This window comes from Balaenoptera borealis, assembly GCF_965194805.1.
Source record: "Balaenoptera borealis genome assembly, chromosome: 10".
NCBI classification, from domain to species: Eukaryota; Metazoa; Chordata; class Mammalia; order Artiodactyla; family Balaenopteridae; genus Balaenoptera; species Balaenoptera borealis.
Genome location: NC_138874.1, coordinates 112,193,473 through 113,326,873, shown reverse-complemented (window position 1 = coordinate 113,326,873; position 1,133,401 = coordinate 112,193,473). Strand labels below are relative to the sequence as shown.

Below are 1,133,401 nucleotides of genomic sequence, written 5' to 3'. Positions count from 1 at the left end.
CCTCTCTTTCTCTCTCTCTCCGTATATATATGTATAAAATTATAAACTCAAAATAAATATATAATAAATAACATATAAATAAATTTTATATACAAACATATATAAACATTTATTTTGTGTTTATAGTATATATATGTAGACTCTACTATCCAACTGAGTTTTTAAAAATACTTAGATTATGAAATTAACACAATGTATATATTATTTATTTATTTATTTATTTATATTCTTTATTATAAATATTTATTTTGAGTTTATAATTATAGCTTCATAATTTCATAATCTAGGTATTTCTTTTAATGCAGTTGGATAGTAGAGTTTATCAAACTTTAAATTTGCAGTTGAATGTAAATTAGATTTTATTTCGTAAAAATTTCAAACCTATTGATTTCATACATTTGTAATGGACATATAATGTCAGTGAAAACAATTATTTTTAACAAAGATAAGCAGTGCAAACATTCTTTAGAGGCACATTTGATTCAATTGTTGGAATCAACTCTGGTATATTCATATCAATACATAGTCACATACAGGAACACTCACCTTATGAAGAGTTAATAAAGCACATTCTCCGGGATTTACAGTTTCTAATGAGCTGAACATTTTAGAACATCTCACCCCAGTAGCTCCCAGGGTGTTAACAATCCCAGGGAAAATGATGGGTCCAGAATTTAGGTATAACAGGACCCTGCTGAAGGCTGCTTCTGCTTCTAGAATAAGAGCTTCTAAGTGCTATTGTCATAATTATTTCTCAGGCACAGAGTCCCCAACCTCATATTTCAAACACATTCAAAAAAGGCATTCAGAAAGGAAAGGAAATAAACCAGGGGATTATTTAAAGCTCTTTAAGTGGTACTAAAATATAAAGCATTTAGCACAGCAAGCAATGAATAGAACATCCTGAACAAGAAGTGGGACATTTTTTGACAGGGTGAGCGTTCTGATGCCCCCAAAGAGAGGTTAGAAAACAATAGCTTCTCTTATTTGACATTGTCCTATAAGTTTCTAAAAAATTAGAAACAATGATGGGTTTGGGTTTGCTATAGGTCAGCTTTCTTTCCTCTCTGTCTTTCCTTCTCTCCCTTTCTTTCCTCAGTATATTATATATATTTTTAATAAAAGTATTCTAATCACTTTGAATTAAAAATTGAAAATACAGAAAACCATCCAAAGTGTATAAACCTAATAAAATAACTTAATACCACTTGGGAATATTTCTCTCACTTGGTCCCTTTGTTGCCTAGATTAACACACACACACACACACATACACACACAATTAACTATAAATTTTCAAGACTGCATAAGATTTTATTCATCTCTTCCTACATTGTTCAACGTTTCAATTATTTTTAGTTTTTCTAAATTATAAACATGCTGTATTATGCATCCTCATGAATACATCCCCCCAACCTACGTTTAGAATGACTACCTTGGAATTATTGGATCAAAGAGTATGAACTTTTTAAAAATGTAATACCTATTGCCAAATTGCTTCCAAAGGAGTTGTACCGTTTTACACTGTCATCAGCAATGGTGGTGTCTGTTCACGTCACCTCACCCTCAGCCAGCAAATTAAAATTAATATTTCTCCTTACTTTAGTGGAGTGAAAAGGAGCCCATTCATTTAGCAAACTCTTATTAATCACCTGCTGGAGATAGTGACGAAAGACCCACGGTCTGTGTCCTTGAGGGTCTCACTATCTAGTGGTGAGAAGGCTGCCGGGTAGCTCATGCTCCTGTCTCCCTTCCAAGGGCATCCTTCCTGAGCCCAGGGGACCAGGCAGAAGGCTCTGGCTTGTTGTCTCCCTCAGGGCTGCCCTCTGCTGAAAGGTCGGCTAGTTAGTGGGATTTTTACACTGTTCCCGAATCTTTGGGGAAGGTAGGGGGAACGATGGCCAAGCCCTGCAGTCAAAGGAGGGCGCGGATTCCCTGGTTGGGCTCCTTTACAGTGTTCTTACCAGCACAGCTGCGTAGGGACGCTGGGGCCTTATGTGAAGCCCACCTGTGACCACCTGCAGCCCTCTCCAAGCCAGTCAGTCATTTTTGAGAATAACCCGGTGTGGATCCAAATTGAAGAGGAACTGGCTTCTTTTCCGTGGTTCTACAGAGGTGTGTGTGCTTCTTCCCTGCTTCTCCCGGATCCTACCTGATCAAAAAAGGTGCAGGGCAGGTGAAGGATGAAGATCCCAGGCTTCTCTGTGCCTTGGGGGTCTCATCTGTAAGATGGGCATAGGGATCATGGATCATGTCTACCTGACCCGTGTAGTGAGAGGAATAAATGAGGTAAGATATGGATAACTTGTAACCCAGCATTGTTTCAACTATACTTTCAAGCACTTCCTCTACAGATTATTTTGAAACAAATCCTAACCGTATCATTTTATCTACAAAAACATCAGTATGTATCACTAAAAGCTAAAATATCTTTGTGAAAAACATCACTACAGTACCATCATCAGACTTTAAAAATTAACAATAATTCCTTTATATCAAATATCCAGAGTTCGAATTCTGCATTGTCCCCATACTTGTTTTAAGGTGTTTTGTTTGAATGAAGATTCATATAAGGTCAATACACAGCAACTAATTGATAAGTCTCTTAAATCTTTTAAAATTCATGTCAGTCTCTGTCTCCGTCTCTCTTTCTCTCTTCATTGCAATTTATTTGTTGAAAAAATATATTTTGAATATAAGGCCTTTTGACATAAATATATATGTGTGTGTTATATAATACATAATATTTTCTTCCATTGTGTGACTTGCCTCATTATTTTCTTAACAGTGCTTTTTTATTTTCATTCGGGTTTTTCATTTTTTTTCTTTCTTTTTTTTAATGCTTATTTATTTATCTATCTTTGGTCACACTGCGCAGCATGTGGGATCTTAGTTCCCCGACCAGGGATCAAACACGTGCCCCCTGTAGTGGAAGTGCAGAGTCTTAACCACTGGACTACCAGGGAAGTCCCAGCAGTGCTCGTCGAATATTAAAAATTTTGAATTTTGATAAAGACCAATTTAGAATATTTTTCATTAGGGTTCAAATTTTTGTGTCCTATCTAGGAAATCTTTTCCTAAACCAAGGCCACAGTATTTCCCCTATGTTTTCTTCTAGAAGTTTCATAGTTTTAGACTTTACATTTAAGTCCATCATTTATGTTGGGTTAAATTTCATGTGTGGAATAAGTAAAGGGTCAATGCTTGTTATTTTATATATGAATATCCAGTTATTGCAGCACCATTTGTTGAAAAGAATGTTTCTTCCTAGAATTGCCTTGGTAGCTCTGTCAACAATCTACTGGCTATATATGTGAGGATTTGTTTCTGGTCCCAGTTTTGCTTGTGTCTATTTTTCTTTCAATATCGTATTGTTCTTATTACTGTAGCTTTATAGTAAGTCTTCCATCATGTAACATAAGTTTATTATTTTAAAAATTACTTTTATTATTCTGGCTTATTTGCAATTCCATATAAATTTTATAAACAACTTTTCAATTTCTACCCAAAAAAACCTACTGGAAATTTGATTGAAATTAGATTGAATCTATATACCAGGTCCTAGAGAAGAGACATCTTAATAATATAAAATCTACCAATCAAGACTAGGTGTATCTTTCCTTTTATTTGGGTCTTTTAAAATTTATTTCAGCAATGTTTTGTAGTTTCCAGTGAAGAGGTCTTGTGTGTCTTGAGTTAAATTTATTCCTAAGTATATTATGTTTTTGACTCTATCGCAGTTGGGATGATGTTTTAGTTTTCTTTCTCTAGTTCTCTTTTGCATCCTTTTGACGTGCTGTCTCCCCAGGAGTGTTTGAGTCCTATCTTGCTTTCTAACACAGTGAGATGTACTTTTCTTGCCTGAGGCGTGGAATGAATAAGTTTTTCAGGTAATTCTGGTTTCCCCTTTAGTGGAGAATAACATTTTGTCTTTAGATTTTATCCCACTAATGATGTACAATCAATGTATCGAGACAAAACTCACTTGAAGTAATATCTTATGATCTTATGTTACTTATTTAATATACTCTTGGGTTTATTTGATCCCATTTAATTTCAGTCTTAGGTTTGCTTTTTCTTACTGATTTAATTTCAGTTTTTGAATATGTATAATATTAACTTGGCTCAAAAGCCCAAACTGTATGATCTCAAAGAAGTCTTACATCTTCATCTCCTCCATATTTCCCATACAATAATCATTTTTATTATCTTGTGCATTATCCTTCTGAAGGCTTTGCTTTTTGCTACTATGGGTTCTTATTTCCCCTTCTTTCTTTTACAAATTTACCATGATACATATACTTAATTTTTTTTTTCATTATGGCTTATTACAAAATATTGAGTATAGTTCCCTGTGCTATACAGTAGGACCTTGTTGTTTATCCATTCAATATATAATACTTTGCATCTGCTAATCCCAAACTCCCAATCCATCCCTCCCCCACCACTTGGCAACCACAAGTCTGTTCTCTATGTCTGTGAGTCTGTTTCTGTTTACTATGATACATATACTGCTCTGCATCTTGTTTTTATCATTTAATATAACCTGGAGATTACTTCATATAGAGCAAAGATGACTTTCTTGTTCATTTATATGGCTCTATAATATCCCTTTGGGTGGATGTACTATGGTGTTGTCAACCAGCCTCCTGCTGAGGGAAACCTGGGTTGTTTCACATCTGTTGCTATTATAAATAATGCCATTATTTTTTTTTACAAATTTATTTAATTATTTGTTTGCATTTTTGGCTGTGTTGGGTCTTCGTTGCAGTGCGTGGGCTTCTCATTGTCGTGGCTTCTCTTGTTGCGGAGCACGGGCTCTAGGTGCACGGGCTTCAGTAGTTGTGACACGCAGGCTCAGTAGTTGGGGCGCATGGGCTTAGTTGCTCCGTGAGATGTGGGATCTTCCCCGGGCCAGGGCTTGAACCCGTGTCCCCTGCATTGGCAGGCAGATGCTTAACCACTGTGCCACCAGGGAAGCCCTAATGCCATCATTAATAACCTTACGTATGTGTTGTTTCATATTTGTGGAGGTATATCTTCAAGGTAGATTTCTAAAAGGATTGCTGGGTCAAAGGAAAATGAATAAGTAATTTTGTTACTTATTGCCTAAGAGTTCCTACTATTTTGTACCCCATTAACAATAGATAAGAATGCCTGTTTCCCTACAGCCTCACCAAAAAAAAACACTGATTCTTTTAGTTATAACTAGAATATTTTCTGAGACTACCACATTTTTTCAAAGATCATGTGATAAAACCCACAGATAAAACTTGTGATGTTAAGAATTTGTGATTATCCAATAAGGTAGTTAAGACCGATTCTATTCAAATCATATAACCAGGTATTTGTTATTTTTACATAATTTCTCACTGCAACTCAAAATATTTCATATTTTCAATCTCTTGGTAACAAAAAATATAATAAGTTAGCTCCTGGAGAGATAGGATTTTGGCAATATATCATTTTCTTTTTAATTAAATATGTAGGAAAAGTTTAGTTTTGAAGTGTATTGAAATTAATGACATTATTGCTGACTTTATATCCATTTTATTTAATTTTTTTCAATAGCGAGACACCAGCGTCTGACACGTGAACGTATAAACAGTTTTACCGAAGAATGCCACATCACTTTCATTCTTCACTTTAATTTGGTTACACATTAGTTAACTATTGTGTATAATCACTCATAATTTAGCTCCACGTTAGTGTATTAATGCTAATTAAGTAATGAGACATAACACGTTGATTTATCTTGTTTTAAAAATTAGTACAAGTCCTTTGCCCATTTTTAAATTAAATTATTTGTTTTTTGCTACTGAATTGTATGAGTTCCTTTGTTTTGGATATTAACCTAATTGGATATATGGTTTGCAGATATTTTCTCCTATTCATAGGTTGCCTTTTCATTTTGTTGATTGTTTTTCAGAGTCATCATTCATAATGCTGACTTTCCTCCTTATTGTGGGTGCTCCTTTTTGCCCATTGATATTGAGAATGACAGGCCGGGAGCTGATATGGGAATTGCAGGTTTCTTCTGCAGTACTGGCCGAGGACTGGGGCTGGGGAGCTTGAATACCTAACATGCAGTTCTGTAAGCTGGTTGTTTCTACTAAAAAACTTTGCATCATGCGAGCAGGAGTAGAGCAACCCTAAAAATTAGTGATGTACATAATGATGAAATCAGAATGCTTGGAAGAGAATTATGATTAGATATAAGCATAATTAGAGAAACATTTCCTCAGTTAAAAAAAAAAACCTGATTATATGCAGATTGAAAATGGCCACCATCTTCCAGACAAAATTAATTAGAAAATAATTACATTTCTGAACAAGATAATTAAAGGACAGATCCTAGAAGCACCTGAGATAGATGAGGCATGATGCTCACAAGGACGGAAAACTCAGACGTCTTTGAAAAACCACAGTCCAGAAAACAGAGGACCGTTGTTTACATGTTCTTGGGGAAGAAGTCTTGTAAGGTCAAATTTTATACCCAGCCAAATTTTGATCATGTGCAGAAATAATGCAATGATATCTCCATCTGTGCAGGGTCTGAGATGTGGTCTTTAAAAACCTACCTTGATATATATGTCCCAGCTAACAGAGAAATATGGTCTCATTAAATGCTCCAGGTTGGGTTACTTGTTAAAGAACAGCTTGTAAGAGGTAAGCTAATTAAATAGACAGCTAAATGTGAATACCTGTCACTAGAGTTTTAGAAAGACCATAAATATAAATGAACATTTTTGAAACTTCAGAGCCATACCATAAGAAATGCATACCATGAGGAATGCATACTGTATGACTGAAATGCAGATTAGTTATAATAATAATTATGGCTTCAAACCAAGAATATGTGAAATTCTTCCTTTTACTTGGGGCAAGGTGAAACAGGAAGAAATAAATTAATTCTTGACTTTGTAATTAAAGAAATGCAGATTTAACTGTTTCTAAGAATGCTTAAAGTTATACTTCATTAGTATTTTTTAAAAATGGAGAAAAACTAACCAAATATAGTTAGCCCATAGAGAAAAAAGTAAACAAAGAAAAAAAGCATAAAATGAAACTGAATATGAGATAGGATGAGAGAAATGAAGTGAAAATTATCATTGTGGCAAGAAGTGAAATGCCTTAATGATTATTAAACACGTTCTTTAACTAGGATGTTTCAGAAAACTGGTTTCACCATTAAAATGCAGACTCCTGGGCTCTACAAGAGTTTGGTTTGCTGAAGCAGGATTTGCAGAAGTGAGAACAAGAATTTGTAGTTGAATTGATTCCTCTGGAAGTTCTGTTTGAGAACCTTGACTTAAATGTTGGCAAGAGTTTAGATTAGATTTAAAAATAACCTGCTGCACAGAGCCTAAAGACATACAATTAAAAAATAAAACGACAATTGAATGTTAAAATAAAAGGATGAATAAAAATTGACGAGGCAAATATAATCATAGAAAGGAGTAGCCAAATTGGTCTCAAGTACAGCAGAATTTAAGGCCAAAACCATTAAGTAGTAAAAGAGTCATTTGATATTGATGAAAGGTGTCATTCACAAGGAATACAATAATGGCTGGACTATGTTGAAATAAATAAAAAATATGTAAAACAAAATATAAGGAGAGCCCTTAACTTTTCTCTCTTTCCCTCCCCCCACCTTTGTATCCTAAAACCAAGAAACATCTAGAAAAATTAGGAGCCTATAATATATAATAAAAATGAACAAATGAATAATTCAATAAATTCTAAAAAGTAAAAATTATTGTCCAGATCATCTGACCATGATGTAATTAATGTGTTTTTAACTAGTATCTATTGAATTTCTACAATATAACCATATGTTGGGCTCTCTGTATTATATTTATTATTTCCATCCTCACCCTAGGCTTTTCTGGAAAGAATATTATATGTACTCAATGGATTAAGAAACTGTGAATCAGAAATGTTACAAAATTTACCCAAGGTCACTAAGACTAAGAGTGTGAACTTAAAGTTCTGTTGGCCTGAGATTTTTCTCTTATCATTACAGCTCATCCATCTATTAATTCAACACGCATTTTCTGAGCACCTATAAGGTGCCAGCCACAGTTCTAGGTGCTGGAGTCCAGTGATGAACAAAACTCACATGACCTTGCTTAATGCTCTTATAAGACAGTGAGGAGAACGAACATAAAGAAAATATATACTCATTATTAAAATTGGTGATACAGGCTAAGAGCAAAGATAACTAGAGGGATGCATTTTTAGACCTGGAGAACAAGGAAGACCTCTCTGGGGAGGTGACTTCAAAAAGGAAACCTGAAGGATGAGAAGAAGGCAGCCATGCAAACAGCTGAGGAAAGAGCATTCCTCCCAGGGGCACAGTATGGGGAAGGGTTCCGGGGTGAGAGGAGCTTGCTGTAGGAGCTGGAAAACCTGTGCAGCAGGTACAAGTGATTGAGAGGGACAGCAATGGCAACTGAGCTTTGAGAGTGGACAGGACCTTAGTCTTGAGAGGATTAAGATGTTAGGATTTCATTCCAAGCAATTAGCAAGATGGGAGGATCTTAAGCAGGGGTTGAAAATCATCCAATTATGTCTCTAGCTGCTCCCTGGAGAAATGATTGGAAAGGAAGTGGGCAGAATGATTAGAAATCTATTAAAGAAGCCTTGCTGAGATATAATGATTAATTGGATGGGGTGATAGGAGTAGAAATGGAGAAAAAATCAATGCATTCAAGATGGAATCCACAGGAATAGGTGATGAATTGAATGTGAGGAAGGATAAAGAAGATGCAAGAATGGCTCTTAGTTTTCTGGTCTGAACAGTTAGATGGATGGCAGTACCATATTTTAAGATAAGATATTACTTATCGTTTTCCAGGTACATGCATATGTATCTGTCCAGAAAAACTAATAAATACTTGGGCTTCAAAAAATAGCACAGAGCAATAAAAAGGAATGAGTTAATACACCATAAGTAGACATGGATGAATCCTAAATGCATTTTGCTTAGTGAAAGTCAGTCTGAAAAGGCTCTAAACTCTATGATGCCAATTACATGACATTCTGGAAAAGGCAAAACTAGAACAATAATCAAACAGATCAGCGATTGCTGAGAGTTGAGAAGAGAGGGGGAAGGTTGAATAAATGAAGCACAATGTAATTTTTAGGGTGCTGAAATGATTCTGTATGATACTGTGAAGCATTTTTCATGATATTATGTATTTGTCAAAACTCCTAGAACTTTACAGAACAAAGAATGACTATTAATGTAAGAAAAAAAATTTTAAATCACTTAGGAGATTGGAGGACACCAGGATGCAATGTGGAATGTGATAAATGAATCTAACTGTATTATAAATATATGAAACAATCTCACTGAAGCAGGTGGGAGTGTAAGATGCTGAGGTAAGTAACGTTGGAAATGTCACTGTAAGAGGAGAGGAAAAAGAAGCTGCACACGGTATGCTAGCTGATTAAGTTGCTACCCATGGAGATGGAGGTACAGATTAACAATGCTGGCAGCATGGCACGTGGAGACAGAAGCTGAACAATTAAGGTAGATGGATCGCAGATGTTAGAACAGGCTTATCACTGTTCTCAAGCTCACCAATCTTTTCTTCCCCAGTTTCAGCCACTGATGATCTCTTTAAGTGTAGTTTTCACTTCAGGAGATATTTTTCGTTTCTGAAGTTTGATTTGGGCCTTTTTGATATTTTCCCCTCTCCTCATCATGTTTGTTTCCTCTATACCTTGAATGAATGGAGAATGTGTATAATAGCTGTTTTAACATTACATTTGCTAATTCTATCATCTCTGTTATTTTTGTCATTGATTTACTATTCATTGATTTCTTTTTTTTTCTGGTTATGGGTTGCACTTTCTTGCTTCTTTGCATGTGTGGTAATTTTTTATTAGATGACAGTCATTGTGAATTTTACATTGTTGGATGCTAATTGTGTTTTATTTCTTTAAATATTTTTTGGCTTTGTTTTGGGATGCCAGTTAAGTTATATGAAATCAATTTGATCCTTTCAAGCCTTGCTTTAAAGGGGTTAGTTCACCAAGAAAACATTATGGGAGTGATATCCCATGTTCATGGACTAAGAGATTCAATATTAAGATGTGAATTTTCCTCAAATTTATCTATAGGTGCAATGCAATGAACAAGCTAATTCCAAAAATAGCCAAAAAATGTATAAAGAAGAACAGAGTTGAAGGACATACTGTACCTGATATCAAAACTTATTATAAATTTACAGTAATTAGTCAGTGTGGCATTGACAAAAGACAGATATATAGATCAGTGGAACAGAATAGAGAGTTCAGAAATAGACATATATAAAATTTGCCAAGGCAATTCAACAGTAGAAAAGATAATCTTTTCAATATATAGTGCTAGAACAATTGGATTGCCATATGCAAAAAAAAAAAAAGAGTTCCTATATCACACCATATAATAAAAACTAACAATAAGAAATAAATGTACCTTAAATTATAAAATTTCTGAAATAAAACATTTTAAGGAATTCTTAATGATCTTTGCTTAGGAAAATTTTTCTTAAATTGTACACCAAAAATGCCAGTCACAAGTATTGGATCCTCAGGTTAACCACACTTCTGTCCAACTTTACTGCAAAGTCAGTGGCTTCCCACAACTCACCCCCCCGCCCCAATTTCAGGTTTGATAATTTACTAGACTGGTTCACAGAACTCAGGAACAATCTTTACTTACTCTTGCTGGTCTTGTTCAAGTGATACAGCTTAGGGACAGGCAAATAGAGGTGATGTACAGTAAGTTATGGGGGGGACACACGCTGAGCCTCCGCGCCCTCCCTGGGCACCCTATGCTCCCAGCATCTTGATTCATTCGCCAACCCATAAGTTCTCTGAAGGTTTCATTACGTAGGTATGATTGATTAAGTCATTGGCCATTGGTGATTAACTCAATCTTCAGCCCCTCTCCCCTCCCAGAAGGTTGGAGAGGCAAGGGCTGAAATTTCCAACCCTCTCATCAAGGCTTGTTCTTTCTGGAAAGTCCAAGGATTTTACGAGCTACATGCCAGGAACTGGGAACAAAGACCACATATTTATTTTTTATTGCATCACAGAAGCCTTTGGAAACTATGAGACGAGGAGTGACATGATACAGGTTGCATCTTAAAGGACCACACTGGCTGCTGTAAGGAAAATGGATCGTGGCAGGGGTAGGGTTAAGCAGGTGACACTTTTGAAGGCTCTTGTGATGGTTCAGGTCAGAGGCTTGGATGGTGTTGGTTAGAAGGGAGAGTGGTCAGATTTTGGATGCTCTTACAGGATAGAGCTGTCGACTAAAAAATTATATTCTCAACCTAAAAGTTGAGAATTATGTTTTATTCGGAGAGAATTTTTAGGACTTCAAGCCCAGGAGGCAGCATCTCAAGTAGCCCTGAGGAAAGTGCTCTGAGGAGGCGAGGGGAGCGCTAGGATATATAGGAGTTTTAAAACAAAGGGCAGGTAGTCAGAACCTCAGAAGATTACTGTTAATTAAAGAAGACCAGACATCCCAAGTTAAGGAATTTAGTGCTTTTCTATGTATGGGAAGACACAGGAGTCTGGGCTCATTGAAATCATTCCTTTGATATGCACCTCAGTTATCTGGGGCCAGTATCCTGTGTTTTCATATCCTGAGTTTCCTTAGGGCTCACCAGAGGGAGTGGCTGATGGCAGGTATTCTTTGTTTCCTTCCTGAGTTCCCTCAGGGCTCAGCAGCTCACCAGCTCACCTTTGGTGGTGCCTGCAGGGCTGCAATCGCTGAGGACTGTGGCATCCTTTGTTTACTGATATGGCGGGCAATATTGAGTCCATTGATCAGAGCCAATTGGCTTCATCCAGCTATTGCTCCATTGAACTATCTTTAAATTCCATTTTCATTTAAACGTTCACATATTTGTGTCCTGGTTCACCCTGGTTGTGAGTGCACTGAAAGCGTGGTCTTCCTTTGAATCCTTGCAGGACTTTGAGCTTGGCTGGTGTTCGTCCACACCTGCGATCTTCATCACACTCAAGACGGGCGATGTGGGTCTCTAAACTCTCACCCAATAATAGTTGCAGTGAATGTTTGTAGAGGTCTTGGTATTTGCCAGTCATTGTTCTTAGTGCAGAACTTGTATTATTTCATTTAATTGTCCTCACTCATCAATAATGTAGATATTATCATTATACCTGTTTCAGAGCTGAAGAAAAAGGCTAAGTCACTTGCCCAGGGTTACACCACTAGCAAGTGGAGCAGCCAATCCGATCTGCCTCCTGCCCTCAGGAGCCTGTCATTGGTCGCCTCTGTCTTGCACGCCTCCCATACCACCCCAGTGCTCTCTGGCTCACTGAGAACTAGGAAGAGAAGGCAGGAGATGCATTCCCCTTGGTTTTCAAGGAAGAGGCATGTCAGTTGTGGCTGGAGATGACTGATGCACAGAACGACCTGGATTACCTTTTCACTCTGCCTCCTAGGATGTGTCTCTGTGGGTCACACGAGGGATGGGGAGGGCAGACACCACCACACAAGGAGCTGCTGAAGCCACTCTGCGTCTCAAAAGTCCGCCTACTTCTAGAGCCAGGAGGAGCTGCAGGATCCTCTTTGTCTACACCCACTGTCCCTGCCCCTCACCAGCCAGCCTCCCAACACACCTGTACCTTCCTCTGCCCTTTGAACCTTCTCACTCCAGGCTCACTAGCTCCAACCCTTTCTAAGCAGGGTGTGGTTGAGTAACATAGCCGCACTAGCCATAATGTGGCCCTGGGGCAGGAGGCTGCGTGGACCCGGAATCTGGTAAGACATGAGTAAGTCCTGGGAATCCTCATCCTCCTGGGGTCCCAGGTGTCTCACCCCACATTTCGGTGCCCGGGTCAGAACACTCCCTTCCTGTTAGCCTGCTGATTTCTTTCTGCGCCTGGAACCAGGACATTCCACCTGTCTGGTCAAGTCCTTCTCTTTCTGTCCCTGGCAAGGGGTCACCAGCTCAATGTGGTGAGCTGAAAAATGGCCCCCCAGAGACATCCACATCAAGTCCCCACAACCTGCAAATATTACCTTATATGGCAAAAGATGTGATTAAGCAAAGGATCTTGAGAGGAATGATTATCTGGATTATCTGGGTGGGCCCTAAATGCCATCACAGGTAGGCTTAAAGGCAGAGGGAGTTTTTTTGTTTTTTGTTTTTTTTGAATTTTTGAATTTTTTTTTTATACAGCAGGTTCTCCTGAGTTATCTATTTTACACATATTAGTGTATATATGTCAATCCCAATCTCCCAATTCATCCCACCACCACCCCTACCCCACTTTCCCCCCTTGGTGTCCATACGTTTGTTCTCTACATCTGTGTCTCTATTTCATAGGCAGAGGGAGTTTTGATGTACCCGGAAGAAGAGAAGACAATGTGACTACAGAGGCAGACATGGGAGTGAAGCGGCCACCAGCCCAGGAACACAAGAAACCAGAAGAGGCAAGGAACGGATCCTCCCCCAGAGCCTCAGGAGGGAGCTCGGCCCTGGTGACACCTTGACTCTGGAAGTCCGGCCTCCAGAACCATGAGGAAATGTGTCTGTTGTTTTCAGTCACCCAGTTTGTGGTAATTTTCTATAGCAGCCCCAGGAAACGAATTCCGGGTCTGATGAGTTTTGCTGAATCCCCAGTTATGACGACCCCTTCTGATGGACCCTGAGTGTCTCTGCTTTTGGGGGCCACTGCAGTGCCTGGCAGGTCAGGCTCCTTAGACGCCCACAGTCACCGTGATCGGGAGATGCAGGGCTTCCCGGCTTCTGTGTGGGGACCCGTCTTCTCAGCCCTGGTCCTGCCTGAAGCACCCTCACCAGCACTGGTTGCCAGTCTAGCTCCCAGCCGGACGTGAGAGGTGGGTGTTGACTGAAAAAACAACGCACAACCTAAAAGTTGAGAGGTATGATTTATTTGGCAGATAAAACTGAGGACTTAAGCCTGAGATGTAGCATCTCAGAAAGCTCTGAGAGGCTGCTCCAAGAGACAAGGAAGGAGCCAGGATTTACAGGAGTTTTACAACAAAGGGCAGGGAGTCAGAACATCAAAAGATCGCTGTTAAGTAAAGGAAACCAGACAACTCAAGTTAAGGAATTTAGTGCTTTTCTATGTATGGGAAGATGCAAGAGTCTGGACTCACTTAAATCATTCCTTTGATGTGCACCTCAGCTACATGGGGCCAGTGTCCTGTGCTTCTCATCCTGAGTCTCCTCAGGGGGCACCTTTGGGGGTGGCTGCAGGGGCTGATCGCTAGATGGCTGGCACGCTGTTTCTATCCCGAGTTCCCCCAGGGCTCACTGTTGGGGCGGCTATAATGTGATGGCTTGATGGCTGCAACATCCTTTGCCTACTGATATGGCAGGGGGCATTTTTTCATTGACATGGGCAAGAGTGGTGCGGGAGGGTTCTGCCTTTGCAGCAACCTCAACTCACCCCTTCCATCCTCGCATAAACCTGACACATCCACCTCCCTCCCAGCCATCCTTTATGGTTAGCTGTTCCTCCCAAATGTGGTAAGCACCTGCACTGGGTGTAAGAAGTATTCTGGGACCTCAGAGAAACAGTAAGTACAGCAGACAAAGCTCCTGATTTCATGGAGCTCCTATTTTAGGAGGGGTAACAAAAAAAGAAGCAAATAATTAAACAAGATGATTTCAGAGGCAAGTGACAGAGGTCCAATTCAATCGGAAGAAAGCTAACAGAGAATTTTTTGGGTCATGTGATTGGAAAATCCAAGAGCTAAACCAGCTTTAGGCCTTAGGTAAACAATGCCATAGAGCCTTCGCCTTTTTCTATTTGCTGTGTCCTGTCCTGCTGGGCTTGTTTCCAATTGTGTCTCTGCACATGGAGTAGACGACTTCTGGCCGAGCCTACCCACCCCCTTCAGCCTTTCCCTCCTGGAGGGCTCTGACTGGCCTGGTCGAGTCACGTGGTCATCTCCCAACCAATCACTGTGGCTCAGAGGGCTTTGGTTTGCCAGCTGGGGTCACGTGCTCACTCCTGAGCCTCTCCCAAATCAAAGGGATTCAATGAGATTACAGTGAGATGGGGAGCTCGACTCCCCAGGGAGGGTTTGCTGGTCAGATAAACCTGTGCACCACAAGGTTGTGACTTCTTCTCTCATATGTGCCCCCCAGCACCTCCTAAAAGAGGAAAGCAGCCAAGAGAGGAGAGAGGACAATCAGCTTGGCTGCATCTCTCTCAATGAGTTTTTATCTTTGCTTTGGGGAAAGGGTGACGTCACAGGCTACTAGGTCTTGTAAGTGTCCCTTACAAGAGCTCCCAAGGCTTCTTCCCCAGGGCGGTTTTCACCCCATCAGAGGATGAACACTCAGGACACACTGCCACTCAAAGGCGATCGTTCTTTCAGGTTGCAGATGTTATCAGCTCCCTTCCTTGCTAAGCGCTCTTCAAGAAGGAACAGATTGATTTGTTTTTAGAAAACAAAAACCACAGCTGCCCAGCTGTACTGAATGGGGTCATCTCGGAGGGTTTTGCCGGGGGAAGCCAGCAGGCTGGCATTCACTTCTCCCGCGTTACCCACCAGAGAGGTTGTGTTTGCAGGCACGCTGACCCTAAATCCACACGAGGCAGCTGCTCATCCAACAGCTGCCACATCACCACGCTGGGAAGAACGTCCTTGATGCATTTACTAACAGCCTCGCCAGACCTTAGGGGAGCAGATTAGACCCTGCAAAGGGGGGCATAATCCAAAGCTGTGATTTGAGCCAGGATCTTGTCACAGTTACATGCAGCTGTTGCATTCAGAAATACATTATTTTTTTTCCCTTCTAAACAGGCTCTGTTCATTTCAACTGCTTCATTTACCGCCTTTTTCTACCACTTTGGCAGTTGGGTATAATAACGAAACTGTTGAACTCTCTGCTGTTAACAAGCTTTTTTTGTGACGTTCTTTGGATGTTACAGGCACTTTTGAAGAAAGAAATGTTTCCCCTTTCTGTAGTTTTGTCAATCATGATTTTCTTTTTAATAGCATTTCATGTTTCCTCGTATGGTTTCAAATCCCCAGTATAAACAGAATGAAACTACCTGCTGATACGAAAACCCCTAGATGACTTTATAACATGGCCAGATCTTTTCGTTATGATGGTATTTAAAAGAAAAAGTACTTCTGTCTTGAAGTGCTACCGTCTGAGATACTGAGACCACCCTAGCGCTGGTGGGGGCTTTCTGTGTATGTAACTATGAATTAATTCAATTTTTTTTTCTTGTAATAAAAATAGAGAAGATCTCCAGCGTCTGAACTCTGGAGTGATTGCAATGTTCCATTTATCTTCAGCAAGTTGATCCACACAATGCAGTGAGTGTCTGTTAAGCACCTACTATGTCTAAGTCTTTGTGTCCCGTTCAAGGGGGGATTCAATGATGAATTGTTCACTTTCTGCCCTCTGGGAGCTTGCTACCCAATGAGAGAGTCAGACAGGGTAACAGCTATCTCTAAAGAAGAGCAGAACATGGATATCTTACAAAACACAGAGAGTATAGCCATTATTTATGGTAACTTTAAATAGAGTATAATCTATAAAAATATTGAATCACTGTGTTGTACACCTGAAAGTAATATAATATTATAAATCAACTATATTTTAATAAAAAAATAAAGGAAAACAGAACACTTGGAGGGTGATTGAGTAGAGAGATGCCCGCTGCCCCACAGACCAGGACACTGTGGGAGGCCGCAGGGAGGGGAATCATCCACTGGGCCTTAGAGAGTGAGCGGATTAGATGTCAGCGCATGAAACACGTGGTCAGAGGCTCAGCCGCAGCGTCAAGCTGTTGGTGTTTTCAGGTAGTGATGAGTGGTCGGGAATATGCAGGCAATAGTGGTGGCGAGAAGGCTTGATTGCTGGGGCCAGACTTTGGGAGAACCTGATGCACCAGCCCAGGAGGATGAAAAGCTTTCCAGAGGTGGGGGATTGCCCGGGCTCATCTGAGCTTCGATTTTCTTTTTGGAAAAATCTGATCTAGAATATCCTTCACTTGCTGTCCTCATTCTTAGGAGGTGCATGCCAAGGAATTTGGGAGTGAGTCTCATGATGTCTGCAATTTATTCTCAAATAGTCCAGCAGAAAAGGTCACACACATACACACACACACACACACAGAGAAAGAGGAAAAACATGAACAAATGTCAAGTCTAGAGGAAGAATATATGGGTGTTCACTGTACTGTTCTTTTAACTTTTCTGAGAATTTGTAAGTTCTCACAATACAGATGGTGAATAAAAAAGAATGGCTCTGTTCTACCAGAGAGTGTAGACCAGTTAGTAATATCTGGGTTTTGGAATTTAGCTCTGGTAGCAAACATTCTGTTCTAATAAACAGTCCCAGCTTCACCATCTGCGAGCCACGGGGCCACAGACAAGACACTAAAGCCCCTTGAGCATCAGCTTTGGCGTCTATCCAAAGGTTGCGAGGACAGGACCTGCTGGCCCCCAGGGCTGAGGGAAGATCAAGGGAGAGACTCCACATCTAAAGTACGTAGCGTGAGGCCTGACGCATACTGCATGCAGCTCAGGAAATGGAGCTGATTGTTGTTATTATTACAACTACTGTTATTAAACGTTATGCTGACCTCTTCTAAGTCCTATTTCTGCCCAGCGCCCATGAGTGGTGTCGTAGGCTCAGAGGGCATCCCAGCGACTCTGCTGACACCACATCCTCCAGTAAGTGCTGAGTTACAACACTCACGACATCCTGCCCTGGAAAATATGGTCTGTCTGTCCAACCTGATGTATGGAAAGGGCCTCCCAAATTGCACTGGTGAGCAGGTTGTGAACATTCAGATCAAATGTCAATGTCGTCAGTGGGGTAGTCATTTGGTTTAAATTAAAAGAATATTCAAATAAGGTGAGAAAATGATATTATTCTTTCAACTGCATCGGCAGCCCCACTGTCCTTTTTACTATTTATTGTTTCTAAACAAATCAAACATTTCGGTGTGACAGTAAATCGTCATAAACGTGACATGATTGATTTGAAGATGGCCAGAAAAATCTCAAGGATCATCTTTTCCCTGGTGCATTCTGGTCTTTGCCTCATCCCTCTTGTCCCTATAAAATGGCTTTACTCTGATCCAGGAGGCATTCTGCATTTAAAATAGAACATTTAAGAGCCCTCGCTCAGCTAATCAAAAGTAAGCTCAAGGGACTTTCCTGGTGGCACAGTGGTTAAGAATCCGCCTGCCAACGCAGGGGACACGGGTTTGATCCCTGGTCTGGGAAGATCCCACATGCCACAGAGCAACTAAGCCCGTGCACCACAACTACTGAGCCTGTGTTCTAGAGCCCGCGAGCCACAACTACTGAGCCTGCGAGCCTCAACTACTGAAGCTGGCGTGCCTAGAGCCCCTGCTCTGCAACAAGAATAGCCCCTGCTCGCCGCAACTAGAGAAAGCCTGTGTGCAGCAACAAAGACCCAACGCAGCCAAAAAGAAAAAAAAATAATAAAGTAAATAAAATAAATTTTTTAAAAAAGGTAAGCTCAAAAATTCTGCATTGAAGCCGTGTGTGTCTTTGTTTTATGTTTGCAAATGTTCATAAACATACATGTGTACAGATACCCAAAGTCCTAAGCAAAATAAAATAAGAGCGACTTAGTGCATATGTTAATACCTGTATGACTGCAGTGCTCCAATAAAATGCAATTCAAGCTATGAAGGTAACGAAATAATGTAACTAGCCAAGTAAAACCACTTCAGCACAACTACACATGAATTCTAGGCCACCACAAGTCCTTCTCCATTATCTCTACTTTTAAGTAGATTTTATTTTTTAGAGCAATTTCACATTTATAGAAAAATTGGGGGGATGGGATAGACAGCTACCTGGTACCTCACACCAACTTCCTCCGTTATTACATCGTTACATTATTATGGTACATTTGTTACAGTTCAAAAACCAATATTGATATGTTATTAACTAAAGCCCGTACTTTATTCAGATCTCCTTTGTTTTCACCTAATGTCCTTTTTCGGCTCCAGAATCCCAACCAGAGTCCTACTTACATTTAGTTGTCATGTCCTCTTAGGTTCTTCTTGGCCGTGGCAGTTTCTCGGATGTCCCTTGTTTTTGGTGACCTTGAGCTTTGAGGTCTCCTCATCTTGTTATTGGCTTCATTTCTCAGCCTTCCTATTTCTAACCACTTTGCCTTGTAAAACTAGAAGCCTTCAACATTGCTCACATGCTTTGGACAGCCTTGTATTATCAAGTCAGAGCAACTGTGATTGGCTAGTAGTTATACTTTAAAAATGTGCTCATGTTTAATAATAGGTTAGGGCATTTGCATTCAAAATTGTTTTCTGGTAATTAGATAATTTTGAGATGTGTCAGAGACCCCCAATTTTCATTTTATTTGAAATTACAGTTTACTGCAATTATAAACATAATCCGTTCACATTGGCTCAGTCTGGTAGTGATTATGCATTATGGGCATAATTACAACTATCCTGTACTCATGTCCCACCTCACTCTGTAAAAACATAACAATTGCCAGAAAACTAGAGTTGGAGGGAAATTGTTAGAGAGGAGAGCTGATGGATGGCATCCCATCCTTCTGTCTCCTTGCTTCCAGGTCATAAAATCCTAAATCACAAAAGCCTCTGTCAAGAGCCTTTTGCCCTAAACATAGCTGTCAGGTCTTTGAGAGTCCATGGACCTGCTTCTTCCCTGACTTAAAAAGACATTACATGAAATTTCTAAAAATCTTATATGTTCTGGTATAATGTTATATGTAATAATCCTAGTTATTACTTTAAAATGTATATCTCAGAAATAACTAATTTTCTTGTCAACTGCATTATTATGAACTTTCATCAAATCTTTAAAAAAAAAAAAAAAAAGATACCCAAGCTCTCTGTATGAAGCACTTGGCCTGGACAGTGCAAACGCTCATCCTTGCCTCATGGACCAGTCTGTCTAGGGACACAGAGTGGATAAACCACTCAAGGCTTGGTCTACCCTGTGTGTGTGTATAACTACATCACTGTGCTCTACACCTGAAACCAACCCAACATTGTAAATCAGCTATACTCCCATATAAAATAAACATTAAAAAAAAGACATGGTGGGCTTCCCTGGTGGCACAGTGGTTGAGAATCTGCCTGCTAATGCAGGGGACACGGGTTCGAGCCCTGGTCTGGGAAGATCCCACATGCCGTGGAGCAACTAGGCCCATGAGCCACAACTACTGAGCCTGCGCGTCTGGAGCCTGTGCTCTGCAACAAGAGAGGCCGCGATAGTGAGAGGCCCACGCACCGCGATGAAGAGTGGCCCCCGCTCGCCGCAACTAGAGAAAGCCCTCGCACAGAAACGAAGACCCAACACAGCCATAAATTAAAAAAAAAAAAAAAAAAAAGACATGGTGTCCCCCTAAGTTGGAAGAGTCCCCAGTCTTGCCGTGTTCCCACTCTTTTCTCGCCTTCTCCAGTCTCTCTGATGCTAATCTGCCACCCACGTGGAGTTTGTCTGTGCTGCTGCGTTACTCGGAACCCTGCTTGTGACTCACCCCAGCCTGCCTGGTCACGGGCCAGCCCCCTTCCGTCCATCTCGATGCCCAGTTTGGACTTGCCTGAGATTTCTTAGCTCTGACAGCTGCCCACTTTGTTAGCCAGGCCCTGCTGCCTGGCCTGTGAGACACTGGATAGTATTCATGGCAGGTTAGACAATGTAGAAGAAAAGAGTGGTTGAACACATAGTAAACACAACTGCCCAAAATAAAACATAGAGAGAAAAAGACCTAAAATAATTCATAGAAAATTAGTGAGCTGTAGGAAAAATTCAAGTGACCTACTGTATGTGTAATTGGAGTCTGCAAAAGAATAGAAAGAAGGGAAAGACAGAAAAAAAATCTGAAAAAAATAATAGAATTTTCTAAATTTTCATACAAAGTTGATTCCAGGGCCAAGAATATTACCAGAGATAGAGAAAGTCATTTCATAATGATGTAAGGGTCAATTCATCAAGAATGCATAACAATCCTAAACAGGTATGCACCTAATAAGAGAGCTTCAAAATATATGAAGCAGAAACCTGGTAGAACTGAAAAGAGAAATAGCCAAGTTCAAAGTTGTCAGAGATTTCAACCCACCTTTTCAATAACTGCCAGAATGAGCCCACAAAAAACTGGTAAGGAAATCTGAAATTTACTTTGATATTAACATAGCCAACACAGATACAGTTTTCTTTTGATCAGTGTAAACATATCTTTTACCATCTTATTACTTTTAACCTATTTCTGTCTTTATGTTTAAAATGCATATGTTATATGCAGCATAGAGTTAAGTAGAGTCTTATATAGTCTAATCAACCACATTGACATAATCAGCAATTTTGGGATATTCTGCCAAACATAAGAGAATACACATTTTTTTAAGTACACACAGAATGTTTACCCAAATTAACCAAACTCTGAGCTTTAAAATATGTCTTAATACTTTTAAAGGGACTTGATTTGTGCAAAGTATGTTACTTGGCTACAGTGGAATTAAATTAGAAATCTAAAACAGAGTGCAAGTAATTCCCAATTATTTGGAAACTAAATAATATACTTTAAAATAATCAGTGGATTAAAGAAGAAATCAAAAGGGAAACAGAAAGTATTTTTAAACAGTAGTTTAAAACAGAAACACCATATTTTGAAAATGTATTAATGTATCTGAAAACATAATGTGCCAGAATTTGTGTGATGCAACTAATGTAATACTTCAGGGAAATTTATGGCACTAAATATCTATACAAGAAAGGAAGAAAGATTACAGTTTGTGACCTCAGATTCCCCCTTAATGGGGAATTTAAATTTAAAAAGTAGAGCTACTCACACCCAAAGTAAGCAGAAGAAAGTAGATAATAAAAATCTGAGTGGAAAACAATGAAATGTAAAACAGGAAATCAGAAAGGAAAATCAATGAAACCTAAAACTGTTTATTTGAGAATATCAAAAAAGTTGATAAGCTTCTAGCCAGGCTGAAAGAAAAAAAGAGAGCAGATACAAATTATCTATATCAGGATTGAAATAGACGACAACACAACAGATTTTACAGATATTTAAAAATAAGGGAATATTGGGAATTCCCCAGCGGTCCAGTGGTTAGGGCTCCGCGTTTCCACGGCACGGAGCACACGTTCAGTCCTTGGTTAGGAAATTAAGATCCCGCAGGCCGCGCGGTGAAGCCAAAAAGAAAAAAAAAAAAAATTAGGGAATATTATGAACAACTTTATGCCAATAAATTCAATAACTTGGATAAAATGGACAAATATCTTGAAAGGCACAAAAACTACCAAAGCTCACTCAAAAAAGAAGTCAAATTTGTAGTTAAAAATCCTTCCAGAGAGAAAACTCCAAATGACATCACTGATGATTTCAGGAAGAAATAATACTAATTATACTAAAACTCTCCCAGAAAATTATATAGGAAAGAGTATTCCTCAATTCATTCCATGAAGCTAGCTTTACCCCGATACCAAAACTATACTAAGATATTACAAGAATAGAAAACTACATACCAATATCCCTCATAAAAATATATGTCCAAAATAATGTATTATGAGGAAATGGGGTTTTTATCCCAGAAATGCAATGTTGATTTAACATTGGAAAATCTATCAATGTAAATTCAACACATTATCAGACTGTGAAAGAAAAAACAGTACCATATGACCATCTCAACAGATGCAGAAAAAGCATATGACAAAAATGTAACATCTGTTCCTTTTTTTTTTTTTAATTCTCAGTAATCTAGGAAAAGAAGGAAGTTTATAATCTAGGAAGTTTATCTTCCTCAATCTGCTAAACACTACTTAATATTGAAAGACTGAATTCTTTCTGCCTAGGAAGAAAGAACTCAGCACTTTTATTCAACATTTCTCTGGAATGTTGAATAAAACATGTGCCGTAAAGCAAAAATAGTCAGTGCTGTAAAGCAAAAATAAATAAAAGTTATCCGGATTGAAAATGAAGGTGTGAAAACTACCTTGATTCATGGACAATATGAGCATCTATGCTATATTATCTACACAAATCTACTGGAACTAACAAGTGAGTATCAAGTTTCAGGATACAAGATTAATATACAAAAATCAATTGTAATTCTAATCAGTAGCTATGATAACTTGAAGGTAAAAATAATACCATTTACAATAGCATCAAAAACATGTAACATACTTCGGGGTAAATCTGTCAAAGGGAGTTCAAGACCGGTACACTGAAAACTGTAAAAGTGAGAGGCATTAAAAAGACCCAAATAGTGGAGAGATAGGCCATGTTCATGCACTGGAGCCCTCAGTGTTGTTATGTTGTAACTCACCCCGAATAGATCTATAGATTCAACACAATTCCAGTCAAAATTCAAGCAGGAATTTTTTTTTTGGTAGGAATTAACAAGTTTATTCTACAATTCAGATGGAAATGCGAAGGTTCTAGAATAGCTATAACAACATTGATGTGAATGTACAAAATTTTCATAGCTGCTTTATTTATAATATTCCAAAACTTGAAATAACCCAAATGTTCCTCAACAGGTGAATGGATAAGCAAATCAATGGAACTCAGCAATCAAAAGGAATGGAATACGGGTGCGTACAGCAAAATGGATGAGTCCCAACTTGACTTTGCCGAGTGAGCCACACAAAAAAGAAAAGTGCATGCTGTCTGATGTCATTCATACAAAATTCTGGAAAATGCAAACATTCTATCATGACAGGAAGGAGGTCAGAAGTGGCCTGAGGACAGGAGTAGGAGCCAAAGGAAGGGGTGGAGGGGCAGAATTACAAGAAGACGCTAGAAAACTTTGGGGGTGGTGGGGGTGTTCTATTTTGATTGTGTTAATGGCTTCATGGTTGTATACAAATGGCAAGACACATCAAGTTTTATACTTTAAATAGGTACAGTTTATGGTATATAAATTATACTTCGATAAAGCCATTAAAAATATACTACCTACACTTCTACCCAGTAATCCCACTCCTGGGAACCTATGCTTTCAAAACCATGTCACCTCTGGGTAAGGATCATGCAAAAGCATTGCAGTAGCAATGCTTATCATTAATAAGTAAGTAATTGAATACGTCTGGTACATATTTGCCTTGGAATACTATGAAGCTCTTTGAAAAGATTGAGCTAGATCTCTAGCAGCTGGTAACTCATCTACCAGATGTGTTAAGTGAGAAAACTGGTACAGAATAGTGCATGTAAGATAATTCCCCTTTTGTAAAATGACGAACACATTTCTGCCACATGATTGTGTGTGTGTATGGAGTATTGTTAATATTGGTTTAAAGTCAGAGAGAGAGGGAAAGGAAGGGAGGAGAAGAGGTAAGCAAAAATAAAATTTCAGTTTTAAAAATGATGCTCAACTTAGCTTGGATTCTAATTCAAATAAATTTTAAAATATGAGGTAATCAGAAAAAACTGAATGACAATGTTTGATGATATTAGGGAATGACTAGTGGGGTTTTTTTTAGCTGTGAAAATGGTATTGGAGATTTTTTCAATGTTCCTTATATTTTATTTTATTTTTTTAACATCCTTATATTTTAGAAACGCTAACAGAAATGTACATTCACGAAATGATATAATTCTGGAATATAACTCTAGGATTTGGAAACAGTGGGAGGGCGTATAGATGAAACAAGCTTGGGTAAGATTTGATGATTACGGAAGCTGGGGTATGGGTTTGGGGGCTTCTCTAAGACTGTATATGTTAAATTTTTTTCACAATAACATGATTGAAAACTGTAGTCTCTGGTCTGACATATAAAGATATTGGAAATTGCCACTGGGGTCCTCACAACAAGAAGAAAGCTGAACAAACACTTGTTAGATCTGTCAGAGAACTGAGCTCACGGGGGTAGCAGCTGCCCCCAAACTGGAGAGAAAGACAGGTGAATACAGAGAATCCCAGCTTCTGGAGCAGAGGCCCAGGAGCCGAAAAGGCCACCGGAGCCAGGGCTGGAGTAAGAGACCCTGAGCTGTAGCTGCCGAATTGCTGCAGGCTGCATGTGGACCTGCTAGAAAGTTAAGAATTCCAGGGGGACCCAGTCTCAGTGCCCCCCACATTTGCAAGAGTTTTACCTCCAGGAATCCCCCTAGATTCTCAGGGTGTAGAGCAGAGAGAAATGGCGCTTCTGGCAGGGCAAAGCACTCATTTTTTGTTTTTAACATTTTTGTTGGAGTATAATTGCTTTACAATGGTGTGTTAGTTTCTGGTGTATAACAAAGTGAATCAGCTATACATATACATACTTCCCCATATCTCCTCCCTCTTGTGTCTCCCTCCCACCCTCCGTATCCCACCCCTCTAGGTGGTCACAAAGTACCCAGCTGATCTCCCTGTGCTATGTGGCTAAAGCACTCATTTTGAAATACACCCAGAGTTTTCTGTTCTCCGTCACAGAAGCCTGCCCTTCTGTGAAACTGTTTGCTAACCACCTTGGGTTTGACCGCAGGGTAACCTACCTAGTGGGGAGGGAAATGTCCAGCTCCAGCCCCTTATAGCCTTCCTCTCCCACCTAAGGGGGAAAACAAAACAAAACAAAATTGAGCAGCACTTGTGAAGGTCACACGCTGGAGACACAGGGTCCCTGAAAGATGGAGACCCAATCCGAGGGCCATGGAGCTTTCCTATCCCCACACCTCACCACCGCCTCTAGAGCTCCTGTGTGATGACAGGGGATTACAATGGAAAGAACCACACATCCCAGACCTTACTGAGGAAGAAATGTCTAGAGAATCCCAATGACAAAGAGGGGGGCGACAAAAACAGGCACCAAAGTAGCCTCTGACACCAGAGCTACAGCCCAGTGTGAGTACAGCCTAGCAGCTAGCGAGATAAACACAAATCCTGCACTGAAGACCTTTTCCCTCGCCTCCTTTCACTCACTACATCGTGCCTGCCTTTCAATAAAAAGATTGAATGCTAACTAAACAACAAACAAAAGGAAAAAGAAGTACGTGGGGAAAAAAAGTATGCACACATCATCGGAACCTCACGTCTTACCATCTCCATGGCTCCTACTCTGGTCCCTGGTCCCTGGTCCCAGCCGCCATCATCTCTCGCTTTTTTTGGTCATCTTCAAATTCTGGTCTCAGCTCTCCTTTACAATTTAGTGTCTCCTCTTTCCTCCCTTGGCCCTGAGGTTAGGACATCCAAACTCGACTTTATCTCCTGAATATTCTCCCCTAAACCTGGCTTGTGGGGTGAGCAACAAAGGCTTGGCTCACACGACTCTATCTTCTTGTGGGGGGGACGGGGATCTCTGCATCCACCCTTGAAGATTCAACTTCCTCTCCGACCTGTACATCTTTTCCTATCTCCTCTGTTCTGAGCCGTCCCAAGGGGTGAGGCCAGCACGAGGGCGACTTGAGCGAGGGTATCCCGGCTCCCGGCTGTGCCACACCCACACCTGACGTGACCTTGAGCAAAAGCCATGTGTGCGTTTTAAGTCCCACTTAATTCAGAATGAAAGGAATATCTCCCCTGTATCATTACCTCAGGATTGCTGGGCGAGATCTTCTGTGAAGGATTTATGAACTCATATAGTATGGTTATTAAGAAATCGTGGACTGTTACTTTATTTTCCATGCATTTGTCTTTTCTCCCAAGGAATTTGCAAGCTCTTGCGGGCCAGGGTTTCTGCACTCGCCTTCTTTGTATGCGCTGAGCAATTTGCCTTGTGCACTTAGCAAGTGCACAGTGAATGCTTTTCCGAACCAATCATGGCTTTGTTGGCTCAAAGGTGATCTTTCTGGCATGCTATCCCATCCCCATCTTCAGCAGCAATATTTGTCATTGCCAGTTACGGAAATCTCTGCAAACAAAATCCGACTCGGTAATTGAGTTAACATTTCTTTATTTTCTACAGTGTTTTGTTTTACTTTACAAGCAAAGTAACATGAAGTGGCTTCTTAATTTTTTTAAGCAAAATATGAGTTGAGTAGTCTTTTCTGGTCAGTAATTGCATCACATTTTCCTTATGTATCACTTTGTAGCAGGCGTATTTCTGCCAAAATGGCAGTGATCGTGTGGTCGATTCTGAGAGCATGATTTCACACAGACCCCTAGCTACCAATCAATCAGAATTTCAAAAGTTACGGATATCCATGGGCGCCTAATCGGATTTTCCTAAAATTACTATATTTGAGGAAAGTAAACTGTATATTTCATATTAACCTGTTACAAAATATATGAAACAGCTATGATTTTTCTTTTCAATCTTAACCTTTATAACCTATGTCTCAGTGGCCTTAACAGCCCAAATTTCATCTCCAACTCCTCAGCTTGTTGGCATCAAATCGCCCTTTAACACAAACTTTAAAAAGGATAAATTAACTGTAGTATATTTATATAATGAACTGCTATTCAGCAGTAAAAAGTGAGAGTTTTTGATACACGGAACAATATGGGTGAATCTCAAAAATATTATGTGGCAGAATAAAAGAAGCAAGGAACAAAATAATACGTAAGACTTTTTGTATGAATTTCAAAAACAGGCAAAACTAATCTATGGTAGTAAAAGTCAGACTAGTGGTTACCTGAAAGGTTATGAATTGGAAATGTTCAGTATCTTGAGAGGGTGGAGGTCACCATGAGTGTATACAGGTATAAACATTAACTAGCTGCTCACTGAAAATGTGGGGATTTTTCTGTATGTAAACTATATATCAGTAAGTCCTATTAAAAAAGAATTAAGTGTAGACTTCCTTCCACTTCTGGAAAGATGAAGTAGACATACTTTCTCCTATTCCTCCAACTAAGTATAACTAAATATCCACGACATCGTATATACAAAACAAACATAAGAAAGCCCTAAAATGTGGGAAGAAGAAGGCAAACTAATTAGGGACCTCAGGACCCAAGGAACAACAGAGTGGAGGTTCTTTGGGTTTTCTTTTTGCCTCATATATCCCAAGCCTTGAGTGAAAGCAGCCACAACCTGGCTCATGCGTTCATCACTGGTAAGAATACGAAATGGTACAGTCACCATGGAAAACAGCTTGGCAGTTTCTTTTTCTTTTTCTTTTTTTAATAAATTTATTTATTTATTTTTAGCTGCATTGGGTCTTCATTGCTGCACGCGGGCTTTCTCTAGTTGCAGCGAGCGGGGGCTTCTCACTGTGATGGCTTCTGTTGTTGCAGAGCACGGGCTCTAGGCGTGGCATCAGTAGTTGTGGCACGCGGGCTCAGTAGCTATGGCTCATGAGCTCTAGAGCTCAGGCTCAGTAGTTGTGGTGCACGGGCTTTGTTGCTCTACGGCATGTGGGATCTTCCCGGACCAGGGCTCAAACCCATGTCCTCTGCACTGGCAGGCAGATTCTTAACCACTGCGCCACCAGGGAAGTCTGGCAGTTTCTTTGGAAAAAAAAAAAAAAAAAAAGAAAACAAACCTCCAAATACCACTTGACCCAGCAATGTACAGAGAAATGAAACCTACTGTTCACCTGTACACAACCATTTACAGCAGCTCTATTTACAATAACCAGAGCGGGAAGCCACCCAGATGTCCTTCAACAACTGAGTGATTAAAGAGACCAATGCAACAAACAAACAAACAAACAAACAGACCGGTGTATCCGTACGATGGAAGACTACTCAGCCATAAGAAGGAAACTTCTGGTTTATGTGCAACCTGGATTAACCTCCAGAGAATTACACTGGGCCGGGCAAGGAGGAAAGCCAATCTAAAAAGCCTACATACTGTATGATGTTATTTATAGAATATTCTTGAAATGACAAAATTATAGAAATGGAGAACAGATAAGTTGTTACCAAGGGTTACGGACGGTGTGAGGGGGCAGAAGAATGGCTATACAAGGGCAACGTGAGGGGTCCCTGTGGAGATGGAGATTTCTGTGTCTGACTGCATCAGTGTCAGTATCCTGGTTGTGAAACTGTGCTGTAGTTTTAAAAGATGCTTCCTTTGGGGAAAACGGTGGAAAAGTTACATGGAATCTCTCTGTGTTGTTTCTTGCAACTGCATGTGAATCTACAATTATCTCAAAATAAAAAGTTTAATGACAAATTTAAAAACATCATAACAGAGCAGGGTTTGACTGGGGAAGGGCATGAGGGAACTTTCTGGAGTGATGGTAATGCTTTATACATTGGCAGAGATTTGAGTTATACACATGTATGCACTTGTCAAAACTCAGCAAATGGTAAGATTCGTGCATTTATGTGTACATACATTTTACATTTTAAAAAAAGAATTAAGTAAAAGTGTCTGGTCCCCACGTCCCTGCTCTAGGGATGCTGGGAAAGCCACCATCCTTTCAACGCTCTGGGGAAGCTAGTGGAGGGGCTGGGGCTGTGCTTCTCCTGGTTCCCCTGGTTCTAAAACTGTACTTGCATTGATTCTCTGTCCTGACTCCGCTGCTCTCGTCTGCCCTCTGTGTGTTTCTTTCCCCACTGCATTGCTTAGCTGGGGCCCCTACCCTTCCACTCAGCTCTGTGTGTGACTGACTCAAAACCAATCAACTTAAAATCAGGTATTAGGTATCCCTGTGCTTACAAGTCCTTCAGCCATTTCTGACCCTGGGAACCTCCACTGGCAGCTTCCACTCAGTCTCTGGCCACTTGTCAATTTCTGGATCACACCTATTCCCCTCTCTTTTTCCTCCCCCCTGACTCCCTGACCCTCCACCCCAGCTCATTCTTATGAAAAGCTTCCCCACAGCCCAGCCTGACCCCTAGAGAGTTGTGTAGGAGACGGGAGCTTGCCCAGAGGTTGCCTTCCTGGAGTGCCCGGATTCTCAGTCACCTGTCTTGCTCCTAGGAGTGTCGAGGCAGCACTGGAAGGGTCTCTGCTCTGCTCCTTTCCCTGGTGCATCAAGTCAGCCGTGAATTGGGATGCACAGATGCTCTAAGGACCCTCTGGATGCTCTCTTTCCAGAATCTCAGACCTACGTGACCAGGGGGAATTAAGGTTGCAGATGGGATAGAGGTTCGTATTCAGCTGACCTCAAGATGGAGAGATTTCCCTGAATTATCCAGGTTGGTCCAACATCATCAGAAAGTTACTTAAAAGTGGAAGAAGGAGGCATAAAAGGAGGATAGGAGGTGGGTGTGTGACAAGGAAGCGGGAGCAGGGAGTGACAAAGCTTCTGGCTTTGAAGACAGAGGAACGGATCACAGGACAAGGAATACGGCGACCTCTAGAAGCCAGAAAGAGCCCAGGAATTGAACATCTGTAAGGAACACAGCCTTGCTAACCCCTTGATTTTAGTCCAGTGAGACCCATGTCAAATGTCCATCCAATAGAACCGTAAAATTAGAAATGTGTGTTGTTTAAGCAGCTAAGACGTGGTGATTAGTCACAGCCACCATGGAGAAGGATCCACGTAGGAATGTAGGTCCTGTGGTGGGTGAGTGGGAGCACAGAGGAAAAGAAACAGTGCCCAAAGGCTCTGCAATAGAGCAGTTTACTTTAACACCCATGTAATAATGTTCAACAATCATTGCTGGGCTATCTCTGTAAAGCAGATCAACCTCACCAGGGTTTTAATGATTTTTTTTTAAAGAGAGTTACATCATTCTAGGGGAGTCAGTTCTACCCTGACCAGGCATTTCTATTTGGAGGGCCCTATGAATGAACCTATTCACACGGTCATGGAATTTACCAAAGTAAAGTATTTTAACTCCAATCAGCTTAGACTACTGTCCATTTCTGCTGCAATATCTCCTCATTTTGGGTGGTGTGGAATGGCCACAAGCATTTTGGGGGTTGGCTCAGGAAAGCAGATTGAGGATGCCTTTCTTTACATTTGGTGGGAGATGTGATTTCAGTTATTTTCATGTGTATAGTTAGTACAGCCAGTTTCAAGCCCGCAAAACACAGAGTTGGATCCGTACTCAGGTTCAGAGGTCTCGAATTCTAATGGTCTTAACTCTGCACTGTACGTTCGGCCTTTCATATGCTCCCAACGTGTCAGGAATTGCTAAGGGTCCAAGATTCTATCCCCCTTGCACATTGACAAGTGAGCCTGCCACAGTTTCACAGATGCTGGCAGAAGACACGAGAGCCCTGGGTCAGAGAAAAAGGATGCTGGTACTCACATACATCAGACCTTTACCTCCACAGGGAGACTTTCTTTATTATCCTGGTCAGGAAACAAATCGGCCCTTTGCTGGGAGGTACCCTCTCTGTCTTCCAAGGTCACGTGCAAACATCCTTGGAAAGCTAGCCCTGGGAAAAAGCCATCGGTCACTCTACTGAGAAGATGTGCAGAAATACTAGAGACTGTGGGGGACTGTCTCCAAAACAGAGATTCACGTACAGGCCTTGAACCTTGACCCCAAGGCAGGGGGGCCACTCCCAACCTCTTGGCAGCAGTAGACAGCCTTTCACTTCCCTCCTTGAATCTCACCCGCTTTCCCCATCTTATCCCCCTCTCCTCCCCTTCGCTACACGCCATCCATCTATAGGAACCTGCCCAAGCACATTTATATAGGTTCTTTTTCAATTTCTTGCTGATCTGTCATGAAATTCTGACATAAAAGGTAAGAAAAAACAATAAGCCACTACAATGTGAGAACTGACAGCAAACTGGTTAGTGAGGATCCTCATTTAAAAGAGTAGTTAAGATTAATTCCTTCAAAAGAAAACTTGAAATGCCCTGAAACTTTACAGCTCACATTTGAGAAACTTGATAGTTTTTCTAAACATGACAATAATTCTAAATAATTCATAATATTACCAATAATGAATTTGGGAAGCTTAAAATCAAACTTTCTAAGCCATCAGTAACAAAAAATAAACGTTGGTCCTCCATGACAGAAGAAAGACTGGATTATCTTTCTAGTTTTGATAGAGCTGTCCAGTCCCCTACGGTAGCCACTAGCCATGTGGCTACAGAACTCTTCCTGCGTGGCTAGTGTGATTGACAAAGTGATGTATGTGTAAAACACACACCAGATTTTGAAGACTAATTAAGGAAAAAATGTAAAGTATGTCATTAATATTTTTATTAATAATATGTTGATATCATAATATTTTGGCTATATTGGGATAATGAAACATAATTAAAATTACTCTCACCTCTTCCTTTTTAAATGTGACCGCTACTAAATTGAAAACCGTATGGTTTTCATGTGACACATTGAAGGGTTTGCATGATATTTCTATTGGATAGCATTGCTTTCTAGAAAATGATGGCCAAATTGTTTTTGTAGGAAAAGATCATCAGAGTATGCAACCAAATATATAGGAAAATATATTACTTTTTTCTGGATTTTTTAGTGTTTGTGGATTTTTCAGGCCTTCTAAAATTTGTAATTTGTTGTGATCTATCATGTTAAATAAATATTTACTTTCACGCCTATTTATGTCTTTATAATTCTGCATTCTCCTTCTTAAAGAAGTACCCCCAAATTGTATAAGCTTCATGCCCCACCAAACCTGGATCTGCCCTGGGTGTCAGGCTCCATGCTCTGCAGAGGGGCTGGAGAACATTAGTCAGTCCAAGGGTGGGGTCCTGGAAGTTGACTAAGAGATCTTTTAATGTGTTGTTTCCAGTTTGCTTCTCACATGGTTCAAAGTAGCTGTGGGATGAGAGGACAGGTGAGAGAAGATTGCGGCGGGGTGGACAGATGGAGGGATGGATGGAGAGGAGGTGGGGGAAAGAAGAACGGAAAGGTAGACAAACGTCCCACTGAGGGAAATTCCTACTCTTTATTCTGAGGTCATCCCATGTGGTATAAAGTCCTTCCTTTTCATTAGCACTGATATTAAAGAACAGGAAAGAATGAGTTAATGGAATTCAGTTTATATAAACAGAGCAAGAACAGAGCACCTCTGGAAGGAAAGGAAAATGTTATCATAAGAAAGGCCAAGCAAATTTGCAGGCAGGTGTAGTGATGAGGGAAGTCAGGCAGCTCATTGATGAATCTGCTTCTACACTATGGAGGGACAGAATCGGAAGTTTTCTAGTAATTGAATTTAAGGACAATGCAGAAAGCAGGAATTAAAAGACAGCCAGGTAACCCTGGATCAGAGACTTTCTCAGAATTCACGTTTGAGCCGCCTGGAGTTGGAGCTGTGCTTTAGCCCACTGCAGTAGCAGAAAGTGAGAAAATAGCAAAAAGATATGCAAAAAGGGAGATCAAGCATTCCTGGGATATTAGTTAATCCAGTGAGGTAGTATATCGTATACTATATATAGGACTTGGCATCCAAGTCCTTCCTTCTGCCCATTGCCCTCTTCTCCTGCAGGGCTCTTCCCCTTTCTCTCCATCAGTCCATCATGCATGTGCTCACCTCCTCAGGCAGCAGCTGGGTTCATCCTCCTCCAATCAGTCATCACTAGTCCCTGCACCTGCATGGACCTCTGCCTTTGGACATTCCTGTGGCTCCTGCTTTTGGAATCATTCCTATTCTAGCCACCCGGTAGTCCTTGCTACTTCTGGTTCGTATCTTACTTTCCCAGCTCTGTCGTAGTGACTCTGGCTTAGCCTTCCTTTTCCTCTCTGGCTGGGAGAGATGCACACTTGTCATACTTTAAAAACATTGATGGAGTAGGTCTTGATGTATGTTCTAAATCATCAAAGAGGAATTCAATTCAATATATTAAACTGCTTAGTATTTTTTATGTTTGTGTTTTCAAAAGTGGAAACCCATGTGAGCTATTTCACGCCGTAACACAATCAGTTTCAGTGTCTGAAGTCAGTCCTGGAGGCGTACTCTTGCCATCCATCATTCTGAAGTCTGCTCTCATAAGTAAATAGGGGTCTTGGTTAATCAATGTATTGAACCAATGGATAGACCCCCACTCAGAAAGAGGCAGAAATAGGCTGAACCATGGCAAATATAACTACTAAAATTACAATTCATGATAATCCAAAGTTCCAATTCAGATCAAGTTAAGCAATAAATGGGGCAAATCTGCCAACATAATTGGGAAGGACAGGGCAGGAAGGAAGGGCTCAGACTCAGTCACTGAGTCGGTTCAAATAAGGCCTTTAGGAGTCTCGATTTCTGTCCATCTTTCCTCGTGGCCTCTGTCCCTTTGTTGCCCTCATCTCTCAGGATCCTCCAGGTGATGGGGATGTAGATTCCGCAGCTATGGTCCCATTCACGCAGCGGGCCAATTTCTCCCCCCAGCGCCCTTATGTAATTGGCCTGACTTGGCCGTGTGCTCATCCCTGGACCAATCTCTTTGCCAGCACTTGGAAACCTGGATTGGTCAGGCTAGATCCCACGTCCACCAGTATGGCCAGCCAGAGAGAAGGAAAGCAGGCTGCGTGCATGAGGGGCAGTTAGCACGGTTACCAGAGGAAGGGGCATGCGCAACACACACACCAAGCAAATAAAAGCAAAGGTGCCCCCTGCATTTAAACATTTAACCGGCTCAATGTATCTGCTGGTCATAAACAAAGACATGCCAGAGGGAGCAGGAAGAGCCCCTCGATGACAATGTGTTGGTGAAATTCTCTCAGATCTTCCTATTGTCATTTCATTTGACTTTGGTTTCCTGAATTCTGACCTACAGAAATGTCTTTGTTTTCTTCCTCGTTCACGTGAGGTAACGGAAGTCCTGCTCTCATACCACCCGCCTGCCTGCCACAGCTCTCGGAATTGCTGCTGCTTCTCCTCTACAGTAAAAGTGCTTTGCTGTGCGTCATAATTGCTTCAGGGTGAAGCACCACCCTTCTCTGGGACCATCTCTTTGAAACTTCAAAGACCTCAAATCCCGCAGATTCCCTTCTTTTCAGCTCAAACACAGAAGCTAATGAAGGAACAGAGTAGGTGAACCTGGCTGAAGGCCCTTGGAGGACCTCTGATCATTCCTTCCAAGTGGGATGAGATTCACACCAGAACTTTCTCCTTGTTCAGCATCACGATGCTGTCCTTGCTAAGCCTCACTCCAGTTTTACCAGCTAAATTTCTTAAAGGAACGATGTTGGTATTTTTAAAATCTCCTTTCTTTGAGTTATTTGAAACTGACTTTGAACCTACGAGTGGTTTCAAAGCAGTGTCTACACAATGAATATCTTCAACCACACAACTTAACAACTAACAAGAGCCTATTTCCCGACTCCCATTGAAATAGGACATGGCGTTGTAGCCAGATTCTCTCTCCCTTATCTTTTGCATTTTTCTTTGTATAAAAAAAGTATCTGAATCACAAAATTTTATCCCTTTGTAAAGAGGGAGCTTTCTCACCAGCAGGTTAGGGAAATACATGGATTGGTGTGGATCATTTAAATTCACACCTTAATTCATCTCAAGATTACCTGTGGAAAACACATAACAAGTTGGCATCCTCAGAGCCAATTTCTGGTCTTGGCTTACAAGTGAGGCCCAGGAAACCTCTTTATAACTTTGCTTTCTGTAACTTGCACACTCTCTGATTGCTTGAATATTTTTATCAGTAGAATTAACCACCATTTATTTAATGCTTGCTATGGGACTGGCTCCGCGCTAAGCAATTTCATTTAAACATTACTGCAGCCCCTAAGTTAGGCATGAGCTGCTTCCTTTGATAAATGAGGAAAGTGTGGCTTACAGAGGTGAAGTACCTTGCCCCAGGTCAGCCAGCTGGCAGTGGGGCCCTAGGACCAGAACCCACATGCCCCTAACAGCTACTCTGTCCAGTGAAAGATGGTCTGGGTACAGGCAGAGCCTTATTTAGAAAAGTTTTGTTTCTAATCCTCTTCCATTCATTTCAAAATTATCCTTCAGTCTCCAAATTTTCACTCAATCTTCACTTTACTGATAACAGAGGCTCTTCAACAAGAGGCAAAAAGGGTTCCTTAAAAAAATCCCTACATAAGCATTCTAATTCTGAAATCATTATTGGAACAAAAGCTTCATTTTCTGATACTGTGGTTCAGCGTGGTCTACAGGAATGTAAGTCAGCTTGCTTACCCTTCTAGGAGATGCAGATTTTGCATGGAGTTTGGTGGAGAAAGTTCCATGGTACCTTGGACCAAAGACCTCAGTGCTTTCCAGTCTTGTGGCTAAAATTCACACACACACACACACACACACACACACACACACACTATAGCAATAACTCCTTTTAACTGTTTATATATATTTATAACCAGCTGTGTGATAAATTTACATTTAGAAAATTCACCTTCTACACAGCAGTGAAAGGAAAACCTTTGATGTTTTAAAAATTGTTAATGATGAGTTATAAACAGAAGCACAAATGAAGTTATTTTGCAAGTCCTGTATAAACAGGACTTTATTGCCTATGAAACGACAAAAGAGTAATGAATGGATATTGGACTCATTTGTCACCACTAAGGAGATCATACATTTGAAGCAGTTTATAAATTTTGGACTATTTCCCCTCACACACTTGGAAGTGTCACATGGCAGGGGTAGGTGGTTTTCGTGAACAGCAGTCCCAAGGCAGCAGCTACCGTTATTCATCTGGCATAATAAAAACAAAATTTAGTACACAGGAGGGCTCATAAAATGCTACAGAAAGTGAAGTGAGTTCACTCTCCTTGAAGTAAGTAAAGAGATTGATTAGCAATATGCATTTTTTTAAAGCTATTTTAAATGATAAACATTTTATTTTTCCCAAAGTTATGTTTGTAAAGAGAATCTACATTGGAAATGTCCTTGGTTATAGAGTGTATGATATCTTTCATCAATAAATGGCACATCTGTGTCTTGGTGAGCAGACTGGGGTGGGGATGGTAGAGGGTGATGCAGAGAGAAGAGTGGAATGGAGGCTTGGACGGGGCTGGACTGGAGAAAACCCTCGACCTGACATGCTGCCGCCCTGGAGAGTTGCATTCTCACCAGTTTTCACTCACTGATTTCATTCTCAAGAATACATAACCTCGACACCTGAAACTAACAGAACATTGTTAATCAACTATACACCACTATAAAAGACAAAGTTTAAAAAAAATTGTCTTGCTGAAACCCTTCGAGGAGTTTGGGGGGTTTTGGGCACGAGCCACCTGTCTCTGTGCATAGCCCTGCAATAAACATTTCTCTGTTCCAAAAAAAAAAAAAGAATATATAATCTCTTGAAACCCCTGTAATCCTGTAATGGGTTCTTGTAAGTATATTACTTTTAAAATGTATTTCATGGGTAGAACTTTCATGTCTGATCAGTGTACTAATAATGATTTTATTCAAATTAATTTTTGTATAATCTTGAATGTTATTTATAAATATGTCTGGCTTTCTTTCCATTTAAAAAAAAAGATGCATACTTTCAATTAATTTTAAAAGCAAAAGCATAATTTGACAAAGATAAAAATTTAAATGGCATATGGTGTCACCCCTGGGTTGGGGACCAAAAATGCATCAATACATTGAAACATGGGCTGATTGTTAAATACATGTGGCGGCCGTACTCCTTGGAGATACCAGCTCTTCTGACCTTCCCACCTGGGATGGGAAGACTGGGAGCCCCTCCCTCCACCTTTTGCTGCAGAAGCTCTCCTCCCAGCCCTGGATTTCAACCCCACCTAAAACCCTGACACTAGACATTCCCAACCTCACCCTACTGACAATTTGGCCTGGATGATCCTTCATTGTGTAGTGCTGTCCTGTGCTCTATAGGATGTTTCAGGGCACCTCTGGTCTTTACCCACAGATTCCAGGAGCACTTTTGACAGCCAGGTTGTCACAGCCATAAATGTCTGCAGGCATTGCCAGTGCCCCATGGAGGGCAAGCTCTCCCCAGGTTGACACTGTTTAATAACATCACCTCATCTGCTCTCCAGTTGGCCTCCAAACTATGGCCCACGTTCATCCCTAGTGTGGGAGAGGAAATTTCATTTTATATAGGCACAAACACGCTAAAATTTTGTTTTAAAAATCCTTTGCTTAAAAGGTTCCCCCCCAAAATATTTTCAAATCTAACAAGTGTTTACTAAGCACTCACCTTTTGCAAAGCATTGTGTTGGTCCATTTTTCTCCTTTATTGGTTTTCCAAGCTCTTTTCATGTCTCTTTAGCAAACGAACAATTTCCAAATCCAGAGACAGCCTATGAGAAAAATACCTTATTTTGCCTTTAACACTTTAACTTTGTCAAGTTTTCCTTTGCAAAAACCATTCTTTTTGTACGAGGAGGGAAGGAACTGAAGCCAATTTATGTTAACTCATGTCTTTGTATTCGCACTGACATTACAAAGATTTGATTTTGCAAAATTTGGAGAGATTTTGCTCCACAAATTTCCACTGAAGGTGCAGAGTCATAAATCTCAGAGAAGTGAGACGTATACAGGAATCTCTCACACAGTTGCCTGTGGTGTCACGGTAGACTGTGAATAAAGGACACGTGCCTTGTAATGCAGAAAACCTCTCCAAACCGCCCTTAGACCAAATTTGCCACATGCAGATAGAACACTAGATGTATCATCTAGCTAATAAGACCAAGAGGGAAATGTCATTTGCTTCAAAAGCACGTACACATTCACCTTGCCTTCCTTTATAAAATCATAAGAATTAAAATAAAAGCCTTTGCTAACATTTGTCTGAAAGTAAGTTAGGAATCTGGGAAGTCAAAACAAAATCTTTTTGTTTTATCCAGTTATTTAAAAACAAGGAAGCATACCTTCATAATTAAATCTGCAGAGTCAGGAAAGAACCAGTTCATAGAAATGCTGCCAATGCCAGTGGGGGGAAAAAAAAAAACAAATGGCTCTGTGAATGTCTTCTTTTAACAGGTTATTTATCCAGGCTTTTTTCCTGAGCACACATCCTCTAAGACATCTTTGGAGTCAGGTTTTTCCTTGGGCTATTTAGAACCAACTTTGCTGTGTAGTGAAAACTCAGTTTTGTTTTTTGTTGGTATGGTTTTTTGTCCATCCACCCACATACCTCGTCCATCCATCTATCCCTCTATTCACTTATTTATCAGACATTAGTTGAATGATTCTCCTGGCCTTTGTGTGATTTCTCTATGCCAGGGACTGTAGTAGGCGTAGAGATTCAGAGATGAAATAGATCGTCTGGTTATCACAGACCTTACAGTCCTAGAGGGCAGCTGTGTCTGCATACTCTGGGCTTTTTAAGACTACCAGAGCCACATCTCCATTAGAAGAATTAGGTATGTACCTAGTAAACGTGATTTATGTAGAACTGGGTAATTCAGAATCTTTTTTGATGTTGTATTTGGCAGGGGGCTGTCTATACTTGACAATCATTAGCCACCCATCATCCTCTTGGCCTAAATTAGCAGCAGCGACAGCAACAGGAAGCGATTTCTTCCAGACTTAACCTCTAATCCTCGTGTGCTTCTGCAGCCACTTGCCAAGCCCTTTTGACCAACTGTGTGGAGTTCAAGAATCTCTCACTTCAGGATTGCAATGAACGATATCAACCCCAGCACTTTTCTTGCCATAGAATTTCTCTGACATCCCAATGGCTTATTCGGTGGAATCAAATTTGGCAAAGGGAAGAAAGTATTAGTATTTAGTTTCAAAATTCAATTTAACTTTCTAGTCTAGAAGTAGCCTGCATCTAAGAGAGCAACTAATTGAAAAAAATCTTTCTTCTCAAAAAAGTTAGCTCACCAGAAATCAGTAAAACCTAACAACCCAAATCAATGTGCAGACAATTCATCCCATGAAATTTTGCAATATTAACCAGCTTCCAAAGCATTTCCTGGATCTCTACCAATTTAAATTTCCTTAAATAGTCCATGAAATTGTCCAGTTAACCACATCTTCACTTGATATTATCATTTAGGCCAATCGGCTTGGAAAAGAAATGCATGCCCATTCATGTTTTATAAATATTTTCCTGATTATGGGGGTATTTTTTTTTTTTGGTGTATTGCCCATTTACATTTCGTTGTCAATTAATTGCCTGTTAGAATTCTTTTCCTACTTTTATTTTGAGTTGTTTGGCTTTTCTTTGAATGTGGAGGGCTGTGGGGGTCGTTTTAGATTTTCTAAATTTAAATGAACTGAATTTAAACTTAGAATTTAAATTCTAATCCCCCAACTGAATTCCTGGTCTTCCCCCTCCCTCCAAACGTGTTTACCCATAGTCTACCCCACCTGGGGGATGACAGCTCCATCCTTCCCATGACTTATTGAAAAGCACCCATTTTCCGTCACCTGAAATGTTCCTAGTAGCTTTTGTAAATTTACCATAACGACAACTTTCACTCATTAGAAATAAAAAACAAAAGCAAAGTTGTATTCAAGTTACAGTGCCTCTCTGCCTTCCTCTACACTTTCAAATCAAATATGGGAGAGTCTTTGCACCTCGTTAGAACCCACAAGGTAGAAGTTAGAATGACAACCAAACATTGGTGGTTTGAGATCAGGAAGGAATGTGGTGTTCCCCAAGACGCAAAAGAACCAAATGCTGTGTTGTTGTTTAAACTCCACATCTGAACGCACTGTGGAGGAACATTCACTGGGCCTTCCTTCTTGTTACCACAGAGGAACCGTCCGTATCCTCATCTGAAGCTGACCTTCCCTCCCCCGCTCAAGAGGGTGCTCCAGCGAGATCATCCTCTCTCTGTTCATCAGTGGCTCTCCCCCCTCCTGGGATCATCCCATAAATACACAGACACCAGACACCCTGGACTTTCTCCATTAAGAAAATTAACAAACAAAACAACCCCAAGAACAAGCAAACCCTTTCCTTTTCTAGCGCCATCAGACCCATTCCTTGGGCTCTTTAGAACGCTGTTAGCCCTCAGGATGCTAAGTATCCTGGAGTATAAAATGAAGGACAAACCACAGACCATCTTGAAACCAACCCCAATGAGGGAGGTTAAGACACGGGGGAATCTGCTTGGGAACTGGGCCACAGGGGATCCGGACAACCAAGTTTTTGTATTTGTCATAGTTTTAGCAATGGGAATTTTATTAAGTCTCCTTCACATTAAAAAAAAACATTGCTAAGAAGACCTAGCTCTTTTTTCAGTCTGGATTTGTCCTGAGACACCCAAACTCACTTCAGAGGCCCCCTGAGACCAAGTAGACTGGGAGCTGAGACTCCGCGGCTGGGAAATGCACGACCGCCCCAGTGAGCTCCGGGTGAGGGTCATGGAACAGAGCCGCAGGCTGGTGCACGAGGAATTCCAAATGTGAACAATTAATTAAAGTGGATTCTAACGGTGTAACTAACTGTAAGGTCCTGATCCGTCATTATTCGTGTCATGGGATGGTTTAAGTTCCCCTTAAAAACAGATGGGGGAGCACAGACTTCTTTTTCAAGAGTCCTTCAGTTTTCTAAAGCGAGCTCTTCACTGTCTGGGGTGACCCAGTAGTCCTTTGCCGCGTGTAAATTTGGACACAGAGCGTCTTGGCACGTTGACAGTAGTTAAAAGTGTACCCAGCAGATGGCCCGATTGGTTCACGTTAGAAATAGACAGTGTTTGGAGAAATTCTCACTGTGCGTCAGAGGCTTACGCGTCTGAACTCCTGGAGGGGGGGAGGGGGAGAGGTGGCACCAAGTTGCGAAATTTGCTTCACCTGCTCTGCAGGGAGCCCTGGAAAGAACCACCTTCTCCTGTCTGCTGGGGCTTAGTACGTGGGTGACACAGAGTAGGTGCTCAGTAAGTGTTTAAATCCAGGCTTCTCCTCTGCTGATGACCCAGTTTCATTAAGGTGGAGAGTCTTAGTCTTGTGCCTTGGGGGATACGTGCGTGGCTCATGGGGGAAGTGGGGTCAGCTCCATGCACGGAGTGCACTCAGCTAAGCCCCGCACATTTGTACCCCTACTCCCACTCACTCCAGTAATTTCCACCAGTGACCTAGGTGCTGTCCAATGGGAAATAGTGTAGCTGCTTGATTCCAGCTCGCTGGGTGCGTGTTCTAAGGTAGGAACCCTCTAGCTTGGGTCATCCAGACGGTCATCAGTCTTTGACCCACCGAATATTTCTGCTGGACGTACCCCCACCAGTAGTCCTTTCCCATGAGCTGAGTGCTTTTTGCACCGGAGTGGAGGTAAATGTGTTTGGCTCAGGGTTCACCTTCAACCAAGCGCTGAGGTTGGGGAGCAATGGGATTGTCACCAGACGAACTGGTGTTGAATTCAAAGACTGCCCTTGGTTCCTGCCAATCAGGTGAAGAAGTTGTGCTCCATAAACACTTTGTTTACAAAAACTATGACTAAGCTAAGGGTCAGGCACAGAGAGTTTCCTGATGGCATAGACACACTAAAAAGTGGAGGGTTTTATGAGTTCCTGTCTTTCTTCATTTGCCATTTTAAGGTGTAATGATTTTTTTTACAAATTGATTCCCTTTTGTGTTTTTTTAAAAACTGTCATTGGAAGTTTATTTGGAGGAAGTAAAAACTTGTCCTCGGCGCAAAATCTTGAACTGGAAGCCATTTTTCAAGGGAATGTGTCACTTTCTGAGCCAGTGTTTGATTACAGAAAATAAAATTAGCCCACACAAGCCAGTTTAACTTCCTGCCATTGTTGACTTGGCTCAAACATTTTGTTTATCAAAATGCAACTATTCCTGGTTCCAGCTGCAATGAATTTTCATGACAAAAAGGACTACAAATTTAGCTCTCGCTGAGTTAGTGCCATTCTTCATTTCCCCTGTTAAAGCATTATAATTTAAGAATTATATTTTAGATTGGGAGCTTGAAACGGATTGTTTTTAAAAAGGGAAGTTAGAAGTCTTAGCTTGAAACAAATGAAAATATACCGGGTAATGAAGACATTCAGAGCCTTCTGGAGTCACTGAGGATTGAGGCAGACTTGCCTTTGACTCTGAAGCTTCAGACATTGAACTTGATGTACCAGAAGGTGCTTCAAGCACAGCCAACACACCAGAAGCCAGCAGTGTCAGCCAATCAAGAAGGCATGGATGTTCTTAGAAAGTTACTTGAAAGGTGAATTTTGTAATTGTGGCAAAGCAAATATGCTTAAATCTTATTGTCTCCTGTTTAACAAAACTGAATAATAAATTATACCAAACAAGATCATGATGGGATATTTGAAAACAAACCTGCAAGCTTTAAAGAAAATCTGAGAATATTTTTGTAGCTAGAAAGGGTAGTCTTTTGACTAGAAATAATGAATGAAAAGTAAAAGCAATAAAACTTAAAATAAGAAGTTGCTTGTCTCTATCATCAAGCTTGGTTTCAGAAATCACTTGAACAGTGAAATTTACCTTACAGGAGAAAAGCTGGTGAAGCCCTACCCTGTCAGTATGATTGATTCTAGTTTGGAACCAAATATAGGCAACCTTGCTAGAAACATACTCTTCTCAAATGGCATGATAAGAATGCATTTTATTCTGATTAAAAGTCACACTTTGCTCAAATAAATGGATAAGAGACTGAGTTTAACTCAATTCTTTCCCTTGCAGTTGGTTGACCCCATTACATAGATCAGTGTTCACAATGCTTATGATGATGATACTTATAAACATTAATTATGCTGCAAAACACCTTATGGTTAGATGTGGCACAGAAAATTTCAACAATGGGTGAGCGTTTTTTTTTTAGTAATTGCAGAATTGACTAGGGGGAAAAATGATGTACATTTAGATGCACTGATTAGGCTACAGTGATGACAGTTGATGTTTTAGTTTGGGTTCCTGAGAAGCATTCCCGTAGGTGAAGATGTCTGTGAAAGTGGTTTATTAAGAAGTGATCCCAGGAAAACTGATATAGGAATGAGGAGGCAGGACCAGGAAGGCAAGGATGACAAGTGAGGTGAGCATCAGACGAGGCCCCAGAAGTGCAACTTGGCTCAATCCCTAGGGGAAACTGTGGAGATAAGTACAGTTGACCCTTGAAGATGCAGGGGTTAGGGGTGCCCACCCTCGATGTAGTTGAAAATCTGAGTATAACTTATAGTCGGTCCTCCATACAAATGGTTCCTCTGTATCCCCGGTTTTGCATCCTCACGTTTAACCAACCCACAGGTCCTGTAGTCCTGTAGTACTTACTATTGAAAAAATCTGCATATAAGTGGCCCCGTGAAGCTCAAATCCCTGATGTTCAAGGGCCAACTGTAGTTCACATCTCAGAATCATTCCTACTAGTGTAAAGAGAGATGAAGCACTTATACTATTGTTTAAGGGCTGATCCCGGTGTGGGGGAGGTGTAAATTCTCAAGCAATTCCCTTCTTTTTCTGTATATAAGTAAAGCATGCTTCAGCAGCCTGAGGCAGCCCTCCAACGAAGAGACATAGATGCTGCCTATTAGGAGTGAAAGCAGGTGTGCATGAAAATGATAAAGAATCAGAGGATGTGAGCATTGTTGATACAGCTGCTAAGGTCCATTGCACAATCTAAGTATATCAAGCACATCTCCCCTCAAATAGCCTGTCCCTTGATTTCTGTGTTTTATGGCAGAGTTTCTCCGAGTTGCCTGGTCAATATCTACTCCCCCCTTTTTCCTCATTAACAGGACCTTGATTGTGTTTCAGGCACCAGGTCCCCAGCTAAACTATGCACATTTCCAGACTCCCTTGCAGCTAGAAGTGGCTGAGGGGATGCTTCTTCGCCTCTCTTCCGTCCTTTTCATCTTCCTTGTTGAGGCCAGCCTGCAGGGACGTCTTGTGACAGCAGATGGTAAGCATGCTGATCAGGAGGACTGCCACAAAGGCAGTGCAGTGCAAAGATGGAAATGTGGAATGGCCTAGATCCTGGAGGCACCTGTACCAGCCTTATTTGGTCACCTCCTAAATTTTTAGGTTGTGGGTGAAATAAATTCCAAGCTAAGCTATTGCTGGCGATTATTTTCAGAGTGTTATTTGCAACTGGAATTATTCTTAACCAAGGCAGCACTAAATGGAGTGGTAAAAACAATATATTGAATAAAATAGACAGTGCTTTTTTGTTTATTTTTGGTCAAATTTTAATAAAAAGGGAGGTGGCCTTGAATTTTTGTCCTGATCCATGAATATTAGCTGACTTGGATGGAAAAAGGCACTGGTCAGTGTTTTCCTATTCATGGTCAAATTGTTTTTCTTCAAGGAGGAAAAATAACAGGCATCACTTGGACAAGGGGAATGAATTCATTATTCATCCAAACGCTAAAGAGTAGCTCACAGAGATGGTTTATTTTAGCAGATGTTTAACACACTTAATCAACAATTTCAAGGGAAAATGGAATACATTTATTGCCGTTGACAAGACTGTTGAAATGAAGATGAGCTTGGGAATTGGATGAAGACAATTGATCATGAAGATGATTAATCATTGGAGACTGTTGGGTCATTTACATGTGATGAGATTTAATGCATTTGCAGCAAAATAAAGTGCATCATCAATTGTCTTTCCTTACTGAGAAACAGTTGTGAGGACCACGTGAAAGATTGACCAGGGTGCACGCCCTGGGCTCAGTCCCCAAGCCCCCATTGTGTGACTTGCAGCAGGTGAAACTGCCAACCTTCCCTACCAGGCTCCGAGCTCCAGGAAAGTAGGATGTGTCCCTTGTTCCTTGTTTTATCTCCTTCCTTGGCCACATGATGGACTTGCAAATATGGAATGAATAATCACAGAGAGGGTCAGAGACCCTTTTAGTCTGCCATATGCACAGACAATTGGCCTCCAATCAGAATATGTGTTTTTTGAGATCCCCACCAGTGGAAGCCTAGACTCTGCACAGTACAATAACCTGGGCAGCGTTGGGGGCGTCTCTCATCAGAATTACTCTAGCTCCAGGGGTAGAAAAGTGTTAAAAACACTGACGCCATTGATATTCATGCATTTATGCTAGCCTGGATTCTCGAGATACTGAGCTAACAAGTCAGAAGGAAAAAGGACCTGGATAGAGAACCTGATATGCAGAGACAGCTTTTTTTGCAATTCAGTCCAGTTTGGGGAAGTGGGCAGAATCACTGCACCAGCATTTCTTCTGTTAAGCAACAAAGCAGAAAGAAAATCTTTTGTTCCTTTATGATATACTTAAACTATTATTTTTCATGGTAAAGCACGCATAAATACTGAACTGGAATACAGGATTTACTTGTGATTGAGTGGCAGCAAGAAATTCCCAATTGGAAAAAAATCAAAAGGAGTTAAAATATTTTTCTGTCTAATTATCCTTTAGAAGGAATGAACTGGTATGCCCAGGGGTGTATGGTGAAGGGCAAAGAGGCCTTATTGATATAAAATTTTCCTGAAATTCTAACAGTTCTGAAAAATTAACATTTTATATATTAAATTTCTTTTAATCTATAAAAACCAGAATAGTAGCACAAATGCTTTGAAGGAATAAAAGTTATATAAAGGCTTTAAAATTTTTGTTATATAACACTACATTCTAGTACTGAAGGACTGGCAGTTACATGCCTTTTTTATCCTTTCGTTTATAAAGGAGAGTCATCCAATGGAGAAAGAATTCTTTTCAAAAACCATGCTGGAATAACTGGACATGTATACCCAAAACAATAAACATTGACTTACATTATGCTATATTCAAAAATTAACTCTGGGTCAATGGTTGTAAATGTAAAACCTAAAATTATAAAACCACTAAAAGAAAACATTTGAGGAAAGCTTTATGACCTTGAGTCAGGCAAAGATTTTGGATACAAGAAAAAAAAATATGCATTATAGAAAACAAAAAGATATTTGGACTGCTCTTTAAAAGATATCATTTAAAAAAAAATGAGAAGACAAGCCATGGACTGGAAAGACATATTTGCAAAACACGTATCTGATAAAGTACTTGTACCCAGACTATATGAAGAACTCTCAATACTCAAAAGTACTGAGAAAAGAAACAACCCCCAAGGGCGAAGGTTTTTGACCAGATACTCAGCCACTTTACCAAAAAAGATAGATGGATAGAAAATAAGAACATGAAAAGATGGCCAACATCATCAGTCATTAGGAAAATGCCAATTAAAACTGCAATAAGATCCAGGGCATACATTTCATAGCAGCTTTAAAAAAAGAAAACAGAAAATATCAATGCGGCTAAGACACAGAGAAGGTGAAACTCTCATATACCACCGAGGGGAATTCAAAGTGATACAACACTTTGAGAAGCAGCTTAGGAGTCTTTTATAAAATTAAACATATACTTAGTTTTCGTCCCAGCAATCCCAAGCCTATATATTTACCTAAAAGAAATTAAGTGCACAAAAACCTGCACACAAATGTTTGTAGCAGCTTTATTACTCATCCCCTAAAACTGGAAAAGACTTAAATGTCCATCAACTGGTAAGTAGATGAACAAATTGTGTTCCATCCATATGATGGAATGCTACTCAGTGATAAAAAGGAACAAACTACTGATATATATAAGGACATGGTTGACTCCCAGAGGCATATGCTAATTTTAAGAAGTCAAACTCAACAGGCTTCCTACTGTATTATTTGATTTATGACATTCTGGAAAAGGCAAAATCTTAGAAATTAGATCAGTAGTTTCCAGGGGTGAGAAGAGGCAAAGGACTGGTTATCCAAGGGCTACAGGGAATTTGTGGCATGATGGAAATATCCTGTATCTTCAAACTACCATCAAGGTAGTTTCTTTACTATATAAGTTGTCAAAATTTATAGTCATACACCTAAACAGAGTGACTTTTACTCCAGGTAAATTCTCCCACAATAAATCTGTGGGGTGGGGGAGGAAAAAGACATGATAACCAAGTGCAATGTGTGATTTCAATTGCATCCTGAGCCAAAAAAGAGAAGCACGTAAACAAAACAACATTTAAAAAAACCCAACAGCTATAATCACATTATTGGGACAGTTGGGGGGAAAAAAATCAGTGAACTGTATATTGCTTAATATTATTGTACAAATGGTGAATTTCTTGGACATGATAAAGGTAGCGTGATTGTATAGGAGAATGTCTTTTCTTTGGAGCTGCAGGCTGCAGTGTTGAGGGGTGAGAAAATATTATGATGTCTGCAAGTTACTTTCCAAAGTCTTAAATTGTTCAGGGAAAAGACTCTGTGTGTGTGCTGGGGGGAAGGGGGGGTGGAGAAAAAAATGAGCAAAATGTTTACAGTTGGTCAAACTAAGTGAAATCTTCATTATACTATTCTTTCTAATTTTTTCTGTAGGTTTGAAATTTTTTCAAATAAAAACTTGGCAAAAAAAAATCTGTTAATCCTTTTTAATCCAACAGGGACCTTTGAAAAAGTTTATCCTAATAAAAGAATTAAAGTTGTACACAAAAATGCATGAAAAAAATATACTCAACACTATAAGGTTCGTAAAGCTAAAAATTAAAATGTCTGAGATGTCCAACAACACATGGCCCCTGACACAAAGTGGCACTCGATACCTTTTTACTGAAAAAAAATGAGATTGCATTAAAAAATAATGGGTAAATAAATTACAGCATAATAACACAATGGAATATTATGCAAACATTAACCATGTCTTGCTAAATATTTAAGGAAGTGGGAAATGCTTATGCTATGTTAAATGAGAAAGAAATCAGGACGCAAAACCTGTATATATGAAGCTGTTTTTTCAAAACACACTTAAAAAAATCATGGAGTGAAAAACCCGGGAAGGTTGGCTCTGGTGATAGGGGTTTATTTTTCATTTGTAGTTTGCTCTATTTCCAATTTCCTACACTGAGTCTATTACTTTATTTTATTTTATTTTATATTTTATTTTTGCAACCTCAAAAAGTGTTTGAATTTAGCAATGCAGTGCATTGGAAAGGAAACAAAATGTATCCAGAAGAATCTCTTAAATCAAGTGTTGCAGGTAATGTGATAAGGGGGATGCGATATTAGAAACTTTGTATACATTCAACACATGCATGGTGGATTAATTGCTTCACAATAATCTACCTCATTATAGCAAAGCTTCTGGACTTAACTTGTTACCTTCACTGAGAAAACATTTTCAAATATACTTTAATAAAATGACAGCACTTTCTAATTGTGTATTACTCTTACCATGTAAAAACAGCATGAAATAAAACCTTCCATCGGATGAAGCAGGAAAAATCCAGTTCTATTTTTCCAGAGTTTTCTTGGCAAACCCCTTGACCCCTGGCCCCGTTCTGCTCTACACTGGGTGGGGGTGCATAGGAAGAGGCTCCTTCCGATTTGTTTCCACCTGAGATTGTTCCTGTGCTAGTTGAGTGACTTCAAAGAGCAGTAAAGACTTTCTTTTTGAAATCATGTGGCTCGAGGGAGTGAGCGCAAAACAGGAGAGAAGATGTGAAAAGCCCAAGTGGAAAGTGTGTAAAAATGCAGAGCTGTTTGTCAAGATCTCCCAGCCAGAGGCACCTGAATCCCGTCCCCCAAGATCAAGTCCGGGTCACGGAGTGGAAGCCTGAGGGCCCTGGATTTCAGAAAAGGTCCATTTGTGCAGCTGAGGTTACTGCATCTCCTGGATGGGGAGGGCTGTGCGGGGGCCCCCGGGCAGCGTGGGGGGAGAAACCTGGCAGACCTGAAGCACAGTAAGATGTGCTCAAGCTTTGAGCCTGGAAGCCAAGGTCCTCCGGTGATGAAGCGGAGGTCAAGAGCGTCTAATATGGGGAAACTGGCCTTCAGGGAAGTGCTGGGGATGTGTTTGCTTTGGGGATTTGATCACTAGAGTGGAGGAGAAGCTCCAGCAGCCCAGACTCAGGCCGAGCAGAACCAGGAAAGCCAAGCACATCCCTCTGCAACCAGGAGAATTCACTGTGAGGACGAGGCCCGTGGCAGTGAGGACCTGGGATGCGTGTGGAAGAACTGGGACCGTTCAATAATCGATCACCATCTCTCGCTAAAACGAATACCATGAATTCCTTTAGGTCTTGATATTATTACAGTGTCAGGTTGACTGGGTGTTAAGAGAAAAGGTTGGCAGTACTCCAGCAAAGATTTTTCAAGCAAATTATCCTTTAAAAAAATTACGAGTCAATTTTTTGAGAGAAAAATTTTTGAATAAAAAATATTTTTAATTTTTTTTCTGAGGATCACTATGAAGGCCTGAGGGAAACTCAAAATAGTGGCTTTGCACCTCATTTTAACATTAACTACCATGAAATTCAAGCTCTGTCAGTCATTTATAACATCCTGAAATGGACACTTGCCTTTAAATAATGTAACAGTGTTGCAAAAATACTTTCATGCCTGTGAACTCAATTAAGTATTAAGTGTAAAGAGTTCTATAAATCCATGCAGTTAATAAATGATGTTACAGCTTAATGTGGGTGCTTTGGAATCTTTGAGAGTTTTTATCTTCGTATTTTAAATTCTTAATGATTCCTCTCCGTTTCTTATTAAAGCCTTTTGGAAAAATGAATCTTTTTATTCAGGAAATCCTTAAGATTTTCCTCAGTAGTTGGAAGGAAAGGGATCCCAGTGAATGCCGTCTCCCTCTCTCTCTCTCTCTCTCTCTCTCTCTCTCTCTCTCTCTGGCTTCTATCTGAGTTCAACTGAAACAACTGGAATTAAGTTTTAGTGTGAAAATTCAGTTGCTATGATTGTGGTGTACGAGTGGGGCATCTACATGCTTTTGCATACTAAGCTCTTACTGTAGTGAGAGCCCTATGTGTGTGGATGCACACGCACGCACACGCACGCACACACACACACACACACGCACACGCGCACACACACACACACACACGCACACACACGCAATCATGGTTGTGGGTAGCATTCGAATATGAGTACAGCTGAAGTACTCCAGCAATCATCTGAGTCCAACTCTTTCCTTTTACACATCAGAAAACTGAGGTTCGGAGAGGGAGAGTAAAGTGCTCAAGTTCACCGATGGGTTTTAGGCGGCCTGAGGCCACTGCCCAGTCTACTTATCCTTCTGTCCGGCCATGTGGCGTGACGGGGGCAGGAACTCACAAGTCTGAATATCCGCCCTCTGGTTTGCCCGCTCTGTGAGCTTCTGCACATCACTCATCTTCTCCGAGCTTGTTTCCCACCCCCAGAGTGGGGCGGGTGTCCCCTACCCCACAGGCCGGGAGGTGAGAAGGGGTCATGCATCTCAGAGCTTTTTAGGGTGCCCCACTGGAAGCGGATTCCTAGAAACGTTCACTGGCCACGTGGCCCTGCCTTCAGTCCCATCGTGCTGACGCTGTACTGCGTGGACGTGAAAGGGACGCAGGCGGCACAGCCAGCCTCCCCGTGGACATTCCTGGGGCACAAGTCTCGCCCCACGCTCGGTGAAAAGGGGCTTTGTAATGAGATAAATGGGGGGAACACCACGTGTTATTCAGCTTTGGTTAATTCAGCAGTTCCTGAAATGACTGGACCCCATTCACCAACATCCTACTGAATTAGGGTGGTCAGGAACACACCAGGCTTTGTGACTCCAGCTCGAGGTAGGTAAAATCAAACCAAACCTCAAGAAAACAAAGCAAAAACCAGTTCCAGGGCTGAGATTCTCCCAAACGGCCAGCCCTCGGTCACCCCTCCCCCACTCTATGGTTGCTGTGGCCGAAGGGCCGCTGCCTCCTGGTCACACACGTCCTCTGGTCCCACGAGTGACCCCTACCCGCCTTCGGTGCTCACTTGAACTTGGCTTCGGTGGGGCCTCCGGTGTGCTGTTCCTTACTCCCTTCCCTGGAGCCCAGCATTTCCTGCCCTCTCTGAGGAAGAGCCTAGAATGTGCTTGGTGCGTGGAACGTGTCCAGCACGAGCTCCACGAGACATGAGCTCCCTCGAAGCCTCCCTGCCCTCCTTGGTAAAGGACATTTCTGAACAAAGCGATGGGCTCCTGGTCCTGGTGTCACGTTGACCTGGATGAATGCATGTAAGTATTGAGATGCAGACTCCAATTTTATAAAGTTTCATCAGGTCTTGAGTTCTGTTTCATGCTTGTCAGCTGTAGCTGTTTGGGTTTTTTTTTTTCTTCTTTTTCTGTTGTTCTGTGTCTTCATACATAAAGAAATCTCAGGTCACTTAAACATGTTTGAAAGCCAAAATAACTTCTTTGGAGTATGTCATGTACCAATGCAGAGATAAAGCTGGATCCCATTTCAGTGGGGAAGGAAGGACCACCCTCCAAGTCCTAAGATATTTAGATGCTGCCACAGGACATGTACTGTGACAGGCCCCTAGCCTGGGCTCTCCTTCCTTTTATGGAAGTGAGGACAACTGTCCCATGAACAGGAGGATGGGCCCTGTGCGATTCACGAGACTGAAATCATGAAATTCAAAGATTCCCACTGTGAACCATCACTGCCCTTGAACATGTTTTACACTTTGGCCCAGGGATGGCCAACACAGACCTTCTTCAGATCATTTTACTCTTCAAAGGACTGAAGAACAACTGGCATTACGAGACGCTGGTAATTTTTATGAAAAGAAGAAAAATTACTTTAAACTAGAAATTGTGCTCCTTTTTAAATGAAGGGAAAATGACTATCTTATTTCACTCAAAAAAAAAAAAAGTAGTCAAAACCATTTATTAACCAGCCGGTGGCAGTGTTTTCACGAAGAAAAGACAAAGTGATATTACGCACAATTTACTTCTGATGCATTTTTCAAATGTTCAAGAGGAAGGATTTTAGGTCTTTCTCGTTAAAATGCTTAAAACGCCAACTAAACGATGGGAATCAGAGTTTTTGATAGTTCTTGAGCAGTTTCTAACCACCAGGCAATAATATAAATTGTATGAGGCAAGATTAAAATATTTGGCGTCTTTTCTATTGCTAGCCCCTTTGTTAAGGTTTATACGGATAGACAGCGGTACTGATTGGCTAGGGTTATACTTCCACTGACTGGCTTACCAGTTGACTAGAGCTGTATGACTAAGATGCTTTTTTAAAAATTGAAGTATAGTTAATTTGCAATGTTGTGTTAGTTTCAAGTGTACAACAAAGAGATTCAGTTATATATGTGTATATAAATATAAATATACTTTTTTCTTTTTCAGATTCTTTTCCATTACAGGTTATTACAAGATACTGAGTACAGTTCCCTGTGCTACATAGTAGGTTAAGATGCATTTTTGATGGCTTAAATGTTCCTCTTCCTGTCTTCTGTCATAAAAGAGAATAGAGTTGTATTCAGCTTTCTTCTCTAAAATTATCCAACCGATCCTTTCCTCACACATTTCCTGCAGACAGCGCCACTGAGTCATACGTCACAGACAAGCAAATCACCCTAAGTTTTATTTCTGTAACACAATCAGGTGACAAACAAGCTAGCATCCTTGCCAGTGTTTAAATTCCATTATGCCAGAAAGGACTGCCAATCAGGTCTGGGAATAACATTGTCCTCCTACTGAAAGGCACCAAAAATATCTACAGCCTTGACCTCTCCATCTGGAAATAGGATTTTACTCCTTCTCCAAGGGACTGAATCCTCCCACCTGTATGTGCTACCGGTACCATCTGCACCGTCTCCATCTGGGAATTGGATCCTAAACCCACGCAGGTACTCAAAGCCAGTGCCTCTACCCAGCAGACACCCTGACCCCTGGGCCCAGCAGGAAACACTGAGCAGCACAGAGCAACTTGTCTGTCTGTATCTCGTCCCTCCTCAACTAGAATCTATGTCTTCCTCCTCTCCCTGGGATCAGAATTGGGTTATTTTGTGTTCAGAGTTTTATTTCCAAGGGTATATTGATCCAGTTGGCATTGCATTTAGGACCATCTTTATTAATTGTCGTTGCAAATCTCCCTTGTTCTCCCCTGCTCCCTGTAAGATGCAAAGCCCTCCATATGGATAGAGGATTGGGGTCACCTGCCCAGGGTTGCACAGCAAATTAAAGGAAGGTGGAACTGACAGACTTGGATATGCAGTTTTCAGTCCATGGAAACTATTGTGTGTGAGTGAAGGGCACTTTGTTGATGTAAATTTGCAGAAGTATAAAACCTGCTCCAAGAACAAGAGTGGCATGACCAAGAGCAGATGGGCCTTGAACACTTTTCTACGGTTACTCCAATCTTCACACTATTCAATATCACATAGGCTTGCAAAGATTACTAAGTATAACGCTTGCAACAAAAGCTGTCGTGAAGAGCTTATAGCAAGGCCATCTGAGGACCTGAGAATCCAGTATCCTGTGGGATTCGCAAAATGGCCATCAGAGGAGAGAAAGCTTCCAAATGCCCTTGAAAGAGACCTTGGCCAATAGTCCAGGACACTCATGTCCTCACGGGTGCTGGTGCCTGGAAGACACTCAGCATTTGATGCAGAAGTGGTCGTAATTTGGTCTTAGCTTCAAACCATTAAGTGGGAGCCCAAGAAGGCATGGGGGCAGAGCAGCTGTTTTCAAATGCTCCTGAGGGTCATCAGATCAAAGAAAGGAGTTGACTTAAATAAGTGGCTGACCACAGCTCAGTGTTTGGAAGGGCTTTCTAACACCCTCTAGATATTACACAAGTGAGAACATTCCTACATGAGGCATTAGAATGATTTGAGTGCCTGGGTTCAACTCTTTACCAGCTGGATGATCAGTTGAAGGTTATTTAACTCCTCTGATCCTCTGTGTTACCTGGTCATCCTACTTTTTAGGACTTCTATGCTGGCCAAATAAGAATGAGTGTGATGGGTCCAAATTTGAATTGTAAATGGTATGGCTTGAAGTGGTCATCTTTTCTAAAGGGTGGAGCCAGTGGCTACCAAGGTTATAGATGGGGCAATTCATTGGGTAATAATAGTTTCATTCACTGAACCTCTAATATACCAGACATTGTGCTCTGCTTGTTTATATGCTCTCAGATAATCCTCTCAGGAATCTTTGAAAGAATGTTGGAATCCTCATCTCATAGGTAAGGAAGTTGGGACTTAGAGATATGACATCCATTGCCCAAATGAATTGTCATGCTGAAATTTGAACCCAAATCCAGGGAACTATTTAAGTCACCTCTCACTCAGCTGCTCTCAGTCTCTTGCCTAAACCCCTTTTAATCAAGAAAGAGGGTTGATATTCAGTGATTCTGACAGGGTCACTTGCAACGCAAAATAGAAGGAGGATGGTACAAAGATGTGTGCACCTTATTACAAGTCTCCTCCTACTGAAGTCAAATAACATGCAGGAGGAGACCAGCATCAGTTTAAAGGTTGCTTGCCTGTTACTATTCCACAGAGCTGCCCTGTTCCTCTCTTCCACATGGCAGCCAAACCTGCAAGTGTATAAGACTTGCGAAGATCAAAAGGCTGTCTTCAAAAATCTGTTCTAAATAGCTGTAAAGTACTCCTTTAATCTGAATTGTAAATTCTGCAAACATAGCCGTGATCTCCCAAGTGTACCACAAATGTGTGAACAGCTGGGCAAAAGCAACACTGGTGTTAATTGACTCACCTCAGACACGTCCGTCTTAGCCCAGCCTAAATTGGGAGAATTTTCCTGTGATATTCATTTGGTTTGTTAATGAATGATTATAGTCAGTTCAAGAGTGAGCTAAAGCTTACAATTACTGTCATGAGGAAAGGAGGGAAAACATGCCAATGCACACATGGTAGACCAAATCGTGCATTCTGAAAACTCTGCAGCCTGAATTCCAGAGCCTTGGATCCATCAACCAAAGGGTGGTCTGCCCAGAAAAAAACAATCTACGTGGCCTTTCCCTTCATTCTTCATCCTTTCCCTTCATTCCTCATCCCTCTCTTTCATTCTTTTCCTACTCCCTCCTCCCTTCCTCCCTCCCTCCTTCTCTCTCTCTCTCTCTTCTCTGTCAATCTCTCTCTCTGTTAGTTTTTAGTTTTATCAAACTTACACATGTGGATAGATTAAAGAGTCAACCAAACAAACTTCCTTATAAAAACAGCTGAAAATCCTTTATAAAAATCCCCCACTTCCAGTGGAGGATTACTGGACTGAATGTCAATATTATGACATAGTATGAGTGTGTTTCATGTTTGGTAATTGCAATCATTGTTGCTTTTGTTGTGGTCATCCATGTACAATGCTTGGTGTCAGTCTATTTATCTCTTGTAAAAATAAAATACAGTGTGTGTGTGTGAAAAAAGAAAAAAAAAGAATATATGTTGAACCAAACAAAATTGCCAAAATTTGACCATGTTTTATCCTACTAAAAATAGAAATTTCATGTGATTCAACATAATAAATATGCCTTTATGTGTTTTAAAAAAATAAAATAAAAAATAAATAAAAATCCCCCACTTCATACCCACTTTTCCCCTTTCCAGAGGCAACAACTCCCATCACCGACAGCTGATTATTTTGGAGTTCACCTCCATATCTCCAAGGATAGGCTTGTATTTCTTCTCAATTTTTCAGTTTTAGGTATTATACAGTTAAATCATAATTTTGGTGAGATTGGTATGTCTTGTTTATGTATTGTGACTTTGTAACACTAGGCACAGGTAAGCCATATAGAAAGTTAAGGTTACTTTTCTTTTCCTGCACAACTTTTGTTTTCCCTTGAGGTCATATTTTATCTCTCTAATTTGCCTCATTTTCTATGCACTTATCATTAATCCAACCATGAAAACATCATTAGTGGCATAATCTCCTTTCAAGACATTCAGACACATCAGCATTTTTATCAATCGAAACTTCCTGGTGCAGCATCTCCCAGAGTCTTCTGACCAGCTCCAATCTGGAACAGTTGCCTTTTATGCTTGGGCACTGCTGTTCCCTGGATCTCCCTTCACCGTCTCTCCCAGGGTTCCCTTCATTTATCTTCTGCCTGGATCACCTGCTCTTTTATCCCTGTGTTCCTATATTTCTTGATCTATTCTCTATTTGGTGTGAAGCACATTCTTCTATAGTGTCCTGAGAATAAGTGCATTGGAAGAACATTTCCTAGACTGTACTTCTCTGAAAATATCTTTATTTCACTCTCAAAATCTATTAATAACTTGATTGGGTATACAATTCTCTATTGGAAACCATTTTCTTTGGAATTACAAAGATCTTATTCCATTGGCTCTCAGCTGTTCATTAGTGTTATTGAGAAATCTTTCTGATTCTAGATCCTTTGCATGTGACCTTTTTTCCTTTCTTTCTAGAAGCTTGTAGGATCTTTTTTGGCCTAAATATTCTGAAATTTCATGATGTGTGCCTTAGTGAGGTCTAGTTTCAACTATTGCGCTATATGTTTAGTGTATCCTTAACTGGAAACTTACATCCTTTAGGTATGGGAAATTTTCTTGAATTATTTCATTGATGGTTTCTTTCTCTGTGTGTTCTCTTTTGGGGACTACCATTGTTTAAATACTGAACCTATTGAAGTGGTCCTCTAATTATGTTCTTCTATGTTACATTTCCTCATCTTTTTGTTCTGCTTTCAGGGACACCTTCTTGACTTATATTCAAAATTTTCTATTGACTGTGTTTTTTATTCCCAATAGTGTTCTTTTTGTTCCTTGAATGTTCTTTTTCTATAACATCCAGTTCTTGTTTTGTGGTTTCATGATATTATCTTATCTCTGTAAGGATATTACTGATGGTTTGTTGTCATTGTTCCTTGGTTTTGCTTTGGTTTTTTCATGTTTTCCTTTTCTTGCATAGCTCTATTTTCTCCAAGTTGCTTTTTTCTATTTGTAAGTGTAGGTATCTATCTTCCCTGCTAGAGGCTTTCTTCAGACTTCTCTCAATCCTTGTTTGTCTGCTTCTACTAAGTCAAGGGCATTGCAGAGTCGACTGAATCCTCTAAATGTTTATGGAGGTTGTCATCTGTGAGCGCTGCTGCTATGTGAACTGGCTGATTGCTTAGTCGGGGAACTTTCAAAGTTAGCATCTTTAGGTCTTTCCTTTTAGCCAAATAACCAAGGGAAGAGTCTCCCAGTGTCCCAACTGGAAGATGAAGTTCATCCTTGCAGAAGCTGATGAGAGCAGAGTGTTGAGGTGGGTTCCCAGCATCCAGGACACCCACCTCCACCTGACCCCTAAGTTCTCAGTAGAGTACCCCTGTATTTAATCATGCCTAGTTCCTTTGATCCAGAGACCCCCTTTCTTATCCTTGCTAAAGAATAAAATTCCAGCTTTGGACCATGCAAAGGGGGCAAGGTGAGAGGTGGTCACAGATAATGGGAGATGGAATCTGGAGGTCTAATTGCTTCTTAAACAGACTTCTAAAATTCCTCCTTGTTTTAGTCACCCCACTTTAACCTGCTTCCAGAGGCATCCAGTGCCACTAATTACTGGGCCTTCTAAGGATCCGGTAGTATAAATCAACTCAATTCTAAAATTATCCTGCTGCCAGTTTAGGATTAAGTTTTCTGGGGTCCACTAGGTCATTTATCCTTTTCTATCTTCTTTCTAACTTCCCAGATTTGCTTGCTGTTATTTCCTCTCTCATTCTCCTTAGTCTTGTGGGTTTATGCCTGTTTTTAAAATTCCTTTGTTATGATTTTAGTGTAGTTGCTGGTGGATATAAACAGACACATGTGTTCCATTTTGAACTGAAAGGCCAACCAACGTTTCCCTGAAAAAGGTATTAAAAATCAATGTCATCAGCACAAATCAACATATCTATGAAGCAAAAACAGACTCACAGATATAGAGAACAGACTTGTGGTTGCCAAGGGGGAGGGAGAGGGTGGAGGAGGGAAGAATTGGGAGTTTGGGATTAGCAGAGGTAAACTATTATATATAGAATGGATAAACGACAAGGTCCTACTGTGTAGCACAGGGAACTATATTCAATATCCTGTGATAAACCATAATGGAAAAGAATGTGCATCATTTTGCTGTACAGCAGAAATTAACACAACATTGTAAACTAACAGTACTTCAATAAAATTAAAATTTAAAAAATAAACTAAAATACAAAAGTTAATTAAATAATAAAAAATCAATGTCATCAGAAATCATTTTATGTCTACCTCAAATATCACATATTAATGTTTAACTCATTTTCTCTTGTCCCATTTTCCATGAAGATGAAAGACAGCTAATCAATGTCTTCCATGGTCACATTGTCAAGTATGCTATTAAACCACTATCAAACGTGAATGGAAGTGACTCCTCTCTTTCATTAATAATCATCTTAATTTTTAATTTGTGCTTAAGTGCAGTTTATTATCCATTGTGTTTCCTTAAGTCTTTTTTAGCTCTACTTATTCCTAGCTAGTTATTTCTTAAAAATAAAGCAAGGTGTAAGTAAGTAAATAACTTATTCATTTAGTCAGTAAGCATTTATTATTTTCCAGTCACCATGTTAAGTACAGGGATTGCAAGAGTAAATAAGAAAAATATACTCTGTCCACAAGGACTTTACACCCTATTCTAGTGGAGCACAGATTCTATGTTCATTTTCTAAACTGATCATTGAAATTTGGCATGACCTGTGTTCTCCTGACTGGCTATTTCTCAAGAGTTTGTAGTCACTTTGAATTCTCTTCAGAGGTTCTCTCCTGCAGTGTGATGATACCACTAATGTCTCAAACAAATTCACAAAAAACCGAACAATCATTTTAGATGCCATTTTGGTGGGGGGAAGAACATCACTGTTATTCTTGGAACATTAGTTATCTTTTATATGTAACATGGAAGTGCCGCTTCACAAATCTTCTTTCCCAAGTTCTAATGATGTATAATAAAAGAAACATCTTATATTCTTCTGTGATACATAATGACAATTTTAAACATTTTACATAATACATTTAGATTTGCCTTCCATTAAAAACTATAAAAATCTTTATGTATTTATAAGAACCATGTTTGGAAAGCAAAACCATTATGGTTTATCACAGGATATTGAATATAGTTCCCACAATAAAAAAATATATGTTTTAAAAAAAAACATGTTTGGGACATGGTTATTCTTAAGGACATAAAATAAAACTTGAGAATATACTGTATGAAGCAAATCAATTGCAACTGCTGTGTTTTTGCATCAGGCTGGAAAACTGGCAAGAAATAAGAGAACCATATTGAAACTTGGAAATAAGGGTGTACCTATGCGGACTCTGTGGATATACTTAGTTGTGAAATCGCCTGAGGATTTTCTAATCACCCAATGGAAGTGGCTACTCAGGCCAAATGTGCCCACAGCTATACATGGCCAGGAATCCAGGGCAAGTCATAGTCTCTGAGACAAGCACCCCTGGGGGCTTCCTCTTCCGCGAGGATTAGGCTCCCATGGTTGTGCAGGCTGGGAAGACTTACAACGTGCTATCTACAAGCTGGGGACCCAGGAAAGCCAGTGGTATGAGTCAGCCTGAGTCAGAAAGCCTGAGAGCCAGGAGCTCTGATGTCTGAAGGCAGGAAAGTGGGGTGTCCCAGCTCATGAAGAGAGAGAAAGAATTTGCCCTTCCTTCACCCTGGACCCTCAATGGACTGGATGATGGCCGCCCACATTAGTGAGGACAGAGCTCTACTCAGTCTCCTGACTCAGATGCTAATCTCCTCCAGAAACCCCCTCATAGACACACCCAGAAATATGGTTTTACCAGTTACCTGGGCAACCCTCAGCCCGGTTATGTTGACACATAAAATTAACCATCACACATCCTTTTTCCAATGAAGTGCCCAAGGAAGGGCTATGAAAGGAAGCTGGCCCGGAGGATTGTGGAGGTGACACTATCATCTCTTATTGCTCAGGTCACCTGTCCTATTCCAAAAAGCTGAGGGGAGGTGCTTAGATATCAAGAATGACCAACCCTGCTGACCAAGTCCAGTCTACGGCACATCAAAGCAACTGGCTGCTTAATTGTTTTTCCTAACTGATTTGTCCTGACATTCTGATGTTTTGTAGACTCTCTGGGACATTCGGTGAAGGGCTGTTTTGGAATGAAAGACCAATGGACAACCCACCTTCTATTGTATGTCAGTGAGATTGTCTGTCCTGAGCGGCTCCCTTCTGAGAATGACCCTCCACATCATGGTTTCATGGTTGTCACCCATAAATGAGATTTGTTCATATGTATGTGTGGTTCATACATGAGATTCAACGTGTTACACACCATGTTCATACAGAAGGGTCTTCACTCCTGGCCCCAGCCAATTGATCCAGAGGAGGGCACCTCCTTCTCAGTGGCTGAAACTGTTAGATGAGCTCAAGGTGGCCCCGTATCTAACTACATGAGGGAAGTTCTTGTATAGAATTAAAAAAGAGTGTAGCCAACACAGAGAGAGAATGGAGGAGAGCTACCCAGACAGAGAGAGCCTGGCAGAGACTGAGCCCTGGTCCAGAGGTTCAGCCAGTCTTTACGCCATATCTTTGTAACACACTTATTTATCCTAAAACCTGTTTGAGTTGGGTTCTTGTTACCTGCCAGCAACGGAGTCTTAACCAATGCTCTCCCTACCCCAGCGAGCACACTTTGGTTTTCCTCAGGAGCAGCTGTTCTGATTTCCTGTGGTTCTTCTGTCTCCAGCACATGAAGCCAAAGCCTCTCGAGAGGCTGGTGTGCCTCTTCCATTGGTGTTGCTATTTTCCCAGAGCTCACCTGGAGCAGTGTTTCAAATTAAAGTGGAGAAGGGGAGAAAACAGGCAAGGAGAGTCTGCTGGGATCAAAGTTGCATTAAAATACACAGGACCTATCTCTCTGAGCCAGCAGTGATGGGGGAAACCACCACCATGAGAGATCCCTCAGAGGGGAAGCTTATTCCTCTGCTTATGAGAAAGTTCCTTTATGGAGCATGGAGCCAACCAAGGGTGATTCGTCGCATCTCTTTCTGCACTGATTTACCTGCTCATGCAATATTTCAACAAGCCTCCTACTCAATGGCAGCTGCTTGAGGACCAGGATGCATCTTCTCTTTCCCCTTCTCGCTCTCCTTCTTCCTTGACTCCTATGATAGATAGTAGAAGAAGGTCACGACAGATGCTAGTATATTAATAGCTTATCAAGTGTCTTCCTTTGACAAGGATCTGATTATCATGCAATAAGACAAATGTTTTTCCTGGTGCCCAATAATACAAAAAACTTGTCATATGATTATGCTTATATCCCAAGAAACCAAAATTATTATGTTTCAATGTTTGTATTAGTGGCTTCTCCTGCTTCAAATCCCAAAACCAATTATATTATGACCAAAAACAAAAGACCACCACATCGCTCAGAGGGCTGTGTTTGTAGTTTCACAAGGGTTAGAATTTTGGCTTTTATACTCACAAAGAATTGCTATAAGTTAACAGGATTTTGGATTAATAATCATGTAATACACACTCAGCTTTCTATGTGTACATATTTTCTGCAAACTTGAGTGCCATCCTAAAATTAAATGTGGAAAAAGAAACTTGTGCCCATAACTTAAGCAAAGAAAATTTAGCCCAAATAAATAGACATCTCATACAACCACCCTACCATAAGAATTCTAAAATCTTATTATTTTTAAAAGCATGTCGTCTAAATTTTATAATTACTTTTCTTCTTTCTAGCAATTTACTATGGAGAAGAGGAGGGAGAGAAGAAGAAAATAGATTTTTAAAATCTATTTTTCTTAATCTTTAGCCTATTTTGTTCCAACATCTGTCTCAGATCATTTCACCAACAGGGGAAGGCTTTCTTTTCTTTCATTAAGTCAGATATTTTGGAGGTTGGAAAGCTTTCAGCAGCACTTTGCACCAGTATTTTCTTAGTGAAAATACCCAGTTGGAGGAGGTCTCCTAATAGCAAGTGATTTTCCAAGCCATAGCTGTTTTTTGTTTTTGTTTTTGTTTTTTTAATATATTTGATCATAACGAGGAGGCATGAATAAGCAGGACCGGGGCAAAATGAAGACTTCAGATTTAGCTCCAAGCAAAATGCAGAGTCCGGAATTTCCTCTTGGGCTGTGCAGCGTTAGAGCCCTGTGAGGAGAAGAGTGAAAGAAAAGCAGAGTCATCACTACAGAGAGCCACAGAGGCTGATTTCAAGCCACTTAGGATTAAGGCTATAAAATGGAAGACACCCACATGACCCACTAATTTGCAAGTCCAGGGCTTGTAGAACAACTGAGTCATTTGGCTTGAACGACGAGACAAAAACATTAGTGTAAAAAAATTATGTCTCTTGTCATATTTTATGTTGACTCCTGTGTGCTAGGCTTGAGGTATGGTAGGCAAAGCGCGCTTCTCCATCGTGGGCAGACAAGCAAGAACATGGACCGCTTGAGTCAGGACACTAAGTTACGGTAGATCACGGGCAGACAGCCGTAGCTAGATTTCCCAAAAGAGAGACCCAGCTTAGTCTGATGATCAGGACCGCGACGATGATGTTGATGATGTTGGTGGTGCTGTGCTAGGATGATGCCAAAAGTAACAGTGACACTTGCTGAGCCCTTCCGGTATCAGGCCTCGCACTGAGCTTTTATATGTCTTGCCTCAGTGGGAGGTTGGGGTCAGCAGACGTAAACTTTTTGTATGGAGTGGATAAACAGCAAGGTCCTACTGTAGAGCACAGGGAACTATATTCACTATCCTGTGATAAACCCTAATGGAAAAGAATATGAAAAAAGAAATTATATACATATAACTGAGTCACTGTGTTGTACGGCAGAAATTAACACAACCTTGTAAATCAACTAGACTCCAATAAATGGCCAAGAGGCACATGAAAGGATGCTCAACATCACTAACTATTAGAGAAACGCAAATCAAAACTACAATGAAGTATCACCTCATACTGGTCAGCATGATCATCATCAAAAAAATTCTACAAACAATAAATGCTGGAGAGGGTGTGGAGAAAAGGGAACCCTCCTGCACTGTTGGTGGGAATGTAAATGGATACAGCCACTATGGAGAACAGTATGGAGGTTCCTTAAAAAACTAAAAATAGAGCTACCATGTGATACAGCAATCTCACTCCTGGGCAAATATCTGGAGAAAACCATAATTCGAAAAGATACATGTACCCCAATGTTCATTGCAGCTCTATTTACAATAGCCAGGACATGGAACCAACCTCAGTGTCCATCAACGAGGAATGAATAAAGAAGATGTGATACATATGTACAATGGAATATTACTCAGCCATAAAAAAGAATGAAATAATGCCAATTGCAGTGACAGGGATGGACCTAGAGATACTAGTCATACTGAGTGAAGTAAGTCAGACAAAGACAAATATCATATGACATCACTTATATGTGGAATCTAAAAAAGTAGTACAAATAAGGCTATTTACAAAACAGAAATAGAGTCACAGATGTAGAAAACAAACTTATGGTTACCAAGGCAGAAAGAGGGAGAGGAATAAATTGGGAGGTTGGGATTGACATATACACACTACTATACATAAAATAGATAACTGAGAAGAACCTATTGTATAGCACAGGGAACTCTACTCAATACTCTGTAATGACCTATATGGGAATAGAGTCTAAACAAAGAGTGGATATACATATATGTATCAACTATACTCCAATAACAATTATTAAAAAAAGCTATACTTCAATAAAATAAATATTGGAAAAAAAAGAAAACCCTGCAAAATAGTTATGACGTGAGATTGCCCCTGGATCTATGACACAGAGCCCATGATCCTGAGAGAGACTGGACGGATCCAGGGCACCTCAATCCCAATCCCACCTAATTTTGCTCATTGATCTGAGGCCAGGAGCCCAGGAAGATCTGCCTACTCACATTCTATTCGCAATGACATAGCTGTTTCTATCCCACAATTAAAGTAGAGTTGTACTTCAACTGTCATCTTGCAAATGTCTGTCCCTCCTACGTGATACAATTTGCTGCCTCTGAAATGATAGCCTTAAAGAGATATGAAATTGGGTAATGATTTAAACCTTCCAAAAGTTCTTCTAAAATATTGAATGTAGCCTTTAAAATTAGTTAATTTTAGGAGTTACTAATGAAAGCATAATGGCAACTATAATGCTGGCCCTTTGCAAAGTCCTTATATAAATTAGAAACTTCTGGGATCTTGAACAAGAGATTTCGCGTTCTCAGTGGCAAGTTCCTGCGTGCTCCTCTTGAATTATAACATGTTAATATCATCTGAAAGTCTGAAAACAGAGACAGCGCTTATCATGAGAACCCACAGAGTTGGCTACTCAAAAATTATAGATTTGTAATTAGTTATATGTCCTCAGCTTGTTCCTATGGATCTCAGTTTCATCAACTGTAAAATGGAAATTATAATATCTTTTCTACCTATGTCAGTTTAGATACAGGATATGAACTCTCTTCGAGAAATAAAAAGATAAAAGCCTTATCCAAATGGAGGACATTATTTTTTATGGTTATATACACAAAATAAAGCAAAAAAATGTAAAAGTCTCATCCACCTCTTCCTTCTCCTGCTCCTCCATTCTGTCACCGTTTTTCATGCTCTCTGGCAGGAGTTTATAACGGAAGATGCCACCACCTTTATTATTCCTCTCTGCTCCCAATTTATACGAGGCAGACGTTGAGTGCACATTTGAGATGGAGGGTAATTCAGAGCCTTCTCAGACCCACTCTCTTCCTGGGAGTATATTAACGTTCACTTTGAAGCCAAGGGAAGGAAGTCTCCCACTTAAGAAGAGGGTAACTTTATATTAATTTTGCTCGTTGAAATCTTTATGTAATACTTCTAGTGAAACAACACCCTAAGGCAGGTTCCTTGGGCAAATGAAATGCTATGGCCAAGTTATTAGAGAACATCCAAGTTATTTAGTAGAAACCGAGACCTTGGAGGAAGGGCTGACATCTGACTTCAGCAGAAATAGAGAACAATGAAGCTCTTGCTCAGGTCCAAGCCACAGAAGTGCCCAGGGTGCGGTAGAAAGTTTGCAAGCTGCAGGAAACTCAGCTCAAAGCTATTGAAGTAAAAGGAGATTTTACTGGCTCACAGCAAGGGAAGGGTTGTGTGGATATGGCTTTAGGCATCACAGACTCCTGGGCCCCTTTTCTTTGGGACCTGGTAGGTCCCCATGTCCCTGTATCATTCACCACCATTTAAAGTCTCCTCCCATCATGGAAAAATGGTTGACAACAGCACCTCTCTTCACAGCTCCAAGGCCATGGAAGAAAAGGAATTTTCCTTCCAGGCAAGTTTAGCAAAAGTCTGGGCTTCGTGTACTAATCCCTGCACCCCGTCCTGTGAAGGGGGACTAAGTATGCTGGTCAGAACAGGAGCAGAGCTCCAGGGGGACCATTGGTAGTGAGGGAGTGTGAGTGTCCAAAGCGACATCTCTCTATGCGATTACCAGAAGAAGGGGGTGGGGACAAACAGCCAAAGAGTTCTCTGGGTCACTATGTGAACCGGAGAAAATGTAAGGACATTGTGACCAAGTCACTTCATAACACCCCCTTGATTTCTGGAAACGAAGTCCAAACACTGGACATTGTGTTAAAAGTCAGGCATCTTTCTGTCCCTAGTGGAGAGCCCATTTCACCAGCTCCGTCCCCACCCACGTCCCCAGCATCCTCAAATGTCATCTCTGGAAAACTGGAGGAAACTGCTAATAAAAAGAATTTTAAAGTTTTTATTTTACTCTGCAGGGAGGTACACACCCACCCCCCCTCCCAGCCCCTGAAACAGGACAGCATTTTATGTCATCCAGAGAGCACTGCACACCCTGGTCTGAAGAGTTTGGATTGGGATCGGCATTTAGCCGGGGTCTGGTGCTACACTGAGGACACAGAGTAAGTACTTGACCTACACATGGTGGTCAAGAGGGGTCCCTGATGTGGCCCTTCCTAGAACAAAGAAACTGTCTACACCAAAGATTTGCTCCATCCTTCGAGTTCTAAGAGGCAAAATTCTGTTTTTTTCCTGCTTCTAGTAATTGGGGGTTCATTGCACTCTGCTACCCAATCAAGAAAACGTTGCAGGGAAAATGCGGGGCATTTTTGTCTGGTTTTCAAAATTTCTTTTTAGCAGATGCGGAGCTAAGACTGCAGCCTCACTGTCTCAATCCTGGACGAGTAGCCACCCAAATTGAAAGTCCAGGTTAAGTCTCCGAAACCAGTGCAGCGCAGAGTATGGAGAAAAATAGAGCCAGGATGCTCAGAGCCGGAGAGAACACAACTTAAACTGTGTCACAGGTGAGGAAACTGAGCATGCGTAGTGCAATTGCCCAGTCAAGGTTCTGCAGCTAATTTGATGAACAAAACAAGGTTAAAAAGGCAAAGAGAATGGACTTGAGGACACTGGGAGGAGGAAGTGTAAGCTGGGACGAAGTGAGAGAGTAGCATTGACATATATACACTACCAAATGTAAAATAGGGACTTCCCTGGTGGTGCAGTGGTTAAGAATCCGCCTGCCAATGCAGAGGACACGGGTTCGAGCCCTAGTCCAGGAAGATCCCACATGCCGCATAGCAACTAAGCCTGTGCGCCACAACTACTGAGCCTGTGCTCTAGAGCCTGCGAACCACAACTACTGAACCTGTGAGCCACAACTACTGAAGCCTGCGCACCTAGAGCCCGTGCTCTGCAACAAGAGAAAGCCCGTGCACAGCAACGAAGACCCAACCCAGCCAAAAATAAAAATAAGTAAATTTATTTTTTAAAAATGTAAAATAGATAGCTAGTGGGAAGCAGCTGCATAGCACAGGGAGATCAGCTTGGTGCTTTGTGACCACCTAGAGCGGTGGGATAAGGAGGGTAGGAGGGAGACACAAGAGGGTGGGGATATGGGGATATATGTATACGTATAGCTGATTCACTTTGTCATACAGAAGAAACTAACACAACATGGTAAAGCAATTATACTCCAATAAAGGTGTTAAAAAAAAAAAAAAGGCAACACATGCTTTATTTGAGAAAGCATAGCAAGCACTCACACGTAGAAAGCACTCCGTAAATGAAAACAGGGTTTGGAGTCAGGTACAGCTGATTTAAGCCTTGACTCCTCCATGTTTTAGCTCTGTAACCTTGGACAATTTAATTAATCTCTCTATGCCTCATTGAGATAATACTACGGATGTCACCCTGTGGTTGTAAGGCTTAGGAGGTAACTTATGCTAAGTGCTTAACAAAATAGTTGCCGTGGTAAGCACTCAAAATGCATGATTATTTTATTTAAAATGATTATTTAAAATATTATTTAAATATTTTATATTTAAAATATTATTTAAATTTTATTTTTAAAAAGAAAAAAGAAAGAGAGGGAGAGTTAATATCCCAAAGCGGTCGTTTTTGGAAATCAAACAAATCAGGGAATTTTCTTCACCTTTTTAGAGAGTAAAAAGAACAAAAGATGAAAAGTGAAAGAAGATAAAAGAAGGAGATTAACATAGATCTGTTGGCCTAAAGATAAAGACAGTATCATTGCAGAAATTAAAAATATTTTAGAAGCTGCAGTTCTCAGAATCGACACTACAGAAACCAAGTTAATAACATTCAGGACAGGAATGAAAAGTCCCAGGTAACATAGAGGCAAAGACAAAGAAACAAAAGAAGGACAGAGAAAATGGTTGTCCTGGACCCAACAGATGAGCCTCCCAGTTTCTGGGCTGCACACATCGGGGCCACTTGGGGAGCCCCAGCCAGGGATGCTGCCCTTGCCCAGAGCAGGCTGCCTGGATCAGGGGCTGCGGTGGCACCACTGGATCAGGGGCCGCGGTGGCACCACTGGATCAGGGGCCGCGGTGGCACCACTGGATCAGGGGCCGCGGTGGCACCACTGGATCAGGGGCCGCGGTGGCACCACTGGATCAGGGGCCGCGGTGGCACCACTGGATCAGGGGCCGCGGTGGCACCACCGGCTCAGCTGTGCAGCCAACACGCGCACTTGGTCCCAGACCCACGCTCGGCCATTTCTCCTAATGTCACCGGCTGTCTGCATCTGCATCCAACCCCGCAGGACCGGGGGCTCCTGCTCTCTCCACTTCCAAGCTTAGTTGAACCTTCACATGCTGGGACGGGGACCTGGTTTCCCTGGCAGCTGCCTGGGGCCGGGATTGGGGGTGGGACCTGGGCAACACAGCCCAGGAGTATGGAGAAGGGAGTAGCCCAGGGGAAAAACTTTGATGGAAAGGAGCAAGCAGACCAATTTGACCAAAAACTCGGCAAATGATTTACACCTCCACCCTCTTCTCCAGTGAACTGTCTTAAGACCAGCGGTTCATGTAGTCCCAGAATACCAACTATGTTTTTTGATGATGGTATGACCAGCTCATAATGCACAACCTTGTATTTGCTATTCCTCCCTCTTCGTTTCACTTCCATTCTCCTTTCATCCTTGCTGTCCTGGAATTGCACTCCAAACAGAGGGTTCCCATGAGGTGTTGCCCACATTCTGTGTTCTGGGGAATTCAGACTAAGGTAGTGATCAAAATGTGATAGACATTGGATATTGGATATGGATATTGGGTTCCATGAATTAGAAAATAAAAGAGTAGAATTACATGATAATAAAATGTAAGAGAAGAGAGCTTTCAAGGAAGTACCATGACCTGGACAATTAATTAATAGAGAATGATAAATATCCTGATAAGATTTATCCTGATAAGATTACTGAACTTTAAACTTTTAAACTGAAATTTTAAAAAAACTAAAATAATCTTACAAATATGCAATAAGAAGAAACAGGTTACTCACAAGCAAAAAAAAAAAAAAAAAAAAATTAAAGACAAGCTAGAACTTCTCAGCAGCACAAGTTTCCAAAAGACAATGAAGCAATCAGATATCTACAAAATTTTGACAGAAAAAAAAAAGTCCCAACCTCAAAATGATGTAAGCTGTTATTTACATTAGAGGTCAACCGAAGGGCATTCTAAATATGCAAAGAGGGCTGATGTACGTTTATGTAAATACACTTGAGGATATAATCTAACTCAGCAAGAGATGATGTCCTGGATCAAAGACTTAAATAAACTCTTAAAACCTTTTATTTTCTTGGAATGGGAGCATTTTCTTTCCCGTGACCCAATAGCCAGAAAATGTGAAGGAGAAAAATAAAAGATATTTGCAAGTTAAATACAAATAAAACAAAAATATAATTACAAAATATGACAAAAATGCTCAATAGCCTATTACATAAGGAAGTTTTAAAATCAATAAGAAAAGATATCTAATTGAAAAATGGGCCAGGTACATGAAAAAGCAATTCATAAAAGAATTCCAAATGTGTGTGTGTGTGTTGGTGTGTGTGTAGGTATGTAGATAGATAGATAGACAGACAGCTAGATAGATAATAGATAGATGTTTAACCCTACCAGTAATGAAAAAATGAAAAAGTACAAATTTAAATATGTGATACTGCTTTTTACCAACCAAATTGGCAAATTTGAAAAAGATAGGCAATGTCCAGTGTGACCGTTCCAGAGGACACTTTAGCAGCATATGTTGAAATTTTAAATGTGTATAACCTGTTGACCACCTTTCCCAGTTCTAGCATTTTATTACAAAGCAATTGACCAAATGTACAAAAGTATGAGTTGTAGCATTTTTCCTATCAACACAATATTGAATGATTGAAATGTCCATTAACAGAGGATGATTTAACTAGTTGTGATACATGCATACAGTTGAATCCTCTGCAGACCTTAAACACAATGGTATATTTCAACATCGACAGACATAGAAAGCTATCTGCATATTGTGAATTCATAAAACAGATTTCACAATTTGAATTGTGTAACCACATTTATATAAAAATGTGCGCGCGTGTGTGCATGCCTCTGTTCCCACATCACATAGATGTCTGAAGACACTGAGAGAGGTTACCGATGGGTAGTGAGATTAGGGTTACATTTTTCAATTTTTGGGTTTTTTTTTGCCTTTTGGGGTTTTTTTTGCCTAAGTTTTCTAAATGTCTGGTTTTTAAATTTACAGTAAGATAAGTGAATAAAATGTCTTTATTTAAAGAAAAAAAACACTGAAAAAAGTTCAAGCCAACAGATATTTACATTCAACCAATATTGTCGATTTCCTGGCAAGTTTTTCTTAATGTATGTCACCTTGGTTGTATCTATTCATGGAAACAAATAGACCACCCAAATTGGAACAAACAGGCTATTCGCCCACAGCTTGCCATAGCAAAGGAGTCGGCCACCATCACTTGCGTTTGACAGAGACTCAGAGACAGAGGAGCACAGAAACTTTATAGTGGAAAAACAGGGAGGTTTCAGGTTTGCCCTGACTGGAGGCTGTTGGCCTGGAGAAGGTGGAGGTGGGCTGACTAGAAGTGGGGCATCTTATGTGATTGGTTTGAGAGCATATTTGACTTTCTCTGTTGGTTATGAGTTGTATGTGAGGTAAAAACACTAGAGAAATTGGCAGTCATTGACCAAGTCCTGACGGTTCTGCGCCAGTTGCTGCAGAAATCGGCTTCCTGGCCTGGTGGCTGCAGAGGCGCGGGTCTGCATCGTCCTGTTTGTTCTGGTCCTTGCTGGTCTGTATATTCAATCTCCCAACGTACTTGCATTAATCTACGTTATTGGCCACACTATTTCTAGAGGGCATAGAACATTTCCCTCACGATCAGCCATACCAGCATCTGTAATAGCTTAGCAATATACTCAGGATAACATCCAATCCATACTTCCATCATCAACAAACCATATCTGCCTCCAAATCTTCACCAACTTAATTTGTAAGTATGAGTTATATACCGCATTTTCTATGCAATGTTAAACCGGGATGTTCGGTACATTCTGCTGCAGCTGGTCACCATCTACAGAGCACTCAGGTGGAGAACTGTGTTAGGTGCATAACATGTGTTACTTCACTTACTTCTCACTACAACTTTATCCTCATGTCACTCTGGGTTCCATTTGACAGATGAGGCAACTGAGGCTTCAGTTTCCTGAGAAGCCCAGGATCATGTCCAGCCACCAAGCTTATCAAGTGGAATGCTGTTAAAGCTCCCATAGGTCTAAATCAAAGCCTATGCCTCTAAATCTCAAGCAACACAAGACCCCAGGGAACTGACTGGTCACGCACAGCCTGGGTCACCAAAGCTCAGAGGATCCCGGGCAGAGAATACAGTGCGCTGATTCTGAGCTGCAGATTTTGTTTCTTAAAGGCTATAAAAGCACCTTAACTCATAATTCTTCGATATACCTGGAGGGTTTCCACCATGGTGGTAGGAAGCAGGATTCTAGCTAATGTCATCCTTCGGCAGTGACCATAATTCACTTTGATAATTACTAGCCTGCTTGCCCAAGGATATGACAAGGCCCATTATGGACAGAGGAACAAGAGTTACACACCTCCTGGAGGCTGTCTTCTCCAGTATAACTTTTAGCAATTTTACTGCTATAGAAGGAAATACTCTCTCTCTCTGTTATTTATAGAACAGTTACTTCACGATAGCGCATTGCTATTTATCAAGTGCAGAGGCAGCTCCTTCATAATTTCCAAATTTTCTAATTGAACTGGATCCAGTCATTTTCTAATTGCTTCTTTGCTCTCTCCCACAAGAACACATTTCACCATGGGAAACATGTCTTGGAAATTTCAAATACACCATTTCCTTTCACTGTGTCCTTTTTGCCTTTTTGCCTTACTCCCTAGCCTGGCTTTCCTATACTCCAGCTGCAGCCAGCTTTTCTTCACTCGCCTGTGCCATTCAAAAATGCCTGAACACTCCCAGGAGATGGCAGCTTTCTTCGTCTAAGGGTTTTAGACGCTGAGTAGGGGGAAAATCCTCCATCTCTGGAGTTAGACCACCTGGGTCCCCATCTCGGCTCTACTGCTCACAAGCTATGTGACCCTAGGCAGGTTACTTAACCTCTCTGCCCCTGATGCCTTATCTTTAAGATAGTAAGAGCACCTACCTTAGAGGTATTTGACTGTATTCTTGAAGAAGTTATGGGAATTGAACGAGCTCATACATGGAACTCTTTAACCAGTGCCTGGCATATAGTAGGACTCCAATAACTTAATTTTCACTCTGTATTTAAGCCTTAAAATCAATCTAAGTCTTACTAACAGACCGCCAGTCTGCCAGACCACCTTTGGTGTGTATCCTACTCCTTCTCAGAGCTCCGGTCTAGAGACAAATGGTTCTCTCCCACAGCCAAGGCCAGTCACCCATAACTCCTCTGTCGACTCTGAAGTGGCGCCCATGATCCTCACTTCCTGGTGTTCACACCCTTGTGTAAACAGTCCCCTTGAGTGTGGGCAGGACCTCTGACTTGCTTTTAGTCAATAGAATATGGCAAAGGTGGTAGATGTCACTTTCATGACGATGTTACAGAAGATTGCAATGTCCATTTACTGCGAGATTCTCTGTCTTGCTGGCTTTGATGAAGCTGGCAGCCACGGTGGGATCCCACATGGCAACGACTGATGGCAGACCCTAGAAACTCAGGACGGTCTCCGGCCAACAGCCAGAATGAAACTGAGACTCTCAGGCCTTCAGCCACAAAGGACTGAATTCTGCCAACAATTACGTGAGCTTGGAAGTGGATCCTTTCCCTGTTGAGCCTTAGGTGTGACTGCAGCATTGATGACACCTGTACTGCAGTCGTGTGAGGCCCTGAGTTAGAGGACCCAGCTGTGTCTGGACTCCTGACCATGAGAAGATAACAAATGTGTGTTGTTTAAACCACTAAGTTTCTGGTAATTTTTTAATGTAGCAACAGAAAACTAATACACTGTGTTAGGGTTCTCCAGAGAAACAGAATGTATAGGACATATGAAGAGAGAGGGGGAGAAGGGGGACAGAGGGAAAAGAGAGAGAGATAAAACGCAATTGGCTCATGCAATTATGAAGGTTGAGAAGTCCAGACCCTGGAAAGCCAATAGTATATTTTAAGTCTGAGTCTGAGTCGAGAGCAGAGAAGACCAATGTCCCAGCTCAAGAACGGTGAGGCAGAGACAGCGAGTTCTTTCCTACTCAGCCTTTCATTCTACTCAGGCCTTTAGGGGACTGGCTAAGTCCCACCCACACCTGGGAGGGCAACCTGTTTTACTCAGTCTGCAGATTCAAATGCTAATCTCATCCAGAAAGTCGGACACACTTAGAATAATGTTTAACCAAATATCAAGTCACCCCATGGGCCAGTCAAGTTGACACATAAAATTGACCGTCTTGTATGCTTTCTCTGATTTCTTATTTCCTTCTCTTCTCTTCACTGCCTGACACCATACCTGTGGGCAACTGGACATCACAGGTCACAGGGCACCTTCTCTGCAGTCAGACAGACCTGCCCTTTACCGGGTATTTGACCTTGATCCTCTATGAGAAAACCACTGGATCGCCGAGCTTCAGTTTCCTTGTCTGTCCATGGAGATAAGAGCATCCCAGGGCCCTCTCCCAGGGCTGGGGCTGTGGAGAGTACAAATGGGATGGAGTATGGAAAGCACTTCAAGCAAAGCCCCCAACCTGGTGAGTGGGAGTTTGGATATCACTGCAGAGGAGACAGTTTGTGACCACACCGAGTCCCACTTAGCAAAGATGTCTTTAGGTTTGATTTTTTTTCTTTTTTTTTGCAAGTTTTCTCCATCTAGGGCATTAGTCTTGATGGACAGGGGTCAGCCAAGAAGGTGTCATCAGGTTTAGCCTCAACACCACACCATGGAGGGCAGAGGTCAGGGCAGAAGGCCCAGCAGCTGGGCAATGCCTGCAGGGCCTGGTCTGGGTCCCACAGAGAGGTGTGCTTGCACCTGCATGGCTGGACTCACCACGGTTTGTGATCCAGGAGAGAGGGCCTGCCAGACATCTCACTTTTTGCAGGTCAAGCAGGGGAATGGATTTGTTAGCTGGGAAGAAACAGTCTGAACTGGATTGTCAGCTGCTCAGAAAGTTGCATATCCCAGCCTGGGGGGAGTTGAGGGGGGCTCAGCACTCATGAAGAGGAGGACTGACGACAGTCATCCCAGGTAGCGCAGGGGCAGCTCTCCAGCACCCAGAAGACAATCTTTCCTCCATAGAAGAGAATTAAAGCAACAGTCTTCCATCAACAGAGAAACCTGCCTCTACACTTAGCATGTGAGTCTACATGAATATTAGCAGAAAGAAACACATATGGAGGGAAAGGGCAGAGAAGAGTCTCCTGATGTTTCCTTTTTGCTGTTATTGTCTGCGGGCCAAAAGGAGATGAGATTATTGAGTGTAGAAATGGGACTTTGATGTCAAACTGCTATATTCTGGGTCTTACTATATGAGAGAAATGAAATTCAATTGTTTTTAGATTTTCCTTCCCTAAATTGTTGCTCCTTCTGTGACGGCTCAAAAATGAATGAGACTGAGTGTTCGGAGTGGAAATTTTGTAGCAAGCATCCCTGTTTGTTTTTTCATGTTTCTGCATTAGAAATAAATCACCACCAGAAGGAAAATGAGAAGAGCATCTCAAAATTTCAAGTGTGTGAGTTGAAAGCTTAATTCTTGTATTTGTTTGCTGGAGCTTTCTACCCATAGATTTACACACTCATGCATCCCTCCCTCAAAATTTGGGATGTTTCTATGGGAATCTCAGTAAATATTTGAAAATAAAATGTTCCACATTTGTACATGAAAGAGAATCCAGTGAAATAGAATTTCACATTTAAGGTGATTTTTAGTTGATGGGACAGGAATCTGACTCTCAGTCATGTTCTCTCAGCACCTTGGAGAGTGACAGCTCTCCCTTCCCATGTACTTGCCCAATCAAGGGTTCCCGCTCAGTTTAATTATTTCCCAGGGCAGAACTATGAAACAGGCTAGGAAGAAAAGCAATACGAGTTCCTGGGTGTCAACCGTAGGATTAATTACTGCTACTATTATTGAGACCTACTATGTACGCACCTTATTTCTCATTCTTACAAATCAATGAAAGCTGAAAGATATATTTGATAATGTCATTTCTCTGCTCAAAACACTCCAGTGCCATCCCATGTCATTTAGAGGAAAAGCAGAAGTTCTGACAAGACCATACAGAAGCCCCCTACCTGTCTGGTACTGAAACGGAGCAGGACCCTATGGTCTTGGCCCCCATGTCCTCAGCCTGCCTTTCGTCTGTGGAAAAACTTTAGCTAAAGAATAAGTTTAATCAGAGAAGTAAGAAAATGCAGAAGCAAAGAAAAGCAGTCCAACAAGACTAAATAATAATACTTTAGTCATTAAGCAAAGTCAAGGACCTTTAGTTCCTCCTCAAGAGCTATAGATCATATTCTGAGCCATATCCTGTGAGCTGTCATGTAGATACTGAAGCCCCTGCCGGGTGGAAGAAGTTAACTCCATGATGACCAGAGTGTAGCCATGACATAAGCTGCCACAGTTCTGAGAACTGGCCTCAAGGAAACGGGAACAAACCAATCCAGGAACTGAAGATTACCTGTATTTAAAATAATCTAGATGATGCTGGTCAGATCACCACAGGACCGAGTTCAAGACGACTGTTCGAGCTGAATGTGCTGTTTCTGCATGCAGCCCCCTCCCTCCGTCTGTAAAAGCTCTTGCCCCCTAATTGTTGGGGGCTGGCAGGGAGATGGCCTTTGGGCAGGACTCAGCCCTCCCGCCCCCCCTGGTTGCCGGCCTCCAAAATAAAGCAAACTTCCCTTTCCACCAATTGGCTTTTGAGCAGCGAGCAGCCAGACCCCACTTTCGGTTACAGCACCATATCCTCCCACCCTCTCCCTGTTCACTCCATTCTTGGAATTTGGGGAGTTTTACTAATCATTCTCAGCAACGCCTTCCCTTATGACAGTATCTGAAATTATGCCTCCACTCCTAGACCCTCCGCCCTCCCTCTTCCACTTCATTGCTGGTTCTCCTTATCACTTATCCCTGATCACCATCTAACATGTATAATCTTCTTTTCTCCAACCCCCCTCCCACTCCACTAAAAGATCAATGAGAGCAGGAATTTGGTCTGTTTTCTTAACTACTGTACTGCATTCCCACTGCCTAGAACACTGTCCCTGGAATATAGTAGGTGTTCAATAAATATTTGTCAAGTGAATGAATTGGCAAATGAATGGACAATCCTGTAAGGTAAGTAAGTATTAGTCCCATTTCATAGGTGATGAAACTTGGGCTCAAAAAATTCTAGAAGCTTGAGCAAGGTCATGCAGCTGAGTAGACACTGGCCCTGGGATCCAAACGCAGTGTGTGTGGCCAGGGGGTCTTTGGCGTCCTGCCTCCCCAGGTCCTGCTTTGTGGGCTCTTTCTCCACACAACATTCTCTCCCCCAGGCGCTCATGGCCCTCAGGGCTTTTTTCCTTCCTCTCCAATTATACCTCTCCAGGTAAGAAATGAAACTTAAGTGAGTGAAGGTAGAGTTAATCAGAATGAACACACAAAGCTACTCTGGGCTTCTAACCCCTAGCCTGAGGCAACTGGCTCTACAGGTGAAATTCAGGCCTCCACTAATACCCCCTGGTGACAAAGGGAAGTCACCAGAGCCACTAACCTCTGGTGACCCTCTCATCACCACGCCCTCTGACCCCAGGCCATTCTTCAGGCAGCCTTGGGAGTAGACAGCCTTGCTCAGGACCCTGCAGAAACTGGTGCCAATGACTGAATATGACCCACTGGCCACTCAGGTGCTACACTGTCTTAGGGTTCACTTTCTCCAAAGGTTTCCATGGTCATCCTTCGCTCACCTCTCTAATGACACTATCTAAACATGACTTGGAAGTCTTCTTTATCTTAAACACTTTATTCCTAAAACCTTATCAAGAGGTACCATTTTTCCTCAGAAAGCAAATTTCCCTGCCTGCCAGTTTTTCTCTGCTACAATTTTTAGAGTGCGAATACTTTCTCATAGGCCAATTTTCCCCTTGAGGTTAGAATGATATTTCAGATCCAGAAATGGGAAGAGAATGTTTCCAATTATGTTTTTGATGTTTTATTATTCCAACCAATCCATATAAATGCAAATAGAAAATTAGGAAGATTCCTCTGCAATAAAAACCTTCTCTCTTCCCTACACAAGATGCCTGATGGGCGCCATGCTTGCCATGAGCTTATAAATGCAGTAACTGTTTTTCAGCTTTGCAGGAGTAAATAATGTCTATTGGGCTATCTAATTAGCTTCCCCACCAACAATGCTAGGCAGATAAAAAAATACCGATTTCCCTGACCATCATCTGTCAGATTTTCCACAGTTTCTTGGGGGCAATTTACATCTCACCCGTTAAGCCTCCTGGTGCCGCAGAGCCTGTCTGCAGGCAGGGCGTAGATGGATTCCTTCCTGCCATTTCCAGATGCTTCGAGGGGAGCCCAGGCTTGCAGTGGAGGGTAAGGAGAATGGAGCTGCCAGTGGCCGGTTGGTTAGATTTCTAAAGCTGCCCTAATAGGAACAAAGGCCAGGACTGCAAGGACAGAAAACAAAAGGACACAAAGGTCCCGAGTCCTAAAATGCATTAGGACTTTTTCACCTCATCTGTGTCTACACCGATAGAGTGAAATGGAAAACGTAATAACTTTCTTGGCTAGAATGCCCTTAGTGTGTTGCAGAATTAAACACGCACATACACATTTATGAAGATTATGCTGTTGAAATAATAGCACATCAACCAATGTTGCATTATCCTTTAAAAAAAAAGTAACGTCAGGGGATTTCCCTGGCGGCCTAGTGGTAAGGATTCCGGACTTTCACTGCTGTGGCCCGGGTTCAACCCCTGGTTGACCTTCGGCTAAAAAAAAAAAAAAAAAAGTAATAACAGGAGTTTCAGTGGAAGGGGTTTGAGGTCTTTCCTGGAGGGGGAGGGAGTGGGGCTTTAATCAACACAGTTTTGGGGAGCTGATTCACAAAGGACTCCCTGCACCCCCATACCACTCCTGGGCTACCAGCCGTCTCTCTGCTGTCTGTACTGTTACTGGCGATATATCTGTGTTTTAAGATTTAAAAAGAAGACAAGTTTTCAAGACAAAACAATAATCCATGTCTAAGTATATCTGGTGGAAAAGGGTAGCAAGAGTTACATCCAGAGGGCCCTGGTCATGTTTGTTTCTGGTATCAATCGATTGAGGAAATTACACTGGTGTCATGAATCTTAGCTTTTGTTAATTTCACAAGACTCTCTTAGAAGCTGAAATAACACATCCCAAAAGCATTGGCCTTGCTAAAGTCATTCCAGAAAACCATATTTAAAGGGAAAAAATTCAGTATTATGATATGATAGGCAGGGGGAAAAATCATACCACTGTCGTCATAGTAAAAATGCTCATACTTTCTAGCCAATTTAAGAACCTAGCAAATGTGTCCATGCCTATTCCGGAAAGTTACTAACTGATCACATAAATATTTTATTCTCTCACAGTGGAAGTTTGACACGGGTTTACATTTTTTTCAACTTAATTTATTCCGTACCAGCTAGGAGAGGGAAGATATTTGAGAACTGAGAGCATAGCAATACTAAATGATAAAGATATCAGTGACTTTTAACACATTAGCCACACTATACAAAGTCTGAGATTAATTCCCAGAGTCCTTTGCACACTTAGTCATGATTTTGCTCTTTGAAAGGAAGTTTTTTTCATTCCTGTGCCAACTCCATTGCGAAAGGACCTTTTCATAAGTGTCTTCTCCAAAATTGGCTTTAGAAAATCCAGTCCCTCTCTCCTGCCCATCCTCGTGGGGCAGCTGTTCAGCAGGACGACAAAGTAGTCAGATTTCCCAGACACCTGGCAGTTGAGATGGGGGAAGAGGGAGAGAATACAGCTTTAGGGTTCAAAGTTTATTTCAATAGTAACAATTTTCAAAATCTTACGGCAATAAATCCAATATATCCAATATTTAAAGAAGGTTTTGCTAAAACACCTTTTAAAATATATGCTTTATCAAAATACAAAATACTATTTGGAGCTGTCTACCCTCTTTTCTAAATTTTACACTACTTATGTGATTGCAGTTCTTCACTGTTTGCATCCTACACCGTACAGTTATCTTGTTGCTATTACTTTATAAAGAATCTTTCAAGTGGTTCTAATTAGTCTTGGGACTAGTTTTTTAAATTCACTGAGAAAAACAACCCATGATAACCAAACTCCAAGTTTCAGCTGGAACCATTTTCCTTCTGGGGTCTATCCTGGGCCATTTGCCAGGGTTATCCACAAGGATGTCTTTGAACTTGAGAGTTGACATCTTTGTCTTTTGACTTTGGTTCAGTTCCTCATCAGGGCCTCAAAGGCCTGGATGATGTAGGATAGTGTAGGGAGCACTTCGTCGTAGAAGAAGTAAGTCTGGAATCTTAAACCTCAGATTAGCCGTTGAGAACTTGCAGTTCATACTAACCCCATACTTTGTAGATGAAGGAACTAAGTACAGAAGCAAAGGGGCATGATCAGTGATCTTTGTGCTACATGCTTTATGTGTATCATCTCATTTTATCCCCTCAAAAAGCTTTATGAAATCGATACTATTATTTCCTTGGTTATAATTTCCTTTAAATGAGGAAATTAATTAAATGGCTTGTAGGTGAAGCAGGATTTGAGCTGAGGCATCTGACTCCAAGCCCATGTTTTTCAACTGTATGAGAACTATAAGAGGACAAGGGGGCTGAATGTCCCCTTTACAAATAAAGAAACATACTTCAGTGTCAAAAGCACACATTTTCCTATCCTGATGCAGGAAAACAAGTTTGGTTTGGGGTTACTTTGGAAGTTGAAATGGGGCCAGTGCATAAAATACTCCCTGGGATTCTCCACCCATCACTGAGTGGCTTCCTGGAGGGTCCAGCAGTCAGAGCTCCGAGGAAAACCATTCCCACTGTTCTCTGGAAAAAAAGATGGGCATTTTTGGATTTGGGATCTGGGAATTGTCAGAGAATTTCAGAAGTATTGGTCATGGGAAAACCAATCAAAAGTTCTTACACTGTATGTTTTACCCTGTGTTAGCAGAGGAGATCTAAGAGTGATACAATGCCATCTATTTTAAATTCCCAGCAAGGAGGGGCCTATGAGTCATTTCAGGAAGGGAAGCATTCCAGTTCTTTCCAGAAATTCTCATGATGCCACCTTTATATTGCAAAAACAAAACAAAACAAAATGCATCATTTCTAGTTATGAGATCCCCAAAACATCACTAAACATCCCTAAAAAGATACTGATGCACTTTGCTGATCAAGGAAGGGAACCCGTATCAGGCAGACTCGTTAACTGAATAATATGGTAGATTTGCCTGGTTGATAAACTTTATGAAGTTCACAACAAATATTATAAAAGCCTGTATGTCCTTTGCATAAACACTCACCCTAAACAGTCGAATTGGCACCATTATTACGTGATTCAGTTATAATGAGAACAAAATTGTCACATGAAAAAGTAGAAATACAGAAAATGCAGTGAAGGAAGAAACATTTCATTTATGGACAAGGATATCTTATAAGAACAACAGAAGAAAGAACATTCTTAATTTAAAAAAACCCCTGCACACAAGTGCCTATTGTTCAACGGAAATGTCATGAACAAACCTTCAGGGAAAGAATAGAAAGTAATTAGCACTTGAGAAAATATATCAATTTATGGATTGTGAGTCATCTGCTTGATCAATGTGGTGTCTTATAGAATCAATGACTAAATTAGTGTAGAATGCTCGTAGGAGTAAACCAGGAAAAAAGAAGCTAGATTAAGTAAACAAGAAATAGAAAAATGACAGATGCAAAGATTAGTGAGAAGACTCATAATATAAATAGCTAGATCATTATGTTTGGACATATATTTATTATTGAGGATTCAGGTGGCATCTCATTATCCTAAATGTGGTTTCTTAATTACATCAATTTCAGTAATTACAGTATGCTTTTAGTGAAGCAAAGTTAAAGTACAAAACACTATCAATGACAAAAGATATTTAAAATTTTTAGACAAGGTATTGACATAAAAAAACCTGAAATGTCATGTAGCAACAGCATTAAAAATTCCAAAGGAAGACATTCATTTTCTGAATGTGTGGAACAGTTCAATGAATATAGTTAGGAGCTCAATCAATAGTCTTGAATAAATATATGATGTAATATTTTATATGATATTCATCGAGAACTGGCATATTATCTATATTCTGTATCTAAAAAAGTTACCATTTTTGTAAAACTAAGAAAGTTGCTGTTTTTGAAAAATAATCCATTGTATTTTTAATACAGTTTCAATGGTTAAATGTTCACTTTGATTATGAGTGGATGCATGTGCAACAAATAAATTGTCATGGGCAAAATAATTTACATTTTACAGTGAAATGAATGCAGGGGCCAACTTCTAAATAATTCAAAGCAAATTTTAGTATAGTCTGCATCATCTATTGTAAAAATGTTTCTTTTTACCTAATTTTATGACTCTACTTATATTTCTTTCATTGTAAACTCTAGTAATAAGGGAAGTAACTTTTCTTTCAGATATTCCTAGAGATTTTTTTGAATTTACATACTCTGCAATTCTAGTCATTTAGTCAAGCATCAAAAATAGAGGCAAATCTCTTACCTTAGAAGATGGAACTGGATGGCACCAAAACACATGCATTGTAGAAATCAACAGAAATAGAATAAGATTGGATTTTAATGAGCTGCAGAGTAGAAAAAACAAAAACCTCAGAAAAGTCTTACTCAGGCAAGTATAAATTAAAAAGCATATACAAATTCAACATTTTTCTTTGTGGAAAAATACAATCTTTTACCTGATCATTTTGGACTTCCTGAAATCTCTGTAGATCGGTGATTTTATTGCCAAATTCTTCACCCTTACTGTCAGATCCTCCGTTGGTGATCCTTTTATACCAGGAAAGTTCAGGAGTAAAAATAGCATCATGTCCCATCATATTTGACTAACTGATCTGGCCATGGCCTTTTGTTCCTGTTAAATTGGAAAAGGACAATAACATATAGACATTGTCATTGACCTGCCAACCATTGACTTCATTAAAGTTTGCCATTAAAAATGTCCTTCAAAAGTGCTGTCTTCTAAACTGTGTCTCTGTGACATAGATAGCCAGAGGTCTCAAAAGGAACCAAAAGTTTGTTTAGCTCAGAGTTTAAACGCTCAAGAAGTATGATATTATTTCCTTGAATATCCAGACGTCTCTTTTGAGAGAATAACGCAAAAGGAATCCTTGCAGGAATGAAGAGCATCAACCCAAAAAACGTGCACACGCTGAGTTTTCTATAACAAATTTCCTTCTTTTAGGACTTCTGAGGTTAAAACAGGGAAAGAAATGTCATCCCCCCCTTTGCCACTAATCATCCAAATAAAGGAAGGACACTATCTCTACCCCCCTTTCCATGAGCATCCCCAAAGTTCCAGGGCCAGAGTTGTAGGTGAACCTGCCTGCAGTGGCCTCTTTTTCTCTCCAGGACATGGAATTTCTCCAGGAAGCCTCTTCTGTCCTTGCACACCAATGGGCATCCACATTAATAATGGATTCAGAAACGCTAAGTGTGAAGGAACAGATGTTGCCAAGGCTTACGATGGAGGGAAACACCAAGCGAGGTGCTTTCTGCTTGTATAGATAGTATTTCTGAGATGGAGCCAATATTTTTGGAATACAAAGAAGTGGAGGAAAATCCTTGCCTTCTCAAGATCAGCACCTTTTGGAGGACAAAGCTGTCTTATGTCTGGGACCTCCGCTGCTCATTGGTCAGTGCTGCATCCCTTTCTTTTGTAAATTGCCCCTCGGTATGATTCTCAAGTAGTTGTCAATCAGTCAACCATATAGTCACACTTAGCCTTCCACAAGGAAAAGAAGGTGACCTGACTTTCAAGAGAATCCAGATCACAGAAATTAGTGCCAAGTTGGGAGCTGGGGCACGTGATCCAATACCTTTGATCATTGTCCTTTTGGAGACACCAGATGGAGTTTGGGAGAAGAGCCTTAAGGGCACCAAGGAACTGAACACACACATTTACTTTTAGTCTCTCCTTAAACCCAGCAAAAATACACACATAAGAACAAAAGGAAGGGAGAGAAGATGACAACAACAGCATTTTGCTGAGTGAGGAGCATTGATGAAGCAGATCTGAGGAAGGCGCCTATCAAAACGGTGGTTTAGTCACAAACCCTCAACGGACTCAAGTATTCATGGAACCAGTTACTTTCAGATGTGGTGAAGGTGGCACTAAAACACGGAGGATCAGCTGGAAGTTTAAGGATCTGTTCAATCCCACATCCCCGCCCCACTTCCCATGCCCAGACAGCTTCTGCTTTGTCAGAAGACCATAGTTTTTTTTTTTTGTTTTTTTTTTTTTTATGGCTGTGTTGGGTCTTCGTTTCTGTGAGAGGGCTTTCTCTAGTTGCGGCGAGCGGGGGCCACTCTTCATCGCGGTGCGCGGGCCTCTCACTATCGCGGCCTCTCTTGTTGAGGAGCACAAGCTCCAGACGCGCAGGCTCAGTAGTTGTGGCTCACGGGCCTAGTCGCTCCGCGGCATGTGGGATCTTCCCAGACCAGGGCTCGAACCCGTGTCGCCTGCATTGGCAGGCAGATTCTCAACCACTGCGCCACCAGGGAAGCCCGCCATAGATTTATTCTAAAAAGAGGGTAAAGCAGGAGGCCTTCTGAGTGAGGGAATCAGGAGACTCCCTAATGGCATTAGGGAGTCTTCTGAAAACAGAGGTTGAACAAGCATTTTGCTCAAAGCTGAGACCCATGGATCTCTTCCCTGACACAGGTCCCAGCACACTGTCAGCTCTTTACCCTCAAGACGAGTGAAAGGAAGACCCGTCTTTGGGGTTCACCCTAACCTGTAAATGTCCGATGCACGGTTTTTCTTTCAACCAGGGTTTGATTGTGGGGAGAAGATAGAAAGCCGATTACTGGATGCCTAAAAGTGTGGGGTGGATTCCGGGCATACTGTGGGGGGGGATGGGACTGGAGTCAGGAGACTCCAGAGAACTCTGCCCGACCTTGGCTCACAGCCCTGGGACTGACCATTTCCTTTGGTGACTGTGCCTGCCCTGTGATGTCTGTGACAGGTGTTTATGGTGCAATTGGAACCTGCAGAGACTCACGTCAACACCTAAAGGGCAGGTTAGCACTCAACTTGGAATTTAATGGACTTTTCATTGAAAGTTTACCCTCTTATTCATCACAGTGTAACTGTTTTAGAGTCACCCAAGCCCTTTTCACACATTTCCTCATGACATCAGTGTGAAAGCCAGAGGGAGAAGGAGCAAATTCTTTTTGACTTCTGCTTCTCATTGGTCAACACTGAAGTTGACAGACATGTCCTGAATCATGCCTCAGAAGTTCAAGCACATCAAGTCAGATGTATTTTGTACCAAAAAGATCAATGAAAGCCTTTTCTTTTCTAATTTCCAGAGCTTCCTGTTACAACACCAAGAAACTTCCCCCAGACACCAACTCTATCACTACTGTGTTTGGCTCCTTGCTAAAAACAGGACTTGGAAATGTGTTAAAATGATTTTAACACATGATTTTGCAGGGACAAGCTGGAAAAGGTCATCAGCTCAGAACCGTTTAGAATTTTGATGTCTTAAAAATAATTCTACAATTGATTCCATTGTCCCCAGTGATAACACACATTAAGCCCTGCATCTTTCAGCATATATGGAAAAATCAATTTAATTTTACTGCTTCTTAATTCATACAACTGTTATATCCTCTGAAAGTATAATTAAAATGTAGAATGTGGCTAAGTGCGTTTTCTGGTTTTATACTAGAGTAGGGGAAATAGAGGCTTGAGCAGAGCTTAGGTTAATTTATTGAAATAAATCATCTCTCCAGTTCCTGGTTGCTCCTAAAATGCTCTATTACAGTTTTCACATGGGCATTCAGAACAGGCTCAGTGTTGAAGATCAAGGTTCTATGGAATAAAAGGCAAAGAAAATCCAGAAGGTGAGGGTGGAATGTAAAAAGTGCAAGGAAGTCTCCTTGTTTTAGAGCATCGTGTCTCAGTGTCGGCACTGTTGACATTTGAGGCTGATGGTTCTTTGTGGTTGGGAGCTGCCCTGTGTGTTGCTGCTTCCCTGGCCTCTACTCAGTAGATTTCAGTAGCTCCACCATCCCAGCTGGGACAACTGAAAATGTCTCTAGACACTATCAAATGTCCCCCGGGTGGGGGAACGAAATCACCTCCACTGAGAACCACTGTTTGTAGGTAAACAAGCTCTCTGCTCTCTCTCTCTCCTGTTGGACGTGGAGTGTTAGCACGGACATGCATTTCACAACCATGGCATCAGTGTTCATAGGAAGCATGTTTTTCTTTCTTGACGATGCATAAAGTAGTGGTGTATCTTCTAATGGATAAAGTCTTAGGTTCAATGAAATAGTACTTACTTTTATAAACCATCAAAGGCAGTAGTTGAGATATATTACTTATATATTACATGTTAATTTAAATAATTAGTAATAAAACATGCTCTTAATTTTTTTTCACTGACATATGTTCTCAGTTACAAACTTCTGCATATTGTCCTATTTTTCACACACTTTGGTTTTATTTTAACAATACTCTGAATTGTTTTTAAGAAAGCAGATGTTATATTGGACATAGTGTCATCATATCATGAATGGCATTTTGTTTAATAAACTCTATTAATCATTGATGTGATAGCTACAGTATACTACTTATATACCTGGTGAATAGCAGCCTGAAATGGCCTTCCTAAGGAATCAACATGAGAAGAGAAAAACCTGCTATAAAGCATCTTGTTCTGCCTGGGCAGAAAGCATTTTTGGGAATGATCTTTGTAGCAGCCAACACTTCATTTATGAATTCATCGAAGAATCAATTAAGGCCCACTCTATGCCAAGAGCTGTGTGACTTTCTGGGGATGCAGCCATAAAGAAACCCCACAAAGTGTAAACACAAGGGGAAATGACAACTCCAAGGTCAGGGTCGGGGTGGGAACAGCACCTAAAGGAACTTGGCCTTGACTATGAGGAAGGGCAGAGCAGCGTGTGACCCACAGGGACAGGGAAGAAACCCACCAGTCATCTGAGGGCACGAAGGTGGCTCAGTCTGGTGACCGCAAAGACTCACTTGGGAGGGCACAGGGGGTCCCCAACGTGCAGGGTGTGCACATCCTGGACTTGACTCTGAGGCCCACAAAGCTCATCACATGCCTTTAAGCAGGGGTGGGACCTAATCGGATCTGTGTTTTAGAAGAATGGTCTGGTTGCCAGGAGCAGGCGGAATGGGAGGGCCAGGGACCAGGACAGAGAGGACCCCCTGTGGGCTGTGGGGTGAGTGTCCAGATGGGACGATGGGGCTGTGCACCAGGGTGGTGGCCCTGGAGCCGGAGAAAAGGAGATGCAACTGAGACATTTGGGAGACGGAAATTAATTCACACAGTTACTAATGGGAGATGAGGTGATTCAGTGATCTTTTTCACCAGCTCATCGTAGCCACTCAAAAAAGCTGCTCCTCCAAAGGTCAACGGTGACCCAGCCGACCACATTGTCCCATCCTCCCACCCACTCCCCCATCCCACTCCTTCTACTCCAGAGCCTCTGACGCACAAGTGTCCCGCCTCTGTTCCTGCCTCACCCTCACCATCCATCACGCTCAGAGGGGTCCTTCCTCCCCCACCACCCAGCTCAGAGCCTGCAGTCCATTGTTATAATGATGTTCCCCGAAAACACCCCCTCTCTCACAACTGGCCAAACTCCAGCCTTGAGTGACCCCATGTGACCCCATCTCTGAGCTTCACTCAAGTTATGACCACAAAAAGCCTTACAACAGTGTTTCCTAGTCTCGTGTAAAAATTCATGACCATACATCTCCAATGAGCTCCAACCCTGCCCAACGAGTAAGATGTACTTGGTAAGGAGGTCCATCCTCTTAGTACGTAAAAGGGGGATTTCATACCTTCTCTCCTCTAATGTTTGCATGGCCCACGGTCCTCCTCCACGCCACCCCCCACCCCCACCCACAAATCTGAGTTGATGGCTTTGCCTCTTTCTTTGTTGAGAAAGCCAAAGCAAGGAGTTAGGGACCTTTCATCTTCTCACCATAAAAACCACCAACCTACTCATGTCTGTACCCATGTCCTGATTCCTGCCTTGCAGCTATGGATAAAAATCCTTGCTCCTATTGGGGGCCAAATCCCCTGATTTCCCGAGGACTTTGTGCGCACAGCTGTCTCCCCTCACTCCCCTGCATTCTCTCTCTCTCATATTTTACTACCATCAGCTTCCAAACATGTTGTTATAGTTTGTATCAGACAAAACATCTGGATGTTTTTAAATAGAGCCTACATGAGCTTCCCCACCAATTCCGAGCTGGTGCCTCCACCAAGACCCTTCCTGTTAAGGTGACCAAAGATCTTAGCAAACATGAGGTCACCTCTCTGTTCCTGTGTCACTTGATCCTTCAGCTGCTTTGGACCCAGATTGCCAGCCTCTTTCCTTCTTGAAACACGTTCTCCTCCAGCCATCCATGATACTCCACCCTCATGTCTTCCTCCCTCTCTGACTTCTACTTGGCCACCTCTTGCTGGCTTCTCCTCCTCTCGCTCACCTCCCAATTTTCCAAGTGCTGAGACTCCATCCTGGACCTCCTTCCCGTCTCTCTGCACAATCTCCCTATAGAATCTCATAGAGTCTTGAGGCTTGTCCCTGACTCCCCACATTTTATCTCCTTCTCTGATACTCCCTGGAGTGCCATATGCATTTAGCCAACATACCTGACACAAACTTGTTGTCCTAAAGTCATTTCCAGTTGTCTCCATCTCTGTAAATAATGACATGACCCCTCCATTGCTCGAGCCAAAGATTCTTTGATTCTTTTCTTCCTTAGCCTTCCACCAGCAAGTCCTACCAACTCTTTCCCCAGGATAAAGTCTACATCCATCCACCTCTTCCATCCTCCCACCATCATTGTTCCTGGAACGTCTGCAAGAGCTTATAAGCTGGCCTTTGCTACACAATAGCCAGAGTGATCCGTAACCATCTTTCACGATGTAAATTGAACACTGTCATTCCAATGTCTCCTCACTGCGCTGAGAATAAAGTCCAGGCTCTCGTCCCTGGACTACAAAGCCCTACTCAGATGGTGCTGACCTCTTAAAGGGGGTTGGAGATGAAGAGGTGTGCACTCCTTCCCGTCACAACTACTTGCAAGTACTATTTGCACTTAGTGCCCAAAGCCCAGAGGCAGTCCCGCCCACTGAGGAGTTGACTTGTTCACAGTGCCAACTACGCCCCCCATGGAGAAACAACGCATATAACCGGGACTCAGCCCACCTCCCAGCCTCATTTACCCTCTCCTCCCAAGCACACTGGCCTTCTCACTCTCTTAGAACCTGGAGTGCAGTTCTCTACCTGGGATGTAATTCCCTCTGACTTTGTATGCCTGGCTCCTCTTGCACTTGATCTTGGCCTAAACATCACTTCCTCAACAAGGCCTTCCCTGATCCCTCATTAACCCACCAGGGAACCCTGTACCACATCACCATGACCATCTGATACTTTTGTTTCTTTTGTTTATTTTTGGTACCCTGCCTTAATTAACACACAAAGAACAGTAAGGATTCAATCATTACTTGTTTTTTTTTGTTTTATGTATGTATGTATGTTTGGCTGCATTGGGTCTTTGTTGCTGCATGCAGGCTTTCTCTAGTTGTGTTGAGCGGGGGCTACTCTTCATTGCAGTGCGCAGACTTCTCATTGCGGTGGCTTCTCTTGTTGCAGAGCATGAGCTCTAGGCACGCCAGCTTCAGTAGTTGCAGCACACGGGCTCAGTAGTTGTGGCTTGTGGGCTCTAGAGTGCAGGCTCAGTAGTTGTGGTGCACAGGCTTAGTTTCTCCACAGATCTTCTCGGACCAGGGATCAAACCCATGTCCCCTGCATTGGCAGGCGGATTCTTAACCACTGAGCCACCAGGGAAGTCCAATCATTACTTGTTGAATGAAAGAACAAACACAAGAAGTAAGAAATCAAGAGAATGAGTGCCTTCTAAGTAACAGATGGATTATAGCAAAGTTTAGTTGTATGAGGAGAATAAACTGTTCAGTTTCACTCTAGAGGAAGAATGTGTTTATACAACAAGTATTTTTTGAGCTCCTGCGGTCGCATCCTGTTCTATCAATCACAGGGTGGGCTGCAGGGGGAATACAAACTATGAAGTGCCCAGGGGTTGTCTTCTTCCTGCCTTTCCTGCCTGAGGTGCCGCTAGCCACCCACCCCCACAGCCCCTTCCAGCATGATGGGGGAGGGGCGAGGCATGTCCAGTGCTGATGGGGCTGCCGATCAGCTTGGGTGAGATGGGTATGAGATGGCTGTGCAACAATGCAGGACAGTCGCAGCCCCCAGGTTACATGCTTTCTCCAGCAAAGGGGGGCGCTGGGAGAGCACCATAGATACCGCAGGTGCCTGGGCTCCTGCCTCTGGGAATTGGCAATGGGTGTCTGAGGGTCTTGGGACATCATCTAGGCTACCCATGAGGATGCTCCTGGAATGGTTGACCAGATGTTGCAGTGCAGGGCGTCACGCCAAGTGAAGCCAGGAGGGGCTGATTGCTTAAGTGCGACAATGGCTTTGAAGGAGAGGAGTACGCCATGATCCGAAAGAGCAGGGGTGAGGAGGAAGCAGGGGAGGAGGGAAAGGAGACGAGGTCAGAGGAGGAAACTGGAGCCCCCTTGGCTGGTGGGTATGGAGACACTGGAGAAACCAAGCAGAGAGCAAGTCTGGAAGCTGAGAAGGAGAAGTCAGGTTAACAGATGACTCTATCTTCTTTTTGAGCATCTCTCTCTTCCCCACCTCCTCCCATAGGAGACCAGACTGAGGCGGGCTGGGGAATCGAGGACAGGGTGTCCCAGGCATTGAGCTAAGCATTTTATGGGCACAGACTCCTTTCATCCTCACCATGGCCTCGAAAGGCAGGGGCTATTCTGGTTCCCATTAACGGGTGTGGACCCACAGACACCATGTGGACTCTGGTTTAGACATCCTGAGTCACTCTCCCGAGGCTCCAGCCAGGGCGTGACCCCACACAGCCATGACCAGGGAGAGTCTGCAAAGAGATGACCATCAGCTCCTGGGACTCAGCCCTGACTCTCCTTCCTGCTCCTCTCCCTCACGCTTCAGAGGCTGTTTCCCAGATGATCTGAGTATCGTAAAGAGGAAAGCAGATGCAAGGAAAAGGAACAGCCCTTGCCCCGCCACTGATACTCCAGCAGCCCCCATCGTGGGACTGGGGCAGAGGAGCACATCCCTGACAGAACTCTGCCTGGGATCCCCAGCTTAAAGGCTCAGAGTGGAAAAATACCCCTCAGAGCCTTAGGGCTGCCGCGGGGAGAACCTAGCCCGCTAGATTTGCTGAGCGAAGCCTCTTGCCTGCAGGCAGCCTCCGGGACTCGGCAATTCCCGTAAACCCTGTCTCTCAGGATGACCCTGCTGAATACAATCTTGCTTTTAACCTCTCTCCTCAGCCTTCTCCCCCAAGGTTTAGACATCACATCCATAGATTCTGCCATCTAGTTTTTACGAGCACTGTAGTTATTTTCCAACGATGTACCCATTTAAACTTTACAGTCTTTTATTAGGGTTGTATTCATGGACAAATAAATACAAGGCACTTGAAACTTTATCTACTGGAAGCTTCCATCTCTGCCTACAAGACGATCCTGATCTCCCAACTAATTTCATGTCATTATCTCCGAAAGAGAGAGCTTTCTCAACTTTATGTGCCTAAACAGGGTGAAGATAAATTTCTATCTAACTGACAATCTTGTTATTTTGTGGATTTTTTTTTTACTGTTTTGAAAACTATTGTATTAATATTTAGAATTCTGAAGCTATCAATGAATATTAAGTACGTATAATTTCCTGCAAAAAGGAACATTAAGTTGATTACAAGTATGAAATGTACACTACATGTATTTGAGTTTGGGGTGGATGGTTTATGGTCATATGCCGCAGCTGTTGCACTGCCACATCGCATATTTAGGCTGGTTATTTACATGCAGTTACCCGTGAACATTTCAAAGGCATCCAACTAATATTTTAGCCATACAATTAGTAACAGACACTATAATTCACTCTTGAACAAATGAAAGGTTTCGGAGCCCAGTGAAAGCATCTCATTTGCTTTAAATATGTGTGTCATTTCTCCTGATCTTGACTGATGTTTAGTTGAGAAAGATTTGTAATACAGGTCAGATGCTGGCCGGAAGGAAAAATTAAAAACCTGAGAAGTGTGGGTGTGGGGGAGGAAGGACGAGAGAACAGAAAGTTTCAGGCAAGGAGCTGCTTCATCGGAAAAATTAATCCAGCTGGGCAGCAAAACCAGAGTGCATGCTCACCCCACCCAGGACAGAAGTGCCCCAGCCCTGTGCGCATGACAAGAAGATTAGGATGGTTGGAATTGGGGGCTACTTGTCTTCATTCCCTGCGCTTTCCTTCTGCTGGCTGAGGACTTGTCACTATGATCGACAGATTCTACACAGCCTCTCTCTTCCCTGAAAGAAGGTGGGAATGATCTGAAGGTGGCATTTCAGGCTGCAAGAGGAGCAAGGCGATACATGGCCAAGTTGCCTTTGGGGCTCCAGTCTGAAAAGCACTAACAATAGCATGTGTTCTGTCTCGCTTTTGGACACCACATTCATTTTTTTCAAATGTACTTTGAAGCATTTGACCCTTAAAACAACTTTGTAAATTTAGTAATGTCTCTTTTTATTTTACAAACAGGGCGGCTGAGACACAGAGGTAAATGAAAAATAATCATTGCCTCTATTTTTGCTATTTGGTGATTTCTTTCTCTGCAAGATCCATACCAGGATTCTTGGGGGAGGGGAGGGCGAGAAGGGTGTCTGGAAATACACTACACTTGCCACTTAAAGGTCTCTCGGTTGCCAGTAAGGGTCTCCTTCTATTGAAACAGCTGCCTTCACGTCCACCGGGAGTGTTGGGGTAAGGACTCCGTCCCTGGCATTTCTCCTCCTGCTTGTCCCAGGGCATCGCGGGAAGCACCTTGTGGCAGCTGGCAGGGATTCCTGTTTATGGGCTGGTACTTCCCGGAGCGGGGGTATCCTCTAAACATCCATGACTGGCCTGACTCTCACCTAGCCTGCCCTGACCACGCCATCTGCCCTGGCCTCTCACCCCACAGCCTCGCTAAGGGGCCCGTCCTTCCCATGCCCTGACCACTCCATGCTGGAATGATGGCTCTCCACCCTCAGTTGTTCTGTACATCTTCCATTAGGAGAAGCAGGAACTTCTGGATCCCTCCCTCTCCACCTGATGGCTGATGGAGACCTAGGGAGTTTTCTTTGCCTTCTTTCTGGCTCAGAAAACAGTCAGCAGCATGGTAACTCTAGTTTTAATTTTCTGAAGAACCTCCATATGATTTTCCATAGTAGCTGCACCAATTTACATTCCCACCGATACTGCACAAGGGTTCCATCTTCCCCACATCCTCGCCGACACTTGTTATTTGTGGTCTTTTTGATGATAGCCATTCTGACAGGTGTGAGGTGATATCTCATTGTGGTTTCGATTTGCACTTTTCTGATGATTAGTGATGTTGAGCATCTTTTCACATGACTGTTGGCCATCTCTATGTCTTCTTTGGAAAAATGTCTATTGAGGACTTCTGTCCATTTTTTAACCTTACCTCTTGCCTCCTTTTTTTTTCCTTAGGGAACACAAAAGGCTTCCTTTTACCTCCATTTTCTGAATTGCAAGGAATTCCCAGGAATTCCCAGAACGATACTGTGGTTCTTCTTAAGACAGCCGTCTCGCTCCCATTCCCCAGTGGAAGGGCAAAAAGAACCATGAGTGATAAGTTATACAGGTTACAGTTTTGTTTTCCCTTATTTAACATTCTCCAGATATATACCAGTCGTACGAGGTTGGAAGACCAAGGAATGCCCTCTGAGTGGGGACCTCGCACTATTTCATGTGCACGTGAAGAAACGATGACCACGGGAAAATGTACCGAAATGGGTTAAACTGGCAAAGTTCTTTACAACTGGCTTCCATTGCTGGGACATCTAGTTTAGGTGGGGAAAAAATATTAGGAAGTATTAGGGCTCTTTGCTGTTGGCAGTAATGAATTCTGGAACTTCCTCTTGATCGAGTCGGCCTCAGAGATTTAATGATTGTAAGAAAACTCCTAGCAGTCAGAGACGATTTGGTTTAGGATTCCTGACTGTGGCCTGGGAAGTCTTCTGCCCGTGTTCTGTCCCAGAGCCCCATCCGCCTCTTTCTGGAGCCCTGTTTCTCCTTATTGCCCAGCAGGACCCAGAGGGGACTTGTTGCAGATCAATCTCTGAGCTTCCATTAACTCTTAAACTTCCCTGGGAAAGAAACATGCACGCCACCCCCTTCCTCTGAAAGGACTCTTCGGGCCTCGTGCTGGACTCTGCTTCGCCAGGTCACTTTATCTCCCAGTAGCTGTCACAGCAGCTCCTCGAGCACGCTGGGGGTGGGAGGGGGCAACTTCCCCTACTGGAGGTCACTGCCCTCCACAATAGCCTTGCCCATCACTCCTTTCCCTCAATGGAGAGAGCTCTGCTGGCCCACCTCAGAGTCTGCTGGCTCAAGAAATTGCCAATAAAATCCGCTGTGGAGACATTGCCAGTGAGAGGGGCGAGTTTCAAGAACACATTAGGGGCCCACTGCTCTGAAGATCCCTCTGGGCGCTGCAGCCATGAGGCAATGGAGGAGCCTCTTCGGTCCCACCACGTCATCCCCTCTGCGCCGTGCCCAGCCTCGCAGGACCCCCTTCTCCTTTTAGGAAGCTTTCCTGGCTTCTTGGCACCGCTTCCGCCTTTTCTGATTGTACGCGCTGCCCAGGAGATTTATCAGCTCTGAAGTCCTATTAGTAGCTGCACACTTTTTCCTTCTTTTAAATACGGATTTCTGCGTGAATCCCCAAGAACGAGCAGGGTAGAGCAAGGGAGGACTATATTCTCGGGATTTCCAACTGCGAGATTGAGGCAGTTCCTCCAGGGAGGGGCGCAGAGAGGCAGACTGTCCTGAGTAGGTCCTGCTCCATTCCCAGGCTGCCCTGCTCCAGCAGTGGGACCAGCCCTCACTGGTCAGCCAGAGTTGGCAGAACCTTCGAGCAGACAACTTCAACCCCAGACGTGAATAGCACGAATAATCTGGTTTTGAAAGATTTGCGAGGACTTTGGAATGCTGCTCCTTTTGGAATTATTTTACTTATTTTCCATGAATGCCCATTAAGGCTTGCCCCGTTCAGCCTAAAGTATCAATACGCATCTACATGGCAGATCATTCATTTCCTTTACATCCATATATGTGCTCCCGGAGAAGGGCGGTTGGTGCGGGGGGGGGGGATGCAGGCAGAAAACAGGACAACCTTACAAGTTTCGGAATGTGACGCCAGACACCCAGGCTGCACCACCTCTTCTTGGCAGCAGTCAGAGAGCCTGAGGGGCCGTGTCTGTCTGCCAACATGGATTATGATTGCACAGGCTGCTCAGAGAGATTCTAAAGGAAGTTGCTGCTCGAGAAAGATGTCAGCATTACGAAAAAAAACCACCTATCAAAGATGAAACCTCATTTCACTCTGAATAAAGAGCTCCTTTGGATTCTCAGCTGAGCGTACGATAAACATGTAATTTCTCAGTGCAACCGCAAGAATGGATTTCCAGTCACTCTGTGAAAAAGCAAAGCTGCAGGAATGTGAAGATCATATCATTTAACTTTTAACTTGAATGGCAAATGCCCCCTTTTTCTGAATACCCTCTGCGTGTCAGGTCCGTGCCAGGCAGAATGCGAGCATCATTGTGTCACCACACCCTAGTGTGACGGGCAAGGTCACCGTGGTACAGAGGAGCACCTGAGGCCCAGTACAGTTAGAGCTCTGCGATCGTAAGAGACAGATGTGGACTCTGGCTAATTTGGGCGTGGAGAGATTGTGGGAGGCTCACAGAATTAAAGGAGGATTTGAAGATCTGTGCCTGGGACAGGGCCTGGGCTGACCCAGTATCTCAGTAGCAGGAACTCACAGACCAGCTGAAGTGGGATAACTCTTATCAATGCTGCTCTGGAGGACAGTTCCCAGGAGGGAAAGTCAGATTAACCTGGATGGGTCATGAGACCTCACGGAGTGGGTTCAGAGAAAGCAAGAACCATTGCATCAGAATCATCCAGAAAAGGGGCGGGGCCTTCCCAGGAGGCCAAGCAGAGTGCTGCTACCGCAGGAAGCCCGGGGACACTGGGCTGCCACAGGCACAGATGGACTCAGGGAGAGCAAGCTCCTGCCTGAGAAGCAGCGGAGCGTAGGGCCATGAGGACAGACTCTGGACCACTGTCCTCGCATGTCCCAGCTCTGTGACCTTCGACATGTGGCTTAACCTCTCTGTGCCTCATCTGCAAATGCAGCCAGTATAAACCCCAACAACTACCCCATAAGCTTGTGGGGAGATGCTTTAATACAAGCACGATGCTTAGAACAGGGCCTGGCGCTGCATGACGGGCTGCTGCTGTTCTCACGTTCTTGCCAAGATCCAGGAACTGCTACACCATTTGTGGAGCCCGGTGCAAAATGAAAATGTGGGCGTCCTGTGTTCAAGACTAGGGGGACTTTCTAGGCAGCAACAGCAGATGGTTACACCAGCCCAGGCCCTAGGGAGCGCGGGGCCCCGAGGAACTACATGGACCACACACACGTGAAACCGGCCCTGCGTGGATCACACGGTGGGCAGAGCTGGCATTTCAACGTTAGACCGTCTCCTACAAAACCCAAGCATCTTCTGCTTCCCCGCATCACCTCCCTACACAGTTTACCTTTTTCTAAAGAACCACCTTGAGGAAATAGCTGGGCTCTCTTGGGGACTCAGGAATTCGGGAACATGAGAGGCAGAATATGGTGCTGACGACAGGCCCCTGCTCGCTGGAAGGAGGGGAGCAGCCCGACCCTGAAAGCTGCGGACAGACCGCCAGGCGGGCTTAGTGACCAAGTCAGCCAGACCGCCTTGAAATCTCTTAGGCTTGTGGCTCTGCGGGGAAAACTGTGTGGGCAGAGTGAGGTATGAAGTGAAGGAAAGAATGTCAGGTGGAAAGGAGAAAGGCCAGAAGGAGTTCGGCCCCGCACCATCTCAAGGTGACACGCTTTATTAAGAAGTGACTGGCAGTAGAAAAGAGCCGCCGAGACTGTAAATGTCAGTTGGCGCCCAGAGTTGATGCCTATCATTGCCTGCAAAAAGGTCCCTCTTAGAGAAAGCAGCGGTGTCACAGCCGCACACTCCCAGCCCGCGTGATGAGCCTTGTCTGGGTCTGAGCCCCTGGCCCGGCTTCCACTCATCCAAGGCTATCAGACGCTCTTGGGGAGAGAGCGTTCCGGTCTCGGCCCCTTGGCACCAAGTCTGAGACTTCTGCCTTGCAGGCATCATTTTCTGGATGCTCGATGGCCAGGCCACAATTTGTATGTGTTATTGATTTGGGACTACCTGTTGGAAGGCTGGGAAGAGCAAATGCATTTCTTTCTTCTCCTAAGAAGCCCCTAAGTTCACCACTTTTTAAGACAGAAAAATGCAAGTGGCCCCTTCTGAGCCTCAGGGCTGGCGGTCACTGGCTAAGGTCCCTGGTGACCACATCGTCCCTTTTTCTTGCTGTCTTCCGTGCTCCCCCCCTAACTTTTCAGGGCTTGTCTCTCTTTCAACCACAAACAAAGATTCAGTCCCCTGCTCAGCAGCTCTCCGGTCCCTGTTGGTGGATTCTTTGCCCCGGCCCTGGGATGGGCTTTTCCACAGCCAGCGCCCAGGGCCCTGGGAGGAGAGGGCAGAGCGCGGGGAGCCGACATCCCCTGACAGTCCTTAACCAGGAGCTGTTCCTGCCTGGGGGAAAGCCTGGCTGTTGTGTCCCCGTTCGGGACTGTTCCGAGACATCACGTAAGAGGCTTAGCCTGGAGCAGGGCCACGTGACGCTGGGCCTCTTCCTCCAAAAAGAAATATAAAAATTCCTTTGAAAGAAATAATTAAAATTATATTTTATGACGGCATTAATAGAAAGACAAATAAAATCCAGGCCGGCTTGTAGTCTTCTGATTTTAAAAGAAATTGAAACATTTTGGGAGGCCCTGAAAATAGCGTGGGTCCCTGCTGTGCCTTGTGGAGAAGCCAGGCGGGCTGGAGGGGCTCTGTGGGTGGGTGGCCAGAGCTCACATCCTTCCTTCTTCCCCGGTGCTGCTCCCCCAAGCCCGTCCTGGACTCTCCCTGGAGCTGGTCCAGCCCATCCCCTCCACCACTGGCCTCCAAGCCCCGCTGCACATTTCCCACCTTGCTTGTCCATATGGGGGGGTCTGTCTCCCCAGGTCTCAGAACCACAGCTTTCCCAATAATACCTGGCCCGTTTTGGACCCATGATAAAGGGCACACAGCAAACTCCAGCCAAATATTGTTGAATTCATCCATTCATTCCTGAACAATCCTTCATGATAAATTGAAGTCGACAGACACTTTTTTAACCCAAAAACCATTATGTGGGGAAAAAACCGAAACTTAATTCCAAGTCTGAGAGAATAAGGAAGACTATTCCTTTGCATTTCCTCACTGTTGCCAACCATTTTAGCCTTGGATGGAGTTGACTTCAGAAAGAGGAAAAAGTCGTTCAGAACCAGGGCTGAGAATTCAGTGGGGAATCAAACCGAGCATTATTAGGACAAAAAATGAGCCATGGCTGGGAAGCCACGGGAATGATTTTCTGCAGTTTCGAATAATGTGGCTCTGAAGAGCAGAGCAAACGATTGAGCAATCACAGAAGCACTGGAAAACGTAAGTTGACTCAAAAAGTGATGATTTTGGGGGCTTCCCTGGTGGCGCAGTGGTTGAGAATCTGCCTGCTAATGCAGGCGACACGGGTTCGAGCCCTGGTCTGGGAAGATCCCACATGCCACGGAGCAACTGGGCCCGGGAGCCACAACTACTGAGCCTGTGCGTCTGGAGCCTGTGCTCCGCAACAAGAGAGGCCACGATAGTGAGACGCCCGCGCACCGCGATGAAGAGTGGCCCCCGCTCGCCGCAACTAGAGAAAGCCCTCGCACAGAAACGAAGACCCAACACAGCCAAAAATAAAATAAAAATAAATAAATTTTTTAAAAAGTGATGATTTTGAAAGGGAGTGGTACTCTCCCGTATGCGTCGGTTCAGGATTATATTAAAAAGCACATTCTCATCCCATTGTAATCATAGCTCGTTACATCTCTGAAATGTGGCATGTGTTGATGATCCGAAAGTTCTTTAAAAATGTGATGTACTTTTCTGAGTTAAATAACCAACAGAATTGCAACCTTTCCAAGCACATTGGTAATCACCAATAACGACCTGGGGCCTCTCTAACTCCTTATTTCTGTGATAAAGTGGAAATTGGATCACACACACTTCATAATGCTTCATTATCACAACATTGATAAAGCTGGAAGGCAGGGAATTCTTCTGGTGATGTGGTATCAGGCCATTTTTGATCCAGCAAAGACTAAATCTTTATTCCAATTTGTCAATGATCAAGAATTTTCAGTCTTTCCTCTATTGTAGGTCTCTGACATTCTCAAGTCTGATTTTCACGTTGGAGTGCTAATTTGTGGTTTCAGATAACTGCTGTATTATTTTCTTCTTTTAGTAACATTTTACCGCTCAGAGTCAGGACCACATTTTCAGAGCATCTTCATAGTTTAGGTGCGTTCGGCTTCCTTAAGTGGTGCTACCCTGGTGGCTCCGCCCACAAGGGGGTCCCCTGTCCAGACAGCCTGGCCACCTGGGGACACCTTGGCTCCTGCCTCATGGCCACACCTAACTTCCTCTCATGAACACGAGGACGGCTTAAGACAGGAAGTGGCTTTCCAAAATGCTCCAAAAAGACAAAAAGAAAGAAGATACCTTCTCATACATTTTATTTGTCTTTCTCCTACTGACGTGGATTCTCTTACAGCCATTTTATCTGACACAGGTGAACCAGGAGAAAACATTAAGGACGGTTTGTCCTGTCAGTGGGACCCATCGCCTGATACAGAAACTATCTGCCTAGCTGCCTCTGGGAGTTTCTTTCTCTTCTGCCCGAGGAAGAGGTGCTTTATTCCACCCCGAGGAAACTTGAGCATCGGAGTTCTTTTGCTCATTTGATGGGACAGCGTTTCTCACTCCTGGTTTCTGGCTTTGGGAATTCAGTTTCTTTCCTTTCCCTGAGGAATGCTCTGCATTGCCAACCAGTGCTTTTAGGTTTTTGCATCATGTTGCAGAGTTGGAAAGAGGTGGGGCGGGTCCACAGAGTGGGTGTGGAGAGGCATCTAAGGAGAGAGATGCCAGGTTCCCTGGAGCACGTGAGACAGGCAGATAGAAGAGGAGGGAAAGTCCCCAGGCACTGTGTAAGCCATTCACATGAGTGAAAATACAAGTAAGGACTTTGGGTTGGTTTGAAATTACTTTCTGTTGGCTGAGCTGATACTTGATCTTCTGAGATAGGGCTCTGAGGGTTAGGGCTTCAACAGTGATCCATTTCCAACCCAGTCATCCTTCCCTCCTTCAGTCTTAATTAACTCCAATCTCTGTGTGAAGCCAAGTTCTGCTGAATCTCTGTACCCATCTTGGCCTCATCTTCTTTGACACTGTCCCACTGCTAATGGCCGTCATCTTCCATCTGGATGATGAGAGTGGCCTTCTAATTGTTGCCTCTGCTGCCAAGCTCTTGGCCAGTGGGTACCACGGATCAGATACAGAAGATCTTGCTCAGACATCATCCATAGGCTGTTCCTGGTCAGTGGGTGGCTCTCCTCCACGTGGTGATCAAGGACCAAAGCTCCTTCCATGTCAGGACTCCATCATCATCTAGGGCCTGTCGCTGCTCTGAGGTCTTGGTCCTGAGATGGCACCCATCATGCATTCACTACAACTCAGTCAGATGGCGGCAGGGGAGGCAGGAAAGGAGCCCAGGAGAGGAGGTGGGTGTGGATGAAGAATAGCCATCTCTGCCACGGAGTAAACAGTGAAGTTGCCAAGTCTAGGAGAAGGGCCCACAAGGCAACCTCAGCTTGGTCACTACCCACCTGAAAGGCCCAGCTCATTTCACTTTGAGGATTCAGTTTATCAGTCATAGGGGAGGGTTTGATGAGGCAATGCCTAGGCGCTAAGAAACCACGGTCAATGTTCAGTGTGCTTCAGAACCATCCAGAAGTGTTCAGGCAGTTCTTCTTTAAAGTAGGCCTTTTGACTCTCCTGTCATGAACTTCCTCTCTCTGGTTGTCTCTTTTTAAAAAATCTGTGATTGAAATTGTTAACGAGTAGCATTAATTATAAAGTTCTTCTTTGCTGCTAAATACTTCAGTGCTCACTTGATACTGCTTCCCCTTATTTTTATATCCATATAACCATTTCCGGTTAGAATTTTAAATATAGGTAATTGAAAGTGTATCTTGTAGCTGGGTAATAAGTGGAGAGCCTGTCCATCTGTTGGCAAAGAAGGTAGGCACGGTTTACCTCTCCCCTGAATCTGCCGTCTGTAATTTGGGTTGCAGACAGCACCATCTGTTTCCAAAATCCACTTATCTGCAGTCGAGCAAGAGGGTAATAACTTTCCTGGGCTGGATTCAATCCACCCCTCACTTCTGACCAGCCGCCATCCTCCTGTCCCATCTGTGAGAAAGATTGACAATGGACAGCTGGGATCCCAGGCCAGCTCGGCCAGGAGAGCCTGCTTTCCTCCAACAAAGGGGATGCATACTGCTCCCCACAAAACGCTTAAGTCCAGGAGGAAAGAAGCTGGGAAAGCGCCCTTAACTGGTGAATATGAACACATTTCTGTTTCCCGGGAAACGACTCCCTTTGTGTCCTGGGATCAGCACAGAAACATTCTATATATTTTCCTCTCAATGATATTCTCATCTTGCTGATGTGCAGCATATTGAGAAAACCCTGACATTTAATAAAACTTGGATGGCAATCCTCTAAATCTGATTAACCCTTTTTAGCATTAACTGTCACTTCCTGACACCCACAGCAATGCTAAAAGCTTTAAGCATGAGTACAACTCATTTCAAGTGATAATACAACATCTCGGTTACAGGAGAGACTCCCTCACTTTCCAACTTGTAAAGGGGGGAGGTGGCAGGAATAGGGTTTAAACCATCTGGTATATTCTTAGCAAACCAGAAAGAACTTTGTAAGATAAGACAGCTGGTTTGGTTACTAGTCATGCCAAAGGAAGGTTTGGGGAGAATTAAACTCAGATTCATTTAGCTGAGTCATCTGTGAACAACGGTTAAATATGGGAAGCTCATTAAGAAGAGAATTTCTTCATTGAAATTTGTACGATAGTCAATTCATTCTTAACCACAACATGATTAAAATCTGGAGTCACAATTGCCACTTTATCAGCATTCTATTCTACATGCTCATTTCAAAAAAATCTGTAATAAAAAAGTGCTATTAGCGTGTACATAAATTTTCAGTGGTTGTTTCCCCAAATTGCTGACTATCTATGTCTCTACCCAATTTAGAGATATTATCCTAGAAAAGTAACCTGTGCAAAAACTACTTTAATGCCAGAATTAGATCACTGTTATTTGTACCTGTCTTCAATCCTAATAGGAGAGGCTTCAAACTTTTGGAGGGCAGAATAAAAAGAGCTCACTGGGAAAAACTGGCAAAAGGACATAACGATGGTGATCAAGGCAGGTTCGCTGATGGCCCTGGGGCTCCCTGCTGTGAAAGGCGGGCAAAAACCAGACAAGGCTGCTCTCCAACGGGGTTGACAACATGGGTAAGAAATTCTGGTTCTACTTAAGCCAGTATTTCTATTGCAATACTCTGAGAGCAAGAAAACAATACTCATCTATAAAAGCCCTACTATGTGCCTAGCACTGTGCCAGGTTCCAGAGACTCAAAGAAGTCTACGTCCTGCTTTCTGTCCTCAAAAGATTTATAATAGAGCTGGAGAGAGGTATGCACAAAGAAAGTGGATGGTTCAAAGCTGCCTGAAAATGTCAGCAGGAAGGCACAGGAATGGGAAACTCTTGATGTCATTTCTACCTCTCATGCCCGTGCAGGCAGCACTAGTCGATCATGACACTCGTTTTGTCTGAACTTAGTTGTAGTTGCTGTATTTTTTTTTTTCATAGCATCTATCATTTATTTTAAAATACATGTCTTGGGGTTTCCCTGGTGGCGCAGTGGTTGAGAATCTGCCTGCCAATGCAGGGGACACGGGTTTGAGCCCTGGTCTGGGAAGATCCCACATGCCGCAGAGCAGCTAGGCCCATGAGCCACAACTACTGAGCCTGCGCGTCTGGAGCCTGTGCTCCGCAACAAGAGAGGCCACGATAGTGAGAGGCCTGCGCACCGCGATGAAGAGTGGCCCCCGCTTGCCGCAACTAGAGAAAGCCCTCGCACAGAAACGAAGACCCAACACACCCAAAAATAAATAAATAAATAAATAAATTTAAAGTACGTGCAGAAAAAACCAAGAATTTGAAATTTGTATCTTCATTGATTGTTAAAAAAAAAAACAAACATGTCTCCTTGGAAGGAACACTGGTAAACCTACCAGTGTCATGCTTACGTTGCTTCTTTGCTATTCTTCCCTGGGAGGGCTGGAAGGTTGAGCATCATTCAAACTACGTCACTTACTTAACATCAGAGAAATCAACAATCCCTGATCACCCCCTCCTCACCAGAGTCGTAAGTGGCCACCACTTTACCCCTCTTTGCCTTCAAACCAGGGTCTTGCTCAGGTAGAGCTGCTGCCCTTTCTTTACCCAAATTCTGGGCCCCAAACTCTACAGTTAGCCTCATCGTGCTGGTAGAAGAAAGTTTAACAGATTTCCTAAATTTTGCCGGTAGCGCTCAAAGCATCTTCAACACGTGTTGTTTGCACTGGTCGTAACACAGTGGGCTAGGATTTTTCCCTACATGGTCCTCCATCCAGGCAGCCATTGATCAGCTGCAGTTGTCACGTACAAGGACACCCAGGTGCCATCCCTGGCCTGTACAGTCTGTGCTGGGAGGAGAAGGAGATGCCTCCATGGGATCATATCCACTGATATTTCAAAGGCCAGTCTGTCTAGCTCTTCAGAGCTGAACCAGAAGTGACAGAGAAGGGTTAAAGCTCTTGGGAGCAAAGTACCTGGGTGTGGAAGAGTCACCACGACTCCTCTGGGCAAGCTCAGATTCTTGATGTTTGGCTATGGGGGTCTGGGGTGTGATTCCATCCTGGTGAGAGACGAGGCTACCTGTTCTAGGCCATTTGAGAGGGGGTAGGATGAGGGGGTATGAACTGAGTCCCCATACACACTTTCCAAGATGAGCAGAGGGTGAGTCTTGCCTGCAAGGGGCATTGTCAATGTCCTGTCAAGCATCCCAGTACTACCACTTGGCTCGGATAAAGCATGTTCCTTGGGACAGAAATGAGACCCTCAGGGGAGGGCTGCGATGGGTGTGTTTTGACCTTAAAAAACAAATAACATAGCAGGAAGTAAGATACTCACATTTTGCAGAGACCAGAGACCAGGAAGTGCCAGACTAACAAGATAATATGTCCTTGAGATTGGCATATGGTTATCTTAGGAACAGAAGCTTGTCTTCAAGAAATGTCCTCAAAAAATTCATTCGTTCAACAAATATCTCCTGATTGCCTACCGCAGGCAGACCACAATGGCAAGCAAAATACACCTGGATTCCATACTCGTGGGGTTTGGAGTCCACTAGGAGAGATATCATTCTTCACCCGAGCCCACAAATGGTGATGTGCCACTGGGTGATATTTTGATATATTACTGTACTACTGATCTCAGAGAGGCAGCAGTGAGTGGTGGCGTGAAACGAGATCTTAATTCCCTGCCCAGGAACTGAACCTGCGTAGCCTGGATGAAAACCAGGAATCCTAGCCACCACACCCCCTGGCTCTTGCCCCCGGTGAAAAATGCATTTCTCACGGAGGCAAAACTGTAAAAACAGGTACCAAGTTTATTATTAGAGACATAGCGCAACAACAAGTGGGAGAGCACACAGAGAAACAGTTTGCTTAGTTAAGACAGAAGCAGGGCAGAGATGCACACCCGGAGAGAAAGGGTGTGGGCGTCCCCCCTAATGAGGAGGAAAGCCGTGAAGAGGCGGTTAAGTCACTTATATAGGGCAGTTCTTCCGGGTCTCTGTTTACCTCTGGCCGATTATCTGGTTTCTTTTTCCACCTGACCTGCCCTGGGACCTTCCCCAGCATGCGTGTGCAACTTTTTTCCAAGATGGATTACAGCCCAGAGGCCTATGGGACGGCCTTAGCATCACCTATTATGGGGTGGTGCCCCCTCCTTTATGACCCCCGAGGAGCCTTTCTGCACACGTGCAATGTTTCCCTTGCCCCAAGGATGGGAAATGTATCACCTCTTGACCTTTTAACAGAGTTTAGTCCCACTCTGTCCCTGCCATATAAATGTCCAATGTCCGGTTATTTACCCTATTTTTGTTGCTGGCTGCAGATCTTGAAATATAGACAGGAGTCTGGTCATAAATATGTAGTCCTGGAGCCCGTTTGTCTCTTGCTTCAGGAAATGTAAACAGGGAGCTGGTAATGAATGTCCGGCCTGGAGCCCATCTTCTTCTCACCCCAGGAAGTGTGAACAGGAGACCAGTTGTAACAATGTCTAGCCTGGAGCCCATCTATCTCCTGCTTCACTACTTTCCTATTGCTGCTGTAACAAATTACAAGAACTGTAGCATCTTAAAAGCAATTCAAATTAATTTTCTTAGCGATCAGAAGTCCAAAATGAGACTTATGGGACTAAAATCAAGATGTCAGCAGAATGAGAAAGAAGGCAATCCTGCCATTCACCACAACATGGATGGACCTTGAGGGCATTATGCTAGGTGAGATAAGTCAGAGAACACAAATATTGTATATCACTTATATGTAAAATCTAAAAAGCTGAACTCATAAAAACAGAGTAGACTGGAAGCTACCAGGGTCTAGGGGAATGAGGGTATTGGGGAGATGTTATTTAAGGGTAAAAAACTTGCAACTGATAGATACATAAGTTCTGGAAATCTAATGCACACACAGTGATTACAGACAACAATACTGTAATATAAACTACAAAGTTTCTAAGAGACTGGGTCTTAATTGTCTCACCACAAAAGAAAAATGATAATTATGGGATGTGATACAGGTGTTAGCTAACTCTAGGGTGGCAATCATATTGCAATATACAAAGTATCAAATCAATACCTTGTACATCTGAAACTAACACAACGTTGTATGTCAATTCTATCTCAATAAAAAAAAATAGTTTTAAAACACACTTGATTAAAAAAAGATGTCAGCAGGGCTGTATTCCTTCTGGAGGGTCCTGGAGAGGATCTGTTTCCTTGCTTTTTCCAGCTTCTAGAGGCTGCCCCCAATTTCTTGGCTTGTGGCCCCTTATTCCATCTTCAAACCTCATCTCTCCAAACACCCGTTCTGTTGTCGCATCTCCCTTTTCTGATTCTAACTCTCCTGTCTTACTTTTATAAGGACCCTTGTGATTACATTGGGCCCAGCTGGATAATCCAGGAAACTCAACCATCTCAAGATACTTACCTTAATCACATCTGCAAAGTCCCTTTTGCCATTTAGGTAATGTCAGTGGTTGCAAAGATTAGGTTACAGAGATGGTCATCTTTGGGCAGCCATTTTTCAGCCTATAATAGTAACGATTTGTTTTTCCTTTTAATTCCTTTTACTTCTTCCCTCCTCTCCACCATTCAAGCAGGGAGAAGGGCTTTCTCTATGACATCCTGCCCCCCCCCCATGACATCCTGCCCCCCCCCCCTTAAAAAGTAGCAATAAGAAGATAGGAGGAGACCAGAGCATATGACGATCTTGAAATCTACCGTGTTCGATTCCAAGAGCCAGGCCCTTGAGAGAGAAAAGCTGATTTGAATTCCAAAAACCTTTGTTTGGAAAATCAAAAGCTCAGGTCTGAAGGATGAGAGCATAGTGTTACTCCATATGTAACAGACGAGAAAGAGAACTCAATTGTTTCTGTTTAAAAGGGGATAAAGCTTTGCCCAGCTGGCCACAGGAGAGAGACTAGAGGCCAGTGGCATGAATTTAGGAACAGTGGGTCCCTGAGAGGTTCACAGCCCTGACCCCTGCTGAGGTCAAACCCCAGAAGATGGGTGTGCAGTGTGAAGTGTCAGTCGCCAGGTCCCTGGAGCTGCCCTTGGGCCTCTCCGATGCTCAGAGCAGCCAGGGGTGGGCACCTCTGCAGGCTCTTACCCTGTGCACCCCACACTTCTGTGCGCCCACAGTGGGGCAGGAGGGCACCTGAGACATTGTTTCCCTCCAGGCGGGAGTGGAAGGACCTAGAAGGGAAAAAATGGGTCCCACAGTTTAGGAAGAAGTGGGGCTCAGCCTTCAGGAGCAGCTTTGGCACATAAGGATGGGGCAGGATGGATGAGCCTCATCCCAGGAGAGGCCAGCAAGGACCGAGGCAGCCCAGACCCCGGGCCCACTCCCAGCCCCAGGTGACACGGGAGCTGCTCCTGCCCTGTGGCGTCTGGACCGCCACCCGAGAGTGAGCGCAGGGATGAAGGGAGGGGAACCTGAGTGCTTAAGCCCAGGCCCCATTTTGACCACATTTAAAGCAGAAAGTGACTGGGTTACCGTTCATGGGACTAAGGGGCTATAGAGAACCCCTAAAAGTTAGACCTTAAAAACAGGAGACCCTGGTCTCGACGGGTTCAGAGAGGGTTGCTCATGCGGAATGCGTGAGAGGGGTTCACTCACCGGGAATGGTGTTCGAGACGCTGAGATCAGCAGCTTTTGTGTCATTTTGTCATCACCAGCTCTCTGATCCCTCTTAATACTTTTTGAAGGCGTCAACCCAGTGTCTCGTCGGTACCCAGGGAGGGAGCCATAGTCGCCGTAACTCACTGATGGGGAATTGGCTGTGGGACAGTTACACAGCCCAGCACTCTGTGTGCATCCTCTCACGGGCTCATCACCTTAGGTTTAAGAAGTAGGTCCTATTGTTGTGTCTGTTCTGCAGATGAGGAAACTGAGGCTCAGAGAAGTTGTCACTTACCCGAGGTCCCACAAAGAAAAATTCTCTATCTGGCCAGAGTTTATGCCTGGAGCCAATAACAAAAGAGGTCTGTCTTCACACGCTTCTGAAGGGGGCAGCTGGCCAGGACCATGTGGAGAGGCCACGAGGAGGAGGGTTTAATTCCTTCAGCCCCATCTGGATCTCAGCATCTTGCCAACCAACCGTCCCCTGCTTCTGACATTGGTGTGCCAGCCTTGGTGTAGGAAGGCAGTTCTTAAAGTTTCTGAATAAACTTTGAACGATTTCCTACAGCGCCAATATTCCTTCAAGATTTAGGAGAGAGCAATGAGGTATTTAATCAGAAAACAATTTCAATGTTTTCTTAAGAATATAATCAAGCATATAAAAAGTTTGAGCATAATTAACATACAGACAAGTTGAAAGAAGAGTAGCCTGTACTAGTTACCATCTAAATCCACACTTGTCAATAATCAATTGACAAAATGGTAAATGGTAAAAATAATCAATTTACCTGTCCAGGTCGGTTGGTGTTGAACCATTAAAAAGTGAGTTGCACGCATCCTGACACTTTACTACTAAATATTTCAACTTGTGTCTCTTAAAAATACGAACGTTGAAACTAGGGATTGTTATCACAGCTGAGAGTATGAATGATAATTTCCCAATCTTGTCTAACGTCTAGTTCATGTTCATATTTAATCTGTGGTCCCCAAATGTCTTTTATAGCTAGCCTGTTTTCTCACCAGGAGCCCATCAAATTTCATGTACTGCATTTACTTTAGTTGTGTCTCCAAATTCAGATAGTCTGCCACTTATTTTTAACAGCATTGGCTCTTTGAAAAGACAAGCCCCGTTGCCTTGAAGAATGTCCCATATTCTAGGTTTGTTTGATTGTTTCCTTGAAGTGTGGCTTAATTTGCCCTTAATTCGTAGACTGCCAAGCTTTTACAATCCATATTTTTAGTATTTATATATTTATAATTTCAATAATCTATAGCTAATTACAACAAGAGGATGAAAATTTGCTTTGAGCCAAGTAACTGTGTGTTACATGCATTGTCTCATGGAATCCTCACGGCAACTTACAAGAAAGACATCCTGACACTTTCATTATGTCCAAATTGCAATGACCGGTCTTTGAAGTGTTCACTCACTTTCTCAAGGCTACAGAGTGAGTGGCTGCACTCGAATTCTAACACTTTTCTGTCTCCAAAGCCCAAGCACCCTCAGCCTCATGCCTGTGCCCCCCACTGGAACACAGGCCCTTTGAGGATGAGGCCACGTTTTAACCTCTCTAGACTCCTGACATGTGGCACAATGCCTCTGCCTTAATACAGACTCAGAACCAGGAACACTGAGTGAAGTTAGTCCTCTGCCATAGTCCAGAATGATGAGTGGCACATAAGACATGCATTTCTTGAATGAATGAATGAATGAATGACCGTCTTTTGGGTTATTAACTCAGCCTTAGATATTTAAGATTCATTAAAATCCTAGACTGGGGAGAGAGTGATGAACGGGACTGGTGTTTACACCTGGCCAGTCCAGGTTGTCCTTAAAGGGGGCTTGTGTACTTCATGAAGGACAGCAGTGACCTTACTGTGATCGTGTAATCCTTCCGCAAATATCACAAGGTTTCAAACAGTGTATTACAAGGAACGAGTAGCTTTGATGCTTAACACCTTGTCACAGGTTCCCATTTACTAAAACATTTTCTCTAAAGGCAGATTTTCCTCCCACGGTTCTTCGCAATCCTGGCACCTAAAAAGCCAACTTGGGAGAATGAGAAGTCAGCCTTTTACACCGCTGGAGCATCTGCAGAATGAGCGTTGATGAGACAAAATTCATCTGTAATTCTCAGGAGGCCAGACGTAGACGGCATCCACACAGGAATCATGAACTTCTTGCCTTCCCGATAGGATGACCGGAAGCGGGTGCTTTGGAATCCAGCAGGGTGGACGCTCTAAGCTCGTCCTGGCTTAGAGCACTGACTCCACACTGCTCAGAATTAGAGACGTATATATGCATCAAACAGTGTGCATTTTCAGGATGTATTAAAATATTTTATGTGCTTATTTTCTCCTGAGAATACCAAAAAGGAAAGGATTGCAGAAATGCTCTCACTGTTCTTTGATCACCATTTCCCCAGCAGGATGCTAGGAGGAAAAGGCCATGTCTGATTCACTGATGTTTCCAGAAAGAACCTGCAAGGTGTTTGCCCAGCATAGGTCTCATGTGCTTGATAAAGCCATGTTGAATAAGTGAAGTTTCTTGGGAGAAATTGAGACATAAAAGAATGATTTCTCATGGATTCAAATGGCACACTCCATTTCCTCCGCCTTGTTTGGTTTTTCAAAGGAGAAATCTAGACCCGTGTTCATTTTTTTCCCTGATAGGCAATCCCTCCATGAGTAACTAAAGAAGCCTGCTGGAATTCAGATAACCATTTAGAGCTGGGGAGCTTATAAAAGAGACTCTGATTTCCGTCCGGTCTTTGCTCCTAAAGATTCTGATTCAGCAGACCTGGGATTTTGCTCAGAAATCTTCACTTTTAAATACCTATTGGGATGATTCTGAGCAGGCCCATTGTGGGAACCACAAATTTATTATTATTCAAAGCCAGCTGCAAGGTCAGCATACTTTGAAGGATTCATTCACTGAAAGATGAAAGTTAGATCATCTCAGATGGCAGCTGAGCAGCTAAAGCTTCTCAGTCCTGGGTGCACATCTCAGTTACTCGGAAGAGCCTTTTTAAAAACAGGATGCTGTGCTCTCTTTCCAAACCACTTGAGTCAGAATCCCTGTGGCAGGGTCTGGGCATTGTTTACTTTTTTAGAGCTTCCCAAGAAGATTCTAGAACAGCCAAGATTGAGGACACGATTGAGTTAAACAAACCTGTTCAAATACACATCAATTCGGTTGCCTTGTGCTGACTTTCCAGGTCATTCAGTCAAAAAAATAAAAAATAAAAAAGAGTCCTTCTTGCTTGCTGTTTACCTTAATAATGGTCTATACTTTACAAAGTACAGTCCGTAACACTCTGAATTAGGTAGGGCTAATTTTACCACCTCCATTTTTTTACAGACAGAGAAAGTGATGCTAAGAAAGGTAAAAGTAGTGCACAAGTCAGCACAGCTCCAAGTGATGGAATTAGCATGAAGGGTTACAGCTCCAACCTGCAAGTTACTAAAGGTCCACTGCCGAGTTTGATCTCCCTCAAGTTAGAGGTTATTTGATAATTGCTTTTTAAAGGTCCATGTGATTCTTTAAGGTTGCCTTTGAGTGGTGGGTAAATGTCCAGGGCAGAGGGGAGAACCCATACAATCACGTACCCTCATAGAAGACACCCGGCCAAGGAGGGACTGAATTTTCTGTGATGTCCATAACATACAGCTTATTAAATATGATCCAAAAAGAAAATATCTTCAAAGACAAGCAGCTAAGTGGATCAAAAGTTTGCAAGGAAAGGAATAAATTACTCAGGGAAAGAGAGAGCAAAAACAAGATAACAGAATGTATATATTTAGGATCAAATTTCTAATTTACTGCAATCTGTAGTACTCTGAATCTGACTACATTGGGTATAATTATTTCTGTCTAAATAATTTTGCAAACTTGCAGCATGATAACTCAGGCTCACAAATACGAATCAACTCTGCTATGCTCAAAACACAGCAATAATTATGTTCTTGAGTTGGTACAGCTTCTCACAGCTTGGTGCAAAGTAATTATGTTTTCTTCTTTATGCAAAGCATATTAACCTGTGGAAATTACAAACCATAAAGTCTAAAAAAAAAAAAAGTCCATTTCTAATGGGAAAGTACCGAATTTGGCCTACAAAAATTCGCATCTAAGTGAATTAGGTGGCGCTGTGAGACCTCCCTGGAGAAAATTAGTGGTCAGTTTGTCAGCTTCCCACTGGGATAGAGAGCACTTTTCAGTGGAAGAGATATGAAAGCAGCTACCTCCATGCCCAATAAAGATACAAATGTGCATTTTATTGTGGAAAGGGCACTGGAGTGTTTCAGATCTATCCAGGTTGATACCTGTGGTCTTAGTCATTCATTTGCATGGCTGTATATTCTGTTCTATGAATATACTATAACTTGTTTATCAATTAGTGGTTGCCTCTGGGGAGTGATGAGGGTTGGTGTGGAGTTGAGTGAAATGTAATTAAAGAGAAGTACTCAGTGGGTTTCTGCTACAGTTAGGATGCTTTACTTCTTAAGCTGGGTGGTGATTATGCAATATTCGTTGTATTCTTTTCCATATTTTTGATTCATCTGAAATAATTTATAATTTCTGTGATGGGTAATCTTATGTGTCAATTCGACTGGGCTAAAGGATACCCAGATAGCTGGTGAAACATTATTTACAGATGTTTCTGGAAAAGATTAGCATTTAATTAATGAACTGAGTAAAGCAACCAGGCCTCCCCAATGGGATGGGCATCATCCAATCTGCTGAGTACTAAAATAGAACAAAAAGGAGGGGCGGGGGTTCTCTGCTTGGGCTGAGACATCTATCTTCTCCTGTCCTCTGTGCTCCTGGTTCTTGGGCTTTCGGGCTCAGAGCACAACTTACATCATCCGTCCCCCAGTTCTCAGGCCTTTGGACTCAGATGGAATTATACTACCAGCTTTCCTCGTTCTTCAGCCTGCAGATGGCAGATAGTGGGACTTATTGGCCTCCATAAACACATGAGCCAATTCCTATAATAAATCTCCATTTCTCTGAAGAAACCTGACCAATACTATTTCTTCTTACAAAAGAAAAAATGCAATTCAGGGAAGATGGCAGGGGGTATATTTTGGGAATTTTCCAGAATATCTACATAAGAACAGATAGAGCAACTACATTGCAGGTCAAAACTCATGGACAAAATTTACAACAAAACTAGGCAGTGAGATATTCCTGCAGGCTCCACAATACAAACAAGTAGAGAAAAGTCTCCAAAAGCCACTAGACTTTTGGTGTCAGTATGGGAGAAAGTAGAAGAAAGACCTTAGAAAAGAAAGACCTCAAAATAGTTAACAAATATTTACTGGTGAGCATAGCCTGCCAATCTGAGAGCAGCAGCTGAAACAGCGAGAGGGTTTTGCCTGTTCCAGTAATGAGAGAGGGCCAGAGACCTAAGTTAAGAGGGTTTGAAAGGTCTGAAGCTGTCCAGCCTGTGAACTCTTGAAACTGACCCTCAGGAATCTCATCTAGCACAGAGTTCCAAATTGAGAAGATACGGTTAGAAGTGCCATCAAAACTGAGCAAGAAAGGGATAATAGAAATGAAAAGTAATATAACAGCATAGGAATAGAGGAAACAGAGCCAAGAAATAGAAAACAAGCAGCCCTATTTTGAACATCACATTTAAATAGCAGGTGAAGGAGCTCTATGAAGTTAGGAAAGCTATATTTGAAACAAGCCTCCTTCTAAAAGTTAAGAAAAACTAATTTCACTTAAAAAAAAAAACCTAGAATACAATCAAGATCAAATCCCATACAAAGTTACATAAGAAAAAATAGATTATGGAACAGAATAACATCCCTATAAACAATGAAAGCACTCCAAAAATTCATACTAAGAAGGAAAAAAACCTATTTCAAAATGAGCTGAAAGACATGAAGAAAACAACAGGAGACACAAAAAAACAACATATATCAGAATTAGAAAAACTCAGAATGAGGTAACAGAACTCAAGAAACACTTGGAAATAAAAATTTTTGAATATAATTGTAAATGAGGGTTAAACTAGAAGGAACGCAAGCACAAATAAGCAAACAAATAAGTTCTTAGTACAAATAGTAGTGAAAATGAAAAAGAAAGGAAAAAAATTTAAAGATTCAAGATAATCTTTAAAATTTGAAGATAGGCAAAGAAAATCCAACGTACAGATAATAGTACCTAAAGAAAAAATGAAAGGAAGGATACAGAATAAATTATACAAACTCTAATGAAAGGAAACGTTCTTGAAATAAAGAAAAAGATATGAAACTACATATTGAAACAGCACACTATTTATCTGAGAATACTGCCACAGAACCAATAAGAAGATATTTTCTAGTAAAATTATGTGACTTACTAAAAGAAAAACTGTAAGGAAAAAATCCTTTTGATATCTAGACAAAAATAAAATGTGATTTATAAGGAAAATAAAATTGTATTTTTATCAGATGATTTTTCCAGTGTTGTTTTCATGCCAGAAGAAAATGAAGTAGCATATTTAAGATATTTAAGGAAATAAAACGTTAGTCAGGATTTTATATCCGGCAAAGCTGATCTTCAAGTAGAAAGAGCTCATACAAATGGTTACCAAGATAAAATAACTCAGGGATTATTGTTCATGTGAGATTTTCCCAAGGACTCGACTAAAGAACAAGTTTCAGGCAATTCAAATGATCAGAGTCATGGGCATTAAGGACTGGCAGTGAGCACTAAACATAGAGTTACCTATAGAAGTAGAACTAAAATTAAATAAGAGCTAAAGGGGAAATATGTATGTAATGGCTATATGACCTGAAATATAGCTAGAGTATCAGCATAACAAAAAAATTAAGATGTTTTCAATAATCACAGTTGGTAGTAGTGTAAGAATTGTCATCAGGAAACTCTACTGTGTATAAGTGGAATGAAGCTAATGAGTCATTTTGGAGTATTCTTTTATCATCCCCTGTGTTCTTTAGAATCAAGACTCAGTGTAAGAGAAAAGAAACTCAGATGTAATATAGTCAAGGTCAAATTAAAACCTTGTAACCTTGAATATAATTTGGAAATATCAATATGAACTCACATGTTATTATACCTGTATTTGGGGGAGAAATACATATATCTCCTAATTCTGTACACTGTAGCTATGCACACCCAGTAGCAACGCTCATTCCAAGAACCCAAATTGTGGTCTTGAAATATCATATCCCAGTAAAGGAAACTAGGGCTTAGAGAAATTATTGATTCCAGGTCTGGAGTAGGAGATGTATAAGATGAATTTGGAACATCTTGTAACAACCAGATAACAAGGAAACTACTACAGCTACTTCCACTGATCAAATATGGGATAATTAAAGTGAGCTTCAATAAGAAAAAAAAAATTGCAGTAGATTGAACTCTAACAAATATATTTAAATCCAGGAACAAATGACAGGAATCAAGTCACCGTCTTGGAAGCTGGAGAAATAGAGAAAAGAATCAAACATTTACCCTGCCTTTCCTATGTGAACTATGCCCCCAGATGACCAAATAGCAGGTGAAGGAAATATCTCCTTAGAAAACTATTCCAGTGAATCCATGCAAATGAAATGGTAGAATCAGAACGTCACTATTCTACAACCGCCAGTAAATTAATGGATCAAGGCATCGAGCGCCATGGCTCTAACATTTAAAAGAGCATAAACCGAATCCTCTTTCCGCCCAATGAAAGAACACAACTTGTGGCCTTTCCAAAGGGGTCCAGCTGAGTCTCATTCAGCCTCCAGATCCAACTGCCAAATTCCAGGAAATACAGAGGGCCGGGGCATATTGAACCACACCATGATCACGCACTCAGCAAAGTCCAATCTATGGGAAACCATAGGTCAAAAGGCTACACAGATTGTATGGAAAAGAAAAGGATGTTGATTGCACAAAACTTAAGAAAATGTATTGTTTCAAAATATGGGCAAGATTAAACTATAATCTCTAAAGATGACTTGAGTGACAAAAACATAAAGACTCCCAAGGATGTGGTTACTCTAAAAGTCAAGTAGTAGTGACTTTTGGGAAGAGGGAGGTCTATGATTGGAATGGGGTACATGGAGGAATTTATAAGGTGGCTGGCAAAATTCTATTTCTTGATTAATTGTTGCAAGATTACTTGCCTTATAATAATTCGCTAAGCTATTTAAGAAATAAACAAATGAATAGATGGTAAAAAGAAGGAAAGATGACTAAATTTGGGATTAGACGCCTCTGGGATTAAAAGTATATCCCCTCTTTTATTAGCTATTTCTCTCGGGCAAGTCACTTAGCTTTGCTGAGACTTAGTTTTTCTCCTCATCAAAACTGAGTTGAACTTGCAGAGTAATGGTAAAAAAAAAATGCTCCTACCTCCAAATTTTTGTGAAGATGGAATAAAATATGATAATGTAAGTAAATTTCTCTGAGCCTCGCTAGCACTAAAAAGATCTCGGGAAATGATCTTGGGATATGAATATGTATCCTAGAGGCAGCTTTGATTTGGAAATAGGAGTTGTGGATTGGCCAGCCCTAGTGACCAGGGAAAATCACTCAGAAAATGGGAATGCAAATGATACCTGCATCCCTGGGTGACTGTGACAATGGAGGGAAAGAATGGGCACGTATACCTGGTGAACTGTCCATTCCTTACAGAGAGCGAGCTACCGTCATTACCCTGCAGCACCCGGAAGGGGTGCTCTGCCTAATAACCGGTGGGATGATCAGCTGTGTCCCAATGATCACTCCAGCCCATGCAACGTTTTCAAATTCATCTTCTTTTTTTTTAACATAACAGGAAACCTTTTCTGAGTGATTGCTATGATTCAGGTATCAGGCAATTTGCATGGATTAAAACATAAGCAACAGTATTATCATTCCCACCTATCAGTAGAGAGATGGACACAGAGTGGGCTTAAGTCACAAGTGCGAGATGCAGCTAGAAGGGCAGGATTCCGCGGGTGGCGACACAGCCCAGCTCATCATCACCGCAAATACCCCGTAAAGGAGCGCAGAGGAAAAAGAAAAGCATCGAAACAGTGCTTTTCCAGCCCGTCCCTCAAGCCATCCTTGCTCCTGGGTCTGAGCACACCACTCAGAGGTGGAACTTGCTCAGGGAACGCCCAGCCTCAGCGGGACCCCTTGGTCTCATGGCTCCCTGTCATCCCTACCACAGGGTCACTTTGGAACCATAGACTTGTCTCAACTCTCAAGGGGCTTTGCTCACCTTTGAGCCATGTTTCTGGCTCCCCTGGGGCAAGGTTCCTTTGTCATCTATTTCATTATCACTCTCTGCCTCGATGCTTCAACAAGGCTGCTGCTGTGTTAGAACAGATCGACTCTGCAAATGTTCTTGTTGGAACATGGACATTCGAATCCACTATTTCCCTTTAAAAGTGGGAGGCAAATAGCCCAGAGGGTAAGGGTTTAGACTTGGGGATTCAATTAACTTATACTGGTAAGTTATATGGTTCAAATTCTGTCTCCATCTCACACTAGCTAGATGGCCTTGGGCCTGTTCCCTAACTTCTCCATGTGCCTCACTTTCCTCCTTGGGAAAAAGGGAATCATATGGACTACTCCGTAGAGTCGGTGCTTAGCACAGCCCTAGGCTCAGAGTAAGTGCTCAGCGACAAAAGGTAGCTTTCATCATTATTATTTTATTATTGCAGTGAGGTCCAAGTTGGGAGGGCATGACCTGCCCTGCTTCTCAAACACCCTCTGAAGTATTGCAAAGGAAGGTGTGTCCCTTAGCATTGACCCTAAGAGAGAAAGCTTTTATTTCATTTTTTAAATTAATTAATTAATTTATTTTTGGCTGCGTTGGGTCTTCGTTGCGGTGCATGGGCCGCTCATTGCGGTGGCTTCTCCTGTTGTGGCGCACGGGCTTAGCTGCTCCGCAGCACGTGGGATCTTCCCGGACCAGGGCTCGAACCGGTGTCCCCTGCATCGGCAGGCGGGTTCCTAACCACAGCACCACCAGGGAAGTCCTGAGAAAGATTTTTAAGTTTCATATTTTATGTTCAAAGGTCATATGATTTCTGAAATTTTTGTTTTTTAGAAGACTTTATTTTTTAGGGCAGTTTTAGGTTGACAGCGAAATTGAGGGGGCATCAGAGGTTTCTCATGCACCCCTGGTCCCCCCCGCAGGCACAGCCTTCCCGGCGATCAACACTCTCCACTGAAGCAGTAGCTTTGTTACAACTGATGAACCTGTGCCGAGTCCATGGTCTACATCAGAGTTCACTCTTGGTGTTGTTTATTCTGTGGGTTTGGACAAATTCATAATGACAGGTATACGTCATTATGGTATTACACAGAGTAGTTTCACTGCCCTAAAAATCCTCTGTGCTCCACCCCTCCCTGCCAATTCATGATGTTTACATTTTACTTCTTTGTTTTCTGGGAGAAAATATTTACATATTAAAGCTAAGACAAATCTCTTAACATACAAAAAGTTATTTAAAAGCAATAATAAAAGGGCCATAAACCTGATTTCAAAAATAGGCACAAAACACAAAAAATTTAGAATAAAATAAAGATAAATGACCATTCACTATATGAAAACATGCTCGGTCTCAGTCATAAAAACAGAAAGGCAAGTTAAAGCTAACTGAAATATTATTTATTACCTACTGTTTTGAAAAAATGCAGACATTGAAGAAATGTCTGTGGAGAAATGGGCTCTCTACATATTGCTGGTAGAAACACACAATTATATGAATTCTAGGGGAATGTGGCATTAGCTAGCAAAATTGCTATATTTGCCCATGACCAAACTATTTCCTTTCTAAAAAGCTGCCTTGAAGATAAACCTCCACGAACACAAAAACATGTATGGTCAAGTTTATGAATTGCGGCCTCTTTTAGTAATTGTAGATAATTGTAACCAATCCAAATGTCATTAACAAGAGACTAGTTGAATAAACAATGGAAAGTCCATGCAATAGAGTATTATGCAGCCATGAAACAGGCAGGAAGATCTCTATGTATTGATTTGGGGTGATCTCAAGCACATGTTGTTACATGAAAAGAAGCAAAGTGCAGAACAGTATATCTTGAATGCTGCTTTGGGGGTAAGAAGGTAGGGGAAATACAAAGAAATGTACTATTTGCCTATTTTTGAAAAATAAAAAGAAACCCTGCAAGGATAGCTGGAAGTGAATGAAATGATTGTCCAGAAGAGGCAGGGGAGGGGGAATAAAGTGAGAGCAGATATTCATGAAAATGTGATTTCTCAGAGATCCTTTTTTATATAATTTTGACTTTTGAATCCTGAAAATCTTTTAGATATTCAAAAAGGAAAATTAAATATAAAAGAACAAAACAAAAAAAACCCTGAAAACTAAAAGTCAAATGGAATCTATAAAACTAACGACACACCAAGTTGGTAAAATAATCACACAGAAATGAGTTCTTCCAAGTGACATTTGAACACAATACAGAGGTCCATACCCAGTGAGATCTATCACCATCAAATGAACAACAAATAAATTTAAACTTCACTTAGTGATTTTATTGATAGAAAATATATAGGTATAGTAATTTTAAAACAGTTTAATGTATATTTTAGGGTAAAGCAAATAAGTTAATATATTAATATATTATGTTATTAGGAACCAAGATATTTAGTGTAAGAGAAAAGAGGAGGTACAACTATAAAATCTAAAATACTTTTTCAACGTTAAATTTGAATTTAAATATCAAGTCATATTTTTTTTAAAAACCCTAACTTTGCCTACGGAGAGGACCTAGAGGCAATGAACCTACCTAGCACTCAGATCTTGGTCTGTGCATACCATTTTTCCGTATAAGGAAATAAGATTTCTTAAGGTAGGAAATAATGATTCCAGATACGAGAAAAGATGGTGATCCTGGGACATAATTTTGAGCCAGAAGACACAAAAATACTCAAAGACTAAATGACCTTGTCAAAATGCACCAGGAGTCATTTTGGAGCCCCGTTGGCTAAATGAGGGATGGGTGGCAATCTGAACTTCAAAAAACATGACTAATTCATAGAGTAACAAAAATCCATGAGTCCATAGTGATACGCTGCGGGGGTGGGGGGGTGGAGGAAGGGGCAGGGATCATTTCCCAGTGTTGGAGGTGAGTTTGTACCAACTTCTTACTCTGAAACTTGGTAAATGAAGGGGGGAAATAACCATTAACTCTGTATTATCTGAGAAACTGTAGTTTCATCTCCAGTTTATACTGGCAAGCTCTTCTTTCCTAAGACGAATGCTACCAAATGTATAAATAATGAGGAAATGAGAAAAATCACCATTCTGCAGTCCTCCAGGAAATAACTGATACAGGCAAGGAGAATCAAATGATGCTAAAACCATTCTGAAGCATTCAGAACAAGATATATTGCCTGGTGCTGGAGTATCCCCTCCCAGATTTCTGACTTCTCACAAGGGGAAAACCTACCTTCACACGGAGAGAGCCCGTGGTCGACCCTTAACAAAGTGGTCAGTCCTAGCATCACTAACAGAGACACAGGCCAGCATCACCGTCCTCCTGATGTGATGCTTTAAGACCTGCACAACATCATCTAGAAAACATCCTTTGCAAAAATGTTTAACCTGAATCTAAGCAAGCCATAGAACAAACTGCCGGTTTACAGTAAATTTGGGGAATAAGGGAACATATCAAAGAGTTGTCACAGGAGAGAACCATACAAAGCCAAACACTGTAGGACTTAGAAGGCGTTATTCCCTCAGCATGCATGTTTCTGAGTCTGTTCTGAGGTTAAAACACGGGCTCATCTCCAAAGGGCCTGTGTTCTGGTGGAAGACACAAGCCCACACCTTAGAGCTTTCATGGGCTTTGGAGACAAAGGGGCTAAAATCCTGGTGCGACCACTTCCTCTGCAGTCTTGAGATAGTAACTGAACACTTCAAAGACCATGTCCTTATTGTAAAATGGACCTGAAGAAAGCGTCAGGATGTCTTCCCCATAAAGCTTCTGGGAGGACCATGCACGAGGTGCACTTAGCACAATTATCTGGCTCAAGGCACATGTTCAGTACATTTAGCTTCCTGCTTCTGAGATCCATTCTTCTTTTTATAAAAGCTTGAAAGCCACGAAGTGTTGGAGAATGGCCCGTATCCCCTGGTGATCACAGCTGGGGGAAAAGTCTCATCACACTTGCCAACTCCACTAATTGAAGGGAGAGTCCAGGAGTACTGTGCAGGGAAAAATTTTTTTTTTTTTGAGAAAAACACTGGATCTCTCAGAAAAGAAATTACTTAAGCTGAGTCTGGTGGACCAGAAGGGTTGTTTCCTAAAGTTTCTTCAGAAACTTTCAGATTTTCAAAGTAGATTGTGACAGAAACATACGTCAACCTCTAGAAACTTCTTGCATCAAGGGGAAAATGCTGCTTCTCTTTCCTCCCAATTGTAACTCTCCCTTCCTACGGGCTTGATTTGATGGAGATCATGTTAGAGAAATAGAAACAATAACAAGTTATGTGTATTGAGGTCTCCTGTGTCTGAGGTGAAGGATGACTGCACCTGCTGAGCTGGTGCAGGAACCACACGGCACAAAAAATCCCGTCCCCACCCCATCCTCCAATGGAGCCTTCCTTGATACGGTGGTGGGCACAGGTGATGGGAGCGGCTAGGGAGGTGAGTTTAGCCTTCCAAGACCTGCCTGTGGTTCTCTCTCTGAATCACCCTAAACTGGAATCCATGAAGGGAAGGCTCAGAGGAAGCAGCTTGGAGTACCAAGTACCTCCTCCCAGTACCCCCACTGCCAAATTAAGCAAACACAGGCTGCTCTGTGACCAACATCTACATATTTCTTTAGCTGGTTCGCTATGTCAGTGATGGCAAAGCACTCAAAGTCAGAGGATCCAAAGTTACACATTTTAAGGGCACGTTCAAAAGATTCGACTGTGCAAAAAATACTCAATAACAGCTTCTTCCTACCCCAGGCTGCCAGTCCTAGAAGAAGCCATTGTTAACAATTCCTTTTGTATACTTTCAGATATTGTCTATTACATATATATATATATATATATATATATATATATATATATACTGTATATATATGTATAAAATAAACTTACACTAAGCATCTTTATCTATTGGAAATATTTCTAGTGTTTCCGCCACTAGCTGGATGCTAGCTTTTGGTCTCACATTGTAGAAAGACTTCTATCATTTCCTAGTTCATTAAGAGAAAGTTTTTATAGTGTCAAGATTGGATGTTAACTTTTTTAACATATATATTTTGCCACCCATGGAGAAGGTCATTTGATCATTGCTTTTTGATCAATTAACATCTTGAATTATATTAACGGATTGCCTAATGTCAAATCATCCATGCATTCCCAGGGTGGGGGGGGGGAACATATTTGGTAGTAGTAGATTCAGGTTTTTGTGATACATTGCTAGCATCTATTGCTAATATTTTATTTCAAATTATTGCATCAGTACTCATGGCCTTAGTCTTTTTTGTTGTTTTATGCTGTTTGTCAAGTTTTATTTTCTATGGGATTCTGGTTTCAATAAATAATTTAGATTATGTGTATTTTAAAGTTTTGTCAAAATTTGCCTCTGAAACTTACTGACAATTCTTTTTCTTTCATAGAAGTTTGTATACTTCGATGTTCTGTATCTTTGTATTAGTTTTCTATTGCCGCTGTAACAAATATCCACAAATGTAGCAGCTGAAAAGAGCATCCATTTATTATCTCACAGTTCTGTAGGTCAAAATTCCATGCAGGCTCAGCCGTCTCTTCCGTTGAGGGTTGTGTAAAGCGGATATCAAGACATCAGCTGGTCTGGGCTCTTAACTGGACGCTCTAGAGGAGAATCTGCTTCCAGGCACATTCAGGTTGCCAGAAGAATTCAATCTCTTGTGGTTGTAGGACTGATGCTCACATTTTCTTGTTGGCTGTCAGTGCAGGACCACTCTGTTCCTAGAGGCCACCTGCGTCCCTTGTCATGTGGCCCCTCCATCTCTGCTCTAGCAGTGGAACCATGAGTCCCGCTTACACTTCGAATCTTTCTGAATTTCTTTTCTACTATCAGCTGGAGAAAGTGCTCTGCTTTAAGGGCTCGTGTGACAAGAAAAAAGTCCATCTACATAATTTCCCTACTTTAAGGTTAGCTGTGCCAACTCACAGAACACAGTCATGGGAGTGATATTTTACCATATTCACAGATTCCAGGGATCAGAGTGGAATATCTTTGGGAGGCCATTTTAGGTATTCTACAACAATCTTATAGGGCCAAAGGCTGATTATTAATGTTCTTCAATAAAGCATCCATTCCATCCAGGGTATTTATGCATAGTATTAATGAAGTATATTCTTATTATAACAATTATTTTAATTACATTTATATTTGCTCTAATTTTTCAATCTCTTTTGTGATTTTTGATATTTATGCTTCTCTCCTTTTCTCTTAATTATGTTAGCTAGAGTTTATCTCCCCCACTGCAAAGAACCACCTCTTGAAGTAATGAATTAGTTCTACTGGGTTTCTATGTCTTATACATTAATTTCTACTTTTATCTTTATTATTTCATTCTGGTTTTATTTATCTTAAATATTGTTTGTTTCATACTCCTTATTTAAATGACAATTCATTAATTTTCAACCTTTCTTGTTTCATAACATAGGTATTTAAAGTTAGAAAAATAGTTTTAATCCTTTAGCTAGTCATAAGTTTTGATATATAGTTCTTATTATATTTTCTAGGTAATTTTGGTTGTTATCTCCTTTTCAACTTGTGTTTGAGAGTTTTTAAATATCCAGGTGATAAGAAATGTTTAGCTATTAATGTATAGTTTTATTTCATTTTGATCAGAGTATATACTCTGTATAATTTCCACTTTGGGGGAATTTTAATTAGTTATATTGCTTTTTAAATTCTTTTAGGAGTTATATTTACCCTTAACATATTTAAACCTTTAGTTCAGTCATTGTCCTTACTTCACTTATCATCTTTGAAAACATCTATTAAAAAATGAAGAATCCATGCATTTACATTTTTTCCCACTTCCTTGACACTCTCTACCTCCTGATATTTACACTTAGATTATTCTACATTTCAAGGTTTGCAATATTTATTCTGTTCTGTACACACAATTATCATATTTAAATAAATTCAATGCTCACCAGTAATCCTTTCACCCTGATTTTTTTTCATTTTGCTGGATTTTGTTGTCATGTAATATGTTAAAGAAGGGCTCAAATATTCTCTATATGCTTATTTTACTAAATAAGTGATTTGAATTTTATTCCTTTTTGTCTAATACCCATACAACTTATTCTTTGTCTTTAAATTCCAGACCATCTCTCCAGTTTTTATTCTGTACCAGTTCTTCTTGTTGCTCTTTCCAAGTTCATATTCAGTCATTCCGTTATCACAGGAGTTGTTATATCTTTGAATACGCTTTCAGTTCCATTTCTTCTTTTCTTTTTTCCAAGAACACCAGTTTTCTACACTGTATATGTCCTTTGGCTGCCTTCCATACATAACATTTTCCCTATAATCTTTTAAACTCCGCTTGTTTTCCATTTTATTTCCCCAAATTTCTTCTTCATATCTCTGACTGCGATTTTAGCAGCACCAGTCTCCTTTTTTACTGACTCTAGTTTGGACTTTATTTCTGAAATTTTTCTGATTTTTCTCTTCCATTTATTTCTTAAACTCTTTCAGTTCACTTGTCACTACCTTCTGTTGTCTTATCATCTGCTTTGGGGTATTTATAGCTCATTTATGTGTGCTTATTTCAAGGTGACCATACTGTCTTTTATTTGTTTGCTAACACAGAGAAGTGCTTGTCCACAAATAGCTGCTATCTCATGGCATAATTCTTCTTCAGTTGTGTAATCTGGATTTACATTTGATTTAGTATATTCTTTTTATTTTGCAGTATCATTTTATTCTGCAGTTTTACTTCTGAGACCCATGTAGATTCTTTTTTGGTTGCTACTCATCTTTAAATGAGTTCTTTCAAAGCCAGCCATTTGCTCAAGAACAGCATGGAGGATGGCCCAGGAGAGTGAATTGGGAGAGGACTGAAGAACACTGTCCTACCCACCAGGCAATCTGCCCTCAAAACAGATCTCTGCCTTGGGCAAGCGGGAGCTTTGACTGGCTCACAGAGAAGTATTTACCGGGTTCTTCTGGTGGTAACTTAATGTTTACATCTTTTCTGTTGACTGAGATCAACAGCTGCAGAGCTGCTCACCACCAACTGTCTTTCTTACAACACAACACTCAGACAATCATCTTGCAAACACGCTGTGTCTGCATGAGTCCTGCTTCAGCGCTGCCTTAACCAGAACTCTGCAATGTCACAACACGCTCAGGGATGCTCCCAGAACCCACGATTCCAAGTGGTTTGGCCACTTGATCCTACAGAACTTGGTTTACTGCCCAGCATCTGCAGAACCTGTTCCCTTTCTTGGCACACACACTACATCCTCCTGCTGCTACACTAGCAGGCACACAGGTGTTCATCCCCCATAAGCAATGTCTGCATCCTGGCAAAAAGAGAGCCTTCTCACTGGAAGCCCACTCATTTTACAATAAGCCAAGACAACATTTCCAAAAATGTTTCTTTGAAGCCCAGAATTAACAGGTGAGGCTCTACGTACTGAAACATAAAACGGCATCTGCATGTTTGCTGACGTTTATCACGGATGATAAATTGAGTAGGAGTACCAGCATTTTATGTTCTTCCCGAGATTTTCCATCTCTTTTATTTTCTGCTAGCCAGAAAAATTGGGCCATACCATGTAATAAAAAATCTGCCGCCTGCCTGTTTTCCCGGGTTGTTACATTGAGACAGGAGCGCCCTGATGGGACAACTCAGCTGTGATGACAATATGTCCGATTTCAACCTTCCTAGTGTTAATTGGGGAACTTTCCTGACACACAGAATAACAAAGGTGGAAGTGATGGATGTAGTAAATGATTACATGTCAGAGGCATTATCAGGAATGCTTAATGTCTGGATCCATTTCCAACTAATGACCAAGATGGTATTAGGAAATCAGTGAGAGCTAGACACTGGGGTCAGGCCACTGCACAGTGATGAAATTGGTGTAGTGTGGAAATAAAAGAAAAGCTATTGGCAAAAATTAAAGTGTCACTCCAGTAGGCAGGAAGGATGCTGGTGGAGCACATACAAGTCAGAAGAGCTCAGATCCTGTGAAGCACTTTCGTCTACAGAAATAGAACAAACACAGAAGCCATGGCTTCTCTGAGAGGCCGTGACTTGTTTACTGAAATGGCAATGGAAACACAGTTGTACGAAAATGAAAGGCTGATTACAGAAAAGATTTTGCAAGAAATCAAATAAATATGGTGCAATGTTAAGAAACGGTCGTCTTCACTCTGAAATAGAACTGGGCTTCTGGAGTAAAAGGAAAACCACTTCAATTTGGGGATATGCTTGGAGTGGGCTGGATTCCTGACCCCACTCCTTCACTCCTGTTACAGGATTATATACAAACACAGCCATCGCCATGTTACTTTGCATCCCCCTCCCACTGTCGGAAGAATAGTCTTCCCCTGTCCATTGTTTTGGTCTTGACCATATGGCTTGCTTTGGTCAATGGAATGTTAGTGGATGTGACATGAGCCAGGCCTTAACTGCTAGCACAGTTGGCTTTGGTCCCTTGTGCTCCTGCCATTGGCTATGAGAAACTCATGCCCCAGGGAGTTGCTGGCTCAAGGGGAAACCCATGAAGAAGACCCAAACTGCCCCCCTGCCGCCCACAGCTTGGAGCCCCAGGCAGCACACCCGCCACCGACAGAGCTGTTCAACCCAGCCCACTGCTTATTTCAAAATTTTTTTAATGAAACTCAGTAAAACTCAAGTCTCTGACCTCTAGTCTAATGTGGTTTGTCTTTTTCAATGGCTTTATGTTTTGTGAAAAATCGAAATCCCAGTTACATGAAAAAGTTTAGAACTTTTAGTAAGTTATATCCATATTCATAGCACTTTTTCAAAATTGTGGTTAAATATACACAACGTAAAATTTACCATTTTAAGTATTTTTACGTTTGCAGCTCAGTGGCATTAAGTATATTCACATTGTTGTGCAACTATCACCACCATCCGTCTCCAGAACTCTTTTCATTTTGCAGAACTGGAGCTCCCTACTCATTAGTCATCAACATCGCCTTCCCTACTTCCCCAGCTCCTGACAACCACCAGCCTGCTTTCTGTCTCTGTAAATTTGACTACTTTGGGTGCCTCACATAAGTGGAATCACACAGTGATTTTGTAACTGGTTTATTTCACTTAGCATAATACCCTCAAGGTTCATTCATGTTGTAGCATGTGTCAGAACGTTCTTCCTTTTCAAGGGTGAATAATATTCCCAATGGTATGGTATGGCTATAACCACATTTTGCTTATCCATTCATCTACAGATGGACACTTGCGTTGTCGCCATCTTTTGGCTGTTGTGAGTAATGCAGGTACGAGCATGAGTGCACAGATATCTCCTGGAGACCCTGCTCTTAATTCTTTGGGGTATATAACCAGAAGTGGAATTGCTGAATATATGTTAATTCGACTTTTAATTTTTTGAAGAACCACCGTACTGTTTTCCACATTTCAAAGGTTTTTAAAACTATTGTCTTTTGGAGGCAGAAACACCCACATAGACCACAGACCAGGCCCTGCATATTTTAAATGAAGAAACTCAGTCTTCAGAGAGTGGGAATTCATACCTGCTCACGCAGCAAATAGCTACGTTACTGACAGGTAGCTTTGTCAATTCCAGTTTTGCTAGAAAGCTTTAAAAGTTCAGCTCAAGAGACACTTCCCCTGGGATACCTCTCGATTCCCCCAGAGGGTACTACTGTCTGACGTGCACTCTGGCCCCTCTGCACCCTGTGTGCTCCTCTGTCTTCCTTTCTAAGTCTGTCCCCCCTCCTAACTGTAAGCTCTTGGGATGCAGGGCCAGCACCTTTTTATCTTCTTTCTTGAACTGCAGTGATTTGCATAATTCCCAAGTGCTTAATTGGCACTCATTGGATGCCTCATGCAATACTCACCTCTGAATCCCTGTCTCCCCCTTGGCCCTCAGGCCACCAGGATTTGGACCCCATCATGGCTACTGTGCTCTCACAGCCCCTTGTGAGCTGGTTTCCTGACCCACCGAAGCGCAGGGTATGGTTGGCCCCTCCCTCCAGGGCAGGATCCCTGGTCTGGCCTCTCCTCCCCAGCTCCGTCCCACTCTCTAGTCATTGCTCCCCTCCTCAGGGTCCTTCATGACTGTGCTCTTACCCATGCCCTTTGCTTGCTAGTCAACAGTCCCTGAGAGGGTCCCACGCCCACCCACAGTTTCAATGTGAACTCCATCCCCTCCCCCTTGCACCTGCGTATCGGCCCCTGACATCTGTTCTGAGCTCAGGACCACTTTCCCAAGTGGCCTGGGAGATGTTCCTACATGGAGAGCCTTCAATCCTTCACACCCCTCCTCTCATCCTGAGCAGCTTATTTTTGGCAATGGCCTTGCCATCTTCCCCATTAAACCCAGAAGCCACTCCCACCCCTCTCCCTGACATCTGCTAGTTGACTAGAGCGCTCGGCCTGCCCCCACCCCCCGCCCCGTGGCTCTCAGGGCACTTGTTCCCTCTGCTGGTACCACCACTGTATCACTGAGGCATGTGCCCTCTCTCTTACTGCCTCCAATTTATCCTGCTCACTGCTACCATGGTGGAATTTCTTGTACACCAAACCCCTCCTCCAATGTACCTGATGGCCTTTGACCCTTAGAGCGCCAGCAGACACCCGGGCAGCTGCCGGCCTGGCCCCATCACTCTCTTCTTTGCCTCTTCAACCCTCGGCCAGGCGCTGCAGGGAACATGAAATGTGTTAAGTCCTGGTTCCAGCCCTCATTTAAAATGTCACTGGGGAGAGAGCATAGACACACCCAAGTCACAGCTCCACCTTTGAAACGTGTCACTATTTTCTGGTTTAAAGAGAGAGAGATCTCAGAACACCCCATCTCTGCCCAGACTTGTGTCCTCACCCTTCCTCCTGCAGAGTCCTGCGGAGGCTGCCCCTTGCCTCCTGCATCTCCCTGACAAGCTACATCTGTCCTGGGTTTGGCACAAAATTTCATCCTAGGAGCGCTGAGATGGCAAACCTCCCGCTCTTGGAATCCCCTTGTCCTTGCCGCAAATGTGCCCACCTGCGCTTGGGGTGCAGACACGGGCCAGGTCAGGGTCTTCATCGTGGACGCCTGTCCCCTGACTGTTGGACCTGCTGCTAAACACCATTCGGAGGCTGCTCCGGCCCCACGGGCATGACGGGGGTGTCGCAGGAAGAGGCTGCTGCTCGGGGCCACGTGGATTAGCGAACGGACAGATGGCCTCCTCTCTGGAAACCTTGACAGTATGCTCGGGCTCAGCTGGGGGTGATGCCCCGGCCTCAGCTAAGTCCGCTCCCCACCTAGCAGCCTGGGCGCTACCAGCCAAGGCCTGCAAAGAGGTCAGGAGCGCGCGTTAAGCAACGGTGATCCCTGCGTCTGCGCAGGGAAACCAAGCCGCGCTCTGAACCCACCAATCCGCAGGTGCTACCAGGTGGGTGGGGCTAACAATCCTCTCTAATCAGACGAGATTAATTTTCAAGAGGCAAAGACCGCTAGGGAAAAGAGGACACATTCCAGGGATGGTGGATCTCAGAAGAGCTGATCCATTACAGACACAAATCCTTACAAGTGCCAGGACCACTTCCAGGATTTCCAGTCTGGACCCGCAGGCCCAGAGCTGTAGCGGGATGGATTTAAGCTCCAACAGCTGGGAATCAGCTGGCTAAGGGGAACCACAACCAGACATGGCCCGAGTGTGCACTTCAAGAATAAATTCAGGCCCAGCCATTTCCTTCCCCTCATCATGAAAAAAAACAATTAACCCCCCTCTGCTCTAGAGAGTAGGAGATTGTGTACATCCTTAGACCGCCCAGAAGGGCACGCACGGTTGGCTTGGGAAGCTGAACTAATGTCCTTGAATCTCTGAAGTGGCCTTAAAACACTGTCAGTGACAGTGCATATGAAATCAGCTATTTGGATTCTTCAGAGGAGACACTGATGGACTTCCTCGTGGCAGGCTCCTGAGAAGGAAGTGAGCCCGGGGGACACAGCCAGGGACGTGAAAGTAGAGAAAGTGCCGGTTCATTACATAAAGCAGATGTTACTTACCCACGCAGGAGCTGAAGGGAGGCTTTGCCACGGCCGTGGACGGAAACCCTGGCAAGACACAAGCGAGGAATCCAGTGACAGCTCGCAGGATGTCAGGATGAGCCATCTAGAGCAAGCTACCCAGAGGAGACTGGTGGGGGGTACAGAGGTGCAGGCAGAGGACAGAAGTAATCAGGGTCCTACCAGAGAAGGAAAGTGTGTCTCTGAAGAATTCAGGGGCAGTATATACCATAGCGGGACACACAAGAGCCCAAAGAGGGACTGGAATGAAGGCAGAGCCATTAGGATCTTGAGAAAACAAAGAATCTGAGATGGGCAGCCCTTAGAAAACTAGACAGAACACATATGGACTCCAGGATCCTAAAAAGGGTGGCCCACATGGGATTTTTAGGGCAGTGAAACTGTCCTGTGGTCAATTAATTTGCTAGAGTAGCTCACAGAACTCAAGTAAACAGTTTACCTAATAGCTTGTCTGTTTATTAGTAAAGGAGATAACTCAACAACGGCCAGAGGGAAGAGATGCATAGGGCAAGGGAAGGGGTGCAGACCTGCCACGCTCTCTCTAGGCTGCTGCTCTCTCAGGACCTCCACGTGTTCACCAGCCTGGAAACCTGTACTTTGGGATTTTCGTAAAGGCTTCATCACGTAGCCATGATTGATCATTGACTCAATCTCCAGCCCCATCCCCTTTGTGGAGATGGGAGGGGGAATGAAAGTTCCAAGCGTCTAACCACAGCTTGGTCTTTCTGGTGACCAGCTCTCATCCTGAAGCCATCCACCCAGAGTCACCACATTAGAACAAAGTCACTCCCATTGCCCAGGAAATTCCAAGGGACCTAAGAGCTCTGCATTAGGAACTGGGGTCAAAGACCAAATATTAGAACAAAAGATGCTCCTATTGCCCTGATTACTTAGGAAATTACAAAGGTTGTAGGAGCTCTGTGCCTGGAGCAGGGGCCGGAGACCAATATACGTATTTCCTACTATTTCACAGACACAGAGGAGGTGATCAGAGAAATTCTCTGTGACAAGAGCTTGACCTGCTGTTGCTGGTTTTGAAGAAAGAGGAAGGGGCCACACATCAAGGAAAGCAGGCACCTCTAGAAGCTGGAAAAGACCAAGAAGTGGATTGTCCTCTAGAGCTTCCAGGAGGAACCAGCCCTGCCCACACCTTAAGTTTACTCCAATGAAACCTATATCATCCGTCTAACCTACCGGACTATTAGCTAATACATTTGTGTTGCTTTAAGCCAGTAAGTTTGCGGAAACTTGTTACTTCCACACGAGGAAACTAACCTATAAAAAATGACATTGACTCAACCAACGTTTATGGAGCGCTGTCCATGTGCCAAATACTTAGCTGTTTTCTTGTTCTATCCTGATGACAATTCTAGAAGGAGGACACCTTTATTTACCCCCATTTTAGAGCTGAAGCAACTGAGTCATAAGAAGATTATTGTTTAAAGCATAAAAGGTGTCAGGACCAGAATCTGAATGTGGGAAGTCCACCTGCTTCCCACTGAGGGTTTGCAGTTAGAAAGGGAAGGAGGCGGGAAGGCCCACAGGCCATCCCAGAGGCTCTGATGCCTCTTGGCAGAGTTCCTAACAGGTGGGAAAAGAAGCAGGATGAGAATGAGCAGCCCTCATAGATATAAATCATGCACTTTTAAAAACAGACACCACCTGTTGTTGGCTAATGAGGAAGACGAGGCATAGTTCTGTGTTTGCAGGATAGTAAGTTAGCACCGCGGGGAAGGGAACCCAGGAGGGGGGCGGGGAGAAGACGGGAGAGTTGTAGCCGCAGAGATGGATGCCCATGAGATGGCTGGGAACACGCTTTGCTGAAAACTGGGAAAGGTCATGTCGCCTCCAGAGCGCCCTCTGACTTACCTGGAGAACATGGCCTTGAATTTAGATGAAAATCTATACAACCTATTGCAACAGATCTTAATTGTGAGTCTGCTGTGTGCCAGTACACACGTACAGAGGGGTCCACACCCTCAGGGAGCTCATACCTTGCTGGCGACATAAGATGAACTTTCTACAAACAGAAGCAGAACGTCAGCAATCCCATCACTGTCATTTCTTATATTAAGAGGTTAAATGGGAAAACCATATGGCCATTTATAAGGATGCCAAAAAGACATTTACCAAGATTGCACATCCGCTTCTGAGAAAAATTCTAAGTCTCTGGGGAGTAAAAATACATTTTCGAAAATTCAGAGCATCTATTAGAAACAGCAGGCAGGCACCATATGTAACAATCAATCATCACATGTCCCCATTAGAGTGGCTAACTGCCAAAAATGGCCATGCATCCACCCGCCTGTGGGTGTGCCCTCCTTTGCAGTGCTGCATTGCCACTCGTCCCGTAAGTGGTGGAGTCCCCACCTCATGAATATGGGCTGGCCTCATGACACGCTTTAACAATGGGACATAGCGGGAGTGACATCGTGTGAGTCCAAAGCCGAGGACCCTGGAGGCCTTGGGTTCCTGCTCGTGTGCCTGGGGAGCACTGCTCTGAGAGCACCCTGGGAGGAAGCCCCGTCTCGCCCACAGGGGATGCAAGCCCACATGGAGCCGGGAAGGGCTGTCTCAGCTGATGGCCAGCACCAGCTTCTAGACTTGTGAGTGAGGCTGCTCTTGGCCACTCTAACGTGGTCAAGCTGCAGATGACCGCAGCTGTATGAGGGACCCCGGGGGAGACCAGTGAAGGACAGTCCAGCTACGCCCAGACCAAACTGCTGACCTACCATGTGATGAACAAATGAAACAGTGACTGTTCTAAGCCACTAAGTGTGTGGTGATTTGTTATATGCATTAGTTTGCTAGGGCTGCCAGAATTAAGTACCCAAACTGAGTGGCTTCAACGTAAATAACAGAAATGTATTCTCTCACAGTTCTGGAGGCCAAATGTCTGAAATCAAGGTGTCGACAGTTCTGAGGACTGAGAGAGAAGGAGTTGTTCCAGGCCTGTCTCCTTGGCTTGGAGATGGCCGTCTTCAGTGTTCACATAACATTCTCCCTGTGTGCGTGCCTGTGTGACCAGTCTTCCCCTTTTTATAAGGACACTAGTCATATTGGATTACCGTCCACCCTAATCACCTCATTCTAATTTGACTACCTCTGTAAAGACTCTATCTCCCAATGAGGTTGCATTCAGGAGGTTAGGACATCAACATATAAATTGGGTGGGGGGCATATAATTCATGCCCTAACATTATACAACAATATATGACTTATATAGTCAGGAGCAAGAATAATTGCTATTATTCAACTTTTGTCCTGAAACTTTAACTAATGTAATAAGGCAAGAGAAAGAGGCAAAATGTTTAAATATTGGAAAGGAAAAGACAAGATTATAATTCCTGGAAGATTATCTTACTGTCTACATGAAAAATCAAAGAGCATTAACTGAAAAAACTATTGAAATTAAAAAGAGCATTTCCTAAGATTCTTACATTTAACATTAAAATATATTTCAAAACACTTTCCTTTATATCAGTAATAACCAATTTGAATATATCATTTTAAAGAATATATATACAAAGAGTTGTATATAAATGTTCATATCAGCTTTATTAATAACAGCTCCCAAATAGAAAAAAAACTCAAACATCCATCAACTGTTGAATGTCGAAATTGCAGTGTATTCATACAATGATTGTTACTTTTGATAATGTATACATATGTGGTATACACATTTTTATTCAAAAATGTATTCATTGGGAGTATAAAACTCATCAAACCTGCACTTGATATGGATGCATTCATTTTATTGTACGTAAGTTATACCTCAATAATGTAACTTTTTCAGATTCTAATTTTATTAACGGGATAAATCTAAAAATATTAGAAGACATTAAAATGCCAAAAGAAAATTTAGAAGGATATTTTTTATAACCATATGGTAAAAAATAATTTAATTATCATGACAGCAAAGCAAAAGCCATAAATTAAAAGATTAAAAATAGATGTTATATAAAACATTTTACACGATTTGTATGTCAAAAGGCATCATCAAAAATGTTTAAAAATAAGCCACAAACTTGGAAAAATTGCAACATAATAGGCAAACAATGGAGCCTCATGAAAAACCCTGGTCTAGGGTGTGAAGTGAGAAAAGAAAAAAACTATTGGAATTTAGGAGATCCAGGAACTGAGAAGATGGGGATTTTAGATCCAGGTGGATCTTCCAGGAAGGAAAACAGGAGGAGGGGCTGGCAGATAGGTGCTGCATGAGGTGTCCACCACAGGGGGCGGGGGGAGCAGTAGAGACCCCCTCTCCTTATGTGTTTAGCTCGATGTATAGCGACCTGGCTTATCAGTTAATGTGATACAATCAATAACCTATGAGATTACCACCTCCCCTCCTTGGATAAGAGTGAGGAATGATGAGACACACGTTCTATGCCAGCAGTTCTCAAACCCTTTGGTCTCAGAAACTCTTTACACTCTAAAAAACTAATGAGGATCCCCCAAAGCATTGTTTATCTATCAATATTTACTGTATTAGAAATTAAAACTAAAAATGCTTCTAAATGTTTATTAATACATTTTAGAAGAAGAAGAATAAAGTCATTATGCGTTAACATAAATTATTTTATAAAAATTAGCTAAATTTTTCAAAACAAAAAAAATGATGAGAAGAGTAGCATTTCTGCATATCTCTGTAATGTCTGGCTTAAGAGAAGACAACTGGATTGCCACATCTGCTTCTACGTGCAATGTGTTGTGATGTGTTGCTTTGATTGAAGTATATGAAGAAAATCAGACCTCACACAGATATGTAGCTGGAAAAGAGAGCAACTTTTTTTTTTTTTAAAAGAGTGTGTGTGTGTTTTTTTTAATTAATTTATTTATTTATTTTTGGCTGTGTTGGGTCTTCGTTTCTGTGCGAGGGCTTTCTCTAGTTGTGGCAAGCGGGGGCCACTCTTCATCGCGATGCGCGGGCCTCTCACTATCGCGGCCTCTCTTGTTGCGGAGCACAGGCTCAGTAGTTGTGGCTCACGGGCCTAGTTGCTCTGCGGCATGTGGGATCCTCCCAGACCAGGGCTCGAACCCGTGTCCCCTGCATTAGCAGGCAGATGCTCAACCACTGCGCCACCAGGGAAGCCCGAGAACAATGTTTTAATAGCCTCTCAGATCATTGTGAATATTCTTCTTGCATGCTACAAGTTATAGGCTCTAAATGTTTTGTTGCAGTGTGGAACCCAAAACCCCATCAATGAACTTTCTCTACTCCAATCCATTAAACGCCATTGGTCCATCTTGTACTTTGAATGGATTGTTTTCTCACACACAATTTTGTACCATCATTTGGAAAAATGTTGGTTCACTGAGTCTGCAGGTCTTCCAAATGTTGACACATTTCATTATACAACATTAAAAAAAATAATCGTACTTGTTAAAATCACCCCCCATCTCATAAGTAAAGTTCAGAAGTACTGGGAAGCTGTCAAACTCATGGTGGCTGATACAAGGTTTCCAAAATTCCCATTTTCACTTGAAATCTCAAATTTTATCACTGGCAAAAATACTGTCAGTTGCTTTCCTCGAAGTGACAGGTTGACTTTGTTCCTTTTTGAGAAAATGTCTAGCAAATACCCCGGTCTGAAGAGCCCCAGCATGTCTGTCAGTCATTCTTTGAAGGCAGAGTGGCGTTTCCAGGAAGAAGTAGCTTGTTCAGCTCAAAACAGAAACTACTGCATGAGTGCTTTTCCTTGAGACAATGTACATCCCAGGGTAGATAGCAGAAATGCTTTATGCACAAGTCCCAGGATAGGAAAGAGATGTGTACACAGGGTCAAAATTTTTAAAAAGTAATAGTTTTTACTGCTTCATCAAGGGCATTTTGAAGTGAACCTAGCTGTTTTTAATTGTAAGTACATGAAATGGCCGTGAGGGCAGTTTGCTGCCACTGCTTTGATTCCTGCTAAGGCATTGGCTGCTTTACCCACCACTGCTTTTGCACCATAGTTGCAAATGTCAACACAGTTAAAGAGAGAAATGACATTTTAGTATTATCATGAAAAGAGTTTTGACTTCACAGACTCCCTACAAGAGTCTCGGGGACCCTCAGGGTCTACATTTTCAGACACACTGTGTTATGCTACTCCAAGGAAATAATCAGAAGTTTGTTCAAAGATGTATGGTCAAGCAATTCCACTCCTGGCTATTTATCTGAAAAAAAAATGAAAACACTAATTCGAAAAGATACATGCACCCCAATGTTCATAGCAGTATTATTTACAAGGTACGGAGGCAACCTAAGTGTCCATTAACAGATGAATGGATAAAGAAGATGTGGTGTACATATATACAAGGGAATGCTACTCAGCCATAAAAAAGAATGAAATAATGCCATTTGCAACAACGTGGATGGAACTGGCGGGTATCATGCTTAGTGAAATAAGTCAGAGAAAGACAATACCACATGGTATCACGTATGTGTGGAATCTAACAAACTAATGAATATAACAAAAAGAAACTAGTGAACAAACTAGTTTTATAGAGAACAGATATAGAGAACAAACTAGTGGTTACCAATGGGGAGAGGGAAGGGGGGAGGGGCAAGACAGGGATAAGAGATTAAGAGGTACAAACTACTATGTATAACATAAATAAGCTATAAGGATATATTAAACAGCATAGGGAATATAGCCGATATTTTATAGTAACTATAAATGTACTATAACCTTTACAAATTGTGAATCACTGTGTTGTACCCCTGAAGCTTGTATGATATTGTACATCAACAATAAATTTTTTTTTAAAGATGTATGGTCAGGGATGTCAGTTTCAACATTACTTGAAACAGTGAAACACTGGAAATCATCTGAACGCTCCTAGGTGAACACTGTTTAACTAAACGTTGGTACATCGATGCAATGAGAAAAGCAGGTTGGATGTCAAGGGAATCAGACAAAGGCAGAGCTTTGCACAATGGAGGTTTGTCGGGAAGTGCACCTGGGAACATGTCTAAAGACCGGCAGGAGGAAGGGTTGAGTTGATGCTGTTTGGAAAGAGGCCCCAGCTCATCCCACTTTTCAGAGGTGCCCAAAGCGTAAGGCACGCGGCCTCTGCACCCTCACGTGGGCCAGTCGTCGGAGAGGCTGGGACAGGCACGGGCAGCTCTCCTCCTCCGTGTCAGTGCCCCTCGGATTCTGCTGTGAGCCATGAGCGAAGCGCTCTGTCTGTCGGCTGCCAAGGGAACGAGCGCCCTCCTCCTGAAGGGGGTTCAGGGCAGCGTTGTACAGAATCCACCGCAAGCTATTGAAAGACACAAGGCACTCCTGCAGCTTTTCATGTGAAAAGATGTTTTCAAGTAAAGTAGAAGTTTCTAGTGTAAGTCCATGCTCTGTGCTGAAAAATAAGATCTCAAGAGTTTGTAATACTGATATGGGAAAGGAATCTGAAAAAGAATAAGTATATGACTAGGTATAACTGAATCACTCTGCTGTACACCTAATACTAACACAACATTGCAGATCAACTATAGTCCAATAGAAGATAAAAATTAAAAAATAAATAGGGACTTCCCTGGCGGTCCAGTGGTTAAGACTCCGCGTTTCCACTGCAGGGGACACGGGTTCGATCCCTGGTCGGGGAACTAAGATCCTACATGCCACGTGGCACAGTCAAAAATAAATAAGTAAATAAAATCTAGGAAAACATTTTGTTTAGGGTGTCCAGGTGGAAGCTGGTGGTGGTCAACACAAGAGCGGTGGCAGCGGGGATGCAGAGCTGAAGGGCTCGGTGTCCAGATGAGCTCGAGTGGAACGGATGTGGGTTTGAGGGACAGGGAGAAGCCAAGGAGGTGTCCCAGTGTCCCAGTGTCCCAGCTGGGCAACCTGAGTGCTGATGTGCCATGCACTGAACTAGGGGATGGGAATGCAGGTTGGTGGACAAGGGCAAGGCTGGCGAGGAAAGGTACAGAGCCAGTGGGGACGTCGTATTGGTCAGCAGGGAACAGAAAGCACATCCATCAGGCTAACCAAGGGGAGGAGAGCAAAAGCACCAGTGATAAAGGTGCGGGCAGGATTTAAGGCACAGAGGGATGTGAAGCTGCCAGAAAACGGGGTGGGGAGGCCAGCACCACCTCAATGCCAGAAGGTGAGGGGGGAGCATCAGTTACCTGGGTCAAAAAGAGTAGAGTTATGTGGAAAGGGACACGGAGTCAATCTCCAGCCCCATAGGGAGGGGTCTGGGGAGAAAAGCCCTGACCTCAGTCTCTCGAGCCCCGACAGTCTCCTGCAGAAGCAGAGGGTGAGGGAGCCAGCTGGTACCTCCTGGGCACCAAGCAGGGTGGAAGGTGGTGGAGAGGCAGATGGAGAAGAGCCGGCAAAAGCACAGTGACTCTGTAGGGCCTACAGGGCGTTCAGGTGAAGCTGTACCCAGATGATTGAGTATGTACACCTGAAGCCCGGGTGATCTGAGCTGAAGACACAGAGTGATAGGAGCCATCAGCCTGCGTCTAGGGCCAGCAGAGGAAGATCCCATGGAGGTTCTTGAGAGGGGCCATCAGGGAGGTTGGAAGAGAATCAGGAGATGTTCCTCAAAGGGTGCTGTGTGGAAGGCTGCTCACAGGGGAGCCGAGAAGGGCTAAGTATTGCCCACCAGTGTAACAGAAGTGGCGTTGGTGGTGACCTTAGCCATAAGGATTTTACTGGACTAAGGAGGGAAAATCTTATTTGCACTCAGTTGCTGGGGGAGGTAAGGGAGTGGAGGTGTCAAGGGTGGTTTGGCTGTGAAGGGGGAAAGGGCAGAGCTGAAGGATGATGATGATGGTGATGATGGTGGTGATGATGATGGTGATGGTGGTGGTGATGATGATGGTGATGATGGTGGTGGTGATGATGGTGATGATGATGGTGATGGTGATGGTGGTGGTGGTGGTGATAGTGATGATGGTGATGATGATGGTGATGATGGTGGTGATGGTGGTGGTGATGGTGGTGGTGATGATGGTGATGATGATGGTGATGGTGATGGTGGTGGTAATGATGATGATGGTGATGATGGTGATGATGGTGATGATGATGGTGGTGATGGTGGTGATGGTGGTGGTGATGGTGGTGGTGATGATGGTGATGATGATGGTGATGGTGATGGTGGTGGTGATGATGATGATGGTGATGATGATGGTGATGATGATGGTGATGGTGATGGTGGTGGTGATGATGATGATGGTGATGATGGTGATGATGGTGATGGTGGTGATGATGGTGATGGTGATGATGATGATGACGATGGGAGGTTCTCTCTGGTGCTGGAGGATCCAGGGGTGAGTGAGTGCAGAGCCAGGAATAAGGCTCCTTACAGACTCTATTTCCCTAGCCCAGGTAATGCCATGTTTTCTGTGGATTTGGATCCAGATAGACCACTAGAACCTTAAATAAAGGATATTGGAACATCTCTTTGTCAGGCCAATTCCTTTTTTCCATACTGAGGAGAAGTGGGGGTGACAAGAGAATTCCCTTCCTGGACCACAAAAGGAGTGAAGGTGAAGGGGGGATGTAGTGGGCACAGCCTTGTAGAAAACAGTAGAACACTGACTCTGTAAACACCCAAGATTTTCCAGGCGGTGTTGAAAGCCAACTGATGCTAGCCATGGGTAAGTAATATGACCTTGAGAAAATTCCTTGGCCACTCTGTGCCCCACTGACTTCATCCACTAACTGAAGGTCATAATGCCCCCTCCATAGTGTTATGGTGACAAATGGGAGGATGATTGTCAAGTGCCGGAGAGGGACTGGCACGTAGTAGGTGCACAATCGGTTAATTCTCCAAACTCTCTGAATATTTCTGGAAATGTTCATCTTGGCTCTTTGATCAACAAAGAAGACTTAAAACCTATGAAGTCAAAGGAAATAACTTGAGCACCACAATAGGAGGACCAAGGCAGGTGGTAACTCAGCCTCCTTCTAAGATAATAACTCACCCTTCTTCTAAGATAATAACTCACCCTTCCTCTAAGATAATAATTCACCCTTCCTCTAAGATAATAACTCACCCTTCCTCTAAGATAATAACTCACCCTTCCTCTAAGATAATAACTCACCCTTCTTCTAAGATAATAACTCACCCTTCTTCTAAGACACTTGAGTGTCTCTTTTGGAGGAAGGTTTTAATCTGCAGACATTCTGACAATGGAAATCCTTAATATATTAATGACTTAGAGCAACCAAAGAAAAATGCTTTATCAGATAGCATTTCACCTGGTATTTCAAATACAAACAGAATAAACCTTTTTGTCAGGTTGTTCAATCCTTATTTAATGTTGGTTTTAATTAGTTCAAGCTGTAGCTACCTAAATTATCAGAGGAAAAAATTAAACCTAGCCTGCTAAAAAGAAAGAAAATGTTCCGCTACTAGCAAACAATTGAAGAGGGCAGGGAGAGGGTATTCTATTTTTTTCAGCATCTCTTAACTGTTCTTGTTTGACAAGAATTATTTTATTGTCAACAGATTTGTTACAAATTTATGAACCTTTTTCTATTGCACGGGGAACATTTCCTGGTGAAAGAATTTGAAGAAATTGTTCAAAGCAGACTCTTGGGTGTCAGTTTCCCCCTCCCTCCCTAGAGGGTTCCTGGGAGGGTGATGGACTCTGTAGACCAATCACTCGAGTCTGTCGATGGGAGCGTAATATTCAGGACGTTTAGAAGTCATCTTTGTAATACAATAAAGAGAATGAAGCGCCAAGAGATTATTCATGCCCATTGACCTATGAAAGTGAAAGAAATGATGTGACCACATTAAAAAAAAAAAAAGGAGGAGGAAATAAAGTTCCCTTTATGGAAACATTTTATAAACACTTTACTTTTCATCATTGGTCAAAATACCCCCAAATTACTACTGGTCAATCTACTTTTCTTAACCAAAACTCACCTCTGATATTCAGGTAGAGGGCATAGCTACATCCATGATAAACTGCTAGAAGGAGAAATATGAATGTCCAATGAGCTGATTACATTGTACCCTTTAGACAGTAACCTTTGTCACAGAGCTCTAAAACAAGAGAAAGGGATTAAAAGTCTCACTATTGCTTTTATTGCACAACGAGGTAAATTTTGTGTAGAAATGTCATCATCTCACTAATGAGCTTTGAGGATGAGCATTAGGATATGATCATTTAGCCAAAGTGTTGCCCCTTTCCTTCTGCAGAATGAAAGCTCTCGAGTCAAGTTTTCAAGCAGTGATGAGACTCTTGCTGTGTGCAGTGCCCTCATTACGCCTTTCAATTAGTCACAGAATCCAACGAGCATTCAGGGAGTCAACAGAATGGCAGCAGCCTTTCAATGTTTTGACCCACGGACCCTTCTGCAAATTAAAGCAATCTCCAAAGAAAACTCTGCAGTTTAAAAATCCTTGAAAATGAGTATCATAAAGAAGAAAGGGAGGCTTCCCTGGTGGTTCAGTGGTTAAGAATCCGCCTGCCAACGCAGGGGACACGGGTTCGAGCCCTGGTCCAGGAAGATCCCACATGCCGCGGAGCAACTAAGCCCCGCGTGCCACAACTACTGAAGCCCGCGCACGTAGAGCCCGTGCTCCGCAACAAGAGAAGCCACCACAATGAGAAGCCCGCACATTGCAACAAAGAGTAGCCCCCACTCGCTGCGACTAAAGAAGGCCCGCATGCAGCAATGAAGACCCAACGCAGCCAAAAATAAATTAAATTAAGAAAAAAAAGAAAAAATATTCTCTTAAAAAAAAAAGAGGAAAGGGTTACAACCTAAGCTCCTGATAATAAAATAAAATAATATAAAAGGAATTGTGCTCATATAACATTCAAGGTAGTGGTAAATAATCTTTCTTAAAAATATCTTCATATACCATATGGTATCTTGCATGTGCCACATAGAACAGCAGTTAATGCAACTAAGTAAGCGTTGGATAAATAGTTAGAAACTGAACATTCCAAGAATCTTAAATCTACCGTGTACATTAGACCTTCACAGGCAGTAGCAATTCACCTAGTTGGCTACCTGTAGGAACCAGGTAATTTGAGCAAGGCAGTGGATGTATTTTTAACCTCCAACTGTCAGACTGGATTGAGAATAATGAAGCTTGACAAGACTCCAGTTGAAAAAGGGTTCATCACAATAGATCTGCTACAAGTTCTGAATCTTAACACAAAGGTAATATTGTGCTGTGATTGAAGAGTTAGCTAATCTGTGTGCTTTTCTATAAAACACAACACTTCACAGAGAAAATGTGCACTCAGCCGACACTAGAGTTATCGGATTTGGAAATACATTATTCAGTAAACATTTACAGATGTATATATTTGAATAACATTATTTTAAAGAACATTTGCTATTCTGTATCAAGTATAGTGCTAACCCCTGGGCATGCAAAGAGGAGGGAGCCCTAGCCTGTCCTCAGAGAGGAAGGAAGGAAGCCATCGACTCAAACTGGCTGAGATCACTCCAGTCATAGTAATATAACTAAGTGCTGTGAGGACCCAGAGGTGATTTGGGAAAATTATCTCTTGTGCCTGAGGGTCAGGGAAAGCTTTGTAGAGAAGATGATGTTTGCTTTTACCTCTGAAGGAAGACTGAGAGTCTGACAGAGTGGGGAGGAGAAATATTTGAGGCAAAAGGGACAAAGTGATCATATATATTTTTAATTGTATTAATATTTTTTATATTTATATTTATGCACACATACATATATCTGAATATATAATATAATATATAAACATATAAAACTTTATCCATCCTACATCTAGGGTATGCATTATTCCAAAATATACATACATGGGCCATGTATAAAAATTTAAAATATTCTAGAAAGAGAAGAATGTTTAGGTCACCTTCTCAGATCACAATGCAATAAAATTACAAATGTATGATTTTTTTAAAAAAAATTAAACCATTTTGGAAGTAAAACATTTCAGTCCTGTAGTTAATACTTGAGACAAGAGGAAATCAGAATTGCAATTACAGAATGTTTATATAATAATGACAATGGGAACTTTAAAGGTAAAATCCTTAGTTATCCTCTCATATGCTCTTTATTATTAAATTAAAAAAATTAAATATGCTTATCATTCAACTAAAGAAGTGAAAGAGAAAAAACCCTGAGAAAAACATGGTGAAGAAATTAATCAAGATAAAAAGATAAAATAATGAAACTGGAGTATATTTTTAAAAACGCAAAACATTGGCAGGTCCAAGCAATGTTTCTATAAAAAGCAATAAAACAGACAAGCCTCTCGAAAATCTAATCAAGAAAAATCGTTGACAACAAAAGCACACTGTTATGAGTGAGGAAACGATGTAAGCACAATACAATCATTTCAAAGATAAAGAATAAGCAACTCTATGACAAGACATTTTAAAGTTTGAATGAAATGGATGATTTTTTAGGAAAACATAACTAAACCAAAATCACTTTTAAAAGTTGAGGACTTCCCTGGTAGTGCAGTGGTTAAGAATCTGCCTGCCAATGCAGGGGACACGGGTTCGAGCCCTGGTCTGGGAAGTTCCCACATGCCATGGAGCAGCTGAGCCCGTGCGCCACAACTACTGAGCCTGCGCTCTAGAGCCCGCGAGCCACAACTACTGAAGCCCATGCCTAGAGCCCGTGCTCCGCAACAACAGAAGCCACAGCAATGAGAAGCCCACGCACTGCAATGAAGGGTAGCCCCCGCTCGCCGCAACTAGAGAAAGCCCACGCACAGCAACGAAGACCCAACGCAGCCAAAAATAAATAAAAAATGTTTTTAAAAGTTGAAAACAAATAAGCCAAAAATAATTTTAAAATCTACCAAGAAGCTATCACAAAATCAAAAACCCAAGTTCTGATGCAATTGAACAGGTCTGTCCATCACATTTAAATCCACTGCTGTCTACCATGAATACTGGTGTTCCCCACTTACACAGCCACCCCACCTCTCTCTCTGTCTGTCTCCCTCTCTCTCTCCATCTTTTTCTCTCTTTCCTATGTCCATCTCCATCCCAGCATCCCCACTCTCCTTTGTCATAATTCTTCTCTCCTACAGTCTTCTCACAGCCCTATTGGTCCAGCCCCACATACTTAGACAAATGAGTGACATTGTACATGTGCATCTTTGTTTCTTATTTTATAGAAATTAGTCTGCGTCCTTCTTTCTTAGATTCTAACTCTTGGTTTATTTTGCAATAAATGAATCACGGTATGGAAACGAGATAGGAAAATATATGCAGTCATGTACATGTGTGAGTGTGAGGGATGCCCTCATAATGCTTCATTTACTATTATTTCTTATGACCAGAATTGCTTTGATTCATCCAGATTCGCTTTATATGCAGATTTCCAGGAACACGTTTGCAGCTGAAAGCTGCTCCTATTTAAAGCCATAAGGACTCACTATCCTCCAACCAAACTTGCTGTGCTTTGATGACCTCTTCTCCTTGGCATGTCAGGGGCAGGTGAGACCTGGGAGGGAGCACCGCTGGGGCATCCAGTGGTCCATGGACCCGGGGATGGAGTCCCTGCGGCAAGGAGTTGCCTGGGTTGTTTGCATGTGGAGACTGAGGGTGAGAGTTGTGAGTCCAGGTTGGATTAACTCCCAGGACAGAGACAGGCAGCAGGCAGGTCTACCAAGTGGTCTTGCATGTGGTCCTGTAAATCAAGCCTGCATGTCTTCCCTGCTTGCTATTTCTATTTCCCAGGGAAGAATTCCTCCTCTCCAGCATACTCCACTTTGGACGGCATACTCCACTTTGGTTCAGGCCATTCATCCATTCACCCGCCCATCCGTCATTCTGACCAAGCACCCATTAAGGGCAGAAGTCCAGGTGCTGAGGGGCTGGAAAGACAGAGCAGCCTGTGGCCCGCCCTGATCGGTGGACCACGCCCTGCAGGCTAAAACCAGGCAAGCTCGGGCACTCTCTCTTCTCATAACAGGGCGATGAACACTCTGGAGTAACCAAACCCCTTTTTCACTGACAAATACTATCCTTAGTATCATGTTCAGCTTCCCTGGAGATTAGGTCTATTAATACCATCTGAGGACACAGCTTGCAGACTTGCTAGGAGTGTTGCTTTCACGACGGGCGGACCGTGCACTTCACGATCAGGCAAGTCTCGGGGCTGCGAGGGACGGGGCCAGGCTGAGATCAGAGACCAGGGGTTGCTGAGGAACCCCTCCCCCTGTTGTGTGGTCCAGCTGGTGCATCAGTGTCAGCGTACCCAGGTTATGGAGTGAGTTCTTCCTCTGTGCTGAGCCCACCTGGGGACAGCCTTCCCTGTAGGATTCCAAACCACCTCCAAGGAGCAGGGACCACACCTCACAAAAGCTCGCCATGTGATCGGAGAAAGGTGGGCCTGCCAGGGGCCCTGCAGAGGACCTTCAAAGGGGAAGCGGTGGTCAGTGCACACAAGCTCAACAGTGATGATGTGAATGGACCGGGCTGGCGTGGACCAGGACGGCTGTCATCATGACAGCCAGGGATGCACTCCACCCATGGCTCTATTCAGCCTGCTCTGGGTATCCAGCTGTCAGTTGGAAACAAGACCCCCTCCAGCAAGCAAGTTCTAGGATGAACAGAGAGAAGGAACTAGAGGCTGGACCTGGAGTTAATTCGTAAGATGAAAGGCTCTAGACCATGAAGCCCAGAGCGTTTCCCTGGACTCAGGGAGCGGACCATGGACCCATGAAAAATCTGAAACAGAAGACTCTCTGTCCAGTGACTACTCCTTGGTAAGGCTCACACTGACTCTCATGGCCACGCAGGGCTCCATACAGACATAGTTTAGATTCTGAAATTCATTACTGAGGAGCTCAACATTTTAGTATAAAAAGAAGTTCAGCAAGATAGGCACTTGGATGTCTCCAAAGTTGATATGCTCAGGAGAGAGCCATATATTAAAGATGATGTGTTTTGGGATTTCTTTTTCTTGTTATTATTGCTCTTGACATTGGTTTCTGCTGACTTCTTTCATCATTCCCATAAGTTTCTCATCACTTAGTGTGATGGTTTAACTCATTCAGCAACTATTAGTTGTGTATTTAATGTAGAAAGAGCCAGGAAATGAGTAGCTAATGGGAGCCCAAGAAAGTTAAAGTAACTGAAAACCAAGCCAACTTTCTGTGGGGTGAGCCATGCAGCCAGGGGCAGGTTGGAAAGGGGGCCAGGCTCAGTTTGAACTGGGTTTAGAAGGAAGTGATGGGCATGACCTGATGGACACAAGAGAGGAAGGTGTGCCGGGTGAGGGGGAAGAGTATGAGTCAAGGTGTGAAGTAGGGCTGTGTAGACGTGCAGACGATAGAGGGATGGGTGAGGCCCTGAGCCGGGATCCCGGCTTCCCAACCAGCCGTGACCGCCAGGGCCCTCTGCTGGCGGACTGTGTGCACTGCAGTTTGTCATGTGCAACACCTTGCAGGTTTCAGAGGCAGGCTGGCTCCGCCCCTTGTAAAATCCGACGGCCTTGCCGCAAGCCGGTCCAGTACAGGGCTGGAGCGGCTCCAGCCTTTTCCTTTAGGTCTCCAGGCGGCATGCTGTTCTGTCCTGGTCACCGAAGCCTCCGGCCCCAACACTGGCTTGGCTGGCCTTGGTTTCCAGTACTCTGCTCCCTCCTAGTGGGGCAGGGGTTCCTCCCCTGGGGCCTCCCCCCACATTTACTCCCCGATGCATTGGGCCCAGAGCCTCTGTCGTACGTAGCCCACGTTTTCCCAAAGTGTGGAACCTGAGACAGGTAGTTTATCTGGGGACGTGAAATGCGCACACATAGGGGATGATGGAGCCGAACTCACCTGCCCCCCTCAGGGCCGAGCCTCCGTAAGGAAGTCCCGGTACACACACTGCGGAGCTCGACCACCTCTTCGCACGGTTGGTTCCTGGGCGCTGTCGCACACCACGAGGGCGCTGGGTCTCTTCTGCCCTCGGAGCTGCTGCTGAGAGAAGGCCTTCTCCCGCGCCCCTGTGGCCGGGGTGGGTGGGATGGGGGGCAGGCGTTGGGAGGCGGGGGAGGGAGGTTGAAACCCGCACTGGGCCCCAGGTGGGTTTAGCACGTCTGCCTCACCTCCTGCAAACAGCCGGGGGTGGGGTGGAGTGGGGAGTCCAGCTTGAAGCCAGTTCGATCCGGCCTGAACTGCTGGGTCTCTGGTCAGCTTCCTCTCCTGTCAAGTGGATACAATCCTGTCTAACGAGGCAGAGGAAGTGTCTGGTGCAGCCGGAAATATAAAACAGATGACCTTTCTGTTTTAACGGCTATTTGTTAGCAGCAGTTTCTAAAGCATCTTGCGTGTGCTCGTGTGCACACATGCGGACGCGCACACACACACACACAGGCTCTCAGACACTTCAGGTCACAGGAGATGAGCCACTGCAGCGTCTCCCAGGAGCTAAGCAGGGGTCTACTGAGTCTTCAGCTATTGCTCAAAGAAGCTGCCTCTCCCCATCATCTTCACCTACAAAGGGAGAGGAATGGAGATGGCCGAACGTTCCAGAACCACTCTCCTCACTCTATGCAGGGGGCACAAGCCCCCACGGGCCGCTCCCCAGGGCAGAGGTGTGCTAGGAGGAGCTGGGGCAGTGGGTCTCTCTGGAGCTCAGAAGCATTAGCTCATGCCACATTCCTTGTGCTCTTATTTTAAAAAATCCATCTTATTGAAGTATAGTTGATTTACAATGTTGTGTTAAATTCTGCTGTACAGCAAAGTGATTCGGTTACACATATGTACACATTCTTTTTCATATTCTTTTCCATTATGGTTTATCACAGGATATTGAATAGAGTTCCCTGTGCTCTACAGTAGGACCTTCTTGTTTATCCATTCTATATATAATAGTTTGCATCTGATAATCCCAACTCCCACTCCATCCCTCCCCCACCCTCCCTCCTCCGCCTGCTCTTCTGAGGCAGCACGGGGAATGCGTGCGCTGAGCGAAACACTACCTGGCATGTTGGCGTGGAAATGGGAACCTTCCTTTGATGGGAAAGACCTGGCCACATCCTAAGGGATAATTATGATCAACTGAGAGTCAGAAGAGCCCCCAGTGGTTCCCCACTATTTCATTAATGTGCAATACCAATGAGGTGGGGCTGGAGTTATCAAGACCATTTGGGAAATTCACTGATAGGCGACTCAGTGCTTTTAGGACACGTGGGGCTGGGCTCCATCAGCCCCCAGAGAATGCCTTTATTTACCAGCCTGGGTCAAGCACAGGGTAACGGTGGTCCTGTAAGAGCCTCAGGCCATCCCAGACAACAGAAGACCTGCAGCCCACCCCCAGCATCCTCAAAGACAAGAGTGTTTCCTTGTATCCAAGTGTCTTCTTCCTCAAGAAAGAACACCCACCCACACACGGCTGCGTGATGACAAGCCACTTCCAGTTACGCTGCCCCATCGCTTAATGCTCTACGTCAGGCAGAAATGAGAGCAGTGGAGGCCAGGCAGTTCTAAGAGGAAAATTGTTTCTTTAGTGCAACTGTGACCTGCAGAACAAGCGACCGCTCCCAGGGAAGCGACAGAATGATGGGTCAGCAGGCGCTGTAAGCTGCTCAGCAGCAGTGGGCACTGCCCTTGCACCAGCCTCCTGTCCTCGCCCATCCACAGTGCAGGCTGTCATTGGCTCAGGGACACTCCTCCCCTGACAAAGGCCACTGAGGCGTGGGAACAGAGTCTCTGCCCGGATAGCCTAACTTAGGAATTCCATCCAGGTTGGAATCCCAGCTTTTCCCCTGTGAACTCTGAGACGTTGGCAAAGAATCTTCTCAGACACAGCTGCCTCCACCATAAAACGGAGTTAATCGTGGTGCCTACTCCCCTAGGTGCTGATTTCCAAAGTGAGTCAAAGGACAGCTGCTTTTCGCTGTGCCCAGCACTGACTGTACCTCACGTCACTTCACCTTCTCAGCCGCACAGGAGGTAGGGGACCAGGGAGCGTGCTTGCAGCTGGAAGTAACCAACGCCTAAGAGAGGAGGCTAAACGCAAAGCAAGCAGAATGAAAGAGTGACGAAGATGAGAGCAGAAATAAATGAAATACAGAGAGAAAACCAGTAGAGACAATCACCAAAACTAAAAGTTGGTTCTTTGACAAGAGATCAACAAAACTGACAAAGCTTTAGTGAGGTGGACCAAGAATAAAAGAGAGACGACTCAAAATACAAAAATCAGAAAGGAAAGGGGAGACATTGCTGGACCAACCTTGCAGAAACAAATATGCCGCTCAAAGAAGAAGCAAAAGCATTATTTCACATAATTGCAGGTCCAGAGGCAGGGCATGGGGGGATGACAGCTTAGCAATGCCATCAGGGACCCAGTTCTCTCTGCTTCTCCACTCTGTTCACCAAACATTTCTACGTCCCCTGCCTTCCCAGGACATGGTAGGATTACACTACCCATGCCCCACCCGCTCTTGACTTGCTTTGGTGAATGAAATGTAAACAGAACGGCCTGGATCACTTCTGGGAGCTTGTGTTGAGGCACGTTCTTTTCTCCACGCCCTTTCCCCTGCTGTGATGATTGTGGAAGCCAGTGTTGAAATGCAGCCTCCGTCTGCCTGGACTACCGAGCGACCACTGAGCGAGCAGGAGCCCCTTCTGCTGTGGGCAGGTCACGTAGCGTGAGTGAGAATGACGTGTGTGTTGCTTTAAGCCACTTGGGTTTCAGGATTGTCAGTGCATGTGTCTGATACACCATCTCCTGCACCAGCGCCACGCCGAGGTCAGTTTCCTTCATGATCACTAGAGAGCTATGCAATGGGGCCAGTGTGTCGTCATAATGGACAGCGAAAGCTTTCCCTTTCACATCCATCAGGAGAGAACCTCCTCCCCAAGCATGAAAAATAAATATCTTGCTACGGTCTGATTGGGTCAGTGTAGGTTTCTTGTCCGGCTCTGGATCAATAAAGGTTGCCCGGGGGATGGCCATGCTGATTGGCTGGCACTAGGGTCAGCTGAGGCATCCACCCCAGTCTCCGGTACATGGATTCATAGTATTATTCATATTACTAAGCATGATTGATGATCATGACATGAGGCTTAGGTTATTAACTTGCTCAAGGTCAACAGCAAGCATGCAGCAGAGCTAGAATCGTCCTCTGCTGCCAGGTCCCAGAGACAGAGTTCTTACCAGGTCGTAAGCCCCCCGAGGGGAAGGAAGAACTTTCATCTACGCATTCATTGCTTTATCCCCAGCAACTAGGAAACCAGACATGTGTTGAATGAATGAATAAGCTACGCTCCATCCACCCCATGGGCTGTTGAGAGGATTGAACGAGACGTTTGTGCTCTAGAGTCCATCGGATGTCTGGCTGGGCTTGGAGCAGGCCTGTGGGGAGTCACGGCCACATGTCACTCAACCATCTCACGTGTCAATTCCTCCTCCATAAAATGGGAAGAGAAATATGTTACTGCTCTTACCTACTTACAAGGCAATTTTGAGGATCTGATGAAATAATAAACATGGAAGTACTTTGGAGAACAAAGAAGCTAATAACAAAAATAATTATTATTATTTTATCTTATATCCAATAACAATTCATCAACATGATCATTTCTTGACCCACTACTAAGTGTCTCCAGGAAGCTGACAGCAGGGATTAAAGTTTGGTGAAGATTTTTCTACTTGCCATTTCCCCAGACTCAAGATGGCATTTCCCATCCCACCAGAGAAGTCTGGAGCAAGTGATGGGAAAGGGTGAGTTTTAACCTTGCCAGAGAGAGGCAAGCTGGGGCATCTCGTGGGCATTGACTGAGACTTGCTGGGTTTTTTATTTTCTTTCTTTGGCTGCTCATTCTATAAGTCTGTGAAACTAATGGCAGGTTCCCCAGTGAGTACAAATTAGGTAGTGGTGCAGAGCAGTTAACCCCCTGATGCCACACTAAACCAGTGGGAACCCGAGTCTAAATGCCCCCATGAACTCACTCTCAGGTCAGGTGTACCTAAGGGCTGGGGCATGAGGATAAGGCAAATCGTTGGCCACCAAAGGGGCAAGATGACTGTGAATGCTGGTCTTACACAGGGCAGGAGGACAAGGAGGGTTCACCGATTTGGCGAATTTCTACAGTTGACCTGAGCTCCGGCTCTAGAGCATGTGGAAGGCTCCTCCCTGCACCCAACCTGCCCCTTCCCCTGCGGAAAGAGCAGATGGTTTTTGAAGATATGGTACAAGGGACAAAGGCCCACAATGGAAACTGGGTGGCCAGCCATTCTCCATCTGCAGCAGGAGCTGAGGATTTGGAGTGGGTCCCACGGGTGCTGCCCCGAGTGGAGAGGAGGGATGTCCAGGGGGAGAAGGGGCGGTGGCTGGCAGGAAGGAAGCAATGATCCTCGAAGCAGGGGGGATGTCCAAGTCCTTCCATCACCCCTTCTCTGCCTTCACATGTGCCATAATCACATAGCGGGAACTAGTGGGGAGAGCACAGCCTTCTGAGCTCCTCCATGCCCACCCGGGAAGAGTCTCCGATAGCCAGATGGCCTCTGTGGCCTTCAGGGGGGCTGACAGAACCCTGGGAACAGAGAGCTGAGACCTGGAAGGAGGAAAGACTTCCAAAAATGGAGAGAAAGACACCTAGAAATGCATGGACACACAAACATTTGGGGATGGGAAGGAGTGAGCTCTCCCAGAGGGTTCTAGAGGGAACTGGGAATGGGAGATGAGAGTGCAGGGGCACAGGTGCATCTGTGCTGAGGATAAAGGGTGATGGAGGTGGGAAGAGGGTATTTTGAAGCTGCTTTGCGGGGCTTTTCAACAACATGCCTGTTGCTCCTCCCCTTCCTTTAAACTCAGTAAATTTCTGCAAGACCATTGGCTTCAATTCTATTTTTCTATCCAAATGATGTTTCTTTGAATTGACTCTTCTCAAAGACTGAGTCACCCAAGGTCCTGGCCATGGTGTGAAGACCAGCCCTGGACGGGGCCCCTCCTGCGAGCAAAGGTAAGCACTGTCCAGCCTGGTGAAGAATGGTCCACGCCTGCACTTAGCTGTCTTCTCTTTCTTTCAGCGTAGTTATCTGTGAGAGGTGATGTGAAATGATTGCTACCCAAATTATTGGCAGGATAACAGCTTTGAGTAATTAACACACACACAATGCGGTGAGGTACTGTAGCATGAAGAGTCATCTTCGGGAACTGCAGCTCTGGCTCGCAATAGCATCATTGTTAGAAAACTAACCGCAGCCCCGTGGGCTACTTTGTCATACTTGTAGAGAGAAAAATAAAGTGCCCAATAAAGCAGCCCGATCTGCTGCTGGTTTTTAGTACTGAGTTATGCTTAACACCAGTTGGGGGAGGCTTGGAGCCTTAAAAAAAAATAAAAGACTCGCCAATGAAACAGCCCATTTCTAATCCAAAGTGAGTTCTAAAAATGTCACCATCTAGAAAACCAGCTATGTGATGTTGGTAAATCGTATGACCATTCTGCGCCTTAGACCAGTGCCTTGTGCTTACTGGATTCACATTACACGTTCTGATGAGTAAGGAATCTTAAAACTGAGGATTTTGAGCCATATAAGCTCTAAGGGTCTCTCCTAACAACATTCTGGGACTTGTTTTCTCCATTTCTAGAACGTTAAGTCTGTGCCAGTCGAGGACGCCCCCATTTCCTTTATTCTGATGACAAAGAAGCCAGAAGGATGACCGTGGTGAATTCGTCCTCCCTGGCACCACGGGTTCTGAAAATTCGAGGCTGCCTTGCAGAGAAGCAGGCTCTGGATGCCCCGTTTCCTCTCTGCTGGCACATCGCTGACCCCGAACTGCTGGGAGCTGGGCCTGGAATGATTCCCGTATCACTGAACCTTCTCCCTAATTTATTTCGTTAGGCTTGTCTCAGCAAGGGGGACCAAGGTTCCTGGGACTGTAGAGTTCCGTTCTTCAATCGTTGCATGTAATTCCCAGCGTTCCTGCCTTGGGGAGGCTTCATCCAAGGGATGATCAAAGGAAGAAAGGCTGCAGCCACAGGCCCCATCTTCTGCCCACTTTGCCTTCAAGCTGCCAACGGAGCCTCCTTTGGAGGCCATCAAACCAGAGGAAGCAGCTGGCTCTTTTCTCCACGGCTAAAATATCAACAATATGATCTTCCTTTCTATCGAAGAACCCTCATGTCACTAATGTGTCTGAAAAACTGAAAGATGAGTCTCATGTTGCTTTTCTGTTATGATAGCTTTGCCCTCCAAAGTTTACTTTTCATGTGAAAACACTTTAGCAAGGCAGTGAAAGCCCACGATGCTGTCTTCTGTTCCCTGCAGAGAAATCAAAAATAGGTAGTTTAAAAATAACCCTGCCTTTTCCAGGTAGCTCCTCACTCCGTATTAAGTGCCCTTCTCTCCAACGCAAGTGTTCATGATGCTAAATTAACTGTTACCAAGGACTTTAAAATAGTATAATGTATGCTAATTCAGAAATATTCCCGTTCCCAAAGTGATTATTTTTACCTCCCAAATTGCTGCACTTTTGCATCAGCAGCTGAGGAGTCAGGGCGCTGTGATCAAGCATCTTTCTGAGTGGCTTCTGGATTCCTGGTCATTTCAAATGCGTGGTTTCCACGGAGGCACACAGCTTGTGGACAGTGTGCTCTGGATGTGATCTGTCGTGGTTATGGGAGGAGGAGGAGGCCCCCGGCACTGACCGGTGCTGAGTGTCATCCCTCAAGGCCAGGGCAGCACAGGAAAAGCCGTCTGCTCCTGCCCAGGCCAGCATTGTGGGAATGGAGGGGCTCAGGCTTGCTTGTTGGCCCCTCCTGGGGGTGCCCATTTCTCCCTGCTCACCCCCCAAAAAGATCATCATGGACTCTTATGGTGAGGACACAAGCGCAAAGCCCACTGCTACTTTTGGGGGGCTTTTTGCTTTCACTGAGATGTGGCCATGGTGAGGATTCGTCTGATGGAGTAAAGTTTAGGAGACCCCGTGGCCATACCTTCCATTTCTCTCCAGTCCTTTGAGGGAGAGTCCCACCTGCCCCCTACCCGGGGGGACACTGCTCATCTCTCCCTCCTATGGCATTTGGCTGTGACAACCATGGTTCCCCCATCCTCTTCCTCAGCGTCAATGCCTACCTTGCTTTGTCCCAATAATGGCCAAAGACTGAGTTGTTCAGGAAAGAAGGGAAGGGGAAGGAAAAGCAGCTTTATTTTTTGAAGCATGAAATCTCTGAGAAAGTCCCAATGGCAGGAATCAGATGCCCCTGGAATCACCTGTGGTGAGAAGCAAGTCCACTGGTGAGCTACGAAGGGAAGGGGGGAGCCCCCCGGGAAGTGAGATGGTGCTGCTGCCTCTTGGGTTTGTGACTCCACCAGAAGGCTCATCAAAGCCAAAGACGACGGGGGAGGGATAAATTAGGAGGTGGGGATTAACAGACACACACTACTGTATATAAAATAGATGACCAGCAAGGACCTACTATATAGCACAGGGAACTCTGCTCAATATCTTATAATAACCTATAATGGAAGAGAATGTAAAAAAAGAATATATATATTTTTATATGTCTGTATAACTGAATCACTTTGCTGTACACCTGAAACTAACACAACATTATAAATCAACTGTCCTCCAATAAAAAACTTTTAAAAAAGTCAAGGATAAATGGACTCCATGCTCCACATCCTCCATCATGTTCCATCATGGTACATCCTGTTCCATCATGTTCCACCATGCTCCATCACGTTCCATCCTGGTCTATCACGTTCCATCATGTTCCATCCTGGTCCATCATGGTCATGTTCCGCCATGCTCCATCATGCTCCATTATGGTTTCTGTGGCTCCATTTAGCAGAGAACATGACATGGAGCCTGTGTGGATCCTCCCACCCTCAACACGGGCCCTGGGGTACACAGGACAAAGCCCAGGGTGCTCACAATAGCTTGGGAGCATAGGAAGCCCCCATCTGGATGCTGCCCAGTTCCTTGGCCTTCCTCAGCCTGATCCTCCACACTGGACCCGCTCTGCTGGTTTTCTGGAAGTTCTTTCACAGTGTGGGGCTCCCCCTCATGTCTGGGAGGTAGCACACACTGCTTCTTCCCGTCCCTGACCCTCCTCCAAGTCTGCCCAATTCTGCGCATTCTCCAGACGTCCCCCAAAGTTTGTGTGAAAGGCCCCTCTACTCTGCTCTGCCCTGCCCAGTGCTAACCACGTGTCCTTCAACAAACCAAATCCTACTTGGCTGTTGGCTCATTCATTCCCTCACCAGATTCTGAGATCCATGAGGACAGGACTGGGTCTCTCTCCTTCCCCATTGTGCAGTGTACCTGGCACGTAGCTGTAGACACACTCCAAAGATTTTATAAAACGGCACAACCAGTTAAGAGAAAGAATAAAGAACAGATGAAATTCAGCACTCCCCAATAATGAAAATAAACGTGAATTATTAGCAACAGCTGAACAGGTGGCAATAGGTGTACAAAACTAAAGGAGACCAGGGAGGCAAGGAAATGATGCTGTGAAGCTAGAAGAAGGAATGGGATTACTTCCCAGTGGTGGGAGAGGCACCACGATTGCTAGAGGATTGTAGGACAAATTTTGGAATCTTCAAATCTCACAAAGGTCGACAAGAGAAGAAAAGGGCAAGAGAGCACGGCCGCTGCGTGAGGCCACTTCCGGGACTGGCCAGCTCCAGAGCTAATGTTAGAGGAGCAGCACGAGCTGGTGCAACCGGCCGCTCAGGGAGAGGATGCAACTTGACCCGGAGGGGAGCCCAGACCGAGACTGGGTGGACTGAGATGAAGGGCGCCCCACACCCCTGCTGGGTCGCATGGGAGGGTCGCGGCCACAGCCTCACCATAGCTTAGCAGAGAAAATAATTCTGTTCCGAGTTTAAACAGGGAAATTCTTGGCCATGGGAAGTAGCCTCTTACACATGAAAGAGTAATGGAGGATGGAAGACAGCCGAAGGGGGAGAGAGGGAGACAAACAGACAGAGACAGGGAGATAAAGACAGACAGAGACAGGGAGATAAATAGAGAGAGAGAGGGAGACAGAGACAGGGAGACAGAGATAGAGACAGAGACAGACAGAGAGACAGACAGACACAGAGAGAAACAAAGACAGAGAGAGGCAGACAGAGACATACACAGAGAGGTAGAAAGAGAAAGACACAAAAAACAGGGACAGAGAGAGAGGGAGAGAGAGAGAGATAGAGAAAGACAGAGAAGAAAGAGAAAGATACACAGAGATGGAGACAGAGAGAGTCAGAGAAAGATGATGCTCAGCCAGCCCCAGCGCCAGCCCCACGGAGGAAACCATTTGGACATTCCAGCTCCAGGGAAACAAACAACAGCATGGGCAGTTCCTATTGTCAGCATGTGACTGAGGAAGAAACCCGTGCATGGCGGGGCCGAGTGGCTGTCTGGGGGCTCCAGATTCTGGACTTCTACCCGATAGCTTTCCTCTAAAGTCTGCCACTTCACTGAAGGTGGTTTGCTGCCCCTTGTCTTTTCCATGAATTATCTTGTTTTGAACCTCTCATGACACTCTTGTATCGTGGTTCTCCACAGAAACAGAGCCAATAGGAGATACATATACATAAAGAGGGAGATGTATTTTAAGGAATTGGCTCATGCGCTTGTGGGGTCTGGCACGTCCAAAAATTTGTAGGGAAGGATGGAAATGCAGGCGGGGTTGATGCTGCCCTCTTGAGGCAGAATTTCTTCTTCTCTGGGAATCCTCAAGTCTTGCTCTGAAGGACTTCGACTGATTAGACGAGGCCCACCCACGTTACAGAGGGTCACCTCCTCTACTTCAAGTCAGCTGATGGTCGATGTTCACCACACCTACCAGCAATACCTAGATTGACGTTTGATTAACCAGGCGCTAGAGCCTAGCTGAGTTGACCCATAAGACGAACTAACCATTGTAGGTCTTTTGTCCAGGGCTGACACAGTATTATCAACTCAGTTATAACAACTGAGTTGTTATTGTAACAACTCAGTATTATCAAAAGGAACTCTGCTGTGCCCCCCGTCACACACAGTTCTTTTTCGCCTCCCCTCGCAAGCTTGGGCCACTCACTGCATGCAGGCCTTCGCAGGACCTGTGAAGGGTTATTGGCTCACCACGTTTCCTGTTACCATCATCACCAACTAAACAGTAGAGTTTAAATAATTCAGAAAAGGCAGATTGGAAAAAAAAAAAAAAAAAGTAAAAGTCCCCAAATAGACTTTAAAAAGTAAGTAAAATACTAGAAAGTAATTAGAACTAAAAAGCAAAAGCCGAAATCCATTACACCAACAAAGACTTTGGTGAACATAAAACATAAAGTCCAATGCCATAAAAAAAAAAAAAAAAATCCAGAGCCGAAGATAACAAAATCTGCAAAATCTGTACGGAATTGAAAGAGATCAAATCTTTACATTAAAGAATAATCTTAACATTGATTAAAAAATAATTTTTTAAAATATAATACTAGGAAGCAATCTTCAAGCACCAAGGGTTGTTTTTCAATAAGAAAAAATTTTTACACTTGTAAGACATAGCTTATATACTATCTTCTTTTAATAAAGATTTGGGGAAAGCACATGTTAAACTGAATAGTTAAAGATGGATTTGTAATACACGAGGAAGTATTGTGAAAGACAAAAGAATAAAACCAAATTTAACTGAATGTGTGAGAGCTAAATTTGGCTTTGAGCTTCCTGGCCATCAAAGCAAAAATAGACAATAAGACCCTCACCATTCCTGTTTTAAAGCAAGTATTCTCAACGAGGCAATATCACCCGAAGGTGATGAAAACTGGTTCTTGGGGAACAAAACAATAATCTTACTTTGTCAATGTAAAAAGCAGAGATAGTCATAAAGTATGTAAATAGATGTATAGTATATCCGTACTGTTAAAACTTCTTGAGGGAATGATTAGAAAAAAAAATGTCTAAAAAGACTCCTGGGAGGCAATCATGAAAAAAGGTTGAGAAACACTGTTTCTGAGTAAAAGGAATACATTAGTGCATCTAGAGAGGCAAGCTGTCCCGTCGAACCTCCTTCTAGAAGGAATGTCTCCAGAAGACACTTGATGACACAGAGGTCAGTTTCTCCTTGACTATAGTTTTGTAGCCCATGTTGATTTAAAAGGTAAAAAAAAAAAAAAAAAAAAAGTGTCTGCCTAGCTTGAGAAGTTCACTTTTTGTAAATATACTTTCATATTTGTATTAGGAAATTTCTGTAACACCTGTAAAAAGTGTCCACTTTTCCTTTCCTAACTGTTCTGTTTGCCACGTACCTGGCAGCTCTGGAGGCCAGCGTGGAACTTCCGGCGGCTGGGGAGATGGGGACATGGTGGCGGGGGGCGGGGGGCAGGGGGCGGGGGGGGGGGACCCGGGCGGAGTGTGCAGTCCAGGGATCATCCAGGGAGACTTCCTGGGGGATGCGGCGGTGCAGGGCAAGAACTAGAACCCAGATGCTGTTCTAGAATAAAAACAACCATTGCCATGGGGCCAGGAACTATTTTTATAAACTTCGGCTAGAGCTTCCGCGAAGTGAAATACTGACTACCCAAATATCACCCGCGGCCAGAGGCTGGCCCCTCCCAGGTGGGTGTGCCCCTGCAATTACTTTAGGATGGTGGATAATATCTGGTTTCTAACATACTCAGTGGAGCACGAATATTCATGTTGGTCAAAGAGTAAAAATTCAAGAAGAAAAAAATTCCATATTCACGTGTGTCTAAATTTCCCTGGGGGGTGGACTGGATATTTACAAGTTCGAATAAACTGGGGACCGGCCATTGAGCCAGAGAAGGATCCTCCAAGCCTCCTGGGGGTTCCGCAGCAGCCTCCTTCGAGGCCTGGTCAGAAGGGGCAGAGTCACACCCTTGTGTTTATAACCAGGGACACATTTGGATGGAAAGCAGGACCCCAGCGCCTTCTTTGTTGCTTGCCACCTAAGATTCAGAGAAAGCTGGGAAGTCTGATGCCCTTCAAGTGCAATGACACACCCCAGTAAACAAAGCCCTCTCTCAAATTAGCAGCTGAAAAGGCTAAAAGGAGATGTAAATAATGTGCAGCCAGAGGGCCCCGGGGCTGGGTTGAGGGGAGAAAGCTCCAGCCTTCGCTAGGCTCAGGTCTGCTCTGCCTGTAAGGATACGCAAAGACGCACGCAGAGGCATGTGGGTGCTGTCTATCTGGCCTCCAAGTCAGAGACAATTAAACACAGATGATTAAGACCGGTGTTTGAGAAGGATGCACATACAGATAAACGTGCGTTACAAAGCTCTTTAAGAAAGCAAAATAGAAAACAGCGGCTTTTAGATTTTACATCAAGGGATGAAAACATAGTATGTCAGACACCGTGAGTCTTTTTAAATGACATTTTATTTTTCGTTGTCACGGATTAACTTTCGAGCCTACTAGAAGAATATCATGATTATAGTGAATAAAAAAATATAGATGATAGAATAAAAATATTAGGTTATACTAAGTTAGTTTTTTTCTTTTTTTTTTAAAATCATTGTCGACAATGATTTTTAGGACGAGTTTTGGGGAAAAAAAACCCAAGAAAATTTAATTTGGGTTTTTTTTACACTTCCCTCAGTTAAACATTAAGAACACATATTGGGAACCATTTGCGGACACGTATTACAATAAACAGAAGGACCACAAAAATTAAAACAAGTTCTAAAGACCCTCATATATACAAACTTCTGTACAGAATGAGCACAAGAAGAATTCACCCAATTAAAACCATCTCCTGTGGTCTACGTTTTGTTTTTTGAAAAGGAGAGAAAATCGATCTGCCTATACTCATTTATTTGTCCACTTGATCCCAGTATTTTTAATGGTGTCTCCACTCCATAAATTAGTAACTGCTCAGTAGCGGAGAAATATCCTATTTTAAATTACACCCAAGGAAATCAGGAACTTCCCTGAAAGGGCTGACCTTAGTTGCCTGATGTAAGTTGAAGGGACACTCAACCAACAAAAAGTCACACCACCAGGTGCAGCCAGGAGGGTTTGATAAAACATCCTGCAAGAGTCAGCCGGGGTTTGGCCTCGAGAGATGAGGGTCCCTAAGCTGTCACTACACAGTTCTGCAGTGAAGGCCTAAGCTCTCCTTACTGCGCTCCACTCAGGTCAACTGGCCTCTTTGCTAACGCGTCATTTGGCACAAAAAGAAGGGACTTCTGGGCAAGACTTAGGCTCTCTCAAGACGGACACACTCAGAAGCCTCCGACTTTGCTAAACATAAAAGCACGTCCCAGGCCCGTATCCACCTCGCTCCCCAGTGCTAAAGCCCTCTCACTCCGTGGCTGGAGACGAACTCCTGTTAAGGAAAAGCAATTGCACTAAACATCAGACATCACAGGCCCAATGAGGTAAACGCCAGGCGTGGGAGAAGATGCGGAGGGAGAGGAAGGGTACCAGCTCGCTCTCCGGCGGGCGCTGCGCGTTCACCGCACGATCCCGGAGTCCACCGACGTCTGCTTGCGCGTCGTCTTGGGAGGCGGCGGCGGCGGGGTCTTGCTGGGCAGCGGAGGGGGGAGATGCTGGAAGACAGAAAACGAGGGAGACTCCAGGGGGGCTCTGAGCCGGCGGGGTAAGGCGGTGAGGGAAAGTCGACCTGCAGCCCTGGGTGGGAACTGCCCTCTCCTCGTGACTCGGGGCCGGCAGCCGGTCGGCCACACTCAGGACCGCGTGGCTGTGGCCCCGGCCACTATTTCACACGTGGTACGTCACACGTCTGCACAGCCCCTGAGACGTGTAACCTCTGCTCTTTGGGTGGTGGTTTTAAATCCACGTGCTGTTGACCTAAGGGCCCCTGGGAATGGACCGGGTTCAGAAGCAGGCGGCTGAAATGGTCAAGGACAAGTGAATGTGGGCAAAGCAGGACCCAGGGCCAGCCAGGCAGCCTGGCCATGTCACAGCTGAGCCTCCCGGGGTGAGGACCACCCAGAGGTCCCTCCTCATGCCCCCTGAAGATGCCCCGAAATGGTTCAGGGCCAAACAAGTCCTTGGAGATGCTCTCCATGGGTGGGTGGGTGAGAGGCTTGCTTTGCTCTCAGAAATGGAAAGGCCACATGAGAGAGGGTCAGCGAGTGGGTGATGGTGGCACCTGTGGCCACCATCCAAGTGACCCGTTGACAAGGTAGTTTCTCATCCACAGTCTCTTCCCAAACTGTAAACAGAGGAGGATGAACAAGGTTAGGGGGATGTTTAAATTCTTCATGAGGGGAGCACAGTTTATCAAGAAATGAGTGCAGTTGTGTTCTAATAAAAGTTTATTTACAAAGACAGGCGGCGGGCTGGACGTGGCTTATGGGCCACAGTTGGCCTTAGGTTCTCAAGAATGGATTTACAACTGTAACGGCGATAAGAGAAACGGGATGTACCTGTCAGGGTGTGAATGATGGAGGGCAGCTGGTGGCCTTGCTCTTGGTGGGCACGTGACACGCACAAGAGGTCAACGTGTGTTGACCACATACATAAAGAAATGAGTGAACAAATGAATGAATGAGTGAATGAATGAGCAGAGGAACAAATAAACAGACCAGGATAAGTGGGCACACGCCACAGGTAGAACACACCAGAAGGAGATCACAAAGCACTGGCCTCTAACTAAGGCTGAGAGTGGATTGTTAACAGCCTCTCAGGGGAGGTCCACATTTAGCTCAACGTGAGAAAAGAAGTTTCAAGGACAGAACAGTGATGAAGCCGCGTCTTAACTCATTGCCCAAATTTCCTCCTGATTCTGAGACACACAGATACTAAAGTGATCTAGGGCTTAAGAGAGAGAAGAGAATCCATGCGGAAACACAGAACTGATGTAATGATATTTAGACACTGTAACCAGGCAAGTAAAAGAACAGACTTGTAAATCTTTTTAAGTTGGTATGAACGGTCAAAAGAAAGACCGATTTCCGGCTCTGAGGAGGCAGCTGCTTGTTGACACGTGGAAGTCAACAGCGCGGGCCGGTGTGAGCGGCGCGGGGCCGGGCCACGGTCGGAACTGCCCTCTGTGCCAGAGACGTGCATGGTGGGCTCGTCACCACTGAGTGGCTCGAGAGCTTGGACGACCGGTCGTAACAGCCATTTTGAAAGAAGTGACAGCTTAAAGTGGCAACAACTAGAGAGAGAGTTGACTATAAGCCCGAGGCTGATCAATGAGAGTGACAGGAGGACATGGGTCAGCCCCCATGGAGGGCAAACCGATCATGATCCCACAACAGCTCTTGGGGCCTGAAAGGGAGGCACCCCTGGAAACCCAGCTGCTCCCAGAGATGACACCCGAACCCACAGGCATGCCTCCTAAAGGGGTACTCAGCTGCAGGTACGTCAAACAAGACACCGACAGCAAGGCGACTTGGGTAATTAATCTCATGGAACTCACACCCCTTTATAAATGGAGCCGAAGCTTGTGCATGTTTGTCCTTCCCCCAACAGCGGTGGCAGCAGTAACTCAGATGATGTGTCCCAGAAACCGAGACCATCAAATGTTGCCCCTGAATTGATTTGTAACAAAAATGGACTCGCTCACACTTCCAAGTTCAGAATTTTCAGTGTAGGGAGACCTGGGGGACACTCTTGCTTTTCCGATAAAATAAAGATATGAAAATCAGGATGGAATCAGTTAACTACACTGTTAGGAAAACAACACCCCAACCAGTCAACGATCTCTCTCAACTCCCTGCACCTCTTCTTATTCTAACCTGTCGTGAAAATCTGCAGGAAGGGTCAGACTTACATTTCCTTAGTTGCTACAAACTGTTCCAGCTTCCTAAAAAGCCATCATGGGGCACCTGGTCCCTTCTCCGGCCGGTCCCCCATCATGGAATCTCGAGGGACAGAGGGCTGATCCGAAAGGCACTGTAGCCTCGGAAGGACAAACCATCCCTTCAGCACCAAAGAGGAAGCCCCACTGCTTGTCTGGTTTTCTTACGCAAAAGGAATAATCGAATAAATATACTGTCAATAAATCCCCTCTTTCTTCCACTCCTCTCACAAGAAGGTAATAAACTTGCAGAAAGCTCAGTGAAAAAGTCTCCATTAAAAAAAAAAAAAGAAAAAAGAATGTAGGATTTATATTGTTTTAGAAGGGGAAAAAACACACCTTGCTGTTATGAAAAGAATCGTGGCCACGTAACTACCTCACGTCTTCGATGTTCTACAGGAGTTCTGTTGCCGTGTAATTACGTTATAGAGGCTGACCAGCTGCACGTGTGGTCGGGGATATTCTACTCTTCAGTCTGCATGGCTTTAATTTCATTAGGCTGTGAATAGCGTGGCTGGGGGAGGGATGAACCTGGATGCGGATCTCCCGGCGCTGCTGGGTCATTTCACGTGGGCACGCGGACCTCTGCACACAGCCGGGCCAGTGAACAAAGGAGAGGCCTGTGTGACAGCAGCCTTTAGAAGCAGGAGAGAATGCGGGGGGATCTCAAAAGAATGTTTCTAGAGCTGTGAGTTGGTAACAGAGGCACAGGTTTAGGTGTTTTTTTCAGACTTTTAGCTGACGTTTGCATAAGTAGGCAGGCCCAGAGGCCAGAGCAGTGAGCACATCAGACACGATTAATGACGGTTTCCAAGGGGGGACCAGCCTGGGCACCAGTGTTGACGAGGGTTCGAGTTGGCTGACCATGCTTGCGGCAGCCAGCACCCCGAATCTAAACAGGGTGGGGTAGGTTTCAGGGCTAGAGGTGTGGCTAGGGATGGGTGGCCTCGGGGAAGAGGGTTTGCCCAACCTTGCTTCTCCTTTGCAGATTCTCTGTGCAGCAAGTGCCTGTCCCCACCCGGGAGTGGCCGGTGCGAGGGTGGGCTGCCTGTAGGAGCTGCCGGGACCAGGGCTTCTCAAGGGCAAGGCTGGTGTCCAGGAGCACAGGCCCCCCACCATGTGTGGCATCGGCCAGCTTCTTAAAAAGTCAGACAAACCTCTTCATACAAAAGCTATTTCTCAACACCACACTTTCCTAAGAAGTGCAGTGACCTCCAAGGTCACGAGAGTGGCCCTTCGATCCATGGGCTGGAGTTCTTCCCCCTTTGCCTTGTCCTGTGGCCCCCGTGGGAAAGTGCGTCCCTGCAGCGAGGACACAGAACGACAGACCACACGCGCCGGCGTTCCAACCACTGTGACCTCTGCTCGGAATCACATCTCGGCTTGCCCGGAGTAAACACGCTAACGCCAGGAAGGAGGGGCTTCTACCTGGTGCAGAGAAGGATGTGAGCAACCCCCTCCCCGAGTCCTGACTTACCCTCTGGTGAGGAGGAGGGGGCAGGGGGCTCGGCAAGCCCGCCAGGTCCAGGTTCTCGGTCAAGGTCCCGTAGTCTGCGCTGGTGCCTTTGAGAGGCAGAGGGGGCGGAACCTCAGCCACGTCCAGCCCGGTCATGCCGTTCAGCTCCAAACCTGGGAAACAGGGTGGATGAGAATGAAACCCACACCCCCAGCAGGCGTGGACACACACACGGCGGCTCTGTGCCCTCTCAGGAGTGGCAGGGAAGCGGGAACCCCTTCTCCTCCCAGAAATGCTTGTCAACAGGGCAAAGAGAGCAGAGAGGGGCAGAGAAGGCCAGGGGTGGCATTGCCTCCGAAGGGCATGCTCTAGAAAGAGAATACCAACTATCACGAGATGCCTAAAACCTGAGTTTAAAGGACAGATCAGACCACTGGAAAAACAGCCACGTCAACCTGGGACCCTTATTTATTTATTTTATTTACTGTTTATTTATTTACTTACTATTTATCTATTTATTTATTTATGCATGCTGCGCCTTGAGGCCCGTGGGATCCTAGTTCCCCAATCAGGGACCGAACCCGGACCCTCGGCAGTGAAAGCACAGTGTCCCAACCACTGGACCGGCCAGGGAATTCCCAACCTGGGACCATTCTGATCCCTCCTAGGCCCCTCTGCCTTGGTGGCATCTACACAGCTTGGGGTCACAAGGACCGTCTACGCCTGGAGTTTTCAGAGCCCAGCCGGGACGCTGCACCAGGCGTCCTGCAGTTATGAGCCGGGGAGCTTCACTAAAGCCAAGTCTAATAACACAGCTCGCAACCAGCCACCTGCCTTGCAAAACTCTCACACCAGGAAAAGCCAATTGTACGAAATGCAGTTATTAGCAGTAGCAGCCGCTGCGGCTGGTGCTTTAAGTAAGCCAAGGGGAAGTACCATTTTTAAAGCAAACCAAAAAGGAGCTGTTTTCAGACAGAGGAGTGATCATTAAGGCAATATACTTTCTCAGCCTTTGTTGAGACTCTTAGAAATAATTTGTTTGTCATTTATGTTAAAGAGAGAAAAACTGACATTTTTGTTGTTGGGTCTCTTCTAAAGTTTTCCCCGATGATGCATCTGATGAAAAACCCTTCACAGGAAAGTGCTTCCTAGGAAGAGTTGTGTCAATTTATAAGGAAGTCTTGCAGTTGAATCCAGGAGCAAGAAGGTGGTCTCTGATTGAATGACTGCCCCCGTGACTGGTTGTTTTTATTATGGTATTTATTTAACATTTACCATTTTAACCATTTTTAAGTGTACAAATCAGTGGCATCGACCACATTCACACTGTTGCACAACCATCACCACTATCAATTGTATCACCCCAAACACAAAGGCTCTACCCTGAAAGTGATAATTCCCCCTCCGCTCTCCCCCCAACCCGATAACCTCGAATCGACTTTCTGTCTCCATGAATTTGATTATTTCAGCTATTTCATATACCTGGAATCACACAATATTTGTCCTGGCTTATTTCACTTAGTGTTTTCCAGGTTCATCCATGTGGTAGCATGTACCAGAACTTTTTTTTGTAATGGCTGAATCATATTCTATTGCAGGGTATTTCTCTGGATGCACATTTTAGTTTAACTGTTCACAAACTGATGGACACTTGGGTTGTTTCCACTCGCTGGCTGTTGTGAATGATGCAGCTATGAACATTCGCGTGCAAGAATTTGCTTGAGTCCTTGTGTCCAAGTCTCTGGGGTAAATGTCTAGGAGTGGGCTTGCTGGGGGTTATGGCGATTCTATGTTTAATTTCAAGGAACCACTCAAGTGTTCTCCACAGCCGCTGCAGTGGTGCCTGTTTTCAGCTATTTATAAAAAAAAATTAAAATATTTTTGAAGCAGATCACTGGTTATATATAGTGCAAGGATGTGGAACTAGGACACACCAGGAGGCCATCGACCTTCCAGAGCCCAGAAACGCGGGGCTCTCTCAGGCTCATCACTGTGGCAGCCCTGGCTCCCGACCAGATGGACCATCTCCAGATTCCGCTGTCCCCTTGTGGCAAGAAGAAACCAGATGCTGAGGACAACTGTCTGCTGCCCTACGCAAGCCACCCCTCAGGCTGCGGTGCCCCGTCCCCCCCCCCCTTCTTTTTTTTTTTAAGATTTTTTTGATGTGGACCATTTTTAAAGTCTTTATTGAATTTGTTTCAATATTGCTTCTTTTTTTAATGTGTTCTGTTTTTTTGGTCACGAGGCATGTGGGATCTTAGCTCCCCGGCCAGGGATTGAACCCGCACCCACTGAACTGGAAGGTGAAGTCTTAAGCACTGGACCGCCAGGGAGGTCCTCCCCATCCTCCTTCTCCGGCCGCCCTCGTTCTGCTGCTGCCCTCACTCCCTGCCACTTTCTTCCTGCCAGGATGTCACCTCTCTGGCCGGCCTGACTTTAGTGGCGAAAAGCCGGCTACCACTTGCAGTGGGTTCCACGGCATCAGTCCACAATTCACACCCACCCAGGACCTCAGAACAGGACCTTCTTTGGAAATAGTGTCTTTACAGACGTATTAGCTAAGGATCTCGAGAGGAGATCATCCTGGATTTATGACGGGCCCTAAACCCAATCTCCAGTCTCCTGTAAGAAGAGGACAGAGCACAGAAACACGGAGAACAAGGCCTGGGAAGAGGGGGGAGGGACTGGAGTGATGCGCTGACAAGCCAAGGAACGCCAAGGACTGCCGGAATCCACCAGAAGCTGGAAGAGGCACGGGCAGATTCTCCCTCTGAGCCTCTACACGGTAGCAAGGCTGTTGATACCTTGATTTCAGACTTCTGGCCTCCGGACTGTGAGACAGTAATTTTCTGGTGTTTTAGGCCACCAAGTCTGTGGTGATATATCGAGCGGCCCTAGAAATCGGGCAAAACTGGAAAGTAAGTTCTACCCTTAGCCCCTCAGCACAGCCTGGCAGGGCTTCTTTCCTTCCCATTCCTCCTGGACACAAAAAGGCCCACAACCCTCCACCCCGCCCCCCTGGGCTGCATTATCTGGTGACACGAAATGGGGGACATTCCACATGCCTCTCGAGTTACCCCCAGCACACAGGAGGTCTGGAGAGCTGAACGGGCCCCACGCTTTCCTCCCAGGGAGCGCAGGAGCCCAGGACTGGGCTTTGGCCTGATTTGCTTTAGTCCCCGGGGACATTCCCAGGAAGTCAGGTGCTCGTCAAAACTCTCACCATCTGCTGGGCAGAGAGGGTGTGTCTAACTTTAGAGACTTCGATCGAGGGGGAGGTCACAGAGCAACGTCAGGAATTCAAATACGGACAGTGTCCCACTTACTAGACTGCAGGCTGAAGCTGAGCTTGGCCCTCGGCGTGACCGGAGGAGGCGTGTGCTGGGAGGACGGTGAGGACGGCGACACCGAGAAGCGCCTTTCACTCCCCATGACGTTGATCACCTGACTCTTCGGTCTCTGGGGCCGCAGGGGACTTATCTACATCAGAGGGACGGAAAGAGCATAGTTAGGATCTGTCATGGGCTGAGCTGTGTCACTGCAAAAATTCCTATGTTGAAGTCCTAATCCCTCAGTACCTGCGAATATGACCTTATCTGGAAATAGGGTGTCTGCAGATGGTCAAGTTAAGATGAGGTCATTACAGGGGCTCCTAATCCAATATGACTGGTGTCCTTATAAAAGGGGGAAATTTGGACCCTGACCCATGCACACAGGGACAGCGCCACGGGAACATGAAGGCAGAGATCAGGGTGATGCTTGTACAAGCCAAATGAGGCCAAAGACTGCTGGTCGACCGCCAGACGCTGGGGAAGAGGCCAGGAACAGATGCCCCTCACTGCCTCAGAGGGAACCAGCCCGGCTGACACCTTGATCTTGGACGTCCAGCCTCCAGACCGTGAGACAATCAATCTCTGTCGTTTCAGCTGCCCAGCCTGTGGTACTTTGTTACGGCAGCCCTGGCAAACTGATACAAGCTTCATAATAATCTCCTTACCCACTCTGGGGTAGATGTCACACCACATGTTTCCTGGACATAAATGTAATGTGGGCCATTCAGTGGGGGTGAGAGCACACAAGGAAAGCTCCAGAGGGTCATGAGTGGACTCAACGACTTGCTCAGTGACCAGAACGCCTCAGGCGCCTGATTTCTTGGTCTTTCTTGGCAGGTACGTGAAAATCTAGAAACTTGCCGAAGGATTTCCTTTATTCATCTCCTGTATCTTCTCTCATGCTACGCTATTACTGAGTAGGAATTCTTTCCACTTTTCATTGCATTTTTCCTCCCCATCTCTGACTTTCGGATGCACTTGACTTTTCCCACCTAAGCCTTTTCCTGCATCTGTAACATCGGGGTGTTTTATTTATCTATTTCTTACAACCTGGTCTCAGATCATTAGGCCTGGGGGAACGCAAGCGGTTCAAAATACTCCAAGGTAGGAGTAATTAGGAAAGTTATTAACCCAGCTGAGAAGGAGGAATCAAGATTTCTGCTCCAGGACGGGCAGGGCGGGAGGGCAGGGCTCTGGGCCTGGTTCCGGCGGGCTTGATTCCTGGGCCTGCTGGTGAGGGTCAGCTGCAGAGCCGGTGGGCGGCAGCATGTGCCTCTAAGTGGTCTGCAAAGGCAGGACCTCCCTGGAGGCTACTGAGGCTGGAAGGAGGGGAGGAAGGCTTAAGCCCTTTGGTAAACGGGGGACTGAGGGAACACTGGCCAACAGGCTGACTGCCAGAACTATCCCATGCCAATGAAGGAGATACCGGAGACCAGGTGTCACCCCTCATCTGCAGAAACCGATGAGTTCCCTGCAGCTCAACTGCTGCGGGAGGTCTGGGACAGCCTGCCGAGCTCGGGCTTCTCCTCGGGTGCGTGTGTATGGGGGCTGGAGACGGGGATTCAGGGATTGCGTAGGTGCTCCTGCCATCCTTCCCACCCCATCCCATAAGTGCACATTCTGACGACTCGGGGAGCAGAGGACATTTTACTGGTGAGATGCAAATTGCACGTGGAAGGCGCCCCTCCGGCCCCAGGCCGACTCTGAGAGGCTTAGCTAGAGGTCATGAAATTGTTGACGATGCAAACTCAGGCAGGAAGCCGAATCCAGCCCCGTGGAGGGAACAGAGAAAACCTCTGCAGAAGCACGAGGCGGCCAGGTGGGCGCACAGAGCAGGGCAAGCCCAGTGCCGCCCCAGGGAAAGGGGCTACCGCCACCACTCAGTAACCCTCCCTCTCACGGGCCCCACCAGCCCACCTGCTCTGTCCCGCAGCACCCGGCCGGTCCCAGGCACACGGAGGCTTGAATAGGAAACTCCAGGTGCCTAGCTGGACTCACAGACCTTGCCAGCAGCTGTAACCCGAGGACAGACTGGTACCTGGGCTGGACAAGAGCAGCTAGTCTGCCTCCAGTGAGAGGTCAGGAGGCCTATAGCCCCTGCAGCTGCAGCGGTGCTTAGTCTGAGACTCCTCAGAGGCCGACAGCGGGGTCAAGGTTCTGTGCTCTGACCCTGTGGGTTCTTGTGGACTGGCTGAGGGTAGCCCGGGCCAGCCACGGGGGGCGGGGTGCACTTTGTGCTGAACTCAGCCCATCTTTGCGGGAAAGCAGGGCCACGGTGGGGAGGGACAGACTTATACTGCGATGATGGCTGAGGCTGGCACGTCCTTTCCCTTCTCTGCACGCAACTTAATTCTGTTCAACTCTGCCACGTGGCTCAAGTTCTCTGAGGCCCTCAGTTTTAACATCTTGAAGTGGAGCTTAAATTAAAATGTACGAAAGACTTGCACAGGGTCTGCACTTAGTAGATATTCAAAAAATGCTGCTGTTCGTTCCCCCACCCAGTGATGGTGTCTGGACTCCAGAGAGAGGGGGGTGCCAGCCAGTTCCAGCAGGGTCGCTGGCCTCCCAACTTTCCAGAAGAGTGGACAGAGCACAGGGGGCAGGGGCGGGTTCATCAGAAACCTCTGGATCCCACTGCGTGAGGTTGCACCTGGGCACTTCATGCTAGCCTGTGGCCAGTCCCGCCCCGGGCCCTACACCCTGGGCCACCTGCACTCTGCAGTGAAACACCAAAGCCCAGCTGCAGTCCGAGCTGTGTCCAAAGGCCTCGCAAGGGCCTCTGCCTTCATGAAGACCGCGTCGTGGCTCTGAGGTCTTCCCTTCCACCTCTAAACACCCAAGCAGCATGTGACTGCTGGTCTCCATGGCATGCGGTCTGGATGAAACATACCCTCTGGTATTCAAGATATCAACAAGCAGTGAAGCATATCTTATTAAACGGTGGTCCCACCTGGGCGCTTTGATAAGCAACCCTTCAGTAACAGCCGGGACAGGTCATGGACTCCCTGCCCAGGGCAGGCACTTTCTTGGCCACCGTACAGGCAAACGTCCATCCATTCTGAGGGGGAGGCAGCTCTAAGCCTGACTTAACCTTTGAAGCTGACGGCCTCGGAGAGCCTCTTCTTTATTTTGTCTCCAGTCTACGAACAGCACGTGCTGAATACGGTTCACCCCAGAAGCTGTCGGCGCCTCATTTTTGCCCCCAGACTCCAAACGCTGCTATGCGCTGCTGGGAGCTGCGGGTCCCCCCGCCCGGCCCGGCCCTGGGGGGAGAGCGTGCCGCTCGGGTTTCACTGGCATCACACAGCCCCAGACTCTGGAGCGAACGAGATTCCCTGGGATCCATCTTGAATGTCAACTCACCAGCACGTGTCATGTTACGTCCCTGAAAATCCTTCTGAAAGATGGCCAAGGGATTTAGGCATGGAGCACATGAGGCTGGCAGGATAACACGGGCCTGTGTACAGCTGGCACAGCCCAGCGGGAAGGGGCTCTGGGACGCTAGCTGAGCAGATTATAACATTCGGGCAGGAACGGTGGCTTAGTGATTTCTGGTCAGGAAGGGGCAAGGGAACAGCGTTAGCTGGCCCGCAGCACTGCTCTCTGACAACAAAAGCATCCTGTTCATCTCCAGAGACGTCTGGATGTCTAAGGGAAGCAAGTCCAACACTGCTGCGGAGCCTAGAACCATGTGGGGCCTGCTGATAGCTGGCCCTGCCCCCAGCCCCTGCGGGATGGAGGCTGGAGCACGGGGGCAAAGACAAGCATCCTCCGGGGAGATGCAGCTCTCCTCTGCGCCTCTGCATATGCCCTACGGCGCCAGTCATACAAGCGGAGCGCGTGAGAGACCCCCGATTTTCAAATGACTATTTCATAGCCAAGGCAATGAAATCCAATTGACAGCCCCCTTGGCTAAATGTGGAGCATAGACAGGTCCCGGCAGCTACCGCGGAGCGAGGGAAAGCTCCCTGTGAAGTTACCGTTTCTGAAAGGATCACAGCCTCAGATTGCTGCAGGGGAATGTCGGTGGGTTTAAATTCTTTATCAAATATCTCTTGATGTTTGCTGTTCCTTTTTTCCTTCTTCTTGTCCTTCTTCTCTTTATCTGGGTCGTCCTTGTCTAGCTTGTCCTGGGACCGGGAGTGCATTTTCTTTGGCAGGAGGGGCTCCAGAGCAAACCTAAAGGAAATGGTTCTTTAAATCAATGACGTCTTACTAGGACAGCCACTGCTTTTCGCCCTGCAGTTCCATGTAAAGTCACTCAAAATGAATCAGGTGCTCCCTGGGAAATGCCCAATTTTACAAGGGAAGAAAGGATTTTAAAAGGAAGGTCAAGGGAGACTTAAGATACACATTGCCGATTGCAATGGTTATAGTTTTGAATGTCTATAAAAACAAATTGGAAAAAAAGTAGAACACTTACAGGATGATGAGGGAAATGTAAAGTCTTACTGGATATGGGATGATTATATTCAGGGATTATTGTTGATTTACGACGGGAGGATGGTATTTGGGGTCTGTTTCAAAAGGGAAGCCCTCACCTTTGAGAGAGTCATACTGAAATATTCACGAATGCAATGAGGAGAAATAGGCAGATGCTAATGCAAAGAAATGTCTGTATCGGTACACAGGTAGCTTCCATTTGAGAACCCTTTGATGGCTCAGTGAGAAACAAGCCAATTCCAGCTTGCAAGGATGTGGAGATGCCCTCAGTTTTTTAGCCAAGAACTGAGCTTGAGATGGAGATTCTGGGTCTCAGCTCTGCCACCTTCTGGTGTGTCTCCACAACCTCTAAGCACCGTGGGCTGGATGTCCCCCTTCACAAAATGAAATGGGATGAAAATGGTATTTAAGAAGAGATATGATCTCTTAAAAGAAGCTAGAGTCATACAGTCATATAGGAGAAATAGCCTATATTGTGATTTCTGATAAATGTGTTTTTTAAATTGTGGTCTACCCATCATTCCCACATGGTTAAGAGAAGCAAAGTGGTCAGCTGAGAGGGTTCACGGAAGCTCCCTGTCCTTGGGCTGCCCAATGTCAGGCAGCCCCTGAGCCCCGTGGGAGGGCAAATCCCACCCCGGTAACGCAGGCTGTCAGGATAAGGGGCCAGGTCCCAAGCCTGCCACTGGGAGCCCCCAGTCCTCACTGTGACCTTCCAAGCCTGACTTCCTGGGACACCTGGAGACTGAAGTGTCTTCTTCAAGGGGACACTGATTGTAAGAGAAGGGAACCTAGAAAGCCCGTCACATTGCCATCCTAGCTGTGGTTTCTTTCAAATTTATTTGTGAATGGGACATTGAGAACAAAACCACTGTTCTGAATAAGACCATTCCAGCACCTTGGCTCCCCAACATGGGAGAGGTAACATGAAAGTCAACACTTAGATGGATCATTCACAAAAGCACATTTCAAATCCATAGAAGACGCTGACTGCTGAGAGCAAGAATTACATCTGCTACATTTTGTAAAAAAAAAAAGAAAAAACTGGATGGTCAGCAGGATTTGAACAGTAATGGTATTGAATGTAGGCATTGATTATCAATAGCTGCTAACATCACTGCAAGGGAGAGAGACACGAATGTCCTTCTGAATGGAAGAACATTGAAGTCATCCTGTCCCCAAATCATGCCTGAATGTGCACAAGCCTCTAGACGTGACCACTAATCTGCAGGAAATATGAAAGACAGAGATACACAGTCAATAACACTGTAGGGGATGCAATAAGCAAAATCCAGACGACACCAGAAGCAACCTGGATTTTTTTCAACAAATAAATTACAAGGAAAAGAAATGAAAAGAAAAAAGTAGAAGGGGAAATCTATGGATTAAAAGAGAGCTAAAGAGATACAGCAGCCAGCTGCAAAGAGGGGCTCTTATTTGGATCAGTTTCAAACAAACTAAAAAGAAAAAAAAAAAGTCATTTATGCCCCAACTGGAAATTAAAACCAATATTTGATGATAGTATGGAATTACTGTTCACTTTTTACATGTGCTAAAGGTAGTATGATTGTGTTTTTGGTAAATTCTTACCTTTTAGAAATTCACACTGAAATGTTTACAGATGAAATGATATGAGGTCTGAGATTTGCTTCAGAATAATATGGAAGAGGGAGAGGGTGGGCTAGGATTTGATCACTGCTGAGGCTGGCTCATGGGCTGGTACAGGGCCTCATTATGCTATTTTGTCTCCTTTGTACATGTCTGAAATTTTTGCATAATAAAAACTTGAAAATAATGAACTACACCAGTGTTGACTTTGATTATTAAGGCATTTCTGGGCATCTGGACTTTTCCAGTTGGATACACAATAACTACTAAACCAACATCCATTAGGTGTTAAATATTATATCTCTTCTACTCTAAATAAAAATTTCAAAATCTTCATGATTTTATTCTAGGTTTGGCAGAACTTGGGATAATTAACGTAGGGAAACAAAGGATTAGTGGACATCTTAAAGCTCTGGGGAAAACCTGTGCTGTGAAATCCAGAGGAATATACAAGGAACCAAGAGAAAGGCTGAGCTTTAAATTTTTCACATTATGAGAACCAACTGCCGACAGGACGAACTTTATTCTGCACAAAACTGGTGCCATTTGAGACCAAAGCCTCATTTTCTCCACATCCGTTAGGCAGTGAAGGGTGGCAACCCCGAGAATGAACAAAAATCTGGACTCTAATAAAGATGCCTTCTAGTTCAAGGTTAAACAAATACGGCTCCAGGGGTGGAGACAACGATTCCCACTCATGTATTCACATGTGCAGGACAGTACTCTTCCATCTAAAACCTCTAGATCACTTTCTGCCCTCACCCCTACGTTCCTGGAAATATAAAAACCTTTTTATAACTAGCCTGGGGATTTACCTGGGGAGAAGTTGAATTAAGTTTCTTCAGCAATCTTGCTCTCAGTGACAAGCACACTTGATTTAAATACCTCTAAATTGAGGTTTTCCATATGGACTTGGCCTTATAAGTAGCAGACACTGATAAAAATTACTGTTAGGAAAAAAACGTGGGAACAGTTTGGCATCCTTCATTGGGCACACTGGTCATCGGCAACAAAGGGCACTTGGGTTGGAGCTGTCCCTTGGGGCGCTTTGGAAGTTTGTGTCTGCGTGTCGCAGGGGCCAGGAGCCTGTGGATTTGATAGGATGGGATGCTGGATTGTAAACCAAATGGGCTTGGACAAACACGCAACTGTGCAAACTCAACAGCAAAACAATTAGAAGTTCTTCTCTACTGTTTAAATTGCATGTGACATTTTTTCTTTCTGTATAATCAGAACAAACTTTTCATATATGCTAGTCACAAAACACACAAAAATGTCAATAACGAGGTTCTCTTTGCGGGAGACACAGTGGGAGCTCAATGAAATGTTTACCCGTCCGTTCCGTTCTTGATCCCTTCTTAGTTGCTTTGTGCCATCCGGTGCTCAAGAGCAAAACTGGGTCTCCAAAGAGATCTTGTAGAAAGAAGGTGGCCCTGCCAGCTCTCAAGGAAGCCTGCCTGTGTGTGACAGTCCTGCCCTAGCGTGACACCTTGGAAGTGAGCAAGAGATGAAAAGTACAAGCACGCAGCTGGCAAGGAATGCATCACACTGCTTCCGGGACTTGCTGAAAAGGACTGAACACTCACCTGGAGATTTTACAGTTTGATGGAAACCTCATCCAAAGTGGTACCCAAAGCGAGAAATTTTTTCGCAAAAATTCACAAGACTCTACAAGGCTTAGTGGCACCATGATTGTAAAAGTCTTGGATGGTCTCCATTTCAAAGAGAATTTTGATTTTTAAAAATCCTCTCAGGTGTGATGAAACAAACCCAGGGCCCTGGGTGGCTCCTCGAAGCCCCTCCCAACCCTCCCCGGCTGCTGAGCCAGACTCACCCATCGGAGCCCGGCCTGGAAGGGGTGCTGTCTGATGACAGGGACGAGACAGAGGCCACAGACAGAGGCCGGGACGAGGAAGGCATTGTGAAGGATCGGACCATGGACCGGGGACGGCTGCCTCTTCTGTCATCCAGACTTGAGGGCTGGGTTGGGCAGAGGGGAGAGAAACAGAGAGAGAGAGACTTGTTTGATGCTGTGGCAAAAGGCGCCCAGCCTGGCACGGGCAGACACCTCGGACCAGGTGGTCTTAGCAGCCCGGAATCTAGATCAAAACTGTCCATGAACTTTCATGAACAGTGCATGTGCTTGTTCAAACCTGAAGACAAAAACGATGATTATTTGGAGGTTTTTTGAAATCTGATTTGATATTGTGAAAAATACCAGGAAGAACTTTGTTTTTTTTAAAATTTAAAATGCAGTTTTCTCTACCAAGACAAGGCATCAACTTGTTCCAGAGTCATAGTACAAGGTACTGATCAGAAAATTTAACTTGTAGAAAAATATCTAGAATGTGAAAGAATTTACAAGATCTTTAGATGAACTTTGTATCCCTGCATGGTGACAAACCAAGAAGATCATTAAATATATGGATGCATAATGACTGAACTTCTCTAGGCTAAAATAAGATGCACCTGCTGCTTAATTAAAGGTGGATTTCCTCCCCTGCCAGTGACTGGTACAATGGATTAGATGGATCCATGGCTGGAATTGCTAAAACTCCTCCTTCTCACCAGAGAGTGGACCAGTGATGCATTCTAGAGAAGAACGGTCTCTGGATAGAGTTTTCTGTCGTCTCTTTGTCATGTCATACTACTGTATATTAACAAAATAAGTGTCACTGAAATATAGCACGTCAACACCTAATTAGCTACAAAATGCTAGTGTATCTGCACCCCGAGCCAGATGTTGGCACATCTGGGATGGCAGCTGCAGCAGAAGCTCTTTTCTTTAACCTGAGGATGTGGAAGGAAACCAAATTCCTGTAGGGCATTCCCTCTCTGTGTGGCTTCAACCTCCCTAAAGCCCATCCCCACTCCACCAAAGCTGGTGTTTCATTCAGCCCATCACCTACAGAAGACCTGCCCGGGACCACGGTTGATTAGAGATTGTACAACACCACTGAAAAGACGGTCTGTTTCTTAAATATTTGTTTTGCCCATGAAATACTATTTGATCTGTACACTATCTCTTCAGTAGTAAAAGGTTCAACAGATATGTGGTTGCCAAGGGGAAAAGGGGTACAGGAGGGATGGATTGTGAGTTTGCGATTAGCAGATGCAATCTATTACATACGGAATGGATAAACAACATGGTCCTACTGTATAGCACAGGGAACTATATTCAATATCCTGTGATAAACTATAATGGAAAAGAATATGAAAAAGAATGTATTTATATATATATGTATGACTGAATCATTTCGCTGTACATCAGAAATTAAGACGACATTGTAAATCAACTATACTTCAATAAAATAAAATTTTAAAAAATAGTAAAAGGTTCAAAATTGCTAAAGAACAGTGTAAAGCAGAAGCTGGTAACTGTTTTCTGCAAAGGGTCAGATAATAAGTATTTTAGGCTTGCGGGCCATAAGGTCTCTGTCCCAAGCACGAAAAGAGTCATAAACAGTACAGAAATAAGTGAGCACAGCTGTGTTCCAATAAAACTTTATTTATAAGAACAGGTGTCAGGCCATAGTTTACTGATCACTGGCTCAATATGCAGCTGAAATCTGCCAGCACAGAGGGTCTGGCCCGTCTTGGGTTTAGCACCAATGATGGTGCCATGGCCCAACTCCAGGGAGACAGCCATTGTCATTAATTGGCTTTTATAAGGAAAACTTAAAAGGAAGTGGTTACTTGCAGATTAACCCAAATTGTAAAAATGTTTCTAGAAACTCGAAGTCTACAATATCCTCTTCTCAGTCATTTTTTAAAAAGGTTATATTCCATTTATAGTTATTATAAAATACTGGCTATATTGCCTGTGTTGTACAATATATCTTTGTAGCTTATTTTATACCTAATAGTTTGTACCTCTTAATCCCCTACCCCTATAGTGTCCCTCCCCTCTCCCTCTCCCCACTGGTAACCACTAGTTTGTTCTCTATATCTGTAAATCTGCTTCTTCTCTGTTATATTCATTAGTTTGTTGTATTTTTTAGATTTCACATATATGTGATATCATACAGTGTTTATCTTTCTCTGTCTGACTTATTTCACTGAGCATAATACCCTCCAAGTCCATCCATTTTGCTGCAAATTGGCAACACTTTATTCTTTTTTTATGGCTGAGTGGTATTCATATATATATATCTATCTCACATCTTCTTAGGTTGCTTCCACATCTTGGCAATTGTAAATAATGCTGCTATGAACACTGGGGTATATGTACCTTTTTGAATTACTGTTTTTGGTTTTTCCAGATATATATCCATGAGTGGGATTGCTGGGTCATATGGTAGTTCTATTTTTCGTTTTTTGAGAAACCTCCATACTGTTTTCCACACTGGCTGCACCAATTTACATTCCCATAAACAGTGCACAAGGCTTCCCTTTTCTCCACATCCTCACCAACATTTGTCATTTGTGTTCGTTGTGATGACAGCCGTTCTGACAGACGTGAGGTGATATCTCATTGTGGTTTTGGTTTGCATTTCCCTGATGATTAGTGATGTTGAGCATCCTTTTATGTGCCTATTGGCCATCTGCATGTCCTCTTAGGAAAAATGTCTACTGAGGTCCTCTGGCCATTTTTTAACCGGGTGGTTTGTTTTTATGATGTTGAGTCACATAGGCTGTTTACATATGTTGGATATTAACCCCTTAGCAGTCCTATCATTTGCAGATACTTTCTCCCATTCAGTAGTTTCCCTTTCTTAAACACGTTCAGACGGCAATCCAAGGCCAGAACTGTTCCTCTCATCCAGCCTCTCGGTTGAGGCCTGGGAGCCTGTTTTGTGTCCCTCTGTTCCTGACCCTCCCAAGGAAGAGTCCTGCCTGCTACTCTAGGTGCGTCCTGACCCCCCCATCTGCCACCCCTGGTACCACCCCGCCCAGCTCGGCTACTGTTCCTCTCTCTGGCATCTCTGTGGGACTCTGACCCTCTTTCTGCTTTGAGTGAGACCTGTTCACGGCCTCTGCCTTTCAAAACCCAGGCTCTCCCCTGCCAGTTCTTCCACGGCAGCAGCTTCTGAGGACGGCTCAGAGGTGGGGATCAGTGTTCCGGAAGTTGGGGACTATATTCCCGAGCACCCACCTGCTCAAACCACCTCCCGACCCGCGAGGGGCTGCCTTCCCACTTCTCCCTGGCAACCGCCTCAGCTTGACTTCAACCCCGTCCTCTCTGGATCCAGGTGACGGGCAGAGGAGAAGACAGCCATCAACCTCGTGCTCGGGTGATTTTTCTGGCTTGGCAGATGCTGCCTCCGTTGTCCATCATCTTCTGGGCATGTGGAGATGCAGCCTTCCAGGAAATGCAGCTCTGCTTACGGTGGAGAAGAACCACGACCCATCTGACATCTGGGTGCTGTGAGCCCCATTCCTAAGAGCGCCCAGCATGACGGTTTCCATTTCTCTGATGAAATGATCTTCATGGCAGCCAGCGTTGAGGGAGGGGGTGCACAGGAGGGAACCGGTCAGGGACCAGGAGGTGCAAATGGCCACAGGATGACCTCATCCAGCTCGTGCGAAGGCCCAGGAAGCAGCCGTGAACGTCCTGCCCCCAACCACAGAGGGCTGGTGATTTGCCCTGAGAGGCAACCTTGAGTCTTGGTCGGGATGCACAAGCACGGATTGGGAAGAATAAAGGAAGGGGGACGGCAGGAGCCGGCTCTGGCAGAGGAGGGACAGAAGCCAGTCTTGGTCCCACATCAGCAGGGCAGCCACTGGGTGTGGCCCTGGGTTCTCCCGGGCCATTCACCTCCCAATTCCTTCTTGACCAAGCAGAGCCTCTAGAAATTGAGGATCCAGGGCTTCTGTGTTTTCATCTGAAGCAGTTGGTCTCTCCCAGCCCTGATGGGGTAGCTCCAGCGCTAGGACACCTTGAGAGAGGGGACGTCTCTGTCCCTGCAGCGGGGCGGGCAGCGGGGGGGAGGTTAGAACTAGGCGGGAATGTTGTCTCTGGCACAGACTAGGTGACCTGGCACAAAACATGGAACTGCTCTGGGTCTCAGCTTCCTCCTGAGCATGTAGGGAATAATCATGCCACCTTGAGAGGCCGGCGAGGATGAGCTGAAATGACGCAGGTGATGCGCGTAGGGCGGGCCACACTCTGAACCTTTTTTTCCCAATCACTGCGCCACCAGGGAAGCCCTGGGGTTTTTACTTTTAAATCCATCTTTTTTAAAACAGGATGATACTGTATTGCTTTTGAAAGTATTCTGAGAAGCTTGAAAGTTCTCAAAGTAGGTAAGATGGGAAAGCCTCATTCCAGATGGCATTTTATCACCACATTTTTCAGAGAATGACAGGGTATCTGCCTGACCTTTTGTCTGCTCAAGGGAGGCTGGCCGCAGAACCTGCCTTCGGGGTCCCAGGATGGAGGCGGACTCAGGGAGGCAGCTCCAGGGGACAAAGCATCCACGGGCGGAAAATGCATCCTTAATTCTGTTCCCAACTTCATTCCCAATAAGCCTGGTCAACCCCTGGCTGGGGTGGGGGGGGGCGGTGGAGATGCCTTGGCCGCCCCTGCCTCGGGGTGGGACTTTGGTGGAGGAGAGGCCGTCTCAGGCTGCGGTGCAAATGGCTCATCGCCGGCCGAGGACGCCCCACTGCCTACACAACCGCCCCGCCCTCCTGCCCTCCTCCCCTGTGTGCGAGCACAAGCGGGCAGAGAAATCATGAATCACAGCAGAGAAAGGGATATGAAGGACGTCTGGCGAGCCAGACAGATTTCTGTCATCCTGAAATATACATGCAATGATTGATCAAAGAGGAAGCTTTTCACTTAGTAAGAAAACCTGGAGATTTCAGAAGTGTTTATTTCCCAGAAAGAATTAAAAGTGGCATCAGACTTTGAAAGAGGTGCACCGTGATGCACTTTGAAACTCTTCTGGCCACTTGACGCTGATTGTAATGAGTCACAAGCTCCAGAGTGATGAGGCACGGCTCGAGGATTCTGACTTGCAATGAAGGCGCCTCCAGCGTGGTCCTGATTTCTAAGCCTGCTCACCTGTAGCAGTTCCTGCTGGGCTGACGGTCCCAGATTCCTGCCTGCTGAATCTTCAGACCACAGCCCGGCAGTTGTGTTACTCTTGGCTTGGTCAGGCTCATGCTCTGCTGCGGTCAAGGCCAAAGACACCTCATTTGATCAGCACTAGGTCCTGGGCTTGGAGGACCTAGGCTCGGGGCCCAGGCATGGCCAGCAGGGCTGGGGAGGGTGGGAGAGCATAGAGCATAACCCCTCTCAGGGGTGGTCTGGCTCTCTTACATGTCTCCAACCACAAGGGCAAGAGAAGAAGAGCTCTGCCACTTACTAGTGTAAGCTCAGGCTAGTGAACCTTCCCACGTTCCTGTTGCCCCATCTATAAAATCGGTATGTCCACAGTGTCTCCTTCCTCGTGTTGCAGGAACCTAGCAAGTTCATAATTGTTAAAAACCTCGGCAAGGTCCCTGGCACATGGTAAGCACTAAATTAGTGTTTGCTAAGTGAGATAAATGTGTGGACAAAAAGAAGCCAGCTCAACAGGGAGCAGCAGAGAACTTTAGAGAACGGCAGAAAGATGGAGCTGGGTCAGAAAAGAAACCAAGATGGCGCACCTGGTTGGACACCTGATTCTTCAGGAGGTAGAGTGTCCTGTGTTAGGAGAGGTGGAGTAACTCCTGCAGCCTGCCTTCCCTTTGCAGGATAACAGGAGACCTGCTCGCATACACCTACTCCACGCCAGCAGGCACGGGATTCCAGTAGACCACAAGAGGTCTCGCTGCCTCTTTCTGCGACACTGATGTTTACCCCCGGACAATGGAGAAAGGGGGCCTCAAGCCATCTGCTAGGCCAGACGCTTCCCGAGTCCACAAGCAGTCAAGGCTAGGACTCACCAAGGTTCCCAGGGACCCTGAGTAAGGGTGGAAGTGATGCTCTGAACTGCACCACAGGGGTGCCCTGATGTGAGGTGTCGGCCGCTGCCCCCGGAGCTGCTAAGGCATGGCTCACGAAGACTGCCTCAAGCCCGCCATAAGGCTTAAACTGTCAGGTATTTTGCGTCCATAAAAATGCCTAGCCACTTTTTTTTATCATGCTCCTGATCTCAGCCCTGGGTAGGAGACCTTTGACCAACTCTTTTTTTTTTTTAAATTGTATTATTATTATTATTTTTTAATATTTATTTATTTATCTGGCTGCTCCAGATCTCAGTTGCAGCATGTGGGATCTAGTTCCCTGACCAGGGATCAAACCCGGGCCCCCAGCATTGGGAGCGCAGAGTCTTAACCACTGGACCACCAGGGAAGTCCTCCACCAACTCTTAGCAAAAGCCCAGGTCTGATCTCCCTGTGCTATGTGGCTGCTTCCCGCTACAGCTATCTATTTTACATTTGGTAGTGTATATATGTCCAGCCCACTGTCACTTCGTCCCAGCTTAAAGTAATTATGCTCCAATAAAGATGTTAAAAAAAAAAAAAAAAAAAGCTCAGGTCTGTCCTTCATCCTGGAACATCCTGGCATTCCAGGCTCTGGGGGGCTGGTCACCTTCCCAGCTCCTCCTTACAATTTGTCTTCTGCCCAAGGCATGGCTGTGTCTGCACCGGCCCCTGGCCTGCCATTCAAATCCCTGCCTTCAGCCTTTGCTGAGTGAGTCCTCTCTCCAGCCAGTGTCCCGCCCGTCTCCTGCAACCTACCCTTGGCCTAGATCAGTGACCCCTCCCTCCAACAGGTAACAGCTTCAGACGTCAGCAATCCACTCCTCCCCTCAATGACTCTGACCTTGGCCTGGGCACAGGCTCTACCTCGGCTTTGGGACATCATGAGCGCTGTTTCCCTGTGTGTTATTTAACCCTTCATGTGTGTTGTGTTACTGTAGGTGTGGTCTCTGTGAACCAGCCTGAGTTGCATGGATCTATGAGATTTTTCTCTTGATGGATCTATGAGATTTTTCTGTTGCTCCACAACACTATGGGTAGCTTGTGTTCACAGCCATAAGTGGGGTATTTGGTGATCAAGCAAATTCATGAACGTTTACACACCCTGACATTTCCAGTTATCGAAAGGTGGCGGCTAGTTTGCTGGCACATGAAATGATGAAGGGGTGGAGGTTCCTTATCTCACTTCCTAAGCAGGCATCACGTACACAACTCAAGTACTTGGCCCTGTGAGCCTGTCACAGTCAGACAGTGTGACACAAAGACACGCTCCCTCCCCTCTGCCGCGCCAGCCACTTACCATGGTCCGGACTCCGTACTGCTTCTCCACTTTTTCCTTTAACTGCTTGAAACAGGCTTCCATTCTCTCATGAAATGGCCTTAGTGCTTCTGTGACTTTGTCTCCATGAATCCTGATCCCTTCGGCCAAAAATGGAATCTGAAAAACATACAGGTTGACGTTCCTTATTTCTTGCTTAGTGGTCTAGGGAGAGAAATGCACACCAGACAGAAAGTGGCAACGTGCAAAATGCATCTGCTTTGGTTTCCCAGTCAAACCAGCTGATTAAATTCATCAGCAGGCAGGTTACTCCCCCAGACCAAAATGTGTAAATGACAAGCATTTGTGTTTTAAATCGGACACGTCTAGTGCGCTGTGTAGCACAGGGCTGCCCCGTTACTTTGCCTGGCTCACATTTGACCATCAACCCCAGAATAGACCTCTCCGTGCTTTCCACTTGAATTTGGGAAGGGCTGCGTTTTGGATTTGTTTAGCTATGACTTGATCTGTTAGCAAAGGGCCAAGTCACAGGACAAAGATTTTTTTCGCTAAGAATATTGCCTCTACAGGCAATTGAGAACCCTATTCCGAAGTGTAAAAACCTAATAATACGTGATCTATAGTCCTGAAGGATGTTCTTATTTGGAAAGGAAAACCAAATTTATTCTTCCTTAAAACTAAAAAGAATCATGTCTCTGCCAACACTGCTGTCACAAATATCCATGCCAAGACTTCACATCGGAGTGTGGAGATACAGCTGACCTTTAAAAGCGTCGTAGAGACATTTTTATTCCCCAGCCCCAGAGACCCTCCGGAGTCACAGCCGTTGGGGGTGGGTGTGAGAAAGCCTCCTTTCTTCCCCTGGCTTCTGCTTCCCCTGAGGCTCAGACTGGGAGGTAGATGCTCTTCAATGCAATCAAGCTAAGAGGCTTCCTCTTAATAATTTACAATTAAATCAAAATACTGATTAAAAACAGATTTTCTTAATATGACAGAACACCAATCTAAATGAGCAGATTTATTAGTAAGAAGGATAATAAGTACACAACTGAATTTCATGTGAACAAATTCAAGAAATCTTATCAAGATGAATCAATGCATAAAATGTATTTGGCTGCCATTTACAGCACGCAGCTGGAGCCTCTTGTGGTGCCCCAGGAAAGGACGGAATAAGTGAGCGCTCCCCTGTGTTTACACCACCCAGCCTGCTCTCGAGCTGCCCTGGCACAAAGTGTGTTTGGCTGACAGTTGGGCTTATACCCAAGGTACACGCCAGGCATTCCTTTCCGAACAGCTATCACCAACAGGACAGCGTGCAGCTAAGGTTTCAAACCAGATGGGACGTTTTACTATTGCATACGAATTACTCTTGCAGATGGCAGCCTCCAGGGGCTAAGCTGCAGTTTGTTCAGGTTCAACAGAAGAAAATGCTCACAGAAATCCTTTTGCTTCCTGGGGGTCGGCAAAGGCAGGCTGCAGACAACTTTTGGTGGGATGGTAAATGTGTCGTGGCTATCTGGGCATGAAGACAAATGTCAGGGTGCTGTCTCAAGGTTAAAGCACAGCCACTCTAGATCCTGAAAGCATCTTGTAAAATGGCCCTCTCTCAAATGTATAAAAGTGTGGTCCCATCATTTCTGCATTTTTTTTTGTTGGTTTGATAAAACTCTTAATCGGCCAGATTCTTGATATCAAAGAAGCTACTTGCTGGACTAAAGTTAAGACCCTTTGGTTCAGGTCTTGGGACTGAATGAACGGTGATCTGCCAGGTGAAATTTATGGGGTATGAAATGTATCCCCTCAACAGGTCCCTGACATTAGTCAGACATAACCTTCTACAAGAAGGGTGGGATCCGGCCCTTGTTCTGTGTCTGCTCGGGGCTGAACTGAAGCTATGAATAAAAAGATGCTCTGTGCAAACACTCCAACGTATGAGGTGCTTAGTACACAAACAGAAGCCATGGACTGAGGCCTCGAATGGTCTCTGGATTCCAACCAAGATGAGCGTCAAAATCTCTCAGGCAGATTCCTGAATCCCACCCCCAGAGCCCTGATTTGGTCTAGAGTGGATCCCAGGAGTCTGCACATCTAAAGAGATTCCCAGAGCCCAGAGAGTGGGGAGGACTTCCCCAAAGTCACACCTCGAGTTGTTCAAAGAGAGCATGCAGCCTGCTCTCAAAAGACACCCTTCTAAATGGCGGTGCTGTATTTGAAGTCTCTGCTCCTGTGCGTCTGCTACATGGTTTCACGGCCTGCCGGCGGCAAAGAACATTTGGAAGCACTGCTAAGTGTTCCAGGAGCACCACCACCGGCGACATCGGTACGACTGTCATCGGCTGGGGGTGATGAATGGGTTTGGGCTTTCATCTCTGTGCATTTCAAAAGAGAAATATGGGGCTTCCCTGGTGGCGCAGTGGTTAAGAATCCGCCTGCCAATGCAGGGGACACGGGTTTCCGGGAAGATCCCACATGCCGCGGAGCAACTAAGCCCATGCGCCGCAACTACTGAGCCCGCGTTCTGCAATTACTGAAGCCCACATGCCTAGAGCCCGTGCTCCGCAACAAGAGAAGCCACCGCCATGAGAAGCCCGTGCACCGCAACTAAGAGTAGCCCCGGCTCGCCGCAACTAGAGAAAGCCCGCGCGCAGCAACGAAGACCCAACGCAGCCAAAAATAATAAATAAAATAAATTAAAAAAAAAAAGAGAAATACGCACGCACCACAGTGGTTTCATGTGAGTCTATATGGATTCATCTTTGGACACACAGCAGGGATGCCCAACAGGACAGCTGCGTGTGGGGAAAGACGGAGCTGTGCCTTTGAGGAAGGGGCTGCCGCTCGCTGCTGAGCGCAGACCTAGAAGAGGCCCCAGGCAGCCTGCATCCGACCCCAGCTCCTGCCTGCAAGGGGAGTAGCGCCCTCTGTTTCAGCAACGGCAACAGCAGAGCCAGGAGCTGCCTGGGACTTAATAACCAGCCTTCACAAATGATTTTAGGCATCAGTGATGGAAACTCTGCCAAGGAACCCTTGGGATTCTCAGGAGAAAAACCTCACTTTGCCCTGATGGAGTTTCAGGAAAAAAACCAAACCAAACAAATTAACACAGAACCAGAAGAAAGCATTCCGGTAACCCCAAACTCCTTATTTTTAATGACCGCATGACTCAATTACTGATATTAAAAGATGGGTCTTCAAAACATTTGCAAATGAAAGCAAGGTCACAGGTAATGTTTTGAATATGTATTTTTCATCACTCTTTGATTTAATGAAGTGGCTAGAAAACAGATTTTTTTTCCCTGACTTTCCTGTGAGCTACTTTAAAATTCATCCTTTAATATACTTATTAGGGGTGATGACATAGTGCTGACATAAAGCTCTCTCTGGGGAGCAAATTATTTTCCTCTGTAGGGCTTGAAACTCTTAAAATCCAATTTTCTGTAAAAGCTTACAGGAAAAAAAAAAAATCAATAGAACTTTTGCAGACCAAACTAGTTTTTGTGTAGCAATGGTTTTATAGCCTTCAGTGGAGTTTTGAATTTTGTACCCTTTGGTTTTTACAACATCTAAAATGGAATCATTCAGATCTTTAGATTCTCTCCCTCTTTTTTAGTAACAGAGGGAGACTGCCTACCTGAGGCTTACATCTTGTGCAAAGAAACCATCATGGCCAAAAAGTTCCCTTAAATTCAGCTCCCAGGGTGTCTTATCACAGAAGAATTCCAAGGCAAATTGATATCAAATGCCTACGGATTTGTGGCAAAGTCACACCCATTAGGATGGCGGCTATAAAACAAACAAACAAAAAGAAAACCAAAAAATAACAAATGTTGATGAGGATGAGGCGAAATTGGAACCATCGTGCATGATTATTGGTGGGAATGGAAAATAGTGCAGCTGCTGTGGAAAACAATATGGTGCTTCCTCAAAAAATTAAAAATAGACTTATATGATCCAACAATCCACTTCTGGGTATATACCCCAAAGAAGTGAAAGCAGGAAACAGAACAGATATTTGTACACCCACGTTCATTATAACATCATTTACAATAGCAAAAGTGGACGCAACCCAAATGTCCGTCAGCGAATGAACAGGTAAGTAAAAAGTGGTCTATACAGACAGTGGAATACTATTCAGCCTTAAAAAGGGACAAAATTCTGACACATGTCACAACACAGATGAACCTTAAAAACATTATGCTAAGTGGAACAAGCCCGTCACAAAAGGACAATGTATGATTCCACTTATATGAGGTCCCTAGAATAATCAAATTCATAGAGACAGAAAGTAGGATGGTGGTTTCCAGGGGCGGGGAGGATGGAGAGTTATTGTTTACTGGGTACACAGTGGTTTTGCAAGATGAAAAAGTTCTGGAGATGGATGGTGGTGACGGTTGCACAACGATGGGAACATACTTGATGCCACCGGACTGTGCACGTAAAAATGACTAAGGTGGTACATTTTATGTTACATAAATTTTATCACGCAATATCCATACATATTTTATAGATATAAAAGAAATACTTGTAATTAGGCTTGAAACCAAAACTCAGCCCCGCTCCACCCTAACAGGTCACACGGCCCATGTGCTGATGACGAAGCCAGGACGGTGAGGCTCCGGGGAGGCCGGGAGCAAAGCGGCCACAGAGCACTGGTCACAGCCTGGGACCCCTGGGCTAGGGTGGGATGCCGCCCAGGCACAGGGAGACCCTGGCCTCTGCCTTCCTCAGCCCTCTTCCCTCAGCCTTGCGTGTGGGGGTGTAGATAAGCAGCACCCTCCTTGCCTCCCACGTGAGAAAAGGAAGCTTAAAGAAGCAAGTTGCCCAACGTCCAGAGCAAGTAGGCAGAGCTCCCACGGGAACTGGGTCTGTCCCCTCCGCCTCCAGGCTCATGAAAGCTCCAGAAGCCCAGACACACGAACAGGGAACTTCCAGTGGAGCCCAGGACACCCTCCAGAGCTTGCCCAGCCTTTCCAGACCGTGTCCCGCTAAGGAAAGACTCAGAAGGCCTCAGGAGTACAAGCAGAAAAGCCAAAGAATATGCAGAATTACAGCTGAGGAAACAGAAATGCGGACCCCTTCCCCCGACCCTGACCACCGGCAGCGGGAACAGGAGGGTGGGTGCTCGGCGGTTCCCCATCCCCGCCTCACGCCGATGGCATCAGCTCGAGCGCCCTCCCAGGACAGGCTGGGGCCACGGTCTCTAAGGCATCACCGTCCTGACCTTGCCCGTGATGTTCCGTTCTGTCGATACCAGACAAAGATTTTCCAGCAGGCACTGCACTGACCGAGGGGAGGAAACAGACCAGGCGCATTTGCAAGACAGAACTTTCCAGGTGTTCAAATGCATGACTACAGCCAGGGGTCGAGTTAATCAAGGCAGTGGTCGAGTTAATCACGGCAGTGGTGAATGGGTTTATCCGGGACACACATGGTCACGGGCGCTCTGGCTGATGTCCAGGGTCCTCCGTGGCGGCTGGCAGGTGTGCCAAGGTGGCCCTGGTGGATCTGGTCCCAGACTCCACTTTCCCCGCCTCGGGCCCTGCAGCTGCCGCTGAACATTTACCTGCCAGGCAATCAGGTCCTTGAGCTTCTCGATCTTTTCGTGGGCCTCCGGGTGCTCCTGCAGGTACCGCTCTGTAAAGAAGGCCTGGTGGAGACAGGGAGAGCCACTTAGTACACCGGCACACGTTTCTGTACACCAGGCCTGGGGAGAGAGCTGTGTGTGAAACAGACGCACACCACGGCCATCACCCAGCTCATTCCCCCCAGGGTTGGACCCTACCGCAGCAAAACACCCAGTAAGGTCAGCACAACAAATGGACTTCGTTCACTCACTGTGGCGGCCCCGTCCATGGAGCCCAGCAAAGCCACAGCTGACCCGGGTCGCTCACTTCGCTGGGAGGCAGCTCCCCAGCTGCGCTCGTGCCCCTGACCCCCATCCCGGGCCCGCCCTACAGCTGAAGGCAGCTGGAACAGAGCGTCACCTCTCTGTCCAGGGCAGTTTCGCCTCACAGCCCGCTTTCAGGCAGAGCCCCTTCTGCTTCAGTTTGCACTTTGTCTAGACCAGGGGGCAGCAAACCTTTTCTGTGAAGGGCCTCAACTCTGCCACTGTTGTATCAAGAAAACAGCCACAGACACCAAGTAAAAGAATGGCCGTGGCCACGTCCCAAACTTGATTTACAGAATCAGGCGGCAGCTGTAGTGCAGACCCCTTGTCTAGAGCACATCGCATGATCTCCAGCTTCTGCCTGGTCTTACTGAGATATTCTCCAGGGAGACCAGCTGGCTGTCCCCACTGCACCAGCCTCCCATCTATTTTAAATATTCTAAGTCTTTTGTCTTTCACTGAAACTGTATCTTTTGGCCTTTAATGATCCCAGGTCTCTGGACAGTCGCGAGGGTCGCTCTCTAGAGCTCCATGAGCACAGCCCGGTGGGGGGTGAAGATGAGGGGACAACGCCCAGGCCGGCTGGGCCTGGGGTGCGGTCTTGACCATCGGGAGCCCGCAGAGGCTGCCTCTGGGCAACCCGGCCGGGGCTCGGTCACTGCGGAGCTCGCTCAGCGAGACCAGGGTGGTTTCCGGGCTTGGAGACAGGGTCTGGAGACAGTCCGTCCCAGGACAGGGCTGGAAAGAGGAAGCTGGCGTGTCACGTGCCTTTTCGTAATTCGCAAAGCCTCCCATGACGGCGGGGTCCACGATGCCGTTCAGGAGCATGGAGAGGGGGTTGACGGGGAGGCTGGGGTCGTCCAGGTGCTGCTGCACCATGCTGTTTATCTTGTCGTTCGTCAGCTGCATGGTCTCGATGGCGTTCTCCAGGGGGCTGATCTCCACCTGCGCGGGGGGGAGGACGGAATGACATCGGGCCAGCTGCCACATCCCCTGTCCCGCCAGGGCCTCCGCTGATGCCTCTGGCTCCTCGCCAGAGGACACACATTTCCGAGTGGGGCAGGCTTCCTACTCTCCATGCACTTTTCTTCCCAGTGGCTTCTGGGGGCCAAGGTCCCTCGTCACCCAGCCAAGAGAAGCCGGGCATTTTAGGATCTTTATGTGTTTCCACAGACCTGTCCCCACATGCAAATTCCAAAGGCACAACGCGAGGTCACCTAGACCTGGGGAATGTGTGTGCACTTGCACGTGTGTATTCGTGTGTGTGTGCGCGCATGCGTGCGTATGTACACGTATGGTCATCCTAGGAAAACACAGCCCTGAGTGGCGCTTGAGCACCGTCTACGTGCTTCACAAAGCAGGCCTTTTAACTATGGCCTCGTTCGTTGCTTGTCTTAAGGAATTTTGAGCAATCTCTCCCTGTCCCTGAGGCAGGAGGTCTGGGCACTTTGTCCCTGGACTTGCTTGGTTAGGGAAGCGGGGGAGGGGCAGAGAGGTCCTGCCGTGGTCTCCACAGGAGGTCACAAGCCCTCCTAGGAAGGAACAGCTCCCCCCAGCCCGGTGGTCACCACTTCAACTGTACCTCACGGGCCTCCCTTGCAAACCCGCCACTGGTCAGCGGGACCTTCAGAGCAGGAGGCGGGGCGAGCCAGCAGGGGCCCACCTCGCCGCCACTCCTGCACCTCTGCCCACACCGCCAGGGCCCTTCTTTCTCTGGGGGCCCCTGCAGGGCCCGGCGAGGCCCCGCCCCACGCTCCTCTCTGGCTCAGCCCGCAGGTGCCAGGAGGGTGCGTTCGCGTTTAAAACAATACCACCACCTTCCCACCAGGCCTGGCTCTAGCAGACCCTAGGCTGGGCCCTGGAGCCACGTCCAAGGGTGACCACAACACATGATAATCTGATGCTTCCCTTCCCCAAGGGCAGTGGGACAGGTCCCCACCTGTGCCGGGGACCCTAGGGTGTCTTTAGCAAATGGCAAAGCAGAGCAGCCTGTTTTCTCCTTCTACAGCCCCTGGGGATTGTCTGAGAGGTAGAGAGGGGGGGTCGGGGGTGCAGAGATGTTCAGAGAACGGAGAGATCCTAGACTGACACCCTCAGTCGTCACTGGCGAGCACCTGCTGGAGAGGTGACCTGATGGAGAGGAGGTAACACGCAAAGAGGTGGCCGACCAGGTGCTGGCCGCTGAGGGTGCCCCCTGCTTGCACGTACACCCCAAACAACACGTACCCTGGGGCCTTTGTTTTCACCCCACACCTGGCTTTATCAGACCCTGGAATGCACCATCCCAGACACATAACTTCGCCAAATGGACTCTCCAGGGCAGAGTTCCATTCTGACTGATGGCTAACCCCCTGCCGCTGATCCCGTTTGCCGCAAGAAAGAGCTGTGTCCTAGCTTTATCAAACCAAGAGGGTCAGCTGCTGCCCTCACAGTGTCCCGTGCTGGTCTGTTCCAGCGATGGCGGGGCCAGGGGTGCGGACAGCAGGATTATTACAGTCCTGCCATCCTGGGATTATTCAGCCTCCAGCTTTCTTCGTTCACTAAAAAGGGCAAGCACAGCCCGTGGCAGAGCCACATCCTTACAGAAAATCAGGGCTCAGCCCTCGCCCCCTCGAGCTGTTAAGCCCCGTCCTCACGCATCCGGGCTGGCTCACGGAATCCCCGATTACAAACGGCTTACGGGAAGAGGCTCATTAGGAGGATAGGAGTGGTGCCTGTTCATGGAAGGGTCTCCTGTCCTGTGGTCTCCCACATGTACACCACCAGCTCCAAATGGTGCCAGCGAAGGCTTGCATTTCTGCCAGCTGCCACGTCTCCTGAGCCTTCCAGAGGTCAGGGCCCGCCTGGGTGCTAGGGGGGGACAGAGTGGGGTCTCTGGGGACACAGGAAGTGGGGGCGCCCTCCGGGGGTGGGGAGGCGGGCACAGAGCCCTAGGGCTTCAGAGCAGGAGGAGGGGGCGCTGGAGATGGGGATGGGAGGCAGCTGACCACAGGCACGCTCAGGGAGAGGTCCAGAGCTCAACTGGCGTGGACGAAGGTCAGGAGTGGAAACAAGGCTGGGAAGACAGGCGCCAGCCACGTCCTAGGGCAGAAGCAGGAGTTTCCAAGGGGACTCATGGTAACTGAACAGTGGGCACCACCCCTCTGGTTAAGATCCTGCCAGGTGAAAACCAAAGGCATTGAGACACATGACAAAGCACACATATTCCAATCAGACCTTGTTATACTGGCAATGGTCACGCTGCTGCTGCTATACCCTCAGTAAGAACCTTCTGCCCAACTCTGGCTCCTGTGATTGGAACTGTCCGATAGCTCAGCACCAAGGCAAAGTTTAGCTAATGAGATGCGGGTCATTATTTCTTTAAAAAGTGCGGGTGAGGGGTATATTCTCAAGCTACTTTTACTTGAAAACGAGCAAGTACTATTAATCAAGTTGTTTGTCATGTAAATGGCAATAAAACCATCAGGAAGAAAGATCTTAAAAAGCGTATGTAAATTGGAATTTGTCAAACTTTTCATTTCGGTAACAGAAAGAACTGTCAAAACAGCACAGTGAAGACTGGATTTCAATATTTTGTAAGAAGAAATGAAATCTTAGTTCTGGTTTCTTTCTGCGCTAGAGGAGGTTGTGATTACACAGCATTTCCACCGCAGTACCCGTGGACGGGGAGAGTGATTAACGGGGTTAAACCTGATGTGGGGTCCGAAGCATGCCTGCCAGCCACAGTGACCAGGTGACACGCCCGGGGAAGAGGCCGTGTCAGACCGTAGAAGAGGGGGTGATGGGCAGTTCCTCCTGCGGGGTGTGCTTACCATGAAAACAGATTTGACCTCAAACCACCTTAAAATGCCAGGCAATTTATACGCAGTCGTGTATATGGTCCTTTCGATCCACATATTCTGCAAAGGGAACACACACAGGACACTTGTTAGGAGAAGGATGTTGCAGGTAGATGACAGCTTCTGTCCTCACGGGGATTTGCAAGGGTCTGGGAGGCAAGGTCACCAGCCGCCCGGGGAACACCTCACAGGCCATGCTCTGCTGAATTACCAGACTGTTACACAGGACACCGCGGCCCCCTGTTCCCTGGCCAACGGTGCCCGTTTCCCTAGCATTTGGCCAAGAAAATACAATCGAAGGGGAGAATTATATACGTCCACACGAGGGAGGTTCCCTCTGAGCAAACAGATTTTTGGAAAGGCTCCAATGAGCTTTACGTTAGCCTTACTTAGCGTTCAAAAGAAACCTGAAGATGAAAATCCATTGAGGAAGACTGGGGTTCATAAAAGTGACCTCTCAACATTCTAATAAAATCAGTCAGTACTTTAATGATGAATTTTTTTCTTTTTTTGGCCTAACATATATATTTACATCAGAAAATGAAGATATGGAAATAGAAGGCAGAAAAATCACTCAGTACCTAAAGATGACAACCTAACCTTTCACTATCTGGGGTTCAAGGCTTCTTACTAAGCATTAACAAGTGTGTATATGTGTATTTTCAATGAAAATGTATTCTTCCTAAGATGGTATAGTACATATTGCGGGAAGCTGTTTAAAGCCAATAAATGTAACTCCACCCCTCTTTAATGGTTGCACAGAACTCCGCTGCAGGGGTGAACCATAACCCTTTCATCCCACCCCCTACTGCGGGATGTCTAGCTGGTAGCAGCCTTTGCCTGGTAAACCTCCCAGTAACAGAGAATCACTGAGCAGTCTGAGTCTGTCCACAGTGATCCAAGTATAAAAAGATGGCGTAGTGGATTGTCAACATTTCCAGAAAACCGGCTGGAATTTAGAAAGCGTTTTCTCCAAACCCCAGATTCCAGGCTGGGAGAGGGGAAGGACCTGGCCGAGGCCCCAGGGACACAGGCCAAGGCTCCTGCCGCCCCCAGGGGCTGCTGGCTCAGGCACCGGCCTGGAAACTGCAGGCTGCACTGCTCCCCAACTCCAGCATCCCTGGCGGGGTGGGGGCTTCGGGTTCCACGTTGACCCTGTCTCTGGCTCCCTCCTCCTTGCCGGCTCTGGGTTTCAGAACTCCATGCGTGGCTGGGTTTGGAGGCACCAGGCTGCTCTGAGCTCCCGGGCTGGCCTGGCAGGGAAGCTCTCCCAGCACCCAGGCCCTGGGAACCAGGCTCCCCGAACCAGGCCCCCCATTACCACTCAACCCCCTGCGCTTATCTGGAAGCCTGGGGCTTTGTCAAGCACGTGAAGGACTAAATCCCGTGGCTTCTGAAAGCCTCATCTGTGTGTGAGAACCTAACGGGGCCATTAGGGGATTTCTGGGCCATTTAGAAACAGCCCAGCCTCTAAGGTTTAGCGCAGCTCCGGCGTCAGGAGCCGTGCTTATTCTCAGCTCTGCCTCGAATGGCTGCGCAACTGCCGGCAATTTGCTCGACCTCCTTGTGTCTCTTCCTTCACAGTATAAGAACCTAGATCGCCGCAAGACGTGAGAGGCCTGAGGGAAATTCAAGAACTGCCCATACACCCTGCAGCCACGGTGCTACATAAATGACAGAGTGATTGCTGTGATGACCAGAGCAGAGACGGCCCCGAAAGCCCAGCCCCGGTGTGGGTGTCTAGGTGGGGCCTTGCCTCTCTCACCACTGCAGACGGTGCCACAGTGCAATCAGTCACCAAACAGGTTCAGGATGCCACACTAACCAAGAAGTAGGGTTTTGGTTTTGAAAGAGCCAGCGATGAAACTGGGGACAGCCTTAGAATTTCCCGACTCCAAGATCCTAGTTGACACACAGGAAACTGGGCTCGGGAAGGGCAGGGCCTTTCAGGGGTTGTGACTGGAGACTCACAGACATCACCCTGGGGATCAAAAGATTATAGGAAACAGGGCTTCGAAGGGAGGGTGGGTGGAAGGCAGCTTTGCTGCAAGTGCTCTGGGCTTCCCTTTGGGCCAGCAGCATGGTGCTAATTCAACTTTGACCCCCTGCACCCCCAGAGACCTGCAGACAAGGTCCCCGCCAGGGGTCCTTGGGGCTAATGCCACCTTGAAATATGGGCCTATCTAGGGATTTCCAGAGGAGGTTTTTTCAGGGCAGGAGGAGAGAGAAACGTTAACATTAAAAATAAATAAATAAATAAATAACACTATGCTTTCAACATACAGTTTTGAGGGCATTAGCCCACTGTGGCCCCCTTTGCCTGGTAAAGCAATAAAGCTATTCTTTTCTACTTCAAAAAAATTAATTAATTCATTAATTAAAAAATAAAAAAGCCATGCTTTACTTCATGCCTTTCCGAAATGGAATCCATTCAACCAGTTGTATGTATATTTTTTAAAAGGTTGCAAGAATCTGTGTCAACATTTCTATGACTCTAATGCAGTGCCTTCAACAAGGCACAGACGTTTAGCAACGTGTGGAAACATTTGTGATTCACTGTCACAACCGGGGAGGCTCTAGCTGGCACCTAGTGGGTAGAGGTCCGGGATACTGCTCAACATCCAATGAGGCCTGTTATTCAGCTGTGCCCGCGGGGACCCTGTTCGGGCGTATTGTGCCACAGTGAAGTTCAGGTGTGGGCACCGGATAGTGAGCCCAACTCACCTCCTGACTGCTTGTCCCCTGCAGAGAGCCATGTAAGCACTCGGCACCTCTGAGAGCTTATTTATAACTGAGACACCAGCACCTGCTCCAGGACCCGGGGCGCAGAGGAGGACTCAGATACACGCAGGAGGGAAGCAAGTGTGCTCCGAGCACGCAAACACTCTCAAAGCACTAGTTACCTTCTTACAGTATCACAAGCACCTTAGTGATACTGTTTGTGAAATGGTCTTCATTTCACTAAATTTGAATGGGTGATATGCTAGGATCTCTGCACATAACACACAAAGGCATTCAATCCTGCACTGTGGGAGCCTCTGAGAACACACTTTTCCATGCGCAGTTTTGTTAGTGGTGACATGAGTTTGGGGGTGTTTTTTTTTTTTACCGCAAATTCGTTGTCTGGGTTTTTCTCTCCCTTGCGGATCGGACGAGAATATTCAAATCGCTGGACCTCGTTTACTCTGTAAAAACTGTACAGAGATAGAGAAATCATCAGACATTTAACCAGAAAAGCAGCCGATTTGCTTTTAGACACAGGATCCGGTCTCCCTATAGGTCACTGCATCCCTTAAAACATCTCCAGCCTTGACCTGGAGTGATAGCTGGGCTTTCTTTCCCCGCCAGCCTCAGAAGAGAGACGTTGGCAGGTGGAAAAATTACCTTGAATTTTTGCCTCTTCCCTGTCCCTGACAACGCTCAAGGGAGAAGAGATGCTGAGTAAGAGTGAAACCGGCAAAAACAGAAAAGGTGAAGCAAAGGAGAGGGGAAAAAGGCCTTCATTCTCCATTTATGCGTTTATTATTTAAAATTTGAATTCATAATTCAACAATTAATTTATTAAATAATTTAATCTAATAAGTTATTAAATATTTAAAAATGTCTTATTTTTTAAAAGGTCTTGTATACTTTAATTGCAGATCTACAAAAGGCAGATTTGGCAACCACCAAGGGTGGCATACATAAGATGGAGACTGTACCTTCCTCCCCTGGGGAGGGGGGTGGGTTTCATGCATATCCCAGAGGCAGGCTGGGAGGCTCACTCAGCCCCCTGCGCTGAAACACAGGTGGGCACCCCACATCAAAGGGAAATATCTGAGCATACACTACAGTTCACTAGTGCTTAATGCCTCTCTGAGAAAAAAATGTTGCAAAACTTAAAATCTAAGCCTTATGAAAGCGATCATTCATCAATAAACCAAGTCCTGGTTTATTTCCCATGTTTGCTGATGAAAGGTTAAAGAAATGGTAGTGAATTTTGCAGAAGAATCCAATCCACCAAACTTCAGGATATAAAATAAGCAGAATCTGAGCATTATTAGGCCATCAAAGAGGTTAGTTGTTTTTCACCAGTACATGGATCAAATAGAAAAGAAAATTCTTCATATCAAAGAGACATCTAGTGTAGGTGTTTCTACACCACTGCTAAGTCAGGGGCAATTCAATGTAGATGCATAAAATCTCACTCAAATTTGGACAGTTGGCCTGTGAGTTTTAAAATCCACCTCCAAATCCCATATTATGTAATCACCCTGTTGTAGGGGTGAAGGCTTCTTCTCATCCCCCACCTGGTTCTCCATCACGAGCAAATGTCTGAATCCCTATTCCTGCCTTCTGGGATCCAAATGCTCAGGCCACACCACAGGCACATAGACTCATATCTGTGGGGTGAGGGGCAGGGCCTGGAGAAAAGGTCTACAGGGGGTCTCTCACCTGGTGGCTCAAAAGGAGCCCAGAGTACCCCTTCCTCCCCCTGACTTTCCCTGTCTCCCAATCTCGGGTATAAGGAACAGCCTTGCACCCTCCCGGCCACACTTGTTCACATCTTCCTTCCCCTTTCTTTGATGCTGAACGTGATTAGCTTCCCTTGCTTTTCGAAGTAAACAGAAAGAGCATCTGAAAAGTTAATCAAAGGCTGACATCCACCCTCCGAGATGCGAAATTATGAAGCGATCTGAGTACGCCTCTCACCACCCTCATGTTGGGTAAGGAAAATGTTACCTTACAATCTGCTCTGACACGGGCCTGTGAAATTTAGGGGGCAAATCGAGTTTGGGCTTTACTGTGAAGCACTGAATATCTGAAGGTCAAAGGGGTTAAGGACCATAAGGCAGAGTGGTCATCAGCCAGGAGCAAGGTCCCACGTACACCCAACCATCCAACCAAACGACATCGCCATCATTTTATATCCGACATGGTTGTCTGAAAGGATACACTGGCCAGCAGAGTTTTTAATATCGTCGCCTGGTGGAGATGTTGTCTTCATTTTCTCAGCATTTGGAAACTGAGTTAATAGCCGAGCTTCAAAATCTTCCCTGCGTTCATACTCCTTCCCTCGGTAAATGAAAACTTTCCCCTGGAAACAATGACATTCATTAAATAACACCCCAGGGGAAGGGCCAGGAAAAGTTCACACATAAAGGCACTGGTCTTCAAAATGGGCTTGACAGTTTTTTTTTAAATGTCACTGAATTGAAGAACAGCTTGTAATTGCGGTGATCTTACTAATCAAGAACACAGGAAGAGAAGCCAGGTAAGTTAATACTGTTTAAGAAGCACTAAAGATGATGTTACTGAAGTCTGGTAGTACATTTCAGTCTTAACAGTAGCAATCAATTTACAAAACCATGAGAAACCAAGTGAGTGATTGAAGCCCACACACTAGTGGGCATGAAATGGTCAGACAGGGTAAAGGCACCAAGGCAAGTGGAGGAGAATGGTGTCCGTATCGTCTCCCCCCACACCCCAGGTAGGCCCTAATTAAATAGTTTCCATCCTGCCAGAAAGAATTCAAGGGAGAGATAGCCTCATCCACCAGAGGGCAGACAGCAGAAGCAAGAAGCACTACAATCCTGCAGCCTGTGGAACAAAAACCACATTCACAGAAAGACAGATAAGATGAAAAGGCAGAGGGCTATGTACCAGATGAAGGAACAAGATAAAACCAGAAAAACAACTAAATGAAGTGGAGATAGGCAACCTTCCAGAAAAAGAATTCAGAATAATAATAGTGAAGATGATCCAGGACCTCAGAAAAAGAATGGAGGCAAAGATTGAGAAGATGCAAGAAATGTTTAACAAAGACCTAGAAGAGTTACAAACGAGATGAACAATACAATAATTGAAATGAAAACTACACTAGAAGGAATCAATAGCAGAATAACTGAGGCAGAAGAACGGATAAGTGACCTGGAAGACAGAATGGTGGAATTCACTGCTGCGGAACAGAATAAAGAAAAAAGAATGAAAAGAAATGAAGACACCCTAAGAGACCTCTGGGACAACATTAAACGCAACAACATTCGCATTATAGGGGTCCCAGAAGGAGAAGAGAGAGAGAAAGGACCCGAGAAAATATTTGAAGAGATTATAGTTGAAAACTTCCCTAATATGGGAAAGGAAATAGCCACCCAAGTCCAGGAAACGCAGAGAGTCCCATACAGGATAAACCCAAGGAGAAACATGCCGAGACACACAGTAATCAAATTAGCAAAAATTAAAGACAAAGCAACATTATTGAAAGCAGCAAGGGAAAAACAACAAATAACATACAAGGGAACTCCCATAAGGTTAACAGCTGATTTCTCAGCAGAAACTCTACAAGCCAGAAGGGAGTGGCATGATATACTTAAAGTGATGAAAGGGAAGAACCCACAACCAAGATTACTCTACCCGGCAAGGATCTCCTTCAGATTCGATGGAGAAATCAAAAGCTTTACAGACAAGCAAAAGCTAAGAGAATTCAGCACCACTAAACCAGCTCTACAACAAATGCTAAAGGAACTTCTCTAAGTGGGAAACACAAGAGAAGAAAAGGACCTACAAAAATAAACCCAAAACAATTAAGAAAATGGTAACAGGAACACACATATTGATAGTTACCTTAAACGTGAATGGATTAAATGCTCCAACCAAAAGACACAGGCTTGCTGAATGGATACAAAAACAAGACCCACATATATGCTGTCTACAAGAAACCCACTTCAGACCTAGGGACACATACAGACTGAGAGTGAGGGGATGGAAAAAGATATTCCATGCAAATGGAAATCAAAAGAAAGCTGGAGTATTAATACTCATATCAGATAAAATAGACTTTAAAATAAAGAATGTTACAAGAGACAAGGAAGGACACTACATAATGATCAAGGGATCAATCCAAGAAGAAGATATAACAATTATAAATATATATGTGCTGAACATAGGAGCACCTAAATACATAAGGCAACTGCTAACAGCTATAAAAGAGGAAATCGACAGTAACACAATAATAGTGGGGGACTTTTAACACCTCACTTACACCAATGGACAGATCATCCAAACAGAAAATTAATAAGGAAACACAAGCTTTAAATGACACAATAGACCAGATAGATTTAATTGATATTTATAGGACATTCCATCCAAAAACAGCAGATTACACTTTCTTCTTAAGTGCGCATGGAACATTCTCTAGGATAGATCACATCTTGGGTCACAAATCAAGCCTCAGTAAACTTAAGAAAATTGAAATCATATGAAGCATCTTTTCTGACCACAACGCTATGAGATTAGAAACGAATTACAAGGAAAAAAACGTAAAAAACACGAACACCTGGAGGCTAAACAAGATGTTACTAAATAACCAAGAGATCACTGAAGAAATCAAAGAGGAAATCAAAAAATACCTAGAGACAAATGACAATGAAAACACAATGATCCAAAACCTATGGGATGCAGCAAAAGCAGTGCTAAGAGGGAAGTTTATAGCTATACAAGCCTACCTCAAGAAACAAGAAAAATCTCAAATAAACAATCTAACCTTACACCTAAAGGAACTAGAGAAAGAAGAACAAACAAAAACCCAAAGTTAGCAGAAGGAAAGAAATCATAAAGATCAGAGCAGAAATAAATGAAATAGAAACAAAGAAAACAACAGCAAAGATTAATAAAACTAAAAGCAGGTTCTTTGAGAAGATAAACAAAATAGATAAACCATTAGCCAGACTCATCAAGAAAAAGAGGGAGAGGACTCAAGTCAATAAAATTAGAAATGAAAAAGAAGAAGTTACAACAGGCACTGCAGAAATACAAAGCATCCTAAGACACTACTACAAGCAACTCTATGCCAATAAAATGGACAATCTGGAAGAGATGGACAAACTCTTAGAAAGGTATAACCTTCCAAGACTGAACCAGGAAGAAATAGAAAATATGAACAGACCAATAATCACAAGTAATGAAATTGAAACTGTGATTAAACATCTTCCAACAAACAAAAGTCCAGGACCAGATGGCTTCACAGGTAAATTCTATCAAACATTTAGAGAAGAGCTAACACCCATCCTTCTCAAACTCTTCCAAAAAATTGCAGAGGAAGAAACACTCCCAAACTCATTCTGTGAGGCCACTATCACCCTGACACCAAAACCAGACAAAGGTACTACAAAAAAAGAAAATTACAGACCAATATCACTGATGAATATAGATGCAAAAATCCTCAACAAAACGCTAGCAAACAGAATCCAACAAGACATTAAAAGGATGATACACCATGATCAAATGGGATTTATCCCAGGGAGGCAAGGATTCTTCAATATATGCAAATCAATCATTGTGATACACTATATTAACAAATTGAAGAATAAAAACCATATGATCATGTCAATAGATGCAGAAAAAGCTTCTGACAAAATTCAACACCCATTTATGATAAAAACTCTCCAGAAAGTGGGCATAGAGGGAACCTACCTCAACATAATAAAGGCCATATACGACAAACCCACAGCAAACACCATTCTCAATGGTGAAAAACTGAAAGCATTTCCTCTAAGATCAAGAACAAGACGAGGATGTCCACTCTCACCACTATTATTCAACATAGTTTTGGAAGTCCTAGCCGCAGCAATCAGAGAAGAAAAAGAAATAAAAGGAATACAAATTGGAAAAGAAGAAGAAAACTGTCACTGTTTGCAGATGACATGATACTATACATAGAGAATCCTAAAACTGCCACCAGAAAACTACTAGAGCTAATCAATGAATTTGGTAAAGTTGCAGGATACAAAATTAATGCACAGAAATCTCTTGCATTCCTATACACTAATGATGAAAAATCTGAAAGAGAAATTAAGGAAACACTCCCATTTACCACTGCAACAAAAAGAACAAAATACCTAGGAATAAACCTACCTAAGGAGACAAAAGACCTGTATGCAGAAAACTATAAAACACTGATGAAAGAAATGAAAGATGATACCAACAGATGGAGAGATATACCATGTTCTTGGATTGGAAGAATCAATATTGTGAAAATGACTATACTACCCAAAGCAATCTACAGATCCAATGCAATCGCTATCAAAAGACCAATGGCATTTTTTACAGAACTATAACAAAAAATCTTAAAATTTGTATGGAGACACAAAAGACCCAGAATAGTCAAGGCAGTCTTGAGGGAAAAAAGCGGAGCTGGAGGAATCAGACTCCCTGACTTCAGACTATACTACAAAGCTACAGTAATCAAGACAATATGGTACTGGCACAAAAACAGAAATATAGATCAATGGAACAAGATAGAAAGCCCAGAGATAAACCCACACAACTACGGTCAACTAATCTATGACAAAGGAGGCAAGGATATACAATGGAGAAAAGACAGTCTCTTCAATAAGTGGTGCTGGGAAAACTGGACAGCTACATGTAAAAGAATGAAATTAGAACACTCCCTAACACCATACACAAAAATAAACTCAAAATGGATTCGAGACCTAAATGTAAGACCGGACACTATAAAACTCTTAGAGGAAAACATAGGAAGAACATTCTTTGACATAAATCACAGCAAGATCTTTTTTGATCCACCTCCTAGAGTAATGGAAATAAAAACAAAAATAAACAAATGGGACCTAATGAAACTTAAAAGCTTTTGCACAGCAAAGGAAACCATAAACAAGACGAAAAGACAACCCTCAGAATGGGAGAAAATATTTGCAAATGAATCAACGGACAAAGGATTAACCTCCAAAATATATAAACAGCTCATGTAGCTCAATATTAAAAAAACAAACAACCCAATCCAAAAATGGGCAGAAGAACTAAATAGAAATTTCTCCAAAGAAGACATACAGATGGCCAAGAAGCACATGAAAAGCTGCTCAACATCACTAATTATTAGAGAAATGCAAATCAAAACTACAATGAGGTATCACCTCACACCAGTTAGAATGGGCATCATCAGAAAATCTACAAACAGCAAATGCTGGAGAGGGTGTGGAGAAAAGGGAACCCTCTTGCACTGTTGGTGGGAATGTAAATTGATACAGCCACTATGGAGAACAGTATGGAGGTTCCTTAAAAAACTAAACATAGAACTACCATACGACCCAGCAATCCCACTACTGGGCATATACCCAGAGAAAACCATAATTCAAAAAGACACATGCACCCCAATGTTCATTGCCGCACTATTTACAATAGGCAGGTCATGGAAGCAACCTAAATGCCCATCGACAGACGAATGGATAAAAAAGATATGGTACATATATACAATGGAATATTACTCAGCCATAAAAAGGAACGAAATTGGGTCATTTGTAGAGACGTGGATGGATCTAGAGACTGTCATACAGAGTGAAGTAAGTCAGAAAGAGAAAAACAAATGTCGTATATTAACGCATATATGTGGACCCTAGAAAAATGGTACAGATGAACCAGTTTGCAGGGCAGAAAGTGAGACACAGATGTAGAGAACAAACATGTGGACACCAAGGGGGGAAAGTGGCAGGGGTGGTGGTGGTGGGATGAATTGGGAGATTGGGATTGACATGTATACACTAATATGTATGAAATGGATAACTAATAAGAACCTGCTGTATAAAAAAATAAATAAAATAAAATTCAAAAATTCAAAATAAATTAAAAAAAAAAATTCAAGAGAGCATGAGATTAAGGTGGGGCCTCAGAGCCTGAGCACGACTTTCCAAGCTGGCTCCTATAGGTCACAGCCAAGAGATGAACAGAACCAGAGCGAAGAGGGTCCAGACCAAAGCAGAGGGACCCAAGGCTCCTGGCCTCCCCTGGTGCTGAGAGGGCGGAGGTGGTGGCCGGACTCCCCTCGTGGAACGTTTGGAGTTGTCGTGTGCACAACGAGCCATCAACGGATGACAGGGTAGGGCATACAGAGTGCTCCTCCTAAAGGCTGGAGTCTGTCCCTCTCAAATGCCACTTCGTCACCTCCACAAAGTCTGGAGAGTCCACCTGGGGGTTGTTTTGGGTGGCGGGGCTGGGTGACCTCGAGGGAGGGTGATAAGTAGGTAAGCATTCCTCTCTACTCAGGCTGTCTCGTTGAGACCTGTCTCGTGACACGGTCACTCTGTAAATACGTCTGTCAGGAACGTTCTGATTCCAAGATGGAACTGGTCTCCATACCTTCAGAGATTCAACAAGTGTGTTCTGAGTGGCAGCTGAATCACAGAAAGGTGTCAGTGGGTAGTGTGATGCGGCAGCTGGTTCTCGAAGCCCTCCACCTCCCCCCACCCATCTTCTTGCCCCATCTCAGGGCTGTCTCACATCAATGAAAACTGCCACAAGGTTTTCCTTGTTGCAGTGAGCAGAACCCACAGAACCCGAGGAACAGGAGGCTGGGGGCTCGTGCTTCTCCTCCTTGGACTTGGCTGCTGTTTCATCAGGGACCCTGGGCAAGAGGGTCCGGGCCAGCCAGTCATGAGTTAGGGGGCAGCCCTGTTATCTGCCCTGACCTTGGACGTATGCCAGCGTGCAGGAGGGGGAGAGGGGGGGAGAGGGGGAGGAGGAAAGGGAGGGGGCAGGGGAAGGATAGGGAGAGGGAAGAGGAGGAGAAGGGGGAGGAGGAGGAGGAAGGGGAAGAGAAGACACACAAACAGATGCATCCTAGAGACTCAGCTCAAAGCCAAATTAAAATTTGTCTAATTAATGAATTTTCACAAAAACAGAGCCCCTGTGGCATTCCATTTATCCCCTTCCCTAGTCCAAAGTTATTCCGAGTTCTTGTAAATCACTAAAGAAGGAACAATTTAAAAATTGAATATGTTTTTTTCACTTTGTGCTTAGGTATGTCTTAAAGTACCCATTACAGGAGAAAAATGTGCTCTTTCTTTAAAAAAATAATCTGAAGCAGAAACCAAAGTAATATGTAGTCTTAATTAGAAATATAAATACACACTATGGGCATCTTTTAGGGCTATAAAAAGCCAAACATTTCAGAAATTCAGGGTGATTTAATGTATAATAGGCTACTACGAAACTAGCATGCATTTATTATACTTTACACTAGAAGGAAGACATAATAATAAAAATGTATATAAAGCCTTTAACAGAAAAACACTAGTGAGTTATAAATGAACACACTAATAACATTTTCTAGAAATGTCAATTACTTTGCATTTTGAAGTGGTCCATTCAAGCCTGAAAACAGGAGGGAAACGTACATATAGTCAAAGATATTTATTCCTTGTAAGAATCATAAATATTCATATAAATGCAAAAAACCCCAATGCGATCAATTCTTAAAGCAAAACAAAGCAGAGGGGCCAGCGAGTCAGTTCTCAGAGGCTGTGCTCCCGGCACTGAATGAAGTAGACAAACATCCCACCCACTTTTTTGTAACTGCTAATGTCATTGTCAGATGGAGCCCTGACAGGTAATCTGTGAAGCGTAATGAGTGTATTGCTATAGGCCCACAGAATTATTCGGGGGTGGGGGGGAAGTCAGTTCCATATTAATCAAGCCCGTTAAACTCGTTATTCGTACTCTGCATTTTGCCCTTGTGACGGGCAGGTGACCCAGCACGGTCCCTGGAGCACGGATCTCATGTGACCTCCCAGGACAACCCTGGCATCAGTTGGCTTGGGGGCTGCAAAATGCTCACCCGGCCCTGCTGCCTCCTCAGGACGCCAGGACAGAGCCGTAGTGCCCTTAAATTATGGCACTGTCCAAGGAGGGCCACACATACACTCTACACCCAGCACAGCACAGGTCAGCTGTGATTTAGGGCCTGTCCCTCCCTCTCAGTCTTTCTTAGACACACACACACACACACACACACACACACACACACACACACACACACACGGAAGCATATGTACAGATTCACATACCTTAATTAAAGCCTTCAGCAACATTAGGTGACTTCAACTCCAGCCTCATTATCCCCTTTGGACTGGTTTTTTACTTAAAGTTAATTTCAAAATCCTCCCTAACCACTATCTTAAATGCCACGATGAAGGTGACGGTGTTAAGGAGAGACTGACCAGCAGTGACAGGGACAGGCCAGATGCCCCACGCACCCAGCCAGGACCCTGCGTGAGCGTATCAACTAACAGGTCACCTTCTGGAGCTGGTCAGCCCTGCGAGGGCCACTTGCTGACGTTCCTATACAGAACGACAGGTCCTCACCAAGTAAGTCCTTCCTGCTGGTGCCAGCGTGAAGGGATGTCTTATACTATCAGGGCCTCCTGTGGGATCAGAAACACCAGGGCCAAAGGAACACACCTCTGGGGCTACAGAAATCTCCCAACTGGATCTAACTGCCCCGGACAGGTGTGCCCTAGGCAGAGAGCTCCTGCTTCTCTAAAACCAGAAGGATCACGCATGGTCTCCCAGGATAAGAGAAAACCAGGTGACATTAAAAAAAAAAGGTCATAAGAAAAGACAGGAAATCATGGTCAACGGCATCCAAGAATGAGTTTTTGAGAAACTTTAACAATTCTACTAGTAGGCTAGGCAGCATTTATTTACACAGTTTCTGGCCTCATGATTATTGGGTGACTTGGCTGGTGATCACAGTATTTCTTCCATCATGTGTCAAAGAGCACATGCTTGTCTCAGAAATGGAGTATGATTCTGAGTTTCCAGCACTGGGAATCCATTTCCAGTTTCTCATATAATTAAAAATACTCATGTTCATAGCAGTGTTCTTCATAATAGGCAAAACAACCCAAAGTCTATCAAAGGACGGATGGATAAACAAAATGTGGTACATCAGTACGATGGAATATTACTCTTCCATAAAAAGGAATGACGTTCTGATACACGCTACCACATGGATGAGCCTTGCAGACACGACACTCAGGGAAGTGAGCCAGACACAAAAGGACAAGTTTTATATGATTCCACTTAAATGAGGTTGCTAGAACAGGCAAATTCTGAGACAGAAAGTAAAAGCGTGGTTGCCAGGGTCTGGGGGGAGGGGAGAAGGGGGAATTATTGTTTAATGGGATCAGAGTTCTAGTTTGGGAAGATGAAAAAGATCTGGAGATGGATGGTGGGAATAGTTGCACAACAAACTAAATAAACTTAATGCCATTGAACGATACACCTAAAAAGGGTAAAGATGGTAAATTTTATGTTATGCATATATATCTTACAGAATTTTTTTTTTTTTTGGCCGTGCCACGTGGCTTGTGGGATCCTAGTTCCCTGACTAGGGATTGAACCTGGGCCCCTGGCAGTGAAAGTGCGGAGTCCTCACCACTGGACCACCAGGGAAGTCCCCAACCACAATTTTTAAAATATACATAAATCTCTGAACAGGAGTTCTATTTGGGAAAAATGAGATGCAAAGTTTATATGCAATCAAAAAATATGATCAGCCTCTCGCTGGCACCCTAAGTCAAGCACAGAGCTGTTAAAATAATACAAAGAGTCGGACTTCGGATGCAAAGTCCAAATTCTTCCTCGGAAAGGGAAGAGGCTCGCTGCCCAGGGAACAATCCTGACCCAATCAAAACAGAATCCAAAGTTACCCGAAGGAACGTGGGGAATCCTTGTCCGTAGTAACCGACAGCAAAATAGTCAGGCTTGGGTCTTATCACCTTGACGATGTTTTCATAAAATTGAGCCTGTTTTTTCTGAAAGGAAGAAAGGAAATGCATTTCAGGTTTGAATGGAATAGTTGAACATCCACGCATCTGGATTCTTCCAGCTTTGGCAGTTCTAGCGGGTGGGAGGGGAGAAGGCGGGGGAGCGGTGCTGATGCAGGCATTGAACTTAATCTCACCACAAAGCTTTGACAGTACTCCTCACTCATCCTCCAACATTCAGCAGGGGAATTTGACCAAAAAGCCAAATTCAGCAACCAGTTGTGATTTATAGGTGTTTTAATAACCAAAGAGGTGCCAGAGAGATGGTTTTTCTTCTGATTAAATGTCTGATCTTTAGGATTTTTTAAAAAAAGATATCAGTCAGGTAATGGGATACATTACAAGAGAATTTAAAAGGGCAGAATTCTGTTCCACATTCATGATACACATCACAACATCATAAGTCGATCTGCTGAATAGAAAAATGATACAGCAGAGAAAGCAGTAGTTAGAAACGGATAGCTTCTGTGGCAGGAGAAAGGTCTGGGCTAGCCTCCATCTGTCCCCCTCTTGTAGACAGGCTCACAGTTTTAAACGAGTGGAGACTCCTGGAGACCTCTGGGCCATCAAGACCAACGTACACCTAGACTCAGCAGTTGTTCACATATAAGTCGTTCAGAGGCATCTTAGAGTTTGGTTACAAAAGCTCACTGGGGAATAAAAAGTGAATACTCATGGGCCAGAATCAACCAGCAAATAAATCAAGTGTCCTCCTGGACAAAATGAAGGACAATCCCAACGTCCAAAGGAAAAGAAAAATTCCAGAAGAACAAGCTGAGACTGCCTGTTCATTTAAAGAGAAAGAAAGACCTACCAGCAATTCGCTAAGTTGTTCATAATCAAATATCTCGTTTTCATACTGCTCAGCCAGTTCCTTGCCCAGGGCGATGGCCTCTTCCCACATCTGTGAGGGAAAAGAAAGCAACAAGGGAAAGAGAAACGCAAACCTGAATATGCGGTCAAAAAGTAATGCTGCAACACAACCGTTCATGATGAAACAAGCTGGAAACACACTCGCTTAATCTGAAAGCACTGGAAAAATACAGATATTTTCTAGAGGCTCATGGCCTTTGGCTCGGGCATCAGTTGACCAAATTGGTCAGCTACTGGCTCATCAATCATGGTGGCCACTGTCCCCGGTCAGAGCAGTCGGTCCGCCAGTCCTGCCTCGCCTGCTGCTGGCCGCTGACGCCCACCTGTCGGAGCAGCCGTGGAGCTCAGAAAGGAAACCACAGGGCGAGGTTGAGAGGAGCGTTTGCGTAGAAACCACAGGCCTGATTTTGCTACTTTCCCAAACCATCCCATTTAATAAGCTCTACGTGTCAGTGGTCAGAAAAACAAGGATCTATTTCGACTCTACATTAAGGCTTGCAAGAAGTTCGTGTTATGTTTGCAGATACCGTCAGGATGTAAAATCTGCCATCGTTTGGAAAGGGAGAATTTTTTATGGTAATGGTTTAAAAGTGGGTTTCCCAATCAGGGAACATTTATTAAAATGCTGATAAACTTTTGACACATGTGGATTAATTTATTGATACATGTGGTAGGCCTGAATTTCCCTTATTTTCCTTGGGAAAAATAAAATACAGTGGTTTACTTGAGAAGAACATGGAAAATATGGAGGAACTATCTCCTCCAGAAAGCCTTCCTGGGTGCCACCCACCCTCTTCCTCTGTGCTCCTACAAGACCCAGGGTTCCGCTACTAAAAAAACTTTGGGTAATGTACTGAAAGTGGAACGCTCCTTTGTCATTCCTCCTCAGGGACTATAAGCCCCTTGAGGGCAGGGCCTGAGCATCATCAAAACCTCTGGACCGTATGGAGCCCAGAACCTGCTCAACAATGTTTCTCCAACAGAAATGAAGGTTGCTGACTTAGAATCAGGAAAGTGTCACACCACCCCACATACTGGGTCCCCAGACATGAATCGCCCACTTCTCCACTGGAACCATCCCCACAAGGTGGTAGCACCGTTAGGGCAGTGACTGCAAGCTTATTCTACCTCCAGCGAGATGCCACCTGCATTGTCTTGTTAAACTCCTTTGCCTTGTCAGGTGGGTATCTTTATTACACCTGTTTGGCAGATAAGGAAGTTGGGGATCAGACAGGTAAGTTACCTGCCCAAGGGCACACAGTGGGGTGTACTCGGCCCAGCTTGGTCTTTTTCTGATGTTCTTGCTCTCGATGACTTAGTTGGAGGTGCTATAACAAAATCCCACACAACAGGTATTTCCTTCTCACAGTTCTGGAGGCTGGGAAGTCCAAGATCAAGGTGTAGGCAGATTCAGTTCTTGGTAAGCGTTCTCCTCCTGACTTGTAGACAGGCACCTTCTTACTGTGTGCTCACATGGCCTTAGGAGAGATCTTTCTCTTCCTCTTCTTATAAGGGCACTAATCCCATCATGGGGGGCCCCCACCCTCATCATGACCCAATATAAACATAATTACCTTCCCAAAGCCTCACTTCCAAATATCATCACATGGTGGTTAGGGTTTTAACATATGAATTTTGGAGGGATGCAAACATTCAGCCCATAACAATGACCATGTGCCAGTACTTCCAGCTGCCCCACACCCCCTCCTCCTGGAATGGGTTTTAAAGGATGCTGAGCTAGTCCCTAACTCCAGGCTCTCACTGAGACCACAGGGAGCCGGCTCCCATACCTGGCATACCCTTGGCACTGAACCCTCACCTGCCTGCCAGTCTTTGCCTTTTCTTAGTAGAACCACACTATCAAAGACCTTACTTATTACTGAATCACCCAATAGACTTAAAATACTCTTTACACAGCTGCTACTTAAAGAAACCGTCTGCTATTTTTGACGAGAAAAAGCTATTCTGAAATTGCATTTTAATACTTTGAAAGACATCTTAAAAATAACCCCAGAGTAGAAAAAGATTTCAGAGTTAGGACCAGCAGCCAGGGAAGAGAGAAAGTGGCTGAGATGCTCTTCCTAGAACCACACACTTCTCTTCCCAAGAACCCCTACCTGTCTCCTTCATCCTGCTGAAGCTTTGCATCCTTTGAATATATTCATCCGTTGCTCCAGGTAGCTCAGGTCCTTTGCCAGAGCCCAAGCTCACATTTCTCGGAAGAGGGAGTTTCTCCAATTGGAATGTTTCTTTTAAGCTCCAGTGACCAATTCCTCCCTTAGTACATTTCCATTTCAAAGAAATCATTACCTTTAGTTGTAGTTCTCATTCATCCGATTGATTTTTCTTTAGTTTTCCGCAAGCTAATACACCACTCTCTTAGCTGCCTAGAATCTTAGGGCTTCTAATTCACTGCTTAATCTGTTTTTATCCTAAATGACAGATGAGATGCTTTCACCTATCAAAAGTAATTGTTTTTAAAAGAAATATGTCTTGAATAAATATTTTATCCAACCCACCCAGAGGTTACACAGTTGTGTTCTTTACCAGATTTTCTATAAACATACATTCCCCTCTCCACCCCCCTCACCCCGGAATGTTTAAAGGATGCTGCATTAAGGAGATTTTCATCTACTTTTAATTGGCTAGGGCTCTACAGAGTGTGGGATGCTCATATTTCCCGTGTGAATACCTTGGAAAATATTTCCATGCCAGAGAGAAAACAGATTCAATATGATCGAGATTTAGATTATCTCAGTGGAAGAATCGCTTTAACTTGTGTGATTGAACGTCCTGATTGAACCTGGCTCCATTCTTAGACATGCAGTAGGCAGATGAGGTTTACCACAGTCCCAAATGAAAGAGCACCCTAGCAACGCTCCGCTTTATTTTCTGATTTGAAATCCTTAGTCCATTTTACAGCATCCTTGGCCTTGTTCGTTTACTTGCAACACGGAGCACACTCTTCCCGCCTCCTCTTTTTATCAGATGATCTCAGCTACATTCTCTTGAGATGATCACCTTTTCTTTCTGAACCTCTCGGTTCCAGGAAGTCCCATTTCTGCAAGTGTCATGAACAGAAAACTTTTTAATTTTTTTCTGATGAAATTCCTTTGTTAGTTCCAAGACTGAAGTGGCTGCAGAACACATATCAGCGACTGCTTTCCTGCGGAGAACTGTGAGGTTGACGGGTGACCAGTCGGGTAGAATGACAACATTGATCTAACAGGATCAGGGAGGCAGCGGATGAAAACCAAGATGGCAGCTTGGACAAGCACCCTTTACAAATAACTCAGGCCAGTGATGACTCACCAGGATATTGGTGTGCAACTGCGGTTTAACCCGCTAACTAGCTCCGCTAACTAGCTCTAAGTCCCTCACCAGTGAAGATGTTTTATGGGATGCTCTTATTGCAGTCATTCTAAAATTCATCTGGTTTTCCAGGCAGTTGTTGGGAAAAGAGTCATATTCAATCACCCTCTAAATTTCCAGTACCCTGCACAGGAAATGGATGAAGAGTCAATGCTGTGGAAGATTCCAGAGCACTGTCTGAGGGCCCTCAGCTCTGGAGGGGACCCATGTGGCCCAGAACTAGCCTTATGCCCTGGCCAGTGAGTGCTTCACTGCAAGAATGACGTGAGTGAGAATCTCTTTCCAGTCCCTCGAGGATGAGGGGCTGGAGTCCCCAGGAAAGATGTGTGTCATAAGTCTGGATGGCGACTCCAAGGGGTGTGGTCCAGCCAAGAGGGGACTCAGCCAGTCCCAGCGTTGCTGCAACCTCTTCTTACAGAATGGAGTCTCCTTATGGGCACCTCCACTCTCTCTAGGCCTCCCCATCTCTCCCTGAGCCAAGCTGCATCCTGGGTCCTCCTGCGGTTCTCAGCTGATCTCCACTAATCTGAGCAAGGGCTGGACACTTTCTGAAGACATTTCTGAGTGAGTCAGGCCCCGCTCTCCCAGCCCCTGCAATGGAGCATTTGCTCTGTGCTCTGCACCAAAGCTGCCCAACCGTGCAGTAACGACGCCACCCTCTCTCTGAGCGCACACATGACAGAGCCAGCGCCTGAGAAAGGGGGTCAGATGGGCTGGCTGCCCTCTGGTAGGGCAGGAAACCCAGTGGGATCTGGGACTTGGGCTGGACTTAGGAAGCCTTGCTGGAAAGGTTCTTACACTGACTCGAAGACGAATCCTGCCTTGTGGTGCAGTCAAGTACTCAAGAATTACTGACCATTGAAATCATGTTCCTTTTTTCCCCACAGCAATTCTTTTTTAGTCCAAATGGAAAACGGTTTGCTCAGTTTTAATGCCCCGGGGGAAAAATGGAGAAGGCATAACTTTTTCTTTTTCCCCTAAAAAAAGGGATTTTTTTCCTTTTTCTTTAAGCCAGGACATCTGTAGTTCTGCAAGCCCTTAGAAAGCCTAAACCAGACAGCGAAAGACACAGTTGCCTTTTGCTTGGTGGTTTGATTGGAAGGAGAAGGGACACATCCTGTCACTCACCCCCTCATTCTGTAGATAATTATTGGGCACCTGTGATGGGGGTGGGTTCAGGGAGAACAGAGGAGGAAGAGGAGGTGTACACGCAGCTCTTGAAGAAGGAGTGGAGAAAGAAGAGAAACAGGCAGTAGCTGGAGAGGGGAGTCAGAACGAGAGAGAATTTTTTTAAAGATGGGAGAAATAATGGCATGGTTGTAGGCGAGTGTGTATCAGCCAGTGGAGAGGAAAACAGTGCTGCTTGTCAGGGAGAGGGCGGACGGGCCAGAGTGATGTCCTGGATGGGGAGGGGGATCCCGGGCTCACAGGGGGAGGAGCGGCCTTGGACATGATCACGGAGGGCTGTCCCCGGGACAGGAGGGACAGATGCAGACCCGTGGACGAGGGTGTGACGGGGCCAAAGCTGCACCACACAGTCTGGGTATCACTAGCTGGAAAACTAATTACTTTGAAAAAGAATTCACACGTGAAGGAATGGAGCTTAATCACTCAGAGCTGCTCGAACTGCTTGGAAGGAAGTCAAACCTCCCTGGACGGATCAGAAGTCACTTCCCTGCCAGCTCTGCAGCCACGTGAGGCTTGTCCTGCTCCCGGCATCTGAGCCACCCTGGTACCCGGCTCCGCTGGGCGTTCACACATCTGACACTGACCCCATTTGAGAGACACTGTGTGATCAGCTGACTTCAAGTCTCCGGAGCTGTCACCTGCCTCTCCTCATCCCTGCTGCCACCACCTTTCCCTGGGCCACCACAGGCCACCACTGCTCCAGCGCTCGACCCCCAGGGCTTCTGCCACCTTGTAGCCAAAATCACTCCCTGAAAAGAGGAAAATAAAGGCATCCTTGCCTATGTTCATAAACTCTCATTGGCTCTTGTGCCTTATGGGGTAAGTCAAATCTTCAGGAGACACACAAGGCCATGGACAGACTGGCTCCCAAGTTCTCTGCATCTGTGTCTCCCAGGACCCCTTCCTCGCCCCCCCGAGAGACAGACTTCTCGGCTTCTCCAGAAAAGTGAGATGTCTTCGGGAGCCCTGGCCTTGACCAGTGTGATTCCCACTCTTTGGAATCTCTGCCCTCCCAGCCATCATCTGGCGAGTTCTGTCTCATTCTTCAAGACCCAGTTTACATGTCACCTTCTCAGGGACAAGGAAGTCGCCCCTTTCTCCTCAGAAGAGGGACTCATTCCTGTACCTGTTAGGTGGGTTGACTCAGCGCCCACCAGTGCAACCGACCAGAGGAGGGTTTTGGTATTTACCTGCTCACGCCTCGAGGCGGGCCTTTGCCCTCCCGCCCCCCAGTTCATGGGTGCAGGTGGCACCTGGCACCCAGGAGGCTGGGTGGTGGAAACACGTGTGAGGGGTCCTGCAGGGCGGGGTGTGAGGCAGCAGAGTTGTTACCGACTCTAAGCCTTGATTTTCTCATGCTCTGATCGTAAATCGTTCTTTTTTGGGGGCCAATCATAATGAACACATGATCTCTGAGCACTCCAGCCAAATTCTTGCTAATTGAACAGATTCTGGAATATATCAGGATTTTCAAAAATTTTGGAAATGCTGAGAACAAACCAAGAAGAGGGTGATATGATGCTCGCACCTGTAATTCCCCTCAATGACAACTGTGTTTTTAAAAGGAAACTCAGAGGATGAGAAAAATGTCACCCCCAATACTTAGAAAAGAAATCCAACCATTTCATCAAAAGTGGAAACTTGCTTCCAAACCCCTATTTTTAGTTCACGAGATGATGCAAGATGCCTCCTCTTTTGACTTGGGCACAAGGCAAAGTGCAAACTTCGTCAAGGAGAGGTTATTTTCAGGGAAAAGAAGACAGAGCTCCAGCTGAAAAGAATCCCAGAGCTTCATACATCACATGGGCTGTCGGCTATGTGCCCCCTTTGCTGACGCTGCCAGGCTGCTTCATGGTTTTCGAAGTGGTTAATGTTGGTTAATACTGGCTCCCTCACTCTGACTACATTTTCCTGAGAGCAGGGCTTCTATTTTAGACACACCCTCCATAGAGAAGCCTGGTAATTTTCAGTGCAGTGCTTGAACTAAGGGCTTTATTGAAAATTACTAGGCCTCAACCAAACACAATAAGACAGACAATTCAGAGCATCTTCAGGACAGAATGCTCGACTGCCACGATAAAACCCGACAGCAGGCTTTCCGGAGATGCAAAAACAGGTGGTAAAAAGAGAAAGGAAAAGGAGCAAGGAGTAATTATTAGCCCAGGAAGGAAGAAGTGCAAAAGAATGAAAAGGGAAACAGATGGAAATGACGTTTTTTGGAGAGAAAGAAACAGATGAAAAGACCAAAAGCTGGGCTGAAAGACATTCAAAACTTTTTTAAACGGTGGAAAAGCAAAAATAAAAGAATGATGTTTGTGAAGAAGAAATACAGAAAGATAACAGAACATAATTCAAAAACCGGAGTGTCCTATATGAAGGAGCAGAAAATCCATTCAGCGTTGCTGTTTTCAGAGCACAAAGGTAGACAGACTTTTAATACAGTCTGACCCCAGTCTCTGGTGGGTGCCCTGGGTTGTCCCCGCAGGTGCTGGCGTCCAAGGGATGGGGTGGGAACCCGCTCCTTTAAGGGCCTGCGCTCACGGTCTCCAGGACACAAATCTGCCTTGGGTTCTGTAAGTCCCTACTTCCCCTGGGTAGCTGCATACATTTAAAACAGTGAAAATTAGCTCTAGGATGTGTAAAGTTTCCACCTGTTAAGGACATAGTGAAGATTTCCTTAATCACATAAGGTGACGGCCTGTATCAGTGGCGCTATAACTGAGTCATACTTTTGCCAGGCTCAGGTACCGGGTAGAGTTCATTTTACAATTGTGTGGTCCTCAGCCATCACTGGTCTTCAAGTCCAACTGTAGTATTAAGGCCCATTACCCAAATATATGGTTTTAAACCAAAATTGCAATTTTTTTCCCCTAAAATGAAACACGTGTAAAATCAAACCCAAGAAACTCTTGTGATTTAAATACTCATGCGTTGCAGGAGAACATTTAGAACATGGACCTGGGATGGACCTTGAGTCAGCAGTGAAGTCAGAGCCTGTGGCCGATGCCAGACGGCCCTCCCCGCATGACCATCCCTGCCCGTTCACTTGATCCACCCCTGCAATCATTCTGACCGAGGATGTATTTCTAGCAGACGTACGGGAGTCCAGGCAGGAAAAGCCAGCCCGGGTCTTGGAAGAATCTGTCTTTATTCCATCCACAACTTCTGCAATGAAGGCAGAATGTAAGCAAGTCAGCATCAGGCTTGGGAAACGAGCCTGCGGAAAAGGCACGGTCCCAAGACCGGCACCTCTGGAATGAGGAGCGGGATCTGCCCCAGGGGGCTGCCGGGCAGGAGTCGGGGGCAGGGGGGCATGCCCTTCAGACGTTTCCGGGGCTCAGAGTCTGCGCCAGGAGGCCAGACCACACACGTGAGACAAATAAGCCCCATGTTAGGAACTCTGTGGAATGTCTGAGTGATGGCGGCCTTTTCCAGTGTTTGCTCAAGCATTGGCCAGAATGTGCATAATTCAATAAAAATGACACTGTTAACAGTGGGAGAGGCTGCACATGTCGGCGGGGGGGGGCAGGGGTACATGGGAACTCTCCCCATCTGCTGCTCAATTTTGCTGTGAACCTAAAAACTGCTATTAAAAAATAGTCTCTTTAAAAAAAGTGACTGAATACCCAGTCTGTGTGCAGCACAGGGCTCCCGAAGAGGGACAAACAGAAGTGTCAGACACAGCCTGCTCTGTCCCCAAGGAGCTCCAGTCAAAGCAGGACCTGGTGACCCAGGGGTGGACCCTGGCCCAGCCGCATTGCCATTACTGGGAGCTGCTTAGAAATGCAGAGCCTCAGGCCCCTCCCAAGACCTAGTGAATCAGAATCTGCATTTTTTTTTTTTTCTTCTTTGGCGGAACCATGTAGCACATGGGATCTTAGTTCCCCGACCGGGGATCAAACCTGCGCCCCTGTAGTGGAAGCGCAGAGTCTTAACCACTGGACCGCAAGGAAGTTCCCAGAATCTGCATTTTAACAAGATCCCCAGGGGACTCAGGGGACCATTAAAGTGTGAGATACTCAAAGGAGGGGATACAGGATACGTAGAAATAGCTCCTGGGAAGGGCAGGGAGAGCCCAGAGAGAGGACTCTCTCTGCATGGGGGGCAGGAAACGCTCCAAGGTGGAGACAGCATGGAAGCAGGCGGAGGAGGTGGGAAGGGGTCACCACAGGAGACGGCAGGTGAGAGGGGCCGCTCCCCATCCGGGGGAGACCACAGAAGGTCCCGGGGCTGGGAATCAACAAGCATGTTCAGAAAGAGGCAAGATGCTGTGGGTGACGAGAGGGTAGACACAAGGGCAGAGCCCTGCTGTAAGGGGCCTCACCTGCCAGGCAGAGGCCTGGATCTGCCTGTAGAGGAGGCTGGGGGACCCTGAGGTTTGGGCATCCTTGGAGCGATTCAAGCTATGACGCCATGGCCACTTTGTTAGAGCGCAGAATGGTGGCCCGGGGAGCAGAACGGCAGGGATGGATGTGGGTGACGCATCTTGGACTGGGAGCCCGGGGAGGCTGAGAGCTCACGGGGAAAACACGCCGGATGAGCTGACTTCTGCTCCGAGACCCACACTGTTCAGCAGTGTCCCAGGCAGAACCCGGCCAAGACGGTGCAGACCTTAGAGCTAGTCGGTCGGTGACACTCATCCCCGAAGGCACTCGGACACACAAGTCACAGTGAGAAAACGTGACTCATCCTTAAGAGCTTGGGAAACTAACAATATATAATAGACTTTGGTCAAAGCACAGAAGAAAACAACTGAGAGGCATAATTCTAAATTTTAAAAATAAAATACATAAGTACCAGAAAACTCCATCTTGCTCCAACAAAGCTATGTTGCTTCTTCCTGATTTCTTATGGTTTATCTTCATAACTGCCTCTGTTTCTACTCTTTCCTTCCCTTGCTACCATGTGCCTTGTCTGTATTTCCTTCAGAGGATCTTCTATCCATAAAAGAGCCCCTCACATGCCCGTCCCTCCAAATCCCCTAATGCTAAGAACAACCATACTCTGGACACTTATTTCAAATTACAGAAGTGACACTGGGTCACAAGAAAAAAAAAAATCCAATTTTGGTGCTTGTGATCATGCTTCCCCTTGTCATTCTGACATACATTCTATTATCTCCTGGCTTTGGTTCCCATTTCCTAATTCTCTTAGATTTATTTCAGTTTTTCAAAATATTCATTTAGTGTAAGGAATATATCCCAACAAGCACGTAAGCAATGCCGCCGCCTGTGATGACCCCAAAGGACATGCAGTAAAGCTTCGATTTACCAGCAGCCTGTGGACGGATGTGCTAGCAGATACCGTTCTCAACAAAAGCAAAGTCTTTGGCTCAGAGCTACACTCTCCAGGGGAACCATCAGCCAAGATACATGTACAATTTTTCTAGTAGCCACATTTAAAAAAATGGAATTAGGGACCTGGTGGCACGGTGGTTAAGAATCCGCCTGCCAATGCAGGGGACTCGGGTTCGATCCCTGGTCTGGGAGGATCCCACATACCACAGAGCAACTAATAAGCCAGTGTGCCACAACTGAGCCTGCGCTCTAGAGCCCGCGTGCCACAACTACCGAAGCCCACACACCTAGAGCCCGTGTTCCGCAACAAGAGAAGCCACCGCAATGAGAAGCCCACGCACCACAACGAAGAGTAGCCCCCGCTCGCAGCAACTAGAGAAAGCCCGCGCGCAGCAACGAAGACCCAATGCAGCCAAAAATAAATAAATGTATTAAAAAAAAAGAAAAAAGCTTTAAAAATGAGCAAACTCTTAAAAAAAAGTGGAATTAATTTTAGTAATATTTACTATACCTGAAGTATTCTTTCAAATGTAATCAATAACACAAAATTAATGAGATGTTTGACAGGCTGCCATAACAAAGTTCCAAAGATTGGACGCCTTAAACAAATTTATTTCCTTACAGTTCTGGAGGCGAGAAGCCAAGGCCGAGTTGTCAGAAGGATGCTTTCCTCTGAGGCCTCTCTCCTTGGCCTGTGAGACAAATGCCCACCCTGTGTCCTCACCTAGTCCTTGCTCAGTGTGTGTCTTTGTCCTAATCTCCTCTTCTTATATGGAGTTCAGTCATATGGGATCAGGCCCTATGTCCAAATAGTCACCTTCCGAGGTACTCGGGTTAGGGCGCCAACACATGAATTTCTGGTGGACATAATTCAGCTCATAAAAACAGTCTCTTGTTCACGCTGAGCCTTAGAAATCCAGTGCTGTTGTACGCTGATGGTGCGTCTGGCCAGTTTGGACTGGCCATGTTTCCGGTGCTCGTGGCCGCATGGGTCCTGTGACTCTCGTAGCCGACAGCTCAGGTCGGAGCCCCCATCATAGGAGGGCTGGTTCCCTGGGCACCTCTACCCAGAGGACCCCACAGTGAGCGGCCTTCCCTCACGTTCCCGTGGGCTGAATCACTTGCCAATTATCACCCATTTCAAGATATTTTTTTCCCCAAGCATCGACAGATGAGTATGGATAAAGGAGATGTGGTATAGAAACACAATGGAATAGCACTCAGCCAAAAAAAAGAATGAAATAATGCCATTTGCAGCAACATGGATGGACCTAGAGAAGATCATACGAAGTGAAGTAAGCCAGACAGAGAAAGACAGATATCATATGATATCACTTGTATGTGGAATCTATGAAAATGATACAAATAAACTTATTTACAAAACAGAAATAGACTCACAGACATAGAAAACAAACTTATGGTTACCAAAGGCGAAGAGGGGGAATAAATTAGGAGTTTGGGATTAACGTGTACACACTACTATATATTAAATAGATAACCAACAAGGACCCACTGTATAGTACAGGGAACTCTACTCAGTATCTTATAATAACCTATAATGAAAGGGAATCTGAAAAAGTATACACATACATATATATAACTGAATCACTTTGCTGTACACCTGTAACTAACACAACATAGTAAATCAACTATATTTCAATAAAAAAAAACAAACAAAACAGAACTTCAGTCTGGGCACGGAGTACAGAAATGTGTGCATCTAGTCCTTCCCACTGTCAAGTTCTGAATCTGCAGCAACGACCTCAGCCACTGTCTTATTCCAGAGAAGGCAGGAAGGATGTTCTTTCTCAAATCACCGCATATACCCACACCTGGCAGGTATAACAAGACCATGTCTCGGTCTTGTTTCCTAAATGAATGTGATTTTAAATCTGGCAGGAAGAGGCAAACTTACCTTCTGCTGTGACCTCCTGCCGCCCCAACTCCCCACCTGCTGAGACTTCGGGCGTCCTGGCCACAGGGAGCTGGAACCAGTTCTCAGGTGCTACTGCCCCTGCACTGCCCAGCCCGGTCACGTCGTTCCCAACCCCTCGCTAACCCGAGGAAGAAATTCAACTACGGAGGAGCTGGCCCAGCACCAGGTTCTGGAGATAGCTCTATTCTCACATGTCCAGTTGTGGGAAGCTGTGCAACTGGGGGATTAGAGGGACTATTACCTTTTTAGAACATACATATACTTAGGTAATTTCCACGTGCCTTGAGAGCCCTAGGTTAGAACCCCGCCTCACTTGTCCGATTAAACGTCCTGGTAGTTCACCTGGTTTATCTGGTAGATGTAGGCGCTACGTACATTGCCTTCCCTTCCGGGCACTTCCCCATCCACTGAAGCTGGTTGTGGCCGCGTGATTCGCTTTAGTCAATGACACGAGCACAAACGCATGTGTCATTTCTGGGCCAAGTGTGTAGGGGCCGGGCAGTGACTTGCTGTCCCTCTGAGGCTGCATTCCTTTGTGCTGGGACCTCCGCTCACCTGGGTCCCCAGAAGTGACGATGGACCGACCGGCAGCATGAGTGAGAAATCAATCTGGGTTGCGTAGCACCACTGAGACGGTGAGAGGTTGCAACCCCAGCAGATTCCAGCCCATCCCAGCTCATACAGAAGATGGATACTTACTTCCTTCTGTTAGTTTTTCCCCAGGAAATTTAATGCTCGTTGATGTGAAAACGACTTTTTTTTTTTTTTTTTTGCTTTGCAGCTCATCATCCAGGTACTTGAAATTTCGTTTGATGACATTTTCTCCCTCACCCTCATGTTAGCCTCAGAAAGATGCGTGAACTTCCGTTTCTTTTTAACGTTCTCGTGGAGAAGTTATGGGCATTCAAAAATGGCTTTTCAGTCTCTTTTGCCAGTACGCCTCTAACAGCTGCCGTGAAGACGATTCTCCTCAGTTCTGATTAACAAGTTCAATCAAGTTGAACATTCTTGACTCCAGGTGAGCTAAGTGCTCACTTTACCAGAGCCATCTTTCTGTCTCCTCCAAAACACAGAAACATGCGAGAACATTCCTTCAGCCCCTTTCTCTGTTTGCCTGTAATGCTTTATATCACTTGAATTCGCTTTTTTCAAAACCAGGATTCCTCAACCTGGCCACTACTGACATTCTGGGCTGGATAGTTCTCTGTGGCGAGGGCCGTCTGCCTTGTAGGATGTTGAGCAGCACCCTTGACCTTGACCCGCTTGATGCCAGTCGCATCCACACCCCCAGGCATGATAACTTGAAAGGGTCCCGGTTGAGAACCACTGTTCTAAACTGAACACGTTCATTTTTTTCCCTCCGTATGAGACTGCTTTGGCTAAAAACCAAACCAAACCCACTTGGTTCCTCAATTTATTATTTATTGAAGGCCAGCTGTCCTGCTGTCCATGAGCACCTCTCATCTGTCCGAAATCACCCTTAAATGCTGAGTATTCACTCATTTGTTCGTGCATTCTTTCACTGATTTTTTGTTCATCTAACAAACGCCCCTGTGTTACGTGCCCGGCTCTGTCTGAGAGTTACGTGTGTTGTGAGGGATTACACGTGTGTGGCCTCTATCTTCACAGAGCTCATGGCGTATGGGAGACTCGCTAAAGAAATACACGTGCAAATCTACTGTTGCAAATTGTGGTAAGTGCTATACAGGAAAAGAAGAGGACATTGTGGGCATCGGAGCAGAGGTGACATTAAGCTGGATGAGGACAAATGAGCCGAGGGCAGGAGCAGCAGAGGCCTGCCAGGCAGAGGCAGGAAGGGCTAGTGTGGGCGAGGACCCAGAGGGGGTGGTGTGGCCAGAATATAAGGAGCGAGGCGGGGAGGAGAGCTGAGATGTGGCTGGAGGGATCTCAGGGCCAGTGCTGTCAGAGGACGTGAGAACCCAGAATGGCTATCAGCAAAGGCACACACTCTTTCATCCCCAACGACCTCTGGCCCTCAGGCTTCCTGGGCCTCTCTGGGGTCCCACCTCCTGTTCTGCCCCTTCCATAACACCTGATTACCCTTCTCAAAAACATAATAAGCCAGAAAGCCATCGGGGGAAGGAATGGATCCACTTTTTTAGCAGTTTGTGGAGAAACAGAATTCCCCTGGCTAAGCTAATAAAATTTTAGCAATTGGCCTTAATTGTGAAACCATCTCATTTCTATGAAGAAATATATTCTGTTTCGCTATAGGACCAGGTGTAATTCATAGACCATTTCCAAGTGGCCTCTGGCCAATCCTCATGCTATTCTGAATATTTTGATTTTTGTCCCATGTCAAGGACCCCAGGGAATAAATAAAACACCCACGATCTTTTCAAAAGGGTTCGGTTTATGTCGACAGCCACAGAAAGGGTCAGCCATCATCCTTTCCCGACATGGGTGCTGCTGGGGGTAGAACTGGGTCCCCCCCAAAAGATATGTTGAAGTCCTAACCCTTGGTATCTGTGAATGGGATCTTATTTGGAAACAGGGTCTTTGGGCGTAATCAAGTTAAGATGAGGTCACACTGGATGGCATGGGCCCTAAATCCAATAATCGGTGCTCTTAGAAGAGGAAGATTTGGACACAGTGACACACAGGGAAAAAGCCACACGAATACGGAGGCAGGAACTGGAGTGATGTGTCCACAAGCCAAGGGCTGCCGGCATCACCAGACACTAAGAGAGAGGCAGGAAGCAGATTCTCCCCCTGAATCATTCTCTCTCAGAGAGCACGGCCCTGCCGACACGCTGACTTTGGTTTTATAGCCTCCAGAACCGTGAGAGAACAGATTCCTGCCCAGTGGGTAGGCCTATGTTACCACAGCCCTAAGAAACGAATACAGGTACCGTCATGGAATTCTCTGTTCACTTTTCTCAAGGTTAAAAAAAAAAAAAAGAAAAAGGCTGGTAAATCAGATGAGTTAAGAATCCTGATGAAGGCACAGAATGAGCTTAGAAGTCACTTTGGTGGCAGATTTTAAAAACTTCTTAACTGAAGGAGCCCCTTTTTTTTTAATAGTTACTATTTATCTGAATCACATGAACTACAGTGATGAGATCTATTACTGGCTGATTAAAATGATGGCATGTTTCCTTTTAGTAGAAGTCAACAGGTTAAATAATTTTGTTTGAGCCAGTTAATGGAGAGGTCACCAACATGAGCGATATTGGTCTTGCTATGGGATTAATATTTTGGTGACAACAGAAAAAACGCAAACTGTCAAAGGAAAGCATTAGCTCTAACGTAGCCAGAAATTCCCCCAAATCAGTGTCCCAGCCTGGGTTCTCCCTGGCAAGGACTATGAAAATACTTGCGCTTTTCAGTCCTAACTTTCAGTAGAGCATCTACAAAAGGGTGATTGATTTTTTTTTTTTTGGTAGGATTTCTACTTAGAAGTGCCAGCAGGAGGGCCATGCATAAAACCTTCAGATATACAATCTGTAACAAATTTCTGGTACCACAAACACCATGTGTTAAAAAGTGTGTTTACAACGCTGCAAGAAGGTGCACACAAAGAGGAAAACACCAGAAAAACGGCATTTTTTTTTTACCTTGCCTTTGTCGAAGTAGTGGATGATTTCCTGGTAGAGCCGCTCTTTCAGCTGTCCCTGTGTTGTTGCCTGGTACCCGTCCCGCTGGGTGAGGTGGGCCGCGCACACGTCCTCCGACCACTGAGGCAAAAGCAAAGTGTGAGCGGTGCCAGGTAAGGGCACGGCCAGGGTTACCGTTTCCCTACCGTCAGGTCAGAATGCACAGTAAGCCCTGAATTCGGTGTGGGCACTCGGGCCATGATTCCGGGGATCGTTGGAGATGCTGCCATCAGGCTGTCAGGTCTGGAATTGAGGGCAGAACCTCTGTGCAGAGGCCTCAAGACGAGGGAAAGAAAGAGGAAGGCAAAGCTGGGTCTAGATTCACACAGAAGAGAAACCCAGCAGGTTCTGGACAGCACAGAACTGTCAGCTTGCCCCTGATGCCTTGGAACCTTCCAGATGAATGAGGAACCGGGTGATCTGTGGCTGCCTCAAGTGGGGCATCCCTGGGCGGCGGCCTCAGTCCTGTGCTGCTCAACATTTTAATCAACAGCAGATGGCACGTGGATTCCACTTACAGGTCGTAAAGAAAGCTCCTTACAAACAGGGAGGTGTCTTGGGATCTTCAGCTCTAGGCACGTTGCCTGTCGCAAAGGCAGGGCTTGGCCAGCGTTTGTGGACGTGACAGTGGACTTATGGGATGAAGGAAGGATGCATCAAAGTGAAGGCAAGCTCATTTGACACCTGAACTCCTAGATTTATGCTCAAGAAATCAATGGCACTAAATATAGGGTTCAATAAACTTCAATATTTGGTGGGGACCTACTATGTGCAAGGCACCAGGTCAAAGATGAGTCAGAAGATGCCTGCTCCAGAGAGAGTGCTATTATAAATTAGAGCACAGTGGTATATAATAACTCTGCAGAAAAGATTTCATGGGCAATTTAAGGGCGGGAGGCAGGACAAGGGGGTCTGGGGTGGCTCCTTGGAGGAAAGAATCAGGATGGGCTCAACTCATCAGTTGGACTCAGGAGGTGGGTCTTGACCCTGTTTTAAGACAGGACAGTGAGGATGTTACCAAGAAAGCAGCAGACTTGCAGGCTGCCTGGACCACAGGGGGGTGGGGGGGTCCCCACTGGACTCAGGGCTGGCCAGGCCACATCTGGAGCAACGGGACCAGCTGTGGTGCCACATTTTAGGGGTCATGACAAATGGTCAGGAACCACTGGGGCAGAGGGCAAAGGCCCCAAGGGACAGGCCTGCAGAAGTGCAAAGCTCCCTAAGGGGCGGGCTCTCACAGCACACACCCCCTCCCACCTTCCCGAAGCCAGAGGGGCTCTGGAGCACTCCGTGTTGGACCCCAGGGCTCCAAAGAACAGGGTGAAAGGGCCATGGGGCCAGATGGGCTCTCCAGCACCTGGAGTGTCAAGTAAGAATGAGAAACCTTTACGCTGCTGCAAATTCTTTCACCTTCAAATGAGAAGTGCGTAGCCCAACCATAACTGGGAGTTACAAACTCAGCTAATTGTGGCATTTTCACCACATGGCCAGATTTCTACTTTTATGGAGGGTGAAAGTAAAATTTCACATGATTCTGAAATGTAACTACAATAAGATAAATAAGAATAAGAAAGTTTGGATGCCAAATAACTTCCTTGGAGTTTAAAATCACCTAAAAAAATATTGAATGGAGAAGCAAAACTCCTTTATACCTTCCACTTAAACAATGAGTTGAAATAACTTGATTGCTAGGCGAAAGGCTGATGTTTTTATTGCCCTTGTTTTTTTGACAAAACAGCCTTAACCAAAAAAAGAAGACCCTATTTGAGGAGTTTTACTTAATGAACAAGAATATATCAATCATGGTGAAGAATTTTCATAAAGATACAAGTAACGTTCTTTAGTATGTTGATTAACCAGCATGAATTCACATTTACTGCAATATCAAAACATATTTAGGACAAACTGCAAAATGTAATGATGTAAAAGATATGGAGAGCGATTATGTGGCATCTAACTGGAAAATTCAAAACCCCAGTGGAAATAATAATGCAACTGGGCCGATGGATTTGGGTTGTGAAACATCCTTGTACCGTTTGTGACAAACCCGTCTGTGCTCAATAAGTGCAATGATTAAACAAATGATACTTCATACACATATATCTATTTTACATTCACACGCCCGTAGAAAAGTTTATGTACTATGAGAGAGAGTAAGGGTGACCAAGCAGCTTGTCGAGCCCATTTTAATTTCCCTGGTGTAAAAGAAATATCTTCGTAGTTTCAAAATCACCTTGTTACTAAAATTTGGGTTTCTGGTCTTCCCTGGTGGCGCAGTGGTTGAGAATCTGCCGGCCAATGCAGGGGACATGGGTTCGAGCCCTGGTCTGGGAGGATCCCACATGTCGCAGAGCAACTGGGCCCATGAGCCACAACTACTGAGCCTGCGCGTCTGGAGCCTGTGCTCCGCAACAAGAGAGGCCATGATAGTGAGAGGCCCGTGCACCGCGATGAAGAGTGGTCCCCGCTTGCCGCAACTAGAGAAAGCCCTCGCACAGAAACGAAGACCCAACACAGCCAAAAATAAATACATAAATTTAAAAAAATAAATAAATTTATAAAATTTGGGTTTCTAACAAATGAAAGCCATTAGAATTCAAAGTGGGACGGCTGGTGTGAGATGCCCCAACTGATATCTCTATCTTCATAAATGACAGTCCTTAGGAGAGCTTTATATGGTGCAAAGCCAAAGGGGTACCATGGATGACTATGGATGAGGCATTCAGATTGAAATGAGTCTCACTGTGTTTTCTTTACAAAGGACTCTTGTTTTCAGGCAAAGGTAAATCTCCACACTCCAGTGTCCCTAAAGCAGCTTATGAGTATGCATATCACACAAGCTACTGGAGAGTTCAGGACTGGGCCAAGGGCTGGAAGGTTCTTGCTGGGGTTTCACTGCCTAACACGGCACCCTCCTTAGTCCTCTCATCACCCAGCAGACACTGCTTAATGCTCATTTTTAATGTAATCTCATCTGGTTTCTTTTCATTCAGTTTTTGGTATGCGGGGGCTGGCTTGAGTTTAGACACAGGATCCCTTGAATAAGCAATCTTTATGTAGGCACTCAACTCAGTTCTAACTCTCATAGCTGTTCCTCTTTACCTAGTTTATAATTTTTCAATTTTTTATGAGGGTATAATGGGAAAGATGATCTAGTGACTTGCTAAAGTTTTGAAGTATAAAACTAGAAGTTGTAAAGAAATTCCCTCATCTATCCACCTACCTACCCACACATCCATAAACCCACACATCCGTCCATCCATCCACATATCCATCCACCTACACATCCATCCACACATCCATCCATCCATGAATCCATCCATCCATCCACCCACACATCCATCCATCCATCCACATATCCATCCATCCACCCACACATCCATCCACCTACACATCCATCCACACATCCATTCATCCATCCATCAACACATCCATCCATCCATGAATCCATCCATCCATACACCCACACATCCATCCACCCACACATCCATCCAACCACACATCCATCCATCCACCCACACATCCATCCAAACATCCATCCATCCATGAATCCATCCATCCACCCACCCACACATCCATCTTGCCATCCATCAGTACAAACAACCACCCAGTTATTTACTGTGGGTCCACTCTGCATGACTAACTGGGCTGAAAATGGACATGGGGAGAGCATGAATATATTATGGCAAAACACACACACACACACACCAATGTCCAAAGCTATCTGAATAACAAAAGGACACTGAGAGCTGAAAGCTGTCATGCCAGAACTATGCTGAGGGGTAACATCCCCCAGGAGAGTCAGGCAGGAAGTCCAACATGAACTGATGGACCAACAGGAGATCTCAATGGAACCGCTTAGAACGCACGGAGAGAAAAGTCATGATCTGTTCCCTACACTCTTTGATAAAATGAGAGGTGGGCTCATCCTCTCTCTTAGCTATTGTACCACAGAAGTTCCTTCTTATGGAGGTCACCCTCCAGCATTACTGGGTCCTGTTGGCAGGAATAAGGAATCACAGAATCTCTAACTCACTGCTGGCAGACCAATGATGGGTGTTTAAGATGCTCAGTGATAACCTGCTCTGACATCTTGCCCAATTTGCATTCAGGAGAGCCAGATCTATAATCAAAGTACTTCTTAATTATCTTCGTTTATGTCACTGCATTGAGTCGACATCCATAAAATCTTAAGTTCTAGGTTTACTGAAATTGGTCATGGAAAAATCAAATGTTAAATGATCTTATAATTTATAACGACAGGATCATGAAAGTATATGGTAATTTTTACTACCTTCAGAAGCTTCGCATGGAGAAGCAAGGTATAGGCTGCTTCAGTGTAGTTATCACATTCTTTGTGCAGGTCACAGAGCTTGTACAGATACCTGAGATGATAAAACATAGGTACATCCTTAACGCATCACCAAATAATTTGTGTTGAGAACTGCAATAGCTAAATTCTACCTTCAACAGTAAATCATCTCTATACTTTCTTTTTACAATCTTCACAATGCATAATGCCTTGGAAGCTTCTGGTACACAAAGCACTAAGAAAAACCAACCAGAGTAATACACAATAGATATATTTTTAAAATTTAAGTCCTCTCTTTTCAGGACAAGACTGAAGATGGCACAAGGAGGTGGAATTATACTTCAAGGTTTCTCATTCTTTCTCATCTTTTCCAGAGTTTTCTTCATACAATTGAAATGAGAGTACACAATGTTTGATTGTGATTTCTTATATTTCTATTGAGTCCAAATATACACACACACAAAATCCATAAAAATACAAATCCATAAGAATAAAGAGCTCCAATGATCACAGCGAACGTGATCAAAAGAATTCCTCTGCCATAAAGAAATAAAAGTTGCTTTTCTAATATAAAGCAACCTACATCTTTTTTTTTGTATACACTTCTTTTTTTTTTTAACATCTTTATTGGAGTATAATTGCTTTACAATGGTGTGTTACTTTCTGCCTTATAACGAAGAGAATCAGCTATACATATACATATATCCCCATATTTCTTCCCTCTTGCATCTCCCTCCCTCCCACCACAGCCTACATTTTGGATAAAAGAAACTGATTTGTTATCCTCAAGGTTTATTATATTCACATGGTACTGTTTTTAAAGGACAAAGTTAAAAAGTCTTAGAAATCAAAAGTTAGAAAATCATGTTTTTGTTTACTATTTATACAAATAAATACACTAGAGACTTAACAAAAAAAGAAAGAAAATAATGCTTAATGTAACTATCATTAAACTCTAATGCCATGTGGATTATATAATTATTCTGGTCTCATAAGTGGTAATCTTATTAAATTTTGACACTGGCCCCTAAGAGTGACCAAGAAGGAGAGGGTACCAATCATAGCCCACCACCCTAGAGAAAAAGGCAAGTGAAGGAGAAAAATCCAGAAGAAAATACGAAATTTGAGAATTTGGTACCCAGGTAAGAATAGACTGAAAATTTATAATATTGCCTTATTTCTGATAAAGTTAAGACTGGACTTCTCATTTGATCATATGGCTTACTGTGAAACAATAAAATCTGTGGCAGTGCTTTTTTTCTAAAGGGCCACAAGGGTCGGCCAAGAGGAACAAAAACCCTGTGAGATAATAATTTTCTTCTGAGCTGGCTAAGGATGCCCCCCACCCCAAATCTCCGCATCGGCACGGACAAACTGCACCAGGCCTGATGATACTTCTGGGAGCTCCACCAAATTCAAACTCTAGCCTTCACGATTCCCTACAAGATCAACCCCTGTGGCTATAAAACACTTTTTAGCATGGACTTGACAAACAGCAATTATCATAAACAGGTCGAGGGTGCAGACGAGCCAGATGCTCACATACCTTATATACATTTCTTCTCTTTCAATCTCTTTGTAGAAATTCTGAAAAATCAAACCACAACACTGTTTTAAGAAACCTGTTCTATAAAAGGTGTCACGTACACATTAAAAATCCACAGTTCTTCAACCTGTGTCAAACACAGCCAAATGGACCCAGATCTTTGGATATGAACCATAAATTCACATAAAATGCAAAAACACCTTACACTGCTCTTCATTTTTTTTTTTTTTTGGTTGGGGGGTGGTGATTCTAATGAATAAATTTCCTATCCTTTAAACAGTGTAGTGTGTATATGTTAATCCCAAACTCCTATTTTATCCCTGCCCCCCACTTCCCCTTTGGTAACCATAAGTTTGTTTTCTAAATCTGTGAGTCTATTTCTGTTTTGTAAATAAGTTCATTTGTATCATTTTTTAAGATTTTACATATAAACGACATCACATATCTGTCTTTCTCCATCTGACTTACTTCACTTAGTATGATAATAACTAGGTCCATCCATGTTGCTGCAAATGGCATTATTTCATTCTTTTTTATGGCCGAGTAATATTCCATTGTGTATATATATCTCACATCTAAATAGATAGCCAACAAAAACCTACTGTATAGCACAGGGAACTATACTCAATATCTTGTCATAATCTATAATGGAAAAGAATCTATATATTCAGATATATATAGACCTGAATCACTTTGCTGTATGCCTGAAACTAACACAGCATTGTAAATCAACTCTATTTCAGTAAAACAAAAAGGAAAATAAAAACATGCTTGGCAACAAATTTTTAAAAATTAAAAAATGAAATAAACGCTGTGATGGCTTAAATCTACTTCTGTCATTTGAAAGTCACCTGTTTTCAGTTAAAACAAAGGATTACCCAAAGATACCCAAGGATTACCCAAGATCTTCACCATTCTTAACCATTGTAATCTCATTAGAAGCGAAAAAAAAATTCTGGAATAAGCATCATCAACATGATTGAAAGCATGCTGGGTCTAGCCTCACTTACCAAGAGCCGCAAGAAGGCAACGTGTCATTATAGACCTGATGTCCAACACAGTAGCCACGAGCCACATGTATTCAAATAAAAAGTCAATTTAATTAAAATTGAATGAAGTTAAATATTCACTTCCTCAGCTGCACTTGCCACACACTTCTGAGTGCTCAGTAGCCGTATGGAGCCAGTGCTACTGTCTTGAACAGTGTAGATACAGAGCATCTCCATTACCAAGAAATTTCTATCGGAAAGCGCTGTTCTAGACAGACCTTCCAAACACAGTAAGAAAACTGGTTGCTGCTTAAGAAACACCTCGTGTACGGCATTGATAGAGGAAGGTTAGTTAGCAGATTATCAACAACGGGCTAATTCTACATATTGTAAACTATTTTCAGGATGGGCATAAATATTTCTACAATTACATTTCTTAATGTGAAATCTCTATAAACACTCTAAAACCTTTATCGTTCACGAGGCACCAGAAAGGTGCAGAACAGTCACCTAACAAGGCCTAAGGTATGGAAACACCATTGCCACTTTCAATGTGAAATTTAGCACCTGCACACAATGTTAGAACTCTAGAATGGGGGCCTGAGATTACTAGTGAATAGCACCATCATAAAGGCATGCAATTACCCAAGAAGATGAAACAGCCTGTCTCATTTCATTAGCCAAAGAAAGACACTGCTTCCACAATTGATCTCTCCGAAAAGAAATCATAAACAAATGCAGAGAGTAAGCGGGGCGTGTTTAGAAAGACGCACCGAGATTTTCACATTTTGCAGCACCTGAGATTTGCGTGTCCTCTGGTTCGTGTGCTGTGTCTGGGTAATGAGGATATTTTCAGCTGACGGCTCGGAGCGATGTAACAAAGGGAACCTACATCAAAGGCAGAGGATGAGCCCTTCACTTCCAACTCCCCAGTATTTACACGCTACGATTTCACACCACCCTCTTCTGCACTCCTATTTTTAATCCCTTCCTAAGCTTTTGATCATTCTCTTCTACAATTTCTCAACAGGGATATCATGCGACTTTCCTCCCTCTCTCCGAGATACGGAAGTGTCTCCTATATCCTGCCTGCTCTGCGTTCTGTTCCCTGCCTAGGACTTCAAAAACCTCCCTAGAACTGAAGGAAGTTCATCTCAAATCCCAATTTCTTTATAAAACTTTTTCTTTCTTTATGTAGAAGTTCACACCGCTCGGTGCCCCACTTCTGGGCTCTGCGGGCAGCCTCCCACCCGCCATGGTCCTCTCCGCACCAGGGCTGACATCTGTCCAAGCAACCCTGTTGGGACTAGGTCCCCAATTCCAGTCCAGCGCTATGCGTTGATCTTTCAGAGCGCAAGCATTTTCACTGTATTTCAATTTTGGACTCCTTCATAACTAAGACACATCCTAAGATTTTTAGAATTCTAGTTGGAACCACCCTAATTAGCCTGTAGAGGGGCCATGAAGGACCTAACTTATGTCTGTAAAACAATGATTCTACCAGTCTTGGGTATGAATATGATGATAAGTGCATAGAAGAGCCAGGTGACGCACAACAAATCATGAACCAGTAATTAAAGATTGCATGATTATGAGGTGACGATGAAATTCCACTTAATTACAAATATGCATTTTGCCTAGCGGGAACCATGATCCAGTACACATGCAGACCTGCTTGCAGAGGTACCTCTAAAGGACCAGGCCGCTGGGCAGAATCACAGCCCCTGTCTCTCATTTTTTAATTTTAATTTGTTTTTTAAGTGATAGGGAGAGTAGGACATTAACGAGCCCACACAACTTAGAACGTTCCACTAACTCTATTAAAAAAATAATAATAATGGTGTTGGTTTTAAAGGAAATTTTGCAATGAGCTTACATTTATTTATTGATGAATAAATCTTACGTTCTTTATTTTTTAACCTTAGGATTTCAAGGGGATTTCTGCTTAGTGATCAGTTGAGTACATTTTATATGTTTCTAGATGTATGTTTATACATCCATACTCATCTAGAGATGGAGAGACATATTCACTTCTGTGAAACTCTATTTGTTTCACAAGAAAAGTACCAGGAGAAAAGGTAAAAATGGACCCGGAGGTTAGAAATATATTTATATGATTAAATGTTCTTGGCAGTGAATATTAAGAGACAGAACATCTATCTATAAAAATCCATTTTTGTTTCTCTGTCATCCATAGACCTCTGTTTTTTAAATGAAAGAATTGTGATAGTCTGGGATCCATCTTATCCTCCCCAGGAAACAGTTAAGAATAGAATACTTGACTCTTCATGGAATGATTCAGGATGTTTCAAGTTGAAGGAAGTGAATGATGTCCGATAATCTCAGGATGAGAGAGGAACACACCATTACGTCAGGAACTATCATCTCAGGTGTCCTCACAGGACCTTATTTTTCTGACCCTGATTCTGAGTCTGATTCTGAGTCTGATTCTGACAAAAGGCCCCGTTCAGAGCTTGTCACCATTTCTCCACTAGGTTTTGCATCCTGGTGAGCATGAAAGATCCTGCTTGAAACAAATAGCAGTCAATCATCAAAGCTGGAAACCTAATCAACATAATAATAATTCTTCCTTCTGGACACAAATGGGCCTTTTGGATCCTCCTTAAAGCTCAGAGGGAGCACTAGAAAAGTATGCCCATGGTAGGGAATGTTTTTGAAAAGGTTTCTGTTTCTCTCCTGCAGAAAGACACTGATCTCTATTTCGTGTTAACCACATTGGCATCATCAAAATAAATTCCTACGGACAGACGCAAGAATGAAGGAAGACAACAGAGCAAGAGCCAGGCTCATTCCTGAGCAAACGATCGAGGCCCTTACCTGGGGCAGAGCTCGCTGCCGCCCTAGCACAGTCAGGCTACAGGTGGATGGAGAGGCAAACATAGCCAGTGGGCCAGATCTTGGGGATGGATGCCAGTAACTCCTACAGTGGCCCCCGACCCTTATGATGCACATGCAAACATATTTAGGTGTTTCAAGCTCAATGATTCTTTCCTCAGCCATGTCCAGTCTATGGATAAGTCCAAAGGCATTCTTCATTCTGCAAGTGTCTAGCATTTTCTCTTTGATACTTTCTTAGAACTCCCATCTTTCAGCTTATATTACCTGTTCTTCCATAATGTCTACTGTTTCTATTAGTGCCCTTAGCGTATTTATCATGGTCATTTTAAATGCCCAGTCTGATAATTCTAAAACCTCTAAAGTCATGTCCAAGTCCAGCTCTGATGTCCTGTCTCTTCAAACTGCGCCTTTTTTTCCCTTTAAGACACCTTGTTATTTTATGTTGAAAGTGGCCATGATGTACTGGGTAAAAGGAGTCCAGTACCGGCTCCAGTGTTCGTTTCTGCTCCGGGAGGCTGTGATTCTCCGTATCACAATTTTGGGAGCAGGAGTTTTCCCTGTGGATCGAAGAAGAGTTGTTGATTTTCAGTTTGCCAGTTTTTTCCTTGCGGTGAGGAGAGGAGTAACGACTTCCTAGCTCCTTTTACATACTGGACCAGAAACCAGAAGTCCCCCGTGTTTAGATTTTCAAGGAAAAAAAAAAAAAAAAAACTTGCTCTGGAAATGTTTACCATTGGCCAAAACTGGTTGCCCGGCCCCTGAATGTAGGGCTGAGACTGTGCGAGGTTTCAGCAGCCGGCTCGTCGTGGCAAAGCTCAGATTCGGTGTTGACAATAAAGGAGATGGAAGGTGAAAAATATTCCTTTTTGTTTATCTTTTTAATCCAAACATCTCTGGTGGTTTTCAAGAATGAATGATGTGTCCTGCTCCTCCTGGCACAAAAGTCCGCTCCCATAAGCTCAAAGCGCCTACAAGTCCGTATGAATGGGGGAAGTCACGGCAGGGTAACCACCTGCTATCCAACAACCAGGTGGTGATGAGGACAACCCAGAGAAGTAAAGAGAAGAAACCAGGCACAGTGTTTGCTTGCGTTCCTGCATTGGGACAGGCGAGGGAAATTGAGGAAAACACTACCAGGGCCAGGAGTCTGCTTGTCTAGCTTCTAGGAAGCAGCAGAGGGGGAAGACGCAGAGAGATGCAGAGAGCGCTGGAGCCAGATGTGGTGGTCACGTGGCTCCTGAGAGCCACGAGGCCAACCAGCCATGCCCTGCAGCTGAGCTTGTCGTAAAGCTTCCTAGAAGTTCATCGCCCTGAAGCATTCCCTGATGCACCACAACTACGTCAAAAACTGATGTCCACAGAACCTGACCATGTCACAGTGACAGCAGCTGTGCAAGACGCCAGTGGATGGCGGTGGTCAAGTTCACCCAAGCCATCATGTGGCCACGCACGAGTTTCTCATGGCTGCCGTAACAAATTACCACAATCTCGGGGACTTAAAACAATAGCTCTGCATTCTCTTTCAGTTTTGGAGGCCTGAGTCTGAAATCCAGGTGGCAGCGGGGCCACATGCCCTCTGAAGGGACTAGGGGAGCTTCCTTCCTGCCCCTTCCAGCTTCCGGTGGCTCCAGCTGTTCCTTGGCTTGTGGCCACGTCACTCCCATCTCTGCCCCTCTCTTCACGAGGTCTTCTGCTCTGGGTCTCTGTCTTCTCCTTTTCTGTCTCTTATAAAAATACTTGTCATTGGATTTAGGGCCCACCTGGGTAATCCGGGACGGTCTCATCTCAAGATCTTTGACTTAATTACATCTGCTAGGAGCGTTTTTTTTCCAAACAAGGTCACGTTCACAGGTTCTGAAGATTAGGATGTGGACCTATATTCCGGAGGCCACCATTCGACACACTACAGGACATGTTTACAGTCTCCTAGTAATGAAACACTTAGGCTCTGTCAACCGTAAGGGTGCTCCCCTGATTACAAAATAAGGTGGCTCATCATTCTGAACCAGGGGAAGAACAGTGTGAAAACACCCAGAAGGAAGATGATCGCTGACGTGCTTAAAGCAGATATGCAAACAGTTCTTCGTTCCTCCTTCCCTCCCACAGCCAAGGAAACAGGCAAAGCATGCTGTGTCCTGCTCTGCAAAGCTCTGTGGCCAGCTTTCACAAGGCTTTGAACTTCTGGTTCAATCTCCGGCTTCCTGGGAAGACCGGATATTTAACTTTTCACTCACCAGCACGTTGACAGTGCAGCTCATGCGATTTTCTTTGTTCTCATCATGCATGATGGTTCTGTAATCCAAAAGTCTTTCCATCAGGTGCACGACGAGCTTTACAAAAGTTTCTCCCGTTTTGGCGAGGTATTTGTGCTTCCTGCAGTGCTCTAAGAGACTGAAAAATAATTACACACACCTTGTTAATCACACTCAGCAAAAGAAACGTGACTGAGGTGCAATTTAAAATATTTTCCATTATTAACACTTTTTAATTATCTCTGGGCTACAAAGTTCATTGTCGTCTAATTACAGTCTCTCTGTCTCTATTCTGACATAAATCCCACTGTTAATCAACACTTACATTTTATCAAATAACACTTTGTACTGCTCATCGCCTCTACCTCCTTCCACTTCATGATCCAGCTTGGTGATGATCTCATTTTCAAACTATAATTAAACAGAGAAAGCGTAAATAATCAGCATGGTGGATATTTCATTTCGTGACTTGAGCGTCAATAATACATAAATCGCCGACAGATCATCATCGGAGAGTTGCCCTACACCTTTGAAGCCTGATTTCATTTAAGAGTTGTCCTTCCCGGGGCTTCCCTGGTGGCGCAGTGGTTGAGAATCTGCCTGCCAATGCAGGGGTCACGGGTTCGAGCCCTGGTCCGGGAAGATCCCACATGCTGCGGAGCAACTGGGCCCGTGAGCCACAACTACTGAGCCTGCGCGTCTGGAGCCTGTGCTCCGCAACAAGAGAGGCCGCGATGGTGAGAGGCCCGCGCACCGCGATGAAGAGTGGCCCCCGCTTGCCGCAACTGGGGGAAGCCCTCATATAGAAATGAAGACCCAACACAGCCAAAAATAAATAAATAAATTTAAAGTCCAAATTTAAAAAAAAAAAGAGTAAATGCTGAAATAATGAATGATGAGGATTGAATTAAAAAAAAAAAAAAAAAAAGAGTTGTCCTTCCCAAACTTCTGGGGGTTTCTGATGAGCCCCTGTCACAGGGGGAATCTTTCATTTTCCTTCCCTGGTTAATGAGGCCCTGATGCATATTCTGATCACAGGAGCAAGAGCCAGAGAAAGACAGACAAAGAAACTATAGGGAAGAAAAATCAAGGAGCAACATGAAAAAACATCCCAAACTTCATCTTTATGAACAAGTAACAGTTAAAATAGCTCCTTGGTTCTTGGAAAAGAACAGATGCTGTGTCACTTGCCCGCAGAGTTCTCTGCAATCTGAAAACAGGCAAAGGGCCACTTCCCTGCCATTCCTTGATGGATCCTAGTGAAATACCTCACTCTGGGTGAAAAACAGAATAAAAAACAAGAGGGGCAATGCCTTTCAGACAGACCAGCAGACACCTCAAAAAGGTCCATCCCAGGCCTTTCCTTGAATTCCCCAAAGCTTCTGATTGGATTTCCAGAATATCGTGGTGCGAAAGGGTACTCACAACTGATGGTCTCTCTGTCTCATGCTTTCAGGAAAACTCTAAATTCTGGAGAAGAGCGACTCTCTAAAATGTTTTCACAGAGGTCATGGACCCCATGGCCGATCAGGCTGGAAATAACTACCTCAATAATGATGGACATGCATCCCCATCCTCGCTGCCCAGTCCCCCATCCCTGGCAAAATTCAGAGCCACCTCAGTACTGGGACTCTGGCCAGGTGAATGCCCCTGTTGCAAGGGGGTCCTGCAGTTACTCATGGATGTGGGCCAGGTAGGAAGAAGGGGCTGCAAGAGCTTTAGCTCCCTAGAGATGGTGGCACCCACGCTGAACTGAAAGAAGATGGGCAAAGGAGGAATTGAAGGAAACAACAGCTGAATTCAGGGTTCACAAAGCAAGCAGACCATGGCATGTATGCAAGGGTCTCTGGGATCCCTTTTTTTTAAAACATTTTATTGATGTATAGTTGATTTACAATGTTGTGTTAATTTCTGCTGTACAGCAAAGTGACTCAGTTATACATATATATATATTCTTTTTCATATTCTTTTCCATGATGGTTTATCACAGGATATTGAATATATAGTTCCCTGTACTATACAGTAGGACCTTTTCGTTTATCCATTCTCTATATAATAGTTTGCGTCTGCTAATCCCACACTCCCAATCCTTCCCTCCCCGACCCCTCTCAAGTCTGTTCTCTATGTCTGTGAGTCTGTTTCTGTTTCGTAGATAGGTTCATTTGTGTCACAATTTAGATTCCACATATAAGCGATATTAGATGGTATTTGTCTTTCTCTTTCTGACTTATTTCACTTTGTATGATCATCTCTAGTGGGATCCCTGTGAAATATATGCTCAGATGTTGCTTCCCCAGGCAACTATTACTCGGATCCCATAAGAATTTAAGCTGCGCGAGAGAAAGAATTTTCTTCTCTCTTGGTCACTGCTGTATTCCCAATCCCTAGGACAGCACCTGACACGCATACTCTAATGGGATGAATGTGCCATGTGCACATAAATTATTGGATAGAGTTGGTGTTACACTGAAGCTGGGGAGGGCTGAATAGGGTCCCAAAGGAGTCGGCCAGTAGGTTGCTAATACACAACCTGCTCTCTTGGCCACACAAGCCAAGTGGTGAACACATTCACCGAAGTGCTTGTAACAGGTCCATCAGGCACCGTCTACTGCACTGGGGACCCAGGGCACAGCTGCTGCAGTGTCACCTGGTTGTGGACCCTGGGAAGCAGAAGGCAAGGGGGCTGGTGAGACCCAAGGAGGGGTCTCAGAGCGTGACCTTGATCGGGGCACGCTGCCTGAAGCCACAATTTCATCACGCTACAGATGAAACAAAGGCTTAAAACAGGACTGGAGAGAAGTACTGATTCTTGCTTGACATCAAGGACTCAGCAACATCACAAAAACTAGGACTTCAGTGAATCCCTGCAATTCTCTGCTCCGTTGCCTCTTCCCCCAAATAAACACCCTCTTTGATTCTGTTGGGCTTAAGCAGTTCAGGGATTTTAGGAACAGAGGAACAAGCATAGTTCTACTGAAGAAGAAAGCATGAGTTGCTTTCTTTTTGTTCACCTGAGATCTCATGATAAGGACTTTTACTATATAATAACAACCTTTGGATACTAACCCGCTATTACTCTGTTCCTTACAGAAGAAAATTCTGCAAAAGGCGGTTCTTCTTGGAAACTAGCACAAGAGAGATGGCTTGCCACTAGACCAAAAGTTGGCAGCCCCATCTTCCGTGATGGGAATGCCAAATATTAAGTGGTGAGTGCTGATTCTTCAGAAGAAATAATCGAGAGACAAAATAAGACTAAATTTAATTAAAACACATGATTCAATTCCACACATGTTTAAGGAGCATACAACAAAGAAGGCTTAGAGAATGAAGAAAAACATACCTTATCCTAACATTGGCAAGCACACACTGGCATTTCAAATTGCTCATCTCTAGTTAATCAGAAGGTATTTGAATTTGGAATCTACTTTCTGGAAATGGCATGTTTTCTCTGGTTCCACATAAACCTCACTGTCACAAACAAGGGCAATAAAGGAAGCTCCAGCTCCTTAAGTATGCTGCTTATCAAATTTTGACTGATGAATTTAATGTTTTCTAAAAAAGAGTGGATGAATGATAAGTAAATCAGAAGAACACAGCTGATTCTAATTTTACTAACCTCTAGTCTAAACTCTGTAATTTGCACAAACACCTGGCAACCCTACTCCATTTATCAGCAAGGATTCAATTCCACAGATCTGCAGCCAGCCTCAAATTCTAGGGCCTTCGTTAATTTTTACAAAATATACTAGAATCAGTTTGCTCCTGTGCTGTGAACTGTTATCATAATCAGAATTAAATGATCCTGTCCAAATAAACTGGAGAAAGTAAGTCTGAGAGAGGAGAGCTGGTTTTATAAAAATTATGCTTATTACCTTACTTGTAAATGCATGCTCTCTGGTGATTTGCAAAAGGATTCTCTATGGTTAGGATAAAATCAGCAAGGGTTTACTGTGTTGTTCAAAAGGTAGCAGAGACTCACTCATGTGATAAGCAAAATCATTATCTTTTCCTCTCTTTTCTGAAACACTAATATGGCTTCGAAAAGATCCACAGGGTGTCCAACTTAAAATATTGAGCAGAGCATCGCTAAGCATCTGATACCAGCAGCCCTCTGAGAATATGAAACATAAGAGGCCACGTATATAGGGCTTTTCAGAAGGTTGCTATTAAGTTGAACACATTGGAGGACGTCTGGGTGGTGGTGGGGGGAGCCATGCTCTCAGGGGTCATGTATTAACATCATCGTTAATTCATTGAACTTAGAAAGAACCACTGCTTTCCCCACTCAGTGCCACTGTGAACCATAGGTTATTGGCTCCAATTTAGGAGATCATGGAGTGAAGGGTCTCAGCAGTGGATAATCCAAAAGCCAGTTCTCCTTGGTTTGGAATGCTTCATTTCTGTTGGGGCTTAGATTTACCATTCTTGCTATAATGCATTTATAAGTGTATAAAAACCAGGCTTGCATTCTCCAGGCATCCAGGGACACATTTACAGAAGAGATCTGGGGTTATGTCAGAGCAAGGGAGGACCAGGATGGAAAGGTTTGCACAAATAACTCACCACATGGGTAAAGCGCTTAGAGGTTACCAAGAGCTGGGAGAAAGCTGAGCTCTAGGACCGCGGTCAGCTTAGTGCATTAGCGAAAGGGTTTCTTTCAAAACCCTTTATTAATAACCCTAAATAATAACCTAAATAACCCTAAATTATTCGCAAATAATCCTGGGTGCAGGCATGCTTCTTTTTATTGCGCTTTGCATTACTGCGTCTTTTACAAATTGAAGGTTTGTGCATTGAGCAAGTCTACTGGTGCCATTTTTCAAACAGCATTTGCTTACTTTGTGTCTCTATGTCATATTTAGGTAATTCTTGCAATATTTCAAACCCTCCAGCAGCCTTTACGGCTCGCTGAAGGCTCAGATGATGGTTAGCATTTTTCAGCAATAAAATATTTTTTTACTTTTTAGCAATGAAGTATTTTTAATTAAGGTATTGCGTTTTTAGACATAATACTATTGCACACTTAAGAGACTACAGTATAGCATAAACAACTTTTATATGCACTGGGAAACCAAAAACTTCATGTGATTCGCTTTATTGAGATTTCCCTTTATCGCGGTGGTCTGGAAGCAAACCTACAATATCTCCTGGGTCTGCCTGTACGGGTGCACTTTGCCCTACTTTCTGTTTTTTAAGAAAAGCTTCTCACAAGGTTCTGGAGGTAGGACCATGGTTTTAGACCACCCTGTAGTATTAGAGAGCTCGGGAAATTAGATTCTCTTTGGTTCTGCACCCCCCGTTGGAATTGTCCAATCCAACAGCACTGCAGAACCATGACTTTCTCTTCAGCATCACTGGAGGGGCTGCGGGGGAGAAAGTCACTGAACTGTGTCTGTGTGGGTCACATGACCAAGAAGAGGGCACTGGCCTGGCACACAGCAGCCTGCTTCTCTGACACCTTTGGGGCTCCGGGCTCACATGTTGACACCCGAAAAGTAACTGATCCCCCCAAATCTATCACTCAGCCTTTAATCCTTGTACTCAGACACACTAATATTTTGATGTATATTGCATTCCTCTTGCTTAACCACTCTGTAAACTTAATTACACACTTAATTAACCTCTGGCACTCCATATCCCACCTTCTAAAATCCCCACATCCTTCTACGTCTAACAAGCGGGCAGCTCAGTGACCTTGAAGCTTTTGTGAAATACTCATGAGCCTAGAGGGCCCAAGCCCCAGACCTGCAGCAGCCTGGCAGGGAAACTGACTGCTACACCTGGCAACACCTCGGACAGGTGTAGCTGTGCCCCACTGCTATACAGCCCAGACCGAGGATTGACTTTAGGGCTGTATTCACTGACAGTGGACTCCAGGAACAAGTTCGCACAGTAAGTCCTGTTGGTTAAAGGAGATTATGGGAGTCTAGGCATCTCTTTGCTGGAGAGCTTTTCTAATAGGATTCAATGTCATCAGAACTCTCAGAGTCCAGGGTGTTATTTTCCATGATCTCTTGGACCACTTTTGGGTCTGGGGTTCAGTGAAATAAAAGCCTAATTCTTGGGCCATATTTCCCCTCTAATCATCCAAAACGACAGAATCAAGTATTATTTTTTAAATGAAAGCAAAAACAAACCAATCAACAAAATCCTAATGAACTGAAGAATAAACAAGATAAGATATAGGGGTATATGGGTAGCTGATTCACTTTGTTATAAAGCAGAAACTAACACACCATTGTAAAGCAATTATACTCCAATAAAGATGTTTAAAAAAAAAAAAGAATATATAAGATAAAATCACCACCAAACTTATTCACATTCATATTACAGTTCACTTTGCCACCAAGTGGCAGAAGCTGCCAGCATCCACTTGGGTTATTCAATTATTTGCTTAAGGTTACCAGCCTGGGTAGTAGGAAGAGATTATTCAAACAGGAACTTGGAAACATTGCAGACACAAAGATTACTCACATTCTAATATTTTTACAACTGAATAGGAATTTCTGGAAGTTGTGGAGCATTTTGCTGACCCTCACGAAGATGACAGAAAATAGCTCCATGATTGAAAATATTACTTTGTTGTGGAGCCTTTTCCATCCCATTCTTACGAATGGTCTAAGAGCCCAAATAGTCATTTGCTGCAATTCTCAGCTGTTAGTTCTGTATTTTCCAAAGACATAACAAATGCATTTCTTTAAAAAGGTGCTACGAGAGAATTTAAAGGTATGCTTTTCTTCTGAAGCAAAATCCAGTGAGGCTAAGACTCAGAATGGTACTCATTTGGGGGCAGGGATCTCAGTGAGATGGGGGAAGCGTTAGTTAAGGCTCGTCTTGTGGTTACATGGCTCAGCTGGTCCACTGGATGATGTAAGAGGCCCTAAGACAAGGGTGCCCCCAAACCTCTCCGTGCTAGCTGGGCAGATCCTGAAATCTTCACACATAAGGTCTCTCCTTTGGAAAAAAACAAAACAACAAAACAAAAAAACCCCCAAGATTTCCCAAGGTCCTCAGTTTCAGGGTAATCACGCTACTCTGGGATCTCTGGGGTTGGGGTGGGGTAGGGTAGGGTGGGGACGGGGGACAGTGGCTGACAGTGAACACACCTGCAGGGATGACTTGAAGATCGGTCGCATGCCGAGGAAAGTGAGAAGAGAACGTATCCACTGGGACTAATGCACTGGAGGGAAGCAAGCTCTGAGAGATACAGCAAGCTCTAAAAAAGCAAGGCTACGTCACATGTTCAAAACACTAAAGTTCTGTAAAGATGAAAAACCTTCATCTTCCCCTACTCCATTAGGTTTGCACATCTGCTATGAAGGTAGAGCCAGTTTAAGCCTTGTTCATATGACTAACAAGGCTGGATAATTGGACTCCACCCTAGGAGCTCCCTGGATGGAGGCGGGGAAGGCTGTGCCCTGCTGTTCTGTGCATGTGCAGCTACACATATTCACCAGCATCAGCGACAAGGAACAGAGGGCATGCCTTGTGCTTCAGGACAGCAGCCACTGGAGGATGAGAGTTGAACCGAGAACAGAAAGGAGTCAGAAAAGATACAGCAAGTCGAGAGACAAATGCTGTGGTCCAGGAGAGCCCTGGGATAGGGGGTGAGGGAAGCAGATGGACACTGGGGATGAGACAGAGGAAGAACGCACAAGTCATTGCAACCCACCACGGAGGCCAAGAGAGCAAGCCAAGGCCAGGCCAGTGGGACTGGACCCGTGAACCCGAATGACAAGGAGCCAGGCAGAAACGGGGATGATGGGGAAGCAGCAGAGCTGGGAAGGATGACGTCACGTGGCATCCACGTGGCCTCCCGTGGGAGGCTGAGATAGGTCAATAGAAAAATTGAGATGTCTCAACGAAAAGGAAATTGATCATTTCGCAATTCACCAGAACACATTAATATGGCAGGGAGATTTTTTTTCACAAGTTTTCGTTTTTCTGCCTTGATTTTTACCTTCGAGGTGTTCTACCACCTGTCTGTGAGGGTACAAGCAGATGACAACACAATGAACAAATGGCCAAGGATTCTTCACCAAAAAACTCGAGCAGCTGTTTACACTTAGCCCGCATGTGGGTTCTTTTTTTGTGGACCTTTGTCTTCATGTTTGTGTTTTTATTTACACATGTCCAAGTGAGGCATGTTTTAGGCTAAGGAAGTTGTTGTGAGTTGGAATTAAATGGGTGTAACTACTTCATGGTACAACTTAAACCATTTGGTTTTCTGGAAAGATGTCTCATGATGTTGGGACAGATTCCGAAGCCACTACTGGGCACAGGGTGTTGAGAATGGAGGCAAAAATGCTGTGACTCTTGTCAACTTTGGGCCATTTACTGACAAACCTGAGAACTCTGTGAACTGGAGAAAATGAAGCACATGCACATAAGACGGTTATAAGACATTTTAAAACTATGGTGAAACAGGAGTGAGACAACGAATGGGAGGATGAGAACAATTCAGAAACCAAACTCTCAATTCCAACGGCCCTTATTTTGACCCAAAGACTCCTTGAAAGAATGACAACTGACATAATGTTTTAAAGGTTTTTGATCTTACATTCCCGGGCTAGTAACATTTATCTATATAAATACATTTTTCTCCTTTACCTGATTCTTTAATTTAATAGCATCTTTCCATAAGGTCCTTCTTTGAGGCTTGATTCATACAAAATTCAAAACATCTGATGCATTTGCAGCCTAGGGAAGAGCATTTTAAATTACAGTTCCTAGTTCTGGTGAGTTGGCAGTGAGACGGGGCCATGATTTCGTGCCGGTGGCAGTAGGGATGGGTCACATCTTATGGCAATAAGATCAATTGGCAGTAATGTCAAAAGTCACAAAAAATAATTTGAATCAGCAATTGCATTTTTGAGACTGTACAACAGGAAAACTTTCAAAAGAAATTCAAGCTACATGCATGATTATGTTCACCGCATATTTATTCATAGTAGTGAGTACAACCTAAATGCCCCACTAAAGGGGATGGATCAGAAAGGATGAGGCCACTCATTCTATGAAAGGTTACACCATCCTCGAAATCATGGTAACTATGCTGCAGTCGAGGATGTCCTTGATATATTGACAAACAAGAAGAACAACGTTCACAAAAAGGGGACAATGTTTACGATGTGACACCACACGTGTACAAAGGCTGACGGTGAATCCGAGAAACCAAACCAAACGAGTTGCTCTTTCAAAATAGTCTAATTTTACAAATAAATAAATGTAAGGAAATCTTCCTCACCCAAAATCCGAGAAACCAAACCAAACGAGTTGCTCTTTCAAAATAGTCTAATTTTACAAATAAATAAATGTAAGGAAATCTTCCTCACCCAAAAGGAAGAAAGAAAAGAAGGAAAGAAGGAAGGAAGGAAGGGTGGGCTTTATGGGTTTGATTTTATATCTTACAACAGCTCTTTCGAATAGATTCTATTTCATACCAATTTTACAGCTCTGAGCTGGAGACATAAAGATGGTCGGTGATCTGCTCAAGACCCAGGTGGTTCCTGACGGAGCAGGGCTTTAGGGTCTACCCAGACTTCAGCGTCTGAATGCCATGCTTGCTCACAGACAGGGCTTCTTTGGGCTTTGTATCTGTCTTTTGTTCTGGGAAATTGTAAAATTGCTCTTCGTGGCTACTAGCTTCATGCAATAATGACAAAGACTGACCAATTAAAGCCTATAAACTATTCAAAGTTTCTGAAACTGGAAAGTACAAAAGTGAGGAAGGAAAACCTACTCTTTAAATATTAGATCTCACTAAAATCATGTTACCTTGATTGATGCAGTTTTGATTTCCATTCACTATAGGAATTTCTCTCTAAATTCCTCAAAAATTTATGTAAAATGCTTAGTACATTAACTCCCCTGAATCACTATAATATTTTAACAGAGGTCGTTTTCAATTTAGAGGACCCCCTATCTCTGGGTTTTTCTCTTGCCTCCTGCAAAGCATCATAACCAAACCATTAGTACACAAAGGAGAAGTCCATTGTATGTGCATGTGTGTGGGCCTGTGTGTACCCACCCGGGAATCCATAAACACCATCCTTATCCAGGGAAGGAGATTTTGTTCCTTCTCACATATCAATTATTCAGATTTTGTCCTTCATGTTGATACAGGATGATTCTAGCACTTTACATACACTTCCTTTATGGAATTTTCAGCAGTTCCATTGCACAGGTAAAAAGACCAAGGCACACACTTAAAATAAAGGCAAAGACTTTACACTTAAAAATAACGTAACTCAGTAAGAAGCAGCCAGTCTGACAGAATACAGAAACAACTGATCAAAAGCGCTAGTGCACATACAAAGGAGGGCCAGAGAGAGAGTTTTACCCAGTTTTAATGTGTCAGTAAATACACTTAAAAGTAAGTAAAAGCTAAAAATGGAGAACGACATTCTCTAAAGACGAGAGTGATCCTCCCTAAGAATGACAGGCTTCTTCCACAAGGAGAGTCTAGGACTTTTCTCTCTTAAGCTGTAGGGAATTATGTTTTCCATATTCAGCATGTGTAACTGGAGAACCACCTATACATCTCAAGGTACCCAGGCTTGTCCCCCTTTTCTCTCCAAGCCACTTACTGCACACCCACATCCTTACCATCTGGAAGCTTCGGGTGGAATGGAATTCACACTGCATCATGTCAAAGAAGATGGGGATGGTGGCTTTGCGAAGCTCTGTCTCAGGAATCAGTGTCATTTCTAATATTGGGCCGACCATTTCTGGAATGAACTTTATCTTGTGTTGACCTTGAATAAAGAAGTGCATTATTCAGAAATGTTTTTAAAAAAGGATTCTGAAATGAGCTTCAACGGACAGAAACAAAACGACACAGATCATTGTGATTTTGAATGCTAGGATCTTGGGAATATGTATCCATTTCTCACCTACAGGCAACAATTTTGAGTGTGTCCAGCCTTTACTATAAGAAGTGAACTGTATTCCAAATAGTGTAAGTGAAGCTGTTAAAAAAAAAAATCTACCCAATATAAGCCCTGCAGTCATGATTTGTCTGTTACCGACGACAAATGCCATTTCACAAACAGACAATTACATCACACACATGGAGGCATAAGCAGCTTACGGGTACCCAATTTTGGAAAGAGCAGGGCTGGGAGACGGGACCCTTGGCATCTCATTTTATAAACAATGAACAAGAGCTGATAAAGTGAAGGGGTTAGGGCAGGTGGTCTCTTGGGCCCTTTCTGTCTGCAACGTCACATGAAAAAGAGTTTACTATTTGGAACCTCTGTAAATAATGTCGAGGGATCTCTATAACATTCCGAGTGACTGATCAGAGAAATCAAAACCAGACCTCAGAATGTGAAGCTGTGAAAATAGAAAGGATTCTGCCTTTTTTGACTTACTATTTGATTGGATAATGCTTATTAAAATCGCTACTTTATTAATCTTATATCCCACCTATCTTGTCCAGATATGATTTTTAAAGCATAAGATTATAATACTCATTATGATTCACAAGGGCAATAGTATGTGCTTAAAAACAACTTTTGAGAAAACTTTTCAAAAGTTGTTTTTAAGCACATACTTCTGCCCCTATGATTAATAATGAATATTATAAAATTAGCTAACACTTACTAAGTACGACTACATGCCAAGCCTCATAGAAAGAGTCTCACTGAATTCTCAACATAATTTTGTGAGACGGCTACCATTCCTCTCCTCTTTTTAAAAAACAGACCGGGGGCTTCCCTGGTGGCGCAGTGGTTGAGAATCCGCCTGCCAATGCAGGGGACACGGGTTCGAGCCCTGGTCTGGGAGGATCCCACATGCCGTGGAGCAACTGGGCCCGTGAGCCACAACTACTGAGCCTGTGCTCTGCAACAAGAGAGGCCGTGATAGTAAGAGGCCCGTGCACCGCGATGAAGAGTGGCCCCCACTTGCCGCAACTAGAGAAAGCCCTCGCACAGAAACGAAGACCCAACACAGCCATAAATAAATAAATAAATAAAATTTAAAAACAGACCGTACTTTATTTTTTAATAGACTTTATTTTTTAGAGCCAAGGTGATCAGAAGGTACAGAGATTTCTCCTATACCCCTGCCCCCATTACGACATCCTCCCCCAGCGGGGGTGCCATTCTGAACCCTGTTTTACGGATGAGGAAACTGCGAATTTCCCCAAACCAGCGTGCTGTTCAGTGGAAATGGTGGAGCAGGATTGGAACCCGGGTCTGTGATTCCGAAGCATCAGCTGTGTCCCCCGTGCCCTGCCCGCTTGTCACGAGATCTTTCCAGGACACTAGGCCTCTCCACCTCTTGGTAATAGAAACGATGCCTGCTGTCCACAGCACTCCCTTACCTGTGTGCTGCCATAATCACCCAGATGCAGAGGACAGCGGCCTGTCATTTTATCTAGCACTACTGGGGTGTCACACTTCTAAACTGGGCGCCCCAGAAAGTAGAGACAGGATTCTTACAGGCTCCAAACCTTTTTATTTATTTTTTTCTTTTCTATTTCAATTATTTTGTTGGAAATCTGGGTATCACACCTTTTGAGGCCTCTGCCTTCGACTCAGACACTGCTAACTCAAAATCTCCACTTTTTTCATTTTTTCGTTTTTTGCTGCCACTTTGCCTCACCCCAGCAGTGGCCTCCACACCCTGCTACATCTAAATTCCTGAGGGCTGGGAGTGATGTGGGTGAACTTCCAGAGAACTTGAAGTGATAAAAGGCCGCCAGAGGGAAGGAGCTGCTGGAAAACTCATTTCTGAAAAAAAAGGGGCGTTGACCTTATGTAAGATGATATGATTAAATTTAGAGGCAGGTCCCATCACGGAAGTGGTCTTTTATAATTCCTGCCTTCTTATCTTTAATTTCAGAAATCCTGATTTATTTTCATTTCACCCCATTACAATTTATATCTTTTTGTTTCCAACATATAATAGAAGAATGCACAAGAATTAAATGCTTGAATGAATTATTTGTGACATTTTGTTATTAACACTCATAATTTATCCAGAGTTAATCAATGTTACTAATATTTTTACACAATCTGGAAATACAATGGATACACTAAATAATTTCATTTTCTTTATAACTCAGCTAATGCAGATTTCTGTAAAGAGAACCATAGCCATTAAACAAATTTGGCTATTATAAATAAAGACCCTTAACAAAATACATAATCCTCATAAGTGGTCTAAATTAAAGTATTCAGAAATTTGTATTGGGTGGACACGTACATAAAATGTAACCTTCAACAAGGAATCTGAATATAATTAAAATCTTATTAACCTTTACTAAATAATACTTTGACTAAGGCCCTAATATAACACGATTCTCATCGCTTCCCCAAGTGCTTAATGATTCTGAAAAGCATGTAAGTGATGCAAAGCATTCTCTTAAAAATGCTATTATATCCAGTCTCTCAGGTGACACGTTTCTTGTATTATGCCTAAAAAATGTCAAAGCCAATGTTTCAGAAAACAGATGCTGGTGACAAAGAGTTCTTCATCAACCACAACTGCAGTGTCACAGAGGGCTCTGTCACTGACAGCCTTTATTGTTCCAGGCTGGGAGGATCGTATAAGGGAGAAACAAGTGGTTGCGAATGCAGGGATTGGAAAAATATGTTCCAAAAACGAAGGTGTCCTTAGCTTTGATTATTACCCCTCCCATTAACACAGGACACGTTGGCTGGGGGCCAGCACTGAGCTTCAGCCACAGTGATATCCCCAGGGTTTAACCTTGGAGAACCAATGGTCCTCAAGGTGGGTAAGCGTTGGATGCAATTCTCCAGTATTCGTCTTTTTTCTTTCTTTCTTTCTTTCTTTTTTTTTTTTGGCATTTGCATTATGGATTTCCCCTGGAGCATCTCTTGTTCAAATTTAATGATGAACTCAGGTCTGGAATCAATGGGAATCAAGGTGACTCCTGAAATGTAGGCTTCAAGAAAAAGAGGATTTACTTTTTTTTTTCCTTTTGAGACAAAGGAAGAACAAACTAATTATCGGATCACAATGGGAATCAACGGATCACTCTGGTCACCTTGGCCAAACTCCTGGTTACCACTCCTCAGTTCTTAAAAACCCACGGAGAGCCTTTCTTCTAGTGACAAAACACGGAGCTTCTTCCCTGGGAACCAGACCGCGCTGTCTCAGGGAAGCCGGCTTCTCCCCCATCAGCCGGCCTCCCACTGGGTGCCTGGATGATCTCTTGACAATCATGAGTGTTCAGAAATCCGGGACCTTAAACATCGTCTGATCCCAGGAAAATCTCCGTATACACAAGAGTAGACAGAGCAAAAATTTCCATCACCCAGTCCAACGGATTAGGCCCCATTGTATGTGGGTTTTAATGAAAAGCACGCAATTTTTTCCAAGTCTCCAAAAATACCCATGAAGGGAATCCCTGCATGACAAATGCCCCAGACCGCAGCCTTGCTGCGAGCACATTTGTTCTGGACGGACTGGAGAGACTGCGGGCTCGGGGTGCTGTATGTGACAAACAAAATGTAAATCGAGGTGAGGAAGGCGAGAGAGAGAGAGATCAGGTGCTCTGCAGGCTGCCGCACAGAGTGTGCTTTGATAAATAACCGAAGAGTTGAGTAAATAAGCACATCCGCTTCCCCCGCCCCCCACCTTTTTTGGGAGAGAGTCTGCCTTTGATTTCTCCTTTCACACTCAAAATATGACAGGTTTGGGAGGAAAAAAAAAACCCACCCATGCTGCTCTGTCCCATGGGGCAGCACTGTTTCTGCACTTGCATTAAACTGAGCAACACAGACCCTGGATCCTTGCTCCAATGCTGTGCAAGGAGGTGGGTTCTGGGCCGCTCACACCACACGTGTGACTGGAGAGACTCGAGAAGGAAACGGTCTCACAGCACATTCGGCTCAGGGCCCGATCCAGTGACAGGTGACTGATTGTAAGAGGATAAATATATCTGATGTCTATTTTTATTTTCTTGGCGGAGCTGGCTAGATCAGACGGCCAATATGATCTCAAACCTGAGCCCATTTGAAAAAAAAATTTTTTTTTTTTGTTCAAAAGTTGTGTAGAAAATAGGTTGTGTACATCTTGGGAAACGGAGATGTGCTCTCGTTAATTTCTAGAGTGGCATCCTCAGCAACGACCCTGGCGGGCAGGATCCAACACCTGAGATTCAGAGCAGCAAAGAAAGGGTCAGGTGGCCGGAGGTGACCCCACGGAGCTAGCCTTAGCCATTTTGAGGGGAAGCTGGGCCAGATCTTGGGAGCAGCCGACATGTTTATTTTTTATTTTTTAACTTTCAAACATAATTTAATTATTTTATAAGCAAGGGACCCAATCACGTGGGTTAATGATTATTTCTTGCTGTTACCAAATCCCTGCCCTTCACTGACCACAGCCACAGTTTACACTTGAATTCCTGGCCGCTTCTCATGCCAGAGTCAAAGGTCCTGGTAGAAAGCTGCCAAACACAGAGCTGATGCATTCATCGCTGTATTCCAATCAGCAATGGACAGGGAAGAGATGGGACATTTGCTCTCTTAACTGTATCCTTTATGTTGCAAATCAAAAGTCTCTGTCACTTGACTCAGCCTATTTAGAACGTAATGACATAATGTCGAGAGAACCGACCATTCTGACCACTGGAGGCTTCACGAGGGCCCAGAGGTGGCTTCACAGAGAAGCTCATGCTTCCCTGGGCCCATCTCACTGTCCTCCATTGAAATCGGAGCAAATGAGAAGGAGTCAGTTTCAAACTGTGCTCGATCTTAGGGATTCCAGAGATGACCTTGAAAATACTTTGAAGAAAAAAGAAAAGAAAACCCGAGTGTCAGGAACGCCCATGTGTCAGGCCAGCCTGGGCTTGAGCTGGCTTTTGGAGGCTCCCTCTGAGCCAGGAAGTGGCCCTTCAGTTGAAAGTCAGAGAGGAGGGGAGGGTCCCGGGTGAGGTGAGCTGAGACAGCAGCTACTAATCAAACAAGAAGGACGCCTTTTAGTGCGTTAAAAACCAGTCTGAATATCTACCAGGGTGGCTGTGTCTACTTATCCTAAATGAGGAGAAAAATATGACCAAGGCATTTCGGAATGAAGCATTTGAAAACACACCTAAAACGGTCCTTTCAGGGGAAACAGACTAGCTCACAGTTCGTACTTTAGAGGTGACGCTGAACAATTCAGAAGGTGTTGTCACTCTCTCTGGAAGGGCCGGGGTGAAAGATGGCCTCAGAGGGCCCTCATGCAGAGGTACATCAGGTCCCCGCTGAAAAGCCTGGCCACAGTGGGTGCAGCCCATCACCCACTGGACTCTGGCACCTAGAAGAGCCCTGGGCTCCCACTTGTCCAGCCGAGAACGACTCCCTCCACGCCATCTCTCTGAACCTTCCTGCCCGCCCTCACCTGCCCCTCCCTCGGAATGGGGGCTACAGACAGAACCTTCCTGGCAGGAGTCCCACAGTGTCTGACCTGCCAGGAAACATGACAAATGAACCTGTCAGAGCAGGATCAATTAAAATGAATCATGAACGGTTCTAGGAGCCTTAGCATTTCACTACCGAGATCACCATATATATATAAAAAGCATTATTGAGCTTCAGCGTTAGAAGGAAAACTTCCGTCCAGCCTCTGCATCTTACAGCCTAGAAAGCTGAGTGAGGGAAGCCCAGACCGACTGAGTCACGCAGCCAGGCAGGGACAAGGCAGGATGGAAACTCAAGTGGAACTCATCCAGTCTCTTCCCTCGGAGCCCAGGGTTCCCACTCTCTCCCCAGGGACGGCAGGAAGACCAAGGACGGGACAGTGCCTGGAAGGTTCTGTGTTGGAGATGCAGCCAAGCACTTTGACACCGAGAGCCAGTACTTTGATTCTGGACGTTTAAGCTGCTGCAGCAAAGTCCCAGCGGAGAGTTTCCTTAAGGGGTCCCCAGTTGACTCCAGGACTGATGCCCACATGGCAGGTGGGGAGCGGATTCTCCTCCGACTTGAGAGCACAGGCAGAGAAGCCATCCCCACCAGCTCCTTCTCTCCACCTGGGAGCCCTTGCACTGGATTTTTATTCTTGAGAACCCAGCAGGCGCCTCATGTTAAACCAAGCTTCTTAATTTCCATGTTCTTAGTACTATCCACAGAGTATCGATTTCCTCCCCAAAGAATTGTACATTTATTTTTCTGGATGAAAAGCCATTTGAAAAACACTCCATCCTTCATATAAACGGAAAGACAAAGAATATTTGGAAATTCTCCTAACATTCCCTAGAGATGCGACAGAGCCTTCCTTCACACACTTCTGCTGACCTCCGGGCACTCAAGAAGGATTAGGAGTCAAAGGCCTCTGAGGAAACCTGGCTTCAGTTGAAAAGAAGCCGCTGTGAACGTGCTGACCGCTAAGCCAAGTAGCAGGGCTGGCCCTCAAAACTCTGGCCCCGTCTGCTCAAAGGGCCATCAGGAGGGCGGTGGAGTCCAATGCCACGCCTTCATTGAAAACCGTGTTTAGTTTTGTCACCTCGTTTCGTTCTGCCCAAGGAATGTAGATACATCAGGGCATCTTTCCAGCCACGAAGAAAGCTATTCCAGAAGCACGCAGGTTGGGATACAGCTAAGGCACCCCAGCCCTGGTGGAACAAACGAAACCCGGATGCAGTGGGGTGACTAGAGAGCAAAGTGGGCAGTGGCCTGCCTCCTTCTAGAGAAGAAAAGTCACTGGGGGATGGGGAGAGTGGAAGCCCCCCCCACAACAAGCCAAGGTAGGATTCGTGTGCCAATCTGAGAGAAGGAAGGAGAGCCTGGGCAACTCAGAGGCAGGAGCTTGCACAGGACCAGGAGTGGTGCTGAAGAAAGATGCCCGGGGCACCTCAGCACAAAACCAGCTGAGGACAGGTGCCAGGAAGAGTTTCATCTCAACTAGGAGAGGCCAGGTTCACAGAGGACACATAAAGGTGGTGAGGAGACACCAAATGATAATCAGTTGTTTATTCCTTTATAAGGAACATACCCAACAGAATGACATGTCATAGTGGCTAACATTTTAATAGAGGATTCCTTGTCATATTAATTAATTCACTTATGAATAAAATTGAATTAATTGTATTAATTTCTTATCATTTTTACTTTTTTCTTGCTTATTGTAAGAATACACTTAAGATGAGATCTACCTTCTTACATCTTTACATGTACAATACAGGATCATTAACTTGAGGCATCACGTGTATAGCAGATCTCTAAAATGTATGCATCTTGCAAAACTTCAACGTTTCACCCTTTGACCAACACCTCCCCACTGCTCCCTCGGCACACCCCTGCCCCTGGCAACCACCATTCTGCTCTCTGCTCTAATGAGTTTGACTCCTTCAGAGATCTCATATATGAGGATTCATGCAGTAATTGCCCATCTGTGACCGGCTTATTTCACATCCAACAGTGGTCTTCAGGGTCTTCCATTTTTTTTATATGATGGGATTTCTTTTATTTTAAGGCTGAATAATATTTCATTGTACATATATACACCACATTTTCTTTACCCAGTCATCTGTCAATGGGCATTTAGGTTGTTTCCATATCTCTGTCATTGTGAATAATGCTGCAATGAACATGGGAGTGCAGATATCCAGATTCTGATTTTAATTCATTAGAATATATAACCTGGAGTGAGAATGCTGGATCATAGGGTAGTTCTATTTTTATTTTATTGAGGAACCTCCATACGCATCATTTTATATTCCCACCAGCTGTGTACGTGAGTTCAAATTTCTCTACATCCTTGCAAACACATGATTATCTTTTATTTATTTTCTTCATAACAGCCATCGTAACAGGTGTGAGGCAATAGCTCACTGTGGTTTTTGATTTGCATTTCCCTGATGATTAGTGATGTTAAACAACTTTTCATGTACTTACTGGCCATTTGTCTGTCTTCTTTGAAGAAATGTCTATTCAAGTCCTTTGACCATTTTTTAATTGGTTTATTTGTTTTTTGCTAGAGAATTGTAGGAGTTCCTTATATATACTGGATATTAATCCCTCATCAGTCACGGGGTTTGCAAATATATTCTCCCATTACTTTTCATTTTACTGTTTCCTTCCTTTGTTGTGCAAAAGCTTTTTAGTTTGATGTAGTCTACTTGTCTTTTTGGTGCCATTTCCAAATCAATGCCCAGGCCAAGGTCAAAAAGCTTTTCTCCTATGGTTTCTTCTAAGAATTTTATGGTTTCAGGTCTTATGTTTAAGTCTCTAGTGTGCTATGAGCTGCTTTTTGTGTATGGCTTAAGAGTCCAATTTCATTCTTTTGCAGGTGGATATCCAGTACTAACAACACTATTTGTTGTTCACAAACCACTTGTTAAAGTCACTTTCCTTTCTTCATTGTGTATTCTTGGTTTCCTGTTGAAGATCAGTTGACTGCATATGTGTGGGCTTATTTCTGAGCTCTCTCTTCTGTTTCATTGGTCTATATGTCTGTGTTTATGCCAGTACCACAATGTTTTAATTTCTATAGCTTTGTAATTTATTTTGAAACCAGGAGGTATGATGCCTCCATCTTTGTTCTTCTTTCTCAGGATTGCTTTGGATATTCAGGGTCTTTTGTGGTTCCACATGAGTTTTAGAATTGATTTTTCAATGTCTGTAAAAAATTCCATTGGAATTTGATAGCAATAACAATACCAAGTCTTCCAATCCATGAACATGAGATGTCTTTACATTTATATGTGTCTCTTTAAATTTCTTTCATCAATGTTTTGTAATTTTCAGTGTACAAGTTTTTCACCTCCTTGGTTAAGTTTATTCCTAAATATTTTATTCATTTTTATGCTATTGAAAATGGGATTGTTTTCTTAATTTGTTTTACAGGTAGTGTGTATAGAAATGCAACTTTTTTTTTTCTATGTTGATTTTGTATCCTGCAACTTTTCTGAATTTGTTTGTTAGTTTTAACACATTTTGGAGGAATCTTTAGGGTTCCTTACATATAAGATCATGTCATCTGCAAAGAGAGGTAATTTTACTTCTTCCTTTCTGATCTGGATGCCTTTTATTGCTTTTTCTTACTTAATTGGTCTGTCCAGGACTTCCAGTACTACGTTGAATAGGAGGGGTGAGAGTGAGCATCCTGTCTTGTTTCCAATCTTAGAGAAAATCTATCAGTTTTTTACCACTGAGTATGATATTAGTTGACAATATACGCCCTTAACTATGTTAAGTAACATTCCTTCTATATCTAGTTTGTTGAATTTTTATCATGAAAGGGTTTTGAATTTTGTCCAGTGATTTTTCTGTATCTATTGAGATAATCTTATTATCCTTCATTCAATTAATGTAGTCTATCACTTTTATTAATTTGCATATGTTGAATCATCTTTGCATCCCAGAGATAAATCCCACTTGTTCCTGGTGTATGACCCTTTTAATGTGCTGTTGAATTCAGTTTGCGAGTATTTGGTTGAGGATTTTTGCATCTGTGTTCATCAGAGATGGTGGCCTATAGATTTTTCTTTCTTTTTTTTTTTGTAGTGTGTTTGACTTTGGCATCATGGTAATGCTCATGTCATTAAATGAGTTTAGAAGTGTTGCCTGCTCTTCAGTGTTTCAGGAAAGTGTGAAAAGGATTGGCATTAATTCTTCTTTAAATGTCAGGTAGTATTCACCAGTGCAGGCATCTTGTCCTGGACTTTTGTTTGTTGTAAGATGATTCAATCTCTTTACTCATTATTGGTCTGTTCAGACTTTCTATTTATTCATAATTCAGTTTCAGTAGGTTGTATGTTTCTAGGAATGTATCCATTTCTTCTAGGTTGCTGGCACATAAGTGTTCACAGTAGTCTCTGATGATCCTTTTTATTTCTACGGCATCAGTTGTAATGTTTCCTCTTTCATTTATGATTTTATTTTTTTGAGTCTCCCCTCCTTTTTTCTTAGTAATCGAGCTAAAGGTTTGTCAATTTTGTTTATCTTTTCAAAAACCCAACTCTTAATTTTATTGAAGTTTTCTATCCTCTATTTTGCTTATTTCTGCTCTAATCCTTATTATTTCCTTCCTTTTGCTGACTTCAGGCTTAGGCCTAGTTTTTTTTTGGTTGTTGTTGTTCCTTGAGGTGTAAAGCTGGGTTGTTTATTTGAGATCTTTCTTCACCAGTAAGCCAACACTATAGATCAATGGACCTAACAGACATATACAAAACATTTCCCCTAACAGCAGCAGAATACACATTTCTCTCAAGTGCACAAGGAACATTCTCAAGGATATGTCACACATTAAGTCACAAAACAATTGTTAACAAATTTAAGAATATTGAAATCATACCAAGTATCCTTTCCTACCATGACAGAATAAAGCTAAGAATGAGTAACAGAAGAAAAACTGGAAAATTCACAAATACTTGAAAGTTTAAAACTGCACTCCTGAACAACCAATGGGTCAAAGAAGAAATCAAAGAGGAAATCAAAAATTATCTTGAGACAAATGAAAAATGAAAACACAACATACCAAAACTTTGCAGTGCAGCAAAAGCCATACTAAGAGGGAAGTTTATAGTGATAAATGCCTATGTTAATTTCTTATCTTAAACACACATATCCCTTATTGTTTTGATTGCACAAGTACTCATCCTACCACCACCTGGTGGCAGTATACCTAAATACAGGGTCCAGTTTTGAGTTGGCGAATAAACCCTTTGGAAGGTAGATTATGTGAAACTGAATACAATAAGTGATGGAATATATAACAGTAGGATGAGCTACATGCTTTGATTCATGAGAAACAGAGAGAATGGTAGTGTTGCCCAGGAGCAAGAGTTCCAAGGCAGAGCTGTGCTCACCTGACACAAGAGGGCGCTCTATTGACTTTTCTGTTTTCTCCACCAATCAGATTTTCTTCCCTTTACTTTGGTCTCCCATCTCTTATTCACTGAAAGCACTTACTGCAAAGGTAGCATTTGCTCTCGGAAGAACAGAAGCTGTTCAGATTTTTAAGATGCCCCAAAGCTGACAAACAGGACCAATGGCATCGCCCACGACCGAGTCACGATGTTCACCGTGATGCCCTGAAGTCCCGGTTACTCACCAAGGTTGTACCACATGTCCCTGATTTCGAAGCCAATCTGTCTCCTCATATCTCCGTACCTGAAAACCAGGGACAGGAAAAACGCTGAGTCACTCTATTATGGAGCATTTGAAAATCAGACTTGGATTATTTTTAAGTGCAATGAAACTCTCCCATCCCTGAGACAAATAAAGAGAGTGTCAAGGCATCAACTTCTTTTGCCACCAAAAGGAACCGAAGGAGGAGGAATCCAGCTAGGGAATCTCATTTTCCCATCACCACAGATTACATAATATCCTCCCCTCTGTGGAAACACTGGGGAGGTGGTGGAGAGAAATGAAAGTATTTTCCTTTCTTCGGTCTCTAATGGCAGGAGAAAGAGAACCCGGCTCCTTGGCTTGAGGGGGAGTTTGTTTTCCACGCATGTTATAAGCATCCAGGCACCAGACACCAAATGACATCCTACAGCCCGGCACACAATAAGCAGTTCTCACATGTTAAATTAAGCCCTGGAGTCTTAGACAATCAGAGCAGGGAAGGCCTCTTCCATATACCTCCCAGCTCCTGGCTCTTTCTTTATCATTTTCAATGTAAGGAAGGGCTTAACACCAAAAGATGTCAACAAACATTTCCCCGTTTTTATGTACCAGCAAAAATAAATGCTAATTTTCTTCCCAGTGGGTCAGCAGAGGGGGTGTGTGTTTCATGAGTAAACAGAATTTGATGCTTCAGAAGATAAACCTTTATTAGTTTGTGAGCAATTTAACATTTTCCTTTATTGCCTAAGGAAAAGGCTGATTATATTACAAATAATAATTTGCAAAATTATCCTACAGTGTTACAGTTTAGCAGCTGTGTCGTGGCACCTGCTCTGTGCGTCCTTATGTCAGCTGATGTGGAAAGAAAAGCTCTGATTACAGATGACCGACTTGTGCCTCCACAGGTAGAGATCCCGGCTGGTAAATCAACAGCCCCAGCTGGCTGCTGCCCTTTATCAAAGTCTCGGGTACCCTAAGCACCTGTCTGTCACTTACAGCAGGAAAGGACAGCAGACCCTGCGAGAATCTCAACCAGGAAAGACGAACGCACCCAGCAGCTCCTCTTTTGGAGAATTCAACCTGGGGAGCATCACAGCTGGACAGGTGCCAGGGCGTTCACTGTACACGTGGAGAAACCGAAGTGAGAGGGCAGCGTCATACCCCTTCCTCCGAGGACAAGCTGGTCCTCTGAGGTGAAGGTATTACCTTGCAGAGCAGCCCGACACCAGGGGAGCACTGCTGCAGGGAAATTCGGTGAGAGAGAGGGCATCTCTGCCCAGGAATGCTCCCAGCACCAAGCCCCAGGGAGCAGGGACCGGGTCACCCTTCTGCGCCTAGCTGGCACCCAGAAGTGCCCCAGGGGCACAAGATCTGAGCACCAGTGAGGCGTGCACCTTTTGAGGCTTGCAGAGCCGTTTTCCAGTCCCCATTTTGCTACTGTGGGAATGACAGAGGGGTCCCAGCACCCAGGCCTGGAGAGGATGCGGGTGGCTGCATGATGACTCACTGGGAAGACCATTCTCTGGGCTTTTACCAGGAGAAGAGGACCGGGGAGAGGAAAACCACGCTCCATCCAGCGCAGATGCTTCCTCCTCAGGCTGGAGGGGTCCTCGCTGTCCAGGGGGCTGAGCTGCCTTTCAGGGGAGCAGGTGTCTGGGGAGGTGAGGGGTGTGGCATCGCAGGGAGGACCCCGAGAACGTAAACACCCCAGGCCCTGCTACCGGGCGTTCAGACCTCAACACAGTGAGGACGCCAGAGGCCCAGAGGAGGCGAGAGCCTGTCCCAGCGGTGGGCCTGTCACTAACTCAAGCTTAAAGACTCTTAACTGCCAAGCAACTCCTTCTCAGCCCAGAACAGTATCTTTTGAAAAATACGAATGGTTAAAGCCAGGCTGTTCTCCATCAGGGTCTGCGCCTTGCTGGCCCCTGACTCAACTTCCTCTCCTCTTCCTCTTCCTCTCTTATAATAATTCAAATCAAACCCCAAAGTTCAGAAAGATAAAGTGCAGGAGAGCCTTGGCAGCAGCGGGCTCACGGTTTGGGTTTGGATCACCAGCAGTGACCCGACGGACGTCTCAAGTCCTACAGTGACTGCTGTTTGTCCAGAGCTGGACTTGACCCGGGGACCCCAGGAGGCATGTGAGGAGAGGGAAGCCGGCCCCCGTCCCTGTCTCTCCGCCCAGCGCCCCTGCGCCTGGTGCCGGCGGAGAGTGAGGGGCTCAAGGATGCCTGGGTTACATTTTTCAGTGCCGCTTTACTGTCTTCTACGTGGGGAATGATGTGTCTTCACAGTATTTCAGAGATTAGCAGAGATCTGAGTGCACATCGCTCAGGAGAGTCAGGCCTCTGGTAGAAAGGTGCTAAAAATGCCATTATAATAGTCAAATAAGACACAGGTGCTCGAGGCTGGTACAAGCTGAGTAAAGAGCTGGAAGGTGAAGGGCAGGACTGAATCTCCCTGGCAGTAAGACTGATCTTTACTCTCATTTCAATAAGAAGGCAGCTTTGACAAATCTATACACGTCTCCGCGTAATCCCCAAATGGAGTCACAGCTGTCACCAGAACTTAAGAGGGATTCCTGAACCATTTGTAATTCTTGCCCCAAGGAGGAGAAAAAAGCAGTAATGGAGAGTATCTGGGATCATGCTCCTACCTAGAGAGAGAATTCCAGAGCTGGTGGCAGCCTTAGAGATCGTAACTAAGTCCATGACTAAAGACTTATAGTTGAGGGAACTGAACTGCTCCTGGGGGGGAAGCAAAATGACTCGGCCATGGTCACAGGGCAAGGGGAGAAGAGACTGCACAAGCCTCCAGACTCCCAAAGAACTCCTGTTCTTCACCCCCAGCATGCACCTCGAGGACCAGAGAGGGCAGACTTCCACGGTGCCACAGCACAGCACTGTGTCTCACCCCTCAAAGTGCATGTGTGGTGTGTTTCATTTGATTTGATTCTCAAAGTAAGACCACAAGGTGAGGAAGACGACGTTCCCGTAGCCATTTTCCCACTGAGGAAGCAGAGACTCCTGGGGGGGAAATGACATGCCTGTTTCTGCAAAGCTGGAGTCACCTGGTGCCCCCCACCACACCCAGGTCGCCTGTGCCCACCCACAAAGTGAGTGGACAACTTCAAACGGCCAGCCCGAGGGAGGTCCCAGGAGGCATCCTTTAGACAGCCCAGGGAGATCCCAGATCCCACATACAGGCCTGTAACTCTGACCCAAAATAGCATGACTCTGGTCTCTGAGACCTTACCTTAGCGGCTGCTTTCCTGAATCTTTGTCCCAAAAAGCAGAAATCCCATGTCCACCAGAGATAGCCCGAGCTTGGGGGTAAGACCAACCTGAGACCAAATCTAAGCACACTGGGAAAATTACCTGACCACTCTGACCCTTGGTGTCCTCATGTGTAGTACTGGGATAATGATGGCATGATGCTCGTCTCCCAGGCCTTCGGGAGAACGAGGAGATGGTGCCCTCGTCTGTCCTAACAAGCAATGAAGCCAGGCTGGTCCTTCCTGTAAAAGCTCAGAGTGGGCCTCATCACAGCATCCCCCTCATGGCTGCAATGGTCTTTTAGATTAATTTGTTCTGTAAGCGTTATTCATTGTTTAATGAATTACTAAATGCTTACTGAAGGCCAGGCACAGAGCTAATATGGGAACACTAATATAATGTGGAAAAGAGACACAATCCACAGACCTGAGGGACTATTAGCATGTAGTAGAGATGGGCATTAAACAATCATATAAGACTCACACATATATGTATATATAGTAGTTTTTTTTGTTATTATTTATTTTTTTTGGAGGCCATGGTCACAGTTCTTTAGGAAAAACTGGAGGAGTGGGTTCAGGTTGGCTGTGGGAGAAGCTCTCTTAGAGAGTAATATTTACCCAAGATTTGAAGAAGGAAAGGTGTAATCCAGACAGAGAGGGGAAGAGACCAGCAGGTGCAAAGGCCCTGTGGCCGGGGAGCGGGGTAGGTGAGTATATAGACCAAAGAAGGCAGTGAGACTGGAGGACAGGGAGCTTGCCTTACTCCTTCCCCTTAAGAGGAGGGGTGTGCTGTGAACCAAGGCTGCAGAGGCAGATTTATAAGTATTTTTTTTAAGTTTCAAAAACTCTTTTGCAATAAGAAATACACTAAGCAGCATGCATAAAAATGTATGTATACAAAAGTTCTATGAAAGAATACTTAACTTTACTACCTGCAATCAACTCTGATGCTTTCTTATATTCTATTTCACTGAAAAAAAAAATGCGGGGGGGGGAAATGTATGTTGGTCTTGGCTCATGTGGTTGACTTGTGTCCTCCATAAAGATCTGTTAAAGCCCTAACCCCTACTACCTGTGAACGTGACCCCCTAAAGAGGGTCTTTACAAGATGTAACCCTGTCAAGATGAGGTCATGCTGGATGGGGCGGGCCTTAAATCCAAGGATTGGCATTATTATAAGGAGAGGGATACATTTAGAGACACAGACAAACAAGGCTGAAAGCCACGTGGAGAGGGAGGCAGAGACAAGAGTTATACAGCCACGGCCACGGAGCACCAAGGATGGGGGCCACGGCCACGGAGCACCAAGGATGGGGGCCACGGCCACGGAGCACCAAGGACCAGGGCCACGGCCACGGAGCACCAAGGACGGGGGCCACGGCCACGGAGCACCAAGGATGGGGGCCACAGTCAAGGAGCACCAAGGATGGGCACCACCCACCCCCAAAAGATAGGAGAGAGGCATGGACAAGGTCCTCCCTCTGAGCTTCCAGAAGGAAACAACTCTGCTGATGCCTTGACTTCAACCTCTGGCCTCTGTAACTATGAGACAATAAATTTCTGATGTTTCACTTAGTTTGTGTTGTTACATTATGGCAGATGACTCTAAGAAATTAATACAATGGCCCATTAAGTTGCTATCCCAGCCCAATGAAGGGCTGAGATGCACAATTTAAAAGCTGCTATCTTAAGGAAAGAGAACAGAATGAGAAGGCCCAACACCAAGACTTTGAGGTGCTCCTGCACTTAATGGGTGGAGGGAAGAGTCTGAGCCTGACAAGGGAGGAGCGGAGAGGCCAAAACAGTAGGAGGAAAACCTACAGAGGGGTTCTGGGAGCCCAGGACAGAGCTGGCCCGCAGCCAGCATCAGGAGTGGGTGGGGCGTGCGGAGTGAGAGAGGCATGGAGGGAGCTGGAGGGAGATGATGGGTGGGGTGAGACATTTTTATTTTTATGGGAAAGACTGGTAAGTTCTGGGGAGGTGGGAGGAGACAGGACCCCAAATGTGACAGATGGGAATAAGCCTTACTAGACACAGGGGTCTGATGTGTCCTCCACTGCATAAAGTTTTATCACATTCAAAAAAATTCAGCATCACTGGGCTGGGGGGTGAGGGGGTGGTGGTGGTGGGATGAATTGGGAGATTGGGATTGACATGTATGCACTAATATGTATAAAATGGATAACTAATAAGAACCTGCTGTATAAAAAATTTTTTTTAATGTTTTTTAAGAAAGAAAATAAATATGTGCACACAAAAAAATTCAGCATCACTAAAAGAAGATGTGGTATACATTTACAATGGAATATTACTCAGCCATAAAAAAGAATGAAATAATGCCATTTGCAGCAACATGGATGGACCTAAAGATTGTCATACTGAGTGAAGTAAGTCAGGCAGAGAAAGACAAATACCATATAGTATCACTCGTATGTGGAATCTAAAGTATAATACAAATGAATTTATTTGCAATACAGAAGGAGACTCAGAAAACAAACTTACGGCTACCAAAGGGGAAAGGGATGGGAGGAGGAATAAATTAGGAGTATGGGATTAACAGATACACACTACTTTATATAAAAGAAGTAAGCAATAATGATTTACTGTATAGCACAGGGAACTATATTCAATATCTTGCAACAACCTATAATGGAAAATAATCTGAAAAAAATATATAACTGAATCACTTTGCTGTACACCAGAAATTAACACAATGTTGTAAATCAACTATACTTCAACTAAAAAAAAAAAAAAGAATATAGCATTGCTAATGCATGTGGGACACTTAATTAATCCTTCGAAAAGGATCTTAGCACAGGTTACAGCTTGTTGAGTCCATCTCCTTGGGTCCCCTTCTAATTCTTAGTATATAGTGAATTTATCTGGAATAATTTGAGTCTCTTAGGAAAAAAATTAGCACAAACACAAATTATTTCCTTTTATAATGTGGAACGTTCAACTGCAGCTTCAGATTAGGTCACACTGCAAAGCAAGGCTTGTCACTGTACTTCTTTCCTTTTGGTTTCCCTAAAAAGTAATGTGTACAGTATGAATTAACACACTGATGTTTCAGAACCCAGTGTTTGGAAACATTGTGATATTTTGTTTATGCGGTATTTTGGTCCAGTAGTGAAACCTGTCCTCTTAGAAGAGGCACTGAGCTGAGGATAGACTTCTATAGGAAAAACAAAACGAACCAGAAAAGGATGGGAAACATCCCAGGACCAGCTGGGGAGAGGGTACCATGAGGAACCCACATTAATCACATAGGTTCAAATCCATTGACCTGGGCTTGGCCATCACGCTTTACCCTCTCGGGCTGGAATTTTTAAATGGGCATTTTATGCTTAGAGCTCCTGGAGGCCCATTCATGGACCCCTTTCCTCTTCCAGAATGCAGTCTGGTCCTGAACACAGAAGGTCATTTGCAGTCACATCACCCCATTGCCCCAACACTAGGACACACGATGTCTTACAAACTAAAATGGTCAAGTTGGCTGCTAATCCAAAGCCAACTCTTTCACATTTGACTCATGTTTCCGGAGCCCCCGTAATGTACAAGGCGTGGGGGATGGAGGGTGGGGCATTTATGAAGGTCAGGGTTAGCATTCTGCCGCCTTCTCTGTCTTTGTTAGGAGTCACTAGCACCAAGGATGTCTGAAGGTGAGTCAGTTAAATGTTCTCATTATGGACTTTGATTCCTAGAGGTTATTTATTTTGTGGTTCGTTGCCAGATCTTGTACTCAGTTTGGGTCTGACATAATCAGTGTTCTGCACGCTATGGCCCATTCTTTGATGTTACTCCCATGTGCTTTGGGGAATGCTTTTGGAATAAATATCCTAATTATCTCCCCAACCTAGGTCACCAGGAGGACGGGAAGCTTAACAAGAGGGAAGGAACAGGCAGATCTTCTGATACTGGAATTTTCTATTGTTCTGAGCCACAGTGCTGTGGACCAGGCAGACGTGAGGAGCTGCAGGCCGCAGCAGAGAGGAAGGGCAGCGCTGGGGGCACGAGGGGGCTCACGCCGAAGCCCTGGGTTGGATTCACAAACCCTACAGCAGTAGACAAGCTGATGTGGACAGCCAGAGGCTACTAAACAGGGGGGCATCACTCCACTTTCAGACCCCACGGCCTTTCCCTCTAGAAGAAAATAACCCCCTGGATCACGCTCCAGTGTGCTGGAAATCAGGAGCCAGCCATTTGCTCAGACGCCTGGGGTTAATCCCCGTGTCACCTGGTCCCTCGCACCTTGCCCCAAGTCCCAACCACTCCAGGCCCGGCCACTCACTTATGCTTTAGCAACGCCGAGCATTTCTGCTTATAGAGTGGGCCGTGCCCCTTAGGACGCGATGACCCCTTTGGGACTGGCTGTCTGCTGACAAGGGGCTCAGTCAATCAATCCGGTAAACATCTCAGCCACCTTCGCCACCCAGGCTGAGTCCTACATGCCCACCTCCGGGCTGCCAAGGCATCTGGGGAGCACTTACGTTCTACCCCAATCGTGTAATTTTGCACAGCTACCTGCCCCCTAGACTGTGAACTTCTTATCTCTGGGTCCCAAGCACCAGGACCCGGCCTAAGTACATGGCACAATTTGAAACAAATTAAAACATTTCTAAGGCACTAGAAAATTTAAGCATTTGGGTAGGACCATCTCCTAATATTTCTCATGCAGGTTTTGCTGTTTAGAAATTAAAATTGCACACGGATGATAAACTGTTTAAGGTGTGGCGAGAGGCAGGTTCAACAAACAGGTGAACCAGCGGTTTATCTCAGCCACGCGGCCTCATAGGCCAAGAGCGCTCAACACAGACGCTGGAAATTCCTTCCCCTCGGTGGCCTGGCATGGCCACACACTGAACCTGTGCCCCTGGGAGAGGGCCCCTCGGGCTGCACAGGAGCTGAGACACTCCTGCAAAGACAATTTCTGAAATGTTTGGGGCTTTTTCCCTCGGGGGATCCATGAGACAATTTCAAAGGGAAAATCCGGAGTCTCTCTTTGCCACGGCTGTGAGAGAGAGAATTCTAAAAGCCCGATTCAGGGGCCCTCTGGGAGGGGCGACACCAGCTGGCTGTGTTTAATTTTCCTTGGCTTTGAAGCTTCAGAAGGCACAGCACGATGTGGGAAGCAAACGTTTTCTCTGGTGGACAAGGCAAGGCCCTGTGTGGTGAATGCATTTATTGGTGTCGCTCTAGCTTAGATGTTAATGCTCTCACACCACCAAGGAAAGGGCCCAGGGAGAGAGACGGGCCCCGCCCTGACCGGAGAATGCTCAGAATCAAATGGTTTTATTCTCCAAACTGTGAAGGAGACGTCAGCTCTTTTCAGGCAGATTTCCGGTTTAAACTCAATTCTCCTCCGCAGGCATCTCTAAGGGTAGGATGAGCTACGAGCTTGGCAAGGAATGGGCACCGTGTCGGCTGGAGCTGGGGCTGGACCCCAGCCTCACCCCACATGAGCACTGCACACAGGAGGGCAGGACAGGATAACCAGGGCTCTGGAGGGCTCTGCGGGGGAGCGGCTAGGGCCGAGTTCTGTGTGTGCTGGTTATTAGTGTTTCTATTACCAACAGCTTTCCCCATGACAGCTTTTCATCAAGGACAACAAGCTGGGAGCCATCCCTCACTTCCTGGGAGCACTGAGGGAATGTAAATTTCACAAAGTGGTAGCATCCCTGTTGAGCCAATCCCCGGAAGGTGCTGCCTAGAAAAGTCTGTCTCCTGAGCCAAGATGAGGGATGAACCCTGCTGGCTCGGAGGTGGGGGCCATCTTCCCTGCCATCCCCGCTGGGCACCCACCGGGCCCAGGCCCCCCGGGGTGCATTTCCCTTTCTGAAGAAGGAACACTTGTCTCTATCAACGGCCAACAGACGAGTCATTCAACTGTGGAAGCTTGAAGGAAAGACGGCCCGATGTTTTGTTTTTGTTTTGGTTGCTCCACGTGGCATGAGGGATCTTAGTTCCCCGATCAGGGATCGAACCTGGGAAGCAGGGAGTCTTAACCACTGGGAAGGGAAGCCAGGGAAGTCCCAAGATGACCCAATGAAAGCTGACTTTCAGATGGTCTCAGGGAAGGAGTTAAGGTTCTAAAAGCAGCCCAGCTAAACGTCTCGGGCTCTGAACTGCCCGAGTTAGAATGACTCGGTGTGAGACACGGGACCCTGGTTCACAACCTGCTTCACTTCCTCGTCTGGAAAATAAAGATGATAAGAGAATCTATGGAATAGTTTTGGTTTTTGTTCGAATGATTCTATGTGAAAAATGCATAAAACGTTCTTAGAAAGTCACTGGCAGGTCATACGTGCTCTGTAAATATCTGCTGAACTACTTCTTACTCCCCAGGGATAGTGTGCTTTCCATTTGGTCTGCAAGGGAGACACACACTCCTGGGATACTAGGAGGGAGGGCTGAGCAGCTGTCCCCTTCTGAGAGGCCCTGGAATCTCTAACCTCAGTGACGGTACCGGGCTGGCAGTGCCTTGGAACCGTCAACACGGCTCAGAGGGATTACGAAGTGATGAACAGGGACGGATGACTTAGCAACGTGATGTACTGATGGAAGGGGCCCCCAGAGAACTGAGACGCTGGTGAAACTGAGGCAGAGAGAGAGGTGGCAAGGCCCTCAGAGTGCCCAAGGGTTGCAAAGAAACCCACGCAAGGGTTCTTTTCCTGACTCTGGACCAGGAGCTGTTCCGGATGCAGTGCTGAAGGAGCCAGGCAGGGGTCCTGGCTTCCCCGGGGCTTCTCAGACGTTTTCAGGATAATCCAAGGGCTAGTTAAGCCCTTTCAGAGCTCCTGCCTGGAAGAGGACTGGGGTCATCTCTTGCAAAGAAGGAACCCCAGATGACTCCTCAGTCCACAATGAGCTGTTCCCCAATCCCAAGATGCCAACAGCTTCCGCCAGAAGCTTCTTTGTTTGAAGCAGCATTGGACAATTAAGTAATACAGCAAACCATACGTGGCGTGACATCAGCACGGTGCACAGCGAAAGCAATTATCTCCCGAAACTCCCATTCTGTTCGGTGCTAATAGTCTTGAATGACACTGACTTGCAACCCACCAGAATGGATCTGCAATTTTAGATCTGGATTCATGGGTCACAAAAGGCAATACTCAATTCATGGTTTGAAACCACCCTCTCAGTACACCATGATTACATCTCAATTGGTAACCATTTGGCTTAGAGGACGCAAGAAGACTGTGCTAACAGAATTGCAGGCTCCTGCCCATGCATTTGGGGCTATGTGGACTTACTTGTTCAGGATTTTCCCTCTCTTTGCACTTGAAAAATTCTCCAGCTGCAAGGACTCTTGAGTGAGGAAAGCGACAGCCAGGTGAAAATAGTTGTTCCACAGCTGAAACCAAAAAGGGGAGATGCTAAGGTGCCGAATCGATTAATATAGGATCTCGGAAACGCTCCGAGACGTTTAGAGTAGCATTTGCCCAGCACACACTTCTGAAAGGTTTGAAAGCCGCACTCTCTACATACACATTGCTAATCAGCCACCCACGGTGTGGTTCAGGGCTGAGCATGGGCTCTGACAGTGCAAGCAGTCAGATCCCAGCTCAGCTACTTACTTAGGCGGACACTCCAACCTCTCTGTGCCTCGGTTTCCTCAGGTAAAGTGGGAATTTCAACAGTACCTACCTGATAGGGCTGCTCAAGGACGGAGGGAGTAAAGACATGCAGTGCCCATCCAGTGGTGCCGGGAGCACGGTAAGCACGTAATAAATGTTAGCTGTTATTAATACTGTATTATGGAGCCCCTTACCTCACAGTATACAGCAAGTCCCCTACATATGAAGGAGTTCCGAGAGCACGTTCGTAAGTCCAACTTGGTCATAAGTCCAACTAAGTTAGCCTAGGTACCCAACTAACACAATCAGCTATATACCACTGCTTTTACGCTTGCTTCCGGAAGTCCTGGGCTTGAAATAAAGATACTGTACTACTGTACTCTATACAGTACTGTAAAGTACACAAAAGCACAACCAATTGTAGAGGATGCACACAAGGGACAATGTACGCCAGACGCGTGAACTAACGTACGTGATTGGACATGCAAACGCACATTTGCATGTTTGAAAGTTCACAACCTGAAGGTTCGTAGGTAGGGGGCTTACTGTATAGATTTCTATAATTTATCATTTTTATGATACTAAAAATATATAAACACTAGAAAACTGAGGAAAACGTAAAAAGATCCAACATTTCATATTTCAAGGACTTACAGACTGTACGTGGCTTAAATGACAATTTACTATAAAATGATTTTGTCATCCTAAAGCTCTTCACTGGAAGCTCTGTGTATCTGGACACAGTATCCCATAAAAGTGTCCTTCAGGGCTTCCCTGGTGGCGCAGCGGTTGAGAATCTGCCTGCCAATGCAGGGGACACGGGCTCGAGCCCTGGTCTGGGAAGATCCCACATGCCGCGGAGCAACTAGGCCCGTGAGCCACAACTACTGAGCCTGCGCGTCCGGAGCCTGTGCCCCGCAACAAGAGAGGCCGCGACAGTGAAAGGCCCGCGCACCGCGATGAAGAGTGGCCCCCGCTCGCCGCAACTAGAGAAAGCCCGCGCACAGAAACGAAGACCCAACACAGCCAAAAATAAATAAATAAATTAATTAATTAAAAAAAAAAAAGTGTCCTTCAACAAGAAATATTATGATGGGTAGATTCCTAAAGTCATGAAACTAAGACCCCCTGATTAGGTCAATGTTCAAGACCAGGTGAAGAAAATTAAAATGAAGGACGAATTCTTGGATCATGAATAGGGGCTTTCCGCTTGAACTCAGTAAATGGCACGGGCGTACCCCTCACTGCCCAGGGGAGAAACCCGGGATTTATTCTGGGCTTTGTCGTTCACAGCATCCCACCGTTTCAATCAGCAAGTCCTTCCGCTTCACCTTATAAATCCCTCCCACGCCCACCCACTTTGTCTCAGAGCTGGGGTACCACCCACCCCAAGCCAGCATCATCCCTCACAGACCAGAACAGCCTGCTTCCTGTTTCCTGTCCTTGCCTCGTCCCACAAGGCAGCCAGAGGGAACTGACACTAACCTGAGGGGCCACACTCCAGCTCAAACCTCTTCAGGAGCTTCCCACACGTTTCCGGTCAGAACAGAGTTTGAAGGGGAGTCCCGCGGCCTGGTTCCCTCTGCTTCCGCCTTGCAGCAGGCTTTCCAACCACACTCTGCACCCTTGTCTTCCCATCAGATCCTTGAGCTGACGCTCTCCCTGCCCCTGGGCCTTTGCACATGCCGGGTCCACCCCCCTCTCCTCCCTCACTGGGTCTCAGCATACCTGGACCAGGTGTGTTCGCCCTCTCCGTGCCCTCGAGCACCTTGGTCTGTCCCTACAGTCCTGCCCTAATCGTCCTCCCTTTACACTCCACGGTACACAGGGTGGGGGCAGGATTCCAGGTCTGGGGCAGAGCCTGGCTCAACGTAAGGGATCCATCAGGAATAATCAATATTTGAGGGATGAACCCATGGGGATTTCTCAAATGCAAATAAAAACTCTATGAAAAAAAAAAAAACAAAACTCTATGGACATTTCCTCCAGATTGCTTCCATCTGCATCCTCTCTCAGAGGGCGGCACCCAAGGGTGGGGGGTTGGGGAGAGCAGGTGAGAGATAAGCGGGGAGACCCTCCCCACCCCAGGAACTGCAGCAAGGGGCTCAGAGACTGGCCATCACAGATACTCCTCAGCGGACCATTCTTGTACCACAGGATATTTCAGGGGAACTTTCACCTGCTCCCAGTGGGAAAGAGCTGGAGAGAGTTTCCATCACATGTCCAAGCTCCAAGGTGCCTTCAATGATCTTAGGAAGAAATTTGTGGGTACTGGTTTTCTTATTTACGAAACAGGGATAATATTCATTGCATCCAATGAGATGGTTACACAGAGTTACGTAAAAACAAGGTGTTAACAATAATGACTCTATTTTCAGTGACCAGAGAAATAAGAGGAAATTTTCAAGCATGGATGTAGCTAAGAGTGTGGTGGGCTTCACTTATCCGGTGCTCCTCAGGAACTGGCATTTCTTCAGGAACAGAGCAGCTCAATCCCAGGTAAGTGCTGGTCTTCCCATTTCACAAATGAGGTTCAGACACTTGCTCCAAACCACAAAAAAAAAACACGTGAAGTAGAACAAGGGTCTCCAGCGGGCCATCCTGGACCTCACAGGCCACACTCTTTCCTGCCCACAAAGGCACTTTCTGTGTCAGGCCTTTTTATAATAAAAGGGGTGACTCAAATCAATAAAGTACAAGTTGCTTCCTTTGTTTCTGGAACTAACACCGCCCCGCTATGGCCACCCATCTCCCAGCAGTGCCCTCTTCTCACAGCACTGGCAGGGGTCCCTGGCCACGTTTGGGTCAGGGGCACCACTAGAGCAGGACCCAGAACGTATTTTAATGTATACCTGCTGCCCATAAAAACAACATCAACAAAAATATGAATGTGTCTTCTTAAATGCCAGTTTCACTAACTCTATATTCCTTCTCTTCACTCACACAGCGGCCAGGACGACAGCTGAGCCACAAGTCTCCTGAAAACCCTGCCCTGGGAGATATTTAGGGGAACTGCGTAGTCCATGGCCCACGTGCCTGGCGACTCAGCGTTTCCACCTGTAAAGCAGGACTGGGACCCACAGGAGATTTTTATATCCTTAGGAATGAGGAGGCTGCCTATTGTGCACCTCAAAAATCCCCTGGCCATTGTCAGAGCCTGAACAGGACGAGGGGGCCCCCCAGGAGGTGGGAGCATCTGGCATGGGGGGCAGGGGTCACGACTTCTGTGATGTTCCTCCCAAGGGCGCAGTCTGGGTCTAAGCACTGGGGAACGTGAGGCAACCCAAGTGCAGGGCCGTCTGCAAACCCAGACCTGTGCTCTGCAAGAGTGCTGAGGACAGAACAGCCAGGAAAGAGTGAGCAACTGTGCTAGCCTGAAGGAGACGAAAGACATGCAGAAACTGAAGGCATCGGGGGAGGGAGGGATGAATAGGAGGAGGACAAGGAGTTTTAGGGCAATGGAACTGGATGTGTGTCACTCTCCATTTGTCCAAACCCACAGAGTGGGCAAAACGTCTACAGTGTACCGTAATGTAAAGTAAGGACTCAGTGATTATGATGTGTGAGTGTAGGTCCATCCATTGTAACAAATGTACCATCTGGTGGGGGATGTTGATAGTGGGGCAGCTTCGTGTGCAGGAGGTGGGGGTCTACGGGAAATCTCTGCACCTCCCTCTTAATTTTGCTGTGAACTTGAAACTGCCATTAATAAAGTCTTTAAAAAAATCACATAAAAATACAAACATTAAAAAAAAAAACCCTGTAAGCTATGCGTGATTTCAGATGTGACAACTAACGGCATTCGTGATGCTGACCTGTGAAGGATGGGATTGGGACGACTGAACTTGAATGTGGTCTGAGGACTGGTTAGGGGTGATGAGAATGTACATTTCCTGCATTTGGTATTCTTACTCTAGTCAGGTAGGGGAAGGTCTCTGTTTGTATGAAATATACACTACAGATCTGGGGAGGTGATAGGGTGTCAGGCTGGCAGCTCACTAGGATAAGGTTAAGAAAAAAGAGTTCTTGGTAGCATACTTGCTGGAAATGAGAAGCAGACCAAGGAGGGACAGAGGGAAGCAGCAGCAGCCCACAGGGATGATTAGTTAAAGGAGAAGGAAGTGTCAGGAGAGAGAACTGTGCAGGGAATGTCAGAACATAAAAACGCACCTTGTGGGAGCGCCCGCTGCCCGGACCACACGCTGAAGGCGGCCTCAGCCACACGGCACCCAAGCCTCCCCCTGGGGGTGGGAGGGTGGGAGCCCTCCAAAGTGGAACAATCAAATGCACTTCACACTTGCCAAGGGACAAAGGCCAAAACGGCTCATTGCAGGCAAGGTGTTGGGCCTGAAGGGAGCGTCCAGAGGACCGTATGCATGAAACAATGCACAAGCTCAGCAATAACCAGTAAGCCCACACCCACAGCAGTCACACCTGAAATACACAGCCATCTACTCAGCACGTGATAGGCACGGCCTACATGGATAAAACAAGAAAACCTAAGGAAGGACACATAAAAAGGCCTAAATATTCCTGTGTGGGATGGGAAAAAATAAACACTGCCACGTATTCCCCGAAGTGCTGTTACATTTCCCCTACAATTATTTATGAATTCAATAGAATCCTAGTTAAAATATAGACTGCATTTTTAAGAAGTTTAACAAGGTGATTTTGAATTTCACACAGAAGAGGAAACGCGCAAAAAGAGTCAAGATAATTTTGCAATAACACACTAACGGGGAAGTCCTGGTTATACTAGCTGGGTATAAAACCCATAGGTAATAACACAGAAAACAGAAATGCACACACATGCATTTGTAATTATGAGTTTTCTCAGTGGCAGTTCAAATCATTGGGAAAGAAGAAACTATTTATAATGTGAAATAAAATTCATATGTTATTTAAACATAAAAATTCTTCTCTGCCCTTTGGACTCCTTTCTCCCCTCACTGTGCATTGTGTATCTGCATTAGGCATTGACCAAACCTCTGCCATCGGCAGAAAATAGCTGCTCAAGCATAAAGTGAAACATTCTCCTCGCATCAACAAGACAACTCCTTAAAAGATAACATCCCATTGTATATATGTGCCACATCTTCCTTATCCATTCATCTGATGATGGACACTTAGGTTGCTTCCATGTCCTGGCTATTGTAAATAGAGCTGCAATGAACATTGTGGTACATGACTCTTTCTGAATTATGGTTTTCTCAGGGTATATGCCCAGTGGTGGGATTGCTGGGTCATATGGTAGTTCTATTTTTAGTTTTTTAAGGAACCTCCATACTGTTCTCCATACTGGCTGTATCAATTTACATTCCCACCAACAGTGCAAGAGTGTTCCCTTTTCTCCACACCCTCTCCAGCATTTATTGTTTCTAGATTTTTTGATGATGGCCATTCTGACCAGTGTGAGATGATAAAAAGAAACAAAACTGAGTTATTTGTAGTGAGGTGGATGGAGTTAGAGTCTGTCATACAGAGTGAAGTAAGTCAGAAAGAGAAAAACAAATACAGTATGCTAACACATGTATATGGAATCTAAGGAAAAAAAAAAAAGGTCATGAAGAACCTAGTGGTAAGACGGGAATAAAGACACAGACCTATTATAGAATGGACTTGAGGATATGGGGAGGGGGAAGGGTAAGATGTGACAAAGTGAGAGAGTGGCATGGACATATATACACTACCAAACGTAAAATAGATAGCTAGTGGGAAGCAACCGCATAGCACAGGGAGATCAGCTCTGTGCTTTGTGACCACATAGAGGGGTGGGATAGGGAGGGTGGGAGGGAGGGAGATGCAAGAGGGAAGAGATATGGGAACATATGTATATGTATAACTGATTGACTTTGTTATAAAGCAGAAACTAACACACCATTGTAAAGCAATTATACTCCAATAAAGATGTTAAAAAAAAAAAGATAACATCCCTCTTGACCTTGTAAGGGGTCACATGACCCAACTTGATGACTTAGATCTGGATTATGTAAACTGTCAATAATATGTCATTTGATGTACCACCCTCTGTCTCAAAAAAACTTACATAAGTGTGCCTTGATTTCTAACTGGCAGAACAGTTCTCAGAGCTTTCTGAGATGTTCTCACTGGGTTATAATCCTCAAATTCAGCTTGAATTAAATTTTCCAATTCTTTCTTAGACTGACTCATTTTTTCTCTATAATAAAATAATGTGGGAAAAAGTGAAGTTGAACTCTAACCCCTAACACTAACTATAGAAAATGCACATGTAGATAAACAACAAGGACCAACTGTATAGCACAGAGAACTATATTCAATGTCTTGTAATAACCTATAATGGAAAAGAATCTGAAAAAGAATATAGATAAATATATTTTATATATATATATGTATCTGAATCACTTTGCTGTACACTTAAAGCAAACACAACTGTAAATCAACTATACTTCAATTTTTCAAAACTCATTAAAAAAAGAAATCACAGATGGATTAATCATTGGAAAGTTTAAAAAAAAGCAGAACTATAAAGGTATTAGCAGAGACTATCTACATAAAGAATAGTTAAATTTATAATCAAAGACGGATTTGCCAAGCAAAACGTAAAACCCAAAAGCCATAAAAGAACTGACACATTTAACTACAGAAAAATCAAACATTTCTATATGATAAACCTAAATCCATGGCTAAGTTATATCGTGAATTCCGACTTACAAAAAAGTATGACAAATAGCTTAAGAGAAAAATGAGCAGAGGAAATGATCAAACAGTTCATACTAGAAATCCTCACAGCCAATTAGTACTCTCAACCCAACCAGCAATCAGAGAAATACCAATAAAAATAAGAATCAACAATTTTAAAGAAATTGGTATGGGAGAAAACTCTAGACAATGACTGCTCTCAGAGAAGGCTGGTGAGATTGCAAATTGCTAGAGCATTTTAGGTCAGTCATTTATTAGTGTCCATGAAACTTAAAATATCTTACCAGTCAGCCTGGCAATTATGCTTCCAGGAACCTGTTCTATAGCAATGCAGCACTGAGATGCGTGTGTCACACTGTTCGTGGAAGCACTGCTTGGAAACGGGAAAAACTGAAAATAGCCTGCAGGTAATCAGTGCAGGAATGCCTGCACCAATGTTGGTACATTTATGTTGTGGAATATGATAGAAGTGAAAACCATGGGTGGCACGACCCAATTCACGTTCAAAACCAAAAGAAAGCAGGTCTAGGTCCAGATACAATTGACTCTTGAACAACTCGAGTTTGAATTACTAGGGTCCACTTACAGGTGGATATTTTTCAGTAGTGACTACTACAGTACTACATAGTCTGTGGTTGGTTGAATTACACTCAGATTAATCACCTTCCAACCCGCCCTCCCACATTTTTAAGGGTCAACTGTAAATGCTTAAAGAAGCCTCAAGGAGAACACACAACAATGATTTTAAAAGTTACCCAGCAGAGGGAGAAAAGGGTGAAAGGGTGGTAAGGGGCCTTTCATATTTTATTCGATGTGCGGATTTACCCTGCATAAATATTTTACGTGCATGTATCTGTGTATTAGGACATGTGAAAACAAACATTAAGCAGAGAAAATAATAAAACATTTAAAACTGTGAAAAACAGTAAGTAACATTTCCAAACACACAGTACCTGATGTACTACTATGTACTTGAATGATGATAAAACATTTTTAATTTAAAAAAATGATACAAGAAATAGGGCATAGGCACCTAAGAACTTAATCTAATAAACCGAGTAGCATATTAGCTCTAAATTTTCTGAAGACAATGCAAAAGGGAAGGTAGATGGTTGTCTAATTTTTGTTATCTGGTAACTCATTTTTGAGCCAGACCACCCTCTGGGTATACATAAATTCTTCAGGTTCCTTCTCAGTGAAAAATCCCACCCAGGAAACTAACCTGTTTGCATTTGGATGCTTTTATTTGCAAACTTTAGTAAATGAAAGTACATAATGGCAAAATCATGATTAGCAGAAATATATCCGAAGTTCAGTGGAAATGAGAGTCACAAATAGCAGATGCATAGTAAGAAATCATGCCAGGGAAAAATCAATCCTTTTTACACACACACACACACACACACACACACACACACACACGCTCCACAAGCACTGGAGAAGTAGGGCCAACATGGAAGGATCAGCTGACCACAGCCCAGGGGTGTTGCAGGGTTGCGACCTTTTGCCTGGTAAAGGCCAACTGGGGCAGCACAAAGCCGGAAGAGAATATATCAGGGGAAAATCTATATCTACAAGCAAGCTGGGCTCAGTGATGCACACCCACTTCGCCTCCTGGGCTGATCCTCATCACATTAGGATGGTCTGAGACAATCCTGGCAGCCTCACCAATTGAGACGTGGCAGCCTTCCTGCTCAGAGAGTCCCTACTTGTCACTCTGATTCAAGACTTTCACTCTGAAACAGCTCCATCTCCTTCCTCGCTAAATTGAGCAAATAGCCCAAAGGCATCATTTTCAATCCTCGGGTTCCAGTATCACACACTGTAAATTCCATTTCCACACCTTAAATGGGAAAACTTAAGTTCAAGGATTAGAAATATAAGATATGGGCTCAGACCAGCAATTTGTTTTAACATGATTTCCCAACAAAGGTCATGTCTACCTCTTCTCTTACCTGCAGCTCAAAGTTGGTTTGATCCAGAAATTTTTTGTTCAGCATATCTGCATACTGATTAATCGCTCGCAGAAAGACTCTGAAAGATCAAGAGAAAATTACATAATTACACACTTCTGCTCTGGCACCTTTGGAGGTTTGGCATTTCAATTAGCTACAATCCAAGACTGTCTGGCACGGGAACTCTCTAAGTCCTGTGAAAAGCTGTGAGGTTTTGCCAGTGAAAAGCCCAGAGAATTATATGCAGACGTTCTCCAAATTAATCAAGGACACACGCAGAATAAAAGAAACAGACCAAAATAACAGTGTGAAAGTAACATATGAAAAATATCACTAAAAACCCTAACCCTAATTTTTTTAAAAAAGAAAAGGTGCAAATTAAATATTTTTCTCAAGTCACAATGTATTAGTGTTATAAAATTGGTCTTCGCTTAGCTGGCTTTTTAAAGTGAAGCATTTGAAAGCACTATTACACACTGTCAGGCTTGGAATGGTTTGGCATGTCGACTGGAAAAAATTGCACAACCTAAAAGGTGAGAATTAATGTTTTATTCGGCGGACAAAACTGAGGACTTAAGCCTAGGACACAGCATCTCAGATCGCTCTGAGGGACGGTTCCAAAGAGGTAAGGGTGGGGCCAGGATCCACAGAAGTTTTTGCAACAAAGACCAGGTAGTCAGAACTTCAAAAGATTACTAAGAAATGGACAAATTCTTGGAAAGGTACAACTGTCCAAAACGGAACCAGGAAGAATTAGAAAATATAAACAGACCAATCACAAGTAATGAAATTGAAACTGTGATTAAAAATCTTCCAACAAATAAAAGTCCAGGATCAGTTGGCTTCACAGGTGAATTCTATCAAACATTTAGAGAAGAGCTAACACCCATCCTTCTCAAACTCTTCCAAAAAATTGCAGAGGGAGGAACACTCCAAAACTCATTCTATGAGGTCACCATCACCCTGATACCAAAACTAGACAAAGATATTACAAAAAAAAGAAAAGTATAGACCAATATCACTAATGAATATAGACGCAAAAATCCTCAACAAAATTCTAGCAAAGAAAATCCAATAACACATTAAAAGGATCATACACCATGATCAGGGATGCAAGGATTCTTCAATATATGCAAATCAATCAATGTGATATACCATATTAACAAATTAAAGAATAAAAACCATATGATCATCTCAATAGATGCAGAAAAAGCTTTTGACAAAATTCAACACCCATTAATAATAAAAAAAACTCTCCAGAAAGTGGGCATAGAGGAAACTTATCTCAACATAATAAAGGCCATATATGAAAAACCCACAGCAAACATCATTCTCAATGGTGAAAAAGTGAAAGCATTTCTTCCAATATCAGGAACAAGACAAGGGCGTCCACTCTTGCCACTATTATTCAAAATAGTTTTGGAAGTCCTAGCCACAGCAATCAGAGAAGAAAAAGAAATAAAAGGAATACAAATTGGAAAAGAAGTAGCAAAACTGTCACTGTTTGCAGATGACATGATTCTATAACATAGAAAATCCTAAAGACGCCGCCAGAAAACTACTAGAGCTAATCAAGGAATGTGGTAAAGTTGCAGGATACAAAACTAATGCACAGAAATCTCTTGCATTTCTATACACTAACAATGAAAGATCAGAAAGAGAAATTAAGGAAACAACCCCATTTACCACTGTAACAAAAAGAATACCTAGGAATAAACCTACCTAAGGAGACAAAAGACCTGTACTCTGAATACTATAAAACATTGATGAAAGAACTCAAAGATAACATAAATAGATGGAGAGATATACCATGTTCTTGGATTGGAAGAATCAATATTGTGAAAATGACTATACTACACAAAGCAATCTACAGATTTAATGCAATCCCTGCCAAACTACCAATGGCATTTTTCACAGAATTACAACAAAATATTTTGCAATTTGTATGGAAACACAAAAGACCCGAATAGCCAAAGCATCTTGAGAAAGGAAAACAGAGCTGGAAGAATCAGGTTCCCTGACTTCAGACTATACTACAAAGCTAGAATAATCAAGACAGTATGGTGCTGGCACAAAAACAGAAATATAGATCAATGGAACAGGATAGAAAGCCCAGAGATAAACCCACGCACCTGTGGTCACCTTATCTTTGACAAAGGAGGCAAGAATATACAATGGAGGAAAGACAGCCTCTTCAATAAGTGGTGCTGGGAAAACTGGACAGCTACATGTAAAAGAATGAAATTACAACACTCCCTAACACCATACACAAAAATAAAATGGATTAAAGACATAAATGTAAGACCGGACACTATAAAACTCTTAGAGGAAAACATAGGAAGAACACTCTTTGACATCAATCACAGCAAGATCTTTTTTGAGCCACCTCCCAGAGTAATGAAAATAAAAACAAAAATAAACAAATGGAGATTGATCCTTTGTCAGTTGCTTCACTTGCAAATATTTTCTCGCATTCTAAGGGCTGTCTTTTAGTCTTGTTTACGTTTTCCTTTGCTGTGCAAAAGCTTTTAAGTTTCACTAGGTCCCATTTGTTTATTTTTGTTTTTATTTCCATTTCTCTAGGAGGGGGGTCAAAAAGGATCTTGCTAAAGCAGAAACTAACACACCACTGTAAAGCAATTATACTCCAATAAAGATGTTAAAAAAAAAATAAAGAAATGGGACCTAATGAAACTTAAAAACTTTTGCACAGAAAAGGAAACCATAAACAAGACTAAAAGACAGCTCTCAGAATGGGAGAAAATATTTGCAAATGAAGCAACTGACAAAGAATTAATCTCCAAAATATACAAGCAGCTCAATATCAATAAAACAAACAACCCAATCAAAGAGTGGGTGGAAGACCTAAATAGACATTTCTCCAAAGAAGACAGGTGGCCAAGAGGCACATGAAAAGATGCTCAACATCACTAATTATTAGAGAAATGCAAGTCAAAACTATAATGAGGTATCACCTCACACCAGTCAGAATGGCCATCATCAAAATATCTACAAACAATAAATACTGGAGAGGGTGTGAAGAAAAGGGAAGAACCCTCTTGCACTGTTGGTGGGAATGTAAATTGATACAGCCACTATGGAAAACAATATGGAGGTTCCTTAAAAAACTAAAAATAGAACTACCATATGACCCAGCAATCCCACTACTGGGCATATACCCTGAGAAAACCATAATTCAAAAAGAGTCATGTACCACAATGTTCATTGCAGCACTATTTACAATAGCCAGGACATGGAATCAACCTAAGTGTCCACTGACAGTTGAATGGATAAAGAAGATGTGGCACATATATACAATGGAATATTACTCAGCCATAAAAAGAAACAAAATTGAGTTATTTGTAGTGAGGTGGATGGACTTAGAGTCTGTCACACAGAGTGAAGTAAGTCAGAAAGAGAAAAACAAATACCGTATGCTAACACATATATATGGAATCTAAAAAAAAAAAATGGTTCTGATGAACCTAGGGGCAGGACAGGAATCAAGACGCAGACGTAGAGAATGGACTTGAGGACACGGGGAGGGGGAAGGGTAAGCTGCAACAAAGTGAGAGAATAGCATTGACATATATACACTAGCAAATGTAAAACAGATAGCTAGTGGGAAGCAGCTGCATAGCACAGGGAGATCAGCTTGGTGCTTTGTGACCACCTAGAGGGGTAGGATAGGGAGGGTGGGAGGGAGATGTAAGAGGGAGGGGATATGGGGATATATGTATACATATAGCTGATTCACTTTGTTATACAGCAGAAACTAACACAACATTGTAAAGCAATTATACTCCAATAAAGATGTTAAATAAAAAAAAATCTACAAACAATAAATGCTGGAGAGAGTGTGGAGAAAAGGGAACCCTCTTACATTGTTGGTGGGAATGTAAATTGATACAGCCACTATGGAGAACAGCATGAAGTTTCCTTACAAAACTAAAAAGAGAACTACCATATGACCCAGCAATCCCACTACTGGGCATATACCCTGAGAAAACCTTAATTCAAAAAGACACATGTACCCCAGTGTTCATTGCAGCACTATTTACAACAGTCAGGACATGGAAACAACCTAAATGTCCATCAACAGATGAATGGATAAAGAAGATGTGGTACATATACACAATGGAATATTACTCAGCCATAAAAAGGAATGAAATTGGGTCATTTGTAGAGATGTGGATGGACCTAGAGTCTGTGATACAGAGTGAAGTAAGTCAGGAAGAGAAAAAAAAATATCGTATACTGACACATATATGTGGAATATAGAAAAATGGTACAGATGAACCTATTTGCAGGGCAGGAATAGAGATGCAGATCTAGAGAACGGACCTGTGGACACGGAGGGGAAGGGGAGGGTGGGATGAATTGGGAGATTAAGATTGACATAGATACATGACCATGTGTAAAATAAATAGCTAGTGGGAACCTGCTGTATAGCACGGGGAGCTCAGCTCGGTGCTCTGTGATGACCTAGATGGGTGGGATGGAGGAGGCGGTGGGAGGGAGGTCCAAGAGGGAGAGGATATATGTATATACATACAGCTGATTCACTTCATTGTACAACAGAAACTAACACAACACTGTAAAGCAACTATATTCCAGTAAAAAAAAAAAAAAGAAAGAAAGAAAAAGAAAATCAGATATCTCAAGTTAAGGAATTTAGTGTTTTTCATATATGGGAAGGTATAAGAGTCTGGGCTCACTGAAATCATTCCTTTGATATGCACCTCAGCTATCTGGGGCCAGTATCCTGTGATTTCTCATCCTGAGTTCACTCAGGGCTCACCACAGGGGTGGCTATAATGTGATGGCTTGATGGCTGCAATATCCTTTGTTTACTGATATGGCAGGCAACATTTTTTTTTTTAATCGATAAGTGAAATATCATCAAGCTTGGACGTATGGCTTACTTCAGTATCATTTGTCCTATATGCCAAATGCTAATTTTAGTCACTGTTTACTTGTTTAAATAAAATAAAAAAGTTTTAGTAGATATGAGAATAATTTGACAAGAGTTTTAGCAGGAATTTTAATTCATTGATTCATTGATAAGGTACCATTTTAAGAACACAGGACAAAATATCACACCCTTCCATACCTTGACCTTTCCTTTTCCGTGATGAAATATATTATACAACTCAGGGTTGTCACAAATGACTCCAGAGTACTAAGTGTTTCATAAGGTTGTTTGTTCAGTAGATTTGTTTTATTACTCTGGAGAGTGTTTACAACAACAGAGCTTAGTCCTGATACTTCTTTTTAAATGACCCTTCTCCCTCTGCACAAAGGCAGGACGCAAGAGGAATTAGCATTAGGTCGCAGATAATAAACTTCATTACACTTCCTCTAGTTAGACAGCAGGAAGCAGCCAGAGTGTAAGAGAAATCTAGGTTACTTACTAGGAACTGGTGCTCTCTGACAACAGGATCTCTTTAGCTATGCAATGCCTGGAGAAGCTCCCCAGCCCTGACAGTCCCAGAGCCACTAAAGGCCAGTTAGCCTGGGAGGAGGGAGAGAGGGAAGGTCCACCTGGGGCTTTAAGGAGGTCTCCATCACCACCTCCCACCATCATCTCCTGTCCAACACCCGCTATCATGCAGCTTTCTCTGGCATAGCTCAAAGAAAGAGGATTTGCAGACATCATTTCATTAAGAGACCTATCAGGGATCCAGGACCAAAACGAGTATGACAGATGACCTGTGCCGGAGTTTGCTGTCTTAGTGGCTGAAGGAAACCGTAGCCGGAGTTATCTGAATTCTTCCCTGAGGATGTTGAGACATAACCAGAAAGGAGGAATTGGTGCTGCAAGTGACTATGAATGGCGGGGCGTGGGCGCGCTGGCTTGTCCGCTAACCAGGAGCATGGAGTGGGCAGCAGCATCAGCCATAGGGGGGCCAGATTCTGCCACTATAGGATGCCTAGTTAAACTGGAAAAATCGATCTTCTGGCTGAATTTCATAATTTACTGAAAAAAAAGCTGAATACAGGGCATTGAGGGCATCCTGACAAATTAACCCAGGACCAGGACAAAATCACTAGATTCAGGATACGCCTCATATATACAGGTCACCTGGCAACCCTAATCAGCCCTCCAGTCTTGGGCTGAGGTTGCCCATGTCATGTTCGGTCCTCAGAAGTACGGGATGCGTGGCTCAAGAGAAGATGCTCTACCCGGCCCACGTGACCCTTGGCAATTGTGTTACACAGCATCTGGGGACGTGCACTGCAGTGACCCCAGCAACCGGAGGAAGCCCCAGGTGTCAGGGGAGTAAGACAACTTCCTGTCACGGGGCTGAGAGGGGCTGTCATACAGCACAAAACCACTAGGCTTACGGCCAGGGACATTTTCTTTTTCCCCTTAACTTTTCCTTCCGCTTCAGAAATTGGCCGTTCACTGGCGTAGCCCAGAGTCCTTATGAGCTTTAAGGAAGCCACTCCCTCCAGCCCTCTATGACAATAATGACAAGTTCACTAGGACATGCCTTATTATTACGGGCTAATTATTGTGCCTCAAGATAGCACCCAAACAGCTGCAATATGCTATTTCTAATTAAGCTCTGGAACAATTTCAGCTAGTTAAATAAAGATATTGCTCAAAATGACTTAAAAAAAAAAAGATGCCATGCTGAAATAATATGAAGGCTGAGCAAAAACTTTTTAATGAACTGACAACTGAGAAGGAGCAGTGCTGAGAGAGATTCTATAATTTAGAGTCGCTATAAATTTTTTAAAAAGCCAGGACAAAAAACCAAATAACACAGAATACAAGTTGTAGGGGAAAAACTAAAGGGATGATCAAATAAAAACCATCATCAATGCTGCAACAGAGGTGAGCCACTCAGGCTACAGGTATCAAGGGCCACCTCACTTCTGCAGAACCATCCGGGACACACATACATTCCATCCTACCTTTCACACTTAATGGGATTAAAATCTTAGCAATGTTCCAAGTCCACTTGAACACAAATCAATTAACTAGGCAAAAAGAAACATAAACAGAGGCTAACTTTTAGGTAAGAATATTTACTATCTGCTGTAATTCATGAGTTACTTCTAATAACTATCAAACTGAGGGAAATAAGTAAGAAAATCACATTAGAAACTTTCGCGTAACAATCTGCTTTCAGTCAAAGATTATGGAAAGCATCAGAGCTAAGCCAAGCGATTGGACAGCAGGATGCCTTACTAGTCTGAAATGAAGGGTTTCAGCCCAGCTCAGCAGAGGGGAAGAGCAAGTCTTTTCTGTCGGGGAGCAATGAGAGGGAGGATGGGGTGCAAGTGGGCTCTGCTCTGCGTCCCTGGTGACCCTGTCCACGCTGGGCACTGCTGGAGTTGCACTCAAGGACAGAGAAGCCCTCCAGACTGTTCCCAAACGGTCCTGTTTATTCACCCACATGTCTGCAATGCCAAATGGGCATCTGGCACATCACATATGTTCACTATGTATTAGCCACAGGAAAGAATGAATGGATGAATATGGATGGATGGATGGATGGATGGACGGATGGACGGATGGATGGATGGATGGATGATGGATGGATGAGCTGGCCCAGAAGATCAGGCCCTGACCCACATCAGAGGGCTCAGGGAGGCTAGAATATTTGGTAGCCCCCGGCTCTCCCTGGAGTCCTTGCATTCCGAGTAGACTTTCCACTGTGGGGTTCAGCCCTTTAGAGGTTCTTGGTAACCACATTTCTCATTAGGCATTTGGCATTTATGGCTGGGCATTGCTCCCCTCCACTTCTGGAGCTGGTTACTTAATGGAGGGAACCTCGTCTTTTACACATCAGGATCCCCCAAAGCACATCTTACCGCTGTGCATATTTAGAAATGTTCTGATCTAAGGGAGCATCAGTTTATAACTGCACTAACAGGTGTCTCAGAGCCAGTGGTATGTCCAGGAACTCCTACCACGCAAACAAACACCCATACACACACATACACACACACACACACACACACACACACTCAGAGCCTGCTCGAGAGGGGAGGGGGAATCCACCCTCTGGCAATCTGCATTGGTCTTTATTCTCTCCATCCAACATTACTGTACATAAATGTCAGGACCCAGTGAATAGAGGTCATGCCTACTGTTCATAATGTTCCCAGCTCCCAAGAACACGAGAAGGAGATGCTTGTAGGGAGGGGACAGAGAACATGGCAGGTGGAAGGCAGGGAGCAGTTCAGAAAGGTGTTGCTTTGACTCTGCCAGAAAAGAGAGGGAGTGGAAGAGATGTGAACCAAGCAAGTCATGTCTCATTCTGAGCCACGAGAGTGAAGTAATTTCTAAAAAACGAAGCTAATGGTGTGAGAACTAAATGCTTTCATGGATGCTGTCCCACACGGTCAAAATGATTAAGAAAAAGGGCAAGCCAATATTTCACAGAGCTCTTTTCAATCATTTTTAATCTATGAAAGGATTTATTTATAATCTAAAAATTTTAAAGGTAAAACCAAACACACAAACTAAATAATGTAGAGAGAGCCACAGGCAAATCCCCCAAAGATTTAGAAGCCCTAAGGTCTAGATGTACTGTCTGTAGACATTCAAATTATTCAAGACAAATGGCTGCACCTTTTCTTGTTAATGGCTCCGTGGAAAGAACTCCATCTCGCTCTGTTTGGTAACTGACACCTTCCTGTCTCCAGAGAGTCAAGGTCACCACCTTTACCCCTCTCGTCACAACGTTACCCATTTTAAATAATCTGGGGGCCTGGTGACACAGAGATCATTCATTCCCAAAGCTCATACAATTAAAAACAAACAAACAAAAAAGCCCAGGAAGTTTTCCTTGACTTCCTTCTCTTCTACATGAACATTTAACTACAGTGAGCTGCCACTGGAAACAAAATGCTGCGCTGTAATTCCTGATGGTGTCAAATACGAGTTTAACTGTCTACACACACAGACACATCCAATTACAGTTTTAATCTAATTATTTCTATCAACTATTATCTATCTATCTATCCATCCACCCACCTATCCATCCATCTACCTATCTATCCATCCATTCATCTATCCATCTATCATCTATCTATCTACCTACATACCTATCCATCTACCTATCCATCTATCTATCTATCTATCTATCTATCTATCTATCTATCTATCTATCTATCCATCTATCTACCCATCCATATCTCTCTCTCTTTACATCCATGTAAACATATGGCTAGAAGACCTTCAAAAGGTGCCCAAGTTTTTGAGATTCTCCTATTTTCAACCAACACATAAAGGTACTAAACCATGGGGCCTCTAAACTCTCTTGAACTTTAAATCTCAGGTTGTTTTTTTTTCTTTACCTTCGAGATTAAAGGTAAGGAAGATGTACTGCCACATAATTCAAAGTCCTTTGAACACTATGACGTCCGCTGACGCTTTACAAAATGGTAAGTAGCATTTGGTAAAAAGGGGACACAAGCCCCATGACTCGACTTTTGCAGTGTTCGCGAGAAGGCTGGGTGAGGAGGGGCGAGGCTCCGAGAAGGAGGCAGCTGCCGGTTTCCAAGTCTCCCAACCACAGGCGTTTTCCAGAAGCCAACCCCCGGCCTTGCCTCTCACCCACATCCCCACTGTATCCCTGCACAAAAGGGCCAAGGCTGTCTCGTGAGCTCCAGCAGGGGACCGTCCCCCAAAGCTACCTATTGGAAAGCAATGTGTGTTGAGCAACCAAAGTAGCACAGTCCTAAATAATTATGTGTTAACTGAGAAGAAGGGAACTTAGAAAGCGGAACATAATCAGAAACCAATTTAACTACTAGAAGCTCCTGGCACAATTACAGTCCCTAAAATGACTTTATTATGACAGGGCCACAGGCATTTCTGTATCTCTGCTACCCAGTGTTCGCTGCCAATGAAACTGCAAGATGAGAGGTCTTATTACTACAGAGAGAAATACATCTATCGAGAGATGCCCTGAGCTTCCAGGGCAAGGTAAAGCCCCATTTCTCAAATGGTGAAGCTGTGGGGCTTCTCTTATTCCTTCTCTAAACTTACTTTAAGCTATATAATTAGATTGTACAGTTCAATACGAGGGCATTTAAATACCTCTGGCATTCACATAAGAGCCGCTCTGGGGGGAAAAAAAATCTGCATCTTTTAACAAAATGTTTTGCCCAAAGTGGTTAGAAAAAAAGGCAACAAATGTAAAGCAACGCATCCTATCCCTGTAGAACAATAAGTCAAGGAATCGTAGCTGGAAATTTGCCTGAAAATGATTTCCGCATCGTTCAGGAATGCTGGGAAGGAGAGGCAACTTCAGGTGAAGTGATGAAAGCGGTGCAGAAGCTGCCACTTCAATTCCAAGGGACGGACGCTTTCCTCCAGCTGATTGTTCTCCCGGCACCTCCCACAAGCAGCACGGCGTCAAGTCAGTGTCTAAACAGCATCAGCCACTTGCCCTGATGGGATCTTGGGTGAGGAACGAAGACCACATGAGCACAGAGAAGTGACTTCTAGGAAAGACCCTGGTGTGTCTCGAGGTGAAGTGATGCACACAGAAGGTGGGGGGCTTTGGTGGGACCCGCTTCCAGTCTTTGCAACTTGGGAAACAGTGGGAAGACCAGTGTCATGAGAACTTTCTGGGAATGAGGCTGGAAGAGTTGGCTGGGGCCGTGAGAGGGTGGAGACACCAAGGTGCAGAATCTGCACCTCTGACGGTAGGCAATGGGGGCCCTGAAGACTTTAAAGCAGGGAAGAGGCCAGAAAGGCAAAAGGGTCAGCCGCCCTTGTTTCCTGAATGCATGAGATTTCCTCATTTCTTTTTCAAATCAATAAGCCTTCGACATCCATCAGATTCCTAACTAAAATGCAAATCGCTCTGAACCTTTCTGCTGGCCAGCTCTGGGAGAAGTGGGCTCAGTCCGTGAGGCCCAGGAATACAGAGAATTCCCAGGGAGGGTCTGCTCCAGACTAAGAAGGTCTCATCGCTGCTGGGGGGGTCTCCTGGAGCAGACATCTGTGGGCCCTGGTCTGCAGGTCCGACTCACGCTCAACACACTGGTGTTCTGGATGCATGGTCTGTCTCCTGTCTCAGGTTCCGGCCAAAACAGTGCCTATTGTGCACGAACCACAGTGGGCTGAAGGCGAGACATCCTGAAAGTGGTGGGACCGACCACCGCTCTCTGCCTCTGCCACTTGACCACCCCCCTAACTTTCTGCTGCTTTGCTGGTGAGCATTTTCTGAGCACCTTGTATGTTCCAGGCAGTGTTGTTACTTCACAGACATCACTGTGTGTGATACTCACGAGTCTTGGGGGGTATGAATTACCTAATATTTTACAAATAAGGAAACGAAAGCTCAGAGGAGCAGAAGTCCATGTTCCTTACAGTAGGCTTAGATCAAGGTGACAACGGGTCACAATTATGCCACCTTTCTTAGGAGCGTCAATCAGTGAGGTCAGCATGATACAAGTATAACCCTGCAACTGTGTTCCTTTTACACTGTATGGAGGAAAATCTCCAACACACGCAAAAGTAGACAGCAAAAGAGACCCCCGTACTCCTCACTCAGCTTCAACAATTACCACTTTCTACTCATGCTTGCTTCCGCTCTCCCCCATCCTGCCCCCCTCCCACATTATTACTGTTGTTATTTTTAAACAGACTTGATTCCTGAGGGCAGCTTTAGGTTCACAGCAAAATCGAATGCAATGTACAGAGAGTTCCCCATCCCCGCTGGCTCCTCCAAGGCTGACATCCTGCACCAGGACAGTACATGCATTCTAACTGATGGACTTATATTGACTCATCATCATCACCCAAAGCGCAGAGTGTCATTAGGGCTCACTCCTGGGGTCGTATATTCTATGGCTTTGGACAAATATACAAGAACACATTTCCACCATGACAGTAGCATACAGAATAGTTTCACGGTGCTAAAAACCCTCTGTGCTCTGCCTTTCCATCCTCCCCCTCCCACTGCGCCCCTGGGAGCCACTGATCTTTACTGTCTCCATAGATCTGGTTTTTCCAGGATGTCATTTTGTTGAATCCCACAGTGTGTAGCCTTTTCATAGTGGCCCCTATTATTTTTAGAATGTTTTCTAATTTTTCCCAGGTTTGAGACCCTTAACATTTAAGGCACTTTACAGCAAAGACTTGAAACACATTCTCTTGTTAATCTCTTTTCTAACTCATCTGGGCAGCAAGTGCCTGCCGTACACAGAGTTCATGCGTCATCGTGGCTTAAAGCACGTCCTGCACCATAGCCCGGGCTAACGCTCAGGAAGCACCTCTGCCCCTGATGGGCCGGATGGTTTAGGGTGGGTCGCTCTATGGAAAATGGGTTACTAGCACACACCTCACCAGGCTTTTCTGACGTCTCCATGTCTGTGATGCGGCAGTTGTCTCATGAACGGCATCAATTACTGTTACGACTAATACACACCCACCCCTGGTTTCTTCCCACGCTGCCTACAGCTCTCTCTCCCATCCTTCAAAGCAAGGTTCCCCACAGCCTAATTTTGTAAATAAAGTTTTTTGATTTCTTTTTTTAATAAAGGCTTTAAAAAAAATTGCGGTAAAGTACATGTAACACAAAATCTACTATCTTCACCATTTTTAAATGTACGCACGTTTCGGTGGCATTAAATACGTTCACATTGTTGTGCAACCATCACCACCATCCATTTCCAGAGCTCTTTTCATAAAACAGAAACTCTGTCCTGATTAAACAGTAACTCTCTACTCTCTCCAGCCCCTGGCCCCTGGCAACCACCCTTCTCCTTTCTGTCTCTAGCATTTTGATTACTCTAGGGACCTCACAGAAGTGGAATCCTACAATGTCTGTCATTTCGTGTCTGGCTTACTTCACTCAGCATAATGTCCTCAAGGTTCATCCATGTCGTAGCATGTGTCAGAACGTCCTTCCTATTAAAGGCTGAATAATATTCTACTGTGTGGATAACGCCACATTTTATTTATCCACTCATCCATGGATGGGCACGTGGGTTGCTTCCACCTTTTGGCTACAGTGAAGAATGCTGCTGTAAACATGGGTGAACAAATATCTCTTCAAGTCCCTGCTTTCAGTTCTTTTGGGTCTATACCCAGAAGTGGAATTGCCAGGTCAGGTGGTAATTCTGTGTTTAGTTTTCTGAGGAACCTCCATACTGTTTTCCACAGCGGTCGTACCGTTTTACATTCTGGCCAACAGTTCAAGGTTCCAATTCCTCCACATCTTTGCCAACGCTTGCGTTTTTTTGTTTTGGGTTTTTATGTTTTTGTTTTTGGGTACTAGCCATTCTAATGGGTGTGAGGTGGTATAAATAAAGTTTTCTTAGAACACAACCACGTCCTTTCATTGAGGGATTTTCTATGGCTGTCTTTGCACGACAAAGGCAGTGTTGAACAGTGATGCCTGCAAAGGTACCTGGCCCTTAACAGAAAGTTTTGCCAACCTCTGCAAAGCTGTGCTTCAGTTCTGATCTGTCCTCTACACAGAGTTTTTGGAGAGTTCTTCACCTATTTCAGGAGGGAGCCAGGGCTCTCATCTGTTTCTTGGCATCAGAAAATAAAGCTTGTTGATCAAACAGATGTTAAAAAGCCCCCTCCAAAGCTTAGAGAAAGCAGCTTCCCTCTTTGAGCCTGGAAGTGGTGTTACTGAGAGCTGGGAGAGGACCTCCCTCGCGGTCCAGTGGCTAAGAGTCCGCGCTTCCACTGCAGGGTGTGAGGGTTTGATCCCTGGTTGGGGAAGATCCCAAATGCCGCGACGTGTGGCCAAAAAAAAAAAAAAAAAAAAAGAGTTGGGAGAAAAATGATTTGGAAACCAAAGTCGGCAGGTTCCCTCCATTTGCACCTCCAGGGCACCAAGCATGTCTTAACTAACAGTTTTATTTCAGGGTCAAGTTTTTTACATGTATAAAGCTACCCTCTCCCTCTACTCTCTAGTACCTCCTTCTTCTACTTTCCTCTCCATCCCCAATCCTGCCTGCCTCACCTATTTCAACATCACACAACATCACAAAATAAGTGTTGGCTGATTTAGGGACATCCTGGGTAAAGGGGGAAAATCCCCAAGACAGACACATCAGAAAGGCCCAACAGCAAATGCTAAGAAGTGAGATGTCTCCATTGATGGAGGGACCATGCAAGGGACAGGCATATCCCCATTCTAGAATCAGCCATGGCGAATAAGCGAGGGTCCCGGCTGACCCCGGAGACCCCCACCACCAGCACCCCCGCATCCATCTGGCAAGCCCCCTCCCTCCTCTCCCAGGGTCCTCCTGTTGTTCCCGTGATTGTAACTAGAGGTGTCAGGACAGCCATGGTGGATCTGCCCAAGGACAGCCACGGGTGGGTACGCTAGGGGGCAGAGGAAGCGGGAGGGAGGCGTGACCACTGACCCATCCCTTGGCCATACGCCCCGACTGCCCTGGAAGACGTGCTTTCCAGGGTGTAAGAGCGTGTGTATCTGTCACCGAAGTATTTTCTGAGTTCCAGATATGTGGGAGTAGGGGGTGGCGGTAGAAATGAGGACTCAAGAATTGCTTTTTAGTGATGAAACATTTTGGAAATAAGTAGTGGTGATGGTTGCACAACAAGGTGGATGGAATGAATGCCACTGAACTGTACCCATATATACGGTTAAAATGGCAAATTTTATGTTATATATATTTTACCCCAATAAAAAAAAAAGAAAAAGAAAAAGAAAAACATGAGAAGGGAAGAGAACAGGGTATTTCCAGAAACCGCAGCAGGGGGGATCCTGATTTTTCTGTTCATAACCCCACCATCAGTATGATGCAGTGCCATGATTTAAAAACAAACAAACAAAACAAACAAAAATAAACCAACAAATGAAGAAAAACCAACTTGGGAATAAGAACTTCTGAATTTTCCTCCCCGAAGAACCAGGTTGTTCAGATTTATTTTGGGAGGAGGCAGGGCATTAAAAAAAAAGTGTGAATATAAATAAATGGAAACCTGATAATGACAACAAGCATCCACCCAGAGGCCTTTAAGATCCTAGTGCGTCATTTCTCACTTAACCTGACACATGACAGAGGTCACCTAACACTGCATGTCTCAAATCTACTGCAAGTCCATTGACACTTTATTCCCTATAGCACTCAGCAGTGTATCTTGTATAAAATACAGTACAATTGAATCCGCTTAGTAAGCCCAGGAAAACATGAAGTGGTCAGAGGCTCTGAGCCAACTGCAGGGCCCAGGGCAAAAAATCTTAAGAGAAACTAGCATAGTTACACAAAGGGGATGATTCTTTCCAGCTATTTCACACTCGGAATATACTAGCTATGCCCAGAATCTATCCTGGTTCATTTTCACGACTTGCTAATGGGCACTGTCATCATTTAGCAAACGAATGTAATTTCCTTTACGTTCGTTTGCCAAAGGCTAAAAACTGGGACAAGGTTTTCTGCCCATTCAGGGGGCTGGGTGCTTGCACGTGTGCATGGAGCGGGCACCTGGCAGCTGGCGGTGTTTCCACATTTCCCCTCCTCACTGGTGTTCGGCTACTTCTACTCACTACTCGTTTAGTTTCCCTCCCACTAGGCTGGTGGGCCTCTCCGTGGGGGGGTACCCCTCTGAGAGCTCTGTGCCTAAATCACGTCCCATCCCTCAGGCTGTGCAACCTTGGGCAAGTGAATGAATACCTCTGAACTCCAGTTTTCCTTATCGAGGTCTGGGAGTGGGGGAGGTAGAGGGGTCAGTGTTTGCAAAGGGCTTGGGTTATTCTAGCTGCTCAGTAATCGGCAGGTGCTATCAGGAGTGTGATAAAGATACAAAAAATGAAGACCTCTGTCCTCTTCTTTGTTATTTGTTTCCAAAGAGGCCTCTGAAGGAGCTCTTCAGCTTGTCGTGAGCAAAGGAGCCTTTACGAGATCAGTGTTCATGAAAGCTCAGCTGTTGTTGAAGCTCTTAGAAAAGAAGAATGTCTTGTAACTTCAGGTCTTTGATTTTATTGGGGCTTAGAATTCTTATCACTCAATGGTTGAGCGTATGGATCTTTCTTCCACTATCTTTGTCCGTGGAGAGCAGCTCAGATAGTGCCAAAGACTTTCATGGAAGGGGTAACTTCTCAAGACGGAAAAGGGTGGCCTGGTGAGGCTCACGCTCGGGTTTTGAGACGAACGGTGCTGCAGAGACAGGTCCCAGCCCAGGGCCGCAGCTCATCCCCAGCTCCCGGCCGGACAGGCATCACGTGAGGGCCACCTGCCCTGGGCAGTGCCGCCATCTTGGTAGGTTGCCTGCTGGTATGTAACAAATTACCACAAATGTAGTGGCTTCAACAGCCATTATGTCACAGTTTCACAGGTCAGAACTCCCTGCGGGCTAAGCTGGGTCTTTGCTTGAGGTCTCAGAAGGCCTTGGTCCAGGCACTGGCCAGGGTGGGTTCTGACATGGAGGCTCTTGACTTCCAGGCTCATCCAGGCAGAAGCCAATTCTTTGCAGTTGTAGGTCTGAGGCCCCCATTTCCTTGCTGCCAGCTGGGGTCCCCTCTCTGCTCTTACGGGCTACCTGCATTCCCTCTCATGTGGCCATCATCACATCGGCATCTGAGTCCTTCTGATGCTTCAAACTCTCACTTCCTTCTGCCATGAGCCAGAGAAAACACTCTCCTTTTATAGGACTCCTGGGACGACATTAGGCCCGCCCAGATAATCTCCCTATCTTAAGATCCACTAATTATATCTGTAAAAATCCCTTTTTCCAGGCGATGCAACACAGTCACAGGAACGTTAATGTATCCTATTCATACTCCCATCCACGTCCCAGCAGAGGAGATTCTCCAAGGACCCTCACTGACAACTTGGAACCACAAACCTCTATGCCAAACTGCTTTTTCTGGGTCCCACTTTCATTCTTCTGAAAGCCCGAGAGGGGGAGAGAGAGAGAGAGAGAGAGAGGGAGAGAGGGGGAGAGAGAGAGAGAGAGGCTGCCATCATGGAATTCTCTCTTTTGTTGGCCCCCGTGCTGTTCTGAGTATCTGAGACAAGATAAAAGACTCAGCTTAGTGAAGGGGAGGTTGGTGAAGCTCAAGCTCGAAATACCAACCTGAACCAGGTCTTGCAAGAATGAAGTGGCTCTTTCAGAAGCCGTTTGTTTGCAACCCACCGAGTGACACTTTCTATTAACAGGCATAACCTTATTCCAAGCCCAGGATGCCGTCTGATTCCAAGCTCATTTGCTCGCTGGATTCAGTGTAGCAACCCAGAACACAAGAGCTCAAGAACTGAATAATGATTTTCTTCCCCATACAGTCCATAAAAATCACCTAAACAGCCATTCTTATTTACATAATTCCTCTGATTTATTCTAAAGAAATGAGGCTTTCTTTTTAGCGAGAATAGCATGGTCTTGCACATTAAGTACAGAACTAGAATTTCCCATGCTCGTGTTATAACCCTAAGCAAGGAAATATAAAATTGGACAGTATCATATCTCAGAGGTCAGCAAACTACAGCCCATGGGCTAAGTCCACTCCTCTGCCTGTGTGTGTAAATAAAGTTTTACTGGCACAGAGGCATGCCCATTCATTTACATGTTGCAACAGGGAAGGTAGAGCCCACAAAGCTGAAAATATGGCCTATTTTTTATTTTATTTTTATACATTTATTTATTTTATTTATTGTATTATTGGCTGCGTTGGGTCTTCGTTGCTGTGTGCGGGCTTTTCTCTAGTTGCGGCGAGCCGGGGCTACTCTTCCTTGCTGTGCATGGGCTTCTCATTGCGGTGGCTTCTCCTGTTGCAGAGCACGGGCTCTAGGCGCACGGGCTTCAGTAGTTGTGGCTTGCAGGCTCTAGAGCGCAGGCTCAGTAGTTGTGGTGCACAGGCTTAGTTGCTCTGCGCATGTGGGACCTTCCCGGGCCAGGGCTCGAACCCGTGTCTCCTGCATTGGCAGGCGGATTCTTAACCACAGTGCCACTAGGGAAGTCCTGACCTATTATTTAAACAAATGATTTTCAAGCAGAAAAGATGTAATTACCTATTCCAATCTCTAAAATCAGTTTCTACTACTTTCTCTCTGTAAACTAATTAATCCTCCCCTATTTGCTAGTTTAAATCTGTTTACTTTTTACTATTAAGACCGTTTGATCTTGTTTATTCTTTCCTGGAGAGAACAGTGAGCATCTCCACATCCTCAAACATAGCCATCAAGCAACCCTGAGCTTCCTCCTCATCAAAAGCCTTGCCATGAGATGGAAGACTAGAGTCAAGCCTTGGCTAGTGTTGAGAGGCAGGTTGCACAGTGGTTAGAGCAGGAACTCCAACGATAAACAGCCCGAGATGAAATCTGGCTTCTACCACTGACCCACTGTGCAAACTTGAGCTGGCTTCCTCCTCCATGAAATGGGTGTCAAGAGTATTCGACCTGCTAGGTGGTGAAGGTTAAATGAGCTAAAACGTGTACAGTGCCTGGAACAGTTGCTGGAACACAATAAACTCAAGGTGAGTGTTAGGAGGTCTGAAAATTACGCTCAAGCACTTCATCAGAGAGTGCTGGTTTAAGGGGTAAATTCTAAGTACTACTATAGACAGTTGGTCATCAACCTTTAATCAGAAAACCACATTCCAGAAGACTGCTTGGGCAAGTGCTCTGGCTAAGCTTCTTCTTGATCGAAAGCAGAAGCATGAGAAGAATAATTGTTAGAAATTATTTTCTTTTGGGAAATGTGTGCCTTCTTAATGAATATAATGGTTCATAGAAGTGGGCTGTCCTAGTGGAAATCAATGCTATGCAAGGGAAGTGGATCAGCTAAAATATTTTAGGGACTCTGTTCGCTCCTGTGTGAATAGGGTGCTTGGTTCCAAGGAGCCCGGTGTTGGCGGACGGGGCCCAGAGCTTGACCCTACGCTCTAGTGTCAAGTCACAGGTCTGGAGGACTCTGGTTGCCTGATGGTGACTATAAGCTTGTATGAACCTTGCCTCCAGCAGATTTTCTCAACACCTAAACTGACAGAGAAATGGGGCATCTTGAAGTCTCAGAACAAACTGTGTGCACTGATTGTTGGTGAGAAAGCATTTCTTAATAGACGTCTCTGTGTGGCAGACTTCGATCTGACACTTTCACTATAACTTGGTAGCAAGTGGTGAACAGCCACCTTTCACCCATTTTCACTAATGAACAGCTCACAGTGTCTATGAAAAAGAACCTAGAACGTGCCTTCGGTCAGCCCCCAATAGTACTGCTCTCCCCCAAACAGAGGCAAGATGGGCGCTGGACTGGACTTCAGCTGTCACATCTGCAAAACGGGCTTAGAGACAATGTTGCCTGGGAGATGGCGTACATAGGGGTCCCCGATCCTGCCCTGGAAACTCAGTGGGGGCCAGAGCTGTCTTCTTCAGCTGCCCCCCCTCCGAAATCAACTTTCCAGTCGTTTCTAAATTCTAATATCGACACGTTACTTTAACGAATGCCCAATTAATGGCAAGCCTGAGATGACAGGGGATGACGGTGATGTCTGCTTCATGTCTCCCAGGAGATGTGGCTGGTGCTAGGTTGTCAACTGAATTTGAGATGGGTTATTTCTGCTCAGCCCCTCTCTGTCATTTCAGGTCCAGGGGTTGAAGGCCTCAGAAGCAGATTTCTCTTCCCATAAAGTCTCCTCTGAGTCAGCATCTACAACACACTTCTTGAGGGCCTGGAGAATGTCTCTGTGGACCCGCTGCTTCCTGAGCCCGTGACAACACACAGCTAAGCTGGGAGAGCCGAAGGACCCCGCCCACCTCAAGATTCAAGAACCAGCATCCTCCCTGAAATTCTTCTTTCCACCTCTGCTGCGACCCCTCACCCTGGAGAGATGGCACAAGACTCAGGTGCACGGTGGATTATTCCACAGTTGACCTTGACACCACCCATCAGTGAGAGAAACACTGGACACCGGCTGAGATGCAGAAACGCACAGTCAAAGAAAAGTCGGCTCCTGGTCATCCCGTGCAAGGACAAGAGAGGCGACATGATCAAGCAACCCTTACAAGCACCTATTGTGCCAGGACTCACCTGTACGCGCAACAGTACACAGGCGGGAACCATGAAATCAGCCCTCGCCCAGGTCACCCAGACAGCAGGTGCAGAGCCAGGAAGCCAAGTGACTGCCCGTCCTTCTCCCTGCCCCACGGCTCACTGGCCACACGGTGTGCAGGAGGTGGAGGCTGACCCCAGGCGCAGGCACCCACATGCGGGAAGCACCCCACAGGCGTAGCGGAGCTGCCCGGCCTTACCATGGAGGTACCCTTTATAGATAACTTAGATTTGGCCTTTAGAAGACACACGAGGGAAACTACAGTTTAAACAGCCTGCCTTCCTTTTCCACAACTGGCTAAAAGGAAATACACGCACTTGGCTCAAGCCCCAGAAGCATCCATGGTCGAGACAGTCCTGATGGAAGGGGACATCCCGAGAGGCTGGGGAAGGAGGGCACGGAGCAAGAGGGCACGTGGGAGCAGAGCCTTCCAAATATCAAACTTGCTTGGCGGACCGGGTTGGGGGGAAGGTCACGTCTCCAGCTTTCCCAGGGAACGTTAGTTTACATGCTGTGGGAAGCAGCAATCACACAGCCCGGTACTGGGGGCAGCTGCTCCCACTGGGGGGCACCACGGTCAGTGGGGGGCTGGGGTAACCTCGTGGGGGTCACAGAGCTCCAGGTTATGGGGAAAGCAGGGGCGGATGTCGTCATTCTCCACTTTACAAGGGAATGTGGAAAAGGCATGGGAGGGAAGGACGGCTGGAAGAGGTGAGAATTTCTACCAACGGGAAGTGGCTGAAGTCACCCCTATAAGTGTACATGTTGGGCCGGATTATTCCTAAGATTCTTGGGGCTCTAACGTGGAGTGACTCGATAACATCTGAGCACCCAGAATTTGTGACACAGACTGTGAAGGACACAGGGGAAGCCCTCTTCCACGGCCAGACCAGGGGCTCTGCCTCGAGGGTCATCTCTGCCCAGCCTTCGGCTCCCCACCCCAGGGAGCGGGCAGAACATTGTAAAAGGGGAACCGAGGGTGGAGGGGAGCTTGGGAAGGTCGCTGGAGAGGAGGGCAGAGCCTTTTGAAGAGCCGAGGGTGCAAGGGAGAATAAACACCTTTCTCTCTGCTCCAGACTGAGTCATCCCACTTGCCCAGAGTGTGAAGCAGAATCACGAATTTACAACTGTAATGCATCTAATTACTTTTTTACTTTGAGATAAAGAACATCTTTATGAAACTGCCATTTAGAAGGAAATCCACAAATGTCAAGTTAAATCAAGAGGAGGGGACAGCTGTGCTCGGTGCTGATTTATTCTCAGGGCCACAAGCAGACATCACTGGGAGTCCCGGACCCCTACCTGGCCAGGGTTGGAAAGAGGCAAGGCCAAGAGGACAGGGGAAGTCGAGCAATGTTCCTGAGTGTACTACTTTCCTAAGGCTTGCTGTAACAAATTACCACAACTTAGTGGTTTAAAACAACACAAATGTATTATCTCACACTTCTGGAGGTCAGAGTCCAGAACGGATCTTACTGGGCTAAAACTGAAATAACAGTAGAGCTGCATTTCTTCTGGAGGCTCTAGGGAAGCTTCCATCTTCTTGCCTCTTCCAGCTTTCCACTTTCCGTCTGTAACCTTAAGACGCCCCAGCCATGTAGCCTAAGGTATTCACAGGATCGGGGGGTTGGGGTATGGGCACCTTAGGGGGACTCGTGCTCTGCCCACCACACTGACAGAATCAAATGATCTGGCAACCATAACACCTGTATTGGTCCAAAGTACCAATATGGTGCATGTCTCCCTGCTCCAGCCACCTGAGTTACTGCTCAAGGGTTGATATTCTTCACTATGCCTTTCATGATAATGATCCTGTCTCCTGAAAGGCAGAGTCCACAGGTAGCCATTTTCTGTATCCTCCAGACCATCATTTACATAATAGGTTCCCAGTTAACATCAGAATGATTGATTATCGATTATTAATTATTGATGACAGCATGCAAATAACATGTCCATCATTAACATGGCGTTTACCATGCTGGATAGTTTAGTCCAGGGAGCAGCAAACTCCTTCTGTAAAAGGCTGGATAGGCTTTGCCAGCCATTTGGTCTCTGTTGTAACTACTCAACTCTGCTGTTGTAGCAAAAACCAAACGAGTGGGTGTGCCAATAAAACTTTTTTTTTTTACGAACACTGGGATTTGAATTTCATATAATTTTTGTGTGTCACGAAATGTTATTCTTTTGACTTTTTGCTTTCGACCCTTTAAAAACGTAAAAACTGTTTTTAGCTCGTAGGCCATACAAACAAACAAACAAAAATGACCGAACCAAATAAAACAAAACGGGTGGCAAGCCAGATTTGGCCCGTAGGTTGCAGTTTGCCAACCTCTGGTTTAAGAAGTTACGTTGGTGTCCATTTCCCACTGCCCCTCGTTCTTGCCCTCTGGTTCTTGAATGAGACTGAGCACCCACTGCGCACTGGCAACTGTGCTGATCAGGGTGAGTGAGGGGCTGGAGCTGGGGTGCGGCAGGAACACGAGGCTTCAAAGGCGCCAGGCCTGTGCCCAGCGCACCAGGATGGAAGGTGCCATTTACGGTGATAATCACCGTGATGGGGGCAGAGCGCTGAGAAAGCTCCTCTGGGGAGTGAGGTCCTGGCTTCAGGCTCGGGGTCGCGCTGCTGTCAGTGAGGTCTGGGATCAGGTGAGAGGTCAAGGGTGGGATGTACACATCTGAAACTAGATGTGAGCCCAGGTACAAACAGATCCTTAGGAACGGATGAGAGAACACGGAAAAGAGATTTTAGAATAAGTGGGACAGGGCTTCCCTGGTGGCGCAGTGGTTGAGAATCTGCCTGCCAATGCAGGGGACACGGGTTCGAGCCCTGGTCTGGGAAGATCCCACATGCCGTGGAGCGACTGGGCCCGTGAGCCACAATTAGTGAGCCTGCGCGTCTGGAGCCTGTGCTCCGCAACAAGAGAGGCCGCGATAGTGAGAGGCCTGCGCACTGCAATGAGGAGTGGCCCCCGCTTGCAGCAACTGGAGAAAGCCCTCGCACAGAAATGGAGACCCAACACAGCCATAAATAAATAAAAATAAATAAATTTAAAAAAAAACAATAAACAAAAACAAAACACAGAGGCCCCCCATCACTGCTCATGAAACCATTGTTTAAAAAAAAAAAAAAAAGAATAAGTGGGACCAAAGGAAGGCCAAGAATAGAGCCTAGGGAAAGTCCAGCCTTTCTGGGCAGAGGAAGTAGAACCTGGAGGCGAGGGGAGGGGAAGGGAGGGGAGGGGGAAGGGTCCCCATGGTCTGGGCTGGGCTGACTCCTTTCCACACCAGCTGCACTGACTACTCCATAAATACTCCTAGAGCAAACCAATGCCCAAAGGAACGATGTGAGACCGGATTTTAAACTTGGGGTCTGCCACCTGTCACCACTGCTGCTCTAGCCCCTTCCCTGCTCTCCCCACGTCCAGGCTTTGGGCTCGTCACTCTCCCCACACACCTGCCGCTCAGCCCGTCTGCCTTGGGCCCATTTCTCAGCTTGCTCTCCGGTTTACAGCCCCATTGCCCGGCTCTGACCTTATTTTGCACCTTCATCAGGTCCCTGGTGTTGGATTTAATGCTATCCAACCCGACGTGCTCCCAGCCACGCGGCTGCGCAGGAAGGAGCCCTGGGCTTCCCGTTCTACTTACCCAGCTGCTTGCTGGCTGCACTGGCCGCTGTGTGTCAGCAGCCCCAGCCTTCCCAGCCAGCCTTCTGGAAAGGCTCGAAATAGATTAAAAAAAACAAAACAAACAAACAAAAAAAAACTAACTCCACATCTGCCTCTGTTCTCCCTGCCAGATTCCCTCTTCTTCTTTTTTTTTTTTTAAATGACCCCTTTATTTCTTTCATGCTCTCACCCTAATCGGCTATGTCTGTGCTAAAGAGGGGAGGGGGTGAGGCAAAGCTTGAGAGTCTGCAAAGCCAGGCCCCAGAATCTTCTGCCCAGTAGACGGCTACTGGAACGAAGAGAGGGAGAAGAATCGTGAGCACAGACTAGGTGCAGAAGGGCTCTGGGTCCTACATTTTTACCCCTGAGAAAAAGCCCAAGGGGCAAAGTCCACTGCCCGTAAAATATGAAGGATTAGGGCTCCACCTCATGGGTTGATTTAAGATTAAGTGAGAGGCAAGATGAGTGGATAAGGGCTAGCATCCCTTTTTTTTCACATTAAAAAAAAAATTTTTTTTTTAATTGAAGTGTAGTTGATTTACAATTGTTGTGTTGGGGCTAGCATCCTACTTCCCCTTTGCCTAGGAGTCCATGAGGTTCTCATGCAGGAAGCAAGTCGTGGAGCACAGACCGAAGACTGCCTGCTTCAAAGCCCATGCTCCTCAGCCACGGTTAATAAAACAAAGCAGTTCAGACACATGTGGCCATGCTGTGCTCTGCTTCTGGAAAGCCTAGCAGAGATGATCCAAAGGCCACCTTCTCATATGACTATGATTTTTGGGAACCAGACACGGCTTGGGCTGAAGGAGATGGAATCCAGGATCTCCTTATCCTGTCTAGCCAATTGCATTCACCAACAAAATAATTCCGTTTTCCATGTTACTCCACTTTTCACCACCCGAATGCGGCCATGACCATGGTAGGCAGTGACTTCGCTATTAACAGGAGGCAGTTGGGTGATCACGGGCTAATGATCATCTACTTGCTAATGCTAAGTGACTCATTACCCATAAACACACGCGTAAAGGGCTCTGGGAAGCCCCTGCCAGCCGAATACATGCAAGTTAAGCTTCTTAATTGGAAATATAATCTGTATTGCAGAGATTAAAATATATTGGATTCATTTGGGCTCTATTCTTCCCCATTGTCCCACATACATTTTCTTTATGCTACACAATCAAATTAGTTCCCCTGCTACGGAAATTATTTCCACACAATAAATCAATTTTACTGTGAAGCTATGTCTGAATGTCCTATTTAAAGGAAAAGCAAACTGGGGATGGAAACAATTATCTTACTGATGCGATCAGTGTTCGCACCACATGCTTTGGCAATCTTTGTTGGTTTTATCTCTTTTGATTTCTTAGTTTTCTTGTCTTCCCCTTTATCGTCCTCGGGAAGGCTTTGGTTCTGTGCAGTGGGGAAAAGGCAGGTAGGAGCAAGCCTGAGAGGAAAAACCTCGGTATTCCAGCCTCTCGTCCAGGGACGGCCCATTCCCACCCTCCCCGGAAGCCATCCGGACCCCTGCCAGGGGCAGCACAGCTGTCCAGGGGCTCTCCAGCCCCTGCCATATTTATTTTTTCATAGCCCTTATAGTTGCTGACGTCACATGACCTAGTTATATATTTGGTGATTACTGAGTCCGCACCAACTAGAAGGCAAACCCCATGAAGGCAGGGGCTTGATCCGACCTATTCAGTGTTAGATACGTGGCGTCTACAGCAGGGCCTGGCACATATCTAGACCAACAGTCAAATACATTACAAAATGAGATGATGCCACCATATTGGGGTCGACGTGCGGTGAGCCTCGTTCTAGCTGGAAGGGGGTGAGGGAGGGACAGCGTTCATCAGAGGTGTCCTCAGGGCCCTAACACGTTATGGGGATGTGTTCACTTGTAGGACGAGCCTAGGCCTCACTGACCTTTCAGTGCTTCCCACGTGCAGGACTTTTGCAAGTGCTGTTCCCACTCCCTAGGGCTCCTGCTTCCTGCCTGGACACACCTGGCTAATTCCTTCCAATTTTTCAGCTCCCAGCCTTCCCAGGCCCACTCATCCCTCATAACATGCTCCTGTAGAACCATGTATCTCTTCACCAGGGTGCTTGGGTCACATCTGTCATTAGACAGTCACTTGTTTGGTGGTTTGGGCCAAGTCCAGCATCCTCCTGTGGACCCTCAGCTGCCTTACGGTAGGTTCCACATCTGTCTTTGCTTACATTTATCCCCAGCATCTAGCGCTTTATGTGGCCTTAGTAGGCACTCAATAAACACTTGACTAGAGAAAGAATGAACCAATGCTGCCATGAAAATGATCCCCAAGTTCATTTATCATTTCAAATTTGAATGAGGTTGAATTTAGCAAATCAGTGTCCATTTGTCTCATGTATGTCTCTACGTTAAGATGGGACAAGAGAAGGTTAGTACCTGCTGGGTGCAGACTCTGGCCCGGAGAGGCTGCAAGACACCCTGCCTGCCTTCAGAATAGGGGCTGATTATGACCCAAAGGTCACTGTCTTCCTGGTCCATCAGCATCACTAAGGCAGAGCCTATGTGCGCTAGAACGGCAGCAAGTTCCACTGGTGGGGGCTACAGTGAACCTCACAGCACAGCGGCTGTGTGTGTTCAAACACCCTGGGGTTTCCAAGACAGAACTCGGGTGTCCACCAGTAACACACGGGGCTGGAAAGGCACCAGCATATTAGTGGAACACCATGTTAGTGGCGTTCAGAACTTTGAAAGATTGAACGTTGTAAGTTGTTCAAAGCCTGCCGTGTTTATTATCTCAACTAACCAAACCCTATGTGATGGCTCCAGGACATGTCTGTCTTGAACTGCCATCCAGGACGCTGTAGCGTCCCATCCAGGCTGGGGTTTCAGGGAACTACCTTCTCAATGTTACCAATGAATAAGTTGGAACCAGAATCCAGAGCGCCTGACTCTGGACATTGGACATGGTGTACGTGTTCTCACCAGCTGACTGTCACTTCTATGATTATAAATTAATTCAGGTTATCAGAGGTGCAGTGGCCTGCTTGAGCAGCAAGACCCCTGGACTCCAGGTGAGATATTTGAGAATTACCTGTATGAACAGGGCAGGCAAATGAAGAAAAATGTGTACCATTTCAACAAAGCAAAGGATTTCAATATTATATATCAAGTTTGAGAAAAAAACACCATTTCAGTGCTGTTCTGTAAAAGGCTGCAGTGGACGAAGCCTTTCTCTCTGGGTCCAGCCACACTGAGATGCACAGAGTGCCCTAAAAGGGCAGGGCTGTTTTAAACTCAGGATCCTGGAATCAGAACAGTGTGTGTCACTGCACCCGGACCCACAGGCTTACACAAAAATACACCCTTAATGAGGTCACAGAGTTAAGACTGAAATGGCTGAAATGCATAGTGTGGGCCCAGAAAAACTGTCAGCAAAGTCTCAAAATAGCTTTACTAAGGTCTGTCAAATTTGGGGAAATAATTCAGGAAAATGATACAGGGGGTACACAGACGCAGCAGCTCATTTGGGCATAAGGCAGCTCAGGGAACGAGGTTTGGGGTGAGACGTTTGATTATTTAAGGGGAATTTCTTTGTTCCATGCTGACATTTTTCATCGCCTCAGGGTGTGTGGGTCTTCATTCTTGGTGGCGGTGTCTATTTCCAAGTTCACGGGCACAGATGCCTGCAAATGCTCTGGGTGATGGGGGTTGGGGAGTGGGGTGGCCCCAGAGGTGGCAGTTGCCTGGGGAATGTGAGGGATCCCTGTCTCGGGCCCTAGTCTGTGGTTTCCCTGTCCTTTTGCTTTAGTTTTTCTGCAGGATAATGCGGTTTCATAAACCCACACTCAGTTGTCTTGTCAACACTATCCTATTGGATTAAAGTCATACATCTTTGCTAAACTCACCCACGGTCTGAAAAAATAAACCCAAGAAATCACAAAAATAACAACCCAAACACAGCACTTTCAAATACGAAAAACAAAGAAGAAACAAAGCAAAACTTTTTGTTTGTAATGCTCTGTTTAAAATGAATCCAAATAAAAGCTAAACAGCATACGGATGGCTTTTTATACGTTCTTCTAAACATGATTTCTGATTTCTAAAAAAAAAAAAAAAAAAAAATCAATATTCCCTCCTATTTTTTCACCAATGTTGTGGAGTTTTACTATTGGATAAATATAGTCCATCCGTTTCTTTTCCCTAGAAATTCTAAATAAAAGTACTCAAATGCTTGTCCCCAGCTGGTTGAGAAGGATGCATGAAACCCTGAAATTCAGCTAATGTGACCCCGGGGGCAGCCCTCACAACAGGTAAAGAAAACAGGGTTCTGTATTCATTTGCTAGGTTTGCCGTAACAAAGTACCACAGACTGGCGGTGTACACAACAGAAATGTACTTCCTTACAACTCTGGAGGCTGGGAGTCTGAGATCAAGGTGGTGGCAGGGCTGGTTTCTGGTGACGTCTCTCTCCTTGGCTTGTAGACGGCCGTCTTCTCCCTGTGTCCTCACACGGTCCTCCCTCTGTGTGGGTCTGTGTCCTGATCCCCTCTTCTTACAAGGACACTAGTCAAATTGGATTAGGGTTCACCCTAATGATCTCGTTTTAACTTTAATTATCTCTTTAAAGGCCCTATCTCCAAATACAGTCACATTCTGAGGTCCTTGGGTTAGGACTTCAACACATGAATTCTGGTGAGGACACAATTCAGCTCAGAATAGGTTCATTCCTGTGGAATCTTTATCATCTCTTTTTAACAGTCCACAGAACGTGGTTCCCATGATGTACCTATGGGTTTGGTGGTACTTTTTCCCTTTGCCAACTCTCCATGCCACCAAACCCCAAACCTTTGTCATGGGGGAGGGGACAGGTCTGCACTGTGCCGACTGGATAACCCCCTTGGCATAAGGAAGAATGAGCTGGCCCAGTCCAACCCTAAGACCAGGAAGCACCTCTGGCCAGCACCAGCTGGGCTGGAATGGGGGACTTGCCTCTCCTGGGGCTCTCTGCCCTGGCGGTGCTGCTCATATACTACAGTCATCACCTTATCACTGTCACCACTGTCTTTACGTGTCCATCTGCTCATCTCCTTGAAAGCAGAGCCCAACTCCTTCATCTCTGAATCCCCAACGCACAGAGTAAAGACACAACACACTCTCTGAACAGCAATCCCTACAGTGTGTGGACTCATAAAAGCCTGTGTTGAGCACCTGTGCCGGTCATAGGAGGGGTGAGCCAGGTCAGGGTTCACAGACCTGAACACCCAGGAGAGACAGACAAGGTTCCTTCCCCTACAGGCATTTTCTAGAGGAATCTGGGGAGACTCAGAAACCAGCTTCCCTCAGATGCACTTCCCTCGGATGTGACTGATTTGGTCACATCATGATTCCTAGTTTTCAACAGAAACCTAATGTTGCAGACAAGATACATGTGGCTTTGCCTACATATATACACATACATTTGAAATCGCTCAGAGAAGCAGCAGCTCTGAGGCCAGAAAGCATGCAAAATAACTTACAACTTAAAGAAACCCACTTATAATGGAAGTTGCTGGAGTTGTTTTGGACTTTCCCCAAGACCAGCATGGTACTCAGCTCAGAAATCAGCAGGTGCAGCTTTCCATGGTTCATCTAGAACACAGCCCAGGAGAACCATCATTCATTTCCAAGTGGCCTTGGCCTTTGTTATTCCTTCTCCCATCTTACAGTTGAGAAAAAATGACTCCCAAATCATACTTAAGCACACACAAACACACAATCCCAACCAACTCTAAATATTCCCACTCCCAAGGAAAGCATTTCTATGGCCTGCCCTTCCTTGTTTTCAAGATGCACTAAAAATAGACATCATTACGATAACCCAGGTCCCCGGAGGAATTTCATGGCATAAGCAGGCTCACCAGCCAAAGTGTAAAAACAGGTGCGTGTGACATGCTCTGAGTCAAGACGAATATTTCCAGTCTCAATATTCCTGGGCATGAAAAGTCATTTTCTCTGAAGGGTGCAAAGCTCTAAAAAACAACGCATAAAATCTGTTCCACACAAAACGTCTTAACAGAACAAACAAATTGTGTACATCAGAGAGCTGCTATACAAAAATAACACACACACACAGACCCAGCTCAATTGCCAACATGCCCAAACTCACAGCTGAGCCAGATAGGAGCCCCTGTGAGCCACGAGTCCCTGGAATCACAGGGCGGGGGCTTTAGTTCTAGAGTCTCTCTGCCCTTGGGCAAATCCATCCCAAGAAAAGGCACTTGACAATACATCTCCAAAGGGAGGTTCCAAGCAAAGCCATGATGATATCAGAAAATGAGAAATGAACTCATCAATTTGAGGAGGAACTGTTTCCTTTGAAAAAGTCTCTGATAACGTGTGGGGATTTTGGAAATATCATTGGCTATTTTGTTGACTTCAAAACACTCGAACTTGAGCAGTCAGTAGACTATTGCCTTTCTGGCCCCCTTTGAAATCTCCTTAAGTTCACGTCTTGGTGGACTTTGGGGAGCAGGACTTCCAGCAGGCTACAGAGCAAGGAGAAAAGGCAAGAGACCTGTGGTCACACTCCACTGCCTTCATCCTGACAAGTGCCTTAGCTCCTCGCGGAGAACTTCTATCTACAGAATGAGGATAGACTGAGGAGCTGTGTGAGGATAATAAGGGGAAAATAAAGCAAAACACACCTCATATCCATTAGGATGGCTACTATCAGAAAGGAAGGAAGAAAGGAAGGGAGGGAGGGAGGAGGAAAGAAAGAAAGAAAGGAAGGAAGGAAGGAAGGAAGGAAGGAAGGAAAGAAGGAAGAAAGAAAGAAAGAGAAAGAAAGAAAGAGAAAGAAAGAAAGAAAGAAAAAAAGAGAGAGAAAAGAAGTGTTACTAAGGATTTGGAGAAACTGAAGTCTTTGTTCACCACAGTGGGAATTTAAAAGGGAGTAACTACTGCAGAAAACTATAATGGAGGTTCCTCAAAAAACGAAAAATAGAATTACTATCTGATCCAGCAATCCCACTCCTGGGTATATACCCAAAAGAATTAAAGGCAGCGTCTCAAACAGATGCTTATACACTCATATTCACAGCAGCATTATTCACAATAACCCAAAGTGGAAGCAACTCAAGTGACCATCAGCAGATGAATGGGTAAACAAAATGTGGTCTACCCATCCAACGGAAATACTATTCAGCCTCAAAAAGGAAGGAAATTCTGACACGTGCTATAACATGGATGAGCCTTGAAGACATTACGCTCAGTGAAATAAGGACAAACATGGTATCATTCTACTTATATGAGGCATCAGAAGAGTCAAACTCATAGAAATAGAAAGCAGGGTGGGGGGGTGGGTACCAGGGGCTGGGGGAGAAGAAAATGTAATTAGTGTTTAATGGGTGCAGAGATTCAGTTTTGCAAGATGAAAAAAGTTCCAGCACAATCACATGAATATACTTAATACTAATGAATTCTGTACTTTAAATAGTTTAAGGTAGTAAATTTTATATTATAGATATTTTGCCACAATTAAATTTTTAATTAAAATTAAAAAAAAAAACACCCACAGTCAGCATGCTTATGACACAGGAAGGGTTCCATACATGGTTTTGTTAATAACAGCCCATGGATTTTGGTGCTGTACCAAAAAGTCCATTACCGCTGGTCATCCCTGGCTATTCTTCTCTGTGAGTGAACCGCAGGTTAATTGGTCTCTTTTCATATTGTAAGATGGGGAAAGCCTTATCTGCTATGGGTGACAGCAGCACTGGGCAAAGATTAAATAAGATTCATGGATCCTCACAGGCTGCAGAATTGGAGCCCATCCCAGGTTGTCAGAGAGAACGTCATGGGCCAGTGTCAAGACCAAGGCTTACAATGATTACAACAAGCCCCGGTATCCTGAGGAAAGCAGCAAGGCTGACTCAGGCCAGAGAAAAGCTGGAAAGGAAACAAGAACTTAAGTAGTTTAAGCAAATCCTGGAACCACCACATGAAAGGCGGGGGGACCTGCCTTCTCTTCACTGGGGTTGAAGCGAGAAGGGAATGAGCCTTGGGGAAGAAACAGGGAAGAACCCCTCCTCCGGGGAGGAGCAGGAGAAAGGGGTGGGGTGGGAAACATCTGGCTGGCTGGGCGCTCACTCCCCATCAGCTGTGGACAGAGAGTGCTCTCTATAAAGGGTGACTTGAAGCTAGTTTGCGGTTCTGCCTGCAATCAACAAGGATGGAAGAGAACCTTGCTCCTTACCGTGTGCCCCATGGAAGAGCTGCCTCGGAAGTACCTGGGAACTTGCTAGAAAATGCAGAGTTACAGGCTCCTTGCCAGATCTTCTGGATTCGAAGCTGCATTTTAATGAAATCTCCAGGAGATTTGTGTGCACAGTAAAATTTGGGAAGGACTAGGGTAGATGACCCCCTGGTCCATTCTTATGTCCATCATATCCAAATATCTGTACATGAAAAAAATAAAATAAAATCCACTGAAGGAGCGTTAGGTCCAAACTCGACTGGAACTTATGAACAACACATGGCTGCCTGCATCACACTCATTTCAGATTAATTTTCTGCCATTGGCTTCAGTTGGCCTTTTTTCCTCTCTCCTTCTAATTATCATCTAATAAGACATGAGAGGAGATAAATCAGCCTCCTAGTTTGGGGCATTAAGAGATTGTAGTAATGTGTTCTAGCAGCCCACTGGAGTTGGTTTCCTTCTATTTCATGACAACTGAGGCATTATATAGTCTTAAATCATCAGGCTGTCCCTTGCCTGCTCTGTGACCACTCCAGTGGTTTTGAAAATCCAATATGAGAAATCATTCTTTATGGCAACCTCCATAGCTGCAAGTGAAGCAATTTAGAGAACACTTTTCTGAGACCAGTTTCTACATACTCTGCTTCTGTTACAAATTACTCCCTCGTTTTGACAATACTTATAAAATACGCAGTTTAAGTAATACAAATGGCTTATCAAATTTCCATGATGTAAACAGTCAGAAAAGTTGTATCCTAACAACAAATTCATAATAAGCAGCCACAAAGCTCAAGTATTGACTTGCTACCCAGTCTTTCCAGCTAATTGGGCACCAAGCTATCGGAAGAGACCTTGAGACTTATTTCCTTCATTTGCCAGAGTAAATTCCCAGGGGCGGTGGGGTCTGGGGTACAACATGCGACAGGCTCCCATCCATAGGATGGGAGTCCTAGCTCTCAGATTTGATTATCACCAGAACCTTAATGGAAAATGCAGAACACAGAATTCCCTTGACCTAGAATATAAGATGTGAAGGGAATTTTTTTAATGCTGTGAGTCATCTCATTGATTAAAAAACATTAACGTTGAAAATTTAGAAGGTCCTCCATAGGCTGGCCCTGATAAGTCTTGGAAATGGTCAGAGAAACAGAAATGTGGTCACAGCTGTGTAATTTCCTAATTACAAGATGTAGATAATCCCAAACTGAGATCAGAGAATGGGCCCTGCATCTCAAGTCCCCTCCACCACGAATGAAGAGCAAGGACACAGGGTCCTGTACTGGAGGGGCAGCTGGCCAGATGTCTAGCACACAGACCATGTCCAAAGCAGGTACTAAAATACTCATCAGGATTAGCCAAAGAAAGGGTAAGCTCAGATGCAGCCATGCCACGAGAGACAGTCCTGTGGCAAATCAAGTGGTTCCTAAATTTCCACAAACCATGAAACCAACAGGATGGGATTGAGACACAATCTGAGACTCATTCTATGGTGCTATGAGAAACAGGGTAACCTCGCCCAGCACCAAGTAGACAGGACAACACCAGCCACAGATCTCCTCCTGGTTCAAAAGGCAGTCTTAAAGGCAAGCAGCCCACCAGGGGGCCATGCCATTACCAAGCCAGCCAGATGGCCACCTGCCCACCAGCCCCACACAGAGTCTCACCTTCTGGGCTCTGACAACTCCAGGGAAACATGAGATAAGAAGCTCCCACAAGAAGGCTGTAGGTGGCAAGAGACAGAAGAGGCCTGGACAGGGGGATGTCCCAGAGATGGTGGCCTTGTCTGGAGATGTGTTCAGACACTGTGGGGGGGGGGCGGGGGGGGGCAAGCATTCAAATGTGACACCCAGGAAGTGGGCCAGGAGCTCTGCAGTGAAAAGGATCCAAACAGCACCCAGACTCAGAGTAGGGCCTCCCCAGGGGAGAGGCCAGGGCCGAAGAGGTGTCTGGATGCCATTTCTGTCCAGGCCACGGCGGTGGAAGGGTCACCGCTACGCACGCCACCCCTCCCAGGATCTGAGAAGGATGCAGACAGCAGACTGGGCACTGTTCACTAGGACAGACAGGGCATCGAACAGGAGAATTTCTTTTGAGGATTTGGTGTCCAGTTTTAGAGACCAGGTTGAGATCTAAATCATCTCAGAGGAGATGGGGATGGGGGGGGGAAAGAGTGGATGGTCCCACAGAGAAAGTGCAGATCCTGAAAAGGTAAAATGTCAAAACATGACAATGTTGCATTATGTTACCATGCCACCCCATGCCAAGGACCTCGCTGCCCAAGTGTGTGCAGAAGGAGGACGGATTCTCACTTGTCTTTCACAGTGACAAGCTGTCAATCAAAGTGATGAAATGCCAGAAAAATAAGAGATGCCCTCAGTCTGATTTGCACAGTTCCAGTGGGCTTTCTCCACCGCTTTCCACCACTTTATATTTAAGTTATCAAACTAACATTAAAAAACTAAAATGAAAACATTTTCTTATAAATGGATCTTACTTTTAATCCTAAAATGGTTCCCAAATTATTGTCAGTGTATCGCACGTTTTCAATTATGGCTAATTTAATGGTTACACTTTGCACATAATACATGTAAATATTTTTCTCAATTCTTATCCAGAGAGACATTATGGTAAAATTCTTTTTAAGAAATCGAGATGTTGATTCTCAAACTTCAATTTTAATGCCCCCCATGGTTTTACTTGTGGTTTAATTTCATAAATAGCTAAAAATCTAACACATAGAGATAAATGTAAAAGCCCTGCAAACAGTTATCCAAGCTTCCCGTAATGTAGTCAGTATAAACAAAACATATTTCCCTGATAAATTCCTAAGACCATAAAATGCCAAAGTCAGAGAAAGTAAGCCTAATGGTGACCTTAGAACAAACTTCTACGTGGAAGAAAAAAAATTCTCATTCTCAACAACACAAATATGTTTTCAGGTAATCAGTCTCCTAAATGCCACTAAGATCTCCTATGACACCTAAATTTTTGCTTCTACATGCAATTACAAACCAGGTTTTAAGATGAACACCCACATTTACTGCTCCTCAACGTGTGAGCCAGAGGCACTGCAATAGCACAAAACGCCAAGAATTCATTTAGATCAAAAAGTAAGTATGTCCCTAATAAGAACAATGTTTCTAACAACCGACTTTTGGGGTTTTCAAATTGATATACCAACTGAAAATCAAATATATATCTAAAGTATACTGGAGCTAACCACAAAAAACATTCAGTTTGTGATTACCTTATTTAGATACATAGATCCCACAGTCCTGGGTTCAAGCCATCTGGTCAACCTAGTACAATGAAGGTCAGGGGCCTAATCTACGAAATGAGCAGATGAAAAGAACCCAACCCGGAAACAACTACCTCTGAAACCAACCAGAAGAAACAAATCAATAAACTTCTACCTCAGTATAGAAATGGCACAACCAATGGAAATCTCAATTCTGTAACAAAAAATACAGTCCCTCTGGATTCTTTTCTGATTGCGAATAGATTGCCAATCTATCATAAGATTTTGTTCTTGAGGATAAATTTTTGAGGTTGGAGAGCATGTTCCAGCTACTTTTGGCCTTATCTCCCCGAGGGCACATCACTTTTTTTGCATTGTGTTACCAGACTGCCATCCTGTGTCCTAAACCACGTGCGCTTAGGGCAGGGCTGGGTCATGTGCATCACAGGTATTCCCCTAGAGACCTAGCACAGAGCTAGGCATGTGTTAGGCACTCAAGTACCTGAAAAAGCCTCTGAAATCATTTCTAGGGAAACACATTCCCGAGTTCACCAACGCTCTGCAGAGCCTCAGTGAATTATACTGACGGGTGTCCTGGGCACGATGACCATTGCAGCCACAGGCTTCTGACTTCCTAGACTTTCTGGGCTCTTCTGGCCACACTTTCTAGACTTCTAGACTTCTGGGCTCTTCTGGACACACTCTTCAGGGCACATAATCCCAAGGTCAGTTGGGTAATTAAATAAGATATGAAGCAATGAATTGTGAGTGCCTGAAAGGAAGAACCATGCTTTGAAAACTAAATTGAATGCTTTAGAAAGATTATAAAGGTAAATAGTTTAAGAAATTCTGCAAAAGTAGGCATGGGTGAGACAACTGGAAAAACTAGAAAATGTGAAGATCTCCTAACTCTACTTTAAAGGAATCTTAGAATTGATTGACTCTGTATTACGAAAGTGAATCAGTGGAACCACATTCAAAAACAGGCACTGACTCTACATAAAAATATCAGGAAAAAAAAAAAAGTGAAAAAGGCACACTTCTGTGTTTTATGTAAAAACAAAATAATTAAGGGATGTAATAATCAAAAGGATAGCTTCCACTTTTTCAACTAATCACCTAACTTCTGGTTTAACCACACTGCAAAAGATTCCTTTTGTTTTGGAAGGCCTTAAAATTTAACTGAAAGTCACAAGTGCATAGAAGAAACTTCAGGAAAAGGGCTGACATTTTCCTCTTGGGTATGACTCCTGAAAATGCAAAACTACCCCAGAATTTTGGTCATGATAAAAGAGGAAATTATTTTCTGAAGCACATGAAGGACCCCTACGATAATCTCACATCACAGCGAGCTGAATGACAAGTTGCTAGGGTAATACCTCATAGAATAGCATGGTTTTGACCATTGGGTAAGTTTCAACTCCTGTCCCTCTGTGCCCATTGGGCCACATGGAACCCTGCATCCTGAGAGGCAAGAAAGCTCTTGTGTTCTTTACACTGCTTTGCACATGCTGTTCCCTCGCCCCCAGGCCCTTTCCACTCTCAAATGCTCTCATCCTAGCAAACTGTTAAAACTCTTTTAAGAACAATTCCCAAAACAGCTTCTCCGCTGAACTCCCCCGGTTTCAGGCTGGCCCAGCTGAATCCTTCCAGTTGATAAGCCTGCACCGTGTCTTGTATGTGACCCCATCCTAGCACATCTCAATGCACTGTGATTACATAATACCCTCTCATCCTTCCTCCACTAAAAAAATATTTTTAAACCCCAGTACCGAACCCAGAAGAGGTCAGTAACTGTTGAGTAATAAGACTAAGTCAAGTGCTGACAAAGACTCTCTTTGATGAAACTTGAGTCAGGCTCCTCTGAGTCCTCTTCTTGATCAGGCTTTGACTTTAGCCCCCATTGTTGCTGGGCCTTAATAGGCTGGTTGTGGCAAGAATCCTGCTAAGTCAATTTAGATACAACTCCTTCCTCCTTAATTTCTAATTAAATTCTTCATCCCTCACTTCGGATATACAATCAGCCCTCCATATCCACGAGATCCGCATCCATGGATTCAACCAACTATGGATCAAAACACCACTTTATATAAGGTAATCGAGCCTCCTCGGATTTTGGTACCCGCAGAGGATCCGGGAACCAATATCCTGTGGATATCAAGGGACAACTGCCTAAGTCCTTGGCCTGTCTTCAGGCTTTAGCAACAATCCCCCAACCCTTGATCCTCTTAGTAATTCTCCACCCACTGACCCTCCCATCTTGCTCCTTGGCTATAAATCTCCACTTGTTCTTATTGTATTTGGAGTTGAGCTTGATCTTTCTCTGCTACTGCAAGTCTTGACACCCATCACAGCAGTCCTGAACAAAGTCTTCCTTACCATTTTAACAAGTGTCATAATGATTTTCTTAACTGTGCGCAGTGTTTTTGTATTTTATTGCAAACTTAAGCACGAGATTTAATTGTGCAACCTCATGGTAAAAAAATGGTAAGATCACACTAGTATTTTAAGAAGCTAGACATTTAAAGAAAAATGCAGCTTTTCTAGTGACCTCACACTTGTGTTTTCATTGCGCACAGAGCTGGCATCCATGTTGGATGTTCTCATGACAAGACCCATTTAGAAATGTTTCTTTTCCATCTGTTTGAAGACCCACACACCTACCTCCTTCATGTAAGAACTGAGAAAAAGCTGTACCTGGGTATAAAGCAGTACACCTACAAACTATCAGCATCAACCACAAGACTTCAATGGAAGTAATAAAGTTAAAAAACCAAATTGTTTGGATTGTTGCCTTGAGCGCTCCATTTCTTAAACCACAATTTCCACGCAATGGCCTAGACTTTAGACACAGTGCTAGGTGAGACTGGATTCTGTGGGGAGATATCTTTGCCATCCTCAAAATGCCTCTAACTATGAAAACAGCCACGGCTTTGATTCAGAGACAGGCAGAGCTAGCAGAGAATTAAAAACAGCCTCAGAATTCCCACCGAGAGTAGCTCTGGTCCCGCAGGAATTGTCTCCTGGTGCCCTCCCTCCAAGCTCAGGGCTCATCTTGTCTGTTCAGTGATGCCCGAGCACACAGGTCCCCTCAGCACCTCCCTCACCCACCTGCCTTCCTGCCTGCCTCACAGGTGCGTGTGGAAAGGGCAGGCATCTGGGGCTTCAGGTGCATGGTGGGCTCAGGTGGGCCAAGCAGAGAGGTCAAGGCTGGCTTGAATTCCTCCAGGGCAGACTGAGGGTGGGAAACACAGGCTGTGGAAAAGAGCTGGGCCAGAAAGGGACCTAGATCAGCATCCGAGACTCTTACCTTTATGCAGAAGGGACCCTGGATTCTGAGACCTGCCATACTAACTAACCCATGGGACCACCGGAAGGAAGAAGGTCCATGGGACCATCGCCAAATGAAAACACAGAGGTCTGGGGGCAGCAGGCTCACTGGGTGCACTCATGGATCCTTAGGTAGCTGACTTGATATAAACCCTTGCCTACAACACATTCAACTTGTTTTCCAAATACTGAAATCTGAATGTACATATTCACAGGTGACCACAAAGCCTTGAGAAATTATTATTCCACACAATGAAAGTGAAGCTATTTTGCAAACACCTATCATCCCTCCTACCCCTCCCTCTGCAAAAAGAAGCCACTAGTACAGTACTCATTAAAGTTAGTTTGACAGATTCATATTCGTTACATCAACCAAATATTTGGGTCATCTTGCTAGGGTCAATACACATGCTAGATGTTTAAAAAAGGATGCAAAATCTACTTTTCAAAGGTTTTGTTGAATCACGCTGGTGTGTAAAACGGGCTCAAAGAAACGCAACCATTAACCCGCTAATCTAGACGAAAACTGTGCTTCAACCCCTGCATCCAAGTGCTTTGGAAGCCATGGCCCAGCGTGTGCTCAGAAATGGGCGTCAGCCTCTCGACTGGACAAAGCTTCCAAAACCCTCCTCTTTGTTGATCTTGGCTTCTTTCATAGAGACACAATCACACGGATGCGCACTGACTCTGCTAGGACAGAAAACTCAGCTGCTCTTCCCAGGGGAGGTGTGATTCTAACATCTCAGCTCCAGTGTTTGAATGAGGCTGGACGGTTGGGAGAAGCTGGTATCTCTTCTGGGGGCTGCAGTGGGGGGTGCACCCAGCCTTCACACCAGCCTGGCTGCAAGAGAGGCCGGAAGTGCCCGTCATCGCCTTCAAAATGGCCAGGAAGAAGTTCCGTTAGAACAAGTTCCACCACAAACGCAAAACAAAGAAAGTCAGGTGGTGCCCCAGGGAGCACAGGAGGGCCAGCTGGAGAGGAAGGAGGGAAAAGGCCTGGTACAGCCATCCCGGGGCTGGCCAGGGTGCAGACCAAAGGCCCCCTCAAATGAACAACCAGAAAGAATCCAAAGGCAGATCTACAAGGAATCCCAGGGCCCGCCAAGGAAAAAGAAAATACACTGTAAAAGGGGAGGGGGCAGCCCTTTTCTGTTTCGTGACCTAACACAGGTTTCCTGGAGGGCAGTCCCTGATGGGCCATGGCCTATGCATTCGCATAAGTCCCTGCTATTGTCTCTGGGGTCCTTCATTCTAGTACATACTGACCTTTGCTACTTTGGCTGTCTTTGTCCACACCGAGTCTCTCAGTGGCTGTTTTCCTATTAGGCTTTTTCTAAGTAGCTCAGGAAAGAATCAGAATTATCAGGGAAGCACAAGGAAGATGGGATGGGTGATGGAGAAGGGGGCAGAGGGGAGCAGACGCAGGAGAGAGGCCTTCCACTGTTCAATGTCCCCCTTCACATTGTGGTCTCTATCTGGCGATTCCCAAGAGCCCAGGTGGGGACACGTGCTCCCAGGCTGCAGCCCACCAGCACCTGCCATCAGGGGAGGACGCCAGCTCAAGCCCAAGGCTGCCACCAGCCTGTGGGATGTCCCTGAGGGGAAAGGCCAGAACTTGCTGAGCCCATTGAGGCCACTGGTCACCTTCCTGTCTGTGCTCCTCCCGGTCCTTCTGCCTGAATCACCTCCTCCAAGCACACAATTAATGTTGGGTGGGTGGGTGGGAGGTGGGCTGGCTTTGGAGAAACAGAGTCAGGTCCCAAAGGCAGGGCTGCTCCAAGAAAGGACACAGAGTCTGGGAGAAGTAACACTGCACAGATACTTTTCTCTCTTAAAACTACATGCCCAGAAGGAGGAGCAAAGGATGGGGGTGCGAGGTTTGGTTTCACTGGTTGAGGTGAGTATGTGGTACAAGAACTTAGTGGAACTGAGCAAGTCCTGTCTACCCTTGACCACAGCATGATGGCCTTCCAAAGTAGCCACAATGGGCCTGGGAGGTCCCATCAGGACTCAACCAGACTGGCCGAGGTGACGTCCTAGTGTCCTAGGACTCTGGTAACAAATGACCACAAAGTGGTGGAGTAAAACAACAGAAATTTATTCTCTCACAGTGCTGGAGACCGGAAGTCCAAGGTCAAGGTGCCAGAGAGCCATGCTCACTATGAAGCCAGTCTGGGAGACCCTATTCCATGCCTCTGTCTTAGTTTGTGGGGTCCCTGGCATCCCTTGGAGATACATCACTCCAATCACTGTCTTCTCTGTCACACGGCCTTCTCCCTGCAAGCTGTGTCTGAGCCTCTGTTTTCTCCAGTCATAGGATTAGGGCCCACCCTACTCCAGTATGACTTCTTAACTTGATTACATCTGCAAAGACACTATTTCCAAATAATGGTATATTCACGGGTACCAGGGGATAGGAACTCAATGTATCTTTGCAGGGACGTAATTCACCCCCAAACAGATGCCTTGGCTGGTTGCATCCCACCTCTACTGTTCCTTTATGAATGAAACGATCACCAGGCTTTCTGTCACCCTTGGGTAGATTTTCTCTTGTCTCTCACGAGCAGGACCTTCATGTTCCTTCCCCAGGTCAACAAAATCTCAAGAAATTTCTGGCAAATGTGCCCAGCTGATTGTCCAAAGTGATGTTCTGCTCACTGTGGTCTCAGGACCTTGTGATATGAACCCAGAGAAGTTTGCGAGGTGTTTCCCTTGTAATCAACCAATAGCAGTTTTTATGCATCTTCAGAAGGTTTAACAAAGCCCAGCTCTGAGCAGATCATCAGCTCCCGTGTCTCAGGAGCAGGCAGTAATCTTGGTTGTGAGACAATTTATGTCCCAGTTGGGGAAGAGGGAGATACTGAAGGGAAACGCTTTCTGGCTGACAGTGGTCAAAGCAATTGCTTGGGTCACTCAAGGAGAACTGAAGGATACGCCAGTAAATTTAAAAAGAAAGGAAAACTCCCGATTAACTCAACCATGAGAGATAATTTAATGAAAAGATTTCATTTCAGTTAACGAATGACTTACTGAAAATGCAAGCAAATTCACCCTCTGCTACAGTTATCACTAGAATTCCAAAAGAGGGAATTCACTCTCTAATTTGTCACAGACTAAAACTAACCCTAAACAAAGGGATTCATCTGTGAAACACTTGATTGGCTGACCGGTGATTTTTTTAAAAATAAATTTATTTATTTATTTGTTTGTTTATTTATTTATTTTTGGCTGTGTTGGGTCTTCGTTACTGCACACCGGCTTTCTTTTTAGTTTCAGCGAGTGGGGGCTACTCTTCGTTGCAGTGCGCGGGCTTCTCATTGCGGTGGCTTCTCTTGTTGCAGATCACGGGCTCTAGGCTCGCAGGCTTCAGTAGTTGTGGCGCGCGGGCTTCAGTAGTTGTGGCTTGCGGGCTCTAGAGCTCAGGCTCAGTAGTTGTGGTGCCCGGGCTTAGTTGCTCCGCGGCATGTGGGATCTTCCTGGACCAGGGCTCGAACCCATGTCCCCTGCATTGGCAGGCAGATTGTCCACCACTGCGGCACCAGGGAAGCCCTGACCTGTGATTTTTTGACACTAATTACCATACAGGTATTATTTGTATGGGTATTAGGTTTTAAGGTCACAGAACATGGTATCACAAAGTATGCATAAGCAAATACCAAAATGATGGTGCTCATAACTAGGAACCAATTTGATCTTAATAACAGTTTCTAAATTCACATTGATTCACACTTAATGGATTATTTTCCCTACAGATAGGTTATTATACGGAGTGGGAATAATTACTTTTCCAATATGATGTTTGGTGAGATTAATTAAGTAGTGTTTGTTTCCCCTCAGGATAAAATAAACAAAACCTTGGAATGAATACTATTCAGAGCAGGAAGTGGAGAAGGCATCCTGATGGGTCACAGCGGTGGGACTGGACCCTTCCTCCAAAAGCATGCTTAGAGCTGTCGTCACTTTCTTCTGAAAATGCTTCCTGCATTTCCCTTCTCATGGAACTGATGTTCACTGCAAGCGCTTCTCAAGCTAATGCTAGCAGTGTTTGGTTTATGTTTTCAATATTCCAAGATGCTAAAACCTAACTAAAGAGAGTTACTAAAATTTATTACTGTAAAATTGGAAGAGGGATAGAGCATGCTTGAGAGCTGCTTTGCTTTCTGAGGAATATCATTCTGTTGTTTAATTGTAAGAGTTTGATGAGAACACATCCCACCTGAAGCTTCCTTCCTTGGCATCAGTTACACAGGCTGGTTCTTCTCTCTCCTTCACTGCTCAGTGCCCCTCTCTTTTCTCTACCTGCTTCCATGAGGATGGTCCCCAGGACAGTGTTCCCCACGTCTTACTACTCCCCCCCCCACTCCGGAATCAGGGCTCATGATTCTCGTGCCCCATCGCCTCTCTACCTTCCACCAGGATAAGCTATTCCTCCAGAGGCTACTTGTTTCTCAGCTCCAGGCCTATACTTGCAGGTTCCTACTGGTCAGCCCATCCCACCTGTAGGCGTCTCAAACTATGCACGTCCCAAAACAAACTTACAACGGCCTTCTTCCCTTCCAAACCGACATCTGTAACGACAGCATCCTGCCTTGTCTTTTCTAGGCCCCTCCTTGCCTTCCGCAGCCAGCTCACTGGCACAACCACAGATTCTGGCTCCTAACCACCTCTTGTTTCCCTCGCTCCTTTGTACTCACCCAGCTGCTGCTGTCCTATGAGCTGTGAATAGCTGCCCACTCTGTCTGCTGGCGTCCCTATCTCCACCACATCCTCACCTGAGGCCTCAGCAGGTGGTCCAGAACCCCTGACCCAGTCTTCTTCTGGTGGACACGTGAACGACCCCGCCTCCAGCCGCTGACAGGACAGGGTGCACCTCTCACGTGGGGGAGGACGCCCTCTTGGATGTATTGACAGATGGCTCCTCTCCTTCACGTGCCGCCTGAGATCCAGGCGCACGGGGCCACCCCCGTCCACCCATCAATCTCCTCCCTCTTTGGGAAGGCCCCCTCCTTCCTCGTGCACACACCACGCAAAGGCCACCTCTGCCAGCCTCTCCCTCCTCGCCCTCATCACCTTGTCCTGGAATTGGCTGTGTACAGGCCGGCCTCTCCTGGGGACCAGGGCTTTGCAGAAGGTCAGCACTGAGGGAGGTGAGCAGAAAATACGCTGTGCAGCAGCTACGTTCCAGCCGCGGTGAGCTCAGCGCCGAGATCAAGTGCACGCAGGGGTAAGGGAAGACTCCACCTTCCCTCGGCGGGGCCTGGGTGGCAGGTTTCTGGTTTGCTTGCTTGCTTGCTTGGCAGGCAGGCAAAGAGAGAAAAGCTAACTGAACTGCTGGATAATCCTCTGTTTTGCCAATTAAACCACAACTAGTCTGGGTCACCCGTTGGGCACTGAGGTGTGATGAACAGGTGGGCGCGCTGGAGCCCCAAGAGGAACACAGGACTTTCCGGGACAGGCAGGGGCCGAGGGCACTGTGCAGGGCACGGGCTGGCTCCAGGCCCCGCTTCGCCCCCTTCCTCTGCCTTCCCAGGGCTTCCCTGGTGGCGCAGTGGTTGAGAATCTGCCTGCCAAAGCAGGGGACACGGGTTCGAGCCCTGGTCTGGGAAGATCCCACATGCCGCGGAGCAACTGGGCCTGTGAGCCACAACTACTGAGCCTGCGCGTCTGGAGCCTGTGCTCCGCAACAAGAGAGGCCGCGATAGTGAGAGGCCCGCGCACCGCGATGAAGAGTGGCCCCCGCTTGCCACAACTGGAGAAAGCCCTCGCACAGAAACGAAGACCCAACATAGCCAAAAATAAATAAATTAAAACAAAACAAAACAAAAAAAGTACAGAGGCAGACTTTCTGAGTGAGAAGGGACTTCAAAAATCATACATCAACTATAACACCCACTCATTTCATAGATGAAGAAGGGAAATCCCAGAGAGGTTAAGAAACTTGCCCCAAACTGCACAGCATGCTCTAAGAAAGCCAGAGCCTGTCCACCCAGAATTGACCCCTCCTGTACTTAACTCTACTTAAAAGCACAATTATCAGTATCTGCTGGAGAAGAGTTAAATACCACAAATCTGATTTTAGGTTTTTCATGTTGTTGAGGCTTTAGTTATACCTATTAATTGTTTTTAAAAACAAAGATAACATAATATATTCTAGCTATCCAAATGGGTAATCTAGGGGTGAGTCAGGAATCCTGACCTCCATCAGAAGCTATGGGCCACGTTTGTTAAAGGGGCTCCTTTCCCTGGCCCCAAATCCCTCCCATCATGGTTCTGTCATCTTCATTTAAGAATAGGAAAACTCACATAAAATGCAATACTTGGTACAAATACACGTCTCTTGGGAAAAGGTTCAACTTCAAAATTGTTCCATTCCAAGTCTATCTGAGTGAGAGAGGCCTTAAAATAGGCAGGTGATGACCACCCAAAGGAACGTGAGGACGGGGGGCAGGAGAAATGACATGAGCTGAGCTGGGGGGACAGATGGACCGCAGGAGGCAGGCACCCACACCTGCCCTGGAGGCTGCTCCCCTTCGCTGTGCGTCCACAGCATGGTCCCCGTGGCTCCCCAGAGAAGTGGAGAAGCTCCATGCACGTGAATGCGGGGGGCAGACCAGATGCTCGGAAGGTTCTAAAACCATGCCAGAGGCAGAGTCCGGGAGCTGGGAAGACGGCGGCAGAGGAGAGCTCCTGGCTGGTCTCACCAGCTTTTTAAAAAATGAAGAGCCCTCCCATTTTTGCTGCTTTCTTTTGATCTTGTGTAGTCATTCCACAAGTATCTATTGGGCACCACCTCTATGCTAGGCTCTGGGTGATCTGGCCACAGAACCTGTTGCCCAGGTTCAGAAGGGCTGATCGCCTGGCTCACTGGGCAGGCAAGTACCCCGGTCCTCACAGACCCACAGTCCCAGATTCACCCCCCGCAAAGCTGCCCAGCAGGCTGAAGAGCAGGACCTGCCCACGAGGGGAGAGGGGAGGGAGGGCGTGTGCCTCGGTCAAGGACACATGTCACGTCCACCTCGGCTGCAAAGCCACTGCTCTGTCCCCTGAGAACGGACCATGAACCCAGTCTGGGCGGGATGCACCAAAGGGGGATGCAAGTGACACCCGAAACTCGGTCCTGGCCCTTCGGGGTCCAGACAAGGGAGCAGTGTTCCTCCACAGCCCGAGCCACGGGGAAGGGAGAGTCACAGCCGCCTGCAGGCCACCAGGGCTCTCTCCGCAGAGGCAGGCATTTGCTTCTTTTCCCACCTAAACTATTGTCCCCTCAGAGATAACAGATTAGATGCCAGCCATCAGTGCCCCGTGTCCCCATAAAGCCCATGCCGCCAAGTCCGTGCTGCTTCGGAAGATCCGGAGCAGCAGTTCAGAGCACCGGGAGCCCCACGTCTCTGAAGCTTCCCGACCCCAGTACTCTCGCCCCGCCCGGCAGTGCCATGTGGAGGGGGCCCTTGTGGGATGCTGCGACACTCCCACCACTAACAGCCCCCCTTCCTCTCTTCATCTTGCGGAGTTCCTGGCCGGCAGGTCTGGCAGGGCACTGCTGGGCTTCTGGATTCCTTCTTTCCCTCAGAGCCTTTCACGTTACAAATTGAACCTGTCAAGTTGGGACTTCCCAGCCCTGTTTCTAATGTCCCTAACAACTCCAAGGTGGCAAGCGGGTGGCCAGGAGACAGGGCATGAAATCTGTCTGCCAATATCAACTCTCGGGGGGTCGAGTGTCACTTTGCATCATCAGCAGGTTTCCTCGGCAAGAGGAAAGCATAAAGCCCATCGCTGCGGGTGAGACGTGAGAACAGCTTTTATTTCTCCTTAAATAAATGTGGTCAACAGCCTGACGAGTGGGCAGGCTGCACCTTTCATCAGTCAACAGGAAGGCAAAAGTATCCAATGAACTTACTTACAAAACAGAAACAGTCTCGCAGACATAGAAAACAAACTCATGGTTACCAAAGGGGAAGGAGGAGGGGAAAATTAGGAGTTTGGGATTAACAGATATACGCTACTATATATAAAATAAATAAATGACAAAGACCTACTACTGTATAGCACAGGAAACTATATTCAGTATCTTTTAATAACCTATAATGGAGAAGAATCTGAAAAAGAATATATATAGGTAAAACTGAATCATTTTGTTGTACACCTTAAACTAACACAACATTGTAAACCAACTGTACTTCAATTAAAAAAAAAAAAAGGGTATCCAAAGACACATGCAATGACGCATGTGAAAATAAGCGTCTCACAGGTAGTAACACCACACCTGGGATTTGTCAGTTACCAATGTCCTTTACTTCACAGCGTTATACCCATTGTTCCATGGCCTCAGTTCAGTGTTATTTGGGGCATGTGACCCTGGGGCCCTGTGACAAACGCTGGTGGCCCATCTCTCCTGTAGAGACACATAAAGGCCCAGGAGCACTGTTTCACACTCCTGGTCCATGAAACAGCAGAAGAGAACTCCGCAGCGAGGCGGCCAGTGGACATCAGCCACAGGGGATGTCCCAACCAGCGGAGAGCAGCCCAAGTCCCTCTGGTCCTGGGGCTCAGGGAGAACCCTCACCTTCCTTCCCTGGGGCTGGCACACAGGGTCTGGAAAGATCCCATCTTGCACAGACATGGAGGCCCCAGCAAACATTTACAGAGGATTTAAAAGGGGGAAAAAAAAAACCACCTGGAGAGACCGGGAGTGGTCCTATTGGAAATGCACATAATGAAAACTGTCCAAAATCAGGGTGGTCTGTTAGAAGCACTGTCAGAGGCCAACTGTGACTCAGCTCAGGCAAGCTGATGAAATAGACGCAGAGGTGCTTTGGACACGCAGGGTTTTCAGGGATCTGCTGTTGCTTTGTCCTTGTCAAGCCACAGATATTCACTCCAGAGCAGTGAAGGGCACAGAGCCTGACGCAGCCAAGGGTTGGTGAGCTTGGCTACGTCCTACACCATCCCACACCACGTAGGATGGAGACAGCCCGGGGGAGCCCAGTGAAACCCCTTTCCTCACACAGGCCCCCTACTGCCAGACCTCTTGTTTAACAGATTATCTATGGCCTGCATTTCACTTGACTTGGCTTGTGCCTCGAATTGCTGTCTGTTCCTCCGTGTTCTGTCTACCGAGGCTTATAATAAACACTACACACCCACTGCAATGTGGAGCAGGAGGCTGAGCTCTGCCTAACAAGGTGGAGAAAGAAGCAAAGCCACAGGGTAGAAGGCAGCTTCCTGGCAGGGGTGGCTCAGCCACTGAGCCACTGGATGGCTGGATCGAGCCCCGTCCCGTCAGGTTCTCCCAGGGAACTGACCAACAGGGGCGCCTCTGATCAACAGGTGACACTCCCACCTCTGCTGCTTGCTCGCTACACAGGGCTGTGTACTAGGTATCGAGCCACAGGAGCATTAGAATTCCACTCGAGGGCTTCTAGAACTCACACGAAGGGGCAGGTACACCCGTCTGTCTGAGAATGGGAGCTGCGTGTGGCGAGTAGCCCTTATTCCCCACCTGCCACAAGGAGAGGCGGGGTGGGGGCAGGTACGGGGGGTGCATGGTAGCAGGAAGAAATGAAGCTGGCCCACACTGAAAGCATCGAGGAGAGGTACTCAGCAAGCCACTCCTGCAGATTACCCCCAGATGCCCATCAAAGCTGTGCCTGACATGTGTTCGCATAGTCTCTGTTGTGCCTAAGCCCCTCCTAGCCTGTGTCCTGACCCTTGTAACCAGGAGTCTTGACTAATTCAAAAGATGTGGATACGCGGGCATGTCACACCTTCCCAACCTCGACCTGTCCCACCAGTACTCAGGCTCCAGGTATGTGTCCATGGTTGAAGCAGGGGGAACTGCACATGCCCCCTGCACTTAACTCCACCAAGGGGGTGGGCAGACCACCTAAGCCACACCTCCCACCTGACCCCTGGACCTGTCCCTACCCTCACCCCATATAAGGAACCAGCTCGCCTTGCCTTGGGGGAGTGAGCAACGGAACCTGTTACTTGCTTTCGCTCCCTCCTGCTGCAGCAGGGGGCCCAATAAAGCCTTGCCTAAATTTCTTATCTGGCCTCTTATCAATTTCTATTGATTAAGGAGGCCAAGAACCCTGGTTGGTAATGTATTTACTTATATTAAAAGTTAAGTAATAATGTATAGATGAACAACAAAGTAATAAAAATGGTTTCCTATAGAGAAAGGGAGGTAAAGAAATGAAAGCACTTTGAAGACACATATTTAGTATATTTGAAAGACATAACAATATAAGAAAATAAAAGAGTAAGCACTAAATTTTTTTTTTAAAAAAGAAACTATTCTAAATATCACATTGATGACTTTAACCATACAGGAGGAATCTCCTCAACTGTATGCAAAACACAATAATTTGACTGTGTATTTCTTGTAGAATACATCCTGCAGAAAAATAAAGTATTTTCAGTAATCATATTGTTAGTAATAATATTAGCATTGCTATTCTGAAACTATTTTACATGTGTGTGTGAGAAATATATAATATATGCTATATATTCTATATTATGTATTATAAATTATTGTATATTTTATCATCTATATACATATATATGGACAAAGCAATAAGTAATTATGCTAGTGTCATTAGAAACCAAGATTTTTAGTGTAAGAAAAAAAAATTACAAATAAAAAAATCAAAGAAGATAAGTTAAAAACTCCATAACTCTAAACTGGAATTGGGACTATCAGTATGAATTCCTATTATTGCTTTCTCTATTGAAAATGTATTTCCCAGCACTGCCCACTAAGACCTAGAAACCATGACTAATTCAGGTGCAATGAGCACCCTTATTGCCCAGCTATGGTCTCTAAATACCAATTCCCACTAAAAGCAGCTAGGCTTCTTCAATGGCTAACTCCAGATTTGGGGCAGGAAATGTACCAAATCAGCCTGGGACAGCCTGTCATATCAGAAAGCCAAGCCATTATCCAAGATGACTTGGGCCGTGTGAAAAAGACCCAGGTATCCACATGAAGAAAGTCTGGCTGGCCTAAGATGGCACAATTGAGCAGCAAAAACAGTAATGATGTCAACAGCCTGAGACACATGATGATTCATGATAATACTAAAGGAAAAAAAAAAACAACTCATTGGTCACTGTTGGAGGATACTAGCGATCCAATTCACTATTTGGAAGATAAGCAAATAAAAGAGGCAAGCATTTATCCTTTTGTTCCTTTGAAAACTGCTCTTTGGGCTGACCAAATATTTTGTGAAAAAACTTTCTATTTTGTGAAAGAATTCCAGCTAATGAATGCAGATAGAATAACAGAATATAAATAATAAATTTTTGTAAATGTTACCCCCCCCCGCCAAAATAATGGACCTAGTCAATGATCATCATTGGTTGCTATAATCATTGGGTGAAAACTACTACATTTTTAATAAATCCTAAAAAAAAAAAAAAAAAAAAAAAAGGATAAGTGCTGACAATACTGGAAGATCCTAATTAATCTCAGCATTATAAGACAGACAGACATGATGTGCTTCCCAGTATGAGGGAACAGAAAGGACACCAGACCACCTGAGAGGTATTCTTGCCAAACAACAAGAAACAAACAGAAAATAAATCTCACTGAGTTTGTAAATATATCAGTTTAGGGTAAACATAGTGGACTGGGAGATACAATCTGCGAAATCCAGAATGTGGAAATTCCTACAGGATAAACATGGCAATATTTTCCATAAATAATTTTTTTAAAATGAGAGGTTAAACCTCAAGATTATAAGAAACTCATTAGATATAATAACCAAATGCAATGTTTCTACAATGTTTAGTTACTGATTTGAGCAAACTATAGAAAATACATGTGAGATGATTTTTTAAGGTATAATAATATGTTGTGATGGTATTTTTAAAATTCTTATTTTAAGAGCTATAACTAAAGTACTTATGTACGACCTGATATAATGCCTGGAATTTGCTTAAAAATAATAGTGAGAGAGAAGAAGTTCAGGTGATATCTAGAACAAGCTTAGTCACGGTTTATAACAGTTAAAGTTGAATGATGGTTATAACAGAGACACATTATACTATTCTAATTTTCCATATATGTATAAAAACTTCCATGATAAAAAGTTAAAAAAAAAAGAAAAATACATTGGCATTAAAATTCCACTGGAGAAAAAGACACATTACCTTCAGACAAATAATAAGACTGTAGAATAAATAAAAGCCAAAAGATAGTGGAATAATTACCTTCAAGAAAATAACTTTTTCAAACTGAAAAAGAGTCACAGCCAGCCTAAAATTATTTTCCTGAAATATTCTTCAAAAATGAAATTAAAAAGACATTACATAGTAAAGAGAGAATTCAAAATCAGCAGACCCAGGTGTTCCTCAATCAGAAAAAAAAAAAAAAAAAGATCCCAGATGGAAAGTAAGAGATACATGAAGGTCATCATTTAATTATCATGGAAAGGAAACAAGATGGAAGCCTGCATAGGAAGTTACCTGGAGGGAAGGCAGGAAAAGGAGAATTGCAGAAAAGCAGGCTGGCAGCTGAATCTAGGAAAGCACGCTGGGGGCTGAGTCAATTGGAAAGCCCACCAGAAAAAGGCATTCGGGGACACCCTGCACGGACCGCAGGAGAACACCTGCTCTGGCTTTTGTAGAATGATTTGACAGTGAGGTGCCACCCCTGTGTTCACTGGGGCCCGATTCTATCCTATCAGCTCACTGAATAATCCGCTTAGACAGCTACACTGAGCCCAGAGTGAGGTCTTTCAGGTAACTCCTTGCTACAAAGCCCCATCTTCACAGAGAGCTTATTGTCAGTCACCGTGGCAGGAATGCTGAAGTGTGTTCTCCAATCTGAAGGGCAACCTCAAATTTCCCACATCACCGCCACCCTGCCCAGCAGCACTTGACAAAGACCCCAGCGACCAGAGGACAGCGTGACCTTGGAGGTCTGACTCCACCTTTACCAACTGACCTCACCTGCACTCCTAGCTGCCTGGGCCTGGTTCCCTGCAGATGGGACAGATGGCACCTGGGGTCCTCAGCATGGAGTCCCGCTCCAACCTCCACACTGAAGGTGAAGCAGGGCTGGGAGCTGAGCTGTGAGGCTACCCCCCACCACTGCCAAAACCAGGAAAGGAGAAATATGTGCATACACCCAAGGGTCTACATTAAATCCAGGTCAGCAAGGTCATTTGTGGGCGATGAGCCACTTTATTTTTTATCTTCTAACACCTTCCATAATAAACATGGATTTCTTTCATGAAATAAACAAATACATTAAGCATAAAATTCAGCACCATAAAATGCGCCTGTTTCACACTCAGATCTACTGCAAGTCCAATCAGAACTTGAAAAGAATTATTTTTGGTAGGAGATTTAACAAAATAATTTGAAAGTTCACTTGGTAGGATAATAATTTCGAATATTAAAGAAGAATCAGAGAAAGAGTAATAAAGAAACACTGGTGCTGTTTGATATTAAAACATACCATAAAGCAGTAGTAATTGAAACAATGTGGTCGTGACCCAAGAATAGAAGATTATATCATGGAAGCAACAGATTGCCCAGAAATGACCAATAACATTACCTAAAAAGTTAATTGAAAGAATCATTTTAAACTATACAGGATTGTTTAATAAATGATGTTGTAATAAGTAGCTGAAATTTAAAAATCAATTCAGAAACGCTTAGCACAAAAAATCAAATTCAGATAAAACTAAAATCTTAAGTATAAAATAATAAAATAAAAATAAAACCTAGTATTGAATATCACATTTGTGGATGGAGGATGCCATTATGTAGAAATCATAAAGAAAAAGATGGAGAGATTTGATAAGTTAAAAATTCGGATATAAAATAACAAAAGCAAATTCTCTAAAAAAAACATAACCAGATGAAGTAGCAAACAACAACACAGGAAAAATAGTTGTAGAAATATCAAATGGGTTAATATGAGCACTGTATAAAAATGCTCATAAAATTCTTAAAAAAAAAAACATTAAAAGACAATAGATAAATAGGCAAAGGTTCTGAACAGTTTACAAAACAAAAAATGCAGTTAGAAAGAAAATGAACGCAAGCTATTTTCTCTTGCAAATAACTGAAAAAATGGAAATGTAAACAAAACACGGCCACTTTTTGCCTGCTAAATTAACAAAAAAAAATTTTTTTTAAGATAATACTGAATTCTGGCAAGTGTGCAATAAAATGGGTAAAAATCCTTTTGGAAAGCATTTCAACAATATGTATCAAACTCCAGTAATCCCATTTCTGGGAATGTATCCTAGGAAATAATCCAAAACACAGAAGCCATATGCAGGAAGACACTCATCACAATGTTATCTACAACAGATAAAACTTGAGAGCCATCTAAGTACAAGAAATGAGAGAACGTCCTGGCAAGTCACGGGATAGATTCATGCAGCCAATAAGAACACTGGTGATGATAATTCTGTGCGAACATGGAAAATTGTCTGTGATAGACTGGTAAGTGAAAAACGCAGCACACAGATGATATTTATATCAGGATTATAAGAAAGTAAAACATACATGTAAAAAGATCTGCCCAAAGCCAATTTGAGAAAAGGGTTATATGTATTTTTTTTTACTCCTTTCAGACTAGGTATAGGATGGTTTCATTCCTCCTATATTTACTGTATATAATGTATTGAAAGGAAACACTATGCAATTCTCCTGTGCCCTGTGAGGTTGGAAGCAGGCAGCATGCCTTCTGGAGGCTTCTGTAACCTCTAGGGTGATAAATCAGGTCAAGACCACAGAACAGGGCTCGGCCCCTGCTCTGGGCTTTGCTCTGACCTCATTGGCTTGTGTGGCTACAAGCACACTCTTTCCATCCCCACCCTGACCTGCTCCTTCCAACAGCGACTACCCGTGTCAGACAAGGAACACAGCCGCTCCATCCAAGAGCAGAAGCATGAAAGCACAGATGGGAAAAGAAAACCAATGATTCATTCTTTAGTGCAGCCGAGCAAGACCCCAGTGTGATGCTCTGTGAGCAGAACTTCCAACTGGCATTCAGGGCCTTTTCGCAGAGCTAAGCAAAGGGCACCATAGCCCACCACAGCCCCAGCAAGGCTCTGTGTCTCAGCCAAACAGGACCCACAGAAGCATGGCGCTTCTAGCACATTTTCAACTCACAGGACACTTGGCCCTTGGATGGAGAACTTTCCACATTTATCTGTTCTTACCTGGTGGGAAGAGAAAGGGTAGGAAAGTATTTGGTAAACCCATGAGTTACCTGGGTCCCCTCTGGCAGATCCCCAACACACTCCAAAGAGACTGTCTTTTTTTTTTTTTAAGTCTGCCACTAAAAAATGACAACTGGTTGTCACCAAAACAGAGCTTGCTCTCAGGACTCAGGGTGATGTCGGAAATAGCTGAGGGAAAAAGAATATGTAGCTGAGAGAATCTTGGTGCTGCTGAAGAAGCAAAGAAAGAAATGGGGGGGGGGGATGGTGGTGGAGAGGAGGGTGGGTAGGGGGTAGTGGAGGAGAGCTGGCTGGAGACGGGGGGCATAACGAAAAGGTGGAGGTGTGCTGTCGCTTCCCTCAGGGGACCTCCTTAGGCTTCCACTGGCTTTTTAAAATTAATCTTTGCAACGGAATTCTGAACACCATTCATTCCCGGGCAGGTCACCATCTGGTGGCTGAAGCCACAAGGTTTCTGAGCGAGATCAGCTGCCCGGCGCCGTGAGGGGGCAATCGGCCTGCGTGTCTCAGGTTCGAGGGAGACCACCAGCCACATCCAGGGACCACGGGGCTCCGTGCAAGTCACATTCGCCTGTGCCTTTGGCCTCTCTTCCAGAAAGAGGAAAAAATACAGCAGAAGGAAAAAGCCCCGAAGTCATCTGTACTAAACTCAAAGGCCCAGAAGCTCAGAGCCTTCCAGAGGACAGGACATCACTGAAAGAGGAAATGACAGCTGTCTTTTCAGGCATATGTGATTTTGCCAAGCAAAGGAATCAGAATCACAGTTAATAAAGATGTTTCTCAGGATTATAAACTCCAAATACTTCCACTCCTTCTCCCAATATGATATCAGAATCAAGTAGGTTTTGAAAACCATCTACACACTTAAAATGGGTGAATTTTATTGAGTAGACGTTATACCCCAATAATGTTGATTAAATTAAAAAGTCAAAGAGGAACTAGCTCTAACTCCTTTGAAACACGACGCTGCTGTAAAGCAATAATTGACTATTTCCCGCCTTGGAAGAAGGATGACTGCTTTCCCTTTTGGTTCCTCAAAGTAACTTGTAAACCTCTCCTCCCCACTAAAATAAAATAAAATAAAATAAAATAAAAAGAACGTTTAACAGCATCAAAACATGAATTATGCCTATTTATATACATAAAACTTCACGTTCTCTAACCACCTCTCAAGATAACACTGTCTTTGCTGCATAAAAGACTTTTAGCAACCAAAGCAATTGAGTCTTTCCTGATATTTTTGGGGGGTGGGATGAATGTCATGATTTGATAAGATTTAATAGGTGTAGGGCTTCCCTGGTGGTGCAGTGGTTAAGAATCCGCCTGCCAATGCAGGGGACACGGGTTTGAGCCCTGGTCTGGGAGGATCCCACACGCCGCGGAGCAACTAAGCCCGTGCGCCACAACTACTGAGCCTGAGCTCAAGAGTCCGCAAGCCACAACTCCTGAAGCCCGGGCACCTAGAGCCCGTGCTCTGCAACAAGAGAAGCCACCGCAGCGAGAAGCCCGTGCACCGCAACAAAGAGTAGCCCCCGCTCACTGCAACTAGAGAAAGCCCGCGTGCAGCAACAAAGACCCAACTCAGCCATAAATAAATAAGTAAATAAATAAGATTTAATACGTGTAGGAAAGCCTATAGTTGATTAAGAATTTAGCTGATTAGAGACTAACTCAGCTGAGCCAAAGGAGACAGCTCACCTGGCCCCGAGCAGGAGACTCAGAGGAAGGGAGGCCACCTCCACAGACGATGCAACTGGCAGGTAATTTGTACGAAAGGGAAATTTTTGGTCAGTGCCCCCATAAACCTTGTACCAGAACCTCCTAGAATAAAACAGATGTATAGATACATAGATATATCTCCCAGTGGCAGGAAGGAGACAAGAAAGAGGAAAGCAAACATTCGTGGTATACCTACTATGCATTCTAGGATAATTTGTGAGCACCTAGTAAGTGCCAGGCCTTATTCTAGACATTCACATATTGGGACCAACAAGACAAGTCTTGCCTGCTTCAGTAGGCAGAATAATAGCCTTTCCATGCTACCTTCAAAGATGTCTATGTCCTACGCCACAGAAGCTGTGAATGTGTGTTAGGTGACATGGCAAGGGGGGAATAAGGTTGCAGAGGAAATTGATGTTGCGAACCAGCTGACCTCAGGGCCTGAGTCTGTCATTCAGGACTCCTGCTACCTGGCCTGAAAGCACCTCTCCAGGGCCCTGTCCTGCTCAATCCTGTGGGACCCTCTGCTCAGCCTCCTGCGTCACCAACAGATTCCCTAACCCAGGCCCTGCATAGCACTGGGTCTTTGCACACTACGCTCCTTCAAGCCACAGGAACCTTCCCCCTGCTTCTGCTGACTGAGTTCTATTCTGCCTTTATAGCCCAGCTCCCAGATCCCCCTGTGCTTGGCACTTTTCCTGAACCCCTGTGCGAGGAAACCTGCACTGGTGCCCACAGTGCACGCGTACCTCCACTCTGAGACCATTTCCTCCCTCCTCATCCCAACGGTTCAGCCTTGGTGGTTTGCACATCCTCCCTACACAGGACTTCTCTCGGAGAGAAGGAGATAAGAGGAAGGAAGGGTGGGGACCAACCAAGCCGGGAGCTGCAATGTTTTCTGCAGTCTTCTCCTGGAAGTGACATACCACCTCTGACCTGTAGGGCAGTCAGTGTCTTCATCCCGGCAACCCCAGCATCAGGGGTGGGGTCAGGGCCCCCGTGGTGCGAAGTCAGCATCTGCTCGTCTGAACCAACTTGGGCCATTTGGTTCTCAAAGCATCCTGTTCAGACAGGCACCCAACTCTCAAGATGAGGATGCATGAGCACGAGATCGGCCCCAGGTGTCTTCAGCAGGCCTTTGGCTCTCACAGGCCCTCTGGGTCCCGTCCCCAGCAATGCCAGTGAAGCACGGAGTCAGCAGACAGGAGGAACCCAGTCCTACCCGTGCACCTGCCGGGGGTGTGACATGCCTGTGCAGCACCTGCGACCCACTCCCAGGAACAGCACTGGTCCCTGGCATATAGTGAAAGACTTGCCTCCTAAGCCCTTCTGGAATGATCTGTCCTTCTACGTTGCTCCCGCAGGGTCGAGAGCTGTCCTATTGCGAATTCTCCCAGCAAAGGCGGTCTTTGTGTCACTGCCAGAGAGCTCATGAACTCTAAGTTCTGCGTCATTCTCTCAACAAGCCACAAAACTACCTGAGACAATTACAGTTTGCTGTGCCACAGCTCCACAAGCTAATCCCTCTTTCTTGCGAACTTTCTACCAATTATGACTTTGGCAACGCCTTTCAGGAAAGCTGCAGCTTTATGAATTTGCTTCTTGAAGGACATTAAACAAATCCACTTTTCAATTTAAAAATAAAACTGTATCCGTGTGGCAAAGCCCGGGGGCCTCCGTTTCCCGCCACGATGGAAACACAGAGACAAAGTCTCCAGCACAAACCAAACAAGGAAGCCAGGGAAGTTATTTAAAACAAACACTCACTAAATGGAAATATATTAAATAAGGCTTTACTGTAAATTCCAATGGAGTAACTTGCTAAACTAAATAGTGTCAGTGATTCACCAACTCAGGGAATAAAATACGGACCATGGGGCTGACCTGATCTTCATTTCCTTTGGACATTTCATAAATGGAAAAGCTGAAAATATTCCTGATTCTTCCTGGCTTGGGGAGAAAAAAAATAAAAGGGAGGGAAAACAGACAGACACCTTCAGTTTCAAACCAACACGGATTATCAACGGCCTCATTAAGGCCTCTCAGTAGATGCTGAAGGACCAGGGCATTTTGCATTTCTCCTATAAGCCCCTAACTTACCTCTACATCAATTTGCCTCCGTAGTCACTGATCTATGCCCTGAATTCTCTGATGTCGAAGTGCCTGGCAAGAGGCTAAGTGCCTGTAAGAACAGTGAACAAACTGCCAACTTTGTCCCCAGGAGTTGTTAAGGCTGAGTGAATCCCCTGCATTTTGGCCTTCAATTTTCCAAATGCCTGAAAGCTGTCTGAATGCAAGGTGATGGGAAAGGGTGAAGATGACGCCGTGTGAAATGTGTGGTATTTTTGTCTGAGTTAAGAAAAAAAAAAAAAAAATCTTAAAAAGAAAAAAAAAACAAAAACGGTTCACTGCCAGGGCGTTTTACTCAAAGAACAAAGGCTTCTCCCTTTTTAAAAAGTAAAACATATAAAACAAAGTTTTTAAACCACAAACATACTTCTTAAAAAAATGAATGAGCTCTCAAAGTATGACATTTGACCCGACTTTCGGGTCACGCTTCTACAATTTTACTGATGTGGAGATATCATGGAAAAGCCACTGATGTGATGAATGAGAAAGGATGGAGTGAAATTAAGTATTTTCTTTGCGTGTGATAGTCCCTTTCGGGCGGCCATGCTCACAAGTGTGAGAACGCGAGCCGCAGTCTCCTAATGCAGCCGCAGCCAGGGGAAAGTGCACCAGGCTGACTGGATCTTCCTTCTGTGCTGTTCTTCCAAAGCGCACTGCAAAAAGGCTCTGCAGTGAACACTAGCACATTTCTTTACTTGAATTCCAGCCATATTTCTGCCCCTGACAAAGATCTTCTCCTTCATCAAACTCAGGCTCCCCTGAACTCCCTTCTCAACTAAGCCCTGACCTGTGGGCTTCCGTGGTTGTCTCTGCGTCATCCAGTTTTAGCAAGAATCCGTCACCCTCCATAGCTGATCACCACGGATATCTGATCTGGTTCCTCCCCCCACCTCCACCCAGGTGATGTCTGATCACCCTGGTCTGCCTTCAGCAAGAAACCTGTTAGGTTGGATTAGCCAGCATCTTCCCTTGCTTCTGATGCTTCCTTTTCATGATTTAACATCCACTGATCCCACCCTGCTCCTCAGCTAAAAGTGCCCACCTTTTGCTTCTTATGTTCACAGGGAGTTGAGCCCCATTTCTCTCCACCACTGCAAAACCCCATCCCTACAGCCATCAGGATCGTCCTGAATAAGGTCTGCCTTACCAATCTCTAACAAGTGTCAAGAGTAATTTTTTTTAATACCCCAAACATTTATTTAACTGACAAAGGGGCTGGAAGTTCTACATCAAAACAGTAGGGGAAAAAATGTTTATCCAAGCAACTGCATTATTGGATAATCTCATGCCTTCTCCCCCATTCACATTCTAAAGGGTAAAGAAGGTACAAAGGAGGTGAAAACTATAACTGGAGATTAAAAAATTAGAAAGTGAACTATGGTGTCAGGCAAACCGGGGTTTGAATTTGGTCCTCTCTGACTTATTAGTCACATGACCTGGCATGAACTGCCAAAATCAGTATCAACTTCAGCTCCCTCACCTGCAAAATAAGGATCATATGATCAGCCTTCTGTGGCTACAGAGAGGATTGTGTCAAAGGATGCAAGGAAAGTGCAGCCCAGACTAAAGGCTTGATAAATATCAAATGCTTTTATTATGATCTTTATTATCCTTGATGATAATTCCTGTAAAATACACCTACAAGCCTAAGAATATAGTTGGGGCTTTTGAAGCTGTTTCAAAGCATCATGAATGCTATTTTATTGTGAAAAAGCCAAGTGTATTGATTTATACTCCTTTGTAGAAAACACTACATTGGAAAAGCATTAATTAAATATAAAGCAGGATCAACAGATTCATCTAATATTTCTTGGGAACCCAGATGTTCAGGGCACTGAGCAGATGTCCCGGGGGCACAGGAGCTACAGTAAGTGGTGGGTCTCACCTGGTGTCTGTTCGTTCAGACCTTAAGAATCCGATTGGGTACTTATTTTTGCACCCATCATCGTATAAGCAGCAGATCTAACCACTTGATCTGATCTCCTGTTTGTGAAGGTAACTTTTTATTTGGTAAACAATGCTAGAGCATCTCATTAGTGTGCTAACATCAGTGATTACATTTTGATAAGAAGAAGCACATCTTTTGAAAGGGAAACAAAATAAGGTTTTCTCCTCTCCTCTCTTCACCTCCACCTGCCTCGCCCCCTCCCCTGCCAGTCTCACAGCCTGGGTGATGCTTTATCCTGTGATTAGTCAGCATGTGATCAGGTTCCCCCTGCCCTCATCTGTCACCACGCGATCAGGTGGTGCTTTGCCACATGAGCAAGTTCAATACTCAGGCTTAGGAAAGAACATAAACTTTTTAAGTTTAATCAACCTTCTTTTATAGTTTTTTTTAACTTACTTTCCTGGTACTCCCTAAACCTCATGTAATCTTCCTCCAGACTGGATGTGAGATATTTAGGAGAAAAGTGAGAACAAAACCCTCTGGTCCCTTGAATGCCAGTTCTGCTTCATTTACTACTTTTCTCTCAGATCTTAATACTTGGTCTCATTTTCTGAGGATCTGAGAGCTTACCCACCCGCCATCTTTGAGAGGTCGGCAAAGAGCTAATTAGAAACAGTAGGGAACCCTCTTGCACTGTTGGTGGGAATGTAAATTGATACAGCCACTATGGAGAACAATATGGAGGTTCCTTAAAAAACTAAAAATAGAATTACCATATGATCCAGCAATCCCACTACTGGGCATATACCCAGAGAAAACCATAATTCAGAAAGACACATGCACCCCAATGTTCACTGCAGCACTATTTACAATAGCGAGGTCATGGAAGCAACCTAAATGCCCATCGACAGACGAATGGATAAAGAAGTTGTGGTACATATATACAACGGAATATTACTCAGCCATAAAAAGGAACGAAATTGAGTCATTTGTTGAGACGTGGATGGATCTAGAGACTGTCATACAGAATGAAGTAAGTCAGAAAGAGAAAAACAAATAACGTATATTAACGCATGTATGTGGAATCTAGAAAAATGGTACAGATGAACCAGTCTGCAGGGCATAAGTTGAGACACAGATGTAGAGAACAAACATATGGACACCAAGGGGGGAAAACCGCGGTGGGGTGGGGATGGTGGTGTGCTGAATTGGGCGATTGGGATTGACATGTATACACTGATGTGTATAAAATTGATGACTGATAAAAAAGAAACAGTAAAGGCCAGTGGTTGCATAATTGCCAGGAGTGCATTTAATGCTAATTTAAGTATGTTAATGTCTCTTTTCTTGGGAAGGTCCAACACTATCTAGTTAGGCCTTTTTCTTCTAATGCACATGGATTTAAGAGACATCTGTATGCAAAATCCCTTACACCCAACACCAATCGAGGAGGACCTAATATTCACTTTAACAGAGATTTTTCTTTTTTTAATCTACACAACAGTGACACTACGGGTAACATTAAATAGCTCTCCTTCGATGTGATCATGTAACCTCTATAGTTAAGAACAAAGCACATACACACGTATGGTTTGTACATACAGTTGTGTGTGTTCCCTACCTGGTTTATATCCAGGAAACCTGTTATCATAACTGCATAAATTACTTAAAAATTATATGAAATGATAAACTACGACTATGAAAAGAAAGTTGACTTTCATGTGAAGATGAAGTCAAAGCTTTGAAAAGACTACACAGATGACTTGCTTTAAAAACTGCTGTCAAATCAGATGGGCGTGAGAACATTCCAGAAATCCAGGAGAGTTCAAACCGCTGTGTTACTGGTCTTGAGTTTTCCAGTTTTTAAAGGCATGAAAACTCACTTATTGCAGGTGTTTTATGCCAGAAAGACAATGTGGAGTGCTAACCAGTAGACCCATCTTAAATTAAATAAGGTAGAACAATGTGGCAAACAAACGGACCTTGTGAAACAAATGTACGTTTACATCTTAAAAGTTAAAGTGTGCAAGGTATATATGTACTATATTTTTTTAGTGATCTACCCCTACACCAAATGCTTTGATTAACAACCAATACTGTTTGTGATTGTACTGTATGAAATACTTCTACAGTAATGAAAATAGAGAATTTTTTATTGAAGTATAGTTGATTTACAATATTGTGTTAGTTTCAGGTGTACAGCAAAGTGATTCCATTCATATATATATATATTCTTTTTTGTATTCTTTTCCATTATAGGTTATTACAAGATATTGACTGTCAAGATATTGACTGTATCTTGTATTACAAGATATTGACTGTATAGTTCCCTGTGCTATACAGTAGTTTCTTGTTTGTTGTTTATTTTATATACAATAGTGTTTATCTGTTAATCCCATACTCCTAACTTATCCCTCTCCCCAGGAAATTTTTTAAAGTCAAAAGGACATTAGAATCTCTGCTGCTCACAAGATATTTCTACATTCACCTTTTCTAAAAGGGAAACTGATTATGTTCCAATTGAGCTCGCTCTCCACTCTCAACATCAAGGCAGCTGAAAAGGGAATCCCTTCATCACGGCTGCCCAACTGGCATTAGCATTTCCAGCTAGACCAGAGGAGGAGACACTTCTACGTGAATGTGATCAGTGAGATGCATGAAGGCCATTAGCTTTCAGGGCTCTATGCACCCTGACCTGCTGCTCGCCGGCAGCAGGGACATGCATCTTATGTCATTGAGGAACTAGGAAAGTGAAGTTAGCAACAGAAAATGGCCCATAATGCTCAGCATGTGATTTCTAAAATCCCTTCATGCATTCTGCAACTGAGCAGTTCAAAAAGCAGTGGAGATCAAAGAGCAACTAGGATGGTGGAAGAAGAACGTGGTTCTCAAAATTCTTGCTGCGCCCGAGATTTCCGGGGACTGAACAAGAAGCGCTGAGCAGAGCTTCTGCTTCTGTACCTCTAAACGAAACAGAGAAAGGATGGCAAGCTACCAGTCTGAAGTGTACCACTGCTGGGACTCTGGACCACTGTACCAGAGTATGTCCTGGGCTCCTGCTTTTCTGTCCTTAAGGACTGGGGGGCGGGGGGGACACAAGATCGTAATCACTGACTTTTCCGAAAACCCCTTCTTGCTAACGATCTTGCTTCATACTTTAGCGAGAAAAGAGAAAGAAACATGCTGAAATCTTCTCATCATACAACAGTCACCTCTACACCTTTGATGACATCTGTACCCACTCTGTCTTCTTTCCTGTTACAAGGGATCCATTGTGTTCGTTCCTATCAAAGGCCAGCCCCTGCCCTTCTATCCCATCTACTATGGACCCCAGAGCTCACACTGAGCTCCTCCACCCAGCCCACCACCACCCCTCATCTGTTTCTCTCTCCACTGGATGATTCCTATGTCAACAACAAATACATGTCAAACCCATCTGGCATCACAGTTTCCCCCAGACAGCAATGCATCACTACATCCTGACAGAGGTGCCCGGTCAGTGTGTCCACTCTCTCCATGACCCCTGCAGGCTGGTTTCCTCCTTGACAATTACAAGGATACCGCTCTGGTCAACAGCAGCAGTGACCCCTGCGTGGCCGATTCCTCTGTTCACTTCTCTGTGATCTTACACACCCTCTCATCAGAATTCAACCTCGTCTTCCCTCTCCTGGCTTTTCTCCTTTGATGACATCTCTTCCGCTGTTAATCCCTTCCACGCAAGAGTGTCTTGAGTCTTCAGCCTGGTCTGCTTCACTTTTCCAGCCGCACTCACTCCCCAGGTGGCTTCAATTTCATCATCTAAATGCTAGGGACATCCAACTGTATCTCCTAACCTCCCCTTTCGTCTGAACTCCAGTCTGAATTTCCACTGCTAGCTGAGCTTCTCTACCTGGCTGTCTCCTAGGCATCTATCTCATTATTAACCGGTTTGTTCATTCTCCACAGGTTGATATCTCCCCTAAGGGGGTGAAAATTGGTTCTTGGGGAAGATGTAGAACATTTTAGACATTATACTGGCCTGTGGCCCTCCAAGCTCACCCTACCTACAAAATTTTACTTCTTAGCACTTAATGTCTCTTCTTAATTAAACTTAAATCTAATTTAATCCTTCTCCTTAGGAGGGTGATAATGAAAAAAAAAAGGTTGAGAAACACTGAACTAGGCCGGAACAGAGCTCCCCCCAAACCTGATTTTCCATCTCATTAAAATTTCCACCCATCCCTTTTTTGTGTTTTTTGGTGTGTGTTTTTTTTTTTTGGTATTACTGTTATGCCTCTTTTATTAGAGTTGATTTACAATATTATATTAGTTTCAGTTGTACAACATAGTGATTCAGTATTTTTATGGCTCATACCCATTTGAAGTTATTTTTAAACTATTGGCTATATTCCCTGTGCTGTACAATATGTCCTTGCATCTTATTTTATCCTTAGGGGTAGGGATTTAAGAGGTGAAAACTATTATTTCCCCCCCCCCGCCCCCATCCCTTGCCCCATCGGTAACTACTAGTTTGTTCTCTGTATCCGTGCGTCTGCTTCTGTTTTGGTCTATTCTTTCGTTTTACTTTTCAGATTCCACTTATAAGTGATAACATACAGTATTTGTCTTTCTCTGCTGTATTTCTCTGCCACGTCCATCCATGTTGTTGCAAATGGCAAGACTGTGGTCTTTTTTATGGCTGAGTAATATTCCATTGTATCTATATCCACCACATCTTTATTCTAAGAAATCTAAGGTTTCTCCTTGATTCTCCATTTTCCTTCCCTCCCTACACAGTTTGCAACAGGTCCATTTGACCCCGCCTCCAAAACATGCCCCAAAGTCCCCATTCCTCTTTCTCTCCCCAGAGACTATCTGAGCCCAGGCCACAGACATCTCTTGCCTAGATTCTTCCAGTGGCTCCTCATTGGCCCTCCAATGACACAGTTCTCTCTCCTTCTCTACTCTTGGCAAAGCAGCCCAAACAGTCTCAGAAAAACAAACGTCAGTGATGCCATTTCTCTGATTTAAAGCTTCCAGCAACTTTCCATCTCAAAATAAATCTCTGATAGAACAGCACGACCAGCCTTCTTTCTGCTCCTTGTATCTTGCACACACACCCACCAGACAGCCTGAGTCCACCTGCTCTCTGAACAGGACACTCTTCCATCTACCGGGTTGGCCAAAAAGTTGTTCATTTGGGTTTTTCCATAACATCTTACAGAAAAACCTAAACAAACTTTTCGGCCAACCCAATACTTTAGTGAGGATTTTTTTTTTTTTGGCTGCTTCGCACAGCTTGCGGGATCTTAGTTCCCTGACTTGGGATTGAAGCCAGGCCCCTGGCAGTGAGAGTTTGGAGTCCTAACCACTGGACCACTAGGGAATTCCCTCTTCCATCTACTTGAGGTCCCAACTTCACTGCCACTCCCCTGCAGAGCCCTTCACTGAACCCTTGGTCTAAAGTAAGCCACCTAGCCTTGCCTATCACAGCCTCCCATTCCAATTCTCTGAATGATCCTCATTGCCATCTATATTTTCCAACATGCCTCCTTCCTTTTTTTTTTAAAATAAATAAATTTACTTATTTATTTACTTTTGGCTGCATTGGGTTTTCGTTGCTGCGCGCGGACTTTCTCTAGTTGCGGTGAGCGGGGGCTACTCTTTGTTGTGGTGCAAGGGCTTCTCACTGCGGTGGCTTCTCTTGTTGCGGACCATGGGCTCTAGGCACGGGCTTCAGTAGTTGTGACACACGGGTTCAGCAGTTGTGGCGCATGGGCTTAGCTGCTCCGCGGCACGTGGGATCTTCCCGGACCAGGGATCAAACACCCGTGTCCCCTGCATTGGCAGGCGGATTCTCAACCACTGTGCCACCAGGGAAGCCCGCCTCCTTCATTTTTAAAAAAATTTAAGTAAATTTAAATCTGGGAATAGGTTTAGATTTACAGAAACAGTTGCACAGAGAGTTCTGGTACATGATTGTCACTCTGTTTCCCTGGATGTTAACATCTTACATCACCGTGTTACCTTTGTCTCCATCATGGAACCAGTGCTGCATCATGGCTCTTCACTAAACCACACATTATTCAGATTTCACTAGTTTCCTCCCCATGTCCTTTTACTGCTCCAGGATCTCAGCTGGGTTACCACATCACTTACAGTCCTCCTGTCCTTTGGGTCCCTCTTCGCTGTGACAGTTTCCCAGACTTTTCTTGATTCTTGATGACCTTGACTGGAACACCTGTCAGATATTTTGTAGAATGTCCCTCAATTGGAGATTGTCTGAAGCTTTCCTCACGGAGAGACTTAGATGTATTCATGTGCTTGTCCGTTTGTTTCTTGGCCATCTTTTCCCAATGCCCTGGACCCCAGATGCCTCTGAACTCTGACGACTGAAACACGTGCAGCTCCTGGAGGCTGAATCAACTCTGTTTTACTCGTTCTGTGTCCCCAGAGCCAGAACAATGCCGTCCCACAATAAACTATCAGTACACATGCACTGACACAGGGGCAAGAATATAGACACACACCACAATCTAAGCCACATGAAATTTTCTCCCATTTTATAGGATCATGCAAAATCATACATCTGTGTCCAAGGATTTCACACTGGGTTAAAGATGCTCACATGTAGTTAAGATAAAACTCCATCTTAAGTCTATTTGCAGCATCTTTCCCTCTCCCTATCTCAGTGGGAACACTGTACTTTTTAGAAAAGTCTTCATTCTTAGAGGCACCAAATTCTTTCGCTATTTCCTGGCTTTGTTGTGTTTTTGTTTTTTCTTATATTACAAGATCCCGTGCATCTGCTGCAGGCCAGTTATTTGCTATACAATATCTTCTGGAATGCTCACTGCAAGCCACTGTCGTCTCCACTTCAGGAATGAGGAAGCTGCAACTCCAGGAATTAATGGAGTCACCAAGGCTGTGTGGCTTCTACGTGAAGGAACTCAGGTCTGAACTGAGAGCCTGAGCCTCGGGCTGGTCCCTCCACAGCTTTGTGGACCATCCACTGCCTCCTGGTTTTGCCTCCTGGAGCATCCATGTGGCTGAAAGGAGATACGACATTTACCAGAACGGATGTCCATCAGTGCCTCAGATGCAGGAGAGCACGCAAAACTGAAGGAAAACACCACATGGGAATTCAGGGAAGAGATGAAGGTAATGAAAGCTGGAATCTCAGCAAGTGTAAGAACTTGAGGAATGTGAAGGAAAATAGGGCAGAAACGGGGTAAGACATGCAAGCAATGGCTAGAAAGAAGGCGACATAGGTAAGAGGCAGGGAGACCGAATGCCCATTGTTCATAGAATGAAAAATAAAGACAGCCCATGTTGCTTATAGAAGGTGTCCTTTTTGCAAATACAGATTGCCAAACTATAAAGTCTGGGAAACGGCAAACTTGAAAGCTCTGTGCTATTTTCATCCCTTTGTTGAGGATTTCCAGAAGACCAGAGGCATCTTTAGCTATCCATCCCTTCATCTCCACGTCCATCCAATAACAATTCTTTAAATCCCAAATTTGTGTGCTGCTCTGTGTGAGAGGCTGGGCAAAGCAGGCGAAGAGCCGTCCTTGAATAGCTCACCTTTGAAGCTTAAGTGGGTAGTTCAAGAAGATGAACTTAGAAATTCAAAGGGAATTACTTGAAAGAAATAAACACCTGAATAAAGTGAAATGTAGCAATGAGGTGGAACAGGACCACTTGTCTAAAAGAGACACAGTCATGTGCATATCACCCAATAATAGGACCTAAAGATGGTCTCCTGCTACCTACGGCGCTGCAGCAAGCCCCCTTGCACTCCCCAAAGCATCAAGAGCGTAAATAACTAAACTGATGAATGTTCCCTTTTGTTATCAGCAGAATCACAAAGGAACTGATAGACAGTGCGGTGCTTCCTCGTGGCCCCTTCATCACAGCATGCCTCGTGAGTGCAGTGTCTGCCCTTGCTTCCTAAACCTCACTCCAGCCTCGGGCATTTCCCAGCCCGGGGAGTACATGATCTTGAATTGTCCCTCAGAGAACAAATCAGAAATCCCAGCAAATAAAAAAGTTCCCCTTGAATCTAAACTCAAGAATTTTCACTGATCTCAAGACAACCACTACAAAATCTGCCTCTAACTTGGTCACCTGCGGTCTCGGCCAGGTGGTCTTTCACAGTCAGTCCCGCATGTAGCTGACCAGAGGCTGACATGAGGCTACCAGATCCTTCTTCTTCTTCCTCAAGCCCAGAGCCTCCCCACCCGCAGCTCTGGAGGCCTCACTGGGCTTGACCCTGGGCACAGGGTCAAAGGGTGGATAGTCAGTGGACCTCAGCACCTTGATGTGGAAGATTATAGCTCCTCTGATAAAGGAGCACTTCTGTGGCCCCAGGGGACCCAGCCACTTTCTTCCAGGAAAGGTTTTTGGCTCCAACACCCCACAGATCTATAAAGTGTAAACAGAAGCCAGCCCTGAGGGCGATTTTCTTTTCAAAGCTGTACAGATTGAGCAGGAAGATGAAGGGGGCTGCCCAGGGGCAGCCCCCAGGCCTGCAACACAGAGAGCAAACTCTCTTTGTGGGGGGGGCATGGGTTTAGCATCTTTGCAACTTCCGTCATCTGGAGTGTCAGAGGAGATGGGCTTCATCCCACAGGAAGGCCACGCACCTCAAGGGATGCAGCTTCCTGGCATTTTAGGGAGGCCGCAGAGCAGGGATGGACCCTGTCCCCATTGCCCTCACTGCCAGGACCAGAGTCAAGGCCAAAGGAAAGGCTGATCCCCCCTGAGGTCGGGGAAGTGGGCAGTGAACTGCACTTAACACACAAGGTCATCCCAGCCCCCCAGGCAGGGTGGGGTCGGGACGCTCTCAGGGCAGGAACACACGGAATCACAAAACGTGGCCTCCTGCGGCCCCCCCCCCCGCCCCCCGCTGTGGATTTATCTCCATCCACTATGCGGGATCACAGGCACTGCAGAGAGCTCGATGCAGACAGCTCCCGTGTTGCCCCACCCCAGGCCAGCTCAACTGACAAGGGAGAGAAAGGGGGCCAGAGCTGCATTAGCTGCCGGCTTTCCAGGCTCCCAAAGCCCCACCCCTGCATCTCGCTAATTCAAGAATGATCATACAGTAACACTCATCACGAGGATGGTGAGGACACTCCCTCTGGCACCGGTGGAGGGTGGCTCTTTGCTGGCCACTGGCATAACCATCGTGAATCCTTCCAGAAGGCTGTTAATTCACAGGGGGCTGGGGAAGGCAAACCACTGCCCCAAGGCTGTCCGACTAGCAGGGGTGTGTTTGAACCAAAGTCTGTCAGACTCTAGAGCAGGTGTGCTTCTCCATCTACAAAGGGAGCTCCTTACCTGATGCAACCTTAGTGACCTTGATAATAACATTACAGAACTGGGATTCACTTTTCTGTCCTGACTTTCACCCAGGTGATCATGAGTAACATAGAAAGAAGGCTTGTGCCACCTCTTCCAATCTGACACTGAGGACATATTCTATGATGTAAAACAAAACAAAAGCAATTGCAGCCTCACCTCTAAGGACCAAGATAAGAAACTTTCATAGAAATTTACATCAGAGAAATATGGGCTTCCCCTGGAGAAAGCAGTAGTTCCTTTCACATCAGACCCCAAGGGTGATGGCACTCACACTGTCCCTCATTTGTCTGGGCGGAGAGACATAGTTATGCCTGGGTCCCACAGGGTTCCTTCTAGCCCCTTCTTATCCCAACAATCCCAGCTCAATACATGTTTTCTTTCAAGTGTTGTGTTATGTATATGGTTTCTTTAAACTGAAAAACCACCAAAATCTACCTCTGGGGCAGACGACCAATAATTAGCAGGATGTCTGCCTTCTCGCCGTTTTTCTCAGTATGAGAAACTCGTTTTATAATGCACTGGATATTGGGGAGCTTAGTTCCAGGAGAGAACACCTAACTATTTGACAAACACTGCTCAGAAATGCCAGGCCCCCCAGAATTACATGCAAACCATGTTTACCTCCAAGGATGTCTCATAAAAGAGAAGCACTCCATTCCCTCTAAATCAGGCTTAATTCGTAGGTTTAATATCAAAAATAAAGAAATCTATCCAATATGCAGCTTCTTCTCATATTCCATTTCCAAATCATCTGCAGGTTAATAGCTAATTAAAAACACCTTGGACACAATACACTGTAGGATCAGATGGGAATGAGACAGCCATTTACTTGAGTGGAACAATAACATTCAGCTGGAAGAATCAAATCAGATTCCTGACCCCTTAATCCCAGGGATGTTGGGGAAAGCAGAGAGGCAGCCGGCTCCCACATGGCAGGGAAGGGGGGACTTCCAAGGAAGGGCCAAAGCTGCCCCCGTCAATGCCTCCACCGCTGCCTAGCCCTCCCCAGCCAGGACAAAGGAGGAATCACGACAAAGGTGTGCAGGATGAAGGTGTGGAAAGGTCCCTGAAGCAAAGCCACCCTGGCAGGTATTGATGGTTCAGCCTCCGTCAAAGGAGCTCAGCCCTACGAAACAGCCCCCTCCCCTTTCAACACATACATCCTATCCCACCGAATCACAGGTGAGGAATTCAGCCTGATAACTTCAGATTTTCTGGCTCTTGCACAAAACCTCACTAAGTTTTCCCTCTGAACATAATGAATCAAGAAAGAGAAAGGAGAGATGAAGGGGGCTCTCCTAACCTCCTCTCCCAAACCTCTGCATCCCAAACAGCCCCATGTTAGGGATGCAATGGCAACAATTCAGAAAAAAATAGGGAAAAGATCATCTCTGCATATGAAAAATGGATTGAAAGCTGAAAAAAGTGGTAAGTGCTAAAAAGCTACCCACGGGTCAGACAGCTGGAGTGCTCCAGGGATGGTTAGTATTTATATTCACAAATATTAACATTTAGCACTTTCTATCCCTTCCTAAGATCCTGTATACCCAAGACACGGAGTCAGTGGTCACTGGGTCTTGAGCAGAGAGAAGGGCTCACGGCATCTCTGATACAGCAATGCGGGAAAAGGCTTTGGCTGTGGGGCTTTTGTTTGGAACCATTAGAAGCCAATGAAATGAAAAGAGCAAGCTGTCAGAGTTCATTTTCTTCCTAAATCAACCAAATGTAGAATAACAAAATATTTCACTTTTCAATATAATTTGTATTTTCAATTTACTTGCAGCTCTGGTAATTTGACAGGCACGGTATTAGGTAAAACCCTCCTCTGAAGTCTCACTGGAAAGGTTAAGAAGAAACAGCAAGCTCCAGCAGACAGCAGCCAGCAGACAGCAGCTTACAGACCTGCAGTCAGAGGCTGGCTCGTACGTACAAACACGGGTCTCCCTCATACATTTCTGTGGTACATTCAGAACACCTTCAATTAAGGAAATTCATTAGCTAATAGCTATTCACTAGCTAATCATTTGTTTATTGTATATCTACATCTGGAATTATTTCTTTGTGGACCCAAAAATAACAAGGGTAGCTGTGTTTCATTCCTGGAAAAGAACCACTACAAGAGTATGTCATGTGTTTTATCAGCTGACTTTGTAATAAGAACATTCCCTATCGACATTCATTCTTTTCAGTCAGGCAGTTACTCAGCCACTGTTTGTTCAGCACCTACTATGCGCTGGACAGCGACACCAAACTCCGAGCATCACTGAGATGATGAGTGATTTCCCACAATGCAGCGTCCAAGGGTCATGCACAAAAGAAACCATCACGAACCTAACATTCTGAGTCCATGGAGAAATTATACTAACAGTATTATCATTTCTTTATACACCTGCAAATGTACTACATATGTGAATTTTTTTTTAAGTATTCCACTGTCAAGCTGAAGATGGAGATAAAATATTACTCAACTTTATTTCCCATCTTGTGTCTAGAGAAGAACAAGAGCTTGATAAATAATGGTGTAATTCCATGTTCAATCTTCAAGATGATTTCATGTCAAAAACTGCATTTCACGGAGCTTCCATATAGAAAATATGTTAAGCCCCGCTATTTGGATGGTCACCATGCTTGTTAGGACCAACTGACCAGCAGGAAGTCCACTCGGTTTCCTTCTGCAAGAGTCCTTAAAGATTTTTTTTAAATAAATTTTTTCAAATAAAAAATTTTAATGTCAATCCACAAACACCACTCTTAAGAGGGGGTAAAAAAAAAAAAGGACTCACTGAGTAAGAAAAGATATCAGCAACACACATCCCTGAAACAAGGTTCAAGGATGCATGGATAAAAAAGATGTGGTGTATATATACAATAGAATGTTACTGTATATACAATAACATTGTATAAACCCTGTCATTTGTGAAAACATGGATGGACCTTGAAGGCATTATGCTAAGTGAAATAAGTCAGACAGAAAAAGACAAACACTGTATGATCTCACTTGTATGTGGAATCTAAAACAAAACAGAAACAAAAACCGTAACTCCCCCATAAAAGACACTTGCTAATATTTTCCACACATGTCCTATGTGCCAGGCACTAGAAGGGCACCCCTGGGATCTAAATTCTTATCAGTGTGACTTACTCTCATTGTCACGTGAACCTGAGCCACGCCCACAGGGATCTTCTGTGAAGCTGTAGCACCTGGCAGGGCATCTTGGGGAAAACTGCCTCCAATCCTCACCCTCTACAGGAAAGCTCAGCCCTGGCATCGTCAGTGGACGGCTGCTATTATTTATGGTAAAGGCTCCTGTCTTTGCTGGGGTCATGCAACAGAGAAGGGTGGCTGAGAAAAGCGGAAATAAAGAAAAGAGGATCACTGAAATGGATGACATATATTTCTATTCATTACTTAACATTACTGAGACTCAGTGTTTTCATCCATAAAATGGGGACATAGTTGACATGGGGGGGATGATTCTTTGCAGCAGGTGTGACTCTCACGTACACGGAAGGATGTTTAGCAGCATCACTGGATTCTCCCCACAAGATGCCAGTAGTCCGCACTGTGATAGCAAGTTGTGTCTGGACATTTGCCGAATGCCCTCTAGGGGGGAAAAGCGCCCCAGGTGGAGGACCACAGAACAGATACCTAAGAAAATGCTGGCAACACAGCAAGCATTCAGTTATCATGGGCTTCCTCCTCCACCCATTCTAGACTTAAAAGCATCACACCAGAGGGTCTCACGCTACACACGCTTTCTGCTAAGTCCCAGGAACACTGGAGGTAAAATTTTAGGATGGAAAGATCTGGAATACGACCTATAATAAACATAGGAAAGATCTGGAATACAACCTATAATAAATATAATAAAATATATGGAAATATATGGAAAATATATGGAAAGATCTGGAATACGACCTATAATAAATGTAATAAAATATATGGAAAAATATATGGAAATATATGGAAAATATATGGAAAGATCTGGAATACGACCTATAATAAATATAATAAAATATATTTCCTCCATTTTGCCTTGCATTGAGAGCAGTCTCATGCAGCAAATAGAGAGGGCACTTGGCTTCATTCCTCCTAAAGTGAAGTACATCCTCTAGCATTAAGTGCCAGGAGGATGGCGTCGTCAACACCAGCCGGGAGCTCATAGCAAGGTGGGCACTGGCTCGGAGAATTCTTAAACAGATTTTGCCCTTTCAAAACCTTCCTCTAAAGCACGCTTCCCTAAATGAGAGTCCTGGCTAAGAGTGCTTCATCACTGCCATTCCTTGCAGAGTACTTTGATTTTTCATCTCAGAATTAAATAAAGAAGCCATTTGAATAAGACCCAACTGTATAAAATATCTACGCCATGTGCAATAAATTAGTGGTTATCAACAACCAGGTAAAATCTGGAATTATCTGTTTTAATTTTAGGCCAAGCTTAATTATTAAGCAAAGAGCAAAAGTACCCATGCCAGAGAATAACTGTATGGAAAATGGTAAAATAATTTATGAAAATGCCATAAAGGATAAACAGAATTCCAACTAATAGCAAAGCACTGTGCACGTGGGCTCCTCTTCCTGCCGTGGGGTCCAGAGCACCATTCCTAGATCCAAATCAAGAGCTGGCTTAGAATCTCGGTGCTTCACGATGGCCACCTCTGCCTCGGAAGAAGACCTCACGTGTTTCCCCCTGAGGCCGGCCAGAAATGTGCTCAGCTGCAGCCCAAGTGGCCCAATCCGGCAGCAGGCCTGGGCCTCAGTGCCCGCAAACTGGGGTCGGAGCTGCAAAACATCTCCACTTAGCCCAGTTTCCCTGTAGAGGATTAAGGTTCCAAGAGTGATGTTATGAAGTGTATGAGCCAAAGCTGAGCACTAGGGAAATTTTCATTCCAGAATGTTTTCATTATCCTGACTTTGAATTCCTGTTTCTTCACTCAGAAACAATATATATATTTTTCCTTTTGGTCCTTAGCTAGTGGGGTTGTGACAGTGTTTATGTCAGCTACTGTATACTGTTTCAAGGGAAAAAATGATACTTAGGTGTGCTTAAAACCGTCAAGTTATTGGACATGCAAAACCTCAAGAGGAACCCAGTTATTTTCAAAAATAAATTAAAAACAACATCAACTAAAACCCCATGCTTCAAAGAAAGGAGAAAAGATGTTGAGAAGAAATAATCCAAGAGTCTCTTGAGCCCAAAATGCTTGACACCCATGCTTTTAACTTGCACAAAGATTTCAAATCCATGCCCTTTCACCGGAGCAGCGTTTCCTGGAAAGGAGGTTGAGTTGGAAACAAAACACGCTGTCCTCCCAGACTCGACCATTAGGTATCTGTTCTGGCTGTGGCTAGTGCCACAGTACTTACGGCCGGTCCCCAGAAAGTGGGGACCCCTACCTTCCTCTCTCCCGAAAGCAAATGGTACATTTTCTCTGATCTAAGCCCAAGGCACAGAGCTGGCAAGGACGAAAATTCTTCCACAGCAATGAAACCCAACGGCTCTGTACCTGCAAAGAGCCTACCCCGCAAATCTGCCTTCTGAGCAGTTTCACGACGTCTAAGAAACCTGGCATCTCAAAGATGGAATCCCTTTCTAAGTCTTAAGGACCCTTCCTATCATGACTATATGCCAAATTAATTTTGGCAGAAACAGCCATGAGCTTGCCTTCCTGGATGCTGATACATCTGATGAATACTACTTATCAGCGGGAAAAATGCCATATTTTACAGGAGAAAAATAGCTAAGTTACAAAAATATGTATTGGGAAAATTGACCCAATGAAAGGAGCCATATGTGGCTGTAAGTGTGTAAATATGTATTGTATGCATTAGGTTGGTGGAAACATAATGCACTGTGTTGATGGACTGAGGAAAACACTCCCTGGTCCAAAAATGCCTGAATCACAGGTGAGAGAAGAGGAGTAGAAATCAGCCAACACTGCCATGCAAAGACGATCAAGAACGCAGACTGTGCTCCCATCACCCTGGACTGTTCGGCCTTCAAACGGCCATGATCAAAAAACGAGTAACACCCAGACATGTGACATCAATAGCAGTACGATCTCATAAATTCCAAGCTGGGAAGAAATGTCAGTGTTTGAAAGTACAAATTTAAGATGAAACCTTGACTTCAGGTAAAGTCAAACCAGACAATAGTTTAGATGGGTTGGTCTCCAATATGTGAACGGTCAACAACTAGACAAGACTAAATTGGGCAGCTCAGCAAAATCCACTACGTTCGAGAAGCTAGTCTTTAGGCCAGGTCCAATGATGACCAACTGCTCATGGTCAACATGCTGACCAGTAACATCTTAAGCATCTCAAAATTGAAATAAAAATAATGTCTTCCATTTTCTGTGGGCACAATTTTGAGTTCTCAACTGATTCCTTCAATGTGATATTCTTTTGCTCAGTATGTCATATATAAGGATCTCCACCATAAGTTGCCAGTCTCCCCTGACAAACTGCAAGAATCTTTTTTATCACCCAGTGAGAATTTTGCAATCCATTATATTTTCCTTCGTGTTCTGTCTCCCAGGCAGCTTCAAGTATTTTGGCTTCTAAAAAACTTCCAGTTTTCTCTATGGCTTTACATGGTCTATTTTATACTCACAGTCTAGGAATCCTTATTTGTAAAATATACCAAGTTCTGTTATGAATGTGTGTAGGATATTAAAAAACAAATTATAAATATAACCTCCTTTAGGCCCCAGCTTAATATGGACAAAACCAAAGAGAATGAGACACAAAATCTACACCAAAAGAGGACACTGGAAAATACTGATAATCAGAGTTGTAAACAATGAGAGCTCTGAGGAAGTAAAAATGATCATTTAATTTATTTTTCATCCTAAGAGAAGAGGACACAAGCAACAAGACCTAGTGAGAAGCTGAATCAGGGTAACTGAATTTTTAAAATTCTTCTGCAAGTCTGAAGGGTGGACAAATGTAAGAGGTTTTATCCCATGTTCTGGAGTCCACATGAATAAGAAAGTCTAATTCTAAAAATCTGAAAATTATACTCAATCCTGCCCCTGTTTTTAACCCCATGGCACACAGTAGAAATGTCTTCTGCAAGTAAATAAAAGCAGTTAATAACAAATGCTTCCTTCAAGGTGAAAAAGGAACTCAATCAAACCAACAGACTCATTTCCTACCAAGTCACTCCTATGCCTTAAACTTCTAGTCAGGATTATTGGTGCACAAACACTCTACTGGGATGAATTCAAGCCCTACGACCGGAAGAAAGACATAGAAATGCAACTAAGTGGTCACGTTTGTGTTAACAACCAGAGAGAACTCTAAGAGAGCCACAGCATAATTCTTCAACATTAGGCTAGGCTACACACACCACAAACTGTAAACCTGAACATTTTAGCTGACAGAAGTTCAAGAATGGCGACCAGCACTTATCTGCCAACAGTGAAGGTCTATGCTTCCAATACTACCTGAGATCTTAAATGGAAACTTAGCATTTGCTTCCCTCTGGGCAGATTAAATAGCACTTCTGGATGCTAACACACAAGTACACGTCTACTATATCTGAACTGTGCTTGTCTTAAATGTCATCTCGACATCTGACACTAGTATATCCTAGAGCAGAGTTATAACGTCAGGCCATTGCCAATCACTTACTATCTTGAATACAGCCCAAGTGACTACTGTCCTTTGGGATATTCATTATATCCTATAAATTTGATTCCTGATTTACAAGTTGTTGCCCCAAAAGTAATGTAAAATGTAATTAAAGACAGCATCCAAGCCCCATGAATTGAAGAACAGTCCATCTGCAGAGGCAAAGCTGAACAAGCACACAAATATTTAAGGGGCCGTAGAGGCTGATTTTGTCAATTTCTAAGCTGTAGGTGGTAAAAATGCATGTCCAGCTGTATCATTAAAACTTAGATACAGACTCTGGAAACTTCTGGGAATTACTGCTTATCCCAAGGAGGCAAGGAAACATCCTCTGATGCATGCTGGAAAGAGTGGAGGAGGAACAGACAACTCTGGCAGCATGTAAGATATCAAGCTCTTAAGTCATAGGAATAAAAAGGGGCAAATAGACAACGACAAAGAAACAGTGTTACATGGTACCTATGTAATTTCTATGGGAAATTATTTTATTAAGATATTAGTGAGATTCTGTCCTAAAAGTTCACAGCAGGACTCCATAAAGCTCAGTAATGGATGCGATCCTCTGTAACAGCATATACTTTTAATGGCTCCAAAAAGCTAAGTAGGAACATCTTGACTTCTGTGCTTAAAATTCACTCGGGTAAGTAGTAAATCTTGCAGAAAAGTTGTGTTTTAAAGACATAAGGATTAAAAACAAAACAAAATACTCTCTTTGGAAAACAGGAGGCATATTCAAGGTAGCAGGGTGGTTTTAGGCTACGGGCTCTTTAAATACTGGCCCTATAACCTTCCAGCTGTGTGTTTTTTGGCAACTTAAGAAACCTTTGTGCCTCAACTTTCCCATCTGTAAAGTGGGCATAAAAACAACAGCTGTCTCAGAGTGCTGCTGAGGGTATTAAGGACATAATGACTTGTAGTCTCCCCCCAGAAGTGCTTGGCACGTGGAAAGCATACATTTCAGCTCACCCTTAGCCTGAGGATGAAAACGCACAACACATCACAAAGAATGCGTGTGTTAAATGAAAAAGGAGATAAACCCTCCTCTCTGAAACTGGCATTTAAACAAGGATGTTAAAGAAAACTAAAGGGTCACCAACCAGATGTCTTAAGACAGCTTTAAGTGTTACCTAGTTGGTTGCATGGAGGCAGTATCTTCCTCAACCACCCAACCGATTCAGCTTCTAAAACCCAATATTGTTTATTCAACAGAGGGGGCAGCGTTTTAAGGCAGTAAGATGTAAGAAAGAAAATTACAATGATCACAGCCCCAACTTCTTATTTATTTATTTATTTATTTATTTATTGACTTATTTATTTATTTTTGGTTGTGTTGGGTCTTTGCTGCTGCGCACGGGTTTTCTCTAGTTGCGGCGAGTGGTGGCTTCTCTTGTTGTGGAGCACGGGCTCTAGGCACGCGGGCTCAGTAGCTGTGGCTCGTGGGCTCTAGAGCGCAGGCTCAGTAGTTGTGGCGCACAGGCTTAGTTGCTCCGCGGCATGTGGGATCTTCCCGGACCAGGGATCAAACCCGTGTCCCCTGCGTTGGCAGGCGGATTCTTAACCACTGTGCCACCAGGGAAGTCCCTCACAGCCCCAACTTTGATCAGAGTCTAAAATGCCTCCTTCATGGCCTACTCTTCTGCTACTCCCTGTGGCTGGGGACCTTGTGCCTGCAAAGTGTGTCAGCTGTGAGAGGAAGGCAGATTGGCTGCAGCTTCTCAGAGTCAGAATCTCTGCAAATAAAAGTTTAGGGAACTCCCTGGTGGTCCAGTGGTTAGGACTTGGCGCTCTCCCTGCGAGGGCCTGGGTTCAATCCCTGGTTGGGTAACTAAAATCCCACAAGCTGTGCAGTGTGGCAAGAAAAAAAAAAAAGGGTCTTTACTTGGTATCAACAAACCCACACACACGTACACAGACACATACACACATGTGCATGCACACACAACCACACACATGCACAAACGTCCATATACGTGTGCATGCACACATACCACACACACACACACACACACACACACACACACACACACACACACACAGAGGCATACACAGACACAGCTCCTGCTTGGGACGTTCTGATGGAAGAAACGCTGTCGGCTGGAAGACTTGGCCTCAGAGTACCAGAATTCTTGATGAGACAGCTCCGTACATTTTATGCACAACATAAAAGAAACCACAGGGCTTTTACATTCTGAGTGTTTCCTCCTTTATGGAGATGTCTTTTAGGGCTGCAGCCTACGAGCACACTGCCCAAGATAATAGGATGGACTTCTGGCTCCAGACCCTAATTCCATCATCGTCGACACAAGACTTTATCCTCAGAAGTCTCCGGCCTCTGCCTTTAAGAGGACACAACAAACTGGGGCTTCTGCCTTGCAGAGCTGCCTTTCCCTACGAACAAACAGCTCTCCTCCCTGTGGCTGAGATGCAAAGGCTTGGGTTGGTGGAGATGCCACGGCACACCTGCATCTCTGTCACGTGGCTGCACCCTGCAGAGTGGCACGTGAGGAGGAATGCAGGGATGAGGCCGGCTCTGGAGTGCAGGGAATGCACAATTCCAGCAAGCACGGGTCAAGCCACATCCTCACCCCGGGAACTACAGAGCATCCTGGGAGAAGCTGGACAGGGTCTCCGGAGAAGGAAACTCTGAGGGCTGCGCTCCGTGCTTTGAGTCACAGAGCACGTGGCTTTTGCCCACGTGCAGGTCTGGTGTGACGATCAGATACCTCAGTGTTGGCAGGAGAAGGCAGAGGACGCAGTAGCAGGAAGAGGCTATGATGCAACCGTAAGGGTATAACTGAAAACAGACTCTCCATCGTCATCAAAATAGCATCAAAGTAAAGTGTGGCTGCATCCTCCTCAATGGGGTGACAGTTTACCTCGGTGGGACCCCTGGGACTGGGGTCCCCAAGTCACACAACTTCTGAGGACAGATGGCACCTGACGTTGCAGGAGCAGCCCTCTCCCACCCTTGTCCCCAGGGTGTGGAATGCACAGCCTGGGTGACAGGACATGGCCACTCTGCAGGGGAGATGCAGCACAGGTGAAGTCCACATGCGGGGTCATGCGTCCACACGCCCGCCTCCCGACCACACCCGGGGCCGCCCGGCTGCCTGACTCAGCGGCCGCCTTTAGTTCTACTCAGTGGAGTTACGGAGTCGTGGTTTCACTACGGACGTGGCAAGTTTATCTGCCGGGTCTAGTTAAATGCAGAGGCCCCGAATTACTTCACTGCTAGACGGCAAGGACGGGTCTGTCGTTTTCAGCTACAGCATCCAGCAGAGCAAGGAGAGCCCGAGTCTTCCTGTAGATCCAGGACAGCGGGTTTTGTTTGTTGTTTGTTGAAAACAGGCCACTAAAAACATGAACACTGCAGCTCGCTAGATGCATTCTAAATCGTCACTCACAAAAGTTAATCCCGACAGAGAAAAAGGAAGAAACTCCTCGTGCTTTAAGTTCCTCACTTTCTGGGTGAGGATTCAGATCCCAAGAGAGAGGAGGTAGAAACGCAAGAGGCCAAGGCCAGGACCCCTGCTGTGAGCGCTGGCCACGTTTACATCTCCAGCTGTGAGATACCGCTCCCTCCCAAGCCTCTCCACTTAATTCTCAGATGTTGTCCGATGTGAGCAAGGAGGCTTCAGCCACAGCAACGTAGGACTTAAGATGGACAACACTTACTTCGGCTCGGCCCTAGCGGAGGCCTGCTCAGAACCCGCGGCTTATGGTACCCAGGGCCGAATCCATCCCTGCTGTCCTGGAAAGGAGCGTCACCCACAACAGGCAAAGGGAAAGGTCCTTGCTGCTATGAATTTATCCACAGGGTGGACAAATCATTAAAAAGAGGCGAAGACATCAGGGAAAACGTAAATGAAAACCACAACGAGACATCGTACACGTGCACCAGAAGGGCTAAAATGAAAAATGGTGACAACAGCAAATGCTGGTGAGGATGCAGAGAAACTGGGTCTCTCTCACGTGGCTCGTGGGAATGGAGAACGGCAGAGTCGGGCAGTTTCTTACAACACTAAACATATGATTAGCATGCAATCCAGCATTTGCATCCCAGGACGGTTGTGCCAGAGAAATGAAGACTTAAGTTCACACAAAAACCTGTACAGGAACGTTCGTAGCAGATATATTTGTAATAGCCCCAAACTGGAAATAGTCTAGACGTCCTTCAACAGTAAAAATGGTCAAACCACCTGTGGTAACATCCATACTAGGGAACACTAACTCAGCAATGAAAAGGAACAAACCACTGATATGGGAACCTAAATGAGTCTCCAGGGAATTAGGCAGAGTGTAAGAAAAAAAGCCAGTCATCCCAAAAGGTTACAGCCTGTATGATTCCATTTATATAACATTTTTGAAATGACAAAATTTTAGAAACGGAGAACAAATTAGTGGTTGCCAGGGATTAGGGAAGGGGGAGGGTCACAAATGGGGAACCGGAGGGACCCCTGTGGTGAAGGCAATGTTCAGTGTTTTCACCATGAGGGTGGATTTGAGAACACATGCATGTGAAAAAAATTGCAAGAAACTAAACATAAACACTAATGAGTACAAGTCAAGCTGGGAAAATCTGAAGATGATGGGAAAACTGTATCAATGTCAGTTCCCTGGTTGTAGTTTGGTGCTACGGTTTTACAAGGTTTTACAAAATGTTATCATCAAGGAAAACTGGGTAAATTGTACACAAGATCTCCTGTTTTACTTCGTACCGCGGCACTGACTATGAACCTACAATTATCTCCATAAAAATTGGAAAAAGAAAGAAGCAGAAAAAAGAAGTCAACAGAAATTCCTTCTAGAAACCACATGTGATTGAGAACCCCATGATCTTTGTTGGCGCTTACAGAAATTATAAAACCCAAGTGCTAGAAAATTAACCAACAGCCCTCACAGGAAGATGATGAACAAGGCACGTGTTTAATATTTAATAAGTATGATGAAAATGCTCATGATTTTTTTAAGCTGAAATATGTGAAATGCAAACACTTTTCAAAAAACTCCCACAGAGCTGAGAATCGCTTTGGGTAACAAACACACATGGTTAAGATCAGATGGCAAACTGATGCCCTTGACAAAGGTGAAGGGAAAGGCGGATCACATTCATGTTTGTTTTCTCCAGGGGGCAGAGCCCAAGTTCTCAGCCCCAGAGCCTGTGCTGGCATAAGGAAAGCACCCAATCTCCAGGCCCATTTCTCCAAAGGACCATCTGCATCACAGAAGGGGGCGCACCCTGTACATTGTGAGAGCCCCCATGGTATCCAGGCAACACCTCCATTCCCACCAGACATGAATCAGGCACCTCGTCAAGGAGAGCCTTCCCCCGTACTCACTTATTCTGCATCATGTTCATGATCACCCAGTCGAAAGGGTAGACATTCTTCCCAATGAGGTTCTTAAACATGATGAATGTTTCCATCAGGAAATCCTGAAATAAAAAAGAGAACATTGAAACAACCCACCCAGAAAAAGGTGAAAACCAATGCCCCCTGGAATAATTACAATATAAATGACTTTTTTTTTTCTTTTAACTGAATGAGAACATGCGAAAAAGTAATGAAGATGTATTTCACAGGAGGTATGTATTACACTTCTGCCTTTCTGTTTGCCTGAGCACCTCCTGTCCTGGAGAACTTTGTCAAGGACATATTAAAAGATACTCCTTGGGCATATATATGAGTCACAAAGAGTAAATCCCCAAAGGTTACAAATACATAGTCACACTCTTTCTGCTTAAAGAAACCTTTTTAAACAAACATAACATGCAGGTTGTAACTATGTCTTATATTTACTCTACAGAGATTTTTCATTATGAACAGGGCCCATTGGGTTGAATATGCGGTATTATTATCCTTTCCTTTTTCTTATGTAATTTAACAGCTGAAAGGCTCAAACAGGATCTCCTGACCATCTGCACCTATTCAGCTCCCAGTAAACCATTTGAGCATGCGGTCGCATTGCCAGACTCTTTTATGTGGCATCCTCAAATCCATAAGCTCCTCAGTTATGCCTCTGTTGTCGCCTAGATGGTCCCTGAATTTCACGAGTGGTTCCCTGCTGCCCGACCTTGCTTCCTGGCCAATTAGACCGCTCCTGGCATCGGGAGGGGGTTCCCCTTTCCTAGTGGGTCCACTATGTGCCTGTCAGAATTAGGAGAATTTCTTGAATCTGACAGTTTAGTGCTTATTCTGAGCTAACCTGAACAAAACAAGCGGTTATCCTGAAAAGCACATATCCCGGTAGTCTGGGATGCATGCTCCCTCAAGATCTGGGTGGGAAGGGGACAGGCAACTGAGAATTCATGTAGGAAAATGAGGTCATAGTCAGAGATGGCCAAATAGAGTGGATGTTTCTCATTTATTTAATCTACTGATTCATAATTAGGTACAATGGCTGTGAAGACCAAGGTGGTGAACAGAATTTATGCAGCCAAGAAAGCAACTCCCAGCACAAAGTTCTACTCAAGAACTTCTTGCACAGAGACACCAGTTCCATCTGACAGCAGCAATGAGCCGATGTTCAAAGATGCTTCCTCTGCAACCGTAACAGCAATGCCAGGTTACAGCGAGTCATCTCTGCCTTGGGAGGGGTTTGTCGAGCCTCCTCCCATGAATAAAAACTCAAGGAAAGATCGTAATCACCCTTTTTACAACAGAGGTCTCCAGTGCAGGAGAGGTTAGGATCCCGGGCAGAGTCAAGAGGGAAACGTCAGTTCGACGTCCTCCAAACTCTGCCCACAGGAGCCCTGACCAGCAGGGCTTGTGAGCAGGGGTGTTCTAGGTGACCCCTGACATAAGGAACAGTTTCTCTCCCCAGTTTAGTTACTGAAATTCATACTTCACTCCTTAAGTTTCCCCACTTTGTCAAGAGTTTCACATTTTAATGACCAGGTTGCCTACTTTGCCGGCTGAGTGCCGTGATTTAGTCACATCTCTATTTGCATGAAATTGCTGGCTTTCTTGCTGATCACTCCTCAAAGCCTAATAATTGAGATACAGGGTCTGGTTTTTATTATTCTGGAAGAGAAGCATACTTTCCCAATTCCTTTTTTTTTTTTTTTCCTCTAGGAAACACAGTCCCATACTTCATTAGTATGGCTCAGCTGTTAAATGTTGGTACTTTGCTGATCAAACAAAATGCTGCAGATTGTCGGATTTGAGGTTTTGCAAGGCTTCCCTGTCGGTCTGCATAATTTACTAGCCAGGGTGGTGGTCCCCACCACTGCATTTGCCTAGAACGGCCGATGAGGCTGAACAGACTATTACCACTGCTATCTCCAAGGCAAAGAGGGGAGCTGGACGATTAACATGAGATATTTTGTGAAAATTTCATCTTTTCATGATCAATCCATCCCTGCTGCATTTTTAGTTTGATTATTCACAAGATGCTCCATATAATAAGAGGACAGCTCTATCAAGAGCCATCAGTGTGTTCCACAGGCAAAATCTTCTTGTAAAACCATCTGCTTCTGTCCATCTCTATCCCCACCCACTTGGATAACTGATCATCCTTTTTCACCTGGACTACCAGTGGGGAATCCTAGCCCATCTACCTATGGTCACTCTTGTCTCTCTTGGTCCCCACACTTCACCCAGAGTGACCTTTTCAAATTACAAATCTGATCAGGGCACCAACACTTCCCCCAGTCTCCCACTGAAGCCACGGCCTCAGGGGCTTCCCAGTGTTCCTAGATTAAAGCCAAAGAGTCTTGATTCTCAGAAGTAGGAAGTCACCATTCTCTTAAGTCAAATAAATAACTGTTTCAGACAAGGACCATCAATATATGCTAAACTTATCAGATGAAACATTGCTAGAGGATAGGACCTTTGCAATTTTCTGCAGATGCCGAAGTATTACCCAGAGATTACATGATAATCTTTAAGGGGCATGTATCTTCACAACAGAGAGATCTGGCAGTTACTCCCTCTCAACCAAGTGATCAAACCCAGCATCATCAGTGGTGGTCAGCCTGGCATTCCCAGACTCCCAACAGACACACCAGGGAATGCTTAACACCAACTTCTATTCCACTTGCCAAAAGGGTGAACTTGAATTTTAGATCAAGCTTCCAGTTTGCAGGACACAGGAATTTGCAGAAACAAATCTGCACACAAGGCAGCAATCAAAAATTCCAGAATGGGTGAAAGTCTGCAAAGCTAATGACTGTATCCCTTCAAAAAAATAAATAAAAGTGAAATAAAATTTTAAAAAGCAATGCCATGAATGGGAAGGAAAAACGAGGTGATGAACTTATTCTAGAAAAAAGAAGAGATTAATGAGAGATAACCAAATACGACATGTGAATCTAGATGCAGATTTGAGAAAGCCTATAATGAAATACAACAAAGACTGGGGAGAACTGAGGAGAAATCTGAATATAGACGGTATGAAGAGATGATTGTTATGTTCTGGAAGGTCATTAAGGCCACTGACTATCGTCTTCAACCTTGAGAGATATTTGCTGAACCACTAACATGTTTCTCACATACTTATGGGATTTGGCTACATAGGAAGAGGTACATAGAGATACAGGGGAGGCAAATATGGCAAAGTGCTTGCAACTGATGAATTCAGGTGACAGGAATAATGGTTTCCATTGTACTATTCTTTCAGCTTTTCTGTATGTTTGAAATTTTTCAAGATAAATAGAGCAAAGAATTCAAGCAAAATGGAGAGAATCAACATGAGATCAGTGAACTGTATCACCGTCAACATTCTGATTTTGACATTGTTCTATAGTTTTGCAAGATGCCACTATTGGGAGAAACTGGGTAAAGAATACAGGGACGCTCTGTGTTATTTCTTCCAGCTGCATGTGACTCTACAATTTTCTCAAAATAAAAAGTTTACTCAAAAAATAAATGCTTTAAAAATAATTTTAATATAATTAAGGGAAAAATGGTAAATAAATGATACAGAAACGGAAACCAAACAAGCAGAAAAACACAAAGCCTCTTAGCGTGACCAATGGGGTCCCGTGCAGTTTGATGCCCCAGCACCTCGCCGGCTGCACTTCACCCCCAGTACCCTTGCCGCTCTACCACCTACAGTGCTCTTTCTTCTATTCCTCGATAGTCCACAATCCTCTCCTTTGCAAAGAAGGCTACTGACCACCCGACTCAGTCCAGTCTGGCTGCTTTACAGGGATCATTCTTTTGGAGCATGGATAACCTGGGTTATTTGAAGGACTCCCTGATGACCTGTGATATTCTCCACTAGACTGGGGGCCACGAGAGCAAGACCCGTCTGCATTGCGTGCTGTCACTTCCTCCACCTGTTAACACTAAGTCAGTCTCCAATAAATAGCTATTGAGTGAACTCACTATAAAAGGATTCTGCACCCCCAAACTCATCATCCAGTGGAGACAGTCTTCAATAAAGCTTCATCTACGAGGAATGGTCACAAGAAATAAAGAAACGGATGTTCAGAGCAAGGTTCCTCCTCCTACTCATGACGTTCTCTACACAGGCTTGCGGATCACCCTTCGGTGGCCATTTCACATGGAAATCAAGGCTCTTTAAGACCAGGCCTGCCCAACAGCAGCATGTTTCCTAGGCAAGGACAGTCACCTGGCAAAGATTCTTGCTTTCAGAATCCCCGTGAGCATCTTCACCACTTTCCATTTGTGAGAAGTCACTCTGGACCAGCCCAGCACAGGCTGATGGTTGACTGGGATGGACAAGGTACAAGGGAAGGGGCAGGGGGCGATAGCCGCCAGGTGAGGTCAAGGCAGGTGTCGGGTAGGGGTTCCCAGCAGGGGTTGGGATGGAAGCTGAACGGAGGCAGGAGGGTAATCCAGGAAGAGGACGCTGAGAGCTCAGAGCTCTGCCTGACCAGCTTCCCTACATAACCTACAACTGGACAGGACTGGGAGAGGCCACAGAAAGAGGTGGGAATGCACGGTAGCCTGTGTCTGCCCCTGGGTCCTCCTTGGAGACGAGAGGGACCCCACAGCCTGGTTCTCTCAACCTTCACTGTCCTGTATCCTGCATTCACTCAACCTGTAACCAATAAGCGTTACTTCCACTTGCACTGTTCTTGGATACGCCATTATTCACTCAGTCACTCTACAAACATTCCTTTATGGCCATTTAGTGGGAAGTTGGGACAAGTGTCAAGAGTACAGGCTCCCCGAAGGTCCAGAGTACTCCTCGTCACCTCTGATCTTACTACGGACACTGAGTAAGTTCTCCACCTGTGGTCCTGCTTCAGTAACTTGGACACAAGACAGCTAGCAGCCCCTTCTGCAGGCCAGCATCTCCACTGCAGAAGAACTTAAAAGTCCCCGCATGGCTCACCATCCTAAAGGGACTGTCTCTATTATGAGAGAGTTTTGAGCCAAACATGTCCACCCTTTTCCTCTCCTGCATTAGTCTTTCCGTTTCATGCTGTGGTCCATCCTTTCACTGTCTTGGGGTCCAAAGGGTCATTTGAGAGACTGTAAAAGTGCCAGTTCTGAGGCCTGTGACTTTGGTGTTGATAATAACTGAGATTTTGTGTGGGAATGACTCATCCAACCAAGAAAGAGCTAAATTTGAAAACCTGAAGTAGCACTTCTTACAAGGAAGTAGTCTTGAGAAAATGGTCTAGGCTATTCGTACACTGCATTACTAATAAACTCCCAATTATTTAACACAAAATGATCTTTCATTTTTGTGAGCATTTGTCCAAGTAGAAAAATAGTCAAATACTCTCTATGTATAGTTAATAGATAGGAACACATTTTACAAAGGTTCTGACAGATTAACAACAATTAAAAAAGGTTTACAATCCTTGCAGTATGAATTCATGATATCCAAACCACAAATGCCATTTTATAATGGAAATCAAATTGTCTGCAAATAATTAATGTTCTGAACTACTGTGTCTAAGGAACCAAAATCCCTTGGGAAATCAGGACCACAATATGCAACAAGTATCTGATGATCTACTCTGTGCAAGGAGAGAGGGTACACACTTGGAATTCAGCAAATTACAGTCATTTTTAAACACTATTTTGTATAATCGCTTTTCACAATACGTTGAAGCTTCCCTATCCACAGCAACACTGAATAATTCAGATTAAATATTTTTAACAGTTTGCATGAATCGTATGATTTTGATCATGTGACTATTCTGATAAAGGGCAAATAATTAAATGGAGTCCTAAGTTTTCAGCACAGGTAATGCTTCTCATTCTGAAAAGTTTATTATCCAGCCTGAAGTGTTGTCTAGGAAATTGTTCATAAAGGTTCAGCTACAACTATCCTTCCCCTGATCAAACATGAGGCATGAAATGTTTCACATGGCAAATCTGATTTCACTATGCCATGACTGAAGGATCACAGGATATAATCACATGTGCTATATGTTACACGCATGAGTACAGTCCTACATTAAACTGCTCGTTAATATTTTTAAAGAAGACTAAACACAGAGACACACAAACACATACACACACATTCTTGCTCCTTGACTTTTATTTAAGGAAAATTGCTATGATTTTAAGGTATAAATCCATTTTTGTATCTTTAGAAATTTAAATACATATATTTATTATTATTTATTATAATATTAAATATTATACATATATATAAAATTTAAATATACATATGCACGCACACACACATATAGCAGCAACAGTTAATAAGGTAGTTTTTTTTATTAGAATTAATCCTTTGGAAAAAAGCCTTAAATGCATTGTCTCTATCCCTTAATAAGACTGATGTAAAGTGCAACCAACCTTGTTCTGGAAATGCTAGTAGAACTTGCTGTAGTCTATAGGAATCTAGGGGCCCCAGAAATGGAGTCTGTGTTCCCAGACAGGAGAGCCGAGGTAGACATCTACTCAGAAACTCTGCAGACACATTGGCTGCGGCTTCACAGAAGACATCTGCTGTATGGCCCTGCGATGTCAGCTTGTTAGGGACAGAGCTCCTAAGTTCCCCTCTGTACGTCTCCTAATTAAGTTGTATCATAGTCTCACTGAGGACGACTAGAGAATTATTTCGAGAAATGCTAATGAGCTTCCGTGACTAGAGCTAATTAATAACGGAGCACAATTTAAGGCTGAAAATGCTCCCTGGCTTCTGCTATTGAAAGCCAATCAATAAATGAACAGCAGTTAATGACAGACTCTCCATGGGTAACATCTCCAAATTTTCTGTGACCACAAAGCATGGGAGAGAAAAGAAAAAAGAAAAGGGATTTTTCTCGGCTGACACCCTGAGTCACTCCCCAGGTCAGCACGAGGAGAGAGTCTGTATCATGACCCTTATCTTCTTACAAACACGCCTTTAAGTTAGACCATCCCTGGTGGCTTCTGAAATCAAGTGGAGGCAAGTCCAAAATCGTATTGAAAATGGAAATACTTACAGCAGCGTTTTGCCTAAAATGCTGGCCTCAAAACACAGTTATAGAAAGTCAAAGTTACACTCACCACCACGTCGGTCCTCATTTTCCCAAAAGTCTTGATCAAATGGGCATAATGATAATCTTCCATTTGTCGTAAAATAGCTGTCATACAGGCCACGAAGTTTCCCTGTAGACAAATCAAAAGACACAATTAGATGAGGAGACAACAACACTCATGGGAGAAACTGATGTAAACTAAGAGTCTGGGATCAAAGCCCATCAGGGAGAAGCCATGTGCCAGGTTGGCCAGCTAAGTGACCGGTCACTCCAGCCTCACCATCTTTTCTTTTGCTACATTTCCTTCTAACTACATTAAATGTTTCCTGATACATGACTGTCCAGTCTGGAAAAAACAAGCTTGAAATATTCTCGCATTAAATATGTGCAATGAAAGACAGGCTCGAAACCGCCACCACTGTGCGTTGTGTTCCCTGGAAAGTTGCTGCCCCTGTTATCAGGCAAAGCGTGTGTGCAGCCCCTGCTCCCAGGCTGTGGCAAAGAGAGGAATTTTATTTCTCAAAATCTGCCTCTATCCCCCTTGGCTAATTTGGAGGCAATAACCACCGACTCCACAATGAGTTATGGCTCACTTCTCCTCCACCAGAAGCATGTGAAGAGGAATGCAGCCTCATCAGAATGTAAAGTGGGAGAGACGGGAATTTCTCATACCAGACAGAGCTGGCAGGAAAGGAAAAGAAGGGGAAAAAAGAAACCACCAAACAAAATCAAGACATGGAGAAACTGAGGGGCCAGAGCACTTAGCAACAGAAGTGCCCAGCATGCAAGTGGCTGTGCGTGTGGATGCATTTGCGTGTGCAGGTCTGTGCACCTGTGTGTGTGTGTGTGTGTGTGTGTGTGTGTGTGTGTGTGTGCAGACACACTAAGGGGGATTTGGTCTAGCGGGGGAGCAGGGGGTGAAGAAGTCCCACTGCCATTAACTGCAATGTATCACTTCTGGGGTTCACGGCTAACAATTCCCTAAAAGACTTCTTTGCTTTTAAATATTTTCCCCTAAAGTAATGATATTTCAAGAAACAGAGGACATATATTTTCTCCCATTAAACCAGCACAAGTCTGGTAAAATTATAGGATGAGATATACTTTGAGACATGTCCTTAATTTTGCCTTATTAAATGAGTTCACAAATTGCATTCTTTTACTAACTGTTTTACAAGCAATGTATTTGAATGCCTAAATATCCCTTGTACTCATTTCAAATGCATGCTCTACAGTGAAATGTTAAAGGTCAAAATTTTTTCGGATCCATTTTATATCTATAATATACATATATGCTTCCAAATGGGTCCTCAGAGGATGCATTACATAAGTTGAACAAATAAAATAATGATAATAAGGTATCTTCCATTTGCCCAGAAATGTAAACTATTTATGAATGATGATAATTGCTGAAATTTAGATTTCAAGTTGGTGTTCAGGGAAAGAGCTAAATAATGCTTGTTTTCCTTTGGAGGAATGATTCGTAAAATGGTAAGATGTCTATTTATGAGTATACACTTTTGAAATATGTAAATATTTGGCATCCCGTTGAGCTCAAGAGAAGCCGCCTTTGTATCTTCTTTACTCCTCATGAGATGCCACCTTTGGGATAACAGTCTTCATAATTTTACACGTTGACCAATTGCAATATGTCAGGCGCTGTGCTGAGGCCATTAGAACCATGGCCTCATTCAATCACACCACAGATTCTCATCTCGTCCCATTTTATAGGCAGTAAAACTGAGGCTGAGTGGTGTTCCCCTCTCAATGAGAATATGGAAAACTGGCTGTGAACCCAGCACACCAGCTACAAGGTGGGTGCTTAGCAGCTGAGCTAATTTTCCTCTTATCCAGATAGGCATTTTAATTCTTTTTCTGAGAAATCTGAGGTCACTGACAATGGCCAACATGAAGTAGAGACTTCATGCACTTCTGTGGTCATCAGAGTAAGTTGGGAAGACGATGAGGAAATGGAAAGGCGGCCATAGACAGTGTCCCAATTTCTACCCTGACCGAGGTGGCTGTGACCTGGACTCCGCCCTACTAGACAGGGAGCTTTTCTAGAGCAAGAAAATGCCTACATCAGTCAAGGTTCACCTAACAGGGGCTCAGATTAATTCTCTGCAGGTCAAAAGAGTTAAAGAATAGGGACTTACAAATTAGAATCATTGAAATCACAAAGCTAGCTATGTATAATTCAAAGCAATAGACATATGTACTGCACTTAAGATATCAAGTTGAAAGTGGAAGAAAAGAAGACCCCAGAGCAGTCCTGAAAATGCAAAGGACATGCACACTGAGTAACATTAATGGAAAAGAACTAGAGCATCAGGAGTCTGGCCAGATACTCGAACAGGTGACGTGGACATACTCAATTTAGGGAGCAGAGTGCCATGTAATGCTGAAAATTCATGCAAGGCAAAGGCTAGGGGAACTGACACGATGCATAAAATGAAAAACTGAAGAGAACGTAGCAATTTCCATAAAGCAAGTCCTGGGAATACTTAAATGGCCGGTCGGGAAGCCTTCTCTTTGGATGAGAACATCACAGAAAGGGCAACCAAATGGCCTCTTATTTAACTGTAATGGGGACTAATTGGAGTAGCCCAGAGAAAGGGTCAGAGGCAGGTCATCGCCATGAGTTAGAGGTCAAAAGGCCAGCAGGTGCAAATGTGCTCTTTACTTAACTTAAGGAAACGTTCCAGAAGCAATTTGTACTGTTCAGTCTTTCTTAGAGGAAGCAAATCTTGCTATGTCAGCCCTTTTCTAAGCTGAAGCTTTAGACCCCACTAGGAAAGAGGTAATATGCCTGTCAAATTTCACAGAAAGGCTCCCCCTTTCCTTTGGAATGGAGTCCCATCCATGGGGGCCAGTATCTTTAGAGAAGAAGCATAGCGGACGCTCTGCAGCATGACTGCCCACGTGAACTCAGCGGAACTCTCTAGAGCAGAGTGGTGGGTTTTTACGGGTAGATTAAATGCAGGTATTTATGGAAGCTGTATTTGAAACCAATCATACACTAGAAACAGAAATGGGGGAGAGCTGTGAAAAGAAACTTATTCTGCAGGCTCAGAATAAAATCACTATTCTATGCTTTGTCGTTGATTTATTGGAAATGCAATTCAGAAGTCCTAGGAAGCTTTCATGTCAGACAGTGGGTGGGTTGGCAGGTAGGCTGGTGGTGATTGTGCAGAATTCTTCCTGGAACCTGAGCCTGGGGACGGGGTTCCAGCCCCAGTGGCTGAGTAAAAATGAGTAAATAAATGAAAATAAGACATCTTCCTTATGACTTCAAAGCGATGCAAAATAGGGACAGAGAAATCAGGAGGCAGTGGCAGAAATTTTAAAAATCAGGTCATGGAGAGAAAGCCTCATAAACAAAAAATGTGAACTTCATTAGTAATCAGAGATGAAAACGGTATATCATGATTTGCCTGCCGAAATAGCAGAGGAGTATTTAAGTGACGATAATGTCAGCAAGGGCGCGGGGATGAAGCACTCTTAGACGCCACTGGTGGGACCATAAATTGCTATAACCTTTTTAAAAAGTGATTTGGCAATAGGTTTGCAAAGTCTTGGGGAAGAAAATACTCATCTCCTCAGGGTAATTCTACTTCTAACAAGCCGCCCAAGGAAGTAATTCAGAATTAGAAATTTTATGCCCAAAGATGTCCATTGCATCACTGAAAACATCTCAATGTTCAACAGCTAGGAACTGTGTAAGTAATATGAGACTTTGTAAGATGGCAAGATAAAATACAGGATGCCCAGGTTCAATCTGAATCTCAGATAAATAAGTATGTCCCAAATTTTGCATTGGAAATTTCACATCAGACATTCATATACTAATAAAACGATCTGTCGTTTACCTGAAGTTGATTTTTATTTGCTAAATCATGTAACCATACCATAGTTTTCTGATGAAATATTATGCAACCATCAAATACTAATCATGAAAACATGAACTATTTTAATAACATAAGAAAATGCTCAATGATGAAAATCAGACATAATTATGGTATATACTTTTCAGCAAAACAAAGAATATAAATATAGCATAGGAAAAAAATAAAAAAGAAGAAACAATTAGAAGAAAAGACACCAGACAGTCGTGGGATGGGAGGAGGAGCCCAGATTACTTTTATAATGGAAAATATATTAGTATTTTATTTTTTATATAAATTTTTATTGATTGATTGATTTTTGGCTGCGTAGGTTCTTTGTTGCTGCACGCGGGCTTTCTCTAGTTGTGGCGAGCGGGGGCTTCTCTTGTTGCAGCGAACGGGCTCCCGGCGCGCACTTCAGTAGTTGTGACATGCAGGCTCAGTAGTTGTGGCTCGTGGGCTCTAGAGCACAGGCTCAGTAGTTGTGGTGCACAGGCTTAGTTGCTCCACGGCATGTGGAATCTTCCTGGACCTGGGCTCGAACCTGTGTCCCCTGCATTGGCAGGTGGATTCTTAACCGCTGCGCCACCAGGGAAGTCCCTATATTAGTATTTTAAAAGGTAGTTGTGAGAGAAACAGATGAGATCTCCTCTTTCTCCCCCTGCCCGTGATTCCCCAATTCCTACTCCCTTATCCTCAAAAATCTCTTTCATGGGGCTCCCCCGTCCACGAGGACTAGGTCACTGCTGCTCAAGCCCTGGACTGAACTTGCCTCTGAGCCCTCCCTCCTAGAACTACCCTCAATGCCCCAGTTTTAAATCTGTCTGGCACCCCAGTGCTCTAGGCAGGAGGACAGGTAGGACGGAGGACAGGTAGGAAGGAGGACAGGTAGGATGGAGGACAGGTAGAATGGAGCACTGATGGCGGAGCAGGGGACACTGAGTGGCAGGCTAGTGAACGCACAAAGTCCCTACAGGATATAGAGACAAAAGGTTTTAAAAAAAGAACAGATTTTGGAGAACGGGAACTTAGGATAAGTTCTTTTCAATGGTATCTTTGTCATCTTTGGCTAGTCTAAGGTCCAAGACTGAGTACATGAATTAGAAGGAAAAATCCCAAGGATATGAACTCACAGTCCTGAGTTGTGAAGGGGTGCTTCCTTTATGTAATAACATCAGGACAGAGTTATGTGGCTTGAACAATAAAGTATGAAACTGCTCTTGGTAATTCCATCAACCAGTCCAGAATGTTTCATATGACCGCGGAGCTCACATTGTGCGTGGGGCACTCGGCACAGGCAGAAAATTTAACTCTCTTCCAAGTGTTCTAAACGCCAAGGGAATTGGGGGCAGCTCCAAACCACAGAAGCTATTGGAGATGCGAGAGAGCCCCAGGAGCATGGAGTCTGGAGGATGGGCACCAGGCCTGAATCAGAGGAGAATCTATTATTTTGAATCGGGGATTACATTTCTTGGTGGCCAGCGATGACATGTTAAAAATTTTAAACGTGTTTTCACGAAGGCAAGTGCTTTGAAGAGGAATTCTCATTTATATGTTTCATTTCAAATATATCAATGAAAACAAACCTACTTCATCACCATTAAAAAATTAAAGAAAAAGTAATCCTCCAGTGATACTGCTAAATGACACTGGGCAGGAATTGTAGTAAAGACAGGAAGATGGATGGCTTGGTGGACTCTGGATGACTTTCACATTGGGGAGCATTCCAGCCGGAGAGTCAGTACTGTACAGCAACATCATGAGGACGAGGATTTGGGAAAGGGAATGTAATTGAGAGCTGGGTGCTCTGTTTCAAAGGCGGGGGTGACGTGAAATAAATCCCCGTACGGATAAGTTCTTGGACAGAGGAGGAGAAAGCCCTCGAGAACGCAAAGGCTTTCTGTTTTCAAGAGGGAAAGCCAATGGTGAAACATTTAAAGGTTCTATTTGTTACAACGAAATTTAAGAGAGAAAAAGAGGGAGTCCAAAAAGATAACACAATGAATATCCCCAAATGTCATTAACTGGCCCAAAGCGTCCTCCAAAGTCTCTGTAGAGTTGATGTTTGTGAAAATATAAGCAGGGGGCTTCCACGTAACAAATTTAAAACAATGAAAACACAAACTCATCTGTCTCCTCACATTAAACTGACAATAAAAAAAGTTTCTAAAACTCACAAACCAGATAGCTAGTGGGAAGCAACCGCATAGCACAGGAAGATCAGCTCGGTGCTTTGACCACCTAGAGGGGTGGGATAGGGAGGGCGGGAGGGAGATGCAAGAGGGAGGAGATATGGGGATATATGTATATGTATAGCTGATTCACTTTGTTATACAGCAGAAACTAACACAACAATGTAAAGCAATTATACTCCAATAAAGATGTTTAAAAAAAAAAAACTCACAAACCCACAAAGACCAAGAGAATAAGAAGAGACACAACTACAGACAAGAGAATTCTGGAAGCTGACAAGTCGATGCAGGAATGGTTACCGGCGGCCCTGGAGGCAGGAAGGGAGTGAATATCTATCAGGAATCCTGTTGATTCTGGGCAGAGAACCCTAGGAAGGCTCAGAAACTGGAGGTGCCAGGTACTCAGAAAGTGAGGCTGCATGTCAGGTGGAAACCAAAAGCACTGATGTCTTTAAAACGTGGCCAATATGCCCACCCCAGCACATCCACCAAGGGAACCCCGCTCACTCCCGGCAGGGAACCACGTGTTTATACTCTGGACAAAGCAAAAGAGACAGCGTGGCAGGAACCACCTGGCTGAGACTATCCAATGATAAGAAGCCAACCACTGGGGGCTTCCCTGGTGGCGGAGTGGTTGGAAATCCACCGGCCAATGCAGGAGGCATGGGTTTGAGCCCTGCTCTGGGAGGATCCCACATGCCGCGGAGCAACTAAGCCCACGCGCCACAACTACTGAGCCTGTGCTCTAGAGCCTGTGAGCCACAACTATTGAGCCCACATGCCACAACTACTGAGCCCACGTGCCTAGAGCCCATGCTCCGCAACAAGAGAAGCCACCACATTGAGAAGCCTGAGCACTGCAACGAAGAGTAGCCCCTGCTCGCCACAACTAGAGAAAGCCCGCGTGCAGCAACGAAGACCCAACGCAGCCAAAAATAAATAAATTAAATTAAAAAAAAAAAAGAAGCCAATCACTGTAAACTCCCCACTCTGCTCAGCTCAGCTCCCAGCAAAGCAGCAAAGCTCAGCCCCTCCACCAGGCTTAGCCCCATAGCAAACTGGAACAGGAGACTGGAAGAATCCTCTTTGGAGAAACTGACCAGCCCAAGAGCATACCCACTAAATTCCTGTGGAGGTTCTGACAGCGTGAGAGCCCAGTCCACAGTGGTTTGCCATGCAGCGAAGCCCACCAGCCTCCAAGCTCTGTGAGAAAAGTCAACCAAGTATTAATAAAGGAGACCTGAACAAACAAAAAAAGAAGCCAGAGGAATGAAAGAAAATTTAGAAAATATAAGAAAATTCAAAGAATTATCATTATTTTCCTCAGGTAGGAGATTATATCCATAAAACAAGAACATAATGTTATAAAAAGAAAAAAAGGAACAAAGACAAAGAAATGCTTCTGGAATATTTCAGCTGTATTAGCAAAAATAAACATTTTTATAGAAGCGTTGGGATAAAAAACTAATGAAATCCTCCAAAAGTAGAACAAGAAGACACACAGAGAGAGAGAAAAAATTCCATTTACAAAAGCATCGAAAAAAATACTTAAGAATAAATTTAACTTGGTCCCCGAAAACTAGAAGGTAGTGTTAAAAGAAATAAAAGAGGACCTAAATAAATAGAAAGATACCCCATGTTCATGGATTAGAAGACTTAATATCGTTAACATGGCTATACTCTCCAAATTGAGGTACAGATTCAACCCAATCCCTATCAAAATTCCAGCTGGCTGCTTTGCAGAAATTGACAAGCCAGTCACAGATGATCATATTTTGCATAATTCTATTTCTAGAAAATGTCCAGGATAGGCAAACCTATAAAAGCAGAAAGTTAGACTTGTGATTGCCAAGGGCTGGAGGTTTGGGGGGAAATGGGGAGTGACTGCTGTTGCATACAGGTTTCCTTTGAGGATGATGACAGTATTCTAAAATTGATCATGGTAATGGTTAAACAACTCTGTGCATACAGTTAAAACCCTTAAACTGTTCACATTAAATAGATGAATTTTATGGCATACAAATTAGATCTCAATAAAGCTGTCAAAAATTTTAAATAAAAGTTAATTAATTAAAAGATGTAAGATAACTTTTCTAAAATGTCACACATATACAAAATGAAAGGGCCCACTGTGTGTCAAGCACGACCCAGACTCATATTTGTGAGATTTTGGAACACTGTGGATAGAACAATGAATCTCAAACATTCAAGAACAAACGAAAAGCAAAAAGAGTTGCAGGTGTGGATCGGGAGTTGATCATGGAGGGGACGGTGAAGGGGCAGCTAATTCTCAGGGCAAGTCAAACGATCTGTCCTTGTAAACCAAGTAATATACTATTCTAATTTAAAACAATAATAACCTACTTGGAAAACTTCCAAATTCTATGATCCTTGTGAAATTGTTCTTTCTCTTTAGATTTGTGAAATAGATACAAGACAGTTTTTTTCACCTTTGCTTTGATTTCTTCACTTATGTGTTTTCCCATCATATGAAATTACTTAACCCTTTTAGGATGGGGGTTACAAGGAAGAAATGATAATGCAGATAGAACAATGGTGTAAAATGAAGGAGAGAAGACAGTGTCCCACGTGAAAAACATCAGAAGGCAAAAGTCACTGCTGTACTTTGCAGAGTATTTCACTTCTTGTTAATTAAATATGTGCTTAAGCATAAGATACAACAAAACGGATGAATCGGGTACTGTTGTTAACACTGAGGTTCTTGGAAAAATAAATATTCACTCACATCATTTGAACTTAGTACATCTTTCCCAGAAATACAATCCATGGCGAAACTGAGGGCTGTTTTTTGTTCCCTTTCTCATTTAAAGATAAATTCAGTCCCATGAATCCTTTATCCAAAGTATGGTTAATTTTTACTTATTTAGTTTCCAAAATATTGCAATCCCTTATTTTATCAATATAAAGGGCCGTAGAGCGAGGGATGTTTGTAAAAAGAAGCTATACAAAATTAAAAATAGTATAGTTGAGAAACTAATGTCATCTATTAGCTCTTTACAACTACTAGCAACAAAATTAAACCTGAATCTTAAATTTAAATCGAATGCTAGTATTTCATATCATTGCAGACACTATAAGGAAAGAAATCTAATTTTAAAAACAAAATCATTTTCCATTTTACAGTGGCAGTAATTTTAAGAAGATGTTTATAGGACGAATATACCAAAAGGGACTATCTGGATCTTGCATTAATCATAATTATTTGCTGCTTATTCAATATAATAAATTAAACACATATTCACATTTGTTATAAGGGATGAAAATAAATTACAATCAAATTTTATGCATACAATTATACTTTATGTAATAATCAGGAATATATACTTTGTATACAACTTCTTGATAGACTTCATTTGTTGCTAACATAAGTCAGAGTACAGCAGAAAATTTTATATTTATTTTCATAAACTCAGAAAATCAGATAATTTAAAATAATCAGATTTTTCAAATGTTCTCCCATGATATATAGTAACTGTAAATACACTGCAATAGAAACAAGAGTAATTGAGTCTTAATAAAATTTTGCCTTTGAAGGAGGATCAATGCGCCACACATTTTTTAAATTGACTTCTGTCCATAAAGGACACTCTTACCATCACAGTTATAGATTAAAGTTGAAACTCTTTACTGGACGAAATGAAATTCCTCTATAGGAATCATAAATGGATGCTGTCCCTCAATATTATTTATATTGGTTACATGAGTCAGTGAGGAGAAAACTATGTCACATACCAAGGGTTAAAAAAATTAATGGATCTTTAAGGAGAATAAAATATATTTGGGAATATGAGATTATTGTATAAAAGAAACAGGGATGATCTCATTTATAAGATATTATTTCTTAGGAAATAGTTACTTATACATAAATAAATACAGCTATTGTGTGCAGATATAGGCTCAAACGCTACACATCACATCACCCATAGCTCGTCTGTTTACAACTGCGTAAGCACCCAAAGTGATTTAGGCTCTAAGTGCCTTGAGGTTTATTTTCAAAATCTCCTACTATGGAGAAGTGGGACTCAATCTGGGGGGTACCCAAGAGAAATTTTGCAGAGCAATGTACCTGTCGAGCAGGTGTGTAAGAAAACACTGCAAGTATGAAGCACACCCCACTGGGGCTCCACGCCCATCTCATCTCCCTTCACCACAGTCCTGAGGAAATCGAAGGTCCCCAAGATTCGGAGGAGATGGAGCCACTTGGAATATACCATAAGAAAGTGGGGGGATAAGGCCAAAATGATGAAAAGATTCAAAATGTTGCAGAGTATTAACAAGTGCAACACTCAACTCACACTCAAAGAGTGGGTGCTGTGTTGAAGGCATGGAGTTCCGGGGCTTGGTCAGGTGAGTAAACACAGCGCCGCCCAGGAGGAGCACACACAGGGGGCCTGGGACCAAGGGGACCAAGTCAGGACGAGGAGGATGCTGAAAGGGCCACGCTGGCCACAGTGGGACACCTGCGACACCCGAGTGTCGCAATGAACAAGGAGAGCAATGGATTACAACGCATGGAAAGTCCTTGAGTCTATGGTGATACATGAACAAGGGGATGGGTGAGGCGGGTGGCCTTGGAAGGAGAGGCAAAGGTAAGGCTCTTTTCTTACAGACCAAACAATGTAGATGGGATGAGAAAATTAGGAAATCACCAGTTTCAGCTCCTAAAGCAATGGTTGATTCCAGCAAGGATCCTCAATGGGGGTTGAAACTATTAGGTCAAAGGTCCTTGGGGATGAAGATACTCAATCTGAAAGTATCCCCCCACGCATTCTTCCTCATTACAGCTGTGCCCCCCGGTTCGATGGAATGTGAAGGACACATTATCGCTGAGGTAGTATTTTATGCCAAAAATGTTAAATCATGAGGAATAATTTTTTGAGGAAAACATCCTTACCCTAGTTTTTTTCAGGGGGTGTATAGAGGATATTAACTCCTTTTTACAGATAAGAGTATAGAGAGAGTTTAAGCCACCTGGCCAATATACAATTAGAAGATGAGAAGAGCAAGAAACAGCCCTCAGACCAAAGTTTAAGAAAAAAAAAAGGAAGAAGGAGGAGGAGGAGGAAGAAAGGGAAGAAGGGGCAGGGGAGGGGGAAGAAGAAGAAGGGGGAGGGGACGGGAGAGGGAGCAGTAGACAGATGCAGATTATGGGACACTGGACAAGACCACTGGCCTGGGCCCAGTGTCCGGCTACATACACAAATGATGGCTATAATGGTGGTGGTGGTGATAATGACGGATAAAACACACAAGAATACTTTAAAGTCACGAAATTTGTATGCTGAAGTCACGAAACGTTCAAAACAGAGTCAAAGAATACCTAAAAAAACTGGAGGTACATATTATGTTCATGCTTTGGAAGAATCAATATAGTTAGGATGCCAAGTGATCTACAGTCAGCAGGAGGTTATTGTAGAAATTAACAATCTGATTCTAAACTTCAAGTGGAAAAGCAAATAATGTGAAACAGCCAAAGAAATCTTGAATAATGTTAAAGGACACACACTATCTGCTTTTACGATTTACTATAAAACTACAGATATTAAGACTGTGTGGTACTGGTGAAAAAGGCCTATAGATGAAAAAACCTGACCGCACACCTATGGTTAACAGATTTTCAACAAAGGTGCCAAGAAAATTCAATGAAAAAGTATAATCTTTTCAACAAGTGGTATTTTCAAATGGTACAATTAGACACATATGAAAAGTCTCAAAGAAAAAGGCATGGGGTGGGGAGATAGAATTGATCCTCTGCACCATATACAAAAATCAACACAAAATGTATCATAGACATAAATGCAAAACCCCCAAAACAGCAAAACTTCTAGAAGAAAACACAAGGAAAACCTTTCTGACCTTGGATTTGGCATATATTTCTTGGGATACAAAAAGCATGAAACATAAAAGAAAAAAATGACCAATAGAACTTCTTCAAAATCAAAAACATTTGCTCTTTGAAAGACATTGAAAAGAAGGTGAAAAGGCAGACTGCAGAACTGGAGAAAATATTTGCAAAACACACCTCAGACAAAGGGCTTGTATCCAGGATATATAAAGAATTCTGAACACTCAATTAACAACCAACCAAATCGAAAAATTGGCAAAAAAATTTAAAGAGACATTTCACTTAAAAGGAGATACAAATGGCCGAGACAGACATGAAACCATGTTCAGTGTCACTAATTATTAGGAAAATGCAAATTAAAACAACAATGAGATACCACTACACACCTATTAGAATGGCTAAAGTTTAAAAAAAAAAAAAAAGGCAGGAAGTTGCAGAACAGACATTCTCCTATGTTGCTGGTCTGAAGGCAAAAGGATACAGACATTTTGGAAAAGGTTTGGCAGGACCCAACCTTCCTGCTTCTAGGTATTTACCCAAGAGAAATGAAAACATATATCCACACAAAGACCTCTATACAAATATTTATAGACAGTCTTAGTCTTAATTGTCAAACATGGAGACACCTTACATGTCTATTACCTAGTAAGTGGATCAACAGACCGTGGTAAATCCATATGATGGAATAGTACTGAGCAATACAATGGACCTACTACTGAATAAATAAATGTGCATCATTCTCAAACACCAAGGGTTTCTTTTGTTTTAAAGAAAAAAAAAAAAACAACTGTGCTAACTGAAATACGTCAACACAAAAGGTGACACAGTGTATAAATTCATTTATGTGACATTCTAGAAACCCAAAACTACAGTGACAAAGGGGAGAAGGTTGACTCCAGAGGGGAATGATGAGGAACTTTTTTAGGCATATCACAATACTCTAAACTTGTATTTGGTGGTGATTACACAACTGTATATATCCATCAAAATTCAGAACTAAAAAGGGTGAATTTTACTGTATGATCATATATATATATATGATCATACAGAAAAAGAAGAAGATATATATAAAGAAGAACACTTGAAAATCATAAAATCCCCATAAGATGATACGCAACTAATATTGATATTTTAGCGGATTCATTCCTGCTGTCACATATATAGAAAGAGACTAGTTTTAATGAACATTGGATCATACTTCAGTTACTGTAGCTTTAGCTTTCAAATGGTTTGTTATCTGTAGTACAAGTCCTACATCATCACCCTTGGTTTTCACATTTCCCCGAGTGTCCATGCCAATCTATTCTTCCACATGAACTTTAGAACCACATTACTGAGTTTGAAACAAGTCCCACTGGAATTGAAATTGAGGTGGCATTGAATTTTTAAATTCATTGAGAAGGCTTATGATAGCAGCCTTCTCAATTACACACACCCAGTGCCTCTCCATTTGTTCAAGTCTCTTTTGAGGCCATTCAGGAATATTTTGTGGTTTTCATCATATGGATCTTAAACGGCTCTTGTATTATTGTTCCTAGTGGGGGGAGAGCTTTTTTTTCCAAAAGGTTTTAAATTTTTCTCTATATTTTTATTTGTATACTTGGGAAAACCATTGACTGTGATGTGTAAAGTTTATAATTGAACTTGCAGAATTCTGTCATTACTCCCTGTAGTCTGTTATGGGGGGGTGTGTGGAGGGGGGGCTGGGGAGAGATGCTGAAACAGACCAAGCCAACATCTGTCAATAATTTCGTGTTGTCCTTTCCAATCGCTATAAGCTGTATTTCTGTTTCTGGACTTACTACACAGGCCCTCACCACCAAGACAATGGCAAGCTGTAATAAGAGCCAGCATCTTTGGTTTTTTTTTTAGAGATTTTAATGGGTATGCATGCCTTTAAGGTCTAATGTTTTATTTTTATTTTTTTAATTGAGATTTAATTGACATAGTTTAAGGCATACAATGCGTTGACTTCATACATTTATATATTGCAATACAATCACAACTTAAGGTTAGCTAACACATCTATCATGTCCCATAATTGCCATTTTTATGGGTGGTGAGAATATTTAATATCTAGTCTCCTGGATACTGGCTTAAGATAGACCTTAAGATATTAAGGAAAATTCCTAACCTAGAGATCATCTCTGACAAAATATGTGAAGCTAAACAAATAGGATTATGAATATTACTAAAATATAAGAGTTTTATATTGAAGGGCAAAAAGATCCAGCAATAAAATCACGCATCAAAAGAGCACATAGGGGGCTTCCCTGGTGGCGCAGTGGTTGAGAATCTGCCTGCCAATGCAGGGGACACGGGTTCGAGCCCTGGTCTGGGAAGATCCCACATGCCGCAGAGCAACTGGGCCCGTGAGCCACAACTACTGAGCCTGCGCGTCTGGAGCCTGTGCTCCGCAATAAGAGAGGCTGTGATGGTGAGGGGCCCACGCACCGCGATGAAGAGTGGCCCCCACTCGCCACAACTAGAGAAAGCCCTCGCACAGAAACAAAGACCCAACACAGCCAAAAATTAATTAATTAATTAATTAATTAAAAAAAAAAAAAGAGCACATAGGGATGCTGTTAAATTTTACTAAGGGGGCAAGAAAGGTACCGCCCCCAAAAATAAATATGTAAGGTCAAGCTATAATAAAACAAAACTTAGAAGAGGGACATTTCTTTATAAATCCCATTTCCTAGGAAGGGCATCATCGAACAAACACTTACAGAGGCACACTGCATTAGGCACTATTCTTGAAGCCCTCATGAAACTCACATTCTATTGGCCAGAGTGTGTTGATAGGGAGCTTACTGTCAGCTAAATTTAAACAAGAGCTTCACTCAACCCTGACAAGTGAAGCTCTTGTTTAAAGCTCCTTAGTATCTTAAGGAGACCCTCTGGTACCTGCTCTGAGGTATCATCATGCACTTGGCAAGTATACACTGTAGATACTGTCACATCACATTTTGCAAAAACAAGACAAAACCAAAACCCCTTCCAAGATGTTGAGAAAAATATTCAAGGGGATATCAATCAAAATATACAGCGAGTACCCAGAGTTATGTACACATTATTCACATCTATCTATTCCTACACAGACTTAATGAAAATACTAGAAGAAGCCATTCCCCTACTCTTATCAAAATTTAGAGCTGTGTCTTCTAATTACCAATCATAATGGTGACCACCACAGTTTTCATTAGGGAATATAAAACATTGGTTTTTTTAAGATTAATCTCTTTGAAACAAATTCACATATTTTGAAGATTAATGTTTTAACATGACAGTCATAGACATTTCAGGTACTTGACTCACGCATAAAAATAAAAAGGAAGCATCGGATCCGGGGGCTCCACTCGCCTGCCCGCATGCCACATGCTGCCCGGGACCGCTCAGACCCCTTCCGACAGCCCTCTCTGCGCAGGCTGGGACGCCTCTCCCCCGTCTGCCCCCGCCGCGGAAAGTTAAGTTTGAAGACGGGGCGGGGGGGGAGAGAAACATGGACAAGAAGAGGACGATCCACCTGGGGCTGAGGAACTGGACCCCGGCAGCTGTTCGAGAACTTGTCCTGGACAATTGCACATCAAATGATGGGAAAATTGAGGGCTTAACGGCTGAATGTGTGAACTTAGAGTTCCTCAGTTTAATAAATGCAGGCTTGATTTCAGTTTCAAATCTCCCCAAACTACCTACATTGAAAAAGCTTGAGCTCAGTGACAACTGAATCTTGGGAAATCTGGATATATCAGCAGAAAAACTTCCAAATCTTACACATCTCAACTTAAGTGGAAATAAACTGAAAGATATCAGCACCCTGGAACCTTTGAAACAGCTGGAATGTCTGAAGAGCCTGGATCTGTTTAACTGTGAGGTTACTAACCTGACTGACTACGGAGAGAGTGTCTTCAAGCTCCTGCCCCAGCTGACCTACCTAGATGGCTATGACCGAGAGGATCACGGTGTCCAACTCAGATGCCAAGGTGGATGGTGTGGATGAAGAAGAGGACGATGAAGGAGGAGAAGATGAGGACCAGGAGGAGGAGGAGGATGGTGAGGAAGAAGAGTGTGATGATGAAGACGATGAAGATGAAGACGAAGTCAGGGGGGAGGAAGACACATTCACATCATGGGGACATGATGGAGAAGCTGATGAAGATGAAGATGAAGATGGTGAGGATGAAGATGAGGAGGAAGAAGAGGAAGAAATCGGGAAAGGTGAAAAGAGGAAGAGAGAAACAGGTGATGAAGGCGAAGATGATTAAGACCCCAAATAACCTGCAAAAAAAGAACTGTTCAGGATTGGCTGGACTGCTCACATGGATTTGGTAGCTGTTTAAGGAAGAAAAAAAAAGGTAGCTGTGATTACAAACCCCAGGACACCCACCCACCCAAAGAGCCAAAGAATAGTTTCTGTGACATTCCGCCTTCCTCCATTTAGTCCCTCTTAGAAATCCACCACCAAGCTTGGGGACTTCACCCCAACCAAATTACAAGCGCTGTTAGGTTTTTGTGTAAGACTCTTGCTGTCGCGTGGAGAGCTATGATTGGTGAGTCAACCATCCGTGGCTGCCAGTTACACTGAGATTGTAACAGCATTTTTACGTTCTGTACAACAAAAAAGCTTTGTAAATAAAATCTTAACACTTAAGAAAAAGAAAGAAAGAAAGGAAGCATCACAAATCACATTGGTTTCCCTTCACCTGAACCCAAAACTCTCGTCACAAGTCACATTGAGAAGATCTAAATTGGGAGCCACTTTTCAACAGATGTTCAGCCAAGAATTTTTTTTTTTTTAATTAATCTTGCTTAGACAAGATCTTAACAGCATGTAGTGGAAGGTAAATCCACAAAGTCGTACTATAATGACTAATTTCAATTACTTTCCAGAATCACTCCTTGTTTGCAAAATTGAGTATGTTTCTCACAAGCTAATTATCTGGCTACACAGTTAAAAGTCTGCAAAATGTAGTGATCCGAGTTCCTGTCTCAACAAGAAGTACACGGGATAATGAAGCCCATTAGTTTTGCATTTAAATCAGTTGTTTTGGTGTCATGACGGGGCAAAAAGCAGAATTCTAGACTGATCAGTTAAAGAGAAGCACAGTCAATAGGAGGTATTTGTTTGAAAGAACTGGAAACTTCACACAACTACACGGGAATTCTGGAAAGGAAAGCACCATTATTGGGGATAAAACCATTATCACAAATAATAATTTCTAATGTTGACCAATGAATGCGCCTACAAGGCCATCCATGAGCTGCCCCACCTCTCTACAAAATACCCCTGACTCCATCTCTGATATGAGCTGAATTTTGTCCCCCCTCCCCTGCAAATTCATATGTTGAAGTCCTAACCCCCCAGAACCTCAGAACGTAAATGTATTTGAAGATGGGGTCTTTAAAGAGACAATTAAGGTAAAATAAGGTCATTAAGGTGGCCCTCATTCAATATTACTGGTACTCCTTAACGAAGAGGAGATTAGGACACAGACACACACAGAAGGAGGGCCATGTGAAGATGCAGTAAGAAGACGGCCATCTCCAAGCCAAGGAGAGAGACTTCAGAAGAAACCAACTCAGCAGGATACCTTGATATTGGACTTCAGGCCTCTAGAACAATAAGGAATGAATTTTGGTTGTTTAAGCCACCCACTCTGTGGCTTTTGTTATGGCAGCCCTAGAACCTAATATAACCTCATGGCTTCAGTCACAGTCTCCATGGGGTCTTAGAACTTGCCCAGCTTCTCCCCTTAAGAGGCTGCCCTGCCTGTGTCCTCTGATGAAGGCTCCTCCCCAAGAAGACCGCCTTACTCACAACCCCGTCCTCCAGCGTGTGGCTCCAGGGCCTGCCTCCCCAGTACTGATGCTGCCCCATCCCATTCAAAGCTGGACCCCCGCTCAGGCCCCAGCACACCCCATCCTCTTACACCACCTTCTCCTGCACGAGTTACCTTCATACACAGTCACGTAATCCACCTACTTATTAGAACTGTTGTTGATCAACTCTCCCCACTGGAATATAAACTCCAAGAGGGCAGGGATCACTGTTTCACTCGCCAACCAAGCTCTAATGCCAAGAAAAGAGCAATAAATCCTTTGACGAGGCAGACTGAATGCCCATGCTGTTGTCATTAAAAAAAAAAAAAAAAATTAAAGCGAAAAAAGGCCTAATATAAACAAATAAAAGGGAAATTATTCAGTCCAGCAAAGGCCACAATTGGAAATAAGGACAGACTGATTCTATCAATTAAAAAAAAATGTACTTCTAATGAAGTTATCAATTTCTTTCTAGTCTTTTAAGGATCCCTAAACCTACTGTTAAATAACACTTTTCTAAAGAAATTCATGTACCAAAGTATTTTTTACAATCAACTTGAAATGTATGTTCTGAGACGTTGACAATACTACCAGAATTTTTTGGTATCTAATAGTACTGAATTCACGTTACTTAGCAAAATGTCTCTGTGTTGGGGTTTGCTGTGAGGGCATCTGAATGTAAGAAACTACCCTGGGGATTCGCCATCTATCTTTTCTCTAAAGAGAGCTCTCTCTCTGGGTTATCATATTCAAAGCAAATTTAAACGCTGTCCTGGAAAAAAAGAATTGCCAGATGAGCCTTAAAGCAAAGCTGCCTGGTCATTTAATGGACATTGCATTGATAACGACAACCTGATATGCTAGAAAATTTGTGCACTTTTGTACATGGAGTAAAAGCCCAGGGCCCTGTTGTAAGACATGGTCTGGGAGTCTATTTACTGGGCAGTGATAGGTGTGTACAGGTGCAGCCCGTGGCTTCCATCCCACGCAAAGCTTCACCTGAGTCACATCACGTCATTGTAATAAGTCTCCATCAAAACATGGGGCAAAGGCAAAAACCAAACAAGAGTGCGCTGGTAGCCACCCAGCGATCATAATGCAGCCACGTAATCCAGCAAAACTGAGGAAGCAGAAAACCTCATTTTGCTTACAGGCTTTGTAGAGCGTTTGAGAGAACATTCCGCCAAGCGCACCGTGCTGCGCCCCGCCCCACAGATGAGAGAGAAAGAGTCTTCCCACCACCTGGGGACCCGGGCACGTTCCTGTGACTCAGGCACACCTTTCTGGAGGGTCTCCTCATCTACACTCCATCAGGAAGGAGAGAAGCCCTGAAGCCAGATGATTCAACTCCCCTCCCTCTATAACCTGTGAGCAAAATCCATTCGTACGAACAATAGGCGAGGGCAAATGTGGCTCGTTTTGAAATATTAAAATTATCGTCATAGACCACAGAATGCAGAGGAGAGTGTGTTGAAGCCAGGACATTAACCCAGCACGCGTATGTCACCATTTAAAAAAAAGTCTGCTTTAAAGAACAGAGAAATTCAAAAACATACAAAGAAATATGTGTGATCAAGGAGATCTTTATAATCTGACAGAGAAAAGAACATATTTATTTATTATTTTGAGATGCTAATGGCTTCAATAAAATTCTGAGAAAATTTTGATATAGTTAGAGTCTTGTTAGGATAACGAGGTATTTATATGGTTCACATTTCTTGTGTATTTGATAAGTCCTTACGTTGGCATAATTGCTATGAAATAAATTTCTATAAAGTCAAAAAAATAAAAATAATAAAATCATCTTCAAATTTCTAATATTTTCATGATTTTACCAGATGGAAAATCTACTCGGTTACTAACAAGTATCAGTTATAGGGTAGGCAGTAAAATTTAAGCTAAGGGTTATAAAGGTAATGGGGAAGAGATCAGTCAGAGCTCAGGAACATCCAATAGAGCAGGTTTATGCAAGGCTCAAAAAGTCCTACCCTGTCGCACGTTACTCGGAGGGAGCTGAGGGGGATTGCTAGGATTCCACGCTCAGCCCAGCCTGAAAGTCACTCCGAGATCTGGCTTCCAGATCTGACTGTGTCTGAGCCGCAGTGAAACCTCACCAGCAGCGCCCCAATGGGAGAGTCACAGATCAAAGGCGGCTCATCCTGATTCTGCCAGCATGGAAGGAAGTGTGAGGTTCTCACTGCCTGGAGCCCTGAGAACAGGAGGAAGGCTTGGCATCACTGTGGCCCCGCCCCTTTCTGCACACTACCTGCGCTTTATAACTGGCCATGAAGTAAGCCTTTTCCAGCCAGAGGGCAGCATTTCCGGGAAGAGCAGGGTAATTTCCAGGGGAACCAGAATCGGGGTAAAGTGTCCAGACCATCCGCTGCACCCAGGCATTTCAGATAAAGGGCTGCTGGCGGATGGCTCAGAATCAAGCCAGTAGAGGACGAGAGAGCCCACCTCACATCCATTTCTTGTCTGCTTCCTGCCCATCAGGTGGGTGCTCAGGGCGTGTCTGAGGATACAGAACGGAGGCCTTAGTAACACCGCTTGTAAAATGCATTGGTTACAAATGGTCGCCAACCATGCCGCAGCTGAGGGAGGCCCACATTGGCAGAGAGTTACAAGTCTCAATCACCTTCCCCCTGCCCTCGGAAGCTCTTATGATGGCCAGGTGTCTTCACCTAGCGAGTATATTCATGCTGCCCTGACCCCGAAGAGAGGGTGTCCAGGACAGGAGCTCTGGAGCAACAAGGACAAAGACTAAGCCAAGAGCAAGAGATAAAGGAGAGGACAGGCAGGGCAATGAATTACAGGTGTGATCTCCAGCGAGCAATCGAGAGCTACCTGGTGAGTGGGAGGAGTCAAGAACGGCCACACGGGGGAGCTGACTGTACACTAGGACCTCGGAATCATCCACTCACTTATCAACACACACATGCATCACTACTTGCTACAGGGCCAGGTCCTGTGCTGGGGCTTGGAATATGAATGGAAATAAGCCACAGGTGCCTGCCCCGGTGTCTGGTGAGAAAAGACCCATTAAAGAGCACTTGTATTAGCGTGGCAGGGTCAAGATGGGGTGACACGGGTACTGGCGGGGAATGGAACAGGGGCACCCAGCCCGGTGGAACTGGGAAGAGAAGTGGGAGAAATTCAGTCCAGGCAGAGATGCTCTCTAATCACAATGGTGAAGGTCCCAGGAGCCTGGGAGCTGGGAGCCCAACAGGCCCCTTTGTGGGAGCTGGTCAGAGAGGCAGAAAGTAAGACAGAAGCAAAGACAGGGCAGGGACCTCAATGCTCAACTTTATTCGCCTCCAAGTTTCCTGTGTCTTATACATAGTTACTCTCTTTGCCAATTAGATCCTACGCCAGTCCACAAGAACCATCAATATGATGGGGATAGAAAGTTGCCTATTAGGAAAATTTCAAAACATCAACAACTTTGGCGCTCACTTAGAAAGCAGCATATTGTATTAACTACTTCTTACGGATGACAGGTTTCGTCTGGCTTTCTTTTTGCATACTCTTGTACAGGAATGCAAATCCTTCCCTGGCAATTACAGAGTGAAATAGTGGAAAAGATACTTTTGCAACAACTTGTAATTTTCTAAGCTATGTATCCAACAGCTAGAACTCAGAAGGCTAACTTCTCTGCATTCTTCCAAAGCAACCCTCACTCCTTGGAGAGAAATCCTTCAATCTAATTGTAGTTAATTAGACAAAACTGATTAAGCCCTGCATTTGGTTGCTGGCAGTCTGGATCAACATGAGATGGTGAACAGAATAAACAAAGAAAAGGACGGGCTTGGCTGCATCCTATGTTGTGCCCTTTCTCTGGGATCTAAAAGGAAAGAATGGTGATCGGAGAAAATGTCAAGATTCACAAAGCAGAGGGCACACCATGGGCTCACCTGTCCTCTTCAGGGAAGTCTCTGACACACCCCTCTCTTGCCTGTAGCACTGATGCAGTAAGTGGGGCAACTCTTTGCTTGACTGACTAAAACTTGTTCCTTTCCTGTCATTACCAATAAAACACTCAATTATAAAAATTTTAAAAACTCAGTTTAGTACTTAGAAAATTCAGTTATGAGGGGCCTGCAAACAAATTACAATTCTTGTTCCCATCTATTACTTTGTGTACTTTTGACACATAACAACATATGAACTCCAAACCTCTCTCATTCAGATTTACTGGCAGAGAGAGAACAGAGTTAATCGGTGGAAAATGTGAATTTCAGGATATATTTTGTAAACACTGATTTTATATACATAAACGAACTTACTCAAAACTAGATTACAAAAGTATATATAGTAATTTTTCTGATACTTCTAATTTAATGGTTACATATAACTTTTTCTTATTCCAACAGCACAGTTAACATATTCAAGTTCATTAAAATGTATTTTAACTATCTACTAGTTTGAGTTTAAGCAAATTTTATATCATATAAACTCCTTTTTGGCCTTCCACAAAACTCCTGCTTTAAATTCTCGTTTATTTTTATTTGAAATTCTTTATTACAAATAACTTAAGCCATAGTAAAAAAAAAAATGTATACACATTTTAAAACAGTATTTCTTAATAGTCCTTCTCCATCCTAAAAAAAATAGTCCAAAGTTATCTTTGGATATAATTAAAACAGGGTATTTTTTCTTATTAAATAGTTAATGGGACTTCCCTGGTGGCGCAGTGGTTAAGAATCCACCTGCCAATGCAGGGGACGCGGGTTTCAGCCCTGGTCCGGGAAGATCCCACATCCTGCGGAGCAACTAAGCCCGTGCACCACAACTACTGAGCCTGCGCTCTAGAGCCCGCGAGCCACAACTACTGAAGCCCGCGTGCCTAGAGCCCGTGCTCTGCAACAAGAGAAGCCACCGCAATGAGAAGCTTGCACACCGCAACTAGAGAAAGCCCGTGCGCGGCCACGAAGACCCAACACAGCCAAAAATAAATAAATAAATTGGAAATAATTTTTTAAAAAAGGATTGCTTTGAAAAAAGAATAGTTAATGGGTTATCAAGAAAACCTGATTTTCCAGGGACAGAAAGTAAATACATAAATTTTTAAGAAGGCGCATGTGAGCCCAAAGCATGGCTATAAACACATACCCAAGAAAACATCAGTATCTTATTTTTCTTGCAAGTCTCCAAGTCATTTTGATAAGCTAAGTAGCAGAAAGCAAACCTCAGCTGGTCTGTAGTCCCTACTGATAAAAGCTTATGGTGAAAAAAGGCAAACTGTGCTGAGCCGGGGAGTGTGTGTACGGAGATATGGAGAGACCAATGACAGAAAGGTGATTTATTAAGCTAATTACACAATTACTTTCAACAGGCCATTTGTAAGCACAAATCTTGATAAAAAATAAATGCTGGAAACATCAGTGTGTATTAAATTCGACATCTGTACCCCTCTGTGCTGCTCCTGCAAGCTCAGATACAGCGACTTCCTTCCCTACACACATGGCTAAAGACGACAAAGACAAAAATACTGACTGATGCTATGAGAACAGCATCTCCCTGACAGAACGTCATTGAATTAAAGGGTGTCTGTCAAACACTCTCACCGTAACAGTACTTCGCTGTCCAGCAGGCCAGGCTACACACGGTTCAGCTTTCCACTCTCCTCCGAATGAGGCCTCAAAACAGAAAAGCTGAGCTTCACAAGATGTAGACCGTCCTCCCAAAGGTTTAGTTCAAGAGTCTTTAATCGAAAAAGCACTGAGCTCTACACCAAATTAAGGAAGTAACTGAAGGAGACTCAGTAAAGTAAAGATAAGCCATGAGGTGCAAGTTCCACACAAGAGATCATCTTTTTAAGACACTGTGACTCCGAGAGCAGCACATTAAACCACTTGCTGGGTATCGCTTCTCCTCACTCTCTCTGGACGAACCTTACACTATTGTACCTTTAAATCAACTAAGAAAGGCAACTGCTCGTTCACCCAGGAAGATACAATAAAGATCAATCCAGGACACAGGAGCGGAAGGAACTTTAACCAGATGACATCTTTGAACATTTTTGGTTCTGTCATTTATCCCTAATGCTCCTAGCATTCATTCTGAACCCCATACTCTGGGCCAGAGACTGCGGGAGAGGCTGAGGATACAGAAATATGAAGACACAGTCTCAAGGCTTGAGAAGCTCCAACAGTAAGGGAGGGGACAGTGTGAACAATGAAAAGGGCTGCATGAGTGACCCTCAAAATGGTAAGAGCTGGTCTACACCTGCCACTGGTATAGGCTGGGGACATGGTCAGAATCACAGAGCAGGCTGGGCTGGGACAGAGATGGGACAGAAGGTAAGGAAGAGAGGGTCTCACTCAGCACTGGAATCAAGTGGGCTGAGAAGATGACCAGGGGATTCCACACCAAGGAATGCTTTCAAAGCCAGCCCTGATTGTCTAGAGTAGTAAAATCCACAGAGACAGAAAGTAGAAGGGTGCTAGGGTACCACGGGCTGGAGGAGGGGAGAAGGGAGAGTTAGTGATTAATGGCTATAAGAGTTTCAGTTTGGAAGGATGAAAAGAGTTCTTCAGATGCATGGTGATGATGGTTGCATAACAGTGTGAACGTACTTAATGCCATTGAACTGTACACTTAGAAAAGGTTAGGTGGTACCTTTTGAGTTACGTGTATTTCATCACAATTAAATTTAAAAAAATTAATTAGCTCCGACAAGACCTAGTACTCCCTCCCCTTTATAGACAAAATGGCCAAGATGTGAGTGAGTAGAATGATGGGAGATAAGGAAGTTAGCCAAAAGCTAAGTACATAACCCCAAAATAGCAGTAAGCTTAACCAAAACCTTTACTTCTTTAGGGCTGCTTTGAACAGATCATGAATCACATGTTCACACTTGTTAGGACTTGTAGAATATATTTCAGCAAGTCCAGTCCAACTGCAGTGCACTGACAGTTTCTTCTTTACCCCCAATCTTCTTGAACCTAAAAGGAAAAGCTCAGGGCAAATCCACAGACCCAACTCTGAATCTGGAGAATTAAATAAACAATATCTAGAAGTTTGACCTTAATAACTGATTATCCTTTGATTGGGAAATAAACGCACAAAATAGGAGGAAAAAATAAGGAAAGGACCGTGAATTTCAATGTGACAGAGACAACGGGCATCAACAGTGCAGAGAGTATAGAGACATGTGAACTTTGAAAAAGCCCTGCTTTGTCTCAGTGCAAACGGTAGGGGGTCATTGCCAAGAGCATCCTTGGCTGGTGGAGTGAGAAAAGTTTGATAAGCACAGGTGTGGGCAGGAGATTAGACGGGATAGAGGTCAGAAGCTACCTGTCCTAGTTTGTTGGCAGCAAGCTAAGTAAGTTACCAATTTTTCTCATTTAAAGAAGATTCCCCCCTCTACCCCCAGCCGAAAAGTAAAAAATAAAAAGGTTCCTCCAGTTCAAAATGTTACGACTTGATGATTCCATTTTGAACCAAGTTATTTATCTGGCTCTACTATTAGTGATACCAAAAAAAAAAAAAAAATAGCAGATTCTATCTTGACACAACAATATTTTCAATTGTGCGTCTCACATATACTACTGCATATTAAGTCAAATTATGCTCCTATTTCTATAAAGGAAATCCCTATTCAAATATTTTGATGTTCTTTTAGATTAATGAAAGTAATTATATTCTAAAATTTTTAATATCTCATAAAAATATTTTCCATGTGGCATTTTTCCCTCTGATACATGGCACCAACATACAAGAAAACTTTGTTCTTCAACATGCAAAAGCATATATGAGCATACTCACATTGCCAGTATGCTGGCATTACGTGTCTGAAGCATGACTTTGCCATTATTTCCATGAGGATCTCCAAACAGATAAGCAACTGGTAAGTGAACTTAACATTGATTAACTGGAAATCTTTTCAAGATATATCCTTGCTTTTTTTTTTTTTTACAGTAGAATGAGAAATCCCTAGGAGCTCAGAACCTCCTGGCAAAGCACAGTATGCTCAACAGACACACAGTAGGATTCTCATCCTTTTGGCTTCCAGAAAATTAGCATACTATCAGTTTATGAGAATTATGATCCAAACACAGTGTCATTAATGAAATAACACCCAGCGTGAAACTGCTTAAACCGCTTACACTATCCAGTTCCAAGGAAGTAATGGGCAGAATCCAATTAAAAAACTAGTTTTCATCTCTTAAAGCTGGAAATCGGGGACAAAGGCAAGTTACGTTGAAAGGACAGGGTCTTAGCAGGTGTCCCATGAGCGGGTTCTCGGTACAATGGCACGAGATGCCTGACTTTGGAATGTTTCTTACTTTTCCCCGCCCTCACCTTTTCTCTCCTCCTCCCCCCTCCCTCTGTGTTATAATTAAGCCCCGCTGAGGCCAGGGGACAAGGCTGATGGGTGCAGCACTGAATGCCCAGCACTCAGAACATGGGACTGTGGTAATCACCTAATAAATATGGCGACAAGCGCATGAGGATCTCCAATCACCTAATAAATATGGCGACAAGCGCATGAGGATCTCCAATCACCTAATAAATATGGCGACAAGCGCATGAGGATCTCCAATCACCTAATAAATATGGCGACAAGTGCATGAGGATCTCCTCCAACTGCCGCTTTTACTACCCTCTGGCCAGACAACAGCTGGAGGGAAGAGGAGAAATGATGGTCACTGATCACGGCTCTTTGGACTTGACTGGATCAGAGCTATAGGATGAACTATGCAAGAACACCAAACCGTGCCCCTGATACAGACTCAACGATGGAAAGGTGATGGCTGCAACCAGCAACTGGGAGGCCACTTCCCCAGACAACGATGCCTCCCCTTAAAATTCTGCTCACATCTTCACCTGACTCCAGCCATTATTCCTAGCACAGCTTGCCCATCTGACAACCAAAGGCTTCTATAAATTCCTCTGTCTGGCTACAGTTGTGAACACGTCGTTCTGAAGGCCAAAAATTTTCCAGCAGCAGGCGAGAGCATTTAGAAAATTAACGAACCAGAATTCTGTTACCAGGAAAATCTTGCTTTAGTATAAGGACCAGTCTGGGTGCTTGCTCACTGTGGGACTGTGTATCTCAGTAGTTGGCAAAATGGAATATGGAATATTGCCAAGAGGAAAAGTGATGAAATTCAAACATACTTGTAGAAATGTAAGCTCCTGACCATTTACTGAGATCCATGATTGGCTTAGAATCAAGGCAACATGTTGCTTACAAACATAATGAACAATAATACATAAATAGGCACTTAAGTTTTTTCTGATTCGTAGATAGCATTTCAGTTTTAGCTTTTAAGCGTGCGCTTTAAATTTGATTTTCTGTTTTGTTCATCCAGTCTCCCAAATTGACACGTTTAAGTCCTCCCTTTAAAATGCTTTTGACTCAGCAACATTGCTTGTGGGAGTTGATCCCAAGGAAATAAACCTAAATAGAGAGATGTTTTGGCAGAAAGATGGTCCATGAAGCATTACTTATCCCTAAAAATAACTTAAATATTTCATAGTTATAAAATAGTAAAGAAAAATAAAGAACACTCATTTGGTTGATAAAATTTATACCTAAAAGTGGATGTTAGGAAGACAAAGCAACGATATGGGAGAAGTGCCTGTCGTAGGAGATTAACAACCTCTAGCAAATGATGGGACATGCAGACGCAGAACACAGAAGTTTGCAGAGAGGTCAAGATTTGTGCAGGGACTATTCACAATAGCCAAAACATGTAAACAATCTAACTGTCCATCAACAGATGAATTGATAAAGAAGATGTGGTGTATATATAAATATATATAATGTAATACTACTCAGCCATTAAAAAAAAATGAAATAATGCCACTTACAGCAACATGGATGCAACTAGAGGTTATCATATTAAGTGAAGTAAGTCAGAAAGAGAAAGACAAATACCGTATGATATCACTTATATGTGGCAACTAAAATATTATGCAAATGAACCTATCTACGAAACAGAAACAGACTTGTGGACATAGAGAACAGACTTGTGGTTGCCAAGGGGGAGGGGGCTGGTGGAGGGATGGAGTGGGACGTTGGAGTTAGCAGATGTAAGCTATTATTATATGGAGTGGATAAACAACAAGGTCCTACTGTATAGCACAGACAACTACATTCAGTATCTTATGATAAACCATAATGGAAAAGAATATTTAAAAAAAGAATGTACGTATACGTATAACTGAATCACTTTGCTGTACAGAAGAAATTAACACAACATTGTAAATCAGCTATACCTCAATAAAAAAGAAAGAAAAAAAGAAAGAAAGGAAAAGAAAACAAGGTTTGTGCAGGGAGATAATAAGAAGAAACAAAAGAAGTTGAAAGAAAAATATTAGGGTGACAACAGTATGAGGATAGCTACGCTAAAAGTTGCCATAAAAAAACAATGATTAGGACTTCCCTGGTGACGCAGTGGTTAAGAATCCGCCTGCCCATGCAGGAGACAAGGGTTCGAGCCCTGGTCCAGGAAGATGCCACATGCCGCAGAGCAACTAAGCCCGTGCGCCACAACTACTGAGCCTGCAATCTAGAGCCCGTGAGCCACAACTACTGAGCCTGTGTGCCACAACTACTGAGCCTGCACTCCACAACGAGAGAAGCTACCGCAATGAGAAGCCCATGCACCACAACGAAGCCCCAACGCAGCCAAATATAACTAAATAAATTTATTAAAGAAAAAGAAACAATGATTAAAAGTGCTGAAGGAGGTAAAATAAATTAAAATTAGGGTCATAAATGAGGGATTACAGTGTATTTAAATAAAAAAAACAACAACCACGTTGTGAAAGAATTCCAATTTTTTCATAAATAATGTCAACCAGGGAGATTACTTAATCTTTCTGAGTATCAATTTATTCATGTATAAATTTAGGGTGTTTAATTCTACCCTCAAGTGTTGTTCTGAAACTAATAATGGTTAGGCAATGTGTCCTTTTGGTCTATCCATCAGTTAAAAGAAAGTGGTACTCAAATGCCCAGGAAAGACTCAGGAGGATGAGGGCTGTCTGATCGGCATGGGATGTGGTTATCAGAGGATGTTAGGGACTCCAGGACAGAACAGTTCCAGAAGGGAGGGGAGAGAAGGCAGGGGCATGGGTAGTTAGAAGTGGTGGCAACAGCTAGATATTCTCTAGGAGTTGCCAAATGGTGAACAGAACAAGACAGAACAGACTCTAGCGACCTGGCATGAAGCAGGGATGGTCGGCAGCATTTCTGGGGCTCGGAAAGTTCTATACACAGAACGAGAAGAGAGAGGAGATGCAGAGATGGGAGATGCAAGAGGACATGGAAGAGTGAATGCAGCAAGTGCTAAAAAGGTGAGGGAAAGAAACCGGGCACACGCAGAACTGGCTCTGAAAAGGAGACGGCACATTTGCCTCCAATCCAGGAGAGAACTGTAGGCGGGACATACAAAAACAGGCAGTTTGAAATGAGTGAAGGAAAAGGAAACCGAGACCACTCACATCTGGTGGCTCAGATTAAACGTATTTACCAAGCACGAGCTCTGTGCAAGGAGCTCAAATTGGATGGTCATGTCACCTGCAAGGCAGCAGTAGGGGACACGGGCGGACGCTAAGAACAGTAATAGGAAAAAAAAGTGCTATCCTGCAAACACCCATATCCTGCGGGGCCACCTAGCAAAGCAGAGCTAACCGATTAACAGACACGCAAACTTCTGAAAGGCAAGGGTCCTGGCCTGGTCTCAAGGCAGGATCTCAACCAGATGGAAACGGCGCCAGTCCCTGCAGGACATCTGCACTGCAGAGGACACGTATCCACTTGGAAGGGAGAGCAGGGGGTAACAGGTGTGGTGCAACTACCTTCTACTCAGGTCTGAATCTTCTGTTAAATTAGCAAATTGGCAAACTTCATCCACACTGAAAAGTAAGGAGAAAAGGCAACACTTCTGAAAGGTAGGATGGGGACGTGCGTATGTTTCCTGGACAGCAAAACCCTCGAGCATTTGAGGGTGAGGCACATTATTATTATTGCATTGAGAAATTATGAACTTATCAACAGCAGCCTTTTGCCCAAGTATGGGAGTCGGTTTGAGCCTCTTCCTTTTTCCAGCAAATGGAACAGTGAGGTTGTCCGGCCCAGAGGCTGTAACGCATGGTCATCAAGAACATATATATGTATAACTGAATCACTGTGCTGTACAGCAGAAATTAACACAACATTGTAAATCAACTATACTTCAATTAAAGAAAAAAAGAAAAACTATTTGAAGGCAATCTGCCAACTTCCAAATAATGGGGATATTTTAGTGAATACAGAAGGAAATAACTTTTTTTGGTCACAAATATATGAAGGCATTTGATACTTTTCAAAATCATACACTTGTTAAAATTTAAGAAAGCATAAAAGTAAAATGTTTTCTCTTATTAAATATTAACTTTAATCCCCACGGAAATAGTCATTTGTCCCAGGCGGGTACTCTTCTTTAAAGAAGAAATGATTAAAGAAGAAATGCCAACATTATGCACTGAAATAATTTAAAAATAGACATGTTTGGGGATAGCCTCTGACTAATTACCAGTACCACCTAAATACATCAGTACAATGTATCATATTTTAGGTCAAAGAACCTAAAAAACAAAAAGTTTTGTTTAAAGGAAAATGTAATCCAAATAAATGGCAACCTTTTGACTTCATAATAAACACTCAAGGAATCAAAATATACATTTTAAGAATCTAGCCAATTTAAGCTTTGGTTTGGATTTCCATTGTCTTGTCCTCTATACTTTCAACAATTAATAAATACTTTCAAAAAAAAAATACTCCCAGGTGGTACCTCCTGGGTACCACACTCTCTCTGAAAGAACACCACTGCTCTGACAAGTTTCCACTAAGTAGCAAGAGGTCTTCCCTTAAAAGCTGGCAATGCTTCTAAAGACAGGCACCAATCTGTCTTCTGCTTGTCCTTGCCATTGTGTCTGTATCATTCACTTTCAGATTGGTTCCAAGGACTTTTTAAATTTTTTGACCAAATATTTACTTCTGTGTGGAGTTTGGTAGAAAAGCTCACAGAAGCTACTTCCAAACTTGGTACTTAAAGAGTCACTACAACAAATAATACCTTGACCAACAGGTTCCAATAGCCCACAAGTGACTCCAAAGGGGGGGTTCTTGTGCTTTGTTTTCCGCACTGCAGCCCAAGGATCTGGTAGACTACACACCTTCTAGAGAACAAGTTCATTCATGAATTCCGCAACTGACCCCCAGGTATCAGGGATTCTATTATGCCCAACCCTGTGAATCAATCCTCCTGTCACACCTCAGATACAGCTACTGGGGAGCTATATCTCCATGAGTTTACATTTCAGATGCAAAGGTGCAGTCAGATAACTCAGCAGCAGAAACACAAGTGAATATTTAGAGCCACATTTGAATAGAAGAGGTGCAGTTCCTATAGGCTGAGGGTACAGGGTAATAAAAGGGAAATCTTGCTCTACTGCTCATGTTATTTAGATGTTTTTGCTATTGTCTTCTGGGTTTTTTTGTTTGTTTGTTTGTGTTTGCTACAAAAAAAAACCAAAACCTGGATTTTGACTATTTTGAAAATGTCCATAAATCATCCCATGTGTAGGTAGGGTTTTTCTGCCTTTATTTTCTTTAGCTCTGTATAATTTATCTTGGAATCAACCTTGTGGAAGCATATTTTAAGCTTCTGAATGAGATCTGGATACAAAAAGTGCCTATCAGTCAAAGAGGATTATCAAAGCCATCCTGTCTATTTCAGGGTCTAAAAAAACAAGGCAGAGCTATTTGTTCACAATCCATCATTATTCGTACCTGCTAGCAAAACTCATGATAAACAGGGTAGAGAACTGAGCAGAGGCTTCTGTTCTAAATTGTTTTGGTTCAATGCCCTGGTCTCCCAGGGGAGCTGGAAGCTCAAGAGAGATGGAGGGGAGAATACCCAGCTTCGGGCCACCAATATGTTCCCATCACATAGAAGGGGTACATGTACATTTAAAAATACGACCCCATAAATATAAGTCTGGATTAGGAAAAGAGAATAAAGATTAGCCTGAGAAGGAATCACAGTGTCTGTGTCTATGTTTCACGATTTCTGCACAGACTTTTAGAGCTTAAGAAGGATGGGGGATTCTCTTTGCCTAAGGGTGTATTTGCCTAAAAGAGATGCTCTACCCCCAGGTACATAACCTAGAGAAGCTTTCACACAGGTGTGCCTGGAGATAGTGAGATGAATGATCTTAATGGCACCGTTCTCAGCACAAACCCTGATACCACCCATATATCCAAGCACGAAGTAGGGATAACAGTCGTGAACTATTCCTACAACTGGAATAGTACACAGTAAAGAAAATGAACGAACCACAGCTGCAACCATTGACATGGACAGATTACCAAACCATAATGTTGAAAGTAAAAAGCATGTCACAGAAAAATATGTATTCGATGATTCAAGGACTAAAGCAGGCAAAACATAAGAAAATACTTTTAAGGGATACATAAATATGTGATGAAACTATTCAGAAGAGCAAGGAGATAACCCAAAAACCTGACTAAAGATTATACCAGAAAACGGTAGAGGGATACACTTGAGGGCCAAGGGAGCATCTAAGGATCCTGAGCTGGAAATGGCACAGCAGCCCATTTTATTATTATTTTAAGCCGTACATACTTATTGTATTTACTCGCTTGTATGCATGATATACTTTGATTCAAAAGAAAAAAGAAAAACAATGACGCTGATGAGCACCATCTGTCAGCTGGAATAAGACAGAAACCTCAACAGCGGGAAAGCTCACGACCACACGTGTAATAGCCAACGGAGCACCATTGCCCAAGGTGTGTTCCCTGGAACACTGGCCATGGCACGCTTCACAGAAATAAATGGAGAGCTCCCTAGAAAGGAAAGTTAGGAAAACATTGCAAGGCTAAGCCCTATCTCGTCTTCAACAAATTCATAGGATACATTCACATATTAAGGTTTCTGAGACCACTTCTATAAGGCAAAATTTTCATTTGGTTCAACTCCGTGTCACCCAACCTCATATGACCAATCCATTATGTAGAACACATCACTATGCCAAAAGGAAATGTTTGACAACACTCCAAAATATGACGCTCAATCAAATAACCTCTAACCTAGCCCAAAAGTAGGCAAGAGTACTCTATGAAGAATAAATCAGATTTTTCATAGGAACTTTCTAAATATATGATCTTTCCAAAGCCCTAGAAAATATTATTCATTGCTCTAATTAAAAGGAAAAATTATCTACCATGTTCTTTCTCTATCTAGAATACGACTAGTTGCCTACAATACTAACCCAAACACCTAACTTCCAAGTCGTGTCTTAAAATAACTCTTCCACCATGAAGAACAACACAAATGTATTTTGCAGCAAAGATAATTAGTACCAATAAATTTGTTCTGAAAAATTAGGGAAGACATTATAGCCTTCAGTTTATAGCAGACGAGGAATGCTTGAAGAATATTCTGGTAAAATAAAGCAAAACACTTAAGATCTGTACCTGTGGACTGCAGGAATGCCCATGTTATACTGTCAAATGAAAAAAAGCAATCTGACAAAACAACATACTCTTACGTTAAGATCCTTGGGGCAATTTTGCTCCTTGGTATTTACCAAAGGAGGTGAAAACAGATGTCCACGTGAAAACCTGCACACAGATGTTAATAGGAGCTTTACTCACAATTGCCAAAAGTTTGAATCAACCAAGGTACCCTTCAGTAGGTGAATGGCTAAAAAACTGTGGAAGATCCAGGCAATGGAATGTAATTCAGCAGTTTAAAAAAAAAAAAAAGAGCTATCACACCATGAAAAGACATTGAGGAACCTTGAATGCATATCACTAAGTGAAAGAAGCCACATAATGTAGAATTCCAACCTTCTGGAAATGGTATGGGGCCAGCAAAAAGATGAGTGGTTGTCAGGGGTCGGAATCTCAGGGAGGGATGAATACCCAAGGACCCATAGGATTTTCAGGGCAGTGAAAGGATTCTGTACAATGCTATAATGGTGGATATGGGTCATTATACATTTGTCCAAACCCATAGAATGGAAAATACCAAGAGTAAACCCTAAGGTGAATGAGGTACATTGGATGAGTACGAAGTGCCATATGGGTTCATTAAATGTAACAAAGGTACCATTCCTGTGGAGATGTTGATAGTGGAGGTGCTGTGCATGTGTGGGACCAGGGGGTATATTGGAAATCCCTGTGCCTTCCCCTCAGTGTTAATGTGAACCTAAAACTGCTCTTAAAAAACAGTCTCAATTAAAAATTTTTAAAAAAAGCATGAAGAGTAATAGGAACATATTAATTCTACTCTGTAAAAACACACAAAACTCCCCCCCACCCTCCCAATAATAATCTGAGCTTATATGTGTAAATAAAATATGTATGTATATTTTAAAATTGCATAAGTACTTATGAACGAGAGGAAAGCTGTGTAAAGAAACAAGCCAAGCTGTCAACATTGTGAGTGACAGGAGAGGGTGGGAAGGGGGACTGGGGAGAGATGAGATTAGATTTGACTTTGTACATCCTTCATTGTATTTTTGCTCATTACAAAAGAAACCTATATGACTGCCAAAAATGAAAAAGTAAGGAATTTGGGGTTTTATTTTTCCCACGTGAAAACACTTCACCAAATTTAAACTTAAGAAGCAGGAAATCATCATGGAAGTGTGATGCAGGCAATCAGCCTCAAAGTAAATGTGATACATATTCTCCATCCTTTTGAGGAGACAGGGTAGGGAGTGGGGAATTAAAAAGTGCTGACAACCATACGACCCAGGAGTCCCACTCCTGGGCAGATACCCGGAAAAAACTGTAACTCAAAAAGACACATGCACCCCAATGTTCACTGCAGCACTATTTACAGTAGCCAGGACATGGAAGCAACCTAAATGTCCATCAACAGAGTAATGGATAAAGAAGATGTGGTACATATATGCAATGGAATATTACTCAGCCATGAAAAGGAATGAAACTGTGCCATTTGCAGAGATGTGGGTGGACCTAGAGATTATTAAGTCAGACAGAGAAAGACAAAATCGTATAATATCGCTTATATGTGGAATCTAGAAAAATGGTAGAGATGAACTTATTTGCAAAGCAGAAATAGAGACACGGATGTAGAGAACAAACGTGTGGATACTAAGGGGGGAAGGGGGAGGGTGGAATGAATTGGGAGATTGCATTGACATATATACACTACTATGTATAAAATAGGTAACTAATTTTTTAAAAAGTAAAAAATTTAAAAAATTAAAAGTATGAAAGGTCAAAAAAAAAAAAAGTGCTCACAAAACAAGTCACCTAACTAACAAGGACTCTCAAAGTCCTTCAGAGAGAGCATCCTTCTCAGAAGGGCACATAACAGATTTGGTAAAGTCATCCTTTATTGAGAGAAAAAAGTCCACACAAATACCACAAATACGCATAAATGGAACGAGAGCTTCTGAATGATGGGGCATCCAGGAAAGCCCACAGGGAAAGGCTTACCTCACCTGGGGGGATCTGAAAGCACAAAAAGAAAATGAAGTAAGGACTCTGGAAGCATAAAGCCCAGTCCTCAACAGCCAGCAAGTGCCTGGCTTATAATATTAAAGCCTTTTCACCTTCTCCTGGAAACTAATTTTCAAATTCTGTATGGATGATATCACGTGCTTACATATTCCCTTCAAGCACACCTATGTACAAAATAACTTATAAAGTGAAGTCTCGCTTTTCTTGAAATGCAGCCAGTGTTGTCACATAGTGGCCACGTGTACATCCGCTTCAAAAAACATTTCTTACGAGTGCAAAGACCAAAAGGATTCTTGAAATAATCTCATACTCGATCTAAAGCAGACACATAATAGGAGGCCAGCAGGTAGACGACTCAGAAATCAGTGAGCCGGGGTTAAATAACCCTTCTTCTTTCAGGATATTATCCTCTGAGTCCTTGAAAAAAAAAAAACGCACATAACCAAAATGATACACTCACTGGTGATGGGTATTTTTTAAAAATACAAAAGAAATAAAATTGATTTTTACAAACCGCCATGATAAAACCAGTTTTGAATAATTTTGCAATGCATGCTTATTCTCCAAATGGATGACTCCTTCAAGGAGGAAAATACTGTATTCTCAAAAGTAAATTGAATTTGGTTTGCAGGTTTAAGTCTTTGTAAATGGTGCTGTTTTCAAACTCTGGAATCACGGCACACTCGGCAGTGGTTTGGAACGTGCGGCAGACTTGTTGACAAGGACAGGAAATGATTTGCAAAATTCACCTCCACGTGGACAAGGCGAAGGGCCGGAGTCAGGGAAGGGTGAGTGTTCACAGGAACAGCCTGCACCTGGGGGCACGTCCCTGGGAAGACTCAGCCCCACCCAGGGGGTGGCTGCAGAGGACAGGTGGACCGCCCGCGATGCCGTCTTCCTTTTTCACCAACTGCATGTATCACTTCCGAATACGTCTTTATAAAAATGATGGTGCCTGAATTTTTCTTATTTGACCAGTCATCTAACCTATCATTTCGACTAGGGAAAAAAACAAAAAATCAGTGTATAAAAACTCAATATGTTAGAGGCAAATATCACCATCATAAAAAGCACAGAGGATTTTTAGGGCAGTAAAATTATCCTGCGTGACCCTATAATGATGGATATGTGTCATTCCACATGCGTCCAAACCCACAGAACAGACAACGCCAAGCCTGAACTAATGTCATCTATGGACTCTGGGTGATCATGATGTGTCAGTGTAGGCTAGTTGATTGTAACAAATGGCCCCCTCCAGTGGGAGATGTTGATAGTGGGCAGCGGAGGGGGGCTGTGCATGTGGGAGAGCAGACGGCGAGGGAGACATCTCTGTATCTTCCCCTCGATTTTAATGTGAACCTAAAACTGCTTTAAAAAAAAATCTGGAAAGAAAAAAAAAAATCAGTACTGAAAGCTGTTACATGTCAGAGGCAAACATGCCAATAATGAAAAGCACACAGACAGCTATGCTTCTAAGGGGTACCTGATGCTGGTCAGATCATATCTCGACCCCAAATTCACAAAGGGGGTCAATCCACACTCCCCTGTAAAGGTAGAAAACAGGAAACACAGAGGCTGGCTTGGCAAAGGTCAATACATGAGTTTTGGGGGTAACCTGAGGAGGAGCCTTTCTCCCCTTAAGGGGTCTGATAGCTTAACCCACTGAGTAAATTAAGAGAAATGCCCTTCCCAAAAAGGAGACAGGCAGACCCCATCTGTCCAGCTACCTGCACTTGGCCTTCCCCAGCGGCCCTTCCTGCGATGGGTGTGCAGAGCTGGACAGCCCAGCTGGAGCTCTAAAAAGGATGCCAAGAGCCGCTGGTTGTAATGCATTAAGTCATTAAGTCTTTGTCACATTTAGAAACCAGCCCCAAGAATATTCTGAGCTTTTATTTCACTCTTTTAAAGAAATGTAGTCATGCCTAAGACAATGCAGCAGAGGGAGAGAATGTGCATTATGCTTTCAATTGCATGTGCTGAGGAAATCTTTGGGGAAGGAAAACAAAAAGAGAGAGACCAGTAGAGGTCATCCTGCTCCCAACCTCGACCAGCAGCCCTGCTCCTGCAGGGAGGGGCAGAGTGGAGAGCTAGGCCTGGCACCCACACATTCATGGCCTATGCCAATCGCATCTAGAGGTGCAACGCCGGATGGACAGGAGAATTAAAGGCCAAGAAAGCAGGGGAGGAGGGACAAAGAAACAGCCTGACTTAGCTCCTGCTCGATTTGCATGCCTGGATTCCTGGGCTCAACTTGAGAGTTCCTTCCCAGGAATCCCAGAAAGTCCCCTTCTGACTGCATGAGCGTCCAATGGTACTGCGTCCCCCATCCCTCAGAATAAATTTTCCAGCATGGGCTCCTTTACGGCGGCTCTAATGCCTCACACCACCTCCTTGGCCCTCCAAGGCTTCTGTGGGAGTCCTTTGCAGAGACAAGGAGGGGCCCTTCTTCCCGGGATGAACACTGGGGCCACGTTATGAGCACTGATGGTGCCCAGAGCACATGTTGATGGGAGCGGAATGGAGTCTTTACGGTAGTTTCTACAGGTAATGGGACGATAAGCACCAAATTTAAGATTCCATAAAAAATTTTCATTCTCACTGTGAGGGAACCAAGGAACTGAGATATAAATCTTCTCTTTTTTTTCCTGATTTGAAAAAAAAAAAAAAATGTGGCAGAGCATCATAATGTGTCGAAGTGACTATAAAGCGGGAATGATGACTTATACCAGCTGCACAGAAGCCAAGCTTAGGATTTCCTTAAGCCAAGCCTCCATGTCCTTGGAAAATAGCATAGAGGACATCGAAACCCTTGCGGCCCTGCTAGGGTGAACGAACATGAAAATGAGAAGTCTTAGGAAATGGGCCCCAGCTGAATTCATGTGCTCCGGGGTCCTGCATATTTGGGTGCACTGCCAACAGGAGGGGGGCACTGCTAACAGGAGGGGGGCACTGCCAACAGGAGGGGGGCACATCCATGTATGACTGGAGTCGCGATCCCTAGGCCTCTCTGAACAGAGTTCCTTCAATAAATTCTACGTGTAACACTTAATTGCCCTGGTTGTGGGATGTATTTATTTTTACAACTTATTGGATGGAGCACTTACTGGTGTGAATCATCTTCTTGCACTTTTACTACTTTTCTATTTTCCAAATCCACCATTTTAAAATGAAAGGCAGCTCCAACCAAGGGAAAAAAGAAGAATGGCTCTGAGGACTCCCTGTAAGCCTCCCCCCTCCAGCATGACATGAGGTATCAGATTCTCAGTTCTGACAAAAAGGAGGAGAACTACCCTCCCCTCAAGTCCAGGCAAGTCATGGAAAACACCAGGTCACCAAAGACTCCACGGGCTTGACCCCATCCTGAGCCCCTGCTCTCCCTGTAGTTCCAACTTGCCCTTGCTCCTTTCTTCAACCTTCAGAAAATCTTGAATGCGATTTTCCCACACAGGTTGACCTCAGATTTTGCTCTCTTTTACAAAAACCCAAATCAAGCCCTAGAACGCACGCAACACACACTTGCCTGTGCTTTGCTTCTTCAACTCCAAAGGCAGGGTCAACCTTCTCTTAACTTCTATGTGTTATACATTCTGATTCATCAAGTGAAACCTTAGTATAAGAATGAAAACTGGTTCTCAGAACTGCCACTCGTTGTCAGCTGAAGGAGATCTGATTCATCAAGTGAAACCTTAGTATAAGAATGAAAACTGGTTCTCAGAACTGCCACTCGTTGTCAGCTGAAGGAGGGCATAAAACCAAAGAATTGCCTCTGGGTATTCCAAGGAATCTCAGTACTTCCAAGAGTTATGCAGTGAGAAGATAAATTCAAAGACGCTTCCTTCGGTTAAACACACTTGAGAGAAATGCAATGTATGTAGGTTAAGATCCTCCTGCTAGGTAAACACACGGCCATTGCCAAAGAGACATTATGTTAACTGCAACTTGCTAAATTACAGCACAACGCACAACAAACTAATTTTAGTTAATAAAGGTGCACCATAGTCCTAATGACAGGCTACAGAAAAAATGCGGTTATATAAAATTAAATTAAATTACAAGAGAGAGGAAATATGGGGATATATGTATACGTATAGCTGACTTACTTTGTTACACAGCAAAACTAACATACCATTGTAAAGCAACTATCCTCCAGTAAAGATGTTAAAAATAAATAAATACATAAATAAAACCATGGTAAAATGCAAAAAGAAAAAAAGTTTATCTAATGTCTTTAGAGATTATCACAAAGTACTAACAGATGATACAATACTGACAAATCTTTTTTTTTTTTTAACATCTTTATTGGAGTATAATTGCTTGACAATGGTGTGTTCCGACAAATCTTAAAGTTGGGTGACAATACACAATGAAGTTTATTGAATTCAATGATCACTAGGTCACATCTTTGGCATGTTTAAAAAAATGATACAGGGACATGAAATCTCTGCTCCCTGATAATATTCAAACCTGAAGGATTAAGTATAACATTAGTAAGGATATATGAGTATTTATTCTTTTTTTAGTGAGAAATTCATATGAAACTAATACTTAATCATTTTTCATATGGTTACAAAGACCAGTTATAGAAACTTAACTATTTATCTCAACTGTTTGGAAACTACCAAAACAAAATATATCTCATATCAGTCATCATAATAGCTCCAGTATTAAAAGCCTACAGCAAAGATATTCCATTTGGTTTCGTGAAGCACCTAAATAAATCAGGCATAGATGAAAATCCAATAACAGCTGTCTAGCATTGTCTCGTCTTGACTTATATAGTGTTCTCTCCAGGGGTGTGGAAGTTCAAAGGCCCCAAATACACTCACTTTCCCTTTTACTGCCTTTTAGTTCCAATAACTAGAGTATTCCCATAACCAGCAAAGCAAAATCCTTCTGGTACACAATGACAAAGATGTTGCCATTCCCAGTTTTGTCTTTTTGGTTTTTGTTTTTTCCAAGAATGTGAATCTTGATGCATGGAATTATTATCTGTTACTCAAATACTAACAGATGAACTGCTCCATCACCATATCCCACACCAGAAGTAATCCTTGATAGGATACACTGATCTAATTCTGCACAAACCTCAGATGAAGCAGTATTACCTAGAATCCAGTGTATGTGAGAAGCAAAAGGAAAAATCACTGTTTTTTGTGATGAGTCAAATGCTTTATTAATTCATCTTTAAAATGTGGGCTTATATATGGCACCGAAATTCTTCAGAACAACTTATGCTTTGTATCAGGGGTCAGCAAATCTGGCCCACTTCCTGGTTTTATAAATAAAGTTTTACTGGAACTCAGCCATGCGTATTTGTTTACCTACTGTCTGTGGCTGCTTTCCTGCTTCACCAGCACAGATGAGCTTTTACAACACAGATTATTTATTGTGTAACTCTAAGAAAAAGTCTGCCTCCCACTGCTATAAATTCTTCTTTCCATTAACAATTAGGTAATAAAGTCAGTTGCCTATTAAGGCAATCCCAAAATTGCCTTATGATAACCATCCATGTTCTCAACATGTACAAGAACGAATGATGTTCTGTTTTCCTGGGGAAAAAGGAACAGTACTTCCAGGTCTCCCAAAAGTTTATTGGTTCATTCATGTACAAGCTGAAAATTAATACTAACATCTATATTTTGCCTCACTGAAAGTTGAATTGTTCTCCGATATTTCTGGAGAAGATTCCTAATCACCCACAACTTCTTGGTAGTGGTTTTTATGTAAGATTCCAGACCTACTCAGTCACATGTGTAGACCTCTCTGTGCTTCTTTTCTTCACCTGACATGGTGCTGATAACCATGGCCTCGGTTCATGGAGCTTTTAGGAAGGTTAAGGTCCTAATTCATGAAAGGTCTAGAACCATGACCAGCACAGAAGAACCAATGGGCGTAAAGTGAGTCAGCTCAATGAAGACTAGAGAATGAGGGTGGTGGTGTTTTCTATTTCCCCATGAAGGTCAAGAATGTAATAACAGTTAATGGAGGAAAGATGGTACCCAAAACTGACTGCACTTTATGGAGAACAGAACCGGGGATGCCAAGGCTTTTCATTTATCCAGAAGAAATTAGCATATATTTAAATGAAATACTTAATAAGCCAATACATCTAGTTATATTAGCGAGAAGAGAGTGTTGGCTACTGTAAAAACAGGAATAAACTCAACTAGACAAGGCCTGTAAAGTACTTAGAAGAACACCTTAGGAAATTCCAATTTACTATAACTCTGAAAAGTGATGTAGGCAAAAAAAAAAAAAAATCTTCCAAGATGCTACACAACCAGCCCTTCGATTTGCATTTCGCACGTTACTACTTCATAACGTTGTGGAGGCGATGAAGTAAGAGAAAACATGTAAAGCATCTAGCACAGTGCCTGATCCTTTGGGAGGTAAGTCTACCTCTTTATTTTTTTAGCTCTGGTTTGTACTCAGTAAATGTTATAGAGAGGGTAAAGGGGAACTTTAGCAAACCGAGAACACTGATAGTCTGCTTTGACAACCCAAATCATGTCTAGACTATCTTACTCGGGGAATGTGTACAGAAACGCACCGCAGGCAATTTCAGGAGTTTCCAGTGTATACGTGTATTCATATGTGTGTATAAACAAGACTGTATAGTAGATGATACTTAATGCAAAAGATGTAGTGCTGCAAAGTCACGTATTAAGTAACTTTTGACAACCTGAATCCCTCTAAGTGCATGAGAGACAGTGGCTATTTGAAGGTAGCCTTCGTCGAAATGAGCATTTGGTAAAGTTATCAGTTTGCCTGTTGCCAGGCCATCCTTTCATATAAGGAGTTTGCTTAAAGTGGGTTGCACCCACGGATGAATAACTCTTTTAAAATATTGATTCTGTTCTGTATTCACATGAAGAGATTATGCATGCTTGTCAAGAAATAAAGAAGAAAGAAGTCTATGGGAGATCTTTGCATTTTACATGGTATACAGACATTATTTCTGCTTTACTGGAGCTCATTTAAATTTCAAGGCGAACTCAGCCACGTTTCAACACTTGCCACATGCATGCATCACACCTTAAGCTGATTTCACTACAGCGATGTTTTAAAAATGTCCTTTAAGGACTAAGTACGCTTGTCCATTGGAAAAGCAAGAATTCAACAAAGAACTCTACATATGCCCAATGTACAACAGGAACACATTTCTCTGGAAAGCCACACGCTCTGTGCTGTGGACATCTGCCTCAGTTCACTTACGCGACCAGGAGGGGAGTGGTTACCAAACTACGATGTGGCTTTAATCTGCTTATTTGCTCATGAGAGGTTGTCTAAAATATCAGATCGAATTCATGCAATTCACCCACAACCACAGAGTCCGAACATGGAATTCCCGGGGCTGAGACCCAGAGCTTGACACCCAGAACCCTCATTCCTAATTCCGGATGGAGTCGGGAGCAGAGAAAGCTCCAGAGTGAAGATGTTCATTAACACCCAGGGACCAAAAAGGAAAGAGCCAACAGCTGATGAACCTGCAGGTGAAGATGTTGGCTCTTTACTATTTTCATGGTGTGAATGAATCACAACTCTTATTTTAAGGGACTTGGAAGTATCATCAGCAATTTCACGTGACAGTATTTACTCTGCTGGACAGAGGGGGGGAGAAAGTACCATTAAAATAAACTTCTTCATGTTCATATTTGGATTCAGTGAAATAAATAAATCATCAATAAATTTCATCTTCTACTAGAACTTTAGGGCACAATGCTCATAGCCCAAGACATCCTCATAAAAGGATAATTTTACATGTGCTCATGTTGATCAAATGTAGCAAGGTGATCCACATTCAAATGGGTAAAGAGATTTGAAGCATGAGATGGGCCAGGAGGGGACAAATCACGATTAATGAGGACACGTTGAACTGAGGCCAAGGGAGGCCATTTAGGGACTCAGCTGTCAGTCTCGAGAACCCTCACTGATTGCTGAAATGCCAAGCCTCGGTGAACATTTTCAATATTTAACAAATTCTGAAACATTACATGTTGGGGGTCCATACTGAGGACAGAATAAAAATGAATTAAGATTTCCTTGAAACTTGACACTGAGTAACAGATTTCTCTACTAATGCTATGTCATCTTTTTGGTGACTCAATTTCCAAATTCACACCTCAATTTTATTTTTTTTAAAAACAAACTGATTTTCAAGTTGCTTCCTTTAATCTCCTGAAATAGCCAACCAATGAACACCAATGAGAAAAAGCTTTGTATGATTTGCCTCTGTCCCTGGACAGATGCATGAAATGCATGTTCTGGGATATAAAGACCCCTCCCCCTTCTTCTGAGCTCAGAAGCCTGGGGGCAGGGAGAGAACCCACCAGGGAACCGTGATCCACTGTACAGGGGCTGTGGTCAACCCTGGCCATCTGCACCACATTCTAACCATACGCATTTTAACCTACCACACTGGGTTTTGTATTTAAAAAAAAGAGAAAAGAAAAAAAGAACACTAAGCAACATTTAAAAACAAAATGTCTTGCTTTTCTTTGAATCCTGTAAGAAGTTAAATTTGTACAAGAAATGTGTTAAAATATGTTTTCATTTATTGCTTTAACTTTAGTTAAAGGTGCACTAGTATTAATGCATGGGAACCCAGAAGTGAGTTCTAAGGCCAGGTGCACGTCTAGAGTGTAACACTGCTCCAGAATGTGCCAAAACACAAATTAGGCAAATTGGAAACAGGGAGTTCTGCAACGCGACAGCGCAGTGGAATTAAAGTAATGGCCTATTTAATTCTCCAAGGATTTGGTAATATGAGGAAAAAAAAGAAATATTTATGAAAAACACAGAGCTGAAAATCTGTGTGTAACCTTAGAGATCACCAAACAGAACTAGAGACTTTTAAAAATTCTGTACTCTTCCCACTTGGAACTTGGCGTTTAAGAACAAAATGCTTGCTTTCCGATGGATGGCAGCTGGCTATCTCATCACCCAGGGTCCACCTTACTAAGCAAATACATCTAGAAGACCACTGTAATACAGCGTCATGATGCCTGGTCCCGGAAGAAACTCAGATGGTCTTCTGTGGTATATATGGAACATGTCTATTATGATGGATCCCTTTAATAGCAGGTATTCAATAGAGAAAATGTGTGCTAAGATCATTGAAATTACATTGGAGAAGCAAAAGGTGCTATCCAAGTTCGAGATGATTATGGCATATTCCTGTTCCAAAGTATAATTGATACAGTGATCAGATGACATTTAGGGAATAAAGGAGAAACAATGCCTGGCCAAAACCGTGCCTCAGTCAGCCTGGACACGTGATCTGCTTTACGAGGGCTTGGCATTAGCAGTTAACATCGCTAGTCAGAATCTATTCCATGACAGAGCCAAGATGACACCACGAGAGCCTGGAGGGGTGAAGTCCACTCTGGACACGGGTAGCTGGTGTGGCCAGGAACGGATCTCGCTCGTTAAGGCCACTCCTCAAGTAGGACCATGATGTCTGACCAGTGCGTGGTACAAACAGGGCAACACTCAATCTGTCCCTGAGCAAAGCTCAGATTGATACAAAAAGCATAAACCTGAGTGGGGCAGTGTAGCATTGTGGCAGCCGGCAGTATTGGATTTGAATCTAGACGCCATCACTTCCTAGCTGTGTGACCTTGGAGAAATTACTTAACTTTTTTGTTCTTCCTCTGTGAAAAGAGTATATAGGAGTATCTATTTCATGGTTGTCTTGTGAGGACAACAGGAGATACTGCACAGTTTACCAGGTACGTAGCATTCTGCAGAAATAGGACCAAGGAGGACCATCATTATCGTCAAATGGGGTTTGTGGAAGGAAAAGAGTGAAAGAACGAGGGTTCTTTGTTTTTCTCCTTGCCCTTGTGCCCATCCCTCCTCCATGTCTGTGAATCCCCAGGTGGGAATAGAAGGCAAACAAATTAATACCCGTATCGGATACCCCACAGCAAGTGCTGCGGGGAGACCGCAGGCCTCCCTGAGGCCCTGCCCACACTGACCACAGGCCTTGTGTGCCCCAGGGCAGACGGCTCTAGGAAGGGTCATCAATAGTCTGGACACCAGCAAAGTGGGTTAGCAGAGCAGATACTGAAATTTGAAAGCAATTTTTATCCCTTCTTGACTTAATTCTGGTCAAAGGTATCATTCTTCAGCCGGGGTCGATTGCCTGCTTGACGAGGGGTTGACTTCGCCACCTCAGAGAGGCAGCCAGCATCACCAGAGGGATTAAGCAAAGCCCCTTACCTTCTACCTCATCCGGAAGAGATCTGCTCCCCAGCAGATTAGACTTGGATGATGAGAAATCCCCCATGGGCCCCATCACCCAGACTCACCAAATGAAGGTCAGGTAAATAAGGTCCAGGCGTTTATTTCTCAGCACACCCACCTAAAGGAGAGGGGGCAGTAACGGACTTGGGGGAGGCGAAAGCCTCTGGGTTTGCAGAGCCCTGCACATAAGGGGTCCTGAGCGGGGAGGGGAGAGTCAAAAGCAAGTGCCCACTCTTCACCGTTTCTCACGTACCATCGCCTCGGCTGCGTGGTGTGTTTAAGAAAACCTACCACCACTTTTGTTCTCTTTACAAATAAAACCATTCCATTTCCTACAGATAAATGAGGTTCACAATGATGCGTTATAGAAAACCAGGAATTTCAACTCATCTGCGTGATGTTCAGTTTTTCGGAACCAAATTGCGTTCCAAGTCAATAGCATCATCCCTGGTTGCTCATCGAGGAAGGGAAAGAAACTAGAGATGGGGAGAATCCCCAGCACTCGAGAACCAGCTCCGATTCCCACCAGGAGGAGACGCGGCTTTGCTGCCAGGACAATGGAAGAGCCACGGGCAAGGGACTTTACACAGAAGGAGACTCTTAGGCGCAGAAAGTCAGTCCTGAAAGCGGGCAGTAAACGCTTGAGCAGAATACGACAAAAGGAGTGATTCAGAAGCCTTCTCACTCGTCTCTGAGGCAAAGATGAGGTCTGGCTGGAGCCCCTTTGAGTGCTATATCTTGTTCTTGAAAGAGAAAAGAAAAATGCCCTGATGTATCTGATCTCTCCCCTACAGGCTTAGGTCAACCCGAGTTCCCTCCCCTCCGTAGGGGCTGAGCATGGCTGATCTGTACCCACAACTTCTGAACTGAACGGTGGAACCTGCCATCACAGACACAGGCTCACCTGACAGTCGCTGCAGAACATGAAAGGACGAGGTAGGAAAATCATCTCCAACATGAACCCTACTGTGGTTGTATCCTGAGAGTCGAGCAGATGTCTAGGAGCAACCTCCCAAGGAAGGATGCTCCAACATGCAGGTAATCAGAGCCTCCCCCACAGCACCAGTGAGTCTGTCGACACCCCTCTTTCTCTTGGTTTGGGTTTTGGAGAGAAAGACACTTCGGAAGACACAAGCTAATTTCACTGACGGAGAGATAAGCTGGTTCATTTAAAGGGATAGATTATTGGGGGAACTTGTGTGCCGACATTGCAAAGACGCAGGGATAATGCCCAGACAGAATGGAGGCATCCTGAAAAAAGAGAACGTCTCGATGAACTTTTCCATAAGTACACAACTGTGCAACCACCTGGTTCAAGATACACAGAAGGCAGTGTGACCCTGTATGACGAGTGTGCTCAAAGATAACCATCCTTCTGACATTTACCACCATCGGTAAAATTTTCACCCTCTTGGACTTTATTTAAATGGAATCAATCATATGACACTGACTTTTGTGTCTGGCTTCTGCCGCCCAAGGTTTGTGAAGGTCACTCATGTTACCATATGCATCAGCAATAACTTCCTTGCTGTGTAGTATTCCACTGTATGAATAAACCCCCCAATTTTTATCCACTCTACTGTTGATAGAAATTTGGGTTATTTCCAGTTCGGAACTCAGATGTACAAAACTAATGAACATTCTTGTACATCTTTGACTATATTCTTGTCTTCTTTAACATGGAAATTGAGACCTCAAAATTTACTAAGCTGTAGAACTGAAAAGCTAGCAATTCTCTGCACAACACCTGCCCACATCCAAGAAGGAGGCAAACGAAAAGACACTCGGATATTTTCTTAATCATCTGTCTTGTACTTTCTTGTATTTTTATTCTTAGGTGCTTCTGCTTTCGGGAAATTCCACTTTAAAAGTAGCTATGTTTTTTCCCTTTGCCAGTCCATCTTTTCCAGCAAAAATCTGAAGCAAAATGTAAGAACCCAATTTTTACCAAACTGACTCCTAAAATGAATCTACTTTCTACCAACTTTTAACTCCTTTTCCGGAAGAACTAAACATGATCTATTCTACACCCTAAAAATACGCACACTTCCATCCATAAAAAATAATGCCATGGAGATCTGGGAGCAGGAAGACGGCTGAATTCCCTGTGTCCCCGGCCAGCCCCCAGCACAGCGTTTGCTTTAAAGATTAGAGCATGATGTCGCATCAACTTCACCCATGTGGAATACCTCTCCACAGCCTAAGGTAAGGTGCAACAACGTTTCACCATTATTTACCTTCGTGAAGTTGAAGACTTGCCATGGAGTAATACGACAAATAGTTTTTTACTTCAAAAAAGAGGGGGGATACCAATAATTTTAATAGACTCATGTCTACTAGATCCATGAACAACTAAAAGTAGTCTTGATGATATGAAAAAGGACAATTAAATCCTCCTCTTCATATTAAGTGGGTTTTCTAACCTGCCAATTACAGCTTTCCATTTTCTTCCCAGAATTATACATCATGTGGGTCACAAACACCATTGTCCCTGGAGCTCGCCAGCTTCACGCTGCCACCTGTGGCTCAGCTCTGTCCTCGGCATGCATTTACGCATTTATGTTTATCTGTTTTCGCTCATGGTCCCTAAAAATTTAGTTTTCCATTACCACCAGCACAATTTCAGGATGCCCTGGCAGCTTTATTTACAGTGACATGTTTAAGAGATGGAAGACAGATTTCGATGTTGTGCATTAGCAATAAAGCAAGATTTACAGAAAGTTGCCCAGACCACTGGGAGAGATTATTGAGCCCACATGGCAACAGCCCATTCCCGGAGGATTATGTTGCAGGCAGCCATGGCGACGATCCCTCTCACCTGGCACTGAATGTCCCCAAGTCCTACACATCCCCAGTATCAGTTCCCTTCCAGGCAGAACAGGGGTTACAGGTTTCCCGGCTGCTCACACATCACCTGGCAAATCTCACCAGCCAGCCCCACCAGCGCCACTACCAGCCAGAGAAGTAAACAGGCTGAAAATGAGCCTTGAAGAATCTAGGATAAGAAAGGATAAGAAAGAGCACGGTGACAGAGTTCGGATCCACAGGTTCAGGATTCCCTTCCTGGGCATATCTGGAGGCCGAGGATTGTAGAGTTGTATCCCAAAGGATGAGGGAAAAGGAGATTTCAGGATACTTTCCTTGTGTAATGTCTGGACACATCGCCCCAAGCATCCACGTAGAGACAAATAAAGAATTTCATATAAAGTGAGTTATAAGGAACTGACACTATATACAGCATGGAGCTAGGCTCAATTCAACTCAGTGAACAAGGACCCAGCAGGGGCCGAGTCCCAGGCACAGGGCTGGTGCGTCAGGGATGAGCAGGCAGGGTGTGTGCACCAGCAACTGTGTCTGAAGAGGTGCTTGAGTGAAAGGCCGTCACCAACTGTCCTCCCAATGCATTCCCCAGAGCCTGGCACTGCCCTCCAGTCTACCATTTCTCTGACCTTTCTTGGTAAATATTAAGTCTAATGAACGTGGCTACTTTCACACATTTTCAAAGAGAATGAACTTCAAGCCCCAAGCCCGAGAAAATTTAGGGAGCCTGGTGACCCCCAGCTAGCTGGCTGTCGCATCGCAGGCACCAGGTCCTGCCAGGAATTAGCAAAGCCCCTGGGGCCAGGTGCTTTGAGCTCAGAGGACCTACTCATAGGTGGATTTGGGGGGCAGTGAGTGTAGCTCCTTGTGCCTCCCTAAGCGAGCTCCACTCTGGCCTGAAGCTAACGCAGCAAGCGCCCTGGCCTGGCAGGTGGGCGGTGAGCGTCAGCCGAAGGGGAGGGTCTCGGTTAGGAGCAGGGGTGGCGCCGGCTCTGGAGTGTTCCTAAAGGTCCTCGGGCAACGGACGCCGCGGGCAGCCCCACTTCGGTCCCCAGGCCAGTCGCAACGAGCCTGCCGGTCAGTCTCCACTTAGGGGGGGCTGACCCCGGGTTGGGCCCAAGGCAACGCGCCCCTGACCCTGGCCGGGCAGCAATCCGCAGGTGAGGGGGCAGGCGCCTAAGCCCCCCGCGCTCCTGGATTTCAAAGCCCCGCTGGGCTGGGTCGGCCGGCACAGCAGGCGGCCATCGCGCGGGGTCCCCACCGACCCCTCCCGGTAAAAACCTAGGGGGCCCCGCCCTCCAGCTGCTCCGGAGGCGGCTCCAGCTCCAGGGTAGGCTCAACAAGTTCCCGGGCCGCGCAGCGCCGCCTGCAGCCCAGAAACCCCGAGGACGCGCCGCGGTAGAGCCCGGCGCGCAGGCGGCAGCCGCCGGCGGCTCCTTCCACCTCCTCCCCGGGCTCGGGCGTCGGCGGGCGGGGGCTCCTGCACTCCCGCCCGCTCCGCTCCCTCCGGTTCCCCCACCCCACGCACTCGGCCCGGCCCGACCCCGCGCCGCCCCGGCTCCCGCCCCGCGGGGCCCCGGGCTCCGCCCGCCTCAGTGCCAGCCGGGCGCACAGGCGGCGGGCGCGCGGCTCCGGCGCCCTGTCCTCCGGCCGCCCGGCTCGGCGGAGTAGCTGGGACCCGGGGGCGGCGGCAAGGACTTCCCTCCCGCTCCCTCCCCGTCTCCGCCCCCGCCTCCCGGCCTCTGCTCCGAGATCTCGCCGGAGACAATCGCAGTAAATGAGGACATCGGAGGAGCACGGAGCCTGGTGGCTGTGGCTGCCTCCGCCACGCCGCGAGCCAGCGAGCGCGCGGGCATCCCCGGAGCCGGCCAAGCCGCTGCCTCCCCGCGCGCGTCGCTGAGCCGGGCCGGAGGGACGCGAGCTGCGGCGCGGGGCCGGCCGGGCCGGGCGGGCCGGGCCGGCGGCGGTGGAGGGGGCGGGCGGCGGGCGCGCAGCCGGCCAAGTCTCCGGAGCCGAGCCTTCCTCCGCGCGAGCCCGGCGAGCCTCGCCGCGGATGCCCTGCCCTGAGTGCTCCGTGCCGCGCCAGGCTTGCCCGAGTCCGCGGCGAGACATGCCCGAGCCCGGCGCTGCACCGACCTCGACTTATCTGTAAGCAGCCGAAGGTAAGCGGAGCCCCGTGCGCCCTCTTCCCGCGCCCCGGCGCCCGCTGCACTTGGCCGCGGGCAGAGCACCGCCGGGACGGGCGCCGACCCCGGCTCGGGAGCTCGCACTCGCCCCCGAACGGGCATCGCCGGGGACTCGGCGGCTCCCGGGGCCGGGACGCGCCGGTGCAGCCGGGAGCAAACCCGGCGGCGGGCGGCGGGCGGCGGGCGGGGCCGGGGGGGAGGTTACGCAACTGCATCTGGCACGGCCGGGTCGCCGAGGGGCGTCAGGCAACTTTGGCGACGGCCGGGGAGGAGCGGGGCTGCGTGTCTGCGATGTCGGTTCTAGACAAACGCCACAGCCTCGTGAGCGCCCGACAGCCCGAGCCAGGCAGAACTGGGGGGATCGGGGGCGGCCGTGGCCCCGGCAGATTTCGAGGTTTTTAAGTCTTTTCCAAACTAAAGCGAACTGGCAAGTACGGCTGATTAACTTCGGGGGCATAAGTCCGAGTGGAGGGGCCCTGGCGCCGGCCGCGATGGAGAGGCGTGGGCAGAGCGAAGGCAGCTGCCCACGTGAAATGCCCGTCTCCTCCCGTGGCGCCAGGGCTCGCTCGGGTTGGCACCTTCCCGGGGCTGCGGGCCGGGGTCGGCGCCCGCGGGTCTTCCGGGGGCTCGGCATCCCGAGTCAGACCGTGACAGGCGTGAGAAACCAACCAAGGCTGCAGACCCAGCTAAGCAGGCTTGCTGGCGAACCAGGGCAGAAGGGAGGAGGGAGCCCGCGGGCCGGCCCGGGGCCGGGGCAGCGCCTGGAGCCCAAAGTCAAGAGCGAGAGTCTGCGTCTTGCTGGTTCATGCTCAGGGTTCCCGGCCGGCATCTCCATCGCCAAGATAAAGAGCCTGTCCCCGTGACCTCAGCATTCTCCTAGCCCAAAATATGCCACAGGGAGATGGAGCTAGCGATAAGGGGATGCCAGGAGTGGGGGAGGAGAGGCGCATCTGGTGTAAATCGGGGAGGAACGGGTGCGCTTGGCTCATCTACAGAGCGGGGCCCTGACCCCTCTCCTGCTGCAGGTCTGTGCCGGAGGGCTGGACGCCCGGTCGGGCCGCTGAACCATGAGCAGCAGTGAAGCCGTTCAATTTGACCTTGTCTGCTTCGGCGCTTAAATTCTGCGGAAGCATCCCGAGGTGAAGTGGCCAAGAGAGGGAAGGAACTTTGGGCCAGCCCTGCCTTGGCTGGGAACTCACGCGATCATTTCACAGGACTACAGCTCAGACTAGGAGGGTCCAGGCCGGCGCGTTGGGAGGTTTTCCCTTGGACGAGCACTAACCAGGAGGTTCCCTTTCCATTTGCCGGGGGGAGGGGGGGGGAATGTCAAGGTTACCGGACTGGGGATTTGACTGAAAACTACCACCCAAATCACCTGACCTGGGCCATTCCTGACGAGTGGTACACGTATGAAAACGCTTTAACCTCATTAAGCTCATGCTACGGACCCAGCAGAAAGTATAAGCATCATTTCACTTTGTAGAGGCAGAGAGTGCCGGGTTTTACGATTCACATTGTGTGCTATTTATTACATTCATATCCTGTTGAATGTTACTTTTCAAAGAAAAGTTCATATTCATCTTTGCCATTTTTTTTTTTTGCCAGTATGATTAGCAAACGTGCTGTCAGCTCAAAGGAAAAATGGAAGTCCTGCCATCTGAATGCCTCACCAGATATTAATAATTCACTATCTATGTTTACTACTTACATTAGATGGCACTGCTACTCATGATGGTTTTATTACAGGAGCATTTGGAGAAAAAAAAATGTCTAGCACAGCTATCACTAATTGCATGATTTTGCATAAATTATGTTAGCTACAGAGAGTTTGAGCTTTTCTTCACTTCACGAAATTCATCATTTCCTTAAAGATAGGACGATTCAGTTATTTCTTAGCTAAAGAAGAGGCCTCTACTTAAAGATGGGTACCCTTGAAAAGCAGAGGTTACCTTTAAATCTACTATAGTTTATTATTGTGATTAAGGCATTAGCTTTTACTTAACTCAGGCCCATTATCCCATTGAGACACACAACCACTGGTGATGACATAGGTTAATCAGGCCAAAGCTGGAAAGCTTTTGAAAGCCTAGGGAAAGTTGGGTACTCTCTTAGTCTCTTGACTTTGGGGGCTTCTCTCTTCTGCCACATTTGTTTTCCCCACATGTAGGGTTATTTCTTTTATTTCTCCCTCTGTAGAGAAAAAAAAATTTAACTAAATAAGTAAATTAATGAAAAGACTTGTGCGTGAAAGGCACTGGTCTACGGGGAAGATTCCTGCACAAGGAAATAAGAAGTCAGAAAATAAAAATGGTTCTCAGAATGAAGAGTTGAATCCAGCAGAACAGTTGGACAGATGTGTTCACTTAGCTCCACATTTGTATTCTCTTGTCTGCTCTCACCCACGGCTGTCTCATTTAGAGCTACAACTGAACTCTTGTATGAGAAGCAGATTACTTACGTGGGGGACAGGCTGCTTCTCCAAGATAAAGAAATCACAGCTACACTGCGAAGCGGCAGTCCTACGGACCAGCATCGATTTAGGGAGGCAGTGACCGGGTCATCAGGACCAGCCCACCAGACACCTGAGTAGGTGCCAGCAAGGCTGCTGCTTTAACCAATCAGAAGCTCGGGGAACCACACCAGTTATGCCTATTTAAGGCAAACCATGGTCATTTAGGGACTATGAGGTCATGATGATGCCCCAGACAAAACTGGCATTGTTATTTTAAACAGTTCCTTCATCACCAATTCCCTTAGCAACCTCTTCCCCTGAGCCCTTCATTCCCCAGCCAACGAAATGAGCTGCCATAATTTATGAAGCAGTTTCTTTTTAGTCTCCTCACATATTTGATTTTAATATTTCATTATGGAGTGACTTCAGTACTTTAAAGCAAAATTTAGTATGATTGATATGACATGCCAACACTTTTATTACCAGGGTATTTGCATACAAACATTTGGATAAGTCTTTAATATTTGGGCGAACCTATAACATAAATGTAGAAAAACCTTATAACTTTTAATCAGTGTATATTTAAAGTCTATTTTTCTTATATATTAAGGACAGAACATAGAGATTTAGTGCCACATTGTGGAGACCCTGCTGGGATTCACATGAAGAGGCTGTTTAGTACTAAACAGTAAGCCGTACAAATTACAGGTTTGAACCTTTGGACCGTGTATGATAATGTATCTGTTTCAGGTCCAGAGGCCCTGAAGTGTCTCCAAGCACCCAAGAAACTTACCTCTCAGATTGACAAAAAACATAACTTGGAGACATTTCCGGGTTCCAAATTCAATTCCTGATATAAACTATTTCAAACACCCCCTCTACCATAGGGGTAGGTGCACAGCAATATCACCATAAGCCACCGTGACATTCAGTATGGGTCTGAGTCATACGTACTTGAGACATCGTTCACACCACAGTGAATGAGTTGAGGGGCTCTAAGGTAGACAAAGATATTAATTATCAAGTGACAAATCGCTGATGTAAATAAAAACAAAACACTTTAACCTGATGGCTCTGTGTCTTTCTGCTGAGTGCATATTCCCAGCTCTAGTTGGGAGAGAAAGAAAATTAACTCGACTACAGAAAAGCAGATATTAAGGACAAGAAAGACTTAGGTTTCTAAATTATAAACCTTTTGGCTAACACCGTATTTCCAAGGAATTTGGAAAGAACAGTCTTCAAATTTATCATTTGCGAATATTGCTTCTGTAGAATATTGAACTGATTATTCAAAGTATTGTACATCCACAGACAAGCTCTCTTTACCATGTCATCTTGCTCTTAGGAATTGGAGCAAAAAAGGAGGAGAGACTCACGTTTACACACTGAACCTTCACCCGAGTTACTCTATTATGGCCACGACACGGGTGAAGAAACTTTTTGAAAAATCACAACAGCATAGCAAAAGGCTGGTCAAAGTTTATATCGCAGTTACTGTGGAAAATTCCAATTCAATCCTTAATAATCTAGCCTCGGGCATAAAATGAAACGCAGTAAACTACAGCATATGAAATACAGGAGAAGGAGGATTTGGGATGCCAGAAATATTACAAGCAGCCCTGCAAATAAAAGTTACTCTCTCGCCGCACCAAGACTCCAGAGAGAAAAGGGCAGGAAAAGGAGGCTGATGGTCTGGGGCCTCCTTTCAGCTGCTCAGTTAAGAAATCACCCTGGAGGTTCAGCATCTCCACTGTCAACGATAATGAAACTGACCAATATTTGTTTGTGTTTCTAGGTCATTCCACCAGTGATGTGGGTCGCTCCATAGTGGTTGTTCCCTAGGAAGTATCCAGTGTTTGTCAGCTGCCTATCTCTTTAGCTTTTCTGTGTATACTTAGTATTTAGACTCAGAACACCTCATATGATCTGCATTTTGCTCCCTGGAAGCTGCTTGCTTTTGTAGTAAGTGATTTTAGCATCCTTGGAAATGTAATGGAACTATTAAACCTGGACTTGATAATGGGCAAGCACTGGAAAGTAGGTTGATACACAGATGGCTTGGTCCAGAAAGGAAGGCTGGTTTGTGGAAATGTACCCGACAGTAGCAACAGCGGCCATGGCAATGTGTGAGGTGTTGCAAGATGAGTGAGAGGTCCTCAAGAAGTTCAAGGCCAGGAGGGCGAGAGGAGGTGGGAGGTAGGATCAGGAGAGGACCAGTGGTGTGCTTTGAAGGTTCCCAGGCAGGAAAGGGTAATGTCCTGGCTGAGACAAGGGTTGAGACTGGCCCCGTACACACAAATTCTGCAGCTTAAGCACAGCTTGCGTGTACTCAGAGCAAGAGACTTGTGTGGGAAGGGTAAGAAGTGACACTGGGCAAAGGTCTCGGAGTGAAGATCAGAGAGTTAAGAAGCAATCTGAAGTCAGTTAACAGAGGAACAGGCAGGAAAGAAAGGTCCTATGTTCACTGGCGATGGGTAACCACTGAATGTTTTGAACAATCACATACACTTCCAGAAGATTAAGTCTTGACAGCTAGAGATCGGCTGAGAGGGTGTGACAGGTGAGAATTAACTGATAGCAAAGGTGACTGGTAACAGTGGGAATGGTATATAAGAGGGTGGCTGGGAGAGAGACATCCCCGGCGGCAAATCTTTATGACATGGCAAGTGAAGAAGGCATTAAAGATGCTACTAACCCAGGCAGACAAGGTGGCTGGGGACTCAATGGAAACAGAGAAGCCAGGGAGCCAGCAGATTTGCGGGGGGAAGATATGATTACTATTAGAAATTTGAACTTGAGTTTCCAACTGGAAATATTATTTTAAAAGATAAGTTCTTCATCATTTCTTACTTCTTAGAATGTCCGTGAGATATACTCTCAAAGAGAAGAAAACTGGATCAAAGGATCCTCAACACAGAGAAATTCTTAAAGGACTAAGAATAGCCCTATCAAATAACAGGTGCTTCATGAATATTTAATGAGAGGCTATTAACAATAAACCTAGTCAGTGATCTTGCTAGAAATTCACAGACTCCAGATTGGACAAAATTTTTTTTTCTTCCATTTCAAGTTGTTTTGAAGTAGGAATTAAAAGGAAGTCTTGTGAGAAGATGCTAACAATGAAGACAGCTTCTGGAGATGAACAGTCCTTACACCTGCGCCATACAGTGACCAGGAAAGAAAAGAGGATCAAAGTTCTGGGGTTTTCCACCCCCAAACTCAACCTTATCGAGCTTCCTTTGGTAAAAGTTCACATGAGTAGAAGCTGAGTTTTTAAAGAAAGAATGTGGACTTCCCCGGTGGCGCAGTGGTTAAGAATCCGCCTGCCAAGGCAGGGGACACAGGTTCGAGCCCTGGTCCAGGAGGATCCCACATGCCGCGGAGCAACTAAGCCTGTGTGCCACAACTACTGAGCCTCCGAGCCACAACTACTGAGCCCGTGCACCACAAGTACTGAACCTGCACTCTGGAGCCTGCGAGCTACAACTACTGAGCCCGTGCGCCACAACTGCTGAGCCTGTGCTCTAGAGCCATGAGCCACAACTACTGAGCCTGTGAGCCACAACTACTGAGCCTGTGTTCTAGAGCCACAAGCCACAACTCCTGAGCCCGCATGCCACAACTACTGAGCCTGCACTCTAGAGCTGCGAGCCACAACTACTGAGCCTGCGAGCCACAACTACTGAGCCTGCGCTCTAGAGCCATGAGCCACAACTACTGAGCCTGTGAGCCACAACTACTGAGCCTGTGTTCTAGAGCCACAAGCCACAACTCCTGAGCCCACATGCCACAACTACTGAGCCTGCACTCTAGAGCCACAAGTCACAACTACTGAGCCCGCGAGCTACAACTACTGAGCCTGCGCTCTAGAGCTGCGAGCCACAACTACTGAGCCCATGAGCCACAACTACTGAGCCTGCGAGCCACAACTACTGAGCCTGTGCTCTAGAGCCACGCGCCACAACTACTGAGCCCACGCTCTAGAGCCACGAGCCACAACTACTGAGCCCGCGCACCACAACTACTGAGCCTGTGCTCTAGAGCCGCAAGCCACAACTACCGAGCCCGCATGCCACAACAACTGAAGCCTGCACGCCTAGAGTCAGTGCTGCACAACAAGAGAAGGCACCGCAATGAGAAGCCCATGCACTGCAATGAAGAGTAGCCCCTGCTCGCCGCAACTAGAGAAAGCCCACATGCAGCAACGAAGACCCAACGCAGCCAAAAATATATAAATAAATAAATAAATTTTAAAGAATAAAGAAAGAAAGAATGTGTTTAAGTTTAGTGACCTAGTGTTAGAGTGAAAGAAACAAGGGAGAAGAACAGGACAGATGATGACTCTATCTCGCCTCAATCCAAGAGATTAAATGCTCTTTTACCCCAAATGCTGACATTTTGGGGTTGAAAGGAATTTTCACTTTACCAAAATACTGGAGAGTTCACTGGGTCAACCCAAGACCACCAGAAGACGTCTGGTCTCTTAGCCTTGACCCCACCTCTCAATATGACATCACGACATGTCCACTCCATTGGTTTTTGCGCCAGACCCATCAACGTAGCGCTTCTTTTCTAATCAATACCAGAGTGGCTCATAACGACTTGGGGTTTGTTTGTTTGTTTGTTTCTTTTTTCCTTGTTGAAATTGCATGGCACAAACAACTAGACAACTAGTTCCCCGTTAGTCATGCACGTAAGACTCGCCTAGCTTGGGGAAGTGCGCCGAAGAATCACTCCCAAGAAAAGTTCATACCACGTGCAAGCGTGGAGAGTTTGAAATTTTAAAAATGTTTAAAAAGATAAGTTGCTCACTCTTAAACCATATTTTTCATTTGACTTCTCAGGCCATTGAAAAACCCCATGATAACTGCTTTTCTCAAGTATTTACCATCTGTCTGTTTTCAAAGTAGTTGTTAGTTCAGTGGCTTCATAGAAGTATTTTCCATTCTTGTTTGTTTTGTTTTTGCTATTTCTATTTGTCTCCATGTATACTATTTACTGTCCTCTAAGTATGTCTCTGCTTTATTTATTGTTTCTATCAGATTTGCTAGTGTGGCAAAAATCCCCAAGGGTTAGGCTAAAGGATGGAATTTATCACATGGTTGCAACACTGGGTCTATGAAAATATCACCTGCTCTTGCTGCACAGGGGAAGCTCAGGGGAGGCGTCGCTTCTCGATGGGGCATGATCAACTGCTGAGTGAGTGGTAGAGAATGGACTGGAATCCAGGGCCCCCGGCTCTCAATTCATTCCTAGTGACCATTTAAATTCTATTTACATCAAAGCATCACATCAATTCTAACTCTACATCTAAAGATTATGTGAAAATGACCACTGGCATGCCCTGTTTTCAAGTAAAAACCTAGGACAACTGTATACTTTTTTTTTTTTTTTTTTTACTTATTTATTTTTGGCTGCATTGGGTCTTCGTTGCTGCACGCGGGCTTTCTCTAGTTGCGGCGAGCGGGGGCTACTCTTTGTTGTAGTGCGCGGGCTTCTCATTGCAGTAGCTTCTCTTGTTGCGGAGCATGGGCTCTAGGCGTGTGGGCTTCAGTAGTTGTGGCACGCGGGCTCAGCAGTTGTGGCTCATGGGCTCTAGAGTGCAGGCTCAGTAGTTGTGGTGCACGGGCTTAGTTGCTCCGTGGCATGTGGGATCTTCCCGGACCAGGGCTCGAACCCATGACCCCAGCATTGGCAGGCGGATTCTTAACCACTGCGCCACCAGGGAAGTCCAACTGTATACTTTTTAATCAGCCAAAGTGGAAACCTTACAAGTGGTTATCAAACCTGTTTCTCTCAAATAACATATCCAGCGTCATCTACACCCATAACGTATTCTTAAGCGCGTTGTCCTTGTCAACAGCACTTCATCACCAGCAGCAGCATCGCCAGGACCACATACTGAGGGCTTCATAGGCACCTGCCTCCTGAGCCCTCATCACAGGATCAGAGCACTGAGAGCCGTGTCCAGGGGACACTGTCCACACCTGCACCCCCACTTCTGCCAATTACTATCTGGGTGATGTGGACACGGACTCATTTCTCAGTGCCTCAGTTTCTCCACCTTTTAAAATACGGTAACTCCTCCTTCAGAGAGTATTTGGAGAATGCAATGTAAGAACATGGATAAAGTACAAAATGGTACCTAACCCATGCCAAGCAGGATAGAAACATTAGCTTTTTATTACCTTTACTTGCCCAGGTCATATAATGTGCTCAGGATTCTGGGCTAATATGCGGAAGGGCCAGAACTCAAAGCCAGGCAGTCAGTCTCTAAACCCCAGTTCTTAAGCACCGTGTGATATGACATAGCCAGGAATGACCATGACAAGAAAAGACTAGTATGAGTCTAGTCTAAGGGATGACCTTGCGTACCCCCTTGCTAACTTATACAATCCTGCATCTAAATCATTCACTGAAAAGCACTGGCACTAATAACTCATCTCAAACCCCAGATCCCTGGTGAGAAGAGCTGCCCCCACCCACGGAATTCCTAGGAAGGGGCAGAATCCTAGACGTGCTGCATCCCCAGCCAGAATCAGCAAAAGAAAAAAGATGTGAATACGTCATATTCCTGCTATGGACCTGTCAGGTGACAATTTACCTGGAATTCGCCACTTGATAATTAATCCACGTTGCAAAAGACCTGTATTTTAAACGATGACAATGACAGGTCACTAATTGTCCCTCCCTGTGGAAGGGGAATCCATGCCCACTGATACTCCATGAACAGAGCCATGGAAAGCCCACCCTGCTGGCCTCGACCTGGGCTCTGTTTGGTGATCAGCAACCCCTGGCTGAGTCCCAGGTTCATTCTAGAAAAACTAGAAGGGGACGGCTCTGCTTGCTCCCCTGGGACATCACTCATTCATCCCTTCATTCGGTAAATATTTATGGGTACCTTTTATGTGTCCCATGTAGCTCCAAGCTTCAGGGATACAGCAGGAAATACAAGAGAATGAGGGGAACAAAACAAGACACGGAGGCCGGTGGTTCTTCATCTTGCATGCATTAGCAAAATGATCTCTCGGCCACCCTGTCACCAGTTTCCCCAGAAACTCTGACCACCTAGTCTGGGCTGGGGACCAATATATGTATTCTAGAGAGTCAGGCCCAAGGATGGAGGCCTTGAGGAAGATGCGTGTCTTCCTACTTCCTCTGGGATGAGCACAGCCTCCCTTCGGATTCTTTTCCCCTACGTGGCCAGAAAGGCTGTCTTTAAAAACAACAACAACAAAACTTGTAAAAGGCACCACTTCTTCAATGCTGTGCTCTCCTCCAAAGTTTCAAGAAAGCCAGGTATAGAGGGGTCGTTTGAGGTTTTGGAAAGGCTTATGTTTTCCTTTAAAACAATATTTTTAGGATTCTGATGGGCACAGAGAATCATTTCAAGATCAGCGGTACTGCTTATGCACAACGACGCTAACTTCTTGAACCTCCACAGTCTTACCCCTCTGTTCTCTCTCCCTTTACCACAATCCCTGTGAAGGAAGACAGCATCAGTTCCAGCAAGGTGCCAGAGAGATTAAAAGGCAGAAGCAGAACACAGAAACGTCAACTTAAAATGTGATTATTCATTCAGTTTAACACTTGTGTTCATTGTGTGTTGGGTGCTTCATAAAATGTGAAACTGTATGATGGTCCCGCCTCAGTTACCTGTCCTTGGCTTGATTTTTGTTTTGCCCTGGGAGGAACTGTCCAGCTCTGTTCTGTACGGGAGGAGAAGGGTTGCTGCAGCTGCCGGATACAGAGCAGTGGAAAGCTGACGGTAGTGGCTCTGGTCCATCAGAACGATCTGTGCCTCCATCCCCAGTTAATAGCACTCAGGATGTAATGCCCTCTGCCTGGACTGGCTTCCCTGAGCACCTCCCCTTCCTCTCCTGTGCCTGTCTGTGCGGTTCTAGCCTTCACTGTTCCCCTCACATTCTCCCTCTCATTTTATTTCCCCATTTCCCTTTTCCTTCCTCCCTATGTTCATCACAAACAGTAGCATAGAATTATATTTCTAACTACTGATTTTATTTACTGAGTGCGATTTTATATTTTATGTTCTCATTTCAAAGTAAGGAAAAATGAAAAGCTATTTATTTCATTCAACACCTTTGGGCCAAAACACACATGCTCTGAAGTAACTCAATGCAAAGGTGCGATTCCCAACCCTCTATTGATTCCCCCCCACTACCCTGAAAGGTCAGGGGTTCCTCCTCTATAGCAAAATCTAGAGTCCAATGAGAAGGCTGAGATTATACTGATTCCATGCTCTCTAACATGTTTATGTTATCCCAAGCTATTGAGATTTTTGAATTAAATTCTTAATTTATTCTGCCATGACCACCTCCCACTCCCAAGAAGAAAGCCGGGCAGTGTAAGAACAAGCCTGCTGGTCACATTTACTATAACAAATATGTTGTAAGGGCCCCAATGCACTTTATGATTAACTATAAAATACACACCACTTCTGAACCATCTACTCATTTTTGTGAGTGTGTGTGTCATCTTCGTTTCCCTCCACCTGCACAGAAAAAAATTAAAAGTAATACCGTGTAACAACCAAACTCAAGATAGTTACGCCAAGGTTCAGAAGGTAAAAATCTGAGGACGTGGTTTTACTCAAACTAATGAAACTCTGTCCCGTTCCCTTTCCACTCATCCGATCCCTACCCAGGTTGCAGAACACAGCCGTGCTCACCAGATCTGAGGATCCAGGTTACGCAGAAAGACTCCATGAAAGCCAGCGATACTGAGTACCCACTCTACACCTTCTTAAAATGTCATGGGTAAGGCCCCTGCTGTGAGGATCCTGGGATGTATATATCATTATATTCTTAAACTAATTAGCAAGGATCAAAGGCTGATTGAGTTCGAGAGAGAGGAGATGCTTAGCGGAACCTAGTCTACAAACACTTACATACGTGTAAGAAGAGAGAACTGGCACATCAAAGAAAAGTGACTCAGGCTTTAGGCCAACTTTTCCATGTCTCCCAGGGGAGGCCTGCCTTGACTCCCAGGGAACCCTCTCTCAGCACTTTCTTCTTCCTGATGCCAGGATGGTCCTGAGCACAGTCGGCTGGTGCCATCCACAAAGGAATGTCTTTCCCATGCTGAGCTGCACATTGCCGAGGGCTGTTCCTCGATTCCCTGGGTGCCCAGCACACGTCACCCTCCACATGCAGGTGGCATTCACTGAGTCAATCGAAGCAGCCATGAAGACTGGAGTAGCCAGAGAAGGCAAGGCTAGACCCGGACCATTAAAAAGGAGGGTGGGGCATAGCCCCAGAACATGAACCACCGGAAGCAAAGACACAAAGTAGGGAGTGACCAGGGTGTATTCTAGAGACAGTACAGGAACTGACTTTACTTGAACAGACAGAGTTTGTGAGTACCCATGAGAAGTCCAGGGAGATTAGCAGGATGGGAAAGATTATAGAGGACCCTTAAAAAATTGCTTTTTGGAAGCACTACCAAACTGGGACTCAGGTAGGTACCCACAGAGAAGAGAGATGTTTGCACTTGAAGCCTGGGCTAAGAGAACATGCCGGATGGAGGGATAGAGAGCTGAGGGCAGGGGATGTAAAAACACCAAGGTCAAGGTGGGAACGGTGGGAACAAAACGGAAGAAATCAATAGGTGAAGCAAGAGGAAGGAAAAACAAAAATCAGTGGGACCCGGTGATGGCTGGGTTGGGGGCATTAAACTAGGGAGTCAGTCAGGCAAAGCAGTGTCAGCAGCTGTTAAGGCACCCTCAGAATAAAAGGACTCAGAGACTCACACTAGCCTACGATGGATGGGCTGGGATCTCTTGACCCCCCGGTAAGACAAGTTCAGTCCTGCATTTAACACCAGGCACCTCTGCTCCATGCTCAGCTGAGGTGAGCACAGTAGCTTTGTTACTGGGTTGAGTACAGACCACCAAGGTCTCAGGCCATTGCCCTGTGCCAGCCCTCCTCCCAGGAGGGTACAGAGTCCTCCGGGCTGCCAGAGATGCTACTGAGATTTTCATGTGGGGGAGGGGTGTAGCTTCATATTTTTTTACAAGTAGCTACATATTGTTACGCACGGAGAAGACATAAGTTCACAACAGCTGTTAGTCAAGGAAGGAATTAACAAACCAACTGGCCTGGCAGAGTAGAAAATCCCACCAGGATCAATGAGAAGTCGAATTTGTGTTAAGGAATAAAATGTGACAGCTATTTGGATGCTAAAGTGTGTGACACACAGACACTTTTTGTTTTCTCTTTTTCATCTCCCACCCCTAACAATGACATTTTGGGTCCTGAACACTGAAAGTTCACCCTTAGTGCACCTGCAGTTGGGAACTATCCCTTGCTACTAGTAACGTTCCCTCAGTTTCCCTGTCCTCAGTGAGAGTGTACACTCTCTCCCTGCCGAGCCTAAGTTTGGCCTACACTGACGACATCGCTCTTGAGGGTAATGAACTACTTCTGAGGTTCCCCCTCATTGTTCATCAGCTGCAGTGGAAGGAAAGGGGTCTTAATTCATGTCCTTTTGGTCCTCTCAGATTAAATAATGCCTGCATCATTTTTAGCCCAAGAATCAAAGGAAAGACTCAAGTGTTCAGACCAAGCAACCTTTCCACCCTGGACCCCAGCTGATAAAACATGAGCCATACGTGGGAAGACCACACACCCTGACTCTGACTGTGGCTTTTTGTTAGGATTCTGACCTGGGCGGTTGTCTCTCTACATTTTGCCATCCACTTATAAATAGAAGCCGATGACAAGAAATGCTCATTTCTCCCTTTCTTTCTTGGCTTGCTACCGCTGCAGTACACCCAAGACCTTGCAAAGTCTACAGTTTGGCCAGACCATGGAAACACGGGCGACACACTACAAATGAAAAACACACGGGGGATCCGTTTAGATGGTAATAGATGGACACTCCCATGGCCTTGCCAGAGAGATGGATTACATCCTCAACTCTAATTGATTTCAATTGTAGTGAATGGTAACCTCCAAGCAGAAACCCTGCCAGGGTGTTCCAATATGGTATCTTGAGAGTCAGCTGGTAGAAGCAGCAGGGAAAACATACTCTTTTGACAGTTATTTCTTGGGGAAATTACTGTTCTAATTTTAGCTTCAGATATATCATGAGTCAAAACATGCCATTTAGTAAAAAAAAAAAAAAAAGTATGGATTCACCATAGTTCATCAATAAGGCAAAACAAGCCCAAAGCCCATCCCAGTATGCACACGTTCTCAAAGGAGTGAGATTCCCATAAATAGTCTAAGAAAGGAAAGCCATCTCATTTGCATCCTACTAATTCCAGCCTCTTGGGGTTGGGCCCCAAACTACCAGCTGATTGTTGCTTAATTACTTGGAACCATCAGGGAATAGAGTAGGTGAGCTATTTGCTACAGTAATCTAAATGCACTCATAAGCTATGCTCAAAACTAAGGCCCTATAGTTAACATTTTCTGTAATTGTCATACCGATGGGGGAGAGAAGAGGAGTTGGGAAATCAGTTCCTCTGACTGGTCTTACAGATGATTTTGGTGAGCTGTTGGAACCAGGTTTACTGAATTCTTTTTGGACATTGTTAGTTAGCAAAGCTAACTGCGACACATAAAATTTCTTACAGTGATGGGGCTTCCCTGGTGGCGCAGTGGTTGGGAGTCTGCCTGCCAATGCAGGGGACACGGGTTCGAGCCCTGGTCTGGGAAGATCCCACATGCCGCGGAGCAACTAGGCCCGTGAGTCACAACTACTGAGCCTGCGCGTCTGGAGCCTGTGCTCTGCAACAAGAGAGGCCACGACAGTGAGAGGCCCGCGCACCGCGATGAAGAGTGGCCCCCGCTCGCCGCAACTAGAGAAAGTCCTCGCACAGAAACGAAGACCGAACACAGCCAAAAATAATAAATAAATAAATAAATAAAAATTAAAAAAAAAATTTTCTTACAGTGATGTAACATCTCATTTGGAGGAGGTATTTTTTCCACTTGGTTTTTGCCACCATCATAAACTTTTGCTAATTCATTTCTAGTAATTTAGATTCTATTTGGACAGAGGACGAACAAAGGTTAATGTCAGTATAAGCTAAACGTCGAAGAACTAAGTAAATAGTGAAACACAAATGAAGAGGAAAGTCTGGTCCAAAGGGCATCTTCTGGTTCTTCTAAAACCTCAACACCAAACCCAAGCATCCATGTAGAAAATGGATGGTTCACTCCCTCTGTTCCCACTCATTAGAAACAGGCCAGTGAGAATCTATTTATGTTATGTGGCTGAAGTAATTGAGTAAAGGTTTTCAGTAGGTTAAAATGGGTTTTCTGAAATCAAAGATACACGTGAGCCGGGGCCCCAGCTGCCATGCTGTTTCTTCTGCCCAAGACCTGCAGTGAAGCTCCCTGAGTGCCCTTTGCCCTGCTTCCGACTGGATGGTCCTCACTTCTTAATGATGGAGGCCTCACTGCAACAGTCCATAAATCCAGGGATTGGGGGGTGACTTGGGCGTTTCCTCCAATGGGCCACCGCATTGGAGGCTGAGATGGGAGCAGCCTCCGCCCAGGGCTCGATCTCAGGAGGGTGTCGGCATTCACTTTTTTACCCCATTTCAGCCCTCTTAATGACCTCTGAAGAAGAGAACACATGTCTGGGAAAATATCATTTCAGTGTATTAAAGGAAATTAAACTGGATAATAAATCTAACTTAGACACAGTCCAAAATCTATAGCAGTTAGCTTTGCCCTGAGGAGCGGAGGACTCCCGTTTTGGAAGAATCAATCAGTCATTAAGACCCTATAAAACAGGTCTTAATGTGAACTATTTCAGAAGGCAGATGAATTCATTAACGGGTGAGGCTCTGTCTCACTTCCCTTTCCCTCCGGGAAGCAGCGTGTTAAGGCATGGGATATTCTTTTTCACCACCCCCCCCCCCCGAGTAGCCTAATGTTCAGGCATTCCCTCTGCATATAGAATAAAATGCTGACCCAATTAATCTTGAATCCCAGCCAGTATCTTTGACACCAAGGTGTCTCAACAGTGGGACAGCAACGAGAACAACCAATAATGTCACGCAGTCCCTTTCCAAACTCGTCGGGTTGCTTGCCTAGCTTTTTTGCTGTATCCACTGACAGACGCGACCCTGGGAGGTGTCTTAGCAAGGCCGTCCCATTCCCCAGCCCCCACTGTCAGTCGACTGCATTATGCCATTTATATCACAGCTCAGGGCCAGACTGGAAACCTCTCAGGTCCCTGCAGACACTAAGAACAAAACTAACCCAGTGGAGATTCTCTCTCGTGCTGAAATCCCACAAAGTTTCCTTCAGATGGTAACTGCAGATTATAGGTCAAAACTGCTTGATTCCTAATTAAAACAGATGGCAAATTCCAGCCGACAGTGAGTTTTCGCACATACGGATTTATCTTCTACTAAACGCTCCCTGGATCTCCCAGCCAGTCTGCACACACCTATATACAGAGGCGTGTATGTAGACGTCTACACCCTGCAGATACACATACACACACACGAACACTGTGAGGATTTTGAAATTCATTTTCTTTCTTTATCCAAGGTTTCCTCAAAACAAGAAAAGATGACCTTTGGGAGACTGCTTGTACCCAGATCTAATCATTTCTAGGTTTTTCTTCTTTTGATCCAAGTGTTTCTACTTTCCAGAGGCCTGATCCTGTCATGCTGCCCTAAGGTGTGGACTAACTTTGCCCTGTGTTTTTTTCATTGGCAAACAACATAACGACACTGCAACTCCCCCTACCCAGCCTGGAAAACAGAAGGGAAAATAAACCTCCCCAAAAGCACTATCTCAACACCACAATGATGTCCAGTTTTGTTCATGTTCTTCCAGTACAATTTGGTAGATTGCTTTCTTTCATTTAACATTATTTCATAAGCGTTTTTTCCCGATACTAAATAATCTTGTTTTTTAAATTAATTAATTAATTTATTTATTTTTGGCTGCGTCGGGTCTTCGTTGCTGCGCACAGGCTTTCTCTAGTTGCAGTGAGTGGGGGTTACTCTTCATTGAGGTGCGCAGGCTTCTCATTGCGGTGGCTTCTCTTGCTGCGGAGCACGGGATCTAGGCACGCGGGCTTCAGTAGTTGTGGTGCGTGGGCTCAGTAGTTGTGGCTCGCGGGCTTAGTTGCTCCGTGACATGTGGGATCTTCCCGGACCAGGGCTCGAACCCTTGTCCCCTGCATTGGCAGGCGGATTCTTAACCACTGCGCCACCAGGGAAATCCTAAGTAATCTTTATAATTATCATTTTAATGGCCTCACTGAGTGAATGTACACCATAATTTACTTAACCGTTTACTTATTGTTAGGCGTTTAGTTGCTTCCATTTTTCACTCCTTTAAGCTGGGATGAACATCTTTATATAAGCTATTAATTTAAACCAGCATGCAGAGATGACTCTCCATCACTAATCTAAAAATACAGGGTTTATATATTTACAACTCACATTTGATTATGAAATTTAATTTGAGGGTAATTAAGACATTTATATTCCAAACAGCTCCTTGACATCAAGCTCTCCCCGAGCTAGCCAGGCACAACCATGACTTGCCATTTTCACCTCAAGACAGCACAGTCCAGTGAATTCTAAAACACAATTTTATTATGAAAAATAAACTTTCTGAACTCTTGCTGCTTTAGAGCCAAGAGATTAACTCCAAGAGTCCATGGTTCTCTGCAGTGACACAGCCAAGGCAAGCCATCGGTGAAAATGCCATTTTGGTGTCATGCTCAATCCAAAATTCAAGGCAACCCTTGTTGAGTCTGTGCTCTAGGACCAGGTACGTTCCTGGGACCTACCTGGAGGTTCTCTGCATAACCTGCACCCAGATACTTTGTGGCAAGAGGCCAAGGAAATTGCTTACGTGAGTTCCAGCTGTTTGATGCTTTATGAGGTTTATCATGGGTCACTTCCAGTTACAGATTTCCCCAGGCAGGGGTAGTTGTTTAATGCATGGGACTTAAAGGGATGTACTGGCTGTGTGATTCTGAGCAGGTTTCGAAAAAATCTTGTGCCTCAGTTTCTCGATCTGCAGCTTGAGGATAACAATAGTACCGCCCCTGTGAGGCTGTCATGAGAGTCAAGGAGAAGATGCAAGTGAAGTGCCTAGGACAGTGCTGGCATTTGGTTAGGACACAGAAACAGGGAACTTACGGACTGAATGTTGAGGTTACACTGTAACGTGTACATGAACGAATGCATGCAGGAACGATGAAAAACGAGTGTGCCAGGAAGTTCCACTTGTCTCAGACTCTCATCTAGAGAATGTCCAATCTTCTTTCATGACACAATCATTTTTTTATTTGTTTTTTTTAAATTTTATTGAAGTATAGTTGATTTACAATGTTGTGTTAATTTCTTCTGTCCAGCAAAGTGACTCAGTTATACATACGTATAATTCTTTTCCATTATGGTTTGTCACAGGATATTGAATATAGTTCCCTGTGCTATGCAGTATGACCTTGTTGTTTATCCATCCTATGTATAATAGTTTGCCTCTGCTATTCCCAAACTTCCATACAAAATCATTTTCTTAATGGTAATCACGTCAAGCCCAATCCCCCCCAATAAACAGTAAATGAACACCCTGGAAAGATGTGCCCAACTTGATATAAAAGTGATTCTTAATGTCTAGGAAAATTCCATTGTGAAGCTTTAGAAAATATCATCCAGTCATCAGTAGAGCTCATAAACTCATCTGAAGGCAAAATAAGTCATCGACAAAACTCCTTGGTGTCTTTACTACCAGTGAAATTAGGACGACTTCATTACTATACTCAAAAAAACTTCAGCAACAGCAAACTAAACTGATATAAAAATCTTATTTATCACCATCATTTCTACTAATAAGGAAATGATTTTTATATACTTTGCAACTCCCTGTGAAACAGAGAGGTGCTTAGGAATTTTTTATTATTATTATTTTGCCACTGGCAATTAATTCTTCTGATTTGTTTTATTAGTTTGATGATTGGGTCCAAGACTCAGAATATCTTTCCAAACCAGCAGACTGATGTAAAAAAATCATTTCAGTGCAGTTCTTGGCAAATCGTGATGATGAATAGCATGGTAGGACAAACTTACTCAGACACACATTTTTCTGTAGTGGCAGGGAAAAGGCTGAAAAATTACTATAAATTGCTTTTTGTAAAAATGCTCTCTCTTTCAAATTTTCCCTAGTACGAAGGTCTTCTGCAGAATGATGGCACAATACATTCTGACATACCTGGACAACAAAGGCATTAAAGAATGAACATGAGATAAGAGTGAGGGTTAAGATTTCATTTCCTTATTATCCCACCCCCCCCCCCATACTCTCCCCAACACGAGGTCCCTTGTGTGCATCTTTTTAACCTCATGGAATAAGTAAGTGTCTCTTAACCATATATATTATCTACCCTTAGCAGGCATGCTCTGTCCCCACCACCCATAATCTAGTTCAGTCTGTAGCTCTCCCTTTTCTTCTTTCCAAAACTGCCTAGTTTTTCGAGTTTCAAATGACAAAGGTTTCCAAATATCCTCAGTACCCAGTAGAGTACCAAAGACCAAAGAAGCCTTGTTCTCTGTCTTTTCCAAACTACCCTCGGATTGTGATTGTTTCGGATTAATTCTTTTGTTGGAGGACACACAGGCTGCAATGGAGTGAGGAGTTGCCTCGATGCTGGCTCAGCACAGAGCTGGAACTTTTCCAGATTGGAGCGTCAGAGCTGGCACTTTGCAGACACCCTGCCCCCTGGGAGGTGGGACACTGCCACCCCTTCTTGGTCTTTTGCGTGGCTTTCCACCCCAGCCTTACCTTCAGGACACACTCTAGCCACCCAAGGTTTTACAGGTCTAATGCGGTGGTTCTCAAATGAGGATGGTTAGGCCTCCCCCCACACCAGGGCCATTTGTCTGGAGCCACTTCTAGCTGTCACTTTGGGGTGGAGGTGCTACTGATATCTAGTGGAGAGAAGCCAAGATGCTAATAAACATTCTATACTGTGTAGGAGAGCCCGCCCAACAAAGAATTACCCAGCCTGTAATGCCAGGAGTGCCAAGGCTGGGAAACCCCAGTGTGATCGAAACCAAACTCTGCAGGGATTATTTTGGATGTCCTGTAACATGATTCCCAGCTCACTGTTCAAGGCAGAATTGATGAAGTACCTGCATTTTCTCTAAGCCTTTCGTTCAGTAACACTAGTGAAGTGCTGGACCGCGCCAGTGCCATGCTGGCATGAGATGTCAACTTAACGGAGTTCCCAGACTCCGAGGTGGGGGCAGTTCCATTAACTCACTCTCAGACAGGGGCTCCGGGCTTCTCCTCTCTTCCCCTTCTCTGAACCACCACCCCCGTTAGCCTGCAATCCTAAGTCAGTAAGGACTAGGGACGTGGGGAAGTGTCCTGCCTCTTTGTTCAGTGGACACCTGAGGGACGAGAAACAGCATGGACTCGGGGGTCAGGTAGATCAGGATCCTGCCAGTAGGTCTTACTTGCTGTGTGACGATGACCAAGTATCATAACCTCTCTGAACCCCAGTTTCCTCCTTGAAAAGGGACGTGTGGCACTGAAGGTACTAGGTGTGGCCCTCCTCTATCCACAGAGCTCCTGGGGGCCACACACCCACTGGGTCCCAGAGCGGCAGCCACGTGATCTCACTGCCGCTAGCATTTCACGGAAGTACTCTGGGAGGGACACGGTGGCCTGACCCTGTTCTTGTTCCCCTCTCACCGGCTCCTGTCAGTGACCTGGCCTCTCTGGGTACCTTGCTTGGACGCCAGTGCCCTGTACAGCCTAGCTTCCTCCCATCTGTTTTCTTCTCGAACACAGGGGAAAAAAAGTGAATGCTAACTCACAAACAGCATACGTAACTATATTTTCTCGCTTTCAGTTCAACCCTCAAGAAAGTTCTTCCATGTGCAATACACAGCTGTGAATCTGCCTAATAAAGTGAAGGCATTTTACCCACTGGTATTCCCCCAGAGCAATCATTGGGCACCTGCATCTTTTTAGTTGCATTTAATAATTCAGCCCAAGATGAATTTGCATGATTAACATAAAGCCTTGTGATTTTATTTTCTTTCAGGATTTAAATCCTGAAACCACCACCATTGTGTTCATTTTCAGAGGTTGTGATCAAAACACAAAACTTGATTTTAGAATGAGTAATTTCTTTAAAAAAAAAAAAAAACAACAACAGTATTTTCAAATACCTCTCTCCACAGAGTCAAAGAAAAGAGTTGCTAACACAGACTTTGTAGATGTAGGGAAATCCATGTCCCTTCTATGGCTACTGTTAACCCATTAGAAGCAAGCCATACTGCAGAGATTTTTTTCCTTTATGCTTTTCCCATAAAGCAGCACGGCCCACCATCCCATGGCATCCAGAACGGCTACCATAAATAGATTTAGCTCAGTTCCTCATCGGAGGGCTCTCCACATTTATCCGATCAGGAGCTAGAATCCCCAAGAAGTCTTTAAGAGAAAATAGCAATTCTCTCGGATTCCAATAATAGATTAATCACGTCATCTTCAAAAAAAAGTAGTAAAAACCCAAACCAAGTAAGTTGCATTTGGAAAACCATCTGCCTGTGAAGTGGAGATGTGCGTGTGAAATGGCAATTTGCAAAGCAGAAGAGGCAGCGCCGTCGGGTTTCTTCATGAATATAGTAAAACAGGTTTGTCTAATAGGGAAACATGCCTTACTATCAAAAGAAAAACGAGTGTATCCCACAAGGAGAAGGAAGCAAGCTTTAATATCTGAGAAGCATTTCAAGCTGTGCCTGCCAGCGATTCTCCGCCTGTCTGATTTTCCTTAACATAAAAGCCGACCTCACCTGTTTAAAAATAATTAGGGAGCGGGCAGTAGTCATTCCGGCCAAAAGTTTGTGCTGCCTGTGTTTGCGTGTGTGCTTCTGTTCCACTGACACGTCTGTTGCTGTCTCCGACTGCAGGAACCATGGTCAGTAAGGAGCCCAGCAAATGCGCACTCACGACCTCGGCGAGTGAAGTGGAACCTGCCGCCTGCCTGGCCCTGGAGATGAAATATGCCCTGGATCCCAACCGGCAGATTAAGAAGCGTAATAAAGCCCTGCAGGTGCGGTTTAAGGATATCTGCGAGGCACAGAACGAGCAGAGGGGCACACAGCTCTCCTCGGGACAGCTGGGCGACAAGCCGGCGTCCTACAGGGCCACCTACCGCAAATACATGACCGTGCCCGCTCGGAGGTCCATCCCCAACGTCACCAAGAGCACAGGTGTGCAGACCTCGCCGGACCTTAAGAAGTGTTACCAGACTTTCCCTCTGGACCGCAAGAAAGGGAATCTCAAAGGCATCCCAGCCGCGGATGCGTTTAAAAGCCAAAACAATGGGTTTGTAATTGATTCCAAAGAGAAGAGTGAGGAAGGGCCCGGGGAGGAGTCCCGGCAGTGGGGCGCGGACCGGGTTCAGAAGGCGGCGGCACTGGTTTTCCACTCCGATGAGCACGAGAACGCGCTGGACCAGCCCGCCGGGGTCAACGGCGCAGAGCCACGCAAAACCCCCGACCTGCACCGCTGCCGAGATGCTCCTCTCCAGAACTCCACTCGTCCTCCCTCCCAAGAGCCCGATGACCAGCTGCACGGGAAAGCAACGCACGACCGGGCGACCCCGGACGCCGAGGAACCCGCTGCATCGGCCCACGGCATGGTGTTTAAGACGGAGGTGGCCACCGTTTACGCACCTGCCCCCGGCGCTGGGGCCCCCGGGCTGGCCTTGTCGAACTCCGCCCCCTCGAGCGAGTGGTCCCTCTGGCCCGTGGCCGACCAGGAGCGGAGGAAGGCCTCACAGGCCAACGGGCTCCAGGCCCCGCCGGGCGCTGCCCTGGCCTGCTCGCCGCCGATGCAGTGCCCGTCCCCCGAATGTAGTGAAGCGTCCCTGCAGACTCAGGCCCCCCCGGGGCGGGAGCACCAGCCTTGTCCGACAGCGCTCGCTGTGGGTGAGGAATGCCAACAAATCGTGCCTCATACGGAAGTGGTCGATCTGAAAGCACAGCTTCAGATGATGGAGAACTTAATCAGTTCAAGCCAAGAAACCATCAAAGTGCTCTTGGGGGTCATTCAGGAGTTGGAAAAAGGAGAGGCCCATCGGGAAGGGTATGTATGTTCACGCCTTTCTTACGAGGCTCTGCAGGCTTACCACCCTCAGGGGCCATCAGTAGCCCCCAGAGCCCAAATCCTTAGTGAGACTGAAGCCTGCATTTCTGAGAACAGGCTGTAGTCTGAGGACAGAGCAAGGTCAAAGCAGCCCCAGGTTATTTTATGATGCTAGACCTCATTCATCCTCACTTGCAAGATTGACTTGTTGGTTAGCATTCCTGTGCCTGGCCTGGAATTCAATACCTATTTTTTGAATGAACTGATGGAGCTTTCCTTTTTATCTCCCAGGGCTAAAGGTTTATGATACTGATGAAGTATAATAGGTATGCCAGTCCAGAATATCTAATCTAAATAAGAAGCTGCCTGCCTCTTAGGAATCATATTATAGAAAAGAAATTCGGATGGCATTTTGAAAAGTAAATGCTGACTCGCTTATGCTAAATAATTGGAATAACATTGATATTCAGGACTGTATGAGGTTTTATATTTTATACAACAGACAGTATTTTTTTTTTTCTTACTTGGAACGCATAGAAGCTATGCCCATCCTTAGACAAATCCTATCTGTATATCATTAGGAGCAAGATGCCTTTCTCCACGAGTTGCCCTGTGTGTGTACAGATGGGCAGTAGAGAGAATGAAAACAGCCAGGACTGTCTGCCATTGATAACAGAACTGCTGAACTTTGTTTCCCATCTTTTGCACTTGAAATTGTGCTAGGACGCCCAGGCAGTGTGCTAGGCTGATACGAAACAGCCAGCACTGCTCTGCTTCCGTGCTTCTTGAAACAGTGTCATGGCTCACTGGTTTTGTCTAGACGGCCAGACCTTCTCTTTCCCATTCCCCCATGAAGCTGTCTGGATTCCACCAGCCCATGTTTTGGAGGTGGCATCTGAGGCAGTGCTCTGTTGCCTCACGTGATTAGCACACTTCACCCTGTGGGCTCCTACCCCTGGTTAAGTGAGCTGGCAGCCAGCATGAAGATAAGCCAAGAAATGCACTGTCAGGGCAGCAAACCACCCTTGCACAGGATTGTTGTGGTTGAGTTACATTGTGTTTGCATATTGCAAACAAAGGGGAGGAAACAACCTCTATGATCTTAAGGCCTGGCCCCAGAGGCAAGGTGCCTGGTGCAGATGTTGCCCTTGGTGTCTGGCTTCTCCAGCTTCGTGCAGGTGGTCCATCTACAAAAGGAGTTAACTCTCAATAACCCCCACCTCCTACGACCTAGCATTGTTTGCAGGCTACAGTATTAAGCAAAACAAGTTGCTAGCCAATCGTAAACTAATCTAACAGTAGATTAATAGTAACCTACCACTACAGAATGGTTTTCAAAAGGCTTTCTTGAATTTTGGGTTTACATCTCCATTTTCATCCCACTTCAATCATTTAGACTTGAATAAATACATAACCAAAAGCAACCCACTAAGGTGGGTCTGTAAGGGATTTGTGATCAGTACACCACTCCCATGGAAACATGAAAAGCCCAAACAAACAGGGACCGATCACTGACTTCGATATAGCTGGTAGTGACTTAAACCAGACAGCAAACTAGAAAGATACCAACATCACCAAATGGGAAATAAAATTCAACAAATGGTATAAAACCAAATGCATCTACTAAGTCGCGTGCATCTCACAGGGGTGTGTGCCAAAATAAACACCTGCATGGTTTGAACATCCACAGACAGCCCGTGCAAGGAGAACTGTACTCTACACGGAGGTTCCTTCTGTGAGAACAGGGCGGAAAGTTGTTTTAAATGGGATCCTCTGAGTTCTCTGAGACTACATCAGTCTTCAAAGTGGTTCTGAGTTTATTAAGACGTGTCTAGGTGGGAATTCTGGCTCTGAGGACTTGGGCGAGGGCTGCATCTCTCTGTGCCTCATTGCTTCACCTGTAAGTTGGAGCTCATCACCTGTCCTGCAGACCGAGGGTGAGGAAGACAGGGAGTGACCTTCCAATGCACGGAGCCCAGCACCAGGTGCATCTGAACGGGTTGGTGTCCGCTGGTGGCGTGAGGGCTGCCTTGCTGGTCAGCGGTGTTGGGGTCTGGGGAACACTTAGTGGCCCCATGTCTGAGTCCAGAGTGATGGATGCACCCCACACACTCTCAGTACACAGGCTGCCACCAAGTGCCGTTCCTGCACGCCCTGACCTGCTCTGTCCAACAGAGTGGCCACACGTGGCTATTGAAATTCAAACTCGAGTTAATTACAATTGAAAATTCCGTTCTTTAATCATATCGGAAACATCACAGGTGCCCAAGAGCCACCTGTGGAGATTGACTCCTACACAAGACAGGACATTTCCATCATCACAAAAAGGCCTTCGCCCCAGTATCCCCAAAACAAGGGACAGTGCCTGGCTCCTAACCATTTGAGGAGTGGGCACCTTAGATCAAGGCAAAGGATGACTTGACTTAGAAATCAGTCTCTAGGTCAGTTGTTGTCTGCACAGGACAAGTTCACGGTAGAAAAGCAGGACCATATCCAGGTGAACTCCCACATCTGTTCCTAATAATCTTCATTTCCACCTCCCTCTCTGAGCTCTCTGGATAACAGTGAGTCAAGTGGTTTCAAATTCCAAAGCCACCTTGAAGGTGACCCCTCTTGCTCAATTGCCCAGGGTCATTAATTTGCCCAGAATTCAAATTTCCACCACTCTTTTCCATGTCAGAATATGGAAAAGGAGACAGCAGCCTCAGAGGTGGGCAGATAAGAAGCAAGCTCCTTATCCATCCCTTTCTCAGGGGTCTGGGTCCAGCACAGGGTGGGAGAGTGGGGGAAAGGTCTGCTGGTACATTTTTAACAACTAGCTCTCAAAGAAGGGGGAGTAGCATTTGCTGATTTCCATGGTGTAAATAGTGCTATTGTGGCCAATATCAAACAGCTCATAAAATCCCGAAAACTTAACCTTCGGCTCCTCTGAGCACTGGACCAATCCCCTGAAGGACATGCACCAGGACAGTCACTTTAAAGGAGGAATTCACAGGACTTATTTTATGTACTCAATCTAAGCCAAGAAATGTTATCTCATCGTTGCATCTCATGGTAGAAAATAGGAAAACTCACTCTACTTTATGTAGATTATTATTATAGTCATTATGTAACATGACAAGGAATTTCATGACCACATTAGAACACTGGAAAACACTCCACGTCATCACCTGTGAAGAATGCTCAGAACCTGGGTACAATCCATTTCTCTCCTCGCCCTTCACCCCCAAATTAGCTTGCAAGGGCCTTTGTATAGAAATTTACCTTCAGTAAGAGGAGTCTCAGTGAGGGAAGGAATTCTGTGTGCACTAGACTTAGAAATCAACCTAAGAGCTCACGACTTTGAAACCAAGTGACACATTTTGCCCCCAGATCCCCACTGCACTGCAGGCTTGAGCCAGGCCTGGCGAGGCCTCGGGCTTGCTCTTGTGGGTGATGTTAGCACAGACCAAAGGAAGACCATGCTCGTTGAACTTGGCTAGCATGGCCATGGGCCAATTATATTGAATGTATAACTTGAATAGAACTTCTTTTCATTGTTGAGTTTGTTTATCCATTACCAAGTTTGCCAGGCAAGTTCTTGCAATAGTTCTTACTCTGTGCGTAGAAATTTCTGTATCACCAACCAGGACCATTTTCAGTAGCTTCCAAATTATTTTTCGGAAGAGACTCTTTCTTTACTCTCGTTTGCTTATATAGATTTCCGAAAGGCCTCAGCAGAGAAAGTTTTCAGTTTAGGCAAGTTACTTAATCTCAGCGAGCTTCAGTTTCATCTTCTATTAAGCAGGGATGCTAGAAGCTTAACAATGGTGTCCACAAAGGTCTCAGCAATAACCAACACACAGCGGGCACTGAAAGAGGACCTAACCTAATATGAGCATTTCAGCGGGATGCATTCTGTAAGCGAGTGGATGTGCACAAAGTGTTCAGGAACATGCCTTCTTATTCTTAGTCCCTTGTAAAATGTCTGGGCAATTCACTAAAACCGCTCACTTTATACAGTCCAGGCAGCCTTTGATCCCTCTGTTTGCGTGAATGCCAAGAATGATCCTGCTTATTTCAAAGCTCTCAGCGTTATTCTTGTCTCTTCCCAGGAAGTTCAGGGTCACACAGGGTATCTAAATGAGCCACAAATGTAATCGCTGAAGGCTGAGACCGGGCAAACGGGGCACTGAGTTTAGAAACCCAACCAATTCTTGTAACCGTCGTAATTCCCCAGAGCAGCTGTGGGTTGCTGGGCAGGTGACCCTCCGACCCAAGGCTGTGGGGCTGCAGCACTCAGCTCAGGTGCTGCACCCTCACCGGCCACCTCGGCAGGGAGACGGCTGCTTACTTCTAAGATGCTGGCAGCCCCACACGTGTGGTGTCTTGAGGGGTTCACTAGCTGATGACAACCCAATGATCCTCAGTTCTTCAGAGAAGACCTACAGATGCCATGAGAAGCTTTACTCCACCCATTAAGCGAGAGGGCAGGACCTGCCATTGCCCAGAGTGAGATAGGTTCTTTCACTGGTCGGGTCTCTCCCAGCACCAGCCAAGTGTTACCTGCAGGCTTGGGTGTGTGGGGAGGAGGGAGGAGCAACCAAACCCAGGCCACTCCTGGCCCTTAAATGTGACCAGCAGGCAGAGACGAAATCATGAAGCTCTGGGGGCTCTGTACTGAGTCAGAGCAAATGTAAGGCCATCACATAAGAGACGAAAATCCTAAGTAACCAACCAGCCCAAGGAGCCTGTTAGCTTGCAGTGAGGGTTATAAATCCGGTGATTCAATCTCCCGGTCATGGGGTCCTATTCAACCTCACTGAGAAGCGGGTTTCTCCACGGGGGGATGTCCCGTTCTCCCGAGTCCAAGTCACACAGTGACAGGAAAGGGAAGAACTAGCCAAAGGAATCGCCCTGAGATCAGGGGCCCTTTGAGGGCACACTCTCAGTGGCTCTGCAGGCGAAGGCGATAGGAATAAAGGTCTGGGGACAGCCACGAGTTAAGACAAACCCAGTGTGGAATCCTGTAGTCACGTTTGCTCAACTTTGTTTTTCCTTTTAATCACTGACAAAACAGGCAGCCACAGAATGGGTGAGGGCCTGTGTGGGTGGTACGTACATTTAGAAATAAGGACCTAGGCCTGCAGGATCTATTTTTACTGAAAGACCTCAGGATCAGCTTCCAATGTAGTAGATGTCGGCAAACTTTTTCTGCAAAGGGCCAGATAGTAACTATTTTAGGCTTTGAGGGCCGTGCAGTCTCTTTTCAAGTGGTTCAGATCTGCCACTACATCATAAACACAGTCATGCACGACACACGTACGAATGAGTATTGCCATGGTCCTATGAAACTTCACTAAAACAGGCGCTAGCCACACTTGGGCCAGTTTGCCAGCTCCTGCGACATGGTCGGTCTCGTAAGTGTAGTAACCATAGTTCCTCGACCTGAAACCAGGTCACAATATGGGCGCAGGGCAACCCCAGATTTGACTGCCCCACAGACGAGTGTATCGTTCATTCACAGGTTCAAAAGGCTTCTACCAGGAGTCTCCTAGGTGTTGCACACTGTGTCAGGCAAGGTGGAGGGGGGAGGGTACAAGTCAAAGAACTCAGGCCCTCCTCTGAAGAGTTCTCAGGTCACTGACACTCTGTCTGTACAAGCCTACCCTTAACTGTTCATCAGCCCATCAAACCTTCAGGATTCTGCTGGGGAAGTGTGCATGTGCGTGTACGTGTGTATTATACACAAACCTGTAATTTACATGCATATACATATAGGATGTGGAAAAGGTCTCACTCTCCCACCAGCAGCAGTAAGAGGTCATCACAACACCTATTTATATGATGTGACTTGCTTTCACCTAGATATTAACGCTGGATGGACAGAAATTACATACTTGCTTTACCTTATGTCCTTATATTGACAGATCATTCAGCATCAGGCACTCTTCAGAGGGACCTGTCAGGGGATGAGAAATCTCTCCAAATTTTCTCTAATTATCCATGCCCAAACAGAATAAATACTGCATCGCAATTACAGAGGAAGCATAAAGGGACAATTTAATTTGTTTAAGTCACAGAGCAGAAAGAACCCACAGGAAAATCAAGCGTCACTGCAGCAGGCAGGGAGTAGCCCGGAGTCACGGAGGTCCCCGCAGGAGGCGTGCAGCCTCCCACCCGAGCCCAGGGGGAAGCCAGGCACAGTTAGGCAAACCCATCTCAGGTCGGCTGTGCACCCTCTAGAAGGAGACTGGGTTACTCTTGCCCAAACCCACCCAATTAATTGCGATCAAAGTTTTCCACCTGGTTAGCTGGAATGGCCAAATGTCAAAGAGGGGAGATGGGTGCTTCTGAGGTCTTGACAAGCATCCTGGCGGATGTCTCTGGAATGTGAGCACTGCCTTCCCAGGTGTCTGGCCCGACAGCGCATCACAGAAAAGAGGGTGTGTGAGCCGAAAAGGGAGAGCAGCACACAGCATCAAGCTCAGAAACAAGAAGTTTCTCCTCCTGCCAGCTGCACCCCTGTCCCCTCACGCTCCCTATTTGAACGGGATGGAAATGTCAGCACTTCATTCTCTAATGTTCTTGAGAAATCAGTTTTGGTGTCTCTGGCCATTTGTTGCAACCCAAAACATTTTAAAACATGCCAACCAGCGGACTGAGGTTCCCTCCTGTTCACGTGGTTTTTCCATTTTCCGAGAATGACCGGGGCTCTGCAGCCAACTGGTCCTGAGCTGGCCACTTTGCCCCGTCCCTCCCTGTCCTACATGTGCTTGGGGATGGTTATTAACCTCTCCAGTGCCTTTCTCCAGAGGCTTCTGACTCTGTGAAAGAGACCGAAGAACACCCGCCCTTCCTGGGCTTCCCTGGGAGATTAAATAAAATACCGAGGACCAGGCTCTCACTCCTTTCAAGTTACTTTGTTACTGAGAAGCAGCCTTCCAGGTGCTAAAATGCAGGGAGGTGATGCAAGGGTGCAGGCGTGAACACCTGCGGAGAGATGTTCTTGCTTTACTCAAAAGGCAGGTTTATTTCCAAGGATTAGGAGGGGCTGAGGATTACAGAATGGAGGCATCAAGCTTTGTACTTGTTTTCAGAGAAATGTACAGGGCAAGGTTATTTGGTGTTACGGCCAGGGCAGCTGATGTGGAGTCAGGAAACGTGGTTTTGTTCCCAGCTCCTCCTACCCTCGCCCCTCTGAGCCCCACGCTCCCACATGAAAGGAGGACAGTCCACACGAGCCAAGGGACCTCAAGGGTCCTTTCTGACCAAGAAACAATCCTCCAGAGATGTCCAAGAACTTCATAATTTCAGCCACTGCTGTAAATACATATGGAAGTTGAGAGAGAGAGAGAGAAAGCAACACAGCCCTTTCTACGGATGTCGGTTAATAAATGCACATAGTGGTCCCACTATTAGGTTTTCTTTCTCCTCCTGATGCTTCAGCCATCCCTTATCTCTTCCACTGCTACACATGCTGGAACTGGCCTCTGTCCTTCTAGCTTGCAATCCTTTGAATAGTCTTCAGGGAAACTCCCCTTTTTTTCTTTTTCTTTTATAACTAATGGCTTTTATATATTTGTGATAAAATATTCAAGTTCTAAAGTCCAAGTATAAGTTACCGTGTTTTATGATTTTGAAATAGAAGCACACATGATATTCTCTTCTAGCATTTTCTTCATTTAATACACAGGGCTGCACTGAGTCTTTCCTATAGCTTAAATTTATATAACGTTGTAAGTACTATTTTTAAGTTTTGAAGCAATAATAAGCCTTTCCGTCCTTAATATGAAAAATGAAGCACATATATTTATGAGAATATAAAACAGGTTCCAAATTCTTGCTTTGGGCTTCATGTAGGTATCACACATACTTGAAAATGTAATTTAAATAATCTTCCTGTGCAGAATGCCAAAAGAGATTTCAAATACCTCCCTAGCCTTTTAAGTTGGTAGGTGAATAAAAGCCTCACTACAGAGCCACTAGGCAATTCAGACACCCCATTCGTAGATAAAATGAGCAATTCAAGGCATGACATGAACGTTTATGGAATTGATGGATTTGTGTCCCAGAACTCGGACTTAAAAAAAGAGAGAAATGAAATGCAAGTTCTACTTTCCAAATACTTTTCTTTTTTTTTTTAAACCCCATGCAATTTCTGCTAAGCTACGCAAAAATGGTTTGAGCTCTATTTCCCATTGGCTCTGGGGGAGAGTTCCGGTGAAATGTGTGTCTCTGGGCAGAGCACCAACAAAGCTCATCCATTCTGAGCACCTACAATATGGTGGCCATTCTGCATTGTCTCATTTAATCCCCAAAATAACACTGTAATGTACGAATTGCTTCCACCAGGAAACTAAAGCTTGGATATATTAAGTAACGTCCCCAAGGTCAAGACTGGTGAGAAATAGTAAAGACAAAGCTCACATCTAGACCCATCAGGCCCCGGCAGCATCCTCTGCCTCCTCTGAAAATGGGAAACCTGGCTGTCTGCACAGATTTGAAAAGCAGACATTTTTGTTGCTCCTGCCGATTCTGGGTTCTTCCTTTTACTTGAAGGGATCAAGAGGCTCCTACACCCAGACCTGGTAAGGTCCACGTGAATTTATGTTCTGGAGAAAGCAGAAAGCACCTTGGAAGGGACCCCAGTAATAAAGTATGTTTTTAAGGATTCCTAATCAGTAAGGGGAATCCCCTCTGTGGGGTAGTTTCAGAAAAATCAAAGCCGTTGATGTGGAAGTCCAGGGACCAGCAGCCATCCATGAGCAACCTTCCCGGGGAAACCACTTCAAAGCTTTCACGTACCGCCTGTCACCTAAGTGGCTCGTCCAGTGACCACCAAGTGCCACCCGAGCTCTACCTTAATCAAATTTCTGTCCACATTCATGTGAGCAAACGCTGAAGCAAAGTTTTTAATGCACCATAAAAACAAGCAAACTTGTGTTTTAAAAGCCAGATCTGAATGGACAATTATGAAAAATGAGTTCCTCTAGGTAAAGAAGGTCTAAAAATGGGCCTATTTTGACCCAAAATGGAGTCAGATTTTTTTTGTCAGTATCTCATTGGTTACAGCACTAGACTAGCTCTCCAGATAGAAGTCTCATAATTGGACATGAAGAATTTTATACTTGCTGACACCAAAATTTGAAGATTTTAATCTTCAGCTACAAGAGCTCTGAAGCATTTGTTTAAAAAACGAGTGCAATGTCAAGCTTCTGAAACAAAGCACAGAAGCTTCACGGAGAGGAAGTCTGATTTAAAATTGTGAACTAACGTGCTCTAAAAAAAATACATCAAAAGAAATCACATATCAAAGATAAAAGCTCTGTGGTTATTTACCATCGGAACCACTGCCCAACGCACATCATTAATGCTTTCAAATTAAAACCTCTGTAAGATGGTAAGTGACAATACTACAGCTGAAGAAAATGGCAGCCCAGAAAGAAAATTTGTTTTCATACAGTATACTCACATTCCTATTTTCCTTCTAGTTTGGTAGCAATGCCACCAAAACTCACTTTCATTAATTTTCAATAAACTATAGCTTTAGCCTTATCTCTCCTTCAGGAAACAAGTTAATCAACTCAGCTTCAGCTCAGCCCTAAAAAGTTGTTTCCTTTATTAATAGCTACTCCTGGTGCCCTCTGGGGCCAGTGACTTTTTTGTCATTATTGTCATTATTTTGCAACTTAGCATCTCCTTGATTTCAGGAATATATGAAAGAAACTGAAAGCTCTGCCCTATTTGTAATATAACTGGGCAGTTCTACATGCCAAATAATAATTAATATCTGCCCCGATTTTTATATATTATGATTTTATATTATGGAAATAGGATTAGAAAACACTAAAGAAAAAGTCCTGCCCTAATAATAGCGTTCATCTCCGTGTCTGTCTCTGTTCAAATCTCAACGTATTTCTGATAGGAGTAATAATGACTATGCAATAATAGGAAGACATTCCCTCTTCTTCATCATGCATGGCTCTGTGTAAAGGCAAGGAAGGAGAGAGCTGGGGCAGGGCGCAGGGAGAGGCAGAGATAATGAGACACCATGCTGGAGGAAAGGCACGCAGCTCCTGCCAAACCCCCCACCACCCCCCCGCCCCGGGGGACTAGACGCTGCATGGCCTTGACCCCCCCATGCTGGCGGCCATGCTGCGCCACTCACCACCATTACAGTTTCCCTTTAATTCTCTGTAATGAAAACAAGCATTAAAAGCTTCCCTCACAGCCAGAGCCTCCCCAGAATAACAGAGTCACCGTATTTGTTGGGGGGCTGGGCTAATAAAAGTTAATTTGTCAACAGCGTCTAAAGAAAGCCACCGAGTTCATTATATATGGTGTTTGCCACTGAAATGTGTTCACCAGGATTCCTTCTGGGATAAAGAAATGACATTTCCTGGGGTGAGGAGGGGAGCTGGTTTAGGTGCAGACTAAGCCATTTATTTTAATAACTGGGTGTGGGAAGCAGAGGATGACTGACCTTTCCCACTTGTGTGGGGAAATTTAAGATGGTATCAGGGTAATACTTTTAGACAGGTGTTTTCACCTGATCCAGCTGGGAACATCACAGAACTGACCACCCTGTGGGTGGGTATCAGTTAATCCAGCAGAACACTCAGGCAGATTCTTCATTCATTCACTCACTCATTCATTCACTCGTTCATTATTCAAAAATGTTTCTTGAGTACTCGCTACACTTCAGACCCCAAAGTGAGCAATAAACATCCATCAGGGAATAAACAGACAAAATCTCTGCCCTCGGGGTGCTGACATTCTAGTAGGAGAGACAGACTAAAAAGCAAAATCATAACTCAAATTTATGGCATGTTCCATGGTGGTAAGTTTAAAGCAGAGAAGAGAGGTAGGGTACTGACTTTCTATCAGTCACGACAGAAGCCGGCGTTTACGAAGCACAGCTCCAGCCCTGCTCTCCAGAAGGTACCAAACTACGTGCTGGGATTGGGAAGATGGCTGAAGCCGTGTCCACGGCCACCAATATGCTGTCAGCCACACAGGAGAAAGACACCTCTATTGGACATCATCAGCATTCACTGTGGAATGATCTGGAAAAGAGCCACAACAGGGTGCTGGGAATTTGCCAGAAGCCATGCTGGGCAGCCTATGAGGGAACAGAGGAGCTGGTCTGGACCAAGGATACTGGTGTGAATAAGCACAGAAACTGCCCCACGGAAGGAGTGCTACTTTTTGAAGTTACACAACTTACTCCGTCAACTTAGAAGCAATTCCTTCATCTTGGAAACAGATGTCCTCTAGATTTTAAGTGTCGTGAGGGCAAGGGCTGTGTTTTATTCATCCAAGTAACTGCTCCCCAGCAAAGGGCCACGCACAAAGCTGGCGAACAAGAACCATCCCATGAACTGAACACGCAAACACGGTGAAAGCCAGTTGGTTACTTTGGCTAATTTATAGCAAAGTGCTTGAAAGTCTAAAATCAGAACACTACACAGAAATAACTAGGATTACTGAAAATCATCCTGATGTGTTTAATAAGCTCACACGGGGTTACAAAGAGAGCTCGTTCTTCAAGGGTCCACATCTCAATTCTTGGCTCTGGGAGAATGATGCGTGTACCATTTTGAGAACTTCACCCTCTGGTGGAAGAAATTAAGTAAGGGTAAGACTAATGGGAAGAAGAAAGATCCAGCTCAAGCTATGATTGGGCTGTGCTCCAAAACATCACTTCTAAGTAATTTGTTTGGACCTCTGCACAGTTTCCAACAAGCCAAAATCATACATGGTGTTGGAGTTCCCAGGCTAGCCCTCAAGTTTTTTCAGCTGTACTGAGACTCAACAGAGAATGCTGTGAAATCTAACAGTCAAGTTCGTAGAGTGATTATTTCTTCTAACACAGGACTCCAAAAATGGACTTCCCTTAAAGGTTCCAACCAGAACAACTCTTATTTTATGCAAGCGACATGTGGAACATACACATTCAAATTCAGGAGGATCGCATGAGTGTGTGTGGAAAGAAGTATTCGATGTCCTTCAATCTCAATGAGAGCCCTTTCCTCCAAAAAGAAGTCCAGAAGACAAAAAACTAAAAACAGAGGAAACCAGTAGTTAATGAGAATGGCCTTACTGCCTGACCTCACATCTACAGGCAAAAGAAGAGGAGAAGAGAGAAACCAGGGTCCTAGAATAAATGATTGCTGGCTAAAATTCTCTAAATACGAACAATGCAGCGATTATAACCAAGAAACTAGTGCAGGCACTGCTCTAGCACATTCAGGGTAATAAACAGAAAACATGGAAGTGAGTCTTTTAAAGCGTTCTTTAAATGTCAAGAGCTGCCAAACTCCACTGAAAAAGAGATCAAACCAACCCTCATAGATCGACTGAGACACAGTTACCTTCCCAGATAACTTTATCTTTCATTTGCTCTTTCATTCATCATTCCATGCGTCCAAAGCCTTTCCACCTCTCCTGTGCCCAGCAAGCCAGATGTTGGCTGGGCAAACAAAGAAGAAGGCAAAGCACGCCATAACGATACCAAATGCTGGGAGTGCTGGTGGAGGAAAGTCATTGAGAGCTGGCCAAAGGGCACCTGAAGAGCCAGTGACGGTGCCGAATTCTAACAAGGCTTCACAACAACCAGCCCACTTAGACATCCCTAAGGCAGGGGAAAGCAGGGGTGGTGAAAAGATCTGGGGTCAGTGTTAGTCTGTGTTCTTCAAACCGCAACCTCAGTTATTAAAACAAACACGCTGCTTTGTCAGCTTGGGGATTCCAGGCCACTAATGAACAAAGAATTGCTCAGCCTAACATAGCAAGTCTGCCACTGGCTACAGAACGGCTCCCCTCAGCTACTGGGAAAAAGGCACCTGGTCAGACCATCACCAGTGAAAGCCAGTACTGCCTTTTATTGACCAATGGGTGTTCTTGGCGTTTGTTAAGAAAATTGACGTCATATTTTTTAAATAAACTTAAATTGGATGTCCCCCAAATCCTGGCATTTAATAGCTCAAGTTAATAAAACAGATATAGTTGAGTTTCCATGGTTATATGGGGAAAGTCTACATTCACTTTAGCCACTAAACAGCTGATATAGGAACTAAACTACAGTTCAGGGCATAATCTGGCAAATTCCTAGTGAGAAATTAGACTTAGGAACAAGCCAAAACTACTGCCAGAGGTGGGCTTAAAACATAGGAGACGGTCACTGAAAACAGCTGAGTTTGACTATTTTTGAAATTTAATTTCCCCCAACAAAAGTAGTGGTATCACTTTATGCCTCTAATTAACATCACTTTGAGACTATTAAGTTGAAAAGCCCTTTAAGATGCTGACATAAATGATGGCTCAGTTATCAAGAAGGCACAGCTGGAGCACAAACCTGGCCTAGAATGCGGATGGAAAAAAAAAAAAGGGAGAAGATGAAGTGAGAAGGCTGAAAGAACAAGAGAGATCAAAATTAGGAGAATAAATTAAACAAGGGCATAAAATGATCACTCAGAGCAGAGACCGTGCCATGTTCTTCGTTGCAGCAAACCATGTCTGAGCAGAGGACCTAACACATACCTTTGACTTAATTCAAAGTGACTCAATACCCTACGTAACCAGTGTTTTGAAGACCCCAATTCAAGGATCACGCCCTGATTTTAACATTACCCAAACACGTCTTTCGCTTACATGCTAAGGGCTCTAAAACTTGCTGAAAATCACCATGTCATTTAAAAGACCCACAAATTAGCAATTGGGGTCACTTGCGCTGTGTGTCCTGCGCCGTGCGCCCTGCTCTATGTCCCAAAGTGGAAGTGGAGGAGGGGCCCCTCCAGGTGCATGCTTACACACTGGTGATGCTGGTTGAGAGGAGAATGCTTTTCTGAAATCTAAAACCAAACACTGCATCCACAGTTCCCCGGGGAATGTGAGAAGAGATTTTTCCATGGGCAATTTAAGATCTTCTGGCGAAAACAGTGTTGTGAGATGTGGCAGGAGAAACAGCACGTTAAAGCCCATCCAGTAATCCAGTACCAGTGATTACAATTCAATACCATAGAATTACTGCCACTTGCCAACCACGCTTCTCTCTGAGCTGCTTATAACTTTGTCAGACTTTGCTTTTGAGAGCAGGCACAGTTACGAGACATTTTTTTCCCTTTCCTGACCTTTCCACCAAACAATTTTTCTCTGCTGGGGCTGGAGTGGAGACACAGAATTGTCAGTCTCCACTCTCAGGCCCCATCTTCAAGGTCTCAGAGACACTGAGCCACTTGGACATTGAGCCAGGAAGAAAGCTTCCGGTGACCTTTCTGTGACATTTTGCAGCGCCCTCTCCTACCACCCAGGGCCCTGCTATCTTAGATCTCCCTGTGATGCGTTCATGAAAAAGCAGATGCCGTCTGTCCCCGGCTCTCCATCCCTGCCTCCCAGGACACACCTGTGGTCCAGCTCAGACTGAAGCTGGCAGACATGCTCCTTCGTTGATCATTCCTAAGGCTTTGTGACAAAAACCGCCACACCAGCTCTGCCCTTGGCCTTCCCTTCTTTGTTTCTGTTTTTTAAATCCCATTCCTCATTGCCTCTTTTGTTGCTGATCTGCAACGCGACTAACTGAAGACTTGCAGACCCAAAATTGTCACCAATGCTGTCTATTTCATAGAAGTGGACAAAAGCATATTTTTACCTTCAGGAATTTTTGATAATGACAACTAAAGAATTGGAGCAGATGCCCTCGGAAGCCAAAGGTAGCTAGAGAAACTGGTGAACCACATTCTGAGTTAAACTTGAAAATTCTAGGCCATTAAGAAAGGAGGGTCTGATGTGTTCTTTGAATGGGGGTGCCCCAACCAGAGTTCCATGCTGTCTTCTATAAAGGACCCTCATTTTACTTTCTTTAAAGTACAGCAAGGTCTTCGGAAGAAATCTGTTTCACTACAAAGTGGAAGTGGAAATGACTCTCTAACTGGACTCCACCAAAACTACCTTGTAAAATTAGCTTGAGCAAAACCTTCTGCTTTAACAAATCAAGAACAACAATCCCTCCATGTGCTTTCCACAAAGTCCATTCTCTTTACATCCCCATTAATTTCATAACTGAAGTCTAGTCTCCTTTACCTTTCAATAAAGCCCACCCTGACCAATGAGTGTCCAAAGGGCATCAAGGAAGGAGAAGGTCAGGATCCCAGAAATGGTCCCTGGGTTAGAACGGTGATCTGAAGGGATGGGAGTCAAGAGGGTCAATAGAACAGGAAAAACAGCACCTTGGACTCTTGGTGCTATCCTTGGTGCTGAATGTTATGCCTTCCACTCCCCCACCTCCCCCCACCATAGTAATATATGCTGTTGAGTCCAGAACATTGACAAATGGCAACTAACTGTAGTGAGATGATAAACAGCAAGTGCTGCAAAGATCAGTGCATTAAAAAATCCATGTTTGCAGTGAGCATGCCTATCACTGGGATCCAAAGAGGTTCACACTAGAAAGTGAGAACCAGAACTTTTCATAATTTATACTTTTCATATGCTCTTTGCACTCAGAATTTTTTTCATTAGATTTGTCTGTTACTGGACTTCAATATGAGAACACAGAGACTGACTGTATTATTTGGTTAATAAATTAATATTAACCAAACACCCAGCGTGTACCAGGCATTGTGACAGGCGTGGGGTTATAAACCTATATAAGGTATAGGTTCCTCAAAACAAAAAAGAGTTTTGTAAAGGTAGCAATTAATGTGCAAGACAGAAAATTTATAATTTTTGATCAAGATGTTCTCCCTCTATGGCTTTGACATCCATAATCTAAGCTCTCTCTTCTCCAAACTTCTAATCACAAAAGACCTCTAGCCCTACTGTCACTGGAGAAGCATCTGCTCCAGCAGTTCAGAGTTTTTGGATTGCTTCTCTTTTTGGCAACGGCAATCCAGAAAGATAATCATTCCAAGTATTGGTTTTATGACTTGTTTCCAAGCGAGAAGGAAAAAACAGGGACATTCCATAATGGCACTTGGTGTGCCCTGTCCTGTAGAAAGGACTTATCTGTTTTGCCTGTATTTGGAGAACACATTCATTCAGATTCTGCAACACAATTATTAATGTGACCATAAAATCATCAGCGAAGCCAAACCCTACATCTTGGAAGCCCCAAGGACAATTAGATGGATTATCAAAGCAATAAGCACAATGGGCTACACAATTTAAGCCCTCTACTAAGAACACCCTCATGCTTAATAAAATTGTAGTGGACATACCTTGATTAACAATAGCTACTGGAGGCAGCCTGTGACTCAACCATATGACACAAGGACAACACTTTAACTTTTATCCACAAATTTATCTCTCACTGACATCTGTTTTTATGAACTACCTTTTTGGACTCCAAACATTTGAATCCTTTCAAAAAGAAAGGTCCTTAACAAAACCATGGAAACATCCTGAAGGGTCTTCCCAAGAATAGTTCGTGGCAATGAGCTCTTGAAAACACTTCTCACAATGGTGGCAATATGGCGGACCACCAAATTTTCATTTAAATTAGCTAAAAAAGGGGGGATGGGACCACACACAGATATGTCTCTCTATAAAGCAGATATTATGACTCACTTGATTCTAATCAACAGACATCAGCCAAACCATCATGTATCTCAGGATTGTGTGAGTTAGGTTGGGCTACAAATAAAAGAAGGGAGAAAAAAGAAATTGAATGCAAATGATGTGACAGAAAGGGAGGAGTGAGAGTAAAGGTTAGGAGGAAGTAGGTTCCATGTCATTCTGTCATCCACGTATAAATAAACCTCTACAGTGGCTTCCCATTAAATTTATAACAATGTCCAAAGAGTTTCCTATTTTATATGATCTCTTCTCACCTCCCACCTCTCTCGTGCTCCAGCTATTCTAGCCACACTGGCCCTTTTTTCTGTCCTGCAAACATGCCAACATCATTCCCATTATGATGTTCACAAGTGATGGCCCTTTTGTTTGCAAAACTCATCTCTAGATCTGGAGATGACTAACTGCTCTTTCATTATCATCCAGGTCTCATGCCAAATGCAGGGTCCTCGGGGGGTTAGCCAAAGCCACCCGTACAACATTTCCTTAACAACGAGCCATATCCAAAGCCATTCATTCATTCATTCATTCATTCATGTGTTCATGTGTTGCCCGTCTGGCTCTCCCACTCTGCTGTAAGCTTCAAGGACAAGGACACAATCTTATTCCAAAATGTCTCCTCAGTAGCCAGAATAATGTCTGACACCTAATGGCACTTAACCATTATTTGTTTACTGATTATAACAGGGAAAAAATGCGTGCTTTTTACCAAGTGATAAGAATAGTCTGTTCAGAAAGGGCTTTAAAAAGAGCAGTTTATAACTGAAGAACCCCAAGGTCCTGGAAGAGAGTTCTCTTGTGCGTTTTAGGTGCCTGAAGCCTTTGTCCTGTCAGTGCTGGACTCATTGACTATCCCAAGGTGGCAATTATACAAAGTGCAGAACACAGGTCCCAAGGTTCGAGCAGGGCGTCACGGAGCATCAGAAGCCTGGGGTCTAAGAATAATGAGATCCCAGACCTGAAGTGTTGCTATATTCTCCTCTGTAAAATGAGGTAGCGTAATTAATTCGAGGACTCGAGGCTCCAATGTAAGTGAGACACTTGGGAACTCCATGCTCCTGGGCAAGGAAGGGGTGTTGGTGTCGATGAGAACTGATGCAGATTCGTCCTGAGGTCTCGAGCAGTAAAGTTCTGCAAGCATGGAAGTCGGATTTTCCTTAGAGCCCAGTAAGCGTGCCCCTCAAATAAAGGTTAGGAAATGCCCTTGATTTCGTCTGTTTTCTTTTAAAAGCCTAAACTTTAGAATGTGACTAGCGCATATAGAAAACTATTACATATCCTCTTCCCTGGCTGGTGCTTAATACACACCAATGCAACACACAGAAGAGCAGTCCCTCGTCTGCAGCCCAGCCTAACAGCGGGACGGCACGTCCTGCAGCAAACACGTCATTGCCAGGACTTGTGCTCAAGTACCATGCTTATTTCACCATACAAAATGACCATGGTCAGACATGAGCTTAGGATAGAGCACCAGTAAAATCAGTGGGATGGAGAAAGGCCTTTTATATATAATAAGGCATGGGAGAATGGAGGTCAATGTCTAACACAAGAGGACCCTTGGGATGGGTTCAACAAATCTGGAGCCAGGAAGGAAGGTTCAGGAGGAATGTACCCTTGGGGCTTGTCATCAGGAGGAAAGGGCTAAGGAAAAGAGGAAAGTGTGATGCACAAGCTCTTCCCTGCTCCCCTCCTGACAAAGCTCAGGGGAGAGGAAAAGACCCCAAGTGGGCATCCAAAGGCGTCCAATATGGGGGACAAAGGTCAACACAAACGCAGCCCCAGGGTGATTCCAATTCTGGCTCGAATATCATGGGCCACAGGCACTGACTGGTGACACTTTAGGACAGAATATTGTCATTTGATTAATAAGTGAAATGCACAGAACTCAAAGGTCAAGTCCGAGTTCACCAAAGCTCAGTGCGACAACATGGCATGGAGAGGAAAATCCTTTTGTCAAATGTTTATGCAACACCAAATATAATGAGGAAAACAAAAGTTAATTTCAATTCAAAATCCATGACGCATGTAAGAGAAGTTTACATAGGGAAGGTGATAAAATATCGACTATCCATGTTGACAGAAAACCTTCTGAGCACTATTATTATGCTGAGTCACTCTCCAAACGTAAATGTGCCCCCGAAGTATTGTAAGCCAATTCAGACGGAAGCTTTTCTTCTGCCACTAATTTAAAAGATTCTGGTTATCATGTTCGTCCCTTAGCACAAAGTAATATTCAGAATAAAATATGCCTGCATGTTAAAAATATCAGAGAGGGAAGGCCAGCCAAAGTGGTGGGAAAAACATTATGAAAGCTCCCCAAAACTAGCTTCTTGGGGTGACTGGGCTGACAAAGATTCAAGAAAATCCTCTCATCAAACCTTTAAGTCTATACAACCTTCCAGAATATACTCCAAAAAATACCCTAAGGTTATTTCTGTTAATGGGAAGAGAATCAGCACCCCTACCTCTCCTCCTAAAAATGTCTAGTCTCATAGGGCTGACAGAACTCACCAGAGAATATAGCCAGGGACGGGTGTCAGAAGGCATTGACAATGCAGCACGATACTCTACCACGTAGGTCAGCACATTTTTTTCTCTACAGGGCTAGAGAGTGAGTATCCTGGGATTTGCAGACCAAGGGCATTGTAGCTACTAACGTAAAAATTTTCACTATCCTTTATTATCAAAACTTAAAACTTTATTTATGGACACTGAAAATTTAATTTCATTAGTTTTCACGTGTTCCAAATACTATTATTCTTTCAATCTTTTTCAACCATTTATGAATGTAAAATTCAATCTTAGCTTGCTGGCTCAGAGTGGGATTCGCCTGAGGGCCCCAGTCCGCAGACCCCTCCTCTCGCAGGCCAAGGGGTGGTGGGGCAGAAACAAGTCAGAAGATCTGGGGTCGGTTTCCCATCAAAGTTTCTTGTAAACACCATAAATATCAAGCTGCACTGAAACATCCCAAATTCCCTTTGCTTAGAACAAAATCAGATTATTTACTTCATGCAGTAGTTTATGTTCGCATCCTAGATTTAATTTAAATATCAGCTGTAGAGGTTGCATTGGTTGTATACAATAAATGCAGAGACAGGAGCACAATGGGAAACACGCTGACCGATTTCTATTACCATAACGAGCAATGGCATTGGGAAGGAATCTGACTGGAGCTGCGTGCTCTAGAAAAGCCAGCGGCCACCACGTGTAATGCTCTCCTGTTCTTATCTTGTAGGCTTTCATATCGGACTGGGCAAGACACAGCTAATTGTGACACATGCAGGAACAGTGCATGTATTATCTATAGGTATGTCAACGTTCTCCTCTTCCCACTTTGTTATTATGAGTGACAAATGATGTTTACCCACGAATGCAAGAATCATCTGGGATCATGCTGGGGTGATTACATCACACAAAAAGTAAAGAACCTTTCCTGACCATAATTCTAGGCTGCTTCTAAATAGTCAACCTCACATATAGAATCACGGGTTGAGGGAGAGCTTGAACCCATGTATCTTGCAAATGTATCTTAGCAGTGTTTCCAAAATCGGTGTAAGTTTGATGGCTTGTTCCCTCAGAATCGATAGCCAGGAACACTGTACTGTGTGTTCCGGAACGGCTGTGAAATATAAGCCCTTCAGATGGTATAGATCAAAGGCTGCAAACCATACTGTATGTGCTAGGAATACCACAGAAAAACCCAATGTGCAGTTTATTTCCTGGGGAATCACCAGGGTTGTGGCACTTACGTCCCTTGGGGCATAAGCCCCTGTCTAGAGCCCTATGGCTGGTCTTCCTGTTTTTCAATTTGAAGTGCGTTTACATTACTCACATTGACAAGAATACAGCAGAAACTTTCAACAAGCAAAAAGCATGTTAGGCTTTTGGCAATAATTCAGGATTTTAAGACATGGTCATGACCTTCAGAGAGGTTACTGTCTTTTGTTTTTCTTTTTGGAAATGTAATTTTCATAAGCAAAAAATGAGAGCAGTGAGAGATGTTATGATTTAGTTCATTTTTTTAAATTAAGCCTGAAGAATAATTTTACTTGATTTGCCAAATTATCAACAACAAAAAAAAGCTGCATAGTTTTATATCTAAAACTGTATAAAGGAACCCCAATCTCAACCAAAAAACACCTTCTAAAGAGATCTTCAAAGTTACCACCCTCCTATCAAGAAGGCAGAGACAGGGAGAGGGTATAAATGTCTTAACAATGGCAAAAAGCTTGAGTCCGCACAGTCTTGGGTCCATCCCATCTCCAATCCAGACGGAGCATCCCAGACCGGGCCCCAGGTTCTTTAAAAGTAGAGTTGGGTCACCTGGTGACTGGTGTGGCTGCAGCAGAAGAAACCACAGGGCAGACACGAGCTCCGGCACCACCGTAGCAAAGTCCGTCCTGCAGGGGTTCTCAACCCAGGGAGATTTTGCCTCCCAGGGCACATTTGGCAAGAATGGAGGGAGATGCTTTCAGCTGTCACAACTGGAGAGGTGCTACTGCATCTACTAGGTAGAGGCCAGGAATGCTGCTAACATCCTATAACGCCTAGGACAGCCCTCCACGACAAAGAGTCAGCCCGTCCAACTGTCAATTGTGTCGAGACTGAGAAAGCCTGCCTTGCAGGAACCATGGCCTGGTTACGATCTAGTAAAAGGCACACAAACTGCTAAGGCCTCCTGGCTACCCAGAGGGACCCGGGTCCCCTGCAGCAGCCCTGACCCAGCAGGCCAAGATGCCTGATTGCTCTCCACTGTTAACAAGGAGGTGAAAATCAAGCGCCCAGGCAAGAAACGCCAAGCACTCCCAATACAAACTTATCAGAGAAGTTTGGTTGGTGGGAATCTTTTTACTGCACCCATATTATGGGAAACAATTTTGAATCAACAGGGAAGGGATGTAAGTGACATAAAATAAAACGCTTTCAAAGAAAAAAAAAATGCTTTCACTAAACCAGTCAATTAGGAAAAGAAATGAAGAACTGAGAGCTCCTGGCATAAATATCCTCACCATTTAGCTTTTGCTACTCTGGGAGCTAAAACTCCTCCAGTCTCCAATGTTACAGAGTTGAAGTGAACACAGATTTCCAAAGACATTGCTAAGAGTGAGCTTGATGATGTAAACCCACTTAACATTTTGTGGGTGACTGAAAGACTTTATTAGGACACTCTCCAATGTAAATTGAAGTAATTTACATAAATTTAGCTCTAAATCCAGAAGTAACTTACATTGAAAAATAAAAAGTGATGTTACAAGTGATTTAACAGTCTGTGAAGGACAGGAATTAGCCTTGAGTGGTTATTGTTTAGACATGGCTCACCCAGCAATCTGTGTGAATCCCAGTACACAGGCCACTGGCCCATTTATCATAAGAACTGGGAGTTCCAGCACCACAAGAATTTGACAAAATTTAGTAAGACTCACCCACCAGGTAGAGGGATTGAGTCATTGCAACCACTTTGCTCATCTCCTGCAAACTGGGGAAATGCGTATCTCTTCATAGAGACCTTGTCATCAAAGATGTGACCGCAGGGACTGTGCATCTTCAGGAACTGTGTACAGTGGGGGCCTCTAGAGCCGTGCCACCCTACAGTAAGTAAGCCCTCTCTCTAAGTGAACAGAGCATCCCGGGAGAGGCGGTACTAGAGAAGAAGTGGAGTTTTAGATCGCTCTTTCGGGAAAGTGTTTTAAAATCCCCCCATCAGACTGATAACAACAACAAAAATTTCCCAACACTCCAACTTCTGCTGCAAAGAGAAGTTACTCGGAAGGCTTAATAGTAACATTTCAGCTAGACTCCCACTGCCCCAAAAAGCAGTCTTCCTGCTATGAATTCAAATAGAGGTCTCTATATTATTACCAAGTTGAACATATATATTTGTCAAATTCTGTTTCCCAGTTTTCCTATCACTTTATATAGGACATAATTTAAAATTATAACTGTTAAAATTTAACAGTTACTCTTGACATTGGTTACTGACATTAGCAAGAGTTTTCTGAGCACTACAGATGAGAGGAAAGAAAGCTCACTTCTGGTTCACTAATTGGAACACCAGTCAAAAGGGAAATCATAAACGTAAACATGTTATTTGAATTTGAATCATATAATTGTCTTACAATGTACATGATTTTAAGTTATGCCAATCTTTTGAGGTGAGGCCCAGATGTCTCCTGTGCCCGTGGTCACCCCCACTGGACTTCCAAGGTATCTGCCACGAACCACACCCATCTTCCTGACGTAGAACACCGTCTTGTGATGGAACCTGATTTCAGGGTCCTTCTGGACGCCGATTTGCCCCTCCCTTTGTCACACTCAGTAGTTTGTAGCACGCTGCTCTGTCCAAAACATCTAACCCACAGAAATAATTCTCTCTTGCCTCCAGTATATCTCATGGGTTTATGTAACACTCAAATAAATCACATCATTTCAATGGTGAGTACAAATGGCATAAACAGATCCAAACCCAGCATCCCCTTGGTGAGCACACAGCTGGAGAAGTGAGGACAGAGGGTCAGGGATCAACAACAGCGGAGCCTGTCTGCCAGGAGCGTCCAGCCCCGCGTGGGCGGCAGTTCCATCATGGGGGGGCACAATGGTGGTGGCTAATCCAGCACCTCGGTGAAGGGGGCTTTTATAATCCCATCAGAAAACCAAAGACTGGTACAAAAGAGTGGTGGCTGGCAGTTGCTGATACCTCCAGATAGGTAATTTCCCTTGGGGTTCCCTTTTGCCAGAAAAGAATGGGGAGTGTAGAGCAAGGGAGAATTCACCCAGATGATTTCTCAGTGTACGGTCGGCCCTGTGATTCAATCCTCAAATGTCAAACGCTTCATGAAGGATAGAGGTTTCTTTGATAGAAAAGCATTCAGAACGCAACAGGCCTTGGGCAGAAGAAGTCACCTGTCCAGGTGACCCTGTAGCAGTGCAAATGGGCAGCCAGAACATCTCAGAGGTGAGCCAGAGGGAGTGTCCAAATTGCAAAGGCTTTATGATTTAAGCGCATCTCTTTTCACGGAGGACACTGCAAAAAATCCTCCATCAGTTCCTGCAAACACCTCTGTAGAGACGATCCCATCAGAAGGGGATGAGTTCAAGCTTGGAGTCCCTGCAGTTGGTTCTATGCCTGGCTCTGCACCCAGGCTCTCAGGTACCAGGGCCTGCACCCTAGACTTCAGGAATGTTCTAAAAGTCCCTATACCACCATCTCTGCCACTCTTCTGGGTCTTTCTCAGAGGATGCCTGCAGCACCTCAGAACTGAATAGGTTGAAGGAGTTTCAAAATAAAGACATTTTAAAATGCCAAAGGCCTGTGGTTGTCCCAGAGCCTGGGCGAACACGAGGGGCCATCAGAGCTGCCAGTTTCCACATGTTGTCATTTGTCATACCTGTTTGCTGGCAGGCAGAGAGCCCTGGAAGTCAATGAATTTGATCCCACCCATCTTGCATTTACACACTGCTTTTCACCTGAAACCCAAGTACCCTCTCCGAGCGGTGTAAGAATCCACCGTGTTGCCAGTAACACTTGGCCTAGGGACATGCAAAGGGGGCCGTGTCCAAGACACAGCTGCCTGTGGTTCTAGCAATGTAAGCCCTTGAATAAATGTATGCCTTTGCCATGGGTGGCAGTACATATTTCTCTGTAAAAAAATAAGTCTGTCATGGAAAAAAAAATATCAAAGGGACAAAAGATCTTGAAGCAATTTCATGGAAAAAGGGCCTCCAGGACCACAAACAAAAGGTTGTGAAAATCAGCCTGCCTGGGACTGATGCTCAGATAGGGGGCGCCCCAGAGGTTAGGGCTGAGCTGCCATCCTCTGTCTTTGGAGGGGTGTCCATTAGATCTCCAAGTTCTGCATGATTGAAGGAAGGGATCAGGTAGGTCCTTTCTAGCTCTGAAATCCCGTGAGTCAGTGATCTACAATTATGAAAGGAATGGATCTGAGAGCTTCAAAAGAAAGTCTACGTGGAGATAAAAGTTTGGGCATTCACAGGGCATTTCTCAACCAAATAACATCCATTCCTGTATTGGCAAATCGATTTACAAAGAGCCGAAACAACCATCCTTGGGCAATGGATTGCCCTGCTTCCTAGACACTGAAACCCAAGCATCAAAAGTGATATCTTCCATCACTGGGAATTTGGAGGTGGTTGACATGACTACAGTTTTTGTTTCCTAAAACGACATTCTTTCCATTTTGATCTGGACCAATTGTGAAATTCTAATTTAAGACCATCTCAGCATGAAACAAGATAACAAGAGATACAAGTTTTAGTTTTCTGTAGTAAAACTTTTCTGGCTTATCATCCATATTTCCTGTCAAAATAGGCTGTAATTATTTCAGAAAATGTTTGAAGGATAAATTACTAATATAATCTTTGCTCATAAGCAGTTGAAATCCTTTGTATCCACCCTATCTCAGGAGGTCTCTTGTCAGACTAATCTGATGAGTCACGCTAACTGACGATTCATCCTTTGTTCAGATTTTGTTTCAAAAAGGAACAATGCAACATACCATTTCCCAGCTTTACTGAAGTGGTTAATTCGTAAAATAATACCACAACAAAATGGCTTGAATTCAAATTTGTGCATTTTTATGAGGATAGCCTGTGCTAACCTCAGTTCAAAGGCTTTGGGGAATGAAAGCGAGCTCTGAAAGATAATGATAATGATGATTCAGACTAATTAAGTAGAATCTTTACCAGAATTTAAATCTTCCTGTAAAGTATTAGAATTCCTACCATTAGTTCCAAGTCCTGAAACACCTGTCCCCTTCAGGAGGACACTGCCCGCACCTGCTTCCTTTCTGTATCATCAGGGCCACCCACAGCCAGCCTCAAGTGACACTAATAATGATGCAGTGAATCTGTGAGTGGACTTGGCCCCCGAAGGGAAGGGAACACTGCCCGTCCGCCTGTCACTTTGTTTTCAACACCCCAGAGGGAGGGACTTTGCAGGATGCCCTGTTGTCTATGTTGTATTTTCATCTTTTGATATGATCCATGGATGGTCAAGGATAGACAAAATTTCAAACAACTGTTTTGATAAAGTACCCGAGTCCCTTCCATGTGGTGCTTCTGTGAATTTCCTCAGCAAGCATTTTTCATGGAACTCCTAGGAGATGAGGGGCATGGTCCCACACACCGGGAGACGGGAGGAATTGGTGATCTGGCTGAAGACCAGCCCGTAGAACCCCTACCGTAAGACCTTGTAACAACAGAGTGATAACAACAGAGAACCTTCTGTACCAAAGGTGTGGGCCACAGACACAGTGAAGAAAGGCAGAGGACGGGGAGATGAGGCAACCAGGGTGCTCCACGTGGGGACAGCTGACGCAGAGGACAGAGCACCACCTTGGAGGGGTGCCGTATCGGGGAGGGTTTAGATGTGTTCTGCAGAACACCTCCCCCACTCCCCAGGCTAGAGGGTTGGAAACAACCAGAAGGATTACGGGGAGAAACAGCCAGAGCATTTCCAAGGATGAAAGGGGATGCCTTGCTGCTGGCACATAAGCATTCAGCTTTACAGCAGCTGGGGAACTTTCCAGTGCATCGAAATCTTTGTTTATCAAGGAAGCTCCCAAATTCTGCAAGGTCCTTTCCAAAATGATTGGAGGGTTTTAGGAAAGACGAGAAAAATACCCTAATATTATGAGATGGAACAAGGAATTCACAGAATTAATGGTTTGCAGTTTCTCAAATCATCAGTAGCAATTCATTGCATCACCAATAAGAACACAAAATAGAATGCTGCAAAGATTCCAGACAAAAATGTGCACGGAAATGTCACTGATTCCAGAGTATTGCAAAAAAAGGAGCTGCAATCAGGACAGCCACCAGAGCTGGAGGCCTCGAAACTAATGAAGTCTTATTATTAAGAGAGGTAATTGCATTTGTATGCAGAACCGGGGCCAGGTCTAGCCTGTCCAGAGCCCACTTGGAGTGGAATCTTCGCTGCCTTTGTCATTTAGTGATTATCTCTTAGTGGAAGTGGCCTTTGCAGGCCTGCTTTCGATCACCACTACTTGTGCATATTAAGTTCTTTACCAACATGAACTGATGTGGAGGAAATGAGCTTTTGTCTAATACTTAGTGCTCTGTTCCTAGTATTTACAGTGACTGATGGGGCGGGAGGAAGATGACAGAAAGGGTTTCCTTGGATAATACTTTAGGCGATGTTATTCTGATGTAAGGAAATATGTTTTAATAAAGTAAATTAAACGTTAGAAAAAAAAAATGACTTAACAGACCTCAAAATTCTCCTTGAAAATTCCCCAAACCAATAATCCAAGTTTTGTCTATTCCATGAGAATTATAAAAATATATTCTTTCTTTTTCCCCCAATATGTAAGGATCAGGTTTTAGTCATCTTTAGTGACCTTTTACTAACCTTTAGTATCAAAAATTCTATGTGTAACTGATTACAGCTGTAAAAGTGAAAACTGATTACTCATCTCAACATATTCTTTGTAAAGCAATTAGTTAAAAATTATTCAGCAGAGAAAGGTTAATTATACTGATTAACCTTAAGCCCTCCTCTTAAGACCCTCAAAAGTCAAAATTAACGAGGTAGTCACCTATGTCTAAAAGTGTGAAGGAGTTACATTGTCAGTGTCATGAGCAAATCAGTGTAATTCACTTTTAGACAACCATGTAGATTTTTCTAGGAGCTAGATACAGCATCCATTCCTTACCTGAGTGCCCTAAGTTAGCATGTAAAATTCCTTGGGGACTCAATGACAAAAGAAACCACCTAGGGTTTGCTGCCGTCACTCAGCTGACTCTTCTCCCCCCATCAGCCACCTTGAAGGAACTGATCCCACAGACAACACATCCCTGGAGGTGTGGCAGGGAACCCGGGGGTTTAGACAGGTCACCAGTGACACCATAAGACATGCACAAGAAGCTAATGGTTTTCTGGTCTCTGCACTGAGAACTGTCACTGCTCCATATCCTCTCTCTCTCTGCTCATGTCAGAATAGGGGAAGCTCCTGAGAGCGTCAGCAACTCAGCATTCTGGGCTGGTGGCTCAGAGGGGCCGGGTTGCTCTTTAGCTCAAGCACTGTGATCCCAAGTCATTCCTCTCCGGGCAACAGATTGTCCATCCTCAAGATGAGAACAGAAGACAAGGTCACGGCCAAGATCTCAGCCAACCCGACTCAGGTCACCTGGCTGGGTGTCCCAGCCCTGGCACCTGAAGGACCCACTACAAACAATTTTGGAGAGTCCTGTGTTGTCTCCTTTTAACTGCAGTTACAATGCACTTCCTGCTCGAAGATTAAAAAAAATAATTGTGTGCTCTTTGTTGAGGCCAGGGACAGCAGTGAATTGGCAGTCCGCATTTAATAATTATCCATCCCTTCTAAATATAATGTCTGATCTTGATGGCTTGCTAGCAGTGTGACATCAGATATGCTTAATACACATGTGACGCTCCTGTGAGTGATCTGGTCCCTTTCTTACTCGAGAAATTATTATGGTTGGAGGTTATAAACAGCGCTTGAGTCTTTGTGCCTCGACCTCTCTGTGGCGCAAAATTATAGGAGGCTCAAACGCAGTTCCCTGATTCCTGTGCATCTGGCCAGCCCTCAAATTTGGGCACTTAGATGAAGCCCGGGTGCTAGACCAGTCTTTGTATTCCAGAAGAGTCAGAGATAAGAAAGATACCAAGGATGGAGCTTCAGTCAACCATAAAAGGAAGGACTGTCCTCCTGCGTGGTCAGGCTACATACCACGATGTATTCAGAAAGGTCGCTGTCTGTAACTTTGGATACTTTGGAATATACTTTATAGCTAGGATAACTGGCTAATGTTTTGCTTTTTATAACCATAACTTCCTTGCCATAAGCCATCATGAAAAGGGGACAGACCTTATAGTTCAGGTATTAGTATTATTGAATACCCATCTATTTCTGGTATTTTAAATCTTACAGTGACTCTGTAAACTTTGATTATGCACCTACTGTGTGAAAGAGTGGCAGGAGAAGGATTCAGAGTTAGGATGAATCACTTCTATGTTCAAATTATTAATATTGGAAACTATTGGAACAAGCTCCATATATATATACACAACAGGTATATAACATATGGACATATTTTGTGTACATATGTTCGTTTTGATGAATAAGTTATAACTAGAAAACAGAGCAGCAGCATTCTGCTGAGACTGGAGGTGAGGGGATTCGGGTTCAGTTCATCAGTTTATTTCAATTCAGTAAACAAAGAGGTCACATGCTGAGTCTGTCACTGTATTAAAGGCATCACAGATGCAGCTGGATTCAACATGGTCTATCCCTCGATGCGCTTCACAGACCTGAGAAAAAGGAGCTACGAGCCCACATGAGCCAGAAGTGCTCTGATAAAAATGTGCAGAGACCCTGCGCAGTGTGGCCCAGAGGAGTCTGGACAGGACGGAGGGGCGGGCACATGTGGTTAGTCTAGAAAATCCACGGAAGGAAGAGGCAACAAGTGCCCTCGGTTTAAAGGATGAGTGGAAGTTTGTCAAGGAGTTTCAGGTTTTCCTAAGGTGACTCTGGTACTTGGAAAACGCGTTAGGGCAGGAGAGAGATGGAGAGAGGAAGCAATGGATGGCTGTTTCAGTGGCCAAAGTGAAAACTGCCCAAGTTCTTCGGGGGCAGAGGAAGGCGCTGGAGATTGCTGAGGGCAGCTGCATGGTACCCAGCTGATGGAAGCAGGCGGGAAGGGCGAGTCCAGCTAGATGCCAAGGTGCCCAGCATGGCAGCTGAGTTTGGGAAGACAGAGCAGCAGCCGGGGGAAACGATCTGATTCTGGACATGCCGGATGGATGGGGCCCCTCAGTAGTCACACGGAGATGCGTCCAGGGGAGTAGGATGGCTATTTTGGGTCCTGGTTCTCCCACTGCCTAAAGGCTCAGGCGGGACCACATATGTAAACTGAGGCCAACAAGTAAACAAAAAGAGATGTGCCTGGTTCTCCAGGCTTGCAACGGAGACAACCCAGCCTGTTACTTGGAGCCTGACTTTCAGCTTCTTCTGAACAACACCGTGTCATCCAAGGCGCTGACGTGAAGCCAGCCGGACATAAAGCACTGCCTTTTGAGGACACTGTGAGAGCCATCGCACGCCCCAGCGAGCTGGGTGCCCTGGGTTTGCCTGCGTTTCCGCGCAGGCGTGGTGGCCCCACGGAGCCCCCTGGCGGTGGGCGTGCACCTCCACTGTCCTTTCACAGCCCCGGAAGCTCAGGCCCCTGAAGGTGGGATGCCGTACCCACGGTGGCAGAGCGTGGGTCAGCCAGAGCCACACCGAGCACCGGGGACTCCGCGATCTGATTCAAAGAAAATGAAAAACGGAGGCTTCCGCTCTGCAGTCCACTGAGCCCCGCCAACACTGTCAAGGTTGGAGAAATCAGAGATTTCGGGTTTTCTTCCAGCCCAGAAAACACACAAGTGCCTGGGAGCCGAACTCACCTGCTTTTAACTCTTCACTGCTACACCCAGGGGACTGGAGAAAGGAACGTTCTAAATCCATTTCCCCTTCAATTAACTCAAGGAGCTGGCGACAGCTTGCTAAGGAAACTGTGGCAGGGCCCGGGTATTTATAGGAGCAGCAGACAAGCAGAGCATCTGCTGGAGATGCTGGGACCACGCTCCTCTGCAAAATCCCATGAAGTCGTGGGGAGAAGTGTTACTACAAAGCCCAGCAGAGACGCTGGGAAGCAAATAAAGCTGGTGCCAGCTGACAGAGCAGCCTGAGGTTCACGGCAGATTTTTATTTCTTTGGAAATGTACAGAGTAATAATTCTGTAAGCAAAGTCCCTACACATAAAACTTGTATTTTCAAGAGAAAAAGACTAACCAAAAAATGCAGTCTGCAGCCCGTGGCTTTAATCCTTCATCACCGTGAGTCACGTAGATGTGGCCCATGGCTTTCGGTGGCAGGCCTGGCAGCACGGCTTCAGTTACCACGGAGCTCTCAACACAAGCGTTTCGTTGGATGGACGCAGGCAGGGGAAGGAGAGATATAAAACGTAGATAATGAGAGCTCCCGGGGATTTATATCTTGTAAACAGCCCCAGCAGTCCTGGGGCCGTTCTGGATCACCCAGCACAGTCTGCAGTCTGCGTTGTAACTCAGGCGCTAAAGGAGAGAACAGCCAGCTTAGGGGAGGCTGGCCTGGCTCTAGTCCCTTCACGCTCAGGCTCAGACACTCTAGAGTCAGCACTTCTTCCAGGCTGCTCATCCTCGGAGGTGCAAGTGTTCCGCATGATGCGTGTGTCCCCTCGACGGTGCGCTACAAACGCCAGATCTGGCCTGCAGGAGGCGGGCGGTACCGCCAGCAGCCTCCAGCCTTCTGTGCGGCTGGACCCCGAGACCCTGGACTTGCAGAAAGCTGTGCCAACCCCCAGCCGAGTCCTAAGAGATGAGGACAAGGTCTAGAGGCCAGACTTGGAATACACACACTCCTGTCTGCCTGTTCAATTAGCGGGTAAGTCTCTGAGCTGGAACTGCTCTGGGAAGGCAGGTCCAAACCGCACAGGGCAGGTACACTGCCCTTGACGGAGCTTAGGAGCAGCATCATGCAGAAAACCACACCAGGGCCTCCAGCCCACAGGAAAAGTGGAAAGGGAATCAAAAGACTCCCGGGTTCAAAGAGCACAACTGACCACACCCTGCTGACCCCACCCATCTTAAGATTTTACCACAGACTCTTCCAGAAAAGGGGAAGCCAGGAGTAGAAGCGGAGGAGGCAGGCTCCAAACAGATCCTGGTGTGTGTTTTACAACAAAAGTTTCAGCATCTTCTTCGATTAAGTTCTGAGAGAAGGGAGCCTGGCCACAGATTCCACCTGGAGTGGGTCCAACAGCGCTGCCTGGGGGAGAAGCCCTGTTTACCGGCAGTGAGGAGGGGGCTCGATGGGGGGGAAGAATAAGGGGGCACAGCCAACATCACCAACCAGGACAGAACAGCCCAGGGCAACAGGGACGAAAGACGAGACGGGACTTGTCTTTTACGGCTCATGCGTTAATTCTGTAAGTATTACATAGGCAACTGCTGCGATTCAGGCCGTCCTGTAGGTGCTGGGAGCAGAGACGGGACAATAGTCACCTCGTCACAGCAGCTGCATTCGGGGGACGGAGGCAAAATGATACGGAGACAAATGCAATCATCTGTAGTGAGTGCCAAGAAGAAAGAAAGGAGCGGAGTGGGGGAGCTTTCAGTAGGTGCTAGAGAGTAAGGAGGTCATGTGTGCCTGGGGACAGAGGGGCAAGGAGTGGCCAGGACACGTGCTCCAGACAGGGGAGAAAGTGACAGCCCTGAAGACGGTGATGGTGCCCACACGGGCAGCTGCAGCCAACCCCTGCCAACACGCACCCCGTGTCCCTCCGATCAGTGTGGAAGCCCAAATCGAGGGCCATCACTTCTCCACGAGGCAGCACCCACCCCCCATCCCCCGCTCCCAGGCCCTATCTGGACAGCTCGCTGTGTTAAACAGGGAGGGGCTCTGGGCACAGAGTCCAAGGGCCCTAGACTGTCCACCGCTGGCTTCTGTCCAAGTCCTCTGTGCGGACCAGGGCAGCAGGTGCTGCTTTATTCTGGCCATTTGGCCGCTAAGACTGAAGGGACCTTTGCTGTGTGTCAGCTAGAGTCGGCCAGACTATGAACCTTCGGACACTGCCCTCTCCAGCCAGCTGTCTGCTTCAGATCCACCCCGGTGTGTTCCTCCCTAAAGGAGAAAAGTCCCCCAGTGGGAAGCACTGGACGGAGCCACGTTGTTGCTACCTGATAGCAGGGCCCAGCATTCCCTGGGACCCAGACATCACCCGACAAGCAGGTGCACTGCAGCTCGGGGTTACAGACCGGGAGGGAGGCCAGGGCTCGAGGTCACCTCGCCGCAGGCATCTCCCAGCGGGCACTCACGGCCACTCACGCTCCCTCCGCGAGGAAACCAGCTCCGGGCGGCAGCTTCTCAGTCGTGGGGGAGTGCAGATAGGAATCAACTGACAGATGAAGTCGAGTCATTTTGTTAACAAGAACTCAGATTAGATTACGCTGTGATTACAGCGGTGGTTCTGCGGTGTGATAAATTGGTTAATAATAGGATTCCCAGTGTAGGAGCTTAATGGGAATTCAATAATTACAGGTACCCAGAATTGTACTGTTAGCCCAGCAAATGCTAGCACCCACCCTCTGATCTAATAACACAAACCCTATCTGGGCCTATTGAGATGGTTATGATCTGGAGAACATGCTTTCAATGCTAACCAAGCACCCTGACAAAATTACTCTTTTGTACCTAAAATACCATACTGGATGCTATACTGTCTTACAGACTCAGTGGCAAGGTTCTTGTTTTCCTTGTTAAATATCCAAGTTGAAGAATTCTTGAATAGGTATTTCTTAATCATTGTTAGCTCTTGTCCCCATTATACAATCAGTGATCAACAGATGATAAGGAGAAAATAATATCTGAATTGCATCTTATAGTTTAGGAAACTCTTTCTTTCAGGAGAGAGGGAGTGGGGAGGATCCTTACCATTTTTCAGTAAGATACCAGTAATACAGTAATTATTATACCCCTTCAAGTGAAGGAAACCGAACCTTAAAGAGGTTAAGGGATTTATCTGAGCTCCCACTCCCCCCCTCCCCCCTCCGCAGCATCAGATGAAAAGGCCAGGATGCAAATCCCTGTTCTTCCTACTGAAACGATAACCGAGGCTGGTGTTTCACAAAGGCAGCACGTCCTGAGATTTGCACTTTTCACAACTGTCCCCAAGAGGAACCATGAATACATTATCCCCTGTTCTAGATTAGCAAGTCATGAGTTCACGGGAGTTTATCCTATTTCCTATAAACTGCAGCATAACTCAAAGAGGCCCTTTGAAATGAGGGGGGGAAAAATAATTTTTGTTTTGGGAACAGGGGGAGAACTAGCCATAAACTTCTCTGACAATATTTTTAGTTTTTTCACTAATACAGTCGTTGATGATAAGAAAAATGGAACAGTGGATTTAAAGCATAAAACGGTCCATTAGATGGGTCTTGAACTTGTTTTTAAAACTCCAGATAATACAGCTTTGCTGTTTTTGTCTTTTCAAAATGTCAAAATGTGGCTAGGATTAATGGTTCTCTAAATCAATAGGATATCCTGTTTGTAAATGGTTTACAGTTCCGCTGGATATAAAATGTTCTGAGCTCATGTATTATCGTCACTGCTGAGCCTTTAGTGAAATCTACTGACATTTCCACTGGCATCCAGAGCAGAAATGGAAGGAGCACAGAGTGCACATCTCCGGAGGCCTGGAGTGATGCAGCACCCAGGTTCAAATTCTAGGGGTACAGGCAAGGGAACCAGAAGGGAGGCGAGGCCCACTGCCCCTGGGCTGATCACAGAAGAGTGACACTGGAGCAGGGGGGTCCTACCCAAAGTTAGGGGGTCAACAATGGTCCTTTCCAAAGCCATGGACGGATGGGAGGACTCTAGGCCAACTGCAGCATTCTCAGGAGAAATTTCATAAGACACAAGATATACTTAAGAAAACCAGCTTTAACCCTGTCGTTCTAACACAAACCCTATCACTAATGGCAAATGTCCTTCCCCATGGCTACCTGTTTGCACATTATGGCTTCAGCCATGTAATTACAGTTTTGTTATTTTCACCGAACACTATCTATCTTTTTGCCTGGAAAACTATCTTTGCGAACAACTAACTGAGTTATAGTCAATGGTGTTGATTTCATAAAACACACTCTTTTCCCCAATGTTGGATATTTGGGCTCTTACCAGTTTTTTAGGCAGATGAGATTTTGCAAAGGAGACCAGAAGCCAAGGTCACTTCACTTTACAACTGTTTCAGGTGAGATAAATGGTTTTCTCTGACCTTGTGAAAAGTTGCACAGAGCTTCCAAATACCTGGTGTACATGCACTAAGATGACCCCTGAACACTCATATCTTCGGTTACCTCTCTGTCCCATGAAGCACATGTGTGCAGTCTACGGACAAGGGTTACTCACATGTCACAATTCTCATTTCTACAAACACAGTCTATGCTTTCACACCAACTGTGTACATTAATAAAACGTCAAAAGTTGGCAATGAATGCAAATGAGTTATTTTTCAAAGAAAACGAAACTTTTTGAGATAGTTCACAGTGACCGAGCACTAAAACATATTATAGCCAATTGCTTAATACTGAACCGTCAAATGGCATTATAAACATCATACGAATGATCATTACCCTGCTGGGATGGCACCAAATTCTGCTGTCTCTAAGGGAGCTCTTTACATAGGAAAGACCAAGCACTAAATTCTTCCCTCTCTTTTCTTTCCAGTGTGGAGCTAGATTTTAAGCAGCAAGAAGACAAACTCCAGCCAGTTCTGAGGAAACTCCATCCTTTCGAGGAAACTCAGGTTGCACACTCGCCTTACTCTCAGGAGACTTACTCAACTCCCAAGCAAAAACCCAAAACTGAATCTAAAAAGCACGGACGATGGAAACTCTGGTTCCTTTAAAACTCATGGTGTTTGGAGTCTAAAGGCCGTCTTTAAAACCCACTGGAGTTCAAAGTAAATCCTTTTCCAAAACGAATAGGACGGAGTGAACGGTGGCTGACTCGGACGCCACCAGTTCTCACCCTGCTTACCAAAAAGGCCTTTGTAACAGATCAACTCACAGAAGCGAAGTAGTACATGTCACACCTTGCCAGCTGTTCTTTGCAGTTCGTGGATGTGGGATGTAAAACCGGAAACGAAACTTAACATAGTCAAAGATGATAGGTAAAAATTCTATGCCCGCACCCCAGATCAGCAAGGATTACATTATCAACCTGCAGAACGGCAGGCTGTCACTCTGTAACACAGCTAAAACTCATAATTATTTTCAAGCCTTTATTTTTTTTTTTTAATACTGAGAAGAAAAAGTAGCCCTTACGTTTGCAAAGGACTTCACTTTTATGTTTAATTTTGCAAATAAGCGGGGGGCGAGTGCAATTTTCAGCACATCAAATTCCGGAGAAAGCACAATTTTTTTCAAGTGGTCGGAGACCATGAATAATCTCTAAAATGTGACTATATGTATATTTGCCTCATGTGCTGTAGCGCTAAGCCAAGTGACATCTCAGCGTCACAATGAAACCTCAAGTTCAGCGTTTGCTTCAACTCCAGACCGGCGACAGGCTTACTGCTCATCCTCCAAATACCCAGCAGCCAGGAGTCCCCCAAAGTCAGGACATGCCTTTAATCACTGCAAGTTGACAGGGTCAGAGCTATCGGACACTAAGCTTTCATAGATCTCATTTTTAATCTTTTGGTACCCAAAGGCCAAATGATAAATCCTGGCAAGAATTTGAAAACACACGTGGAGATACACAGCGGATAATACAGTCACCAATAAATCACAGGCGTTCTCTGCCACCGGAAAATGTTTCTGTGGATCAATCTTTGAGACACTGTTCATCATGAAAGCTCAGCCAGACGTTTTATACAATTCGTTATGCTTTGTAACAACTGTAGAAGATCTGACCATCTCAAAGAGAAACCGCGTGCTTAGTTTAGCTGCTACCAACAAACCAACTAACGTCACCTACATTTAACCTATTAGTGAGTTGTACTAAATGACATACCTAGGGGAAAGCTGTGAATCAAATGTTTTTAGGTCTTTTTTAAATAAATCGTGACACTTCGAGTTCTCTTTTGATTACACATTGCAATATAAATCTTAGTTCCTTTATTTTTTCACTCATTCCTTTGCACCTTTGCAAGTATCTTTTTATAGACATCAAAAGCCCCTAGTCTATTAAGGACTCTTGTCTATTAAGTTTTGGCTTTTCACAGTAGCAAGTAGGGATCTTCTTTTGACTTTTTTTGGTTCAACTTTAATTTTGAGTCGTTTGTGAATGTACAAGGAAACCAAGTCTTCTGGTCTCTGTCCAACCGTTTCTTATCTAATCTCGTGCTCACACGCACACCTCATTGACCAGACGCCAATCAGGTGATCGGCCTTAGTGAAAGGATCTACCTGCGTTTCTCAGATTGGAGCTATTTCTTGCCACGCATTTTCCTCCTGACTCAATAGCAAATCTATTTTCGTTCTAAGTGTTTTGATTCTAGAAAGACCTTAGTGGACTTGGAAAAAAAAAGTGACAGGAGTATCTCATGTAAGCATTCTTTGGGGGTTACTCAAACTATATCACAGATGTGTGCTTTAATTAAAAAAAAAAACTACGCATCTTTTGTGGACACGATACATGAGGATACAAATCCTTGAATATCAGTTAACAGAATTGAGAAATACTTTCGTGCAAGAGGAAGGCTAAGTTGATCCTGTACCATGAAGGAAGTGCAATTGTTTCATGTAGAGATAAAATTTAAAAAAATGTGTTTCATGTATTTTCTACTGTTTTTAACTAAAGTTATAAAAAATGTTTGCAACAAGCTATCTCTCCTTGTGTTTTCAGAATCCCGACTATCTCAGTGAATTGAAATAAGGGTGTTAGCAGCTCTCTGATTAGTACCATAATTCCGTCTAAACAAGAGGACATCTAGTAAACAAAGTTAACATCACTGTTTGAAAGCAGTCTAGACAAAAAAAAAAGTTAATATTTTCAGAATCAAAAAGGAAACTGAAGATAAACAAATTCCTATTTAAAAATGAAACTGTCTTCAGAATAGAAAAAAAAATATTTTCAAACCCATTTCATAGTTTAACTGCAATGTGTCCTAACAGATGATGACTCTTCTCTTAGAAAGATTTAAGTAAAATCTTTGATACAAAACCAAGGTAAAAAGTACCGTGTTCCCTCATATGTAGATGTACACATGGCATTACGTATAGAGATTAAATTATTATACTTGTCACTAAGTTCTTTATTAATTTTTAAATAAAAAAAAAATCAAAGGTCATGTTTTGTGTGGCTATTCATCTTATTTCGTGGTTTCAATAATTTCGGAAAAAAGAAGTAATCTGAGGAAATAATAATAAAGGAAAGATGTTCGGGCTGAAGAGAACTCCATCGGGTCTTTGGGAGAGGAGAAGCGTCGTGGGCACTGCCTACTGGCCTGGCCTGGCTGGGGAGGGGTCAGGGCTGAAATCCAGCTCAGACTCAGTTGACCAGACCACGCACCCTGGCATCGGCTTCAGCTGCCAGGAGAACAGGATGGCTTTTAAGGGCAAAGGGCACCGTACACAGCAGCATCTGGCTGAGGTCTAACTTTTAAATGAACCTCCGGGGGACAACTGAACACATTGGTGTTTCCAGGGCAAATCCTGTCATGCCCCCCTGGAGACAGGTTCTCTCTAGATCATCCATCAAGCAGGTCCGCAGCCCCAGGGGGTCGGCCACCTCCTTCCTTTCTTCTTCCCTCCCCGGGGTGGGGGACCAGCGCCCCAGTGGGACTGAGCACCCTGCCTCTCCCACAGAGACCAGCCCAAACCAACCGCCTCTCCCAAGGGAGAGGGCCCCCTGGAAACTTAGGAGAGGAGAGGTCACCACCCCCTTTCCTGGGCTCTGCAATAGCAGAGTCCACTCGCAAGGTGCGGGAGCAAGGATGGGGCTGAGATGGAAGGCGCTCACTGCCTCACAGGTTCCTCTGGGGAAAGAAGTGGGTGAGGGCAGCTCAAGTATAGGATAGAGAGGAAGACCCAATGCCCGGAGCACTGGGGGAAAAAACTCCAAGTCACGTTCTACAATTATCTGTGAGCTGAATACTGGTGCAGCCTCAGAGGTCCTCTCTTATCGATAACTAGATCCAACAAAGGGCATTCTGCCACATAGGTGCCCACCAGTCATTATGAAAGTGTGCGACTAGCCTCCAAGGAGAGGTCCCAGGCCTCTGCATCTGGTCCTTCGATCTCAGACTCTCCCCTAAAGCAGAGTAAAATTGGGGAGAAAATCAAGGTGTGGGGAAACCTTGCTATCTTGGAAAAGGCATATGAAGTTGGCAGAAGTTTCCCGCATCCTATGAGGCTGCCAAGGTGTCCGCTGCCATGGAGACCTGAGGTGTGGCAGAAATGGCGTCATTCATGGACCCACACCAGGCCGAATGCAATCTCAAACAGCAACAATGAGCACACCTTGCAAAGCCATTCTCCTTGGGGTACCATCATAGGCAAGGCAGATACACAATCCTCAATTCCAACTCAGAAGACACACCATTAAATTCAAGTGCTTGCTTTGTGCTTCTTAGTGAAGACAGCAAGGACAAAATACAAGACATGAACTCCTCCATTCCACCCTGTTTGTGAGGGCACAACACGTTTACAAAGCCCACCACAGCTGGAATGATTCTTTGGGAGCATTTTTATCAGCAAATAAAATTTGACGTGACTAGTAAGGAAGACAGTGTCACTGGTGCAGTGTCACCTAAAGATAATAGCAGCTGCCTCGACATTGATATATCCCCTTTTATCTAGAAAAGCTCTACCACTGGCACATCTGGCATGGGATAAGTGTGCAACCAACTTATTTACCGGAAGAGAAGAACTATATGATTCAGAAATAATGTTCTGTTTTGTGAACTAGGGATAACTCATCGTGCTATAATGTGCAGCATATGTTTTGGCAGATGAGAAGGTCATATGCAAGCAGCATAATGCCTTTTAAGGAGCTCAATAATTAATTTAAGATACGGTTTGGGATGAATATGCAAGAATTGCACAGCATATTTTACCCAGGTAATGATATGGTTTTCATTTCCTCTGCAGTAAATCCACAGTCAGTGACCAACCTTGAAAAAATACTACGGCCACAGAAACATGTGAAAGGCAGGAAAAATTGCTATACCGATACCATATGGAAATGAATTTATAAAGTCATCAGAACTCACACGTGTACCTGTGATAGGGTGATTTTCTGGAAGTCAGATGTTTTCTAAGTAGGTTTATTAACAAACATACAAGTTAGAGACACTTTTTGCAACACTCATAGAGAAAAACCAGATACTGTCCACTTGAAACTTTTATAATGCATTGCTTTCTTTTGCAAGGCAAGATTAAGAATAGTATTTTGTTAAAAGCACATTCATACGTAAAGTCCATTAGAATAAATATCGTAAAACGAATGTTCGTGCATGGGGAAATAACATCTTTGTGTAAATATTTGGTGATGAGTCTTGGTAAAAGGGAGACCAAGTCTATTACAGTATCTTTTAAATGGAGAAGTATGTCAGGTCATTATAAATCACGCAGGCTCAAAGACATCAGTGGATTTTCACTAGCAGCATCTCTTCCCCACCAATGGTGCCGCTGTCACGATGAAACACACCGCACCCATCTACGTCCCCTACAGCTGGTGTTCGGAGTAGAAACAAAAGAACTTCCATCGCTTGAGTCTAGGGAATCAGGAGGTTTGGTGGTCACAAGAACAAGTGGAGAATGCAGGAAGAGTGTTTCCCTTTCTTAAGCCTACTTCTGCGGATTTTCCAAGGGAACTTTTCTTTTGAAGAGGGCCACATTTTCATTTTCGTGAATTAGTAATTTTCAGTCTTCCGGTGTGTATCCAGGCCATAGAAAAATCTTTAAAAATCCTTCTCACTCAATTACATTTTTAAAGGACCCATTAACAGAATGTAAATCTGATTATCTGAAAGAGGCAGCAGAGGCTAATGTCACAAGAGAAGGAAGGGTCACGTGTACTACTCATCCTGTCTGCACTCAACCCAGCTCTGTTTACAGCACTTACTCCAGCAAAGACACAGGCATGTGTGTGTTGGCGGGGGGGGGGGGGGGGGGTGTCAAGGGAGGGGGTAACCATGTCACCTGCCCACCAGACAAGAGCACCTAAGCCAGCATGGCCCCCTGCTCAGAGCCGTACACAATGACCAAGAAGGTGCCCAACGCTGATGGCCTAGACATCTTTTCAAAGAGGAAGAGAAAAATAAAATCTGTAATCAGACAATGTAAAGCTCAGCACCTCACTCAATTATGCTATAGCATTAGACGATCCTGGGATAAAGATAGAATGGCATCTTAATTCTGTGGCAAGGTTACTGCAAGGCTTCTGTGTTAGGGCCTGCTGTCAGCATCCACACAATCCACAATCCTACACTTGCCAAATGGAGTTTTATTTGTTAAAAAAAAACTATAATACTTAGGATCATGGCATATTTTTATCCTCTGCCTGAGATGCATTCCAATAGCCCATTTCAAATATAAAGTTGAAAGGTATAAAATGAACTAAAACAAATGATATATAACCAACTGCATGGTGTTTATAAGGTACCACAGATACAGTTAAAAGAAGATGCTTATACAGTACATCACAGCTTAGCCAATGGCGTGTGAAGCTCCCCACTTCTCAATTCCATATATAAACAGATGGGGAAACTATCAGGCCACAACTGATCCCCAACGAATAACTTGTTTTGATGGAAAGAGAGGTCACGCTTCTATTACTGTTGACAATATCATGAAATAAACCACTAAGTGAAGCACAGCTATTCAAAACCTTTTTAATCACTTAAATTGTTAACGTCCATTTTCAGCGATTATTTAGAATTTGTGAGCTGATTCACAGTTATACCATTTCCATTCCACTGATGCAAAAAAGAGGAGCAAACACACAAGGTTTGGAATCTCTGTGGTATAATGGAATGTTGTAGCTACGCCCAAACAGGCCTATAAACCATTTTCTGCTCTTCTTCCACTCTAAAAGGGCCACCGATTAAGTTTTTTGGCCACCTTGTCAGGGGTATTTTTTTCCCCAGATCTTCCTCTCATCTAAATTCACGGAGCTACAACAGTGACGTTAAGAACCTAATGCATATATCTGCATGGGAGCCCATGTGGAGAGCAAGGCTGAGCTCACCAAGCAGGGCAACATTTCAGTCTCACTGCTCGGTGGACGCCACAGAGGGGACTCGTGGTTCCCTGACGACGGAAAGAGTCTCTGAACATCTCCAATTTGAAATGGACAATGTCCTTCCTGAAAACATCTTAATGCTGTCATCACTCATTAAATAATTACAGTATATTCAGTTGTTTGTTTTGTTTTTGAGATTCCTTCCCTGACGGCCTAGTTCATTTTAGGAAGGAATTTCTGGGCTCCACATTAGAGATGCTGGCATTGGGAGGAGTTAGCTTAGGACCTCAATCCTGTTCCTGCTTCTGGAGACTTCTGCTGCAGAAGGACAGGGCGGTGGGGGGAGGCGCCTGGATGTAGGCAGCTTGCTCTAGTGCCCCGTGGCCCCCGACGGTGCCCTGGACCCCGCCACCTATGCAGTAGGAGCAGGGCCACAGCTAGGTAAGACTGAGCCTGGGTCCTCACTTCATGCACCCGTGGTAAAGGTGCAAGGGCTCTTCCCAGGCACCCCTAAGGGTTCCTTAGGACACATGGCTTCCTCCAAGCCCTTCAGGAAAGGGGCAACCGATCCATGGTCTGGCCCGTCTTCCTCCAGGACATCCTGACATTTGGTCCACGAAAACGATTGAAGGTGGCAAAGGGCAAAAGGTGCTTATTTCCCTGGGCGGCTGCCTCACTAACTACGATGCAGAACCAGGAGGAATTCTGAGTCCTCCTCTGGACCTCCTGGGCCACCACTGAGATCAGCATCATGAGTCTGAGTCTTACAGGAGACACCAAGGAAAGCCAGCTCTGGCGCCAAACCCGGGCTCCCCACAAGCGCCGCCACGCGAGCTGTGGGTCTGGGACCGTTTCCCATCTCTCTGCAAGGCATTTCTGCAGGGGCCTATGCACGATGAAGGGGAGGGCTAAGTGAGGATCCTCCATTCATTATACAGGGCCCAGCACGTCCACAAGTGCTCGGTGAGGAGAAGCTATTACTTTCGCCACTATTATCACTATGTCTGAAATATGAGAAATTTCCCAAAGGCATCCGGGACCACATGGTCTGAGAGAAGTCACCATGCTCCATTCTCGATCCTCTGATTGAGCTGCGAGCACGTCTTACAGTCTTGCCCCAGGCTAAGGTCCCATCCAAACTGTTATGGGCTTCCTCCCTGCCCTCCTCTCCCCAGTTCAACTGCTGGCCAGTGTGGGCTTATAACCCAAGTGAACACACCCCTAACCAGAGACAGAACCATCTCGTCAGTTCACTGGCCTCCACATCGGCCATCTCCGCCATCTGCCCATCGTGAGTGCCCAACACGTTCACTGTGACTCCATGACAGCCAGAATGTCACCTCAGCCCCTCTGCTCCAGCCTGTTCCAACAGGGGTCTTAGCAGAATGACACCAAACTGGGTTCAACTTTAAGCCACATTCATTCTTTCTACTTAAAGCCCTCTTGAGTTCCACAACGAGAGAGTGTTCCAGGGGCACCCAGGGCACAACCCCAAGAAGACAGGAACACCGGACGCCGGGGGTGCCCCTGGAGTCACCCCAATTCCTCCTCCACAGGGCTCAGTCTCTACCCACGTATACAAAAGCATTTCCAGATTACAGAAAAGAATCGTTATGATGAAGAGCATGAAGAGGCAAGTGAGGGTTACAGAGTAATGGAAAAGTCCACTGGAAGCAATGCCAATTTACAAGGAAATATTTTATTCCCTAATTTATACATGTTATAACCCAAACCTAAAAGAGATATACCTTAAAAAGGAAAATCTGCACATAACAAGTGCTAAAACTCTGAGACATAAACTAGACAATTTTACTGGATGGAAACATACAAAGGCAGCAGTTATTCTCCTGTGATTCACCCAAAACCACAGACCGCATCCTTTACTGTGATGAAGCCGCGGAAACCAACACAAGCCCAGCGCTCCGGTAGTGCTTTGTTGTCTGATGGAGATAGACGGGTCACTGTACTTGATCCATTCCCAGGCTACGCAGACAGAACTAAAATCACCCAAGGACCATTCCCAAGCTATGCAGACAGAACTAAAATCGCCCAAGAAGACCAATGTGCCTAGTCTGATTGCCAGTGAAGAGTCCAACTGGATTTTCTGTTCTGTGATTAGGAAAGCTATTTTTTTGAAATGCGACCCACCAAACTTAGTTAAACGGTAACATGTACTAGAAATGAAAGAAATTAAATGGGACCTACAAATGCATCTTCTGCCCACGAAACCAAATTTAAGAATAATGATGGTGAGGAGGAGAGTGGCAAACTCTGGAAACAATCACCATAATATGAAAATGGAAAGACTGTCTAAATTATTGTTAAAACTCTGAGAAAAAGAACAGATACCATTCCTTGTCTCAACAATCTGAACAAGACAGACATCTACAATACTTTAGACATAAAATAGCGAAGTCGGAGTGCCTCAATTCCTTTTTAAGGTCCTTCATAAAATTTTATTAATGGCATCTTAAATGTAAATACGTAGAAAGAAACTGCCATAAGAATGAGTACTCAGAAGGACATATACATCCTTTGCTAGAAGCAAGCAATGAGAAAACTAGAACCAAATGTTGGTTGGTTACTCTTCAACTTTGACACTTACTTATAGAATCGTGGAAATGAGTACCTTTAACCTACTAGACTGTAAATCAATGCATCCCAACTGCTTGCTATATCGTAGTACAACACGGTTAGTTTCAAAAGGCAGGTGGAAAAGAACCACATGGATTTTCGGGCTTGAGAGTGAATGACTTTCCCGGGAAAGATGCTCTCAGCCACAATGAAACCCACAAGCGCGTGTCACCGAGCACTTACGATGAGTTCGGAATCCCGCCCCATGGAAATGACGGTTCGGTTCACTGTCCGGAGAAGCTTCTCCATGATAATCTGGACATGCCTCTGAGTTGGTCCCTGCAGGAGGACACACCAGTGTAAATAAACCACCACCTAAGACAGTCATAAACATGCCAGTCCCGCGGCTGTCACTGAATCCATTTATCCTGTAAAGAGTAAATCAATTACAACCCTTAACGAGAGGAAGAATGGCCCTTGTCAGAGGCAAAAGCCTTCACAAAGAAAACTCAAGGTATTTTATTAATTATAGTCCATTAACGATAATGTGTTATATAATCAGAGTAATTTAATTCAAGCAAACCTTAAAAATAAAAGCAAATCTGTTTAAACAATATAATGTTTATGATCCCTGATTAGCTCACCAATGAGTTTTCTAAAGACACTTGGCCACTTGTAAATGGAAGGCTGACAGATAACAAACATAGATGGCTCTGCATGTCAGATCCCAATAATGTGGGAACAGTCACATAGAATCGAATGTTTAAATATCATTTTAGCACACTACTTAAAATTCAGAGTGCCAGAGAACCTTCTATCAGTAAGAATTTGCTCCTTTATTTTGTGTGTGATGGGACTGCCGATTCTTCTTCATGAACTTTGAACGTGTTTAAATGGGCTTTCTGGATGCTTCCGCACAGGCCAGGCAGGCACTACCTCCTCTGTGAGGCTTGGCCACACACAACCTCTTTACTCCCAACCTTTCATCTGATAAGAAAAGGAAAAGGCCTGGCATGGGAGCCCTGGAGGCTGGCCTTTGGGTTAAGGCTTCCAACACCTTTCAAAGGCAAAGCCCGGGAAAAGCGGATGCAGCCACCATTCCAATGAATTATTTTACCTTATCTCTTTCTTCAAGGGCAACACCCAGGCTCTGAGAGAATGAGCAGGTGCAGCAAGGAAGTGGGCAGGACAGGTGCGCGTGCACGCGTGTGTGTGTGTGTGTGTGTGTGTGTGTGTGGACTGGGGAGGTGGCGGGAGGTCACGTGGGGGAGAGCTAAGAGAAAGTCCTGCCGACTTAAAATCCTGGCCCATCTGGCCACTGCTAGAGGCAGAGACAGACACGGCCCTGTACACCTGTCCAGACACACCTGGAGAACCAATGACTTTACATGTGTGTGCACACGTGTGCCCAAATGAACGTAGTGGGTACAATGGGGTCAGGGAAGCATAGGGTCAGATGTTTCCATATGTGCTTGCACCAGCTTTTGATTAAGACAGAAGGTCAGTGGAATAAGCATACAATTGGGAAATGCAAAAGGAAATACCATTAAAAAAAAAAAAACAGCCAAGAAAGCACAGAAAAAAACTGCCTGTCGAGGGAGGGACCCGGGAAAAAGGGGCAGAGAACTGCTCTTCTCAAAACTCTCAGATGCACTTAAAACAACCAACAACAACTATGTGCATGTATAAAATAATAATATTATCTATTTATTAAATATGTAATAATTGAAAGAAAGTAGGCAATTAGCCTCCCTTTGTTTACTTCCAATTTTTAATATCAAAGCCTTTGACCTTAAATATCAAATCTAAGTCTTGGGAGCCACCTGGCTGAGAAGTCACAGGAAACAAACATAAAACAGTATCTTCAGTGCTGAAAAGCACACGTGGTAATATAATCATCATGCTTTACACATAAATAAAAAATAATTTGAGGGGGCTTCCCTGGTGGCGCAGTGGTTGAGAATCTGCCTGCCAATGCGGGGGACACGGGTTCGAGCCCTGGTCTGGGAGGATCCCACATGCCGTGGAGTAACTGGGCCCGTGAGCCACAACTACTGAGCCTGCGCGTCTGGAGCCTGTGCTCCGCGGCAGGAGAGGCCGCGAGAGTGAGAGGCCCGCGCACCGCGATGAAGAGTGGCCCCCGCTCGCCGCAGCTAGAGGAGGCCCTCGCACAGAGACGAAGACCCAACACAGCCATAAATAAATAAAATTTAAAAAAAATAATACCTAGCATATATATTTTAAAAAAAAAAATAAAAAAATAATTTGAGGATGCAACTCTAGAGAGACAAAAAGAAAGGGTAACCCTTAAAATTCAGGCCATACTTTTTTAACTGAGTCAAACGTGACTTGGTCCTGGGAGGCCGGGGCCCCTGGGGAGCGCAGGCCCACACTGGCTGCAGGGTCCACAGAGGCGGCCCCGCCATCACTCACCACGTCCTTCCTGTACAGAACCTCCAGGGTGTTGCTGAGCAGTTGGCAGCAGGCCTCCAGATCTTCCTGTCTCTCCAGATGGTACTTGAGCTGGTCCGTCATCATGGGAAGCAGGATCTCTCTGCAGTCTGCAGGGGACACCGGGTGGGCCAGTCAGCAGGAGACCCACCAAGATGCAACTCTGTTTGCTAGAAGCTTGTTTTCCTAGCTTGTGACACCGCGTGTTTACATTTACATACTCTGCAACGTGAAACTGACATCTGGAGGGGGTCAGACTACTTGACTGGGAGGGAATCACTTGTTTTCTTATGAGATAATTCCCTCACGTGTGCACGCATATGTGTGTGTGTCGCCATGTAAATACACAACGATAATTCACAAACAAACATATAAATACATATTCACGTATATCCAATAGTGCGTACACAGGTACAAGTGCAAACCAGCATGCTGGGGTTTTAACTAATTTTCTGTGCTGAACTGTAAATTTACTGATTTGCAACTTTAGAAGAAATACTTGTTACAACAAAAATGATTTGAATTGCAGCTCTTCTTCTTATTTCCCAGGAAGACCAGAGCATGGTTCCTTCCTGCTCCCATATACCTCCCAATGAGCTTGGCCGGTTCACAGCTTACTAAATTCCCCACTTAATGCTTACCCACTCAGGGACAACTTTCTGCTGGGCTCACATCTGCAGAGGGACAGTCTGCAGGGGGCTGAGAGCTCAGGCTCTGGAGTGAGGTTGTCTGGGTTTAAATTCGGTTGGCTTCCTTGCAAGGTTATCTCGGAAAGAGCTAGTTACCTCTCTGAGCCTCGGTTTCCTCTTCTCTAACATGGGCACAGTGGCACTAGCTACTCACAGGTTTGAGGCACAATGTACTCCTGCAAGGTGAGGCATGAAGGCCTGGGCCTGGCACAGGTGAGATGCTCAGGACAGGGTACTTGCCCTTACGATGTGATATAGATACTGGTGAAGAGCCCCAGCCCCTCTCTGGTCTCCCAGACCCCTGGGCTAATGAGGGAGGGGGCGGCGGGGAGCAGGTATTGACCTTGGAGGTGAAAGTTAGCGAGGCAATACATTCACCTGCTGGGAAGAGGAATCAGAATTTCCCACAAAGGGTGGGCCATCCAGGAAAAGGAACCCTATTCACAAAGTCAAGTAGACAGGAGCAGATGACATATTCACAGAGCCACACGCACAGTTCAGGAGGGTGGGGAGAGGAGAAGCAGAATAAAAGACCAGACGGGCAGCTGGATTTCATCCTGAACATGATGGATGAGACAGAAAGAGGAGGAGAACTGGAAGATGCTGACAGGGAAGGGATATGATCAGATCAAAAGGCCAGAGGGAGCCGCCGTGATGGCGCCAGGTAGGGCAGTGGAGATGGGAGGCTCATTACTGGACAGTTAGCTACTGCAACAGTCCAGGCAAGAAACAGTAAAGGCCTGACCTCCTGCTACAGTGGCAAGTTTGAAAGAAGAGGCCTTGAACAAAAGCAAACTGGAGGCAGGCTGAACACAGTGGCAGGTGATGAAGTGGAGAGGAGGGTGGGGGCTAAAGGAGAGTCAAACACAGCACCCCATCTTCGTGATGAGTTCACCCAAGGCACCGTGTGATGCCATCCAAGGAGAGGAAACTGGGGACAGAAGGGTGTTTAAGGGCAGAGAAAAGGACCAGGTTCTGGACAAGTTGAATTTGAATTGCTGTTGGACATCCAAATGGCCTCATCTAGTAGGCACATGGAGAGAGGGTTCTAGACCTTAGGGATTTCCGGCCTTACAGACTGAAGAAGCAACAGCACTAGGCCGTAATAAATGCCAAGTATGTGAATAAGACCATCAAAGAGGAATCTGTAGAATGAGAAGGGGAAACTGTGAATAGCAGTCAGGATGTTGGTATTAGAACAGAAGATGGAGCGAGGAAAGATGTGGGCTGACGCAGAGATGAATGATGTCACCCAAACCAAGGGAGGGCAGGTGGCCAGCGTGGCCAAATATGGTGGCAAGAACGGGTAGAAAAGCACAGCCCTGGGATGTGACAATAAAAAGCACACGGAGGGGAATTCCCTGGTGGTCCAGTGGTTAAGACTCCGCGCTGCCAATGCAGGGGGCGCAGGTTCGATCTCTGGTCAGGGAACTAAGATCCCACATGCCGCGTGGTGCAGCCCAAAGATCGAAAAAAATAACGTTAAAGAAGAAATAAATAAAAGCAGATGGAGTCCTTCTCAAGGCAGCTTCCTGGAGTGGGATGAGAAGACAAAAATAGGAGCACAGACACGGTTCCGGAAAGCACGGCTGTGAAATAAAGGCACACTGGGGTCTAAGGATCAAAGATCACTTGGGTTTTCATTTGTTTTTTAGGTAGGACAATAGAAAGAATGTTCAGAAAAATCAAAGAAAAATAATGAACCAGACACAAATAAGATTCGAGATGAAATGCAGTTACTAATTGTGTCTTCCTGTCGGGAAATCCCGTTTAACACCAGCACCATCCATCCCCCAACGTGAACTGTCTGCTGACAACACCAGTTCTGTACGGTGAAACCAGCCCAGCCGCTGGAGGTCCCTTTAAAATGCAGTGCACGAGAGAAAAGACAGCAGAGCTGGGAAACATTAAATATCTTGTGCTTGTTTTTAGAATTTTACATTTTAGGACTTCCAATGTTAATGATACCTAAAAGCATGTTTTGCATTAATGTTTCCTGAGTTTTCTGAATATAAGGAAAAAATAAGCATGCAACATTGGAATGGCTCCTGAAAGTATGCAGACTTGCTTAGAAGACTTTCCCAAGAAGTACACGGTAAAGAAGGCATGGGGATGGAGGCGCAAGGCAGCTCAGGGGGAGGTGCAGAAACCGCACACGCCCTTCTCCTGCTCTGCCTTCCAGGGGACCGCATGTAGGAAGCTCTCACGCTAAGCCTTTTTCAAGCTCCATTTTGATTTAATCCCTAGAAAAGGAACTGATAGCAACTCCATTTTTCCAGATTGAGTTTTGTCCAATGAATATATGAGTATATGCATTTACTTGTTGATGTCACCATTACAGTAATCAATACACAGGCAGGGGTAACGCAGAGATGCTGAAGTGCTGCGTATCTTCCGGGCAGAGGCCAGCCAGCCTTGGATGACTACGACGTCAGGAGTCGCCGAAGGTCAGGGAGTGAGAGCACAGCACAGGGAGGAGGCGCTGTCCCATGGGGACCAGGCAGTCTCTCCACACTGGTGCTCCTGGATGTCACGGGCCATCACACGATTCCCTTATCTTCCCACCCAACCCTTCCTGTGATGCCAAGGGTGAACACAGGGCCCCGTGGAGAGCAGCTCTCTGAATGCCACAGCCCCTTGAACTTGTGATGGAAGTGCTCCCAAGCCGAGATGGGCCGCCAGCGTGGAGGGGAGGGGGGGGCCCAGGCGTCAGAGAGCCGCCCAAGGACAAAGCCAGTCCAAGGGACATGCCACAGGAAAATGACCACGTGCAGTGAATCCAGCCTGAAAATGCAGCTGCCCAAAATGCTGACCCACTGCATACACGAACTCCACAAGCATCCCAAACCCAATGTCTTTCCTACACAATCCTGACGTTCACAAGTTACATCCGCCCCAGTAGCTCTGTTGACCTTAACCACATCACAGCACAACATCCACAGGAGGGGCTACACTCCCAGCTCCCAGAACCCAAGGGGCAGGAGAGGTCCCTTGGCAAAGCTGTCTGAGTGCAGCCCCGCCTGCGTTCATCCTCAGGGGCCCAGGCAGAACATCTCCAGGATGAGTCCTCTTTCCCTCCCACCTGAAACACATCACCCAGGGTGACCTCAACAGGGGGTGAGCCCTCGGCCACCCCTGTCCGCGTGGTCCTCCCTATCACTGCCACCACCGTCCTGGGGATAAGTCTAGTTTCCAAGACAGGTCAGTGGGAGAAGTAAGAGCCACGAAGAGCTGAGAAGGTAAAAACAGACCCTGACCACGTGACCAAGGAGAACATGACAACGGAGGCTTAGCAACGCCATGTCTGCAACAAGCCTGGGAGGGACCCAACAGCGGCAGAAGGCCGAGGGGGCTTGCTAGGCCAGCACGGGGCCAGGTGTGTGCCCACGAACAGCCCTAGAAGATCAGAGGAACACAGCTCTGGACTCAGAGGTGGCAGAAATGCCTCTTTAGGCTCTGGCAACCCAGATGCCCTGGCCGAAGTCCATCCCATACGGCCTCATTTATCTGTCACGCCAGACAGGCAGGTGTGCACTTCACCGTTCCCAGAAGTAACTGAGTGTGTTGGTGTCGTCTGTCAGAATTACTCCAGGGTGAGGGAAGTGGTGGGCGCCCCGTCCATCCTCCCGGGGGAGAGATGCTATCAGCCATCCTTGGCTACCTGGTGGGAACGCCCACCCTCCTCCTAGCCCAGGGGTCTGTGATAGCTCCGTGCATTTGTCATCCAGCCCCTTCTGAGGCTTTGGACACCAAACTTTTGGACACTTCGCTACCATTCTGTCACGTTTAGAGACGTTTCATTCTCCTAGCCCCTGAGAACATAAAAAACCCATTTGTTATAATCCTTCAGATGAACCCATAGTATTCATACGTGGGATGTTTTCAACATCCATAGGATAACTGTAGCTCTGACTCTATAACCCACCCCACCTCTGGCTGGTCAAGATAAAGGCGGGTCACGGGGATGAGCCTACTTCATCGAGAGGATGAAACAAGACAACACGAGCAGGACTTTGTGAGGGTCCAACATTCCTGTGTGGAGGACCACACCTCCAGCCCCAGGACAGAGCCCCAGCCCCTGACCACATGCCCATCACAGGACCAGATCTCCAGGCAGGAGCAGCCTCATGCCTGGGCTTTTCTTACAGGCACAATGACCACCCCAGGCATCTCACGCAGGCCTCCAAAGACAAGAGGGTCACAGGGCAGCAGCACCTTCAGAGGAATGGCAACGCCCCAGAGTCCTGCAGAGGCCACAGGGACCAAAACTGGAAGCAGCCCAAGCTGACACACCCACCTTCTTGGTGAGCCGTGATCAGCAGGCCCCAGCTCAGCCCCCCGACGGTCCTGGGGACAGGCAGGCCGCAGGTGCCAGCTCTTGGACTGCTGGAAATTACGACCAGCTCTGTGGCCTGTTTCTCCTCCTGGGACGCAGTCTCCGTGAGAGCAGAGGTCTTGTTTTCATCCATGGCAGTAGCCCTCACACATACACTAAGACCTGACAGTGGAAGTGTGTGTGTCCATGCGTGCACATATGTGTGTGCAGTGACTTCAAGCACGTGTGCAAGTGTGTGTGTGTGCACGCGTGCATATGCTCATGTGGAGAAGCGTGCTCTTCCCAGCAGGACAGCTGCTGCACAGGACTTTTGTCCATAGGACTTTTGTCCATAGGACTTTTGGTCCTTTTTCACGAGCAAACGTAGCACTTTGCTCCTATCAGTCGAGGAAAGACCCGCAGCCGCCCCGTCCCATCCTGGGAAGACACCAGAGGGACAAAGACATCATAGCAAGATCCCTCCTGCCTTTCTGGTGACTCAGTTTCACTGGATAGTGTCCAAGCCGATTCGGACAGCAGAGTTCGGGCACACGGGCACACATGTGTGTGAGTGTGCATGTGCTCGCACCCGCACCCGCACACGAGCGGTGGTCTGGGGTCACTGTGATTACAGGTGCAGGGTATCACAGGAGAGTCTGTAGTGAGAAGCAGGTCCACCTCCTGGTGCCGTCCCAGCCACCCAGCAGCCCCCAACCAAAGCAAAACAAACCTCACTTTACAAAGGACGTCCCCTACTCTGCATTTCAGCTCCTTCCAATTTTTTTTCAAGAAATGGTGGGACACAAGTTTGGAATAACACTAAAGATCCTGAAATTTTATTACAAGTCAAGACAAAAAATTAAGAGCACAGAGGAAGCTACTACCCCCCCACACTCACACCACACACACTCACACCACTCACACACACACCACACACTCACACACACACTCACACCACACACACACACACTCACACCACACTCACACACACTCACACACACCACTCATACACACACTCACACACACACTCACACACACACCACACACTCACACACACCACACACACACTCACACACACACCACACACTCACACACACACTCACACCACACACACACCACACACACTCACACACACCACACACTCACACCGAACTCACACCACACACACTCACACCACACTCACACACCACACACTCACACACACACACACACTCCACACACACCACACACACCACACACACACACCACACACTCACACTCACACCACTCACACACCACACACACACTCACACCACACACACTCACACAAACACCACACACTCACACACACACACTCACACCACACACACTCACACACACTCACACCACTCACACACACACCACACACTCACACACACACACCACACACACACCACACACACTCACACACACACCACACTCACACCACACATACTCATACCACACTCACACCACACACTCACACACACCACACACACACTCACACCACTCACACCACACTCACACCACACTCACACACACCACTCACTCGTGTGCACACACACACTCACACACACCACACACACACACACACTCACATCACTCACACACACCACACACACCACACACACCACACACTCACACCACACACACTCACACCACTCACACACACCACTCACACACACCACACACACTCACACCACACACACTCCACACACACTCACACCACACACACACCACACTCACACACACACACTCACACACACTCACACCACACACACACACACCACACACACTCACGCCTGCAATGAGCTGTTTTAAAGCATCCAAGGAAGAGGAATCTCCTGTCATATTCTGAGTGTCCCAACTCAGTGTCCTGAATACCATTCTCCATGAACAGAATGTCATTTCTCTAGCATGATTTGTGCCCATTGTCCCATTTGGTTCAAAACAGATGGCCCAGGAAGCTGACAATCCCCCCACTTCAGAAAAAAAAGAAAAAAGAAAAAAAAAAGAAAGAAAAACAATCAACCAAACCCTTATATTTTAAAAAGAAAACACATTTCAAATAAACTACCCATAGATAACCACATGGAAAACAGCTGCAACAAATACCTGACTGGAAGTCTAGGAACCAGGGTCAGTCTATTCGATTTTGTTTGTTGGCTTTCTAATTGGAGTAGAGTTGATTTACAATGATGTGTTAGTTTCAGGTGTACAGCACAGTGATTCAGTTATACATATATCTAACCTTTTTCAGATTGCTTTCCATTATAGGTTATTACAAGATGTTGCTTATCACAAGGTCCTTGTTGTTTACCTGTTTTATATATAGTAGTGTGCTTTTTGTTAATCCCATGACTCACAGACATAGAAAATAAACTTATGGTTGCCAAGGGGGAGGGAGAGGGGAGGGACAAATTGGGAGTTTGGGACTAACAGTCTATTTGATTTTGGAAAAGCCTTTTGGCCTCACTAAAGTTCAGTTTACCCATGCACATAGGAAATAATAAAATCCACCTTGCTCACTCTTTGCCTTGAATCTTAGGCAAGTCACTTAAATTCTCTAATCCTTACTTGTCCTTCTTTGCAACATAGGCCTAATATTGTTAACCCCTCGGGTTTACTATGAGAATTAGATGATATAATGTGTGTATCTGGCAAGTAGTAAGCATTCAATAAATAGTAGCTGTCAATAACAGTAATAGAAATAATATTATTATGCAAAGTCAGCCTTTTCAACAAAGTACACACAGAAAACTAATGCCTTAGAGTTTGTTATCCAGTAGGGTAGCCAGTGAACCCCTGAAATGTAGCTAGTAGCTAAGGAGTAGAATTTTCCATTTCAGTTAATTTTATGCAATATTTTAACTTAAATGGAAAAAAAAGACATCTGATTCAGTTATTGTTAACAACTGTTTGGAACAACGGGAACAACTTGGGTATGTAAGTCTACTTTTCAATGGTAAATTATATTAAATGTTAAGAATACAGATCAAGCATCTGTGATGAAAATTTAGCATCCAAATTGAGATGTGCTACAAATGTAAAAACCACACTGGATTTTAGAGACTTCGTATGAAAAAAGAATGTAAAACATGCCATTTGTCATATTTAGATCAAAGTCATGTTGACATGATATTTCAGATAAAATATATTATTAAAATTAATTTCACCAACTGCTTTGTACTTTTTTTTTTTACTGTGGACTGTATAAAATTATAAATTACATACGTAGCTGGCATTCTAACTCCGCTGGACAGCGCAGTCTCGGAGTATGCCAGGAAGCAGATGTTAAAGACCTCTTGTGCGAGTTCTCATTTTAATAAACCAGTGTTCATCTTTGGAAGGAGAATCAAGGCCACAGCTTCCTCCTGTCAGATCATCTTCACACGTACAGGACTGCAGGCCTCATCGGTGCCTGGTAGTCTCAGTCAAGGCGTAGGCCTGACCCCACAAGGAAGCGAAAACCAGCCAGCACAGCTGTCCTGGTTTTCGCTGCCGTGCACAGAAGGGAACGCTGACAGCCCAACCCACAGAGCCAAGAAGGAGCAGGCAGCCCGTGGGCCCAGACTCCATGCAAATCAGCCGTGGGGATCAGAGGTCCTGCAACACACCAGCCGGCCTTCCACACCCCCTTTCCCAGTGTGATCCACTATGATTACAGACAGCAATGATTTCACATCTGTTCGTCCTCAGCTGTGCAGGCTGAAGCCATGATGATTAATGCTCTGGTAATGGGCACAGAGTAAAAAATATTAATCTTTATAAAAGGTATTCAACAGGCATCATCAGCTTATAAATGTCCAAGCAGAATATCCGTCTGTAACTCCGTTACAGCTCTACATCAAAGCAAGATGCAAATACAAGAATGAATTTGTCCATTTAAAACATTCATTTTATGAACACTGAATAATGTGCTTCTTAATTTTTAGTTTGGTCACATTAAACAAATGATCCATAAAGTGCATTTAATAACCTTGAGCCTGTTACACAGAACTGAGATCCAGACGAACACTTTTAATGAGAATTAAACAGTAAGAGCCATATAAATGGGGGATGCTTGCTATTCATCTTATACAATCATCTTATTTTTCAACAATCTAAGAACTCTGTACCCACGTGATTCGATTTGTTCAAATAAGTAATTCTCTCCTTCCATACAAATCTTTAAACACCAGAAATAAAGAAAACAGAGCCAGCAATGGAAGGGATCACAGGAGCAATCTACTCATGTCCAAATTTTACAGATGTGGGAACCAGGAGCCAGAATATAGGGACCAGGCAGCAGCTGAGCCAGAATTAGATGCCTGATCCTGAAGCCAGAGCTCCTTATGACCCATGCATGTGCACGTGTGTGTAAACATGTATGATTCAGGTATCTTTACATGTCTAATGCAGATTAAATTTTTCCAAGAATTACTTTAATTCGCTTTAAGTAAGCTGTGACCATTAGCAGTGCCAGGAGGATAAATTCACATCAAGTAACCCTAAGTGTGTCAGTTTTCCTTTCTGAACTTCAGTTTCTTTGTCTGTAAAACGGAGTAAATACAACTGCCCTGCACTGGGTTTCGATTCCTATCTACGGGTAGCACCTCTGTAAGTACTCTGGTAAGAAGATCCTCAGCACCACTTGGTTGAGTGCTGAAATGATCAGAAATAAGATAATCTGCCTGTCAGCTGTGAGGTACCCAATGTCACAAAATTTTAATTGAGAGGGTGACAGAGCAATAAAAAGTATCTTGAAAATTGGAAGGGAACATGGCAAGATACAGATTGCAGAACAATAGGAAAAAGAAGCTGGTCAAAGACACATCTTCTGGATGAGGCCACCGGGTCTCATAAAAAGTGTGTCATCTTTTGAAAGAAGGGAGTGGGGCAGCAGATATTTTGTATCCTGTAGTTTGGAGAAGTATAATCATAGAGGTTAACCAGCCACTAGTATTATAATAATAAATACTTTGTCAGAAGAAAGAAATGGAAGAAGAACCAATGGAGAAAAATCTAAAATGAGTCCCATTTAAAAGCAGATGAAAATATTAGAAAGACTCAAGCAAAATGCCAGGGAAGATAGTGTGGAAAGTACTGGTCAGACCAGGAATCTATCCTCTGGATGGAAATGCATTTAAGGAGGTGGCTTGGTACATTTGAGAGGAATTCAATAGGTCTGCCAGTCCTTGGGCAGAATCTTACCACGTGGAGGATGAGAAAACAAAGAGAGAAAAACAGAGCTGGGGAGTCGTGTGCATGCTTTTACCCAAGAGCGTGAAGCTAACCAAGAACACAGGTTTTGGTCAGTGTGGCCCAGCACACCTCCTCTACTGTTTGCCCCCATATTGAGCTCTACAGTTAAAAAAACAACGTCAAAACGATATGGTCTGTCCACTCCATCTTGAGGGAAGGACTGTGCCCTCAGGGAGGGGTTTACGCAACAGAAAAAAGTAGGGTCTAGAAGGAGAACCTAGGAGACTGCAGGCTGACCTGGGGCTCCTCCAACTGTCCCAGGCAACACGGTGCGGGTACAGAGCTAAGCTTGGGGCCGGGAAGGAACCGTGAACTGGGGAGACTCAGAGACCTGCCGTCCCAGTGCCAATGTGAGCATGATCGGATATGGGACAACCAAGGCAGCCTCTTCTAAGACTGCTCTTCATGTCCCCAACATCAAGCAACAGGGACAAGAGTCCACTCAGAGTTGGGTGCAGAACAGAGAGCCAACAGACTATGATAAAGGTTAGACCAACTACACCCTGAGGAACTTAGCACTGCCAATTTGATCACACAGAAAGAGAAGAGAAAAGGCTATGAAAACTCCATAAGCACATGAACACAACACTACATGGTTTATTTATGTTTAATCTATTCATGTGTTTATTTATTCACATACTTGTACTTTATCTTGTTCCATATGGCACTTGAAGTGAATTCAGTTTTCAGAATGCATAACTCATATGGTGGATGTGAAATAGCTCATGAAAAGAGTAGGGGATGGATTTGTAACAAGACAACTCCCTAATCAGCACCACGGTGGTGGACAGCTCCCTGCCTGGGATTTTGCTTGCAGACTAGGATTTGCTACTTAACTCCTGGGTCGTTATCTGTAAATTAAGAAAATTACTCTTTTCCAATTATGCATTTTTAAACTGATGGGTCTGAAGCTATTCTCAGAGGAATCAAACTTGCTAACCAACAGTCCTGAGCACATGGTAGGTACTCAACAAATTACAATGGAATTGGAACAGATATAATTAAGAAACTGAAATTGGGTTCACCCTCCTAGATTCATTAAGCCATTTCTAAAAAGGCTGCACTGTTTTAACAAATGATCTTTTCAAAAACACATACAATGAAAGCTATAGAATGATATATAGAATGAGGGATGAAAAAAGGGACAGTACTTTACAGATAAAGATTAAAATTTTCTCAGGGCATGAAAAAAAAATAAAAGAGGAGAAAATTATATTCATATTCCATCTTTACTTAAAGAATTAGTCTTTGGGGTTCACAGCTGGTAACGTTCATTAGACGTCTTCAGCACAACTATCTAATTAAAGTATTCCAGAATGCTATACGAGTGGTACATTAAGTAATTATGGCATATGATGGTCCCAACCCCAATTTTTCTTTCTGTGAAACATCCATCAAGTTAACAAAAACGACTACAGAGTAGTCCTGGGTTTAAGAACCCTTTCAATAAGAGAAATATCTCTCCATTCTCCACAGTGGAGAAGCTCAGGAGATTTTATTTTGATTTGTTCATGGATCCAAAGCATTCAGAAGGTATATTTTACTATAGGTCTGTATTAAACACACAGCTTTTCTTTCTACAATTTAAAGCACAACAAATTGATTAACAGGGTAATTTTTTTAGAGATATAAAATCTTGGATCGAATCACAGTGAAAACGGTCTAGAAATCTGACTTTGCTAATTCCTACTACTAGCTAGCCCCAATAGGCATCTGGGCCTTTGCCCTCAGACTTTAAAGAGCTGCTGTAACTAATGTTTCCACCATTAAAAAGGAGAATTTTACTCTGCTTGACAACTGGAAGAATCATTCACCTTGAAAATAAGAATGAGAAAAATTATTTGAGCTCTCCAGGCCTACATTTTTAAGGAGCTCTGTATTGTTCAAAAATGGAACACAAATGGTTCTCATGAACCTAGGGGCAGGACAGGAATAAAGACACACACGTAGAGAATGGACTTGAGGACACGGGGAGGGGGAAGGGTAAGCTGGGACAAAGTGAGAGAATGGCATTGACATATATACACTACCAAATGTAAAACAGATAGCTAGTGGGAAGCAGCCGCATAGCACAGGGAGATCAGCTCGGTGCTCTGTGACCACCTAGAGGGGTGGGATAGGGAGGGTGGGAGGGAGACCCAAGAGGGAGGAGATATGGGGATATACATATGCATATAGCTGATTCACTTTGTTATACAGCAGAAACTAATACAACATTGTAGAGCAGTTATATTCCAATAAAGATGTTAAAGGAAAAAAGAAAAAAAAAATGGAACACAAATGAAGTTTTATGAGGTTGATGAACACTGTCTAAAAGGAGCCTATTTGTTATATTGAAGGAAAGAGCTACAGGAATGGCCAGAGAATGAAGGAATGGCACATTTTCCATTCCTACTCACTGCTAGATTCCAAACATCAGGGAAAAAATAAAAAACAAACAAACAAAGTGGCCCCACTTTATTCTCCAAATCTTACACTATTCTGCAAAAACAAACTTATGACACAAGGTAAGTAGACAGTAAGCTCTAAAGGAAATCTGTCAGTTGCTTTGGTCTCTTTGAATATGAGAATATGGAAAGACTAGATCTTGAAAGGGAAGGAAATTCAGCGTTAACTGGAATGAGCTTTCCCAAGGTCTCAGGTTAAGGACTGCAGCGGAAAGGAGCCCATGTGGGTAAGAACACAACTCCCATCTCAACTGAAAGGCTTCTTGCAAGGATGTCCAATGCTCTTGACTAATTTAAAAGTTAACGGTATCTAAGGTTGATTTCTTTTATTCCAATTCCTATAACATTAATGTAAAATATTTGTGTGAACATAAATCCCAAACCTTGGTGTCCTAGTGTTTATTTTAATTATATTGAAACTTTTCATTTCTATAATAGGATTTAAGCTTTAATTTTCACAACTTTTGTTAGATATGTGGGCAACAATATAATCACATGGGAACAAAGCTACAAATGTACAAATTATGAAGCTCTGACCTTTCCGTCTCTTCGTAACTTGCTTTGAAAATCTGCTCACTCCATGCCGCAGATTACATGCAGGAGTCATCTTTTTGTGAAGCACATAATCTATTTAAACCAGCTTTCAAGTAGTCAAGTCACATCTCGAAACAATGCTTGGAGCCATTACTGCCCATTCATTGGCTGTGCGCACACAGCATGATAATGAGTCCAAGCCCTTCACCTCAGCTGGAGAGCAGGAGCCAGAACAGCCAAGGTGGGTTCCTGGCACCAACGTGGGGATCCACCCTCCGTTTTCTGAAACAATGCCATTTACTCTGACCACAAACTTACATTTGAAAAGACACCCTCATGAAATGCTGTGAAGGCTGGGATTTGCCTCCAAATATCTGGGGCACGGGGAGGGATGGGCTGGGAGTTTGGGATTAGCAGATGCAAACTATGATATGAAGCATGGACAAACAACAAGGTCCCACCGTGTAGGACAGGGAACTATATTCAATATCCTATGATAAACCATAATGGAAAAGAAGATGAAAAAGAATGTATATATATATATATATGTTTAAGTGAATCACTTTGCTGTACAGCAGAAACTAACACAACCGTGTAAATCAACTATACTTCAATAAAATAAATTTAAAGAAAAATATCTGGGGGAGGAGCACCGAGATAAAAACAAGACCATGACTTGATAGGTTCTGAAGCCCAGCGAGCGCTACATAGGCGTTCATTACACTCTTCTCCTCATTTTCCTATATGTTTAAAATCTTCCGTAATTTTAACAAAGAGCTATCTTGAGTCCAGAGGTAGAGTTGAGCTGTCCCCTCTGCCACTTCATCTTTCCACAAAACAGGGGAATAATAAAATCAGAAGCAAAAAGAAGACAATCTTAAAAAAAATAAAAGTCCCATAACACTGTAAAGCAACTATACCCCAATAAAAATTAAACACACACACACATTAATATATATATTAATATATCTATATCTATCTCTCTATATATAGATATAGATAGATAAATAGATATATAGATAGATAGATAGATCAGGGCTTACCATGGCCCCTGGCACACAGTAAGAGCTCAACACTATTTAACTATCATAATTATCATCTGCATCCAGACCTCAGCACAGTGGATGGGACACCAGAGACCCCACAGCAGTTGTCTGGGAGGCCAGAGACGGTTTCCTGGGTAGATGCAATCATATAAAAAAAAAAAAAAAGAAAAGAAGACAATCTTAATTTTATACAACTGCTCACGGATGACCCTCCGTATCTTAACTCTCTCACTTGTCTCTTTCTGTCACTCCTCCTCAAAGACACCTCCTTTCTGCTCCATGGTCAATCCATTCAGAGCCCAGACGGGGAGAGACACCCAGCTTCCCCGTGTGAACACAAGACCTCTCCTCCCTCAGATCAAGTGAACTACATATGCATGTCATGCTTCCTTCTCTGCACTGCTCCCTGGGGAAAGAAGTGCTGGATTTGAACATGCGATAAATACGCACTGTGAGCCAGGTACCGTTCTAGGCACCAGCGACAGAAGAAGAACAAGATGAACAAGAAGGCCACACTCCAAGACCTCTCATTTTAAGGAAGGACCAGAGAAAATAAGCGAGCCAAGAAGTAAAACCAGGCAATGATTGCACGCTGTGGGGAGTGGCAGGAAGAGCCCAGGGGCAGTGTGTCTGGGGAGATTTTATTTATGCAGGGTGATCAGAGCACCTCTCAGAGGAAGCTCGCTATGTAATCCCTTGCAGTATTTGGTCCAGGTCTGTTTTCTTTTGCCCCATATTTGACATGATAGCCCCGGCCCCCCCATGAGGGCAGGGTCTCACCTGCCATTCTTCTAATGAATCCTCAACAAAAATGAAAAGACATGGCTAACATTTCTTGAATGTTCATGAAATACTGAGTGTAAATCTCAGTACCACACATGTATTAATCTTCAAGATATGTAACGGAGGCAAGAAGAAAAGGGCAGCTGGAGAAATTGAAGCCTGGAGGGTAACTTACCCGAGGTCACTGAGTTAGCAGGTAATAGAGGCAGGATTTGAACCCAGGCAATGTGATCACACACACTCGCAATCCTCTCGTGAGCTGCCTGCCCTCATCCCAGCAAGGGTTTCAGACATGCATAGTTCTTTATTAATGAGGAAGTAAAATCATTTACAGGAGAAATGATGCAAACCAGTCATTCATTTTATTTTTTAAGCAAAGCAAAGGGAGAGAGACATGTGCTCAGAGAAAAGGCTAATGTGACTGGCACCCCACCACGCGCTCCGAGTCGCTGGAAACCTGCGGAGGGGCTGGAGCCCTGGCGTGGTCAGTAATCTACTGTGGCAGACACGCGGGATGGCCAGGTCCACACACATCTTCTGAACAGGCTTCTTAAATTCGGGGGAGATTTCTACATTATGAGCTCTCTTTCCCCAGTACAGAAGCCAAAACTCAAATCCACAGCCACCCTTGCAACTACAGCTATGTTCCAGGTTCTGCCAAGGAGGCGTGACTTCTTAGGATGGCAAGTGGAAATGAGCAGCGGGAAGGACGGCTCTGTGAAGAACTCTCATTTCCTTCGGGCCAGGGTGGAGGATGCAGAGGCAGCGGGAGTTGCAAGGTCCTGATTCAGAAGGAGCCTTACAGCTGGTACGGCTGGGAACAGATGGCAGTGACAGCAGCCGTGGTGTCCACACCAGCTGGGGCCAAACACAACCCGATTTGCCAAAAGACACATCTCCTGTTGTAGCCTAACAAACTCAGCAGGATGCGCCCTCAGTCTTCTGGTCCTTAAAGAGGACAGAAGGGGAGCCGGGCTGAGCCAACCAGGGCACTGGAAGCCTTGGCCTGCTGGCACCCAAACCTGGCAAGGGAAGGCTTTCCTGCCGAGGGGCAATGGCAGTTTCAGAGTTCACTGCCAGCCTCACTGCACCCAGATCAGCTTCCCGCTTCCATCAAAGTAAGACTCTCAAAACGATGCAATAGCTTTGATATTGGAGGGAGATGGAAAGAAACATTTTAGAGCAAAGCAACAAAGTGAGTCTCTTCTATGAGTGAAGCAACACACATGCTGATGAGCAAAGACGTGCCCTGGAGCCCAACAGAGGAACCGAAGGAGCCAGACAGGGATGCACTCTGACCGCATCCCCCAAAGAACACTGACCGAGGTCTAGCACATTCAGTAGCTTGTGCAGCTAAACCTAGTTATGACACATTCCAAAAATCCAGACACGAAGGGAGCTAGTTGGACTGATTCCACTTGGATCAGGAAAGGGGACACAAACAACTACATTTTTTTTTACAAATTAACAAGAAATGGAACAAGGCAAGAACATCACAGCCATCATATCTCACCAGAAAATGGCTTGGCTTTAAATATTTATACCAAATGTGGCACAGAATATTTTGCACAAGTAATGACATCTTCGTAAGAACAGACCAACCGGATGATTTCCAGTGATAAATCTTTCCTGACAAGGAGGTAAGACGGCTCTTGGTAACTTTGAAGCAGCAGGGAGCCTAAAGATGAGAAAAATCAGGGCTGTCCTTGCTGTCTTTACCCAGAAAGATTCTTAAAACTCAAAGCCTGCAAGCAGGGCCATTTCCACATGGGACAAAGCATTCTGAAATGCTTCCAGACGGCCAGTGAGCGTCTGGAAGTACATTTGCACTGAAGATTATGGCTTAGACAATGTCGACTGATTGGACGATTCTAGAACTGCTGGTAAGACATGAAGCTTCAGGCTAATGTTGGCTCATTTTGCCCGTGATAATTCTGGATTCATGTATTTCCTACAATCTCATTTACTACGTTGGGTGCAACTGACTCTTAAGATTAAATTCCTACCTTTGCAAATATCTAGAAAGATACTAAGTTAATAATTCCAAAATGTTACACATCCTGACAACTCCCTGTCAAACAAAGCTAAATATTTATTTGCATGCTGCATTATTTCCAAAACGAGACGTAAAGCAGTCTATGATGAAAGACTCACAGAACAGGAGTGAAAACAGAAATGGAGCACAGAAAAGAGAACCGCAACTGCCAAATACAACGGCTGATACAATTCGCAAAAATCAATACTAAGTTTGCCTTCAAGCTATCTACTAGCTAAAGAAATAGAGTGTCCATAGAAGAAAACATTTCCTTGAAATATACTCTTAAAAGAAGATCTATTTTAAATATTTTTAGTTGAACCATTTATGCCTTAGGTCCTTATTCAAAGGACGTGGAAGAAAGTTTTGCAATAGAAATTTTGAAATGTATGTAAGATGTCCTCAAGAAGGTCGTCCCTGTATCAACACTCAATTAAAGCCAAGCACAGTCAATCCGTGATAACTGTTATTTTTTTGATAATTGTTAGCCCAGTGAAGGCACTGGTGGTGGCAGCAATGGTGATGGTGATGGTGGTGGTCGTGGTGGTGTGTGTTTTTGCATGTCTTGGGGTTGGATGGTTGGAAGAAGAGATATTAGTAAGCTACCTAATAAGACCCAGATATAAAACTTGCAGGGGATTTCACCTGCTGTGGTATAAAGTTTAGTCAATATGGAAAGAAACAACGAAGTAGCATCTCCACGTATCGCCTCCATGCCTCCCTGGAGTCTCACAAAGTCCCAAGCTTTAGAAGACACCTGAAGAATAAGCAATTCAATATCCAGCCTTCCAAGAAGAGCCTGAAATACTGATGGTTGGGATTACTGGCTTAAGGAGTTTCATGGGCTTTGAGTCCCAAATAACGGCGACACAGTTGACTTTCTTTTATGCAAGTGAAAAATAGAAAGAGATGTCTGTTTGGAAGGGCTGCAGAAAGCTACTCACTTCTTGGTGTGATGTGTTTTCTCCAGATGAACACTCCTACCCAAATGAAGTCTCAGCATTTCCTCTTGACATAAGCCTTAGCTATAAGTGCAGACTCCAGTGAATTGTGTAAAGTTAAATCAAGAAATAAGATTAAAAACATAGGGTCCAGTAGTCTAGATGGTACAAAGGACTAAACCAGACACACACCGAGTTCTCAACAGGGACATCTCAGGCCTGAGCTGCTCCATCCCTGAAACACCACACGTGAGGACAAAAGAAAATGAACGGAACAGCCAAACGTCTGGACACCAATGGAATAGAATAAATGTATGCCTCTCCATCAGAATGTCACTCAACAGTCTTCACATTTGTCTCCAATAAATGAGGAAGGTTGTGGAATTATGCAAAGGTCTTAAGCTTTCAATAAAACTTCTTGACAAGTGTAAAATATTAATTCAATCTGTCCAAACAGAAAGAAAGTGATTAATAAAAAGGGTAGGGACATAACGTGTGGAAACGTGAGGTGTTCCTTGGGATAAATGAATTGAGGAATCATTAAAATTCTTTTTCCTTTGAGCAGGGTTTGAAGAAAGCCTGTCACAGAATGCAAAGTTCAGGCTAAGACATAACCATGACTTCTAGATTTAAAGAAAATTTGAAATTTTTTGTTGCAATCATCTCAATGGAAGCCAGTGATTGCCTCCCCAGGATAGATAATCACACATCATAAAGGCTACAATGTATGCTGATTATCCTAGGGCTCTGGTGTATACCTAAATTCCAAACGACAAGGTTTGTGCCTTCATTTTTCAATGATCTGTTACCTACGGTATATGCCAATTACCATTCTCTGGTAAGGGCTAAATCTTCCTGTCTTGTAATGGAGCTGTTTTAACTGGCTGCAACCTCCCCACTCCTTTTGACAAAGAAGAGAGAATTCAGACAGGGCAAGGTCTACAGACAATGACGAATGTGACAATTTAACGATTCTCAGGGTTTCACTCACCATGCTGTGTGAAGAGGTCACTGTGAATTATTTCAATCAAGCAATATAGCTTCTGAATGGTCAGCAAACCCACGGGAACATTTAGGATGAAATCAGTAAACATTTTGCTATAAAAGGAAAAACACAAGTGAAAAGAGATGCTGGATATACTGCAAAACGACCCAGTGAGATACAAGACAGTAACGAGACGCGAGTTCAGTGAATGGTCATTAGATGCCACCAGAATGTTGGAATAGGCCCATTATACAATATGGGCCAAAATCTCTTCCAAAAGAATGATGCTTTAAATGTTATTTTTCACTTCACACCCACTAAAATGGCTATAATCCAAAAGACAGCCAGTAACAAGCAGTGACTAGGACGTGAAGAAACTGGTACCCTCATACCATGCTGGTGGGAATGCAAGATGGGGCAGCCACTTTGGAATACTGTTTGGCAGTTCCTGAAAATGTTAAAACATAGTTACCATACGACCCTGCATTTCCACTTCTAGGTATATACCCAAAAGAAATGAAAATATTTATCCACACAAGACCCTGTATATGAATCATAGCCATGTTATTCATAACACTTGAAAAGTGGAAAAACCCAGATGTCCATCAACTGATGAATGGATAAACATAATGTAGTAGATCCACACAATTCACCCATAAAAGGGAATGAAATCCTGACATTAATAGACCTTGAAAGCATTATGCTAAGTGAAAGAAGCTAGTCACAAAAGGTCACGTATATTATACGATTCCTTTTATAGGCGATGCCCAGAAAAGGTAAATCTATGCACACAGTAAGTAGGTTAGTAGTTGCCTAGAGCTGGGGTGGGAGTGTGCAATGACTCTTACTGGGCACGAGGGATCTTACTGGGGTGACAAAACTGTTCTAACAGTAGATTATGGTGATGGTGTATAAGTCTCCTTCCTGATGTAGGAAAACAAGATGTCTTCAGCACAGGAGTCGACTGTAAAATAAAAAATGTAATGCTGAATTCTTTTAGGGGTGTATGTACGTGTGTGTTAGTGTGTGTGCACACACGCTTGCACACAAAAGATAACTAGAAAGATCCAGATCCTCGTGGAATTAACTTTGAGTTATTCTCCTCTGTGATCTCTTCTGTTCCATCAAAACATGACAATTTTCTAAACAGGGAAAAATACATCCATGATTTTCAATGTCATTTTTTAAAAAATCAGTAGGTAAGGTGTTGAAGAGGAACCCACGCACGCAGAAAGAGTCAAGGGCCCAAGAGCAGATGGGGCCGGTCCTGGGGAAGGGAGTCTTCCTTGGATGTCCAAGCACAAGGCACAAGCACCCGTTGTCAACATGGACGTCACCCCTCTAGTGAGCAAAGGCCTGGTCCCCGTGCCCCAGGACGACAGGCCCAGAGTATGGCCATGGCCCACCCAGCTGCAGCTCCCCCCTCGTCCTCTGCTTCTCCAGACCTGAGGTCCTCAAACAGGAGCATTCATTGAGAGTGTATGGAGGCATCATTAAAACCAAATAGCTGGGCCCCGCCCCCAACGTCTAATTCAGAAGATCTGGGAAGGAACCCAAGATTCAGCAAATTCCCAGGGGCTGCTGATACTGCCCTTGTCTGGACCACTGTCTGAGAGTCGGGCTGCAGGGACAGAGCACAGAGAGACCCAGGAGGGCAGACCTGTTGCCCATGGGCCCATCTGTGCCTCCTTTTCTCATTTAGAACCTGCTAAACTATAACCAGTATCGTCAGTGCCTGGGAGCAAAAATAAATGTGTCCATGCAGGACACTAAATCCTCAGGCACATCAGACACATGATGATTCGTGGGGAGAGCGGCTTCCCAAAAGCCCCTCACCCTTCACTTCCAGGGCATGACTGACCTATGGTGGACATAACGTACGGAAGGGTGACCGTTTTTCATTCCGTTTAACCACCCGAGGGACAGATGGCCCTTTACTAACATTTAGGTGGACTTTTCTGGCTGGTCAAGTGGTGCCATCACCTGCAGGTAAGTTTATTGTGTCAAATGTTAGATCAAAACCCAAACAAGGGGCAGACGAGGGCTGTGCTGTGGACGTCTGGGGTCCCAGAGGCCGTGCACCCACTTGCTCAACACACCTCTTTTCCAAATGCAGTGACATCTGCACAGTAAACAACTGAGACTGAGCTTGGATGGTGACGGTGGCAAAATCGGAAGGTGAAAGGAAGGATTCGGTCCCCAGCCTGACTCGCCATCTGAAAGCCAGTGTCCAGCTTGCCCAGAGTTTTGTTTTGTTTTGTTTTCGTTTTACTATAACCTGAGCTGACAACTTGTGGCTCCTCTGTCTGAGGTTCACAGCCCTTGGGCAGGAGCCCCCAGAGAGAAGCTGTATGGTAATGAGGGGGAGGAGGTGAGACACCAATATTAAAGCTCCCGAGTCAAAACGTTTAGATGCTGAAACCCAAACCCAAACCCAAGAACCACTTATTGAATTTTAAACTCTAAAGGATGCAAAATGCCCAATTTATATTATGTATGCATGAGGCTATAAATAATCTTCTAAAGAAAATATTGTGACTGTTGATAGATGACACCTTTTCCACATAAAGACATAATGAGCAAAGTGTCACAGACACCATCACTAGAACATGTTCCAGAAAGATCCAGGGCACTGAACTATGTGGACATGAGACAACCCAAGCATCCCGTGAACTAACGCCCTCAAAAGAAGGCCAAGCGTGGCACACGGGAAGGCTTCGCCTTGGGTGCTTCCTTACCTGAGCTCTTTGGGATCAAATACCAATTTCACATCGTTGACAATGGTTGGCAAGTATTTCAGCGCTGCACCCTGCAAACCAAGAACAAAGAAGAATGTTGAGCCTAAGGCAGTTGGCAAATGTAATACGAAGTTGTAATTACTTTGAAAAACCACACACATACCAAGAAGACTAAGATCACTTTCCAGATGAGAAGCTGATGGTTAAACACAACAAAAATGAGGGGAAAAATAAAGCCTCTGATCCACAAACAGTGGAGATGTGTTACATGGATATCCTGACGTAATAAAAGTGATATTAGGAGAAGCCAACATTCAATGCTTGCTCACGAATGCCTATACTGTGCTAAGCTTTTATGTGATTTTCCCCTTTATCCTAAGGAAATCCTAGCGAATGAAGACCTGTGCCCCCAGAAGAATCCTCCACCAACAAACTCACTGTAGCGCTACCACATTCAACAATTAGAATGACTGCCTTTGTTCCATTCCAAAAATGACTGCCTGTATATCTAGGTCCCTGAACTTGGAATCACTTTCTTCTTTAGTAACTTTATCACCTATTTTCACATTCTGTATCTTCTAGAAAACCCACACTTTCAGAAAATAGAGTGATGGTAATAATGATAGATCCTAATACATGCTCTGCGCTGTGCTAGACCCTTGTATATTTTATCTTTAATTCCAACAGACCTCCTACAGGGAGTTAGCTGTGCAGGAAGGCAAGGAAACTGACAATGGAGATGTTAATTACTTTGCCCCTGATCACACAGCTAGTACTGAACTGAGTTAGAATTAAAATTCAGTTTGGTGGGAAGCCAGAGCCTCAGCCCACCCTCATCTATATGTGATTGGGAAAAGGTCCTGGATTTTAAATGTTCTGACCCTGGCTGGGACGCCCCCCTCTGCCTCTGACTCTAAGTGACTCCTTCTACCCGGGGGGGGGCTCCCCCTTCCTGAATGAAATGGAGGAAATAATACTCATGTCAAATACCTCCAGGGGCTGCAGTAAAGCTCAAAATCTAATTGACAAGAGAACTGGATAACACTTTGAACACTGGAAAATGCCACACCTATTACCTAAACATCTGTTAGCATTGTTTTCCAAAAGCAAGTAGGCAGAAACCCACCTCACACGGATTACCCTGAATATATAGGGTCAATTGATTTGCAACAAGGGACAAAGGCGCTCCCTCCTCCAGCACCAAATAAAATTCCTTCCATACCTCACACCCTATATGAAAATTCACTTTAAATGGATCATAGATCTTATATTCTTAAAACTATAAAACGTCTAAAAGAAGATACTTGTGACTTTGGGCTAAGCAAAGATTTCTTTTATATGATACCAAAAGCATAATCTGTAAAAGAAAAAAATTTGATCAATTGTACATCATCAAAATGAAGAATTTCTGCTCTTCAAAAGAACTTCTGCCGAGACAACAAAAGACGACGAGCCACACACGGGGAGAAAATAATTGCAAATCAAGTAAAGGCACAAGTGAAGTGAAGTTGTTTGCCAGGATTTGGAGCCAGTCCACCTCCAAACCCCTCAAGCCTTAGCGCTCCACAGTCAGGATGATCAAGGACAGGTAAGCAAAGTTTACCTCTAAACCTGCACTACAGAGTTAGGGGTGTTTTTCCCCAGGTGTTAACCCTGACATTCCATGCCGGCCTGATCAAGGAATTCCAACTCTCTGCTTTGAGATGCAACTTTTGAAAAGAACCTTAAATAGAAACAATTTCATTCTGGTATCCAAATTTCTGCTTCAAATACCTTGGAGTTGCTTTGAAAAACTAAAAACTCTTTATTGTGACATTTTAATAATAAGCGTTTGCACAGCTGACTGCTCGGGCCAGAAAGTGTCTTGTCTAGTTTGTGAGGGTCCCGCGGGCGAGGATGCGTCAGCATAATGCGTTTTATCCTGTACCCCACAAAGCAGCATCTGCCTGGAGCAGCATGATAAATACCATCTTACAAGGACAAACAGCGGCAAACAAGACAGGCCTTCGTGGCCCACCCCCTGCTCGCTGCCCGGGGGCCACCGGGCGCTGCGTTAACCAGCTCCCGAGGGCTCCCCGACCCGAGGTCAGGCAACACCCACAGAGGGAGGGCTGTACCCGCGGAGATCCCCAAATGCTGGTTAACAGGGAACTCTGCCTAACTGACCCAGATCCTGGGGACGTCACGTTTGACAGTTCATGAGGGTCACAGAGAACAGAGAGCAGCCACGAGCCCACGTCAGTCCTGGATAACATAACAAGGACAGACAGACGGAATGAAGTGAAGGCGAGGGGGTGCCCCCGCACCCCATTTTCAGCTCTGTTCTCTCCATTCTCCGGCGGTCGTGGGCTCCTTTCCACCCTCCGCCTTCCCCCAGTGACCATCTCAGCCTCTCTTCGCTCTCCTCCAGCCCAGGATCCCACCCCCTTTTCACTCAGCTCACCTCCTGCTTCAGGGAAAACCAAAACCATCAGGCGAAGAGGCCGGGCAGTTCTGCCCACCACTCAAGCCAAAACAAGCCTCCCGGAGGACGCCCGGCCTCCGCCTGTCCCTCCAGGCAGAGGGAGGGAGCACCTGCCTCCACTGGGGGGAATCCTGCCCGCTGGGCACGGCCCCTGCCCCACCGTCTGATCAAGCACCTCCTGCATTTCCCGTCCCTGCCCTCTCCAGGCGGTCCAGTTCTCACCCCAGCTGCCCCCTTCCCTCCACACTCCAGCCCACGCCAGCCTCTCCCCTTGAAACCACCCACAGCCCCAGGCTCCCCACCGCCCACCCTGGCACAGACAGCTCCCAAGCTGTGCACTCACCCCGGGGTCCACTACCAGCGCACTCCCCCGACCTCCCTCCCCGCCCTCTGCAGCCTGACTCGGCCGCCATCAAACCTCCATTCCTGCCAAGGCCACAGCGACTCCAGGTCTTCCCTTAGGTGACCTTCCCATGACACTGCTGTGACCCCTCATCTCCCGGGGCATCCACAGCCCTCACTGCCAGGGCGACCGCCTTCCTCTGTCCCCTGCCCCTCCCGTAAAGGTGGCTGTCCTTGCAGTCCTGTTCTAGACTTTTCTCCTCCCTCTCCACACCCCTTCGGCCAGCTGCGGACGCCTAATGCCTGTCCCCCAGGTCACCTCTCTCCTGAGCTTCACACTCACACACCCGGCGGCCACTGGGCTCGTGGCTGCCCCACAGACGCTGCCAACTCCCCCTGCCTTAGAGGAGGCCCCACCCTACGCCCTGGTGCTCCAGGCTCAGGGCGCTGCGCCCGGGAGCCCCCAGGTCACACGCTCAGGATGCTCCGTCTTGGGCACAGCCCACTTCTGACCAATCACAGAGCCCGGTGGATCCTCACTATTCCACACCCCCTGCCTCTTCCGCCTTCTCCATTGCTATAGTGTCCACCACCTGGCCCAGGCCACTTGTGTCTCCCTCTGGCAGGAAGGCATGGCCTCCTAAGGGACCTCCCGCCTCTGCTCTGACCTCCTCAAGGTCATGTCCCACGCGCAGCCAGAGCAGCTTTCCTAAGATGCAGATCTAACTGAGATACTTGGGTGGCAACGCCCTGCTCCTGGGATCCAGGCCTGAGCACCCAGCATCCTCAGAGGCCCGGGCCCCACCCTCCCATGTCCCAGTCAGTGGTCCCCACCTCCACCTGCAGGACCCTTTCCAGCAACGTGGAGCCTCTTCCCGTCTCCCCCGCGCTCCGGACCCCTCTGCCAGCTCTGCGGCTGTGCCCATGCTGTTCCCTCTTCCTGGGTCACCGTTCCCCCACTCCTGCCCCTGCTCCTAAACACGCAGAGTGAACCTCGTGACTCCTCAGCCCTTAGCTTAGCCATCGTTTTCCTCAAGACACACGGATTCCGGGTCAGCCATCTAGGAATATTACCGTGATGGGCCATGAGTCTGTAGCCCCCAGACCAGGGTCTCACGGCTGTGGCCCGGCCAAGGACCCTAGACACAGTAGAGCCTCCGTGACTCCCTGACCAACAGAGCTTTGCCCAAAACCACCTCTTTAACCTCAAGAGACTCTCCACCTCTTTGCTTTGCACCCACAGAAATCGGCCTCGTTAGCTGAGAGACCCAACTGTATCCCCTCCAGGATGACGAGCAGCCAGAAGAGGCCGAGGGAACCCCGAGGTCCCCCCAGGGCAGCCCGAGCCTCCTGAAGAAGCACACGCCATCCCCCACTCTCATGAAGGGCGCAGCCAGCTTTGCCCATTTCTAACACTGGCTATTTGATGAGAGACTTGAGTGTTTTGGCTTCCGCTCGCGCTTGCAGGGAAAGGCTCCCGTTTCCTCAGCGGACTCAGGCTGCTTCACTGAATTCAGGTCTCTCTCAAGGGCAGGGGCTACTGCTTCGAGAGCCTCTCAAGACGTGCAGCGCGGGGCAGACAAGGCAGGGCTCCTGCTCGGTGATGGACGGCGCTGGGTCGAATCTCATCCGCAGAAGACGCCTCCAGAAACAGAAGGCCCGAACGCGGACGAGAGAGGGTAGACGGCATGACGCCCAGGAGTGGGTGCCCCACCCCCGGACAAGGACCCGGGCTCCGGGCCAGGCTGTCGCCTCCGCCACCTACTATGCGAACTCAGGAAGGGAGCCTTTCCTCTGGGTGCCCCTCAGTGCGAAAGGATGGAGGTTAGTAGCGGTGAACGGGGCGGCCTCCAGCGGCAGTCGGGAGGAATGGGAAGGGCGCCGAGGAGGTGACGGGACCCCCCCAGCTCATCACTGGTGCTCACGGACGGTGCTCACCACTCGTTGTGGCGGCAGGAGAGTGTGGGGATGTGTGCAGATGTGAACACACACACCTTCTTCAACGTGCAAAACTCTCCATTCAGTGAAAACTTCCATTTATAAAGTCCTGATTAAAGTGGTAAGTAATGAGTAGAATCATTCGCCAAATCTCAGAGACAGTCGGGTAACAAAAATGGAGGGCATTGGAGACGTCTCTTTTTCTGTGGTTGTTTTCTATTACTTTTTGTAAACCCGTTATTTATTTACACAAAATCTTGCTCGGAACATGCCAGCCTCTTTCGAATGGCAGCGGAGAGGCCAGGACGCCCGCATGGCATGTCAGCAGACACCAGGCCTTGCCTCCCAGGCCTTGGCTAGGGTCCCTGCAGGCAGTGGGAGGGGCACGCATCAGTTCACTGGGCGAGTGGGGTGGGGAGGAGGTGAGGCCGGTGGGATGTGCCCGAGAGGCAGGGCTCAGCTTGGAGTGGGACCTCCTCGCCCACCCCTCCCGGGGCTGTGAGCCGGGGGCCACATAACCTGTGTGAACACACCCACCTGACAGGGCCTAGCCGGGAACAGAGACCAGCACAACAGAGGAATGTAAATGAATTCAATGTTTGAGCTTTGTTTACCCGTCTCCTGTGTTTTAAGTCATAATTGAACTTATCAAATCAGTGTTTGCTTTTTAAGAAAGTTATTCTTTCACAGCTGACTTTAAATTTACCTAAATTAACAAAATGGCAACTTACGCCCAGGCTGGCACTTCTCTTTGAACTTGGAAAAGCTTTGATCTGTCCCCATGAGGACGGACGGGTCCAACTCTAAAGGCCTTTGGGCCTCAAATACGTGTGCAATGACCCACTGACATGCTGAACACACGCACTTCAGTCCTCCACACACTCAGGCACGTGAAGGATTCAGGTACAACTGAAACTACCACCAAAAACAATAGGGCTCCCTGCCATTGAGCACTGATTGAAAGACAGCAATCCACAGAAAGATACAAGAAACAAAATCAGGGGCCAGTGGTAAAGCTATTCCTACTAATATTAAAAGACAGGCAAGTTGCTGAGCAGTCCTCTTAATACTGGGTTCATCACTTAACATCCAGGCAATCAAGAACTCATGGTATCCATAGTTACCATATGATCCTGCAATCCCACTCCTGGGCATATATCCAGATAAAAATATAACTTAAAAAGATACATGCACCCAATGTTCACAGCAGCACTACTTACAATAGCCAAGACATGGAAGCAACCTAAATGTCCATCGTCAAATGAATGTGTAAAGAAGATGCGTGATATATATATACAATGGGATATTACTCAGCCATAAGGAAGAATGAAATAATGCCATTTGCAGCAACATGGATGGACCTAGAGATTATCATACTAAGTGAAGTAAGTCAGACAAAGGCAAATATCATATGATATCACTTACATGCAGAATCTTAAAAAATGATACAAATGAACTTATTCACAAAACAGAAATAGACTCACATAGAAAACAAACTTATAGTTATTTACCAAAGGGGATCGGGTTGGGGGGGGAATAAGTTACGAGTCTGTGGTTAACAGGTACACACTACTATATATAAAACAGGTAAACAATAAGGACCAGGCTTCCCTGGTGGCGCAGTGGTTAAGAATCCGCCTGCCAATGCAGGGAACACGGGTTCGAGCCCTGGTCCAGGAAGATCTCACAGGCCGCAGAGCAACTAAGCCCGTGCGCCACAACTACTGAGCCTGTGCTCTACAGCCCACGAGCCGCAACTACTGAAGCCCGCGCACCTAGAGCCCGAGCTCCGCAACAAGAGAAGCCACTGCAATGAGAAGCCCGCGCACTGCAACGAAGAGTAACCCCCACTTGCCGCAACTAGAGAAAGCCGCGCGCAAAAACAAAGACCCAATGCAGCCGAAAATAAATAATTAATTAATTTCAAAAAACAATAAGGACCTACTGTACAGAACAGAGAACTATACTCAATATCTTGTAATAACCTACAATGGAAAAGAATCTAAAAATATATATATATGTGTTTGTATGTGTATAACTGAATCACTTTGCTGTACACTTGAATCTAACACAACATTGTAAATTAATTATACTTCATTTAAAAAAAAAGAGAGAAACATCTCTGAAGAGGGCAATAATAAAGAATGACTTAAAGGTTAAAACAAAAAGAACTCATGGTATCACAACTCTGAGGAAGGAAAATGTGGTCAGAACTGAATCAAATGGACAAAAAACACATTGAAACCAAAGTTCTAGAGAGAAAGAAATGAAACGCATAAAAGAATTATGAAATAGCCGAAAATTCCAAAACTTTTCTAATTGCTGAAATAGTTCAGGTTAAAGAAATTAAATAAATTTTATACTCTTCTCTAAGCAAATTTAATTGTCATGCATCTCATGAAAATGCCAACTTAATCCAAACTGTAAAACAAAACAAAAAATGCACTTTCCATCTAGTATCGGTTTAATGTTGTAAGTGTCTCTCTGGCTAAAAATATTACTACTGATGATGATTAATAGACACTATTTTAGGGTAAAGTTCAGGCTACATTTTTCAGTATAATTAGTTTAATTAAATCCATTAGCATATTTTTATATAAGATTACAAGAGCTATCTGTGATACAAAACAAGTTTTTCTTGAATAATGTATGAAGCAATTATTAATTTACATATTTCTCCAGAAAACACATATTAAAATGATTCCATTTGGAGGTTTTGAGCTGAAATATATATGGTCCACAAATTCCCCTTTCAGACTTGGCTCAGAAGAACCAGAGCATCCTGATACAGGAACATACAGCAAGAACAGTTCAGCCAATAGGCGCCCCTGGACCAGAGCTTGTGTCTTTCATGGGGCACGAATGAGATGGAGCACATGGCTGGACATGAAGGTTTCAGGCAGTTAAAATGGAAACACATGGCACTTTGGAGAGATTCAAGGATGAGCCACGCTATTCTCAGACACACAAGAATCCAGAACAAAAAGAAAGATGATGACAGTGACTGCTTACGCTCCTTACAACCTATTCAATCAAGACTACCTACAGGGCTTCCCTGGTGGCGCAGTGGTTGAGAATCTGCCTGCCGATGCAGGGGACATGGGTTCGAGCCCTGGTCCGGGAAGATCCCACATGCCGCGGAGCAACTAGGCCCGTGAGCCACAACTACTGAGCCGGCGCGTCTGGAGCCTGTGCTCTGCAACAAGAGAGGCCGCGATAGTGAGAGGCCTGCGCACCGCGATGAAGAGTGGCCCCCGCTTGCCGCAGCTAGAGAAAGCCCTCGCACAGAAACAAAGACCCAACGCAGCCATAAATGAATAAATAAATAAATAAATTTTTTTTTTTTTTAAAAAAGCTAGAGAAACATGCAGTATTTAAAAAAAAAAAAAAAAAAGAGACTACCTACATCTTCTGTACCTTAAACCTAAAAATACCTCTTCTCTTTGTACCAAGCTCCCTTGAAGCAGATTCTGGTCTTTAAAATAACATTCCCCATCTCTACCGCCAACGTTTTGTTTCATTCAATCCCAAGTGACAAGTGAGCAGCTGGAGGAAATCACTCCTCTGAGTAGTTTTATATTTATCACAAAGTCCAAATGAAAAAGGTAGTGAGAAAGGTACAAACTTACTAAGATTAAGATTCTTCAGTGAGGACTTCTCTGGTGGCACAGTCGTTAAGAATCCGCCTGCCAATGCAGGGGACACGGGTTCAAGCCCTGGTCTGGGAAGATCCCACATGGCGCAGAGCAAATAAGCCCGTGAGCCACAACTACTGAGCCTGCGGTCTAGAGCCCGCGAGCCACAAATACTGAAGCCTGCCCGCCTAGAGCCCGTGCTCCTCAACAAGAGAAGCCACCGCAATGAGAAGCCCGCGCACGGCAACGAAGAGTAGCCCCCACTCGCCACAACTAGAGAAAGGCTGCACACAGGAGCGAAGACCCAATGCTGCCAAAAAATTAATAAATAAATAAATAAATTTATTAAAAAAAAACAACACAGAACAACAGAAAATAGCGGGTGTGGGCAAAGACACTGAAACCTCTGTGCACTGCTGATGGGAATGTTAATGGTACAGCCACTGAGGAAAACAGTATGGAGGTTCCTCAAAAAATTAAAAATATAACTACCATATGACCCAGCAATCCCACTTCTGGGTATTTATTCAAAAGAAATGGAAGCAGGATATAGAAGATACATTTACACACTCCTATTCACTGCAGCATTATAAGCAACTGCCAAGAGGTGGAAGCAATGCAAATGTCCATCAACAGATGAATGAATAAAGAAAATATGGTCAACAGGAGCTTCAAGATGGCGGAGGAGTAAGATGAGGAGATCACCTTCCTCCCCACAGATACATCAGAAATACATCTACATGTGGAACAACTCCTACAGAACACCTACTGAACGCTGGCAGAAGACGTCAGACCTCCCAAAAGGCAAGAAACTCCCCACGTACCTGGGTAGGGCAAAAGAAAAAACAGAGACAAAAGAATAGGGACAGCACCTGCACCAGTGGGAGGGAGCCGTGAAGGAGGAAAGGTTTCCACACACTAGGAGCCCCTTCGCGGGCAGAGACTGCGGGTGGCGGAGGGGGGAAGCTTCGGAGCCACGGAGGAGAGCGCAGCCACAGGGGTGCGGAGGGCAAAGCGGAGAGATTCCCGCACGGAGGCTCAGTGCCGACCAGCACTCACCAGCCCGAGAGGCTTGTCTGCTCACCCGCCGGGGCGGGCGGGGCTGGGAGCTGAGGCTCGGGCTTCGGTTGGATCGCAGGGAGAGGACTGGGGTTGGCGGCGTGAACACAGCCTGAAGGGGTTAGTGCGCCACAGCTAGCCGGGAGGGAGTCCGGGAAAAAGTCTGCAGCTGCCGAAGAGATGAGAGACTTTTTCCTGCCTCTTTGTTTCCTGGTGCGCAAGGAGAGGGGATTCAGAGCGCCACTTAAACGAGCTCCAGGGACGGGTGCGAGCCGCGGCCATCAGCGCGGACCCCAGAGACGGGCGTGAGACGCTAAGGCTGCTGCTGCCGCCACCAAGAAGCCTGTGTGCGAGCACAGGTCACTCCCCACACCGCCCCTCCCGGGAGCCTGTGCAGCCCGCCACGGCCAGGGTCCCGTGATCCGGGGACAACTTCCCCGGGAGAACGCACGGCGCGCCTCGGGCTGCTGCAACGTCACGCCGGCCTCTGACGCCGCAGGCTCGCCCCGCCTCCTCCGTACCGCTCCCTCCCCCCGCCTGAGTGAGCCAGAGCCCCCGAAGCAGCTGCTCCTTTAACCCCGTCCTGTCTGGGCGGGGAACAGACGCCCTCAGGCGACCTACATGCAGAGGCGGGTCCAAATCCAAAGCTGAACCCCGGGAGCTGTGCAAACAAAGAAGAGAAAGGGAAATCTCTCCCCGCAGCCTCGGGAGCACGGATTAAATCTCCACAATCAACCTGATGTACCCTGCATCTGTGGAATACCTGAATAGACAACGAATCATCCCAAATTAAGGAGGTGGACTTTGGGAGCAACGATATATATATTTTTTCCCTTTTTCTCTTTCTGTGTGTATATGTATGCTTCTGTGTATGATTTTGTATGTATAGCTTTGCTTTTACCCATTTGTCCTAGGGTTCTGTCTGTCGTTTTTTGTTTTTTTACTTAAAAAAATTATTTTTTCTTAATCATTTTTTTTATTTTAATAACTTTATTTTATTTTATTTTATTTTATCTTCTTCTTTCTTTCTCTCTTTTTTTTCTCCCTCTTATTCTGAGCTGTGTGGATGAAAGGCTCTTGGTGCTCCAGCCAGGAGTCAGGGCTGTGCCACTGAGGTGGCAGAGCCAAGTTCACGACACCGGTCCACGAGAGACCTCCCAGCTCCACGTAATATCAAACGGCGATAATCTCCCACAGATCTCCATCTCAACAACAAGACCCAGCTTCACTCAACGACCAGCAAGCTACAGTGCAGGATGCCACATGCCAAACAACTAGCTAGACAGGAACACAACCCCACCCATTAGCAGAGAGGCTGCCTAAAATCATAATAAGGTCACAGACACCCCAAAACACACCACCAGACGTGGACCTGCCCACCAAAAAGACAAGATCCAGCCTCATCCACCAGAACACAGGCACTAGTCCCCTCCACCAGGAAGCCTACACAACCCACTGAACCAGCCTTACGTACTGGGGACAGACACCAAAAGCAACGGAAACTACAAACATGCAGCCTGCAAAAAGGAGACCTCAAACACAGTAAGATAAGCAAAATGAGAAGACAAAGAAACACACAGCAGATGAAGGAGCTGGGCAAAACCCACCAGACCTAACAAATGAAGAGGAAATAGGCAGTCTACCTGAAAAAGAATTCAGAATAATGATAGTAAAGATGATCCAAAATCTTGGAAATAGAATGGAGAAAATATAGGAAACGTTTAACAAGGACCTGGAAGAACTAAAGAGCAAACAAACAGTGATGAACAATATAATAAATGAAATTTAAATTTCTCTAGAAGGGATCAATAGCAGAATAACTGAGGCAGAAGAACGGATAAGTGACCTGAAAGATAAAATAGTGAAAATAACTACTGCAGAGCAGAATAAAGAAAAAAGAATGAAAAGAATTGAGGACAGTCTCAGAGACCTCTGGGACAACATTAAATGCACCAACGTTTGAATTATAGGGGTCCCAGAAGAAGAAGAGAAAAAGAAACGGACTGAGAAAATATTCGAAGAGATTATAGTTGAAAACTTCCCTAATATGGGAAAGGAAATAGTTAATCAAGTCCAGGAAGCACAGAGAGTCCCATACAGGATAAATCCAAGGAGAAACACATCAAGACACATATTAATCAAACTATCAAAAATTAAATACAAAGAACAAATATTAAAAGCAGCAAGGGAAAAACAACAAATAACACATAAGGGAATCCCCAAAAGGTTGACAGCTGATCTTTCAGCAGAAACTCTGCAAGCCATAATGGAGTGGCAGGACATATTTAAAGTGATGAAGGAGAAAAACCTACAACCAAGATTACTCTACCCAGCAAGGATCTCATTCAGATTTGATGGAGAAATTAAAACCTTTAGAAACAAGCAAAAGCTAAGAGAATTCAGCACCACCAAACCAGTTTTACAACAAATGCAAAAGGAACTTCTCTAGGCAGGAAACACAAGGGAAGGAAAAGACCTACAATAATAAACCCAAAACAATTAAGAAAATGGGAATAGGAACATACATATCGATAATTACCTTAAATGTAAATGGATTAAATGCTCCAGCCAAAAGACATAGACTGGCTGAATGGATACAAAACCAAGAACCATACATATGCTGTCTACAAGAGACCCATTTCAGACCTAGGGACACATACAGACTGAAAGTGAGGGGATGGAAAAAGATATTCCATGCAAATGGAAATCAAAAGAAAGCTGGAGTAGCAATTCTCATATCAGACAAAATAGACTTTAAAACAAAGACTATTACAAGAGACAAAGAAGGACACTACATAATGATAAAGGGATCAATCCAAGAAGATATAACAATTGTAAATATTTATGCACCTAACATAGGAGCACCTCAATACATAAGGCAACTGCTAACAGCTCTAAAAGAGGAAATTGACAGTAACACAATCGTAGTAGGGGACTTTAACACACCACTTTCACCAATGGACAGATCATCCAAAATGAAAATAAATAAGGAAACACAAGCTTTAAATGATACATTAAACAAGATGCACTTAATTGATATTTATAGGACATTCCATCCAAAAACAACAGAATACACATTCTTCTCAAGTGCTCATGGAACATTCTCCACGATAGATCATATCTTGGGTCACAAATTAAGCCTTGGTAAATTTAAGAAAATCGAAATCGTATCAAGTATCTTTTCCGACCACAATGCTATGAGACTAGACATCAATTACAGGAAAAAATCTTTCAGAAATACAAACACATGGAGGCTAAACAACACACTACTTAATAACCAAGAGATGACTGAAGAAATCAAAGAGGAAATCAAAAAATACCTAGAAACAAATGACAATGGAGACACGACGACCCAAAACCTACGGAATGCAGCAAAAGCAGTTCTAAGAGGAAAGTTTATAGCTATACAAGCCTACCTTAAGAAACAAGAAACATCTCAAATAAACAACCTAACCTTACACCTAAAGCAATTAGAGAAAGAAGAACAAAAAAGGAAAGAAATCATAAAGAACAGATCAGAAATAAATGAAAAAGAAGTGAAGGAAACAATAGCAAAGATCAATAAAACTAAAACCTGGTTCTTTGAGAAGATAAACAAAATTGATAAACCATTAGCCAGACTTAGCAAGAAAAAAGGGGAGAAGACTCAAATCAATAGAATTAGAAATAAAAAAGAAGTAACAACTGACACTGCAGAAAAACAAAGGATCATGAGAGATTACTACAAGTAACTCTATGCCAATACAATGGACAACCTGGAAGAAATGGACAAATTCTTAGAAATGCACAACCTTCCAAGACTGAACCAGGAAGAAATAGAAAATATGAACAGACCAATCACAAGCACTGAAACTGAAACTGTGATTAAAAATCTTCCAACAAGCAAAAGCCCAGGACCAGATGGCTTCACAGGCGAATTCTATCAAACATTTAGAGAAGAGCTAACACCTGTCCTTCTCAAACTCTTCCAAAATATAGCAGAGGGAGGAACACTCCCAAACTCATTCTACAAGGCCACCCTCACTCTGATACCAAAACCAGACAAAGATGTCACAAAGACAGAAAACTACAGGCCAATATCACTGATGAACATAGATGCAAAAATCCTCAACAAAATGTTAGCAAGCAGAATCCAACAGCACATTAAAAGCATCATACACTATGATCAAGTGGGGTTTATCCCAGGAATGCAAGGATTCTTCAATATACGCAAATCAATCAACGTGATACACCATGTTAACAAACTGAAGGAGAAAAACCATATGATCATCTCAATCGATGCAGAGAAAGCTTTCAACAAAATTCAACACCTATTTATGATAAAAACCCTCCAGAAAGTAGGCATAGAGGGAACTTTCCTCAACATAATAAAGGCCATATATGACAAACCCACAGCCAATATCGTCCTCAATGGTGAAAAACTGAAACCATTTCCACTAAGATCAGGAACAAGACAAGGTTGCCCACTCTCACCACTATTATTCAACATAGTTTTGGAAGTTTTAGCCACAGCAATCAGGGAAGAAAAATAAATAAAAGAAATCCAAATTGGAAAACAAGAAGTAAAGCTGTCACTGTTTGCAGATGACATGATACTATACATAGAGAATCCTAAAGATGCTACCAGAAAACTACTAGAGCTACTCATTGAATCTGGTAAAGTAGAAGAATACAGAATTAATGCACAGAAATCTCTTGCATTCCTATACACTAATGATGAAAAATCAGAAAGTGAAATTAAGAAAACACTCACTTTTACCATTGCAACAAAAAGAATAAAATATCTAGGAATAAACCTACCTAAGGAGACAAAAGACCTGTATGCAGAAAATTATAAGACACTGATGAAAGAAATTAAGATGATACAAATAGATAGAGACATATACCATGTTCTTGGATTGGAAGAATCAACATTGTAAAAATGACTCTACTACCCAAAGCAATCTACAGATTCAATGCAATCCCTATCAAACTACCACTGGCATTTTCACAGAACTAGAACAAAAAATTTCACAATTTGTATGGAAACACCAAAGACCCCGAATAGCCAAAGTAATCTTGAGAAAGAAAAACGGAGCTAGAGGAATCAGGCTCCCTGACTTCACACTATACTACAAAGCTACAGTATCAAGACAGTATGGTAGTGGCACAAAAACAGAAATATAGATCAATGGAACAGGATAGAGAGCCCAAAGATAAACCCACGCACATATGGTCACCTTATCTTTGATAAAGGAGGCAAGAATAGACAGTGGAGAAAAGACAGCCTCTTTAATAAGTGGTGCTGGGAAAACTGGACAGCTACATGTAAAAGAATAAAATTAGAACACTCCCTAACACCATACACAAAAATAAACTCAAAATGGATTAAAGACCTAAATGTAAGGCCAGACACTATCAAACACTTAGAGGAAAACATAGGCAGAACACTCTATGACATAAATCACAGCAAGGTCTTTTTTGACCCACCTCCTAGAAAAAGAAAAACAAAAATAAACAAATGGGACCTAATGAAACTTTAAAGCTATTGCACAGCAAAGGAAACCATAAACAAGACGAAAAGACAACTCTCAGAATGGGAGAAAATATTTGCAAATGAAGCAACTGACAAAGGATTAATCTCCAAAACATACAAGCAACTCATGCAGCTCAATATCAAAAAAACAAACAATCCAATCCAAAAATGGGCAGAAGACCTAAACAGACATTTCTCCAAAGAAGATATACAGATTGCCAACAAACACATGAAGGAATGCTCATCATCATTAATCATTAGAGAAATGCAAATCAAAACTACAATGAGATATCATCTCACACCGGTCAGAATGGCCATCATCAAAAAAACTACAAAGAATAAATGCTGGAGAGGGTGTGGAGAAAAGGGAACCCTCTTGCACTGTTGGTGGGAATGTAAATTGATACAGCCACTATGGAGAACAGTATGGAGGTTCCTTAAAAAACTAAAAATAGGGGGACTTGCCTGGTGGCGCAGGGGTTGGGAATCCGCCTGCCAATGCATGGGAAATGGGTTCAAGCCCTGGTCCAGGAAGATCCCACATGCCGCGGAGCAACTAAGCCCGTGTGCCACAACTACTGAAGCCCGTGTGCCTAGAGCCCGTGCTCCGCAGCAAGAGAAGCCACGGCAATGAGAAGCCTGTGCACCGCAACAAAAGAGTAGCCCCCACTTGCTGCAACTAGAGAAAGCCCACGCACAGCAAAGAAGACCCAATGCAGCCAAAAATAAATACATAAAATAAATTTATAGAAAAAAAAAACTAAAAATAGAACTACCATACGACCCAGCAATCCCACTACTGGGCATATACCCTGAGAAAACCATAATTCAAAAAGAGTCATGTACCACAATGTTCACTGCAGCTCTATTTACAATAGCCAGGACACGGAAGCAACCAAAATGTCCATCAACAGATGAATGGATAAAGAAGATGTGGCACATATATACAATGGAATATTACTCAGCCATAAAAAGAAATGAAACTCAGTTATTTGTAGTGAGGTGGATGGACCTAGAGTCTGTCATACAGAGTGAAGTAAGTCAGAAAGAGAAAAACAAATATCATATGCTAACACATATATATGGAATCTAGAAAAAAATCATTCTGATAAACCTAGGGGCAGGACAGGAATAAAGATGCAGATGTCGAGAATGGACTTGAGGACATGTGGAGGGGGAAGGGTAAGCTGGGACAAAGTGAGAGAGTGGCATGGACATATATACACTACCAAACGTAAAATAGATAGCTAGTGGGAAGCAGCCGCATAGCACAGGGAGATCAGCTCGGTGCTTTGTGACCACCTAGAGGGGTGGGATAGGGAGGGTGGGAGGAAGAAACAAGAGGGAGGGAATATGGTGATATATGTATATGTATAGCTGATTCACTTTGTTATAAAGCAGAAACTAACACACCATTGTAAAGCAATTATACTCCAATAAAGATGTTAAAAAAAAAAGTAGATAAATAACCATTTGTTATGCCTCCCTTGGAGAATATCAACAATGGGGGAAAGGTCTCGCTGTTTCTCACGGGAGGGATGTCATTTTCATTGGGCAGGACAGCTTTTACCACCTCTCTGACTCCTGCCCAATAAATGCATGTAACCCCCTGCACATACACACACACACACACACACACACACACACACACACACACACACAGAGTCACTGTCACAATCAAATGATGTCCCTGACATTCCCAAACAGCCCCTGGCTAAGAACCACCAGGTTAGACCAGAGCTTCCCTTTCTGTGTCACGAATGGGTCCCCAGCGGGCAGAAGCCCTCAGCCCTTGGGTCAGCCTGGCCAGACCCAGGCCTCTGGATCGATGGGCTAGTCCCCTCTGGCCACGAGTAGCTGTGCTATACAAGGATGTGCCCATGTATGGAAATGGTGGGGACGCACGGGCTCAGGTGTGGCTCTGCTCTCCCTCGTTTAGCTCCTCTCAGTGGTTAAGACTCACTCTTGGAACAAGCTCCTGTACCTGTTTCATCCTGGTTCCCCGATGCTGGGCACATGGGACATCAGAAGGGAGTTCGCTCAAGGATGGAATGAACTATAGGACAAGGGGCCGGGGAGCCGCCATGACTCAGGAAATGAGGCCAGGCTGAGACGCTCAGCAGAGCACAGGGGTCCTGCAGAGTTGGCTCTAGGTAGCAGGACCACGGTGCAAAACGTACAAGGCAAGAGACAGAGAAGGGGACGTATTAGCACATTCAAGAACAAAACCTTCTTCTCTGGAGCCACTGTGCTCTCCCTAGCCTTCTAGAATCCATTTGCCAAGAATTAAGTCATGCAAAATAGGAGTATTACCGTAATGTCGGCAAGAACAAATTTGAATTAAATTATGAACTTTTTTTTTACTTTTTATTGGCACAGCCGTGTAGCAAGGAGGCCCAGTGAGAAGCGGACGATCCTTTAGAACAGGCCTCTGCAGCCTCCAAATTGGCAAAAATTAGTTACCTGTCTAGACAGCTTCCAGGAGGCAAAGCATGCCTTCCAAATGATGGCGATTTTCTAAAACACACTTGAGATTCCGAAGTTGACAGACAAGAAAATGGTCCGTTCAAAGCATGTTAAGGGGCTGCATTTACACAGCCTTTGAGGAACAGAAATGGGTGGACGAAGGGGCTCCAGCAGACAAGGGAGGACGGAAGATGCAGGAGGGAGGCTGGTCTCCTCCACCCTCCCAGCACCTCCCGCTGCCCGCTCGCCCCAGCCCGCCCGACCCCCCCTCAGGAGAACCATTAGAGACGATGCTCAAGGGTGTGGAGACACTCCACAGGCAGATGTAGCCAAACCGGGTGAAGAAAAGGCCCCTCAAGAGAGTTAACAGTGAAAACAAACAGGGCCCAGCACTCGGACCCAGGCTCTCCCTCCCACTCCTACCCCAACCCCAAGCCCTGTGCACACTGGCTTCCCTGCATTCAATGCAAAAAACAGCCCATCGTGGGTGGAGCTGTGCCCCCCCCCCAAAAATATGTTCCACTTCTAACCCCTGGGACCCATGAAAGTAAACTTATTTGGAAATAGGGACTTTGCAGATGAAATCATATTAAGATGTGGGCACACTAGAAAGGGTGGGCCTTAAATCCCATGCCTGTGTCTCTGCTTTGTTTATTTACTCATTTATCGTGATTCACTTATATTTATTTATTTTCATTGAAGTATAGTTGACTAACAATATCATTAGTTTCAGGTGTATAATACGGTGATTCGATAATTTTATATAACATAAAATGATCACCCTGATAAGTCTGGTTACCGCCTGTCACTATACAAAGTTACTGCAATATTATTGATTATATGCTCTAGGCTGTACATTACATCCCTGTGACTGACTTAATTTATAACTGGAAGTTTGTACCTCTTAATCACCGTCACCTATTCCCATCTCCTTACAGGTCCCTCCACTCTGGTGACCACCAGTGTGTTCTCTGTATCTATGAGTTTGCTTCTGTTTTGTTACATCTGTTTATTTGTCTTGTTTTTTAGATTCCACATGTTAAGTGAAATCACACTGTATTTGTCTTTCTCTGACTCATTTCACTTAATACCCTCTAGGCTATCCACATTGTCACAAATGGCAAGATTTCATGTTTTTATGGCTAACATTCCTGTGCATGTGTGTGTGTGTGTGTGTGTATACACACAACATTTTCTTTATCCACTCATCTATCGAAGGGCGTTTAGGTTGCTTCCAAGAGAGGGGGCTGTGCACAGGGGCACAGGCAGGGGAAAAGGCAGAGGCTGGGTGGAAAATGGACATGCAAGCCAAGGAAAGCCAAGGATTGCCAGCAGGCACCACAAGCTGGAGGAGACAAAGAAAGAGAGACAGATGCTCCCCTAGAGTCTTCAGAGAGAACATGGCCCTGCAGACACCTCCAGAACCACGAGAGAACAGATTTCTGTTGCTTTAAGCCATCCAGATTGCGTTCATTTCTCAAAGCAGCCCTGGGAAACTAACGCACTTCCCATCCCAAGACCAAAAGGAAACGCTTCTCCCACTACCTGTAGTGAAAGACGAAAGTTTACTTTTATTTTCAGTCTGTTTCCAACCAATAGCTTTGTAAAATAAAATTAAAATGATTTTCTAGTAACTGGAAATGCCACTTGGGTGACATAGCTGTGTCAAATTACTGTATAAGTTCCTAAGCATTTACTGTCAACGCTTGTGCTGTTCTCACTAGGGAGAAGTAATAAACACCCGTGCACAGGCAAGGGTCTGAGACCACTCGCTTTCAGTGACACTAAGAGCAGCATGTCCAAGTCCCCTGGGGGTGGGGATATGCCTTGGTCAGGGATGACAGAGCTGGGACTAGAGTTCCACCCTTCCAGGTTCAAATCCTGACACCTCCTCCCACACCCTCCTCTCCAGCACATCAACATTACTGCTGTGGTCACTCCAGTGTTGTCTTGCCAGCCCTGTCCAGGAGAACTTCCTGCAGTGATGCGAGATATCCTACAGTTGCTCTGTCCAATGTAATAGCCACTAGGTACATGTGTCTATGGAGCACTTGAAATATGCCTAGGCTGACAGAGGAGGAGAAATCCCAGCTTTATTTAATTCGAAAGGATTTACATTTAAACAGGGCAGGTGCAGATCCAGGAGACACCCCACAGCAGCATTCCTCAGTGTGCGCCTTTTATCCCAAAGTTGGTCCCTGAACCCTGGGGTAGGTTGGTATTGATTTCTCTTGGATTCTCCCAGAGGACGAATCTCATGAGAATTAAATGGGAACCTGCAGGGAAGATGTCTGATGCGCGGTCAGTGCTCAATTATTTCCTTGAGGACAGGATTTGAGTCTTCTTGGCCCTGAGGCTCTTCCGTGTCATAGGTTCTAAGATTTAGGAGGTTGTAAATAATACTGATGTTGCTGTCTTTGATTAGGAATGGTGGGTTTTGACAGGATGTACTCCTGGAAAAATATATCTGTCGTGATTTCTAAATTCTCCAGATTGATTTGCTGTCCCAGGACTCTGACCTTACGTCTCCTCCTTCTCTTCTTTCTGGATGCCCCGTCTCCTGCTCAGGGAAAAACACTGCATGAACTTGAATCCTTTGGGTCTTGAATCTCAGTGAAGATCCTAGATATTTGAAAACATAAAATATAGCCCTGCATTTGCCCTACAGAGAAAGGTTTAATATAATAAAGGAGGGGGGACTTTTCCATATCGACTTTCATGTGTAATCCAGGAGTTCATACGATACAATACATTAAAGAAATTCACCATACCACCCAGAAGTTCCACTCTTAGGTCTATTCCCAAAGAACAAAAACAGGTCTTTAAAGAAAACCTTGTACAAGAATGTTCAGAGTAGCATGATTCACAATAGTCAAAAAAGTGAAAACAACTCAAATGTCCATCAACTGATGAATGGATACACAAAATGTGGTCTATCCATACAATAGAATTTGATTCTGCCATAAAACGGAAAGAAGTACTGACACAGGCTACAACATGGATGAACCTTGAAAATATGCTAAGTAAAAGAAGCCAGACACAAGAGGCCACATATTTCATTCTGTTATTTACATGATATATCCAAAATAGGCACATTCATAGAGACAGAAAACAGATTAGTGGTTACCAGGGGCAGAGGGAGGGAGTAACAGGGAGTCACCATGGGAACAGGGTTTCCTTCTGGGGCGGTGAAAATGTTTTCGAACTAGGTAGTGGTGATGGTTTCACAACACTGGGATTGTACTAAGTGGTTGCTTTAAAATGGCTAACATGGTAGATTTTACGCATGTACATTTCACCACCAAAAAATTAATTTAAAAAAAAAGAATGTGCTGTCCCCCCGACTATAAATGACACCCACAAGATTGCTCTTTATTTAGTCCTTCAGAGTCACTCTCTGTCACTCGAGCTGTGACACACAGGACTGACCCTCAGGATGGTTTCCAGCAGAGACAGACCAACACCTTGGAAACAGCACAGTGCCTCAAACTTCCTCTAAAATGAGACATGAAATTAGTCATCATAATAATGATTCCAATGTCACTGCATGGTTCACTGGGAAAGCTACGTCTCGCCTGAAGCAAGCCACAATCAATGCTTTAATTAAGCAAAATGTAAGACAATCCACCAAAGTAGAAATCCAAGGAAACCAGAAAGGAGAGCCACCCCAATGCCCCCAACACCAATCACTGCCCCGAAATGCCACCCCTAAGACCCCCCCCTTTCCCACTTTTCTATAGCTGTGTCTCAGCATTTACCATGTAGGTCAGAGGATTCAAACCATGAATATCCAAATTAATAACTTTGTAAAAAGGTACTCAGAGACGTGGAACGGGGAATTTTTATAAATGTTGCCGAAATAAAGAAAAGCTTGGGGTTAGGTAATTAAAAATATTTCCGCGGGTCAGTCTCTGCTCCTCCATAGGAAACGCTGGTTGGGAAGACTAATTATCGCCGTACCAGACACCAGCTCGGGGCAACGTCTCTCCTGGAGACCCGAGTGTCAGGCGCTCTGCTGCCCCACGTGCCCCTCATCCCCTCGGCAGCCCTGGCCTGGTGCCAGGACTCGGGAAGCCCGCTCCCCTGGCTGGGGTTTTCTCTCCTAGAATCTTAGATGCGGGGACCTGAATCCTCAGTTATCCTGAGGTCCCCCAGAGGGGGAAGCAGGATGTCACAGGGGGACTGAGATGAGACCAAAGGAGTGGAAGGAAATAAAGTGGGTGCACAGAGGGTGTGAAAGCAGAAAATGAGGGGGGCAGGCTGTGACCCGCCAGCGAGGCGGGGGAAGGCGGCGGGCACCGTCTGTCCATCTGTCCTTCTCTCTGAATGGAGCAGGTGGGCCTGCTCCAGGAATGCAGACGCTAAGAAGGGAAGGGGCCCCAGGTCAGGGCTCCGTGGACACAGAAGGAACAGACAGGGGCTGGAGAAGGTCACAGAGGGACCAAAATAGGCGGACCGGGGAGGACAAAGGAAACCCCAGCAGGGCTGAGTCACCGGGGAGGCCAAGCGCATGGGCCTGGATCACCCGCTGGCTGCCTTGGCAAGACCCCCTCCCCTGGGCGGCAGGGTGATGGGGAGGAGGGGGCTAGGAAGTCAAACCCAAGTTTAGGCAACTCACTGGGATTTGCTGTTACAGGCTGTGTGAGTCAGCAAGGGGTGTCGTAACGCCCACGGATAAGGTGGCTCCTAGAAGCCCCAGATCGAGGGGTCACCTGGGTGGGCTCCTCCTTGGCTTGCAGAGGACCTCCTTCTCCCCGGGTCCATCCGGGTCCTCCCTGTGTCTCTCCTCTTTCCTATGTGTCCGTGTCGTAACTTCCTCTTCTCATAAGGACAGACTGGAACAGGGCCCACCCTAAGGGGCCTCGCTGTCCCTTAATTACCTCCTTAAAAGCTTTGTCTCCAAAGTACAGTCACACTCGGAGGTACTCAGAATAGAGCTTAAATTTGCTGGGGACACAATTCAGCCCATAACGTATTGTTCCCCTCTTCTCCCTCCTTTGTGCAAACGTATTTGTTTATTAATAAAAAAGACTTTTTTCTTCTACCTAATGGCATTCTCATTGTTTTACGTTCTTCAACACAGAGCATTGACAAAGGCTCTTTTGAAGGAAAGGCAACCCCAAGCGGGGAAAGTTCAAAGTCTCCCAACAAATGTGTTCTCTCAAAAGTACCTTCTGCAAACCTTCCCACCTCCAGCCACGAGGCACGAGCTCCCATCAGGACCACAGGCTGACGACTCCTGCCGCCCTGGCCGCAGACAGCTGCTCCTCTGCAGGTCCCTGGGGCACTAGCGCCAGGGATTAGAGCCCACGAGTTAGGAGATGCCAGACGGTCAGCGTCCTGAGGCCAGAGACCAGCACCTGGCACACAGGAAAGGTCAAGGCACGTTTTTGGAAAGAACTGTAAGAGATGATTATGTGGGGTGTTTTGTCTAGCTCCCAGTGGCTGCTGGAGAAGAGAGAGAACGAAGCCCAGAACATGCTGCCGGCAAGCTAAGGTTCAAGGGAGCGACGCCATCCCCACGCACGAGCAGCAGGTCAAGTCACCCGGAGGCGAGGAGTTAAAGAAACGGCTCTGGTTCTGTAACAGCACACGGAGCAGGCACACGGGGTGCTCTGTGCAGAACGAGAGGGTGACCAGGAAAGACGGCGTCTGTGCGCACAGGGCCTCCCCCAAGCGCCGCTCCGCCCACCGGGTCTGTTCACCGGTCCTCCTCTGCCCTCCATGAGTCCCCACGAGCTGGGACTGGCTGTGTCCAAAGCCCACGTCCTCTTGTGCCCAGGCCGCCTCCCAACACGTGAGCACGATTTCCGGCTGCAGCGTCCTCCCCCCTCCGCCATCTCCACCCGCTTTCCAGCTGGAAGGTCCTTCTCCCTCCCCGCTCCGCCATCTCCACCCGCTTTGCTCGGTGCTTCCTCCACTGGGACGGGTCACCACGGCCCCGCACCACTCCTCAAGGATGCCGAGGTGGGTGCTTTCCGCGGGAGAGCAGGGAGCGGGTGCTCCACGTCCTCCAGAGCCCCGCAGAGCCTGCAGTGCTCCCTGTGGATACGGCTTCAACCACCGCAGAGATATCCGCCCAGTGTGCCGGGCTGGCTCAGCATCTTCCTTGCTGAGCACCTCCAGAGATCTGGAGCCCCAAGAGGCCCAAGTCCCAGCTTCTTTCCCTAACACACAAGACAGCCATAGCCTGGCCACTCCCCACTGACTTTTCCATCCCCCAAAGCTAGGCTCCAGCCACCTTTACCTCTTTCCAGATTCCTGAGAAAGCCAGGTGGTCCTGCATCCTCCCCTTTGCCTCTGCCACCTCTGCTCTCTAACCCATTCACTGAGCCCTTGACCAGGCAGCCGAGATGCCCGGGCACTGGCCATCCATTCATCCCTTCCTCAGATACACAGACAGACACAACCCAAGACTAAGACCAGGGCGAACTTGACCATAACCTGCTGTGAATGCCACCATTTTCTATCAACCCGGCCAGGCTATAGCAGCCAGCTGTTCAATCAAACATTAGCCTAGCTGTCCCGTGAAGGAAATTTGCAGATGTGATTAGGAACTCCAATCAGGTGACTTTAGGTAAAGGAGACCATCCTGGACAAGCTGGGTGAGCCTGATCCAATCAGTTGAAAGATGTTAAGAACAGAACTGGGGTTCCCCAGAGTTTCCAGCCCGCCCTATAGACTTCAGACTTGCCTAGGCAACCCCACGATCACGTAAGCCAATTCCTTGCAATCAATAAACATATACCCTACCAATTCTGTTTTCTAGTGGATGCCAGACTGACACACCTCCCACGCACATCTCCATCAGAGCCCTGCCTGAGCTCGCCTAGACCCGCTGGACCAAGCACACCTGGAGGGGAAGGGCCTTGCCTAGTTCTGCTGGATCTCCCAACCTCTGCCCCGCCCTGACAAGACACTCAAGAAAGAACTGTGGAACAGGAGAGAATGGTGCTCAGTAATCACACACTAAATTAATAAAAGGGGGAAAACCACAAATGCTCAGCCAATTTACAAAGGCAAGAAACCCTGCTCCACATGACTTAGCCATTTACTCACTCGTTAAACCAAAATGCACTGATTAGCAGAGATGTGTTGAAATTCCAAAGAGGATACTCAGCAAAGCTGTTGAACCCTCTAGAAGAAACCTTCCAAGTACAGGGTTTTCCTTTTTTAATAGCTTTGACCCCTGAGGAAGGTGCCGTCTTTGACCGTTCAGCAGACGTGCGATCCTCAGTCCCTTTCAGGCCTGAAGGCCTCCGAAGTGGATGCAATTAAACATGAGAGTCAGGGAAAAGGCAACATAAATTCATTTAAAGTGACTTCCCCAGAACCTGGCTTCAAATCCATTTTTCCAGGTAATGCTAAGAGAAATAAGACGGACCTCTCGTGTTTTCTTTCCTCGATACAGTTCAAATAAACTGCAAGCACCATAATCATTGTTACTTCCAGATGCAATAACAGGAGTGATAGATTAATTTGAACCAAAACAAGAGTTCACAGAAAGACATAAAACCAGGGCAAAATCAAAAAACAATGTTGAGGCTTCTACTGCAAAAATAAACAGTAGTCAAGTTAATAGCTTTTAATGATTTCTGAAGGGTATTTTTAACGCAGACATGGGAGGAACGTCCCTGTTTGCAACCTGGAAAAAAATGGTATTTTGCTCCAGAAGAAGACAGCACTGGCTTCCAAAATTGACTGAAGGATAGAAAAAATGTCAGAGAAAATGACAGTAAACAATGCAATAGTAAGTGAAAAGGACAAAAGCCCCAACTTCCAATTTATAAACGGTTTGTTATTTGAAGACTCCACAGTGTGTCTGAACACATAATTTAAAAAAAAAAAAAAAAATCTGAGGCACTTGATGGCAGCCAACTGGTTATCAAGTTAAATAAAATTTGGAATGAATTTTACAATTACACTCACAATTGCCACCATCAAAACAGAAAACCTGCTAGCTTTCACTTGGCATTTGTAAATGATGATTTAGAGTGAACTAGAGAAAACGCTGCAATTAAATACAAAAGCAACTGCAGGAAAATAATTACATTTATTGGAAAATGAAATGACATGATTATCAGAGAAAATGAAATAATTCAGCTCTCGATCTTGGAAGGTCTAGAATTTGACAAACACAAGAATTTATAAAAATAAAGCTGTGAAGAAGAAAGTTCAGGATGAGACTCCCCGTTAATGTCTAAGATTTGTATTTGTAAACAAAAGTCATTTATCTCTTTTAATGACCAATGACTACCAAAATTATTCTGGTTCTACTTAATACAGATGGCCCTAAATGATGCAAATTTTTAGCTCTCCAGTGCCACTTACATTTCATCGGAGTAATCTCACAAAGGCTTGGCTGCAATCCCAAACCCCGCAGAACCCTTGAGAAAGAGGAGGGGAGGGGCAATGTTTCTTGGGAATGATGTCTGCAAACTAATGTTCCTTCACTGCCCTCACATTCAATAAGCCCCCCAAGCCTACCCCGGTTAACCCTTCATTGGCTTCTGGAAGAGTGAGCACTCATGATTTCTCAGGGACCCCCACCCCCCGAACCGTGATCCATCCTTAACAGCCCCTGGGACCAACCCCACTCAATATTCTCCCCAAGATGGGTCCACAGAGCAGCCCTCTCCCTTCCCCCAGCCCCATGAGCATCACGAACTGAATCCCAGCATGAACTTCTGGGACTTGGTCAACCAGGACGAATGTTATAAAGCAGTGATCCATCTGATTTGACGCTCTAAACATCGCAGAGCTTCTCGGCATCCGCTCGAGAAGGTGTTTCGTGTGCTGCTTGGAAAATGACAAGCCCATCCTCTGAAAACTCTTACTACTTTGGCAAGCATCGTGTGAATCTAATACACGCATTACATGAACAAAGGCTCTGTTTAATCGCCAGTGCTCTAAGGACAAGCTGCAGAGTGGATTTCCTTCCATCCAAACCTGACCATGTTCCTTCACATTCTGGAGCCTTCTGGAGCCCACCGTGAACATCTCTTGCTATATCCACTCCCACCTACCCAGCTGTATGGAACTTCCTATGAATCAGCTGACCCTGGATATAAGACAGTCCCTCATTTTTCCAATGAGAGATTTTCACATTTTGGCCACTTCAAATATATATACTTTTATGGATATAGGGAAAAGCCAAGTGTCTAGTTGTAATATTTATACTTCATTAATTTAACTATGTAGCATCTTAGTATATGGATATTAATTTAGAAATATTTTTGTCCACTCTCAGATTTCTCAAAACTATTCTATATGAACTTTTTACTTGCACCTTTGATATCTAAGTTATACATATTCATGATCTTTCATGATCTCCACAATGTAACCAATTATTCTATTTTATAAATGACCTTTAAAAGGCTTATTATAATGACAACACTTGAGTTCATGCTAGCAGGAAATCACAAAATGTGTTAAATTTCTTTGCTCCCCTTTTATCCATTCTACCAGGTAACCTGTAAAATCATGGCAAACTAGCATCAAGGTTTCAGGCTAATCTGTTTTAGTATTTTTTTAAAAAAATAATGAGAAAGATGTTCTAAGACCAGAGAGAATGTTACTTAGCTTTGAGAACTGGGAGGCAATTGTGGGGTGCACAGACCTAGGCCATGATACTGAGAAGAGCAAGCCGGGTTCCTCCTCCTGCATGTGGGCGCTTCTCCAGATCTGATTTGTAGGACTTCACAGCAATTTCCTACAACTCCCACACGTCCCAGGACTGAGGGGGCCCTGGTCCCTCTCACTGGGGTCCTCTCGCACCCCATCACTCACTCAGGACCTCCCCAAGAGCTGAGACCCTCTTATCTTTCTGCATCTCCAGCACCTTCCATAGTATCTGGCCTTGAGTTAGTGCTGGCAAACGTTTGTTACACGAATACACGTATGAATAACATCACCAAAATGCTTTAAAAAAGAAAAAGGAGGGGCATGGGATCCAGAGGTGAGACCTGGGGAACAGAAAGAAGGCCTTTGGTTCAAAGAGTTCTGAAGTCAGAACTCTTAAGTACCTGTGGGCAACCTAGGGTGACCCACCACCGTCCCCCCACTGGACTGTGAGAAAATAAGAAACACGGACACAAAGAAATAGTTTTATTACGGCCGAAATTTTTTAAAATTTAGACGTGTGTCCTATTACGAAATTGGTGCCCTTCTTCTTTAGGAAGGTTAGGAGGGCCTGTCTTAAATAAAATGACAGTGATAATAAACAGCAGTTGATCTTTATTGTTGTTTATCACTAAGTGACAGATGACTCCATTCTCTGCCATCTCTTTCCCCTGGTTAGAATGTAATGCCGGCTTTGCATACACCCCCCTCCCCAAGTCCTAGACCACTGACAGATCTCCATGCCTAGAATATTGCCTGGCACATATACAGGGGCTCAAAAATAGCTGGCGATTGCAACTTTTTCGTCGGTGGCAATTTCTTGTTAGCTGCCCATCAAAATCCCGCTAACTGTGCAAAACCACCCAGGAAGCCCACGCAATAAAGAAGGTCAAGGGTAAGAAGGATTCTTAACCTCCCTCTCTTCTACCAAGTCTTCCCCAAATTCCAGGCCCAAGGCTGCTCCACACCGCAGAGGCCAGAGGCTGATGGGATGGGTCAAGAACCAGGGTTGGGGTAGACAATGGGCTAAAATGCAGAGATGGGATCAGAGAATGATGAACAAGCCAGGAATCAAAAGGCAGAGAACTCCTGGTTTCCATCCCACTTGGGGTAAGACAGTCTCAATGCCCTGGTAGCTGTCCCAGGCTCCCACCTCATCATGTCTTCATGAGGTCAAAGGCCTCCTCCGGTCAACCATCTTTTGCAGAAGCCACCCCCTACCCTCTTCCTCACTTTTGCAAAATTCTGTGTCCCCCTGGTGGGTACGGCAGGGGGCACCAGGGAGCAGCCTGGGGGCGGATGTACTTTGCAGAGAATCTACTGTAATGTTTGAGTTCTGTCCCTTGAACAAGGAAATCCTCATGGAAACTCATTGAAAGACAGGGCAAACTAATATTCTGTTGAGATAGTAATTTGTGTTTTGTTCTCACTGACATATGACACAGGAAACAACAAGTGGTCTCTCTGCATCCCCATCCCAGGAAGACTGTCCTGCTGTGTTGAACAGAATACTGCAACCACAGGATTAGTAGCAGCGTCTGTATGTTTTCGTTTAGGTTCCCAAAGAGAAGTTGCTGCACACGGCGAGGAAAGCCCCGACCTCGCTATGCTCGCCGGCCCCTCTAGGGAGAGGGTCTTCGACACTATGATTAGATTTAATGTTCCGACATGCTGGTGAGAGAGGGGCTTTGAACCAGAAGTGTGCGTGACAAAAATAAACGAGGAGATCAGTGATTATAAGGAGGTCACCAGATGCCTCCCAAACCCAAGTGCTGTAGCAGAGAACATACAAAGTTAGCTCAAAATGGCTTTATACGTTATCTTCCTAATCGCAATGTATAACAATCACTCACCAATGAAGAATTTATTAGTTATAAGTGATGAAACACCCACAATATGGGAGATCACTGGGTGAAGAATTTAAGGATGAAGAGGATAAAGGAGGTTAAAACAATAGCATTATTTAGTCATCAAACAACAGGACAATATTAAGTACAGTCAGCCCCCTATATCCGCAGGTTCCTCCTCCGCAGATTCAACCAACCTCAGACTGAAAATACGCCCCGCACCCCCCCAAAAAAATCCCAACAGTTCCAAAAAGCAAAACTTGAATTTGCAGCACTCTGGCGAATATTTACACAGCATTTACATTGTATTTACAACTATGTACATAGCATTTACTTTGTACTTACTACTATTTACATAGCATTGTATTAGGTATTATAAGTAATCTAAAGATGATTTAAAGTATACAGGAGGATGTGCCTGGGTTATATGTAAATACTACCCCATTTTACATAAGGAACTTCAGCATCCATGGATTTTGATATCCAAGGGGGGATCCTGGAACCAATCTCCTGCAGCTATGGAGGGATGGACTGTAAAGGGATTTGGAAAGATTTAGATTCATTAAGAATACTAATATTTTGGTGGCAATACAGCAAAAGAGGGAAAATATTTTTTATGTCTAAAAACTTATGATTCTGCTTATGACAAGCGTCAGAAACCTGATATTGTGATCAGTAAAACATCTAGGAACTTTGTCCCCAGGTTAACAAAGCACAGCAGAATGGATGTCTATAATTTATTTTCTCTCCTGTGTCACAACATAATAAAGAGACAGATAACTCAGTTCTCAAGCTTTAAACAGCTTCTTAAAGATTTTAAGCAACTATTAATGGGCTTATTCTTTTTCTTCTGTGTATCAGAGGAATTTGTTTGGAAGATTAAGAAATCACCTTAGGAAAAACAGAAAAGAGGACTCACTAATCATCTTCCATTTAGCCTTTTATATGAGTAAATAGGGAAATCATTTATAATCACATCCATTATAACGAATTCAAATTACTCTACTCTGTTTTATTACCTATCAACAGGAAGCATACTTCCTCACTATGAAGTTCAGTTAGCGTGTTAATCGTACGATCAGCTCCTACGGTAATAGCCAAAGGGTCTCTCAAATGAAAGCAGTCAGGTGGGGAATCGACACCAAAGGAGACAGCAAGAGGTGAGATGCAGGCACAGGGCACACTCCCCAGCCACGCGACAAGGAGGTACCGCCGCGGGACCAGGGGTGCTCAGCCCACCTGGAGGTGTCCTGGAAAGCAACGGCGACAGGTGTTCTACAGCTCCTTGGATGCCAACAGCAGGTGTGTTTTCAGAGTAATTTTCTAATCTCCAGTTCATGTGTTTGTAAGGTGCCAGGCCAAGTGCTCAAAGGAAGAGCGTCTTGATCTGTGGGAGAAGCAGGATGTGCAAGCGACGATCGCCAACACACCTGCTTGCTGTCATTTAATAAAAATGTGGAGTCCTGCAGAGGACGCTGGGAGGCACCTGCTCGAAGCACAGGAGGCCAGGACAAACTGGTACCAGCAGCTTCAGCACTGGGTTTCAGAAGCTGACTGGCAGGTCCCGGGGGAGAGATGAGGGGCGCCTGCATCCCAGGGAGAGAGATCTCCGCATGCAAAGACTCAGAGACAGGCAAAAGCACAGCACGGCCAGGAAGTGAGCAGTCCTGTTTGGGGCCACTAGACGAGAGGGAGCAGGGAGGAGTAAGGCTGACAAGGGCGTGGAGCCCGTCAGGAGCGGACTGCAGGGGGTGGGGGGACAGATGCCCAGGGCACGTTCCGGCTCCTTCCACACAGCCGCTGTCACCTTTTATTCTCCCACTTAAGCCTCTATCTGCCCCATCCACTGCACACCAGACCTGGGCAGACACCAACTCCCCGGGCCTAGACGGACTGGGCATGACTTAACATTTCCACATGCTGAAGAAGCAAAAAATGACTGGGAGAAAGAAGACTCTTGTGTCCAGGGTGAGGAAATGACACCTGGTGGGGAAACTTCTCCTCGTTACTACAATTAACCTTCACTGGCCTGAGGTGTCAGCAGCCTCTCACGGTGACAAAGGGAAAAGAGGAATTAAAACAGAAAAAAACTGTAGCTTAGAGAAAAATCACAGTAGAAGCCAAAGGAAAAGAGATCAGGGCTCTTTTTCTCCGTCTTTGGGTGCAACTGCTCTCCTGTGAAGAACCAGCATACGTATAAGCGTCGAGGGGCTGGCAAAAGAAGCTCACAGAGGTGATGAAATACTCTATCTCTGGATTGTAACAGGATGAGACGGTGGGTACATTTTCAGAACTCTTCGAGCCATACACTCGGAAGGATTGCATTTGTAAGACGTAAATTATACCTCAATAAAAGTGATTTTAAAAAGAACTCTCAGGACTTCCCTGGTGGTGCAGTGGTTAAGAATCCGCCTGCCAGTGCAGGGGACACAGGTTAGAGCCCTGGTCCGGGAAGATCCCACATGCTGTGGAGCAACTAAGCCCATGCGCCACAACTGCTAAGCCTGCGCTCTAGAGCCCGCGAGCCACAAATACTGAGCCCATGTGCCACAACTACTGAAGCCCATGCACCTAGACCCTGTGTCCTGCAACAAAGAGAAGACACCACAATGAGAAGCCCGCGCACCACATTGAAGAGTAGCTCCCAGTCGCTGCAACTAGAGAAAGCCCGCAGCAACGAAGACCCAGTGCAGCCATAAATAAATAAATAAACTTATAAAAAAATTTTTTTAATAAAATAAAATAAAAAGAACTCGCAAGGGGCCACGATTCTGCTTGTCCAGGGCAGGGCAGGAGAACCGCAGAGATGACCTGAAATTCTGAGCCAGGACACAGGGATTTCCTTCCAGCCTTAGACTCAGGCCAGGAAATTCATGGCTATTGGAGTTGCTCTCCCTGGAGAGGTAGCGACCATGGAACATCACAGAGAGCATCAGAAAAGAGACGGAAGCAGACGAAAGAAGAGTGAAGGCAGGAAAGGCAAGAACCATGCTGACCCTTGGGTCTGGTCTGTTGTAGGGAGAGCGTCCAGGGGACACATCGTTTCTCACACCTGGGGCCACAGAAGCAGTGTGAAAGGCCATGAACTGCCCATCAAGGCAGGAATAGGGTCTGCACAAGTGCAAATCAGTGAGCAGGAACTGTCACATATACAGACTGCAGAAATGCCAGCAGCCACTTCTTCCAAGAAGGTGAACATCAGTTGATAGTTACATGCTTCATAAGATCATTATATCTCCTAATAAAAGGAAATATAAATGGATGGGTTTTAAATTCTCTGCAAGTAGTATTTATTTTGCGAAAATATAGGATCATGGGTTCAGGAACATTTCAAATAGAGATGACATGTACAATTCATAGAGAGAGCAAAATCCCACTTAACTACCTTGGGGGGCTCACAAAGGGTTGAGAGTGAGATCACACCAGACTCCGAGAAGGTTATGAAAACAATTATGAGCTAATGAGTAGATGCTGGGAGGGCGAGAGAGGAGAGCGGCAAATTGCAGGCTGGCTAACTCTATCCTCACTCATGACAAATAAGAGACCAAAGATGTCATTTTTAAAATATTAAATCATTGGGTAGGAAAGTCCAAATTCAAACACAGAATAAATAAAACCAATCTGTAATAGCCTAGCATTGAAGACAGGTTGGTAGACACAGACTCAGTGTGAACTGTGATACAGAATCTACTCAGGGCTCCTTCCAACAAGGATATGCATGTTCAACTCTGTGAGATGCATGAGCCAGCGGGTCTAGAAAACCCGGAGGACCGTGGCCACCCAACCCCCAGCACGCCAGATGATGCGATTTTCCACATCCAGTGGAAGGGAACTGCAGGGAAGAAAACCTCAGGATGGTTAGACATTAACTAGCACTTATAATACAAAAGCAAATATCAATCAAACCCTGGACTGGAGGGCAGTGGGGGTGAGGGTGGGAAGCAGGGGGCACAGAGATTAGTAAAAAGTCTGAGGTAAGAAGGATAACTTTTCAAAAAACGAAATGCTATTACTTTCAAGTTTTCAAAGGAAATTAACAGCCCAGGTCAGCATGATATTGGCAAGAACTCGGAATTTCAGAGCTGGAGGGGGACCTGGAATTCATCCCTCCTAAGCTCCCTGGTAGAAATCTGGTGGAAAGAAGAGTTGAGGAGGACTGATGCATAACGCGGTACCTAAAAAGATGCTACTCTCTTGGGCTTCCCTGGTGGCACAGTGGTTGAGAATCCACCTGCCATTGCAGTGGACGCGGGTTCGAGCCCTGGTCCAGGAAGATCCTACATGCTGTGGAGCAACTAAGCCCGTGGGCCACAACTACTGAGCCTGTGCTCTAGAGCCCGCGAGTCACAACTACTGAGCCCGTGAGCCACAACTACTGAAGTCCACGCGCCTAGAGCAGGTGCTCCGCAACAAGAGAAGCCACCGCAATGAGAAGCCCGAGCACTGCAATGAAGAGTAGCCCCCGCCTGCCGCAACTAGAGAAAACCCGGATGCAGCAACGAAGACCCAATGCAGCCAAAAATAAAAATAAATAAAAATAAATAAATTAAAAAAAAAAAAAAAAAAGGATTGTAAAAAGATTCTACTCTCTGAGGAGGTATAAGCACGCCATCAATGACTCAAACCTGCTCACAGTATGGATTCGTCTGGCAAAGCTCCATTTTCCTAGCTGGAAGACGTGAACGGCTGCCCAGGCACTACGTTAATTACCCCAAATCACGCATAAGTGGGGTGTGAACGAGACTGTGCGCCGCTGAATTTAACATAGGGTCAAAAAAAAAAAGAGTTGGCAAAAGATTTTAAATATCACACAACTGGCATACTAATTTGGGGAGTTACGATTTGTTTAAAATATAAAGATGAAGCACTTCTAAAGGACTGACTACTGCATTACACACTCAACCGGCTTCTTTTTAAACATTCCATCTCTGTACACACTTCAAAGAAATTATTTCCCAATGCAAGCCAATGATGGCATTTTGACCTTTTCAGCCTGTGCGAAGTTTTCTTTGATGTTCATTGTTTACTTTAAAGAGGTGTTTATTTTAAAGAGGTGACCGTTTCTAGAGAGAGGATCACAGTGTGTAAATGCAGGGGCAACCTCAGAACACAGTCTAAACCATTTCCTTTATTTTACTGATGGGAACAAGAAAACTCAGTGGAGTAAAAAGTTTCATTCTGAAGGAACCAGAGCTGCTGAGGCAACTGGGATTGAGAGGCTCAGATTCCAGAGAAGAAAAGAGAAGCAATGCACCCAATACCACCAGTCAATACACCCAATGTACAAAACTGGTGATGGAATGCTCTTTATTTTGATGGAGGTGTGAGTTACATGACGCAATCATTTCTCAAAACAGAGTAAGCTGGACACATCACATTTGTGCATTTCAATGTATATGAATTATACCTCAATTTAAAATTCAGTTTTTTGATATAGGTATTGTAAACAAAACCAAACAAAAAAAAATCAGTAGATTAAATACTCCAAATAAACGACAAAGGTTTCAGACTGAGGAAGAACAATACCAGTAGCTGTCCTTAAATATAAGAACAAAGAAAGGTTGAAAATAAAAGGGTAAAGGAGCTATTTTATGTAAACGCTCACACACAGAAAATGGATGCAGTTGGAATACATGAGAAATAATCTAAATCTTCCTGCCCCAATAACACAGCTTCCGCCCGTTTTCTGGGTGAGATAGTGCCTCCCAGCCCCTAATGCAGTGTTCTTTCCGCCCCACAGAGGAAAAGGCTTGCTGGCGTGGAAGTTGCTGGCACACTAGGTGACCGAAAAGCCCACAGGGCAGCCTGAAAAGCTGCAAGGGTCCCAGACGTGAAGGAGAGCCATGAAGCACAGAAGGCGGGGCCCAGAGCCACCTTCACGTCAGATAATGACACAGGACACGTCACATCCTCTAGCAAATATGACTGACACACTTGGAAAATGGTCATGATTTTCTACAAATACATTCCACATACGCAAGACATCACCTCTCCAGCTGAGCGAAGCTCTAGGAAGGAGGGACAAGGGCCACTCCCCCATACCCCCAGCAGCTTCCCTGGATGGAAGGTCACCATCCCTGGGAGAGCTCCCAATGACAGCCACAAAACTCTGAGAGGGGACTTGCAAGATTCCAGGAAAACTTTTTTCTCCACTAAAAACATGTTTTACTTAAAAATACAAATGAAAAAAGGTATCCGTGACAAAAATAAAAGAACTAACAAAGAATTCTCTAAGATAAAATTTCTAGGAACTCATGTAATTTTCATACTGAGAGACCCCTGGGGGGAAAGTCCATTTTTTACTTCCTTGGGAGATCCTGTCCTTTTCTAAAAATGTAATTTTAGATCAAAAACCACACCTATATGCCAATTCTCACGGGGTCAGTTCAGAATCTCAGAGATTACTACCTGATTAACAGAACAGGACTGCAATTCCTCTTCTCAGCTCTGAGGCCCTGAGGTCAGACCAAGGCTGCCCGCCCCCCTGCTCCTGATGCAGCTGGCCACTCCAGCCCCTGGGATGCGGTCTTCTCACAAAACCAACCCGTTCCCGCCATCCCACCCTCTCCTTCTTTTCCTTCTCCCTCCCATCCCCAACCTTCTGCCCCCTCCCTGGAATGTCTGCTTATCTCTACTCCCACCAACCCTTAAAGTTCAGAGCCAGTCCTATCTGCTCCCACCATGCCTTATCTGGTGATCTCAGGCCACCTCCACTTTCTCTGGGTCCTTGTCTGGCCTGCAGTCTCCCATCTGGATGCCCAATGATGCAATAATGCACCACCTCATCTGTTACCTATTTTGCGGACCAAATACCTGCTTTCCTCTCCTGCAGATAGAAGGCTACACCTTCCTCTGTGTATTCCTCATGTCCTTGGGCCAGGACGAGTCCACAGCTGGCACCAAATGAGCATTTAACAAGCTATAAAGCCAAGTAATCCAATCCACACCACCTCTGCATACGTGTTAAAAGTGCATATATATTAAACTACTAAATCTGACAGTAACATCATGAAGATTGCAACATCTAAAGCAGACCTGGAGATGCGCTTAAAGTTGTTTTCTCGGTAAGAATTTAATAAACATCAGGCAAACACCGCACAGATGTTTAAGTTACCACAACATTTTTTCCCCCAAGAATAATCCACCTGGCCGCTCCCACAGAGGCACCAGGTCCTTCCTCACTGTGGACACGCAGGCTACTGGCACCTACCCTCTTCCATCCGTGGAAGCCTGCAAAACGCGGCGAAACTCCAGGCAAGAAGGCGGGGAGGAATTTGTCGGAGTCACTGAAGAAGTCCTGTGCCCACAGAGAAACAAGCAGGCGCAAGCCCAAGGTGGACATGGCCCCCGGGAAGAACGAAGGAAGGGGCGGGCCCTGGAGGAAGAGGAGGAAGCCTGCTCAGGGGCAGTGGGCGGTGCTGAGTGGCTGTGGGCGGGGCTGAGGCCCACCTGGATAGGCCAGCGCAGGTGAAGCAGGCACAAGAGGCAGGCCCATCCCTCGCAGCAAGAAGAGAACCACGAGGAACGGAAAGGATGTCAGAGGCCTCAGGTGCATCACGGAGAACCAGGGCTGCCCTAGAGCCACAGAAGCACACCTGCAGACCCTCCCCAGACCATCAGCACTGACTGCCTTAGGCCTTGAACTCCAAGGTTCCCACTGAGGTTTACACGGAGACCCCTGCTTTCTGGTTCTTTGCTTTTCCTTAATTATGACTAATGATCTTTTTTTTTTTTTTTTTAATTTTTATTTATTCATTTATGGCTGTGTTGGGTCTTCGTTTCTGTGCGAGGGCTTTCTCTAGTTGTGGCAAGCGGGGGCCACTCTTCATCGCGGTGCGCGGGCCTCTCACTATCGCGGCCTCTCTTGTTGCGGAGCACAGGTTCCAGACGCGCAGGCTCAATAATTGTGGCTCACGGGCCCAGTTGCTCCGCGGCATGTGGGATCCTCCCAGACCAGGGCTCGAACCTGTGTCCCCTGCATTAGCAGGCAGATTGTCAACCACTGCGCCACCAGGGAAGCCCCTGCTGATCATTTTGACTGAGCTTTTTTGTGTCATGTACTGTCAAGTAGTTCTGAATTTATCAGCATTTCACTGGATCCTGATTTGGTCCAAGCAGCAAGTCTCTCTGTGTCAACAGGAAGGTATCTATTCTGTAACAAGAAGTGCATACATGCTGTGCGGGGAAACAAAGCAGGGGACAGCGCTGGCCAAGTATTTATCACCGGGTTATTGGAAATCACATGTATTAATCCATACAGAAACAGAAAGAATTCAGACACAATCATGACCAAAGGGCTGACAGTGAGTAATCTCTCACTGGTAGATTTATGGGTGTTATTTTTTGGTACTTTACTCTTTTTTGTTACCTGTCTTCGAGAAGCAATCAAAATAAAGAAATGAAATTTTCATTTAAAAATAGTCCTATAGTTTCTGTTAGCTCAAGGTTCTGCGCTAGGCAAAGTTTTAATAATGAAGCACAAAGTACACTCAGCTCCCACCCCAGCTCGCTGCCACACAGACCTGCCCGCTGCCCCAGGGGTACCTCTGGCTGCAGAGGAAATTGTAGCAAGCTGGGAAACTAGAAGGGGTAAGTGCCTGACACTCACATCTGAAACACACCCAAAGGGCAAATTTCAGTAAATAAATCATATAACCTGGAGCCCTCCGATGTACTGCTGAACCAGTGGTTTATCTTCAGGTCCGGAAAAAATAAGGCAGGAGAAAGGAGAAGGGGCCAACCGGTAGACCATGTAAATCAGCAAGGTGATTGCCAAGGGTAATGGATTCATGAAGTTGCTCCCCTTAAGGATGCATTGATGGGAACACATCAGCAGAGTCATGACCTACCAGGAACTAACAAGATGATCAGCCTGACAAATGGCAGCAGGAATAGTATTTTTTTTTTCCATCTCAAAATGAATCGTTTAAAAGAAAAACAAAGGACAGACTTGGCGGTCACCTAATTTCTCAGTCATATGACCTTTGTACTTCATCTTGAGTGGTGACCATATAAAATGTGTCATGTCACAACGTGTATTTCCTGAGATTTTCTATGAAAATCTCATTTTCAAAAATTAATTACACTTTAGCTATGTTTTATTTAATCAGACGATGGGGGTTGTTGTTCTTCCCTAATCATTAAACTAGAGAGAGGACAATTTACGTTTCAAAAAAAATATTAGTAACTCTAAGAATCAATCACTGTATCTAAAGATTACACAGGCAAGAATAAAAACTGCTTTATTTTAACAAGATATGCCTTTTATAGCCTTTTCTTTCCTTTACCTTTTCCCTAATGCAGTGTACCTTATTGAATGCACAGGATTTCCCAAGGGAGAAATAATTCTACTTGAATTATAAAAGTGTCACATTCACAGCTCATGGAGAATAATACTGCTCAGATTCTCATCAAAATTATTCTGCCTGGCACGGGATTCTCAGGTTTACAGTGTAAGGTATAAGCTTAATGTCTGATTCGGGATATCACGGGGAAAGCAATGGGCTGAAGAATGGGAAAGCAATGGGCTGACCCTCCCTCACAGAACCATTCTGTCCCCTCATAAGTTCCTGGAAAAACTCAGGTATGACTTTTTCACTCCCCAGTTCCCTGATTTCCCAATGTTAACTACTTGAGCACTTTTGCAATTCAACATAAAGTCCAAGATTTCGTCCATACATACACAAAAATAATTTATTCCATCATATAGTTCTGAGAAACAGCTTTCATGAAATTTTGTAATTATTTGATATAAGTATAATGGAGCTGATGATCTTTTAAGCTCAAGTATGAAATTTTTTTTTCACACTTGCTAATGCTCTAGCACTAGCCGACTCGTGTCTCAATAAAATTCTTCCTGGGCATATTTAAGGGTATATTCTCCTCTCGGGCCTCAGCTTGGGCTACTTGGCATGCCGGCTGGAACACCAAGCCTAAATGAAGGCTTTTACTACCCTTTCCATCAGCCCAGCAGACAGTCCGGAAAATAGCTACAGAAGCCATTTCACAAGGTCACTAATTTGCACTGGCTTCAGCTACCCTCACAAATGTCACGTCAGCCCCCCTACTAGCTGCCTTTACCCCTCTCTCTCTGCTCTCTGCAGCAGGAAGCCCCCATTGCTCTTTTCAACTTCCTTGTCTTTTCCTTTCAGGGATGGTCCCTTCCTTTACAGGAAGATGGTTAGTGAGGGTTCTTTCTGTGGATGGTTTTGGCCGTGAAAAGCTAGACAGTCATTCTGGGTCCTCTAGGATTACAAATAGTAAGAAAACTACAAGCCTCTGACTAGTGGTGGCCATTCTTCCCTCAAGCAGAGAGAAGAAAGTACTGAGCCGAGAGGGAGGATCTCTTTCAACCCCTGGACACAGTCATGACTAACGCCTTGGCCTCCCCAATGACATGAATCAGTTATTTTCCTTCTTTCTGAAGTGAGTGTGAGTCGGGTTTATGCATTTAGATTACTGTAGCTTTCCAGAGAGACCAGAAGTCAAGGAGTGTCGGTCCTCTGATGTTGTTCTCCTTCAGTATGGAGAGGAATGTTCTGGGTCTTCTGCCCTCTTCATGTCACTTTTATCAATAGTGACACAGTAATTTGCTGGGACTTTGACTTGGGACGGCATTGAACCTACAGATCAAGTTGGGAAGATCTGACATCTTAACAATAGTGAGTCTTCTTACACATAAACAGGAATATCTTGCCATTTATTTAGCTCTTGTTTGAGGTTTACGTCATTTGCAGTCAAAAGAAGCCTCAATCCACAGAAACTCACAATACAAAAAGAACCTACAAGCACATGCACTTATAAGTAGCGTTCCACAAGCAAGGTACACGTGACCTTTGCAGACCCTGTGTCTGCAGTTCACCCGGGAGACCCTGCTTTAGATGGTCAGACTGCTTTAGACGCTGTTCTAAACCCCCTCATCCTTCCTAGAACAAAATCTTGGAAGGCGCTCCACGGGGCAGCTGCAATGTGAAGATTGCAGAGAAGAGCCAGTGGGTGTGGGTTCTAAATGTCTCCATCGATGACTCTGCTATTAAACTCACCAACTTTACATGATCGTGTTTCCTGCCCCTCCCTTCTGCATGTTTTTTCATTACTACTTTGAACGGGGTGCCCTGGCAGCGCTGGGAGGGTCACAGGAAGGTGCACTGAAAGGTTCTGACGAGTGAGAGAGCTGCACAAATTGAAGGGATTAGGATTATCTCAGGCTCCCTAATCTACCTGCACAAAAGCAGCGGGTAAGATCTCTCCAAACCATATAGGAGTCTGGGTTTGGTGCTTTCCTCCACTGTATTATGTAACGTAACCAAGCATCCAATAGCAACAAGCTCTGTATCTGTGTAGACACCTCCAGCCACCTAGCCAGCAGCACCACTGAGTAGACACCAGACAAGGGGTGGAAACTGGACGCTGTCTAAAGAGAACCGGAAAATGAGAGCCCAGTCCTAAACGATGGTCATGTAGTCAGAAATGTCAGGTAGGTACCCAAAATGCGTGTAAATAAGGACGTTTTCAGCACACAACGCTGCACAGGAACATGTTTCCCGTGGTGGAGTGAAGCAGCGTTACTAGCACAGCAGTTCTCAGAAAGAGATAACTTTGAAGCAGGGTCCCAGGAGAAGCCCACCCTCAAGGTCCAAATATTCTAGAATCTTCACCCGCTTCTTTATTTTTTTTAATAATTTTATTTATTTATTTATTATTTATTTTTGGCTGCGTTGGGTCTTCGTTGCTGCATGCAGGCTTTCTCTAGTTACGGCGAGTGGGGGCTACTCTTTGTTGCGGTGCGCAGGCTTCTCATTGCGGTGGCTTCTCTTGTTGCAGAGCACAGGCTCTAGGCGTGCGGGCTCAGTAGTTGTGGCACATGGGCTCAGTAGTTGTAGCTCGCGGGCTCTAGAGTGCAGGCTCAGTAGTTGTGGCGCACAGGCTTAGTTGCTCCGCCGCATGTGGGATCTTCCTGGACCAGGGATTGAATCCATGTCCTCTGCATTGGCAGGCGGATTCTTAATCACTGCGCCACCAGGGAAGTCCCTTCACCCGCTTCTTAAGGTGTCTCTCCATCGCGCAGTGGCTTAAGCCAACGATTTGGGAGGTGATGACACCGCCCTGCGTCTTCCTCATCTCCCACATTGGAGCCACCACCGCAGTCTGTAAATTATACCAGCAAGTCTCTTCCTCCTTCTCAAAACTCATCACCAATACTGGAGCCCAATGTCTCAACCAGGGGCAATTGTGCCCCCACCTCAACCCCAGGAGACATTGAGCAATATCTGGACACATCATTGGTTGTCACGCTAGGAAATGCATCTAGCGGGTAGAGGCCAGGGATTCTGCTAAACGTCTGTAGTGCACAAGACAGCCCCACAACCAAGAAGGATGGGCCCCAAATGTCAATAGTGCTAAAGGAAAGAAGCCCGCTCTAGCCCCAGCCCCATGGTCTCTTACCTGGACTTCATGACAGCCTCTCACCCCACCGTGTCCTCTCTTAACTGCTCCAGCCCATTCTGCAGACAGCAGCCAGATGACCCTTTGAGAAGCCAAGTCTGACCTGACCACGCCCGTTCCGGTGGCGCCCACGGACCCTGAGCAGGACCACAGGGCTCTGCCCCAAGCGCCTCCCCCGCCTCTCCATCCTCTCCCGCCAGCCCTCGCTGGCTCACTGCCCACCCCGTCCAGCCACAAGCACTGATCTTACGGCCAGTCCTTGAAAGCAGCAAATACCCTCCTGTCTACTGGCCTCTACCTGGAACTTCCCCCACCTCATGCTTTCTTCACCCAACTCCTCCTTGAAACCTTCCTTGAATTCCCCAACTCTTCCCCATCCCCTGATACCCCTGGTCATCCTATCCCTTACTTTCCTCAAAAGGACCTTTTACAATCTAAAATTAGAGATTTATGTCTATGGTTTGCTTAAAATCGTACAACTATATATGTGTGTGGGTATGGTGATTTGATTAATATCTGTCTCGCTGACTTAAATGTAATCATCATGAGAACAGAGCCCACAGCTGTATTATATGTGTGTGCCCAGCGCCTGGCACACAGAATGAACATATTAGTAAATGAATTTTTAAAACAAATGAGCCAATAAATGAACAATGAGGGCCTAGGCATAAAGCCATCCATGAGACCTGCTCAGTTTCACAGAGCACTGAATAAATCCTGACTGTGATGGAGGAAGGAGAAAAGGGCTGGGGGGCACCTTGCCTGGTGGAAGAGGTGGGCAGAAGGCTTGGATAAGGAAGGGGAGCTGGGGGAGAGACCCCTGAAGGCCAAGGTCAGGGGCCAGGAGAAGGCAATCACTCCAGGTGCCTGAGCTCTGAAGCCACGAATTGAAAGGAGTGCTTTTCCACTAGAAAGCATCACTGCAGGGGGCAGGACAGGCAAGGTGGCGAGGAAAGGCCTGAAATCCTGCGGTCCCAAATTAAAGCCCTGTCCTCCAACACAGGCAGGCACATGAGGGTAAAGAACATGGAGGAAACCCACCACAAAATTAAAGGAAGGATCAATGCCACCAACTACTTCTCAATAAAATCATTCACTGCAGGCCTAAAATGCTAAAAGCAAAAATCTTAGTACTCAACAATGGAAAAATTAATGAGGAAAAATCATTTGATTAAGCAAACGGAACGCACATCAATGCAGGCACGTGCTCTGAACTGGCACAGAGCCGTTACAACTACAACTACTCATTCATGTGGAAAGGCACTCATGATGTAATGATAAAAAGGGAGTCAAGCGAACCTCATCTAGGTTGTAACTATAAAAATTCTCACGCACGTGCACCATAACTTAGGTAGAAAACCAACACAAACGGCTGGTTTGCTGAAGGAGAGTGGAGAACAGAAATGATTTTGCTTTCCGCTAAGGCTGCATTTCTGCTGCCGCTGCAAAGTCCTGTCCACTACACATGGGGGCAGGGAGGTGGTCAGGAAACAAGTGTCTCCATCCAGACAGCTCCAGACAAAGTCTGCCCACATGGGTGGTATCTCAAGTGTCCTGGGGCTACAGCCGAGAAGACTGTGCAACTCCCCTGCAAGGAACTCTGGCCAGAAGAGAGATTCCAGAAATCCAACACTGGGCGAATGCTCTCCACATTATACACTGGGGGAAGCTGGAAGCCCCAGTGTTGGGTGAGTTCAAATTGGAAGCATTTGAGCCAAAGGTTTACCGAGCAAACGACCTAGAATGTTTTCTTCAACTTTTTTTTTTTTGGCTGCTGCTTCTTTTTTGATGCGAGTCATGACTTCACTTGCAAGTGTCTTATCATCTACGCATAAGGAAAACTTGTGAAATCAGAATAGTCCAGAACATCGGGCAGCGGAGGGCTGGTGGCGCAGATGAAGCCAGCCCCGAGGGGGACACCTGCACCTGCCTGGACTCCCACGCCCCCCACCCTCCAGGGCAGCCAGGACACTCACTGCGCAGGTGAGATCCAACCACACCCACCTCAAAGTGTGGCCAGGGACCAACGTCAGCTGCACTCACTGGGTGATGATTGGAAATGAAAACCCTCGGCCCCCTCCCTGGAATTACCAAGGCGGAATCTGCATTTTCACAAGACCCCCAGGTGATGTGTGTGCACACACTGAGGGCTGAGAAGCAAGGGTCTCCAGCTCCTCTGGGGTCCAGACGGCTATGGGAACCTGGGCCAGGGTCAGCTTCCTCTCCAGCTGTTCATCAACCACTGGCCGGGGTGCCGTTGGCATCCATCTTGATTCTACATTGACCTCTATTGTAGGTTCAATTTTATCCCAGAAAAAGCTAAATTCAGATCCTAACCCCTGGTACCTGTGAATGTGACCTTACTTGGAACTAGGATCTTAGCAGATGCCATCGAGTTAATGTAAGGTCACACTGGAGCAGAGTGGGCCCGAAATTCAATGTGACTGGTGTCCCTATGTGAAGAGGAGACAAAGACACAGACACACGTGGGGAACACCACGTAAAGGTGTAGATAGAGATGGCTGTGACCCATCAGCAAGCCAGGGCTGCCAAGGACCACGGCACCCAGCAGACACTGGGAGGAGGGCACAGAACAGGTTCTCTTACAGAATGTCTGAATGTTTGTGCCCTGAGCCCTCAATTCATAGGCTGAAACCCAGCCCCACTATGTGATAGATTAGGAGGCGGGATCTTGGTACGTGATTAGGATTAGGTGAGGTCAGAAGGGTGAGGTCCTCATAATGTGATTAGTACCCTTATAAGGGTCACAAGAGAGCTTGCTTCGTGTCTCTGCTATCCACCACGTGAGGATGAAAGAAGTCAGCTGTGGGCAATGCAGAGGAAGGCTCTCACCAGACCACTGCCCTGACGGCACCCTGATCTTGGACTTCCAGGCTCCAGAAACGTGAGGAATAAATTTCTGTTGTTTATAAGCCACCCAGTCTATGATATTCTGTGACAGCAGCCCAAACTAAGACAAGCACCCAGAAGGAAGAAATTTCTGTTTCAAGCTGCCATGTTTGTGGTATTTAGTTGCAGCAGTCTGAGGAGACTGGTGTCACTTCCAAGCATGGCTTGGTCCCCTCGGCCCCTGGAGACTGGAACCACCCTCTCCTCCCTGTTAGTAGGAGAACTCTCCAGAAGGCCCGGCCCGTTGCTGATTCTCAGTCAAATGTGGCCGTTCCCTTCATGGTTGTCTTCTCCTGAGCTGCCAGCCTTCAGCTGCTGAGTATCCTGGTTCAAAAAGTCTTCCCCCCAAATGGACAACACGTGACCTGGAAAGTCACCATCCAAGCCATCTGGGACAAATGATGACAGACTTGCAAGCAAAGCCCTGACTCGCATCTGCGGCATCCTGGATCAATCAACACAATCAACAACCACCAGCCCCCACCCTCAAAAAAAAGTGAGGAAAGTATTTTATTCTCCCTCCCACCCTCCCTATCCCACCCCTCTAGGTGGTCACAAATCACCGAGCTGATCTCCCTGTGCTATGCAGCTGCTTCCCACTAGCTATCTATTTTACATTTAAGGAAATGAAAACCATGCTTCTTGGAGGGCAAAACTCACCCAACAACCGCATTTACTGTGATTACCGTATAGCTTATTTCCAACACAGTTCTTCCCAGAGAAGGCCAGACAGAAGTGGCACCACCAGGGGTCAGAAAGGCAAGCAACAGGGAAGCTGGCACCCAAGGGGCAGGCCCCTGGAAGGAAGGCAAAGCCTCACGCATCTGTGTGCCCATCTCAGCTCAGGAGCCTCAAATTCAATTAATCTTCACCCCAGTCCAATCCACATGCTGGTAGGGGAATTCACTGAGCACCAGGGACCTGTGTCTTTACAATGGAAGACACACAGAACACTAATAATATTCATACTAAACCGAACAAGAGGGTGGAAGAAATAGAAAGAACGGTAAAGAGCAGTGTTTTTCAAATGTGGGTTGAGATACGTTCGCTGTTCAGGAAATAAATTTAGTGCCTGTCAACCAGCAATTTTTTTTTAGTGAAATACATTAGTTCAGAATAGACTAAGGATACCAGAATAGAATAGAAAATGCCAGAGTACATCCCATGGAATAAAGGGTTAGAACTTTTTCATGAAAGACTTTTCAGCTTCACACACACACACAGAGACACGCCCAACAATGCATTTTTTATTGTGGATCAGGGTCAATGTTTCCCTCAACAGAAAGTTCTAGAGATTTCTAGGGAGGCTCTGCCTAGTTCACAGGGTAGTCTTTTCCAGGATCATCCCACAGAGTTGTAAGATTTGTGGAAAAGAGTGAAAATGTCAGTGCCTGTGTTAATTCTGATGGCAAAACCCCAAGTGCCCCAAATCTAGCACTGCAATCCATGAGTGGTGAAGAAACCGAAGCCTCTGTGGCCAATGCAGGGGGCCCATCACCGAGACCCATCCTCCAAGAAGCCTCAGGACCAGCCCCATGGAACTGCCTTTACCTCCCTCCAGACACAGCCAATTTCTGCTGGCATAGCGTCCAAGTTTTTTAATTGCTTTATGCCAAAAAGCACAAGACACATCCACTCTGATGAAAAGCTCCACAGGGAACGAAGCTGATGTCTTTACAGCCCCGAAGCATCTGATCCAGAGCTGCTGTCCGTCGATGTGGACAACCACTTTAGGCCCTGTTTCTGAGCCACTGGATCACTGGTGCCCAGTGACCCTCTCTGGGGGAACTGAATGGAAGGATGTGGCTCTGGATCTGGGCAACGTGGGCTTAAATTATCCCTCTGCCTGGTCCCATGGCCTTGGGCAAGTTCATTAACAGCTCTAGGTGTCTTCACCTAAAATCAATGACAGTACCTACGGAACGGGATTACTGTAAGACCCATAGAAGATGATAAACATAAAGCACTCGGAACGGCAAGTGATCGATGAATATCAGCCCTTGGAGCTCATGCTTCTTTCTATCAACCTTTGGAATCAATTCTCCGGGTGGCTTCCGAGCATGCAGAGAGGCACTCTACTCGTGTCTCTAAGAATCAAAGGCTAGGAGAGTTGGCTGGATTGACTGTAAAGATTCTGAACGGCAGAACCTGGAACCTGACCCATTTCTCCAAGGCAGCTGGAGAACATCACAGCTTCCTGAGAAAAACAAGTCCATTGCCAGATGTGAGTTTTAGGGAAACGCTGAAATACAGTCAGGGAACAAGAAGGGCAGGTACAGCACTGAGGGTGTAGCGAGTAAAGAGAGGTTGTGCCGTAATTTCATCAAGAGTAACTGAGCACCGGACACACAGTGGCTCGTGGTAGGCACGGCCAAGGTGAGCAAAGGAAGAGAAGGCAACGGAAGAGGATGATCACGTCTGGCTTGGAGATGCTGCAGGTGAAGTGCCATTGGGTCATGCGTGCGGGAGAGGCAGACGGTGACCACACAGCGTAGAGCAGAGAACAGGACCAGACGGCACTGGCCACAGGTACAAGGGCCTGCTCAGGGGGAGGCGAGGAGACGGAGAAGTGTGATGGCCAAGAAGGTTCCCCGAAGCACCTGCTGAATGCTGAGAATGTCTGGGGGTGGCTGTAGGCACGTGAAAGGGGCAATCTGATGTGCAGACAGAAGATTCCAGACTGAGAGGAAAGGGTGAGGGATCCATCAGGACCCCAAAGGAAGGGGCAGGTAGGGGAGAACTCAACACAGGTGGAGGGTTAGTTTCAGGTAGTAGAATGGGCTCGTCTTCTTCGGAAGGAAGTGAGAAAGGAAAGGTGATGTTGGACAGGTATTAGAGGATATTTTCAGCACAGCAGACAGACCAGCATCATTTGCTAAAGGTGGAGGGGGGTGGGTAATGAACCTCAAGCTTGAGAAGCTGCCAGAAATATTGTTAAGATAAATGGAAGGAGAAATCTTTTTCTTTTAATTTTTATAAAAAATAAAATGGTACGGCTGCTGTGGAAAATGACATGGTAATTCCTCAAAAAATTACACATACAACCCAGCAATTCCACATCTGGTATAGACCTAAAAGAAGTGAAAGCAGGGCTTGAACAGCTAGTTACTTGTAAACTTACTTTCACAGCAGCGTCATTCACAAAGGCCAAAAGGTGTAAAGAACCCAAGAGTCCATCAAAAGGTGCATGAATAACAAAATTTGTTAGATACATGCAATGGAATACAATTCTGTCTCAGCAAGGAAGGAAATTCTGACACCTGCTCCAACACGGATGAACCGTGAGGACATTATGCTAAGTAAAAGAAGCCAGTCACAAAAGGACACGTACGGTATGATTCCACTTATACGAGGAACTTGGAATACTCAAGTTCATAGAGACACACAGCAGCACGGTGGCTGTCAGGGGCTGGGAGGAGGGGAGGAAGGGGAGCTACAGTGTAACAGGTACCGAGTTTCTGTCTGGGGAGATGAGAAGGGTTCCGGAGACGGATGGTGGTGATGGTTTCACATCCACGTGAATGTCTTTCATGTCACAGAACGATACTCTTAAAAGTGGTTAGGGCTTCCCAGGTGGCGCAGTGGTTGAGAATCTGCCTGCCAATGCAGGGGACACGGGTTCGAGCCCTGGTCTGGGAAGATCCTATATGCCGCGGAGCAACTAGGCCCGTGAGCCACAACTACTGAGCCTGCGCGTCTGGAGCCTGTGCTCCGCAACAGGAGAGGCCGCGATAGTGAGAGGCCCGTGCAGTGCGATGAAGAGTGGCCCCCACTTGCTGCAACTAGAGAAAGCCCTCGCGCAGAAACGGAGACCCAACACAGCCAAAAATAAATAAATAAATAAATAAATAAATAAATAAATAAATAAATAAATAAATAAATGTGGTTAAAGTGGTAATTTTTCATGTTATTTACCATATAAAGAATTTTTTTAAGGATTTGGCAGCAGCTCTGAGGTTGGGGGTCATGAACTGAGGGATCGTAAAGCAGCACAATAGTGAGTGTGTCTCTAGAACCACATGGGGGTCCCAGAGCAGGATCTAGAAGAGGAGGAGACCTGAGGCCACCTGGCAGAGCATCGCCCACACATTCACCGTGGTTCCCTCTCCCACGTAACAAAAACGTACCCAAGTACGCTCCTGCTTAAGTTAAACGACCCTGCTAAAAACTCCAAGTGCAGTGGAAGGCGGAGCTGTTGAAAATTCTACTTGGATGCTGTGTTTATCCTGCAGTTAATTATTATCAGAAACTCCTCTCGCCTCTCCCTTCACTGAGGCATAAAATGCTGACTTGAATCCGCAAGGTGGGTGTAAGTGGTTCTTACAAGTCTGAGAAGGGTGGCGGCAGGGTGCTCAGAAGGGCCACTCCCACCCCACAAGCCCATCAGGTCACGCTGAACAACACCAGGAAGGCATGGAGCACGCTGACCCCCTACTCACAAATGAGATCATCTCCAAGATCAAAACAGCCAACAAGGGCCACCCTTGGGAAACAACGTTTAAACCCCTAAGAAACGCCAGTCTTTTTCATGTTTCCTCTACGTAAGATGACTCACAATTGTATTCCCATTTCAACAGAGCAAAACGTAAAACGTTAAAACAACACAAAAACAGGATCCCGTGATGGGAATTCTTAAATTTCAGAAGTCGAGGAAGCACCTATTGTGCAAGAACAAAATACAAAATTAGCAGCAAGGAGGCAACATTTCAAGTAAAACTCAGTCATCTGTCTTGCAGATGTAAGGTTTGCATCAATGCACAAACGTCACTGAATTCACCCATGTCTCATGACAAAACACCCACTGAAGGAAGGACTTCCAAGTCTGCAGTTACTAAATGCCTTGACATCCAGGGAGGTGGGCAGACACAAGTGAGGCCCAATCAAATTTAATAATCTAACAGTATATTTAGAAACCAAAAAGGACTTCTGGGCTCAAAACTTCCTGTCATTTGTATCTATTCTTAGACTCCCTGCGTCGGTTTTTCAGAAATGCCAGAGGATTTCGTAGTAAATGTACCAAACACGTTGTTAATTTTAACCTCAAAACAATAAGGCAGCTTTAGGCAATAAGTTGCCAAAATAATTAAGCCAAAACTTGAAAAAACACGCCACATAGCTTTCTCTGTGGATCGCCAGCTCTACATGAAGACTGAGAAATGATACCGAGGATGGCACGGCTCTGCCAGACAGCAAGCTTCACCTCCAAGATGAAAGGGCCATCGTGACTGTTCATGTTTAGTGACACTGCTCCCCTGGTCACAACAACCGTGTGAGCCGTCACACAACCGTGTTGTGGTCACACAACACATCTGAGCACACGTACATCTCTGTCCCAGACTTAAAAGCTGGGAAATCACTTTCCCACAATATTTTTAATAGCCATAAAGATGTTTCCTGGGAAATGATACAGTAAAAGCACATTCAAAGAGGAAAGTAAGAATAGAGGCTGCTACAAGGAGCAGTGGAGTGAAAGCTGCAAGTTAATCATTTGGAAGATTCTTATCCTTTGTAGGAATTAGCACGGGCAGCACACACAAATCGCACGGCTTCTTCTGCCCTAAGTCAGCCACACTGAAACTGCCAGACAGGGATGCTGGCGAGTGTGCGGGTCCTGGGCCCTCCCCACGCCCCACCTCCTGGCACCTCCACGCCGGCGTGTCCTGAAGACCACACAGACCCCACCTGAGACGCAGGCATCTTTTCTCCCAAAGGACCACAGGGCAAGAACAGATAATAAGGTGGTGAGAAGAGCAGGACCACGGGAAGGTCGGATCCCTTGCTCGCTCTTCCAGACTCGCTGGAGGGACGAAGATATGTCACTATCAGCATAGCTCAGCCTGAGGTCGGACGGACGGATGCCTGGGGCACCTACAGCCTCAGCCTCCCACACCTGCTCAGACACTGAGAACCTCTCCTTGCCGAGAAGCAAAGAGCAAGGGCAGCATTTGAGAGCACCTACAGAGGAAGCAAAAAGAACCCCATTATAGGGACCACGGTCACAGTCACTGCAAAGCCACTCCTGAACCTTCCGCTCAAGTCCAGGCTTCGAAGGACACGCAGACCCTGCTTTTCTCGGCCTGCAGGGAGTCCTGCATCTAAGAGCGGGGCCCTGAGTGTGGTCGGCGCTGCCCCGAGGACCTACCTTCACCCGGACGGTCTGGTCCGACACGCCGCCCATCATGTCACTGATAGATCGGAACAGCTGCACCAAGGACTCCACGAAATCGGCCTCTCCTTTGTTTTCATACAGCCTGCAAAGGAACACACAGATCTGTGGGCCTGGCACATGGCACATCACCACTTTCTGCTCCTGCATCTACAGACATTAAAGTTGCTGTGAGGGAACATCGTCAGTAACCATGGAACACGGGAGCTGACTTGGATTATAATCTGGACCTCTCAGCTAGGGAGATGCGCCTTCACGCTGAAGAAGCTGATTTTTAATCATTCTATTGATTGCCTTTTGGCTTGTAACGTAACACATTCTACAAATCTGAAAAACGCAGAAATGTATAAAAAGGGAGGGAAGGAGGGAGAGGGTAAGGAAGGGAGAGAGGAAGGAAGGATGGAGAAATCCAGCTTTAATTCTACCCCACAGAGATCCCATCATTAATATTTCAGTGCATATCCTGCCAGTGTTTCTTAAACCCATAATGTCACATAATTGACAATCACAAAGACAACTAAGTTTAACATGATCTTAGAACCTTCTGAAAATGACACTATAATAATAAACTCAAAATTACTTGATTTCATAGTAATGATACTATATACAAATTCTTCCATCATAGAATTGGTGGTTCCGGGAAAACATTCAGAAAGTGGATCATATTCAGTAAATGGATAATAAGGAAGTGGTACATCGGTTACATGTATGCAAATACGTGCTGCTAACTGTAAATAAGTGTCATCTATAAATTATTTATTAGCAGTTACTTCAAGCTGCCATGTTACTAACAAGCAATACATTTGCATTTTTAAATGCTGCAGCGCAGATGTTTTATTAATACAGACTAGTTTTCTGCCTAATTAAAAGTATACCATACCTGAAAACCTGTGTACAATGGAAAATTTTGTAAACTAAGTGATAATTAATTACCCTAGAAGTAATCTTATATTTAAATGAGTTCCATTGTAAAGCAACAAATTCTCTCTAAAATGGGAAATTGCAACCTAGTGTATCTGTTTTGTAAAGGGTTTTCGAATATGGGTTTGTATAAACAGTGTACCAAACAATGACAATTATGAAGTCATGAACTTGTGCTTGCAGGTGAAAAGGAGCAAGGTTTGGCAGACTGGTGCAAATACTTGGGGAAGCTTCTAGCATGCACTCATCCATTCTCCCCCCTTCCCCCCCACCCCACTCCCAGTATATATGCCAATTCCTAAGGCTCCATGGCGCAGGGGACTGAAAACCAAAATGAAAACATCTATAAAGCAGAGTGGAGTGTTTATGTGCCTCCAGAGATAAAGAATACAGTTTGAAAAATGCCAGGGAGAGGGGCTCCAGATAACACAGCAGACTCTCAGTTGAAAACCCTGGGGAACCAGAGGAAAACCATATAAGACTGAGGCTCACAAAGGCTACATACAGCCTCTGTAGTGTAAAGGTTCAGTCTCACTTTCTCTGCCTAGAAAAGAAAAGGATGAATCACCTCTTGAAGAAGATCACATCATCTGGAACTTTGACAGTTTTATATATTCACAGTCCTGTATTCAAACAAAGTTACTAAACACAGCAAAATACCAGACCACATGGCCAAATCAAAAAAGAGACAACAGAAACAGATCCACAAGTGATCAAGATATTGTAGTTAGCAAGCAGTTACATCCTGTATCAAGAATGTCAAAATAAATGTAAGTATTATATTGTAAAACAAAAAGAAAAAGATGGAAAAAATAGAAAACTGGAAATATGAAAATAGATGAAGAAAACAGAAGGTAAGACAAAAAATTCTAGTAGAGAAATGAATGTATAAAAAAAGATGAAAACTCTGAAACAAAAATATAATATCTAAAATTAAGAATTCAGGGACTTCCCTGGTGGCGCAGTGGTTGAGAATCTGCCTGCCAATGCAGGGGACACGGGTTCAGTCCCTGGTCTGGGAAGATCCCACATGCCACGGAGCAACTAAGCCCGTGCACCACAACTACTGAGCCTGCGCTCTAGAGCCCAAGAGCCACAACTACTGAGCCCACGTGCCACAATTACTGAAGTCCGCGCACCTAGAGCCCATGCTCTGCAACAAGAGAAGCCACCACAATGAGAAGCCCACGCACCACAACTAAGAGTAGCCCCCACTCGCCACAACTAGAGAAAGCCCATGCACAGCAACAAAGACCCAAAGCAGCCAAAAATAAGTAATTAATTAATTAATTAATTTTTAAAAATTCAAGAAGCTCTCAAAATCCAATGTAGGATAAATAAAAGGCTAACCATTCCTATGTAATCCATAGTGAAACTGCTAATAACCATAGAAAAAGAGAAAAATTGTAAACATAGGTAGAGAAAAAATTTTAAAGACACCTTTACCTTCAAAGATGTAACAATAAGTCTGAAAGCTGACTTCTCACCAGAAATGATGGAAATCAAAAGAGAAAAGAATAACATCTGGAAGAAGAAAATAACTGTCAATCTAGAATTCTATATTAAAAGAAAACATCCTTCAAAAACAAAGATGAAGTCAATGATTTTCATACAAACAAAACCTGCAGCAGACTTATACCCAAAGAAATTCTACATGAAGTTCTTTGCACTGAAGGAAAATTATCCTATAGAGAAACATAAAATTAAAAGAAAGATGGAAAAACAATAATAAATATAAAACATGCTGAATGAATACCAACTATACAAAATAATAATAGTAATGCCTTAAAATATATGTAGACTTGAAACGCATGACAATAATAACATAAAAAAAGAGAGAAAATGGGATAAAAAAAGAAAATTTTGATTGATACAAAAGAAAGCAAAAAAAGCAGGAAAAGGGAAACATAATACAGATGGGTAAAAGAGAAAATTGATAGAAAGACAGTAGATATAAACCTAATATATTGCTTAATTGCATTATATATAAATGAACTAAATACTCAATTAAAAGGATTTTCAGACTGGATGAAATAAAAATACAGCTCTATGCTGTGTTTAAGAGACACACCTTAAATATAAGAACACAGAAAGGCTGAAAGTAAAAGAATGGGAAATGGTATTCCATGCAAATACTAACCAAAAGATAAACGGAACCTTTTCATATTAAAGAGTAAATCCACAAAAAAAGAGATCACAGTTCTAAATCTGCATGCCCCCAATAACACAGCTTCAAAATCTACAAGATACAATCAATCAGTCTTTCTTATATTTAAAATTCTACCAAGAATTCCTCAAGAATGAAAACTTAATTACTAGTTTCTCTGCTCCAACCAACATGTTTAAAAGACATAAATGGTTAGTATTTTACAGCAAGCACTCTGAAGCACCTTTCTGTAATGAAAGAGAGGTTTCTAGTCTCACCCTCTTGGTTTTGTCAGATAAATCAAGAAGAGTCACTTGTTTGACCCACCTTGAGGTGGGTGAGAGGAAAGAACTCAGAGGAATATTGGTAAATAAACAGACAAAACCTAGTCATCATACCTTGCTCTATTTAAATGTTATAAGTATTCATTAACAAGAAACGACTTGATCTTTGTCTATTAACTACATCCTACCTTTGTGACCCAGTAAATGATAGCAAAAGGACAGAAAACGGGATTTAAAAAAGAACACTTTGATTGGTACAAAAGAAGGCAAAAAAAGCAGGAAAAGGAAACATAATACAAATGGGTAAAAGAGAAAATTAATAGAAAGACAGTAGATATAAACCTAATATATTACTTAATTGCATTATTTATAAATGAACTAAATACTCAACTTTACAACTTACGATCAATGATTAATTATTCAGGAAGCTAACACCAGGTGACACGGAAACACTCAACAAAGCACCAGAAAGACAGAAGAGGAACTCGGCAATAACTAGCTTTAGTGACTGGATTCAGAAGGTCTCGTGCAGGATGCGTCTGTTTTCTGGCTTTCCAGTTAATGTGATCCGCCCACTCGGAAAACACAGACAAACAAAACCAGTGGAGAAGTGCCCCTGGCTGTCAGGAATCTCTTGGTGGGTTCCCCAGGAACCAAATATTTTTGGACCAACTACTGTTCTCATTCCAAAACAAAATGAGCTTTCTAAACAAAACAAAAAGCATGGATTTGCATAGTGAGAAAGAGAGTGGAGTAACAACGATAAGTTTCAATACCTTCTTCTCCAAAGTTTCACCCCTTCCTTTTTTGGAAGGATTACTGTCAATTATCATGGCATTTTACAAAGCTACTACATTATGTGAAAACACAGTACACCAGTTTGAAAGAAGAAAAATAAAAGACCTCAAAAGTTTATTCCAACTGCAAAAAAGAAAAACACAGTTGTCAATTCCAGCTGTGAGCACAACTGTTTTTCTCCCAAGGTAACAGATGTGTTGCAAGTAAGAAAATGAGGACCCGCGTGTGATTTCTTCCCCACCTCAAAAATACCATGCATCAGAGCTGCTTACGAATCAAACATCCCAGACATCTGTGAAGGACACAGGATGGCTTTTTCCTTAAGCAGACTATACAAAATAGGAACAGTGTTTCATCTCAATGCCTTTGATAAGACAGATGAAGAACTACTAAAATGGGCCCGGGGGGTGAGGGGTGGTGGTTTGAGGACAAGACGTGACTAAGAGACTTTAGCCCTGTTGTCCATGATTTTAAGGTTATGATTTTTTTTCCTACCATAGATTCTTCTCAGCAATCTCAGACTAAAGATTTCAATTTAAGAAGTACTGTATCTGTGCAGTGTGGCTACAACTGTGTTCTAGGTTTCGAGAGGAAGGTATGTCCTTCTCTGCCCTCAAGAATCGTAAAGGCAGCCAAGATACGTTTAGGGAACATTTAGAGAAGAAAACTAAGGTCAATATACTATAAAGTATATTATAAAAGTATACCATAAGAGTCTGGGACAGTCAGGTCTCCAAAGCTCATTAAGCGCTTGGGAAGGAAGGATCCTGATTGCTACAGTATCTGGTGAGATGAGGTCAGGAATGTCCAGACAAGGGGCTTGGAAGGTTCTGGAAGCCTCACTGCCTTTTGGCAATTGTTGCTACTCACCTCTGACCTCTTTGCACTTTTGGTCCTGGACAGTCTCAGCTCTTGACAAACATGTTAACCTGGCAAAGAACCTCAGCTGGGGATCAGCCCTGGCTCCTCCCACTCCAGGACAAAGGCTGGCACCTGGACCCCGGTCTGTGCCAACACCTTGTGGCCAATGGCCAAAGCAAAGGCATGCCTAAGGATGTCTAAACTTAGAACACTTCCTGGGTCACAGGGAAGGGTCTGCTAAGTATTTCACTCCATTTCTGTGTAACACAGTAGGACTGAATCACGTCTTGGATCACTTAGGGCTCAATGACTTCAAGTCAAAGAGATACTAGAGACAGGAGTCTCAGAGACCGACCCCCAAACTAATGGGGAAGAAAGGCTCTCGGGGGCCTAATTACATAGGATTTACTAATCCAGAACAAGTTAGGGATGCTCTAAACGGTCAGGGAACAGAAATTCTTGGTCAAAGGCATGAGAAAGAGAATGTTCACTGCCCATCCAATAAATACTTCTCCTTTACTACTTTACTAAAAGAAATTTGATTTTGTTGAATGCATCAATAAATCCTTTCTCACCTCCCTTGCATCTAGGGTGGTCATGTGACATAGTTCTGGCCAATGAGACGGAAGCACCTGACCCTTTGTAGGCACTGGGGACAATGCTCTTTAAAAGGAGAGTAACTGGAAGAGCTGTTTACCCCTCACCTTCCCCTTCTCTGCTGCCTGGAATGCGATCCTGATGCCAGGAGGGGCAGGAGCCACTTTGGGGCCATGAGATAGACACAGACCCCTAAGGATGGTGGGGCAGAGAAATAAGCAGCCAAGGACCCAGAATAAGTAACCAGAGACCAAGTGCACGAGCTCCGGACTCTGGGCTCCACGTCATGTGGGGAAAAAAAAGTGAACCTCATATGGTTGAACCATGTTAAGCTGGGTTTTTCTGTAACATGTAGCCAATCATATTCCTAACCTCTGTTAAGATCAATCAAACTCAGTAATATTTTTGGACCATGGTTCTAAAATCTCATGCCATTTGTATTTTGAGGTTGAAAGAGATTAAGGAGAGACAGAGAGAAATAATTTTGCTACTGGTCCACTTGGGTGCCCCAATCTTTTCTAAGTAGCAGTATTTTGTAAAAGATTAGAGCATTTACGACAATAGCAGGAACACACCGACCACCAACACACACTTCTTTGCATTATTAATCTCTGGATGAGAAGGAAAATCAGCAGTGTGTTTGGAAAGGAGATGGGCATCAATGAACCCCTAACCCAGTGTCATACTGATCACAAATTGTACAAGATGAAAAATTTTTTCAAATAAAACATGACATAATCCGTGCCACCTGACTGTTCCGTTCTTTCAAGTTCATCCTCGCACCTTAGCATCGATTTTGTTTTAGAGTACCCCAAAATTTAAAATTAGTGGGGAAACTTTATATAAAAGCAAGATAGAGGGTGCCAAGAAGTTCATTTTTACAGAAGTAATTTTATTAAAAAATAAGATAAAACACAGGAAAACAAAACCTAGTTTACTTGTTCATCTTTCATACTGTGACAGTGAGAAAATCATCAACAGCTTTGACCTTGAAGAAAAGAGAAAGCTTCGACCCACATCAAGAGTCACACTTATCCACAATAAGCAAAATAGAAGAGTGTGCCTTTGATCTCTCAGTCAAGGATAAGAGCACAATAGCCTCAAACCGTGGGTCTTAGATCACGGGAACGTCAGAGTGAACAAAGCACAAACAATCCTTGACCAGTAAACACAGGGGCTGTGACCACTGATCAATGGTGGGTACTACCCCGTCTGTGACTCTTTTTTTTTTTTAAGGATTTTTTTTGATGTGGACCATTTTTAAAGGCTTTATTGAATTTGTTACAATATTGCTTCTCTTTTACGTTTTTTGGTTTTTTTGGCCTCGAGGCATGTGGGATCTTAGCTCCCCAACCAGGGATCGAACACGCACCCCCTGCATTGGAAGGCAAAGTCTTAACCACTGGACTGCCAGGGAAGTCCCTCCCATCTGCAACTCTTACAGTTGTACACACAGTCAATAACTTGCTCCTTTGGCTTACATGTACCATGGTGTGCACAGGCTGGATTTTGAATACCTTCCCTTTCTCCCCAGCCCTTCTGGAGAAGCTGACTTCAGGACAACAAAGATAAAGTAAAGAGTCAATAAGGAGGTACCAATGTGGGTCCACACTCGCTCAATCCCGAAGTATTCACTGATACGTTTCGAGAGGGCTGTGCTTTTAAAAGTCACATGTATTCTCTAACTCAGAGGGACATTGATTCTTAAACTCCATCTCTGTGTTTAGAACTCACCACAAGAACATCAACCTCCAATAACCAACAGCAACCAACATCATCCACTGTAGGTCACCCAAAGCAGCTAGCTCCAAAGGCAGTAGCAGAGTGAGTCAATTTCAACACCCCAACACCCAATCTACCCATTTCACATCTCTTCATTCATAGAGTTAAATATTGTGGACCACCTGAAAGCTCATTTATTTTAGCACATCTCTTTCATCTAGAGATATATAGAAAAAAATACTAATGTTCTCTATAAAATAATGAAGTCATTATTTTAAAGTGGATTGGGACTATCCCAGTCCACTTTAAAGTTCAAACACAACTCATAAATTCACCTAGATAGTGTATGAAACACATCACTAGGTTAAAACGTTGAGTGTCCATTTGCACAGCAATCTTGTATGTGGGAATCTCTCTCTAGAAACAAAACATGATTCTAGTTGAAGGAAAGAGGGAGGAAGCCCCACAGTCTTCCCAAGTGAGGTAGTTTCACTTGGTTTTGGCTTTTTGCTGTTGTTGCTTGTTTGTTTTAATTTTGTTTGTTTTTCAAGGGCTTTTTTCTCTATAAGATATACTGAAAAGAACTTCAGAACCCTTGCTGTTCAGTCTGCACTACCTCTGAAGAATGATCAACGCTTTCAGGACACGATGTTTGACTCACAGGCACACATTTCAGACTCAGGGCTCAAGACTCAAACTCATGCTTGCCTTTCACTACACGCGGGAGCAGTTACAGTGAGTGTGGGCAAACCCAGCCCAGGACTGTTATCTGTTACTGCTGTGTCGTGCTAGACAGCAGGGAAAGGAAGGAGAAAGACGGGAGGAAGGGGGAGAAGCAAGAGGAAGGGGAATGGAGAAGGAGAAGGAAGGAAGGAAAGGATTTCCCACAAGTCCTCTGGAGAGCCAGCACGGCGATACGCACTGATTGAACAGGACGCGGGAGCGCACGATGAACTTGAAGATGTACTCTAAAGCTTTCATGGCTTTATACAGCTGGTCGCTGATTCCTGGCTTCACGGCGCTGTCCACGTAGTTCCTTAAAACTTTCGTCAGCTTCCTGTTCACAATGGAAACACGAGTTAACGAGTTCAGGAGATTACGATATCTCAGTTCTTAACTGGGACAAAAATACACAAGTGGGTTCTTTTTATTTGGGTACACACTTATCAGTATATGCATATTTGTGAAATGTATTTCAAGCAGATTAAAAGCGACCCACATAATAACTCTCAGAGGAGCGAGATCTGAGCATTTAACAAGAACTTTCTAAGTTTTCGATGTTTTTGTAAGCATTTAAATGTATTATATAATTTATTCTTCACAGCAACTCTATAAGGCAAGTGATGAGTTCTATCCCTAATTTACAGATGGAGGAGCCCAGGATTAGGTAGGTAAACTAGCTTTCCCAATGCTAAATAACAAAAATCAAAGGGATTTTTACAGACATATCTATTTTCATAATGCTCATTTTTTTTTCATTGAGCATATGGTATTTTCAAATGATAGAGGCAGTAATGGTAATAATCAGTTTTTGATTCTGTCCAAACGTCTATATTTTCTACCACTACTGGCCCATAAACTAATAATCACTGTTCAGTGTTCACAAGGATGACCCTCAAGCTATGCTTTCTAAATCATAAAAGAAGAATTAAATTAACTGCAATATACTATCAGCTTTTAGTGTACTGGGCTACACTGTAACTCTCCAAAAACTAGCAGCATATGTAAAACCTGTATGACAACAACCGACAAGACTACTCCCTAAACCAAACTTCTCCACTCCCCAACTTTTTATGTAATCAACAGAACTTCCCTGTGGCTTTTAAATATTCATCACAGTCATAAAAATAACCTGCCAGGGTACTCACAGCATTGCCCGTTAAGCTGTGAGCCAGCAAGCACTAGCTTGTTATTCGAGATTATTACAAGACGCTCATAAGAGCAACTGTAACTTGGATTCTGGATGACCTCGGAACAGTTCTAAGAGTAACAATTTTACTGATAAATCACGATAAAAAGGCTTTTGGGTGACTGAGTGGATACGAAGTCATTTCTAACACTAATCAGGCTGCAGAACTCAAGAAATGCGAGACAACCATAGAAGCCTTCCTGCCAGTATGTCCTGAAGAAGCGAAGCCAGAGAGATCCCCTTCCCACAGGCTCCCTTGGCCCCGATGTCGGGAAAGGTATTGTCCCATACATGTCTCCTGATGGCTCCTGAGGCACAGCAGAACATCTCAAGTCCTGGCATAAAACCTGTTTCACTCGTTTTAACTTACTTTCCCAAACTGATTGGACCACACACCTTTTACTCTTAAACCTTATTAATATCCCAAGAAATATACATTCCATAGAAATACATTTTGGAAATCCTTCCAACAGATTAATCAAAGAAAAGAATATAAAGAAGGAATGATTCGCAAAGAGAATGACCCAGAACCAGAAAATAAATCTGGAAGTCAAAAGACCCAAATCCACGCCAGCCATGCCACTTGTAACCGCAGAAAGACCAAATTCCTCGGCACCGGCTCAGAGGGGCAGACCAAACGGCACATCGGTTCAGTGGGAGGAAGGTCTGACCCAGCTCTGGGCAAGGCAGCTCTGTGGACAGAAGGAATCTGTCCTGCTGGTCTTCTGGAAGAACCATCCCTGAAGCTGACACCTCCCTCCCTCCTCGCTTGGACCAGAGCCGGTCACTCTGATCTGTGAACTGCCCACGCAGGGGAGCTCCTGCTTTGCGAGAGTCGGAGGGCTAAGAAGTAATGCCCATCGCCTCCAGTCATCTTTAATTTCTTCTCTTGGAGTTCTTTGCAAAGAAAGGCTACAGATCTCAACATTTATCAAAGGAAAGACATAAAGAAACTAGCTGGACCAGACTCTAACCTAACCAAGGCTCCTAGAAGAGGCGGAGGAGAGACTAGCTGTGACGACACTTAGGACCGAATGTCCCCTGGGCCAGAGAAGGCTGAGAGTACTTCATTAGTGCAGACACAGCCTTCCATGATTGGCTTAGAACTGCGTGAACCACAATTATCTCCTCTGGTATTTCAAGGCAACAATACTCAGATTCTAACAGCTGACGAACCACTTGGGGTTGCTGGTTTACCAAAACATGACAAGAATACTTATTTTCCGAAATTAAAATTTCCTTTTCGGCAGAGGACAGACTGAATGAGAGGATACCGATTCTCAACTCCGTCCCATCGTAACTTAACAATAAAATGGTACTTTTTGTGTCGCCCACTGAGTAACTTGCCCAAAGCTCCCCAATGTTCGTTTTCCACCTTTGAGAATAAGGGCACCGTTCTCCCCAAAGTCACAGGCAGGGGGACGCCAGCTAGAGGACCTGGAATGCGGCACGGTGACCTTACCACTGTTCTGATTTTCTGAAATGAGCGTGCAAAATCTAATCTGAGCAAAGCTGTTTGGCCCCCTTTCAATAAAGAAGGAGAATGGTGAAAGCGACACATATGGAGGTCACGTGGCACCCAGAGCAGTGTGCAGGCCACGCCCATAAACCCTGGGCTCCCTTCTGGTTGCTATAGCGAGATGGTGCCACGCGATCAGCCCTCCCACGGTCTGCAGGGAACTGTCCAGAGTGTGACAAACTGGGCTTCTCCACTGAGAACAGAATGTTTTAAACAAACGCTTATTAGTCAGCAAGCACAAAGCCTGTCACAGCTTGTCCTGCGTGGTGAGGACATCGCTGCTCCCCGCCCACTGGGGGCTCCGCCCACTGCCCTGCAATAAACATGCGCTCAAGCAGACACGGAAGCATCCAAGAATCAGGGACAGGACTGCTGACCTTGAGTTCCCACAGCCAAGGACAACAGGTTCTGACCTAAGTATGGTCAAGACACAGATGGGAGCTTTGACTCAACTTCCTGGCCCTAAGAGAATCATTTCTAATGATTCTAATGACTCTAAGTGGAATGCTCTTAAAGAAATTAAACCTTTCTTTTTCACTGCAACTCACACAATAAAAAGTCTGAATAAATGCCAATAAATCCCATTGTGAGAGAATGAGGAACTCGCCCTAATAATTCTAATAATAACAAAACCTAACTACTGCTTGGTGCTTTCTGAGTGCCAGGGATTATTCCAAACACCTGACATGTAATAACTCATTAAAATTCTCAAGAAAACCTACAACCGTGCTGTTGTACAGATGAGAAGGCTGAAGCTCACAGAGTTTAAGCAACTTAAGCTTGAAAGTGACAGAGTGGTAACATAAGCCCAGGTAGCCAGATCCCAGGGCTGTGGCATCAACACCAGGCTTCACACTTTCCCCTTGGTGTCTAGTAGACCCAACAGGGGCCCATGTGGGGATGTAGGGCAGGTGGAGAGCAACTGGGTGAGTAGTAAGAATCCTAGTTAGTTAGAGGCGAAGCTTCTGGAACAAAAGGAAAGGCACTCTTTAAAAGGCAAAAAGAATCTGAAAACAATATATATATGTGTATATACATATTACACACACACATATTTATGTATAAATGAATCACTTTGCTGTACACCTGAAACTAACACAACATTGTAAATCAACTATACTTCAATAAAAAAATTAAATTTAAAGAAAAAATAAAAAAAGAAAGAAATGCACGAGTATTAAAAGCCAATATCCAGATGAAGTCTAAAAACAATTGTCAAACCTGCAGATGTTTTATCTGGACAACATTAACATTCTGGCTCTCTAAACATCACTAACCAACCAATTTAAAAGAAAAAATAATTTTTTTTAGATCTATTTTTTTTTTGGCCATGCTGCACGGCTTGCGGGATCTTAGTTCCCCAACCAGGGATCGAACTCGGGCCATGGCAGTGAAAGCGCCGAGTCCTAACCACTGGACTGCCAGGGAAGTCCCGAAAAAAACAATTTTATCCAGCTTTGTCCAGCAGAACAAAAATAAACAAATCACCTGCAACCTTAAAAATAATAATAAATAAATAAAGAGCAAAAAGAGAGATTGAAAAGTACAAAACTGAATTTTATTCACACTAAATAACCAATAACCTCAGTACAGGACCACGACCATTTATTCATTCATCAAACAGTCGTCAGCAAGCTGCAGTGTGGCTGCAATCATGTATCCGTTTCATCAAACATAAACTGAACACTTCAAAGACAAACAAAACGTGTGGAGAAGAGCAAAAACTTATTCCGGAATCTTATAATATATCACCTATCTCTTTCAACAAGATATTTACGTCTGTTAAGAGAGAAACAATAATAAAAATGATCCCAGTAAATTCACAGTTGGGGAAGGGAAACGTAGAATCACAGGCAAAAGTATATGGAAAAGAAGACTCTTACAAAAATATACAAAAAGAAGTACTGGTTTTAAAACAACAAAAAAGAACTTACGTGTAGGCTAATGTTGCACTAAAGTGTTTCTTAATGTAGGTTTCCAAAACAGGATTAAAATGCTGAAATTTTCTATCAGCAATTAGTCCAATGATAAATACCTGTTAAATTAATATTTTCATTAGCAAAAGAAATGCAAACCATTTTGGAATCTTCAGCTGAATCACTTGCACCTCTGTGTGAGTCAACGAGCTATAACACTTTCGGACACAGGTTGGTCAGCCCCTTTACTTCTTCCCCTACAATTTACATTTGCCTAATTACAGTGTTACAGTGGAAGAAACTTTCTACCTCTCAATTCACCTGCTTTGATTGGGTTTACAACTGAAACCGCTTTCAGGGTTACTGTGATGGATCCCGCCCCAGCTTCAAAGGCTGCAACGTGAAAGCGTCCCGTAATATCTGCGCAGATGCAAAGTCAAGGTCTCTTACCAGAGCATCAAACACTAATGTATCAAAGGTCTCGCTCTCCGAATTCTCCATCATGATGTTGAAGAGGGCATCCAAGGTGTCCTGGAGGAACTAGAGAGACACAAAAGGTCAGCAGACGAGGTAAATTCACCCCACTCTCCCCAGCCTAGAACAACTATCATCCTTGGCAATACTGCAAACACCCACCTTTCCCAAATGGCACCTACCAAGCTATAGACTTTGGGGATTTTTGTCAGTCATTAGATTCACGAGACAAAAATCTGAGATGAGTGAATTCAGAACAAAGACATGCCACCCTGAGTCAAGCAGAGGATGGGCAGCAGGGAGATGCCCTATAGCCCACCACCCACCCACCCATGAGACCTCTCCAACCCTTCTCCTGATTTTCATCAGGACAAAGAGCTCAACAGCAACCCAGGGAAGACCGAATCTGACTCATTCCGTACACTCTTGAGTGTGGGACCTGAGCCAGCAACTGGGCAGAAGCCATACAGGGACAAATTTCTAGTATAATAAAGGATCTTCTCCAGACACAGATGCCCAAGGACAGAAGAGGTGTGTGATTCTGAAACTGGGGTACAGAGCAGAGAGCCATGAGCTTAAGTTATTCAACAGTAATTTAGAAATTCCTTTTATGCTTACTATAATTCACCAAATAAATATTACAGCATAGAATGACAAAACATTACAAATTTAATTTAGAAAAAATTAGGAGACTTCAAAGTTATGTCACACTAGAACCTGGCTTTGAACCCTAACCCCATTCTCCCCTGAAAGAAGTATAAGATGAACTAAAAAAGACTACATTGGAAGTAATGAGTTCCCTGTTTATGGGGTAGTTCAAGACTAGGCAGAATGACACACAATGGACTACTGACCATAAAAGGGAATGAAGTACGGCTATATCATCTTTAGTCACTGGGATTAGTACCTCGAAATCACAGTGAGGTATCACTTCACCCAGACTGAGGTGACTGTCATCAAAACGATGTACAATAGTTAAGAGTGGGAAAGGACGGACAGAAATTAGAGCCCTTATACAGTGCTGGTAGAAATGTAAAATGACGCAATGGCTTTGGAAAACAGACTGACAATCCCTCAATGGGTTAAACGTAGATTTACCATGTAACGCAAACATTTCATTCCTGGGTATGTAACCAAAAGAATGGAAAACATACATCCACACAAAACCTTGTACACAAATATGCATAGCAGCTTTATTCATCATTGTCAAAATGTGTCCATCAGCTGATGAATGGATAAACAAACTGTGGCATATCCATACAATGGAATATTTATTATTCAGCCATAGAAAGGAATGAAGTTCTGATACATGCCACCACGTGCCTTGAAAGCATTACACTAAGCAAAAGAAAGCCAATCAAAAAAGGCCATATATTGTCTGATTCAATTTACATAAAATATCCGGGATAGTCAAATCCATAGAGAAAGCCGGTTGCAGGGAGAGTGGAAGTGACGGCCAACAGGTATGGGGTTTCTTTTTCCGGTGATGGAACTGTTCTGAAATGAGATAGTGTGGACAGGTGCACAATTCTGTGAATATACTGAAAACCACTGAATTGTACAAATGAAAAGGTGCTTTCAGGTATGTGAATTACATCTCAATCAAGTGGTTATTAAAAACAAAAGGAGTAAGTGAGACAGGCCCACAGCCGGGACAAAGGTGTAGCTGAGTGAGATCCCTGGACCAGATCTTCCTGGGCGGCTCAGCCCATGCACAGAACCTCAGGGGCCTTCATGTCCCCAGCAGAGGATCTCAAACGGTTCGACCCGCAGACAGAGGCCTGCTCCCCAACCAGCGCTCGCTCCCCACCCACCGTGAGCCGTGGAACCTTGCAAATCCAGCACCCCACAGCTCTTCTTCCTGAGGGAGGACGCGTTCCCAGACCTAGGAAGTGATCTGAGACGCGTCAGGCATAAAATCCTCATTCTATTCCACCGTGCCACCTACCACCTAGTCTGTGCCAAGAAGTGTCACATGTAAATGGCACGGGAATGAAAGCAGCCGGACCAGGAGGCATTCTGGTCTGGACATCAGGGGCTCCGTCCACTCCGTAATTGTTTAAGCCTGCACCACCTCTCGTTACTTTTGTATCATTTCCCATCATTTCAGATTGTAAAAGCTTTGCGAAGGTCAAAACCTGACGCCGCCATCTGCTAACAGCCCAGTGTTCCTGCCAACAGACACACCAGTGTCCAGCGCCAAGCCCTGGCTTTTCACAGTTCATGGAAAGAGGTCTACCGCCCCACCCAGACAAATGGCACAGAAACAGGACAGCAGACAGCGGGGGCCCTGTGTATCTGGCCGTCGAGCCGCAGCAGTGCAGGGACACGAGTGTCCTGAAGGCAGTCCCTCACACAAGGCCACGAAAGGACTTCTTTTGACACCCACCCTCTCTCCAAGACCACCCACTGGAACAGCACAATCACCATTTTCATTTCCCACTAAAATGGGAAACTACACTTTTTACTAAATGAGCAAATACTTTTCTCAAGCAATGTCACTTTTACTAAACAAGCAAATACTTTGCTCAGTCTATCAAGCAATGTCATCTTTCCACTAAAAGTTATAAAGACACAGAAGGGAGGTCTTGAATAAATGGAATAAAACCCACAATCCATCAGTGTCCTTCAACAGAATGAAAGCAGCCCCATGCAGGCTGGGATTCCCTCTGTTCCTGGCTCCATTAACAGCCTGGTGGCCTTAGACGAGTCCATTCCCTGCTCCAGGCCTACAGGGTATTAGGATACGCTGTCAATGGGAAGGAATAAACAGGCAAAGCAAGTAAGGGCCGGACAGGACATCCAAGCCTGGGCGGTACCAGTGAACACAGGAAGGAGAGGGGGAGAGGTGAAAACCATCTCCAGGGATGAACAACAGGATTTGATAATAGATTAGATAAGAGGAACTGAGGGGGGCAATAAAACCAGATGGTTCTAGAATTTCCCTGGTCAGTGTGTCAATAGTTCAACATAAATACAAGTAATTCCTGATGTGATACAGGGACCGAAAAATGAAAGAGGACAAAATTTCATTAACTGTGGGTCTTTTAAAGTGATGTTAACTTATTCACCCAGTTTTCATCTGAATTAGGGAATTCATAGAACCCAGGGAAGTTTCAAATGCAGTTAATATTGTCCAAGCCAGTAGAAGAAGACAAGGGCCAGGAAAAGGTGATTAAAATTTGAAGATTAGTGAGGATATGTTTGAACAGTTATACAATGATTTTAGGAGAGCAGTGCCACCAAATTAATTTCTACTGAATTAACCACATTGCTGTTTAATTAAGGCCATTTTAAGTAATTAATTTTCACAGAGATAAGGTCGTCTCCCTCCGCAAGCACCTCTCACGGAGGATAAAGAACTGAGGCAGTGACACGGACCTGGCTGTGGGTACCTTGCTCACGGGCAGCCATGAGTGGTGGCCCAGCTTGTTGCACGCCAGCCAAGGTGGAGCCCAGTGGCCACGGAAATGCATTTCCTTACATACAGGGAGAAGTCACTGAGCACAGGAGTGGCAAGGAGAGCCTTTTACTGAAGAAAATATTGGAACCACCAACGATTACCAAATCGGAGCGCTCAAAGGGACCTCTGATCACTATGGTCTGACTGTCCTATCGTAGATGAAGATTCAAGAGGGCACCTAGCATTCGCCAGGGCCTGCTCTGTGTGAGGCTAAGAAATCAATCCAAGACCACACGGGAGGAAAATGGCCAAGACAAGACTGAGTGCTGTGATCTTTCTGACACACCGCAAAGCTCTCCTCATCAATGACAGGGCTTCTAGGTGAGTTGAGAGCCAGGGTTGACAATCACGGGGGTGGTCATGACAGTGATAATGATAAATCCTGATACTACCAGACCACCTCCCAGGGGCCAGTACCTCATTTAACCTCCACAGGGACCCTCTGAACAAGGCACTCTGGTTATGTCCATTTTACAGCAAGGGAAAGCAAGGTTTAAAGATGTTATTTAACCTGTGTCAGCCCCACAGTGAGGACCTGCTGGAAGAGGAAGCAGAACTCTAGACTTGGTTGATTCCAAAGCCTGTTTCCATCACAGTGAAGCCAGGCCGCCCTCCCCGGACCAGAGTCCAAGAAGGATTCTGTCGTCTTAGAGGCGTATGTCAACATTCCGAAGACTCTAGTTGTTAAAAGGCTTATGACCAGGCAGACCTCGCTTTATTGCAGTTGGCAGATATTGTGGTTTTTACCAATCAAAGATGTGTGGCAACCCTGGGTCCAGCACGTCTCTTGGAGCCATTTTTCCAACAGCATTTGCTCACTTTGTGTCTTTGTGTCACATTTTGATAATTCTTGCAATATTTCCAACTTCATTATTATTATGTTTGTGATGGTGATCTGCGATCAGTGATCTTTGATGTGACTGTTGATTATCACTCACTGAAGGCTCAGGTGATGGTTTAGCGTTTTTTAGCAAAAAATTATTTTTTAATTGGTTTTTTAATGGACATGGTTTTTTAATTTTGAGGGTTTTCTGTTTCTTTTGTTTAAACTTTTTTCTTTTTTTTTTTTTTTCCACTCACTGCGAGGCATGTAGGACCCTGGTTCCCCGACCAGAACCCGTGCCCCCTGCAATGGAAGCGCACAGTCCTAATCTCTGGACCGCCAGGGAATTCCCTTGTTTGTTTTTTGGTTGTTTTGTTTTTAATTGGAGTATAGCTGATTTACAATGTGTTAATTTCAGGTGTACGGCAAAGTGATTCAGTTGTACGTACATGTATCTATTCTTCTTCAGATTCTTTTCTTTTTTTTTAATTGTGAATAATATTTTATTTAGTCATTTTTGTTTACAACTAAAACTCTTGCAAGGAATTTGAGGGCATCCTCCTCTGTCATTTGCAGGACATGAAGGGCTCTGGACATTGTGAAAGTTTCCCTTTAAGTTACGATGGGAATCCAGAACAACGCTGTAGGGACCCCTGTCTGGGGTCTAGCTCGGAAAGCCAGATCCTTTTCCATTAAAGGTTATGACAAGATATTGAGTATGGTCCCCTGTGCTACGCAGTAGGTCCCTGTTGGCTATCTACTTTATATTGTACCTATTTTTTTCCACATGACGCTACTGCACACTCAGCAGACTACAGCAGAGTGTAAATGTAACTCTGATACTCACTGGGGAACCAAATCATTCCTGTGACTTGCTTTCCCGTGATGGTCTGGAACCGAGCCCGCAGTGTCTAGAGGCGTGCCTGTACCATCTTGGGAGGCAGAGCCTACACCTCTTCATATCCGTGAGGACAACAGAACAACCAGAACCAGCGTGGGAGCCACGTTACCTTCACCACTTCGCCACCATCCACCTTCATCAGCTGCCTCAGGTTCTGCTGCAGCAGGTTGGTGTTGGATCGCCACTTCAGCAGCCCCAGCAGGTCCACTGGAAACAGTAAACAAACATCAGTTCCTCACAGCAAGGACTCTGTCTCCCTCATTCACCCATCATGGGAGGTCCTCTACATAATTTTTTGAACAGATGAACCGAGCCTATTTGGAAACGTCCGCCACGTAAATATTTCATTACTTTCTAGCAACATCCTTGACACCCAGTGTGACTGGATTCATTACTTCCAACTACGTTTACCATGAAATGATTTCCACGTGGAAGCTTTCAAAAGGCATCTGGGGAGCCTACGGAAGAGGGACCGGCCTTCCGAACCCACAAGAAGGCAGATCAGAGCACAGAAGAAGGACCAGCCCTTTCCAACCCACGAGAAGGCAGGTCAGAGGAGCAGCGGCCTGAGAGGCTGCTGGCCATTCAGTGCTGTCCTGGCAGCTCCTGCCAAGGGGTTTTCTCCTGTTCGAGAATAAGATTCTGAGTTTTTTAAGATAAAATAAGATAAAATAAATAACCAACACAAATTCAAGTACTGAGAATGCAAGGGGACAGTCCCCAAAGGAGACAGGAACCCTGGCCCCGGAGACCACTGCTGCACTGACCCTGCCACCTTTACCAAGTCCTGGCCCTTCCACAAGTTTTTGTATGTTTGTTTTCTAATAGAAAAATCACAAGTTGAACGTATTGGTTTTTGCAGACTAAATGTGGAAGACAATGTTGAGAAATGACTTTGTTTAAGGCATGAAAACAGAATCCAAAACATCTCTAGGAAAGGACGTTTTCATTTGAAGTCATATTAATATCCCATTACGTGAAAATACACAGTTAGCAAAGCACATCTAATTTACTGTTTATGCTCATCGGGAATGAATTTCTGCTACAGAAACTGTCTCCATAAAAAAAAACCCTAGTTAATACTGAAAAGAAAAATGTAATTTTGGCAATAGGTAGAATTTCAGTGAACACAGGACACCAGTTATCATTCAAGGATCAAACCACACAAAAGGCATACAGGTGATGAGCACCAAACACACATTCTCCATTTATATCACCTTACCCCCAGGTACAGCTGATGAAGGGAAGAGTTACAAACAGGAAAATGTGAAGGGGACAGCATCCTAGTGTCTTTAGAACGCGTAGAGAGTAGACTCAAACACCAGCCGGGCCACACCACCAAGATGTGACCTTGGACAAGTACCTTCACCTCAGTTTTCCTATCTGAACAATGGGTACAGTGTTGCCTGGGTCACAGGGTTGGTGCAAGACTTAAATGGCAAGACGTGGAGAAAGCACTTAGTGTGATGCCAGGCAGGAAGACCAACAGCAGTCACCCATCAAAGAGATGAACATTTTAGCCATTCATCATGAAGGTTAACATGTTTTAATTTCTAATTGAAGGTGAAGTCATGAGAAGGGCTACACCCTGCCCAGACACGCTCTCAGTCCCAGGGTTAATGGAGATTTCCACCTCATAAGAGTAACCAGCGACTTTTTGTGGGGTTTTTTTTTGTTTTATTTTTAAACAGCTTTTGCGAATGCTAGAAGCTACTGCTTATCTTTGGTATTTTGTTTGTTTGTTTGTTTGTTTGTTTATTTTTGGCTGCATTAGGTCTTCGTTGCTGCGCGCGGGCTTTCTCTAGTTGCAGCGAGCAGGGGCTACTCATCTTTGCAGTGCGCAGGCTTCTCATGGCGGTGACTGCTCTTGTTGTGGAGCACGGGCTCTAGGCACGCGGCTTCAGTAGTTGTGGCATGCGGGCTCAGTAGTTGTGGCTCTCGGGCTCTAGAGCGCAGGCTCAGTAGTTGTGGCGCACGGGCTTAGTTGCTCCGTGGCATGTGGGATCTTCCCGGACCAGGGACTGAACCCGTGTCCCCTGCATTGGCAGGCGGATTCTTAACCACTGCGCCACCAGGGAAGTCCACCAGCGTTTTTTTAATGGAGGTGAGTTAATACTCTGGATCCCATTCATGCAAAGTTAGTGGCACTTTGGATTAGAGGGAGGCTGAGGTTTACCTCTGTGTTGTACTTTTGAGAAAAGATACAGCTGGGCAAATTAGCAGTGGACAAACACCTTTGAGGAGGGGGAGCTTGCTCAGCCCCCTCTGCCCTCTCTGTCCCCTCTCATTCCCAGGGAGCCACCGCAGTTTGGCTCGTAATAATTCTCTGCCTCATGACTTCTCTCTCTCTAATTACATAGTAAGCTGATGGAGGAGAGGAACCACGTCTCCTACTTCTTTTTATATCCCCCAAAGCATCCAGCATAATGCTGAGAACAGAGATGTTTAATAGAAACCTCGATGAATAATTCAGCCACCACTTTTCCCTAAGTAATGGAACTTCGCAGTAACAAATCACGGTTTCAGAAAAATGACTCCCTCAAATGAGAATCTGGGACTCGATGCCAGATGCCAGTTGGGGCAGCCCCATCTTGCACACACCTGACACGCCACCATCCAGAAAAGAGGCACTGTTGGCTGGTGTGAAATGAACAACGAAAGATGTGCCCCCCTCACGCTTAGTGAGCTGCGTCACATCGGAATTTCCTGGTTGCCTGACAACAACCACTGGCGAGACCAGGGTGCTGTGCCCCTCGGTCCCAAAGAGGGGATTACCCTGTGTCTGGTGAGATCCGAAGAGCTTAAAGGTGAGAGGAGGTGGGACACATCTCCCCGGGAAATTACTGTGACTTAATACCTTGAGAATGTCCTAGTTCACAGTCGTCTTCTCCAGGGATATGTGGGTTAAGAAGGATTCTGTGCGTGGGCCTCACAACCTAACCGCTGTTCAACACACTGTTTTAATGGGGAAAATATATTCAAGTTCCAAATAACAACTTCCAAACGTGCTTTTGGAATATGACCCATTTCTAAGAAGGCAGCTTCCCACACAGTGAGATGGCCAGACACAGCAGAAGCTTCAGTGCCCCATTGGAGAGGCGGCCCTCAGTTAAAGGAAGCCCTAGAAGGAGTAGCCAGCCGTCAGGCTAGTGGACTATCAGGGCCGTATCCAGAGGGTAACATCTGACCTACGGGGTCCTCATTTCTATAACCCAGTCTCAAACCAGCACCCGCCTTGCTGACAGCACGTTCCCTGGGCACTAAACGTGCAAACTCCCTGCGCATAATCGACCCCTCCCCATGCGTGCAGGGAACCCAGTGCCCCAGGGAAGGGTTTCCATCTGCTAATGGAGGTTACTACAGCAGGCGGTGAAAGTCTATCAGGACCCGCACTCTCCACTGCCACACAGGGCCTTCCAGATGACGGGGTTACTTCTGTCCTGTGATCAGCCTGTTAAAGTCCAAATGATGACTGTCCCCTGAGCCCATCCGAGACCACTGCCAAGCTTTACGGACAACCCCCAGGAACACGATTCCCGACAGCAACCGACATTAATGATCAATATCCATATCAGTGGCTGAGAGGGAAAAAAAAATTGGGTTTTCAAGCTGACTTTCAAGAGAGCGTAAAGCTACTCTGCACGGCTGTGAGACCGTCACATTTGGGGAACTCGATTTTTCAATGGAAGATCTGTGCAGAGGACCCTCTGCCTCGACCAGACAGCGTGCTCTGAATCAGGAGCGCCCCCGGCCGGACAGCCATGCCTCGGGGAGGCTGCAAGCCCGTGGGAACAAAGCCGAGCAGCCCGGCCCGCAGCGTGCGGACGCTGGGCACCATCTGATGCTGCGTTAAGGCCGCACTTCGGTGTGAGTGCATCAGCAAGGGGCACCTTGTCTCGCTGTCAGGGGGACTAGAAATGCCATCAACACCAACTTGTAAAACTAAAGGTAACTGGTAATTTTCTCAACGCGCAGCCGAGAGAGGGGAAGACCCAGGGAGGATAGGGGCCTCGCCCCCTGGAGCTCCCGCAGCCCTCAGACAGCCCTCAGAGGCAGGCATTATAGCCAGGGTACAGATGAGGAAAATGAGCTCAGAGACCCTAGCTCGAGGTCATTCCCGGGGTTATCAGCACAGGGCCAAGGCTCAAGTTCAGGGCTTTGGTCTGACTCCAAATTGTGTGCATTTCTCCCTTCCCTTGGCCAGAAAGCTTTTTTTTTTTTTTTTTTTTTAAAGTAAATCCATTGCTTTCTCTCTCTTTGAGGTTCATCCTTAGCATAAAATCAGAATGTGAGTTTTAAAGCAGAACAATGTCACCCTCTCCCTCTCTCCTTGTCCGTCAGCATCCACAGGGGCCATTACGGAGGGAAGGTATGACTGACTCGCCGGCAGGGTTCAGGGACCTAAGGAAGCCTCCTCCGCTCAGCAGGGAGCCCGAGAAAGATGGGGTTGAAGGAGAAAAACTCCAGGGGTGAACCCGTTTCTGGCCCCAAGCTCACCATTCTGGGTCAGCTTGGTGGAGCACACGAGAGTTGAGATCTGGAAGGAGTCTTTGCTGATCGTGCAGCTCCCAAGACTCTGCATGCTCTTGCCCGTCGCCGAGTGGCCCTTCTCCTCTAACTCGGCTTTGGTGGACGGCAGGCTCAAGTACGTGCCGGCGTCTTCCAGCTTCTTCGCTTCAGCCTGTGGGTTTGAGGATGCAACAGGTCAAATGCAACTGACAATCCCGTGCAATATTTTCTACCCCTTAGGCTCCTTAATCCTTTTAACCATCATGATATTTGCTCTTTATCATTTGCTAAACTGCTATTTTATTTTTTTTAACTTTTTATTTTATATTGGAGTATCGTTGATTAACAATGTCGTCTTAGTTTCAGGTGGACAGCAAAGTGATTGAGTTATACATATACATGTGTCTATTCTTTTTCAAATTCTTTTCCCCACTAGGTCGTTACATAATTTTGAGCAGAGTTCCCTGTGCTAAACTGCTTATTTTAATGATTTCCCTTATTCCTGTAGATGAATTCACATTCACACAGAGGATTTTTTTAAACAGCACTTAATGTGCTATTGTGTATCAGCTTCTCTCCTTAGGGACAGCTGGTCATCTGAAATGTTCATTTACCTCATTAAATGCTGTTACATAGCAGTGTTCTCACAAAGATGGGAAATGTCAGCTCAGGCCAGGAAGCCCAAAAAGACTTGCAACAGCCAATATTAGCAACACTGCACCAACAGAAGAGCGTACCTTATAGACAATAAGATCATGTTCCCCGTCTCTCAGGGTGGTCCCATCATAGCGCATCAGCTTTACAAAAGCGAGTGCGAATATTTTCTCGGATTTATCCTTAGCTGCAATAGAAATTAATAATCATTTTCTACTGCCATCACGACACAAAGAACATCATAAAATGCTACAAGGGCTGCCTTTCTGAAAAAAATTACAAAACTCTTCTGACAGATGTTAAAGTAAACATAAACAGAGATATAGACAACGTTCACTTATCATAAAGGCATCAGCTGTGCTCAAACTAATCTGTAAATTCAAAGCAATTACAATCAAAATCTCATGGGAGAGCTTCCTTGTGGAACTTGAAAACTAATTCTACAGTAAAGGACCAACAGTAGGAGGATGGTTTTGAAAAGGAACGTGGAGGAAAGCCTGCAATACTAAAACCCAACAGTAACTGGAAAGTGGTAACAATGAAGACGGTGGGTTTTTAACACAGGGATTCACAGACCAGTGGGAACAAACAGGGCATGAAAACACAGGCCAATGCAAGTGACCACTGGAAGGCGCAGACCCTTCAGAGTGTCAGCAGGGACAAACAAAACGGATGCTCACCTCACACCCTCCACAAAAGTAAGTCACAGGTGGACTGAACACCCTACTGTGAAATGGTCTCTTTGGCAAGAAAGTCCTTCCCCCAGAATTTGCATGTGAGACTCATTCCCTCACTTCTTTCAAGTTTCTGCCAAAGTATCACCTGCTCTGAAGTGACCAGCCTGCCCAGAAAAGCAAACGCCTACCCTGGTCACACTCCTGCCACTCGACTGATTGTTCCTCCCAGTCGCTATGGGCTGAACTGTTATGTTTTGTCTTGTTCAACAAAACTCTTATGCTGAAGCCTAACCCCCCCCCCCATGTGGCTGTATTGGAGAAAAGGCCTATAAGGAGGTTCTTAAGGTTAAAAGGTCATAAGGGTGAGGCTCTGACCCTATAGAATGGGTGCCCTTATAAGAAGGGGAACAGACACCACAGTGGTCCCTCTCCGTGTGAGCTCACAGCGAGAAGGCAGCCGTCTGCAACCTGGGAGAGGGTCCTCACCTGAACCTGACCATGCTGGTACCCTGATCTCGGACTTGCAGCCTCCAGAACTGTGAGAAAGTACATCTCTGTTGTTTAAGGCACGCAGTCTATGGTATCTTGTTATGGCTGCCCAAGCAGATTAAGACAACAGATTACCAAGAGATTACCAAGAGATTACTACCAGATTACCAAGAGATTACCAAGCCTGTAGGGTGTCTGTGCCTGAGAAAGGGCCAGGGGAGGGGGGAGACTATGTGGTGTTTACTGTTAGTTTCATCCACTGGGCTTTTCCATGCAAAAGACGTTGTGGATTTTTTCACTGCTATTTCCCCAGTGCATGAAATAGCGCCTGCTATATGTTAGGTACTCAAATATTTGTTCTAGATGGGGAGATGCCAACAAACAAGTCCTTTCAGGGACTTCCATGGTGGTCCAGTGGGTAAGACTCCGTGCTCCCAATGGGGGGCCCAAGTTCAATCCCTGGTTGGGGAACTAGATCCCGCATGCATGTCGCAACTAAGAGTTTCCATGCCACATCTAAGGAGCTGGTGAGCCGCAACTAAGACCTGGTGCAGCCAAAATAAAAAAGCAATTTTTTTTTAAGTCCTTTCAGATAACAAAGAAAACAAAAATTGGTGGCTTGTTAAAGCGTGATGATGGGAACAGGGACCACCCAGCTGGATGGTTGGAAAAGGTCTCTCTGAGAAGGTGGATGACGTAGGAGCCAAGATGTAAACCCTCCAGGAAAAGAGATGGCCAAATACGGAAGCCCTAAAGTGGGACCGGCCTGCCTTGCTTGGAGACTGGAAGCCAGTGTGGCTGGTGAGTGGTAGGCAGTGAGAGCTCCAAGGTGAGCAGGTGCCAGATTAGGAAGAGACATGAGGAGTCTGGACTGAAAAAATGGATTTGTGATGAATTTTTCAAGATGCAAGCTGAACACAGCACGGAAACACAGAGTTTCAGGGCTAGAAAATACCTTTAAAACTATAGATCCCAGATTCTCTTTTTGGAGATGAAAGGACAGAGGTTGAAGAACATACATCTGCCCACCTTGAGTCAGGGGCTCAAAATATTTGCTATAGGACTTCACTGCCTGAGATACCATGTTTCATTAGTCTTTGCGTTCCTGGTGTCCATCGGGATCTGGCACACATTAGGTGCTCAATAAATGCTAGCTAATTAGCTGGGTGAATGATTGACCAACCAAAGCTAAAGGGAGGGATAAAAGCAAAAAATATGTACTTCTAGGAATTGAAAGAATAACTTTGTGAAAGGGTTCTTAAAAACATAAAACTCAGTGTTCAGTTGAGAAGGAACCTGAACCTGACCCTTGGGCTGACATGAAAAAAATTAAAACACATCTCTCGGAAAGCAGCTGCAGTTCAGGACACGTGACCATATCTGCCAACAGAAGGCTTCCCCTGACCCTACTCTTAAGTAGCACACAATTTAAAAGCGCACCTTTTATTAATACTCTGCATCTTCACATAGGGAATGGACTGCATTTGTTATATCCTCAATAGCAGCCATTATGAGGCAGAAAACAAATTTACAAAACACCAGGGGCCACAGAAGAAAGTCACATGGCCCAGAGGGCGGGCAGCGCTGGCCGACCCAACCAGCCCCCTACAAACAAGGGAAACTCAGCTCCTGGCAGGCCGGTCCCAGAAGCCACTCATCTGCCCGCATCCACGTAAAACATCGATCGGCTGATGCGTTTGGAACGGCTACCAAGTTGCAGAAGAGCGTTAGACGTTCACACCAGCGCCAAACTTCCCAACCCCAAGGACAGACCGCAGTATGAGAAATCCCCTCACTTTCTTCCACTAGGGGTAAAGAGCGCGCGTTTTGCCTGGGGTGGCGGGGAGGGCGTGCAGTGTGGCCTTCCTCCCATTTCTGACCCAGAGCATCTGCAGACGAGGCCGCAGCAGGGGCCCCGGTGGCCCCCATCCCTCCGGCAGCGGACAGCTCGGGACTTCGTCAGCATCGCACTTGCAATGCTCGACACGTTCCCCAAACCCCACCAGCTGTGGCCAGGGAGACTTCATTAATTATGCAAATGTGTCGCGGGAGCCGGGTGATAGCATCTTGTCTATAATGAGTACTTAAAACTGACAAGAAAAACAAGGATTTTGAAAATTAAAATGCTACCAAAGAGATCCCTCTGCCCCGGTGTAATCTATTAATTAGAGAGAATGAGCTTGTTCTAAAGAGGGAGCGTGCTTCTGAGACAAGTCCCCTGTGCATTCTACAACTTTGTCCTTGCCCTGCAACAGGGCTCCCCCCCCCTCCTCCCCTGCAGCCCATTCCCACCCCCGGCAACTTCCGGTGTGCAGGGCGCTGGGCCCACCATACCTTCTGGGACTTGGCTGAGGACATACCTGCCCCCAACTCCCCCAGTCACCCACCTGACCCTGCTCACCCCGCACCTCTGCCTAATGCACGCACGCTCCCAGGCCGCTGTTCGGCACTCGGCTCTTGCGAGCCGATCTCAAGCCTCAATCCAACCTAAGTCTGGCAAGAGGAGAGCTCTCTCTGTGAGTTGCGTATACAGCAGGTGCTAAACAAAGACCAAATGACGGCAGTGGCCTCGGTGCTCCCCAAAGGCAGGGGAGACACAAGGACTGGGGTGGGAACCAGAGCTCTTCCACTGACCATTAGGTGACTTTGGGCCACTGAGGTGGGGTCTCTGAGGCTCAGTTTCCTCATCTGTAATGTAGGAAGTGCCAGTGATCCACCACACGGCATCGTGGTGAGGACTCATCTAAATAGCGTGGTAAAAATACGTGCGCCAGGAGAGAGTAAGAGCACGACGAACACGTACGAAGAGGCGTTCGCATCCGTCGAACACCTTATCCATCCACGTTTCAGCCGTCCAGGAGTGCCATGCACACAGTCAGCAGACCCCAGCCCACTGCCTGGCGGCCTGGATTTGGCCCGAAATGGGGCGGGCCCTGCTCTCCAAGCTGCCCAGACTTCACACCCTGCGCCTCCCACACTGCTTGGGCCCCGACCCCTTCTCAGCTGGCCCCCTAAGCACTGGGACAAGGGGAGGGGTGGAATGACGCTCCAGAGCGCTCCCACCCCTCCCCCCCGGCACCCTCCACACGCCCCCTCACCACGACGGACCCCGCGCGCTGCTCTAGACCCCTTGGCTTCGCCACCTCCCGGCCTCACCCCACGCAAGCACATCTTCGGGCTGATATTCACACTTTGCACACACCAGCCCTGTAGTCCTCGAGAGAGCTTCCCACTGGTCCCACGCGGGGGTCTACACACCCCCAACTTCACGCCTCTGCTCACGTGTTCACCCTCCCGGCTGCTCTCCTGCACCCTTGCCTCTGCGGGCTCCACGCCCTGGGGAGGGCACAGGTCAGGCAGGCCCCCAGAAACAGTAAGGAGGGTGGACAGACCATCACAGCAGCGGTGGTCCTGTGGAGCCCTATCCTACGGCCGGCATCGTGCTGAGGGGTCGGCAGCCCCCATGCATTCCCCTCCTCAGGCTGAAACATCTGTGAAGGCACACAGAGCCAGGGCTGAGGTCCCCCAACCGCACAGCTCCGGCCCCCACAGGCTGGTGGGTGACAAACGCGCCCACCCAGACCCCCACTCCCTCGATGCCACTGCACACACGACCCGGCATCACTGATTTTCTCGAACCTTAGCCACTGCCAGATGGATACAGACCATGAAGGGCAGGGGGCGTACCTTCCCCTTGTGATATCTTACTTAGTGTCTAGCACAGGGTGACGTCCTTAGCAGACAATGAATTCAACACAGGCAATGAGACAAACTTCAATCATCGATAATAAATCCTCCTGGAAGGTGAGTGATTCAAACTCTCTCCTCACAAAGTCTTGGCATCGCGGCCAAGGCTACACCAACGTGGACGAGAAAAGGTATGCCAGAGCACCAGGCACCAGCAGCTGCCAGCAGAGCCAGAGGTTTTCAACGCCAATGCAAGAGCATTAAGGGCAATTTTTGAAATCTAGGTTATTATATCTCAGTGACTCTTTTGCTGGAGGGGGCAGTATTACAAGCCAAAGGGGAAAGAGGAAACCCAAGGGGAGAGTAGAAAGGAGCAGCAACTCATCAGACAAATTCGAGAAGAAACCGAAGATCTCCTGGGATCAACTCAATCAGAGTGGACGGCGCTTCACAGCAGCAGGTTCACGTGGGCACCGAGCTGACGTGTCAAGACCTCACTGTGTTACGGTAGCCACGTTCTAGAACAATCCGGAGTTAAGTGCATGATAAACACGGGATAACGGAGCGTGTGGTTACTCACAGTCCTGGGACGATCTGTGTCGGAAGGTAAACCGTAGGTGACTGCGGTTCACGTCCTCGATGGGGATGGCCACCTGCAGGATAAAGAGGGAAGCTAAGCATCTTCTCCCTCGATCAGCTCTACTCCCCTGGAGACATCCTGGACCACTCTACACTCTTCTACACTGCGGGGAGAAGATACCGTACGCCTCGTCCCCTATGTGATTCTCCCAGGAGCAAATGCCTTTTGAAAATTTACACCAGATAATATTATTCAGGATGCCAAGCAGACCGGACAAGGCAGCTGAATTTTTTTTTAAATGTGCTGATCCTCACCGTGAAGAGTCTGTTTTTAAAAGTTGCCATTTTCGTTTTTAGCCCCGATTCGGAGGTGTCTATATTCCCTCTACAGTTGTAGGGACCTGCCCTTGGCTGCAGCGAGAAGGCGGTCCTTTTGTGACTTACAGTAAAAGGAAAAAGACTTAATACCTGCTGCCTTCAAGCCAAGATTGTCCCTAATCTCATAGCTAACATCTGTATTCCAAAGCCAACTGCTGGCCTGGTGTCCCAGTACCCAAGCCCGTGGTGTGTGGGCTGGTTCACCACGGTGGGCTGCGTGGGGTATCAGCGGGCTGCATTAGGAGCCTCAGAGCACCAAGGCCAACGGAACAGGAGCCATCTCTCCAGCGATGCCCTCCATGTATTATCATCTCTATTTTTTTCCATTTGGTTTAAAGACAGCATGCCACACATAAAACAGACCCGAGAAGAGAAAGACGATAGCTATCTTTAAAGGACTCTATATGTGTCTCCAGGAAAGTCCTGTTTTTAGGTCCAAAAGGAGATGAGAGTAAATGTAAATTCCAAGAAACACCAGCGTGGTTTCTTAGCAACCCTAAAGGACTTTGTTGAAAGTGCCTTGGGGCAGGCGGAGGGTGCCCACTGGCGGGCAGCCCTGGGCTGGGCAGGAGGCGGGGACTTCCTCAGGGTACAAATGAACATTTCATAATCAACCCCATGGGAAAAGGACCATGCAAATGATACCTTAACCGTCTCAAACCAGCGCGGCTGTTTCACTTGGTAATAAATCACGGACTTGTATTCCGAAATAGCTTCGTCACCAGCACCCGGGAAAATCACATGCTTTAAAAGAAGGCATAAGGAGATCGCATCAGCCCTCACAGAGCCTGTGGCTGCATCCATCTCCCCCAACCCCCCCCCACCCCGGTTTGATGATCCAGAAGGAGCGAGGGCCCTCGGGGAACACCAATAACCCCGTCGCCCACGGAACACCTCCCAGCGATGGAAGAACAGATCTGGCTGGAACCAGCGGCCAGCAGAAAACCTTGCTCACAGACATCTAAGATCTTGATCTTTTTTTTTTTTTTTTTTAAGATTGATTGATTGATTGATTGATTGATTGCTATGTTGGGTCTTCGTTTCTGTGCGAGGGCTTTCTCTAGCTGCGGCAAGTGGGGGCCACTCTTCATCGCGGTGCGCGGGCCTCTCACTATCGCGGCCCCTCTTGTTGCGGAGCAGAGGCTCCAGACGCGCAGGCTCAGCAGCTGTGGCGCACGGGCCCAGTTGCTCCGCGGCATGTGGGATCTTCCCAGACCAGGGCTCGAACCCGTGTCCCCTGCATTGGCAGGCAGATTCTCAACCACTGCGCCACCAGGGAAGCCCCCTAAGATCTTGATCTTGATGGCTGTGGGGACGCTACTGCCCTCCATCCTTCGTACCCTTACCCCTAATAACTTCCACCCTGGACCTGCAGGAAGTTGCCTGACTGACTCGGCAGCTGGAGTAAAGGACTACAGACCAAAAAGGGGGTGGCAGCACTCTGTCCCTTCTCTAGCCACAGACACTGACCACTCGACTCTAGGGAGAGCGATACTGGTAAAGCCCAGGGGAAGGGCAGGGACACTGGGCACAGGCCACCCAGAGAGAAAGGATGCCACCCACCTCCTGGCACAGCTGAGCCTCAGGAGTACCCACAGGGCGTTGCCCTCGGCCACGTGCGCCCAGGGGAGCCCGGGCTGCAGCCACGGGCCAGAGAAGCAGCTGGCAGGGGACCCCCGCTTGGGCTCAGCCTACAGTCCTCAGGGGAGGCCACAGCCTCTGAGCACTTCCCAGGACACCCGCAGGCTGCTGTGACCACGCACGAGGAGGTCTTGGTAACCACCACCGAGTAAAGCACAAGGTTCAGAGGCCCAGATTCACAACCCAGTCCCACCTCTCATGAGCTCTCTGACCTTGAGCAAGGTGACTGATTTCTCTGCGGCTCAGTTTCCATCTGTCTCAAAAGATGCTAATAACAGTATCTGAACTTCTAATGTGACCATTCGCCCTCTGAGCCTCGGGTGTACACCGGCAAGTGGGACCCCAGGATAGAGTTTGGAAAAGAAGGTGGTCAGTGGGACTTCCCTGGTGGCGCAGTGGTTAAGAATCCACCTGCCAATGCAGGGGACACGGGTTCAAGCCCTAGTCCGGGAAGATCCCACATGCCACAGAGCAACTAAGCCCGTGCGCCACAACCACTGAGCCTGCACTCTAGAGCCCGAGAGCCACAGCTACTGAAGCCCGTGCGCCTAGAGCCCGTGCTCCGCAACAAGAGAAGCCACCGCAATGAGAAGCCCACGCACCGCAGCAAAGAGTAGCCCCCGCTCGCCACAACTAGAGAAAACCCGCACGCAGCAACAAACACCCAAGGCAGCCATAAATAAATAAATAAAAAGAAGGTGGTCAGGACCCCCAGGGTCGTCCTGAGACAGGCCGGCTGCTGGGACCTGGTAGAAACCAGCCCTCTTGGACAAGGGAAGAAAAGGAAGAAAAAGCAAACGCTCTCCCCCAGAAATGAGATTGTGGCTTTTGGCATCCTGCAGCAGAGCCAGGGTGCACACTTGGGAAGTAAAACTTAAACACTACAGGTTCAACTTTGCAACAATCAATACCTCCAGTCGTTTTCCATCTTCATCGTAAACAGACACTGTAACCTCAACATTCTTTGCCGTCGTTTTGCTTCCTTTATCAAAATCTCCTTGAACTAATGTTACGTAGATATCGTTTCGGACATCACCTGGGGGGAAAAAAATTACACCTTTAAAACCAATCCATTATTCACAGTGTAACTGTGAATTTTGCCATTCCTAGCAGAGTATCATAAATACTGTGTTAGATGATTATGAAATATTTTCTACAAAATAGTGTCCGCATTTAACAGCATGACAAAGGCAATTTTCATCATCACCGTAAGACTTGCAAGAAAGAGGAAAATGTCAGGGCCCCTAATTATCTGCTTGGTGCTTCACGTGGGCAGAGGAGCTCTTACACTCCGTGGGCAGCCCATGCCCGGGGCAGCTCGAATGCTGCCAGTGGGTTTGCGCAGACGTTAGACACCCCCAACCCCCAGCATCCATGGCCCATTGCAACCCACATCGCCACCCCTTGTTAGGGCACGGCTGCGGTCATCTGAGTCTCAGTAGCCAAGGAATATCCCAACCCCCACTGGCGCACCAAGGATAACCAGCAACGCTGGCCTCCTTTCCGTTCCACTAAGGAGTTGAACAAAAACAGTATTTGAACCACAAGCCAATGTCCTGAGTTGACACTTAGGATCAGGGACTAGGGATGGGTCAAGAGAGAAACTTTCTGCAAAGAATCCTCTCTCCTCCTGGCAGGCAGCTGTCAAGATCCTGAACGGGGACACAGGGAGCAAAGACTCATACGTTTTTAAAGTGAGATGGGCCTTAAACTGTGCCCAAAAAAAATACAACCGCAAACACACACGCAACAAATGAGCTCGAGACGCTTCCTCCTCCTGAGAATACACAAAGCCCCTGGTAATGGTCCGACTGGGAAAACTTTGCAAGCTTCGTTAGCAACATGATTTAGAGGAAGCATCGCTGCGCTCTGGCGGCTGCTCTGCTGTCTGTCTGTCTGTCTGCCTCAACAGTGTGGCCAGGAGCAGCAAATGACCTGCTCTGGGCAAAGAACAAGGATCCCTGCAGAGAAAAAATCCCCTTGGTTTCTTGTTTTTCTTTTGCTTTCTAGACTGCTCTATTCTGGCTTTTAATGTATCCAACTATTACATTAAGCTTTCATTTAAAAGCCATTATTGTAATAATCCCAGCGGGTTGCTACCACTGCCATAGTAGCTGCTGGAAAAGAAGCAGGGCTGTGATCGCTGATAGCGGCCATGGAGAAGTTAAGAAGGATGGCGCACGGGGCTGGGGGCAGGAGGCAAGGCAGCCGGTCCAGGACCTGCCACTAATTAGCTGTGTGACCTCAGACCAGTCACTTAACCTCCCGGGCCACTCACCACTCAATGGCCTTATCGATAAGGCAGGGTAGTCTGTGCAAGCACTCCGCCTGAAAATTCTATCAAAGCGCCAACGCCATAATCAAAAAGGGCCACAGCAGCTTCATACGGGCCTCATCAGCCAGAGAAGCAGCATGCGCTGGGCAGGGAGGTGGTTGAACCTCAGGGTCCCCTTCTCCTATGGGCCTAGGGATCCTGACTCCAGCCCAGAAGTAAGACCCCATTTATAGGAGGTCAATACCCCCCGATGGGCACTCACAAGAGGGTCTCAGCGAATGCCTCCCGGGCTACAAGGTTCTCATTCTGGGGAGGAAGGAGGCTGGAAGCAGACACAGGTGGCCCATCCAAGCCTCCAGCCACACTCCCAGCTCAGGCGACAACTCTGCTTCCCCACCAGGATCCTTCAGAAGGACCCAGGGATTCCCAGTGGGTCATGAGAAGGCAGGAGAGCCAGCAACAACAGTGACACGGCCGGCTCTCCCACTGTGCAAAGGAGATGCACGTCTCCGTAAACATGCGTATACAAGGCTCTCCCACTGTGCAAAGGAGATGCACGTCTCCATAAACATGCGTATACAAGGCTCTCCCACTGTGCAAAGGAGATGCACGTCTCCATAAACATGCGCATACAAGAAGGCACAGGTTCTTCGAGGCTGAAGGCAGGGGTCTGAGCAAAACCCCCCAGAAGGGTAAGATGTGGCGCTCACAGCCTCTCAGTGGTCACTCAGCCACAGAGGACGTGGGGGACGCACTCAAGCCGCGCTTGCTCACTGTGGGAAGCCCAGCCCCAGACTTAGGACATGGAACAAGCCAGAACAATGGTCAGCGGCATAGTTTTCCCATGCATCGATCATGAGATTATCTTAGAGGTTTAGACTTACTTTTTAAGTCTATCAATTGTAAGGGAGGCACAAGCAGTATGAACTAGAAGTTTCCCAGGTTTCCCTTTGCACACGAGGGCCTCCTAAGGTCACCCAAGATAAATGCATGATGTCAATGACGTTATCCTCATCTATAAATCTGCACCTCGAATCCAAATGCAAACAATATGTCCACTCGGAAGTCCAAGTTAATTAGCTGCATACAGAACAGACTTGACTTGACTTGACTCAGAGAAGCAATAGGTGTTCCATCGTTTCTTAACTTGCTGAGTGTCATGCTTACCTCCTCTACAGGTGAGACTGGCAAACATTCAATCTAGCTGATGTTAGATGTCTTTCCTATCGTTTTAACAGACAGAGTAGACAATGACCCACAACAGCCCTGAAAGGCAGAGGGAGGAGAAAGAACAGGTCCCTAAAATGCCCTAAGATAAACAAAGCAATAACTTTGAGGCACACTGAGTGACCAGCTCTCCCTGTGAACCTACAGCAAAGCTCTGTACCAGGAGGCTACAGGGAAGCACCGACCATGGGGTGGTTTGGCCCCGTTTCCCCTGCTCGTTAGCCGTGTGACTTCAGGCTGTGGCTTAATCTTGATGGGAATTAGTTCAACACCAATTTGTAGGCTTCCAAGATCCTTATATGGAATCAAGCTAGATTATTAACGGGAGCAGTATTTGCAAACCAAAAAGTATCCCACGGACATCAAGGATAAAGATTCATGCTTCCCAAGATTTCGTGAGAATCAAATCAGATGATTAATATGAATGTCATTTGGAAACTGAAGGCATATGTAAATATCAGAGATTAACCTTAACATGGGCTCTCATTATCAGTTTAGTAAGTGTAAAACCCATGGTTGGGTTGGGGCGATACTAGTGTGACAACTAATACACACTGAGCGGGTACCAGGTGTAAACATTCACAGGCTTCATCCAGGGAACCTGTGCATTCGCCCTACAGCAGCCTTTGTGTTGGGCTGTCACTTTCTGCTCCTCCTTCCTTCTTTTGATCAGATGTCTATCCAGACATGTGTAGTGTGTCCCTGTCTCCCTCACACAACCCTTGCAGCTGGGGGGAGCTGACCCCTTCCAGAGGTCCCTGTGGCCGACGTGCACGTGTCACCACCATTGCCATCCAGGGTCCCCAGGGGACCTGAGCAGTCCAGGCCAGATGACGCTCGGCCTGCTTGTTTGGAAACACTGGGTGGAAAGCATGTCGTCTTCTTCAGGACACTGGGATTTGGGAAGAAGATGGGCGCCAGCAGGACCTGTCCCCAGAGGATAAAGTCAATACGCAAAGGAGACAGCTCAGCAGAGGGGGCTGCAGAGAACCGGAGCCAGTGATCCAGGCTGACCTGGCAGCAGGCTCTGTCTCTTTTCCTCATTCACATGACCGACAAATATCCTCAGGGTGCGGCCATTTGAGCTGGCCTTGTGTTTTCTGTTGCTTACACCCTAAAGCATCCTAACTCCAACCAGATCTATAGGTAGGAATTATTATTATTCTCGTTCTTCAGAGGAGGAAACCACAGCTAAGAGAGATCGGGTAACTTGCCCAGGGCCAGGGAGGGGCAGAAATGAAATTCATACCAAAGGGTGGGATGCCTGCACTCTCACTTCTGGGGTCAATGGATGGGGTTCAAGGCTGTGGACCACTGTGGTGAAGAGACATTTAACCCATCACCTACCAAAGAGGGTATATTTACCCAAATTGTGCTCCCTTCATTTTGAACACATTCTGGATAATTCAAATGCTGTTAGAGGATCATAAGACGGGCCCAGGACCATCATCGTGAACGTACATTATTATCGTAAAGGAGTCGCCTTAGTCCTACCCAACCATCATAATCAATCCATTCCTCAGAGCCTAAAAGTCAGTTCTGCACGGCTCTCCAAACGGCCCCCTGCCTGATCACCCTCTATCACATTATTAAGTATCACCCGACCAAACACACTCAGTCCTTCAGCCAGGGTAAGTGGCATGTCACACGCCCATTCTTCCGTTCCAGACACTGTGGGGCAGAAGACAAATCGCAGGCATCCTGATTAAGGACAACAGCAGAACACGGAACGGCAGTGCGTTTGATTACGATCATGACGGCGTTTCGCCCAGCTGGCGACAGAAACCATCTCGAGGCCTCAGGGCTGGGCCTCTGGCCGATGCTGTTTCGTCTGCTTACCCCTGTTCCTGTATCACCAGGAGTCGCTCCACACCAGCCCTGCAGGGTTATTATAACCAAGAGAAACCTCGTCCCCTAGGCCTGACCCCGGGTGCTCGGCTGTCACGCTGGCCGCAGCTCCTGCCTGCAGGAACGACCCATCGCCACGCTGGGCTTTACACCCTCGACCCTCTGCTTCCCTGAGCTCCTACCTAAATGTCGTTCTTTGCGGCCAGCTACATAAACCCTCCCGATGCCGGCCGCATCCACCCCACGCTCAGAGGGGCCAAAGGATTCATCCATTCTTACCAGGCATGATTATCTCCGGAAACCCCGTTTTCCGAGCCACCGCTGTGGTCCTGTCCACCAAATGAGGAAATTCTTTTCTAATCTGATGGATATCTCCAGGAAGTAATTTCAATGTTACCCACAAACCTAGAAAAGCAATGGATGCATGAGTCACAGTTTATCTTGTACATCTTTATATCTTGTACATTTTTAGAAGTTTTCATGAAATCAATTTCAATGAATGAGCAGCTTTTAATTCACAACGCAATGCCTTAAGAGGAAGTGTGGGTGGATGAGAAAGACAGGAGCGGGGGGCTTCCCTGGTGGCGCAGTGGTTGAGAGTCTGCCTGCCAATGCAGGGGACACGGGTTCGAGCCCTGGTCTGGGAGGATCCCACATGCCGCGGAGCAACTGGGCCCGTGAGCCACAATTACTGAGCCTGCGCATCTGGAGCCTGTGCTCTGCAACAAAGGGAGGCCGCGATAGTGAGAGGCCCGCGCACCGTGATGAAGAGTGGCCCCCGCTTGCCACAACTAGAGAAAGCCCTCGCATAGAAACGAAGACCCAACACAGCCATAAAAAAAATTTTTTTTAAAAATTAATTAATTAATTAATTAATTAAAAAAAAATTAAAAAGAACCAGCTATCATTTAAAAAAAAAAAAAAAGACAGGAGCGGGACCAGGGAAAAGGTGCCTGGCACAGATGCCTGCATCTGATGAGCTGGGATGCAAATCCCACACTGGAGGAGCCTAAGGGCGTAAGAGCAGTTACGTGCTGCCTCTGCCTGGGACTGATGACTCTTTTGAGTTGATATACATTGAAGATGAATCAGAAGGTAGCATTTTTCTGGAAGGGGATTGAGAAGGCTATCATTTTCCATTCTCCCAAGAAGGATGACAGCGGGAGAGGATTCAGGAGGTAAATTCACAGCTTCACAAACCCACGAAAGTGTCCAGTTGCTCAGCGGCACCCGTGCTCCCGGGAAGGGGAGCCGCAGAGCACAGGGCTGGGCACCACCAGCGGGCCACCCACACGACTGGGACAGCGGCAGTCAGGGCAGCCCCCTCCCTCTGTTTCACAATGTCACAGCGAAGGAGCAACTAATGCTCTGGCCACCACTCAGCTCCTTTCTCCAAGGGGGAAAATGAAGGCTTTCAAACCCTCTAAAAGAGATGCGAGGATGCCCGAGAGAGAGCACGGTGTACCTGGGAGGCGTGTGTGCCCTGCCCTCTCTCCCTCCCTCCACAAAAGCTGACGCACTTTGTATAAAATGCTCCAGGAGCAGCAATCAAACAATAAGAGGGAAGAAAGCCGACACTTAACAAAGTCAAAGGCAGGACACAAAGCAGTCGCTTGGCTCTGACAGTGTTTTCGAGGACATGCTTTCCTAGGGAGGGAGGGGGTGTCACTATCAGTTGGCAGGTCGGGGTCTCCATCCTTGAGACTTCGGGGGCCTGGCCTGCTTGCTCTCCTCTCACTCAGCTCTGCGGGACCCCACCTGCCCATCGGATCGTAACAGTACCTGTCCTCACTCACATGACTATTGTGTGTGTGCCCACGTGTGTATGTGTCTGTCTGTCCAGCTGTCCCTCCTCTAGATGCACGCTTCCGGGGACCACTCACCACCGTTTAGCTCAGCACCCCGCACTCAGTAGAAGAAAATGGGAAAACCACAGACCTTGTTCACAAACAACTTTCATTCTAACTGGACCTGGAAGACAGCTGATGGGGACACACAAGGAACACGTCTGAGGCTGTTTCTGCTGCGAGCGGCTCTGCTGAATTAAACCTCACGCCTCACTCCCTCCCCCTCCCCGCTCCAGCCCCCTCGTCTCCCAGCAGCTGGCCTGTCCTCTGCAAAGATTTACACAACTTGTCGTTGAGAAAGTCCACGGTCACTGATGCCATTTTATTCTTTACCAGCTGGTGAAAGCCCTCTCCTCTTGCCAACTAGACTGTCCCTCTGATTTATTCAAAAGTACCTAATGTGCACCCACGGAGTGCCAGACACACACAGGGCACTGCAGACACAGGGCAAAGACTCACTACACCACTGCCAGGGGCTCACTTCTATTCCATGAGCCAAACACCAAGGGTGTCTCCCTGTGAAATACGTGCCTACGAAGAGCTTTCTAAAGCACACGTGGAGACTGCGCTCCTGGGCGTCACAGAGGCTCCCCTGAGGAAGGAACGTTGTGCTGAGACCTGAGGGGGGAGGAGACGCTAAATAAGGAGGTTCCAGGCTGCAGCCCCGAGATGCAGGGGGAAGAGGCGTGGGATGCGGCTGGGAAAGCAGCATAGACCTGACCCCTGGGCCTGTCGGCCGTGGCAGGAGCTATGGTCCCCACCAAAGGGCCCGGAGGAGGAGTCCGACCACAGTCTGACCTGACAGGACTCAGGTGGCCGCATGGGACTGGGCAGCTGGGAATTCAGAGCGAGCTGAGGACCCCAGTGAAGAGACCACTGCCGGAGCCCGGGCGGACACTGGGAGGGCTTCAGCACCGGGGGCAGGGGTGCTGCGAGCAGCGTGGGGGTCACATCAGAAGTGGAGGAAGGAGGGGTGGAGGGGGAGTGGCTCTCAGAGATGGCGACAGTCCTGGGCATGACCAACAGCAGGTGCTGGCACACCCTGCATCCCAGGGGAGACATCCTGAAGGGTCAGAGCACAGAGCGAGGAGAGCAAGAAGACGCCCGTCCTGTGCCCAGGAGAGCTGCTGGCGTTGAGAGTCCGCACAGGGAAAGAGAAGTCGGCGAGAGACAGGGGAAAGCAGAGGGCAGAGAAAAAGGAAAACCAAGAGCGGGTGGCATCAGTGTCGCCGACGGCACAAAATGCAGCCCGAGGAAATGGGAGTGTCTGCAGCACTGGGCAAGCAGGGCGGGCCTCAGCAGGAGCCCTCCTGGGGGAGGAGAGGGGCCAACGCTGCTGGGAGAAGGACAGGGAAGTTACAGGAGACGAAGGGCGGACAGCAGGCGAAAGACTCCACTGAGAGATCAACAGTGGAGTCAAGAGATAGTCAATACACAGAGACAGAGGGAGAATTTTTTGTTCGTTTCCTTTTCTTTTCTTTCCTTCTACATTTTTCCCCTTTCTTTCTTTTTAAGATATAACATTCCCAATCGTGAGAGGGAAAGTTGAAGAAGTAGGAGAGAAGCATAACCAATAAAAAGAGGTCTCTAGAGAGTCGTCAGGGGGCAGCACCCCAGCAGGGACGCGTGTATCGTTGCTCAGGATGTGCACTGCACAAGGCAACCAGCAAAGAAAGGCAAGTGGGAGCTAAATCCAGCCTGCACTCTGCTCACCAAGCTGTGCGTCCCGGCAACGATGCATCTCCCCACTCACCCCGAGGACAGACCATCTCTTTCTAATTCACACAAAAGCACCACAAGCGGGACTTCCCTGGTGGTGCAGTGGTTAAGAATCCGCCTGCCAATGCAGGGGACATGGGTTCGATCCCTGGTCTGGGAAGATCCCACATGCCGCGGAGCAACTAAGCCCGTGCGCCACAACTACTGAGCCTGCCCTCCAAAGCCTGAGAGTCACAACTACTGAAGCCCGCGCACCTAGAGCCCATGCTCCGCAACAGGAGAAGCCACAGCAATGAGAACCCCGCAACGAAGAGTAGCCCCCACTCGCCACAACTAGAGAAAGCCTGCGTGCAACAACAACGCAGCCAAAAATAAATAAATAAATAAATAAATAAATAAATTTACATTAAAAAAAAAAAAAAAAAGCACCACAAGCTGGCACAGCTCCAGACCTGTAGGATGAGTGAACAGACGGACCCTTGGAGTGCCGGGCACCTAACCCCTGGCTCTGTCCTCCAGTAGAGCAGACCAGGGTAAAGGGACGCTCACAGAAGTGCAAGGGGAATTATCACTGCACATGACACTTGACATGAACCTGGTCTCTGCTGGGGACACCAAGACACAGCTAAATCTTAGGAGTCTGAGTCTCGAAACCTCCCAAAGGAAGGACTATCTCCAGAATAAATCTAACTCGAAGACACTTTTCAAGGACTTGCAGGAGAGGGTAAAAGTAAAGATGTCTTTCCAACACCTTTTCTTTCTCACAAGTACCAGCTTGCTCAACTAGCTGATGAACCAGTAACTTGGTGACACAACTTGTTATAACACAATTTAAACACAGAGATTAAATTTGCCCAGTTACGTTGGGTTTCAAAAACACCTTCCTCAGAGGAGGAAATGAGGCCAATTTTCAAAGGAAAAGTGCATTTTAGGTTGACTTTTGCTAAACCAGAGTAACTAAACACAAAAGGGATTAGCATATCCTATATTTCAAACAACAGGAGCAGATGTCTGGGGGTGTATAAGGACTCACCGTCCACATAAAATACCCAGCGCCTCTGGGTTCAGGGTTCAGAATAATTTGGGCTAAATATAAAAGATGTCCATTGCAACAAGTAAACATGTAGATGTTAACCTAAACTAGGCCAAAGCCTGGAGACCAGTTCAGAAGGGACAGGCCATGTCCCTCCAAGTCCCTTCCACAGCTCTATGCACTTGACCGTGTGACTTGATGGGTCACCATGGATGGAAACATGGGGCTCCACTGGGCAAAACCCCGCAAACCTAGCAGCTCGCTCCGTGCTGCATTCACGGGGCCCCGGGCCTCTCAGCTCTCCCTGGAATAGGCCTGAGAGTGAGCCCTGGCGAAAGGTCACTCCATCACTTCCGGTTCAAGGTCAACCCGAGCCAGTGATGTGGCCCAAGGGCATTTTGGTTCAGGAAGGCACCAACCGCCCCTCTGAAAACAATCAATGTTCTTGTCGCTTAGCTCTCACTGTGACCTGAAAGCACCCCTCCTCCCCCCAGAGTTCAAGGAATCGGGGTCCCCTGGCAACAGTCCATCTCTGTGACACAGATTTTGGCCACAGTACCAGTGAGACTGACAGAGGCGGGCCATGGGTCCTCTTTGTGAGCAAGTTCCTGCTGGCCGGCCACCAGTCTCCACTTGTCCTGTGTGACTCTGTAATAAAAGTGTATCAAAACTCTGATGACTTTGCAAGAGGAGCCGGGGGCCTGGGGCCACTGCCTCAGAGCGCTGTAATCAAACAGCTTTCATTGGATCTCCCTGTGGTTTTCAATTAAAGTGCAAATTGGGAGGGCTGGTAATTTATGAGAAGAGGGGTCCTGGGTCAGCTGAAAATTGCTCTGTCTAGAAAGGCCACGATTCATTAGCGTTTTGGGTTGGGGTTTTTGTTTTGTTGTTTTCCAGGGAAGGGGGGTGGTTCATACCAAAAGAAAGCCAAAAGTCCCTGCAGAGGGATAGGGGCTGTTAATTCCTCCAGGACATTCTTTAGGTTTGATTCACGCTCTCCCTTAGAACAATGGGAAATGAATCAAGATAATTGTTTCTTAAAAGTCTGGTGGCATAAGGTAACTAGACAATGAAACAGGTCTATTCATCTCAGCTCTACTGAGTTTCTGGTTAAGTCTGCAGCTAATCAAGGACTGAGGAATGGATATTCCCACTGGTGCTAAAAGCAGCCTCAGGTCAGAGCAACTCAGAAGGTGACTCCCCCAACTTCCCTTCCAGCTGGAAGCGGGGCCTCAGTAAACACTTGTTTTCCGGCAGCCCTCCTGGCCAGCCGAGTGCCAGCTGTCACCAGCCCGTGGTGATTGATTCATTGCCTCTGCCAACAGAGGGTCAGCCGCTGGGAAACTTGTCAGCGTGGGATTAAAAACGATGACTGCAGGCTGGGGAGCAGGGGAGGAGAAATCCCCTCGATTACAAAACTGAAGGGGAAACAGTCTGCAAAATGGAGCCACTTTCTCAGGGGGACGGGGTGCGGGGGCCCCGGAAAACAAGGTGGCAGTGATTAGTTCACAACCGGAGTGAGAAAAAACCAGCGAGAAGAAGAGCACGTGGGGAGGTGGGTGATGCTGAATGTCTCTCTGTGTCTCTAAACAGCAAGGTGGAATCACAGGCAGTGGACAGTTATTTCATTCTCTTGTGAAGTCATTCAAGTGTTCTGGACAGAGGAGGTGGCTGGAGAAGTCTGAGGAAAGCCAACAGAGGAGGTGCTTCCAGTTCTATCAACTCTGGGCTCTTTCCAAACATTTCATTGTATCCTAGTCAGTTTTCTCCTCTCATCCAGGAGCTTGGCTCTCAGCAATGCTTACAAAGATGATCGGCAAGAAAACCCTCATAGGCTGTACATCAGGGACAATGAGTACACCACTACCCAACACTGCCACCATCATTATCAGCATCAGCAGAACCATCAGTATCATTGTTATCATCATCGTCATCATCATCAGTATCATCATCACCATCATTGTCATCATCATATCAATATCACCATCATCAATATTATCATCACCATTATCATCATCATGTCATTATCACCATCATCATCATCACCATCATTGTTGTCATTTTCATCATCATCAATATCATCATCATCACCATCATCAGTATCATCATCACCATCATTGTCATTATCATATCAATATCACCATCATCAATATTATCATCACCATTATCATCATCATCATGTCATTATCATCATCATCATCATCACCATCATCATCATTGTTGTCATTTTCATCATCATCAGTATCATCATCACCATCATTGTCATCATCATATCAATATCACCAGCATCAATATTATCATCACCATTATCATCATCATCATGTCATTATCACCATCATCACCATCATCATCATCAGCATCAGCATCAGCAGAACCATCAGTATCACTGTTATCATCATCATCGTCATCATCATCAGTAACATCATCACCATCACTATCATTATCATCGTATCAATATCACCATCATCAATATTATCATCACCATTATCATCACCATTATCATCATCATCATGTCATTATCACCATCATCATCATCACCATTATCATCACCATCATCATCACCATCATCACCATTATCATCATCATTGTTGTCATTTTCATCATCAATATCATCATCATCATCATCAAACTAAAATTCAAACCACAGCATGTTCCCAAGTTCATGTAAATGGACTCTTATAGAAACAAAACCATAGAATACATACCCTGGCCCTTGTGGTTGACTTCTTTGGCAGCAATGACTTTGTTTATAACAGTCTGAAGGAAGTCATTCTCCCCCGCCACCCTGGGTGAAAAACGGGATGACATGTTCAGCGGCTTGTGTCGAATGGCGTCGTCCAACGCGAGCCTGGAGGGCACGGGACGACCAAGACCACAGGAGACAAAGGGGCACAGGGACCCAGAGGTCACGGTAACAAGGGAACACAAGAGATCATCATCACCGAGTGCGAGAGAGAGTCATCACAAGTCAATGCACGACAAAGGACAGGATAGGTGACAAGAGACACAGGGAAGAGCATTGATCAGGAAAATGCTGAACCACACGAGAGAAGTAAAGCAAACGAGGTCGACCCTATCCCCAGGAAATAGAGGTGAACCAGAGCCCCACTCCATGTCTATCAGACAATTTACAAAAAGGGAACTTATCTGAAAATAACATGGTCGAACAGCATTTAATCCCAAGGAATGTTTATGACCATTTCTTCTTTTTCATTAATTCCTGACCATATAGCATAGGTCAAGGGGTGGGTGCTTTGAAGGGAAAAGCAAAATCAAGACAAAAAAAACAAAAGATCCCTCGGACCTAACTGCTTGGGAAGCTTGGGTAGCAACCACTCTGCTCCATCAGACTGTGTACTCAACGTAGCCTAAAATAACTAAATGTGAAAAGAATGGCATAATCTTCAGAGAACACAACTACAATGCCTGAAGAGTAAAACTGTGACACAATTATGAATGTAAATCATCAATGTTTTGGGGACTCATGGATCAGGAGCTTTTAATAGAAGCTGTACTAGGACTGAGAAAATAAAAACAAACAGGCGACATGGGCAAAGGGAAATACCATGTAGCACAGCAAAGCACAATATGCAATAAGCAAGAAAATATATGTCATGTATATAATGTTTAAAATTATTTCTAGAAACTAGGACAAGTGCTATTTATCACTTGAGCCCACATTACTCAAGAAAGCTGAGGGCTGTTTTCATTTACTTCACCAAGTTAAAAAAGACAGAGAGAGAGAGAAGCGTACCCTATGCTTCCTTCCCTAAAATTTATCCTGTGGTATAATAAATCAGTTTTAATGGAGCAAAAAATGGGTTTCATTAGCATGGCATTTCCCAAGGAACTACTTTCATTGCTTATTTTGCTATTAAAATCATGCTTCTCTTTTGTTTCTAACACTGAACATATGAATCTGTATATCAGTCTTCCTTTAATGGAGCAAGAAGTCACAAATTACAGTAAGAATTGAGCATGTAATAATATTTTTTAAAGTGGACATTTCACTACAAGAGAGAAAAAGATGGCAGCAAGATGCCACCTCAAGTAGGTCATAGCACGTCCCGGTGAAACTGAGATTAGTGAGTCTAAAACTAAACCCCCTCACTTTTCAAACCATAACCCAAGTTTTTTTTTCCCTTGACTTTTCCCAGAAGACACTAGTAGGCAACAGGTAATTTCAATGCAGTGGTGCATTTGGGCATCAAGAAACTCTGAGGTCTAATGAATAAAACGGCATTCAAAACATCACTGGGCTGCATTGTTTTTCTCATGGGCAACTTAATATTACCGTTTTATAATGGTGTATTTTAGTTATTACCTCAATATCTGCCCATGTTCCAAGATTATGTTCTCCTTGTTTACTAAAGAAACTTCCAGATTCTGCAGAATGGAGTTCCCTTTGTAACTTTCTTCACCAGGTATGATTCCAAATTATCACGTTCCAACAGAACGTTCTATGATGACGGGAATGTTCTCTACCTGCACTGACCAATCTGGTAGCCACTAGCCACCTGTGGTACTGAAGACTTTAAATGGAACTAGTGTGACGGACACACTAAATATTTAATTTTAGTTAATTTTCATGAATTGAAATGGCCACACGTGGCTAGTGGTTACAGTGCTGGACAGAAGAATAAATCTAAAGCAATGAAGCCACAAAAAACCTGCGCCTCCAGGTGTGTAGTGAGATACGTAAAAGTGAACCCCAATTTCAAGCACGTTAATGCAAGGTTTTCTGTTATTCTAAATGCCTACTGAGCCATGCTTCAAGATGCTGTCTGACCAGATCACCTGCCTGCAAAGGAAACCACTCCGTTCCACCTTGAACAAGTGGTTCTCAAGCCCGGGGTTGAAGGCGCGGTCCGTCGTGCAAAGACAGGGGTGCAAAGGGAGACCACCTCCCACCTCCTGCTCCCCCATCCCCCCAGGACAGGACTCCTCCCACCACCCGCCAACCTCCAAACCCCCTCAGCCAACACCTGAAAACAACCAAAACTGGCTAAAATAAAATTTCTTTCAAGCCTGGAATCACTTAAGTAGAAACAGAAATGAGGAGAAAAGACGGAATGCAGGGCACTATGACAGGTCATTCTAACTCGATTTATCATTTACTCTTTCTTCTAAGATTTCACACCGCCAGGAGGAAGCCCCCTCTTGCAGCTAACCTAAACCCCTCTAATTCCTCCTCCTTTCTCTCTGTCTAAGGTGGAGAAGTGCCCTTGAAGGGACTACAGACCATTATCCAGGTGCCCTCTGGCTTTAATCTCCAGGGAAATAACACCAATTCTTTCAGCCTTTTCCACGGGAACTACCTTCAAATCGGAGAATCAATTTAATGAATCTCCTCCAAGTGCTTTCCAAGCACGCCTCTCTATAGACTTCAGGTCAGAACTAGACAAACCCTAAAAATGGCAAGCACAGACAACGTCCACTTGAGGCAGCCCCGGAGACAGAAAAATCACAAGTACTATTTCTCGCTTTACAAAAGAATTCATTCCTATTGTGTGTGGTTTTTGTATTTTGAAGACAGCAACTTCCCATGAGGAATTTGAAACTACTGTATTTTGAAAATGTGAATAGCCACTAGAATAAATCAATTATGTAAAGAAACATGCATGCTCAGATTGGAATTGTAATTCTGAATGTCCTACATGATAAGGCAATCAGGGATCACATGTAAAAATCTTCTACTCGCAAGACCGTAAACTTTAACCCAGGTTTCTTGCGACTACAAAATTGCCCTTCACTAGAGCAGCGACTAAACAGATGTTTCATTATTATTAAATAATCAATTCCTGTCTGTGCTGAATTTATACACTGAATTATAAAGATAATTATTACAAACATACATTTTCCATATTCTATCTGGTTAAGTACTTTGCCCCATACTTACGGCTGAAAGGGAATGAAATGCTGTTTGTCTTCATCATCTACTTTTCCATTTATTATATCTGTTACATCCATCACTGGGGACAAGAAAAGAACACAGGTGGTTTTGTTTAAATGCTATCATCATAGAAAACAAACGAACAAAAGAACATCAGAATGTCCTCTGACCAACAACAAGCATAAACTGGTGGAATTTTTTTACATTCAAGTTTAAAGTATTTCCATGTTTGAAAGACCAATTAAGTTATCTGAAAACACCAGCCCAAACGGGGTTGGGGCTTAAACAGCAGAGTTCTACTTAATAAATTCCTTGGTCTATTTATCCAACTGGCACTGACTGAGTTGCATTTTCCAGTAGAACCTTGTGTGGTGATGAAATGTTCTATTCCAAGGAGCATCTAAAATGTGGCCAGTGGAATGGAGGAACTGAATTTTTACTCTGATTTCATTTTTATGCCAGAATGGCCACATGTGGCAGGGCGACCAAACTGGACAGCACTGTTCTGGAGCCTCACATCGGCCACTGCACGGCCCCAATAAGGAAACGGTACATAAAGTGGCTACGGTTTACCCACCCCGTGCTGGCATCTGTGGACACCGTTTCAAGAAACACTGGACAGCTTAATCCCCACACTCACCTACTGTATGGCTGAGGAAACTAGGCTCAAAGACCTGAATGAATCTGCTCAAAATCTGGTAGCTGGAACATCACCGATGCCCAGCTCAGACCAACACAGCGAGAAACCCCAAGAACAGCCCTAGGGGCACTGGACACGTGCTCTGTCTCTGCTCAGCTACCACAACTGACTGCAGGTAAGTGAGCAACACGCCTCATTTATTTCCTTCTGCACAATCCCCTCTTTAACAACATACGATCATATATTAAAAATGGGGACAATTTCCATTTCTACCACCTCCCTCCACCCAAAAAAGGGGGAAGGGGTTTGCAGGACCAGAACAGAAACATCCCACCTACTGTTAAGATGCTCATATGGCCAAGACCACATCTTTACCACCAGTGCTGAACCAACAAATAGAGCTCATTTTTCAGCCCAAGTCCAATCAGCCTTCGGTATTTGCAGCGGCAGCTCAGACAACTGGCTCCATATGGGTCAGAACAAGTGAGTCTGAACCCAGGAGACTAGCTCCTACAGCCCGGGCCGCAGTGAGCAGCCTTCCTGTGTCCGCAGACCTCTCTCCTCTGGGACTCATCCCACCAGCTGACTTATGAGTCTCTCTGATAATCCAGCTCCCTTGTCAAAGCCCCGTCTCTAGCCCTGGACACATCCAGGAGCCCAGTAACGACTGACAGGAAGGCAGCATGTGAGCAAGAAACACAACCTAGGTCTGAGCACGAGTAAGTTGAAAGCAGCCTTAGCTCTGCTACTTCCTGGGAGTGACAGTCCCTTTGGGCCCCCAGCCCAGTCTCAGAGGGAAAGGCGTTGAAATCGCCCATCACCATGTCTTTCCCTCACTGGTCTTCAGCACACAGGCCCTGGCGAAGGAAGTTCTCGCTGTGATTGGGACTTTGGGCATCAAAGGTCCCCGTTGCCCAGGGAAGAAATGGAGGACTTGGGGGTGTCACCCCCAAACTAACAGCCCAAGCGTTTCAGTGTTCAGGTACGAGGGTCCATCTTAAGAAAGCCCAGAGTCCACTACTGGGCAGATACCCTGAGAAAACCATAATCCAAAAAAGAGACATGTACCCCAATGTTCACTGCAGCACTGTTTACAATAGTCAGGACATGGAAGCAACCACAGTATCCATCGACAGAGGAATGGATAAAGAAGATGTGGCACATACATACAATGGAATATTACTCAGCCATAAAAGGGAACGAAATTGAGTTATTTGCAGTGAGGTGGATGGACCTAGAGTCTGTCGTACAGAGTGAAGTCAGTCAGAAAGACAAAAACAAATACCGTATGCTAACACGTATATATGGAATCTAAAAAAAAAAAAATGTTCCGAAGAACCTAGGGGCAGGACAGTAATAAAGATGCAGACATAGAGAATGGACTTGAGGACACGGGGGTTGCGGGGGGGGGGAAGCTGGGGCGAAGTGAGAGTGGCATCGACATATATACACTACCACATGTAAAATAGCTAGTGGGAAGCAGCCGCATAGCACAGGGAGATCAGCTCGGTGCTTTGTGATCACCTAGAGGGATGGGATAGGGAGGATGGGAGGGAGATGCAAGAGGGAGGGGATATGGGGACATATGTATGCATATGGCTGATTCACTTTGTTGTACAACAGAAACTAACACAGTATTGTGAAGCAATTATACTCCAATAAAAATCTATTAAAAAAAAAAAAAAAAGAAAGCCAAGAGTCCAGCTGTATATGGTCACCAAGGGCATGTGACAGAGGAGGACCTAAACGGCCCAGAAACATGACATCACACGATGCAGGGGGTAGACGGAAGGTGGCGTCAGGATGCTGGTGATGGAGGAGGGACAGCACAGGTAGAAAGCCAAGAAGGCAGGGATGAGGAGCAGGCTGGAGGGGCGACGGGCCGGGCGGGCTCGAGTGACGCCTCCCCACAGCCAGCTCCTAGCAGCCGGGCACCACGCATCCAGGTGGCCAAGACGCACGGCGTCCGCTCCTAGGGGTTCATCCTCGCCCAACGGTCAGAAGAGACGCCAAGATCCAAGTTCAAGGATGTGCACTGCCCACCTGGGCAAGAATATGTTTTAATAGCTCCCCAGACTGTGTATATGATTGTATAACTGCAAATGAGAAATACACTTAGGGCTGAGAATCGTTGCCTTAAAAGATTTACCTTTTGTGCCCAAAACGTACATGGCCACATCGCACGATGAAATGTCCTCCCTCCGTCTCAGAGCAGATAGGAGTAGGAAGTTGGGAAATACAGAAGCAGAGTGCTCAGGTCCTTACGTAGTATCTGTAGAAACTCACCAGCTCAGCAGCTCAGGAAAGCCAGCCCTCTGGGATGAACGTGGACCGTAAGAGATCGCTTGCCCCCTCCCTACCTCACCCCACGGCTCACTTTTGCTCTGAACCTAAAACTGCTCTAAAAATAAGATCTATTTAAAAGGGGCCAAAACAAAACGAAACGAAACTAAGTCCTGAGTTTCCTGATAGCCCAGGTAAAGTGTCCTTCCATCTCCGCTCATACAAGAAATCCAGCGATGTATCAGAAAGGAAGAATTTCTCACATACCTATTGATGTACATCCCAAGAATCACAGAAAGGACAGGAAGAAATAGAGGGCTGGGTAATGAAACTCCGCTGCAGCCATCAAATCGTGAAAGAAAATCACTTCCCAAACCGTGAAAAATGAGAGTGACGCTGAAAGAGGTCAACTAATTAGGACGTCCTGGGAACGCTTTCCTCTCCCCTCCACAGAAGTAACTCAGCACTCCCTTTACTTGTGCCGTCACCAAAAACAAAACAAAACAGAGCACACGTCCGCAGGATAAAAGGTCCCTATGTGAAGAGAACTCTGTCCTCTCCGGGCTTTCTGCTCCTACCTTTTCATCCCTTTGACCATTCTGCGTAAATTCATTCCTAAATCAATCAGTCACCAAGTCCAGAAACCCTGCAACCCTCCAGTGACCGGTTTCCCTCCAGGATGAGCATGTGGGTCAGGGTCTCCTCCAGGAGACAGGATCCACTTTCACACCAAATATATAATTTGCACCTGAAGCTTGTGGAGCAAAGACCCTGAGCTGCATGTGGACCTGAACCCATGCAGAGAAGAACGAATAGACTTTTTTTTTTTCCTCTTCAACAGGAAAGCTTATAAATCAAGCAGCCCACTGTCCAATATTCAATGGCAGCTCATATTCACAGCAAAGGTGATGATCTTGAAACTCTTAAGAAAAAGGAAAGAAATGGATTACCGGCCACCCCGAAAGGCCGCCGCAAGCCGGAGGTCAGCTTCCTTGTGTTATTGTCTCTCAGTTCCATGCGACCCACTCGAACAATCTGACACACAAAACTGATTTTCTCCCTTTTCAGGTCTTTGCTTCCGAGATCCTAGAAATATTAATTTCCATAAGTTATTTTGGAGAACCATTACTCAATGCAGGTTCAATTGAAACAGACAGTAGAAAGATGGATTGCGACTCTTTTCTCCAACCAGTTTTTAGCATTTTAATAAGTCATTCACCAGACAGAAAGGAGCTGAATCACAAAAGTCAATTAGCATTAAATGAATTTAAGATCCAAGTTTAAGAGACATACTCAATGTAATGGAGTACACGTCTTTGTTGTGGGGATTCTAAGGGTAGCTAGAGACCCAGAAGATTCCTGGGCAGTTATGTTATTATAGTAAATTAACAAGTATTAAAGGCATCCCAAGGACCCATGCTCTAGTGTGGTGAGAAGTCAGACGGCGGTCATTAAAAATAGTCATTAGAATGGTGGGCAATTCAAATGAACATCTTTGGTTGCACTTACAGTGAAAACAGCTCGCAAATTATGTAATCTGTCTATATCTTTAGGCAATCCTGAACTTGACCAGCGAACCAGGTAGTTTTCACTTGAAAAAAAGAAATAAAAGCAAATTAATTTCCCAAATAGAACAGGGTACCAAATGCACATCCACACTGACTTTTAATGAATACCACGGAGGTCCACTATGCAGACAACTAAATGGGCTCAGAAATATCAACCACGTCAGATACAGCTGCTCTGCCATTAACATATAAGCAATTTCCATACAGGATAGTATGCAAGGACGGCCTATACAAAATCCTTGAGATTTTAATTTTGGATGTCCAGGGTTATAATTCCAAAGGAACTATATGCAAACGGCATTTCAAAGTTTTTATTACTTTTTTAACCACTTTTTTAAATTGAAGTATAGTTAATTTACAATGTTGTGTTAGTTTCAGGTGCACAGCGCAGTGATTCAGTTATATACATATGTATTCTTCTTCAGATTCTCTTCCATTATAGGTTATTACAAGACACTGAATATAGTTCCCTGTGCTATACAGTAGGTCGCTGCTGTTTATTTTACACAGTTGTGTGTATATGTTAAAAGTTTATTATGAAAAGCATATTTGTTCATTTGGAACAATTATAGTCTCACATTCACCATTCATTCACTTATAGTATAAAGTAAAACTGCCTGATTATTTCAGAGCCTGACACAAACCAAATATGACCTAAAAATACATATTGAATCCTACAACAAAAAGAAATAAAGTCCTTATCAGAAGTGGCAATGAAATTTGTTCTGTTTTCTGTCATATACTAAGTTTTTAAATTTTCAATAATACGAGTGAAGATTCTAGACTTTTAAAACACACACACACACACAGTTTAAACCATACTTTTTCCCTCTGGACAAAGAGAAAGTTATACTGAGGAACAAAAACAAGAACTGAGAAAGAGAGCACATGAGAAAGGACAGACATGGCAGAGATGGGATTTACAATATTTTATTGAACAAACATTCTTTGAGAGCCTTTACATAGCAGGCACCGTTCTAGACATTGTATCCCAGCCAACCATCTTGGAGAAATAACAGTAGGTCAAAGGTCCAGAAATGACATTCACAGAGAACCGAAGCTCGAAAAAGCAAGATTAAGACAAGAGCAATATATTGGGTGGGGCTGGGGGGGGTGGTCAACAAACAAAACATCCTCTAAAGACAACATAGGAAGCATGACTTCAATCTGTAGTTGCCAGGTCCTTATAGCATTACAAGACTGCAGCTTTACCATCAAATATCCACGTACGCGCGGGAAAGCTGACCCTGACGCAGAGTTCAGCTACCCGGGGGAAGTCTGGCCAGCTGATCACCCCTAGGGCTCCCTGCAAGAGCAAGACTTTGTGGGGGGGGTCCTGAGGCCATCTTCCCAACAGTAAAAGACAGCAGCCAGGGAATGTCACTGACCTGATGAACTTGGACTCCACAGGGTCATACAGAGACATGAGCACTTCAGCATCTTCTCCGATTTTACACACCACGTTTTTGAGGTTGACAAACAAGGCCAGAGAAGGGGTGGCAGCAAACTTGGCTTGCCTGTTAATGTCTATGTTCTGCTTCTGAGACTGTCAGTGGAAATAAAACAACACAACAGAAAGTCGACAAGAGCAACACTCCTGGCTACCGCTTGCTTTGTTCATTCAGTAGTTAGTTTCTACTGTACAGAACAGAAAACCATGTGAAAGTAGCTGCAATAACACAGCAGAGCCCTTCATGCAGTGTCTTCCTTGTCCTCACCTGACACTCTCATCACAGGCACGCATCCAACTGAAAATAACAGCGCCCTGTGCGATGGTCCCAGTCCCACAACAGCTTACACTGAGTATTTTCTTCAGATACAAAACATTTAGGGGCCCAGTCAATGAATCAGAATGGAGACTACATGTGGAGCTGCTTGTTTACTTTTTGGTTCTCCCATTAGATCAAACCCTCTGAGGACATCTCTGTTATTCATCATTATGGCCTCAGTGGCCTGGCACAGAGTAGGTGCTCAACAGTTGCTGAATGAATGGATGGCTCCGTCAGGCAATCGAGTTCTCAGTATCAACTACATACAAGATACCATTAAAGGCCATGGAAGATGAAAAAGATCAATAAGATACGTGTTCCCTGCCCTCACTGAGCTTATTTTTTTAATCAATTCTTATTGGAGTACAGTTGCTTCATAATGTTGTGTTAGTTTCTACTGTACAGCAAAATGAATCAGCCTTACAGATACACATATCCCCACTTTTTTGGATTTCCTTCCCACTTAGGTCACCACAGTGCATTAAGTAGAGTTCCCTGTGCTCTACAGTATGTTCTCATTAGTTGTCTATTTTATACGTAGTATCCATAGTGTATATGTGTCAATCTCAATCTCCCAGTTCTTCCCACCCCCCGTTCCTCCTCGGTATCCATACATTTGTTCTCTACGTCTGTGTCTCTATTTCTGCTTTGCAAATAAGATCATTGAGCTTAGATATGTCACTCTCCTACTCCTATCAAAGAGGAAACACAGAATCGAGTATTGTTTCCCATGAGCTAAGACCACAAAGCCAGTGTCATTAAAATCCTGCCCCCTGAGCTGAAGCACACCCCCCTCAAGGGATGAAATGCTTTCAGGTCATCAGCAGCATGTTTTTGATGCTGGGCTCCATTCCACCCCTTGTTGTATGAAATATACTGTGTAGCTGTGCCTTTTCAGGTCCTTTTCAGTGCACATAATGGGCATCACTGGTGATGTTTTACTAATGTAGTAAACAGCTGCTGAGAAAATGTGCTCCATATGTAAATGGCATATTACAGAGAAGTGAACTTACCTTTTCTTCCTGTAATCTTTCCTCCACTTGTTTAGAAGCTACTTCGTGAGCTCTGAAAAGACTAATCGTGCTAGTTAGTTCTGGATCCAGAATGTTCCCATCTTCGTCTCTCACCACCAAGTCCAGATCAAGGATCCTAGAACAACAAGAATTCAGAACTTCACAACCCAAGGGCTTTGAATTCTCTAACAAACTTCAGTCTCAGCAACTGAGCAGAAAACATCACGGAAAGTCGGGGTCATCCACACAACATTAGGAAACACAGTTCTGCAAGGTCACTGCCTTTAACTTAAAATGTATACCCTTGGAATTAAAAGAAAAGAAAAAAAAAACTTATTCAGTTTTTACTTCCATTGCCATAGTGGCTTTGTCTTACAGATCTACAAAGTCCAAATGAAATGTACGTTGCTAATTACCATGTGAACCGTATGGACAGTTTAAAGCACACACGTGCCATGTATATACTGCGGCGTATGTGTGTATATAAACTTGCGTGTGTACGTGTACGTATATACAGTCACGTGCCCACCAGTATGCCCAAATATATACAGCTGGTGGCTGGGGAGAGGTGAGAGGGAGGAAAGCTGGAGCAGAGGCACACCCACCGCTCCATTTCCTCACCACTGTCTCTGGCAGGTTCCACTGCACTACTTTCCTTCTACCTAGAGTCAGTTCTAATCCCTTAATTAGCCCAACAGAAGATTTTCGATAAAGATGTTCTACTGTTTCGACATAGAACATATGGAAGTCATCCACAGTAATGTTAAGCAACTTTCTGGCCAGATGGCTAAATGGAGTAGCCAACTTAAAACACAGGCAGCATCTGACTAATAAACCTGTCCGTCTATATCTGGAAATGTTTTTTGGCAACGTTCTCTCCATTTCCCCAAATCCAACGAAATAGTTGGGTGATTTTTACCACAATGTTTATTTAAAGAATAAACAAAGGCAATTATATAAAGAAAGAAACCAAGAGCTGTGCTACGGTGGTGTGTTCTGGTGTCCTTTTAATAAGACATGAGGATCTTAACCACAGATGCCTTATACTTTGCCTTTGGGATTTTTCCTCCTCCTCTTAACAAGTATATAGAAGCAGGACACTTTTATTTTTTTAACCATACAACAAAGGAAAACATCTTTTGAAATGAAGATAAATTTCAATTAGAGAACATGTTTAACAGTTACAAGTTGAAGAGGAAAGTTGACTTGGCAGTAAAACTTCCATTTAGATGAACTAATCTCTGACTTCTCCGAAGGTCACACATCTTAAAGCTACACGTGAATGAGCCTGATAACGTGTCAAGCAGGTTTAGTTTTGTGGGTTGTGCTGGACCACTGCACTATTTGTGGAAGGCAACCACAAAAACCTCATTTTGTCCTGTTAATATATCTACTGAGCAAACTCACTGATGGTGAAACAAGACCAACTGGGCCTCTTGGCAGCAAGAGGGTCAACAGGCTTTTAAACAAATAGAGGCTTTTCCCTTTGCATGAAAAGAACCTTAGTGGTTGTAATGATTGTGAGGGGTTTCAAGAGGTACAGGAAATAAACCTTTTATGCTCTTATTAGCTGTCTTTGTAACAAGATTCACCAATTTGGTAAAGCCCCTCCCTCTTAAATATTACTGCTGGTCCCCTGGGAGGAGCCAGTGCTGGTGTGGGTGGAGTCAATGCTAATGAAGTGGGATCCTTTCTGATGTGGGTGGGGTCAATGCTAATGAAGTGGGATCTGTTCTGATGTGGGCAGAGTCAATGCTAATGAAGTGGGGTCCCTTCTGATGTGGGTAGGGCCAGGGCTGGCATGGGCAGGGTACTGCTGTTTAGGGTGGGTAGGGGTTCCTGTTCTGGTGTGGGCAGGGCCAGTGTTGGTGTGGGCAGAACTAACAAAGCATCTGGCTTTAGGAGGACTCGCCAGAAGGTCCTGCAGGCCACACAGAATCAGGCTCCCTGAGAAGCAGAGGCTCTGGCCGTGCTCCAGCCTGCTGTGTACATCCTGCCATGTGCCTCAGGCCTGCCAGTACAGATGGTCAGACCCATTGCACAGAGGAGGAAACCTAAGCTCAGAGAAACATCTAAAAGACCCCCGGGCCTGGATTCTGAGCCAGAACCCTCTCACGGCAGAGCCCATGCTCCTTCCAGAATGCCACGTGGGAACTGCCACAGGAAGCAGTCTCTCAGGGATCTTCACACCAACCACTCCACGTGCTGTTCTCAGCAGCTGGTGTTCAGGTGGTTCTGAATCCAGACTGAGCCTCCATTGTGAAGGTACATTGCAGCAGAGCAAGGGGCTCTAACACCATTAGAAACTAAATCCGTGGAAGCCCAAAGCACCCCCGGGGTGGGGGTACCCCCTGAAATTACGTGCAAAATTGTGTGTGTGTGTATGTGTATGTGTTATGTATGTGCATTTTCCTAGAGAGATGGTCCATGACCTTAATCACATTCTCAAATGTCTCCCAGAAACCATTTTAAAATCCAACTTTCAACACAGTGATTTTATTTTCTACTATTTTGTTTTCTGAAGAAGGAACTAAAAAGATACGCACAGAGTATTGGGCTTTAGAGGAGTTATGGAGTAGATCTGAGTTCCTTGGGCAAAAACCTATCTTGCTAAGGACTGCATTTCCTATCAAAGTAGTAAATTACGTTTGGAAATACTTCCTTTCTTAACTAGATTGTTCCATGACATAATGTATTTTGGCTTCCCGCGGCCAAATTAAGCAGGTGGTTTCTGGACATAAGTTCAAAATACGATACTCCAAGAGAAAATAAAATCAAAGCTCCAAAAGTTTGGTTTTTTAGGCAGGTGGTCTTGAAATGGGTTTCACTGCAGCAATATCTAATATCCTATACCCAGAAATCTCTGGCTTTCTGGGGGAAAAAAAATTAAAAAGCCTTCTCCTGCAGCCTTTTCTAAGCCAAACATTACATCTTACTAATAATGCAGCTTTTAAAACCTTTTCACGCTTGAAAGTCTGAATTACCAGAAAACAAAACTGTTATAATTCTGATTTTACAAAACACTTTTTTAGCTTTTCCAGGGCTCCCTTCAGCTGAATGGAGCTATTTTCTGAGCTTTACGTCCTAATGTGTAAAATGAGGAGGTCGGACTAAACCAGGAGTTTCCCAATCTCCTGTCCCTCACAGTGCAAGTCTGTTTTTAAAGACTGGGATTTCTAGCCAGCATTCCAGACGTCAGCAATCAGGATCTTAAGGAGTGGTTCCCAGGATTCCATATTTTGAAAGCTTTCCAAGTGATTCTGATATAGACCAGCATGTGGGGGGTCCTGTGACCAGATACTTTTTAAGGCTTCTTGCAGCTCTGACATTATATGAACAGTCAAATAGCTTTCCGGTAGAAAAGGGCGTGGCCTCATTCTGGTTACAGAGCCTGGGAGAACTGGGATGCCTGTGCATGAGAAATGCACGCCCACACTAGAACACGCATCTCTGTGGGAGAGTGAGAGCACCACTGTTAAAGGCATTCAAGCAGAGCTGGGCGGCGCCCTGCTGTACATGGGAACTTTTGCATGACACATGCTCCTGTAAAACAATTATGTGTTGTTTATATCGAAAAGGCAAATTTAGCTGGCTGTATTTTTTTTCCAACAAAAGGTCTCACATATTTATTATTAAGCCAAAGCACTAGTGCAGAAAAACTGACACAAAAATAAAACACATCTGGCTGTTCAGATAGTAGTGATGGTCTCAGAGAGATATGGTAAGATGCAAGTGATCTTGACCCAGCATAAATGTGTGCCACCTCATGCGACGCTCCTTATAGACCCAGCTTGGTTCTTCTCCAATGTCTTCTCTTGGAATTGTACCTGATTTTATTACCAGTTTTCATTCGAATCCACTGGGGAATAGGACAATTCTCCTTTTGTTCCTTGGCCAGGAATCGCTTGATCCTGAAAGTCTTGTGAGAAGACATGGCAAGGAGCAAATTCAACCACACATAGGATGACGGAGAAGAGAAGAGACCAGCTGGCTGTATTTTTGTTCATCAAATCTGGCGTCCCTACACTGGTGACAAGTTTTAAGGTGCCCTTCGATGCCCCTTCCAACTTTCAGAACACAGTATTGCACAGAAAGAAACCTGGTGCTTGTTACTACACAAAGTATCCCCATGTCTGGACTCAAGGTCAAATACTGTCAGCAGAAAGGAAAAGTTCCGCATCAGGGGAATCACTGTGCGGTCCCCTCTGGAACAGTGACAATGACAGGTTACCCCAGGCCCATCTTCTTGAAAAAAATACTTTTCAACAATGACTCGGAAAACTCCTGATCTTCAGGATCCGAGAGAATATAGCTCATCCTTTTAAAAATGAAACCCGTGCCATTATTTTGACGTTAGAAATTTTGTTTTATCGTAAGATAGGATTATATTCTCCTCAAGGTTTATGGGGATGCTATTATATTGGATAATTTAAGCATGAAATCATCTTTCAAATAAACAAACCTGTTTCCATAATCAATTTTGGCAGTGACTTTCTTCTTCAGTTCTTTGAGCTCATCCTGTGGCAGAGTTCCAGAAAGAATTTGCGATCGCCACTCAATAAGGTCGTAGATCATGTGCCGAACGTTTCGAAACATCTCCCTGTTATCTTGCTAGACGAGGGGGGAAAAGCCAAGTGTTAAGTTCTTGATTTAAAAGAGCATTGTGGATTTCTCTTGTTCTCAAATAGATATGTCTGTGCTTTATATGATGGTGTTCAATTAATTTCAAATTAAAGATGTTTTTAGCATGGAACTGAACACGTTAGATAGAATTTGGTTCCCATCACACACGAAAAGATTAAAAGAATAAAAGACAATGCACGATCTTGCATATTCCAGCCAACCAGAGTGGACCAGGGCAGGATCTGGACTTGGAGCCTCAAAGCCAGCACGGGAGGTTCTAGAATCTGGCCCATGAGTGGGCAACCCTTGTAGCTCCCTGAGGAAGTGCCCAGCCTACAGATCTTGCCTACTGAGACTTCAGAATACCTTCTCCCCCAATAATTCTCAGCACACAGAGAAACTCAACCCTGAGGCCTGCCTGTCAGCTGAGCTACAAGAGAATGTGGCTCTGGGCTCTTCTGGTGACTGTGGTGCATTTGGCATGTGCAGAGAGGCTTCTGCAAAAGGCAAAATCTGAATCTACAAGCTCTCGATGCATTTACGTCAAAAGGGAAGCACAAACAGGATACAAAATTCATACCTCTTATCACTTTCTACATATTCCAAGGGGTTTGATGGCACAAAGAAAAGCAACAGTTTTGCAACAGCAAGAGTACAATACATCAAGAGGGACTTCCCTGGTGGCACAGTGGTTAAGAATCCACCTGCCAAGGCAGGGGACACGGGTTCGAGCCCTGGTCCGGGAAGATCCCACGTGCCGTGGAGCAACTAAGCCCGTGCGCCACAACTACTGAGCCTGCGCTCTAGAGCCCGCGAGCCACGACTACTGAAGCCAGCGCACCTAGAGCCCGTCCTCCGCGACAAGAGAAGCCACCACAATGAGAAGCCCGCGCACCGCAAAGAGTACAATTCATCAAGAAAATGAAGAATTACCCAAAGGAAAAAGAATCCTGTGGTTATTTCCATGAAAAAAAATCTAGGTGAAACCTAACTTGATAAAATTCTACATGGCATGGTGCCTATAAAAAATTAAAATGTGGTCATTGCTACATTTTAGAATACCTTCTCCTCTACATAGCTGCATCTCTCACCCCCACTATTTCTATATTTGACATCCTTTCTAGGAATTTCTAAGATCCCCACCACTTACCCATCCTATCATGCCCTAACAGGTTATCTTCCATCCCATGAGCTTTTTTCCTTAGTATCATCCTAATCTTAATTTCTTTCTATTTTTTTCTTTTTTTTTTGACCACGCCACAAGGCTTGCAGAATCTTAGTTCCCCAACCAGGGATCGAACCCGGGCCCACGGCAGTGAAAGCACTGAGTCCTAACCAACCACTGGACCACCAAGGAATTCCCATAATCTGAATTTCTTAAATGAAAACTAAATAATCAAAATCAATGGTTTATTCTAAAATTAAGTTTGTTTCCATCTTATTAATTCTCCTTGTCCAGTTTTATAAAGCATTACCAAATATCTAAAATCCTTAATATTTTCCTAACTTGTCTACAGCCACAGAGCAGGGCGGAAAAAAAATATTTATGAGCTATATATATATATAATATATATAAAATAAGCACTGTTGTTTAGCTTTGCACAAATCTAGCAATGTAAATCCCTAAGAGGCAAATGTGAATGTTTTAAAAGGAAACCAAGGTGATAGTCCGGAATGCCTGTTCCGGGATCGCATGGCTAAAACCGTGTCCACTAACGTATTTGTCAGTATCAACTCCTGTCTGTTTTGCTGCTGCATTTTTGTTTAAAAATTGCTAACATGAAACACCGACTCCAAAATTGCTCAGATTTACACAAAACGTTCACGGCTAACTTTACGCTTTTAGGTTTTTGAGAACATTTGATGAACAATTACTGCAACTGCTTATTACTGTGCATTTATAGGAAACCACTGTATAATCAAGAGCAACAAGGCTGCTTGGAGAGCAGCTGTGGGACACTGGGAAGTTTTCTGTTCCCGAGAAATGGAAGCACGGCCTTCCCTCCAGAGTCCAGGCTTTGTGCTGACAACATTAGCAGATGAGAAATCAAGACTCTGAAGAGAAATACAGGCTTAAGAAAAGGTATTCTTCTGCAAATATGAATGTATGTGCAAAGAAACGCCCCGGGGAATACGAAATGGAAGACGTCAGGGCTCCAAACTCGCCGCAGTAATAAGGCTTCTTCCGTCATCAGGAGAACTGGACGTCGCACACGAAGCCAGAAAGTAAACTATTTCCCTCCCTCTGCAACAGACACGCTTAGGTCTAGAAGACTATGTCATTTTTCTCAAATGATAAGAGGCATTATCTACATGCAAACAATGGCAAAGATAGTCATCCCTCTCTACTGCATCCACAAAGAAGCACCTACGACAGTTGAAAAGCAGATTTTCGCTTTCATACTCACATACAAACTTTGAGGGAACCCCAGTGCAGGTTGCCTCAGCCTGTCTTCCAAAGCCTGCAAGCAGCCCATTTCCCTTTCCAACACAAGGAAAGGTGAAACCCATGGCCCCTTCCTTGACAGCCACTTCCCTGCAGTGAGCACGGCTACACCCCAACACAAAGCAGGTGGAAGGGCACGTGGTCCCTGAGGGGGGCCAGAATACTGGGCCAGGCTGCTAAGTATGACCCGCTCCCACAAGCTCTGCTTTTGAGGTTCCCGGAAAAAGGAAAGCTATCCTGTTGGTTCAGCAGGGTCCAAAAAGACCATTCTCTATTGCTAAGCTCCGATTCAAAATCCCACTTTCTCACCACGTAGAGCTGCCTCCAGATGGTGGACCACTCTCTCAGTGTTGTGGTGACTTCCTGTATGAGCGGGAGGTCGCCTGGGATGACCGTTTCATGTTGCCTGGGAAGGATGGAGGAAAGGACAGAGACGGTCATGGCTTCGTTAAACCAGGGGTACCTTGTAAGTTCCAAATCTAGGCCATAGTGTGCAATATTTAAGCAAATGGAGAGACGGTATACAAATAAGACTGTGCCCACAAAGGAATACATACATCTCTAAGAATGACAAGTAATTTCTGTACAGAGTCTGAGAATGCTGGTACATCATCTTCCGTGTAAGCCATCTACCTCATATGTCAAGGTAACATGAAGGAGGCAAGTAACATCCCATCAGAACATCAACGTCTGAGAAGTGGAAAGTATATTCATCATATGTGTACCCATCTATTTTATAGATGCCATAAATTACCACCAGTCTGTGTGGCATTAAAATGCAGGTTTGGGATAAGATGATTTTTTACATTTCCATCAGGCCTAAAACTCATTATATGATAATATACATGAAGCGGTTATCCTTGCGAAATATGAGTGAGGTTACAGCTTTCAAGTGTCCACAGGTGCCCTGATCCCCAAATTCTGATTATCCTCTTTCCCTTTTCTCTCCACCCCAGAAGGTTAACCCTTGACTTATTCTTGACTCATGATCTATCAATATTTGTGCACTGGTTTTTATTAAATCAACCATTGTTTTCTGGTCACGTGCTCTGCGTCGGGCATTGCGCTAAGTAGGACTCATAATATTGATATTTGGGACCGGGTCAGAGACTGAATTTGGTGGCTTGTGAAGTTAGACCACCTGGGCCTACAGGTCCTGAACAGAGACAAGACTTCCATCAACATGAAGTGTCCAGGGGGCATTGAAATAGGTCCCACCTACCTATCTTCAACTGCCTGGAGCCCAGACCCGTGGGCAGGACCCTGACTGCAGCTCACAGTCAGGGTTCAGGGCTGCGATGACTCACTGACGGCGGGGTGCTCCCCAAGGAAGAAACACTGGAGTTCCTGAGAGAGGGCCAGTCCCTCCAGAGAGGTCTGGCCACGTGCACCAGCGGGAGTAGCAGGGACCAGACGTCCGCGGAGGGCTGCCCGCGGGACCACCCCACACAAAAGCGCTGTTAGGAATTACCCTTTGAAGGGCCATCATCAGGGTCCATTACAGGACGTGACGGTTACAACAGCCCTACCACCTCTGTCACCGAGTTCCCCAGTAGGGATGTTGATGAAAATGTGGTTGACGTCACATGACTCTGTGATGTCATCCTTGCAAAGCCTCCACGGAGAGCTTCTCTACTCACAGCGCGAGGACACTCGCCAGTAATTGGGCTGCATTCATGTCACAGAGCCTGAGTTTCACGCTGGGTCCACCGGGCTCTTCCCACTGGCTAGGAGACACCTGGAACTCAATGAGACCCCGCTTTCCCCACGGGCAGAGGGCCTCACTGCACACGGTGGACCCTGGGCTCGGCTCTGGATCCTTCTCACCTTCTTTCCTGAACTGGCCTGATCTGTCCCTTGGACTAAGTGCCAGCTGGCTCTAAGGTATTTGATGCAGCTGTGCTGTTACCTCTGTAACCACCCGGTTACCTGCTGGGGGCCAGCAGTAAACAAACCCAACAGCGCCTGTCACAGGTGGTGATTCATATGAGCTCCTTGGCTGTGCATGACTGAAGCAGATGTCCTGGGACAAGTCAGGGTCAGAGGTCCCCATCCAAGTGTTCCCCACAGAGAGGGCGACAAAGAACCAGAAGGTAAGGAGGGCGCCCTGAGAGGGGCAGGCAGGGGTGAAGCAGGGCAGGGAAGCCTCAGATCCCACAGGAGCTGAGTGCAGCGGACGCCCGCCAGCGTCAGATGCGACAGACAAGCTCCAGAGAGGAGGGCTAAGAAGACCCTGGCGTCGGGGATTAGGAGGTGTGGTAACCACGTCGGTGTCGGGGGAGCGGACAAACGGGAATTGCCTTGGTCACGAGGCTAAAGGTACAGGATCGGTGGCAGCCGCAACATAGCCACGATCTGGGGTGTCTGAGCGTGAAGGCAGGCCGGTGTACAGAGAGGAGAGAGAGCCTGCAGGAGAGACAGGATGATGAACTTGGACAGCAAGGAGACAGGCAGGGGCAGGATGAAGAGTGGCCGGCACTGGAAAGGAGGAAGGACCAGGAGAAGAAAGGGAAGGTGATGCCCACGGCATCCGGAGGCAAGTACGGAGTGAGACCACCGGTCAAGTCTGAAGGCAGGAGGTTCTTTGTCAGGAGGGAGGCGGGAAGCAGCCAGGTTTGGGTGGGAGCAGCTGAGGGAGGGTTAGGGCAGGTATCGGTAACAGCAATCACAGGAGCCCTGGAGCATCGGCAGAGAACTTTCTAGACTGCTGGTTTCACCGGTGCCCCATTCGTTTGCTCACACTGGGGCATGTGACACTAACGCAGTGACAGGAACAAAAGTGTCTGTCTGCCTGTCCATCTGGCTGTCAGGGGGTGACTCCACTTACCAAGAATCCACACAATCCCTTGTGCCCTTCACTATTATGCTTCATAATTACATTTTACATACACTCATTTGTATACATCAAAGTGCTTTTTAAAAAAATAATTCCTGTACAGTCTGATGTCCAGACTGATCCTGATACAGACTGATGTAAAATACATGAAAAGCACACTTTATTCAACTATTTCCACAGGAGGATGAAAGTTTCAAAACTTTCCTCTTTTTACTTCCCTTTGAAACTGTACATACAAAACATTTTATCTGTAGAAAAAAGGACCCTATTACAGGTCATCACATTTATGCCTCTAAATTATTTTCTTCGTTTTAATCATGCATCATGGAACTACAGAGCTCGACCTAGTCCTTTTTGTATGTTAAAAGTACACTGCTTGGAAAGGCAATTTTGTAATCAGCCGCAGAGATGTCATTATGCAGTAATCATATGGTTAGTAATTTTATCATTTACATATTCAACTGAGTGTGAAGATGTAGCAGAGACAAAAAAGGAAACCATCTTAATGTTCCTTCCTCCAAGTTCACACCTGGCTATTCATTTGCCATTCCTGCCTAATGGGTTTCTGTTCTACAAATGTCCTTTTAAAGATCTTATACATCAGTTTTATGACCTTTAGGAAACATACATCAGCATTAGGCAACGTGTAAATTCACACACGCCCCAATTTAACAACTGTTGCTTCATCCTCAACTCCATTTGCGTCACAGCCTGCAAAGTCTTCCGGAAAAATGGATTCAGAGCTGGGGGACCGTGCAGCCTTTGCCTAATAGGGTGGCTCACAGAGGAAGAACTAGGAAGCTTTCCAAATCCACATCAGGTTCAAGGAGGTTGACTGCAGTTCCGACGCTGACTTAACTTAAGACTGTGTAAAGGCTCAAAGCCATGTTATGGACAGCCCTAGAGCAGAAGTTTCCCTTCTCTCCCCAAATTCCTGTCACATCAGGACCAATGGCACTCATTGTCCAACCCCCAACACCGCCCTGCAAAGAGCCTCAGGCCAAATAACAATCACTGCATGACTTCATTTAAATATCAAGACCAGACTCACCCTTTTCCTTCAACTATGGCTTCTTTAAGATGAATATATGAAGCAGGAAATATACCCTTTGGGAGGAAAAAAGACAGTAGGTTTTATTATTAATATGAGTCCTGATTGCAAATCAAACGACTGCCCCCCCAAAATGGAGGTGGGGCTGGCTGGATCACTATTAAATCTGCAAGCCTAATGCTAAGTCTCATACACAACATAGCACAGAAAACAAAGAAGTGTAAAAGATGGCAACTCAGTCCGCTTGTGTTTCAAAGAGGCTGCAGATGTCTTAGAAGAAAACAGACGCAATCTGTTTGCGAAGAAAAAAATCCCACAGGGACTTTGCTGTGTCTTCTCCATGGGTCACACCTCGTTTTTACTGCTGACCTCAACACAGGCAGATCCACAGCCAAATGATGCCTAAAAACAATTTCTGACAATGGCTTCTGACAGTTCTTCCTTTCGAAATACTAAAATTGTCATCAAAAGTTAGTTTATACCGTTGATCATCACATATGCACTGACTGCTTACCTGACCCAAGGAGTCTTTCTCAACAATCTCCAGAGGGGCCATCAGATAAAACAGAGAAACTGGCTGCATTTCGCCCAACCTGCCAGACTCCTAGGGGGAGCGCACCAGGTTACACGAAGACAGTGCTCGGCACCCCCAAGTGTACAGCACACAGGGGCCCAACAGACAGTTCCGAGGGAGACAGTTCCTCAAGAGGACGGTCAGTTTCAGGCGCCGTGCGTGAAGTGCCAGGAGCTTTACCAAGAGTTTTGGTCCTGCTTCCTGAGCAAGGACACTACCTCCCTTCCTGGAGGGCAAGCAATGGGGCACCAGGCCCTGGGATCTTGCAACGAAGCAACACAAACAGGTTGCGGCTTCCCACGTGAGATGTCATGCATGCAGCAAAAAAGCCAATCAGTGGCCCTGGTGGCTTCGGGCACCTGCTGTGGGAACAGGAGCTTCCGACCAGGTTGCCCTGGCATCTGGCCCCAAAGGATTTCCACAGGAGATCCAGAAACCACCCTACTAATCCTGCTTGGGAAGGGGGCATGGGCACCACTGGTTCAGACTCCTCCTGCCTGCCAGGGAAGTGGCTGCATTTCATGTAAAGAAGAATTATCACAGAGAGGGAAGGAGTCAGGCAGAAAGACAGAGGCTGAGCACCAAAGAGGATTGCGGGGGCCCGATGCTAGGACACCTCCAGATCCCAGGACGGTCTCCAGGTGCACAACTGACGTCAACAGGTGAGCACGGGGCGGGGAGGGACGACGGGATGGACACACATACAAATAAGCCAGTCTCGCCCCCTGCCCGTGTCCATGGACAGAGATGTCCCTCAGTCTCGGTAAACCTGCTCTCGAGAATCATGGAGCCACAGGAGGGACAGTGAAAGAAATGAGGCTGGACACATCTGGAGGCTTGAAATAAGCGACTTTTTTTTTTTTTTTAATTCATTTTATTTTTGGTTGCATTGGGTCTTCGTTGCTGCGCGCGGGCTTTCTCTAGTTGCGGCGAGCAGGGGCTACTCTTCGTAGCGGTGCGCGGGCTTCTCATTGCGGTGGCTTCTCTTCTTGCGGAGCACGGGCTCTAGGCACGTGGGCTTCAGCAGTTGTGGCATGAGGGCTCAGTAGTTGTGACTCACGGGCTCTAGAGCACAGGCTTAGTAGTTGTGGCACACGGGCTTAGTTGCTCCGCCGCATGTGGGATCTTCCCAGACCAGGGATCGAACCCATATTCCCTGCATTGGCAGGTGGATTCTTAACCACTGTGCCACCAGGGAAGCCTGAAATGAGCAACTTCTCCAGCTGGGGCGGTCAGGACCAGCCCAGATCTATTGCTCATTTGTGAATACCGATAAAAGAATGCTTCCAGAACACAGAGTCATTTACTAGGAGCCAAGTCCCTTCTCTGCTACTGCCTGGGACAGGGGTGCTGATGCAAAATCACGACCTTTTTAAGGCTTCAATTTTCTCATCTGCTAATGAAGATTTTAGGTGGAAAAATAAATATGCCCCTACCCAGCTCTATGAGCTGTAAAGTCAGGGCCCTGTGGTGCAGGGTAGGAAGGATTAGGGCTCACACAGGCATGGGGAGTTGGGAGAGATCCCCGACTGGGAAGGTGGTACCAGACACCAACTACCAAACGTCAAAGAAAAGTGAACAGCTTCCCTGGGATGCGCCTAGCACATGAAGTTGCAGCTTTGTCACTGGGGAGGGGGGATGGTCCATGATCCTAATCTCTTTATTAATAAAGTCCTCAATTGTGGCTTTCTCACATGAACCTCAGGTTTTCATCTGCAGGAATACATTCTTTTTTTTTTTAATTGAAGTATAGTTGATTTACAATGTCGTGTTAATTTCTGCTGTATAGCAAAGTGACTCAGTTAAATATATATATATACATACACACACACACACACACACACACATATTCTTTTTCATATTCTTTTCCATGATGGTTTATCACAGGATATTGAATATAGTTCCCTGTGTTATACAATAGGACCTTGTAGTTTATCCATCTTATATGTAATAGTTTGCATCTGCTAATCCCAAATTATGGAAGAGATAATCAAGGTGAAAATAGAACTTGCCCTGGAGAAATCTATTCCACCAGCCGCCTGGTTGGAATCTACCTTGTTCAAAGCTCAAGGCTCCAGGTCATTGGATGTGTAGAGAGACTCATAGCCCAGTCTGAGCTTGGCAGGGCGAGGGTGGGAGGTCCCGGCTCCCATTTGCAGATCTGGCTCACCAGGTATCCCTAATAGCACCTCTCACATTAGGACAGACTATGCCAGAGAAAGGCTGCCATGAAGCTCAGCCTGCATGCCTCCGAGGTGACTGAGACCAGAGGATGGACAGCTCCCACCTGTCTGGCACAGGCTGCTAGCAGGGCGTCTGGGGAAAGCAGATCGAGAAGGCCCTGTGCTTGAACAGCTGGACTTCAGCAGCCTTAGCTATAGGCTCAGGACCACAAGAAGAGCCCAGCCCAGTAAGTAGATAATGAGAGGCCAAGCTAAGAAACAGAAGTAAAATGAACCATCTGTCAAGTATAATTAGATTTCATAAGGTAACGTGGACAGCCAAACCACAGCTTAGAACGGACAGTACTTCAGAATCATAGAATGAAATGGAAGAGCCATCATTAGATTTTATGAAGCCGAGAATGGAAAAGCCACAACAGAACTGTGTACGGGGCTGTCCACCGCAATGTAACTGCACATCTTAGCTTCAGAAATTCAAACAACCACGCATGCAAACTGCCCTGGAAGGCAGAACCTCTTTCTTTTGCCAGCGACATAAGCAGCATAAAAATAGTTATAAGCAAGAGGGGAAAAAGCAAGCATGAGCTCTGCCAATCTGCTAATTTATCATCAAGGATAATGCAAGATTGAAAATCATGAGCAGTACTTTTTTTCTTAAGTCATTATACCCAGATCATTCTCTTACACATCCTGTGCTTAAACAGGATGCAGAATTCTACCAGGAAAAGAAGAGTCCACCTCTCATGACAACAGGTCAACATCACCCCACAGCCCAGCCATTCACTCATAGAAATGAAATTGCAATTGCTACGTACATATGTTGTTTAGAAGAAAACAATTCGGGAAGGGAAGTGATAAATTAGAAGTCTGGGGTTAACATATACAACTACTATATATAAAATAGATAACTAACAAGGACCTACTGTATAGCACAGGGAACTCTACTCAATATTTGGTAATAACCTGTATGGGAGAAGAATCTGAAAAAAAATGGATATATGTATATGTATAACTGAATCACTTTGCTGTACACCTGAAACTAACACAACATTGATAATCAATTATACCTCAATTAACAAAATAAAAATTTTTTTAATTAAAAAAAATTTTTAAAGAAAACAATTCAGGGTAGCCCACATTTCAACCCATGTATTTTTTTAATTCAGAGAAAGAGATATATAAGGACAACCCTTAGGCACCATGAGACAGAATTTATTTCCTCGCTTGTTGTGATTTACGAAGGGACATGCACTGTGTTTAATAACAAGAAGGACTTACCTTCTTAGACTTTTTCCTTAAGGTGTAGCCTCTGTACCACCCTAAACAAACACAAAAGTGAAAGTTAGTACAAGGAGACATCACAGCGTCCTAACAGCACCTTCCCGTTGTCGAGAACTCACTGTTTGCAGAACCAGGGAAGTCAGCCTGTAACAGAACTCAGTAATCCTAGGGCTTTGGAGAGATGCTATGGGGTTTCCTAAACAGCATCTCAAAACCGTGCTCGAAGCCTGGCCAGGGGCCTTCACACACAGACCTCCAGCTCTTTCACCTCTATCTGCCGCACGTGGCCTCGAAGGTGCCAATGAGAACTGAAGAAGCACAGTCCCAGGAGCAGGAGTGGTCCTTTTGACCATTTGGCCCGAGGCAGCCTCCCGGAGTGTGCGTTTTCGTATCTGTTCCTCCGCCGGATGGAGCGGGGTCACTGCCAAGTACACACATACCAGCATCCTCAGATCATCAAGAGCTGCCGCAAAACAGAAATCCTATTGAGAGCCGACTTCCTCCCTCTAAGGGATGGAGGGGGGCTTTGCCCTGGAGCAGCCACGATCGCACAAAGTGCTTCTGTGGCAAAGACTGGACCCCCAACAGGAAGCACCGGGCCCAGGAATACGGGTCCGCCTACCCCCTTGGGGTCTGGCCTACATTCAAGTTCCCATTCCCTCACGTGGGGAGGACAAGCAAACAGAGTAGAAGACAGACGTGCTAGCACTGTTGGCAGGAATTAAATGCCAAATGGAAGAGACATTCAGTGCCGGACTGGACCTGACCACACCCTTGTCCCTTCCGCTTCAACTGAGGGCAGAAATCGTCCCTGCCAGTGCCCAGGGGTCCACGGCCGGTCACCCACCTCCCAACAACTCCGCCGCGGCAGGACGTCGGTGGATCTTCCCTTATCCCAAACACTCTGAAGCTGCTTTAGGCCACCTCACTCCAGAAAAGGAAATCAGAAGCTCAGACAAATTCCAACTCAGCCCCCCAGGAGCAAAAGGACAGAGATACTTGGAAAGTGCCAGTCGAGTCAACTCCCAGAGAACAACCAAGTATTGGGATTTTATACAGTATAAAATAGTCAAACCTCGGAAACCTGGGATACATGAGCGAAGGTGCCCAGAAACTGAAAACGGGCCTATATTGCACCAATGACCACACACCTCTAACAGAGCAATAATTTAACAACCAGAGGTGGAGAGGAACCAGAAAGTGATGGGGTTAAGATCCTCCAGGGATTATGAACAGATGCTTTCTGAGCATTCAGAAAAGAAGCTGGAAATTGCTAGGAGCCTCGCAAAGGATTTGCTAAGACCTAGATACAACCAATGAACCCATTTCATTTCCTGACAAGGGAACTACACAGATTGATTAGGGGGCACCGCAGACACAAAATGTCTAGATTTTGCTGCACGTTTGGAGGATTACCTCCTGAGAGCCATGCACTGTCTCCTTCGGTGGTTTCTACCTGCCAAGGTCAGAATCAGCGTCCACCTAGGAGAGTGTTCACAGACAGTGAAATGGAAAAAGATGGAAGGTCAATGTAGTAAGTTGTTCAAAAGGCTGTATTCAGTGTAAAGGACTGTCCGCTATCCTGTTATTTTATCCTTCCCGTATTTTCAGTATTACTTTGCCCTTCCTTTTCTGAAACTGACATGAGATGAATGTCCTAGAACATCTAAGGAAATACTTCAAAGTGACAAGAAGAAGACAGAAACCAAGTCAAAAATAAGCAATGTTTATAAACAATGTATAGAAGAAGGAACCTAAAAGACTTACACATGAATGAAGAGATGCTCACACTAATAATCAGATAAATGAAAATTTAAAACATAATGTTACTGCACGGTTATTATAGGGAGGGAAATCTCAAGGCTGCAGGATTCAGGCAGCCCCTGGCACTGAGGGTGGGAGTAGAGGCCACACAACCAGTGTGAGCGTGACCCTACTTATCCAGGGTATATACCCCGATACCCCGCGAGCAGCCACGCGCCCCAAAGACATCCCACATACCCATCCACACGCAGCGGGGCAGACGCAGGAGACCCATGGCAGCGTGATCTAGGGGGGCAGAACGAGTGCCCTAACTGGGGGGTGGTTAGTAAAACGTGCAGGTGCACCCAGAGCAGTGAGGGCCACGGACTAAATACATACACACAACAGGACTGCGTCTTAGAGCACAGCGCTGAGTGAAAAGGTAAGAAACAGAATGAGGGTCTTCCCTGGTGGCGCAGTGGTTAAGAATCCGCCTGCCAATGCAGGGGACACGGGTTCGAGCTCTGGTCCAGGAGGATCTCACATGCCGCGGAGCAACTAAGCCTGTGCGCCACAACTACTGAGCCTGCGCTCTAGAGCCCACGAGCCACTACTACTGAGCCCACGTGCCACAACTACTGAAGCCCGTGCACCTAGAGCCTGTGCTCCACAAGAGAAGCCACTGCAACGAGAAGCACGCGTACCGCAACAAAGAGTAGCCCCCACTCGCCATAACTAGAGAAAGCCCGCGTGCAGCAACGAAGACCCAACGCAGCCAAAAATAAATAAATAAATTTTTTTAAAAAAGGAAACAGAATGAGAGCTACAACCACATTTATATACATGACCTAGAGGGGTGGGATAGGGAGGATGGGAGGGAGGCTCAAGAGGGAGGGGATATGGGGACATGTGTATGCATATGGCTGATTAACTTTGTTGTGCAACAGAAACTAACACGGTATTGTGAAGCAATTATACTCCAATAAAGATCTATTAAAATATATATATATACGCATACCAACCAGTACAGGCCAAGAGAAAAATTCACTTCAAACACAGCAGAAGGGTTTTCCAGGAGAAGGGAGAGGAGAAAGAGTTGAACTACCGGGATAAAAAAGATAAGGAGTCTTTTTCTTTTATTTTACTTTATGATAATAGACGGTGGTTTCTTTTTTAATGGCCTTCCTAAGCAAAAAGAACACCTAGGGTTTCCCTTCCCAAGAATTTCTGCGTCTGTTATTCCTTCCACCAACTGAGCCCCCAGACTATGTGCCAGAGGCCACGCTAGACAGAGCAAATGTAGAAATATCAATAGATTAGACCCAATTTCTGCCCTCCAAGGGCTCACACACCGGAAGATTCCCCTACGACAAGCAGGGCTCAAACCACCACCAAGGGCAGAGATTTGAGCGTGAAGGAGAGAGGACATCCCTGCAAAGGCTTCATGCAGGGAAGTGGGGGGACACAGAAGGGTGATGAGTGGCTGCTGCTTTGGGGGGGCGGGCCGCAGGGAACGCAGCTAGGCGCAGGAAGATGCGAATGGCTCACTGAATTAACAGGCTGATTCGCTCCTCCCAGGCAGGGCTCAACCAACCTGCTCCAAACAAAAGACACCCCCCACCCAAGAGACACCCACCCAACGGCAAGTATAGGTCAGACATAGTCCCGAAACTCAGGGAGGGCCCCGTCCAGCCCAGGAAAATGGCAGCCAAGTCAGTGGGTACACTGGAGCGTTCCCAACAGGACAGGAGCACACACGCTCAAGGCCAGGGCTGGAACCAACTGAGGACGGGACCAGGCAGAACAAAGCAGGCGCAAGGGAGCCGGAAAGGAGCTTCTGCCCAGAGAGGTGTGCTTAGGCAGAGTCTTCAAGGATGGCTAGTCAGATGGAGGAAGGAGGAGGGAGGCCCGGCAGAGCACAGGTGCAGAGGGGCACTCACCAAGCATCTGAGAAGCCACCAGCAGCAAAGCTAGGACACGCATGAGAAAAAGGCTGGGGGGACTTCCCTGGTGTCGCAGCGGATAAGACTCCATGCTCCCAATGCAGGGAACTAGATCCCACACGCATGCCGCAAATAAGAGTTCGCATGCCGCAACTAAGAGTTCGCATGCCGCAACTAAGAGTTCACACGCCGCAACTAAGGAGCCGGTGCAACCAAATAAGTAAATAAATTATAAATATTAAAAAATAAAAGGCTGGGGCTCAGGTGGGACAGGAGGAAACCAGATCACTAAGGTCCTGGGTCCTCCCAACTCACAAGTACCTGCCTGAAGATGGACAGCACAGTCACCTGTGTCAGGTGTATTGTGTCCTGCTCTGAGTACTGAACAACAGTACAGCCAAAGGCCGGATCTGACCAAACCATGTCCTAACAGACAGCATCTGCGTGCACACTGGGCATTCTGGAGCTGTCCTGGGTACAATATTTTGCAGGCACCTGGGGTGGGGGTGTGGGCGGGGCGCAGACCCAGCCCAGAGGATGGAGGTTCTGGAAGCAACACAGGATGAGAGGCACAGCTGCGGTGCTCTTCCACTGGGCTGGGGCCAGGTGGCCAGTCACCTGGGACAAGGTGCAAAGGATGCCTGCGGGGTGGAGGCTGCACGGGAGGGCCTGGTGGTCTTCTGTGAAATGACAGCCTTATCAACATGACTACTTTTCCCAATTTGCTGTGGGTTGAACTGTGTTCCGCCCACCCCAAACAGATGCTGAAGTCCTAACTCCCTCTACCTGTGGGTGTACCCCTATCTAGAAATAGGGTCTTGGCAGATAATCAAGTTAAGATGAGGTCATTACAGTGGACCTAATCCAATATGGTGTCCTTATAAAAAGGAGGAATAGACAGTCAAAGTCAAGCACAGGGAGGACGCCATGTGATCATAAAGGCAGAAACTAGGGCGTTGCATCTACAAGGCAAGGAAGGCCATTGATGTCAGCAAACCACCAGAAGCTTGGGAAGACCCGTGGAACCGCTTGCCCCTCTCAGCCCTGAGAAGCAACCAACCCTGCCGACACCTTGATCTTGGACTTATAGCCTCCAGAACTGTGAGGGAACACATTTCTGTTGTTTAAACTCCCCACTGTACGGTACTTTGTTACAGTCGCCCCAGGAAACCCAGAGGCAGTCCTCTCAAGACCTTCAGTTGACAGATGCTGGTGGCAGGAAAAGGAATTAAGGTGCATTTTGGAAGAAAATAGATCATTATCACTTTGAAAAATTTGAATGAATTAAGTTCCAGTGTTGTGGTTTCATCAAAAGAATTCCTTCCTAATCTGGGTGCAATCTCCTCTCATACAGGCACAGCATCCAGCCCGTGGAGATCCTTCTGGAAATGAGCAGGTGATAGGATTGGCACCTCCTTGGCTGGAGAGTCACCTAATCAACATCGGTGACCTGGGCTCACCTCTCCTGTCTGGTTGACCCCAGACACTGCTTAAAGGCAGAGGCATACCCTGAATGACCCCTGAAAGCTCAATCCACCTCCCTGGTGACCGGAAAAGTTCTTTTCTTTGTCCTGTGCTCCAAGCCTCCATGAGCCTGAGACAGAAAAATTAACCATAACTTGCAGGTAAATGTGTTCTTTCAACCTTAATAAAAGGAATGATCATCTAGAAATTATATTCTCCAGAGCAATCCCAGTAATATCCTACCCTGAACAGGATCACATAGAAAAGGAAAGTTAAATTTGACAAACATAAATAAATTTTCTTCGGGGAAAAGTGGAAGGGGCGAGGAGAAAAGAAGAGAAGGCCAAATTCTAATATAATCCATAAAATTTAAATAGAACAAGAGGAAAGAGCAGAAAAACAATTATTCCATTGTTATTTGATGACAATAAAGTCACCAAGTTTCCCAAAATCAAAACTACTTCCCCAAATGCATTTCTCTGACTGGATTCTGACTAAAACCAAAAAAAGACAGCAGTTAAAGAAGGGGAAGTTGTTTTATGTTACAGGGTCTTTACAAAGACTGGAATATTTTTATCAGGACTTAGAAGATTGATGAGCCCGGAAACTAAGTGCTCACTGAAGAATCCTTTATCACGATGCTGGCCAAAAAGTCAAATGCCTGCCAGCCATTTTTTTTTTTTTTTTTTTAGTTAAATGTACAGGGATCATCGATTCACCTAAGGATTCCCCTGTTTAAAGAGTGCATTCTTCTTACAAAGCAAAAAAACAAGAAGTCGCAGCCCCTGCTACCCCAGGCTGCACAGGAAATTGTTATCTATTCAGGAATGACGTCATTGTCCAGTGTTTATTAACCAGGATTTCAAATGCAACTGACCGGGGGCAGAAATAAAAAAAGATGTAAGAGCACTCTTCCTTCAGATCGGAAAAGTGTCTGAGATGAGAGGTTTGATCCTTAACCTCTTGTTAATTTCTCTGTTTCCTCTCAGACACTGGCCATATATATACTGGGAGCAGATAAGGCAATCCAACTGTCAGCTGTAAAAACTGAGATCAGGCAGAACGTGCCCATTGCAGCTACTCATTCACATAAAGACCGGTTCTGTTTTTGCAGTATTACATCTGCTTCCAGGCATATGCCATGAAAGCTGATTTTTTTTCCCCCCAATAGGACATTTCTTAGGGTAAAAGGTGCAAATGGAATGGAATTCCAAGCCAGCATGAGTCGGATGGGGAAGTGAGGGACATGGACGTGGACATGGGTATTTTAATGAGTTTGTGCTTCTCCAGGAACACGCGAGCAAGCTGCAGCTTGCCTGGTTCACAGAAGCTGAACACTGCGTCACTTGCGTGCAGACAGGATTCCGAAGACCGAGTCTGAAGATCAATTTGTGATTACTATAGGATGTCTGCAATTTCCTCTCCCTGTCGCCCAACCTCCTACTTGGAAGGGTCTGGCTAAACCCAATCTGAAAGCCATTTTGCTGTTGGAATTATCAATTTTAATCTGTTCTCTTTTTTCCTATGTTGTATGGAAGTCACCCCTGTGAACAGGAAACAAAGCCACCAAGACTCCTCTCACACACGTGAGGGGTCTAAAACTCAAGTCCGTCATTGCTCCTCTTCTGTGCAACGATAAACCACAGCATAAAACGAAAGGTGTCCCGTTTCAATGATTTGCAAAACCCTAAATATGAAAACCAATTGTCTGAAAAACCAAGGACATCAGGAAACCACTGTCACCCTCAGTATATTTATTGGATAATTACAACAATTGCTTTACTGGACCACATCCCACAAAGCTGTAACAATCTCTGCTCACCCCTCAGAAAATGGGGTCATAGATTTTTTAAAAAGGAAATAAGAAATGACAATTTTGGTTCCTCTCAGGAAGTTGTTAACAAGTCTACGTGAGAGTATAAAAAGTCTCACCATTCACATAAAACACCTCAAAACAATGAGCCTAACACTAAAATATCTTAAATGTATTTTAAAAACTTTTTTCAAGTGGTCAGTTATTAACAGTCAAGATGGACATACATTTGCAAAAAAGGAAACAATGGGGGTTTTTTTCTTAACAATAAAACAACTATTTCAACAGAAAACTTGAGAAGTTAAAAGTTTAGGAATTTAGTTTTAAGTTCACCTTAAATTAAAAAAAAAAAAAAAGATTTAAATAACAGATAACCTCACCACTGCCCTTTCCCGATACGGCATCTATCGTGCAAGAAAACGAACCATACACGCTTTCCTAACAGGGTAATGCTTTGCCCATTACGCACTGAAAAATGTACTAACTGCACAAAACTACAAATGGAAAGACACCAAAATAAATACGCACCTTCATACGTTTCCAGGATGTGCACGGTGTCTCCTATTTGTAAAGAAAGTTCATCCGCTCCCCTGGCATCATAGTTATAAAAAGCTGTTGAGAGGAAAAAGAGGTAAGAAGATATTAGTAAAGGTAACTATGCTGGATTGTTTCTGCCCGTTTTTAAGACTGAAATATTCAGTCTTTGCCTGGATCATCCTCTCTGATACCCACAAAAGGAGGCTTTTTTTTCAAGGGTCCTCAGTTTAAGAAGAAGAAATTCATAACTACTCATAACGCCAGAAAACCATCAGTGGTTTACTGTGGTAAAATACATATGATGTGAAATTTGCCTTTTTAACTATTTTCAAGTGTACAATTCAGTGACGTTAGTTACATTCACAATGTTGCTCTCCCATCACCACCATCAATTTCCAGAACTTTTTCATCACTCCAAACAGAAACCCCATAACCATTAAGCAATCACTCCCTATCACTCCCTCCGCCAGCCCCTGATAACCTGTAACTCACTTTCTGTCTCTATGAATTTGACTACTCCAGCCACCCCATTAATCATACATTATTATCCTTTTGTGTCTGCTTCTTCCACTTAGCATAATGTTTTCAAGGTGTATGCACATCGTACCATGTATCAGAACCTCATTTCTTTTTATGGTGGAATAATGTTTATAATAGAAAGAAAACTAAAGCTTTTGTCAACACCATTTCAATTATCACTTCATATACTATCTTATATTTCCATTAACAGGCTTTTTTCATTAGATGACTTTTTCCTATCTGTAAATCAATGACACATGGACTGAATATTTTTTGAAAACCAAACTGATTCTTTAAATTACCATATAGCCAATGCTGCTACTACGCAATCAAATAGGCAAAAAAATATGTCTAATATTAGGAAGCAATCCTTCAAACTGACAATATGCAACAAATGTCTGAAATCCCTGGGACCTCCCTGGTGGTCCAGTGGGTAAGACTCCATGCTCCCACTGCAGGGGGCCGGGGTTCGATTCCCTGGTCGGGGAACTAGATCCCACATACCGCAACGAAGAGTTTGCATGCCACAACTAAGAAGTCTGCACGCCGCAACAAAGATCCCTCATGCTGCAACTAAGACCCGGCGCAGCCAAAAATAAATAAATAATAAATTAATAAATAATTTAAAAAAAAAAAAAAAAGCAATTCTGTTCCTCCTAGCTAAGCATGTAAAAGTCATTCCATTAAATTCAGGCCATACTTTTGCTCAAGCATGGAGATAAAGGCAACTATCACACTGCTTATGACTCCCAAATATTCAATTAGCCCATAAATACAGTGATGTTTTTCCTTCCCAGTGGATTCTCCCTAAAAAGATGTCAGACTTGAGGCAAAATTCATCGTAAACCTTTCATCAATCAGGATCAAACTCTCATCCATCCATCCTGAACACCCGGTTGGACTAGGCTGTCCTTTACGGGCACCATTACTGTGTCCATTTCTGGAGTTCTCCCCGGTCACATCATGTGCAAACTTCTCCAACAAGCATGGGGGGGCCTCCATCATCTGACTGACCGCCTGGCCCTCCTTCCAACCACACACTCCTGGTCCCTGTCACTGCTTCTCCTTGAAAGAACGAAGCCACATCTGTGTGTCACTCCTTATTCCTCCCCTGCCAAAGGGGTCTTCCCACCAGTGTCACGTCTTCCAGAGAGCCAAGTGCAAGCATGTGTTGGCTCTTTCAAACCCCTTCTGCAAAAATACCCAGCAACACAGCACACTTCCTGTCGCCAGCTCCATAATCAAGCTACATTTGTGGTCTCTGGAAGCAGACAGAAGGGGCAGGGTACCACCTCTCCTCACGTAGACCTGGGTGACCTCCAGCAAATGCCCTATCCTGCGCATCTTCAGCTTCCCCATCTGTATAATAAGGAGACTGATATCTACCTCATAGGATGGTGTGTGTACTTTGTATCTTGAAGAAAACAATGCTGGTGGGACTTCCCTGCTGGCACAGTGGCTAAGAATCCGCCTGCCAATGCAGGGGACATGGGTTCGATCCCTGGTCTGGGAAGATCCCACATGCCGCAGAGCAACTAAGCCCACGCACCACAAATACTGAGCCTGCGCTCTAGAGCCTGCGAGCCACAACTACTGAGCCTGCGAGCCACAACTACTGAAGCCCACGTGCCCAGAGCCCACACTCCACAACAAGAGAAGCCACCGCAATGAGAAGCCCGCGCACCCCAATGGAGAGTAGCCCCCGCTCGCCGCAACTAGAGAAAGCCCACACGCAGCAACGAAGACCCAACGCAGTCAATAAATAAATAAATAAAAATGAATAAAATAAAAAAAAAAAAAAGAAAACAATGCTGGGACTTCCCCGGTGGTCCAGTGGTTAAGACTCTGCACTCACAATGCAGGGGGCCCAGGTTCGATCCCTGGTCAGGGAACTAGATACCGCATGCCGCAACTAAGATCCCGCATGCTGCAACCAAGACCCGGCGCAGCCAAATTAAAAAAAAAAGAAATGGATCTGTTAATTTGATGCAATGTGTTGCCTGCAGTGAACACTTAGTAAATTGTAAAAGCTCTTACTGTGTTTGAGGGTATTTTGTTTTTACTGCCACGAAGACTTAGCAGACTATCACATGTTCACAAAGGTGCTTTGTGTCCACCTAGAGGGGTGGGATACGGAGGGTGGGAGGGAGACGCAAGAGGGAGGAGATATGGGGATATATGTTTATGTATAGTTGATTCACTTTCTTATACAGCAGAAACTAACACACCATTGTAAAGCAACTATACTCCAATAAAGATGTTACAAAAATAAAATAAAACATCAGTAACCATATATACATAGAAAATTCTATTTTCACAGGTATTTTCCTATATTTGAGTTTTGTTTCCTATATTTGAGTTTGAGTTTCACCCAAACTCATAAAATTTAAATGTCAACTGACATAAATGGTTATTAGTAGTTATTAAGTTTATTTAGCATTTTATGGTGAATCTTTAACAAGAAATAACAGCATTAGATAAAGAAAGCTCAGAACATATGCCAGCCTCTCCCAGCCCAGCACAACCCCTTTCAAAGCCTTTAGGAACCGTAAATGCATTTATCATCGTTCTTAACAGCATCCTTAATAGGCTAGCATGCCTATTCTATTACAGATGCGGAAAAAATAAACACGTCAAAAACAATACAAATAAAATAAAATGGACAAGTCCACTGTAAATACATTCAGGTCCATGTGAATTTGTAAGGCATACACGCAAAAACCTTTAAGTAGTGGCCCCTCCATCTCTGAAGCAGGCAGAGAAAAGCAGTTGTGAAAATCTCATACAAGAATAGAGACTTTTCAAATTTAACTATGAAATGAGGCTTAAAGACTCATGATTTCACAGATGAAGGGAAAGGGAGCCTCCGAGGGTTTACACACGTGGCCCCAAATGACACAGCAGAGCTTGGACCACGACAATGGCTGCCCAGTCCCCAGCCTTAAGGATCCCACATTTAAATGCAAATTAAAAGACTCCACTATACAAATTATTGGACAAGGAAGTGGGAGGGAGGGGTAAGTGTGGTAGATAGAAAAATGGCCCACAGAGACGTTCACGTCCAAATCCCGGAACCTGTGAGGATGCTCCCTTACACAGCAAAGGGGGCCAGTGCAGATGTGATTAGGTTAAAGATCTTGACATGGGGGTGCTAATCCTGGGTTATCCAGGTGGGTCCAATGTAATCACAAAGTTCCACAAGCGACAACAGGAGTCTCCGAGTCAGCCAGAGAAGTGACCATGGAAGCAAGGAAGGGGCCACAAGCCAAGGAGTATTGGCAGCCTCTAGAAACTGGAAAAGGCAAGGAAAGGACTCTCCCCAAGAGCCTCCAGAAGGAACAGAGCCCTGCCGAAACCTTGACTTTAGGACTTCTGACGTCCAGAACTGTAAGATTATAAATTTGTGTTGTTTTAAACCCCTAAGTTTGTAATTTGTTACAGCAGCAATAGGACACATATGCAGGGAGGAATGTTGCAAACAATTTAAAAGTGGTTATTTTGTGGTTGATTTATTCACTGCTGAGCAGGGTGGCAAGCATCTGAATCTGACAAGTCTGAGGCTGAGGTTCCCCGATTCTTGGGTGATAGAAAAATGAGAACAATGCAGTGAATTTTTCTTAAATAAGCCCAAAAGTATTCAATGTAAAAGGCTACGCCTTATTCTGATTATGTGACCTTTCGAAGCTGCCCCTTTTTGGTGTGTGTGGGGGGGGGGGGGGAGGGGGTGAAAGCAGAGACGAGAAAGACCAGAGGCATCGTGTCCTTCACGAAGGATGATGATGACAGATGGCATCTGGCTTTAAAAATGTCTTTACTTGGGCTTTCCTGGTGGCGCAGCGGTTGAGAATCTGCCTGCCGATGCAGGGGACACGGGTTCGAGCCCTGGTCTGGGAAGATCCCACATGCCATGGAGTAACTAAGCCCGTGTGCCACAGCTACTGAGCCTGCGCGTCTGGAGCCTGTGCTCCGCAACAAGAGAGGCCGCGATGGTGAGAGGTCCGCGCACCGCGATGAGGAGTGGCCCCCGCTTGCCACAACTAGAGAAAGCCCTCGCACAGAAACGAAGACCCAACACAGCCAAAAATAAATAAATAAATAGCGTTCCCTTTCTAAATAAATAAATAAATGTACCAATATTTTACTTTAAAAAAAAAGAGAGAACACGGTCATCACGCCCCCATTCACATCTTTGGAGAGAGCAGCCTTCACCTCCCTCTGGCTGGTGGGTGTACCCTTAATCAACTCCTCCTCCTCAAAGCCATTTACCTTTCTCAACAGCCTGGCTTGAGACGGCGCCACTGGGTATAAATGCACCTTCACATGAATTTCTCAATCCTGGACCGCAGAGTCCGGCATACAAGCTTGACGTGTTATTCATGTGAAAAGTGGAATGGGAAAGGATGTGGAGATGAACTCAACTCGAAGCTTCTTTCCCCAGATGGCGTGTTTCGGGGTGGGGTGGGGGTGGGGGGGCGGGGGGTAGCTTTTTTCTGGCAGCGCCGGCAGCAGCACAGAGTAAAGGAAGCACATGGATCTTTTCTTCCCAAAATAAAAAATAAACACTCCGGTCAGTGCTTCTCACAGCTCAGATGCATCAGAGATGCTGAAAAGCCAAAGTCATCTCCTCTGCTCAGTCTCCTCAACACCCTAAAAACGGCTGCCCAGGAACGTAAGGGAAGAACTGTGGCTCGTAAATCATACAGGAGGGCTTCCATTTACACCAAGATGATTCGTAACACTGACGGTGACGACACGACAGATGAAGATGATGATGATGGTGACAGTGATGATGATGAGGGTGACGATGCTGGTAATGATAGTGGCTGACATTTACCGAGTATATTCCCTGGGCTAGCCAGCGGGCTAAGAGCTTCACGTGTTCAGCTAATTCAACCCTCACGACAGTCCTAGGAGGTGAAGATAAAATTTTTCCCACTTCCCTCATCAGGGTTTATAGCAGCTCAGAGTCGGCCCATACACGAGCAGCCAGTGGAGGGGCTATACAGGGCCAGAGGGCCAGCCTGGATGAGAGGCCAGAACGCCAAAGCCCTGCAGGGTCTCTTCCTCAAACTTCGCCCTCTCTGGGCCTCACATTGCCCTCCTGATGGCTTCCCACAGATCACAACATCCAGCCTGGATCCCCGACAGGCAAATATGCCTGGGCATTCCTGAAATCCACCAGTGTCTACAACATCATGGTGATGGATTTCTCATTCCTTACACAGAAGAACCCAAATTGAGGTAATTCCAGAAATGCAAGGTTGGTTTAACATCCAGAAAACCAGTTAATGTAATTCACCACTTTAACAGAGTAAATGATAAAAAAGCATATGATCATCCGAATCGGTGCAGAAAAAGAATTCAATGAAATGTAACTCCTATTCAGGGAAAAACAAAAAAACCTACTTGACTACTCTGACATTGGGCGGGAGGTGGCGGGGGGACTACAGTCCATCAGCCCATTTAACAGATGAAAACACAGAGCCCTCCAGAGGAGTCATGACTTGCTCAAGGAGGCACAGCAAATGACAGCAGCCCTGGGACCCTGGGGTGTCCCTTCCAGACTGTCTCCACCACACCACTCTTCCTGACCCAAGCCTTCACCATCTCTCATTGAGATGAAAAATAATACTTCAGCTGGTTTCCTAGATAAAATCTCCACTCCATCACCAAAGTTACCTTCCTTAAATCTTACTCCAAAACACTACGTGGTTTCTCTTGGCTTTCTGAATAATGGCTAATTCTCCAGCCCAGCATTCAAAGCCCTGTCGGATCTGACTTCAGTCCACCTTTCCAATCTCGTCTCCCCCGACTCCCCCTCGTCCAGCTCCACCTCCCCCCACCCCAGGCCTATCACAAGCTGCTCCTGCCACTAGGAATGCCCCTCTCCCCACTCCCTCTGAAGACCCCACTTGTCTACAAGGGCTGCCTTTAACTTCACATCCTTTTCCAGATCCTTACTGAATTCTGACGTTTTCCCCCGGACCAAAAAAAGGTACATGCACACCTGAATTAATTGCTTGCTTCCCAACTTTCCTATGAGCTCTGTGACACTCCATGGCCTTGGAGGGTTACTTATCTATATCTGTCTCTTCCTCCAGACCCAACTCCTTGGGGAAAGTAAACATTTGTTAATCACTGGATTTTCCACAGTAGCTAACACCATGCCTTGCAGGCACTCAACAAAAATTCACTGCATTTAACCAGACCACAAAGTATTCCTTCTTGTGAGGTTTGCAACAGAGTGAAAGCAAACACTGTATCATGTGTTCCTTTTCAAAATGATCTTGACCTCTACAGACAGATCCAGGAGACCGAGACTTATTCAATCAATAAGAAAGAGAGACACAATATTAGCTTTCCCAGCTCTGCTTTGGGTTTCTTCCATCTAATGAGATAATCCACCATCGGTGCTCGGGTTCAAAGCCTCCTTAACGCACCAAAGGCATGGGCTTGACCACACATCACTTCTCAAAATCTGCTCAGCTCCGAGCTTCTCTCTCTATTCCACACACTGTTCCCCTGAAACATGACTTCAGGATTTCAAGTAGCAATTTAAAAGTTAATTAATTCTTTTAGAAAGTCAATTTGTGAAAATTAATGGCTCTGTGATCTCATTCCCTTTGTCTTGCCCTCAGTGGGGAAAAAATGTTCAACAGCAGGCATCTTCGTAGGGCTGGGGAAAATGCAGACCGTGTCCTTAAGGGGACGGGGCATGGACCCTGGCTGTGCCCCCCACAGGGCCTCCTTCTAAGGGGCTGTCTGTCTTGCTCTCCTCGAGTTTCACAAGCCCAACACGTGTTTATCTAGTCCATGCCAACCACAGACATACAGTGTTTCCCAAGCCTCTATCTGGCTCCTGCTCTGGTCCAGCAATGGGCTGGTGCTGGTGCTGCAGAGATGGGCTGAGCACAATGCAGCCCCAGGGAGTAAAGTCACTCCGCAGCCTGGTCTCTAAGGAACAACCTTTTCACATACTGGACCCATTCAGGAAAAACAGTGTAGAAAGAATCAGAACACTTACGTACAACCTTGAACTTGACTCTGGGCAGGGAGCAGCTCCCACCTTACATCAGAGCTAGAGGCTGGGCTTCCTAAAGTTTATTGTAAAAAAGGGACTGGCACCCACTCAATTACCAGCTTCTATGACCCACAGCCCAGTCCTTCCACCTCTCTGATTTTGGGGCAGGGGTAGAGCCTCCCAGAGGCCTGAGCCATGATGACTTCTCAGCGCCGCTTTCACCATCAGCCTTACTTTTGCCCAGCACCTAACAGTACCTGGCTCACAGCAGGAACTCTAACGTGGACGGAAGGAAGGAAAAGGAACAGGATAGGGAAGAAGGGAAGGGAAGGGAAGGGAAGCAGTAACTCTAACATGGGTGGAAGGAAGGAAAAGGAACAGGATAGGGAAGGGAAGGGAAGGAAGATTCTTAGAGCCTGGTCCTAAGGATGCTGCTACAAGTGTTGTCTCTAAAATTTTTTAAAGATAAAACAAATAAAAAGTAAAATACTTAGGAACAAACTTAACTAAGGAGGCAAAAGACTTGCACACTGAAAACAACAGACCAGTGCTGAAAGAAATCAAAAGATGCAAATACATGGAAAGTCACCTCATGTTCATGAACTGGAAGACTTAATATTGTTAAGATGTCAATGCTACCCAAAGAGATCTACAGATTCAATGCAATTCCTATTAAAATCCCAATGACAGGGCTTCCCTGGTGGCGCAGTGGTTGAGAATCTGCCTGCCAATGCAGGGGACACGGATTCGAGCCCTGGTCTGGGAAGATCCCACATGCCGCGGAGCAACTGGGCCCGTGAGCCACAACTACTGAGCCTGAGCGTCTGGAGCCTCTGCTCCGCAACAAGAGAGGCCGCGATAGCGAGAGGCCCGCGCACCGTGATGAAGAGTGGCCCCCACTCGCCACAACTGGAGAAAGCCCTCACACAGAAACGAAGACCCAACACAGCCAAAAATAAAAATAATAAATAAATAATAAATTTAAAAAAATTTTTTTAAAAATCCCAATGACAGGGACTTCCCTGGTGGTCCAGTGGTTAAGACTCCAAGCTTCCACTAAAGGGAGCATGGGTTCAATCCCTGGTCAGGGAGCTAAGATCCCACATGCCACATGGTGTGGCCAAAAAATAAATAAATAAAAGAAACCCTTCTCTAGAGCGAGCACTCACCCATTTAAAAAAAAAAAAAAAATCCCAATGACATTTTTGCAGAAATAGAAAAATCCATCCCACAGGAGCCCAAATAGTCAAAACAATATTGAAAAAGAACAAAGTTGGAGGCCTCACACTTCCTGATTTCAACACTTACTACAAAGCTCTGGGAATCAAAACTGTGCAGTATATACAGACATACAGACTAATGGGATAGAATAAAGAGCCCAGAAATAAACTCTCACATATATGGTTAAATTATTTTGACAGGGGTGCCAAGACCTGGAGAAAAGACAATCTTTTCAACAAATGGGGTGTTGGAAAAACTGGTATCTGTATGTGAAAGAATGAAAAATCATTCACAAAAAGTAACTCAAAATGGACAGAAGACGTAAACATAAAAGCTAATAAAACTACAAAGCTCTTAGAAGAAAACACACGAGAAAAATTTCACGGCACTGGATTAGGCAGAAATTTCTTGGCTATGACACCAAAAGCACTGGCAGCAACAACAATGACAAAAAAATAGATGTGGACTTCATCAAAATTAAAACCTTTTGTGCATCCAAAGGAAACTATCAAAAGAAAGAAAAAGCAACCCACAGAATGGGAGAAAATATTTACAAATCCTGTATCTGATAAAGAATTGATAACCAAAATATATAAGGAATTCCTACAATTCGATAATAAAAAACAATGTAATTCAAAAATGGACAAAGGTCTTGAATAAACATTTCTCCAAAGAAGATACACAAATGGCCAATAAACACATGAAAAAATGCTCAACATCACTAGTCAAATCAAAAACTACGAGATAGCAACGAAGAGCCAACACAGCCAAAAATAAATAAATTAAATAAATAAATTTTTAAAAACTACGAGATATCACGTCACATTCACTAGGACGGCATTTTTTTTTTTAATAGAAAAGAAAAAGTATTGGCCAAGATGTGGAAAAATTGGAAACTTTATAATATTGCTGGTGGGAATGTAAAATGGCACAGCCACTGTGGAAAACAGTTTAATGTTTCCTCAAAACATTAAACTTAGAATTACCATATGATCCAGCAATTACACTTCTGGGTATAGAGCCAAAAGAACTGAAAGCAGGGACTTGAACAGATATTTGTACGGCCATGTTCACAGCAGCATTATTCACAATAGCCAAAATGTGGAAGCAACCCAAGAGTCCATCAGCAGATCAAATGTGGTCTATACATACAATGGAATATTATTCAGTCTTAAAAAGGCGGGAAATGCTGACACAGGATACCTTGAAGACACTATGCTAAGTGAAGTAAGCCACACACAAAAGACCAGATATTCTATAATTCTTCTTCTGTGATGTGCCTAGAATTCTTAAAATTCATAGAGACAGAAAGTAGGATGGTGGTTGCCAAGGGCTGAGGAGGAGGGGAATGGGGAGTTAGTGTGTAATGGGTGGAGGGTTTCAGCTGGGGAAGATGACAAAGTTCTGAAGATGGAAGGGGGTGATGGCTGCACAACAATGTGCATGTGCTTAATGCCACAGAACCGTACACCTAAAAATGGTAAAAATGGTAAATTTATGCTATGTCTATTTTACCATAATAATAAAAAAAGATGCAATGAATAAAAAGAAAGATTGCTAAAGTAAATGAGGAAAATTCCCAGTGGACCCAGCATCCCCCATTTCTGTGAGCTGCGAAACATACAAACTCCCAGTGGGTGTAGCAGCTGCCCTTACCTGGCTCAAAACATCAGGTTCAAACCAGAAGGAGAAATATAGGAAAACTAGAGGTGATGGGCTCAAGGTCAAAAGATACCTCCAGCTGCATGCATGAGTGTGGGTCTGACAGAATACCCACATTTCTGAAAAGGATACCACTTTCAAAGTCACAAGTTACTTCTCTGGGGTTCATCTCTTTCTTTCCTAGGAATAGAGAGATTGTTTTCTCTGCCAATAAAATTCCCTGCGGCAAGATTTCATGCAATGTTGGATATTAGAATCACGGAATTCATGCAAATAATTAAAGAAATGGTGCAGGGGCATAGCAAGATAAAGGAACCGTCTTTGGTTATTCATTATTTCTTTTTGCCTTTTGTATGGAAACAGGTGTGAGGGATGGCAAAGATAAGATCGTGAAAAGAAATACATAAAAGAGTCTTCTGTCAAATTCTCACTGAACTGACAGCATAATTCAAAGATATTTTAATATCTTTCTTTAGAATAAAGTATCATTGTAGCCTTATCCACAACGAGTCAGAAACTATCTCATTTCTATCTCATCCAAAGGGTCACAGTGCCCCAAATATGCAGGTTTCTTAGGAAATATACTGGTTGTGGATGAGTTTGGACTTTATTGCTTTTCCGTGACACGAAAAATGAGTCCACTTTTCAACACTTTTGTCTTTCATAAAGTCAGTGCCAGGGGAGAAGACCATTGACTTCATTATTGATGGTCTTTGCAAATCCACCCACAAATCAGAAGACATTTAGCTGACCTGAATATTATCTCTTTTTGCATTTCATTTTGCTCAGCGACAAAGAGATGCAGAGAAGAGATGAGGAGAGATCTAAACTCTTTAATCATCCTTCTTCAGGCAGAAAGGTTACTGCAATTTGGGAAAATATATGCCAGTGAAACAACTCGTCTTTTACCCACCCCATACCCCCTCCACCACCCCACTCCCACCGCAGCCATGAGACCTTACAGTGACCTCACCCCACAGGGCTGGGCAAACACCATGAGGCTCCCTGAAGACGGCACTGCAGACCCACCAGCCACGTGGGATGTGAGCCCAGGGCACTGGACAACCAGGGGCTGGTCTAGTGAGATTCCCGATGGGGAAGACAGGAGCCTGGACCCCTCCGATGTTGGTCTGATTTGATGCATGTCTTATTTCTCTGCTACAGACCTGGCCAGGACTTGCAACTTCCTCCCACTGGTCAAACTGGTTCTGCCTAAAGGGCACAGTGAAAACACACACAGGCCTGGGGACCTGGGGAGACAGAAATGAGCCAGGTCCCCTCCACCAGGGACACACCATAAACAAGGAGAGGAGTGAATTGAGCTTAGTCCTGTTTACCTGTGATTCTCAACGATAACGTCTCTTTGACACAAGCCCCAATTCCTCTTACTGGGCTTAAGCGTTGATTGGTTTTGCAGAATGAGGCCATGCCTTCTCCTCTCATTTTTTCAAATCTAATATTAGCAGTGATGAATAAAGGGGAAAGACAAAAGGAACATTCCAGAAGGCTAACTTGTTTTTCTTCATGGCCAAAAATAATAATATCACAAATAAAGCTAGCAGTCAACCTGGGGGAAGCCTTTGCCATTGTGCAAATGTAAGCAGAGGGGTTCCCAGGTCACCGTACCACAGGGTCACCACAGCCCTCACCCCACCCCAGGACTTTGTCCCAAAGCCTACTTCTGTCTGGAATGCCCTTTCTTCCCCCTCTTCACCTGGCTTGGCCCTCCACTTCATCCATCACACGTAAGGAAAGCTTCCCCGTCACTTCTCACCCAATGAGGGAGTTAAGCGACCCTCACAGGAGCTCAAGAGAGCCCTCTGCCCACCCCAGGACTTTGTCCCAAAGCCTACTTCTGTCTGGAATGCCCTTTCTTCCCCCTCTTCACCTGGCTTGGCCCTCCACTTCATCCATCACACGTAAGGAAAGCTTCCCCGTCACTTCTCACCCAGCGAGGGAGTTAAGCGACCCTCACAGGAGCTCAAGAGTGCCCTCTGCCCACCCTGACGAAGCGCCATCAGAAAACCACCCGTTTGCTACTCACTGCAGGAAGCCCGTATCACTTAGCAGGTATCCAGTAAATGCTTGTCACGGGGAGCCTGAAGAAGGGCCCCCTCCTCTGGTCTCCCATCCCACGAGCAGTTCTTCTACAACACCACAGGACCGTTTATCCCTTTACCTCTCTGCTCGCCAACTCCTGCCACACCTGCCCTGCGTCAGTTCCATCTCTGCATCCTCGCTTCCCACTGCCTGGCGCCCAGAGTGACACCAATGTTGACTGAGGGAATCATTAACAAATCAACACAGGTTTTCAAGGCGGCAAAACTACTCCTTGAATCCCAAATCCGTTGGAAAACACTGCAGTTTTGTCTGCATTTATTTCACATTAGAAACTAAGGACCAGACTGGGGTCTTAGCCGGCAGAGACAGCTTCTAACACCTCCATTCTAACAGCCTCAGCAGGGAGGCGTGTCCTGGAGGTCTGACCACACGCTCAGAATAAGCACAGTTTCACTTGGGCAAATGGTGCCAATGATCCTGCCCAGGGCACCTGCACACTCAGGCCCATTAGCAAACCACACGCCCTGGACGGGCTCTGGGGGCAGCAAGACTGGGCAGGTCTCCCTTGGCTCTGGGTGTGGAAAAGACACTGCCCGGTAACCCAGCCCCTCACTGGTCACCCTGGTGTTGACCCTCGTCGAGAAGAAGAGGCCTGAGCGGAGAGTGCCCCAGCACTGCCTTGAAGGAGGGAGCCGAGGGTCCTGACTTGGCCAGACCTGGGCCACCTGCCTCTCGTGTCTGTCTTCTCAGGTGTGTAGATGAATCTGATCCAAAGGCCTTCCTCCAGCCGAAGCCATCAAGTGTGAGGTTCAAGTCCCCCGAGGACACAAGACCAATCTTCCCTTAATCATTTGACCCATTTGCCCTCCATGAACAGTGCACAGAGGGGGAGAAGGCAGCATGTTCACTGAGGGGTGTGTACAGGTGGGCTGCCTTTCACAAAGCAGACCCCAGCATGTGCTCACAGACCTTATGTGACGTGGACCCGCAGGCAGGACTGCAGATCCAAGACGAGGCAGGAAACAAACCAGTGCACATGGGGAGGGTCTCCCCTGCCCGCCCATTCACTGCTCAGAGCTCTCCTCTGCCCCAGACCCGCCTGCAGGAGCTGCTTTAGGCCCAGACAGCACGAGCCTCTGTCCTCCCCATCAGGTTGCTAAGCCCGCACCTGGCCAGACCTTCATGCTCTTGAACGTGGCTGTAAGTCCAAAGAACACCCAGCAAGGCCGAGGCAGGGTGCCTTCCCAGCAGAACTGGCTACACACTTTTCAGAGCCCAATGCAAGGAAAAGTGTGAAGTCCCTGATTCAAAAATGATTAAACATTTTAAGACAATTAGGATGGCTATTATCTTTAAAAAAAAAAAGGCAAGTGTTGGTAAGGAGACTGGGACCCCTGTGCACTGCTGGTGGGAATATAAAATGATGCAGCTGCCGTGGAAAAGTTTCGTGGTCCCTTGAAAAATTAAATATATGATTAACACCTGACCCAGCAATTCCACTTCTGGGAATATATCCAGAAGAACTGAAAGCAGGGACTTGAACAGGTATTTGTATAGCCATGTTCATAGCAGCAGTATTCACAATAGCCAAGAGGTGCAAGAAGCCCAAGTGGCCATCAATGGACGAGCAGATAAGCAAAATGTGGCCCATCCATCCAATGGAATATGATTCAGCCTCAAAAAGGAAGGGAATTCTGACACATGAGACAACATGGATGACCCCTGAGGACATTATGCTAAGTGAAATAAACCAGTCACAAAAGGACAAACATTGTATGATCCCGCTTACATGCATGTTCCCGGAGTAGTCAAACTCATAGAGACAGTAGAATGGTGGTTTCCAGGGGCTGGGAGGAGGGGGAGTTGTTGCTTAATAGGTACAGAGTTTCAGTTTGGGAAGATGGAAAAGTTCTGGAGATAGATGGGGAAGGTGGTTGCACAGCAGTGTGGATGTACTTAATGCCACTAAACTAGACACTTAAAAATGGCTAAATTCATCAATTTTACGGTATGCACTTTTTACTATAATTTTTTTAAAAAAGAAAGAAAAAGAAGTAAGTGCAAGGTCTTGTGTCACTGCACAGGTTTCAGGCCTGTGAGTCTGGCTCTGGCTCCCAAGGAGGGTTCTTTTTCCAGGACGAAGCTGCCCCATTTTGCAAAGGCAGTGCTTCTCCAGCAGAGCTCCTGCGAGCCTGACTGCGATGTTATATTTTAATAGTCATTTCAATTGACTAGAAAAATACAGCCTCACATAATAAAATTGCTTTTGCACCATGGTAGAAACACTTAGCAAGAGATGAGCAATACTTAGCAAGAGGCTATAAAAACCTATATGCTTGCTTATAGAGCTGCTGCTGAATAGGACAAAAGCAGAAGAAGATAAAGGGAAGGCAGGAGAGAATCCATCCCAGGATGTGCACGCAACAGTGTGTCCGCCACTACACTCAACAGACAGGATCCACTCAGTATTTTTTTATAATGCACTGAACAAAAAACTGAACATCTCCCCACCATTTCTACTTGTTTCATTTTTAACTTTTACAGCTCCATCACATCTGACATCAGAAAACACTCATTTCCCTGCAATTCCCTGTTGTTCCCTGTCGCTCACCACAGCAGGCTCTAGATAATACCACGCCTGACCCCCGAGAAACCACAACACCCACCAACCCCAAAATACTTCCTCCACCAAAGCAGTTTCCCAGGAAAAATCCCAACTGCCAATGAGGTATACCCTAGCACACTCTTCCCATGAGGGCTTTGCCGCAAAGGCTTCCAGTGAGAAAGATGGGGGGCTCACCAGCACCATGATCATCACCAACAACACACCAATACCACCAGCACCACGACCATCATCACTAACAATACCGACACCAACACTCCAGCACCACCAATACCACCATCTCCACCTCCACCACCATCATAGCTAAGTTTCACTCTGCACTTACTAACAGCAGACACTCCATTTAAGACTCCACGTACTGGACCTCCCTGGTGGCGCAGTGGTTAAGTATCCGCCTGCCAATGCAGGGGACACGGGTTCGAGCCCTGGGCCGGGAAGATCCCACATGCTGCGGAGCAACTAAGCCCGTGCACCACAACTACTGAGCCTGCACTCTAGAGCCCGCGAGCCACAACTATTGAGCCTGCGCTCTAGAGCCCGCGAGCCACAACTACTGAGCCCACGTGCCACAACTGCTGAAGCCCACACACCTAGAGCCCGTGCTCCGCAGCAAGAGAAGCCAACACAATGAGAAGCCCACGCACCGCAAGGAAGAGTAGCCCCCGTTCACCGCAACTAGAGAAAGCCCGTGCGCAGCAACGAAGACCCAACACAGCCAAAAATAAATTAATTAATTAATTTTAAAAACACTCCACGTACTTCCTCACTTCACCCCACACTAAGATGTGGGTACTAACTGCGTCCCCATTTCTTCATATAAAGCTCTGAGCAAAGAACAGGGACGGAGGGTGTGCTGCGTAACTGACCACCACGGGCATCATGTGACCTCTGGCTGGGAGAACGCCCTCCCTGGCTGTTCAAACAAAGAGCAACTATGCTGCGGCTTCACAAACAAGGGCTGTGGAGCGCCTGCTCTATAGCCAGCCGCACTGTGCTTCCAAGGGACAGGGACAATCGGGGACAGCATCAAAGGCCCCACGTCCCTTACTCCAGAATGCCGTTGAGGCATCATGAAATAACAATTTCATCAATCCCATGAACAGAACCCTAGTCTAGAGGAGAAACTTCCTCCCCATGTCACCCTGCAAGCAAGCACTCACCAGAACCCCGAAGACTATCAGCCCGTCCAGCAAACGAGGAATGTTTACCACCCAAGGTGCCAGGTGAGCACCATGGGGCAGGTGGAGACTCACAAGGCGAACGAGACAAGATTCCTCCACCCTGAAGGGCTCCCCATCTCAAACAGTCTCCCTCCAGCCAAAAATGGAGCCGTGACTGATACACACCCTGCCACAGACCTGTGATGGGAAACCAGGTGTCCAAATGACACAACCAGCAAAAACTGTAATGAGAGCTATTCAACCATGACCATGGAACAGTCTCTCAAGGATGACCTAATACAATTACCTCAAGACTTGACAAGGGAGGTATTACTACTACCATTCCCATTTCACAGGTAAAGAAACAGAGGCACAGAGCTGTTAAGCTGCCTGCTCAAAGTCACAGAGCTAGAAGGAGGGGAACACTGCGTTTTGGAGCCTGGAGTCAGACACTGGCGTGTGTGTTGCTACAAAACATCCGGGTGACGTTCTAAAGGAGGACCACCCACACGGGCCACTGGACACGGCTCTTCCGCCCTGGCTACTCTCCCTCTGGCGCTCCCTGAATAGCTCTCATAAAACCAGGCGGAAAGACGTCAAAACAAAAGCCACACAAAATATCATCTAATATCACACAAAGACTGTCACAAGCAAACCTTGTCACCAAGTCCTTTTTAGGTGAAGTATTCTCTAGTAATACTTTTCCCTCCAGATCCTTCCCGCATCCGTCAAACTGCTACATTTTCCTAACATGAATTTATGGTTATTGCACAAAAAAGACATTCAATACCCCACGCTCTCATCACACAGAGAGATCCATCCGTGTCCCAGTTCTGCCCTGCTCCTCTGAAGTAAAACGGGAGCACCGATGGTCTGGGGAGAGGAGGGGTTTGCAAGGATGGATCCCATCATAGGAACATTCCTCACCCACCTACCTATTCAGGACCGCCTTGTGCAGTTGCTAGGTTGTTGACTGCACAAGGGTCAGGGCCGAAGGGCATATGTGGGAGGGAGGCCTGGGTGAAGGTCAGGGGTTCTGGCGAGCACACCGGCTGGGTGTGCTTCCCGCCGGCACCAGCAATGCCTCAGCCGCTCTGACGACCAGGTGCGGAGACACAAGCCACACAGGCACACAGCCTCCACCTCAGGACGGCGGACAGGGGCCAGCGTCCCTTGTGAGGGAGAGGATGGAATATCAAAGGACCAGAGGAGCTGATACACTTGCAGGGGCAGGAAGTTTGGGGTTAATCATAGCTGAATAGCTGGATGCAGGAATCACGGGTGGCTTAAGAGGCTAAGACTCTGGGGAAACGGGGCGTCTGGTCCAGTGTGCTGGCCCTCAGAGCCGGGCACTGGAATCTTCTTGCTCCATCTCTGGTACTGGAGGGCCCTCTCCCAGTCTCCAGGGCATCAGCCTTGATGCTGCGGCAGGTAGGAAAGGTTTAACCTGTATATAGAGTTTATACACACTTTTTAGTTTTTAATACTAGATATAATAAATCTATACTAAATAGAAAATTTATATATATATATTTTTTTTTTAGTTTTTAAGCTAGGGAAAGTTGGAGACCATTTCATCTTTAATAAGCAGCAGTGCTACCCTAGATAAATAGACTTATAAGCCTCTTCTTTTTTTAAGAGTTTTAATTATTCCAAGGAAGGGAGCATATCTGTGGCAAACTATTTTCCACTCAAATCCTGAGTTATGCTGGATGCTTTCACTTCTTCTTCCCTCCCAGTATTATAAGAATCTTAGAGTCAACACTTGCAATCTTTCTTTGGATAGTTATACTTTTCGATAGGCGGCACCCCCTTTTTTTTTGAAGTGCTCTTATTTATTTATTTATCTTTTTTTTTTTTTTTTTGGCTGCGTCCGGTCTTTGTCGCGGCGTGCGGGATCTTTGGTCGCAGCGCGTGGGCTTCTCTCTAGTTGTGGTGCGGGAGCTCCAGAGCGCGCGGGCTCTGTAGTTGCAGCACGCAGGCTCTCTAGTTGAGGCGCTAGGGCTCAGTAGTTGTGGCCGCGCAGGCTTAGTTGCCCCGTGGCATGTGGGATCTTAGTTCCCCAACCAGGGATCAAACCGGCGTCCCCTGCACCGCAGGGAGGATTCTTTACCACTGGACCGCCAGGGAAGTCCCGATGGCACCACCTTTAGGCAGCTGCGTGGGATGGGCTTGTAAATGAATGTCTTGTCTAACGTCCACTGTCACCTTGCGTGCGTTTGTCACTCTTCTAAATCTGACCCATGCAAAACATGTATGCTTTTCAAAATTTGTAAATAAAAATAACCTTAGCCAATACATACGTGTGTAGGGACCTGGGCTCCTGCCTCACCTTCTCGTGAAGCACGGTGGGTTCCCCCGCACGATGGGCAAGAGTACAGGGCCGTCCCGTGGCCGGGTGGTCCCCACCCTGGAGCCCGGCGGGATGTACACCGGGCAGAGGCACAGGGTCGGGGAGGGGAGGTTACAGAGACCCGGGTACCTCAGGTACCACATCCCCGGCCGCTCAGGTGGGGGCTATCAGTACTCAGGATGCAGGGCGCCCCTCCCAAAGGCTGCCTGCTGCTCTGCGGGGCACCTCGCCAGAAAACACCTAGGACGTTCCACCCAGGCTGACCCCAACCAGGGACAGGCTGACACCAGAACACAGAAGGCCAGGCCCCGTGCCTCAGGAGGATCAGATAGCGGTACTCTTCACACTGGGAGTTTCTTCACCTGTCCTGTCTGCTTCCCTGTTGACCTTCAGGCCTCTCCTGAGAGCACCCTCACTCAGCCGCTTGACCAGAATCCCGTCCTCAGGCTCTGCTTCTAAGGTACCAGCTTAGAAACGGGAGTACTCCTGACAGAGAGTCGCCAAGGGAATTTCCTTTTTCACCAAGGAAATTCTAACTTCTACAGATTCCCAAGGCAAGAGAAAGTCCAAGCATGGGCCAAGAGGAAGTGAGAGAGAGACAAACCCAGAGAGGTTAAGTAACTTGTCTGCAGCCCCACAGCTTAGAAGCGGCAGTGTCAGGAAAGCAAAGCCCTAACCACCACTCCCCAGAGCCTCTCAAAAGTGTCCATATGACCTCCGCCAACCCCGAGTGCAAATGTTAACAAGGATAATAAAACACAACATAAAACTTGAAATGAGCATTGACAACCACCAGTGAAAAGCACTCGCGGCATCTTATTTCCTCATTCCGTAGGTGCACTTGCGGCATCTTATTTCCTCATTCCGTAGGTCAGGAGTCAGCAACGCTAACCCACAGGCCAGTCTGGCCCGGTGCCTGATTTTGCAAATAAAGTTTTATTTATTGGCAGTATAATGACAGAGTCGAGTTGAGTTGCCCCAAAGCACCCAAACCAGGGTCTGGAGAATATGCTCAAGGTCTCTGGGCCCAGGGGACATCTCACCCCGTCATCCTCAGGCGACAAGGACCCAGGAAGCACCTCCTCCCTCCCAGCGCACCCTGCAGGTTGCTTCCCACAGGACAGGACAGGTGACCTGCTCCGCTAAAACACACCCAACAGCAAGGACGGCCTTCCCCTGTGCCTCACGAAGACGAGGAGTACCCCTCCCCTCGCCCCAAATATAACCGCACTCAACGTATGACATGTTATAAAACAATTTTTTTCTACGATGTAATCTTTTCTGTTTCCAAGGGGGCACCTCCCTTCAACCTTCAGGTCCTTCCTACAAGGACCCCGACAGGGAGCTAACGCTTCCTGCACAGTCATCATGGTGTGTGCAGGGCATGTGCTGGGCGCCACGACAGCCTGAGGGGGGCAGGTCGCCAGGACCCACAAAGGGGAGGACACAAACCTCAGAGACTGGGACGAACAGACTTCCGAGATGGCCACCACGATCCCGCCTCCTGCTGGCCACACCCGCGTGGTGCCCTCCCTGTCAGTGTCAGCTGGACCTAGTGACTGACTTCCAGCCAATAAAACACAGCAAGCGATGGACGTCACTTCTGTGATTAGGTTACAAAAGGACTCGGGCTTCCGTCTCTCTAGCTGGGTGTGTGTGTCTGTCTGTCAGTCTGTCTCTCTTACTGCTTACTCATTCTGATAAAACCAACTGCCGTGTCTGAGCTGCCCTATGGAGAAGCCCACGTGACAAGGGCCTCCAGCTAACAGCAGCTGAGAGATCCCTGCCCACAACAACTGTGGGCGCTTGGAAGCAGGTCCCACCCCGGCTGAACCCGGAGAGGCCCTGGGCCTGACCTGCAGCCTCACGAGACAGCCTGAGCTGGAGGACCCTGCAAAGCCACATTCCTGACCCACAGAAACTGAGATAACCAACAGTATCTAAAGCCGCCAAGTTTTGGTATAGTTTGTTATGCAGCGGTTGCTACCTGGCACAGAGGATCACTGGCAGAGCTGCCTCAGTCCTCTGCTTCCCAACAGCCTCCAGCCCCAAAGCTCTCCAGACACGTGTACCTCTCTCCAGCCACGTCCTTGGCTCTCCTGCCCGCTCAGGCTCCAGCCACGGCGCCCCTGGACCTCGGCCCTCAGGGTCACAGACATCCCAGCCACTGACACTCTCCACCTCTGCCTTCCCGACCACTTCCTCCTGGGCCTCTACTCTCCAGGTTTCCCCCTCTTCAGTCCTTACCCCCGATGCTCCTGGGGTCCTGTGGCCTGAGCCGCTGCTTCTCCTCTTCCTGTGCCTAAGTCACCTCCGGCTTCCGTCACCATCTCACTATCCATGTGATGACTCCCAACTCCATCAACAGTGCCCAGTGACTCCGGCAGAGTCTGGGTGTCCCAGAGACACTTGGCACTCAGCCCTTCCAAACTGAGCGGATGCTCACCGTAGGAGTCAGCAGAGACCTCCTGAATGTCCGTCACCGCGTCCGTCCTTCCCCAGGACCACCCACCCAGTCACCAGCAGAGCCACCCATCCTGCCCCCGCCCCCAACCAATCAGGCACAACCTTGCATTACTTACCCTCCTCACATTCCTCCAATGCATCCGCTTCTCCCAACTTCTACTGCATCGTCGCCCTTGCCCAGGCCACCATCACCTCTCACCCGGATGGCTGCCACAGCCTCCTCATCCCCCACCTCCTCTCCTCCCTCTTTCCTGCTCTTCCAACCACTGCTTACGGGATCTTTCTAGAACAAAATCTGACGACATTACCCTCTGGCTTTAAACCCCTTAGTAACTACTCACTGATCTGGGGATAAAGTCAGATTCCTCAGTGAGGCTTGCAAAGACCCAGCTTAGTTATCCGACCTCAGCCTGGACATCAATCCATCCTCCACCCAAAAGGTTTCAGACTCAACGTCAACGTCTCATGCACTCTCGTGCCGCTGGGCCTTCAGATATATTTATGCTACTCCTGCCTGCCCTTCTTCATCTCATTAATTCATACCTATTCTTCAAATCACCCACTAAGATGTCACCTCTTTCAGGAAGCCTTCCTTGATAGTCCCTTCTCCATCCCACCGTTGACCCCTCTGCCTTGTGGTTGCCGACTTACTTGCCACCCCCCGTATCTATCTTGGTCCACATTGTAACCCAGGGCCCAGCCCAGGGACTGACATTTTGTAAGCATTTGGTAATTATTTACTGAATATATGAATTTAGCTAACTCATTTGCAGAGAAAAAAACTGAGGCATGCAGAGGTTGACTGGCCTAAGGTCACCCAGCTAGCAGCGGCAGAGCTGGGGTTTGACCCCGGGGAGTCTGGCTCCAGAGTCTGTGCTTCCAACCACAGAAAAACTAGCCCTTTAAAGAAAGTAAGAAGGTCAGGTTCAAAGAAGGCCTTAAACCCTTTGTTTGTTCATTTTTAATGATCATTTCTAGTTGAAAAAGGAAAGGAAGTGAGTATTTTTTAGGATAGTAATTAAAATCACAAGTGCTCATGAAAACTGAAAAAATCCATATTGAGGTTGTGAAACACATAATCTATTTAAGTATTTTCTGGAAAGAAACACCTTGTAAATAAACACCCAGGACTTCCCTGGTGGCGCGGTGGTTAAGAATCCACCTGCCAATGCACGGGACACGGGTTCAGTTCCTGGTCCGGGAAGATCCTACATGCTGTGAAACAACTAAGCCCATGCACCACAACTACTGAGCCTGCGCTCTAGAGCCCGCGAGCCACAACTACTGAGGCCTGCGCACCTAGAGCCCGTGCTCCACAACAAGAGAAGCCACCACAATGAGCAGCCTGCACACCGCAACAAAGAGTAACCCCCACTCGCCGCAACTAGAGAAAGCCCGCGCACAGCAACGAAGACCCAACACAGCCATAAATAAATACAGACATACATACATACATACCCAGCCAGAGGAATCATCAAGCTATCCCTTGCTTTCTATTACAAGCTTCCCAAAAGGACAGATCATGGTTATCTTTTAATGAATTTTTGTAATGTTGAGTGTATTTACAGGAAAAATAAGCAGGATGTTATGTCTCTGCTTCATCATAGGTCCCAGGTTCCCAGAGATGGCTGATCCCTGGAGGCCAGCTCATTCCATTAAGGCAACTTCCTGCCAATCAGAAATAAGGAGCAGATTCATCCATTGCTCTCAGATCCCAATGCTTGTAGGTCTTCCAAGATTTATTTCCACTGTAACAGCAAGCAACCTGCGTACCCCTTCAACCGGAAATGAAAAGTGAGCTTCGCTCCACTGGAAACAAACTAAGGAGAGAGACTGGGCCCACCAATCCTCGTGCCCATTCCTGGGACTCAGGAGGTCCCGGACGATGCGTGAGCTTAGCACTCACATCTAAACACTCAAACAAAGCAGCTTAAAAGACATGCAGAGAACCACCAGAAGCACCTTCACGTGAGATTTTGAACTCTTAGCACCCCACCTGCAAAGGCACTGAGAAAGGAGAAAGTTTTCCAGGAAAGGCAATTATACTCAGACAGGTAAAATCCACACATTCTGTTTGACTCTGATTTTGCCAGATTTTTTTGTTGTTGGTTTGACTGATTTTGTTTTCTGTTTGTGTTTTAAAGGATGACTAGAGTCCAAAGTAGCACCGTAAAGTGAAAAATGTCATCAGGATTTAGGTATGTGCAATCTATCCACAAAAGGTAATCCCTTCCGTATTCTGTTCAGGGCTTCTTTATACAGTGCATGCAGCATCCTTTCATAACCACAGAACACACACCATCAAACTTTCTCTTCCTCTCTGGTATCAATAAAAACATGAAGCTCCAAACAGTTTCTAGGAGGTTAAGCTGCGGAAACGCCCTCTGGTCAGATCTCAGGGCAGATAAACCATCAAACAACATTATGAAGAATATCCTTCCAAAGACCTAAGAGATTACTCTGGACCAGCAGGTCCTTGAAATATTGTGATGGAAAAATGTAAATGTACAGCTGATAATTACTTTGGTTGTTTATCCGTTTGCTTTCTCATATATAGGGTTTCATGATTGCATTTAATCACCCCCAAAAGAATTATCTTGGTGAGTTCACAGAGCAACATAATAGAGTCACTATAATTCAATAGACACTTTTGATTTCCCTGATAAGATAAAGAGTCAGCAATTACTGTTTGTTATCACAACTCCAGTTCTTGTCAATACGATTCAAATTTTACTTGATAAACTAACTACATAAACCCTGGCCAACTACAAAAGTCCGAACCCTGAGTTATTTGCAGTGAAGCTTGTACAGGTACTTTGAAAAATTACATTAAGTGTAAAATGCCCCAGATTCCCTGTGTTATCTAACTTGGAAAATCACCCTGGTTTGAAAGAATAAGCAGAATGGTGGCATGGATCTCCCCCTTCCTAGGGCTAGTTTATTCCGCATCATCCTCAATCAACTCCCAACAAATTAATCTAAATTACGAAGCAAAGCAAGTCCCTGAGTCCTCAAATGCCCCATGGTCTGCCACCATTCCTACAGACCATGCTAATTCACTGGGTCAATTTCTTGTCAGTTATGGAAACAACAAGGAAATGTCCAAATCAGAGGCAACAATGCCACACAAGTAGGACTTTCAAAAGTTAGAAAGTCATTTGGGAGGAAGCAAAAAACTGTGCCCACTTTCTTCTCCTTCTTGCCTCTCCTCTGATCTGTCTTCTCCTAGACCTACTGCCACACCAGCCCTGACCAAAGGTGAGGGCCAGCTACCAGCTCACCCAGGCTGCTGCTCAGGCCAGCCTCTGGGCATGACCCCCAGAGGACAAAGGGCCCAAATAAGGCAGCCTTCTTCACTCACGAGCATGTGCTACACTTACAGCCACCAAGAGAGGGACCCAAATACAGAAGGACCTAATATTATGACTTGTAGGATTATCAAATACCAAACCAAAGCATCCAGGAAGAATGAAAGCAGCTACACCAAATCCAGATCTCTGAACTCATCTATCAGAGAACATTGATCTGGTAGGTTAAAGGTAGATTATTACTGAATCAAGCCATTGCCAGTCAGGGTAAAATTAAAAGACGAATACATTTAAATTAAAATAAATAAAACCTTCGACATCCTTTAAACTATCAGCCAAGAAATAAACCGAAAGTAAACAGGTACATGCAAGGAATCCCAAAACAAGCTTGAAAATGAACAAAAGCGGCAAGACTCACACTTTGTGATTTCAAAACTTACTACTACAAAGCTACAGTCACCAAAACAGTGTGGTACCAGCATAAAGAGGCACATAGAGGCCAACGGGATAGAATACAAAGCCCAGCAATAAACTCTCACATATATGAACAAGTGATTTTTAGCAAGGGAGCCAAAACCAGTCAACAGAGAAAGGACAGTCTGTTCAACAATGCTGCTGGGAACACGATATCCACACACCAAGGAATGAAGCTGGACCTTTACCTAACACCGCATACAAAAATCAACTCAAAATGGATCAAAAATCCGTTTATTGGCGTAAAATACACATAACATGTAAAAACAAAGCTAAACAGGTAGTACACCAGGGGAAATTTTGGGAATCTACGTCTCCTGACAGGTTCAATAATTTGTCTTTGATTTTACACTAATGTTTTTTATTCTTTTTAAGTGGGAATTCTGCCCTTTTCGGGAAAGATTTTGAACACAATCCTAATCAACGGTAACTACTTAGACCAGAAGTCTGCAAACTGTAGCCCCACCCAAATCTGGTCGGCCACCAGTTTTTGTATGGCCGTGAACTCAAGAATGGTTTTTACATTTTTAAATAGTTGGGGGAAAAGATCAAAATAAGAATATGTCAAGGGCTTCCCTGGTGGCGCAGAGGTTGAGAATCCGCCTGCCAATGCAGGGGACACGGGTTCCAGCCCTGATCCGGGAAGATCCCACATGCCGCGGGGCAACTAAGCCCGTGCGCCACAACTACTGAGCCTGTGCTCTAAAGCCCGCGAGCCACAACTACTGAGCCCAACATGCCGCAACGACTGAAGGCCACGCACCTAGAGCCCATGCTCCGCAACAAGAGAAGCCACCGCAATGAGAAGCCCACGCACCACAACAAAGAGTAGCCCCCGCTCACCGCAACTAGAGAAAGCCCGCACGCAGCAACGAAGGCCCAACGCAGCCAAGAATAAATAAATTAAATAAATAAATTTTTTTAAAAATGCTGGAGAAGGTGTGGAGAAAAGGGAACTCCCTCTTACACTGTTGATGGGAATGTAAATGGGTGCAGGCACTGTGGAAAACAGTACGGAGGTTCCTCGAAAAACTAAAAATAGAGTTACCATATGATCCAGCAAACCCACTCCTGGGTGTATACCCAGACAAAACTCTAATTCAAAATGATACCTGCACCCCTATGTTCACAGCAGCACTATTCCCAATAGCCAAGGCATGGAAACAACCTAAATGTCCCTGACAGATGAATGGACAAAGAAGATGTGGTACATATATACAATGGAGTACCACTCAGCCATAAAAAAGAATGAAATAATGCCATTTGCAGCAACATGGATGGACCTAGAGATGATCATACTAAGTGAAGTAAGTCAGATAGAGAAAGACAAGTATCATATGATATCACTTACATGTGGAATCTTTAAAAATGATACAAATGAACTTATTGACAAAACAGAAACAGACTCACAGACATAGAGAACAGACTAGTGGTTACCAAAGGGGAAAGGTGGTGGGGGGAGGGATAAGTTAGGAGTTTGGGATGAACATATACACACTGCTATATATAAAACAGGTAAACAACAAGGTCCTACTATAGAGCACAGGGAACTATATTCAATATCTTGTAACAAACCATAATGGAAAAGAATCTGAAAAAGAATATATACATATATAACTGAATCACTTTGCTGTACACCAGAACTAACACAACATTGTAAATCAACTATATCTCAGTTAAAAATTTTTTTAAAAAAGAATATGTCATGACATGCAAAAATCATCCAGAATTCAACTTCCAGTGTCCATAAATAAAGTTGTATTGGAACACAGCACATTTGTGCCTTGACGCCTCACCTGTGGCTGCTTTGGGGCTACAACAGCAAAAACGAGTAGACGCCAACAGAGGCGTTATAGTGCATAAAGCCTAAAATATTTACTTTCTGGCCTTCAGCAGAAAAAGTTTACCAACTCTTTTCTCGGACGGCCCCAATTTCAAATGTTCTGCAATGCCGCTCCCACAGATCATCAAAAGATTTCCGGAACTTCAATAAGATTTCAGCCTCATTTGTTCAAAGATTGATGAAACACCAGCTGGGCCAAGGTCAGCACCAGGCACCAGGGGTACGAAGACAGGCCAGGCAGACGCCACCCCTGCCCTCACGGAGCTTCCAATTTGAGGACCAAGATGGCCAGTAATCAGGAGGTCACAACACAGCCCGTGACCTTGGCCTCTACTACGTTGGACATTGTGGGCAGCACGTAGTAGGGGCACCTTAACCAGGCGGAAGGCAAGTGTCCAAGGGGGCTTCCAAACCTGGAAGGAGATCAGAGAGAAGCAAGGCAAAGGGCAGAGGGGAGAGGGCAGGAGGAGTAGGAGGGCAGGGCAAGGAACGTGCACTCAGGTAAGAGAAAGGACACCTTCACGGACCAATAGCCGTAAGGACATGGCTCGGCCTGGCTGTCCCTCGAGAGCAGTGGTGAGATGAGCCGGGGCAGCAGCAGAGGCCCTGCCAGGTCCGGACGAGCCCTGCTGGCCCGTTAAAGAACCGGCCTCCAGTCCGCATGTCCTGGGCAGAGCCTCTCACCTGCGAGGCAGCCAGAATCCCTCTGGGGGCCACCAGTCAAGTTTGTGGTAGAGCCCTAACAAGCCCACCACATACGAGGATTTTCTAGATAAAAACCACAGGCTCAGGACTTCCCTGGTGGTCCGGTGGTTAAGACTCTGTGCTTCCACTGCAGGGGGCACGGGTTCAATCCCTGGTTGGGGAACTAAGATCCCGCACGCCACAAGCTGCAGCCAAAAAAAAGTCACACGCTCAATCATCAGAAACCAATGAAATGTGTTAATATCACGACTACTCTTCAAACATCATGACGTTCTCAATAGAAAACTCTAGATGAAAATCGGTAACGTCCCAATGAAGGGTTTTCACATAACCACGACGTAAGAGTCCACATTTCAAAAGAAAAGTTCCATACCTTTCCTGATCCGTATCGTCATCCCATGCCTGTGAGGGCTCCACCAAGTAGACAGGACAAAAATAAAAACTAAAACCCCATAAATTCCAAATAGGCTCTGGCTAGCCATGACACTGAGCCACATCCAAAGTCAACTCATAGCAGGTGGGAAAACAGATAAAGTCGACGCCCATCTGTTAAGTAGGAATAAAACCCTGAAAAGCTTCGATGTGGATTTAAAGCACCTGCTCAGTCTTGATACGATGTATTGCTCCACGTTAGGTAACTGTGATTTTTTTCAAATAAAGTTAAAACTCATCTTCCGGTATCTGCAGATTTTACCAGGCTTGGATCCTAAACACCAAGTGCTATGATTAGGAAAAACCAAATCAGTGACGCACAGCATCTCACAGAAGGTGGGGGGTCTGCCACAGAGCCACCGTAACAGTGTGCCTGTCACACTCAAGGTCACGACTAAGCTCTGCACTGTCACACAAAGGCATCCCTCTGACTTCCAACTTGGATGATGAAAGGGCAAACGGTAAGGCAAGTACCACACTGTTTGGTTTTGAGTTTGGGGGCAATGAAAAACTAAATTTTAGGAGTTCCCTGGTGGCCAAGTGGTTAGGATTCCGGACTTTCACTACTATGGCCCAGGTTCAATCCCTGGTCAGAGAACTGAGATCCCACAAGCCATGTGGTGTGGCCAAAAAAAAAAACCACTAAATTTTATTTAGACTAAAAGATCATGGATCATGCTGTATATAAAATCTGGGCTTATATGTAATTAATGCCACAGTGTTAAGAATAAATAAACTGACTTCAGATTCACGCATCTGAAGACTGCCGGAGAACCCACATCCTGAGTGGGAGTTCAAGTTGCTTCACAGAAAACGTCTGCCCCCTTTGACAGAATACTGAAGGCCTCTAAGGGAAACATGATGATAAGCACGTCATCATTTATAGCTGGATGAATAATCACCACATTTCCCTGCACGCCTGTCCTGCTCTCCCGGGACGCAAAGCATCCCAGGAGCGAGGGCTGCCTCTTCCATCCCTTTGATCCCCAGCCCTAGGCCAGCGCCAGGATGTGGAGCCCTCAGCTAATGCCATGTGCAATCCCAGAACTTCAAAGATCTTCACGGAATCATCACATATCCTTCAATCACTGAAATATTTAACTTAAAAGAGGCAGGAAGCGACACTGCTCCACAGGGCCCCGAGATCCCAGGCGGGTGGTGGCCTGGGCCCCCCCTCTTCCTTGCCCGTCCGACAAGGCGAAAGATAAATGTTTAAAGGAGGACACCATCGCCCCTGAGGCGTGGCGCTCCTTACGGGAACGGCTTCACCCAGCATCATCGCATCAGCCATGAGATGCTGCAGGTGCCGGCGTCTATCACATCGCAGCACCAGCATGGACCACTTTTATCACCTACATATGTTTCCCTCCAAATAAAGTCACATTTCCATCTCAACATGCCTGCAAGAGCCACAGACCTCAACACCTGCCTCCTCCCCACACCGCAGAATCTGTCCCAACTGTGGGAAGTGGACATCAGCAGACCAGCGCCTCGCACACGGGTAGCCCCGTGGAGGTTGGCCCATCCATCGGTGCCCCTGGCACCTGGGCAGTTCACTCCTCCAGCTGTCCAAAGCCAATGTCCTCCGTGTCTTCCACCAGCCACCCAATGCCTTCAGGCTCCCTCGACACCTACCCAAGTCAACCCATGGGAAATGGTCCGAAGGACAGATGTTAGATACACCAGGGGAGAAAGGGGGCGCCCTCCATGAACCAGCGATGACACTGTGAGTCGACCTCTGTGTGACCTCGCTCTGGGTCACCTGCTGTTAAAAACGCTCCCCCAGGACCAGCAGTAACTGAACTGAATCTCAGAAGGAAGGGACTCAGAGCTCTTCTAGTTCAATCCCGCTGGGCCTTCCTGAGTCACCAAGGTGTGCACACTGCCATGGGTGGTTCGCGGTCCTCCAGGGGACATTCTGCCCCTTATCCCCGCTCTGGACCCTTCAACCTGCATCGCCGGGCCTTGCATTTCCCTGGTGCCACCAGACCAGGTCCCATCCACTGCTCCAGGACGGGCTTCCATCACCACACACCCCACATCTTCCCTCCTCCAAACCTCCAGCTGTGCTTGTCCAGGACAGCCTGCAACGCTGTGAATTGTGCTTTTCTAGCAAGCCTGACACGCTGCTGGTTGAGATGCTTGAACAATAATCTCTAGGTCGCCGCAGGAGGCCAGTTTTGAAGGCCTCACTCTGCTATCTTGCAGCTTGTCCGCTAATTTGTGTCCCTGACCATAAGACTCCACAGTTAGTCTGGCAGAGGTTCACTTGATGTCCTTAGGCCTGTGATCCGAAACAATCAAGACCTCTCTGAATATGGATTCTGTCGTTCAGCTCTGACTACGTGAACCCTTCTAGAATTCAACGGGCAGGAGCTCCAGAGGATTTACCTTCTACCCATCACTACTCTAAAATGATCATTCCAGCCCTAAGAATATGCCCACACTTCCACTCCATCCTGTTAACTAAAGATTTAATGCCAGGACTTCCCTGGTGGCGCAGTGGTTAAGAATCCGCCTGCCAATGCAGGGGACACGGGTTCCAGCCCTGGTCCGGGAAGATCCCACATGCCGCGGAGCAACTAAGCCCGTGTGCCACAACCACTGAGCCTGTGTTCTAGAGCCCGAGAGCCACAACTACTGAGCCCGTGAGCCACAACTACTGAAGCCCGTGCGCCTAGAGCCCATGCTCCACAACAAGAGAAGCCACCACAATGAGAAGCCCATGCACCGCAACAAAGAGTATCCCCCGCTCGCTGCAACTAGAGAAAGCCTGCGCACAGCAACGAGACCGAACACAGCGAAAAATAAATAAAATAAATTAGTTTAAAAAATAAATACCATTTTAAAAAAAGAAAAGACTTAATGCCTTTTTAACATCTGACTATATCTTGTTGCCTTTCTAATACCTTTCCAGAAAGGGGCCCGGAGTCCATACCAGGCACCACTTAAAGCGCTTTCCATCCTTCCTTCCCTGAATCCCACACCAGGAAAAAGGCAGGGTCCAGGTGCACCAACTGTTCATAGATGAAAACATTGCAGCTCCTGCGGATGCGAGCTGTGTCCTGCGCCAGCCTGGGTGCAGGCACTCTGCGCTGTAGCCCCGCCCCCTCCAGGCTGGCTTCCATAAAGAACCAGAGAAAACCCGGAAAGCTGACCGCCCCATCCAACACACGAGGTCCTCTGGAGATGGAAGACCCCCTCACCCCCAGGTCAGGGGCTTGTCCTTCCAGCTCCATCCATGTCTCCCCAAGTCGGAGCCCATGAGAGGCTTCCCGTGAAAAAACACTGCTGTCTTTCCCGTCCAGGGTCATCTGGGAATAGACTGTCCAGACTGTATTCCTGAGGAGCTCCAATCCTCAGAAGGGGACTGGACATTTCAGAGACTTTATCAGTTCATGCCTGTCTCCCCTTGGAAACTGTAGAACTCCCTTTCCTAGAAGCCCTGGCTGGCTTTTCGAGGGGGTCTGATCTCTGAGACAGAGGGCGATGATCTGCCCACCTCCCCAGGCTGTTTGAAGCTCCTCAGTCTCACCTAAGTGAGATCCAAACAGTGTTCCCCTCCACGCGTTCCCCAAACTTCTAGGAGCTGTAACTGTCAGCCCAGCAAGTCACGAGTTAGAGAAGCTCAGCTTTAGCAGATGGAAGCTTCCAGCAGGTATCCAGATAGAGGAACTCTGTCCACGCTCTGTTGCCCAGGCCTGTCCCGAGACAGCATTAAGAGAGCGCGGCATGGGCGTGTCCTCCCAGGGTGTCAGCACTCACCCAGGTTTGTGGTCTTCTGCATATTACCTCCCTAATAACCTTCTGGAAATGGGGTTTCTACTAACCTGGAAATAGATCTAATCAAGGTTAGTAGATCTGTTTGATCGGTTTATTTTGAAACATTCATAATTAGTAGCTGTGGTAGGTTAAATTTTGTCCCCCCAAAAGTTATATTCAAATATCTAATCCCCAGTCCCTGGGAAAATGACCTTCTTTGGAAATAGGATCTTTGCAGATGTAATTAAATTGAGATGAGGTCATACCGAATTAGGGTTTTCTACTGTTCTTACAAGAAAAGGGAATTTTGGACACAGAGACTCAGAGAAACACAGACAGAGCACTGTGTGAAGACAGGCAGAGACTGGAGTGATGCTGCCACAAGCCAAGGACACCAAGGACTGCCCGAAGCTAGCAGAGGAGCAAAAAGCAGATTCTCCCTCTGAACCTCCAGAAGGAACCCATCCTGCCAACACCTTGATTTGAGACTTCTGGTCTCCAGAACTGTGAGAAAATACATTTAGTTATTTTAAGCTACCCAGCTTGTTACAGCACCTTATGATGGCAGCCCTAGGGAACCAATACAATAGCTGTCATCCATCCATCATGCTCACTGCTTGGCAGGCACTGTCCGTGTACTTCACACCCGTTAGCTCACAACATCCCCACCATGGCCCTAGGAGGTAGCTTCCTAACCACACCGTGTGGAGAGATGAAGAAACTGAGGCATGTAACTCACCCATGGTTACTCAGCTGGAACGCGATAAAGATGGGCGAGGACCCAGGTCCCACTTCCCTGCACGGGCACTATCCCCTGTCCCTCTTCCAGTGCTACTCCTAACACCCAGCCCTGCTGTACCTGAGAGACACCTGCTTCTTATCAGAAGTGCACACACGTCAGTGACACACCCATCCAGTCTAAGCGTGGGTCTGCAGGCTGAGATCCCGTACTGCCCTCGCCCTTCTTCCAAGTAATTTTCCCCCATGAAATGTTGGGAGCCACCTCCAACCCCACCTTGCCCTGGATGTCAGAGCTGCTGCCTCCTAAAGTACCAGACAGAGCAGGGGCTCCCGGACGACCCTACACATTAGGGCTCCAGCAAAACACAGGGACCTCGCTCAGCGGGGTGTGTTAACGAGCCCAAGAGAACCCCTCACTCCAAAGCTGACCCCTGACCCTGTCCAGGACTCTGTGCTGCTGGCATCTTTACTGCATTTGCCGTTATGTCCAAGAATCTTGCAACTAATTTAAACACAGAATTACCATATGGTCCGGCAATTCCACTCCTAGGTCGGTACCGAAAAGAACTGAAAACAGGCGTTCCAACAAATACTCATCCCTGAGTGTTTATGGCATCATTATTCACAATACCCAAAAGGTGGAAATGACCCAGATGTCCCTCAACAGATGAGTGGAGAAACAAATCATGGTATGGAGACGTATAATGAGATACTCTTCCGCCACAGAACGCAATGAAGCATTGACACACGCTACAATGTGGGTGAACCTCGAAAGCATTACGTCCAGCCAAAAAAGCCAGACAAACGAGGTCACATATTGCATGATCCGGAATAGGTAAATCCATGGAGACAGAACACAGATTTAGAGGCTGCCAGGGCCTCAGAGGAGGAGGGAAGGGGGAGAAACAGCTTAATGGGTGAGGGCTTTTACTCTGGAACGATGTAAATGTTTTGAAATTAGATGCAGGACGTTGCACAAGGCTGTCCGTGTAGTAATGCCACTGAACTGTTCACCATATCATGCCTAATGGTACATTATGTGGATCTCACCCTAATACATCACTTTTCTTGTAAATCCTGCCACTGATTCATAAACTGACAGCTGTGCCATACGTGCTGCCCTGCCTGCCTCCCCGCTCCGCCCGCACCCGCGGCTTTCAGGACCAAGTTCCCACCCCCTAACCCAGCTTGCAAGCCCTTGGCCCGGCCCCTGTCCTCTCTCCCCCGCACCCCATGCTGCAGCCCAGGCAGAACCTCCCACGGGCTCCCCGCCATCAGGTGCTCCCTCTCTGCTTCCCTTCCCAACCTCAGCATCCTCGAGGCCCGCCAGGAGTCCTCGGTGAAGCTCCGCAGACAGCCTACCACCCACAACCAAGCACCAGACCCCTTCAAGGCCAAGGGCGAACACTTTGCATCCCCATTGCTGTAACTGTCACCCGAGACTCTTGAGAGCAACTCCAACAGATAAGAGCATGACCTGGGTGTCGACTTCTAATCCATGCCAACACTAGGGTAGCAACTGCTATTACCCCCAGTTTATAGGGGAGCAAATTCACCCTCCACGGCACGGAAGGTAAAGTAAATTCTAAAAATTACCCAATCAGCAAGGCAGATAGCCAGAATTCACCCCCAGCTCAGTCCAACGGCAAACGGTCCCCTACCCCTCTGGGATTCAGCCCAACAACCATCCAGCCCATCATAGGACCTGACAACGAGCTGCAGAATCAATTCTGACGCAAATAAACTTGCATGGATTTTCATCTGTGCCTGACAGACCTATACATGGCTGCAAACCCTGGTTCCTTCCGCCTTCCCCAGACGGCGTCGGCTTTCATGTTTAGCACATTTTCTTCCCTGCGTCCTTCCGGACAGAGATGCCACCCTCAAACAAGACATATGAAAATGCTTCCAGAGATTAAATGCTTACAGCCAAGCTTCTGAAGGTGACCTGATTAAATACTTAACCATAATACCAGTCTAGACTCAATAGATCAAACCCTTCTGGCTCAGGGCAATTGTGGCTCTGCGGCAACTGTGCAAAATAATGCTTATAAATGGAAGAAAGGAAGCCCATTTCTCCTGAGTTTCTAGTAAATTGGGGGTTGGAGACTTAATAATGCCAGACAAATTTACAAGTCAGGCAGCAGGTTCTGCGGAGGCCCCTGGGGGCAGAGCCCGGCCATCCGCCCAGGACACAGCTCTGGCAATGAATCACGGCTGAAAGCCAGGGAAAGGGGTCCAATGCTCCCCCTCCCTTCCTAGGCTCCTTCCTTCCACCTGGGGCTCGGAGACCATCACTTCGCTCTGTTTTATATTCTGAATCCAGGGAATGTCCTCGCTCTGTTCATGTTTTATTCTTTCAGCCTCTCCAACAAGCCACTCATCCCAGCTCCAAACCTCAGACACGTAGTTCCCTCTGCTGAGACCACGTGTCTCATCTCTTCCCCTGGGTACCTGCTGGAGGCCCCGGGTCTCTATAAATGATACTTGCTCCTGCTAGCGTTCCCAGGCTGTCCGGCCCCTGGGTAGGGGTCCCCCACCTGCGCGGTAGGCGCCCTCCCCCTTAGAGAGCGCTCACTCCCAGCATCATACCACCCGGTCCCAAGTCCACCTTTCCCACTAGACGGTGGGCAACCCGAGGGCACACACTACGCTTGCCTTGTACTTCAATGAGTCTCCAGCACCTAGAAGGGTGTCTGTCATGGAAGCTCTGACTCAACGTCTACTTATAATGATGAAGCAATGAACGAAGAAACTCAGGTGGTCTCTCTGGCGGGAAAGAAAGAGATCACCTCTCAGATGCCAACTAAAGAGCCAGCTGCAAACCAGAAGAATCTTCCACGCGCATTTCAGTGCCTTCACCCTTGGAAGGGATGGCAGTTTATTAAGCATTTTCTATTCGCCTCAAGTTCTGGCCAAGAAACTCCACGTCACATCCAAACTGAAAGAAAAAAGCAAATCAAAGAGAGAGAGCGGGCCTCCCTGGTGGCGCAGTGGTTAAGAATCCGCCTGCCAATGCAGGGGACATGGGTTCGAGCCCTGGTCCGGGAAGATCCCACATGCCGCAGAGCAGCTAAGCCCGTGCGCCACAACTACTGAGCTTGCGCTCTAGAGCCTGCGAGCCACAACTACTGAAGCCCGCATGCCACAACTACTGAAGCCCACATGCCACAACTACTGAAGCCCGCGAGACTAGAGCCCGTGCTCCACAACAAGAGAAGCCACCACAATGAGAAGCCCGCGCACCACAATGAAGAGTAGCCCCCACTCGCCACAACTAGAGAAAGCCCGTGCGCAGCAACGAAGACCCAATGCAGCCAAAAATAAATAAATAAAATAAATAAATTAAAAAAAAAAAAAAGAGAGAGCAAAAACCTACAAACAGTATCACACATTTGCACATTAGTCACCACCTTAGTCTCCAGACAATCTTCTAAAGAGATGATGCAGAATATACCGGGACACAAGGTCTCTGACCATCAGCTTCCTCACTGAATGGAGACCAGAAACTCCTTTTCACCTGTTTCTCAAATGCATCTCTGCCCTAATCCCCTGTATTAGGGCCACCATAACAAAGTACTGCAAACCTGGTGGCTTAGGACAATAGAAATTTATTCTTTCACTGTTTTGGAGTGCAAGAGTCCAAAATCAAGGAATGGGGAGGGCCGTGCTCCCCTCCAAAGCCTTGATGGGGGGAGTGCTTCCTTGCAGCCTCCAGCTCCTGGTAGCCCCAGGCGTTCCGAGGTGTCCCTCGGCTACTGGAGGCTTAACTCCAATTTCTGCCTCTGTCCTCACGTGGTCTCTCCCGGGTCTCCCTCTTCTTATAAGGACCAGTCATCTTGAATAAAAGGCCAACTCTAATCCAGGATGACCTCATCTTACCTAATAAGACAATTGTATCTCCAATGACCCTATTTCCAAATAAGATCACGGTCTGAGGCAATAGGGGTTGGGGGGGGGGGGGGGGGACACAATTTAACCCACAACATCCTCCATCTTCCAGCCCAGAATGTGGATTAAACGATCCAGGCACGATATTGCAAGCACCAGGAACTGTGTTTTCCTCAAGTTAATATGTAAATATATGCAAATACTTTTGTGAAAATGTTGTTTTTCAAAGTTTAATTATTTTTCTTTTGTCTACTTTTCCTGGATATCTAAATTCAGACTGAAGCTTGCAAGTAGTTTAGAACCGAGAACAAACGTCAAGTAATTTACATGGAAATCCGATGCTTCTACTTAATAGCTCTGTAATCTTAATCTTTTCTTTCCTTTTTTTTTTTTAAAAAACAGAAGAATAAAGTACACTACACAGAGGTGGCTTTGTCACCAGGGGTCCATTTTCAGGCTTATGTGGTGCTGAGGATGGTGTTCCCAAGTACTAAGTGATTAGCGGGCGCTAAGCATTTGACACTTAGCCTGTCACTCCTCTCCACAATCATCGGAAGTGGGTACTATTATTATCCCCACTTTACAGATGCGCAAACTGAGGCTCAGAGAGGTTAAGTAACCGGCCCAAACTCAAACAGGAATCCGGGGGTCTGAATACATGCCAAGTGCTTCCCCCATGGGCTCGACTTAGGGATTTCGGGGATGGAAGAATCTCATTGTTACCTAGTTCAACCGCCCAGCCTCCACACACACACACACACACACACACACACACACACACACACACACACACACACACACACACACACACACACACCAGGCACACCCCACATCACATCCCTGCCGAGAGAGAGCCCCTCTGGGAGGTTTTCCATTTTCCTAGTCCTGCCTGGTAGGATTCTAACAGCTACAGGCACACGGCCTCCCTGACGGCTCCCCCAGAGGGCGCCCAGCCTGGTCAGACACACGGCAGTCACATCAGCACTGGCCAGGCCAGGCCCCCAACCCTCGGCAGGCCTTCACGCTCCCAGGGCTGCCGCTGGTCACCGATGACTTTTTACCCTTGACTTAAAATTGCCACAGAGGTGGAGGGGTGCAGGAGGGGGATTGGAGGAAGGCGGTCAAAAGGTACAGACTTCCAGCTATAAGATAAATAAGTACCAGGGATGGAATGTACAACGTGATGAATATAATTAGCACTGTTGTATGTTATACATGAAAGTGGCTGAGAGTAAATCCTACGAGTTCTCATCACCAGGAATTTTTTTTTTTCTATTTTCTTTAATGTTGTATCTATACGACATGTCGGGTGTTCACTAAACTTATTGTGACAATCATTTCATGATGTCTGTAAGTCAGATCATTATGCTGTACACCTGAAACTTATACAGCGCTGCATGTCAGCTATATCTTAATAAAGCCTGAAAAATAAATAAATGGATAGATTGATTAATTAAATAATGAATTAAACTGCCACAGTATTTGATTCCAGTCACGGAGCTCCCCGCTGATGTCATGGGGCAGCTCCTCTGATAAGGCCGGTACTCCAGAGCAAGGTCAGCCGTCCCGTCCCGGCCCCTGAGGCTCTCCGCGACTTCTGTGACAAAGACGGCGCTCGTTTCACTCGCCAAAAGTGGCAGTTTAAGAAAATCTCATTCCATTGTTAAGAGTCATCTGTTCTAAGGGGTAGTGGTGGGGGCAGGGGATAAATTAGGAGTTTGGAATTAACAGATACACGATACTACATATAAAATAAACGATAAGGACCTACTGTACAGCACAGGGAACTATACTCAATATCTTGTAATAACCTATAATAGAAAAGAATCTGAAATCTTTTATATATTTTTTTTTCTAAGAATCAATTTTATTTATTTATTTATTTTTCATTGCCTTGGGTCTTCATTGCTGCACATGGGTTTTCTCTAGTTGCAGCAAGCGGGGGCTACTGTTCATTGCGGTGCACGGGCTTCTCATTGTGGTGGCTTCTCTTGTTGCGGAGCACGGACTCCAGGCGCGCAGGCTCAGTAGCTTTGACTCGCAGGCTCTAGACCGCAGGCTCAGTAGTTGTGGCGCATGGGCTTAGCTGCTCCGCGGCATGTGGGATCTTCCTGGACCAGGGCTCGAACCCGTGTCCCCTGAATTGGCAGGAGGATTCTCAACCACTGCACCACCAGGGGAGTCCCATATATATTCTCTATATATATTTATATATATTATATATATATAAACTTTATATATTTTATATATATAAACTAAATCACTGTGCTGTACATCTGAAACTAACACAACATTGTAAATCAACTATACTTCAATTAAAAAAAAAGTCATCTCTACTTGAACTTTTGGGTATTCCCTCCACTTGTCATCTCAGAAAAGGAAGAAATTGGAAGCATCCCTGCTCTAGAAGGGTCCCATGAAAGGTTTTCTAATAACATCACTTCGTTTGGTCTCACCTGCCCTTCGAGGTTTTCGGTTGTCCATACGAGTGCAGCTATGGCACATACACTCTGCCACGTGTATATGTTTAGAAATGTACCCATGAATCCCCTGAGTGGTAAGAAAAGGTAACAAGAAGAGTAAAGTGGAGAAGCTGGACCAGGTAATGCCAGGATTTCAGCCAGCTCTGTGTGTCTGTGTGTGTGTGTAATTAAAAGTATTTTAGAGCATAAGCAGAGGGCAAATAGGCCCACTGCCCAGCAAGGTGGGCTGTATGAAACAAGAAGTGTTCATAAAAAAAATGAAAACAAGATTCAACACCACCATTCCATTTCTTCCAGCTGTGGTGCAATGCCAGCCACGAGACGAATCATTATTAAGTCAGTGATAAAGGCGGGAAGCCCGATGAAAATTTTATAAGCTGCTCCAAAACTTGTTGTAGGCTGACACATTTAAAGCACGTCTGCAAAGCCGCTGCACATATTAGCAGGTAAGCGGCAGGCTTTGCTGGGTGAATAAAATATCGACTTCAAAAATGGAAGTAACTACTGCTATACTATTTATGCCATGATTATTAAAACTTTGTCCTTAAGAAACACTTTTATCCACTACTTCATTCCCAGGCACTTAGATTCTTCACTCTGAAGGCTCATTCCACGCTAATCCCACCTTTAAGTGCCTGCCTGTAAATCACAGCAGTCGAAGAGGGAAATTGAGCAAATGCTTTCGAGCCCTTGACCACACGTGGTCCCCACTGGTAACTACTGGTCAGATGAAAACTGTAAAATGGAGGTTTTATTTTCTGTTCAATTGGAGGCAACACACGGTTGAAGAGGCAGGAACCCTACAGAACTGGATTTCTGTTACATCACTGGTTTTAACCTTTCCCTCAAGGTTCCCTGCCCCTCCCCCACTCCCAGCACTTCCGAGGCGTCCTGTGTTCATTAAAGCTCTAAGGGGGCCTGCCAGAGAGGGTCCCAGCCCAGCTCTACCCTCACAGCCCTGGTCCCTCAATTAGAAAACCAAGACAATGTTGCCCTTTTTGGCTTTAAGAGTCTAGCAATTACTATATATAACATAGATAATCAGGACTTCCCTGGCGGTCCAGTGGTTAAGACTCCACGCTCCCACTGCAGGGGGCGCAGGTTCAATCCCAGGTTGGGGAACTGAGATCCAGCATGCCGAGCAGGGCGGCCAAAATAAATTAATAAATGAATTAATTAATTAAATAAAAATAAAATAGAGAACCAACAAGGACCTACTGCATGACACAGGGAACTATACTCAATATTTTGTAATAACCTAGATACATACACTCACAGCTTTCAAATTAGCTCCTGATACTTTGCCGAGATGAACTCTCGCTGTCCCTTCACCTGCACTCAACAAGATGTGCCAGGGACCACACAGCTGCAGGGAACAGAGGAAGGAACACAACTCAGCCCTTGTTCCCAGGGGCCCTCTGTCCAGCAGGGGACATGAATGAGGAGTCCACCAACGGCACCCACAGACAGAAGCATGTTATGAAACTGCAGAGAGCAGCCTGGAGAAGGGCCCCTCGTGCAGCCCGGGTGAATCAAGGAAGATTGACCAGTTGACTTCCTACACTGTTGGTGGGAATGTAAATGGAAAAGAGTATGGCGATTCCTCAAAAAACTGAAAATAGAGTTGCCATATAATCCAGCAATCCCACTTCTGGGCATGTATCTGAAGAAAATTCTAATTCAAAAAGATACATGCACCCCAATGTTCATAGCAGCATGATTTACAATAGCCAAGATATGGAAGCAACCTAAATGTCCACTGACAGATGAATGAATAAAGAAGATGTGGTCTATATATACGATGGAGTGCTACTCAGCCATAAAAAGGAATGAAATAGTGCCATTTGCAGCAACACGGATGGACCTAGAGATTATCATATTAAGGGAAGTAAGTCAGATAGATAAAGACAATATCATATGATATCACTTATATGTGGAATCCAAAATATGACGCAAATGAACTTATTGACAAAACAGAAACAGACTCACAGGCATAGAGAACAGGCTGGTGGTTACCAAGGGGGAGGGGAGGTGGGGTAGGGATGGAGTGGGAGTTTGGGGTTAGCAGATGCAAACTATCATATATAGAATGGATAAACAACAAGGTCCTACTGTATAGCACAGGGAACTATATTCAGTATCCTGTGATAAACCATAATGGAAAAGACTATGGAAAAGAATGTATATATGTATAACTGAATCACTTTGATGTACAGCAGAAATTAACACAACACTGTAAATCAACTACACTTTGGGACTTGCCTGGCGGTCCACTGCAGGAGGCACGGGTTCGATCCCTGGTCAGGGAACTAAAATCCCACATGCCTCGTGGTGTGGCCAAACCAAAACAAAACAAAACAACTACACTTCAATAAAATTAAAAAAAAAAAAAAGGAAGAAAGGTTTACAAGTTGAGCTGAGCCTGGAAAAGCCTGACAGATGGAAGATAAACAAAGGACATTTCCAGGCAGCCAGAAGAGCATATACAAAGGCACTGTGGCACTACCAGAACACACAGGGTAGAATGTGCCAGAACTTGAGTATGGAAATACCACCAGACATCAATGAGGTCAGCCAAACTAAGCTCTCTTCCCTGCTATACGTGGGAGTCCCCAGTACGGCTTCCCGTCCCCATCTCTCCCTCCCCCTGGCCTCTCCAGGCTGATCCTCAAAGCAATAACCCTCAAGAACAATCTGAAGAAACCTGGCAGCCTGGTCACAGCGCCTGGAGGACCAAAACGCATTCTTGCCTTTGAAAAATGGGCAGTAGAACACACATGATGTTAGAATGACTTGAAAATTAATCTCGTGAAGTTAATAGAAGCACAGCAATTTGGAAGAAAAATAATCACATTTCCCTCCTTCTAAATCATTATTTGCCCCTGGTAAAGCCAATTATGTTCAAGAAAATAAGTTATTATTTTGGGGGGAAAAATGGAGTCTTGATAAGTGCCTTTATTCCAGCAAATAAAACTCCAAGAGCGAATGCCTGACCTCCTGTATTTATGAAGGTCTGTGGGCAGCCTGAATGATATTTCTTAGACAGAATGTTGGGGATGGACCATAATTCCCCTGGTAATCTGTGCATTCTTCCCAGGACCTGACCTCAAAACTGCTGTTTGTCTCTCGGAAAGAAGAAACACAGCTGTCTCCTGATCACCCTTAGACAGCCCCGGTGCCCGGCTAACCCCCTCCCCCAACTCCCTTAGGCTTCCTCCTCCTCGCCCTCTTGCCCGAAGCACACCCTTCGGGAAACAAGTCCTGCAGGTTTCTAACTTTTCCTCCCAAATATGCGGCAAAGACTTTGCTTCTAACAACACAGCCACAATACTACAGTAAACAACTCCAGAGCGCTGACTAGGAGTTGGGGGTGACTCCCAGCACTTTACTGACACCAGTGGGAGCCATCTGGCCCCCAGGGGGACAGATGGCAATGTCTGGACCTATTTTGGGTTGTCACCACTGAAGGGAGGGGATTGCTAGTGGGATCCAGCGGACAGAGGTCAGAGATGCTGCTAAGTACCCCGCAATACACAGGACTGCCCCCCACGACCAAAATACATCCAACCCAGAATGCCACGAGTACCCAGGTCGAGAAAACCTGCTTTACATGAATTCGCCCATTTAACCCTTGAGCAACTCTGTGAGGCAGAAACTACTGTCATCCACGGTCCACAAGTGAGTAAACGGGGGCAGACGGGCTTCGGAGCCCCAGGGGCATCCCGACCCAGCACTACGGTCCTAAACCGGGCAGCCTCCACTCAAAGTACCTTCTTTGCAGGGATGTCACTGAATACTGGAGGGACAAGGCCCTGAGCCTTAGACAGGTTCCCTCCCCCATATTCAGGCCAGCTGCTCCGGACCCCTTGCTGGGCACCACTGCTCTATCAGCCAAATCCGTGCGGGGCTCCGGCTGATGGAATTAGGAAGGGAAACCAGAGTGCTGTGGGCTCTGGGGGAGGCTGGCCTCTGGTCTCCTCGATCCTGACTCCCTGACCCCTGACCCCGCTGCCCCCTCCCCATGCTCTCTCCCCCACTCCCCTCCCTTGTCCCTCAAGACTCCCAGGCCCTGGGGACTGAGGACCATTCTCCCTGGGGCCTCAGCCCTCACACACCCCTGTCCCGCAGCCCGAGGTTGGGAACACAGGGGACAGTCAATTCCCGAAGGGCTCAGCAGGCCGGCAATGCCGGGAGGGGGGAATGGGCCGAATCTGGCACAGACCCTACCGAGCTGAGGCAGGAAACTGCAGACCGTGACCTGGGACCAGCCAGGCAGCCGGTGGGACGGGAGTGCAGCAGGAAAGGAGGCCAAGAAGGCCAGGAAGGGCGTTTTAAAGGATGCCCTTTCCAAGCAGGCGGCAGCCGCCACGGTCTCGGGAGTCTAATCAGAGACCTCGAGAGCTGGGATGGAGGACACACTCTCAGAAGACAAACGGAACGTGTTAGTTTAGGCATGAAAAAGGAATCAAACAGATCCACATGCCTGCAAACCCCAAAGTTCCAAACGCCGCAGAGTTTTGAGTAATTCACTTAATGGCAAAAATCCAGCGGAGATGAGACATGGGGTGTTCTAGGAACAAAGCTGTCAAGTAAACAGGAAAGGGGGGGGCGGGGGAGGGAGGAAGGGAGGAAGGAAGGAGGGAAGGAAGGGAAGGGTTGTTTGAAGGCACCATTTTCTTCTATGGCTAATTCCCTGCGCTCATCCCTGAAGCTGGGACACACTTACTCCATCACTCCTCATCTCTACCTACACGCGGGTTCACGTGCCCAGGTGAGCAGCTCATTCAGAATGCTCATCTGCCCACGATGCTAGCCCATCACCAGACAACTTGTCTGTAACAAATAAAACAAAAATTAGCAAACTTTAGGAAAAGGAAAGCTCACGAGGCCACACTGCCCTTTTCCAATTAAAAGTAATGAAAACCATCACCAGACATTGCGGATTTTCTCTATAGTAAGTTAACACCCACACAGTAAGCGAATCCGAGCGGTACTTTTTCTTGCTGCAAGCTCTCCCGCACACGTGATCTCTATAGTTCCTCCCGGGCAGCTGGGAGGTGAGCACAGGCTCTGGGATGCTCCCAGGGTCCCGTGCAGGGCCTGAGGTTGGGGAGAGCAATAAGGTGGCACTAAGTGTTGCAGCCAGGCCTGGATTCCAGGCATTCTGACTCCCAGTCCAGTGCTCTTTAAAACCCACACCATCAAGTCCCCTCACATCACTTTCAGTTACTGCACTTCTGACTGATTTACCCTTACAGCCTTTTTCGGTGCCTGCTTGGTCATAAAGACAAGTGCGATTTCAGAAAATGAAGGTTCATTCATTGCAGCACTATTCACAATAGCCAAGACATGGAAGCAACCTAAAGGTCCATCGACAGATGAATGGATAAAGAAAAGGTGGTACATATATACAATGGAATACTACTCAGCCATAAAAAAGAATGAAATAATGCCATTTGCAGCCACATCGATGAACCTAGAGATTATCACACTAAGCGAAATAAGTCAGACAGAGAAAGACAAATATCATGTTATCACTTATATATGGAATCTAAAAAATGATACAAATGGGCTTCCCTGGTGGTGCAGTGGTTGAGAATCTGCCTGCCAATGCAGGGGACACGGGTTCGAGCCCTGGTCTGGGAAGATCCCACATGCCGTGGAGCGACTAAGCCCGTGAGCCACAATTACTGAGCCTGCGCGCCTGGAGCCTGTGCTCCGCAACAAGAGAGGCCGCGATAGTGAGAGGCCCGCGCACCGCGATGAAGAGTGGCCCCCACTTGCCGCAACTAGAGAAAGCCCTCGCACAGAAACGAAGACCCAACACAGCCAAAAATAAATAAATAAATTAATTTAAAAAAATAATGATACAAATGAACTTATTTACAAAACAGAAACAGACTCACAGACACAGAAAACAAACTTATGGTTGCCAAAGGGGAAAAGGGGGCAGGGGGCGGATAAACTAGGAGTTTGGGATTAGCAGATACAAACTATTATATATATAACAGATAAATAGCAAGTACCTACTGTATAGCACAGGGAACTATATTCAACATCTTGTAATAAACTATTATGGAAAAGAATCTGAAAAAGAATATATCTATATTTCTATCGATATATTATATATATATATATATATTAACTGAATCACTTTGCTGTACACCTGAAACTAACACAACATTATAAATCAACTGTACTTCAATTATAAAAAAAAGAAAATGAAGACTCCATTCTAACAAAGAAACAAAGGCTAACACTTAGAAGCAGACACAGTTCTCACTAGCAGGCTTTAGTAACCATCTTCTGAGGCCGAAAGAATTCAACAAACCCAGGAATGGGGTCTGGGGTGCTGCATACGTTTTAGGGTGGTGAGAATAGGAACTGCCGACAAATATGAAGATGACCAATTTAGAGAGCTTTCCTTATGCTCATGGGTCCACTCCCCCGACCCCAGCAGCCGTCCGGATTAAGTACACAGCATCGAACATCCTGAGGTCTATAGGACATAAGTAGTGGAATATACCTCAAAGAAAAAGGCGGCATCTGTCCCCATTCACATCTCTTCACATCTTTGTAGGGGTCTGGCCATCTGTTCCGCCAAAGGATTCTCAGGAACTAAAAGGTATGAGATCTTACAACCCACCCCTTGCTCAATGCCCATGTTGCTAACCGGTCCATCACACCTCTTGCTGATCAATGGAAAACACAGGGAGGAGATCCACATCGTCCTCCTCCTGCAAGGCACACAGCAGGACTACGTTTCTGAGTCCCATGCGCTGGCCAGGGATGGAGCTCTAAGCAAAAGAATGTGGGCAGAAGAATGGCACCACCTCCAGCCCTGGCAGGGAAGAAAATCTCCTGTGAACTATCCTTCATCTCTTCCTTTCCCCACCCCCAAATAAAAGGCAAGGAGCCCAAGATCCTGGCAGAGGGCAGAGCCACAGGATAGAAGACGCCCTGGTCCCTGAATGACCCGATGGAACAGAGCCCCCCGTGCCCGCTCCCCACCACCCACACGGACTGTGCCCTGAAGGAAAAACGAACATTCATTGTATGAAGCCAGCGAAACGGTGGGGCTGTTTGTTTACACAGCTAGGCAACCCTAATTCAGAACGGAAATCACAATAGTTACATTTATACCTAAAAGTATACCTAGCGTATCCATGTAAGTTAAACAAAATCAGCAAGATGGCATATAAATTGTGTATCACACTCTTGAGGAAAAGCAGCAGCAACCGTAAACAACAAAGAGGCCAGGGTACAGACTGAATAAAGTTTTTGATGAGGGCTTCCCTGGTGGTGCAGTGGTTGGGAGTTCGCCTGCCAATGCAGGGGACAAGAGCAAATGTCGGCGAGGATGCGGAGAAACTGGATCTCACACACACACACACACACACACACACACACACACACACACACACGGCTGGTGGGAACATAAAATGGCACAGCCGCTCGGGAAAAGTTTAGTAGTTTCTTAAAAAGCCAAACTACCTTTCCATTCAACAACTGCATTCCTAGGCATTTATCCCAGAAGATGAAGACTTCCATTCACACAAAAACCTGTGCGTGAATGTTCACAGCAGCTTTACTGGTAACAGCCAAAACCCAGACATCCTTCAAACCATGGATACACACAGCAACCTGATGACTCTCCGGAGAATTATGCTGAGGGAGAAAAGGCAATCCAAAAAGGTTACATACTGCAAGATCCCATTCATGTAACATTCTTGAAATTACAAAATTACAGAAATGGAGAACAGATTAATGGTTGCCAGGGGTTATGCGGAAGGGCAAAGGGCAAAGGGCGGTGGGTTTGGCAACAAAAGGACAGGAGGGGTCCTCCGGATGATGGAAATGCTCTGTATCTTTTTCAATGTCAATATCTGGGTTCTGATATCCTGTTGCAGTTTTGCAAGATATAACCTTGGGGAAAAATTGTAGTGGGTACACAGGATCTCTCTGTACTATTTCTTACAACTGTTGGGTCTGTAATTATCTGAAAATCCAAAGTTAATGAAGAAAAAAAGGGAGAGGAAGGAGGAAAGGAAGGAAAGAAGGGGGAAAAGGAAGAAGGAAGGAAGGAAGAAAGAGAAAAAGAGAGGAGAGAGAGACAGAGACAGAGAGATGGCAGGTGCCCTTGGGCACTGTGGCTTCTCAGCTGTACCCAGCACAGGACTCAAAACTGCCTGTTTCTTTCTCCGTGTTTGCACTACCTGCATCCTCAGAGGTCACAAGAGAACAAGAGAAAGAACTATTCACACACGCTAAGACAATCCTGATAAGACGTCTGATATTCTGGGCCAACACTGGCACTACAATAAATTTAAAATTTTTATAGTGTTTCCAAAGTAAAATCAGGTTTGTAGAAATATAATATGCCTTAATTTCATTTTTCTGCAACTCCAGTGAATAAAAATGTCTGCATTTCTATTTACTTACAATCAAATCTAATTTTTCTTCCCCCAAAGTAGCAGCTTGCTTGCTACTCTAAGCAACAAAAGGGATCTCTCTGCAACTCTCACACTGCCAAATTTACTGGGATACTACACTATTCCTAGCAATTATCATCGCGCAGGGCTAATCTGAATACACACGTCACAATCCCTAACACCAAGCAAAATGTCACATCCCCCTAATATGGGGGCAAAACACACCATTAAGACATCAAGTTTGGAAGAAAAGCATTCCTCCAGCCACCTTGACTGTCAAATCCAAACAGGAAATCACTTGTCACTACATTTCTAAACTGCGCTTTATTAAATAAAAAATTACTAAAAGCACCGTTCCATGGCGTACCTGGCTTATCACAAACGCTGATCTCAGGACTTTGTGCTCTGAGGACATTATCTCAGTGAATCCCCACCGGTCTTTGCAGTAGGCAGGCTTGGGTCCTCTTTCCAGATGAGGAAACTGAGGCTAAGAAAGCAGGAATAATTTGCTCAAGGGCCACATAACAACTAAGAGCCAGGCGTTAAAGATGTGTCGGTGCCAGTGCCCACATCCCCACATCCCGTTTGAGGTCTGCCTGGAGTGGAGAGTGAAGGGCACGCTGAGGTCACTGGTGTTCGTTCAATCTGCCTCTAGCAAAGCTAAAGGCTGGAAAGAGAACCGTAGTCTCGCCCAGGCTGCTCTCCACACCACCTCCATTCCTGTTCTATTGCTGCCATTACAAATCACCACACCCTCGGCAGTGGAAAACCACCTACATTCATTATCTCACTGTGCTCCAGGTCAGACACCCAGCGGCTCTGGGTCTCAAAGCCAAGGTGTTGGCCGGCTGGGCTCCACGGGAGGCGCTAGGATGAACGTTTCCAGGCTTATTCAGGGGTGCTGGCAGAATCCAGCTGTAACTGCAGGACTGAGGTCCCCATTCCCCTGCTGGCTGTCAGCTGGGGCCAACCTCAGCTCCCTGAGGCCTCTGCCTGGTAGCAAGTGGACCTCGACATCTCCGGGCCAGCATCCGGGCATGGAACCCTCTCAGGCTCGGAATCGCTCTGACTCCACTTCTGCCGAATCTCTCTTGTGTGAGCAGACAGAGAAAGTTCTCTGCTTTGGGGGCCCACGTGGGTAACCCAGGACCATCTCCGCACCTCAGGGTTCACAGCTGTAATCTCATCTACCAAGTCCCTTTTGCCGTGTCACACACCACATTCACGCGTCCTGGACACTTGGGGGGCCATTATTCTGCCTTCTGTGTCATCACTGAGATGTGAGCATGCCAGCCTCAGGTGTGACGGCTGCATCTTTTCCACCTCATCTGAAGAACAGGATCCATATGAACACAATTTTACTGGTGTTGGGACGTTATGACTCTGCCTAGTTGGGGGATGATGGAAAAGTTCATCTGGTCCAACCCCTCAGTGTGACAGCTAGGTCAAAGTTCATGTCCGTGTTAATAAGCCAGGTCAGTAAACACTGACCCACCAAACTCAAGCCCAAGGGGAGAAATTAACAGGCTGGTCAATTTCACAGGTGACCCCCCCCCCCACTACCATGAATGGGGGGGGAGGGGGGAACCAGCGTTTCCTGCCTTTGCTGAGCAAGCAACAGATCAGCTGTTTACTCCTTTCCTGATTCCACAAAGTAAATAAATAACTGAAGTGTCTCATTTACAAACAATGCTTCTAACAGATTCTAAGTACTTGCAAACAATGAGCTGCGATTCATGTTTCCAAATGAGATGGAGTTTTACCATTTTCTCTCCCCTCGTGATTCATTCACGGGCCAAGCCACTGGCCGGGTGGAAGCCTGGCCGCCCACAGACCCACCAGGGCCCATCTAGGGAAACACAGTCCCGTTGTAAGGCTTCCCCCAAAAAATGTAAAGGGGATCTCCAGTAATTTTCCCTTAGGCAGAAAGAGGAATTAAACTCGTGGAAGTGAATCCCTACATCCAACATTACATCTTCCTAGCCAGCCCACTCCCTGAGAACCAGCGGAATCCTCCCCAGGCAAACTCCCAGACAAGAGGGCAGCCTGACTCAAGCGTCCTCGGCTTCCCCCTGCCCCAAATCGGGAACTCTAGGAGCTCTAGGCCTGCGCGCCCTCCCTGACAGGGGGTCCAGTTATTTACAGTTCCTCCTGCTGCTGAAAGAGTTGTGCTGTCTCGTCCTCTCCACCTGGTGAAACTAGGCAAGACAGCCCCCTCCCATCTCCCCTGCCTGACAGCCACTCACATCCTTCCCAGAACTGGCTCCAAAACCTCCAGGATACCCTTCTTCTCTTGAAACTTTTCAACTTGGAGTTTTCTTAAAACCAAAGTATTAGCCAAAGGTGTGATGTTAGAAGGCACTGCCGTGAGCGCTAGCAAAGCTTCTGGAAGGCACGTGACTTACCGTGGGAAGGACACAACCACGTTCGTGCCCACAGCTGCCTCCCCAGTGGGGAGACCCTGCTTGTGGGTCTCTACTTGTGAATGTTCCCTTTGGTCATGAGACACAAGTCACTCCACAGGTATGGACACCTCCAGGGTTCTCACTGACACCATCCAGGTCACCCTGGGAGCCAAGGGTATCAAGATGACCTTAAAGAGAGGTCTCTCGCCCATCTCCTGGTGAGCACAGTGGGGTGAGCATGAACTCTAGAGCCACCACCAGGGTTCAGTTTCAGGACGGAGCACTTACTAGTGGCGTTAATCTGTCCTTTGCCTCTGAGAAGTGGGAGGGACAGTAGTCCCCTGAGAGGGCAAGTCCTGAGCAGGGGGCTCTGCTGCCCTCTGCCTGCCCCCTGCCTGCCCCCTGCCTGCCCCCCGCCTGCCCCCAGGGCTCCAGCTCCTCTTCCATCTCTAAGCACTGCGCTCCCTGAGGGTCTGCCCTCAGCCCTCGCCTCACACACACCATCCCAGCAGGCTCACTACAGCCCAGACCCCCCCATGCCGCCCCACACCCGAAGCTGACCCAGCAGGAATCTCCACACCCAAACCTCCCTCATCCAGTGTGGATTGATGAGGACCTTTCTATCGGGGCTGAAACCACCTGAACGGGCACAGGATGCTGCTTACAAACTCAGCTGCACTCGGAAGCCCAGCTCTGCTGCTGACCTTTGTAGATGTGCCGGAGCCTGAGGCCTCATCTCTAACACAGGGGTGGGAAGGGAATTCAGCCACAGCGGTCCTGAAGCAGCGCCACCTGTGCAACAAGCCCCTGCGGGCCCAGAGGGGACCTAGAACCGTCGCGATGTCTAGGCCAGCTCCACTCTACGTCCCTGGCATCTAGCAGAAGCATCACAGAGAGAAAAGAGAGAGCCCTGGGGACTAGAATCACTCAGGCTTCCCAAAAGTGGGAGGGCTGAACCACACCAGCAGTGGGAGTGGGCTACTCCCCGCAAAGGCTCAGAGTCGGGAGGGCGCGGCAGGCCGCAGGATCTGGAACCCCAGGAGGGCACCACCTGGCTTCGGAGGGGAGGCCAAGGTTACAAAAGGCCTTCCAAGTCAGGCAGAGTGCAGCCTGGCGGAAGAGGTGGTCAAGGACCCCTCTGGATCGTGGAGCAGGAGGAAAGAGAGACTGAAGCCAACTGGGAAGCCGTGGGGATGAGGAGACCAGCCGCGGGCCCAGACAGAAGCGTCCGGTGGGCAAGTTAAGAGAAGGCAAGAACCCACAGGCCTCCGAAGGCCAGGCTACCAATCCCCTCCAGGAGGTCGGCAGAGCGCACGGGGCCTGGGGGGGCTGGTTGTTTAGCCATTAAGGAAAGTCTCCGACTCTGGAATGTGTACTTGGTCCGAAATGTAAACTTGCAACGGACTCTCCCTACTCCCCTCAGGAAGCGACAAAGAGCAGCGAAGCCAAAACAGGTCCCCGCCCTTCCCAACCCGCTCTCCGGCCCCGGGGACCCCGAAGCGCTCGGCCGCTGGTCCCCAAGGGTCCCGCGCCGTCCAGGGCAGGACCACCGAGCGGCAGGCGGCGCGATCGGCCCGCCCCGGTCGCACACGCCACCTCCCACCGGGGGAGAGCACAGTCGCTGCAACTTGAAACTGTCCACCCGGAGCCGCAGACACTGAGCACAACTTCATCCGAAAAGCAAAAAGGCGCGGCCGAACAATGCCCCCGGGGCCTCCCGGCCCGGCCCGGCCCAGCTGGGGTCGAGGCGTCGGGGGCAGCCCCGGAGGCTGGAAGGCTCCGCCGCCGGGATGCCCGCCCGAGAGCTGGATGTCGGAGGGGACACCCTCGGGAAGTGACACAAGCCTCCCCCCACCCCCGCGTGTCCCCGGCCCGGCTCGCGCAGGCTCCGGAGCGGGCGCGGGGACAGCGTGCGCCCGGGGTCCGAGTGGGCAGTGGCCGCCGACGGACCCTCGGGCGGGCAGGGCGGGGACGCGGGTTCCCGGCCTCCGCGGCCCCTCCGCGGCCCCTCCGCGTCCCGCCCGCGCCGCCCGGGCCGCCGGCAACAGGCTCCCGGGCGCCCCCGCCCTGCCCCGCCGGCCCGGAGCGCGGCGCGCGGGAGGTGCTCACCCACGCCGTATTTCTCCTCCCGCTTGGTGGGCACCCAGCGCGTCATGCCGCCGCCCGCGTCCCGGCGCCCAGGCCGCCGCCGCCGCTCCGCCAGGAAACTCCGCGCCTAGGCCGCCATTTTCCATTCCTTTCGAGCCGCGACAGGATGGGGTGGAAAAAGTTTGCGGCGGAGGCGGTGTCATGTGGGACGGGGCGGGCGGAGCGTCGCGGGCCGGATGGGAAAGGCCGGGAGCGCCGGCGGGAGGCGGGACGGCGGCGGGCGGGGGGCCATGGCCCACGCCCCCACCCCCCGAGGAGCAGCCCCGCAGGGGCGTCGTCTCCCCCTTATCCACGGAGCCCTCCCGGGGGCTGGATCTCATGCACGGAGAGGGGTGCGCCCTGGCCGGCAGGTGGGCAGGGGGATCCTTGGCAATTTGTGAAGCTTGTGGCTTGCACAACCCCGGGTTAGACTGGCGCGCGGTGATGTGAGGTCCCCAACTCAGTTTCCGCCTTGGGGGGAGAGGCCTGGAGCTGAGCAAACCCGCAGGTTCCCTGGGAGGAGGCTTCCCGGAGCACGTGGTTCATTCATTCATTTGACAAACATTAAATGAGCACCTACCCAGTGCTGGGTGCGCTAGGAGCGCCACACTAGCCAAGCTGGGGTGGGGAAGTCATGAGAAGAATAACAAGAGGTGGGTCGGCTCCTGGTGCTTGGGCAGGGACACCCAAGGCTGGCGGGAGGAGACGGTGCAGTGCTGGTCAGGGAGCGCTTACCGGGGAGGTGACCTCTTGCGGGAGTGTGGAGTGAGTGCATTTACCCGGAGAGGCCAAGAGGGAAAGGCAGGCAAGGCCCCGCTGGGGCCCAGAGACCTCAGCCTCCTTGGGCCCCCAGAAACTTCTGCTAGCTGAGTAGGACTCAAGGTCTGTGAAGTGGGGCAAGAGGGGAAGAGATGCTGGCCTGGAGAGGAAACCCCAGGCCGGGTCTGGAGCAGACACACTGGCCTCTGAGGAACGTGGTCTTCACCCTGTAAGAGTTCTCAGACTGTTGTGTTTTCCACAGCCGTAGAAGATGGGGCTTCAGATTTCTCCAAGGAAAAACTTATAACAACACACACACACACACACACACACAGTTATTTTTTACCATAATTTCAGAAAAGAATAGAAAAGGTCAAAACCAAGAAAAGGAGGAATGAGACAGCTTCAGAATGAAGACAGCGCATAAAATGGAGTAAATTTGGTGTCACGGCATATTAACTGGCTGTCCGCCTCCTCATGCCCCCAAGAACCAGTGACAAGGCAGTAGGCCTGAAAGCCTTCAAGGATGGACGAAGGAAGGTAAAAAAGACTGGAAAGCCCCGTGGCATAGGGACAGCGCTGGATGGCAGAGCTGGGGAAGGGGCTGGTAGGGCCTAGGAAAGGCCAGGAAGGCCACCATTCTGCTGTAGAGAATGCCCATCGCCTGTCCTTGGGACCACTTTGAGACAGGGAAATCTCAACATTCCACCCAGAATATCAATTAATTAAACACTTGAGAACGCCCTAAGAGCTTGTCAGTTTGGGTGGCTCAGAGGCAACTTCCTACATACAGAGGATAATATATGACTTGAGAGTTCACGGACATCAACCACTGGTTTATAGAAAGTTGCAGGCCCTGTTTTACTGATAAGGAACTTAAGTCCCACAGAAGGAAGGAGACTGAGCTCCAACCACACACAACCTCATGTACACACTTAAAACCTCCTGTAGAAATCAGAAACCTCAGGAGCTGAGGCTCTGAACCCGTGGCCTGGTGACTCGGACCCTTGAAGGAGAAGCACAGTGAAAGTGCTGTACAGGAGAAGTAGGGCATTTTGAGACAAATGACATGTCGGCCTGACCTACTCCAAATCAGGACGGGCTTCCCTGAGAAAACAGAGAAAGCCAAGACTTTAAGGAAAAGCAGAGACTAGCAGAGGGAACAGCATGTGCAAAGGCCCTGGGGTGGGAAGGAGCACAAATCCGTCAAGGAACTTATAGGCCACTGTGGCTGAAGCACAGGGAACCAGGGTAAAAGGGCCAAGAAATGGGCCTGCAGTAGAAGGGCCTTCTGGGTCTTGTTAGGAACTTGGAATTCTGCAAAGAAAACCTGGAAAACATTTTAGTGATACTGATCTCTCTTGTGCCCAATTTTAGTTTTGCTTGTGTGGCTACATGCTGGGGAAGATGGCGTATTGTAGTGAAAGACCAGGGGCTTGAGAGCCACGCACATCTCGGAGTCCTGGCCTTGCCATTGCCAGCTGTGTGACCATTCTCCTTCCGTTTCTAGCCTTTTCTGCTTGTAAGCCTTAGGGTTCTGAGAGCCCTACATATGAACTAGGGATAATGATACCACCCTCACGCAGCTCTTCTCAGGATCAAAGGTGAAGATATGGCTGAACAGGTAAGACATTCTCTAGCTATGCTTGGTTTCCTCATCTGATGCTGCCCCCAGGTTTTTTGCTTAATAACATCATGGTTAACATTTTCTAGAGCAGTTTCCACTTTCACCCTGATAAAGGTGACCCATTGAATAGATAAATAAATGTGGAGTGGGATTTGTATACTTTTGTAAGACACTCATAAAAATAAATTTCTAAATCAGAATTTTAAAACTCCAGATGGACCACAGACCATGTGTTGGAGACAATGAAGTTTTGGTCCCATTACTGCGATGTGTGCCCAAGTTTGGCCACTGTCCCTGAAGCACTGAGAGGTTTCTCAGCGTTCCCTGGCTGACTCTGACAGTGGTCTCATCTTGCGGCTCTGAATCGAGTCTGGGCCCTGGCTCCTTGCCCTGTGGTCGCTTGAGCTCCGGACTGGCATCATCTCCAATTCCACGAGTCCTGGGGGGTTATAGTGAGTTGGCATTTTTAACTCCTGAGTTGACGTGGCTGGGCCACAGAGCTCAGCCATACCTCCCAGGCATCACGCAGGACTTGGACCTCTGCCGTGCTTGCAGATCCCCTGGGCTCTTAGTGCCCAAGAGCACTGTGGCTCCGAGTAGCCCAGTCCTAAGCGTCAGTGGGAGTTCAGACTAGTGACCCCCTCCCAAGATAAGGGAGAATCTTGCGATGGAGCCATGAAAAAGCATAATTGATATTACAGTTTTAATTTTTGAAAATTAAAATTGGTACTTCCCAGGTGGTCCAGTGGCTAAGACTCTGCTCTCCCAATGCCGGGGGCCCGGGTTCAATCCCTGGTGAGGGAACTAGATCCCATGTGCCTCAACTAAGAGTTCACATGCTTCAACTAAAGATCCTGTGCAGGGACTTCCCTGGTGGCGCAATGGTTGGAAATCTGCCTGCCAGTGCAGGGGACACGGATTCAATCCCTGGTCCGGGAAGACCCCACATGCCACGGAGCAACTAAGCCCGAGCGCCACAACTACTGAGCCTGCGCTCTAGAGCCCGTGAGCCACAACTAATGAAGCCTGCCCGCCTAGAGCCCGTGCTCCGCAGCAAGAGAAGCCAGTGCAGTGAGAAACCAGAGAAGCCACCGCAATGAGAAGCCCACGCACGGGAATGAAGAGTAACCCCCGCTCGCTGCAACTAGAGAAAGCCTGCGTTCAGCAACGAAGACCCAATGCAGCCATAAATAAATAGATAGATAAATAGATAAATAAATATCCCATGCAACTAAGACCCAGTGCAGCCAAATAAATAATAAATATTTTTTTAAAAAGAAAATTAAAATTAATTTTTTTAATTTGAAAAAATTATCCATATTCACAATGCAAACTCAAGAGGTAAATTCAGCAAAATCTTGCCTGGTGGAGGTACCAGAAGGCACAGTGAATGGGGGAGGGGGACATGTTTATCTGGCGAGGAAGGGTGGTGAGCAGATGAGAGTAGGACAGGGAGGCAGGGATTTTACACACTTCATCAAGGGGAATTCACCACAGACTGTCTGCCACCTGAAAGAGGAGGTACGGGGTCTGCAGTGAGGCATCTAGTTGCTGCCCCTTTGATCCAGTAGCAGATGTTAGCATCATATTACGTGACCAGGCATGTGGTCACAGTACATAATGTCGCGCAGAGCTAAAAAGTATAATCCAATAAAAAAAAAAAGTATATTCAAGACTTCAGACCTAAATTCCAGTTTACAGAAAATAGAGGAGATTGAGCAAAAAGTTAAATGACATCACAAGAACCCCCGACAGTCCTCGACTTAGGATGGTTCGACTTAAGATGTTTCAACTTTAGGATGGTACAAAAGTGATGTGCATTCAGTATAAAACTTACCTCGAATTCTGAATTTTGATCTTTTCCTGGGCTAATGATACACAGTCCAATTCTGTCTCGTGACGCAGGGCAGCAGCTGGGAGCTACAGCTCCCAGTCAGCCCTGCAATCAGGAGGGGAAATGACCAATACACGTACAATCATTCTGTGTCCGGACAGCCAACCGTTCTGCTTTTCACTTTCAGTACAGTATCCAATCAATGACATGAAATATTCAATACTGTCTTATAAAACAGGCTTTGTGTTAGATGATTTTGCCCCACTGTAGGCTAACTTAAGTATTCTAAGCACGTTTAAGGTAGGCTCGGCTAAGCGATGAGGTTTGTTAAGTTCGGTGTGTTAAATACATCTTCAACTTACAATATTTTCGACTTACAATGGATTTATTGGGACCTAACCCCATTGTAGGTTGAGGAAGATCTGTACAGTCAGATGAAGATAGAAGGTAGTCTCTTCTGTAGGACACTGGTCTGGTGTCATCAATAAGTCAGTATTATTGGAAAAAAATGGGTGGATGGGAAAGAACTGTTCTAGATTTTAAAAGACAATAAATATAAGAGGACTTCCCTGGTGGCACAGTGGTTAGGAATCCCCCTGCCAATGCAGGGGACACGGGTTCGAGCCCTGGTCCGGGAAGTTCCCACATACCGCAGAACCACTAAGCCCATGTGCCACACTACTGAGCCTGCGCTTTAGAGCCCACGAGCCACAACTACTGAGCCCGTGTGCCTAGAGCCCGTGCTCCACAATGAGAGAAGCTACTGCAGTGAGAAGCCCGCGCACCGCAACGAAGAGTAGCCCCTGCTCGCCACAACTAGAGAAAGCCCGCGCACAGCAACGAAGACCCAATGCAGCCAAAAATAAATAAATAAACAATAAATAAATTTAAAAAAAGAAAGAAATATAAGAAATTCAGTCCTTGACTGGGTACTGCTTTTAACAAAACCAACTCTAAAAGTTGTTAAGGACAAGAGAGGATTTTAACTATGAACCAATAGTAGATCATATTTTTAAAATATTTATTTTGCTAAGTGTAATAATAGAATTATTGTGGTTATATCAAAAAAGTCCTTATATTTTAGAGATACATGCTGCAGTGTTTAGAAGTTTGTCATTTACTTTAAAATACTGCAGCAAAAACAAAGAAAGGTGAAACAAAATTCTTCCGTCTAGGTGATAGGTTAATGAGTGTTTCATCCCTCTACTTTTTTTATACGTTTGAATTTTTTTTTTTTTTTTGGCCATGCCACACAGCATGTGGGATCTTAGTTCCCCAACCAGGGATCGAACCCAAGCACCCTGCAGTGGAAGCGTGGAGTCTTAACCACTGGACCGCCAGGGAATTCCCTGAAATTTTTTAATAAATAAGGTGAGGGAAGGGAAGTGCTTGAGATTTGAAAAGCCGCTTGTGAAACAGTAGCCTGGGCTGGCCTCACTCCAATCACTCGGGCTCTGCTTCATTTTCCTGGGGCACCGCTCTGCATTCTCGGTGAAGATCATTAAGGCAGACCTGAGATGTTAAACTTCAACCAGCTCCATAGAGCAAGTATGTTGTTCAGTAGAGGATGCTGCCTGCTGACCCAATGTGCCTTGTGGGCAGATGTGACTGTGAATATAAATGCAGACCAAGCAGTCCTTCCCACACTGAGTACACACAGAAATGAGCTCTGGGGCTGGGGGCCAGGACACCTGCAGGAGGGGGAGTGTCCTGAAATAGAAGGAGCCTGGATCCAGCTGGCAAGGCCTGAGACGGTCAAGGCCTTGCCCCTGGAAGCTGGGTTCCCTCAGGGTCCAGAGAGTGCATGCTTGCGTTCTCAGAGTCAGGCAGACACATGACCAGCACCTTGGCAGCTGTCTGACTCAGGGAAAGTTACCTGCGTGCTCTAAGTTTCCTCGTTTTTATTTTTTATTTATTTTTTTAAAATAAATTTATTTATTTTATGTATTTATTTTTGGCTGCGTTGGGTCTTCGTTGCTGTGTGTGGGCTTTCTCTAGTTGCAGCGAGCAGGGGCTACTCTTCGTTGCGGTGCATGGGCTTCTCATTGCGGTGACTTCTCTTGTTGCGGAGCAGGGGCTCTAGGCGTGCAGGCTTCAGTAGTTGCGGCGTGTGGGCTCAGTAGCTGTGGCTCACGGGCTCTAGAGCACAGGCTCAGTAGTTGCGGCGCACGGGCTTATTTGCTCCGCAGCATGTGGGATCTTCCCGGGCCAGGGCTTGAACCCGTGTCTCCTGCATTGGCAGGCAGATTCTTAACCACTGTGCCACCAGGGAAGCCCCCCCCCCCTTGTTTTTAAAATAGTCTGACTTCTAGAGTGTCTTGAAGACTTAATGAGATGATGGTAGCAGAGCTTTCACTCGTAGGGCCTCCAGATGAAACAGTGGTTTTCAGGTATCAGACTCCAGGCGACACAGGGCTGTGAGCCCTGAAGAAGAGAAATGAATGAGGTGAGTTCTATGGCTGCCCAGGTGGCTTCCTGGAGGCAGTTTCTGGGCCACAGCACAGGAAGGGGAACTAAAGCAAGCCTGCAGGCTCAGTCACAGAAGACAGACCTGAGTTCAGGAGACCCTAGGCTGCTAGGAGTCACAGGTCAGAGGACCCAAGAGGAGGGAACTGTCCACACAGAGAGAGAATTCCAGAGATCTGCAGAAGGGCTGCACTGAGTCTCTGAGTACTCTGCATGGGTGGGTTGAAATGCTAGGAAGCTGGCTGTGGAAAGAACACCAGGAAGTAGCAGGCCCTGAATAATTTCCAGAGCTCACACAGGAGTTAGTATTCCCTCCAACCAGGGTGGAAAGACCTCATGATATAGAGTGGAGTAGAGTAGAGTCCTCCAAAGGATCACACCTTCATAATGGGATGACATTAGCCCTAAACTAAATGCTGCTCTAGTAAATAATAAAGCCTAGAAGCAAGATCAAAAGAATGAAACTGAGCCCAAGTAACATAACAGCATGCCAAAACAAAATCCAGTGCTATTTAAAAGAATACAGTAAAATCCAGCACCCAACAATACCAAGTGCACAATGTCTGGCATCCAACCAAAAATGACCAGACATGCAAAGATGCAGGAAAATATGACCTGTAACCAGGGAAAAAAACACATCAGTAGAAACAAACACAGAAATGACAGGGATGATGTAATTAGCAGACAAAGACCTTAAAACAGAGTTATCAACATGCTCCAAGTCCCAGAAATGTAGAGGAAAACATAAAAATGGTGTGAAAGCAACCATAGAGTCAGAGTCAGTGCTCATAAATGGGAGCTGTTATTGTCACGGTGGGATTGGTGGTAGATACCTCTAAGAATAAGAATAAGGTACCTTATTCTTTTTTTTTGGCCACACCACATGGCATGCAGGATCTTAGTTCCTGACCAGAGATCGAACCCATGCACCCCTGCAGTGGAAGTGCAGAGTCTTAACCACTGGACCGCCAGGGAAGTCCCTGGGGTACCTTATTCTATCTGGGAAATTCTGGGCTTCTCCCAGCCTCTTCCTTTTGAACTTATCTAGATGAGACCCTTCCTGTCTCTGGTTCTGAAAGTGCTCACTGCTTTCGGCATGGGGCCTGAGTGAAGAGGGAGTCAGGAATTATGGTAAGTATCTGTCCCCCTCACTCCTCCATCTTCGGAAAATGCCATTCTGGCTGTCCTTTGGGGACCCACTGTTATGCACTGAATTTTGTCATATGTTGAAGTCCTAATTCCAGTACCTCAGAATGTGACTGTATTTGGAAATAGGGCCTTTAAAGAGATGATTAAGTTAAAACGAAGCCATTAGGGTGGATCCTGATCCAATCTGACTGGTGTTCTTATAAAAGGAAGAAATGTGGACACACAAAGAGACATCAGGGGTGCACACACAGAGAAGAAAGGCCATGTGAGGACACTGCCTGAAAGTGACCACGGAGAGAGGCTTCAAGGAGAAACCAACCTGCTGACACCTTGATCTCAGATTGCAACCTCCAGATCTATAAGAAATACATTTCTCCTCCCTGGCTTCTTGAAGTCTCCTGCACAGCAGCTGCCCAGCTTTCCCGCTGTCATGCATCCTCACCCAGGCCACCTCGAAAGCCAGGGACAGGATGTGGGCCGCAGCGCGGGAGGCTGGCACGGCTCCAGGGCCTGGCCGTTGCCTTCTGATGGCTCAGACAGCAGAGGCAACACTTCCTCTCCTGAGCCTCGCAGCCTGACCCTTGGCCAGGGGCTCCTTTTCAGCCACCACAAAGGAGTCCAGGTGAGCGCGAACTTACGAAAGGCCAACGGTGGGCGGGCCCCGGGTCTGTCAGTCACGGAGCCCAGATACACATGCAAACCCACACCCCTGCCTCTGGAGGCTTAGGGGTGTTTGGAGGAAAGAGCAGTTCATACCACCTGGAGGAATCAGGGAAAGCAGACAATGTGGTGGCCATCACGGGGAGAAGGTGAGACATGAGGTGTCATTCCATGAAGAAGGAGCAGCGCGAGGAATGGCCGAGGTCCGGAAAGCGCTCAGTGCCTGAGATGGAGCGCGGGCGTGGGATGAAGGGTAGTGGTGGGTGTGCGGCCAGAGGAGAAGGGCTGTGACCACCAAGCCAAAGGGACAGCACAAGGCAAATCTGTGCTTTAGGAAGCTCACCCTGGTGGCAGAAGGGAAGATGGACTGAGAAAAGAGAAACTGGATCTAGAAAGTGAGTTAAGGGGAAAGGGGGGATGAATTTGGGAAGTCCTTTGTTTAGAGTTTTGACATTCACAAATTAAACAGGTGCACAATACCAGCTAATTTACTGAGAACACACCCACTAATGCACTAGGAGAATGTCATCCTCACAATAACCTGGGAATTAGGAGCTATGGTTAGCCCCATCTTACAGATGAGGAAACTGAGGCTCCTAAAGGTTCTCTGTAACTTGCTCAGAGTTCACAGCTAAAAAGCAGTAGAATCCAGATTGAACCCAATCACTGTAACGTCCGACCCCAGACTCTGAACCACCTACATGAATTTGATCTTGACGGCAAATCTATGGGGTGGATATGATGGGGGCTGTTCTTATGCCCACTTTGCACATGAGGAGGCTGACAGGGTTGCTGGGGCTGAAGCCCAGGCCTCCAGACTTCTCGTCTTCAGCGACCAGTGCTCCTTGGATCTCCCTATCTCTGGGACTTGGCAGTCCAAAGGCACATGTCGAAGCTGAATAGTTCTCATCATCCAGACCACACAACGGCCACCTTAACCACTAGTGTCCCAATACCATGACTGGATGGAGATCCAGACCCAGGGCAGCCATGTGGCTCCTCTCTAGGTGTGGCCTGAGCCCAGAGCAGCCCTGCCAGGAGCGGCCATCACACCAAGACTACTCCTCCCAGCCAGCTCACCTCCCGCTCTACAGGCACACACCCAGTCCGCCAGCTTAAACTGTTGTGCTTAAGCCCTACTAGCCAGGTGCCCCAGGGGCCTGCGCCCCTCCCCGCCAGCCTCCATCCATACAAATTCCCGCCAGGCCCTGGACATACACCACTTGCTCAGGCCCTAGAGGGCACCTAAACCAAAGCCTTCCTAGACCAGTACAGTACCTGCCCCTCCTCTCTCCCTCTGGCCAAGGCTAATGCTCTCCCAGCCTGGGTCGAATGTCAGCCAGGTGAGGCTTTTTTCACCCTGCAGACAGTTAGTCCCTCCCTCTGTAGCACTCACAGAAGCCCTTCCCCCTCAGAGGGCATCTACCTGGACTGACTTCTCTGGTCCTGTAATTATCTGTGACTGCTCCACAGGCTGGGAGGGAGGCTTTATGCATTTTATCTGCAGAGCCTGGCACTTGGGGCTAATAATAGCGAGATGAAAGCAGTAATAGTACAGAGAGGCAGGCTTTATTGAGCTCATGTATTATCTCATTTAATTACAGCCTATCATTTGCAGGCAACCACGTGGGAGCATTTCGTGCACTGCTTGGAGCACAGCGAATGTGTAACACATGTCAGCTCCTGCTGCCCGTAGAGCGGGAGCTCAGCAGATGTTTGTTGAGTGAATGAGTGAGCACCTGGGGTGACTCGGCCTCCCTGCTGGGTGCTGCGGGGACCGCACACAGCATGGGCTGTCAGTGGTACCAGTGCACGTCCTTGGCCTGAGGACCAACTGGTCCACCTGTGCAAGGGTGCAGCTGAGTGACAGTGGGGACAGAGCTCACCCCAATTAACCTTTTCTTGAACCTGCACAAAACTCCTGTGGCTCAGCGTCATGGAAGGCCCACTCCCCGGGCCTTTTCCCCAGAAGAGGACAAGCCTGGCCTCGCAAACACATTCACCAACAAGCCCTCTCCACTCCTGGGCCCCGAGGTAGGGCCACAGCCAGATGCAGGCAGACACACACACCCTGTGCCTGGTTGGCTGTCACCCAAGGACCAGGACCACAGACAATGAGGAAGTGGCTTCTGGCCCGAGCCAGACACACACCCAGGCCCAGCGGAGGGACTCAAGCATGTGGGGCTCAGCTCAGGGCAGGAAGTGTGCACAGCACACCCACTGTACGAGGGCACCATGGGGGTCCTGGAGACCCAGTGATGACCACCCCCCCAGGAGCTCCCAGTCCGGAGGACCACAAACTAAGGAACAGCTGGGAAGGTTGTAAGTGCAGGTGAGGACAGAAACAGCAAGGGCCGCGGGTTCTAAAAACCCATCCCTCTCTTTCCACCCTGAGGACTTTTGCTTGCCCAGCACCACTTGTGCTACGATTTGCTTAATATTTTTCTTAAAAATCAAAAAAAGTAGGTTGATTTTAAAAAGGAGAACCGGTATTACTTGCCGTAAATAGAAAGGAACTAAAAATAAAGGCCTGACTACCTGAAGAAGGAAGTGTTCATTCACCTGCCTACTTCAGACCCTCTCCTGTCCCACCCCCGGGGACACTCTGCTCTCTGCAGGGCCCCTCACCCCCGAGGGGAGGTAGGGCTGAGGGGCGGGGGGGTCTGGGCAGGGTTTCCAGGAGAGGGTAGTTCTGCAGGAGGGGCCCTGCAGCAGTCACGGGGCTGCGGGGAGGTGGAGGCGGGTAAATGAGGGCAAGAGTGGGTGAGGAAGAAGGGCTCCACCAGCAAGGGCGCAGCGCAGAGCCACTTGGGGCCGGGGGTGTGTGTGTGCGCGTCCCTAGAGGGGAAACTGTCTCGGTCTCTCCAGGTGGCTATAACAGAATACGATAGACTAGGAGGCTCGCAAACAGCAGACATCTGTTTCTCACAGTTCTGGAGGCTGGAAGCCCAAGATCCAGGCCCCAGCAGACCTGTCGGGTGAGGCCCCACTTCCTGGTTCACAGCACCATCTTGCTGTGTCCTCACAGGGCAGAAGGGGCTCAGGAGCTCTGCGGGGGTCCCTTTTATAAGGGCACTAATCCCATTTATGAGGCCTCCACCCTCATGACCTAATCACCTCTTCAAGGTCACACCCCCTAATCCCATCACATTCAGGGTTAGGATTTAACATATGAATTCTGGGGGGACATAAACAATCAGACATGGGGATTCTGTCTTACCAGCATGGAGAGTTTTCTGCAGGGAGCAGCATAGGTGATAAGACATGAGTTAGAAACCCATTCTGCTGGGTTGGAGGAGACAGGACTCTGTAGCTGAAGAAGCAGAGGCTGTGGGGCTGCCAGCTGCTGGGCTGTCTGGGTCCAGCCCTTCAGTGCAATTTCAGAACTCTGGATACGGGAAGATAAAACCCTGAAGAAATAGGGTGTCTGGGCCCTCCTGGCCCCTCTCTTCCCCTCTGACCCGACTGCTGGTGAGAGACCAGGTAAAGGCATGCTCGGGAGGCATTTGGAAAGAATTCTTCCTGCATCTACCGCGCTCCACTTTAACTCTGAGACACAAAAGACCACACCCCCATCCAACCCCAGGTAGACACATGAATCACTTCCAGAGTTGACCTGCATGGTTTTTATCATGTTATAAAAAAAATAAAACTGCAAACATTTTGAGTGTGTCATAATTGCAATATGCATTGAATCCGTATTTTAGATGAATGCAGATTTCAAGGAGATCTTTGTTCTCTGAAGTTCAATTTTTTTTTTTTTTTTTTTTTTGCCACACTGCGTGGCTTGCAGGATCTTAGTTCCCCAACTAGGGACTGAACCCAGGCCACAGCAGTGAAAGCGCTGAGTCCTAACCACTGGACCGCCAGGGAACTCCCACAATTTTTTTTTTAAATCAGTGGAATAAAACAGTTTTAAGAAACAGGTTCTCCAAACGTATGGACACCAAGGGGGGAAAGTGGCGGGGGTGGGGGGGTGGTGGTGGTGTGATGAATTGGGAGATTGGGATTGACATATATACACTAATATGCATAAAATGGATAACTAATAAGAACCTGCTGTATAAAAAAATAAATAAAATTAAATTTAAAAAAAGAAAGAAAGAAACATGTTCTCTTGCTGTATTCTAGGCATCCTTGATTTTCTTCTTTTCTTTCTGCCACTAAAAATAGTAGTAGAGGAATTCTGCAAGAACAGCATCACTTGAATGGGATTTCCTAAGGCTATAAAATCTATAGCTTGAGGCTCTCCCGCTGCTTGTAAAGGAATTGAGTGACGGACAGGACGCGGGTCGGGGGAGCTGCAGGGAAAGGGGATCCCCGCCATCCCGCTCTCCCTGCTGCCAGTGGATGAGCCTTCGGAGTCTGCGTGGCTGGCCACCTCGGGGGCTGCAGGGCTCCTCGGGTGGGCAGGAGGGTGGCCAGGCCTCCTTTACTCCCCGCCGCCCCCGGCACACCTGCAGCTGAGAGCTAACATTACTGAGCGCTTGCTTGGACGGCAGGACATTTGAGATATGGATTTGGGTTCCTCCCTGCCTGTTCCTCTTCCTCTCCTTTTGGGGCAGAGGCCCTGCAGCCTGTGGTCTCTCCCTCCTGCAGGCAGAGCTCTTGCAGGCAGGAAGCTGAGGCTGCCTGAAGTCGAGAGCCCCGGCCAGGTAACCTGACCTGCAGTCCTGGTGAGTGTTGCCTATCCCCTTGGGAGCATCACCCCACTGGGCTGGATGAGAGCTCAGGAGCCCCACAGTCACCCAGACTGAGGCCAGTGACTGATTGGTCAGAGGCACAAAACAGGACTTCATACCTCCAAGTGGGACAACTCCTGCCCTGCCCCTCACCTCCTGCCTCAGGGTCAGGCTGAAGCTAGTCTTCCGGCTGAGTTCCTCCCTCCCTGCTCCCTCTCTTTCCTTTTCCTGAGAGCACTGCCTTAGCAGAGCATCACAGAACAAGACTTCCCATCTTGGGCCTAATTCTAGAGAAACTGCCCTAAAAAGGTTTGTTAAAGAAAGAGGCTGGGACTTCCCTGGTGGCACAGTAGTTAAGCATCCGCCTACCAATGCAAGGGACACAGATTCAAGCCCTGGTCCGGGAAGATGCCACATGCCGCAGAGCAACTAAGCCCGCATGCCGCAACTACTGAGCCTGCGCTCTAGAGCCCATGAACCACTACTACTGAATCCACGTGCCACAACTACTGAAGCCCGTGTACCTAGAGCCCGAGCTCTGCAACAAGAGAAGCCACCGCAATGAGAAGCCTGCGCACCGCAACAAAGAGTGGTCCCCGCTCGCCACAACTAGAGAAAGCCTGTGCACAGCAGTGAAGACCCAACGCAGCCAAAAATAAATAAATAAATAAATTTATTTTTTAAAGAAAGAAAGAGGCTGGTGTCCTGGATAGGAGGGAGAAAGGAGGACGTTTGTAGAGTCATGGAGAGAAGGGGGGTCCCCCAGATTGAGAAGGGGACCTAGGGACTCGGGACCCCCAGCGCCTAGGCTGCCTGCTTCAGCACACAGCCCAGGCCCAGGTGAGATGTGTGGAACTCAACACCTGGCGGGCAGGGATCCTGCTGGTGACAGTGAAGGCCAGGGGCCAGCCCTTGACTTCCAGTCCCCCAGACACGCGTGGAGTCTGGGGGTGTCCTAGAGGTTCAGGATGTGGAAATGACAAGGATTCCTTCTCTGACGGGGCAAGGGTCAGGAAATAAACAGGCAAACAAGTAAATCAGGGAGGTAATGGGAGAGGATGACATCTGAGCTGACCTGAATGAGGGGAAGGAGGAGGTCTGCAAAAATCTGGGGGCAGAGTGTTTAGAATTGAGGGAACAGCAAGTGCAATGGTCCTGAGGCAGGAATGCACCTGCTGGATGCTGGGATCAGAAAGGAGACCTCGGAGTCTGAGATGGCAGGGAGAGGGGAGGAGGTGCAGGGGTAAATGGCAGAGGAAAAGCCATGCCTTGGAATTACTCAGCATTAGGTATGACCATTTATTTATATGGGTATATTAGTGAACACTTCTAGTACATACATAATATAGTATATGTACTTATTATTATGTGTTATCATTCACAAGACCTCTGCTATGCCAGGCTTGTGCTGCAGGCCGGGAGCTCTGAGACTGCAGGAAGCCTGGGTTCTTCCCACTGTCAGGGAGCTCCTAGGACCTGGAAGCCCAGCCTTTTTTTGAGGTTCATCATAATGGTATAGTTCCACTGTTTTTTTGGCCGTACCACGAGGCATGCAGGATCCTAGTTCCCCGGTGGGAATATCCCCAACATCTCTGTAGGGCCCCGGTGGCTGGGTTTGCTAAATCGCTGGTTTTGGGAGCTCAGAAGCGAGGTGCCAATGCAAGGATGCAGCTATGGGGCATGGGATGAAGGTGGGGCAGAGCCAAGGCAAGTCTGCCGTGCAGTCTGCTCCCATCTATTATACTTGGATCCATTCATTAGTCTGAGGCGGGGAGCCCTTGGCTAGCTCACATCCAAACAAGCACGGGTGACCTTAAGTGACCACACTGGGCTCTACTTTTCTAAGGAAGTCACTAAATCTCAGATTGTCCCTCTGTTCGTCTCAAGCAGATAATAGAGAAGTACATTTTTGTTCTATTGAAGAAACATGACTTAATCCTGTCCTGAAAGCAGGAGTTGTGTGGGTGAATTTCTCCATTTTTCTGCAGACCAGAAAAGCCATACGGAGCCTCCTGAAACAAAGCAAGAGGACAACTTTTTTGTGCATTCTGATTCCTAGAGAGGTTTTAAACACGTCTTTGCTTATAGATGTAGTTATTTCATAATATATAGAAAAGAACAGGAGACAAATGAGGTTCTAGCTTTCAAAAGGAAAATTGTCTTCATGGGACAGACCTTTGTTTTCACTTAAAAAAATCTTTTTAGGGCTTCCCTGGTGGCGCAGTGGTTGAGAATCTGCCTGCCAATGCAGGGGACACGGGTTCGAGCCCTGGTCTGGGAAGATCACACATGCCGCGGAGCAACTAGGCCCGTGAGCCACAATTACTGAGCCTGCGCATCTGGAGCCTGTGCCCCGCAACAAGAGAGGCCACGACAGTGAGAGGCCCGCGCACCGCGATGAAGAGTGGCCCCCACTTGCCACAACTAGAGAAAGCCCTCGCATAGAAACGAAGACCCAACACAGCCATAAATAAATAAATAAACAAATACTTTAAAAAAAATAAAAAATCTTTTTATTACAAAATAAATCAGAAATTCAGAAAACTTCCCAAATCAAATATATGGCTTAGCGAATTCTTTTTTTTCCCCCTTTTTTTTGATGGGGGGTGGGGCTGTGCACTGCGGCATGTGGGACCTTAGTTCCCCGACCAGGGATCGAACCCGTGCCCCCTGCAGTAGAAGTGTGGAACCCTAACCACTGGACCGCCAGGGAATTCCCAGTGAATTCTTTCAAGGCAAACACTATCAGGTTGAGAAATAGAACTTTGCCAGCCACCCTGATAGCTGCTTCCGATGCCTGTCCCAATCACAACCCCTTCTTTTGCCCCAGATACAACGTTATCCTGACTTTTAATTTCTTGTTCTTTTTGAAACTGATTTTTTTTTTTTTTTTGGCTGCTTATAACACTTCTGGAAGCAACTGTGTGGATTTTCCACAACGAGCAATTCTCCAATTCTCCCACACCACCTGGGCGTCCTGAAGTTTAATTCAATTCTGACACTAACCTCAGTAGTTAACACCAGACCTCACAGGTTAGGGGCTCAGTCCCCCAAGACTGCCTCCTAACTTCAGATGCCAATTGCCAGTAGTGGGTGCCCAGGTTACCCACACTTCTGTACGACTTGGCTACAATTCAGGGGTTCCTACAACCCCCTTCTCACGTTTAATAATTTGCTATATTGACTCACAGAACTCAGGGACACACTTTATTTTCTATTACTTGTTTATTATAAAGGATACAAATGAACAGCCAGATGATGAGATACAGAAGCTGAGGTCCAGAGGCATCCCAAGCACAGGAACTTCTGTCTCCATGGAGTTTGGGTTGCACTACCCTCCCGGCATGTGGATGTGTTCACCAACCGGGACTCTCTCCAAACCCCTTCATTTGGGGTTTGTATGGACAGTCCATTATGTAGGCACAATTGATTAAATCTTTGGTCATTGGTAATCACCAAGGTTTCGGGGTGGTGCTGAAAGTTCCAACCCTCTAATCACAGGGCAGTTTACTCTGGCCTGGAACCAGCCCAGATTGCCCAGCCCTCCATGCCAGAGGGACCAGCCCAGATCCTGACAACTTACACCTTACCTAGAGACCCCTCAGCTAAGAGTCATCTCATTAGCACTGTGGAGAACAGTATGGAGGTTCCTTAAAAAATGAAAAGTAGAGTTACCATATGATCCAGCAATCCCACTCCTGGGCATATATCCAGAGAAAATCATGATTCGAAAAGATACATGCACACCAATGTTCATAGCAGCACTATTTACAATAGCCAAGACGTGGAAGCAACCTAAGTGTCCACTGACGGATGACTGGATAAAGAAGATGTGGTATATATACACAATGGAGTATTACTCAGCCATAAAAAAGAATGAAATAATGCCATTTGCAGCAACATGGATGGTCCTAGAGATTATCATACTAAGTAAAGTAAGTCAGGCAAAGACAAATATCATATGATATCACTTGTATGTGGAATCTAAAAAAAAATATGATACAAACGAACTTATTTACAAAACAGAAATAGAGTCACAGACACAGAAAACAAACTTATGGTTATCAAAGGGGAAAGGCAGGGGAGGCATAAATTAGGAGTTTGGGATTAAAATAAACACACTAATATATATAAAATAGATAACCAACAAGGACCTACTGTATAGCACAGGGAACTATACTCAATATGTTGTAATAACCTATAATGGAAAAGAATCTAAAAAAGAATATATATATATATATATATATATATATATATATATGTATGTATGTATACTGAAACACTTTGCTGTACACCTGAAAATAACACAACGTTGTAAATCAACTATATTTCAATAAAAATTTTAAAAAAAGAATCATTTCATTAGCATACCAGAGACACTCAGAGCACTTAAGAGATTTCTAGGCTCTGAGAAGCTCTGTGCCAGGAATTGGTGGGGTAGGGGTGTGGGTAGAGACTGAATATATGTTTCTTATTATATCACAACAATAGTCTTACATTAAAAACATTTTTGGTTTATCTTTCAAGTCTCTTTTAACCTCTAGGTTTCTCTTTCCTCCCTTTTGTTTCCATACAGTATCTGTTGGAGGACCATTGATCTGTAAAATTTCTCACAGTCTGGGCTTTGCGGATTGGACATTTATGATACAGGTTTTTGGTTTTTAAAAAATATTTATTTATTTATTTGGTTGTGTCGGGTCTTAGTTGCGGCATGCATGCGGGATCTAGTTCTCTGACCAGGGATCGAACCCGGGGCCCCTGCATTGGGAGATTGGAGTCTTCACCACTGCGCCACCAGGGAAGTCCCTATGGTACAGTTTAACATGTTCCTCTGTCCCTGTATTTCCTGAAAATTTGCAGCTGGATCCAGAAACTGCATCAGATTCAGGTCAGGTCCCTTTGGCCAGACTATAGGATGCACTTAATAACTAGTTGTCTCTCCCTTTGTAGTGTTAGCGGGCTTTGGTGCTCAATGCCTTTATCTGTTAAGTTATTAGAGATTGCTAAGTGGTGGTATTCTAATTCCACCATTTCTTTTCATTTATTAATTGAAATACATTTTTAAAGAGACACTCCTCCTCATCTACTACTTGGTTCCACAGGGGGTTCATAAGATAATGTTTAATTCTTCTTTAGTTACCAGTTTTCAGGATGATGAACTCTTTCTCTGTAATCTTCCAAATGCAGTCCCCTTTTTTTTGGCCTTAACTTTATGAAGTTATGGATTTAAACATATTGGGTGGGTTTCAATCCATTGCAGTTATTATCATTATTGAAGGTATGGTCCCACCTTTGGTCTGAAGGTGGCATTTCACATTGGCTCCTGGGTCCTTTAGACATGACCCTAGGAGTTGTTGATAGCTTTTGTGCTATATGATATTAAAAGATATTTCAGGCCATTTATATGTTTTCTGCCCCAGAACTATAATCAGTCATTTCTCCAAAAAGTGCTGGTTTCTTTCCGTGAGAGAGAATGCTCTAGGAATGCTCATTGTTACTGGATTAATTATTGTTTCTCAGCCTTTTCAGCAACTTTATATATACACATATGAAAAAATATATATATAAAAATCATATGTATATAAAAAAATTTTTCCTGAGTTCATATTGATCTTCCAATTCAAACTTAAGATTCTAGAGCTTTGACATAAACTCTTCTCCAGTCTTCTCCTACTATATCTGTAACTCCTAGGTTTTTTTTATTTGTTTTTATTTAATACATTTATTTACTTATTTGTTTATTTTTGGCTGCATTGGTTCCATTGCTGCACACGGGCTTTCTCTAGTTGCGGCGAGCAGGGACTACTCTTCGTTGTGGTGCGTGGGCTTCTCACTGCGGTGGCTTCTCTTGTTGCGGAGCATGGGCTGCAAGCGTGCGGGCTTCAGTAGTTGTGGCTCGCAGGCTCTAGAGCGCAGGCTCAGTAGCTGTGGCACGTGGGCTTAGATGCTCTGTGGCGTGTGAGATCTTCCTGGACCAGGGCTTAAACCTGTGTCCCCTGCATTGGCAGGCAGATTCTTAACCACTGCACCACCAGGGAAGCCCATAACTCCTAGTTTTTAAGGACACAGGGGATGATAGAATTAATACGGCCCAAAATTTTGCACTTCTGTTATCCCCTATCAAGCATACAGCAGCCACAGAATAATAGTGCTAATACTACCACGAACATATTTAAATACTTTTTGAGCATATGTTCTCCACAATCTCTAATGCCCCATTAGAAAAAAACCAGTTGTCTCTACCTACATTGTCAGAGCACATTCTCATGACTTACTATGACCTCTACACTTCAACCCTCACTTACTCTTAGTTCTACAAATAATGATATATTTAGTGTTCACCATCTGTCCTTATGCCGATGACTGTCTGATCATTTGGGGATCTGAAAGTCATTCTCTATTAAATTCCTCAGGAATAGCTGATTGGAACACTATTCCCTGCTTTCTTGAAAGTTCATAGTAATTTGTGTTTTATTGGAAAGTCAGTTTTGCTGGATATAAAATCCTTGGCTTACCATCCCTTTCCTTGAGTTTCTTAAATAGGTGCTCCACTTTCTTCTGGCAGGAAGTATTGCAGTTAAAAATTCTAAATATGGTCTAATTATCTTTCCCTTACAATTCCTATGTTCTTTTTTTCTAGATGCCCAAAGTTTTCTGGGCTTTTTTTATTTTTTAAACTTAGTAATTTTACTAGACCATGTCTCGGTGTTGGTTTTCTGGGTCAGTAGTCTCAGGTGTGTACTATGCTTTTTCAATATGTAGTTTCATATCCTTTTTTTATTTCAGGGAATCTTTCTTGAATTATGTTTTTAATATTTGTTTTCTTCCCTTGCCTTGATTACATTCTTAAGGGACTCCTATTATCTGCATGTTTAATCTTCTTTGCCTACTTCAATATTGGCTACTTTTTCTCAAATCTTTTTTTAAATTTCTTTTTGATTTAAAATGCTTTTTAAAAATTCTGCTATTACTCTTCAGGCATTATTTCTGTCAATTCACCACTGTGTTCCTTCTAAATTAGTCTTCAACTTTTTTTTTTTTTGGGCTGTGCCACACGGCACGTGGGATCTTAGTTCCCCGACCAGGGATCGAACCCCCGCCCTTGAATTGGAAGCATGGAGTCTTAACCACTGGACCACCAGGGAAGTCCCAAGTCTTCAATTTTTATATAAACTTTTTTTTGACTTCTAATTCTTTTGTAAGTTCTGTTATCTCATTCCTGAATTTTCCTAAATGTTGTTTACTCATATATTTTAGCTTATCTTGAAATAATAGGTTACTTTTGATCTGTCGTCTCATCTCTCTGGCATGCTTTGATCATCTATTGGGATGTTTATTCTGCCTCTTCTGTTCTTTTTCTTACAGTCACTTTGTATGGAATTTAACTTCATTCCTTGTCCATTGCTCATTTTTAAGTGGAATTAGTTCTCCTTAACTTTCCAATTAAGGCAGAGTTCAGGAAGGTTTGCCTAACTCCCCAGAGTTCTTCTAACTCCTCCTCTGTTGTTTTTGTGTCTTGTTAAAAGATATGCAGGACTCCTTTGGGCCGCTTTTCACATTGATCAATTTCTAGGTATTTTTCATTGGCCCCTGGGCATTGCATTCCCTCAATAGCAAGCACAAGATCTCTCCACCACTTGGTTTTTGACTGAAGGGGAAATATAGGAACATACTGAATTTGTGATTTCTGGTGTCACCTGTGTTACCAAAAATCAAAACATATAAAATCTTCTTGATCAAATGTTTAAATATATTTTTTAATATTTGGAGCATGAGTTGTCACCTCCTCTTTGCCTTTTTTATAAGGAAATATTGGAGAGTTACACCATTGCTAATGTAGAAATGTTAAGTGGAAAAACATACAATTTGCTAAAATAAACTGTGGGTTTTTTCCCCTCCTTTCTTTCCATAGCACTTTTGATAACAAGCAAGTGGCTTCCTTTTAGAGTTATTTAAAAAGAGAAAAGAAAAAACAAATGAAGCCCGACTACCTAACCCTTTCTTATTTGTATTTGTTTTAGTATTGTGAAGTTGTGTTAAATAGCACTAGCTTTCTAAGAAATATTGATTTCTGGTTATCATTTATCTTCCCTGTGTCACTTGACATTTTAATTGTCTTAAACTTCTTGGTGTACATCTTCTGCCCCTTTGAGTGCTGCCAGAGGCGAAAGATGTTTGTTTAATTCATTCCATTTGCATTGTCTCCTGGGATCCCATCTGCAGCCTAAAGTGTGGCTGGGCATTGGACTTGAGAAGATTGGCCTGAATTAGATCCATAATCATGTGTGATCCCATCATGAGTTTATTGGAATTTGTGTTGCATGTAAGGCAATCTTTCCTGTTGGAAATCTTCCTTTTTTTATGTACATATATTTTGAAAAATATGAATAAACATGAAATTTTAAAAGCTAAAAAAAAAAAAAAAAAAAAAGATATGGCAGCTTGCTTTCCGAGCAAGGTTTCTGGGATCCATTTCCCTTAACCACCGTGACCTGGATCTTACCTTCATCTCTACTGTCCCTGTCCTGATCAAATTTATTCCATTCCCTGAAGTTTCTCCTCTGTGTGTGCCCTGTTCTAGAAGAAATCCCTGGCAGGCCCTGAGCTGCCCCAGTCCCTTTGTCCTTCTTCCCATGGGCCCGTGGCAGTCACTTGCTCTTGGAAGGGGCAAAACCCCTCCTGGTTTCAACTGCTGTTCTCAGAATCCACCTATATCTTTGCTTTCGGATGGCTTTTAATTATGGTCCCCTCTTTCTATAATTGCACTCCAGCTAGAGGTAGCAGATGTGAGAAATTTTGTCACTGTCATTTGCTATTATAGTGGGAGGAAGAATAAAGAATATACTCTAGAAGCTTGCTTGGCAACTGAACTTTTCCTAAAAATTAATGGTTTATAATGTGGTTGAATGGATACTTTAAATAGTAGGTTGACTGACTTCCTAATTATATCATAGCTGAAAGGAGTGATAAGTGTTTGTTTTAGTCTCACGTCTTAATTTGGAAATTTTTGACTTGATTGTAATTTAGGACCAATTAATAATTTTTAAAGTTTTCATTAATATCAATAATAAACACTTAATTCTAAGATATTAATTGAATAAAAAGATAACATCTTAAATCTTGGGTAGGTCTGTTAATCTCTGTATTAAAATAGAAATGAACTGCAAGGTTATTTTAAATATCACTCTACTTTTTAAGGGGCTAATTTAAGTTTAAAATTTAATCTTGAAAATGAAATGAAAATTCATATTTTGTGACAAGTGGAGAAGAAAATCAAGTAATGAATCATTTATAGTCTATAGTGAATAAAAATATTATGAAGAGAAGAATAATCTTTTCATGGAATATCACTTTTATTCTTGGGGTTGAATGCCTTGGCTGAGTGGGGTGGGACCATGAAACCAGGGTGGTGGCTTGAACAGAGCTTGTTGGAAGATTACACTTCAAGGGGAAGAAAAAAGAACTGAGTATCAGCCAATTATCCATTTATGGAGCACTTTAGCTGACTGTAAATGTATGACCCATGGGATCTGAGAATAACAAGCTGTAGCGTCATCCATGGGCCCATGTGAATTTTTCTGCACCTGCAGACAACTCCCAGCACCCTGAAAACGCCCCACCTTGAACTCTGGTTTCTCTCTCTTCCCGTCTGCTTGAAGGGCTTTCTTAGGCACTTGAAGCATGCCTAGACGCACACAGGTGCAGCTTGGAAGTGAGTGGAGAGTGATTGCCTCCAGGGATAAACTTCAGCCAGTGGGAGAAGGATCGGTGGGTAAATGCTCTACTGGACATTTTCCACCTGGAATCTCAGGTGACCCACGGGGGCGACCAAGGAGTATCCTGATCATCCGTGAATCTCATCGGCTTTTCTCCCTTCCTTGTTCACTTTCCTCACTTCTTCCCTTGTGTTTCCTGGGATCACCTTCCAAAAAGCTATCTTCATGCAAATCTTTGTCACAGTATCTCCTTTTGGGAGCAACCAAACTATGACACTAACTAATTTGGGTATTATTTCCAAAAAGTCTCCAACCTAGTCCCCTATATCCAGTCTGAGGAAGGGAGAAGGTCTAGAAAAGGTGCAGACAGAAAGCAAGAATTTGTCAGTTCAAATCCAAGTTTCTGATGGTAGCTTAGAGCCCACCTTACAATAAAGATGGGGCATTGGCTGGCAGAGTCCCTCGGCCTTAGCCTTCAGGTCCTCCAAGCAGCAGCCTTTGCTGGACTCTGTGCTTCTACTGCCCTTCCATCGACGGTGTGACTTCCCTTGAGGTCCCCGTCCAAGAGAGCATGACAGATCCACAGACATGAGTCTTGCAGGCGACTCAGCATTTTATTTTTGGATATCAGTGAACATGTAGCCTGTATTATTTTATACATTCACCTCTTGGTAATTTTGTTAACCTGAATTTGTTCCTATGTCTGGTCAACCCTAGATTCAGTTTCGGCTGCTGCAATATTGATGTCCTGCACCTGGCACATGGGGACATCAACTAGGACACATCTAGCTGGCGCCCCCTGCGAGGCCCAGCGGGCACACTGAGTGGCCTCCTAGGGGACAATCATTGCCTGCTTTTCCTATTGCAGCAGGAACTCTGAGATGTCAGTTGTTTGTTGATCTCAGGACAGGCACTGAAGCAAATTCGATGGGTGGAGATTCCTGCCATGGCTCCTCCAGAGGGAAGCCTCGTCTCCCAGCTCTCAGGTGGTTGCCTGTGGGTGTCCCCCCATCAGTCCTGTGTTGAATGAGTGGGTTGTTCGTATACCTCACAGCCTCTCCTTTAAATCAGTTATTATTATTTTTAAATACCATCTTGCTTTACATCTTCGCTTTCAGATTCCTTTCCCAATCTCTTTCTTCTTTTGTTTCTGTTCACGGCCCCTTCGAGCAAACGTACATGGGTCAGGACAGTTGTCTTCTTCACTGAAACGCGAGTTAGAGCCCCCATGTTTGGCACCACAGAGACAGCTTCTCCCTTCGATTCCTGTGCCATCTCCACGGTGGCCCGACAAGTGAACTTACCTTCCCTCGAAGGCTCTGCCCCAGTGTGGACACTGGCTGCTTGTCTGGCTCCTCTGGGTCCAGATGACAGGAGCGAGCATTTTTTTACCAGAGCTTTTAGCGTCACTGTAGTAACAGGTCCATGCATTCAACCTTCATTTGGTTAACATTTGTGGAGTGTCTGCTCTGTGCCAGAAAGCACCCTGACCCTGCCCTCAAGGAGATCACTGCCCAGTGGGGTAAGTGGACCAGAAAAGTTTATTGGGAACGCACTGTGTGCACTGCGGATGATGGGCACCCAGAGGAGTAGCCCGGAGCCAGGTCTGAGGACCCGGAAGACTCGCCGGTGGAGGTGATGTTATGCTCCGGAAGATGAGTAGATGTGAGCTGGGCAGGGAGGCGGGCAGGGGAGAAAAACCCTTCAAGAAGAGACAACAGGGGTGTGAGTAAAGCTGAGAAGACGTGAAGTCACCTGTGGTCTAGTAGAGTCCAGACAGAAGAGTGAGGAACAATGAAAGGCAACTGGAAACGTGGGAAGGGGGAAGGTCAAGGAGGCAAGAATGAAGGTCAGGGTGGGAAGGGGGAAGGTCATGGCTGCTCGGGTTCAAAGACTTCTCCTGTAGGCATCCCTCCATGTCGAGTGAGTCTCAACGTGGTGATTGTATTTGTCCTGCAGACCAGACGCAGGGGCTGCATGCCGAAGGCTGGGCTCCAGATGTCTGTCCAGAGGGTGAAGCGTCTGGGCAGTGAAACAGTGTTGCCAGGGAGAAGTGATGCGGGCCTGGCCCTGGGTAGGGAGTTAGGATAAGAGTTGATAGAAGAGATGGGAGATAAGATAAGAGACCACAGAGAGCTAAGATCTTCTCAATAGGACTCTGGTTGTTGGCACAATGAATGACCTCATCCTCAGTTATTCAGGAGTGGCATGTCCTCAAGTAAGACGTCACATGGCAGTAATGGGATGGTGGTTCCATTAAACCCACTTCCTTAAGTCACAGAATCCACATCTGGAATACAATGATATTGGGAAGTTGATTATTAGTATTTAGTACAACACGAATAACGCTATCTTCATCAGGCTTTAAGCCAGCACATATTATAAACTGAATTAAGGTTTTAAAATATGAATTTTAAGGAGAAAGTCTCTGGCCCTAGGTCAAATGGGGTCTGGGAGTTCCAACTGTTATCAAAGAGCAAATCCTATCTCTAGGGAGAAGTCCTGCTTATTTTTCATTTAACAAGCCCAGCCCATCTTGCTTATTATACTGTGCTCTTTACGCATCCAAAGAGTTTGCCTCTTTGAACAATAACAACACTAAGTTTTGACTTTGCACAGCTGTGGGCCACTCTGACCTCTGGATTATTATATGATAGAGGTTCACAAAACCTTGCTTGTTCGGTGCATTTTTTTTTAATGTCTAAATTTAAGACCTATACGCCTGATTTCAGATAGGTTTTCTTACTGAAATATCATCCTGGCATAGAATTATAGAAAAATGACAGCAAAATCCAAATCTCAATGAAAGAAAACCTAGGCAGTTGATCAATGGCACAATTGTAAAGTTATCACTCATTGTATGGCATTGAGTGGCCAGCACAAGAGTTAAGGGTTAGAGAGGAAACACACATTTCTTTGAAGTCTGAGCCTGAGGATTGTAAGATGGGCCCACTTATTCTCCGTCGTTCCTGGTGTCATTGATTTACCATCGAGCTCAGGTTGACTCTGTAATGTGAAAGGAGCTAATTGCAATGATGAGATTGACTTAGAAGAGGAATCAGAAGGCAATGTCCTTGACGGGACTTCTGGGCATGCTTTTTCTTTTATCATTGATCTTTGGGGACAGAAGAACGGTAATCTCACTGTTCTTGTAGGCGGCTTAGTTCTCAGAAGACTCTTGGGGATGCCCGTTTTTGAAAGAGACTTCACAGCTTGATTGCTCTTGGTTTGGGTCAATTTAAACATTTGTCCATTCTGAGCTCATTCAAGTGCTTCTCGGTGGCAACAATGTTCAGCCACTCCTCCGAGCGCTGGTGTGACCATGGAGAGTGAGTCTGGGAAGACAGACAGTAAACAAACAAATCTCCAAACAGGAGAACAAAGGAGGTGGGCTCTGCAAAGAATGAAAATGGGAGGGGGTCACAGAGGGCGGAGACGGGGAGAGGACCTTTAAGATGGGACTCCGTGATGCCCAGGTGAGGGGTGTACATTTCGAGGAGAGGAACTAGGGGTGGCCAAGGCCCGACGTGAAGGATGATCTTGGCGTTCAAACTTGGCGTTTAAGTAACAGAAACAGCCGCATGGTTGGCAAAGCATGAACCATGGGAGACAGGCACAGGTCAGGGTTAAGAAGTAGACAGCCTAGAGGCCTGGCAGGCCATGATAAGGGCTGGGTTTTATTCTAGATGTGGTGGTAACCTTTGGATTTTAGGCTGAGAGAAGGAACACATCTCATGTTTTTAAAGTTCTGCCTCTAAGAGTCGAGGCAGGATACCCATTACGAGGTGCTGAAGATCTCTGGAGATCTAGGTGTAGAGGTCCACGCTCAGGTGGGGGCTATGACAGGACCCAGTAAGGGGCTGCAAGTGGGGAGTGAGGAAAAGAGGGGGTGCCAGAAAGACTCCGAGATTTTTGGCTTGGAAATCTGGGTAAGTGATGGGGTGGTGATTACAGAGATGGAGGGGATACAGGAGGGATGCAGGCTGTGGGCAAGGGAGGGAAATAAAGAATTCTGTTCGGCCTCTTGAGTCTGAGATCATTCTTAGACATGTGAGGAGCCATGTCAATAAGCAGTTGGATCTAGAAATCTGGAATTCCAGGAGGAGATGAGAGCAGGAGATATGGATTCAGGGGTCAAATACAAGGCATTTAGAGCCTGGAGACAGGGTGAGATACCCGGGAAGAATGTGCAGAGAGAAAGAGGAGGGGACCCGGAGCAGGCCCTGGATATGCCCTCAGTGAGGGTCAGAAGGAAGAGGAGGAGCTGGGAAGGAGCATCAGAGACCAGGAGGGAACCCCAGAAAACGTGGGGTCCAGCAGGCAGGGGAAGGCGGCGTTTCAGCAGGAAGGAGAGGCCCACTGTGAAGGTCGCTGAGAGGCTGGGATGAGGACAGAGGAGGGATCACTTGACTGGCCAGGTGGAGCACGTGCATGACCTTGACACGCGCGCCTAGAGCCCGTGCTCTGCAATAAGAGAAGCCACCGCAGTGAGAAGCCTGTGCACCGCAACGAAAAGTAGCCCCTGCTCGCCGCAACTAGAGAAAGCCCATGCGCAGCAACGAAGACCCAATGCAGTCAAAAATAAATAAATTTATTTAAAAATGTTCTGAGTTCTTTGGAAATGCTGTGCGGTTCCTTAGTCCAAATCTCCCTCATTTCTCCTGCTGCCCATTTGCCTCTTAAACCTGCTTCATTGTCGTCTTCCAAAGACCTCTGCTTTTTCTGCTCACTTCCCCCTCTCTGATTCTTGTTTCTGTTTCTTGCCTGTTGCCTATCATGACTCATGCCACCCCCTGGCCTGGGCTGATTACTTGCGCAAATCCTTTAAGCCACGAAGCTGCATGACTCATCAGCAGCCCGAGGGACTGAAAGAGTTAAGATGGGTTTTGTTTATGAAGTGCCTTCCAGGGCTGTGGAGGGAAAGAAGCAGGGTCTAGGAGTCGGGGCTTTGGAGCCGACAGGTGCCCACACTGCCGCTTCCTAGCAGAGGGATGCTCGGCAAGATATCATCCTTTCTCATCCAGGGCCCCCGGACACAGTTGCCCAGGCTTCGCACTGAACAACACTAGGAAGGTCCATTCGTGTAGAAGTCTGCACGAGTAGCTCCCGCATGGGTGTGCTGCGAGAAACACCCACAGCCCACACGCCCCAGCCCTGACCCTCTGGGTCTGTTTCCTTCTCTATGAAACACCCTTGATGATTTCATAGCACAGAGTCCTTGGGGAGCATGGTGCATGGAACCCTTCCGGTCTGACACTGGGCACAGGGTATTGGTCAAATATGTGGCAATACATGTGACCGGATGCCGGGAGGTGTAGGAGGGGCCTTTGTCCTTGGACGGGTTAATATTCCAGCGTGCGAGGCAAGACAAACCCCTTAAAAATAACCACTTGGAGGTGTGTGACCCCTCGGGGGACACTAGGAGTGTCTCGGCCACGTCCCCTCACCTTTACCATTCCGGTGCAGATAGGCCAGAGTCCCAACACCAGCATAGCCTCCCACCGCCCCCCGAGGGATTCTGCTTGCCCATGGAGCCGGCTGTCACCTGTGTGGCAGGTCAGAATTAGAAGCTTCTGGAGTAGGCTTAGCCCATGACTGGTGGAAGTTGGTGCATAAATGTCCCAGCTTCCTCGTCCTCTGGTGGTGTAGCTCAGAGGCAGGTGTCCTACACTGGCTCCCAGCTTCCCCAGCAGGATGAAGCTCCTTCACCCCACGGGATGCTGGCTTGATAACGCATCCTTTATTGGCTGCTTTTCTCCCTGGTCTTATTCTCCGCCCCCTACTAGCATCGCTGGAACCTGCTGAGTAGCTCCCTGCGTTCCAATCCTCGCCTCAAGGTCTGGGTGTCCCCAAACCCAGACAGTGACCCGCCACTGTACTCCTGCAGAGTCCACGTCATTCCTGACCCATTACCCCCATATGTGAGCATCTCGAGGGCTGATCCCAGGTCTTCTTTGACCTTATAGCCCCAGGACCCAGCACAGCCCGTGACACACGGAGGACCCCACTAAAGGCATGCTGAGTGTGAGATGCGGTGTGAGCTTCTGTCATGCAGCACAGCTCCAGGGCTAAGATAATCTAAGTTAGTGTATTTCCCCCAGTATCTGCTGGGGAATGCACTTCGTCATTTTCCTTGCAAGTTCTACTGAGTGATCCTTAAAAATTAAGCCTGTAATTTCAGGCAGACTTCATTACAGATTCTGGAGAAGGGGCAGGTTGAAGATTCTTGAAATGTAGTGCAGAGTCCCCAGAAGATTTGTGCCAAGGGACTGCCCTCTCCTTTCCCCTGAGGACGTGGGTGCCTGTGAACTGCCAGACCCGGGCACCCCCTGCCTGTGGCCGAGGTCTTGCTGGAGTATGTGGGAGGAGACACTGGGGTGAGCCCGCCTTCCCCTGACAGTGGCAGCTGCTCTGTGTCACTCGGCTTCCAGTGTGCAGCCAGCATGAGCTCCCTGCCCATAGCTTGCCGTCCCCAGGTAGGAGCAGGCCGTACATCTCACCCCCACTTCCTCTACTGCCCCCTTTATTGAGATACCAGTCTACCCTCTGATTAACGTGAATGCTTAATACCTGGGTGGTATTTTATTCCCAGCTCCTGACACCTCTGCCTGTTGGTGATGACTACAATTGCTGTCACATCTCCAGCGTGTGTTTCCTCGGCTGCCCCGAGGTTGCAGCTCTTTATCTTGATTTATGATGGTTCCCTCCTTGCCTCTCCACATTTGTTCTGATATCACACAGATCCTTGAGCAGGTCACTTGACTTCTCAGTGCCTCAATTTTCTTGATAGAAAAGTGGGGAGAATGGCATATACCCTATAGAGTTCTTGAAGGATGAAATGAGATAGTCCACTTAAAAATGCTGGACACAGTGCGTGGCATTGAGCAAGTGTCCAATCAATGTGAGTTATCACTGTTGTTGTTATTAGCCAAGCCATTTAGCTGGGTCCATGCATTGCTGTTTGCTTTCGGATCCCTTTGAAAGCCTCGTTTGCCCTGAAGGTCTTGTAGCCCCCTGGGTAACCTTGGCTCTGAGATGATCATTTACATCAACTGCAACCCCTTCACCCAGCTCCCACCGATGAACCCTCTCCTCTCACATCTCTGGGTTGACTACTCACTCTCTTTGGGGCACTTGCCCCATCTAGCTGTTTCTTCTCCACATCTGAAGCCAAGGTCAGAGGCTGACCATAGGAGGATGGGGAGGGGGTACTATGAAAGCACGCGGGGACTTGTGTTAGGACGCAATTAACATCTCAACGCTGGGCCCAAAGCACAAGCACTGAGGGCAGGAAACAGCTCAGGAGGGAGAGAGGCCCAGGAATGGCTCCTGGCCTCAGGAGCTCTTCTGCCCTGTCCTTCCTTCCACTCTCCAAGGCTGCCTTTGCGCCTGGATCCCAAACCCCAGCCTTGCAATGAACACTTGCATTTCCCGTCTCCAGTCCATCCTTCACTGTGACGCAGCCTCAAGCTTCTTCGACAGACACTTTTACCACCTCGGCTGACATCCCTGACGCTCCTGGTCATGTGTTGCTGTGATATTTATAGGCTTGTGGATTGCAGACCCCCATAAGGGGCGGCAGGCTGCAGAGGCGAATGAGATGCCAACAATGCAAAGTTGAGCTGGGCAGGGCTCGGCTCTCGTTAATGTCTCTGTAAATCTTCCCATGCCTTCAGGATGCTCAATATTTTCTTATTCATCTCCATTTCTCAAGGGGAAAGTGTTCAATCTGTCAAGCCAGTTCTTTACAGATGGCTTGTCAGTTGTAGAGCCATCATGGACCTGTGATTCTACCAAAGAGCTAGGGAAGGCTTGACGCCTCGTGATAACATCCTACTTAGGGTCCTAACTGAGCAGCAATTATTGTCCAGCATGCGCCAGCAACTGTGTAGGGGCTGTGGCTACGGAGACCAGCAGGAATCATGCCATTCTCCACTCAAGAGGCCCCTCATTCATTGAAGGAAGCACCTCGGTTAGTAGTTCCATGGTGGCCGTGGTCAGTGTGTCAATACTAGTGTGTCCAGAAGACCTGAAGCAGACCTGGGGGTGGGGAGTGGATCACCCCACGTGGGGATGCAAGAAAGCCTTTGCAGAGGATGGACTTTTTAAAAATGTTTTTTTCCAAATTGTGGTAAAATGCACATAACAAAATTTACCATTTTAGGGCTTCCCTGGTGGCGCAGTGGTTGAGAATCTGCCTGCCAATGCAGGGGACACGGGTTCGAGCCCTGGTCTGGGAAGATCCCACATGCCGCGGAGCAACTGGGCCCGTGAGCCACAACTACTGAGCCTGCGCGTCTGGAGCCTGTGCCCCGCAACAAGAGAGGCCGCGACAGTGAAAGGCCCGCGCACCGCGATGAAGAGTGGCCCCCGCTTGCCACAACTAGAGAAAGCCCTCGCACAGAAACGAAGACCCAACACAGCCAAAAAAATAAAGTAAATAAATAAATAAATAAGTCAGGAGCTCTCTAAAAAATAAAAAAATAAATAAATATAACAAAAAAAAAACTTAAAAAAAAAAATTTACCATTTTAACCATTTCTAACCAGTTCAGCAGTATTAAGTGTATTCACCCTGTTGTGCAATCAGTTTCCAGAACTTTTTCATCTTCCCGAACTGAAACTTTGTACCCATTACACAATAACTCCCCCCAGCTTCTCTCCTCCCCCCACCCCCTGGCAGTCACCATTCTCCCTTCCGTCTCTGTGAATCTGGCTGCCCTAGGGACCTCATATAAGTGGAATCACACAGTATTTGTTTCTGGGGTCTGGCTCATTTCACTTTGCATAACGTCTTCAAGGTTCATCCATGTTGTAGCATGCATCAGAATTTCCTTTCTTTTCAAGGCTGAATAATATTCCATTGTGTGTATATACCAAATGCTGTTTATCCATTCATCCTTTGATGGGCATTTGGGTTGTTTCCACCTCTTGGCTATTGTGAATACTGCTGCTATAAATATAGGTGTAGATTTTTTTTTTTTTTTAAGTTGAGTCTTGAACACATAGGATTTCCCTGGCAGAGCAGAGGAAAGCAGGGGCCAGGAAACACACACAGTGCAAAGGCACTGGATCATGACAGCATGGTGACCTGGGGATGGCTCGGAGTTCTATGTCGCTGGGGCCACACAGGTGGTGCAGAGCAGGGGGAGACGAGCCTGGATGGCCGAGTGATCTGGGATCGTGACGGGCCTATGTGCTACAGAGAGGGCTCCAAGTCACAAGACGTCATGATGTGAAGGTTGTAATTTGATGCAAACTATCACTCAAGAGTGGACCACATGGGCTTCCCTGGTGGCACAGTGTTTGAGAATCTGCCTGCCAATGCAGGGGACACGGGTTCGAGCCCTGGTCTGGGAAGATCCCACATGCCGCGGAGCAACTAGACCCGTGAGCCACAACTACTGAGCCTGCGCGTCTGGAGCCTGTGCTCCGCAACAAGAGAGGCCATGACAGTGAGAGGCCCGCGCACCGCGATGAAGAGTGGCCCCCGCTCACCGCAACTAGAGAAAGCCCTCGCACAGAAACGAAGACCCAACACAGCCAAAAATAAATTTAAAAAAAAATGTTAAAAAAAAAGAGTGGACCACATTAAACATTTTCTGGATCTCAATGGAGCACACTAAAGAAAACAATTTCTACATTTCCCACTCACCAGTCATGGGGGACCGAGCCAGTGCATGGTCTATTGGGCTGCTTATAAAACTGGTCTAAACCCAGAGGAGGATTCAATACCAAATCCCACTATGTTGCTGACAGAACTTTCCATTGCTGCTTAGTCCTGAGATCTCCTGAGAATTGGAACCCCGTCTACTTCTAATAGCTCTGTGATCTTGGGTGAGCTACTTAACCCTTCTAAATCTCAGACTTTTGCTAGGTACATGAAGGATTTGGATAACTTTTAAAAATTCGTAAAAAATCCTCTTATGTACTTATGAATTCTATCAATGTTACTGTTAAATATGCTGCTATATGCCCCTCTTGCCCTGCAGGAATATAAATCTCCAAATGGTTGACCTTAGACAAATGGCTTAACCTCACTCCACGTCTTTGTCTGAATCATCATCTGTGAAAAGGGATGTTAGATATAATGCCTTCCCATTTTTTCCTGCAGGTCACTGCATGCACCCATGTGGAACTTATAAAAGAAAGCATTTAGGGTAAGATGTTGCTGTGTCTTTAACAGTTTAACAATTTATCATCAGGTAATTTTCTCCACCTCTCAGACCTCCACGCTGAATACACATAATCTTTCCCAGCTCTTTTCTCCAAAGTTCCTGGTTTTCCTCAGGTCCTAACATCCCACTTGACTTACTCGCAGGATAATGTCTTTAGCAGGCTCCCCACTGTCTTTGGGACACCCCAGGCCCTGCCCCCGGCTTCTCGTCTGTGTCAGGCCTTCCCCTTCTGGTGCAATTCCCTCCCGCCTGTGGCCACTAGAAGTCTTTTCTGTTATTCATGTTTCAGATAAAATCTGCCTGGCCCACCCAGGAAGACAGTTTCTCCCTCCTCCTGCTGGGGATCACTCAGAGTTGTCTTATCATTGTTTATGAACTTGTGTTGCTGTCCCTTTGTCATAGGTCGAGTTACCCAAGAATCAGATTCTGTGAAGCAGGTTTGTGTGTAGGAAGGAACTGGGAAGAATCCTTCAGATCAGCCCTATGGGGGAGCAGGGGGTGTGGGGTGGGAAAGCAAGATCGTGTGAAGGGAGAAGGTGAGTGTGATGCAGTTTAACTCAGGCCTCGGCTCATCCCCTGGGGGCCCTGGAGCTGGAGTGCCTTCTTGGGGATGACCTCCTTGGCCAGGCCTTCATACCGCATCATGGACTGGTCACTGTGGGCTGCCCCCAGGTGGGATGCATGACCTTGGGCTTGGCCACGGCCTTTGTGAGGCTTGGAGGGAGACTCAGCTGAACAGCCTCCTCTGCCAGCGCTCCCAGCAGGTGGGAGAAAGAGCGGCTCAGTTCTGAAGGGGCCCCCGGTGGCACAACCCCACGTCCAGCCTCTGGACTTGAAGCCCCGGGGATGAGAGGAAACAGGTCTTGTGCGTGTGTTCTGCCCATCGCATCTCACACTATCCTGACAGGTGGTAGGTCCTTAGTAAACAGTCGTTAAATGAATGAAGAAATCAACAAACGAGTAGCCCATAGCATCTGACAGCTTCAGTCCTATCATTTTTTGTTTTTGTTTCCAAAAAGTTATTTTTAGTCCCATTGATTTTGTTCTCTCTCTCTTTTTCACATCCCATTTTAATGTTGACTGTTATTCTAGGCGTTTCCTAGACTCTGCACCTGGGCTTCCCCGGGACAGTCCCTGGGGAGGAGTGATAATTTTTTTTTTTTTTGATGGTGGTAAAATACCCACAACATATAATCCTCCTTTAACTATTTTTTTTTCCTTTAACTATTTTAAGTGTACCCCTCAGTGCTGCTTTAAGCACATTTACATTGTTGTGCAACCATCACCGCTATCCGCATCCAGAATTTTTTCATCATCCCAAATTAAAACTGTACCCATTAAACACTAACTCTCCATTCCATCTTTCCCCCAGGCCCTGAGAACCTCTATTCTATTTTCTGTCTCTATAAATTTGCCTATATTAGGCACCTCGTATAAGGGGGATTATACAATATTTGTTCTTCTGTGTCTGGCTCATTTTAAGGTAATGTTTTGAACGTTAATGTTTTTAAGGTTCATCTATGTTGCAACACGTGTCAGAATTTCATTCCTTTTTAAGGCTGAATGATATTGTATGGAGAGACCACATTTTGTTTGTCCATTCATCCATCAGTGGACATTTCAGATATTCCCACATTTTGGCGCTCATGAATGATGCTGCTTTGAACATTGCTGTACGTGTATCTGAGTCCCTGCTTTCAGTTGTTTTGGGTGTATACCTAGGTTCATTTTTTAAAAATATTTATATATTTATTTATTTATTCATTTGGCTGCATCAGGTCTTAGTTGTGGCACGAGTGATCTTCGTTGTGGCACATGGGCTTCTCTCTAGTTGTGGCACATGGGCTCCAGAGTATACGAGTTCAGTAGCTGTGGCACGTGGGCTCAGTGACTGTGGCTCACGGGCTCTAGAGCGCAGGCTCAGTAGTTGTGGTGCACGGGCTTAGTTGCTCCGTGGCATGTGGGATCCTCCCGGACCAGGGCTCGAACCCGTGTCCCTGCATTGGCAGGCGGATTCTTAACCACTGAGCCACCAGGGAAGCCTCCTAGGTTCACTTTTAAAAGAAATTTTTTTACCTTCTTTTTCTAGAGGTGAAAACTTTGGCCTGAGGGAATAAAAGCCTTTTGTTTGATATTTGAAACTTTTGTTTATGGGACATGTTAGTGGGACAAGAAAGCCTTTTTGAAATAAGCCCTCTGCTTCATGCTGTAAACCAAAAGAAACTGCAACAAGATTGAGAATGTTCTTAATCATCGCAAATTTTTGCATGTATATGTTTGTGTTCTTTGGCATCTATAGCTTTCATCAGATTCTCAAAGTATCTGCAACCAGAAAAAATTGGTTAAAAGCTACTGGATTATAAAATTAAATATAAAAACTCAAATCATGAAAAGCTGTCAGAGGATAAAAGGAGTACGTATCCCACCTCTATGGAGAGGAGCTCTAAGTATCGTACGAAAAGATAAAAACATAAAGGAAATTATACAAGAGAATTTGCTCTGTAAAAATTTTTAATTTCCTATATAAAAAGTAGCAAAGTTAAAACTGACTGGGGAAGAATGTATAGAAAAAGGTAAAAATTATTTTTTGCTATTGTATTAGTTTCCTGTTGCTGCTGTAACAAATTACTGCAAAGTCAGTGGGATGAAACAACGCAAAGTTACTACCTTCCAGTCTGGGGTCCGAGGTCCTAAGTGAGTCTCCCTGGGTTAAAACCAAAGTGTCAGTCAGCAAGGCTGTGTTCCTTTCCTGAAGCCCTAGGGAGAGAATTGGTGTTCTTGCCTTTTTCAGCTTCTAGAGGTTGCGCATTTCTTGGCTCGTAGCCTCTTCCTCCAACTTGGAAGTTGGCAATGACCCGCTGGGTCCTGAGTCTTTCCAACATCACATCCCAACATCATATCCCTCAGACACTGACTCTTCCGCCTTCCTCTTCACTTCTAAAGACATTTGTGACTACAATGGGCCTACCTGGACAATCCAGGAGAATCTCCCTATTTTAAAGGCAGCTGATTAGCAAGCTTAATTCCCCCTTGCCATATAACATAATGCACTTATAGGATCTGGGAAGTAGGATGTGAACATCTTTGGGTATGTTAATTTCCTAGGACTGCTATGGCAAAGTACCGTAAACCGGGTGGCTTAAAGCAACAGAATTTTATTCTCTCTCAGTTCTGGAGACTAGAAGTTGCCCTGATGGCTCTGCTCCCTCTGAAGGTTCTAGGGAAGAATCCTTCTTTGCTTCTTCCAGCTTTTGGTGGCTCTGGCAATTCTTGGCGTTCCTTCCTTTGTAGCTGTGTCATCTCCATCTCTGCTGGTGTCTTTACATGACCCCTTTCTTTCCTGTGTATCTCTGTGTCCTTTCTTCTTATAAGGACACCAATCATTGGATTTAGGGACCATCCTAATCCAGTGTGATCTCATTTTAACGTAATTCCATCTGCAAAGACCCTATTTCCAAATAAAATCTCATTCTGACTGTTAGAGTGGACATGGATTTGGGGGGACACCATTCAGCCCATTCCAGGTGGGCATTATTCTGTCTGCATGGACACAAAAGAGGTCCCCTGAGCTTAGAGTGTTCCTACTTGGATCACCCCACTCCTGGGCCTCAGCACTGCTCTTGGAAGAAACTGAGGGAGATCTTTAGAGGCCCATGTGCCCTGGGAAGACCTCATTCCCAGCTCCCACCACAAATTGCCCGTCTTATCCCAACAACATGCCCAGAAGGTCAGTCCAGGAAAGCATCTCTAATCAGAGCTGGATTTCTCTGCTCTGCAGCTCATGGAGAATTCAGCATCCACATAAACGACCATCAGACACCCTGGCCTCTCAGCTGCTTCATCTTCTCATTTTCAGCCTTCCTTTTCCTTCTTCTCACCTTATCTCCATACTCCCATGTTCATACCCTTCACAGTGGTTCTCAGTCCTCAAAGCAGAATTGTGTGGAGAGCTTTTAAAACGTACTAGTGCTGGGACCTCATGTCCAGAGGTTCTGATTGATGTCGTCTGGGGAAGGCCCAGGCAGCAATATTGTCAGAATCCTTTTGAGCTGCTTCTAATGCACAGCCAGGTTTCAGAGCTTCTGCCTGGCCCAATCCTTGGAGTTCTTTGAAATCTTTTTTTGTTTGTTTTGTTTTTAAATCCCTGGTCAGTTGTAGATTTGCAAACATCTCCCAGTCTGTCACGTTTCTGTTAATTTTACCAATGGGTACACTGCTTATCATAAATTCTTATTTCTGATGCACAGCTCTTCTAAATCTTGATCGCACTCTATTGCTGCCCATTTTCTAGCTTACTTCCTGCAATACCGCCAACATTCAACAGGACTTATGATGCCCTGACTCTTCTACCTGTTCATTGGTCATCAGCAAAGTCCTTAATCCTCTTGTTATGTGTCTGAGATCCTTGTGCCATGGTTACCATCCTGATCTTGTATATACTCTGATTGGAGGATTTGAGCCCAAGAATGACAGGATTTGATGTACATTTTAAAGACTGTGCCAGCTTCTGCATGGAAAACAGACTATAAGGCAGGACTAGAAGCAGGGAGACTGGTCATTCAGGTAACTTGGAGGTCCCTGCAGTGACCCAGCAGAGAAGGGACAGTGCAAGGGGTATTGCCGGGATGGAGGATCATCCAGGGATGTGTGGTAAAGGTGGCATCTTCAAGACTTGCTGATGCATCAGATGCTGGTTTTGAGGGAAAGAGCAGAACCAAGATGAATTCATGCTTTTTGTCTGAGCATCTTGGTGTCCTGCATCATTTGCTGAGATGGAAATACAGGTGGAGGTGGAGGGACCTTGAGCTCAGCCTTGCACACACGCCAAGTGGGAGAGGCCTGTGAGAATCCAAGAGGAGTGGTCTGGGTCTGGAAGCTCAGAGGAGAGGTTGGGACTGGGAACGTAGATTTAGGTTTCATCAGTACATGTAATGTTTTATGCCGTAGGACCAAAGGAGGTCACCCAGGGAGTCAGTGCAGATAAAGAAGTGAGTCCTAGGGTTACATAGTGGTCAAGGGGAGGGGCAGGATTTAGTCAGAGATGGAGGAGGAGGAGCCAATGAAATAAGGGGAAAACCAAGAAATTCTGGCATCCTAAAAGGATGAAGGAAATAATGATCTGTGGTCAAATGTAGCGAAGACATCAGGGCACCGCAGCGCTGAGACCTGACCACAGATGTGGTGCCGAGGAGATCATGGGGGACTTGGCAGAAGCAGGATGCTGGTGGGACAAAGGTCCAGCTGGAGTGGTTTCTGAGAGAAAAGATGGAAGATGTAGTTGGCAGGATAACCACCTCCTAAAGATGTCCATGGTAGAACCCCCGGAGCCAGCCTGTGAGCATGTTACCTAACTCGACAAAAGGTGCCACTGAAGATGTGATTAAGGGTTTTGAGATGGGCATAGTATCCTGGATTATCTAGATGGCAGTGTAATCACACGGTCTTTATAAGAGAGAGGCTGGAAAAGGGAAGGAAGTGGATTCTCCCCTAGAGCCTCCAGAAGGAACGCAACCCTGCTGACGCCTTGATTTTAGCCCAGCAAAACCCATTTTGGACTTCTGACCTCCAGAACTGTAAGATTATAAATTCATGTTGCTTGAAGCCACTAAGTTTGTGGTCATTTGTGATAGTAGTCATAGAAAACAAATATAGGCGATAAATCCATGTGTGTTTGCAAAGTGTTGGGGACGATCCAGTTGTGGTAAAGCTCTCTGAGGATGCAGGAGAGGAAGGGGAGGGTTCTAGGAGCGTCATCCTTGAGTCAGCAAGAGAGGCCGGGACCCAGGAGCCAGGACCCAGGACCCAAATGGATGGAGCGGCTGAACTTCATCTGTACAGGAGGGAGGCCAGATAGTGTGATGGTCCAGGAGCAGGTAGGTGGCTGGACTTGGTCAAGGGAAGATAAGAAAGTTCTCTTTGATGGCTTCTGTCTTCTCAATGAAATCAAGAGGGAAGGTTATCAGCTGAGATGAAGAGGAAGAAGGAAAAATGGAAGCAAGAAGGAGAAGTTATGAAATGGTCCTTTAGAGAGTGGATTTGCCATGCTGTGTAGCATGTGGGATCTTAGTTCCCTGACCAGGGATTGAACCTGGGCCCATGGCAGTGAAAGCACTGAGTCCTAACCACTGGACTGCCAGGAAATTCTCCCCTGATAACTTTTCTAAAGGGAATAATTGGAGAGATGAACAATGTTTTATACATAAGAACGTTTCTAGCAATATTGTTTAAAAAGGTAAAAAATTGGGAACAGCCAAAAGGGCTGACAAAAGGTTATTAACGGAAGAAATATGTTATATCCATGATGGATTACTCTGCAGCCATTATAAACCGTGTTTTAGAGGACCGTTTAATTAAATATGAAAATGTACTATCTTGTTAAGTGAGAGCAGTTCCAAACAAATATGCACAGAATGAAACCAATTTTGCAGAGATAGTGCATTAAATATATGCATTAAAAAAGTTGGTCAGGAAATACATAAAAATTTAAATAACGATTATCCCTGGGTGAGGGAATTACAAATATTTTCATTTACTTTTTACATTTTTCTGCATTTTTATATTAAATAGAAATTATTTTTATAGTATAAGGCTCTATGTGTGTGGAGAAATGAAAGGAAAATAGTCAAAAAGGGAAGGACTTGGAAAACAACACTTATCGATTAGCTAAGTACTCAATAGATCTATTATTTCATGATCAAAACAACCCAACAAGTAAGCATGACAGTCACACGTGACTAGTGAGGAAATTAAGGCTCAAAGAGTGAAGTAACTGGGATTTCCCTGGTGGTCCAGTGGTTAAGACTTCACGCCTTCACTGCTGAGGTTGTGAGTTCGATCCCTGGTCGGGGTATTAAGATCCCGCACGCCATGTTGTGCCGTCAAAAAAAAAAAAAAAAAAAAAGTAAAGTAAGTCCTTCTGTGTCACCTGTAATAAGAGGCTTCAGCATCAAACCCAGTTCCTCTTATCCTATGGCCTCCCTGCCCCTGTGCCCAGAGTTCTGCCAACCAGCTCAAGGGCCACTGATCTGGGAGAGGCCACATCTCTGCCTCAGGGCCTGCCCTTCAGTTAACGAAGGGAAGTTTTTCCTGAGTGGCAAGGGCCCGATAAAGGAGGGCACTGGCCAGGCACCACTCCCTTTGCCACAGACAGGACACTCATGTCATGGTAAAAATGCTGAAATGGAAAACACACACACACACAGATGCATACACACATATGAACACACACACACAAACGAAATTAAAGCTAAGTCCAAGGTGAAGCCATACTTGGTCTGGAATGCTCTATACTGGGAAAGGGATTCTGTCCCAACAATGACTGTAGTCTTTTATGGGTTGAATTGTGTCCCCTGAAAAGATACATTCAAGTCCTGGTCCCTGTGAATATGACCTTTTTGGGAAATAGGATCTGTGCAGATGTGATTACATTAAGATGAGGTCATACTGGGTTAGGGTGGGCCAAATCCAATTTTTAGTGTCCGTATGAGAAGAGGGAAATTTGTGCACAGAGACTCAGAGAGACACAGATGGGAGAATGCTCTGTGAAGGTGGAAGGTGGAGATGGAGATGGGAGTGATGCTGCCACAAGCCAAGGAGTGTGAGGATGTCCAGAAGCCCCCAGAAGCTAGAAGGGAGACATAGACTAGACTCTCCCTCTGAGCAGTCAAGAAGACACCAGTCTTGCCAACACCTGGATTTCAGACTTCTGGACTGCCGGAGAGAATCAATTTCTACTGTTCTAAGCTACCAGTTTGCAGTTATTTGTTAGGGCAGCCTTAGGAAACTGATAAACGGTCACAAGGGAAAAAATTGGAGTTGGTTTAAAAGGGTTTCCGTGAGCACGTGAGTTTGAGATTGCTTCTGAGTAAGATGTCTATTGTCAGTGGAACTTACCAAGGCTAAGGCTGTATGTTCAGGTCACCGTGCCTGTTCTGTCAGTCAGGAAAGTCCAGTTACATCATTGGTGGTGATGCTTACACATGTAGGTCTTTTAAAGTGATGGTCTAGAGCTGCACAACCAATATGGTAGCCACGAGCCACGTGTAGGCAATTACATCTTTTAAAATTTCATTTTCAATCTGCATATAATAAATCACTATATATATATATATATATATATATATATATATATATATATATATATATATATATATATATGCCGGATCTTAGTTCCCCGAACAGGGATCAAACCCGTGCCCCCTGCAGTGGAAGCACGAAGTCCTAACCGCCAGGGGATTCCCAATAAATCATTATTTTTGATGTAGGGCTCCATGAGCTTTGACAAATGCATAGAGTCAAGTACTGCCACCCCAATCAAAATGCAGAAGAGTTCCATCACTCCAAATTATTCCATCAGGCTGCTCCTTTGTGGTCAACCTTCTCCCAACCCCTAGCCCCTGGTAACCACTGATCTGTTTTTTAATCCGCATAATTTTGCTTCTTCAAATTTAAATTTAAATTAATTAAAATTAAATAAAGTTAAAAATTCAGTTTGTCAGTTGCACTAGCCACATTTCATGCACTCAGTAGCCATGAGTGGCTAATGGCTAACATTTTGGATAATGCAGATATAAAATAGTTCCATCATTCCAGAAAGTTCTATTGGGCAGCACTGGTAAAAGTACATGTATTCAGTGATTCTTAAAAGTTTGGGGGGTCGTATCCCCTCTATGGATCCTCTTCCTAGAGAAAGGCACATAATACAGACGTGCAAAAAAATCTGGTGCACATTTTCAGGGCCTCTGTTGATCCCTCCAAGCCCCACCCTAAGGGTTAAGATTCCCAAATTTCATGTAAACTCGAAAAGTCTAAAAGCTTTTTCCTCAAGTCTAGTTTTCTGCTTTGTGTCTTCAAGTTAGACAGCAGACCAAAGCATTATCTTGTAACCTTGCTGTTTCCCTTTAATATGCCATGCTGACAGGCAATTATCCATGGAGATTACTCCATGCACGGCATCTGCCTGCTGGGCCGCCCGTTCTGAGTTGCAGGAATGAGCGTTTGGAAATCATCATTATTAGTAAATACGAATCGGGGGTGTTTGAAACGACTTAATGGAAGTTTAGCTTCTCGCCCATTAAATCTTCTTGTTAAAATCTAATGGTAAAGTCATTTCAGAATAAGCTTAGATGGTAAAAAAAAAAAAGGTAGCTTGTTCCTTACAACAGTGTTCTCGGCAATTTTTGCCCAGATCAATTTCATTCTGAAAGCTGCTTTTTTCCATTCTGCAATTTAGGTGCAATAATTGTGTTGGCTTACTGATGCTGTCCTGTCCACAATTTCTGTTTGATTCTGGATCCTGTTCGGCTCCCCTGAAGACGTGGGGAAACCTTCCTCTGTTGCGGAGTGTCCTTTGATTACAAAATGCCCCAAGCAAAATGGGAAAGGGCCTGGCTTAACTGTTGTGAATGGATGCTCATGTGTGGGTCCTGGATCACCCGTGCAACGTGATTCCATCAAAGGAGAACATTTTAGTGACTTGCATACGCGCACACACTTCCTTAGAGCAGAATAAACCATAACACTTAAAGAGGTTACCTGGTCCACGTTTTAATGTCTCCTCTGATAACAAGGCCTGTTCCTTTGTGACCAGGTGTCTTCTGGGATCTCCAGGTCCCATGCCATCTAGGATAACAGTGACTCAACTACCCATTCTGGGCCTCTGGAAACCAAAAAGACTATCTGTCAGTGACTGCAAACAGCCCATGGCTTAGCTTCCCATGAGAGGATCAGACCAGAATTCTTGATTTCCTGCTTGAAAGATTCTCCTTCTGTGCTCTGCCTCTTGTGATTATTCCTTATGTCTGCATTATGGTGAGTCCAACTCTGACCCTAAACCTCCCTTCCAGCTGCCATGAATATAGGCTGCTTCCACGTGGAAGAACTCTTCCTGAAATTTATGGTCATAAGGAGTAGTTCCTTTGTGCAGCAAGCGTTCAAAAACCCCACATTATGTACTGCTGCTCTTAAGGGCACGTTAGAGCCTCCGCAGATTCAGCCAGGCGGTGCCCTGCCTTCTGCCAGCTTCCTGGCTCCCATCTTCTGCCCCCTCTCTCTTCCCCTTTCTCTCTTCTCTCCCCTGAGGTGTGAATAGATCTTGCTAAAAGATACTCCTAATGCAGAACAGCTTGTGCCCTGTCTTCTGTGCCCTTGGCTCTTGCTAGCTCCCACATCCTCGGGACCTCATTTCTATTCCATATTCACCAGAACGTTTGGGTTGCAAATGACAGAAACTGAACTCAAATTAGCTTAAGGGGGGAAAAAAGTATTCCATCGACTCACAAAACCCAAGGGGAAATAGCGGGGTGAGGGCCATCTTCTGGGCTGACTTGAGGGCCTGAAGTGTTTTCTCGCTGTCCTTTCAGCCTCTCACAGTTTGGGGGATTTTTATACAATCAGCTTTCTCCAGGTAGTGGAGACATGGCTTCAGGCAGTCATGGACTCCCATTTGGCCAGCTTGCCTCCAGCAAGGAAAACAAGACCTTTCCCCAGTACCTTCAGGTAAAACACTGAAGGTAAAACCTACAGGTAAAACACTGATTGGCCCACCTTGGGTTACACACACCCACCCCTGGACCAATCACAGTGGACAGAGGACAGGGGATTGCCACCTTGGTTGAGTTCCCTCCCCTGCAATTAGGGAAGTAGATTCCAGATCCAGATCCAGATCCAGGGGATGGGAAGCCAGCAGGATAAAAACAACAGCTGGTGCACATAGCAAGCTGTTCATCAACATGTTTACCTCCACGAGAGCAGCTCCAGACGAGGAAACTAGAGCTGGATATCCCAACACGTTGCAGATCTCATGACTCACCCACAAGAGAGGCGAGGCCAGAACCAGGTAACTCACCTTTTCTGCCTCTAGGAAGGGTTGGTAGCCCCGCAATCTATCCATACCCATCTGGACATTTTCAAAAGTCATAACAGATGCCAACTCACTGCTTTTTTGTGCCTATTTTATTTGTGAGATATTTTTTGTCAGTTCTAAATCATTTGTTGGCATGGAATTGTTTTTGCTGGACCTAAAATGAGAGCACGTTTCATGGAGTAGTTGTAGGTCATTAGCCTGAGCAGCTTTTGAGAAATCATTTAACGTTCTGCCAGGTAGCATTAGGAACTGATCATGTAAGACAGAGGAGGATGTGGCCGAGCCTTTTCTCAGATGCAAATCCAAAACGGGCAAAAGCAACCATCCCAGTCGTTAGTCAGAAGGCAGCACGGGTTCCAACCCACATACACTGGGGTCAAAGAAAGATGCACCCAGGAGCAGGAATATGGGAGGAAAAGCATCTGGCTTGCTGGTGAGATCATGGATCCCAGGTGAGAGCACACCCAGCAGTTGAGTTCTCTCCCTGATGTAGGAATCCACTGGCAGCCCCTGTGACGGTTCTAAGGGGGAATTCACAACTTCAAGAGCTGAATGAATGAATGAGTGAATGAATGAATTGAAGGTAGTTATGATTGCTAGGAATGCTTTTTTTTTTTTAATACCTGAAAGTTTGTACCTTTTGATTCCCTTTACCCATTTCACCCCTCTCCCCCACCCTCTACTTCTGGCAACCACGAATCTTTCCTCTGTATCTATAAGCTTTTTTTTTTTTTTTAAAGATTCCACATATAAATGAGATCATATGGTATTTATCTTTGTCTGACTTATTTCACTTAACATAATGCCTTCAAGGCCCATCTATTTTTTCACAAATGGCAAGATTTTATTCTTTTTTTATGGTGGAATAATATTTCATTGTGTATATACACCACATTTTCTTTATCCATTCAACCGTTGATGGACACGTAGGCTGTTTCTACGTCTTGGCTATTGAAACTAATGCTGCAATGGCAGATATTTCTTCAAGATAGTAATTTTTTTTCCTTTGGATATGGACCCAGAAGCGATATTGCTGGATCATGTGGTAGTTCTATTTTTAATTTTTTGAGGAACCTCCATACTGTTTTACATAGTGGCTGCACCAATCTGCATTCCCACCAACAGTGCACAAGGCTTTGGGTTTTCCTTCTCAGCTGTATTATTTGGGGGATTACAGGTGGATTCTGCTTCCCCATCAAGGTGATGGCTCAAGAAGAACTCCTTACTGCTGTGCAGGTCTTGTACTGTGAACTCCAGCAGGGGCCTTTCACATCACTCTCTATGGCAAAGGGGTGCCCTGCAGTTGTTCAGTGCACAACCTGCATGGCTGTACATGGCCACCCCATCAGTCTCAAACCCCATAGACCTTCTCATCAAATCACTATACCCATCTGTGAAAGGGCTGAGCACCACCCACTACAGGAACAGTGGATACACACAGGGGAACGTCTGAGTGTAATAGACAAAACACAAAATTTTACGTAGTTCTGTTAAATTTCTGTTGATGTTTGTAGACATCTACTGCCTCATAAACTTTGTTTTCAATTACATATGCTCACAAGCTGTTCCTTTTTTGATATATTTAGGAAAAGTTCAGTCACATTTTCAGAATTGTAATGATTTCCCATAAAATATCTGATTCTGAACTTTTGTATCTATACAGCACAAATAACATAATGGCAAGCTAATCATGCTACATATTACCTTCCTTTATGCTGTAGTTAAAGTTATTAAAGCTTTCCAAACAGTTTCTTTTCAATATCATAAATAAAGATCCTGGGGTACAGGCTATTTTAAAATATATACATAACCTGGAGGCCCAGTATTTACTTATCTTTCTAAAACACATCACATTTCTTCTCAGCCCAGTTTCTTCAATAATATTAGTACAGAGGTGGAATCTTTAGAAATGCTCTCTTGCCCAAGGGTCCAGTACAACTGGAAAAGGTACAGTAGGTAGAACAAAACTCCCCAGGTACTGGATCTGGGGTAGGTCGTGATATGGAGGTTTAGCTGGAAGAGAACCGTGCATCTCGGCAGACCACAGTTTAATCACCCTAAACAAGGAGGGTTTCTGTTTTTCTAAAGGAGAGGCCGAGGATGTGTGGTTTGGCATGACCAGGGCGTAACCCTTCTGCTCTAATGATCTTCGCAAAGCTAGCAATGAAGAAAGTCTCTATCCTTTAGGAAGGTGGTGAGAAGGGTGAAGAGGGCGTCCAGAGATCAGTGGGGGTACCCGGAACCTGGATATGTGAGGCAGGGCTGCTTGGTGCCAGGTGACAAGTGAACAGGAGTCTGGGAGTCTCCCCCTCATTCAGGATTTCACGCCCAGAGGTTTCCAGAGGCACTGCCAGCTCTGGGCAGAGTGGGCTGCAGGAGAGTCAGGGACCTCTGGGACTATGAAAGCTGGCATTCCCTCAAGCACTCATTTGTTCCTTCATTCATCCACACATCCATCTAATTTCTTAATCACCCACAATTTGCCCTAAATCTCTTTTGAAATAAGGCAGGTTTGAAATCAGGCAGCAAGACAGGCAGCATGGGTGGCTCAGATTACTGCCATACACGCTGTTCGGGGAGGTACATCAGACACAAACCTGCCTGCAAGATGCTGCCAGACCAGCGGGAAAGTGAGACGCGTGAGGACAGAGAAGCCACAGCAAAGCGTAGAAAGAAGACTTCATGAATAGAAAGAGAATGGAAGGAATGAGGACGGGTCTCAAACGGGGCGGTTTGACTACCAGCTGGAGGGTGGGTTGGTTTTATCCAGCTATAATTTTCTTGCAGGATCTTCCAAGACCACATCTTTGATCACCTCACTCCTGTGCTTGGAAACCATCAATGACTCCCTTTTACCTGCAGAATGAATGACAACTGCGTTGGCATTGCATTCAAGGGTGTTCCAAAGTGACCCCCTTCTACGTTTCTGGAACGATCTCACATTCTCTCCCTCCTACCTTTCATGCCCCGACCTGATGATCTCACAGTCTATTTCCATTGTCCTTCCCTTCCTCTCCTCTTCCCTGAAACTGGCGTGGGGACGCCCCCTTTCCCCCACCCCATAGCGCCAGGAGAGGGGTGATGATGTGGTGGGTTTGCCTGGAAGCCTGGGGAGAGCCAGTGAGTTGGGGAAGAGAGAGACCAAGACATTCAGAGGGCATGGCACCTGGCGCCATCTGGGGCCTGAGAGTAGGCACCGTTGGAGTCTCGTGTACAGGATTGGTGGGAATTAAGGAGATCCTAAATGGGGACCCAGGCTGAGAACATCATTTGCCTGGCTACCTTTCTAAGCAAGTTTAATTGCTGGATTTCAGAAATGCTAACAAATCAAAGGAAACGTGCACGGGAAGTTCTGGTGGAGATTGATTCCAGTGCTTTTATAACGAAATGGTATCGTGATAAAATGTTTTACCCTATCTTTGTGAACTCAAATGACTAACGCTTCAATAAGTGATTTACAAAGCGACTTTGGTCCCCATGACAGCAACGTTTTAGACATTGTTAAATAAAACCTTCAAGATTTTTCTTTAGAAATGAAACATTTTAGGAAATATATGAATATAGGTCGGCTTCCTTGGGCATGCCATCCAGAAGGTGTGTCCATGTGGGGGGCACATTAGCAGTAATAACCACAACCATTGGGGCTTTCTGGCTGTCACAGGACTTCCAAGGACCCTTGGAAAATCCTTTCTACACACACCAGTTACTAGAATCCCTAGAGTGAATTCACACCATGTACACTGAGAAATTTCCTTGGGGGAACTCAGAAGGGCCCCTCCCTTCCAACCACAGTAGCTTTGCTCCGGGGGCAGCATTTAGGAGTTCCCGTCCCACTGCCTTCCTTTCCCCTCTGCACCAGGAGCAGCTATAAATCCTCCTCATCCTCCCGCCCTGACCTCTTCATCCCAGGAGCCCCAACCAGAGCTGAATCCCCACGTCAGTTATGGGTGAAGCTCAAGCTGCATCTTAATGAGACGGAAAATAGCACCTAACTATTTCTTAGAGGATCGTAAATAAATTAGTTATTGATTGTAAAATGCCTTGGCAGTGTAACGGGGGAGGCAGTGCAGTGTACGGGCCTGAATCATTAACAGGAAAAGCAGAGGGAGGGGCTCTGGTCCCATTCTTCCACTGACCCCTGGTACCTGGAAACTAACTCAGTCCTCGATCATTAGAAAGGGGCAGCTGCCATGGGGCTTGGGGCCCGCACTCCTCTGTAGCACACACCCCAAAACCCTCCGGGTGTGGTAAAACCTCCTGGACACGCAGGTATCACCAGAACCCCCTCTTCAGGAAAACCAGAAACAGCAATCTCAGCTGGCTGTTGGCAGAGAGGTGACTATAGATCACTTCCTCTTAGAAAAAAAAAAGCTTTATGATTTTTTTATATAGAACCGGTAGTAGATGCTAGCTATAGAAAATCCGGCAAGCACCGAGAAGCAGAAAGGAGACTCAAGTAACATAAACTCATCACCCAAAGACAGTTAACATTCTTGCTGTTTTCTTCTGGTCTTGTATTCGAATTCTTTGATTTTTTAAAAATGCCTTTACCATAATAGTCTTCATGTGACTTTATATGGCATAGACGATTTTGTTTCCCATTAATATTAGATCATAAGCATTTCTAACGTTATTATAAGTGCTGGATAAACATCATTTTAAATAGCAACTTAGTGCATTACAATTCTATTATTTTCTCAACCGTTTCGTGATTGTCAGACATTTAAGCTCTAGATCATTTGTTTTCGGCAATGATAAGCAAGTGAATAAATGGAACCTCCAGATGATGGGCTTAGAAATTAACGTATAACCCCACAGCAGGAGGGGCCCTTCCCTTCCCAGCCTCCAGGGGGAGCAGTTACGGGAGCCACAGTGGTTTCCATGGGGCCTATTAATGCCTGGCTTTGGAGATCAAATGTTAGTCCACACGCCATGTGATGCCACAGAGGAGGGCTCACAGGCACTTGTTAAATTGTCATTCATTCATTCAACAATTACCGTGCACATCCATGCGCCAAGCATCGTACAGCTCTGAGGATACACTGGCTGAGCACACTGATGGAGGCTGGTCACTTAGGGCCAAGTGGGTTTCAAGCTGGTGATGGGGAGGAGGCGCCTGGAGCTTCCTGGGGGGCCCGACGTCCTTCCAGCAACAGGTAGTGTCGGGGGGCAGGTGGTCAGGACACCCCCTACCATCCTGTGTGTGTGGCTGGTCCATGAGGCTGTAGCAGCAGGTGTAATTAAAGAGATGTATGCTAATTTCCAACTCGGTTAGGGGATATTAACTTAGACAGATGAACCTCTCCTTTCCCAATAATTAGGTATCCAAACAAACACACGCTTTTCTCCCCAGTTAAATGAATGGAAGCTTTAAACTCTGGAGCTCAATTTCAACATGCCCTATTTGTTACTGGTTTCCACTTCACTGCTTCCTTTAACTTCACGAAAACAAACGACACTATAAAGAAGCATAATAAAATCATAACAGTAAAAATATCCTTTTGATTTTTGAGGACAGAAAACGCTCATTTACAAAGGGAAAAAAAGACCCCATGTTCACCTTACATGTCACATTCTTTCCAAGAGAATATAGTTTAAAGGGCTCAGGGGAGGATGGCATCCAGGTGGCACATTTCAAAATTATATTTAACCTAAAGCAGTAATGCCCATGCCTTCGGTATATAACAGATGGACCATGTCAAGCAAAGTTGTTTTTTATTAAATTAGTGGAAGAAGGAAGTACACTTGATGAATTTATTTATACACTCTTCGGTATAGGCCAGTGCTTCCCAAAGCACGGCACCTGTACCACATGGACTAAAAGCGTGATGCTTTCAGTGCCAGGAAGGCAAAGGCCTTTTATTTTCCTGTCTGTGGCTGCAGCCTGTGTGTGCACGCAGCTGGCTGGCCCTGGTGTGGCAGACCAGGAGCGGGTGAGGATGGGGCCCAGGAAACCATGCTCCTTTGCCTCCTGCATCCACTGGTTTGGACTTGAGGGATATTTCCAAAATGAGGGTCACTGGGCTTGGCACAGACCACCTCTCTGCTGTCCAGGACATGGCATGGTATGGATGGAACTGCAATGTGCCATGCAGTGTAGACCAGTGAGCCTACTTAAGCGAACACAAAGTGAGAAGTTATAAAAATAGGTAGGTTTACCATCAGTATATGTGACATTGTAATGGTGTCTACGTATGCACGTGGGACTCCTGCTCAAATTCAGAATGAGAAACCATGGTCATGGGCAGAACCCCATCTGTAAGCAGACCCCCAGCAAAGAACAAGCCTGGTGACCCTCATGCCTCGCTCTAAAATTCCACTGATAGCTACTGTTTGAATTAAGACTCCAAGGCCCCCTCGCCCCCCAAATCATGAGCGTGCCCCTGGGAGGCTGTCGCAATAAACGCAGGACTTCACATAATCATACTTGGGCTCCAACAGGCCGTGAAGCATTGGCACACAGACGGGAAGGACGTGATGGGGAGGGTACGGGTCATGTGGCCCGGAGAGAGTGGAGGCCCACCTGGAGGAGAGCTGGACCAAGACGGAGAGGTCCACAGAAGCAGAAACCCCAAGTGATCCGGGTGGTCGGTGCCGGAACCTCTGATGGGCTCCAGCTTTCTCGACCCCAAGGGCCCCGCCCCACGGTGGGATCACCACAGCCCAGGCAACTCAGGTGGGTCTGATGATGAGTCACCAGGGGGAGGGGACATCCCCTGGTGTGATGTCGGGTCACACCGTGGACTCAGAGTCCGGCCCCGTGAGGTGGTTACGACTGTGGTCGGGGGTCAGGGTTTCCTTCCCCAGTGACAACGCAGGTGGGAAACCGCACAGGTTACCACCCCAACAATGACAACAAAACCCAGCCCAACAGATGCACGGAACGTCTTTGATGGAGGCCTTCCATATTGTCAATCACACAGCCTTTCATGAGGAAACTTTCAAGACAGGAACTGCTATCATTATTCCCATTTCACAGATGAGGAAACTGAGAGGTTAAAAGACAGAAGACACAGCAGATGAAGGTGGGAAACTGGGCTTCAGCCTCATGGTCAGACTCCAGGTCCACCATCCACTGTGTCCCCAGCGTCCCTTCAGCAAACAGTGTGATGAGGAAGGATGGAGAATGTGTGGGACGTGCTCTTTCACACAGCAGCGGTTGTGCTGTCTTTTTCCACTTTTAGGTACGCTTGGGGGACAAGGCACAGTGCCTCTCTTCTCCAGACAGGGTTGGGCTGTGACAACACATCAACACAACAAAATCACACTTTGTGGGTCATCAGACAGACCTGGGTAGGATTTGGATGTGCTCTTTTCTGTGTGATTTTGGACATATTATCCCATTGTCTGCTCCTTGCTTTCTTTGTGGGTAAATGAGAGTAATCTGTCCCCCGCTCCCAGTGCTGTGAGGTTGTCCATTTCCCCAGCAGACCCCTTGAGGGGCCAGGCTTTGCCCTCCTCTGTTTAACCTGCCATAGGCTGGGGGACCCTGGCCTTTCAGACTTCAATGGACCCCACCCTCCTCTTTCACTCCCAGGCTGTTTTTGTGATCCCGAGGGGCTTTAGTTCTCGCGGTCGGTCCTGCGGCTTCTGGGGTCCTGCCCTTGCTGGCCACCACCCTCCCACTGCCACCCTGCTCCAGAGGTGGTATTCAGCCCCTCGTCTGTCCCCTCATCTCTCCTGTACCACTCACTCAAGGCAGATAGACCCGAGTCTGGCCGGGGATGAGGGAGTTGGTGTCACAACAATGCAGTGTTGACATGAGACATCTTTGTCCTTCAGAGCCCACTGGGCACAGTGCCCCAGACACACCCCATTAGCCTCCCACACCCATGTCCCCCACGGTCTGTTCTGCTTTCTGCTCCTCTTCTACAGTGTGAGTTAGGGATTTCTTTGTTTTGCTGCCTCTTTTTCTAATTCAGAGATCACAAACCGGTGGTCTACGGCCCAATACTTTCAGCTCACGGGTGTGCTTTGTTTGTTCCAGAGCCTTTGGGAGTTTTTGAACTAGAGACCAATATTTAACATTGGGTACACTGCCGAAGTTTGAGTTTCTCTGGAAAATTTGGACAATCTGGCAAAACCAGCACCCCTTCCTGTGTCAATCTGTCCCATGAAGGGGGTCCGTGTTGTCCATTTGGCCAGAGTCCTGGCACTCCTGCCACCTGACAGCAGGCAGCTGGGGAATCCTCCTGCGGGCTGACCCGTGGCCTTTGGTCTCGCTGTGCACAACGCAAAAGGCTGATCAAATTATTCTCCTAAGCCCAGGCAGGTGCTGATGGCAGCTGTTAATATTTGTCTGTCTGTCTATTTATCCATTCATCCATCTATCATCTATCTATCCAACTATCATTTATCTATTGATCCATCATTTGTCTTATTTATTTATTTTTGGCTACGTTGGGTCTTTGTTGCTGTGCACGGGCTTTCTCTAGTTGCGGCGAGCGGGGGCTACTCTTCTTTGCGGTGTGCAGGCTTCTCACTGAGGTGGCTTCTCTTGTTGTGGCTCGCGGGCTCTAGAGCGCAGGCTCAGTAGCTGTGGCACACGGGCTTAGTTGCTCCGTGGCATGTGGGATCTTCCCAGACCAGGGCTCGAACCGGTGTCCCTTGCATTGGTAGGCAGATTCCCAACCACTGCGCCACCAGGGAAGCCCATCGTTTGTCTTTTTTGACTCTATCACCCATGCATCTGCAGCACTTAGCACAGTGCCTGGCACACAGTAGGTATTCAGTAAATATCTGCCAAACAAACTGACAAGTATGTTATAGATGATGCAGCCAAGGCTCAAACAGGCTGAATTAGCGGCTTGCCCCGGGGGCCCACAAACGGGGGAGCCAGACCCTGACTCCAACGTTCTTAGGGAACCCTTGGCTCCCTCTCACCTCTGGGCCAGGTTGGTTGGGGCTTGTTCTGGCCACCATAGCTCCTCTCTCTGCACCTTCCTCACCCCCGCCTGTCCCGGTGCTGCCTTTGCTCAGGTAACTGTCAAATGCTTAATTGCATCTTCCTGGTGACCACTGGGTAGGCACCTCTGTGTCCACAGAGCCCTTTCAGGTTGGGGCTCCATGGAGAGATGCCCCCTTTCCTCTAAAGAGTCCATATTTCCACGGATGTTTATCAAACAAGGCCTAGCCCTGACCGAAGCGTCTTGGTCTTTCCCGCCTGCCTCCATTGGCTTTTTCTAGAGCTCAACCATGACAACAGTAACAACGGCCACTACTTACTGCTCACTCCCTGCGGGCCACAGACTGTGTGTCCTCTCATGTCACTGGGACAGCAGCCCTCGGTTGGTTAAGGCCACACAGTTAGTCAGACACACTGCCAGGATTTGACCTTAACCTTGCACTTGACCTCTAGATGAGGTCCGACTATGGTCCCTGGGCCAAATCCAGCCGCTGCCCATTTCCTGTATTTTGTGTGGTTCTTGCAATAAGAAATTTTACATTTTTTAAGTGGTGAAAAAAAAAGCAAAAGAGGAATCATATTTTGTAATACATAAAAATTACATGAAATCCAGATGTCAGTGTCCATAAAGTTTTGTCTGAACGTAGCCTATGGCTTAGGTATCGTCTCTGGCTGATTTCAAGCAGCATCAGCTGAGCTGAGTGGTTGCCCACCTGAGCTCGTGTGACTCACAGAGTCTGAGGCATTAACCATCTGGCCCTTTGCAGGAAAAGCTTGCCCGTTCCTGCTCTAGGCGGAGACCCAGCATCCAGGTTCTGGGGGCTGATGCTCAGAGCCCAGGCGTCTCCGGAGAGGAGTTGTGAGCATGGAGAACGCGGGTGAGCGGTGCTGTGAACAGCACGGGCCCTGGGGGTGAGGGGATGTCGAGGTGGGGAGAGGGCCGGGGAGGGCCTCAGGGGTGTTACAGCACAATCAGGTGCTGTGTGTCCTCACCCGGCAGCCCTCGGTCAGCCCGCAAACATCTATTGGCCCAGACCATGCTGTGGCGAGAATGGGGGCTCCCAGGACAGTGCCACCTTGCTCTCAGGGTGACCCTCAAGGATGGGCAGCAGTCACTATAGTGTTATGATGGGCATAGCCAGTTCAGGGCTAATTTACGTGCTTTGCGCTTGTACCGACTGGTTATCCAGGAGGGTAGATGCAAAACCTTACTTAGTATGTTTTTGAGGGGAGAGGGAGTGGGAGAGAGTAAGTTAGTCAAGGGTTAAAAGCGAACCACACCCTCTATTCCCACCCCAAACAGGCGTGTGCTCGTGCACCCCTGTGCCCCCAACACGCATCCATATTGGAACCACGTGGACACAGAATTAGTTGAATCCCAGGGGCCGAAAGGGCCTTAAATAGCACGTACTATGGTGCTTTTCAAATTTTAACGTGTGCACGAACCACGTGGAGAATCTCGTTAAGCTGTGGGTTCTGAATCAATAGGTCCGGGGTGGGTCTGAGATTCTGTGTTTCTAACAGGTGCCAGGTGCTGCTCTGGGTCCAGGTAAGGACCGCCCTGAAGCATGAGGCTCTCGTGCTGGGGTTTTCCCCATGCGGTTTCTGGACCAGTAAGTAACAGAAGCTGGAGACCTGCTAGAACTGCAGTTACTCAGACCCCATCCCAAGCCCTCAGATAAGAATTTCGGGGTCCAGCCTGGTCCTCTGTGATTAATGTGTCCTGCAATGATTGGGACACTGACTCAGGTCTGAGAACTGCCTCTCTGGTCCCTTATTCCAGGTCCCCCTCCTCTGCCCTGAATGTCCTCCCATCTGTTCTGAAGCCAGCTGGGCTTCCTGCCACGACTTGAGAGAATCATTAACCATCCTCTGATACCTAAATCCCGGAGGCGTCTCACCTGGAGCAGGTGATGCAGCGTTGCCCTTGGGAGAAGCAGCTCAATTATAAGCCAATGCCAGCAATTGTTAGCCTCGGCCTGGGTAATTTTCCATTTGGGGGCTTGTTTTTGAACCAACTGCTTGCTTCCTCTGTCTACAATGTCTTAGTATGCAGGCACTGTCGCTCTCTTGGAAGGGAGTCACGTGGGGTGGGCAGGGGTGCCAGTCTCAGCTGTTCTGGGATGCCTGCCAGGCTCTGTGAAATGCACCCACCAGGGCCGCACCCCCCCACCCCCGCCCGCCAGGCATTTCCTAAGCTGACACCTTATATTTTAAATCACGACATCCCAAACCTACCCTCCCAATGTTGTGTTAATCTGTTCAAGCATTTTTATGTGATGCAGCAATAAGAGAGAGAACCATAATTTTATCTTTAATAAAAGCATAAATTACATGTTTCAGAGAGTAGAAAATTATTGCAGAGATGAAGAGTTAGTTTCCTAGGAACCTAGCTAAAGCCTCTTTCTAGAGAGTGAGAAAGTTAACCTAAAACCTATTGGAGAGTTTATGTTTGTACTGCTGTTAATTCCTATTATGAAAATATTAAATTTTTATTTTCATGATAGGTTTTAATCTGTAAAATTGCCCTTGTGTTAGCAGGTGGAGCTCTGGGATTCTGGAGCCCTTATTTTGACTTTTGGCTCTTAAATAAATGAAACTTTAAAAAAATGTCGTGCGTAATACTAAAATAGAAGGTAGTTAGATTTTACAGTGACTATAATTGTGATTACAATTAGATGACTGTAATGATACAAAAGACACATTATCTTTATAATTTATGATCCTGCTGGACCAAACTCAACATCTTAAAAATGCAACATTTCAGTACCATCTGGGAGATTTGCCCAACAAAATTATGTATAAACAAAGTTCTTTATTGACTCGCTGAGATCCAAGTGGAATCAATTATATATTATTGTTGTCTTTGTTGGCACTGCAAAGTGTACGGCAGCTAAAGACCCACATTCCGTAAATCATCCAAGTGTAATTTCCCCAGGGGCTAAGTTTGGTGGAAACAAAGCATTGTTGGTATTTTCTGCTTAGATGTTTTGATCCTATTCAGAGAGTGAGTCTATCCATTTTCCTTGAGATCCCCAGTGAAACTTGCCAGCTTCACCATATTGGGCATCAAGTCTTGCCCTGGAGGCTTCAGATCCTTGGAGTGTGTGGTGCGCATGTGTGAGGGGGAGGTGGCTTCCGGTGATTGCATGTCAAGCTACGGCCTTTCAGTTCCATGATTTTCACTTGTGCACCCTCAACGTCAAAATTCGGAGGAGTATTTTGCAACGTAAGTGAAAGATTGTACTGAGCTATATGTCACTGAAGGAAAAATCACTTGATTACAGAAATGTGGCCAAAAACCCCCCCTCAAACCCTGTGGACCTAGAATTTATATTCTGTTATTCTGCGGATAGTTATCTCAGAGCTCACGAGGGAAGATACTCTGAAATAGTCCACCGACAATTAAAATACAGTGACAGTACTCATCTCGAAGAAAGCGATGGTACCAGAGAGGAGATTGATGATCGTTTCGTGTTGACTTGATCAGAGAGGAACATCACAGTGAGTGGCCCCAAGAGAACTGGCCAGGGCTTTCCCATCTTGCGCTTTCACTGAAGCCGTGTCTGTAGTCGGCTGGCCCCCAGGCAGAGGTGACGAACTGGTGGACCTGGGATGGCTCTCCACCTGCTCTGGTGTTGGTCTAGACTGAGTCAGGAGCGGCTTCTTAGGTGGCCCTCTACCTCTCGTCTTTAATATGTTCATTTTGCCAACATTCCCGAGCCTCCATTAGGAGCCCACCATGGGGCTGTTATTGTCAACATCAGCCGGGCAGGGCATGAGACAGCAGTTGAGCAACGATAGTTAGTGTGGCCAGTTCCTGGTGGGGGAACCCCATAGGGATGGAGCTGCTCCATGAATGTGACCCAGAGGCTAAAGGGATGAGAGGTGAGCCGGGTGAAGCGGGAGGAGGGGACTGGATGAGGCTATGCTGGGCCGGGAGGTGAGGGTCCAGAGGGAACCTCTGAGGACTGAGTGGGTCTGAGGGTGATGAAGGAAGCGGAACCTGGGGAGGTTGGTGGGAACAGACTTGTGAAGAGCCCGCCTCTATCCTGAGGGCACTGGGGACACACCACGGGTTTATTTCAAGTGGGGGCAGTGACGAGTCAGACTTGCAATCCAGGACGCTCTCTGGCTGCTTGCAGAGCACAAGGGGAGGGGCATTTAGGAAGCAGATGACGATTTGGACCCAGTAGGGGCAGGTCAGATAGAAGATTCCAGATGTGCAGGTGCATGTTTGCAACAGTTGACTTGAACGAGAAACACTTGGCTGTAGACTTGCTCTTTGCAAGCAGGTGGGGTCGGTACTGGAATCTCCACTTTCCCAGGACAAGTCATCCTCACCTCTCCTTCTCGAATGTCTTCACTTCTCCTGTGGTGATTTTTGATCTTGCAGACGGGGCCATACTACCCTTTGATAAGAGATGCACTTTCATATCTTCCTAGCCTTCAGTGTTCTCCTGGTTCTCTCCCCAGGGGGGACACCAGGACCCCTGCTTCCTAAATCCTGGTAGGGGGAAGAGGAAAGGCTTCGCTTCTCCAGGGCGGTGGCCGAGACTGTATTGTTTTGACCATGAATATCCAGAATTTTCCCTTGGCTCATAGAAAGCACTGAGTAAATGCCTGCTATTATTTTTATTATATGCTTTTATCAATAATAATATCCTTAGGCCTATAATAGATGCCCAATAAATATTTGCTGAATATTGAGCATCAGATAAATGAGGGTTGTGCTAACTGATAAAAAAATTGTGGCTTAATAATTAACTTTGGAACAAGGAAGTATTGGGTTAGCCAAAAAGTTCGTTCGGGTTTTTCCATAACATCTTACAAAAACCGGAACGAACTTTTGGGCCAACCCAATACTTTTAGTTCAGCATTTTTCTCTTGGTGAACTACTGTACTCTAGTAAAGATTTTCATCTCTTTCTAGCTTGTAAGATGAGACAGTTTTGGGAAACCAAGGATCCGGGATTCTTTGATCTTTGAGTAGGTGAAGCTGATATCTTAAATGTCCTTTCTCTTTCTCTCTTCCTCTCTTGCTTTTTCCCTCTCTCTCTCTCTCTTTCCTGCCTTGTGGAGGGTCTATAGATAATGAAGCCATTTTATCATTTTGAGACAGTCTCAAGCCCAAAAAAAAGGCTTTGCAAGGAGCAGTAAATCTGGCTGCCTGGGAACCCCTCCCCTGAGTGACAATCCAGCCTGATGTCCTCAGCTGTCATCAGACCTTCTTGGGATAAATATTCCCAGGAGGAAGGTCTCTGTTCCTTCCAAAACAGCCCTGAACACATCATTCATTAGGAAATTGCTGGTCTCCTGTGTGTGTCAAGATGCCAAATTCCCCTCAGCAGAGCCTTAGAGTTTCTTTTTGAAAGAACTGTTAAGCTTCCTCTTACTAAACATCAAAAAACCATGTAAACTATGGTTATCCCTTGAGACTCGATAGCCAGGAAGCTCAGAGATATCTATGTTCGGTGAACAGCCCCAGTAGCACATTGTCAGTAATTCTTAGTAACATTGCATTTCTTACCTGTTAGCAAACATGTTTGCATATGGTTTTTAATTGGATTCTTACAACATTGCTTGAGGGCAATGCTGAAATCATCCCCATTTTACAGATGGGAAATAAATGCTTAGATGGATTGATGGACTCGTCCATGGTTGGTGAGTGATAATGTTGACCAAGGATCCTGGAATCATGCTCTTCTTCTTTCTTTTTTTTTTTTTAAAGGTTTAATTTTATTTATTTTTTTAATTTTGGTTGCGTTGTGTCTTTGTTGCTGTGCGCGGTATTTCTCTAGTTGCGGCGAGCGGGGGCTACTCTTCATTGAGGTGCACGGGCTTCTCATTGTGGTGGCTTCTCTTGTTGCGGAGCACGGGCTCTAGGCGCACGGGCTTCAGTAGTTGTGGCATGCAGGCTCAGTAGTTGTGGCTCACGGGCTCTAGAGCGCAGGCTCAGTAGTTGTGGCGCACGGGCTTAGTTGCTCCACGGCATGTGGGATCTTCCCGGACCAGGGCACGAACCTGTGTCCCCTGCACTGGCAGGCAGATTCTTCACCACTGTGCCACCAGGGAAGTCCTGCTCTTCTTCTTTCTTTACTTGCTTCTATTTGCTGGTGGCTCCAGAGATACCCGGTCAGGGTGCTGTATCCTTAATAACTAAGAACAGAATATGAACAATTAAATTCGGTCTCTCCTGAGCAATAATAAGAACTATGCCTGGCAGTGTTGTTTACAATATACACTGAAAGCTTTAAACTCAATAAATATTTATGTAAACATAGCTCTTACTAAAGATTTAGAAGTTCGTTGCAAAGACTGTTTCTAAATGTTAACAACTCTGAATAATTCTTATTGTATTAAAAATGTATGTTATGAGATCCAGACTGAATAAACGAGGGTGATGTGACTGTTTTTCCATGTTCTGGGGGAGATGTGCATTTCATCCAGTTTGACAGGTAGTCATAGAGGCCCTACTATGTATTGGGCTGAGCAGGAAAGGCATGATGAGTAACCTATGATCTGTCCATGTGTGTCACACAAGTTAACCAGGTAGCAAGAGAAATACCAACTCACCACCAGACGAGGCAGATGTAGGAGGGCTGTCAGTGGGGAGGCAGAAGGAAGCAGGGCTCATGGGGCCTCTGGGCCGCTTGGTTCATCCCACTAAACCCTCATGGGAACCCTTCTGAGTGGGAGTGGCTGCATCTATTTTACAGATGGGATTCTGAGGAGTTTACTCAACATCACATAGTGAACGAGAAGCAGAGCTGGCTTCCAGCTCTGGTGGGAAAGCCCAAGCACTCTCCAGGACCCCGTGAAACTCCATATACCCTTCTGGTTTCCTTAAGAGAGGTGGCAGGTGTATCAGGTGTAGAAAAACAGATGCGGGCACGGTCAGGGAGAACGGGTGGTGGGAGGTGGGATGGGAGTGCAGAAATCTCTGTCTGGAGGGGATAAGTAGCCTGTGAGGGTTAGTTTGAAGGAAGAATGGCTCTCAACAGACTTGGTGGGGTAGCGTTGATTTTCTTCCAGTTTATTGAGCTATAGCTGACATACAGCACTGTATAGGCATAATGATTTGACTTACATACATCATGAAATGATCATCACAATAAGTTGAATAAACATCGATCATCCCACTGGCGGTGGGGGGGGGGCATTTTTGCAGAGAGAACAACCGAAGCAAAACAAAAGAGGGAGGAAGGCACAGATGCTGCTGGGGGCTGATCTGTTGTAATAACAGAAGTGAGACTAAGGGGCAGGTGTAGCTCTGGGGTGCGGGTAAGGACACCCATGTTGGAATCAGACCAGCGTGAGTCTGAATCCTGGCCCCAACATTAGTTATCACTGCGACTGTGTGATAAGAAACTTGTCAGAGAAGAACTTAGCACAGTGCCTGCCCAGCACAGAGGAGATGCTTCGTGAGTAGGGCCGTGTGGTGCCACACACTTGTCAAGAAATGGGAAGCATTTCAGGGTTTTGGGGACACAAGAAGATGTGGTCTGTGCCATTGGGTTCCTAGGTCTCAGGATCTATTGGTTCTGACCCTTAAGAGAGCTAAACTTTTTTTTTTTTAATTATTAATCCATTTTTTTTTTTTCTTACAAGGCTTCATTCTAGTTTACTGTTAATGAGAGCTGGCCATAGCAACTCAGTGAAAAAATGGGAAACGATGTTTAATTCTTTATTATTGTTGCCTGTCTCCAAACTGGCACATTTCTCAAACTTTCAAAAAAAAGTGAGCAGAGATTGTTGTTGTTTTAAATGCTTTGTATGTTAACTTATCTAGAGAGGGGTCACCTATTAGAATCGTGATGATTGTGGACTTGGACCAAATACCTGTATTTCCCCTTAGCTTTCTTTTGGGTATCACAGTGCTTGCTTTTTTTTTTTTTTTTTTATTGAAGTATAGTTGATTTACAATGTTGTGTTAATTTCTGCTGTACAGCAAAGTGACACCGTTATACATATATATATTTTCTTTTTCATATTCTTTTCCATTATGGTTTATCACAGGATATTGAATAGAGTTCCTTGTGCTATACAGTAGGACCTTGTTGTTTATCCATTCTCTATATAATAGTTTGCACCTGCTAATCCCAAACTCCCAATCCATCCCTCCCTCCCCCCACCCCAGGCAACCACAAGTCTGTGCTCTATGTCTGTGAGTCTGTTTCTGCTTCGTAGATAAATTCATTTGTGTCATATTTTAGATTCCACATGTAAGTGATATCATATGGTATTTGTCTTTCTCTTCCTGACTTACTTCACTTAATATGATAATCTCTAGGTCCATCCATGTTGCTGCAAATGGCAGTATTTCATTCCTTGGTATATATGTACCACATCTTCTTTATCCATTCCTCTATCAATGGACATTTAGGCTGCTATGAACATAGGGGTGCAGGTATCATTTTGAATTTTAGTTTTGTCCAGATATATTGGGTGTCACAGTTCTGTCACTGTTTCTGGGGTTGCTCCTGCCCCCTCCCAGAATCCCTGTATCTCGTTCCACTTAACCTGTAACTACAAATGTTTTTTTTTCCTCCAAAGTGTTCATTTATTTAATTTCATAAAATTAAGGGAAAAGAGAAGGAAAAAGCCATAATTCATTATTCTAATTTTTTTTTTTCATTTTGCAGTCTTTGTGCATCTGTATATTTATTTAGGTACAGTTGTAAACCTCTGCTAGTGTAGAACCTGGTTCAGAACCACAGTTACTATGATTTATTGTGTTTCCCGAGTGCTAGGCGTAGGACAGAGGGCTTTATGTCTACAGAAAGTGTAGCAAGGTTCTGAGCCCTGGTCGTAGGTTCAAATCCCTGCTCTCTCCTGCACTAACCCTGTGAGTAGAGATAAACCTGAAACGACAGCTAGCTTTTACTGATTCCTTTGAGCAAGCCATGGGCTAAATACTCCCATACATTCTTTATTTGTCAAACACCTCTATCAAGTATGTGACATTTTTATTCCCATTTTATAGAAGAAATAGAAACTTACAGCAGGTAAGTATATAGCTTGCCCAGGGTCACAGAGCTAAGTCCATAATTAACATTTGTCTTGTAGCGTTTTGAATCAATCTCCTGTGAACAGAGCACAGACATTTGAATTAATCAATGAGTGAAGTTTGTCCCAGAAAAATGTATTTTTCTGATTCTTAAGAGTGAAGCCATGTAGACACATTTAAAAGTCATCAGAGATGCTGGATTTCAGAAAGCTCTAAGACCCCTTTCTCCAGTCTGTACTCATCACGGAAAAAGGTCTTTAAGATAGAGTGTTACAATTCATGGAAAGATCCCCAGTTGACTGGTATGTAATGGGAAGGATGTGTGTGTGGAAGAAAAAAACAATCTTGGCAAACCTCCAGCGGAGGAGCGGACGCATCCATTATGCAACGCATTTGTCATGACTCGGGTTCACACATGTCACCAGGAAACGATGTCCCTTGCACCTTAAACGCATGTAAAGTCATCTCTGGCTCTGCCCTTGCCAAGGATTCAGGCTGCATGTAAGGATTTGGCACTGAGGCGCCAAAGGCGGATGGTGTCTTGTCAGAAGGGAAGATCCAAATGAAAGCTTGGAGCTGAAAAGAACCAGCTGGAAGAAACCCAGAAGCCAACACAGGGCCCGGCACAGGGGCTGCTCAATAAATCCTGGAAAGAGGATAAGCCAAGTGGCTGAGTTTCAGAGAATGGAGAGCAAGACAGCATCAGAGAGAAGCAAAGCCAAGGAGAAGCATCAGGGGAAAGAAGGTTCTAGAATGAGGGTGGGGCTCCTCAGTGCACCTGGACCCTCCTGTGACACAAGCCTCGGCAGGTGGGCACTCACAGGGACCCTGGCTGTATGTCCATCTTCTGGCCTGGCCTCGGCTTTGTCCTTTGACCCTGGCAGCTGGAATACGATGACCTGGACCATGAGCCCCTCTGGTCCAGCTTCCCAGCGCCGTTGGTTGGGATGTGGACTTGACTCTGGGTTGGCCTTTCTGGGGCTTCACTAGAAACCTGGGTGATTGCCCAGTGCCCTTAACTTGGTCACTGAGATTCCAAACTGTTTCCTGGTGGGAACAGAAGTCCCTGCTCAGCACTCAGCTCTCCTGCCGTACCCCCCTCTACTTGGAGTCCCGTTGGTCACATATACAGTTCAGGGCCAGCCAATGATTTGGAGGTGAGATTATTCAGTCACGGAGCTCCCCTTTCTGTGCCTCCCTCCTTTATTGGATTTCCTCCTTAATTTCTTACAGCCCGGCAGCCCCGAATTTCTCCCGATTCCTCTCGCCAACAGGTTGTGACTTTCCTTGAGAGCTAAGGGACCCCCACCATGCGGGGCAGAGTGTTCTGGAAGGAAAAGCAATTAAACGTGGATCACACCCCCTGTGACTCCTTTCTTTCAAGGGTTGAACTACCTCCAGTTTCTGCCTAATTTTGGTTGCTCTCCAGTGCCTCCAAAAATTATACGTTAAAGATTTTTGTCCAGAGTTTATAATTATTACAACCAACATGAGGCTTAGTCTGTATGACCAGAAGGCAGAACTCTGATAAGTTTATAGCTTTATTTTTCGCATTTTGTTTTGCCCCAGCTATATTTCTGAACACTAATTTTGGTTGTTTCCAATATGATTTAAATTCTTCTTTTTCCCCATGTAGGGGGCTTGAGTAACTTCCAACCCTATAACACTGGGCTCCCAAACTACTTAAAAACTTTTCTTTAATTAAAAATTTTTTTACATTGGAAATTTTTAGATGTTTTATTTATGTTATGAGGTTTTGTGAGCATTTTATGAATTGTGAAAGCAGTAGTGCCTTCCTTTTTAATTTAGTTTTTATTTTATATTGAGGTAGAATTGATTTACAATGTTGTGTTAGTTTCAGGTGTACGGCAAAGTGAATCAGTTAGACATATACGTATATCCATTCTTTTTCAGATTCTTTTCCCATATAGGTTATTACAGAGGATTGGGTAGAGTTCCCTATGCTATACGGTAAGTCCTTGTTGATTATCTATTTTATATATAGTCATGTGTATATGTTAATCCCAAACTCCTAATTTATCCCTCCCCCCCAAACTATTTATTTTTATTTTTAAGATTTTTAAAAATTGAAGTATAGTTGATGTACTGATTTGAATTTGTAAATGTTTTTATTTTTCTTAGATCTTCCAACCTGCTTATCTTCTCCTGGTGCCTTATAATATCTGTTTGAATCTTTCTCTCTTCTTTGATCTCTTATCAGAGAATCAGGTTGCCTTTGTCTTAGTCCACTTTGGCTGCTGTAATAAAAATACCATAAACTGGGTGGCTTATAAACAACAAACATTTATCTCTCACAATTCTGGAGGCTGGGAATCCAAGGTCACAGTGCCTGCAGATGCGACGTCTGGCGAAAGCTCGCCTTCCAGCTCAGAGATGGCGCTTCTCCCTGTGTCCTCCCAGTGTGGAAGAGGCAGGGGATCTTTCATAAGGACACTAATCCCGTTCATGAGGGCTTCACCCTCATGACCTAAGCAGTTCCCAAAGACTCCATCACCTAATACCATCACCTTGGGGATGAGATTTCAGCACATGAATTTTGGGGGAACATAAACATTCAGTCCATTGCACCTGTGATCTTTGAGATGAAAGAGAAATACTCTCAATTTTCAGCAACCATAAAGTCAGTGGACTTTTATAAAGTCCTTAGCCATAGCCTCTCTGTTTCATAATCTGGTCAGACTGCATCCCCTTCCTCTTTTTCTCAGGCAATCTCTCCCTCAGGTCAGATGCCATGTCCTTCATAAATGAAAGTGGTGTCTCTTTGTGGTTTCTCCTTTACATTGACCTTTTCAGACCATCAGTTAATTGGTTTGCTTCTAGCATGATCTACCCTATTCACAGATCTAATCAAAGGCTGATGAAGAGAGTAGCCTTTCAGGACCATGACGAACTTTTATGGGCGTTGGTGATAGCTTAAAATCTGAAGATGTGCCTTATCTCTTGGCGTCTTCCCCATTTTTGACCGTGTTTTACAGCATCCTGCAGGCATGCATCCTTTTGTGCTTTGGAGTTGTGGCTCTTTCCCTGTCCATTTTAAGATGAGGCTTTCCCTTCATTTTCAGGTTATTTGGGGTGACCTTGAAAGGAGTGGGAGAAGTAGGTTTACTCACCTGTCTTTAATCAAAAAGTTCCCTTTGCTCCCAATTTTAAGGGGTCATAAACTACTAAGTAAGGGTACAGGCAGTCCTTGATTTTGCATGGTCCCAATGTGCACCACCATGCAAGGTGAGGACCATCTACACTCATACTGTTCCAGGAAGTTTTAAAAAATGAAATGGTCATGTATTTCATATTTTTCCTTCATATTTTCATAAATGTTTATATACATATTTTTTTAGGTTTGACGGGGTGCATGATACAAATGTTTCTTTCTTTCTCTTGGTATGATTTTTGTTGCTTCCTAAAACTAAGCATAGGCTGAAGATGACCCGTGAGGTCAGGGTGTTCTCCAAGCTTGTTTGGAAAGGGTTGATGTGTGAGTCTGTTTCAGAAGTGAGCGTGATCAATATTTTATGGTCCAATATGGAAGATTTCATATTATCAAAATAGAAATGGAGACTTTAAGCTGCTTTAACCAAAGCTTAGCTGCTACAGTAAAGAAAAAGGGAGAAACTCTGAGATGGGAAGGCAAGAAGGAGCAGAGTTCAGAGATGTGTCTTGCTTGCCTCTTGCAATGTGGGTCCCTTTTCCTGCTCTTCTCTCCCCCAAACCTGTACCATGAGGGGGGACACAGACCTGGCTCCTCCACTCCCTAGCTGGGGTGGGAGTTTTTTACTACAGTGTTAAGGCTAACCTAGGGGTAGACAGGCGATTTCTGTTCCTAGTTAACTTTCTATTTCGTGACCTACTCTCTCTAGCCTGGGTTTAGGGAGCCATCTTTGTCTAAGGGAAGAGTTCACCAATGTGTTTGCCAAAACAAAATGGCTGCTTTCTATCCAGAATGTGGAGATTCTGACAATTTTTATAGTTTGTGTCCATTTTTGGAACTATGAGGTTTAATGAAGGAAAGTTAGCCATACTGGACGATAAGTGTTGAATGCCAGGTGAGTGTCATGGAAAGTTCTGGGCAACATCTTCACATGGTGAAGTAGGATGAGTGAGTAGAGAGGTCCTCAGGGGAAGTGGGGTTGAGTTGGATGAGGAGGATTTAGCCCTGTGGAGAGGAGTAGGAGGAGTTTGGGGGAATGGTAATGAATAATCTTATGGATGCTGAGGGCATGTGGTGTGCCTGGAGGGTGGGGAGATCTAAGGAGATAAAGGCAACAGGCAAGGGAGCAGGCTTGCACCACTGTTCACGCCACATTTGGTCCCTGAGGTTCTACCATCAGAGTCAGTGTGCCTTTGTGTGTGTACAAAGTTTAAAAGTCTTCTGCTAAGATGCAAACTATTATATACAGAATGGATAAACAACAAGGCTCTAGGGTATAGCACAGGGAACTATATTCAATATCCTGTGATAAACCATAATGGAAAAGAAAAAAATCATCTGCTAAAGGCCATGTATTCTGACCTAAACTTAATTTTTAGCTTTTACTACACAAAATTTCAATCATATACAGAGTAAACAGAATCATACATACGCACCAATGTACCAATCATACATACACACCATACATACATACGCACCAATGTACCCATCACCTAGTTTCAACAATTATGAATATTCATCCATAATTTTTTTCATTAGTAATTATACCCATTCTCCTCCACACTTACTTTTTTTTTTGGGGGGGTAAAATGTATAAACTTTGCAGCACACACTTCTTAAATATGTGTTCTGTAAATGTCTATTAGGTCAGAGGTTTTAGAGTGCCATTCAGATCTTCTGTATCATTGCTGATTTTTCTAATTGTTCTATCAATTACTTAGAGGTATTAAAATCTCTATCTCTGATTATGGCTTTGTCTATTTCTCCTTTTTAAAAAAAGTTTATGTTAACTTATTTTTTTTTAATTCAAGTATAGTTGATTTACAATATTATATTACTTTCAGGTACACAGCATGGTGATTCAGTACTTTTACAGATTATAATCCATTAAAAGTTATTATAAGATTATGGCTATAATTCCCTGTGCTATACAGTATATCCTTGTTGCTTATGTAATTTATACACGGTAGTTTGTATCTCTTAATTCCATACCCTTAACTTGCCCTTTCCCCCTTCCCTCTCCCCTTTGGTAACCACTAGTTTGTTTTCTACACCTGTGAATCTCTTTCTATTTTGCTATATACATTTGTTTATATTATTTCTTTAGATTCCACATGTAAGTGATATCATGCATTATTTGTCTTTCTCTGTCTGACTTACTTATTTCACTAAGCATAATATTCTTTAGGTCTATCCATGGTGCTGCAAATGGCAGAATTTCATTATTTTTTATGGCTGAGTAATATTCCAACATATATATCTATATCTATATATATCTCATATCTTCTTTATCCATTCATCTGTCGATGGACATCTCATTTTTTTAGCATCAGCTTTTGTTTCATGTATTTTGAAGCTCCATTATTAGGGATACAGTTATGCCTGCCTGCTATGTTGACATTTTTTATCATTATAAAATGCTCTGCTTTATCTCTGGTAATGTTTCTTGTCATGAAATCTGTTTTGTTGGATACTAATGTAGCCACTCTAGTTTTGTTATGATTAGTGTTTGCATGGTATATACTGTCTTCATGTTTTTACTTTCAACTTATTTGTGTCTTTTAAAAAACTACTAAATAACTCCTTTGTAGACAGCATATACTTGGGTCTTAGTTTTTTATCCAGCTGGAGAATCTCTATTTTATGATTAGAGTTTTTAGTTCATTTACATTTAATATACTTATTGATACAGTTGGATTTAGGTGAGTTATTTTGCGATTTGTTCTCTATTTGTCTCATTTGCTTTTTGTTTCTCTGTTTCTCCTTTCTTGACATCTTGTGAGTTAATACAATATTTCTTTTGTTTCTTCTTTAGGCATTTTTGCTGTTTTAATTTTTCTTTTTTTAGTAGTTACTGTAGGGATTACATTAATTTATCACAATCAACTTAGATTTAACAATTCACTACTTTATATATAATATAGGAACATTGTAACAGTGTCTTAGTTTTACCAAACTACTCCACTAGTACTGGAAGCTGGAACTCACCTTTCTTTAAAAAAAATTATTAAAAAATAATTTTAAAATATACAGTAAATTAAAAATTTTTTTCTTTTGGTACAGTTCTATGAGTTTTGACACATGCATATCTTCATGTAACCACTACCATATTCAGTATATAGAACAGTTCCACTACCCCCCCAAAATGTCATCATGTTTTCCTTCTATAGTGATACCTTCCCCTTACCTGTCATTCCTGGCAACCACTGATCTGTTTTCCATAACTATAATTTTGTCTTTTTGAGAATGTCAAATAAATGGGCTTGTACAATATGTAGACCTTTGAGACTGCTGCTCTCGTGCAGTATGTCTTTGCAATTCATCCAAGTTGTCCCATGTATCAATAGTTTGTCTCTTTTTTCTTTTTTACTGCTGAGTGATAGTCCATTGTACAGATGTGCCACACTTTATCAATTCACCTAGTGAACAATATTTGGAATATTTCTAGCTTCTGGCTTTCACGAATAAAGCAACTATGAATACAGGTTTTTGTGTGAGCATAAGTTTTCATTTTTTTCTAGGGCAAATACTCAGGAATGGGAATGTTGGGTCAAATGATAAAATTTAACTTCATTTGAATATCTAACTTCAGTTGTCTGCCAAGCTGTTTTCCAGAGTGACTGTACCATTCTGTATTCCTGTCATCGATGTATAAGAGTTGTCATTGCGCCACATCCTTGCCAGCAGTTCTTATTGTCATTATTTTTAAACATTTTAGTCCTTCTAGTAGGTGTATAGTATTTCACTATGGTTTTAATTTGCATTTCTCTAATGGCTAATGATGGTAAACATCTTTTATGTGCTTATTTACCATCTGCAAATAGTCTCTGGTAAAGTGTCTGTTCAAGTCCTTTTCCCATTTAAAAAATTGGGTCGTTTGCTTTCTAACTGTTGAGTTTTGAGAGTTCTTTTATATTCTGGATATAAGTACTTTGTTGAGCATGTGATTTGTACATATTTTCTTCCAGTCTATAGCTTGTCTCTTTATTCTCTTGACAGTAGCTTTGAATAAGGACAAATCTTAGATCTTAATAAAATTCAATTTATCAATTTTTTAAATGTTTTGTCTGTGGATGCCTGTCAAATTATTATTGTTGAGTAGGAACAAGAGCCAAATACCTCCTCTTCCAACACCTGCTGAAGTTCTATCTATTTTTAACATAATGATTTTGGTGTCATTTCTGTGAAGTCTTCATCTTACCCAGGTTTTGATGGCTTCCCTCTAAAAAAAATTTTTTTTTAAAATCTTTTGGCCACCCCGTGTGGCATGTGGGATCTTATTCCCTGACCAGGGGTCAAACCCGCGCCCGCTGCATTGGAAGCGTGGAGTCTTAACCACTAGACCACCAGGGAAGTCCCCTCCTCTAAAAAGTTTTATCATTTGTATTTTATATTTAGATCTCTGATTCACTTTGAATTAGTCTTTATATAGGTCAAGTTTTATTTTTTGTGTATGGCTGACAATTGTTCTAACATCATTGGTAGAAATAACCTTTTTTAAAATTGTATCTTTTTCTTGCCATTTGCAGCAAATGGACCTAGAGATTATCACACTAAGTGAAATAAGCCAGACAGAGAAAGACAAATGTCATATGATATCGCTTATATGTGGAATCTAAAAAAAATGATACCAAAAAATGTATTTCTCTCTCTCTCTTTCTCTCAATAGAATAGTAGAGCTCAGTAAAAATAAATGAAATATACAGTAAAAAAGTATATCTCTCTTTCTCCACAGTCCACTAGTTCTCTGGTTACCTCCCCAGAGACAGAAACTGTTATAAATTTCTAGTGGATTTTTGCAGTGAAGTTGTGTGTATAGGTAAATATAAGGACCTATCTCTCCTTTGAAAATACCCCCACCAATTGTAGCCTACTCTATCCACTGTTTATGGCCTTGCTTTTTTCATAATATGTTGTATTGGAGAATATCCCATATTAATACAAGAACTGTCTCATTCTTTGAAATTGCTTTATAATATTCCATTGTGTGAATGCCGTCATTCACTTAACCAGCTCACGCTGATGCACCCTTAGGATGTTTCAATTCACTTGCTATTCAGTTATATCCTTCTAATTATCTTATTCACAGGAATATCAGGTTCCTATGAAAGTCCAAGCAATAGGTAACATCCCTCCTATTTAAAAAAAAATAGCATAATACAACAGGGCTGATTTCCCTTCAACGAAGATAAAAGAAACTTTCTACAAGTGCAAAAGAATTATCTTCAAATAAAATTTAGACAGAAATACATCAAGAATGTCTCTCACAATGAAACTTCCCTCTTCAAGAACAGGAAGGCAGGGATTCTTATAGGCACTTATAGTGCTGCTTAACAATGGAGTCAAATGGTCTCATTTCTTTTTTTTTTTAAATAAATTTATTTATTTATTTGTTTTTATTTTTGGCTGTATTGGGTCTTTGTTGCAGTGCGTGGGCTTCTCATGGTGGTGGCTTCTCTTGTTGGGGAGCATGGGCTCTAGGCACATGAGCTCAGTAGTTGTGGCACACAGGCTCAGTAGTTGTGGCTTGTGGGCTCTAGAGCGCAGGCTCAGTAGTTTTGGTGCACAGGCTTAGTAGCTCCATGGCACGTGGGATCTTCCCGGACCAGAGCTCGAACCCGTGTTCCCTGCATTGGCAGGCGGATTCTTAACCACTGCACCACTAGGGAAGCCCCAAATGGTCTCATTTCTTTTCACAAAATGCCCTGCTAAAGAAGCTGTGTCTGGGAAGGACTTCTGTTTCTGTCTTCTGACTGTAAGTGCTGCTCACGTGTCAAGCAGACCTATAAACCTGGACGCAAAGACCTTCTTACAGCCATGGATTTACCTGTTCTGTCAAAGCTGATGCAAAGAGCAGGAAAGGGCAGGATGGTGGTGGTCTGTGAGGTCCCCCTGAGGTGCTGAGACCCCTGTTGCTGTTGACGAGGCTGGGTAGTTAGACTATTTGCCCAAATGTAGGAAATACGATAAAGATGAGAAAATGTGATAAAATGTGGGCACCTTGTCATTATCCCACAGGCCACAAGAATCTGAGACTAGGGCTTCCCTGGTGGCGCAGTGGTTAAGAATCCGTCTGCCAATGCAGGCGACACAGGTTCGAGCCCTGGTCCGGGAAGATCCCACATGCCACAGAGTAACTAAGTACATGCGCCACAACTACTGAGCCCGTGAGTCACAACTACTGAGCCCGAGAGCCACAACTACCGAAGCCTGCGCACCTAGAGCCGGTGCTCCGCAACAAGAGAAGCCACCGCAATAAGAAGCCTGTGCACCGCGACGAAGAGTAGCTTCCTTTCGCCGCATAGAGAAAGCCTGTGCACAGCAATGAAGACCCAACGCAACCAAAAATAAAATAAATAAAATTAACTAATTAATTTAAAAAAAGACAGCAGCTCTACTATTAAAAAAAAAAGAATCTGAGACTAATATTTAAAATCAGAGGAAAGAAAGCTTGTGTGGAGGGTGGAACATAAAGTCCTCTTTCATCATCTCTGAAATGTGGTTCTAGGGCAGGAAAGGTTAATAATGCCTCATAACTCTTATGACTCCCGTTACTTAACTTGAGGAAACATTTTTTCCCTGAGTTCAAAGTACTTGGTTCAGTATATTTTAAATCTTCAGAGCTAAGAGCTTCATAAAGGTGAACGAATACTGCCTTGTGTTTGAGCTGTGCCATAATTTTAAGTTTAGATCATACAGTGTAAGTGACAGAAGCTTCTGGAAAGAAGATTCCTTGCTTTGATTAAACTGGCTGGGTCATTAAGTCTCCATTACACTCATAGCAGTCGGCAATGGTAGAACGCAAACCACTGTGTTTATGACCTGAGAACACTTTCAGCTAAGTGGAAATGATGATATTAGTTCAGTGACATAATTACACTATTTGGTCCTGGGAGCACATCTGAATTGGTCCCTAATGTGTTTTAATTGCTTATGCAACTTTATGGAATTTTTAAGAGTCTATAGTATTTATGTTATGTACATTTCTTCCTGCACAGTAGGCTTTCCTACCACTTCCCCTCGAGGGGTGCAGTTTCCTTAGTCTATTCTGTATTCTTTGTTCTTCTGATGATTTGAAATGTTCTATTCTGAGGTGTAGTTGCAGACAGTGACAAAGATTCTAGATGCCAAAGGAACTAATAGCAGTTACCATTTATTAGACACTTACTGTATGTCAGGCTTTATTCAAGGCACAATAATAAGAAACTAATAATTCTATTTTTGGTAACATCTACTGAACACTCGCTATGTGCTAAGCACCAAAGGAACTAATAGCAGTTACCATTTATTAGACACTTACTGTATGTCAGGCTTTGTTCAAGGCACAATAATAAGAAACTAATAATTCTATTTTTGGTAACATCTACTGAACACTCGCTATGTGCTAAACACTGTTCTAAGTGCTTTACATAACACCATCCATTTTATCCTCATAGAGTGCGTTTGGGCAGATATAGTTTATTTTCCTCCTCATTTGACAGACAAGGAGGGCAGATGAGTAAATGCCTAAATAACTTGGCTAGTGAGTGACGGAGAAAGAACGTGAGCCCAGGCTCTGAGGCTTATGATCCCAACCCCTATGCTTACTGACTTCCTAGAGGACGGGTGTAAGTTCACACACCAGTGTTCTCTGGGCTCCAGCCCCCAGTGAGCTGGCGCATTGCATCATGGAACGTGAAGCCAGACGTGTCCTGCTGTGCCAGCCAACACGGAGCTTGGATTTATTCATTCCACAAATGCTTGCTGACCTCTGTGCCCATCTGGGGAAATTAAACACACACTCAGTTGCTGAAGAAAGCTAAGCATTAAAGAGTGCTAAAAACGGGATGTTACGGGAGTTATAAGGAGATAAATGGCTTCCAGTGGCTTCGAGGGTGCAAGAAAGACCACATAGGGGTGGGTGGGTTGAGAAGAGCCTTGTAGGATGCATTGCACCAGGACGTTCTGAAGAGGGGAACGAGGGGCTTTCGACATAGAGGGAGAGATAATCATAAGCCAGCCACCGAAACACTCTGGGTCTTGGCTTCTTTTTATGAAAACACGGCAAAATGAGAAAGTTAAATTTGATGACCTCTAAGGTCACTTCCACTTTTGAAATTCTGTGATTCTCTCAATCTAAGCCTTATGGGCATTGAGTAATGAACCTGACAGCATACTCAAGAATTCAACAAGAAATTTATTTAATTGTATCTTAGCTATATTCACCCCAGAAAGTCATCTGCCAACTCTCATTTTCTAGGAGAGGGCTCTCAAACTTTTTCTTTCCATGGATCCTTCCCTGAATCCCTAACTCATTTGTTTCCCTTGCAGCCACAAAACATTCCCTAGATTATAGAGTGCGTTTGACTGGGCAGATAATTTAATGTCTTCAAATGTCCATTAAATATTTAATGTATTAAACCCTTAGTGTGATTAATTAATTGATGGACATTAAAAATATTTAGTCCTGTTAATTAATTAATCAATTAACAATAAACCTTTGTTGAGTATCTATTTGGTATCAGGAACCGTGCTAATAACAGGGAATATAGAAGTGAGCAAATTAATCTCAGTTCTTGGTGTCTGGGGGTTTGTACTCTAGTGAATCACATTATTACCATAGAATCAGAATGCAGATGCCCATCCTGGTTCTACCACTTATGAGCTGTGTGACCCTGGGCAAGTTACCTAACCTCTCTGTGTGTCAGTTTCCTCCTCTGTAAATGAAGGTTAATATTAGTACTAACCTCATAGGATTGTTAAAAGGATTAAATAAGCTATTTTAAAAGTTATTTGTAAAGGGTTTGGAAGATTATATGACGCACAGTGGGTTCTAAGAAGAGATTAAGTAAGTAAATTATTTAAATCAATTGATAGTTACATGTTTTCTCTTCATATTGATACACCATAGTTAACTGTCCTTCTAAATATCACTGAAGTTTTATCTTTAACTCAATGTGTAATTTTTGCAACAATAGGACTGCTTGTTGAGTTAACTCCTGAACTGCTTTTCCAGAAAGAGTCTAATACGTAACAGGCATAGACACGAAAGGCTGCCACATTTGATATTTCACTCTGTAATCTCTCCTACACTTCCATTTTCTGGTTAAGAACCATCATTTCTTAGATGCTTTACTTCCATTACTAGCACCGATTTTCTTTCTGGCATTATTTTGCCCAAAGAAACAATGTTTCAAAGAGAATTCCTTCATGAGAGTTGCGGCCTGAGACGTGGCCTCCAAGGAAGAAGAAAGCTTTGTGGGTATAAGAATCTGAGGCTTCGGAAGCAGAACCTCAGCGTGTCCGAGCGTGAGGTGGCATTAGCCAGATGTTCGGGGCAGAGGAAATAGAGCACGCAAGGGCCTGGAGGCGAGAGAGAGCAGTGCTTGCAACAGACCAGGATGGCATGTGTGGTTGGGAGGGATGCACTTGAGCGGAGAGATAGGCAGTGGATGGATCCTAAAGGGTCTGCAAAGATCTGACTTTACCATGGAGGCACTGGAGGACCACTGAGCTAAAATTTTACAGGGGATGAGCACCAGAGAATTTATCCCTGCCCAGAACGAGATCTGGCCTTTGTCCTCAGCTTCTGGGAGGTGATCTCTAAGCCCTTGGAATGTTCTGCCTGATAGGAGCATCTTTGTTTTCCTGGGCCCTTGGGCCAAGCAGGATAGCAACAATGTGATGTAGGGTGGGGACTTTGGATCGGGGGTCCAGAGGGGCTGGAGACAGACCAGCTCCACGGGCAATCAGTGAGGCCTATGTGATGGAGCCCCAGTACAAATCTGGATGCCAAGACTTGGGTGAGCATCCCTGGGTGGCAATACTCTGTGCGTATTGTCACACATTGATGTTAGGAAAGAAGTGCTGTTCCTGACTCCACAGGGAGACAAAAATGGAAGCTCTGTACTTGGGACTTTTCCTGGACTCTGCCCATGAGCCCCTTCCCTTGGCTGATTTTAATTGAAGTATCGTTGATTGACAATGTTGTGTTAGTTTCAGGTGTACAGCAAAGTGATTCAGTTATACATACATACATATATATCTCATCTCCATCTCTGTGTCTATCTCTGTATCTATCTCTGTATCTATCTATCTATATTCTTTTTCAGATTCTATTCTCTTATAGGTTATTACAAGATATTGAGTAGAGTTCCCTGTGCTATACAGTAAGTCTTTGCTGGTTATCTATTTTATATATAGTATTGTGCGTGTGTTAATCCCCCAACTCCTAATTTATCCCTCCGCCCATGCTTGGCTGATTTTAATTTTATCCTTTCCCTGTAATAAACCATAACCACAAGCATAACAGTTTTCAGTGAGTTCTGTTGAGTCCTTCTAGCCAGTTATCAAACCTACAGGGGATTTCAGGAATCCTCCAGACTAGCAATTAGTGTCAGCAGTGAGGGTGATCTTGTGCACTGTGCTTCCTCTAATTTTGCAGTTTTCTAACCTTTACAGGGACGGTTAAAATATTCAGTGGTTGACACTCTCAAAAAAATAAACTTTAAAGATTAAAAATGTAATAATAGTCATAGTTAAAATGATACAAAAATTTACAATTTAAAAGTGAAAATCACCTGAAACCACAATTCTCTCTCTCTCATACACAGGCTCATATGCATGTGTGTGAACACACACACACACACACACGCACACACACAGAGTATCTTTTAGATATTTGTTTGTTTTAGCCCAGGTACCTAGCTTATTTGCTAAGGCTTTCCTGGGAGGTGCAATCCCAGGGCAGCAACAGTGAGGGAAAAGGGGAAGGAGGCAGAAGAGGTAAGAAAAGCAAATATAATGTGGTACATTATTGGGCTATCGAGAGCCTCACAGGAAGACACAGTGGGCTGTCTTCCAACAGCCTGTGTGGGACTTCCATGTCTCAGAACACTCTTAGGGGTTGGAAGGGAGAGGTTCTTACCTGAGGGCTCCTGCTAATTTCTGGCCTCTCACTGGTCAAGTTTTGCCCCATGGACATCCAGTACCTGGCATTTCTGTGCTTTGTTGCCAGCCTCTCCAGGCAGCCATTGGAGAAAGCAGGTCCTACCCAGCAGCTCAAGTGCTTCGTTTGGATCTGGAAGTGGTGGGAGCTGCCATACATGGGGTTTTTGATTTAGACCTGCCTGTTGGAGCCATGGGCTTGAACCTGAACCCAGCCCTTGTCTGGGGAGACTGAGACACCAGGCAGGGTCAGGAGACTAAATAGGTCTTGGTGGCAGCAGTGGGATTCTTACCGAGCAAACAGCCAAAGCTCTAGGGGTGGCGGGATCAGGGGACCAAGCAAACTGGGTTCACTACAAGAGAAGGCATAATTTTCCCACTTAACTCTCTGCCATTAATATGTTATTAAACAAATATCTGATTATAGCATGTATATCTTAAATGGCTGTATAATCTCTCAGTGGGTATAAATCATGGATTAGTGCTACATTGCTAGACATATAAATGATTACCAATTTTTTAGTATTCGATCGGTGCTCTGATAAATATCATTACACATATATTTTTTGGATCATACTTCCTGGGGATATGTTTCTAGAAGTAGAAAAGCTAGGTCAGAAAGAAAAATTGTGCTTTCTAAGTTAAATCAATGAGATTTTTGAGTCTTGGACTTTTGCATGTGTCCCTTGAGAACCTAAAGGACTCTCTTGGCCTTTGAGGCTGAGTTGGGGTTAAGACTCCTTGAGAAGCAGCTGAAGTTCACAGCTGGCCACAGGACATTATAGAAAAGTCACTGGTCAAGGAGGCAGGAGACCTGACTGAAGTCACAGAACCAAATGTCCATAGGATCCCAGCAGAGGTGACAACTGTGGGATCTGGTGGGAATGGGTCACTGAGTGGTGAGGGCGACAGTGGGAAAATGGAAATTGCACATTTGAATGGTCAGCACTATGGAACTGAAAATATTCAAATGTATAAGAAAACAAACAAAAGAAAACCAAGATTCATGTGCTGGCCAAGTAAAGCTTACTTTAGAAGCAAACCTGCTTATTGTAACCTAAACTTGGCACTCTCAGCTTCTCAGGGCTTTAGCTGTAGGATGAGGGGGTCACGTTTTATGTCACGGGATATTTTACAGAACTTTTCCTCTGCATGGAGCTCACTTTGGGAAAGACTTTGCATACAAAGTGTATTTCTTATTTTTTAAAAAAAATTTGTATTGAAGTATAGTTGATTTACAATGTTGTGTTAATTTCTGGTGTCTAGCAAAGTGATCCAATTATATATATATATATATATATATATATATATATATATATATATATGTGTGTGTGTGTGTGTGTGTGTGTTCTTTTTCATATTCTTTTCGATTATGGTTTATTACAGGATATTGAATATAGTTCCCTGTGCTATACAGTAGGACCTTGTTCTTTATCTATTCTATATATAACAGTTAGCATCTGCTAATCCCAAACTTCTAATTTATTCCTCTCCCACCCCTTCCCCCATTGGCAACCATAAGTTTGTTTTCTACATCCATGAGTCTGTTTCTGTTTTGTAAATAAGTTTATTTGTATCATATTTTAGATTCCACATATAAGTGATATCATATGGTATTTGCCCTTCTCTGTCTGACTTACTTCACTTAGTATGATAATCACTAGGTCCATCCATGTTGTTGCAAATGGCATTATTTCATTCCTTTTTATGGCTAATATTCCATTGTATGTATATATATATATATATATATATATATATATATATATATATATATGTACACATACTACTCAGCTTTTATATATATATAAAATCTGAGTAGTATTTCATTTATATATTAGATAAATATATATATATTTCATTTTATATATATATATATTTTGATATATATTGGGTGGGCCAAAAAGTTCGTTCAGTTTTTTCCACAAGATGGCTTTAGTAGCTCTTAGTTGTCTTTAACTTCATTCTAATCAATTTTGTTAGATTGTATGTGACAGCTGTTATATCAGCATGCATTTAAAAAAGACATCAAAATTGGTGACTTTTTATGTAGCCATTTTAATATTGAAGATGGAAGGTAAAAAAGCAACATTTTCCGCATATTATGCTTTATTATTTCAAGAAAGGTAAAAACACAACTGGAAAGCAAAATAGATTTGTGCAGTGTATGGAGAAAGTGCTGTGACTGATCGAACATGTCAAAAGTGGTTTGCGAAGTTTCGTGCTGGAGATTTCTCGCTGGACCATGCTCCATGGTTGGGTAGACCAGTTGAAGTTGATAGCGATCAAATCGAAATGATAATTGAGAACAATCAATGTTACACAACACGGGAGATAGCTAACATACTCAAAATATCCAAATCAAGTGCTGAAAATCATTTGCACCAGCTTTGTTTACGTGAATCGCTTTGACGTTTGGGTTCCACATAAGTTAAGCGAGAAAAACCTTCTTGACCATATTTCCACACGCGATTCTCTACTGAAGTGTAATGAAAACGTTCCATTTTTAAAACAAATTGTGACGGGCAATGAAAAGTAGATACTGTACAATAATGTGGAATGGAAGAGATTGTGGGGCAAGTGAAATGAACCACCACCAACCACTCCAAAGGCTGGTCTTCATCCAAAGAAGGTGATGTTGTGTATATGGTGGGTTTAGAAGGGAGTCCTCTATTATGAGCTCCTTCCGGAAAACCAAATGATTAATTCCAACAAGTACTGCTCTCAATTAGACCAACTGAAAGTGGCACTCGACGAAAAGCATGCAGAATTAGTCAACAGAAAACGCATAATCTTCCATCAGTATAACGCAAGACCACATGTTTCTTTGATGACCAGGCAAAAACTGTTACAGCTTGGCTGGGAAGTTCTGATTCATCTGCCATATTTGCCAGGTATTGCACCTTCGGATTTCCATTTATTTCGGTCTTTACAAAATTCTTTTAATGGAAAAAACTTCAATTCCCTGGAAGACTGTAAGAGGCACCTGGAACAGTTCTTTGCTCAAAAAGATAAAAAGTTTTGGGAAGATGGAATAATGAAGTTCCCTGAAAAATGGCAGAACGTAGTGGAACAAAAGGGTGAATATGTAGTTCAATAAAGTTCTTGGTGAAAATGAAAAATGTGTTTTTTATTTTTACTTAAAAAACCAGAAGGCACTTTTTGGCCCACCCAATATATACATAACACATCTTCTTTTTCCATTCAGCTGTTGATATTTAGGTTGTTTCCACATCTTGGCTATTGTAAATAGTGCTGCAATGAACATTAGGGTGCATTGATCTTTTTGAATTATGGTTTTCTCTGGATATATGCCCAGGAGTGGGATTGCTGGATCATATATCAACTCTATTTTTAGTTTTCTGAGGGACCTCCATACTGTTTTTCCATAGTGGCTATACCATTTACACTCCCACCAACAGTGTAGGAGGGTTCCCTTTTCTCCATACCCTCTCCAGCATTTATTATTTGTAGACTTTTTAACGATGGTTATTCTGACCACTGTAAGGTGGTACCTCACCGTAGTTTTGATTTGCATTTCTCTAATAGTTAGCGACATTGAGCATGTTTTCATATACCTATTGGCCATCTGTATGCCTTCCTTGGAGAAATGTCTATTTAGGGCTTCTGCCCATTTTTTGATTGGGTTGTTTGTTTTTTTGTTATTGAGTTGTATGAGCTGTTTGTATATTTTGGAAATTAAGCCCTTGTCAGTTGCATCATTTCAAAGGCGTTTCTTATATAGCCGTTCATAGCCAGTGCTACCACAATGAACTGTTATGATGCCAACCAAGAGCAATTTTGAAAATGGATATTTTAATGAGCTTCTGCAGCCTCAACTCAGATAAGCGCATAGGAAACAGAGACAATAAAGCCCCATTATTACCTTTTTGGACTCCAGCTGTGTGGGAACCACTAGGTAGGAAGGAAGCATTGAGATACCCGAAGGGGTCTGCGCTGTGTTCCGATGTTAGAAACTCAGCTTCCCGGAGCTGCCCTGGCTGGTTTCCTTTCTGTATCGGTTCCTGGCCTCTCCCAGGTGCTTCTGCATCTGTCCTCTCCTTGGCAGGGCAAGAGGGCTGTGCCCGGCTGGTGATGTCTGTCTTGGGGGCTGGAGCGGTCTTGGCACGCGTGCTCTGTGTTTGCTGCTGTGGCTTCTGGAGACTTGAGTGCTTTACGTGTGCCCCCCACCCCCTACCCCCCACACCCCGATTTATTCCTCCCGCGAGCAAAGCGCCTTTCACGGCATTGTGCAGAGGAGCCGACTTGGCTCGAAGAGATGAAGGAACTTGTTGAGGTCACGTGCCCGTCACAGCGATGCAGCGATCTGCAGCCAGGCTCGTCAGACACCACCTGCTTTCCAGTGGGCTAAGCCTGCCGTCAGGGGAGACTTTGTGGAGGAGGCAAGTCCCAGAAGGTACCCTGGGCTTCCAGGTAATCAAGGAGAAAGGGGGGGGAGACTGAGAGGGCTTATGGAGGGCTGGAGGGGGTGGTATCAGATAAAATGAATCTGGACTGAGGTACAGAGAAACTTCGTTTAAAAGGATTATTGCAGTGGGGGGAGGGGACTACTATTTTAATGAGGAGGACACTTGACCATGAAACTGCAAGCTCTCCAAGGTCAGACAGAAAAGGCATTTTCTTTCTTTTCTTTTCTTTTTTTTTTTAAACATCTTTATTGGAGTATAATTGCTTTACAATGGTGTGTTAGTTTCTGCTTTATAACAGAGTGAATCAGCTATACATATACATATGTTCCCATATCTCTTCCCTCTTGCATCTCCCTCCCTCCCACCCTCCCTATCCCACCCCTCTAGGTGGTCACAAAGCACTGAGCTGATCTCCCTGTGCTATGCGGCTGCTTCCCACTAGCTATCTATTTTACGTTTGGTAGTGTATATGTGGCCATGCCACGCTCTCACTTTGTCACATCTTACTCTTCCCCCTCTCCATATCCTCAAGTCCATTCTCTAGTAGGTCTGTGTCTTTATTCCTCTTTTTTTTTTTTATAATTTACACTTTTTTTTTTAAAGACACCAATTGTACTTGAACATTTGTTACTTTTTTTTTAAATTAATTAATTAATTAATTTATTTTTGGCTGTGTTGGGTCTTCGTTTCTGTGCGAGGGCTTTCTCTAGTTGCGGTGAGCGGGGGCCACTCTTCATCGCGGTGCACGGGCCTCTCACTATCGCAGCCTCTCTTGTTGCGGAGCACAGGCTCCAGACGCGCAGGCTCAGTAGTTGTGGCACATGGGCTTAGTTGCTCCGCGGTATGTGGGATCTTCCCAGACCAGGGCTTGAACCCGTGTCCCCTGCATTGGCAGGCAGATTCTCAACCACTGTGCCACCAGGGAAGCCCTCTTTTTTTTTTTAAATTGAAGTATAGTTGATGTATACTGTTTTAGGTATACAGCAAAGTGATTCAGTTATATATGTATATATACATATACATGTATATATATATATTCTTTTCCATTATAGGTTTTACAAGATATTCAATATAGTTCCCTGTGCTATACAGTAGGTCCTTGTTTATTTTATATATAGTAGTGTGTACCTTTTCATCCCAAATTCCTAATTTACCCCTCCCCATCTTTCCCCTTTGGTAACCATAAATTTGTTTTCTAGGTCTGTGAGTCTGTTTCTATTTTGTAAATAAGTTCATTTGTATCCCATTTTTATATTCCACATATAAGCGATATCATACGAGATTTGTCTTTCCCTGTCTGACTTACTCCACTTAGTATGATAATTTCCACGTCCACCCATGTTGCAGGGGATTTTCCTTTATAGGGTGGAGTCAACGGGCTAGAAAGCACCAGGCATGGGGGAGCAGGAGGGGCGAGTGGTCAGACAGCGGGCCGGGGTGTGTTTGGCTCTGAGCTCAGCTTGTTCTGTTAGGAAAGTTTTGCTCATCGTTCCAGGGCCCGAGGACAGGTTCAGGGGCTCTGGGGAAGGGGCTCCGAGCCTGATGAAACTTTGGCCACGTTAGCAGGCATTTTGTCCAGATTGGTCAGTGGGGACAGCCAGTTCAGCCAATCATTTATGAGACAAAACATGGGAATTGGGGGTCTGGGTCTGGCTTTCTTATGGGTAAACAAGGGCCAGGTTGTGGGGGGGGGCATCTGTGATTCTGACCTAAGCCCTGTGGCGAAGGGCAGTTCTCTGCAGTTGGCTGTTCGCTGGAACAAAAAAGGCAGGGACAGGGGTTTAACCATCGCTGTTTTCCAGAGCAGGGGGCTTGGGAAAGTTCGACATCGCCAGCAGAAACAGTAGCAGGCAGCAGAGGGCAGTCGGCGGCGGAGGGAGGGTCGCTTATGAGCCAGGCCCGGAGGCCAGCAAACCAGGCCCCAGGAGGGGGGGCAGGGCGGCGGTGGGTGCAGTGGCCGGGCAGCTGTCCTTGCACGCACACGTGGTGTGGTTGTACGCACGTGGTGTCACCCTTGCACGCACACGTGGTGTTGCACGCACGTGGTGTCACCCTTGCACGCACGCGTGGCGTCGTTGGCCAGGCCCCTGACTTTCAGGAGCTCTTCGCTCCAGGACAGTCAGTCCCAGCCGGAAGAAGGACCTTACCAGACAGACTCCTGGCGGAGTCCAGGCAAGAAGCTTTGGACTTTGAAGCTTGATGGCTTTGAGGCACCGACACTTGAAAGCGAGGACCCAGAAGAAAGCCAGAAAGGTCTGGTGGCTGAGATCACATTCTGGGCCTGCCCAGGATCCTTCCTCTCTCTCGTTACCGCATCTGAGGGTGGAGATCAACGTTTGGCACAAACGAGGCGGAAGGTGCTGGGTCTGTTTGCTAAGTTGCATGTTTCAGTTAGAAGCATGCACTGAACTATAATTTTCTATCACACCGGTTGGTCTTTGCCTTGCAAGATCCATTTAATTATCTTTGCTTAAACCCTACAGGGTGTAAATGGAAACATCTGTAGAGGAAGACTCCTAAAAAAATCACAGGTTTTGGGCCAAAAACCAATTTCCATTCTTTTGGTCGACAAAGAAAGATTTCCGGGGCTCCTTTTGAATGCAAGCTGGCTGGGAATGTGGATGCGGCGCTCCTGGGACGCCTTGGTGGTGGTGGGACCTCCCTCACTGTGGAGCTACTGGCTTTAGGCGCTCCAGCAAGGAGGCAAAGTCGGGGATCCTCCTGCTTCCAGCCTCATGGTTGTCTGGTCTGGGCAGTGGGGACATCCTGAGATGTGGCAGGGAGGGTCCAACCTCCAGCTTCCCTATTTGTCGAGTCCCAGCTCCATGGATTCTGTGCTGGCCTTGGAATTTGTTTCTTTCACCATTGAACAGTCATTGCATTGAAGACAGAGTCTTATTTTAACTTTGTGATAATTCCGTAGGGAGGCACTAGTATGATCTGCAGTTTATAGATACCCCCAAAATACAGACTCAGTGAGGGCAGGGATTTTTGTCTGTTTTAGTCACTTTTCTATCCCCAGCACCCCCTAAGATACCTGGCACTGGGTAGGTGATGTGTCTAAGCGCAGAGTTTAGACCCGGCACTTCTTTCTCTTTCTGTCTGTCACATTGGATGACTCTGTCATGATCACTCCCACTTTCTGTAAGAGTAGTTGAGTGGCTCTCTGGATCAGATGTGTTTTATGAGCCCCTCCAGGTGGATTCTATGACTCTGAAGAATCACATCTAAAGCGGGTAGCCCACTGGAAATTATTTTGCTCTGATCTTGGGATAGAATATTTTGCACAGTTGGCCTCGGAGGTTGGGCAGGGAACTTCCTAGCTTTCCTCGGAGTGACCAGACAGTTCTGGCCCATCCTGGCTGCCCACGCACTCCTCAAAGGCTGCCCAGGGGCCGAGGTCCTCTGTCAGCCGGGGGCGGATGGGTGTTCGCGGCGGTCCTGGCCCTGGCCTTTCCCAGCTTGCCTGATGCTCCTTGGGCTTGGGCAGTGCCCTCTATGCCCTCTCATGCCCTGGGCTGAGACCTGGGCCTCCTCTGATTTCTGCTCCCCACGTTTGTTCCCCACATGAAACCCCATTTGTGCGTTGAGCCATGCCTACCTGGAGCCCGGGTGTCCTTCAAAACCCAAGTCAAGTCTTGCTGCTTCTTGAAGCCTTCTCATTGATCTTCTACTGACCTCTTATTTCTTCCTTTTTTCTCTTTACTTATTGCCTGGACCCAATCATTTACACCTCCTTCCATTGCATCTTATTTTCTCTTATTCCCTATTGTGCTTTAGCTGTGTATTCTATCGCCATGTGTATGTGGACATAAAATCCTCTTGGCTTGGTGAGGTCGCTGCCCACTCCCTGGGAGACGTCAAGGCTTCTGCTGTTCAGAGCCCCAACTCTTTCTTCTCGACGTGTGGACATGATGGTGGCCTCCACCAGCCTGGTTTTCTTAAAGTAGACACAGTTTATAATTTTTCTTGATTGCACCAGTGTCAGACAGGTGCCTGGCACATAACAGATGCTTAAATCAACATTTCTGGTGTGAAACGAGAAGTTCCCACCTAAAGTGGATGCTCTTTAAGCAAGTGGGCTATTCCCAAGACCTCTTTGAGCTTGGACTGATGCTCAAGAGAGATGATTTGAACTGGCCTCTGGCTGGTAAGCAGGGGGTTGAGGGGGGAGTGTAAGGCTCGAGGAAAGGGTGGGCCACGTGTTTGGGGCAGAGCCCTTCGGTGTGTTGGGAGTGTCCCCCTGAACGGTGGGGCCCTGAGGCCTTGGCACTGCCCATCTCTATGGAGCAGGAAGATTTCACAGGGAAGGGACTGCATTATTCACTTGTCAGTGTTGAGACTGATGCGCTAATAGGTGCCAATCCCGTTACCTGCCTGAGTTCAGAAGAGAGAGGGAAAGACAGAGAGGACAGGGAGAGACAGAGACAGGGAGAGAGAGGGAGGGAGAGAGAAGGAGGGAGAGAGATCCTTCATGGGAGGAATCAAGCAAACGGCAGTGAACACATCCTGTTTCCTGATGAAGAGTCAGTAAGAGGGCAGACCCAGGTGTGTGGCCACACGGGGCTCCCCAAATCCATAGTATATGGACATCCTCCGGCCCTCCCCCCCACCCCAGGGCTATAGCTGCCCTGTGAAACTCACTTTCTCAGAAAGCAAAGCACACAAGACAGGAGGTGGCCCAGTGCCTCCTCTGTCTGCAGTGGCTGGGGACTCAGGCCTTTCAGCCACTCCAGCAGGACTACCTGGTCATCGGGGCTGACCTTGGCTGCTTGCCCGGCAGGGGGGCACCTCTTTGGGGGACTAGGTGCGTACACTTGGGAACTGTGCAGCTCTGGTGATCATCCTGGCCTTGCCATCAACTGCCTGGAGGCCTCAGGAAAGTGCCTCAACTTTTCTGGGCCTCACCTTCCTCATCTGTAAAATGGGGATGCAGGCATCCCCCACTTTTGGAAAGTTCACTTAATGCTTTGCTTTTACGAAAAAGCTATACTAGTACTTGTTTTTGCCAACTGAAAGAAACCAGAAGAAGATTTTCACTTTTACAAAAAAAGGTGAAAAGCAAAAATTGTGAAAGTTGTGTTCAGAGTTTGTTTTGCAGCAGTCACTTTAGGGGCAGTGGACCCCCCCCACCCCCAGCAGTGGGAGTGGCCCTGCCAAGCTCCTTCCCCAGGACTATACTCAGCATCTCAGCTTCAAGTCACCAGAGCTTTGAACTGTGTCTGTGAGCATCTGTGCTTTATCTCAATTTATTTTGTACACCTGTTAGCAAAATGTGTCCTAAGGTAATTGTTTCTTCCCTTTATGCTGTTTCAGTTACAGAAGCTTTCATAGGAATGCTCTGCTTTTGGACAGCGGGGGAAACCTGTAGTTCCATTTCCTCCTTTAGAGGCTGTTGTGAGGATTAGATGAGACAATGCACATAAGATACTTAGCCCAGGGCTCGCATGAGGTAAGCGCTTAACAAACGCTATTGACTATTTTTATTTTTTGAAAATAATAGTGTTAAGCTGTGTCACCTCTCAGTGATGCCCAAGGCTCCCATTGTCATGTTTTTTAGACATTGGATTTCAAAAGTCCTTTCCAATTCTCATATTCTGTGGCTTGCTTTGACTCTGTTCAGTTATGAACACTTAGCAGAAATGAAGAACAACCTTCTTATTTGGCATGAATTTGAAGAGCATGGAATCTCTTAACTCTCTGTTCTCTGGGACAAGCCAGCTCCACACCCAACCCTCCCCCAGCTTCCCGGAGGACCAGAGGTCCTTACCCAGGCGAGGTTCACTGGCTTGTTTGTACCATCTCTGAAGCCCACGTCCTGTTTCCCACCTTGGTTCACTGCCCGCGCCTTATTGCATACAAGCTAACATCTAATCTGCTTTCATTGCTTGATTTCTTTGGCATTTTTAAGCATCTCATTCCCTGTGACTTTATCTGTTTGGGATTATTTTTCCTATATGCATTAACTGGCATTTATCCAGCAGGAATCTCATTTCTTATTTTCTAGCTCTGTTTATAATCTCCTTAGGTCCATTTTTATTATTTGTCTTTCTTCTGTGATGTTCCTCAAACTGCCCAATTGAGTTATAAGGATGCCACAAATTAGCAGCACAATGTTTGAGATTCTATTTGCCCACCTCTGTGTGGGTTTAGCCAGCATGCATGCTTGGATCTTCATGTTCTGATTTAGCATTTTAAAAAAACAAACCACTCATTCTATTAAGAAATTGTCACCAGCCCATCTGATTCTTGAATAGTTTGTTATGTGTCTGCATCTTGCCTATAATTGGATATAATGAAATCAATTTATTTCAGAATCAAGTTAGATTAACCAATGATGTTATTATGATGGACATGTTGGTAGATTAAAACAAGCTTTTTAATTTTTATATTTGCAGATGTGTTGCCTGAATTTCAGAGTTCTGTGAGTTTTTTCAATTTTGACCTCTGCTTTCTATCCCTTTGATTTACAAAAAATGAACTTTTAAAAACCAGTTTTAAATTTACAGAATTATTGCCAAAATAGTACAGGGAGTTTTCATGTACCCCACATCAGTTCCCCTGTTATTGACATCTTATGTTAATATGATATATTTGTCACAATTCCTGCATCTAAGTTGATACATTATTATTGATTAAAGATCATAGTTTTTTTTTTAATTCTTTTTTTTTGGCCACACCTTGCTGCTTGTGGGATCTTAGTTCCCCTACCAGGGATTGAACCCACGCCCTCGGCAGTGAAAGCGTGGAGTCCTAACCACTGGACTGCCAGGGAACTCCCAAGATCATAGTTTATTTAGATTTCCTTACTTTTTACCTAATGCCCTTTTTCTGTTCCTTAATTCCACCCAGGATCCCACATTATACTTGGTCATTTTATCTCCTAAAAGTTCCCTTGACTGTGGCAGTTTCTCAGACTTTCCCTGTTTTTGATTAAACAGTTTTGAAGATTACCAGTCAGATATTTTCTAGAATGTCCTTCAATTGGGATTTGTCTGATGTTTTTCTCATGAGTAAATTGGATTCAAGGGGTCCTGGGGAGGAGGACCACAGAGGTAAAGTGCTATTCTCATCACATCATACCAAGGGTACCGCCTATTAATATGGTTCATCACTTCTGATGTTGACCTTGATCACCTGGCTGAGGCTGTGTTTGTCAGATCCCTCCACTATAAAGTTGTACTTCTGTTTCTCCCTTTCCCTATGGGTACTCTTTGGAAGAAAGTCACCAAAGAAAGCCCACACTTAAGGAGCAAGGAGTATGGCCCCCTTCCTTAAAGGCAGAGTGTATACATAAATCATGTGGAATTCTTCTGCATAGAAGATTTGCCTAATCTTTCTTATTTATTTACTTATTTAATCATTTATTTATATCAGCACGGACCCTACATATTCATTATATACTTTGGGTTATAATCCAATACTACTTTATTTATTTTATTTCACTGCTCAAAATTTTCCAGTTTGGCCATGGGGAGCTCTTTCAATTGCTCCTGTACTCCTTTAAAATACCCTCAGCTTTCTTTTTCTTTTTACACTTCCTTGCATTACAGGGTGCTCATCTTGTGTACTTCTTGTCCCAGTCTATAATCCCGCCATTTGTCTAACTAGCCTGCATTTCTTTCACTGGAGAATGTTATTAGAAACCAAGATCTAGTGCTTGTTGGGCTTGTTGCTACTAGGGTGTCATTTCTTTTTTAAATTTAAATTTAAATTTATTTATTTATTTATTTTTGGCTGTGTTGGGTCTTCGTTGCTGCACGTGGGCTTTCTCTAGTTGTGGCGAGGAGGGGCTACTCTTCGTTGCGGTGCTTGGGCCTCTCATTGCGGTGGCTTCTCTTGTTGCGGTGGCTTCTCTTGTTGTGGAGCGTGGGCTCTAGGCGCATGGGCTTCAGTAGTTGCAGCACATGAGCTCAGTAGTTGTGGCTCGCGGGCTCTAGAGCGCAGGCTCAGTAGTCGTGGCGCACAGGCTTAATTGCTCCGCGGCATGTGGGATCTTCCCCGACCAGAGCTTGAGCCCGTGTCCCCTGCATTGGCAGGCGGATTCTTAACCACTGCGCCACCAGGGAAGTCCTAGGATGTAATTTCTTTTAGGTCCTCTCAGCTGACAGAGCAGTCATATATGCGTGTACTAGTCCCTGTGTATGTACATATTTATGAATATTCCTATGTGTAACCATCTGTATCTATAGCAAGCTGAACATGAGTTTAGCATACTCCTACCTCTAACTCTAATCCATTCCCATTCTAACAGTGAGAAACCTGACTCCTGCCATTTATTAACTGCTTACTTTCACTATGTATGTATAACGGTTTCAGAATTGTTAATGCATATCCCCACGGGAACAAGCTTATCAACTAAGGTGCTTATGTATAGGTTATGTGTGTAGCCTCTACTCATTTCCAAAGTTTCTTAGGTCAGCACCTTACTCCCCATCCTAGTCAGATTGTTGCATATATTTTTACTACATTTAGAGTCTTCTGTCACATTCTGACTTCCATCCTGGGACCCCCAACATCCTAAGTGATTTTTTATAAATTTGCCTAATTTGCGTACTTTAAGGTTTCCTCTTTGTGCTGTCAAGTTCTACGGGTTTTGGCAAATGCTTATTGCTTTGTATTCATCATTATAGTATCATACAGAATAGGTTTGTGGTCCTAAAAATCCTGTGTGCTTCACCTACTCAACCACCACACCCTGACTTGGATCTCCTGGCAACCATAGATCTGTTTATTGTCTCTATTGTTGGCCTTTTCCCCAACATCATATAATTGCATGGATATACCATAGTTTGTTTATCCATTCACCTACTGATGGACTTTTTGGTTGCTTCCTGTTTTTGGCAATTATGAATGAAGCTGCTATAAATGTGTATGTGCAGTTTTCTGTGTGAACATGAGTTTTCAAATCATTTGGGTAAATACCTATGAGGGTAATTGCTAGATCTTATGGTAAGACTGTGTTTAGTTGTGTAAGAAACTGCCAAACTGTCTTCCAAAGGGGCTATACCGTTTTGCATTTCCTACAGCAATGAATGAGAATTCCTGTTTTTCTGCATTCTTTCCAGCAGTTGGTACTGTCAGTCTTTTGGATTCTAACCATTCAAATAGGTGTGCAGTGGTGTCTCATTGTTGCTTTAGCTTGCAGTTCCCTAAGGACAAATGTTGAGCACCTTTTCATATACTTATTTGCCATATGTTTATCTTCTTTGTCGAGATGTCATTTCAGATCTTTTGCCCATCTTTAAACTGGGTTGTCTGTTTCCTTATTGTTGAGTTTTAAGAGTTCTTTGCCTATTTTGGATACAAATCCTTTATCCGATATGTATTTTGAAAATATTTTCTCCCAATCTGTGGCTTATCTTTTCATTCTCTTATCAGTGTCTTGTGCAGAGCATGTTTTAACTATAATAAACTCCAACTTACCAATTTTTTTCTTTCATGAGTCATTCCATTGATGTTGTATTTAAAAACTCATCCCCAAGCCCAAGGTCATATAGATATTCTTCAAGAAGGTTTATAGTTTGGCATTTTACATTTAGGTCTATGATCCATCTGGAGTTAATTTTTGTGTAAGGTGTAAGGTCTGTGTCTAGGTTATTATTTTTGCCTACAGTACTGTTTTTTTTTAAACCATTTTTAAAATACAGTACTGTTTTTGAAAAAACTACCTTTTTCCATTTAATTGTCTTTGCTTCTTTGTCAAAGATCAGTTAACTAGATTTTTGTGGGTGTATTTTTGGACTTTTAATTTTGTCTCATTGATCTATGTGCCTGTTCTTTTACCAATATTGTGCTGTCTTGATTACTGTAGCCTTATAGTAACTCTTGAAATTAGGAGGTGTGAGTCTTCCAATTTAGTACTCCTTCAGTATTGTGTATGCTATTCCAGGTCTTTTGCCTTTTCCCATAAACTTTAAAATTATTTTGTAAATATCTACAAAATAGCATGCTCATATTTTGACTGGGATTAAGTTGAATCCTTAGATCGCATTGGGAAGAAGTTACATCTTAACAATATTGAGTCTTCCATTCCATAAACATGGAATATCTCTCTCTATAGATTCTCTTGATTTTCATCAGTGTTTTACAGTTTTCTGCATATAGATCCTACACATTTTTTGTTAGATTTGTACCTAAGCATTTTATTTTTTGGATGCTACTGTAAGTTATTTTCTTTTTTATTTCAAATGACAATTGTTCATTGCTGGCAAAAGAGAGCAATTGACTTTTGTATATTAACTGTGTATCTTATAATCTTGCTATCCTCTTTTATTGGTTCCAGGAGGTTTTTTTTCTTTTTTTCTTCTTTTTGGTTGTAGTTTCTTTTTTGGTTGATTGGAATTTTTATACATAACCATGTCATCTTAAAACAAAGAAGTTTTATTTCTTCCTTTCCACTCTGTATACCGTTCACTTTCTTTTCTTACCTCATTTTACCAACTTGCACTTCCTGTGTGATGTTGAATAGGAGTGGTGAGAGAGAACATCCTTGTCTTATTCCTGGTTTTAGGGAGACAGTGTTCAGTTTCTCACCATTAATTATAATATTAGCTATCACACTTAATAGTTACCAATAAAAACTAAATAGATTTTTAAATTTTTATTTTATTTTTATTTTTTTGAAGTGTAGTTGATTTGCAATGTTGTGTTAGTTTCAGGTGTACAGTACAGTGATTCAGTTATACATACACACAGACACATACATATATACATATATATATCTTAAATAGGTTTTTATAGATGTTCTTTATCAGATTGAGGAAGTTACCCTTCATTCCTAGTTTGCTGGGAATTTTAAAAAAAGTCATGAATGTGTGTAGATTTTTGTCAAATGCTTTTTCCGTGCCAATCGATATGACAATATGATTTTTCTTCTTTAGTCTGTTGATATGGTGGATTACATTGGTTGATTTTCAAATGTTCAACCAGCCTTGCATTCCTGGAATAATAATCCCACTTGGTTGTAGAATAGAATACATTTATACATTGTTGGATCAGATTTTCTAATATTTTTTGAGGATTTTTGAGTATGTGTTCATGTGAGATATTGGTCTGTAATTTTCCTTTCTTTTAATTACTTTTTTTAAAATTTTGTTTTAGGGTAATGCTGGCTTCATAGAATGAATTAGGAAATGTTCCCTCTGCTTTTATTCTCTGGGAGACATTGTGGAGAATTGGCATTATGTCTTAGTTAAATGTTTGGTAAAATTCACCCATGAAACTATCTGGATCTGGTGCTTCTTTTTTGGAAGGATATTAATTATTAATTCAATTTCTTTAAAAGTCATAAGGCTATTCAGGTTATCTGCATCTCCTTGTGTGAGTTTTATTAGTTTGCCTCTTTCAAGGAATTGATCCATTTCATCTAAAATATTAAATTTGTGGGCATAGAGTTGTTTGTAGACTTTCTTTGTTATCTATTTAATGTCCACTGTATCAGTAGTGATGAACCTTCCAGATTTATGATATTGATAATTTGTGCCTTCTCTTTTTGTCTTGGTTAGCTTGGCTAGAGCTTTATCAATATTATTAATCTTGCCAAAGAACCAGCTTTGGGTTTTATAGATTTTTCTCACTTATTTTCCTGTTTTCAATTTTATTGATTTTTGCTCTAATTTTCATTGTTTCTTTTCCTTTCTTGCTTTAGGATTCTCTTGATTTTCCTTCTCTAGTTTTCTAAGATGAAAGTTTAGATTATTGATATTCTAGTTTTCTTCTTTTCCAATAAGTACATTTTAATGCTGTGTATTTTTCTCTAAGCACTGATTTTACTATATCCCACAAATTTTGATAGGTTATGATCTCATTTTAATTTAGTTCATAATATTTTTACATTTCTCTTCATACTTCCTCTCGGAGCCATGTATTATTTAGAAATGTGTTGCTTAATTGCCAAATATCTGGGGGCTTCCAGCTATTTTTCTGTAACCGATTACTACCTTAATCCCTTTGTGACCCAAGAACACACTTTATGTGATTTCTATTCCTTTAAAGTTATTAAGATGTATTTCCTGGCCCAGAACATGGTCCATTTTGCTGAATATTCCATGAGAGCTTTGAAGAAGGTATATTCTGCTGTTGTTGGATAGAGTATTCTATAAATGGCAATTAGATCAAGTTGATTGATAGTATTATTCAGGTCTATTGTATCCTTATTTATTTTCTGTCTGCTTGGGCTATCAATTACTGACAAGAAGGTATTGAATTCCAACTCTAACAGTGGATTTGACTATTTCTTCATTCAGTTGTATCAAATTTTGCCTCATGTATTTCAATGCCTTCTTGGTAAGTGCATACATCTTTAGAAGTGTTATATGTCTTCTTTGAGAAATAGCCCCTTTATCATTATGTAGTGCCCCTGATAATTTTCCTTGTTTTAAAATCTGCATTGAAATTAATATAGCTACTCCAGCTTTCTTTAGAATAGTATTAGCATGGTCTGTCTTTTCCATTCTTTTACATTAAACTTTATGTTTATAGTCACTTCCATGTAGATAACATATATTGTGGTCTTTTTTTCTCTGACAGTCTATTTTAATCATATTTAATGTGATTACTGATATATTTGGATAAATATATCAACCATGGTTGTAACATTTTCTATTTATTGTCAGAAACTTCTTTTCTGCCTTCTCTGATTTTATTTGAGCATTTCATATGATTAAATTTTATCTACTCTTTTAGCATAGCAACTATGCTTCTTAAAAAATTGTTGCTCTAAGAGTTTACAAAACTCACTTTTAAACTAATTTAAGTCTACATACAAATAACATTATTCTACTTTATATGTAGTGAGGTTATCTTATAAAAGAGAATTCCCAATTTCTCCCTTCCATCCTTATGACCTTGCTGCCATTAATTTCATTTACCTATTTGCTGTAATCACCTAATACATTGTTATTGTTACTACTTCCAACAAATAGTTATCTCTTAGATCAATTAAGAATAAAACATATTTTCTTTACCTTCATTTATTCCTTCTCCGATGCTTTTCCTTTTTTTTTTTTAAATGTAGATGCAAGTCTTGGACCTACATCATTTTCCTTCTGCGTGAGAAAATCTTTTAACGTTTCTTGCAGAACAGGTGATGGATTTCCTCAGTTTATATGAGTAAATCTTTCTTTTTCTTTCACTTTTGAAGAGTAATTTCTCTGAACATAGAATTCTAGATTGGCATTTTTGTTATTTCAACAGAAAAGCTTTGACTCCATTCTCTCTTGCATGGTTTATGGTGGAATGGCTGCTAAAATTTGGTTTCATCTGATAAAGTGTCTTTTTTCCCTCCCTCTGCCTTCTTTCAATAATTTGTCTTTGTCAATGGTTTTCTGCAGTTTGAATATGTTACGCCTGCATGTAGATTTTTTTTGGCATTTATTCTGCTTAATGTTCTCTGTTATTCTGGATCTGGGATTAGGAGCAATTATTATTAATTTTGGAAAGTTCTTTGCCATTATTATTCAACTATTTCTTCTGTTCCATTCTCTTTCTTCCTTCATAATAAATTATGCACTTATTATACCTTTTGAAATTGCCTCATCACTCTATTTATTTTTCTTTTTGGCCACACAGAATGTTTTGTGGGATCTCAGCTCCCCGACCAGGGATTGAACCCAGGCCATGGCAGTGAAAGCCCAGAATCCTAACCAGGAAACTCCCCTTTCCCATCACTCTAGAATGTTCTGGGGATTTTTTTTTTCATTCTTTGCATTTTAGTTTGGAAAGCTTTGATTGACCTATTTTCTTCTTAAAGTATAATTGATTTACAATGTTATATTTAATTACAGGTGTACATCTATTGACCTTTTTTTTAACATCTTTATTGGAGTATAATTGCTTTACAATGTTGTGTTAGTTGCTGCTGTATAACAAAGTGAATCAGCTATATGTATACATATATCCCCATATACCCTCCCTCTTGCGTCTCCCTCCCACCCTCCCTATCCCACCCCTCCAGGTGGTCACAAAGCACCGAGCTGATCTCCCTGTGCTATACGGCTGCTTCTCACTAGCTATCTATTTTACATTTGGTAGTGTATGTATGTCAGTGCTACTCTCTCACTTCATCCCAGCTTACCCTTCCCCCTTCCTGTGTCCTCAAGTCTATTCTCTACATCTGTGTCTTTATTCCTGTTCTGCCCCTAGGTTCATCAGAACAATCTTTTTTTTTTTTAGATTCCATATATATGTGTTAACATATGCTATTTGTTTTTCTCTTTCTGACTTACTTCATTCTGTATGACAGACTCTAGGTCCATGCACCTCACTACAAATAACTCAGTTTTGTTTCTTTTTATGTCTGAGTAATATTCCATTTTATATATGTGCCACATCTCCTTTATCCATTCATCAGTCAATGGACACTTAGGTTGCTTCCATGTCCTGGCTATTGTAAATACTGCTGCAATGAACATTGTGATGCATGACTCTTTTTGAATTATGGTTTTCTCAAGGTATATGCCCAGCAGTGGGATTGCTGGGTCATACGGTAGTTCTATGTTTAGTTTTTTAAGGAACCTCCATACTGTTCCCCATAGTGGCTGTATCAATTTACATTCCCACCAACAGTACAAGAGGGTTCCCTTTTCTCCACACCCTCTCCAGCATTTATTGTTTGTAGATTTTTTGGTGATGGCCATTCTGACCAGTGTGAGGTGATACCTCATTGTAGTTTTGATTTGCATTTCTCTAATGATTAGTGATGTTGAGAATCCTTTCATGTGTTTGCTGGCAATCTGTATATCTTCTTTGGAGAAATGTCTATTTAGGTCTTCTGCCCATTTTTGGATTGGGTTGTTTGTTTTTTTGTTATTGAGCTGCATGTGCTGCTTACATATTTTGGAGATTAATTCTTTGTCAGTTGCTTCGTTTACAAATATTTTCTCTCATTCTGAGGGTTGTCTTTTCATCTTGTTTATGGTTTCCTTTGCTGTGCAAAAGCTTTTAAGTTTCATTAGGTCCCATTTGTTTATTTTTGTTTTTATTTCCATTTCTCTAGGAGGTGGGTCAAAAAGGATCTTGCTGTGATTTATGTCATAGAGTGTTCTGCCTATGTTTTCCTGTAAGAGTTTTATAGTGTCTGGCTTTACATTTAGGTCTTTAATCCATTTTGAGTTTATTTTTGTGTATGGTGTTAGGGAGTGTTCTAATTTCATTCTTTTAATGCAGCTGTCCAGTTTTCCCAGCACCACTTATTGAAGAGGCTGTCTTTTCTCCATTGTATATTCTTGCCCCCTTTATCAAAGATAAGGTGACCATATGTGCATGGGTTTATCTCTGGGCTTTCTATCCTGTTCCATTGATCTATATTTCTGTTTTTGTGCCCTTACCATACTGTCTTGATTACTGTAGCTTTGTAGTATAGTCTGAAGTCAGGGAGCCTGATTCCTCCAGCTCCGTTTTTCCTTCTCAACATTGCTTTGGCTATTCGGGGTCTTTTGTGTTTCCATACAAATTGTGAAGTTTTTTGTTCTAGTTCTGTGAAAAATGCCATTGGTAGTTTGATAGGAATTGCACTGAATCTGTAGATTGCTTTGGGTAGTATAGTCATTTTCACAATGTTGATTCTTTCAATCCAAGAACATGGTATATCTCTCCATCTGTTTGTATCATCTTTAATTTCTTTCATCAGTGTCTTATAGTTTTCTGCATACAGGTCTTTTGTCTCCTTAGGTAGGTTTATTCCTAGGTATTTTATTCTTTTTGTTGCAATGGTAAATGGGAGTGTTTCCTTAATTTCTCTTTCAGATTTTTCATCATTAGTGTATAGGAATGCAAGAGTTTTCTGTGTATAAATTTTGCATTCTGCAACTTTACCAGATTCATTGATTAGCTCTAGTAGTTTTCTGGTGGCATTTTTAGGATTCTCTATGTAGAGTATCATGTCATCTGCCAACAGTGACAGTTTTACTTCTTCTTTTCCAATTTGTATTCCTTTTGTTTCTTTTTCTTATCTGACTGCTGTGGCTAAGACTTCCAAAACTATGTTGAATAATAGTGGTGAGAGTGGACATCCTTGTCTTGTTCCTGATCTTAGAGGAAATGCTTTCAGTTTTTCACCATTGAGGATGATGCTTGCTCTGGGTTTGTCATATATGACCTTTATTATGTTGAGGTAGGTTCCCTCTATGCCCACTTTCTGGAGAGTTTTTATCATAAATGGGTGTTGAATTTTGTCAAAAGCTTTTTCTGCATCTCTTGAGATGATCATATGGTTTTCATTCTTCAGTTTGTTAATATGGTGTATCACATTGATTGATTTGCATATATTGAAGAATCCTTGCATCTCTGGGATAAATCCCACTTGATCACGGTGTATGATCCTTTTAATGTGTTGTTGGATTCTGTTTGCTAGTATTTTGTTGAGGATTTTTGCATCTATATTCATCAGTGATATTGGTCTGTAATTTTCTTTTTTTTTAGTATCTTTGTCTGGTTTTGGTATCAGGGTGATGGTGGCCTCATAGAATGAGTTTGGGAGTGTTCATTCCTCTGCAATTTTTTGGAAGAGCTTGAGAAGGACGGGTGTTAGCTCTTCTCTAAATGTTTGATAGAATTTACCTGTGGGGCCATCTGGTCCTAGACTTTTGTTTGTTGGAAGATTTTAAATCACAGTTTCAATTTCATTACTTGTGATTAGTCTGTTCATATTTTCTATTCTTCCTGGTTCAGTCTTGGAAGGTTATACCTTTCTAAGAATTTGTCCATTTCTTCCAGGTTGTCCATTTTATTGGCATAGAGTTGCTTGTAGTAGTCTCTTAGGATGCTTTGTATTTCTGTGGTGTCTGTTGTCACTTCTCCTTTTTCATTTCTAACTTTATTGATTTGAGTCCTCTCCCTCTTTTTCTTGATGAGTCTGGCTAATGGTTTATCAATTTTGTTTATCTTCTCAAAGAACCCGCTTTTAGTTTTATTGATCTTTGCTATTGTTTTCTTTTTTTCTATTTAATTTATTTCTGCTCTGATCTTTATGATTTCTTTCCTTCTACTTAATTTGGTAGTATGATTTTAGGCAGCCTCTTTGCTAATGGCTCAGGTTGTCTTCCTGTCTTGCTAGTTGTTTGGCATGTGGAGTCCAGTACTGGAGTTTGCTGGGCATTCGGTGGAGCTAGGTCTTGGTGTTGAGACAGAGATCTCTGGGAGAGTTCTCGCCGATTGATGTTATGTGGGGCTGTGATGTCTCTGGTGGTCCAGTGTCCTGATCTTGGCTCCCCAACCTCAGAGATTCAGGCCTCACAGCAGGCTGGAGCACCAAAACCCTGTCAGCCACACGGCTCAGAAGAAATGGGAGAGAAAAAGAGAGAAAAAATAAATAAATACAGAAAAGAAAAAAAATTATTAAAATAAAAAAATATTAAAAAATAATAATAATAAAAAAAGAAGAGAGCAGCCAAATCAGTAAACAAATCCACCAATGATAACAAGCGCTAAACACTAAACTACGATAAACATAAAAATCAGAAAAAAATCAGTTGCAAACAGCAAACCCCAAGTCTACAGTTGCTCCCAAAGTCCACCGCCACAATTTTTGGATGATTCGTTGTCTATTCAGGTATTCCACAGATGCAGGGTACATCAGGTTGATGGTGGAGATTTAATCCACTGCTCCTGAGCCTGCTGGGCGAGATTTCCCTTTCTCTTCTTTGTTCGCACAGCTCCTGGGGTTCAGCTTTGGATTTGGCCCTGCCTCTGCGTGTAGGTCGCCTGAGGGTGTCTGTTCTTCGCTCAAACAGGATGGGGTTAAAGGAGCAGCTGATTTGGGGGCTCTGGCTCACTCAGGCCGAGGTGAGGGAGGGGTATGGAATGCGGGGTGAGCCTGTGGTGGCAGAGGCTGGTGTAATGTTGCACCAGCCTGAGGTGTGCTGTGTGTTTTCCCAGGGAAGTTGTCCCTGGATCACAGGACCCTGGCAGTGGTGGGCTGCACCGACTCCCGGGAGGGGCGGTGTGGATAGTGTCCTGTTCTTGCACACAGGCTTCTTAGTGGCGACAGCAGCAGCCTTAGCGTCTCATGCCCGTCTCTGGGGTCCACGCTGATAGCCACAGCTTGCACCCATCTCTGGAGCTTGTTTAGGCGGTGCTCTGAATCCCGTCTCTTCGTGCACCCTGAAACAATGGTCTCTTTCCTCTTAGGCAGGTCCAGACGTTTTCCCAGACTCCCTCCTGGCTGGCTGTGGTGCACTAGCCCCCTTCAGACTGTGTTCACGCAGCCAACCCCAATCCTCTCCCTGGGATCTGACCTTCGAAGCCAGAGCCTCAGCTCCCGGCCTCCACCCGCCCCGGTGGGAGAGCAGACAAGCCTCTCGGGCTGGTGACTGCTGGTTGGCACTGATCCTCTGTGCGGGAATCTCTCCGCTTTGCCCTCTGCACCCCTGTTGCTGCGGTCTCCTCCGTGGCTCTGAAGCTTCCTCCCCACCACCCCCCATCTCCGCCAGTGAAGGAGCTTCCTAGTGTGTGGAAACTTTTCCTCCTTCACAGGTCCCTCCCAGAGGTGCAGGTCCCATCCCTATTCTTTTGTCTCTGTTTTTTCTTTTGCCCAACGCAGGTATGTGGGGAGTTTCTTGCCTTTTGGGAAGTCTGAGGTCTTCTGCCAGTGTTTAGTAGGTGTTCTGTAGGAGTAGTTCCACGTGTAGATGTATTTTTGATGTATTTGTGGGGAGGAAGGTGATCTCCATGTCTTACTCCTGAGCCATCTTGAAGTTCCCCCTACTGACATTTTTTAAATCTCACTGATTCCTTTCTTGGGTTGTCCATTCTGCTGATGGGCTCATCAAAGACATTCTTTATCTCTGTTACAGTGTTTTTTTAAAAAATAAATGTATTTATTTATTATTTATGTTTGGCTGTGTTGCATCTTCATTGCTGCATGCAGGCTTTCTCTAGTTGCAGTGAGCTGGGGCTACTCTTAGTTGCAGTACGCAGGCTTCTCATTGCAGTGGCTTCTATTGTTGCAGAGCACGGGCTCTAGGTGTGTGGCCTTCACGTAGTTGTGGCATGTGAGCTCAATAGTTGTGGCTCACGGGCTCTAGACCACAGGTTCAGTAGTTGTGGTGCATGGGCTTAGTTGCTCCACAGCATGTGGAATCTTCCCAGACCGGGGATCAAACCCATGTCCCCTGCATTGGCAGGCGGATTTTTTAACCACTGCGCCACTGGGGAAGTCCTTGTTACAGTGTTTTTTGAGTTCTTGCATTTCCTTTTGATTTTTTCTTAAAATTTCCATTTCTTTGCTTACATTTCCCATCTGTTCTTGCACATTGTCCGCGTTTTTCCATTAGCACCATTAAACATTAATGATAATTATTTTACGTTCTCTGTCTGGTAATTCAGACATCTGTGTTATACCTGAGTCTGGTTCTGATGCTTCCTTTTTCTCTGCAGACTGTGATTTTTTCTTTTCCTTGCCTCATTTTTTTTTCATTTTAACTGTTTTTTTTTTTTAACATCTTTATTGGAGTATAATTGCTTTACAATGGTGTGTTAGTTTCTGCTTTATAACAAAGTGAATCAGTTATACATATACATATGTTCCCATATCTCTTCCCTCTTGCGTCTCCCTCCCTCCCACCCTCCCTATCCCACCTCTCTAGGTGGTCACAAACCACCGAGCTGATCTCCCTGTGCTATGCAGCTGCTTCCCACTAGCTATCTATTTTACGTTTGGTAGTGTATATATGTCCATGCCACTCTCTCACTTTGTCACAGCTTACCCTTCCCCCTCTCCATATCCTCAAGTCCATTCTCTAGTAGGTCTGTATCTTTATTTCCATCTTACCCCTAGGTTCTTCATGACTTTTTTTTTTCTTAGATTCCATATATATATGTTAGCATACAGTATTTGTTTTTCTCTTTCTGACTTACTTCACTCTGTATGACAGACTCTAGGTCCATCCACCTCACCACAAATAACTCCATTTCGTTTCTTTTTATGGCTGAGTAATATTCCATTGTATATATGTGCCACATCTTCTTTATCCATTCATCTGTTGATGGACACTTAGGTTGTTTCCATGTCCTGGCTATTGTAAATAGAGCTGCAATGAACATTGTGGTACATGACTCTTTCTGAATTATGGTTTTCTCAGGGTATATGCCCAGTAGTGGGATTGCTGGGTCGTATGGTAGTTCTATTTTTAGTTTTTTAAGGAACCTCCATACTGTTCTCCATAGTGGCTGTATCAATTTACATTCCCACCAACAGTGCAAGAGGGTTCCCTTTTCTCCACACCCTCTCCAGCATTTATTGTTTCTAGATTTTTTGATGATGGCCATTTTGACCGGTGTGAGATATCTCATTGTAGTTTTGATTTGCATTTCTCTAATGATTAAAGATGTTGAGCATTCTTTCATGTGTTTGTTGGCAATCTGTGTATCTTCTTTGGAGAAATGTCTATTTAGGTCTTCTGCCCATTTTTGGATTGGGTTGTTTGTTTTTTTGTTATTGAGCTAACCGTTTTTAAGTGTATAATTCAATGGCATTAAGTACATTCAGAATGTTGTGCAACCGTCCCCAGGCATAAAGAGAGTGGGCACATGCAGGATGTGCGTGAAGAAGGTGGGCATGAGCTGAGTGGGCTCTGCACATCCTAGCCCAGCACATCCTGACATATAGTGGTAGCCACTTAAGTCTTGAGTGAAAAAATGGAAAGAAACAACATCTGTTTTCCATTTTTTTTTTTGAGGAAGCTCATTATATTTGTGTTTAACTTTTAAAGAAGTAGAGCTATGTAGCTTGTTATGTAGCCCAGGGCATCTCAGAGTCATTGGAGAGTTTTTAAAACTGATTCTGCGTGTCTGGATTGGAATCTGCGATTCTGCATTCCTAACCAGGTGATACTGATGCTGTAGGTCCCTGCATCGTACTTGGCAGGGCTCTGACTCAGCCCATTCTCTGGCTTTGTATTTAATGCCGTTAAGAGTTGGATGATCCCCTGGTGAAGCCTCCTGATTACTGAGCTTTTCTGGGTGCACTGCAGCTCGAGTGGTAGCTGGCTAAAGCATATAAACCCCCTTAGGCTGCAGTGGCTTCCTTAGACCCTCTGAGGGGTTCTTAAAATCACAAATAGGAGTGGTTGTCAGCCCCATCAGGGACTGTGAAGCAGTGTATACCTGGGTCCACCCAGAGAGTAGAGGTCTCCCCAAGATCAGGGCGGTGTGAAGCTGGCTGAGGACAGCTGTGAGGCTGCAACCCTCTCTACACTCCAAAAGGGTCAGAAAAGGGAAGTTCACTCCATGAACTTTGGAGCCTACTTTGCCATGAAAAGAAGCCTGGAGTCAATACATCATTATTTCTCTGCTTCCGCTTCCAAAAATCTCCCTCAGCAGAAATCTTCCAAAGAGGAAGATTTGTTTTAAATTGTTAGTCTCAGTGGTTTGATATCAGCCTCTTTTCCTAGTACCGACAGAGACCAGGAGATGGCATCTCATTCTGAAGAGTCTTCTAGATGAGAAGTTTCCATTTCCTGTGTTATTATTTAAATATAATGCAGCTATTATCTGGAATATTACTCAGCCATTAAAAAGAATGAAATAAAGCTATTTGCAGCAACATGGATGGTCCTAGAGATTGTCATACTGAGTGAAATAAGTCAGACAGAATGACAAATATCGTATGATATCGCTTACATGCAGAATCTAAAAAGAAATGATACAAATGAACTTATTTACAAACTGAAACAGACTCACAGACTTAGAAAACAAACTTATGGTTACCGAGGGGAAGGGTCAGGGGAAGGGATAGTTAGGGAGTTTAGGATTGACATGTGCACACTGCTGTATTTAAAATGGATAACCAACAAGGACCTACTGTATAGCACAGGGAACTCTGCTCAATATTCTGTAACAACCTAAATGGGAAAAGACTTTGAAAAAGAATAGATACATATATATATATAACTGAACACTTTGCTGTACAACTGAAACCAGCACAACATTGTTAATCAACTATACTCCAATATAAAATAAAAAGTTAAATAAAAAAAAAGAGAAAAAAATAAATATAACGCAGCTATTATCATTTGTCAGATGAACCTCTAGATCTTATAGAGCAGGATGTAAGCTGGACGTTGTAATATTAGATATCCATGGCTCTGTGCTCCCAACACACACAATTGATGTTTTGAAGATTTAATATTCATAATAATGTTGGTAGTAGAATCAGTATTATTCTTTTCTTGGTAAGAAACATGGGAACCGAGGCCAAAATGTTATATGTGTTGGCGAGAGGAATTCAGACCAGGACCATTAGTCACTGGGCCCTAAAATGCATTCTGGAAGTGAGACCGGCCTTCCTCTGTCAAACCTGGCTGTTCCATCAAATGTAGACCACGAAAGTTTTGTTTCCTGTTGTCAATGAATGAACGTTCTAACACTGCAGTTCTAAGTCTGTTCACCAGGTCTTGTAAATGGGGACCACCTTCGTGCCCTAAGATCTTGTGCTCCACAGAAACAATTACAACTCCTAAGGTATACTTTATTAACCTCAAAAATGGAAATGTGTGGACTGTAGACTCGGGGCATGTGACACGTCAGTGAGTTCTCATATACACTCACACGTGAGGATGAAACTCAATACCCACTTCACCCAGGCACCAGCTTCCTCCCTGTCACGCGCGGTTAGGTGGATGACATTGACAGAGCTGTGTGGTAAGAACTCCAGGTGTGGGGAGACGGGGCCACTGGTTTCCTGTGATAAAGTTGTTTCCGTGGGGCTCCAGGATGCCTTGCATGCCCCAGCTGCCGCCTTGAGTCCTGCATGACTGTCAGTGTGTGACCATCTCATTTCTCGGACGACCAGCCCAGGCTCACAGCCACGAAGAGTCTAACAGTCATTTTCTTCTTCTCTAAGAGCTCGCGGGACTCTCAGTGCCAAATGCTCGCCTTCACAGGGTGGAGATTCATTTGATGTTTGAGGCAGTTTCAGAAACTCATTCTTCTTTAGAAAGCTGACTTTTCTTGTCCTCAGCCCTGGGCTGTTAGATTTCCTGCTTCTCTTTTCCTGAAGGTGTAAAGGAATCAATTAACATACGGTTCTCTCCTCATTGCTTGATTCTAATTAATCGCCTTTCTGTGTCTGAGCACTCAGTGTTTTATGTTTGAAGGAATGACAATGGAAATGAATGGGGTGGCTGTTTTGGATTTAAAAAAATACTCCTTGATGCTGGGAAGATTCAGAAATAACCTAGCAGTGCCCGTGTGCGTTGGACAATCTCTGACTTGTTTGGACTTCTGTGTTTAGAAAAGGCACTGTGTTGACTGATGTCTAGTCCATTGTAGGCCTGCCCTATCCAGTCATGGAACCCACCAGGCACGTGTGGCGCTTGAGTTTTCGAAATGTGGCTACTCCAAGTTGAGACGGGCTCCAAGTATGAGATACACTCCAGATTTCAAAGACTTAGTAGGAAAAAGAGAATGTAAAAATATCTCATGAAGATGGTTTATATACATTACATGTTGTAAGAATAATAGTTTGAATGTGTTGAGTGAAATACATCATTGAAATTAACTTCACCTATTTCTTTTTATTTTTTTAATGTGGCTACTAGAACATTTATGTCTGGCTAACATTACTTCTGTTGGACAGGGCTGGTCTAGACAGTTCAAATTATTGTGCAATTCAAGCAAGGATATACACTCTTTTTTTTATAGTTTTGAATTTTATTTTATTTATTTTTTTATACAGCAGGTTCTTATTAGTCATCAATTTTATACACATTAGTGTATACATGTCAATTCCAATTGCCCAATTCATCACACCACCATCCCAACCCCCCCGCAGCTTTCCCCCCTTGGTGTCCATACGTTTGTTCTCTACATCTGTGTCTCAATTTCTGCCCTGCAAACAGGTTCATCTGTACCATTTTTCTGGGGTCCACATACCTGCGTTAATATACGATATTTGTTTTTCTCTTTCTGACTTACTTCACTCTGTATGACAGTCTCTAGATCCATCCATGTCTCAACAAATGACCCAATTTCGTTCCTTTTTATGGCTGAGTAATATTCCATTGTATATATGTATCACATCTTCTTTATCCATTCGACTGTCGATGGGCATTCAGGTTGCTTCCATGACCTGGCTATTGCAAATAGTGCTGCAATGAACATTGGGGTGCATGTGTCTTTTTGATTTATGGTTTTCTTTGGGTATATGCGCAGTAGTGGGATTGCTGGATCATATGGTAATTCTATTTTTAGTTTCTTAAGGAACCTCCATACTGTTCTCCATAGTGGCTGTATCAATTTACATTCCCACCAACAGTGGAAGAGGGTTCCCTTTTCTCCACACCCTCTCCAGCATTTGTTGTTTGTAGATTTTCTGATGATGCCCATTCTAACCGGTACAAGATGATACCTCATTGTAGTTTTGATTTGCATTTCTCTAATAATTAATGATATTGAGCAGCTTTTCATGTGCTTCTTGGCCATCTGTATATCTTCTTTGGAGAAATGTCTATTTAGGTCTTCTGCCCATTTTTGGATTGGGTTGTTTGTTTCTTTAATATTGAGCTGCATGAGCTGTTTATGTATTTTGGAGATTAATCCTTTGTCCATTGATTTGTTTGCAAATATTTTTTCCCATTCTGAGGGTTGTCTTTTCGTCTTGTTTATGGTTTCCTTTGCTGTGCAAAAGCTTTTGAGTTTCATTAGGTCCCATTTGTCTATTTTTGTTTTTATTTCCATTACTCTAGGAGGTGGATCAAAAAAGATCTTGCTGTGATTTATGTCAAAGAGTGTTCTTCCTATGTTTTCCTCTAAGAGTTTTATAGTGTCCAGTCTTACATTTAGGTCTTGAATCCATTTTGAGTTTACTTTTGTGTATGGTGTTAGGGAGTGTTCTAATTTCGTTATTTTACATGTAGCTGTCAAGTTTTCCCAGCACCACTTATTGAAGAGGCTGTCTTTTCTCCACTGTATATTCTTGCCTCCTTTATCAAAGATAAGGTGACCATATGTGCGTGGGTTTATCTCTGGGCTTTCTATCCTGTTCCATTGATCTATATTTCTGTTTTTGTGCCAGTATCATATTGTCTTGATAACTGTAGCTTTGTAGTATAGTCTGAAGTCAGGGAGTCTGATTCCGCCTGCTCCGTTTTTTTCCCCTAAAGACTGCTTTGGCTATTCGGGGTCTTTTGTGTCTCCATACAAATTTTAAGATTTTTTGTTCTGGTTCCGTAAAAAATGCCATTGGTAATTTGATAGGGATTGCATTGAATCTGTAGTTTGCTTTGGGTAGTATAGTCATTTTCACAATATTGATTCTTCCAACCCAAGAACATGTTATATCTCTCCATCTGTTGGTATCATCTTTAATTTCTTTCATCAGTGTCATATAGTTTTCTGCATACAGGTCTTTTGTCTCCCTAGGTAGCTTTATTCCAAGATATTTTATTCTTTTTGTTGCAATGGTAAATGGGAGTGTTTCCTTAATTTCTCTTTCAGATTTTTCATCCTTAGTGTATAGGAATGCAAGAGACTTCTGTGCATTAATTTTGTATCCTGCAACTTTACCAAATTCATTGATTAGCTCTAGTAGTTTTCTGGTAACATTTTTAGGATTCTCTATGTATAGTATCATGTCATCTGCAAACAGTGACAGTTTTACTTCTTCTTTTCCAATTTATATTCCTTTTATTTCTTTTTCTTCTCTGGTTGCTGTGGATAGGATTTCCAAAACTATGTTGAATAATAGTAGTGAGAGTGGACATCCTTGTCTTGTTCCTGATCTTAGAAGAAATGCTTTCAGTTTTTCACCATTGAGAATGATGTTTGCTGTGGGTTTGTCGTATATGGCCTTTATTAGGTTGAGGTGCGTTCCCTCTATGCCCACTTTCTGGAGGGTTTTTATTATAAATGGGTGTTGAATTTTGTCAAAAGCTTTTTCTGCATCTCTTGAGATGATCATATGGTTTTTATTCTTCAATTTGTTAATATGGTGTATCACATTGATTGATTTGCGTATATTGAAGAATCTTGCATCCCTGGGATAAATCCCACTTGATCACAGTGTATGATCCTTTTAATGTGTTGTTGGATTCTGTTTGCTAGTATTTTGTTGAGGATTTTTGCATCTATATTCATCAGTGATATTGGTCTGTAATTTTCTTTTTTTGTAGTATCTTTGTCTGGTTTTGGTATCAGGGTGATGGTGGCCTCATAGAATGAGTTTGGGAGTTTTCCTTCCTCTGCAATTATTTGGAAGAGTTTGAGAAGGATGGGTGTTAGCTCTTCTCTAAATGCTTGATAGAATTCACCTGTGAAGCCATCTGGTCCTAGACTTTTGTTTGTTGGAAGATGTTTAATCACAGTTTCAATTTCATTACTTGTGATTGGTCTGTTCATATTTTCTATTTCTTCCTGGTTCTGTCTTGGAAGATTATACCTTTCTAAGAATTTGTCCATTTCTTCCAGGTTGTCCATTTTATTGGCATAGAGTTGCTTGTAGTAGTCTCTTAGGATGCTTTGTATTTCTGCAGTGTCTGTTGTAACATCTCCTTTTTCATTTCTAATTTTATTGATTTGAGTCCTCTCCCTCTTTTTCATGATGAGTCTGGCTAATGGTTTATCAATTTTGTTTATCTTCTCAAAGAACCAGCTTTAAGGTTTATTGAACTTTGCTATTGTTTTCTTTGTTTCTATTTCATTTATTGCTGCTCTGATCTTTATGATTTTTTCCTTCTGCTAACTTTGGGTTTTGTTTGTTCTTCTTTCTCTAGTTCCTTTAGGTGTAAGGTTAGATTGTTTATTTGAGATTTTTCTTGTTTCTTGAGGTAGGCTTGTATAGCTATAAACTTCCCTATTAGAACTGCTTTTGCTGCATCCCATAGGTTTTGGATCGTCGTGTTTTCATTGTCATTTGTCTCTAGGAATTTTTTGATTTCCTCTTTGATTTCTTCAGTGATCTCTTGGTTATTTAGTAAGGTGTTGTTTAGCCTCCATGTGTTTGTGTTTTTTACATTTTTTTCCCTGTAATTCATTTCTGATCTCATAGCGTCGTGGTCAGAAAAGATGCTTGATATGATTTCAATTTTCTTAAATTTACTGAGGCTTGATTTGTGACCCAAGGTGTGATATATCCTGGAGGATGTTCCCTGTGCACTTGAGAAGAAAGTGTAATCTGCTGTTTTTGGATGGAATGTCCTATAAATATCAATTAAATCTATCTGGTCTACTGTGTCATTTAAAACTTGTGTTTCCTTATTTATTTTCTGTTTGGGTGATCTGTCCATTGGTGTAAGAGAGGTCTAAAGTCCCCCACTATTATTGTGTTACTGTTGATTTCCTCTTTTATAGCTGTTAGCGTTTGCCTTATATATTGAGGTGCTCCTATGTTGGGTGCATATTTATTTATAATTATTGTATCTTCTTCTTGGATTGATCCCCTGATCATCATGTAGTGTCCTTCCTTGTCTCTTGTAACATTCTTTATTTTAAAGTCTATTTTATCTGATATGAGTATTGCTACTCCAGCTTTCTTTTGACTTCCATTGGCATGGAATATCTTTTTCCATCCCCTCACTTTCAGTCTGTATGTGTCCCTAGGTCTGAAGTGGGTCTCTTGTAGACAGCATATATATGGGTCTTGTTTTTGTATCCATTCTGCAAGACTGTGTCTTTTGGTTGGAGCATTTAATCCATTCACGTATAAGGTAATTATCGATACGTATGTTCCTATGACCACTTTCTTAATTGTTTTGGGTTTGTTTTTGTAGGTCCTTTTCTTCTCTTGTGTTTCCCACTTCCAGAAGTTCCTTTAGCATTTGTTGTAGAGCTGGTTTGGTGGTGCTGAATTCCCTTAGCTTTTGCTTGTCTGTAAAGCTTTTGATTTCTCCATTGAATCTGAATGAGATCCTTGCTGGGTAAAGCAATCTTGGTTGTAGGTTCTTCCCTTTCATCACTTTAAGTATATCATGCCACTCCTTTCTGGCTTGTAGAGATTCTGCTGAGAAATCAGCTGTTAATCTTATGGGAGTTCCCTTGTATGTTATTTGTCGTTTTTCCCTTGCTGCTTTCAATAATTTTTCTTTGTCTTTAATTTTTGTCAATTTGATTGCTATGTGTCTCGGCGTGTTTCTCCTTGGGTTTATCTTGTATGGGACTCTGCACTTCCTGGACTTGGGTGGCTATTTCCTTTCCCATGTTAGGGAAATTTTCGACTATAATCTCTTCAAATATTTTCTCGGGTCCTTTCTCTCTCTGTTCTCCTTCTGGGACCCCTATGATGCAAATGTTGTTGTGTTTAATGTTGTCCCAGAGGTCTCTTAGGGTGTCTTCATTTCTTTTCATTCTTTTTTCTTTATTCTCTTCTGCAGCAGTGAATTCCACCATTCTGTCTTCCAGGTCACTTATCCGTTCTTCTGCCTCAGTTATTCTGCTATTGATTCCTTCTAGTGGATTTTTCATTTCAGTTATTGTATTGTTCATCTCTGTTTGTTTGTTCTTTAATTCTTCTAGATCTTTGTTAAACATTTCTTGCATCTTCTCGATCTTTGCCTCCATTCTTTTTCCGAGGTCCTGGATCATCTTCACTACCATTATTCTGAATTCTTTTTCTGGAAGGTTGCCTATCTCCACTTCATTTAGTTGTTTTTCTGGGGTTTTATCTTGTTCCTTCATCTGGTACATAGCCCTCTGCCTTTTCATCTTGTCTGTCTTTCTGTGAATGTGGTTTTTGTTCCACAGGCTGCAGGATTGTAGTTCTTCTTGCTTCTGCTGTCTGCCCTCCAAGGATATACACTCTTTAAAAATAATGTCAAATCATTCTGGGGCTTTTTCACACTTCTGATTGCCCACTGCTTAGGAAAGCTTCCATGACATAGAAATTTACGTGAGACATTTTTCAATACCCAGGCTATGATGCTTTTTGAAGAGTCATACCACTTCACATGAGACCTCTGAGAATTTTCTGATGCACAAGAAATATAACTGGTTGTCAACTTTAGCTTGATCGTCTTGAAGTCCAAGAAGAACTCTGACAGTCAGTGGCCCAAATATGACTTTGACTGTTTGAGCCACACTTTGTTTATTGTAGGCAACAGGTGATGTCTTTGCTTTATGAAAATAAAATGCTCAGTTTGATACATTGGTTGGAATGACATTTTTGAAATGTATATTTAGCACCTGGATAAAACTGGCCAAGTTTTAAAAATGCAGAAAACCTAACATTAGAAAAGACAACAAAATTAAGATCAGAGAAATATTAATGCGGAAATAAGAAAGTGTTAAGGGGACCATGACTGTAATTTATAAAATCGATGAGTATAATGTGTGATGTATTAACACCAGCAAACCTCTCTAATGGCCTCATTGTAGGACACTAGTTCCCTTTAAGTAGTTTCCTTCCAGGTGCCTCGGAAATATTTCTGTGAGTTCCTCCAAGGTTTCTGGATTTAGCAAATGAAAATACAGGACACCCAATTAAATGTGAATGTCAGATAAACACTGAATAATTTTTAGTACAAGTATGTCCCGTGTAATATTTGGGTTTTGTTACACTAAAACTGATTTGTTGTTACTATGAAACAAAGAGTGTTGAGGACCCGCTCCTTCCCCTGCCCTGGTTTTCCCACCTTGGCCTCCTGCACCTGCTCCCCTCTGCGGCCTCTGCCACCAGTGCCTCTTGGGTGGGCTCCTTTGCAGGGTGCAGCTGCCAGTTGTCACTTGGGCTGGGGCTGGAAGGTTGTGGAAGGCTAATAATGGCTTCTCAAGATGTCCAGGTCCCAATCTCTGGAGCCTGTGAGCATGTTACTTTACTTGGTGAAAGGGATTTTGCAGGATGTGACTAAATTGCGAATGTTGTCATGGGGAGATCCCCTGATTCACCAAGTGGGCCTGATATCTTCACAAGGGTCCTTTTAAGAAGGAGGCAAGAAGGTCAGGGTCAGAGAAGCAGGTGCAAGGATGGAAGTGAAGGTTGGAGTAATGCAGCCATGAGCCAAGGAATCCAGGAGCTCTCTAGATGATAGAAAAGGCAAGGGACTGATGCTCCCCTAAAGCCTCCAGAAGAAACACCAGCCTTGATTTTAGTTCCTTAAGACCCATTGTAGACTTCTGACCTCCAGGAGTGTAGGAATGACTGTGTTATTTTAAGCCACTGAGTTTGCGGTAATTTAGTACAGCAGCAACAGGAAACTAATACAAAGGCTGAGCCTGGCCTTCCCCTTGGCTCCTTTGGGTCATGCACCACGGCAAAGACCAGGTTCCAACTTCCAGAAAAATATTAATGATGGATCCATGATCATAGGAGACGAGCAGAATCACATACACCACTGCAGGGCATCTTCTCCCCGCCCCCTCCTTACCTCGGTTCACAGCCCGCTTCTGTCTCCCCACTGGTGCACTCCCAAGATCGGCCCCAGACCCCAAGGCTCAGAGGACATTTTCCCCTTAACTCTAGTAAGAAGTCCATCTGGCTTTGATCTCTTTAGAATCATTGGTTGGCCCCACTACTAGCCACAGAACATGAGTACATTTCTTCAAGCTGGGTTACTTGATCTTAAGTCCCACCTGCAGTCTAGGCTGGGCTGGGCCAAGGGGAGCTGGTGTCCTTTTGAGTCTCTCCTCTTGGCCTGAGGGGCTGGATGGGCCTGCACGTCCTTCCTGCAGCTCTCAACACCCCATCCACGCCGCCCAAAACTGCTGAGAACACGCCCACAGCTCTGTAAGGACGCAAAAGAAGATAGGCTAAGGGCAGGCTCAGTCCTCACTTAGGAAAGAAGCACTTTTCCATCACTAATACCCTGCAGAATAGGCAACTCTGTCCCCAAAAAAAAGCAGCATCTCAGAGGACAACACAAAGGAGCATGGTGCCTGGTGCCATGTTTTCTCAAGGCCCTCCTTTCCAGTAAAGTCCCTTTGCTTTGCAGATACTGAAGGACTTTGGCTGGTTTCCCCAGAACTAAGGAGCAGACAACATCAAAATGCAAATCCAAGCATCTCCTGCTCAGGAAAAAAAAATGCTCACAAATGTACCTGAATTTTCCCAGTTTCTCTTCATCTGGATTCAAAAAAAAAACCTGTGACCCATCTCACCTTGGGCTAGCACATTTTACACTTCCTGTGTGAAATGGACTTGGTCACTGTCTCCTAGACCCTAGAGTGAGGAATCATCCAGAAACTTAGAGGAAACAGTTTTAGAATCTACAAGTTGGGGGGTAAATCATGAGTTTACAGAGCAGGGGATCTTAGCCTGAGTTGCCAGTTACAACTGTGTATTACTGGTGGTTAGTTACACAGTATCTCTAGTGGGCGAATTTTCCTAATATTTTCTTCTTCTTTCAACCATTTCTAATTTCTTGCTCAGTAGAAAAATATTCCTTTCTAGCAAGGCTGCCTATATGTTGTATGTTACGCAGAGTTGGTGCTCAGAAAATATATTTAATTTAATTTTTTATTTATTATTATTTTTATTGATGAAATAGTCTGTAATTTTTCTCCTTGTTGTGGTAAACTTGATTTTAATTACTGTAAACAACATAAGAGAATATCTAATTAAATTTTTGTATATGTTTTTCTCCATATAAAGTATAAAACCGAAAATTAAGTGAAACTGAGGTATTCCCATTCTTTAATTGTGTCACATTTGCATCTTTTTTTTTGAAGTAAGTCAGAAAGAGAAAAACAAATACCATATGCTAACACATATATATGGATTCTAAAAAAAATGGTTCTGATGAATGTAAGGGCAGGACGGGAATAAAGACACAGATGTAGAGAATGGACTTGAGGACACAGAGAGGGGTAAGGGGAAGTTGGGACGAAGTGAGAGAGTAGCACTGACATATATACACTACCAAATGTAAAATAGATAGCTAGTGGGAAGCAGCCACATAGCACAGGGAGATCAGCTCGGTGCTTTGTGACCACCTAGAGGGGTTGGATAGGGAGGGTGGGAGGGAGACACAAGAGGGAGGGGATATGGGGATATATGTATACGTATAGCTCATTCACTTTGTTGTACAGCAGAAACTAACACACCATTGTAAAGCAATTATACTCCAATAAAGATGTAAAAAAAAAAAGGAAAAAATATTTTAAATGGATGACAGTTGAGAGTGAAAAGGAGGAAGAGGACTTCGTATATATATTTTAAATTTATTTATTTAATTTATTTATTTTTGGCTGCATTGGGTCTTCGTTGTTGCACGTGGGCTTTCTCTAGTTGCAGTGAGCGGGGGCTACTCTTCATTGCAGTGCACGCCTTCTCATTGTGGTGGCTTCTCTTGTTGTGGAGCATGGGCTCTCGGCGCACGGGATTCAGTAGTTGTGGTGCATGGGCTTAGTTGCTCCGCAGCATGTGGGATCTTCCCGTACCAGGGCTCGAACCCATGTCCCCTGCATTGGCGGGCAGATTCTTAACCACTGCGCCACCAGGGAAGTCCTGACTTGGTACATTTTAAGACTCCAGTTTGTGGTTGAGGACGAAGGGAGAAGGCGACACAGAGCCTTGAGGATTTTCAACCCCGAGCAAAGATGCCAGAAGTTGCTACCACCCCAGTTTCCTGCAGAGTTTTTCCATCAGTTTTGGGCATATAGGAAATCTGACCATCTCTGAGTCCATACTGAGAAAGTGAGAGGAGGAAACACCCAACTGAAGAGTCGGGGGCTATTCATCCTTAATCCTTTATGTGCTTTGCTGAAGGTATATCTTTTCCTGGTGTGGGGAGGGGAAAGCTCTGTTGCGAGTCACAGATCTCTCGAGTCAGAAAAAAAATATGGAAAAAGATTTCCAGGGGCAAATATTTTCTTTTCAAAAATTAGCAGTAATATCAAAAAAAGAGACTTGAAGGCAGGGCATCCCCAAGTGCCATGCAGAGGTCCACCCATGTCCCCCCATCCAGGCTCCCCAGATTCAGGTAAATCCCTGGGCGCATTCAGTTTTTGTTTCTGCGGGACCCACAGTCTCTCTGGTCCACGCCATTCTGAGTGCATAACTCTGTCCGTCCACTTGATTTCACACACAAGGCAGTTGTGTGGGCGGTGGACTTGGAGGAATGTTGGCGATGATGGAGCTGCTTCGTAACTCACACTTAATAAGCTATTCTGTCCTTCGAAGCCCCTGGGGACCCTCCGCTTCAGCCCTCCCTTCCTCTCCCCCTCCTCTCTTCTCTCCTTGACCTCTACATGCAGAGCATCTGAAGCCCATCTTTTATTGACTTGCTTCAAGCCAACTGGAGTGGGGCAGCCACTCAAGTTGCGGAGCCACTTTAAACCCCGTGAACGGATGACTGAGGTATTTTCCAACATAGTGCCTGCACCCTCCCTTAAAGAATGTTGGTCTTTCCATTACGATGATATTTTTAAACCTTACTCCATAAAGATAGCGTGTTTGCCCTTTAAAATTATGTATCATAATGTACCTTTTTGCAACATATCTGAAAATTCAGCCTTGTGTTAGCTTAATAACAAATTCACATTTTTTCTATCATTAAAATGATGAATGAAAAAGATTCCATGAGAAAGTGCAGTCATGCACACGATTATCATATTATCTTCATTAAATATTTCCTGAGAAAGTGATAATTATGGTAGTCAAACTCAAAGCCAAAATGAGTCACAAGACAAATATTGTAGGTAAACCCTGTAGTCCCCCAGTGTAGGAATTTGCCGACAAAATAGAGTTCTTAGTTCTTCTAATTAACAGAGGAGAGCTTTCTCAGAGGTGATAGAAATATGATCCCTTACCAAGATATTCCATTTAAGAAAATTTGCAAATTGTGAATATAAACTAGTTATGGTCATGTGATGTCATTTTCAAAAAGGGAGTTAGAGACCTACTTCAGGTGGGTCTAGCAGCGTGTAATTTGCAGTCAAGACATGCCACCTTGAGAAATACTAAACATATTTATGAACATATATGCCAGAGCCATTTGCATATTGTGATTTTTAATTGGTTCGGTGATTCCGCATGGAAATCTTTAGTTGAAGATTTTCATGGGAGATTCTACTCAACCTTTTTCTAAATAGGAAAAAGTTTCTAAAGATGGCTTCAGAGGCTGCCTTAACAAAAGAGAAAATAACTTGTATCATCTTTCCTAGCAAATATGTGACTTTTTCCAATAGAGCAATCACTCCCCTCACTGCCGAATCCACTTTACGATCAGTCATCTTCTATTTTGACTTTGGAAATGCAATTGTCTCCTCTCCTGGCCACGGAAAGAGTACACTCCCAAGCTTTCAGGGAACTGAGAAATCAGAAGGCGTGACTTTACTTGTACTTTCTTCAGTTTCTTTAGATCACTGTTGATTAAACATTCAAGCAGCATTTCTTTCTTCTTGGGCATTTTGTAGTTTACAAACGTAAACCCTTATTTAGCATTGTTCTATTATTCCATAGGAATTGGATTATTATTCTTTCATGAAATTTCAAGATTAGCGTTGTAGTTGCCAGCTAAGCGCATCTATCTAGGTGATTCAAAATGGAAACCTTAAGTTTAAGGAAAATTTCTGAAAATTTCGAGAGGATGAAAACATCAGAAGTCAACAAGGTTCACTTCAGAGGAGGTATTGAATCCACCCCAGGGGAATTTATTTTAACAAATGGATTTCTCACAGCAAATAAGAATTGAATGCTACAATGAGATATTGCTGTGTGGCATCCATCAATGAACAAGACCCAGACTGCTCTCTCACGGCATCTATAACCTAGTGAAGAGAACGGGCATGTATGCTCATGGTTCTAATAAAGGCAGCAGAAAAGCAGGGATCCAGGATGTTTTCCTGGCAGGTGGACCAGAGCTGGGCCTCAGATGATTCTGCTAAGTAGGGATGGGAGGTAAGGAAGGGTGCTCCAGGAAGAGGAACCCGTGTGAGCAAAGGCCCTGGGCATGCACTTGTGTAGTGTCCATACTCTGGTTACGAGGAAATAAGCAGTGCATGTGAAGGAGGGGTTGGCTGGGGCGAGACCCAAAATAAACTTGAATGCCAAGCTGGGGGGATTGAATTATACAGAAAGCAATGTGAGAGGTGGACATGGGGGCTGAGGGTTTTTAGATTCTGGAACTGTGTGCTGTAACTTAGGAAGATCTTCTGGGCAGTTGTGTAGAAAGAAGAGATACTTGGGACCAGGCAGTTGGAAGGCTAGTGTCCAGGAGAAATGCAGTGACTTGAGCAAATGGTGGCAGTAAAAAGAATGGAGAGAATTCACAGGGCAAGTAGGGAATAAGAGGGAGCATTCAAAGATGACTTTGAGTTTGTTTTCTTAGGTTGGATGGTTTGAATCATGTTGGCCCAACTGGGTGAAATAAAAGAGTTTAAGGTAGAAGGCAGTCTGAGAAAGGAGATGAAAATTTAGTTGAACATGAGATGAGGGTCTGCTGGGACATTCAGAGAAGGATATCCCATAGACAGGTGGCAGTGGGGGCCAGGAGCCCAGGGAGAGTTTGGCTCAAGGGTTCTCAGCAGGTCATTGGCTGCAGCCCAGGTGGGTTGAGAAGGTCCAGGAAAGAGGATGTAGAGAGAGTGGGAGAGAATTGGGCCAAGAGATGGATCCTCACTTAGGAGGCCTAGGGGAGAAGAGGGAGAGAAGGGAATCCTTTATCCTGGAAAGGAGCATAGTAGTAGGAAGTATTTCCTGTTTGGGAAGGTCTACATGTGTTTGCTTGGAGCTAATAGAAAAGAAAAGAAGGGAGAGCGGGAGAGTCATGAAGGGGCAGAGGATAAGAGCAGGTGAGCAAAGATGATGGAGAGGAGGGCCACTTCTTTCTAGATAGGGAGAGAGATGGAGAAGCCACAGGACGATTTTGGGAGACACTCTTCTCTTTGTCACATCAAATACCACGAAATAGCACAGACGTGATCTCTTCAAGATGTGAGTTACATTAATGTACGCTGAAGTCATAAGACTTTACATTGTATAGTGCTTCCAACAATCAGACCTTCCTGGTGATGCTGTCAGCCCAGGGTACGGTGGAAGGCCAGCATCACTGAAGGGGAAGTCAGGCACTGCATGCCATTTGGAGATTGGACCAAATTCCCTTAATCCACTCTACCTTCTTTTTGCTTGGATGCCTCATGTCTCTGTATCTACTGCCTTAGCATCTAAATATTGATCATAATTTGTGTGTATTTGGAACTGCTTTATTTTCATAGTGCTTTCCTGTACATTCGATCCTCACTATGACTGTGTGAAGAAGTTAGGGCAATTTTTACTATATCTACCTGTCTGACCAGTAGCCTGAGACCCTGGGACGAAGGGTGATTTATCAAAGTCATACAGGAACAGTGTTGGGGCCAGGAATGAGCTCTTTTAAACTGATGGAATTCTCTTCCCATAACGCGAGACATGGGGTTAGATTTCCCAACTGGACACGATATCTTTCTGGTGGTCCTTTTGGAGAGAGGAGTCAGCGTCCATGCCTTCTATGTGAAGTGAGGCTTTGGGGTCAGGCCTGCAGCAACCAGCCTGAGTATGGTCTCTTACTAATTACTCCAAGGAGTGGGATTTTTGTTTTCGGAGCCATCATGCTCATGATAGTGCTGGGCAGACTTCATGAGTATATGCAGGATTGCACTCATTTTTAGTGCCATGCAAATTGACAGTCTGATGCAAGAAGTGCCAGCAAGTGAGGGGAAGGCAAAGCAGAGGGAGGTTGGGGGGAAGGAGGTAAGTCTTGCCAAATGGGTACTTGGCATTATAATAGGGGTGATGCCACGAGCCGAGTAGACCCATTTAAATTTCTGATAAATAACTGCTGCTGTTGTCATTGTGCAGTGATGTCAGGTTCCCTTCATGCATCCATCCTTTTCACAAAGAATCCATTAGTCTTGCATGAATCTTCAATTATCTCATTACACGGTCTACAGAAAGCAAAGTTATTTCAGTTGGAAAATCTCCTTTTTATTCTCCTATTTAAACAGGAATCAGACCCTAGAACATTAATAATCTTTCCTTACATCACATAAAATATCAAAGGAAAGGTTCCATGGATTTTCTGCTTTGATACCTGTGTGTAGGATCCACCCCTGTTCATTCACTCACTCAAAAACTTCTGTAGAGTACCTACTATGTGCCAGACACTGGGATAAATCCTGGAGACTTTTGCCATTTGACAAGGGGCCCATCTACCTTGTTCAAGGGATGTGACACATTACAGCTATTGCAAATCAACCCCGACAGGAAGAATATTAATAATACTGTTGTGAAGTTGCCTCTACTGATGATGAGCCCATCAAAGAGCTTAGACTTCTTTATGTTTAATGTTTTTAATTTTAAAAGAATTACAAAGTTATAGAAAAGTTGCAATTGGAATATAAAGAATGGTTTTCTGGACCATTTGAGAATAAGTTGCTGAGTTGATGCTTCATTTTCCCTGAATGCTTCAGGGAATTCTTTATAGAGAAGATAGCATTTTACCTAAATCCTAAAAAGTTAGAAGAATTTGGATCTATGGGGATAGGCAAGGGGCATCCCAGATAGAAAGAATAGTTTTAACAAAGCCAAGTAGGTGGAAAATTATGGAGTACGCATGGATGACAATAAAATCAGGAAAAGCAAGGTCAGATCATGTGTCACTTAAGTCTCTTTGGGTTGGAAATGACAAAATCCAATACCAGTCAGCTAAAGAGAAAAGGAATCTATTGTTTCACTTAAGAGAAAAGTCAGGGGTAGCCTTAGGCATGACTCAGAAATGTCCCTACCCTGTTTCTCCCCATCTTGTCACCTGGCTTTAGTGATGGGCTTCATCCCAGAGAGGCTTTCTTTTCATGACCACAAAAGAGGTGCCATAGCTCCAGTCCTCGTGTTTCTTAGCAGAAAATAATATGTATTTCTCAGGATACCTGGAAAAAGTCTTACTGCATCTCATTGCCTCTGATTGGTCATGTGCATAACATTGAACCCATCAGTGTGTCAAAGGAAATGTGATTTATTCACTGATTGGCTGATGTGCTTCACCTTTGGAGCGTGTCCTCTGGATGAGGCCAGGTTTCCTCCAAGAACCAGGAGTGAGAGTTTGGTAGAGGTGGTTTCTCAGAGGGAAATAAGGATGTAGTTAGAAAGGAAAGTGGAATAGATGCCGGGAGGTCATGAAAAAAAGCCTGAATGTTCATAACAGGCAAAGGGTTTGGGGTCAGATCCCAAAAGGCCTTGAATGCCAGGATATGCTTACTCAGGACATTCAATGCCCAGGGATCAGCTTTGATGTCTTTTCAGAGTGATGATGATGATGATGATGATGTTGATGATGGTGGTGCTGATGGTGATGATGATGATGATGATGATGATGATGATGATGGTGATGATGATATTGATGATGATGGTGACGGTGATGTTGATAATGATGGTGCTGATGATTACTTACTCTGTGCTAGACATTGTCCCCTGGGTTTCACTCACCTGAATTAAAATTTTATATGTACCTAGAACAGTACTGGGTATACATTTGTCACTCAGTAAATATCCACTAACTGTTTGAAAATGCCCAAAGACATAGCACTGAGGGCAGTGTGGTCATTAGGGTTATAGAGAATCAGACATTCCTGGAGTGTATTGTGCTTGTTTAAAATGTTTAAACTAGGGGCTTCCCTGGTGGCGCAGTGGTTAAGAATCTGCCTGCCAATGCAGGGGACACGGGTTCGAGCCCTGGTTTGGGAAGATCCCACATGCCGCGGAGCAACTAAGCCCGTGAGCCACAACTACTGAGCCTGCGCGTCTGGAGCCTGTGCTCCGCAACGGGAGAGGCCACGACAGTGAGAGGCCCGCGCACCGCGATGAAGAGTGGCCCCCACTTGCCGCAACTAGAGAAAGCCCTCGCACAGAAACGAGGACCCAACACAGCCGAAAATAAATAAATAAATTAAAAAAAATTTTTAAACTACAGAAATTGAAATTATTAACTTCGATGACCTTAGAGTAGATAATTCCAAGGATAAGTTTACTGATCACCTTATTTGTGTGAACTGGGAGTAAAATAATATTTTAATTTCATCTAATTTCAAATTAGATGCTGAGGAGGAGCCTGGGGATGCAAAGAGAGGCAACTAGTTAATTTTGATATTTGTTATAGCAGAGGGTCAATAGATGAAAAGGTAAGTGAGGAGGAAGTAAAGTATTATGAAGAGGTATTTATGTAGAGGTAATTACTTGCACAAAAATACAAACCTCATTAAGACAGAAAGATAAAAAACCGAAATGCCTACATACTGAAAGACCATTATATGTATTTCCATATACATGTATATGTGTGTATAGGTAGGTATATACATACGTATATGTACATAAAATATATAATATGATGAAACTGAGGCAAAATATATTGATTGTGATAAATGTAAATCGGTTTAGACTGTTAAAGGAAGGATTTACATTTTTGGTTACTTAAGAAAAATCCAACACTATGACCTATATAAGAGACATTTCTAAAATAAAGAGATCTAGAAAGATTAACAGTTAAAGAATGGACAAACTTATGCTATGTGAGATAATGAATAAGTAAAATAAAAAGAAGGATAAAAATGCAAGAAAGAAAATTTGATATCTGGCAAGGTAGATGTCAGATCAGAAAGCATTATAAAAGACCGGGAAGACAGTTTATAATGTCAAGGCTACGATCACAGAAGATACCGCAGTTGCTAGCATGTAGGCACCCAGTGATGTGGCAACAATTGCAGTGCAGAATCTATAAAAGATTCAAGGAGAATTAGTCAAGCACATAACATTAGACTTAACCCACTCCTCTCAACTGAAGCAATACCACGTGGACAGAAAATTAGTAAGAATATAGAAGACATAATAGCATACTCAGTGAGTAAATTTTATAGATATGTATAGAAATCTAAACAATATATGAGAAGACACCTTCTCTTAAAGTACAAATGAAACATTAAGACAATTGACCAAATCTTACCTCACAAAGAAGATCTCAATGAATTTAAAGGAATAGAAATAATACAAGCAGGATTCTCTAACCACAATGAACCAGAAATTGACAACATTAAAAAACAAAAACATCCTTCCACTCGTAAATATAAAACAACAACAGCAAACACTGGCAACAAAAGCTAAAATCAACAAGTGGGAATGCATCAAACTAAAGAACTTCTGCAGAGCAAATTGAAAAATAATCAATAAATTTGAAAACAGTACATTGAAAAGGCAACCTACAGAATGAGAGAAAATATTTGCAAACCATATATCTGATAAGGGATTAATAAACAAAATACATAAAGAACTAAAACCAAAAACCATTACCACCAGCAAAACAACAACAACAAAACACCCTCTATTAAACAGCTCTTGGTTAAAGGGAAAATGCAAAATGAAATTGTGGAAGTTCTGAAAAGTAAGTATAGGTTAAAAATATGATCTATTGGAATCTAAGGGATACAGCTAAAAGAGTTATTAGCAGAAAACTTGTAGCACTAAATACATATAGCAATAATAATGAAAAAGAAGGAAAGAGTTAATAAATGTAAAGAAGTTAATATATTAAGCAGGAGAAAAACAGTAGAGATCTTAAAAAAATGCAAAGGTGGATTTCTTTAAGTGAAAAAACAACAAAATAGACAAATCAATAGCTAATCAAATTAAAAATGGAGAAAGCAGAAATTCACAGCATTAGAAGTGACAAAGGGTGATACGAAAAATAAAAGAAATTTTAAAAAATCAGGAGAGTACTTTTCACAACTTTAGGCAAATAAATATGAAAACCTAGATGAAATGGATAGTTTTCTAGAAAAATACAACTTACCAAAATGGAACCTAGTAAAGACATTAAGTCTAAACAGACTTATTATCACAGAAGAAGTAAGAAACTATTAAAGAACTATCCTCCCCAAGAAGCACCAGGCCTAAGATGCATCTTTCAAGTTCATGTAATCTCAATACCTCCCAAACTATTCTAGAGTGTAAAAAAATCAAGGAAAACTTTGCCGTAAAGTGAGTATATTATTAATCTTCAAATTTGAAAAGATTTCATTGGAACATAAAACTTCTGATTGATCTTACTGTTAAGTATTTATGTTAAATTTTTTTTTTTTTTGACTGCATTGAGTCTTTGTTGCTGCACGAGGGCTTTCTCTAGTTGTGGTGAGCGGGGGCTTCTCTTGTTGTAGAGCACGAGCTCTAGGCGCACAGGCTTCAATAGTTGCAGCACACGGGCTCAGTAGTTGTGGCACCCGGGCTTAGCTGCTCCTCGGCATGTGAGATCTTCACGGGCCAGGGATCGAACCTGTGTCCTCGGCACTGGCAGGCGGATTCTTGACTATTGCATCATAGGGACTGGGGAAGTCCCTATGTTAAATTTTTAAATAAAAAGTTATCCAAAAGAATGCAATAGCACATAAAAAGAAAGATACATTAAGAAAAAGTGAGATTGAGGAATTCCCTGGCGGTCCAGTGGTTAAGAGTGGGCGCCTTTTTAGCTGTGTCCTGGGTTCAATCTCAATCCGGGAACTAAGATCCCACAAGCTGTGCAGTGCAGCCAAAAACAAAACAAAACAAACAAACAAACAAAAAGCAGTGAGATTAATTCCAGAATGCAAGGATGGTCCAATATTAGGAAATACATTGATATACCATACTATTAATAGAGCTAAGGGGATAAATCATATGATCATCACCATAGATACGGAAGAGGTACTTGACATAATTCTATCTATATTAGACTGCTAAAGGTGTTGTAACAAAGTACCACAGACTGGGTGGCATGAACAACAGAAATGTATCTTCTCACAGCTCTGGAGGCTGGAAGTCCAAGATCAAGGTATTGGCACGGGTGGTTTCTTCTGAGGCTTCTCTCCTTGGGTTGCACGTGGTCTCCTTCTCACTGCATCACCTGGTCTTTCCTATGTGTGCATGTGCTCCTGGTGCCTCTTGGTGTGTCCAAATTCCCTCTTACAAGGACACCAGTCAGAATGCATTAAGGCCCACCCTAACGGCTTCATTTTAACTTAATCACCCCTTTAACAGCCTTTTCTCCAAATACAGTCACATTCTGAGGTACTGGAGTTAGGGCTTCTACATATGAATTTTTTTGGGGGGGGGACACAGTTCAGCCCATAACAATACCCATTCATTTTATAAACACTTAGTAATATATGAATTGATGGATACTTTCATAACATGATAGATATATACGCTTCAGACCAAAGTTAGCTTTTGATTTAATAGGAAAGCACTTGGGGCTTTGCTACGAAGGTCTGGAACAAGAACTAATGCCTGCTGTCTCTACTACTGCTAAACATTGCGTTATTAGAGAGGAGAGATGCTTTCCATTTCGGAAATAATGAGTTTATTTGTGAAACCTGGTTGCATATATGGGACCAGAGATGAGGAAAAATCATAGACTAGAGATTCTGATTTGGGAATTATCAGCATATGCTACAAATCATTGCCTCTTACATATTTTCAACATTAAGTATTTGAGACGCAGACACTCTGGCCCCAAACTGCCCTGTTCGCCTTCCCAGTTGAAGAAACACTTTCAATAATCACAAAATTTCACTGTCCAAAGACATTCTGAGGGAATGATTTCTAGAACAACAAACTAATATATATATTTATCATTATATAATTATCTAAAATAACACCTCACAAATCTTAGCAATAGGAGTCTGAAGGGTTCATATTTGTACCATTACACATTGTCCTAGATCTGGGCACTGGAAAACTATGGGCCAAAAATGCAACGGACGCTAATAGGCATCTCATTATATAGCTGACCAAATAGCGCACAAGAAATTAAAGTGGTAATGATGAAGTCAAACTAATAAAGATTTCTAATTGAAATGGAATAATAGTTGCAAGCCCAAACCACAACAACTCAAGGCAACGTTGACAACGCATTAATGACCAAGCATTATCCCTGAAAATTCCAAATGCTTATTTGCACAGGAAGTAGGAGAGAAGCAGTACTGTTTGGCAGAATCCTCAGTAAATTCTTATATGGGGCTGATTTTAGTTTAAGAACTCCAAATTTAGAAACACATTTCATGGGTAACGCTTAATCCCATAAAAATAGAAGACCTTGGCACTGCATGCCATTTGTCTGTTAGAAAAGAAAGCAATTTGTACAAAGGTATTTGCACATAAGTATTTTCAACCTGTCTTCTTCCTCTTCCCGGGGGATCAGGGTTTTTTTTGTGTGGGAGGGTGTGTTTTGTTGTGTTGATCTGTGTAGAGCATGGAGAAGAGAAGGGAAGAAAGCTAGATAATCATATGAGAAAACGGAGGAAGTAGTTGTAGAGAAAAGATGGATCCTGAAAGCCAAGATAGGCTGGAGGGTTTTCTTAGGAGGGGGGAAGTGGGAGGAAGGATGCTCAGGAAGAACGTGATGAGAAAGGAGAGAGATTTTTGGAGAAGGCGGCTGCCCGGAGTGGGACTTTGACACAATTTGCACCATCTCATGGAGTACCAGGCAATATCATCCCCTCTTTGGCACTCACAATCTAAACGGCTTTTCAAGTTGTGGGTGCTGGTCTTGTTTTTCTATTGCATTTTTACTGGGGAAGCAGGAGGAGATTTCACAGCCTCTCAGGGACAGGTTGAGAAATGCGGGTGCAGATGGTAGTTGGAAGTCTGTGAGTTGATGAGATTGCTCAGAGTGGGGACATAGCACAGGCATCCTCTGGTCAGCAAATCCTCCATCCATTGACCTTTGAGGACTGCTGTCCAAGAGGGCTGCTCTTGAGATCTTTCATCTTCACAGAGACCATCGCTCTCCCCATGGAGTGATCAAAGTCCTTCCATACGTAACGAGTGTCCTGCACTGACTCAGAAAAGCAAAGCCCACTTGTCATGAGATCTGCAGGGCTGGGAATTTGTCTGCAGGGACTCCCGTTCTCCAGGCACCCGGCTTCTTCCTGTTCTGCTTTGCTGTCGGGGAGTGACGTCTAGAACCGTGGTCTTGTAACCTATGTAAGAGTCAGCATGTGTGCAGATAGGATGCTGCCAGTGTCGATGAGGTAGCATGTGGCACGGGCAACTCTTCTCATACACTCTTGAAATGATTGAGAACCCCGGAGAACTCTTGTTCATGTGGGTTTTTATCTAATGAGATTTCCCACATTGGAACTTAACTGAGGCATTAAAAATTATTTATTAATTAATTTAAAAAGAACAATAACAGATCTATTACATGTTAACATAAATAATGTATTAATTTTTAAATTGAAGTATAGTTGATTTACAATGTTGTGTTAATTTCTGCTGTACAGCAAAGTTATTCAGATACACACACACACACACACACACACACATATACATATATATACATTCTTTTTTGTATTCTTTTCCATTATGGTTTATCACAGGATATTGAATACAATTCCCTGTGCTATACAGTAGAACCTTGTTGTTTATCTATTCTATATATACTAGTTTGCATCTGCTAACCCCAAACTCCCACTCCATCCCTACCCCATTCCTCCTCCTTCTTGGCAACCACAAGTCTGTTGTCTATGTCTGTGAGTATGTTTCTGTTTCGTAGATAAGTTCATTTGTGTCATATTTTATTTATTTATTTATTTATTTGGCCATGCCAAGTGGCTTGAGGGATCTTAGTTCCCCAACCAGGGATCAAACCCAGGCCCTGGCAGTAAAAGCACTGAGTCTTAACCACTGGACCACCAGGGAATTCCCTGTGTCATATTTTAGATTTCACATATAAGTGATATCATGCAGTATTTGTCTTTCTCTGTCTGACTTACTTCACTTAGTATGATAATCTCTAGGTCCATCCATGTTGCTGCAAATGGCATTATTTCATTCTTTTTTATGGCTGAGTACTATTCCATTGTATATATGTACCACATCTTCTTTATCCATTCATCTGTTGATGGACAGGTTATTCCATGTCTTGGCTTAAATAACACATTAATTTTAAAAAAACTATATTTTCCAAGAAAAAGTGAGAAGAGTGGCATTGTTTTACATTTTTACATCTCTTTAATGTCTGGCTTACTAGAAGACAGCTACATTTTCTTATCTACTTCTTTATGGAATGTGATGAGTTTTGTTGAGGTATATAAGAAACACCTGGCCTCTCACAGGTATGTAGTTGGAGAAAGGAGGGCGATTCTAATAGTCTTTTCAGATAATGGTGGCTACTCTGCTTTTATACCATATCAAAACTTGAATGTAGTAGTATCCCCAAAGTTAATTACAACGTGGAATATGGAATGCTATCAATGAACTTTTCATTCTCTGTTATATTAAAATCCATTTTTCTATCACTTTGGATGGATCTTCTACCCATGCACGATTTTGTAACATCATGCACTGGCCACTTGGAAAATACTGGTTCACTAAGTGAGGCAGCTCTTCCAAATGTTGATACATTTCATTAGACACTATCAAAAATTACTTTGGTTAATATCAATCACATCAGAAAAGGGTTTACATATTGGAAGGCTTTCCAGCTCGTGGGGGCATATGTAAGTTTTCCAACATCTAATTTTCACCTGAAAGCTTGAAATTTTATCACTGGCAACAAATATCAGTTGTTTTCCTTGAAGTGACAGGCTTACTTCATTCACCCCTGAGAAAACGTCTGCTAGTTACCCAAGTCTGAATAACCATAGTTTGTCAGAGGTTCATTCGAGTAGAAACAGAGTTCCGTGAAAAAAGTATCTAGTTCAGTGCACAACTCAAATAACTGCACAAGAACTTTTATTCAAGACAACCATTGTCCTGTGGAGTGCAGCGGAAGTATTTTATGTGTATTTCCCAACTTTGTCACAGGGATATTTAGAGACATGTTCTCATAGGTGAAGACAAAATAAAATGAATAATTTTTACTGCTTCATCAAGAACATTCTTGAGTGAAACTAGCTTTTTTTTTTTTTCTTCCAATGAGCACAGGGCAGTAAAGAACATGATGGTGACTGGTGCAATTTAGTGGCACGCCTTCATTGGTTATTAAGGCACCTGCAGTTTGATCCATCATTGTTTGCACCATCTGTGCAAATGTCCATACAGAGAAAAGGGCGCATATCATCTTGGTGGTATTGTGTAAACTGTTTTACTGTCACAGACTCTCCGAAAGGGTGTTAGCAAACCCAGGGGTCCACAGGCCCTAGTTGGTGAACTGCTGGTATAGTTGATCCTCATTATTCACGGATTCAGTATTTGTGAATTCACCTACTCACTAAGATCTTTTTGTCACCTCCAGTCGATACTCACTGCACACTTGTGGCCATTTGTGGACAAGCATGTGCACAGAGTGGCTTAAATTTCATGGCTCAGTGTGCACGTTCCCAGCTGAGGTCAAACAAGGGGAACCTCTGCCCTCCTTGTCCGGCTCTCAGATCATAAACCAGGGTCCTTTATGCAGTTTATTTAGTGCCACACTTTTAGCTTTAATTCTGTGCTTTTGTTTGGTGATTTTACTGTTTAAAATGACCCCCACGTGTCATACAGAAGTGCTATCCAGTGTTTCTGAGCACAAGAAGGCTGGGATGTGCCTCATGGAGAAAATACATGTGTTAGATAAGTTTTATTTTGGCATGAGTTATGGTGCTGTTGGCCCTGAGTTCAATGTTAAAGAGTTAACAGTTCATAATACATAAGGTGTCTTTAAACAGAGACACACATAAACCAAGGTTTTATATTGATCAGTAGATGAAAATGTGACCAGAGGCTCATAGAAACCTAACCTTGTATTTCCTTTAGGGGCAATGACTCAGTATTCCCTAGTTCAGTGTTCACGACAACTTTATAGAACGTAACTACTGCGAACAATGAAAACTGACTGTATAAGACAGCGTGGCCCACATTGACCATCACACCGTTAGTTAGGATCAGCTAAGTTATGCTGTAGTAACAACATCTCCTACATCTTTGTGACTTAGGATGATAAAGATTTAGTTTTTACCTCATGCTTCATGTTTATTGTCAGTACCTGGGCTCTTCTGCATACTTTCTTCCTTCTGGGACACAGGCTGACAAAGACCCCAGCAACTAGAACAGTCATAGTGGCAGCAAAAGGACATATGGCTCACAGGCACTTAAAGACTTTCTTCTGGAAGGGGCATCATTTCTGCTCACACTTTATTGGCCAAAGTCAATCCCACAGCCGCACCAACTTTCCAGAGGGCAGATAAGTGCAATCCTACCATGTGTCCTGGAGGAGAGCAGGTGATATTTGGTAAATAGCACAAATGACTGTCTTATTCATTACATTTCATCGACTCTCAGGTGCCAATTGTTGAAAGTGCACCATTATTTTATCTACCAATAAGAAAGAAAAAATGCTGCTAATTAAGCTATGACATGCTATCCATTATAAGACTCATCCTGATTTCAAGGAGGTTAAAATATAAAAACACAGAAACTTAAAATTGAGGAAATTTGGTAGATGCTGGAGGAAAACTAAATATTGTACTTGAATATGAAAAAGTAGTGTAAGTGATCATAATTTTTTTTCATGGCTTACCCTTTATGTCTTATTGCCTCGAAGTATAAGGCTTACTATGCCTACCAGTAATTGTGGGTTAGAGCAAACTCATTGGTATGTTATTATTTTGACTTTTTATTCTTAAATAATTATAGGTTCAAAGTTAATTGCAAAAAAGGTACAAGGAAGCCTCACATACTCTTCGCCCAGTCTCCCCCAATGGTAACATCTCGTACAGCTAGAGTACAATATCACAACCAGGAAATTGATATTAGTGCAACCCACAGAATTATTCAGACTTCACTCATCTGTGTGTGTGTGTGTGTGTGTGTGTGTGTGTGTGTGTGTACTTCTATGCAATTTATTATTGTGTAGATTCGTATAACTACCACCCAATCAAGATACAGACCATTGGCATGTTTCCTGTGATATTAGCAATACAGTTTACACACATAAGCTCAGTGGCCAGGGGATGACTCAGAACAGTTGCCTGTTTGCAGCTTAAAATTAGTGGGCACATTGTTGATGATCTTGATTCCTTGAAATACTTTCGATCAACTTGAGCAAGAAGGGTTGTCTAACATAGGAATTCTTTGACTTGAGAGTAATTTGTAAGAGGTTTTTAAAAAGAGCTATTGAGACCTGTTAATTTTAGAATGAGATCCAGCAAGCAGTGGAGGAATTGAGAAGGGAAAAGTAAAGAACACGCAAGATTGTTTGTATCAGATTCTTCGTATTTTCAGACCTCATCTTTAGAGGAAAGGGGGCGTGACTTTATTACACACGTGTGATTTTAAAATGTCTATTGTCATGTTGGCGAGGAGGTGGAGAAAAGGGAACCCTCGTGCACTGTTGGTGGGAGTGTAAATTGGTGCAGCCAGTGTGGAAAGCAGTATGGATGTTCCTCAAAGAACTAAATATAGAACTACCATATGACCAGCAATTCTACTCCTGGGTATATATCTGAAAAAAATGAAAACACTAATTGGAAAAGATACATGCATCCCAATGTTCATAGCAGCATTATTTACCGTTGCCAAGACATGGAAGCAACCTAAGTGTCCATCAACAGATGACTAGGTAAAGAAGATGTGGCACAAATATATATACTGGAATACTACTCAGCCATAAAAGCATGAAATTTTGCCACTTGTAACCACTTGGATGACCTGGAGGGTATTATGCTAAGTGAAACAGGTCAGACAGAGAAAGACAAATACTGTATGATATCACTTATATGTAGAATCTGAAATTTATAACAAACTAGTGAATATAACAAAAAGGAAACATACTCACAGATATAGAGAACAAACTAGTGGTTACCAGTGGGGAGAGGGAAGTGGGGAGGGGCAAGATAGGGGTAGAGGATTAAGAGGTACAAAATATTAGGTATAAAATAAGCTGCAAAGATATATTGTACAACACAGGGAATATAGCTAGTATTTTATAATAACTATAAATGGAGTATAACCTTTAAAATATAATAGTGAATCACTATTTTGTACACCAAGAATTTATATAATATTACACATCAACTATATATCAATAAAATAAAATTAAAATGTCCATTATCTCCCCTAGTTTCATTAAGTTATGTAAAGCACCTAAAACAAGGTGTGGGGTGGCAGCACTTTTGTGACAGTTGCCACCGAGGGACTGCCTGCCCTCTGCTAAGCCGTCACACATACTGTCTTGTTTGTTTGGACATTGACTCGGGGGGTAGGGTTTCTTCCTCCCATTTCACAGATGAACAAACTGTGGAAGACAAATGACTTGCCCCGTGTCCCTTAACCAGCAAGTGGCTGAACTGGCCCCTCAATTTCTTTGACAACCAGGTCTGTGTTCTTCCACTGGGCAGTGCTGCTTTTCTCCGCCGCTGGGCATTTCACCCTATTTTTCAGCAGATCTGGAGAGGACCCACCAGAGCTTTAAAGCACCTATTGCCTCTTCTGTCAGGTGCCAACTCTCAGCATGACACCGGGGAGCCAGACCTGCACCCAGCAGCCATTCTTCTCATAGTTCTAAGTGTCGATTGCTTTCCTTTCAATTTCAGATACTCTCTTCCTCTGCGCCTCCCATTCCCCCAAGCCATCCGCTGATGGTGTCGCCTTGGTCTTCCGTGGGGCAAATCAGAAACGTGCAATGGCGCAATGCAGGAAAAAACAACCACCACCAGAGGGCGCTGCAACTCTTATGTGGTTGGTACCTCCAGGACAAATGGCCCCGTCCACTTTCCCAACAGAGAAACGTGATTTCTCTGAGATTTACTTTCTCTTTTGGCTCAGGCATTGCCTTCATTGCCTTATGCGGATAAATCACAGTGGTTGCGGCATGTTACAGAATCCTTATGTGCTTCGCTGGCATATTGCCGTTGAAAGTAAACGACCCACTTTAAGGCATTTCCCCTTCCATCTAACCTTGATGGATGAGGATGGCTGAGGCTGCTTTTTCCCAAAGCACAAATGGATTCAGTTGCTCTCTTTAGAGCGCACCATTCAATTGATTCTGACACTAAAATATAATAAGTGGTGTTGGAGAAAGGTCAGCAGATTGCTTGGGATCTCAAGCAAAATCCTAGGCCCCCCAGCCCTTGTTGATTTCAGTAAAAGGCAGTGTTTAGCTGTCAGTCAGCTCCTAAATCATCTAGAAGGGGAGCTATAGCTCGTGATGGGGAATGCCAAAGATTTCTTTATGTAATGGGAACTACTGTTATCTCTGTATCAAACTGCCCAAATGTGACTGGTTTATTTATTTATTTCTAATTCATTTATTTTTTAAAACTTTTTATTTTATATTGGAGGATAGTTGATTAACAATGTTGTGTTAGTTTCGGGTGTACAGCAAAGTGATTCAGTTATACATGTACATGCATCTATTCCAAATGTGACCGGTTTTAAATTCTTCTGACCAAGTAGAGATGCTGCTATTTAAAGATATAAAGTGATCTGGAACATTAGGGAAGGGAGAACGTGAGATGGATAACAGGCCAGTCCATTTATAATTTAGTCCATGGGTCTTCATGTGCAAGGGCAGCATCTTTGCGAAAGGAAATCCTGTGGTAGAGACAGTTTGCAGGAGGACTGGGGCTGCCAGTGGGGCATCATTATCCATCCAAGAAAGGGCAGCGCTCCGCAAATCCCTCTTTTGACACGTATCTTTGGTCTGTAGATGGGGAATTGCCATGGACAGGGCATCTCCACCATGTGCATTCTGTCTGGGCTCTGACAGCCCCTTTCCTGTGAAAATCCCTGGGCTAGTTCCCAGCAGACTGTAAAATAAATGCTCCCTCCCATAACTCACCCAGGTTCCAACCAAGCTACTGGACCTCCGCCTGGAATGACCCTTCCCATAGAGATCTCTATTTTAATAAGGATTTTTAAAAAATTACAAAATCAGCCCATTCTAAAAAAAAAAAAAAAAAAATGAGAATCACCTTCTTTATCACTCCCTCCCTACCAATTACATTCTCCGGTGTAACCATTGTTCTTAGTTTAGTGTGTATCCTTCCAGAACTTTTTCTGTGCACATAGAAACATATACCCATATATTATATATTGGTAGACATCTTAATTTTTTAACAAAGTTGTGTATATATTCTGTCTATAGTGGTCTTCCCCTAATAATCCAGCATGGGTGCCCTTCCAAGTAAGTACAGACAGGTAACTCATTCATTTTAACTGCTGTGCAGAGTTCCATAGCTTGGGGGTATCATAGTTTATTGGTCAGTTTTTATTGGGGGACTTTTAGGAGGTCTGCAATTTTTTGCCGTTACAAACAAGACTGTAATGAACACCTTCTCACAAATATCCTTGACTGTGTGGAGTTGCTGTGCGTTTTAACTTTAACTTAGTAGGCATTGCCTCAATAGCCCCAGTTTATTTTCAGTAGAGGAATTTTGAAGAGGAACCATTTTAATGCTGAGAAGGATGGCTATGAAAGAGTGGGTCTGGGGTTGTGGAGCTCCTGGCGAGGGAGGGCTGGTCCTACTCACAACAGAGGCAGCCAGTAGCTGTGTGGTCCTAGAGTCAGGGCATCTGGGCAACCATGGTGATGGACACTGCAGTGCGCTCCCCGCTTCATGATAAAAACGAGACACATCCGGACGCTCATTATCCACCCTCTCGACTGAAAAAGATTCGATCGTAACCAAAGCAGCTTCTAAGATCCCCCTTCCCATGTTTATAGCGCTCAAATTCTACACAAGGAGTGACAGCAAACGTGGAGAGGCTCGTTCACCCCACTGATATTAAAGGAGTCAGTTCATCTAGAGAAGGATATGTTTTCTGTCTTTCTTCCTTGATGCAATCTCTTTCTCTTGTACACACACATACACACACACACACACGACACATACACACACTCTTGCTCTATTATTTCAAGTCAACCTCGACACTTTCCAAATCACACTTTGCTCTTGTGAATTTCTGCGGAACATACATTCCACTTCTTTAAAAAGCAACCTATGTTTTTCTTCTTCTTCCCATAAACAGTCAGCCTCAAATATCGTCTCACACCAAATAAAAGACCTAATTAACCTCACATTTCTGCATTTTTGTGATTGCAAGACCTGTTGATGGCATATTTCCTATGATCTGAAATGGCCTCCCAAGATGGCACCACTGATGGCATCAAGTCAAGGGGAAAAGCTGAATGGAGAGCAGTCAGTTTAAATCATATCTGGTGAAGAGTAATTAATGAATGTGTCAATAAAGCCATTTACAGAGCACTTACGAAGGGCCACACAGTGGCAAGTGCTGGATACACAGAGGTGATGAAGACAGTCTGTGTCCTCAGAGCCGACAAACACACGGTAGGGAGAAAAGACAGTTGCCCTTGGAAGGATAGCTGAGTGTAGACCTGTAAAGGCTCGCAGACACTTCAGTAGATGGTGAGACACCATTTAATAGACGAGGAGACTGAATCACAGAGGAGGGAAGGCACTGGTTCTTCTGTCTAGAGCCAAACCTACTGGTTTGTGCTTATTCCTTCAGGCCATGCTGGGGTCCTATAGGAACGTTAGCTGACAAAACAGTAGGACTTCTCGGGACAACCTTAGAAGCCTCTCTGGTCCTCAGGTCTGCATGTCCGAAGGGGTGTTTCAGGCACCCGCCAACCCCAGGACATGGGGCAGCAGCCAGAGTTCCCTGCCACGTGATGCTGAGTCTTCCCTTTGGCGGTCCTTCTCTGCTGCTTCTCCTTTTAATCCCCCTCCCTAGGTCCCAGCCTCTTGGAGGTCCTAAGGCAGCTCTGAGCTGCTTTTGTGGCCTGAAGCATTTGCCTTACATCAGAGAGCACATCTTCCATCTTCCACTTTACACTGCAGCCCTCTTGTCTTGGAAATGATAACTCAATGTCATGCTCCCGAGAGAGTGCTCTGTCGAGTGGCACAGCCCATTCCTCTAGCTGTGTGGTGTTCAACGGGGCCCCCTTCAAATATGCACTGGTCCGTGCATTCACCTGCACAAACGGAGCCATTGCAGATGGAGTTTACCTTTGCTTCTACCAAAAAGTGCCCCCGGGGCAGAGTCAAGCAGAACATCGACTAGACCCCGCCGCCTGCCCCAATGAGATCAGTGCGTCTCTGGGCTCTGCCTTACAGATCACAGTGCGGGAGAAACACCCAGTGAGGCCCGTGTCAAGTGGAGGCGCAGTACATACTCGCTGAGTGGCCGGAGACGGGCAGTGACTCACCAGGAGGCCGAGCTGTGCATCCAGGAAAGCAGACCTGGCTCCCAGTTGGTTTTTCTCCGAGTGGTGTCCATCCGTGTGTGACAAACACCAGGCCACCTGCATCCAGACCTCCCAGGAGCAGCTTGTTAAGCATGCAGATTCCTGGGCCCCACCCACAGCGCTTCTGGTTTGCTGGGTCTGAGGTGGGATAGGAATCTGGGTTTTTAACAACATCACAGGTCATTCTTTTTTGTTTTTTTAACATCTTTATTGGAGTATAATTGCTTTACAATGGTGTGTTAGTTTCTGCTTTATAACAAAGTGAATCAGTTATACATATACATATGTTCCCATATCTCTTCCCTCTTGCATCTCCCTCCCTCCCACCCTCCCTCTCCCACCCCTCTAGGTGGTCACAGAGCACCGAGCTGATCTCCCTGTGCTATGCGGCTGCTTCCCACTAGCTATCTATTTTACGTTTGGTAGTGTATATATGTGCAGGTCATTCTTATTATACGTGGGCTGAAGTAGGGGTATCCTAGGTTAACGACTGGCCAAAGGGCTGCTTATAACTCCTGCATGCATCTTTTGCCTCCTAACCTGTCCTAATGAATAGAATAAAATTGGAATTAGTTACCTTTAAAAATCAGAATTTTTTCCCCTGGAGTCAGAAGGAGTGGAAACTGACTCCTTCTCGATGTTGGGGAGAAGCAGCCAAAGTGCCTGGCAGGGCCAGGAGACCCCAGGCTGTGAGGACGGGAGGGTGGATAGTGGGACTGATAGAGAGTCTGTACCAGAGCAGCTGGCCTCATATGCATCTAGGAAATTCATTCTCTAAAGAAACTGAGATGGGGAGCATCTGGGCCGCAGAAGGTGGGGATGAAGTGCAGGGCTAAATATAGAGGATTTCGTGGAAGTCTGCATCCTGAGCCTGAACACCCGGCTCCTGCCCCCACCCTGTCTGGAATGTTGCAGCCAGACTCTGTCCCCAGGTAGGACTGGAGGATTCCACTCTAGGGACACAGGCAGAGCTATGGAGAAAAGACCCTGGATCCCATGGGGGTGAAGCTCACCAGTCAAAAAGCACAACCCGTAGGCATAGCCTTTTTAGGTCTCCCTCCTGGGTATGAGTGAACAGCCAAGGATGGCCAGAACTTTGAGGAGGAAATCCTGCACTTGAAAGTGAGAGAACAAAGCAAACACGTGCAAGGGGAAAAAATCCTGAGGAAACACCATCGTGGGAATCAGAAAACAATTTCAAAGTTTACTTATTATTCCCAGAGAGATAAGAAGACACATTGCATCCAGAAACCAAGATCAGAATGCCAATGGGGAAGGAACCATCAGGGACATAGAATGAGCTCTTGGAAACTGACATACGGTAGCCATCAGTAAACTCAACAGAATTGGGCAACAAAGGTCCAGGAAATATCTCAGAAAATAGAATAATAATTAAAAAGAAAGAGAAATGGGAAGTAGGAAAGAATAGGAGCAGGAGAGGATGAGTCTAGGAATCCAATGTCTGGCTGATGGGATTTCCAAGACAGAAGAAGAGAGAAAATGGAGGGAGGAAATGACCAAGATGCAGTTCAAGTAACAGGACGGAAGGACACAAACCACCGCAAGAAAAAGCCAAACTAGAACAAAGAAAGATGATAGTATCAGCAGTCAAACCCCCAATATCCAGTGGTTGCTCACTACATGCCAAGCACTGTGGGGTTGTTTTTTTTTTTAATTTTATTTATTTTTGGCTCAGTTGGGTCTTCGTTGATGCACGTGGACTTTCTCTAGCTGTGGTGAGCAGGGGTTAATCTTCGTTGTGGTGCACGGACTTCTCATTGTGGTGGCTACTCTCGCTGTGGAGCACGGGCTCTAGGTGCATGGGCTTCAGTAGTTGCAGCACGCAGGCTCCGTAGTTGTGGCACGCGGGCCCTAGAGCGTGTGGGCTTCAGTAGTTGTGGTGCATGGGCTCAGTAGTTGTGGCTCATGGGCTTAGTCGCTCCACGGCATGTGGGGTCTTCCCAGACCAGAGATCGAACCCGTGTCCCCTGCATTGGCAGGCAGATTCTCAACCACTGCGCCACCAGGGAAGTCCCTGTTTGAAGGGTTTTGATGTATTATCTCATTACTCTGCACATGCACTCTACATGAAGGGCACTCATCCCGGTTTTACAGAGGCACAGTGAGGTCAAGTCACATGTCCAAGATCACCCAGTTCATGAGCGTCATTGCAGGGTTTGAGGCCCAGGAGGTCTACCTGACACCTCCGTTTGTTGCCATGAAATGTCCGAACACCACGCATAAAAAGAAGAGCCTAACATCGCAAAGAGAGAAGCAGGACACAGCCGAAGGAACATGAATCAGAGTGTCTGATTTATCCAGCGCAACTCTGGAAATGGGAAGACATGGAGAGATGCCTTCAAAATCTGAAGGAAAACAGTTTTCCAGGCAGAAATCTATACCAGCCAAATTCCAATCACATGTAAGTAGAATAAAGACCTTTCAAATGTGTGAAGTCTCCAAAAATTCACTTCCCAAGCAGCCTTTTTAGGAAACTACCAGAAATATATCTCAACAAAACGACAACTGAGAAAACCATGGAATCCAGAAAACAGGGGTCCCAACTCAGGAGAGGGGCACAGGGATGCCCCAGGGTGAGAGCAGGACTAGGGAGCTGGTGAGACCGAGGTCACTGAACAGGGGCTGTGACTGTGTCGGGAGGGTCGGTGCAGTAAGAGCGAAAAAATATCAGCCTCAGTGAATGCAGGAAATAAATAGGCAATGCTTAGAATAAGCTAACAAAGAGCAGAATAACCATACTTTTTAGTAATAGTGAAGAAAGAAAAAGAGCATTTGAAAGTGGTGACTGAGGATGGTGATTGGAGAGAGATGGGGCAGGGGCCACTGTTACTATAAGCCTTTGATTTTTTCCCCCAGTTTTTCTTTGCTCTTTAGCTTGGATCTTCAGAAACTTTAGGTTCACAGCAAAATTGTGAACAAGGGGAAGGTACAGAGATTTCCCATATAGCTCCTGTCCCACAGGCACACAGCCTCCCTCACTATTAACGCACCCACCAGATGGTACATTTGTTACAACTCATGAGCCTACACTGACACGTTGTTATCACCCAGAGTCCATAATTTACATTAGGGTTCACTCTTGGTGTTGTACATTTGGACAAATGTATCATAATGACATATGTCCACCATTATATCATCCAGAGTATTTTCACTCCCTAAAAATCCTCTGAGCTCTGCCTACTCATCCCCTCCCCCTCCCTCCAACCCCTGGCAACGAGTCTTTTTACCATCTCCATAGTTTCTAAGCCTTTGATTTTTAAATTATATGCGTCCATTAAGTTAATTAAGAAAAATATTCAGTGGCTTTCACCTAAAAAAACCAAATATTTGGCTTCTTTTGAAAAAGCAGAAAATCTGGCAGCTCAGGGCTGCCACTGCGCCGGTAGCATTGGATGCAGCTCTCTAGCTGCAGATCCTTCTGGACGAGCTGCCCTTCGAAGTTTGCTACCATCCCAAACAGGCCAGCTTTCTGCATTTCCTTACCCCTTTTCCTTATAACCTTGGAGTGTGTGCCCCGAAACCAAGTGTATCACCTGTCTATGCTGCTCACCTGTCAACCTGGCTGAGCACAGGTGTGTGGAAGATCCATTAGCTGCAGGAAGAGGCTCTTGGGTGCCAAAGCTGAGGTTGACATCAACGGTACTGGGGTCACATTCAATACCCAGAACAGCTTCTTGCTAAATCACACTGTCTCTAGAAAGCCCCAAGCAGTAGATTATGTAAGTGGGATTAACATTGGTGTAGTGAAATCCCACTTGGAGAGGTTCAGCTTGCAGGCAAATGCATTCAAGCCCTATGCCTTTCATGGGGGTTGTTTCTGTTGAGCAGATGACATACGACCCCTCCATTATGCTTCCAGGAGCTTCTCATCTAGTAGATCTACCAGGATCGCAGGATAAAATCATCTAGTCAGAGTGTTGTCAGTAGGAATTATGAAAAGTGTATTTCATGCCCCCAGGAGTCGACACTCTGATTTTAGTGAAGTACTACACAGATCTTTGATCTCTTGGCATGTTGTTTAAAGAATGATTGTCATCCTCATAAGAGGAACAAGAACTCATGGAACCCCAGATCAAGGTGGTCCTGGCATTCAAAAAGAGCAGTAGGGATTCCTTCTTGTTAAGAGAGAGAGAGTGTGTGCATAAAGGAGCAGCTGTAGCAGAAACCAATTCAGTGTCTGAGTATCTTCATTTCGAGATACAGCCGGTTAAGAGCCAAGGTATTAATTTCTCCTCCTTCTAGATCCTTTGTCAAGAATACCAGGGAAGTTTCAGACAAGAGGCAATTTGATGGGCTTTTCAAAACTGCACACCCTTCCTGTATTGCAACCAACCATCCCACGTGGACACTCACTTCCTTTTAGGAAGTGTCAAGAGCAGAAGCCACTTTGGGAAACAAACGTAAAGACTCCTGATTGGAATCCACAGCCTCGGGCATCCCAACAGTGAGTCAGGGACAAGGCAAAGATTTGAGTGCAACTCCCTCTGGGTCCCTAACAGGAATGTATTCCATTAATATCATGCTCAAGAAACACTAACAAAGATAAAGCACAGCCAAAGTTTTGTTAAATTCAATATATTTCAAGTGACCTTTTCTGCAATTATCAATTGTGTCACTGGTTTAATGTTTGAGTTAGTGGCTGATCATATCCACTTGGGAAACTTTCCAGCCCCTAAGCAAGAAGTTTCCCCATTTTTGAGCCATGAACCCACAGGATTGTAGGTGTGGTTGTTCCCAAAATTCAGCTTCCCCTAGACTGTGTTGTGGAGCCGCTGATTATCACCCTCCCTCAGACTTTCTGAAACAGCCAAAGTCCCCTTAAGTCACCATGAAAAATGTACTAAAATTTGTTCACTTCTGTTCTGAAGTGCTGGCAGGGAATATGTGTGTGGATGAAATAAATAGAAGTGTGTGATATTAATCTAATATGTCAAGTCCTATGTAATGAAATATGAGGCAAGGAAGATCATAGTCATGTGTAAGACCTGGAAGGGGCCGATACTATTAAGTTCCCTTTCTGGTGGGTTTGTTTTCTTTACAAATCTATCACAAGTGTGGAGTGTTTCTAAGGCACTGATCACGTCAAAGCCTGCAGGGTGGGTGAAGAGCACCCTAAGTGGAAAATGCCACCCTATTATTCAGTATTTTTAAAGTATTTTCCATGGACTACTTGTATCAGCATCACATGCGGAACCTGTTAAATATTTAAATTCAGATGCCTGCCTCCTGTCCCCAGACCTAATGAAGGTCTAATGAAGGAGGCTTTCTGAGGGAGCAGCCTGGGAAGATGCATGTGTAGCAAATAACCCAGATGATTCTCGAGCTGCGAAAGTTTGGGAATTTGTGGATACTTCCAAAGGTCCCACATCCTGGGATTCTGTATATTCTGGGAATGATGGAAGAAGTAACAGCAAGTCTGAGACATTCAGCTTCCAGTCTGCAGGACAGAGTCACAGGGACAATGTGTCACCAAATGCTAAGTGATTTGAACGCTTAAGACATTTAAATGGTGAAACACGCATATTTGCTTCTAGTGATGCCTCATGTTTCAGCTTCACCTCTAGTGACATCAAATGAGTTTTTTAATCTACTTCAGACCCAATTTTGTTTTTCTCATTAAAGAAAGCGCTGACAGAAAGAGTTGAATTTTAATCCTGACCTTCATTTAGTATGAAGGCCAGGGACCAGAGGGTCACTTTTTTTTTTTTTTTTTTTTTAGTAAATGTGTGGGGTTTTTAAACATTTTTTTTAAATTTATTCATTTTTGGGTGTGTTGGGTCGTCGTTTCTGTGTGAGGGCTTTCTCTAGTTGCGGCGAGCGGGGGCCACTCTTCATCATGGTGCGCAGGCCTCTCACTGTCGTGGCCTCTCTTGTTGCGGAGCACAGGCTCCAGACCCGCAGGCTCAGTAGTTGTGGCTCACGGGCCTAGTTGCTTTGTGGCATGTGGGATCTTCCCAGACCAGGGCTCGAACCCGTGTCCCCTGCATTGGCAGGCAGATTCTCAACCACTGCGCCACCAGGGAAGCCCAAGAGGGTCACTTTTAAAGACGAATGTTTTGCTAAAGTGTAGGTAATTTAAACACCTTAAAACACAAATGCCCTGCAACATCTTCGGAAGAGAAACTCAGGTGCAAACTGAGATCTCAATGGGAAGATGGATAAAATCTGAAAATAACCACAAGGATGAAATGGAGATGTCAGAATGATGGGAACAACTCAAGATTCATCAGCATCTGCCCCTCCTCCCCATGGCTTCCTCCATACCAGCCTCCAATTCTTCTCTGAACCACTGGGATGTTGGAGGATAAACATTCTGGAGGGAGGAGAGCAGGAAATGGAAGGAGAGGAAGTGTGGGAGAAATTAATAAGGAAGAAAAAGAAGCCAGTGTTTGTGTGGAGCTCAACGCTCATTCTTCCAAAAAATTGAATGGGAATTAAGTTACCAGAAGGACCGAAGCCTCACCATCCTTCCGCCATCATCCCCACGTCCCCCAGTACTGATGACATGATATGGCCCAAAGCGTCTTCACTTTACTGCCTGCTTTATCAACGTTGGGCTCCTCTGCTTTAAGACAAAACTGGATGAGTGGAACTCTTTGGCACAGGGTGAGAAAAAAACCTGTTTCTGTGGAATCCAAGCTCTTAAACCAGCTTCAATTACTCACCAAATAACCCATGGAGACGTGGTTCATGAGGAGACTTATGTGCTTTTGCTTGATAAGTTCTTGCCTTTCTCTTTTATTTATGCAGTCTTTTCCCTAAAGAACACCAAATACCTGAAAATTGACCATACTTGTGGGAAATATGAGGGTCGTGTAAGGGATGTTCCCACAATGGAAGGAGGGACTTATAAAATTTGGGTAGCAGAAGTGATCATGAGGACTAAGGCCATTTGGGAAAATAAATATGATTTGCATGTTGGACTTTTTTAAAAAGCTGGTTATTTAGCAGGAGTTGCAGGAAAATGTACATAATTAGTAGTTACACAAGCTTAAGACACAATTATTTTTAATAATACGTCTAAACAACTAAAACTCTTTTACTTAACAAATGAATACAAGTAATAATTGCTCTTGCTGGAATATGTCATAATGATTTTGTAAAGTACATTATTAACCTTCATGACAGCATTGTGAAGTGATTATCATTCTAACCATTTTTACAGATGAGGAAATAAGCAATAGAGGTCAAATGACCTGCTGAGTTGCAAAAGCAAGCTTATTATACCAATCTTAAGAATTTTTCTATCGTGCCCATCACATTTCTAGAAAGAAAATCATTAAAAAACAGAGGGAAGTTATTTATTTTTATCAAGTAACTATGGCTGAAACGGTTGGCTTGGGAAAACTTTAAAATGCAGTAATGCATGTGTTTGTTTACCATGTATCGTTGACTTTACCTTGATCTTCACTGCCTGATACTGAGAAACCCCAGTGAAAATCCAGGTCAGAGGAAAGACCTATATCTTTTTGAGTATTAATCCACTGAGATCTCTGCCTAATTGAGGGAAAACATGTAATGAAGTGTGCCTGATCTTTTTTTCTTTCCATAATGAGTTATCACAATTCCTTAAAATAGAAGAGAAATGTCTCTTAGATTGAACGTGTAGATAATGGTGTGTGTAATAGGGTATCATCACAGATCCAGGTCAAGATTGATTTCCGAAGAAGAAAGGCATCATCTTCTAGGTCTAATTCTCTCCGTTTCTCATGGCACATTACTAGGCTGGTAAGAGAGGCATTTCCAAGTTAATGGTCTTGCACCCTAAATTGGGATTCAGTATGGTGGTCAGTTTGTCAGTGTTAAGTCTAAGCAGTAAGTCCTGGTGAGTAAGGGCCCAAGAGTGGGGAGGTCACCTGAGGCCAAACACATAGTGTCCAACTCTGAGTGCTGGCTGCCTTCCTGGGTTTGTGGCTTGGGACTTCTTTGCAGGTGCAACACTTCTTCAGGGGGCTCCTTGCTTTCCTTCCCAAGCCCGGTTCTCCTACCAGGTTCTATGCTTCAGCTCATGATGCTGAAACGCTTAGGGTCTGGTAAACCATGCATTGTTCATCACTTTGTCCCCAGATACAGCATGGTGCCTGGCACGAAGTTGGCACTCAGGCAGTATGTGCGAATAAGTGACCACATCTCTGCCTCTTCCTGTTCCCTGGCCCCCAGAGTTCTATGTGTTCATTCACATACTCCTGATGCTGCCGGTTTAGACATCACACTGCCCCCAACCCCATGCTTCTGAGTTCAGGCTTGTGTTAGCTCTCTCTTGAACTCAACCATTCCTTAGCGTTTTTGAGCACCTACTGTTTGCCAGGAAGTTTCTAGACACTAAAGATGTCCAATGAATATGACTCCGATCTCTCCTCATGAAGCTCACAACCCAGAGAATTTTCATTTTTTGCTTTTCTAGATTTGAAATGTATCAAAACAAAAGTGATGCATGCTCACTGTTTTATTTTTATATTTAAAATGTTATTGAAGTATAGTTGATTTACAAATGCTAATTGTTTAGAAAATCACATTCTCAAAGTATATAAAGTGTGGAAGACTTCTATATTCCTTGAGATATTTTTGTAAATATATATGTATTTACATATGTTCATACCCATACATACATTATTTTATAACATGTTTAACAGCTTGCTCTTTAAATTTAAATCTTAGATGTCTTTTTATGTCATTATAATAGCTGCATCTCTTTTATTCTTTCTTTTACTGTGTAATATTTCAGTGTATTGAATAATTGCTGAGAAGTTCATAAGTGGAACTTATGGAATAACTCATAAAATGAATTTATTCATTCATTCAATAAATATTTTTTGAGTGCCTTCCAAATGCCAGGCACTGTTCTTGGTGCTGGAGATAAAGGACAAACACAACAAAGTCCTTGTCATTATAGAGCTGATATTCTAGAAGAATAAACAAATTGTTAAATACATAGCATGTCAGATGGAGAACGTAACATAGGGTGTGGAGGAGAGGAGTGAGTGTCTGGGGTTACTATCTCCTACAGTGTGATCAGGGAGGGCTCCCTGGAAAGGACGCATTTGAGCACAGACCTGAAGGAAGCAAAGGGGTGAGGAGACAAATCAGGACAGGTTGTTCTAGGCACAGCAGTGCTGTGCTGGAAGTAACTAACAACCAGCTCTCTGAAATGAGATTTTACCTGCAACAGTGGCTGATTTCCATTGTAGAAACATACCCACCATAGCTGATTTTAAGCCACCAACATGATGTCACTGAATGTGGAGTCGGCAAGGGACACTCATAATTGTCCCCTGTGAGCCAGATCCAGGGGGCATGAGCTGGCCCCAGCACACCACAGAGGCAGAAGGTGTCCCTGGTGTGGTCCCAGGGCAGCTAGAAGGACCATGTGGTTGGAGTGGGCTAAGCAAGGGGGAGAGAAGTAGATAAAGAGGTGGGCTGGGGCAGGTCACATAGGGCCAATGTAAGGACTCTGGTTTTTCCCCCTGTAAATAGAAAGACTTCGGAAGGTTTTGACTGGAAGGGTGACTTGATCTGACTTACAGTTTTGAAGGGTTGCTAAGAGATTATAGGAAGGTCAAGGACAGAAGCAAGGGGGGAGGAGGAAGCTATTACAATAATCCGGGGGGACGATGCTGGTGACTTGGACCCAGATGTGAGCGAGTAGTGATTGGATCATGGGTGACTTTTGAAGGAAGATCTGATGGGATCTGCTGACTCATTGGACAAGGGTTGGTAGAGAAAGAGAAGAGACAGGAATGGCTCCAAAGCTTTGGTTCTAGTAGCAGGAGGCACAGTGTTTCCATTTCCTAGGGTTGGGAACATTTCAGGAAGAAAAGGTTTAGGGGAGGAAATCAGGAGTTCCGTTTTGGCTATTTTGAGTTCAAGAGGCACATGACACAAGCAAGTGGAGAGGATGAACAGGCCGTTGGAAATGCAAATCTGGAGTCCCAGGCAGAAGTCTGGACTAGAGTTATAAATGTGGGAGCTCACAGCCTATGATGGATGCTCTCATCCAGGGAGTGAACAGCGATGGAGAAGAGGTGCCCGAGGACTGAGTGCTCCAAGGTTTAGAGATCAAGAGGATGCAGAGGGACCAGCAGTGTCCCTGGGAAAGAGCAGCAGTGAGAAGGGAGGAGGAGAGAGAGGATGCAGCGGGCAGGGGGGGAAAGCACGCCTGGAGGAGGAATAATCAATCAAGTAAAAAGCTGCTGATGGTCCAACAGGACGAGAACTGAGACAGAGCACGGGACTGAGTGACCTGGAGGCCACTGGTGACCTTGAGGCGAGCCTGGCAGTGAAAGCTCCATTGGAATGAACAGCACAGAAAATGGGAGGTGGAGAGCTGGACTGTGCTGTTCAGGTGTCTCCGGCCGTGAGTTGCTTGTAAAGTACAATAGTGGGATGGAGCGAGGGACAGCTGTGGAGGTTGCCGGATCAAGGCGGAGCTTGATGACTTACACTGCTTTATTAGCATCATCGCACCACATATACACCGACGCGGAAAGAGGTGTAAAGTCCTATGGTGATAGCACTTCTACAACTGTAACACCAAACCAAGTGATTCATGAAACAAAAACAAAATTACAATAGCAATAACATTCAAATCACAACAGCATTAGGACAATTGACACTGTTTTCTTGAAACTGAATCATTGATGTCAGGTTTCCCAGTAGAAAGGTACATCTTCATGTTTTTAAAAAACCGTTTGTTCCCTAACTGATCTTTTAAAGTGTTTTCTTTTGAGCCCACTGGGCCTCCTCCTACTGCCACCTGCCAAGGTTGGAAATTCTAGTATGTTTGAAAGCTGCTGGGAATGATCTGGTAGACAGAGGAGCAACAGATTAGGATTTATTTAACCAGCCCCCCTCTAATCATGCATCATTGAGCACCCTTGTGAGGCCACACCTGGTCTCCCTGCTTCCAGACTTTTCCTTTCTCACCTGTCCTTCATAGTGCTACCAGATTACCCTTCCTGGAGGCCAGCGCTGATTACATCACTGCCCGACTCTGCTGAAATGCGATCAGCAGCCCCGTTTCCAACCAAATCAAGTCCTCAGGTCTTGGTGGGCATTCATGGTGCTACCTTCCCTGGTCTCAATCTATCTTTCCATGGAAAGGGGCAGCATCTGTGGACGTGGCCAAAACAGTGCCTGGTCATGTGTCAAAACCATGAATTCCCTTCCACGAATCCCTGTCCCACAACAGAAGTTCTTTCTGTTCCCCGGAAGCCTCCAATGGGTCTTCTAGGATCTCAATTCTTGGTGTTTCTTCTCTCCACATTGTGCATCCCTGGATGCTGAGATTTCCAAATGCCAGTCTACATTCTGAAACTCCTTCTCTGCAGACTCTCGCGGTTTTATCGCATTTTACATGTGTCTGGGCTCCAGGGTGTGGGTGCAGGTTTGTCCTCCTTCATCTTGGCACCTCCACTGGGCTTTGCCCAGACCCTGCACACAGCTCAGAGCATTCATAGCAGTGCACGGCGTTCGTTGACACTTCTTTGTGCCTGGCGGTGTGTTCAGTGCTTCTGTGCATTATGTAATTCATCTTTTTTATTCTTGTACTTTGAATATCTGACTTCCTCTTCTTTTTTTTAAAATTGAGGTATAGTTGATTTACAATAGTGTGTTAGTAATTAATCTTTAAACAGCATCAGAAGAAGGTGCTTTAAAAAAAAATCCCTATTTTGCTGTAAGTGGAGGAGAGCCTTGTCCAAGGTCAAATATTTGGTGAGCAGCAGTGCTGTGGTTGAACCTGCGTGGAGAGCTCTTTATCCTCTATGCCCTACTATCAACTGTCAGCTGGTAGCCCTCCTGAATGAATGAATGGATGCACGGTTGCATGGATAAATGAATTGTACAAAGGGTACCTGAGTATTTCATGAAAATCATCGTTCTTCCTGGGAAACAGGAAAAGACGTGTCTTCTAACTGAAGGAGCAGCCAGTTCCCTGGCACATTTTGTTGGCACGATGGCAATGCTGTAGTGGGGTGAAGGGAGTGCTGCAATGGGACGGCAAGGTCACAAGGCTGGGTTCTAAGATGCTAACGTCTCACGTTACAGATGTGCATCCTTGCCCACTTGCCTAGATCACCCAACGTTCACTCTAACTCAACTATTCTGTGGAATAAGAAGCTATTCAGAAGTTATTTCTTTACCTCTCAGATAGAGCTTTCTTTACATCTCAGATAGAGCTATTGAAAGAATCAATAGCTGAAAATTGAATTTTTAAAAAGATTTCTTTTTTAAAAATTAATTAATTAATTTATATATTTTTGGCTGCGTTGGGTCTCCATTGCTGCGTGCGGGCTTTCTATAGTTGCAGCGAGTGGGGGCTACTCTTCGTTGCAGTGCATGGGCTTCTCATTGTGGTGACTTCTCTTGTTGCGGAGCAGGGGTTCTAGGCACGCGGGCTTCAGTAGTTGTGGCACGTGGGCTTCAGTAGTTGTGGCTCACGGGCTTAGTTGCTCCGCGGCATGTGGGATCTTCCCGGACCAGGGCTCGAACCGATGTCCCCTGCATTGGCAGGTGGATTCTTAACCACTGTGCCACCGGAGAAGTCCTAAAGAGAATTCTTTAAAAATCAGTGTTATTGCAAGAGGAGAAGGTGTCCCGTATCTCACCTGAAGATAAATAAATACAGTCTACGGCTCTCTCAGTGTTTCATCCTTCCAGACTACAAGTTATCAAACACTTAAATATTTAAAGCCTCAAATTAACTTCAAGATAACACTAAAATGCACCAGTGTCTTCTACCCTGATAAGAAGAGCAATGGATGATTTTAAATTAATGCCGAGTGCACATGCTCTGAATATATTAAGGAAGCCATGCAATTTGTATGCCTGGCAGAGCCGTGCTTGTTCTCCCTGCAATTGAGGAGGTTTGGTGCTCATTAAACAATGCCAGTGACAAACAGCGCTGTGATTTCCAAGTGACAGCCGTGGACCAGCGGGCTGCAGCCCCTGCCTGCGTGGCTCAGCAGGAGGCCACCAGCTGCCTTTGAAGCACTTGTTGTGTTGTCAACAACATTTGCACATTTCATAGTGTGGACACACACTGGGTCCGATGTGGTCCTCACAAGCGCCCTGGGAGGTAGGCAGGAGACAGATTACTAATTGCCTTTTTACAAGTCAGGAAACTGAGGCATAGGAAGTTTTGCTTATCAGAGCGGGGTGCTACTTTGTTCCTTCAGTGCTTTGGGATTTTTGGAGGTCACGTTGACATTGTCTTTTAGAATTAAGATGTGCACAGCTTTTGACCATGTGGTTGCACTTAGAACTTAGCGTAGAAAAACTGACATGGGAAGGTCTCCTAGTCACATTGTCAAGAGGAAAAAAAAAGGCAAGTTGCAGACAAATAATATAGTATTTATGTAAAGAAGAATCCCATGCATTTCTATGTGTAGAGATATATGTTTGTAAATGCTTGGTAGAAAGATACACAGTAATTGTCACCAGTTGTCACCAGTAATTGTCATCACATCTAGGGGATCACTGCATCATTAGTGTTTCTACTATTAGTAGATGTAGTGGCAGCGGTTTTAATGATAGTAACAACATTGCGGGAATTCTTGTTTTTTTGATAGATATGTCGCAGCATAAGATACAAAGAATTTAGAATCCGTACTTTTTGCTACTCACCCATGATTCAGAAATGGCTTTAAAGGAAGTACATCGGTGGGGTTGGAGATCCTCAAAGCAGCTTGAGGGCCACTTGATGCCTGATATTTAACATGAATGTCAGCAAATATCTGAGGTGTCCCCTGTTCCCAGCTCTGTGGCATCTTGTACTTTTTTTTTCTGGTGCTCATTACAGTTGAAATTAACTGGATTTTCTAGCATGTAATTATTTCCTAAATGCTTGTTTTCTCCTCAGGGCAGTAAGCTTCTTGGAAGTAAGGATTGTGACTAACTGAATGAATGAATGAATCAATGAATGAATGAAGCAGACCTTGTGTCTGTGTGGATCTCTTCTGATGGCCTCACACAGCACTGTGGGCAAACCAGTACTTTCAAATGCATTTTAATGAAAATATGATTTGCTTAAAGACCCCATGAATTATAAACAACCTGGAAAAAAATCCAAATTTTGTTTCTTCCTCTGTCTTCTTCTATACTTGACATGGGAGGTAGTAAGAGCCAGTGCTCCTTGAGTAGCGATGGACAGAAATCCATCTCAAAGTAACTTAAGCAAGAACAAGGAGTTTATTGGGTCGTGTGAAACTGGCCCGGGGACCGGGACCTCAGTGACATCGGCTGGTCTCTCCTGGTCTTTCCCCCGTGGCTTCTCCCTGTGCTGTTTCATGGTTCATGCTGCTCATGAGCTTCCTCGATGGGATCATGGCACCGTCAGGGTGTGGGGACACAGGGATGACCAGAGACCTATGGCTTCCCTGATTAGAGACCCCAGGGGACAGGGGGAAAGGACAGCTCCTCTCTCACAGCCTCTGAGTATAAAATCCCAGGGAAGGAATGGACTGACCCGTGTGTCCATCCCTAGGCTCAACCCTGCGGCCATGGCATAAGCTTAGGTGACTGGCCAGCCTGGGAGTGATGCCCTGATAGGAGGGGGAGTGGGAGTGACACAGGAGGGGAGTGGTGGGTCCCCAAAGAAAGGTAGTGACATTCTCAGAATAAAGAGATGAAACCCACTGGGGCTGGCACCCCAATGTCTGTGCAGTGAGCTGAAGAGAATTTCCATTACTAGTTTTTATCTTTGGGGTGACTGTTTGTGCAATTACAGCTCAAGCAGGGAGCCCTCTTCTGTTGCCATCTGACCCAGTGTTGCTGCCCCATCCCAAGGCCTGAGGTCCCCTCTCCTCTCTAGTCCATATCCATAGATCAGACACCAGCCTGCAACAACAAATATGTGTATGAAATACACACTCCCTGCTCTCCCATGAATACAAACCCCAGCCCAAAATCTACCAAAGGAATTTTGTTTGTTTGTTGGGGCTGCCTAACCAATTGCCACAATCTGGGGGGCTTAAAAACAACAGAAATTTATTCTCTCACAGTTCCAGAAGTCAAAAGTACAAAATCAGGGGCTCTCAGAAAGCTCTATGTAAGAATCCTTCCTTGCCTCTTCCAGCTTCTGGTGGTTGCTGGCAACCCTTGGGGTTCCTTGGCTTGTAGACGCATCCCTCCAATTTCTGCCTCCCTCTTACAGGCCTTCTTACCTGTGTGTTTGTCTCTGTGACTCTTCTCTTCTTATAAGGATGCCAATCACATTGGATTAAGGACCCACCCTCCTCCACTGTGACCTTATCCTAACTAATTACATCCGCAATGACCCTATTTCCAAATAAGGTCACATTCTGAGTTTCCAGGAAAAACATGAATTTTGGGGAGAACACTATTCAACCCAGTACAGTAGCTATAAAGAAAAAAAGAAAACAAAATTAGATAACTCAGCGGATATTGAGACCAAGTATTTCATCTTTGGAAAAGTAGAGAAAATAGAAAGAAGGGCTATAGAGAAAAGTGGGAAGGGAAGGACACGGGCAGGGAGAGGGCAGATGACATTTCTCTAATGAGAAGCATCCTGTAAAGCATTTAAAGTCTATGCGGTGCTGAGGGAGCCCTGATTTCTGGCTTAAGCACCTGGGACCTCACCGTTCTCTCGGCTCTGCTGCCACGTGACACCTTCCTGCCCCTGAGACTAAGGGCTAAAGTGTGGCCGGTGACATCACCCTCTCTGCCCTGATTGCTGTGAGAAGCACATAAAAGACTCTTTATAGAGTAAGTTATTGTGCCAAGAAATTGACTTTCCTTACCCTTTTCTTTCACTCTGGAGAGGGCTTTGACTGCATCCCCAGTGAGAGGAGGTCCTCCCCTTCACAGGTGAGAAATGAGTGTGAAAATGTTTCCCAGGTGTTCGCTGGCTCTGCGGGTACAGAAGCCGTGAAGCCTTTAAAAGCTCACCACGAGTTCACTGCACCATATTCTCCAGGTTACTTCTTGATATAGGTCCCTCAGAAAAATAACAGGACCCCAGCTGAGGTGGCAGGACCACCGTGGAAATTGTAATCACTTGGCAAAAGGTCAAATGAATGGTGGGTGTGGAATCCTTTCCTTCAGTCAATGAGCCTGGCGTGTGCTTGGTGCTGGCGATACAGGATGTGAAGGACATAGCTCCTCTTTCTAAAAAGCACAGTCTTTTTCAAGGGTTTGTAAGCTGGGACCCATAGGTCTGGTGATCTGGGCTTCAAGGTCTATGAAACTTCTGAAACTTCTCACAGAAGTTTTTGTGTGTCTACGAGGGTATGTGGCCGTAGTCACTAATACTCACTCAGTGCCCATCACATGCTGAGGATTCCAGTCTACACGGCATTGATGATGATAAAATCTGATGTCTTTCAACTTTTATGCTCCGTTTAGCATCTTTATAGTTTAGCTGAATCTACTGAAATATTTACATAAAAATTTGACTGTTTGACTTTTATCTCGTCACTCAAACTGCCAATCCCTGAGTTGAATGAGCATCTTTATTTCAATTTCCTCCTGAAACATTCTGTTTGCCTGGCAGTGATTCTGCCTGCCTTTCAGGGTGTGTTTAGAACTCGGCATCTCAAAGGCCGAGTTACAATAATGTCCAAGTTGAGTCTCAGCTCTAACTGTTCATTAGAACCACCCAGAAAAGCATTTAAACTATACCATGGATGGCCAGGTCCCATCCCCCAGTGGCTGAGATTTAAGTTCATCCCAGAAATGGCCAAGGCATCAGCGTGTTCTGAAAGTTCTCTAGGCGATTCTAACGTAGAGTTGGGAGGGAGAACTCCGAGCTGAGAGGCTGTAGGTGAGACCTCACGCAGGCACACCTGGGTTGCTGGGACTTTCTGAGGTGGGAGCAGAGGCAGGACCACCTGCACCGGGGACCAGGAACAGGGAGGGTCTCCAGCGGACCCTGCAGAGGGCTGGAAGCCTGGGGGCAAGAGGAAGAGGCCTGAGCTTTGAATTACGAGGCAAAGAAGTCTGCCCAAATATGAAGAGGGACTGGCAAAGGTTGCAGGTACCAATGGGCGATGCCCTCCAGGGGTGGCCAAAGAGCCTGTCTTCCTCCTTCCTAGAGACCCAAGTGAGAAAGCGACCTTGCCTCCATGGGCAAATGGGTTTGCCAAGCCGCTGGGAGTGGGGTCAGTGGCATGGACGGACCGGGGCTGAGAATGGTGGGCACTGGGAAGGGACTGGAGATTTCCAGCAGCTCTGCCAGCCCAAGAACCTATAGTAAGTTCCCAGCTTGGCTGTAATAAAAAGAAATAATAATTATTATGAACAACAATAATAGCACATGAAGTGCTCATACAGCAGCCACTTTGCTAGGTGCCTTTTGTGCATTATTTTATTTAAATATCAGAAAATGCTGTGGTTCTTCTTCCATTTGCTTAAGTCAAATACATAATTAAGGCATTCTTTTTTTTTAATTCAGATATAATCAACATACAGCATTGTGTAAGTTTAAGGTGTACAATGTATTGATTTGATACATTTATATGTTGCAATATGATTCCCACTGTAGGGTTAGCTAACGCCTCTATCACCTCACATAATTATCATTTCTTTTCTGTGGTGAGAATATTTCAGATCCAGTCTCTTAGCACCTTTGAAGTTTATAATTCAGAATTGTCTGTAATCACCAAGCTGTGCTTTAGATCCTCAGAACTTATTTATCTGCTAGTTGTAAGTCTGTACCCTTAAATAACATTCCCCCATTTCCTCACTGCCAGGCCCCTGGTAACCACCATTCTACTCTCTGTTTCTCTGAGTTTGGCTTTTTAAGATTCCCCATATAAATGATCTCATACAATATTTGCCTTTCTCTGTCTGGCTTATCTCAGCACAATGTCCTCAAGATCCAACCATGTTGTCACAAATGGCAGGATTTCCTTCTTTCTCATGGCTGAATAATATTCCATTATATATATATTTATATCATTATATATGACAAATATGTATCACATCTTCTTTATCCATTCATCCATTGAGGAACACTCAGGTTGTACTGCAATAAATATCGGGGTACAGATAGCTCTTTGATATTTTCATTTCTCTTGGATATATACCCAGAAGTGGGATTGATGGATTATATGGTAGTTCTATTTTTAATTTTTAAAAGACCCTCCATACTGTTTTCCACAGTGGCAGAACCAATTTACATTCCCACTAACAGTGCATAAGGGTTCCCTTTTTTCCAAATCCTCTCCAACATTTGTTCTTTCTTGTCTTCTTGATGATAATCATTCTTACCTGTGGGAGGTGATATCTTAGTGTGCTTTTGATTTGCATTTCTCTGATGATTAGTGATGTTGAGCACCTTTTCATGTACCTGTCGGCCATTTGGATTCATTCTTGGTTTTCTTTGAACTTCAGAATACTCACCTGATCCTTTAGCACATCCCATCGGCTTTACCTTCAGAATACATTTCCCCTCAGACTTTTTTTTTTTTTGGCTGCACCATGTGGCTCGTGGGATTTTAGTTCCCTGACCACGGATTGAACCTGGACCCTCAGCAGTGCAACCCCGGACCAGGGTAATATTTTTATGACCTTAGAGTAGGAAAATATGTTTAAAAGGATACAAAAAACACTAAAGATCAAGGAGGAAATTGGTAAATTGGGTTATATCAAAATGTACAATCCATCTGGAAATGTTTTTTGTTTATGGCATGAGGCAGGGGTTACAATTTTTTTTTTATATACATATCCAATTGACCCTGCACCATTTATTGAAAAGACTATTTTTTCCTACTGCCCAATAAATTAATAAATTAGATATCTCCCTTTGTGAACCTTTTTCTAGGCTCTTTTCTTTCCCACTGGCCTATTTGTCTCTCTTTGTGACTATACCACACTGTCTTAATTACTGTAACTTTAATATGAGTTGGTATCTGGCAATGTAAATTCTCCTACCATTGTTCGCCTTCCAGATTTGCTTTGGTTATTCTTGACCCTTTGCATTTTCATTTCCATTTTAGATTCAGCATGTCAATGTTCTCAAAAAGCCTGCTGGGATTTTGATTGAAACTGCATTAAGCACATAAGTAAATTTGAGAGAACTGATATCTTTATAATATTGAGTCTTCCAAATTATGAAATTGACATATCCCTCCATGTATTTAGTTCTCATTTCATATATTGAAATATGTGTAAAAAATTTTCAGTGTACAGATTTTCTACATTTCTCTTATATTTATTCATAGAATTTGAAATTTTGTGATGATATTATAAATGGTAATTAAAATTTTTTCATTTTCTATTACTTTGTTTCTCATATATGGAAATATAATTGGTGTGTGTATATTTACCTCATATCTAAAAAACTTACTAAATCTATTAATTAATTGTAATAGTTTTTCTGTAGGTTCATTTATATATTCTCCATATGCATATTTCTTCATTTCCAATCCTCAAGCAGTTTACTTTTTTCTTGCCTTATTTTACTGGCTAAAAACTGGTTCAAGGTAAATGGAAGTAGTGATAGTAGGTATCTTCTCACTTCCAATCTCAAGGGAAATGTTTTAATAATTCAATTTGACAATTCAATTTGATGTTTGTTGTTGTGGGGGTTTTTTGGTAGGAAATATAAGACTAGGAAGGTATCCTCATATTCCTAGTTTGCAGTGAATGCTGGAGTGCATGGATCTTTTTGAATTAGTGTTTTGGTTTTCTTTGGATAAATATCCGGAAGTGGAATTGTTGGATCATATGTAGTTTTATTTTTAATTTTTTAAAGAACCTCCATACTCTTTTCCATAGTGGCTGCACCAATGTACAATTCCACCAACAATGCACAAGGGTTCCTTTTTCTCCACATCCTCACCAACACTTGTTATTTGTTGTCCTTTTGTTGAAAATCATTCTGACAGGTGTGAGGTGGTATTTCATTATGGTTCTATTTTGCATTTTCCTGATTTTTAGTGATGTTGAGAATCTTTTCATGTGTCTGTTGGCAATCTGTATGTCTTTTTTGGAAAAATGTCTATTCAAGCCCTCTGCCCATTTTTTAATTGAGTTGTTTGGTTTTTTTTGATGTTGAGTTGTATGAATTCTTTGTATATTTTGAATATTATCCCCTAATCAGATATATCATTTGTTAATATCTTCTTCCATTCAGTAGGCTGCCTTTTAGTTTTGTTGATAGTTTCCTTCATTGTGCGAAAGCTTTTTAGTTTGATGCAGTCCCATTTGTTAATTTTTGCTTTTTTCCCCCTTGCCTGAGGAGACAGATCTAAAAAAATACTGCTAAAACTAATGTTAAGAGTGTACTGCCTATGTTTTTGTCTAGGAGTTTTATGGTTTCAGGTTTTACATTTAAGTCTTTAATCCATTTTAAGTTTGTTTTTGTATATGGTGTGAGAAAGTCCAGTTTAATTCTTTTGCATGTAGCTGTCTAGTGTTTCCAACACCATTTATTGAAGAGGCAGTCTTTCTTCATTGTATTATTCTTGCCTCCTCTGTCATGACTGTATAAGTGTGAGTTTATTTCTGGGTACTCTATTGTGTTCCATTGATCTATGTGTCTGTTTTGTGCCAGTACCATACTGTTTTGATTACTATAGCTTTGCAGTATAGTTTGAAATCAAGGAGTGTGATATCGTCAGCTTTGTTCTTCTTTCTCTAGATTGTTTTGGCTATTCAGGGTCTGTTGTGTTTCCATACAAATTAAAAATTTTTTTGTTCTAGTTCTGTGAAAGACTTTAATAGGGATTGCATTGAATCTGTACATTGCCTTGGGTAGTATGGTCATTTTTTAAAAATTTAATTTAATTTATTTATTTATACAGCAGGTTCTTATTAGTTACCCATTTTATACATATGTCAATCCCAATCTCCCAATTCATCACACCACACCCCCTCCGCCACTTCCCCCTTTGGTGTCCATATGTTTGTTCTCTACATCTGTGTTAGTATGGTCATTTTAACAATATTAATTATTCCAATCCATGAGCATGGTATATCTTTCCATTTGTTTGTGTCAACTTCAATTTCTTTTATCAGCATCTTATGGTTTTCCAAGTATAATTCTTTTACTTCCATGGTTAGATTTATTCCTAGGTACTTTACTCTTTTTGATGCAATTGTAAATGGGATTGTTTTCTTAACTTCTCTGACAGTTCATTTTTAGTGTATAGAAATGCAACAGATTTCTGTGTATTAATTTTGTATCCTGCAACTTTACTGAATTCATTTATGTCTAATAGTTTCTTGGTGGCATCTTTAGGATTTTCTATATGTAGTTTGTCATCTGGAACCAGTGACAATTTTACTTCTTTTCCAATTTTGATTCCTTTTATTTCCTTTTCTTGTCTGACTGCTGTGGCTAGGACTTCCAAGAAATCTCTTTAATGTTGCTTTAAACGAAGTTTGGCAACAAATTTTCTTGGGTTTTATTTGTCTAAAATGTCTTTATTTCACCTTTATCTTTGAAGGATTTTTTTTTTTTTTTTGGCTGAGATTTAAATTCCAGGTTGGCAGTATTTTCTTGAAGAACATTAAAGGTTTTTTTCCCCCCTTGGCACTAGAATCCATAGTTTCTGTTGACAACTCAGCTGTTAGCTTTTCTGTTAGTCTTTTGAAGGCAATTTCTTTCCTCTCAACTGCTTGAATGATTTTCTCTACATTTTAAATTCTTTTTAGTGTTAACATGATAGACCTTATTATGGCTTTCTTTATACTTATACAGAACATCTTGGATATGTGAGTTGATCTTTCATCAGTTTTAGAAAATTCTCTGCCATCATGAGTTCAAATGTTGCTTCTGTCCCATTCTTTTTCTCTTGTCCTTCCAGACCACCAATTATACACATCTTAGATATTTTGACTGTGACCCACATAAATGTTAATTGTTCCTTCCTGCTTTTATTCCATCCTTTTTTCCTTTCCATGCTTCTGTTGGATATTTTCTATTAATCTGTCTTCCAGTAGAGGTCAACAATCTTGTATTTTACTATGTTAAATCCAATTAATGAGTTCCTAATTTCAAGCATTACCTACTTCAGTTGGAGACTGTCTGTTTAATTTTTTATAGATAATATTTCTATGTTAAAATGATCTACCTTATGTCTATTATCCATTTAAAAAATTATCAGAAACGTTAATTATGGTTATTTTATAGTTTGTCAGCTAATTTCAATATTTGGATCCTTGTGGGTATGTTTGTGTTGTTTAGGTTTTTTCCCCCCTCTTGTTATTTGGTCATGTGATTTTGTCTCTTGGTGTATCTAGTAATTTGTTAATTTAGAGGCCCAAAATGGTTTTGTTTTCCTCTAGATAGGACTAAACCCTTTTCTCTGCTGGGATCAGGGAGCAATGGCTGATTACCCCAATGCAATCAGGGTTTGAGCTGCTGATGGTCTGCAGCCTTAGGAAGGCTCAGGTTACTCTGATCATCTCTGACCCTAGAGGGTTTTTCTGCTGTGATCCAAGTTAAGTCTACAAGGCTTCTCTTCTTGGAAGGTCTTGAATGCAAATCTTTGTCTCTTGAGACTGTGCTTTTCAGAGGTTTACACCTAAATTTTTAGCTTACATTGTGTGTAGCCTCAGAATTCAGCTAATATTGAGAGGAAACAGGTCATATAGTTCTTGAGGACTCCCAAACGTGTACCAGAATTCTGCTGGTTTTTTTGTCCCCCTGCAGTGGCCTTCCATTTAGTTTTTCACTGAGCTTTACGACGTTTTCAGTCTTTTTCCACACTTAGAATTGGAAAATGTCCTGAGAGTACCAGCAGCCAGTGACAGCCAGCTTTCCTCTCTAATATTCTTCCTTCTCTGGAATCTTAGCCCCTCTAATTCTCATTGCTTCAGCAGCTTTCCACTGCTTCTGAACAGTAGATCCTCACAAACCTCCAGTTATGGGAAGCACAAGTGACCAAGCTCCCCAGCTGCTGTGCTCTGAAATCCATCCCTGCCTTTGTACTGAGCCCACACTTTTCCTGAGTTGCTCTCAGCTGGTGATTGAAGGTGCCACAGATACTAAGGCAGGCACACTCCTGGGAGACACAGGACTCCTCTACCAGATGACTTTGGCTTGAGGGCCTCCTGGGGGCTTTTCCCAACCTTTTCAGACTGCACCGCAGCCTGGACCATCTCCTTCCCTCCTTTTCTCCTTCACTTGCCATCAGACTTGCATCATGGTCTGATGACTTTTCCCAGCTCCCTCTCAGTTTTCTCTCACAAGGCATTTTTTTTTCCCCTAAGAAAGTCACTACACAGTCAATCTCATCTTGATGTCTTCTTCTTGGAGGACCTGGATTAACACAGGCTATTTCTGTATTTTATAATCTGTTGTTGCTGTTTTAGGTGGGAGCGCTGGTCAGCCATCAGTGACCCCAGCCCATTTGGAAGTGAATGTCTCAATAATATTTTGAACTGTTAATCTATGTTTTCCCCCGGTATTTTTCTATTCCCCCTAAACACATTGCCTCTAGGGCAGGGTTGGTAAGGTTAGTTTAGTCAAATTTAAAAAAAAAATGAAGAGAGGCAATTTTCAGCTTTTATTTCAGAAGTTGAGGTGTAGGTATAAGAAAGTAAGACTTAGAAGAAGACCTAAGGAACCAGTTTTCTTGCTCTAGAGAAGAAGAACTTTCTTGGGTTCTTGCTGGGGAGGATCAGAGGGAGAACCCAGGAGTTAGATGCTAGCATGGGATTCTGAAAAGGGACTTGTTCCGTGCCCCTCTCCCTACCCCAAGGAGTTTGGTAAATATCCCCAAGGAAGAGAGATAATAAAACCTCTAAAGCAAAGGAGGGTTGAGCCTCACTGCCTGGTTGGGGCCAGGAAAGCAGCAAATGCTCATCCCCCACTATGTGTCGTGCAGCAGCTGGGGGGGGTGGGGGGTAGATGTGGTGGGGCAGGGGGTCTAGTCAGAGCAGATCTTAGAGACTCAGGGGCTTATGCAGCCCCAGAGCGTTGGGCAAGGGCATCGGGAATATCCTGTGTCTCAAAGAAACAGTTGCCTATATTTTTATTTGCTAAACCTGGCAAAGTGGCAGGGGAAGTGCAGAAGTAGGTGGAGATGGCTGTTAAACTGAGGGGTCCTGGAGGCTGTGGTGAGAGGGCTTCACATTGACCTTGTTGACTTTGCTGGTAGACCAGCTGGCGCTGAGGCTGTCTCATAGATGCTAGCAGACACTGATGCCGATGACCGGTGACTAGAGGGAAATAGGGCTCCCCAGCAGCTGTCACTTGGACAGATGACACCAAGGCCCCCCTCCCCCTTTCCCTTCTCTGCTTGACACAATATAAACCCCCCTCCCTGAATTTAGAGGCCAATCCAGTAAAAAGGCGGGGAAGAGGAGCCTGAATTGACTGGGCTTATCCTGAACGATCTAAAGTTACGTTCCTGCCACGGGTGGATGAAATTTAAGATAGAAATTAAGTTCAAGTAAGAAAAAATAAAATTACCTTTGCATATGCCTGAGCTTGTGGCTGGAAAATGTGGGATCTGGGGATTATGTAATTCTTTGTAAAATTGGTTTAGATGATCATTTCTGTCAGGGGAAGGATGTTGTTATCACTTTTCTATCTCCAGTTCTCAGTACAGCACTTGACACACAGTCAGTGCTTTTCTCTCTTCCAGAAGTTCTTATATATTTATTTTACTGCCTGTCTACTCGCTCCCCACTAAATGCAAACTCCCTGAAGGCAGGATACCTGCTTTACATCCTATTTAGTTGGACCCACATGGCTTCATCAGTTTTCCTTCATCCATCAGGTCTGGCCATTCTGCATGGGGTATTCAAGCCAAACTCTGAAATAGAATCACACATTTATCCTCAGTGTTTGGATACTGCCTCCTTAGGAGCTGGAAGGTCTGTGCCCTCTTCTTCAGAAACCCTGGCTTTTTGACTCCAGAGATCTTGGTGGGGGGCCCTTTCTGCATGCCAGACTGTGCCTTGGCCCGGAAGAAGTGGAGATGAGCTAGCTGGTCTCTATTTCAAAAGGGTTTACTCTCACGGGAAGCCAGAGAGGTAAATGCCAATAAGACAGTTCCATAAACACCATAATGGGATGTCTTCACCCTTCTGAGGGAGCTCAGGGTAGGAAGCCACCCTTTCAACCAGGGGAAACCCAGGTAGACTTCCTAGAGGAGGGGCCACTTGAGCTGGGCCTTGATGATTGAGTAGAATTTTCCTAGCTGGATATGGGGCAGTGGAGATGGAGGGTTGGAGGAGAGAACAGCATGAGGAAGGATACAGAGGCGTGCTTTGTTTCAGGAGCAGCAATCACGGTGGCTGAAGCCTCTGGTACAAGGGTGGGGAATCTGAGTTGCCTAATATTGGAGATGCATTTCTGACTTGCGTTTTGAAGTGTTAGATAAAGGTTCTTACCTTTTGTTTTTCCTAATTAAATAATTATTTTATTGCTGCTTTCATTATTTGAAATCTCTGCAGGTTCACAATACCCTCGTATTTTATAAAGATAACGTGTCTACCCTTAGCAGAAAGCATCTCTCTCTGGGAAAGCACAGGAGGTCAGGAAAGACAGAAGTTCTCTGTGTCCTTAGGAAGCTCTATTAACACTTTGCGGTCATCCGGATATGAAGGCCCGGGAACAGCTATTCATAATGCCCTGTTTCGAGGCTCTCAAAAGCAGTGGGTGCTTCCAATGCTGAGTAGTTTGGCTGTTTTCACGTAACCAGATCGTGCCCAGGGCAGCGGGAAATCAGGTGGGTGCTGGGAAATTCCTGATCTTAGAAGCAGGGTCCCTTCACTGCAGTGCCCCAGAGGCCCAGTGGGAGAATGAACTCCCTTGACAGGAGTGTAAGGGGGACAGATCTGCCAGCAGGTACAGGGGTTGGTGAGCCTGGAGAGGGGCTTGGAGGAGAGTAGCTTTTTAGGGGAAAAGACAGCCCTAGGCCCGGGTCCTACAGGAAGCTGAATGTTGGCTGGGCTGGTTGAGGCAGACGGCAGCTGGCAGAGGGGAAGCTGAGACTTGAACTGGTTGGTACAGGAGGGAGGTTCAAGCAACACGGGCACCCAGGGATGTTTTCTGGAGGGGTAGGATCAAAGCGGGGTATCTATTTCCCTCGCTCCGTGAGCCAGGGGAGGTGGCAGCAGGGACAGACAATGCACAGAGTGGAACGGAAGAACGCCCAGGAGGCCGGGGCTCCTCTCTGCCCTGGGCCCGTCCTCATTCTGAAGGCTGAGTCTTCTTGCCTTGCCTCAACCCCTTCCTCTCTTCCCCCATGGCCTTGGAGTTAGGCACACAGGGCCGAGCCCGGGATGTCTGGGTTTGTCCCTGCTCCATCACTCATTACCACTGTAACCCTGAGAAAACATTGTAACATCCCCGAGCCTCAGTTTTCCCATCTGTAAAGTGGAGATATGGTATCTGATACGAGAGTCAGCACTCCATCAAAGTTTGAGTCCTTTATCACTTGTTCCTTTGAGAGTTCTCCACTACTCCTGTTTCTACTGTCTGTTCCCTGAGACAAGGGTCCAAACAGGGAGGAGGGGGAGGAACGGGATGCAAAGAAGGGCTGGGAGGATGAGAACCTTCTCCTGGTTTCCGCACACCTTTCTCACACGGTTTTACCTGGGACGTTGCTGAAGATGGAACCAGCAGGCTTCCCCGTTTGTTCTCCTCTGCTCCGAGCTCAGCTAGGACCGGAAGGCCAGTGTGAATGGGGAGACCTGCCATCCAGAGGGTATTTGCAGCCAGAGAGCCATGCTCTGCCTGGTCCCTGCACACCAGACTCATTCCTCACCTTTCCCCACCTCATGTTCCACTTCTCTAAATCCCCTCAGAGATGCCAAGACTCTTGTGGCCCTGGGCCTCTGCACTGCCAGCTCTCCACATCCTCTCCTCTTCCAACCCCTCTCCATGCCCCCGCCCCTCATTCCCAGGTGCCAGTCTGGAAACTCTAAGATTTCCTTTCCCAGTTTGGATAGCACTGCCTCCAGGAAGACTTCCTTTCTGACACCCTCCCCTCAACCCAGTTATAAACCCCTTTTCTGTGCCCATAGTATCCGGCCTTTCCCTATTGATGCCTTTGTCACACAGATAGTCATTGCCAGCTTCTTTTCTGTTTCTCTCTTTAAACTGTAAGCTGTGGCTAGTAGGGCTCTTTTTTTTTTTTTATTGTGATAAAATACACATAACATTTACTACTTTAACCATTTTAAAGCATGCACTTAATTGGCATTTAGTACCTTCCTAATGTTGTACAACCATCTCTTCTATCTAGTTGCAGAACATTTTCATCACTCCCCAAGGAAACTCTGTACGTATTAAGCTGTCATCCCTCATTTCTCCCATCCCCCCCAGTCCTTGGCAACCACTGATCTACTTTCTGTCTTATGGATTTGCCTATTCTGGACATTTCGTTTAAATGGAATTATACACTATGTGGCCTTTTGTGTCTGGCTTCTTTATTTAGCATGTTTATCAAGGTTCGTCCATGTTGTAGCATGTGCCAGTACTTTATTCCTTTTTATGACCAAATACTATTCCATTGTATGAATCGACCACATTTCATTTATCCATTCATCAGTTAATGAGCATCTGGGTTGTTTCCACATTTTGGCTACTGTGACTAGTGCTGCTATGAACATTCGTGTATAAGTTTTTGTTTAAACACCCATTTCAGGATGGACCTAGAAATTATCACACTAAGTGAAGTCAGACAGAGAAAGACAAATATTGTATGTTATATGTGGAATCTAAAAAATGATACAAGTGAACTTATTTACAAAACAGAAACAGACTCAGAGACATAACTTATGGTTACCAAAGGGGAAAGGGACGGGGATAAATTAGGAGTTTGGGATCAGCAGATACAAACTACTATATATAATATAGATAATCAAAGACCTACTATATAGCACAGGGAACTATATTCAGCATCTTGTAATAACCTATAATGGAAAAGAATCTGAAAAAGGACATATATATACATGAGAATTCCTGCTTCTTCACATCCTCATAAGAAATATATGTAAGAAAAGAGTCTGGGGGATCCCTCAGAAAGTTAAACATAGAATTACCCTATGATCCAGCAGTTTTACTTCTAGGTTTACACCCAAAAGGACTGAAATAGACGTTTTACTTTTTTAATTGAAGTATAGCTGATTTACAATGTTGTGTTAGTTTCTGGTGTATAGCAAAGTGATTCATATATATATATATATATATATATATATACATTCTTTTTTATATTATATTATGTTCTTTTCCATTATGGTTTATCACAGGATACTGAATATAGTTCCCTGTGCTATACAGTAGGACTTTGTTGGTTATCCATCCTATATATAATAGTTTGCATCTGCTAACCCCAAACTCCCAATCCATCCCTTCCTCAACCCCCTCCCCCTTGGCAACCGCAAGTCTGTTCTCTATGTCTGTGAGTCTGTTTCTGTTTCATAGATAAGTTCATTTGTGTCATATTTTAGATGCCACATATACGTGATATCATATGGTATTTGTCTTTCTTTTTCTCTTTCTGACTTCACTTAGTATGATAATCTCTAGGTCCATCCATGTTGCTGCAAATGGCATTATTTCATTCTTTTTTATGGCTGAATAGTATTCCATTTTATATATGTACCACATCTTCTTTATCCATTTGTCTGTTGATGGACATTTAGGTTGTTTCCATGTCTTGGCTATTGTGAGTAGTGCTGCTATGAACATAAGGGTGCATGTATCTTTTTGAATTATAGTTTTTCCCAGATATATGCCCTGGAATAGGATTGTGGGGTTATATGGGGTCATATGACAACTCTTATTGTCCCCCCCAGCTGCCCAGTTCCCATGGGCAGGGATAACTGCTACTGGGGTCTCCAGCCCTGGATGTCACCTCCACCTGGGTCCTGTAGTCACCAAGCAGGTATTGACCTGCTGGACACGAAATCTAAAGCCTGAAGAGGTTGCTGGGTCTCCAATATGCCTGCTGCCTATGGGGGACGTGGCCCAGGGCAGCACAGAAAACCACTTCCTGCTTTTTATCTTCCCCGCGTTTCTCTCATTGCCACTCGAGCTGCACAGTGCTCTCGCCGTCACTCAGGCTCCCTGGGTGCTTTTCATCCTCTTAAAACGCTGCTCACAGGAGGCAGGGCTTTGCCTTCAAGGGCTGCTCTTTCATGTTAAATCACCTGGAAGCAGCTGGAATATTGATAGCTGTTATTGCAGAAACCTAGAGGATGACACGGATTTTTTTTTCACTCCTATTTTGGAGGCAGCCCTCACTAGGAAACCCTCTTGGCAAACACCTGTCACAACCCTGCCCATGGGGCCTCAGCTTGGGACCAGGTTACAGACGGAGCAGGGGTTCAGGTGCTTGTTTGCAAGCAACAGAGACAAACATCAGCTGGCATGCAACCCACAGAGGCATTTGCTGGAAGGGTGTGGGGCAGAGCACAGACAGATGGCAAGCTGAAGACCCCGGCCTCAGCGGGGCCGCTGTGCAGAACTGGGGAGCAGCAGTGAACGCGTGGCCTCCGCCAGGAGCAGCGCCAGCTGGGAGGTGGGGCTGGGCGCCTCGACTGGCCGTCCCAGCATCACCACGTACTATGTTGGAGTGGGACATCCCGAAGGCCAAGTGTGGCTGCTACTGCAGAAGTGGGGGAATGGGTGCAGGCAGGCAAATGCGCGTGTGTCCTCTGCATGTTCCGGGGCGGGGCGGGAGTCAGGAATTCTCCAGCATTTAGTCAGGGATTCATGCAGCGCTCCTGAAGGAGTTCTAGCGAGACATCCAGCAAGCAAGGACTTACGGATCATGATCCAGGGTTTCTCCAAATGTGTCCCGTGGACGCACACATCAGAATTGCTTGGGAGAGCTGGTTGATCCCACAGAATCAGAGTCTCGGGGGATGGGTGGGCTCAGAGTGCGTATCAGCGTGTTTCCTCAGTGGTTTTTCTGTAAATTTCACCTTGGACCCAGTGTGCCATTTAAGCTTTTTGATTTCTAGAGCAACGTGCTGGCTGCTCTTAGACTCTGTGACAATCACATTCCACGAGTCTCCACTCGTGAAGCCAACCCGTCCAAAGAGGAGGGGACAGAAGGCTGGGAGTTGTGATGGGAGAGAAGAGGACCTAAAAAGGGTGGATGCACTTGAGCCAGCAATCAGCGGCCCTTCATGGTGGCCAAAGCATTCTTCCCCATTAGTAGCAAAAGCTGAACTCCTGTGTCATTTTTGAACTCGTGTAAAGATGGAGACTTCTTTTAAAGGGTGATAAATAAATAATAACACAGTGTTTATTGAGGGCTTCATCCTTGCATTTTATCCTGGCAGCTTTGAATTGTGGAGGCGTTCTACTCTGCTCCTGGTTTTATAGGTCAGGAAAGGGATGCACAGAGATGTCCAGAAACTTGCCCACGGCCATGTGGCGGGTGGCAGCGGAGCTGGGGGGAGACCAGGTGACCTGCTGGCAGGGCCAGCCTCTCGACCCCGTGCTGCCTCCAATTTGTTGACACAGGGTTTTTACAGATGGTGAAATATCTGCCAGTGCAGGCAATGCGGTTGTGTCCTTGTGTTTTTGTCTGATTCTATTCTATTAGGATGGCATTTACTAAGAGCCAGGCACCGGGAAAGCAAAGGTGACTGAAGCATTGTCTTTGTCTTCAAAGTGTCGGTTCTGGGCAGGGCTGCAGAAAAACAAACCCACAATGCTGATGTAACAGCCTAATGCACGAGTGTTCTCAGCCAGGGGCCCTATCTGTATGGTGTGGAGCAGTGGGCGGGACACAGGTAGAATCAAGGAGGGCTCCAGGGAGAAGGTGACCTTCAAGCTGGGCCTTGATGGGTGAATAGAAGTTCAGCAGGTGGACAGGTTGGGAGAAGTGGGAACGGGATAGGGCATGGCCACGGGGGGCTCATGTGTGCCAGTGCCTGAAGCATGAGGGCTCCAGGCCAAGTGGTCCAGGGGGGATTGAATGGGGAGAGGTAGGAGGAAAACGGGGTAGTGAAGGGGTTAGAGATGGAAGAATGGCTGGAATGAGATGGAAAAGTGAGCCCAGGTTATAGAGTCCCGGACACATTCCTAGGCATTGTCCATTATCCTGTGTGTTAGTTTTCTATGGCTGCTGTAACAAATCACCGCACCTTAGTGGCTTAGACAATGCAGTTTTATAGCTTACGGTTCTGGATGTCAGAAGGCTGAAATGGGTTTCACCAGGCTGAAATCCAAGGGGTAGTCAGGGCCACATTCCTTCTGGGGGTTCTAGGGGATAATCTGGTTTTTTTGCCTTTTCCAGCTTCTAAAGGCACCCACATTCCTCCTGGCCCCTTCCTCCATCTTCAAAGTCGGCGACAGAGGGTAGCAACCTCAAGCTGCATCTCTCTGGTTCTCTTTTCTACTTTTTTAAAAAAAATTAATTAATTAATTAATTAATTAATTTTTGGCTGTGTTGGGTCTTCGTTTCTATGCGAGGGCTTTCTCTAGTTGTGGCAAGTGGGGGCCACTCTTCATCGCGGTGCGCAGGCCTCTCACTGTCGCAGCCTCTCTTGCTGCGGAGCACAGGCTCCAGACGTGCAGGCTCAGTAGTTGTGACGCACGGGCCTAGTTGCTCTGCGGCATGTGGGATCTTCCCAGACCAGGGCTCGAACCCGTGTCCCCTGCATTGGCAGGCAGATTCTCAACAACTGCCCCACCAGGGAAGCCCCTCTTTTCTACTTTTAAGGTCTTTTGTGATTATATTGGGCTCAGGCAAGCAATCCAGAATGGTTTCCCTATTTTAACATCAGATAATTAGCAACATTAGTTCCATCTGCCACCTTAATTCCCTTCGCAATGTAACCTAACATATTCAAAGGTGCTGAGGATTTGAAGGTGACCATCCTTGGGGGCCATCATTCTGTCCACTGCACCTCGTATCACTGAAGGTTCTTAACTTGTGGAGTAACATATCAGAGTTTGAGAATGATGATCTTGGCAGCAAGCTTACAAACAGATTCATAGAATTCCTTTTTCTGCCCCTCATGGTGGACAAGACATAATTCATTTTCTGTATCCTTATGTTAATGTCACTTTGTGACATTTACAGAAAAAAGGGGAATGGCAAATTTGGAAGTTTATATTGTGATGTTTATTTACCTGTGTTTTCTCCATATTTTATGTATATTTTGCCTCAGACAGCAAAGAATTTGATGTAACTTCCCAAAATGTACGTAATACACGATGCTGGAATAAGTAGTTGTAAACAGGAAAAAGAAAATTTTAGGTAGGAAAAAATGAAGCCAGAGGGTTAGTTCATTGCTGACTGAGGTGGTTCACAAACTCAGCCTCAAGCTTCCTAGCTCACAAAGCAAAGAGAGAAACAGGGTCAGTTACAAAATTCACACTAGCAGTAAGATAAATACAGGTGAGTTGTTTAGCAGATGCTCAGACACCTATGGCTGACACTTGAGAATTTCTGCTCTGGGTCCTCACAGCAATAGTGTTGGTTGATGCAAACTTTGTCCTCGGAAGAGCTCTAGCGGAGACAGTAATGACCTTTGTATGAACGCCAGTTTCATACCGAGTCCCTTAATGCAAGCAGATGAGCCAAAACCAAAGTGCATTTCAGTGAAAGACACCACAAAAGGTGTGCGGGTGCGGGAAGTGTTTCAGGTATTTATTGCTGCATCAAAACACCCCAAACTTAGTGACCTGACACAACGACCACAATGCATCTCTCCTGAGTCTGCCGGTGGATTGGGTTCAGCTGGGCAGTGGTGATGTAGCATCTGCTGGGGCTGCATCCTCCATGAGCTTGGCTGGGGTGAGCATCCAACACGGCTGCTGGCGGTGCTGGCTGTCAGCTGGGAGCTCAGCTGGGCTGTCAACTGGGATGCCTCGGTTCTCATAACAAGGCTGCTGGGTGCCAGGAGAACCACTCTAACAGCGAAGGGGAAGCTGTGGACATCTTTAGATATGTAGACATTCCAAGGTCCAGCCCTGGAAGTTTCACAGTGCTACTTTCTCCGCGTTCTATTGGTTAAACCAGATCACCGGGCTAGCCCAGATTCAAGGGAATGGGAAGTTGACCCCACTGCTTGATGGGAGAAATAGCAAGGAATGGGTAGCCATTTTTAACCCATCACAGTGGCCAAAACAATGACCAGGTGTGCAAGCCCCTGATAAGCTGACTTGATGCAGGGGTGGAGCTTGGAAGAGCTCAAGGAATGGATGGGCTGCCTGAACATCTCTTTCTAGCAATTAATTCCCTTAAACATCAGCTACTTAAAATGGTGTTCTTGATAAAGATCAACGTTTACAAAGATTTTTCACCCCTGATATCTCAGTATGTCACAGGCTAAGTGCCCAGAGTATGGACCAGTGACGTGGGTGACCAGGAAGTGGAACTTTCCTGCTCAGAGGGTCAATGTTCAGGATTTAGGGAGAGAATGTTAGCATTCACTCGCCCTTGATTACTCACCTGGTCTCGTTCACTGGGTATATCATGTCCAGCGAGTGTTTAATTCCATATTGGATCATCCCAAGCAACTGGCCGTCTGCGGGTACCGCGTCCCACCGGTGGAAGTGAGACATGGCTTAGAGGGCGAGACTGGTGGGCTGAAATCATGCTTATGAGGGAAGCTCCTGTTCCTTTCAGTGACAAGTTCTTTTGTAACTTTGTGTTTTGTGTGGTTTCAAACTTAGAGAAAAGTTGCAGAAATTTTTATAAAAAATCCCAATATCTCTCTACCAAGATTCACCCCCTGTTTACATTTTGTCCCCATTTGTTTATGGTTATCTTTGGGTTTTTTTAATGATATATTTTTAAGTGAAGTATGGTTGCTTTACAATGCTGTGTTAGTTTCAGATGTAGAGCAGTGATTCAGTTATACATATATATATATACATCTATTCTTTTTCAGATTTTTTTCCCTTACAGGTCATTACAAAATATTGAGTTGAATTTCCTGTGCTATACAGTAGGTGCTTGTTGGTTATCTGTTTTATGTACACTGTATAGTGGTGCACACTAATCTCATCGTGGAGGGTCCATTCTCACAACTTCCTCTAAACCTAGTTACCTCCCAAAGGCCCCACCTCCAAACACCATCACTTTGGGGCAGCTTCAACATATGAATTTTGGGAGGACACAAGCATTCAGCCCATAACAGCTCTTTTGGCAAGAGGAGAAATCTGAAACCAGTTCCTCTGTCATGACTAGACATGGATGTCTCCATTTAGTTTTGATTTAATACTCCAAAACACTGGATTCAAATCGTGCATTTTAACTCTTGATCGCATCCACAGCCTGCCAACATGTTGGTAGAATAGATTCAGAACAGCGTAATTTGAGACTTTGAGGCAAAAGAAAAATCAGTCCTGTACTGTGGAAAACAAACTCATTTCTTTTAGCGTCTTGTTGAGCTTTGAGGCATTCGTATTTACACATCTTATCAGTTTGTGATATCTTTCAGAGAAGAGTATCATCAGAAATTCCAAGCCATCAGTGGTCTTCTCCTATGTGATGTGCTTTCTATGGGCCTTGAAAACACTGATATTTCTGTATCTGTTTGTGTGTGTGTTTTAGTTCATTTCCCCCTAATTTCTAAACTCACGACATATCACTTTTTGCAAAACTGAGAAAATAACATGAAATTATAAAGAAGAAACTGAAATCACCAATAAAGTTATTTAAAGACAATTATGGATGTTCCTTCAAATTTCCCAGTGTGTTTGACATAGGCATGCCTTGCTTTCAAAAAAAAGATGATTATTCAAAAATCCCTATATACATGTGAATTGTTGAACAGGACAGTGGGACGGACATTCAAGGATACCTTGTCTCAGTCCCTCATTTCGTAGCTGGGTAAACTGAGGCTGGGTGAGGCCTCAGAAATGCATGACTCTTTGCATCCTGTCTGCGTTTCACAAATTGTGCCATTTCTGTATTTCTCCCCCGTATTATCTTAGTCATGTATTGGAGTAATCATTTTTCCTAATAACCAGTACTCTAGGACTAAAATTAAAACATTTGCCCATGTCCTGCCTCAGATTCTATCAGGCACCCTACCTTGTCCTTGTCAACAGCAGCCAATGGGAATTCAGTTAGAGAATGGTGGTGTCTCTATAATTATCTGCATCACTTCCGTGGATCTTTTCATAAATTCCAAATTATGAAAGGAGTTGAGAAAAATCTTACAGTCCCAGGATTCTCACTTTTTAGATTTTTTTATCTTAAATAATTTTAAATGCACAGAAGCGTTGTGAAGACGGCAGGGGGTTCCCTTCACCCTGCTTCGCCTAGTGTTAGTATCTTATGTAACCAGGGTACATTCATCAAAACTGAGGAATCAGCGTTGGTGCAATGCTGTGAATGAAACTACAGACTTATCTGGATTTCTCCAGGGTTTCTACCGATGTCCTCTTTCTGACCCTGGAGCTAATCCAGGATCCCACGAGGCACTTAGTCCTCAGGGCTTCTCAGCCTCCTGCTATCTGTGACACTTCCTCAGTCTTTCCTTGACCCCCATACTCTTCACACTTTTGAAGAGAAATGATCAGTCGTGTTGTAGAATGTCCCTCAGCTTGAGGTTCTCTGATGTTTTCTCATTATTAGGCTGAAGTTACGGATTTGGGGGACAAACACCGTAGGGGTCACATGCCCTCCTTGTTACATCGTATTAGGGGCACGTGATACAATGTAACTCAATACCAATGATGTTAACCTTGATCTTTGGTTGAGGCTGTGTCTCTCTACGGGTACCATTTTCCCCTTCCCACTCTCTCTTCATTAAGGGAGTCTCCTTTTCAGCACCGCGCTGACGGGGTAAAGCAGAGAGGCACAAAAGACCTATGTAAGTGTAAGTGTTTCTCCTCCCTGCTTCCCTCCGTGAAGTCGGTCCCTGAGCAGTGATTCTCAACGCTGGCTGTGCACCTGGGGATACCTGGGTCCCTTCCTAAGAGCAGTGGTTCTCCAAGTGTGGTTCGCAGGCCAGCAGCGTCAGTGTCCCCGGGGAACTTGTTACAAATGCAAATTCCTCGCCTCCACCTCTGACCTACAGATTGAAAGCTCTGGGGGTGGGACAAGCAAACTGAATTTTTTTTTTTAACATCTTTATTGGTATAAAATTGCTTTACAATGGTGTGTTAGTTTCTGCTGTATAACAAAGTGAATCAGCTATACATATACTTATATCCCCATATCCCCTCCCTCTTGTGTCTCCCTCCCACCCTCCCTATCCCACCCGGGGAGGGGGAAGGGCAAGCTGGGGCAAAGTGAGAGAGTGGCATGGACATATAAGCAAACTGAATTTTAATGAGCCCTCCAGGTGATTCTGAGGCACGGGTTTGAGAACCATCTCTGAGCTTCTGTTTGCCTGATCACTGGGAGTTCCAAAGCTTCTCAGCTGATTCTAAGGTGCAGCTGAAGTTGAGAATATGACCCCTGGAGCCATATGCCAATTTCAGGGCTTGCTTCTCCAGCAAACTGGCCTTCTGCAGGCTGCTCTTCATCTGAATAATGGCTTTTTCTACTGTTTATGGCAGATTTTTCTTCATCTCTCTAATCTGTATTATAAAAGAGTAGAAATGTAATTTCCTGGTTAGCTTATGTTTTACATGAAAAATGGCTAGTTTGAATCAGACAAAAGAGAAGACATCCTTCAAAGGGTAATGACCCCTGTTTAGTCAAATGGCAGTGTCCCCGTTACTGCAAGAGAAGGGAACAATTCATTTCCCCTAAGTTGCTTTTCTTCAGGGCATCTTCTCCCTTACAAAGGAACACTTCTTAGAAAACCAAGAGTGGGTAAAACGGAGGCAGCCTTCCAGCCTCAGGACCCTCTGGCTTTCAGGTCACTTCTTGCATGGTGTGAGTGAGAATATCAGGTTGTTTCCAGAGCTTTGGGGGTGGGTCTGAGATTTGAAGTAGAAATTCTTGGAAGGTGGGGACCTCCCACGTGTGGCACCACTTTGCATTTGAAACTTCGAGTGTCTTCCGTGCTGCTCTGATGGAGGCTTTCTCGGCCTCAGCACTGTTGAGGTTTGGGGCAGGATAACCTCGTTCATGGGAGATGTCCTGTGCACTCTAGGGTGATTGGCTGTATCCCTGGCCTCTGCCCATCAGATGCCAGAGCACGTCCGCCCCATTTGCGATAAGCACAGATGTCTCTAGATACTGCCAAGTGTTCCCCAGGGCGGGGGCAGGGAGGGCAAAATGGTCCCCAGTCATGAGCCACTGGTCTCAGGAGGTTAGAGGTCACAGGGGTCTTAACCAAATGCCAGCCCAGCGGGTTCAGCAGCCGTGCGGTAAGCTCTTCTGCTTCCCCGGCCTCCTCCCTGCTCGGCCCTGCTGCCTCTGCCCTGGGAGCGGCCCCCAGCTCCCAGTGTCCAAGCCCACCTGGCTCAGACTCTGCATCCCCGCGCGTTTGACTTCATCCGTGGTCTCCGAGGCAGCTCATGGTGCTTTGCCTGGCGATGCACTCCAACCGGGTCACCTCTGGCCGTGAGGGACAGCCAGGTGGCCTCAACAATCTGTGAGCAGACTTCAATCCTAAGGCTTCCAGAACTTAGAGGACACGGGAGACCCAGGCGTGGGGGCCTGGAGGAGCCCACCCGCCGTCTGTGTGTCATTCTTGGTTTTGTAGTGTGGCTGGCTGAGTGTGTTGCAGTGTCTTTTATGTCCGCTTATTGCATTTTCACGTGTGTTTAGTGCTGGGTTCCCGCAGGATGTATTTTCCCCCCTTCATATAAATATGTGTTGCTTCTTTTTGAAGAGGTTTTCCTTTCATTAGACTTAGCAGGTTAATAGAATCAAATCTTCAGTGCCCAAAGCTATTCCAAAAAGCATATCCCTCTTTTGTCCCAGTCTTTACCTTTCCAGGTGACTCTGATTCTATTGGACCAATGGCCGCTGGCCTCTGCCGGTTTATACGGTATAGACAGCCCGCATCTGTCAGTGGATAGTGAATAGTATTGCACTGATGCCCATCATGGGAGAAGCACATTTTCTCTTTCAGATGTTTCACATCCAGAAGGAAGAAGACTTTTCCCAGTGGGGAATTCCCATCCACTCTATAGCCCAGGGCTTCCCCAGATGAAGGAATCCTTACAGGTGTAGGTGGGCAGAATATCAGGTACTGCTGAGACTTGGCTTTGAAAGTCTCTGGCTTTACCGTCTAGAATAAGTAAGAGCCCCCCGCCCCTATTCCCACCCACATCTGAAGTTTCCCAGGGACCATGACTCTGTAGGATCAGATGTCTGCAAAGGGTAGGATTCTGGCGGGAGCCTCCCCAGAGCTGACCACACTGACCAGTTGATTGGAGTGGCTGGTGGGGCAACCATCCCTCTTACGAGAGCAGCTCCTCATGTCATGCAGGGAGGAAGTGAGAAAGAAGTGAGAGGTGTGTGGGCCCCTTAAGATCCGTCTACATTCTCTCTTCTTAGAAATGTTAGGACTCACAAAGTAGGGCCTTGCCGAGCTCCGCTTGCTTTTGGTGAGAGGGTCTGACTTGTTTTATGTGAATGATCTGAGAACCTAAAGCAAATTAAGCACTGAGACCATTCAATCCAGCTCCAGAGGGAGAAACCAGGGGCAATAAGAGGCTGTCCCACCCTCCCTGTCTAGACTCAAAATGGCAACAAGTTGACTTACTTCTGATGCCAGTTCTAGCCCCCCAGCAATGTCTGCCTGGGAGAGTGACTGAGGATTGTGAGGCCGTGTCCAGGGTGAGTAGAAGCTTTGCCTTGATTGACTCGAGAGGTCTCAATAGGTCTTCAGAGGAAGTGGTGGAATATGGTGGGTGAGACAGAAATAACCACAGGACAAAACAGTAAAATGTGCTTGGAAGAAAACTCACAGAATATCAGAGCGTTGAGAGACAGAGAGTTTGCATTGAGTTTAGGGAATCATGGAAGACTTCGTTTGAAATAAGACCTTACTTCCTCCTTCTTGTTTTTGTAAGGGTAGCTGGTGACGGGTGTTGGTGCATCCAAAGTCGATGACAATTTTGAATTCCCCAACGACACCCCAACAGGCAGTTCTGTATCTATAGGTGTTCACTTTGAGAAGGTAGAGGATAGAAGCCCTGAAGTAAAGAAAACATGTGGCTTATTGGGCAGAGGAAGAATGGTCCAGGGCTCAGGCGTTCACATCTGCATGGTCTATCTATACTGTGTTGTATTGGACTGTTGAGCCCAATGGTCTTCCCTTGGTCAGATTTAATTTGCTTCCCTGAATCCTCGGTCTGGGTCTTCTAAGTTCATCTGCTGATATACTTCTGGGCACACAGTAGAACTCTCTAGAGGGATAAAAGTGCATGTAAATGCAGCATGGCAGGAGAAACCACCCATCTGGCCAGGTGATCCTTTTCCTGGCAATGTTTTCAAATCTGTGAAGCAAATTTAAGTCCCCTTCTAAAATCCTGGCAGATATTAAATAGCAGTCTTTAAAATGATTAGAAAGACTTGATATATGATGAGAAAGTTCCTCTCTGAGTTGTTTCTGTTGATACTTTTGTTTTCCCCCAGGCTGGAAGTAGAGGATTGATTAGCACAGCCCTTTGTGCCACATCCCAACTGTGCAGTGGGAACCATCCCAAGAGTCTTACAGGCAGCTGGCTGTGCCCATCACTCAGATGCCTAATAGGTCCAGCCCCCAGAGGTCCATGGACTGCTTGGCCATTAGCTATGATGGTAGTGAAAAAAGATTAGCCAGATGGTCATAACGTCATTGGCTCCTGAACTCTTTGTTTCTCAGAGCTTCCAGAGCCTGAAGATTGTGTATTTGGTTGGATTAGACTTGAAATGCCAACTGTGTGTGTGTTTTTTTTTTTTTTACCAGCTATTAAACACAAATTATTTCTAAATAATTTTCATAGCCAATGTCTATAAGGGATAGAAACAACAAAAAAATGTTATGTAAATTGTTTGTTACAGTTTTCGAACATGCAGGTTACAGAGTATCTTTTTTGATTCTGTGGCTTGACAGACACTTTGTCCTGGACCCAATTTTATCCTCCTCTGAGACATCTTTTCCTCTAGGTCTTGACTTTGGCCCTTGTCCTATCTTTGGTCTGCCCAGCCCATTGTAGCAAGAACCCCCTACTTTTGATATCTGATCAAACTTCTCATCTCCCATTTTTGATATCTGATCACCCAGCTTGCCTTTAGCAAGAATCCCTCTGACTCTTTTTTGTTTTGTTTTGTTTTGTTTTTGGCCACACAGCATGCAGGATCTTAGTTCCCCGACCAGGGATCTAACCCATGCCACCTGCAGTGAAAGCATGGAATCTTAACCACTGGACCATCAAGAAAGTCCCAAGAATCCCCCTGACTCTTGATGTCTCCTGTTAGGAATTTTCCATCCATTGAGCCTCTCACTCTGTTCCTTGGCTATAAATCACCAACTTGCCCTTGAGCTTGGTCTCTCTCCTATTGCAATAGTCTTGAATAAATCTCCCTACCATTGTAACAAGTGTCAGAATCATTATTATTTTTTAATTAATTAATTAATTTTATTTTTGGCTGCACGTGGGCTTTCTTTAGTTGCAGTGAGCGGGGGCTACTCTTTTTCATGGTGCGCTGGCTTCTCATTGCAGTGGCTTCTCTTGTTGCAGAGCATGGGCTCTAGGCACGCAGACTTCAGTAGTTGTGGCATGCGGGCTCAGTAGTTGTGGCTCGCGGGCTCTAGAGCGCAGGCTCAGTAGTTGTGGCGCACGGGCTTAGTTGCTCCGCAGCATGTGGGATTCTCCCAGACCAGGGATTGAACCCGTGTCCTCTGCGTTGGCAGGTGGATTCTTAACCACTGTGCCACCAGGGAAGTCTCATTATTATTTTGTTTTGTCCCATTATTTTTTAATAATTATTTTTAATGGGCTACTATCTAAGGTGAGTAAGGCAAACATTGCCTCTGTTTTACTAAAAAAGACACTGAAGCTCCAGTTGTTCAGTCTACAGAACAGATGGCAGTGTTGGGACGAGCTGCAGGGCCCTGACCTCTGGCTGGTGGGTCTGGCTTTGCAACTCACACACTCTGCACTCATCCCATCGAGCCAGACATCTGAGTTTCCTTATTTGGTTTTACTCCGTGTGGACAGAAAACTCCATTCAAGATGTGCAGGGGGAAGGGACCCACCCCACAAAGGGTGCAGAGGGGAGAGAAGGGGGGAGTAGGGTACCACTTTGACCTCTGGGTCCCCCAGAGACAAGGCTTCCTAAAGCTGCTGGTTTAACCCGTTTTCACCAGTTTCTGCTTCTTCTCCTGGGAATAGTCTTCAGGGTGGAGTCTTTAGCTCCTATTTAAGATTATCCCCGGGCTTCCCTGGTGGCGCAGTGGTTGAGAATCTGCCTGCCAATGCAGGGGACACGGGTTCGAGCCCTGGTCTGGGAAGATCCCACATGCCGCGGAGCAACTAGACCCGTGAGCCACAACTACTGAGCCTGTGCATCTGGAGCCTGTGCTCCCAACAAGAGAGGCCGCGATAGTGAGAGGCCCGTGCACCGCATTGAAGAGTGGCCCCCACTCGCCGCAACTAGAGAAAGCCCTCGCACAGAAACGAAGACCCAACACACCCAAAAATAAATAAATAAATTTAAAGTACACGCCGAAAAAACCAAGAATTAAAAAAAAAGATTATCCCCAAACAGCTTCCATTTAGAATAAATGGGAAGGACACCTCGAGTTGGCTGTGTGATGTCAAGAGAGTTCTTAACTCCTTTATGCTTTGTTTTTTCTTGTGTTCAACCTAGGAGGCAGCCAGCACCAAAGCTAATTCCAGTTACAAAACTCGGCGAGTCTAGTGTTCAAGAGCATTGATTGTGGAAAAGAGGGTGAAAGATACAGGGAGGGGAGAGAATCCAATTAGTGACAGAATTTGGAATCAGGGGTTCGTCTCCCTTTCTCACTGTTCTTTCCCCTCTACCGTCCGAGTCAGCTCACTGTGGGCTGTCACTAAATCTGACTCAGTAGATGGAGTGATGGCCACAGTTGGCCCTTCTGGGATACAGGCTCAGGATCCAGAGTTTGAATGTCCCCAGGAAGTTTGGCTGCTGAGCTGGTGCCTCCACTTGGCATCGTACATGATATGTAGCGTGTCGTGCATTTGCTGATGAAAGACGTTCAAAGCAACAGGGTGCTAACCCCATTTCAGGGGAGGATGGGAGGTAAATCAAGGTAGGATGCACCTCTGGATTCTGTGTTAAGCTGGATCTCTCAGGAGTGCCCCAGTCTGACTCGCGGGCCACAGGCCTCAAATTCAACAGGAGAATCGATTACCATATGCAACAGACACTAACTGGCTTCTTTCCGTATTTCCTGGGCCACTAGGGCACCCTCCTGGGTCTTCCATGGAAGATTTTTAATCTCATACCTATCACTGTAACAGTCATGTCACGTGCTGTGATTGTGCGCACGCCCACATCCCAGGGGATCTGTGTTCCTTCAGGCAGGGATGTCGTCTTTGGGGCCCTGCTGATTAGCCCCTGGGAAGTACCTGATAACCCTCTGCTGAATGTGCTACTGCATCTCCGGGGAAAACCCCTGGACCGAGGTGGGCCGAGCAGAGTTGGAATCTCAGCCATGGGATGGGAATCGGGAAGGCAGGACCGCATCTGTGCTCTGCCCCTTTCCAGCTGTGCGCCTGTGGTCTGGTTGCTTGACTTCTTTGAGACTTGGTTTCTGCACCTGCCCCAGGACCCTTATGAGAACTAAATGAGCAACTTTTGTGTTAGTTTTTTTTTTTTTAATTTATTTATTATTTATTTTTGGCTGTGTTGGGTCTTCGTTTCTGTGTGAGGGCTTTCTCTAGTTGCGGCAAGCGGGGGCCACTCTTCATCGCGGTGCGCGGGCCTCTTGCTATCGCGGCCTCTCTTGTTGCGGAGCACAGGCTCCAGACGCGCAGGCTCAGTAGTTGTGGCTCACGGGCCCAGTTGCTCCGCGGCATGTGGGATCTTCCCAGACCAGGGCCCGAACCCGTGTCCCCTGCATCGGCAGGCAGATTTTCAACCACTGCGCCACCAGGGAAGCCCTGTGTTAGTTTTAATGGCGCATCTTACTGAGCAGGATGAGCTTTGATGGGGTGACTTGCTCCCCTAGAGGTCTACAGGGTGGGCTCTGAGTCAGACCCCAGCCCACCTCCACGTTGTGTCTTTGCCCCAGGGAGTCACACTTTTCATGCTTCACCTCACCCTTCACAACCCTCCCTTGGGGGGGGGGTTTGTGAGGATTAGATGAGCACCTTCTCTCCATTTAGCCCTCTGCTTGGCACCTGGAATCCCAGTACCCAGTAAGTGTCAGTTATGCACCTAATTCATGCTCCAGGTACTTCTCATCAAATATCTGTTTGATCTCCCAGGTACCACTCTTCAACAGTAAGAGAAATCATTTTTAAACATTTCCCTAAAATTGTTTTTAATGAAGAGTACTGCAGGTTCATTGCTGAAAAGAAATGCAGCAAGAAAAAATTGCCTATATAGTAGCACCACGCAAAGCAGACCACTGGTAATAATCTATCACATTCCCTTTGTATCGCTTTCTGTGTGTGTACAATTTTATGTTATATAAATGGTATTGAAATAATTTGCTTTCTTTCCTGGAAATTTCAGTTGTTTCTTTTTTATATTATAATCAGCACCTTTGCCATTTAAAAAAATATCTTTTTCCTCACTTCTGATTATTTCCTTCGGATCTCTCCTCATCAGGGTTTTGGTGAAACCTCAGCTAGGGATGGTGAGAGCAGTTTTGTCCTGCGTCTTTTAGTCTCCTTGAGTTTGTCTACGTCTAATCTACTAACCAGTATCAGCCCATGGCAGTTGCTCTAAGAATGCTCCCTTATTTTTATTTAATTTTATTTTTTAATAAATTTATTTGTTTATTTTTGGCTGCATTGGGTCTTCCTTGCTATGCCCGGGCTTTCTCTAGTTGTGGCGAGCGGGGGCTACTCTTCGTTGCGGTGCGCGGCTTCTCATTGCGATGGCTTCTGCTGTTGTGGAGCACGGGCTTTAGTAGTTGTGGTGCATGGGCTCGGTAGTTGTGGCGCACGGGCTTAGTTGCTCTGCGGCGTGTGGGATCCTCCCGGACCAGGGCTCGAACCCGTGTCCCCTGCATTGGCAGGCGGATTCTTAACCACTGAGCCACCAAGGAAGTCCTCACTTATTTTTTTTTTGAAATAGGCCCAGTCAATGCCATTTATTATACATGTTGAACAGCCTCTGAGACCCAAGGGCTCCCATATGAGGTTTTCTCCTTTTTCATTTTTGCATCAAACAGGTTCTTCCAAGAGCCTGCTTACAAGGAAGACAAAAACAGAGTAATCCTCAATAAAATGAAACAAATAGGAAAAGCTGAACAGTTTACATATGAAGAACAAAGGTTAAAAAACTCACCAGACAAAAACCACACCAAACACTCATCCTAATTAATTTCCTGTTACATGCTCTGTGGAAGCTGAGAACACCAGACCCCAAGGCAGCAATGCGCTTGAGGCTCTAGTTCAGGCTCCCTCTATGTGACAGTTTCATGCACACACCCCTGCACATACCAGTGACCCAGGCAGGAGTACACATGTGTGCACAGGTGGCCAGAGAACCACGGGGTGGGGTTGGGGGAGAATGGGGAAAGGAGGGGCCAGTCAAGGATATGCTATCAGCTGGAAACTGGGGACCCAGAGAACCCTTCTGCTGTAGGCTAAGCAAGAGTAAAAATTAAAACAAAGGCAGAACACAGGATAAATGTACAATGCTCAGATGAGATGGACAGATGAAAAGGAAAAGATGCAGGGGGAGTTTTGGGAAAGCAGCCTCAGAAGAGGTGGTTTTTCTTCATTGGGAACTCAGATGATCAGAGGTCCTCTGTCTCCAGTGAAATACTGAGGCTGAAGGAACATGCCACAGCACGTTCCTTTGCATCCTGTGCTCTCTCCCAAGGCAGAGGGAAACCACAAGCACCCACCCTCTAGCCCTCTCCATTGCCACTCTTAAGGACTTTCCCCAGTACCTCCCCCCAAATGGCACCCACACACACAAAGTTAGGCCTGGCAAAAAGCCAAGCGTAGAAAGCCTCTGTAACTCTTTTGGTGGAACCAAAGCCAGAGAAGCCCATCACAGCTGCCATCTCATCCTCCTCCTCAATGTCAAGTCCTCCTCTGCCCTCCTTTTCTTCTCCTTCTGTTTCTCTTTCTTGTAGGCTTTGGCCTTCTCCTCCTATTCTCTGAGTTCCTTCATCCTTTCCTCAAAATCATAATCCTTCTTCTTCTTTTCCGTTTTCTTCTTGTTGACTTCAAAACGTTTCTTCACCTGATCCAAAGTGGAATGTTCCACATGCATAGACATGCCCAGGTTTCACTGATGTTTCTTTCCATTAATGTGATCCAGGAAGTTGATGGAGTCTTTCACCACACAGTCACAGACATTGCAGTAGTATCATCCCATCTCAGACTGTGGGGTGGTCTTGTTAATGACCGTGGGGTGGTCTTGGTAATGACCGTGGGGTGGTCTTGGTAATGACTGTTGTCTTCCTGAGCTTGGATTCCAGGTCCACCTTGTAGTCCCTATGCCAGAGAAGCTCTCGCTTGACTGGCCGCACTGGTTTTCCATCTTTCTTTTCTCTCTCTTCCGTGAGCCTCTTTTCGGCGAGCTTCTCATATTCATCTTTGTCCCACATTCAGCAAAAGTCCAAGTTTTTTGTCCCACTGCCCGACGCCATCTTCACTGCCCCTCACTTATTTTTAAGTCAATACTTATATCCTAATTTCAGGGTGTTTTCAGTCTCCCTGAGTCCAAATTCATTCTTGAATCTACAGTGATTTTCTGACTCAGTTCCATAAACACTGTAAATACATTTCTATTTTTCTAGCTCTAGATGTTCCATTTTAATATTTTAATTATCTGTGCATTATTTAGGAGGTGTGGTTTCTTTTGTGATAAGGCTTTCTTCGAGACAATTTCTGCAACTATCCTGGCAGGCAGAGAGGTTGAATACGCCTCTCTGGTTTTTGTGAGGAGAGAATATCTCTGTTGGACTCAAAAATGCCTGGAAGATTCTCTCCAGTGACTCAGAAGTTCCTTTATCTCTTCTTTTCCTCCCTTTCCTCCCATTGAGCATTTTCCATTACACCCCACACAAAGCATGTCGGGTAACAGATTGTATGTTCTTGGGCTTCATTACCGTGAGACACCTATAAGGGGAAATAGGGAAATTTATCGAGCTCCTACAAGGCGCATCATCCTAGGCACTTCTCTGAGGTATTTAAACTTTAATACTTATTCTAATCCTGTATGGGAGACAATCTCCTCCCACCCATTACTAAGTAAACTAAGCCTCCATGGTGTAGGCAGAGGGAGAGTTCAGATGGAGAATCCAGTTGTTCCTGATTCCCAGTAAGTCCTTGCCCCTCTGGCACTGTGATTCTTTGATCCATCCATGGATTCCTTGAGCCAATGGGTTCCTCTCTCTGTCCAGACTGGTACAGGTGGGTTTCTGTCAACCCCCAGAATCCTAACACACTGTATATATTTGACCTTCCACAAGACTTCCACTGTATATGTTTGACCCTCTCAAGAGCTCCTTGAGATTAGCTACTGGGTCCATTCTTACTCTCTGATCCCCAGTAGAAGAAGGAAGAACATCTTCTGAAACAAAAATGATCAATTGGTTTGAAAATTGAACAGAATCTTTGCAATCAGGATTATTTTGCAAATTTGTGCAAAATTTGGGCCACGTGGTCTTTTAATATAAAGTTCCTTTCAACTTGAAAATTTCGTTAGTTATAACCAAGGCATGAGTGTGTAAAAACTTGGAAATTCTCATCATGAGGACTTGGGCGTCTTAGAAGATCATTGACAGTGTTTGCCTGAAGCCCTCTCCAGAAGCCATTCATGAGTGAGCAGCGGGTGAATTAGAAAGGAAGAAGAAAGGAAGGCAGGGCCAGGGAAGCTGATGGCCTGGGAGAAGCCTCTGGTGTCGAGAAAGGGGGGTGGATGAGAGTCTCCCTGTGCTCATCCTGCAGAGCCAAATGAATCCTAGTCGGTGTGACTGCTCGACTGCAAGGTACAAAGGTCTGCTCGTGTAGGCGCAAGTAATGTGGGATTTGTGGTCAGAATAAAAGTGTATTCCTTGGATCCTAAATACAGTGAGGACCGGCCAGCCAGACCAGGGTGCCCTGGCAGTTCTCTCTCCCCTTTCATCTTTGCTGCCGGTCTGCTTTTTTCTGCTCTCTGCAGCCCAGCTTCTCTGGTCATCCCCTTGCACATGGTCCTGGCATGGTCAGCCTTAAACGGCAGTCCTCACCTAGTTGGCTCATTCTCTTTGCCCCCGATGACAAAGCTTCTCTGAGGAAATTTGATTGGCTAAGCTTGAATCGAGCTTCCACCTCTTAGCCAATCATCTGCAGTCAATGGGGTCATGTGATTTAAGGAGCTCTCTGAGGGAGAGAGAAGCTCTCAGTCAGTACAGCCTGCTTAAGAAAACATTGCAACGACTTAAACTTGGAGCAATGTTTGCAAATAATTAATAGCTTAATAAGCATTGTTAACTGTAGAAAATGACTCACCACCAGTTCACTAAAAAAAAAAAATCTGGATCCTTTTGTGTGTTTCAAGAATGACCCAACTACAGTATTCTTGACATACACTGGGTTTTCCTGGAAGACATCTGCTGTGTATGGCGAGGTAGCCTTGAACTTCACGTTTAAGCCCTGTCATGTCTACAGTGGCTTACAAGGCTGTCAGGTGGCAGTATTTTATGCAAATGATAGCTCCCTCTTACAAGGTTGTATATTTTTCTAATTTAACACACGGGCATGTTCACGTAATCCTCGAAAGAAATAAGGTGAAAGAGCAACAGCAAGATAAATGCGACCGGGATACATGAATCGGGGAAGAATAAGCTACTGTTATGCTACTTTGATTACTTTCTACATTGTGACATGATTGATAGAACAAAAGCAGGACAAGAAAAGATAAAATAAAAATGGGACTTAAGCCTATTAATCAGATTAAAAATCACAGTGCAGGAAGCATCCTGTGAACACAATTGGCTGAGATATAAGAAAACATAAACATGTCCCTCTTTCCCCTAATAGACAGGTAAGATATGAAGAAAATGAGGCAACTATGGGGAATTGAGTGAGAGTAACAGAGATGCTCGAAATCATGGCACTTGGCCCTCCCCTTTGCTCCAAGTAAATACACAGGGTATCATCTTTCCCGCCTGTGATTTGTCTTTTGTGGGTGGGCTTGGGTCCATGTGTGGAGAGAAGTGGTGTTGAAGTCAAAAGGATGAACAGAGACCTCAGGATGAAGGGTGGAACTCATTGGCTCCTGAGAGTGAATGGAGCACAGAAGCCGTCATCCATGTCCCACCAGAAATAGCTCCAGGTTGAGTGAAGTCCAAGGAGAGTCTCTTGGTCTATCAAAGTCAGCAATAAAAATGAGATAGGACCACATCAACAGATGAGTGGATAAAGATGGATGTGATATATGTATATATGCACATTCACACATACATACATACACATACACGATGGAATATTACTCAGCCATAAAAAAGAATGAAATAATGCCAATTTACAGCAACATGGATGGACCTAGAGATTATCATACTAAGTAAGTCAGACAGAGAAAGATAAATATCATATGATATTGCTTATATGTGTAATCTTAAAAGAGATACAAACGAACTTATTTACAAAACAGTAATAGGCTCACAGACATAAAAAACAAAATTATGGTTACCAGTTTTCTAATTTAACACAGTGAATGTGTGTGGGGGAGAGATAAATTAGGAATTTGGGATGAACAGATGCACACTACTATATATAAAATAGGTAAACAACAAGGACCTACCGTATAGCACAGGGAACTCTACTCAATATCTTGTAATAAACTATAATGGAAAAGAATCTGAAAAAGAATGTATGTATATGTATAGCTGAATCACTTTGCTCTTCACCTGAAACTAACACAACATTGTGAATTAACTATACTTCATTTAAAAAAATGATTAAATAAAATGAAATAGGACCAAATCAGAGAGCCAGTGTATAATTAGGATGCATTGGGTCATGAACTCAAACCGAGTTTAAACAGTGTTTGGGATTAATTTGCCTGTGCAGCTGGTCAGTCTAGAGCAGGTGGACTTCAGGGATGCTTTGATTTGGCTACTCCATGTCCTCAGGGGCCTGATTGCTTTCTGGGCATCCACTCTGGCTTCCCTGCTGTCAGGCTTTGTCCTCAGGGGAGAGATGGCTGTAGAAGTTCCAGACTTCACAGCCCCCCACTCCTCCTCCAATGCACAAGGAGCCAGTGTCTCCCGGCCTGCCCAGAACGGGGATGATCATCTTCCTTGGAAACCTCAGCAAATTCTCCTCCCTCCAGAGTGGAACTGGAATTTACCCAAGACAGAGGGTGCTCAGTGGCGGGGCTGCCGTAGGACACTTCTGAGGACCAGCGGGGAGAAGTCAACCCTGGACGGTGCCATCCTCCCAGTCCTGGAGAAGTCTCTCACAAGTTCCTTGAGAGTGGGGCTGTGAGAAGACCAACCACAGTGGGACATCTAATGGCAGGCTCTTATTCTGGTAGGGAGAGCCCCCCAACCCTCTCATTTTGGGGCAAGTGGGTGAGCTGGGCCCCAAGATCAGAGGTGGAGGTGACGCAGCAATGGTTTTGCAAGGCTCAGCCATTCACAGTTTTGAACAGTGACAGGCAGTCCCCAGAGCAGCAGGAAAAGGTCCCCAAAGAGAGTAACACCTGAACTCTCCTTGACCCCACTGGAGAAAAGGGAGGGGAACAGGGTCATTGTTTCTGGACCCTCAATTGCCCTTCCTAATACAAGTTTGGTGGCCTGGTGGACAAGGGCCACATCCCCACTGCCACTTGTCATCGCCAACGCAACTTGACTTATGATGCTTCCCAACCTGCCACCACCTCTACCCCACACCGAGGAGGAAACAATTCCAGTTCTGTGAAGTGTCCTCCAGGATGGGGGCTCCAGACGACTTTCCATCATTCATCCCCACCAGTGAAGAATTTTTAGGGCACTCCTAACATAGGACCAATTTTTGCCTCTAAAGTATGACCACGAGCTATTGTATTAACATGTTCTATACAGATATTGAAAAAAGATGAGATCAAAGTATGTATAAATAAAAGATGTAATCTTTCCCCACCCCTGTGGACACCAGCATGTCTGTGCAAGTGCCCAGACCAGGTTTGGAGGCCATTGTCCCAGGGCCACCAGACTTCAGGAGCCTTGAGAGCAGGCACCATGCTTGGTCTCTTTCTTAAAATATTTTTAACTGTGGTGAAATATACATAACATAAAAGTTACCATCTTAACCATTTTATGTGTACACTTTGGTGACATTAAGTACACTAACATTGTTGTGCAACCATCACCACCATCCATCTCCAGAACTCTTTCATCTTGCAAAACTGAAACTCCATAACCATTAAATAATAGCTCCCCATTCCCCTCTCCCCCAGTCCCTGACAACCATCATTCTACTTTCCATCTCTATGGAATTTGACTACTCCAGGTACTGCCTATAAGTGGAGTCATAGAGTTGTCCTTTTGTATTTGGCTTATTTCACTTAGCATAATGTCTTCGAGATTCATCCATGATGCAGCACGCGTCAGAACATTTTTGTGTGCGGCTGAGTAATATTCCATCATATAGATAGACCACATTTTGTTTATCTGTTCATCCATTAATGGACACTTGCGTTGCTTCCACTTGGCTGTTGTGAATAAGGCTGCGATGAACACAGGTGTACAAATACCTCTTTGAGACCTCGCTTTCTGTCCTTTTGGGTATATACCCAGAAGTGGAATTGCTGGGTCACATGATAATCCCACGTTGAATTATTTAAGGATGCGCCATATTGTTTTCCACGGTGTCTGCACCGTTCTACCTTCCCACCAAGGGTGCACAATTCAGGGACCGTGTTTCACTTAACCTTGAGTTCCTCCTGCTTGGAACTGCTCCTGTTCATCAGAAAGTGTCCACGGAGTGAATGCCTGAGCAAGAGGCAGCCGAGTTTCACTGAAATTCTGGGGGAGTTGGCGGGGGGAGGTGAGAGCATCAGCTTCAGCGGGGACGAGGTCGGCTGGCGCAGGAAAGTCTGGACACTGGGCAACAGGAGGCTCCACCCAGCGGGACCTGCGCTCGACTCGGAATTAGTCATCTTCTAGCTAAGACGCCAAAAGGGCTGCCACTCCTTTCTTCAGAGGACTCAGGTTGTACCTTTGTAAACTATTTTAGCCTCTGCCATTGGCTGGCAGGGTGGATTCTTCATGTAAACCTCCCCCTTCCCCAAACCAAACCCTCAGACTTTCTGTTTTCTTCTTTTTGAAAAGGGCACTGGATGGGTCTGGCCCTATATTCCTGGTTCATTTCATTTCTCCAAAACAAGGCTGTTTTCTTGTTTATGAAACAATGAATCCGGTGTTGTGGTCAGTAAGCACTTTAGAACTCTCACTGCCACGTTAACTTAGGCTAACATCGCATAGTATTATAATCTGTGTCTAAATTCAGATTGGGATAGAAATTACTTAAATTGTGGGAGTTGCTTCTTATTTCACATTGTAATAGGAAATGTTTCTATGAATTCAGCTACCTAAGATAAAACGAATAGTTTTCTTTGTTTTTTTTTTTCTTTCCCTTTTTTGGTCATTGTTAGTGTACTCAAAATTCTGATCAATGAGTTTGTGTGTGATGCTGAATGACAAACTCTGAATGATCCAGTTGAAAACCAGTCCCTCTTCTTTCTTCAGCCCATTTTTGGAGAGGGTTATTTTCCCTCAGTGTCCTGTGTTATACTAACCTAAGGGAAGAACGGGTAACAGGGGGAAATAAATGCCTGTCTAGTGAAAAAAAATAGGGCTGTCAACCAATTTGAATGTTAACTGTAGGATGAGAAGCACAGAGAAACCTTAGCAAAGGCAGAAGGCAGGAGCAAGGAAACCGAAGATGGGGAGGAGAAAGCATGCAGGAAACCCGAGGAGGCGCCCTTTGTGATCAGCTCCAGGGAGGAGAGATGGAATCCGAGGTCCATCCCCTCGGATGATGGGCTGGCCGGGAACACAGGCCGGGCAATGCAGCCAAGGGTGAAGAGCCCCAAGACTGAGAACCTGGGGACATGAGAAAGGGGAGAGAGCGAATTTGCACCTTGAGGTAGCCTTGCCCCACACCTGGTGCCCAGGCGCAGGACGTTGGCACGGTGGGCAGTGTGTGCTGGACATAGACACTGGCCAGACTGGTCCAGCAGGCTTCACCTCCTGTCAGCGAGGATGCTACAGTTTGTTTGTCACCCTTGGCCTGTGGAGGCCTCTCAGACAGGTGCTGAGGGGGGCAGGGAGAGGAGGAGTCCTCCAGGTGATCAAGATGGAACACACCTGGATAAACAACAAGGGCCTACTGTGTAGCACAGGGAACTATATTCAATATACCTTGTAAACTGGAATGGAAAAAAAATTAATAAAAAAAAAGGCTATTAAAGCTGAGTGTTAGAAAAAAAGAAAAAGAGGGAACACACCTGAGGAGATCTGGCAGGTGTGGGCTTCCTAACGGGCGTGAGATCACTTCAGATGCAGCTTAGAAATGAAATCCTGTTCTAAAGAGGTGTGCACTTTGCTGAATTATATTCAAACCTCTTAACAGAAAGCTATTGCCCCAGCAGGGAGACGCCTATTAACAGGGTGAGAGAGTTACCCATTCACGGGCACGGATGGAGTTTGGACAAAGGCTGGAGATACCCATGCTGTCAAGCTTTGGAGAAGTGGTGGGAAGAGCAGCTTACAATTACGGAGTCTGTTCCTTTTGCTGGTGCCCTAACAGGGATGCCCCAACAGGGATGCCCACTGGGGCAAAATCTGCTAGTCCTACACTTCCCTTTACCGGTTCTGAATCAATAAGAGAGAGCCTTATACTCTCTCGGCATGGGTTTCAAAATAACACCTCGGTGATACTTCCTCAGGCTTACACCCCCTTGAAGACAGGTTGGAATCAGAGAAAAACCTATAGCGAGGCATTCAGCCTCTCTGTGACCTGCCTGAGTGTTTGACAATCCTTCACCCTGATTCCTCCAGGAGAAGGATGCTGACCCTCAAGGAGGACCATGGGAAGAGTTCCTGGGCCTCTGAGTCATACCAGGTACTCTGAATGGTGATTAACTCAGCATTCTCTGAGGAAGGCTGATTCGTGGCCTCTGGCAGTCTCCTTACTCACAGGCTTCATTCCCTATTCCTCTGTGTGGATGCATTTGTGACCACACTATCACATGTAACCGATGGTTACTGGGATTCTGTTCTGAGCAGGGCACTGAGCTGGACATTAGGAGGACCCAGCGGAGATTCTGATACTCATCCCATTGAGAGCAGAATGGGCACCACCAAAGTGCCTGGGGGACAGATTTCAAGGTCCAAGATGGGATAGGAGAGGTCCCTGAGGGACCTAGAGGTGAGGTGTCAAGGGGACACCATAGGCGATTTGGAATTGGGCCCAGCCCGGGTTCTCCTGAGAGCAGAGCCTGCAGCAGCTGACCTGGGATGTGTACCCAGGAGCGGGCATGAGTGAGGAACCAGGGAGGGAAACTGAGAAGGTGGGAAGGCCAGGGAGAGGGTCTGTGGGGCAGGCACCCTGGGCAGCTGGTGCTCCGTCACCAGCCCTGTGGATGAGCCTTAGGAAGCACATCTCAGGCCTGTCCCTGGGCATCCGCCAGCCCCTGATCCCACTGACCCAGGTGGCCCTGCTGGTGGCCCTGCACAAAACTGGCCAGAGCTGCACAGAAAGAGGGAGACGGGGTGGAGGGGACTGGACGGCGCCACAAGAGACGTGCGATGCAGCGTCCCAGGGCTCCAGGTGTGGCCTTAGGTGCGAGGTCTGCATGTAACACCAACCCACGCCTCTCCAGATATTGCCGAGAATGTCTAATCCCTGTAAGTCCTTCTTTTAGGGCAAACCCCTGAACATCCACATTCATAACAGCCTGGCATAACCCTATCGTTCATCCGAGCTTTAGGCAGTGGAACGGGGGCAGGGAAGGAGGGGCAGGGAGGAAGGCAGGCAGGAGGAAGCAAACTTGAGAACCAGCACCACCACCGGTGGCACCACGCCGTGCTCTCTGGGAGTTTACATTCTTGGCGGTAAGGGAGAGACTATAGAAAACAGCCATGAATATATATGTTGGGATAAGAAGTAACATGAAGAAGAACCGAGTAGGGCAAGGGAGGTGTTTGGCCTGGGAGGGTCCTTTCCAAAGACGGCATCTGAGTTGGGGGCAGAGCAAAGTGAGGAGAAGCTGAGCAGATGTACAGGGACGGGGGACCAGGTGGGAGTGCGATTAGCAAGTCACAGCGGCGAGTAGATCTTCATAGAATTATCTGGGTCAGGCTCCCCTCCCCTCCCGTCTAACTCTTTCAGCACCTTCCATGGGGGCAGGGGCTGTGCTGCCTTGCTCTCAGCCATAGTCTTAGCCAGAGTCAAAGCCAGAGTCTTAGGCTGGTCCGAGCCTGGTGCCCAGCACTTGGGACCGTTCACTGCAAGGTGCGCACACCTGGCGGGCATCCCGCTTTCCCGGGGCGCACCAAGCCCAAGCATGTACTGCAGCTGGGTTACAGGCTAGAGAAGCGGGTTTGGTCTTTGGGGCTGACTTTCCTGTTTCACTGGGGACTTCATAGGATTGCGGATCTGAGAGGTCACGGAGAGTGGTCAGGGCCAGTGGAAGAGGTTCTGCACTTCGTCTGAGTCCTGGCTCTGCCACTTACCCGCAGGGGCCTCACCTGCTCATCTGTGAAATGGGAATCAGGATCATCCTCTCACACTCGCAGTGCCGTGAGAACTAAACAGGGCAATGAGTGGGACGATGCTTGGGAAAGAGCAGAGAGTGATGGAAAATGTCGTCATTGGGGGTGTCGGAGAGCTGAGCCCTGTTTCCCGGACCCCCCGCTCCCCCCCCTCATCCGGAGATTCTGATCCAAGGGCCGGGCGGGGCCTGAGGGTACGTGGTTTCAGAAGCACCCAATGCTTCTGTAGCACACGGAGGTTCGGTAACCCTGGGCTAGTCTACCCGCCACGGTCAAAGCAGGGGTCTCCTCTCAGGCTCACGGTTACAGAGTGAGCTCACTGCCTCACCAGAAGTTCTCATTTCTGGGGGCTGCAAACCTTTTCTATCAAGGGCCAAATAGCAAATCTTTTTGGCTTTGGAGGCCACACAGTCTGTGCTGCAGTCACTCAACTCGGCCACCCTGTGAAGAACAAAGGCACTGCAGATAACATGTACACAAATGGGGGTGGCTCTGTGGCAATAAAACTTTATTTACAAAACAGGCTGTGGGCCACATTTGGCCCACAGGCCATAGTTTGCAGGTCTCTGGTCTTATTCATTGGTGGACAGCTGAGGTGGCTAGAAAATTCTTATATTTATATGAAATGACCTAAAAGGTAACTTGTACCAGGCCTATTTTATTTTCAGAAAACGCACACGGAGTATTACACATCTTCTGTGGATGTGTTTGTGTGTGTGTTTGTGTGTGTGTGTGTGTGCGTGTGCAAAAACAGTCATTACATGGAACTGCTTTTTATAATGTTTGGGAAACCAGGAAACTGCCCACACTGGTTGCTGGTCTTACTGTGTGAGGAGGACCCAATTGGCCACCTGTGTTTCCTCCATAAAGTGGGAGAGAACCTTGGAGTTACCACTTTGGTACCCAGTAAGGGGATCCTCTGGGGGCTCAAGGAAAGCCCATCCTCTAACCAGGACAGGACAGGGGCCTGACTGCCAGTGGGTGCATGTGGAAGGCCATTCTCTGTCAATAAGTGTCAGCTGTGGCCTGGGATGAGCGCTCACCCACACAGGTGCCTGCCACTCTGCACTGAGGGTGGGGTCTGGTTGCCCCCCAAGCAGCTGCCCACCTGCTGTCCCCATGGGAGGGAGGGTCAGGGTTGGGAGTCCCAGAGGTTGGCAGTGGCCACACTATTGGCTGGTGCTAGGCCTGTGGTTTCCCCTGGGGCTTGGGTGTTTTCCTGATAAATATTGGATTTCAGGAATTTGTTCAACACACTCATTAATTCATACAAGCAAGGAAACATGGCAAAGAGTGACAGTCAGTGTATCTGTGAGAAGGAAATCTGGGCAGAGTGGAGTCCTCTCTCGGGGCAAGGCCATAACACCCCCCTCCTCCCCCCGCCACGTTGTTCATTGCCCACAGCCCGGCCTGGCATCCGTTTCTCGTGGCAGGATGGTGACAAGTGGCTGACACTAAAGGTTTTCCTCTTGGGTAAAATTGACCGAGGATGTAAATACCAAACTGATTTTTATATTTCCTTAAAGTTTCAACCACAATCTTCACCACCCCCTCAGGCTTGCCAAAATATATACTTAAAAATCAAACATAGCTTCTAACGAAGTCATAGGTTTTCTTTATTCAAAATCTATTCAGACATTGGAGAGAAGATATGAAGATACCATTTGTTGTCTTCAAATAACTCATTCCTCCCAATGAGTTTGAAGGAGGGCTGTGTGATCTCTCCCTTGTTGTGGGTTGCTTTGGTTTTTACCAGTATTAGAAGTGGCTTTGAATGGGGAATTGGAGTAGTTGGCCCAGAGCTGAACACCCAGCGGGTGCAAAGTAAATGATTTTTGAAGGCTTGCAAAGGGGGAGAAAATGAATCTTGTAGATGAATATGGCAATGTGGTGGGTGCCACTGCTCCAGTTTTCTCCTTGGTTTTGCCACTTCCTCTTGGAAAGTTAGGAGAAACATCAAATTATTGTAGTTTCCAAACATTGTATAGTGAAGCGGAAAAAAAGTTTTTTCCATTTACAGAAGAGAAAAGAGTATACAGTTTTAGTTAGTAATCCCGGGGACCAATTTGGGGAAATTAAACAGGCTCTGATGCTTTATGACAAAATGTGTGCATGGGAAGTGAAAAGTGAAGGCCTTCCGTTGACTTTTGTGCATGTAAGGCCAGCCATGGGAGAAAAAGTATACCATACAAGAAAAGATAGTTGATACCTTTTCATTTTATTCATCCATTGAACAAATAACTATTGAGAACCTGTAAGTGATCACTGAAATGATCACCCCTTTTCCATTCATTGATGCTAAAACCCAGCACAGCTGAATGATTTGCAAGGGAATGGGGTTCATCAAGCAAACTTGCATTCTCTTCCTACCGTTAAAAGGTGCAGGATCCCATAATCAGCCATATTATTCTCAATTCTTTTGTTTTGTTTTAGAACCCCAGCGGGTAGGGATTAAGAGGAGGAGAAATACATTGCATCATTTCTACTGGCAGCCCTTGTGAATTTCACACATCTGTTTTAAAAGGATGATTGTTTAGATGCTCTCTCAGCAAGCACTGTGCCTCTGAGAGAAAACTTCAGCTCCCACCTGATGAGTGAAGCACCCGTAAATAAAAATGTCATTTCCCCCAAAAGGGAAATCAAATTATGAATTCAGAAATTCATAGTCATCTGTTTTTATTGTTGCCTAATGCTTTTAGTTCTGCACAGGCCCTGCAGAAAATCAGCTCTGAAACTGCATAATTAGGATGTCTTTCATAGTCGTAAATGCTAATCTTATTGGAGAAGAGATTAAGAATTCATAGGCATAAATTCCTGGCATCAGGTACCTGTAGTTCCTTTTCTTTTTGAATAATTCATTGTTTAAATACTTCATTGGATATCCTATACAACCCTACATGTTGTATCAGGGGCAAGGGAGAAAGAAGAGATTAATTTCACATATATTTCAACACTAAATACATTCAAGGCTTATTTATGTTGATTTGGTGTCACTGAATTGCAATTGCTAACAATTGTACAGTTTTAGTTAGTTACCTCCGGGACCAGTTTGGGGAAAATTAAGTAGGATCTTCTGCAGGACATTAATAAGGTCAGGGATCTAACTTTTATAGATCACTGAGTATTTGGTTTAAGAAAAAAACAGCAAAAGATTCAGGTAGTTGTTTTCCAGAAAGAGTGATGATTATTTGCAGTAAATATGGCTTCAGTTAAGGCCTCCCCTTCTTGGCTGCGACACTTTATGGCAAAATGTATGCACAGAAAGTGAAAAGTGAAGGCCTACGGTTCACTTTTGTCCATGCAAGTTCAGCCATGGGGGTTTGTCAGCCCATCAGGCATCCTTCAAGACTGCAATGTCCTTTCTTCCTTGAGGGTTTCTCAGGGTCTCCATCAGCCGATGCAAACCTCCCTCATTGGAAGCACTCCCTGTGCTCTGGGGACCTGCTTGTCAGGCGTCTGTCCCACTGCTGGGCGGTGAACTCTTTGTGGAGGCACAGTGTCCCTTTCATCTGCGTGTCTCTGCTGCCTGTACAGCGCCCAGCACTGAGAAGCACGTCACGTGTGTTTGTTTAATAAAATAATGGATTTTCAAGGACTAGCCCAAACTCTGTTGGTTGCAAGTGACAGAAACTCAAATAGTTTAAGCCAAAGGAGAAAGTAGTAGAAAGACACAAAGAGAAAGTATAATTTTCTAAATATATAGTTTATTTATTCAGGTGCACAGTAAATTGATTCAGGTATACATATACATGCATCCATTCTTTTCCAAATTCTTTTCCCATATAGGTCATTACAGAATACTGAGCAGAGTTCCCTGTGCTACACAGTAGGTCCTTGTTGGTTATCTATTTTAAATATAGTGGTGTGTATATGTCAGTCCCAAAGTTTTGCATACACTGACTACCTGACACAATGTTCACACCAAACTGCTCGGCGGGGAGGCTATCTCTGTTTTGCATTTGGGGAAGTCAAGGCTGTCCTGCCCTGGTTCCGGTCACCACTGCATGGTGGAGGGAGTTCTAGAATTGGGCTCTTATGACGTCCCGTTCAGTCCGTTTCTCCTTAACAATCTTCCTTACTTATTATTCAAATAATACGTCTGGCAATTTACCACTTTGAAAATCTTTGCCTTTTGAGGGTGACTACAGCTGGGGTCTGTAGAGCACACACCCAGTGCCAGGCTGCCCCAAGCCCTTTACACGTGCCAGCCCTCCATCTCCTCAGAAGCCCAAGGAGGAAGGCACTTTCGTGACCCTGTGAAACAGATGGGGAGACCGAGGCAACGGTGGTTTGCAGTTCACCCGAGGTTGCAGGGCCAGTGCTGGGAGCCCCAGAGAGAGCTGAGTCTTCTGACTCGGAGACTGTGCTTCCCGATGGGGCAGTGATGGGCCTAGTGGAGGTCGTGGCCCCGCTGGGAGTGAGAGTGCTGTTTCCAGGGCTGGTTGGAAGGACCTGAGCCCCTTCCTCAGCGGCCCAGACAGGAGGAGGCTTTCTCTGCAGGGGGCCTGCTGCCTCCCCTGGGGTGGGGGACGGCCCTGGGTGGGAAGCCGCTCTCTGCTATGTCCACGCACGGCCTGGACTGACCCACTCTTACATTCAGGGGTGTCAGAGCCGCCAGGGGCTTGTTGATAACTGAACTGAAGCGCAGGGGAGGGGCTTGTCTGTAAGTCATCACATGCTACTGAGTTTGGGGCCCCATCCCCTGACTGTGCCCTTTCCATCCCGCTGACTCTCCACCAAGCGTCGCCCCCTCTGGGCCTCTGTCCTCTTCCTATGATGAGGGATCAAGTTCGACAGTCCTGAGGTTTCCAACCAGTCTTACCCACCAAGAACTCCCGAGACCTGCTGAAGGTCACACGGACACCGAGGCCCCCTAGAACCCAGTTCCTCTGCCGGGTTTCCGATTAACCTCTCTATCCAAAACACACCCACGTGTTCTCCTCAAACTTGAGGCGTATCTGAGAATAGCGGGGGTGGGGGGGGGTGGGGGGGGGATTGTACTGGGCGGAGCTGGCGCACAGCTGGCAGCGCTCAGCTGTTACCTGGAGACCGTGAGCGCAGAGGTCGCGCTCCGCCATCAGGGTGGGTCAGTGGGCGTGGTCTTCGCGGCAGAGAGTGGGGTAAGAGGTGGTGGCGGCCTTCTCCCCGGGGCCCTCCAGGCCCTCCGGCCTCGGGCTGGCGGGTGAGCTGGGGGCCTGGGGACAGGCAGGGGGCCGGGGCCGGGCCCAGCCCTTGGGGCGGCCGCGAAACTCCCCCCATCCCCGCCTCCGCGACCTCATGGGGCGGCCGTGGCCTCCACGGGTCGTGGTTCCTGGGGCCCGGCCCCCTGTTTGGGCGGCCTGAGGAGCCTGCGGGCCGGCGGGGACCTGGGCGCCTGGCTGCCTCGGTGATGACGGCTGGGCAGGGTCTGGGGACCTGGCCCTGAGGGCGCCGCCAGCTGGGAGCGGCCTCTTCAGCCGGGCCTGGGCATTGGCGGGAGGAGCCAGGCTGGGTGCGGGACGGGACGAGCGCTCCCGGGGGTGGGGGGGGGATCCGGCCCCCGCAGGCACCCCTTCCTCTTAGCCAGGCCTGGACCTCAGAGTGTGAAAGTCGAGCCTTGGGGCCTTCCCTCTCTTGTCAGAACAGAGAATCACATTTGTTTTGGTGGAGATTTACAGGAACATCCTGACCTGACCGTGACTTGACCTCAAGAACAAAGGATCTGACACCGAGAAGTTTGCAACTCACCACGCCCCTCCCTCACCTCTCCTCTAAAAGGACTTTGCTGAAAGCTTTCCAGGAGCTCCGGGTTTTGAAGGCATGAGCCACCCGTCTCCTTCTGCGGCCCTGCGACAAAACTTTCTCTGCTCCAAACTCCCACGCGTTGGTATCCTTTGGCCTCACTATGCATCGGACACACGGACTTGTATTTGGTAACAACGTGACTGCTTTCTCTGGTGGCTACAAAGGCTGGTTAAAGCCCAGCCCCGTCTGTGGTCAAGGGAAGAGAAAGTCAGCCTTGACGATCTTAGGAACCTCCGGAGCCACTGCTGGCTGGCACGGCCTATGACGGGCGGCTCTCACCAGCGGCCAGCACCCCTCAGCAAACCTCTCGTTGCTAGTCAAAGCAGTCGGATGGGCAGTGCACTGGCCTCTGTGTTGCCCGGGGTCCTTTGGTGTGCTGTGGTGACAGGAAAGACTTGGCCTTTTTTTTTTTTTCTTTTTGTAACCAGGTTTGCAGGAGGTCCTGGTTGGGAACAGATAGGTACCAGCAAAAGCTGGTTCAAATGGTCACTGTGGGGTCTCAGGAATGGCCTTCACAGCCCCCAGAGAGCCAAGTGGTGCCCTCTTCCTTTGCTGTCCTTGTTGAATTTTAATTTCTTTATTGCTTGAATTTCTTCCCTGTCTTTTTCTGGGAGTTTCCAAATCTAAGATGGCGCCCCCATGCCGCTCCCTGGGGCGTGTGCAGCATGCCCCCTGGGCATCAATCTCGGTTGTGCTGTGTTTCCATGGGAACCATGACTGCCATCAGTTGGTCTTGACCTTCTCATTGACCTCCTTGGGAGAACCACAGGCAGAACCGGACAGTATTCTGTTTAAGGACTAGGGAACTCCACTGTGTGGTCTTGGGTTGGCATTTAATCTCTCGGGGTCTGTTGTCTTAACACTCAAATGAGAACGTTGACCTAAATTACCTCTGAGGTCTTTTCTATCTCCTACTGTGTTTTCGTTCTCGGCTTCAACATTCCCATTGCCTCCAAAGGGGCAAGTTTAACATTCCACCCTCCAAGTCCTAGCACTGCCGCGTGTGATCTGCTGAGCTCCCGCCTGCTGCAGGAAGGGTTCGGTTCTGGGCCACGGACTGATGCTCTGTTTTCAGGAAAGTCATTTGGAATCATGTCTTCATTCAGTCTACCCCCATGGCTTTCCGTGTGGAGAGGGAGAACTCTTCAAGGCGCATATTTGCCAAAAGCTGACAGGAGGCTGCCTGCAGAAGAGAGGTCTGTGTGTGGGCTCAGAGCAAACCCCGGGTGCTTGTCACCTGCCCTCTCCTGGCCCAGACCCCTGATCCAAGGCTTGTAATTCCCACTTCCCAATGACTGCGTTAACAGAAATAGCACCAAAACATGAAATGAAGTGAAAAGGCCTATATCATGCATCTGCCTTTCTGAATGATTTGAAATTCAGAATCCAATAATTTTCAGCATCCTTTAAATCTCCACTATAGCAAGTCCCCTACATATGAATGAGTTCCGTTCCGAGAGCACATTCCTAAATCCAGTTTTGTTCGTTAAGTCCAACAAAGTTAGCCTAGGTACCCAACTAACACAATCGGCTATATAGTACTGTATTATAATAGGTTTATAATACTTTTCACACGAATAATACATAAAAAACAAACACAAAAAATAAAACATTTTTAATCTTACAGTACAGTACCTTGAAAAGCACAGTACAGTACCAGCTACCTCACCGCTGCTTTTACGCTTGCTTCCGGACATCCTGAGCTTGAAATAAAGATACTGTACTATTGGACTCTATACAGTACTGTACAGTAAAGTACACAAAAGCACAACCACTTGTTGAGGATGCATGCATGTGACAATGTACGCCAGGCACGTGAACTAACTTACGTGACTGGACATGCGAACGCACGTTTGCATTTTTGAAAGTTCGCAACTTGAAGGTTCGTATGTAGGGGACTTGCTGTATATTCTATATGTAGAGAGGATGTTACTGCGTCCAAGCTCGTACTGCTTGCTGCAGGACAGGCTGATCAATTGAGAGACAAGTTGTTTCAGCAAGAAATAGCGACTTAATTCCAAAGAACCACCTTCCCCAAGGTAGAATTCAGGCTTCTTTTGTACTAGAAGGGGAGGGGGTGTGGTTCGTTGTTGCAGATTTCTTGGTGTCAGAATCCTTTGTTCTTACAGCTGTCCCTGGAGGTCTGGTCACAATGTTCCTATAAACCTCCAAGACAAACGTTAGTCTCTGTTCTGCAACTTTATCTCTATATGAATGGAAAAGTGTTACACCCATAAAGGTCAGAGCCTTGAGAATGGGCTCTCTGTATATTTCAGGCTATAGGCAACATTCTTAACTTGTAGCAAAAGCAATAGAATACAAAGGTTAAAGTAAAAGAAACAGAGCTGATACAGGGGCGGATTTGTTCTTCCCTATGAGGAGAATTGTGTGCAGCATAATTTGGGCAGAAGAAATGCAACTGTTCTTTGGAAATGATGCCTTATGTGACTCTATTACATGCTATTTGCTCACCATTTTGCTCACCTGATCCTCCTAACGACCCTGTGAGCGGCAGGCATTATTATTCCAAGTTTCCTCATGGGGAAACTGAGGCTCTGGGTGGTGAGGGGATTCCCAGGGTTGGCTGGGGACCAGAGCCCTCAGCTAAGCCAGGGCACTCCCCCAAGTGGCAACCAGGACATCCTACCCGAGCTCTGTGTCTCTGATGCCAGCTTGTACCCATCACTGCCTCTGTGCTCGACTTCTCTTTTTCACTTGAATGTGTTTCTTATCTTCTCCAGGGCTGAGGTCACCCTTTGTGTCAGTAGCCGTCTGTTCTTGTTCCTTTCAGTCCTGGCAAGAAAAAGCAGGAATTCTAAAAAGCGGCAATTATCACCTCTGGTTCCTTTGTACAGCGCCCCGTGAATAATTTATTTGGATTCGAGGGGCTGGAGACTGAAAAACATATTGGACCTCGCGGTAACCAGGTGGATCCTGTGTTCAGAACTTGAATGCAGCGGGAAAGAGAAATGTGTCTTTGAAATCAGAGAAGATTTTGAGCGACCTGAGAACACAGGTGGAAGTGCTGGAGACGGGCAGACAGCAACAAGGAGTATTTTTAGAGCCCATAAAGGTCACCCTCGAGGTTCCCACGTGCAAATCCTATATTCTTTGCAGCTGGGGTTTGAGAACAACTAGGTCTGGAGCTGGAAAACTCCGGGAGAGGTCGAGCCCAGGCACTTCCCAAGTGCCTCCTGCTGCACTCGATACCTGGATTAAACAAAGAAAATTGTGTTTGCCAGGCGCGCTCGCTGAAGTCACAGGATTCCGCGTATCATGCAGCAGTCTGGAATTTCTACAAAACCTCATCAGAAGGGGTATGCCTTCCGCCACGCGGAAACAGCCGTCCACCGGACTTTTCAGATCAAAACGTTTAGTACAGAGTTGAAAAACCATGTGATGGTCATGGATTTCGTGAAGAGGAACTGGTTTCCCTCCCAGAGAAGAGCCAAAGTTTGTATCATCCATATGTATCAAGGCCTGAAGACAGCTGAGCAGACAGCCAGCAGATACGAGGTAAGGTTGAATTTGGGCACACACCTCGTTCAGAGAAATGGAGTGTTGCTTATCAAACAGACAGGTCAGATGTTCCATCTGGTCTGATAAATCATCGGTTTGTAGTTTTTTCCTGAGGTATTTGGAAAAGACTTTCTCATCTCTTAATTTACTTCAGGTTTTGAAATATGCGGGGGCGGGAGTATAGTGGATAACTAATTTACACGTGACACATGTCTGCATCTACAACATTTAATAGTGTGCCAAACAGTTGGATAATTTGTATCCACCTTTAGAAACTGTGGTACATTTCTGGGAGTTAAATATTCTTAGCTCTGTAAATTTGCAATCATCTATTTTTTTTTTTTTTTTATATTTCATCTATTTTTAAAAACAATTCCTGTTTGTTTCCTGATGGGTTTTGCAGGAGAATATCTATGCCTTGCCTTGATGAAGTTAAAGTAGAATGATTTAAGTTACACCAGTAAGAATGGGCTTTTATTTTTTTGAGGGTGAGCTCTTATTTTCAAGCAGAAACGACTTTTTGTGGGAGAAAAAGGAGAACTTGGGAGATTTAGAATGTCAAAGTGAGATAAACACATTACTCTGAAACATATTTGTATTCTGTAACTGGAATAAGCCACAGGCAGTTATCCTTCAGAAGGTAAACACACATGAAATCTGATCAGTGCTTTATAGTACATGGACTAAATTATGAATGACATTGTAATTGATTCCCATATAGCTCACTTACCCATCCCTTTTGATAAATGTAACATGCAAATTGCTAATGTTTTATGGAAAGGCAACCTTTCTGAATACTGATGCTGTTATTAGGAAAGGCTTCCCATGAATGCTGGCAAAAACTCCAGGTCTTTCGTTCCCCACACTGGGCTTCCTTATTCCAGAGCAATGTCAGAACCTGTTCTGCAGGGTTCAAGGCTGGCTTCTCCCAGTGCCAGCCCTGGGATTGTGAATTTCCATGTTCACCACAGAGATATAAAGGCCACGGAAATAATGGTGTTAATTAAATTCAGTAATAGTTGTTCATTGGTTCATTGCCCAATCAACCAGAGCAAGAGGTGTGCAATTAGAATATAATTGAAGGAAACCAGAGATGTTATTATTCACAAGGAATTAATCAGATGGGGACAGAATTTTATCATTGTATCATTTTCACTAAGGTTATTTTTCAGTCCTCCAGAGAGAGACAAAAACTTGTTGAATTATATCAGCTTGCATTTTTAAAAAAGTGTTCATGGCTCCATTTTAAACCCTCAAGGGCAAAGAGCAGCTCTTGTGTTCCTTTTTTTTTTTTTTTTTTTTTTTTTTTGGTATGCATAAAGCTTTGTTTACTCCTATAGCAACATTGAAGGTAACAGTGTGGAAAAGTGCATCTTTGTAGGAGATTGTAAAAAACATCTATTATACTGACAGTTGCAGCTACAGCATTTTTTTGTGTGACTCAACTCCCCCCCAAGCCACATTGCCAAATACAGCCAACAACTGAGGCTGTGTGCCTGCTGCTTGAGTGTAACCTGGAGTCTAAAGTCTTACGTTCAAGTGAGTCTGAGACCCACAGCAATCAGGCTGGTCAGCTGGACAGTCCTCACTATGTCTGTGATTTGAAAGGCGGTCCAGGCAGGGCCTGCTTCCTCCACTCAAGGGCAGGCCAAGTTTGAAAACTCAGATAGGATCTGTGCCTCTGATCCCTCTGAATTCCGAGCTCTGTTCTTTTAGTAGCAAAAACATTTCACTTTAAAATATTCCACGTGCACTGAACTATTCTTCGTGTTATTCCCACTGGGGCATGTCAGCCATTTAGGTTAGGAAACCCAGCAAGAAGAGAGCTTCCTTGCTCAGTTTCCGAGCTGAACTGACGAGAGCCCAATTAACAGCCTCTGGGTCCTGTTAGACTTGGCCCAGTGACCCCTTCTCTCTCGAAGGCTCCAAGGCCATTGGTTAATCTGCCAGGGCTTTAACCATAAAGTACCGGATGGGGCAAAAAATGAGCAAGGTCACTTGGATGAACTCTCAATGCACAAAAGTGCTGCATTAAAGAAACTGGCTGGTTCTCCAGGAAGAGTGAGTTTGGGAGATTTTGTTTCTGTAAAAACCTTATGGATTTCAAGTCCTCCTCAGGAAGACATACAGACGTATTTGAGTTGAGTTTAAAGTCTAAGGCTGGCATTTTTCTAAAACTGTGACCTTAGTCCTGAGCTGTGTTAACGCTTGAAGATGCTGCCTCTCATCTGGGACAGACCTAACTCTGGCCCAGGGATGGTCCAGCCACACTCGTTCCCTTGCTTAAACTGCCTTGTAATAGGGATGACAAGCAGATGTACTGTCACATCTGAAAGGCAGCGAGGATGGGAAGCAGGTGGTGGTGAAGGGGCTAAAGGTCCTGCTCTTCATGTTTGCAAAGCCTTGATCCCTGCTGACTCCAAAATGCCCCAAACTATTCAAAACACAGTATGTTCAGAGCCTTTCTCCTCCTGCAGACATACCTGATAAATTTCGGACGTCAAAATAACCATAACTGGACAAGGAGATGGATTTTTATTTGAGTTCTGGTCGCTGTCAACATTGCAAGCATGGCCACCTTCTGAGATTCCCTATGAAGCAGGGCGTGGACAGTTTCCCTGATGTTAGAAGGGAAGCTGCGTAGAATTCAGAGATGTGCTCACATCTCCCAGAGTTGGAATGTGAGTTGGCATCTGTTAATTGATCGAGGAGACCATTCTGATGATAGGCGTGGGCTGGGGCACGCCAGCCGAGACTCACCCATCTGTCTTCATGCAGATGACAGTTTCTAATACATTTAATCATTAGATGGACCAGGGAAAGTTTCTGTATTTGGTGATCACCATTTAGCCGTGCTTCCCAACATTTCCCCAAACCTCTATCATTTCCATCTCCCCTTCCTACTCATCCTTTTTTTTTTTTTTTTTGGACTTGGCTGTGGTGCTCAATTCTGGCTGAATAGAAGAATCATGGTAAACTTTTGTTTTTTTATATTTATCTATCTTTTTGATAATGTCTGCCCTCTGAGGAGTTTAGACATATGCATGCACCCATAGTACCATCACCACAATCAAGGTACTAAACATATCCATCACTGCTAAAAATTTCCTTGTGTTCTTTTGCGTGTTGCTTTTTTGTTTGTTTTTTGGTGGTAAAAACACTTACCATGAGATCTGTCTTCTTAACATATTTTGAAATAACAGTACCACATTGTTAAGCATAGGCTGTATGTGGTATAGGAAAGCTCTAGGGCTTATTCCTCTCGCATAACTGAAGACTTATACCCATTGAGTAGCAACTCCACTCTCCCCCTCCCCCTCCCCCAGGCCCTGCAACCACCATTTTATCTTCTGCTTCGATGAATTTGCTTAGTTGTTATACTTCATATAAGTGGAGTCATGCAGGACAGATCATGCCATTTGTCCTTCTGTAACTGGTTAATTTCACTTAGCATAATGTCCTCTAGTTTCATTCATGTTGTCACAAATGGTAGGGTTTCCTTCTTTTTTAAGGCTGAATAATATTCCAGTATGTATATATTACATTCTCTTTATCCGTTCATCTGCCGGTGGATATTTGGATTGTTTTCTCACGGTGACCTTTACAAACTACATATGCCTGTGGCCCAGCCAAGGCTCTTGTGACCCAGAGTGGGTGTTTGATTTTGCTGTATTCCTTTAAAGAGCATTGAACTTTGTTCTGGCATGAGGTTACATTCCTTGAAGACACTTTGATCCTTTTGAGCCTTACTTCTTGGCAGATTTTAGTCAAGGGCAGTGCTTCTCAATCATGGGTGATTTTGCCCTCCACCCACACCCCAGAGGATATTTGGTAATGTCTGCAGACATTTTTGGTCGTGACAACTCAGGAAAGATGCTACTGGTCCCTATGGGGTAGAGGCCAGGGGTGCTGCTAATTATCCTGCAGTGCCCAGGACAGTCCCCTGCGCCCAGAACAAAGAACTGCTCAGCCTGAAATGTCCACAGTGTGGAGGCTGAGGAACCCTGATCTCGGGCTAATTCAGGCCCACTAATTTTTAAAATTTATTTTATTCAAGTATAGTTGATTTACAATGTTGTGTTAATTTCTGCTGTACAAAAAAGTGATTCAGTTATACATATATATACATCCTTTTTCATATTCTTTTCCATCGTGGTTTATCACAGAATATTGAGTACAGGTGCCTGTGCTCTACAGAAGGACCTTGTTGTCTATCCATTCTACATATAATAGTTTGCATCTGCTAACCCCAAACTCCTCCTCCATCCCTCCCCCAGCCTCCTTCCCCCTTGGCAACCACAAGTCTGTTCTCTATGTCTGTGAGTCTGTTTCTGTTTCGTAGGTAAGTTCATTTGTGTCATATTTTAGATTTCACATGTAAGTGATATCATATGGTATTTGTATTTCTTTTTCTGACTTACTTCACTTAGTAAGGTAATCTCTGGGTCCATCCATGTTGCTGCAGATGGCGTTATTTCATTCTTTTTTTATGGCTGAGTAGTATTCCATTGTATATATGTACCACATATATATATTCATCTGTCGATGGATGTTTAGGTTGCTTCTGTGTCTTGGCTATTGAGAATAGTGCTGCTGTGAACACAGGGGTGCATGTGTCTTTTCGAATTATAGTTTTGTCCGGATACATACTCAGGAGTGGCATTGCTGAATCATATGGTAGCTCTATTTTTAGTTTTTTGAGGAACCTCCATACTGTTTTCTGTAGTGCAGCCCCACTATTAAGGCATGATCCTTGTGAGGACTCAACTTAATGTCCCATGTATGTGAGATCTTTCCACCAGGGCCAGTGGGAACACAAACTGTTTCCACCTCTGGGTGAGGTCCTGGAAGTGTCCAACTTACTGCTGTCTGGCAGTTCTTTTCCTGATTTCAGGCAGTTTTCCCTTAAGCATGTGCAAGTGAGTATTCGGCCAAAGACTGGTGGGCCCCCTGGCAGGTTGCTAGAAACTCTCTTTCCTTGCTGTTCCTTGGTATTTGGCTGCACAAATTCTAGCTACCTCAGCCTCTCTGACTCCTCACCCCTGCCCCATCCACTCAGTGAGACCCCATGGTCTCTCGAGCATCCCCTTCCCAATACACAGCCTGAAAACTGCTTCTAGGTGGGGACAATTGTAGGGCTCACCTCTCTGGTTACCCCTCATAGCCCCGCATTTCTTGTGCCCAGTGTCTGGAAACAATTGCTTCATAGCTTTTGTCCGGTTGCTTCATCATGGCCGGAGGTAGGTGTGTCTGCCCAGGTGGTTTTGATGTCCCCCTGGAGTTGAGAAATGCCACTCTGGGCTTTGATGAATGTTTTCCAGTGGTTGAAGTGAACCCTTAGGTCGTATGAAATAAAAGCACTCAAGTTTTAAGTGCTTGGGCTTCACGATAACTTTATTCAGGGAATAAAGAAGTCACTGAGACCAAACAGAAGGTGACACAAACATTCCCTTTCTTCTCACAGTTATCAAAAGGTGCAAAACAATTTACCTATTTCCAAACCAAGCTGAAGAGACTTAGCCAGATCAGAGTCTTCTGAGTTTCACTTTTCTTTCTGAAGCCTTGGCCTCCGAGTGGTATTTTCCCTGGGATATGCTGGTGGCTCTGGCCGCAGGGATGGCACTGAGCCCTCCAGAGTCAGGACTGAGAAAAGGACGTTTCACAAAGGACAATAAATATTTCAATTAGCTTTGCCGCCCAATGACCAGGTCAGAAACCTCTGCCTCACGCGCAAGACCTGAGAGTGTACTTGGTGATCCTCCTAGAATCCCCTAGAAGCTTCAACCACTCATCCATCAACGATGGCTGGTAGCCTCTGTCCAGATGCAGGAGGAGGGAATCCAAGAGGCAAAAGATGGAGCGACCACCCTTGGGAATCAGTGCTGCTCATTTGCCACACCAGCCCCTCCCTGCTCCTGCCAATGGGAGGCTGGCCGTCAGGGGGTGAGGTCCTGAAGAGGCACAAGAGGTCAGAGGTCTGAGATGAGTTGTGATATGTCAAGAATCACACCTGGTGACTGAGGTCTCCAAATTAACTGCACTGTGAATGTCTGTGAAAGATGAAGTGCAAGTTGATCTGGAATATTTACAGCCAAGTCTCCTAAGACCTATCTGACATCATTTTGGCCAGCTTCCGTCAGGAAATTGTGCATGGGTGGGGGGACTATGTCCACATTTCAGCCAAACCAAGGCAGGAGAGATGGTAGATGAAAGGGGGATGTGACCAAGACCCAGGGCACTGGATGGAGTCTTTCTGGGGTCTTGATCGCTGAGTGACCTTGGCAAGTGTCCTGACCTCTTTGAGCCTTAGTTTCCTCATCTGTGTTCATGAGAACCATGGTGACATCTGCCTTATAGGGTTGCTGGGAGGAATAAGGGAGATGCTCTAGATAAAGGCTGAGCCTCGGGCCTGGCACGGAGGCAGCATTCCGTAAAAGTGAGTCGTTGTCGGTGTTCAAGTTCCAATGTGCCTTTTTCTGTCATCCCCAACTTTGAAGCAGAGCCATGGCATGAAGACATGGCCCCTGGACCCGAGCTAATTGTGACCAGTGCTTTGAGGACGCTGCCCCTGTGCCAGGAGTCCTGTTTCAACTGGTGAACATCCCCTTCCTAGCTTCCCCTCACTGAAAGTGCCAGGTGACAGGGACTTATGACCTCCTACACCCTTGGCTCCATTCCCTGAGCAATTCAGAGATTAGTCACCAAGCTGTCCTTGAGCTGAATGCACAGTTTCTACTCAGAGCCCACGCAGTCCTGTGGTCAGCTGCAAATTCCATCTGACAAGAGATTATTGAGAATGTGTGTTCACACACATCTGATTCCTGCCTGGTAAAGCCAGGGTTAAGTCAGGAAGTATGAACAGGGCATTTTTTCATGTAAGTTGTACCCTCCCTTGAAGACCTACCAGGATCTGAATGGGGTTTGTCACCTCATAAAGCATTGAATTGCCCTCACACTTTAGTGTCCTTCAGAATCCTCAAGAGACCTTTCTAAGCATGTAGACCCCTGGGCTCTGGGAAAGGGTGGGATCCAGAAATCTCTGGTTCTTTTTTTTTTTTTAATTTTGAAGCTTTTAGATTTTATTTTAAATACATTGGGAAATCATTGGAGAGTTTTAAGCAGAGGAGTGACATGTTCTCATTTTTAAAATTGAATTATAGTTGATTTACAATGTTGTGTTAGTTTCAGGTGTACAGTGAAGTGATTCAGTTATGCATATATATATATATATTCTTTGTCGTATCCTTTTCCATTATAGGTTATTATAAGATATTGAATATAGTTCCCTATATTCAATATACAGCTATGCAGTAGGACCTTGTTGTTTATCTATTTTATATATAATAGTTTGTATCTGCTAATCCCAAACTCCTAATTTATCCCTACACCCCCTTCCCCTTTGGTAACCATAGGTTTGTTTTCTATGTCTGTGAGTCTGCTTCTGTTTTGCAAATAAGTTCATTTGTATCATTTTTTTAAGATTCAGCATATAAGTGATAATGTATGATACTTGTCTTTGTCTGACTTGCTTACTTAGTATGACAATCTCTAGGTCCATCCATATTGCTGCAAGTGGCATTATCTCATCTTTTTTATGGCTGAGTACAAAAATCTCTGTTTTTAACGTAAAAACCAGGTGATTCTGATACAGGTCTGAAACCTCGATCTGGAAGTTTCAGACCGATATTTTCCAACCGCATTAACCAAAGAGAAAATGACAAAGAAACCCGTGCGAATTGCCTGTGTTGAGAAAGCCGGTGTGAAGGGGCATGGCGGGGGGGTGGGGGGAGATACGATCAGAGAGCAGAGTGGCTGGACCATTCTGTGCAAGGAGAGTTGAGATGGGGATGGAACAAAGGGGACTGTGTTGGTTGGTCCCTGAATTGCCTCATTGATCCTCACCACAGCTGTGCGAGGCACATGAGCCCTGTTTTTCCAAAGAGAAAATTCTGCGAGGCCCAGATAGATGATGCGGGCTGCACAGAGACACAGTTAGGAGCGGCAGAAGGGAGCTTCTACCTTAGCGACATCCTTCTCTGCGGTTGTGTTTCTTGCAAGGTGTAGGGGGAGAAGAGAGGGAAGCAGCCTTTGTCCTGACAGCAATAGCTGGGGACCTAGGGGACTTCAGAGTTGGTCCTAGAGAAACTAAACCATGCCAGAATCAGGTGGGAAGAGGCAGTAGATAGCCCACTGACTCTCTCCTTCTGCTTTAGGCATCTTTCCTTCCCGTGGCTTTTACATTAAGCACCTGCTTCTGGTTTATAAGTCCCACATGGGTTCTCAGTGCCCTCTGTTTTTGCTGTCCCAGGTTCTCTTCCCTTTCTAGTGGAACAGATGGACAAAAGAGGAAAGATTGGGCTGGATCATTTTAAAAAAAGTATCAAGGACCTACTATGTGCCAGGAACTGTGCTTGGTGCCGGGGACACTAGAGTTGCAAAAGGCAGGGTTCCAGCCCCTTCTCATCATCTGGTCGGGGAGGCAGCCAATGAATGCCAAGTCAGGGGGTCTACAGAGAGCCGTAGACCCAGAGAACTCAGCGAGACTGCACAGGGGAGGAGACCTCTGGGCACGTGCTTCACGGGAGATTGAGAGTTTCCCAGGACCAGCAGGGAGGGTGAGAATGTGGGGTAAGAATGGAGAAGGGGAAGACATTTCAGGCAGCTGGAATGGCAACTTCTAGGTGGTGCACAGGCAGGCAGAACCTAAAGAGAACTCAGTAATCTCTAGAACTGCGTCTAGGATTCACAGGATGTAGTTCCTGAGAGGAGGGAGCCAGGCAGAGAAAGAGCTCCAGACATTTCCTTCAGCTTCCCTTGAGTCTGCAGATGAAGACCAATCTGTGCTGTGAAACTTCACAAGGCCAAAGAACAACTGGCAAGGGAAGAACAGTTACTGGGAAGCTATCAGATGAACAATTCTCAGTGCTCACTTAGGGCCGCGGATCATTGAAGTTCCCCACCATCCAGAATGTAGAGACCTCATTGAATGTATGGTAAATTCAGTAGAGATTCTAGAAGGGTTCTGCCTTGGAAGTCTGCTAAACCAGCCCTAGAGTAAAGGCTGTCTTAGGTTCATCCTATAGCAATTTAAAACACAATTCTTGAAGAATCAAGCTGTTTCACAAGTAGTTTAACTGCCGGCCAGAGCAAAGTTTAACATTCCTTAAAAGATTACAACAAAATCCATCAAGCAATAATAAAAAATTAAAAATATCTGGCATCCAGATAAAGCTTGCTAGGTATTTGACAAAGCAGGATATGATTTTAACCAGGAGGAATTACGATTAATAGAAGCAGATCCATAAATAGGAGAGATGATGGAATAGCAAGCAAGGACTTTTTAAAAAGCTCTTTAAATATTATAAATATATTGCTTTCCCCTTAAAGTCAAGGATTTAAGGGAAGATATTACCACAATGGGAAGAGAAGTAATTGATATAAAAATAAACCAAATAGAACTTATAGAGAAGAAAAAAATGATTCTTTAATACTATCTGAAATGGAGATTTCACTAGATGGGATTAACAGGAAATTGGATGCTATAGAAGAAAAGATCACCGCAATGAAGAGTGGCCCCCGCTCTCCGCAACTAGAGAAAGCCCTCGCACAGAAACGAAGACCCAACACAGCCAAAAATAAATAAATAAAAAATTAAAAAAAAAAAAAAAAAAAGAAAAGATCAGTGAAATTTCTAACTGAAGAGAGAAAAAAAGAGAGGGAGAGATCTCAAGACACCCAAGACACATATAATTAGAATCTCTGAAAGAGTGGGGATTGGGTGAGGGCAGAAAAAATATTTGAAGAAATAATGGCTAAAAATTTTCCTAATTTAGTGGAACTTATGTCAAAGCATTGCTTGTCAAGTATATATATATATTTTTTCAAGTATATTTTATAATATATATACCAAGTATACTTGGCAGAGGCCAGATCATCAAGATTGGGCCATGTCACATTAAACAGTATATATTTCAGTGTTTCCCAACATGGTGGTCCACAGCATTATCAATCAGCATTCTGCAGTCCAAGGAATATGTTTGTTTCCTTGTGCTCACTCTGTATAAATTAACTGAGGCAACTTGTTTGTTTACTTATGACTGAGATAACATCAATTTAGTGTAGAATCATACATAGTTTCAGCTCTGATTGGCTATTAGAAAAAAACAAAACAATCTGGCAGATACTACCTGTGTTATTCTTCTACTGCTGCAACACAAATGACCGTATACTTAGTAGCTTAAGACAAGACCTATTTATTATTTCACAGTTTTGGCCTCTCTGCTTAGGGTCTTTCCAGGCTGAATCAAGGTGTCAGATGTGGCTGTGATCTCATCTGCAGCTCAGAGTCCTCTTCCAAGATCCCGGGTCATCGTCAGCATTCAGTTCCTTGTGGCTGTAGGACTGAAGTCCCCATTGTCATGGTGGCTCTTGACTGACATGCTCAGCTCCTAGAGGCTGTCCTCAGGTTCTTGTCATGTGGCTCTGGCCATAGGCAGTTCACAGCATGTTTGTTTGCTTCCTCAAGGCCAGCAGGACAATCTCTGCTGTTTTGAATCCCTCTGATTGCTTTAAAAAACACACCTGATTAGGCCAGCCCCACCTGGTATGATCTACCTTGGATTAACTCCACATCAACTGATTAGCAACCTTAACTGAATCTGCAAAACCCCTTTGTATGTAACATGACTTAATCGTAGAAGTGATAGCCCATTGTATTCACTAGTTCTGCTCACACTCAAAGGAAAGAGGACATATGATACATGTGAGTATTCTGCTTACAATACTGTATTTAAAATTTTGTATCTGTGCAAAAAGGGAAATAATAGGAGCCCTTGGAATTGAAGGCACATAGGTGTGAACCTCTGTCTAGAAGCTTCATAAGGGAAGGGGCCCCTAATCTGTTCTAGCTCACGACTGTGTCCCCAGCACCAGGTCAGCCTTCAAGAAACACTGTGGGGTACATGTATGAATGAACGAATGAACAAAAGTGCATGAAGTGTGTTTGAGGTGAAAACCTGAGGCCGGAATGAGTGACGGTTGATGACTTTGGGCATGGAAGAGAGCGTCCTCTGATTTGATACGTTAGGCTCGCTTCCAGATTCACTCATTTTTTAGTGATTGACAGACAGACATCAGCTCTAGATTGGCAAAATGAAGCTCCAAAATAAAGGTCATTCCATTTACTCCCCTTTTCATTTACTAAATTCCGAATAGAGAAATTGTTTAATTTCCTCTCTGTGAGTCTAATTTATATCCTTTCTCCATCCAGAAAAGACTTGGAGACAGCTCCAGAAAGGAGTATCTTGGAAAACATCCAGGATTTAGGAACAATCATGTTTCAGAGAAACAAACAGGGCTGAAGGCAAAATGGGGGCATGATCTTCTTAAAGCACACAACAAATTGCTTGCCATTTTGTATCGAGAGCAAGAAGCCTCTTCCCAGCAAAGCCACTGCAACGAGGGGCGAGAGGGTGGGCCCTCGAGCGGCTACCCTGTGGAGGGCTCAGAGCCTCTGATCCAGCCCTCCATTTACAGAAACCTCACAAAACTCATTATTTTAGCTACAAGTGTGCTCAGCTCCTCACTAATGAGTTCTGGACACTGCTGACTTCTCCAGCTTAGCTGCTTTCAGTGTGTGAAAGGGACTGGGTCTCGGTTGATGGACATGCAGAGGGGCCCGCGGTGCATGGGAGATGCGGGGGGCTCAGATCCACACTGTTTGCTCCTCGCCGTTGATGTAATATCCGGGAACAAATGCCTGGATATTTGTTCCAAATGCTCCAAATGCCTGCGTGCCACTGTGCCAGCTCTCAGACACAGGGAACAAGAATACGATCACTTTCCACGCAACAGTTCTGCAGTAAATGGCCACTCACTCAGGTTTGGCTGTGTCATTTGTGGGGACCAGAACAAAATGAACATGTGGTCCCCATGTTAAAAAAAACAGGAATAATAGTCATTTAAGGTTCTAACATATAAGTCTTTTTCCTTTCTTCCATGGTCTTTCTTTTGATTTGTTATGATGGTTTTTATTTGCTATTTAGTTGGTGTAAGTAAAGAAAAACTAAAAATTTAAATTATTACCATGAGTTTTACTGTTCATCTTTATGTTCTGTGATCTCAGTTTTAACACAAATATTAAAACATTTAACTCATCTGTGGAATTATTGAAATGATACAATTTTTATTTTTAATCTCATCCATGCATGTATTTTCCTTTTTTAAAAAATTTTTGAAGTATAGTTAATTTACAATGTTGTGTTAGTTTCAAGTGTACATCAAAGTGATTCAGTTATATACATATATATTTATTCTTTTTCAGATTTTTTTTCATTATAGGTTACTATAAGATATTGAGTAGTTTCCTGTGCTATACACTAGGTCCTTTTCATTTACCTATTTTATATATAGTAGTGTGTATATGTTAATCCCAAACTCCTAATTAATCTTATCCCCCCTTTGGTAACCATAAATTTGTTTTCTATGTTTGTGAGTCTATTTCTGTTTTGTAAATAAGTTCATTTGTATCTTTTCTTTGATTCCACATATAAGCGATATATGATATTTGTCTTTTTCTGACTTATTTCACTTAATATGATAATCTCTTTGTCCATCCATGTTGCTGCAAATGGCATTATTTCATTCTTTTTTATGGCTAAGGAATATTCTATTGTATATATATACCACATTTTCTTTATCTGTTCATCTGTTGATGGACATTTAATTTGCTTCCATATCTTGGCTATTGTAAATAGTGCTGCTGTGAACACTGGGGTGCATGTATCTTTTTGAATTAGAGTTTTCTCCGGATATATGCCAGGAGTGGTATTGCTGGATCATACGGTAGCTCTATTTTTAGTTTTAATTAATTAATTAATGGCTGCGTTGGGTTTTTGTTGCTGCGCACGGGCTTTCTCTAGTTGTGGTGAGTGGGGCTACTGTTTGTTGCAGTGCGTGGGCTTCTCATTGTGGTGGCTTCTCTTGATGCAGAGCATGGGCTCTAGAGCACAGGCTCAGTAGTTGTGGCTCACGGGCTTAGTTGCTCCGTGGCATGTGGGATCTTCCTGGACTAGGGATCGAACCCGTGTCCCCTGCATTGGCAGGCGGATTCTTAACCGCTGTGCCACCAGGGAAGTCCCTATTTTTAGTTTTTTAAGGAACCTCCATACTGTTCTCCAAAGTGGCTGCACCAATTTACATTTCCACCAACAGTGTAGGAGGGTTTATTATTTGTAGAGTTTTTAATGATGGCCATTCTGACCAGTGTGGGATGATACCTCATTGTAATTTTGGTTTGCATTTCTCTAATTAGTGATGTTGAGCATCTTTTCATGTGCCTGCTGGCCATCTGTATGTCTTCTTTGGAGAAATGTCTCATATATGTATTCTTACTAGAACAACGGAAACACTGCAAAAACCAATTCAGATTTTAATTTCATTCCTTGGTTTAATCATATTTTACCAACACTCTCTACCTTCAGTTTACTGATGAGTAAAGAAGGACCAAAAGGAAAGGGGACTGTGGTTGCCCATCTCTCCTTTCCTTCTATGCTATTATTTTCGGCGTAAGCGGTTGGCTAACACAGGGATGTAAGAGGAGTAAGAAGAGATATGATAGGGTTACCAACCAGGGTTCTTAGCCTCTGTAATCAATCGAAATTGATAAGAGGCCAGACAAGAAATTCAGGCAAGGCTTTACTGGGGCCCCTGCTTCAGCAGCGGGGAGTGAGAACAAGTAACGAGTTCCCTTGCTCGGTCCCTAAGGGGGGGCGAGCTGGTTCCTTATGTGGAGTGAGGGTAGGGGTGTATCAGAGGTCAGGCTGGAGGGGTGGCGTAGGTGGTCTGCCCCCCCTCTTTGGTGGTGTTGAGAGCAGGGGGCATGCGCAGGACCCTGCTTTTGCCCCCAACACCCTGCTTTTGCTCCCGGCTCTTCAGAAATGGCCGTTGGGTTTTTGGTCTTTTTGTATCTTGTCCATAATTTGCCCCAACTGTGCATGCATGCAGTTATTTTTAGTCCCTTATGGTTTCTTTGTATTTTGTTGCTTGAGAAGATGTTTGTTCAGGTGCGAGCACTGCAGCAAAGGGTCCCAGATCCCAGGTCCCAGTCTGTCTCAATAGAGTTGCTCAGGCATTTGTGTTTTTCAGAAATCTATAGCCTTCTTCCTACGTTTGAAGCAAATCTGGTTCCAGTGGAAAGCATGGCCTCTCGGGGCTGTCGTCCTTCTGCTTAGTTGATCTTGGGGTAATTCGCTTAAATTTTATTCACTTTGAATCTCTCTAAACTCCCATGCATTGTAGGTTCACCCGAATTCTGTGATCAAGGAACACCAGAACACCTTCTGTGAATGGGGCAGCAAGGAAATCAACAAACACACACATGGCACACGTCTTCCTGCTCACATGCATGCTCATCCCATGGGGTTTATACACAAAACACAAGTTCACAGATAAAGTTATTAAAAAATCCAAGATGGCAATACCAAAAGCACAGGCCATGAAAGAAAAAATGGATAAGTTGGGCTGCGTCAGCGTGAAAAACTGTGTGCATCCAAGGACCCTGTCAACAGAGTGAAAGGCAGCCCACCTGCACCATGGCTGAACCTCGAGGACCTTGTGCTGACTGAGATAAGCCAGGCACAGAAGGACATTATGTTGTTTGACTTCATTTTTCTGAGGTGCCGGGAGTAGCTAAATTTCACAGAGACAGAAAGTGGAATGGTGGCTGCCAGGGGCTGGGTGGGGGAGGGGAATGCAGAATCATTGTTTAATGGGGACAGAGTTTCAGTTTGGGAAGATGAAAAAGCTCTGGAGACGGAGAATGGTGATGGTTGCTCAACATGGTGAATGTACTTAATCTCATGGAATTGGACACTTCCAGTGGTAAATTTTATGTTGTGTATATTATACCACAATTAAAAAAAATTCAAGATGATGACGCTAAAGCAGCACATGGACTTTCCGGGTGCAGGCCCAGAGCAGTGGGTGGTGGTCCTGCACTAACTTGTGTTTACAGACGCCTAAGACAGTTCTCTTTCACTAGGTGGTGAGATCCCTGAGGTCAGAGTCCCATCATTTCTCTCACTAACTCTGTGTGTTGAATTGAAACTCTAAGCTAAATTGGAGCTTATTCATGATATGTTTAAAAAAATCATCCTTATTAAGGTATAATTTACATGCATTAATATTCATACATTTTATAAGTGTGCACATCATTTTGTTTTGACAAATGCATACAGTCATGTAACCAGTAACAAATCAGATATAGGGCATTTCCACTGACCTAGAAAGTTCCCTTGTGCCCTTTGCACTCAACGTCCTCTCCCCGCTCAGCCCTGGAAACCACTGGTCTGCTTTCTGCCACTTTAGTTTTGCCTGGTCTGGCACGTTCGGTAACTGAAATCATGCAGTACGCAATTTTTGTGACTGTGATAAGTTTCTGTTACAACTTTGGCATCTTAATGAAATAAATGATGTTCTGTTGAGGCAGCAGAGGGGTGAGGGCTTGGGCCCTGATTCAGGTACTCTTGGGTTTTGATCCTGACTCTGCCCCTGATTAATGTGGACTTTGCATGAACTCTTACCTTTTTCAGCATCAGTTGCTTCCTATACAGGATGGAATTAAGAAATCTTGGGCATTTGTGGGGACTGGAGAAAGTGGTGGATGGAAAGACAAGGCAGGGACTTCCCTGGTGGTCCAGTGGTGAGACTCTGCGCTTCCGCTGCAGGGGGCATGGGTCCGATCCCTGGTCAGGGAACTAAGATCCCACATGCCGTGCGGCCAAAAAAAAATCAAATCAAATAAAAAGGAAAGACAAGGCAGTGCTTGGCTCATCCTAAGAGCTCAGTAATGCTTCGTTGTTTATCATATTATTATTATTATTTTAAAAAATTTTATTTATTAAAATTTTTATTGAAGTATAGTTGATTTACAATGTTGTGTTAATTTCAGGTGTACAGCACAGTGATTCAGTTGTGTGTGTATATACATATATGTATATATATATACACACATATATATATATTTTTCTGATTCTTTTCCCTTATAGATTATTCCAAAATATTGACTATAGTTCCCTGTGCTATACAGTAGGTCCTTGTTAGTTCTCTGTTTTATATGTAGTAGTGTGTATATGTTAATCCCAAACCACTAATTTATCCCTCCCCACCCTTTCTCCTTTGGTAACCATAAGTCTGTTTTCTATGGCTGTGGGTCTATCATATTATTCTTGATGTTACTATGAACAGTAATGCTAAAAACCATATTTCCTCACCTCTCAATTGGGAGTACAGTGGTACCTTCCTTCTTGAGTTGCCGTGGAGATTGCATAATGCCTGTGAAGCATTTAGCACAGTGCCTGGCATAGGGTAACTGCTGTGTAGGGTAGCTCATTATCATTTTGTTATTAAGCTGTGAAGGACCCTATTCTGCGATTTCTCACCAAGTAAAAGTCATCATTTCTCCTAATTCTGAAGAAGTGTGAAAGCCAGCTATAAAAAGGGCTCCTTTTAGATTGCTTTCTGTCAGTCTGGCTAGAAGGAAGTCGTGAAAAGCAGCCACCAGTGTGAAATAGTAAGGCCTTTCCCCATGGGCTCAGGGGCGGAGTTCCTAGAACAGGTGAGCCAAAGAACAGGAAATACCTTCGTCCTTTTCTTCTTCTTCTTTTTTTGTCTCTGTTTCTTTGAAAGAAGAAAAATGGCAGCAATCGAGTTAAAAGCTGTAGGATTGAGTCGGCGACTGAATTCTCAGAACTTTCCGAGGTGTTCCAAAGTCAGAGTAACTTTATTGTATTTGATGTTGAAGTATTTCAAACGGTTTGGGCCTCTAATTGAGGGAAAGTAGACAGTGACAGTAAACGATTACTGAGGAAAGAAGCTTCCACCTGGTATGAGAAATGGATTCAATTTCTGGAATCATCGGCTCCCAATTTAAAGTAAGGAGAAAATGATGCCAATGATAAAACGTAATAGAACATTCTGAAAGGAAAACTCAAGGAGTCAGGGGAAGTCTACCTCTTTCATATACAAAATAGTTCAGCTAAATTTGACTTTGTAACTGGGTAATTAACATGCCTATAATATGGTGTTATTTTCCCCGCACCCCTGATGTTCGCATAAAAGTCTCCAGCCAAGTGTTTCGTCATTGCTGCTCCCATTTATCCCTGTAAACAGACAGGGGCTGAAGTCACCGGTGGGGAAATGAAGCGTGAACTCTCCCAAGATCACTTCTCATTAGGCAGCCAGGGGGAGGCCTTCCTCTGTGAGTCCCACAAGAGGAGGAATGAGTGAAATGATCTATCCTCTTTACATCCTGAGTTGTCTCATTTTCAAACCAGAACCCCACCAGACACCACCCTTGAAAACCAAGGTGAAGGAAAAGCAAGGAGAGACACAGAGATTGAACTGTAGCATCTTTTTTCAGATCCTAACAAGGGAACAATCCCACCATTTGCAATCAGATAAGGGATATTATCTCGGTCATAAAAGGCAATTGAGAATCTAAATGAAAAATCTAATGCTTTTCATGCTGATTTATTTTAGATTAGAAAAAGCTAAACCAGATGTAAACATGAAGAGATGAAGCATGAAGATGGAACTGTGGCAGAGTGATAAATCTCAGTTTTGAATTATTATAGGTGCAGGGTTGCATTAACCAGAAAATACACTTTTGGTCCATAAACTGCTCTGACATTAATTATTGTTGCCGAAGAGAGTTCAGAAGATTGAATACAAACATGCGACGCTGGCAGAGATCAATCACGCATCTAGATTATCTGTGGAGAGTGCATTCCAGACCCCAAAGAGGCTGTGTTAACCCACTGGCGGTCCAATCTGGAAGCATCCACACCTTGTGCTTGTCACTTGCCCTTTAGTGGTACCTCCAGCATCCCCAGGAGAAGGCACTGGGATGCTGAGAAGAAATGGCCCTCTTTCCTGTTTTTCTGTTGGCAGACTCCAAGCAATATCTGCCATTACCCTAAAAAGAAGACCCTGCCAGCCAAAATCCACTCTTGGTCGTTGACAACTTGGGATATAAGTAGTTTCAGAATCTCTCCTCTGTTTTCTCTGCCAACCAGACAGGTGTCCAGAAGAGGCAAAGTGGAGGTAGGGTTCTATGTAGGCCTGGAAATTCCTGTCTTCTCCTCTCTCTTATTTCCTGGGGTATATGAAGTTTCAGTCTCTGTTTTGCTTGCTCATGCTTTACAAAGCCCACAAGCCATCTCTAACTACCTCCCCTCCCCCCCCACACACACCCAGACACACACACACACACACACACACACACACACACACACACACACACACACACTAGTATGGGGAATGCTGAGAACATGATGGTCTAGTTGTGCTGGCTCTGGCATTGAGTAGCTCTGTGAGACAGAACAAATTAGAGAATCTCTCCACACCCCAGTGTTTCTATCTATAAGCAGAGATAACGTCTGTCTTGTGGGGACTGCATGAGGGGTATTTGGAAAACACTAACCCAGGGGCTGGTAAGTTCATTAAATATCTGTGGTACCCATCCACAGTTCTCCATCCAGAACTCTTGGGGCCAAATGTAATTCAACGGTGACTTTTAAATTTTATTTCAGAAAGGTGATCCTGCATAACATTCCCAGGGGGATCTGAGTAGCACCCTGTAATTAATCTCACTGATGTTTCTGCAATAAAATGTATGAATATTCACATTAAATGGAATAAATTAATATTATAAATAGCCCCAGGTTAGTTCAGGTAAGGTTTTGCTGTCAGGTTAGTTTTCTACAAACTCAGAGAGAAAAACTCTCATATTTCAGAGCTTCACGAATTTTAGAATTGTACATAAGGGATTATGGGTCCATAGTGAGTACTCAGATGTCTTGAAGGCAGAGTCAGTAAACAAAAAATCCAGCAAAAGACAATAAGACATTTGCTCATTAGAGCACAGCTGTTATGGCAGGACTTGGGAGGACCGAGTGAGAAAATGTGGAAGTTGTTTGGTAGAGTATTTAGTCTTAAACAAATGGAAAGTTCCAGTATTATTGTACCCACAATGTTCAAATCAGCTTCTGGCTCCTGATGGAATTCATAGCTCAACTTGTTGTCAATGTAATCAATATCCTAGCGGGTGTCATGTTTGACCCCAGAATTTCTGCTGGTAGGTTGGACTCTGTACATTGTATTGTTCTTGGGCATTTATGTCTCTTACCCTCTCTGGGTCTTGTTTTCTTTGCATAAAAAACCTCTGTGTTTTTTTGGCCACCTCTCAGGGACTTTGGAGAATCCAAATGAGGTGATGTATGATAAAGAACTTTGCAAACTGGAACATTTCTTATGATTGTTGGGTATCATGATTCTTCTAATGTGCTTGATCCTGGTCATAGTTTTTACTCCCAAGGAGTCACCCTAACTGCCTGGGTTCCAGTCTGGGCTTCTTCACTTTCTTACGAGGTGTGTGTGTGACTTTGGGCAATTTACTTACCCTTTCTGTGCCTTAATTTCCACCTCTGTAAAATGGAAATAATAATTATATTTCTCTCACTGAGCTGTCTTAGGATTCAACGAGGTAATTGCCTGGCATGCGACAAGCCCTCAGTGCTAGCTCCTGGTGTGGCCCCCGGCTTGAAGCAGGCTCAGGCTCAGCAGCCTCTGGGAACAGAAGTGGCAAAGAGATCTTAAATCTTCCCTCCTGTGGTGTGGCTTTGGTAGATTACCGTTGCCGTCCACTAAATAACACACTGCCGTTCACTAAATAACACGCTTCAAAGACCTAAGGGAGATAAAGTCTTGAATGGGCTGAATGAGGAGTCACTTAATGATCACCCTTGTTGGATCCTCATCTGACACCATGTACAAAAATTAACTCAAATTGGATCAAAGACCTAAAACTACAAAACTCTTAGAAGAAAATGTAGGGTAAAACCTTCAAGATGTGGGATTTGGCAATGATTTCTTGGACATGACTCAAAAAGCACAGGCAACAAAAGAGAAAAATAGGCAAATTGGGCTTTATGAAGAGTTTAAAAATTTGTGCATCAAAAGACAACATCAGCGGAGTGAAAGGGCACCCCACAGAATGGGAGAAAATATTTGCAAGTCGTATGTCTGATAAGAGAATAATATCCAGAATATGCAGAGAACTCCTAAAACTCAAGAACAAATAAACAAGTCAGTTCAAAAATGGGCAAAGGACTTGAATAAACCTTTCTCCAAAGAAGAAATACAAATGGCCAATAAGCACATGAAAAGATGCTCAGCATCACTAATCATTGGGGAAAATGCAAAGGAAAACTACAGTGAGATAACTATCCCACACCTATTAGAATGGTTACCATGAAAAAAAAACAACCCAGAAAATAAGAAGTGTTGGTGAGGGGGTGGGAGACAGAACACTTGTGCACGGTTGGTGGGAATGCCAATGGTACAGCCTCTGTGAATAACAGTATGTTGGTTCCTCAAAAAATTAAAAGTAGAATTGTCATATGATTCAGCAATTCCACTCCTGGGTACATATCCAAAAATATTGAAAGCAAGATCTCAAAGAGGTATTTGTACAGCATTATTCACAATAGGTTAAAACATGGAAGCAACTTAAGTGTGTCTATAGACAGATGAATGAATAAGCAAAATGTGGTGTATACATATGACGGCATATTATTCAGTCTTAAAAAAGGACAAACTTATGGTTACCAAGTGGGAAAGGAGGGGAGGGATAAATTGGGAGATAGGGATTGACATATACACATTACTATATATAAAATAGATAACTAACAAGGACTATATAGTACAGGGAACTCTACTCAATACTCTGTAATGACCTATATGGGAAAAGAATCTAAAAAAGAGTGGATATATGTATATGTATAACTGATTCACTTTGCTGTACAGCAGAAACTAACACAACATTGTAAATCAACTATACTCCAATAAAAATTAATTAAAAAAAGGAAATTCTGACATAGGGTACAACGTGGATGAACCTTGAGGACATTATGCTAAGTGAGATAAGCGAGTTACAAAAAGACAAATACTGTATGATTCCACTTGTATGCGGTACTTAGACTAGTCAGAATCATAGATTTACAGAAAGTAGAATGGTGGTTGCCACAGGCTGGGGAGTGGGGAAAGGGGGAGCTATTGTTTAATGGGTATAGAGTTTCAGCTTTACAAGATTAAAAGAATTACGGAGATGGATGTTGGTGATGGTTGTACAATAATGTGAATGTATTTAACACCAGTGAACGATACACTTAAAAATGGTTACGGTGCTAAATTTTATGTGAAGTATATTTAACCACAAAAAAAGAGAATTAAAATTTAAAAAATAAACATATCACATGTTAGGCTTTGTAAAATATAGTTGCAAAACGTTGCATCTTACACAGGCAAGCAGCTAATTTCAGCTCATGAGTCAAGGCTCCAGAGACAAGGCTGTAATCTAATGTGTACACAGGACTAAGCTTTAACACATAACTGAACATAAGGCACTGACTTGCCTTGTTCAGAAACCACCAAAGCTTCCCTGTCACTTAGGAAATAATATCCACATTGGCGTAGCATTCAAGGCTGCCATGATACGTTGTTATGTCCGCAGATGTGCAGATGTGGAGACTCTAGAGTGGATTATGAGCCTTGTTATCATGTTAATGGACACATTAACACATGTGCTCTGACCTACAAAGCCAGTCCCTGCTGTAGGATATTTTGGATACTTGTGGTGTTTTGTCATAATGAATCAGACTGCAGAAATGTCTTTCGTGCGTATGACTTTAACTATATATATATTTTAAAATTTTTATTGAAATATAGTTGATTTACAATGTTGTGTTAGTTTCAGATGTACAGCAAAGTGATTCAGTTATACATACACATATAAATATATATATTCTTTTTTTATATTCTCTTCCATTATAGGTTATTATAAGATATTGAGTATAGTTGCCTGTGCTGTACAGTAGGTCCTTGTTGGTTTTCTATTTTATATATAGTAGTGTGTATCTGTTAATCCCAAACTCCTAATTTATCCCTCTCCCACCCCCGCTTAACTATATTTTGAATTAGTTAGAAATCCAAGGGTTTTAAGCTGGGGAGGGACACAATCAGATTTGCTTTATAGGAACATGACTGGTGATGCGGTGGAGGGAGGAGGCTGCTGGAATGTGTGGTCTTGGCAGGAATTCTGAGGCCCTCCGTGGAAGCGGTGGGGAGAAGGAGGCGGAGATGCAATGGGGAGATATTTAGGGAACGTAACCCACTGGCCCTGTTGGTACAGCACATCCACTGGAGCTGGCTGGGGGGTGGGGCCGGGAGAGCACAGGGAGAAGAGCGAGAAGAATTTCCGTGTCGTAGGTCAGAGTGGCTCATTCGAGGTTGTGCTAAACTGAGGTCTGGGTGGGGCACGAGGCAGAGGGACAGAGAGTGTGGCCAACAAGGTTTGGGGCCAGTGGGAAGGTGAAAGGTGGAAGGCACCGTGTGTTTGTGGAGGGATTTTTTTGGTTTCGTTTTTAAGCTAAGAAAGATTTTGGTGGCATCTAAAATATGATACAAATGAACTCATTTACAAAACAGAAACAGACTCACAGGCATAGAAAATGAACTTACAGTTACCAAAGGGGAAAGGAGTTGGGGGAGGGATAAATTAGGAGTTTGGGATTCACAGATACACACTACTGTACATAAAAGAGATAAAGAACAAGGACCTACTGTAGAGCACAGGGAACTATACCCAATATCCTGTAATAAACCGTAATGCAAAAGAATATGATAAAAGAATATATATACACACACAGACCTACACACACACGTATAACTGAATCACTTTGCTGTACACCTGAAACTAACACAACCTTGTAAATCAACTATACTTCAATTAAAAAAATAAAATAGAAAAGAAAGGTTTGGACAGGGTTAGAAACATTGGGGAGGGCAAAGTTGAAGACGGAGAGGAGGGGGGGACCCTTGATGGCGCACGGTCTCTGAGGAGATGGGACAGTGGATTCTAAAGGCCACTGTGCAACTTAACTTGGGGAGGAAGCTTTGCTTTTGTTAATTAATTGCTTGGTTAATTCTTCCATCCTTTTTTAAATAAATATTTATTGAAAGCCTACTATGCATCTAGCCCTATTAGGAGCCAGGATACATTGGCAAGTGAGGCAAACATAATTTTATTCTCAGAGGGGTTAGAGTCTAGGGGAGAAGCAGACATTGGTCATAGATTCACACAAGTCAATGCGTGCTCTGAAGGGAAGGAATGCTCCTGTAGGAGCTTGTAAGTCAGAAACCGAGTTTTGAGAGTGGTGTATGGAGGGACACACGAGCAGGTCATGCGAGCGGGGTCAGAGGAGGACCAGGGAAAGAACATGCTGTACAGATGAAACAACAGGTGCAAAGGCCCTGTGGTGGTGGTGGGGAGAATTTGATTCAAGGGGATGAGGGAAGCTCACACAGCACATGTGGCCAGGAGAGGGGTGCCCAATGATGCACAGAGATCAGCGGGGGCAGACTACACAGGGCTCTTCTGATGCTCTGTCCTAAGGGCCATGGAAAGTATTGTCTTCTGCATGAAGGGATTTCAGTTAGCAACCCACAGAAAGTAGAGCCACATGTCTCCAGGACGTTGCTGGTGGACTGAGAGCCGGGGTCAGATGATGTCTGAGGTTCCTGAATCACCCTGTTGTTGGGAATTCTGGGTTTCTGTAATACCCAGAACCTGTACCAGACGGTTCCAGGCTTCGGAGAAGCCAGGCATTTATAGAGGGCTGCGGGGCTGAGTCAGCTTGTTATCTACTGCCAGTCACTGGGACCCGAGAGAGAGAAAAATTGTCCTCGGTTGGAACCAGTACACTTGAGTGCTTGTAACTTCACACACTGTGGGGTGGGCTCTCTGTCAGCATCGCATGGTGCACAGGGGAATTGCTGGGCAGACCTGATTCTGAGTCAGGTCCCAGGTCACCTGACTTGTGAGGCTTGATGGAGTTACTTTAAAAAATACACAGAAAACTCTTTCTTCAAAGAGCCAAACAAGACAACGACCCTGGAGAGAGGAAGCTTAAAATCTCTGCTGGACCGGAGTCTCCCTGCACCCCGTCCCCCGCAGATAGCTTCCAGAACAGGGACTGATTCTGTCTGAAGCAGCGGAGAGAAAACTCACTTCTTCTCCTAAATTTAGGATTTAAATTACTTTCCACCCTCATGTCTACTGTGTTGCACTTTTGTTTCCTTCCTGAAAAGTTTTCATGTGTGTTTCTTATGACATGTCTATGCTAAGACTGAGAAAAGGACATATGTAAGTGTGATAGCTATATAAGCACAGCCAGGTACAGTCAAATAGCCAAACAGTAATACTTAGTAAAAATAACAATTTTAATTTTTAATTTTTTTCTTTTAAAAAAATGTTATTGAAATATAGTTGATTTGCAACGTTGTGTTAGTTTCAGGTATACAGCAAAGTGATTCAGTTTTGTATATATATATATATATATATATATATGTTCTTTTTCAGATTCTCTTCCATTGTAGGTTATTGCAAGATATTGAGTATAGTTCCCTGTGCTATACATTAGGTCCTTCTTGGTTATCTATTCTGTGTATAGTAGTGTGTATTTGTTAATCCCAAACTCCTACTTATTCCCCCTGGCACTTCCCCTTTGGTAACCATAAGTTTATTCTCTAAGTCTGTGAGTCTATTTCTGTTTTGTAAATAAGTTTATTTGTATCATTTTTTTAGATTCCACATATAAGTGATATCAATGATACTTGTCTTTTTCTGTCTGACTTCACTTAGTATGATAATCTCTAGGTCCATCCATGTTGCTGCAAATGGCATTATTTCATTCTTTTTTATGGCTGAGTAATATTCCATTGTGTATATGTACCACATCTTCTTTACCCATTCTTCCATCAATGGACACTTAGGTTGCTTCCACATCTTGGCTATTGTAAATAGTGTTGCTGTGAACACTGGGGTGCATGTGTCTTTTCGAATTATAATAGTAACAGTATTTGGAACATGCTGGCTAAAAGCTCAGGTGCTTGGGTTTGACAAGCCTGGTCTGAATCCTGTCTGTGTCACCAGGTACCCAGTGGGGGGCCTTAGCTTTGACTTTCTCAGCTGCCATGGCAGGGCTGAGAGCAGCATATGTTTCTAACAGTTGTGAGAATTCAATGAGACGATGTATGGAAAGCGCAGAGCACAGCACTGGCCCATATGAAATCTCAATAACTGTCGGCAGTTCTTCTTATGCTTATTATAGTTAATAATCATATTACCAATTGGCAGTGGCTGAGTTAGGCCCAGGGAGGAGGAGCCTGAAAAGCGGCAGAAAATGCTATGTGACTCTTTAATTCTCCCCATCTCAGCCCTGCCGCAGTCTGGGTCCTGCCCCATTCTTTCTCTTTCGCTTTGAGGTCTCAGAGGCCAGGCTCCTGCTTGGAACAGAAGAATTGTTTGCTTGCAGATTCCTCTCTGCTATCCCCAAACTGGTGGCCCAGATGCTGGGGATGTGAAGGGGCAAAAAATGAGACGTGAGCAATGAAAAGCTTAACTCCCCCCTGGGACTGAGCAGTTTACTGGGGTTCAGAATTAGAGGCTGGCTCCAGCTCCATGACTGTGTAGCCTCTTCACATCAGGATAAGATTACTACTGGGGGGTCCAAAGAGTTATTCTTCAGCTTTGGGGAAAGGTCATGGATATTCAGAGGGATGATGGGCGTGCAGGGAGACCCCATGGGGAATGGGTTCTCTGGGGTCTGATTAGAAGTGGGTAAATCAGAACCGAAGGACTCACCCACAGCGAACTGCTTTTGGGATAAACTTATAAACCTTTGTTGTTTGGCAGAGAGTCGGCATCCTGATCATGCTCGCAGATGGCAGAACACTTTTGTGTACGTTAGTCTTACTTTCATTGGGCCTTGAAGGCTAATTTTTGAAATCTGATGGCTCATGATTAATCAATTTATCAATATTTATCGAATGTCCAATTTTAGCTCAACACCCATTCAGCACTTTGCTGGGAGAGAAAAGAAATAGGAGACGTGGTTCTTTGATCTACTAGCAAAATTCATGGCAAAATCCATGTTCACTGATTAGTTTTTCTCCCGCCCTGCTTCCTTCTTGTGCATTTTGCAATCATCAGAAAGAGACCCTTTACAGATGAACTTATTCACAAAACAGAAAGAGACTCACAGGTATAGAAAACAAACTTATGGTTACCAAAGGGGGAAGGGCGGGGAGGGATAAATTAGGAGGTTGGGATTAACACATATGCACTACTGTATATAAAATAGATAACCAACAAGGACCTACTATACAGCACAGGGAATTCTACTCAGTATTTTGTAATAACCTATAAGGGAAAAGAATCTGAAAAAGAATAGTGTGTGTGTGTGTGTGTGTGTGTGTGTGTACACACACACACACACACACACACACACACACATATAGCTGAATCACTGTGCTGTACACCTGAAACTAACATGATATTGTAAATCAACTATACTTCTATAAAAATAGTAATACTTTTCTTCAATACCCAGAAAAGCCACAAGCAGAAAAAAAAAAAAAAGAAAAAAGGTTAACCACCTTTTATTCATTGACAGAGTTAACACAGGAGAAATGGAAATAAGTATATACATTACAATCTGCAGTCCTTTCTCAGGAGAAAGGAGAGATTCTAGGGACATTTCTTGATTTTTTTTAAAGCCAGTAACACACATTACTGAAAATTATATATCTGGCAAATAAGAATATAAAACTGGGAAGGTTTCTGTTTATCTTCCAGATCCACAGTCGGCTTTTCTCATCCCCCAAAGATCACTCTGCCTGGGAAAGAAACGAGAGTCTTTCAAATGCAGGTAAAGAACTCATCTCTGACCGGGTGGCACTCCCTCCAAGCCTTTATTTAGTCTCTCTCTCCTTTATTTTTATTAATAGTGAAATGTGCTTTGGAGACTAGTCTTCCCCCAAACGTGAAATGAGAGCTCAGTGACTCCGACAAGATTTGAAGCTGATTTGAATTTCCAAACACACAGGCTTTTAGGCTGGCAGTCTCTGAAAAAACAAACAATGCAGAAGAAATATTGGTTGCCTTAGGTAATGCCTTCAGAAGCCAAGATTATGGCTGGGCGTGCGGGGGTTAGGCCAGCATTAGAGCAGGGACAAATGTGGAATCTTCTCAGAGCTGGAGCCGGTGCAACTGAAATACAGGCACGGTATCTGTGCGTTCATAAATCACTTCAATTCATAGGCACTCAACCGTAGAAACACTAGGTGAGATGCTTCCAGTCCCTAACTTTGTTAAGTTTGTTAACGTAAATGGCATGAAGCTAAGCTTTTTTACTCCCTTTCATGAGAGAAATCATATGGGTGTAGGTCAAATTTCTGATGGTCTTGTGATAAGACTGCCGGGTTAATAGAATATTTCTATTCAGAGACTGTAGCAAAAATTCTGAAAGAATTGTTTTTCACATAGCAAATTCAATTTTTTAATCTCCATTTGAGTTTGAGTTTGTAAATGTGGCTGATGCGTTGGTATAAATGTGTCTGTGTATGTGATTACACACACACACACACACACACACACACACATTTGTCGCCTCTCTTTTCATTACCCCTCACCACCTGCCTATATCAAAGGTATCAGGGATCTGAAATCCTTTCCTTAACTGACACAGTCAACCCACGACAAAGATGTTATTTGAAAGGAGCTTTCCTAGTTAATCCTCTCTGGAGCCACCACAGAATGGTTGATAAGCTTATTCTTCAGTAGCGGCAGCTTTTTAGTTTGGATCCTTTAAACACCTAGCCCAGAAATTGCTTGTGGTAAGAATGTGAATCCACAGATAGAAGTTTCTGGTAGTGTGGGCAGCAGGCTCAGGAAGCACACTGGCCACCGGCACCCCATGGGGAGTTTGGGGACATTGGGAAGAATGCCACATTTCCTTGGGGCACGCGGAGGTGCCTGGGAGAACAGTCAGGCCCAGGTGACCTCACGTGGATGTGTGTCTTCTTTTCCTGAGGGCTAGGTCAGCTAAAATGGGCCTGCTCCAGCTCTTCCGACAGGGATGCCTGCTCACGTGGTAGTTAGCAGTTTAATGACCTAGAAACAAGCACAAGCTGGCCCTGAGACCGGAGGTTAACGGTCCAGGCTTCAGGGAATGTGCCCAAGCAAGCCTGGGTGAGCGGGAAGACACGTATCTCCTGGATTTCTTTCTTTCCTTTTAGATCTATCTATATTTTCAAAGTTCTCGTTCTGGAAGAACACTTTTGAGGCAGTCTTAAAAGTTGGGTATTCAGGCCGAAGGCAAGGAGTTGCTAAAGAATCATTCATGACACTTGTTAAAGAGGGTAAGGCAGATTTTATTCAGAGGGACTGCAGCAGTGGGGTCTTACAGGAGGGGAGAGAGATTGTGGACTCAACTCCAAATACAAGGAAAAATGGGAGTTTATAGCCAAGGAGCAGGGAAGGGGTCATTGGATGGAAGATTTCTAAGAGGAAGCATCAGGGGTAAGGGGAATTTTGGCTAACGTGACTTGACAGGTGGGGGATGAGGAATTTGATCAGATATCAAGGATGGGGGATTTCCTCTAAATTGACCCAGCAGGATTCTTGCTAAAATCGGGCTAAACGGGCCAAGGACAGAACCCGAGAGCGTGGCCTTGTTGAAAAGAGTTCTCAGAGGAGACTGACACAGGTCAAGAATGGTCTCTGTTGGAGTCGGTGCGTGTGTGGGCACCATGCTTCCGTGGGGGCCTGACTCCTTGAGGGGACACTTATGCCCTCCGCATCTTCCCGCAAGGTCATTCCCACCTGTTAAAGGGAAATTGCACTGGACACTGGTTGAAAGCTGCAAGACAGATTTTATTGGAGCTGCTGCAGTAGGGGAGAGATTCCAGGGCAGCACCGAGCTCAACTCTGAGTATGGCAGGCATCTGGGGACCTATAGCTGATGGGGGGAGTGAGCGACGCAGCGGATGGAGAGTTACCGAGAAGAACTTGATTAGATATCACAGGTCAGGGAGATTCTTGTGAAACCAGCTTAGCAGGATTTGAATGAAACTGGACTCAATGGGATTCTTGGGCCTGACAGGCCAAGGCAGCAGGCCTAGACGAAGCCTGGTCAGGAAGAGGGCTCAGAGGAGTCCGACTAAAGTTTGGTCCAGGAGGGAGAGGTGTCACACCTCTTCTACGAAAATTGGCCTGAGCTGTCACCTGTGTCCTTTGAACTCTCTGTGGTCCAACTTGCTCCCTCAGGAAAGAACAAGGAAGTTTGGTTCAGGAATTAGACTTCCTGTACCCACACTCCTGAGGAGGGCTCAGTGCAAGAATGAGATCTCTCTCAGCCCCCTGGGCTTTGGGAAACCCAGAGAGCAGAGTTTTAGGTCAGGCTTGGGGTTGCAAGGACCAGAAACACACTATTGACGACAAAAGAAAAATGGTTGTAAGGAAACCAGTGAACTTTGTAGGAGAACAAGCCACCGGGTTGCGCAAAGTACAGGAACCAAGGGGGCTCCGTGGGACCCAGTAGCAAGAGTGTGGCCCTTCACTTAGAGCCGCGGTAACAGGATCTGTGCCTGACTCTTGCAGCCCGTGTCTTTCAGTTAACCTTCTCAGGCTCCACCCTGCGTCAGTCATCCGGGTTAGGAGGCAAACGTCAGATGTGAGAAACCTGGCTTCCGCGCATCCGACCTTATGGGTGCCTGGCTAACAGGGCAGTTCTCCCAGAAGGAGTCCACAGGCCAAGCTGACGTCCGAAAGGCATGAGTAGGCCCATGGAATCTCAAGTCTGAGAGGGGCCACGGAGGTCGTTTTGTCCAATTTCTTCCTGATGCCTGACACCTGAAACCCCTCCACCTCCTGCCCTCGCAGGAGCGAGGAAGCCTCTGCAGAGGAGGCCGACCACACAGCAAGCCCCAAGGCCAGGGGACTCACTCTACTTGAAGGTAGCTCATGACTTGCTCACACAGCTGGAATTGTTAGAAAGCTTTTCTATGGTGTTGAGCCAAAATAAATAACCTTCTTTATTTTTAATCTGTACTGAGTAGGCAAAGAGACCCATTAAATATTTTTAAGTTGCTGGAATATGTGGTCTGATCTGTGTTCTAGGAAGACAACTGTATGTGATATTCTAGGAAGGCAATGACATAGGGTTTAGGCCAGGGCAGGGGCAGGGGATGCTGGGACCACTGGAGCACTGGGAGATGACAAAATTATTTGCAAGCGGTTGCATAAGGGAGAAGTTAAAGGTGTTTCTGGGCGAATAGCGCTGCCATCCATGGGGAAGGAAATTCAGGGGTCAAGGGCTGGTGCTGCTGGGAGCATCCTGAACTTGTGGGGTTTGGATGCTCTGCATCTGAGAGACCATCTGTCCTAGATGTCTGTGAAGCAGCTGGAAATATGGTGTCGAGATCCAGGGAAAAGTCAGGGTTATCAATCTCGATGTGATCATGATTTACAGGTGGGTCATGTGAGAAACCAGGAGAACAGTTGAGATGAGTGCAGGAGCCAGTGTGTGAAGTGGGAAGAGAGTGGGCTACAAAGCCTAAGGTACCTACAGGCATGCGGTGGGAAGAGGTGTAACTTGAGGTCCAGTGCCAGCGTTGACCTCGCCCTCAATTTGTCCTCTATTTTTGGAAAAGTCTCTCCACTTCCTCAGGTCTTAGACCACGGTGGTTTAGGTTTCACCCGTGTCCACGGGGTGGCTCTAAAACTCAGTGATGTGGGTAGCAGTCTCTGTTACAGAAGCTAGATCGGGGGTATTTGGTCCAATCGGAGTTCAGAGTGCTCATGCAGGAAATCTGAAGTGAACGTCATCTCTGAATTTTCATTTTTGTTTCCTTCATTTGCCCAATGCAACTATTCACTGCCTCAGTCACTGGAAATTCCAGAACTGGGAAGGGCAGAGAGTTGATTTCTTATGGTAAAATTGTCCTCTTGTCCAGGCCTTTGAAATCTCTTGGCCGGGGTAAAATTTCAGTTTGCTATGATTAATAGGCTCCTAACACTAAGGGAGAAAAAATTGTAGGAAGGATGACTGTTTCTTTTTTTTTTTTTTTAATGTTTATTTTTAATTTATTTTTTCTTATTAGTCATCCATTTTATACATATCAGTGTATACATGTCAATCCCAATCTCCCAATTCATCACACCATCCCCCCGCCCCGCCTCTTTCCCCCCTTGGTGTCCATACGTTCTTCCTCTACATCTGTGCCTCAATTTCTGCTCAGCAAACCGGTTCATCTGTACCATTTTCTAGGTTCCACATATATGCGTTAATATACGATATTTGTTTTTCTCTTTCTGACTTACTTCACTCTGTATGACAGTCTCTAAATGCATCCACATCTCTACAAATGACCCAATTTTGTTCCTTTTTATGGCTGAGTAATATTCCATTGTATATATGTACCACATCTTCTTTATCCAGTCGTCTGTCGATGGGCATTTAGGTTGCTTCCATGACCTGGCTATTGTAAATAGTGCTGCAATGAACATGGGGTGCATGTGTCTTTTTGAATTATGGTTTTCTCTGGGTATATGCCCAGTAGTGGGATTGCTGGGTCATATGGTAGTTCTATTTTTAGTTCTTTAAGGAGCCTCCATACTGTTCTCCATAGTGGCTGTATCAATTTACATTCCTACCAACAGTGCAAGAGGGTTCCCTTTTCTCCACACCCTCTCCAGCATTTGTTGTTTGTAGATTTTCTGATGATGCCCATTCTGACTGGGGTGAGGTGATACCTCATTGTAGTTTTGATTTGCATTTCTCTAATAATTAGTGATGTTGAGCAGCTCTTCATGTGCTTCTTGGCCATCTGTATGTCTTCTTTGGAGAAATGTCTATTTAGGTCTTCTGCCCATTTTTGGATTGGGTTGTTTGTTTCTTCAGTATTGAGCTGCATGAGCTGTTTATATATTTTGTAGATTAATCCTTTGTCCATTGATTCCTTTGCAAATATTTTCTCCCATTCTGAGGGTTGTCTTTTCGTGTTGTTTATGGTTTCCTTTGCTGTGCAAAAGCTTTGAAGTTTCATTAGGTCCCATTTGTTTATTTTTGTTTTTATTTCCATTACTCTAGGAGGTGGATCAAAAAAGATCTTGCTGTGATTTATGTCAAAGAGTGTTCTTCCTATGTTTTCCTCTAAGAGTTTTATAGTGCCCAGTCTTACATTTAGGTCTCTAATCCATTTTGATTTTATTTTTGTGTATGGTGTTAGGGAGTGTTCTAATTTCATTCTTTTACATGTAGCTGTCCAGTTTTCCCAGCACCACTTATTGAAGAGACTGTCTTTTCTCCATTGTATATCCTTGCCTCCTTTGTCATAGATTAGTTGACCATAGGTGCGTGGGTTTATCTCTGGGCCTTCTATCCTGTTCCATTGATCTATATTTCTGTTTTTGTGCCAGTACCATATTGTCTTGATTACTGTAGTTTTGTAGTATGGTCTGAAGTCAGGGAGTCTGATTCCTCCCACTCTGTTTTCTCCCCTCAAGACTGCTTTGGCTATTCGGGGTCTTTTGTGTCTCCATACAAATTTTAAGATTTTTTTGTTCTAGTTCTGTAAAAAATGCCATTGGTAATTTGATAGGGATTGCACTGAATCTGTAGATTGCTTTGGGTAGTATAATCATTTTCACAACATTGATTCTTCCAATCCAAGAACATGGTATATCTCTCCATCTATTTGTATCATCTTTAATTTCTTTCATCAGTGTCTTACAAGCCATTTTCTTTTTTTGTAGTATCTTTGTCTGGTTTTGGTATCAGGGTGATGGTGGCCTCATAGAATGAGTTTGGGAGTTTTCCTTCCTCTGCAATTTTTTGGAAGAGTTTGAGAAGGATGGGTGTTAGCTCTTCTCTGAATGTTTGATAGAATTCACCTGTGAAGCCATCTGGTCCTGGACTTTTGTTTGTTGGAAGGTTTTTAATCACAGTTTCAATTTCATTACTTGTGATTGGTCTGTTCATATTTTCTATTTCTTCCTGGTTCAGTCTTGGAAGGTTATACCTTTCTAAGAATTTGTCCATTTCTTCCAGGTTGTCCATTTCATTGGCATAGAGTTGATTGTAGTAGTTTCTTAGGATGCTTTGTATTTCTGCGGTGTCTGTTGTCACTTCTCCATTTTCATTTCTAATTTTATTGATTTGAGTCCTCTCCCTCTTTTTCTTGATGAGTCTGGCTAATGGTTTATCAATTTTGTTTATCTTCTCAGAGAACCACTTTTTAGTTTTATTGATATGTGCTATAGTTTTCTTTGTTTCTATTTCATTTATTTCTGCTCTGATCTTTATGATTTCTTTCCTTATGCTAACTTTGGATTTTGTTTGTCCTTCTTTCTCTAGTTCCTTTAGGTGTAAGGTTAGACTGTTTATTTGAGATTTTTCTTGTTTCTTGAGGTAGGCTTGTATAGCTATAAACTTCCCTCTTAGAAATGCTTTTGCTGCATCCCATAGGTTTTGGATCGTCGTGTTTTCATTGTCATTTGTCTCTAGGTATTTTTTGATTTCCTCTTTGATTTTTTCAGTGATCTCTTGGTTATTTAGTAACATATTGTTTAGCCTCCATGTATTTGTGTTTTTTACGTTTTTTTTCCCTGTAATTTATTTCTAATCTCATAGCGTTGTGGTCAGAAGAGATGCTTGATATGACTTCAATTTTCTTGAATTTACTGAGGCTTGATTTGTGACTCAAGATGTGATCTATCCTGGAGAATGTTCCATGCGCACTTGAGAAGAAAGTGTAGTCTGATGTTTTTGGATGGAATGTCCTATAAATATCAATTAAATCTATCTGGTCTATTGTGTCATTTAAAGCTTGTGTTTCCTTATTAATTTTCTGTTTGGATGATCTGTCCATTGATGTAAGTGAGGTGTTAAAGTCCCCCCTATTATTGTGTTACTGTCGATTTCCTCTTTTAGAGCTGTTAGCAGTTGCCTTATATTTTGAGGTGCTCCTATGTTGGGTGCATATATATTTATAATTGTTATATCTTCTTGGATTGATCCCTTGATCATTACTTAGTGTCCATCCTTGTCTCTTGTAACATTCTTGATTTTAAAGTCTATTTTATCTGATATGAGTACTGCTACTCCAGCTTTCTTTTGATTTCCATTTGCATGGAATATCTTTTTCCATCCCCTCACTTTCAGTCTGTATGTGTCCCTAGGTCTGAAATGGGTCTCTTGTAGACAGCATATATATGGGTCTTGTTTTTGTATCCATTCAGCACGCCTGTGTCTTTTGGTTGGAGCATTTAATCTGTTCATGTTTAAGGTAATTATCGATACGTATGTTCCTATGACCACTTTCTTAATTGTTTTGGGTTTGTTTTTGTAGGTCCTTTTCTTCTCTTGTGTTTCCCACTTCCAGAAGTTCCTTTAGCATTTGTTGTAGAGCTGGTTTGGTGGTGCTGAATTCCCTTAGCTTTTGCTTGTCTGTAAAGCTTTTGATTTCTCCATTGAATCTGAATGAGATCCTTGCTGGGTAAAGCAATCTTGGTTGTAGGTTCTTCCCTTTCATCACTTTAAGTATATCATGCCACTCCTTTCTGGCTTGTAGAGATTCTGCTGAGAAATCAGCTGTTAATCTTATGGGAGTTCCCTTGTATGTTATTTGTCGTTTTTCCCTTGCTGCTTTCAATAATTTTTCTTTGTCTTTAATTTTTGTCAATTTGATTGCTATGTGTCTCGGTGTGTTTCTCCTTGGGTTTATCCTGTATGGGACTCTGCACTTCCTGGACTTGGGTGGCTATTTCCTTTCCCATGTTAGGGAAGTTTTCGACTATAATCTCTTCAAATATTTTCTCGGGTCCTTTCTCTCTCTGTTCTCCTTCTGGGACCCCTGTGATGCGAATGTTGTTGTGTTTAATGTTGTCCCAGAGGTCTCTTAGGGTGTCTTCATTTCTTTTCATTCTTTTTTCTTTATTCTCTTCTGCAGCAGTGAATTCCACCATTCTGTCTTCCAGGTCACTTATCCGTTCTTCTGCCTCAGTTATTCTGATATTGATTCCTTCTAGTGTATTTTTCATTTCAGTTATTGTATTGTTCATCTCTGTTTGTTTGTTCTTTAATTCTTCTAGATCTTTGTTAAACATTTCTTGCATCTTCTCGATCTTTGCCTCCATTCTTTTTCCGAGGTCCTAGATCATCTTCATGATCATTATTCTGAATTCTTTTTCTGGAAGATTGCCTATCTCCATTTCATTTAGTTGTTTTTCTGGGGTTTTGTCTTGTTCCTTCATTTGGTACATAGCCCTCTGCCTTTTCATCTTGTCTGTCTTTCTGTGAATGTGGTTTTTGTTCCACAGGCTGCAGGATTGTTGTTCTTCTTGCTTCTGCTGTCTGCCCTTTAGGTTGACTATTTCTGCCCAGACTTACATCTGTTTTCAAAATCAGTGGGAGGTAGGAAGTCCCTTTCAAATTTCTATTCTGCGTGTTATAAAAAGATTCCATTTACAGTTTCCCCATCACCGTGCTACCTGTCTGCCTATGAGACTGCTTGCTCTAAGGATTTAGCAAGGATTGGGAGAATCAGGCGTGCATTTAAGCCATTTCTGGGGAAATCACTTATAGGAAATATATGTAAAGGGGATTGACGAAGGTCACTGTTTCAATTAGTAATTCACTTAGCTTAGAAAGAAGGTGGGACGGCATGAAATTTTCTCCCTCCTGATCAATTAAGCCTGACCTTTACAAATGGCAATTTTTAAAGGGTGGGTGTTTGATTGATGAGTGGGATGAAGTGATTATATTTCCACTTAAAACTTGAGGATAATTGTTCCTTTATACCAGCTTTTATAAGAGCAGTGATTTGCTTCCATCATAATCATAGTTTCAATTTTATTTCATAGAGTCAAACAGTCAGTTGCCCCAATAAAACACTTACCATTGACTACACTTTGAGGAGGGATTGTTCTATTATACCTTAAAGCCACCCTGGATCTGATGTGAGTTGTGTTTCTTTTCTCTTCTGGACGTTATTTGTAATGCAGTTTCTCTACGAATGAGGTATAGAAGGGCCACCAAATTTTTATTTATTTATTTATTTAAATTGAACTATAGTTGATTTACAATGTTGTCTTAGTTTCAGATGTACAGTAAAGTGATTCAGTTATACATATATATAAATATATATACTCTTTTTTAAATATTCTCTTCCATTATAGGTTATTACAAGATATTGAGTATAGTTCCCTGTGCTATACAGTAGGTTCTTGGTGGTTATCTATTTTATACATAGTAGTGTGTATCTGTTAATCCCAAACTCTTAATTTATCCCTCCCCCATCCCCTTTCCCCCTTTGGTAACCATAGGTTTGTTTTCTATGTCTGTGAATCTGTTTCTGTTTCGTAAATAAGTTCACTTTAGGGACACCAAATTTATCTGTTTGTTTTCCCTGAAAGACCTGTTTTTTAAATTAAGGCTCTAATTGTTGGAGTAGAACGATGTGGATACTTTTTGTACAGAGCTGTTTTGATCACACTATGCTTATCTGTCTTATTATAGATTCCTCCCTGCCCATGGGGAGGATTCCTCTCTTGAGCAGTGTTTAAGAGTGTCTTTTTAAAAAAATTATTATTATTATTAGTTACTTAATTAATATATTTATTTTTGGCTGTCTTGGGTCTTCGTTGCTGTGCGTGAGCTTTCTCTAGTTGTGGCAAGCGGGGGCTACTCTTCAGTGTGGTGCGCGGGTTTCTCATTGAGGTGGCTTCTCATGTTGCGGAGCACATGGGCTCTAGGCACGTGGGCTTCAGTAGCTGTGGCATGCAGGCTCAGTAGTTGTGGCTCACGGGCTCTAGAGCACAGGCTCAGTAGTTGTGGCACACAGGCTTAGTTGCTCCATGGCATGTGGGATCTTCCCGGGCCAGGGCTTTAACCCCGTGTCCCCTGCATTGGCAGGTGGATTCTTAACCACTGTGCCACCAGGGAAACCCATTATTATTATTTTGTAAGAGTGTCTTTAATCAAAGCAATTTCTCTGGTCAGAAATCACATCAGTCCTCAGAGAGCAAAGTAAAAACTCCTTGGCCCAGCATTCCCTTCCCCCTCTGACTCTAGTGCATTCTTCTGGATTTTTCTCCAGTTGGGTAGCCTTGCAGCACCTGTGCTCAACACTTGCTTATGTCTCTCCTTGGCCATGGTGAGATTCTCCTGAAACTGACTTCTGTGTATTTCTGTTGAGAAAATCCTTCCTTTTTCAGATTAGTTCCCTGAATCAACCTGCCCCACCCCTAGTCTCCGAAGGGCATTTTGTTTTTTCAGCAATCAGTTCTTCCAGTGTTTTCTTGTTTTCTTTGTAGATTTGTCCTTTTTTCCCCCTTCAAGACTGTGGGCTCAGAGAGCAGGGACCTTGTCCCACTCATCTCCATGTTCCCAAGTTCAGGGACTGGCCCGTGAACTTGGGCCAGTTGTTCACTAGATTGAATGGCATTATTTGTATGAAGGATTGACATGGAGCTGACTGCATCCAGGGATCCAACCTACCCCTTCCAGGAAGCCCACAGAGCAGGCTGGGAATTGGATCCTGTCACAGCCGCTGAGACCCTGACAGGGAAAGCATTTGTCTTTGGATTTTTTTTTAATTAATTAATTTATTTTTGGCTGCTTTGGGTCTTTGTTGCTGCACGTGGGCTTTTCTCTAGTTGCGTCCAGCGGGAACTACTTTTTGTTGCGGTGTGCAGGCTTCTCATTGTGGTGGCTTCTCTTGTTGTGGAGCACAGGCTCCAGGTGCGTGGGCTTCAGTAGTTGTGGCACACGGGCTCAGTAGTTGTGGCTCACGGGCTCTAGAGCGCAGGCTCAGTAGTTGTGATGCACAGGCTTAGTTGCTCCGCGGCATGTGGGATCTTCCCAGACCAGGGCTCGAACCCATGTGCCCTGCACTGGCGGGCAGATTCTTAACCACTGCGCCACCAGGGATGTCTTTGTCTTTAGATTTTTCCAAGATTCTTTCAAGGGCTTTGTATGACAGGCACCTGTCCTGTGACTCAGCTTCCTTTGTTGAGAGGGACAGCCTTCCACTGAGCGTCTCCTTTCTGCTTTCTCCACCCAGCCTCCACCCTGTTCTGCAAGAGGGAGGTGGGAAAAGCAGCACAACTCCTGGTCCCTGGAGAAGAAAGGACATTTATTCCTGCTTTCTGAGCAAGACATAAAGAGACATGTTTGCGTCACTTATGCCAACATGTATAGGACATTATTGGAAAGAAAATAGACCAAGTTGCTTTTGTCACAGGGACCTGTGATGGTCCCTGTTTGTTCTCTGATGAATAACCATTCCACTCACATCCCCTCCTGAATTCTGCTTAGAGGCTGCCTGGGTCTTGACCCTCAGTTTTGCTGCAATCACCAATAAATTGTGCAATAAGCAACTTTTTCCCCCATCCGAGTTTCTGCCTCTAGCTTCATCTTTGCCCATCACCTGATGCATAATCTAATTTTAAAAATAATTGGTGAATTAATGTACTAAGCAAAGAGCTCAGCTGAAGATTACCCAGTTATGTAGCTTTGTGTCAGAAAGAACTGCATCCAGGTGGATTTAACTGCTTCATCTAAGAGGCATGGACACTTAGTTACCGCCTCTTGTGTACTGAGGAGCAAAAGAACTTCATCCAGATCTGAGGAAGTCAGATGCTGGGGTGGACATGACATGGACAGTCCCTGAGGGCCACTGTGTCCTATTCTTAGAAAGGGGGAATGAGTTTCAATTCATTTCTCCCCAGAGGGTATGAGCTCTTCATCCACTGTGCAGTCTCTCTAAGCTCAGGATTGCTGTCACATCTCAGAAATGGTACCACCATCCATCTGGTTGGCGAAGCTGGAACCCAAGGAGTCTTTCTGTGTCTCTCACACTCCCACATCCAATCCCTGACTGCATTCTTGTGATTTACCTCCTAATCATCTCTGGGATCCACCCTCTTCTCTCCATCCCTGCTGCCATGTTGGTTGGACTCCTGCACTAGCCCATGCTTTCTGCCTAGTCTCCACCTATAGACAGAAAGAGCTGTTGAGGCCGTGTTGCTCCCCACTTAAAAATCTTCCCATTCCTTTCAATTGCTCTTAGAATAAAGAAAGTTCTTAGTTTCTTTCATCAGCATCTTATAGTTTTCAAAGTACAGGTCTTTTGCCTCCTCAGGTAGGTTCATTCCTAGGTATTTTATTCTTTTTGATGCGATGATAAATAGGATTGTTTCCTTAATTTCTCTTTCTGATTGTTCATTGTTAGTGTATAGAAATGCAACAGACTTCTGTGTATTAATTTTGTATCCTGTGACTTTATCGAATTCATTGATGAGCTTTAGTAGTTTTCTGGTAGCATCTTTAGGATTTTTTATGTATAGTATCATGTCATCTGTGAACACTGACAGTTTTACTTCTTCTTTTCCAATTTGGATACCTTTTATTTCTTTTTCTTCTCTGATTGCTGTGGCTAGGACTTCCAATACTATGTTGAATAAAAGTGGCAAGAGTGGGCATCCTTGTTTTTTACCTGATCTTAGTGGAAATACTTTCAGTTTTTCACCATTGAGTATGATGTTAGCTGTGGGTTTGTCATATATGGCCTTTATAATGTTGAGGTATGTTCCCTCTATGCCCACTTTCTGGAGAGTTTTTACCATAAATGGATGTTGAATTTTATTAAAAAAAAAAAAAAAGTTCCTGCTGTGGTCTGAAAGGCCCTGGGGGCCCTGGCCCCTGAGCTCCACCACCTCCACCTCCCTCTTTCTAATCCACTCCTGCTCTCCTTGAGCCTCCTGCTATGGGATCCTTGTATTAACATTGTACGAGCTGGTCCTCTTGTTTGAGCTATGCCACTCATTCCCTTCTCCCTAAGTGACCTTGACTCATCCTACAGATCCTCACCCGTATGTCCTAGGGAAGCCATCCCTGATCTCAAGACCAACCCCACCTCAGGTACCTGGAGTCCACCTTCCTCTTCTTTGCTGCCTTTGTCACAGTCACGTGATGTTTATTTGTATTTGATGAATATCTGTCCCCTCATCCAGACTGTAAGCTGCACAAGAGCTTAGATTTTGCTTGCCAGCCCCCGTGCCAAGCCCAGGTGCTCAGTAAACACCTGTTTGGGGGATGAGCTGGCTGGTTGCAGGAAGGAGAGACTGGAGAGCTGTGAGGACAGGGAATCAGACACATCACCATGGCTGACATCGAAAGGACTCTGAGGTGCCATGCTGAGACATTATGTCTAGTTCCCCTCTTGCTTTCTCTTCTTCCACGCTCTGAATTGATCCCACCCTCTCTCCTGACCCCCATCTTTTCAATCTCCTTCCTCTGACATCATCACCCTCTCTCCTCCCAGCGTTGCCTGGCCCCAGAGCCGTGAACCCCAGCCTGTGCAGAGGCTTGTATTGGGCTCAGACATTGTTATTGGTGCAACTTCAGGCTGCTTTAAATTAGAAAGGTTTATTGGTTTCTGCTTCCTTATTAATTGTTAGTTGTATATCAAGAGCCCCCCAAGAGAAAAATAACACTTACAAATAATTGTCGGAAGTCACACACTCCTTCCGAGGGTTGTATATTATTGGGGAAAGGCTGCAAATAGAAGGCACTTTCCCAAATTCTTGTGGGCCCCGCTGTGCGGAATGCTGCTTGTTTTGGTGAAATATTGTTAATAAGGCGTGGAGAGAACAGACTTGGTTAAAAGCTAAAGTGGTTTTTTTTTTGGGGGGGGGGTAGCTTTTGCAATTGAAAGTGACACATGGAATTAAATGTATTTTTGAAGCTTATTGTGTTTTTAATATCACGATCATGTTAGTGTCGAGCTTTCCAGCACAAAAGGAATTTTTATCTGGCAGCTGTAAGGTGATGGAGGCAGAGGGCCCGAGGATCTGACGAAAGCATCTTCCCAACAAAGCAGAACTGTCTGCCCTCATCACTTATTTTATGTCTTGGTAAAAATACCAGTGCTGGCCATAAGCTCATTCTTGTAAAGCATTGACCTGTGAACAGATGACCTAAACTGCTTCCTTCTCTCTCTCTCTCTGGGTGGGGTCGCTGGCTGACAGCTTGCCCTTAGCTCAGGTGGTGAAATGCAGTAGGCAGGGAGGACCTGCCTGGCTGAGAGAGAGCTTGTCATGAGCGGGCATCATCTCCAGGAAAGGAAAATTAGGGTCGACACCCCTTTCCAGCTTCAGAGGGAAGGCAGACTATCATCTCCTGGTGCAAACCATATTCCTGGGTTCGAGCTGGAGGCAGGTGAGATCTGCTCCTCGTTCGAAGGTGCCATTGTTCTTTGAAGGGCCTTGGCTTCATGTCACGAGCCTGTGTTGGCACCTGAGGAGCCCTTCTGTTTATAAAAGTTTCCAGAACATTCTCCCCTTAGGCTGGTATTTGACAATGCTGCCTTCTGACCTCTGTGCCGAGGGCAGAGCTCCTGAATCTTATTTGAAGAGCTTCAGCTGTGAAGTTTCTGTTTTTCACAAACTACCTTGACCACAGGGGGATGAGTTTCCTTCAAGTGGTGTATGTGATTTTTTTTAAATGGAACTCTTTCTGAAAATGGAATCTTATGGGAAGCCAGTTTGTCAAACAGATAGAAACACAGGAGCTCTGGCTGAAAGCGGGCAGTGGGCACACATGCCCAGGTGGGCCCTCTCCCCTGAGATGTTTTAGAAGTCTGCTGGTGTGTGGGAGCATGATTCGAAAGCGATCGTCGGCAGGGCTGGGAGGAGAGCACAGACCATTTCTACAGAAATTGATTATTTTCTCTTTGCATGTTGAGACATCACACAGTTAACCTGCAGCCCTGTGGAATGAGCAGGTTATCACTGTGGGCAGTCCCTTTTAACCTAGAGACGTCCCCTGCTTTCCTCATTGATCTGCACTCAAGTTCTTAAATCCCTCTTTACTTTATGGCTCTCGTGACTGTGATTATCTTAGTGCCTTAGGGCTGGACCTGATGCTGTAGGTTCTTCCAGGTGGAGGGCTGGTGCTTGTGGCATCCCATGAAGGGAGAAGAGGTGGAAATGTGCTCTGGGTTTTAACTGGAAGATGGGATGCAGCAAGAGTCTATAATAGGACGGTGCTTTTAAAATTCTCTTCCTTTTCCGTTATTAAATAGCTTCCCTTTAATGACCCTCAGCTCAGAGTTTCTTTTAGATCCTTCATACCGGCCCTGGCAGGCCTCCAGCTACTTACTCAACTCCAAATGGGGCTTTCTCTAAGGCCTGGCGTGTGCTTAAGTTTGATTTGTCCTTTTTACGGGACTGAGGAACCCCCTATGAGGGCGATGAAACATCGAGACAGGCAGCCTGGGGAAGATGGTCAAGCCTGGTTCCTGGGTGGCTTTGAGAGCCAGCCATGCGGGGGGTCGGGACTCCCTTCCAGAAAGCTGTGCACGTGAGCGGGTGGGGGAACGTGGATTCTGAGCTGGGGATGGCCTGAGCATGAATTCAAATTGGGGTCAAAGGATAATGTTTCTGCCTTCAGAGACAAGTTTGGAATCCAAGTTCTGGGGTGAAACTAAGAGGCTTTGGAAAATGCCAGCTCTTCTACTGTTCATTCTTGGACATGGGATAAGTGAGTGACCTCAGCTTCACAACCGGTAAAGTGGGAATGATAAGACCTCCCTTGCATTGTTGTTCTGAGGAGTAGTTATAATACGTATAAAACACTAATCCTAAAGATTAAAAAAATTTTATTGTGGTAAAAACACTTAACATGAGATCTACCCTCCTAACAAATGTTTTAAAGTGTGTGGTGCATTGTTGTTGACTGTTGATACAATGTTGTTCAGTAGATCTCTAGGGCATATTCATCCTGCTTAACTGAAGTTTTATGCTCTTGATTAGAAATTCCCCAGCTCCCCTCCCCCAGCCCATGGCCTTCACCCTTCCAGACTCTGATTCTATGAATTTGACCGTTTTAGAAACTTCATATAAGTGGACTCATGCAGTATTTGTCTTTCTGTGACTGGTTTATTTCACTTAGCATAACGACCTCAAGATTCGTCCATGTTGTCATATATTGCAGGATTTTTTTTCTTTTTTAGGGCCGAATAATATTCCATTGTATGTACAGACCACCTTTTTCTTTATCCATTCATCTGTTGATGGACATTTAGATAGTTTCCACACATTGGCTCTTGTGAATAATGCTGAAATGAACATAGGAGCGCTGATATCTCTTCAGGATCCTGATTTCAGTTCTTTGGATCACACCCAGAAGTGGGATTGCTGGATCATAGGGTAGTCTTAGTTTTAATTTTTTGAGGAATGTCCATATTGTTTCCCATAGTGGCTACACCATTTTGCATTCTCAGTAACAGTTCAGAAGTTTCAATTTCTCTACATCCTTGCCAGTACTTGTTGTCTTTTCCTTTTATTTTATTTTTTTCAATAAGAGCCATCCTAACAGATGTGAGGCGATATCCCGTTGTGGTTTTGATTTGCATTTTTCTGATGACTAGTGACTGATCCTAATCATTGATTTAAAAATTAGCATTCAGGATATCAACCTTCTGTATAGATGCCCACAGGCTATATTTCTTTTTATGAAACATCCTGTTTGAGCTGTGTGTTGGGGGAAGGAGAGAGATAGTGAGTTGACGTGGGGCACGTGGACAGAAGGACCACCTGTGGTCTGTGATCTGTGGATTCCACGTCAGCCACACCAGGAAACCGTGGGCACATCCAGTGGGTCACCAAGCTCAGCCCATCCCCATGCCTGCCTTCCTCTTTATCCCTGCAGCTTTGTCCCATCCTGTCCCAGGATGGATCAGACCTGTGCCCCTGGCCTGGGCTTCCTAAGCACTTCAGTGGGTGTCTGGTGACCTCCTTGCCCTGTGTGCTGCCCCATCTCAGGCAGACGCTGCCGTGCCCTTTCCTGGCCCTGGAACATCCTACATCTCTCTTCACACCATTTCTTGCCTATCAGCAAAATTTCTGCCTTGTGGGTCTCTGGGAAATCAACAGAGAGATGATGAAAAATGCCCTTGGAGCCTGGATGCTGCAACCTCGCAGGCAGGGTGGTAGCAAGTGGGTGGCGGCAGGCAGGGGCAACGTTTGAATGGTGGCAGCAGACCCCAGAGTCAGATGGGGCTCCGCGTAGATCCAGAAGTGCCGTTTTGTCAGAGGACTCAGAGGGGGATAAGGGATGAAAAACAGTAATGGAATTCATGTATCTGTTGCCATGGTAATGCCGAAAAACTCACCATCCCCAAGACTCAGTGGCTCATAGAATGAGAATTTCTTTGGCTCTGGAGCCTCTAGTTGGTGAATTTGGCTGATGGTTCTGGTCTCTTCTGGGCCTGCTTGTGTGTTTGGGGTTGGCAGGCTGTCAGCTGGGGCAACGGCTCCACTCAAGCAGGTCACCTGGGGTGAAGGCTGGGGGCAAGAGTAGAAACAGGAAATAGAAGTGCAGAAACACATGTTCAAGCCGAAGTAAGTCAAATGGCAGAACTCAGAATCTAGACATGGAAAAATAAACCCCACTCTTGACAGAAGGAGGTGCAAAGCCCATTGAAAAGGGTGGGGTCTGAGGGGGTGTAGAATTGGGATCCTAATGCTGTCCATCTACCAACTCTGTGCCCAGCGGTCTGCTGGACATGAGCAGGGTTTGTGCTGTTTTTCACAACCACTCCAAGAGGAAGGTACACATATGTCCATTTGATAGATAAGAATATTGAGCTTCAGAAATGGTCCATAACTTATGGGGTTGCTGAGTTGCTCATCTCTAAGATGAGGGTCATATTTTCTACCCCGAGTTCTGTGATGGGGGTGAACACACTGGGGCCGTATCTTCAGCATCTGTGCCTGGCACACAGTGAATCCTCATAGGTGCCAGCTGCCCATGGACCTGAAACCACACACGCCCAGGGACCACATGTGTCCCCGAGTCAATGCAGCCGCAGTGCCTGGCACAGTGAACAGGACCCGATAAATAGCTGTTCAATGGCTGCATGACAATGCATAGGGTCTTGGAAAGGCAACACCTCAAGGTCAGGCAGATCTGGGTCTGAGTCTGATTAGTCATTCATTAGCTGTGAGGTCTCTGGTTTTGGAGTCTGGGAGACACAGTATCTTTTAAGGTCACTCTTAAAGGTTTCCAATCTCATCTCTTCCATATGAATGTTGCCAGTTGATACGTCTCGGAATTCTGTTCCCTGGGGCCACTGTTTTCCAGCTCTCCTGGGGCACCCATGGCTACATAAATGAGGACAGTGTCTGGTCCCCCTTTAACACCTGCCCCATCTATTTTTGCCACTTCTGCAGTGGCTTGGTCCTTGACCTGGTCAAGGTCAAGTTGGGAACTGCACCCATGGCTCCTAGGTATGGGTTCATCATCCAAGGATCTGCTCCTTAGGCCTTGGTGTTTACCTTGCCAGTCCTCGATTTTGATCCTTCACTGTTCAAGTCCCTGCCATCAAGGAAGTTTGGAGATCTCAAAGGCCTGGGAGGTAGAGGTTGTGCATCAGAATGGCAACCCCCCCTTTTACTGAGCACTTACTATGTGCCAGGAACTGTGATGGGTGCTGAGTATGCAATGTTGAACCTGACATCAGTGGAACTTGCCCTCCTGAAATTTATATTCTAGAGGTTCAAGTTGGACAAAAATCAAGGAAACAGACAAACAAGCAACATTAGTGAGACAAGGAGATGAGAGAAAAAAAGAGGGACACCTACTTCGGGTCAGGAAGGTTGAAAAGGAGTGTGCTATACCAGGCGCCAGGGTCGGGGTTGCTTCAGGAAGAGGAAGCAGGGTGTGCAAAGGTTCTGAGGAAGGGAAGAGCCTGGTACATTCAAGGAGCTACAAGGAGACCCGATGTGGCTTGATCATACGGAGGAAGGGAGAAGTGATAGGAAAAGTCTTTGGAGGGGTGAACAGGAGATGGATCAGGCAGAGTCTGGAGGGCTGTGTTAACAGGGGTGAGCTTTCTGTTTAATGCAGAAGCGACTAAAGCGTTTGAAAAGAGGAAGCTGTGGGACTCATTTTGCTTTGTGACAAGACCACTTATGCAAGCTGGGGCAGATTCAGGTGTTTTGAGGCCTAAAGCCTATATAATTTGGGCAAACTTGTTTAAGAAATAGCATACAAAATGGCAAGTACAAAAGTGCAGGGCCCTGGTAGAGGCTGGGAAAGGCGTCCATGTGGGTGAGGGTCCGGAAGCTCCCTCTGCTTCGCACTGGGTCCCCCCTGATGGTATGAATGAAAGGGGGGCAGGAGTGAATGCAGGGGGATGAGTTCAAGGCATGGAGCAGCTGTCTGGACAAGAGAGAGTGGTGACCAGGGTGCTGGCCTTGGAGAACTAGATGCACTAGGTTAGGTGTTGGGAATAGAATCCAAAGATTTTGCTCCAGGCTTGGATGTGGGCAGCAGGGGAATGGAGGAATGGAAGATGACATCACACGAAGCATCTCCTCTCCTTGAATCCTCTCCGTACATCCAGGAGGTGCTGGTGATGACATTTAAAAAAAATTTTTTTTTATCGCATTATAGTTGATGTGCAATATTATATAAGTTACAGGTATACAATATAGTGATGCACAATTTTTAAAGGTTATACTCCATGTATAGCTATTGTAAAATTTGGCTCTATTCCTCGTGTTGTACAGTATATCCTCGTAGCTTATTTTACACATAACAATTTGTACCTTTAGTCCCCTCCCCCTATGTGGCCCCTCCCCCTTCCCTCTCCCCACTGGGAGCCACTAGTTTGTTCTCTATCTGGTGATCGTCTTAAGTCCAGAAGTAAGGAGGTTTCGTAACCTGCGCAGGGCTCGGAACTGCCCAGTGTCAGGTTGAGCCCTGGCTGGGCTGCCCTGACCCAGCTGCCTGTAAGCCCCTGTCACCATGTGCTCGGGGGGGCTGCAGAGCTGCGACGGGCGGTCACTCGGGGGGGCGCTTGACTTCAGACTAGACATGCGCAGTTCATGTCAGAAGGACTTGAGAAAAGACTCCTCTTCCTTCTCTTTTTTGTCTGCACTCTGTGTTCGTCTCCCACTGCTGACCCTCACCTAACCTAACCCCAGGGTCCCTCGGCTGCTTCTCAGAGTCCTGCCAGGGCCGTCTCATCGAGGTGGTCACCTCTCCCTCCTCTTTTGCCTCCCTACCCCCAACCCCATTAGCTTGTTCACAGGGTGGCCACACTGGGACCACACTGTGGGGACTCCTTCATCCTAGCATTTCGGGGACTCAACCCACAGTAAGCATCCAGTCAGTCTTTGCTGAATGAAGGTCTTTGACATAAAGGTGGAGTAGCAAGCTCATTCTATGCAAGGGCTCCAGGGATTAAAGCTTCTCTGGCCTGTTTTCTGGTTATTAAAATGGGACAACGATAGTCCCTGCATCACAGGGTCATTGAGAGGATTAAACAAAGTCATGCTGGCACCATGCCTGGTGCAGAGTGCACACGTGGGCGATGGCTATTTTTATTATCTGTATTTTAAGAGGAAAGAAAGATGAACAATATCATATAGTTAATGCAAGATAAAACTCTAAGGTATATTTGCAAGTTAAAAGAGAAGTTGGTGAATGCAAAAATGAGACTCTCGAGCAGTGAAGTTCACAGACAAGTCTTTGGGGTCTGAGACCCCTCCCCACACTCACCTTTCCTTGCAGCTGGCATTCATCAAACCCTGCATGGCCTGGCCCCCGCCCTGGACAGAGCTTTGCAGAGCTGGTGGCTCCTGTCCTTACTGAATACAAAGTATGTGGGTTTACTAATGGGAAACGATGTCATATCCACACAGAATACAAAGCATGCGTAGCCCTATTATTTATAAGCTCATTTTTCTACAAATGGCCTCTCTTCCCTGGTGAGCGTCAGTTTTTCTGATTAGTTGGACTCTAAATATGTGGAATTTAAAATTACTTTGAAAACTTTCCCCCTTTCAAGCCATTGTAGAAAGAATAGATCCCTTCAGATGTCTGCATCTGTCGGGCAGCTGGAAGCTGCACCTCCTGCTGTTGCCTTTAACACCTGTCATTTGTCTCCGCACTGGGTTTTCCTGATAATTGAGATGTGCTGTGTGTGAAGCAGGGGTCTGATTTGAGGGTGCCAAAGCTGGTCTTCAGCCAGATGTTTCCCCTTCATTAGAATGTGTCCGTCAGACGTGGCTCGTCAGAAATCTTTGCCGGAGGGTGTCTGCCTCTGTCCTCCTCACGTGGGATAAGCTGGGCTTCTCGTTCCCTCGCCAAAAAGACAGAATTAGCATTTAAGAAGCTGTCGTCATAGAAGTTTTCACCCTTCACAATTAATGCAGGAAGAGGTCAATGACGGAGAATTAGTGCTGCAGAAATCAGCCTTCATCATTCACGAGCCGTTGGCGCCCTAAATGCCGCATCTGAAGGCTGCGTCCGCCTTCCAATCCCAATGAGGATGTGACTGTATAGAACGCTGGTTCGTGGCTGGAATCTTAATTTCTGGATTGGCAGTGTGGCAGGGAGTCCTGTTTAGACCCCATCTTACACAAAGGCCATTCAGAGGTCTTCTCAGAGGCCAGGGTATGCCACCCGGTGGAGGAAATGGCAAATGGGGGTGCTGCTGTGTGCGGTGGGGGACACATGGCGGCAGCTCGGTGTCCGGAAGGAACAGGGCTGTCACAGCCCAGCCCCTCTGTAACGAATGAACTGGGATCACCAGTTGCACTCCCATCTGTAAGGAAAACAGAGAGTGAGGGGTGAGGTGTAGGTGGGGAAGGCCGGTCTCGGAGAGGCTGCAGACCAGATGGTGGATGGGAAGGTGATGTTATGTGGCCAAGGAGACACCCAGCTTAGGAGTAGTGACTGCCAAGTACTCAGAACGGTCCACTCAGCAAAATCGGCCCCAAATTACTTATTATTGAGCTGTTCTCAATGCTGAGAGGCAGGAGCCAATGAAACTCATCTGGGAGGCTGACCTCCAGCATGGTCAGCACCCCTCCTTCTGGCTCAGTGTTCTCAGAGGCAGTCGGAACTCAAGCAGAGGGCTCATCATGCATGCTGGAATTCTCCACAAATAAGGAACCCATGAAATAGTGACAAACACAGCATTCAATCGCCCAACTCCATCCTTTCCTTCATTATTTCCCTCCCTCCTTCCTTCCATCCATCCATCCATCCATCCATCCAAACATTCCTCCATCCACCCAACATCTAACGGGTGCCAACTCTGAGAAAGGCCCTGAAAATACCTGAATAAATAAGACACAGACCTGGAAAATTTGAATTTATTACAACAAATGGACATTGGGAGACCCCAAGAATGTGAACGCCGAAGAGTTCTTTAGAGACCTCCTTGCCCCATTTGACCAATAAGAAAACTGAGTCACAGAACAGACGAGGGACCCAATCCGCTTGGGCTGGAATCCGGGCCTCCTAACTGGCGGTTGAAAGAGTTTTCATGCTCCACACTGAGCAGCCCATCTTCACGATGAGAATAAATGTGTGCTTTATAGGCTGGGTGTAATTCCATGCCTTTTTCCAAGAGACACCTGCTAGTTTTGATAAGGAGAATAAGCAGGCCTCTGGTTCAGGGAAAACTGGCCAGGTATGTTCAGAAATAAACCAGATATATTCACATCGACATAAAAACACAGTCTGCCAGGCAGCTGGGGTCCTGGTTTTCTCTTTGCTGGGGGAGCCAAGAGAAATGAGAATGTGTCACCTTAGTCCATTAGACCTCCCCTTTTTACCTGTAACTGCCAAAACGCAGAGAGGAACTATATGTGATTTTTCTCTAGCAGTGGATTGCCCTCTATCCCATGCCTTGCCTTCTGTTTTTTTTTTTTAACTTGAAGCGGCCAAACCTCTGGAGTTTCAGTATGGCTTCAGGGCCGGAGGCACAAACCACATAGAGACAAGGGACAAGGGAACCTTGTAGGTTTCCTTTTGGGTGCTGCTCCCCTAAATGAGATGCTATTGCATTGCTGTTTCACCAGCATGGACCACACTGAGGTTTTCCTAGTCATCCGTGAGGCATATTAAAGTGGAACCATTCCTTAGAAATGAAAACAACCAGTTTATCTCCATTATTAAAAAGAAAATCATCTCTCTTACATGCTCTTACCTGGTTTCACTGAGCTTTGTTTCAGTTTAGCAAGATGGCCTTTGTCATGGCAGCCGAGGTAGCTGCTGGATGGAAATGTCCTTGCAAACAGCCAAAGAAGAATCGAGGCATGTTGACAACCCCAAGGACAGTTGCACTTTCACTCAGAAATCAAGGTTCCATGTTCCTGGTGAAGCGGTCTTTATGTCGACCCTGTTCCTTTCGTTGCCAGCGCCAGCCTACCTGGGCAGCCCGCAGCGATGGCACCGACCGAGCTCAGTTACTCATCCCCGTGATTCAGTGTTTCTGCACAAGGCGTATTTTAGCACTTTTAACAGATCAGCACCATAGTTCAAGGATCAATCGATATTTCTCCTGACTGATCCATTGGAATTGTGATAACAAAGATGCAGTAATCCTTTCTTCAGTTGGAAGAACATACCTAAAGCCAGGTACCATCCACTGTAGGAATTAAAGATGGTGATAAAATTCTGGTGAGCAATGTAAAGAAATGAAGTGATTGAATTTCAATCCTCAGTTAAATTTCTATGATGCCCACTCTTCACTTCACGTGAGTCTTTGACAGCTTTAGAGAAGGTAAAGAAATCGCCAAAGGGGGTTAGTCAACTCTTTAAAGAATGTGTGTTGGTTTTATCCCACACCGCTTCCGCCTCACTTCTGTCCTCCCAGCTCCTCTTCTTTCTCAGGGTAAGTCAGAACCAGTCAGGTGTGAGGTGGGGGGCAGGGGTGGGCAGACACACCCTGGAAGAACATTCTCTTCCGGGTCAAGTTCCCTGAGGATGCTCCGCTGAGTGCCAGGGAAGCAGGATGCTAAATTCTTACCGTATTTTATAAAAACATCGCTTGGTCAAGTCAGTTTGGGAAACACTGGGCTAGTGAAGTGAGCTGTCTTCTTCACTGAGAGCCTCTTAGAACCCTCGTTATGCTAATGGACATATTTGTGCACTTTCTGCAAACCTGCTTGGCCTTTGCATGACGAACATCTTGCAGGACGAGTGTCATGAGGAACGCACATTAGGAAGGGCTGTTCTGGCCCAAGGGCTCCGGAGACATTTACTGGATACTTTAGATGTTTTCCAGTGGGAAAGGACAGACTGCTTAGATATAATCTCCTACTTCCAGTAAGGAAGAGTAGGGGAGGGGATTCTAGGGTCCCACTGGGCACCTTCCTCAGAAGCCCTGCAGCTCCCTGCATTGGCATGGCCATTGAGCCCCTAGACCTGGTGCCTCCTTCACTTGTGATTTAACACTAAACAACTGACAGCTCCGTGAGGGAAAGGGAAGAGTGGGTATTTGTCTGTTGTTGTCTGCCCAGGGTCCCTTTCCATTTCCTACCAGCATGCCAAGTTCTTTCTAGGGATGACTTAACTCACTGTGGCCAGCCTTGTGGGGATAAATATGGATGCCTGCTCCCCACCAGGGAAGGTAATGTGGTCCCCGGGCAGATTTCGTGCCAGACCCTTCCTCTTCCTCTTCTGTACATTTAGCATGTATCCTCCAGGTGACCCATTGGATGCTCTCTTCTAGAACTTTGACCCTGGAATGAGTATCAAGGAGAAAAGAAATAATCACAGGCCACATGGCTCAATGTTCTTATTCTGACTGTGCGGCGGCTATAAAATCATTCTTTTTTAAATTATTATATTTTTATTTTTTATTTTTAATAAAAAAAAATTGAAGTATAGTTGATAAAACCATTCTTGACTCTCTTGGCTATTTAGTTCCCAGGAGCCCACTTGGTTCCTGCAGGGTCCACATTCTCAGTCTTCTCAACAATTCTGTGAGCTCCCCAAGTCTCATTGGCTTAGGTTAGCCAGAGGCAGTTCTCGATGCAGACCCTGAATGGAAAACAAACAAAAAAAGGACCAGGTTTTATATCTTGTCATTATCCTCCAGTGCTAGCACTTGCAAACACCTAGGAAGATTTTAATACCTACTTGCTGAGTTGACCAATGAAGTTCCTCATCTCTTTGCATTATGGAGGTGGACCCCAAATTGCAGTGGTGGAGTCATTCATTCAACACATATTTATTAAGTCAGCGCTGTGTTCTAGAAACCGTTCTACGGGCTGGGGCTAGAGCCAGGAACAATCCAAGACCCCGCCACATAAGTTCTCATTCTACTTGGGGAGAATGAGACATAAGTGAAGACATGAAAAAAAAGATATAAATTGTCAAGTGGCGGTAGTCTATGCAAAGAAAAAGAAACAAAGGAGGGTGGTAGAGAGGATTGGGGGGTGCACTGCCTTGTACAGGTGGTCGGAGAAGACCTTGTGGATAAAGGGACACTGGAGACACACGAATGAAGAAAGTGAGCTATGTAGAAATTTGGGGGAGGACAAAATCCTGAGGCTGGAACAAGCATAAAGGATTTGAGAAGAGCACGAGGCTAGTCTGGAGCTGATGAACAAGGGGGTGTGGGGATGACATCACAGATGGGGGGTCCCTGAGGCCATGGTAAGGCATTTGGCTTTCACTGGAGCCAGGGAGGGTTTGAGCAGGGGAGGGCGTGCTCTTACTTGTATTTTAAAAGGATTCCTCGGTGTTCTACGGAGCTTATCCAGTAGTTCTCTGATAGGGCGGGGACGGGGCCTGAGGCTGTGGGCTGTGCTCTTTGTTCTAACTTCTGTGTCTCCTCTGGAGGGCAATTGCATAGAGCATTTTGAAATCAGATTACACTGTTAATATTTCATGTGAGGCTTTCCAGTATTGCTACTTAATTTGTGGCAATGATAAGTATGTAGGAAAATATGGGCTTGCGCATGTAAATTAAATGCTTTTATGTCAAGTAGATATCTGAAGGGTTGTTGAGTTTCTTTGCATAATAGGAGTATGGGCACCTTTCTGACTAAGCTGGGTTGGCCCTGTCAGAGCCGGGGACCGTGGCTGTGTGCAGGGGCATTCCGCACGCTTCTAGTGGTTTCTGGGGAAATGGAGACTGCTGAGTGATGGCAGGGGGGCTGCTGAAGGAATGGGGAAGGATTTCGTAGAGCAGGGTTCCACAGCGCTCCTGACGTTGGGCAGATAATTCTGCGTGGTGGGGTCCGTCCTGGGCACCGAAGGATGTTAGCAGCAGCCCTGGCTTCCACCAGCAGCACCTCCTCCCCTTGGTTATGAAAACCACAAATGTCCCCAGACACTGACAACTATCCCCTAGAAGGTAAAATTGCCCCAGTTGAGAACCACTAACATAGAGTGTCCAGACTTAAAAACAACACTAACAGAAAGAAAAATCAGATTTTTTTTCTTATTCACAGGGAGGAGAGAGCAGCACCTGCCAATGGGCAGGTGATAAAGAGTGTTAAGTTGGGTCTGGGTCTCCTTTCTAAGCCTGATAACATTATTCATCAGTTGAGCTAGACAACGTTGATCTACATGGAGTTTCTTTTTTTTTTTTTTTATTCTGTTGAAGTGTAGTTGATTTACAATGTTGTGTTAATTTCTGCTGTGCAGCAAGGTGATTCAGTTATACACATACATACATTCTTTTTCCTATTCTTTGCCATTGTGTCTTATTACAGGATATTGAATATAGTCCCCTGTGCTCTACAGTAGGACCTTCTTGTTTCTCCATTCTATATATACTGGTTTGCATCTGCTAACCCCAAGCTCCCTATCTATCCCTCCTGCACCCCCCTCCCCCTTGGCAACCACACGTCTGTTCTACATGAAGTTTATTTTAATTATTTTCTTCACTCAACAGTAAAGTTTTGATTGCCGCCATGTCTCAGGGCAAAGGGTGGGAGTAAGAATGAGAATGAGCCAGACACAACCCTTGCAGACAATTCTAATACTTGCTGCAAAGGGCTATGGTAAGGGAAAAGTTGGGGTGCTGGGAAGGGAGAGGGGAGGAACACCCCAACCAGCTCACAGGAAGGAGAACCCAGGAGGATGTTTGCTAAACTGGGCATCAGAAGGCACTGAGTATAAGCCAGTTAGGGGGTGGAGATGGGGCAGGGGTGGTAGAAATGGCAGAGAACAGTACATTCAAAGGCCAAGAAGCAAGAGAGAGTGTGGTGCCTTCACATTCAGAGGACTGCAGGTAGTTTAGCATCACTGAAATGCAAAATAATTGTAGAGTATGAAAAATGGGTATTGGGACTTCCCTGGCGGTCCAGTGGTTACGACTTCACCTTCCAATGTCGGGAGTGCCGGTTCGATCGCTGGTCAGGGAGCTAAGATCCCACATGCCTCGCGGCCAAAAAACCAAAGCATAAAACAGAAGCAATATTGTAACAAATTCAATAAAGACTTTAAAAATGGTCCACATCAAAAAAATCTTTAAAAAAAACAAAAGAAAAATGGGTATTGATGCGTTAAGAAAGGCAGCGGAATTCTCTCTAAATTTTCCTATTTATACTAAATTAATCACATAGAGGAATTTTAATTAATATCAAGAATGAGTGGAATGGCTCAGCCAAACAATCTGTAAGATTGTCAGACTGAAATAACTAAATTGGGGACTCTTTTTCATGGCAGATGCCACTAAAAATAAATATACCATATGTCATCATTATCATAATAAACAATCAACATTTATTAATTCCTTCCATGCACAAAGCACAGATGGCAACAATAGATGGGGAGGAATACTTGAAACAAATATGACTTCATTCACTCAGCAAATATTGATTGAACATATGCTGTGTGCCTGTTGTGTGTCAACCAGCCACTGAAGACACGTGGATAAATTCCACATTGGCCCTGACCTGAAGGAGCACAAGGTCTAACAATGACAAACAATGACTATTTTTGTCATCTAAAGGTGTGTCATGCAAATGGAAAAGAAACATATTAAGACCTTGCTATATCAATGTGCAAAGGACAAAAAAGATATAACTAGAAAACACATAGAAAAATATTTAACCTCATCTTAAAAATTTAAATTCACAATATATATATTGAAACTGAACATTACCAGTGGTCATATTAACTAATAAAACCTACTGGGAAGAAATAATTCAACAGGAGGAAAACAACCATATACTTGAAGATGTTCATTGCAGTATTATCTATTAAGAAAAATCAGAAGCAACCTAGAAGCTTAAGAGTAGGGAAAAGATTATGTAAATTTTGGTAATACACTTAATCAAATGTTGTGTTCATTTACAATAGAAGTTATGAATAAGTTGCAATAATACAAGACATGCTGTAATGCTTATGTCAAATTAAAAAGCAATGACTAATTGAACATGTGAAATAAATACCAGGCAGAGATGCATTAAATTTATAATTGTTGAGTTAGTTTGGAATATAAATTATTCTTCACCTTCCATTTACTGAAATTTATAAAATGTCTGTATGGCTTCTATAAGTTTAAAACCAAACAAATTAAAACAAGTGATTAACAATGAATCTCTCTAGCCTTTTCCTCTGCTCTGACCAGTCTGGATTTGCTGAATTTTCCTTCCCTCTGCCCCTTCCACCCTCCAAGGAGTGTCTTGTATTTTTTTTCTAACTTCTGTGATGAAAAACAGGAGAGTGGACTAAATTGGGGTGGAGAAAGATGCTCAGGAAATGATGCTCAAGAAATACAAATAAAGTTGTTGAATTATTTTAAAATTCCTTTAGTTTGAATGGACTATATTCTTTTGCTCAAGACACTGTTCTGCAAGTGAATCACATGGGTGACAATTTGTTAACAAATTTTTATTATGGTTTAATTTTTTGTTAGCATGTATATTTTTATTTTTATTTTTAAATTGAAGTATAGCTGATTTACAGTATTATATTAGTTTCAGGTATACAGCATTGTGATTCAATATTTTTACAGATTATACTCCATTAAAAGTTATTACAAGATAATGGCTATAATTCCCTGTGCTATGCCATATATCCTTATTGCTTAGCTATTTTATACATAGTAGTTTGTATCTGTTAATCTCATACCCCAAATTTGCCCCTACCCCATTCCCTCTCCTCTTTGACTAGTTTATTTTCTATATCTGTGAGTCTGTTTCTGTTTCTCATATACCTTCATTTGTAGTATTATTTTTTTACATTCCACATATAAGTGACATCATATAGTATTTGTCTTTCTCTGTCTGACTTATTTCAGTAAGCATAATATTCTCTAGGTCCATCCACATTGCTGCAAATGGCAGAATTTCATTCTTTTTTATGGCTGAGTAATATTCCAATGTGTATACACATACACACACACCACATCTTCTTTATCCATTTGTCTGTTGATGGGCACTTTGGTTGCTTCCATATCTTGTAAATAATGCTGCTGTGAACATTGGGGTGCATGTATCTTTTCAAATTAGTGTTTTTATATATTTTTTGATATACCCCCAGGAGTGGAATTGCTGGATCATATGGTAGCTGTATATTTAGTTTTTTGGGAAACCTCTATACTGTTTTCCATAGTGGCTGCACCAATTTACATTCCCACCAACTGTGCTCCCTCTTTTCCACATCCTTGCCAACATTTGTTATTTGTAGAGACTTTTTGATGATGACCATTCTGAGGGGTGTGAGGTAATAATATCTCATTGTTGTTTTGATTTGCATTTCTCTAATAAGTAGCGATGTTGAGCATCTTTTCATGTGCCTATTAGCCATCTGTATGTCTTCTTTGGAAAAATGTTTATTTGGGTCATCTGCCTTTTTAAAAAAAATTAGGTTGTTTTTTATTAATTAAGGCATGAAAGCTAAAGTAGTCAAGATAGTGAGGAATTTGAGCAGGGATGGAATAGAGAGCCCAACTACAACACACATTTACAGAATCACCTGATGTGTGACAAAGGGGCGCCAGTGATGATGTGGGGAAAACTCATCCTGAATCAGTTGGAACTATACAACAAAAAAAAAAATAATCAGTTCCAGGGGGATTGTAAAATGTTTTACCTAAATGTAAAAGCTAAAATAACTAGGTTTTAGAAGTTAACATGGGAAAATATTTTCATGATTGTGGGGTCAGTAAAACATAAAACACCAACTGTAAAGGAAAAGATTGTTCAACTGAATTATTTTAAAATTAAAATTGAGAACTCTTGAACATCAAAAGACACCATGTAAGATAAGGAAAAGGCAAGCCATCAGGACTTCCCTGGTGGTCCACCGGTTAAGACTCCATGCTTACATTGCAGGGGGCATGGGTTTGATCCCTGGTTGGGGAACTAAGATCCCACATGCCATGAGGCATGGCCAAAAAAGAAAAGAAAAAAAAAAAAAAAAAAAGCAAGTCATAGAGTGGCAGATGATAATGGTGATTGACAAGTAGATAGATCTAACAAAGGATTTGTAACCAGTATTGAATATATAAAGAATTTCTATAAATCAATAAGAAAAAACAACCCAATTTTTAAAGGGCCAAAGACTTGAACAGGTCCTTCATAAAAGAGGATATCCAATGGCCAACAAATATATGAAAAGGTTCTTAAGACCATTAATCATCAGGAAAATTCAAATTAAAACTGAGATATCATGCACTAATGGCTAAAATGAAGTAGACACCATCAAGTGTTGGTGAGGATTTGGAGCAGTTGGAATGCTCGTATATTGCTTGTGGGAGTATGAACTAGCATGACGACTTTGGAAAACTCTTGACTGTCGATACTGAAGCTGCTCATATGCATGTCCTATGACCAAGTGATTCAACTATTATGTGTATTCCCAGCAGGAATGTATGCCTCTGTGTCCTGAAAGACATTTATGACAATATCCATGACATGACCTTGTTCGTAACAGGCATTAGTGGGAAACAACCCAGATGTCCATAAAGAGTGAAATGGATAAGTATATTGCAGAAATAAAAAGGAGCAAACCTCTGCCACACATTGCAAGATGGTGAGCATAAGGCTGAGAAAGAGAAACCAAATGCAAAGGTGTATACACCGTATGCTTCCATTATATACAGTTCAAAACAGGCAAAATGAATCTCTGGTTCTGCTTGAGGTCAGAATGATTAACGTGGGGTGGAGAATGAAGCGGGGAAGACGTGAGGGAGTCAGTGTGGTGATTGTCCAGATGTGCTCACTTTGTAAAAATTATCAAGCTACACATTTGTGATTCGTCCTTTTCTGTGTGAATGTGACACCCTTCAGTAAAAAGGAATCGAAGTCGTTTGACTCATAGGAGAAAAGACTGGGATGCTTGATGCTTGTCTTTAAGCAAATACAGGGTTTTATTTAAAATAAGGAAAGAGGCATCTAGCATATATCCAGGTAAGTGGAAAGTCAAACAAGTATTAATTAAAGTAATAAGAGAATTAGGCCAGGCAGGCAGAAAGACTTTCTGAGAATAAGGATGATTCAAATATGACAGTGGTTTGTGGGGAGGTGGGAGGCCTCTGTCTTAGAATTTTCAAGAAGGAAACAAATAGTGTCCCAGGACTAAAAAGCTTCCACATCAAAGTCGGGGCAAAGCTGGATAAAATAACATATTGCATTGATTCTAAGATGCACATTTTGGCACACTTTAACATTTCCGAAACCTAGATGCATCGTATAGTCCATAGCACTTTGCAATTAATTGTAGTGTCTTTCTTCTTAGATCCAGAAAATAATGGTGCATCAATATAAGACTGTAAGATTGAAAGGCACCTTCAGTTTGATGAAATATGGTAATAAAACCTCTTCTAGCTTCAAGATTCCCTTCTGAGCCTCACAGTGAGGGAGGTTTACTCCCTTAGGAAAGCATTTTCTATCCCTCCTGAGGATTGTTCCACAAGGAAGTCAGAAGGCGCATCATCCATTATGGACACTCAATAAATATTAAGCACCAACCGTGGCCCACAGCCAGCTCTGAATAAAAATTGGCATATGTTAACATTTACTGCTCATGGATTTTGTGACTGATGATCTCCCTTCCTCCCTCCCTCCCTCTCACTATATAATCCACATTTTTAATGGCAAATCCAAAGTAAGACAGAGAGTGCATGGTAGATGATGCTTTTCTCTGTAGAGGGAAAGAGTAGGATGAGGGAGCAGATCAGCCTGACAGAAAGAGAGGATCCCAGGACACAGACAAGGACAAAGGCCTTGATATCAAGGCTCCTTGCCCTGGCAAAGACCACAGAAGATACTCAAGCAAATGAGACACAGCACTGGGAAATGCTTTTCTTGCAGAGAACGAATCAAGGGGCTTGTGTATCAGTGTGTGTTGATACCCAAAGACTGAATGTTCAACCATGAAATATACACCTGCTAGGAAGACTGGCCCTGGGCTGGAGGAGTGTCAGAGTCTGAGCTATGATGGCTTGACCCAATGGCTTGGAAGAATCCAAACCAGCCATTATGGGTGGAAGGCATAGAATCTCTGTGTGGGTATTTAGGTCGATGGTGTTGTTTTGCAGTGGTGCTTGTTCTTGCCAATCTGTAAGTAGAACGTTCTTTTCATCGGCACCCTGGGGAGAGGAGTGGGGATTGAGCACTGGTCTTATAACACTCCCTGGTTGGAGATCAAATTGGAAGAAATGCCCCAGATTTTCTCACTTGGGGTGGGTGTAAGTGTATAATTTGGGGAAGTTAAAGAGAAGGCAGCTCAAAGAAAATCAGTCTAGCATATAGAGAGAAATTTGTACAGTTTCATTGTGCACAGTGTGTATTTTACTTTGCCACTCTTTGGGTTATGAGAATCAGGAGGACGTTTCTCTGGGCAGGAATTAAGTCAGTTTGGTTTTTTGACAGTAGATGGTGCCCAACAGGTTTAGTAGAAACACAGTCCAGGGATTTAAGTCTCCTGTTGTCTTTCAAGTTGAATGAAGTAGCTCTGGTTAGGAGGGGGAGGGGCAGGAAGCAAGAAGCCAGGTCACATATCCATGCTGCGGCCCCACTTTGCCGGGGCACTAAAGGTCCCTGGATCAAGGAGGGAGGGCTTGATGTTATTTTTCTTTCTGCCTGAGATTCAGTTAGGAGGAGACAAGCAAAGAGCAAGGATCAAAGGTTTTGTTCTTCAAGTGGCATGAATGGCCACAAGCTTGACCTTCATCATGTACGGCCATTAATTAAGGAGATGGATTGTACAGACCAGAAAGATTAGGTTCAAATAACCAAATGCCCTGCCCTGCCCTTCAAAGTTAAGTTAGTGGACAAAGAGCCAGAAAGATGGGGTTCAAATAACCAAATGCCCTGCCCTGCCCTTCAAAGTTAAGTTAGTGGACAAAGAGCCACCGGGTTGCTGAGCAAGGGATGCCGGAAGTTGCTAGAGGGTTCATGTTGCATGACAGCCTTTCTGCCTTTGCCCACGTCTACAAGGCCTTCCTGTCTCTGCCCACGTCTACAAGGCCTTCCTGTCTCTTGAAATCCTCCCAAGTCCCAGCTTATGTTCCACCTCCTGTCTGAACAAATGCCAGCTGGATGCATGGCTCTCCGGGAGACTCAGTGGGACGGATGCAGTCATATTTGAATGATTCCTTGGTGTGCCTCACCTGCCACCCAGGTGAGCTCTGCGAACCTTTCCCCTAGGACAGCTAGACGTGGGTCACCTACTGCTTGATGGGGGAGGACCACTGCAGAAATAGAAGCATAGATGGTGGCAAATGCTTGATTATTAAGTTTAATAGCCATTGGTTTAAGTGTGAGGCAGACAGATTTGAATGCATATTTACAGAGCTAGTTTATTCCACCCCCAGAAGAGATAAAACACTCACAGCCTTGGGAGGAGGATTCAGTCAGACAAGAATGGCAGAGGATCAAGAGATTAGCGGCTTCAGGCTGACCACAAGCACCAGCAGTGCAGGGGCTTATGTATCAATTGTCCAGCAGAAACATGCTCATTTATGCCCTGAGACATTGCTCAGCCCCACATCTAGCCATCCCAGAGGATAATCCCCTGTCCAATGGTCCAGGTCACTCAGAAGTCCCCTATCACTGATGCTAAGATCTCAGACACCAATAAAGGCGGTGGTGCCCTGATGGGAGGTGCCCAGCACATGGTCAAGTCAGAACCAGACGAAAACTGGGGATTCCATGAAGCTACAACAAGATATACATGGGATATACCTAAAGTTTAATCTTGACATTATTTGGACTTTCCTCTGCTTCTCTACTCTCATAATGCCTTTCCCTTCTCTTATGACAAATACAGTGATCTGAGTAGAAACTGTGTCTCTCCCAGTGGAGAGAGATCATATCTTATTCATCTCTGAGTCTTCACAATGACTTATAATCATAGGTACTGAAAAAAGATGTTTGCTGAATAACTGAAAGAAATCTTAAGGAGATTTCATTAGAGAATAAAATGTAAGGAAATTAAAAGTATGAGTCATATCAGATCATTGTATTTAGACTTATACTTTTATAGTTTTGCTTCAAATGCATCTTCTTTCAATAATAGTTACTGAAGTCATATTATGAAATGTTACTAATAAGTATAATAACTTGTCTTAGATATGATTTCAGGTCTACATTTCATCTAACAGAAGAGATGTACTTTGCTGGTTTAGGGTACTCCCGTTACATCTAAGGTAATTTGTGATAGATTGCTGCAGAATTTGCCTCCAATGAGTCATGCCTTCTAATAGCCATGCCCTTAGGTAGCTCCTCCCAGCTGACTCTGGGCTGGGACATGTGACTTGCTTTGGCCAAAGGGGTATCAGGGGCTGCAACGCAAGCAGAAACTAGAAAAGTCCTTGTAAGGCAGGGCTGATCCCCTCCAGTTTCTGGGAACCTTTGTGCCTCCATGTGGATAAACTCAGGCCAGCCTCCTGGAGGATGAGAGAGCACATGGAGGGAGCCCCAGGGTCCCAGGTGAGAACCCAGACATGTCAGTGAGGCCCTTCTAGACAGTCTAGCCTCAGCCAGCTGGACTGGAACAGAATCAGCCTCCAGCCGGTGCACAAAATCATGAGAAATAATAAATACATATTGCTTTAGGACTTCGTTATGTTGTAAGGGCCAACTGATACACAACTGAGCCCAGAAGCTGGTGTAGAAAAAAGTATTTCTGCTGCCATATTTCACAGATGATCTCAGATATTATCAAAGTATGTAAATCTATTCAACAGAAGCTAATGCCACTCCTCTTTCTGGTCCTATGTCACGTTCTGAGGAACGACGCCCTTTGGGGCCAATACTCCTCTCTGTTGACTGCAGGTTCTGAGCCTTCGCTGGTGTTAAAAGGCTGACCTGAGGATAGAAAACCATGGAGGGGTCTTAGCCCTGGCCTGGGACCCACCTTCAGAATGGGATAACTGGTTTTCTCATCTAAATTCCCAGTATCCCACACCCACACCCGCATGACACCCTCAATCCACAGACATGGGAAGGGCAGGGGTTATCTGGAACCGATAGTTCAGTTTAAGGATTGAACAGAAGGCGTTACAGGCCCTACAGACTTCCGCTGCCTCTCTCTAGCCCTGAGTCCTGTGCTTGTTCTTGACCTTGTGATAGTCTTTGGAGGTGATCACCGCATTTTATGAATGTTTTTATTTGCTTTATACATGGTGACCAGACACCTCAATTCTTGTCCTATCCCAATGACCTTGAGTAAGTAGTTCAATTTCTGTAAACTTCTCTGTAAAGTGGGGACAATAAGACCTTACTTCCTCGAATGTGGGTAGGTCAAGTCACAGGAGCTCAGGGCAGCGACCTCTATGGTCCTACTCAGCTTTCTCTCTGTCCCTAAAAACTTCAGATTGTACCCACTCTTGAACCTGCTTCACAACTACGTTGACTTTTCTCTGTATCCTGCTGCTGCTTTTGGGACCCACCACACGAGGAGATTAAATGTGTGAAGAGACCATATAATCCGCTCTTACAGCATACAGAACCTAGGCCTTTAAGGAGGGAGAATGGTGCCAGCTGCAGGAGTTCACGGTGTCTCGACCGCCTTTTGGGGGGGAGCACTGATAAACAAGTGGTAGATGCCAGGCAATCTGAAGCTTCTCATGGGGTCTCTCATGTTCTGTTCAGATGTAAAACCCTGAACACCTGGGTTCATGCACAGACTAGAAGTTCATATCCAGAGAGATGCGTTCCCTGGTTACTGGTTTCTTCTTTAAAACAAGACCTGGCCAGAGTTAGTTTGTCTACAGTGATTTAAAGCGGGGGAAAGCTTTGTGGGGAACTTGACTTACTTTTAAGTTGCTTTATATAATTTTTCAGATTTGAATTAGTCATTGCAAACTTTTGTGTAAGTGGATTGATGTTCACATGTAGCTTTGGCCTTTGGACCTCATATAACTTGCGGCAAAGTATAGATAAGGCCAGTACCCACTGATATCTTCTGTACAAATAGTAAGGAGTATTTGCCTCCCTTTCAAGGTATAAAGAATATACTCTTTGAATGTTAATAATAATAAAGATGCGTGAAATCCCATATTTGATATGCCCCATCAGATACCAGTCCCAGAATTCAAGGCTAATTCTGCTTTAGTATGTGATACGCTATTGCTGCTTCAAGGATGACTTTTTTCTCCTAAAAAATGTTGGTTAACATTTCTAGCATGCTGGAAGCTGAAAAGTGTTAATTGACTGCTAATTATGAATAGCACATAGGCAGCACATTCTTTCTTTTGGAAATGCATAAATGTTGGCAATCCTTCATAGAGGAGTTTCCAGAAAGAGATCATTTTATATTTTAAGTATTTCTCATCCCAGACATTGAGGTTTGGGTAGTTGGACCCAAGGAGTGAAAAGAATAGTTTAAATGTTCTTGAATTGATTGGAAAACATGGTTGTCCACCTGCAAGGTCTTGAGATCTAATTTTTGGCATTTCTACATCAAAATACACACCCATCCAGCTTTTCTCTGGCATCCCTAAGAACGCTGAGCTTTTTTGGATGACTGGAAAAATGGGCTCTGGGCGTGTGTGTCATGGGGTTCTTAAATGGAGGCGTCTGGAGACAAAGCCCCTCTGACTGATGTTTCTCACAGGGGGTGATGTGTATGGCCCTTTGTCTTTCCTCTTCCATGCTGTCCATTGGAACTTTCTACAGTGATGGAAAAGTGTTACATTTGCTCTGTCCAATGTGGTAGCCACTAGCCACAGGTGGCTACTGAGCACTTGAAGTGTGACTGATGTGACAGATTTCATTTCACTTTAATTAATTTAAATTTGAATAGCCACCTAAGGTTAGTGGTTAACATATTGGACAGGACGCCTCTGTGCTCTAGAGCTTGTAGATTTCATGCCTTTGTGGAATTTATCTGGACTCTTGATTTGCTACGTGGGGCCACATCTACTCAGCACCCTCGGAGCTTGGACAGAGCTCCAGAAATTGTGAGGTACCGGGGAATCAGTTCTAGAATAATCCCTTATACATGTGGTCACTTCAGTGGGGAGCCCAGATAGCTGATTGAAGCCACCTTCCACAAAAATCCCGTCTCCTGGAAATATTTAAGAGTGAGTATAGGGCTATCATAAAAAAGACAGGTAATAATATGTGTTGATGAGGGTGTAGAGGAATTGGAATCCTTGTACGTTGGTGGTGGGAATGTAAAATGGTTTAGTTGCTTTAGAAAACAGTCTGGCATTTCCTCAAAAGGTTAAACATAGAGTTACTGTATGACCCAGCAATCCCACCCAAGAGAAATGGAAACATATGTCCACATAAAGCTTGTACACAAATGTTCACAGCAGCATTATTCATAATAGCCAGAAAGTGGAAACAACACAAATGTCCATCAACTGATGAATGAATCAATAAAATGTGGTGTATCCATACAGTGGAATATTATCTCGCAATAAAAAGAAATGAAGTCCTGAGATATGCTACAGCCTGGATGAGTCTTGAAAATACTATGCTTAATGAAAGAAGCCATCACAAAGGACCACATATTGTATTATTTGATTTATATGAAATTTCCAGAATTGGTTGCCTCGGGCTGGGGTGTTGGAGGGCAAGAGGGAATGACTGCTAATGGGTGTGGAGTTTCTTTTCCTTTTCTTTTTTAAAAATTAATTAATTAATTGATTATTTTGGCTGCGTTGGGTCTTCGTTGCTGCGTGGACTTTAGTTGTGGCGAGCTGGGGCTATTCTTTGTTGCAGTGCACTGCGGTGGCTTCTCTTGTTGCGGAGCACGGGCTCTAGGGGCGCGAGCTTCAGTAGTTGTGGCGCACGGGCTTAGTTGCTCCGCGGCATGTGGGATCTTCCCGGACCAGGGCTCGAACCTGTGTCCCCTGCATTGGCAGTCAGATTCTTAACCACTGCACCACCAGGGAAGTCCTGGGTATGGAGTTTCTTTCTGGGGTAATGAAAAAGTTCTAAAATTGATCATGGATATGGGTGAACAACTCTGTAAATATACTAAAAATACATTGATTTGTATACTTTCCGTGGGTAATTTTACTGTATGTGAATTATATCTTAATCAAGTCATGTTAAAAAACTGTAAATGAAATTAAAAGGCAAATAGGAAAAAAAAAAAGAAAGAAAAAAACCCAGAACAGATACAGAGAATTCCACCTGTTCCCCAGTCACAAGAACATGTGTGGAGTGTGGAGTCCTACCTGAGATTTCCAGATGGGGCTTCATTTGAGCTCTCCTCTCTGCTAACTTGTTATGAGTCTGTTTTTCATTTATTAACTGTGGGTGGGTAGAGGTTTGATTATTGGATTAAAATAATGACTACGAGAGTCAATTAAAGCATTCTAAAGTGTTTTAAGGCATTTTATTTAATATGTGGACAGACTGCAAATGGAAATTCACTTATCATTCACTTGTCCAACAAATATTTAATGAGTGCCTACTAGGTGCCTGGGATGCTTCTCAACCCTGGAGGGTAGCAGTGAACAGGACAGAAGTGGCCCCTGCCCTCCCCAGGGCCATCCATGCCTGAGGGCCATCCATGCCAAGACGATGGGTTGGACCTGTTCTAGTCCGTTGGTCAAGGGCCTGGAAGGAGAGAGAGAGCATGTTCCATTTGGGTAATTTTAGGAGAGTTTTAAAAAGGGGCCACTTACAAGATGTGGCAGGGATGGCGCAGAACCCTACGACTAGTATCAGCAGCTCTTTCCAGTCCCACCAGAGGTGGTGAATCGAGGCTGGATTACAGGTGGTAGAGCATGGGAGGCAGGGAAGAGAGAAAGAGCTGCCTACAGGAAGTAGACTCACCAGCCCATACAGGGCCCAGGAGGAGGAGCCAGGGGAGTAAACCCCCCGTCTTCTCTTCTTCCTGTATCCTACCTCTGGCCCCCTTCGGGAGCCCCGTCACTGTGATCCGTGCAGGTCAGCCGGCCAGGGCCAAGCACGGGTGGAGAAGGGCGCAGTGGCTCTGGAGAGGTGGATGGGGGATGTGCAGGACAGGAGGACACAGGTGGAGAAGGGCGCAGTGGCTCTGGAGAGGTGGATGGGGGATGTGCAGGACAGGAGGACACAGGGCTGAGAAAGATGCACTGGTTTCATCAAAAACATTGTTAGGAGAAATGGGAGATGTTGGTTTTGTTTTATACAAGTATTGACATATAGTGGTGTATAGTGAAGAATACAATAACTGCTAGTAGAGTTTGGTGCCCCTGCTTTGGTTCTTGTTAAGGTGCTAGCTGTTTTACCCACCATTACTTTTGTACCTTCCGTGCAAATGTCAACTCACTGGGGAAGGCAAATAATACCTTGGTAATTTTATAGAAATAATTTTGACCCAGTGGAGCTCTGAAAGGATCACGGGGGTCCCCATACTTGAAGAATCGCAATTTTAAGAGATGCTCACTTTTAAAAGCTTCCCCTTTAAGCCTTCTAGGTCATTGCCTTGACTATTCCGATGGCTATTGTCCCTGGTCGTTTTCTTCATCGTATAATTGAACATGGGGTTTGGCAATGAAATCCAGGAGCTGTATTGCTTCCTCCACATCCAGCAGGTTCATCGTGGAAATGCAGGGATATTCTCCTGCATTTGTGCAAATCGTCCAAAAATAGTCACCCCAGCCAAGACAGCTACATGACTGAAATGATCAAAACTGATTCAATCAAGAGCTGAGCAGTTCTTGGTTCTGCTTCCATCCACATCCTACTCCTGAATCCTGGAAGGATTATTATGCTGCTAATCTGTATCCTAACAGCAAATCATTAGAACCCCTCAGTGTTTCTTGGAAGCAGACTACAGCAGATGGAATGCTAGACCTTTTTTGTTTTTCTGGCTATAAAGTTACCTGATTTTACTTACCAAGAAAGTTGATATTGGGCAGTTCACTCCAGAATATCCTTCACAAATAGCGTGGATGACCTGTAGCATCTTCACGTTATTCAAAGGGAAAGAAAGATGCGATAGTCGCCAACCAACCTGAGGCAGCCCAGCAGCCACTGGAAGAACCAGACTGACCCATGGTGTCATGGGAATGGGCCAAGCTTGTTTTCTCCCCCAAGTGTTTTAAAACCAAAATCGTTTCTCACACTGATTATAACCTACAAGAGTGAGATTATCCATCTTTTTAATATCATTTCATGTCTCAAAGGACATTCTTTTTTTAAAAAAGATTGAAGTATAGTTGATTTACAATGCTGTGTTAGTTTCAGGTGTACAGAAAGATGATTCAGTTATATGTATATATATATTCTTTTTCAGATTCTTTTCCCTTATAGGTTATTACAAAATATCGAGTATAGTTCTCTATGCTATACAGTAGTCAAAGGACATTCTTTTAATCATAACAGTAATACAATCCCTGATGGGCATTCTCCTGTCTTGAAAGTTGTTTTACATACTGCGGGCAGAACTCTTGGGAATCCCTGGGCCCCCAGGGTGTGGTGGGATAGTGTTGACATACTCTAACCCCGAAGTGCATTGCCTCTGAGTTGCTGCTCTGTAGTTTGAATTATTTCTTCCATTTAATTTCAAGGCTACTATTCAGGTCTCAACAGTGACCACCCTCTACTTCAATTCATAGATGGAATTTTAAAATTTAGTTAGAGAAAGTGATTTAAAAAATCCTGTAATTGAAGTTCATTAGTAGTAGTAGTAGTAGTAGTAGTAGTAGCAGTAGTAATAGTAGTGCTTTTTAGAAGTTTTCCTTTGTTTCCTCTAGTCGTTCTGTTTCATCAGGGGCCACCTTTTCTGGGTTTCTGGTGGCTCTTCCACTCTTGGGCTGTCAGGTCCCCTAATCCCAGGCCCTAGTCCTTTTTAGGCTCTGGGTCCAGTTGCAGAGGCGGCGATGTCACACCCGGCAGGATGCTCCGCCTCCATCTCTAAGAGCAGGTGTAGTCAAGGCATCCGCGGGAAACCAGGAGACCTCGGGGCTACGAAGGCTCCGGGACCAGGGGTTGGGGGGATACAGCCCATCTTTACCCCCTTCCTGTATGTTCTCCCAGGACCACTTACACAGCCTCTTCCCACCAGGGGCCCAGAGGTCACCACGGGGTGGCTATTTGGCAGGACCAGGGGGACTTCTCCGGGGTCCTCTACAACCAGCCCCCAGAGGGAAGCGAGTCCCCCATGGTACCCCTCAGGGCCAGCCCTGCCCACTCCCCACTGCCCCGGTGGCTGCGCCTCTCAGAAGAGGGACCTGGGCTGACACTGGGGGTGGGAGAGGAGAGCACAGGAGTCAGAGAAATCCATCCCCACCTCCTCATCGCCTCTGGTTTGGCTCTCGGACGTGCGTGCTCCTTTGGAGGTGTTTACAGTCATCCATATTCATGACTTGTTGGCCCACATCCTGTCTCTACTTAGAATAAATATGAAGCCGTTTTTCAGAATGAAGTTTCATGGTTTTATTTTTCTCCGTTTTAGTTATAAGGTTAAAAATGGCCATTAAGTGATCAGCGTGACTGAAGACACCAAGTAACATTCATTTGAAAAGCGAGTTCTTTTTCACGTGTGCAATCCATTTTATTATAAAATATCTTTCCCAGCTAGTTTGCCTTTTTTTCTGTGCTTTCCTGGTGTGGCAACAGATCAAAAGTGTACGCTGGGGTGAAATGTCTACATTTTATGTGGGAGCTACGTGACCAAATCCCAAGATCCGATACTGGAAATATATGCGTACCTCTTGTGCCCTATTATGAAAATGCGCCTTATCTTACCTGATTAAACTGTCAGCTCTTATTAAAATGGATCCATGTAGCTAAAGAAATTCAAGCTTGGTGGGCCTTGCAGAGAAGCATAGATAAATTGTTACCGCAGTAAAATCTGTGTCTATTATCAGAACTTCAGCCTTTCCGACCCTTGGGGTGTTGAGCAATGTGGTGAAAAACCAGTGGCCTTACTCTGTGGCTTCTGGGGGACAAAAAAAGTCCTAAAATGAACTTTGTTAGTTATTTGGGGAGAGGGGAAGATGCCACATCTGCCTTTGCATTTCTGTGTTTTGTAGATTATCTTCCCAGACTTGAATAGTAGAGATGGTGTTCTCCCTGAAGACGAAAGACTTTTTTGCTTAAGCAATTTTCTCTCTTTTAAAAAAATGTATATATATGGGTTTGTACTTTTTTCCCTTCAATCAAAGATCAAGTCTGAGAAAGGAAATGAAGGATCAAGACAGCCAAACAATTCAGGCAAAAATATTGAATAAATTACCTGAAGGCTTTTTATTTCTTTATAAAAATGTAGCACAGGCGAGGGCTCCCAGCTGACCCCGGGGTCTGTGTTTTCCCCTGTGGCACAGTTTTACTTAGCAATTGAGGGACAGTCAGGCAGAAGGTCAGGGCCAGCCGGGCTGCCGCCGGGGTTGCTGACAGAGGCCAGAGCGATTCTCCCAATCTGCATTTCAGGAAGGAGGCTGGCTGGCTCTGGGAGGGGTCCTGTCAAGGTGGGACGAAATAAAAGCGTCCTGGTGGAACTGAACACCGTGGAGAGCCGGGTTCAGGGAAAGTGAACGCAAGGGTCCCTTCTCGAGCTTATCTGATGGAGTTCATCTCAGCCTTTGTACTGCCGAGCGTGTGTCTTGCCTCATCTCTGAATCCAGTGGTGAGGGTGGCTACCAGGCGCCCCTGACGTTGCTTTCCTTGTCTTTCCCTCGCCATCCTGTGCTCACTGTTTTTTTTTTTAAGATTTGTTTGATGTGGACCATTTTGAAAGTCTTTATTGAATTTGTTACAACATTGCTTCTGTTTTATGTTTTGGTTTTTTGGCCATGAGGCATGTGGGATCTTAGCTCCCGGACCAGTGATTGAACCTGCACCCCCTGCAGTGGAAGGCGAAGTCTTAGCCACTGGACCACCAGAGAAGTGCCACTTACAGTTCTTTTCATCACTCAGCAGAACCTTTCCCCAAATCCAAATATTTGTGTGGATTCAACCACGCTTCTGTGACTGCCTTTTGGGCCTGGAAGTGGTATAAGAATCCTTTCATAGGTAAAATGTAAATCTAGAAATAATTGCCGGGGGCTGTTTTCAGCACTTTAAATGTGTGAACAGACCTCCCCTTTGCACTAACCTAGCAGCTAGGTGCAACTATCAGCCCCTTTTACAGATAAGGAAACTGAGGCATGGAGGGCTGCAGCAGCCCTCCCAAGGTCACACAGCTAGCAGGTGGGGCAGCCAGGTGTCACACCCAGGATACTGTCTTATCCAAGACATCAGATGACACGGAGGATGCCCAGATCTGTACCTGCAGGCTGGAGCTCTCCTCTGGTTTCTCAAATGTGATTGATGCAAAGCATTGTCCCCTCCTCCACAGCCTGCCCACGTCCTAGTGTCTGTCTGTCTGTCTGTCTCTCCACCTCCTCCCCCGACTTTGTCCCTCTCCCCAGTTGCTACTCTGCAGGTTCTGCCTTATCCATATTACCAATTGTTTGTTATTCTGAATTTTGAAAACTGCCCATTTGGAATAGATTTCAATAATGGGCTGGATAATAAACATCACTGTGTTTCATCAAATCCAAGATCCACCGACTGTGAGGTTCACCGCTGTTTTACGTGCCACTAACGAAGACCAAGAAAGAAACCCCCAGACCTGCCAGTTATACTCTGACACGCCATCACTTGTGTGCCCCGACTTTGGAGAAGTTAACCTGCTCCCAGCAGCCAGGCACATTGGCTTACAAATCGTATCCCAAGCACTTGTACTGACATGGGCTCTGACCAAACTGGGAAAGCAGTGCTTGGCGCCGCTCCCACCCAGAAGGGGCTGCATGCTCTTGGGATCCCACTGTGTGTCGGAGGGAAGCATCTCGGAGCAGGGGATCTGCAGCTGGACCACCCGAGTTGAGTTGCAGGCGAGCCCCCTCACGGCCAGGTGACCTACAGGTCTGTTGCCCTTGCTTCGTTTCCCCGTGTGGGTCCAAGATGAGACATTCCAGGTAAAGCACAGGACTGGGAGTGCAGCAACTGCTGAGTATTAGCTTTTGTGACTGTTATCGTCATTATTATGCTCACGGTGGCCTGTTTACCAAAGTGGATGCCCAGGGGTTAAGGGAAGAACATACTGGCACCCTCGCTGTAGCTCTGAGCCTAGGAAATGGTGATGCGCGTCACAACTAATGCCTCGGTTTAGTGATGTGATTCATCAAAAGGGCTCATCCTGGAATGTGAGCGGACAATTAAGGGACCATTCTTCCTGGGGCCAGGTCTGTGGGCCTCACCTGGAGGAGGTGGGGGGAGGCTGGCTGTAGAGAGGACTTCTGCTTGGCAACAAGAAGGATGGCTGTTTGCCTAGCCCCACTTTTGCCTAATGCCAGGTACTTGCTTGGTGTTTATTCATTCTATGGGGTACTTGGTGGAATTTAGAGTTGAGACTACTTACATGCGAGAGAGTTAGTGTGTGAGAGAGTCTTAGGGCGTTTGCCTGCTCCCTGACAGCACGTGGGCAGGCACAGTGCGGGCCACACTCCCTGCACAGTGAGAGGTGCAGTGCCCTGGCCTCTTGGGACACCCTTGTGGATCCTTCGGGGGAGGCTTGCTGGTTATTCTGGTCCCAAAAGAATGTCTGTGTGGCAGGAGCCTTAGAGCATGGAACTTGATCCAGCCTCTGAATTATAGGGCATAACTAGGAAAATCACCTTATTCTATTAAAATTTTTTTAAAAAGTCATTTTGATCAAATGAGATAATTGGTGCATAAATACACCAAAATGGCAAGAAACCAGAAAAGCTGGCTAATTGAGGTCAGGCATCATTTATAGTGCTCTGGGGAAAAAAAAAATGAAGACAGTCCCTGTCTTCTGTGTCCCTTAATTAAGGGAAGATATTGCAGTTAAACACAGACATTCAGAAACACACACACACAGTCTTTTAGTGTGGAGCTGGACCTGCAGTACATCTTGTAAATGTTCTGGTTTGAGCAGAAAGCAGAATTTAGATATCTTTTTTTTTTTTTTTTTTTTCTGTTTTGAAATTCAGAGCATTAATGAGATGTGTTTTTCCTAGCTGGGATTTAGGGGTGTTTCTCACTCTCCCGGTGCCTCCGGAGTCTACACGTGGTTGGCTTTTACTTATTTGTGTTTGCTTTGCTCTGGTTGCCATGTGGACGCCCGTGAGCTTCTCACTGCGTCCATCTTTTGTTCCTGAGTATCCCCTCCTTGCACACGGCGTGGGGTTCTGCACGCAGCGCGGGGTTCTGCACACGCCAGGGCTCAGTGGGTGTTTTCGTTGGACTGGCCGTGAGAGGAGGTTTTCCGTAGCGTCTCTCCAGGGAAGATGGGACCCGCTCAGCTCAGAATCCCTGCGCTCTGCACACCAGCTTAGTGGGGAGCCGGCCACCTGCTGGCCCTCTTGGCCACAAGGAAAGTCACCCACCTGCACCCCACCCCCCATGAAAGCCTGGTTCCCATTAACTGAGCCCTCTCTGTGATTTAATCTAAATAATTTGCTCGCAGTGGCCAATAAGGAAATTCTTGGGGAAAATGAGAGGCATTATGTCTTAGAACTTAAGAAATGTCTCACCAGTGAAATGGTGGAAAGTGCATGGGCTTCTCTTCCTCCTCCTGTGTTTCCCATCCATCACAAAGCTTTGTTCCAAGAATGAAAACAAACACACCATGCTCTCCTGGTTGGAAAAAGCAAGCCAAGTGTTACCCTAACCAAATGGCATTCTCCATTTCCTCCTTTAAAAGGAGTAGTTAGTGTTTGTTGCATACGGAAAGGAAACAGCACTTTAATTAATATTAACAATTGGGAGGGGATTAGGGCCCCAATCCCCTATTAGCAGCTTTTCTAATCCATCGCTAATTGTGCACACAGCTATGAGTGAAGCACCTAAGACCCTACAAAGCAGAGGAGGCCGCCAGAGGGTGGCAGTTCTCCCCAGTGTCTCGGGGGAGTGACTTGGGCCCCATCCAGCCTCCGTCTCCTGGTCTTTCCCGGCGGTCTGCCTATCCACCCGTTGATGGCTCCACGAGCTGCTTCCAGCCTAGCTTTCTCATGAGTAGAACTCCAGCGGGACCCAGCACCTTATCTCTGTAGTGCACAGAGTCCCGCTTCCTGTGCAGGGGAGACCTTACCAGAAAGAGCAGAGATTGGGGAAACGTGAAACAGGCTGAAGCTGAGGCCCAATGACCCCCAACAGTATTGTCTTTGAGTTTCTAAGTTATTGTCAACAAAATAGCAACTAGAAGGTTGCCAGCAGGTACATGTGCAGGTCTGTTTAGAAGATAGAGCAAGGCTGAGTTATAGACAATGACAAGCCAGCAAATCAATCCTTCATCATTTAGTGGGGTGGGGGAGAGAGAGGGAGAGGGAGGGAGAGAGGGAAGGAGGGAAGGAAGGAAGGAAAGATGGAAGGGAGGAAGGAAGGAAGGAAGGGAGGAAGGAAGGAAGGGAGAGAAAAGGAAGGAAGGGGGAAGGAAGGAAAGAAGGGAGGGAAAACAGTAGGTCTGTTTTCATTTTTTCTCTCCTTACCCCAATGCCAGAGATGAGAACACTCCCTTGTAAACTCATTACTACTTTCACTCAGTTTCGACAGACTGCTTAAATCAGTTCAGAAGTGCTGCCACTGAATAAGCCCATCCATGAGTTGATGATTGCTTCCCCACTAAAGACCAGCTCACATGCCAACTGCAAATGAAACGGTACACCAAAAGAGCAGCTTAATTACAGGTCTGGAAGAGGAAGACACAGAAAATGTGTAAGACTGAGGAGCCTGCAGGCAAGGGGCGTGAAGCCATACAGGTGTGATGGATGCTTAAATCATAACCTGTTGGATGGCACAGCGGGAGGACCAGGCGGGTTTTGTTCTAAATATCTGCTTCCAGTGGATTTGGTGTTCAAAGATATTAATGCCCTGATGGTCAGATTATAGGATGTTCAAAAAAGGAAAGATGTCAAGATGATGTTTGCTGTTTCTTTCTCCCTTCTAAGAAAAGCACATCGGATGCAATTATTCACCTGGGTTTCTAGCACACTGCACAGGAGGGGCAAAGGCTAGCTCGGATAGATCTGTGGTCTCAGGGCTGGAGCTGCTGGAGAAGGGGTGGGGGAGCACGTGATGCTCGGCACTCTGTGTGTGGGACCGTCTCTGCCCTTGGTGGCTGAGGATGCAGGAGGACCATGAGCTGGTCCTTGGAGACCTCAAGGGGGCCAGGACCATTTACAAAAGAGTGGGTCATGTAACCTTCCTTCTTCTTCTCATGCTGTGTCTCTCCTGCTGTAAAGCACCTGATCTTGTTTTGACATTTGCAATGACTCAGGTGACACAAACGCTGATCCGATTTGTGAGGAGTTGCCTCTGTGCCGGATGACAGAATCCAAAATGAAGGGTAGAAGTTAAGAAGGTGACATTTAATAGGGATAAGTAGAGTCATTTCCCTAAGTCCAGCCAGGCATTCGGTTCTGTTGCTGTAATCACGTGAGGCTCCCTCAGCTGCGTGCCTCTCCCTCCATTGTCACCTTCCCAGTCCCAGCCGTGGTCGTCTCGGGTCTCCTTGTCGGTCTCTCGTCCTTTACGCTTGCTCCTTTCCCGTTTACTCTCTTTCCAGCAACCAGCTGTCTTTTAAAAATGCAGATCTGATCAAGTTCGTCAGCTGCACCGCTCTTGCTGCCCTTAGAACAAATCCAGGCTCATTGGCAGGATTCCCAAGCCACGAGGCATCTGGCGCCCGGCCCCCTCCCAGCCTCCGTGCTCTTGCCCACTCTCTCTGCCCCAGCCAGGCAGTTCCTCAGACACACTGTGTTCTCTCACCTCCAGGCTCAGGAACTTGCTGATCCCCCAGCCTAGAACATCCACTGGTTCCTTTTTATTGCTGAGTAATATCCCATTGCACCGAGGCACCACTGTAGTGATTAATGCAGCTATGCGCGTTCTCATGCAGATCTTTGTGACGATAGATGTTTTTCTTTCTTTCTGGGTAAATCCCTAGGATTGGAATTGCTGGGTTGTGTAGTAAACCTATGTTTAAACTTATAAGAAATTCCGAAACTGTTTTCCAAAGTGAACTGTACTATTCACATTCCCCCAGCAATGTAGCACTTGACATTGTCAGCATTTTTAGCTTAAGCTATTTTTGTAGGTGTCTAATGGTATCTCATTGTGGGCTTAATTTGCATTTTCCTGCTGACTAAAGATGTTAAATATCTTTCATGCACTTATTTGTCATTTGTATATCTTTCTTTATGAAGTATGTGTTTAAACCTTTTGCTCATTTCTTAAAATTGAGTTGTTTGCCTTTTTATTGAGTTATATAACTCTCTTTCTATAATATGGGCACAAGTTCTTTGCCAGAGTGTAATGCACATTTTTCTTCCAATCAGTGCTTGCTTTTTCATTTTCTTAATGGTATTTTCCAAAGAGCAGGAGATTTTAATTTTGATGAAGTCCAGTTAGCAATTGTTCCTTTATGGTCAGTGTTTTTGGCATTTTTGACTACAAAATATTTGCTACTCCAAGGCACGAAGATTTTCTCTTATGTTTTATTCTGTAAATTTTATAGTTTTAGCTTTTACCTTCAGGCCTATGATCCATTTCAAATTAATTTCTGTGTGTGGCGTGAGATAAGGGTTGAGGCTTGTGTTTTTCCTAAATGAATAGTCCAGTAAGCTTGAGGATTTCCGGCGACCGAGATTGGGAGTGATGCTGGGATATGCATGCGTCCATGGAGAGGGGTACTTAGCGAGGGCTGGGGGATCCCGGATGCTTACCTAAACCCAGCCACACACCTCCACGTTTATCTCTGCCTTCATGGGTCTTCTGCATAGGGTTTCACTTGAACAAAGGGTCCCACATCTAACAATGTTAGGATTCTGTCTAAACCCTAAGTTACAGGGAAGGCTATAGTTTGCCCAGGCGAATCCTGCTAGAACTGGAGCTGGAGCAGGTGTCCTGCCACCTGGACTGAGCTTTCCCCACCTCGTGCCCTTCCCCCAGCCCCCCACGCTGCTTCTGGTTGACAGCTGCTGGAGATTCCACAAAATCCCTTATTTGCAGTTGGCCTTTTCAGCATTTTAAACATTGAAAACGGGCAACCCATACAGCAAATAATTTAGATACTTTTTTTCTGATGCTGTCACTTGCAAGGGAGATAAAAGATGGCTTTGTCGGGAGGGGTGGCAGTTGTCCAAAGGCTACGCAAGCACATTCTGAATCTCAATGGAAGAGCCCAATCTATCAGTCAATGTGGAGCAGAGGTCAGCTTCCTGGGTATCAATTAGGAAGTTTTTCCCCCACTTCCTGAAATGCGGCCTGACATTCTAATGAGCCACTTGGGTTTCCAAAGACTCTGCATTCTTGCCACCTAACTAATAACCGTGAGTGCAGGTGGGAGCACAGTGAGGGCTGAATTCCCTAGCTCACAAGGCCAGAGGGTTCCCGAGTCCTGAATGAGGGCTTTTCGATGGCAGATTAGAACTTGAACGTACTGGTTTTGCAAGCCACTCCATCCGGTTCCTCTCCCTCCTGCCCCTGAAACCACTGATGATCGGTGACGGCCGTGTTGTCATATCTCTGCCCACCGTGCCCCCTCCTCAGGAGTGGATGAGACAGTGGGTCACCTTCCTCTTTTGAACCCTTTTCTGCTCTAGCTTTCAAGGCACTCAGTCACCTGCTGTTCCTTTTCCTTCTCTGTCTTCCTTGATGGCTCTACCCCCTTCCCCAGACCCTACCTCTGGGTGTGGCCCCGAGCTCCATTCTCTCGTCCGCCTGCTTGTCTCTGGAGTTACATCACCTTGCCCCATGGTGTTCAGCACCACCCAGGTGCTGCTGCTGGGCTCTCTCACTCACAGCTTCCATCTGATTTTCTGTGTCTACACCTGCCCAGAGGACTGTCCACTTGCATCTCCTCTTGGGTGGCAACGCACACTGGCACCTCTGTCGATTTCCCCTCCAAATATTGCCACACTCCTTCCCCTCCCCAGTCTGACCAGTTGTCAGCAGCTCTTTGCAGGAAAGAACTCTTTGCAGGAGGCCCCTTTTGTCACTTTGGCAAAGCTGTATTGTAACTAACCTTAAACGCCCCCATGCTCTACCCGTCTCAGGCCTGAGCACACCTTTTAAATCTTTCGATCACACAAAGCCTTGCCTAACCTGTTGGTTCTTTCTGTAGATCAAAGAAGTAGAAATGAAGACTAAGTAATTAACAGACGACCAGACCTCTTACCTAGCTTCCCCTTCGGTAATCTCACAAGCAAACTATCTGTGTGAACAAGACAGCATCTAGAGAAAGGCCACGAGGAGTCAACAAGCCTGCACACACGCCTGCACGCAGTGGGAGGTGGTGACAAGTCTGACCCCCTATCTCCATGATTAACTGAGATTACTTCCCCTTTTCCCTTTATTTTATTTTATTTTATTTTTAAAAAATCTTTTGGCCATGCCACACGGCATGTGGGAGCTTAGGTCCCCGACCAGGAACTGAACCCACACCCACTGCACTGGAAGCAGGGAGTCTATACCACTGGACCACCAGGGAAGTCCCCCCTTTTCCCTTTAAAAGCTTTCATGGCCGAGCAGAATCTTGGGACTTGGTTTTGGGATGCAGGTCTGCCTTCCTCCCAGACTGCCAACTTTCTGATTAAAAGCAACGTTTTCCATTTCTACTAACACTTGGCTCTTGAGTACTGATTTTCTAGCAGCAAGCAACTGGACCCGAGTTCAGTGACAAAATTTCAACAGTGAAACCATCTTCCATCAAGTTACTCAGGTCTTTACCCACAGGTTGTAGTTGATCCTTCTCTTCTGCCACATCCCACAATGAGTGCGTCTGTAAGTCCTGCCAAATCCTCCTTCAAAAATAGATCTTGAAAACCACCACTTTATACCATTTCTACTGACACCCCCCTTGTCAAACATGTCCCCCCCCCCACTGCCCCACCCTGGCGACTGGAATATTCTCCTCGTGAGCCTGTCCCCCTGCCCCTGCACAGGCAGAGTGATCTTCCTCAGCACAAAGCTGATGTCTACCCTGCCCCACCCACCTTAGAACTCCCCAGTCTTCCCATTTTGTTTTGCATACAGTCCAAACCCCTGGCCATGCTCGTGGAACCTGCCTTCCACCTCGTCTCTGTTCACTGCTCCCTGGCCCTATTGGTCTCCTTCCTGCCTCTTGAACTTGGTGAGTTCTCCTTCTCTTGGGACCTTTGCTCTGGATGACCCTCTTGCCTGTGCTCTTACTCTGAACCTGCCGTGGTTTGTCCTCACTGTCATTCAGCTGCGGCACCCCACCCTGCATTCTCTATCACGTACTCCATTCACTCCTCTCCATAGCGTGGGTCTGCCCCTGGTTTACCTCTCTACGTGTGTGTTTATTCTCTCCTTCCACCAGAATGTAACCACCTGGTGGCGCCATTCACCCCTATGTAGCATCAAGAATGGTATCCAGGGCAGGTGAGATGTTGATACCTGCTGAGGTCTGCAGAGGAATCGCACAATTCAGGAGGACATTCACCCTCAGCCCTCATCTTCCCCATCCAAACTCCCTCCCCAGAGGTGACTATTGTCCATATTTTCATGTATTTCCTTCCAATCCTTTTCTGGACACTTACATTTCTATATACGTACTTACACTGGACACATAGGTGATTTGTCTCTGTTTTTGGCTTCTCTTTTGTGTTTTACATAAATGAGATCTTTCTGTTCATACTGTCCTGTAGCTCGCATTTATCACCCAGGAGTGTGCCTGGAGGGAATCTTACCACTTCCGCCCAGAGAGATCTACCTCATTCTTGGTAAAGCCTGCCTGGTCTTCTACAAATAGGGAACTATCCAGCTATCAATGGATGTGCAGGTTGTCTCTGCTCCCGTAGTTCTAGAACTCACCAGCCACTCTCTCCCTGGGCTAGTCCTGCTTTTCGGAGCTCATCTTATCTTTTTCCACATGGCCCTCCCTGCAGTCTCCCCCACCCACCCCATGCAGAATTAAATGCAGAATTAAGGTAGACAGTATCTTGTCCAGAATGCCAAGAAAGCTATTCCTGGAGCACAGGTCGTCTAACACTCCCACCCACCCCCCCAAACACAATGTGTGAAAACAAACAAACGAAAAAGACTTTTAAAGACTACATGGTAGCAGAGAACATAATGTATGATAGGAAATAAATAATTTAAAAATACTATACATCTTAGAAACCATGTTCCTGATGATTTTGAGCTAGGCTCACCCTATGATTTCTCACCATCCTTTCAGCCTCTGTGGAGAGCAAGCTCAATGCTTTCTCTTGTTCCCACTGACTCCACCTTGGAAATCCTCTGTAGTTTCCTCTTGGCAACTCACTTTCTGATGTAGATTCAGGACTGGAATGCATATTACATGCCTCACACTTGCAATTCACAAGGGCTTTTTTACTTTAGGTCCTGTAGCCTCTATAGCCTCAGCCTGACTGCGTTCCAAAGATCTGTGATCTGGTTGGGACCTAAAAAATCATTTTAATGGCTCCAACATGTGAAAAGAAAAAGTATAAAATTAATAACTGCTTAATTAAATGCCTACAAAATATCACATTATGTCAACTAATCAACCATCTCTCCCCTCACCTCTTAAAGTTCTATGGGGGCATTTTAATATGTTTTGTAAAATGTGACTCACAAAAGCCTTAAGATGCTCTGGATCCCATCTATGCTTTCAAACATTAATTATCCAATACACGATAAAAGTGGCCAGGAACAGTGAGGCCTCCTTGATGCCACTGCTGTGACATCACTGGGCTGTGACATCATGGGTGGCCATAGATTGATGGATTCCATTATCCCTAGGCGTGAAATCGCATAGCTAACATTTCTTCAGCTATTACAGTGGTGTGACTGTAAAAATGGATAAAAATTATAGAATCACCTTTGGATCGGTCCCGTTGTCCCGATGCTGCTGTAAGCTGGTTGCCTCCTTTGTTGATGGAGAAGAGGCCGTGGAGGGTCCTTTCTGCGCTGGCCTCTGAGAACCTCTTCATCTTGGACTTTTGTCCAGGGTCGGATTCCTGAGGTTTGTGGGTGGGTGCGGGGCAGTGGAGAGTCACCTGTAGCAGAATCTGCGGTGGCAGGAAAAACACGTACTTCAGCATTGAAGCGCCACCTCATTAAACCGCTGTCTTGATCTCCCTCTGGATATTTCCCCCTCTCCACCTTATCCAGGAACTTAGAAACTCTCTGGAGTCTCCCACCCTCCACGTCTGACTCTTCTTTATCTTAACTTTTAGGGATTAAGGGACCCAATTAAGACAATGTTCCCTAGGCAGATTTCAAGCCGCTGTAGGAAATTTAAGACCTTCAGCACAGAAACAGAAGCAAATGGCCATTTGAAAGGTGCTGGGCAGCAATTACTGACCTGGTTTTTTCATCTGTTATTGTTTTGAATAAAGTGAGGCAAAAAAAAAAAAAAACCGTATCCTGGCAGCCGCACAAACCGTGAATTTACTCACCAGGGCGTGTCATGTTTGCTCAGACCACCTTCTGATGTTCTCATTGACCTCTCGAGTGAGCACTTTGAGGGGCCACCTCCGGCAGGGCTCCACAGATGCTCTTTTGCTTAATTAAAGCAAAGGTTTTACAGGCTACAGCTGCTGAGGAATGCTAAATGCTTTGGTTTCAAGACAGCGTCCTCACATCCCTTTTTCCTGGAAGAGATTTCCTGTGGCTCCTATTCATCACACCTGGATATTGGTCCAGGAAGGTGTTTCTACATTGTAAATATTATAGTAGCAAAACCAGTCCTCAGATTATTAAGGCTGAATATTAGAAAATGTGCCAAAGGCAAAGATGCGGAATTAGGACCTGAAAACAAATTAAACTTTGATTTTACCATTCCTATTTTGAGAGGCTGGAAAAAATGTTGCCTCAGTTTTAGGACAGAGTTATGTTACTTCTCTGCTAATAATCTTCAACGATTTCCTTTTGCTTACCGCAGTAGGTCTCAAATTTTAGCAAGCATCCTGGAGGGCTTTCTTTTTTTAAAATTTATTTTATTGAAGTATAGTTGATTTACAATGTTGTGTTAATTTCTGATGTACAGCAAAGTGACTCAGTTATACATACATAAGTTCTTTTTCATATTCTTTTCCATTATGGTTTATCACAGGATATTGAATATAGTTCCCTATGCTCTACAGTAGGACCTTGTTGGTTATCCATCCTATATATAACAGTTTGCATCTGCTAACCCTAAACTCCCAATCCATCCATCCCCTCCCCCGACTTGGCAACCACAGGTCTGTTCTCTGTGAGACTCTGTGAGTCTGTTTCTGTTTCATAGATAAGTTCATTTGTGTTATATTTTAGATTCCACATATAAGTGATATCATATGGTATTTGTCTTTCTTTTTCTTTTTCTGACTTACTTCACTTTGTATGATAATCTCTAGGTCCATCCATGTTGCTGCAAATGGCATTATTTCATTCTTTTTCATGGCTGAGTAGTGTTCCACTGTGTGTGTGTGTGTGTGTGTGTGTGTGTGTGTGTGTGTGTGTGTGTATATACCACATCTTCTATATCCATTCATCTGTCAGTGGACATTTAGGTTGTTTCCATGTCTTGGCTGTTGTAAATAATGCTGCAGTGAACACAAGTGGGCATGTATCTTTTCGAATTACTGTTTTCTCTGGATGTACGCCCATAAGTGGGATTGCAGGATCATATGGCAACTCTGTTTTTAGGGTTTTTTGAGGAGTTTTTTTTTTTTTAAATAAATTTATTTATTTATTTTTATTTTTATTTTTAGCTGTGTTGGGTCTTCGTTGCTGTGTGTGGACTTTCTCTAGTTGCGGTGAGCGGGGGCTACTCTTCGTTGCGGTGCGCGGGCTGCTTATTGCAATGGCTTCTCTTGTTGCAGAGCATGGGCTCTAAGCGTGCAGGCTTCAGTAGTTGTGGCACATGGGCTCAGTAGTTGTGGCTCGCGGGCTCTAGAGCGCAGGCTCAGTAGTTGTGGAGCACAGGCTTAGTTGCTCCGCGGCATGTGGGATCTTCCTGGGCCAGGGCTCGAACCCATGTCCCTTGCATTGGCAGGCAGATTCTTAACCACTGCACCACCAGGGAAGCCCTTGAGGAGTTTTTTTAAAGTTTATTTTTGTTTTGCATAGTGACTGCACCAATTTACATTACTACCAACAGTGTAGGAGGGTTCTACCCAGACAGCTTTCTTAAAACTCAAATTGCTGGTCCTCATGGTAAAGGTGTCTGATTCTTTAGGTCTGGGGGAAGGAGGAGGTCACTTGAGAATCTACGTTTCTGATTAGTTCCTGGGTAATGCTGCTGAAGCTGAGGCTGGTGCTGTGGTCTGGGGACCCCACTCAGAAAACCCCCAGCTTATGGCATAAGGTCGGAGTGCTATAACCTGGCACTGAACATTCTCTGTTATCGAGCCCTGATTTACTTTTCCAATCTGGTCTCCAACTCACACATCCTTTGCTTGAGTCAAATGGAATACCCTCTATTCTTTGTATTGATACTTGCCCCATACATGCTGGATCTGACCATTCCTTTCTTCCCTCTCCCCTTCCTCCCTCCCTCCTTTCCTCTGTCCCTCCTTCCCTCCCTCCCTCTCTCCCTGTCTTCTTCCAATGCCCAAATCCCACCTTTGAGAATTCAAACATCATCTTAATTCCTACCTTTATTATCTTTTCCCTGAACAGTTGGAGACAAGCATCCCAGGAGGAATCCTGTCTCCAGCCTCGTCCCCCTCCATCCACCCTCCATTCTGCTGGGCGGCATCTCCCAGATAGAAATCTGATTCCATGTCTGCTCTTCTGCTTAGATTCCTTCCGGGGCTCTGTGTTGGCCACAGCCAACGCTTGCCAGGCTGGTGTGTGTGTGTGTGTGTGTGTGTGTGTGTGTGTGTGTGTGTGTGTGTGTGTATGCACACACATGCATGTACTTGTAGGGGAAGGGAGGGCTTGTTTGACCCACCCATGGAACTCTTCCAAATACACACAAACATCATACAGTGTCTCTCAGGGATTGGGAGTGAAAGGGCATAAGAATTGTGAAAAATTCTTAAAAAAGTAATAATAATCTAAAATTCCAAAATAAATTAAAATTCTAAAAAGTGGTAATATTCCTCAACCCTCACCTCCAGGTTCTATGCTGGAATGAATGAATGTCAGCCGCTCTCAAGTCTGCTGGATTCTGGGAGGGAGCAGGGGTGGGAGGTGTCTCTTGGGCTGTTACCACAAGGAGAGGGACAAACTGTGGGGCAAACAAAAACGATGGAGGTCTCCTATGGGTGGGGAGGTCCCAGCTGGCTTCATTTGGTGTTGCCCACCCCGCACAGAGCACACCCACAGCCTGCATGAGGCTGCATGCATGGTCCTAGACCCCTCGTGCCAGATGGAGGTGTCCGTTGGGCGTGTTGGATGGATCTACAGATTGGCTGTTGTTGTTTTGAGGGGGGTTCCCTTCCAGGTCAGAGCCCTGAATTTTTATCCAGTTTTGTTTGTCATTCCCACTAGCCTGTTGGGCACTGGGGAGCTGGGGAGCTGGACATCTTTCCTGAGACAGTATAGTCGGTGGCCCCGAATGCTGGAAGAGCCAAGAGAGCTGAGCGCGGAAACACTGGGCAGCTGTGGCCGGCTGGGATGCAGGGCCAGCTCTAGTCATCTGTCCTTACAGAGCTCGAGCTTCGACAGGGCACAGCTCCTTCTGAACGCTGAGAGGAGCTGCCCACCATTGCCAGGCTGAAATCTGAGCAGAATGATGCCAAGACATGATTACTTAAAAGAACAGATCTGATAATGCTCAACCTCATACATACGTAGGAAACAGAATGAAAATTAAAAATATAAATTCAGAACCTTTAAGCCCAAAATATAAAGCTGGATAAGGGATCTTTTAGACAACCTGGAATCTGTTTTCAATATAAAATCTCAAATAGAGGGAAATGACTTTTGAGGATGAGAGATTTTTGAGCTCTTTGTATTAGAATTCATAATGATTTTCCCCCTCCAAACGTTTCAGAGATAAAAGAAAATAACCTTGAGATTTAATGTACAACTCTTGAGTGTGTGACTGAAAAGCATTATTCCTTAAGCTAAAACATTTGTGTAAGTGCACACACAGACACACATGTGAGCACACAAAGTGTTTCCTGCCCTTTGGTTTGACAAAGTGGTCTGCTTTTGACAAAATCACAGATTTTGAGCAACAGTTCTGAACTAGGGGTGATTTTGTCCCTCAGGGGTCAGGTGGCAGTGGTGTCTGGAGGCAGCTTTGGTTTTTACAACTGGGGAAAAGGGTTCTACTGGCATCTAATGAGTAGAGGCCAGGGATACTGCTGCATGTCCTACAATGCCCAGGACAGATCCCACAACTGACGATTATCCAGCCCCAAATGTCAAAAGTGTTAACCAAGTTTGAGAGACCCTCCTTAGAATGACTTTGGACTTGAGGGAACAGTCTCTTGAGCTGTGATTTTGGGACACCGTCACCTCTTCCTAAGAGTGATGCATGCTACTTATTTTCAAAGTTTTCAGTAGTCCAGTACACCTTTCATCGCAAGACTTTGGCTCACTCCTTGAGATCATTGGAGTGATCGTTGGACCACATCTTGTTTAGGATGTTTAGAAAACAGGAAAGAAATATAATCATGAGAAGACAATAAAAAGAACCAAAGAGGAAGATACCAATCTCCTCATTCATTTCCACAGTTGTATTGTTATATACATACCCTCCACCCCTCTCAAATAAATTGAGGGCCTTCGTCTCACATTTAACTATGGAAATTAATATGGAATCTGGAGATACCAGCCCTCTTTCCCTGTTCTGTGGGTTATTTCCCTGATCACAGCAGATACTTCCAGAGCGAATGCTGGTGATTTGCAGCAGGGTTCCAACGTGCACATCCACACCCCTGTGTTTTCCACACCTTCTGTCCAGGCTTAGTAACTGACTTAGGTTTCATCTGAATTGTGGAAAAGGAAAAAGGAAATCAAAAGACATAACCAGGGAAGCAGAGTAAGGTAGGCAACCCCACACTCTGAATAAAAATCGTGGAAGCTACTGAAGACGGGATCAGGGAGAAGCAGCCCTAGTCTTTCAAAGTGCTCTTAATACAGGCTCAGCACAGACCTGGGGAACTAGCCTGGGTTCTTAGTTGCAAACCACAAAGTCCCCTGCTGCTAATTCAGGGGATTTATTTATTTATTCTTGGAGGGGCCTTGGGAGCAGGCTACAACCAGAAGTTGGCATCACAGCTGCCAACCTCAGAATCACATTGCCCTCTGAGACTGGGATGCTGCCACTGTGCCTCAGTAAGAGGGTCCCGCAAGAGTCCTTCTGTGACTGTTCTCTGAACCAGTCTGTAATGGGGTTTCTGATTGGTGGCCTCTGAGTCACATGGCTGCATCCTAGCAGCAAAGTGTGCTGGGAAATGTAGTTTTTCTGGTTGTTTGTAGGAGTCTATGCTATGAGTGTAGGATTCACAACGTGGGGAATTTTCAAGACATGGGGAAGGTGTTCACCATATTTTGCATGTGAGAGTTGTCCACAAGCCCACGTTTAACACTGGCAAATGTTAGCTGGACGACGCTATGGCAGGCTGGCCAGCAAGGAACTCCACACCACTGGGTGGCCCTCTAACAGCCTTCTCCTGGCTGTCCCAACTCAAGGATGTGCTCATAGGGAAAAGGCTCTGTCCTGCTGCACACCTGCAGGTCAAAGTCTGGGACTGGAATTCTCCTGATAATGTGATTTTTTTTTCCCCTTCTAATTCCTTTGAGTTCTTCAGAACAAAATTCCCAGCATGAATATTCCTTAGTCCCATTTGGCCAAAGGGGCTAAGTGAGGCCGGGGAGTGAGAAAGCAGATCTAGCAGAAGATGCGGTGAGTATTCCCAGGGCTTCCACTCTGCCAGTGCAGCCAGTCTAAGCAGGATATTTCTCAGCCAAGCTGTGAGTGAGTTCTTTTGTTGGACACCTGCAGTTTTGTCTTATTAGTGTAAATTAATGCCTCCTGTAACAACTGGAAATGTCAGTCAGGACTGTTGGAAAAATAGGGTGGAGAATGTGAGAGAAAACTGACAATGTGCCTCTGTGACATTGACAGAGGGACGGTGGAAATATGTCCAGAAACACACAGGTGTGTGCGCACACACACTTCTTGTTTATGCTGTGGACAAGTAGAGGATTAGCATCTGGTCCTGGTGGTCTTTTTCTTTCTTTCTTTTTTCATTTCGGTGAGAGAAACCAACTCAAATTAGCTTTTGAAAAAATAGATTTATTAGAAAAGAGACATTTGTGACAACATGAATGGACCTTGATGGTATTATGCTAAGTGAAATAAGTCAGACAGAGAAAATAAAATACTGTATGATCTCACTAACATGTGGAATCTTTAAAAAAAAAAAAACCTAACTCACAGAAAAAGAGATCAGACTTGTGGTTAGCAAAGGTGGGGGGTGGGGGAGGGGAAAATTGGAGGAAGGTGGTCAAAAGGTACAGACATCCAATTATAAGGTAAATAAGTACTAGGGATGTAATGTACAACATGGTGAATATAGCTAACACTGCTGTATGATTTATAGGAATTTCTTAAGAAAGTAAATCCTATGAGTTCTCATCACAAGGAGAATTTTTTCCATTTTCTTTCTTTCCTTTTTATTGTATCTGTATCAGAAAATGGATGGTAACTGAACCTGTTATGGTAATCAGTTCACAATATATGTAAATCAAACCATCATGCTTAAACTTATATAGTGATGGATGTCAGTTATTTCTAAATGAAACCAGAAAAATTTAAGTTAAAGAAAGAAGTCAAAAGCTAAAAAGAAAAGAAAAGAGACAGATCTCACAGGATCCAAAAAGATATTTATAGGACATTCCACCCGAAAGTGGTAGAATACACTTTCTTTTCAAGTGCACACAGAACATTCCCCAGGATAGATCACATCTTGGGTCACAAATCATGCCTCGGAAAATTTAAGAAAATTGAAATCGTATCAAGCATTTTTCTGACCACAACACTATGAGATGGGAAATCAATTACAAGAAACAAACTGTAAAAAACACAGATACATGGAGGCTAAACAGTTCACTACTACATAACCAAGAGATCACTGAAGAAATCAAAGAAGAAATTAAAAAATACATAAAAACAAATGACAATGAAAACACAGTGACCCAAAACCTATGGGACGCAGCAAAAGCAGTTCTAACAGGGAAGTTTATAGCAATTCAATCTCACCTCAAGAAACAAGAAAAATCACAAATAAACAATCTAACCTTACACCTAAAGCAACTAGAGAAAGAAGAACAAAGAAAATCCAAAGTCAGTAGAAGGAAAGAAATCATAAAGATCAGAGCAGAAATAAATGAAATAGAAATGAAGAAAACAATAGCAAAGATCAATAAAGCTAAGAGTTGGTTCTTTGAGAAGATAAACAAAATTGATAAACCTTTAGCCAGCCTCATCAAGAAAAAAAGGGAGAGGACTCAAATCAATAAAATTAGAAATGAAAAAGGAGAAATCACAACTGACACTGCAGAAATACAAAGAATTATAAGAGACTACTACAAACAACTATATGCCAATAAAATGGACAACCACGAAGAAATGGACAAATTCTTGGAAATGTACAATTTCCAAGACTGAACCAGGAAGAATTAGGAGATATAAACAGACCTATCACAAATAATGAAATTGAAACTGTAACTAAAAATCTTCCAACAAACAAAAGTCTAGGACCAGATGGCTTCACAGGCGAATTCTATCAAACATTTAGAGAAGAGCTAACACCCATCCTTCTCAAACTCTGCCAAAAAATTGCAGAGGGAGGAACACTTCCAAATTTGTTCTACAAAGCCACCATCACCCTGATACCAAAACCAAACAAAAATATCACAAAAAAAGAAAATTACAGACCAGTATCACTGATGAACATAGATGCAAAATTCGTGAACAAAATACTAGCAAACAGAATCCAACAACACATTAAAAGGATCATACACCATGATCAAGTGGGATTTATCTCAGGAATGCAAGGATTCTTCAATATATGCAAATTAATCAATGTGATACACCATATTAAGAAATTAAGGAATAAAAATCATATGATCATCTCAATTGATGCAGAAAAAGCTTTTGACAAAATTCAACACCCATTTATGATAAAAACTCTCCGGAAAATGGGCATAGAGGGAACCTACCTCAATATAATAAAGGCATATATGACAAACCCATGCAAACATCATACTCAATGGTGAAAAACTGAAAGCATTTCCTCTAAGATCAGGAAAAAGACAAGGATGTCCACTCTCACCACTATTATTCAACATAGTTTTGGAAGTCCTAGCCATGGCAATCAGAGAAGAAAAAAGAAATAAAAGGAATAAAAATTGGAAAAGAAGAAGTAAAACTTTCACTGTTTGCAGATGACATGATACTATACATAGAAAATCCTAAAGATACCTCTAGAAAACTACTAGAACTAATCAGTGAATTTGGTAAGGTTGCAGGATACAAAATTAACGCACAGAAATCTCTGGCATTCCTATACACTAACAACAAAAAATCAGAAAGAGAAATTAAGGAAATAATCCCATTTACCATTGCAACAAAAAGAATAAAATGCCTAGGAATAAACCTACCTAAGGAGACAAAAGACTTGTACCCAGAAAACTATAAAACACTGATGAAAGAAATCAAAGGTGACATAAAAAGATGGAGAAATAAACCATGTTCTTGGATTGGAGGAGTCAATATTGTGAAAATGACTTTACTACCCAAAGCAATCTACAGATTCAGTGCAATCCCTATCAAACTACCAATGGCATTCTTCACAGAATTAGAACAAAAAATTTTACAATTCATATGGAAACACAAAGGACCCCAAATAGCCAAAGAAATCTTGAGAAAGAAAAACAGAGCTGGAGGTATCAGGCTCCCTGACTTCAAACTATACTACAAAGCTACTTTAATCAAGACAGTATGGTAGTGGCACAAAAACAGAAATATAGATCAATGGAACAGGATAGAAAGCCCAGAGATAAACCCAGGCACATATGGTCACCTAATTTATGACAAAGGAGGCAAGAACATACAATGGAGAAAAGACAGTCTCTTCAATAAGTGGTGCTGGGAAAACTGGACAGCTACTAGTAAAAGAATGAAATTAGAACACTCCCTAACACCATACACAAAAATAAACTCAAAATGGATTAAAGACCTAAATGTAAGACTGGACACTATAAAACTCTTAGAGGAAAACATAGGAAAAACACACTTTGACATAAACCACAGCAAGATCTTTTTTGACTCACCTCCTAGAGTAATGAAAATAAAAACAAAAAATAAACAAATGGGACCTAATTAAACTTAAAAGATTTTACACAGCAAAGGAAACCATAAACAAGATGAAAAGACAACCCTCAGAATAGGAGAAAATATTTGCAAATGAAGCAACGGACAGAAGATTAATCTCCAAAATATACAAACAGCTCATGGAGCTCAATATCAAAAAAACAAACAACACAATTAAAAAATGAGCAAAAGACCTAAATAGATATTTCACTAAAGAAGACATAGATGGGTGGGAGGCAGGCAGGTGGGAGGGAAGTCCAAGAGAGAGGGGATATAGGTATACATATAGCTGATTCAAGAGACACATGAAAAGGTGCTCAACATCACTAATTATTAGAGAAATACAAATCAAAACTACAGTGAGGTATCACCTCACACGGGTCAGAATGGCCATCATCAAAAAATCTACAAACAATAAATGCTGGAGAGGGTGTGGAGAAAAGGGAACCCTCTTGCACTGTTGGTGGGAATGTAAATTGATACAGCCACTATGGAGAACAGTATGGAGCTTCCTTAAAAAACTGAAAATAGGACTGCCATATGACCCAGCAATCCCACTACTGGGCATATACCTTGAGAAAACCATGATTCAAAAGAACACATGTACCCCAATGTTCATTGAAGCACTATTTACAATAGCCAGGACATGGAAAAAACCTAAATGTCCAACTATAGATGAATGGATAAAGAAGATGTGGCACATATATACAATGGAATATTACACAGCCATAAAAAGGAATGAAGTTGGGTCATTTGTAGAGATGTGGATGGACCTAGAGTTTGTCATGCAGAGTGGGGTGGGCCGGAGGGAGAAAGATAAGTATCATATATTAATGGATATGTGTGGCATCTGGAAGGATGGTACAGATGAACCTATTTGTAGGACAGAAATAGAGACGTGGATGTGGAGAATGGACATGTGGACATGGGGCAGGGGGAAGGGGAGGGTTGGATGAATTGGGAGATTAGGATTGACATATATGCACTACCACATGTAAAATAGATAGCTAATGGGAACCTGCTGTATAGCACAGGGAGCTCAGCTCAGTGCTCTGTGATGACCTAGATGGGTGGGATGGGGGCGGGTGGGAGGGAAGTCCAAGAGGGAGGGGATATAGGTATACATATAGCTGATTCACTTCCTTGTACAGCAGAAACTAACACAACATTGTGAAGCAATTTTACTCCAATAAAAAAATAAAGTATGCAATTTTAGATTTAATAGTCCACTTGCACACTCAACAGACAGGGCAAGAGGAATTCCCAGGTGGAGGGACATCATTCTAACAGAAATTTATGGATAATAGTAATGGTGGTCCTCTTACATGGGAAAGCTTTGATCCAATGGGAGACATGTGGATAATGATAAAGACATATTTATAACCATAAGATATAGAGAGTTAATAAAATCTAATTGCCATTGGAGAGAGAATCCTGCCCAGGGTGGCTCTCTTCCTTGCCCACCTTTACCATCTGCTTTTGGCAGATGAGGCAAAAAATACCATTTGCTCCAGGGAAGGAGTAAAAATTTCTCACTGATGCCAACTGAAGGGCTGATCTAGTTTTTCCTTCCCATTTTGTGAAAGCCATAGAGTAAATTTCAGGCAAGGGATGGAGGAGAGACCAAACGGCCATCTGGAGGGCTCTAAAGTTTATCTGGGTGAATCAAACATCCAGGTGTTTCCAATTAGCCTTTTAACCTTAGGAGCTTTGAACCAGTAGACTTTCTTTTTTTTTCCAATTTATTTTATTGAAGTGTAGTTGATTTACATTGTTGTGTTGGTTTCTGCTGAACTGGAAAGTGATTCAGATATATATACATATATATATGTATTCTTTTTCATATTCTTTTCCATTATGGTTTGTCACAGGATGTTTAGTACAGTTCCCTGTGCTGTACAGTGGGACCCTGTTTTTTGTCTATTCTGTATATAGTGGTTTGCATCTGCTAACCCCAAACTTCCAATCCTCCCCTCCCCCACCCCCATCTCCCTTGGCAACCATGGGTCTATTATCCTTGTCTGTGGGTCTGTTTCTGTTTCATAAATGGGTTCGTTTGTGTCATGTTTTAGATTCCACATATAAGTGATATCATGGTATTTGTCTTTCTCTGTCTGACTTGCTTTACTTAGTGTGACAGTCTCTAGGTCCATCCATGTTGCTGCAAATGGTATTATTTCATTCTTTTAAAAAACGTGAACATTTAAAAATTTTATGACATTATACATAGAAAGACCACCTCAAAGCTGGGATTAATTTTAAAAAATACTCTTCCATACTTTTAGTATTTCATGGTTTTTGTGCCTTATGGTTAGGTCTTTGTATTGTTTGGAATGGACCCTGATTTGCTATGATGGCTCTATATGTCTTATCTTCTTCTGTAGCATCATTTCCTAAGACAGTGCCTGAAACATAGTAGTTACTCAATAAATATTTGTTGAATGGATGAAAAAATTAGCACTCAGGTCTGCCAACACATCCTCCCCCGAAACCATTATTTTCTGTTGCCTGTGGTGTTTTATTGCATCTCAGGGACCTATGTACTGCATGCTTCCCTTATTTCTTACGGGGAAACTCAGAGTATTTCCCTGTAGAGCAACAGGCATTGACACTTCTCAGAGGATGAGGAAACTGCCAGCTTTCTCTCTCTTCTGGCAGGAGGCTCTACCAGAGAAGACCACCCTGGCTCTGATTGCAGCTGTCTGCAATACTGGTATCTGTGTGGTGGTTACCTAACTAGTCTTGCTGAATCCTTTTTCATAATGTGGAATGGTAACTAGGTGGTAACTAGAGTATGCCTAGCTCCAGAATATAGAAAACATCCTCTTCTATGTTTGGTCCTGAAAACCATTGCAGATGTAAATCAGAAAGTCCTGGGAAAATGCTCTTTCCTCTAGTATTTGAGAACCAAAGCAGATCTGTTTTTCTTGGTCTGCAGTGCTTGGTTCTGGTTTACAGAATGTAAATTGAAAATGTAATGTGTGAAGAGAAAAGGAAAGATCGGGGGTATGAAGGTAAGGAAAACAATTTATGTTGTCACATGATATAAGTAGGTAGATGTGGGACCAGAGACCAGGCAGAAATACACAGTGGCCCCAGCTTTCCCTGTTTTGCTTCAAATTGTTCTTCTTCCAATAAAACTCAGCCCAGAAATCCACTTCTGCTCCTCCTGCCCTCTGGCCTGCTCCAATCAGGGATTCCCCAGTCAGGAACTTCCCTGGTGGTCCAGTGGTTAGGACTCAGAGCTCTTCCACTGCAGGGGGCACGGGTTCGATCCCTGGTCAGGGAACTAGGATCCCGCATGCTGCATGGCCAAAAAAAAAAAAGAAATTCCTCAATCGGGGGGAGTGATAAATTGGGAGGTTGGGATTGGAATATGCACACTGCTGTATATGGGATGGATGATCAACGGGGACCTGCTACGTGGCGTGGAGAGCTCTACTCAGTATTCTGTGGTAACCTATATGGGAAAGGAATCTGAAAAAGAATGGTTATATGTACGTATATGTATAGCTGAATCACTTTGCTGTACACCTGAAACCTGACACAACATTGTAAATCAACTATACTCCAATATAAAATAAAACTTAAATTTAAAAAAATTTAGAAAAAAAGAAGAGTTGGAAATCCAGGTCTCAGAAAGAGAGAGTCAGGGCATTTGGGGGCTCCAGCAATAAGATTTCAGGTGCTCCTGGGTTTCCCTCACCTGTTTATCTTTCATGCACCTCCATCCCACCCCTCTTACTTGGTAGCTTTTAGATCAGATTCTGGATTCTGGCCAGCAAATGGATCAGTTCCCATCCATCAGGTGTCTACCCCTAAGAAATCCACTGTGGCCCAGGAGAGGCACACTGACACAGCGCCAAGACCCATAGGCTCACACTCATGGGTGAAAATCATTCCCAGACAGAATCACAAGTGCGGGAAACAGGCACCTGGGTTTGTGTCCCATCAGCTTCATATAAGAGATTTGTGATTGTGAACCAACTGTTTATCCACTCAGCTTCTCCGTCTGTAAAATGGAGCTAATGGTAACCCTACACTGTGGGTTGTCCTGCGGATGGCTGTGGGTTAATACATGCCAGTACTTGCATGAATGCCTTCCAAAGGAGTGCCAAGGTAACAATCGGCTCTTTTCCGTTACTTCACCAACATATATATATGAAATATTATATAATATATTATGAAATACAATATGAAATATTTTGCGATGAAATGATGGTAGATTTCAATAAGAGATTGCTCCGGGAAAATGTTACTTCTGTTGTTTTTGTCTGAATAGTATACACGCTAAACTTTTTTCCAAGTTTGAAATAGTTCTTGATTTGAACAGAGTTCAGTGAAATTTGGTTAGTGTAAAATTGCATCAAGAAATATGGATTTGTGAAACTCTTTCACAATGAAATCTCGCTGAAACACCTGTATGCAAGTGGTTGGTAAGTTCGACCTGTTGGCCCTGCTTCCCGAGAGAAGAGGATACGGGCTGTGCTGTTGCTACCTGGGCAGCTGGCACTAAACACCTGCCCATAAAAGCAGAACTGACTTTAAAAAAAAACTTTTAATTGAGGTACACTGTACATAAAAATGTACACATCTTAAGCATACAGTTCCACGAATTTTCACAAAGCAAACACACCTATGTGACCAGGACCCAGATCAAGACAGAGGACATGTCTCCCTTACTGTCACTCCTGGGATTGATATACTGGCCACGTGGTTGGCCTATTCTGTACCTTGTGTCAGTGGAACCTGGCAGTATGTACTCCTCTTGTCTGGCCTCCTTCACACACTGTGAAGATTCATCCATATTACTGCATGTTGTTGTGGTTCGCTGAGTAGAACCACTCATGGCTGAGTAGAATTTCTTTGTGCCAAAGTACAGTGTGTTCAGCCGTTCTGTTGTTGCTGGGCATTGGAATAACTTCCAGTTTGGGGCCATCATGAAAAGAGCTGCTAGGAACGTTCTTGTACATGTCTTTGGGTAAATATAGGAAGCATTTCTGTTGATCACATGCCCAGGAGTGACCCAGGTGGGTCATAGGGCGTGCCAAACAATTTGGCAAAGTAATTTTACTCAGACACGCCAACAACAGCAGCACGTATGGGAATTCCAGTGGCTCCACACCTTCACCAACACCTGCCACGTTCCAACTGTTTCACTTTGGCCATTCTGATAGTCGTCTAGTGGTTTCTCGTAGCAGTGGTTTTTTTTTTTCTTTTTTGCTATAAGCAAAAATCTCAGCGCAAAAGTAGTATTTACCACAGTGCATGGAACAAACCAAGATCTCCCGTAGTGGTTCTAACTTCTCCCTGATAATTAATGACGTTGAACACATTTCCCTTTGCTCATTAGCCATTAGGGGATTCTCTTTTGTGAAAAGCCCAAGTCCTTTGCTCATTGTAAATTGCATTCATTGTCTTTTTCTTACTAATTTGTAGGAATTCTTTATATTCTCTCGATATGAATTCTTTGTTGGATATGTGTATTATCAATACCTTTTCCCGCCCTGTGGGTTGTATTTTCACTCTCTTAAATGGCGTATTTTCATGAATAGTTCTTAGTTTAATATTATTACTGTATTATGCATTATGAATGCATTATGAATAATGCAATTATTTTCTGTTTGTGACTCTTTTTTTTTTTTTTTGCTTATTTTAAGGTCATTAAGATGTTGTCTAAGTTTTCCTCTAAAATCTTTATTTATTTATTTTTTACCGTTAAGACCCTATCCATCTGGGATTGATTCCTGTGTATTGTGTGAGATAAGGGGTCCAGAAATGTTTTCCCCACCATGGATATCCATTTTACCCAATCCCTTTGATTGAAAGCATCTTTTCCCCCACTACACTGCTGGATCACATTCGTCGTACATGAGGTGATGCTCTGTTTCTGGACTCTATTCATTTCCACTGGTTAGTTTGCCCATCCTTTCATTAGTTATCACACTGTCTTAATTTTTTAACTTAGGATGAGTATTGATGTCTGGTAGTGTAATTCCTCCAGCTTTATCCTTTAAGATTGCCTTGAATTTCCGTATGAATTTTAGAATCAACTTGTCAGTTTCCACAAAAAGTCTTCCTGAAATTTTTCTGGAATATTGATAGGATGGTGATGAATATGTGGGGCAATTTGGGGAGAATTACATCTTTACCATATAAGGTCTTCTACTCCACGAACATAGTATATCTCTCCATTTATTTGCCTCTACTTTAAAAAATTTTTTTAAAAATATTTTTATTGGAGTATAATTGCTTTACAATGGTGTGTTAGTTTCTGCTGTATAACAAGGTGAATCAGCTATATGTATACATATATCCCCACATCCCCTCCCTCTTGCTACTTAAAAAAAATTTTTTTTAAATGTCTTTATTGGAGTATAATTGCTTTACAATGGTGTGTTAGTTTCTGCTGTATAACAAGGTGAATCAGCTGTATGTATACATATATCCCCATATACCCTCCCTCTTGTGCCTCCTCACACCCTCCCTATCCCACCCCTCTACGTGGTCGCAAAGCACAGAGCTGATCTCCCTGTGCTATGCAGCTGCTTCCCACTAGCTATCTATTTGACATTTGGTAGTGTATATCTGCCAATGCTACTCTCTCACTTCGTCCAGCTTACCCTTCTGCCTCCCCATGTCCTCAAGTCCATTCTCTACATCTGCGTCTTTATTCCTGTTCTGCCCCTAAGTTCTTCAGAACCACTTTTTAAAAAAATTAATTAATTAATTTACTTTTGGCTGCGTTGGGTCTTCATTGCTGCGCGTGGGCTTTCTATAGTTGTGGTGAGTGGGGGCTACTGTTCATTGCGGTGTGTGGGCTTCTCATTGGTGTGGCTACTCTTGTTGTGGAGCACGGGCTCTAGGCACGTGGGCTTCATTAGTTGTGGCACATGGGCTCAGTAGCTGTGGCTCATGGGCTCTAGAGTGCAGGTTCAGTAGTTGTGGAGCACGGACTTAGTTGCTCCACGGCATGTGGGATCTTCCCGGACCAGGGCTCGAACCCGTGTCTCCTGCAATGGCAAGCAGAGTCTTAACCATTGTGCCACCAGGGAAGTCCAGAAGCATTTTTTTTTTTTTTTGATTTCATATATATGTGTTAGCATACAGTATTTGTTTTTCTCTTTCTGACTTACTTCACTCTGTATGACAGACTCTAGGTCCATCCACCTCACTACAAATAACTCAATTTCGTTTCTTTTTATGCCTGAGTAATAGTCCATTGCATATATGTGCCACATCTTCTTTATCCAGTCATCTGTCGATGGACACTTAGGTTGCTTCCATGTCCTGGCTATTGTAAATAGTGCTGCAGTGAGCATTGTGGAACACGATTCTTTTTGAATTATGGTTTTCTCAGTGCCTCTCCTCTTATTTCAATAATATTAAAGTTTTTAGCCCAGAGGTCTAGCACAGCTTTTGTTAGATTTATTCCTAGGGTTTTTTGGGGGTGCTGTTATAAATAAACATAATTTTTAAAATTATTGTTTCCTATTTGTTTGTTGCTAGTAAATAGAAATACACTTAAATTTTGTATCCTGCTCTCTTAACACCCAGACACCTTGCTCTTTCAACTTATTAATTTTAATAGTTGTTAGATTCTTAGGGGTTTTCTATCTACATAATCATGTTATCTCTATGTAATCAGGGATTTCTGTCTGTTTAATACTTCTGTGTGTTATTTCTTTTCCTTGCCTTCTTTCACTGAGTTGGGCCTCTAGTATCATGTTGGATAAAAGTGGTTGGAGGGGGCACATTCCCCTCATTCCTGATCCTCAGAGGGAAAGCTTTTACTGTTATACCACTGAGAATGAAATTTGCTCTGGATTTTTTTTTAATAGCACTTGTCAGATTATTTTTATATCTTTCAAGACATTTGTGTTATTTTTTTCTTTTTTCCCTGTTAATGTTGTATATTACATAGATTGGTGTACTACATGTTAAACCACCCTTGAATTCCTGCAATAAACTTCACTTGATCTTGATGTATCATTCTTTTTATACATCAGTGGCTTTAATTTGCTAATATTTTATTTAAGATTTTTGCATATATGTTAAAGAGAGAGACTTGCCTCTAACTTTCCTGTCTTATAATATCCTTTTCAGGTTGTCATAATTTGTGTTTCTTTCTTCATAATGCAGTAAATGTATTTTCATATGTTTAAGAGCCATTTCTAACTTCTTCCCCATGAACTACTCATTTATGTCCCCTTTTATTCTCTTCTGTTGTTTTTCCTTTTCTTGACTCTAGAGGCTCTTTATGCATTAAGGAAATTCATCTTTTGTCTAACATATGAGTGTTCAGTCTTTCTTCCAGTTTCTCATCTATCTGTGAATTTTGCTTATGGCATATTTTTTTTGTCACCATGCAGAACATTCTAATTCTTTAGGTTGTCAAAGTTTTCAGTTTTTCATGACTTCTGGACTTGGGGTCTTGCTTTGAAAAGTGTTCTGGCTTAGTTTATTAAAATATTCCCCTTTTCATACTTCTAAGACTTCATTTTTTACTGTTTAAGTCTTTATTTACTAGAATTTGTTTTGGAACAAGGAACATAATACATTTTTGCTAAATCAAAGTGAACTACAGTAAACTTAGACCTGTAAGTTTCCCCAGAGCAGGACTGAGCCTATCTTCTCAATGGTCCTATCCACATGCACGCTCTGTGCAGGAGATAGAATTTGAACAGAGAATTTGAACAGACCTCTCAAATGGCAATCAACATTTATTAAGGGTTAAAAAGGCAAAGTTTATATATCTTTCCTCTGCTTGTGAGATACTTTCTAGCTGCTCCTTGCGCAGATGTCCTGATGGGTGCAGGTGGGAAGCGGCAGAGGTTACTGGGCGGAGCTATGGGCTCTCTTCGGAATTTTGGAGGGGGTGGTGCTCTCCCTGAGACTTCTCAGAAGTGGGAAGGGGGAGCAGGGGTCTGCGCAGCAGAGATGGGCTCAGGGAAGGGCCATCAAAGCAGGGGCAGAGTAAGATTATGGAGGGCCCTGGTGTGCTCCCGGGTGAGCAATAAACGTAGTATAAGTATAGGTTGCTGTAGTGTTATTTCTGGAGCTGAGGCTACTGAGAACGGAGGCCAGATCAGAGTGCTTCTCGGAAGGCCATTGAGGTTGTCCTGGCCACCAGCACCATCAGGACGTCCCTCTGTGGGGCCACAGATTCACCATGCTGACATCTCATTTTTAACTTTCACGCCTCTTTTGAAAACTTTTTGCCAAGGATACACACTTGGCTTCCGCCCCCTTTGTGGTCCATCTGAGTCTGTGTGGTGTTGACCTTCTGGGCAGTTTGCATGAGGCTGTGGAATCCTCTGAGGAATGACGAGGGATCCAAGGAAGGACGTGTCCCCATCCCCTCTGTACTTGACGCAGAGCCTGGCATGGGTGGGGTGAGTGGTCTTTCAGGTTTTAGGGAACAGAGACCCGCTCAAGTTCCTTCCAGTTTATTATAAGTATTCGTGTTGCAGTCAAGAAGGCGGGAGTCTCCCTGGATCCAGGAAGGGCTGCGGCTTTTGCATCAAGCGCTAAGAACAGGTTCTCTGGTTACTCCAGAGCCCTCAGGGTTCATACACCTGTGCCTTCCCGTGGCTGCCCTCTGGCTTGTACCTCCCTACAGCTGCACTATTGCAGGGAATTATAGGAGGTGTCTTTGGGCCCCTCTTAACCCCACTACTGCTCTCGGAATGTCTTTTCCTCCCTTTTGGCAAAGCCCGGCTGGAGTGAAGCGCTGCCCGCCGACTGCCATGCTCCCCTCTCCCTGGTTGCCAGTGCCCACTCATGCCCCCATCGCACGCTCCAACTCAGCACCAACTCCAGCCTCCTCCTTCCAGCCTGGCCTTTCGGTTCCTTCACCTCCTGTCTTCATTCTTCAAGCCTCCCATGCTCTCTCCTCCAACTTTCTCAGCAGATGAACTGGCCTTATTTTGCACTGAGGAATAAACACTGCGAGCTGCAAAATCTCTTGTCTTCCCCACTCTGCGCCCGCAACGTGCCTCTGCCCTTCTCCATCTTTTCCCTCTTTCCCCGATGGGCAGAATTCCAAGGTTTCTGGCCCTGGTGTACACGCCCTGTACAATCCCCTTAAGTGTGGACCAAGCCTGTGGATAGGATGGATGTCACTCCCGTGATTCGGCTACTGAGCAGTTGAATCTGAGTCAATCAAAAGGAAGATTATCTCCATGGGCCTGACGCAATCAGGGGACCCCTTCAAAGGGACAGGTCCTTGCTGAGGTCAGAGACATTCCTACATGAGGGACATTCCTTGTGCTGACTTTGAAGTTAAAGGGGCCATGTGGTGAGTGGCTCTTAGGAGCTGAGAGTAACCCCCAGGCCAACAGCCAGTAAGAAAATGATGACCTCAGTCCTACAACCACAAGAAACAGTGTCTCCTTTCTCTTCCAACCTGAATGAGCCTGGAAGAGCACATCAAGCTCCCCATGAGAGCACAGCCCTTGCTGACAGCTTGGTCTCAGCCTTGGGAGACCTTGAACAGAGAGCTCAGGTGACTCCTGCCCAATTTCCAGCCTAGAGAACCATGAGATAATGACTTGTGTGGTTTTAAGGGCTTACTTTGTGGCTATTTGTCCACAGCAACAGAAAACTAAGATGTTGTCTCTATGGCCACGAGAGTTGCCCATCTTTTGGTCTGTGGCCTAAGCCTCCACTCTGCTCCTGCTCTCACCCCCTCTGCCTTCTCACGAGCATCTCTCCTAGAATCCCCCATATGATGCCATTCATCTGTTCTCTCCTGGACTATTATTTCCATCACCGTACAAACCTGTCCCATTTAAAAGATATCCTTTCTCAAGGAACCCTCCTACACTGTTGGTGGGAATGTAAATTGGTGTAGCTACTATGGAGAACAGTATGGAGGTTCCTTAAAAAACTAAAAATAGAGTTGCCATGTGATCCTGCAATCCCACTCCTGGGCATATATCTGGAGAAAACTCTAATTCGAAAAGATACATGCACCCGTTGTTCATAGCAGCACTATTCGCAATAGCCAAGACATGGAAGCCACCTAAATGTCCATCGATAGATGAATGGATAAAGAAGATGTGGCATATATATACAATGGAATACTACTCAGCCGTAAAAAAGAATGAAATAATGCCATTTGCAGCAACATGGGTGGACCTAGAGATGATCATACCAAGTGAAGTATGTCACACAGAGACAAATATATGATATCATTTGTATGTGGAATCTAAAAAAGTGATACAAATGAACAAAACAGAAACAGACTCACAGACATAGAAAACAAACTTATGGTTACCTAAGTGGAAAGTGGGGGGGAGGGATAAATTAGGAGTTTGGGATTAACATATATACACTACTATGTATAAAATAGATAATCAACAAGGACCTACTGTGTAGCACAGGGAACTGTATTCAATATCTTGTAATAAACCATAATGGAAAAGAAATGAAAAAGAATATATATAATGGAATCATTTTGCTGTACACCTGAAGCTAACACAGCACTCTAAATTAACTATACTTCAATTAAAAAAGAAGAAAAAAAGAAAAGATACCCTTCCTGGAGCATGCATGTGTCTCAAGGTACCACTCTAGTTCCCTGCCTCGCTTCAGGGGAGCTTCTCCCAAGTGTCCCCAGCCCTCCTCCACCTGCCGCTCTGGCCTTTGTTCTTACCAAGGCCAACGATGGCCACACCCCTCTGTCCTGGAATGACTTGATCTCCTAGCAGCAGAAGACAGCGAGCTACCCTCTTCTCTTGACTCGAAGACAGAACCTTCTCCTGGCTGGTTTCCTTCACTTCCCTGGTCATGTCTTCTGGGTCTGCTTTGCTGTTCAACCTTCTTTACCCAACCCAGCCCTGACCCTGCTCCTCCCCGTCCCCTCTCGGACATCCCTACGGATGTAAATATCTCCTTTATCCTGAGACTCCATGCCACCTTAGGACGGGTAATCTGCATCTCAGGCTGGACACGTCTAAATGAAATGTCCCACTTCCTTCCATCCTGCCCCCCCGTTCCATCTCCTCCCCAGTCTTCCTGCCTCAGTAGGGAATCTAGGTCATGTTTAATCCCTTCCCATCTTCCCTGTGTGTGCTTCATCACCAGGTTCTGCACATCCTGCCTTGAAGTGTGTTCCCTACCTGGTCTCCCTGCCTCCACTTTTGCCCCTCTCTGCTCGTTGCCCGCACATCAACCAAAGTGCTTTTCTGAAAGTGTCGGCACCTCTGGCCGTCTACACCTCTGGCCGTCTATGCCTCTGGCCGTCTACACCTCTGGCCGTCTACGCCACTGCCCCTGGCTCAGCAGCCCCAGTCCCTGCGCTCCTTCACATCCTCCATCTCCCCATGGTCCTTCCCACTTCTACCCAGGTCACGGCTTCCTGCTCGGAAAACCCTTCTCCCTTTCCCTGCCGGCTGCATCCTCCTCGTTCATCTGGCTCTTCAGAGAGGCCAGCCCTGTGCACTCAACCAGCCGCGCTGCCCTTTATTTCAGCCCCTCGTGTTTCCAACATATAGAACTTCCTGAAACTCGGAAGGAATTCTTCATGTTTTTGCCTGTTTTTTCCCCCCTTATCTCTTGAAAGGCAAGGATTCAGTCCAGTTTCTTCACTGTTCTGTCTCCAGCACTTAACACAATGCCTGACACATGGGGGTCCTCAAATAATATTAGTTGAATCAAAAATAAAAAGAGCGACCTCGGACTTCCCTGGTGGTGCAGTGGTTAAGAATCTGCCTGCCAGTGCAGGGGACACGGGTTCGATCCCTAGTCCGGGAAGATCCCACATGCTGCGGAGCAACTAAGCCCGTGCGCCACAACTACTGAGCCTGTGCTCTAGAGCCCGCGAGCCTAACTACTGAGCCCGTGCGCCACAACTACTGAAGCCCACGTGCCAAGAGCCCGTGCTCCACAACAAGAGAAGCCACCGCAATGAGAAGCCCACGCACCGCAATGAAGAGTAGCCCCCGCTCGCCACAACTAGAGAAAGCCCACGTGCAGCAACAAAGACCCAACGCAGCCAAAAATAAATAAATAAATTTATAAAAAAAAAAAAGAACAACCTCAATAGTTGCATGTTATCTTTCGAGCACAGATATTCTATTTGATCCGCTCAATAACCCCATCACGTCAGTATTGGGATCATGAATATTTAAAAGGTAAAGAAGCCAAATCAGAATGAAGTGAAATAATCCACCCGAGGTCATCCTTTTATGAGCCCCAGAGCCAGGGCTTGAAGGCAGGCATTGTGGCTCCGGGACCTGCCTCTCAGTCCCACACCTGGCTGGGTGATGAGTCCACTCACAGGACTCTACTCCTGAGGGGAAGGAGTAATAATGACCACAGAGTAGTTTGAAAATACGCAGAGAGGAAGCAAGGGAAATGGCCTTCGATGTGGACGTTGAAATGGGAGGGAAACATGGAGCAGCAAAACTGAGTTTAACCAGCATCTGCCTCGTGGCCAGCAATATCATATTAGGTGCATTGGCTTGCGCGGTGCTGCACTCTGTCTGGAAAGCTGGATTAGCTCCGTTTTAGAACAGCAGCAGGAGGATGCTGGGACCAGCGTCTGGAGCTTTGAGAGAGGAATGTGGCCACAGGGCCACATCAAAGGCCAGTGGGACTTTGGATAGAGAGTGCTTGCACGGACATAGCTTCTTTCTCATCCCTTTGTTTTCTGTTTCCAATTTGTTCAAATGACAAGGAGCTTTGAAGTGCCTGAAACCAGCCCAGGGCAGGGCCCAGGAGCACTGAGTGGTGAGAAGTTTCCCTTTTCACTGGAAACAGGCCAATTCCCCAGATGCTAATTCAGAAGGATATTTTTAAAGGCAGAGCTTGGGGCTCCTATACATGCCTTGTTTTTACGGAGAGTGGCAGCAAATGGATTGATGTACCAGTTTGAAAGTTATATATAAGCATATATTTTAAGCCTCGGGTCAGAGTCTCATTCCTAAACTTACAGTTGAGTCAACCCAAAGATGTCTACATTTTAATATTTAATTGGATGACTCGGGGAGGGAGTAGCTCAGGGAAGGCACTTAGCAGTCACAGCACACACAGTGGGAGGCAGGGAAAGGGAGGAGCAAAGCCACTCTTCCTGCCAGACTGGACGTGGGGCAAGGCGGGCCGCTCCCACGTCAGCTGGAGGAGTTTGCTTTGGTTTCAATCAGCAGACTTCTCCGGACTGCAACAGGCAGGTCCTTTCTTTCCTGTCGGAGACAAGCGCTCTGAGTGTGTGCCGAGGTCCTTTCAAGCAAAATTGGGGGTGAGGGGTGGTTGGGAAGATACTCCTGAGTTGGTGGCTTTCTGTGTCATGACCACCCTGCCGTGGGCCCTACCTGCCCATCACCTGTCTCCTTAGGGCGAAGTTATGCCGCTTGGAATCAGGTGTGTTGCCTCTGCTTAAGTCTCATTTCCAGATCTGCCCCTTTCTGGCTGTGGGAACTTGACAGAGTCACTTACGCCCTGTAGGATGGTGGGAATAATCCCATCCCTAACACACAGAGGGCCTTGGAGACCAGCTACTATCACATCTTCAATACCCTTAGCCTGGGCCTTGGTGGGCACTTGGCGGTGCTGGCCATCAGGTGTCATCATTGTTTTTCCTCACTTCTTACCCTAGTTTGCTACTAACATGCTCTGAGGCCTTGGGAAAGTCCCTTTGGGACCAGTGTCCTTGCTTGCTAACCAAGAGGGGGTTGGTCCCATAAACACTGCAGGAGCTCAGGCAGTGAGCCCAGATGTTGGTGGGCGCCTGGGACACAGAACCTGATGGGACCCAGCTCCCCAGCTGCAGGGACAAGCCTGTGTCCCTCTGAGAGCCAGGCCCCTTGCTCACTGATGGTTTTTAGGTTTGATTGTTGGCCTGGAGGGAGAAAGACAGCACCCATGGTGGGGAGAGGGAACTTCGTACCTGCTGCTGCCTTGGTGGGGCCGCCCTTGCTGCCTCTTAGACCCCGGCGTTCAGTACTCAGGTCTGGTCACTGCCTCTAGACCCCCTTCCTAGGCTCATGGCAACTAGGGGGGAGTGTTTCACCTTGTTATTCACAAGGATGTTTACAAAGGCCATACAATACCAAAATTGCTCGCTTTGGAAAGTCACTGCCAACACTTTGGTGGTGCATTTCCAGATTCCTCCTGAGCACGTAGATCGTACATCGGCAGAGCCTGGCAGTTTAGTCTCCCAGCCCTCGCAGCCCCTGGAGTAGACACACCACAGTTCTCAACCAGGACGAGTTTGCCCCCCAAGAGACATTTCAGCATGTCTGGGGACAGTTTTGGTTGTCACAACTGGGCTGAAAGGGGTAGAGGTCAGGGAGGCTTCCCAGGCTGGCCCCCGACACAGAATGCTCTGGCTGGAATGTCCCCAGGGCTAAGGTGGAGAAAGCCTGTCCTTAGCTCTCCTGCTCTGGCCTCTGCGCCTCTTGCCCCTGCCCTGGGCTGTGTGTCCCTTGAAGGCAGGGACCGCCTCTGGTTGATGCTTGGTGAGCGCTGGAGGAAGGGAGGGGTGAAGGTGTGCATCTCGGCACACTGGCCGCAGCTGCCTCCTTCTCTGGTCTAAGGATCGGGCTGCTTCACCGGAGGCAAAACTGAGCGAGCTGTTTAGATGCGGGACGCCGGGGCTGCGTTCCTTCTGCGCAGAGCTCGCGGGTCCCTCAGCTGTGCAGGCCGGCCGGGCGCATCTCACACAGCCACCTCTGCCACGCCAGCAGCATGGCCTGGGCGCAGTGCCACACGGGGGCCTGCATGTTTTCCCAGGAGCCGTCTCATCCATTCCTCACAGCAGCCCTCTAAGGAACAGACCGCGATTATCCCCCCCTCATAAGTGGAGAAATGGGCTCCGGAAGCCAGGGCTCTTCTCGTCCACAGTGGTACATCCGGTGAGCGTGGGAGCCTTGCCTTGGGACCGTTTATGGCTTCTGGTGCCACCCTGGCAAAGCCAAGGAGGGGCTCTACTTGTGCTGCCCTGGATCCATTTCACTGTGCGTTCGGGGCGAAAGCTGGGGCCTCAGGGCCCGCTCTGTCACCTGCTAGATGCTGGCTGTGGGCTCTGTGGCAGGCGTGCTGTGGGCCAGGGTCCCCTGTGTTTGGCCACACGCAGCCGTGCTGCTGGATGAGCGCTTTCCACCCAGCACGCAGCGGTGCCTGGACGCGTCCAGCCATGTGCCGGGCAGTCTAACAGCAACCAGCTCGGGGGCAGGGCGGGGGGTGGGTGCAGTTGCCCTGAGTTGTAGTATCTGCCACTTTCTGTGACGTGGATACTGCTCTCGTGGCTGGTGTCAGAGCATCCGTGTGATGCCTGAACCCGGAAGCCATACACAGGCTTGTCCCTCACAGCCATGCCCGCTGCTCCAGCCGCTGTGGGGACGGAGCTGGATCAAACACCCTACTCCCTGGGAGTCTCAGTTTCAACAAAGTGCGAAGATGCAGCCTCACGTTGGCAGACCTGTAATGTGCATTTGATAAATTATAAAGAAGGGACCCTCCTAACAGTTTGCCTGACCCGATGGGGGATCCCTTGCTCCCTAGATGTTACTGACCCTCAGATGGGGTATAGGGCCCTTAGCGGCTGCAGGAGTGTCAGCTATAACCATGCAATTGATGTTCATTAAAACTGAGGTGAGGACGCAGGCACCAGTAGCCGAGCATCTTTGCCTTGTGCCCACGTGACAGGTGGGGCCAGTCTGCCTATCAGCAAGGTTACCTGGGCCTCCCAGGGTGGGCAAGGTAGCAGTTAACAGAGCCAGACTTCCCCTCTTGTGTCTGGAACGGTTCTGTCTCGTGGACTGTGCAGAAACCGAAGGATTCAGCTCAGAAGAATGTCTCCTCTGCTCCGGTCCCGGGCCTGCCTGTTGGTCTCGCTGGAAGATGTACGCAGGGAGCGTCAGATGTCTGTCCTGGGCAGAGGCCCGGCCTTTGTGCTTCACGTCCGCCTTCGTGAGGGAGGGGAAGGGTGGCCTGGCAAGTGCCCTTGGATCTGGGGACACCGAGGAGCAGGGCCTCCTCCCCCGCCCTCTGCCAGGGCGCCTCTGAGCTGAGCCAACACAGACTCGGCTAAACCAGGACAGGCGGGAAGCCGCTGGGCCTGCACCTCTCCCAGGCAGCCCGCCCTGCTGGGACCGAGGGGAGGGAAGCCGGCCAGCGCCTCAGCTGGTGGGCGGGGCCTCTGGCCCTTCAGCTTCATCCCAGGCCCGGGCTCTGTCAGGGCTGATTCCTAACTGCGGGGACCTTCCTGGTCACGGCTTTTACCCTCCGCATTCAGCTGCCAGTCGGGGCTTCTCTCTCCCGTAACTTCCAGATGTACACCTCCCCGCTCTCGCCGCAGTCCCGTCTGGAGGTGTTGGTGGGTGCTTAGCGTCCAGTGGGGACCCGGAGCCCTCTGCGGGGGGGGGGGCCGCTTCCCACCGCCTCAGGCCCGTGTCTCCTCCGCCTGCCTGCTGTCTGCCTGGCCTCCGTCTCTGCCCTTCGTTTGTTTCATTGGCAGCTGCAGTTCCGGGAGGTAACGTGCGTCCGTCGCATCCGAGAGCCTCACTGCAGTGTGGACGTCCTGCCGTGGCCCGCAGCACGGAGAGGGAACATCGGCTTTGAATTTTGTCATCGGGATACCGAAATTCTAGTCCCCCAACCCCATCCCGAGAGCAGATTGTAGTGAATTCAGCAGGAACTTGTGTAGCAGGGATAAAATGTAATTGCCTGCAATTTCACACCCACATTCCCTGTGTTCCTGCAGAATTCCAGCGAGGGCCAAGCTCCCGGGCTGCAATTTCATTACCGCGGGGTCGCCGGCCCCTAAGACGTTCAAGCCTCACAGATGCCTGAAGGCAAGGTGTGCTGAACTGTCATCGTGACGTCATGAGCAGAAGCAGGCAGCGCCGCCGTTAAGATTAATTAGAGGGTGAGGGCCCACGCTTCAGAACTGGCGTCAGGCTGGGAATGATATTCTTAGTGCACTTCTCAAAGATTCTTTCTTCCAGAACGTCTCCCAATTTTTTTCCGGCCATTCTGATCTTTGCACACATTGACTCAGTTTTTTGTCCACTGTGAACACCTCTGTGAGAGAAGCCAGGGTAAAAACCAGCGCATCATGCTAGCGTCTCAAATCACCCACTGGAGTTTGGTCTGAGTTTACTCCAAAGGCCTTAAGGGATGCACTTTCTACTTGGGCTTTGTAGGACCAGTAGATGCTGTCCTAGAAAATCATGTTGCCTGTTTTGGTAAGATCTCTGGGCTACAAATATATATACCTTTTACGCTCTTAAGTGGTTGGAAAAATAAAAGAAAAATCTTTAGTGACATGTGAAAATTATGTGAGATTCACATGTTAGTGCCCGTAAGTAAAGTTTGAGTGGAATGCAGCCAGGCCCATCGTTTTCGTGTTGTCCACGGCTGCTTCTGTGCTGCAGTGGCAGATGAATAGTTGTGACAGAGACCATATACCCTGCAAAGTCTACTATATCTACTCTTTGGTCCTTTGCAGAGATATTTGCTGAGCCCTGGTATGGAAGAGCGGGTGCGTAGATGGGGATGACTTGGGTCCCTCGCTGTCACTAGGGGACCTCTGTGCAGGTGTCTCTCTCGCAGTGAAGAACCGTATTTTGGGCGAGGTCCGTGAGGTCACTCTGGTTTGAGACCTTTGCCTTCCAGTGGCATTGGAGGCCATTGTGAATCAGGGCCAGACCCACAGCCAGACTTCCTCCCAGAGGGGGGACCACGCAACTGTGTCCATTAAGGTGAAGTTGAGGGGCCTCCAACCCTGTGCTGAGAGCACCGGCGGCTTATTATTTGCCATTTATTACCGTGCTGTGAACATTCAACGAAGTGAAAAATAGTTTGCCAATGAAGTAAAGTGGAAAATTAATTTCAGTTTTCCTCCCGTTGCAGAAATTGAAAATGAAGGCTCTCATCACTGATGGGTTTCATCTCAGACTGAGTCTCACCCACTTAAAAATTGTGGGGAGGCCCTTGCTTATTTTATTCTGAAGGTAATCCTTCCTGGCCCATGAGCACTATCCAGTGAAAAGGGAAAATCTCTCTCTTATATGTGGCTTTGCGCAAAGAACAAGCTTAAGATTATTGGGGGAAATGTATGGAGTGTTTGTGTCCCAATATGGCATTTATTATTAGGAACAAATACAGTAAAATAAACAGTGCAACCATCAGACAACGTGACATCATAGAAGCTGCTGTTGTGACGGGAAAATCCAAATATCATGCAGTTCTCTCAGGTGTCTAATTTCACACTGTTGTCAGTTACAGAAGAAAAATCTAATGTGTATTTGCTCTGAAACTGTTGAGGGTCTAATATCAGTAGAGTTCCCACCAAATATTTTGAGCATGGCCAAGGGCTGTTAATAAACTCCAAGAAAAATATTCCTGACTTGCTTACTCAAGAAAGCCAATTCTAGGTTAAGCTGTTATATATCCTAACTTTGCCAGTTGGCATCATACAAGAACAAGGTAAGGCTGGTTGGCTGTTTGGTTGGTTGGTTTTTTAAGCCACTGGGCTGCTGCTTAGATACAGCAGAGATGATCCCGCTTCTGTGGTACCCATCTTCTGACCAATGACATCTGCACTGACTCAGTTGTGACAGTTGCAGGATGCCCTGCCAGGCTCTGGGGCAGAAGGAGGAAGGAGAGAGAGAGGGTCAGGGTAGTGGCCTGGACCCGCCGCTGCACTGAGGTGTGGCTTTTCCTGGCTGCCTTCAGTTTGCTCCCAGTGGCAGCTCTGAAAAGCAGTGAAAGATGCCTGATGCAAACACAGGACTCTCCCTTGTTGACTGAGAAGTGACAGATGACAGAGAAGGTCATTGACAGACGGGATATTAGCTGTACATATAGAAGTTCAGCCATGTGGGACCCGTGATGTAGGGACAAAGCCTGCTGTGGATTCCGCCACTGAAGGATGGATGCTCATAATATTGGGGCATCAGGAGATGTTGGAAACATCTTCATTGCTTACTTTAAAAATTCGAGAAAGCAAATAATCAGGAGTGATTTTCACAATGTTTAACAACTGTAGGGCATAGGCACTGACCTATCAATGATAAATAAATAAATGTGGCTGGAGACAATGGTCCAGGCACACCAGAGAATATTGGCCAAATATCAGTGGCATATACTATTTGTAGAAACATTTCTAAATAAATTACTAAATAAAGGTATTTCTGGCTCAAAGGGATGAATTTTGTTTATGTAGAAAATCTACCTTTTCAGAGGGCCACATTTCTCAATAATCCCAGTAGTGAGATGATTGCACTTTAGGGTCTCCAAAGGCTTGTGGCCATCACTTTCCCCCCAGACAGACTGAGGTATCTCATCCAACCTTCCCCCCACCTGCCAGGTGTGGGCGCTGAGCTGGGTCTTCTCTTATCCAGAGCCTTCACAGAGATAGCCTGGGCCCTATAGCCCTACCCATCCCTCTGAAGGTCAGGGTTTCTGGCTGGTACCCAAGTTCCTTGTCTGGGGTCACACTTGGGGGTGCAGAGATGTGACCCTGGGGTTTAGCCCTCTTGGCTTCTGTGAGGTCTCTCTATGCCCTTCTTTTCAGAGATCACAAAACAGATTGAAGAAATAGAGTGTCTGAGTTGCCACTGTTGATTAAGAATCCAAAATCCAACCCACTGGAAATAAACCTGAAGACCATCTTGCCCTTAAAGGGTTATTTGTTCTCACCCAGAAGTCTAGTCCTGCAGCGAACAATACACTGCTGGTGGGCTGTGCTCAGCTGGAGTGTTCCACACACTGGCTCGTAAATTGAATTTCATTTTCAGAACCAGGCTGAAATGAAGAAATAATTTCCACATACTGTACATTTATTGAAATTATATCAAAATAAGCAATGAAGGAAAATTTCTCTGGGTAATATAATTTCAAGGATCATTTCATGAGTCTGCAGCTAGAAAAGCATATAGGTTTGATAACCACGGGGAGAAACTGTCCATGCTCTGTTTTGAGCATGAAAGAAGATGGTGTTACTTTGGTTCCCTTTGCTGGGTCCGCTCCTGTCCCTGCTTCTTACATTTTAGTCTTTCCTTAGTACCTGCTGTTGATATTTTGCAGTCTTCTGTATCACAGGCTGGGTATCATTTCTTCATCATGAGAGATGATCTGAAATTATTACAGGACATAATGTTCAACCAATGGTCATTTTGTCCCAGGCATTGGCGCTACTTGGCTAAGTGCCAGGCAACCAGCTGCTTTTGATATCAGAAAGTAAAGATTCTGAAAACCAGCCTTCTTTGAGTTCAGCAGCCTATGAAGGTGTAGCTGGGTGCCACCCTTGTGGAGAGAACACCCAGATAGGGGACCATCTATCCCATCCTTCCCTATTTGCCAGGAGGATTTCCTTTGAGCACGCCGAGTTCCATTGCAGTTGTGTTTCCTTGAGTTTTGTGGACAGAGGTTTTGGACCAATGTGGAGATGCCAGGGTGGAGGTTTCTGTCCTGGGACTGGATTTAACAAAGACAAAGGCAGACCACATTTCATGCTACCATCAGTACCCCGAGGCACTTGGGGGTAACAAAGGTGGACCCTTCATCCATTCAACGAATATTTACTGAGTGTATATTATGTGGTTCCAGGCACTTGCAAAATGGCAGTGAACAAAACAGATGGAAACCCCTGCTCTCAAGGAACTTATAATCAGAGAAGAATCTTGTTATAAAGGTGCTTTCAAGCTGGTGAACCTGAAACCTGTTTCCTTTAAAGATCAGCTGAACCTTAACAACCTCCCTCCCTTCTCCCCGAAGTTTCTCCACCCTCACTGGCATTTTGACAACCCAGTTCTACTAGGCTGTAACCCTAAATAGTCTCCCAGTTTGTTAACTATTTTCTAGTGATTTCTGCTTTATCTCTAAAGATTGAAAAATGGAAGGAGCAGCTTTGAAATGCCTTGGAAAGACAGTGGATCCTAGCTTGTTCTAGTGGGTGAATTCAATTGTAGGCATTCCTGTTTGTTGTACCAACAACGCGTGACACATTGCTGTTCTCTTCATTATTCTGCAGACCTTTTCAAGGTTGCCTTTAGCAAGAGTACAAGGCCTGCCTTATCAATACGGAAGCCATCTTTGGACTTAATCCTGCAAACCACTGGTTTCTCTTCTCCAGGTCCTTTTTCCTTAAGACATTATATAAAATGACCTCAACTGGAGCTTGGGACCTAAGACACGAATTTGGAGAAATTGTGTCCTGTATAGAAATCTTATGCTCCTTGGATCTGCTGAGATACAGCAGGGTTCATTTAACAAGATTGTTTCCACTCTCCTTATTCATCTTTAGTTTGTCTGCCTCAATTTTTTTCCCCCAGTTCCTCCCTGAATGATACTTTATTCCATGAGTTCAGTGCAGTATGCACCTGTGAGGTATTTCCCATATGAAAGACTATGATAGGTACCATATAAAAAAGCTAATGAATGGGACCCAATACTTTGTGCAAGGAGTTTCCAATCTAGTGGGGAGGAACCCATACCAACCACTGTACCAAACAAGTTGACTGAATTCACACAGAGGTGGTAGTAGCAGTGGAAAGAGTTACTAGTTATTGAGTATTTATTATGTGCTGGGCACCCCATGCACACGTTGCAAATGTTCTCTCTAACCTCCAGTCAACCCTTCAAAGTAGCTTTAATTATCCTTTTAGAGCATTGAGGCCTGAAGGAGATGAAAGCCATACTCAAGGTTTTGCAACTTGCATAGGAAGAGCAAAGACTTATGTCTAGGACCACCTGGCTCCAAGACTGGCTCTGCCCTCCCACTCCCCACCCTTTACCCCAAGAGGGAGAAAACCCAGAGAGGGCCAGATAAAAAGCAGTGCCACTGGTAATGATTTTTTAAATTGAAGTATAGTTGATTTACAATGTCTCAGGTGTACAGCAAAGTGATTCAATTCATATATATATATATATGTATATGAATCTGAAAAAAATATATATATATATATTCTTTTTCAGATTCTTTTCCATTATAAGTTATTACAAGATATTGAGCATAGTTCCCTGTGCTATGCAGTAGGTTCTTGTTGTTTGGAGATGATTTTAATTAAATTTAAAAAAAATTTTGGAAACAATTGTAGGTTCACAGGCTGCTTTAAGAAATAACACAGAGACATGCCATATACCCTTTCCTCTATTTTCCCTTAATGGTAACATCTTACAGAACTTACAGCACAATATCACAACTAGTATATTAACATTGATACAGTCAAAATATTTCCCAAACCACAAGGATCTCTCCTGTTGATCTTTTGTAGCCACACCCACCTCGCTCTTGCTCCCATCCCCTCCTCAACCCATGGCAACCACTTCCCTGTTCTCCATTTCTACCATCTTGTAATGTCAAGCATGTTATATAAATGGAATTATGCAGCCTGCAGCCTTTTGAGATTGGCTTTGCTCTCAGCACAATTCCTTAGAGATTCATTTTCATGTCACTGCATGTATAAACAGCCCGTTCCTTTACATTGCTGAGCAGTATCCCATGACACGGATGTACCAAGTGTCCTTAACCATGCCCCCAGTGAAGGTCATCTGGGTTTTTTTTTCCCCCCAGTTTTTGGCTATTATGAATAAAGCTGCTAGAAACATTCATATATAGGGTTTTTTTTGTAGAACACAAGTCTTCATTTTTTGGAGATAAGTGCCCAGGAGTGCATTTGGTGTGTTGTATGGTAGTTGCATGTTTAGCTTTCAAGAAACTGCCAAACTGTTTTTCGGAGTGGCTGTGTCATTTTACATTCTCACCGGCAACGTCTGAGAGAGGCAGTTTTTCGGCTTCCTTGCCAGCATTTGATGTTGTCATTTTTTAACAACCATTTCTTGATTGAAGTAAAGTTAATTTACAAGGTTGTGTTAGTTTCAGGTGTACAGCAAAATGATTCAGTTATACAGATGTGTGTGTGTGAGTGTGTGTGTGTACTTTTCCATTATACATTATTACAAGATATTGAATATAGTTCCCTGTGCTATTCAGTAGGTCCTTTTTTATCTATTTTATATATAGTAATGTATATTTTAATCCTAAACTCCTAATTTATCTCGCGCACCCCCGTCTATCCCCTTTGGTAACTGTAAGTTTGTTTTCTATGTTTGTGAGTCTATTTCTGTTTTGTAAATAAGTTTACTTGTATCATTTTTTAAGATTCCACATGTAAGTGATATCATATGATATTTGTCTTTCTCTGTCTGACTTATTTCACTTAATATGATACTCTCTAGGTCCATCCATGTTGCTGCAAATGGCATTATTTCATTCTTTTTTATGCTGAGTAATGTTCCGTTATATATATATATGTCGTTATTTTATTTTATCCATTCTGATGCATATGTAATGCTATCTCATTGTGGTTTTAATTTGCATCTCCCTCATGGTTAACGATGTTGACATCTTTTCACACACTTACTTGCCATTTGTATATGTTCCTCGGTGAAATGTGTCTTCATGCCTTTTGACCATTTTGTAACTGGATTGTTTGTTTTTCTTACTGTTGAAATTTTTTTAATTAATTAATTTATTTGTTTTTATTTTTGGCTGTGTTGGGTCTTCGTTGCTGTGCACAGGCGTTCTCTAGTTGCGGCGAGCGGGGGCTACTCTTTGTTGCAATGTGTGGTTTCTCATTGTCGTGGCTTCTCTTGTTGCAGACCACGGGCTCTAGGCACATGGGCTTTAGTAGTTGTGGCACACGGGCTCTAGAGCACAGGCTCAGTAGTTGTGGTGTACGGGCTTAGTTGCTCTGTGGCATACTGTTGAGTTTTGAGAGTTCTTTATATATGCTAGATAATAGCCCTCTATTGGATATGTGGTTTGCCAATATTTCCTCTCATTCTGTAGCTTGTCTTTTCATCCTCTGAACAAGGGCTTCACAGATCAAAATATTTAAATTTTGATGGAGTTCAATTTATCAATTTTTCCTTTTTATGGCTCATTCTTTTAGTGTCAAGTCTAAGAACACTTTGACTAGCCCTAGACCCTGAAGCTTTTCTCCTATTTTTTCCTAAAATATTTATAGTTTTACATTTCACATTTAAATTCATAACCCATTTTAAGCTAATTTTTGTATAAGGTGTGAGACTCATGTGAAGGATAATTTTTTGGCCAGTGGATGTCCAGTTGTTTCAGCACCATTTGTTAAAAAGACCATCTTTCCTCCACTGAATTGTTATTGCACCTTTGTCAAAAATCAGTTATGGGCTCTTCATTCTGTTCCATAGGCTTATGTGTCTGTTCATCTGCCAATACCACATAGTCTTGATTGCTAAAGCTATATAAGTCTTGAAATCAGGTAGACTGGTTTCTCCCACTTTATTCTTCTTTTGCAACATTGTTTTAGCTAGTCTAAATTCTTTGTATTTCCATATAAACTTTAGAATCATCTTGTCTATATCTAAAAAAAAAGTCTTACTGGGTGGAATTTATGTTAAACCTGTATGTCAGTTTGGGGAGAATTGACGTCTTTACCATGTTGACTCTTTCAATCCATAAACATGGAATGCCTCTTCATTTATTTATATCTTCTTTGATTTCTTTCATCAGTGTTGTGTCATTTTTAGCATGCTCTGTATGTGATTTGTTAGATTTAAACCTAAGAATTTCATTTTTTTGAACAATTATACATGGTATTTTAATTGAGCTTTTGGTATCCATGTGTTCATTGTTAATATATAAAAATATAATTGATTTCTGTGTGTTTATGTTGTATTGTGCAGCCTTGTCATGTGCAACCTCACTTAGTTCTAGGAACTTTTTTATAGCTTCTTGGGATATTCTATGTAGACAATCATGTCGTCTGCAAATAGAAACTGTTTTCTTTCTTTCCAGTCCGAATGCATTTTATTTCCTTTTCTTGCCTTATTGCACTGGCTAGAATTTCCAGAATTATGTTGAATAAGAACGGTGAAGGCAGACATACTTGCCTTGTTACTGATCTTAGAGGGAAACATTCAGTCTTTCACCATTAAGTATAATGTTAGTTTTAGGCTTTTTGTGGATTTTGAAGATTTTTCTTAAAGTTTTGATCATGAATGCGTGTTGGATTTTGTCATATGCTTTTTCTCCATTGATATGATTATGTGCTTTTTCTTTTTAGCCTATTGATATGGTAGATTACATTGATTTTTGAATATTGAACTAGATATATTTCTGAAACAAACCCCATTTTGTCATAATGTATAATTTTTTTATGTATTGCTTAATTGTATTTATTAATATTTTGTTAAGGAATTTTGCATCCATATTCATGTGGGATATTGGTCTGTAGTTTTGTTGTTTTTTTGCCGTCCTTGTCTGGTTTTGTAGCAGGGTAATACTAGCTTCGTAAAATAAACTGGGAAGTGTTATTTTTTCTGAAAGGAGTTGTGTAGACTTGGAGTTAATTCTTTAAATGTTTGGTAGAATTCTTGCATGAAACCATCTGTGCCGGGAAACTTTGTGGGGGAGGGGTTTGACTTTTGAATTCAGTTTCTTTCATAGCTAGCTATAGAGCTACTCAAATTATATATTTCATGTTGAGTGAGTTGTGGTAGTTTGTATTTTCAAGAAATTGGTCCCATTTCATCTCAATTGTCAAATTTATATGTATAGAGTTTTTTGTAGTATTCTTTCATTATCCTTTTTATGTCTATCAAATCTGCAGTGATATCCCCCTGTTTCATTCCTGATGAAATTGATAATCTGTTTTTTTTTTTTTGGTAATCTGTTGGTAATTACCAGTTTACCAGTTGGTAATCTGTTTTTTTTTTCCTTGAAAGAAGTTTGTCAGCTTTATCGGTCTTATCAAAACACCAGCTCTTTGTTTCATTGATTTTCTCTATTGTTTTTCTGAGTTGTTTTTTTTTTTCATTGCTTTCTGCTTAAGTTTTATTATTTCCTTCCTTCTGCTTGCTTTGGGATTAATTTGCTCTTCTTTTTTCTAGTTTCTTGAAGTAAGAGATCAGATTATTGATTTAAAACTTTTCCTCTTTTCTATTGTATGCATTTAGTGCTATAAATTTTGCTCTCAGCAATGCTGTAGCTGTGTCCTCCAAATTTTGATACATTGTATTTTCATTTTCAAACAGTTCATTTTATTTTTCTTATTTCCCTGGAGACTTCCTCTTTATCTCATTGATTATTTAGAAGTGTGTTGTTTAGTTTACAAGTGTTCAGAGATTTTCCTGTTACTGATTTCTAGTTTGATTTCGCTGTAGTCAGAAAACATACTCGTTATGATTTCAGTTTTTAAAAATTTGTTGATATTTGTTTTATGGCCCAGGGTATGGTGTATTCTGGTATATATTCCATGGGCACTTGGAAATAATATGCATTCTGCTCTTGTTGGGTGCAGGATTCTATAAATGTTGGTTAGATCTTGTTGGTTCTCGGTGATGTTAAATTCTTCTGTATCCTTACTGATTTTCTGTCTAGTTGTCCTATCAACAGTTGAGAAAAGAATGTTAAAATCTCCAAATATAATTTCAGATTTGTCTATTAATCCTTTCAGTTCTGTCAGCTTTTGCTTCACATATTTTGCAGCTCTGTTGTTTGAAACACACACATTTATCATTTCTATGTCTTCTTGATAGATTGACTCTTTTATCATTAAATATTGTTCTTCTTATTCTGGTGGATTTCTTTTGCTCTGCAGTCTACTTCATCTAACATTAATATAACTTCTCCTGCTTTCCTTCAATTAATGTTTGCATGATATATCTGCTTCCATCCTTTTACTTTCAACCTGTCTATATTTCTCTGTTTGAAGTGAGTTTCTTATAGATAGCAAATGGTTAGGTTGTGCTTTCTAATCCACTCCACAAGCTTTTGCTTTTCAATTTGTGTATTTAGACCATTTGCATTTAATGTAATTTAGATTTCTTAGTGCTTAAGTCAGCCATTTTATTTATTGTTTTCTGCTTGTTTTCCCTGTTTTTCATTTCTGTGGGGGTTTTTTTCCCCTGCCTTCCTGTTGCAGGAATTTCATCATTATTTAACTATAGTGTTTTTTCAGCATGTCTTGTATAGTTTTTTTAATGATTAGTCTAAGGTATTAGGTGTGATACTCTAGGTATCATATATATATATATATGATATATATACACATATATATTATAAATATATAATGTATGCATTTAAATTATGTATAAGTAGTGTATCAATATGTATATAATGCAAATGCACACAATCTAAATACACAAGGTAAAAGAGATGCACAGAGTGGATTATAAAACATGACCTAACAATTGGCTATCTACAAGAAACTCATTTCCAATAGAGCAATATAGGCAGATTAAAAGTAAAAGGATAGAAACAGATATATCATACAAAAATTAATCAAAAGAAAGCAGGAGTAGCTATATTATATACACACACACAGACATATAAATATATAAAATCACTGTCTCTTAACATCATCATTTGCCAGTTCAAGTACAGAAATTTTACCTAAAATACTTCCTTTACATATATTTAGAACCACATCAGACCGTGTTATAATTTTTGATTCAACCATCAAACATAATTTACAAAACCCAAAAGGATAAGAAAGCCTAATTTATTTACCCATCCTTTTGCTCACTGTGTTCTTTCTTCCTGACATTCCAAGTTTCTTTCTCTCATCTTTTTCTTCCTGTTTAGAGAACTACCTTTAGCCATTCTCTTAGGGTAAGTCTGCTGGCCACACATTCTCTTAGTTTTATTATTTTTTTTCTATCTGAGAATGTCTTGATTTTCCCTTCATTCCTGAATGATATTCTCACTAAGTATAGGATTCTAGGTTGAAAGTTCTTTTCTTTCAGCACTTGAAAAATATTGTCACTTCCTTCTGGACGCTATGGTGTCAGGAATTCCAGATTCCAGTAAATGGATTTGCCAAAGGGAGAAAAGGGAGAGGAAGGGCTATTTAAATGGATTTGCCAAAGGGAGAAGGGAGAGGAAGGGCTATTTAAATATTATGAGAAATGCTTGCCTCCAGATTCCTCATCTATTCCGTAATCACAGGAAATGGGTAGAGTTAAGCCCGAAACAGCCATAGCATTTTAGTAAGAACAAAGTGAATAATTTTAAAGGATTCTTAATCACTGATCAAAAAAAAAAAAAAAGTATTTGTGTCATGCAGGAAATGCAGGACACGATGCTTCCTTAACATAAAGAAAGGGGAAGGACAAGGAACTGATTAAGGCCACAGAGACACCTTGACCAAGAGGGCTTAGGATATTGGAAAACCAACTATGGCTTATACATCTTGTGCCGGAAGAGTAGTTTATGGGAGATTTTTACTATGCTCAGTCTCATCCCATGTCCCACGGGTCCCTGGGAACAGGGGACCTGGCTCTGGATGGGAGAGGTCAGAGGAGGGCTGAATGAAGGTGGGTGTTCAGGGTGCAGTCACTCCCTCTGTGAGGTGGCACAGGGGTGGGGGTGGGATGATTATGTATGACCTTGGCTGGGCTCTAAGTCACCTTCACTCACAGGATAACACTCACCACATCTTTTAAATAATGGCTCAGCATGTATCTCTTCTAAAAATGACTGTGGTGTTTAAAAATCACTTCGCCTACACCAGGGATGGGAAAACCTAGCCTAGAAATTGGTGTGAACATTAGTCACCCTGCCAGAGCTAATGAGGAGGGAGGAAAAGATAGTAAAAATCACCAGAGGATCAAAGGTCCTCCACCCTTTGGACAGCTCATGTGGTGGGATCGACAGGGCAGGGCAGGCACATTATACCATCTGGGAAAGAGTGGCTTTCAGAGTTTCTCTCCCGGGCAATGCATTATGTGATTATTCACTCACCTCACCTAAGAAAAATCACTTCTGCTTGAGCACTGCCCGGTGGCTGTGTAGTTTCTCCCCCTGATTCCATCATTCTCCTGTGTATTCATTTAAGATAATCTTTCTAAAAGCTCTACTGACAAAGGGGAAATGCCGAATATCACAAATCCTGTTGACTGTTTAAGTAGAAAGGAAAACAAAACTCTCGTGTGCTTTCTCAGTGGGGAAGCCATCTTGTGATTTATTTTTGTTAATGAGGTATGGAGTTACAGATGTTATTTCAAATGATGATCCCGCCAGCAAGGGAGCATGGTGTGGAGGGGAGGATAGAGCCGAGTCCCAGGGGCAGATGATTGACAGGTTGGGGATGGGAAATCAACTCACATGCAAGGATGGGCTTGCTGGACCCGAAGAATGGAGCAGATTGTTTTCTTGTGACATCCACAGCCATGGTCTGTGACACCTTCGGATGCACAGCTTCCAACCTGTAAGGCCAAACATGTCACAAAAGTTACCAACTGGGGCCCTGGGGCCAGGTTCATCCCGCAGAATTACTTTGTCAGGCTCTAAGAGTGTTTTATTGTTTACTTTGAATTTGTTGACAATATTAAAAAATTGGGAATTTTCACATGAAAATTCAGGCTTAGAGTTTCTCTTCAAAAACTAGGTCTGGCAACACGAGACCTGTGCTTCCATCAGCTGAACTGAGGACACCCACCCTCCTGGGAGGCTCTCTGCTTCACCCCAGCCCCACCCACCTGCTGCTGCTGCCTGAGCATCATTGTGTGCCCCTGGTGTCCAGCTGGGGCGAGATGACAGCCTTGAAGCTGAGTCAGTAACACACTCAGTCCTGCAGGGAAGGTCAGATTGATACCAGCTTTCGGGTGTCCTCTACCACTTTTCCTTGAGAAAGGATTTTCTTGAAAGTAATGGCTGTGCTAATGAACATTGATTTTTCTTTCTAACAGTTTATTTTCTAGAGAACAAACACAGAGAATTCTTAAACATATGTGCTGACGGTAGCTAGCACAGGCATGGAAAAATGAAATCTGTGACCGTGGGGAGCAGCATATTAGCGTTGGTCTCAGGGAAGGGGTTGATGAGCAGCTTCATTTGGCCTGAGAGGTGATGGGGAGGGTCCTCTGGGTGGTCAGCCTGCCCTCCGTGCTCCTTCTCTGTTCTCCACAGGACCTGTGCCCACAGCTGCCAGAGGCCTCATCACGTCACATCATCTAAAATTATCCGTCAATTATCAACCTCCTCTTCCAGAATGTCAACCCTTTGAATGGCTAGTAATATACCACGTTTACTGCAAGGCTTAAGATGCACCCAATACAGTGCCAGGCCTTCTCTGAATTAACTCACCGTGTCCTCTCTGTGACCCTTTGGGGCAGGGGTGTTGGGTCCCCATTTTTCAGATGAAAGAACCAAAGTGCAGGGACATTTATCCATCAATGGGCAAGGCTGGCAAGTTTGAATATTTGTAAATTTGTTGAAGGGTGTCTAAGCAGTATAGCACTGGAGTGATTTAATTTTTATTACAACCACTTTATAGAATTATACGTTGTAGTGTAAATTATATATTTTTACATTTTTATTGCTGTACTGAGTTGTTTACACAAATCATATGTACGTAATTTATGGGTGATTTAAGGGATGTTCAAGGCGGTTAGAGACCAAATGGCCTTTTGGGTTTTTCTTTGAGGTGCTAAACAAAATCAACACCAGCCATTGCCAGATATTAATTTTTTATTTTGTTTTATTATTTTTTTTAAACAAAGAAAGCACCCGTGAACATATACATCTTGGGTCATGTGTGGAATTGAATCCTGTAAGTGAAACTGATGGCTCACAAGACATGTGCATCTTAAATATTGATAGATATTGCCAAATTTACCTCCCCCAAATGCTCTGCCCATTTATATTTGAGCCAATAGTGTGGAAAGAACCCACTTTCCAACACCCTAACACTGGATTTTTATAGGGGTGCGTGTGTTCGCCAAACTAAGAGAAAGATACGGTATCTCATTGTTGATTTTAATTGAAGGGAAATTCACAGGACCAAAAAGCTAACCATTTTAAAGTGTACAATTCTGTGGCATTTTGCACATTCATGATGTTTGCTCCCATCATCTCTATCTAGTCCTGAGTATTTTCATTATCCCAAAAGAAAACCCGGTACTCATTAAGCAGTCATGTCCTCTTCTCACCTCCCCCCAGTCCCTAGCAACCACTCATCTGTCTTCATCTTTGTGGATTTACCTATTATGGATATTTCATATAAAGGGAGTCATACAATATGTGACTTTTAGTGTCTGATGTCGTCAAGGTTCACTCATGTTGCAGCAGGTACCAGTACTTCATCCCTCTTTATGGCTGAGTGGTATTCCATCATATAGATGTGCAACAGTTTGTTTATCCATTCATCCCATGAGGCACAATTGGGTTGTTTCCATCTTTTGGCTGTTGTGAATAGTGCTGATAAGAATATTGTGTACAAGTATTTGTCTGAGTACCTGTTTTCAATTCTTTTGAGTATGTATGTCAGGTAATACGGTCACATGGCAATTATATGTTTAACTTTTCAACAAACTGTGAAACTGTTTTCCACAGCAGCTGTACCATTTTACATTCCCACCTGTACTGTAAGGGAGTGTTCATTTCTCCATATCCTCACCAACACTTGTTATTTTCTGTTTTTTGTTTTGCTTTCTTTTAGATTTAATTATACTCATCCTGGTGGATATGATGTAGTATCTCATTGTGGTTTTGATTTGCATTGCTTTAATGACTGATAATGTGGAGCATCTTTTCATGTACTTGTTGGCTATTTGTACAGCTTCTTTGGAGAAATGTCTGTTCTAGTTCTTTGCCCATTTTTAAATTGGGTTGCTTGTCTTTTTGTTGTTGAGTTGTAAGTGTTCTTTATATATTCTGGATTCTAAGTCTTTATCAGATATATGATTTGCAAATATTTTCTCCCATTGTGTAGATTTCACTTTCTTGATAATATTCTTTGCTGCACAAGGTATTGTTTTAATTTATTTTATTTAAATGTTGTTGTTGTAATTTATAGTTTCCCAATTGCTAAAGAGTCCTATCATTTTTTTCAATGTATGTTATCTTATTGTATTTATTTTTCTATAGAATCCATGTTCAAATCATTTACTCACTTTTCTAAAGTGTTTTCTTCTAATATAATCATAAGAGTTACTTTTATCGCCTGGTATTAATCCTTTTAATATTTTCTTTCAGTCTATTCCTTGTCTTTTAATTTTGTATATAATAACATTTGTCATATAAAACTTACTCATTATTTTATAGTTCAATTGTTAATCTTTTATGGCCTCTGGATATTTTGTCTTCTTTAAGAGACTTCCACTGTTACAAAAAATATTCTTCTATTATTATTTTTTAATTTCACTTTTTGATGTTTACACCTTTAATCCATTTTAAGTTTAGTTTTGTGTATGTCTTTAAATATGGACCATAACGTTATTAACATTATTTTATCCTCCAATGGATTACTAATTTTATATGCTCTCCTATTCCCTTTGATTTGGAATGTCCTCTTCATAGAGTAAATTCCCAAATGTACGTGGATGTCTTACTCTCTGTTTCATCTAATTGATCTATCTATTTTTTCCTTTCCTGAGACCACACGGTTTTAAGTAATACAGTATTAGAGTGAGTTTTAATAGGTAGTATGACAATATCCCATGCTCACTGTACATTATTAAAACTGTCTTGGGTATTCTTATGCATTCTCTCTCTTCCACATACATTTATGAATCAGATCATCTATTATTTAGTTATTTATTGTCAGTTTTTAGATAAATGTGAATTTATAAACTAATTTGGGCAGAATTGACTTTACCCTTTGACTTTTTCATCCAGAAACATGTCGTGTCTCCCCATTCACTTAGGTTTTCTTTTATTTCCTCCAGTATAGTTTTATGATTTTCTCGACATAGGTATTTCATATTTCATGTTAGATGTGTTCCTGGCTGTATTAGGGTCTTCTTGCCATTGTTAATTGTTTTCTCCTGATGTTTTCTAATTAATTAGTTCCCCTCTTTATGAAAGTTATTGATTCTTGGAGGTTGCTTTTGATTGTGGTTAAATCACTCAGCTCTCCTAGCAGTTGTAAAAGCTTTCAGCTGAAATCCTTGGGTTTACAAGCGGGTAGTGCTATCATCTGAAATAATGAGAGTTTTGTCTCTTCCGTTTCAACTTCACGCCTCTTCCTTCTTTATCTTCCGGTGTTGGCAGCACCCTGGTGACCTTGGGAATGTGTGCTTGGTTCCCCAGGTCCTAAAGTTTCATTATTTGCCATTTCATGTTTTGTCACAACAAGTATCATTATTTGTATGATATCCAGAAGTCAAGCAGTGGGTTTAGCGACTGCATGCTGGGAAAAAATTTAGCTTACAAGCTCTTCCAAATACATTGGTCTTAGAAATTTTGCCTGTTTTATAAAAATCACAAAATAAGCATTATATTTATTTTATTTCATTAAGTGTTTCAATCAGATTTTTATATCTCCTTTATACTATATTTATATAATGAAGTTATTTACACAGCAGTTTGGCTGAAGGTCTGTGTGGATAGAAGAATCACAAAAATGCATTTATTTATCCGATCTCACCTTTTAAATAATGTAGAAGATGGAGGTAGCTTCCTTGATATGAAACCTTTGCCCCTGTCATAAAATGCTACCACAGAGACTCCCATTAACAATAAAGAATTCTTCCACACCCTCCCCTATCTGCTTGTTTTTCCAAATGCAGTGACCTTGTCTGTAGTATACATTCACCTTCACCTGCTCGTGGTAATTTCAGCCTCTTTCTGTTGTAGAGCAGAACCCTAGCGCGGATTTTTGCCTGTGTTCACAGCAGTTTTGCTTTTCCTGCTAAATGCACTAATCCAAATTCCAGCAGAGTTGCTGAGTATTCCAAATGTGAAAAATACATCCAAAATGCCTTGCTCTGCCAGTGGGGTAGAAAGGTCCCTCCAGGCTGCCTTACTCAGCTCAGGACTGCAGGAACCACCCCCTGGCTCTTTCTCCCCATGGCCCTAGAGACACGAAGATTTAATAAACTTCAAAGCTAATTTCGCTCCAGGCTCAGCTTTCTGCAGCAGAAATCTCTTGCCCATCAGCCAAGGACCAGTTCCTGGCCCCCACTCAGCAGGCAATATGCCTCCTGTCAACATGTTGAATATTTCATAGTGCCTTGGCTTTGTGGGTTTCCCTACCCTGTTAGCAGCTGGCTGTGCTGTTAGCGACTTTGGGAGGAAACCCCTCACTGTGGGATGACGCGGAAAGCTACATCTAGAATCAGCAGAGGGGGAATACCATGGCGGTTAAGAGCATGGGTTTCCATGGTGTTTCAACTTGAATTTGAATTCCAGCTCCTTCACTTAGGAACTGTGGGCTGTTGGACAAGTAAGTTCACTTCCCTAAGCCACAGCTTCATTATGTGCTAAAGACAGTTTGTCCTACGTGGGTCGCTGGGAGAGTTCAATGAGAAAGGAAAATGCCTGTCACAGTACACAGTCCGTGGGAAACATGAGTATCAGTTTCCGAGGGCTGCCAAAACAAAGTGTGGCAAATTGGGTGACTTAAACAATAGAAATTTACTCTCATAGTTCCAGAGGCTGAAAGTCCAAAACGAATGTGTTGGAAGGGTGGGTTCCTTCTGAGGCCGTGAGGGGGAATCTGTTCCAGGCCTCTCTCCCAGCTGCTGGTGTTTTCCTGGCACATCTCTGACTTTTCCTCGGCTTGTAGAAGCATCACCCCAATCTCTGCCTTCACTTTCACATGGTACTCTCCCTTGTGTGTCAGTGTGTCTAAATTTTCTCTCTTTATAAGGACACCAATCATATTGATTAGGGGCCCACCCTAAGGACCTCATTTCAACCTGATTACATCTGCAAAGACCCTGTCTCCAAAGAAGGTCACATTCAGAGGTCCTGGTGGTTAGGACTTCCTTATATAAATTGGGGTGGGTGGGGAACATAATTCAACCCAAGACAATATACAGTACATATTATCAATTGCAAAATTTTCAATAATAAATCAAAGCCTGGAGAATTGTCACCAGATGAAAGATGCACTTTCTCTGCTGGGCAATACACATTCTTGAGCATCCAGAGAACTTTTAGACAGAAGAGTCAATTTCTGTTGAGCCGAGTCACAGGGAAACCTTGAAAGTGGTGAGAAATCCAAGGATCTTAATCTTAAAGGAAAACAGCCAGTGAAGCTCAGACACGAGACTTTGGTGCTCACCCGCTGTCACCGGGAAAGCACGAGGGAGGAGAGAAAGGAAGGCTCCCCTGCAAAGGCTTTGCTCAGGCAGCTGCAGGCAATAGCTGTGTCTATTAAAGATGTTCCATTTTCACAAGAGCCAGGTAACAGGCTGGAGTCTGGGGGGGGGGGGGCTGGGTTGCTAGGCAACAGCTTTATCATTTCCTGGGAAATCCACAAACCATCTCATTCCCCTTGTGTGAACGTCTCTTCTTTGGTAAAGCTTATGTTTAGAGAATTGATGATAGTTTAGAACTTTTGGGGGGGAGGGGTGCAGGGCGGAGAGGGAATGCATATATGTAATCAGTTCACAAAATCTAAACATAAATCCCTCCTGTTGGAAATGACATGGTGACATGTCCTTTGTTGCTTTTTGGCTCTTTTTTGTATTGGATTGTGTGAGCACCAGGGCAGTCTGATTATTGGTCCTTAGCAGAAGAAGTGGAAGTTAAGGATCTATGGACTGCAAAGTTTAGATGTGATATCAAGCCTCTCTCCTTCTTTGCTTTCAAATTTCAAGTGCTAGTGATAAAAAAGCAATTACCTGTTATCTTTTGTTGGAAAAGAAGATAAGCACCAAACCCACTTACAGTCCCCTTTATTTTTACATCCCCATGTTTGTTTAATCTCAGGCATTCCTATTCCAGCTTCTGAGGACTTGGCAAGATAATGGACTTGCCAAATCCAGCCCTTGGAAGCTTTCTGTTTTAGGGGAAATACAAAAGCTGCCTGATGGAGGGCCCGGTGTCCTCACGGGCCAGGCTTCCTGCTGCGGGATCTTCAGGGCTGCCTTTGATTGGCAGATGTTTTATCAGACTCAGGCTCTGAAAGAATTCAAGGGCAATCTGGTCTGGAAGAACACAAATACAGCTTTACGCATGGTTTGCAGTGGACGGTCTCGGTGTTGAGAGCACAGGCTGAAACGATTTCCTTGAGGCCAGTGTAGCTTGGTGGGGAAGTTTGGTTAGAGTCGGGCAGGGCTGGGTTTGAATGGCAGCTGCACTCAGGAAAGCGGAGCAATCTTTACTCTTTCCTGAAGTCTAGGACAGAATCGAGACTAGGGATGACTGCTGGAGCGTGTTTGCTAAGGCGTGTTCACTGCCCACCGCCTCTTACTGCCACCGCCCCGACCTCGGCCCTCTCCCAAGTTCAAAGTTGTATCAAGGCCAAGTTCAAAGTTGTATCACGGCCCCACATTGACAGAGAGAGGATGTTCTGTGACAAACACTGGGTCTGGGTGTCCCAGACTGAAGACCTGGTTTCTGATCTCAATGCCCCCTGATCCCAGTGTAGGACCACCGCAGAGACCCCTTCCAGAACCGGTAACATGCAAATGGGGGCTTGCCTGCTCTCCTGGTCGCCACCCTCTTGTAGGATTCTGCTCTACCTGTCACCTAATCGTGGGCTCTGTAGTGACAGCTCAGATTGTTCTTGGAGATGAGGAACCCCTGGCAGGGATTTTAGCACTCCTGCCTAATGTGGGCCTGAGCCAGCAGGCATTAGAAGTTCAAGGACAGCCGTGCTTCATGTGGGGGTTTTATGGCTCATCACTACTCATCCGGTGCTGCCTAACGAGGACGCTCAGAAGGGAAAGTCCTGACTGAGGAAGGCGAAGAAGGAGACTGCGTCTCTGTCACCTGCAAAAGAAATAGCCCTATTTCCTCCTCATTTATTTCTGATGGGAAGATGCAAGGCAGACTAAAGAAAAATGAATTTTTAGAAAAAACTCTCTATTGAATCAGCATTCCTGTAGCCGTGGTTTAAATTGCGAATACTTTTCTCAGGATTTGCTTTCCATCCAGTCAGTTCGAACAATGCACTTGATTGATAGAGGTGTGAGCACAACTTCGTGTTTTACAATCTTGTAGCAGGAATCTGTTAAGACAGTGGGGATCTGTTTACAGATTTCCTGAGACTGAAATGAAAATAGGTAGCTTTTCATGAGCAGGAGCTTAGATGCCCTGAGCAAGCCACCTGGGTATCATTTTCTTCTCAGTGAGGTGGAAGTGGCCTGTTTCTGCTCCTGGGGGGTTGGAGGGGGGGTGGGGGGAAGGTGCTAAAGGGGTGGCTGTGACTTCCACAGAGACTTACCAAAGGAAACAGCCATGTGCAGACCCCTGGGTATGCAAAGGCAGTGCTCTCTTCCCGCTGTGTGGTTGCATGATGAACAGGAGCTTGCTGGAAGTTTCCAAATCCACCAGATACTCCCCATTTCTGTCAGTTAGCTGAGTGGGTGGGAAGCAGAAGGAAAACAACAACAACAAAGAAACCTGGAATTCATTCTAGAAATTTCTATATTCTTATGAGAAAAATGAAAGCCATGTGGACCCAGTGGCACTATTATCTTTTCTCCCTTTGGGAGTGAAAGAGAGCTGTAGGGAAGCTGTCTCTACGGATGTCATAAAAGAGCTGTCTGCGTCTATTGGATCTTGGTTACACCAGCAATACTCCTGTGAAATGAGGGACCGGGTATCCCAAACGCAGCAATAGCCGCTGTTTGGCAGAACAGCTTCCAGCCAGATCCAAAGAACTGAGAGATTTGGAAGCAGACATGCCCAGTTACAATGTTAAGAGCAGGCATGGTGGAGAATGGCAGATGTGATGCCAAAGAAAATGAAATGGCAGAGAGAAGATGCCCAGAAATTCTCAAGGGATAAACAGAGAAGTAGTTAGGGCACAAGAGGTGGGCGTGCTGAGGCCTATATTGGAAGCACAGAATATGAAACGCCAAACAGACTGGGTTTGCACAAGCAGGTGGCCCCTGATGTCTCAGGGGTCGGGGTGGGGCCTTGGTGGGACGGGACTGGTACCCTGGATGTGAAAAGCCAAGGTCTTCTCCAGGGAGGCTGATCTGGTGGGCAAGAGGGAAATTCCTCAACAGGAGGGCGTAGCTGTGTCTGGAGCTCCAAGGAAGGGTGAGGGGAGGGAGAAAGAGCAGGTGCCCCCCCCTCACAATGGGTCCTTGTGTTTCCTGCTCCCTCCACTTTGTACGTAGATACATCCTGGGGGCTCTGGTCCAGTCTGGCCCCAGCTCTTACGGGGATCCTGGCCTCAAGAGGTGCCAGCTGAACACCGTGGTTTGGGTCCACGCCTGGAGAAACAGCACATGTCATTCAGCCCAGTTCAGCAAGCATGTCATCAGCTCTTATATTGATGGGCAGCTGCCATTTCACAGCTTCTGCCATATGCCAGGCACTTGTGCTGAGAGTTTCCCGCGCAGGAAGCAATTCCATCAATTCTCATTTCACAGGTGCAAAATGGGCTCTGAGAGGTTAACTTTGCTAAAGTCAGAGTTGGGGTCAGGTCCTCCAATGGCAGAGTTCATTCCTCATTGCTTTATCTCCCCAAGCACAAGATTTGGGGGGAGGGATACAAAGACGAAGTTTGTTGCCCCCAGGAGGTTACAGTACACAGATGACTACAGTGCAATGTGGAAAAGTGCCCTGGAAACACAGAAGAACAACTGGTTTGTTTTTTTCCGGGGATGAAAGCTTCTAGAGGGAAATAGTTTGAGCTGAGCCTTAAATGATAAGACAGATTTCCACTGAGTTGAAAGGGACTTACTTCTATGTTTAGAGAACTTAGGAAAGGTATTACCACCTTGACATGGGTATGATATGGTTGGGAAGAGATTTAAGCATAAGCAGATGTGAATATTATCTGTGAAGCTGAGAGAGGATCCCAGAACGCCACTGTCGAGAGTCCTGCTGGGTTTATATGGGGCTTAGCAATATAGTAGCAAGATATATATTTTTTTAAGAACACTTGCTTTGTGCTCACTCTGCATATGAGTCCTGACTCCACTTATTGGGGTTGATCTGGGGTGACCCCGCTTTGATCAAGCCCACTAAAGACTCCAGGCTTAAGCTCAGAGAGCGTGAGGGAATTGTCTTCTCTGAGTTCCTGGGGCCAAGGAAGTGCTGGGAATGAGAAAAAGATGCAGTGAGGATGCCAGCCACTGGGAGGGGGCCTCAGAGCTCAGGCTCCAGGGCCTCTTGGAAGGTGAGATTGGCAAGGAGGCAGCAGCTCACCCACTGAACATCACGACCACCCAAGAGGATCATCATAAAGTTACCCACCAGAGGCAGATCGAGCCAGAGGTCAAGTTAGAGACAAGGAGACTGGGAGGGAATGACAACATACAATGGCTATTTGCATGTGTTTTTAAATATTTTCTTGATTGATTTTGTTGATTCCCCCTTCCCCCCAAAACCAACTTTTGATTTTGTTATTTTTTTCTGTTATTGTGTTTTTTTCTGTTCTTTCATTGATTTCTACTCTTATTTTAATTTGTTTTTTTGTCAGCCATATTAATATATGTACCTGTGGTTTATATATTTTCACTGATGGATAGTTAACTATCTCACAATTGATTTATAAATTCTCCGGTCAAAGAACATTTTCGTTGTTTCCGGGTTTTTTTGCCATTAAAAACAATGATGCTACGGACAGTCTTATAGACCGCAGTGCAGATGAGGAAGAGTTTCTTTTGTTTACATACCGTATTTCATTTATTCTAAGATGTATTTTTATATTTTAATATATCTGAAATCAGAATGTGTATTAAAATTAGTGGCATCTTAGGATATAAATTAGCAGCTTTTTTTCCCTTTCTTGGTGATGCATAAAGTAATTGTCCATCTTATAATCAATGAAGTGTTAGATTTTGATGAAATACTGTAAATAAGAGCAAAATTGCTCATCCTCACCTTTACTGGGTTATTTTTCAAGTATCAGTTCACGCTCACCAGCCATGCATGGGAATTGCTGTTGCCTCACGGCTTTACTGATATCTAATATTGTGGATTTTTTGCCAATCAGGTAGATGTGACATGGTCTCTTGCTGTGATTTTCTTTTCCTTCCTCTATTTACTAATGAGGTTGGATATCTTTTCAGCTGCCTAGTGACCGTTTCTCTTCCGAGAAATGCCTGTTCTGTCCTTTTGCCTATTTTTTCCATTGGGTTACTACCGTTTCTCAAATTAATTAACAGGAGTTTTTAAAATTAGTTTTGATGCTAACCCTTTCATTGTCTGTTATATGGCTTACAAATATCTTTTTCTAATTCGTAGTCTGTCTTCTCTCTTTATCACATCTCTTGATGGTCAGAGATTCTTGAATTAAAAATACTTGGATTTATTTAGTAGTGTTTGCTTTGGGAGCATTTTAAAGATATCCTTTCCTACCCAGGATCATAAGGATATTAACTATTTTATCTCTTAAAGGTCTTTAAGTTTCATCGTCCATATTTAGGTTTTTAGATGCTCTGGGGTTGATTTGTGGGTATGGTAAGAAGTATGGAACTGATTTGGTTTTTGAAATAATAACTAATTCTCCCAGCATCAGTTATTATATTTTGTTTTTATCCAAACCACCTCATTATTTTTCACATTTTCATATATGTAAGGGTCTCGTTCTGGGTTCTTTATTCTTTTCCATTAGTCTGTTTCTGTTTATTCCTATAGCAGTGCACTATCTTTTTTCTACATCTTTAAAGTAACTTTTGATATCTGATAGGCCAAATACCTCTCCCCTGCCTATTTGTGTATCTTTCTCCAAATAGTAGCCTTATTGATTTTCCTCTCGAACTAGGTTTGACCTATCGCCTCACACTCACAAAGGGGCTGCCATCATCTGGACATCTCAGAAAACCCCACAGTAGGCTGGGAATCAACCACGGGGTTATCCTAGAGGCCTTACTTCCCAGGTGGTGGGAATGTTCTTTAGAAGGACTTGAGAGTCTAACCTGCTTGATGAGGTCAAAATTGCTGAACCTGTTTTGCAGATGAGCAAAGAGAAGGTCAGTGACTCGTTAGTTGACACGGCCAGTCCATGGCGGAGCTGGCCTTGAGTGCAGGTCAGCTTCCTGTGTTTCCCATGCAGAACTGCCGACCTCCAAACACAGCAGCATCTCCCGTGATTCCTCAACCTCATTTGCTGCAGTGGATTTTGCTCCCACTCCACAGAAGAGTTCTCAAGGCCAGCGTTTTACTCTCCATTCAATTTCATGTTCAGTCACACCCAGCCCCACTGGACCGGCTTTTCAAGCTGCAAGAGCTGCTCTGCTCACTCTTTCTTCCCAAGCACACTTCTCATTTACTTCTTTATCCTATTTTTGGTTTTAATGATCTGTTCTTAGGCTTCTAACTCCCTCCCCCAGATTGGTAAGTGTGTATTATCCCTCCTTTTCCCTGAACACCTGGAAGTGCTGAATCTTGGTGTTTGCACCTTTTTTCACATTCGTGAGCCACTGCCAGTGGCTTCTCCCCTTTCATGTCTCTGTGCAAGTATAGAAGAAAGGCCACGCTGGGGCACTGGCAGGAGAGCTGTAATTACTGAAGCTAATGCCTCGTCTCTCTAAAGTTCAAGTTCATTAGTGAAACTTCTTTTATCTTGTCATTCTAGTTTCTGGTGAGCCTGGACTTATTTTGCAATCAAGAGTAAAAATGTCAAATTATAATAATAACAGCATCATTAACTTTTGCTAGAATGGTAAGCTGCATATAATCTCCATGAAGGCAGAAATTTTCCCTTTATTTTGCCTGTTGCTGTGACTTTGGGGTCGAGACCAGTGCCTGGCCCATGGTGATGCTCTAAAAATATTTGCTGGATACATAAGGAAATGAATTTTATTGGGTATTTTCCATGTGACAAGTCACATGCTGAGGGCTTTCAGTATGTCTCCTCTCTTAGCTCTCACACCAGTCCAGTGAATTGATATCGTGATCCCTGTTTGGGAGATGGGGAAGCTGAGAAGTTAGGTGGATCATCTAACTCACAAACTTTATAACTGTTCAAGCTAGATTCAAGCCCATATCTGTGGAACACCAAGAACATTCTCTTAAGCCTTCATGCAGTAATGCTGCTATCATTGAAGGTGCATAGAAATGAGATGCTGCCTTAGGGGGGTCTGGGAATCACTGTTGTTCCTTTCACTCATTTGAGGGGAAGGGGAATGGGGAGCATGATAGTCTTCTTTTTCCTAGAGCTGCTTTTGTGAAAAGACAAATAACCCAACTTAAAATTTGAGCAAAGGACCTGAATAGACATTTCTCCAAAGAAGATTGCAAATGGGCAGTAAGCACATGAAAAGATGCGTAACATTATTAGTTATCAGGGAAATGCAAATCAAACCCACAATGAGATACTCCCTCATAGCCACTAGGAGGCTGTAATTTAAAAAATGGGTAATAACAAGTGTTGGCAAAGATGGGGAAAATGGAACCCTCATACTTTGCTAGTGGGGATGTAAAATAGTGCAGTCAAACAGATTGACATTTCCTCAAAAAGTTAAACATGTAGTTACCATATGACCCAGCGATTCCACCCTTAGGTATATATATCCCATGAGAAAGAAAACCTGTGTCCACATAAAACCTTGTACACAAATGTTCATGGTAGCATTGTTTATTATAATCAAAAAGTGGAAACAACCCAAGTGTTCATCAGTTAATAAATAGATGCACAATATGTGCTCTATCCATACAGTATGAACCTTGATACAAAATGAGTATTATTTGGCCATAGAGAGGAATGAAATTCTGACGCATGCTACAACATGGATGAACCTTGAATACGTGTTACTCAGTGAAAGAAGCCAGACACAAAAGCCCACACGCGTATGATTTTATTTATATGAAATGTCCAGAATAGGCAAATCCGGAAAACATATGTTAGTGGTTTCCAAGGATGGGGAGTAATGGGTACGGGGCTTCTTTTGTGGATGACGAAAATGTTCTGGAATTAGATTGCGGTGATAGTTGCACAACTCTGTGACTATACAGAAACCATTGAATTTTACACTTTAGAGGATAAGTGTTATGGTACGTGAATTCTATTTTTTAAAGAATCAACTACGGGGGAGGGCAGCTCAGCCCAGCTAGACAGGGTGTGGTTAGAAGATAACTTGACTGACAGCCAGCAATCTGGGGTCTTTATTAGACTCAACTGAGCAAGCCTGACTCTGCCACTTCCCAGCTGAGAGCTTCTCTGGCAAGCCCTGCCCCTCTTTGAGCCTCTGTTTCCTTTTTTTGGATAGCGGCAGGTGAGGACAAGGCTATACCTATAAGGGGACAGTTGTTCCTGCCTAAGTTTTGGATCTGTTACAGCAGGAGGGACTAGTAGGGGAGACAGAGTGCTAGGATCTTTTCTCCATTCAGCAACAACAGCTCAAAACAAAAATCACAGCCAGAGAGAATACCAGCCTCGTTCTAACTGTGCAGCACAGCTGATGAGCTGCTGGCGAATTCAGTAGAGAGGCCACTTCGGCTTTCCAGGTAGGAATACAGGATAATGGCAGTAGGGTGTGAGCACCTCCAAGCATGGGTTTTTTCCTTGAATGCTGGGCTCTTGGATATGGTTCCGTGACAGCATCTCTCTCCCCAGACCCCCGATGTGCAGTGTGTGGCCAATGGCTCCTATAATGGGAGATTTACAACTTGGAGCTTCAGACACCACACGGACCTCATTTGTCCAGCTCATGGCAGAACGTGTGATCATCTCTGTGGGCTCCTGCTCCAGGCTCCAGACAGGCTCTGGCCGAGGCAGCTGAAAGGACAAGAATCAAGAAGCTCCACAGCCCCACAAACAAGAGCTACATTGCCCCTCATGAAGGAGAGGAAATCCATTCTGACATCTTATGAAAATATTTTGGTGGCTTGTTTACAGAATGAACCCTGAGCCGACAGCTTCTGCTGGTCTGTCTGGAGCATGTGGCTTTGCAGCTGGGCCAGATGTGGCTCCAGGTTCTTTTGCAGGAGGTTCCAGCGACGTCCCATTTTTCTTCTTTGTGTGTCGGTTGTGATCCAGCGCCGGACTAAAGGCACACAATCCACCCCTGCTCATCCTGCAGAAAGCTGCCTAGATAACCAGCAGGTGATCGGGGCCCCACTGCAGCCTAGATCTCAACTGGGGGGAACCTGGGGGGGCAGAAACGGTCACCTCTGAGATCAAACCACTCCATGACGTTCAGTACAGGGTAGCGATGATGCTTGTCCAGTGAGCTCGCTGTTCCTTGAAGACGAGACGGTGTCACGACGCCACGTGCCAGTTCACGAAAGAGGCAGAGATGCCGCTCCCACACCCCCTCCCTCCAATGTCCCCAGCACCTCATGGCCCAGCCATCGTGGGCAAGACTCCTGGCGGAGCCAGGTGGCGTCCTGGAGGCCACGCATGTGACATGACTCCTCATGTCACAGATAGGGAAGCTGAGCCCAAGGGGCGCTGACTGGCTCAGGTCACAGCTGAGCAGTGTCTCAGCTGCTTGTCTGGACTTGTCCTGCTGAATCGTGCTGTGTTAGGACCAAAAGAAAGGAAAACTCCTCCTCTTTCCACCTCTCCCACTGCCCCTTCTTGCTGCCCACACCCAGGCCCTCTGCTTAGGTGAGGCTGCATGTTCCCAGAAAGTTCAGCAGACCCCTCACCCCCCTGCACAGGCCCTGGTCTTCTCGGACCTGGGCTGCCTCCCAGCTCACAGAGTCCTTTCTGGGGGGGAGGGGAGGGGGTGGGGGGAGGGGAGGGGGGGAGGTGGCACCTTCTTTCCTTTTCAGGTTGGAGCCCATGTTGAAGACGTTTGGGTTACATGTCAGAGACAACCTGTGCTTAACTGCTTCCCCCTGTCAAGGGCTTAAAACAAGACCCACTCCTTCTCCCCATGCACGTGGGTAGGAAGGGAGGAAAGGATAGTTCTTTTAAGACAACTACTAAACTTATCTACCCATGTGGCTATCTCTTTGCCCTACGTACCCCTCAAAAAAGACTCTAGTGATTGCTAAGAAAATGTTGGGTTATATGACCAAGGCAGGACCACAGAATGAAAGGCAGAAGACAACCTGTAGAAAGAACTGAAAGCAGGGACTCGAAGTGATATTGGTACAGCCATGTTCACAGCAGCGTTATTCATAATAGCCTAAAGGTGCAAGCAACCCGAGTGTCCGTCGACAGATGAACGGATAAACAAAGTACGGTCCATCCGTACAATGGAATATTATTTACCTCTTTAAATTTTTTATTAAAAAAATTTTTTTTTGGCTGTGCTGCGCAGCACGCAGGATCTTAGTTCCCGGACCAGGGATCGAACCGGCGTACCCTGCAGTGGAAGCGTGGAATCTGAACCACTGGGCCGCCAGGGAAGTTCCTATTCACCTTTAAAAGGAAGGAGATTCTGACACATGAAACAACATGGATGAACCTTGAAGACATCAGGCTGAGTAAAATAAGCCAGTCACAACAAGACAGACACTGTATAATTCCGCTCATTTGAGGTCCCTATAGCAGTCAAATTCATAGAGACAGAAAGTAGAAGGGCGGTGGTCAGGGGCTGGGGGAGGGGGAAACGGTTATGACTTAAGGTGGACAGAGTTCCAGTTTGGGAAAATGAAAAAGTTCTGTGGATGGACGGGGGTGATGGTTGCCCAACACGGTGTAGATGGACGTGCTTAATGCCACAGGACTGGACACTTAAAAATGGCTAAGATGGTAAATTTTGTGTATTTTACCACAAGTAAAGGGAGGGGGGAAGCCCATAAGAGGAAATAATCAAATCCATGTTGCATTGAAAAAGGTCTCGTTGTGCGTCTTATTCCTTCATCGGACTCTGAGCTCTTTATAGATGGGAACTCCTGTGCTCTATTCATCTTTGTTAGCCCAGCACCTGACCTAGGTCCTCAAAGACGTCAGATTCCCAGTACCTGTTGGCAGAACTGAGGTTGTGGCATGATCCCGCCGATGCCACCCATGTGAGCGGGGCCTCGCGGTTTAGAGGGCTGGTGCATGCATGCGAGCATATTCAGTTGCAGGGTCCTTGCACCCGGTGGTCTTACCCGGTCCTCCAGGGGGGGACCCTGCTCCTGCCACAGAAAGGCAGACCCCAGAACCATGCCCGGGCACCAAGGGCAGAGGCACGGTGCCTCCGATTCCGGGTGTCTCAGAAATCAGCTAGAGCCCGAGTAGACAGAATTAGTGGGCAGGTTTTTATTCATTATTGGGCAGGTCTGTATTATACTCCATCATTTTCTGGAAGGGATGAAAATTATGTAAAACTGCAGCTAATAACACGTTCCATTTTGGGGGGCACCCGATATTGACAGGCAGTGTGCTGGGCCCGTGCAAACTTTTCATAGTTCTCAGCCCTTCAGTTTGCCCCCTTAACTCAGGAGCAAACAGCGATAGAGTGAGGGAGCTCCTCTGACGCCCAAACCCAGGGTGCTCCGTCCACTTTCTCAAGCTTCATAGGAGAGGTTATCAGACCCTACAGATTCCGCTCCATTTCTACCTTTTCTACCTGTGCAGTGATCATTAATATTGCAAACTCTCAGCTTGAAGCTTATTGGACAGGTAATGATTGGCAGGTTACTTCAACTAGGCTCAGCCTTCTCATCTGTAAAATGGGGATAATAATTGTGCTCTCCTCCAAAGGTCATTCTGAGTGTTAAAGGAGATAACCTTTGTATCCAATATCTGTCTTGCTGTGATCACACAATAAATTTTAGCCATGATGGCGTAATAGTGACACTGACCCGACTCAAAGCACCTTGGGGTTGTCCAGTGAAATTTACACTGTCCTGGTGTTTATGAACCAGCTTACAGAGGTGCTGCCCATTTATATAAAGACCCATGCTATCAATGCCTTGTCCCAGGGGATAAAACCACTCTCTGTATGAAACGGTGTATTTCATTTGAAAGGCAATGAGTTATGCAATTTATCACATCCCCCCCTTTGGCCTTGGCTGCTGCAAACTCACCCTTAGTTTGTGATTCTTCTGTGCCAGGGTCATCTTTAGCCCAGGCTTTATGGTCCAATGATTTCTCCAGCTCATTACTTGCTTCTTTTATCACGGTTTGGCTGGTTTTTATCTGTGTTGTTAATTATAAGCTACCTCAAACGTGATTGGGTATACATTAGAAAATAATATTCATTATAATTTAGTGTCAAAGGTATTTTATTAAATTGTAGGAATTGATCATTCTTATAATAGTTTGCACAGTAAACAGACTGCTGTGTTGCCCAATTTTCTAGATAAACCGGTTTGCAAAAGTCGGTAACACATATTACAAGTAGGGTAAACAAATTAACATGGTGGTGTTACCTGAATGTATTTTAATACTAAGGGAACATTTCCACAGTAAAAATGCTGCCTGGCAAGAGAACCAGCATCACCAAAACAAGGTGAAAAATAAAAAAGTAATGAGAAGTTGAGGGGAAATGTGTATCCGACTGTAGGCAGTAGTTCTTTGTGTATCTGACTGTAGGCAGTAGTTCTTTGTCTCACATCTAACAGTGCTCTGCAGAAAACTTTAATGGTTGTGCAAACGTGTTTTACTTGCTAACAAAGCCTCAGATATAAATGTCAGCGTGATGATTGCTGTTCCTGCTCAGGAGAAATAGCACAGGGTGGACACCCCACCCCCTCCCCAGTTGCCATGGAAACATTCTGGTGACTTCATCACAGGTAGAGTGTTTGGAGGTTCTTCAGCCCAGCGCGGAAGGTGGGAGCCTGACTCATTCTGAGAGGAATTGCAGATGTAAACTGTGGCTGACTTTTCTTTCCTTTCGCCAAGCGCATCATTGTCATTAAAAGACCTTTGAATCTAAGTAAAATGTCTTTGAAACATCAGTGGGATATGATCAAACTGTCAGAGGAAGGTATGTTCTGATTTTTTTCCCATAGATAAAACTCTTAGCAAAATATAAAATAATTTGTTCGTTCAGTCGACACTCAGCGAATGTGTTCAGTTGGCAGGCGCCGTGCTGCGCACAGGGCGAAGGTGATGGTGAGACGTCCTCTACCGGCCTCTGTCAACCTGGGGGACAGACTCAGAACAGACGATTACAGGCCAGCGTAGCGAGGACACACAGTGATGCCAGCCTGTCAGGGAGCGCTGTGCTGGGTTGAATTGCGTCCCCCCGAAGACGTGTTCAAGTCCTAACCCCCAGACCTGTGAATGGGACCTTATCTGGAAATGGGGTCTTTGCAGATGAGGTCATACTGGGTTAGGATGGGACGTCAATCCAGCGACTGGGGTCATTATAAAGACAGAGGGATTTGGAGACACAGGGAAGATGGCCATGTGAGGATGGAGGTAGACCAGTGATGCTGCCACAAGCCAAGGGATGCTAAGGGTGGCCAGCAGCCACCAGAAGCTAGGAAGAGGCAAGGATGGATTCTCCCCTGGATTCTGCAGAGAGAGCACAGCCCTACTAACACCTTGGTGTCAGACGTCTGACCTCCAGAACCCTGAGAGAATAAATTGCCATTGTTTTAAGCTGCCTTGTTTGTGGTAATTTGTTATGGTAGCTCTAGGAAATGAATACAGGTGGCAACACAGGTTGGAAGGCATGTGGGGTGGGGGCAGGCCTAGGAGCCCTTCTGAGAGGAGGTGGTCTTGAGCCGTGCAGAGGAGTTAGCCCCCTGGGAAAGTTGGGCAGGTGTCATCCAAGGCCAAAGTCACAGAGACGATGAAGCAGCCACATCCAGGAAGGAGAAGGAGGCTTATTTTAAGGCTTTCTATCCTGATCTCCTTTTTTAAATTCTTTTTTGGAACTTGGGAGAGATTTTATTAGAGAATAATTAGAGAATTATTTCATGCAAATAATTTTACTTAATAGACTTTTAAACTTCAAAGTCTTTGGATTATTTCTTTTTTAAAAATTTATTTATTGAAGTATAGTTGATTTACAACGTTGTATTAATTTCTGCTGTACAGCAAAGTGACTCAGTTGCACATAAACATACACTCTTTTCCATTATGGTTTATCACAGGATACTGAATGTAGTTCCCTGTGCTCTACAGTAGGACCTTGTTGTTTATCCATTCTATATATGATAGTTTGCATCTGCTAATCCCAAACTCCCAGTGTATCCATCCCCTACCACCCTCCCCCTTGGCAACCATTCGCTATGTCTGTGAATCTTTTTCTGTTTTGTAGATAAGTTCGTTTGTGTCATATTGTAGATTCCACGTATAAGTGATATCGTAAGGTATTTGTCTTTCTCTGTCTGAATTACTTAGTATGATCATCTCTAGGTCCACCCATGTTGATACAAATGGCATTATTTCATTCTTTTTTGTGGCTCAGTAATATTCCACTGTATATATATACCACATCTTCTTCATCCATTCATCTGTCAGTGGACATTTAGGTTGTTTCGATGTCCTGGCTATTGTGAATAGTGCTGCTATGAACATAGGGGTGCATGTATCTTTTTGAATTATAGTTTTGTCCAGATACATGCCCATATCCTGGTCTCCTTGAGCCCCAGCACCCCATGCACATTGACTCAGATTGTTATGTGTATGTTTCCCAGGTCCTGTTCTGGGGGGAAAATGTATGCCCTTCATTAGAGTTTTCAAAGGAGCATGTGACCTTCACAAGGTCACAAACTGGCAATGTCAAGGGGATTTGGGAGTACCTGACAGGAGACGAGGCTGGTGGGGTCACCACTTGATTGTGACCTTGCTGAGACCAGGCAGTTCAGGGAAGATTAAGCTGATGAGATGTAGCAGAGCCTTTTTCATGAGATAAATCAGGACTTGGCTTTTAGCTGGACATTGGCAGTGAAGGAAAGGGTGGGTGTGGAGGGGGCACCTCAATTTCTATTGTGCGTGATGGGAGGATGGTGACCACTTGCCAAGAAGATGGATATGGGGGAGGAAGGGGAGGGGAAGGAAGGGGAGGAGGAAGGGGAGGAAGGGGAGGGGGGAGGAGGAGGAAGAGGAGGGGAAGGAGGAGACTGCAGTGGCAGCAGCTTGAGGGGAGTTGGTTGGTCCCTTTTTGGAAAAGCTGAGTTTGAGGGGGCTTGAAGGCAGCTGGTTCTAAGGGCTGGTGCCCACAGGTGAGGTCTGGGTCTTTCCTTGGCATTGGTCTGAGATTTGGTAGGAGGACCCGGAGGGAGTCAAGGAGAGAACCCACTAAAGAAAGGAAGACACAGTAGCCAAGAGGGAGAAGACAGTAAGAAGACCCCATTGTTCCAAAAGTCAACCATGAAAAGATGGTCCAGAGGCACGGGGTGGCTAACAGGGTCAGATCTCACAGAGGTGATAGCTTAATTCAAATCTGAAAAGTGATTGTCTCTGAGAAGCATCTACTTAGAATATTAAGAAAGGGGTATTGCTGAGGGCAGGTGAAAATTCCGAGTAAACCTTGCCTCCTATCAGACTAGAAATGAGGGAAGCGTTTACAGTCTATGAAGCGGGAATGTGACTGTCCCATCTCTGTCCCTGATACACATGATAGAGATATGAAAACAAGCAAGCTCTCTGTACTAACGAAAGGCTGGGGCGTTCATTATTTACACACGATTTCGATGGATGGGTTCATTAGTCAATGCGTGATGTGGCTCGTCGGCTATTTTTGTACAGACAACTCAAGCCACGCTAGGTGCCGCATGGGAATTGTATGCAATGCCTTCCCCGTATCCCAGGCTTCACGCCACATGCTGCTTGCCATTTCCCAGATTTGCTGGACTTCTCTGCTCTTACACGTTCCCTTGAGCCGTTTCCACTTTTCTCTTTTGCCTCTGCTTGGGCTGCGCCACCTTCTCCCACCCCACGTCCACTTTTGTCTAAATCCACCCCATCCCACACCTTTCCTGGGTCCCTTGGCTGGCAGGGCTCTCCCAGTGGCTTATTGGGGCCAGAAGTAGCCAGACTGTGACTTTCCCTTAGAGCTGTGGGAGGAGACAGCCTCTCACTGCCTTTGCCGCCCGGTCCAGCCCGGGGCCTCCATCACCCTGAGTGCGGCATAAACTCCCGCCCAGATGGATCCCATCCCTGAAGCACTCTTCCCTCCAGGGAGGACACTGGAGTCCAGGAGAACCTGGGTCAGGGCCTCATACTCAGTTCATGTTGTTCTGCGCTTGGCCTCCGGGAAGGCCTCCAGGGCAGGAGTGGCTGTGGAGGAACGTCTCAGGCTGGTGGAGACAGAAGCAGTTCCATCTTTCCAACCATCACGGGAGAGAAACCCTCATCAGACGTGCCCATGCACTGACACTCTCCCCGGGCACAGAGGGCACTGGGCACCGCACACAACCAGTTCTTTAACCAGCCGTGAGTGGGTGGCTCACCAGGCTGAGGTTTAGTTTGCTTCAAAATAACAGCCCGCTGCCATTCCTGATGGCTTCATTCTCATTGTAAGCATTGATAAGAAGCCCCATTTTGATGCCCTAGGTGTGGTTTTCTAAAAGCCGTGGGATGATGGTGAATCAAAAGCACTCCCATCACCTTCTAGGGCCTAAAGTCACCATCCGTACAGGAGCTTGTTAGTCTAAGACCAACAGTGTTCTTGGACTTGAGCTGCAGGAAGTGTCCTAGAAGGCTTAGTAAAGCCCAGAAGGCTGAGTCCTGTGCCAGAGTTTCTGAATCTGTAGGTCTGCCGGTCAGTGGGTGGGACCTGAGAATGTGCATTTCTTTCTTTTTTTTTTTTTTTGGCCGCCCCAGGAGGCATGTGGGATCCTAGTTCCCTGACCAGGGCTCGAACCCATGCCCCCTGCAGTGGAAACACAGTGTCCCAGCCACTGGACCACCAGGGAAGTCCCTGCATTTCTTTTTAAAAACATTTTTATTTTTTAATGTTTTTATTGATGTATAGTTGATTTGAATGTTTTGGGTATACATTTTATATGTATATATATATATATATATAAAATATATGTTCTTTTTCAGATTCTTTTCCATTGTAGGTTATTACAAGATATTGAATATTGTTCCCTGTGCTATACAGTAGGACCTTGCTGTTTATTTTATATATAGTAGTGTGTATATGTTAATCCCAAATTCCTAATTTATCCCTTCCCCCCCTTCCCCTTTGGTAACCATAAGTTTGTTTTCTAGGTCTGTGAGTCCATTTCTGTTTTATAAATAAGTTCATTTGTATCATTTTTTAGATTCCACATATACGTGATATCATATGATATTTGTCTTTCTCTGCCTGACTTATTTTACTTAATATGATAATCTCTAGGTCCATGCATGTTGCTGCAAATAGCATTATTTCAGAGAATGTGCATTTCTAACAAGTCACCCCGTGATGCTGAGGCTGCTGGCATGGGGACCCACGTTGAGAGCCCCCACTATTAGCCAGCACCGTGAGCTGGAACTGTGTTGAGCTTCCAAGAAGCAGAGCCTGAGGCAGGGATTAGGGGGCATGAGGGAGGGGGTGCTCTTCAGGACAGAACCATGAGAGAGAGTGAGGGAGGCCTGATGGGGAAGGTGGTGAGGAAGGATGGGTCTCAGGTGGAGTCTGGCCCTCAGTTTATGCTCTGGAACAAACAAAAGAGTTGCCCTGGCTTTTGTACCCCTCAGAGTCACCACTGGCTGTGGGCCAAGGTGGAGAAAAGTATAGCCTTTGTCGAGGATGGTTCTCAGAGATGAGCAAAGCCGTGAGCCTCTGACAGCTACTCTCCCAGCAGCCGGGGGCAGCAAGGCAACGGGGCAGGGCAGGAATAGAGTCAACTCAGTGTTCTAGATCCGTAGCAGGGAAACTGGAGGCCCTGAAGTTACGTAAACTACACAGAGGCACACAACTAGTATTTGGACCTGGACTGCCCGACTCCTGTGACGAAGCCCTGTCTATCCTACAGGTGCTCAGGGCCCACCCGCCCTCTGCCAGTTTCCTTTTAACCGGGACCATTTCCCGATGCAGAGTGAAATTGACTTGCTGGCCCTGGGACAGGCACCTGCCCCTGCGAGAGCTCTGGGAAAGACCAGCTCGCGCTGTGGAGAGAGGGAGCAGACTGGCCTGGCCACCTCCTGCCCTTGCAGCAGGATCTCTTCCAGAAACCAAGGCCAGGTGCCATGTGTCCTGGCTTCTGAAAATTTCTGTACTGGGGACACCAACCCCAGGCGCTGGAAAATGCCCAAACTCCTATCAGTCTTGTTCTCGGTAACCTGCCCCAAATGTCCACTGGCTTTGCCTTATTCAGAGATGCCAGAATAGGGCCACCCAATAGAGGGGGGCTCTATCAGTAGTGACAATTATGTGGTCAGGTGGGAAGGGACAGGGGAGGTGTTACCACGTGACAGGCACTCTGCTAAATTCTTGATATTCGTTGTAACATGATTCCTTGTAAACCCCCTAGGAGACAGGTCTTGTGTTTCCTCTGACACATGGGAAAATGAGACTCTGACAATTTAAGGAACTTGCCCAAAATGTCTTAAACTGCCCAAATGGTTAGTGTCAGAGAAGGATTTGAATCAGGGTCTTTCTTTCCCCAAAGTCTCTACTTTTTACCATTCTGGTAATCCCCCTCCTGAGGCCTTTGGGGTCGTCATTAACTGATCAGGCACCCTCATGCGTGGCCGTAGTCTCACCTCAGTTTTACTCAAAAACAGGCTCGTAACTCTAAGTTGCAACTTTACCATTTGTGTGGATTCCCACACACATTTTAAAAAATTTTGCATGTTGCAATCATGGGGTTCATAAGCCTTTGATTCCTTTCTTTCAGTTAATGTTGCATTGTAAGTACTTTCCCATAGCGTCACCATTTTAAAGGCCCTACATTCCAACCTCAGGCTCCCCAACTAGGCTGTGATGGGCGTAATAATGGTCCCCCGAAATATGTCCACGTCCTTGTTCCCAGAACCTGCGAATATATTACCTTTCATGGCAAAAGGGACTCTGCAGGTGGCATTAAGAACCTTGAGATGGGAAGATTATCCTGAATTATCTGGCTGGCCCAATCTAATCACAAGAGATGTGACGATGGAAACAAAGTTTGGAGTGATGAGGGGCCATGAGCCAAGGAACGTGGCAGCCTCTAGAAGGTGGAAAGGCAAGGAAATAGGGTCTCCCCAGCCCCTCCCACAGGAGTGCAGCCCTGTCGACACCTTGATTTTAGCTCAGGGAGACCCATATTGGACTCTGACCTCCAGAACTGTAACGTAATATGTTTGTGTTGTTTAAGCCACTAAGTCTGTGGCCATTTGTTACAACAGCGATCAGACACTCGTACACAGCCCCTGCTTGTCTGACGGTGGCAGTCTCCCTCCTCCCTGCTAGAGATGATGACACTTCTCCATAGCTAATGCTTGTTGCATGTTGTTCTAATCTGGGCATTGTGCTACGGGCTAGCGATTTAGGTCACTTATCCTTTTCTCAGGAACTCTGTGAAGTAAGCATCAATATCTCCATTTCATAGCAAGGAACCAAGGGATGCTGAGTCACTTGCCCAAAGTCTCACATGTAACTAGAGACCCTGGGACTTTGTGGCCTGATTCCAGTGAGCACGGATGCCTTGGTGATAGTGACCATCTGGGTCTGAGTGGGGGAGGGGGGGCAGCTGCCTTGGTCCTGCTCATTAACAATCATAACCAGGGTCATTTATCGAGCATTAACCCCGCCTCCCACACCAGCCCGAGCACTTTACATACGTTACCCTTAGTGCACGGATGGCAAGGCTGGGCAGGAGGTGTTATTATCTGCACTTTATGGATAAAGAAACTCAGAGCGGGTGAGCAACTCCCCTACTGCAGGTGAGCTGAGCTGGGATGCAGACCCAGGCCGGTCTGGCCCCAGGCCTGTGCTGACTGTGGAGTTCTTAAACGTGGTGCCACAGGACCAGAGCCAGGAGATTTCCGTCTTCATCAGCTTTATTGTCAGTTCATCATGATGTATCGACTCTGCACAGAAATCCATGACATCTTTCAGGTCTTATATTTGCGCTTCACAGGAAGTAATCTGTGCACATCATCTTGGATGACTGTCTCTGTCACTCAATAACAGGGATGGATGGAGACAAGCCACAAGTCTAGGTCAAGCTGACGGCGGTTCTTTTATCACCCAAGGACAAGACGAGACATAGGCTTTGGACGGGTCCGTGGTAGCCCTTGAAATTGCCATGTCCTGACCCCTTTGCAAACTTGAAAATACTATAGCATATCATTTTTCCCATAAAATGCTTTAAATTTTATCTGAATTCTTTAATAAACCCTTCTCATGAGTTGATAAAGACAATATGCTAATTTAGAGAGCTGCTTTCTTAAATCTCTTCTTTCTCATCACCAGCACCAGCCGCTGGGAAAGCATTCTTTGTAGTCTTTTGGAAAATCACTTTCCCCAGAATGTCTGCATTTGTGGAAGTGACATTGTGACCCTGGGCTGTGGGGATGGGGCCACACAGACTCTCATCATTACCCCACCTGCTTGTGTTTGACCCACATTCCTGCAATAGCAGCAAGACACGCAGGCAGACGTCCTAATACCGCTGGTTTGCCTCACAGAGTGCTTTGTTCTTCTACCCAGCTTTCCGCGAGGTGTGCAGGGCAGGCTGGGTGGATGAGGAAGTTCCGTAGAGCGATTCCGTAAACTTGTCCATTGTTTTCAGGCTGGTGGATGGTAGAGCCAGGACCAGAGCCCAGGTTCTACAATTCTTGGCCCACTGCTTTGTGCTTTTGGATCCGATGATATTCTCGGCTATTGCTACGGCCAGTATTTATGTGGATTGTGGTCTACGGTGTCTCATTTATCCTCACAGATATCATCACAAAATTATCCTCAGATATTCCAAAGCAGTTTCAATATCAGTGTCTGAGTCGCTCAAGACTCCTTCTAAAATGATTGTGTTAAGAGGTTGGATAAAAGTCGATCTTGCAAGTTCAGGCTTTCTTAACTCCAGGGCTGTTGAGAAATCCATAGAAGTGATTCTTCTGCTGGGTGTAAGCTCAGGACATGGGTGAATGTGTGAGGGCTAAACTTGTTCAGTTATTCCTGAGTCTAGGAACATAAACAATGGTATGGAAGAAGGAATCTTGCAGCCTGATAAACTAAGTAATAAGGAGCTCAGAGCCTCCATGGAGGGGTGGAGTGAATGAGGGAAACAGACAAAGTTTTATCATGGGTCAGAGTACACTGGATTCACTATTGGTTCATATAATACTTGAGTAGATGACATTAAGTTTTATAGTAAAGTTATATACTCCATTTTATCCTTTCGTATACTAAAAAATAGCAATATTATCTCCCTTTGCCTAGGATTGTGGGACAACCAGTACAGTCCCCACGATCAAATTGCCCGTAAAAATCTCCAGTCTGATGTTCCAGAGAAGAAATCTGACTTCACTGAGGTAACATATGTTTCTAACTTCTAGAGTAGTCAGCAAAATGCAGCTAATTGTAAAACATGATCACCGGACTACTTGTGATGTGTTTGCATTTTATTTTGTTTAGTCGAAAATGGAACCAACACAGCAGAAAATCTAACCATCAATGACTAAGACTTTACATTAAAGTATGCAGTGTGTATTCAATTATTCCTTTATAATCTTGACCTATAATTTGTAGATTTGCAGTATCAAAAGAGAGTATGGTGATTGAATCTCAATTTTAAACCAAAATTAATCTGCTGGAGAGAGAGGAGGATGCCATTTGGCATCGTGAAGGTGGAGAAGAGGTAGTTTGAAATCTAAGTTACCACAGGTTGTTATAACTGCAAAACGTGTCAGTAGTCTCATTCGGGGAAGAAAATTAGAGGTCATATTTACAAAATGAAATGTTTCTGATTCTAGACAATAAAAAGCTCTGTACACAGTGGTAGTATTGACAATGTATCACATGCCAGGCTCTGTCTAACTGACTCATTTCGTCCTTCCCATGATCCTGGGAGGGAGGTACCGTTGGCTCTCCATATCCACACATTCTTCATCGGCGGGTTCACTCAACTGCCGATTGAAACTATTTGGAAAAATACTTCCAGAAAGTTCCAAAGAGCAAAACTTGAATTTGCCACACGTCAGCAACTATTTACATAATATTTATATTGTATTGGGTATTATAAGTACTCTAGAGATGATTTAAAGTATGCAGGAGGATGTGCATAGGTTGTATGCAAACACTCTGCCATTTTATATAAAGGACTTGAGCATCCCTGGATTTTGGTATCTGAGGGCGTTCCTGGAACAAATCCCCCTTGGATACCGAGGGACAACTGTACTGTTATTATACCTATTTTGCAGATGAGAAAATTAAAGCTTCAATAGCTCCAGTAGTTGACTTGACCCAAATCTCGCAGCTCATAAGCTGTCTGGCTCCAGAGCTTCTGTTCTGATCTTGCTCTAAAGGGCTGGCATAGAGCAAGGCTCATTCCAGTGAACAGAACTTAAAATATGGACTTTCCTGCCTGAAAGAATTGTCTGAAGTGTTACCGTTTACAAGGCATCTCTTGTCTTTCACAAATGAAATTCTGCCTCCAACTTTTGTAATTCTAAGAGAGGGTGGAATTGTAAGAATTGATCCCTCATAACATTAAAGCAGCAAGGGTATCTGTAAAAAATACTTTACCCCCTAAATGCTTATCTTAGGTATTATCCTTTGATTTAGCTTTGCGTTTAATAAAGTTCAACGTTTCCTCAGAGACCCCAGGCCTGAAATCTCACATGATGGAGAAAAGACACTGTTCTGGGACCTGAGATTTAGTCATCAATATTTAAAGCCATTTCTATGTGGAACACGGAGCTCCCTGTCTGAAGATTCGAAGATGGGTAGCAATAATTAATGTGTTCCCTGAGAGCAGGAGCAGGAACCCCAGGCTGCAGGGAGGGAAATGAGTTGGAGGAGCCGTGGACCATTGAGAACCATCCCTGGCAGGAGATGCCCCGTTAAGAAGGAGAGGATAATGTGAAGGTCAACTGCTACTTTTTTTTTTAAAGAAAGATTCCATCTGAAGATCTTTCCCACCTGTTTTTCACATTGAGCTGGTCAAGTTCAGCATTTTCCTGTTGATGTTAAAATTAATCAGTTTGGTCATGAATGATATAGATCTTTGGGGCCATGTGGCTGAGTCTCTGTAACACACACACACACACACACACACACACACACACATTCACATATTCACACTTGATTATTATCTATGACTGAGTTAACGCCCAGAAACCATACCTTCTAAACATCTGCTTTGTAGTGATCCGGATCATCTACTTTGATCAAAGCAATAGTGTGACTTTCAAATTTCCCTCCTAACTTTGAGCTTTGAACGCTTGTCCCTGTGTGTTTGTTATAAGGATGCTGTAAGATGATGAAACACTCCAAACGGATGCCCTTCCTTTGTAACTGCCATAAATCTCCGCCTCTCCTCCAGAGCCTGCACAAGATTGATCACTTTTCCTTTCAAATTCATCGAAGCCATAGAAATGATATGCAGGCACTTCTTCAGCCAAGTGATTACTTAAGAGGAATGAAATATGGAACAGAGTTTTCTTTGTTAAAAAACAGTGTTTAAATTTTCCCTATAGCAAAAATAATGGCAACTTCATATAGACACTTAGGAAAATACAGGAATATAGACATAAGAAAATATTTATATATTTCTTTCCCTTATTTTTCCCATACATTTTTAAACATAAGACTGTAATGTATATCAACATTTATAGCTTTCTTTTATTACATAACATTCCATCACTGGCAACTTCCCATATCATTTAAATTCTTTGTAAACTTTACTTTTAATTTCAGCAGAATATGATGCAGTCGTGCATGCCATGATTTACTTGCCCAATCCCCTTTTAAAATTCATTTAGATTCTTGCCAGGTTTTCACTGTAATACATTACACTGCATTGAATCCTTTGGATTCTAGTAAATGTGTGGAAAGATAAAAGTTGCAGGATGGAGAGGGGGAAAATCTCCAATTTTTCTTTTTTAAAAAATTTTAATTTATTTATAAATTTTTATTGGGGTATAGTTGATTTACAATGTTATATTAGTTTCAGGTGCACAGCAAAGTGAATCTGTTATACATATACATATATCCACTCTTTTTTAGATTCTATTCCCATATAGGTCATTACAGAGTATTGAGTAGACTTCCCCGTGTGATACTGTAGGTCCTTATTAGTTATCTATTTTATATATAATAGTGTATATGTGTCAATCCCTGTCTTCCAATTTCCAATTTTTCCATTTTGTCTTAAAACCATCTTTCCCTATTGTTACATACCAGAGTGAACCCATACATTTGAAAACACTCTTACATTCAGGATGAAATACCACTATGTTGGCAGATTACCTAGTGATGATGATACTAGATCAACCAAGTGGGAGTAAGCATGCTGGCAGCTAATGCAAAGGTAACTTCAGTTTGTATCTGTGGAGAGACAGGACCAAAGGCTCCACTGGCAAATACAGTTGTACGTTGCAGAACAGCTATGGAAAAGGGAAGAATTGTCTCATGGAGAAAAATACAGGTTTCAAAGCTATAGATTGGATTCGGTGCTTATCCTTTGGAGAAATAAATTGCTACAGGAATGGAAGCATCCTAACTCCCGTGGTTCAGGATCTGATTTCCCTGATCAGTTAATGTTTACCTCTCTCTTACTTCAATTTATGAAGCGGAGTCCTTCTTAGTAATATGCCTTAAAGCATAAATATAAAGTTAAAAACAGTCAATAAAATGAATAGAACTATGAAAGCAGTTACCAGCACTACAAAATCATGCTTGAAACATTTAAAAGAAATCAATATCTTAAAGCAACATTTATGAAAAAGAGAGTGTACAAAGGTAGTGTTGTGTGGTGATGGTCAGGACATGGATGATTTGCTACAAAAGCCAGACACAAATCCCAACTATTTTCATTTGACCTCTCTCTGACCTTGAATGTTCTAAATACAAGATTATTTATCTAATCTTAAATACAAGATTATTTTCTTCCTTTCAAATCAAATCTTACATCAGTTAATTTTAGTTTAGATAAAAGACATCTTTTTTCAAAGCCATGTTCAGTTAACAGAGGACAGATGGAGTGACACCTTGAAATAGCTTAACTGGGGAAGATATTTGATATAAAAGATGTGATTACTTTTTAAGAAAATTTGTCCTGTTTCAAAAGTAGTTGGTGGATAGGAATATCAAGTAGCCCCTCTGCCTCATCTCTTTCTTGGTTTCCCAGCTCCGGAAGAAGAGCAGGACCCAAAGTGATGTCGTGTAGTCTGTTACGGACAGAATCGTGTCCCCTCAAATTTATATGTTGGAGTCCTAACTCCAGAACCTCAGAATGCGTATTTGGAGGCAGGGTCTTTAAAGAGGTGATTAAGGTTAAGTGAGGTAGTTAGGTGGGATGGGCCGTAATCCAATACAACTGGTGTCCTTGTAGGAAGAGATTAGGACATAGACACAAGCAGAAGGAAGAAGATGTGAAGACACAGGGAGAAGGCTCAGAGGGAACCAACCCTGCTGACACCTTGACCTTGGACTTCTAGCCTCCAGAACTGTGAGAAAATAAAATTTCTGTTGCATAAGCCACCCAGACCGTGGTACTCTGTTATAGCAACCCTGGCAAACTGATACTTATTTTTAAGAGGTTAGACCTTATCTTTAGTTATTTCATAGATCTCAATGAGAAAATAAAATTTCATAAATAGAACTTCCCATACAAGTGTATGATATAGATTGAAGGACAAAGAGTACAGTGTTTCCTTTTTAATTTCTCTCAGTTTATTGGTTGGGGCTTTTGTCAAAGCTGAGTCTAAACACCTGAAAAAACTCAGTAGAATTTAACCTAATAATCCCTGGCCTGGCAATCTGATGACCTGCTTGATGTTATGTCTGGTCTGTTAATTCCATGAGTCCAGGAAGTTCCCTCAGCACCCAGCACAGAGCCTGGCACATAGTAGGTGCTCAATAAATATTTGTCTGATGAGTGAATAAATAAATGGTTTGACCATGACTCTATGTTATGAATAACAGAATTTGCATCTAAAATAGTTACTTTCATTCTATATTCACATTCACAAAATTTCACTGTATTGGGTATGTAATGGGTTATGCAACTCAAATAAACTCAAATGCATTCATTATAAACTCCTGTGAAATATGTATAATTTGGATATAAATACCCCCTCATTCCTCCATAGGTTTGATTATATCAGATATCCACTGATTTCTGCTAAATCACAGGACAAGTCACACCCTGGAGTTACATAACATGTTCATATCTTGAGAGGTACTTTCACACCCATCATTGGTTTTGATTTCCACAACTTCCGTATGAGGTAGAGAAGGCAAACAGATTTTTCTTTGGAACTGGGCTTCCTTCAGCATTGATCCCCCAGGAACAGTGTCACCCTGATATCCTGAGCAATGACAGAGCTTCAGAAATAAGTTCAGATTCACATCATTCATTATGTCTCTTTGCTTATCTGTTTGCATTGGATGGGATCAAAGTCACAGTAGCACTTGCCAGCCCCAAGGTAATGAAATGGTGGTTGATTCTCTGCCCATCCTTCTGGGCCTCTAGGACCTCCTGCTGTAATGCCCACAGCCCCAGCACAGCCCCGAGGACGTCTGTCCAGTGTGGTGGCCCCAGGCTCCGGGTCGTGGCTCCCCGACTCAGCTCAGGTGTGCAGTCAGGTTGATGTAGCCAGAGTCAGCGCCTTGTCTACCCTTGTTCCAGGCTGAGATGGCCTTAACTCATTCCTAGACACACACCCCTTGTTTCTGACACTCCTTGTTTATATCAAGGCCAAGGCTCTCATGGGATCTTAAGCCTAATGGGTGGGGTACCCTCTTAATGTTGGAGACCAGAGTACGAGGAAGGCTGGCCTCCCCACAAGACTTACTGTTTGCTCCTTGCTGTATAGCTGGGGAATCCAAGGCCGCCTCCAAGGTCCTGTGGCCAGTCTGGGAGCCCCAGGCTCAGGAGGGACCTCAGGAGGTCCAAGTTCTGGCCCAGCATCCTTTCTATCTTATCTGTGCAGAAGAATCACCTGGCAGATCCTTAAAAATACAACTTCTGGGCCTTATGCCCTGAGATCCTGATTCACCTTAGGTCTTCAGAGGAAAGGGTTTAGAAATCTGCATAAAATGCAGATTTAAATCCTAGGTGTTTTCTATGCAGGTGATCACTGGCCCAAACTTCGGGAAACAATGCACTCTAAGACCAATGCTGCCCAGTTTCCGAGATGGGTATCTGTTTTCAAAGACCAGTGTCAAAGGAGTTCCTTCTGGGTGTGATTATGCACTTTGTAGATTGCACGGGAACAATTATCATCAGAACGAAATTTAACTAAAACGGGAGTGATAATGTTCAAGTCAAACAGCCTGGGGTTGGTACCAGGTGAACTTCAGTTTTCTTGTGGGTAAACTACAGCCATGGAACGTGCTAGGCGGAGGGCGGGGAGGGAGATGGAGGGGGAGGGGAGAGGGAGGCGCCTCAGGCATCCAGGTGGCTCTCAGCATTGCCGGCCTATGCAATCAACTGGAAGCTTTAAAAACCACGGATGCCTGGGCCCCACCCCCAAGGATTCTAATGTAATTGTTGGAGATGACGCCTGCGCATTGGGGTTTTTACAAGCTCCCAGGCGGCTCACGTGTGTAACGTGCGCTGAGAAACGCTGAAGAGGAGGCCCTATCTTGAAAGCGGAGGTTTCAAGCAGAGCCTGGCTTACACTGGCCATCTGGAAAAAGGTAGCCGTGGTGTTTTTGTTGTTGTTGTTGTTTTTTAATAAATTTATTTATTTTGTTTACTTATTTTTGGCTGCGTTGGGTCTTCGTTGCTGCGAGCAGGCTTTCTCTAGTTGTGGCGAGTGGGGGCTACTCTTCATTGCAGTGTGTGGCCTTCTCATTGCGGTGGCTTCTCCTGTTGCAGAGTGCAGGCTCTAAGGTGCACGGGCTTCAGTAGTTGCAGAACGCGGGCTCAGTAGCTGTGGCTCGCAGACTCTAGAGCGCAGGCTCAGTAGCTGTGGCGCACGGGCTTAGTTGCTCCGTGGCATGTGGAATCCTCCCAGACCAGGGCTTAAACCCGTGTCCCCTGCATGGGCAGGCGGATTCCTAACCACTGCACCACCAGGGAAGCCCAACCATGGTGTTTTGACTTTTTTAAAAATGATTTTCAAAATGATGCTCCTATCCATTTCTTCTTCTTCTTCACCTATCTTTTGTCATCTTTTGAATTTGCAACTCACCACGTATCTTTATTATTTATTTTCAATTTTTATTTTATATTAGAGTATAGTTGATTTACAATGTTACCATGTATCTTTCAAATATAACAACGTGCCAGGTGCTGGAGAGTGCCAGGAAAGCAAGAAAACAAAGGAAAAACCAGGAAGGACAAGCTGTCCCTCTTCCCATGTCTAATAGTAAGGACTACTGAGTAATAGTAAGGACGCAATGAGTAAGGACTGTTGGGCTAACATCACATGAGTGGGGGGGTCTTCCCATCAGAAGTCCAGCTGGAGGAGAGCATTCCACTAGTTGAGTAAATGAATATGCATCCTGCTCTAAAGAAAAGGCCACTGTGCTTTCTTATCCCATCTTAGGAAAAGAGAATAATTTGCTCTCATCAAACGCAGGCCCTCCCCCATTTTGAAAAGACCAGCAGTCCCATGACTCTGTCAGTGTTTCTCAAAGTGTGTTCCCTGGATCACCTATATCCGGGTCCCAGGGATGTTGGTTAAAATGCAGATGCCTGGACCCTACCCACAGACCTACAGAATCAAAGTCTCTGGAGCCCGAGGAACGATGCCCTCAGTCTTCCGTGTCGCTTTCTGCAGTGCTTCATGCACACACGTAATAAACACAAAATGAGGGCAGAGTCTTCCTCTTGGTCTCAACCTGGTTAGATGCTCTATTAAAAATCATAGCACATTGTTTTGGACACACTAGTGATTTACTGTCAGGACATAGGATCTGCTGATTAGGAAGCAGGGTCTGTTGATTAGGAAGCATGCAACACCTTGATCATTATACTGGACAAAAACTCATGCTTATGCAACTGAGCATTGAAATGTAGGAAAATCTCATCTGTCTTGTTCCAAATCCCCACCCCCATCCCATTCTGTTATGAGATTGTCATCAGTGTGTTAGTCTGGGCAACTGTCAAGCTTGGGCATTTGATTTCCATTGTTTTGATTTCTGGACTTTGACCCCTGTGATGCCAAGCCTGAGTGAGTGACTGAATTCCAGTCTAGACCAGCAAAGATGGAAGGTTGTGCTGGGGAGCTGGGGACTGAGGGTCGTGGGGGGGCTCCTTGGAATCACATTTACTGTTTCCGTGGAGGAGCATGGACTCATCTCCCACGTACACCTGTGCCCCCAAATCCCAGCCCTCCTCCAGAATCCTGCCTTCCCTCCTCTGTGAGGCTGTGAACCTGTATTCAGGTGCTCCTGGGCCTGGTGAAGGTGATTATCGAAATTTGGCGATCCCCATGGACACAAACACCATTAAATAAACTAAGAACAGACACCCAGCAGAGAAAAACCAATTCCCCAGTCAGAGGAATTTTCCCAGATGTTTAATCATTTCATAAACAGATCTGGGTTTCCTGCCCTTCAGATGCTCAGAGGTGTTGGGTGTCAGGTGCGTGTTGAAAGGCCTTGGATGAGAAACACTTGAGCATTAGGAACAAAGATCTCCAGCATCCTCTTGGCCCTTGAAAGAGTCCCCTGCCTGCATGACAATGAACTGCTTGAATAATTGCCATCTTTTTCCATTTGCAGGGGACTCTGGCATCTCAGAACACAAAAATGATTTCATCTATAGTCATTTCACAGCTGATTGATGAGAATAAATCAAAAGAAAATGGGGCCGAGTTGCCTGTGCCGTGTGCATATCCCATGAAGCTGTCGCTGGCTAATCGCAGCGGAGTCACTATTAACAGGGCCTTCGAGTTCCTTCCCGGTGGACTAGGAATTCAGACACCGGCGGGGGGGCGAGGCCCTGCGACAGAGCCGCCGCGCAAAGAGGAGAAGCCATGCGGTGGCTCCCAGAAGGGATTTGCTTCCATCACCATCACGGCCAGGCGCGTGGGGCCCCCTGCCAGCACCCTGGTGTGGGAGGCTGTCGGGAACCCGCTCTGCATCAAGTGCAGGGCCCAGGAGGCTCTGCTCGGGGACCCCTCTGCTCTGGCTGGTGGGGCCGATCCGGGTCGGCACCATGGACCTTTCACCTGCACAGAATTCTCCAGAAACAGCTCTGTGATGGGGCTGAAGGTCCCTGAAGCCCACGCACGGCTGTGTGAGGGACACGAGTACTGGATCACCCATGTGGGCAGCAGGGAGGACCATTTTTCTCCAAGCACCCCACGGTCACAGGCGGGAAAGAGCCCGCTGGTGTTCAGCTCCTGTGTCCATCTCAGAGTCTCTCAGCCGTGTCCAAATTCCATCTATTATCTGGACAGGTCCCTGTCTGTCCCCATTGAGCCACCTCGACTTGCTGGCCCTAAGATGCACAGATCCGTTCTGTCCCTCAACCTAAATTGCAGTTCACACAGACTGACACCAGATGGGGTAGATGGCACAGCTAACGGAGCGCCAATAAGCAGAGCCCTGAAGCTGGAGCTCACGGAGGGAAACCAGAACCTCCTAGGCCCGCGCTGGAACCTAGGTTTGCAAGAACGTTTCTTGAAGGAAAACCCATCGTTGGGGCGGGTACATCTGGGGACCGCGGGAACCGGCATGTGTCCTTGGAGAGGCTCTCCTCCACTGGAAAATACAGCTGCGGGGAGTAACCAGATCACTGTGAGAAAAGGGAAGGAGGACCATGCAGCTCATTGTCGAACCGGTGGCCATCGTCATGCCAACCACCTGTCCATTCACATCCCGGGCTGGAGTTACACGGCAGGTGAGTGACACTCCCATCCTCCCTGCCACCAAGTGCACGCCCCTCCCCACTTCAGGTAATTGGTGTGATTGCCGAGGTGCGTAGTGAGTGAGTTTCTTCTACGTGACTTATTCCAAGAAGCAGTTCTCAGTAATTGCTTCATCTACTCCACTCAAAGTTGACCGTTGATAGCTCCATGTTGATGTCTGGTTTGGATAGATTTTCTTAGATGATACTTTGGTAGATTATGAAAGGCCTTCGCTCAAACGTTTGTTTCCATCAGTAGCTCCAGACCATATATAATGAGTAGGGGACTCTACCCCAAGTGAAGTTCATTCAGGCCCTTGTCATTCCAAAACAGGATGAGAAGAGCCAAGGGCCATCCACTCCCAGATGTTTTGTCCCTCTGGTATGGACATCTGCACATCTGGAAGTCTCCAGAGTTCTGCACTTTTCACTTTTCAATCGGGTAGTTGATGTTGATGGGTTGGCCTTAGAAACCTAGACCACAAAGCTCCATAATGGAGTGTTTGTGTGTGAGAGTGTGTATAGTAATTATGGGACATTTTCAAAAAGAGGCAAACCTGGGACTCTCCACACCAAAAAACAGAAGCAGTAGTTTTCTGATTCTTTAGTTGTGTTTTCTGGGGCAACTCGGCTGGGATTTGAAACCTTTCCGCCACTGCCAGGGCCAGGCAGAATTCCCAAGGTCAGCTGTCCTGGGCACCCTTTACCTTTCTTGGGAGATCGGGGGTAGAGGGGGGAACAGGCCTTAGCCAGAGGCCAGACTTCTCTCCTTCCCTGTGTACACTTCCGCAAGAGATTCTGGTTTATGAATTAGTGACTTTCCACTTGGAGAAAATATTTAAAGATAATAGTGGTAAAATTGAAAATGCGGCATATGCATAATAACTTTACAGTGCAATTTTTGTGCATTAAAAGCTTTATTAATTAATAAAAATGACTGTAAAACATTTTAAAGTTGTAATGTGAGTAGAAATGTTAAGTGATGTAATTAATTTTAACAAGTGTATATATATTGAATGCTCAGAGACCTTTAAGGCAATTTGACATGGCTTTCAGACTGATTAGACTGTTGAATTCGTCTGAGTCTGGCAGACTTATTGCAAGAAGGAAAACATAAGTAGCCATCAGTGTTGCAAAGCTAGGCCTCACTTTGGGTTTTAAAGACATTTCTCAAGCCAGCCATTTCTTCTTCCTTGTTGATGAAGAGTCTGGAAATATACGACCTACATTGTTGTATGCTCCCCCATTGAAGCGTATCCTAGTCTTTGTGCTGTGTCTCATGGTATGAAATAGTAACTTGGATTTATAGCACTTTCACCAAAGGAGCCTTAAAAATCACCAGAGCCAGATCTCAAACATCCATCTCAGAGGAGAGGAGCATGAACAGAGCAAATCCCTACATCTTAGTTTTGGCTTTTGGCGCAGACAAGATTTTTGATTGTGACTTTGTGAAATGACTACTCCTAGAATTGATTTTCTTAAGCAAAGAGTGCAAGTTAATTTTTACTTCCTATGGGCCGACTTCCCTCAGAATAGCTCTAATCCCAAAGATTCACCTGTGGAGCATTTGAGTGGCTCTAAATCACATGACCTCATTCTACCATTTGAGGAAGGAGATATTTATGGCGGCCAGGTCACCTTCCTTAGAGTTGCTGATCTATTATTTTCCAGCACGTTGAATGTGGACATGCCACACTAACTCTGATTCTGTTTCCTCATCTGGGTAACTAGAGAAGGGGTTGGATTTGGTGTTCTTGAAGGTCCCCTTAAGCTTGAAAACATTTCCGCTCTATTTTTCTGAGATGAAATCTATAAGGGAAAGAGGTTCCAGGTGACTCTGGGTCCCTCAGTCACGAAGTTCAAAGCTCTAGAACCTTGGGCTCACTGTTGAGGACACATGCATCCATGTGTACAAATGCACACTCACACACACACGCACGCACTCATGCACGCACACACACATCCCTGTACGGTTGTGCTCTCTCACTTAGAAACTAATTTGCAATGGAATGCATTTCTGCCCGGGTGATAAGGAAGCACTTCTTGTCCATGCTGCAGAATTCTTGCCTGAAATTCATAAGCACAACTCACAGATTCTAACTACCACAGTTTGTCCTAGTATAATCTACACAAGGCTTCAGGGGGGAGCTCTCTGACCTTCAGTCTTGTCAAAGCTTTTAAACCTTAATGCGAGTGCTTTCCGACGGTGGCGATGCTCATTAAAACTCCAAGGAACTGTTTGTATTTTCTCATCTGAAACTGGAATCTCGTCTGAGACATTCTTGACAGCCTCCTGTGGCTACATGTGCTGTCAGTGGCCAGCACACTTTACAGTTACTGAATCTGATTCTTTGTATCTGAAAGATTCCAAAATACAGAATGAGCAGTATCCTTGCTAGCCGACTTACATTCAGCTGCAAGGTAGGTTCAGCCTGGGAGATTCTACAAATGGAGGCAAAGCAATTTTAGCTCTAGTCATTGGGTCATCAGACAGACAGTCCTATAAATTGTATTGTTGAATGAGCCTCCGGGACATGCACCCAGAAAGATTGCTAAGATTAGGGAAAATGGGATGCCATCAAATGCTTTGTGCAGAGCAGATTGGCCGTGTCTGCTGGGAAGTAACATTTTTAACAGACCCAGGGCTACCTGTTCTCTTTTCAGAGGCTGAGGGCTTGTGAATTGGTTCCCTCTTTGTTCATTTCCTTGGTCCTTGTAAGTTTGTTACTTACATCTCCACTGTTAGAAGCATCCTGCTAGCACCTGCTAGATGGACATTGTACAAATCCCTGCATCTATTGTAAGGAAGAATGTCACCATCACCACCATCATCATCATCATTATCATCATCCTATCAGTACCCACAACATTTACTGTGGAAATCCTAGATGCCAAGGCCTGGGCTACTTCCACTGTATTTATTACTTTGAATCATTCAAATCATTCTGTAAAGAGAATATCATTATTCCTGTTTTGCAGACAAGACAAATGGGGCTTGAAGATTAAATAACTTGCCCAAGCCCACCTGGCCATGAAGTGCCAGAGCTGAGAACAGTCATGTGTGTTTGACTCGCACTGTGCCATCCTCAGTGACAGCCCAAAGCAGAGCAGTTAGGATGGTGGGGACTCTCTCGGTGGTGGGCCCCATCTCCACTCTCCCTGTCCAAGGTGATGTTCAAAGACTGCTCATGGGCGTATAAATAATACCAGCATTTGGTGTCCAGTTACCCTGGGTAAAATCTATTAGGAGAGTAAGCTACACAGTTAACTTCTAACTAAATGTAACAAGCCATGCCGTTTGATAGTTAAAACTTATTGGCTCAGAAATCCCTCCCAGCCTGAAATCTGTTCTCCTGGTGTTCTATGGGATGTACAGTGTTGATCTGAATGTTTCTCTCCTCACTGGGTGTTGCATGCCTAAACCAGTATTTTTTTTTTTAATACATTTATTTATTTATTTATTTTTGGCTGTGTTGGGTCTTCGTTGCTGCACAGGCTTTCTCTAGTTGCGGTGAGCGGTGGCTTCTCTTTGTTGCGGAGCACGGGCTCTAGGCACGTGAGCTTCAATAGTTGTGGCACACGGCCTCAGTAGTTGTGGATTGCAGACTCTAGAGCTCAGGCTCAGTAGTTGTGGCGCACGGGCTTAGTTGCTCCATGGCATGTGGGATCTTCCTGGACCAGGGCTCGAACCAGTATCCCCTGCATTGGCAGGCAGATTCTTAAGCACTGCATCACCAGGGAAGTCCTGCTAAACCACTATTGACTTCGATACGTTACTTACTGCCAGTTTCATTTCCTATTTGTGGCCAAGATCTGAAGCTTTCCCCTGTTCCTAAGACAACCAAGTAGATAGAGCAAAACCACCTGATTTTGTTAGATGCTTTTGGAGAAGACACTGCTGAATGCACTGTTTGCCCACATCTGCCCCGGACACCAATGTTCTATGTGGACCCTCTGTCTTAGAATTGCTCTGGTGGCATTGGTCTGGGAAGACCCCAGTGGAGTTTAGTATCACTAGTGGCCAAAGATGGGAATGACTGGAGAGGAAGAAATCCCTGCCAGTTCACGGAAGGAATGCCGTGTTTACTAGTGTTCTGACGCGATAATCTAACACATTAGTAGTGAGTGAGGTTTATTTCATGGAGAAAGCACTCACATCACTCAAGGGAAGCCTACATGACACTGCACGTACACATGCCAAGTCTACCAGAGAAGCCTGCGTTACACTCAGTTCCCCAAGCCCATGAAGATTTCTTGCTAGAGATGCCAGAAGACATTTGAGGAGGAACCCTTATTTTACAGCTGTGCTTTTTCTTTAATGATTAAGAACTGGGGTTGGCAAACTTTTTTTTTTTTGGAAAGGGCCAGGTAGCAATTAAGTTAGGCTTTGCAGGCCATGTGGTCTCTCTAGCAACTACTCAACTCTGCCATTGTAGAAGGAAAGCAGCCACAGACAATGCATAAATAAACAAGCATGGCTCTATTCCAATAAAACTTTATTTACAAAACAGGCAGTGGGCCAGATTTGGCCTGCCGGCTGTAATTTGCCTGCTCCTTATCGTCTATCCTCCGAGACAAAGTTTACCCCGTTTGCCTGTGTTCCACTTTGGAGTCTCTGGAAATCCAGCTCTGAGATGGAGATGAGTGGGCATTTATGGTGCAGTGCTCTTGGGAATGGCACTTGTGGATGGGAAGGGAAGTAGGTATGGCAGAGGACACGAGTGCTCTGTGATGCAGTCATACTGAAGGACTTAGAGGGCTCTGAATTTAGGGTGGCCCTTCAGAGTTATTCTGACTGGGGGCAAGGAGGCTGGGCCTTTATAGCCCTGGGAAGGGGATATAAAGGGTGAGCCTTCCGGTTGCCAGGGTTGGGCTGGACTTCTGAGGACCGTCTTCCTGCAGGACTTCAAGCAGCTGGGGGCGGGGTGGGTGGGCGGCTACACCCTTTATTCCCAAGGGGAATCTGAGTGCATCACAGCTGGCTGTTCTGCCGTTTAATCATCTACTCTCTCCACCCTGTGGCCTCATAGTTCTCTGAAACAAGTCAAGGATCTTGAAAGGCTGAACCTGGGGTAGTGGGGTGTGGACCTTAGCACCTGTGTGCAGAGAATTCTGCTGGATGATTTTCGGGTTTGTTTGTTTCTTTGTTTTTTAATAGACACTCCACAAATCTAAGCGCTTTTGATTCTTCTGGGTTGTGCACTCTTCACCGCCCCCCTCCCCAAAGGCACCCGTTTCTCTTTCTTCCCCCTCTGCCTTCGCCCTGCTATTCCTTTTGCCTAGGAAAGCCCCCTTCTCTCTTCAGCAGGTGCTGATTCTTCTGAAGCCTTTGATGTTTTCTTGGAGTGTTGGTCCCTCTGGGAAGGCTCTCACACTTCCTGACTGGTCCTACCCTTGACGTTTAATCATTCACTCAACAAATGTATATTGAGCAATGAAGCGGGAGCAGTGACTTGGAACAGGGTGGCAGTGGTGCTGAGAAGTGGTCAGATTCGGGGGCTGTTTTGAGGGTAAAGCCCGCATGGTTGCCAATGATCATATGGGTTGGCAGTGCCCATGGTGACCGTAAGTGCCCGCAGGGTATATCTAACCCTCTGCAGGTTCCTGAGGCCACTCGCCTCTCAGTGCTTCCCAACCAGAGGGGGACATTTCCACCCCGCTGCCAGTGCCCGGCCAGCACTCACGCCAGGACTGCATGCTCTTCTGCTGTGGGAGTGGTTTCGAGGACGACGCGAACAGTCTCAGGACGGTGCCTTCTTATTGGGAATTTGTTAAGAAGAGAATTGGGCAGAATGAGTGTGTGCGTTTTGTTTTATCATTAATAGCAAGAGAAGCTAGGGGGTGTTAGAATCAGCTGACAAATGAACAGTGAAATGGGACCCCTGGCACGCAGCGACAGCTGAGAGCAGGGGTGAGCCAACCTCAGCCCAGGGATTTACCGCCTGTTCTTGTAAATCAAGCTTCATTGGAACACAGCCGTGCTTGTTCGTCCACACGCTGTTCTGTGGCTGCTTTTGCGCTGCACAGCGGAGTTGAGGAGTTGGGACAGAGACCGTGTGACCCACAAAGCCTGCAGTATTTACTACCTGAGCCTTTACAGAACAGGTGTGCCAGCCCTGCTCAAGGGCGAGCTCCGGGTGACTTTGGGCAGGTCTCTTCCCCCCATGGGCTCCACTTCTTCCTCTGTGGAATGAGAGATGTAAACCAGATTCTCTCTCGAACTCTCCTCTCCTAGTCCATTAATGTATTCATTTTTCTGGCTCTGGTTTTCTGTCACAATAGCTGTTTAGACAAGTCCAATTTTCAGGTAGGAGAGATGCTCAGAATCCAGGGGCAAAGCTCTCTCCCCCTCGACCCCCATCACACCGTTTACTCTGGGTTCTCCTCTGCCTTTTCTCACCAGTCCCTTCCTGCTTCCTCTGATTCTTTCTTCCCCCTCCCCAGATGCAGGTGCTCACTAAGGTTCATCCTTGGCACGTGGCTCTCCTGCCTCTTTTCACGTCAGCAGAAAAATCAGGCCTTTCTGTGTCATCCGCCATCCTCAATAAGTGGTTGGGGCATGTGTCCAACCCTGGCACCTCCTGTTCGTGCCAGACCAGAGTCCCATCTGGAGAGCCTTCCCTCACTCACATGACATTTACTGTGGCAGCCATGGTTACCAGGCCCTGGGTGAGCCTTTGGTTCCATGGAGCTGAAATGAAACCCAGGTGTGGTCTCCCCACAGGTTACAGTCTGGTGGGGACACAGACATCCAACTGAGACCCCTAAATATGTATGTCATTATAGATCGTGGTCAGTGCTCTAAGGGGAGGAGAGGACCATGAGAGAGCTTAACAAGGGAGGCTTCATTTAGAAGAGGGAGTTTGTCAAGAAAATATTTCTGAGGGAGGAACTTATATTTTAGTTTTAAAATTTTCATTGGAGTATAGTCGATTTACAATGTTGTGTTAGTTTCAGGTGTACAGCAAAGTGGTTCAGTTATATTAATACATATATTCATGCTTTTTCAGATTCTTTTCCCGTATAGGTTGTTACAAAATATTGAGTAGAGTTCCCTGTGCTATACAACTGGTCCTTGTTGGTTATCTATTTTATATGTAGTAGTGTGTGTATGTGATTCTCAAAGCATAGAAGTACAGGGACCAGCATGTGTCAAGGTTTTGAGGCAGAGATGAGCTTGGCATTTTGGAGGAGCTGAGAAGGCCATTGTGCCTGCAACATAGCAAGTAGTGCCATGAGGCTGAAGCTCGAGGCTGAAGAGGTGAGCTTGGGAAATGGTTTGGGTTGGGGCTTTGAGACCAGAATAAGGATTTACAGTTTCCTCCTAACAGCAGTGAGATGCTGTGATATAGTGCATGCTTTAAGAAGGTCACTCTTACTCATTGGAAGGTGAGGGATGGAAAGGGGGGAGGTTATTGCCATGGAGTAGATGAGAACCATATTGGAGGCTTGAGAGGAGGGAAAAAGAGCCTGATGGTGGCATTCACAAGTCTTGAGTGTCAACGAGGTCATGGGGGAAGTGGGGGGATGGCAAGGTTGACATCTGACTTTCCGGCTTGGGCACTGGGAGATTTGGGGGCTTTTAAAAAAGACTTCATGTTTTTAGAGCAGTTTTAGGTTCGCAACAAAATTGAGGGGAAAGTATAGAGGTTCCCCATATACCCCACCTGCACACATTTACAGCCTCTCCTACTATCAGCATCCCCACCAGAGTGGCGTATTTGTTACAACTGACGAACCTACACTGACACATCATTATCACCCAAAGTCCATAGTTTTCATTAGGGTTCACTCTTGGTGTTGTACCTTCTATGGGTTTAGGAAAATGTATAATGACACATATCCACAATTATAGTATCGTATAGAGTCTCACTGCCCTAAAAATCCTCTGTTCCCTCTATTCATCCCTCCCCACCCAAACTCTGGCAACCACTGATCCTTTTACTGACTCCATAATTTCACCTTTTCCAGAATGTCATATACTTGGAGTCATACAATATGTAGACAGTTCAAGCGCTTCCTTCACTTACTAATATGCATTTAAATTTCTTCCATGTCTTTCCATTTTGTGACAACTCATTTCAAGCACTGAATAATATTCCATTGTCTGGATGTACCACATTTTATTAATCCATTGACCTAAACAAGGATGTCTTGATTGCTTCCAAGTTTCGGCAATTATTAATAAAGCTGCTATAAACATCCATGTATAGTTTTTTGTGTGGACATAAGTTTTCAACTCCTTTGGGTAAATACCAAGGAATGTGATTGCTGGATCATAAGGTAAGAGTATATTTGGTTTAGTAAGAACCTGACAAACTGTATTCCAAAGTGGCTGTACCATTTTGCATCCCCACCAGCAATGAATGAGAGTTCCTGTTGCTCCACATCCTTGCCAGCATTTGGTGGTGTCAGTGTTCTGGATTTTGGCTATTCTAATAGTTATGTAGTGTATCTTGTTGTTTTAATTTGCATTTCCCTGATGACATATGTTGAGGAGCATCTTTTCATTTGCTTATTTGCCATCTGTATATCTTCTTTGGTGAGATATCTGTAAAGGGCTTTGGTCTATTTTTTATTTGAGTTGTTTATCTTCTTACTGTTGAATTTTAAGTGTTCTTCATATATTGTGAGTAACAGGGGAGAAGGTTTATATCTAGGTGGGGAAGATGTGAGGAGGGGTGGAGAAGATCCCAGGTGCCATGAGGACAGGTTATGTTTGAAGTGTCAATGGGGCAGGCAGGTGCAGATGGCAAGCTGGGAGTTGGACCCATGAATCTGGAGCCCAAAATAAAGTTCTAGGATAGAGTTATGGTTTGAAGAATGTTCTTCCTAGAGTTGGTGTTTTATGCCACGGAAGTGTTTGAGAACACCTAGGAAATGAGAAGGACAGGAAGCAACAAGGGTCTGGGAGTGCTGGCATTTAGAGGTCTGGCAGGAGCAACTGTGTTTCAACTCAGTACCAGTACTGCAACCACCAAGGCCCCTGCTCTTGTTTCTAACGTTTTACTGTGTGTCCTGCGCTGTTCCACGTACTCCATGGGTTTTCATTCATTTACTCCTCCCGAAAAGTCCATAGGAAATATACATTATTTACCCTCGTTTTCCAGGCATACACAGCTAGTTGGGTGGGGGTGGGGCAGACTCCAGGCTCATGCATCTGGCTGTGTTCCGCGGCCTTCCAATGGTACCTCCCAGGCCACTGTTGTCACTTTTCTGCTCAGATTTTCTCCTGCTCTTAGTAACGGTTCCCTTACCTCTTGGATCCCAGGCTCACAAGTTGGAGTCATCTTTGAACGCTTCCTTCCTCTCCCTTGCTGCCACATCAAACTACTGGCAAGGTGGAAAGTCTCTCATGCCCATCCCTTCTTTCCCATGTCTACAGCCACTATCCTCACTCAGACCTTTATTATCTTCATGAAATTTCTATGCCAAGGTAGATTTATTTTCCTGACTATAAAATTAATACATTATAGGCAACCGAGAATGACAAAAAGCAAAATAAAAAGCTCAGTCCCTTTAAATAATCACGGTTTATATTTTGGTATATTTTCTTCCATTCTCTTTCTATGCATGTCTATTTTTTTCTTACAAGTAGCTGAGATCCTGCTGCATATGTAATTTCCCTCTGGGTCTCTGCCACTTAGTGCTATATCATAAATTTTTCCTGATATTAACAGTACTTACAAAGATAACTTTTATTGATTATGAAATGTGTGTTTTATGGATATATCGTAGTTTAACTATTTCTTCATTGTTGATCCTTAAAGTAGTTATTCGTTTTTCACTTTTTGGAATAATATTAATGTGAACACTGGGCATATGAGGATTTTCTGTATACTGCATTGTTTCCTTTTGAAAAAACAAAAATCCTTGAAATGGAATGTATCGAAAATGGAATGCATCTAAATCAGAGAGCATCAGCCTTTTTAAGGTTCTTGACACACATGCCAAATTAGACTTCAGGAGAAATCTAGGTGAAGGGCCTTTCTGTACGTGCTTGGCCAAGATTAGGTATTAGTTTGTAAATCTTCCCAAATTTCCAGATGAAAAATACTGCTCTGTTGTAGTTTGAGCTGGCATCTCGTTGGTTACTGGTAAAAGGGAACATTTTGCTTCATGGTTCCTGCCTCTCACCTTGACCTTGGCCCCCTCACCCCAGTGTTGCCTTCCCTCTCTAGGTCTTGGCAGGATCAACATTTGGGGCCAGATGATTCTCTGTGTGAGGGCTCTCTGTGCACCATAGGCTGTTTAACAGCATCCCTAGCCTCTGCCCACGAGATGCCAATAGCCCTCCCTCCCAGTTGTGACAAACACCAACCTCTCCAGACATTATCTGGATTGGGGGAGAGATGACAAAATCATCTCGGTTGAGAACTACTGGCCTGCACTGTGCCCTAACCTCGTTATAGCCCACTGTTATTGTGGACCACCTGCTTGGCAATTCTCATCACTCACCAGACTGTGACGTACATGGCCTCAGTGCATCTTCCCGGTTCCATCTCTCAAGCACTTGACTCCCAAGAATATTATTGCCTTTCAATGTGACATACTTGCTATTTCATGGGGGCCATTTTTCTTCTTCTAGACTGCACTGACCTGGAGGTCAGAATCCAAGTCCGAGTCAATGGCAATGAGCTCTCCACGCCCAGCAGTGAGCCATGGAGCACAGCACACTTGCTCAGGACCTGGGTGCTGGGCAGAGGACAGGTCATTCTGATGACCCAACAAAGCCTTGCTGATGTCAGGGTCACTTAAAAGCTCACTCCCTTTCCTTCTTCAAACCACCTCTCCCCATGGCCATATCCAAAACCTCTCTGGCCAGGAAAGGGTGGGGAGCCACGTCCAGAGGTAGGTTGTGAAAAGTAAAGTGAAGTCTATAGCATCCCCACTTCTTTTTAAAATGGAGGGAAAAAAGTCTCACAATATTATTTCTCTCCAAGAACTTAGTAAGAATAATCAAGTTTTGTCAAGGAAGAACTTTATTATCCTGCAGATGGTCAAATTTAATGAAAAGACAGAAAATGTATGAACAATGTTACAAAAATATTTTGAAGGGTTTTTTTTTGGGGGGAGATTGTTTCTAGTCACTAGTTTTCCATGTTAGGTTGGAGCCACATGAAGGCATAACTGTGGATGAAGTACCACAGTTCACATAAGGGGCATTCTAGTGATCCTACATTGTTCATGGCTGTTATCAGAGAGTGTGAAAAAGGTGTTCTTAACCAGGGGAGGGCGTCAGACACATTAGGGATGCTTTTTCAAACTGCCTATGTTAGACCCTATTCTGGAATCTGAGTCAGTGCCTCCCTGCTTAAGAGCTCTGTTCTGGAGGATGTAAGGAAGGGAAAATAATTTTCCCTCCACCCTTCCAAGTTCTCTCTGGGGCCCCTATAACAAAAGACAGATTAACAAGAGAAAAACAAAGAGAAGTTTATTAACATGTATTCCTCATATGTACATGGGAGATAACCAGAAGAAAATGAGTAACTCAAAGCAGTGGTTTAGAACTCTGGCTTATATATCATCTTCAACAAAGAACAGTAATTTTGTGGAGAAATGAAAAGACAAAGGAGAGCAGTTTTAGGCTTCCAAGGTTGTCAAAGTGGGAGGGTAAATATATGGGAGGAAACTAATGGTAGATAAAGGCTAGTTAGTAAAGTTTGTTATGTTGATTCCTCTGGTGTCATCTTCCTCAGTTGCCTTCAGCTCAAAATAATCCTCATGCCAAGTGGCATATTTTGGGGGTGGCACGTTCTGCTACCCTTCAAGGACAGCTCTTCCCTGCAGGTCAGCATGTCCTATTTACTGTGCATCCTAATTCTCACTACTTAGGGGTAATTGTCAGACTGTTCAAGGTTGAAGTCCCCAAGAGGTCCTGAGGGCAGGAGCACAGCATAGGTATTCTCTTTGCAGGGAACACAGCCTTTGTCATGCCACTTGCGGTTAGAACCTGCTCCCTCAAATGCCTGCTCTTTCCCACTCTGATTTTTGTGATAAGTGCCCCGAAGGAACACTGAAACACATAGTCTAGGTGAGGAGTGTATAAACTGGCCCAGTAGGTGGTGGTTGTCTGTAGAATCAGAAGTTAAAGACAAACGCTACAAAAATTCAGATTTTTAAAAATCAGTTTCTCAATTAGTTGAAGCATTTGCATACAAGGACTGCACCATTTTGGTCTCCTGCAGAACTACCTTGTTTTCATTGTGTTTTGGTCTTGTGTCATGAGCCTACATTAAGGATGGGGTCACTCATATTATACAGACCATTGACATGGGCCCCACAGGGACAAAAATCTCCACTCTCCCTCTTCCAGAGTTGTGCATCTCCTGAGCAACTCTGATTTTTAACCTCTCGGAGCATTTAACCCTTGCAGCTCCTAATGTTTCTCCTTCTACATTATCTGTTAGACAATTCAGAGACAACTTTGGGGCCCATCTCTTGGAGATATGCAGAATGTTATGGTGATATTTGGTGCTCTGGCTTTGTCCTGTCTTTCCCATGTATAAATTTATAAGTTGGCTGAAATGAAGGGAAAAAGTATAGAGTTTTGCTTAAAATCTGCTCCCTCCTTGGGCAGGGGGCTGAAGTGAAGGGCCAGGCTTGCAGTTGAATGAGGTGATATGGAATCTTTGGTGTCTATTCAGCAGAAAAATGGTTCTGGTGTTTTAAGGAGATAGAGGCTTATCCATTTTTGAGTATAGGTGGGCAATATTTAGGTGATTTTGTTCAGATGGCCTATGTAGATAGTGAACAAGTGACTTCGAGGTCCTGTGGCATCCTGTCTTGCACCCTTACAAATACACGTGTGTGTGTAAGACCAAGTGACCCACTTTAGTTCAGAAACGGTAGCAAAGGAGCTGTGAAGAGTGGAGCATCAGAGCCCAGGCAGCAGATTTTGGGAGAGGTGGTCCATAAAACGCACTGAACATCACAGTGTTGTGCATTTGGGAGACAGAGCTGAGGGAGACATCGGGGAGAATTTGTGATGATGTGATTGGCTGTGGCAAAGCGTCTCGTGATTCTCTCCACCCCAAGGTCTACCTTGGCTGTTGGCACTGCCGGTTGCACTGTGGTTTCTCTCCAGGTCTAAAATCATACATGAAAATGCTCCTTAGAATAGGGAGTAAATGTAATCAGTTTCTTCTTCGATTCCATTGCTTTTGTAATGTTTTTTCCCTCTCTTATTGAAAAAGTAAAACATGTGCATTGTAAAAATTAAAATGTAGAGAAGCAAAAAGAGGAAAATAAAAACCAACCATAATCCTACTATCCACAGATAACATCACTGTTAATGTTTCAGTCGATCTTCCCAAATAGATTACTTGGATCCTCTCATGTACGCAACGAAATTTTATTTTTAAATTTCTCTTTTCTTTTCTTAACAAACAGAGGATCATGTAAAAGCATCATTAGAGGTTGCTTTTTCTTAACAATAGATTGTCAAGTTCCCTTTCATGTCCTACATATTCCCCTATTAATCATTTAACAGCTACGTAGGCTTCTGTTATAAAGATTTACCAAGCTATTTTTTGAAAATCTTCTTGTTAAATAGATTGTTTCCATTTTTGCATTTTTATAACAATGTGTTGATAAATGTCCTCCTAGAGAAACCTCTGTGGGCATTTCATGTGATTTATTTAAGCCACATTCCTAGAATTTCTGGGTCAAAGGAGAGGCACAATTTTAAGGCTTTTTAATATAGATTTCCAAATGATACTCTGTTAACAGTTGTATCAAACTAGACTATCAATACCTAAATAGCGGCTGCCTTGAGCATGCACAAGCATTGGGTATTGACATTACAGAAACTTTCATGTGATTTTGATAAGTGAAAAATATAATATTTATGATATATTAATTTGTATTTTTTTGATGGAGAAGTTGAACTTTCTCATGTGTTTGTTATACATCTATACTTCTTTTGTAAATTTCCCCTATTTTTTTTTTTGGCCTTTTTTCTTTAGTCTTTTTTCTTTTGAATTTTTATTTATGTTAAAAATATCCCTTTGTATTTATATTTTAATGTTTATCATACTTTTTTAAACTTTGGATTTTGAAATAATTTTAGATTAACAGAAGAGTTACAAAGGTGGTACAGAGAGTTCCTGAGTATCCTGTATATATAGCTTCTCCTTATCATCACAGTACTTCTATCTAAGCCGGAGTTTCTCAACCTCGGCACTACCGCCGTCTCGGGCTGGATGACTCTTGGTTGTGGAGGGCTGTCTTGTGTATTGTAGGGTGCATAGAAGCACCTCTGGCCTCTACCCATGAAATGCTAGTAGCACCTCCCCCTTTTATCCCTTGATAAACAAAAATGTCTCTAGACATTGCCAAATGTTCCCTGGGGAGCAACATCACTCACATTTTGAGAATCACTGGTCTGAACTAAGCAACTGATATTGCTATAGTATTATTAACTAAACTACAGACTTTATTCAGATTTCACCAGTTTTTCCACTAATGTCCTTTTTCTATTCCAGAATCCCATCCAAGGATACCACATTGCATTTTGTCATCATGTCTGTTTATGGTAATTTTTGACATTCAGATGTTTTTATTATCTTCTTTGTCCTTTTCCTTTTGTTTTCACTGACAGGCTTAGAATGGCCTTTTCTAGCCTACATTCCTCTCTAGCTCCTTTATTTAAATCTGTAATCCCTCTGGATATATTTCCTCAGATGGTGTGAGGTTGGGATCTATTTTACATAAATGGTTTGCCAGTTGTCTATGGACTATTGATGGGGTAATCCATTATTTCTTTACTGGTCGGAAATGCCAATCATATATAGAATTTGTGTTTATACAAGGATTTCCTGACTCACGCAGTTGTTTTCTTCTAGAAATTTTCATGCCACTTGAATATTATATGACTTACAAAAGCTATCCTGTTACTATCTATGGATTTAAAAGATGGGGAATCTTTCAGATACTCCTAAGTGTAAAATGTTGGCATTTGATATATTGCATTACTGCATGATTCAGGTGGTGAGAGACTCTGGCTACCATTACACATTTTTCAAATTTTAATTTTATATTTCAAAAAGGCCTTCTCAATCTGATCCTACACTCTGCTTTTTGTTTTTGATTAGCTATATTGAGGTATAATTTACTTACATTAAAGTGCACACATTTAATGTATATAAACCCATGTAACCAATACCACAGTGACATATAGAGTATTTCTATTGCCTCAGAGAAATATTTGACTCCTTTTCAGTCAATTTACTCCCTCCTCCAGCCTCAGGAAATCACTGATTTTTTTTCTGTTGTTATTCTAGAATTTATACATATTAAGGCAACTTGGGCTTTCTTTGTATAAGGTTTCTTTCACTCAGACTAATGCCTTTGAAATTCTTCCATGTCACTGCGTCTATCTCTAATTTCTCTCCACAATGTTTTGTAGTTTTCATTATAAAGATCTTTCACATGTTTTGTTAAATGTATCCTTATTTATTTCATATTCTGAATGCTGCTATAAATGCATGACACTGATTTTTACAAATTTCACTTCCAACTTTTTTTAGTTACACATAGAAATATAGATAATTGATATCTGTATAGTGACCTTGAATCCTGCAACCTTGCTAAAAGCACTTAATTGTAGTAGTGGGGGTTTTTTTGTAGATTCCTTAGGATTTTCTATGTACTCGATAATATTATGTACGAACAAAGTTTTACTTCTTCTTTTTCCATCTTGATTCCTTTAATTTGTTTTTTTCTTGCCTTATTGCACCAGGTGAGACACAGTAAAATGTTGAATAGAAGTGATGAAAGTGAGCATCTTTGACTTATTCCCTGGTTAGCTCTAAGGACTTAATAGAGACAGATAGATACATACATACATACATACATAGATTTCACCTACCAGGTTCCTTCTATTCCTAATTTATTCTCTTTCTTTTTTCATTCTGATAAAACATACATAACACGGCATTTGCCACCTTAATCATCTTTCTGTGCTCAGTTCTGTGGCATTAAGTATGTTCACTTTGTTTTGCAACCATCACAACCATTCATCCACAGAAATGTTTTCATCTTGCAAAAATGAAACTCCATACCCATTAACCATTAATTACATCCCCCTACTCCGCAGTCCTTGTTAACCACCATTCTACTTTGCTTCTATGAGTTTGCCTATTCTAGGCACCATATATAAGAATCATACGGTATTTGTCCTTTTGTGATGGCTTATTTCACTTAGCATAATGTCCTCAGGGTTTATCCATGTTGTATCATGTGTCAGAATTTCCGTCTTTGTTAAGGCTGAATAATATTCTGTTGTATGGATAATGCCACACTGTGTTTATCCCATTCATCTGTTGATGGACACTTGGATTGCTTCCACCTTTTGGCCATTGTGAATAATGCTGCTATGAACATAGGTGTAAAAATGTTTGTTTCTGCTTTTAATTCTTTTGGGTATCTACCCAGAAGTAGAATTGCTGGATAATGTATAATTCTATGCTTAATTTTCTGAGGGACCTCCATACTGTTTTCTGCAACAGTTGCACCATTTCACATTCTCACAAGGCTGCCAGTTTCTCCACATCCTTGCCAACACTTGTTATTTTCTGGGTTTTTTTTTTTCTATAATAGCCATCCTAATGGGTGTAAAGTGGTCTCATTGTGGTTTTGATTTGCATTTCCCTAATGATTCCCTAGTGATGTTGAACATCTTTTTATGTGCATATTGACCATTTGTATATCTTCTTTGGAGAAGTGTCTATTCAAATACTTTGCCAATTTATGTTCAGATTCTTTTGTTGTTTGTTTTTATTCCTAACGTGGTGAAAGCTTTTATCATGCACAGATGTTGAATACTGAAATACTTTTAATGTACCTATTGGGATAATAATAGAGTTTTTCTCCTTCATTTTATAAGTATGGGGAATTACGTGGATTTTTGTATGTTAAATTAGCTACTTATTTCTAGGTTAAAATCTATTTAGTCATGATGCATTATACTTTTAAAAAATAAACATATTGCTGGATTCTATTTGCTAATCTTTTTCGGAATTTTTTTTTCATCTATGTTCTTTAGGAATGTTGGCATGTCATTTTCCTTTTTGAAGTGTTTTTGGTTTTGATATCAGGAAAATACCAGCTTTATATAATAAACTGGGAAGTGTTCTCTTTCTGAAAAAGATTTTGGAAGATTCACATTATTTCTTGAGTGTTTTATAGAAATCACCAGTGAAGTCATGTTGGCTTGAAGTTTTCCTTGAGGGAAAGCTTTAATTATGAATTCAATTTTTTAAAATTGTGATATGACTAGTCAGGGTTGCTACAACTTCTTGAGTCTGGTAATTTGTAAATTTACCTTCTTTCAAGGAATTTACCATTTCATCAAAGTTGTTGAAATTATTGCCGTAAAGTTGTTCATAATATTTTCTTATTATCCTGGGACATGTAGTGATGTCCCCACTTTTATTCCTGATACTGGTAATTTGTGTCTTCTCTTTTTATCAGTCTACCTAGAGGTTTATCCATTTTATTGATTTTTTTCCCCCAAAGATCTAGGTTTTGTTCCATTGATTTTTCTCTATCGTTTGTTGATTTTCTATTACATTGATTCTGCTTTTAGCTTTATTATGTCCATGTTTCTATTTACTTTCTCCTAAATTTCCTCCTCTTCTTCTTTTTAATTTTTTAGCTTAAGGGGGAAGATTAGACCAAATGCTCATATCAAATGCTTTCGTATAATCAGTTCAAGACATAAATTTCCTCCTAATTTTGAAATGTATTTTTTCATTTTCATTCAGTTCCAAATATTTTCTGTGTATACTACAATATCACTTTGTTTTAATTGTAGCTTCATAGTAAGCTTTAATATCTGACAGGGAAAGATTAGATTACAACCATTCTTTTTTGGTTTGTTTGTTTTTGCAAATTTTTATTAGCTATCTTATGTATTTATTTTAACTAGGAAATCTAGACCATTTATACTCATTTTTATTATTGATATATATGGATTTACTTCTATCATATTATTTAGGTTTTCTGTTTGTCCTACCTTTCTATCTTTTTAATAGCCTTGTATTCAATTAATTTTTTTCTCCTATTTTTTCTTCTGCTAGATGGAAGTTATACTATTTATTTTTATCATTTCAGTCACGGCTTAACATGTGAACTTGACAAAGCCAAAAGGTGATCAGTATTTTTAGTCATGTCTCAAACAACTTATTAACTTAGAGCTCTTTAGCTACGATCAGTCAAGATACATTACTGCTATTATATGTTTTGGTTCTATCTTGTTTTGTTTTTGTGATTCCTCCAAATTGACTTGTTACTTTTATAAAATCAGTGTTTAGATTTACCTTATGTTTCCCATTTTTGTGCTCGCCATTTCTTTATGAATGTTAGATCTTTGCTGTTGATAGCAGTTTTCGTCTTTCTAAAGTACATGTTTTAGATGTTCCTTTTGGTGATGCATCAAGTGAAGGGACTTTTGGTGGTAAACTCTCCCAGGTTTGTTTGGGAGTTGGGAAAGGTGGGAACTCTAAAAACATCTTCATTTCACTGTGTTCTTGAAAGAAGACTTTGCAAGGTATACAGTTCTATGTTTACAATTATTTTCCCTCAGTCCTTTGAAAATATTATCCCAGTGCCTTAGGCATCTGCTGTTGCTATAGAGAAGGCAACTATAAGTCTAATCGTCATACCTGCCTACCTTTTCTTTGAGCTGTTTTTAAGGTCTCCTTGTGTTAGGTGTTATGCTTCATTATGGTGTTTCTAGATATGGGTTTCGGTTATTTTCAGAATTGTGCTTCATGAATCTGATGGTTCTTTTTCATAGTTCTGGAAATTTCCCAGCCATTTCTTTATTTCCTCTCCTTCATTTGTTCTATTATCTCCTTCCAATTCTGATCAGATGTATTTCCTACTGTCCCATTCCATCCTCCTTTCTCCTAGCCTGTCTTTCACACTTTCTGCTTGACTCTCTATGACACATTCAGTAAACTTTTTTAGGTTTGTATTCTACTTCACTCATTCTACTCTCACCTATACCTACATTCATCAGAGTTTTAAATCTCAATTGCTGTATTTTTTAATTTTATTTTTAGGAGTGTGTTTTAGTTTTTTTGAAATCACTCTGGTGAGTTTTGTAGTCTCTTGTTCTTCATAATTTTGGTTAATTCTTTTATTCTTTGAAACATACCATTATTTTATGTCCTGTAGCTGGTATTTCTGATATCTAGGGTATCTGTGGGTCTGATTCTACAGTCTTGCTTATATGGTGGTTTTCCCTTGGATGAGTTGTGATTTCTGTTTCATACACATTGCTGCTGTAATTCTGAACTCATACTTATTGGAACTCTATCTGTGGAAATTCTCTGAGTCCTAGATAGAGGACAAGTTCCTTCAGAGACTTCCATGCTCTCAGGTGGGCTCACATGATGCTACCTTTTCAGCTCGTAGTTGCTCACATTAGGCAAGTTTGAATTTGTCCCTGGGCCTGTGATTATGAATTGAGCATCTATGCAGTGGTGTCCAGTCCCACATTCTCAGGGGCCAGGTTTTGTCTCCTTCCCTCTATTTGTCCTCAAATCCAAAGCTCCAGATGACCAGAAATCAGCAGTTGCCTTTAGGGCAACTGGATTTGTTCTCCACTTGAGCTCTTCTTTAGCCCTGAAAGGTTTCTTTACTTTTCTACAAGCTGAGCTATACAGGTAAAATATATATTTATATTTATGCCCAAGGTTTTTAGTTGTTTTGTAGCATAAGGGTTTTTGGCTATCTATCTAATGTACCATATTACACGAAATAAGAGATCTTATTCATTTATGTTTTTTCTGGGAGAATTTTGTTAAGTTGGCCATCCATAAAAAAAATAATTTTAGGATTTTGGGGGGGTTTCAAAAATTAAATCTGTAGATTAATTTAATGGTCATCATTACAATACTAATTTTCCTGTTTTGAATGCCTCTTCATACAAGTAGACAAATGATGTCTATTCTTTAAGTTTTATCGTTGTTCACATTATTAAGCTTTTTCTAACATCATTATAGTTTTTATCAAGGTATGAATTACTAAAATTTCTCTGCGAACATATGAGATAACTGTCTAACATTTAGATCATGTGGCGATATAAATTTTTAAACCATTGATGTTGGGCATTTAGCTTGTTTCCTAATTTTCACTGCTATAAATAATACTTAATGTATATCTTTGTGTGTACAGTTTTGACCACACTCTGATTGTGTTCTTAAGCTGTATTCCTGGAAGGAGAATTGTTTGGTAAATGATTTGAAACTTTTTAAGGCCTTTGATTCTATATTGCCAATTGCTTTACAAAAATGTTGCAGCAGTGTGTGCTACCAGTGGCATTGTAGGAGAGTTTCTGTCTCCTTATATTCTCTCTAGAATTGAGTACATATATCTTTACCCTTTGCTAACTTGATAGGTGAAAGTATCTTCTTTTTGTTTAATTTCAACTTGCAAGTAAGACAGAATTCCAGTAGACCCTTAAACAACACGGGTCTGAACTGCATGGGTCCACTTATACGCAGATTTTTTCCGTAGTAAATACCACGGTACTACATGGTCTGCAGTTGGTTGAATCTGTGTATGTGGAATGGAGAGCTGACTGTAAAGTTATATGCAGATTTTTGATGTCACTGCTCCTAACCCCCGTATTGTTCAAGGGTCAACTGTATTTGTTTGTTTATTGGCCGTGTATATTTCCTGCTTTGGAAATTATCTTCTATCTTCCCTTCAGCTCTTTGAGTGTTAGGGTTTTTCCTAGGAGTCTTTAATGTACTATGTGATGTCACTAGGGACCTCAATGATTAGCCTGCCCCTTTTGGGCCACTGCATCCTGAGCCCTAAGTCATTTTGAACTTCATCTGACATTCCCACTACCGAGTTCTGACTTCTTTGTCTTTAGAGAATTGGAGTTGTTGTGACAACAAAAAATAATGATGGATCTAGAGGGAATTGGCAGGTATGTGGAGAGACCTGGAATGTAACTTTAACACCTTTTAAAGTTTTGTTGCAAACAGAACTACTGTGCTCTGTACTACTGGTAACACAGGGAAGAGAAAAATAACTTTCTCTGTCCCGAGTCACACACAGGCTCATGAGAAAGATAGAAATGCAAAATGAGTCAAAGTCAGGCTGATGGGATCATCCAAATTCTATGCTGAGCCTGCAGAGCGAGGGGGATTGGTTTCCAATGAGCAAACTGGTGAATTCCAGGGAGAAGGTGCCATTGGTGCGATGGAGCCCATGGCAGTTACAGACATGCAGGACATCTTGGAGAATGACACATAGCATGTATATCTGGATCCCTGGAGGCTTGAAGCACTGCAAACAGGATACGGTAATAGAGAAGTTCAGGACCCAGGGTGGAGGGCAATCCACAGCAAAGGTTTCAGGCCTCCTTCAGGGGCGTCGTGGTGCTCTCCAGGGCTCCAAGAAATGAAATGATTGGCATGAAAGCCATGTTCTCGGAGCTAATGTGAAAACCTCACTCTGAAGATATAGTCCTATATTCTTAGGCTTTCCTTACAGAAAGGCATCTGGTGGTCTCAGATCACAAGCTGAAAGCAGGCATGTATTTTCAGACGACTTTGACTAGACTAAAATATCAGCCATCACGGCAGGCTCAGCTCTGTGCTTGCCAGTGAGCTTTCTGCTTTTCTCCTGAGCATTGATGCAGTCAGCACACAGGCACTGCGCCCAGGATTAGTAGAGAAAGGATTGGAAAAGGATTTTTAACATGATGTAATTGGATGTGAATTGTTAATTACATTATAGAACTTAAAGCACAAAACCTGGTCTTTACAGCTGAGTTGAATTAGTTCCTCAACCAAAAGAAATCAGACTACAAGTCAAAAGACTAGCAAAGACCGGAATGCTAAGTGTTCAAGAGCATATTTCACTGAGGCTTCACCTGCCAAGCATGAAATGCTCTTACTTTAATACCATGCAACTCCCAGCTGTCCTGGCCTTGTGCAAAACCTGCCGGCCACATGCCTATCAACAGGGTGAACGGTCTTGCTTTTCAAAAGATTTACTTAATAACGGCTTCATTGGGGTATAAACCATTTAAGTGTCTTGCATTGTGTTGCTTCGGCCAGCAATGTCTTCCAGACGGTAATCTTAAAACGCATTGAATTTCTGAATGTTGCCTCTTGCCTATTATTCAGCAAGAGTGCCTAATGTCACAGGTGCAGGAAACTTAAAATTAAGGGTCGCCCAAACCAAACTTGTTCCTTAACTCCTTTTCCAGCAGAGAAACTTCCCTTTAAAATTTGGATTAATTTTTCTTGCAAGGGAACGCGCCTCCCCACCTTCTGATCTCAGACAAAGTCTGACCATCTTTGTCTCCCCAGTGACACATCAGGGTTTGCTGTCTGGTCTACATGGCCTGGAAAGCTGATCTGCTGCTTCCTTCCTGAAAATTGCCCTCACATGGCTAGTCTGGTGGTCGTGTCGGAAATGAAAAATGTGTAATTTCAAATCCAGGGAAAAGCCATAGCGACAGCCACTAGCTGTTTAGGAAGTAAATGATTTCAGTCAAAGTGTAATTGAGCTCTTTGCTTCTCTATCTCCCCTCTTCTATCCACCTGGCGTTTGTCTAATTTTCTATCCATCTGTGCTTTGGCTAAGACAGCATGCAAGGAGAGAATGTGAAGTTGAAATTGGTCAGGTTTGCCACTCAGTTTATGAAAGTTTTGGAAAAGAAAAGGGCATGAACTGATGTCCATGGTGAAATGGTTATAATGGGATCCGTACCTCTGAATTTTTGCTAATGTCCAGTCTCCATTTGGCTGGGATGCCCACAACCGAACATCCTCCCCTCCCCCCTTGTCCCTTTCGCTAAGTGGATGTGCGGCCCCTGACAATATGGTAGCCCAGTTAAGACAAGCAAGGTTTCCAAACCCTCCTGGGCAGGGTGAGTGATTTAGAAAAACAAAGGGCCAGAAGAGTACAGAAATGGCTGTGCCATTCAGGAATTAGGCTTAGTGTCAATTTTTCCTTTCCTTGAGGCCACTGAAATTGAGAGAACTCAGCCTCCTCTAAAATAATGTTTTTGTTATTATAAGAATGAGGTTGGAATTATCCCCAAGTTTAAGGCACTTATCCTTCTGTCACAAATTCTCCAACTTGCCCACTCTGTGGGCCCCGTAGCCACATCTCTTTTCTCGGATCATACCCCTAGCTCATAATAGGGTGCCTGGTCATAGGAGGTACCTAAGAAAGACTTGTGAATTATTAACTTAATATTCACCCCTAAGAAACTGTCAAAATTTCCCTGATGATACTTTTGGGTGGGGATTCTGTATCTCTTCATTATCTCCTATTACCTGCTAAACGCTCGTGAAGACAGGAGCCATCAGTTAAATGATGATGTGTCACTTGAGAAATGTTTATTGAGTGTGCCAGCCAGGTATCATTTATTGTTTATTGAGTGTGCCAGGTATCATTTATCATTTATTGAGTGTGCCAGGTATCTCCTATTACCTGCTAAACGCTCATGAAGACAAGTGATGATGTGTCACTTGAGAAATGTTTATTGAGTGTGCCAGGTATCATCTGGGTACTGCAGGAAGCAAAGCAGGGTCCCTGCTCTCATGGAACTTACTGTTGAGTGGCTAGAGATGGACAAGAAATAGAAGCATTAACGTGAGAAGTTTCAGGTGGGGATACAGCTTTTGCAGAGCATTAGAATCAGGTGATATGATTGAGTTGGCTACTTGTTGGCTTTTTAGGGTGGTCGGGGAAGGCATCTCTGAGTAAGTGACATTTCAGCCGAGATCTACATGATGAGGAGTCCACCTTGTGAAGGTGGAGAGGATGAGCATTTTAGACAAGGGGAATGACTAGTGAGAAGCCCTTGATGTGATGAAGAATGGAGATGGTACATTCAAGGGACAAGACCAAAGCCAGTGGGGCTGGGGGGGGGGGGTGGGCAGCAGAGGGCAGAGGAGCCAGGGGAGGGGCCATGTGAGCTCAGGGAGGTAAGCAGATCACTGTGGGGAGGAGTTTGTGATTGATTTTAGGTGTGATGGAAAGCCATGGAGGGATTTGAGCAGAGGATTGTCATGATTTGACTTACAGTTTCTCAAGATCTCAGGTGGAAGCAGGACACTCAGCAGAGCAGGAGAGCCACCCAGGTGAGTGGTATGAGTGGAGATGGAGAAGGGTGAGTGGTCCAGGTATGTTCTCGGTGGGTAGACTTAGCAGGACTTGCTGATGGATTCCATGCGGAGAGGAGGAAAGGAGGGAATCAAGGTAATGCCTAGATTTGGGCATAAAGAAGACACTGAATTAAGGGACAGGATGCTTACCTCAGGTCCTGCTTAATCATTTTCAAATGTATGAGGTGGTGAGTAGACCGCCGTATGTTCACAGGTCCCCGGGAGAAACCTTCATTGCCAGACAGACTGGATGTGTCTATAGGTTCTAAGCACTGGACCAAATTCTGCACTGAGGTGTGGCCATGCTTAAAGATGCCCGTAAATTCAAGTGATAGAAAAAGTAAAACAAACAGTGAAATGCTTCTAGATGGAAATTAGAAATGTTAATGCCAATAGAAGATTGAGCAAATTTAGCCAATTTTTAGAAAATACTATGCTTATGTGAGACAAGGCAGACCAGAAGTTCATTTTCAGTGTTGCTAAGTTTTGAGTTTGGCCCATGGTGCTGTTGGTATTTTGAATGCTATTAACATGTTTATCACCACCTTTTCTTTAACCGTGTAACTAAAAAAGGATGTTGGTGGGGTTTTTTTTTTTTTTTTAAATAAATGACTGCAGTATTTACATTTCATTGGATACATTTTATTTATTTATTTATTTATTTATTTATTTATTTATTTATTTATTTATTTTTGGCTGTGTTGGGTCTTCATTTCTGTGCGAGGGCTTTGTCTAGTTGCTGCGAGCGGGGGCCACTCTTCATCGCGGTGCGCGGGCCTCTCACTGTCGCAGCCTCTCCCGTTGCGGAGCAGAGGCTCCAGACGCGCAGGCTCAGTAGTTGTGGCTCACGGGCCTAGTTGCTCCACAGCATGTGGGATCTTCCCAGACCAGGGCTCGAACCCGTGTCCCCTGCATTGGCAGGCGGATTCTTAACCACTGCGCCACCAGGGAAGCCCGGATGTTGGTGTTTTTAACTGTGATTTTTTTTTTTTTTTATATCCAAGAGGTAATTTTAAAATCCTTACTATACATAATTATAAGCAAATCATGAAAGTCATTAGGAAAATAAAATTCCCTTTTTAGTCATTTTCTTTACAGTAAACTTTTCTGTAATACACCTCTTATTTTGAACCATAACATATGACCATTCCATAGTCTACTAAAAAAAACCTTTTGGTATCCTGGTCATCAAAGAAAAGATGGGATGTATTTTTCAAGGGATAAAAAAAAAACATTACTTAAACGGTGCTCATATAACAAATTGAGCAGGATTTCAGATCGCCCCACACCTAAACCTATTTAATGACGAGTAACCTTATCTGCTATAATGATCGAGAAGGATTGGGCCATGAATCTCTCTGTTTCCTTTGGTTTGTGTTTTTACAATCCCAAATAGAAACAATACATATGTTTTCCATCACCACATTTTACTTTTAGAAAATCTGGAAAATGAAATGCCTTCATTTCAGCCACATGACTCCTATTAGTCTTAATGGGAGAAAGGCCTCTTCCTGGAGGAAAGGAATCATCCCTGAGTGTGTAAATAACAGCAGGCTGGTGGCCACAGTGAGGACTATCTGCCCTGCCCATCATCAGCTGTGTCCTTGGGGGCGGGTCCACCCAAGTCAGAGCCCACTGGGGGTGTGTTGGAATTGAACTATCAGGGTCTCTTGGGAACTCAGCACCCAGAGAGTCTTCTCTGGCCCACCTGAAGCCCTCCAGCTCTGGGCAGGGTGGGATCTGCTGTGCTTATTGGGAAACCCATCCATTGCTGATGGAACCCCCTTCTCCCTACATTCTCTTCCCCAATTCTGGAGCTTACCTATGTGACCCTAGAGCTTAAGACTGGACTTGGCCAAGAAATTCTGTTTCTCTGCAGGGTTGACTGTGTTGGTTGCTGTCAGGGGCCTGGGGCTGGGCAGAGGTCTGTCGTGAATCTCACTGTGTGTTCCTCTCCACTTCCCCCACCCCAGGGCAGATATTTGCATCCCTTTAAATCTGACTGAAGTGGTCAGGGCATCTTTGGAGGTGAGAAGGTTAAAGGAAAAATGCAGAAGAGGCAGGGGCTGGTGTTCCCCGCTTCAGGCTCATTTTTGCATTTGAAGTTCACCCGAGGGGCTCTGATCTCCTTGCAGGTGGCTCCACATCCTTCCCTCTCCCTTGCCCCCCAGCAGAAAAGCCCCTGCATGACACAAGGAGGGGGCCTGGCACGGCCAAGGGACAGACCAAGGCCTCTGGGGCTGCAGAGCAGAGACCCCTCCCCCCGAGCTCCTGCAGGGCCAGGAGGATGGCTCGGTTTGTCCCACTCAAAGGACAGCTCTCATCCCACTATATACGATGGCCCCAAAACCTAACCCACATTGACCTTCACTGGCCTTCATCCAGTAAGTTGGCAGAATGGGCAGAAAATTGACTTTGGGCATGGGGGTAGGACATGGGTCAAAGACTGAACAAACTGTCTTCCTGCCTATCTATGCCTCCTTGTGTGTATATTGTTCCTAAATTTGAAAGAAAGGACAAAGTCTATCTGTATCCCTTATGGATCATATTTTTAAGGCTGTGCCTTAGATATGGACCACCTTAGGGCTGCGTAAACTATAACGAAGGTTCACCTTTGCCCAATGCATTATCCTTTTTGAGTTTTCACATTGTCCTGTGTTCTCACAGAGCAGGATGGTTATTATCCCATTGTATAGATGAGTAACTTGAGGCCAGATGGACGGGCTGACCTGTGCACCATCACTGGTTAGTGGGAGGCAGAACCAGGAGGGAGTAGGACTCCAGCTTTCTGGTGTGTATTCCGAATTCTTTCCATCATTTGTGTTCCACATGTCTTCCATCTTTCTGAGATGACATCTCGGTACAAACTTGACATCCTGGGCAGATTGGTGCCCCTCCCTTTCTGAGGGATCGTGCAGATACCAGGTAAATGGACCCAACCTAGGTGGGATTCCAAGTAGCTGATGACCCATCTCTGCTCACCAGCAAATTGACGGAAACTGTAAACCTTGCTGAGATGCATCAGGATGTTTTAATGAGTATGGCACAGGATTTTACAAACATGTCTGTGCCATTTTTGGTGAATCAACAAATAAAGAGATAGTGAGTCATAGAACAGAGTTACTGAGAAGTGACTTTCAACTATCTGAAAACTGTTACTCTGTTCGTTTTTTTTTTTTAACGTATCACAAATGACTATTTTTAAAAAGTTTAAGTTTGAGCTAATTTTCAACTTACAGTGCAAAAATAGCACAGTTTCCTTGTACCCCTCACCCTGCTTCCCCTAATGCTAAGATGTACGATGTTAACAATGACCATTTTAAAAAACATTTTCTTAAATCAACAAGATGCAATGCAGCCTGAAGACCAGCTGCCTGGAAAGTCACTTTTAAGGGATGCTGTATTTATCGCACAGCTTGACCCCAAAGAGTCCTTTGAAAGGCACCAGGAGAAACAGTGGCTCCAAGGACAGCAGGAACTGGATAGAACCAGAGAGTGTGAAACGCAGTGACCCACCTTCCTAAGAGAAGTTGTGGAAATCTTGTTTGGGGTGTTCAGAAGTTTTAAAGCCCAGTGAAAACGAATCCACTATCCTTTTTTTCTTACTGCTTTGAAATCAAGAATAAGTCAGGTATTCTGACCAAAAAAAAAAATGGGAGGGAGTTTTGGTATGGGAAAAAAAGTGCACATCCTACCATCATTCTGTATAATTCACCGCCAGAGGTACCAGTTCATATAAAACAACACTCAGCTGTATTAACTGAACATTTAAAAATGTCACAAGAAAGTGATTTCCTATTCTAGCCAATATGAGACAGCTAGAAAGAATAAAAATACATGGGGCCTCTCTCTGTTCCCCAGGCTCGTGTATTAGATACTGGTGCAGAAGGAGCTTGTAATTTTTTTGTGATTTTGCCTCCTCCACTTTGCTCCAAGATAATGATTTTTCAGTAAGATGATAAGTTTAATTTTGCAAAGAAATCCCTCCCCTCTTTCGGATATAAGGGAGATGCTTCTGCCAGACACAAATACTCACCGTAGCGATTAGAACCAGTTCAACATCTTCCCGTTTTTCTGTACCTAAGTGGCCTCTTGGGACCAGCCCGTAAACTAAATATGTTTTGTTCCTTCTGACAAGAAGTAAATAAGTGAGGGAGTCCACGTGAAACCCAAGAGATTGGAAAGTGAGCACTTGTTGGGTGCAACACCACCTGTTTATTTCATAGGGAGATGATGGCCTTTGGGGGGAGGGGGTGAGGAATGAAAGAACATGTACTATACACGCCTCATAGTCTTGGGAGATGGAGACAGAGAAAACCAGCTGGCCTCAGGGTCTCATCCTCTGCGTATTGACTGCGGCCTGGCAGGCTCTGATTCAGACTCTTTTGGCTGCTTGATTTATTCTTTGTTACTATTTTCACGTGGCCTGTGCTTCTCTGCAGAGGCCTTGGGGAGTCTCTCCAGTTCTTTCAAAAATAGTTCTTCAAAGGGTGCAGCATTCTTAGAAGAAGATGCACACAGGGCCACATGTTTCCAGCTGAGTTTGGGTTGACATGATTGAGGTTTGTAAAAAGCATCTGAGAAAACCAGAAGAATGCCGTCAGCCAGGCAAGGAAGTGCTTCCAGCGGGTGGCAATAGCACTGAGAAGGAGAACCCAGAGCCTTTTCCATGGGAATCCCGCAACCTTGGAATTCACTTCCTTTTCTGACATGGAACCCTCAGAGGTATTTATATCTTCTCCAAATGGGGTTTCCAGATCCTGGAGTGGAAACGAGGGTCTGGCTGGGGTTGGAGGGAGGAACCCGCCTGACCTGGGAAGGCGGGAAGTGGAAGTATTGTATGTCAGGCAAGCGCCTCTACTTCCTGGCCCCAGCCCCACAAAGCAAAGAAATAGGGGGTTCCTTGCAGCCAGAGTCCTGAAACCACACGTGGAAATCGACTGTGCACAGGAAAACACTTTGAGAAAGGGAATTCTGAGATCAGAGCCCTCAACAGTATTCTAAAATCCCTAATTTTATAATTCACTCTTTGGGCCCAGACTTTGATCATTTTAAGCACTTCAAATTGGCTCTTTAATTTTGTTCATTTCTTTCACAACTCAGCACGGAATCAACCAGTTTCTGGCTTACGTCCAGTGACCGCTGAGTTAAGGTTAAAGATTTGCTTCTTCTAACACCTGATGATTTCTATCTTCATCTTAATTATATTAAATGAGTCCCAAGCAGATTCATAGGCCCATTTTCTACTCATTATTGGAAAGAAGGGGAAATGCAGTGAACATTCAAATGATTGCCAGAGAACAAGCAGTCCAAACAAGGATGAAGCCATACCGAAGCTGCGGGCTGCATTGTGATACGGCAACATGTAGCCCCCGAGTGTGGAAGCCGTCGTCGGGTGTTGCTCTAAGCTGTGGGAACGTCAAGATGTGCCTGTGTGTGGACCGCCCAGGGGCTTACGTCAGATCAGCCCACGGGGATTGCGGCTTTCATCTGGCCGTAAGCTACTCTGGATGAGCTCTCAATTGCTGGTTTAGCCGGAGGCCTCCCTGAGCTGCCTGGAAGGGTTAGTCTCATTACAGATACTAACGCATTTTGTGTTTTGCTGCCCTTTGGCTTTCAAATCAGCCTTTTCTGCATCACTTTGACATGTTCGTGAACTAGAAGACCCCTCTGGGCTCCATTAGTCAGCTCCCACGCAGCGGCTTCATTCATCGTTCGGTCATTTGGACTTCTCAGAACAGGCGACAACACCCTCAGTTCAGTGCGGGAGCCAGAATTAGCTGTTTGGCGGTTCTACGCCTGGTCTGTGCAAGTGATGTCTGTTGATTCTGTGGTAGGGCCATTATTCCCCAGGGGCCTGAGCCCTCGTCCTTAGATCTGTGCCTTTTGCCCTTGGCTTGTTTGCCGACAGAGGACCAGAGCAAACCGGCCAACGATGCAGGCTAGGTCTATGGACCATCTCGTGAGCCCACTAGAGTGGATTCCTAGTGGGGGCATTTCTGGGCTGAAAAGTAAGTTCACATGTGATTCTGTTGGGTATTGCCAAAGTTCCCTGCCCTGCAAGCTGCATTGAAAGGCTTTTTCTTTTAATAAGCGAGTTAAGTCCGTTTGTATTCATGGAAAGACTGATGTCTGGTGCCAACTTTGTCATAAATGCATAATTTTTTTGGTTATATTTGCTATATCTCTTCATCTCTAACATATGTTCATTGCTTTTTATTTATAATTTTTTCCTAGTTTTTAAGAAGGTTTGAATCTTCGTTCTAGTCATTACATTTGTACTGGTACCTTTTTAAAATTGAACTATAGTTAGTTTACAATGTTGTGTTAGTTTCAAGTGTACAGCAAAGCAGTTCAGTTATATATATATTCTTTCTCAGATTCTTTTCCATGATCGGTTATTACAAGATATTGAGCATAGTTCCCTGTGCTATACAGTAGGTCCCTGTTGTTTACCTATTTTATTATATATTGTAGTGTGTATCTGTTCATGCCAAACTCCTAATTTCTCTCTCCCTTTGTACTTGTACCTTTTTGAATGTTCTTCGTCCCTAGTCTGAGAGCAGCTGAAGGGATAAGAGAGGCTGGGAAACTGGAAGGCTGGTCTGGGAGTCTTTAAGACTGTTCTTCCACATTCTTGCTTTCCTTGTAGGCGCATGGCAGGACCGCACATCCCTCCACTTTGACAGTCTGCTGTGGCCAGTGAAACTGAGCTATCGGAGGGCATGGGAGTGGAAGCCCTGATGGGCCAGTGCAGACAGTCTGTGCCCTTTCTCTCAGGGGTCACAGAAGCGGAGGCCCAGGTGGAGCCTCCATGAGCCTCTGTGATGAGCAGAGCCCCTTAGGCTGGCTCTGGGGGTGTAACTTGTGCTGCGCCCACCTGGGAAGGGGCTCCAGGGAAGATTCTTTTTTTTTTATTTTTTATTTTTATTTTTTTTGTGTGTTAGCTTCTGCTTTATAACAAAGTTAATCAGTTATACATATACAATATGTTCCCATATCTCTTACCTCTTGCATCTCCCTCCCTCCCACCCTCCCCATCCCACCCCTCTAGGTGGTCACAAAGCACCGAGCTGATCTCCCTGTGCTATGCGGCTGCTTCCCACTAGCTATCTATTTTACATTTGGTAGTGTATATATGTCCATGACACTCTCTCACCCTGTCACATCTCACCCCACCCCCTCCCCATATCCTCAAGTCCATTCTCTAGTAGGTCTGTGTCTTTATTCCCGTCTTGCCACTAGGTTCTTCATGGCCTTTTTTTTTTTTTTTTTCCTTAGATTCCGTATATATGTGTTAGCATACTGTATTTGTTTTTCTCTTTCTGACTTACTTCACTCTGTATGACAGACTCTAACTCCATCCACCTCATTACAAATACCTCCATTTCATTTCTTTTTATGGCTGAGTAATATTCCATTGTATATATGTGCCACATCTTCTTTATCCATTCATCTATCGATGGACATTTAAGTTGCTTCCATGTCCTGGCTATTGTAAATAGAGCTGCAATGAACATTTTGGTACATGACTCTTTTTGAACTATGGTTTTCTCAGGGTATATGCCCAGTAGTGGGATTGCTGGATCGTATGGTAGTTCTATTTGTAGTTTTTTAAGGAACCTCCATACTGTTCTCCATAGTGGCTGTATCAATTTACATTCCCACCAACAGTGCAAGAGAGTTCCCTTTCCTCCACACCCTCTCCAGCATTTATTGTTTCTAGATTTTTTGATGATGGCCATTCTGACCGGTGTGAGATGATATCTCATTGTAGTTTTGATTTGCATTTCTCTAATGATTAATGATGTTGAGCATTCTTTCATGTGTCTGTAGGCCATCTGTATATCTTCTTTGGAGAAATGTCTATTTAGGTCTTCTGCCCATTTTTGGATTGGGTTGTTCGTTTTTTTGTTATTGAGCTGCATGAGCTGCTTGTAAATCTTGGAGATTAATCCTTTGTCAGTTGCTTCATTTGCAAATATTTTCTCCCATTCTGAGGGTTGTCTTTTGGTCTTGTTTATGGTTTCCTTTGCTGTGCAAAAGCTTTTAAGTTTCATTAGGTCCCATTTGTTTATTTGTGTTCTTATTTCCATTTCTCTGGGAGCTGGGTCAAAAAGAATCTTGCTGTGATGTATGTCATAGAGTGTTCTGCCTATGTTTTCCTCTAAGAGTTTGATAGTGTCTGGTCTTACACTTAGGTCTTTAATCCATTTTGAGTTTATTTTTGTGCATGGTGTCAGGGAGTGTTCTAATTTCATACTTTTACATGTATCTGTCCAATTTTCCCAGCACCACTTATTGAAGAGGCTGTCTTTTCTCCACTGTATATGCTTGCCTCCTTTATCAAAGATAAGGTGACCATATGTGCGTGGGTTTATCTCTGGGCTTTCTATCCTGTTCCATTGATCTATATTTCTGTTTTTGTGCCAGTACCAAACTGTCTTGATTACTGTAGCTTTGTAATATAGTCTGAAGTCAGGGAGCCTGATTCCCCCAGCTCCATTTTTCATTCTCAAGATTGCTTTGGCTATTCGGGGTCTTTTGTGTTTCCATACAAATTGTGAAATTTTTTGTTCTAGTTCTGTGAAAAATGCCAGTGGTAGTTTGATAGGGATTGCATTGAATCTGTAGATTGCTTTGGGTAGTAGAGTCATTTTCACAATGTTGATTCTTCCAATCCAGGAACATGGTATATCTTTCCATCTATTTGTATCATCTTTAATTTCTTTCATCAGTGTCTTATAATTTTCTGCATACAGGTCTTTTGTCTCCTTAGGTAGGTTTATTCCTAGATATTTTATTCTTTTTGTTGCAATGGTAAACGGGAGTGTTTTCTTAATTTCACTTTCAGATTTTTCGTCATTAGTGTATAGAAATGCAAGAGATTTCTGTGCATTAATTTTGTATCCTGCTACTTTACCAAATTCATTGATTAGCTCTAGGAGTTTTCTGGTAGCATCTTTAGGATTCTCTATGTATAGTATCATGTCATCTGCAAATAGTGACAGCTTTACTTCTTCTTTTCCGATTTGGATTCCTTTTATTTCTTTGTCTTCTCTGATTGCTGTGGCTAACACTTCCAAAACTATGTTGAATAATAGTGGTGAGAGTGGGCAACCTTGTCTTGTTCCTGATCTTAGTGGAAATGGTTTCAGTTTTTCACCGTTGAGGACAATGTTGGCTGTGGGTTTGTCATATATGGCCTTTATTATGTTGAGGAAAGTTCCCTCTATGCCTACTTTCTGCAGGGCTTTTATCATAAATGGGTGTTGAATTTTGTCGAAAGCTTTCTCTGCATCTATTGAGATGATCATATGGTTTTTCTCCTTCAATTTGTTAATATGGTGTATCACGTTGATTGATTTGCGTATATTGAAGAATCCTTGCATTCCTGGGATAAACCCCACTTGATCATGGTGTATGATCCTTTTAATGTGCTGTTGGATTCTGTTTGCAAGTATTTTGTTGAGGATTTTTGCATCTATGTTCATCAGTGATATTGGCCTGTAGTTTTCTTTCTTTGTGACATCTTTGTCTGGTTTTGGTATCAGGGTGATGGTGGCCTCGTAGAATGAGTTTGGGAGTGTTCCTCCCTCTGCAATATTTTGGAAGAGTTTAAGAAGAGTTAGCTCTTCTCTAAATGTTTGATAGAATTCACCTGTGAAGCCATCTGGTCCTGGGCTTTTGTTTGTTGGAAGGTTTTTAATCACAGTTTCAATTTCAGTGCTTGTGATTGGTCTGTTCATATTTTCTATTTCTTCCTGGTTCAGTCTCGGCAGTTTGTGCATTTCTAAGAATCTGTCCATTTCTTCCAGGTTGTCCATTTTATTGGCGTAGAGTTGCTTGTAGTAATCTCTCATGATCTTTTGTATTTCTGCAGTGTCAGTGGTTACTTCCCCTTTTTCATTTCTAATTCTATTGATTTGAGTCTTCTCCCTTTTTCTCTTGATGAGTCTGGCTAATGGTTTATCAATTTTGTTTATCTTCTCAAAGAACCAGCTTTTAGTTTTATTGATTTTTGCTATTGTTTCCTTCATTTCTTTTTCATTTATTTCTGACCTGATCTTTATGATTTCTTTCCTTCTGCTAGCTTTGGGGTTTTTTTGTTCTTCTTTCTCTAATTGCTTTAGGTGCAAGGTTAGGTTGTTTATTCGAGATGTTTCCTGTTTCTTGAGGTAGGCTTGTATTGCTATAAACTTCCCTCTTAGCACTGCTTTTGCTGCGTCCCATAGGTTTTGGGTCGTCGTATCTCCATTGTCATTTGTTTCTAGGTATTTTTTGATTTCCCCTTTGATTTCTTCAGTGATCACTTCGTTATTAAGTAGTGTATTGTGTAGCCTCCATGTGTTTGTATTTTTTACACATCTTTTCCTGTAATTGATATCTAGTCTCATAGCGTTGTGGTCGGAAAAGATACTTGATACGATTTCAATTTTCTTAAATTTACCAAGGCTTGATTTGTGACCCAAGATATGATCTGTCCTGGAGAATGTTCCATGTGCACTTGAGAAAAATGTGTATTCTGTTGTTTTTGGGTGGAATGTCCTATAAATATCAATTAAGTCCATCTTGTTTAATGTATCATTTAAAGCTTGTGTTTCCTTATTTATTTTCATTTTGGATGATCTGTCCATTGGTGAAAGTGGTGTGTTAAAGTCCCCTACTATGATTGTGTTACTGTCAATTTCCCCTTTTATGGCTGTTAGTATTTGCCTTATGTATTGAGGTGCTCCTATGTTGGGTGCATAAATATTTACAATTGTTATACCTTCCTCTTGGATCGATCCCTTGATCATTATATAGTGTCCTTCTTTGTCTCTTATAATATTCTTTATTTTAAAGTCTATTTTGTCTGATATGAGAATTGCTACTCCAGCTTTCTTTTGATTTCCATTTGCATGGAATATCTTTTTCCATCCCCTCACTTTCAGTCTGTATGTGTCTCTAGGTCTGAAGTGGGTCTCTTGTAGACAGCATATATATGGGTCTTGTTTTTGTATCCATTCAGCCAGTCTGTGTCTTTTGGTGGGAGCATTTAATCCATTTACATTCAAGTTAATTATCGATATGTATGTTCCTATTCCCATTTTCTTAAATGTTTTGGGTTTGTTATTGTAGGTGTTTTCCTTCTCTTGTGTTTCTTGCCTAGAGAAGTTCCTTTAGCATTTGTTGTAAAGCTGGTTTGGTGGTGCTGAACTCTCTCAGCTTTTGCTTGTCTGTAAAGGTTTTAATTTCTCCATCACATCTGAATGAGATCCTTGCTGGGTAGAGTAATCTTGGTTGTAGGTTTTTCTCCTTCATCACTTTAAGTATATCCTGCCACTCCCTTCTGGCTTGCAGAGTTTCTGCTGAAAGATCAGATGTTAACCTTATGGGGATTCCCTTGTGTGTTATTTGTTGTTTTTCCCTTGCTGCTTTTAATATGTTTTCTTTATATTTAATTTTTGACAGTTTGATTAATATGTGTCTTGGCGTGTTTCTCCTTGGGTTTATCCTGTATGGGACTCTCTGTGCTTCCAGGACTTGATTAACTATTTCCTTTCCCATATTAGGGAAGTTTTCAACTATAATCTCTTCAAATATTTTCTCAGTCCCTTTCTTTTTCTCTTCTTCTTCTGGGACCCCTATAATTCGAATGTTGGTGCGTTTAATGTTGTCCCAGAGGTCTCTGAGACTGTCCTCAGTTCTTTTCATTCTTTTTTCTTTATCCTGCTCTGCAGTAGTTATTTCCACCATTTTATCTTCCAGGTCACTTATCCTTTCTTCTGCCTCAGTTATTCTGCTATTGATCCCATCTAGAGTATTTTTAATTTCATTTATTGTGTTTTTCATCGTTGCTTGGTTCCTCTTTAGTTCTTCTACGTCCTTGTTAAATGTTTCTTGCATTTTGTCTATTCTATTTCCAAGATTTTGGATCATCCTTACTATCATTATTCTGAATTCTTTTTCAGGTAGACTACCTATTTCCTCTTCATTTGTTAGGTCTGGTGTGTTTTGACCCTGCTCCTTCATCTGCTGTGTGTTTTTCTGTCGTCTCATTTGGCTTATCTTACTGTGTTTGGGGTCTCCTTTTCACAGGCTGCAGGTTCGTAGTTCCCGTTGTTTTTGGTATCTGTCCCCAGTGGGTAAGGTTGGTTCAGTGGGTTGTGTAGGCTTCCTGGTGGAGGGGACTATTGCCTGTGTTCTGGTGGATGAGGTTGAATCTTGTCTTTCTGGTGGGCATGTCCATGTCTGGTGGTGTGTTTTGGGGTGTCTGTGGCCTTATGATTTTAGGCAGCCTCCCTGCTAATGGATGGGGCTGTGTTCCTGTCTTGCTAGTTGTTTGGCATAGGGTGTCCAGCACTGTAGCTTGCTGGTCATTGAGTGAAGCTGGTTCTTGATGTTGAGATGGAGATCTCTGAGAGATTTTTGCCATTTGGTATTATGTGGAGCTGGTAGGTCTCTTGTGGACCAGTGTCCTGAAGTTGGCTCTCCCACCTCAGAGGCACAGCCCTGATGCCTGGCTGGAGCACCAAGAGCCTTTCATCCACACAGCTCAGAATATAAGGGAGAAAAAAATAGAAAGAAACAAAGAGGATAAAATAAAATAAAATAAAGCTATTATAATAAAAAATAAGAAAAAAAATTATTAAGAGTAAATGTATTCAGAAAAAAAATTTTTTTTAATTTTTAAAAATAGATTTATTAATTTTTTATAGTAAAAAATAAGAAAAAAATTTTTAAGAAAAAAATTTATTAAGAAAAAAATTTTTAATTTTTTAAAATAAAAAATATGAAAAAACTTATTAAAATTTTTTTTAATTTCTAAAAATAGAAAATACAGAAAAAATTATTAAGAAAACATATATTAGGAAAAAAAAATTTTTTTAAGTAAAAAAAAAAAAAAAATGGACGGACCTAACCCTAGGACTAATGGTGAAAGCAAAGCTATACAGACAAAATCTCACCCAGAAGCATACACATATACACTCACAAAAAAAGGAAAAGGGGAAATTAATATATCCTGCTCCTAAAGTCCACCTTTTGAATTTGGGATGATTCGTTGTCTATTCAGGTATTCAACAGATGCAGGCACATCAAGTTGTTTGTGGAGCTTTAATCCGCTGCTTCTGAGGCTGCTGGGAGAGATTTCCCTTTCTCTTCTTTGTTCGTACAGCTCCCAGCGTTCAGCTTTGGATTTGGACCCGCCTCTGCATGTACGTCGCCTGAGGGCGTCCGTTCCCTGCCCAGACAGAACGGGGTTAAAGGAGCAGCTGCTTCGGGGGCTCTGGCTCACTCAGGCCGGGGGAGGGAGCGGTACGGAGGAGGCGGGGCGAGCCTGCGGCATCAGAGGCATCGTGATGTTGCAGCAGCCTGAGGCGCGCTGTGTGTTCTCCCGGGGAAGTTGTCCCCGGATCACGGGAGCCTGGCAGTGGCGAGCTGCACCGGATCCCGGGAGGGGCGGTGTGGAGAGTGACCTGTGCTCGCACACAGGCTTCTTGGTGGCGGCAGCAGCAGCCTTTGCGTCTCCTACCAGTCTCTGGGGTCCGCGCTGATGGCTGCGGCTCGCGCCCGTCTCTGGGGTCCGCGCTGTTAGCCGCGGCTTGCGCCCGCCTCTGGAGTTCGTCTAGGCGGCGCTCTGAATCCCCTCTCCTTGCGCGCCGCGAATCAAAGAGGCAAGAAAAAGTCTCTTGCCTCTTCAGCGGCTGCAGACCTCCTCTCCGGCTCCCTCCCGGCTCGCCGCGGCATGCCAACCCCTTCAGGCTGTGTTCACGCCGCCAACCCCAGTCCTCTCCCTGCGATCCGACCGAAGCCCGCGCCTCAGCTCCCAGCCCCGCCTACCCCAGCTGGTGAGCAGACAAGCCTCTCGGGCTGGTGAGCGCTGCTAGGCGCTGAGCCTCTGTGCAGGAATCTCTCCGTTTTTCCCTCTGCGCCCCTGTTGCTGTGGGATCCGCGCTGATAGCCGCGGCTCGCACCCGTCTCTGGATTTCGTTTAGGCAGCGCTCTGAATCCCCTCTCCTTGCGCGCCGCGAAACAAAGATGCAAGAAAAAGTCTCTTGCCTCTTCGGCAGCTGCAGACTTTTTTCCAGGGAAGATTCTGATTCAGTAGGTCAGAGGTGAGGGCTGAGGCTCTGTGTCTCTAACAAGGTCCCAGGTGTGGTCGGTGCTGGTGTTCATAGACCAAATTTTTAGTCGCCAGGTACTGAGTCACAGAAATGTGTTTTTGTTCTTTGTTTCTTTACCGCGTTGTAACCTAACTTAGTAGTTCTCAGAGTGTGGTTCCTGGAATAGCAGCCTCAGGGCCACCACCTGGGAACTCAGAAATGCCCATTTCTGGGCTCTACTTCACATCTACTGAGTTGGAAGCGCTGGAGCTGGGCCGCCCTGGGTAGTGGATTTCCACAAGTCCTCCCTGTGATTCTGATGCATGCTACTGCTAACCTGGCCGATCCAGACCCATACCTCGATAGGTGGGGTCAGATCAATTATGACTTGCATTTAGTTTTGAGTAACAACACATCCAAAAAGCAGTGGCTTGAAAATGTAAGGGTTTATTTTTGTTATAAAAGAAATCCAGGGGTGGGCAAACAAGGACCTGCTATGTAGCACAGGGAACTATACTAAATATTTTGTAATGACCTATAAGGGAAAAGACTCTGAAAAAGAATATATATATATATATCTATATATCTATAGATATATATATAGATATATCTATAGATATATAGATATATATATGTATACATATGTATAACTGAATCACTGTGCTGTATACCTGAAACACAACTAAGTCAACTATACTTCATGTTTTAAAAAAAGAAATCTAGGGGTGGGCAATCTGGGGTAGGTATGGCAGGCCCACAGTGTCCTCAGGAGCTCACGCCTCTGCTTTCTGCTCCACTTTTCTTCAGGTGTGACCCTCATCATGATGCTTGTAGAATAGTTGCCAGGACTCCAGCCATCACGTCCACATCCACATCCACAGTGGATACCAGCTGAACATCCCCTCTTGAGACCCTCCCAGAAGTTCTCCCAAAGGACTTCTGCTTATATCTCGCTGGCTGGAGCAGTAGCATACCACAGCAAAATGTGATTTTTTAGCTGGGCCCATTATCATCCTGAGCAAAATGAGGATTCTCTAAGTTAAGAAAAAAGATAAGAATGGATATTGAGTAGGCAACCAGCCGAGTCTACCAGAGGTGGTGGGGACTTAAGGTCTTCAGTGATAATGTGAAAGGCATGGAGAGAGCATTCTGCGAGCTGAAAGAGTTGTTGGATCTCGTCAGAGAGTAGGAGGTTTTAATTTACTGGTTCAGGGGAGAAGCAGCTCTGGGTATGGGTACATTTCAGGTATGGAATGTGGCTGTAGGAGTGGGGACTGGAGTGGAGGTGATGGTCATTGATTGTAGGAAGGGCTGGAGTGGAGGTGATGGTCATTGGCTGTAGCAGTGGAGGTGATGGTCGTTGGCTGTAGGAGTAGAGGTGATGGTCATTGGCTGTAGGAGTGGAGGTGATGATACTGGTTATAGGAGTGGAGGTGATGTCATTGGTTGGGGAGCTAGAGTGGAAGTGATGGTCATTGGCTGTAGGAGGGGCTGGAGCAAGCAGTCCTTGACATGAGATCAGGAATTTTATTGTTTTTACTGCTGCATCCGAAGCATTCTATATCAGTACCTGGTATATAGTAGGTACTCAGTGGATAGTTGTTGAATTGAAGATAAAGAGGTCAAGCAATTTCTTTGAAAGAGCAGGTAATGGGGTGAAAATCTGACCTGGGACCTCCTTGCCCTCACCCCCCCCCCCACACACACACACACACGATTATGGGATGAGAGCTGGCTCTGAGCGGGCATTTCACTCTGCAGGAGCCTTAACTAAGATTCTTCTCTGCTGCTTCCTTTGACACCTGGCAGGTCGGTTTGATTTTTTTAATCAGTTTTTACCATGCAGCATTACCTGCTTGGTAATTCTCAGAGCACCCAGGAAAAGCCAGAGGAGGAGGAGAGATGAAAGCCAGACAGAATTATTAAACAGAACGGAAAGGTGGCCATCAACAGCAATAAATCCTCCCAAATAATAGTATGATAATGAACCTGTGCTTTTGTGTACCACTGGTATGGCACAGGGTGGTCCTCTCTAGTTATAAGCTATATCCAAAATGGAAATGAAAGGGGGACACAGCCGTGTATTACTCCACTAGAAATGTGCTATACCTCCCAAAGAAAACCACTGTGAACATTTTTGTGAGTGACAGATTGTCAATGATTTTTATTTTTTTAATATTTCGAATTTGACAGTGATAATTTATTGCGTTTATAATTTATAAATTTATTTATTTATTTATTTATTTTTGGCTGTGTTGGGTCTTCGTTTCTGTGCGAGGGCTTTCTCTAGTTGCGGCGAGCGGGGGCCACTCTTCATCGCGGTGCGTGGGCCTCTCACTGTCGCGGCCTCTCTTGTTGCGGAGCACAGGCTCCAGACGCGCAGGCTCAGTAGTTGTGGCTCACGGGCTTAGTTGCTCCGCGGCATGTGGGATCTTCCCAGACCAGGGCTCGAACCCGTGTCCCCTGCATTGGCAGGCAGATTCTCAACCACTGCGCCACCAGGGAAGCCCTGCGTTTATAATTTACAAAATGTTTTTTAAAAGGAAATACGCCTTACTGAAAAAAAATTATCACCTCGAATAGTCATTTTTGGAAACTAGCAGCAAGTTTTGAGAAAAGCTTAAAATGTTTTTTCTGTGCTTTGGGAATCTGAGTCATGCGGGATAAAGGATTATGAGAAAATTGATAATCTGGGACTCTTGTTTCCTTGGTGTCAGCTAGAAAGGTGTGATCTAATCATTGACTGGAACTTGTGTCTCTTATCACCTGCAAGAGAGTCCAGGTAATTCATTTCTTAGAAAACAGGCAGGTTTGTGTGTGTTTTCATGTGTGCATGTGTGTATGTATGTGTGGGTTTTATTTTTGCCTTCCAAATATTTGTTTGTATGTTTTGAGATTTTTGTTCAACAGTCTTAAAACTCTAGGATAATGACATAGTTGGAAAAAGAGCTCCATCCAGGTACTCAGTATCCATTCTAGATACTCTCAATGCATGAATGGCCCTTTACTGTACATGAAAGCTGTGTGCAAACTCCCCACATAGTATCTTTTTTTAAAAATTGAAGTATAGTTGATTTACAATGCTGTGTTAGTTTCAGGTGTACAGTGCAGTGATTCAGATATATATATATGTATATATCAGATTCTTTTCCCTTATAGGTTATTACAAAATATCGAGTAGAGTTCCCTGTGCTATACAGTAGGTCCTTTTTAGTTATCTATTTTATGTATAGTAGTGTGTATGTGTTAATCCCAAACTCCTAATTTATACCTTTCCCCCTTTCCCTTTTGGTAACCATAAGTTTGTTTTCTATGTCTGTGGGTCTCTTTCTGTTTTGTCAGTAAGTTCATTTGTATCTTTTTTTTTAGATTCCACATATAAGCAATACATATAATATTTTTCTTTCTCTGATTTACTTCACTTAGTATGATAATCTCCAGGTCCATCCATGTTGCTGCAAATGGCTTTTCCTTCTTTTTTCATGGCTGAGTAGTATTCCATTTTCTCTGTGTGTGTGTGTGTGTGTGTGTGTGTGTGTGTGTATTGCAGGATCATATGGTAACTATTTTTAGTTTTTTAAGGAACCTCCATACAGTTCTCCACAGTGGCTTTAACCCACATGGTATCTTGAAACTTGACCCTAGAACAGTAATAATGAACATACTGCATCTTCCCCCTTTTCCCTCTGAATACAGGGTTCTTCCAATCCCAGGGCTTGCATATTTTGTCCTAACACCGTATTGACATCTTAACAACGGTTCTCGGCACCCCCCGCCACCCCTATCTGCTCCGGGTTCCAAAAAGGGAAGGCTCCTTTTAGAGGTCTGTAGCTACTGCCACCGCTTCTCCCAAGTCGGTTTTATTTCTTGGCTGTCGCCCCTCCCCACTTAGGTCTCCTTCTTTAGGAAGAAATATTTCCTGCTTACAGCAGAAGAAACCTGTTTACTGTCTAGGAAGGGCTCATATGTACGGGAAGTCTAGTTTCCTGGAAAGGAAAGGACTCGCTCGTGTGTTTCCGCTGGCCCCACTGCCTTTGGACGCCCCTTCATCCTTGCTGTCTGATCTTCAAGTTGCTGTCTGTTCCCCTGATTTCTTCTCTTCCTGAAGGCGCCAGCTCCAGCTCTGCTCCGGCCGAGTGGATGGGCTTTGGGACTTGCAGGTCCCAAACACAGCTTCTCTTCCCGATCCTCTCCTCTCCTCTCTGCCAGGAGCCGTTTATCTCATTTGCTGCTGCCCCCTCCCTTTCCCCCCTTCTGACTCCCTGCCTGGGCTGCAACATCTCTATGTAGAAATTTAACAGAAATATGCTGAAACAATTATTGGTTGATTTTAAACAGAAGTCTAGATCGGGTGGGAGGCAGGGTACCAAATGGACACCTCTTTCCATGAGGAAATCAAGTTTTCATCTGCTGCCAGAAGATGAAGTCTTGACCAGTTAAAAAGCAGAGAAAGTACCCACCAGCCTCGTCCATTGTAAAAGCTTGTTGTTTGCTTTCTCTGTTGGTTGTTTCTCTATTGGTCATCAGCAGACTCTTTTATGTCATCTTCTGTGTACTGTAATTGCAGGTAGTTTGGAGATTTCTCTCCTGTTAAAAGGGGAGAGAATTTCACCTGCTGGAGAAATTGTGTGTGTTTTGAGTACCCAGGGTTACCGCCTTTTCCTTCCTCTTTAGCGATATCTGTGTCCACGAATTAGCATGTATTGAGCAGAGAATACCTTGCCTTTCCCCTCAGCAGCAGCCTACTGTGTCCCTGTGTCAAAACTGGGGACAGCAAAATCCTGCCTAAAGTGAGGGGGTCCGTGCGTGATTCACCCCCGGGCGCTGTTCAGAGTGGCTTTCCATTTGATGGGTACACCGTCCTCTCCAGCTCACTTCTTTGATTTCCAGTGAGATGCAGAGTTATGGGGTTTGCTGGAGGAAAGCCCACAGGTGAGGCAGGAAGATCAGATAGGTAAGCTATACACAAAATGTAGATGCAGGAGCTTTAAAAAGGTGGTGATGGGTGGAGGGAAGTCTGGGGCCACTCAGGGTAGTGGCAAATAACATCAGATTTTTAGGAGAGCCTGAGACCCACTGTAGTTGCATTTAGAAACTGGTATTTTTATCGATGACCCAGAAATATCAACACAAGCTTCAGTTACTGTTATTTCTAAGACAGTCTGTTGTTAAGATGGCCTAGCGTTTGAGGGGAGAAAATATAACCTCCCGAAACATTAAAATGTGGGAGAAAATGTGGCCTTGGATTCAAGGAAGCCTACTTTGCTTGGAAACATCTCTTTGGTTGATTGGCTGGTGTCAGAAGGCAGGGAAGTGTATGGAGCTGAGACCCAAACCCTAAGAGAAGATCTTTCTAGAGAACTGGTTTCAGTTTTGACACCAAAACACCTGTAACAAATCTAAACTAACTTGGAGATAAATGACTCTGAAATGTGTTCTCTACGTTATTTACCTGCCTTGGGCTGTTAAGTGTCCCCATACAGCTATGCTCTCTGGGCCTGTGTGTGATTTTTATGGTTTTCTCGCTCATCCTTTGCGGTTCCACTGACAGAGTCTGGCGACTGTGCTGGTCCGCTCCTTAGCAACCGCCCTCCACTTGCTCGTTTCCTATCGTGAGCCCGAATTGCCACAGTTATTAGAATTGTGTGACAGTGTGGGGCTCGTCTGAGAACACGAAAGATTATGTATCACCTCAATATTTGGAAAGAAGCAGTAAAGTATCTTTTTCTATCCAATTGGCTCATTATGACACTTTCTGGCCCGTGGAGGCACAGTGTCTTGAGGCTCGGGCAGCTTTCCCTCATTTTGTACTAAGGATCTGCGTGCGCTGGTGGTGCCCTTGCCTGGCCCAGATTCAAGTCTCTTCTTGGCTGGTCTTGATGCTGTGTCGGTGACGTCTCCATTCTCCCCTCCCTGCCCTGCACTTGGGGCAGCTCAGGGCCCACATTTCAGCGCAGAGAAGCGCCCTGCTGGAACTTAGCCCTGAGGTCTGCAGTTGGACATGGTGAGGTCAGGAACAGAAAATCCAGCACAGCCCGCTGCCCTGATTGTACTGCTGCCCGCCAGCCCTGCCTGACGCCCTGACTGTGCTCAGCCCCTTGTTTTCAGGACTCATTCACGGCTCACCACTATCTTCCCCAGAATCACATCCCATCAAGTCTCAGGGAAGCGATGGCCCTGAGATGCTGAACTCTCTTCTCCTGAAAGCTTTTTTCCTAATGGATACAGTGATGTCTTTACCTTAAAACAGCTGGCTTTGTGCTTGCTATTCAGATTTTTGGTATTGAAAATATATTGTTTATGGATCCTTACATAGGTGGGAACATTATAGACAAAAGCAGTGAGTCAGGCAACATAAAATTTAGGCGAGTGGTTCTGTCTGGGTGAGTATGATCCAGAAGGGGCTCAGATAGGAAAGCTGAAGCCCAAGGAAAGTTCTGCTTCTTAATCTAGGAGGTTCATAGGTGCTCTAATATCTTTAATTACAAATATAATACATTTCACAACAAAAAATGAGCTTTAGAGGAGCACAGATAAGCACCGTGTCATGGTCCAAGGAGCTCATCTCTGAGTCAAAGATGAGAGTTTAATAGAGGGAATTCATGACTGTCGGGCAGATCTTTTGGTTGGTTTTGGTTTACGTCCTAGAGCCTAGCTCAGCTCTGAGTAGGTGAGTTTGCTGGGTAGTTGAGCTATAAAATATCAAGCCAGTGGGTATCGCGTTTTAGAGAAGGGAATGGGGGTTGTGGCTGTTTAAAGGAAACCTGCGGGACCCCAGCCCCTCCAAGCATCAGCCTCAGGAATCAGGCTCTGAGTTTCAGTCCAAGAAATAGGAACCCCTGCTAGAGGCTGCTGCGTGATTCAACTTCTCCTAAGACGGGCAGAGCCTGTGGAGGGGACGGGTCTTCACGGGAGTGATGTAGTTTAAAATCTGAGCCATGAATAGAGAACTCTAGTACAGCCTGCATGCAGAGTGTGGGGGGGGGGGGGTAAAAACGGCGATGTTGCCTGGCAGAGGCTCTGCCTGGGGGTCATTTCACGGCTGATGATCGTACTTCTCAGAATCCACAAAAAGCCCTGATCAATAAGTTGTCAGGAAAGTTTTTCTTTGACTGCATATTTTTCTTTTCCCCAGTTCACCAACTACATTCTACTTTGGAGGATTTGTTTTAACTCTTTCAAGTCACAATTGGAACACCTGACTTGCGTAGAATCATTCATGCAAGAATTTACATTAAACCAGATAGAAAGTTAGATAATTAATAAATAGGTAGGTAGGTAGGTAAATAGGTAGCAGATAGATAGTTAGCTCTCCATGAGTCTATAAATAATCCATTTATTTAAAGAGTCTAATCTCAGGATGGAACTAGTAGATTGGGACTGCATCACTGATAATTACTTTGGTTTTTGATTCTTTAAAAAAAACTTCTAATAAAAGGAAGCAACGGAGAAAGGAAGAACTATTTTAGGACTTTTTTTGCTTATGCTATTTTATACTTAAACAGAATTGACAGTTTTTGAAATACATGGTTGGAAAGATTTTTCTGTACACATTAGCAAAGCCCAACTTTTCCATAGGAGGCCATTGCCTCTCCAAATGATAAGGTCTGTAACAACCACCATTTGGGGGGACTTTCACGTACAGGCACAGGGACCCAGGGGGTACTTTACCTTCATTTTGTTTGTTTGTCTGTGGGATTAGGAATGCTGGGTCCACCCTCTTGTTGGCCCTCCTGCCTCAGGTCCCACAGCCAGGACGCCCAGCAAGGGGACCGTCTGTGTTCCATCTCTTCCCACTACGCTCAGCCTATCCTCACTGGCTGGGATGCCAGGACTCAGGGACAGAGAGGCTGGAAGGAATTGCAGACAAGTGGCATTTTAAGAGAAGTCACCACTCTAACCAGTGCCTGGTAGTCATGGGCTCATTTCCTTTTTGTGTATAAGACATCTCAGAAAATATGATGAGAATCTTCCAAGAATCTCGATTATTCCAGTGGTTCCCAGGACCCTTTTTCTGCCCCCCGTACACAGGAGGTCTAGATGCGTCCCACCGGCAGCCGTGCCTGTCTCCCCTTAGGTGACCTCGGCATAGGGAGGAGATGGCACCTGGTCAAGAGTCACTGCCTTGTTTAAAGTGAATAACTTTTAAAACTTTATAGAGTATTCCAAAAGAAAAAGAAAGCAAAAACAAAACAGGCAAAGAGTGAAAAGGAAGTCTCTCTCCCGCCCCCAGTTCCTGGTCCTGAGTTGCCCTCTCCCAAGACAGTCCAGTTTCCAGGGTCTTTGGGGTCCTTCCAAAGATGTTCTGAGCAGATAAGCACTGACTGGGGAAGCAGATCTGGCACACTGTCCACACTGCATTCACTTGATAATGTATCTTAGAGATGATTCCCCCTCTACCCAGGAGCATGTGCCTTATTCTTTCTCACTGCTGCAAAGCACGGAGGTGCTGTAATTTATTTAACAGTCTCCTGCTGATGAGCGTAAGGTGGTTTCCAGACCTTTGATATTTTACAATGTGGGAACAAGCAACACGTTGTACACCTTTTAGACCCACTGCTTTATGAGAGGTGAGCACAGACAGCTGATAAATTACATCCTGCATCTGCACTTGGCATAGGACGTAACCCGGCATCATTGTTTCTGGAATAATAATGATAATGAACATTTATTAAACGTTTACTATGTATCAGGTACTGTGCGAAACACCTTAGCTGGATCATTATTTTGTTATAGTATTACCTTGATTTTAACATTTAGTATTTATATTAATAATATGCTTGCATTGTTTATCATATAAAATACGATTATATACATTCCATAAATATATTGCTTATTATTTAAATAGGTAAAGTTATTATAAAAATAAATATATTAAAATTAAATATATAATATTTAATATTATTACCTTGTTATAGTATTATCTCAATTTTATAGATGAGGCCAGATAGCATGGAAGTGGTGGAGGGGGGATTTGAACCCAAGGGATCTGCCCCCAGAGTCAATGTGCTAAACCACCCATTCAGTTATCTGCTGTCTGGAAGGTCTTTTGAGCTCCTAAGGGTACCAGGGAGCACGGTCTCTTCAGAGCCACATGCATGTAGAGGGGCTCCCGAGTGAACCCCGGGGACGTCTGGCCGGAACTGGTGAGCACGTGTCGTTGCTGGGTGAGCACATGCACATCGGCATCAGTGGCGCCTGTCCCCTTGAGGCGGCACTGTAGCCCATCTGCCCGTCTCTGGGAGAGCGTGGCGTGCAGAAGTCAGTACGTTAGACGTGGGCTCATCAGATGTTCTGAGCACAATTCTCATTTTATTTTTAGTAGAACCAAAAGTATTTTCTGGAAGCAGCGAGAAGCAACAAGAAAGAGCACATGTGACTGTGTCTGCTCCCCCAGTGGAACAGAAGCTGGTTAAAGATCCCCTTCCTGATGGGTCTAGCTCTCCAAGCAACAGCTGTCAGTCTAGTGACCTCTCTGAACCCGCAGAGAGTCAACAGCAAAGCCTTCCGAAACTCAGCATCCCTTTACCTGGGTCCCTTTGCCCCTTCCAAGATTTATGCACATCTCTGCAGGAAGACCATGGTGTTCAGATAGAAAGAGAGTTCCTGGAAGGTAAGGAGCGAGGGAGGTAGGGTTGAGAGGATTCTTCCTTGATCTTCCTAGGGAACACGGTACAGGGTCTTCCTGGGCCCTGGTTCAGTTGAGCTTCCCTTATGAATCTGCCTTTTCTCCAACTGTACAAGCAGAGAAGGAAGCAGGACCAGCATGTTTAAATAGTGGGCACGTTCTACCCCCCAAGCAGCGAGAAGACAGCACTGCATGGGTCAGGAAATCCCAGCCCTGCTGGGCACAAGGCCAGCATTGCCTGAAGCTGAGAGGAAGGCCACTCCCAGGTGCCCAGCGGGTTCTCGGGCTTCGTTAGGGAACATTTGAGATCTGGAGTGCCTGCCCTGAAGGCAGCAGGTGCGCCAGGCTGACGGTGGTCCTCAGTAACTGACTGGCCAGGGTAATGGCCGGGGAGTGGAGGCCCCACATGTGCCAGGCGCTTAATACACAGAGTGTAGCACTGACCTCACAGTGCCTTTAAGATAGGTCCCCATCTCGGCCTCTCACAGAATTCAAACCAGGCCATCATTTCTCTAAAGGCCAAGTGGCTGACCCCTACTAATATTGCAGTGACCATTGATATATAAAAAAAACATAGGAATAAAATAGAAAAAAGATCTGTGGTGCCCAGTTATAACAGAGGAAAATTTAGATTTCCTATCACTGTAAAGATTTTCCCAAAGAGCTATGGATGAGGACAGAAAGGAAAAGATTATAGAGCTTTGGGTTATAAAAGTTAAAATATTTATGGTAATTGATAAAAACATTTTTTCTTGAAACCCAAGTGAATCTCTAGCTCATTATTCATCAATACATTAAAGGAGCATGTATTGAATACCCACTGTATACCATCAAAGAAGCATTTATTAAGCACCCACTGTGTGCCAGGCACTGTGCACGGTGCTTCCTGCCCTCCAGGTGCTCTCATTCCAGTGCCAGAGACATTGGGGTTGTAACTGTGCCTGTGGTGAGCCGTCAGGAAGCTGAGGACGGCCCCAGATGCTGCAAGGAGGGGCTGGACAGAGACATCTTCCTCAAGGAAATGATTTTGAGAAAGAACTTGAAAGCTGATTAGAGGTTTAAAAATCAGACCCTAAGGTGAAGAGCATTGCAGGCTCTGAGGGAAAAGCACACACAAAGCAAAGAATGGATGGAAAGAGCATGGCTGATTTGGGGTCCAGGGGACCGGAGTGCAGGGGTGGAGGGGAGGCTAGTCTGAATCCAAGGTCCCGTGGGTCAAATTGGAAGGTCCGTATAAATCCACTAAGAGAGTCTGGACTGAAGCCTGGGCCAAGCCCTTGAAGGGGAAGAGACCTAATTAGATTTGCTGTGAAGGTGATTGTCTCCTGGACAATGTGGAGGACGGATGGGAGAGGGCCAGGCAGGGGGGCTGAGGCTGGCTAGAGATGAGTACAGGCCATGCCACTGGGGAGGTCTGGCCACAGTGGCGGAGACTGTGAAGATAATGGACAAGGCTTTGTCGTGAGCACTGGAGGGGATGAGTGTGTCAGGACTGCCGTTGCATCGCTGGATCTGTGGTGGGGAAGGATGGGAGGAAGCCGTGGCTTCCCTGAGTACAGGGTGAGCTAGACTAAAGGTCCACAAGAGATGGAAACAGTACCACGGAAAGTGTAATTAGCTCTAGCCAGAGGGGGTTGGGGGCCAGATATCTGGGTTAGTGGTTAGGCCTGAAGCAGGGATGGGGGAGCAACAGGGAAATCTCCAGAAAAAAACTGGAGCAAATGCTTAGAAGAACAAGGAGAAGGATTTGCGAACCTCTAAACAGCATGTTGTTGGTAGAGCATCAAAACTGGTAGCTGGAGGGCAACACCCACCATGAACGAGCCATGAGAAGTCTACTCTCCTTGTAGGGTTTGTAGGTAGCAGGGAACATTGATGGATTTTGGGTGGAGACAGGACAGCTGGTCCAGACCACAGAGGATCTGGGTGTGAATGGCGGAGGTTATAATGAGGGGTCAGTTAAGAGATTCATGGGACCATGGAGATGCGTCCTGTGGCCACCTCTCCACTCCCAACAGAACTAGCTGCTCCTGGGCACCTGGACTGGCGGTGTGGAGAGAGGCATGGTGAGTATGACGCGGTCCAGCCCTCAAGGGAGTCACAGGCCTGTGGGGTTAAAGCATCCTGTGACGGGCCCGCTGATGCTGCCGCGTGTGTGAAGTGTGCCCCGCGGCAGGTACACAGAGGAGGCAGGAGGGGGGGTATTTTCCTGAAAATCTCAGGCTCAGCCTAGAGGTAGGAGGTCACTGGGCGGGCACCAAAGGGGCTTCGTGGAGATGCGAAGGCGTGTGCACGAGGAGTGAGGAGACCGCCAGTGAGTCTGAGAACCGGAGAGCGTTGGTAAGGCTGTGGTTAGGGCTCGTGTGGTGAGGGGAGCCGGGGAGCCCGGGCGGGAAGAGCGTGCTGGGACAGACGCTGCGTTCCAGCGGGAGCAGTCAGTCAGTAAGTGGTAAGCGAACACGTGTGAATCGCCCACTTTCACCACCCCAGAGGCAGCCCTGCCCGAAGTGCTGTGGCATCAACACACCCTCTGACCTCTTCCACCAAGGAACGTCAAAATGGCCTCAGGATGGGGCCCGATCCCGCGCTGAGACAGAGAGGGTTCCAATTATGAATGTAAAGCCAGGGCTAGTCTCTGATAGATTAAGGGGAGGGATAGGTAATTGAACACCGTTCCTCTGTCTTACATCATTAGCGTAGCAAACGTAAGATAAATTAATACACGGTCCCCAAACAACCCAACTGAAATAACTGTACAGGACACACTTAATAGGAAGCGCAGAATAGAAGAAGTTTCTTTGCATCGGGAGCAAAGGCATTTTGAACGTCAAAAGCCAAGGGAATACCTCCACGGCGTCATTAGCCAGTCTCAAGGTCTGGCTCCCTGCAAACATGCCTCCCCGCGACCAGGGCAGCTGGGGGTCTGTGATGAGGCGTGATCTCGTGGGCTTAACGAGGCCCATTAATAACCCACTGGTGTTTCTATTTTCAAAATTGTCTTCTCTGTCTAATGGAGTTGAGGAGCCAGGAGAAAATCACTCGGTGCTCTCTAAATGGAATTCTAATCTTCTCTCCCAGGAGATTACACGTGCTGTGACTTGGTTGTTAAAATAAAGGAATGCAAGAAGAGTGAGCAGCCCACCATGCCCGAGCCCGAGCCAGCGCCCACTGAGCCAGAAACCCCCCGGGGACCAGAGACCCACGAGCTGCAGGAAGACTGTTCCAAGAGCCAGCAAATGCCCGCCAGCTCCTTGACCTTGCAGGTAAGGCCTTCCATGCATCTCAGCGTGATTCCCACCAAGGGGAGACTTTTCCCGGGGAGCCTGTGGGCATATGACCTCACTTCTGCTTCTGAGGCTGGAGACCTGACTCAGCTTCCTGGTGGCTGTGTGACTCTGGGCAGGTCCCCTAACCTCTCTGGGCCTCTGTTCCACCATGTTGAGTAAGGAGATGATGATGTCTACTCCACCAGGCTAGGATGGGGATCGCCTAACATCAGCAGTGACCGTGATTGGAGCAATGACAGCATTTGTTGAGAACTTTCTGATACCCAGACATGGGGCGGGGGGGGGGGGGGGGCGGTCACTTCATGGGCGTCAGGGCCTTGCATCCTCATGGCACCCCCGTGAGGCAGGAGGCCCTACAACCCTATCTTCAGATAAGAACATAAGCCTTTGAAGGATTAAGGAAGTCCCAAAGTCATGGCCTTGAGTTCAAGGATATGGAAGCTCTCATTTTGTGTCTTTCCCCAGTTGTAGAAGTAATATGTACACATTTTTTAAAGTTCAAAAAATACATAAAGATTAGAAGGACAAACAATCCGGAGGAAGCCAGCTACGCCGTCTGGGAGACACGTGGTGCGTTGACAACAGCCCTGCTGATGTGCGGCGGGCCCCACCTGCCCGCCCTGCACCCCTGTCCCCACGCTGGTCCCGCCGTGAGAGACTCACGTGCTCCCAAAGCAGCTTGAGCCTCCAGCCTCAGGGCGGGCAGCAGGGGCAGCAGCCACGCGGGGGCCCACAGGCCGTCCCCAGGGGCCCTCTCTCCAGGCCCCAGTGACTCGTGCCTGGGACCTGGGGCTGGCACCTTGGAGGCCAACTGGCCAAGAGACTCCTTTCCTGGCACAGCCGCTAGGGGCGCAAACACGACACGGATGGAGCCCACGTCGCCCTCTCCCTGGAAACTCTGAGCTCCCCGAGGGCTGGGAGAGGAATGAGGCAGAGGACGTTTGCACTATGGCAGCACCTCCAGAGGGCCTGTGCTGAGCACCTGCTATTTGCAGAGCTGGGGCAGTGGCTGTAAGGGATGCGATGTGGAGGAGATTGGGCACCTGCCATCCGGGAGCTCACAGCCTAGCATGACAATACGTGTGCGTGAATCGCTCGCGCGGGGTGGTCCGTGAAGTACCACTATGCTCAGGCTGAACAGGGAGACCTAGCAGTTTACTGGGAGAACCGCGACTTGAGCCGATGGGTGTAGCTGGGGATGGTACTCCAGGCAGGGGATCAACTTGAACAGTGGTTTGTAAGGAATATCAGGTTAAGACAGTGAAAGGCAGGGTGGGAAAAGCATGGGACACCCACAGCTGAGGGTCGCCAGGCGATCTACCAAATTACGACGAGCCTCAGTTTTTGCCTCTGTCAAATGGGGATAAATGTATCTGCCTTCCAGAATCAATGCGGGGATTCTCAGACAACAAATACACATAAAGCATTGAGCTTAGTGTCTAGCACAGAGCAGAGTGCATCAGTGGTGGTTACTCCTTTTCAGTAAATCTGTGTTGGGGGCTTCGTCCATTCACGGAGTGGTGGTTGCAGTGAGAGATGAGGCCGAAGAGGAAATACGGGAATTCTGACCTCCCCTATGGAGCTTGCAGAGCCATTCTGCAAAGGCAGAGCTCTCCTGCCAGCTCTTTCTTCCTGGGAGGAGAAGCTGTTTCCGTTAGCTATGATTACTGTTTCTCCTGAAAAGACACACGTTTCATGCTGGGAGGGTGATCTGGTTCTGTGCTTCTTAAGGCGTCCAGCTCCCTGCAGAAGCAGCTGACTCGTAACGCCTCCATTCCTTTCCCACCCGTGTCGCTTTGGAATATGGAATTTAGGGCGTTCAGATTTTGGAAATGGATTAATTGACAGGTAGGAGAAGGAACGGGTGGAGGTGTGCCTTTGCACTCACCGTTTGATGCTGGTAACTATAAGTCATGCTGCAGTGGGGCCCTTGGTGCTGACTGAGACCTGTGCTATCAACGTGTCTGTTGCCATCTTTCCATGAGGTGTTGGGAGAAAATTGGGACGTGCTCATGCATCAGCCTCTTGACCCGATCAGACAGATGTGTTGCCTTTCTGCGTCCTTTCTCTTAAAAAGAAAATGCTTTCTTGGCTCCTCTTAGGAGGCCCTGGAAGTCCGCAAACCTCAGTTCATTTCTCGCTCGCAAGAACGTCTGAAGAAGCTAGAACACATGGTACAGCAGAGAAAAGCCCAGCGGAAGGAGAGCCTGGGCCAGAAGCAGAGTCTCCTTCCTGTCCGCGCCAATAAGAAGCAGTTCACCGTTCCCCACCCTCTTAGCGGTAAGCTACAGGTGGCTCGGGAGGGCTGGTGAGACTGCCGGATCCTGGGGCTGGGACCTTCACCCAAGCTGGTGGTCCAAATGGTGTCCCTGCCATATGCAGGACTCATGTTCGCCCAGGTACCCAAACCTCAGGGTCATACAGCCTGCCCTGGAAGCCAGCCCATCTTGAGAGATTATATACAGGCACTGAACTCAGCAGAAATAACTTGGGACACAAATTTACCACTTTAGCTGGGAAAGTAGCAGCCCAGGGTAGCCGGCTCAAATTCTTGGCTCCTTAACAGATATTTGCAAGAGGTGCCCTTTGCCCTTGATAGATTGCAAAACAGGTCTCAGGGTGAGAGGTTGACTCCAGTTTGTCTATATCAACATTCATCATCTTGAAACCCCTTTCCTGCTGTGAGCTCAGAGAAGGGATGGCCAGCTTTCCAAGCGCAGGGAGACCGGTGTCGCACTGACCCTGCAAGGACAGCACTCACTGACTCACTGGAGAAGGCGTTATCAGGACCCTTCTCTGGGCCAGGACCCTTCTCTGGGCCAGGCCTCATGCTGGGAGCTGGGGAGAGTGCAGTGAGCAAGGCTGGCCTCCGTCCTTTCTTCGTGGAGCTTATAAACAGACTATTAAACCAGTGAGAATAACAAGAAGAGACAAGGGCACAGATGGGGACATGGGAGCATATTCTGATGGCCTGCCAACTCAAATCTTAAAATCTGGAGGCCTGGGGAAACCTCCGTTTTATTTCTTTGGATAGAGGAACAAGATCTTTCTTCCTAGAAAAATGTTCTGGCCCCCAGGAGGTGAAATCATGGGTCTAATTCTGAATAAAAGTCCTCTGGGGAAATAACCATATTCAATAAAATGCAGCTTAGCAAATATTACCAAGATCTTACAGGGGGAATGGGGGACAGAGGACAGAGGGGTTGGAATAGGATTCCTATTAACCACGGGCAGGCTAGGTCCCCCTCAGTCCCCCGCAGTTCTGCTGGGGGTGTCGTCCAAGACCCCAGAAAGGGCAACTTGAACGCATCCTTCTCGTGGTGAAGGATTTAGTAGTACACCTGCTGCTCAGCCCCAGTAACACTTTCCAGGATGCTAAGAAAAGGAAATCAACAAAATACATGTGCAAAGACTTTCCCTGCTTGAAAATGTGGTGTCTCTCACCGGCTTTGGAAGCCGATTGGCAGATATAGACTATTTGGGTGTGTTCTCTGGCGGCTCCTTAGTTTCTGGCTCCACAGAGAGCAATCTGGGTTCGGGTACAGATTTCTCAGGTTGCCATGAGGCACCAAGTGTCAGTTACAACTGGGGGTCCCCCCAGGGCCTTCAGTGTCCAGGCTTGCTCTGGGGAGGGCTGCCAGGGTGCCCATGGTGTGTGGGCCACTTGGCCTCAAAGTTTTTGAAGATCCTGCTTGATGCAAATGGTTAGATAAACAAATGTGTTGTCAACAAATATAAAACAGTGTCACGTTAGAGCTCAACATGCGTATACACAAAAAATGGTGGCTAAGAGTCTTCCTTTTCGGTCAGCTCCCGTCACTTTGTGTAGAAAAAAATGGAGACGCATGGACATTTGGGAACTTGTTATTCATGGGGCCATTCCTGCTCGTCCCCTGGGCCAGCTGCCTTCCGGCTGTGCCATACCGTGGGCCTCAGTGTTCTGGACTATCATCATCTCAAATATCAGAGGGAAGCTGCCTTGGTCACCTGTATCCATTTCCTAGGGCTGCTGTAAGAAATGACCCTAGACTGGGTGGCTAAAGTAACAGAACTTGATTCTCTCATAGTCTGGAGGCCAGAAGTCCAAAATCCAGGTGTCCACAGGATTGATTCCTTCCTGAAACTCAGAGTGGGAATCCATCCGATGCCCCTCTCCTCGCTCCGGTAGCTTCTGGCAGCTTCTGGCATTCCTTGGCATTGCTTGGCTTATAGATGCGTCATTCTAATCCCCGCCTCTGTCTCCCTTGTGTCTGTGTGTCTCTGTGTACAAATGTCCTCTTCTTATAAGGGCACCAGTCATTGGAGTAGGGCCCACCCTCATCCAGTATGACCTCATTTTAACTTGCATACATCTGCAAAGACCCTATTTCCAAATCAAGTCACAGATACAAGGGAGGGGGCTTGAGCATATCTTTTTGGGGAGACAGTTCTATCCACTCCATCATCCAGTGGTGATGTTTTGCCCCAAACAGATATCATCCTTACATGTTCACATTCCTTTGAATGAAAATCTTAAAATCGTGTATAATAATAAAAGGTGATCAGACCCAGTCGATAGTCTTAAATAACCGAGGCACCTTCTTATTACCCAAATTCCGAGACGCTCCTGATGACTAGAATGCTCTGGGCAGGCTTCAGCGCACGACTTCATGGCCGCCCTTCCGATCCCCGCGGTATTGATGGTTGATGAGAGGTTTACTCTCGTGTTTGTTTGTGTTAGGTCGGCTCAATCAGACAACTTCTGAAACCAGAGCCTTGTGCGAGCTCTGGACAAGCGCAGGGAGTGCTTAAGGCTCCATTAATCGAGTCTGCAGTACACATCTTGTCTTCAGCCTGTCTGCTGGCAAGATGATAAAAGCGAGATGCAGATGTTTTTCTTACACGCTAAATTAGTTAATAAATCATATTCGTGAACGAGCTCCGGCTACAGTGTCAAGACATCTGTTAGAGGGAAGACTCGGATTGCTTTCCGAGCTGAGATAGCTGCCTCTGATCAGGGCCCGCCCAGCACAGACCTGAGAGGTTCGGGTGGGACCTCTGGCAGCTGACAAACACCCACTTGCGGAGGGGCTGCTGGCAAAGCGCGCACCTGATATCCAGGACAATTACAGCGAGGGCCAGAGGGCCAGCTCCGCTTCCTGTTGGCTAATGAATCCTGAGCAGCCTCTAAGGCACAGGGGCAGTGACACACGTGTGTGGACACGCATGTGCATGCTCATGTGTGTGAGTGTTCAGTTGGCTCCCTGTGTGGAGGTGGGGGATTTTCAGGACCAGCTGGGACCAGAGCGAGTCTGGAAAGCAGCATTATAAAGGTCCTGCCTACAACCCCAGCCTGTCTTAATAACTCATCTTCTGTAGCTTGAGTTCCCAGAGCCAACAAATGCCTGGCCTCTTTCCTTATCCAGGAGCCACCTGGGCCGCCTGGGCTTGGCTCCAGCAGTGACACAAGGAACATCTTCATCCGTCTCTTAGCAAACCCTTCTTGAGAACCCACTGTGCGCCAGCCACAGTCCCTGGTCTCAGGGACCTCCCCACCTCTTGGGGAAAGCACACAGGTAAAGAGGCAATGACCTTGGAATTTGCTACGTGCCATGAAAGGGGGTTGCCATGGCAACCCACAGGTGGTGGACTTGCTCCCACCTTGGGATATGGTCCTGATGGAGGAGACCTCGTACTGCATTAGGATGAGGAGAGACTATGAGGGTGAGTCGTGGGGCAGGGTGGGGAGGGCGGGAGGTGCTGGGGGAGGATGTGGAAGCATTGTAGGGAGAGGTCGCTGGGTGCTCAGTTCAGCTGTGGCTGGACCGTAAAATGGGGGTGGGGAGCAGACGGGGAGACGGAAGCGCCGGAGAGGAGTCCAAGGGGCTACCAGGCATTGTATACGCTGCTTCTGGGTTTCTCCTTATTCTGCCGTCCAAGCTGAGGCTATGTAGCTCCAGGCAAGGCGTGATGAAGGCAGACTAGGGCAAGGCAGTGGAATGCCGAAGGGCAACAGATGCAGAGGTTCCTAGGTGATGGAATCGGTGGGACGTGGTGACTGCCGAGTCGTGGAGAGGAGATGAGCCTCAAGGAGGCTGGAGGAAGAGGGCGGGAGGCCGGCCTTTGTTCTCAGCGTCTGAGGTACTGACTCTCTAACCTGTGGGCCTCACTCTCCTTCCCCAGTCAGGGCTCCACCTGCCCATGTCCCCTGAGTTACCTGGGGCATAGGCGGGGCTTCCCCATAGTCTCTGCACAGCTCCTGGGGTCCCGGGGGGAGGGACTGGTCATCTTGAAAGGCTGACCGTAACCTGGAATTAGAGAGTTCCAGAATCAGTCATTGCTTCTGCCTGGCAGGATGCATTTGAGGGAGGATGGGCTGAAAGCAGGTGGGAAGCATCAGGTACAGCACCCCCAGGTAGTAGGCAGTTTAGCACCTGCAGTTAGTAGGTGGTACAGCACCCGTAGGTAGGGGCTCAGTCGGTATCTCCTGGTGACCAGTCTGGGCGTTATCCTGCCCTCACTGCGACTCCCCCAGCCGGGGCCGCGCCACCTTCAGCTTTCGAGCCTTCCTGGACTCCATGCTCACCCTGCAGCCAGACCCCTCCCAGCCTAACTTGCCCGCCTGCCTACCTTCCCCAGGTGGTCTCATTGGCTGTCCTTCTTTATCTCCGGGAACATTCACCATCAGTGCCCCCAAACCTCCTGATAGAAGCCCTGTCTGTCCCTCTTCCCCTCTGCCCTGCAACATCCTGCCTAACCCCCGTAGTCCATCTCGAGTCTAGCTTCTGTCTTAATCTCTTACCCCCAAGGCTCTTCCCTGTGACTCCTGTAAAGCGTGACCTGGGCTGCGTGGTGACGTCCACGTCTCAGTTCAGCACTTTGCTCACTGTGAATCACTGCTGCTCTCTGTACTCAGTGCTGCAGCCAGCAGGAAAGCTGGGCAGTGTTCAAACACAGCTCGGGGTGGCTTGCCTCCGTCTCAGTTTATGTCCCCTCTAATGGTTGGCCTGGTCCTCCTGGCTCTTCCAGATTGTCTTCTTAACCTGTGAGTGTGTAGGAAACCCATCAGGAAGATGGCTTCAGGAAAACCCTTCTTCCAGCAAGCCCTCCCTGACTACTCCCATCCAGTCTCCACCTCCCCACCTCTTCCATTGGAGCACTCCTGTCTCTTGTATCTCTCTACATGGTCTACCTTCTTCCCTTTTCACTTTGGATTATAGCCATGTGAGTGTGCCAGAAAAATCTCCCTGGATTCTAAGTGCCAGTGGGCACACACCACACCAGGTGACTCTGGGAAACTCTGCTGCGTGTAGCAAAGCAGACTAACTTAATCTGAATTGCATTATCCATACTTCCCAAGGCGAGCCAAGCACAGCCATTTAAATCACGGACCACAGTACAGGAGTGGAATTCTCCTGAAGGCACTGCAGAATTCCTTCTCCAGCTGATCTGCTTTCACTGATGATTTTTGGCTGGAGCAAGTATTAAAATTAATTTGCATTCTCTGAGCATGTAGCTAGAAAAGTGACCCAGCAGATATGAGATGGCTGGGGAAGTCATTGCAGTAATAAAAATGTGCTGTTCATCACGCAGCTAGCACTGGCCACACCGCCCCTGTTATTGCTGATCTGATCTCATGAATGTTTTTCCATCAATCTTCTGAACAAATATTTGGGGCTAGTTCTCCCAATATTACTCACAAAGGAATTTTAAATGCGCTTATCAGATAAAAGTCAATTGTTACTTCATCAGTCTGCAAAGAAAACAAGAAGCATGATTTAGCTAAAAGACTGTTTCCCTAATTCAAAGATATTTGCACGTACACTATTACTGGTGTCCTTCTCGGACCAGTGATAAAGGTTTTGTGTTGTGTCTTTTCCTAAGAAACGAGGGAAAAAAAGATCACTTTATGTCTGTTGATTAGAAGTAGACCTATTTTATTCTAATTAAAATAATTAAACACAGAATTGTAGAATGGTAAGGAAAAATGTCTTTATGGGAACTCTCCCAATTGCCTGGATTTTATTTTCCAAATGATTTCCCTTTTATCCCACAGTGCAGTTCAGTAATAAACCTTGCAGTGACACTAAGGATATAAATCTACTTGGCAACCAGAATGAAAGTTTATTCATCATCTATAAATCATGGTATTTTGTGGTTCTCTAAATCCGCGGTCCCCAACCTTTCTGGCACCAGGGACTGGTTTCGTGGAAGGCAATTTTTCCACAGACTGGGGGGAGGAGGGGATGGTTTGGGGATGATTCAAGCGCATTACATTTATTGTGCACTTTATTTCTATTATTATTACATTGTAATATATAATGAAATAATTATACAATCCACCATAATGCAGAATCAGTGGGAGCCCTGAGCTTGTTTTCCTGCAACTAGATGGTCCCATCTGGGGGTGATGGGAGACAGTGACATCCGAAGTGTGTTGCTTATGTCCAGTCTACTCCGTAAGATGCAGCTTAATTGTCACTTGCCACTCACTGATAGGATTTTGATATGCGTCTGCAGGCGGTTGATCTATTATGGTCTCTGTGTGGTCAAACCTCTCTGCTAATGATAATCTGTATTTGCAGCCGCTCCCCAGCGCTAGCGTCACTGCCTCAGCTCCACCTCAGATCATCAGGCATTAGATTCTCATAAGGAGCGTGCACCCTAGATCCCTCACATGCGCAGTTCACAGTGGGGTTCACGCTCCTATGAGAATCTAATGCCGCCGCTGATCTGACAGGAGGCGGAGCTCAGGCCGTAATGCGAGTGATGGGGAGCGACTGTAATTACAGATGAAGACTTGCTTGCTCGCCCGCCACTCACCTCCTGCAGTGCAGCCCGGTTCCTAACAGGCCACGGACCGGTATCAGTCCGTGGCCTGGGGGTTGGGGACCCCTGCTGTAAATAATGCTGGGAAACCCTGGAATTGGAGCAGTGGATCTCACATCAACAGCTAGCCTTTCAGACACGTTCTAGATGTTGCTCTTTTATGGTGAAGTGCGATTTGAGCCGTTGTTACAGGTTCCTTTATATGAGTAATTTAAACTTGCTATTCAACACACACACATTGTTAAGAAAATGTGGCGAAAGTACACCAGATTTTATATATCAATATATATAAAGTCCTATTCTATAGCCACAAATAATAACTTTGAAAACTGAGAACGAATTATAACTGTTAATATTCTGCAATTGTCACTTTTGTCCCCAGCATCCTTAAGCCTAGACTCTCCAAAATGCATTCCCGAGGGAGACCAATACCTTCAGATTGTTTTGTATGCTGTAGTCTCTGGGAGGTTTACAATGCTCATGTATGTTAAAGGCACTGATAAGTTCTCTAAACTTCTTTGACCTTGGAATGCTTTTACCTGACTCTTGAGACTCCACTTTGGAAATATAGCTCTAGGAATGTTTGCTTATAAAAATATCTACCATGTTTTGCTAAAGAAACCCCAACTGGAGTTTCAATCTGCCATTTCCCACAGAAATCTGGGACTGTGTGAAGGAGGTCTTATTCTCCTTATCTGAATCCCTTTGGTCTAGCAATTCCAGAAAGTGATGACTGAGGACCCTGGGAACCTCTGGGCAGTGGGGTTGTGGTGCCGATTTCACAGTCTGTGGCCAGCTTGCCTCACTGGAAGCTTGTCCATTGACAGGCCCTGGACCTGTCTCCATGTGGGCTCCCCTGGCATCTGTAACAATGCCATCATGCTGTCACCCAACACAGAGTCCAACAGAGAAAGAGGAACCAGTCAAAATCCCTTTGGAAAGCACTTCACAAATGTCATAATGTGAAATAACCAGGGAGGGTGGTGTTGTCCATACCAAGAGCTGAGAAAATGGCTAGAGGAAGCAATAAACTGCCAGAGAACTAACTGTGTAACTAGGGCAGAGGCTTTCCTTCCCAGTGATACAGGCAGCTGAATCAGACTATGCCACTGGGGTCTCTGGGACTGGTGATCTGATTGTCTGTTGCCATGGCAAAGAGAGGTTCTCCATACCCTCAGAATAGGGTTGCCAGATCCATTAAATGAAAATATAGGGTGCTCTGTTAAATTTGCATTTCAGAGCATCAAAACACCTTTCAGCATAAGTATGTCCCAAATATTACATGGGATATAACTTATGCTAAAAAAATGTTTCATCGTTGATCTGAAATGCAAATTTAACTGGGCATCCTGTATTATATTTGGCAATCCTTCCTCAAATCCTGGAAACCCATGTAGGGACTTGGCTTTTTTCCTTATCACTCTTACCTTCTCTCAGTGTTCCGCAAACCTGAGCGAGCATCGGAATCACTTAAAGGGCTTGTGAACTCACAGACCACTGGTCCAGCCCCAGAATTTCCGGTCCAGCTCACCTGGGGCGGGGCCAAGGACTCGCATTTGTACCAAGTTCCCAAGCGATGCTGAGGCTGCCGGTTCAGGGGAGGAAAGGGAAACAGAAGCCACACAGATGTTACTAGCATTTATGTGAAAGTATAAGCCTCACCTTGAGAACCACAACCATCCGTCTTCTGCAGAGAATAAACAGCCCATCGATTCCATCAGCGACTCAGTTCTCAGGCCTCTTACCTATTTACTCTGAGGCCTGAGGTTAAGTTACTGAGCTGCAAGGCCTCAGTTTGCTTATCTGTAAAGATGAAAGACCTGCTTTCATGGAGAGTGCTGCTAGTTTGCATCGTTGCTGTCACTGGCGTCTCCGTGGCCATAGCGCACTTTCATACGGACCATCCCATGAGACCTGCCAGGGACCTTTAAAGCAGGTACTGTCCCCGCACCAAGCAGAGGAGGTACAGAAGGTCAGCGAGCTTGAGTGGCCTGTCCCAGGGCACGGAGCACCGAGCTGAGGCCTAGACTGACCCAGAGCTGCAGACTCGGATCCCAAATGGACACTTTTTTCACGGTATGGGGGGTCAGGCAGGCCAAAGGAAGCGTCAAATGTACATCATAGGGACTTCCCTGGTGGCGCAGTGGTCAAGAATCCACCTGCCAATGCAGGGAACACAGGTTTGAGCCCTGGTCCGGGAAGATCCCACATGCCACAGAGCAACTAAGCCCGTGTGCCACAACTACCGAGCCTGCGCTCTAGAGCCTGTGAGCCACAACTACTGAGCCCGCGTGCCACAACTACTGAAGCCCTCGTGCTCTAGGGCCCGTGCTCCGCAACAAGAGAAGCCACCACAATGAGAAGCCCGTGCACCGCAACGAAGGATAGACCCTGCTCACCGCAACTAGAGAAAGCCTGCGCACAGCAACGAAGACCCAACGCAGCCAAAAAATTAATTAATTAAAAAAAAAAGGTACATCATAAAAGCACGATGTTTAATGTACTAATGCTCGTATTATTTTCATGAAGCAGAAACAAACAGTGAATTTCCTGCCGTGTGTAGTGAGGTCACTAAGAACTGGGGTCATTACACCTTAGAGTCTGGGTGAAGTTGTCCAGCTCCTTTGGTTTGCCTTTAAATTCACCAGTGTGCTCATTGCGGGAAATGCTGTATATCGCTTTGCTGGCCCCAGAAAAATGCACGTTTTAGGCAACTGATGGGAGCCCTTGACGAGGGTTCAGTTTGTGAGTGTCTGGTCTTGAGTAGGGATCTGGGTTAGTTTGTGAATCTCTGATGCTGTAGACAGTGGGGTGAGCTGAATATTCATGATATCAGCTTGTTCGGTGGCTCCTTGGGAAGAGAGTTGGCCAGGCAGACAGCCAAGTAAAGTGAATCTAGAACCATAAAGGAGAAGACCCTGGGGGGCAGGGGGGAAAGCAGCTTGCGACGGAGCTCTTGGGTCCAAGAGAGAGAGTAGGATGGCACCGGAGATTGTATTAAGTCTCCTTTGAAGCAGAGATGTTTGACTTGGGGATCTGGTTCCTCTAGGTGGAGGAGCTGAAGCCGTGGTCCCTGGGCCTCATCTGCCTGTGTTGCATCAAGGATTCTGCTATTACGAGGATCTGCAGGGAGGCTCGTGGGCTGCCAGTGTGCCTGGCAGATTGGCAAGCCCACGATCCTTCTCATCACCAGCCCCTCCCCCAAGGGCAGACCCTTTCTCAAATCCGTCCTTTAGCTCCCAGCACCCTACCTGTTTATGGAAGCCCTGAAACAGTAATCCTGCTCTAAACTCAAGGATAAGTCTGTCTGTGCAGGAGCCAAGCTCTCTGCAGAGAGAACAATTCACTCATCTTAACCAGGAGCCTGTGGTCAATCTCATTTCTTGACCTGAGCATGAAAAGAGAAATAGATCTCCCCACAGACCTCTGGTTTATTTTTCATTTCTTAATTTTGTATGCCTTTACCTGAAGGATCTGAGAGGCTCGTTGCCTTTCTGAACTGTGACATTAGTATCTCTCTTTTGTGTCTGAATGGGAATTGAGCATTATTTTTATATAAATGAAATGTGCAGCCTCCACCGGCCTTCCAGGCCCCTAGAATGGGTTGCTTATCCACAAACTGTCATTCAGGATCCCACAGAAGGATAGAAGGGATTTCAGAAAACTGAGGATGTTTATCCAGCACAAGATTTTATCATCACAAGAGCATTTTGAAGGCAAACAACCTATGAGTCTTAAACTGGCTTTTCTACAGTGTAATGCACACCGTTTAATTTCTGGAGGGTTAATTGGTCCAAGGCAGGCCACTCGGCTGCTGCCCACGTCAGCAAATTGGAGGTCCCAGCGAGGTGAGCTGAATGGAAATGATGTGCAAGTAACTGGATGTAACTCCTGCAGACCATGATGTAATTATTCCAGAGGAAGGAAGGCCAGCTGCTTACTGGCTTTGAAACTGACATAATGAACAGCCTCGTGACCTTAGAATACACATGTACTGGGGCCCCTTTTCAGGAGAAGAATCCTCTAGAGATTTTCTTCCCTAAAACATACCCCATTTCCATTCCTTTTGGGAGGGCCTATCTTTCCTAGAAGATGCCGGCCAGTGTAGACTTGGCATCTACATTCCAAACTGGCTTGTTGGCTCCCGGCTGGATTCTCTCCCACAGGCATCTCTTGGGTTTTGTGTTTTTAAGCTAGGGGAAGCAAATTCTAAAAGACTCTTCAAAGTGCTCAGGGTGACTGCAGAAAATCAGCTTCTGCGAGGGCGCTGCACTAATAAATCCAGTGTGAACTTGATTATCATTTAGATAACTTGTTCCATAGGAAAAATGAAGCTTTGCAATCAGAGCTGTAGATAAGGACTCTGTGTGGAGGAAAATGAGCCCTGGCCTCATAAACAACCAATCATGCTGGTGTCCGGGGGATCCTTGCTGCCTCCTGCTGACACTGTCAGACAGCTAGCTAGCTAGCTGTCTGGATGTTGAGGCCACCTGTCCCCATATGTGCATGCGTGTTTGCACATGTGTGAGGTGAGGGTTGTAATAAACACCCGCGTGTGTTTATAGAGATTGATGGGATGTCAGGACTTGGCTTTTACTCAGCTGCTCCCCAAGAACAGCCTCAGAAGCACCAAAATCTCGGTAGCTCGTTGTTTGCTAACCTGAATCAGGCTCAGTGTGTCTGGCCTTGCCACACGAAATTAGCAATAGGCCAGTAGTTTGGATACAATGATAAGCTAGACACAAGAGATTCAGGTTTTAAAAAAAAAAAAAAAGAAGAGTTCTCCAGGAAGCCGGAAATAGGCAATTTACCTTAGTAATTTTCTTCGGGGGTGGGGAAAACCCCTGCTGTGTTTGAATGATAAAACAGGAGGTAAATACAACCGCCTTTCTTTCCTCTGTATTAGTGAATTAGAACACGTGCAACTTCAAGGAAAATCCAGAAAAGACCCATAAGCTAGCTGAAAATTGTTCTCACCAGTCACTTTAATTTTATGAAGGTAGAATTTACATTAAAAGGGAATTGATAGATGGGCTTTCACTGTATTTTTGAGCAAAGTGCGTGCAGGATGGCTTCCATCTCATGAAACGAGGTCCTGCTGTATGATTCCTTGAAGAACTGTCTCTTGCTGCAGGCTGGTCCCCATGGTCCTGCTGTGTTTCCACCTGGGCCACCCGCCTCCCACCCCTCCTCCCACTGTTGGGACACCTCTTTCTTTTTCAAGATTGAGCTCAGCTGTCTCCTGCTCTGAAGTCTCCCCAGTCCCACCCCTTCCTTGGTGGACTGTGCACCCGCCATGAGCCCTCTCCCTGTGTAGACATCAGTCCTGGCACATGAAGGCCTTGTGTATCTGGCTCTCACCCTGGGCTGTGAGCACTTGTCTTATAGATCTTTTTATTTTATTTTTTTTAACATCTTTATTGGAGTATAATTGTTTTACAATGGTGTGTTAGTTTCTGCTTTATAACAAAGTGAATCAGTTATACATATACTTATGTTCCCATATCTCTTCCCTCTTGCATCTCCCTCCCTCCCACCCTCCCTATCTCACCCCTCTAGGTGGTCACAAAGCACAGAGCTGATCTCCCTGTGCTATGCGGTTGCTTCCCACTAGCTATCTATTTTACGTTTGGTAGTGTATATATGTCCATGCCACTCTCTCACTTTGTCAGAGCTTACCCTTCCCCCTCCCCGAATCCTCAAGTCCATTCTCTAGTAGGTCTGTGTCTTTACTCCCGTCTTGCCACTAGGCTCTTCATGACCTTTCTTTTTTTTTCCCTTAGATTCCATGTATATGTGTTAGCATACTGTATTTGTTTTTCTCTTTCTGACTTACTTCACTCTGTATGACAGACTCTAACTCCATCCACCTCACTACAAATAACTCCATTTCGTTTCTTTTTACGGCTGAGTAATATTCCATTGTATATATGTGCCACATCTTCTTTATCGGATGATGGACATTTAGGTTGCTTCCATGTCCTGGCTATTGTAAATAGAGCTGCAATGAACATTTTGGTACATGACTCTTTTTGAATTATGGTTTTCTCAGGGTATATGTCCAGTAGTGGGATTGCTGGGTCGTATGGTAGTTCTATTTTGAGTTTTTTAAGGAACCTCCATACTGTTCTCCATAGTGGCTGTATCAATTTACATTCCCACCAACAGTGCAAGAGGGTTCCCTTTTCTCCACACCCTCTCCAGAATTTATTGTTTGTAGATTTTCTGATGATGCCCATTCTAACTGGTGTGTGGTGATACCTCATTGTAGTTTTGATTTGCATTTCTCTAATAATTAGTGATGTTGAGCAGCTTTTCATGTGCTTCTTGGCCATCTGTATGTCTTCTTTGAAGAAATGTCTATTTAGGTCTTCTGCCCATTTTTGGATTGGGTTGTTTTTTTTTTAATATTGAGCTGCATGAGCTGTTTATATATTTTGGAGATTAATCCTTTGATGATTCATTTGCAAATGATTTCTCCCATTCTGAGGGTTGTCTTTTGGTCTTGTTTATGGTTTTCTTTGCTGTGCAAAAGCTTTTAAGTCTCATTAGGTCCCATTTGTTTATTTGTGTTTTTATTTCCATTTCTCTAGGAGGTGGGTCAAAAAGGATCTTGCTGTGATTTATGTCATAGAGTGTTCTGCCTATGTTTTCCTCTAAGAGTTTTATAGTGTCTGGCCTTACATTTAGGTCTCGAATCCATTTTGATTTTATTTTTGTGTGTGGTGTTCGGGAGTGTTCTAATTTCATACTTTTACATGTAGCTGTCCAGTTTTCCCAGCACCACTTATTGAAGAGGCTGTCTTTTCTCCACTGTTATATGCTTGCCTCCTTTATCAAAGATAAGGTGACCATATGTGCATGGGTTTATCTCTGGGCTTTCTATCCTGTTCCATTGATCTATATTTCTGTTTTTGTGCCAGTACCATACTGTCTTGATTACTGTAGCTTTGTAGTATAGTCTGAAGTCAGGGAGCCTGATTCCTCCAGCTCCATTTTTCGTTCTCAAGATGATACAAATAGATGGAGAGATATACGATGTTCTTGGATTGGAAAAATCAACATTGTGAAAATGACTCTTACTACCCAAAGCAATCTACAGATTCAAGGCAATCCCTATCAAACTACCACTGGCATTTTTCACAGAACTAGAACAAAAAATTTCACAATTTGTATGGAAACACAAAAGACCCCGAATTGTCTTATTGATCTTTGAGTCTGCCGAGCCCCAAAGAGGTGAAAACTTAACAGTCAAATGAAGGGTTGCTCCAACACAAAGCCTGGTTTTCTTTCTTCCTCCCTCCCTCCCTCCTTCCCTTCCTTCCTCTCTTTCTCTCTCTCTTTCTCTTTCTTAAATTTATTTTATTCAAGTATAGTTAATTTACAATGTTGTGTTAATTTCTGCTGTACAGCAAATTGAGATATATATGTGTATATATATATATATACACACACACACACACACACACACATACATACTTTATCATATTCTTTTCTATTAAGGATTATCATAGGGTATTGAATATAGTTCCCTGTGCTCTACAGTAGGACCTTGTTGTTTATTCATTCTATATATAATAGTCTGCGTCTGCTAACCCCAAACTCCCAATCCATCCCTCCCCCATAACGCCTAGTTTTCTCTTCCACGTCATAACTCTCTTGGCTCATGTTTGGTGAGTGTAGGTGAGTCCTGAGTCCTCCCACTTCCCAGCTGTGCTGAGCACTGCTGTCATCTTTCCCTTACCTGGCTGCAGTGGTCTGACCTATCTCCCTGCTGCCACGTTTGAATTTCCTCCACCCAGTTGGTGCATGTTCTGAACAGCGGCTGGAGTCGTCCTTTAAGAATTCAAATCAGATCCCCTGCTTAAAACCCCACGTGGTGACTCCCTCTTGTGAGAGCACCGGAATCACAACAAACTGCGGAACAATCATCGGCAGGAAGACACTGGAATTCACCAAAAAAGGTACCCCACATCCAGAGACAAAGGAGAAGCCACAATGAGATGGTAGGAGGGGCGCAATCACAATAAAATCAAATCCCAAAACCGCTGGGTGGGTGACTCACAAACTGGAGAACACTTACACCACAGAAGTCCACCCACTGGAATGAAGGTTCTGAGCCCCACGTCAGGCTTCCCAACCTGGGAGTCTGGCGACGGGAGGAGGAATTCCTAGAGAATCAGACTTTGAAGGATAGTGGGATTTGATTGCAGGACTTCGACAGGACTGGGGGAAACAGAGACTCCACTCTTGGAGGGCACACACAAAGTAGTGTGCGCATCAGGACCCAGGGGAAGGAGCAGTGACCCCATAGGAGACTGAACGAGACCTACCTGCTAGTGTCGGAGGGTCTCCTGCAGAGGCGGGGGGTGGCTGTGACTCACCGTGAGTACAAGGACACTGGCAGCAGAAGTTCTGGGACGTACTCCTTGGCATGAGCCCTCACAGAGTCCGCCATTAGCCCCACCAAAGAGCCAGGTAGGCTCCAGTGTTAGGTCGCCTCAGGCCAAACAACCAACAGGGAGGGAACCCAGCCCCTCCCATGAGCAGACAAGTGGATTAAAGTTTTACTGAGCTCTGCCCACCACCAGTCCCTCCCATCAGGAAACTTGCACAAGCCTCTTAGATAGCCTTATCCACCAGAGGGCAGACAGCAGAAGCAAGAAGAACTACAATTCTGCAGCCTGTGGCAGGAAAACCACATTCACAGAAACATAGGCAAAATGAAAAGGCAGAGGGCTATGTAGCAGATGAAGGAACAAGTTAAACCCCAGAAAAACAACTAAATGAAGTGGAGATAGGAAACCTTCCAGAAAAAGAATTCAGAATAATGATAGTGAAGATGATCCAGGACTTCAGAAAAAGAATGGAGGCAAAGATTGAGAAGGTGCAAGAAATGTTTAACCAAGACCTAGAAGAATTAAAGACCAAACACCTAGAAGAATTAAAGAACAAACAAATAGAGATGAGCAATACAATAACTGAAATGAAAAATACACAAAAAGGAATCAATAGCAGAATAACTGAGGCAGAAGAATGGATAAGTGACCTGGAAGACAGAATGGTGGAATTCACTGCTATAGAACAGAATAAAGAAAAAAGAATGAAAAGAAATGAAGACAGACTAAGAGACCTCTGGGACAATATTAAATGCAACAACATTCACATTATAGGGGGTCCCAGAAGGAGAAGAGAGAGAGAAAGGACCTGAGAAAATACTTGAAGAGATTATAGTCAAAAACTTCCCTAACATGGGAAAGGAAATAGCCACCCCAGTCCAGGAAGCACAGAGAGTCCCAGGCAGGATAAACCCAAGGAGAAACACACCGAGACACATAGTAATCAAATTGACAAAAATTAAAGGCAAAGAAAAATTGAAAGCAACAAGCGAAAAACAACAACATACAAGAGAACTTCCATAAGGTTAACAGCTGAATTCTCAGCAGAAACTCTACAAGCCAGAAGGGAGTGGCATGATATATTTAAAGTGATGAAAGGGAAGAACGTACAACCAAGATTACCTGGCAAGGATCTCACTTAGATTCGACGGAGAAATCAAAAGCTTTACAGACAAGCAAAAGCTAGCAGAATTCAGCACCACCAAACCAGCTCTGCAACAAATGCTAAAGGAACTTCTCTAAGTGGGAAACACAAGAGAAGAAAAGGACCTACAAAAACAAACCCATAACAATTAAGAAAATGGTAATAGGAACATAAATATCGATAATTACCTTAAACGTGATTGGATTAAATGCTCCAACCAAAAGACACAGGCTAGCTGAATGGATACAAAAACAAGACCCATATATATGCTGTCTACAGGAGACCTACTTCAGACCTAGGGACATATACAGACTGAAAGTGAGGAGATGGAAAAAGATATTCCATGCAAATGGAAATCAAAAGAAAGCTAGAGTAGGAATACTCATATCAGATAAAACAGACTTTAAAATAAAGAATGTTACAAGAGACAAGGAAGGACACTACATAATGATCAAGGGATCAATCCAAGAAGAAGATATAACAATTATAAAAATATATGCACGCAACATAGGAGCACCTCCATACATAAGGCAACTGCTAACAGCTATAAAAGAGGAAATCAACAGTAAGACATAGTAGTGGGGGACTTTAACACATCACTGGACAGGTCATCCAAACAGAAAATTAATAAGGAAACACAAGCTTTAATTGACACAATAGACCAGATAGATTTTACTGATATTTATAGGACATTCCATCCAAAAACAGCAGATTACACTTTCTTCTCAAGTGCACACAGAACATTCTCCGGGATAGATCACATCTTGGGTCACAAATCAAGCCTCAGTAAATTTAAGAAAATTAAAATCATATCAAGCATCTTTTCTGACCACAACGCTATGAGATTAAATCAATTACAAGGAAAAAAACATAAAAAACACAAATACATGGAGGCTAAACAATACATTACTAAATAACCAAGAGATCACTGAAGAAATCAAAGAGGAAATCAAAAAATACCTAGAGACAAATGACAATTAAAACACGACGATCCAAAACCTATGGGATGCAGCAAGAGCAGTTCTAAGAGGGAAGTTTATAGCATTACAAACCTACCTCAAGAGACCAGAAAAATCTCAAACAATCTAACCTTACACCTAAAGGACTAGAGAAAGAAAAACAAACAAAACCCAAAGTTAGTAGAAGGAAAGAAATCATAAAGATCAGAGCAGAAATAAATGAAATAGAAACAAAGAAAACAATAGCAAAGATCAATAAAACTAAAAGCTGGTTCTTTGAGAAGATAAACAAAATTGATAAACCATTAGCCAGACTCATCAAGAAAAAGAGGGAGAGGACTCAAATCAATAAAATTAGAAATGAAAAAGGAGAAGTTACAACAGACACCGCAGAAATACAAAGCATCCTAAGAGACTACCACAAGCAACTCTGTGCCAACAAAATGGACAACGTGGACGAAATGGACAAATTCTTAGAATGGTATAACCTTCCAAGACTGAACCAGGGAGAAATAGAAAATATGAACAGACCAATCACAAGTAATGAAATTGAAACTGTGATTAAAAATCTTCCGACAAACAAAAGTTCAGGACCAGATGGCTTCACAGGTGAATTCTATCAAACATTTAGAGAAGAGCTAACACCCATCCTTCTCAAACTCTTCTCAAAAATTGCAGAGGAAGGAAAACTCCCAAACTCATTCTATGAGGCCACCATCACCCTGATACCAAAACCAGAGAAACATACTACAAAAAAAGAAAATTACAGACCAATATCACTGATGAATATATAGATGCAAAAATCCTCAACAAAATACTAGCAAACTGAATCCAACAGCACATTAAAGGAATCATACACCATGATCAAGTGGGATTTATCCCAAGGATGCAAGGATTCTTCAGTGTATGCAAATCAATCAATGTGATACACCATATTAACAAATTTTAGAATAAAAAACATAAGATCATATCAATAGATGCAGAAAAAGCTTTTGACAAAATTCCACACCCATTAATAATAAAAAACTCTCCAGAAAGTGGGCATAGAGGGAACCTACCTCAACATAATGAAGGCCATATATGACAACCCACAGCAAAAATCATTCTCAATGGTGAAAAACTGAAAGCATTTCCTCTAAGATCAGGAACAAGAAAAGGATGTCCACTCTCGCCACTATTATTCAACACAGTTTTGGTAGTCCTAGCCATGGCAATCAGAGAAGAAAAAGAAATAAAAGGAATACAAATTGCAAAAGAAGAAGTAAAACTGTCAGTGTTTGCAAATGACACGATACTATACATAGAGAATCCTAAAGATGCCACCAGAAACCTACTAGAGCTAATCAATGAATTTGGTAAAGTTGCAGGATACAAAATTAATGCACAGAAGTCTCTTGCATTCCTATACACTAATGATGAAAAATCTGAAAGAGAAATTAAGGAAACATTCCCATTTACCATTGCAACAAAAAGAATAAAACACCTAGGAATAAACCTACCTAAGGAGACAAAAGACCTGTATGCAGAAAACTATAAGACGCTGTTGAAAGAAATTAAAGATGATACCAACAGATGGAAAGATATACCATGTTCTTGGATTGGAAGAATCAATATTGTGAAAATGACTATACTACCCAAAGCAATCTACAGATTCAATGCAATCCCTATCAAACTATCACTGGCATTTTTCACAGAACTAGGACAAAAAAATTCACAATTTGTATGGAAACACAAAAGACTCCGAATAGCCAAAGCAATCTTGAGAAAGAAAAACGGAGCTGGAGGAATCAGACTCCCAGACTTCAGACTGTACAACAAAGTTACAGTAATCAATACAGTATGGTCCTGGCACAAAAACAGAAATGTAGATCAATGGAACAGGATAGAAAGCCCAGAGATAAACCCACGCACATATGGTCACCTTATTTTTGATAAAGGAGGCAAAAATATACAATGGAGAAGACAGCCTCTTCAATACGTGGTGCTGGGAAAACTGGACAGCTACATGTAAAAGAATGAAATTAGAACACTCCCTAACACCATACATAAAAATAAACTCAAAATGGATTAAAGACCTAAACGTAAGGCCAGATACTATAAAACTCTTAGAGGACAACATAGGCAGAACACTCTATGACATAAATCACAGCAAGGTCCTTTTCGACCCACCTCCTAGAGAAATGGTAATAAAAACAAACCTAATGCAACTTAAAAGCTTTTGCACAGCAAAGGAAAGCATAAAGAAGACGAAAAGACAACACTGAGAATGGGAGAAAATATTTGCAAATGAAGCAACTGACAAAGGATTAATCTCCAAAAGTTACAAGCAGCTCATGCAGCTCAGTATCAAAAAAACAAACAACCCAATCCAAAAATGGTCAGAAGACCTAAATAGATGTTTCTCCAAAGAAGACATACAGATTGCCAACAAACACATGAAAGAATGCCCCACATCACTAATCATTAGAGAAATGCAAATCAATACTACAATGAGGTATCACCTCACACCAGTTAGAATGGGCATCATCGGAAAATTTTCAAACACCAAATGCTGGAGAGGGTGTGGACACAAGGGAACCCTCTTGCACTGTTGGTGGGAATGTAAATTGATACAGCCACTATGGAGAACATTATGAAGGTTCCGTAAAAAAACTCAAAATAGAACTACCATACGACCCAGCAATCCCGCTACTGGGCATATACCCAGAAAAAACCATAAGTCAAAAAGACACATGCACCCCAATGTTCATTGCAGCACTATTTACAATAGCCAGGTCATGGATGCAATCTAAATGCCCATCGACAGACAAATGGATAAAGAAGATGTGGTATATATATACAATGGAATATTACTCAGCCATAAAAAGGAACGAAATTGGGTCATTTGTAGAGATGTGGATGGATCTAGAGACTGTCATACAGAGTGAAGTAAGTCAGAAAGAGAAAAACAAATATCGTATAGTAACGCATATATGTGGAACCTAGAAAAATGGTACAGATGAACCAGTTTGCAGGGCAGAAATAGAGACACAGATGTAGAGAACAAACGTATGGACACCAAGGGGCGAAAGTGGCAGTGGGGTTGGTGGTGGTGTGATGAATTGGGAGACTGGGAGTGACATATATACTAATATTTATAAAATGGATAACTAATAAGAACCTGCTGTATAAAAAATAAATAAAATTTAAAAAAAAACAAACCCCACGTGGCTCTCCATCTCTTACTCTGGAGGAAAACTCAACAGACTTGCAAATCTCCTTAATAGGCTTGCAAAACCCAACACTGATGCTTCCCATCTCCAGCTGTTACAGAATGCAAGTTTGTGTGCCTGACCCACAGTTAGGCCAAACAATACCGAAACGTAGGGATTTAGTGCAGAGAAAGGTTTATTGCAGGGTTATGCAAGGAGACGGTGGCTCATGCCCCCCAAAAGCCCAAACTCCCCAAAGGGTTTCAGCAAAGCCTTTTTAAAGGCAACCTGAGGGAGGGGCGTGGTTGGTTGTTGCACATTTCCTGGTGTTGGAATCCTTTGTTCTTGTAGCTGTCCGCGTAGGTCAGGTCACAATGTTCCTGTAAACGTCCAACAAGACAAATGTTAGTCTCTGTTCTGCAACTTTTCATCTCTATATGAACAGGAAAGTATTATACCCTTAAAGGTCAGAGCCTTGAGAATGGGCTTTCCTGTCTATTTCAGGCTATAGGCAACATTCTTAACTCAGAGCAAAAGCAGTGGAATACAAAGGTTAAAGTAAAAGAAACATTGCTGATAATGGAGTCAGACTCGTTCTTCCCTATTACACGGCGCCCACTAGAGTCATCAGAGATTCTGGTTCAGGTTCCAGTGCCCACGTGTGGGAATCGTGGTTAGACTCTGCAGGTGGTGGTAAAGTGTATAACCTGGGTGGAGAACCACAGCTGTCTTTGCTTTCACCTCTACTCCCGGCCTGCCTTCTCATGCCCTCGTGCCCCCTCCCTCACACTGTATGCACTGGGTCCCCGGTCCTTCCTCACCCTTCCCTCTACTGGCCCCCACGGCCGGTTCCTGTGGTCATTTGGGTCATGGTTTAATTAACTCCTCTCTGAGGAGCCTTCCTGACCACCCCGGTCCTCCTTGACCATGTGGCCATGATTCTTTTTCATCACAGCACTTGCCTGATACTTTGTAGCTGATTTGTTAATTATCTGACACCTTCTTCAATAATGAAGTCCCATGGTGGCAGGATCTTATCATTTTTATTTTCTTCTGAGCATTCCCCGGAGGCATAGTAGTTGCTCATTAAATGTAGGAGGCAGGAAGAAGGAAGAAGAGAAAGGGATTTTGGATTGGTCTCCTGGGAAATGGACCAACACTTGTCAGGGCGACCAAAAGATGGAATCTGCAACCACGGGTTGGTGGCCGTGTTCTGAGGTTGAGGGCATGTGTGGACAGGGCTGGACTGATTTGGACTGAAACCCAGCTCTGCCACTCACTCATTCACTGCATAAACCTGAGCAGGAAACCCTTGGCCCTTTGAACTTTGATTTTCCAACCCTAAAATACAAAAAAATTATGAGTATGTCACAGGGTTGGTGTGAAGATCTATGGCGATCCAATAAACACTAGCTGTTTATTATAAGTAGTAATGCTGACCCTCAGGTGTCCCCCTGCCCCCTCCCCTCTTCCTGCCGCTTTCCCTCTCAAAGTGCCAAATAGGGTTCTTTTTACTCTAGTGAGGTTGGGAGCCATTAGCGACACACTTGATTTATTTCAAACAGCTTCCTCCATGGAGGTAGAGCCTCGCTTTCTTCCTCTCTTCCATCCCATCCAGAAAGCAACCCCACTATCCATCACATGGGCCTGGTACTGTTATGAAAACTCAAAATCAGCAGCAGCCAGAGAGGTGTGGGGTGGGCCCTCTTGGATACAGACATGCTTGTTTTGCACCTAACATGGGCTGCTGGGCCCAGAATTTCAACTTGTGCTGAGGCACAGCGGGCGGAGAAGAGTTCAGAAAACAAAACAGTGGAGGTGCCAGATAGCTCACATTTGCTTTTGTTTCCTCTTGGAAATAAGACCAAAGCTTCATTGTGGTATCAGGTGCTCAAAAGAAACAAATCAAACCGAACCAAAACAAAAACAGAACTAACTTCTGAGGGGAGACCACATACAATTGAACTGAGATTATAGAAATGTTATAAATGCACTTTGTAACATTTCTGTTCCCTTGGGGTACCCTGCATCTGTTCACATCAGCCTTTCCCTAATCCTGAGTGGCTCCTGAGGAATGCTGGTGCAGACCCAAGTCTAAGTCTTTGTAGGAGGCTCCTTCTCTCTGCCTCAGTGGGAGTCTTCAGGTGGACACATATTTGCTTGCCCGAGACCCTGACTGCCTTAAGGTGACAGCCCATTTCTTTGGGATGCTGCTGGGATTTTCCTGAGGTCCCGGGTTCTGGCCGGGCCCTTTCTGGTGTGTGAGCAGAGGGTGGGCGCTGGGCGGCGTCTCTGCAGATCAGTCTTCATGGCGACCTTGACTCACCTGGTTCACATGGCCCAGTGCCTTTCCAAACACTGGGGGCGTTTTCCCTTCACTGGGAAAACTCTTCTGATTTCTTTCTCTTTTCTTCTATTTTTCCTTTGAATCTTGTCTTTGAAGTTGAATAATGGTGCCATCTTTTTCTTTTATGTTTTTAACCAGACGGAATACAAGTTCAGCCACTGTGTTGTTTCCATATTGTAAATCGGTAGCTGTGTTATAGTTCCCCAGAGGGGAAGAGATGTCTTCGTATCCATGCCTCTATCCCACCTTCTTGTATATTCCTGGAAAATTCTGTATATTCTCAAGCCTGAGAAATCTTCGGTGGCTCCACTGGAGTATTGAGCGAGGGGGGGACAGGCCCAGGTGGGGGAGACTGATAGAAACATGGTGGGGTCTTGGCTGGGGGTCACGGGGAGCCCACTGCAACTCCGTGATTGAAGGACACCGAGTCACCTGTCTGCTTATGCTGAATGAAGGCAGGGGAGCTGGTTACCATCCAGGGGTTCCAGGCGGTATGTGTGGCGGCTGCTCAGACGCGTCCCCATGCAACAAGCACCGCCGTGAAACATTTTTGTGTGCCAGCCTCTCGGCTGACCCATAGGGCTGAGAGTCTCATGGGGATTTCAGAGTTATCGCAAAAATGTATACACTATTTCTGAAAAAACACAGACCATTTTTAAGTGTGCCATCTGTAAATATCCTTGTGATGAGTAATATGTACTTTCATTAAAAAAAATTCCAGACTCATAGTCATTTTTAGCCACGGTGTACTTTCTTAAAGGACACCAGACAGACATTACTATTATGTTGTTGTCCATTACACTTTCTGACCTCGGAAAGGGCTAATCCCTCCACTAGAAAGGATGCAGAGGCCGAGCATCCCTGATGGAGACGACAGTTGTGAGTGAAAGCTCCTGCTCTCAAAGTGTTCTAGCAATAGTGGGAGATTTCCTTGTCCTGAGAGGCACCAAAAACCTAGTGTGGAGATTTTCTGTGGATGGGATGACCTCACACCCAGGGCCCTGCACCCAGAGCGACACTGAAACACATTTTCGTGCCACAGTGGCACTACCCCAGTAAACTATGACTCTTTATTGCTAAATGAAGCATGCAAAGGAGTCACTGACCATAAAGTCTATTAGATGTTAACCTTGAACTTCATGCCCATATTTAACTGTTGTCAAGACCAACCTGTTGGTTGTTGATTTCAATACAACTGTGCATGGTGTGTGTGTCTACTGAGTCCTGCTGTGTTTGTAACAGACTGGGCTTAGACTAAGGATGGATAACAGAGAGTGAACCAAGCCCACCATGATGTTTCTCTAGAAATGTGCAACATCTGTACCTTCTGAAATTAATCCTCTTTCCACTTCTTTTTTTTTTCCAGATAACTTGTTCAAACCGAAAGAAAGGTACATTTCAGAGAAGGAGATGCACATGCGATCTAAAAGGTACTTGGTTATATTGTGTGAGGTCAAAAAAAGTGGGGGAGGAGGGAGGAGGAATGGTTTGATGGATCCAGGCACTGTCCAGCTGGGCCACTATTTCTAGGTCCACGTTTAAGCTCTGAGGTCTTCTTGGCCGTGGATTTGAAAAGCTGGCTGAAAGAAGTGAAGTTGTTGAATTGCGCCTCTGAATGCTAATGTCGTTCTTGGAAAAACCTTAGGAAAGTGGTGGGTCTTGGATTCTGAACCAGTCCTGTAATTGGTCTCTAAGACATCCCCAGACTCATAACAGGAATGCTTCTGCGCTTTCCCATCGTTGCTCTGGGCAGGTGCTCTTTGTCACTGTGTACCTTCGCAGGTAATTTTATGAGGAGGAGGGAAGCTGGGTCTCCTGGGGGCCTTGACAGTGGCAGAGCCTGGAGAAAAGCATCCAGACTTGGAGGCCGATGGTGCATGGGGCCGGCGAAGCCACAGAGGGCCACGAGCCGGCCTTTTTGGCACTGCGTCACCGGCGGGCTTGGCGGCCCTGCTGCCCGCAAACTCTCCCTGTCCTGCTTGGCTGGTTGCTACTCTAGACGCCCACTCATTCTCACCAACACACAAAGGCTGCCATTCTTTCTGAGACCTGGTCTCCCAGCCCAAATGTAATAACTTGACAGAGTTTGCCAAGTTCATCCAAGTAAAATGTCATTAGTTTATAATAAAGTATCTAGCGCTGGGAGGAACTATAACAATTAAACCAAATTGATAGTGCAACTTAGAGAAACCATTAAAATAGGAAGAATACATTTCTCCCCACTCCAGGCACAAAATCTCTGCTTTCCCATGATTATATTGTTTCCATGACAATTAGCCAACTTTGATTATCTGTAGGGAACCTCTTTGTAAATAAAAAGGTAAAAGTGAGGAGGACGGGAAACCTCTTTGTAAATAAAAAGGTAAAAGTGAGGAGGACGGGAACCATCCCATTAACGACCCAATGCGCAGCTTTCTAACTGGGGTTTTTAAAGGGCCACTGGGTTTCAAGACCTGCCGTTTCAGAAGTGCAAAGTTGTGTATACCTCACGCCAAAAGTATTCCTTTTTCAATTTGGTGGAAAATTCAGCCACATCTTCCCCTCCTGGTGCCTAAGTCCAGAGCTGCTATTATGGAGACTTGAAATTAAAATGTAGATCTCAAAGCAGCATTCGTGGACAGAGTATCACCACGTCATTTTACTGAAGAGGAAACTGAGGCTCTGAGAGGACCAATGAGCAGAGTGACGCTGTTCCCCACATCATGGCTTCCCTGGCTGGAAGCCAGGTCTCCTCAGATGCGCTCAGTAACGGGACTTCCGCTCTGCTCTGTGGGCTGCGCCCTGGGTGGGCTCAGACCCCGGTTCTCAGACCTCACGCACCCACAGAATCACACTGGAGCTTCCTTTGCTTTTGTATTCTTTGTTATTAGTTATATTATTAAATTACATTTTCATTAAAAAAATTCAAACAGAGGAGAGAGAGCTGAAGTCCCTCATGACCGACTGTACCCCCTCCTGCCCCACCTCCCAGCCTGGTACTTTCTCCAGAGACACCACAGTTGTCAGCAGCCTATATATCATTCCAGGCCTTTCTCTCTGCCTGAAAATAGAGGTTTATTTGTACGTCTATTTAGACGTACAAATTAGATAACCATTTAGTATCTAATTAGGTAACTATTATTAGTTATCTAATTCTTAACCATAAATGGGATCATGCTATATATAATATTATCTTTCTGTAGCTTGCTTCTTTTACTTTGTGTCCGTGAGGTCTTTTTCTGTCAGAAGACATGGATGGTTTTCCTCATTGATGCAGAGCGGTCCATTGTACAAATGTGCCGTAATTTATTGAGGATGCTCTGTTAAGAAAATACTGCAGCAGAAGCTCCAGGGCGGAGGCCTAGGAATCTTTATCCTAAACTCCCCACAAGATCAGAGGGTCAGAATCAGGAAGATGCGTCTCTATGGATCCAGAAGGATTTCCACTGTGGGGCTCTGGGACACGTCAGATTTCCTACTCATCCTGACGGTCTTCTCCTGGTCCCCTCTAGAATTGCTCTTGGATTGGGCAATCGTGTGTTCATTTATTCATTTAGATCATGTCGATGCCCTCTGTGCCAGGCACTGTGCTATGTGCAAGCAATTCCCAGGTCACTCTACACTACATGACTGGGGAACAGCGTTGCATGAAGTCAGACAGACCGAGGCCGGGCTCCCAGCCCCTCATTCACCAGCCGAGGGACGTCACTGGCCTCCTGACCTCGCTGGGGCTGGGTTCCTCACTCCCATAACAGTAGGACACTGGACGGTGTCTCTTCCAACTGTCGTGAGGGCTACCCGGGAAAATTCGTGTCAGACGATTAACCTAGTAAGGAGCACGCTTGCACTGTTGGTGGGAATGTAACTTGGCGCAGCCGCGATGGAGAACAGTATGGAGGTTCCTTTAAAAAATAAAAATAGAACTACCATATGATCCAACAATCCCACTTCTGAGCATATATTGAGGGAAAACCATAATTCGAAAAGACACATGCACCCCAATGTTCACTGCAGAACTATTCACAATAGCCAGGACATGCAAGCAACCTAAGTGTCCATCGACAGATGAATGGATAAAGAAGATGTGGTCTACATATACAATGGAATATTACTCGGCCATAAAAAAGAATGAAATAATGCCATTTGTAGCAACATGGATGGACCTAGAGATGATCATACTAAGTGAAGTAGGTCAGACAGAGAAAGACAGATATCATATGATATCAATTATATGTGGAATCTAAAAAAATAATGATAGAAGTGAACTTATTTGCAAAACAGAAATAGACCCACAGACATAGAAAACAAACTTATGGTTACCAAAGGGGAAAGGTGGGAAGGGTAAATTAGGAGTTTGGGATTAACACATGCACACTACTATATATAAAATAGATAACCAACAAGGACCTACTGTATAGCACAGGGAACTAGAATCAATACTTTGCAATAACCTATAAAGGAAAAGAATCTGAAAAATAATATATATGTATATGTATAACTGAATCACTGCTCTACACCTGAAACTAACATAACATTGTAAATCAGCTATATTTCAATACAAAATAAATAGATAAAAATTTTAAAGAGGTAAATTCATAAAAAGATTATTAGCCTAGTGCCCTATAACCAAGACAATGTCACCTGCTAATATTGTCATCATCAACACTTGTATAGTTTGTAATTATTATTTTAAGAGGGCAACATGTTAAACAAATTTTGTCTGGCTTTCAAACATGAGAGAAAATAAAACAAGAGATGTTAAGCCAAGTGCCATGTGTACAGCACCCCAAAAGCTCAGGCTACAGTATCTCCTCTGTGTCTGTGGATTCCAGCAGAAATCTTGTTTGGCATCAGTACATAAACAATTTCTGTAGGGAAGTAAGAAGAAAGGGCCCAGAAGAAGGGTCCCTCGGGCCCTGCTTGTATCTTGGAAGCTCCTAATTTTACACCAGGACAAGAACATAATATCAATACATATGCCTGAGAGGTATTTGGAAACAGCTTAACTAGGAATGCAGTAGGTAAAGCGGCAAACACACACATATTTTATGTGTGTGCCATTCCAGTACCATTCCTGCTACTTCCATTGATTCACTGCTCCTTTTCTAAGTCATAGGGAGACAAAAATTGAGTGGCAAAAAGGTATTTGGTAAAAGGTAAGTTTACACTCAGAGTGGCAAAGCGGTAGGTCTAGAATCTCTCATTTTACAAGCAAGTGGTTAATTATCGTAGAAGATGGAGGGACAGGAAAAGTGACTTCTGATTAAACAACCAGCCTCTCCAGCTTTGCCCTGGGTGGGGCTCCATCTGCTGCGTGGCCCCTGCCTGGGCAGCCCCATCTGGAGATGGTCAGGGGAGCCCCAGGTCTTGGGGTCTCACAGACGTGAGGCGGCCCATATGCAGCTGATCGTCCCTTTGAAATGGAAGAGCCTGCTGACAAGGGAGGACACAGATCCACAGCAGACACACGCTGTCTCGCTACCACTCAGAATGTTTTCTGAATCTGTTTCAGAATCTATAATAACTTGCCGGAAGTTAGAAAGAAAAAAGAAGAACAAAAGAAAAGGGTGATCTTACAGAGTAACAGACTCCGGGCCGAAGTCTTCAAAAAGGTAATGGCCCGGCCGCCAGCAGGTGTGACGTGTGTGTGGTGCCCAGATGCTGACTCTGAACTTGACTTCTTTGTCTCTAATTCCCTAGCAATTACTGGACCAGCTCCTTCAAAGGAACGCAGTCTAACCACAGGCTGCCCTGCTGACCCTCTACCTGGACCTGGGATGACTTCAAACGCTGGATAAGCCATTAAACTTAGCATTATCTTCATGACGTGAAACACTTATTTTACTTTAGATTTTTTTTTTTTTCCATAAAGGAAAGCGTAGCTTCCTGAATTGCTGACCCAAACCAAGCAGAAACAATAACGCTTGAGGAACTGGACCATCAGACTGCAGTGGGGTAATCAACTCAACTGGCCCCACTCGATACAGTCCCTTCATTTTTTTTTACTTCTGAATATTATCTTTTGCTTCTGGTTTTTCCCCCTACCATTTCCACTCAGGCGGAAAGGTCTTCTATGCTCAAGTGGGCTTAGATCCCTGGGAGCTGGGGTTTTTTTTTCATCGAATTTCTAGGACCTAAAATACATCACTTTCAAAATACCAATCTCAACTTCTGCCAGTTCTGCAAACTCCAAATTTGGGGATATCACACAGTGTGTTTGAAACCTCTCTGGGTGTGTGTGCCACGTAATACTGAAGGCAGACTTTGGAACTAGGCAGGCGCTCTGCCAGAGGCTGGGGACAAGTGACCTGTTTCTTGGTGACCTGGGGTGATCAAAGCAGCTCTCACTACTCCCACCCTACTCCCAGGACCTGCCTTCATTTAGCAAAAGAGCCTATTTCCATGGAAGCCGTGAGGGCAGAATTGGCTGAACAAAGTTGTAGGTAACTTCAGTGTTTTCTGTAAACCCTCCAGCCCCCCAAAATAGCTGTGTTGCTGAAAATGGCCTGATGGCTCCAACTCTAAAGTTTGTTCCTCCAAACAATTACAATGTCCATTATTTATGAATGTGCGTTTGGGGAGTGAAGAGCAATAGTTTTATCAAAAATGGAAATAAATGCAATTATTACAAAAAGTATTGCTCTATTCCGTGTTCTGTGTTATGAACCAAGCAGCCAGTACAGATGGTGCTCAGAGAGAAATGTCACCAAGGTCCAGTGGGGACCTCTGACCTGCGCCTGTGCCACCACCTTCTGACCATCACAGCCCCCAGGTCAGGGCCCTTGTTCTTCCCGATGCCTGGGGAGAAGGTTTTTCCCAGAGAGCTGGCATGAGAGGCGTCGGGATGTTGTTGAGAGCAAGGTTAGGGTCCTGAAGTCCCCACATCTCACTAGGAATCTCCCCGGGGATGAGAAGGCAGTTTAGGGGATTAGGCAGGAGCCCTGGTGACACTTCTGTCCCTTTCCCTCCTCCCACGGCTGCATACACCGTCCGCTCTTCCCGGAATGCCTTTCCTCTGCGTATCTGCTGGAAAACTATTTGAAAGCTCGGCCTCTGAGTCCTCTCCTGTCACGTCTCCTCTGCCCTGCCCTCGGTTTGGATGGGCACTTCACCCTGGGTGCACGTGGCGTCAGAACCTGTGCAGTGTTGCCCAGCAAGGTGATCTGACCACGCCACCAGGAGCGGAGACTCTGGATTCACTCTTGGCTGCACTGCTCCCTGGTCTGTGGCTGTAGGCGAGGGTATCAGTCTGGACCCCATCAGGAGAGAGGAACCTCACAGCAGCGTGAACAGGGAAGTTTAATGTACATGGTTATAAACCATAACAGAGGATTGGAGTAATGAGGGATTGGCAACTGAGCAGTAAAGAGAACTCAAAAGAACACAGGTGGGAATAGCAGATAAAGGGGCAGAGCTTCCCTGAGGACAGGGGCTCCCCGGGCTCCTGGGCTGGGATCCAGGCATTGTTGGAAATGCAGTAGTTGTGGTTCAGCAGGTGCAGAGGAGTTTCTGGGGTGCCATGTGGATGGGACCTGCTGGAAATCCACTCTCTAGGAGGCAGGGGGAGCTGTCTCCTTGGAGGCACTCTGCTACAGCACCACCTGAGGGAGGTGCTGGGGTAGGCAGCTGGCCACCGAGTGCCGCCGGTAGCTTGACCTGTAGGAACTGGGTGGGTGGATGGGGAGGGCACGTTTGCAGGGACCTTGGGCCACTGTCCCTGGTGTGGGAAGCCATGCCCGTCTCCTCCTGCAGTGTCTCTCCTGCTCCCTCTACTGGCAAAGCATGGCAGTGTGCCAGCAGGTAGAGGGGAAACATTTCAAGGGCCTGGATCCATTTTAACAGAGAAGGCAAAAAGGGTGCCTTTGGAGGTGTGGGATGATACACTGACTGGTGTGGCCAGTTATTTAACCTTGCCTCAGTTTGCTTATCTATCAAATGGAGATAGGTTTGTTATAGGAATGGAATAAGCCAGTGTGAGTTGAGTGCCTAGAAGGGTGCCTGGCCCAAAGCAAATAGCCTGAGTGTGTCCTGTCGTATGTACATAGACGTGGAAGTAGAGTGTCCTGATAAACCCTGAGCACAGAGCCAGCAGTTGTTCATTCTCATAACCCCTCAGCTTGGCACTGAGAAGGTGCACCAAAAAGACTTGAATTTGTAGACGTTGCTACAGCAAAAATCAGTCGTACAAACAGGATGCTTTGCAAACGTGTTGTCTCTCAAGCTCTTCTCACTCTTAGAAACAATTTCAACAGCATGGTTAGGCTTGCCCTTAAGCTTAATTCGGCTTTTGTGAAATTACTAGGCCTCTTCCGGATTTTTTGTTTTCATCGAAACTGATATTAGTTTAGGATAGTCTTTCTTAGGTAGCTATCCTGCCACACCTTTTTCTTATTTTTCTTTAATATCTTCAGAGAGTTTCCAAAGCTTTCCCTAACCAGTAATTTAAATTCAGGGCCCACCACTTCTAGACAGTTCTGTGACACTTTCTAAAAAGTGGATTTATGTGAGCTAACATCTAAATATCTCAGAATGCCTCGATGGAGCCAACTTTCAACAATGTCCACGAAGGGCTTCCCCCCTCTTTGCAAACCTGATGTCAAGTGTTTAAATCAAAAGAATAAATCAAAGCCCACCTGAGATTAAATGCCACTGAATAATGTATTTCTTAAGACAGTCTTAACTAAGGTGCCTGAAATAAGTAGTGGGTAGGAATATACGATGTCTGGCTTGAGCCAGTCTTCCCTCTGGACAGCCAGCTCAGGACAAGACTGCAAATTAAAGTTTTGGTTTCTGCTCAACTGATTTTTTCTCTATTATTGTAGTTGTTGCTTTTTTGTTTTTTAATGCTGATGAGTGAATTTCAGATATCCAGCATTTCTTTTCTGTTATAATGAGATTGTAACAGAAATATAATAATGTTATAATAAATATGAAAGTAAAGGTTTGAGTCATAATAGCTGTCCCTATAGTTCTGTCAGGAATTGGTCATCCATGTGCTGGATTCTCTTATTAAAATCAGACTTCGGGAAAGACTAGGGTTTTGAAATTCTAAGTAGAATTTATCATTGTAACTTCAATAATCAAATTCTGTCCTAGAGCTGATTTCTTTACATCTAAGTTTGTTTGGGTTCTGGCATGGAGCAATCCTTCAATGATAATGCAAGTAGCAGGAGTTAAAGTTTTGTAGCTGGTATTTGTGAGCTCGGACCAGGCAACATTTGGAATCCTTTGAGATGGACAGACCAGACGGTCCCAGCACCAGCTTGCCTTGCTGTGGTCTCCACGACTTCACGTCGAAGGAGAAATGCCTATTTTGGTGATTTGTCCTCTCCGCCAGCTGGTAATGGAATAATGGAAAAACAATTGCCTGGGTTTTTTTTTAGCCAGCGTCTATTGCCAACCCAACTTCCTGGAAGCTGTGTGCTCCCTGGGTGAGTCAGCAAATGCTTGCTCAGATGAAACAAGTCTCATTGAAAGAACTATTTGTGAAACAACCAATTGTTGAAGAGTGTTTGAAAATCCTATTCCCTCAGAAGTCCTCCCACGTCGTCGACACTTGTTGGTATAAAAGTTGCAGGCCGTGGACCTGGTCTCCAACCGTATCAAGTGGCCAACAGTCTGAGCTTGGGGCAGATCAGATGCAGAACAAGAGGAAGGGGATGTGCGGCCACCTCACCCCGCTGGGGGGTCTCTGACAGCAGGGACGGGCGGGCTCTGGGTTAAGGAAGTAAGAACGTGATGGCAAAAAAAAAAAAAAAAAGATTCACTGTGGGTTTGTGTGAGAGTGTGGGCATGTGCATTAAAAGCAAAGGAAATGATCTGTGAAGTGATTAAAATGAGTCTATCAGCACATGGTTCTCCGTTACAGAGTTCATTGTATTTGTACTTTCATCAATACTTGATGATGACCCACGAATGTCTAGCTAAATAGAAACCTTTTGGAATCGGCTGTGCCTGAGCTGAACGAGCCACCCCAAGGACTGAAACACTTTGGAAGTCGCTCCAGCCTCCTCTGTCCCCTGTGGACACGATGTCCCCCACTTCTCTGGAGAGCAGGCTGTCAGAAACTTCCCTGAGACTCCACGGCCCGTCTCCCCACCGTCGGGCTGCTGGTCTGGGAGAGGCGGGCTTCTCCACGCAGATGTTTTCTCCACATGGAGCATAGTGACAATATTGGCACGTTGCCCCCCAAATGGAGGGTTTCTTTCAAGTCCATCGGCTGCCTCAGGCAGAGTTCTGATGCTGGGACCCCAAGAGACTGTCTGAGGTAGTTGTCTGGGGTGTGCGTAGGGGGGCAGGCGTTGAAATCCTTCCCCTTTCTCTTGCTTCTCTAAGAAGGTTTTCACATCCGCTTCAGGGCTGCTGCTATTACCTGCCAGATTGCAGCCGGAAATGTGACTTCAAGCAGTGGTCTTTCTCTCAGATCTTCACACATCAGGACCTTGACAAAGGGGTCGGGGGGTGGGGAGACTTGCCTTGCCTCTAGGATCTTCAGAAAGGCTGGGTTGTTCTTATCAAAGCTTAAAAGGGAAGAGGGAGAAGTTTTGGGGTCTAACTTGCAGCTGGGGAAAAAAAAATAAGAATTTCTTTAAATCTTTTGGATGAGACAACGCCAAGCGTGAAAGACATAGGAAAAATGTCCTGTGGATGACTTTCAGAGCATCCTTCCTTTGTTCCAATAGCTGAACTTTGCTGACATGCCTGAAATGGGGCAACAGCTGTAACTGACATCAGAGGAAAGATATTACAACCGTTACCCATGTTAACTGCATACGACGTGTAATATCTTTTCATCAGAGCCGATGGGGCCGCCTGCCTTACTTGCCCACTGATGTCAGCAAGAGGGAAATTATAAATCTTTTCACTGCTGCCTATTTAGGAAGAAAGAAACCCACACTGTGTGTTAAATCCACTGTGGTTCCTCGTGACTCTTGTTATTACACGGATACTGAAAGAATTAGTGATGATCCACTTAACGGTTATGTGTTGCCAAATATGTGCTTAGCATTAAAAGCGATTGCGCTCACGTACAGAACTTTTGTGTTTGTTTTTGTTTAAAAATATACCTGGAGGCTGGTTAGGCCAGATTAAATTATTATATGCTGACATAATTATAATTCCAAGTCTTGCTCTCTCCGTTGAAACGTTTATTAAGTCAAAATGACAAAATAATCCAGGATATTTTTCTGGGTTTTTGGTAGCCCGTGACATTTCATTAGCAAGGCTAAGCCTACGCCTCTGCAATGGATAAGAAAGATTTGTGCATGGATTAAACTGGGGTGGGTAGACATCAGTATTTCTAGATGGTGGAATTGATTCTAATTGGTGATATATGCTTTTGCGGAATTTGTTTCAGATTGGGGTGTTTCAACCCTAATCCTCAATTAGCAGTTGAGCAAGATTCCTCTGCCTCCCAGCCCCGCCCCACACGAAGTGGTCTTGGATTGGTCAACAGTGAGCATCTCCGAACAGAAAAGAGGAGAGCTTGAACAGAAAACTGCTGAACCCAGGATCCCGTCCAAGTGTTTCTAAAAATGATAGCTTAGAATTTTTTTTTTTCTTGAGTGTTAACCACATGTCACACAGGGAGACATTTTCCCTCTATCCATCTTAGGTTCTTAGGGCTCTGTAACAAAAAACAGACTAACAAGACCAAGACAAACAAGTTTATTAACATGTAGTCTCGTATACACATGGGAGGAACTCAGGGATGAGTAAAACAGAGTCTCAGATCCACTTTCAGGTCCTCGGATAGCAATGGACCCGTTACTGACTGAATGTTTGTAACCCCACAAACTCACTTTGTGAAGCCTTCACTCCCTGTGGCTGTATTTGGAGATGGAGCAACTATAGAAATAATTAAGGCTAAGTGACATCACGAGGGTGGGGCCCTGATCTGGCAGGACTAGTGTCCTTATAAGAAGAGATGGCAGAGGGCTGGCACTCTGTCTCTCCGAGGGCACAAGGAAGAGGTCGTGTGAGCACACAACAAGAGAGCGGCCGCCTGCAAGCCAAGAGAAGAGACCTTGAAGGGAAACATACCTTGCTGGCACCTTGATCTTGGACTTCTCAGCCTGCAGAAATGTGACAGATTTACGTTAGAAAAGCCCCTCAGTATGTGGTATGTCATACGGCAGCCCGAGTAGACTAAGACGGGACCCTTGCTGTCCTCTGCAACCACACTGTTCCTTGCTTGTTCTACCGGCATCTGCTACCCAAGTCCATAGCAGGTGAGCCCTCAGCTTGAGCCGCGGGTTTGCCTCTTGGTGGGTGTCAAGCCAGTAGGCACACCAAGCCAAAGACTGGGAGAAGGAAGGATTTATTATTACTTGCAGCAAGTAAGGAGAACACTGGGGATCCTTCCTAAAGCAGAGTCTCCCAGAACAGCAAAATTGGGGAAGTTTTAAGCTAAAAGTACATGCATATTCATGAGGGGGCTTGAGCAGAGGAGAATTCAGCCTAGAATCGGGGCAAAGTTGCACAGGGTCCAAGCTTTAGTTGATTGAAGTCAGGAGGGTCAACATCATCATTCTGTCCTGGGGGGCCTTTGTTCCCGCAGAACTCAAAGATATCTTGTCATGTATATCCCTTGAGGAGGCACAGAACTCTATTTTATCACTGCAGTCTTATTTGACTGACTTTTCTCTGTCCTGTTCAAGGGCAAGCCTTGTGGCCAGGCTGAGATCACAAAATGGCTTAGGCCAAAATAAGTTCTTTTATGTCAAGAAAGCCATTCCTGGTTCTCTTTCTCCGGGGACCCCTAACCTACCTGCTTACACGGTGACTCCCCGAGACCCCCGGTCCCTGTGCTCTGCACCCCTTGTCTACAAGGGCACTTTGCTCTCACTGGCATAGCTCCCTTGCTAGTTTGCCAACCAGTACCATTAGCTTCCCTGTCTACCCATGGAGCATACAGGAACTTCCCAACACCTTCCTGCGTGCCCCATGGAAAGGTCTGGAAACACGCTGGAGAAACAAAGCCCTTCTTCTGTCCAAACTAGAGGAAGTGGATTTCTCCTCTAGGTCATATTCTAGATTTCCTCTGCCTCTGACATATAGATAGATAATCTCCAAGATCAAGTCTCTTAGGTGGAGCCCTTGCCATGCTAATGAAACCCCAAGGAATTCTGAAAATTACCTTCTCCTCCCCCACAGAGCTTGGCTTTCAAGACTGTTGTCTCATGAAAGACATTGAGAGAGTGGGTTTCAGGGCTCAAGTTGCTCCAGGGTCTCTTTTTGTTTTCTGAGATATCGCCATTCCTTTCTTTCCTGGGGGAAAAAAGTCTCAAGGCTAATGAACAGACACATTGACGATCATGCACATTTCACATGGGCGGGTAGATGTGTAGGCTTCTGACTGAACTGGCTTCCTTTTAATAGGAGATGGAGTGGTGGTGTGTGTGTACATGTGTGTGGGCTGGGGGGAGGGGATAGTTTCTAAGTCAGATAAGAATGGACTGTTACGATGTTAAAATCACCCTTAAAAATCCCTAAGTGCTACCTGGAAGGCAGACTAACTTCTCTCCATACTCTGAAACAGATCGATTGAGCACCAGCTAAAGAAACCGGCATGTTTAGGGGATGTGATACACACAAAAAGTTTCTTTTAAAAATACTAGAATCCCACTCAGCACAGTGAGGTGAGACCAGAGATTCCCACCTTCCATCTGGTCCTGCAGCAGGGCAGAGGCCTGGGGCATCACCCCTTGCTGGTTAAATTGTTCCCCCTCCCTCCCCTGAGCGGGCCTCTGAATTAAGAAAAGCCCGCGAGTGTGGTGTGACCCCCGGAATAATCTCCATTTTACATGAGGAAGTGGAGTAAGCGAGGGAGGACGGTGTAAGTGACCCAGGTAACTTCATGTGGGTGGGTTGGGCTGAGATCTGAACCATGCCAACTTCCCTCCAGAATGTTCGAGCTCTTCATGCTGACACCATGCTGCACGTGTGCACGTGTCTACAAATGAAAGGTACAGACATACTTCGGCATTTCACTAACATTTTAAGTGACATTACTGACAATGAAGAGACCAGGAGGAATAGCTTTTCCTTGACCATTTTAGGGCCCCTGGATGGGCCGGAAAATTAAACTGACAAAGACAGATTAATAGGAGAAAGCAAATTTATTTCAGTTTTCCGTGCCATGGGAGCCTTCATTAGGAAATGAATACTTGGAAGTACCTTCAAGATGATGGAAGAGTAAGACGCGGAGATCACCTTCCTCCTCACAGATACATCAGAAATACATCTACATGTGGAACAACTCCTACAGAACACCTACTGAACGCTGGCAGAAGACCTCAGACCTCCCAAAAGGCAAGAAACTCCCCACGTACCTGGGTAGGGCAAAAGAAAAAAGAAAAAACAGAGACAAAAGAATAGGGATGGAACCTGCACCAGTGGGAGGGAGCCATAAAGGAGGAAGGGTTTCCACACCCTAGGAAGGCCCTTTGCGGGCGGAGACTGCGGGTGGCGGAGGGGGGAGCTTCGGAGCCACGGAGGAGAGCACAGCCACAGGGGTGTGGAGGGCAAAGCAGAGAGATTCCCGTACAGAGGATCGGTGCCAAGCAGCACTCACCAGCCCGAGAGGCTTGTCTGCTCACCTGCTGGGGCGGGCGGGGGCTGGGAGCTGAGGCTTGGGCTTCGGTCGGATTGCAGGGAGAGGACTGGGGTTGGCGGCGTGAACACAGTCTGAAGGGGGCTAGTGCGCCACGGTTAGCCAGGAGGGAGTCCGGGAAAAGGTCTGGACCTGCCAAAGAGACAAGAGACTTTTTCTTCCCTCTGTGTTTCCTGGTGCACAAGGAGAGGGGATTCAGAGCACCGCCTAAACAAGCTCCAGAGATGGGCGCGAGCCGCGGCTATCAGCGCGGACCCCAGAGGCGGGAAGGAGACACTAAGGCTGCTGCTGCCACCACCAAGAAGCCTGTGTGCGAGCACAGGTCACTCTCCACACCGCCCCTCCCAGGAGCCTGTGCAGCCCGCCACGGCCAGGGTCCCGTGATCCGGGGACAACTTCCCCGGGAGAACGCACGGCGCGCCTCGGGCTGCTGCAACGTCACGCCAGCCTCTGCCGCCGCAGGCTCGCCCCGCATCCATAGCCCTCCCTCCCCCCGCCTGAGTGAGCCAGAGCCCCCGAAGCAGCTGCTACTTTAACCCCGTCCTGTCTGAGCAGGAACAGATGCCCTCAGGCGACCTACACGCAGAGATGGGGCCAAATCCAAAGCTGAAACCCTGGAGCTGTGTGAACAAAGAAGAGAAAGGGAAATCTCTCCCAGCAGCCCCAGGAGCAGCGGATTAAACCTCCACAGTCAACTTGATGTACCTGCATCTGTGGAACACCTGAATAGACAACGAAACATCCCAAAAGTGAGGCGGTGGACTTTGGGAGCAACTGTAGATTTGGGGTTTAGTTTCTGCATCTAATTTGTTTCTGTTTTATGTTTATCTTAGTATTTAGAGTTTATTATCATTGGTAGATTTGTTTGTGGATTTGGTTGCTCTCTTCCTTTTTCTTTTATATGTAGATATATATTTTTTTCCTTTTTCTCTTTTGGTGAGTGTGTATGTGTATCCTTCTTTGTGTGATTTTGTCTGTATAGCTTTGCTTTTACCATTTGCCCTACGGTTCTGTCTGTCTGGGTTTATTATTTTTTTTTTTTAGTATAGTTTTTACCTCTTGATATCATTGGTGGATTTGTTTGTTGGTTTGCTTGCTCTCTTCTTTCTTTCTTTTTTAAAATTTTTAATAATTTTTTATTTTGTATTTTAATAACATTATTTTATTTTATTTTTTCTTTCTTTTTTTCTCCCTTTTCTTCTAAGCCGTGTGGCTGACTGGGTCTTGGTGCTCCGGCCAGGTGTCAGGGCTGTGCCTCTGAGGTGGGAGAGCTGAGTTCAGGACATTGGTCCACCAGAAACCTCCTGACTCCACGTAATATCAATGGCGAAAGCTCTCCCAAAGATCTCCATCTCAATGCTAACACCCAACTCCACTCAACAATCAGCAAGCTACAGTGCTGCACACCCTATGCCAAACAACTAGCAAGACAGGAACACAACCCCATCCATTAGCAGAGAGGCTGCCTAAAATCATAATAAGGTCAAAAACACCCCAAAACACACCACCAGACGCAGTCCTGCCCACTAGAAAGACAAGATCCAGCCTCATCCACCAGAACACAGGCAACAGTCCCCTCCACCAAGAAGCCTACACAACCCACTGAACCAAACCTAGCCACTGTGGGGAGACACCAAAAACAACGGGAACGACGAACCTACAGCCAGCGAAAAGGACACCCCAAACACAGTAAGTTAAGCAAATTGAAAAGACAGAGAAATACACAGCAGATGAAAGTGCAAGGTAAACACCCACCAGACCTAACAAATGAAGAGAAAATAGGCAGTCTACCTGAAAAAGAATTCAGAGTAATGATAGTAAAGATGATCCAAAATCTTGGAAATAGAATGGAGAAAATACAAGAAACATTAAACAAGGAACCAGAAGAACTAAAGAGCAAACAAACAATGATGAACAACACAATAAATGAAATTAAAAATTCTCTAGAAGGAATCAAGAGCAGAATAACTGAGACAGAAGAATGGATAAGTGACCTGGAAGATAAATTAGTGGAAATAACTACCGCAGAGCAGAATAAAGAATAAAGAATGAAAAGAATTGAGGACAGTTTCAGAGACCTCTGGGACAACATTAAACGCACCAACATTCGAATTATAGGGGTCCCAGAAGAAGAAGAGAAAAAGAAAGGGACTGAGGAAATATTTGAAGAGATTAGAGTTGAAAACTTCCCTAATATGGGAAAGGAAATAGTTAATCAAGTCCAGGAAGCACAGAGAGACCCATACAGGATAAATCCAAGGAGAAACATGCCAAGACACATATTAATCAAACTAACAAGTATTAAATGCAAAGAAAAATATTAAAAGCAGCAAGGGAAAAACAACAAATAACATACAAAAGAATCCCCATAAGGTTAACAGCTAATCTTTCAGCAGAAACTCTGCAAGCCAGAAGGGAGTGGCAAGACATATTTAAAGTGATGAAAGGGAAAAACCTACAACCAAGAATACTCTACCCAGCAAGGATCTCATTTAGATTCAACGGAGAAATTAAAATATTTACAGACAAGCAAAAGCTAAGAGAATTCAGCACCACCAAACCAGCTTTACAACAAACGCTAAAGGAACTTCTCTAGGCAGGAAACACAAGAGAAGGAAAAGACGTACAATAACAAACCCAAAACAATTAAGAAAATGGTAATAGGAACATACCTATCACTAACTACTTTAAATGTAAATGGATTAAATGCTCCAACCGAAAGACATAGACTGACTGAATGGATACAAAAACAAGACCCATATATATGCTGTCTACAAGAGACCCACTTCAGACCTAGGGACACAAATAGACTGAAAGTGAGGGGATGGAAGAAGATATTCCATGCAAATTGGAAATCAAAAGAAAGCTGGAGTAGCAATTCTCATATCAGACAAAATAGACTTTAAAATAAAGACTATTACAAGAGACAAAGAAGGACACTACATAATGATCAAGGGATCAATCAAAGAATAAGATATAACAACTGTAACTATTTATGCACCCAACATAGGAGCACCTCAATACATAAGACAAATGTTAACAGCCATAAAAGGAGAAATCGACAGTAACACAATCATAGTAGGGGACTTTAACACCCCACTCTCACCAATGGACAGATCATCCAAAATGAAAATAAGGAAACAAAAGCTTTAAATGATACATTAAACAACATGGACTTAATTGATATTTATAGGACATTCCATCCAAAAACAACAGAATACACTTTCTTCCCAAGTGCTCATGGAACATTCTCCAGGATAGATCATATCTTGGGTCACAAATCAAGCCTTGGTAAATTTAAAAAAATTTAAATCGTATTAAGTGTCTTTTCCGAAAACAATGCTATGAAACTATATATCAATTACAGGAAAAAATCTGTAAAAAATACAAACACATGGAAGTAAACAATACACTACTAAATAACCAAGAGATCACTGAAGAAATCAAAGAGGAAATAAAAAATACCTAGAAACAAATGACAATGAAAACACGATGTTCCAAAACCTATGGGATGCAGCAAAAGCAGTTCTAAGAGGGAAGTTTATAATCCCTCTTAGAAGTTGTATAAGAAGTTGTATAATCCTACCTCAAGAAACAAGAAACATCTCAAATAAACAACCTAACCTTACACCTCAAGCAATTAGAGAAAGAAGAACAAAAGAACCCCAAAGTTAGCAGAAGGAAAGAAATCATAAAGATCAGAACATAAATAAATAAAAGAAACAAAGAAAACAATAGCAAAGATCAATAAAACTGAAAGCTGGTTCTTTGAGAAGATAAACAAAATTGATAAACCATTAGCCAGACTGATCAGGGAAAAAAGGGAGAAGATGCCAATCAATAGAATTAGAAATGAAAAAAGGAGAAGTAATGGGCTTCCCTGGTGGTGCAGTGGTTAAGAATCGCCTGCCACTGCAGGGGACACAGGTTTGAGCCCTGGTCCGGGAAGATCCCACATGCCGCGGAGCAACTAAGCCCATGCGCCACAACTACCAAGCCTGCACTCTAGAGCCCACATGCCTCAACTCTTGAGCCCGTGTGCCACAACTACTGAAGCCCGTGTGCCTAGAGCCCGTGCTCCACAACAAAAGATGCCACCACAATGAGAAGCCTGCGCACTTCAACGAAGAGTAGCCCCCACTCGCCGCAAGTAGAGAAAGCCTGTGCGCAAGAATGAAGACCTGACACAGGCAAAAATAATAAATTAATAAAGTAAATAAATGTTTTAAAAAAAGAAAGAAAAAAGCAGAAGTAACAACTGACACTGCAGAAATAAAAAGGATCATGAGAGATTACTACAAGCAACTATATGCCAATAAAATGGACAACCTGGAAGAAATGGACAAATTCTTAGAAAAGCACAACCTTCTGAGACTGAACCAGGAAGAAATAGACAATATAAACAGACCAATCACAAGCACTGAAATTGAGACTGTGATTAAAACTCTTCCAACAAACAAAAGTCCAGGACCAGAGGGCTTCACAGGCGAATTCTATCAAACATTTAGTGAAGAGCTAAGACCTATCCTTCTCAAACTCTTCCAAAACACAGCAGAGGGAGGAACACTCCCAAACTCATTCTACGAGGCCACCATCACCCAGATACCAAAACCAGACAAAGATGTCACAAAGAAAGAAAACTACAGGCCAATATCACTGATAAAAATAGATGCAAAAATCCTCAAC

General features: G+C 44.6%; 4 protein-coding genes, 1 long non-coding RNA gene and 3 pseudogenes across 14 annotated transcripts; 4 read left to right on the top strand and 4 right to left on the bottom strand.

Annotated features, from left to right (window-relative positions):
• Positions 1–76,080: 76,080 nt before the first annotated feature.
• NPS (neuropeptide S) lies at positions 76,081–79,772 on the bottom strand (the record flags this gene model as incomplete). The annotated part of the gene is made up of 2 exons (XM_082339685.1): positions 76,081–79,194; positions 79,768–79,772. 2 exons carry the CDS (start codon positions 79,770–79,772, stop codon positions 78,978–78,980), a joined length of 222 nt encoding a protein of 73 aa, XP_082195811.1. The 3' UTR covers positions 76,081–78,977.
• Positions 79,773–158,530: 78,758 nt separating this feature from the next.
• On the bottom strand, positions 158,531–684,865 carry DOCK1 (dedicator of cytokinesis 1). Of its 2 annotated transcripts, none has more exons than XM_082406605.1 (52): positions 684,683–684,865; positions 633,003–633,086; positions 625,509–625,549; positions 621,474–621,529; positions 617,896–617,992; positions 614,980–615,128; positions 610,518–610,653; positions 609,124–609,281; positions 607,677–607,758; positions 607,118–607,253; positions 603,251–603,323; positions 600,057–600,199; positions 593,032–593,157; positions 588,314–588,438; positions 586,407–586,505; positions 585,385–585,457; positions 580,035–580,138; positions 579,286–579,469; positions 574,898–574,995; positions 569,578–569,667; positions 569,146–569,246; positions 564,706–564,840; positions 556,431–556,539; positions 506,048–506,118; positions 503,316–503,422; positions 484,276–484,403; positions 482,086–482,181; positions 364,873–364,974; positions 357,787–357,881; positions 276,060–276,138; positions 267,100–267,200; positions 256,553–256,611; positions 245,150–245,298; positions 234,867–234,952; positions 234,524–234,680; positions 228,442–228,482; positions 226,878–226,968; positions 222,545–222,664; positions 207,115–207,204; positions 206,184–206,288; positions 196,636–196,777; positions 196,423–196,501; positions 194,810–194,894; positions 191,674–191,760; positions 188,630–188,806; positions 187,538–187,621; positions 181,996–182,133; positions 174,616–174,761; positions 170,711–170,909; positions 166,725–166,878; positions 163,420–163,571; positions 158,531–159,720 (listed from the first exon to the last, which is right to left on the bottom strand). In XM_082406605.1, exons 1-52 carry the CDS (start codon positions 684,726–684,728, stop codon positions 159,625–159,627), a joined length of 5,661 nt encoding a protein of 1,886 aa, XP_082262731.1. In that variant the 5' UTR covers positions 684,729–684,865; the 3' UTR covers positions 158,531–159,624. The 2 variants fall into 2 exon arrangements, with proteins under 2 accessions (XP_082262731.1, XP_082262732.1); XM_082406606.1 differs by having other exon boundaries at positions 600,057–600,136.
• On the top strand, positions 369,343–387,182 carry LOC309635413 (acidic leucine-rich nuclear phosphoprotein 32 family member D pseudogene; annotated as a pseudogene). The gene has a single exon. The product of its transcript is annotated as an acidic leucine-rich nuclear phosphoprotein 32 family member D pseudogene (transcript).
• INSYN2A (inhibitory synaptic factor 2A) lies at positions 421,901–664,193 on the top strand. Of its 4 annotated transcripts, XR_014248825.1 has the most exons (5): positions 421,901–425,402; positions 436,762–437,941; positions 457,731–457,802; positions 459,998–464,416; positions 664,184–664,193. XR_014248825.1 is itself a non-coding variant. In XM_082406631.1 (4 exons), exons 2-4 carry the CDS (start codon positions 436,767–436,769, stop codon positions 472,982–472,984), a joined length of 1,428 nt encoding a protein of 475 aa, XP_082262757.1. In that variant the 5' UTR covers positions 421,901–425,402; positions 436,762–436,766; the 3' UTR covers positions 472,985–477,750. The 4 variants fall into 4 exon arrangements, 3 of the variants coding, with proteins under 3 accessions (XP_082262757.1, XP_082262758.1, XP_082262759.1); XM_082406631.1 differs by lacking the exons at positions 459,998–464,416; positions 664,184–664,193 and adding an exon at positions 472,804–477,750; XM_082406632.1 differs by lacking the exons at positions 457,731–457,802; positions 459,998–464,416; positions 664,184–664,193 and adding an exon at positions 472,804–477,750.
• LOC309635416 (large ribosomal subunit protein eL39 pseudogene) lies at positions 610,662–614,973 on the bottom strand (annotated as a pseudogene). The gene has a single exon. The product of its transcript is annotated as a large ribosomal subunit protein eL39 pseudogene (transcript).
• Positions 684,866–685,009: 144 nt separating the features above from the next.
• LOC309635418 lies at positions 685,010–688,305 on the top strand. The gene is made up of 2 exons (XR_014248830.1): positions 685,010–685,999; positions 686,970–688,305. It is a non-coding gene; the product is annotated as an uncharacterized lncRNA (long non-coding RNA).
• Positions 688,306–862,155: 173,850 nt separating this feature from the next.
• LOC309635436 (zinc finger matrin-type protein 2 pseudogene) lies at positions 862,156–871,867 on the bottom strand (annotated as a pseudogene). Its single transcript has one exon. The product of its transcript is annotated as a zinc finger matrin-type protein 2 pseudogene (transcript).
• Positions 871,868–878,284: 6,417 nt separating this feature from the next.
• Positions 878,285–1,128,574, top strand: LOC309635406 ((E2-independent) E3 ubiquitin-conjugating enzyme FATS). 3 transcript variants are annotated; one of them, XM_082406623.1, is made up of 10 exons: positions 878,285–882,105; positions 908,864–908,936; positions 1,028,532–1,028,623; positions 1,036,992–1,038,114; positions 1,085,682–1,085,972; positions 1,089,066–1,089,250; positions 1,091,377–1,091,554; positions 1,115,489–1,115,552; positions 1,119,614–1,119,713; positions 1,119,802–1,128,574. In XM_082406623.1, the coding sequence occupies exons 1-10, from the start codon at positions 881,866–881,868 to the stop codon at positions 1,119,838–1,119,840; spliced, it is 2,385 nt and encodes a 794-aa protein (XP_082262749.1). In that variant the 5' UTR covers positions 878,285–881,865; the 3' UTR covers positions 1,119,841–1,128,574. The 3 variants fall into 3 exon arrangements, 2 of the variants coding, with proteins under 2 accessions (XP_082262749.1, XP_082262748.1); XM_082406622.1 differs by lacking the exon at positions 1,085,682–1,085,972; XR_014248824.1 differs by lacking the exons at positions 1,085,682–1,085,972; positions 1,119,614–1,119,713; positions 1,119,802–1,128,574 and adding an exon at positions 1,116,485–1,117,310 and having other exon boundaries at positions 1,115,489–1,116,442.
• The last annotated feature ends 4,827 nt before the right edge of the window (positions 1,128,575–1,133,401 follow it).

Excerpts from the sequence above, each read along its gene's own strand:
- LOC309635406 (XM_082406623.1), top strand. The coding sequence starts at position 881,866 with ATGCAGCAGTCTGGAATTTCTACAAAACCTCATCAGAAGGGGTATGCC. Across the intron at positions 882,106-908,863 it reads AGACAGCCAGCAGATACGAG|ATCCACAGTCGGCTTTTCTC; the intron begins GTAAGGTTGAAT and ends TTTATCTTCCAG. Across the intron at positions 1,085,973-1,089,065 it reads AGAAAGAGAGTTCCTGGAAG|GAGATTACACGTGCTGTGAC; the intron begins GTAAGGAGCGAG and ends CTTCTCTCCCAG.
- INSYN2A (XM_082406631.1), top strand. The coding sequence starts at position 436,767 with ATGGTCAGTAAGGAGCCCAGCAAATGCGCACTCACGACCTCGGCGAGT. Across the intron at positions 437,942-457,730 it reads GGAGAGGCCCATCGGGAAGG|GCTTTCATATCGGACTGGGC; the intron begins GTATGTATGTTC and ends CTTATCTTGTAG. Across the intron at positions 457,803-472,803 it reads AGTGCATGTATTATCTATAG|TGTGGAGCTAGATTTTAAGC; the intron begins GTATGTCAACGT and ends TTTTCTTTCCAG.
- DOCK1 (XM_082406605.1), bottom strand. The coding sequence starts at position 684,728 with ATGACGCGCTGGGTGCCCACCAAGCGGGAGGAGAAATACGGCGTGG. Across the intron at positions 615,129-617,895 it reads TCTGGAGGCAGCTCTACGTG|CAAGATAACAGGGAGATGTT; the intron begins GTGAGAAAGTGG and ends CCCCTCGTCTAG. Across the intron at positions 357,882-364,872 it reads AAATGAGGACCGACGTGGTG|GATTTCCTGATGGAAACATT; the intron begins GTGAGTGTAACT and ends TTTTTATTTCAG.